Source organism: Rhinoderma darwinii, chromosome 5, assembly GCF_050947455.1.
Source record: "Rhinoderma darwinii isolate aRhiDar2 chromosome 5, aRhiDar2.hap1, whole genome shotgun sequence".
Lineage (NCBI taxonomy): Eukaryota > Metazoa > Chordata > Amphibia > Anura > Rhinodermatidae > Rhinoderma > Rhinoderma darwinii.
The window spans coordinates 84,852,785-85,823,613 of record NC_134691.1 but is presented as its reverse complement, the minus strand read 5'-3'; the positions used below and the strand labels follow the sequence as shown (position 1 = coordinate 85,823,613).

The 970,829-nt window shown below is 42.3% G+C and overlaps 2 protein-coding genes, 1 non-coding gene and 1 pseudogene across 3 annotated transcripts; 3 read left to right on the top strand and 1 right to left on the bottom strand.

The window, feature by feature from the left end:
- Positions 1-105,139: 105,139 nt before the first annotated feature.
- RP1 (RP1 axonemal microtubule associated) lies at positions 105,140-511,507 on the top strand. Its single transcript, XM_075828106.1, has 57 exons — positions 105,140-105,784; positions 107,912-108,083; positions 147,183-147,346; positions 150,187-150,273; positions 153,995-154,127; positions 164,434-164,585; positions 164,782-164,860; positions 167,717-167,792; positions 171,259-171,335; positions 171,417-171,448; positions 171,540-171,669; positions 174,132-174,235; positions 176,984-177,160; positions 192,787-192,964; positions 194,710-194,841; positions 197,017-197,216; positions 198,684-198,770; positions 233,647-233,773; positions 238,547-238,698; positions 240,678-240,832; positions 244,028-244,086; positions 246,199-246,243; positions 248,515-248,678; positions 258,376-258,595; positions 263,295-263,449; positions 264,914-264,992; positions 266,183-266,264; positions 282,111-282,166; positions 286,759-286,788; positions 313,831-314,000; positions 318,389-318,608; positions 323,336-323,490; positions 324,959-325,172; positions 326,586-326,767; positions 340,763-340,970; positions 341,058-341,212; positions 372,773-372,851; positions 374,564-374,692; positions 382,465-382,643; positions 390,178-390,264; positions 391,533-391,665; positions 393,705-393,856; positions 395,793-396,051; positions 422,580-422,818; positions 428,353-428,479; positions 428,757-428,899; positions 442,772-442,970; positions 453,615-453,674; positions 457,555-457,727; positions 459,550-459,772; positions 479,453-479,601; positions 483,638-483,713; positions 483,828-483,903; positions 491,371-491,668; positions 508,393-508,471; positions 510,923-510,998; positions 511,256-511,507. Exons 1-57 carry the CDS (start codon positions 105,140-105,142, stop codon positions 511,311-511,313), a joined length of 8,247 nt encoding a protein of 2,748 aa, XP_075684221.1. The 3' UTR covers positions 511,314-511,507.
- An 87-nt stretch (positions 511,508-511,594) lies between these two features.
- On the top strand, positions 511,595-554,613 carry LOC142652467 (uncharacterized; annotated as a pseudogene).
- Positions 554,614-558,658: 4,045 nt separating this feature from the next.
- On the top strand, positions 558,659-859,718 carry XKR4 (XK related 4). Its single transcript, XM_075826240.1, has 3 exons — positions 558,659-559,779; positions 776,058-776,257; positions 853,204-859,718. Exons 1-3 carry the CDS (start codon positions 559,082-559,084, stop codon positions 854,148-854,150), a joined length of 1,845 nt encoding a protein of 614 aa, XP_075682355.1. The 5' UTR covers positions 558,659-559,081; the 3' UTR covers positions 854,151-859,718.
- Positions 807,844-807,952, bottom strand: LOC142654771 (small nucleolar RNA SNORA5). The gene has a single exon (XR_012849110.1). It is a non-coding gene; the product is annotated as a small nucleolar RNA SNORA5 (small nucleolar RNA).
- Positions 859,719-970,829: the final 111,111 nt, after the last annotated feature.

Here is a 970,829-nt window from a genome sequence, read left to right as displayed (position 1 = left end):
TGTTGTGCTCTCCGCTGCATCTACTGTATCGCACCCTGCCGGGTGTCTGTCTACTGCCGGAACCTCATCTTAGCCTGAAACCACCGCTACTGACTCCATTGCCTGAGGTATCCTTTCAGAACTATAGACATTGCATATACCTGTTTGTCCAGCTGCTATCCCGCTACGCGGTATGGCCCAGTGGGTCCACACCCCGAGCCGTGACATATATATTCACTGAGCTTTGTACTGGTGCTGTATATATGCACTGAGCTTGGTACTGGTGCTGTATATATGTACACAGCTTTGTTCTGGTGCTGTATAAATGCACTAAGCTTGGTACTGGTACTTTATATATGTAGTGAGCTTGGTTCTGGTGCTGTATTTATGTACTGAGCTTGATTCAGTTACTGTATTTATGTAATGAGTTTGGTTCTGGTCCTGTAATTATATAGGATATATTTATAATAACTTAATTTCAGGGTAGATGCAATTCATTGTCTATTTAATGGGAAGCTATCAGGTAGTTTTAACTCCTAGAACAGCCACTATGCGGTAATACATGACCTGACAATATTTCCAAACATTCCCCTGTATGATTGTTTTTAGATGAGGCAGAATCGAAAAAAAAAGCAACTTTTAAAACGGCGCACACTATATGCTAATTACTCTTTAAAGGGTCATGGGGCGGTGCCCTATCCTGAAGAGTCACATAGTCCTGCCTTCAAACCCACCTTTCCATTCTTGATTGACATCTTCCTGGATGCTCTACATCACTACTAGTTTCCTCCAACTTTATCGGATGCGCCATTGCCTTGTACTTTATTTAATTGACAATCAAAGTCTACATAAAAAGTTGAGTAACCTTGTAAATACTTTGCTTTACTTGTCTTGTGCTGCTTTTGAATTACATGGTGTTTTATTAGCTGTTTAAACACTAAAGTGCACTCAGAATTCTTCTGGTTACGTGTTATAAAAGAGAGCAATGCATTGTTTGAGATGAGATGACTGTTAAGGCCCTTTTACACGGGCCTATTACAGGGCAACGATTAGCCGATGAACGAGCAAATACTCGTTCCTCGGCTGATTGTATAGTTTATGAAGCCGAAAAAATTATCGTCGGCAGCACATCACCCTGTGTAAACAGGGAGACGTGCTGCCAACATGATAGAAATGTATGTGGACGAGCGATCGTAGTAACAAGCGCTCGTCCCCATATATAACTGGTTCGGTCGAATGTGCATGTGTTTTCAATAGGAAGTAGGGAGAGAGCCGCTGTCAGACTTCTCTAGCAGCGGCTTGTCTACTAACAAACAAAATATAAAAATTTAACATGCCCGACCTTTTTCTTCCCTGACATCTGCCGTTGGGGGAGAGTTGGGACTCCGCCATGCACATTAGATGGTCAGCGGATCCCGCTGTAATCAGCAGGTTCGGCTGACACTAATGTATATGGCCAGCTTTAATCTTTTGTCTGATTGGCATATCAAACAATTAAATACAGGAAAACCTAATTTAAGTACAATAGGCTTCCAAAATCTCAACTTAATAGGTAAGATAATAGAGTATTATGACTTAACAGCAACAAATAGAGTGGTTACATCAAAATCATTCACCATCAAACCAATCTGATCACATATATTGAGAGTTGTGTGAACTAGACAATACACAATTTCTTAAAATAAATTCCCCCGAATGAGCATAGTCAAAGTCAACTCTGAGGTCAGGGTATCAGACAGCAGATTAAATTTAGGGATACAGGAAACTGTCAGTCCAGACAGGTCACTTTGTTAATAGAGGTCAGAGGGGAAGAGGCAGTCCTTCTTAAAATAGTCACTTGACAGTCATTGTATATATAACATTATCACAATTCATTTGAGCTTCCTGGTAGCCAAGAAAGGAAACTCTTTTAGTGTCTTATTTTTCGGAGATGAGTCATTTTACAGATAGTACAGAGACTTTAAGAAAGGGCAGAAACTATAATAAAAATGGATATAGGTAGCTCATTTTAAGTAATCATTAAAAAGAAAAGGCTATAATCTCAGTCTAATAGGGATATCACATGAAATAAAACGTAAGAATATTCTAAATCTCAATATCAAATGTTTCTTGGATCCACTCTAAATCTTTGTCTATGGCATTGCAGAATGGTGATCGTCGGTCCCACACCGGTATATTCACCAGAATGGCTTAGTATGAAAAAACGGTATTCATATTCATGCTGACTGATGAAAATTTGGCAAATTAGCTATTGAATGAGAAAACACATTTGGAGTAACACATATAAATTATATGCCAATAATCAGAGTAATTTTCCACATGTATATCCCTTTTATTGACCAATAGTGACAAATAGGTGAACGGTCATCAGATTGGGCTGCAAATTGACTAATTTATGATCAGTTTAAAACTTCTATTGGCAATCTGTAGTTTGCCAAAAAGTTATTGTTCTGAAAGTGTTAATTGTTGGCAGTGCTGAATTGTAACTTTTATATGCTACTACATCTCCTGATTTAGTCACTAGGCAGAGTCTTGAATTTTAGGACATATAAAAGATGACTTAAAGAGGCTCTGTCGCCAGATTTTGCAACCCCTATCTGCTATTGCAGCAGATCGGAGCTGCAATGTAGATTACAGTAACGTTTTTATTTTTAAAAAACAAGCATTTTTGGCCAAGTTATGACCATTTTTGTATTTATGCAAATGAGGCTTGCAAAAGTCCAAGTGGGCGTGTTTAAAGTAAAAGTCCAACTGGGCGTGTATTATGTGCGTACATCGGGGCGTTTTTACTACTTTTACTAGCTGGGCGTTCTGACGAGAAGTATCATCCACTTCTCTTCAGAACGCCCAGCTTCTGGCAGTGCAGACACAGCCGTGTTCTCGAGAGATCACGCTGTGACGTCACTCACTTCCTGCCCCAGGTCCTGCATCGTGTCGGACGAGCGAGGACACATCGGCACCAGAGGCTACAGTTGATTCTGCAGCAGCATCGGCGTTTGCAGGTAAGTCGATGTAGCGACTTACTTGCAAACGCTGATGCTGCTGCAAAATCAAATGTAGCCTCTGGTGCCGATGTGGCCGACACGATGCAGGACCTGGGGCAGGAAGTGAGTGACGTCACAGCGTGATCTCTCGAGAACACGCTGTGAGTCTGCACTGCCAGAAGCTGGGCGTTGTGAAGAGAAGTGGATGATACTTCTCGTCAGAACACCCAGCTAGTAAAAGTAGTAAAAACGCCCCGATGTAACACACATAATACACGCCCAGTTGGACTTTTACTTTAAACACGCCCACTTGGACTTTTGCGAGCCTCATTTACATAAATACAAAAATCGTCATAACTTGGCCAAAAATGCTCGTTTTTTAAAAATAAAAACGTTACTGTAATCTACATTGCAGCGCCTATCTGCTGCAATAGCAGATAGGGGTTGCAAAAGTCTGGTGACAGAGCCTCTTTAAAGAGAAGTTAGTAGTTGCATTAAAATTAATCAAATGGTCCCCTATACGCCCATTGGGGGAAAACTGAGGGCACTTGAAAACCAGATATGGCTGTAAGGCTCAAACTGGCTATGTGGACTCATTCATTTGTTATAGGTGTCTAAAATTAAAAGGCTTTGTCTTATTGAAAAAACACATTTTCAAATACCCTTTTAGGGAATTCTGATTTAATAGACGGGAGTTTCTTGTTTGGGACCTCCAACAATTAGCTAGAACAGCTACAATGAGCCCCATTCTTTCTGCAGGACATCCAGGCATTGCATGGACAGCACATTGACTTAAATAGGCACTGTATAATGCTATATTTGCCGGGAAAACTGGTAGCAAGTGTTCAATTCCCCTGTAGCCTTACCACAGGGAAATTGCACCCTTGCAACAGATAACTTTTAGGACATGTCCAATTACAATTGTCGCAAGGCTTGAGCATGACTTACATGTGACTAACACAATTTTTTAATATATATTATTTGTTGCATGACAGTCATATATGCATGCAATTCTGTGCTTTTCTATGAACTTCAACTGATGCTTGACTGCTACATTTGAAGCTGTCACACTATAAAAAGTATCTGTGCAGCCACAGCCTTAGATTGGGTGCTAAATATCAACTAAAAGTTGAATGTGAATTCTGTAGAAATTATATATTTATCTAACTCGGTAATTTTATCTGAAGTCCTAAGAAAAAACATAAATAACACATTGTTATATTATGCTAAATGACAAACTACGATCTGTCACTAATTTAGTAATGCCCAATCTCCTAGCTAATCTAATAGGCGCTGTCATGCTGATAATTCCAGTGAAATTGTGTCCCAAAACTTGTATTATTTTAAAAGTTATGAGCTTATTTCTAAATATGCAAATTAGGCTATACTAGCCAAAGGGGCGGTAACACTGTTATTTCTCTGTGGGCGGTGTTTGTGTTGTGTTGTCTGTATGACGCTGTCCAATCAGCGTCATACAGCCCCTCCCCTTCCCTGCACAGCATGATCTCCGCTTCAATTGCGAAATCACGCTGTGTTTACACTTCTGGCCGCAGGTCCTTTAACACATCGCCTCAGCGCTCATCCAGGAAGACGGTGGAGATATTCAGTTCTTGGAAGCACGTCCTAGGGAATGTGACTACGGTGAGAAAATACATTTGCATTGTATTTTATTGTAGAATCCACAATGACAATCTACAAAATATGAAGCAGTAGGTGCTTCTCCCTTTTTATACAATATTCTGTTTGGCTGCTACTTTTCCTGAATTGTAAATTGCTGTGGAATACGTTGGTGCGATATAAATGAGGCTTTATAATAATAGTCGTTAGTAACATTCTGGTCTGCAGGAGGTTTCAAGGACACTATTCTGATAATAAAATTATTGTATGGAACTGGTAATTATGCAGTTCTCTTGTTTTCAAATAGAACCTATTTCTCAAGCCTGTAAGAGTACTGAAACGTAGCTTGTTTTTTTGACATGGAACAATAAACCACATTTCTATTTGAAACCAAAGTTTGGAGTGCTGCGATCATTTCGTGTGTATCTATAGGAATGCTTGGATCAAGGTCAGGTTTGCATAGCACCCGCTAATCTGAAGTGCTGCTCTTTTCTACCTAATATATATATATATATATATATATATATACTGTATACATCTATATCTACTATACAAATGTGAAGGTCCCCTTTACAGAAAATGTGCCTGCCAGCTCCACTCACTTACACAATAATCAGAGCATATCAGGCTATCGCTTCCCCCATTTTGTCACTGCTGTAAATCAATAGTCTGAAGTCATGGGTACATCAGTCATCATGACTGCTCCAGCTAAAATCTGATACTGTAATCCTATTGGGAAAGGAATATCCGGGCTGAATACATATATTAAGTCCTAACACCATATGTAAAGTTTCTGTTAGGGCAGATACATGGGCAGTTGCTTGCCCGTCAACGAGTACCAATCGATGATAATGACATGTTGATTGGCACTCGTTTGCTCTGTTTACATGGAGCAATAATTGTGGCTGTATAGGAATGACCGATTGTTAATGCTATCATTCGTCCCCATACAGTTTGCATATTGATTCATTTTTCTGGCAGCATAAAATATACGATCAATATAATTTGGCTCATGTGATATAATAGACTTGTTTCGTTTTCCAGTTATCTGATGCACATTATTGCCCAGTTAAGGCCATGGACAAGGTAGCTGGTAGATAAACCTCCCACAGTCCACAAATCCACAAAGCAAAGCACCCAATGGCGGATTATAATATGGGCGGTTCGGGCGGTCGCCCGGGGCCCGAGGCTGCCAGGGGGCCCATCGGGGCCCGAGGCTGCCAGGGGGCCCATCGCAGCCCGAACCGCACACAAACTTCAAAAACTATGCAGCGCTGCCCGCTTCCAACTGAATCTGCGTCCGCAACTGAATGCCTCGCCCCAGCATTCACTCTGCCGTGAGCGGCTCGGTGCAGGCAGGCGCGATGTAGTGACGTCATCGCGCCTGTCTGCACGGAGTCACTCACAGCACAGTGCAGAGGAGGAGAAGCATCCCCCACCGTCGTGGGAACCGGGATAGGTAAGTAATTATGTTTTCTTTTTTATTAGGTACGTACATATGGGGCATTATGCTGTGTCAGCTATGGGGCATTATACTGTGTCGGCTATGGGGCATTATACTGTGTCAGCTATGGGGCATTATACTGTGTCGGCTATGGGGCATTATACTGTGTCAGCTATGGGGCATTATACTGTGTCATCTATGGGGCATTATACTGTGTCGGCTATGGGGCATTATACTGTGTCGGCTATGGGGCATTATACTGTGTCGGCTATGGGGCATTATACTGTGTCGGCTATAGGGCATTATACTGTGTCAGCTATGGGGTATTATACTGTGTCATCTATGGGGCATTATACTGTGTCGGCTATGGGGCATTATACTGTGTCGGCTATGGGGCATTATACTGTGTCGGCTATGGGGCATTATACTGTGTCAGCTATGGGGCATTATACTGTGTCAGCTATGGGGCATTATACTGTGTCGCAGCTATGGGGGCATTATACTGTATTGCAGCTATGGGGCATTATACTGTATTGCAGCTATGGGGCATTATACTGTGTCGGCTATGGGGCATTATACTGTGTCAGCTATGGGGCATTATACTGTGTCAGCTATGGGGCATTATACTGTGTTGCAGCTATGGAGGCATTATACTGTGTCACATCTATGGGGCATTATACTGTGTCGCAGCTATGGGGCATTATACTGTGTCGGCTATGGGGCATTATACTGTGTCAGCTATGGGGCATTATACTGTGTCAGCTATGGGGCATTATACTGTGTCGCAGCTATGGAGGCATTATACTGTGTAGCAGCTATGGAGGCATTATACTGTGTCAGCTATGGAGGCATTATACTGTGTCGCAGCTATGGGGCATTATACTGTGTCAGCTATGGAGGCATTATACTGTGTAGCAGCTATGGAGGCATTATACTGTGTCGCAGCTATGGGGACATTATACTGTGTTGCAGCTATGGGGCATTATACTGTGTTGCAGCTATGGGGACATTATACTGTGTTGCAGCTATGGGGGCATTATACTGTGTCGCAGCTATGGAGGCATTATACTGTGTCGCAGCTATGGAGGCATTATACTGTGTCACAGCTATGAAGGGCATTATACTGTGGGGGCAGCTATGGGTGGCAATATACTATGGGGGCAGCTACGGGGGACATTATACTGAGCAATTACAAGAGCTGCAGGTCCAAGGGGGGAGACGCTGTGTAGCACAATATACAAGGGGGGATTGTTGTATAGCACTATATAGAAGGGAGCGCTGTGTATCACTATATCTAAGGGGGATTGCTGTGTAGCACTATATACAAGAGGGGGAGGGCTATGTGACGCTACTTACAGAGGGGGAGGACTGTGTAGCGCTATTTACAGGGGGCTGTGTGTGGTGCTATCTACAGTGTTTGACACAATTATATTCAGGGGCGCAGTCTATGGTGCTATAATATTTAGGGGCACAGTGTTTGTACTATTTTATTCAGGGGCGCAGTGTTTGGTGCTATTATATTTAGGGGCACAGTGTGTGGCACCATGATAATATTATCTTTGTTTATAGGTGTGGAAATGTTGGAAAAGTGAGGAGCCAAAGACATCAGTGGCAAATTCTGCAGAAATGGGTCATGGCCGGGAAAAGTCGTCATGAAGTCTGGACTGGATGGAGAAGAGGAAAAAAAACTACCTCGTCACCTGTGAGTCACTAGATTTATAGACAATCTGTCATCTCTACTGACATGTTTATTATAGGAAATCCTTGTATTTCACAAAGTCTTTGTGTAGTCCAGGACTAATAGACAAATAAGTGTTACTATTCCCCTTGTCAGGAGAATGTGTCCCTACACGGCGCGATACTGTCAGCGATGGTTGGAGACTGTCAGTATGTGGGGACACAGCCTTTTGACAAGGGGAGTAGTAACACCCATTTGTTAATGTCTGGACAAAAAGGAAGTGTTAACAATAGTTACAGGGCGGCGGTGGAGAAGGGGGGCCCAATTATGGGTAACAGCCCAGGGCCTATGGTCTACTTAATCCGCCACTGAAAGCACCTGTAAACTCTGATTTCCCAGAAATTGAGACGGACTGTTCTGTGTTGCTGCTTTTCATAGGCAATGATGTCATAAGAGTGCAGCCATTGTTTTTTTCACGATTGAACGTTTTTTTAGTCTCTACTTATTTGTGTAATTGTTGTCTAAGAATGGAAAACTCTTTTAGTCTGGACGGCAGTGGAGCTGGTCACAGATTTACGAGTATTGTTGTCAGATCCCACAGAATTTGAGTCTGTACATCGTTTAATTGCATCTCCAAGGATAGAAGAGCAAATATGAGCATTGCTGGGGGTCTCCCACTGCTCAAAACTTCTCATTTAGTTACCGACATTTGTTACCCTTTAAGCCGCCGATACAACTGAGAATGTTGACATCCAGCTCATTTAGCCAACAAACGTCTTTCCCGACTCCCCCATAAATAAACATGCTTGTGATGGCCAAACATGCATGTTTATTTCCATAGCGAGGAGATAAACCACCATGCTTATACCATCTTTCCTCTGATGTCTGCCATCAATGGACTGTGTGTCTGCCCCCGTACACATTACGGTCTGCCAATCCCACCAAACTCTGTTTGACAACATTAATCTAATGTCTATGGTAAGATTTAGTATTCCCCATTGTTGAACATAGTGGCTCAACGTTTCTTTTAGCTCACTAGGGATGCCCAAGCACACTCCAACACCCTAAAAAGTAAATTCATTTTCTTTCTTCTTTTATCTGTAGGTCACCGGTCAGTAGACTGAAGTGGATGTGGTGCTCTGCTGAACCTCGTGCCCCTTCAGCTATCCTCAATTCTACTTGGGTAACTGAGTATGAGCAATATACGGTCTATGTCTTGCACTCGGCTCTCTAAGCAAAGGAAAGTCGACAGGAGCCAAAGGGCAGAGGCGGGATAAGGTCTGTTGGTGCCCAAGGCGGTGGTTTCAAAATGCGCCCCATCAACACAGTCCAACATGACAGTAGTCAGATTGACAATGATTCATTTAATTGTCCTGTGTTGCCCCTTTCCCACTAAACCATAGTGTTCTATGTATACAGGGGCACACTCATTGGCAGAACATTGTTGTTTTTTGTTCTGTATTGCGCCGCCCATTTAAATTGCACCCCCAATGATGTCCTAGGTGACTGCCTACTTTGCAGCCCCCCTACTTTGCGGTTGCTGAATGTATATGTACCCATTTGCCAAAATAAAGGTATACTGACATATACATGTCTGGCGGATGCCAAAAGGACTCTATTTTGGCATCCATCTGGTCTATAGGGGTTGGGGGTATTTCCCTTTAAATACGGACACACCAAACATGGAGTGAAAAGACCCTTACCCTTTAACATCAACATATATATGACCAGAATACAGGCTTTATATTTGATGTCTACCTGGCTCCTCAGATTTTTCTAGCCCTGATTTATGTGTATGTTTTTGATCATTTGTATTTCCAATGTAAATAAGGACTAAAGAACTTCTGCTTGTTCCTTTATGCTAACAAAAACTTCTCCGTTGTTTCAGAATGAACAGAACATGGGTTATGCAAGCAGGAGTCGGTTGTATTTCATAATAGGAAAGTTATGTAGCAGTTCTGCCAGTAGGTGGCACAATGTAACCAAATAAGAAAGGTCTAATAGTTGTATTAGTAGTGGTAATAGTAGTAGTAGTGGTAATAGTAGTAGTATTGTTTCTTTATACAGCACCAGGACACTTTTACTCTTTTATCACTTATGTCCACCAGGTGGAGATACAGAGTTTTTAAGACAAAGGTTTTGTTCATGTGTTAACCCTTTAACGACGCAGACATTTTTTGTTTTTACGTTTTATTTTTTCACTCCCCGCCTTCCAAAAGCCATAACTTTTTTATTTCTCCGTCAATATAGTGTGAGGGCTTATTTATTGCAGGAGGATTTGTAGTTTTTATTGGCACAATTTAAAGTACCATTTAATGTACTGGGAAACGGGAAAAAATTCTTTGTGGGATGGAATTGGAAAAAACCTCAATTCCTCCATTGTTTTTTGGGTTTTGTTTTACGCCTTTCACTGTGTGGTAAAAACGATAACTTAACTTTATTCTGCGGCTCAATATGATTACGGTGATACCAAATTTATATAGGTGTTTTTATATTTTACTACTTTTACAAAGAAAAAACTTTGTTAAAAACAATTTGCTCTGATTCACCACATTCTGAGAGCCATAACTTTTTTATTTTTCAGTTGATTGAGCGCTGTGAGGGCTTATTTTTTGTGGGATGAGCTGTCGTATTTATTGGTACAATTTTTTGGTATATAAGATTTTTTGATCACTTTTTATTAATTTTAAGATAACCAAATAACAGTTTTAGATTTTTGTTTTTACACGTTCAACGTAAATAATGGTATATTGTAATAGTTCGGACTTTTATGGATGCAGCTAAACCAATTTTGTTTATTTGATTTTTTTTTTTACATGAGCGCTTGGAGAAAACTCTTAATATATATTTATATATATATTTTTTTTTACACTCCTGAAAAACTTATTTAACTTTTTTTTCACATTTTATTAGTCCCCCTAGGAGACTTGAACCAGCGATAGTTATATCGTTGGTACAATACACTGCAATACAAATGTATTGCACTATATTGTTATTTTTACAGGCTTCTTAGCAGGCATGACTTAGTAGAGGCGGACAGAAGACCGACCTGGGGGCCTTCATTAGGCCCCCAGGCTGCCATGACAATCATCGACGCCCACTGGTCGCGTTGCAGGGGGGGCATTGGGATGTCGGAAATGGGCCGCCCCTCCTTCTAACGGTTTAAATCGTTGCTATTGTCGCTATTGACTGCGGCATTTGACTAGTTAAACAGCCAGGAACAGCGCGATCACTGTTCCTGGCCGTTAGAGCAGCGTGTCATCTGTGATACACAGCTGACACCTGCAGCGTATGGAGCGTGTGAGCTTGTTCCAAACATCACCCCCCCCCTCAATGACGTGCCGGCACATCATGGGTCGGGAAGGGGTTAAAGTGGTATTTCCATCTTAGACTTTTATGGCATATTCACAGGCAGGATAAGCCATAAATGTCTGATAGATTCAGGTCCCAATCTGGGACGTGCACATCTCTCTCAAACGGAGGTCCCCTGAACTCTTCCCGCCTGGTGAGGCACCGTATACAGGCAGATAATCAGTAGAAAGTTGGCTTGGAGCTCTGAGAAATAGCCAAGTTCACTGTGCTGATATTTTGTGGATATGCCATAAATTTCGAAGATGGAAATTTCCCTTTAATGGATTCTCCAGGAGTTTACCAATAGTGTATTTATGGTATAATGTAGAAATAGCGGGACAACTATTCAACTTGTAAAATATAATTCTGTACTGACATCTGCTCTGATGCGCTATTTTTTTTTTACATCTTTCTCCACTTATAAGCTATTTCTCCTCCCCGTACCTTAAAAGACAAGACAGATTGTCAGCTTATTTAAACCCTTAAGGACGCAGCCTTGTTTGGGCCTTAAGGCCCAGAGCCAATTTTTGAAATCTGACATATTTCACTTTATGTGGTAATAACTTCGGAAAGCTTAAACCTATCCAAGCGATTCTGAGATTGTTTTCTCATGAGACATTGGGTTTTATGTTAGGGGTAAAATTAGGTCGATATATTCAGTGTTTATTTGTAAAAAATTGCAAAAAAGACAACTTAACTTTATGCGGCTCAATATGATTACGGTGATACCAAATTTATATAGGTGTTTTTATATTTTACTACTATTACAAAGAAAAAACTTTGTTAAAAAAAATTTGTCACCACATTCTGAGAGCCATAACTTTTTTTTTTAAATAATTTTTTTATCTAAAAAAAATAGCATTTTTCAGAATTTAAATGCATCTGCTTGTAAAACAAACGGTTATACCACCCAAAATAGTTACTAGTTCACATTTCCCATATGTCTACTTTAGATTGGCATCGTTTTTTGAACATTCTTTTATTTTTCTTGGACGTTGCAAGGCTTAGAACATAAACAGCAATTTCTCATATTTTTAAGAAAATTTCAAAAGCCTTTTTTTTAAGATACCTGTTCAGTTCTGAAGTGGCTTTGAGGGGCCTATGTATTAGAAACCCCCATAAAACACCCCATTTTAAAAACTAGACCCCTCAAAGTATTCAAAACAGCATTTAGAAAGTTTTATTAACCCTTTAGGCATTTCACAGGAATTAAAGCAAAATGTGCTAATTTCATTTTTCTTGCTGAATTTTATTCCATTTTTTTCTGTAACACAGAAGGTTTTACCAGAGAAATACTACTAAATATGTATTGACCAGATTCTGCAGTTTTTAGAAATGTGCCACATGTGGCTCTAATGCCCTCATGAACTAAAACACAAGCCCTAGAAGCAAGGAAGCACCTAGCGTATTTTTGGGCCTCTTTTTTTATTAGAATATATTTTAGGCAGCATGCCAGGTTTGAAGAGGTGTTGAGGTGCCAAAACAGTAGGAATCCCCCAAAAGACCCCATTTTGGAAACAAAGCCCCTCAAGGAATTAATTTATGGTTGTTGTTACCATTTCGACCCCACAGTTTTTACAGAGTATTTGAATTGGGCTGTGAAATTTAAAAAATGAATTTTTTTCTAATAAGATGTCATTTTGCATCATAATTTCTTATTTTCACAGGGAACAAAATACCCCATTTTGTTGCCCAGTGCAGCAATACTCCATTTGTGGTGATAAACTGCCGTTTAGGACCATGGGAGGCCTCAGAAGGGAAGGAGCGCTGTGTGTTCTTTGGAGTGCAGATTTTGCTGGATTGGTTTTCGGGTGCCATGTCGCATTTGCAGAACCCCAGAGGTATCAAAGCAATGGAAACCCACCAGAAGTTACCCCATTTTGTAAACTACACCCCTCAAGGAATTAATTTATGGGTGTTGTGATCATTTAGACCCCACCGTTTTTTCACAGAATTTATTTGAATTGGGCTCGGAATTAAAAGAAAATTTATTTTTTCCAAAAAGATGTAGTTTTGGCTCAAAATGTCTTATTTTCACAAGGAATAAAATACCCTATTTTGTTGCCCAATTTGTTCTGAGTGCGGCAATACCCCATTTGTGGCGATAAACGGCCGTTTTGGCCCATTTGGCCTACTGGAGATTTTCTGGTGCGAAGTAATGTATGCAGAAGCCCCTGAGGTACCAGTACAGTTGAAACTCCCGAGAAGTGACCCCGTTTTAAAAACTACACCCCTTAAGGCATTCATCTAGAGGTGTAGTGAGCATTTTGACCGGAGACATACACCCCTCAGTATGGCTGTTAACAGCTGCCTGGGCACACAGCAGGGCTCAGAAGGGGGGATAAGCTGTGCGGAGTGCATCAAGGTACGTAAAACTGGGGTAAATTAAAAATCAAGGGATGTATGATAAATTTTAAAACACTCTTTCATACAGAGCCCTGATTTTTCGGGACACGTGTTACATTGATATATTGTGTTCTTCCTTATCCTCCTCTTATAGCAGACTTTGCACCTCTTTTGACTTTTTCCCATCTGGCCAGTTTGGGGAACTTCTCCTGTAAAGTGTTGCCCTGGTACGATGCATGTGGCCTCGCTTCCAGAAGTGGTCCCTAAAGATTAGGTTCTTGATAATCACCTCCTGAAATTCCAGGAAAGTTCCCGTCTGGCCTTCACATCGACGTAGCACGTACACATTGTACAAAGCCATCTGTATGATGTGCACGGCCAGCTTCTTATACCACACCGCATGGCGCTTTAGGGCTTCAGGACTTGATCTGACAAGTCCACCCCTCCAATGTACCTATTGTAGTCCAGGATGCAGTCTGGTTTTGGGGTCTCTGTACTGGTACCTCGTACAGGTACATGGGTACTGGTGTGGCATCTCTTTTGTCCTTGTACTTGACACACAATATGTTACTGCTAGAATGTGCCCTGCTCTCACCCCTTCTGAGTGTTTGCCCAAGCAGAGTCTTAGGGAGGCCTCTCAGATTTCTTCTAGCAGTAGCAGTGCCGCATGCCACCGTACTTCTGGAAGCGAGGCACTTGAAAAGTGGGACGCTGGTATAAAAATTATCCAGGTAGAGGTGGTAACCCTGGTCCAGCAGTGGGTGCACCAAATCCCACACAATTTTTGCATTAACTCCCAGTAAGGGAGTGGGGGGCATTCTGGGGGCTGAATACTGGTGTCCTTCCCTTAATATATCCTAAATTTGTACGTATACCCTGAAGTCAGGATTCTCAGAAAACAGCAATTTTTCCATAGTTTGTTATTTCATTTTTTACGGCATTCACCGTGCGGGTTAAATAATGTAATAGCTTTATAGTCGTTATGGACGCGGCAATACCAAATATATGTTACTTTTTTACTTTATTTTGGTTTTTAATAGTAAAGCAGTTTGTAAGGGGAAAAAGTGGGTTTTTCATTTTTTTTTCATATTTTTTGTAATTAACTTTATTAAAAAATTTGTAAACTTTTTTACTAGTCCCACTAGGGGACTTTAATATGCAATCATCCGATCGCTATTATAATATACTGCAATACTTTTGTATTGCAGTGTATTACTGCCTGTCCGTTTAAAACAGACAGGCATCTGCTAGGACATGCCTCCGGCATGACCTAGCAGGCATTCACTACAGGCAGACCTGGGGGCCTTTATTAGGCCCCTGGCTGCCATCGAAGACACAGACACTCAGTGATCTTAAGGCCAGGTGCCGGTGAGGTGAGAGATGGAGCTCCCTTCCTCTCTCCAAAACTACTCAGATGTGGCGCATGCTATTGAGCGGCACATCTGAGGGGTTAAACGGGTGAGATCGATACTGATATCGATCTCCCACGTTCGAGCAGGGATGCCCCCAGCCCTCAGCTACCTCTGGTAGATGAGAGCAGGGAGATTTAACGGCTACCTGCTCTGTTTATTTATCCTGATGCAGCGCCGTAAAAAGGCTTATGCATCAGAATAAAGCCCATTAGTGACCGACGTGAAAAGGCTTATAGGCGGTCTCTAACGGGTTAAAATGTACCAAGGACTCATCAATAGAAATACACTTCTCGGGGGTGTATGCTTGGGAAAACCGGGCACTGAAATGGTCTAATAGGGGTCTCCGTTTATACAAACAGTCAAAACTGGGGTCATCTCGGGATGGGCACGGCTCGTTATCAGTATAATGTAAGAAGCGAAGTATTGCCTCATTTTTTTTTTTTAGGTTCCAGTTCAGTTTTGAAGTTGCTTTGAGGGGCCTATATATTAGAAACCTCTATCAAACACCCCATTTTAGAAACTAGACCCCTCAAAGTATTCACAACAGCATATCGAAAGCTTATTAACCCTTTAGGTGTTTCAAAGGAATTTTTAAGCAAAGTAGAGGTGAAATTTACATTTATTTATTTTTTGTCAGAAAATCCTTTTTATTCCATTTTTTTCTGTAACCCAGAAGGTTTTACCAGAGAAAGGAAACTCAATATTTATTGCCCAGATTCTGCAGCTGAGAAATATCCCACATGTGGCCCTAGTGCGGTAATGGACAGAAGCACCGGCCTCCGAAGCAAAGGAGAACCTAGAGGATTTTGAGGCCTTTTTTTTATTAGGCACCATGTCCGGTTTGAAGAGGTCTTGTGGTGCCAAAACAGTGGAAACCCTATTTTGGAAACTAGACCCCTTGAGGAATTCATTGTAGTTTTCATGGCGTGCATGCGACTTTTTGATCAGTTTTTATTCTATTTTTAGGTGGCGTGGTGACTAAAAAACAGCAATTCTAATATTGTTTTTTATTCAATATATGCACTCCAGATAGCATTAGTACTGCGGGCTAGGTACGGTTCAAAAAACAACCCCCCATAGATAATCAAATAGGCAGCTCCATAATATGTATCAAAACACAGAAAGAGGAGAAGAGCTTATAGCCAGGAATATATATAAAAAGTAGAAATTTTATTAACATATATAGACAAACAATTTTTTAAAAAGTGTATATATATAATACAAGAACAAGACCCTAGTAAAAAGGTTAAGGAGCGATTATCAACATTGCTAATACAAAGAATGGGTTAGCTATACTACCACAAATCAAATCCTGTTATATATTCAAATGTAAGATTCCTATATGGAAAGTAAGGGAAAAGTTGAAAGGATGTACCAAATCTATATTGAATTTAAGGAAATGGACAGGGTTCAACCATCTTAAAAGCCCCAACGCGCGTTTCGCTGTCAAATTGCTTCCTCAGGGGGAGATGTGTGTGTATTGTTTTTTATTCCATTTTTTTTTACAGTGTTCACCGTGCGCTATAAATGACATATTCACTTTATTTTGCGGGTCAATACAATTATGGCAATACCATATGTTTATAGTTTTTTTTATGTCTTATGGCGTTTGCACAATAAAAAATCATGGCGTTTTTGTAAACACATCAAGAACTTTTTTTATTTTTCCATCAAGAAAGCTGTGTGAGGACTTTTTTTTTGCCTAACGAACTGTATTTTTAGGTACATGCAACTTTTTGATCTCTTTTTATTCCATTTTTTGGGAGGTGAAGTGACCAAACAATTGTGATTCTGGTATGGTTTATTATTATTTTCTTTTATGGCGTCCACCACGCGGGATAAATAATGAAATAATTTTGTAGTTCAGGCCGTTACGGACGCAGCCAAAACAAAACGAAACTAGACACCCCCCACCCTGACTAGACTTCAAAATGTATTCAGACCCCACATAAACACAGAGTAGTGCAGGACAACACACATATAAGTGGATACAAGTTTAGTGCAAAATGTATTGTATCTCCAGAGACAATCAGTGCATGCAGTGTATCCGGGAGTTCCGCTGGCAACATAGCTCAAGTATTCACTGCACACACTGCTTGCCAGTCCTGGCCTGAAACGTTGAATCATATGTCACTGGAGCTACAATAAATTTCGGACTTATTTTGCAACCACTTATAAGTGTGCTGTCCTGCTTTCTGCTCCTCTGGTTTACTACTGGGTCCATACCACTGGAACCTACAGGGACATGCACCGAACTACACATCCATAGCAAATGAGTGCTGCGTTATTCAAGCAGGGCTGGCCTTAGGGCTGTGCGAACTGTGCGAACGCGCAGGGCGCTGCACCCTCCCAGCATGTAGGGGGCCCACTGTGCTCTGCCTCTACTCTGTGCTCTGCTTTTAGTTACACACACAGAGTAAATAAGAGCCGAGGAACAAGAGAAGAGGAGGAAGCTCCGCCCACCGCCCGTCCTACAAGAAGCCTGTGATCCTGTCAGCAAGGAGAGATGGTGAGTTTCTATGTGTGTCTGTGTTTTTCTGTGTGTGTATATGTGTGTGTATACAGTATGTGTCTCTGTGTGTATACAGTATGTGTCTCTGTGTATACAGTATGTGTCTCTGTGTGTATACAGTATGTCCCTGTGTATACAGTATGTGTCTATTTGTTGGTATGTGTATATGTTACAGTGTGTGTGTCTCTGCATGTGTTTATGTCTCTTTGTAAAAGTGTGTGTTCAATATTAAAGTAGAACAGATAAAACGAAGATATATCTGTGCTGCCTCCTACATACCCTGCTGCCCCCTATATACCCTGCTGCCCCTATATACCCTGCTGCCCCTATACACCCTGCTGCCCCTATATACCCTGCTGCCCCCTATATATCCTGCTGCCCCGTATATAACCTGCTGCCTCCTATATACCCTGCTGCCCCCTATATATCCTTCTGCCCCTATATATCCTGCTGCCCACTATATATCCTGCTGCCCCCTATGTATCCTTCTTCCCCTTACATAAGATGCTGCCTCTTATATACCCTGCTGCCCCTATATACCCTGCTGCCCCTTATATAACCTGCTGCCGCTATAAACCCTGCTGCCCCTATATACCCTGCTGCCCCTTATATACCCTGCTGCCCTTTATATACTCTGCTGCCCCTTATAAACCCTGCTGCCCCTTATATACTCTGCTGCCATTATATATATGCCTCTGTGTGTGTTTATATATGGCTGTGGGTATAGTTATCATCTACGACATTATCTGTACTCAGAGAATTATCACTGTCTTATCAGCGATGTTACATAGGACTGCAGGTAACATCTACATTATCTGTACTCAGTGAGTTATCACTGTGTTATCAGCGGTGTTACATAGGACTGCAAGTACCACTACTACATTATTTGTACTCAGAGAGATTTTACTTTGTTATCTGTGGTGTTACATAGGACTGCAGGAAACGTCTACTGCATTATCTGTACTCAGTTATTACTGTGTGTTATCTGTGGTGTTACATAGGGCTGCTGTCACGAAGTGTCTGTGGACCCACTGGGCCGTACCGCCTTGGCGGTAAGGCAGCTGGCCAACAGGGCGCAGGTGAATGTCTATAGTTTGTATAGGTACCTGTGGCAGCTCAGACAGCAGAAGGGCAGGCTCGACTAGGACTAGGACTAGGCAGCAGGTAGACGTCAGGCGAGGTGAAGCAGGTCAGACGTGGAATACAGCACGACACGACTTTGGCACAGCACAATGCTCGACCAGGATGGTATGGAATGCAAGGAACAGGAACTGGAACAGGTACAGGAAACAGGAAACACACTAGAAGGCCATCAAATAGACAAACTAGGAAACATCAACAATGCTCAGACATAGAAGCAGGGGCTAGACCCCTCTTATAGTCCAGGGTACTTACAGGTCAAAGTTCATCAAAAGTCTGGTACGCACGCTGCCCCTTTAAGAGCGGGCATGAGCGTGCGCACACACCCTACGGGATCCGGCTGAGGTAAGTGGAAGCGGGCGCTGGTGTCTCCTGAGGAGGAGGCTGGGGCCAGCGCATGCAGACTTGTGGCTGCGGCTGTCAGGAGGGGATTGGGCGGACAGCCCGCAGCCACAGACATTACAGTATCCCCCCTCTCACGCCCCTTCTTCTTGGGACCAGAGCGAGAGAGAAACTTCTTCAGAAGAGTAGGAGTATTGAGGTTCTCTTCTTCTTGTGTCAGCCTTCCGTTTCATCCGGTTGGCTGCCATTAGGATGGAGGATCGAGTCAGCCGCTGGAACCTCGGAAGTATCGGGCACCGAGAGAGGAATTTGTCGGTGCTGGCCGTAAACAATGAAGAACGGTGTATTCCTTGTGAACTTGCTGGTGTGATTATTGTAGGAGAATTCAGCCCATGGGAGCAACCGCACCCAGTCATCATGCTGCTTGGAAATGAAGTGGCGTAGGTAATTCTCCAAGATCTGATTGATCCTCTCGACCTGACCATTGGACTGAGGATGGTAGGCTGATGAAAAGTCCAACTTCACACCGAGGAGTCCGCAGAGGGCTCTCCAGAACTTCGAGGTAAACTGAACCCCCCGATCAGACACAATATGCTGCGGCAAGCCGTGCAGGCGAAAGATGTGTTGGATGAACAGCTTGGCCAGCTGAGGAGCAGAAGGAAGACCGGTCAGAGTAACGAAGTGGGCCATCTTCAAAAATCAATCCACCACCACCCAGACAGCACTACATCCGGCAGAGAGAGGGAGGTCCATAATAAAGTCCATAGCTATATGCTGCCATGGAGCATTGAGCACAGGCAATGGCTGGAGCAGACCAGCAGGTCTGGAGTGAGCGGCCTTGTTTTCTGCACATACAGAACAGGAAGAAACGAAGTCCATAATGTCCTTGGGCAGCGTGGGCAACCAGAAATGATGAGCAATCAGATCCTGGGTCTTACTGACCCCCGTGTGACCTGTCAGTCTAGAGGAGTGTCCCCAGCAGAGGATTCTTCCACGATCAGCCAGGCGCACAAAAGTCCTCCCTGGAGGAATGTCCCCAACTTGCAGGGGATTGACAGAGACAATGCAAGACAGATCAATAATATTCTGTGGACTCTCCATAGTGTCTTCCATCTCGAAAAACCTGGACAAGGCATGGGCCCTCACATTCTTGTCGGCCGGGCGATAATGGAGCTCAAATTGGAACCTTGTAAAGAACAGTGACCACCTGTCTGGAGGTAGGTCAGATTCTTGTGGTCTGTAAAAATTAGGATCGGATGAGCTGCGCCCTCTAGTAGATGTCTCCACTCTTCCAGGGCCAATTTGATGGCCACTAACTCCCGATCCCCAATCGAGTAGTTGCGTTCTGTGGAAGAGAAGAGCTTAGAGAACTATCCACATACACTTGACTTGCCCTTGGGACCTCTCTGGAACAGGAGTGCACCAGCACCGACAGAGGATGCGTCCACCTCCAACGAGAACTGCAGAGAGACATCCGGATGATGAAGGATAAAGGCTGACGTGAAGGCACTCTTCAGGCTATTGAATGCGGACTCTGCCTCGGGAGTCCACACCTTGGCGTTCATACCCTTCTTAGTAAGGTTAGAGATGGAAGAAGTCAGTGAGGAGAAGTTTGGAATAAACTGCCTGTAAAAATTAGCGAATCCCAAAAAGCGCTGTATGGCCCTCAAGCCTTGAGGATGTGGCCATTCCAGAACAGACTTTACCTTCTCAGGATCCATCTCGAGACCTCGATTTGAGAAGATGTAGCCCAGGAAGGGTAGAGCATCTATGTCAAACACGCACTTCTCCAACTTGGTGTACAGACGATTCTCCCTTAATCGTAGCAGAACTTGACGGACATGTCTCTGGTGCGTCATAGGATCTGGAGAAAAAATCAAGATGTCATCAAGGTAGATTACTACACAAACATAGTGGAGGTCACGGAAAATGTAATTCACAAACTCCTGGAAGACCGCGGGAGCATTACACAGGCCGAAGGGAATTACTAGATACTCATAGTGTCCATCACAGGTGTTAAATGCAGTCTTCCATTCATCACACAGGCGAATCCGGACTAGTTTGTAAGCCCCACACAGGTCTAGTTTAGAAAAAATCTTGGCACCACGTATACAATCAAACAGTTCAGAGATCAGTGGCAATGGATATTTATTGATTTATTGGTTGAGACCCTACAAGGACGAAGAGAGCCATCTTTCTTTTTGACAAAGAAGAACCCGGCTCCTGCCGTGGAGGAAGACTTTCGTATGAAGCCCCTCTCCAAGTTCTCTTTCATATAGGCGGACATGGACATAGTCTCTGGCAAGGAGAGAGGATATACCCTACCACGGGGAAGGGAGGCACCAGGAATCAGCTTGATAGGGCAGTCAGACGCCCGATGTGGAGGCAATGTCTCTGCCTCCCTCTTGCTGAAGACGTCCGAAAATGCATCATAATGACTCGGCAATCCTGCCAATGAAAAAAGGCTGCGAAGGCTAAGCCGAATTAATCTGCACCAGGCAACGGCCTTGACACTCAGGGCCCCACTGGAGAACCTCTCCAGAATTCCAGTCCAGGACTGGGGCATGCAGTTGGAGCCAAGGCAGGCCCAGCAACACAGGGTTAACAGCTTTGGATAGCACATAGAAAGGCAGAAGTTCGGAGTGAAGAGCTCCCACTTGGAGCCTCAGCAGCTTGGTCACAGCTATAACTGGGTCTGGTAGAGGTAGTCCATCTACTGAAGCAACTGTCAACGGGTTCTCCAGAGGGGTGGTGGGTATTTGCAGAAGGTCTACCAGGTCTCTACGAATGAAATTAGCAGCGGATACAGGGTCCAGAAACGCAAAGACCTGATGCGTTCTCTCACCGGACATTATGGTCACAGGTATGGACAATCTAGATGGAAGTCCATTCTTACCCAAGGTTGTCACTCCTAGCAACCCTAAGTTTTGGGATCTTTGAGGACACAGGCGCACGAGATGGCCACCGAAGCCGCAATAAAGACAGAGTCCAGACGTGTGTCTGCGTTGTCTCTCCTGGGCCGATAGCTTACACTAGTCCATTATTACCGACTCCTTAGGAGGGTCGACATCTGAGGACAGCAGGGGTTGCTGCAAAGTAGGAGCCAGACTGGGAAGGACTCCCTCCCGTCAAACCCCTTGGAGGCGTTCTCGGATCCGTATACCAATCTGGGCAGACAGAAATATGAGGTCATCCAGGGTAGACGGCAGATCTCGAGCGGCAAGTTCGTCCTTAATTCTAGAAAACAGTCCATGCCAGAATGCAGCCACCAGAGCCTCATTGTTCCCTAACAGCTCTCCGGCCAGGGTGCGGAAGTGGATGGCGTACTCACTAATGGAGGTGTCTCCTTGGCGTAGGTTAATCAAAGAGGCCGCTGCAGATGAGACCCATGCAGGCTCCTCAAACACCATGCGAAAAGTCCGGAGGAAGGCTGGGAAGTCACGGGTCTCTGGTCCTTGTCTCTCCCAGATAGGGTTCGCCAATGCAAGAACCTTGTCAGTGATGAGAGAGATGATAAAAGCGACCCTTGCACTATCAAACGAAAAATGTACTAGCATACAGGCTTAAGTGGATCTGGCACTGGTTCAGAAATCCATGACAGGTACTTGCTTCTCCATCATAGCGATCAGGAAGTGGCAAAGAAACACGCGGGTCAAAACTGCCAAGAGGTGTAGTCTGAGGATCAACATTGCCAGGAGGTGTAGTAGGAGGAACAGAAGCTTGTGCCTCCTGCCGACGTCTAAGAATGTTCAATGCCTGGAGGAGTTGGTCCTGTCGAGACCGGAGGTCTAGTATATCCGCTCGCATCTCTTGAGACTTCGTCATAGTCTTGAATCGACCAGCGGGGTCAGGCAGCTGGCCAACAGAGCGCAGGTGAAAGTCTATAGTTCGTATAGGTACCTGTGGCAGCTCAGACAGCAGCAGGGCAGGCTCGGCTAGGACTAGGCAGCAGGTAGACGTCAGGCGAGGTGAAGCAGGTCAGACGTGGAATACAGCACGACAGGACTTTGGCACAGCACAGTGCTCGACCAGGATGGTATGGAATGCAAGGAACAGGAACTGGAACAGGTACAGGAACAAGAAACAGGAAACACACTAGGAGGCCATCACATAGACAATTTAGGAAATATGAAGAACGCTCAGGCATAGAAGCAGGGGGCTGGACCCCTCTTATAGTCCAGGGTACTCACGGGTCAAAGTTAATCAAAAGTCCGGGACGCGCGCTGCCCCTTTAAGAGTGGGCATGAACATGTGCGCGCACCCTATGGGATCCGGCTGAGGTAAGTGGAAGTGGGCGCTGGCATCTCCTGAGGAGGCTGGGGCCAGTGCTTGCCGACTCGTGGCTGCGGCTGTCAGGAGGGGATTGGAGCTGACAGCCCTCAGCCACGGACATTACAGCTGCACGTGATATCTACGACATTATCTGTACTCAGAGAGTTATCACTGTGTGTTATCTGTGGTGTTACATAGGACTGCAGGTAACATCTACTACATTATGTGTACTGGGTATATATGGGTCTGTTTGTGAATGTCTTTGTGCTTGTATATATGTGCCTTTTATTTATTTGTATATATTCCTGTCTGTGTATTTATCTGCCGTGTGTGTGTATGTGTCTGCACGTCCATATATTTACCAGTATGTATATATCCCAGATGTGTGTATGTATATTTGCCTGTATGTCTAAATATCTGTCTTTATGTATGTACAGTATTTATGTTCCAGTATGTGCGTGTCTATATATGTGGTTCATTTTTGGTTTGTATAGGGGGCGGCAATAGAGAGTCCCGCACAGGGCGCTATCCAACCTAAGGCCGGCCCTGATTCAAAGTACCCAGTCTTCCAGCCGTACCAAGAGTCCAGGAGGTCTCCCCTTTCTTCAAGAGTCTCCGGACATTCTGGGAGACTAGGTAAACCTGACTTATATTTGAAAGTGTTAAATGCTAAATGCTATTTAAGTCCATTCATGTAAACTTATGCCAAGGGATGAACAAAACTTTTACATTTTGTTTGCTGAAATTTCAGTGAATCCAACTGGCCTGTTTGATTCATCCACGAAAAATACAGCACATATGGATTTTGGTCTTTATTCTACAAATCCTTGGGGAAAGTACAGAAATTATTTTAAATATTTTATTGGCAGTGACCAACTTTGCAATGTATATTTGGCTGCGCATATCACACAAAAAGAAAATCTTGCAGCGCTGTGTACATAAATTATACAAATTGTTTTTCTTAGTAGTGTGTTTTTCCTGGCAACGGTATAAGGCTGGGCGCTAGGATTTTAAAATTGTTGGTGCTTTTTCACCTAGGTCTGCCATGAAGCTAGATAAAAATCATCATCATGTACATTTGTGAAAATTTTCGTTCATCTTTGCTCATAACCAGACTATCATTTTCTAAAACAAGCCTGAAATGTGAAAATGTATAATCTACAGATGTAGCAATCTTTAACTTGACTCTTAACGCGTTAAATACACTGTGGCAGGAAACGTTAACTTTTTCAATGGCTTTTTTTGTCTGATATCATGCTTCTGCAAGTTTTCAGAGGCAATTTTAACTTTGCTACATCTGTATGATTGCCATGGTCCCGTAGCAGTAGTGTCCTTAAAGGATGAGAGCTAGTACAAATAGTTAACATTTGATTTAAAGCCTATAAAGCGTACATAGTGCTTTTAATTAAGTATTGGTTTGGTTTACGTGAAGCAATAAAGGTTCCAATCAGGTGAATGTCCTGATAATTAATTATTAGGATGCTGCTCTGAGCTCTGCATTTACAAGTGGAGATATTGTACTAGGATAAAAACAGGAAGAAATGCTACTTTCCTAGAAAAAAAAAAGTGATTCTGTGTAATAGGGTTCCTCATCTGATCACTGACTATACACTACACTACTAGGGGTGTTGGAAGACTCTGAAGATACGTAGGACACCATGTGGCAATTGTAAGCAGATGGAGGAATAGGTGTCTACCAGAAAATCAAAAGCTGCTCCCCGCCTACCGGTCAGGTCTGGTTTGCAACGAAAGTAGTCCACACTAGGAGAACTTTGCTGCCCCCTTTATGATGATACAAATATGTCACATATACTGGTGATTCAATATTAAAATTTTACTGGCGATAGACTTCTCTTGGAGAGGCAGAATTTGTAAATGTTACACATGCTATAACAAAGCCTCTAATAACGGCACATTTTTACAGCGGTTGGCGGTGATAACTTCCTCCATGTTTAATTCTTGTAATCATAGAATGCCTGTTCATGACGGCACCCGTCCCACCTGCCCAATTTACTCTCCGCATGCTTCAGCAGCTTTCGCCCTGCTTGGCAAATCCAGCTTTCAACAGCCCTCCGCAGCTTCTGCCATGCTAGGAAATCCGTCTGTTTACAGCCTTTTCAGTGACTCCTGCCCTGAATGGCAAATTGGCTTTTAGCAGCATTCAGAGGCTTACGCCCCGCTTGGCAATCCATCCCCTTACAGCCTTTTCAGTGGCTTCCTTCCCACTTGGCAAAACCGCTTTCAGCAGATCCCACCCTGTTCAACAATTTGCCATTGCATACACCTTTCCACGTGTTAATGCGGGTAGACGTCTATAATGGTCACACCACACGTATTTCAGGAACAGCAGGCCCTCATTAGATTGCAAGTGGAGTTGAAAAGTCTCTTTCTGTAACCGGTAAAACGCCCAACCCTTGGAGCCAAGACTCGACCTCTTATAAACTATTTGATTGGGCTCCACCCTACTCTTGAGATACGTTACCACGTGATTCTCAGAGGTTTCAACAATAAATTGAAACGGATTGCATTCCTGTTTTTTGACCCATTTTGGGACTTACAGAGATTTTCGGAAGTTTGCATGTGGAGTACGCTACATGCTGGAGCCTTTCCCTTTGAATTTACTGCATACTGGTACAGAACTTCTAAAGTCTGCACCGCATTTGGCACCAAAGGAACCTTTTGACTTCCCAAGCCGATTGTAATTGGAGAAGTAGCCCCTGGATCAGACTTTACTAATCCAAGGCCTTATCATTGTAGTGTCCATGGTCGCAGACCGTCGGGATTACTTACCCCCGGCGGCCGCAACCATCTCCTTCCCAGGCGACGCCAGTGCTCACTTCCGCTCCGGTCCGCTGTGTCCTGTAGGGAATCATCATCATCATCACATGGGAATCATCATCATCACTTAGCCTATGATTCCCCTGGACTATAAGAAGGGCCCTGCCCCTTTGCTCATTGCTTGAGCGTTGTTAGTATTCCCATGTCAGTCTTGCAAATGGTCCCTTAGTGTTATCCTGTTCCTGTTGTTACCTGTGCCCTGTTACCTGTATCCTATATCCCGTGCTGTGTCCTTGTTCCTGAGCCTGTTAGTGCTGGAGTCGTGTCCTACTGCACCTGCTGTTATCTGCCACATCCAGTGTCATCTGCACGTCCACATCTGGCGCAACCTGGTGCACCTGCTGTCATCCGCCACATCTGGCGTAACATGCTGCACCTACCTCCATCCATGCTAAACCCTCGGCCACTGTCTGGACTATTCAGGTACCATAGTTTGGGACTTTGTATTGCTTGGGTGCTCTGTTGTTTGGCTAGCTGCCTCCCCGCTACGGGAGTGTGGCCTCATCATCAGGTAGCAATTCATCTTCATCTCAGTTGCTGCAATATGCCTGATTGGGTTGCTTGGTATGTAGCAGGAATTAATAAATTTTAGCAAATTACTGTTTCATATAGCTTAATTCTATACATTAAGCTATAACATTAAAATCGCCTACATAATATTGTGTAGGTCCTCCTCGTGCCTCCCAAACAGCTCTGACCCGTCGAGGCATAGACTCCACAAGACCTCCTAAGGTGTCCTTCTGTATCTGGCACCAAGACGTTGGCAGCAGATCCTTTAAGTCCTATAAGTTGCGAGATGGGGCCTCTATGGATCTCTCTTATTTTTCCAGGACATCCCACACAGTTACTCGATTGGTCTATGATCTAGGGAATTTAGACGCAAAGTCAACAACTTGAACTTTTTGTCACGTTCCTTAAACCATTCTTGTAGAATGTTTGCAGTGAGTCAAGGTGCATTACCCTGTTAAAAATGACACCTAAAGCCGGAAAATGAAATCTATGCCTGCTATGAGCAGGTGTAGATTTGCACCCCTTTTTTTTGGCACCATTTTCTGGCTGTAAATGTAATACATTTGTTGAATCACTGTTGGCCATGCCCAATCACGCTAAACCCGCCCACGTTTCCCTGCACTTTTTAAAAGTTGCATAAGCAGAAAAAAGTCGCAAATTATAGTTCGAATATGGCATGCAACATAATTGATAACCCAAAATACTAGCACAAAAAATGATAAATTCCCCCCAATGACTTTTCCAGGATTGGCTTTGGCCAGATGTTATACTCACAGAGTTTTAGGAATCGGAGATATGGGAAATTGTGTGGTGGGATTTTCACATTGTAAAACTACTTTATCTGATACTGTACCTGACATGAAGGAAACAAGGTGGTCACTGATGAATTTCTCCTTATGACTTTACAGCGTAAAGAAGTTGCTATTTTGTTAGGGAAGGAGAATCAGTTTTGATCCCCATTTACCAGGCAGGCACAGAGACAACTCACTGAGTTTTAAAATGTGAGGACCTAACCAAGCAGCTCCTCTTATCTCCGCTACCTATACTCCTGTATAAGATTAACGCGGGTCAATGATCGGGCGAACGAGAGTTCGTACAAATGCTCATTCCTGATCGTGTATACATGAAGCGAGCAGCCAGCAAATGAGCAAATACTCATTTGTCGGCTGATCACATCTACTGCGCAGCATAAAAAATAATTGTTGACGACAGCACATCTCCCCGTGTAAACAGGGTATGTGCTGCCAACAATAAGCAAACTGTATAGGGACCGAACAATCATGTTAATGAGATTATGTCCCTTATACAGTTTGTATCGCACCTTTAAACGAGTGGCAATTGACTTGTTATATCGCTGATCAGCGCTCGGTATGGGCAGAAATCTGCTCGTATAAAACAGCCTTTAGTGTGATGTACTGAGTTGAATATAATGATAAAGTAACACCTGAATTGTTAGGTTTTGAGAGCAGTAGGCCAAGTTCAGGCGTGGCCAGAGGTGGTACAAGCTCTGTTGGTGCCCGAGGCAAAGGTTTCAGAATGTGTTTCACCACCCTGAACAGTGTGACATTATAAAAGCACACCTCAGAAAACGTATGGCTCCAGGCTCAACATTTTGAACATTACCTCTGACAGCTGTGGCAAAACACTGCACAAAAATACCCAACTGGGAATTTGACATCAAGGGGGTTTTCCAAACATAGAATCTGAAGGCACTTCACCAGTATATGTCATCACTTCCTGATCGTGGGAGTCTAACTGCTGGGACCTGCAGCAATCCTCAGAATCCCACTGTAGTCCCTTCATGGTTTTCCCTTGTACAGTAGGGTTCCTACCACCCACTGGGGGGTCTTGCTTACAGTGTCCTGGCCAGCATCAGTACTATGTGAGCAGGGCCCCAGTGTCAGGAGCGTGAGGCGGGACCCTGGGGTCTTCGCACGTCACATGAATGCAGCATCTGGGGAGGACGCGGAGAATTCATCCAGACATGTCACGGTGGTGGGAGATGTTAGATGCTGCAGGAGTCAAAAGCAGCAACCAGCACTACATCTTAGTGAGTGACTGCTGGTAGCAATGATTGCGGTGCTGCAGTGCAATGATTTTTTGTTATGTTGTCCCCCCCTACAACTCCACAGAGCCCTAGCACATCTACTGCTCCCCCTGGGCCTCCACAGAGCTAGTGCTCTTTTGTCTCTCTTCTCTGCCCCTCCACAGAGGCCCTATCAGTAGTTACGTCTCCCCCTTTCCCCTCCTACCGCTTTCCACTCCTCCCACCCTGCCACCTAGTCTCTCCCCCTGCCGAACTACTGTCTCTGACCTGCCCCTTCACAGAGTCCTTGACAGTTTGCGTCTTAACCCTCTGTTTTTGTGCTTGCTAAATTAAGTGGCTTGTGGATCAAGTGGAGTTATTAAACCGGAGTTAAAAAGAGGACTTAAAGTAAGTACTCTTCTTTTCTTTTACTTTTTCAATTGTTCACATTTTTTTTTGTAACTGGGATGATGGACAGCATGATTGGAGGTATTCTTCAGTGCACAGTTTGCCATATGTATGCACGACTAGAGCCGGAGTTCCAGGGTGAATACATCTGTGGCAGATGTGAGCATGTCGTTCACCTGGAAGCTCGCATTAGAGATCTGGAGGTACAAAATACAACACTGAGGTCGATAGACAATATTGAGTGGAGCATGCTGCTCACTGAGCAAGCAGTTAGTCGGGTAGAACTGGAGGGTGAAAACATGGGTCAGCAGGATCAGGCAAGTAGCTGGGTTAATTTAGTTAGGGGCAGTAGAAAGGGGTCCAAGAAAAGGAAGGCCAATCCTGTTTCTGATATTCCAAGCAAAATTGCCAACTTGGGTGATGATGCAAGGGTGTCAGTCTCAGAAATGGCAGCCCTAGTGGATACTGCTCTCCCTAACAGCCGGGAGAACAGCCCAGCTAGTAGTCAGCGGGATGGTAATGCAGGTAAGGCAAGACAATTAGTAGTTGTAGGGGATTCTATAATCAGAAAGACGGAAAGAATAATTTGTCACCAAGACCACCTCAACCGAATGGTTTGCTGTCTCCCTGGTGCTAGGGTTCGGCATGTGGTGGAACGGGTGGACAAATTACTGGGAGGGGCTGGTGATGATCCAGCTGTCGTGGTCCATGTCCATGAGCCTTAAGAATCATTTTTAAAGTACTAGGCTACAAGCTGAAAGGAAGGACCTCCAAGGTAGGATTCTCAGGAATACTGTGATAATAGGAGATTTTAATTACCGGGATATTAATTGGTGTCATCGTTCGGCTTCAACTGCAAAGGGGAGATATTTTTTCAACCTGTTGCAGGAAAATTATATGGGCCAGTTTGTGGAAAATCCAACTAGAGGTGACGCTCTGTTGGATCTGGTCACTTCTAATAATGCAGAGCTTGTTGGGAATGTCAATGTACGTGAAAACCTCGGTAACAGTGATCACAATATATTTATATTTTACCTACAGTATACTGTAAAAAACAAACACAGGCTGGGAGGGCAAAATCACTTAATTTTAAGAAAGCCAATTTCCCCAGGATGAGGGCTGCAATTCAAGATATAGACTGGGAAGAACTAATGTCAAGTAATGGTACAAATGATAAATGGGAGATTTTCAAATCTACTTTGGGTAATTATAGTGCAAAATTTATTCCTATAGGTAACAAGTATAAACGACCAAAATGAAACCCACATGACTTACACCATCTGTAAAAAGGGCAATATATGACAAAAAAAAGGGCATTTGAAAAATGCAAATCTGAGGGTACAGCTGTAGCCTTTGTAAAATATAAAGAGCTTAATAAAATCTGTAAAAAGGTAATAAAATCAGCAAAAATACAAAATGAAAGGCAGGTGGCCAATGTTAGTAAAACAAATCCCCAAAAATTCTTCAAGTATGTAAATGAAAAAAAGCCAAGGTCTGAACATGTAGGACTCCTAAGTAGTGGTAATAGGGAGTTGGTCACAGGGGATAGAGGGAAGACTGAGTTACTAAATGGGTACATTAGCTCTGTTTATACAACAGAAGAAAGAGCAGCTGCTGTAGCCGGTGCCAGTGTTGTTAATATATCAGTTGATAGTGAATTGGCTGAATGTAGATATGGCCCAAGCTAAGTTAAATAAAATAAATGTACACAAGGCCCCGGGACCAGATGGGTTACACCCTAGAGTTCTTAAAGAGCTTAGTTCAGTTATTTCTGTACCCCTCGTCATTATATTTAGAGAATCTCTAGTGACTGGTGTAGTGCCAAGGGACTATTTTCAAAAAGGGCTCTAGGTCTTCCCCGGGTAATTATAAATCAGTAAGCTTAACATCCATCGTGGGGAAAATGTTTGAGGGGCTATTGTGGGACTATATACAGAATTATGTGACCATAAATAGTATTATAAGTGACAGCCAGCACAGTTTTACTAAGGACAGAAGTTGTCAAACTAACCTGATTTGTTTTTATGAAGAGGTGAGCAGAAGCCTAGACAGAGGGGCCGCTGGGGATATAGTGTTTTTGGACTTTGCAAAGGCATTTGACACTGTCCCTCATAGACGTCTAATGGGTAAATTAAGGACTATAGGTTTAGAAAGTATAGTTTGTAATTGGATTGAGAATTGGCTCAAGGACCCTATCCAGAGCGTTTTGGTCAATGATTCCTACTCTGAATGGTCCTCGGTTATAAGTGGTGTACCCCAGGGTTCAGTGCTGGGAACACTATTATTCAACTTATTTATTAATGATATAGAGGATGGGATTAATAGCACTATTTCTATTTTTGCAGATGACGCCAAGCTATGTAGTATTGATCAGTCTATGTAAGATGTTCGTAAATTTCAAGCTGATTTGGACACACTAAGTGTTTGGGCATCCACTTGGCAAATGAAGTTTAATATAGATGAATGTAAAGTTATGTATCTGGGTACCAAAAATCTGCCTGCATCATATGTCCTAGGGGGAGCTTTAGTGGGAGGGTCACTTGTTGAGAAGGATCTGGGTGTACTTGTAGATCATAAACTAAATAACAGCATGCAATGTCAATCAGTTGCTTCAAAGGCCAGCAGGATATTGTTGTGTATTAAAAGAGGCATGGACTCACGGGACAGGGATATAATATTACCACTTTACAAAGCATTAGTGAGGCTTCATCTAGAATATCCAGTTCTGTTCTGGACTCCAGTTCATAGAAAGGATGCCCTGGAGTTGGAAAAAATACAAAGAAGAGCAGCAAAGCTAATAAGTGGCATGGCGAATCTATGTTATCAGGAAAGATTAAAAGAATTAAAGCTATTTAGCCTTGAAAAGAGACGACTAAGCATGATTAACATGATTAACTTATATAAATATATGAATGACACATACAAAAAAATATAGTGAAATCCTGTTCCATGTAAAACCCCCTCAAAAAACAAGGGGGCACTCCGTCTGGAGAAAAAAAGGTACAATCTGCAGGGGCGACAAGCCTTCTTTACTGTGAGAACTGTGAATCTATGGAATAGTCTACCACAGGAGCTGGTCACAGCAGGAACAGTAAAAAAGGCTTAGATAATGTAAAGGATCTGCCAGGCACAGCTTCGGGGTTAACGCCCATAGATAATCAGTCTGCACCTGCTTCTATGTCTGTGAGACTGACTCCATCTTCCACCACTCAGGGTGGCAGGCTTAGGAGTGGGAGAACCTATCACAGCCTGGCCAGACGGAGCTAGCTCCCGCCCTCTGTCTATTTATACCTGCCTTTCCTGTTCCTCCTTTGCTTGTGATTCTTCTCGATTGGTTTCCTGGCCCTGCTGCAGCTTCTCGTACTATTGTCCTTGCTTCATATTGACCCCGGCTTGTTCACTACTCTTCTGCTCTACATTTGGCACCTCGTATTCTCCTGGTTTGACTCGGCTTGTTCACTTCTCTTGTTGCTCACGGTGTTGCCGTGGGCAACTGCCCCTTTCTCCCCCTAGCTCTGTGTACCCTTGTCTCTTTGTCTGTCGTGCACTTATTGAGCGTAGGGACTGTCGCCAAGTTGTACCCCGTCGCCTAGGGCGGGTCATTGCAAGTAGGCAGGGACTGAGTGGCGGGTAGATTAGGGCTCACTTGTCTGTCTCCCCACCCCCGTCATTACATAATCACAAGCCCATACCTAGTCTACCCTGGTCCCTGACACCACTATGGACCCCCTTGAGACCCTGGCTCAGCAAATGCAGGGTCTCTCCCTACAGGTCCAGGCCCTGGCTCAGAGGGTCAACCAGCCTGATGCTACCATGGTAGTCCCCCTCACCTCACCTCTTGAACCCCACCTCAAGTTGCCCGACCGGTTCTCAGGGGACCGGAAGACTTTTCTCTCCTTTCGGGAGAGTTGTAGGCTCTATTTTAGTTTAAAGCCCCACTCCTCAGGTTCTGAGAGCCAGCGGGTGGGTATAATTATGTCCCGGCTCCAGGAAGGGCCCCAAGAATAGGCCTTCTCCTTGGCTCCTGACGCCCCTGAACTTTCCTCCGTTGATCTTTTCTTTTCTGCTCTCGGACTCATCTATGACGAGACTGACAAGACTGCTTTTGCCGAGAGTCAGCTGGTGACCTTACGTCAGGGTAAGAGACCTGTTGAGGAGTATTGCTCTGTCTTTAGGAAGTGGTGCGTAGCTTCTCGGTGGAATGACCCTGCCTTAAGGTGCCAGTTTAGGTTGGGTCTGTCGAACGCCCTGAAAGATCTGCTAGTTAGTTATCCCTTTTCTGACTCCCTAGACCAGGTTATGGCTTTAGCGGTACGACTTGACCGACGTCTCAGGGAACGACAACTTGAACGTCTTGATGTTTTCTCCTCTGACTCCCCCATGATGTCTCCCGAGGTTCCGTTGCTTCGTTCCTCCCCGGAAGACTCGGAGGTACCTATGCAACTCGGGGCCTCCATGTCCCCCCAACAACGTAGAGATTTCTGCAGGAAGAATGGTCTCTGCTTCTACTGTGGGGATGACAAGCATCAAGTGAACAACTGTCCTAAGCGTAAGAATGCAGCCGGAGAACTTCCGCGCCTAAGTGATCATCGGGGATGTCACTTGGGCGCACAGGTATTTCCCGTAAATATGAAACGTAATAAAATCTTGCTTCCCTTTCAGGTCTCTTTTGGTGGTAGGTCTGCTACCGGCAGTGCCTTCGTGGATTCAGGGTCTTCTGCTAATATCATGTCTGTGGAATTTGCTATGTTTATAGCTATGCCTTTGATTGATTTGCCTAAACCTGTCCCGATAGTGGGTATCGACTCCACTCCTCTTGCTAATGGTTATTTTACACAGCATACCCCTGTTTTTGAACTCCTTGTTGGCTCCATGCATTTGGAGCAGTGCTCTGTACTGTTAATGCAGGGATTATCGTCCGATTTGGTTTTAGGCCTTCCCTGGTTGCAGTTGCATAATCCCACGTTTGACTGGAATTCTGGGGACCTTACCAAGTGGGGTAATGAATGCTTGACGTCATGTTTTTCTGTTAATTCTATTTCTCCCCCTGAGGAGGTGAACACGCTACCTGAGTTTGTTTAGGACTTCGCTGATGTTTTCTCTAAGGAGGCCTCCGAAGTGTTACCTCCTCATAGAGAATATGATTGCGCAATCAATTTGGTACCAGGAGCTAAGCTCCCTAAGGGTAGGATATTTAACCTCTCTTGTCCCGAACGTGAAGCCATGAGAGAGTATATCCAGGAATGCCTGGCCAAGGGTTACATTGGCCCCTCTACTTCTCCGGTAGGTGCTGGCTTCTTCTTCGTAGGGAAGAAGGATGGTGGTCTTAGGCCATGCATTGACTACCGAAGCTTGAATAAGGTCACTGTAAGGAACCAGTATCCCCTTCCTCTATTCCTGATCTCTTTAATCAGGTTCAGGGGGCCCAATGGTTCTCTAAGTTTGATCTACGGGGGGCGTATAACCTTATCCGCATCAAAGAGGGGGATGAGTGGAAGACTGCGTTTAACACGCCCGAATGTCATTTCGAATACCTCGTCATGCCCTTTGGGTTGTGTAATGCTCCCGCGGTCTTCCAGAATTTCATAAATTAGATTTTAAGAGACTACCTGGGGGTATTTCTTGTAGTGTACCTTGATGACATACTTGTGGTTTGCAAGGACTGGTCCTCCCACATTGAGCATGTCAGGAAGGTGCTCCAGGTCCTTCGAGAAAACAAACTGTTTGCGAAGATCGAAAAATGTGTGTTTGGGGTGCAGGAGATACCATTTTTGGGCCAAATCCTCACTCCTCATGAATTCCGCATGGACCCTGCCAAGGTCCAGGCTGTGGTGGAATGGGTCCAACCTGCCTCCCTGAAGGCGTTACAGTGCTTCCTGGGGTTCGCTAATTATTACAGGAGGTTTATTGCTAACTTCTCGGTCATCGCTAAGCCTCTTACGGATCTCACTCGCAAAGGTGCTGATCTCCTCCACTGGCCTCCTGAGGCTGTCCAGGCATTTGAGGTCCTTAAGAAGTGCTTTATCTCGGCCCCGGTGCTGGTTCAGCCCAAACAAATGGAGCCATTTATCGTGGAGGTTGACGCGTCCAAGGTGGAAGTGGGGGCTGTCTTGTCCCAGGGTACCAGGTCCCTCACCCATCTCCGTCCCTTTGCCTACTTCTCCAGGAAGTTTTCGCCCACTGAGAGTAACTATGATATTGGCAACCGCAAACTCTTAGCCATTAAATGGGCATTTGAAGAGTGGCGCCACTTCCTGGAGGGGGCTAGGCACCAGGTAACGGTCCTTACCGACCACAAGAATCTGGTTTTCCTAGAATCTGCCTGTCAATATGATTGGGTCTCATTCATTCCCCTTGCCGAATTTTCCCTTAATAACCGGGTCAGTAACTCGTCAGTGGTCTCCCCCTTTTTCTGTAATTTTGGGTTTAATCCACGGTTCTTCACCGTTTCACCTGGTAGTTCCAACAATCCCGAGGTAGAGGTCGTTCATCGAGAACTGTGCACAGTCAGGGCTCAGGTTCAGAAGAACCTAGAGGCATCCCAGAGCATACTCAGGCAGATAGAAAACGTTCTGCTAACCCCTTGTTTATGGTCGGGGATCTGGTGTGGCTATCGTCTAAAAATTTGCACCTTAAGGTCCCGTCCAAGAAGTTTGCTCCCCGGTTTATAGGGCCGTACAAGGTCATTGAAGTCCTCAATCGTGTCTCCTTCCGACTGAAGTTGCCCCCATCTTTTCGAGTACACGACGTGTTCCATGCCTCCCTCCTTAAACGCTGCTCCCCGTCCTTGGCTCCCTTGAGGAAACCTCCGGTCCCTGTTCTCACCCCTGAGGGGGCAGAATTCGAGGTGGCCAAGATTGTGGACAGCAGGATGGTCCAAGGCTCCCTCCAGTACCTGGTCCATTGGAGAGGATACGGGCCTGAGGAGAGGACTTGGGTACCCGCTCGGGATGTTCACGCTGGGATATTGGTCAGGAGGTTTCACCTTCGTTTCCCCAGTAAACCAGTAAACCAGGTCCACTTAGAAAGGGTCCGGTGGCCCCTCATAAAAGGGGGGGGTACTGTAAAGGATCTGCTAGGCACAGCTTCGGGGTTAATGCCCATAGATAATCAGTGTGCACCTGCTTCTATGTCTGTGAGACTGACTCCATCTTCCACCACTCAGGGTGGCAGGCTTCGGAGTGGGAGAACCTATCACAGCCTGGCCAGACGGATGCTAGCTCCCGCCCTCTGTCTATTTATACCTGCCTTTCCTGTTCATCCTTTGCTTGTGATTCTTCTCGTTTGGTTTCCTGGCCCTGCTGCAGCTTCTTGTACTATTGTCCTTGCTTCATATTGACCCCGGCTTGTTCACTACTCTTCTTCTCTGCGTTTGGCACCTCGTACTCTCCTGGTTTGACTCGGCTTGTTCACTTCTCTTGTTGCTCACGGTGTTGCCGTGGGCAACTGCCCCTTTCTCCCCCTAGCTCTGTGTACCCTTGTCTGTTTGTCTGTCGTGCACTTATTGAGCGTAGGGACCGTCGCCAAGTTGTACCCGTCGCCTAGGGCGGGTCGTTGCAAGTAGGCAGGGACTGAGTGGCGGGTAGATTAGGGCTCACTTGTCTGTCTCCCCACCCCCGTCATTACAGATAATTTCCTAAAACGAAAAAATATCAGCTCCTATGTCAATGTGTAGAAATGTTTCCTTTCCCTTTTCCCATCCCTTGGTTGAACTTAATGGACATGTGTCTTTTGTCAACCGTACTAACTATGTAACTATGTAACCCTGTCCCCCCTTCTGACAATGAGGGGGGCGGGGGCCCAGACTTATTGACTGAATGATGCCCAGACATTTCTGATGATGACTCTGTGCCTAATCTAGGGCCAGAGGTGGCAGGGCATGACACATAGATTTTCTGATTGGTGTTCTTTGAATCGCTGTGTCATGCCCCCTCCCCATCATGCTCTGCATCAGTGGCGTAACTACTGCGGTAGCAGCCGCAGCGGCTGCTACGGGGCCCGCGGCTTAAGGGGGCCTGTGTAACCAGCCGACACTCCCCCCACCATTTGCCCGGTGGCGCTGCTAGCAGCCGTTATTGCTGCTACAGCGGTAAAGCCCCTACTACAGGGCCTGCGCCACTGAGCCTCTAACATGTATGGGCCGGGCGACACAGGTCCTTTCATGCCCGTAGGCATCACTAGCACCGGAGGGGGTCCCGGTGCTAGCGACAGCCACCCCGTCTTGCAGTAATTGTACCTGCATCTATAGCATGCAGGTACAAATACGTGCATTAGCGCTGAATGGCCAGGCATATTCAATGACGCTGATTGGCGGGGCAAAATGACTTGCCGTGCCAATCAGAACCTTTCAAGCTTCCGTGCTTGAAAGGTGCTGATTGACGGGGGAAAGCCATTCTGCCCTGCCAATCAGTGCCTTTGAATGACGCGTCGTTCAGCTCCAGCAGACCTGCTCAAAAGAGAGCAGATCTGCATTGCCATGAGGAACTGGATCATGTGAGTACGTACATTTTTTGTTTTTTTCTAATAAAACTGTGAGTGGCATTTTCTACAGGGGGGGGTCTATATTTGGAGATGTGGGCCACTGTATACAGGGGGGTCTATATTTGGGGATGTGGGCCACTATCTACAGGGGGTGTCTATATGTGGGGATGTGGGGTACTATATACAGGGGGGGTCTATATGTTGGGATGTGGGCCACTATATACAGGGGGGTCTATATGTGGGGATGTGGGGCGCTATCTACAGGGTGGTCTATATGTGGGCATTTTGGCCACTATATACAGGGGGGTCTATATGTGGGCCACTATACACAGTGGGGTCTATATGTGGGGATGTGGGCCACTATATACAGGGGGGTCTATGTGTGGGCCACTGTATACAGGGGGATCTATACATGGGGATGTTGGCCACTATATACAGGGGGGTCTATATGTGGGGATGTGGGACACTATATACAGGGGGTGTCTATATATGGGGATGTGGGGCACTATCTACAGTGGGGTCTATAACTGAGACACTATCTACAGGGGTGGGCTATATGTAGAGCACTATCTATAGGGGAGCTATTTTTAGGGCACTTTCTATAGGGATGGGCTACAGTGAAGGAAATAAGTATTTGATCCCTTGCTGATTTTGTAAGTTTGCCCACTGTCAAAGACATGAACAGTCTAGAATTTTTAGGCTAGGTTAATTTTACCAGTGAAAGATAGATTATATTTAAAAAAAAACTGAAAATCACATTATCAAAATTATATATATTTATTTGCATTGTGCACAGAGAAATAAGTATTTGATCCCTTCGGCAAACAAGACTTAATACTTGGTGGCAAAACCCTTGTTGGCAAGCACAGCTGTCAGACGGTTTTTGTAGTTGATGATGAGGTTTGCACACATGTTAGATGGAATTTTGGCCCACTCCTAGATTTCGAGGCTGTCGCTTGGCAACTCGGATCTTCAGCTCCCTCCATAAGTTTTCGATGGGATTAAGGTCTGGAGACTGGCTAGGCCACTCCATGACCTTAATGTGCTTCTTTTTGAGCAACTCCTTTGTTGCCTTGGCTGTATGTTTTGGGTCATTGTCGTGCTGGAAGACCCAGCCACGAGCCATTTTTAATGTCCTGGTGGAGGGAAGGAGGTTGTCACTCAGGATTTGATGGTACATGGCTCCATCCATTCTCCCATTGATGTGGTGAAGTAGTCCTGTGCCCTTAGCAGAGAAACACCCCCAAAACATAATGTTTCCACCTCCATGCTTGACAGTGGGGATGGTGTTCTTTAGGTCATATGCAGCATTTCTCTTCCTCCAAACACGACGAGTTGAGTTAATGCCAAAGAGCTCAATTTTAGTCTCATCTGACCACAGTACCTTCTCCCAATCACTCTCAGAATCATCCAGATGTTCATTTGCAAACTTCAGATGGGCCTGTACATGTGCCTTCTTGAGCAGGGGGACCTTGCGGGCACTGCAGGATTTTAATCCATTACGGCGTAATGTGTTACCAATGGTTTTCTTGGTGACTGTGGTCCCAGCTGCCTTGAGATCATGAACAAGTTCCCCCGTGTAGTTTTCGGCTGAGCTCTCACCTTTCTCAGGATCAAGGATACCCCACGAGGTGAGATTTTGCATGGAGCCCCAGATCGATGTCGATTGACAGTCATTTTATATGTCTTCTATTTTCTTACTATTGCACCAACAGTTGTCTCCATCTCACCCAGCGTCTTACTTATGGTTTTGTAGCCAATTCCAGCCTTGTGCAGGTCTATGATCTTGTCCCTGACATGATTCCTTAGAAAGCTCCTTGCCCATGTTGTAGAGGTTAGAGTCAGACTGATTAATTGAGTTTGTGGACAGGAGTCTTTTATACAGGTGACCATTTAAAACAGCTGTCTTTAATGCAGGCACCAAGTTGATTTGGAGCGTGTAACTGGTCTGGAGGAGGCTGAACTCTTAATGGTTGGTAGGGGATCAAATACTTATTTCTCTGTGCACAATGCAAATAAATATATATAATTTTGACTATGTGATTTTTTTTAATTTTTTTTTTATATAATCTATCTCTCACTGGTAAAATTAACCTAGCCTAAAAATTCTAGACTGTTCATGTCTTTGACAGTGGGCAAACTTACAAAATCAGCAAGGGATCAAATACTTATTTCCTTCACTGTATATGTGGGACACTATATACAGAGGTGGGTTACCTGTGGGGCACTAGCTACAGGGGGCTATATATAGGGCACTGTCTACAGGGGTGGGCTATATGTGGGACACTATATACAGGGGGCGCTATATATGAGACACTATCTACAGAGGTGGGCTATACGTGGAGCACTATCTATAGGGGAAGCTATATGTAGTGCAGCAAGGTGGCTCAGTGGTTAGCACTATTGCCTTGCAGCTCTGGAGTCCATATGTGGGCACTATCTACAGAGGGCTGTATGTGGGACACTATCTATAGGGGTTTCTATGTAGGGCACTATCTACAGAGGCTCTATGGAGGTCACTATCTACAGGGGGCACGGTGTGTGTGTGGGACACAGTGTATGGTACTATTAAAATCAGGGACACAGTATATGACGCTATTATAGTTAGAGGTGCAGTGTATGGCGCTTTATTATATTTAGAGGTGTTGAGAATTTTAACTTCGTTTATAGGTGCAGAAATGTTTTAAAAGTGAGAAGCTGAAGACATCTGAGCGAAAAACTGTAGAAATGGGTCATGGCTGGGAGAAATCCATCATAGATGTCTGGACCAGAGGGAGAAGAAAAGAACTAGAATCTGAGACGTCACCATTGAGTCACTTAATGTAAATGTTTATTCTGCCTCTAATCAGTATTGTAGTCACTGTATGATCTGCAGCGAGATGATGGTGGTATGATTATTTTTTTGTGAAACAGCATCTCCCAGCATATACTTACTATTGTTCGGGCCATGCTGGGAGCTGTAGTTTTACGCCGTACAAACCTATACGGCAGGGGTTGCACTAATTAGAGCTGTATTTGTTCTGGTGTTGTATATATGTACTGAGCTTGGTTCTGGTGTTGTATATATGTACTGCTCTTGGTTCTGATGCTGTATTTAAGTACTGAGCTTGCTTCTGGTGCTGTATATACGTATGAGATTAATTTTGGTGCTGTATATGTAATGAGCTTGGTTCTGGGGATGTATTTATGTACTGAGCTTTGTTCTAGTGCTGTATATATGTACTGAGCTTCGTTCTGGTGCTCTATATATGTCAGAGCTCGGTTCTGGTGCTGTATATATATAATGAGCTTTGTTCTGGTGCTGTATATATGTCAGAGCTTGGTTCTTTTTTTATATCAAACCAATTTTATTGATACGAACACAGAAATGAAATAACACAGTCACATTCACATTTCAATTTTCCAACATCGTATACAATAGTGACAACATATCAGGAAATCCCCAACTTCCCCCCTTTCCCCCCTCCCCGCACGGCCCCCCACTATATCTCCGCCCTTTGTTTCTAGTACCATTCCTGGTCAGAGCACATTTCTCTTATCCAATTTCCCCACCACCCCTTTTTGCTCCAGACTCTATCACCTCCAGTTCCTCAGACGACTCTCGCCCTTATTCTGCTTAGTTCAGGTGACAGCACCTCGGGACAGGCCAACCATCTGCTCCATTGTTTCTCAAATTTTTTTTCCGTACCCCTTTTAGAAAATATCTTATGCTCCATCAGGATATTATAGTTCAACATTCCTACAATTTCCCTCATCCCTGGTGGCTCCGCATCCAGCCAGTGTTTAGCAATGCATTTCCTTGTTTGATATAATATCTTGGCAATTGCCAGGCTTGCCATTCTGTCACTCTCCAATTCTCCCACCGCTCCCAACAACATAACTTTAGGGTCTGCCACCAATTCCCGACCATACACCTGCTTTATCAGATCCAATATTTCCCCCCATAGGGTCCTCAGAGCCTCACATGACCAAAACATATGCAGTATGTCCGCCTTCTCTTCCGTGCACCTAGGACATTTAGCATCCGCTCTAATACCCATCTGTTTTAATACCCACGGGGTGCGGTACACTCTATGTATCAGGAAGAGTTGTGATCTCCTCTGCGCCAGACTGAGCGATAAGTGACATGTGGACGCTAATATCTCCTCCCACTCCTCCTCAGTCAATGGACCAACATCCTGTTCCCATTTCGCTTTTACCAGCACCATTGGGTTTCCCAGGTGTTTGGACAGTAAGCTCCTGTACGCCATTGAGATCAAGCCTTTGGTCGTGTCAGCCCTTCCCACATACTCCAGGACCCCAAGAGCACAGACCGTCAGGTCCACCACATGCGCCTGTGCCTGTAAGGCATGACGGATCTGCAAATATTGATAAAACATATTGTGCTCTAGTGGAAATAGGTCTTTCAACTGTTGAAATGATCTCAACCCATTATCATCATACAAGTGTTGTATTCGTCGAATCCCTGCCAATTCCCATTTTTGCATGCCCTCTAATTGGTATAATTCCCACAGGACCGGATTATGCCATAGAGGAGTATATTTGGTGCACATTCCCACTCCCAGGATCTGTTTGCATTGCCACCATATTTTATGTATCAGGAGTAATGTTGGTTTAGCACTCGCCAATCTCTTAAAGGTATGCGCTTCCAGCCCCTCTAGTGGGTTGAGTCCTCCCCCCAAATATGAGAATAAACGTGCACTGGAGCCCCAAGTCTCTGTGTCCTCCCATCCCTTAAATTGTTGGCTCTGGGCAGTCAGGTAGTATATCCAGGCATTTGGCAGTGCTACCCCCCCCCCCCCTTCGTCTTTGGGCAATTGCAATTTCTCCAATTTAATCCTTGGAACCCCTTTTTTCCATACCAGATCCCGAAAGAGATTGTGCAATCGTCTGAACCAGTGTTTAGGTATCCATACTGGGGAGTTATGAAGAATGTATAAAACTTGAGGCATAAGGATCATCTTGATTAGATTAGTCCTCCCCAGAGCAGAGAGCGGGAGCCTGTTCCAGGCATCCACCTTATGTTTCACCTTCAGCAGCAGTGGTGAGACATTCAAAGACATGTAGTCTTGGACCCTAGCCGTCACCTTAACCCCTAGGTACGTAAATTCAGAGACTATCGGAATCCGGAGTCCCCCTCCAGTATCTACAATATTCACCGTGTCAAGTGGCATCAGAGCAGACTTGGTCCAGTTAATATTTAATCCCGAGAACTCCCCAAACCTTGTGATCGTATCCATTACTACCTGCAGTGTATTCTCAGTGTCCGTCATATATATTAAAATATCGTCTGCATATAATGAAATTTTTTCCTCCATTTCCCCATATTGCAAGCCTCTTATGCGCTCTTCCTGTCTTATGAGGCACGCCAGTGGCTCTACCGCCAAGGCGAATAATAATGGTGACAGTGGGCACCCCTGTCGCGTACCCCGGGCCAGTGAAAATTTCTCAGACATTGCACCATTCACCCGTATGTGGGCTGTAGGGGCCACATACAACAGCTGTACCCACTTCACGAAGTTAGGGCCGAATCCCATCTTTTCTATTACACGCCATAAGTACCCCCACTCCACGCAGTCGAACGCTTTTGCGGCATCTAACGTTAGCACCGCCCTTCCTCCTTGCTCATCCGGTGTCGCCTGAAGATTTAAAAACAGCCGCCTGAGGTTGACCGCCGTCGATTTGGAGGGCATGAACCCCGATTGGTCTTCATGTACAACATGCTGTACCACCCTGTTCAGCCGCAGCGCCAATATCTTTGCCAAAATCTTGACATCCGATGTCAACAGGGATATTGGTCTGTAAGACTCCGGTAATTGACTGTCTTTCCCCTCTTTTGGGAGAACCACTATCGTAGCCTCATATAGGGAGTCTGGTAGTTTACCTCTGTCAAAACTATCCTGCAAAGTACTCAAATATTCTGGCGCTAGTTCCGTCCCATATTCCTTATAGATTTCCCCCGGTAACCCATCTGGACCCGGAGCTTTCTCATTTGCCATATCCCTTATCGCCTGTTCCAACTCCTCCAGTGAAATAGGGGCCTCCAAGCTTTCACGGTCCTCCCGGCCCAAGGTAGGCAAATTAATGTTTCCCAGGTACTCGTCCAATTGCTGTGTGTCGTAATGCACTTTGGATGTATATAGGTCAGTGTAAAACCGCTGAAATATGTGCAGGATTTGCCCCGTGTCTGTCTCCACCCGCCCCCCCTCCCCCCTAAGGCCATGAATGTAATTATTACTCCCATGCGGCTTTGCCATCCTAGCGAGTAGTCTCCCCGCCGTTTCCCCTTCTTCATAATATTGCTGTTTAAGGAATAGTCTTTTATTATCCGCCATTGTTAGTTGGTGATTTTTTAACAACGTCTGTGCCTCCACCCAATGTCTAAGTGTCTCCTCGGAGCCCTCTTCTACATGTCTCCCTTCTGTTTCTGTCACCCGATCCTCTAAACTTTCTCCCAACTGCCTAGATTTAGTTTTAATTCGTTTAATATGTTGAATGAATACTCCTCTCAACCAGGCTTTCATGGCGTCCCATAACACCCCTCGCGGCACTGACTCAGTATTAAAATTAAAATATTCTTTTATCAGGTTCCGTATTTCCCCGCCATCCATCAATCTTAACCAAAACGCATTCAGCTTCCAATTCCCGGGGTTCCTGGTATGCCTTACACCCACTTCCAGCGTCACCGCCATCGGAGAGTGGTCTGACAACGCCCTCTGTAGATATTCTATTTGCACTATGTACGGCACCGCTGAAGCTGAGCATGCTACCAAGTCTATTCGCGAGAGTGACTGAAATGTGGATGATGCACACGAGTACTGCCTCACCCCTGGATGTTTATCTCTCCAAATATCCCGCAGACCCAATTCCTCCATTAATCTTCCAAAGGCGGTCAGATCTCCTCTTTGCCCTCCTCCTCTATGAAACCTATCCAACCCTTCAGCCATCGCTGCATTAAAATCCCCCATCACAATTAGGCCACCTCAGGCCACCTGGAGAGTTTCTCCGTAACTCGTTTCAGTACAGTGCTAGAATAAGGCGGAGGGATATACAACACTACCAGAATACACTCCCAGTGATATATAGTACAATGCACACCCACATACCTCCCCTCCTCATCAGAAAAGGACGAATGACAGACAAAGGGAAGACTCCTGTGTATCAGCAAACTCACCCCCCTGGAATAAGTCGTATGAAATGAGTGAAACCCATGTGCGATCCACACTCTCTGCAATAAGGATACAGATTCTCTAGTCAGATGCGTTTCTTGCAGCCCCACTATCAGGGCATTTTGCTGTTTAACCCAGTTAAAGATTGCCTGCCTTTTCCTAGCTTCCCGTATTCCCCGGACGTTCCAGGATAGACACTTAACCGATCCCATCAGGCGTCATATCTTTAAGAAATCTGTTACTCCTCCAGCCTGCTCCAGTCAAGATATTAGGCCGTGCGTTCCCTCCCTCCTCCCCTCCCCCCCCAACAAAACCTTCCCTCCGAAAAGGGTCAGAGCGACATGTACTGTCTCTCCTATCCAGCAGAAACGCACCATAGTGCGAACTTTCGACATACCCTATTGGCATCTCTCTCTGAACCGTTTAACTTTCTCACCACTTCCAGTGAGCGCTGGCTCCCACTGCTATTCGCATGTAATAAACAATCCCATACAATCAGCAGATTTTACAGATACATTAGGTACCCAGTAACAGTCCCACAATAACATTGCCGTCAGGTGCGGCCATTCTTGTTAGGGGGGATTCACACGAGCGTGCTTTGGCAGCGTGTAGACCGCGTGGTTTTCGCGCGGCACGCAATGCCCTATAGAAGTCTATGGGGCAGTACACACAGTCCGTGTATTTTGCGCAGCGTTTGTTCGCTGCGCAAAATACGCGACAGGTTCAATAACTCTGCGTATTTCACGCATCACGCACCCATTGAAGTCAATGGGTGCGTGAAAACCAGGCAGGTCGCACGGAAGCTCTTCCGTGCGAACTGCGTGTTTGCGCAACAGCTGTCAAAAGGATGAATGGAAACAGAAAAGCACCACGTGCTTTTCTGTTTCCAAGCATCCAAACGGAGTGTCTTTGCGAGGAGCGAACCCCGACAACCGAAGCTAACTTCACCGGGTTCGGCCAAACTCGTTTTGGTCGAACCCGGCAAAAAAATTTCCGGTCCGCGACGTCGGAAGACATTCACTGTGCATGGTGCTGAAAGAGTTAAACTGTTTCAGCACCATGGACAGTGACTTGCGATCCCAAAATACATGAACCTGTAAAAAAAAACGAAGTTCTAACTTACCGATTACTCCTGTCTCCTTCCTGCAGTCCGACCTCCCGGGATGACACTTCAGTTCAAGTGACAGCTCCAGCCAATCACAGGCCAAGCACAGGCTGCAGCCAATCACAGGCTGCAGCGGTCACTTGGACTGCCGCGTCATCCAGGGAGGTGGGGCCCGATGTCAAGAGAGGCGCGTCACCAAGGACGCGTCACCAAGGCAACGGCCGGGAAGTTCTCGGTAAGTAGGAACTTTATCTTTTTTTTTTACATGTTTTTCGCTGTTGTGTTCGGCATTCACTGTCGAGGGTGCTGAAAGAGTTAGCTCTTTCAGCACCTTGGACAGTGACGGGCGTCGACAAGCCTCATCTCTATGATGCCGGCTGCGCGAAAATCACGCAGCCGCGCATCAGACACGCATGACACACGCAGCTGTCAAATGGTTTTTGCGCTCGCAAAACGCCGCGTTGTTTGCGCGCGCAAAAACGCAACGCTCGTGTGAATCTGCCCTTAAAAGGATACCACCCTGCTGTGTGTCAGACAAGGGTGTTCACCCACTTCGGAAAACTGCATAATAACATATAATATGCTACAGTCCCGCAAACGCCAACATGGCTCCAGACTTCACCGCCCAGGTGGGCTTTCACGCATCTTCTTCTCCCGCCGGTCTCCGCAACCGTGCCTCATTGCTATCCAGCCATCTTGCAGCCTCTCTGGGGTTCTCAAAGAATGAAGCAGTCCCAAAAGCAACCACCCGCAATTTGGCCGGATACATCATGGAGTATGGTATGGACAAGTTCCTCAGACGTTTCTTTACATCCCAGTATTGCAGCCGCTTCTTCTGTACATCCGCGGAGAAATCCGGATAAAAGGATATTTTGGCGCCATTGATGGAGATATCCTGCCGTTCCCTTGCCTTCCTCAGTATCTTATCTCTGTCCTTGTAGTGCAACAGCTTCACTAAGACCGGTCTCGGGGGCCTCCCCGGTGGTCCCGGTCTGGTAGGTACTCTGTGCGCCCTTTCAACAGCATATAAAGGAGACAGCTCTTCACGGCCAAACTGCTCCAGCAGCCATTTTTCAAAAAACTCATCCGAGTTCTTGCCCTCCGTTTTTTCCGGCACTCCGACCAGACGCACGTTGTTTCTGCGTAACCGATTCTCTAAATCATCCGCCTTAGCCTGAAGGGCCACCACCGCCAAGGACTGAGACTGCACATCCCGCTTGAGCTCCGGCAGAACATCTTCCACTTCAGACACTCTCCCCTCAATAACTGTGGTTCTTTCTGCCACTTTCTGTAAGTCATTACGTAACAGCAGTATATCTTCCTTCAGGCTTCCCACCTGCCCGGTCAACACAGATAAAATTGAGGAGTTCTGCTTTACCGCAGCGAATATATCTGCAAGGGAAGGCTCCTTCACCTGGTCTCTCCTGCTATGCTTTCTGCCTCCATCCTCCTCCACACGCTTGTCCCGCCGCTGACTCCCCAGCTCTTCCTCCTCCTCACTCACGAGTCCTCTCCCAGCACGGAGTATCTGGAACCTGAGGCCATGCTGTCTGCCTTCCCACTGCCAGCCGCCGGCGTCTTGCCTGCTGCAGATCCGCTCGCACGAGGGTTTCTTGCAAACCTCTCCAGGCTGTCTGCCGCTTCAGACCGCATGTGCCTGCTCCTGCATTCAGTCTCCTCGGCGCCATCTTGCCTTCTCGGCCCCGGACTCACCGGCGGCGTTTTTTGCTTCTTAGAACGGGTCATTGCAGCTGTATTAAGCGGTACCGACTCCTCCAGCCTCCCAGCCTCCAGATCGGTGAATATTACCGGGTAATTCAGGGATAAACAGTACTTTCAGGATGAATACAGCAGGAGCTCCAGCCACACACGTCCTCTTACATCTGCTGCTAGGCCACGCCCCCCTCAGAGCTTGGTTCTAGTGCTGTATTTATGTACTGAGCTTGGTTGTGGTACTGTATATATGTATGAGCTTGGTTCTAGTGCTGTATTCATGTACTGAGCTTGGTTCTGGTACTCTATATGACAGAGCTTGGTTCTAGATCTGTAATTATATAGGATATATTTATAATAACAAAATTGCAGGGCAGATAGAATTGTTCTCAACTCATTGTACATTTCATGGGAATCTGTGTGGTAGTTTTAACCCCTTGAAGCGCCACCATGCGGTAATACATGACCTGACAATATTTCCAAACATTCCCTTGTATGTTTTTTTCAGATGCAGCAAAAGCTTTCAAATCCACTTCTAAAACGGTGCACACTATATGCTAATTACTCGTTAAAGGGTCATGGGGCGGTGCCGCTATCCTGAAGAGTCACATAGTCCTGCCTCCAAAACAACTTTCCATGTTTGATTGACATCTCCCTGGCTGATCCAACTTTCTCAGATGCGCCATTGCCTTGTGGCACTATACACAAGGGGGGCTGTGTGGCACTATACACAAGGGGGAGCTGTGTAGCACTATACACATGGGGGAACTGGCCCTATTTACAAGGGCTGTGGCTCTATCTACAGGGGGCTGAGTGTGGCGCAATCTACTGGGGTCTGTGTGTGGCAATATCTACTAAGGGGGGCTGTGCTGCACTATCTACTAAGGGGGGCTGTGCTGCACTATCTACTAAGGGGGGCTGTGTGGCACTATATACAAGGGAGGGGGGCTGTGTTGCACTATATACAGTGAGAGCTGTATAGCGCCATATACAGTGGGTGCTTTATGGCGATATCTACAGGGGGCTGTATGGCACTGTCTACAAGGGGGAGGTTGGGGCGCGATCTACAAAATAGGGTGTGACACTGTCTATAGGTGGGGCTATATAGCACTGTCTACAGGGGGGCTGTATGGCACATTCTACAGGGGGCACTATTTATAAGGGGGGCTGCTTGTGGCACCTGGGGGGGGCAGTCAAGAGTTTGCTATGCGGCCCAGTCTTTCCTAGTTACGCCCCTGCACTAAGCATAACACAATGTATCATATGATGACCAACTGACAGAGTACAATGTATACTTTGTGCAGTCATGTAACTGCCATTTAAGGAGTAGTAAGACAGTACATGACAATAATCATTTCAGGACTCTGTCCATTATCAATATTTATAAGAGCTTATTCTGGACTCGAATGTGGACAGTGATTGAATAGTCGCAGTGTCTGTATGTGAGTAACTAATACACAGAGCGTCACTTCAATAATACATGGCTTTAGTGCTGTAGATTACTTAGGTGTGGCCGGCCTTTATTTACTGTTGCTACAGTAAAGCTCAATGGAGAACAAACAGTCCATTTTCAAATCAAATATGTTTTCATATTTCAGTCGAGTGACGGACAACGCAGCAGTTTACTGGCTTCTTGCTGCTAACACATCTTTCCTTCTGCTGGGTGAATGAAGCCTGATGATCCGTCTCATAGAATAGCAGGTATTTTACAGCTCTATGTATTCCCTTTCATTGTCATCATTGTCCCCTGCACTGTCACCGCTCATGCTACCTGGTATTTGTGATGCGTTTGTGATTCAAGCTTACTGTCTATTGGAATGATGAGAAGCATTGGCCCGGAAAAGGAGTTGCATGTAATAGGTGTCTTTAGAGTGTCAGAGAGTGTACACATCTGACTGCACCATAGTGTAATGTATAATGTCATTCAATGAAGATGATGCCTACATGTGTCAGTTTCTGGTCATGGACTGTTTGTAGAAGTTTAGGATTTGGACCCTTTATATATTGGTTTCCCCTGGATATGCAATTTACTGGTTTGATACATCAGAGGGAAAACAACTATTGTTATTTTGTCTCTGACATAAAATTTCTCTTTAACCCCTTAAGGACGCAGCCACTTTTGGACCATATGACAGAGCCTCTTTTTTTAAATCTGACATGTGTCAATTTATGTGGTAATAACTCCGGAATGCTTTTAGCTATCCAAGCGATTCTGAGATTGTTTTCTCATGACATATTGTACTTTATGTTAGTGAAAAAAATTGGTCGATAAATTCAATATTTATTTGTGAAAAACACCAAAATTTAGAGAACATTTGCAAAAATTAGCATTTTTCTAAATTCAAATGTATCTGCTTGTAAGACAGATAGTAATACCACACAAAATAGTGATTAATTAACATTTCCCATATGTTTACTTTATTTTTGCAGAATTTTTTGAACATCCTTTTATTTTTCTAGGACGTTACAAGGTTTATAAGTTTAGCAGCAATTTCTGATATTTTCAAGAAAATTTGAAAAGGCTATTTTTTTAGGGACCAGTTCAGACCTGAAGTAGCTTTGAGGGTCTTATATATTAGGAACCCCCACAAATCACCCCATTTTAAAAACTGCACCCCTTAAAGTATTCAAAACAGCATTTAGAAAGTTTCTTAACCCTTTATGCGTGTCACAGGAATTAAAGCAAAGTGGAAGGGAAATTTGCAAATTTCATTTTTTTTGCAGAAATTCCATTTTAATCAATTTTTCCTGTAATACTGAAGGTTTTTACAAGAGAAACACAACTGAATATTTATTGCCCTGATTCTGAAGTTTTTAGAAATATCCCACATGTGGCCCTAGTGCGCTACTGCACTGAAACAAAGGCCCCAGAAGCAAAGAAGCACCTAGTTTCCTTTTCTTAAATTATATTTCAGGCACCATGTCAGGTTAGAAGAGGTCTTGTGGTGCAAAAACAAGGGAAACCCCCCAAAAGTGACTCCATTTGGGAAACTACACCCCTAGAGGAATTCATCTAGGGGGGTAGTGAGCATTTTGACCACACATGTATATCATAGATTTCATTAGAATTGGGCAGTGAAAATGAAAAATTACATTATTTTTCAATAAGATGTAGCTTTACCTCAGAATTTTTATTTTTTTCAACAAATAAATGAGGAAAAGCACCCCAACATTTGTAAAGCAACTTCTCCAGAGTACGGAAATACCCCATATGTGGTAATAAACCACTGTATGAATACACATCAGGGCTCAGAAGGGAAGGAGCGCCATTTAGCTTTTGAAGTACAGATTTTGCTGGATTAATTTCTCGGCACCATGTCTCATTTGTAAAGCTCCTAAGGTACCAGTACAGTGGTAACCCCCCCAAAAGTGACTGCATTTGGGAAACTACATCCCTAGAGGAATTCAACTAGGGGTGTAGTGAGCATTTTGACCCCCCAGGTGTTTCATAGATTTCATTAGACTTGTGCAGTAAAAACTAAAAATTACATTTTTTTTCCACTAAGACGTAGCTTTAGGTTAAAATGTTTCATTTTCTCATCAAATAAAGGAGAAAAATCACCATAACATTTGCAAAGCAACTTCTCCAGAGTACGGCAATACCCCATATGTGGTAATAAACCACTGTATGAATACACATCAGGGCTCAGAACGGAAGGAGCGCCATTTGGCGAGCAGATTTTGCTGGATTGGTTTTTCTGCACCATGTCGCTTTTGCAAAGCCCCTTGGGTACCAGTACAGTGGAAACTACCCAAAAGTGACACCATTTGGCAAACTACACCCATTGAGGAATTCATCTAGGGGGGTAGTGACCATTTTCACCCAACAGGTGTCTCATAGATTTTATTACAAATGGACAGTGAAAATGAAAAATTACATTATTTTCCAATAACACGTAGCATTTTTTCAACAAATAAAAGAGAAAAAGCACCGTAATATTTGTAAAGCAACTTCTCCGGAGTACGGAAATACCCCACATGTGGTCATAAACTGCTATTTGGACACACAGCAAGGCTCTAAAGGGAAGTGGCATTTAGTATTTGGAGTGGAGATTTTACAAGATTAGTTTTTTGACACCATGTTGCATTGAGCTATAGTACCGGTACAGTGGTACCCCCCGAAAAATTACCCCATTTTGGAAACTAGATCCCTCAAAGAATTGATCTAGGGGTGTAGTGAGCATTTTGACCGCACAAGTGTTTTGCAAAAATGAGTAAACAATAGATGTTGCAGATTGAAAATGGCTGTTTTCCACAGATATGCCATTTCAGTGCCCAATGTGTTGTGCCCAGCTTGTACTACAGTAGACACACATCCCATATATTGTTAAGCGGGTTCTCCAGAATACAGTAATACCCCATATGTGGTCATAAATTGCGGTTTGGGCACACTGCCAGGCTCAGTTGGAGCACCATTTGACTTTTGAAGCGCAGATTTTGCTTGGTGTTTTACTGGTATTTCAGCTTATAATGTGGGGGCATATGTAATCTGGGCAGAGTACATCAGGGTATATGTAAACTGGGCAGAGTACATCAGGGTATATGTAAGCTGTGCGGAGTACATCAGGGTATATGTAAGCTGTGCAGAGTACATCAGGGTATATGTAAACTGGGCTGAGTACATCAGGGTATATGTAATCTGTGAGGAGTACATCAGGGTATATGTAAGCTGTGCGGAGTACATCAGGGTATATGTAAGCTGTGCGGAGTACATCAGGGTATATGTAAGCTGTGCGGAGTACATCAGGGTATATGTAAGCTGTGCGGAGTACATCAGGGCATATGTAAGCTGTGCGGAGTACATCAGGGTATATGTAAATTGGGCGGAGTACATCAGGGCATATGTAAGCTGGGTGGAGTGCAACAGGTCATACATAATAGGATGATGTAATAATGGGGTGAATGAATAATCCATGGATTGGTGTGGTACGCTTTGAACCAATCCTTTATGCACAGGCCGGGTTTATTGGGTATTATACAAAATATTTGCACTCCAGTATTGACTTATATTTGACTTCTTCATTAGCCCTATAAGCAGCACAAAGCCCTAAAGTTTCCTCATCTCCGCTGCATCTACAGGGTCCACCTGTGGGGTCCAGCAAATGACGATGTGGGGTATTTAGTGAAATTCTACTGGACCTAAAAAATTAGTCTGGGCCATCATTTAGCATCATTTTGCATCATTGCGTTTTGAGAATCATAACGTGTTATTTTTCCGTTGACGGAGCTGTGTGAGGGCGCGTTTTTTGTGGAACGAGCTGTAATTTTTATTGGTTCTATTTTGGGGTACATGGGGTTTTTTTATATCACTATTTATTCAATTTTTTGGGAGATGAGGAAATCAAAAAACAGCCATTCCATCACGTTTCGTTTTTTTTTTTTTTTTTACAGTGTTCACCGTGCAGTATAAACAACATGTTAACTTTATTCTGCGGGGTGATACGATTACAGCGACACCAAATTTATATTGTTTTTTTACGTTTCACTACGTTCCCACAGTAAAAATACTCTTTTCTAAAAAAATCATGTTTTAGTGTCGCCATTTTCTGACAGCCATAACTTTTTTATTTTTTAGTTAATATCGCTGCGGGAGGACTTGTTTTATGCGTGACGAACTGTAGTTTCTATTGGTACCATTTTGCGTTACTTGCAAGTTTTTGATCACTTTTTATTACATTTTTTTGGAGACAAGATGACCAAAAAATAAAATGCTGTCATTGTTTTTTATTAAAATTTTTTACAGTGTTCACTGTGCGGTAAAAATAATGTGATATTTTTATAGATCAGGCCATTCCAAACGCGATACCTATTATGTATAGTTTTTTTTAATGTTGTCTTTCTAATAATAAAGGAGTTGATCAGGGAAACAGGGCAAGTGTTGGTTTTATTATTTATTTATTATTTATTTATTTATTTATTTTTCTTTCACTTTTTTTTTTTACATTTTTTTTTACACTGACCTGGGGACTTGAAGATCTGGTCTTCTGATCCCTGGTACGATGCACTGCACTACTTATGTAGTGCAGTGCATCGTAACTGTCATTCTTCATTTGACAGTTAGCGTATTAGGTCCTGTATTAGGCTACCGTACCTGGGCAACCAGGAAGCCTAGTAACGGCTTCCTGGTTGCCATAGCAACCATCACCACCCGCGATCCATCGCGGGGGGCCCTGGGGACATCATTGACAGCCGCATTGAAGGGGTTAAATGGCATCCATCCAGCCATCGCAGCCATTGCAGCGGCATGTCAGCTGTGTATAACAGCTGACAGCCGCTGAAGATAAAGCGCGCACAGCTCCTGTGCCCGCTTTATCTACAGGGCATGACTGTACGCCCTATTGCGGGAACGCACTTAGAATTTGGATGCACAGTCACGCCCAAAAGCGGGAAGGGGTTAAAGGGAACCTGTCACCAGCATTTCACCTATTGAACTGTACTCACCCCTCGCTGGCCGCTACAGTAAAAAATTAATTGCTGTTATCCCCTCTCCAAAACTCTTCCTCCGACCGTAAATATCGGTCTGCAAACACTTTGCGCCTTTTTATGATTCGGCAGTCTCGTTCCTCTTCTTATACCCGTCCATAAACGAAAACTGGTCCGTCCTAAATGCCAAAATCTTGTGAGATAGCACGCATGCGCCTGTCATGTATGATCTGATACCCTTCCCTGCTGCGTCCGGGCCTCAAATCTACTTCTACTGCTATGGTGTCCCGTTGTGCGCACGCACTAGAACAGGACATCGATGAGGTGTCAATCAAAAGCAAGGAGGCGGGTCCTAAAAGGCTTCCGTAGCCGACGGAAGATAGTGCAGGCTCAGGAGCTGAGCCTGTGTCATCAGCTGTGGGTGTCAGCTGAATGTTACAGCTGACACCCTCTTGTAGCTCTAGCTGTGATCCCTGCCATTAACCCCTTAGATGCAGCGATCGAATGCGATCGCTGCATCTTAGTGGTTGGTTGCAAATCGGCAGCCCTGCTGCTATGGCAACAGGAGGCCTAACAATGGCCTCCAGGTCTGTCATTATGGAAGCCGATTAGCCCTCGCATGGAGGCGGAGCCTAATCAGCTTGCTGTCAGTGAACGACTGACAGATCTAATATAATATAATTAGAAAATAAATCAGACTGTTGGACCTTCAAGTCTCCTGATGGGACAGAAAAAAAAGTATAAAAAAAGTAAAAAAAGACCTGTAAAAAATAAAATAAAAGTTTAAAGTAATAAAATAAAACACAATCGCCCTTTTCCCCTATCAAGTCCTTTATAATATAAAAAAATAAAATAATCCATACATATTTGGTATCGCCGCGACCGTTACGGCCTACACTATAAAAATATTATGTTATTTATTCCACACGGTGAATCCCGTAAAAAAAAAACCCCACTAAAAAATAATTCCAGAATTTCTGTTTTTTGGTCACTTTGCCCTACAAAAATTGGAATAAGACGTGATTAAAAAGTCGCATGTATCCAAAAATGGTACCTATTAAAACTATAGCTCGTCTCGGCTAGTCTCCGTCGACGAAAAAATTAAAAAGTTAAGGTTCTCACAACATGGCGACAGAAAAAAAACATTCTTTTTACAAAAGTAATTTTATTGTAATGATGGGGGTAAGGAAACAGACAAGTAAGCCCTAATCTACCCGCCACTCAGTCCCTGCCTACTTGCAACGACCCGCCCTAGGCGACGGGGTACAACTGGGCGACGGTCCCTACGCTCAATAAGAGCACGACAGACAAACAGACAAGGGTACACAGAAGCAAGGGAAAAGGGGCAGTTGCCCACGGCAACACCGTGAGCAACAAGAGAGGTGAAAGAGCCGAGTCAAACCAGGAGTGTACGAGGTACCAAACGCAGAGCAGGAGAGTAGTGAACAAGCCGAGTCAAACCAGGAGTGTACGAGGTACCAAACGCAGAGCAGGAGAGTAGTCAGTAAGCCAGGGTCAATATGAAGCAGGGTCAAATGGTACAAGAAGCTGCAGCATTGCCAGGAAACAAAACGACAAGAATCACAAGCAAGGAGGAACAGGAAAGGCAGGTATAAATAGACAGAGGGCGGGAGATAGCTCCGTCTGGCCAGGCTGTGATAGGCTCTCCCAGTCCTAAGCCTGCCATCCTGAGTGGTGGAAGATGGAGTCAGTCTCACAGACATAGAAGCAGGTGCAGACTGATTACCTATGGGCGTGGATACAGAAGCTGTGCCTGGCAGATCCTTAACAGTACCCCCCCCTTTTATGAGGGGCCACCGGACCCTTTCTAGATGGACCTGGTTTATTGGGGAAACTAAGGTGGAACCTCCTGACCAATACCCAAGCGTGAACATCCGGGGCGGGTACCCAAGTCCTCTCCTCAGGCCCGTATCCTCTCCAATGGACCAGGTACTGGAGGGAGCCTTGGACCATCTTGCTGTCCACAATCTTGGCCACCTCGAATTCTACCCCCTCAGGGGTGAGAACGGGGACAGGAGGTTTCCTCGAGGGAGCCAAGGACGGGGAGCAGCGTTTAAGGAGGGAGGCATGAAACACGTCGTGTACTCGAAAAGATGGGGGCAACTCCAGTCGGAAGGAGACAGGATTGAGGACTTCAATGACCTTGTATGGCCCTATAAACCGGGGAGCAAACTTCTTGGACGGGACTTTAAGGCGCAAGTTCTTTGAAGATAGCCACAACAGATCCCCGACCATAAACAAGGGGTTAGCAGAACGTCTTCTATCTGCCTGAGTTTTTTGTATGCTCTGGGACGCCTCTAGGTTCTTCTGAACCTGGGCCCAAACTGTGCACAGTTCCCGATGAACGACCTCTACCTCGGGATTGTTGGAACTACCAGGTGAAACGGAGGAGAACCGTGGATTAAACCCAAAATTACAGAAAAAGGGGGAGACCCCTGACGAGTTACTGATCCGGTTATTAAGGGAAAATTCGGCGAGGGGAATGAATGAGACCCAATCATATTGACAGTCAGAGATAAAACACCTTAAATATTGTTCTAGAGACTGATTAGTCCTCTCAGTTTGGCCATTAGTTTCAGGATGGAAGGCAGAGGAGAAGGACAGATCAATCTCCAACTTTTTACAGAAGGCTCTCCAAAACAAAGAAACAAATTGTACCCCTCTGTCAGAAACAATATTTACAGGGACCCCATGGAGACGCAGGATGTGTTTGACAAACAAGGTAGCTAACGTCTTAGCATTGGGTAGTTTCTTGAGGGGCACAAAGTGGCACATCTTACTGAAGCGGTCTACTACAACCCACACCACCGACTTGCCTTGAGATGGAGGCAAATCGGTGATAAAATCCATGGAGATATAGGTCCAAGGTCTCTGGGGAGTGGGCAAAGAACGTAGTAAGCCCGCTGGTTGGGACCTGGGGGTCTTGGACCTAGCACAAACCTCACAAGCGGCGACGTAGGCCTTAACGTCTTTAGGCTACCCAGGCCACCAATAGTTTCTGGCAATGAGGTGCTTGGTACCCAGGATGCCTGGATGACCAGATAGTGCGGAGTCATGATTTTCCCTAAGTACCCTTAGCCGGAATTGCAGGGGAACAAACAGCTTGTTCTCAGGAAGGTTCCCGGGGGCTGAACCTTGATCAGCCGCAATTTCGGAGACTAAATCAGAATCAATAGAGGAAATGATTATACCTGGAGGCAAAATACAAGCAGGATCTTCCTCCAAAGGAGGGCTGGCCATGAAGCTACGCGACAGTGCATCAGTCTTAATATTTTTAGACCCAGCCCTATAGGTAACGAAAAAATTGAATCTGGTAAAAATAACGCCCATCGAGCTTGTCTCGGGTTTAGCCTCCGCGCAGATTCTAGGAAAACCAGATTCTTGTGGTTGGTAAGGACCGTTACTTGGTGCCTAGCCCCCTCCAGGAAGTGGTGCCACTCTTCAAATGCCCATTTAATGGCTAAGAGTTTGCGGTTGCCAATATCATAGTTACTCTCAGTGGGCGAAAACTTCCTGGAGAAGTAGGCACAGGGACGGAGATGGGTGAGGGACCTGGTACCCTGGGACAAGACAGCCCCCACTCCCACCTCGGACGCTTCAACCTCCACGATAAATGGCTCCATTTGTTTGGGCTGAACCAGCACCGGGGCCGAGATAAAGCACTTCTTAAGGACCTCAAATGCCTGGACAGCCTCAGGAGGCCAGTGGAGGAGATCAGCACCTTTGCGAGTGAGATCCGTAAGAGGCTTAGTGATGACCGAGAAGTTAGCAATAAACCTCCTGTAATAATTAGCGAACCCCAGGAAGCACTGTAACGCCTTCAGGGAGGCAGGTTGGACCCATTCCACCACAGCCTGGACCTTGGCAGGGTCCATGCGGAATTCATGAGGAGTGAGGATTTGGCCCAAAAATGGTATCTCCTGCACCCCAAACACACATTTTTCGATCTTTGCAAACAGTTTGTTTTCTCAAAGGACCTGGAGCACCTTCCTGACATGCTCAATGTGGGAGGACCAGTCCTTGGAAAACACAAGTATGTCATCAAGGTACACTACAAGAAATACCCCCAGGTAGTCTCTTAAAATCTAATTTATGAAATTCTGGAAGACCGCGGGAGCATTACACAACCCAAAGGGCGTGACGAGGTATTCGAAATTACCTTCGGGCATGTTAAACGCAGTCTTCCACTCATCCCCCTCTTTGATGCGGATAAGGTTATACGCCCCCCGTAGATCAAACTTAGAGAACCATTGGGCCCCCTGAACCTGATTAAAGAGATCAGGAATCAAAGGAAGGGGATACTGGTTCCTTACAGTGACCTTATTCAAGTTACGGTAGTCAATGCATGGCCTAAGTCCACCATCCTTCTTCCCTACAAAGAAGAAGCCAGCACCTACCGGAGAAGTAGAGGGGCGAATGTAACCCTTGGCCAGGCATTCCTGGATATACTCTCTCATGGCTTCACGTTCGGGACAAGAGAGATTAAATATCCTACCCTTAGGGAGCTTAGCTCCTGGTACCAAATCAATAGCGCAATCGTATTCTCTATGAGGAGGTAACACTTCGAGGCCTCCTTAGAGAAAACATCAGTGAAGTCCTGAACAAACTCAGGTAGCGTGTTCACCTCCTCAGGGGGAGAAATAGAATTAACAGAAAAACATGACGTCAAGCATTCATTACCCCATTTGGTAAGATCCCCAGTATTCCAGTCAAACGTGGGATTATGCAACTGCAACCAGGGAAGGCCTAAAACCAAATCGGACGATTATCCCTGCATCAACAGTACAGAGCACTGCTCCAAATGCATGGAGCCAACAAGACCTACCACCAAAAGAGACCTGAAAGGGAAGCAAGATTTTATTACGTTTCATATTTACGGGAAATACCTGTGCGCCCACGTGACCTCCCCGATGATCACTTAGGCGCGGAAGTTTTCCGGCTGCTTATTCTTACGCTGAGGACAGGAGTTCACTTGATGCTTGTCATCCCCACAATAGAAGCAGAGACCATTCTTCCTGCGGAACTCTCTATGTTGTTGGAGGGACACGGAGGCCCCCGAGTTGCATAGGTACCTCCGAGTCTTCCGTGGAAGAACGAAGCAACGGAACCTCGGGAGGCATCATGGGGGAGTCAGAGGAGAAAACACAAAAACGTTCACGTTGTCGTTCCCTGAGACGTCGGTCAAGTCGTACCACTAAAGCCATAACCTGGTCTAAGGAGTCAGAAGAGGGATAGCTAACTAGCAGGTCTTTCAGGGCGTTCGACAGACCCAACCTAAACTGGCACCTTAAGGCAGGGTCATTCCACCGAGAAGCTACGCACCACTTCCTAAAGTCAGAGCAATACTCCTCAACAGGTCTCTTACCCTGACGTAAGGTCACCAGCTGACTCTCGGCAAAGGCAGTCCTGTCAGTCTCGTCATAAATGAGTCCGAGAGCAGAAAAGAAAAGATCAACGGAGGAAAGTTCAGGGGCGTCAGGAGCCAAGGAGAAGGCCCATTCTTGGGGCCTTTCCTGGAGCCGGGACATAATTATACCCACCCGCTGGCTCTCAGAACCTGAGGAGTGGGGCTTTAAACGAAAATAGAGCCTACAACTCTCCAGAAAGGAGAGAAAAGTCTTCCGGTCCCCTGAGAACCGGTCAGGCAACTTGAGGTGGGGTTCAAGAGGTGAGGTGAGGGGCACTACCATGGTAGCATCAGGCTGGTTGACCCTCTGAGCCAGGGCCTGGACCTGTAGGGAGAGACCCTGCATTTGCTGAACCAGGGTCTCAAGGGGGTCCATAGTAGTGTGAGGGACCAGGGTAGAGTAGGTATATGGGCTTGTGATTATCTACCCGCCACTCAGTCCCTGCCTAATGAATACAATTGATAGTAATACAGATGCCGTTCACTTACTAGATAAATTAACTGCCTGAATAGAACGATTAAAATTGAATTTTAATAGTAGAATATATAAAAAATATGGCTCATATAGCCCAATTACAACATATGTTCAGGCTCAGACAAAGTGGTCAGGGATAGGAGAAAGTGAAACTCTCCTCTTATAGTATACAGCCCTGATGTAACTTGCTGAGAAAAATGAATGATTCCAGCCCACCGGGCTCACAGTATGAGATCAGAGTGAAAGAAGTCAGTCCTGGTTGTAAGACTGCTCTTAGAGAACACTCTGATCACTGCTGCAATGATTATAACAACCCTACGCGTTTCAGTGTCACTGATAGACGTGACACATCATCAGGGATTGTATGAATGAGTTGGATGCCGGTTTAAGCACAATTTTGTGCTGAAATAGTTTCACCCGGCTCGTGCACGACTCTGATACAAATGGCCGCACACGAGCCGGCGATACTGGGAGCATATGAAGGGCTAAAGCCCTCCCCCTGCACCAACGAGGCTGTCAACTCCCCACCAATCACAAGTAGACACGTCACAGCAGTGACGTATCGGGACCGTGGTAAGCCTCCAGACAGCCCAACCCATCGGGCTGAGGTATGACGACAAAGCGTCTAGTAACCATGGAGACCTAAAGCGGACCTCAGATATACTATGGGACAATGCATAAACATGGAAAAGATGCAAAGGGAAATTAATATAGCGATGATCAACAGACCATCGTATATATTGGACGAACCTAATAGAAGTTCAGAGACTGGCCATAAAGTACAATTCAAGCCCCTATTGCTAAAACCTAGGTATGATGTTAATGGAGAATCGTATATGGGATCCTGTGGTGGTATAAAGGTAACCAATTCATAAGGATAGAAAATGTATAAAGAAACCAGGTACTGAATTAAGCCAGACAGCCAGACAGTATCAGTCAAAATGAGTATGATGTTTTTGGAAAAAACGCATGGGGACCCTGCACAAATGTGAACAAGGGTCAACCAAAATTAAATTGTAAATCGAAACGGTTGATGTTGATGGAAAAATAAAACAAGATATAAGGATTGGGACAGATGAATATATGCCATGTGCAAAGTCAAATCTAATACACATATGGTACAGCTTTTAAATTGACGCTCACAAAAAGCATGCGTAGGAGATCTGCTCATTCAGGCCAGCGGGACTCATGGTTTGCATACGAAAGATCCACTGCGCCTCCTTCTGTAAGATCTTTTTGTCATGGTCACCGCCTCTCACCAAGGGTTTGACATGCTCAATCCCTTGAAATTTGAGTACCAGGGAATCACCATGATGACATTCCCATACATGCCGCGACACCGAGGTATCTTCCTTTCTCCTTATATCCCCAATGTGGTTCCTGATCCTTCTTCTGAATTCTCTCTTGGTTTTACCTATATACTGTAATTGGCACCCACACGTAATCAGATAGACAACACCTGTGGTCTTGCAGTTAATGTAGGATCTGTTGTCGAAGACCCTTCCAGTTTTGGTACTTTTGAAGTTCTTACTACAAAGAATCGAGTCACATGCCTTACATGAGCCACATCTATAGCTACCATTGAACCCCCTGTCCAACCAGGTATTGGGTTTATTCTGTGTGCTCATGTGGCTATGTACCAGACGATCTTTTATATTGCGCCCTCTTTTGTACGTTATAAAGGGAGAGTCCCCTACCAGATTCCCGACATCAGGGTCAGCTTGCAAGATGCCCCAGTATCTCTGCAGGATTTCTCTAATCTCCCTATTGGCAGAGTCATAAGTACCAATAATATGTATGGTGTCGTCATCCTTCATACGTGATTTAGGGTTAAGAAGGTCATTTCGGTTACAACCAAGTGCATTCTGATAGGCCTGTTTGAGAACATATTTCGGATATCCTCTCCGTTTGAACCTATCCTCCAATTCTCTCGCTGATATTTTGTAGTCCGATATTGTGGAACAATTTCGTCTCGCCCTTAGGAACTGGCCCTTGGGTATTCCACGTTTAAGGTTAGCTGGATGGCAACTTTCCCATCTGAGGAGACTATTCGTGGCAGTTTTCTTACGGAACATATTGGTTTGAATATTCCCAGATGGTGTTTTGGAGATCATAATATCAAGAAACGTAATCTTGCTGTCATTGATCTCACACGTAAAAAATAGACCCAGATTGTTCACATTTAGAGTCGCCACGAATTCCTCAAATAGTGTCTTAGTACCTTTCCAGAGAATCAAAATATCGTCTATAAATCTCAGCCATAGCAAGATGCACGATGTCCATTTTTCCATTTCCTCATTAAAGACAAATTCATGCTCCCACCAGCCCAGGTAAAGATTGGCATATGTGGGCGCACAGGGACTTCCCATGGCCACACCCCTGAGCTGATGGTACATTTTTTGGTCAAACATAAAAAAATTATGCTCTAGAATAAATCTAAGCAAAATTCCAATGAAATCATTATGAGTCTGAAACTGTGTGCCCTTACCCTTCAGGAAATAATCAATAGCTAGACACCCCTGATCATGAGGAATCGAGCTATATAGGGCTTCCACATCAAGTGATGCCAACAGAACATCCTGATCACACCGTATGCCTTCCAATTTGCGCAAGACATCCATAGAGTCCCTTACATAGGAAGGGAGGGACACTACGAACGGTCTAAGGATCTGATCGATATAGACACTAGCGTTTTGGGACAGACTGTCAATTCCTGACACAATTGGCCTACCTTTCAATGGCTTGGTCCCCTTGTGTATTTTTGGGAGGCAATAAAAGGTGGCTGTCTGCGGAAACCCGGGCAACATAAACGCCATCTCCTTCTCACTAATTAGGCTAAGGCATTTGGCCGAGCTCAGGATGCATTTCAATTGGTTTTTAAAGGTAATGGAGGGATCGGATTCCAATATTTTATAACATCAACGGTCATTTAGTATCTGGTGGCACATCTTGATATATCCGGTGCGGTCCATTACCACAATATTACCGCCCTTGTCAGAGGGCTTAATTATGATAGTGTCATCACCTTCAAGTGATTGTAAACCGCCCATTTCATCATGTGTCGTATTAAAACCAAAAAGCCTGGAACTATCCAGCAATCTAAGTTGGTCCTCAACCACTTTAATGAAAACGTCGATCGGGGTATTGTCACTCAGGGGAGCAAACCTCGTGGAGGGTACCCTAAGATCGGTGAAAGGGCCCTTCCCCTCCTCCCTGTGACTCTCTTCCCATAAGCCCTCCAATAACCTGAGGTTAGGTAGGTCCTCTTCCATTATCCCCAATTCAGTACACTGTCGTTGGTCATGCGTCTTAAAGAACTTCTTCCATTTAAGTTTTCGTGCAAACAGGTTAAGATCGTGTGGGTGCCAATTACAGTATATAGGTAAAACCAAGACAGAATTCAGAAGAAGGATCAGGGACCACATTGGGGATATAAGGAGAAAGGTAGATACCTCGGTGTCGCGGCATGTATGGGAATGTCATCATGGTGATTCCCTGGTACTCAAATTTCAAGGGATTGAGCATGTCAAACCCTTGGTGAGAGGCGGTGACCATGACAAAAAGATCTTACAGAAGGAGGCGCAGTGGATCTTTCGTATGCAAACCATGAGTCCCGCTGGCCTGAATGAGCAGATCTCCTACGCATGCTTTTTGTGAGCGTCAATTTAAAAGCTGTACCATATGTGTATTAGATTTGACTTTGGACATGGCATATATTCATCTGTCCCAATCCTTATATCTTGTTTTATTTTTCCATCAACATCAACCGTTTCGATTTACAATTTAATTTTGGTTGACCCTTGTTCACATTTGTGCAGGGTCCCCATGCGTTTTTTCCAAAAACATCATACTCATTTTGACTGATACTGTCTGGCTGTCTGGCTTAATTCAGTACCTGGTTTCTTTATACATTTTCTATCCTTATGAATTGGTTACCTTTATACCACCACAGGATCCCATATACGATTCTCCATTAACATCATACCTAGGTTTTAGCAATAGGGGCTTGAATTGTACTTTATGGCCAGTCTCTGAACTTCTATTAGGTTCGTCCAATATATACGATGGTCTGTTGATCATCGCTATATTAATTTCCCTTTGCATCTTTTCCATGTTTATGCATTGTCCCATAGTATATCTGAGGTCCGCTTTAGGTCTCCATGGTTACTAGACACTTTGTCGTCATACCTCAGCCCGATGGGTTGGGCTGTCTGGAGGCTTGCCACGGTCCCGATACGTCACTGCTGTGACGTGTCTACTTGTGATTGGTGGGGAGTTGACAGCCTCGTCGGTGCAGGGGGAGGGCTCTAGCCCTTCATATGCTCCCAGTATCGCCGGCTCGTGTGCGGCCATTTGTATCAGAGTCGTGCACGAGCCGGGTGAAACTATTTCAGCACAAAATTGTGCTTAAACCGGCATCCAACTCATTCATACAATCCCTGATGATGTGTCACGTCTATCAGTGACACTGAAACGCGTAGGGTTGTTATAATCATTGCAGCAGTGATCAGAGTGTTCTCTAAGAGCAGTCCTACAACCAGGACTGACTTCTTTCACTCTGATCTCATACTGTGAGCCCGGTGGGCTGGAATCATTCATTTTTCTCAGCAAGTTACATCAGGGCTGTATACTATAAGAGGAGAGTTTCACTTTCTCCTATCCCTGACCACTTTGTCTGAGCCTGAACATATGTTGTAATTGGGCTATATGAGCCATATTTTTTATATATTCTACTATTAAAATTCAATTTTAATCGTTCTATTCAGGCAGTTAATTTAATCAGTCCCTGCCTACTTGCAACGACCCGCCCTAGGCGACGGGGTACAACTGGGCGACGGTCCCTACGCTCAATAAGTGCACGACAGACAAACAGACAAGGGTACACAGAAGCAAGGGAAAAGGGGCAGTTGCCCACGGCAACACCGTGAGCAACAAGAGAGGTGAACGAGCCGAGTCAAACCAGGAGTGTACGAGGTACCAAACGCAGAGCAGGAGAGTAGTGAACAAGCCGAGTCAAACCAGGAGTGTACGAGGTACCAAACGCAGAGCAGGAGAGTAGCCAGTAAGCCAGGGTCAATATGAAGCAGGGTCAAATGGTACAAGAAGCTGCAGCAGGGCCAGGAAACAAAACGAGAAGAATCACAAGCAAGGAGGAACAGGAAAGGCAGGTATAAATAGACAGAGGGCGGGAGCTAGCTCCGTCTGGCCAGGCTGTGATAGGCTCTCCCACTCCTAAGCCTGCCATCCTGAGTGGTGGAAGATGGAGTCAGTCTCACAGACATAGAAGCAGGTGCAGACTGATTACCTATGGGCGTGGATACAGAAGCTGTGCCTGGCAGATCCTTAACATTTATTGTGCAAAAAGTTGTAAAACATAAAAAAGTGCTATAAATTAGGTATCGCCGGAATTGTACTGAGTCGCAGAGTGAAGTTAACATGTAATTTATAACGCATGGTGAAGTCTGTATAAAAAAGACTAAGAAAATATGCCAGATTTACTGTTTTTTTGTCACCTTGCCTCCCTAAAAATAGGATAAAAAGTGATCAAAAAGTCGCATGTACCCTAAAATAACTACATAATAACTACAGCTCGTCCCGCAACAAAACAGCCCCCATATCACTACGTCTATGAAAAAATAAAATTAGTTAAGGCTCCAATAAGTCACAAAATAAAAAATATGCAGTTGATTAGAGGGGAACATTTCTACCATTTCAAAGGGCGATTTGTCAAGGCCCTAAAATTAGGGAACCAGGAAGGGGAGGACCCAAACATAACTTCTGGAAGCAAGGGTGCCCATATTGTACCAGGACAAGACTTTCTCAGCAAAATTCCCTAAATTGCAAAGGTGCAGAGTGTGGACCAAAAAGGAGATAAGAAAGGACACCATGTGACACTGGCCTGTGCCGAAAGAATTGCTTAATTAATTTTATTGTTTTTTTTACCGCATTAATATACCCTCTTATTATGCCCTGATGTACTCTTCCCAGGTTACATATGCCTCCACATTATACATGAAAACACCAGCAATAGTCAAACAAAACTACCACAAAGAAAAATCCACGCTCCAACAGCCAAATGGCGCTTCCTCCCTTCTGAGCCCTACAGCGTGCCCAAACAGCAGTTTACTTCCACATATATAGCATCGCCATACCGGGAAAAACCCTTTTAACAATTTTTGGGGTGTGTGTGTCTCCAGTGGCACAAACTGGGCACGACATATTTGCCACTGAAATGGCATATTTAGGGAAAAATTGCAATTTTTACTTTACACCATCCGCAGCACATTCATTTATGGAAAAGACCTGTGGGGTGAAAATGCTCACTATGCCCCTTAATAAATGCATTGATGGGGTGTAGTTTCCAAAATGGGGTCACTTCTCAGGGGTTTCTTTCATTATTTCACATCAGAGCCTCTGCAATTGTGAACCAATACTTTGTAAGTTGCCAAATTAGACCTCAAATTCGCATGGTACTCTTTCACTCCTGAGCCTGGTCGTATAGCCAAGAAAAATATTAGGGCCACATGTAGGGTGTTTCTAAAACCGGGAAACACAGCATAAAAATTAGAGAGCTGTCTTGTTATGGTGGCACAAGCTGGGCACCAAATATTGGCATATCTATGGAAAAATTGCCATCTTCACTCTGCAACATCGAGTGCACACTAATGTCTTGAAAACACCTGCAGGGTTAAAGGGTAACTAAACATTTGACAAACTTCTGACATGTCATAGAGAAGTTCTGATTGGTGAGGACCCGAGACTGAGACCCCCACCAATCGCTAAAACGAAGCGGCAGAAGCGCTCGTGTGAGCGCTCAGCCGTTTCGTGTCTGTTCGGCTTTTTCCGGAAATGAATGTATCGGAGTACAGGCTCAATAGAAAGTCTATGACTCAAACTGAAACCAACTGCAATGGAAGCAATACCATTGAAATCAATGGTAATGCAAACGGAAGCTATAGTATCCGCTTGGCTTTCCGTTAATCTGTATCGTAGTATGGACACAATAGAAAGTCTTTGAGCCCGTACTCTGATACATCGGCTTTCTGGAAAAAGAGCGCTCACACGAGCACTTCTGCCGATTCGTTTAAGCAATTGATGGGGGTCTCAGTGCTCGGACCCCCTTCAATCAAAACTTCTGACGTCACTATGACATGTCAGAAGTTTGTCAAATGTTTAGTTACCCTTGAGCATGCTCACCACACCCCTAGGTGAATAACTTGAGGGGTGTAGTTTCCAAAATGGGGTCACTAGTTGCTTTACAAATGTTAGGGTTCCTTTTTTCCTTTATTTGTTGAGAAAATAATAAAAATTTATGCTAAAGCTACGTCTTATTGAAGAAAAATGTACTGCCCAATTCTAATAAAATCTATGAAACACCTGTGGAGTCAAAATGTTCACTACACCCCTAGATGAATTCCTCAAGTGGTGTCGTTTCGTCAATGGAGTCACTTTTGGGAAGTTTTCACTGCACTGGTACCTTAGGGGCTATGCAAAAGCGACACTGTGCCAATAAACCAATCCAGCAAAATCTGTACGCCAAAAGCCAAATGGCGCTCCTTCTCTTCTGAGCCCTGCCGTGTGCCAAAACAGCAGTTTATGCCCACATATGGGGTACTTCCGTACTCCAGAGAAGTTGCTTTACAAATGTTAGGGGGCTTTTTTTTCTTTATTCCTTGAGGACATTGTTTTTAGCTAAAACTACATCTTATTGAAAAAAACTTACATTTGTCATTTTCACATCCAAATTCTAATAAAATCTATGAAACACCTGTGGGGTCAAAATGCCCCTAGATGAATTACTTGTGGGTGTAGTTTCCAAAATGGGGTCTTTTTTGGGGGTATTTCCTTTGTTTTGGCATCACAAGACCTCTTCAAATCTGACATGGTGCCTAAAATATATTCTAACAAAAAGAAGGCCCCAAAATTCACTAGGTACTCCTTTGCTTCTGAGGCCAGTGTTTTAGTCCAGTAGCACACTAAGTCCCCGTGTGGGATATTTCTAAAAACTGCAGAATCTGGGCAATAAATATGGCATTGCAATTCTCTGGTAAAATCTCCTGTGTTTCAGAAAAAAAGGGATTAAATATGAATTTCTGCAAAAAAAATAAAATTTGTAAATTTCACCCTTACTTTGCCTTAATTCTTGTGAAACACCTAAAGGATTAATAAACATTCTAAATGGTGTTTTGAATACTTTGAGGAGTGCCGTTTTTAAAATGGGGGTTTGTAATATATAAGCCCCTCAAAGCCACTTCACAACTGAACTGGTCCCTGTAAAAATGGCCTTTTGAAATTTTCTTGAAAATGTGAGAAATTGCTGCTAAAGTTCTAAGCCTTGTAACATCTTAGAAAAATAAAAGGATGTTCAAAAAATGAAGCAAATCTAAAGTAGACATATGGGAAATGTTAACTAGCAACTACTTTGTGTGGTATTACTATCTGTCTTGCAGGTAGATACATCAAAATTTTGAAAAATGCACATTTTTGCAATTTTTCGCCAAATTTTGGTGTTTTCAATAATTAAATACTGAATGTACCAACCAAATTTTACCAGTAACAGAAAGTACAATGTGTCATGAGAAAACAGTCGCGGAATCGCTTGGATAGGTAAAAGCATTCCAAAGATATTACCACATAAAGTGACACATGTCAGATTTGAAAAATAAGGCTCTGTAAGGAAGGTCAAAAGCGGGAAGGGGTTATGGAGTTTCTAAATTGTAATAAGGTTGGAGCTTTCTATCTTTGACATTAGGATGTATAATCCTTTGTTAAATACTTACATGTGTGGTAGTGCGGCTAGCACTAAAGGTAGCAAAACTGAAGAAGGAATTAAACAGCTTCTTTGCGGAAGTTTTAACTGGAGAAGTTGCCTATAAGGGTATGTGTACACACAAAATCAGAAACGTCTGAAAATACGGAGCTGTTTTCAAGGGAAAACAACTTCTCATTTTCAGACATTTTTTAAGCCACTCGCGTTTTTCGCTGCGTTTTTTACGGCCGTTTTCGGAGCTGTTTTTCTATAGAGTCAATGAAAAACGGCTCCAAAAACGGTTCAAGAAGTGACATGCACTTCTTTTTCGCGGGCGTCTTTTTACGCGCCATTTTTTTAAAATGAGGCGTAAAAAACCGCCCCGTCGGAACAGAACGCCGCATTTCCCATTGAATTCAATGGGCAGATGTTTGTAGGCGTTCTGCTTCCGTTTTTTCAGGCGTTTTTCGAGGCGTAAACGCCCCGGAATACGTCAGAAAACACTACGTGCGGACATACCCTAACAAGTTTTCTGGTGGTTGCTTTCATTTTCTAAAGGTTTTTTTTATTTATTTAGAGAATTGAGAGCTGGAATCTAAATTGTTGCTATGGGAAACCTCTACATTTTCATTGCACTAGTTAGGATAAAGGTACATGTATATACATACACTATTTTATGCATGTTCTCTATTATGAATTACATTTCTAAGCATACATTTACAGGGGTATTATGGTTTCATCATTTAAAAGTAATTCATTGTATTATGAAATACAATTCTTCGATATGCTTTTTGTTATTCCCAGGATTTTCAAGACCTCTGCTTTCAGTCATTCAATAAGAGCCTTCATTGTTTACTACCAGTAGATGAAAATCTGACCTTGTCATGTGATGATCACACAGGTGCATGGATCGTTACAAGGCATAGCTCTGATAACTGTACTGTAATTTTAAAGAGCCCATGCACCAATATCCGAATCACATGACCATGACAGATTTATAAACCACTGTAAACTGTTAGGGAATTTGGACATACTGGAGTAAATATAAGGTATAAGTAATACTCCCTGTGTTTTAAAAAAAAGTGTTCAACAAAGTTTGGCTAAATTCATGAAAGAACAAAACAAAAAATTAAAAAGTTAATTACGGCAGTTTTTATTAAACAGAAGTAATAAAATAATAACAACTTGTACAATAAAGCTAACATGAAATTTATGATGTATGGAGAACAGTGTTAAAAAAAATGGCAGAACTGCATTTAAAAAAAAAAAAAAAACTAAAAATTGCAAGTACTCCAAAATTGTCAGCCAAGAAAGTATCACGTGTCCCGCAGAAACAAGCCCCCTTCGAGACGAAGCCATTTTTTGATTTTTGATTTTCGTTTTTCATTCCCCGCATTCCAAGAGCCATAACTTTTTTATTTTTCCGTCAATAGAATGGCGTGAGGGCTTATTTTTTTTTGCGGGAGGAGTTGTAGTTTCTTTTGGTATCATTTATAGTTCCACATAATGTACTGGGAAACGAAAAAAAAAATCATTTGCGGGCTGAAGTTGAAAAAAACTGAGATTGTTTTTTTGGGTTTCGTTTTTACGGATTACACCTATACAATTACGGTGATACTAAATTTATATAGGTTTTTGTATTTTACTACTTTTATTGATAACAAACTCTTTGTAAAAAAAAAAAAAATGTTTTGTGTCGCCATATTCTGAGAGCCATAACGTTTTTATTTTTTCACCGATTGAGCGGTGTGAGGGCTTATTTTTTGCGGGGCGAGCTGTAGTTTTTATCGATACAATGTTTTGGTACGTATAACTTTTTGATCACTTTTTTTGGGTCAACTTAGGTTTCAAACAAAGTGTAATAAAAAGTGATTTTGGCGTTGTACATTTTTGATTTTTTATGGCGTTCACCGTGCGCGTTAAATAATGCTATATTGTAGTAGCTCAGACTTTTACGGACATAGCGATACCAATAATGTTTCCTTATTTTATTTTTTACATTACTTTAGGGGGAAAATGGGAAAAGGGGGGTTTCTTTGAACTTTTAATATTTTTCTTTTTTTTCACTACTAAAAACTTTTTTTCACTTTTTTTCCACACACTTTACTAGGGGACTTGAACCAGCGATCGTTAGATCGCTGGTACAATATACTGCAATACTAACGTATTGCAGTATACCTTAATTTTTACAGGCTTCTGTTAAGCCCACAGGCAAGGCTTAGCAGAGGCAGAGTGAAGGCAGCCCTGGGGGCCTTCATTAGGCCCCTGAGCTGCCATAACAACCGACGTAAACCCCGATCTCACTGCGGAGGGGGGGGGCGATGAGCTGTTGGAGGGGGCCGCACCCCTCTTTTCAACGCCTCAGATGCCGCGGTCGCGATTGACAGCAGCATTTGAGGGGTTAAACAGCTAGGTACAGCGCCATCGCTGCTCCCAGCTGTTAGTCCCGGTTGTCCACTGTAAAATACAGCCGACACCCGCAGCATATGGAGCATGTTCAGCGCGTGAGCACGCTCCAAACATCACCCCTGCACCCGGACGTAATGGCACGTCCGGGTGCGCGAAGGGGTTAAACATTTGCCTAAAAGTAAAATTTTTAGAACTGTCAGAGTGTATGGTACTATTTTGATGGCAATTCCTGGCACTATTTCTAGGGGCCATGTATGACACAATTTCTGATGCCAAAGAATGGCACTATGTGGGGGGTCACTGCTTGACACTATATCTATGGTCACTGTATGTCACTATTTCTTGGGGAACTTTACAACTATTTTGAGGGCTCTGTATGGCACTATTTATGGGGCCAACGTGTGACATTATTTCTGGGGTTAAAGAATGGCATTGTTTCTGGGGCACTGCTTGGCATTATTTTTTGGATCAAAGTATAGAACTATTTTTTGGGGCACTTTTTATACTATTTCTTGGAGCACTATATGGCTTCATTATTGAGGGCAATGTATATGACTGTTTATAGAAGCAATGTATGGGCATATATCTTGGGACGCTATGGAAAATTTTATGGGAGCACTATGTAATGCTATATCTATGGGAGATGTATATTACTATTCCTATGGACACTTACTCAAAGACACTAGTAAAGGCATTATCTCTCTGGCACTATTCTTGTAGGCACTATGTTATGCTATTCATATAAGGACTGTGTGGCACTATTCAATTGGACCCTAAGGCAGCACAGGGCATTGTTAGGACAGGGGCAAAGTATAGGACATTACTAAACGATGTACTAAACTATATGTACAAAAAATGGGTATCTGGGGGACCACTTTAATATATGATATATTTTGAATATGGTATATTGTAATTGTTTTACTTGATGTCCTAGAGCAGGAATAATTTAGAGTGACACACTTTGCATACCAAATGCTTATCACCTTTGGATTTGTAGGGAACATGTTGGTAAATATTTAAAACCTAACCTTGGGTGGCTCAATAGCAAAAACCAACCAAACCTCAATAAAATTGTCTTATCTGAATCACCAACAGGTCACCCAGAAGCATATTATACAAATACAAAGGATGAGTACACATAGCAGAAAATAAAACTGTAGACACAAAAGCATTTTGTATCCCTGCACCATAAATATTGTATACGTGGCATAGCATGAACCTTGGCGCCATTGCAACAGCCATAACGTAGTCTACCCTTACCATCAACGTGTGATGGATAAATATACACAATAAAAAAATGTAAAGTATTCATTTGCAATGTGACATTCTCAGTCTAGCATAATTTGAATGATATCATATACCAACTTTATAAAGTGTATCCATCATATCATTACAAGGGTGATCACAGTGATCTTACATCATAAATATGAGAGAACTGTCTTACTTCAATAAAATACATGTAGTGGTCAGACACAGCACAACAGTAAACATGAAGCCGGAGGTTTGACCACAGGGCGTACACAGCATGCTGTACATCGAGGCTCCAGTATGAATTATTTACCTCATGCACCATGGCAATCCCAACCTCGGTTTCTGTTTGCTTTACTCACCAATGACATTAACAAATGACAGCTAATATAATGCGTCCTTAGAAACATCTTCTTGCAAAGTTCAATAGTAAACACGGTAACGGGCTATAAGACTAAGCTTATCTTCCTGTACGCCGCTGATAACTGTCACACAGTCCTCGACAGTTTAATCTCTGGTCTCAAGAGCTACCAGGAAATGTTTGCAATTGTGATATAAAGGGAATCTGCAGTCCAGAAAAGTAAAAAAGAAGCAGTTTATAAACTCTAATGTCATATATACTTTACAAGGCTAGTTTCAATCGTGCATAATACAGCCGCTTTTTTTGGGTCTCAACACCCTGATCCTGGTGGTTCTACTCAACTTAAAGCACCATAGAGTTCTTTGGTGAGATACTCGAACACTGAGCATTCAATCAGGGGGTCTGGCACTACTGGGTCCTCCTGGACTGTAAGAAGCACACACTTTTTATCAATTTAGTTTGCTTAAAGCGTTGTAAGAACTCGATGGCCTATCCGCAGGATAGGTCATCAATATCTGATCGGTTGGGATTCGACTCCCAGCCCCCCCTCCGCTGATCAGCTGTTTTGAAGAGGCTGCTGCGCTCGTAAGAGCACTGCTTCCCCTTCAGTCCTTATCTGCTCGTCCTGTAAATCGCCGACACACTCGTAGTGGTGGTTCACAGTATTGCAGCCTTCTCCCATTCAGGTGAATATGAGAAGGCTGTAATACTGTGAACCGCCACTATAAGTGTGTCTGCGATTCACAGTATAAGCGGTCACAGCAATGAAGGGAAAGCAGCGTTCATACGAGCGCCTTGGCCCCTTCAAAACAGCTGATCGGTGGGGGTGCCGGGAGTCAGATCCCCACCGATTAGATATTGATGGCCTATCCTGAGGCCTATCCTTTTTCTTCATAAAACCCAAAAAGTCCCTTTAAAAAGCATATTAAAATCTAAATTTGGCTAGGGCTATAGTTTCACAAAAAAATACCTATTAGCACTCCTGACATGCCTGCTTTAGTAAATATGCCTATTTCCCATGAAATAACAATTCTGGAGCACTTCTTCTGTAAACTCTACGTTGTGCCGTTCCTCAGCTATTCCTTCTGGAAATATATGAATAAATTGACAACTGGATTTTACTATTCCCCTTGTCAGAAGGATGTCTCCCTACCCATGTTGACTCTTGTCTAAAATACTAAATACCTTAAAACCTGATTTTCATTTCACACAGTAATGTTTGTGAGTAAATCATGTACTCGGCCAGTCATAAAGATGGTACACAGGCGCTCTGGAGTTTCACAGCATGCAGGCTATTGGTTATACACAGTTCTGCAACACATAAGAATATTCCTGGTCTTGGATTGTTAAAGAGGCTCTGTCACCACATTATAAGTGCCCTATCTCCTACATAAGGAGATGGGCGCTATAATGTAGGTAACAGCAATGCTTTTTATTTAGAAAAACAATCTATTTTTACCACTTTATGAGTGATTTTTTTAGCTTTATGCTAATTTGTTTATTAATGCCCAAGTGGGCGTGTTTTTACTTTAGACCAAGTGGTCGTTGTACAGAGGAGTGTATGACGCTGACCAATCAGTGACCAATCAGCGTCATGCACTTCTCTCCATTCATTTGATTTTATGTCGCTGTACATAGCGATATAGCTATATCGCTATCTGCAGTGTGAATGAATGGAGAGAAGTGTATAACACTGATTGGTCACTGATTGGTCAGCGTCATACACTCCTCTGTACAACGCCCACTTGGGCTAAAGTAAAAACACGCCCACTTGGGCATTAAGAAACAAATTAGCATAAAGCTAAAAATAGCTCCTAACGTGGTAAAAATAGATAATTTTTCTAAATAAAAAGCATTACTGTCACCTACATTACAGCGCCCATCTCTTAATGTAGGAAATAGGGCACTTATAATTTGGTGACAGAGCCTCTTTAAGATATATTCTGTACTTGTAAGGGTATGTTCACACGAGGGCGTCCGTTACGGCTGAAATTACGGGGATGTTTCAGCCTGAAAACATCCCCGTAATTTCAGCCGTACCGGCATGTGCAGGCGCTTGAGCGCCGCGTCAATTACGGCCGGAATTAGCGCTGCTATTCATTGGAGTCAATGAATAACGGCTCTAATTACGGCCAAAGAAGTGACAGGTCACTTCTTTGACGCGGGCGTCTATTTACGCGCCGTTATTTGACAGCGGCGCGTAAATTTACGCCTCGTGTGAACAGACAAACGTCTGCCCATTGCTTTCAATGGGCAGATGTTTGTCAGCGCTATTGAGGCGCTATTTTCGGGCGTAATTCGGGGCAAAAACGCCCGATTTACGTCCGTAAATAGGCCGTGTGAACATACCCTAACTGAACTGTATTCTTTCATTGCCTCTTTATTTCTTCTTTCTCTGCACAGAACTTGCTCTGGTGATTTGCATTCGGGGATGTTTCAGCTTTACACCAAACACCCTTTTTACAACAAGTATATTAACCTCTTAGTGACCAGCCTATTTTAGGCCCTAGTGACCAAGCTATTTTTTAAGTTTTTCTATAGTCGCATTCAAAGAGCTATAACTTTTTTTTATTTTTCATACATGGCTGTATGGGGACTTGTTGTTTGCGGGATTAGTTGTACTTTTTAATGGCACCATTTTGGGGTACATATCATTTTTTTAATTAACTTTTATTAACTTTTTTTGAGGGGGGGGGATAGAAAAAAAAGATTAAATTCTACCATTATTCTTTGCATTTTAAATTCACACCGTTCACCATGCGGCGTAAATAACATGTTACCTTTATTCTATGGGTCGGTACGATTATGGCGATACCACATATGTAGAGGTTATTTATGTTTTACTACTTTTGCACAATAAAAACTCTTTTGAACTAAATGTATTTGTTTTTGCATCATCGCTTTCCAAGAGCCGTAACTTTTTTATTTTTCCGTCAATGTATTTATATGTAGGCTTGTTTTTTGTGGGACGAGACACAGTTTTCATTGGTATGTTTTTGGGGTACATGGGACTAATTGAATAACTTTTATTATGAATTTTTGGGGGGCAATGGAAAAAAAATAGCAATTTCACCTTCGTTTTTTGACTTTTTTTTTTTTATGGCGTACACCTTACGGTTTAAATTACATGTTAACCTTATTATTTGGGTCATTACAGTCGCGGCGATTTTATATTTGTGTGGTTTTATTTATTTTTTTAACTTTTACTAAATAAAACCACTTTTTCTGGAAAAAAATGTTTTTTTGTTTGTTTTACTGTAATCTTTATTAATAATTTTTATTTAACATTAATAACTTATTTTTTTGTTGTCCCACTAGTGGACTTCACTATGCAGTCTTTTGATCGCTGCTATAATGCTTTGGTATACTTAGGCGATAATTCTTTGGTATACTATCAGTTAGGCATATAGCCAGGGCAGGCCTGGGGACCTTTATTAGGCTCCTGGCTGCCATGGCCCCCCATCGGAGGCCCGCGATCGCATTGGATCGTAAAAAGGAGGCGGCCTAGCCTAAGGCCCCTTAGTGACAGCTGTGAAAAGGCTTGTTGGTGGTCCCTAAGGGGTTAAACTAAAAACAATTCCAAGAAGATGCTCCAGGAAGGTGTTTTTCACATCCTGCTATTTTCTGGTAGCAACCGGTGTAATTATATGTGTACAGAGATTTGCCATTTCTGTTGCTGTTTCAAGTGATTTATTTGAAGTCTTGGGAATGTCTTATCAGCTGAGATTGAGAGGTGTGCACATAATACCTACTTATTTCCTATGAGCAGAGGTTCTATTGTCTTGTCATACTCAACTTGAAGGATTATTCGAGATTGACCTTGGCTGTAAATGCATTTTTGACAATCCTATGGACTTCATTGTTCTTCTGTTTGCTACGCGAATTCTTACAGCAGGTTTATTCCGTATGTCCCATTTATCTGTTTATTTCATTACTACAGAACAAAACAGATAAGCCGAGTTACTGCTGTTCTACAGTATACCAAATGATCACTCCAACTGTAAACTAAACACCATAAAATATGTATTGTGATGATCTCACGAGGCTGCACCGAAGGCCATGAAGTGATGGATCAGCTGCGTAGTGAATAAAACTCATTTACATGAATGGTTCCTCCAACCAAGTACTCGGATTTAACATTTTTCATACATATGCAAGAGATGCAAACAGTATTACTACATGATCCACGAGCGAGTCTCCTGAGCAACAATGAATGCACAAAGGCAACGTCTTTTATGTAAATAAATCAGGTAAACATTTTTTCTAAAAACGCTGCAATGAAGAATTGTTTTAGGTCACTTCAGAATAAACAGATTCTAAAACAAAACAGTTTTTGTAAAGTGGAACTATCTGAGTAAAATATAACTTTAACTCACTAGAGAAATACAATTTAAGTGAAATTATCACTTGATAAATGTGCACTTCCATAAATATCATACCCCTTACAAAACGTGTGTTGAGGTCCATTCAACAGCTCCCAGGTTATTTCGTAATTTCCTGAAATCTATTGCACTGTTAGATTTATTACTGGTGGGATAATATGTTTAATATGATTTTTTTTTTGTCAATGTTTGGTAGTGGAATATACATTTATGAATTGATTATTTTTACTGAGGCTTTATTTGAAGGGTTATTTCCATCACACAAAGTGAAAGCATATTGGTAAAATATGATCACTTTGCAAATGGTGGGGGTCTAACTGCTGGGATCCCCACTAATCCTGAAATTGAAGGGTCCGCAGCGCTGGTTGAGCACTACGCACTCTTCTCAGTTTTTCTCTGCCCAGCAGCACTCCGGGCCACTGGCTGTGCAGAAAGCTACAGCACGTCCCTATGCAGTGGATGGCCGGGAGCGCCCCTGTGCTGGAAAACAGTGAAGGGGCCGCTAAAGTAGTGCTGCAGCCCCTTCAATCTCAGCCCCCACTGATTGAAAAGTTCTGGCATTTCATAGCGACATGTCAGCACTTTGTGTGGTAGAAATGTCCCTTTAAACTTATAGCTATTTATAAATCTGTCCTTAGTACACCTTAAATTGGTATTCTCAGAATCGACAATTGTCACCTATCCACCAGATAGATGATAATCGTCTGATAGCTGGGACCCCACCGATCATGAAAACAGGTGTGCCAAACCCCCAGATACTTTTTACAATACCCCCGACAAAGTGTGAAGGAGCTTGATTGTAGCATGCTCTTCCCGCTCCATGTAATGTCTATGAAAGTGACAGAAAACAACTGAGCACTGTACTCAAATGTTTCCGTTATTCCCATGGACTGGCGATGTTTGACCTCAATGCGGTCAAGGAATGAGGAGGAACAGGGAGTTCGGGACCCCTGTCCTCACGATCGGTGGAGTCCCTGCGGATAGGTGATAATTGTGGTTTCTGGGAATACCCCTTTAATCTCCATTTACTCATTTATTTATTCATGATGTATACATAGCACGTGGTAGTAGCTACTAATTTGTCCTGCACTGTGTCGTATGTATTAAATGAGAATTTCCTTTTTAAAAAAGCTTGTAATTTTAATGAATTGATTATAAATATTACAATATTTATTAAATTGGTCTAGTTGGCTCCTATTTTTGTATAGGAGTTATAAATAATAGAGAGCGACACCCTTTGATGGTTTGGTTCCCATATTGTATAATTTTTTGGGTGTATATTTGGGTAAAAGTAAGTCAGAAAGGGAAAACTGTATGTAGACTTAAGTTAATGCAGCTAAAAATGAGCTAGAGGGCCACTTCATCAAGGAGACTTGTGTCTCCTGCCGGCTACATAAACTCCAACACAACTATTGTGGAGATTTTCTCCTATAGATGCATTGAGCACAGAGCACCAGAGCTGTAGTGTAGGCCAAGAGTGTGTAAGGTCGAAGTGCCAGGAAGTCATGGTAAAGATGGAATAAAGTACAGGGATGATGGCAAATAAAATCTTTACTTTTACATGGCCCCCTCCATTCACTATGGGAATGACGGAAACAGCCGAGTACAGTTAAGTGAGAATAGTCGATTCTGTGAAAACATGTGATTACATCTTTAACCTGTTGGCGCATAATCATGTACATGCGTGGCACAGAATGCAGCCATTAGCACCTTCTACCGTGCATGTACGTGAAGGAGATTGTGCGGGCACAGAAACTGTGACTGACAGCCGGGCTCCGTCTGCAACGGCTAGGGTTGGAGAAACCTCCAATCCCGGCCATTAAGAACCATAAATGCCACGGTAAAAAGCGACTGCGGCATTTAAGTTGTTTGATAGAGGAAGGGAGCTCCCTCTATCACCGATGAGCGGCCCGTGAATGCAATCGCCGACTGCCGACAGGTTGCCATGGCAGCTGGGGGCCTAACAAAGGCCCCCAGGCCTGCCCTGGCTGTATGCCTATTAGGTTGTGCCAGTGTAAATACTGAGCATACCAAAGCATTATATAAGCGATCAGACGATTGCATGGTAAAATCCCCTAGTGGGACTAATATTTTTTTTTAAAACAGTTAAATAAAGTTTACTAAAACAAACAAAAAAAAGATTACAGTAAAAATTTAAATAAAACCACTTTTTTTCCCATAAAAAGTGGTTTTATTTACTATAAGTGCAAAAAAACACAAAACACACACATATATGTATTGTCGCGATCATAACGACCCAAGTAATAAAGTTAACTCATTAATTAAACTGCCGGGTGAACGCGGTACAAAAAAACACACAAAATCTACGGCAAAATATGTTTTTTCCCATTCCCCCATCCAAAAATGTTTAATAAAAGTTAATCAATAAGTCCCATGTACCCCAAAATGATACCAATGAAAATAAAAATAAAAGTTACGACTCTTGAAATGCGGCGATGCAAACACAAATAATTTTTGTTCAACCCGTTCGCACTCCATGACATACTATTCCATCATGGTAAGCACATAGTTCGGGCTCCATGACAGAATAGTACGTCACGGGAGGATCGGCCATTTTGGCCGTCCTCCCGACACATACAGGAGCTGTGACAGCTGCTGTCTCGTACCCCTTAGGGTATGTTCACACGGCCTATTTACGGACGTAATTCAGGCGTTTTACGCCTCGAATTACACCTGAAAAGACGGCTCCAAAACGTCTGCAAACATCTTCCCCATTGATTTCAATGGGTCTTATGATGTTCTGTCCAGACGAGGTGTCATTTTACGCGTCGCTGTCAAAAGACGGCGCGTAAAAAGACGCCCGCCTCAAAGAAGTGCATGTCACTTCTTGGGACGTAATCCCTGTACTTTATGCCATCATCCCTGTACTTTAAAGACTACATACAGTTTCAGACGTATTTGGCGTTGCCGTGTGAACATACCCTTAGAAGCCGCGTTCAATAGCGATCCCGGCTTCTTAGGGGTTAAACCACCATTGACGGCCCGCTACATGATAGCGGGCGGCGATGGTTGCTATGGCAACCGGAGGCAGGGCCGCCATCAGGAATTTCAGGGCCCCCTACAGCTACATTTTCTGGGCCCCCCTACCGTGGCACCGCCTGTTAACGGTACTCCGTCCAGCACTATATCATGGTACCCAGGGCCGCCATCAGGGGGCGTATTAGGGGTACTGATGTGACAGGCCCGGCCAAACCTAATTGAAAGGGGGGCCCGGCAACTGCCGCGACTTGCCTATGGTAGAAAAAAAACAGGCCCCTGCAATGGGGCCCGTTTTTTTCACCAAAAGAATGTCATGAGCTGCGGGCCCCCCTTTCTATTAGGTTTGGCCGGGCCTCTCACATCAGTACCCCTAATACCCCCCCTGATGGCGGCCCTGGGTAGCATGGGAGTTGTCATGGGGGCCGTCAAACACCGCCGCCCGTGCGACCGATCGCGCGCTCCCGCAAACTCCCGCGCATGCGCACCGGCGACCGCCTTGAACCGCGCACTGAATTTTGAGGCAGATTTTGACCTGCCCACACTATCTTGCCGCGTTTTTTGCCCGCGGCGATTGAGGACAGCAGACAAAAAACGCAGCGAAAAATGCATTTTCTGCCTCCCATTGATTTCGATGGGAGGTCAGAGGCGGAACCGCGGCAAGAAAGGATGTGCTGCTTTTTCTTTTTTCCGCGACTGGCTCCCATTGATTTTAGATTAAATCAATGGGAGGCGGTTTGGGAAGTTTTTTGGTGCTGATTCTGACGCAGTGTCCGAGTCAATATCAAGGCCCAAAAACTCTGTGAACTGGGCCTTATTGTTAGGGCTTATTCAGACGAACGTGTAATACGTCCGTGCAACGCGCGTGATTTTCACGTGCCTCGCACGGACCTATGTTACTCTATGGGGCTGTGCAAACTGTCAGTGATTTTCACGAAACGTGTGTCCGTGTGTCCGCTGCGTAAAACTCACGACATGTCCAATATTTGTGCATTGTTCGCGCATCACGCACCCATTGAAGTCAATGGGTGCGTGAAAATCACGCCCAGCACTTCCGCAGCAGTATAAACTATGAATGAAAACAGAAAAGCACCACGTGCTACAAACATACAAACAGAGTGTCATAATGATGGCGGCTGCGCGAAAATCACGCAGCCACGCATCATACGCTGCTGACACACGGACCTGTTATGGACCTTTTGCATGCGCAAAACGCCACGTTTTTGCGCGCGCAAAAAGCACACGCTCGTGTAAATCCGGCCTTAGGGTAGGAACACACTAGGCATGAACACTGCGGATTTTATGCAACACATTTTATTGTGGAAAATCCGCAGCGTATTACAGTCGCAGCAGAGTGGATGAGGTTTGAACAAATCTCATCCACACGCTGCAAAAAAAATGGACCTGCAGTGTGGCTTTTGGCTTTTTAAGCCGCAGCATGTCAATTTATTCTGTGGAATCGCTGCTCCTCTGTTGCGGAAATGCTGCGGTTCTGCCGCAAAAATCACAAATGAGAAGAAAAAAAAAGGCACTTTTTTAAATTGATAAAAAAGTTTAGACTTGCCCCGGCCGTAGTCCTGGTGACGCGATCCTCTATTCTTAGCGCAGCCCGGCCTCCTGTCATGACGTTTCATCCCATGTGACTGCTGCAGCGGTCACATGGTCTACAGCGTCATCCCAGGAGGCAGGGCTACGTTCAGAAGAGAGAGATGCGTCACCAGGACTACGGCCGGGGTAAGTCGAAACTTTTTTTTCCCTGCAGGATTCCCACAGCGGACATGCCTTACGAAACCTGCGCCACTATTTGGTGCGGTTTTGCTGGCAGAATTCCCTGCGGCTACCGGGGCGGATAAGCTGTGTAGTTTTACTCAGCATATCCGCCTAATGTGTCCCTTATGATGTCGCTCCTGGAGCTGCTGCCTGTCTCTAAATAGGCAGTTGGTCCAGTAGAATTTGTAATAATTTTTTTTTGTGAACCAGCTTAAAAAAATACAAAACTTTTGTGTTAGGGCCTGTTCACATCACCGTTCGCTTCCGTTCCGGGGTTCCATCGGAGATTTCCGTCGGGTGAACCCCGTAACGGAAAGTGAAAGTGACAGCACAGCTTCCGTTTCCGTCACCATTAGCGCAGTCGACTGCGCTATTGATTCCATCCGAAAACCAGCCGGAATGGTGACGAACGGAAACCATTAGCGATGTTTCCGTCACCATTGAGATCAATGGTGACTGAAACGGAAGCTGTGCTGTAACTTTCACTTTCCGTTGCGGGGTTCACCCGACGGAAACCTCAGACGGAACCCCGGAACGGAAGCGAATGGTGATGTGAACAGGCCCTAACACAAAAGTTTTGTATTTTTTTAAGCTGGTTCACAAAAAAAAATAATTCCAAATTCTACTGGACCAACTGCCTATTTAGAGACAGGCAGCAGCTCCAGGAGCGACATCATAAGGAACACACTAGGCGGATATGCTGAGTAAAACTACACAGCTTATCCGCCCCGGTAGCCGCAGGGAATTCTGCCAGCAAAACCGCACCAAATAGTGGCGCAGGTTTCGTGAGGCATGTCCGCTGCGGGAATCCTGCAGGGAAAAAAAGTTTAGACTTACCCCGGCCGTAGTCCTGGTGACGCATCTCTCTCTTCTGAACATAGCCCTGCCTCCTGGGATGACGCTGTAGACCATGTGACCGCTGCAGCAGTCACATGGGATGAAACGTCATGACAGGAGGCCGGGCTGCGCTAAGAATAGAGGATCGCGTCACCAGGACTACGGCCGGGGTAAGTCTAAACTTTTTTATCAATTTAAAAAAGTACCTTTTTTTTTCTCATTTGTGATTTTTGCAGCAGAACCGCAGCATTTCCGCAACAGAGGAGCAGCGATTCCACAGAATAAATTGACATGCTGCGGCTTAAAAAGCCACACTGCAGGTCCATTATTTTTGCAGTGTGTGGATGAGATTTGTTCAAATCTCATCCACTCTGCTGCGACTGTAATACGCTGCGGATTTTCCACAATAAAATGTGTTGCATAAAATCCGCAATGTTCATGCCTAGTGTGTTCCTACCCTAAGGCCGAAAAACGTGGTCCATAACAGCTCCGTGTGTCAGCAGCGTATGATGCGTGGCTGCGTGATTTTCGCGCAGCCGCCATCATTATGACACTCTGTTTGTATGTTTGTAGCACGTGGTGCTTTTCTGTTTTCATTCATAGTTTATACTGCTGCGGGAGTGCTGGGCGTGATTTTCACGCACCCATTGATTTCAATGGGTGCGTGATGCGGGAACAATGCACAAATATTGGACATGTCGTAAGTTTTACGCAGCGTGAAAATCACTGACAGTCTGCACGGCCCCATAGACTAACATAGGTCCGTGCGAGGCGTGTGAAAATCACGCGCGTTGCACGGACGTATTACACGTTCGTCTGAATAAGCCCTAACAATAAGGCCCAGTTCACAGAGTTTTTGGGCCTTGATATTGACTCGGACACTGCGTCAGAATCAGCACCAAACAACTTCCAAAACCGCCTCCCATTGATTTAATCTGAAATCAATGGGAGCCAGTCGCGGAAAAAAGAAAAAGCAGCACGTCCTTTCTTGCCGCGGTTCCGCCTCTGACCTCCCATCGAAATCAATGGGAGGCAGAAAATGCATTTTTCGCTGCGTTTTTTGTCTGCAGTCCTCAATCGCCGCGGGCAAAAAACGCGGCAAGATAGTGTGGGCAGGTCAAAATCTGCCTCAAAATTCTGTAAGGAATTTTGAGGCAGATTTTTTTCTGCCTGCAAAATACTCTGTGTGAACAGGGCCATACTTAAACAGCACTTTCAGACACTTTACTCACTGTGTCTGAAGAGCTGCTCCCACTCCAGTCCTCTTCAGGCGATGTCTTCGGTCCAGACGTCCAGTCCTTCATCTCCAGCCAGGCTCCAGGTAAGTTGTTTCCATGTGTGTGTTCGCGGGTGCGCGCGCTGGCGATCGCGGGCGCGCGCTTCCGCGGGTGCGCGCATCAGTGCTTTTGCGGGTGCGCGGGCGGTCTCGAGTGCGGGCTTTCGTGGGTGCGTCCTCGCGGACGCTCGCGAGTGCGCACGCGCGGGAGTTTCCTTGTGCGCGCGATCGGTCGCGCGCGCGGTTCGACGGCCCCCATGACGAGAGGGGGGCCCGCAGCTCACGACATTCTGTGGTGAAAAAAACGGGCCCCATTGCAGGGGCCCGTTTTTTTCTACCAGTGGCAAGTCGCGGCAGTTGCCGGGCCCCCCTTTCAATTAGGTTTGGCCGGGCCCCTCACACCAGTACCCCTAATACCCCCCTAATGGCGGCCCTGACCGGAGGCCTAATAATGGCGTCTGGCTATGCCATCTACAGAAGCCTGGTGGCTCCTGACAAGGTCAGGAACCACTATGCTTGCTGTCAGCGAGTAGCTGACTGCTCTAATACACTGCACTACGCACTGCACTATGCCATCTACAGAAGCCTGGAGGATCCTGACAAAGTCAGCATCCACTATGCTTGCTGTCAGTGAGTAGCTGACTGCTCTAATACACTGCACTATGCACTGCACTATGCCATCTACAGAAGCCTGGAGGATCCTGACAAAGTCAGCATCCACTATGCTTGCTGTCAGTGAGTAGCTGACTGCTCTAATACACTGCACTACGCATGTAGTGCAGTGTATTAGAATTGCGATCAGGGCCTCCTGCCTTCAAGTCCCCTAGTGGGACAAAGTAAAAAAGTTGTGTAAAAATAAAAGTTTAAAAAGTAAAAATACTCCTTTTTCCCTTCAGTCCTTTATTATTAATAAAAATAAAGAAATAAAGAAATAAATTATACATAATTGGAGTCGCCGTGTCCGTAACGGCCTGAACTACAAATGTATTTTGTTATTTATCCCGCGCGGTGAAAGCCATAATAAACCATACCAGAATCACAATTGTTTGGTCACTTCACCTCCCAAAAAATGGAATAAAAAGAGATCAAAAAGTCGCATGTACCTAACAATGGTCCTGATCCAAACTACAGTTCGTTACGCAAAAAACAAGTCCCTACACCGCTTTCTTGATGGAAAAATAAAAACATTATGGCTCTTAGAATAAGGCAACACAAAAAGTTAATGATTTTTTATAAAAATTATTTTATTGTGCAAACGCCATGAGACATAAAAAAAACTATAAACATACGATATCGCCGTAATCGTATCGCCCCGCAGAATAAAGTGAATATGTCATTTATAGCGCAAAGTGAACGCTGTAAAAAAAATAGAATAAAAAGAATAGCAGAATTGCTACTTTTTAGTCACCACGCCTCTTGAAAAAATAATAAAAACTGATCAAAAGGGGTTGCCCGTGTACTGGTACCTCAGAAGCTCTGCAAATGCGACATTGTGCCCAGAAAACAATCCAGCCAAATCTACCTGCGGAATAGCGCTCCTGCCTTTCTGAGCCCTGCCGGTTGTCCAACCAGCATGTCATAGGGCAGGGAAAAGATGGTGATAGCAGAGGTCAATTTTTACAAATAACATGACATACTATTTATTAAACCACTATGTGCAAGACAATTATTCAGATTATAGGATCATAGTTACACCATAGCAAAGTCAACATAGATAATTGTCAAAAGAACCTAGGACCGTATAACACATAAGACCTCACCCACCATAAGCCATATTGAGTGCCAATACACTGTCCAACACCCCAAGGCGCGTTTCGCACCTGGCTTCCCCAGGGGAAATGTGAACTAGAAACTATTTTGGGTGGTATAACCATCTGTCTTACAAGCAGATTCATTTAAATTCAGAAAAATAATTATTTTTTTTACATTTTCTCAAAATTTTGCTATTTTTCACAAATAAACACTGAATATATAGACCAATTTTTACCACTAAAGACCAATGTTTCACGAGAAAACAATCTCAGAATCGCTTGGATAGGTTTAAGCATTCCGAAGTTATAACCACATAAAGTGAAATATGTCAGATTTGAAAAATGGGCTCTGATTTTTGACGGAGTTATGACCTATTTTAGATTTTCTTAATAGACAACTGGGCGTGTTTTACTTTTTGACCAAGTGGGCGTTGTGGAGAAAAGTGTATGACGCTGATCAATCAGTGACCAATCAGCGTCATACACTTCTCCCCATTCATTTACACAGCACATAGTGATCTTACTAGATCACTATGTGCAGCCACATACACACACACACTAACGTTACTGAAGTGTCCTGAGAGTTAATAGACATTGCGTCCAACCAGGACGGGATGTCTATTCACAATCCCGACACTTCGGTAATGTTTGTGTGTGACTTACAGAACAGCACATCGAGATCACGCTGGGCTGTCATTTACATCATAATCTCGAGATTACGCTTGCTGTGCTGTAAATCTCACACAAATGTTACCGAAGTGTCAGGATTGTGGATAGACATCACGTCCCGGCTAGAGGTGATGTCTATTCACTGTCAAGACACTTTAGTAACGTTAATGTGTGAGTATGTGACAGCACATTGTGATCTAGTAAGATCACTATGAGCAGAGTAAATGAATGGAGAGAATTGTATGACGCTGATTGGTCAGCAGAAAAAGCATAGTTGAACAGCAGCACACGTCTCCCAAATTTCAATCAATATGTTCTTTTATTGGTCAAACATCCAGTAAAAAATGGCAACGTTTCAACCCGTGACAAGTGGAGGGTCTTTCTCATGCCTTGAGGCTTTCTCAGGCTTGAGAAAGACCCTCCACTTGTCACGGGTCGAAACGTTGCAATTTTTAACTGGATGTTTGACCAATAAAGGAATATATTGATTGAAATTTGGGAGAATGTGTGCTGCTGTTCAACCATGCTTTTTCTGAGGATTACATCACGTCAGACTGGGTTTGTCTGATTTTACAGCGTGACACCGCTCCTGATATTGGGATTTGTGCTGCTTCAAATATTTTATTTTTTGCTGATTGGTCAGCGTCATACACTTCTCTCCACAATGCCCACTTGGTCAAAAAGTAAAACACAAGTGAAAAAAAAGAGTACACAGCGCCACATGGTGCAAGATAACCCTGATGGAAAAGGTAGAACAAATGTAAAGGAAGGTGATTTCGCTTACCTTTACAGGTTGTACAATTCAGGTACAACACTTATGTAAGCATGTAAGAATTTGAACAAACAGCTGTTGCTCCCCAATCCAGATGCCGGTAACATGGAAGCGTGGTACCGCAATGTAATAGTAGAATTGGAAGAAAAATGTATGGATATACAGGGGAGCGCTACTAGTAAGTAAACGGTTAACAATGGTAAATTCCTTGATTTATTAAATATAGGCAACGCGTTTCAACACAGGACATGTGTCTTCCCTGGCCTGACGAAGACACATGTCCTGTGTTGAAACGCGTTGCCTATATTTAATAAATCAAGGAATTTACCATTGTTAACTGTTTACTTACTAGTAGCGCTCCCCTGTATATCCATACATTTTTCTTCCAATTCTACTAAAAAGTAAAACACGCCCAGTTGTCTATTAAGAAAGTCATTAGCATAAAGCTAAAATAGGTCATAACTCCGTCAAAAATGATAGTTTTTCTAAATAAAAAACACTGCTGTAGTCTATATTACAGCGCCGATCACATTATGTAGAAGATAGGGCACTTATAATGTGGTGACAGAGCCTTTTTAAGGCCAAAACTAGGCTGCGTCCTTAAGGGGTTAAAAGTGTTTTAATTGTGCAAAAGTAGTAAAATATAAAAAAACTATATATATTTAGTATCGCCATAATTGTACTGACCCATAGAATGAAGTTCACATGTTATTTACACTGCATAGAAAACGGCGTCAATTTGATATGTGAAAAACAATGCTGGAATAGCTCTTTTTTTCAATTCCTTCCCTAAAAAAAAATGAATAAAAGATAAACAATATAATTTATACACCCAAAAACTGTGCAATTGAAAAATACAACTCGTCCTGCAAAAAACAGGTCCTCATATGGCTATATCGACATAAAAAAAAAAAAGTTATGACTCTTGGAAGGCGGGGAGACCTGGTCCTTAAGGGGTTAAGGAATTGCTAGTTATGCAATTGACTAATATATTCATGATTTTGGCTCCAAAGCACAACATAATGTTAAAGTTTAACTAAACGTTCAACAAACTTCTGACATGCCATAGTGACATGTCAGAAGTTTTGATTGGTGGGGGTCCGAGCACTGAGATCCACACCAATTGCTAAAATGAAGCGGCAGAAGTGCTCGTGTGAGTGCTCAAGGAAAGAGGGACAACCAATGCATAGTGTGGTGCGGCAAATTTTTTACCTGTTAAGCCACAACTCTAACCCCACCCAATCCTCGCCCATACACACCCAGTTCAGCCAACACATTATCATGCTCCCATAGTGTCTCCCACTCCCACATTGCCAAATAGCTGCCACTATACAGTATAATTCTCCCATAGATGCACCCATACAGCATAATGCCCACACAGATTCCCCTCTACAGTATAATGCCCCATAGTTGCCCGCATGCAGTATAATGCCCGATAGCTGCCCCAACACTGTATAATGCCGCATAGCTGCCCCATGCAGTATAATGCCACCATACAGTATAATGCCGCCATACAGTATAGTGCCCCCACAGGTGCCTCCATAAAGTATAATGCCCCCATAGTGCCTAATTAAAATTTAAAAAAATACTCACCTATACCCGTTCCCAGGACAAACGGAGGAGATCCCTCTACTCCTTCGCTCTGGGCTATGTGTAGCACGATGGAAACAGACGCGATGACGTCACTGCCTGTCTGTGCCGAGCCGCTCACAGCTGATGCCAATCAGTTAAATGCTGTGGCCATTTCAATCTAAAATTCATCAGCATGACGACTAAAACAAATGTGCTGCACACAAAAACTATAGATGACCCCAAAAATGATTTTGTTTTTGTAAAGGATGGTAGGATCAGTGCAGCAAACAGCTGTCTGTCCAATTCCTTTCCCTTTGGCTAGGACATAGGAAAGTATATCTAACAACATATACAAGAGCATCCAAACATTATGATTATTGTGAAATCTGTTTCAGTAAGTTCATGCAAATTCTACCATGGAGGGCATCCTGGGACTCAGGACAAAGATGTCCTCTTGACCTAATTCTTGAAAATCATGACAAATCTAGCTCTGGCTCTAAAATCATGACTGATATCTTGTCAATACCATATTTTTTATATAAATCTCTGTGTGAACTGTATATTATATAATATGGCAAGGTATGTATTGTAATTTGGTATATATTTATTTTTATCATATGGGACAAAACAATAAAAGAAACACATACAGTTTACTACTGCAAGGTAATAACCATACCTACACATAGTTGATTATGTCACAGTGCAATTAAATCTTCTGTAATCTGGATTAAATACAAGCTACAAATCTCATTATAGGTCTGGCTACAAGAAAGGGCCATATGTGGATGTCTTATTGTAGAGATTAAGATGCACGAACAGCATCTGACAAGAGATTCATGTAACCAATATGTCAGAGGATTCATTGCAGCAGGCAGATCATTTCAAATTGTACAATAATAACGGTAATTTGGTTGTGTTAAATATATAATTTCTGCTGTGAGCATTAATTGTGTCTTGAAACTGACTACATCTGCCTCATTGTGGGACAGAAGTGATATGTTAATACCTAATGACAATAGCATCTTCTGCCACATTTCCATTCTAAAGTTGCAGTTAGTTTTAACAATGGGCTGCTGCTTAGGTTTTTTTTAAAACTTTGCTCAAAGAAAGGGTTAAAGTCAGCTGCTTTATTGAAGATATTCACATTAGGTAAGAAATGCAGCATATAGAGGATATGTCACCCATACCTCCCAATTCAGCGGGACAGTCTCAGATTCCGGGCATTGTCCTTCTGTCCCGGGCGGCTGGTGGTATGTCCCAGTGTCAACTTTATCTGTGTCCTCAGGATACAGATACAGTTGAATCCAATGCTGAAGGAAGGAACTGTCAGCTCCCTGCTTCAGCATTCACTGTCCAGTCGTCAAGGACTCCCCGGGCATAGCGCTTCTTTAAGCACTGAGCCCAGGAAAGCCCTTGACGTCACTGTCCAAATATTGACAGTAGTGTCAAGCTTTCAAGTATGGAGTCCCCGGCCAGAGCAATGCAAGCTCTCTGGCCGAAGACTCCTGTCTTGGGAAAGCCCTTTATGTCACTGTCCATATATAGACAGTGATGTCAATGGCTCCTCCAGGAGCTGAATCTCTGGCCAGAGCGTTGCTGATGCTCTGGCCATGGATTTCAGCATCTCATATCCCTAACATCACTGTCTATATATGGACAGTGACGTCACAGGCTCCTCCTGGAGCGTAATCCCCAGGGAGAGCTTTGCCGACGCTCTGGCTGGGAATTCCGCTCCTGGAGAAGTCCCTTGCGTCACTATCCATATATGGACAGTGACATCAGGGGCTTCTCCTGAAGCAGAATCGCCAGCAACAGTGCAGCCGATGCTCCGGCTGGGGATTCCACTCCCAAATAGAGCCCCAATGGCGCTATCTAAAGAGGGCGGGTAGCGCTTACAGGGGGGGTGCTATCTTGAAGGAGGTGCGGTACTATCTACATAGTAGCTACAAACCAAGCAGCCAGAGGCGTAGCTAGGTTCTCCTGCACCCGGGGTAAAGATTCAGATTGGTGCCCCCCAACTTATTTCCCGACATCTCTTTCCCCCTCGCCATGTTTGCTTTCTCTACCAATCAATGAGGTGTCATTTTTTTTTCACAATTTTTTTTAATATAACTCGAGCATAAAAGCATTTCTAGATTTTACAAGCGATATAGTTATATAAGGTAGTTAACAAAAAATACATGAAATAAAATAAATTAAAGAGGCTACACACAGCCCCCTGTAGATAGTGCCACACACAGCCCCCCTCTTGTATATAACGCCACACAGCCCCCTGTAGATAGCTCCACACACAGCCTCCCTTTGTAGTTAACGCCGCACAGCCCTCTGTTGTAGATAGAGCCACACAGCCCCCCTTGTAGATAGCGCCACACACATCCCCCTTGTAAATAGCGCCACACAGCCCCTCTTGTAGGTAGCATCACACACAGCCCCTCTCTTGTAGATAGTGCCACACACACACACCCACTTGTAAATAGCACCACACACCCTTGTAAATAGTGCCACACACAGCCCTCTCTTGTAGATTGCGCAAAACACAGCCTCCTGTTGTAGATAGCTCCACACAGCCCCCCTTGTAGATAGTGCCACATAGCCCCCCTTGTAAACAGCGCAGCACACAGCCCTCTTGTAAACAGCACCACACAGCCCCCCTTGTAGACAGCACCACTTGTAGGTAGTGTCACACACACCGCTGCCCCCCTTGTAGATAGCACCACACGCCCCCCCTTGTACTTAGCGCCACACTGTAAACAGAGCAGAGAGTGGTAGTCTAATGCTACCTCTTTCCGCTTGGCCTGACGTGACTCACCGGAGGAGCCGAGGAGGTCATGCGGCACAGGCAGCGGCAGAGTTTCATCAGGCTAGGGTCGGTGACAGCCCGGGAGTGGAACAGTCCAGTCACCTGACCTGAGTCATCTGACCTCATGTCACTGAACTGAGGTCAGGTGACTAGACTGATCGACTCCCGGGCCGTCAGAGTCCCCAGTTAGAACGCCCCTGCATGTACTCCTGGCACTTCCTAACGCTGATCGCTGCTGCAGGTGTCCGACATACAGGGCGCCTATCAGCAGCGATCAGCTGCTCTGCGGCCCACCTTCCCTACCACCTAGTTGTGCCCGGGGCACATGCCTCGTCTTCCCCCACCTAGCTACGCCCCTGCAAGCAGCTATGTAAAGCTGGCTACTCACTTTAGAAAGATGTCAGCAAAACAAGACCCCACTCCCCACAAACATGCACGCTCGGCTCTTTTATGCCACAAAAGTTAAGTAAATTGGTTAATACATTCCCCTTTTATGCCTTTGTTATTTAGGCCTTGTATGGCTCTCTTATTTTCTCTGTGAGGAAGTTTCCTCTAGTTATCATAGGGCTCACATGTGCACTGTATAGCACTATTATTTGCAAACTTAATGGTACTTTTGTTTGGGCACTTTTATAGGAGTGGCTAAGTGCAGGTGCGACTAAGGGCATGATCACAAAATTTTCTTTGTGCCCCATCCCCTTCCCCGCGAACTCTACTTCCTCCATCCACCAGGTCAGAAGACAATAGAGCAGAGTTACTATTGAAAATGCGCCAGAATTCTTGCCCAATAACGCAGATTTACTATCGCTATCTACGCTTCACACTGCGTAGACTTAGACAAGGCATTCATTAAATGCGCAAAATTTAGCATAATGGTGCGCAGTGTATGATAAATTTGGCGCATCTTGCTAGACATTTTGCTCTTCCTTATAGCACCCACAGCGCTTAGTGAGCCAGTTTTTTGCAAAAAAAGTTTGGTGCATTTTTTGGCCCATGATGCTGCATTTTAAGCCACAGCCCCTTTCCAATAGACCACATTTCTTACCCACCGAGCCACGCCCCCTTAATGTGCTGAAAACAGTCATTAAATATGGCACACAGCATGTACGCTAGAATTCTGGCACATTTTTAATAAAAAATCTCCCCGGTGACTCTTAAAATGTTGGCAACTGCAATATTCATTCACAATTCTGTAGTGTCAGGCATGAAATCTCCCAGCATACCTTGCTGGCTCAATGTCTGAACAGATCTTGCTGTGGTTATTTGTAGTATAGAAAATGTAGTCTTTACACTAGACACTGTACAGGGATTTGATGCAGAAACCATTGAACCATGAGGAGCCATTATCATGAAACATCTATAAGAAGGCCATAAATGTGATGGGTCACCATGCACCGTATATTTTAAGTGCTGTTTTTACCTAACATAAAAAAAAGAATCCTACAACATCATTTCATTGTTTGAGCCCCATAAATATTAACCCCAAAATATAAAATATGTGCTCCAGTATCTATCTATCTATCTATCTATCTATCTATCTATCTATCTATCTATCTATCTATCTATCTATCTATCTATCTATCTATCTATCTATCTATCTATCTATCGATTGATCGATCTAATATCTATCTATAAAAATTATCATACCAATGTGTAGTAAATATTACTCAATGCAGAATATTGCTTGTGAAAGTAAAAACAGAACTTTCTTCTCATCAGACATCTTTTGTACAAGAAATATCTTGGGAGAACATACACACAACATAATCTATGAATGGCGGCTATAAACCTAGTTTCCCTAATTTGACTCTAGAGATTAGCTGTGAAATGGTATTAGGTAAATTGATAGTGACGTACTGGATGGCAGGTCTGCTCATAGCTTTCGTGTATTGGAGCCGTGTACAGCAGGACTGCACTTCTTTCAAATTTCCAGCTACCAAAAAGTAAATTGTGTATTTATGACAAGATTAATGGCAGGTAAGTGCAGACCTCTGTGAGTGATTGATTTAAGGTGCAGTGGAGAAATATTTTTGTATTTGGTCTCCAATAATGAAAATAAATAAATAAATGCATAAATAAATAAAAAAATAAATAAAAAAAAATATATATATATAGTTATTTTTATTTTTTAACTGTGACAGTTGATGTACATAAGATGATGTGACATAACAATATTCTATTTATGATAGTATCCAGGATCATATTCATATATGCATATAACAAGTATTTGTTTAGGTAAGGCCAATATATAAAAAATACAGAAATATTTTGGTTGTATCTGTAAATGTAGAATATAGTGTTATACATATTTGGGAACCATTAAATTTACTTTGTATAGAGTGTATTTCTATGGCTATGTTCATGCTTGAACATTAATTTTGGTGTATAAGATGAGAAATTCTCCTGATGTATGAAGGTGGTCATAGACATTAGATAAAAGTCAGCAAACCGGCTGATTTTGGTAGGATTGTTCTATGAATTCATCTGTACAGGAGCAGACGTCGGGGGAAAGAAGGATGGGGTATGTTAGATGTCAACGAGCCCAATCCTTTGTTCCCGTAGGAGATAAGACACCTCTGGCGTGATGAGCATAGTCTAAGAATATGAATAACATTTTATTAAACGTGTCATACTGGATATGTGTTGAGTATTACTATGGAAACATAAAACTTCAACTTTTGTTCATAGACTGTTAACCCCTTTAGGACGCAGCCTGTTTTGGCCTTGTGGCACAGCCGATTTTTTTCAAATCTGACATGTGTTAGTTTATGTGGTAATAATTCCGGAATGCTTTTACCTATCCAAGCGATTCTGAGATTGTTTTCTCGTGGCATATTGTACTTTATAATAGTGGAAAAATTTGGTCGATAAATGTAATATTTATTCGTGAAAAACACCAAAATTTAGAGAAAATTTGCAAAAATGTGCATTTTTCTAAATTTAAATGTATCTGCTTGTAAAACCGATAGTAATACCACACAAAATAGTCACTAGTTACCATTTCCCATATGTCTACTTTATATTTGCATCCTTTTATTTTTCTAGGACGTTACAAGGCTTAGAACTTTAGCAGCAATTTCTCACATTTTCAAGAAAATTTCAAAAGGCTATTTTTACAGGGGCCAGTTCAGTTCTGAAGTGGTTTTGAGGGCCTTATATATTAGAATACCCCAATAAATCACCCCATTTTAAAAACTGCACCCCTCAAAGTATTCAAAACAGCATTCAGAAAGTATTTTAACCCTTTAGGCGTTTCACAGGAAATAAAGCAGAGTAGAGGGGAAATTTCTCTTTTTTTTGCCGAAATTCATTTGTAATGAAAAAAATTGTGTAACACAGAAGGTTTTACCAGAGAAATACAACTCAATATTTATTGCCCAGGTCCTGCAGTTTTTAGGAATATCCCACATGTGGCCCTAGTGCGGTAATGGACCGAAACACCGGCCTCAGAAGCAAAGGAGCACCTAGTGGATTTTGGGGCCTGCTTATTTTTAGATTATATTTTAGGCACCATGTCGACTTTGAAGAGATCTTGTGGTGCCAAAACAGTGGAAACTCCCCAAAAGTGACCCCATTTTGGAAACTAGACCCCTCAAGGAATTTATCTAGGGGTATAGTTAGCACTTTGACACCACAGGTATTTTGCTATATTTATTGGAGTTAGCCTGTGAAAATGAAAATCTACTTTTTTTCTGAAATAACATAGAAATTTTTAATATTTACAAGGAATAAAGAAAAAAATTCACCCCAACATTTGTAAAGCATCTTCTCCCGATTACGGAAATACTCCATATGTGGTAATAAACTGCTGTTTGGACCCACGGCAGCGCTCAGAAGGGAGGGAGCGCCATTTGGATTTTGGAGCACAGATTTTACTGGATTGGTTTTTAGTGCCATGTCGCGATTGCAACCCCCTGGAGGGAACAAAATAGTGGAAACACCCCAAAAGTGACCCCATTTTGGAAACTAGACCCCTCAAGGAATATTTCTAGGGGTATACTGAGCATTTATACCACACAGGTCTTTTGCAGAATTTAGTAGAATTATGCAGTGAAAATGAATATAAACATTTTTGTCCACTAAAATGTTGAATTTTTTCATTTTCACAAGGGATAAAGGAGAAAAAGTCGCACTAAATTTGTAACGCAATCTCTCCCGAGTACGATAATACCCCACATGTGGTAATGATTTATTTTTTTAATAGACATTAATTAACCTATGCAGGACTGATCCTTTTTTGCTTTTCCATTTTAGTTTTTCACTCCCCGCCTTCCAAAAACGCCATAACTTTTTTATTTTTCCATGAATTGAGCGGTGTGAGGGCTTATTTTTGGCAGGACGAGCTGTAGTTTTTATTGGTACCATTTTTTAGTAGATGCAAATTTTTGATCACTTTTTATTACATTTTATTTAGAGCTTTGGTGGCCAAAAACAGTGATTTTAGCGTTTTAAATTCTTTATTTCTTACGGCGTTCATAATGCGCTATAAATGAAAATTTTTCTTTATTCTGCGGGTCGGTACGATTACGGCGATACCATATGTATATAGTTTTTTTTTGTTTTGCAGCGTTTGCACAATAAAATCACTTCTTTATAAAATTATTTATTTTCTGTCACCATATTCTGAGAGCCGTAACTTTTTTATTCTTCAGTCAAAAAAGCGGTGTAAGGGCTTGTTTTTTGCGGGACGGGTTGTAGTTTTTATTGGTACTATTTTCGGGTACATGCGACTTTTTGATCACTTTTTATTCTATATTTTGGGAGGGGGTGGTGACCAAAAAATAGTGATTCTGGCATTGTTTTTAGTTTATTTTTTTGCGGCGTTCACCGTGCGGTAAAAACAACATTATAGTTTTATAGATTGGGTCGTTACGAACGCGGTGATACTAAATATGTGTACTGTTTTTTAACGGTTTCATTTTTTCCTATAATAAGAGATTTATAGGAAAAAAAAACTTTTATTTTTACACTTTTGTAAAACATTTTTATTAACTTTTTAATAAAAATGTTTTACAAAAGTTTAAAAATAAAATATTTTTTTTTCCACTTTTTCCACTTTCTTTTTTTACCTGCAGCTCTGATCGCTGCTAGAATACAGCTAGTGTAACGTATTCCTCATAGGCTTGCATACATGGCAGACCGTTGTCTGGCCCCCGGGTGCCATCACAAGCATCAGCAGCCCCCACAATTGCATGGGGGCTGCTGATGTGCTACAAACCCTGTACATGCAGAGATCGCAATCGAGCCCCGCATGTAACGGGTTAATTGCCGAAATCAGCGGCAATGAGCCGCTGATCGTCAACTAGTGGAGTGTCAGCTGTCAGGGACAGCTGACCTCCCGGTTCTCGATGCACACTGTCGCCGACACTGTCACAGACACTGTCATCGACAGTGTGCATCGCGAACGGCAGTGACGTCCTGTCACTCTGACAGGAAGTCTATCAGGAGGCTGATCCTGATAGGCTTCCGTACATGGCAGACACGGAGGCCATTACTTGGCCTCCGATCGCCATGCTAGCTATCTGCAAACCTCACGATTTCATCGTGAGGTCTGCCGATGTTCTAGAAGCCCCTGAATGCGGTTATTGCAATCGATCACCGCAATCAAAGGGTTAATTGCCGAAATCAGCGGAAATAAGCCGCTGATCGGCATATCGGCATACAGTGGCGTGTCAGCTGTCAGGGACAGCTGGCCTCCCGGTTCCCGGTGCACACTGTCGCCGACTGTGTGCACCGGGAACCACGCAGTAACTGTACGTCCCTCTGCCTTAAGACACTGGCCACATGGACGTACAGTTGCATCCTGGTGCGCCTAGGGGTTAAATGGGTTAAATAGTGTCATGTACAGTGCCTGTATAACAGTGACACCTGCAGTACACCCATAAAAATAACAGCACCTGAGGGCCATTAACATAGCTAGAATATAATTTTATTAGATATTTTAAAGCCTCCTTTGACATGCTGGTGCCTGAAAATGGTCATAGAAGTACCACTTGATCTGAGAGGTACAGTCCAGTCAAATAGGCACTGAACATCCCAAATCGGTAGATCTTATGGAGGGTCTACTAATCCAATTAAATAGGTATAACGCATTATTTAAAAGTGTTGGACAATCCCCAAATGTTAGGAAGGTCCCTTGACAATAAACTGACAATAAAGTGTCCTCATGCTGGGACCCCCAGCAACCAGCTGTAATCTGTGGAAAACCTGCCAGCAGGTGTTCAATTTCTTTGCAGCGCCACCACGGGAGAAAATAAGCATTACACAGTGCTCATTCAGACCAATGGGTTGTCTGTGTAATGCAAGACAGGACAGATCATCCAGAGTGAGAGATGGTCTTTTGTAGCCACTCTCCCATCTGTCCAAGAGATTATTATCCTGAACAGAGGACTCCCCTATATCAATTTGGAATTCCTTCATAGGGTATATGAAATAGGGTTTTCAAACTGGAAAAACCCTTTAAAGATAATTTATCAAAACTGTCTAACAGGAAAACTGGTCTCATTGCTCAAAGCATTCAATCAGAGCTCAGCTTTAACCCCCTAAAAGTATGACATCGCTCACGTACTATTACGACGCTGTAATGGCATTGCACTGGTGCCATCACTTGCGGGTGTTGGCTGTAATATACAGCCGAAACCTTGCTCTAAGGTGATAACTCTGATCACAGATCACGGACATCTAGCCCCTTATATGCCACGGTCAATGTTGACTACAGCATCTAAGTAGTTAGACAAAGGGACTGCTGATCAGTTGCCATAGCAACCTAAGGCCTAACCATGGCTCCCAGGTCTGCCATATATGGAAGCTATTAGGCCCAGCCAGAGGCAGGGCCTATTAGGCTGCCTGTCAGTTTTACACCGACACATATAATACATTGCAATAGTATTGCAATGTATCATATGAGTGATCAGAAAGTCAGATGATCATTTCCCATAGTGGGACTAAAAAAAATAAGAAAAAAATAAATAAAATCGCTTCATTTCCCTGTACAAACCCCTTTATTTTGGAAAAAAGTATAAAAAAATATATATATATACTTATCTGGTATCGCTGTATCACAATATTTATCCTACTCGGTGAACGCCATAAAACAATACTAAAAACAATGCCAAAATTGCTGTTTTATTTTTTCATCCCGCCTCCGAAAAAAAAAAAAAGGGACAAAAAAGTAGTGTGTACCCCAAAATGGTATTAATGAAAACTACAACTCATTCTGTAAAAAAAATAAGCTCACATAGAGCTCCTTTGACCAAAAAAAAAAATGTCTGTGTACAAAAATTAAGTGTTTTTATTAGGCAAAAGTAGAAAAGAAAAACAAACGTATATGCATTTAGTGTTGCTCTTATTGTAGCGACCCACAAAATAAAGTTATCATGTCATTTATACCGCACAGTTAACTCCGTAATAACAAAAAACAATGGCGGAATTGTATTTTTATTTCCTACCTCCCTGATAAAGGAGATTTTTGTCTAACTGTTTTTCGTCCCTTTACTTCGTTCCTAGTTTGTTACCTCAGTTTCATATACAGCCGTTTACTTGTAATATTTACAATGTACACATACGCCAGTACTTCACACACCACAGGAGTAACATACAACCCTCGCAGAAATATATATATATATATATATATATATATATATATATATATATATATATATATATATATATATATATATATATATATAAATACTTTACTTATAATATATAAGTGATAGGCAATAAACATTACATCAAGATACAACACTTAATCTATCTATCTCTATCTATCTATCTATCTATCTATCTATCTATCTATCTATCTATCTATCTATCTATCTATCTATCTATCACATATCTATCACATATCTATCACATATCTATCTATCTATCTATCACATATCTATCTATCTATCTATCACATATCTATCTATCTATCTCATATCTATCTATCTATCTATCTATCTATCTATCTATCTATCTATCTATCTATCTATCTATCTATCTATCTATCTATCTATCTATCTATCTATCTATCTATCTATCTATCTATCTATCTATCTATCTATCTACAGTGGAGGAAACAAGTATTTGATCCCTTGCTGATTTTGAAAGTTTGCCCACTGTCAAAGTCATGAGCAGTCTAGAATTTTTAGGCTAGGTTAATTTTACCAGTGAGAGATAGATTATATAAAAAAAAAAAAAGAGAATCACATAGTCAAAATTATATATATTTATTTGCATTGTGCACAGAGAAATAAGTATTTGATCCCCTACCAACCATTAAGAGTTCAGCCTCCTCCAGACCAGTTACACGCTCCAAATCAACTTGGTGCCTGCATTAAAGACAGCTGTCTTACATGGTCACCTGTATAAAAGACTCCTGTCCACAGACTCAATTAATCAGTCTGACTCTAACCTCTACAACATGGGCAAGACCAAAGAGCTTTCTAAGGATGTCAGGGACAAGATCATAGACCTGCACAAGGCTGGAATGGGCTACAAAACCATAAGTAAGAAGCTGGGTGAGAAGGAGACAACTGTTGGTGCAATAGTAAGAAAATGGAAGACATACAAAATGACTGTCAATCGACATCGATCTGGGGCTCCATGCAAAATCTCACCTCGTGGGATATCCTTGATCCTGAGGAAGGTGAGAGCTCGCCGAAAACTACACGGGGGGAACTTGTTAATGATCTCAAGGCAGCTGGGACCACAGTCACCAAGAAAACCATTGGTAACACATTACGATTAAAATCCTGCAGTGCCCGCAAGGTCCCCCTGCTCAAGAAGACACATGTACAGGCCCGTCTGAAGTTTGCAAATGAACATCTGGATGATTCTGAGAGTGATTGGGAGAAGGTGCTGTGGTCAGATGAGACTAAAATTGAGCTCTTTGGCATTAACTCAACTCGCTATGTTTGGAGGAAGAGAAATGCTGCCTATGACCCAAAGAAAACCGTCCCCACTGTCAAGCATGGAGGTGAAAACATTATGTTTTGGGGGTGTTTCTCTGCTAAGGGCACAGGACTACTTATCCGCATCAATGGGAGAATGGATGGAGCCATGTACCGTCAAATCCTGAGTGACAACCTCCTTCCCTCCACCAGGACATTAAAACTGGCTCGTCGCTGGGTCTTCCAGCACGACAATGACCCGAAACATACAGCCAAGGCAACAAAGGAGTGGCTCAAAAAGAATCACATTAAGGTCATGGAGTGGCCTAGCCAGTCTCCAGACTTTAATCCCATCGAAAACTTATGGAGGGAGCTGAAGATCCGAGTTGCCAAGCGACAGCCTCGAAATCTTAATGATTTACAGATGATCTGCAAAGAGGAGTGGGCCAAAATTCCATCTAACATGTGTGCAAACCTCATCATCAACTACTAAAAACGTCTGACTGCTGTGCTTGTCAACAATGGTTTTGCCACCAAGTATTAAGTCTTGTTTGCCAAAGGGATCAAATACTTATTTCTCTGTGCACAATGCAAATAAATATATATAATTTTGACAATGTTATTTTCAGTTTTTTTTTAAATATAGTCTATCTCTCACTGGTAAAATTAACCTAGCCTAAAAATTCTAGACTGTTCATGTCTTTGACAGTGGGCAAACGTACAAAATTAGCAAGGGATCAAATACTTATTTCCTTCACCGTATATATATATATATATATACTAATCTATAACCCACTCAAGATATTTCTGGACTATCTATATGTACACAGATAAAGTCTGCTGTAATGTTATTGTACTTATATTTAGGAAGTAACTTTGTAATATTAAAGGGTTATCTCATTAAGACAACCCTTTTCCATATGTCCTATTAGGGCATCATTGACAGGAGAGTGGGGGTCTCTTACTTCCAGCTCCCTCTATGACCCAGAGCGGAGAGCCACTAAATAAGAGGGGCTTTGCTCTGGCAGACCCAGCTCATCTATGTGTTACATTCATTTGAACGGCTGGTAAGTAATACTAGATTTCATTTGCAGAAAGTGTCAGCAATAAATATGGGTAGAGGGAGGGGTAACTGCAGTGCATTTTGGGAAGGCTGCCTGCAAGGCATTATGGGGAAGCCCACTTAAGGTCATGTGACATTTTAATAATCTATAAAATGGATGGCCACCATTTTGCCGTGATTCGTGCGCCACAAACCCCAAAAGTTTCAAAATTTGCCAAATCTGAAACTTTCGGGAAATTCTGATTGAATTTGCTTTGTGTAGAATTAATTTGCTCATCTCTACTAGCTGTATAAATTCGTAAGCAATAAGCTCCTCCTAATAGTGGCTGCAAGCAGCCAGGACTATATTATTTCGTTTTATAAGGGAAAGCAGGCGTTCAGAGATCCATATAAGAAAATGGAGTGCTGACCCCTATATGGTGCAGTTTTTAGGTGTAGGGCTGTGTTCCCCCTAATGCTCTGGGTCCTTAAGCAGTGCCCAGTTTTGCCGCCCTCCTTAAAAAAAGAGAATAGAAAAAAATTTCTACTGTGCCAAGAGATTGGAGTTACCAATTTCAACCAAAAATGTTTGCTAACTTTAGAGGTATGCAGGGGAAGTGGCAGCCCAGGAAATAGCATACCTGTAATAAGTGCTTGACCCATTAAAAATAGAGAGTTTCCATTCTCCCAGTAGACCACACTACCTCTGCAGTAGAGGTAATGATTCCCCAGTTTCTAGCACACCTATGATGAGCGATCAGCCCAAACCCAATAGAGACAAGAAGTCTTTTATCTTTCAAGGAAGTTGGGCTCTTTAGAAAAATAAAGAGAGGACTACAGAAGTAGCTGCCCAGAATTGAGTATGTTTGTTTTTTTTTCCATAAAGAGTATAAATTAATATGTAATATCGCAAAAAAAAAAAAAAAAAAAAGTAGTTTATACCAGGTGATAGGTGAGCTGTAACATTTAGGTGAGAAGATGAATAGTAGACTATGGAACTCTAGGAAATCCTCCAGAAGGAACGTCATCTATATTTATATGCGGCGGCAGACTGATATAAATCTTTAACTAGAATCATTCCCCGAAGATTGCCCTTGTCACACTCTTATGTTCTATCTACTTAAACATGTATACATTGTAATTATTAGCTAGACTGGTAATGGCTGGTATGTATTTCAATTAAATAAGCTCCAATGCTCAATGCAAATTAATGCAAGGAATTACGTGTGACTTTAATATGCTTGACATTTGCAGTTTATCATGAAGGCAAAGTGGGAAGGAGGGCTAGATTGTATCTGATTTATCAAGGTCGATCAAAGTGGTTTTCAATAATGGAAGATTTGCTTATACAGCCTGAGACTTTTACTCCTATGCACGGTGTGTGCTGTTGTACACCTTAAAGGCTATGGAAACTTTTGAAGGTTTTTTTTAGATGTTGTGTCTTACGCTGAAACCCAAATCCGTCAAGTCAGCGGGACAACGGGTCCTGCTTGTCTCTGACGTGCAGGATCCAGCTGTTATCAATCACATCTAAGGACTGGCGGCTTCGGTGACAGCGGGTCCTGCTTGTCTCTACATGCAGGATCCACCTGTTATCGATCACATCTAAGTTCATAATTTAGATGTGATCAATAACAGGTGGATCCTGCGTGTACACGCTCTCATCAAAGCCGTCAGACGTATTCGGGTTTTAGCGCAAGACACAGAAGCTATATCTCACAAAGTAAAATAAATTTTTAATAAAATCCAATTACAAAGTTGCACTAAACACTATAATACATTGTTTTAGTAAAATAAAAATAAAAGTTTCAAAGGTTACTTAGCCTTTAAACAAGATGCAAGTAACCTTTGTATTAAACTACAACTTCTTGCAAATTGCAAAGTTCCCAAGGAAATTCTCTAAATTATATAAACAGCTTATATTCTGAAGAAAATTAGTTAAGAATTGAAATATCATTTGGCCGGAATACGTCAGTATACCTTTTTCTCAACTGCAAAGAAAATCATAGTTGACGACACTTTTCAATATAACGTATTCAAAAAAGTACATATTGCATGGTATATGTTTTTTTAATGGCAGACATCGACCACAGTATGGCAGAGATACAGTGGCATATATCTGGGGCATACATTTGGCACTACTTTCAAACATCTCTGCTGAATTGAATGCCCGAGCACAGTGTGAACACAGTATATATAGTCTTCTTGTCTGGTCAGAATGGATGGAAAGATAATCTCCCAGTTAAAGGGGTTTTCCCATGAGAGACATTTATGACATATCCACAGGATATTGAGTCAAAAATAGGAAATTTTTGAAGCAGCACAAGTCCCGAGTTCCCCCAAACCTTCTCTGGCATAATGTAATTTCCAACAAAGCAGTAGGAGTGAAGGGTCTTTTCACAAGTCTTGAGAAAGACCCTTCACTCACTGCGGGTCGAAATGTTGCCTGTTTGTCGCAAGATGTTTTGACAATAAAACCTTTTTGAAGATTTGGAGACGTGTGCTGTTGTCCTACTGCTTTGTTGAATATCCACAGGATATGTCATAAATGTCAGATAGATGCGGGTCGCACCTCTGGGACCTACACCTATCTCCAGAACGGGGCTCCCTAAACCCCGTTCAGCCGATCTGTGTTGCGGCTGAATGTGGGTAATCCCGATCATGAAGAAGGTTATATGGTCGTGAGTTATGTAAACAGCGTAGCTCGCTGAGCTATTCTGTTTCCGTAAGTCCCATCGAACTTAATGGTAGTTACAGAAACAGCGTAGCTCGCATGCTACGTTGCTTATGTAACTGCCATTGACTACTATGGGAGTTACGGAAACAGCGTAGCTCAGCTAGCTACGCTGTTGATGTAACTCACAACCATATAACCTTTTTCATGGTCGAAATTCACCACATTCAGCCGCAACACAGAGCGGCTGAACGGAGTTTAGGCTAGCCCCATTCTAAAGATAGGTGCGGGTCCCGGAGGTGGGACCCGTATCTGACAATTATGACATATCCTGTGGATATGTCATAAATGTCTCTCATGGGAAAACCCCTTTAAGAATATGAGATATCGGAATTCTGCATGTATGAAATGAAAAGGGCTAACTATTAACCATTCTTAGGTGTCCATATTCTTCTATTAGGCCCTGCTCTACCTCCATATGCCTCTGATTTCATAAGGAGGTTTACAGAATTTTTTTCTGTCCTTTTCCATATAAATCTGACAGAAAAAAATTGTGACATGCTCCACTGGACATCGCATTTTGGAGCTATGCTCCTAGGCGAGAACGACCCTTTAATGCAGGACAGTAATGAGCACCATAAAGCGGCACACATAGTGCTTATGGCTCTGTACATGGCTCTCCTGTGAGCATTAGTCCTTAATTAATATATAACTAAGTTAAATTAACTAGAAATATATCTTTCCTATCTATAAGATGTCATCAGCGTGTTATATTAATTTCAGCCTAATGTTATTTTGTCATACTAATATTTTCTGTCTTTAGATATCCTTTAATAAATGTAGATATTATTGTAATAGGTTAAGAGCTATATTTTAATGTATTGCTAGTTGTTAATATATATAATATAATATATAAGGCTCTGTTCACATATGTGCAGTAATTTAAAAGCTGGTGTAGTTTTCCACAATAATTTACATCAATTTCTGCCGTAAATTATAGAAAATTTGTTTTGGGTGGCCCAGCCCCTTCGGCTAAGCCCCACCCGGTGGCAAGACTAAAAAGTTGTGCACTAAAATATGCAACTTTTTACCGCTAGTAAAGTTGCATAAACATTTGAATTAATTCCACCTTGATCAACTAAAAAAATTCTAAAAAGTGTACCAGACTTTAGTGACCATTATAGCTTTTCTAATTTACCATCCTGATGTCTTCAAAATCAGACCTTATTTATCAGTTTTAATTTATTCCATATTAATGCTCTTATTTTATACTCTGCATTTATTTTAGATTGCTACCAAAAATGAGTGAAACTACATCAACCAATATCTCAGTTTCCCAAGCCAATTCCACAGGCAGTGTACAGGCATTTTCCACACGACATTCACGAATGACCGATCCTGGATTCACCAAGAGGCTATGTTTCTACAAAAGCGGAGACCCAAGGTTTAGTGGGATAAAAATGGTTGTCTCCAATCGATCTTTTAAAACATTTGATGCCTTGCTAGACAGCCTCTCTAAAAAAGTTCCTCTGCCTTTTGGAGTTAGAAACATAACAACTCCGCGTGGAATACACCGCATAACTGCTCTAGAAGAACTAGAAGATGGTAAATCCTACATTTGCTCCCATCAAAGAAAGATAAAGCCTATTAACCTTGAACGAGCGAGTAAGAAGCCATTGCTGTGGCAAAGTACCAGGCCGATCAGTGCTCGTCGCCGGGTCGTGCAGCTTGCTCGACAAAATGAAGTTGCCCCATTTCAAAGGGAAAATACTGTTGTGCTTGGAAGCTCAAAGAACTTTGTCATATTAAAAAATGGAGATAAAGAGTGCAAACATAATTTAGTGCTGAATAAGAAATCTATACAAAACTTTGATGTATTTCTGGATCAAATATCTGAAGTTATGCAATTTCCGGTTTACAAACTCTACAGCACTGATGGAAGGAGGGTAAGAGCACAAGCATCCTGACATGTATTGCTTCAAATTGGTGGTCCCATCACAGACAGCCCCTTTAATATTTAATATCAGACTCCAGAGACCACCAACAAGCTACTAATTTTTCCGGGGAACGGGGCTATCTGCTGCTCATTTCCTCTGCAGCGACCACTACAGGGGAAATGTAGAATTACATGCAGAAATGTACAATCATATTTAATTATACGGCCAGACTAGGTCCGCCAGAGCAAGAACCACTAGACACCTACACCTGGTAACCCTCTAAGTCAGGGGTCAGCAACTTTTGTCACTCTAGCTGTTGAGAAACTACAACTCCCAGCATGCCCAGACAGCCAAAGACTGTCAGGGCATGCAGGGAATTGTAGTTTCAGAACAGCTGGAGTGCCGAAGTTTGCTGACCCCTGCTCTAAGTCTTGATGCAACAATAGGCTACTTGCACACCCTGCGAATTAACAGAATTTTTTTTACTGCAGTAATTTCCTATAGCAGCCAGATATTGCATTAGGAAAAATATCAAGGTTAAAATTTAATGTAAAAACTGTGAACTGTAGCTTTTAGATGTAGTTAGGTTCAATTTACACATGCAGTTTTTGATGCACATATTTGTGCAGTTTTTGATGCTGTTTTTTAAGCCAAGGGCAGGAGTTGATACAAAATCTAATATAGAAGTCCTGTCTTTATACATTTTCTTCCTTTATGAACCAGTTTTTCCTATGGCTAAAAAAAAAAACCAAAAAAACCGGCATCCAGCCTTACATGTTTTTACGTATATAGTTTTCCATAAAGGATTTTCCAAAAACTAAAAAAATATATTGACCCTGATTGCAGAAAACCCATAAAAACTAAAGAAAACATATTTGTCCACTTATTTCCTCTCATTTCAATACTTCAATTCCCTACAATCTTTGTAACATAAATAAATAAATAAATAAATAAATAAATTTAAGCCATTCCAATAAAATACTATGTTGCATTTGTCTCTTTTGAATTACCTTTTACAGCAGATCGTTCACATTGCACTATAATATCTGCAGGCAAAAGTATATAAGTAGATAAATACATAGATTCAATATAATGAAATTTACTGATTTAAATCCTTGGTCACTCTGGGTATATGGTTTTGGTGGGCGGAGTGACTCATTGATTGACAGCTTTCCCTGTATAATCATGCATGTTTGAGCTGTCAATCACTGAGTGACCCCGCCCCCTTGACTCAAGCCCAGAGTAAGGGTATGTTCACACGAGGGCGTCCGTTACGGCTGAAATTACGGGGATGTTTCAGCCTGAAAACATCCCCGTAATTTCAGCCGTACCAGCATGTGCAGGCGCTTGAACACCGCGTCAATTACGGCCATAATTAGCGCTTCTATTCGTTGGAGTCAATGAATAACGGCTCCAATTACGGCCAAAGAAGTGACAGGTCACTTCTTTGACGCGGGCGTCTATTTACGCGCCGTCATTTGACAGCGGCGCGTAAATATACGCCTCGTGTGAACAGACAAACGTCTGCCCATTGCTTTCAATGGGCAGATGTTTGTCAGCGCTATTGAGGCGCTATTTTGAGACGTAATTCGGGGCAAAAACGCCCGAATTACGTCCGTAAATAGGCCGTGTGAACATACCCTTAGGAGGGATATAAAAAAATTAACTACAAGTTATAGTGAATAATTTCTCAAAACACTTTATATAATAAACCGCTCAGCTCCTCCTGCTCTATTACATGTCTGCAGATGGGACAGAATTTTCAACGTGACAGTTTATCTTTAATCATTCATCAGAGTTTATAAGATGTCTTAGGCCTCATGCACACGACCGTAGCCGAGGAGAGTCAACCGTGGGCCGTCCACAATCACGGACCGCGCACACACAAGATGTGCATTGACTTTAAGGAGCCCGGGCCGAAAATGAGGCCCGTAAAATGACTTGTCCTATTTTTTTCGGTCCGGACAATTCACGGACTGTGGAGATGACGGTTGTGTGCATTGGCCCATAGGATAGAATGTGTCCTATACTATCCGCAATTGTGGCGGCAAAACTATTTTCGTGTGCATGAGGCTATATTAATCTAGGCATTGCCTACTTTTCTAACTGGTCCTCTTGTTGGGTTTTACACTTTAGATTCTTAGCACTCATGCTCTCCTGCTGGGTTCTGGAACGATAGTGGCAGCTGGCAGAGAACCTTTCAAGCCGGGAAATTATGAGTCTGAGATGGAATTTCTACCTGCAAAATTACCTGGGATCTCCCAGCGCGTATTTCCTAAATCAAGATCAAAACCAGAGATGAAAAGCCGTGAGTAGAATAAATCTGACAAACTTTTCTAACCATTAATTCCCATTGACTGTTTCATATAATACTAATATGGACAGGTCAGATGAACTAGCACCTTGGCAATAACACATAGAGTATCCCCTTGTTAACAAGTCGATGATTGGAAGTGTATCAAGAAACTGTCAGATAAACTGCTGCAATAATGTATGTGACTTATAGATGTAGCAGAGCTGAGTTTGTCATTTCAGGGGGAGAAAAGATGTCATTCTGGGCAGCTCATCCTGATATCACAATACTCTGACAATACCTGTCACAATAGTACAATATCTGTTGTTATTATTATATTGTATAGTATTGTATATTATATTGTAATGCCAGTAAACCTACTGAGCTATCCTAAAGATGGCCTGTTCGCTCTCCTGACATGTCTGATTTAGTAAATATTTGTATTCCCCATGACATAACAATTCTGGAGCATCTTTTCTTAGTACTCTACGTTTTCCCGTTCCTCTGTTATTCATCCTAGAAATGTATGAATAAATTGACTACTGAGTGTTACCCATTTGGGAGTGTGTCCCTACACAGGCAGTTGTAAATTTATTCAGAAACTTTTTGGAGGAATAACAGAGGAATGGCACAACACAGAGTTCTAAGAAAACATGTTCTGGAATTGTTATTTCATGAAGAATACAAGTATTTATTTAAAGAGGATCTGCCCCTAGTTTAGTAATTCCCTATCTCCTAACTAATCTAATAGGCGCTGTGATGCTGATAACTACAGTGTAATCTTTTTTCAACATTTTTTATTATTTGCAAAGTTATGAGAATTTTTCTAAATATGCTAATTTAGCTCTAATAGCCAAATAGGAGGTGACTCTTTCTTTTCACTCTGGGCCATGTAATGTTTTCTGTATGTCGCCGATCAATAAGCATCCAGCTTCTCCCCCTGCCCTGCCCAGCAACAGAGCGTGATCATATACTATACAGCTATGAAACTGAATCTCATCTTTCATATGTCACCAAAACCACAGATATGGCTGTTTAAAGTGATCCCCCTTCCCTCCAGCCTCAGTCTCTCACACTGTGTGAAGCAGCTTCATGCTGATAGGACAGTGTGAGAGGATGTGAGGAGGCTCCACCTCAGGAGAATCGCTGCTGTTACCTCCCACTTGTCTAGTATAGGCTCATTTGCATATTTAGAAAAATGCTCATAACCTTTAAAATAATAGACTTTTGGGACACAATTTTACCGGAGTTATCAGTGTGACAGCGCCTATCAGATTAGCTAGGAGATTGGGCATTACTAAACTAGTGACAGAGCCTCTTTAAATGGACATGTCCGGGGAGGTGACTGGTTGTTTTTAATACACGGTTCACAAAACAAATGATTTGATATCAAATTCAGCTCTGCAACATCTGTACGTTGCACTTATTATTTCTACAAACATATTGTTGACTCTGGGTAGTGTTCAGACAATGGGCAATAAGGATTGGTTTATAAACCATTTTTTATTTGTAATATATTTTTGGGTTCTAATAAAAGCACAGAATTAGCCCATGCTTAAATTAATATATTCTATATATGGACAAAAGTATTGGGACACACCTCTTCATCGTTAAATTCAGGTGTTTCATTCACTCCCATTGCCACAGGTGTATAAAATCCAACACTAGCCATGCAGTCGCCTTTATAAACATTTGGTCATTCTAAAGAGCCCACTTTACTCCAGCGTGGTACTGTAATAGGACACCACCATTTCAAGTCAGTTTGTGAAATTTCTTCCCTCCTAGATATTCCATGAACAACTGTGGGTAGTATTATTGCAAACTGGAAGCACTTAGGAACTACAGCAACTTAGACCACGTAAAGTTGTTTTGTTTTTTTTAGTTAAACTGTTAGTCAATAAATGATTACACATTGTTTTCATTTTTTTTAATAAGTCAGGAAATATTATAAATTAGATTCTAATTTATAACATTTCCATGTGCTGGTCACTAGAGGGAGCAATTCCCAAAATTGCAGCATTGCAATGTGGTAAAGCAACCTCATTGCTTTATGCTGCAAATCTGGTGTAGACACACTCGGTCTAGTATGCTCGCACAATGCCCCCTCCTTTATCCTGGCTAGTGCCAGGAGAAAGGAGGGGGTTGAATGTTCAAACCTCCTACACTGTGTGCCGCCATTTTTTGAGCGAATGCACAGTGTAGGAGGATTAGATACAGTGGTAATAAGACAGTATAACACTCACAAACACAAATATAACTTACCTGCTCCTGCCGCCGCCGCTGCCTCCACTCCGTCCGCTCCGTCAGAGCCCCTCCGCTCCTAGTCCTTGCTTCTTAACATGTGGACGGAAGTCGCCAACGGAAGTAGTCATCTTACTGTCTGGCTGCGGCTTCCGGTACATATGAAAATGGCGCCGGATGTCGCTCGGCCGAAGACCTTCCTTTTGGACTGTGTGGGAGCGGCGCATGCGCCGTTCCCACACAGACGACGTACGCTATAGTGAATGGAACGGCTCCCGTTCGCATTCACTATGGGGATGTATGTGCCGTATTCCATCTCTGTATGTGTCGTTAATCGACACATACAGAGATGAAAAAAAAAAATGGCAGCCCCCATAGAGAAGTAAAAGTTAGAAAAAAGAAAAAAGTAAAACACAAAAACACAAATAAATAAAATTTATTTTATTAACATACTAAAACCCAAAACATATAAAAAAAATTTTTGCGCGACACCTGTCCTTTAACATCTGCACAAAAACTGTGCACCAGGAGCTTTACGGCATGGGTTTCCATTACGGCATGGGTTTCCATGGCCGAGCAGCTGCAAGCAAGCCTTGGATTTAGAATAGGCTGTCATAAAAGCTCCTGTAGGTATATTGTGTTGGCGTTCCAATACTTTTGTTCATATAGTGTATAAATAATGGAGGGGGGATTCATAAATGTGTCCCTCTTAATAGCTTTAAATTCACTGAAGTGATAAATGAGTAAAATGTATAACTTTTATTTCATAGCTATCTAAAAACAGGGGTACAATCACCACTGTGAAAAGCCCAACCGTGTATTTAAAAACGTATTAAACAAGATACTCCAAGTCCTAATTCGTTTGCGAACCCTCTATGACTGGGTATATATACAAAGATATCAAAATATGGAATCAGAGTTTGAACATTGGTGTAACAGTGGTTATGGCCCTAATGCACACAGGAGCCTGCGTTAACCGCACCCAGATCTCACGATGTATGGATACACAACAATGCCACTGCCCCCTACGCAAGATTCCCTCACTACACCCGACCCTACGCGTTTCAATACTTATCATCAGGGGTCTGTCAGTCTGGCCAGGATGCCAGCGATATTTCTTCAGCAGCAGATATTCTACTGCACAACACGGAAGCATGCACGCATAGATGTCAGCTTTGTCACATCTTACTCCAGTTTCTTTCTTATTAAGACTGACAAATGAAATGCCGGTCTTAGTAAAGCTCCCCAATGTATATATATATATTTATACATACTGTAAACACAAAGCTTTATCTTTTGATTAGGTAACTTTTGCTTTTACTAAACATAGTAGGGTATACAGATCCAGGGGTGTAGCTAAAGGCTAGTGGGCCCAGGTGCAAGAATTCAGCTTGGGCTCCCCTATCCCTCTCCAACACAACCATCATCAGACCCCTGCGTGTGCCTATGCCCAGACACTTTGCCCAACAGCCCCCATAGTATAATGCCCCCACACAGTATAATGCTCCCATAGCTGCCCCCACACAGTATAATGCCCCATACAGTATAATGCCCCCATAACATCCCCATACCGTATAATGCTCCCCATATCAGCCCCCACACTATAATGCCCCACATAGTTGCCCCCATACAGTATAATGCCCCCCATACAGTATAATGCCCCCCATATGAGCTTCCCATACAATATAATGCCCCCATATGAGCTCCCCATACAGTATACAGTATAATGCCCCCCATATCAGCCCCCCACATACAGTATAATGCCCCCTATATCAACTCCCCATACAGTTTTGTGCCCCCCATATCAGCCCCCATACAGTATAATGCCCTCCATATCAGCTCCCCATACAGTATAGTGCACCCATATCAGCCCCACATACAGTATAATGCCCCTCCATATCAGCCCCCCATACAGTATAATACCCCTCCATATCAGCTCCCATACAGTATAATGCTACTCCATATCAGCTCCCATACAGTATAATGGCCCCCATATCAGCTCCCCATACAGTATAATGCCCCCATATCAGCTCCCCATACAGTATAATGCCCCTCCATATCAGCTCCCATAAAGTAAAATGTCCCTCCATATCAGCTCCCATACAGTATAATGCCCCATATCAGCTCCCCATACAGTATAATGCCCCCATATCAGCTCCCCATACAGTATAATGCCCCTCCATATCAGCTCCCCATACAGTATAATGCCTCTCCATATGAGCTCCCCATACAGTATAATGCCCCCATATGAGCTCCCCATACAGTATAATGCCCCCCATATCAGCCACCCCATACAGTATAATTCCCCCATATTAGCCCCCATGCCATATCAGCCCCCATACAGTATAATGCCCCCATATGTGCATAATAGAAAAATAGCATAATTACTTACCTATCCCCGTTCCTTCGCCTTCTCCGGTGTGTGCTATGAGTGACTCGGTGCAGACAGGCGCGATGATGTCGCTACATCCCGCCTGCCTGCGTCGAGCCGCTCAGGGCACGGTGAATGCTGCAGAAAGGAGACATCAGCTCCTTGCTCCATCATTGAATGGAACCGGGACCTCGGTGAGTAACTCGCTACTCCCCGGAGGTCTTCACATGACATCCCAGGGGGTCGCGACCCACAGTTTGTAAAGTATTGTGTTGTATTGTGCAGTTTGCGGTGGAGAGAGGAGGGGGGCCGTAATTTAACGGGCCCCCCCTCCAAAGCAAACAGCACAATACAACACATTACAAGACAACACAACACAATACATTACGAGGCAACACAATACATTACATTACAATACAAGGCAACACAATACATTACATTACAAGACAACACAATACAGACTCTGCAGCTCACCTGGAGTCCTCCGTACCGACTCTTCCACTGCACTGGCTGGAAGACGTGTCATGTGACAACACGGTCACATGGTACACGAAGTGTACCATGAGACCGTAACCAGGAAGTGCCGGCTTCACGGCACAGAAAATTTATTTGCATGCTGTACGGCAATGGGGGCCCGTGGGCCCCCAGGCTTAGGGGCCCGGTCGCAACTGCGACCGCTGCGACCCCTATAGCTACGCCACTGTACAGATCCACTAGTCGATGCTAGATATTTACTGTACTTCTCGTCATTTTACAAATTTTTATATAGGGCAGATCAGAGCCTCAAATTCTTTTCTGTTTCCTGTGTAAATTATGTTTGAAGGATCATAGTAGAGAAAAAGAAGCCAATACTTGTCATGTGATGTCTATCTGACCTTAGAACCTCCATACACAAACCTCCCTGCTAGTCATACTTCCAACCAGCATATACCAGCTACCTCCTATTGTATCCTACAAATTTCTCCCCAAGATTATCTAGTGCTACATCCATCATGCCCAAAGTATTTTCTGTTATACCAATGTCAGAATAAATGGTAGGTGGCGGAGCCTTAAGAATAATTTTATAAAGAACTAGGCTATAAGCTGAAGGGAAGGACCTCCAAGGTAGTATTCTCAGGAATACTGCCTGTGCCATGCGTTTCACAGGAAAGACAGCGGGAGCTCAGGGAGTTAAATGCATGGCTTATGTCTTGGTGTAGAGGAGAAGGCTTTGGGTTCCTAGAGCACTGGGCTGACTTTTCATTGGGGTACAAAATGTATTCTGCAGATGATTTGCACCTAAATGGAAGGGTGTCCGCTGTGCTGGGGGAGAGAATTCTAGCTGGGGTGGCGGAGTATTTAAACTAGGGCTGAGGAGGGAGGTCAATGTAGAAAATAAAGGGGTAGTCAGGTTAGAGAGGGGTCAGACTATATTGGTGGGGGGAGAAATAGACTGTGCGGAGAGGACTAGACAACAGGGTAAGGAGATCCTTTTGTTACAAAACAGCAGTGAAAATAAAAATGCCCAAATAATGTCAAATAATCACATTTCTCATACTGAAAGTTAAAAACTGAAAGGCAAGTTAAAGTGTATGTTCACCAATGTCAGAAGTCCAGCAAGTAAAATGGGGGAGCCGGAGGACTTGGTACTGGAGGAACATATAGATATAGTTGGTGTTGCTGAAACATGGCCGGACTCTTCACATGACTGGGCTGTAAATCTACAGGGTTTTACACTGTTTCGGAAAGACAGGGCGAATAGGAAAGGTGGCGGTGTATGTCTGTATGTGAGAAGCGATATGAAGGTGAGTGTGAAAGAGACAATAGTGGGTGAATATTGTGAGGAGGTTGAAACCTTGTGGGTGGAATTACAAAGGGAGGTAAACACTGAAAAAAAATACTTTTGGTGTAATCTATAGACCCCCCAATATAACTGAGGAGATGGAAGGTCAGCTATATAAACAGATGGAGCGGGCTGGACAGGCTGGTACTGTAGTGATAATGGGAGATTTTAATTACCGGGATATTAATTTATGTCATGGTTCGGCTTCATCTACAAAGGGGAGACATTTCCTCAACCTGTTGCAGGAAAATTTTATGGGCCAGTTTGTGGAAGACACGACTAGAGGTGAAGCTCTGTTGGATCTGGTCATTTCTAATAATGCAGAGCTTGTTGGGAATGTCAATGTTCGTGAAAACCTTGGTAACAGTGATCACAATATAGTTATATTTTACATATACTGTAAAAAAAAACACAGGCTGGGAGGGAAAAAACACTTAATTTTAAGAAGGCCAATTTCCCCAGGATGAAGGCTGCAATTCAGGATATAGACTGGGAAGAACTAATGTCAAATAATGGTACAAATGATAAATGGGAGATCTTAAAATGTACTTTGTATAATTATAGTGCAAAATTTATTCCTATAGGTAACAAGTATAAACGACTAAAATTAAACCCCACATGGCTTACACCTTCTGTATGAAGCGCAATATATGACAAAAAAAGGGCATTTGAAAAATACAAATCTGAGCAAATACAAATACAGCTGTTGCCTTTGTAAATTATAAAGAGCTTAATAAAATCTGCAAAAAGGTAATAAAATCAGAAAAAATACAAAATGAAAGGCAGGTGGCCAAGGATAGTAAAACAAATCCAAAAAAATTCTTCAAGTGTGTAAATGCAAAAAAGCCAAGGTTTGAACATGCAGGACCCCTAAATAGTGGTAATGGGGAGTTGGTCACAGCGGATCAAGAGAAGGCAGAGTTACTAAATGGATACTTTAGTTCTGTATATACAACAGAAGAAAGAGCAGCTGATGTAGCCGGTGCCGGTGCTGTTAATATATCAGTTGATATACTGAATTGGCTGAATGTGGTGCAAGCTAAATAAAATAAAATAAATGTGCACAAGGCCCCGGGACCAGATGGGTTACACCCTGGAGTTCTTAAAGAGCTTAGTTCAGTTATTTCTGTCCCCCTCTTCATAATATTTAGAGATTCTCTTGTGACTGGTATAGTGCCAAGGGACTGGCGCAGGGCAAATTCGATGCCTATTTTCAAAAAGGGCACTAGGTCTTCCCCGGGTAATTATAGACCAGTAAGCTTAACATCCATCGTGGGGAAAATGTTTGAGGGGCTATTGAGGGACTATATACAGGATTATGTGACAAAAAATAGTATTATAAGTGACAGCCAGCACGGTTTTACTAAGGACAGAAGCTGTCAAACCAACCTGATTTGTTTTTATGAAGAGGTGAGCAGAAGCCTAGACAGAGGGGCCGCTGTGGATTTAGTGTTTTTGGACTTTGCAAAGGCATTTGACACTGTCCCTCATAGACGTCTAATGGGTAAATTAAGGACTATAGGTTTAGAAAGTATAGTTTGTAATTGGATTGAGAATTGGCTCAAGGACCCTATTCAGAGCGTTTTGGTCAATGATTCCTACTCTGAATAGTCCCCAGTTATAAGTGGTGTACCCCAGGGTTCTCTGCTGGGACCACTATTATTCAACTTATTTATTAATGATATAGAGGATGGGATTAATAGCACTATTTCTATTTTTGCAGATGACGCCATGCTATGTAGTATTGATCAGTCTATGGAAGATGTTCGTAAATTGCAAGCTGATTTGGACACACTAACTGTATGGACATCCACTTGGCAAATTAAGTTTAATATAGATTTATGTAAAGTTATGCATCTGGGTACCAACAATCTGCCTGCATCATATGTCCTAGGGGGAGCTATACTGGGAGGGTCACTTGTTGAGAAGGATCTGGGTGTACTTGTAGATCATAAACTAATTAACAGCATGCAATGTCAATCAGCTGCTTCAAGGGCCAGCAAGATATTGTTGTGTATTAAAAGAGGCATGGACTCGCGGGACAAGATATTGTTGTGTATTAAAAGAGGCATGGACTCGCGGGACAAAGCATTAGTGGGGCCTCATCTAGAATATGCAGTTCAGTTATGGGCTCCAGTTCATAGAAAGGATGCCCTGGAGTTGGAAAAAATACAAAGAAGAGCAATGAAGCTAATAAGGGGAATGGAGAATCTAAGTTATGAGGAAAGATTAAAATAATTAAACTTATTTAGCCTTGAAAAGAGACGACTAAGGGGGGACATGATTAACTTATATTAATATATGAATGGCACATACAAAAAATATGGCGAAATCCTGTTCCATGTAAAACCCCCCAAAAAACAAGGGGGCCCTCCGTCTGAAGAAAAAAAGGTTCAACCTGCAGAGGCGATAAGCCTTCTTTACTGTGAGAACTGTGAATCTATGGAATAGTCTACCGCAGGAGCTGTCACAGCAGGGACAGTAGATGTCTTTAAAAAAGGCTTAGATAATTTCCTAGAACAAAAAAGTATTAGCTCCTATGTGTAGACATTTTTACCTTCCCTTTTCCCATCCCTTGGTTGAACTTGATGGACATGTGTCTTTTGTCAACCGTACTTCCTATTGTATCCTACAAATTTCTCCCCAAGATTATCTAGCGCTACATCCATCATGCCGATTGTATTTTCTGTTATACCCTTCCTACAGCTCTGTAACCCCCCACACCCCTATTCCTTCCAAGAAAGTGGATGTCTACTGTTTCCTTGACTTAGTATCTTGCTGACTTTCGTGCACACACCTCACGCATTTTAACAACATATTTGACCACTTCTTATATTAAACTGTTGGATGCGAATGCACTGACTTTATCACCAGCTCTTACCCTCTTGCTTGTCGTCTACTTTTCTGAATCCTGCCCGCTGATATCTGCCAGTCTCTGGGTATAGACCGAGGCAAGGTGAGCCAACAGCCTCAGGCGGCGCCACCTAGCCGAAAATAGGGGGCGGCATTTTGAACCAGGGACGGACTGGACCGATGGTAAGGGGCATGCCTTATTTTACTTACCTGACGTGCCGCATGATAGGCACGTCTATAAGAACACTCCTCCTCCTCTCTGACGCTGTACGCAGCATGCAGCACGCGCCGCCAGAGAGGAGCAGGTCTGCAGAAGGCGCGGTCAAGAAGAGAAGTGACGAGATGCACAAGGTGAGCGGTGGCCTGTATTAAAAACTGTGCGCCAGTTAGAGCGCTCAAACTCCTGCCTTCACTAATTCAAAAGGTGTCGGTCGGCAGTAGCTGGGGGATCGGGACCCGGGAGTATACTGCAAGGGAGGTCTGGGCATTTTACTAGCAGCCAAGGGCTCTATGGGGGGAATAATCCACCCCATTCAGCCCTCTCATTACTATAATGGAAGGATAGGGTGATGCATTCTCCTCTTCTGTTCTGTAGTGACGACGGAGCTGCACGCTCGCGCGCACACACGCTCTCCTCTCTCCAGCTATTTCCTTGACACTGTCCATAGGTGATTGGACAGTGTCACAGCGATGTTACACGCCCCCTTGCCAATTACCGCCCCATTGACAGTTCAGGGGGTTATTTAAATATAGGGCGCCAAATATTACGGCACCGATCTCTAAATAACGAAGGAGGGTAGAAATTTTTTTTAAAGTGCCCCAGGGTTTGTGCAGCCCTGCCCATTACATGCTGCACTCAGCTGCACATGTATGGGCAGGTGAAAGCTTCTCTTTAAAGGAAAGGTGTTATAATTATTTCTTTTTTTTTATTTGATAGTTTATTCAAGCTTTACTTTATGGGCCTATTTTTTATAATTATTTTAATATGTTCTCTAAAGTAACTATTTATTCATATGTTTGTACTTCTGTGGGGGCAGCCATCTTTATTTTTATTTTTCATACTGCTAATTTTAGTTTTGCAGGTTCCACTGGACCATTTGGACTACGTCGTAGATTCGTTGGACTACTTCGCTGATTTAAAGTGTAGCTACACGTTCGACAAACTTCTGACGTGTCACATGGCAGAAGTTTGGATTGGTGGGGGTCCGAGCACTGAGACCCCCACCAATTCGCTAGAACGAAGCAGCTGAAGCGCTCGTGTGAGCGCTCAGCTGCTTTGTGTCTGTTCAGCTATTTCCGGAAATAAATGTATCAGTGTATGGACTCAATAAAAAGTCCATGAGCCCGTACACTGATACATGGTCTTTCCGGAAAAAGCCGAACAGACACGAAGCAGCTGAGCGCTCAAACGAGTTCTTCAGCTGATTCGTTCTAGCGATTGGGGTTTTCCGTGCTCAGACCCATACCAATCCAAATTTCTGACATGTCACTATGACATGTCAGAAGTTTGTCGAACGTTTAGCTACACTTTAAGCTTTTTTTCAATAAAATGGTAAAAGTGGATTGTGTGGAAGAGTTATTTCAATAAAACTTTTTATGCCTCTGTTTTTAAATACTTCATTACCACCTTACTAATGGCAGTTGTCTGATTGAGAGCATCCATTACTAATAAGGGGCTTAGTGTTAGCCAGTAAAAAGGCTAGCACTAACCCTCTATTATTACCCCGGTACCCACCACCACCAGGAGTACCAGGAAGAGCTGGGTACGATCCAGTACCCGACCATCTGAAGTGAAGGGTACTGGGGTGGCCACAGGCTGGTACTATCAGGCTAGGAAGGGCCAAAAACCATGGCCCTTCCCACCCTGGTGATGCTAGGCTGCTGCTCCATTATCGTATCTGTCTGGTTATGAAAAATGGAGGGAATCTCACGTAATTTTTTCAATTTCTTTTTAAAAAATGACGTGGGGTTCCCCCTATTTTTCATAACTAGTCAGATACAATAAAGCAGCTGTAGCCTAGCATCACCAGGGTGGGAAGGGTAGCGTTGTTTGGCCCTTGCCAGCCTGATAATACCAGCCTGTGGCTGCTCCGCTGCCTAACCGTCGTTTCAGATGGCCAGGTACTGAATTGTACTCGACTCTTGCCGGTATCCCTGGCGGCAGTGGGAACCGTGGTAATAATAGGGGTTGGTGATAGCCTTTTTATTGGCTACTGCTAAGCCCCAGCCTTAGTAATTGATTGCTGTCAATCAGACAGCAGCCCTAAGGCCATAATAAAATATTTAAAAAAACAGACATAAGAATTTTTTTTTATTGAAATCAAAACTCCCCCATGCAACCCTCTTTCACAATTTTTTTTTTAAAAAGTAGATCATCTAAATAGTCCAATGAATCTACAACGTAGTCTAAACGGTCCAGCGGAACCTACCAAAAAAAAATTAGAAGTATAAATATTTAAAAAAATAAAATTTGCCACAATAGAAACTAGAGGTCAAGGAAAAATAATTCCCCTTCATGTAACTCTGCTACCTATCAACTGAAAAGTCATCCGCCAGAGGGAAAAATGTTTCCCTATGGCGGAGTACATGAAAGTCTAATTCCCAGGTGAGGCTTTCTTGTACTCCGCTAACAAGAAACGTTTTTCCTCCTGGCGGATAATTTTTCCGTCGACAGGTAGCAGAGTTCTTCCGTAGCGGTGTTAGGGGGGCAAACTCGCCAATTGCCCACTGCCCCCAGAATGGGCCACTACTTTTGAGCCAGTGCTGTGTGCTTGCCCCCAGACTAAAATTTGCCAGCCAACCCCTCGCCATTGGCTCCCTGCTCCGCCGTTTGCTCTTGTAGGCCACAGCCTGGTTTAGGCCTAAGGTCTACAGGAGATCGGGAGCACGCTGATGACGTCAACTGCCCGGCACGATGACGTCACTGCATCACGCCATCCACGCCGGGCCACTGAACTCAGTTAAAAATCATAAGTCAATTAGGTAATAAAAAGGGGGCATAGAAGATGCGTTAAAACAATTTCAGTGATAATGCTGTGTTGTTGATCTATGATACTAAATTAATACAGTAAGAATAATTCTTCAAATCTTTTCTATACATTAAACAGCACTTTAACATATAAACTAAAAATAAAAATATTTAAAACAATGTATATACTGCGTGTTTGTTGTGTAAAGCTAGTAATGAGAAAACTCGGATAGATTTGTGGGGGGGGGGCGTCTTTTTATAGTTAGCCTCAGGCAGCAGAGGGGCTAGGTTAACCACTGGGTTTAGGTTCAGGGATAATTAAGTACTGGAGGCCGCTGTACTTTGGTGAACTCATACAGTTCTATAGGAAAGGTGAATCACAGGATTTTTCTGGCAATAACCCCTGAACACATGAAATTGTCCGGAGAACATCATTCGTTTTATCTTGTTTGTTTCTGTTTGTTACCAGTTCTTTAAGCCAGTTTTATTTTTTGTTCTATCATTTATGATCGAAGACCGCTCAAGATGTACTGCCCTCAGGCTTTATATGATTTGCCAGGTAACACTTGTGAGGGAGGCTTAATGAATCCATAATTCTAGGTTCCAACAGTCTCTTTATGTTGATCCAACTACTGTTCTTTATACTATTTTCATTCTCTGTTGTTTTCCATAGCATATAAACAGGATTTTGTAGCAGTGGTCACACTGGATACAGATTAAATATTAAATGAATGAATACCTTAGTCCCACTTGTAAGATATAAAGAAACACGTACACTAGCCAAATATGCAGTAAACACACAATCACATATATTCTATTTTGTTAAGTGCATTGGTCTCTAATTTTGGGGTGTAATCTGTGTTAGGTTATGATATATTCCATGTGGGCTTTCAGGTAAATAATATATGGAATTTTTTTTTTAATTTTTTCGAGCCATTTTTCAGTTAGGCTGGATTCACACAAGCATGTTCGGTCCGTAATGGACGGAACGTATTTTGGCTGCAAGTCCCGAACCGAACACACTGCAGGGAGCCGGGCTCCTAGCATCATAGTTATGTACGACGCTAGGAGTCCCTGCCTCGCTGCCGGACAACTGTCCCGTACTGTAATCATCTAACAGGAAAAAGAAGCATCCGACTCCCATTGAAATTAATGGGAGGCAAATTTTTTCAGCGGAATCCGCCGCAAACATTCCGCTGTGTGAACTGGGCCTTATAGTACAGAACATTTATAAAGTATTACATATGTTTTTGCTTGTTATTACTATGTTTTTTGTTACTTAGTAATAACTAGAATCTTTAGCGTAACACATGCTACAATAATATATTTTCTCCTTGCAGATTCTTATTTTATTTGACTTATTTATATTTTATTTATTTCACTTATACTAATGCTGAATTTTATCTCTTTCCTTTTCTTTCCTGTCTGCTTCTGCATACTCTCTCCATCTGGAAATGCATACTCTACGCGTCCTTTTACTACTCATCTATTCTTGCCTTATGAATTGTTTTTCAACATTAGAAGTAAAAACGAATGAATCACTTTTTACAAGTTCTAATGGTCAAGAGCACATTCATGAATCAGCCAATGTATATACTACAGATAATAACTTTGTAGATTATTCACACATACCTGACAATGAAATACATCTGACACAACAATGGCCACAATCCGGAGAAGAACTACCAGTCATTTCTTCTGGGGACAACATTGAAAAAACTGTCCACCTTAATTCTGATGGCACTATGACTGTAGAGATGAAAGTTCGCTTTAAAATAATAGCAGAGGAAACCATTAATTGGTCAACAACCGTAAGCAGAGCGGAACTATCTCATAAGAAAAAAAGGTTATTTTGTTCTTCTGTAAATCCAGAAGTTCAAGCAATAGGTGTTATGGATTCCCCTATAAAAACGAGTAGTATAAATTGCATATCCAGTGATGAAGCCATAAGCACAGCGGAAGTTAAACATCATAGTCATTTTGAAAAATTCAACAATCAAATACAAGATAATGACATTAACACTAGCAAACTTAGGGCATCTTCTGCAAGAAACGAGAAGTCTGCTTTTTACCGGCCTCCAACACCTGGGATCCGAAAAGGCCAAGAGAGAAAGTTATCAGTGAGAAGAGCATCAGAGGTGACTTTACAAGAAACCATGAAACAGACGCTCTCTTTCAATGACATGGAAAATGAAACAACTCAACATGGAAATGATGCAGAAGATCAGTGTAGTAAACAGGCACAGGCAGTGACTGGCAATGCCGATTCCAAATTAAGCGAAGATAGCCTCAAGCAAGATGAAATAGATCAAACCAATGAAGAAAACTTTAGGGTGTTAGAGACCACTCACATGGAGCTGTTACAAAAGAATACAGTATATGAAAAAGGGGTTAGAAAATGTGAAAGAAGTAATTATATGTCTTTCAGAGGAACATCTACGATAGATAGACCACATTCAGCAGGAAAGCAGAGTTTCCATCAAGAACAATTTAAATTTAAAGAAATCAAGAGGTCTATGAGTGCCTCCATTGCCGTCTCTGAGCAATCTACATTACAAGATGAAATAAAACCCACAAATATGGAATTCAGTCATGGACAAAGTTTGGATATGATGACACAAGAAAATGAAATGGTACAAATGATGGATGTTCCCTCTGGAAAGTTCTCAGGTGACACTCATAGCACATTGGACTACAGCTCAGCAATTTCTGGTAATAAAGTAGAAAAGGGTTCTGAAAATGACACTGGTATCAGCAATGATAACTATTCTACTACGTCGTCTTTGGGACCAAAGAAGAAGAGGAAAAAAAAGAATCTGAAAAACCCATTGAAACATGCACAGACCAATATTCCAATAGTTGATAAAACCTGTCCGGATTCTCCACAAGTCAAATGTGGAATATCTGGCGAAGAAGCAAACCCTACAGCAAAAAATATTCTGTTTGAAGAAATATTTCCTCCTCACATTCATCCACTTCAAAATCAAACTGAGTTAGGTACAACACGGAAATTAAAGGGCAATAAGCAAATGGCAAAAGTGAAGCCAAGATCTCTTAAAACAAATGATGAACTTCTACATACCAGTAATCGAAATACTGAGAATGGCGAAATCAAGAAATGCAATAATGTTGGGCTTATTTCCAAAAACGGCAGAGCAGACTATAGCAACACTATTACCTTAAATGAAGAAGTATTTTATGACAATGTCCAAACACAATGTTCTCTTATAGAGAGCAAACCTGTGCCAGAAGAACTAATGCCTAAAAAGAATTCAAGATCTAAAAAATCCCAGAAAACATCAAAAAAGCAAAAAAGCCCAAAGAAGAAAAAAAGTAGGACAGGAACTGAAACTAAAGCTACAAATGATTCAGATGGCTTAGATACAGAAAAAAATAACTCTCCTACTCTCGAAAATACACTTGAGAGCTATGTTCAAAGCTGGTTAAAGAATATATTTCCCAATGTTGCCTTTCCCGTTCTTCAACCCTTTTTCTTTACAAGGTTAGAGGAAGATATTACACATGCTATCACAAATTCTAGTAATGGATCCTGTACTGATGTGGGTGTAAATAGTAACGGCTGCCAGGACGAATATGGTGTTGAAGGAAATCAAATTGGATATACAGGTTCAAGTGGAGAAAAAGAGATACCTATCCAACAAGTCCAACCATTTGATGAAGATGTTGTCTCATCATTTATGGAAAAAAGTAAAGATTTGGTAGAATTATTTGCCCAACAATTTACTGATTTTGGATACAATGCCTTTACTGAATGTAGTAAAAGTGAGGAGGTAGTTCTGGGGAATGCAAGTCATGATCTTAGAAAAGTACCCCCAAGGAAGCCAAGTATTGATACTGTAGTTCCGGTGGAAAATAATAAATCAGACTATATAAAAAGTGGGTTTATGGAAAAATTGTTAGCAGAACAATTTGGAATGTCCCGCAAAAACATTTCAGGGTCTAAATGTAGGCGATTGGAGAAGTCCTTTAGTCTGCCAAATTGTCCATCTGCAGTAGAGTCTTCATCATCTCAGATTCTGCTGGCCTGGTTGATAGTGTTACATTTAAAGCAGAGTATGTCCCATATTGTAGAAAATGTACCCCATGAGTCTAACAACAGTTCTGTAGTATTTACCTTGCTTCAATCCTTGAAACAAATAGCCATAACAGAAAAAGCAGATGACTTGAAGGCTGTTGTTCTAAACTTGCAAGAGTCAGCACTAAGATCTAACTCAAACACAAGAAGCATTCCATGTGTAAGAGAACCAACACCTATCCATGAATCCCCAATAACTCAACCAAAGAGGACAGAAAGGACTACTGAAGGTATTACTGAAAGTAACAACATACCAAGTATAAAGAAAACATGGGACACAACGGATGTATTGAAAAGTGAGGTTTTAATTAATAACATGGATGACATCCGGTTTCTTACAACTCAACCATATAAAGAGTTCCCTAGTGAATGCAGTCAAAATGAGAATGATAACAATTTAGAACAACACTGTTTTTCAGAATATCAACACTCATTGAAAAATACAGCCACAGATTTGTTACAGAGAGTAGAACAAATACCAAAAGACAGACAGAATTTTGAGGAACACCTTGTAGATTTATCCCAGAGACATTCACCTTCATTGATGTCCTACTCTAATTTTCACACTGTGGAAACAAACCCTGTCTCTCCCCAAAAAAGTTCCAAAGTAAAAATGATGGTGCAAGAAATGGAACAAAGGAAATATTCTTCTCAGTATTGTGAACAACAAAAGTGTTTGCAAAGTCCAATTTCTTCCGATTGGTCAGACTACAGACAAGACAGTGAAGAGAGTTTCAGTGATACCTTAAGAGCATCTAGTGAAATTATGACCGAGAGTGGAGAGGAGCAGATACATGAGAAGGCTTTTACAACAGGACATGTAAAACGAGCAATCGAAAGACTATATGGCAGGGCAGAATCGAATATTCAGCCTCCTAAAAGTCTACCCTCTATAACATCTTGCAACCAGTCACAATGCAAAAAATGTCCAAATAATGAAAATAATGAGTATTTGACCTTCAGCACTCAAGACCAACGATGCTTATCTAAAGAAAAAATATCAAGGACAATATCTAGTCCAAATAAAAAAAACATAAAAGTCGGTAGCTCGAGTAGCTTAAAGAGTGCCTCACTACCACTGCTGGATGCGGCTGGGGATCAGGATGGTTTAATTTTCCAAAAGCCAAGGTCTTCGCAGAGTAATAAATCACACAAACATAAAGATGGTCATATGGAAACACGTTCTAACAAAGACAAGAGTACAAACAATGGAGTACTCATAGATAAAGGGCGATGGTTGCTGAAGGAAAATCATTTGCTAAGAAGGTCACCACCTGAGGCAACTGGAATGTATGTTAATCTTGATACAACATCTGGTGACACTTTACTTGACAATACTAGTGATGAAGTTCCTTATATGCATTCTGCTTGCAAAATGAATCAACCATTAGTTGAAATATCTTCTTCGGAACTTGAAGATATGGCTAAACCTCAGCATCATACGTGTAATTACTTCAACATGCCACATGGGAGTGATTCAGAACCCTTTAATGATACGTTAAGTACCAGGTCAAAAGTCAGGCCCAAATCATCAGGTTCTTTAGTTAAAAACAAAACACATGACTGTGGCTCATTAGAGTCTATAGAGAAATGTGGAGGAATAAGTGCAAGTTTACCATCATTTGCAACAGTAGATTTCCATATGTCTGATAACAAAGTCCATCCATTACCACATTCAGATGATGAAATAACTAGAAATAATCAATCTCCTAATACTGATAGTAGAAACAGAGGACAAATTAAAGAACAGGATTCACTGGACAAGCTTCAAGTCATTTGTGGTCAGCACTGTCCAATCCTAACTGCTGTAATTCTTCCTGTCAATGAAGGGGATAGAGGGTTTGCTTACTGCAGACCAAATGATATAGAGAATTTTCTTTTACGCCGGTCTGGGTCTACAAACACATTCGACATTGCCTTGTTAAACAATTGTGCAATTATAGATGAGAATAACAATATACAATACAACAAGATGAAAGGTCCGGTCAATAACTACTGTGACTTTAATGACAATCACAGTAAAGATTTCAAGAGTTTCATTAACTTTAAGAAAAGCAGTGGCTGCTTATCAAAACTTTATCTAAATATAGCAAATACAATTGCCAGTATAATTGACCTATACAAAGATAGTCACACCAGAAAATTGTTTAAAGAACTAACATACATGAGAAATGATGAGAATAACAATATCCTGTATTATCATACATAAAACATCAAGAAGCAAATTGACACTATGCTAATCCTCTTATTTAGTTGCTATTTACTTCTTGGCTTAAAGAGGCTCTGTCACCAGATTCTCAAATCCCTATCTCCTATTGCATGTGATCGGCGCTGCAATGTAGATAACAGTAACGTTTTGTTTTGTTTTTTAAACGTTCATTTTTGGCCAAGTTATGAGCAATTTTATATTTATGCAAATGAGCTTTGAAATGGACAACTGGGCGTGTTTTTTTTCGTATGTCCAACTGGGCGTGTATTGTGTTTTTAACTGGGCGTGTTTACGTGTATGACGCTGACCATTCAGTGACCAGTCAGCATCTTACACTCCTCTCCATTAATTTACACAGCACATAGTGTTCTTACTAGAACGATGTGCAGCCACATACACAAGTGTCCAGCCTGGACGTCATGTGTACTCAGAATCCTGACACTTCTGAATCTTTTCTGTGAGATTACAGCAAACCACGCGTAATCTCGCGAGATTACGAGGTAAACGAGATTTCGTTTCCCTTGCTGGAAATCTCACAGAAAAGAGTCAGAAGTGTCAGGATTCTGAATACACATGACGTCCAGGCTGGAGGTCATATGTATTCATTATCAGGACACTTGTGTATGTGGCTGCACATCGTTCTAGTAAGAAGACTATGTGCTGTGTAAATGAATGGAGAGGAGTGTATGACGCTGACTGGTCACTGATTGGTCAGCGTCATACACGTAAACACGCCCAGTTAAAAACACAATACACGCCCAGTTGGACATACGAAAAAAAACACGCCCAGTTGTCCATTTCAAAGCTCATTTGCATATATATATAAAATAGCTCATAACTTGGCCAAAAATGAACGTTTTAAAAAAACAAAAAACGTTACTGTTATCTACATTGCAGCGCCGATCACATGCAATAGGCGATAGGGATTTGAGAATCTGGTGACAGAGCCTCTTTAAAGCAAAAAAACAAAAAAACACAAATGTGAAAAATGCAGGTGCTATATAGGTAGTCTCTCGGCAGTGCCGGTATTATATAAAATGGGTAACTAGTAGAGCACAGTAGAGCCCACTCAAAATAATTCAGATAATTATGCACTTTCTATCTGAATATTTATACTCAAATACTGCCATAAAATGGCAAATACTACTTCCATACAATGCCCACACGACATAGATATTCAGCACCCAAATAATACCGCCATACAAAGCTTAAATAATACTACCATCAGATGGCCGCATAACACTGACATATATTTCCCACACAATACTGCTATTCATGCCCAAATAAGACTGCCATTTAGTGTTTAAATAATACCGCCATATAATTTCAAAAAGGTAAAAGGGTAAAGTCCCTAGTGGGGCAGGGCAGTGAAGGTTTTCATGCTCCACTCTCTAGCGAGTCCTGTCTTGGGGACCCATGAGAGCAATTGTCCAGCTTGCCGTCTCCATAAAACCGGCCCTGTCTCTAGGTAGAAAATGCTTTATAGAGTACTGGTCAGGCCATAGATGGGCTCTGCATATAATCTATTGGGGGCTGTCAAATGTTCCTCTACTATGTAAAACATTGATTAGACTGGTTAGATTTTACTTCTCGAATTCTGTTGTTTAACTTGAAAATAAGTAGCACTAGATATGTTTGGCAGCTGCTTCACTGTTGAAATAACCTGCATGTTCTGCCAGTCATCCAGATGACATCAATCTCTATGGTCATGCATTTATTTATATTTTCAAAGTATCAAAACAGTTTCAGTCTATAATAAGTAAATATAGTGTAAATATAGTGTACATGTAACTTGATTGTCATAATACTGTTATGTAATAAAACTGAATGAATCCCTCCATGTCTTACAATCCAATTCAAACCACTGAAATTGGTCAGTAATCTGTTACTATGTTTTATTGTATTTTTTTTGAACATATTTTAAATCATCTTTTAAAAATATATTTAAAAAAACAAGTTAGTTTGCGTAAATATAAAAATGTTTTAGTTATTTATTTTACTCTTTAATTGTGCATCTGCTATCAGTAGGTCTATAACCAGCTCTCAGTGTACATCTGATATTTGGGGTTCTGGATGATTATGAAGATTAGTAGTAGCAAGCAAAAGGGAAAACAATAATTTTTTTTCCTTTTGCTTAAAGAGGCTCTGTCACCAGATTTTGCAACCCCTATCTGCTATTGCAGCAGATCGGCGCTGCAATGTAGATTACAGTAACGTTTTTATTTTTAAAAAACGAGCATTTTTGGCCAAGTTATGACCATTTTTGTAGTTATGCAAATGAGGCTTGCAAAAGTCCAAGTGGGTGTGTTTAAAAGTAAAAGTCCAAGTGGGTGTGTATTATGTGCGTACATCGGGGCGTTTTTAATACTTTCACTAGCTGGGCGCTCTGAAGAGAAGTAACATCCTCTTCTCTTCAGAACGCCCAGCTTCTGACAGTGCAGATCTGTGACGTCACTCACAGGTCCTGCATCGTGACGGCCACATCGGCACCAGAGGCTACAGTTGATTCTGCAGCAGCATCAGCGTTTGCAGGTAAGATCGACTTACCTGCAAACGCTGATGCTGCTGCAGTATCAACTGTAGCCTCTGGTGCCGATGTGGCCGTCACGATGCAGGACCTGTGAGTGACGTCACAGATCTGCACTGTCAGAAGCTGGGCGTTCTGAAGAGAAGAGGATGTTACTTCTCATCAGAAAGCCCAGCTAGTAAAAGTATTAAAAACGCCCCGATGTACGCACATAATACACGCCCACTTGGACTTTTACTTTTAAACACACCCACTTGGACTTTTGCAAGCCTCATTTGCATAACTACAAAAATGGTCATAACTTGGCCAAAAATGCTCGTTTTTTAAAAATAAAAACGTTACTGTAATCTACATTGCAGCGCCGATCTGCTGCAATAGCAGATAGGGGTTGCAAAATCTGGTGACAGAGCCTCTTTAAGTCTTCTTTTATTATTATTAGAGAATCTCTATTAGATATTAGTTACTGGTATGACTAAAAAAATAAAAACAGAAAAGAAAAAAAGGCATGTAGCTTCTTTTAATTTATATAACTATATATATGAGATATATAAACACACACACACACACACACACACACACACACACACACACACGCACACGCACATATATACATATAGATAGATAGATAGATAGATAGATAGATAGATAGATAGATAGATAGATAGATAGATAGATAGATAGATAGATAGATAGATAGGGTGATTCAAAAAGGATGGTGCAAAATTATAGCCTCTGTATTCATATATTTATAACCGAGAGCATAGCACAAATTTATTAGCATGGAAGGACACACTATCTATCCAAGTTTTATGTATTCAAAGTGATTTCCATTGGTGACACGGCAGATGTCTGGGCGGTAGTCCAGTTCTGTCCAGACGTGTGCCAGCATATCCTCAGATATGGACTCCACTGTTTGAGTGATGCGTTTTCTCAGGTCGTTCAGATCATGTGGCTGAGGGGCAGATAAACTAAGTCCTTGATGTAGCCCCGCAGAAAGAAGTTGCAGGGTGTTAGATCGGGCAAACGTGGAGGCTAGTGAAACACTGGTGAATCGTTGTTTTCAGCGCGGCCGATTCAATCTTCCAGTAGAGTTTCATTCAGGTATTAGCGAACATCCAAATGGAAATGTGGAGGTGCACCATCCTGCTGATATACTAAGTTTGGCCGATCTTCCTTTATCTGTGGCAAAAGCCATTCCTTTAACATGTCCAGGTATGAGTGGCCAGTGACAGTATCCTCGGCAAAAAAGAAGGGAATGTAGACTATGCACCTGCTGAATGCACAGACCACATTTACTTTGGGTGAATTCCTCATGTGTTTGATAAGGGTGCATGGATTTTCTGAGCCCTAAATTCTAACGTTGTGGCAATTGATCTTCCCACTGAGGTGAAAGGAGGCCGCATCGCTGAACACCAGCCTGTCAGCGAATTTGACCTCTTCCAATTGGCCCTGCAAGTCAATGCAATAGTTACGGTGTTTCGGTTTGTCGTCTGGTTTCATCTCCTGAAGAAGATGTAATATGTATAACTGACAACGCAGATGTTTTCAGAAGATACGCCATACCGTGGTTTGTGGCACCTGTAGTTCCATACTAGTCAGCCTGGTTGACTTTCTAGGGCTACGCTCGTACACGGCTTGAATACTGTTTACTGTCTCTTCCGAAGTCTTTGGGTGGCCCGTACTTTTCCCATAACAAACACCCAGTGGTTTTGAATTGCTTCACCCAACGTGAAATCCAGTTTCTATGCAGAGAACATTTACCAAATTTATTCTGAAAGTTTCACTGTACTGTCACAACAGACCTCGTTCTTGCAAATTACAACACGCAAAAAGCATTTTCTTGCTTGGATGTCGCCATCTATGTCACACTATGTAAACACATTTCAAATTTGTCTCTTGAAAATGAAAACTGTGCTGTGATTGGTTGCTACGGGCACTAAACCAGTTTTACTTTCATTTTCAGTCACTGGCCATTTACCACTGATGTTACTTTAAGTACAGGCCTTTATTGCACCGTCCTTTTCCAATCACCCTGTATATATATTACAATGTATTATATCCTTTTTATTCTATTTCTTGTGTCTTGTTTTGTGTCTCAATTTACTTTGCATTATTCATGCTGGGTATTCTCACTGGTGCTATTTGTGCATATTATTCAAAGGAAAGGTTAGTGTTTGCAACATTTTTTTTATTGCTTCACTGCATCTAAAATAAAAAATGAAGCAGCTTTGCAAATAATATTGACTAAAAATCTGATACAAATCTTGTCATCTCCATGGTTATAGACAACAAACAAATACTGCAGTCATACTACCTTTAGGCCGGATTTACACGAGCGTGTGCGTTTTGCGCGCGCAAAAAACGCTGCGTTTTGCGCGCGCAAAAGGCATTTGACAGCTCCGTGTGTCATCCGTGTATGATGCGCGGCTGCGTGATTTTCACGCAGCCGCCATCATAGAGATGAGGTAGTCGACGCCCGTCACTGTCCAAGGTGCTGAAAGAGCTAACTGATCGGCAGTAACTCTTTCAGCACCCTCGACAGTGAATGCCGATCACAATATACACCAACCTGTGAATAAAAAAAGACGTTCAAACTTACCATGAACTGCCTGTTTCCTCCAGTCCGGTCTCCCGGCCGTTGCCTTGGTGACGCGTCCCTCTCTTGTCATCCGGCCCCACCTCCCAGGATGACGCGGCAGGCCATGAGACCGCTGCAGCCTGTGATTGGCTGCAGCCTGTGCTTGGCCTGTGATTGGCTGCAGCTGTCACTTGGCCTGAATAGTCATCCCGGGAGGTCGGACTGGAGGAAGGAGCCGGGACTTATCGGTAAGTCCGAACTTCTGTTTTTTTTTACACGTATATGTATATTGTGATCGAAAGTCACTGTCCATGGTGCTGAAACAGTTTAAGTCTTTGAGCACCGTGGGCAGTGACTGTCTACTGACGTCGCGTACCCGAACATTTTTTGCCGGGTTCGGTCAAAACGAGTTCGGCCGAACCCGGTGAAGTTCGGTGCGCTCATCTCTAATTTGACACTCCGTTTGGATGTTTGTAAACAGAAAAGCATGTGGTGCTTTTCTGTTTACATTCATCCTTTTGACAGCTCTTGCGTGATTTTCGCGCATGCAACGCAGTAGCGTCCGTGTGGCATGCATTGTTTTCACGCACCCATTGACTTCAATGGGTGCGTGTTGCGTGAAAAACGCACGATTATAGAACATGTCGTGAGTTTTACGCAACGCACTCACGCTGCGCAAAATTCACGCATCGTCTAAACTGCCCCATAGAGTAATATAGGTGCGTACGACGCGCGTGAAAAGCACGCGCGTCGCACGCGCGTATATTACGCTCGTGTAAATGAGGCCTTACCCTACTTCTTCCTAAACTACCGAATGAATTAAAAGCTAGTAGTTAGAAGCAGGGGACAGGGGTGGAAGGGGATATGGATGCAGAATCAGACTACACAGGATTTGTGTGTTGTCTGTAACTATGGAAACACATGCAACTGCATAGGAGCTGTACACACAAAATGTTATATTTTTAACAAGACTATTTGCAAACTTGTTTTTTTTTTCCATTTTAGATGCATTGAAGCAATGAAACAAATTAGTTGCAATGGTGGACATAGCCTTTATTAACTTGAACCTTGTATATTTAGAGTTTAACATTTGTTGTATGGAAGGTGCTTGTACATTTATGTCTTTATTCATAGCTTATACTGTGCTACTGTTAATGTTTCTTCAGTGCAAGTGACTCGCTTGAGCTGTGTTTATTATAGCAGAATTGTGGCCTAAATTGCTCCCCTCCTTTTGGCGCAAATAATTTTAGACAAATTTTTGAATAAAATGCGGCAAAAAGAACAAATGTTTGTGACTCACCTGACAAGGGATGTGGCATAGTGTTAAAGTAGCGTGGCTTAAGTTGTGCCAAATTTTGCTACATTTCTGGCACAAAAAGGTAAATTAAAGTAAACCAAGAGGTGGCATAAAATTAGACTGAAGTGTCTAAAGGTGCGCTAAATTTATATCCAGCATGAGCCCCTATGATAAATTTGGAGGATTTAGTCTAATTCTAAGCTGTCTAAATTTAAGACCGTATTTCAAATCTGCCCCATGGTATTTTTAGCATTTATCAGGGATTGAAAACATTGGGCAGATTTACTAATCTGCAACGTTGGGAACCTGTTATGTCAAACATGCAGTCCGATCTGTAGGCAACATGTTATAGAGCTGAAGGAGCTGAGCAGATTGAAAGAGGAGGATTTCTTAAGACTGATGTTTCATAAATCTGTCTTAATTTAAAGAATCATCTGGATTAAGAGGCCCTAATTTATTAAGAAGATCATGCCTTATAATAAATAAGGCGCATCTCAGGCCGTCCGTTTGTCTGAAAGGAAAATCTACGCCAGCTACGAGCTGCTACTATTTACACTAAAATTAATACCTGGTATAAATTATAGTAAATTTGTCAGGCCTGAGACCACGCCCCACCCACCAAGCCCCACCCACTTTTTGAAAATGTGGTGGAGGCAGCGCAAAAAGACAAAAGTCACTAAATTTTTTCACAAGAATTCAGTTTTTGCGCAAATTGCGACTTTGTAGATGCCACAAATCTAGCGTAGAGTGCTTAATAAATCTGTCCAATAAAGTTGTGTGAAAGGATACAGCATAACATGTGATTTATTGATTTAAATCCCTGCTATGGCCTCATGCAACCGTAAAGGTTTTTACTGTCCACAAATACGGATCCGACGGCTACTAATACACATCTGTAGCCGTCCACAATTTGGGAAGAGCCCATAGACTTGTATGAGTGAGTCCATTCCGCAATTGCGGACAAGAATAGGACATGTTCTATAATTTGTGGATAATTTCTACGGCCCGGACACACATCCGTAAGTATATGGAAAGGTCTCCTTGGCCAATAGAAATGAATGGGTCTGCAATTATATCCGTAATTAAGGATTCTAGAATTCCGGAGGAAAATTACGGTCGTGTGCAGGGGGCCTAACTCTCGGCCTTAAGAGCTCAGTGGGCGGTCCTACCCAGTGATTGGCAACTAATTATGTTTTTACATTCAAAGAAGGCTGTCAATCAATAGCTGAGCCAGCCCACTTGATTCTTTAGCCCACACATCCTAATTTTTTTTTTTTTTTTACAAAGCTACATGTCAATCTGCTAAGCTCTCTAATATAATGCATGCACATATGACAGCAGGTTCAAAATGACAGATTCCCTTTAAAGAGGCTCTGTCACCACATTATAAGTGTCCTATCTTGTACAAATGTGATCGGCGCTGTAATGTAGATAACAACAGTGTTTTTTATTTAGAAAAACGATAATTTTTGACGGAGTTATGACCTATATTAGCTTTATGCTAATGACTTTCTTAATGGACAACTGGACATGTTTAACTTTTTGACCAAGTGGGCGTTGTGGAGAGAAGTGTATGACGCTGACCAATCAGTGACCAATCAGGGTCATACACTTCTCCCCATTCATTTATTCTGCACATAGTAAACCTTCGTTGTTCACTATGTGCAGTTACTTAAGTGTCCTGACAATAAATAGACATTACCTCCAGCCAGGATGGGATGTGTATTCAGAATCCTGACACTTTTCTCTAACGTTTGTTGTTGATTTACAGCAGAGCAGGCGTAGTCTCGCGAGATTACACTGTAAACTGTCATTTACATCGAGACTACGTCTGCTGTGCTGTAAATCAACCACAAACGTTAGAGAAAAGTGTCAGGATTCTGAATACACATCCCGTCCTGGCTGGAGGTAATATATATTCATTGTCAGGACACTTGAGTAACTGCACATAGTGAACAACGCAGGTTTACTATGTGCAGAATAAATTAATGGGGAGAAGTGTATGACGCTGATTGGTCACTGATTGGTCAGCGTCATACACTCCTTTGTACAACGCCCACTTGGCCATTAGTAAAACACGCCCAGTTGTCCATTAAGAAACTAATTAGCATAAAGCTAAAATAGGTCATAACTTTGTCAAAAATGATCATTTTTCTAAATAAAAAACACTGCTGTAATCTACATTACAGCGCCGATCACATCATGTACAAGATAGGCCACTTATAATGTGGTGACAGACCCTCTTTAAAGTCTGCTTCAAGAGTTCAAGCGTTCACTTTCAATCAATTAAAACTCAGCACTGATATGTTCCAAGTCCTATCAATTTAGCTGATTGTAAGCTCTTGCGAGCAGAGTCCTCACTCCTCTTGTTTGAATGGTTAATTATTTTTGTCACTATGTAATGTTGGATATTATCTGTTCATGTTCCCCCTGAATTGTAAAGTGCTGCGGAATATGTTGGCGTTATATAAATAAAGTTTATTATTATTAATTTAGCTGTGATTTTGTCCGTTGACATTCCAGACGGAGCAAAGACTGTTCTTTCTGGGTGGCTCCATCCTCCTGCTCAATACCATCATTTTGCTTAACCACTTTATTACCGGACCATTTATCCCCCTTTATTACTGATCAATTTTGTAGAATTTTTTCTTTCTTCTTTGTAGAATTTTTTCCTGCATTGACGCATTCAGAGAGCAATAACTTTTAATATTTTTCTATACCAGTATGAGGGCTTGTTTTTTGCAGGATGAGTTATATGTTTTAATAGAACCATTTTCTGGTAGATATACATTTTTTATTAACTTCTATTACTGTTTTTTTAAGGGTAGAATTGTTTTTTGTGGGTTTTTCTTTTACATCGTTCACTGTTTAAATAATATGTTAACTTTATTATACGGGTGCTTCAGATGGTGGCCAAACAATGTATGTGACAATTAGTTTTTTCCCACATATGGAAAATAAAATCACTTTTTAAGGGAAAAAATTTTTTCCTTTACTTTTAGTTTAAACTTTTCTGTAATAAACTTTATTAAACTCTATTATTTTTTCCTACTAGAGGATTTCATAATACAATCTACTGATCGCTTTCATAATGCTATAGTATACTCAGTATACCAAAGCATTATTGCCTGTCAAGGATAAACTGACAGGCAATCTATTAGGCGATATCTGGCACGGTCTAATAGGCATATACCTATGGCATGTCTGGGAGTCATTGCTAAGCCCCCGGCTGCCTTCTTAATCCATCAGCACCCTGCGATCACGTCGTGGACTGCCGAAGGAGTGACAGAGGGAGCCCCCTCCCTCTGTCTAACCCCCTACATGCCACCAACCTCTATTGACCGCGGTATCTAGGGGGTTAACAAGGTAGCAGTACTCCAGGGTTTTCCCTGTGACCGTTGCTGTATACCAACAGTGCGCTCACAGGGATCTGCAACGCCACTCGAGGATGGCAGACAGTTAATGTGGACACCATTTAAAAACGGTAGGTCACAGTTAACTGCCTACCGCTGTAACATATCTAGTCATTCAGCGGTAGGCAAGTGGTTAAATACAATCTTTAGCTTCTCCTGGCATTTCCCAATTGCTGTTCTTGTTTGCACTCCATGACCGGAACATCAGCATGTTTTTAGCCACTCAGTCTGCTTCTCTCATATTCACCATCTTGCTCTGCTTCTTGTTCTCATGCTGCAGGGACTGGATGGTCTCTTGGTTCTTTTTAATCTTGCAGTTGGCGATCCCCTGGTATACCATCTTTTGCTAGTGAGCCGCAATCTGACCATAAATACAAAACTTGTCAGCAGAAGTCTCACTTCTGGGATTGGTAATCTTAGTACACATCCAAATTCTTCATCTACCTTTCTACCACTAAGGAGGTTTTTGTTTTGGCAATGTGCTCACAATGATAACAGTTTTGTAGGAGGAATCATGCATTCATCTCTAGTGAGGGTCTACCTATGTTGCTAGTGCTATAGGCAAGAATCGACTATTAATAATGCTCTGGCTGTGACATCACAGACTCTCTCCACCCTATCACTATCACATATATTGCCACACCCTTCACAGTGACATTATGCGATGTCCCACTCACCTTGAGGCCCTATTCAGATCAGCGATCTTCACGTCTGTGTGCTGTCCGAATGTAAAACTGACAGCACACAGAATGATCGCTGACACTTTAAAGTTAATGGGCTCGTCCACCTGTCAGATTTTCCACACAGAATATGAGTCCGTGCAGAGAAAATTGCAGCGTGCACTACTATGGTCCAATTCTCATGTTAGACTCGCCCGGTAAATGGGTCCATTAAAAAAATCTATTTGTTTTTCACGAATGGGTTGCTAGGAAACGCTGAGAATAAACAGGAAGTTGATGCTACATAACGCACTCTGACACACGTAACACACTGTGACACGATACTGAATAGACCATTATGAAATGCATCAGTTTTTCCCTGATGAAATGCGAGTTTTATAACGCTCTTCTGAATACAGTCTGACTTTATATGCTTAGTTATACACCAGCACGTGTAGTGTTAAAGAGGATCTGTCACTAGTTTATTCTTTCCATATTTCTTAACTAAGCTAATAGGCGCTGTGATGCTGATAACTACAGTGTGATTTGTTTTTTCAAAAACTTTTATTATATGCAAAGTTATGAGCATTTTTCTAAATATACTAATTTGGCTCTAATAGCCTAATAGGAGGTGACTCTTTCTTTTCACTCTGGGTGGTGTAATGTTTTCTGTATGACGCTGTCCAATCAGCAAACAGCTTCTCCTCCTTCCCTGCCCAGCAACGCAGTGTGATCATATAGTATACAGCTTCCATTCCTGACTGTGTTTTCCACTGGTGATACCTCCGGTTGTTTACAGCTAGAACTGCACTGACCGGGGATTCCGGCATCTCAAAGTCCCTATAGTCACTGTCCATATATGGACAGTGACGTCAGGGGCTCCTCCAGGAGAGGAATCCCCGGCTAGAGCATTGCTGATTTACTTACGAATTCGGCTGAAAACATCATTCTGCAGCTTCTATGTACAGTGTATACATAGAAGCTGCAGCGCTGAAACAAAGAACATTATTAATAAAAGTACATTAGAAAAGTGCCTACTATCAGAAAATGCCAACATTACATTAAAAGATGACATCAAAAGTTTCTATAGCCTTGTTAACTGTGTTCTAAGTACCTACCAAAAACTCAGGTACTGAAAAAAGATTTGTGAGCCAAAGACAAATGGTTCTGTGAATGCTATGTAAAATTTATTTGCAATTGGCACAATTTTTTCAGGCCAAATATCCATCCCTTAAAACTGCATTGGCTGCCGGGGTAATAAAATGCAGCAGAACATGTTTTATTTCTATCTGTGGATACGAGCAAAAAGTCCTAAATGTTTATTGTGTGTTAATAAAAGGAGAAGTGTCATTTCATCCCGCTCACTAAACTCTGATTAATTTTCCAAAAACTTTCCGTAGTGCCGACATTTCCTGAAGATAATGTGACTTATTTTCTTTTGATTATGGCTTGTAATTAATCTGGTACAGCCTGGTTAACTTTACACATGTATTATGAATGTTTTTATATCAGCAAATAAACACTGTACGCCAGCTCATTTACCCACATAATGGGCACATATATTTTTTCTTGTAAAATGGATATAATTTACTTTTGTAATTTAATGTCAGTCCAAACTTTTATACAGAGAACAATGGGTGAGAATGAAATATTTTAAGTATTTTAATGACAACAATTGGCAGTTAGATAATAATTATGTAATAGTATACAGTGCTACAATAAAGATGAAAGATAAAAGAGATTATAACATCGACGCCAGCTACTTACCAGCTCTGCGTGGCCACCGTCTGTCATCAAGCTTCTACTACTGCACGTGTGTGCCGCTCCCAGCCTCTTAAAAGACCACTGCGCGCCAAATATAAATACAGCCTATGGCTGAGCACATCTGGTTATTTAAGGGTCCTGGTGACATCCCCCACGCCTGGGCATTAGGTCCTATAGGAGCCAATACTCTGCTAAGGTGTTTGTCTGCTATATCTTTCTGTCTTTTTACCCAGCAACACTTCTGACTTTATTTCTGTACAGTGCCTGTTCCTGCTAACCCATTCCGCAAGTAGTCTGCCTGTCCTGACTATAGATAACGCACGACTACAATCCTGTTAAACATTTCAGTACTGGACTACAAATCTGACACTTGTCTTCATGTCAGCTGTTGCTTACATAGCAACCTGGGGAAGTCTATACCTCTGTGGGGTGGGGGGGGGGGTTAAAGGGGTCGCCCATAATTCTAAATCAGCTCATTTTTTGTTATGTGATAGAAGTGCAGCCATTCAGATGTCTGTAAGTAAGTTTAGGCTAGAACGAGTCTATGTTCTTGTTCATTGATTCTTAGGACATGCCATGCTACAAGAAACTATCTGGGGAATACAGTGTAAGTGGAAAAAAATATTATAGTTGAATAATTATAATAATGATGTGAGATTATTCCGTTACATGTATTATGGAAATAACCCTAATTAAAAGGTATAATGCAGGCAAGCGCCTTCTTTTCTGGGGTAGCTGCTAGTAACATAAGCTAATTATAAATAACTCGTTTTATTTGCATCCTTGCTTTCTAAGTAAAGTCTTAAATGTATTTTAGTCACCAAAATTTTTCCTGTTACCCACTATTCACACGACAGGGTCCAAGTTTCGGCCGATAAAAACGGCCGTTTTGGTCCGTTTTACTTGGCCGTTTTGCATCCGTTCAGTTTTCATTTTGGGCCGTGTTTCCGTTTTTAACGGCTCATTTTGACCCGTTTTGCATCCGTTTTTTTCCCTGTCCATTTTAAAAACGGATGAATTTTGTTTGTAATTTTTTTGCCCCACACTTCCCTCTGTAGATAATGCCACACACTGCCCTCTGTAGATACTGCCACAGCCCCCTGTACACAGTGCCACAAAGCCCCCTGTAAGTAGTGCCACACAGTCCTCTGTAGGTAATGCCACACAGCCCCCTGAAGGTAATGCCACACATCCCCCTGTAGGTAGTGCCACACAGCCCCCTGTATGTAATGCCACACAGACCCAGAACCTTTTACATAGCACCCCCCCATAGATGGCACCCCCTTCCTTTCTGTAGATAGCGCCACCGCACCAGGAGAAGTCCTTGACTTCAATGTCCATATATGGACAATGAAGTCAGGGATTTTCCTGGAGCGGAAACACCGGCCACAGGGTCGGGGATTCCGCTTCAGAAGTCCCTGACCTCACTGTGTCCCTATATGGACAGTGAAGTCAGGGACTTCTCCTGGAGCGGAAACAACGGCCACAGCACCGGGGATTCCGCTTCAGAAGTCCCTGACGTCACTGTGTCCATATATGGACAGTGAAGTCAGGGACTTCTCCTGGAGCAGAATCCCCAATCCCTGGCTACAGCGTTGCCGAAGCTGTGGCCAGGGATTCCACTCCTACAGGGAGCAAAAAAATACCCTCCTCCTCACATGCACTTCGCACTGTGAGAAGGAGAGAGCGAGCAACGGAAGACACGGCTGTCACTCGGAACACATTCCAGTAATGGCCGTGTATTACCCGGCCCCATAGACTTCTATGGGAGCCGGTCGGCCGGGAGAACGGCCGAAAATAGGGCATGTTACAATTAGTTTTTCCGTTTCTAAAAGTAGTAAAATATAAAAAAAATATATACATTTGGTATTGCCCTAATCGTATTGACTCGCAGAATAAAATTAACACGTCATTTTAATTGCACGTTGAACGCCATAAAAACTAAGAGCAAAACACAATGGAGGAATTGCTGTATTTTTTTTTTCATTTTCCGCCACAAATCATTTTTTTTCCGTTTCCTATTGCATTATATGGTCCAATAAATGGTGCCATGAAAAATTACAACTCGTCTTGCAAAAATCAAGCCCTTATAGGGCTATATTGACGGAAAAATAAAAAAAAGTTATGGTTTTTGTAATGTGGGGAGGAAAAAATGAAAATGAAAATCTGAAAAATGGCCGCGGCGGAAATGGGTTAAAGTTCCCTTTAGGGCTTGTCCACACCTAGCGGAATTACTGCGTATTTTCCATTCAGAATTGCGGACGGAAAATACGCAGCAGAATACAGTAGCAGCAAAGTGGGTGAGATTTAACAAATCTCATCTACACGCTACACAAAAAATTTCAGAGCTGAAATTCGCCTGCAGTGCCTATTTTTCGTACCACACCATGTCAATTAGTTACGTGTGGACAAGCCCTCAATATAGTATCCAATATCTCCTAAAATCAATTAGGTGGAAGTGTTGGTAGCGGAAAATGGTTGTGTTGGTTGAAGTCTGGAGTCATTGCAGCGTATTGTAAACAACGTATGCAAGATATACAATCTTACTGCTTCATTTTTTTCCTTCTTCGGCTGAAATTGTAACTAAATGATTAATCTTCTAAATTGTCTTCAGAGCCCAGCATAAATTTAGCTTTGACTACATTAAGTAGCGGTCAGAGGAGCCGAATGTTCAAATAAATAGAAATTTTTATTGCCAAATATATTACATTATAAAGAATGTTGAAAGCTGTGCAATAAAATAGAATTACAACTTATAGCCAAGTAGTAAAACTGGACAAGGATCCTTGTTGTTAATCAGAATTTACCTCCCTGGAAATTCAAGTAGATGCAACGTTACCAAGAAATACAAAGCAAATTGAAGGATACTCCAGCAGCTTACGTGGGCACAGATGTCAGTAGTCAGAGGGCCCTTCTATGAACTATGAATAGCTTATATTACTTTCAGCACATATAAAGGAAAACTCTACTATGCCAATTTTCAGAATGAATTTTTGTTCTATTGGGATGCATTTATTCCTGAAAAATATGCATTCATGTAAAATTTCAGAGTGCCAGAAATGTTTCCAGGTATATACAGCAGAGCTCAAATGATTTTTTCATGAGAACATGAATTCCCTTTTAAAGGAATTTTCTCAAAAAAACAAACCATATAAAAAAAATAACCCTAGTAGGTGGTAATGGTAGAATTATTTTAATTACAAACTATTAGGGTATGTGCACAAGAGAACTGTCTTTTACGTCTGAAAAGACAGACTGTTTTCAGGAGAAATCAGCTGCGTCGTTTCAGACGTAAATGCTGCTCCTCGCATTATGCGAGGCGTCTTTGACACCCGTAATCTTGAGCTGCTCTTCATTGACTTCAATGAAGAACGGCTCAAATTATGTTGCAAAGAAGTGTCCTGCACTTCTTTGCCGAGGCAGTCAATTTACGCGTCGTCGTTTGACAGCTGTCAAACGACGACGCGTAAATGACAGGTCGTCGGCACAGTACGTTGGCAAACCCATTCAAATGAATGGGCAGATGTTTGCCGACGTATTGTAGCCGTATTTTCAGACGTAAAACGAGGCATAATACGCCTCATTTACGTCTGAAAATAGGTCGTGTGAACCCAGCCTTAGGGGAACTAATACCTTAATTCCCCTCTACTCAAATTTTTAAAAAGATTTACAGATTCTATGACCGCTAATAATTAAACACCCCCTTCCCCGACATGTTTTACCGTATGCTCGGTGTTCTCAGGGGAACAGAGGCTAAGGGAACATTCAGACGTGGCGGAATTTCTGTTGAATTCCGCTGCGGACAGTCCGCAGTTTGAATTCTGCAGCAGACGTTTTTTTCATTTCTTTCTATACATTTTTAGGAAAGTTAATTCAGACGTTGCAGAAAATAACTGTGCGTTAATCAGGCTGCGATGCAGAATTTTCCCTCCGCAGCATGCGCATTCCATTGCGGAGAAGAAGCGAAATTTCACTGGGGATTTCACCCTTTGCAATGCAAAAACTGAAATCTGTAGAAAGTCCGCTGTGATATCTGCAACATCTGAATTACCTGTCAAATATACAAATGTCGGTGCAGATTCGTTGCGTAATTAACCCAAATCTGCACCAACATTTGCAGCGGAAAAATTCTGCCACGTCTGAACATGACCTTAGGCTGCACTGACACATGATCAGCTGACTGCATGAAGGTTACTGTTTCTGCACCAGTCGCTACTACCAGAAAGCAAAATAATTGAGTTGCTGTCCTTTTAAGCTTTTGTGACTGCTCTTTTGTCCTCCTCTGAGTAATTTTGGACAATACCCAATTTTGGGACTTTCCTCCTGAGGGGGCTTGGTTAATTATAAAAAAAATTTTTTTTACACTTACATTTATCTCCCTTTCACCTTTCTGATCATAGTACTCTCTATTTTCACATGTGTTGAGAGTTGAATATATAACATAAAATAAACATAGATGTAAAAATAATTATTAACATTCTTTTAAAAAAAAATCTGATCGGTTCTGACCTAATCTGCTAGTCATCTAACGGATAGAAAATACATGTCCGTCAATGTACTGTACATGAATAGTTTTTGCAGCAGCAGGAATGATTTATCAGATGGAAAATTATTCCAATAATTTTGTATATCTTACAATATAGACCCCTGACAGTGAAAATCACTGGAACGCTGCTGGTTGGCATCCATGGCCAAATTTACAGAAATATATACATATAGTTATATGGTTATTCCCACTATGATGTTACATAGTTACATAGTTACATAGTTACATAGTTAGTACGGCTGAAAAAAGACACATGTCCATCAAGTTCAACCAAGGGAAGGGAAAAGGGAAGGAAAAATTTCTACACATAGGAGCTAATATTTTTTTGTTCTAGGAAATTATCTAACCCTTTTTTAAAGCCATCTACTGTCCCTGCTGTGACCAGCTCCTGCGGTAGACTATTCCATAGATTCACAGTTCTCACTGTAAAGAAGCCTTGTCGCCTCTGCAGCTTGAACCTTTTTTTCTCCAGACGGAGGGAGTGCCCCCTTGTTTTTTGAGGGGGTTTTACAAGGAACAGGATTTGACCATATTTTTTGTATGTGCCATTAATATATTTATATAAGTTAATCATGTCCCCCCTTAGTCTTCTTTTTTCAAGGCTAAATAGGTTTAATTCTTTCAATCTTTCCTCATAACTTAAATTCTCCATGCCCCTTATTAGATTCGTTGCTCTTCTTTGTATTTTTTCCAACTCCAGGGCATCCTTTCTATGAACTGGAGCCCAGAACTGAACTGCATATTCTAGATGAGGCCTCACTAATGCTTTGTAAAGTGGCATTATTACATCCCTGTCCCGCGAGTCCATGCCTCTTTTAATACACGACAATATCCTGCTGGCCTTTGAAGCAGCTGATTGACACTGCATGCTGTTATTGAGTTTATGATTTACAAGTACACCCAGATCCTTCTCAACAAGTGAATCCGCCAGTGTAGCGCCCCCTAGGACATATGATGCATGCAGGTTGTTGGTACCAAGATGCATAACTTTACATTTATCTACATTAAACTTCATTTGCCAAGTGGACGCCCAAACACTTAGTTTGTTTAAATCTGCCTGTAATTCATGAACATCTTCCATAGTCTGAACTATATTACATAGCTTGGTGTCATCTGCAAAAATAGAAATAGTGCTATTAATCCCTTCCTCTATATCATTAATAAATAAGTTGAATAATAGTGGTCCCAGCACTGAACCCTGGGGTACACCACTTATAACCGGGGACCATTCAGAGAAGGAATCATTGACCACAACCCTCTGGATACGGTCCTTGAGCCAATTCTCAATCCAATTACAAACTATATTTTCTAAACCTATAGTCCTTAATTTACCCATTAGGCGTCTATGGGGGACAGTGTCAAATGCCTTTGCAAAGTCCAAAAACACTAAATCCACAGCGGCCCCTCTGTCTACACTTCTGCTCACCTCTTCATAAAAACAGATTAGGTTAGTTTGACAACTTCTGTCCTTAGTAAAACCGTGCTGGCTGTCACTTATAATGCTATTTAGTGTCACATAATACTGTATATAGTCCCTCAATAGCCCCTCAAACATTTTCCCCACGATGGATGTTAAGCTTACTGGTCTATAATTACCCGGGGAAGACCTAGAGCCCTTTTTGAAAATAGGCACCACATTTGCCCTGCGCCAGTCCCTTGGCACTATACCAGTCACTAGAGATTCTCTGAATATTATGAAAAGGGGGACAGAAATAACTGAACTAAGCTCTTTAAGAATTCTAGGGTGTAACCCATCTGGTCCCGGAGCCTTGTGCACATTTATTTTATTTAATTTAGCTTGGACCATCTCTACATTCATCCAATTCAGTATATCAACTGATATATTAACAGCACTGGCACCGGCTACATCAGCTACATGTGCCATCACTTTCTAATCTGTGGGTGTCTGAGTGCTAGGACCCCCACCGATTCTGGGAATGAGGGGTAGCTGTGTTGAAGTTCCCTAAATAGCAGGTGCCCAGGAACGCTGCTATGCAAACCTTTGACAAGATTGTAGTGCTACAGCAGTGTTGCGGCCCCTTCATTCTCAGGATCATTTGGGATCCTGGCAGTTAGACCCCATCGATTAGAAAGCGATGTATATGCCCCTTCAAAACGCCATGGTTAGGAAGCAGGACCATGTCTGCTGGAAAAAGCTCCACTCAAACTTATATTACAAATATTTTCTATAGATTTTAAAGAGCTCAAAACGACTGATTTTAAATATTCACAGAAAATAAAAAAGACCTCAATAGATTTATACAGCTAAATATAAAGTTATATTCTTAGTTCATATTCATACAGGTAATACAAGTTATCTCTACCTGTAGCAAATAATTATCATTTGTTTTATTAGACTATGAGAAAGATAAAATCTATATATTACAATAAAATAGGTTTTTGAGCAAATCAACTCTAAACTAATCGGATTCGGTCTTAATTTCCCAAAACTTTCAGGGTTTGGCAAAATGTGAAACATTTTAGTTTTGTGGGACACGAACCGCGGCAAAATGTTGCCAGCGCTGGGGACTCCTAATGCTCTGCTTGGGAACACCGGCCCCAAGAAAATCTCTTGAAGTTACTGTCCACGTATAGACAGTTACGTTAGGAGCTTCAGAAGTGCCAGAGAACCCGGGCAGAGCGTCAAGCTTCAGAGGGGAAGCTCTCTAAATCTTGCCCGTAGCACCAAGAAAAATGTATACTGGTTGTGTACATGCTGCTAGGGGCAATGGGAGGGCTGAGTGAAGAGCGTTCGGGCGACCTATCCTAATGTATGCTTATATAATGGGATACGATGCAGTCTTCCATCAAAGATATATGCCGGTAGTCCCGATATATACCTCCGACAGAAGGCAAATTTTCAGGGAAATCGTGGCACTTTTAATTTGCGTAAAATGTATTTGGACCAATAGAATGGGATTGCCGATTCGATCAGTTTTTGGAAATTCACTTATCTTTATGTATGAAATTCATTGTGGTCATGTAGCTTAACAATATTGGAGAAGTCGACTTGTAACTAGAATTTCTGAACTCAGGGCAAAGATCCTATCTGCTGCCATAGTCCTGTACTAAATACCCCAGGTCACCGTAGAGTGGCTCTATGGGGTCCCCTTGCCACCCAACACCTAGGGCACATGCCCTTCCAACTACTTCACTGGAGAAAGTGCACAAAGGAATAGATGTGCGCTGCTGACAGAAAGATTGCAATTTGAAACATGAAGGCCAATAGCTCTCACCATAATCCTCTTCATTTGTGTAATGTGAGCTAAGAACATATATTTTAATAATCTTGTTGTCATTTGTATTTTTCAGGGAAATTATACTCTCACATATATATATATTTTAATATTTAAAACTAAATTAATTAAAACTTTATTATTTTTCTAACCCAGTGTTGTGCTGGTTTTGTCCGGAACTTTTTTCTTTTTCTTTTTTGGTTTGATATCAGAACATATTCATAAATCCTGGAACATTTACGTGCTATAGTGACTGCACAAACCACATGTGAGTGTTTCCCTTTTTTCATCACCTTTGATTTATTGTTTCGGAAATGTTGTCGCCCTACAGGAGCGCCCTGTTTGTGGTTTCTTTGTTTCTGAGCCGACCTAATTTGGCTTGAGGAGGTGGATCCATTTAAAATGCAAAAAGATCACATGAAGTCAAATGAATGGAAATATTATTTATTACCTTACTATAACATTTCCACTAAGCAAAAGCTAAAAAAAATTAACTGTTTATTTATATTTTTATTTTATCTTCTATTCATTCAGCTGGGAAATGGAAAGTATCTATCTTCACTAGCGAAATGCCATCTGCTGGGACCACATCTCAAGTGTACATTATGTTCTATGGACATCTCAGAACATCAGCACCTGTGTTTCTGTACGGTAATGAAGAAGATATATTCCAGAGTGGCCATGAAGATATATTTGATGTATGTATACACAAAGGCATTCTTATAGGCATAGCTAGCTAATAATATGATGTTAAGTGATCTTCACCAGCCTGCGCGCCAATGGGATTTGTTTAGTATTTTTGTGGTGCGTTATTTAAGAGTGAAATTAATGTACTAGTCGGATGTTACATGTGACTCTAAAGTTAATTCTCATGCAGACAGTGAGGTAGTCTATGCCATTTTGCTACCATTTTGATGCCATTTTGCATTCACTTAGTCTCCCCTAACATTTTTTTTAATGTCATTTTTTATGTGAAACAAACACAAATGTAAAACATGACCACATGTGTTTTTTGGGCTCTGTTCACATCTGTGTCAGAGGCTTGTAACAGATTCCATCAGAATTGACAGGAAGAACAGCGTTGCAAGCCTTACATACAGTCAGGGTTGCCAACCCCAATTTTTTCTGTACAACTTATTAAAAAATCAAGGACAAAGAATTTTTTTTACAGACAAATTGGAGAGCTACAAGAATCATAAAGATTCTAAGTAGTTTTATGTCTATAGCTTAGAAAAGTGATACAAACACATTAGCAGTGCGTACTGTGACCTTTAAAATTATGATAACTACAATCGCAATAATTGGCAAAAGTTACTTCCGCTTAAAAATAAAATCATTCTTTATTTTTACGGACTGTCCAGGAATTTTCGGACACTTGGCAACCCTGCTTACAGTGCCATTTACATGTTTCACTAAGGAATAGTCCTCCTGGTCTAAGTTACAGCCTGAAGGCAAGTTTCATATTAAAATACACTATTGCTCGCAGAGTACACATGTAAAAGCCTGAGCCCAAGGGGCATAAGAATAGAATTCATGGGGCCCCATAACAACGTCAGGAATGAGCCTCTCAAATTGTTGATAGAACTGTAGTAATGCAAACGGCAACATGATATTAGGGTATGTTCACACGCTTAACCAAAAATGTCTGAAAATACTGAGCTGTATTTTCAGTTTTTTTCGCGCCCGTTTTTCCCATTGAAATCAATAGGCAGATGTTTGGAGGCATTCTGCTTCCAATTTTTCGGCCGTTTTTCGAGGATTTAGGGCCAGAAAAATGGCCAGAAAAATGGCCGAAAATAAGCCGTGTGAACATATCCTTAGAGTCATACCAGATTTTTAGCACATAGAAGAGCCAACATAGACAGCAGAAAGTCATCCACCACCGTGTTCTTCTCCACAAAAGGAACATTCCTGCAGCTAAGTGTGCCCTGGCTGCTACAGCTGTAGTTACGCCCATGTTGAGCCCACAATTGTCTGGTTCTTATATCCTAAGAATAAAGTTTTGAAAAGTTTGAGAACTCAGGGATGCCATTCCATAAACATGTGGCTAGGTTTCTTTTTTTTTTTTTTAAAGGAAACAAAAGTTCAGTCTGCAGAACTTTTGTTTCTCTTCAAAAAAATGGAAACCTAGCGAACAGAAACAAAGGGAAAGCAACTGAAACAAAATAATTAATGGTAGTTCTAATAGAACCGGAGCTTTCCGTTTAATGTTTTAACCCTCTCTTCCTCTGACGGAAGAGAGGTAAACGCAGGGGCGTAACTAGGAAACACTGGGCCCCATAGCAAACTTTTGACTGGGGCCCCCTCCCCTGGGTGCCACACACAGTCCGCACTTGTAGATAGTGCCCCCCTGTAAATAGTGCCATTGTACTACAGTGTAGTACTGTAGACAGTACTATACAGTCCCCCCTCAGACAGTGCTATACTGCCCCCCTGTAGACAGTGCTATACAGCACCCCCTGTAGACAGGGCTATACAGCATCCCCATATAGTGCTATATAGCCCCCCCCCCTGTAGACAGTGCTATACAGCGCCCCCTGTAGAGGGGGCTATACAGTCTCCCCATACAGTGCTGTACAGCCCCCACCCTGTAGACAGTACTATAAAGTCCCCCCCCCCCCTGCAGACAGTGCTATAAAGCGCCCCATGTAGATAGGGCTGTACAGCATCCCCATATAGTGCTATACAGCCTCCCTGTAGACAGTGTTATACAGCGTCCCCTGTAGACAGGGCTATACAGCCTCCCCACACAGTGCTATACAGCCCCCACCCTGTAGACAGTGCTATACTTTGAAGTATCACAAAGTGGGACAATCAATGCGGCGCACAGCGGCAACGTTTTTTATTTTAAGCCACGCCTCTAATCTCACCCGATCCCCTGCTCGGGTGAGAGATACCTCCCTGTTCTGTCATAGTGTTCAAAAGCATCTGCGTCCAAAGGACACAGACACTATTGAATGTGGCGACACTACCACTGTAGCAGCCATAGCGGATGCTAGCGGCACGGGCCTTCTCATGCCGCGGGCCCCGTAGCAGCCGATACTAACGCTAGTGTGAAAGAAGTCTAATTAGTCTTTATTAAAAATCGTTTTACTTTTGAAGATACAGCTGTATCGTTAGTTTTACACTGAATCCGTCAGTTCGGCGGACCTGACAGGTTCAGTGTCGGCGGGTCCTGCGTGTCTGTGACACGCAGAATCCACCTGTAAACCATCACATCTAAGTTCATAACAGAGACACCCAGGACCCGCTTCCTGATGTAGCCTATTGTTACATGTTTGTCTCAATGAAATAAAGAATATATTTATATATTATTATTATTACCATTATTATTATTATTATCATTATAATTAATGCATGTTTTAAAGAAGTACGTTTTTTCAAACCCATATCACACAAATGATGAAAAAGTAAGTGCCCCCGTACTTAATAACCACATGACAAAACGTAACTTTACATTCAGTTATTACAATCTGTTATGACAGGAGAAGAATCCTTGACGTCATTAAATCATTATTTACTTCTGAATTTTCTTCAGATTAGCATAGGAGACATTGGAGAAGTTTATAAAATACGAATTGGGCACACAAACACTGGAGAATCCCCAGGATGGCACTGTGAAGAGGTAATTAATTGTATCCAATGTTAAAGCATATACAGAACATGTCCAATATTATCAACCCCTACTAACCCTATGACATACATTTATGTAATGGGCACTGTATCGTTCCCACTATATAAAATAGATGTATTTCATGGTGTTGGCGTCGGCACAGGAGCTGTGTCCGCGCCATCACTTGCAGGCTGTTTTATACCGCCGACACCACGCTCTAACATCCGAGATTTGAGAAAATACTGATCCCAGCTGTTTAAATGCCACGATCCTTGCTGACCGGGGCAGCTAGGTAGTTAGGCAGAGTGTGGGAGTTTCCTCTGTAACTTATCGCCTCCCCTGCGATGGTGGGTGCTGATAAGTTGCTGTGGCAGCCGGATCCTAACAATGGCCCCAGGTCTGTCATCTTAGCACAACTATTAGGTTCTCACTAACATGTACCCCAAAATGGTACCAATGAAAACGTTAACTCATCCGACAAACGCAAGCCCTCACACATGTCGATGGAAAAATAAAAAAAAGTTATAGCTCTAAGATTATGGTGATCCAAAAGCAAATGCTTTTTAAATGTTTTTAGTAAGCAGAAGTAGTAAAAAAAAAAATACAGCCCACACATTTTCACAGCAATAGCCTCTAATGTGCATTAAGGCGTACCTAACTTTTCAGGTGTCTTTTCTGAAAAGCTGCCATATGTGTGTACATGAGAAATAACACTTTTTCTGGCCATTATATGACTTCTATTCTGCATTATTTAGCAGTTTTCCCTTCTGCAGTGTAATGACAGGGTAGGGAGACAGACAGTTGAGCCCTAATCTACCCGCCACTCAGTCCCTGCCTACTTGCAACGACCCGTCCTAAGCGACGGGGTACAACTGGGCGACGGTCCCTACGCTCAGTAAGTGCAAGACAGACAAACAGACAAGGGTACACAGAAGCTAGGGAAACGGGGCAGCTGCCCACGGAGACACCGTGAGCAACAAGAGTAGTGAACGAGCTGAGTCAAACCAGGAGAGAACGAGGTACAAAACGCTGAGCAGGAGAGTGGTCAGAAAGCCAAGGTCAATGACAAGCAGATGATTAGTACAAGCAGCAGCAGCAAGCCAGGAAACAAGCATAGAAGAATCACAGGCAAAGGAAGAACAGGAAAGGCAGGTATAAATAGACAGTGGGCGGGAGCTAGCTCTGTCTGGCCAGGCTGTGATAGGCTCTCCCACTCCTAAGCCTGCCATCCTGAGTGGTGGAAGATGGAGTCAGTCTCACAGACATAGGAGCAGGTGCAGACTGATTGCCCACGGGCGTCTACACAGAAGCTGTGTCTGGCAAATCCTTTACAGTACCCCCCCTTTTATGAGGAGCCACCGGACCCTTTCAAGGTGGACCTGGTTTATTGGGGAAACGAAGGTGGAACCTCCTGAGCAATACCCCAGCGTGAACATCCCGGGCGGGTAACCAAGTCCTCTCCTCAGGCCCGTATCCCCTCCAATGGACCAGGTACTGGAGGGAGCCTTGGACCATCCTGCTGTCCACAATCTTGGCCACCTCGAATTCTACCCCCTCAGGGGTGAGAACAGGGACCAGAGGTTTCCTCGAGGGAGCCAAGGACGGGGAGCAGCGTTTAAGGAGGGAGGCATGAAAGACGTTGTGCACTCGAAAAGACGGGGGCAACTCCAGTCGGAAGGAGACAGGGTTAAGGACTTCAATGACCTTGTACAGCCCTATAAACCGGGGAGCAAACTTCTTGGACGGGACTTTAAGGCGCACATTTTTAGAAGATAGCCACACCAGATCCCCGACCACAAACAAGGGGTTAGCAGAACATCTTCTATCTGCCTGAGTCTTTTGTATGCTCTGAGATGCCTCTAGGTTCTTCTGAACCTGGGCCCAGACTGTGCACAGTTCCTGATGAACAACATCTACCTCGGGATTGTTGGAACTACCAGGTGAAACGGAGGAGAACCGTGGATTAAACCCAAAATTACAGAAAAAGGGGGAGACCCCTGACAAGTTACTGACCCGGTTATTAAGGGAAAATTCGGCGAGGGGAATGAATGAGACCCAATCATGTTGACAGTCAGAGAAAAAACACCTTAAATATTGTTCTAGAGACTGATTAGTCCTCTCCGTTTGGCCATTAGTTTCAGGATGGAAAGCCGAGGAGAAGGACAGATCAATCTCCAACTTTTTACAGAAGGCTCTCCAAAACAATGAAACAAATTGTACCCCTCTGTCAGAAACAATATTGACAGGAACAAGAGTAGTGAACGAGCCGAGTCAAACCAGGAGAGAACGAGGTACAAAACGCTGAGCAGGAGAGTGGTCAGAAAGCCAAGGTCAATGACAAGCAGATGATGAGTAGTACAAGCAACAGCAGCAAGCCAGGAAACAAGCATAGAAAAAATCACAGGCAAAGGAGGAACAGGAAAGGCAGGTATAAATAGACAGTGGGCGGGAGCTAGCTCCATCTGGCCAGGCTGTGATAGGCTCTCCCACTCCTAAGCCTGCCATCCTGAGTGGTGGAAGATGGAGTCAGTCTCACAGACATAGGAGCAGGTGCAGACTGATTGCCCACGGGCGTCGACACAGAAGCTGTGTCTGGCAAATCCTCTACATGCAGGCTCACTCTCTATTTCTCAGTTTTCTCTGAGCTAACTCCTATAATGTTGTCTATATACAACACACACAGAAGAGGAGATTCCTGCTCTCCTATCTCTATCTATCACATATATAGAAGCTGCAGCAGCATGGAGGAGATAATACAGCAGTAATGAGTAGTGAAGCCAGAATCCAGCACTGGTCTGACCTATAACTTTTACCAGCAGCCTGCGTGTTTCTCACTCTGCTCCTGCTCCCCCTCCCGTCTCCATAGACTTGTATGGGTAGGGTGCCTGCGTGTCTATCTATCTGCTCCTGCTTCCTCCCCTTGCCCCCCTCCATAGACTTACATGCAGTGTGTGTTGCTGACTCACACTATCTCTCTCTCTCTGCTCCCTCCTTCTGCTCCCCCTCCCATCTCCATAGACTTGTATAGCAGTCAGTATATGGACACCCCCCACACCTTCTGCAGCCGTCAATGCTTGACATCAGGGAGTGGGCAACAGATTTCAGGTAGGGGGACACCTAGTGGCAGTAACTTTACACAAAATTTGCATGGGTAAAATAAGTGCATTTTAACAGTAAGTACATTACAAAGTTGTTTTATATCAGGTAAACTATTAGATTAGCATAAGTTGTTTAAATAGTTAGTGTCCATTTAACTATAATACACAATGGTAAGCAGCATGAACAGTACATATGACATTGAATTCTATTTAATAAGGGCTCAAGAGGGAATCTGCTAAAACCTCTTATGTACTGGCTGATATTCATTGCTCTTTAAGGGCTTCATGAGGCACTGTATTCTCCCCTAGAAGCAATGTTTCCAGAATGAATACCTGCTTAATACTTTATGTAATGGAGCATGCCAGAATTTTAGTCTCTGTGTACCTCCTATGTTATAATCTTATATAATGACGCACATAGATGGAAATTGTGGTATGCTTCACATAACAGTATATGGGTGCCATATTATGGATTCATATGAAGCGGATCCATAATTCATGTGCATAAACCTAACAAATACATTTTTCCCAATTGTCAAAGTGTGTTATTGCTAAAGAGAAAACCAAAGAAATATGATATATAAAGCTGAAAAGGATAGAAGGAAAATAATACATTTTAACTTTGGTCTCTATAGGTGCAGTTGTTGAATATTTTTTCAAATGAACAATTCTGCATCAAAGTAAATCGATGGCTTTCACGTGACAAGGATGATGGGGAAATCTGCACAGAGATTCCTGTGCTAAGTCATGGTCATGTCAAACTGCCAGGTGAGAATATTATCCATACGTACTCTTATTCAGTAAGTGTTTTGCCTATTTTGATCAGCTTCAGTGTAGGGAATGCACCATGAGTATTTTGTATGGTGTCTATGTAAAATGTGAAATCAGCTTCTTAGTTCCTCTTCACATCGTGTTTTGACCTTCCACCGGAGGTATACGTCGGAAGTTCTCCCGACGTATACCTTCGATGGTAGGCTGCAACATATTCCACGATATGGCATACAGTGGAATATGTTGCTAGGGTACTCTGGCCCTTTGGAAGCTCCTGAAGCCACTGTCCATATATGTACTGAGCCTTTAGGAGCTTCTGCAGGACCGGAGTCCCCATGTAGAAGAAGCATCAAGAATCACTGTATCTGGACCACATTTATCTTTGATCCCTTACGCACTACCTGCTCCATAGGTGACCATAGTTTTCATTGCGTACCAATTGTGCCTAGCTTCCCGATATCTAGTACCTTGATTCTGTGAGCTGTTTTAGGGATGCTCCTCTCCCCCTCCTGTTATTTGCAAATAGGTAAGCGATGGCTAAGTGAAGCCGATTAGGCCCTGTCAGTGTGAAATTACAGGTATAATACACTGCAATACATAAGTAATGCAGTGTATTATAACAGCGATCAAACAGTTAGAACTTTAAGTCTCCTAGTGGGACTAAAAACAAAAAAGTACAAAAAAGTATAAAAAATTGTTGTACAAAAAGAAAAAAAAGAAAAGTTTCAGGTAATAAATTTAAAAATCGCCCTTTTTCCCCAATAACGTAATTTATTATTAAAAAAAATAAAACTAAACTATACATAATTAGTATATCCGCGTCCGTAACGGCCTGAACTATAAAAATATTATGTTATTTATCCCATGCAGTGAACGCCATAAAAAAAAAATTATAAAAGATACCAGAATCTATATTTTTGGTCACTTCACCTCTCAAAAAATACAATAAAAAGCAATCAAAAAGTCGCATTTACCCTAAAATGGTACCAATAAAAACTACAATTTGTTCTGCAAAATAAAAGCCTTTTTGATGGAAAAATAAAAACGTTATGGCTCTTAGAATATGGCAACACAAAAAATAAATAAAAACTTGATTATATTGTGAAAACTCTGTAGAACATAAAAAAAGATATACATTTGATATGGCCATAATCAAATCGACCCGCAGTGCACAGTGAACACTGAAAAAAAAAAGAATAAAAAAACTATTGCAGAATTGCTGTTTCATTTGTCATAGAAAATAAATAAAACCTGATCAAAAAGTTGCATGTACCCAAAAATGGTACCAATTTAACTACAGATTGTCCTACAAAAAATAAGTTTAAAAATGAGACATTTTTGGGTGCTTTTTCTCTTTTATCGCTTGTTAAAATGAAAAAATTATATTTTAGTGAAAACAAATTATATTTTAATTTTCACGGCCTAATTACAATATATTTTGCAAAAAAACTGTAGGGTCTAAATGCTCACTATACTCCTAGTTAGATTCCTTGACGGGTGTAGTTTCCCTAATGGAGTCACTTTTGGGCGGTCTCCAATGTTTTGGTCCCTCAGGGGCTTTGTAAATGCGACATGGCGCCCAAAAACCATTCCAGCAAAATTTGAGTTACAAAAAGCCAAATGGCGCTCCTTCCCTTCTGAGCCCTGCTATCTCTCCAAACAGCAGTTTATCACCACATATGGGGTATTACCGGACTCTCAGGGGCTCTGCAAATGAAACATGGTACCCAGAAACCAATACAGCAAAATCTTCATGCCAACTAGCGCTCCTGCCATTCTGGGCCCTGCCGTGTGTCCTAACAGCAGCTTATGACTACGTATGGGGTATTTCTGAACTCAGGAGAAATTTCTTTACAAAGGTTGTGGTGCTTTTTCTCCTTTATTTTTTGTGAAAATGAAAAAAATCTGAGCTAAAACTACTTTTCGTGTGAAAAAATTTAGATTTTCATATTTATGGCCTAATTCCAAGAAATTCAGCAAGAAACCTGTGGGGTTAAAATACCCACTATACCCTTATATGAATTCCTTGGGGAGTGTAATTTCTAAAATGGTATATTTTTGGGGGTTGTTTCCTATGTTTTTGCCCCACAAGACCTCTCCAAACCTGACATGGGGCCTAAAATATATTCTAATAAAAAGGATCCCCCAAAATCCACTAGGTGCTCCTATGCCCGCACCATCGCTGCGGGAGCCCGGCTGTGACTGACAGCCGGGCTCCCGCTGCAACAGCTAGGATTGGAGAAACCTCCAATTCCGGCCGTTTAACGCCTTAAAAGCCGCGGTCAATAACGACCGCAACATTTAAGTTGTTTAACAAAGGGAGGGCGCTTCCTCTGTCACCGAATGCAATAGCCGACCATTGAAGGATTACCATGGCAGCCGGGGGCCTAACAAAGGCCCCAGGCCTGCCCTGGCTGTATGCCTATCAGGCCGTGCCAGAGGCATGGCCTAATAGATTGCCTGTCAGTTTTACACTGACAGGCAGTAATGCTTTGGTATGCTAAGTATACCAAAGAATTATATAAGCGATTCGAAGATCGAATGGTAAAGTACCCTAGTGGGACTAATAAAAAAAATAAAAAATTAAAACAGTTAGATAAAGTTTATTAATAAAAAATAAAATAAAAGATTACAGTAAAAATTACAATAAAAGTTTTTACGGAAAAAATTATTATTTACTAGAAGTGCAAAAAAATGCGTGCTCCTTAAGGCCGAAATAGACCTGGTCCTTAAGGGGTTAAAGCTACGCACACATATGCGACATACTGGTTACTTGCATACTGACGCCACATGGTGCCTAAAATCAATTGTTGGGACTGCATTTGGAAGTCGTACTATTGAAAACTAAAATAGTTTGAGAATAAATTACACTATTCTGGTTTTTACACCTATGATATAAAAGAGATTAATAGGAAAACACATGTATGGCTTATCCTTAGGATGTCATCAAATGTGATTGTTGGGATTACAACTCGCGGGACCCCCATGATTTTCAAAAAGTAAGAACACTGCACTGTAGTGAGCACCACTCAAAATCCAGGTACAGCAGTGAGCCTGTACTTGCGGCTGTACCTGGCTCTGTGGCTCAGCCCATTCTAGTGACATGTCGATGTACCTCAGTAAACATTTTAGGGACTGCTGACTCCAGGGAGCACCACAATCCCTTTGTAGGGTTGTCTCAGAGGTTTGCACCCTAATAAATAACATATCTTCTTGATAGATGTAAACGGCAGAATTTACCTAGATTTATACTCAATTGCTGGACAACTTATAGCATTTTCCATTGTGGTCTATTCAAAGAACATGTAACATTGCTTTGGAAAATGACAAACTATCCTTGCAATTTTCTGTCACTCAGTTTGCAATGTATTTTTATTGTGTGTTTTTATTGGTTTTCAATGGGAAAAGTACAAACTGGGTTATTTTTACAATTTTCAAAAATCTAGAGGATTCAGCAAATATGTATCAATTGTGACATTTTTCATGATTCAGGCTATTTACATAGCATTCTGAAATTTGTTTTTATTCTGTTCAACTATTATTGCATTCTTACAGGCATGGCAGCCTCCAGTGCTATTGAAAATATGAAAGAAATGCTCAATTTTTATGTATAAGAAAAGCTTATTGCTGAGAGCACTTCATTCTTTTCAAGGACACTTTTTAAAAGATGTTACCATTTGTTTAGTTGTTTTTTTAATATCTAATAATATGCTAATCACTTTCTATAAGAGATACAGTCATTTTAATACTTGTTTAAATAGAAAGTTTTGTACAAGTGGTAGTCATAAGTTTTTTTTTTATTGTGGCTGTGGATACATAAGGAAGAGGGATGAAAGGGGTATTAAAGGCTTCCCAACAGAGTTTCTCTACAAAGGGTGGTTGTTACTCGATGACCCGTTTTCAGAGGACTCTAGCATGGCAGTCTTAGAGAGACAGCATGTTCTGGAATATAATTGTTAAGGATCTGCCAGGCACAGCTTCTGTATCCACGCCCACAGGTAATCAGTCTGCACCTGCTTCTATGTCTGTGAGACTGACTCCATCTTCCACCACTCAGGATGGCAGGCTTAGGAGTGGGAGAGCCTATCACAGCCTGGCCAGACGGAGCTAGCTCCCGCCCTCTGTCTATTTATACCTGCCTTTCCTGTTCCTCCTTGCTTGTGATTCTTCTCGTTTTGTTTCCTGGCCCTGCTGCAGCTTCTTGAACCATTTGACCCTGCTTCATATTGACCCTGGCTTACTAACTACTCTCCTGCTCTGCGTTTGGTACCTCGTACACTCCTGGTTTGACTCGGCTCATTCACTACTCTCCTGCTCTGCGTTTGGTACCTCGTACACTCCTGGTTTGACTCTGCTCTTTCACTACTCTCCTGCTCTGCGTTTGGTACGTCGTACACTCCTGGTTTGACTCGGCTCGTTCACCACTCTTGTTGCTCACGGTGTTGCCGTGGGCAACTGCCCCTTTTCCCTTGCTTCTGTGTACCCTTGTCTGTTTGTCTGTCGTGCACTTATTGAGCGTAGGGACCGTCGCCCAGTTGTACCCCGTCGCCTAGGGCGGGTCGTTGCAAGTAGGCAGGGACTGAGTGGCGGGTAGATTAGGGCTCACTTGTCTGTTTCCTTACCCCCTTCATTACAATAATGGATCTAGTAGCAGTCTCTGTTGCTTGATGGTGGGAACGTCTTTGAGTACCCCCAGCCAATGTCAGGTACTACCGCAAATATACTCCAACTTATGTCACATCAAAAGGATTTAGGAAGCTGAGCTATAAGGAGTTGTATGGTGGGGTTCACACATTATAGAGCTCTCTCTGTGGCTCCGTAATACATTAAGAGAACGAGGTGGTCACTATTGAATTTATTATTCTGGCTAAAATAATAGCAGCTCCGTGAAGTAGCTAAATCTATTAAAACCGACAGATCCAATACTTAGTGAGCCACTCGTGTCATTTGTGTAGGCTTGCAGACAGCTCAACCAGCCCTAATACCGTAGTATTTTATTGCAGCATCATGAAAGACATGTCTTCATGAATTTTCACAAAAATCACTGTAGATATTTTTTACGTTTTAGACTTTAACTGAGCAATACAGAATATTTATTTCTTTACCAGCTTTTGAACATCTACCATAATGATGATGCTCAGAAATTCAGTTAAGCTTAATTTTCATTAAAACTCATTACAACTCAAGTTTGAGTTATATCCATATCTTCTATGACCACCATATAATATTTAATGAAACCACTAGGGGGAAGCTGTCCTGGGGTATGTGCACCCACTAGGCCGCTCTGCCGTAGCGAAGAGGCAGCTGACCAAATAACAGTCTATGCAAAAACTCTTTAGCACAAGGGTACCTGTAAGTGTCCAGACAGACACGAGGTGTAGCAGAGACTTCGGCACAGATATTTCTTGGTGTGGCAGATGACACTGACGTGGAAGATGGCACCAGACATGGCAGATGACACCAGACGTGGCAGATGACACCAGACGTGGCAGATGACACCAGACGTGGCAGATGATACACACACGACTCCAACAATAGGCTTAGGCTCAGGAACAAATACAGCAACAGGATACAGGAATACGGGAAGCAGGATACGGGAACACTGGGAGCAGAATACAGCTAAGGGACCATTTGCAATACGAACATGGGTAGACAACAACAATGCTCAGGCAAGGAGTAGAAGGGCAGAGCTCTTTTTATAGTTCAGGGTGATAATTGGGTACGTTAAGGCCTGGAACGAGCGCGCGTGTGCACTCTAGAGGACACTACAGAGCAGGATGGCCATGTGTGTTGGCATCTCCGAGCAGGGAGATGCTGGCAAGAAGCCAGAGGTCTGCGGTCACGGCTGTTGGAAGGTGAGGGACGGTGGCGGTCCGCGGCCTTTACTGAAACTTACTGCATATGAATTTATTGTTTAGTTCAATAACAGTTGTAAAAATCCCTACACAGTGAATTCCCCTAGTGGCAACTGCGACAAGACAAGAATTTTATCATACACTATGGGGGACTCCTTTAAGACTGGTGCTTTATATGCCAGTCTTTAATTGTAGTACATCAGAGTAAAATGCACAAAATTGTGAAAGAATTGTACGCCTCTTAATAAATTTGGGGCATCTATGGCAGTCCTAAAGATGTGTGAATGAGTGAAGGGAACCAGGCCATTTAGAGCATTTATAAGTATTCTGGACCTATTTATAAATTTAAAATTAAATTATAGATACACTTTCCTGCCCGAGACCCAACTAACTCCTGAACCATTCTAATCAATATACTAATAATATTACACCACAGAAAAAAGTGGGACATAGAATAAGATTAACACAAACACAATTACACACATAATAGCGCCATACAGCCCCCCTGTAGAGAATGCCATACAGCCCCCCTGTAGATAGCGCCATACAGCCCCCACTGTAGAGAACGCCATACAGCCCCCACTGTAGAGAACGCCATACAGACCCCCTGTAGATAACGCCATACAGCCCCCACTGTAGAGAACGCCATACAGCCCCCCCTGTAGATAACGCCATACAGCCCCCTTTGTAGATATCTACAGAGGGGGCTGTATGGCGTTATCTACAGGGGGGACTCTGTATGGCGTTCTCTACAGTGGGGGCTGTATGGCATTCTCTACAGGGGGGGCTGTATGGCGTTATCTACAGGGGGGCTGTATGGCGTTCTCTACAGAGGGGGCTGCATGGCGTTATCTACAGGGGGGACTCTGTATGGCGTTCTCTACAGTGGGGGCTGTATGGCGTTCTCTACAGGGGGGGCTGTATGGCTTTATCTACAGGGGGGCTGTATGGCGTTCTCTACAGGGGGGGCTGTATGGCACTATCTACAGGGGGACTCTGTATGGCGTTCTCTACAGTGGGGGCTGTATGGCGTTCTCTACAGGGGGGCTGTATGGCGTTATCTACAGGGGGCTGTATGGCGTTCTCTACAGGGGGCTGTATGGCGTTATCTACAGGGGGGGCTAAATAGTGTTATCTACAGGGGGGCTGTATGGAGTTCTCTACAGGGGGGCTGTATGGCGTTATCTACAGGGGGGCTGTATGACATTCTCTACAGGGGGGCTGTATGGCGTTATCTACAGAGGGGGCTGTATGGCGTTCTCTACAGTGGGGGCTGTATGGCGCTATCTACAGGGGGCTGTATGGAATTATCTACAGAGGGGGCTGTATGGCGTCCTCTACTGAGGGGGCTGTATGGCGTTCTCTACAGGGGGGCTGTATGCCGCTATCTACAGGGGGCTGTATGGAGTTATCTACAGAGGGGGCTGTATGGCGTTATCTACAGGGGGGGCTGTATGGCGTTCTCTACAGGGGGGGCTGTATGGCGTTATCTACAGGGGGCTGTATGGCGTTCTCTACAGGGGGGCTGTATGGCGTTCTCTACAGTGGGGGCTGTATGGCGTTCTCTACAGGGGGGGCTGTATGGCTTTATCTACAGGGGGGGCTGTATGGCTTTATCTACAGGGGGGCTGTATGGCGTTCTCTACAGGGGGGGCTGTATGGCGCTATCTACAGGGGGACTCTGTATGGCGTTCTCTACAGTGGGGGCTGTATGGCGTTCTCTACAGGGGGGCTGTATGGCGTTATCTACAGGGGGGCTGTATGGCGTTCTCTACAGGGGGCTGTATGGCGTTCTCTACAGGGGGGCTGTATGGCGTTATCTACAGGGGGGCTGTATGGCGTTCTCTACAGGGGGCTGTATGGCGTTATCTACAGGGGGGCTGTATGGAGTTCTCTACAGGGGGGCTGTATGGCGTTATCTACAGGGGGGGCTGTATGGCTTTATCTACAGGGGGGCTGTATGGCGTTCTCTACAGGGGGCTGTATGGCGTTATCTACAGGGGGCTGTATGGCATTATCTACAGGCGGGGCTGTATGGTGTTATCTACAGGGGGGCTGTATGGAGTTCTCTACAGGGGGGCTGTATGGCGTTATCTACAGGGGGGCTGTATGACGTTCTCTACAGGGGGGGCTGTATGGCGCTATCTACAGGGGGCTGTATGGAATTATCTACAGAGGGGGCTGTATGGCGTCCTCTACTGAGGGGGCTGTATGGCGTTCTCTACAGGGGGGCTGTATGCCGCTATCTACAGGGGGCTGTATGGAGTTATCTACAAAGGGGGCTGTATGGCGTTATCTACAGGGGGGGCTGTATGGCGTTCTCTACAGGGGGGCTGTATGGCGTTCTCTACAGGGGGGCTGTATGGCATTATCTACAGGGGGCTGTATGGCGTTATCTACAGGGGGGCTGTATGGCATTATCTACAGAGTGGGCTGTATGGAGTTATCTACAGAGGGGGCTGTATGGAGTTATCTACAGAGGGGGCTCTATGGCGTTATCTATAGAGGGGGCTCTATGGTGTTCTCTACAGAGGGGGCTCTATGGTGTTCTCTACAGTGGGGGCTGTATGGTGTTATCTACAGAGGGGGCTGTATGGCGTTCTCTACAGGGGGGGCTGTATGGCGTTATCTACAGGGGGGCTGTATGGCGTTCTCTACAGGGGGCTGTATGGCGTTCTCTAAAGGGGGCTGTATGGTGCTATCTACAGGGGGGCTGTATGGCGCTATCTACAGTGGGGGCTGTATGGCGTTATCTACAGGGGGGCTGTATGGTGTTATCTACAGGGGGGCTGTATGGCGTTCTCTACAAGGGGGCTGTATGGCGTTAGTTACAGAGGGGGCTGTATGGAGTTATCTACAGAGGGGGCTGTATGGCGTTCTCTACAGTGGGGGCTGCATGGCGTTATCTACAGAGGGGGCTGTATGGCGCTAACGCCATACAGCCCCCACTGTAGAGAACGCCATACAGCCCCCCCTGTAGAGAACGCCATACAGCCCCCTGTAGAGAACGCCATACAGCCCCCCTGTAGGTAACGCCATACAGCCCCAACCCCCCAAAAAAATCCGACCTACAGTGTGTTCTACAAAAGACATGTATCCCCTATCCACAGGATAGGGGATACATGTGTGATCGCTGGCAGTGATAGGGAGAACGGGGGACCGAAAGTCCCCCGAAGTTCTCCATGACTAACCTCTGACTTCCGGCGTCTGCGCAGCTCAATAAAAACGAAAGGAGCTCTGGTCACTCATGCCCACAAGCGCGACCGGCGCTCCATTCATTTCTACGAAGCTGCCGACACAGACCCCGGAAGTCCGAGGATTGTGATGGAGAACTTCAAGGGACTTTCGGTCCCCCGTTCTCCTTATCGCTGCCAGTGATCACACATGTATCCCCTATCCTGTGTACAGGGGATACATGTCTTTTGTTTAATGGCAGAGCGGGGAGATACCTCCCTGCTCTGCTGTAGTGTTAAGAGGCGTCGCGCTGTAGCAGCCATAGCGGCAGCTAGCGGAGCCTCCGGCAATGGTGGGGGTCCGTGCCGGCGGGCGACACGGGCCCCCTCATACCGCGGGCCCCGTAGCAGTCGCTACGGCTGCTACGGCGGTAGTTACGCCACTGTAAGGCAGGTATTAGCAAGCGAGGCAATTTCATACCACGGAGGGTAACAAAAAAGCATATGTAAACATAAACATTGGAGGGAAATAAAATCACGTACAAAAAGACAAACAAGTAAACAAATTTATAATAGTATTAAAGAATACAGAATAGGGTCATGACCAAACCTCAGCATATATCAGTTTCGGCACACAGATATTTAAGACAAAATAACGAAAGTATGGAGTTTAGTTGTAAAGCACAAAACATACAGAGGTGTATTATCCAGGTAAAGATAAATATATGGGAATGACGGGGTAATATTTAGGTTCTGGAACCGCCCGTAATAGAGAATAGAGCAGGAGAATAGAATGGTGTGTTCAGCAAGCGCTTGTATGCAATCCAACCTCCCCATGTACGAATAAACCTCTGTCTGTTATTGCGCTACCACCCACAAAGCTTAATTAATGGACTTTTTCACGCTATTGATGATTCGAAGGGGGTTTCATGTTCGTCCATTTCAATGGAATGAGCAGTTTAGCTGCTTGTATCAGCCACATAATCAGACAGTGTTTGGTCGGTTCCCAGACTCCAATATAATGTAAAAGAGTTTAATGATTTTTTTCGGTTTTTTTTAGTTATTTTTGACAATTATTTTGCTGTTTCTATGCTGTACAGATGCAGTAACTTAGTGGATCAGAAATGGTTAGGAACTCACTATTTTCCACGCAAAAATTCTTAACGTCAATCTTACCAAGCATATTACTTATTTTTTATTTCACAGGTGCGGTTTTATATTGCGTAATAGTTTTGATGAAATAATAACAGATTTTAAAATATTTTTTGAATATAGTGACAAAGTACAAAATTGAGGTAGTCACAGGTGATCTTTGGAATGCTGGAACGGAAGCCAATGTATACATATCACTGCAAGGTCAATATGGGGACACAGGCTCCAGAAAACTACACAAGTCGAACAAGCCAACCCCATTTATTAAAGGACAAGTAAGTTCTGTGCAACAAACTTCATGTGTGGTCCCTCAAATAATCTGATCGTATGGAATAATTTGGATTTGCAAAACAAATATTGTTATTGATCTCCCAGATCTCAATAGATGGATAGATTTGAATAACGTTTATAAATGATGTGTTGCCTAAAATTTTGTGTCTTTTTATAATTTTGTTTTTTTTTTGTGTGTAGACTGATATCTTCTTTCTGGAAGCTGTTCATCTTGGTGATTTACACACAGTCATCGTAGGCCATGATGGACTTGAATCAGGCAAGAAATATAAAGAATATTCAGTTTCTCAAATGTTAAGGTGTTCATGTTCACATTAATAGAATATATTTAACACCCAAATAGAAATATTGATGGATTTTATCTCATGGTTACAGTGACAAAGAAAGTTATACATTCTTCTCAAATTTGAGTGCACATAAAATTGCTTTAGTAGGGAAAAAAGGAATCCCAGCTTATCCATGTTGATCCTGACTCTGAGGAAGTTAAAAAGCTCATATTTAGTATCGGTCAACTCACCAGAAAGAATTAGTTCCTGACCAGGTGTGGAAATCGGGCTGGGACAATATACAAAATAGAATTTTATACATTTACATTAACATTTATGTTATTTTGCATCAAATAAGCATCTAAGCCTTTCTTGTAGCAAGCTGTTTCTGCTGAAGCCAGTTCCAATTCCTGGCATATTCCATGGCTTCACAACTCTTACAGTAAAGAAGCCTTTTTGCATGGAGATTGAACCTTTTTTTTTTTTCTTTCAGCTGAAAAGGAAGCCGTCTTGGAGTGACCTAAGTTACTCACAGTATTTTTTATCATGTGTCATTTAAGTCTCTGTCTCTTTTTATACATGAAAGTATCCTGCTGGCCTTATGATTGACCTGTTAATCATTCGATGATCTATAAATATGTATGCTTCTCCACAAATTTTCTCTTCCAGTTTTAGCACCCCTTAGAACTGAAGGTCCCTGGGATTATTAACATTTTGCTTTTATAATTGTCACCTAAAGGAATAAATTTTACAGTATAATTACATTATCAAGCACTGTAATCTGACAGTTTATATACTGAAACCAGCTCTCAACTCGGAAAAAATGCCACTCTTAAAAAGAATGCCAGGAGAATGCTACCAATCAGAATACATGTTGCCTACTATAAAAATTGAAGAAAGAGGAATAATGGTCTGGGGCTGATTTTTAGGGATTTGGATAGTTGTCCAACATTAGTGTCTGACATCACAAATGTTCTGTTGGCTGAATGGACACAAATTCCAACAGACACACTGCAAAATCTAGTGGAAAGCCTTCCCAGAAGAGTAAAGGCAGCTGTAGTTGCAAAAGGGGCTACCAACTCCATATTAATGCCCGTGGTTTTGGAATTAGGATGTCCAGAACCATCTGACCATGGTCAGGTGTCCACATTCTTTTGACCATATAGTTTATTTGATTTTTGTAGCGCGGAGGAAAGAAAATTGATATTACGGTCACTGTTCCCCAATACTAATATTTACAATAATCTCTGCATTCGTTCAAAATCCCCAGATATACCAGAACATCACTTCTAGAATGGTCTCCCATAAAGTCACCCATAAAGTTATTTTGCAGACATTTCATGCCAATTAAGTTGTGAGTAGTTGAAATCTCCCATTATTCCCACTGTACCAGCCGATGCACGGCTTTCCACCTGTATAAATAGCTGAACTTCTATCTCCTCAAAGGAGTGTTTAAGTATCTTGTCGACCGATGAGTTTTTAACACAATCTCACGATTTCCTCTTTGCCACCCACTTTCATATCACATCTAATATAGCGACAAACTCCATCACCTATTTCTATTTATCTTGTCACTTCAAAACATTGAATATCCATTGAGAGTGACAGCCCAATCGTGAAGAGCATAGCCCTAGTTTCTCCAACACCAACTCAATCATTTATGTGATTCTTATGTAAGGTCTAAAGCTTCTTCCAGTAAAGGCTCAAGCTCACCTATCTTTCTGCCAGACTTCTGGGATTTTTAAACATACACTTTAACTTGCCGCCCAATTTTACATGTTTAGCAATGTGTTTTCTTTAAACTTTGTGTTCACATTTGTCTTCAATGTTGGTGTGTAACACAGGGATCTCCTTATCCACTGCCTCGTCCCACACCTTTTACTATTCCATCAACATCATCTGCTCCCTGTCTTACCGGTTTAGCACCTCTATTTACTGAATTTACCTGCCCTCAGTCCATGTTAACATATGCAACAACACCTACTAGAAGCCTCTACCTTATTAGACCACCTTCCACTCTAGTACAAACCATCGATAGCATCAAGTTTGTAACTCTATAAAAAAGATGGTTCGGGGTGCCCATTCTGTCTTTCATACGTGGGCTTATTATTGAATCTGGGTAATTTTGATTGTTGTATTTATATTGAGTGGTACCTAGTGGTCAGTTTGGGTTTAATTTTGGTGATGGAATTAAGAATTATAGTGAATAAGGCTTTTGTATTTGAAGGTTTTTCCTCTATTATATTTGTTCAACAAACATTCTAATAGTTATATTCCATTCTGCCTTCATACCTCTTTCCTTTTTCTCTTTTTTATTTTTTATGTTTGATAGGCTGCAGCAAGTATGTATGCATGATTAACAGGAATGGCAATTTTTCTAGTATTTTATTTGATATGTGGCTGGCTTTGTAATGGCGGTACTTTGGCAGTGTGGCAGATACAACACATATTCCTTTCCCTTTTTGCAATTTGCAAAAGCAGTATGCATCCAACCCACTCCACCTCTTTAGTTCTGTAATGCGCTGGTAAGATGAGTGATGTAAAAAGCTACCTAGTACCACCACCCCATATTTCATACAGGAATCAAGGTGGAGGCATCAGTAACTAAAGAGTAATACATTGTCAGCTGAGCGTTTTCCCTCAGAATTGTGACTGTAGTTTTGGGAGTACTTGGTTGAAATTTCTATGACCATGGGATGCTTGAGAACCACTGTTCTATAGTAACAGATGGGTATGGAAAGCTGTAACAGGTATCAGGTTAATGTATATTATTGTTTTAGATGTCTGAAAGCCATCAATGTCCAAGACTCTATTAAGGTGTCATAACAATGCATGATTATGTTTCCTAGGGAATGGCTGGTACCTGGAGAAGGTTAATGTTCATGATGAAGTAAAAGACAAGGACTATACATTCCTATGTTACAGGTCTGATAATAAAAATATAATTCATAATATTTTTGTTGTAGTCTATATTTAAAGGGTAACTAAACGTTCAACAAACTTATGACATGTTATAGTGAAATGTCAGAAGTTTTGATTGGTGGGGGTCTGAGCGCCAACAATTGCTAAAACGAAGTGGCAGAAGCGCTCGTGTGAGCGCTGAGCCACTTAGTTTCTGTCTGGCTTTGTAGCGGTGTATGAATGTGTGTATGGGCTCATGGACATTCTATTGAGCCCGTACACCTCTACATCGATTACCAAAAAAATCCAAACAGAAACTAAGCGGCTCAGCACTCACACGAGTGCTTCTGCCACTTCGTTTTAGCTATTGGTGGGTGTCTCAGTGTTTGGAATTGACATGTCAGAAGTTTGTTGAATGTTTAGTTGCCCTTTAAAGGCAATGTGTTGCCAGAAAAACATGTTTTTTTTTTTTAAATTAAACATTTAGTGTGTGGGTGATTAAACATTGTTCAAATTTTTTTTATTTTTTTCACGAGTCAGGAAATATTATAAATTGGATTCAATTGGATTCAAATTTATAGTATTTACCATTTCTGGTCACTAGATGGAGCCATTCCCAAAAGCATGTGGTAAAGCAACCACATAGCTTTTCTGCTGCAAAATTGGGTAAAAAGCCCTCGCTCTAGTGAGCTCTCAGCATCCCCCCCTCCTTTATCCTGGCTAGTGCCGGGATAAACGAGGGGTTTGAACGGTGTAACCTCCTACACTGTGTGTCGCCATTTTTTGAGCTAACACACAGTGTAGTAGGTTTACATACAGTAGTAAACACACACAAACACGAACATACATTGAAATCTCTTACCTGCTCCTGCCGCCGCGGCTCCCTCCGGCCCGTCCGCTCCGTCTGCTGCCGCTGGTCCAAGTGCACAAGTCCGGAAGCCGCGACCGGAAGTAGTAATATTACTGTCCGGCCGCGACTTCCGGTCCACAGGAAAATGGCGCCGGATGGCGCCAATTTCAAATTGGACTGTGTGGGAGCGGCGCATGCGCAGTTCCCACACAGACGCCGTACACACAAGTGAATGGGACGGGAGCCGTTCGCAGTCCCTATGGGACTGTGGCTGCCGTATTCCATGTCTGCATGTGTCGTTAATCGACACACACAGAAATGGAACAAAAAATGGCAGCCCCCATAGGGAAGAAAAAGTGTAAAAATAAGAAAAAGTAAAACACAAACACACAAATAAATATAAACGTTTTTAATAAAGCACTAACATCTTGAACATATGAAAAAAAAAATTGTGATGACACTGTTCCTTTAAGTGTGCTAGATCCTTACACATATCTAATAGTCTAGAAAAAGGGAAATTGTGAATTTATTATAAAACTAAATGTCCTAGCAGTGTCTTTTTTGCCAATATACATGTTACACTTACACCTTTGCCTTAGAAGCATCTGGCAATAGAGTTAACATAATGCCAATGTACCCCAATATAATCCACTTGATCATCAGAGAGCTATGTTCCCAGGGTTTTACCCTAGTATACACTGCTGAATTCTAATCTTGGCAGTAATGAAACACATTTGTGTCTCTTACATTCAATAACCAGGTTAATTTTAGGCACAACTATTATTATTTTCTGAAATCCACATTTGCAACAATTGTATGTCTATGTGCACTCTTGCAGTCAGTTGTTTAAATACTCTTGATCTATAAAAGCCTACCGTCTTGTGTATGATACTGCCTTTTGTAATACAACTGTTCTCTTATGTGGCAGAGGGGCCTTTTGGATCCACGAGACAGCAGGGTCTTAGTGTAACTGCAACCTCTGCACCCTATAGAGCTATTGTCTATGTCGAAATATTATTTGTTATATATTTTTTATTTATTATTTTTGTTTCTATTTATTTGGTTTATTTTTATTCTGTCGAACTACCAATACATAAAATAGAAAACTACTCAGCTATCAAATAGTTGCTTCAAATGCATAGATAGGAAAGTGTTGGTGGGGCATGTGCCCCAGGTGGGAGTTGCTGGGGGAAGGGGGCATCAACAAGTCACTTGACCGGGATATTTAAAATTCCGGACTTTGCCCAGGTGAAAAAAAAAGCCTAGCCACGAGCCTAAGTTTCTTTTTAAATTTGTGGTACCCATTTATGGTCTTAATTCCTCTTCCAATTGGTAAGAGACTTATTCTCCTCCTTTATAGGTCACAAGAAATAATGAATGTTTATTAAAGTCTCATTTTGAAGTGTAGTCATTGAAAGGAAATTTTTATTTTGCATAATCTCGGTGATACATACTTCCTGATGTTGGCAGACAATGATGAACAACATAAATACTGCATGCTTGTAAACTTTTCATTAAGAGAACATTTGAAATGCAAAATCATTCAGATGCCGGCACGACTGAAAGAACAGCTAATGAAATCTTGCTAAGGATTGTTGTTCCACAGTTTAATATTATGAAATTATCTGTAAATCAGCTCGGCTTTATATCCTGGCATGCAACATAATTTGTTCAAATTGTTGACATGAAAAATAGTGTAATCATTTCATATTCCTGTATTTTTCTATTCTCTGTTTCTCATCAAATGGTGAGAAATGTGTTTTATTTGAAACTGTAATATTGGAAAAACTTAAAGTGTATCTCCACTTAAATTCTACTCATAAACAGACACTTCCAGCATCCACATATAAATACAAGCAATTGTGGAAAATTGAAAAAATGTCTTAAATGTATTTTTTACATTTGAACTCAGCAATGCAAAATAATGTTTCTAAATTATGTTGTTGTTTCTCTAACCAAATAATAATTGTAAAATTATTACAATTATAAGAATAATGTATAAAAAATAATGACATGCTCACAAATATTTCCATTCTCTTAGTCTGCGCAGAATTTTACTTTGTTAGAGCAGTAGTTTCTTTCCAGAGCTGCAGTTCATAAAATAAATTCAAGCAGAAATTTGCATCCATTGTTAGCTATTTTGTGTCTTCTTGTCAAATACTGAATGCATGGATACTTCCGTGCTTTCTCTACTCTCTTATCTGTAGCTTTCTTCTCCCCAACTCTTCTCATCATGTCTATTAATTTCCATCACTTCTCATGTCTGTCAATCTTGTGTGTGTTCTTCCTATAGTCACTACACTGTACCACATTACCATTATGCCCATATGACAGCCCTAATGCATCCTAATAGCTATTCAAATACATATTCCTCCTCTTACGGATTTGATTCCTTTTAATACAAGTGACAGTCTGGAAGAAAATAGCTATGATATATATGGTAAGATGTTAATACTTAGATTTTTTTTGTAACAGATAACTGGAAATAAGTTTTGTATAAAACTATAGGCAGTCTTATCTGGAAAATACATAGTATAGAAAGACATTTTATATGTCTCTGTAGGGAGCCATAGGTCTGACTCACTTATGTGTATTAGGAAACTATTAAGACATAACATTGACTTCTAATTTTCTAACTAGGTGGCTAGATGAAGGAGAGGAAGATGGGAAACTTGTGCGGAAGCTATCTGTCACAAATGAAGAAGATTTCCCAGCCAGTAAGCTTTTTAATCTTAAGCCAATACCCGAAGTTCTGAAAGAGAGCTGAATTTACTATTACCGTTTTCTTACTTCAACAGGTTACGAACTTGAAGTCAAGAAGAAGGAAATGGTAAATGACTTATGTTAATGTTTAGTTTGTTTGGTTCTATAAAGCGTTCTAAATAAAAGACAATGTTTCCTTTATAAACCTTTCTGGACAGTGGACTGCTGAGAGATGGAAGTATCAGAATGAGAACTGTCTACAGCTGTACTGTAAAGCGACCAGAAAATATATTCGGCTTACTCCAGATAGTAGAGTGGATGCACTTGGAGACAAAAAGGATAAATATGGTAATTTTAGCCTAAATTTACAAATACTTTTTGCATTACACACTGCTGCCTGAATAGTATGGTGGTAGAATGTACCTCCTTTTTTGTCAGGAAAAAATAAAACAAGACTGGACAAAAAAAAGAAGATTCCTTTAATATACACAATTTATGAATTCTGATGTCGCATAGATATTGCAACCAGACTTTTTGAAGCACTTGCCGCATGCTGTGCATAAAATGTTATTTTCTTAGACCTGCGCACTCTGTTTCTTATGTTTCTTCATTTAGTATTGGAGCCTTTCTATAGTACTCCTATTATAGTCAACAATTGAATTACAATCAATGCTAAACGCAGGTTCCTTGGAGACAGAGTGCTTAGCCCTATATTAATTGGGCACAATTTGCAACATGTACCCTTACAGGAACATGTGGGATGTTTCACTAAGTCAGTGAAATAATAAGGGTTACGAATTCATGATTGAATGGATACTTGTATTTTCCTCCTGATCTATTTTTCATGTTCAATTCTTTCTATTTTTGAAAGCAATAATTATAATAGAACACTAGAGGAATAATTCAATAACCTTAAGGTGAATGTCTATCATTTAATACCATTACATTTCTAGCTCCAGCATTCTGCATTTATTAATTTTGTAATATATCTTCACAGGACTTGTGGCTCTGTTTTTCCTGATAGAGGCTATGGAAACCTTTGACATGGAAAAAAATATTTTTACATATATTAGTGGTTACCTGGAGTTAAAAAAAAGTTGCAAGAAGTTTCAGGCTGAAATCTCCATTCCTTCAGGCATTTTCAGACCCTTTGATATTCAGTTTACAACCTGCTCTATTTTCAGACTCTTCTCCTGTGGACGTGTTCTCCCAGTAATACATGCTGGATGTGAGTTCTGTGACGGATGCTGCTGCCTTCACTATCTCTCATGTATCAGCACAGCTTCATTCCTGTACTGCTTCCAATTCTAGAAACACTTATACAGTTTGTGTGTGATCTCCTCCCACTTGTTATGACACAGATGCTGCCTATGTGTGTGATCTCTCCCCCCTCCCCCTGCCGATTCTGCCGTGTGTGCTCTCCTTTCTATTTTCACTGTGATACAGTACAGCCTGTGTGCTTATCCCCCTGTACATTCTGCTGTGGGTACTCACCTCCCTATCCACAGCCTTTGTGATTCCCCCCTGCTCTTGCAGATATTGCGGGGTGCCTGTATACACCACTTTGAAGCTGTTTAATAGACAAACAGTGCTCTGGCAACCAAGATATATTAGGAAATTAATCAGCATTTGAACCTACACAAAACAAAATGGGGTTCAATGATGGACATTCACATTAAGAATTTTCTAAGATTTTACTTCTGTAACATGTTTAAAGATGAAAGTGAGTGAATTTTCTGTTACTGTGTCTGGTCGGAATGGGAATGGATAGACTATAGGCATGTAAACTTTGCTTAAGAATACTAGATACATGCATTTACAAGTTTGTAGGATTGGAGACCTGAAGAGGAGCTATAAAAGAAAAATCTTGAATGAAAAAACGTAAGGAGGCGATTACAGTTGTAAGCAGAAAAGATGGAAAGAGCTTTGTAGATTAGGATTTTAAATGTAATGGTCAGCCAGGTAAGGGAGTTATACAGAGGGAGGGTAGCGTTTGAGGAATGAAAGGAGAGGGGAGTTGAATGCCAGATTTGAGATAGATTATGAAGGTGTTAAGGTCCTCTTACATAGGCAGTCCTGGGCCATGTAAACGAGCGCCGATCAACGAGACAGCTCATTGAATGGTGCTCGTTTGCTCCTTTCACAAGGAGCGAGTATGGGGTCGAGCGCTCGTTACTCCGATTGCTCGTCCTCATATATTGTCATGTTGGTAGGATGTCTCCCTGTTTTTTAAAATGATACCATGAGCAGATGAACGATTGTTTGCTCGTTCATCTGCTGATCGCTGCCCTGTTTACACAGGGCAATTATCGTCAACAAGTATTCTATGAACGATCGTTTGCCCTATAATTGGCCAGTGTAAAAGGACCTTATGTCTGTTCATTGGAAAGCCACCGAGTATAGTGTTGCAGTAATCTAGCAGGGATATGATCAGTGCATGGACTAACTTTTTGGTTGTATAATATGTGAAGTAAGGGTTAATGCAGAAAATTGTTTTTTTGTTGGCGAGACTGTAGGTAAGGTTTGCAGAGCTATAACAATTCTTCCCTCTTGACATAAACTCATTGTTCTATTGTAGTGATCTCCCAGCTGTTTTAAAACAACCACTACCAGCATGCCCTGACACCTACAGGCTGTCCGGTCATCAGTGGTAGTTTTCCAACAGCCTGAGAGACACTGGTTTAAGATGAAAACTCTATAGCCTGTAGTTAAAAAAAATACAAAAAGTTTGCTGCATCATGATACAATTGCAATACAAAATGCCCATATAACTGTATAGTCTAGTATTAACTTATTTTTAAAACATGTAGGTTTTTTTGACGTTCTGGTAAAAAGAGGAAAGGTCCGTGTTTTAAGAAGTCATCAAATCCGACATCTTGCATTGGCAATTGACAAGGGAATAGTTGCTGCAATGGTATGAAAATTTATTTTTCATTTCATCATACTATAAAAGTATTTTTTTTAAAGATATTTTGTGTTATAAATATTCTGCGTGGGGAAAAAAAAAATCGATTTTCCATGGCAGAATTATATTAATTAGAATTCATAGTAAGGATGACAATATATTATGTCATGTGTATAAGTCCTCTGATGTAAAGCTGTACTGTTGGGATGTTGTTTTACCTCTATATTAGTATAATTGTTATAATTTGTTATAAATTTGGTATAAAGCACATTTTATTTAACTGGTTGCCGACACAGGATGGGAATACTCATCCTGAGCGGTGGGTACTTGGTGCATCAGGATGAGTATTTTCGTCCTGTGTGACAGCCGGTGTCCACACGCCACGATGAGCGAGGCAACAGCTGTAACGGCTATAACACACAGCCGAAGCCCCGCTCTAACGGTGCAGAGAAGAGAAATCTCTTCTCTCCGCCGTTAACCCCATGAATGCCGCGATCAAAGCTGATCGAGGCATTCAAAGCTAAAGTGAGAAAGGGGTCTCCCCTTTGATTGCGTCACAGGGAATGCCGCTGACGCGATCAATGGCTATACCTGGTATGGGCAGACAGCCCAGGGTCCACTGAAGGACCCCAGGGCTGTCTGACCATATTCCCTGTTGTTAGGGCATACTGAGGTATGCCCTAACAACTGCCTGTGTAAAATCAGTACACAGGCAAATGTACTGGCATATAGATATATGCCGGTATAATAAAGTATAAAAAATCAAATGAAAAATCCCTCTATGGGCTTGAGAAAAAAAGTGAAGTTAATAAAAATTTTTTTTAGAAAACCAAACCACGCAGAAATACAATTTTTTTACAATAAATAAACATTTCAAATTATAAGTCCCAAAACATGAAATTATATACGCATATTTGGTATCGCCACGTCCGTAACAACCTGTACAATAAATTTATAATGTTATTTATGATGATCGGTGTATGGTGAAAAATAAAAAAAATAAAAACTGCTGCGGAACTGCTTTTTTTTCTTCTACATTGTTGCCAAAATAAAAATTTATATAAATTAAACGATAAGGTAAATGTACCAAAAAATGGTACCTACGTAAAGTACAACTTGTTCCTCGAAGAGCAAAGTCTCATACAGCTACGTCGAACAAAAAATTAAAAAGTTATGAGCGCCGGGATGCAAAGAGGGAGATATAAAAAAATAGTTCTGTCCTCAAGGCCAAAATTGGATGTGTCCTTAAGAGGTTAAAAGAAAAACATACTTCTAATATACACAACAAATCTGTAAAAGCAAATGATAGATATAGTGTTATATGGGACAAATGGCAATACAGAAATCTTCATGAATATGAAAAAGCAGCTCCACCTTATTTCAATATATAATATGGGCTTTAAGTTCAGTGTGTAGAAACTGTCCATAGATTTTTAGCGCTTTCTTTTTTTGTAATTCTTTTATTTTCCGTTTTCAACACACAAAATAATAATGGTGCAGTCCAATGCAGCACTGACATCAGCCCACAGGCCAGCAACTGGAATACAAAGAGTGTAAGGAACACTAAGAAAAACAACATACTGCTTAAATCAAGAAGGATAAAGAAACTCTGGTATGCACCCTGAACCCGCAGCCATGCATAATAACCTGTTAGAGAACAGGAAAGCAGTATAGAGAAACGAAAGAGAAGAGGGGACAGAAAGGAGAGAGGAAGGGGAAAAACTGACCTGACACACTGGGCCTAGTGAGTAAGCTCAAGAGGCCATGATGGTCCTGTATTCCACAGAGGATTTAAATCGAATCCATTCACGCCATGTTTTGAGGAAGGTGGCATGGGATCCTCTCATTGATGCCGTGAGGTCCTCCATTCTCATGATCTCCTGGATCTTACCGAACCACATGCCCACCGATGGAGGACAAGATTGTCTCCACAGCGCGGGGACACACGCTCTAGCTGCATTCACCAGATGGCGAACAGCCGAGCTTCTATACTTAGATATAGGCACATCACACAGATGGAGCAGGAAGAGGCCCGGAGATCGCGGGAGGGAGAAATCCGTAAATTTCGAGGAAATGCGCCACACTTCAGACCAGAAATCAGTCAACAGCGGGCAGTCCCAAAAAATGTGCGAGATTGTACCCACATGGTCGCCACATCTCCAACACAACGGCGAGACCGCCGGTATCATCGCATGCAATCTGGAAGGCACCCTATACCATCGTGCCAGAATCTTAAACCCCGCCTCCTGAAATCTGCTAGCCATAGAGGATTTATGCGTCATAGTAAACAAGCGATCCTTATGTTCCGAAGTGAATGTTAGACCCAAGTCCCATTGGAGTTCACACGTCACAGATTGTTTTTGCGGATGTGATGCAGCTCTCACCCTTTAGCATTGCCAAGGGTAAAATCTGCTATGAAAATCTGCAAACAAATCTGTAAATCTGCGACGTGTGAACTCCATCCATATTGCACATATGCTCTATTTTCATGGTGGGGAGGTGACAGTGTCAGACTGTAATCTTTCTTCTCACTGTCATTTGCACCCCCCCCCCCACCACCCTTCGAAGTGAAAGTTTTCATCCTGCTACCCAGCTTCAAATAAGTGCTGCACCCCAAATATTGTACCTAGAGCTTTGTGCCCGGTGGGGTTTCAACAGAAAATTGACATATAAATATGTAACAAAATGTTTGTGTATGCTGATATCACACCGTTTTAGATGGTTTTCTATGACTTTTTATGTTATTATTTACCCTAGGACAACAGTGGCATTCTGTGTGAGCTTCAGCTTCATATTCAGCCGAACCGTTGTGTCACTCTGGAATCTACCAGAATGCCAGGAATGACTATATCCTTCAACAGTGATGGTGAACCCGCAAATGATGACTCCAGAGGCTATGCAAATATTGCTAAAGAATTCTCTGTACATGTTAAGGTGCACTATATTTTCCTAAGTTGCCCAATACTGTCTTAGTTTAGTTTTTCTTGGGTGGTCTGATTTTGAGGTTATTTTAAAATGTTCGCAATTTTTCATTAAGTCCCTGTTCACATCTGCATCGGAGGCTCCGTTAGGGGCCACAGTCGCAGATCCGGCAGGGTTTATTGGAGACAATAGCACAGCATGATGCACTATTGTGTCAGGTAAAATCACGGACACCCCGACGGAACCTATTAAAGTCAATAAGTTCCATCGGCAACTGGCGGTGTCCGTTGTGCAACAGAACCATTGGTTCCGTTATTCCCTTGTTCTGATCCTCTGATGAAGCAGAACAATGGAACAGCACAACGCAGGTGTAAACATAGCCTTATTTGTAAGCTGCATTCCTAAATTAACATGAATTTTCGGGCTACGCAGAGCATAATCCAGTGTCATGACTCTATGGTCTATATTACGAACGGAGCCTCCAACGCAAATATAAACACAGCTTTATTCTTTAAAAACAAAAATCTTTAAAGGCTATAAACACCTTTGAGGGCAATTTTTTTTAAATAAATACAATAGTCAGTGTGTTTAGTGTAACTTTGTAATTAGTCTTTATTAAAAAATCGTTTTACTTTTGGAGATACACCTGTTCTATATTCTCTTTACAGAACAGCTGTATTGTATGTTTAACACTGAATCCGTCAGTCCCGCAGACCTGACGGGTTAAGTGTCGGCGGGTCCACCTGTAAACGATCACATCTAAGTTCATAACTTAGGCCCCATGCACACAAACGTAAAAACGCCCGTAATTACGAGCCCCAATTACGGGCCCATAGATTTCTATTGGCCACGGGTACCTTCCCGTATGCTTACGGGAAGGTGCCCGTGCCGTTGAAACATATAGAACATCTGTAAAGGATCTGCCAGACACAACTTCTGTTTCAACGCCCATAGGTAATCAGTCTGCACCTGCTTCTATGTCTGTGAGACTGACTCCATATTCCACCACTGAGGATGGCAGGCTTAGGAGTGGGAGAGCCTATCACAGCCTGGCCAGACGGAGCTAGCTCCCGCCCTCTGTCTATTTATACCTGCCTTTCCTGTTCCTCCTTTGCTTGTGATTCTTCTCTGTTGGTTTCCTGGCCCTGCTGCAGCTTCTTGAACTACTGATCCTCTGCTTGTGATTGACCTTGGCTTTTCTGACCACTCTTCTGCTCTGCGTTTTTGTACCTCGCTCATCTCCTGGTTTGACTCGGCTCGTTCACCTCGCTTGTTGCTCACGGTGTTCCCGTTGGCAACTTCCCCATTTCCCTGGCTTCTTTGTACCCTTGTCTGTTTGTCTGTCGTGCACCTATTAAGTGTAGGGACCGTCGCCCAGTTGTACCCCGCTGCCTAGGGCGGGTCGTTGCAAGTAGGCAGGGACTGAGTGGCGGGTAGATTAGGGCTCACTTGTCTGTTTCCCTACCCCGACATTACATAATCACAAGCCCATATACCTAGTCTACCCTGGTCCCTGACACTACTATGGACCCCCTTGAGACCCTGGCTCAGCAAATGCAGGGCCTCTCCCTACAGGTCCAGGCCCTGGCTCAGAGGGACAACCAGCCTGAAGCTACCCTGGTAGTGCCCCTCACCTCACCTCTTGAACCCCACCTCAAGTTGCCTGACCGGTTCTCAGGGGACCGGAGGACTTTTTTCTCCTTTCGGGAGAGTTGTAGGCTTTATTTTCGCTTAAAGCCCCACTCCTCTGGTTCTGAGAGCCAGCGGGTGGGTATAATTATGTCCCGGCTCCAGGATGGGCCCCAAGAATGGGCCTTCTCCTTGTCTCCTGACGCCCCTGAACTTTCCTCCGTTGATCTTTTATTTTCTGCTCTCGGGCTCATTTATGACGAGACTGACAAGACTGCCTTTGCCGAGAGTCAGCTGGTGACCTTACGTCAGGGTAAGAGACCTGTTGAGGAGTATTGTTCTGACTTTAGGAAGTGGTGCGTAGCTTCTCGGTGGAATGACCCTGCCTTAAGGTGCCAGTTTAGATTGGGTCTGTCGAACGCCCTGAAAGACCTGCTAGTTAGCTATCCCTCTTCTGACTCCCTAGAACAGGTTATGGCTTTAGCGGTACGACTCAGGGAACGACGACTTGAATGTGTTGGTGTTTTCTCCTCTGACTCCCCCATGATGCCTCCCGAGGTTCCGTTGCTTCGTTCTTCCACGGAAGACTCGGATGTACCTATGCAACTCGGGGCCTCCGTGTCCCCCCAACAACGTAGAGAGTTCCGCAGGAAGAATGGTCTCTGCTTCTACTGTGGGGATGACAAGCATCAAGTGAACAACTGTCCTAGGCGTAAGAATAAGCAGCCGGAAGAACTTCCGCGCCTAAGGGACCATCGGGGAGGTCACTTGGGCGCACAGGTATTTCCCGTAAATATGAAACGTAATAAAATCTTGCTTCCCTTTCAGGTCTCTTTTGGTGGTAGGTCTGCTACCGGCAGTGCCTTCGTGGATTCAGGGTCTTCTGCTAATATCATGTCTGTGGAATTTGCTATGTCTCTAGCTATGCCTTTGAATGATTTGCCTAAACCTGTCCCGGTAGTGGGTATCGACTCCACTCCCCTTGCTAATGGTTATTTTACACAGCATACCCCTGTTTTTGAACTCCTTGTTGGCTCCATGCATTTGGAGCAGTGCTCTGTACTGTTGATGCAGGGATTATCGTCCGATTTGGTTTTAGGCCTTCCCTGGTTGCAGCTGCATAATCCCACTTTTGACTGGAATACTGGGGATCTTACCAAATGGGGTAATGAATGCTTGACGTCATGTTTTTCTGTTAATTCTATTTCTCCCCCTGAGGAGGTGAACACTCTACCTGAGTTTGTTCAGGACTTCGCTGATGTTTTCTCTAAAGAGGCCTCCGAAGTGTTACCACCTCATAGAGAATACGATTGCGCAATTGATTTGGTACCAGGAGCTAAGCTCCCTAAGGGTAGGATATTTAATCTCTCTTGTCCCGAATGTGAAGCCATGAGAGAGTATATCCAGGAATGCCTGGCCAAGGGTTACATTCGCCCCTCTACTTCTCCGGTAGGCGCTGGCTTCTTCTTCGTAGGGAAGAAGGATGGTGGTCTTAGGCCATGCATTGACTACCGAAACTTGAATAAGGTCACTGTAAGGAACCAGTATCCCCTTCCTTTGATTCCTGTTCAGGGGGCCCAATGGTTCTCTAAGTTTGATCTACGGGGGGCTTATAACCTTATCCGCATAAAAGAGGGGGATGAGTGGAAGACTGCGTTTAACACGCCCGAAGGTCATTTCGAATACCTCGTCATGCCCTTTGGGTTCTGTAATGCTCCCGCGGTCTTCCAGAATTTCATAAATGAGGTTTTAAGAGACTACCTGGGGGTATTTCTTGTAGTGTACCTTGATGACATACTTGTGTTTTCCAAGGACTGGTCCTCCCACATTGAGCATGTCAGGAAGGTGCTCCAGGCCCTTCGGGAAAACAAACTGTTTGCTAAGACCGAAAAATGTGTGTTTGGGGTGCAGGAGATACCATTTTTGGGTCAAATCCTCACTCCTCATGAATTCCGCATGGACCCCGCCAAGGTCCAGGCTGTGGCGGAATGGGTCCAACCTGCCTCCCTGAAGGCGATACAGTGTTTCCTGGGGTTCGCTAATTATTACAGGAGATTTATTGCTAACTTCTCGGTCATCGCTAAGCCTCTTACTGATCTCACTCGTAAAGGTGCTGATCTCCTCCACTGGCCTCCTGAGGCGGTCCAGGCTTTTGAGGTCCTTAAGAAGTGCTTTATCTCGGCCCCAGTGCTGGTTCAGCCCAACCAAATGGAGCCATTTATCGTGGAGGTTGACGCGTCCGAGGTGGGAGTGGGGGCTGTCTTGTCCCAGCGAACAAGGTCCCTCACCCATCTCCGTCCCTGTGCCTACTTCTCCAGGAAGTTTTCGCCCACTGAGAGTAACTATGATATTGGCAACAGCAAACTCTTAGCCATTAAATGGGCATTTGAAGAGTGGCGCCACTTCCTGGAGGGGGCTAGGCACCAGGTAACGGTCCTTACTGACCACAAGAATCTGGTTTTCCTAGAATCTGCCCGGAGGCTAAACCCGAGACAAGCTCGATGGGCGTTATTTTTTACCAGATTCAACTTTTTGGTCACCTATAGGGCTGGGTCTAAAAATATTAAGGCTGATGCACTGTCGCGTAGCTTCATGGCCAGCGCTCCTTCGGAGGAAGATCCTCCTTGTGTTTTGCCTCCAGGTATAATCATTTCCTCTATTGATTCTGATTTAGTCTCTGAAATTGCGGCTGATCAAGGTTCAGCTCCCGGGAACCTTCCTGAGAACAAGCTGTTTGTTCCCCTGCAATTCCGGCTAAGGTTACTTAGGGAAAATCATGACTCTGCACTATCTGGCCATCCAGGCATCCTGGGTACCAAGCACCTCATTGCCAGAAACTATTGGTGGCCTGGGTTGCTCAAAGACGTTAAGGCCTACGTCGCCGCTTGTGAAGTTTGTGCTAGGTCCAAGACTCCCAGGTCCCGACCAGTGGGCTTACTATGTTCTTTGCCCATTCCCCAGAGACCTTGGACCCATATCTCCATGGATTTCATCACCGATTTGCCTCCATCTCAATGCAAGTCGGTGGTGTGGGTTGTAGTAGACCGCTTCAGTAAGATGTGCCACTTTGTGCCCCTCAAGAAACTACCCAATGCTAAGACATTAGCTACCTTGTTTGTCAAACACATCCTGCGTCTCCATGGGGTCCCTGTCAATATTGTTTCTGACAGAGGGGTACAATTTGTTTCATTGTTTTGGAGAGCCTTCTGTAAAAAGTTGGAGATTGATCTGTCCTTCTCCTCTGCCTTCCATCCTGAAACTAATGGCCAAACTGAGAGGACTAATATGGACTAATATGATTGGGTCTCATTCATTCCCCTCGCCGAATTTTCCCTTAATAACCGGGTCAGTAACTCGTCAGGGGTCTCCCCCTTTTTCTGTAATTTTGGGTTTAATCCACGGTTCTCCTCCGTTTCACCTGGTAGTTCCAACAATCCCGAGGTAGATGTCGTTCATCGGGAACTGTGCACAGTCTGGGCCCAGGTTCAGGAGAACCTAGAGGCGTCCCAGAGCATACAAAAGACTCAGGCAGATAGAAGACGTTCTGCTAACCCGTTTGTGGTCGGGGATCTGGTGTGGCTATCGTCAAAAAATTTGCGCCTTAAAGTCCCGTCCAAGAAGTTTTCTCCCCGGTTTATAGGGCCATACAAGGTCATTGAAGTCCTTAACCCTGTTTCCGTCCGACTGGAGTTGCCCCCGTCTTTTCGAGTACACGACGTGTTTCATGCCTCCCTCCTTAAACGCTGCTCCCCGTCCTTGGCTCCCTCGAGGAAATCTCCGGTCCCTGTTCTCACCCCTGAGGGGGTAGAATTCGAGGTGGCCAAGATTGTGGACAGCAGGATGGTCCAAGGCTCCCTCCAGTACCTGGTCCATTGGAGGGGATACGGGCCTGAGGAGAGGACTTGGGTACCCGCCCGGGATGTTCACGCTGGGGTATTGCTCAGGAGGTTCCACCTTCGTTTCCCCAATAAACCAGGTCCACCTAGAAAGGGTCCGGTGGCCCCTCATAAAAGGGGGGGTACTGTAAAGGATCTGCCAGACACAACTTCTGTGTCGACGCCCATAGGTAATCAGTCTGCACCTGCTTCTATGTCCGTGAGACTGACTCCATCTTCCACCACTCAAGATGGCAGGCTTAGGAGTGGGAGAGCCTATCACAGCCTGGCCAGACGGAGCTAGCTCCCGCCCTCTGTCTATTTATACCTGCCTTTCCTGTTCCTCCTTTGCTTGTGATTCTTCTCTGTTGGTTTCCTGGCCCTGCTGCAGCTTCTTGAACTACTGATCCTCTGCTTGTGATTGACCTTGGCTTTTCTGACCACTCTTATGCTCTGCGTTTTTGTACCTCGCTCAGCTCCTGTTTTGACTCGGCTCGTTCACCTCGCTTGTTGCTCACGGTGTTCCCGTGGGCAACTTCCCCATTTCCCTGGCTTCTTTGTACCCTTGTCTGTTTGTCTGTCATGCACCTATTGAGTGTAGGGACCGTCGCCCAATTGTACCCCGCCGCCTAGGGCGGGTCGTTGCAAGTAGGCAGGGACTGAGTGGCGAGTAGATTAGGGCTCACTTGTCTGTTTCCCTACCCGACATTACAACATCCTATTCCTATTTCAGGCCGTAATAACGGCATGGGCAGGCCCATAGAAGTCTATGGGGCTCCTGTAATTACGAGTGGCTACGGGAGCGTTGCTAGGTGACAGGGGATAGTCACTGTCCAGGGTGCTGAAAGAGTTAACTGATCGGCAGTAAGGCCTCATTCACACGACAGGGTCCGAGTGTCGGCCGGGAAAATCGGCCGTTTTTGGCAGATTTTCCCGGCCGGTTTGCATCCGTTCCGATTCCGTTCCAGGCCATGTTTCCGTTTTTACCGGCCGATTTGGACCCGATTTGCATCCGTTTTTTCCCTGTCCGTTTTAAAATCGGATGAATTTTATTTAAATTTGTTGCCACACACAGTTCTCTGTAGATAATGCCACACAGCCCCCTGTAGGTAATGCCACCCAGACCCCTGTAGGTAATGCCACCCAGCCCCCAGCAGGTAATGCCCCCCTGCCCACTATAGGTAATGCCACCCTGCCCCCTATAGGTAATGCCACCCTGCCCCCTATAGGTAATGCCACCCTGCCCCTTGTAGGTAATGCCACCCTGCCCCTTGTAGGTAATGCCACCCAGCTCCTTGTTTGTAATGCCACCCTGCCCCTTGTAGGTAATGCCACCCTTCCCCTTGTAGGTAATGCCACCCAGCTCCCTGTTGGTAATGCCACCCTGCCCCTTGTAGGTAATGCCACCATGCCCCTTGTAGGTAATGCCACCCTGCCTCCTGTAGGTAATGCCACCCAGCCCCCTGTAGGTAATGCCACCCAGCCCCCTGTAGGTAATGCCACCCAGCCCCCTGTAGGTGATGCCACCAAGTCCCCTGTAGGGGTTGCCACCACGTCCCCTGTAGGTGATGCCACACAGCCCCCTGTAGGTTGCACCCATCCCCCCCACATTCCAGGAGAAGTCACTGACTTCAACGTCCATATATGGACAGTGTAGTCACTGACTACTCCTGGAGAGAAATTCCCTGCCACAGGTCCTGAATTCTGCTTCAGAAGTGAGTGACGTCACTGTGTCCATATATGGACAGTGTAGTCACTCACTTCTCCTGTAGCGGAATCCCCGGCCATAGCGTCGGGGATTCCGCTGCAGAAGTGAGTGTCATCGCTGTGTCCATATATGGACAGTGTAGTCACTCATTTCTCCTGTAGCGGAATCCCCGGCCATAGAGTCGGGGATTCCGCTGCAGAAGTGAGTGACATCGCTGTGTCCATATATGGACAGTGTAGTCACTCACTTCTCCTGTAGCGGAATCCCCGGCCATAGCATCGGGTATTCCGCTACAGAAGTGAGTGACATCGCTGTGTCCATATATGGACAGTGTAGTCACTCACTTCTGCTGTAGCGGAATCCCCGGCCATAGAGTCGGGGATTCCGCTGCAGAAGTGAGTGACATCGCTGTGTCCATATAAGGACAGTGTAGTCACGCACTTCTCCTGTAGCGGAATCACCGGCCATAGAGTCGGGTATTCCGCTGCAGAAGTGAGTGACTTCGCTGTGTCCATATATGGACAGTGTAGTCACTCACTTCTCCTGTAGCGGAATCCCCGGCCATAGAGTCGGGGATTCCGCTGCAGAAGTGAGTGACATCGCTGTGTCCATATATGGACAGTGTAGTCACTCACTTCTCCTGTAGCGGAATCCCCGGCCATAGAGTCGGGGATTCCGTTGCAGAAGTGAGTGACAGCGCTGTGTCCATATATGGACAGTGTAGTCACGCACTTCTCCTGTAGCGGAATCCCCGGCCATAGAGTCGGGGATTCCGCTGCAGAAGTGAGTGACTTCGCTGTGTCCATATATGGACAGTCTAGTCACTCACTTCTCCTGTAGCGGAATCCCCGGCCATAGAGTCGGGGATTCCGCTGCAGAAGTGAGTGACTTCGCTGTGTCCATATATGGACAGTGTAGACACGCACTTCTCCTGTAGCGGAATCCCCAATCCCCGGCCGGGGATTGGGGATTCCGACTCCTACATGGAGCAAAAAAAGACCCTCCTCCTCCTCACATGCACTCTGCGCTGTGAGGAGGAGGAGAGAGTGCGCGAGCGACGGTAGACCCGGCCATTACTCGGGACACATTCCGGTGATGGCCGTGTATTACCCGGCCCCATAGACTGCTATGGGAGCTGGGCGGCCGGGTACCCGGTCAAAAATAGGGCATGTCCCATTTTTTGACGGCCGGTTTTCCCGGCCCGTCAAAAAATCGGTCGTGTGAATAGCCCCATTAGGGGTCTATTGTTCCTAATGCAGCCGGGTGACGGCCGATTTATGAACGGCCGGCACCCAGCCGGGAAACCCTGTCGTGTGAATTCCGCCTAACTCTCAGCACCCGGGACAGTGACTACTGCTGGAGTAAATAGTATTAAAAGTTAACTTACCCAGAACTCTTCTCCTTCCTCCAGTCCGGCCTCCCGGGATGACGTTTCATCCCATGTGACCGCTGCAGCCAATCACAGGCCAATCACTGGCTGCAGCGGTCACATGGACTGCCGCGTCATCCAGGGAGGTCGGACTGGATGTCAAGAGAGGGACGCGTCACCAAGACAACGGCCGGGTAAGTATGAATTTATTTTACTTTTACTGCGGAAAGGGCTGTCCCTTCTCTCTATCCTGCACTGATAAATACGGGTGGAATACTGGTGACACCGGACCCGTATTTACGGGCACGGGGTCCGTAAATACTGGTGCAATACGGGTCGAATACGTGTGACCAAGGACCCGTATTTACGCCAGTATTTACGGGAGGGCAAAAATACGTTCGTGTGTATGAGGCCTTAGATGTGATGGTTTACTGGTGGCTCCTGCGTGTCTGTGACACGCAGGAGCCGCCGACACTGAGCCTGTCAGGTCCGCGTGACTGACGGATCCAGTGTAAAACGAGCTAAACAGATTGTATAGAGTACAGAACCGCTGTATCTCAAAAAGTAAAATGATTTTTTAATAAAGACTAATTACAAAGTTACACTAAACACACTGACTATTCTATTTATTAAATTTAAAAAAATTAAAAAATTAATAAAAATATATATATATATATACAGTGGAGGAAATAAGTATTTGATCCCTTGCTGATTTTGTAAGTTTGCCCACTGTCAAAGTCATGAACAGTCTAGAATTTTTAGGCTAGGTTAATTTTACCAGTGAGAGATAGATTATATAAAAAAAAAAAAAGAAAATCACATAGTCAAAATTATATATATTTATTTGCATTGTGCACAGAGAAATAAGTATTTGATCCCCTACCAACCATTAAGAGTTCAGCCTCCTCCAGACCAGTTACACGCTCCAAATCAACTTGGTGCCTGCATTAAAGACAGCTGTCTTAAATGGTCACCTGTATAAAAGACTCCTGTCCACAGACTCAATTAATCAGTCTGACTCTAACCTCTACAACATGGGCAAGACCAAAGAGCTTTCTAAGGATGTCAGGGACAAGATCATAGACCTGCACAAGGCTGGAATGGGCTACAAACCATAAGTAAGACGCTGGGTGAGAAGGAGACAACTGTTGTGCAATAGTAAGAAAATGGAAGACATACAAAATGACTGTCAATCAACATCGATCTGGGGCTCCATGCAAAATCTCACCTCGTGGGGTATCCTTGATCCTGAGGAAGGTGAGAGCTCAGCCGAAAACTACACAGGGGGAACTTGTTAATGATCTCAAGGCAGCTGGGACCACAGTCACCAAGAAAACCAATGGTAACACATTACGTAATGGATTAAAATCCTGCAGTGCCCGCAAGGTCCCCCTGCTCAAGAAGGCACATGTACAGGCCCGTCTGAAGTTTGCAAATGAACATCTGGATGATTCTGAGAGTGATTGGGAGAAGGTGCTGTGGTCAGATGAGATTAAAATTGAGCTCTTTGGCATTAACTCAACTCGCCATGTTTGGAGGAAGAGAAATGCTGCCTATGACCCAAAGAACACCGTCCCTACTGTCAAGCATGGAGGTGGAAACATTATGTTTTGGAGGTGTTTCTCTGCTAAGGGCACAGGACTACTTCACCGCATCAATGGGAGAATGGATGGAGCCATGTACCGTCAAATCCTGAGTGACAACCTCCTTCCCTCCACCAAGACATTAAAAATGGCTCGTGGCTGGGTCTTCCAGCACGACAATGACCCGAAACATACAGCCAAGGCAACAAAGGAGTGGCTCAAAAAGAAGCACATTAAGGTCATGGAGTGGCCTAGCCAGTCTCCAGACCTTAATCCCATCGAAAACTTATGGAGGGAGCTGAAGATCCGAGTTGCCAAGCGACAGCCTCGAAATCTTAATGATTTACAGATGATCTGCAAAGAGGAGTGGGCCAAAATTCCATCTAACATGTGTGCAAAGCTCATCATCAACTACAGAAAACATCTGACTGCTGTGCTTGCCAACAAGGGTTTTTCCACCAAGTATTAAGTCTTGTTTGCCAAAGGGATCAAATACTTATTTCTCTGTGCACAATGCAAATAAATATATATAATTTTGACTATATGGTTTTCTGTTTTTTTTTAAATATAATCCATCTCTCACTGGTAAAATTAACCTAGCCTAAAAATTCTAGACTGTTCATGTCTTTGACAGTGGGCAAACTTACAAAATGAGCAAGGGATCAAATACTTATTTCCTTCACTGTATATATATATATATATATATATATATATATATATATATATACATATATATATATATATATATAGCAGAAAAAGAATGGCAACAGCACACTGCGACACTAGTGCCACCTAAACCACTAAATATAAATAAATAAATAAGCATTACTGCTAAATCTACTTATAATAGGGAGGTTCTTAGTGCACATTTTGATCAAAAAATGTTTGCCCACCTGCCACGACAAGGCGACCTCTGTAAGGTGGGAACCTACGCTGCACATACACCCAGAACTAGGACTAAGCCTACATCCTGGGGATGGTAGGATCCAGCATTGAACTAATTAAAATCACCCAGGGCAGAATGGGAGGAGTGCAAGAACAAAAATGGAGGCTGTCACTAACCCCACGTATGGATCACATAAAACACAAAAATTTGACCAGCACATTCCAACTAAATGATATAATGTGTGTATGCAGGTGCAGGAACACCTGTGACTGCAAATATACAGCAGAAAAAGAATGGCGACAGCACACTGCGACACTAATGCCACCTAAACGACTAAATATAAATAAATATGCATTACTGCTAAATCTACTTATAATAGGGAGGTTATATATATATGTATGCCCTCAAAGGTGTTCATAGCCTTTAAAATGTATGTAATTTTGAAGCTCAAGTCATACTAAGGGCATATTTACATGTGACGGATTTGTTGCAGAAATTTCAGAGAATCCTTTCCATACATCTGTGCATGGACATGGATTTTTGCAAATCTCATTCAGATAAATGGGACAGTTGGAGAAATTTCTGCAACAAATCTGCCGTGTGAACATTCCTTCTTGTGTTCCTACAAGCTAGTAAATGACTCGAAAAATTTTATTATTTACTCTTAACAAGTATAAAAGTAGAAATTAAGAATATATTAATTGATATACATATAAATCATTAGTGGTATGTTTCTCAAAAGCATTTCTGTGATTGCTGGCAAGAAAGCTCTGGGTCATTTGATCCATTCTAAAGTTTTGTGCGGCATATAGTAATTGCTGGTAATTTCCCTCAAAGGTATTTGTAATCAGTGGGTTACGGGGCCAAAGCTGCCCTTTTGCACTTCTGTTGTTGTCGATCTCCAATACAGCCTGAAAATGACCAATAAGGGGAGGGGAAAGGGCTTACTACATATGTGTTAATCTGCTTGCAGCGAGCACCCCCTAGGGGCAGCTGTAAACATCAAGAATTTAGCTCTATGACTGTGAAGGGAAGGGGTTTGAGAGCTCTGTATATTATAGGATATATTATTAAATTAATCAGCACTAAATTTTAGACATTTTAAATAAATAAAATACAATTAGAGTGACACTTTAACCCTTTACTACCCTAGTAACAACGAATGTGCATATTTATAGTATGTGCTCTGTTGTGATGATGTCAAAATAGTATTTGCGCTTTCTAGGATATTCTCTATTGTGATTATACCACAATAGTGTTTGTGTGTATTTATAGACTGTGTTCTATTTTGAGGATGTCACAAAAATGTGTTTACTTTTTCTTGTTTGTGGTCTATTGTGATATTATCACAAAAGTGTGTGTGTATTCATAGACTGTGCACAATTGTGATCATGTAATTATAGCATATTTGTATATTCATAATAGCACTGTATTGTGATGGTGTCCCAATGGTGTGTGCATTTATGGGCTGTGTTCTATTGTTATTGTGTCACAATAGAGTCAATGGGGGGAATGTGTTGAAAGATTTACACCAGTTTTCTGACATAAAAGTCGTAGTAAATTTTGCACTTATTTTTTTTCTCACTAAAATAATACAATTTTACATTTCGCTTTAAAATGTGCAACTTTTTTCTTCTCTCGCCACTTTCCAAAAGTGGGGCGAAAAAGGGCAAAGTTAAGCGGGGGGACGGGGACGGGGCCTCTGAAAAATTGACAGATTTACCATAATTTCTGCCAGAAACTGGTGTAAGTTTTGGTGCAAATCTACACCTGCCTTAAGCAGGCATAGATTTGCATTTTCGCAGCACTGACAGACAAAAATACTCTAAATATATTAAGAGGCATGCTTCTCTTAATAAATTTGGCGCAAATCCAGCCAATGTAAAAAAAAAATTAAAACTGACGTTTAAAACGCCAGTCCTAATATATTCGCCCCTATGTGTCCCCCTGTACGTGTTTCTATGTAGATGTGTGTGTCTTATCTCTATTGTGATGTCACAGTAGTACACTATCTTTTGGAAATTTGATGTTGTGCTCTATTGTGATGATACCCTAGAACTTTCATTTGAATAAGGAGAGATTAATAACAAACCATAAAAAAATGTAAATGAGATGACAAAAATACATATATCCATACATTAAAGGGTAACTAAACGTTCAACAAACTTCTGACCTGTCATAATGACATGTCAGAAGTTTTGATTGGCGGAGGTCTGAGCACTGAGACCCCGACCAATTGCTAAAACGAAGAGGCAGAAGCGCTCGTGTGAGCGCTGAGCCGCTTCGTTTCTGTTTGGCTTTTTACGGAAAGCAGATGTATCGGAGTACGGGCTCATAGACTTTCTATTGAACCCGTACACTGCTACATCGGTTTCCGGAAAAAGCCGAACAGAAACTAAGCTTTGCCGCTTTGTTTTAGCGATTGGTGAGGGTCTGTCTCAGTGCTCAGACCCCCATTATTCAAAACTTCTGACATGCCACTATTACATGTCAGAAGTTTGTTGAACGTTTAGTTACCCTTTAACATTCCAACCATCAGAGCATTAAACAATAACTACATTGAATAGAATAATATAACAATGAATACACAGTGCTGTATATTAAAGAACCGTCCTTATGGTACTAAATTGACTATATATAAACTATTTATTAACAACAACATTCTTTTTATTTCCTTCTGGGTTTTTTTAATTGAAAAACATAACAGTAAAATATTGTATGCTGTAAAACAGCTACCGTAGTACAAAATTGGTGGTTCTAGACTGATCCTGATTTAGAAGAATTAACAAACCTGTAGTAGGCCAATGTTTAGTGATCCTCCCTGTCATAAGAATTTAATTTTGTATCATGCTATCTTTGTATTAGCTTAACTAATGACAAAAGAGGTGACAGTGTATGAATTAGGATATGTTCACACACTTAACAAAAAACGTCTGAAAATACGGAGCTGTTTTCAAGGGAAAACAGCCCCGTATTTTCAGAAGTTTTTTGAGCAACTCGCGTTTTTCGAGGCGTTTTCTCGTGGCGTTTTTTTACGGCCGTTTTTGGAGCTGTTTTCATTGGAGTCTATGAGAAAACGGCTCCAAAAACGTGCCAATAAGTTTCCTGCACTTCTTTTGACGAGGCTGTAATTTTACGAGCCGTCTTTTGACAGCGACGCGTAAAATGACAGGTCGTCGGCACAGTACATCGTAAGACCCATTGAAAGTAATGGGCAGATGTTTGCCGACGTATTGGAGCCGTTTTTTCAGACGTAATTCGAGGCCTAAAACGCCTCCATTACGTCTGAAAATAGGGCGTGTGAACCCAGCCTTAGAGTCAAAGCTGAAACATTTGGGAAAAGTTAGAAAATGTCAGGAGGCTAGGCGAGCAAGCACAGGATCATAATGAAGATACGATTCAAGGTTAGGGGTACAGGTGAATGGAGCAGAGCCATGAAACAAGGCCGTAGGTCAGATCCAAGTGGGAAAACGACCACACTTAGTAGATGGGCCACAATACATTGCAATCATGACATAGTTCACAGTGCAGTGGGCATAGTTTATCTGTTTCTCTGATTTTCAAGTATGGCACATATCTAGGTACCAAGTATTAGTGAAGGGCATTGTATTATTGGGTTCAGTTGCTCTCACATCTGAATGTTCAGGTTCCCAATGGAGTAAGGCCAGGTTCACACCACACAATTTGGTGCCATTATTGATTTTCCGAAGCCAGAAGTGTATCCTAAAGAGAGGAAAGAGGGGATCCAGTCTTAGTACTGACTGAAAAAAAATATGCATCAAAACTGCAATGTGTGAACAAGTATTTAGGCTTCAACACCTATGTACACATTTGTAGGCATTTAAAAAAAAAAAAAAAAAAAAAAATGAAATCTTTGTTTTAGGTGCTTACAAACGTTATTGAAATCACTTTTAATAAACTTTTTTTTTCGTTTTTATGATACAGCTTTTATGTATCCTCTACATGTGATCATAATTATAGTGATCCTGTGTATAAGAAATACAGGACCCGCTCTCAGCCGAGCCGTCAGTTCACTTCACTGACATATTCGGCTCATAGCGAACAATGCAGCTTCTATGTAAAGAGGATACATAGAAGCTGTATCGTAAACGAAATTTTTCTTTTTAATAAAAGCCAAATAAAAAAGTGTTTGTAAGTACCTGAAACAAATATTTAATTTAAAAAAAAATGCCTGCAAAGGTGTAGCCTTTAAGATCCAGAAATGAGACATAAAAGTCTTTTGCTCAGAACTTGATCCTTGCACAGGAGTTGTATTTGTTTTATATATATATGTGTATTTATATTGTAAATTGTTTTTCTTTGAGCTATTATAATACAATCCGAGTGGTAGGTTAAAGCTCCTGGGCCCCAATGCAAAACTTCTAACAAGACCCAGAAGAATCTCCCATCCTTTATAAGTACTGATTTCGAGAGCCCATGTGCACCCCCTATCAGTACACACCTGCATACAATTCTGTCAAAATAAACTCAGAAAAAGACGTCATTTATTTGAAAGAAAATGTCTGTATGCCATACGCTGGAATGGCTATTGCTGTTATAATGTGTCTTCTCTGTCTTTCTATGTCAGGGCGCAGGAGATGAGTACTGCCAATTCAAAGTTGAAAAAAACTATGAAAATGGATCAGTGACACTAGAAAGCATAAGAAGCAGAGGAATATACATTGGGCTTCTTCCTAATGGATATGCAAAGCCGATGATACACACAGGAGAGCAAAACATTGTTTTTTACCCACAAGTTATCAAATGTATGTATTATTTGTGCACATATCTTATTCTTTTAGAGCAAACTAATAGATAACCATGGTTGAGATCTCTTCATGAGATCTTTTCTAGATCACTGATGTCTTGATAATAGACTGATAAATGTTGTGTTTTGGACTTGAGAATAAATAAACGTGAATAAAAAATAAAATAAATTTTACTATCACATAGTAGGCCTTATGTACATGGTAGAGTCGCAAACACAAAGCCTATATGATGGCACACTGAGTCCCTATGTATTACAGAGCCATAGGCACTTTATGTGTCACCGCACGATGCCTCCTTATGGTACCATATTAAGGAAATATTCTCCCCTAAAAGTAATACGAAACAAATGTTTTTCCCCCAGATTCCATATGAATCCATGAAAAAAATAAATGTGAATATGTATACGTAAATGACATATGAATTTGGAGGCATACATAGGTATGCTGTATTATGGCTCAGTACAAATTGGAACTTGTACACAGCCGAGTGCATAAAAATAACATATTAATGTTTAGTATCAATGAACAACAACAAAAATAAAGTTAACTTTTTTCTTAATTCCCCCATTATATAAATGACAACTCCCTATCCTTAAAAAGGACAACCCCCTATCCATATGCTCTATTAATGCATAAAGAGGTCAGAGCAGACCTCATCCCCCCACTTGCACCTCTCTCTTTTTAGAGTGGAGAGCTGCTGCGAAAATTAGCTATCCATCTAGAGACTTGGCGCAAAGATATATTACATGTTCACCTATTCAATTTAATAGGCATCATATAATGCTACATTTCTCCTATAATGGACACTGCTAGCAAAATGTGTGGCAGTGATAAACTGATTCCTTTAATATGCAGGTTGTCCAGTTGGGACAACTTCATTCAGCCACAATCAGCTGTGTCCGGGGGACTTAGGAAAAACCCTTAACACACAACTGCTGACAAATGGAGAGTGATGCATTCGTGTTATTCTTACATTAAAGGGGTTTTCCCATCAGAGACATTTATGATATATCCACAGGATATGTCATTAATGTCAGATAGATACGGATCCCACCTCTAGGACCCGCACCGATCTCTAGAACGGGGCCCCTTAAACCCCGTCATACTGCTATGTGTTGTAGTTGAAAAGTGTGATTTTCGACCATAAATTACGGAATGGTACTTACGGAAACAGCATAGCTCGCACGCTACGTAACTCCTATTCACCACTATGGGTGAAAAATCACACTTTTCAGCTACAACACGTAGCAGTAGAACGGGGTTTAGGGGACCCCGTTCTAGAGATAGGTGCAGGTCCCAGAGGTGGGACCCGCATCTATCTGACATTTATGACATAGCCTGTGGATATGTTACAAATGTCTCTGATGGGAAAACCCCTTTAACATTGAAAATAGGGAAACCGATTGAAACACAAAATGATCAAATGGAACACAATTAAGACTGAAAAAATTATTCAGAAATGGCATAATGTGCTAATAAACTTTTTTAATTATTGCACAAAAATAGACAAAAACATATGTAATGTGCATGATGCCTAAGGCACACCTAACATTTTCTGCTGCTGTGAGATTAATCAATACAGAAAAATATATAAAAAAGGGAGTTAACAGGTGGCCCCGAGCGTCTACCTGCCCGCCTGGCTCTTCTGTAAATGTTTTATCTCAATTAGATACCAAATGCAGTATGAGGAATGGACTTCTCTCCTGTGACCTTACCCAATAAATGTTTATTTTACCTTTTAGTTGGTAGAGAAAAACCTATGGGGACATCTGCAACTCTGAGCCAAAAAAAGGAAGAGATTCTGCAACAAGTAATCGAAGAAACACGGGGTGAAGTGGCTCAGAGCCCACTCGCATCTCCTCCCTCCAGCAAAAGTCAGTTATTGAGTGTGTTCATGTTCAATATCAGCTCATACTGTGTTATCAGATTCAGGGGAGTAAAGAGAATGGGAATATTTAGGATATTACATTATACTTATGCTACATGCGTTTGAATTTTGAGGTCCGTAAACAACGGATCCGCACAGCACAAGCAGCACACGGATGGCATCCGCGTGCCGTCCATGGTATTCACGACGCGATACACTTGAATGGGTGAGACCGAGCTACAAACATGGACAGGAATAGGACCTCCTCTGAGATTTGCGGCCCGGTTCCATGGCCGCCACACAGATATGTGAAAAACACGGTGGTGTGCATGGGGCCATAGAAATGAACGGGTCAGTGTTCTACCTGTTAAAAAAAACGGAAGCACACTGATGAAAAGAACAGTCATGTGCATGTAGCCTTGGTGTTAAGTGACCACAGATTTATCCAGGTTGTCCTCTTCTCAATGTAAAATGTCAGGGTATGATCACAACATATCGAGAAATGTGAACCATATTAACTTCTTGAAACGAGTTATCAGACTAAATTATCCCAATTAAATGTTTTCTACATAAAATTAAATCAGGCAACTAAATAATCTTTTGTGAAAAAATTAAAAAAAGATATACTAATTAGAAAGGTATGGAATTCAGAAGATGCAGAAAAAAACGGGGCTTAAAGGTGTTTTGTACGATTAGGAAATTTAGCGAAATAGATTTGACATTGAAAATAATGACATTTACTAATATGCACCTTATTTTATTTTTTCTCTCCTTTTCCTACCTGCTGTAGTAAAGTACGTTTTTATTACTTGCTATGAGGAAGCCATGATAGTATCAACGGACTACTATGCAGTGAGTTCCGGTCATGTGACTTCTACTCATACAAGTGAAGGTCGCATGAGAAGAAGTCCATGCCCAGAAGCGTTAGGGTATGTTCACACGAGGGCGTCCGTTACGGCTGAAATTACGGGGATGTTTCAGCCTGAAAACATCCCCGTAATTTCTGCCGTACCGGCATGTGCAGGCGCTTGAACGCCGCATCAATTACGGCCGTAATTAGCGCTGCTATTCATTGGAGTCAATGAATAACGGCTCCAATTACGCCCCAAGAAGTGACAGGTCACTTCTTTGACGCGGGCGTCTATTTACGCGCCGTCATTTGACAGCGGCGCGTAAATATACGCCTCGTGTGAACAGACAAACGTCTGCCCATTGCTTTCAATGGGCAGATGTTTGTCAGCGCTATTGAGGCGCTATTTTCAGACGTAATTCGGGGCAAAAACGCCCGAATTACGTCCGTAAATAGGCCGTGTGAACATACCCTTACTCTATTATATTGCTGCAGCAGATCGGAGTTCAAGAGAAGAACAGATAAACAAAAGAAGTCGTATATTACTAATGCCTCTTGCACACGACCATTGCGCTACTCGGGCCCTTTTTGACGGCATCCGACTGACACCCAATAGTCTTCAATGTCATTATTTTCCATATAAAATCTACTGAACTACAGCTGTAGTTCAAAGGAATACAGTGAGGTTTCTGCAACTCAGTGCAGTTCTTTGGAATTGGAAAGTTGCGCTACAAAAGTAGCTTTATAACAAAAAGGGGTTTTCCAAAGCGGATATCCCCTTTAATGGCCTGTTCATAGTCGACTAAATGGAAATCAACTGCAACGGAAGAATTACCATTTAAATCAATGGCAATGCAAACGGAAGCTGTGCTTTCTGTTCGAAACTTAGATGTGGTAGATTACAGGAGGATCCTGCATGTCAAAGACATGCAGGAGCTGCTGTCACTGAACCTGTCAGTGCCGATGACCTGACGGATTCAGGTCTCAGAGCAAGATACAGCTGCTCTGTATACAGGATCAAAAAGCAGCTGTATCTCAAAAAGAAAAATTATTTTTAATAAAAAGTAATTACAAAGTTACACAAAACACTGATACACATTTTTATAACAAAAAGTTTTCAAAGGTGTACATAGCCTTTAAATCAGTATGCTTGAATCAGTCTATACATGCTATACACTGAAAACCCTAATGACATATCTGTATAAAATGCACATTCATTCCGCAGTTCTCTATTGCTAATACGTTTGGTGTTATTGTAGCATGGTGTTATTGTAGCATGTAATAGTATAATATTTATTTATATATAATATTTACAATTTAATTTTGTACTAGGGGCAAGAAGGCAAAGTAGCCATGAGATCCCTCCTTATTCATCAAATGACTGGAAAGTGTCCGTATTGACTGGAAGTGCTGGAACTTCAGCCAATGTAACCCTATGGGTGTATGGGACCGAAGGGTCCACTGGTCCTATCACTCTTATTAAAGACAACAAAGACCATCTTTTTCAGCCTAGACAAGAAGATGAATTTAAGGTAATCATAGTCAACATCTGGAAAACCCTAACTCCCATAATTTCGTTACCCTTTAGATCTGTGGTATGTAAATATTATGGTAAGGTGGTAAAAAAAAGATATCCTTGTCTAGTCTTGTCTAATTTGCCTTCTAAAGAAAAAACATCAGATTAAAATGACAATGAGGGGGGGGGGGCATTTTGATGTGCGTCGTTGTAGGACAGTATTTCACTTTTCTATAGGTGTTAGCTCTATGATGTTTGGCTGTCCATGATTGAATGTGAACATCTTTTCATAAAAGGGAAGGATCACCCTTAATGGGGTTGACCACTATCTAATGAAATTTCTAAAACTGTCCCCTTCCTAACGGCTTAGATGCCTCGCTTGCTATTGACCGGTTAAATGGCCGGGATCTGAGTTTTCCTGAACCTGCTCCATATCCCCCCTTCCGACTTTGACGTACATATTCTGGCAAGTCACTGAGATTTCAGAAGAGTTTTTTGGTAGACGTCCATTCTTTTTGACCTCCACCAATTACTAGAATAAACAAGCTGTGGCACATACTCCTTCATTTTTAAACACAGATATCTCTTTGCCTGGAATCTGTAGTGGGAAATCCCTCATTCTACCATAAAACAGTCACTTTACTCTACATGATTTCCAGTGATGACCCAGTCAAGATAATTCTCCAATTGAAGCAGTACCTCACAATTTAAATGAAGTTCACAGTCATATGATATTTTTTGCTTGAAAGTATAAGGGTGCCCAAATGTTTACAGATGGTCCATGCATAGCTATAAAGCAAGTTCTAGTTAGGCTTCGTTAACATCTGCGTCAGGACTCCGTCGGAACGGAGCCCTGACTGACACAAACTGAAACCATAGGTTTCCGTTTCCATCACCGTTGATTTCAATGGTGATGGATCCGGTACCAATGGTTTCAGTTTGTCTCCGTTGTGCTCCCCGTAGTTTTGATCTGTGGTTTTCATCCCGTCAAAATGACGAAATCCTTGCATAACGGAGACAAACTGAAACCATTGGCACCTCTGGTTTCAGTTTGTGTCAGTCAGGGCTCCGTTCTGACGCAAATGTGAACATAGCCTTACAAGTATACCCTATAGATACAGTACATGCCTATATCATTATGCAATTTTCTTAATTCTTTGAACATTGTGTTATTTATTGTTTAACTAAAGTGTCTAAGAAAAGTACAATGCTGTGAATAAAAAAATATTTCAAAAAGTCTTCTGATTTTTAAAAAAAAATGTAATATTAGAATAAGGGAACCTTTTCTAAAATCCCGACCAGCAAACAACCCCAATATAGGATAAATGTCTGACTGTGACTTTTATCCCCATAGGGAAACATTGAGGTCATCTGCAATTTTACAGAGACCTTTGTGCAAACAAAAGTTGCCATGTAACCTTAGCCAATGTGTAAAGTAACCTGAATATTAAATTATCATACATATTATACTGTAACTTTACAGGTGGAAATACCAAGTATTGGGAAACTATACAAGATTAGGATAGGACATGATGGAAGTGGAGATCATCATGAATGGGAGTTGAAGCAGGTAAGTCTTTACAAAGATTCTCAAATTTATGTATAATACTACATTTAACCCCTTAATGACCGGGCCTGAAAAGACCTTAATGACCATCTAAATTTTTCTGTTTTTGCCTCTCTGCCTTTCAGCAGCCATAACTTTTTTATTTTTTCATTGACGTGGCTGTATGAGGCCTTGTTTTATGCGAGAGAAATAGTATTTTTTATGGCGTGAATATAGGAAAAAACGATTCTTGGCATAGTTTTTCTTGTTTATTTTTTATCCCGTTCACGTTTCACGCTAAATAACCCAATAGATTAATTCTTCAGGTTATTACGGTCGTGTGTTTTTTGTTTTTATTTAGTGTAGGGACAATAAAGTGTATTTTATGCAAAATAAAGACTCTTTTTGGGCCTTTTTTTTTTTTTTTTTTTTGTTCCTTTGTTTTTTTTTTTTGTTTTTTTTAAATCCCAACAAGGGATAACTTTATTTGTAACTTTTTTTTTTTACTTGTAATGTATTAGCATATTCCTGTATGCTAATACATTACACTGTGTCACTATGACACAGGCTGCTGATCAGGCAGCACATAGTGTGCCCGAACAGCAGGCAAACGAAACAGACAGCCCTGGGGTTCTTTGTAGGTCCCCAGGGCTGACTGCAGAGGGATTCCCCGGTGTTTGATTGCATCACCGGAATCCCGGCGATGCAATCAAAGAGGGGAATTCCCTTTGATCATGCCGGGGTCACGGACCGTGGTAATCAAAGGGTTAAACAGCTGGGGTCTGAATGTTTGCCGACCCCAGCTGTGTTCAGGAGGCTGCTCTAAGAGCAGGAGCTGTTCGTTACAGCTCCTGCTTAGTCGATGAGTGCTCACAGGAGCGCTGATCAGCCTCTCCTACAACGACGCCAAAAGACGTCGTTGTAGGCTCGGGACCTGCACCGCCTGACGTCAAAAGACAGTGGGCGGTCAGGAAGGAGTTAAAAGAGGTCAAATTTCATAAACAGTTGTAATTGCGGCATAAGTGGTAGTGAAGTTGAGTTTTATAGACTCACGGGCAGACACAGCAGACACAGGAGGTATGAAATATGCACAAGACACCCACCCCCATGTTTGGGTTTTATTAAAGGGGTTTTCCAGTCCCTAAAAATTCTCTCCGGGCCCCCGCCGATCAGAAGAAGGTTCAAAGCTCGTATTAAAGTAAATGGGAGAAGAATTCTGCAATACCTGTGAATGGCCGCTACATGTGTGCCAACGATTCACAGTGAGCAAGTAGAAATTAAGGGGAAGTAGAGCTCATATGAGCACTGAACCCCATTTAAAACAGCTGGTAGTCAGACCCCGACCGATCAGCTATTGATGGCCTATCGTGAGGATGGGCCATCAATCTTTAGGGACTGGAAAACCCCTTTAAGGCCTCATGCACACGACCGTAGCCATGTGCACAGCCGTGATTTTCGGATCGGCCGGCTGCGGACTGTCAGTCGCGAGCCGCCCGCAAATCACGGGACATGCACATGGCCGCGGCCAATATTTTCTTATTATGGCAGAAAACGGCCATAATAAGACAGGTCCGTTCTTTCTGCGGTGTGGGCTCCCGGGCCATGCATGGACCGTAAAAACTACGGTCGTGTGCATAGCCCCATAGAAATGAATGGGGCCGCAATTCGCCCATGGATTTTCGGGGGAATTGCGGCCGCAAAAGCACGTTCGTGTGCATGGGGCCTAAGGCTCTAATTTGATTTTGGTTTGTATTTTCTGCAAAATATTTTTCAATCAAACAAACAAACAAAAAACAATTAGGAAATTAAAACTCCCAAAAAGGGCAGGTTAAAATGCAAGATCCCAGCAGGATACAGAAAAATCACAATGTTATAAAGGAGAAGTACAGTAGCATGAGAGCAAAATACTGATGAGCAGTTACTCACACACCAGAGGGGTGGCTACTTACTATTACAACTGCACATTATATAAGACTTTTATAAATTGTCACATGGTTACATGTAGTACACCATGCTGGCAAGCAGCCTCTTAGTCAGACAACAACTATTAAATTACACATTTACCCAATATATACCCAAATGCACAAAATCTAGCACCCAAAAATGCTGCCCAACAGTGCCCAGATTAATATTGCATAATGTGTCTGAAAAATACTGCCAAACAGTGACTATATAAACAGTGCATACAGTGCCCAGATAAATAGTGCCACATAGTGTCCAGATAAAAAGTGCAACACAGTGTCCAGATAAACAGTGCAACAGTGTCCAGATAAATAGTGCAACACAGTGTCCAGATAAACAGTGCAACAGTGTCCAGATAAATAGAGCAACACAGTGTCCAGATAAATAGTGCAACACAGTGTCCAGATAAATAGTGCAACACAGTGTCCAGATAAATAGTGCAACACAGTGTCCAGTGCAGTTTGTCTAGATAGTGCCATATAGTGACCAGATAAATTGTGTTATAACATATATTATACAGCACCTTGATAAATAATACATACATTGCTTAGATAAGTTCACACAACATCTGTATAGTGTCATACAGTGTGCAGATATATAGTGCCATACAATGGACAATAGATGGAGATTTTTTACTGTGAGATTATGGAACTCTCTGCCACAGGATGTTGTGTTGGTTGAGTCTTTGAACAAATTCAAGAAGGGCCATGATGCCTTCCTTGAAAACTATAATATTACAGGTTATGAGTACTAGATTCTGGAGATGGGAAGTTAATCCAGGTATTTATTCTGACATATTTGGAGTCAGGGAGGAATTTATTCCCTAATGAGGCAATTGGCATCCACCTCATGGGGGTTCTGCCTTCCTCTGGAATAACACTGTGGGATTATAGGCTGGACTTGATGGACCTGTGTCTTTTTTCAACCCTATCAATGATGTAACTATGTAATCTGGTGCCCAGATAAATTGTGCATATAGTTCTCAGATAGTGCTATTCATTGTCAAGATGAAGAGTGCGATACATGCCCAGATGGAGGGCTCAGATGAGTACTGCAAAACAGTGGCTAGTACCACATAAGAGCTACTCCATCATCCTCCACAAGAGAAAACTATTAAGACAGCAGGAAACCTGTTAAGCATACTGAAGAAACTTTGTCCCTAGGCTGTTTTCTATGCCAGCACACGGAAATGAAAGTTTCATCATGATCTTGCTTGAAGCAAAATGAAAGTGTCTACCATCAGTAGAAACTGCAGTCTATTTTGATTGGCTGAGGCCATGAATAGTGGAGTGACCTCTGCACTTTGTTGTGGTTCTGTCACAATCTGTGGGTATGTGGACCAATTAAGCCGCTCCACCGTAGCGGAGTAGCAGCTGGCCAAACAATAAAGTGTATTTTATGCAAAATAAAGACTCTTTTTGGGCCTTTTTTTTTTTTTTTTTTGTTCCTTTGTTTTTTTTTTTTTGTTTTTTTTAAATCCCAAGGGCGGGTTCACACATAGCGGAATTTCACTTAAATTCCGCTGCGGACACTCCGCAGCGTTAATCCGCAGCGGAGCCGTTTCTCCATTGACTTTCACTTTAAATTAGCAGTGTTCGTTTACACGATGCGTACAATTCCGCTGCGGAGCATAGGCTGCGGAGCGGAATTTGGTGTCCGCAGCATGCTCTGTCTGTTGCGGAGCAGTGGCGGACTCATGGCGGAATTTCTCCATTGACTTCAATGGAGATTCAAAGTTCCGCAATGAAGTCCGCAGCTGTCATGCACATGTCATGTGTGCTGCGGATACGTCTTGCTTTTTTAACTTGACATTTCTTCATTCTGGCTGGACCTATGTATTTCTAGGTCTACAGCCAGACTGAGGAAGTCAATGGGGCTCCCGTAATGACGGGAGCGTTGCTAGGAGACGTCTGTAAATAGTCACTGTCCAGGGTGCTGAAAGAGTTAAGCGATCGGCAGTAACTGTTTCTGCACCCGGGACAGTGACTACCGATCCCAATATACATGTATCTGTAAAAAAACATATAAGTTCATACTTACCGAGAACTCCCTGCGTCTGTCTCCAGTCCGGCCTCCCAGGATGACGTTTCAGTGTAAGTGACGGCTGCAGCCAATCACAGGCAAAGCACAGGCTGCAGCGGTCACATGGACTGGCGCGTCATCCAGGGAGGTCGGGCTGGATGCCGAAAGAGGGACGCGTCACCAAGACAACGGCCGGTAAGTATGAAAATCGTTTCCTTTCACTAGGGAAAGTGCTGTCCCTTCTCTCTATCCTGCACTGATTAGGGAGAAGAGAAGCACTTTTCCTGCAGTCCGCAGCGGCCAGTCCGCATCAATTTTCTGCACATTTTGTGCAGATCCGCTGCAGAATCTGCAACGCAGATTCTGTGCGGCATTGATGCGGACAGTTGCGGAGGAATTCCGCCATGTGTGGTCATGCCCTAACAAGGGATAACTTTATTTGTAACTTTTTTTTTTTACTTGTAATGTATTAGCATATTCCTGTATGCTAATACATTACACTGTGTCACTATGACACAGGCTGCTGATCAGGCAGCACATAGTGTGCCCGAACAGCAGGCAAACGAAACAGACAGCCCTGGGGTTCTTTGTAGGTCCCCAGGGCTGACTGCAGAGGGATTCCCCGGTGTTTGATTGCATCACCGGAATCCCGGCGATGCAATCAAAGAGGGGAATTCCCTTTGATCATGCCGGGGTCACGGACCGTGGTAATCAAAGGGTTAAACAGCTGGGGTCTGAATGTTTGCCGACCCCAGCTGTGTTCAGGAGGCTGCTCTAAGAGCAGGAGCTGTTCGTTACAGCTCCTGCTTAGTCGATGAGTGCTCACAGGAGCGCTGATCAGCCTCTCCTACAACGACGCCAAAAGACGTCGTTGTAGGCTCGGGACCTGCACCGCCTGACGTCAAAAGACAGTGGGCGGTCAGGAAGGAGTTAAAAGAGGTCAAATTTCATAAACAGTTGTAATTGCGGCATAAGTGGTAGTGAAGTTGAGTTTTATAGACTCACGGGCAGACACAGCAGACACAGGAGGTATGAAATATGCACAAGACACCCACCCCCATGTTTGGGTTTTATTAAAGGGGTTTTCCAGTCCCTAAAAATTCTCTCCGGGCCCCCGCCGATCAGAAGAAGGTTCAAAGCTCGTATTAAAGTAAATGGGAGAAGAATTCTGCAATACCTGTGAATGGCCGCTACATGTGTGCCAACGATTCACAGTGAGCAAGTAGAAATTAAGGGGAAGTAGAGCTCATATGAGCACTGAACCCCATTTAAAACAGCTGGTAGTCAGACCCCGACCGATCAGCTATTGATGGCCTATCGTGAGGATGGGCCATCAATCTTTAGGGACTGGAAAACCCCTTTAAGGCCTCATGCACACGACCGTAGCCATGTGCACAGCCGTGATTTTCGGATCGGCCGGCTGCGGACTGTCAGTCGCGAGCCGCCCGCAAATCACGGGACATGCACATGGCCGCGGCCAATATTTTCTTATTATGGCAGAAAACGGCCATAATAAGACAGGTCCGTTCTTTCTGCGGTGTGGGCTCCCGGGCCATGCATGGACCGTAAAAACTACGGTCGTGTGCATAGCCCCATAGAAATGAATGGGGCCGCAATTCGCCCATGGATTTTCGGGGGAATTGCGGCCGCAAAAGCACGTTCGTGTGCATGGGGCCTAAGGCTCTAATTTGATTTTGGTTTGTATTTTCTGCAAAATATTTTTCAATCAAACAAACAAACAAAAAACAATTAGGAAATTAAAACTCCCAAAAAGGGCAGGTTAAAATGCAAGATCCCAGCAGGATACAGAAAAATCACAATGTTATAAAGGAGAAGTACAGTAGCATGAGAGCAAAATACTGATGAGCAGTTACTCACACACCAGAGGGGTGGCTACTTACTATTACAACTGCACATTATATAAGACTTTTATAAATTGTCACATGGTTACATGTAGTACACCATGCTGGCAAGCAGCCTCTTAGTCAGACAACAACTATTAAATTACACATTTACCCAATATATACCCAAATGCACAAAATCTAGCACCCAAAAATGCTGCCCAACAGTGCCCAGATTAATATTGCATAATGTGTCTGAAAAATACTGCCAAACAGTGACTATATAAACAGTGCATACAGTGCCCAGATAAATAGTGCCACATAGTGTCCAGATAAAAAGTGCAACACAGTGTCCAGATAAACAGTGCAACAGTGTCCAGATAAATAGTGCAACACAGTGTCCAGATAAACAGTGCAACAGTGTCCAGATAAATAGAGCAACACAGTGTCCAGATAAATAGTGCAACACAGTGTCCAGATAAATAGTGCAACACAGTGTCCAGATAAATAGTGCAACACAGTGTCCAGTGCAGTTTGTCTAGATAGTGCCATATAGTGACCAGATAAATTGTGTTATAACATATATTATACAGCACCTTGATAAATAATACATACATTGCTTAGATAAGTTCACACAACATCTGTATAGTGTCATACAGTGTGCAGATATATAGTGCCATACAATGGACAATAGATGGAGATTTTTTACTGTGAGATTATGGAACTCTCTGCCACAGGATGTTGTGTTGGTTGAGTCTTTGAACAAATTCAAGAAGGGCCATGATGCCTTCCTTGAAAACTATAATATTACAGGTTATGAGTACTAGATTCTGGAGATGGGAAGTTAATCCAGGTATTTATTCTGACATATTTGGAGTCAGGGAGGAATTTATTCCCTAATGAGGCAATTGGCATCCACCTCATGGGGGTTCTGCCTTCCTCTGGAATAACACTGTGGGATTATAGGCTGGACTTGATGGACCTGTGTCTTTTTTCAACCCTATCAATGATGTAACTATGTAATCTGGTGCCCAGATAAATTGTGCATATAGTTCTCAGATAGTGCTATTCATTGTCAAGATGAAGAGTGCGATACATGCCCAGATGGAGGGCTCAGATGAGTACTGCAAAACAGTGGCTAGTACCACATAAGAGCTACTCCATCATCCTCCACAAGAGAAAACTATTAAGACAGCAGGAAACCTGTTAAGCATACTGAAGAAACTTTGTCCCTAGGCTGTTTTCTATGCCAGCACACGGAAATGAAAGTTTCATCATGATCTTGCTTGAAGCAAAATGAAAGTGTCTACCATCAGTAGAAACTGCAGTCTATTTTGATTGGCTGAGGCCATGAATAGTGGAGTGACCTCTGCACTTTGTTGTGGTTCTGTCACAATCTGTGGGTATGTGGACCAATTAAGCCGCTCCACCGTAGCGGAGTAGCAGCTGGCCAAACAACAGTCTATAAAGTCTAGCACAAGAGTACCTGTAAAAGTCCAGACAGTAGCAGAGGCTTAGGCAAAGATGGAACTTGATGTGGGAAATGCCAGACGTGGCGTATGATACCAGATGTGGTATATGGCAGCAGAAGTGGCAGATGACACCAGACGTAGTGAGTGACAACAGGCGTGACAGATGACACCAGACGTAGTGTATGACAACAGGCCTGTCAGATGACACCAGACGTGGTGTATTATAGCAGGCGTGGCAGATGGCACAACATGACTCCAACACTAGAAGAGGCACAGGAATGAACACAGCACAGGATACAGGATACAGGTAGCAGGGCATGGGAACACAGGGAACAGGGTAACACTAAGGGACCATTTGCTAAGACTAACATGAGAATACACAACGCTCAGGCAAGGAAGGAAAGGGCAGAGCCCTTTTTGTAGTTCAACTTGATCTAGGGATAATTAGTTATTATTTGCAGGTGCGCGCGCTGGCCCTTTAAGGCTGGGAACAAGCGAGCACGCGCACCCTCGAGGACACTTCGGGGGGAGCGGCTGCATGTGCTGGCGTCTCCAAGGAAGGAGTCGTCGGCAGGAGGACAGGGGTCCACGGTCGCAGCCTTTGAGAGGTGAGTGAAGACGACAGTCCGTGATTGCGGCCGTTACAGATTCACTGAATGTAGAATTCAAACATGCTTCAATCTTCTAAGTTCTCAGTTCAATAGGACTGAGTTCTGATCTACAACATTGAATCCAATAGAGTACCAGCCTTCCTTCACGTCGGGTGTCAGATTCCATTGGACAAATATAAATCTAAGTCACTCATTTATACAAAAAAAACTCACAAAACAGTCACTACCATTCTTTAATGAAGAAGACACAGTGCTCGGATACTTTCTGAATTGTGATTTGGTGAAGCAACTGAGCTGTTCTGACAACGAAGAAAAAGTGAGGTCATTACATATTGTACTAGAGAACAAAAAAAAAAAATGTCATATGTTTTTCACTAGCTCATTTTTAAGAATGATATTTTTATATGTAACCCATCTGCTTTAAGAAAGGTCCGGTATTATTCAGCTGAGTTTGTCTGAGTCTTATATTGGCAAAGCTAATGCACGCAAAAAGCCATAATTCTCGGAGGTTTAATCTCTGAGAATATGTCATATTTTGTCTTAGCCGACCCTCTGACAAATACACAGGGCCTAGAAAGTCTGTGCAGCTCTTTTTTATTGCTTATGAAAGCTATGTCTTCTGGCAGCCCGGATTACAGAACAATAGCAGCCTTATTGCCATGAAGGATTGGAGAGCCAGCACAGGGATAATAACATTGCACAGTCGTTCTTTACATTCCCTCTTCCACATTGACTGCCTAAGCAGGTTAAGTCCTTTCTTGTCTGAAGAATAGAGGGGAAAGTCAGCTTTGTGCTGTATTCCTGAAGGGGTATATGGTCCCTGCGTCTCAGCAATTTTTATCCTTATCACATTCCCTTAAAATCACGAAATGAGTTATTCGACCCGACAAGGTATATTTGTCAAGATACGACTACAGTTCCAGTACTGAGCAGAATATGCACTGTAACAAAGCCTCAGTAAAATCCAATAAAACCAAAATCTCCTATAATAAAGTGTTTCACAGGGAGGGAATAAGGAAAGCTCATATATAACATGTAAGACTATGTATTCACACGACTAATAAACAACTCTTTCAGTTGAGCATCTAAGTCTTTCTCTCCTGTGTGACATTCAATTCTCAGTGATTTCGCCAAATTACTTGTAATTCTTTGGCTGGGTTCACACGACCTATTTTCAGGCGTAAACGAGGCGTATTATGCCTCGATTTACGTCTGAAAATACGGCTACATTACGTCGGCAAACATCTGGCCATTCATTTGAATGGGTTTGCCGACGTACTGTGCCGACAACCTGTCATTTACGCGTCGTCGTTTGACAGCTGTCAAACGACAACGCGTAAAATGACTGCCTCGGCAAAGAAGTGCAGGACACTTCTTTGCAACGTAATTTGAGCCGTTCTTCATTCAAGTCAATGTTGAGCAACTCAAGATTACGGGCGTCAAAGACGCCTCGCATAATGCGAGGAGGAGCTTTTACGTCTGAAACGACACAGCTGTTTTCTCCTGAAAATAGTCTGTCTTTTCAGACGTAAAAGACAGTTCTCGTGTGCACATACCCTTATAGTTTTCTCAATCCTTTTAAAGTGCGCACCAGAAATTGTGGTTGCTAAGTTGTAAATGTAAAAGTTCAATGTAAGTCAGCAACTATAGGTCATGGTTACCTTCTTTTTATTTTCCTTACTGTTCACAAGTTCTTTTTGCTTGGCTCCATAAGGGCAGAGCTGTGACCCGTGACTACAACTCATCTACAATGACTACAGGGATCCTGAGGTAGTCTGAAATCCACCTCCTCACTCATCATTGGTTCAGACAACTACTCTCTCCCTCCCCACTGCAGCTCTGCCTCTTCTGATTGTCCGCTCTGTATATATACCAGCCCAGCAGGAAATCCGTGCATAGAGAGATGATTTCTATTACAGAAATAACAGTATTACTAAACTATCAGTGTGAAAAGGAAGATTATCACCCGCCACACACACTGTATGCTGAGGCAAATGATCACCAGTTTGTTTTTGGGTTCTGAAGCATTAAGGCCTCATTTACACAAACGTGATATACGTCCGTGCGACTCGCGTGCTTTTCACGCGGGTCGCACGGACCTATACAAGTCTATGGGGGCATGCAGACAGTCCGTGAGTTTTTCTCAGCGTGAGTGCGGTGAAAAAAACTCACGACATGTTCTAAAATTCTGCGTTTTTCGCGCATCACGCACCCATTGAAGTCAATGGGTGCGTGAAAACCACGCAGGTCGCACGGAAGCACTTCCGTGCGAACTGCGTGATTCGCGCAAGAGCTGTCAAACTCTGAATGTAAACAGAAAAGCACCACGTGCTTTTCTGTTTACTAACATCCAAACAGAGTTTCTTAGAGATGAGCGAACCGTCCGAACCGAACCGAACTTCACCGGGTTCGGCCGAACTCGTTTTGACCGAACCCGGCAAAAAATGTTCCGGTACGCGACGTCAGGAGACAGTCACTGTCCAGGGTGCTGAAAGAGTTAAACTTGTTCAGCACCCTGGACAGTGACTTCCGATCCCAATATACGTGAACGTGTAAAAAAAAAAAAAGTTCTGACTTACCGATAACTCCCGGCTTCTTCCTCCAGTCTGACCTCCCGGGATGACAATTCAGTCCAAGTGACAGCTGCAGCCAATCACAAGCCAAGCACAGGCTGCAGCGGTCACATGGACTGCCGCGTCATCCAGGGAGGTGGGGCCAGATGTCAAGAGAGGCGCGTCACCAAGGACGCGTCACCAAGGCAACGGCCGGGAAGTTCTCGGTAAGTACGAACCTCTTTTTTTTTTTAACAGGTTACTTGATATGGTGATCGGAATTCACTGTCGATTTACTGCCGATCAGTTAACTCTTTCAGCACCCTGGACAGTGACTGACGTCGACTAGCCTCATCTCTATGATGGCGGCTGCGCGAAAATCACGCAGCCGCGCATCATACACTGATGACATACGGAGCTGTCAAGTGCCTTTTGCGCACGCAAAACGCTGCGATTTTTTGCGTGCGCAAAACGCACACGCTCGTGTAAATGAGGCCTAACAGTGGCAGAAGCCAACCAGCATATTTAGACCTAAATTACACTCCATAGGGGCAGAGGCCCTGTGGGTGCCACTGTAACCTTGGCATCTGCTATAAGTGAACTACTTAGCTTACAAAATGACAGCAAATCATTGCAGATTAGACGCGGTTTTGCGAAAAGGGTGACAACAACCGCAATTTGACTGAACCGCGTGAATAAACTCTAAGCCCAAATGCACAAGATGCGTGTTACGTGCAGATTTGCCACACAGATTATCCTGCGGCAAATCCGCAGCATGATACAGTACCAGTAAAATAAATGAGAATTCAAGTAATCTCATCTACAAGTTGCAGAATTTTTCCGCACGTAAATTGACCTGTATTTTAAACTCTTCAGCACGTCAATTTATCTTGCGTTTCTTTCTCAGAATTGTATCTAACAAATTTATATGTAAAAAAAAATGCACCAATATCCGCAGCATAAAAACTACATTTCTGCATCAAAATGTAAAAATCACACATAAAAACAAATAAAAAAGGTGCACTATTAAGTGCGGATTTTACCTGCGTTTCTCTTGCGGTTTTGATGCAGATTTTGCGCAACGTATGCATGTAGCCTAAGACTTTTTGTGTAGAGTAATACAAACATTAACCTCTATGAGGAAATAAGTGTTAGGGTATGTTCACACGCAGTGGTTTTACGCCTCGAATTACGCCTGAAAAAACGCCCCTAGTATGCCTACAAACATCTGCCCATTGCTTTCAATGGGAATTACGGTGTTCTGTTCCCACGAGCCTTTATTTTACGCGTCGTTGTCAAAATACGTCGCATAAAATGACGGCTCGTCAAAAAAAGTGCGGGACACTTCTTGGGACATTTTTGGAGGCGTTTTTCATTGACTGCATTGAGAAACAGCACCAAAAACTGTCGTAAAAAAAGCCGCAAAAAACGTGAGTTGTTAAAAAAACTTCTGAAAATCAGGAGCTGTTTTCGCCTGAAAACAGCTCCATATTTTCAGACGTATTTTGCAACTTTGTGTGAACATACCCTAAATCTGGATGTTGGTAATGCAGCTGATTGGATTAAATCAGGTTATTGCAAAAGTATTTGATATTATGCATCACAACAGGCTTGTACTGAAGCAACAGAAGCAGGACCTCGGGGACCATGTATACACGGGGTAAACAATTAGTTAAGGGACCGAAAACAAGGAGTCGGTATAGTATAAATGGTACTTACTCAAAATGGGCTGAAGTCAGCAGTGGGGTGCCACAAGGATCGCTGTTAGGCCCAATTCTTTTAATCTTTTACCAAATACTTTTGAGGATGGGATTTATAGCACATTGTCAGTTTTTTGCAGATGATACAAAACTTTGTAGGATACTTAAAACTCAGCTTGATTGTAAAATATGACAGAAAGACCTGGATAAGTTGGCAGCCTGGGTTGTTGATAAATGTAAAGTAATGCCCCTAAACCGCAGTACCAACTTCCTATAATCCTGGTCGTGGCTGGGTTGACACCCCCCCCCCCCCCTTTAGGTAGGTCATGCAGTGGTTGAACAATCATACCTTTCAAGCCTGGTTCATAAAGTGCAACTTAGTTGCAGTTTTAATTAATTTTTCAGACAAGACCAGCAATGGATAAAACATGCCTTTCGTTCATGCCTGTATATATTCTGTTTAGGAGCCTCATGAGGAAAAAAAAAAAAGCCTGTCCAAAAACTGCACTGTGTGAATAAGGAGAGGAAAAAAGTGATGTGACCAGTGCTGCCACTTACAGGAAACCATTCTATCAGTAGACAGATACAGTATACAGGGTGATTAGGGCCATCACAAAACATTTCTTGACTGTAGCATATAGTCAACTTTATCATAAAACTCAAATTCTACTATGATCTTTGATCCGTATTCACTTGATACTTTGATGATAGTTGCAGGCGTATTGTAATAAGATGATATTATTGTAAAAAGCTAATTACTTCTGATCGGGTATTCGGCAAATATTTATCTCGACTTGTTTGCTTTCTGACTGGAGTAACATCTCTGCGGCTTGATAGCAAGAATCACTTTGCATAACAAATTATACCATCTGGTGGCTTTAAATCTGTGTACTTTAGGAATATCAAAATGGAATAGAACTTAAGTCATTTTAATTATGCCCACATGATTTTTTTGTACCATATGTTCTATTGTATTTTCTACAGTCCATTTGATTGCCACATGCCATAAATCTTGTATGATAATTTGAAGGGTGTCAATGAATTCCCTTTGCTTGAGGAAGCAATTAAAAGAAAAGAGAGAAGTGCCCTTCGCAGTAACCGGATCTCATTTCTAAATTCTTGACTTGAGAGGTTTGGAAGGAGATGCTCAGCGATATTGTCTTGCATTTTACTTTGAGACCGCTTGCTGTTAGGCCCACACAATGCAATGTTAAATGTAATTTTGATTTGTTCATGAAAGCATGAGAGAACAAAGAATACAAGAGAATAAATAAACATTTAAAAGATATGGAAACCTTTGAATGATTTTTTTATGTCATTTTAAGCACTTTTATAAAAAAAAGATATATATTTTTTTATACAGCTACAGTTGATGTACTTAAATGTGATCGATATTAGGTGGATCCTCAGAGACATGCAGGGTTTGCTCTCAGCTGAGCCGTCCATTTTACTGAACTGACGGAATATGCTGAGAGAGAACAATACAGCTTCTTTGTATACGGGATACATAGAAGTCAACTCAAAAAGTGCTTAAAATAACAAAAAACGTTTCATTCGAAAAAAATCCACAGGTGTACATAGCCTTTAACCCTTTCAGGACGCAGCCATTTTTGGGATTTTCGTTTGTATTTTTTCCTCCCCACCTTCCAAAAGCCATACATTTTTTATTTTTCCATCAATATAGCCATATGATGGCTTGTTTTTTGTGGGACGAGTTGTAGTTTTTCATGGCACCATTTATTGTACCATATAATGTATTGGGAAATTGGAAAAGGAAAAAAACTGTGATTCCTCTGTCTTTTAAGGGGTTTCATTTTTACGGCTTTCACCATACGGTAAAAATGGCATGTTAACTTTATTCTACCAGTCAATATGGCGATACCAAATTTATATAGTTTTTTTATGTTTTACAAGGAAGAAACTAATTGTTAAAAATACAATTTGTGTTTTGTCGCCACAATCTGAGAGGCATAATTTTTTATTTTTGCGTTGTTTGAGACCGAGACTGAGGGCTATTTTTTGTTGTGGGGCGAAGTGTAGTTTTTATTGGTACCATTTTTGATCACTTTTTATAAAAAATTTTGTGGGATATGAAGTGACCAAAAAACAGCGATTCTGGCATTATATAATTTTTTCTTTTTACAGCCTTCAGCGTTTGTTTTGTTTTTTGACACTACTAAAAGCTTTATTTAACTTTTTTCTACACAGTATTGCAGTATATTGTCATTTTTACAGGCTCCTGTTATGTAGAAAGGCAGCCCTGGGGGCCTTCATTAGGCCCCATGACAATCATCATCACCCCCCCTCCCCGATCGCATCGCGCGGGGGGGGGTGATGATCTGTCAGAGGGGGCGCCCCTCCTCTTTCTAACAACTTAGATGCTGAGATCGCTGTTCCTGGCCGTTATTTCCGGGTGTCAGCTATAAAACACAGCTGACACCCACTGCGTACGGAGTGGGCTAAGCAGGTATACCCGCTCCAAACATCACCCCTTGCACCATGACGCAATAGTACGTCGTGGTGCGCAAACAGGTCAACATTTATCATTGTATTTGCGCCAGTTTTGGTCGTAAACTGTGACTAAAATTGTTGCAAATAATCACGTGCACCAAAATTGTGCAAAAATGTCACTGTTTACACTGTACTCGCTAAAAGTGGAAAATATGGGTGCGGCCACTATGGACTGAGCATGGTCTTTATTTTTAAGACACATTTATTAATGTGAAAGCCAGAAAATGGCACAATTTTTGCCTTAAATCTTGCAGGGATAGATTTCATTTTCTGACTTTCAGGCACTCCAAAATGTGTCAAATTTATTACATGCGCCTACTAATAAATATGGCGTACTTTATGCCATCACACTTTTTTTTATACTAGCATATGAAACGCCAGTATTAAAAAGTCTACCCCTTAGTGCAGTTCTTCTTTTGAACTTTTGTACTTAAAAGGGGCCTTAAATGGGTTGCCTTCTGGATCTGGTTGCTGAAACCCCTGGTAATGACAGCTGGTGTATTTAACAGTGGGTCGTGGCAAGTCCTTCAGGGTCAGAGCTACTCTTTGAAGTGGTACTCCACTCTGGCTAAAAGAGGGGGTTCTAAGGGGTAGACCCTGTCTATGATGTCCATATGCCCTAATAAGGCTTGTAGACAAGGGTTGTCATGATCGGAGAACCCTTTAGGATCATTACCCAGGGGTTGTCATGATGGGAGAACCCTTTAGGATCATTACCCAGGGGTTGTCATGATGGGAGAACCCTTTAGGATCATTACCCATGGGTTGTCATGATGGGAGAACCCCTTTAGAACAGAGTTCTGAAAGTGACAGTAGCACAAGACTGTGCATCGGGAGCTTCATGAAATGGGTTTCAATGGTCAAGAAGCTACACACAAGCCTGAAGGGTAGTCTTATTACATGGGCCGACGTGGGTGTGTAAACTAGCGCCGATTAACTAAACAGCTTGCTAATCGGCGCTTGTTTGCTCCTTTTAGAAGGAGCTAGTATTGGGACGAGCGCTCATCCCCATACACTTCTATCTTGTAGTCAGCACGTCTCCCTGTTTACACCGGGAGATGTGCTGCCGACAACGATAATATTATCCGCATTTAAAACAATATAATCAGCTGATCAACGAGCGTCATTGGCTGATGGTTGCGCTGTTTACACAGGGAAATTATCGGGAACGAACGTTCTATGAACGCTTGTTTGCCGATGATTGGCCGGTGTAAAATGGCCATAAGATCACTATATGAAATGCCTAGCATCTAATACAGTGGTTAAAAGCATGCCACAACTGGACTCTGGAGCAGTGGAAACATGTTCTCTGGAGTTATGAATCGCATTTTACTATCTGGACAAATCTGGCTTTAGTGGATGACAGAAGAACTCTATTGGAATGCATAGTGACAACCAGTGGCATGTGGGGGCCCGTGTCGCCCGCCGGCATGGGCCCCCACCATGGCCGGAGGCTCCGCTAGCAGCCGCTATGGCTGCTACAGCGCGACGCCACAGAACACTACGGCAGAGCAGGGAGGTATCTCCCCGCTCTGCTATTAAACAAAAGACATGTATCCCCTATCCACAGGATAGGGGATACATGTGTGATCGCTGGCATTGATAGGGAGAACAGGGGACTGAAAGTCCCCTGAAGTTCTCCATCACAAACCTCGGACTTCCGGGGTCTGTGTCGGCAGCTCCGTAGAAATGAATGGAGCGCCGGTCGCGCTTGTGCGCATGCGTGACCAGCGCTCCTTTCATTTTTATTGAGCTGCGCAGACGCCGGAAGTCAGAGGTTAGTCATGGAGACTTTTGGTCGGTCGGTTATGTTGTGGATAGGGGATACATGTCTTTTGTAGGACACACTGTAGGTCTCATTATTTTGGGGGGTTGGGGCTGTATGGCGTTCCCTACAGGGGGGGGGCTGTATGGCGTGCCCTACAGGGGGGGCTGTATAGCGTTCCCTACAGGGGGGGCCTGTATGGCGTTCCCTACAAGGGGGGCTGTATGGCGTTCCCTACAGGGGGGGCTGTATGGCGTTCCCTACAGGGGGGGCTGTATGGCGTTCCCTAGAGGGGGGCTGTATGGCGTTCTCTACAGTGGGGGCTGTATGGCGTGCCCTACAGGGGGGGCTGTATAGCGTTCCCTACAGGGGGGGCCTGTATGGCGTTCCCTACAAGGGGGGCTGTATGGCGTTCCCTACAGGGGGGCTGTATGGCGTTCCCTAGAGGGGGGCTGTATGGCGTTCTCTACAGTGGGGGCTGTATGGCATTCGCGCCATACATCCCCCTGTAGATAACGCCATACAGTCCCCCCTGTAGATAACGCCATACAGTCCCCCCTGTAGATAACGTCATACAGCCCCCTCTGTAGATATCTACAGAGGGGGCTGTATGGCGCTATCTACAGAGGGGGCTGTATGGCGCTATCTACAGAAGGGGCTGTATGGCGCTATCTACAGAAGGGGCTGTATGGCGCTATCTACAGAGGGGGCTGTATGGCGCTATCTACAGGGGGGCTGTATCGCGCTATCTACAGAGGGGGCTGTACGGCGTTATCTACAGGGGGGGGCTGTATGGTGCTATCTACAGAGGGCGCTATATGGCGCTATCTACAGTGGGGGCTGTATGGCGCTATCTACAGAGAGGGCTGTATGGCGCTATCTACAGAGGGGGCTATATGGCGCTATCTACAGTGGGGGCTGTATGGCGCTATCTACAGGGGGGGCTGTATGGCGTTATCTACAGGGGGGTTGTATGGCGCTATCTACAGGGGGGCTGTATGGCGTTATCTACAGGGGGGCTGTATGGAGTTATCTACAGGGGGGCTGTATGGCGCTATCTACAGAGGGGGTGTCTGGCATTATCTACAGGGGGCTGTATGGCGTTATCTACAGGGGGGGCTGTATGGCGTTATCTACAGGGGGGCTGTATGGCGCTATCTACAGGGGGCTGTATGGCGCTATCTACAGGGGGGCTGTATGGTGCTATCTACAGGGGGGGCTGTATGGCGTTATCTACAGGGGGCTGTATGGCGTCATCTACAGGGGGGGCTGTAAAAAAGGCACTATCTACAAGGGGGGGTTGTGTGACACCCAGGGGAGGGGGGGGCCCCAGTCAAAAGTTTGCTATGGGGCCCATTCTTTCCTAGTTACGCCCCTGGTGACAACTGTAAAATTTGGAACAAGAGGGATAATGGTCTGTTGTTGTTTTCAGGGTTTGGGCTATTACTAAGGGATGGACCCCAATAGTTGGTGGGCGCAAGAGATTCAGAATGTATGGAGTGCCTGCCAGCAAACAGAGCCCTTGTTTCCAAACTACCAAAGTTAAAATAACAAGTTTTATTTGGTATAGACGACCATAAAGAGACTACATAAAGGTTAAAATTCCTGGTCCATTGCTGATTGAAATCAGCATATTGCAATGTGTAGACACTCGAAAAAGCAAGGTGCTAGCGACTGCAGACCGCAACACCACGCTGTAAGTTAAATTACTAGAGAATCAGCAAGACCAGAGGTTAAAATTCAAAAAAGCCCCCCCGACATGTTTCGCTACCGACGTAGCGTCTTCAGGGGTATCAGGGCTAGTGACAGCGAGCGGCGGAATCCACAGACCTATATACACAGAGAACCATCTACAGCTGTGACTACAATTAGTTGAGAGCCAATCAAAAGACGAGCGGCGGGCCGAGCCTCCACTCGGCTGACTGACAGCCAGCAGCACCAATCGCCGGTGAAACACAGGCCACCAATGGATGCGGTGCCGGCGCTCATGCGCAGTAACGGAAAAACCGGAGATAGAAAGAATCTGGTAGTTACAAAGATGTTGAGATACATATAGGCGCATGCACAACTTTGGTAGTTGGGAAACAAGGGCTCTGTTTGCCGGCAGGCACTCCATACATTCAGGGTTTGGGCTAGACCCCTTATTTCTAGTGAAGGGTAATGTTAATACTGCATCATACAAAGACATTTCAGACAATTGTATGCTTTTAACTTTGAGGTAACAGTTTAGGGAAGGCCCTTTCCGGTTCTAACATAGCCGCACCCCTGTCTATAGAGAAAGATCCATAAATACATGGTGAAGAGTTTTGTGTGGAGGAACTCGGAGCCATGACTACAACCCTGAAAAACAGCGAAAGGATAAATTAAAACGCTGTACTTCACTTCCAACATCAGTACCTGACCTCACAAATACTCTTTAAATGGGCATAAATTCCAAGATACACTCCAAAATCTTGTGAAGAGTCTTCCCAGAAGAGGGAGGCAGTTATAGCCACAAAAGGGGGCCAACTCCATATTAACAGCCTTGTCTTTGGAATGGGATCAAACTCACATAGGTGTGATGGTCAGGTTGCCGCATACTTTTAGCCAGACAGTATTATTGTCATTTTTATGACAGAATCATCTTCTCCACACAAAGGATTTGTGGAAATAGCCGTAAAAAACGTTCTACACATGCACCTGTACTCAGGAGCCGTATAACTGCGCTCCTCTCATACAGTCAGACCAACAAATAATTTTGTAGCAGGATATGCACAACAAATACACCTTGATGGGGCTTAGACACAGTGAAAGAACGTACTCACACATGTAAGGTGCTTCATATGGATGTATGTCGGTCCATCCTTTACTTTCTTTTTTCTCTTTTTTTTGTAATTCAAAAGCCAAGAACGCTGAGTTCCCCTTCTCATACCTCCTCAACTCGCCGCAATGTTTTGGGAAACCACGCCCCCTTACTCATGCGTGCAGGTGAGGCAGGTAGAGCGGCTTAAATACTTAGAAAGATAACAAGTTTATAAATGTACATAATACAAAATATATATATACATGAGTGCACTCACGGCTATATTTAGCCACAGAAGATACACATTTTTCGTATATAAGCTGTAAACTGGATGAATATACTTTTTTGCTCACAGGAGCACTCTAAAATTGCAAGTTCCGTTTAACCCCTTGGGTTCCAGTGTCTCCAACTTAGTTATCCAAAACACCTCTCTTTGAGAATCAGCTTCTCTAAAACTTTCTGGGTTATTTTCAAGAGAACAGCTTCGAATAATTATATACTGTAAAAATACTTTTCTATTGAGCCAAATTCTCATATATGCAACCTTTTTGCATCACATACAATTTGCATCATTTTCGGCCATTAAGAAATGGCATTTTTTTTTTTTATAAATGTGACCCATTTTGTAAATATCAATGTCCAGCAATATGATCAAAGTATACATTTGGTCTGTAAATAATTCACATATAAAATATGGAAATTGCACAAGCCAGGGGTTACTTGAACGCTCTGTTGCTTGCATGAAGAGGTAATAGACCGTTTTATGACAGTCTAAAGTTTGAGTCCCATTTCCAGACTGTAAAATTCTTATTAAACTGCCAGTTGATGAACACATTAGAGTAAAATAAATGCTGTTCCTGTTCTCTAGTTTATTTCTGTATTTGTCAACTTAAATATTTGTTCTAAGCTTTTACTAATTTTCTTCTTCCTACAGTCTATAGAAAAAGCATTTTTCTAAATTTTATCCCAAGAATATTAAATCCTCAATTCCTAACAGACATTGCAATGAGTCTGATACTTATAAAACTGCCCACAAGATGTCTCTGATGTTGGTGAATGTCAGTGAATCTTTAGCGATGAGCTCATCCTCCCTCGCTCTGGCTTCTTTTCTTAGTACAGCGATTACACGACTTGTTCACGTATCTGCTGAATTGTAACATATGACCGCGATTTGTTCAAAGTTTAGTTCTGTTTTTTTCTTTTATAAAAACAAAGGTTTCTGTAAGGAATTAGTTGTTGTAGTGTTTTAGCTGTGTTTTACATTGATAGTGTAAGGGTATGTTCACACGGCCTATTTACGGACGTAATTCGGGCGTTTTTGCCCCGAATTACGCCCGAAAATAGCGCCTCAATAGCGCTGACAAACATCTGCCCATTGAAAGCAATGGGCAGACGTTTGTCTGTTCACACGAGGCGTATATTTACGCGCCGCTGTCAAATGACGGCGCGTAAATAGACGCCCGCGTAGAAGAAGTGACCTGTCACTTCTTTGGCCGTAATTGGAGCCGCTATTCATTGACTCCAATGAATAGCAGCGCTAATTACGGCCGTAATTGACGCGGCGTTCAAGCGCCTGCACATGCCGGTACGGCTGAAATTACGGGGATGTTTTCAGGCTGAAACATCCCCGTAATTTCAGCCGTTACGGACCCCCGCCGTGTGAACATACCCTAACTCTGGTTTCAGTACATAACCTCACATGCTATATAATTGCTTTATGTGCAGATATATTTTGTTTGTTGAACCTTAAGGCTAAGTTCACACGCTTAACAAAGGGAAAACAGCTCCTGATTTTCAGCTGTTTTTTAAGCAATTTGCTTTTTTTAAGACCGTTTTTGGAGCTGTTTTTCTGAGTCAATGAAAAACGGCTAGAAAAACGGCTCAAGAAGTGACATACACTTCTTTTTACGAGGTGTTTTTTTACGTGGCCGTTTTTAAAAATGGCCGCGTAAGAAACGCCCCGTGCGAACAGCCCGAAAAACGGCTGAAAATAGCCCGTGTGAACATACCCTAAAAGGGTATGTCAACCTCTGCAACCGAATTCTCTGTATTGCTCAAATGCATCTAAAATAAAATATGTAAATAATCTTGATCCAAACTATCTTACTGTTTTGTGTCTACAGCTCCTTTACAGACCTATGTGTCTCTTATGATAAAAGATTACAAGCAAATTCTGTGCAGTCATACTACCTACAATCTGTAACTTACTTCTTGCTAAATTGCCAAATGTTGTTATCAAGATGTAGGGGACAGATGGAAAGGATTATAACTTTTGGCTCAGACTATATAAGGAATGTTTGTAGTCTGTTACCATGGAAACACGTATGTCTGTATAGGAGCTGTAGACACAAAATGGTGAGAGATCTTTTATCAAGACTACTTGCAAAGTTGCTTCATTTTTCATTTTAGATATTAAAAGAATTAGCTGTAAAGGTGGACATAACATTGTGAAGGTAGCGGCAGGAAAAACAAATTTGCAAATCAGGTTGTACCCTGCAAGCTGGCTGCAAAGATGCCATTAGAAATTTGTTTTCGCCAGAATTTCCCTGCTGTAGAAGTGAGATTCTGCTAACAGTAGTATATGAGGGAATTAAATTTGATGCAATTTCTTTATATATGAGTTTGCAGACAAATCTTCTAACCTTAAAATAAATTTTATGCTGAGGCAGCCAAATATAATGTGTTGCATTTTTGGAAATTGAAGATTGTAGAACTGCAAACGTTCCAAAGGAACAGAGACACACGGTTACAGGTAGTGCACCATGCTGACTAGCAGCCTATTAGTCACGACCATACTACTCCATCAGACGGGCTGCCATTTTTGCAGGATGCAGCCTGGCCTTGTGATGTTTGCGGAGAATGGGGTGTCGGTACTTTTATTTGGTGCATTTAGAGGGTACTGGGCAGCCTGTCTGATCTAATAGTATGGGCGTAACTATTAGGCATTAATCACACAGACGTGTTCGGTCCGTGAGATATGAACTGTGTGTCGGCCGCATTTGCCGGACTGAACACAGTTCAGAAATTCGAGCTCCTAGCATCATAGTTATGTATGATGCTAGGTGTCCTTGCCTCCCCGCAGTCATACTGTCCCATACTGTAATCATGTTTTCAGTACAGAACAGTAGGCCCGCAGGAAGGCAGTGACTCACAGTGTCGTGGTGTTTGCCAGCATGGTGCACTACATGTGACTAGCTCCTTATAGAAGCCTTATCTGTGTGCAATGATAATACTAAGCAGCTCATAAATGGTATGGGTGAGAGTGGCTGTTCATCAATATTTTTCACATGTGCAATTTTGCTTTATATAGCATTGTGGCTTGTCTGCATCCTGCTGGGAACTGGTGTTTTTTTCCCTTCTTTTGTATCAGTAAGTATGCCACCCCCTCACTTTCCATGTGACTTTTTTAATACTGGTGTCATCTCATGTGGCAGAGGGTTCGTTGGTCTCCATCAGGCAACTGGGCTCTGTTGTGACTGCTACTTCTGCACCCCCTAAAGCTACGCCCCTGGTATATGGCAGAGTCACCCTGTTATTTATTTGAAGCCATATAACCCTTTTAAAAGTACTGCTGTTTCCATTTGCATTCTGAGCTGCTTTCTCTATTGGTTTCTGAGTGATTTGGTCACAGAGGGAAAGTACTGTGAATATTAAACAGCTTAGAAATGGGAATTAGAACAATACTTGTAATTTGTGTATGCTCTTATCAACACTTCTCTAATCCTCTGCGTCCTTAGATGTCTTATTTTAGAATGACAGAGATATCCACAGTTTAATGTCAAGTATGTTCTTTACAGGAAGAAATTCCTTTAAACTGGCATCCACGGTGCTGCTGAATTATCAGATATATTCCCACAACAGAGGAATTGTTCCTTCCTTTTTAGATTATCAGACATTATGGATTATTAGATGCTGGATTCAAGGAATTTACAGTCATTGATTATCTCGTATCAATGACACCTCTCAAGGGTGGGATATATTAGGCAGCAAGTGAACAGTCAGTTCTTGATGTTGATGATTTGGAAGCAGGAAAAATGGGCAGGTGAAAGGGTGTATTTACATGAGTCGTAAAGCGAAGGCTAGCCCGTGTGGTCCTATCCCACAGAAGAGCTAATGTAGCATAAATTGCTGGAAAAAGTTAATATTGGTTATGATGGAATTATGTTAGAACACCCAGTGAATTGCAGCTTGATGTATTTGGGGCTGCTTAGCCGCAAACTGGTCAGAGAGCCCATGCAGACCCCAGTCCACCACTGAGAGCTTCTACAATGGACACATGAGCATCAGATCTGGATCATGGAGCAATGGAAGAAGGTGGCCTGGTCTGATAAATCACGTTTTATTTTACATCATGTGGGCGTTATGTCGCTTACATTTGAAAGAGATGGCAAAGACAATGAGATGCTCTAAACACTGTTCTGCTGGGAAACTTTTGGTCTGGCATTTATGTGGTTAATACTTGAGTTCTAGGTGTTGACTTGGCCTCCAAATTCTCACAACTTACAGGACTTAAAGGATCTGCTGGTAACGCCTTGGTGACAGATACCACAGGAACCTTCAGATGTCTTGTGGAGTCCATGCCTTGACGGGTCAGAACAGTATTAGCGGCACGAGGGGGAACTACACATTATGAGGGAGGTGGTTTTAATGTTGTGTTACTATCATCCATATTGTTATGGAAATGTCCATTAAGGTCTATGGAGAATAATTATATTACAAATGCATCCGTATGTTGTCAGTACAGATGTAGCTGTTTTTACCTTGACTTTTACAGCATTAAATAAACAATGGCTAGATCTTTTATCTTGACTTTTTTAATGACTTTTCAATGGCTTTTGTTGTGTGATATCACGCTGCAGCAAGTTATCAGAATCAAATTAAAGATGGCTATATCCGTATTTCATCCGTATAGTATCCTGTTTTCAAAGGCGCTGTCTTTTAAATTAATTATTTCCCTAGAAGACAACCCATCGGTAATACTGATCCGTAATACCGATGAAATACTGGATTAAATATTGACTACATACCGATGTAATATTATCCATAATACGCCCATATTACGGATCTGTATCACAAAGAGGCCTAAAACTTGATACATTTTAACACCTTCCCGTCGCAGCCATTTTTCAGATTTTCATTTTTGTTTTTTCTTCCTTGCTTTCCAAAAGCCATAACTTTTTTATTTCTTCGTCGATATAGTCCTATGAGGGCTTGATTTTTGCGGGACGAGTTGTAGTTTATTGTGGGGTAGAACATAAATAAAACAGCGATTAGTCCATTGTTTTTTGCACTTAGTTTTTACGGAATTCACTGTGCAATTAAAACAACACGTTAACTTTATTCTGTGGGTCAATACGATTACGGCGATACCAAATATATATAGTTTTTCATATACTTTACTACTTTTACAAGTAAAAAGTAAGTGTAAAAAATAGAATTTATTTAGTGTCGCCAAAATTCCGAGAGCCATAACTTTTTTATTTTTTCTTTGATTAATTTGTATGAGGACTTTTTTTTTTGCGGGATAAGCTGTAGTTTATTATACCATTTTGTGGTACATGTGATGTTTTAATCACTTTTTATTTAATTTTTTGTGGAAGATGTGGTGATCAAAAAATAGCGATTCTGGCGTTTACAATTTTTAAATTAGTTTTTTACAGCGTTCACTGTGCGGGTAAAATAATGATAAATTGTAATAGTTCAGACTTTTACAGATGCGGCGATACCAATTATGTTTAATTCTCTTTTTTTACTATTCTCTAGGGGAAAATGGGAAAAGGTTTTTTTTTTTTAACTTTTACATTTTTTAATTTGTTTTTTACATTAAAAAAAACCTTTAATTTACTAATTGTAACTTTTTTTATTAGTCCCCCTAGGGGACTTCAACCACCGATCGTTAGATCGCTTGCACTATATACTACAACACTAATGTTTGGCAGTATATCGTGATTTTGACACGCTTCTATTAAGCCCTGCCCCCCAGGCAGCCATAGCAACCATCGCCACCACGCGATTGCATCGCGGGGGGCTCGATGAGCTGTTAGAGGGGGTCACCCCTCTCTTTCTAACAATTTAAAAGCTGCGGTCGCTATTGAACGCGGCATGTAACGAGTTAAACAAGCGGGATCGCGCTCGAACGCTATCTCGCTGGTTTCACCGGTATCGTATGGAGCGGGTTCACTCGGTGAGCCCGTTCCATACTTCCCCTACCTGACTTTGGCGTATGGATACGTCAAATGTCGGGAAGGGGTTAATAAAAATTTTCTATTCTGGACCCAATGCGAGCAGCTTATACACAAAACACAACTATGTGTCTCAAATAAATGCCTCATTCATACAGCATTTTTTTCTGGCAATTTAAACTGCATAAAAAATGGTAGGGTTATAAAAGCGTAACATGCCGTATTTTTAGTGCCGTTTTTCATTTGTTGTTATTTTGTACATGCTTTTTTGCTGCCATTTTTGAAGTTCTATAGAGAAGCCTATCGGAAAAAAGCCTGAAAATAAGGCCCTGGGCTGTTACCCAAACTTTGGCCCCCCCTGCCGCACCATAACTATTGTTAACACTACCTTTTTGTGCAAGCATTAACAAATGGGTGTTACGATTCCCTTTGTCAAAGGGCTGTGTCCCTTCATATTGACAATCTCCAACCATCGCTGATAGTATCACACTGTGAAGGGACGCATCCTCCCGACAAGGAGAATTATCTATCAGTCCGGAGACTTTTTGTGAAATACAAGGATTTCCTATAATAAACATGTCAGGAGAGGTGACAGATTCTCTGTAAATCCAATGACTCACAGGTGATGTCTTCTCAGATTCTAGTAGTTTTCTTTCCTTTTTTCTTCTCCATCCGGTCCAGACCTCATGACGATTTTTCCCAGCAACGACACATTTCTGCTGAACTTGCCACTCAGATGTCATTAGCTCCTTACTTTTCCAACATTTCCACTCCTATAAACGAAGATAAAATTCTCATGGTGCCACACACTGTGCCCATGAATATAATACCCATACACTGGATAAAATTGTACCAAACACTGTGCCCCTGAATATAATTGTGTCAAACACTGTAAAGTAAAGCACCACATACACAGTGCCCCCTGTAGATAGCACCACACACTCAGCCCTGTAGAAAGTATCACACACAACCTCCCCCTGTAGATAGTGCCACACAGATCCCCTAGAGATAGTGCCATACAGCCCCCCTGTAAATAATGCCACACACCCGCTATATAGGGCCACAGACAGCCACTATAGATAGCATAACACACAGCCACAGTAGATCGCGCCACACACAGCCCCCTGTAGAAAGTGCCACACACAGCCCCCTGTAGAAAGTGTCACACACAGCCCACTGTAGGAAGTGCCACACACAGCCCCTTGTATAAAGTGCCACACACTCAGCCCCTGTAGATACCATCACACAGAACCTTGTAGACAGCATCACACATAGCCCCCCTGTACATAGCGCCACACAGACCCCCTTGTACATAGCACTACCCCCTGATAGAGAGCACCATTTCCCTTGTAGATCTCGCCACACAGCCCCCCTCTAGATAGTGCCCCACACCCCACGTAGATAGCGCCACCTCCTGTTGATAGCACCACCCTTGTAAATAGTGCCACACAGCCCCCTGTAGAAAGTGCCACACAGCTTCCCTGTAGCTACGGCACAAAGCCCCCCTGTAGAGTGCGCCACCCCCCTGTAGTTAGTGCCACACTTACCTGTCCCCGTTCCAGCTCCGTCCTCTTCTCCGACAATGCAGGCCTGGTCTCTTCTAACCAGGCTATATCCAGTGGACCGATGACATCATCGCACCGCCTGCATCACAAAAAAAGGCCGAATGATGGGGGAGGGAACCGATTTCAATGTCAATTGTATACGCGTCTAAATAAGCCTTCCGTTTTGGCCGAAGGGACCTTCAGTTTTGTTGCAGTTTTTGCCGCGATTCGCGACAAAAACGTGACAAAACTGTAATGTGATCTTTGGGCGGCCATGGGCCCCCCGAGAGCCTTAGGCCCTGTGCGGCCACCATAACTGACCTATGGGGATCCGCCATTGCCGTCTACTCTAGGTATTGGGCATCTTTCATAGATTTAAAACGCCAGCACACAGGGAATATTAATATGCATGTTTGCACCTTACCTTTTGTGTTGTGTGCAGGACTCCTCTCTAGTGCCTCATATAAGGTCCACTACATACCTCACTTTCTGACCTGGCAATGTGTTAGTCCAGGTTTAAAGAATGGCTCCTGGTTCTGGCATATGAAGTCATTAGATCAAGGGGCATCCCATTGCTTTTAGGGCCGGTGCCCCCACATCCTGTTTCACACGTCCCATGACGTATGCGGCTGTGCGCTAACTGGGATGCGATGATTTGATTCCCCTGAGCGATGTTTGGGGGCTTGGGTCAGTTCATTGTGTTTTGTTCTTGCTGGAAACTGGTTTTATGCCCTGAAAGAGTGATTGTTGAGTAGTCTCACTGCTGGGATACCCACCGGATTTAAGACAGCGCTCCAATTCCCATTCTAAATGGGGAGGTACATGTTGCTATTCATAGAAGTGAAGGGGAGAAATGGGGGAAAAAACATACGCACCTCTCCACTAAGAATAGGAGCCAGAGCCCCCTCGTTTTCTGAATCAAAGTGGTATATTAAGATGCCAACAAATTTAATCTAAAAAATATAATAAATTATAGTTATTTTACAGACATGGCTTTGTGTCACGGTCTATGGGTATGTGGACCCACTAGGCCGCACCGCCATAGAGGGGAGGCAGCTGGCCAAACAACAGAGTACCCAATCAATACAAAGTCGAGCACAAGGGTACCTGAATAGTCCAGACAGTGGCAGAGGCTTTAGCACGGATGGAGGTGGGTGCAGCCGGTTGCGCCAGACGTGGCGGATGACAGCAGGTGCAGCAGGACATGACTCCAATCACTAACAGGCACAGGAACGATTACACATCACGGGATACAGGATAGAGATAGCAGGATACTGGAACACTGGGAACAGGGTAAACACTACGGGACCATTTGCAAAGACTAACATGGGAATTACTAACAATGCTCAGGCAAGGAATGAAGGGACAGGGCCCTTCTTATAGTCCAGGGTGATCTGGGAGTAATTAGTCAATTCTTAACATGTGTGCACGCTAGCCCTTTAAGGCTGGGAATGAGCTAGTGCGCGCGTCCTAGTGGTCACTGCAGGCCAGGACTGCGAGGAAGACAACGACAGGATGAAAGGGGTCTGCGGTCTGCGACCGCAGCCGTTACACTTTGTTTCTAATCTCATGCCACATTATATTTCTGTACCTCAGACTATGTATAGCTTTCATAAGGCAAGTGATTTTATTGAATACAACTCCTATAGACTCCTATGTGTCACTTGTGGCAGTCATCTCAGACAGGACGCTGCTTGCATGCTCTCTCTGCTGGAGGCTGTTACAGCAATGAAGAGAACTGTCACAGTCACCTTTAATGTGCTGATCACTGAAAATACCTCCTCACTACTCTCTTGTCTTTCCATTCACTGTCTGCTGCTGACATCTTAACACAGAGTTCTGTACTTATTGAGCTTTAATGTATTATTTTGCATGTAACTTATACAAAACATTTCTTTCCTGAAAAAGATCTTAGAGCTTTCATCTAAGATTCAGACAGATAAATGGTTGATACAGTCAATGCCAAAGGTAATGAATGTCAGACTTGAGTGAAATTATTTTCAATTTGCATATTTATAAATTGTGTGTAGCTTTTTATTTAGTGAAACTGATCATCTAAAGAAATCTAGTACCATATTTATGTTTTCATCAAGTGAAGAGTTAACAATATATAACATGTACAAATTCATTATGGGATTTATCTAGTAGCATAGTTACACAGGTCAAAAACAGAGAGAGCTCCATCAAGTTTAACTTCTCTCAATCAATAACATGTATTTCATTTTACATGCTGACATAGTATCAGTCATTAATGCCTCTTGGGGAAGGGCATTCCATAGTTTGACTACTCTAACTGTAAAGAACCCTTTCCAATATTGATGTCTGAAACATCTTTCTTCCACACGCAATTAATGTGCCCTGGTCCTTTGTAAAGTCCTAGGAAAGAACAAATCCTGTGCTTGTTATTTGTATTGAACACACATATACATGTTAATAAGATCACCTCCACAGTGCCTTATTTTCAAGCAAAACAAACCCAATTTTTCTAGCCTTTCATTTGTCACAAAAAGCTGCAGTTGTCCCCAATGTCAGGTATCAAAAAAAATCTTGGATTTCTGCAGTTAAACCTGTTAAATGTTGTACATATGATCAAAGGGGCTTCCCCTGTGACATCATGGAGGAAATCCTGTTGAAATCATAGACTCCTTTTTTCCATAGTCCCTGGTTTTAACATGGGTCCCAGGGCTGTCCATTGTGCCTATTGGTAAGGACTTGCTGACAATACCTAACATTGGCCTAGATTGACTGTGTAATGCTTTAAAACATTTCACTTAAAAAAAATATACACTGCATATACACTATATATTTTGGGGGATGGACCGAAAAAAGTATACTGCTGGCTGGGAATCTGGAATTTCTGGTACTGTTTGTGCTGCCTGGGTCTTCTGCAGACTTATAGGGTATCTTTTGTAAAGTATTTTTAGGAAGGTTAGTGGGGGCAGGAAACAGGGAATGGTATATGGCGGGCTGGTAATCTGGAATAGCTGGTACTGGTAGTGCTGCCTGGGTCTTGTTCAAACTTGCAGGGTAATGGCATAAGGTATATGACTGGATGGGATTCTGGGAAAACATTCAAATTTCAGACCATGTAGCAAGGTAGCAGAGTACAATTAACAAGTTCCAAGAAATGTATATTCCTGACTGGACACTTCGGAAAATGTGCTATTTTATCAAAACCACTTGAACAGTTATGATTTGGGTACAATTCTTCAAACCCGGTAAAAATTTTTACCCATGTCTATTCACTTTTGAGGTCTGTAATAGATTCGGATTTCCGTGGTTGAAACGATCAGTCAGGAGGTTGCTAATAGTGCTAATAGTAAGAGTAGTCAAGTAACAATCCGGTACACAGATAAGTGGCAACAGGTTGTAGCATAAGGCAGAGACATGGTCAGGTAAAAGTGCAAGTTCGGTACACAGATAAGTGGCAACAGTTAACATCATAAGCAGTGGCGTAACTGCCGCTGTAGCAGCCGTAGCGGCCGCTACGGGGCCCCTGACATGAGGGTGCCTGCGCCGCCTGCCAACACGGCCCCACCATGCCCAGTGGCGCCGCTAGCAGCCATTGTGGCTGCTACAGCGGTAGCAACGCCACTACGGGGCCCACGCCGCTCAGCCTCTAACATTTATGGGCCGGGGGGCACGGGCCCTCTCATGCCTGGTGGCGTCGCTAGCACCGGATGGGGCCCCAGTGCTAGCGACAGCCACCCCCACTTGCAGTAATTGTACCTGCGTCTGTATATGATTGAAGGAACAGGGGGAGTAGGAAAAGTAGTGTGTTTCATAGATGTAAAAAATAAAAAATACCTTATTGTTAAATTGTTATTAAAAACAATGTTGGATGTAATTTACGTTGCGCCAAAGTCCCCTAGATTGGCACAATATGACAAATTATGTCTAAATTGAATTGCTCCGATTCTATAGAAGTATATTAGTATATATAGATGACTGACCTCTCAGTGTTGGTGAGGAAACAGTCAAATTTCAAGCGAATAGCACGCAGGTACAAATACATGCATTAGCGCTGAATGGCACCCGACCATTCAGCGCCTTAAAATGACGCTGATTGGTGGGGCAAAATGGCTTGCCCCACCAACCAGCACCTTTCAATGACATCATTGCGCCGCTTGCGTCGTTCAGCCACAGCAGACCTGCTCAGAAGAGAGCAGGTCTGCATTGCCACCGAACGGCGCGGGAACGGGATCATGTGAGTATGTAAAGTTTTCTTTTTTTTTTTATAATAAACCTGTGAGTGGCATTATCTACGGGGGGGCTCTATCTACAGGGGGTCTATATGTGGGGATGTGGAGCACTATATACAGGGGGAGCTATATCAGGGACACTATATACAGGGGTCCGCTATATGTGGAGCACTATCTATAGGGGGAGCTATTTGTAGGGCACTATCTATAGGGGTGGGCTATATGTCGGACACTATGTACAGGGGTGTGTTACCTGTGGGGCACCATCTACAGGGGGGCTATATGTAGGGCACTATCTACAGTGGTGGGCTATATGTGGAGCACTATCTATAGGGGAAGCTATATGTAGGGCAGCACGGTGGCTCAGTGGTTAGCACTATTGCCTTGCAGCTCTGGAGTCCATATGTGGGCAGTATCTACAGGGGCTGTTTGTGTTGCACTATCTACAGGGGCTTCTATGTAGGGCACTATCTACAGAGGCTCTATGGGGGTCACTATCTACAGGGGGCTATGGAGGCGCTATTTACAGGGGGCACGGTGTGTGTGTGTGTGGGACACGGTGTATGGTACTATTATAATCAGGGACACAGTGTATGGCGCTATTACAGTTAGAGGTGCAGTGTATGGCGCTATTATATTTCGAGGTGCTGAGAATTTTATTTTCGTTTATAGGTACAGAAATGTTTTAAAAGTCAGAAGCTGAGGACATCTGAGCGGAAAACTGCAGAAATGCGTCGTGGCCAGGAGAAGTCATCATAGTGGTCTGGACTGGATGGAGAAGAAAAGAAAAATAGAACTAGAATCTGAGACGTCACCGGTAAGTTACTTAATGTAAATGTTTATTCTGCCTCTAGTCAGTAATGTAGTCACTGTATGATCTGCAGCGAGTTGATGGGTGGTTTGATTTTGATATGATTTTTGGCACTATATTCAAGGGGGGAGCAGGGTGGAACTATATACAAGGGGGAGCTGGGTGGCAATATATACAAGGGGGGCTGTGTGGCACTATATACAGTGGGGCTGTGTAGCACTATACACAAGGGGGAGCTGTGTGTCACTATACACAAGGGGGAGCTGTGTGGCACTATACACAAGGGGGAGCTTTGTGGCACTACTAAGGGGGCGCTGTGTGGCACTACTAATGGGGGCTGTGTGGCACTATCTACTAGGGGGCTGTATGGCACTATTTAAAAGGGGGAGGGCTGTGGTACTATTTACAGGAGGCTGTGTGGGGCACAATCTACAGGGGTCTGTGTGTGGCACTATCTACTAAGTGGGGGCTGTGTGGCACTATCTACTAAGGGGGGCTGTATGGCACTATATACAGGGGGCTTTATGGCGATATCTACAGGGGGGGCTGTATGGCACTATGTACAAGTGGGAGGGCGCTATCTACAGGTGGGGTGTGACACAATCTACAGGCAGCACTATCTATAGGGGAGGCTGCGTGTGGCACCTGGGGGGGCCCCAGTCAAAAGTTTGCTATGGGGCCCAGTCTTTCCTAGTTACGCTCCTGAGCACAAGGAAGAGACGGTGTCAGGAAACAATCCAAGTTCAGTACACAAATGAGCAGCAACAGTTTATAGAGTGAGGCAACAAGTAAATAAACTACAAACAGGAAGCTCAATGGTCTTTAAATTAGGAAGGGCCAGGCGAAAAGTGTGAGACAAATTAGGCAATCAAAACAAGGAATTCAGAGAGGCAAAAGGCAAGAGAAACTAGACAACAGATTCAGCAGTGGCACTTTAGCGTTTTAGATGGCTCAATGGAAAGACCTGCTGCATAGGGCACCGGAGTTTCTGGGTTTAAATCCTGACAATTCTTGCTATTCACTGAACTATTGATGGCTGATGTGTTTTCTTTTTGGAACATTTCCAGGTCTGTTGTCTATGGAGATATTACATGTAAGGTGCCTCAGAACCATAATTACTCTTCAAAGTATACCTTTGATTTGGCAACACTTCGAAAAACATTCTGCAGCCTGTTGATGACCTGCATGATTGTAATTCTGTAATATTTTACTTTAAATACCACTAAGCTGATGCCTAGTTCACTACTTCTTATGGATAATGTTCAATTAACCTCTAAAGGCAAAATAACGTACACATACAGCATCGTTGGGATACTGTTCCTGCAGGATGGCACACAGGCCCAACAGCTGTGCCCGCGTAATCAGGAGGTGATTAACAGCCACACTAACAGACAAGATCAGGGAAAACTCTGATCCCGCCCATTTAACCACTGAAGTGCTCAGATCAGTGCTGATGATATTGTGGACAGAGTGAGGGGATTCCCTTTGTCCTGTCCCTGTCAATGCGATCGTTGTGGCTGACTGGGAAATTGTGATAGCCCTGGACCTAATAAAGGAGCACACGGCTGTCTAGTTATAGTGTCTGTGCATTATACATGCACCAGGTAGTAATGTGCTGTCATAAAAATATGACAGTACATTATATTTAACAAAAATTATTACTAGTAAAAGATCTTTTTAAAAAAGTTAACAAAATGTAAATAAATAATTTTAAAAAATCACTCCTCAATGGCAAAAATACGAAAAAATCTAAATAAATCAATTTTGTTTCAATAAAGTCACAAAAACATGTAAAACAAATACTTATAAACCCCTACACTCGTCTGAACCTATATTATTTAAAAAAAAAAACAGTGGTGGAATTGTTTTTTTTTATGCATTCCCCTATACTGAAAAGTTCCTAGAAATGAAACGCTACCATATATTTACCCAAAAATGATGTTTACAAATAAAACAACTCGTTTTGCTAAAAAACAAGGCCTTATGTAGCTACGTAGTCTTAAAAAGAAATAGTTATGGCTGATGAAGTACGAGGCAACAAAAATGAAAAAACCCTTTTGGACTTAAAAGATAATTGTCAATTAATGTTTTTTTTCCCAATGTGCAAATCAAGCGATTATCTAATATTTTGTAATAACCTTAATCTGAATGCTTTGATGTTAAAATCCATTCAGCTCCATAGACGCTGAATACGGATTCTTGCTATTGGGGATGGTATTTCATTAGCATGTGCGCGCCCGTCAAAACCCATCAGGTACTTCCGTAACGGATCGTGACTGTGCCTGTGCATGTTCCAGAGCTACTGAAAGCTCATTGGACAAAAGCGAATGCGTGCTCACAAAAGAAGCAGCACTGCACTGTGAAAACTAAGGGAATCCAGCGCCAGACCAGTGCACTATCGGATGTCAGTGAAGAGCAACCCCTTCAGCCATCTTCTACAGCATTTCTTTATGTTTAGTATGATGGGTCAAAAATGTGCCAAAATAAGTTCAATATTGAGAAGTTTAGCTGGCATGCATGCTGGTTCATATACACAGCACGATACAATTTTTTTTTCCCCCATGAAATTGCAGTTACACTAGGCAAAAAATTGGCTCGGCCCTTAAGCCGACTGATAAAATTGTACCTGTTGTGTGATATACCTTGTGAAAACTTTCATATCCTTGAGCTGAGATCCTGAGGACCTTGGCAGTATGGACATGTTGTATTTGTCTACACATATACAGCAGCTTATAAGGGCCCGCTGCATACGTTGAAGTATTTTTACACAGCAGGTGCATTTTTTTTCTATATACCCTTCACTGAAAAAACCCCGTTAAGGTAACCACTTGGTATACAGCCAATTTTCTATGCAAGTGGGCACTATAATGGCCTAGTTAACCAAATAAAGATAAAATAAAAAAATAACAATTTCTAATTAAAATATCTAATTTATCTCCCTAGATAACTCTACGGCAAATGAAAAATGGAAAAACGTTTACTTTTGAAGCCAACAGGTGGTTGTCAAAAAGTCATGGAAATCTTATATGTGAGCTTCCAGTGGTTGAACACGGTGCCATGATTTATCCAGGTAATTGTTTTTGTAATTAGACGATTTTATTTTTAATTGTGCTAATATAAAATGGCATAGGCAAGCCGTTAACCAGAGGTGTCATGGCTTTCCTCTCAAAGTCTATACGAAGAGCATCAGGAGGCTACAAGCTGATACGACTGTATATTCTACACATGTTTTATCTTATATTGCTCAGTCAACCAGAACAATTCAATTACAATAAATACTGTGCTTTACTTTTATTTTCAATTTGCTTATTAAATACTCAACGGTTGTTTATGGGCCTTATAAACATTTTCACTCACTCCAATTTCTAATCTTTCCTTAATGAGCAGCATTTAAATGTTCTCAGTCTTTACATTAACAGCACAGTAACTTTATATGTACCGCCATTAAACAAAAAACGCTCTAAAACATTCCTACTCTTGTATATCTGTTATCTAGATAACCCTTTGTTTCAGTGCCAAACAATTCTGAACAATGGTAAAAAACAGAGCGCAATAGTCTGCAGTGCAGTTTAAACATATACACAATTTTGACAATAATAGGGACTTTAGGTTGTTTTTAGGTTGTATTTTGTCATGGGTACTATATTTATCTGATGTTTAGTATATGTGTACATGTGAAACTTTGTAATATATTTTTTTAGGGGGACGTGGCATTTTCCTTAACTTCTGGCAGCCTCTGGTTCCCCTTTCATTTGCTTGCATCTTCTCTTTAAATCATTAATCACCATAAAGCTAGTACAAAACACCAAATGCTAAACAAACAGTAGAGGAAGAAGAGGGATGCGGGTGCAATCTCTCTACCTGTATGTGGCACTGCATGCGGGCAGAGGGGAGGTGCTGACGTAGGGGGAAGAGTCTCTAACAAAATTTATGGCAGCCAAGAACTAAAGACATTGTCCATAGCAACCACTCTTATCAGTGCTTTAATTTTCAGATCTGCTGTCAAGGACTGTGACGGATTCGGAGTCCAGTGGCATAAAGGATCAGGAAGGAGGGTTCAAACACTAAGAGTAATCGAGTAACAGTCCAGGTTCTGTACATAGATATGGTAGTTACGTGAGGCGGAGACGTGGTCAAGAAACAGTCCAAGTTTGAACACAGATGAACGGGAATAGGTAGTTACATGAGGGAGAGACGTGGTCAGGAATCAGTCCAGGATTGGTAGACAGATCAACGACAATTGGTAGTAATGTGGCACAGAGAGAAAGTAGACTATAAGCAGGACGCTCAATAGTCTGGCAAGAAGGCACTGCAAAATCCATTCTTATGTAGGAGCCACAATGGTGAAAGCAATTAGGCAATCGAGGTAATGGAATCTAGAGCGGTTGAAATCAAAGTGTAATTCACACAGTGCAGTTATTTGGTGGAGTTTTTAAAGCCACAACCATGAGTGGAACTTAAAAAAGAGGTGAAGTAGAATCCTTCCTATAGACTTCCATTCCCTTTACGATCCACTTCTGGTTGTGGATTCAACAACTGCGTAAAAAAATGACATTAAAACTGCATCGTATGAATAAGGCCAAAGAGAAGCGAAGCAAGAAATCCAGCAGTGGATCTGTCCAACGTCACTGATGGCTTACCGAAAAAAGCTACTTACTGGGACCCAGGAGTTTCTGGGTTCAAATCCTGTCATCTGCTTTTGGAAAATATAAGGAGAATTTTAATAGGTTGCTATGGGAAATTCCTACCAATCTTCTCTGCACTAAATTTCATAGATGAGACAAAAGTGTTTCTAAAATCTTAAGTATAATATACAGTTAGTCCCCTATCTTCACATTATGAAGTGGACTTGTCTTTCAAGGCTCTATATAACAATGCTGACAACCCATGTAGAAGCTATAATAGTGGCTATATTAGATGTGACATGGGTTTCTCAGGAATCAAATATTCTGTCATTCTCTTCTTTACTGGGTGTTTACACATGCACATCTTTGTACAGTATATGTAGCTCATCTATAGAATCACTGTATGTACTGTATGTGGCTTAGTAAATATGCACATATACCTCCATACAGAGTGAAACAATGACACAATGAGGGCATTCCTAATTTTATGCACTCTTCATGCTATAATAAATCAACTCTTTTTGAGACTCAGAAAACCATGTTTAAAGCGACATACTTTATATATATATATATATATATATATATATATATATATATATATAAAAATAAATATATATATATTTCCTAATTTACTGTTTAAGTTCCAGCAGTTAAACCACACTGCTAGTTCTATGATTTTTTTTGTCCAGGCAGTAGCCCCTTAAAATCAGTCAAAAGACCTACAACTCCACTCAAAAATCAATGCTGTTTTATCTGATCCTCACCCTGCATGTTCTACTTTAGAACTGCCTTTCCTTTTTTTTTTTTTTATTTAATTTGAGCCTCTTCTCTTAATATCCGTTTCAGGAAAGAAATGACTGAATGTATTACAAATCACCTAGGCTCAAAACGTATGTTAGATTGTATTTTATCATATTGGATCCGCTGGCTGTGGTGGTGCCTACTAAGTACTGAGTTTGGGAGACAAGTCTCCTCTTTCTTATGTCTATTGCAAATACAATTTGGTACATACAGCTAAAGAAAAAGTGCACAAATAATGCATTAACTTATATACATTGCCCAGTTTATACATCGCTATCTATTAACAAACGTATGTGGACACCCTTCCTAATTATTGAGTTTAGATGTTTCAGACACATCCATTGCAAACAGGTGCAAAACATCAAGCACACAGCCACATAGACAAATATTGGTAGTAGTATGGGTCGTACTGAGGAGCTCAGTGACAATAAACATGGTGGTGTCATATGATGTCATGTTTGCCACAAGTCAGCTTGTGAAATTTCTGATCTACTAGATCTGTCCTGATCAACTGTAAGTGCTATTATTGCAAAGTGGAAGCATCTAAGAGTAAGAACAGCTCAGCCATGAAGCCTTAGACCATGCAAACCACAGAGGTAGACCACAGAGAAAGGCCATAGTGTGTAAAAATCATCTATCCTCTGCTGCATCACTAACTAGAAGACTCTGTAAGTGACATCAGCACCAGAACTGTGTGTCGGGCACTTCATGAAATTGCTACACGCAAGCCAAAGATTACCATGCGCAACGCCAAGCGTCAGCTGGAGTGGTATTAAGCACAACGCCACTGGACTCTGGATCAGCGGTAACGTGTTCTCTGGAGTGATAATAACTTTCCCCTATCTGGCAGTCTGCTGAATGAATCTGGGTTAGGCGGATGCCAGTAAAACACAAATTTACATCTATCCAGCAGATTAGGATCTCAGGAAGTTGTAAAAAAAAAATCTACCTTTGATCCTGGATGATGAACTTAAAGGAGAAATCCTGTCAAAATATTTTCCGGATACACCCTAGACACATGTGAGTGGATCACCTTGGTGCAGTTTGTGATCTTGGACCACCATGGATTTCTAGAATGAAAGGGAATTATAAGAAAACTTAACTCCTTTGGAACTGTTTAGAGATATCTGATACTAAAAATATGGCACAACATTGTAAGCACATTAGAATAGGTTTGTTTCTTCCAAGCACTTTACAAAGGACCAGGTGACATCATTGCATGTGGAAGAAAGACGTTTCAGACATCATTATAAGAAAGGGTTCTTTACAGTTAGAGCAGTCAAACTATGGAATGCCCCACCCCAAGAGGTAGTAATAGCAGATACTATGTCAGCATTTAAAAAAAGGCTTGACGATTATTTACTGACGAATGGCATCGAGGGTTAATAATCTAGTAATGAATGACGTACAATTGATTGAGAAAGGTTGAACTTGATGGTCCTGCATTTTTTTTCAACCTACATTTATGTAACCATCTAACTCTCTGATGGTATTGTAATGACAAGGGGGTAGGGAAACAGACAGTGAGCCCTAATCTACCCACCACTCAGTCCCTGCCTACTTGCAACGACCCGCCCTAGGCGACGGGGTACAACTGGGCGACGGTCCCTACGCTCAGTAGGTGCACGACAGACAAACAGACAAGGGGACACAAGCAAAGGGAAATGGGGCAGTTGCCCACGGCAACACCGTGAGCAACAAGAGAGGTGAACGAGCCGAGTCAAACCAGGAGTGTACGAGGTACCAAACGCAGAGCAGGAGAGTAGTCAGTAAGCCGGGGTCAGTATGAAGCAAGGTCAAATAGCTAGAAGCTGCAGCAAGGCCTGGAAACCACACGAGAAGAATCACAAGCAAGGAGGAACAGGAAAGGCAGGTATAAATAGACAGAGGGCGGGAGCTAGCTCCGTCTGGCCAGGCTGTGATAGGCTCTCCCACTCCTAAGCCTGCCATCCTGAGTGGTGGAAGATGGAGTCAGTCTCAGAGACATAGACTCAGGTGCAGACTGATTACCCATGGGCGTATACACAGAAGTTGTGCCTGGCAGATCCTTTACAGGTATTGTATAGAAACTTGTGCAAAGGACATGGGTGATGTTCCTTATTGGGGACCACTCAGACTTCAAATATCTTTTTGAATGGGAATGTTAGATAGTACGACTAGTGTCTGTTTCCACTGGTGTCACTGATATTTTTCTTTATCTCCATTACCACTATTGTGATTTTTTTTCATTCACCCTTTGTAGCTCAAAAGCAATGTAATAATAAATTATGTACGACTAAACCCTCGCTTTATTTTCAAGTCAATTCTTGAATTGTTTTGTCCCCACTCTGTGATTCTAGAGCAGCTAAATTTGAATGTGACAACATATAACACACTTTGGATTGTATATTGATGATAGATGCATGTCTGTTTTCCAGTTGTGAAATACAAGATCAATGTCTACACTGGACATTTAGAACAAGCAGGAACTGAGGCTCCAGTTTATATCTGCTTGTATGGAGAGCGAGGAGACTCAGGAAAAAGAATTTTGTTTAAAACAGACTTGTTAACTCCTTTTCAACAAGGACAGGTAAAACACCAATTTATTTCTAACAGTGCTTCCTTTGGCAGAATCGATTGCTTAGTTATTTTTTTTTCATAGATAAATACGGGGTATTGGGGAATGCCTATATCTCAGAAATGGAGAGATGGTTTTAGTACATATTGGATGGAATGAATGTTAACGTATACGTTCACTTTTGGTGAAGCTACAAAAATATATTCTGGAAATTATCCATTGGAGCAGTCCAATAACACACAGCCTGTGGGGAATTTCAGATAAAATATTTTTAAATGGAAAATCTGTTCCCAGACTACATGTTGCCATTTACTGAAGCTTATAGAGTGTGAATGAGGCTGTGCTGCAGCCAGGAGCACTGCTGTGCAGGTAAAAACTTTGAGGAAGCTGCAATAATAAACTAGAGCTTCAGCACCTTAATTTTAAGGTTTAGTTGGGGTCCCAGCAGTCGGATCCCCAACGGCCAACAACTGATGACATATCCAAGTGAGAGTGGGTAAACCCCTTTTATGAGTTGTTGTTTACGGGCTATATATTACCAGACAAAGCCTTTACTGTTAAAGCATCTATATAACAAAGTGTTGTGAACCCACCAGCCCATGTGATCGAAAGTTTATACACTCTATACACGCATAGACTCATGCCAATTGACCTGACAAGTGAGCCCTCTCTGGGAGAAGCCCTTAACCCTTAATAACAAAATGAGCACATAAATTCAACCCCTCTCCAAAAAGTGGATTAGGGTTTCTGTTTAGGGAGTGCAAATGTATCAGCTAACATCACTTTACTAAAGCATCTTATATGTCCTAAGATGAAATTGTCTCTCTAGTGACTAATACTCATTAAAGAGGCTCTCTCACCACATTATAAGTGGCCTATATTGTACATGATGTGATCGGCGCTGTAATGTAGATTATATATCTAATAATTTTCATACACTTCTCTCCATTCATTTACACAGCAGATAGCGATATAGCTATATCGTTATGTGCAGCCACATAAACACACTATAACATTACTGCAGTGTCCTGACAATGAATATACATTACCTCCAGCCAGGATGTGATGTCTATTTAGAATCCTGACCATTTCTGTAGCGTCTTTGTGAGACTACAGCACAGCACAGCGAGATCTCGCTGTAAATGACAGCTTACAGCGTAATCTCACGAGACTACGCCTGCTATGCTTTAAATCACAGAGAAGTGCAAAGAAGTGGTCAGGATTCTGAATACACATCACGTCCTGGCTGGAGGTAATGTATATTCACTGTCAGGACACTGCAGTAATGTTATAGTGTGTTTATGTGGCTGCACATAGCGATATAGCTATATCGCTATCTGCAGTGTAAATGAATGACGAGAAGTGTATGACGCTGATTGGTCAGCGTCATACACTCCTCTGTACAAAGCCCACTTGGTCAAAAAGTAAAACACGCCCAGTTATCCATTGAGAAACTCATTAGCATAAAGCTAATATAGGTCATAACTCCGTCAAAAATGATCGTTTTTCTAAATAAAAAAACACTGCTGTAATCTGCATTACAGCGCCAATCACATTATGTAGGAGATAGGCCACTTATGATGTGGTGACAGAGCCTCTTTAAGCAATTCAATAAAATATTTGTCGACCAAACTCTGTCAGTGAGAGAACTGAGCAAAGGGGATCAATCCATGTTTTGTTATGTAACCCCTCATTACTAGTTTAGCCCTTAGATTCAGTACAATAATAGTCAAAAAATCATTCCAATGTGGACTTATCAAGTCCTATTCATAGATTTTTGCCAAGCAAGCCCAATGATTTAGTGTAGTAACATAAAAGAAATACAAATTTGAGGTCGATGTTCCTTATTCATAAACAGACATGTAGAAAAATCTATTTCCTCATAGAACGACATAGCCGTATAATGCAGCCGGCAATAGTAGTACAAGTAAAGGAGAGGTGGATGTATTCTGCAGTGGTTCCTCACATTTGACTTTCCTCTTGTTTTTTAGGTTGATGTGTTTGAAATTGAAGCTGTGTCACTTGGGAAGCTACAGAGAGTGCTCCTAGGCTGCGAGGCCAATCGCAAGTCTCAGTACTGGTATTGTGAGAAAGTAATCATCAGGGAACAGGGCGAACTCTCAGAATATATCTTCAATTGTGAAAGGTAACATTATTCATACCATCACAATTCTACTTGGAGCATTTTTAAATGCTGTATATCTGTATTCCCTCAAGGATACTTATATGTTTGATGTCAGCTTTATAGAACCTGAGCCCACCAATATTCTAGTCTGTGTGTCACAATACGGTTTTTCAGTAATATTTGCACTTTCATTTTCTTAAGATCTTACTGCCTGTCACATGGGCATTCATTCTTTCAACACATTTATTTTTTAAGTTCAGAGTAAAATGAAACATTTTCATTTTAACCCTACTGGGACCAACGGTGTAGTACGTACATATCAAGCAAACTTTCACTGTACTTAATGGAAGATATATATATGAATGAAATTAAAAATTTGAGAAAGTTAAGGCCATTTGTCCTTATTGAAAGTTGATTGAATACCATATTTCTATATAGTTAATTAACACCACCTATCTGTACATATAGGGAACTAGAGGACTGTCTCAAGATGCAAACATGCAGCATATATAAAAAAAAATAGAGGAAAAATTCACGTATATATAGAGACGTCCAAACATGTACACCAAGCGTGATTTGGTTCATTTTCCAAAAACTTATGGATAAACCTACAACCAAAAGGTCAATACTAGCGCAAAAGATCATAAATTGTTATAAAAACATCACTTTATTGGGGGATAGATACAAAACATTTAAAAGATGAGTTACACAATGTAAAAAAAATGGCGTCGGCCTGTGCAGGAAAGGATGTAATAGAGTTAGGGCATATATATTCATAAATTGAAGTATACAAACATGTGGATACAAGAGTAAGTGGAAGGCCAATAAACGCACCTGGCGCGTCATATATAAAGGTTCACTACAGTCAATAACATTATATCATACTAATGATAGTGACATGAAGGTAGGAAAGTATATATGTGTATAAAGAGACAGAGCATTGGCATCATCCAAAAGCGTATCAAGTCAAAATAACCACGAGGCTGAAAAGGACAAAAAGGCCCTACAGAGTAGAGTACATACCTATATTAATGTTCCTGCACAGGGGAGACGCCAAACCCGATGCCTTTGTCCGGGGGTGGCCACCATAATGACTAGGACTCTGGCTCAAGATAGAAATATCCTCAGTTAATGGTCCTGGATGACTGTCAAAATAAATACCACTGAGTACTATTTTCTTAGTTAAAAATTCTGAAAAACTATAACAGGTTATCAGCTACATTTTGAATTAAAAAAAGTTGCTGTAAGTTAAACGGATACTCTGCTTTGGACAATCCCTACTTTTTAGAAGGGTCTCATGGCAATAAGCAGATTACAATGCTGGGTCCACCATCAATCAGCTGTAATCTGTGAGGCATTAAAGAGGCTCTGTCACCAGATTTTGCAACCCCTATCTGCTATTGCAGCAGATAGGCGCTGCAATGTAGATTACAGTAACGTTTTTATTTTTAAAAAACGAGCATTTTTGGCCAAGTTATGACCATTTTCGTATTTATGCAAATGAGGCTTGCAAAAGTACAACTGGGCGTGTTGAAAAGTAAAAGTACAACTGGGCGTGTATTATGTGCGTACATCGGGGCGTTTTTACTACTTTTACTAGCTGGGCGTTCTGACGAGAAGTATCATCCACTTCTCTTCACAACGCCCAGCTTCTGGCAGTGCAGACAGCGTGTTCTCGAGAGATCACGCTGTGACGTCACTCACAGGTCTTGCATCGTGTCGGCACCAGAGGCTACAGTTGATTCTGCAGCAGCATCAGCATTTGCAGGTAAGTAACTACATCGATTTACCTGCAAACGCTGATGCTGCTGCAGAATCATCTGTAGCCTCTGGTGCCGGTGTCCTCGCTCGTCTGACACGATGCAGGACCTGTGAGTGACGACACAGCGTGATCTCTGGAGAACACGCTGTGTGTCTGCACTGCCAGAAGCTGGGCGTTCTGAAGAGAAGTGGATGATACTTCTCATCAGAACGCCTAGCTAGTAAAAGTATTAAAAACGCCCCGATGTACGCACATAATACACGCCCACTTGGACTTTTACTTTTCAACACGCCCAGTTGTACTTTTGCAAGCCTCATTTGCATAAATACGAAAATGGTCATAACTTGGCCAAAAATGCTCGTTTTTTAAAAATAAAAACGTTACTGTAATCTACATTGCAGCGCCGATCTGCTGCAATAGCAGATAGGGGTTGCAAAATCTGGTGACAGAGCCTCTTTAAGTGTTCTATTTCTCTGCAGCGCCACCACAGTGGAAATAATGCATTACACAGTGCACTTTCTATTAATGGGATGTCTGTGTAATGCAGGTCAGGTCCTCTAAGGGTATGTTCACACGTAGTCAACCAAAACGTCTGAAAATCCAGAGCTGTTTTCAAGGGAAAACAGACCCTGCTTTTCAGACGTTTTTTTTACCAACTCGCATTTTTCGCGCCGTTTTCGCGGCGTTTTTTACGTCCGTTTTTGGAGCTGTTTGCATTGGAGTCTATGAGAAAACAGCTCCAAAAACGTCTGAAAGAAGTGTCCTGCACTTCTTTTGACGAGGCTGTATTTTTACGAGTCGTCGTTTGACAGCTGTCAAACGACGACGCGTAAATGACAGGTCGTCTGCACAGTACGTCGGCAAACCCATTCAAATGAATGGGCAGATGTTTGCCGACGTATTGGAGCCGTATTTTCAGACGTAAAACGAGGCATAATACGCCTCGTATACGTCTGAAATTTGGCCGTGTGAACATACCCTAAAGCAAGAGATGCTCTTTGTAACTGCTTTCAACTCTGGCTAAGTGAAGGGGATCCTGAACAGGGGACGCTTCTATTATTTTAGAATGACCTGAAAGGGTGTATTAAAATGGATTTTCTAAACTGGACAACCACTTTAATCTACAAATAGAACATAACACCTTCACGCATAAACCTGCCATGTCTGTAGAAATCTATATAGTACGCATGTCCCAGTTTATGCATCTCTCCATTTATTCTGGTCATAATTGTCAACAAGGACACAGATTTCATGATCAGTCCTTGTAAGAAATATAGACACTTCCAGAATTAATACTTTCCCTTACGCATCCCATGACAGCATCACTGTCATAATAGACAGCTGGAAAGGTAAAAATCCCTAAAACAACTATGCTCTGACATTCACAGGATAGTCAGAACATTCATTATTGCATGTGAAATCTATCTTATCTTTTTATTTTATACACTTTTCAGATGGCTTCCATATATGTCTCAGGGATCTTTTCATTCGGAAATTGAACTGCTGAAGCAAGGTACAAATTATTTTCTTCAAATTAAAATGCAGACTGTAATTTAATTTGTTTTATTTGTAGTGTGATTTTGCTATTTGAAGTTGTTTGTTACTTGGAAACTGTTAACATCTTATTATGACTTTTTGTTTAGTGATATAATACTTTATAACTACACCCTGATGCTCAGGTCATTTACATAGCAATATGCCTTTCTGTGATCAAAGTCGTAAATAAAGTAGTAAAGTCGATACAAATTGTAAATATTATAGATCTGCCAACAGCAGACTATTGATAGTTTCCGTCAACATATAAACTCCAAAAGCAGTTATATAAAAGGCTGGGTGATGTTTTTTTATACCAACATCCCCCCCATGATTTACCCTGCAGGCATCTCCATAACTATATAAACCATACCAAAAGAACTAGAGCATGTAGCCAAAAGTATATAAGAATATAAAAATGTTATTACACAAATACAACAAACACTGTATTAAAAAACATATAAAACATATAAAGACAAGACTCTAGTACAGACAATGTGGTACTAGACCCCAATGCGCGTTTCGCTGTAAGTGCTTCCTCAGGGGGTGTTGAGGAAGCACTTACAGCGAAATGCGCGTTGGGGTCTCTGTGGTAGAGTGAGCATCGTTTTATATCATTTTTTTGCTGTTATAGGTAAGGCTGCCTTATGACTGATATTTTCATGCACTGACACTTTCTCTTGTTTCCCCTTTCACCAGTCGAAAATGTTTACAGGGTATTAGAGGTAATCAATATGGAACCCCTTTGGGTCTGAAATAGATTTTGCGGTTACTCAGTACAGCCTTTCTATTTTTACATGTTATCCAGCAATTTCCATGTTTCGCTCCATAATATCACATTGTCTGTACTAGAGTCTTGTCTTTATATGTTTTTTCAATACAGTGTTTGAGGTATTTGTGTAATAAAATTGTTATATTCTTATATACTTTTGGCTACATGCTCTAGTTCTTTTGGTATGGTTTATATTGATAGTTTCCAGGAGACAACACTGGATTTTTGTGCACCAAGAGAAGAAGTTCTAAGCTATTTATTTTTTATTAAGCATAATAAGCATTGAATTGCTTACTCAACTTTTGTGACCACAATGGACACTGATAATAGTTTATTAATTCCCTTCTCTGTTGAGGGACCTGTCAAAGCGATAGACAAATTATTCAAACCCTTCTGGTAAAAAGATTCCTTTTCATGTAGTGATTTTCATACTTTGTTTTCTCCTCCTCATCCTTGTTACCTTGCTGTCACAAGTGTTATTCTTATGTATAATCCCTTTAAGACATTGTAATTGCATATTCATATGCAAAGAAGTCAACCCTATTCAGGTACACGGGTCAGGGGCTGATTACAGTTATGCGTGGCTGATTTCAGATGGGTCCATACACTTATATTGTGTCTGTACTTTGGGCAATGGTTTACGTTCTGTATCTGTAGAATATCGAGTTTCCAGCCATGTGGTAGCTGTAAAGGTGATCATATTCATTGTTGCCCACCTAAGAATTTTTACCAGCTTTATAGGAAAGGATAACTTCACTTTACAGAAGAGGATAACTCATATATACTGTGGTTTTTGGATTTAGGTGGAAAAGTTTAACATGCAGTTGTATTTGACTTTATTTATTGCCTATGTTAGGAGAGTCAGGGGATATCAAATGTGATAACATATTACAGTTAAAGGACATATTTAGTTGGTAACCCCATAAATAACTGGAGATAAAACTTTCTCTCTATATACTGTGTGTATAATAACCCTGGAATATAATTGTTACTAGATGGAATGCAGACTTTTATTTAAAAAAATAAATATATATATATATATATATATATATATATATATATATATATATATATATATATATATATTTATATATACACAGTATATATCCACTATAAACCGTCTTCTGTGTTTCAGTAAATATATTGATATATTCCAATTAGTGTTCTTTACAATGCAAGGCCAATGTATAAACTGAGTCATTGCAGAAATAACAACCACTCACAATGCATATTCCAGATAAGCACTAATGTAAAGATTCATTATACAAATAAATGTGGAGAGACATTAATATTGCACATCCATATTGTTTTTATTTGTAGAAATGGAACTGCCTTCTAAAATGGGACACCCGACCAAAGCCAATGGTAAGATCTCTGAAAGCGACACATTAGGCCGGGTTCACACTTTCAGTAAAATAATGTTCAAAGTTTCAGTACATAGTCATCTGCATGTTTTGTACAGTAGATGCAAATATTTATTCTAGTATCATATCAAAGTAACACAGACTATAGTATTGTTGGGTATTTAGTATCATATGTGACAATGAGATATAAAGTGTTCAGTAACCTGAGTGCTGGGCGTACAGGGGCACTAACTGGCCATTCTGCCTTGGCCAGGATATTTATATACATGACTAGGGCAACAGACTGAATCCTTGACCTGGGTAAAAATAAGCCTAGCTACTGTCCAACTCTTATCTTACAAGTCCTAGGAAGGTACAGTAAACACTTAAGACTAAAATTGGTAACATGGTTATATATAAAGGAGGAAACATCAAATAAGACTCCTTCCATAGTTGCCAACATTTGAAATTTTCTTCCAGGGACACTTAGGGTGTGGCTTATCTGGTGGATGTGGCTTATGGGGTGTGGTTTATTATGTGGGTGTGGCTAATGGGGTATCGCTTTTTTCACAGAATTTCAGCATATATATAAATGAACAAAAATTTCTGAACTAGTTTGGCTGACAACTACTATGGTGGCCAGTTTATGTCTCTGGTTATCTGGTTGTATACAGGCAGGTGATGTCTCACTTTATCACTAGGGCTGACTAGGCAATATGTGCTGACCACTACTGGTAGCAAAACTAAAAACTTAAAACTAGCGTAGATAGTGCCACACTCAGTGCCCCTTGTAGATGGTTCCCCATCCGATCCAAGTAGATAGTGCCACACACTGCTCCCTGTATCTATTGCCACACACTTCTTCCTGTAGATAATGCCAGAGTGCCCCCGGAAGATAGTGCCACACAACCCCTGTAGATTGTGCCACACAGCCCCCTGTAGCTAGTGCCACACACTTCCCCCTTTATAGATAGTGCCACACACACCCCTTTGTAGACAGTAACACACTCTCCCCCTTTACAGATAGTGCCACACTGCTCTCTTTATAGATAATGCCACACACCCTACTTTATAGTGCATCACTCCCCTACTATAGATAGTGCCACACTTCTCGCTTTATAGATAGTGCCACACAGCCCCCCTGTAGAGTGCCATACAGTCCCCCTGTCGATAGTGTCACACAGCCCCGATGTAGATAGTGCTCGGTTGCCCCCCAAACAAATAAAAAAAACCTTATACTCACCTAGCCCAGTTCCTGTGAAGAACGGAGCTCCACAGTCTCCTCAGTTCTGCAGCTTATGAGGCGCCGAGATAGCATCCTTGCGTAAGCTGGCGCGATCCAGTGACATTATCATTTCGGCATGCACAGGGATCCTGTCCCAGTGTTTTATAGGCTGCAGCCTAGTGAATGGCCGAGCAGAGAGCAGGCTCCCTTCTCTACAATAGTATTCAATTGTATCTGCGTCCTGGGGACATAGATACAATTGAATAGGGAAGTCGCAAGTTCAAGTTGCCGAGATACGAACAGTTAATTTGCCGGGATTGTTCATGTAAATTTGGCACAGTCCCTGCAAATTCGGGACTGTTGGCAACTATGTCCTTCCTGCTACTGGATCATACACAGCCCATGCCCTCAAGACCAGCAGTGCTACAAGGATTATGTAGTGCAAAGGTCAGCAACTTTCGGCACTCTATTTGCTATGAAACTACAATTCCCAACATCTCCTGACATCCTTTAGCTAGCATAATAAAAGCCTTTGGCTCTCAGGGCATGCTGGGAATTTTAGTTTTACAACAGATGTGTGCCAAAGGTTACTGATCCCTCATGAAGTGCTACAAAATTCCAGCCAAGATGCTAGATCCTGGACAAGTATGGATATCTTCTACATTCCCCAAGTGTCAATTCCAGTTCCTCTTGAGTGACAAAGAAATCCTTGTCTGGATATTGCCCCAATGTCCTCAGTGGGACGCTAAAATAATGTTTTGGCCTCTCTATGACAGATATTCCTGTTATTAACATTATATGTAGAAAACTAATGTCAAAAAGTAAGCTAAAGTCCAGTATGACCAAAGGCCTTTACATCATGTGAAATATAAGCACAGAACTTTGTACAGAGCAGCCTACTGTAGATATCAAAATTCCTACCAGTCCAAGAACAGATTCAGTGATTTATTTCCTGGCGGGGGGTTTCTCTACATTTCCAGTATCTGATTTTTTTTTCCCCCACTAATCTGATCTGGGCAAGGTTTGGACAAATTTGTTAAAATTGACACACTATTCTTATCTTTACAGAAGGAGAATGGAAGATCACACTTGTGACTGGCAATCTCCCCAATTCTGGCACTGATTCTTCTGTATTCCTTTATGTCTATGGCACAGAAGAAAGTTCTGGCCCCATAATGTTGGGATCAGGGAGTCATCAGCTGTTTAATGTGCACAGTGCAGATACATTCCAGGTATGTGGATAATATTGTGTCTGTTTACAATGCTGTAATTACCAGATTTGCATAAACAGATGGTTATCATTCAGTCTGGATAAAAGTCAAGAGATAATTATTAAAATCCTCAAACTTCAACAAACAAGCTTTAGGCTATGTGCACGGTGGTGAGATTCATCCTCCCCTCATCAGTCATCCATGCTGTAAAAAAAAAAAATCTGCATCTTGTGTTGAAAAATAATTTTTAGCAATTTTTTTTAATTTTTTTTTAAAATGTTAAATATTATATTTGGTTTGTGTCATGCAACACATGCAACACAATGTATACATCAAGTGGCAGTTTTAAACAAAGTGGTAAATATGGTGTCCAAAGGTGTCCATAGACATACATTGAAAATAATTCAGTTATAAACATAGTTATATATGTTAACCCCTTAAAGACACGGCCAATTTTGTCCTTGCGGACCGAACATTTTTTTAAATATTTCCCTCTTTGTATCCCGGCGCTAATAACTTTTTCATTTTTTGTCCGATGTAGCTGTATGAGACTTTTTTTTTGCAAGACGAGTTGTACTTTATGTAGGTAAAATTTTATTGGTACATTTACATTATCGTTTAATTTCTATACATTTTTAGTTTGGTAAAATGTAGAAAAAAAAGGAGTTCTGCGGCAGTTTTCTTTATTTGTTTTACGCCATACACCGATCATCATAAATAACATTATACATTTATTGTACAGGTTGTTACGGACGTGGTGATACCAAATATGCGTATATTATTTCATGTTTTGGGACTTGTATTTTGAAAAGTTTATTTATTGTAAAAAAAAATGTGTATTTCTGTATATTTTTTTTTACTATTTTTTATTTATTTAACAAAACTTTTTTTTTTTTATTAAGTTAATTTTTTTTTAAATCCCATAGAGGGATTTTTCATTTTGATTTTGATTTGTGAACATTCATGTACTGGCATATAGCTATATGCCAGTACATTAGCCTGTGTACTGATTGTACATAGGCAGTTGTTCGGACATACCTCAGCCATTGATAGCGTCACAGGGATTTTCTGTGACGGGATCAAAGGGCAGTCCCCCCTCCACTTATTTACTTTGAACACCACGATCAGCTTTGATCGCTGCATTCAAGGGGTCAACAGCGGAGAGAAGAGGTTTCTCTTCTCTCCGTCGATAGAGCAGGGCTGCGGCTGTCTATTGCAGCTGTTACAGCCGCTGCCCCGCTCATCGTGGCACGCGGACACTGGCTGTAACATAGGACGAGAATACTCGTTCTGATTCGCCAAGTACCCGCCGCTCAGGACGAGTATTCTCGTCCTGTGTCGGCAACCAATTAAACAGGACAAACATTCATTAAGTTCAACCTTTGTTCGAATCTGACCCAGGTCTGCATCTGCATGAAGTTTAGATGTTCTCCCTGTGTCTGCATGGGTTACCTCTAGATATTCCAATATTCTCTCACAGGCTAAGGCCGGGTTCCCACATAGCGTAAACGTAGCGGAAATTTCGCAACGGAATTATGTGCGGAAATTCTGCAGCATCTACGGTAGCAGCAAAGGGAAGGAGTTTGGAACAAATCTCATGCACACGCTGTAGATAAAATTTGCTGCAAAAACGTTCATAAATTGACCTGCGGTACGGATTCTAAATCCACAGCATCTCAATTTATGCTGCGGATTCATTGGTCTTCGGTTGTGGGTTTTACCCATTTAATTCAATGGGGATGTAAAACCCGCAACAAATAGCCAAGTGTTGAATTTTGTGGTGTAAACACTACGATTCCACCCCATAAAGGTTTAAAATTAATTTAAAAAAAGTCTATACTTACCCCCGGTCGTTGTCATATCGACGCTTTCTTCTATTCTCCATACAGGCCGGTCTCCTGGGATGACGTTTCATCCCATATGACTACTGCAGCCAATCACAGGTTACAACGGTCACATGGGCTGCAGCATCATTCCAGGAGACCAGACTGCACGTTGCGACTTGGCAACGGCCGGGGATAATTATAGACTTTTTTTTCAGGAGCTGGTTTCCGCAGCGTACATTCCACCCGAAAAACGGCATCACAATTTGGTGTGTTTTTGGGCAGAATTCCCTGTGTGTTCTAGGTCGGATACGCTGCATACTTTTACGCAGTGTATCTGACCTGTGGGAACCCAGCCTAAGGGTAAATTCACACGTGGTAGATTTGGCTGAAAAAAATTCTGCGACTGAAAATTAGTTCCATTTATCTGAAGCAGGTGCATGGATTTCTGCAAGTTATTTTTAACCATAGACTGTATTTGTATGTCAGCATTGTTGGCTCTCTTTTTCCTTTTCTAACTCTTTAACGGTGTTCTGTTCCGACGGAGAGTTTTTCGCAGCTTTTTTTTATGCGTAATAAAACAGCCGCAAAAAAGAAGTGCAGGACACTTCTTGGGACGTTTTTGGAGCCGTATTCCATAGACTCTATTGAAAAAAGCTCCAAAAACGGCCGTAAAAAACGCCGCAAAAAATGCAGCGAAAATCGCGAGTGGCACAAAAAACTTCTGAAAATCAAGAGCTGTTTTCTCTTGAAAACAGCTCCGTATTTTGAGACGTTTTTGACTATGCGGGTGAACATACCCTTACATTACCAGAAGATATTTGAGAAGCATAGTCATGTAACAGTCCATGTTCAGTACACAGATAAGCGGCAACAGCTTGTAGCGTAAAGCAGCAAGCAGCTATGAACTAGACTAAAGGCAGGAAGCACAATAATCTGGCAAAGAGGAAGTGCAAGGGCTAGGTTTATAAAGGAGGTCGGAGGCTGTGGCTAGAAAGACCTGGAACAGGACTGATAATAGAAGATCTTAATGAAACTGGACACAAAAAAATGAGCTATGCAACATCACAGATAGCACAGCGAGCAGTGCTGCTACCTGGAGCAAGAGATTTACTGGGATAAAATCCAGACAACGAATTGTCCTGATCCCTTTTAGCATTAGCCCTGTGTCCTACATCTGAATTTCTATATACATTTTGTAGATTTTGGAAGACACGTACAATACTTTGCCTTGGCTGAAAGTTCAGGGGATTAAAAAATATAATTAAGCAAAAAGGAAAATAAACAATAATAAAATAAAAATTATAAAAAATCATAAAAAATTATAAAAAATTCAAAGCTATACTGTATTTTTCGGACGATAAGACGCAGTTTTTAGCAAGAATAAATCTTGCTATAAAGTCCCTGCGTCTTATAGTCCGCAGTCAAGGGACCCCATGACCGCTTCATTACTTAACCCCTTCCCGACCCATGACGTGCCGGCACATCATGAAGCGGGGGGGGGGGGATGTATGGAGCGGGTTTACGCTGAAGGTGAAGCTTCTGACACGCTGCTCTAACGGCCAGGAACAGCAATTTCGCTGTTCTTGGCTGTTTAAAGGGGTTGTGCCATAAAACACATGTATCCCCTATCCACAGGGGATACATGTGTGATCGATAAGTAGAACGGGGACCAAAAGTTACCAAGAGCGCTGCATGATAAGCTGTGACTTCCGCGTTCTGTGTCCGGCAGCTTCATAGAGATCAATGGGATTTTCTGCGCATACGCGAGTGGCTCTCCATTGATCTCTATGGAGCTGCGGAACAGAACCCGGAAGTTCAGGCTTCTCATGTAGCGCTTTGGGTGACTTTCGGTCCCATGTACTCCTTATCGCTGGGGGCCCCAACGGTCGGAGCCCCAGCGATCTCACATGTAGCCCCTATCCTGTGGATAGGGATACATGTGTTTTATGGCAAACCCCTTTAACTAGTTAAATGCCGCGGTCAATAGCGACCGCTGCATTTATAGGGGTTTTTCTATGAAGGACATTTATGACATATCCACAGGATATGTCATAAAAGTCAAATAGATGCGGGTCCCACCTATCTCTAGAACGGGGCCCCCTAAACCCTGGAGTCACTGAAACAACTTAACTCGCTGAGCTATGCTGTTTCCCTAACTCCCATAGAACTGAACAGTAGTTACGGAAACAGCGTAGCTCGCATGCTACACTGCTTCCGTAACTGCCATTCACTACTATGGGAGTTAAGGAAACAGCGTAGCTCAGCGAGTTACGCTGTTTTAGTAACTCCACATGTAACCAGGTGGCCTAGGGGAACTAATAAAATGTGTAAAAAAAAAAAAACTGTTAGATACATTTTCAGGAGTGTAAAAATAAATAAATATTAAAAGTAAAAAAAAAAAACCCTTTTCCCATTTTTCCCCAAGCACAATGTAAAAAAATAAAATAACTTGGTATTGCTGCATCCGTAAAAGTCTGATCTATTACAATATACCATTATTTAACTCGTACAATGAGTTTAAAATGTAAAACATCAAAATAGTTTTTTGGTCACCTTAGCGCTTAAAAAATGAAATAACAAAAAATTTATTTTAAAAAATCGTATATATCAAAAAATTGTGCCAATAAAACTACAGCTCGTTCCGCAAAAAATAAGCCCTCACACCGCTCAATCGATGAAAAAAAAATAAAAAAAGTTATGGCTCTCAGAATGTGGTGAAACAGAATAAAAAAAAATTTAACAAATAATTTTTTTCCTATTTTCTGTTGTCTTAGGCCTCATGCACACGACCGTAGTGTTTTTCTGGTCCGCAAATTTCAGGTCTGTGTTCCGTGAAATGTCCTCCGCAGTTCATCCGTATGTAATCCGCAGTACATCCGTATGTAATCCGCAAAATGCGGATAAAAAAAAAAAGCCTAGGTAAAACAGGATGACGGCAGAACTCATTCCCGGTCGTCGCCTAGCAAAACTTCCGCAAATCCGCAAACTGCGGTTGACACACGGAGGTGTACCCGCATTTTCCACGGGCCCATTGACTTCTATGGGCATGTCCGCATCGAATTTGCGGGCCGTAATAAGACATGTCCTGAGTTTGTGCGGCACGGATTTGCGGACATGCGGGGACCCGTGAAAACACGGATAGTGTGTATGGGCCCATAGAAATGAATGGGTCCGCAATTCTCCCGTGGATTTTCGGGGGAATTGCGGACGCAAAAGCACGTTCGTGTGCATGGGGCCTAAAACCTGGGTGCGTCTTATGGTCAGGTGCGTCTTATAGTCCGAAAAATACGGTAATTGGCTTTTGGGGTCAGAAAGTGGAAAACAACACAGCAGTTGGCCATGGGACAATCAGCCATTAAATGTTGTTTCCCTTCTAAATAAAGTTCTACAACACAAAACATGCACTACAACCCTGCCTCAAAAACCATGTTAATACTTAAAGGGCTTGTCCACACGTAACGGAACTGCTACGTATTTTCTGTCCGGAATTGAGGACGGAAAATACACATCAGAATACAGTAGCAGCAAAGTGGGTGAGATATAACAAATCTTATCCACATGCAGCGTAAAATTTTCCAACCACAAATTCACCTGCGGTGCGTATTTTTCATACCGCAGCATGTCAATTCCTGCTGCGGAAAGTGGACTGAATTGCTGTGTTTTCCAGAAAAGATATCACCATCTCCCATCATTGAAAAATTTGTACTTTTTTAGTTACAGCTGCTCTGTATTCTCTATATAGAGCAGTTGTATCGTTCGCTATGGCCTGAATCCGTCAGTCCCGCGGACCTGACAGGTTCAGTGTCAGCGGGATCCTCCTGTAATCTATGACATCTAAGTTATGAACTTACAAAGCAAAAAGAAAACAGAATTGCAGACTCAGGCTATGTGTGAATAGGTACAAAAAGCAAAAAATAGAGGCAGCATTCAAGATTGTGAATAAAACAAGTGGTGTGTTTTATTCACCCCAGCAACGGAAATCACAGATTTTTTTTTTAAAGCCAAAGTCAGGAGTGAACTCTAAGGCCTAGTGCACACGACCGTAGTGTTTTTACTGTCCGCAAATACAGATCCTTAGTCATCCGCAAGTCATTCGCACATCTGGCATGCAGTCCGCAAATACAGTCTGTAGTGCATCAGTTTTAACGGATCCGCACATAATAAAAAGGAAGCTACAAATGATGTCACCAACATGTCCCAACCCCTTGAAAAGGTCACATGATCACTCAGGAACCATTTTCTTGGGGAATCCCCTGCCGTCGCATAGCAACACTTACGCAATTATGGACGGCTACAGATGCACATCCGCAGCCATCCGAAATTTTGCAAGCGCCCATAGACTTCTCTGGGCGAGTCCGTGCTGCAATTGCGAACAGGAATAGGACATGTTCTATATTTTGCGGATCATTTCTATGACCGTAAATATACAGAGAGGTGTCCGTGGCCTACAGAAATCATTGGGTCTACAGATATATAGTGCCACCCTGCTCCCCCCCACTTGTATATAGTGCCACACAGCCCCCCCTCCAAAATATATATATTGTACTTACCTTGCCCCGGTACCCGCGACGGACTGCACAGGCTCCGGGCGGGACACATGCGCAGACCAGAGTGATGCAGTTACCGCAACACGCCGGCCTGTGCAGGGAGTCTTCCCAGCACCTTATAGGCTGCAGGCCTAACGTGGCCTGCAGCCTATAGTATTTGTATCTACGTCCAGAGGATGTGGCAGCCTTATGAATAAAGATGTAAATGTATAGTGCAAGCACCTTCCATACAGCAAGTGTTGATTTCTAAATATATCAGATTCAAGTTAATAAAAGCTATGCCCACCTTTGCAACTAATGTGTTTTTTTGCTCCAGTGCATCTGAAATGAAAAATGAAGCAAATTTATTTACCAAAATAAATAAATACAGAACTATAAGAATTATATCCACAAAAAAGACCAAAAATTATTAGCAGTGTAGTCACTGCAGTATGTGAGTACACTCGCTAATATACATTCCGGTCCCCTGTCGCGCTGATTTCTGAGATTTTCATAGATTTTTATAGAGCTGCCGGTGGGCTAGTTGCACAGTCTTCTTTGATAATAATACAATTCTACTTCATGTGACCGACCAAGCTGTACTCCATGTACTCGCTGACCAACGGCAGCGCTATAAAAAAATCTCAGAATCAGTGCGACGGGGACCGGAATGTATGTTAGCGAGTGTACTCACATGCTGCAGTGAGTACACTGCTAGTAATTTTTGGTCCCTGCATAACCCCTTTAATAGAGGATGTATCTACTGAGATTACAATTACAGATACAGACAAACAATTCCCATTTTGGCTATGAATCCATCGTTGCAGATCACGTCCACCCAAACATGCTATTTGTCTTCCCTGAGGCAGTTGGAATCTTCCAGCAAGACAATACGACATGTCACACGGCTAGAAATTTACGACAGTTGTTGGAAGAGCACGACCAAGACTTCCAAGGACTTTCCTGACCCCCTAATTCGCTAGACTTGAACGCAATTGAGCATCTGTGGGACCACCTAGATCGTCTTGTTCGCTCTATACATATTCCTCCACACCCCCTCTAGTAAATGTGGGGTGCACTGTAGTCAGCTTGGCTCCAGATACCTGAGACCACCTACCAGCACCTTATTGAGTCACTCCCAGCCCGTCTAGCTGCTGTCCGTGCTGCACACGGCGGTTACTCTGGATATTAGGTGCTGGTCATAATAATGTGACTCGACTGTGTAGTAGTACATTTCTGTTACAAAGTGTTAAGTTTGGTTCTTTATAGGGGATCATTTTATTTACTGTACTATTCGTTTGTTTTGTCAGTAATGAGACAATATCAGGCTGAAAGCCTGGGTTCACTCTACATAAAATTAGAGATTTTCTGTTGTTTTCTAATATACTTTGTGCTTCTTTTCCCCGTCATTTTGTAGTGGTCTCAGCTTCAGTCAGTAAATGGGTACAATCTTGTTTAAGCCCAAAGGCCAAAAACCTTTACAAACCTAATACTTCTCAAAATTGAGGAGGAGGGGGGACGGCAGTCTTAAAAATAAGTACGTTGGAGTGAAATGAGCCGGCATAGATTTGCACTATAACATGCACCAATTTTTGGCATGCTTAATTAATATGCCACTTCGTTGGTGACCCCATCCACTCAAACTTAACCCCACCAACTTTTATTAGCCACTTTTGACGTCAAGGGACAGAAAAAGTCGCAAATTTTACTGCAAATATGACGTGAACCAAAATTTTAAGCGTAAATCAGTTAAAAAAAAATCTGACTCCCGGGACCCCCACTGATCAGCTGTTTTGAAGCGGGTGCAGTGCTCATACGATCGCTGCTTCCCCTTCTTTTCTACTTGCTCATGGATGTAGCGGCGATTCACAGGTATTGCAGCCTTTTCTCCAATTCACTTCAATGTTAGAAGGCTGCAATACCTGTGAATCACCGCTAAATGTGTGTCGACGATTCACAGTGAGCAAGAATAAATGAAGGGTAAGCAGCGGTCGTACGATCCCTGCATCCCCTTCAAAACAGCCGATCGACGGGGGTCCTTGGAGTCAGACCCCGCCCCATCAGCTATTGATGGCCTATTCTGAGGATAGGGCATCAATTTTTACTGGCTGTAAAACCCCTTTAAAGCAATCCTCTTAACTAAACAGCATGCTCTCAGGGCTCATGCACACGGCCCGACCGCGGTCCGCATTTTCGTGCCGTGCTCCCATACGAAGTATGGGAGAATGGCCCGTAAAATATTAAAAGTAGGACATGCTCCATAATTGCCGGCATGGTTCTACAGCACAGACACCTATCGGTAGCGATACTTAAAGGTGTCCACGGCCAATAGAACCGAACGGGTCGGTAATTGCAGACCATATTACGGTCCGCAATTACGGAGATTTTTGACAGTCGTGCGCATGGGACCTCAAGCAGGAATATTTACAAACACTGATACATTGTAGCAAACTATCAGTACAAGAGATAAATTGTGCTGGTGACGTATGTAGCTCACAGAGGATTACCTACACTGTTAGGTAATGGTAATGTGGCCAGCACTAGGTAGGCTCAAGTTTTCAACTCTGGATTTAAACAACAAATTTTGTGATCTTAGAAATTGTGAAAAATAAAAAAAACTGATTATTTTTAATATGCAGTGATTAAACTTTATTTACATAAACTGGCAAATCCTTTTAACCAGTTAACGACGTTGGACAAGTAAGCTTGTCCTGAGCGGCAAGCAGTAGCCACACAAACGACAATGTTTAAAATGAATAAACTTTATTAAATACAAGTCTCAAGACATGAAATCCCGGTAATATACACGTATCGTCACAACTGTAACAACCTGTATATTTGATTTATAGTATCATTTCTGATTGATATATGCCGTAAAAATAAATAAATAAAAACTGCTGTGGAATAGCTTTTTTTTCTGCATTTTTCCTAAAATTAAAAATAGTAAAAATTTATCGCTAATGAATATGTTCTAAATAAATGGCACCAACACAACGTAAAACTCACCCCACAAAAAAACAAAGCATTAGAAAGCTATGTTAAACAAACATGGCCGGTGGAATTCTGTTTTTCAAGGTCAAAATTGGCCTGGTCCTTAACTACGGATAATCTATTTTGGTATAACAGAGAGGTTTTTAAAGCAATACTGCAGGAAAACTGGTACATTGTGTTATACCTAGTGCAGAACATGAGGGCGGTGCATGACGCAGTGATCAAAGTACGATAAAGATATAAAGTCATGTTCCGTACCTTCAGGTACCGCGCTGGTTATCTGTATCACTTTTCCCTCAAGTGTTCCATTTTATTATGTTTTATGTACTGTTGTAAATATCGAGAACACTTACCGTGTTTTACGTTTCTTTGCAGATTAATTTAAATGACTTACACAAACCATATAAAATACGCATTGGGCATGACAATTCAGGAGACAATCCGGACTGGTATCTAGAGGAGATCAAATTGTATCATTTATCATCTGATCAAGAGTTTTACCTACCAGTAAATCGATGGCTTGGAGAGAACTATGATGATGGAGACACATGGAGAGAACTGCCTCTGTCAACAGATGCAAATGATCCAATAGAGTGTATGTATGCCCAATAATACTAGTGAGCTGCTCACCCTATTGGCGTGTACTACATGTGTGATCTTGCTTATAACACAATATGGCCTACAGAATGTAAACTTAAGAAATTCATGGCTGACCAAACTATGCTGCAGTTGAAATCTGAAGAGACAACTAGTAAGACACCACTGAATACATATCCTATATGCGAGAAGCTGTTACATAGTTACATAGTTAGTACAGTTGAAAAAAGACACATGTCCATCAAGTTCAACCAAGGAATGGGAGAGGATGTGGTTAAGGGAAGGGGTATAGGTAAACCTTAAAACTTTGTTTCCCCCCTTTTGATCCAGAGGAAGGTAAAAAAGTAAAGTATGGCATGAGCCAATCTTTCCTAAAAAAGAAAAAATTCCCTCCTAATAACAAGTGGCAATTCGAGTGGAACATTCAAACATTTACATACGTTTTGATATTTTTTTTAATTCTAAGAAATTATCTAAGCCTTTTTTGAAGCCATATACTGTCGCTGCTGTGACCAGCTCCTTCGGTAGGTTACTCCACAGATCCAGAGTTCTCACAGTAAAGAAGGCTTGTCGCGTTTGGAGATTGAATCTTTTTTCTCTAGACGGAGATAGTGCCCCCTGAGGGCGTTTTACATGGAACAGGTTTCCACCAGGCTTTTTGTACAGGCCTTTTATATACTTAGGACTCATGCACACGACCGCGTTCGGTCCGTGATATACGGACTGCATGTCGGCCGCATTTTACGGAAACAACACAGTTCAGGGCGCCGGGCTCCTAGCATCATAGTTATGTATGACGCTGTGAGCCACTGCCTCCCCGCGGGACTACTGTTCCGTACTGAAACATGCCCTAAAGATAAAGGGCCTGGAGACAAAAGGATTTATCCTTGAATCATAGAGAAGTTAATAGCTCTGTCTGTAGAAAAATGCTGGTGAGCCACCATTGCCCACATTGACGCCATTGTTGTGAAACGTTTTAAGAGACTGTGCCTCTCTAAGTAGTTGATTACACCCGCTTGTAGCCTTTTGTGCAGACCACTAGTAAAAATAATTGTTGTTTTTGCATGACTTATTGTCATCAATGCAACTAAAATTTCCTTGGCTTACAAGCACAATCCACTGCGCTTTTAATTACTACTCTATAAAATAAAAGGTATAACGCGGGGTATATGTTTTTTTATAACAATCTATGGCAGACGTAAGCTACTGGTTAACCATATAGTGGCATATGATTGACTATAGCTAAACAGTCCCGCTGTAAACCTAGAAGGTAGTGTTTTTAGCCCAATGCAGCTGGCAGGTCAGAACCGTGTGCAGCAGCACCCCAAATACCAGTTTTGGGGGATTAAAATCGGTTTTGTTTATTGCCTGCAATTTAACCCTTTATGTACATCGATTAATATGCCTGGTTAAAGTGGCCCTGTACTATGACATATACCCATACCTCCCAACTTTTGAATTCGGAAAAGAGGTACATTTTAAGCCACGCCCCTAACCACACCCAATATCCCACATAAACAAATCACGGGAAGATCCTTCTGCAAATGACACGCGGATCTCTAGACTGTCTGGATATCACAGATATTATGGATCCGGTTATATCGTCTTTATGTTACTTTTCCTATCTTGGGTATAACATTTACTCATCACGGCGGCAGCTGCAGGACAAACCAAAAGGCTGAGAACAATGAAAGTCAAGAGGGAGACCCTGTGGTTGATGACTTTTCAATTGACAGGTAGCAGAGTTACATTATGGGGATTTTTTTTTCCAGTTGTGCAACTCTGCTACCGGTCAATGGAAAAATCATCCACCAGAGACCCCCTGTAGATAGCTCCATATACAGCCCCCCTGTACATAGCGCCACACACAGCCCTCCCTGAAGATAGCTCCAGATACAGCCTTCCTGTAGATAGCGCCAGATACAGCCCCCCTGTACATAGCTCCACACACAGCCCCCTGTAGATAGCGCCACACACAGCCCCCTGTACATAGCACCAGATACAGCCCCCTGTACATAGTGCCACACACAGCCACCTGTAGATAGCTCCAGACACAACCCCCCTGTAGATAGTGCCACAAACAGCCCCCCTGTACATAGCGCCAGATACAGCCCCCCTGTACATAGCGCCAGATACAGCCCCCCTGTAGATAGCTCCACACACAGCCCCCTGTAGATAGCTCCACACACAGCCCCCTGTAGATAGCTCCACACAGCCCCCCAGTAGATAGCTCCACACACAGCCCCTGTAGATAGCTCCACATACAGCCCCCCAGTAGATAGCGCCAGACACAGCCCCCTGTAGATAGCTCCACATACAGCCCCCTATTAGATAGCTCCACACACAGGCCCCCTATAGATAGCGCCACACACAGCCTCCCTGTAGATAGAGCCAGATACAGCCCCCCTGTAGATAGCTCCACACACAGCCCCCCTGTAGATAGCTCCACACACAGCCCCCCTGTACATAGCTCCACACACGGCCCCCTGTAGATAGCTCCACACACAGCCCCCTGTAGATAGCTCCACACACAGCCCCCCAGTAGATAGCTCCACACACAGCCCCTGTAGATAGCTCCACACACAGCCCCTGTAGATAGCTCCACATACAGCCCCCCAGTAGATAGCACCAGACACAGCCCCCCTGTAGATAGCTCCACACACAGCCCCCTATTAGATAGCTCCACACACAGCCCCCCAGTAGATAGCTCAACACACAGTCCCCCTGTAGGTGCCACATTGCCGCCAGAGCGGAGAGCGGTAGAGGTAGCCTACTGCTGCCACTATCCGCTCTGCTTTGACATTGAGGCTGGGTTCACACGACCATGTTACGTCCGTAATGGACGGAACGTATTTCGGTCGGAAGTCCCGGACCGAACACACTGCAGGGAGCCGGGCTCCAAGCATCATACTTATGTACGATGCTAGGAATCCCTGCCTCTCCGTGGAACTACTGTCCAGTACTGAAAACATGATTATAGTACGGGACAGTTGTCCTGCAGCGAGGCAGGGACTCCTAGCATCGTACATAAGTATGATGCTAGGAGCCCTGCTCCCTGCACTTTGTTCGGTCCGGGACTTCCGGCCGAAATACGTTCCGTCCATTACGGACGTAACATGGTCGTGTGAACCCAGCCTCACTCACCGTCAGAAGAAGGCAGGAGCCTTGCAGCAGTGTTCTCACTTGTGTCGATGCCGGCCTGGGAGTGGACCAGTCCAGTCACCTGACCGGTGACTGGACCACTCACGGGCCGTCATCGATCCCAGTGAGAAGACCGCCGCAAGACTCCTGCCTTCTTCTGATCGCTGCTGCAGTCAGCAGCGATCAGCTGTTTTGATGCAGCGCCCAGCGGGACATTTTGCAGACCGCCCGGGACGGCGGGACAGCGGTGAGAAACCGGGACTGTCCCGCCGGATCCGGGACGGTTGGGAGGTATGCATATACCCTTTAGGCAGGGGCGGACATACAATTGGTGAAAACTGTGCAGCTCCACAGGGGCCCAGTCAATAAGGGGGCACACTGTCACCTTAAAGCAGCCTTCTTCTGTCTGTTAGATTGCGGGTAAATGCCTGAGATGATGAATTGAATGGCAAACAATTACTGATGGATTGTTATCGAGACCTAAGGGGGTGATTTATGATGAAATATTGAAGAGAAAGGTGCCCATATACTGTTCTTGCAAAGGGGCCCTCAGCTTTCTGTGTCCGCCACTGCCTTTAGGGATACAGTAAACAGCTTGTATAAGTGTCTGCAGTACTTGTGGCATTTTTATTGCAAGGGCCCAGAAGAATAAAGGAGAGAGGATGTATTAATACCTTTCATGTTTCATAAAGCCTGTCTGCGGTGACACTTAGACTAGGAGAATTATGTCTTCCTGTCACACGCGCTCCTTATTAAGATCTGAAGTGATCCATTTGATGTACAACATTTATTTTGAAGAGTAATTACTGTGTGCTGTGTATCATAGATTGTATTTCTGATGGTAAGTCCATTTCATCACATGTTCTTCTCAGTATATATTACATGCAGGCTTGATGTTGACAAAATGTCATCTTCTGAGACTTTTGAAAGTACCGAGGCAAATACCAATCCATTTTCTATTAGCATATTTTCTACAGTCAAATAATATGGAGCTTTTTTTTTTTTTTTATAAAACACCAAAATGAATAAAAGCAGAGATGTCTTAGATGTTATATTTTCGTGTTGTATACATCTGTTTGTATACATGTATACCTCTCTAGCACTATCTCACCCATAGACTTCCGCAAAAATGGATCAAAACAGGCCAGGGCTGTGACACACACACGCAATGGACACACGCTCCACTATAAAAAAATAAAAACGGTTGCGTGAATAGCCCCATTGACTTGTATGGGACATTGTGCTGTTAGTTGTTAAAACGGAGATCACACGGATGAGAAATATATGTTTAAGTGAATAAGGCCTTAGCTTTATAAAAGTACAGTCAATATTGCAAAATTATTTAAGAAACAACAGAGAATATTGTGGTATCGTGATTGAAGCTAATATTTTTCGTTTTAATAAAAAGTATACCAGTATTTGATTACCTATATTGTTATTATTTGATTATCCATTCCCCCAATGTAATCGTCAGACTGATCGGGATCATCAGGTAAATGCTTCTCTAAAATATATTAAAGAACAGGAGACAGCGTCATTCCTCTGTTTGTTTTTAGTGATGGACTACGAAATTCAGGTTTACACAGGCACCATATCTGATGCTGATGCTGAATCCAATGTTTATATCCATGTCTTTGGAACCAGAGGAGACTCCGGGAAACGAAAGTTGCATAAATCCAAGTTTCAAACTGCGAAATTTCAAAAAGGGCAGGTAAAATATTTTCCGCCTTTTCTAAAAGTAATATTACATTGTTAAAGGGTATACTTACATTCAACTATCTTTTGAAATTTCATTGAGACTTGCCAGAGGGTAACTTTAGTGGAGGTCTGTAAGCTGAGACCCCCTCCCCCACAATCTCTAAAATGCAATTTAGAGTACCAGTGACTTTTATGTAAGTACTGTCTGTATAACAAAAAGATTCTGTCTAATTACCTTACCTGGCTACCTCTTTTATACAGGTAACCCCGCCACATTCCCACACTTCTTCTTCTTATCACCCCCCAGCCTTCTCTATTTTCCGCCCAAACTACATTCTTTTGTGTAATAAACAAAAACCCTGCCCCACTCCCTCCCCCTCTCTTGGCTCCCAGCGCCATTTTTACCAATACTACCCTGCTACTGTATTCATTTTCCCTGGACCAGTATTCCTGATCTAACCACCCCTCACTAGTCTAAAAAAAAATATTTTTCTTCATGGTTCGCAGAGACCCCCCTTAGGGCTCTTCATCTTCATCTGGAGTCGCCCAATACTCGTCACTCTTAAAATGCTGTAGTCTCTTCATTCAAGTTATTGGGTTGGTCAAAGCTTCCACACGGCAACCAATTGTCTCAATAACACGTCAAAAGTTAAATTAAGAGGCAGTAACTATTTTAATGAATCTTATCTGAGAATGTGCTTATCTAAAAATTTGTCGACATTACATTCAAGACAAAATATGAAAATAATGTGTTAAAATGAAGTTACCTGACACTAAAGGTGTCTGGAATGGCATCATCTCAATTTAGCAGCTGTAAATTGGCTGTTTATTCAGCCTCTGTATGCTAGATGCTCTTTCCTACATACAGATGATAGGATGATCTAGGTCTAGCTTTATGATGTCTTTATGTCTTAAAGGAATTTATTATCAGAAGATTACCTATTGTTTAAATAAAGCTTTTATGTTAGCAATGGATATAAGCGAAACAGTTCGGTAGAAACCGGATTCGACAAATTTAAAAAAAAAATATTATTTTTTTTCCATGTCAATAGATACATTAAAAAGTTTTCACACTGGTCACTAATCACTCACAATAAGCTCACTTCTGCACAGCAACCTCTGCACACCTCACAGAGCATGCCCACGACACTTATAGAAGTCGATGATTTTCAGACTGAAGTTTTCTATGTTCATGTGACTGCTGTAAAGCAAATTTCTGAACTGCGGTTAACAGTACAGAGCAGCAGCTCATGTCAAGAAAATATAAATATGCAAATAGAAAATAAAAGAACTGATTAGAAAAAATAATCAGTTTTACTTTATAATTTTAATTAGTAAAATAAAAATATATTAAATATCATAATTACTATGGGTGAATAGGGCTAATTTTAACTTTTTAATAGTTTTGTTAAAATGATTCATTTTGTATAGAAGTAAAAAAATCAAAAAAAAATCACATGTATTAATCTCTTTCTAGGTTGATGTATTTTGCATTCAAGCAGTTTCATTGGGGCCTCTGCAGAAAATCCAGATGAGCTGTGATGGAAGTAAAAACGGTACTGCATATAAATGTGAAAAAGTTGAGTGCTAATAGTAGGCAGGGCACTGAATTGCTGTATCTAGAACCTTGCAGCTATTTCGAAGGATAGTATAAGTTATAGGATGGATGAAAGTAGCCCAGGACACATGGTAAATGAAGGTATCACAAACAGACTATAGTGGGGATAATATACACTATATGGACAACAGTATTAGTACACCTACACATTACACCTACAGGAGCTTTTAGGACATCCCATTCTAAATCATGGGCATTAATATGGAGTTGGTCCCCCCCTTTGCAGCTAAAACGGCTTCCACTCTTCCGGGAAAGCTTTCTACAAGATTTTGGAGTGTCTGTGGGAATTTTTGCACATTCATCCAGAAGAGCATTTGTAAGGTCAAACACTGATGTAGGAGGAGAGGGCAGGTCTCGCAATATCCATTCTAGTTCATCCCAAAGGTGTTTAATGGGGTTAAAGAGTAAGGGGGCTAAATAAAAAAAAGATACATTTCGGAGAACCCTTTTAATCTTAGTTATGACATAAGCATGTAACAGTGAAGCCATGAATATGAGCAAGTATCGACACACTTATGATGCATACGTAAACCCTTCTATAGTGTACAAGAGTCAGAGCTGCCATAAAATGATGACTATTGTCCCCTCTGTAAAATATCACAATCACTTAATGCATGGTTTTCACATCTAGGCGCCTTTAGACCACCCCACAGCATCATGTGCCCTACTATATATCCCCAAAATTTTGGTAAACTGTGTTATTTATTGACATGATTCAAAACATATACAATAGTCAGCTCAGCCAGGTGTAGGCCATGGTGTACGGTGACTGTGCTAAAACTCGGCTTTATTGGTCCAAATTAAAATCCATAATGCAAAATGACATGTTCTGTATAAACGCAGGACGCAGGGTTCACTGACACGTTTTTGGATACACTGCACTATGCATGAATAAGGGATAGTGTATGCTAAACCCTGGTACCTGCGTTTATGCGTTTTGCCGTTTGGATTTTAAAGGACCCAATGAAGGATCGTGGTGAAATTCATCTGAGCGCTGGACAACTTCCTTTTGATTGTTGCTAAATTACATGATTGAGCGCTATGCAAAGTGCACCGTCTATCAAGAAAAATCGCGGTACAGAACACTGAAACCCATTTTAACTGCATGTTTTATGCTTGTAAACACAGGGAAAGGTTGGTTCTTAGATAAAGTCATCATCCAATATACAGAAGATGGAAATACTCACAATGCATTATTTCCATGCAGCAGGTATGTTAAACAACAACACAATGTAACAAAATATAAAAAACTTGAGAATCTTTTTTAATATAACTATATTAAAATATAACGTTAGCATGTAGAAAAAAATACCTGTGAAATGCATAAAGTTGTTTGAAATATATTCCCCCTTCCCCCTCCGACGAGGCTCCATAGTTGTAGGGTGACTATACATGTCACCTACACTTGTAGTGAGGGAAATCTGGAGAACCTGAGCAAAATTATTATTCACAATCATAAAGGACTCCATAATGGATCATTACAAGTGGAAACTCCCACTTTTCTCATGAAGTTCCCCTTTAACCCTTCTACGCCCAGACAGTATACTATATATAGTTGAGTGTATAGTCAGTTGGCAGTGAGGACATTATTTGCTTTTTAGGGGAATTGCATCAACAATTAGTTGTTTCCGTGATGTGCTTTATCCGAATTTCTCGTTTGCAGAAGTCATCAATACTGGGAGATTAGGAGATGCTATTTATTAGCAGTGTTCTGTATATAGTGTACTGCAGTATATGAATGTCCTCTTTCTAAAGGATTCACAATTACATCCTCCACTATTTTATGTTTTATAAGTCTAATTTCACTCCATTGATCTAAAGTGCTGTGATGCCGCCTAATAAAATGTGACATTGCCATTCATCTGCTATGCCTTGTCATTGAGCATCATTTTGTGGTCAGGGCTGAGCACATTGCATTTCTCTTACAGAGAATAAGAAGGATTCCATTGTTGCTATTACTATATACTTACAGTATATATTGCTGTGTGTGTCCCCCTTAAGGAATGTTTACACGTGATGCAATAGCTGCAGTTTCCTTCTGGAAATGTCATACACACACTGCGAAAATTTCTGCGCCATCACTGACCGGCGGTGCCGATCTTTAAATCTGCAGCATGTACATTTCTGGTGCAGATTGGGTGCAGATTTATAGTGATTTTACCCATCAAGTTTAATCAACATACAAAATCTGCAATAAAACCCAATTGTTGCAGAATAACCACAGATCCGCAGCAAAATGAAGGTGACAAATGTCAAATAAAAAAGCAATTGAAAAAAAACAACAACATTATATTCACCTTCTCAATATTCTGTCGCTCCCTTGGTAACGCTTGCCTGGTCCTCTGCAGGTCTCTCGGCCTCCAGTCATGACCTGCAGCAGCAGCTCTCGCTCTCTCTCGCTCTCTCTCGCTCTCTCTCGCTCTCTCTCGCTCTCTCCCGCTCTCTCCCCTCTCTGCCCCTCTCTCTCTCTCTCTCTCTCCCCCTCTCTTTCTCTGGATTTGCTGCGGACATTTTCTGCAGCATATCCGGTATGTGTGAACCCTTAGACTTTTTTACCTTATCATGGAGATAATCTGGATATGTGTATGTTTTTCAATGTTTTTAACCCCTTAAAAAAACGACAGTAAAAAAAACTCTGTAATTGCGCCCAGCAATATGGTCTGCAATTACGGACCTGCCCGGTTCTATTGGCCGCGGACACCTTTCCGTATCGCTACGGAAAGGGTGTCCGTGCCGTAGAACAGTGCCAGGAATTATGGAGCATGTCCTACTTTTCAAAATTTACGGGCCGTGCTCCCATACTTTGTATAGAAGCACTGCACGAAAATGTGATTACTGGCACAGCCGTGTGCATGAGGCCCTGAGGATGCAAGAATGTCTTACTTTATTGCAAAATGCACTCTTTTTACATTTATGTAGCTGTATTAAGGTTAAGTTTTGCGCAGCGAGTTGTCGTTTTCAATGGCACCATTGTAGGGTATAATTTTCAGATTTTTTTTTTACATTTTTACCCAGGGAATGAAAAAAAAACAGCAATTCATTTATTTGGAGGATCTTTTTTTTACGACCTTTGCTCTGCTGTGTTTCGCTTTGCTTGTTTTGTGTTTTTTTTTAAAAATTATTATTGACCTTTTTAAGCCTAAAGTGGAATGGATCCGAACATAAGTAATAGTATAGAAAAAAAACTTTTATGTCTTCCTTTTTTGGGGGGTCCAATACTTGTCATCGCAGCAAATATGCACTGTGTTAAAAATGCCTAAAACTCAAGATATTCAACCCCCCCTTCAAAAAAATAAAAGACTTACATGTGCTCATGAATATTTCTCTTCGGTTAGCTAGTATAATATTTCACAGAGCTGCTTTTCCTTTTGTAAGTGTAGACAAGAAGTTTAAAAGCTTTCGAGAATTTCCTGGCTTATTCCTCTCTCCTCCCTAATTATAATCTCGTAGTATAATAATAATGATAATAATAACCTTTATTTATATAGAGCCAACGTATTCCATAATCAATAAACAATGAGACAAAAGAGAAAGGATCCTGCCTGTAATAGCTGACCATGCAGATCAAAATCTGTGGCACTCTACAGGTTGTCTGGGAGCTATGGGTGGGGTGGGGTTCCCGCCCCGTCAATATTTAGATGGTAGACTCAAGCACTCCTTAGGTCAATATGCAGAAAAGTAGTAGTCACGCATACCCATGGTACTAGTTACCCCATTCCATAGCGCTATTCCTCAGGGAAACTTTTTTCTATTGACTAGCGGCAATAGAGTTTGACAAAGGCCAGATTGTTGCCGAAATGTTATCTATATCTTTATATTGCCTTATCCGAATAAAATCAATTTTCTGCATATTCACCTAAGGAGTGCTTGAGTCTACCTTCTATGTAATAGCTTACAATCTACAGCAGTGGTGGTCAACCTGTCACATTATTACAGTCTTTAAATGTGACACTTGATGTTATTAGAGGGCCACACATCATGTTCAATGAGGAGAAGAGACCACACACTCACATAAAGGGCTCCCTTACACAGCTGTAATTGTGTCCCATGTTTCCTCCATATATTTTTTGCCCAAAATAAGTAAAGGGTTCCCTACTATTCTATACCAACATCTGTTCTTGTTTTTGTCAAAATATATACAAAGGGAACATGGACTGCAAATACAATTATGTTTACCCTACAGGTAAAATAGAAACATAGCAAGATTGAAAAAAAAAAGACATACGCCCATCTAGTTCAATTTATCTTCATGCAATTTTGACCCAGAGGAAGGAAAAATTCTCATGAGGCAGAAGACAATTGTCCTCTTTTTAGGTGAAAAAAATATGGAGTCGGGTATCTCGGGATCAACTACCAATCGCCCATAATCTAGCACCCATAATTTCCAAGCCCCTCTTGAACTCTTTCAATGAATTGATCATGTCAACTTCCTCTGGCAGATAATTCTATAGTCACACTGCTCTTATGGACAAGAAAGTACTTTTATGTTTGTGTAGAAACCTTCTTTCCTCTAGATATAGAGGATGCTCCATTGTTATAGTTATAGTCCTAGGTATAAATAGATCATTACACAGATTTCTGTATTTTCTCAATTACACAAATTTTCCCCTTTCCAAGATTTTATGTGGAACAGTATCAAATTTTTGAAAAGATAAATGACATCCACCGACCCACCCCGGTCCATTCTAGAACTCTTCTCCTCATAGACGCCGATCGGATTAGGTTAACAGGACCAATCCCTCATAAGCTTTCAAACATTTTATCCCCAATGCAGGTTAAACCTTCAGGTCTATAATTTACTGAGTCAATTTTCTTGGTTGAACTTGATGGACATGTGTCTTTTTTCAACCGTACTAACTATGTAACTTTTTTAACCCCTTTTTAAATATCATGTACTCTGGCGTCCTCCACAGTCACAGTGCCCCATTATAAACACATTCCTCCATTTTGGTTCACTGCTTTGTGTTCACTACTACCTGGCTCCGATGGAGGAGAACGGGAACAGATGATAGGTGACTGCTCCTATAATGTCTACGATTAGACAGATTGATCAGTGTTCAGTTGCAATCCCCTCATTATTAAATTCAATTTAGCGTTATCAACTTAAAAAAGTAAAAATACCAAAGTACAAACCTTAACGATTTCACAGTATTCTGGCTTTGGCAGGCTTCTGTATGTTGACAATAATGTATATTGCCCAATTGTCAGCCTTGGTTGCTAAGTCTACGCCTGCAGTGTTAAAATGACCTTTCCTGGCGTCCTGCTTACCTCTTAGTTCCTCCTCCCCCTCCACTCCTACCTAGTTGACGTCCCACTCCTCCTCTAGGTTGCTCTGCCTTACATATCGCTCACTGCTGGCGCTCTGCTCCTGAACCCTCTTGTGCACTTACTGAGTATTCACGCACTTTCTCTCAGCTTCTTAAAGGGCGGGCTTGCGCCAGTAGGGTTTCTGCCTAACCTATACCCAGCTTTCCCTGGCTACTAAGGAGTTTCTCTAGGCTAAGGAGTTTCTCTAGGCCTAAGCAAAAGCTTCTCTTTGCAGTGTTTAATCAGGTTCCCCTTCTATTAGTATTTTTCTCATTTACCCGGCTAGTTATTTGACCCTGTAGTTTGTTTTCTCCCTGCCCTGACCTGTTGCCCATCTGCCATCTTGAACGAATTTTGCCTGCCCTGACCTTCGACTGCCTGACTACTATTTTGCCTTCTGATTTTGTCCTTCATTCTCGTGTCATCTTCTTTAATCGTCATCTGTTGCCAGCTGGCAACCCCGGAGTTTTTCCCCGAAGCACAGTCCAAATCCCTGTACTTGGGTTAAAGGGTGAAGATCAGGAAGTTCCTTAGACTCCACATCTTGGTTTAGCCGAAGCCAATCTGTTGCAACCGGGTAGATCGACGTCTGGACCTGCAAATGCTTTACAACATTGATAGCTAGTCATTATTTTGGCTTCTAAAATGTGGTTAGCTGGCCACCACAGATATATACTGAAGCGGCTGCATGCATTTTTGACAATCTCTGCCCTTTAGGTCCTAGTCTTTCCCTGTCCCTACACCTCATTCTTTCAATTCTAATTCAATTATATGATCTAACTTTGCTCTATTTTCTTTTTCCTCCTGACTTTAGAACTTTGTTACTTAAAGATTACGTCTTTTACAGAGAGTAAATTATACTTGTCAGCACAAGGTTAACAGAGTTTCTTAGAGAACTCAGATGCTCTCTCAACCTTTATGTAAATTAAAGGAAATATTTTTTTCAAAGGTGACTAGAGACAACGCAGCAAATCCAATTATTATGACGTTTGTACCAATTTCCTACAAGAGTGTCATAAGTCTACAAGAATTTTAATTTTATTCTAGTGCCTAATATAATAACGTTCTGGATGTCTATCTGTTTTAGATTAATGCTTTCATCAGTGCTTGGGAAAAAAAAGAAGTTATTGTAGCAAAATCACTGTTTCATTGTATCTATTCAAACATCCCCATATGAAGTGTGGAAATCAGTGGGTTATGTTTAGATGGTAAATGGTCAGTTGAAGGCGGTTGCTTATCTGCTGTCAGAGTTTGTGAAACGCATCACAAGAGATGTAAACCTAATGAAGTCAGTGGCGTTCAATGTAAAACTTCTTGTCGGAAGGAATTTATTCACCACTAACTGAATACTTTAATTCTAGGACAGAAAATGTCATCATTTTTTGCCTCAAGCAAGTGGGGGGACCATGATTGATAGGGGATGAAAACTTGAAATTACGTAGTACAACTTGTAGACACTTATTTCTAGGAAAGAAGTGCTGAATGATTTTCACAATTCCTCATTATGTTTTTTGTCCACCTTGGTATGGCAAGGAAAATAACACCGTAACATAGTCATTCAAGTTATATATCTTTGAATAAATAAAGGGGAATGTCATAATTTCAGAATTTTGGCAAAACAAACAAGATGTCTGTCCAATATCAAATTTTCCGATTACAAGCATGCAACCTAATATGTACCACAACCGTCACTTGATGTTTTTGATTAAAAAAAACAAAAACAGTCCTGTGGAAATCTTGTAGACAACACAGATCTTGATTTTTGTCTCCTCTTCTATTTTTATCTGGCAGACTGCGGGGGGGGGGGGGGGGGGGTCTTAACCAAGAGACAGGCTTAATATCTTGTCTCTCCTATTGCAGACGGAGCAGTGGAGAGTGACTCATTCACAATATTTTTTGGAGATTTCACAATTAAATAACATTAGAGAAGAACAATAAAGTGACAGCACTTTATTAGGTCTGGTGATACAACAAACGAAAGAGCGACATCCTTTTGTAAACATACAAAATTTGAAATTCAACAAAAAGGGTTAACTAAAATGTAGGTCAGCAGCCTTTAAAGGGAACCCGTCACCAGTATTTCACCTATTAAACCAGCAATACCTGGTGGAACTGGGTGAAAAATAATTTTTATCTAACCTATAATTATCTGCTAAGTCGGCTCTGTACCTTCAGTATTCTGATTTTTAGTGTTTCGCGTCGTATGCTAATAAACATAAAAGAGTCATATCTTCGTTCGAAAAGTCATATCTTCATTTGAAAAGAGTCATATCTTCATTCCTCAAGCCTTTCCGAGTTTACCTGGCCTCCTTACTGCCTCCCTTAGCACACATGAAATCCCGCATTTGCGCGTCAATGACCTGTTCTGGTGCATGCACACAACGGGACACCACAGCGGCGCAAGCGTAGTAAGTAGATTTGAGGCCCGGACAAAGCAGGGAGGGTATCGGATCATACATGACGGGCGCATGCACGCTATCTCAGACGAGATTCTGGCATTCAGGACGGGTCAGTATTCGGTGGTGGGCGGGCATGACAGCAGCGGCCAGCGAGGGATGAGTAGAATTCAATAGGTAAAATTCTGGTGACCGGTTCCCTTTAAAGACATTTGGTGAGAAACCTGGAAATGTGGGGGGTATGGGCGGGTGGACTGGAAAACTTGTACCATGTAACTAAGAGAACTGGATCCTGGGCACATGTATATTTCTTAGATATTAAGTTGTTGGGAATGCATAAATTGTTCGAGGCTCCAATACTTTCCAAAAGGTGCGTAGGGTACCTTGAGCTATTGCAGTGAGACTCTCATTACCTGTATATTAATTCATCTGGAATCTCATTTCGGAGAAGCGGAGGGTAGACTGTTTTCATGAACTAGCAATGGTTTGTTTTGCAGCTAAAAAAAGAAATCTAATAAACTTGTGCTTAGCTCCTGGGATCCCTTCGACAACCTTAATAAGAAGAGCGTTCATGAGCATTTGTTTAAGTTATTGAGGGTCCAGAATGCAGTTTGTCACCACATAAAAAAGACACTCCCTGAGTATTGGTGGCTAACAATGTGAAGAGGTGTCATAGGAAAGCCGCGTGCTTGGCACTGGGAACGTAATAAGAAACATGACTGGCCTAAGTAGAGTCCTGTGCTGATTGATCCTGTTAACCTTTTATTCCCCTTTCCCTTCCCATAAAGACACGTGACAACCGAGGTTGGATGTGAAATGGCCACAGCAGCCGTTTATTAATCGTCATTATTTTTAATGCAATTTAATCCGAAACATTCGGATAACTCCCTTAGGAATTCGACCAGAGAATTCCTCCTATAATTCCATGACCCAACATGGGTCATAATCATAAATAACAATCAACATTATTAACACTTAACAGAGCAGGGGAAGTCCTTGAAGCCCTTTTAACACCGGATTTCCTTTACGTTAGCCATCTGCAAACCACCACCAACTCTTTACCTCCAGCCGTAAACCAGCTCGGAGGCACCGCTCACCTCTGCAGATGGCTCCAACCACCAGAAGACCACTTCAAAGGGATAACACCCGATGAAGTCTTCAAAAGATATATCTTCCACCAGAAGACCACTTCAAAGGGATAACACCCGATGAAGCCTTCAAGTGATATACCTTCCACCAGAAGACCACTTCAAAGGGATAACACCCTATGAAGTCTTCAAATGATCTACCGTTTTGGGGGACGCATACCCCCGATGCGACCCCCCCACCATTTTGTACTGACCAACCTCAAGGACTCCCCCCGCCAGCTGCCATGACACCCGGACCTGCTCAAAAGAAATAAAATAAAACACAAGTTACATAAGCATACCTCAAAAGCACGATAAAATAGACAAACCCACCAACCAATCCAGATCCCCAAAATTACCACCTAATTCAGGGCGGGAGGGCGGGAGCTGATTATTTTACTTGCTGCTCCTCCCGCTGCTTCCGGCTCAATGCCGAAAACAGCGGGAAGAACAGAAACACCCCCGGCTCCTCCCCACTCCATCTCCTCCCTCTCCCTGCCTCAACTAACCCTCTCTTCCCCTATTGGCTGTCCCTCCTATGGCAGTCATGAAGGCTTCCCGTTAAGCCCTCCGTGCTGCCGTCCAGCCTCTTCTTGACTGGCCTAAGTAGAGTCCTGTGCTGATTGATCCTGTTAACCTTTTATTCCCCTTTCCCTTCCCATAAAGACACGTGACAACCGAGGTTGGATGTGAAATGGCCACAGCAGCCGTTTATTAACTGTCATTATTTTTAATGCAATTTAATCCGAAACATTCGGATAACTCCCTTAGGAATTCGACCAGAGAATTCCTCCTATAATTCCATGACCCAACATGGGTCATAATCATAAATAACAATCAACATTATTAACACTTAACAGAGCAGGGGAAGTCCTTGAAGCCCTTTTAACACCGGATTTCCTTTACGTTAGCCATCTGCAAACCACCACCAACTCTTTACCTCCAGCCGTAAACCAGCTCGGAGGCACCGCTCACCTCTGCAGATGGCTCCAACCACCAGAAGACCACTTCAAAGGGATAACACCCGATGAAGTCTTCAAAAGATATACCTTCCACCAGAAGACCACTTCAAAGGGATAACACCCGATGAAGCCTTCAAGTGATATACCTTCCACCAGAAGACCACTTCAAAGGGATAACACCCTATGAAGTCTTCAAATGATCTACCATTTTGGGGGACGCATACCCCCGATGCGACCACCCCACCATTTTGTACTGACCAACCTCAAGGACTCCCCCCGCCACAGCGAAACAGGCCTTGACCACCTTAAGCTTGTGAGTCCCTCCAACCACCACCGCCCTCTCAATTCCGTCTGCTAAAGCCAGGATCAATTCCAACCTCGGTCAAATGTACCCCCTCACCCCTCCAATAATTCCCGACTCCTGACTCCAGGTCCATGTGACAAACACAAATGCCCCCGTTCTTGGCAACAAAACGTGACACCGCCCGGTTTACCTAACTGCGGGCCTTGTTCACCTTCTCGGCTGATCTTGCTAAACGCCAAATCTTCCCTGGAACTATGTCCGACCACACAATCACTAGGTGAGGATAAGATGCCCATAACACAATAAATTGCACTTAATTTCCCGCACCAACTCCCGAAGCGGGCGCACCCCCAGACATCCCTCAGTGCCCAAAGATTATCCCAAAAGCCCCCCCCCTAAACAAGGGCGATGATCTGAAAAGAAAACACCATTACCCACACCCAACAAATGAGGGCGCACGTAAGCATTTTTAACATCTAGCACCAACTTGATACTCGGACAAAATCGAGCCATTCTCATGACGGAGTAATTGCGCCTCCGGCACCCCACCGCATGGCTGAAACCAACCATAAAAGCAACCGGACACATCGCCGACCCCGGAAGGGCAGAACCCTACCGACCCCCTTGATCAGTCTTGGACCGCCGCAAACAACTCTAGTCTATCCCCCCACAGACCCACATCTGGGTCACATCTTGGACACCTCCTGGAAACATCCTGGAAACCCCGTGATTTAAATCAAAACGCCCCACCAGCAACAAACTACTCCCTTTTGCCAGGGAAAAACTTTTTAGATACGCTTTACCTCGAGTTAGCCATCTGCAACCACCACCAACACCTTACCTCCAGCTGTGAACCAGCTCGGAGGCACCGCTCACCTCCGCAGATGGCTACAACCACCAGAAGACCACTTCAAAGGGATAACCCCTATGAAGTCTTCAAACCATGTACCTTTTTTGGGGGACGCATACCCCCGATGCGACCCCCCCCCACCACCTCCCCAACATCCCCCAGTACAACCATGCTACCAACCGGTCCTTTTCCGTACTGATGTTACCCCAACTCTTGCCCGCTCCTCCCGCTGCTGCCAGCAAGCCGAACAAATGCTACAAGTCACCCTAGCCAGCGACCGCCCCATCAACCGTTCCCCCGTATCAAAAACTCAATCCCAGACATGCTCCGGGCAAACCAAACCGAACAGCTCCACTGCCGGTGCCAATTAGCGAAATCGATCCCCCTGCGAGCGAGAAAGAGCATCAGCAATACAATTGGAAACTCCTGGTACCTGCAGCGCAACAACCCGCGTGTTTAAGACAAGCCCCCAAAACTAGATGACACAAAACTGAAACCACAGGTGGAGACGAAGCTGATAAGTTGTTAATTGCTAACCCACCCCCATATCATTGCAGTGGGACCGAACCTTTTATCCCTGGGCCTGTCCCCCCCCCCCCCCAAATGGTCACCACGACCACCCTGGGGAGAGCTCAAGACGGGCCATATTCCGCGTAAGACCCTGGTCACCCAGCTATCCGGCCAGTTCCCCGCACTCCATTGACCTCCTGCCTATGCGCCAAAGCCACCGGCCCCGCCGCATCAGTCCACGGCTCCAACTCGCCCATATCATTTACCGGTGACATCCACAGCGATCTATCGTTATATTGTCCTAGGAACGCATCCCCGACCTGCAGATCAGCCTTGTGATCCAAACCAATCCTCCCAACAAATAGCGGGATGCCAGGATACCCGCCGTTGCTGCCGCCAATCGCCTACTAAAATTCTACCCCTTGGCATAATCTGACAGGCAATCTCAACTTCCCCAGCAGCTACTGGAGATCGCGCAAAATGATCTTCAATCGTCAAGCCCGCCTCACCTCCTGCCGCAATGGCAGTAATTTCTTTCCTTCAGGAAGCCTGCCCTAAATTGCGACTGAATGCATTTCGATCCCTTAAAACAAATAGTAGAAACCGGGCCCCCGGTTGTACCAGGCGCCAGAGGGATTCCAAAATCCGTCGCAACCTCCTGCGATGAATACAATGCGTTACCGCAAACAGGGGAACCGCTAGAGCCGACGCACAAACTCATCAAGCTAATGTATTAATAAATACACCCCAGCTACGCCCTTCGTCACCCATTCCACGAAACTACTAACTTCTTCAAAGCATGCGCCGGACCGAGAGCATCCCATTGGAAGCCACCTATCGACATAAAACCCCCGTTCCGGAAGCCAACCCAACAACCGTTGGCTTTCTTGATGTACAGGCAGCAACCGGAACACTGAACAACCGAGCATAAGTCGTTATCTATCCCCTCATTCACGTACTATCCCCTGGGAAAGCAAATGCTGAATCAGCCGGAATTTATGAGGCCCCGCTTTTGCCCAAAACCCAAAGGGGAATACCACTAGATTCTCTATCGGCAACCGGCCCGGACCGCGACCCAACGACACTTCCTTCCAAAGTTTACCCGAGCCGATCGCCGAGTGCAAATAAGCCGATTCAAGGTTGTAACGGGTAACCGGAACCCCGTGTGGAGGAGGAGGGATAACAAAAACCACACAAAACCCTTCGTAACTTATCCTAGCTGCACCCTTATCCGGACACTCACTTAGATGCCGGGCAATCCTTTTCACCCTCACCGGCGCCGCCCCTGAACCAACGGCAGAAGACTGAGGGCCCGGCCGCCTACCTTTCGCATGCCTTTTCCGGCCCACTGCAAGGACCCGTTGCGCTCCGCCCAGACACGCTCAAATCTACACGTGGCACCAAACTTACATCGGCCATCGTGAAATTGCATCAGAACCCCAACTTTGACCCAAAGCCCTGTCTGGACTGACTAGACTGACCACCTTGCCCACGCTCCCGGGAAAGGACTACTTAACCGGGCCGCAACTCGTAACCACCGCGCAATATCCTTTTTGATCCCCTGATCGCCGACCGGACCGCAACCAAGCCTAACAAAAGAGGATAGAGGCCAGTCAACCTCTAGGACCAAAAGACAACACCGAGAAGTGGAGACTGCCATGTTTTTTGGTAGCGACGTACACCGTACAATGCCCCTGAACAATCTACTTTCCCCCCGTACGCCCGATAGGCCAACCCGATGGCATACCAATAATAAAACAACGCCGAGCAATTTTTTGGCACCTTTCCTCCGATCACGCTTGCCAAATAGCAAAACTTGGGACCAATTGACGAACGTCTGCGGGATAAGCCTATACCGCCGACGTTCCTCTTCCCCCTTCTTACTCTCATCCCGCTTGCCATTCCAAAATGACTTTAGCAAGCGGCAGAAAAGAAAATTACCACGTACATTGTCCTCCAAATCCGGTCACGGACCTCCCCCCGGGGACCCCGCTGGAACTACAGGCGCCGCTGCCCTATCCAATCGCCCGACCAACTCGCGCAAACAACCCACTAAAACTGTTATGCATCGCGCCACCGCCCGCCGATACTTCCGTGCTCGCTGCCCCCACCCCCAACACCCGACATGAAAATTGCTGAATACGGTAGAGTAAGAGTTATACACTCACCAGGCTGCCCAGGCGCTGTGTTCCCGCCAGCCGGAAAATTCTGACCGCGTTGCGACTCATCCAGCTCCCCCATCTTCCAGATCATCTCTTGCTGCTGATTGGTACTCGCACCGACATCTCCGCACAGGCATCCAGGCACGCTGGCAGATGAGCCGACACCTGCCGCCCCGACCTCAGGGACCCAGAGTCCCGACCGAACCTGTTGCCGCGTCGTCGTCGCCAATCTTGACGTCCTCACCGATGCTCTTGAGGAAGCCTGCCCCCTGGCCGGAACATCACCATGCGGGGCGGCCGTGGACTGCATGCCGAAAAACTGCCTCTGATTGCGGAAGTATGACAGGGAGCCCGGCCTGCGACTCCCTGTTAACCGCCGAGCTCCGTCGCGGCTGGGGATTCCTGCCAGGACGCAGGCCCTGGGAGGAGGCGCCCGTCCCAGCAGCCTGGCCTGCAGCGTCCCTAAGGGCTCCCATTGCGACGCGGGCCCGCGGGGGCCACATCCGGACTCCCCCGATCAGGTGGCGGGACCTCCGGGAGCGGCGGGGTGACCTAGCCTGAGCTACCGCCGCTCCCCTGACACCCCCTGCTTTGTCGGACCAGGGGCAGTGATCCTCACCTCTCCCCCCACCGCCCTGTGACCAGCGTCTGAGACAGGGGCGGGGGAGGGGAGCGCATCCCTGCGGGCCGCTGACACAGAGCGCCGGGCTCGGCGCGAAGACGGGCCCGCCTGAAAGATCCGTGATCAGGTAAGCCGGAGCAGGGGAGCTGATTATTTTACTTGCTGCTCCTCCCGCTGCTTCCGGCTCAATGCCGAAAACAGCGGGAAGAACAGAAACACCCCCGGCTCCTCCCCACTCCATCTCCTCCCTCTCCCTGCCTCAACTAACCCTCTCTTCCCCTATTGGCTGTCCCTCCTATGGCAGTCATGGAGGCTTCCCGTTAAGCCCTCCGTGCTGCCGTCCAGCCTCTTCTATAGTGACAGGGTCATTCTGAATGGTTCCGGAGACGATAATATACCAGTCCTCTGGATTCTTATTTGTCATAGTTGGCACAAAGGAGACCGAATTTTTTAAATAGATCACAACCCCTCTAGTTTTATCCAGATTATTGGCCAGAAAGTTTGACTATAGGAGAGGTCAATGTAACCGAGTGAGAAGGATACTAAGAAATGTGTCTCTTGGAGACATTCAATGTCTGCATGAATACTGCATTAATAGAAAAACACCTTGGATCGCTTGTGGGGTGAATAAGGTCTTTCACATTGTGTGATACTACTGGAAGCATGGGCGATATAGTTAGGTGCTAAAGTAGCCTCCTGACGAAGCCGGTCTATCGGGCGAAACGCGCGTCGAGGCGTTTGTTCACCCAGATCTTCTGATCCTCCACGCTCTCTCAACATGTCTCAGGGTATGTGTATGTGCTTTTGCTAAACTTGTACTGACTTTTGGGCTATACTGTTCAACTATGGCAGCTGCATTTTTCTATGGCTATCTGAGCTACACTATCTCTTGATATACGTCAATAGCTACACTCTTTTCTTGTGCTGACTTCTACCTAGCAGTATACGTATATCTATTTAGTTATACTGTGCTGTCCTTGAACGCATTATTTTATGCATATCCATTTAGCTGCACCTTTTTTGTGTTGGCTTTGACGTATTATCATTATATGTATGCTGCCACATGTTATTCTGCCCTTCCCTATTTGTATAGGCTTTGATATTATACAGGCCACCTTTGCATTGCTATTGCTACATGTGGGATTTATATTACACACCCCTGGGCTTGTGTTATTATTGGATATTATTTGAGCGTGTGAGTGATCATTAGTATATGGTTGATTCTGTTGGTCATGGTCTTTTCTATCTGACCCTGCTGTATATGTCTCCGTATATGCTGTATTATTTCTCTTTTTCTATTATTGTGTTATTTTGTCATTATATTTAATAAAGATATCTTTTGTGCTTTTTATATTGAGTACAATATTTTCTTTAGGGATATGTCCCATTTGGTTCGTTTTTAGGTTCTATTGCTATAGGGGACCCCACTACATGCCATTTCTTTGGTGCAAGGTTTTTGGTTAGGTTGTCTAGGTGCTAAAGTATACAGAAAAGTTGTGAGGTCCCTAAATAGGAGCTGCAGCTTAGGTTGCAAAAGGTGAATTGGATGGGAAGCCCAGGTTTAGCAGAAAGTTAGATTATGACCGGTGAGGGTTAAGTGGCCGAGGAAGCGAAGGAATCAAGTTAAGAAATCTGAGATAAACAAACCATAGAAAACAAAAGCAATAAACAGTAATACATGTTACCATGTGCAGGCCAAGCTCTGATCAATTGTAAAATACACTGGGGGTGGCATGACTAGTACAGGCGGCTCGGGCAGATAAATTATAAATTAAAAGCTGTGAAGGTGAGGTGTGACATACAACATGAGAACAGTTACATATAAAGAGAAGAAAACTTAAAGGGGTTGTTCATTTTCTGAAAACTGATGACCTATCCACCGGATAGGTCATCAGTATATGATCGGTGCGTGTCCGACATCCGGACCCCGTACCGATCCGCAACTCCAGCTGCCTCCGCGCAGCGGATGTTTGGAACGGGATGCAGTAGTTGAAGCCGGAAACAGATGGCTCCGACCATTGTGGCTGTTTGGTGGAACTGCAGCCCTGCTCCTATTCACTTGAATAGGAGCAGAGATGCAATACTGCAGCTCAGCCGCTATTCTTTGACCGGAGTGCCGAATCAGTGTAGGGTCCGTTTGTATACACGTACCGATCATATCCGGTGGATAGGTAATCAGTTTTCAGAAAGTGGAAAAACCCTTTAAGTCCAAAACAAGCAAAGGCTATCCCAATATATTAGTTCATTCACTAATAACCATTTTATTATTGATGCAGTGAATGGGGGGGTCATTTTAAAATAGCAGCCGTATTTTTTCTGTGATGTGCTATGGGATTTTTCATAATCCATAAAAGACATCGGTGCTGAGGAAATAAAAGAAAGTGTAAAGTATAGGGAGCTGTAATTAAAGTTGAAGAACTGCACTTTACTGCTAACACAAGGGCCGAAAAGCATTTACCAGGCTGCTTACCTTCTGAGTGGGTGGAACTGAAAATAAAAATGTGTTTCGGCACAAGACTCTGAAATAGCGGTGTTATTTATGTTGAGAGCTACTGGCTCTGTTAAGATTGCATAAGCGCTAAGTAAGGACATGGTTAATCTGCATATTGGGTGAAATATAACAAGTTATTAATGTTTTCTACAAGACTTTCATTAAAATCAATAGTGCTTATTGCCTTCTGGTAAGAGATAAGATTACTTTTTCACTTTCAGCCTGCAATATTTTAAGATTTTAAGCAATGCCTCATATCATCTTTATACATTTTAATAACATTTGTATAGCGTCTCAGTCATTTATTTTTTTAACTACTCATTAGATGGCTTGATGAGAAACAGGAAGATGGGAGAACAGAAAGAGAACTGTTTGTCACCGGTAAGTGAAATTATTATTATATTAACTGGTTGTACAAAAAATATTTGATATATCTTTATAGCGGTTGGACCTCCAAATCTCTTGCATAGTGATAGTTAACCCTTTAATGACATCCAACGTAATAGTATGTCGTTGTCGTTAAGGACTTAACACAACACAACGTACTGATACGCTGTGTTGCTGATGTGGGCTCAGAAGGGTGTCAGGTGTATATTATACCTGACACCCTAATGCATGGCCAGGATCGGAGCTAGCCTCCGATCCAGCACATTAACCCCTTAGATGCAGCGCTCAAAAGCGAGCGCTGCATCTATGGTGTTTCCTAGCAGATAGGAACCCTGCAATACAAATCGCTGGGTTCCGATGTATGTTCTGGCAGACCGGAGGCCTAACAATGGCCTCCTGTCTGCCAAGTACGGAAGCCTGCTGGTCCAGCCTGGAGGCGGGGCCTAAAAGGTTTCGGGTCGCAAAAGAATGATGGCTCAGAAGCTGAGCCTGCGATATCAGTCACCGGTGTCAGCTGTATGTTACAGCTGACACTGTGCTGTAACAGCAGGGAACAGAGCTAGCTAAGATCCCTGCCATCAACCCCTTAGATGCCGCCATCAAAAGCGATGGCGGCATCTTAGTGGTTTGTAGCAAGCGACATCGACACGATGTGATAGTCAGGCTGCTCATCGTTACTATGGCAACCGGAGGCCTAACAATGGCTTCCTGGTCTGCCACGTACGATAGCCTATTAGGCCCCGCCCAGAGAAGGGACCTAATAGGCTTGCTGTCAGTGAATGACTGACAGCTCTAATGCCTTGCACTACGTGGGTAGTGCAATGCATTAGCGTAAAGATCAGAGGTAAAAAAAAAGTTGAATAAAAGTGTAAAAATAAAAGTTTCAAGTTAATAAAAACAAACACCCCATTATTTCATATAATAAGTCTTTTATTATAGGAAAAAAATTAACACGTTAAAAAAGGTACACAAATTTGGTATCACCACGTCGGTAACGACCCATACTATAAAATTGTAATGTGATTTTTCCCGCACGGTGAACACCGCAAAAAAAAAACAATGCCAGAATCTCTATTTTTTTATCACCACCCCTCCCAAAACATGGAATAAAAAGTGATCAAAAGTTGCATGTACCCCAAAATGGTACCAATAGAAACTACAATCAGTCCCGCAAAAAACAAGCCCTTAAACAGCTTTTTTGACAGAAAAACAATCAAAAAGTTATGGCTCTCAGAATATGGTGACACAAAAAATAAATAAAATGAAAAAAAAGTGATTTTATTGCCCAAACACTGCAAAACGTAAAAAAACTATATACATTTGGTATAGCCGTAATCGTATCGACCCACAGAATAAAGTAAAATGGTAATTTATAGCCCACGGTGAACGCTGTAAAAAAAAAAAGAATAAAAAACTTTGTCAGAATTGCTGGTTTTTGGTCACCTTGCTTGCCAAAATTTTTTATAAAAAGTGATCAAAAAATCGCATGTACCCCAAAATGATATCAATGAAAACTACAGATTGTCCCGCAACAAATAAGCCCTCACATGGCTCCGGTGGAGAAAAAATTAAAAATTTCTGGCTTTCAGAATATGGCGATGCAAAATGTGCAGAGTGTTCCAAAAGCGGATAAGATTGAGCGCCATTTATCAGTGCGACACCAACCACAAATATATGAATTATTATTTTTTTACCCTATTATTATACCCTCTTATTATACCCTGATGTACCCCTCACAGTTTATATATGCCCCTACATTATAAACTGAAATACCAGCAATACCCCCAAACAGCAAAATCTGCACGCCGAAAGCCCAATGGCGCTCCCTCCCTTCTGAACCCTACAGTGTGCCTAAACAGCAGTTTACATTCACATATATGGCATCGCCATACACGGGAGAACCCGCTTAATAGTTTATGAGGTATTTGTCTTCGGTGTCACAAACTGGGCACAACCTATTGTGCACTAAAATGGCATATCAGTGGAAAATTGCAATATTCACTTTGCACCATCTCCTGCGCATTAATTTGTCATGAAAAACACCTGTGGGGTCAAAATGCTCACTATACCCCTTAAAATGTCTTAAGGGGTGTAGTTTCCAAAATAAGGGTCATTACTTGGAGGTTTGTTTTACTATTTGACCTCAGAGCCCTGCAATTGTGGGCCAATGGTGTGAAAATCACCAAAATAGACCTCAAATGTGCATGTTGCTCTTCACTTCTGAGACCTGTCATATTTCCAGGCAAATGATAAATGCCCTGAGGGGGGTATTTTCTAAAATGGGGTCACTTCTTGGGGGCTACCACTGTACTCTGGTACCTTAGGGTTTTGCAAACGCAACCTGGCGCCCAAAAACCAAGCCAGCAAAATCTGCAGTGGTCCTGCATTTCTGAGCCCTGCCGTGTGTTAAAACAGCAGTTTATGACCCCGTATGGGGTATTGCCGTAATCGGGTGAAATTGCTTTTCAAATTTTTGTGTTTTTTTCTCCTTTAGTCCTTGTAAAAATGTAAAATTTCCACGTTTTATCAGAAGAAAATGTATTTTTAATTTCACAGCATAATTCCACTAAATTCAGCAAAAAAACGATGGGGCTGAAATGCTCACTATACCCCTCGATAGATTCCTTCAGGGGTGTACTTTCCCAAATGGGATCACTTTTGGGTGGTTTCCACTGTTTTGGCACCACAAGATCTCTTCATACCTGACATGGTGCCTAAAATATATTCTACTAAAATGGTCCATTAGGTGAAAACATGTAGGTGTATAGAGAATACAGAGCAGCTGTATCTCAAAAAGTAAAAATAATTTTAATAAAAACTATTTATAAAGTTGCACCAATCACACTGACTGACCTTTTTATTAAAAATAAAAAATTCCATTCAAAGGTTTACAAAGACTTTAAAGAGGCTCTGTCACCACATTATAAGTGGCCTATATTGTACATGTGATCAGCGCTGTAATGTAGATTACAGCAGTGTTTTTTATTTAGAAAAACGATCATTTATGACGGAGTTATGACCTATATTAGCTTTATGCTAATGAGTTTTCCCAATGGACAACTGGGCGTGTTTTACTATATGACCAAGTGGGCTTTGTACAGAGGAGTGTATGACGCTGACCAATCAGTGACCAATCAGCGTCATACACTTCTCTCCATTCATTTACACTGCAGATAGTGATATAGCTATATCGCTATGTGCAGTCACATAAACACACTATAACGCTACTCATGTGTCACGACAATGAATATATATTACCTCCAGCCAGGACGTGATGTGTATTCATTCTCCTGACCACTTATTTACGCAACGTGTGGATGAGATTTGTTCACTCTATTTATACTGTATTATTATACTGCGGATTTTCTGCAATAAAATCTGTTGCGGAAAATCCACAGTATTTACACTACATGTGAACCCGGCCTTATTCCGTCAGTCTACCACCAGGACAAGGAGCAGGTTAAGGGGTCTGACTATGATACAATGGTGAATAGAAAGGAAGTGATAATGTAAGAAGGTGCAGCCCCTTTGAAGCTGTGCTCGACCCAAGAGCTACAATCTTAAGTCAAAGAGCAATAATTTCCCTGTTGCTTATTGGAAGAGTGGCCTATATGTAATGGAGCTGCAGTTTTTAATCCCTGTGATTTACAGGCCGCTCTAACAGCCAGGTAAGCGCTGACTTTTGTATCATTGCTGAGGCCAGTGAAATGAGGTCCATCTATGAAAGCATGCAACGTGTCCCCCTTTATCAAAACTCCTCTACATTGTACTCCAGGTCTGATCTGAATCAGATTGTATGTGGGTTCAGATAGCACCAGATACTGGGTGGAAGTGGTTTTGCACGGATAGGGGCCCAACCCAAATGATGAGTATGAAAGAAAGTATCCGGCCATGACAAAGCGGCCAGCCTCTATTACTATAACAAGCGCTTGTCTATGCAGTATTCCCAGCATGGCTCAGCACCTGAAGAAGGTTATATTGCCCGAAACGTTGCACTCTGCCACTTGCATTAAAAACAAAATAAAAGATTACCTTTTTTCAAATTGGTGTGCTGGATACTTTCTTTCATACTGATCTGAATCAGAGGCGTAAATTCCATGTGTCATTTATATTACTGATGTCTTTTAATGTTGCAGAGGGGCATTAGAGGGGCATTACAGCTTCCTCTGCATTCCCTATAGCTTACTGATAAGTAATCTGATTTTAGTCAATAGATATTTTGACAATTCCCACAAACATTCGCCATTTGTGTGTTAACGGAAGCTAGTGCAGTCATTTTCTGGACACTTCCACATGCGTTCTTGGATAGACTGAGTACGAGCCGTTGAACACATTAGTGGAACCAACGTGACACAAATGTGAAATTCAATGTGAGAAAAATAGAAATCCGCTGATTAGTGTGACATAGTCGTCGCTAAACTACAAGGGTACAAATTGAGGTTTCATTGAAAGCTCCAAAGAGAAAGCGGCTTGATGATTCAGCTCTCTAATGATAATGTAAAGTGCTGTGAATTCTCTGCTCATTATCATCTTATTATTCATTTGGAGAAATGACTGATAATTAACTTCATCCATTTTTTTTGCAGAAAGGGAAAATCCGGAAGAAGACATTGAAGGTAGGAAACACAGCACCCCAGATGAGAAAATAATACAGGGTTAATTAGCATATGCAAATTAAACAATAAAACAAGCACATCAACGCTGAGCAGAAGTATAAAGTGACTGGGCACTCAACTAAGATACAGGCATATGATTGAAAATACAGCATTTAGGTGTGAAGCCTTATCCTCTACCTAATGGCTACAGTAGTGGTTATATATTGGCAAGCAATTAACTCAAGCAATTTCTTTTTTATTGTCTCAATGAATCTCCAAAAAAAATAATAATAAAGTAAATGAAAACAGTCTAGACTAGACTAGACTAGACTATTTTGTGTCTACAGCTCCTATGCAAAGCTATGCTATGGGCAGCACAGTGGCTCAGTGGTTAGCACTATTGCCTTGCAGTGCTCGGGTCATGGGGTTCAAATCCAACCAAGAACAACATCTGCATTGAGTTTGTATGTTCTCCCTGGGTTTCCTCCCACACCCTGAAAACATACCAATAGGGAATTTAGATTGTGAGCCCCAATGGGGACAGTAAAAGAAGACCCCTTTCAGTAGGAGTAACGATCACAAGTGCAGAGGGTGTGACTGCGAGAAGGGGGCCTGCTCTGATCCCCTTAAAGAGGTTCTGTCACCAGATTTTGCAACCCCTATCTGCTATTGCAGCAGATAGGCGCTGCAATGTAGATTACAGTAACGCTACATCGACTTACCTGCTAACGCCGATGCTGCTGCAGAATCAACTGTAGCCTCTGGTGCCGGTGTCCTCGCTCGTCTGACACGATGCAGGACCTGTGAGTGACGACACAGTGTGATCTCCCGAGAACACGCTGTGTCTGCACTGCCAGAAGCTGGGCGTTGTGAAGAGAAGTGGATGATACTTCTCATCAGAGCGCCCAGCTAGTAAAAGTATTAAACACGCCCCGATGTACGCACATAATACACGCCCACTTGGACTTTTACTTTTAAACACACCCACTTGGACTTTTGCAAGCCTCATTTGCATAACTACAAAAATGGTCATAACTTGGCCAAAAATGCTAGTTTTTTAAAAATAAAAACGTTACTGTAATCTACATTGCAGCGCCTATCTGCTGCAATAGCAGATAGGGGCTGCAAAATCTGGTGACAGAGCCTCTTTAAGCTGCCACATCAAACAGTCTGTACTTCACTGCATACAAGGTCCTGATGCATCAGGATGTTATATGCAATACAGCACACTTTATTTGCGCAATGGCACAGAACGGGTCTGATTTGGCAGCTTAAAGAGATCCAGGGCGGGCCCCCTGGAGACAGAGGAGCGGTGAGTATAGGTTAATGGCGTTCTGATCTGGTTACGAAATAAGTGGGGGATAGAAGGAGGTGAGTATGATTGCAGGGTTTGTTTGTTGCTTTTTACCATCGAGACACATACATCTTCATAAGAACTGGAAACATGAGTATTTGCAAAGTTGCTTAATTTTTCATTTTAGATGCATTGGGACAATATTATTTAATATTATTTTTTTTTTTGTAAAGGTGAACACAGCCCATACTGACAAACCATGACCCCCGAACTGTACTGTACCACAGCTACTTTTCCACTGGGTACCTTAGTCCTGAGGATGGGTGGGGTTCCCAGCAGTAAGACACCTTATGATCTTACTTTTATATGAAGTAGATAAGCATAAAAGACGGTTGTTGGACCACAACAAGTTTCTTTAATTTTTGTCTCTTTGCATTATGGCAATCCTGTTTTTTTTTTCCATTGAAGTGGAGTTATATATTTTTATTTTTTGTGGGTCAAGTTATATTTTTTTAGGCCTCATATTGAGATATATATGAATTTGTATTTAATTTACATTACTTGTGCATGCATAAGTGCTGTGTCCATATAATCACTCAGGTACATTCAAATGCTGGAACAGATTAATAGCCTGTAGAAAAGCATTTTGCCCATACCTGTATATTATGTTTTCATGAACCTTCCTGTGACTTCTAGTACCTGATCATTTTCATCAGGAGATACATTATTTGATATATAATCTAAGAAATAGTAGTCAATACAGCTTCCAAGTATTTGCCTTACCTTTGATTGGACAAAACAGTAAAAATAAGGCCCAGAGGGCATCTGTACATCGACTTATTTTACCAACTGTAATTGCTGATTATAAAGAGCATCTCTTATATTGATTAAGTTATAATCAATGAACAATCAATCAGCTTATAATTTACTATAATTTCCTTCAAGAAAATGTATTATGAGAGGTATTTCAACCATTAACATGCATGACCATCTCTCCATACAACTCCCTCCCACTGTGTCCCTTCAGGTAAGGAGGGAGAGTAGACAGTAGACACCCTTCATAGCAATCAGTGAAGTTCCCAAAGGTTGGACATCCATTGATCTAACATTTATCACAGACAGACCGCGGTCCGTTTTGCGGTCTTTCCATAACTTTGCAGTAGGGGACAGTGTCCTTCTATCTCCTAGGCTTCTGACTGCAGTACGGGAGACAGCATTGTAGAATCACACTATATTCCATTACGGAGACAGGAGCGCAGGAGACAGAGCAGGATGCTCTGTCTCTTACTGCAAAGTAATGAGCAGCCCTTATTATGGACCTCGGCCTGCCATCCTGCTATAAAGAAGCAGAATCAGCATAACAAGTTATATAGAAAAATGATTATTTTGCATAAAAATGTTCTATATAATTGGAGGTACACTTTAATAATAACTCTTACTTTTGAATTTTAATTATTCTAATGTTTTTAATGTCTCATTACAATTTTGTAGGAAAGGTGGGAATTAGTCTAATATTAAAGAAGCACTCTGGTGAATTTTTTTTTAACCCCATTTGTTTGAAAATGTGATTGAGTGAAAGGTTTGTGTATTGCTTACCGGCACTTTATTTTACTGTTAACCTTTCCATTTTGGGCTGTGCTCTAACCACCCAAATACAGCGTCTGCTATAGGGACTGGAAGTCTATGAGACTTACATCGGGGCTCCCATAGACTTTCTGCATGGAGAGACTGACTACCAGTCCCTACAGCAGATTTTGTAAGACTCAGGGAGTCAGAGTGGGGATCACGTGATCCAACGGTGGCCCGAAGTGGAGCAGTTACCCGTGAAACAAAGTGCCGGTAAGGCAATACACCCCACTACCTTTCATTTAATCATGTTTTTAAAAGGGTAGAATTCATTGTTTAATCCTTGATACATAGAAAGGTACATTATCTTTTTATGCAACCAATTCTGCGGCCAGGACCTGATATATTAGCACTACTGTTTGAATTTGCATAGTATGTGAATTACTTTTTGTTTATGAATTTATTGACGTTTAATAGACATCTAATAGACGAGGCAAAGTTTACCCTTGCAATAAATAAATGTTTTTCTAGGGGAGCGGGAGCATACATTGTTATGTTTGCTTTTGATCCATCAGTGCAGGTCAACGTGTATATGTTGAGATTTTTATGTTATTAGTTCAGATTATACTAATGTGATTATTTGATATGCTGATTTTTGTTTGGAGGGTATATCTGAACTAGAAAATAAAGATGTAATTTATTTTTCCATCCAAGTTTACGCTCCACCTGAAATCTGTCCTCAGTTGCCTTGGGGATCCTGTTCTAAAGTGCGTGATTAAAAAACAGCATTTTGCCGGTAGTTGCTATATAAAGATATTTTAAGAACCTTAAGGTGACCTCTAGCAGGCAGTCTCCTATTTTACAGTATGGCTGGCATCCCTCCCTTTCAATGTAATTCTTTGCTCATGTGATTATATGTAATGGCAGTAATGTTTTCATTACTTAGCTGAAAGGATTGAATAATCTTACATATGCTTTAAATGCTTATTGCTACCACAACTTGTAAATTAACATCATCACTTAATTAGTTAATCCAACGTAATTAATTTAATTAGGCATTTGCTATTTTCCTTTTTACTACAGGCATGTTGTAGCTGTTTGCTTCTTTTAGATTTTATTCTGGGTCACTGTCCTGGTTTGTATGTAGTTGAATATAAATATCTGTTATTGTAAAGTTATGTAGTATTTTTTTAAACAAATTAAGATAATAATGAATTACATTAATGCAATAAATGCATTTTATTTCAAGAAATGGTAAATGTCTAATTTTGATACTTTTTTGACTGGTAACAGTTAGAGGCATTAATTGAAGTTCCTGCGCCCTGATATAAAATCTGTAAGAGGGACCCATCGACCATGTACCATTTTTCAAGGGAGCCTGTCAGCAGCATTTCACCTATTAAACCAGCAATACCTGCTGGAAGTGGGTAAAAAAATCATTTTTATGTAACCTATAATTATCTTCTAAGTCAGCTCTGTACCTTTAGTATTTAGTTTTTTAGTGTTCCTGTGCCGTATGCAAATGAGCATAAAAGAGTCATATCTTCATTCGGAAAGAGTCATATTTTCATTCCTCAAGCCTTTCCGAGTTAACCCCGCCTTCTTACTTGATTGACAGCTCCTCGCCTACCCGCCGGAACAGGAAATCCCGCACTTGAGGATCGATGTCCTGTTCTGGTACGTGCACACAACGGGACACCATAGCAGTACGTGGGTGTAACGATCTGTGGTTATATGGACCTACTAGGCCACACCACCATAGCAGAGTAGCAGCTGGCCAAACAACAGCCTATAAAGTCTATGCAAAGTCCTTAGTACAAGAGTACCTGTAAGAGTCCAGACAGTAGCAGCGGCTTTGGCACAGATGGAACTTGATGGGGCAGATAACGCCAGACGTGGCGGATGATACCAGACGTGGTATATACAGCAGGCGTGGCAGATAACACCAGACGTGGTATATACAGTATATCAGGCGTGGCAGATGACACAACAAGACTCCAACACTGGATAAGACACAGGAACAAACACAGCACGGGATACAGAATACAGGAAGCAGGATACAGGAACACTGGGAACAGGATAACACTAAGGGACCATTTGATAAGACTAACATGGGAATACACAAAAACGCTCAGGCAAGGAGAGAAATTGCAGGGCCCTTTTTATAGTCTTGGGTGAACTGGGGATAATTAGCAATTATTCGCATGTGCGCAAATGTGCTCGATCCCAGCCTTTAGGACCGAGCTGCCCCATGTGCTGGCGTCTCCAAGGAGGGAGACGTTGACATGAAGAGAGGAGTCTGCGGTTGCGGCCGTCAGGATGTAACGAGGGGCGGAGGTCCGCGACCGCTGACGTTACTGTGCACAGTAACTGGATTTGAGGTCTGGATGAAGCAAGGAAGGGTGTCGGAACATACATGATGGTCACATGCATGCTATCTCAGACGAGATTTCGACTTTCAGGGCGGGCCAGTTTTCGACGGAAGGCGGGCATAAGAAGAGGAACGAACATGACTGACAGATTATTACCATAAAAAGCACAAAATGTTTGCAGACCGTTATTCATGGCCGGAGGAGGAGTTTAGGAGAGGGGATAACGCCAATGAATTTTTGACAGCAGTGGTTCAATAGGTGAACACTGTCTACACGGGACTTTATAGCACAGTCTACAGCGTGGCTGTATAGCGCTGTCTACAGGGTAGGCTATATAGCACTGTTTACAGGGGGGCTATAAAGCACTGTTTACAGTGAGGCTGTATAGCATTGTCTACAGGGGGGCTGTATAGCACTGTCTACAGGGGGCTGTATAGCACTGTCTACAGGGGCGGCTGTATAGCACTGTCTACAGGGGGGCCTGTATAGCACTGTCTGCAGGGGGGGCTGTATAGCATTGTCTGCAGGGGGCCTGTATAGCGCTGTCTGCAGGGGGCCTGTATAGCACTGTCTAAAGTGGGGCTGTATAGCACTGTCTACAGGAAGGCTGTATAGCGGTCTACAGGGGGCCATATAGCACTGTCTACAGGGGGGCCTGTATAGCACCTATAGCACTGTTTACAGGGGGGCCTGTTTAGCACTGTCTACAGGGGGGCCTGTATAGCACTGTCTACAGGGAGGCCTGTATAGCACTGTCTGCAGAGGGGCCTGTATAGCACTGTCTACAGGGGGGCTGTATAGCACTGTCTGCAGGGGGGCCTGTGTAGCACTGTCTACAGGAAGGCTGTATAGCGGTCTACAGGGGGCCGTATAGCACTGTCTACAGGGGGGCCTGTATAGCACCTATAGCACTGTCTACAGGGGGGCCTGTTTAGCACTGTCTACAGGGGAGCCTGTATAGCACTGTCTACAGGGAGGCCTGTATAGCACTGTCTGCAGAGGGGCCTGTATAGCACTGTCTACAGGGAGGCCTGTATAGCACTGTCTGCAGAGGGGCCTGTATAGCACTGTCTACAGGGGGGCTGTATAGCACTGTCTGCAGGGGGGCCTGTATAGCACTGTCTACAGGGGGCCTGTATAGCACTGTCTGCAGGGAGGCCTATATAGCACTGTCTACAGGAAGGCTGTATAGCGGTCTACAGGGGGCCGTATAGCACTGTCTACAGGGGGGCCTGTATAGCACCTATAGCACTGTCTACAGGGGGGCCTGTTTAGCACTGTCTACAGGGGAGCCTGTATAGCACTGTCTACAGGGAGGCCTGCATAGCACTGTCTGCAGAGGGGCCTGTATAGCACTGTCTACAGGGGGGCTGTATAGCACTGTCTACAGGCGGGGCTTGTATAGCACTATCTACAGGGGCAGCTGTATAGCACAATCTTAGTACCACAAATGGCAGATGCCTACCACATATATATATATATATATATATATATATACACACAGTATATGTATAAATATATCCATTTAGCAGTATTATTGTTTCATTGTGGATCTTTACCTGTCCAGGTGCTGTAATTTTGTCTCTATATCACATGGTACACATATATAGATAGATGATTATAGTGCAATATGCATTGTACATTTTTTTGTACAGTATTTATATACAACTTTTGATTTATTCACCCAATATATGTCTACTACGCTATACAGTCTCATCAAATGCAGAAACTGAACACAAGTGAATAAGAACAATAATAGTGCACAATTGCACTTTTCTAAAAAAAAAGTGAAAAGTGAAAATGTCTTAGTAAATCATTACACTACATTCCATTTCACTATTCTATAACATATTTGAATGTTGTAATATCATAATCCTTGAATTTAAATGTACGTATGGTTGCTCGACATTTTAAGTCAGTGAAAAGCATTACATATTTATTTATTTTTAAAAAAACACATGCATCATGTGTTGATTTATTCTGAAAAACAAGTATTTTTGTGTGATCTGTCTGTAATATTACCAATGGCTAATTTATTGTATTTGAGTCTTTCATATCAGCTTTTCTTTTTAGACATTCCCATTTGAGCAAGCATAGACTTTTAAAATTAAGGTTCTGTTGATTTATCTGTCTCCAATGCAATGGGACCTTCTTTTACTTCATGAACATATTAAAAAAGCTGTTCTGAGAATTTATTTGTTGAGGTGTAACCTTGCCCCAGTAGAGCAAATATAAGTTAACATTTTAATAAATACCAACAAGATCGTATGTATTCTTAAAAATTATTTGAAAAATGAATTGCAGTGGATTGGAAATCCATAGCAGTGCATCCAACATGGTGGGTTACAGCTCATAAAGCTGAGGAAACATTTTTGTGTACTGTATTTTGTTTTTTCTTTTAAGGAAAAAATTGGAATAGATCCCAGTAATGATTGAGAACGGTCTCAAAGAAAATCTGTCCTTTCTGCTGTAATCAGCTCCTTTTTTTCCCAAATTTTTTTATTAAAAATTAGGGGGACGTGGCTTGGCAGTCCAAGAGTACACATCCTCTGTAATGAGCGTAGCTCTAGCTAATCTACTTTACCCTACTCTCCCACTACCAAGGCCATGAACACAACCGGCAAAGGGTAGAGAAGGGCATAGGGACCACCACTAACAAGCTTACAGGGGTTGGAGGCATATTTACCGAGCTATGGAGACATTTGGCTTAAAGTTGACTTTGCAGACTACCATGGCACCATCACAGACATGACACGGAATCTGCATACTACGCCCAGTCTGGTGTCTGCTTCAAAGACTCCCACACCCAGAGCCTTCAGTCCCTGTGACAGAAGAGCATTGCCCTAGCACAGTTCTTCAGCCTCTTCCTCCGATAATGACCATCCTCCTCTACTTAATTGTTTTCCTACGATCCCCGTGAAGGTTTCACTTGGATCCAAGCTGCACACACACTGTCTTCACAATGTCTCCCTTCTCCGGGACACAGTATTTGGACATTTAACTACACTAGATGTGTCCTGTAGGTGGTGGCCTGAAACAGACTCACTGTCAGTCCATCTGCTCCTCCAACTACCCTTCCCATTTCTGCCTCCATTGCCAATTAATGGGGTGAAACAGAGGGTGAAAAAAACTAACTATAATGAGAGTGGATCGCATTGAAGAGGCACAAATTCAATCGCAACAACAGGCTTCTACAACCAAATCCTTATTCCACATGGAACAACATTTGGATGACTTAGATAATAAGTCATGTCTACTTAACCGGAAGATTTGTGGCTTGTCGAACTCTATCCCACAATCGGTCTTGCAGTTCACCTATCACAGTGTCTCCATTTGCCCTCTCTGAGTATTTCCTTGCTTACCCTGGACTCAAGTTGGGATGTAATTTGCTCCCTTGTCTCCCCCAGTGGCAAGCAGAGCCTGTTGCGGCTCAGTCGCACAAGCTTTTCCCTGATGTACAAAGGTGCTCCCATACAATTTCCTCCAGACCTTCCGAAACAAACCCTGCAAAAAGGACAGCCCTTTTATCCCTTTACAGCTTACTTACAAACCGAAAACTTTCCCTACAAATTGGGAAATCCCATTGTCCCTTGCATTTAGAAGGAGGACAAAACCATTTCTTTCGTGATTTGACAGAATTACAGGACCCTGGGTTTACCTGACATTTCTGTCCCCAATTGTTCTATGAACGCTGACCCAACCCTACCCATTAAAAGCAGCATGTATGACTGGCTTGTCACTACCTGCGGGGACTCCAGAATTTACTGCAAGAGGAACTGACTTACCCTGAACCACCCCAAATAGATCCCACTACGTGAACAGCTTCCTTCCTACTGGATATGTTGCATATTTTTTTTGTTGCTCCTGTAATGTCCGTGGCTGCGGGCTGTCTGCTCCGTTTTCCCCCTGACAGCCGCAGCCACGAGTTGGCAAGCACTGGCCCCAGCCTCCTCAGACAAGCCAGCACAGCTGCATACCGTACGGTGCGCGCGCACGCTCGTGCCCGCTCTTAAAGAGGCAGCGCGCGCACCGCACCGCGTTCATGACCCTTGACCCGTGAGTACTCTGGACTATAAGAGAGGTCCAGCCCCCTAGTTCTTTGCCTGAGCTTTGTTGTGTCTTCCTAGTCTGTCGTGCATATGGCCCCCTAGTGTTTCCTGCTCCCAGTGCTCCTGTTCCTGCATCCTATACTTGTATCCTTATCTAGTGCCGTGCTGAGCTGTAGCCGTGCTGTGCTGTATTCCACGCCTGTCCTGCTTCTCCACACCTGACATCCACCGGCGGCCAAGTTCCTGCCTTGCTACTGTCCGAGCTGCCACATGTACCCTATACAAACTAAAGACTTTGACCTGCGTCCTGTTGGCCAGCTGCCTTACCGCCAAGACGGTACGGCCCAGTGGGTCCACGAACCCAACGTGACAGCTCCTTTTGATCACTGATTTAAAAAAATAAAATAAAAATTCCCATTTATTCCCATAGATAAGTTATGCCTATGCATACTTATGCCCTAGTTGCTTCATTTCGTCACCTTCTGAATTTGGTCCTTCTTCCATTTTCCCTTCCGTAGAGTGACAGGGCTTGTTTTTTGTCATTTTTCCTCATACATTTCGCCTGGCTTACGACCTGGGTGTGTTTGCCCATTAATTTTCTGCCTTCCACATCACATCCTTTACTACCACTATGCCAGCCTTGCCAGTTACCCTGTTTTATGGAATACCTACTCCCACAAAATTTAGTCTCCTGTAGTCAATACCCCTATTATGTTCCCCTAATATAAAGGTCCCTTTACACTGGCCCATCTTGTCCGTGTAAACGAGAGCCGATCAATGAGACAGCTTGTTGATCGGCGCTCGTTTTCTCCTTTCACAAGGAGCTATGTATAGGGACGAGCGCTCATTACTACGATCGCTCGACCCCATACATTTCTTCTGAACTTGGTCATTCTTCCATTTTCCCTTCCATAAAGTTAAAGGGCTTGTTCTTTGTAATTTTTCCTCATGCATTCCGTCTGGCTTACCCCCTGGGTGTGTTTGTCCTTTAATTTTCTCCCTTCCACATCACACCCTCTACTACCACTATGCCAGCCTTGCCAGTTACCCTGTTTTATCGAATACCTACTCCCACAAAATGTATTTTCCTGAAGTCTTTATCACTATTATGATCCCCTACTATAAATGTCCTTTCACACTGGTCCATCTTGCGGTGTAAATGAGTGCCGATCAACGCTGATTGGCGCTTGCTTGCTCCTTTCACAAGGAGCTATGTATAGGGACGAGCACTTGTTACAATGATCGCTCGTTCCCATACATTTCTATCATGTTGGCAGCATCTCTCCCTATTTACACAGGGAGAGGTGCTGCCGACAACTATAATATATTAAGCTGACGAAATGATACGATCAGCCGATGAAAGAGCGTTTGCTTGTTCATCGACTGATCGTTGCCCTGTTGAAACAGGGCAATTATCGTGAACAAGAGTTCTGTGAATGCTCGTTTGCCTGATAATTGGCCGTTGTAAAAGTGCCCTTAACCTCGATTTTAATCTCCTTATTTTAGTACCTAATTGTAACAGTCTGTTACAGTCTTGTTCTGCTAAGATAAAAATTATTATAAAAATAAATATTAGATTTTGAAATAGCAAATGTGAACGAATATGAGCATGTATGACAGTACTGGCCATGCTTGAGCATGAATTACGCATTACACACTGCTGCTCCACACAGCTACTGTATGTGCTATGTGCTATGTGTATGGGCTACAGTGTTTGTGAGGCAACATTGATGTATTAAAATTGAACAGCCACTAACAATTGAATTAATGGCTATGCTGTGTATTACTATGGCGTACAGTACCTTCCCTTAGTGATCGCTGATAAAGCTTTTTTTTTTGGCAGTTATTGATGAGTCTTATTCTACAGCCAATCGGAAGTAAAATCATGGCAACCTCTGCAATAAAGCAGTATACACAGGGCACAGTTCCACCGACCTACACACGTCGCCATATATAGCAATTCAAAGCAAAACTGTTCTCGTACTGTCCCATGAATGTATGTAAGGCTTCATTCACATCTGCTCCAGGGCTCTGTTCTGACGGAACGTTGGAGCATTCCGTCGGAATGGAGCCCTGACTGACACAAACGGAAACCATTTCAATGGTGACGGACCCGGTGCTAATGGTTTACAATTGACTCAGTTGTGCAAGGGTTCCTTCATAGTCGACTACGCTATTGATTCCGTCAAATTACCGGAACCCTTGCACAACTGAGAAAAATGGAAACCATTAGAACCGGATCCATCACCATTGAAATCAATGGTGATGGAAACGGAAACATTTGGTTTCCGTTTGTGTCAGTCAGGGCCTCATTCCGACGGAAAGCTCAGACGGAATGTCGGAACGGGACCATGGCGCAGATGTGAACGAAGCCTACAGGAACTCCGGAGAGATCTTCGCTCCATTTCTTAATTTTTCTATAGAGACTTTTCCACAAGTTTAGATAAGCAAGAGTACACTAAAGTTTCTCAGCACGGTACCTCGTCACACAATGTTTTGGGGAATGCTGCCACCTTTCCCCATGCGTGATGACATGAGAAAGCCTCTCTAAAACATTTTATCCACAATATTAATTAGCTATATGATTTTAATTGAACAGTCATCGAAGGAAAGTGCAGTGTCTTCAGCCATAAATCCATATTAGACATATGATACTTACAATATGTATAAAAACATCTAGAGAATCACCTTTTTATTGCTCTCAGGGATTATAATTTACCATATTAGCCTTCTCAATTGCTAGATGCATAGGCATCAGCAGTGGTCCCAATGATCACCTGATTGCTGGCACTAAGTCACATGGGTAAGTTGCTTGCTCACTCTTGACCCAGCCCAACCTTTATTGTGACAACTATAGCACAAAAAAGTGGGAGGCATGCTTCAAGGGATTTTTAATAACACTGTGTATTTATACCATTTCAACAGCGCTGGTTAAAGTACGTCTATTAATTAGCAGCAATGTTTCTGTTTTAGCAAAACCTTTCATTAGGCTGCTTGTCCATTAACTCCGTTGTTCTCCCCTGTAAACTGGGGCCGCCAGCTCCAGTTATAGAGGAAAAGTGTAATGTAAGATTTAAAAAAAAAAAATCAACTGTACAATAATGTCCCTCTAGTCTTTTCCAGCATTTTGGGGGACATGTTATAAAATAATAAAGTAAACTGCACTTATGGCAGTGTTGGAGAACCAAAAAGGAGCTACATTGTTTTCTACAGTATATTCTTTGATCAATAGGGATTGTATGTCATGATTTGCATGACAGGTTTTCTTTCGATTAAGGCATCTCTGCAGTGTTCTATAAAGGCTGTGCCAGGGATTTAGGAGGTAATTTATTAAAACTGGCGTTTCAAATGCTAGTCTTAATCTAAAGAAAGTTGAAGTAAGATGCACCTAATTTATTATAGGCGCAAGCTTCTTAAAGAAGCACTCCCATGAAAATTTGTATGGCTTTGCCCGTTTGTAATGGGCATCTTGTACATGTATGTGATAATTATTTACTCACCAAGCGTTTAGTCTCGTAGACTTACATAGGGAAACTGGCTTCCGGTCCACACATAAGACGTAGTGTGAATCGGCGAGTCAGATTAGAGATCACGTGACCGCACGGGGGAGCCGAGTGGAGACTGTGTGAGACTGTGTTTTGAAAATAGACGCTCGGTGAGCAAATAATTATCATGTACAAGATGCCCATTACCAGGGCCGCCATCAGGAATTTCAGGGCCCCCTACAGCAAAATTTTCTGGGCCCCCCTACCGTGGCACCGCCTGTTAACGGTACTCCGTCCAGCACTATATCATGGTACCCAGGGCCGCCATCAGGGGGGGTATTATGGGTACTGATGTGAGAGGCCCGGCCAAATCTAATTGAAAGGGGGGCCCGGCAACTGCCGCGACTTGCCTTTGGTAGAAAAAAAAAACAAGCCCCTGCAATGGGGCTTGTTTTTTTCACCAAAAGAATGTCGTGAGCTGCGGGCCCCCCTTTCAATTAGGTTTGGCCGGGCCTCTCACATCAGTACCCATAATACCCCCCTGATGGCGGCCCTGGGTAGCATGGGGGTCGTCATGGGGGCCGTCAAACACTGCCGCCCGTGCGACCGATCGCGCGCACCCGCGAACCGCCTAGAACCGCGCACCGAATTTTGAGGCAGATTTTGACCTGCCCACACTATCTTGCCGCGTTTTTTTGCTGCGTTTTTTGCCCGTGGCGATTGAGGACAGTAGACAAAAAACGCAGGGAAAAATGCATTTTCTGCCTCCCATTGATTTCGATGGGAGGTCAGAGGCGGAACCGCGACAAGAAAGGACGTGCTGCTTTTTTTTTTTTCCGCGACTGGCTCCCATTGATTTCAGATTAAATCAATGGGAGGCAGTTTTGGAAGTTCTTTTGTGCTGATTCTGATGCAGTGTCCGAGTCAATATCAAGGCCCAAAAACTCTGTGAACTCTGTGAACTGGGCCTTATTGTTAGGGCTTATTCAGACGAACGTGTAATACGTCCGTGCAACGTGTGTGATTTTCACGCCCCTCGCACGGACCTATGTTACTCTATGGGGCCGTGCAGACTGTCAGTGATTTTCACGCAGCGTGTGTCCGTGTGTCCGCTGCGTAAAACTCACGACATGTCCAATATTTGTGCATTGTTCACGCCCAGCACTTCCGCAGCCGAATAAACTATGAATGAAAACAGAAAAGCACCACGTGCTACAAACATACAAACAGAGTGTCATAATGATGGCGGCTGCGCGAAAATCACGCAGCCACGCATCATACGCAGCTGATACACGGAGTTGTTATGGACCTTTTGCATGCGCAAAACGCCACGTTTTTGCGCACGCAAAAAGCACACGCTCGTGTAAATCCGGCCTTAGGGTAGGAACACACTAGGCATGAACACTGCGGATTTTATGCAACACATTTTATTGTGGATAATCCGCAGCGTATTACAGTCGCAGCCGAGTGGATGAGATTTAAACAAATCTCATCCACACGCTGCAAAAATAATGGACCTGCAGTGTGGTTTTTGGCTTTTTAAGCCGCAGCGTGTCAATTTATTCTGCAGAATCGCTGCTCCTCTGTTGCGGAAATGCTGCGGTTCTGCCGCAAAAATCACACATGAGAAAAAAAAAAGGCACTTTTTTAAATTTAGAAAAAAGTTTAGACTTGACCCGGCCATAGTCCTGGTGACGCGATCCTCTATTCTTAGCGCAGCTCGGCCTCCTGTCATGACGTTTCATCCCATGTGACTGCTGCAGCGGTCACATGGTCTACAGCGTCATCCCAGGAGGCGGGGCTACGTTCAGAAGAGAGAGAGATGCGTCACCAGGTCTACGGCCGGGGTAAGTCTAAACTTTTTTTTTTCCCTGCAGGATTCCCGCAGCGGACATGCCTCACGAAACCTGCGCCACTATTTCGTGCGGTTTTGCTGGCAGAATTCCCTGCGGCTACCGGGGCGGATAAGCTGTGTAGTTTTACTCAGCATATCCGCCTAGTGTGTTCCTACCCTTATGATGTCGCTCCTGGAGCTGCTGCCAGTCTCTAAATAGCCAATTGGTCCAGTAGAATTTGGAATTATTTTTTTTTGTGAACCAGCTTAAAAAAATACAAAACTTTTGCTTTAGGGCCTGTTCACATCACCGTTCGCTTCCGGTCCGGGGTTCCGTCTGAGGTTTCTGTCGGATGAACCCCGCAACGGAAAGTGAAAGTGACAGCACAGCTTCCGTTTCCGTCACCATTAGCGCAGTCGACTACGCTATTGATTCCGTCCGAAAACCTGCCGGACGAACCTGCCGGTGACGAACGGAAACCATTAGCGATGTTTCCGTCACCATTGAGATCAATGGTGACGGAAACGGAAGCTGTGCTGTCACTTTCCGTTGCGGGGTTCACCCGACAGAAACCTCAGACGGAACCCCAGAGCGGAAGCGAACGGTGATGTGAACAGGCCCTAACACAAAAGTTTTGTATTTTTTTAAGCTGGTTCACAAAAAAAAATAATTCCAAATTCTACTGGACCAATTGCCTATTTAGAGACCGGCAGCAGCTCCAGGAGCGACATCATAAGGGTAGGAACACACTAGGCGGATATGCTGAGTAAAACTACACAGCTTATCCGCCCCGGTAGCCGCAGGGAATTCCGACAGCAAAACCGCACCAAATAGTGATGCAGGTTTCATGAGGCATGTCCGCTGCGGGAATCCTGCAGGGAAAAAAAAGTTTAGACTTGCCCCGGCCGTAGTTTAGGTGACGCATCTCTCTTCTGAACGTAGCCCCGCCTCCTGGGATGATTCTGTAGACCATGTGACCGCTGCAGCAGTCACATGGTATGAAACGTCATGACAGGAGGCCGAGCTGCGCTAAGAATAGAGGATCGCGTCACCAGGACTACGGCCGGGGCAAGTCTAAACTTTTTTATAAATGTAAAAAAGTACCTTTGTTTTTTCTCATGTGTGATTTTTGCGGCAGAACCGCAGCATTTCCGCAACAGAGGAGCAGCGATTCCCCAGAATAAATTGACATGCTGCGGCTTAAAAAGCCACACTGCAGGTCCATTTTTTTTGCAGCGTGTGAATGAGATTTGTTCAAACCTCATCCACTCAGCTGCGACTGTAATACGCTGCGGATTTTCCACAATAAAATGTGTTGCATAAAATCCGCAGTGTTCATGCCTAGTGTGTACCTACCCTAAGGCCGGATTTACACGAGCGTGTGCTTTTTGCGTGCGCAAAAACGTGGCATTTTGCGCATGCAAAAGGTCCATAACAGCTCCGTGTGGCAGCAGCGTATGATGCGTGGCTGCGTGAGTTTCACGCAGCCGCCATCATTATGACACTCTGTTTGTATGTTTTTAGCACGTGGTGCTTTTCTGTTTTCATTCATAGTTTATACGGCTGCGGAAGTGCTGGCCGTGACTTTCACGCACCCATTGACTTCAATGGGTGCGTGATGCGCGAACAATACACAAATATCGGACATGTCGTGAGTTTTACGCAGCGGACACACGGACACACGCTGCGTGAAAATCACTGACAGTCTGAACGGCCCCATAGAGTAACATAGGTCCGTGCGAGGCGCGTGAAAATCACGCACATTGCACGGATGTATTACACGTTCGTCTGAATAAGCCCTAACAATAAGGCCCAGTTCACAGAGTTTTTGGGCCTTGATATTGACTCGGACACTGCGTCAGAATCAGCACCAAAAAACTTCCAAAATCGCCTCCCATTGATTTAATCTGAAATCAATGGGAGCCAGTCGCGGAAAAAAGAAAAAGCAGAACGTCCTTTCTTGCCGCGGTTCTGCCTCTGACCTCCCATCGAAATCAATCGGAGGCAGAAAATGCATTTTTCCCTGCGTTTTTTGTCTGCTGTCCTCAATCGCAGCGGGCAAAAAACGCAGCAAAAAACGCGGCAAGATAGTGTGGGCAGGTCAAAATCTGCCTCAAAATTCTTTAAGGAATTTTGAGGCAGATTTTTTCGGCCTGCAAAATACTCTGTGTGAACAGGGCCATACATAAACAGCACTTTGAGACACTTTACTCACCGTGTCAGAAGAGCTGCTCCCACTCCAGTCCTCTTCAGGCGATGTCTTTGTTCCAGATGTCGTCCTTCACCTCCAGGCTCCAGAAAATGGCGGGGATCGTAGAACTCCTGCCGCCGCTCAACAACTAGACTCCTCCCCCTCTCCTTACGCAGCTACGCTCTGGAGAAGAAGGAGGAGGAGTCGGACGAGGAGGACGACGAGGAGGTGGAGTCGGAGGCGGAGTCGGACGAGGAGGAGGCGGAGGACGAGGAGGCGGAGTCGGAGTCGGAGGCGGGCCAGCAGATAAGTAAACTGTGCGCCGCTGTCCCTGTGTGGCTGTCCTTCCCCGTAGATCGGACCTGTGTTGCGGGCGCACCGCCTCCCTCTCGGCGGCGCGCCTGGTCGTTCGCGCGTGGGCGCGTGCTTGCGGTCATGCGCGCGCGGGTGCGAGCTTGAGGTCGTTCGCGCGCGGGTGCGAGCTTGCGGGCGTTCGCGCGTGCGCGCGCAAGCGGTGTTTCGTGGCGGTGATGAGAGGGGGGCCCGCAGCTCACAGTGGTGTTTGATGAGAGGGACATTGTTTTGGTGAAAAGAACAGGCCCCATTGCAGGGGCCTGTTTTTTTCTACCAAAGGCAAGTCGCGGCAGTTGCCGGGCCCCCCTTTCAATTAAGTTTGGCCGGGCCCCCTACACTAGTACCCCTAATACCCCCCTGATGGCGGCCCTGCCCGTTACAAACGGGCAAAGCAATACAAATTTTCATGGGAGTGTTCTTTAATGAATTAGGCACATCTCTGGCCGTTTGATACAATATGCAGTCACATGTGTAAATCACAGGAACATACTATTTGTAATATTGCTGGGATATGTTGAGTATTTAGATATTGCTCATGAAATTGCTGTTTTCTCCTTAATTCATGGGTTAACATAATCGGAACAATTTGTACTTTATAGGAAATGATGGACTATGTAGATAAGTAAGTGTACTTTCTTACTTCACTATTTGCATGTGTTTACTACTTTCTAGCATGTCTAGATAAAATGATAGGTTTCATGTAACCGTACAAAATAGTCTGTCTTTTTTTAACGTTACATTATAGACAGAAAAAAAAGGAAGACTTAAAATAGGTGAATATGAAAATACTCCCGCTGGGAGACCAGAAAAATATAATACTGCAGTTTTGTTTGGGATAATTGACTTGTTCTGCACATAACAATTTTCAGTTTTAGTAATTGCATTAAGTCAGCATCGTTCAGTTATGGCATGCTTTGTATGCTTTTTTTCGTTCATTATTTTTACACTTAGAAATTAAATTTCTCCTATTTATTAAGATCCATAGTCAATATTTGCTACATTGACGTTAGCATGGTTAGACATTGGTTGTCTCTGTCACTTGATTTTATAATAAAAATAAATAAATAGAGGGGGCATTGATGGGCATGGGGGGTATCAGTGCCCATTGTTTACATTATCCAAGTCACCTGTATCAGTTTTTGTTTATTTTTCTAAAATGATGTAATGAAGACATCTGAGCAGGGGTGGGACAAGCTCTCTTGGTACCCAAAGCAGGGGTTTTAGAAAGCACCGAAACCACCATCTTCAGTTCTTAAAGTGGATATGTAATGACGGGGTAGGGAGACAGACAGGTGAGCCCTAATCTACCCACCACTCAGTCCCTGCCTACTTGCACGGCTGTCCTAGGCGATGGCGTACAACTGGGCGACGGTCCCTACGCTCAATATGTGCATGACAGACAAACAGACATGGGTACACAGAAGCTAAGGGAAATGGGGCAGTTGCCCACGGCAACACCGTGAGCAACAGGCGTAGTGAACGAGCCGAGTCAAACCAGGAGCGTACGAGGTACCAAACGCAGAGCAGGAGCGTGGTCAGTAAAGCCAGGGTCAAAATTAAGCAAGGTCAATAATAATAGCAGGAGCAGCAGAGCCAGGAAACAGGACAGAATCACAGGCAAAGACAAGCAGGAAATGAAGGTATAAATAGACCGAGGGCGGGAGCTAGAACCGTCTGGCCAGGCTGTGATAGGTTCTCCCACTCCTGAGCCTACCAGCCTGAGTGGTAGCAGATCGAGTCACTCTATCAGACCTAGGAGCAGGTGCAGACTGATTAACCACGGGCGTCGACACAGAAGCTGTGTCTGGCAGATCCTTTACAGGTTATCCGCTTTAGACCCCTATTTGTCAGAAGGGTTCCCTGACAACAAGTTGATCACAGGATGTCCCAAAGCTGAGACCCCCAACAATCAGCTGTAATCTGTGGTGTAACCTGGCAGCAAGTGTTAATTTTCCCTGTAGCACAACCAGAGGGGAAATTAAATCAATTGAAATCAATTAACTGTTTGTGTAATGCATGGATGTCCCAAGTCCTCCAGAGGGAGATACATTCTTTGTAGCCACTCTCCACTCTGGCTTATAGATGATGATCATGGACAATGGGCCCTACTTTATTAACTAGAACTTCCTAGGGTATTTGAAAATGGGTTTTCCAAATTCAGCACAATTCAGCAAAATTTAGCATGATGGCTGTTGGCTGATCGATTCGACAGCTATCAGCCCTGATACACCCAGTAACATGTATGATGTGTCTAAAGTCTATTCCTGTGCGACAAACTTTGTTCCCTCACAAAGGAGCTCAGAGTTAATTCAACAACAGCATCTTAAGCATTATTTGCTGCTTGGGCACAGCGTCCGATTTGCTGTACAAAATATGTAAAGGCAGAGCATTTAAAAAAAAATCCCCAATGATGTCCAAGGCAGCCACCTAATCCACCTATCCTTTGTCCCATCTCTACATTTGAGACCTAAGTGCACTAATGTAAACATAGCCCTTCCTTTTTAGGTCAGCAGATGAATGGTTTTTTTTACGAGGCCAACAGCGGGTAATATGAACCCACTGTGTTGCCAACGGATTTGGCATGGGGCTAAACTAGGGAGTGGAGTTAAAGGGATCCCAAGGTATTCACCCTTTAACCTGTGTCTGGAGATGTGTACTTGGCCACTAGGAATCCCAAAATCGTAAACCCCAGAGTTGTGTCCGTTGGCAACAGCTGGCATCAAAAGAATATGTGGCAAAAACAGTGGACAGGTACATTGTTAATACTAGCAAATGTCAGGGCAGGTGGCTTATGGTCACTCACGGTAAGAAGAGCCAGAGATCAAGGGAGACAGAGTTTGGTCATAACAAGAGATGGCAGAAGGTCAGGGCAGGAGGCAGACAAGACGTGATCAAAGTTTGGTAACTGTAATCCAATAGGTAATACAGTAGGGACATCAGCTTCAAACAAAAAACAAACAAACAAACAAAACAAACCTAATTGCTCAGGCCCAGAGCAAAGGGGGCAGTTACCTTTTGCACCCAGGAAAGCTTGGTGGATTGGCGTGCTGTCTCTTTAAGGTAGGAAGGATCAGTACGCGCGCTCCCTTCAAGCAGACAGAGGAACTGGTGTAGAGCAGCAGCCAAGAAGGCTACAAGCATCATGAACCGGGGGAAAGATGCGGTGTCAGCCGAGGACAAGGCCATAAGAGTAACCCCTCCTTACATCCCTTCTTTTTAGGCTTGTTGGGAAACTGCATGTAAAACATTTCAGACGGACCAAAGTTCTTCAATTAAAGAGGAAGAAAAGTCTTCCTCTGGATCGCTAGACGCCAATCATTTTATTTTCTTCAAATTTAGCATCAGGACCTGAAAAGGAGGCTGGTGGACAGGGAGACTTCTCAAAGAAACTATTAACAGCCAGAACTTTGATCAACAACACATGAAAATTATTTGGAAAACACAAAGACTGAGGAAGACAACGTTTGTAAGATACAGGAATTAGTTGTTCTAAGACAACATAGGAACCCAAAAAATTGAGACGCTAAGGGGGTCTTCAGACAAATATGTTTGGATAATCACCAAACCTTGTTTTCTGGATGGAACTGAAGAGAAACCGTGTGCTTATTCTCAGCATTTTGCTTGAAACGGGTAACCGTTTTATTTATTTACTCCTTGGCCTTTTGTCAGTTACGTAAGAAATCAACATGAGAAACGTTGGCTGCTGGGAGTCTTGGCTCTTTGATGTTGACTGTACACTAAAAAAAAAGAAGAAGACTGGTGTGGATTCACCTGTATTGTTATTATATGCAAACTCTACCCAGGAAAAGAAGATTAGTCTATTCATCTTGAAGAGGTGACATAAAGTTTCTAAGGAAGTTCTCCAGAACTTGGTTGATTCATTCCACTTGACCATTGAATAGACTGACGAGAAGTCTAACTTAACTTTGAGTAAGTCACAGAGTGCTATTCAGAACTTTAGCTATTAGTTAAAATTAGCTATGAGCTGGAGTAGATTAGCGCTATAATTTACACCAGTGTTTTGGCATAAATCATAGTAAATTTATCAAGCTGTTTGTTCCACAACCCTCCCACTAAGCCCCACCAAATTTTTTATCGTACCAGAGTCGGCGTGAAAATAAAAATCACAAAATGTTTGTGCAAAAAGCAATAACCATCAGTTTATCTTACCAAAAGTCCAATCAATAACTGCAGAGTGTTTTTGTAACCAGGGAAGGCCCAAAAGAAGAGGACTGAGGAAATTCTGCAAAAAAAGTAAATTAGTTCATAATGGAGTGCTTCCACTTTCATAGAGATGGGTTTAATAACTTGATGGATGGTTTCCGGCAATAATTTGCCAATCATGGAGGCAATGGAAAGAGTTTTTTCCAACTTGAGCACAGGGATCCAACATCTGGAGACTAGAGACTGGCAAAGGAAATTTCCTGCGGAGCCAGAATCTAGAAATGCTTGAACAGGGATGTGCGCTCCAGGGGTGGACAGATAAAACTAGCACTGTCATAATTTTAAGAGGAATAATCTTGGCCTATTTTTGCTTCTCCTACTTGCCCTAGTTCTTCTACAGAGAGTTTAAGCCTTTCCACCTGCGTAGGTAAATCAGAATGAGCAGAAGCAGGGAATAATACAGGTTTCTGAAAAGTGGGTGCTAGCTGAGGTAATCAACGGACACGTTCCGTTTCACATTGCCTTTTTACAAAACCGGAGGTCAATACAGATAGCTAACGAGATTAGTCTGTAAATCCTGACCTTCTAATTCATCCTTGATGCTGCCTGCCAGGCCTTCCCAAAAAGCAACCACCAGGGCCTCAATATTCCACTGTAATTTCGTAGCCAGGGTATGGAACTGGATTGTATATTGTCCAACAGAGGTTCGTTAACGAAATCTGACTAAGGAGGAATCTGCAGATAAAGCCTGACCTGGTTCTTTTTAAAAAGTAAACAAGATGTAGGCCACGTTGGCCCTGTCAGAAGCAAACTGATGTGCCATCGCTACAAAATGAATTGTGCACTGATTTATAAAGCCTTGGCAGGACTTGGAATGGGAATTATAGTGAGAGTTGGTAGGTGTAGACCAGGGCTGCAGGCAGCTGGTTGAGGAGGTGGCGTTTGATTCACTGGCAAGGCAGAAGGTTCAACTGGAGATGAGAAGACACATTTTGTAATAACTGAACCAATTAATCCTGGCGCACACGCTGTCTGAAAAGTTCGTGCACCAGGTCATAAATTTCAGACAGGAAAACAGCAGTGGTGTCCATGGCCTGAGCAAATTGTCACGAGGCCAACAGAAGTGGTATGGACCCACATTGTAGTCATCAGATTTAGCGTGGGTATAAACCAGACATCAGAGTCTGAGGGATCCCCAGGTATTCATCCTTTAACCTCCGTATGGAGTTGTGGAATGGGCTGCTAGGAATCTCCAGGTCGCTACCCCCAAAGTTGTCTGTTGACAATTACTGGCGTGGACAGACTATGTAGCAAATACAGTAGGTAAGTACACGGTCAAAACTAGCAAAGGTCAGAGCAGGCCAGGCGGCAGACAAGACATAATGAAAGTGCGGCAACGGTAACCTAAAAGGTAATCCAGCAGGGACACTAGCGTCAAACAAACAAAACCTTTTTGCTGAGGCCCAGAATGGGGAGGGTACCATTTGTACCTAGGAAAGCTGGGTAGCTTGGCGCTGGCCCTTTAATAAACTAAAGGAGAACTGCAGCGTGGGAGGCCGCAAGCAGCATGGACTGGGGAGAAGCGCTGCATTGTCCGAGAGCCAGAAGAAGCTGGGAACAGGTAAGTAGGCGGAAGCAGGAGGCATAAAAAGAGGATAAAGGCTATGTACATCTTTGAAATCTTATTATTTATTTTTATTTTTTTTAAATAAAAATGTCTATCTGTGTGTTTGGTGCAACTTTCAAAATACTTTTTATTAAAAATTATTTTTACTTTTTGAGATACAGCTGCTTTGTGTCCTGTATACAGAGCAGCTGTGTCTTGTGCTGAGACCTGAATCCCTCAGGTCAGCGGCACTGACGGGTTCAGTGACAGCGGGTTCTGCATGTCTCTGACACACAGGATCTACCTGTTATCGATCACATCTAAGTTATGAACTTAGATGTAATCAGTAACAGCTCGATCCTGCGACACGCTGAACCCACTGTCACTGAAGCTGTCAGTGCCGCTGACCTGATGGATACAGGTTTCAGTTTTAGATACATCTGTTCTGTAAACAGTATACAAAGCAGCTGTATCTCAAACCTTAAATATAATTTTTAATAGAAAAAGTATTTAGAAAGTTGCACAAAGGACACAGATAGACATTATATATATATAATATATACTACCGTTCAAAAGTTTGGGGTCATTTGATATATTTATCAAATGAGTTGCAAAATGACTAGAAAATATAGTCAAGACATTGACAAGGTTACAAATAATGATTTTTATTTGAAATAATAATTTTCTCCTTCAAACTTTGCTTTCGTCAAAGAATGCTCCATTTGCAGCAATTACAGCATTTCAGACCTTTGGCATTCTAGCTGTTAATTTGTTGAGGTAATCGGGAAAAATTTCACCCCATGCTTCCAGAAGCCCCTCCCACAAGTTGGATTGGCTTGATGGGCACTTCTTGCGTACCATACGGTCAAGCTGCTCCCACAACAGCTCTATGGGGTTGAGATCTGGTGACTGCGCTGGCCACTCCATTACAGATAAAATACCAGCTGCCTGCTTCTTCCCTAAATAGTTCTTGCATAATTTGGAGGTGTGCTTTGGGTTATTGTCCTGTTGTAGGATGAAATTGGCTCCAATCAAGCGCTGTCCACAGGGTATGGCATGGCGTTGCAAAGTGGAGTGATATCCTCCCTTATTCAAAATCCCTTTTACCTTGTACAAATCTCCCACTTTACCAGCACCAAAGCAACCCCAGACCATCACATTACCTCCACCATGCTTGACAGTTGGCGTCAGGCACTCTTCCAGCATCTTTTCAGTTGTTCTGCGTCTCACAAATGTTCTTCTGTGTGATCCAAACACCTCAAACTGCGATTCGTCTGTCCATAACACTTTTTTCCAATCTTCCTCTGTCCAATGTCTGTGTGCTTTTGCCCATATTAATCTTTTTCTTTTATTAACCAGTCTCAGATATGGCTTTTTCTTTGCCACTCTGCCCTGAAGGCCAGCATCCCGGAGTCGCCTCTTCACTGTAGACGTTGACACTGGCGTTTTGCGGGTACTATTTAATGAAGCTGCCAGTTGAGGACCTGTGAGGCGTCTATTTCTCAAACTAGAGACTCTAATGTACTTGTCTTGTTGCTCAGTTGTGCAGCGGGGCCTCCCATTTATCTTTCTACTCTGGTTAGAGCCTGTTTGTGCTGTCCTCTGAAGGGAGTAGTACACACCGTTGTAGGAAATCTTCAGTTTCTTGGCAATTTCTCGAATGGAATAGCCTTCATTTCTAAGAACAAGAATAGACTGTCGAGTTTCACATGAAAGCTCTCTTTTTCTAGCCATTTTGAGAGTTTAATCGAACGCACAAATCTAATGCTCCAGATTCTCAACTAGCTCAAAGGAAAGTCAGTTTTATAGCTCCTCTAAACAGCAAAACTGTTTAAAGCGGTGCTAACATAATTGCACAAGGGTTTTCAAGTGTTCTCTAATCATCCATTAGCCTTCTAACACAGTTAGCAAACACAATGTACCATTAGAACACTGGAGTGATGGTTGCTGGAAATGGGCCTCTATACACCTATGTAGATATTGCTTTAAAAACCAGACGTTTGCAGCTAGAATAGTCATTTTCCACATTAACAATGTATAGAGTGTATTTTTGATTAATTTAATGTTATCTTCATTGAAAAAAACTGTGCTTTTCTTTCAAAAATAAGGAAATTTCTAAGTGACCCTAAACTTTTTAACAGTAGTGTACACATACATATATATATATGTATATATATATATATATATATATATATATATACTGTATAAATAAAAAGCGATTTCAAAGGTGTACATAGCCTTTAAAGTATAAATTTTTCTTGCAGACAGTGTACATCAGTCTATAGAAAAAATAAAAGATGCAAATGATCTATCTTACGATATGTCAATTCTCTGCTCTGCATTTACTGTCCTACGTAACCTAACTGTGCTTGGTGGATTCCTCTATATATTTAACTTTTATTTAGCCTCTTCCCTTTCCTGGTCTCTGCTGGGTCACAAACTCAGGACTTGTGGACTGGGACGCAGAAGCACTGTAGCCGTATGATGGCTAGTATTTTATGAAAAGAGTTTAATTTTTTAATGCCACCACTTTAGGGTATATATAATGTATTTAAAAACTTTTATAATTTGTTTGGGGGGAGAAAATAAATAGCAATTTCACTTTCAATTGTTTTTTGTATTCATTTTTACAGCGTTCACTGTGCGGTATAAATTACATGTTTTACTACTTTAATAAAAACACCTTAAAAAAAATAGTATTTGTGTCACCACAACTTTTTACTTTTCTGTCAATAAAGCTGTGTGAGGGTTGTTTTTGGGGACGAGCAGTAGTGTTTATTTTGGTGTACATACAACCTTTTGATCACTTTTTATTCAATATTTTTTGGGAGGCAGGATGGACATAAAATAGCAATTCTGACATGGTCTTTTTTTTTACGGTGTTCACTGTGCAGGATACTAATGCATTTTGTTTTAGAGGACATGTCATTATGGTTGCGGCAATATAAATTATGTGTACTTTTTCATATATTTTTTACAAAATAAATGATTTTGCAAGTTTTTTATGTTTTGTTTTTTGTTTTACTTACATTTCATGTAACTTTTTTTTCATACATTCTTATTAGTCATACTAAGTGACCAATGCTAGTCCCAACATACCATCACTTGATCGCTGATATATTACTCTCCAAAACTTCTGTATTGCAGTTTATTATGCCTGTCAGTGAAAATCTAACAGGCATCCTATTAGGTCCTGCCTCTGACATTGTTACATAGCTACATAGTACGGTTGAAAAAAAAATATATGTCCATCAAGTTCAACCAAGGGACGGGAGAAAGGGAAGAGATGGCAGAAATAATACAACTTTGTTTTATGCCTATTGATCCAAAGGAAGGTTTAAAAAAAATATCAAAATACATAATAAATAAATATAAAAATTACCCATAGGGCATTAACCATTCTTCCCTAAAAGGAAAAATTCCCTTCTGATCTCAAGTGGCAATACGACTGGATCAACATTCAAACAAAATGTCTACACATTGACATAGGAGATGATATTATTTCATTCTAGGAAATGATCTAAGCCTTTTTTAAAGCCATCTACTGTTCCTGCTGTGGCCAGCTCCTGCGGTGACTATTCCATAGATTCACAGTTTTTACAGTAAGGAACTGTAATAGCAATACAAATATGGCAGACCTGGGGCCTTCATTAGGCCTCTGGCTGCCATGGAAAATAATTGGCAGTGCCCATTACTCTCGCCAACGGCTTATATGCCGACGTCACTATTGACCTTTATGGGGTAAAATGGCCGGTATCGGATTTACTGGTGCCATTAATGGTGTATAGTATACTGGGTGAATGAAAGACGTTGAGGCATAAGGGGGCCCATTGTGACTATCGCCAACCGCCCACGTAAACCTGGAGCTGGCCCTGGCAGTAGGCATAAAGTTGCATCCCTTTTTTTTTTCTTTATATAGCTCATAAATGGCACAAATATGGCGTGAACCTAGCCTAACTTCATTTAGATGCCTGCCTTTTTTTATTGTATGCACTAATTTTATACATGGTTTTGCAACATTATCAAATACAAAACAGGGTCAGACCAAGAACGCTATTAATAAATGTGCCCATTAGTCAAAGTGGCTTTACTGGCATTGTTGTTATATTGCATAATAAATGTTCACATACCATTCTTTTGGTTACAGAAAAACCTTGGAATATACATATAACAACAGCACATGATTCCTTACAGATTAATGAGATGAAAGTTAATGTCATTATTTACGGATCAGATGGGAAAACAAATGACATTCTTCTTATTCCACAAAATTCTGATTTACAGTGTTTTTCTTCTGGCTCCAAAGATGAGTTTTTGGTAAGTGCATAAAGATCAAACAAGCATAAGATTATGATACTTAAATAGTGGGCCCTCGGCAAAGGCTGATAACCACAGTGACTTCCAAACAAGGATTTCAGAGCAAATGTCCTTTTGAACTAATGATTCTTTTTGTACTATGAGAAAAAGACACAAGTGGAAATGTATCAAAACTGGTGCAAAGGAAACAGTGGAGTAGTTGCCCATATCAATCAGGTAGCATCTTTCATTTTCCAAAGGCTTCTGAAAAATTAGAAGTTAGATCTGATTAGTTGTCATCGGCAACTACTCCACTTTTCCTTTGCACTAGTTTGGATACATCTTCCCTATGGTCCACAAATACAGACTCACTACTAATCTCCAGCCTTTCAAAAAGAATAAAAAAACACACCTCTTCAGACAAGCATACAACCTATCCATAACCCACTCTCTATTATGTACACGATCCGTAGCAATGTTCTACCTCTCAACCTTTTTTCTAATCCCCCTGTTCTGTTGGTATACAACCCTTGAAGGAATGTCGCGACAAAGATTGTACGTAACAGGAGTTTGTTCAACAATGTAACTTTATTCTCAGAGCAGTGCCAATGGTGCACACGGCCTCACAATAACATCAAAATCTTTCCAATGTGGGAGGCACAGGTTTAAACACGACACAGATAGGCTATTGCAGGCTTGGACTGACCTACCATGAAGCCGGTGAATTCCTCAGTGGGCCTGTGTGCCAGGGGTGGCTCCCTACCCCCAACATAAGCATGGCACAGTGCACTCTCTGCTCAACATATAGCTAGGCAACGCATCTCAGCCACCTATGCATCCACAAAATAAACTGGGTAGTTTATCTATCAAACTATCCAGTTTATTATTATATAGATGCATGGGCTGGACTGATATGACATCAAGAGGCAGCAGCAGGCCAGCCAGTATCCTCCTTTGTGGGGCCCGCTTTCTCAATGTCGCCACATGCCCCCAACCACTCAGCTTGCAGCATCTTTCTGCGGCCTGCCACTGCGTTAGTAGTTGTGGCCGAGCCACAAGTCTAATAAAAAGGGGCTTTTCGTCTGCCACTGCCAATACCTGTTGCCTTAAACCATCTCCTCCTGGTTCCTCCTGCCCCCTCTTTTCCTCCCCTCACAGTGGTGCATTTGCATCTTTCTGAGGAGATAGAGCGATCTTTCTGGCAGGCCACAACAGCAGCAGTACTGAGTGCCTGCCCTGCGAATACCCTCACCAGCCCAGAGCATGCAGAGCCAGCCAAGCCATCGGTGAGCAAAACCTCTGCAGCATTCTCAAGTAGTAAGACTTTGCCTGCCTTTCTTCTTTTCTTATGCTCTCCCCTTCCCATGCCTTCTTCTGTGCCCCTACCTGCTTTCCCCCACAGTATGATGCCTATCACCTTCTTTGCCCCTCTTTCTTTAATGACTACCCTGCTACTTTCATTTTACCCTGCCCCAACAGACCCCCTACCCCTTCAATCTCCCCTGCCCCCAAAGTACCCCTACAACCTGCTAAGTCCCCTTCCCCCTACCGGAGCTCCTGCTACCTTTTGCAATCCATGTCCCTGCCTCCCTTCACAGAGCGCTTGCCACCTTCTCTCCCCTGCTCCATACCGTTCACAGTACCCCTACAACTTTCTGTGGTCCTCTCCTCTGAAGGGACCCTGCCACCTTTCATCTTCACGTTTCCAACCCGCTCACAGAGCTTTTGGACCCCCATCCCCACCGAGCCCCTGCATCTGCTCACCTTCCCCTATCAGGGACCCCTCAGAGAGACCTGGTACCTTCGTTCCTTCTGCCCTCACAGAGCCCCTGTCGTCTTCTGTCCCCCTGTCTCCTGCCCCTACACTACGTTTCCACCTTCTGTGCCCTCCTTCCATATCAGAGCTCCTTCCATCTTTTGTCTTCCATGTCCTTGCCTCCCCCACACCCTGGCACCTTCAGACTGCCTGCTGCCCCACAGAGCCCCTACCTGCTTCTGTCCCCCTGCATCAAACAAAGCACATATTTCCTACTATATTCCCTATCCCAGCCCTGCAACAGAGCTCCTGCCACCATTTTTACCCACCCCTCACAAAGCCGCCCATGCTACATTGTATTTGTCCCCTCAGAGAGCCCCTGCCAACTTATCTCCCCCACAACGTCCTGCCCAATTGTAACCCTAGGGCAATGGGGGCCAGGGCTCAGACTTTTATTTTTATTTCCTGTCATACTTTTCCTCTCCATGTGGAACTATAACTCCCAGCATACCATGGCAGCTACAGACCTTTAGGCCCTGATGGAAGTTGTAGTTTTCCCACAGATTCCATTCTATAAGGAACCATTTTAAGGGTGAGTTCACCACAGCAAGGCCACGATGTGCCTAAAATCTGCACTTACATGTGATTTTACTAAAAATCGGCATGTTGTATTTTTTTTAAATCGATTGTTAACAGCCGGTGGTTTTGCAGCTAAAACAATCAATTTGAAAACTGCCTTTTGTGAATGAGGCGCCAACTGCAATGTGATCATGCGTTACACGACCTTGATATGGGGTGGCAAATGCATTCAAAATGGCGTTTGGGCAATGCATTCTGGCGTCTACAGTTTTAGAAGCCAACAAGTCAACCATTCATTGCCGTATCTGCAAACAACATCAACGTTGCAGTGCAACATAAATACAATAGACCGGATCGCCACACTATTACAAACACGTCACGCAGATGCCATAAAATACGGACAACTTTCATGGAGCGCCACCTAGGGGGAAGAAAGCAGATAACGGCAGACAATAGTACACAGAAAGGTACACTGGACAAATCATCACATCAAATTAGGACAATTCCACTAAGGGCCCAAAATACAATGAAAGAACGTACAATTCCCCTTTAACACCCCCTTCTTATAGATTGTAAGATCTTATAGGCAGGGAACGCTCTCCTTCTGTAAATTTGCCATGTAGCGTATTTGCTCATTCGTCTTCCTTTGTGTACCTTCATATTTTTATATATGTGCCTTCATATACTTCATATAATATATACATATCTATGGTGCCATATAAATACATAAAAACAAGCAAATATTTTTTTTAAAAAGTACTAATTTTATCAAAATGTATTACCTAACTTGCCACTTCATGGCGACCTCATTCAAGTAATTCCCTACGCTAACATTAAGTACAGTACCGTATGGCAAGAATCAAAGAATCACCGCCATAATAGAGCACCGGCAGGATAAGAATCCCCACAGCACTCCTGCTGCCAAGATGAGCCCCATATATCCCTAGGCTACATCAGTATACTGTGTATATCTAAACATTAGATATTTACCCATCTGTATCTATGTTCCTGCCGCAAATAAGAAGCAAAATCTGAGCTGGCAAATGCACCAATAAGAAAAATCTGATGACCTGAAATAAATGAACATTCAATAGTCCCTGTACAACGCACTATACATTCACTTAATATGTTACTGGCCTTTTAATAGCATTATGGTGTATATTGATCGTACACACATTGATTTGCTGTAGTATGTTACTGCATATTGCTTGCATTCCGTTTCCGCATGTTCTCAAATTACGTTATATTAATCCATTGGCTTGACACAGGCATGTTCCATACAACAGATTATTTAACTGAATGTTTCCTCAGTGTGTTTGGCATCTTACAGGAAAAAAGCTGAGCCCATTATATTGGTTACATTTTATGGTAATAAGAGCGGTAATAGTCTAATAAAGTCTAGAATGCGTCTGGCAGAGAGGACCTGTTTTATATGATTAGAAACCATAAATTAGCTGCAGGTATTATATTTTTTATTGAACCATTAAACCGCTTTTTTCACTTCAGACTATTCTGGGCCAAATTCCCAAATGTGATTCACTGCGCATATGAAAAGCAGTTGCGTTTAGCTCAGTGGTGTTAAGCACGGAGAACTGGGCAGATAGCCATAGTCTCTAGACAGACACAACTGAGAATCTTGTTTTCATTTTTCTGATGGGTTTATGTCCAGGACCAGGGATGATGATGTCACGGCACTTCTGGGCAGATGCCAGGGCCCACTGTGCTTGGGTAAGCCCGTGCCAATCTGGATAACCCTGCGCTATGCTTGTCAATCCAAGGTGGCCCACTGGGACAGGGAGCCGACTGGGCCCACATATACTTCGAGTCAGCCCTGTGCTAAAAGAAGAGCCAATAAACCAAAGAGAAACAATTTAAATATATGTGTTCTGCACCTTCCTTCGTCTAAAGACTATTCTTGCCAGGTAGGGTATAAAGCATTAGCAGCAGCGTTCTTAGACTGACGATAGATCTTGATGGACATAATTTCCCGAGTATAGTATGATATGTGATACTGCACAATTTGAAACTGAATTTCCTTAACTTAATTTCAACTAATTTTATGCAAATTACACAGGTTACATTAAAAGATGTCGGAGAGATATATAAGATCCGCATTGCATGTGATCACTTACCCACCGCACCAGGATGGCATTTGGAAAGCATTCATATGGTAGAACAAGAAACCAGACAAAAGGTGCAGTTTGACTGTAACTGCTGGCTGTTTGTGGATGCTGAAGAGGAGGAAGCAATAAAAGAATTTCGGGTGTTTAGTAATCAACAAGAAAGTATACCTGGTAAATATAAGTGAGACCACACGATTAAACATTTGGATATTTCCTGAATAATAGTCAAAATTGAAAAAATATATATTCATACAGTTAGACGACTTCTAGGGGTGTGGTCATATAAATTTGGCTAGTAGACATAGGATGTGGTGAAACTGAAGATCTGTCACAGGAAATGTCTAGAAAAAGGAATTGTTTTCTTAAAGGGGTGGTCTTTCTGAGAGGTTCCACTGTATATACAAGCAGAAACAGTATGCAGTAAGCTCATATGCTCCCTCTAGTGGTGGCTGAAGGTAGCCCAGTATGTTCTCTTCTAATGCCTCATGCACACAACAGTGTGGGCTGGCCGAGTCCCATCAGTGATCCGCGGAAAGATAGGACACGTCCTATCTTTCCACGGATTGGAGAATCACGGACCCGATTCACCCGCTAAAGTGAATGGGTCTGGGATGACTATGGGGTGCCACTTGAATGCAGTTAAAAACGGCCCGAGTGGCACATCGGTCGTGTGCAACTGGCATAAGTCTATACCTATGCAGGGGATTTGGGGCTCCATGTCAGAAGCATGAACCTTCAATTGCTATAAAGATATATTAAAAAAATGAATCAGCATACAATTTGGAATCTATCTAAATTTAAAAAAAAAGCAAAATAGCGTTCAAGGTTGGACATTCACTTTAAAATAAAGAATTCTGTCTGGCAATAGATGTGCTTTAACATTGAAAAGGCTAAAATTGATATTGCAATGATGGTGGTGAACAAATAGTGCTAATACTTTTATAAATATATTATAAATTGAGAACATTGATTGGAAATAATATTGTTTTAGTTCTAAATTATCTTATTCTATGCTACCATGAATCTTACTTTAGCTATTCGTCTCTGAATATGAAACAACCACAGCAGGGAATCTCAAATAAAAATCCGGATCTTACACCCCTTTGATATTTTTTCCCTAACAAAAAGGTGTTCATTAAATCGTATACGTGTTCAGATGTCCCTATGATGTAAACAAGCTTCCCATTAAAACTGTTCTGATCATAGCAAGAGATACCATGATCAACAGTTATAATACCCTGCACAGGACATCACCAATGTATGCAAATAATAGTCTGCGGAAATTTTCAATTACTGGGACAGATTAGTCATAAACAATTATTTTAGTTACCGTAGATTAGTAAAAGAAAATTCACCTAAATGGTCAGAAAGACTTCAGTTTACGCTTAATAAGTGACATGATAGTTGACTATTTTGCTCTTTTACATGGTAATGGTTTGTATCTGAATGATAACTGCTTTGTGTAAACAGTTTTCAACAGCCGTGACCAACCTTAAGGGCATGCCCACACGTGGCGGATTTCCTCCGCAACTGTCCGCATCAATGCCGCACAGAATCTGCGTTGCAGATTCTGCGGCGGATCTGCCCAAAATGTGCAGTAAATTGATGCGGACTAGCTGCTGCGGACTGCGGTAAAAGTGCTTCCCTTCTCTCTATCAGTGCAGGATAGAGAGAAGGGACAGCACTTTCCCTAGTGAAAGTAAAAGAATTTCATACTTACCGGCCGTTGTCTTGGTGACGCGTCCCTCTTTCGGCATCCAGCCCGACCTCCCTGGATGACGCGGCAGTCCATGTGACCACTGCAGCCTGTGATTGGCTGCAGCCGTCACTTAGACTGAAACGTCATCCTGGGAAGCCGGACTGGAGACAGAAGCAGGGAGTTCTCGGTAAGTATGAACTTCTATTTTTTTTACAGGTTGCTGTATATTGGGATCGGTAGTCACTGTCCAGGGTGCAGAAACAGTTACTGCCGATCGCTTAACTCTTTCAGCACCCTGGACAGTGACTATTTACTGACGTCGCCTAGCAACGCTCCCGTAATTACGGGAGCCCCATTGACTTCCTCAGTCTGGCTGTAGACCTAGAAATACATAGGTCCAGCCAGAATGTAGAAATGTCATGTCAAAAAAGCAAGACGCATCCGCAGCACACGTAACGTGCATGACAGCTGCGGACTTCATTGCGGAATTTAGAATCTCCATTGAAGTCAATGGAGAAATTCCGCCATGAGTCCGCAACCAGTCCGCCACAACTCCGCAACAGCCATTGCATGCTGCGGACACCAAATTCCGCACCGCAGCCTATGCTCCGCAGCGGAATTTTCCGCATCGTCTAAACGAACCCTACTAAATAGAAGTGGAAGGCAATGGAGAAACGGCTCCGCTGCGGATTAACGCTGCGGAGTGTCCGCAGCGGAATTCAAGAGCAATTCCGCCACGTGTGGCTTTGCCCTAACACATACATTTTAATAGCAGTCAAATTCTAGAATATACAAAAATATAGTAAAATACTTCATACTAGCTAGACAGAGATATCGATACAGACAGACAGACAGACAGACAGACAGAGAGAGAGAGAGAGAGAGAGATAGATAGATAGATAGATAGATAGATAAATAGATAGATAGATAGATAGATAGATAGATAGATAGATAGATAGATAGATAGATAGATAGATAGATAGATAGATAGATAGATAGATATGAGATAGATAGATAGATAGATAGATAGATATGAGATAGATAGATAGATAGATAGATAGATAGATAGATAGATAGATAGATAGATAGATAGATAGATAGATAGATAGATAGATAGATAGATAGATAGATAGATAGATAGATAGATATGAGATAGATAGATAGATATGAGATAGATAGATAGATAGATAGATAGATAGATAGATAGATAGATAGATAGATAGATAGATAGATAGATAGATAGATAGATAGATAGATAGATAGATAGATAGATAGATAGATAGATAGATATGAGAGAGATAGATAGATAGATAGATAGATAGATAGATAGATAGATAGATAGATAGATAGATAGATAGATAGATAGATAGATAGATAGATAGATAGATAGATAGATATGAGATAGATAGATATGAGAGAGATAGATAGATAGATAGATAGATAGATAGATAGATAGATAGATAGATAGATAGATAGATAGATAGATAGATAGATAGATAGATAGATAGATAGATAGATAGATAGATAGATAGATATGAGAGAGATAGATAGATAGATAGATAGATAGATAGATAGATAGATAGATAGATAGATAGATAGATAGATAGATAGATAGATATGAGATAGATAGATAGATAGATAGATAGATAGATAGATAGATAGATAGATAGATAATATCCAAAAAAGAGGCAGCACTCCGTAGAAAATATGATAAAGGGTGTATTTATTGCCCCCTGTGCGTGCAACGTTTCAGCTCTATCCTCTAGAGCCTTTCTCAAGCAAATAACATGTGATACATTCCAAGTATATAACATAGTGACAATTAAATCAGTGAATCAATAGTAATCAGAAAAAAAATATATATCAGCATAATATAAATAGAGTAATAAATATATAGTGGAAAATAACACAATAATATCTAACATTTAGTGTAAAGATAAGATGAATAATCAACGGTATATATGTCCAAAACCCATAATACAGTTAAAGTATCCAATTAAAGATAGTGTCCGCACATGTGCGTATCATGTGTGTGTATTAAAAACAAATTAAAACAGGAAATCACCTCTTGGGATATAGCATCACGGCGCCGCCATGGCGATATGTAAGAAAGCGCTATTGCGCATGCGTAGGAATTTTGCAATGTACTAGTTACTACGGATATCCGGTATGTGAATCGCGCATGCGCAGAAGAGCGCAGACGCGACGCAGCCATTTTTAAATAGGGAAAAAATATCTCGTAATAGGGAATATATCAAAAAAGGTATGTATGAAATGCCAGAACATACCCAAATAGGAACAATATCGCTCCCAATCTAGATTAAGACTATATCTGTAGAGAGTGCGTATATATCTCAACGGATATCTAAGTAAGATATCCAAAATAAAGATAGTGGGGAGGTAAGAACGCGGTGGTATAACCCCATTCACATTCAGAATTTAAAATACTTTAATGAACATTGGAGTATATAGGTTGGTCAATGGCCATTTTATAAATGCCCATCTCCACCCCAATAGTGGAGGAACATAGACAATGAAGACATGTCATATGCCTCAATGTCATAATGTTCCCCCTAACCCCTATATATGTTTTTTTGAACTTCAAAGTGAATATCGTATACCTCATACACGTCCAAAACCTCTCAATACCAAAATTGATCAAAGTCTGTATATTTTTTACACCCTCTAGAGATAACATGGCAGAATATATGTAATAGTATAATATTTTATATAATTTCATAATATGATATCCGTAAAAGGATACAATGCTAAAAAAATTCCATAAAAAAATTGGTGCTGCTGGATATATTTGTTTTACTAGATAGATAGATAGATAGATAGATAGATAGATATGAGATAGATAGATATGAGATAGATAGATATGAGATAGATAGATAGATAGATAGATAGATAGATAGATAGATAGATAGATAGATAGATAGATAGATAGATAGATAGATAGATAGATAGATAGATAGATAGATAGATAGATAGATAGATAGATAGATAGATAGATATGAGATAGATAGATTTGAGATAGATAGATAGATAGATAGATAGATAGATAGATAGATAGATAGATAGATAGATAGATAGATAGATAGATAGATAGATAGATAGATAGATAGATAGATAGAAATAATAGGAATTGATTTAGTCCTTGAATAACATATGTTGTATACTTTTAATCCCCTTTCAGTTAACCAGTATATAGTGTCGGTGTACACTGGTGATCATTGGGGAGCAGAGACATTGGCTAATGTATATATAACTCTCTATGGAGAGAGAGGAGACTCAGGTGCAAGAGAATTGCACAAATCATCCATCCCCGGAGACAAATTTACACGAAACAAGGTAAACCAAGGTTTTATTATTCAATGATTGTTTTGCTTGTACATATAGAACAAAGTACTGAGTGACTTTATTATTATATTAATTAGGTAGTAATAACATACAATTGTGATACATCTCAGACATGTCATAGAGATCGGTCGGTCTGTTGAAACCCAAATCAATCTCTTGAAAATCAGTGTTCAGTTTTTAGCTCAAAGCTCTCCGGATCATGGGGCTAGTGTTGACAGCCATACCTTAGACCTAGTTCAGACTGTAATGCCCATGCTCATTACATCCCATTCAGTCCAATTCCAATTTAAGGCGAGGCTGGCAACATTATCTCATAGAATTAAGTGAATCCTCAAAAGAAAATTGCTGGGGCCCTGCTTGTAATAGAGATTGGTCGGGGCTCTAGCTCCTGGGCCTCTACGGATGCAAACTTTTAACATGTCCCTTTTTATGCAGAGTTCTCTTTAAGGTATGGCATTGAGTTGCTCTTCCTCTTGCAAGCCCTCGCCTAGTAAGGGCTCATTCAGACGAGCGTATATGTAGTCCGTGTGACGGGCGTTAAAACAACGGCCCTCACACGGACTCATGTATTTCAATGGGGCCGCTCACACAACCATTGTTTTAAAGGAGCGTGTAAAGTGTCCGTGAATAAATAGGACGTCCTATTTTTTTGTGCTTCACGCATCCCTCCATAGACTCTGGTCTGTGGGGGATGCGTGATAACGCGTCCTGCACGGGTGCACCTCGGACGTGAAAAACGTCCGTTATTTACGTCTGAGGTCGGCTACTACGTTCGCCATAATGTAGCCTAAAGGGAACAATGTGAGGGGCGAATGGAGGGGCACAATTATGTCAAAAATTGTAGACTGTCCAATAATAAAAAGAGGTAGCCCTCATCCTCCCTTGAAAGCTGGCGTGTGTAATTGATCTTACTTGCAAATATCCACTTGCAGAGTAGACATTTTCCCAAGTCTGGCATTTTAAGACAGAGTAAACAGCTTATTAGCAGAAGTCATGGATTTGCAGTATTTCAGCCCATATATATATAAATGTGTGTGTGTAAAAGCATATGCTTTACCTGTGCAATGTGCTGCAAGTGTAGGTATCACAGTGAAACACTAACAGCACAAATCAGTGCTGTACCCACCACAAATGCCAGGGTGTACCCATCTTTAGCTATGAAATAGCTCTCCCTGTGCCAAACTCCACCTCTCCCTGGCACTGATTTAAGATTATGACACTGGCTCTTTGGTAATGGGAGTTTCATCTTGTCGCCTCCTTGTTGGGAACAGCAGATCTTGTGGATGACTGTTTTCTGCCCATTGTTTTTTTAGTATTCATAACTCTCAAAAGAAAAAACGTAATTTGTGTACATCTAAAAGTTCATCAGAACTGCCTAATTTTCTGTGAAGTGAATTGACATAGTGACGTGCTATATTTGTATGGTTGTAAGGGAAAGTTTGATTTCTTTACCTCCCAGGTTGACAGTTTTGTACTGGAAGCTGTGTCTCTCGGGCAGCTGAGAAAAGTTGTGCTTGGACATGACCGAGAAGGGTATGGAGCAGGAATGTATCTGAAGATGGTCACAGTTAAAGAATCTCAAGACTCTCTTACTGAATGGGTCTTTCCATTTTGGAACTGGTTGGATAATCACCTGGGATTATGTCAGACAGTCTGCAAATTGTACACAACAGGTAAAGATTTTATCTGCATAGTTACTAAGGGTCCACTTTTACGGCCCGACGAGGGCCATGTAAACGAGAAACGATCAACGAGACAGCTCGTTGACCGGCGCTCATTTGCCCCTTTCACAAGAAGCTATGTATGGGGGTGAGTGCTAGTTACTAAGATACTTTGTGCTCATACATGTCTATTATGTCAGCAGCACATCGGCCTGTTCACACAGAGATGTGCTGCCGACATTGATAATATTTTAGGCTGCGTAAACTATATAATCAGCCGTTGAACGAGCGTTTGCTCATTCATCGGCTGAGCGTTGCCCTATTTACACAGAGCAATTATCAGGAACAAGTGTTTTGTGAACGTTCGTTTGCCCGATAATTTGCCGGTGTAAAAGGGCCCTTAGTCTATGACAAGGAATAGATGAGATTTACTGCATCTTGCATTGTTTACATGAGCTTGTTCTTAACCAAGAAAAGGAGGAAAACGGATTAATATCGCATACATGGCATTTTAATTTTATGACATTTGAGCACCATTTATTAAAAACCAACAAACCGATCCAACTCTTTTGCCTGATAAATACAGCCGCCACAATTTCTACTAGTCTACTCGTTTTCTAATAGTCCTCTGGCCGCTGTCAAAAAGTTTTTTTGTTTACTTGTCTTATTATCCTTCAAATATCCTTCAAATAAATAGGTTAACCAACAACTGGATTCTTTTGCTGATCTGCTCAGACAAATTTATGTGAATTTGTCTGTATTATACTTTTGATACATCTGGGAAAGAATTTTTGTAACACAAGTAGATCATTTCCACAATATACTTATAATATTGGAGTTGCTACTTTTATTAATGGGGATATCCGGTAGTAGAGCAAGGCAATGGTGCGTCATCGCTCATCATGACTGTTAGCAGAATACAGGGGGCTGTTCATGGTGATGACGCTGGGGCTGTTTATGGTGCATTAGAAAATGTATGTTAAATCAATGCTCTATCTCCTGGACTAAAGTATTCTCCATGGTGGAGCTACGCATTAAAGATATTTTCCAATTTACCTGAACTTAGGGTGCAGGTCATCCAGAATAAGGCTGAACATGGAACCCCTAAAAACAGCTGCAATGTAAATGTGTTTTCCTGCAGAATACAAAGCGTTGTACCCCATTTGCTACTACTGCACTACTTTATGTGAACAATATGGCATAAAAGCAAAAATATTCCTTTTTGATATACAAAGTTTCAACTGTATATCTCACAAAGCAAAACTAAAAAGAATTGATTTGTCTAGGACAGTTTTCAAGAACTGTTGCCATGGTTTCTATTAGTGCAAGATGTCTTAACCTGTAATATGTCAAATAAATATTCCATGTTTTTTTTACTCATTTTCTGTTCTCTTTCTTGTATTTTTCTGTTTTCTCATATTTAAGGCAAGAGATTATCAACAAGCCCCATACCTATAGCTGAGCTCGGCGGCTTATGGATAATTGATATTACTGGCTCTAGATTTGAGAGTGCGGAGAATCTGAACAGTTTTTCTCTTTCATTTTATGGTAACGGGGGTAAAGTACACGTGGACGTACCAATTAGTGGGAACACATTGCAGGTCAAGGTATTTATGCTTTACAAGCAATTTACACTCTGTTACGTCACAATATAAAATAGACTTTTGCTGTATTACATTTCTTAAACTTTGTGTATGCGACTAACATGAAAATATAGTGTAGCCTGAAGCAGCCAATAGTTACTTTGAATATCCTAGATGCATTATAGTTATAATTCACACTTCAAGGACTCAGAATTGAGTAAAATGTTGAGTCAGATTTTTATTAACCAAAATCTCTAAGCAGTACAAAAGAGGTGTAGTTAATTCTAGAAACCGTTTGTGATCTGAGATTACAGATGTCACCATTGTGGTCTTCTCACATGTATCTGACACATCAGTAGAATGCTCTCTTTTGCCCTTTTAATATCTGCCAAGTAATAAAAGGGGTTGCCTGGTTTGGGCAACCTCATCTCAGTTTCTGGTGCCTCCTGAGACCAGCTAATCATGTGAGGACAAGGTGGGAACCTGCACTGTCCAGGAGAAGCCTGCACTTTAAAAACATATTTTAGAGAAAGAAGAGGCCTTGTAGCGTGCCCATGGGATTTCAATGATTTCTAGTGAGGCCTGCAGCCCTTAAAGAGGCTCTGTCACCACATTATAAGTTCCCTATCTTGTACATGATATGATCGGTGCTGTAATGTAGATTACAGCAGTGTTTTTTATTTAGAAAAACGATCATTTTTGACTGAGTTATGACCTATATTAGCTTTATGCTAATGATTTTTCAATGAACGACTGGGCGTGTTTTACTTTTTGGCCAAGTGGGCGTTGTACAGAGGAGTGTATGACGCTGACCAATCAGTGACCAATAAGCGTCATACACTTCTCTCCATTCATTTACACAGCACATAGTGATATAGCTATATTGCTATGTGCAGCCACATAAACACACTATAACGTTACTCAAGTGTCCTGACAGTGAATATACATTACCTCCAGCCAGGACGTGATGTCTATTCAGAATCCTGAGACCTTCTGTAGCGTCTGTGTGATATTTACAGCAAGGCAAGCGTAATCTCGCGAGATTATGATGTAACCGGTCGTTTCAAACGACATTACGCTTGCCTTGCTGTAAATATCACAGAGACGCTACAGAAGTAAAAAATGATAGTTTTTCTAAATAAAAAACACTGCTGTAATCTACATTACAGCACCGATCACATCATGTACAATATAAGCCACTTATAATGTGGTGACAGAGCCTCTTTAACCCCTACCCGCAACTAGACATAATTTTACGTCGTGTTGTGGTGGGTGATGTTTGGAGCGGGCTCACCCTTTGAGCCCGTACCGTACACAGCGGGTGTCAGTTGTATATTACAGCTAACACCCAGGACTAACGGGCAGGAACAGCTGTTCCTGGCCGTTTAACCCCTCAGATGCTGCAATCAATCATGATTGCAGCATCTAAGACATTAGAAAAAGGGTGGCACCCTCCTCCGACAGCTTATCGGCTCACCAGTGATACAATCGAGGGGTGCCGATGGTTGTCATGGCAGCCCAGGGGCCTAATAAAGGCCCGAGGTCAGCCTTTCTGCATCTCCTGTTAAGCCCTGCCTCTGGCAGGGCTTAACAGGAGCCTGTAAAAATGACAATATACAGCAATACATTAGTATTGAGGTGTATTGTACCAGCAATCTAACAATCGCTGGTACAAGTCCCCTAGGGGGACTAATAGAAAATGTAAAAATAAGTTAAATCTAGTTTTTAGTAGTGTAAAAAAAAAAAAAAAAGAAGTAAGAAAAACCTTTTGCAATTTTTAGGTAAAAAATAAAAAAAATAACCAAAATTGGTATTACCGTGTCAGTATAAGTCTGAACTATTACAATATACCATTATTTAACTCGCACAGTGAACGACATAAAAAATGTAATATTAAAACGCCACAATTGCTGCTTTTTGGTCATCTCATATCCCACAAAAAATTAAAAATAAAGTGATCAAAAAGTTGTATGTTGCCGAAAATTGTACCAATAGAAAATACAGCTTGCCCCGCAAACAATAAGCCCTCATACCGCTCAATCGACGGAAAAATATAAAAGTTATTTCTCTCAGAATGTGGCAACAAAACACTAATTTTATTTTTAACAATTAGTTTCTTCCTTGTAAAAGTAGTAAAACATCAAACAAATATAAATTTGGTATCGCCATAATCTTATTGAGCCGCAGAATAAAGTTAAGTTGTCGTTTTTACCACACGGTGGAAAGCCGTAAAAACGAAACCCAAAAAACAAAGGAGGAATTTCAGTGTTTTTTCGAATTTCAGTCTGCAAATATTTTTTTGCAGTTTCCCAGTACATTATATGGTTCTTCAAATGGTGCCAATAGAAAGTACAACTTCTCCCGCAAAAAATAAGCCCTCACAGCCCTATTGATGGAAAAATAAAAAACTTAGAGCTCTTGGAAGGCAGGGACTGAAAAAACAAAAATGAAAAAGCAAAAAATGACTCCATCCTGAAAGGTTTAAAAGCTTACATTAGATGTTGGGCAGTGGGGGTCCTCAGCAAAGGATCCCCCCTCCCCTCTATCAGTTTAGAATGACCTTATAGGACAAGTAGACAGCACTTTTTCGTTAACTTTTTTTTTTATTATCAGAAGTAAGCTCAAAGGCATTGTTTAATAGTTTAATAAGCACATTATACAATTTGTCAGACCAGAGCTATAAAACGATAAATATTCAACTTGCAATATATAACTTGTGTATTGTTTTCCATGAATGAACATTAGTCTGGTTTAAAAGCTCGATTAAGTCTTTATTGAGTCCACTTTCACTGTAATGTAGGGAACATAACTTATTTCAGCTCATTTTCTGTATTCTTTTGTGTCTAATTTGTACACCTCTAAATGTCTATTTTAAAGCCTTTTTTTAAGATCACTGTAAATTGTTGGTTTATTGCCTTTACCCAAAATTTCATATGTGCTTTCCTACTTGTATCATCTATCTTTTTTTTCTAAACCGGTAACAGTGCAAAGATTAGACACGTACTTTATGTGTTATATATTTACATTGTTTAGCCATAAAAGTAAAACTACTGACAGGTAAAGTGAATAACATTTATTATCTTGTTACAATGGCGCCGGGGATATGTCAGACAGCAAGTGAACAGTTAGTTCTCAAAGTTGATTTGTTAGAAGCAGGAAAAATGGGCAAATGTAAGCATCTGAGTGACTTTAAAAGGGGCAAAATTATGATGGATAGATGACTGGGTCAGAGAATCTCCAAAACAACAGGTCTTGCGGTGTATTCCCAATCGATAAACTGGCGACAGGGTCATGGGCACCCAGGGATCATTGATGCATTGATAGAAAAAGATGGCCTAGTCTGATAAATCACATTTACTTTTACATGAAGTCGACGGCCAGTTGCGTGTGGATCGCTTACCTGGGGAAGAGATGGCACCAGGATGCACAATGGGAAAAAGGCAAGCCGGTAGAAACAGTGTCACATAGGGTTCGTGGACAGACAGGGCCATACCGCCTTGGCAGTATGGCAGCTGGCCAACAGGGTGCAGGTCAGAGTCTATAGTTCATATAGGGTACCTGTGGCAGCTCGGACAGTAGCAAGGCAGGCTTGGCTGGGACTAGGCAGCAGGTAGACGTCAGGCATGGAGCAGCAGGACAGGCGTGGTATACAGCACAGCATGGCAACAGCTCAACATGGCACTAGATCAGGATACAGGTTACAGGATACAGGAACAGGGAACACTGGGAGCAGGAAACACTAGGGCCATTTGCAAGACAAACTTAGGATACGACAACAACGCTTAGGCGTAGGAGGACGAGGCTGAGACCTTCTTATAGCCCAGGGTGCTCAGGGAAGAATCAGCACAATCTCCCACATGCGTGCACTCTGGCTTCTTGAGTCTGGACTGAGCTCGCGAGCACACCCTGGTGGTCACTGCGGAACAGGATGGCCGTATGTGCAAACATCTCTGGAGAGAAGGGCGTCGACTGGATGGAAGGAGTTCGTGGTCAGCGACCACGGACGTTACAGGCAGTGTCAGGGGCGGATTAAGGGTACCATAGGCCCCGGGCACTTTTTCATGTCTGCCCCCCCCCCCCACTCCGAAGACGCTGTACCGTATATATTTGCAGATTTCTGTTTAGGCGGCCACAGATCTGCCACGGTTTTAATTTAGCTGTAAAAGGAGAATGAGCCATATAGAAGAAGGAAAGCAGAATACTTTGAGACACTGAAGTGGTCAGGAGCTTTAGAACTTTTTTATTTTTACGTCAATGGAGTGGTGTGTAAAGGATTATTTTTTTGCGGGAGGAGTTATAGTTTTTATTGGCACCATGTAAAGTACCATATAATGGGTGAATTGGAAAAAACTGAGATTCCTCCATGGTTTTTTGGATTTTGTTTTTACTGTATATATTTACCTTCTCATAAGGTAAAAGTAGATTTAAAGGGGTTTTCCGGAAGTAAAAAATTACTTTTAATTAAACTAAACAATAAAAAACATTTAACTTTGTAATGTACTTACGTTTGATTAGCTGGCTGTATCGTCGTATCCCCTCTTCCGTCACTTGACCGCTTGTCCATGTAAAATTTGCACTTCCTGTGCATACTCGTCCATTTGCGCCTAACTTCCGGTTTGCGGTTTCCGGTTTTCACAGTGTACGGTTACGTCATAAATGACGTAACTGTACCACGTGTTTTCCCCAACTGCTTAGAGCATGCGTGGTTGACACTACCACGCATGCTCTGTTAAATGATATGGCTGCGTCTTCAGCAGCAGTGTTTCATTGCGCATGCGCAAGTCTTAATATGTGGTGTCGGTGTGCACTGTGACGGCCATGTCTGTCGTAGCTCGCTCTCTCCTTCTCCTCCTCACAGTCCGAAGCGCATGTGAGGAGGAGGAGGAGGGTGTTTATTTGCTCACTGTAGGAGCGGAATCCCCAAACCCGGGATTGGGGATTCCGCTCCAGGAGAAGTCACAGACTTCACTGTGTCCATATATGGACAGTGACGTCAGGGACTTCTGAAGCGGAATCCCCGCCGATGTGGCCGGGGATTCCGTTCCAGGAGAAGTACCTCACTTCACTGTTCATATATGGACAGTGAAGTGAGGGATTTCTCCAGAGCCGTCCCCTACAGGAAAGTACGGAGGGTGGCATTGCCTACAGGGGGGCTATGTGGCATTACCTACAGGGGGGGCTATGTGGCATTACCTACAGGGGGGGCTATGTGGCATTACCTACAGGGGGGGGCTATGTGGCATTACCTACAGGGGGGGCTATGTGGCATTACCTACAGGGGGGGGGGCTATGTGGCATTACCTACAGGGGGGGGCTATGTGGCATTACCTACAGGGGGGGCTATGTGGCATTACCTACAGGGGGGGTTATGTGGCATTACCTACAGGGGGGCCTATGTGGCATTACCTACAGGGGGGGCTATGTGGCATTACTTACAGGGGGCTGTGTGGCATTACTTACAGGGTGCTGTGTGGCATTACTTACAGGGGGCTGTGTGGCACTGCCTACAAGGGGGATGTGTGGCATTGCCTACAGGGGGGCTGTGTGGCATTACCTACAGGGGGGCTGTGTGGCATTACCTACAGGGGGGCTGTGTGGCATTACCTACAGGGGGGCTGTGTGGCATTACCTACAGCGGGGCTGTGTGGCATTACCTACAGGGGGCTGTGTGGCATTACGTACAGGGGGGCTGTGTGGTATTACCTACAGGGCGGCTGTGTGGCATTACCTACAGGGGGCTGTGTGGCATTACCTACAGGGGGGCTGTGGCAGTATCTATAGAAGGTAGTGAATGGGGCCGCAATTCTCTCGTGGATTTTCGGGGGAATTGCGCCCACAAAAGCACGTTAGTGTGTATGGGGCTTTACATACATTTATAGTAAATTATGTAAAAAAAAAGAAACGTTTTACCATTGTTTGGAGTAGTGTTTGGCGTTTGCTTCACTGTAAGGCCCTGTTCACACAGTTATTTGCAGGCAGAAAATTCTGCCTCAAAATTTCGCTTGAATTTTCAGCCAGATTTTGATCTGCCTCCACGCCGTTTGCCACGATTTTCGCCCGCGGGCATTGAGCGCAACGGGCAAAAACGCTGCCTCCCATAGATGTCAGAGGGAGGTCAGAGGGAGGTCAGAGGAGTAAACGCCCGAAGATAGGGCATGTCGCTTCTTTTTCCCTCAATGGCCGTGGGAAAAAACGTGGCAAACGGCGTGCAGGCAGGTCAAAATCTGCCTCCAAATTCAAGCCAGAATCTTGATGCAGAAGTTTCTGCCAGCAAAAAAACTCAGTGTGAACAGGGCCTAATACAGGATCTATTGGAACAGATCCAGCAGCAGGTGAGGTAAATGTGCTGACTGGATTGTGTGTACCAAGATGTCGGACTTAGGTGGAGTGGGCAGACTTAGGGCATGTTCACACGGCCTATTTTCGTCCGTTTTTCGGGCCGTAAACTCCCGAAAAACGACCGAAAAATCCGCCTCCAAACATCTGCCCATTGATTTCAATGGGAAAACTGCGTTCTGTTCCGAAGGAGCGTTTTTTGATGTGTTTTTTTACACATAAAAAAACGACCGCGAAAAAGAAGTGCAGGAAGCCTCTTGAGACGTTTTTGGAGCCGTTTTCCATAGACTGTAGTGAAAAAAGCTCCAAAAACGGGCGTAAAAAACACAGCGAAAATCGCGATTTGCACAAAAAACTTCTGAAAATCAGGAGCTGTTTTCTCTTGAAAACGGCTCCGTATTTTGAGACGTCTTTGCCTGTGAACATACCCTGACATTTATCAGGCTGTGGAAGGGGCGGGGGAGGGAGACGGGTGCCTGTACTTGGATCAGGGATAGATGGAGACACAAAGGATAATGATGATTATTACTGTGTAAGGGCTTATTCAGACGAACGTGTAATACGTCCGTGCAACGCGCGTGATTTTCACGCGCCTCACACGGACCTATATTAGTCTATGGGGCCGTACAGACTGTCAGTGAGTTTCACGCAGCGTGTGTCCGCTGCGTAAAACTCACGACATGTCCGATATTTGTGTGTTGTTCGCGCATCACGCACCCATTGAAGTCAATGGGTGCGTGAAAATCAATCGCAGCACACGGAAGCACTTCCGTGGTACGCGCGTGATTCGCGTTGCAGTAAAAAGTATGAATGAAAACAGAAAAGCACCACGTGCTTTTCTGTTTACAAACATACAAACGGAGTGTCATAATGATGGCGGCTGCGCGAAAATCACACAGCTGCGTATCATACGGGGCTGACACACAGAGCTGTTATGTACCTTTTGCGCGCACAAAACTACGTGTTTTTTGCGCAAGCAAAAGGCACACGCTCGTGTAATCCGGCCTCAGACAGTGTGCAGGGAGGGAGCGTCTGCCTGTAATCTGTAATTAGAGCAGGGAAGGACCATGTGACCATAGAGGGGCGTGGCAGTATGCAAATAGCTGAGGTGCTTTGGAGGAAGGGGGAGGCTTCAACTGTCTCCTCAGATGCAGCCGGGGATCATGGGTATAGTGGGTTACAAGGCAGGAAACAGCCAGTAAGGGATGTAAACAAACAGCAAGGGATGTAAACAAACAGAAAAAGCAGCAGTGATGATGGAAATCAAACAGAAACTGGTTAGAAGTTTAATAGGGGGTATTAGGGAAGGCAAATCAAGGCTGGGGGACATTTTTTAGAAAAAATTTTTTTCCTGGACAACCCCTTTAACATATACTTTTACCTTAAGAGAAGGTAAATATATACAGACCCAGAACCAAGCTCAGCACATATATACAGCCCCAGAACCAAGCTCAGTACATATATACAACACCAGAACCAAGCTCAGTACACATATACAGCACTAGAACCAAGCTCAGTATATAAATACAGCCCCAGAACCAAGCGCAGTACATAAAGAGAGCCCCAGAACCAAGCTCAGTACATATATACAGCACTAGAACCAAGCTCAGTACATATATACATCCCCAGAACCCAGCTCAGTAGATATATACAGACCCAGAACCAAGCTCAGTACATATATACAACGCCAGAACCAAGCTCAGTACATATATACAACGCCAGAACCAAGCTCAGTACATATATACAATGCCAGAACCAAGCTCAGTACATATATACAACGCCAGAACAAAGCTCAGTACATATATATATATATATATATATATATAACTCCAGAACCAAGCTCAGTATATATATATATATATATATATATATATACAGCACCAGAACCAAGCTCTGTACATATATACATCCCCAGAACCAAGCTCAGTGCATATATATAACTCCAGAACCAAGCTAAGTGTGTATATATATATATATATATATATATATATATATATATATATACTGTGTATATATATATACTGTGTGTATATATATAAATATAAATATATATATATATATACACATACAGCACCAGAACCACAAATACAGTTCAGTACAGAGATCATTTGCAAATTCAGTTTAACCCTTGCTGTAAAAATTTGTACGACATAAAACGACAACTCCCAGTATAGCCTAAACAATGGTTAGGATATGCTGGGAGTTGCTGTTTAACAAGAAAGAATGCTACCATACGTCATCTCGCTGCAGATCATACAGTGACTACAGTACTGATCAGTCACAGGGAGAATAAACATTTACATTGAGTGACTCACAGGTGATGTCTCAGATTATTTTTCGTTCTTTTTCTCTTTTCTTCTCCATCCGGTCCAGACCTCTATGATGACTTCTCTCGGGCACGGCCCATTTATGCAGTTCACAGCTCAGATGTCTTCGGCTCCTCACTTTTCCAACATTTCCGCACCTGTAAACGAAGATAAAATTCTCATGATGTCACACTCTATGCTTCTAAATATAATAGTATCATACAATGAATATTATAGTACTATACACTGTACTCCTGAATATAATAGTATTATACACTGCGCCCCTGAATATAATAGTACTATACACAGTACTCCTGAATATAATAATACTATACACTGTACTCCTGAATATAATATTACTATACACTGTGATCCTGAATATAATAGTACTATACACTGTGCCCCTGAATATAATAGTACTATACACTGTACTCCTGGTTATAATAGTATTATACACTGTACTCCTGAATATAATAGCACTATGCACTGTGCTCCTGAATATAATAGTACTATACACTGTACTCCTGAATATAATAGTACTATACACTGTTCTCCTGAATATAATAGTACTATGCACTGTACTCCTGAATATAATGGTACTATACACTGTTCTCCTGAATATAATAGTACTATACACTGTACTCCTGAATATAATGGTACTATACACTGTACTCCTGAATATAATGGTACTATACACTGTGCTCCTGAATATAATAGTACTATACACTGTTCTCCTGAATATAATAGCACTATACACTATACTCCTGAAAATAATAGTACTATACACTGTGCCCCCTACTATAATAGTGTTATACACTGTGCTCTTGAATATAATAGTACTATACACTGTACCCCTGAATATAACAGTACTATACACTGTACTCCTGAATATAATAGTACTATAAACTTCACCCCTGAATATAATAGTACTATACACTGCGCCCCTGAATATATTAGTACTATACACTGTTCTCCTGAATATAATAGTACTATATACTGCGACCCTGAATATAATAGTACTATACACTGTACTCCTGAATATAATAGTACTATACACTTTACTCCTGAATATAATAGTACTACACAGTGTACTCCTGAATATAATAGTACTATACACTGTGCCCCTGAATATAATAATACTATACACTGCGCCCCTGAATATAATAGTACTATGCACTGCGCTCCTGAATATAATAGTACTATACACTGCACTCCTGAATATAATAGTACTATACACTGCAGTCCTGAATATAATAGTACTATACACTGTGCCCCTGAATATAATAGTACTATACACTGTCCTCCTGAATATAATAGTACTATACACTGTGCTCCTGAATATAATAGTACTATAAACTTCACCCCTGAATATAATAGTACTATACACTGCACTCCTGAATATAATAGTACTATACACTGTGCCCCTGAATATAATAGTACTATACACTGTGCTCCTGAATATAATAGTACTATACACTGCACTCCTGAATATAATAGTACTATACACTGCACTCCTGAATATAATAGTACTATACACTGCACTCCTGAATATAATAATACTATACACTGTACTCCTGAATATAATAGTACTATACACTGCGCCCCTGAATATAATAGTACTATGCACTGCGCTCCTGAATATAATAGTACTATACACTGCACTCCTGAATATAATAGTACTATACACTGCAGTCCTGAATATAATAGTACTATACACTGTGCCCCTGAATATAATAGTACTATACACTGTCCTCCTGAATATAATAGTACTATACACTGCACTACTGAATATAATAGTACTATACACTGCACTCCTGAATATAATAGTACTATACACTGCACTCCTGAATATAATAGTACTATACACTGCACTCCTGAATATAATAGTACTATACACTGCACTCCTGAATATAATAGTACTATACACTGTGCCCCTGAATATAATAGTACTATACACTGTGCCCCCGAATATATGTGTGTGTGTGTGTGTGTGTGTGTGTGTGTGTCTGTGTATATGTGTGTATAGGAGACAGCATGTCTATAGCACTACGACCCTATAAACTATGGATAGGACCCTATAAACTACAGTGGCTCAGCACAATACTACACATGATAGGATTAGATACAGTAGCTCAACAGACAGTATCACACATTAGAGGATTAGATACAGTAGCTTAACAGACAGTATCACACATTAGAGGATTAGATACAGTAGCTCAACAGACAGTATCACACATGATAGGATTAACAGTGGCTCAGCAGACAGTATCACACATGATAGGATTAGATATAGGGACCAGCTCACTGACATTGCGGTTCCAGCGCTGGACCCAGAAAAGGTAAGTATAAGAATTGTTTTGCTTTTTTATGTTACTAATTATTTTTGTGTGTTTGTGTTATTTTACAGGTTCGGTTGTTGGACTACGTCGGATTCGAGGACAACTTCAATGACAGCATTTTTTTTTATTCTCAATAAAATGGTTAATGAGGGTTGTGTTTATTTTTTTATTTCAATAAAATATTTTTTCTATGTCCTTGTATTTTTTTAAACTTTATTATTACCGCCTTATTAATAGCTGCTGGCTGATTGACAACATCCATTACTAAGGTGGGGCTTAATGTTAGCAGGCACAGAGGCTAACACTAACCCACATTACCCCGGTGCCCACCACCACCAGTGGTACTGGGAAGAGCCGGGTACGAACCAGTACCCGACCATCTGTAGTGATGGTCGGGTAGTGGGTCAGCCACAGGCTGGTAATATCAGCCTGGGAAAGGCCAAAAACAGTGACCCTTCCCCCTCTGGTAATGGTAGGCTGCTGCTGTTGTATCTGGCGGGGACCCCCCATTTTTCATAACCAGCCAGATACAAGAAAGCAGCAGCAGATTAACATTACCAGGTGGGAAGGGCCACAGTTTTTGGCCTTTCCCAGCCTAATAATACCAGCTTGCGGCCGCCCCATTGCCCGACCATCACTACAGATGGTCAGGTAATGGATCATACCCGGCTTTTCCCGACACCACTGGTGGTGGTGGGTACCGGGGTAATAATGGGAGTTAGTGTTAGCCTCTGTACCGGCTAACACTAAGCCTCGCCTTAGTAATGGACGCTGTCAATCAGCCGGCGGCCATTACTAAGGCGGTAGTAATAAAGTTTAAAAAACAAACACATAGAAAAATATTTTATTGAAATAAAAACCACCCAGACAACCCTCATTAACCATTTTATTGATAATCAAAACGCTGTCATCAAAGTAGTCCAAGAATCCGACATAGTCCAACGACCAAACCTGTAAAAAAACACAAACACAACAAAAACGATTAGTAACACATGTGGTAGGCTTAGATACAGGGCCCATGTGTGATACGGTCTGTCAAGATACAGGGTCCAGCAGACAGTAATCTTATACAGTACATGTGGTAGGCTTATATACAGGGCCCATCAGACAGGATCACACATGGGCCATGTATCTAAGCCTACCATGTGCTTATGTAAGATGCTTAGATACAGGGCCCAGCAGACAGGATCACACATGGGCCATGTATCTAAGCCTACTATGTGCTTTAGTAAGATGCTTAGATACAGGGCCCAGCAGACAGGATCACACATGGGCCATGTATCTAAGCCTACCATGTGCTTATGTAAGATGCTTAGATACAGGGCCCAGCAGACAGGATCACACATGGGCCATGTATCTAAGCCTACTATGTGCTTTTGTAAGATGCTTAGATACAGGGCCCAGCAGACAGGATCACACATGCACCATGTATCTAAGCCTACATGTGCTTATATAAGATGCTTAGATACAGGGCCCATCAGACAGGATCACACATGGGCCTTGCATCTAAGCCTACCATGTGCTTATGTAAGATGCTTAGATACAGGGCCCAGCAGATAGGATCACACATGGGCCTTGTATCTAAGCCTACCATGTGATTGGCTTAGATACAGGGCCCAAGAGACAGCATCACACAATCTGTGATCCTGTCTCATGGGCCCTCTAAGCCTGCAACATCGTAGGCTTAAAGGGATTGTCCAGTCCCTAAACATTGATGGCCTATCCTCAGGATAGGCTATCAATAGCTGATGGCTCGGGGTCCGTCTCCTGGGACCCGCCACTCACCTGTTTTGAAGGGGCCGCAGCGCTGGTACGAGAGCTGGTGCTTCCCCTTCATTTCACTTACTCGCTCACACTGTGAATCGCCGACACGGATTCACAATGTGAGCAAGTGACCGGAATGACGGGGAAGCACCAGCTCTCGTACTGAGTCGGACCCCGCCAATCAACTTCAAGCAGACAGGGATATGAAACTTACCTTGCTCTTCAGCAGCGGCGGATGTCCTGACTCTGAACTAGAGGATGGTAGTGACGTCATGCGCTGCGCACCGGAAACAGGAATGTAAGTACTGTAGTTACTATAGTAACGGGCCCGCGGCTCCCGTTACTATAGTAACTTTTTATTGATGTAGTGCGGCCCCTATAGCTACGCCACTGGTTGGGTGAGCGGTCCCGCTTCACTCCGGTTCTCTGAACCGGCTGTAATTTTAACAGCCGGTAAGGGAGAACCAGGGCGAACTGGGCCCCCTTCCAGCCTCGGGCCCCTGGGCAGTGTGATTCTCCAACCAATTTTCTTCTGGGAAACCTGGAGTCCTGGTATTCATGTGAATGTTACTTTGACACGTATTGCCTAACTAAACAAAGTTGCAGACCAAGTACACCCCTTCATGGTCATGGTATTCTCTAATGGCAGTAGCCTCTTTCAGCAGGATAATGCTCCCTGCCAGACCAGAAAAATTGTTCAGGAAAGGTTTAAGAAACATGACAAAGTGTTGACTTGGCGTCTGAATTACCCAGATCTCAATCTGAAGTATGTGCCAGAAAAACAAGTCCAATCCATGGAGGCCCCACCTCGCAATTTAAATGATTTGCTGTTAACGCCTTGGTGCTAGACACCACAGGACACCTTCAGAGGTCTTGTGAAGTTCATGCCTCGAAGGGGCAGAGCTGTTTTGGAGGCATGAGGTGGGCATATACATGATTAGGCAGGGGGTTTTAATGTTACGGCTGATCTATGTCATATGATATACAATTTGACCAGTATCATAGGATTTCAAACTAGACTGGTCTTTTCTCGTAGCTCCAATAAATATAGATTGTTTATAATAAAAAAAAAGGCTTAAATAAAGTTAAAATAAACATTTTGGAAATGTATGGTATACTAATGAAGTTAGTGTACAGGTAAAAGATAGGAAAGGGAAACCCAAAAACAATGCTATATTGTAATAAAGGAACTAATATTGTATCCAGAATTTTAAGTCACTCTAACTTTGATCCGTGGATTATCGTATCCATTTACTTTTATGTTTTAATTTTAGGAGGACATACAAGTGGGCGCCATCTTTAAGATTCAGGTTTCCTGGTCGCATACACAGGTGTTCAAGTCATGGTATTTATCCTCAATACACATGAAACATACAGTGACGAATCAGGAGATGTGGTTCAGCTTTCAATGCTTGATGAGGCCTAATGAGGATAAATGTGTAGAAATTCCTGCACTGTATCCGCACAAGGATCCCCTTCCAGGTGAATATTCGTTTTCTCATTTTCCTATTAGACATCTATTCAGTGTGAAATTGCATTGATAAAAACATGAATGATTATTATTTACAGTGGTGGAATACACAATTTCTGTACACACTGGAGATGAAATGGTAGGAAGGAGCACTGGTCGAATGTACATCCGTATTGAAGGAGAACATGGAGAAACAGGAAAAAGAGTTCTAAATGTGTCTGACAGTGATGTCATTTCTTTTACAAAAGGACAGGTAAATGCTCTGGGACAGTATTATTATGTTTGGCTGTGTAAAAATATAATTACCATTATTTTCATAGAGGGGGTTCCCGCACTCAGGATTCCCCACTATAAGCCAAAGCAGATTTGCTCACCAACTTGCAACTTGCAACTTGCTCTGGCTGTAATGGACCCAGCCCATCAATGTATAACATGGTTGCCATTCATGGCCATTGTGTGGGAAATCTATGTCTTTATGAGACAACTCATGTAAAGCTAATATATTGCAAAACTGGCACAGTACATGTGGGGTTCACACCTCTTAATATACATTCTATACCACCAGTAGGCAACCTTTTTTGTATGGTGTGCTAATAAAAAAACAAATCAACGATAAAGTACTCAGTGTGGCACGCAAACATGAAAGTCATATATGACCACTTATGTGACATCAATCAATTAAACAGTTAATTAATTAACTAATTAATCTTACATTTCAGTGTGACCCTTGTCCCTGACTTTCTTTGCAAAGATGATTTGTAGGTGGTTTATACAAGGCTACTGAACACCAACTGGGGGGGGGGTACATATAGGAGAGACCGCAGCTACTCAACACCAGCTTGGGAGGTGCACAAAGAAGAGACCACGGCTACTGAGCACCAGATTTGGGGGTGCATATAGGCGAGACCGCAGATACTGAACACCAGCTGGAGGAAGGGATGCACATACAGTTAGGGCCAGAATTATTTGGACAGTGGCACAATCTTCATGATTTGGACTCTGCATGACACCACATTGGATTTGAAATGTGAAAAAACTGAGATGCAATTGAAGTGTAAACTTTCAGGTTTCATTTAATTAATAAGGGGTTGAACAAAGATATCCTGTGAAACGATTAGGAATTGCAACCATTTCTCTACACAGCCTCATCATTTCAGGGGCTCAAAAGTAATTGGACAAATTAACATTACCGTAAAAAAAAAAATTTTTTTTTTTTAATACTATGTAGAGAATCCTTTGCAGGCAATGACTACCTGAAGTCTGGAACCCATGGACATTACCAAATGCTGGCTTTCCTCCTTTGTGATGCTTTGCCCGGCCTTTACTGCAGCTGTCTTCAGTTTTTGCTTGTTTGTGGGTTTTCTGCCTTAAGTTTTGTCTTAAGCAAGTGAAATGCATGCTCGACCAGGTTGAAATTTGGTGATTGACTTGGCCATTGCAGTATATTCCACTTCTTTGCCTTAAAAAACTTCTTGGTTGCTTTCGCAGTACGTTTTGGGTCATTGTCCATCTGTACTGTGAAGCGACGTCCTATCAACCTTGCTGCATTTGGTTGAATCTGAGCAGAAAGTAAATCCCTGAACACTTCAGAATTCATCCGGCTGCTTCTGTCTTCAGTCACATCATCAATAAACACTAGTGACCCACAGTGCCTTTGGCAGCCATGCATGCCCATGCCATCACACTGCCTCCACCATGTTTTACAGAGGATGTGGTGTGCTTTGGATCATGAGCCGTTCCAATCCTTCTCCATACTTTCTTCCTCCCATCTTTCTAGTGCAGATTGATCTTAGTTGCATCTGTCCAAAGAATGCTGTTCCAGAACTGGGCTAGCTTCTTTAGATGTTGTTTGGCAAAAGTCTAATCTGGCCTTTCTATTTTTGGGGCTGATTAATGGATTGCACCTTGTGGTGAACCCTCTGTATTTGCTCTCATGAAGTCTTCTCTTTATGGTAGACTTAGATACTGAAAGACTTACTTCCAGGAGAGTGTTCTTCACTTGGGTAGATGTTGTAAAGGGGTTTTTCTTGACCATGGAAAGGATTCTGCAATCATCCACCACTGTTGTCTTCCGTGGACGATTCACCAACTTCTACTGGCAGTTTATCCCACACTTCTCTTCACTGACGGCCCCCATCTCTACCCTCACCAAGAAAGGTATGAACACCAAGGTGTGGACTCCAGAGGCAGAAGCTGCATTTAATAGCCTTAAGAGTGCCTTCACGTCAGCCTCAACCCTCCATCATCCTGATGTATCGCTACAGTTTTTGTTTGGAGTTGGACGGCTATGTTGGTGCAGGTGCACTTCTGTTCCAGAGAGGTTCTAAAGGGAAGGCAGTGGTATGTGGCTATTATTCCAGACTTTTTTTGTCCGCAGAACGCAATTACTCGATTGGAGATCGGGAATTACTGGTCATCAAGGTGGTTCTGGAGGAGTGGAGACATCTATTAGAGGGTGCAGCTCACCCCATCCCGATATATACGGACCACAAGAACCTCACCTATATCCAGTCGGCCCAATGACTCAACCCACGTCAAGCCAGGTGGTCGCTGTTCTTTGCTTGGTTCCAGTTTGTGCTCTACTACCGCCCAAGCCAGGTCGTTCGAGACAGAGGACACCGTGGACTCTCCACAAAATATCATTGATCCGTCCTGTATCATCTCTGTTAATCCCCTGCAAGTTAGAGACATCCCTCCAGGGAGGACTTTTGTGCGCCTGGCATCCTTCGCTGGGGACACAGCTCCAAACTTGCGGGGCACGCGCAATACCCGAGATTTGATTGCCCGTCATTTCTGGTGGCCCACGCTGCCCAAAGACATTGTGGACCTTGTCTCTTCTTGCACGGTGTGCGCTGCCAATAAAGTTGCTCACTCCAAGCCTGCCGGTCTGCTCCAACCTCTGCCTGTGCCCAACGCTCCCTGGCAGCATATAGCAATGGACTTTGTCACAGACCTTCCGTCCTCTGTTGGATGCAGTACGGTCAGGATGGTGGTGGACCAGTTCTCGAAAATGGCTCACTTTGTTCCACTGACCGGCCTACCTCCTGATTCTCAACTGGCCAACCTCTTTATCCAACACATATTCCACCTGCATGGCTAACCTCTGCAAATCGTGCCTGGTCGGGGGTTCAGTTTACCTCAAAATTCTGGAGAGCCCTCTGTAAGCTCCTTGATGTAAAGTTGGACTTTTCCTCAGCCTTCCATCCTCAGTCCAATGGCCATGTCGAGAGGATCAATCAGATCATGGAGAACTATCTACGACATTTCATCCCCAGGCAGCAAGATGACTGGGTGCAGCTTCTTCCCTGCGCTGAGTTCTCTTACAATCACACAAGCGAGTCCACCGCCTCCACACCATTCTTTATTGTCTACGACCAACATCCATAAATTCCTCTCCATGTTTCTGCTACCTCCCAGGTGCCTGCAGCTGAATCTGCATTCCGGGACTTTCTACGGATCTGGCAGCAAACCCGGTGCTCTATTCTGCTGGCGGTCCATCTCATGAAGCAAAAGGCAGACACGAGGAGAAGAGAGTCGCCTCAGTTTCCTCCAGGTACCAAGGTCTGGCTGTCCTCAAGAAATATCCGGCTGAGGGTGCCGTCATACTAATTTTTCCTCTGACCCTTTGAGATCCTCCAGTAGATCAACCCGGTCTCTTATAAGCTTAGGCTGCCTGCTACCCTCAGAATCCTCAACTCCTTTCACGTGTCTCTTCTGAAGCCTGTGGTCCCGAACCGCTACTCTGAGACTCTTTGCCCTGCAGTTGCCCCTAGTGGTTCTGCCGATGTATTTGAGGTCAAGGAAATCTTGGACTTCAAGAGGATAAGAGGAAAAGCCTTTTACTTTGTGGATTGGAGGGGGTTTGGTCCAGAAGAGAGGTCCTGGGAACCAGAGGAGAACCTCAATGCTCCTACCCTCATGATGAGGTTTCTCTCCCGCTCTGGCCACAAGAAGAGGGGGTATAAGAGGGGGGATACTGTAGCGCCCATGGCCATGGACCGTCGTGATTACTCACATCCAGATGGCCGCAGCCATGAATCTGTGAGCGCTGGCCCGCATCTCCTCTTCAGGCTCACTTCTGCTTCACTCTGCTGTGTTCCGTAGGGTGCGCGCGCACCTGAAAAGCATGTCAAATTAGCTCATGATCACCGTGGACTATAGGAAGGGCCCTGCCCCTTCCTTTATTGCCTGAGCATTGTTGTGTTTACCCGTGTTAGTCTTTGCAAATGGTTCCTTAGTGTTATCCAGTTCCCAGTGTTATCCTGTATCCCGTGCTACCTTGTTCTTGTGCCATAGAGAGTTGGAGTCGTGTTGTGCTGTATACTACGCCTGCTGTGTTACACCGCGCCTGGTATCTGCCTGCTGCCAACGTACACAGTATTCCTCATATAATAACAATTCTGGAGCACTGTATATCAGAAATCCGTTTCTCAGAACTGTTTTGCCATTCCTTTTATTTTTCCTCCTGGAAATAAATCATTTGACAACTTAGCGTTACCATTCCACTTATCAATAGGCCATGTCCCTATACTGTGTGACACTATCAGCACTGTTTGGACTGTGCTAGACTGTATAGGAACACATCCCATCGTCAAGGGGAATGGTAATGCCCAGTTGTCAATTCATTCATACATTTCCAGGAGGAATTTTCCAGCATTGTTAATTCAAGTATTTACTAAAACAGGTATGTCAGGAGAGCTGATGGTTACTCTTTAAATACTTTATCATGTTATCATGTTATACTTAATATACTAGAGGGCCATCAAATATTTGATAATGTAGATAACTTTATGATTTTTATATTTAATGAATACAATCCTGTTTAGTACAATGGAGTACTCACAAGAAACAGAACTAAGCACAGTTATGTATTTACCATCATTTCATTTTTTTTATACTACGATATTCTATTTTATTCTAATAACATCATTTTTTGTAATACAGTGTATTAGTATTTATAAATAAAAATATTATTATATTCTTGAATCTAATATCATATATTTATACCCACGTCTGGGATTATGGGTAGGATATATACGGTGAAGTAGTGAGTGCTCCCTTTCTGTGAAAATGACAAAAAAGACATTGTTTATAAGCTGACACATAGTAATGAAGGGAATTCTAGTTATATAAATCTCACAGGTTTACACAACACAAAGCACAATGAATACATACAGGACTACTACTTGAAATCCACAGGCAAAGCAGTGGTCTTCATGACTCCTTAGGTGCTGATTACTAGAAATAACATGGACACACATGGATATGAAGTGCTAGGTTATACTCCAACCTCCACATAAAGACTATGGAAGGCATACAGCTATTCTGCTGAACCGCAGGAAGGTTTGTGAAGGTACAGGGTATTCTGTGTAAAGTCCAGCAGCCTTGTGTATTATGTAGGGTTCTAAAATGTATACGTAAAACAGGGAAAATAATTATATTCTATAAAGAAAGGAAATATTATTTGCACATTTATGTTTTTTTGACATTGTTACTTTAAAGAAGAAAGTCCCAATATTTTTACTGCTGTATTCTATAAAGTTAGGCTAACCAAACTATAACAGTCTAAAAATAAGCATCATATATTGTAAGAGTAAGGGTATGTTCACACGGCTTAGCAAAATACGTCTGAAAATACGGAGCTGTTTTCAGGCGAAAACAGTTCCTGATTTTCAGACTTTTTGTAGCAACTCGCATTTTTCGCGGCGTATTTTACGGACGTTATTGGAGCTGTTTTTCAATAGAGTCAATGAAAAACGGCTCCAAAAACGTCCCAAAAAGTGACATGCACTTCTTTTTCGGGGGCGTATTTTTACGCGCCGTATTTTGACAGCGACGCATAAAATAACACCTCGTGGGAACAGAACACCGTAAAACCCATTGAAAGCAATGGGCAGATGTTTGTAGGCGTAATGGAGCCGTTTTTTCAGGCGTAATTTGTGGCGTAAAACGCCCGAATTACGTCTGAAAACAGTGCGTGTGAACATACCCTAAAAGGTGATGGTCACAGATTTATTTAAAGGACTACTTCAGCCAAATCTGTAAATCCAAAATAGACTTCAATTAACCCCTCAAATCCAAAAATTCGGAGATCCTGGTATCTTTTAATGTGTTCTTCACAGTGGAGAACTGATCTATCGGTTCCCATTAAAACTTACACCCTTAGAAAAAAAAAAGAGTTTGATATTAAGTTATTATAGGGTTTGTCTCATGACGACAACCCGTCCATTTGCTCTGTTAAGTGCTACGGTTGTCATAGTCTCCTGCTCATGAACCCCCTTATGCCCTATAATGAAGGGACACTTTGCAAGAGGGACTCAAGCTCTTGCAGACCCGGCGAGTCCATACATTACAAGGTCAGCCATGCAGGGGAAATGTATAGCCAGATGCCGTTTCCCCCGGCGATAACAACTAATCAGCTGATTGCCGGATGTTGCTTCTTAAAAATAAAAACGGTATGCTCCTAAGGAAGCTGATAGGAGGAACCTCATCCAGTGACAGTTAAATGGAATCTGTCACCAGAAATTTCAAACCAGCAGCACAGTAAGATAGTGCAGCCTCACATGAATATAACACTTTTTAAATGTTTCAGCTGAGTGGCTCCGTTGCAGCGAAAATCCCTTTATACCTTATACACAAATGAGCTTTTTGGAGCAATGAGGGCATTACCGTTGCTCCAAACTTATCCACCTTCTATCCCCAGTCTGACAGTCCCTCCCTTTCTTTCTTTGATTGACAGGGCTAGCCGGAGTAAAATACGTTATCACGCCTTGCACCGTATTCTCCCTGAGCGGGCCTGCACCTCTGCTTCCGAATCGACGCATGCACAGTACATTACTGAAGTTTCACCGGTCTAATCGGCTGTACTGTGCATGCTCCGATTACCTGACACTATACCCGGGTATTGTGTGACGCAATCGGCGCATGCGCAGTACAGCTGATTTAGAAATGCTCAGAGAACCCAAGGCTTAAATATTAGAAGACAGAGCTAAATCATTTCTAAATAAAAATAAATACATTACTTAATTAACAAATCAATTTGCCTAGTAAAAGCACCAGGTCCCCCTGACCCAGTACCTAGCCTCCTCCCATCACCCCTGTGATAAATGGGCAGATAGACTCATTTTAATTACATCACACAACTTTGCCTGCCCTCTCCATTCACTAGACTTAGCTGACATCTTGACTTAGCTACATGGTAGAGTCTTTAGGTAAGATTTCAGATAACTTTTTCTTTTTTGTGCGGTAGTCTGATGTCACGGTGTCATTTCTCCCCATGACTAAAGATGTCATCTTGCTATCAGCTGTTAGTTGCTAGTACAATTTCTGCACAAAAAAAGGTCTGGGCTGAACCATTAAGATTTTGATTTAAACCCCTCCCTTGCTGTAAAATACTTTGTGGCCAGGTTCCCAGGTAAAAACCACGCAGCAACCTGGAACCCGCAGTACATTCCGTCTGAAAACTGCACCACATTGCTGGTGCATTATTTCAGATGGAATTTCCACTGTGGAAAGCAGCGGTAAAAAACGCTTATACTTACGGTACGTAGGCCGTTGTTATGGCGACGCGTCTCTCCATTGCAGTCTGGTCCGGCCTCCCTGGATGATGCTGCAGCCCATCTGACCACTGCAGCCTGTGATTGGCTGCAGCGGCGGTCACATGGGATGTAACGTCATCCCAGGAGGCTGGCCTCTGACGTCATCCAGGCCGGCTTCCTGGGATGACGTTACATCCCATGTGACCTCTGCTGCAGCCTGTGATTGGCTGCAGCGGTCACATGGGATGCAGCGTCTTCCCAGAAGGCCGGAATGCAGGAAGTTCTGGGTAATAATCGCTGCGAATACGCAGCAAAAGTCGCAACACTTGGCTTTTTGTTTCGGGTTTTGCATCCCCATTGCATACAATAGGGAAAACCCGCAACAGAAAATAAACAAAAACGCAGCATAAATTGACATGCTGCGGAATTAAATACCATACCGCAAGTCAATTTATTAACATTTACGCTGCGGTTTTTTCCCACAGTGTGGGCATGAGATTTTCTGAATCTCATTCACTTTGCTGCTACTGTAAATGCTGTGGAATTTCCGCACGGAATTCAGTTGTGGAAATTCCACAGCGTTTACGCCATGTGAGAACCCGGCCTGAAGCTGGAGTCACACATTGTGTAATTGCTGCAGATTTTGGTACAGATTTTTAAGTCAAAGCCATAAGTGGATTCAGGAGGAGGAGAAGTAGAAGTTCTTCCTTTATATTTCCCATTCCTTTTAAAACAACATTTGACTTAAAATCTGTAACAAAATCTGCAACAAATACGCAATGTGTAAATCCAGCCTAAGGCCCAGTTGACACAGAGTTTTTAGCGTTGCATTTGATGCAGAAACTGCGTTGAAAACTGCGCCAAAAAACTGGCAAAATCAATGGGAAGCAGAGGCATGCTGTTTCTTCCCGTGGTTCCGTCTCTGACCACCCATTGAAATCAATTGAAATCAATATGAGGCAGAGAAAGCGTTTTTCGCAACGCTTTTTGCCCACGGCACTAAATGGCTGCGGCCGTAAAACGTTGCAAGAAACGCCGCAAAAAAAGTGGCAAAAAAGGACAGAAAGGTCAAAATCTGCCTGCAGAAAACTCTGTGTGAACATACCCTTAGGCCATGTTCCCACGTAATTCCCAAAGGAATTCTGTGCGGAAATTCTGCATCATTTACAGTAGCAGCAAAGTGAACGAGATTTAGAAAATCTCATGCACGCGCTGCGAAATAAAAAACGCACAAAAGTAGTGCGCAAAGTGTTCTGCGGTGCGTTTTTCAATTCCACAACATGTCAATTTATGCTGCATGTTCTGTGCGGAGATGCTGCGTGTTTGGCCCATAGAATTCAATGGAGAACAGAAATTCCACAACAGATTTATTGCGCTGGAAATCCGCAGGTGCACATATACTTTGCTATAACCAATCTTTAACACTAAATCCGCAAGTAAAACCACTGCGGATTTCCGCAGCAATATATGCAGGAAAAACGCACTATTTGGCGCGGATTTCTTTGACAGATTTACCAGGGTTTTTCTAGAGATACTGCTGCCAATTTTCTGTGTGTGGGATACAAAGCAAAGCTTGCTGAGATTTAATAAAAACGCCAAAAATTGGAAGACAAAAGAGAAAATTTGCCACCTAACAAAACGCAATATTTATAATGTGTTTTATATTTCGCCATTAACTTCCAGCAAATATCTTGCCGCAGCGTTTTTTGCCGCAAAAAAATGCTTAAAAAAAAACACAAAAAACTTGCAATTTTTCCTAAAAATGCTGTGTGGGAAGTCACCCAGAGACCTTATTCACACGAGCGTATTTCACGTCCGTGTTAGGCGTTACAACGAACGTGACAAGGACCTATGCAATTCAATGGGGCCATACAGACATTCAGTGTTTTTTACGCGCGCAAAACAGATGCGCTCGTGTGAGGCCTAAAGGTTTTTGTTTTTTTAAAAGGAGATCTACTAAAATAAAATATATGACCATTGAACCATTTTTTTTTTGTCTTACATCTATAATGAGAGAGACATGATCATTTCATTACATCACTCTTTCACAGCCGGGAAGGAAGTAGATTTTACTGTATTTGGTCATTTGAATACCTACAGGCTCTCAGGGGCGGACATAGACAGCAGAGGATCCCAGAGCTACAACAGTATACGGGCCCCTTGCTCTCCAATCATAGGGTACCCCCTTATCAGAGCTTATCTCCCCCCTTTTGTCTCTCCAAGAATCCAACCATAATTGTCGGCTATGAAATGCCAGTCCCCTACATGCAATTTAATAGACAATAGGATGCGCCTCTAGCTGCTTTAAAGATGGCAGAGGGCCCCCCTTACCTGCTGGTTGTACATATGGTATGTTCATCCCTGCAAGGTCTTGACCACAAAACTGCATCGGACAGAAATCACAAGGAGACATGATGTCATCATATTATGTCTTCAGGATTTGGACTTCCTAGCATTGAACATAGAAGATATTAAAAAACAGTTTTAACCCCTTGGCACATGTGACATAACTGTACGTGACAGCCGCTAAGGGGAAGTATGTAATGGGCTCCTGTGCTGAGACCACTCCATATTCTGCAGGTGTCAGCTGTATTTTACAGCCGACACCCCACTGCAGTGGGCAGGATCGGAGATAACTCCAACCCGAACGTTTTATCACTTAGCTGTCAAGGTCAATAGCAACCACGGCATCTAAGCCATTAGAAATAGGGGAGCGCCCCCTCCGACAGCCTATAGCCTCCCCCCCGCAATGCAATTTTGTGATGCCAATGGTTGTCATAGTAGCCAGTAGGCCTAATAAAGGCCCCCGAGATTTGCCATTTTTGTGCTCCCATCAAGCCCTGACAGAGGCAGGGATTTATACGAGTAGGAAAAAACACAAAATACTGCAACACAGTAGTAAGTATTGTAGTACATTGTGCAAGTGATCCAACGATCACTTGTTCAAGTCCCTCAGGGGCACTAGTAAAAAATAGTTTTGTTTTTTTAATATACTAAAAAAATTATTAGTAAATAAAAAACCCTTTTCCCATTTAATAGTTATGTAAAAAAAAGAAATTAACATAATTGTCATCGCCGTGTCCATAAAAGTATGACCTATTTAACCTGTACGGTAAACACTGTAAAAAAAATAGAATCCTCATATTTAATGTTTTTTGGTCACCTTAGCTTCCAAACAATTGGAATAAAAAGTGATCAAAAATGTACCCCAAGATGGTACCAATAAAAATTGCAGCTCGCCCCACAAAAGACAATCCCTCACACTGCTCAATTACATAGTTACATAGTTAGTACGGTTGAAAAAAGACACATGTACAATCAAAGTTCAACCAAGGGATGGGAAAAGGGAAGGTAAATATTTCTACACATAGGAGCTAATATTTTTTTGTTCTAGGAAATTATCTAACCCTTTTTTAAAGCCATCTACTGTCCCTGCTGTGACCAGCTCCTGCGGTAGACTATTCCATAGATACACAGTTCTCACAGTAAAGAAGGCTTGTTGCCTCTGCAGGTTGAACCTTTTTTTCCCCAGACGGAGGGAGTGCCCCCTTGTTTTTTGAGGGGGTTTTACATGGAACAGGATTTCACCATATTTTTTTGTATGTGCATTCATATATTTATATAAGTTAATCATGTCCTCCCTTAGGCGTCTCTTTTCAAGGCTAAAAAGGTTTAAATCTTTGAATCTTTCCTCATAACTTAGATTTTCCATGCCCCTTATTAGCTTCGTTGCTCTTCTTTGTATTTTTTCTAATTCTAGGGCATCCTTTTTATGAATTGGAGCCCAGAACTGAACTGCATATTCTAGATGAGGCCTCACTAATGCTTTGTAAAGTGGTAATATTATATCCCTGTCCCATGAGTCCATGCCTCTTTTAATACACGACAATATCTTGCTGGCCTTTGAAGCAACTGATTGACATGGCATGCTGTTATTTAGTTTATGATTTACAAGTACACCCAGTTCCTTCTCAACAAGTGACTCCCCCAGTATAGCCCCCACCCTAGGACTTATGATGCATGCAGGTTGTTGGTACCAAGATGCATAACTTTACTGTAATGATGAAGTAGGGAGACAGACAGGTGAGCCATAATCTACCCGCCACTCAGTCCCTGCCTACTTGCACGGCCCATCCTAGGCGACGGCATACAACTGGGCGACGGTCCCTACGCTCAATATGTGCAAGAGAGACAAACAGACAAGCGTACACAGAAGCTAAGGGTAATGTAATGACAGGGGTGGGGAGACAGACAAGTGAGCCCTAATCTACCCACCACTCAGTCCCTGCCTACTTGCAACGACCCGCCCTAGGCGACGGGGTACAACTGGGCGACGGTCCCTACGCACAATAAGTGCACGACAGACAAACAGACAAGGGTACACAGAGCTAGGGGGAGAAAGGGGCATTTGCCCACGGCAACACCGTGAGCAACAAGAGAAGTAAACAAGCCGAGTCAAACCAGGAGACTACGAGGTGCCAAACGCAGAGCAGAAGAGTGGTAAACAAGCCGAGTCAAACCAGGAGTGTACGAGGTACCAAACGAAGAGCAGGAGAGTAGTCAGCAAGCCGGGGTCAATATGAAGCAAGGACAATGGTACAAGAAGCTGCAGCAGGGCCAGGAAACCAAACGAGAAGAATCACAAGCAAAGGAGGAACAGGAAAGGCAGGTATAAATAGACAGAGGGCGGGAGCTAGCTCCGTCTGGCCAGGCTGTGATAGGTTCTCCCACTCCTAAGCCTGCCACCCTGAGTGGTGGAAGATGGAGTCAGTCTCACAGACATAGAAGCAGGTGCAGACTGATTATCTATGGGCGTTAACCCCGAAGCTGTGCCTGGCAGATCCTTTACAGTACCCCCCCTTTTATGAGGGGCCACCGGACCCTTTCTAAGTGGACCTGGTTTACTGGGGAAACGAAGGTGAAACCTCCTGACCAATATCCCAGCGTGGACATCCCGAGCGGGTACCCAAGTCCTCTCCTCAGGCCCGTATCCTCTCCAATGGACCAGGTACTGGAGGGAGCCTTGGACCATCCTGCTGTCCACAATCTTGGCCACCTCGAATTCTGCCCCCTCAGGGGTGAGAACAGGTACCGGAGGTTTCCTCGAGGGAGCCAAGGATGGGGAGCAGCGTTTAAGGAGGGAGGCATGGAACACGTCGTGTACTCGAAAAGATGGGGGCAACTCCAGTCGGAAGGAGACAGGATTGAGGACTTCAATGACCTTGTACGGCCCTATAAACCGGGGAGCAAACTTCTTGGACGGGACCTTAAGGCGCAAATTTTTAGACGATAGCCACACCAGATCCCCGACCATAAACAAGGGGTTAGCAGAAAGTTTTCTATCTGCCTGAGTTTTTTGTATGCTCTGGGACGCCTCTAGGTTCTTCTGAACCTGAGCCCAGACTGTGCACAGTTCTCGATGAACGACCTCTACCTCGGGATTGTTGGAACTACCAGGTGAAATGGAAGAGAACCGTGGATTAAACCCAAAATTACAGAAAAAGGGGGAGACCCCTGACGAGTTACTGACCCGGTTATTAAGGGAAAATTCGGCGAGGGGAATGAATGAGACCCAATCATATTGACAGTCAGAGATAAAACACCTTAAATATTGTTCTAGAGACTGATTAGTCCTCTCAGTTTGGCCATTAGTTTCAGGATGGAAGGCAGAGGAGAAGGACAGATCAATCTCCAACTTTTTGCAGAAGGCTCTCCAAAACAATGAAACAAATTGTACCCCTCTATCAGAAACAATATTGACAGGGACCCCATGGAGACGCAGGATGTGTTTGACAAACAAGGTAGCTAACGTCTTAGCATTGGGTAGTCTTTTGAGGGGCACAAAGTGGCACATCTTACTGAAGCGGTCTACTACAACCCACACCACCGACTTGCCTTGAGATGGAGGCAAATCGGTGATAAAATACATGGAGATATGGGTCCAAGGTCTCTGGGGAATGGGCAAAGAACATAGTAAGCCCGCTGGTCGGGACCTGGGAGTCTTGGACCTAGCACAAACTTCACAAGCGGCGACGTAGGCCTTAACGTCTTTAGGCAACCCAGGCCACCAATAGTTTCTGGCAATGAGGTGCTTGGTACCCAGGATGCCTGGATGGCCAGATAGTGCAGAGTCATGATTTTTCCTAAGTACCCTTAGCCGGAATTGCAGGGGAACAAACAGCTTGTTTTCAGGAAGGCTCCCGGGAGCTGAACCTTGATCAGCCGCAATTTCAGAGACTAAATCAGAATCAATAGCGGAAATGATTATATCTGGAGGCAAAATACAAGCAGGATCTTCCTCCGAAGGAGGGCTGGCCATGAAACTACGTGACAGTGCATCAGCCTTAACATTTTTAGACCCAGCCCTATAGGTAACCACAAAGTTGAATCTGGTAAAAAATAACGCCCAACGAGTTTGTCTCGGGTTTAGCCTCCGGGCAGATTCTAGGAAAACCAGATTCTTGTGGTCAGTAAGGACCGTTACCTGGTGCCTAGCCCCCTCCAGGAAGTGGCGCCACTCTTCAAATGCCCATTTAATGGCTAAGAGTTTGCGGTTGCCAATATCATAGTTACTCTCAGTGGGTGAAAACTTCCTGGAGAAGTAGGCACAGGGACGGAGATGGGTGAGGGACCTGGTACCCTGGGACAAGACAGCCCCCACTCCCACCTCGGACGCGTCAACCTCCACGATAAATGGCTCAATTTGGTTGGGCTGAACCAGCACCGGGGCCGAGATAAAGCACTTCTTAAGGACCTCTAAAGCCTGGACAGCCTCAGGAGGCCAGTGGAGGAGATCAGCACCTTTGCGAGTGAGATCCGTAAGAGGCTTAGCGATGACCGAGAAGTTAGCAATAAACCTCCTGTAATAATTAGCGAACCCCAGGAAGCACTGTAATGCCTTCAGGGAGGCAGGTTGGACCCATTCCGCCACAGCCTGGACCTTGGCGGGGTCCATGCGGAATTCATGAGAAGTGAGGATTTGGCCCAAAAATTGTATCTCCTGCACCCCAAACACACATTTTTTGGTCTTTGCAAACAGTTTGTTTTCTCGAAGGACCTGGAGCACCTTCCTGACATGCTCAATGTGGGAGGACCAGTCCTTGGAAAACACAAGTATGTCATCACGGTACACTACAAGAAATAACCCCAGGTAGTCTTTTAAAATCTCATTTATGAAATTCTGGAAGACCGCGGGAGCATTACACAACCCAAAGGGCATGACGAGGTATTCTAAATGACCTTCGGGCGTGTTAAACGCAGTCTTCCACTCATCCCCCTCTTTGATGCGGATAAGGTTATACGCCCCCCGTAGATCAAACTTAGAGAACCATTGGGCCCCCTGAACCTGATTAAAGAGATCAGGAATCAGAGGAAGGGGATACTGGTTCTTTACAGTGACCTTATTCAAGCTCCGGTAGTCAATGCATGGCCTAAGACCACCATCCTTCTTCCCTATGAAGAAGAAGCCAGCACCTACCGGAGAAGTAGAGGGGCGAATGTAACCCTTGGACAGGCATTCCTGGATATACTCTCTCATGGCTTCACGTTCGGGACAAGAGAGATTAAATATCCTACCCTTAGGGAGCTTAGCTCCTGGTACCAAATTGATTGCGCAATCATATTCTCTATGAGGAGGTAACACTTCGGAGGCCTCCTTTAGAGAAAACATCGGCAAAGTCCTGAACAAACTCAGGTAGCGTGTTCACCTCCTCAGGGGGAGAAATAGAATTAACAGAAAAACATGACGTCAAGCATTCATTACCCCACTTGGTAAGGTCCCCAGAATTCCAGTCAAACGTGGGATTATGCAACTGCAACCAGTGAAGGCCTAAAACCAAATCGGACGATAATCCCTGCATTAACAGTACAGAGCACTGCTCCAAATGCATGGAGCCAGCAAGGAGTTCAAAAACAGGGGTATGCTGTGTAAAATAACCATTAGCAAGAGTAGTGGAGTCGATACCCACTACCGGGACAGGTTTAGGCAAATCAATCAAAGGCATAGCTAGAGACATAGCAAATTCCACAGACATGATATTAGCAGAAGACCCTGAATCCACGAAGGCACTGCCGGTAGCAGACCTACCACCAAAAGAGACCTGAAAGGGAAGCAAGATTTTATTACGTTTCATATTTACGGGAAATACCTGTGCGCCCAAGTGACCTCCCCGATGATCACTTAGGCGCGGAAGTTCTCCGGCTGCATTCTTACACTTAGGACAGTTGTTCACTTGATGCTTGTCATCCCCACAGTAGAAGCAGAGACCATTCTTCCTGCGGAAATCTCTACGTTGTTGGGGGGACACGGAGGCCCCGAGTTGCATATGTACCTCCGAGTCTTCCGGGCAGGAACGAAGCAACGGAACCGCGGGAGGCATCATGGGGGAGTCAGAGGAGAAAACATCAAGACGTTCAAGTCGTCGTTCCCTGAGACATCGGTCAAGTCGTACCGCTAAAGCCATAACCTGGTCTAGGGAGTCAGAAGAGGGATAACTAACTAGCAGATCTTTCAGGGCGTTCGACAGACCCAACCTAAACTGGCATCTTAAGGCAGGGTGATTCCACCGAGAAGCTACGCACCACTTCCTAAAGTCAGAGCAATACTCCTCAACAGGTCTCTTACCCTGACGTAAGGTCACCAGCTGACTCTCGGCAAAAGCAGTCTTGTCAGTCTCGTCATAGATGAGTCCGAGAGCAGAAAAGAAAAGATCAACGGAGGAAAGTTCAGGGGCGTCAGGAGCCAAGGAGAAGGCCCATTCTTGGGGCCCTTCCTGGAGCCGGGACATAATTATACCCACCCGCTGGCTCTCAGAACCTGAGGAGTGGGGCTTTAAACGAAAATAGAGCCTACAACTCTCCCGAAAGGAGAGAAAAGTCTTCCGGTCCCCTGAGAACCGGTCGGGCAACTTGAGGTGGGGTTCAAGAGGTGAGGTGAGGGGGACTACCATGGTAGCATCAGGCTGGTTGACCCTCTGAGCCAGGGCCTGGACCTGTAGGGAGAGACCCTGCATTTGCTGAGCCAGGGTCTCAAGGGAGTTCATAGTGGTGTCAGGGACCAGGGTAGACTAGGTATGGGCTTGTGATTATGTAATGACGGGGGTGAGGAGACAGACAAGTGAGCCCTAATCTACCCACCACTCAGTCCCTGCCTACTTGCAACGACCCGCCCTAGGCGACAGGGTACAACTGGGCGACGGTCCCTACGCTCAATAAGTGCACGACAGACAAACAGACAAGGGTACACAGAGCTAGGGGGAGAAAGGGCAGTTGCCCACGGCAACACCGTGAGCAACAAGAGAAGTGAACAAGTAGAGTCAAACCAGGAGAGTACGAGGTGCCAAACACAGAGCAGAAGAGTGGTAAACAAGTCGAGTCAAACCAGGAGTGTACGAGGTACCAAACGCAGAGCAGGAGAGTAGTCAGCAAGCCGGGGTCAATATGAAGCAAGGACAATGGTACAAGAAGCTGCAGCAGGGCCAGGAAACCAAACGAGAAGAATCACAAGCAAAGGAGGAACAGGAAAGGCAGGTATAAATAGACAGAGGGCGGGAGCTAGCTCCGTCTGGCCAGGCTGTGATAGGTTCTCCCACTCCTAAGCCTGCCACCCTGAGTGGTGGAAGATGGAGTCAGTCTCACAGACATAGAAGCAGGTGCAGACTGATTATCTATGGGCGTTAACCCCGAAGCTGTGCCTGGCAGATCCTTTACAGTACCCCCCCTTTTATGAGGGGCCACCGGACCCTTTCTAAGTGGACCTGGTTTACTGGGGAAACGAAGGTGAAACCTCCTGACCAATATCCCAGCGTGGACATCCCGAGCGGGTACCCAAGTCCTCTCCTCAGGCCCGTATCCTCTCCAATGGACCAGGTACTGGAGGGAGCCTTGGACCATCCTGCTGTCCACAATCTTGGCCACCTCGAATTCTGCCCCCTCAGGGGTGAGAACAGGGACCGGAGGTTTCCTCGAGGGAGCCAAGGATGGGGAGCAGCGTTTAAGGAGGGAGGCATGGAACACGTCGTGTACTCGAAAAGATGGGGGCAACTCCAGTCGGAAGGAGACAGGATTGAGGACTTCAATGACCTTGTACGGCCCTATAAACCGGGGAGCAAACTTCTTGGACGGGACCTTAAGGCGCAAATTTTTAGACGATAGCCACACCAGATCCCCGACCATAAACAAGGGGTTAGTAGAAAGTTTTCTATCTGCCTGAGTTTTTTGTATGCTCTGGGACGCCTCTAGGTTCTTCTGAACCTGAGCCCAGACTGTGCACAGTTCTCGATGAACGACCTCTACCTCGGGATTGTTGGAACTACCAGGTGAAATGGAAGAGAACCGTGGATTAAACCCAAAATTACAGAAAAAGGGGGAGACCCCTGACGAGTTACTGACCCGGTTATTAAGGGAAAATTCGGCGAGGGGAATGAATGAGACCCAATCATATTGACAGTCAGAGATAAAACACCTTAAATATTGTTCTAGAGACTGATTAGTCCTCTCAGTTTGGCCATTAGTTTCAGGATGGAAGGCAGAGGAGAAGGACAGATCAATCTCCAACTTTTTACAGAAGGCTCTCCAAAACAATGAAACAAATTGTACCCCTCTATCAGAAACAATATTGACAGGGACCCCATGGAGACGCAGGATGTGTTTGACAAACAAGGTAGCTAACGTCTTAGCATTGGGTAGTCTTTTGAGGGGCACAAAGTGGCACATCTTACTGAAGCGGTCTACTACAACCCACACCACCGACTTGCCTTGAGATGGAGGCAAATCGGTGATAAAATACATGGAGATATGGGTCCAAGGTCTCTGGGGAATGGGCAAAGAACATAGTAAGCCCGCTGGTCGGGACCTGGGAGTCTTGGACCTAGCACAAACTTCACAAGCGGCGACGTAGGCCTTAACGTCTTTAGGCAACCCAGGCCACCAATAGTTTCTGGCAATGAGGTGCTTGGTACCCAGGATGCCTGGATGGCCAGATAGTGCAGAGTCATGATTTTTCCTAAGTACCCTTAGCCGGAATTGCAGGGGAACAAACAGCTTGTTTTCAGGAAGGCTCCCGGGAGCTGAACCTTGATCAGCCGCAATTTCAGAGACTAAATCAGAATCAATAGCGGAAATGATTATATCTGGAGGCAAAATACAAGCAGGATCTTCCTCCGAAGGAGGGCTGGCCATGAAACTACGTGACAGTGCATCAGCCTTAACATTTTTAGACCCAGCCCTATAGGTAACCACAAAGTTGAATCTGGTAAAAAATAACGCCCAACGAGTTTGTCTCGGGTTTAGCCTCCGGGCAGATTCTAGGAAAACCAGATTCTTGTGGTCAGTAAGGACCGTTACCTGGTGCCTAGCCCCCTCCAGGAAGTGGCGCCACTCTTCAAATGCCCATTTAATGGCTAAGAGTTTGCGGTTGCCAATATCATAGTTACTCTCAGTGGGTGAAAACTTCCTGGAGAAGTAGGCACAGGGACGGAGATGGGTGAGGGACCTGGTACCCTGGGACAAGACAGCCCCCACTCCCACCTCGGACGCGTCAACCTCCACGATAAATGGCTCAATTTGGTTGGGCTGAACCAGCCCCGGGGCCGAGATAAAGCACTTCTTAAGGACCTCTAAAGCCTGGACAGCCTCAGGAGGCCAGTGGAGGAGATCAGCACCTTTGCGAGTGAGATCCGTAAGAGGCTTAGCGATGACCGAGAAGTTAGCAATAAACCTCCTGTAATAATTAGCGAACCCCAGGAAGCACTGTAATGCCTTCAGGGAGGCAGGTTGGACCCATTCCGCCACAGCCTGGACCTTGGCGGGGTCCATGCGGAATTCATGAGAAGTGAGGATTTGGCCCAAAAATTGTATCTCCTGCACCCCAAACACACATTTTTTGGTCTTTGCAAACAGTTTGTTTTCTCGAAGGACCTGGAGCACCTTCCTGACATGCTCAATGTGGGAGGACCAGTCCTTGGAAAACACAAGTATGTCATCACGGTACACTACAAGAAATAACCCCAGGTAGTCTTTTAAAATCTCATTTATGAAATTCTGGAAGACCGCGGGAGCATTACACAACCCAAAGGGCATGACGAGGTATTCTAAATGACCTTCGGGCGTGTTAAACGCAGTCTTCCACTCATCCCCCTCTTTGATGCGGATAAGGTTATACGCCCCCCGTAGATCAAACTTAGAGAACCATTGGGCCCCCTGAACCTGATTAAAGAGATCAGGAATCAGAGGAAGGGGATACTGGTTCTTTACAGTGACCTTATTCAAGCTCCGGTAGTCAATGCATGGCCTAAGACCACCATCCTTCTTCCCTATGAAGAAGAAGCCAGCACCTACCGGAGAAGTAGAGGGGCGAATGTAACCCTTGGACAGGCATTCCTGGATATACTCTCTCATGGCTTCACGTTCGGGACAAGAGAGATTAAATATCCTACCCTTAGGGAGCTTAGCTCCTGGTACCAAATTGATTGCGCAATCATATTCTCTATGAGGAGGTAACACTTCGGAGGCCTCCTTTAGAGAAAACATCGGCAAAGTCCTGAACAAACTCAGGTAGCGTGTTCACCTCCTCAGGGGGAGAAATAGAATTAACAGAAAAACATGACGTCAAGCATTCATTACCCCACTTGGTAAGGTCCCCAGAATTCCAGTCAAACGTGGGATTATGCAACTGCAACCAGTGAAGGCCTAAAACCAAATCGGACGATAATCCCTGCATTAACAGTACAGAGCACTGCTCCAAATGCATGGAGCCAGCAAGGAGTTCAAAAACAGGGGTATGCTGTGTAAAATAACCATTAGCAAGAGTAGTGGAGTCGATACCCACTACCGGGACAGGTTTAGGCAAATCAATCAAAGGCATAGCTAGAGACATAGCAAATTCCACAGACATGATATTAGCAGAAGACCCTGAATCCACGAAGGCACTGCCGGTAGCAGACCTACCACCAAAAGAGACCTGAAAGGGAAGCAAGATTTTATTACGTTTCATATTTACGGGAAATACCTGTGCGCCCAAGTGACCTCCCCGATGATCACTTAGGCGCGGAAGTTCTCCGGCTGCATTCTTACACTTAGGACAGTTGTTCACTTGATGCTTGTCATCCCCACAGTAGAAGCAGAGACCATTCTTCCTGCGGAAATCTCTACGTTGTTGGGGGGACACGGAGGCCCCGAGTTGCATATGTACCTCCGAGTCTTCCGGGCAGGAACGAAGCAACGGAACCGCGGGAGGCATCATGGGGGAGTCAGAGGAGAAAACATCAAGACGTTCAAGTCGTCGTTCCCTGAGACATCGGTCAAGTCGTACCGCTAAAGCCATAACCTGGTCTAGGGAGTCAGAAGAGGGATAACTAACTAGCAGATCTTTCAGGGCGTTCGACAGACCCAACCTAAACTGGCATCTTAAGGCAGGGTGATTCCACCGAGAAGCTACGCACCACTTCCTAAAGTCAGAGCAATACTCCTCAACAGGTCTCTTACCCTGACGTAAGGTCACCAGCTGACTCTCGGCAAAAGCAGTCTTGTCAGTCTCGTCATAGATGAGTCCGAGAGCAGAAAAGAAAAGATCAACGGAGGAAAGTTCAGGGGCGTCAGGAGCCAAGGAGAAGGCCCATTCTTGGGGCCCTTCCTGGAGCCGGGACATAATTATACCCACCCGCTGGCTCTCAGAACCTGAGGAGTGGGGCTTTAAACGAAAATAGAGCCTACAACTCTCCCGAAAGGAGAGAAAAGTCTTCCGGTCCCCTGAGAACCGGTCGGGCAACTTGAGGTGGGGTTCAAGAGGTGAGGTGAGGGGGACTACCATGGTAGCATCAGGCTGGTTGACCCTCTGAGCCAGGGCCTGGACCTGTAGGGAGAGACCCTGCATTTGCTGAGCCAGGGTCTCAAGGGAGTTCATAGTGGTGTCAGGGACCAGGGTAGACTAGGTATGGGCTTGTGATTATGTAATGACGGGGGTGAGGAGACAGACAAGTGAGCCCTAATCTACCCACCACTCAGTCCCTGCCTACTTGCAACGACCCGCCCTAGGCAACAGGGTACAACTGGGCGACGGTCCCTACGCTCAATAAGTGCACGACAGACAAACAGACAAGGGTACACAGAGCTAGGGGGAGAAAGGGCAGTTGCCCACGGCAACACCGTGAGCAACAAGAGAAGTGAACAAGTAGAGTCAAACCAGGAGAGTACGAGGTGCCAAACACAGAGCAGAAGAGTGGTAAACAAGTCGAGTCAAACCAGGAGTGTACGAGGTACCAAACGCAGAGCAGGAGAGTAGTCAGCAAGCCGGGGTCAATATGAAGCAAGGACAATGGTACAAGAAGCTGCAGCAGGGCCAGGAAACCAAACGAGAAGAATCACAAGCAAAGGAGGAACAGGAAAGGCAGGTATAAATAGACAGAGGGCGGGAGCTAGCTCCGTCTGGCCAGGCTGTGATAGGTTCTCCCACTCCTAAGCCTGCCACCCTGAGTGGTGGAAGATGGAGTCAGTCTCACAGACATAGAAGCAGGTGCAGACTGATTATCTATGGGCGTTAACCCCGAAGCTGTGCCTGGCAGATCCTTTATAGGAAATAGGGCAGTTGCCCACAGCAACACTGTGAGCAACAAGAGAAGTGAACATGTAGAGTCAAACCAGGAGTGTACGAGGTACCAAACGCAGAGCAGGAGCGTAGTCAGTAAAGCCAGAGTCAAAATGAAGCAAGGTAAATAATGATAGCAGGAGCAGCAGAGCCAGGAAACAGGAAAGAATCACAGGCAGAGACAAGCAGGAAATGAAGGTATAAATAGACCGAGGGCGGGAGCTAGAACCATCTGGCCAGGCTGTGATAGGTTCTCCCACTCCTGAGCCTACCAGCCTGAGTGGTAGCAGATCGAGTCACTCTATCAGACTTAAGAGCAGGTGCAGACTGATTAACCACGGGCGTCGACACAGAAGCTGTGTCTTGCAGATCCTTTACATTTATCTACCTTAAACTTCATTTGTCAAGTGGATGCCCAAACACTTAGGGTATGTGCACACGTAGTGTCCAAAAACGTCTGAAAATACGGAGCTGTTTTCAAGGGAAGACAGCCCCTGATTTTCAGACGTTTTTTGAGCAACTCGCGTTTTTCGCGACGTTTTTCGCGACGTTTTTCGCGACGTTTTTGTAGCTGTTTTCATTGGAGTCTATGAGAAAACGGCTCCAAAAACTTCCAAAGAAGTGTCCTGCACTTCTTTTGACGAGGCTGTATTTTTACGCGTCGTCGTTTGACAGCTGCCAAACGACGACGCGTAAATGACAAGTTGTCTGCACAATACGTCGGCAAACCCATTCTAATGAATGGGCAGATGTTTGCCGACGTATTGTAGCCGTATTTTCAGACGTAAAACGAGGCATAATACGCCTCGTTTACGTCTGAAAATAGGTCGTGTGAACCCAGCCTTAGTTTGTTTAAATCCGCTTGCAATTCAAGAACATCTTCCATAGACTGAACATTACTACATAGCTTGGTGTCATCTGCAAAAATAGAAATAGTGCTATTAATCCCATCCTCTATATCTTTAATAAATAAGTTGAATAATAGTGGTCCCAGCACTGAACCCTGGGGTACACCACTTCTAACCGGGGACCATTCACAGTAGGAATAATTGACCACAACTCTCTGGATACGGTCCTTGAGCCACTTCTCAATCCAATTACAAACTATACTATCTAAACCTATATCATTAATTTACCCATTAGATGTCTATGAGGGACCGTGTCAAATGCCTTTGCAAAGTCCAAAAACACTATATCCACAGTGGTCCCTCTGTCTAGGCTTCTGCTCGCCCCTTCATAAAAACAGATCAGATTGGTATGACAACTTCTGTCCTTAGTAAAACCGTGCTGGCTGTTACTTGTTATATTATTTTTTTGTCACATAATCCTGCATATATTCCCTCAATAGCCCCTCAAACATTTTCCCCACGATGGATGTTAAGCTTACTGGTCTATAATTACCCGGGAAAGACCTAGAGCCCTTTTTGAAAATAGGCACCACATTTTCCCTGCGCCAGTCCCTTGGCACTCTACCAGACACTAGAAAATCTCTGAATATTATGAAGAGGGGGACAGAAATAACTGAACTAAGCTCTTTAAAGAGGCTCTGTCACCAGATTATCAAATCCCTATTTCCTATTGAATGTGATCGGCGCTGCAATGTAGATAACAGCAAAGTTTTTTGTTTTTTTTTAAACGATCATTTTTGCCCAAGTTATGAGCGATTTAATATTTATGCAAATTAGCTTTTCAATGGACAACTGGGCGTGTTTTCTTGTTTTACTAACTGGGCATGTATTGTGTTTTTACCAACTGGCCGTGTATTGTGTTTTTACCAACTGGGCGTTGTGAATAGTTGTGTATGACACTGACAAATCAGCATCATACACTTCTCATCATTCCCACCCAGCTTCTTTCACAGCAGACACAGCGTGACGTCACCCACAGGTCCTTCAACCTTGTCGTCGGACAAAGAAGATACATCGGCTCCAGGCGTCCAAAAGGTTAATATGCTCATCTCTAGGGAGTTTGCTATGCTTACCTGACACGGTGATTCTGCTGCAGATTCAACTGTACTCTGACGCCTGGAGCTGATGTGTCTTCTCTCTTCCGACGCCAAGGTTGAAGGACCTGTGGGTGATGTCATCATTCCCAGCCAGCTTCTTTCACTGCAGACAAACAGCGTAACGTCACCCGAAGGTCCTTCAACCTTGGCGTCGGAAGAGAAGACACATCCGCTCCAGGCGTCAGAGAGTACAGTTGAATTTGCAGCAGCATCTCCATGTGCAGGTAAGCATAGCAAACTCCCTAGGGAAGAGCATATTAACCTTTTGGACGCCTGGAGCCGATGTATCTTCTTTGTCCGACGACAATGTTAAAGGACGTGTGGGTGACGTCACGCTGTATGTCTGCAGTGAAAGAAGCTGGGTGGGAACGATGAGAAGTGTATGATGCTGATTCATCAGTGTCATACACTTCTATTCACAACGCCCAGTTGGTAAAAACACAATACACGCTCAGTTGGTAAAAACACAATAAACGCCCAGTTGGTAAAACGAGAAAACACGCCCAGTTGTCCATTGAAAAGCTCATTTGCATAAATATAAAATTGCTCATAACTTGGACAAAAATGATCGTTCTTAAAAAAACAACAACTTTGCTGTTATCTACATTGCAGCGCCCATCACATTCAACAGGAGATAGGGATTTGATAATCTGGTGACAGAGCCTCTTTAAGAACTCTAGGGTATAACCGATCTGGTCCTGGGGCCTTGTGTACATTTATTTTATTTTATTTAGCTTGGACCATATCTACATTCAGCCAATTCAGTATATCAACTGATATATTAACAGCACTGGCACCGGCTACATCAGCTGCTCTTTCTTCTGTTGTATATACAGAGCTACAGAACCCATTTAATAACTCTGCCTTCTCTTGATCCCCTGTGACCAACTCCCCATTACCGCTATTTAGGGGTCCAACATTTTCAGACCTTGGCTTTTTTTCCATTTACATACTTGAAGAATTTTTGGGGATTTGTTTTAGTATCCTTGGCCACCTGCCTTTCATTTTGTATTTTTGCTGATTTGATGACCTTTTTACAGATTTTATTACGCTCTTTATAATTTACAAAGGCTACAGCTGTACCCTCAGATTTGTATTTTTCAAATGCCCTTTTTTGTCATGTATTGCCCTTTTTACAGAAGGTGTAAGCCATGTGGGGTTTAATTTTAGTTGTTTATACTTGTTACCTATAGGAATACATTTTGCACTATAATTACCCAAAGTAGATTTGAAAATCTCCCAGTTATCATTTGTACCATTATTTGACATTAGTTCTTCCCAGTCTATATCCTGAATTGCAGCCCTCATCCTGGGGAAATTGGCCTTCTTAAAATTAATTGTTTTTGCTCGCCCAGCCTGTGTTTGTTTATTACAGTATAGGTAAAATATAACTATATTGTGATCACTGTACCGAGGTTTTCACGAACTTTTACATTCCCAATAACCTCTGCATTATTAGAAATTACCAGATCCAACAGAGCTTCACCTCAAGTTGGGTCTACCACAAACTGGCCCATAAAATTTTCCTGCAACAGGTTGAGGAAATGTCTCCCCTTTGCAGTTGAAGTTGAACCATGACACCAATTAATATCCCGGTAATTAAAATCTCCCATTATCACTACAGTACCAGCCTCTGCAGCCCGCTCCATCTGTTTATATATTTGATCTATCTCTTCAGTTATATTGGGGGGTCTATAGATTACACCAAAAGAATTTTTTTCAGTGTTTACCTCCCTTTCTAGTTCCACCCACAAGGTTTTAACCTCCTCACAATCTTCACCCACTATTGTCTCTTTCACACTCACCTTCATATCACTTCTCACATACAGACATACACCACCACCTTTCCTATTTGTCCTGTCTTTTCTAAACAGTATAAAACCCTGTAGATTTACAGCCCAGTCATGTGAAGAGTCCGGCCATGTTTCAGCAACACCAACTATATCTATATGTTCCTCCAGTACCAAGGCCTCCAGCTCCCCCATTTTGCTTGCTGGACTTCTGCCATTTGTGAACATACACTTTAACTTGCCTTTCAGTTTTTCACTTTCAGTATCAGAAATTTGATTATTTGACATTATTTGGGCATTTTTATTTTCATTGCTGTTTTGTAACAAAATGATCTCCTTATCCTGTTGTCTAGTCCTCTCCGCACAGACTACTTCTCCCCCCACCAATATAGTCTGACCCCTCTCTAACCTGATTACACCTTTGTTTTCTACATTGACCTCCCTCCTCAGCCCTAGTTTAAATACTCTGCCACCCCAGCTAGAATTCTCTCCCCTAGCACAGTGGACCACCTTCCATTTAGGTGCAAATCATCTGCAGAATACAGTTTGTACCCCAATGAAAAGTCAGCCCAGTGTTCTAGGAATCCAAAGCCTTCTCCTCTCTACACCAAAACTTAAGCCATGCATTTAACTCCCTAAGCTCCCGCTGCCTTCCTGTGACGCGCATGGCACAGGCAGTATTCCTGAGAATACTACCGTGGAGGTCCTTCCCTTCAGCTTGTAGCCTAGTTCTTTTAAATTATTCTTAAGGCTACTCCACTTACAATGTATTCTATCATTGGTACCTACATGGACCACGACAGCTGGATCATCACCAGCCCCTCCCAGTAATTTATCCACCCGTTCCACCACATGCCGAGACAGTAAACCATTCAGTTGAGGCGGTCTTAGTGACAAATTATTCTATCTGTCTTCCTGATTATAGAATCCCCTACAACTACTAATTGTCTTGCCTTACCTGCAAAAATAAAAAAATTGTGGCTCTCTACCACACGGGGATCGCCATCCACCCGACAAAGATTTTTTTCAGTTTCCCTGTACATTATATGATATAATAAGTGATGCCATTAAAAACTACAACTTGTTCCGCAAAAAAACAAGCCCTCATGCAGCTTCGTTGATGGAAAAATAAAAAAAGTTATGGCTTTTAGAAGGCAGGGAGGAAAAAATAACATGTTAAAAACAAAAAGTGAACACTGCTTAGTTTTTTGGTTTATTTTTTACGTTTTCTACTAGTAGCCATTTGCACAAGTTTAACTAAATTATGCTTAATCATTTTATTACATTGTTCTCATCAGAGCACGTTCATATCTCTAAGACACTTGATGAAGATTGAAAATAGACAGGCTGCAGATATTATATTTTTTGTAAATTTGTTTTGTATAATAAGTTTTTTTTACATCTTCACACATTTTATGTGCTGTGCGCTTTACTGCAAACTACTTTATGTAAATCCTACAGGATCTGCTCTCTGTAAACAGAGCTAATTTGACAGCATTCACAAAACACAGGCTCTTATGAAAAAATAAAACCAGCGTACTCTCATGGGGACAGTTTATCCCTCCGTCTGAAAGATCTGTTAATTAAGAATGAATAACCGCTGATGCCCATAAACCTGAAGAACTATTATAGGACTTCATTAGTAATTTGCAAATACGCTGGCAGCATACTGTATAAATGTTTAAAAGAAATAGTAAAGCATTTAATGTCATCCAAACTAAGCTTATGCTACCATTAAAAGACAATTAATCATAAAGCACCATATTAACAATGGAACGAGTGCAACTTTTACTCAATCGTCACATTAGCTTTTGCTATTTTATTTTGGGGGGTTTTTCACCCATTTTTAGACATAACGCCACTAAACATCATTTAATAATTTAGATTTATTCTGTTGAGTGATCTTTTACTGTTCTCAGCTACATCATGTCCTCTACTCTATTAACATTTAAAGATGCATATAAAATAATTTTGGGAAGCACTTGGAATTCATCACACACCTCTTAAGCATAGCTGAGCTTATATACACAGCAGTACATTGTGGAAAGTGTTTTTGCTGATTTATCAGACTACTGTATACTATTTTGTATTTAAATGAGTCAAAATGGCAGAGGGTCTCTAGGTTCTACCATGAAAATGGGGCCTGGTCACAAAACGGTACCTGAAGTTCAGTGACAGACTGCTAGTGTCACTGAAATGGATGGGGAAAGAGCAGTTATTTTTTAAATAACTTATGTTATACCTGTGCATGCTGTGACAACTGCAACATTTACTATGCAAGTAAAGGGGTTATCCCATGAATCATTTTCATAGTAGAAGTCCATAAATGCTGTAAATAGCTGATTTAAAGTAGTTAAATGCAGTGTTCCTTGCATATAAAAAAAAAAATTCACATTTTTTTTGTTTCCTTGTCTTCCACTTGGTGCTGCTGCTAATATGTGCTACTGGGGAAGGGTTCTGGGCAGAATCGGTATTCTTCCCCTTCTGACAGTGTCAGGGTAACTTCCTTTTCCCTGTTATTTAACACCGAATAGCCACCTCTGTAAATTGGAAACTGAGGGCATGCATTGAAGAGATATACCAGACAGAAATGGTGGTAGACATCCTCCCTCAGTGAAGCAGGAAGTACAATTAAACTTTATTAAACAAAGCATTTACAAATCTCCTCCCTAGAGATGTGGGACGTGATTAAGCCCTATTGGCTCTATTCAGCAGTGACTTCATCTGTACACTCCTCTTGCATTCCAGGGGCGGCGTCTCCATAGGCATGTTCCTGATGCAGGCTCCATTTTGTTCAATTCATGTTCTTTGTGGAATATACTGATATTTAGTAATAATGTTTTTGCAAGCAATATACAGGCTAATAATGATCCCTGACAACAGCTGACAATATAGTCAGTCCCTTCTTACTTTCCCTGTAGATAGGTATCATGGGATGCAGAAAAGTGAATACAAATACTGCGTAGTATTCACAGTATACGCTCCCTAGAAACCAATGAAAATGTGATGAAATAAAACAATAAAGGCTGAGTGGGCATGTGCAGGGTTCATATCTGCTGTACAGATGCAGAGGTTTACAATCCTAAAAAGCTGAGAAGGAGTCACCTCAGATATACTGCCATGCTACTGCAGAGGGGCTGCTCCTTCCCTGACCAGCAGTGCGGAAAGCTATTTCTATTGGCTGATCTGCAGTGAACAGTGGATCACTATGCAGAGACCTGGATGTGAGGAGAGTGACTGAGCATGTGTGTCAGACAGCACTTAGCTTTTTAGGTGGGACATGCACAAAGCTGTGCACTTTCAACACCAGATGGCGCCATACTGTAAAAGTAAATGTGATAGTCTTCACGAGATTATTTTTAACAGCATGTAAATGGCAAATATTGTTCATTTTTCATGATCTTGATTATGACTATGGAATGTAATGGTGTGGAAACCCATTTATTAGTGGAAATGCAGTTTTTTAGTACAGTCATATGATAGGTGCAAACACTACATCTCACAGAACACTATCCAGCAGTGCATAGTCTTCACAGACACCCGACTAAGGGTATATTCACATGTGGCAGATTTATCCCATTCATTTAAATACGGCTTACAGGAATCAATGCACTTGCTCCAGAAACTTCCCCATTGAGTTGTTTGGAATGGATTTTTCATTTATAAAAATGTCTGCAATAAATCTGCCATGTGTAAACATACCCTACAGGCATGGCCAGACGTGGCGTGTTTCTGCCGACACTGTCCACATCAATGCCGCACATAGATTCTGTTGCGGCTTTGCCTAAAATGGGGAAGGAAATTGATGCGGATTAGCCGTTGCGTATTCAGGTGAAGAGTACTTCTCTTCTCTCTATCAGTGCATCATAGAGAGAAGGGGCAGCCCTTTCCCTAGTAAAAGTAAAAGAAATTCATACTTACCCGGCCGTTGTCTTGGTGACACGTCCCACTTTCGACAGCCAGCACGACGTCCCTGGATGACGCGGCAGTCCATGTGACCGCTGCAGCTGTGATTGGCCCGTGATTGGCTGCAGCCGTCCCTTGGACTGAAACGTCATCCCGGGAGGCCGGACTGGAGGAAGAAGCAGGGAGTTCTCGGTAAGTATGAACTTCTATTTTTTTTACACGTTGATCTATATTGTGATCGGTAGTCACTGTCCAGGGTGCTGAAACAGTTACTGCCGATCGTTTAACTCTTTCAGCACCCTAGACAGTGACTATCTCCTGACGTTGCCTAGCAACGCTCCCGTAATTACGGGTGCACACACGTAGTCACCCGTAATTACGGGAGCCCCATAGACTTCTATGGGCCTGCCCGTGCCGTAATAACGGCCCGTGATTATGGGCGTTTTTACGTTCGTGTGCATGGGGCCTCAGTCTTGCTATAGACCTAGAAATACATAGGTCCAGCCAGAATGAAGTAATATCCTGTTCGAAAAAACCAATACGCAACACAACACACATAACATCTGCGGATTTCATTGCAGAATTTTGAATCTCCATTGAAGTCAATGGAGAAATTTCTCAATGAGTTCGCAACAAGTCCGCTACACGTCCGTAACAGCCAGTGTATGCTGCGGACACCAAATTCCGCACCGCAGCCTATGGTCCGCAGCGGAGTTTTCCGCCACATCAGCACGAACCTAACTGAAAAGGTGTGCAAACCAATGGAGAATATGTCCGCTGCGGATTACCGCAGCGGACTGTCCGCAGCGGAATTCCAGAGCAAATCCGCCACGTTGGCCATGCCCTACGAGTGGATTCACACACAACAAATTTTGTCCCAGAAATTTCTGCCACTAAAAATCTGTTCCATTCATCTAAATGGGGTTGTATCTGCAGTGAATGCATGGTTTTCTGCAAGTTCCATTCAGATATATGGAACTGATTTTTAGTGACAGAAATTACTGCAACAAAATCTGCTGCATGTGAATCCACCCTAACAGGCAGCTACAAAGGTGAGTATGGTAATGCAGATTCAGAGCCAACAGGAATCTTGCAGAATTTATAATAATCATAATAATCATAATAATAATCACCTTTATTTATATAGAAACAACATATTCCGCAGCACTTTACAATTCAGGGGGTACATTGTAACAGACAATATCAGACATTACGTAGTGACAAAACTAATTAACAAATCAAACAAGAGGAGTGAGGATCCTGCTCGCAAGAGCTTACAATCGATGAGGAAATAGGGGTGGTACAAGAGGAAAAAGTGTTTTTTTCATACAATGGTCCAGCATTTTTTATAAACATAGGGTAGTACACATAAAGCTGTATGAGCCAGTCACCAGCTTGTATCTATGTATGACAGATATAAAGTGCATTAGGGAGCAAGGAGTGTGGGGGATACTGCTGAATGAAGGGATCAGGTTCTGAGGACTAATGTAGTAGGGGGGATTAAGAAAAAGAGTCAGATTAGGGAATATGGTAAACCTGACTAATTAAGATCTGTTTTCAGGACACGTTTAAAACTGTGGATTTTGGGAATTAATCTGATTGTCTGGGGTAGCGCACTCCAGAGGACTGGTGCAGCACGAGAAAAATCTTGGAGACGGGAGTGGGAGTTTCAGATTATGGAGGAATTTAATTTAAGGTGGTTGGCAGAACATAGAGCACGGGTAGAGTGATAGAGAGAGAGATGAGGGAGGAGATGTAAGGAGGTGCAGCACTGTGGAGAGCTTTGTGGGTGAGAGTAATACGTTTAAATTATATTCTAAAGTGAATGGGCAACCAGTGCAGTGACTGGCAGAGGCGTTGGTGTAGGGGTGGGATAAGCCTGGCTGCTGCTTTCAAGATAGACTGAGCAAGGGAGAGTCTGACCATAATTTCTATATTTCGTTACTAGTATTTTACAGTGTACTTACTCCATGATTGTGCATTTAAATCTTAGGTGGATATTTTTACAATAAAGGCTGTATATCTTGGTCAACTTCAGAAGATTCTTCTTGGCTTCAACAATTTGGGAACAGGTATGTGCAAAAACATAAACTATTAAAGGGGTTTTCCAGCCAATAAAAATTGATGGCCTATTCACAGGTATTGTAGCCTTCTTCCCCCATTCACTTCAATGAGAGAATACTGTGAATCGCTGCTAAATGCATGTCGAAGATTTAGTGAGCAAGTAGAAATGAAAGGGAAGTAGCACTCGTACGAAAACACCCCCTTCAAAACACTTTCATATTTATGGATTGCAATATACATCATTATTATAGTGTGATTCTGCTAGATAGAAAAAATGCGTAATTTATATATAACGCATATATAGATACATTATAGTTATATAGTAAAATTGCTTGTCCTATATTGTCCTATGCTTCAGTGTAAAGTGAATCTGCATGTAATGACAGGGATAGGGAAACAGACAAGTGAGCCCTAATCTACCCGCCACTCAGTCCCTGCCTACTTGCAACGACCCGCCCTAGGCGACGGGGTACAACTGGGCGACGGTCCCTACACTCAGTAAGTGCACGACAGACAACAAGACAAGGAAACACAGAACAAAGGGAAACGGGGCAGTTGCCCACGGCAACACCGTGAGCAACAAGAGTAGTAAACGAGCCGAGTCAAACCAGGAGAGTACGAGGTGCCAAACGCAGAGCAGGAGAGTAGTGAACAAGCCGAGTCAAACCAGGAGTGTACGAGGTACCAAACGCAGAGCAGAAGAGTAGTCAGTAAGCCAGGGTCAATACGAAGCAGGGACAAGTAGTTCAAGAAGCTGCAGCAGGGCCAGGAAACCAACAGAGAAGAATCACAAGCAAGGAGGAACAGGAAAGGCAGGTATAAATAGACAGAGGGCGGGAGCTAGCTCCATCTGGCCAGGCTGTGATAGGCTCTCCCACTCCTAAGCCTGCCATCCTGAGTGGTGGAAGATGGAGTCAGTCTCACAGACATAGAAGCAGGTGCAGACTGATTACCTATGGGCGTGGATACAGAAGCTGTGCCTGGCAGAGCCTTAACACTGCACCTCATTGATTGACTCTATTAAAGCTGTTGACAGATTCACATTACAGGGTTATTCCCAGCTTATAAAGTGATGGCATATTGCTAAGACATGCCATCACTCTCTGATCAGTGAACGTTTGAACTCTGGAACCCACACAGATCCAAAGCTGCTTTAGTGCTGCACCCCCTTCAAAGTTTTCACTGCACAGAATCCCCCATTCATTTGAACGGGGCCGTGCTGCAGTTCCCTGCACTTCATGATGGCTGGGAGAAACGCTGCGCATGGAAAACTTAGAAGAGGATGCATCGCCACATCAGCTATCTGGCCCTTTTCATTCTCGAGATCAGTGGGGTCGTAGAGGTCTTAGCAATATGTCATCACTTTATGAGATTGGACAAACCCTTTAAAAGAGTTTTAAGGTGTTACCGTATATAAATATAACCTTAAGGGGAGCAGCTCATATTTACATAAATTTCCGTATAATAAAAATGCAATAACAAACAAAAAAGTAAAAGTCACAGAAAACTATTATATTTATATGTATATATATATATATATATATATATATATATATACACGCACACACAATTCTTATAGTACATTGTAATTATTTTGCATGCATTGCATAATTCAGAATAAATTTTTTTTATGAATATTTATCATCTGTAAATATTTTAAATAAACGATATTACTAATTTCCCTTTGCCTAGTATATAACCCTTTGTATTGTGTATATAGATAAATGGTTCCTGGAGAAAATCATTGTCAAAGAAGATTACACTAGTTCCAGTCACACATTTTCTTACAATGAATGGATCACAAGCCTTTCTGGGGACGAATTTACTGAATCTGTAATTATGCTGACAGGTAATTCCAGAAATAGGGCTCAAATTATGGAGATTAAAGCTGGTTGTGTATGGCCAGAACATGACACTTAGACCTAATTCACATGAACGCGTAATATGTACGTGTCACGGCCGTTAAAACAACGTTTGTGTGAATCTGGCCTCAGGGTCTTTTTACTCCGGGAAATTTACTCCGGGAAATTTTTACTCCGGTGTGTTTATCAGCTCGTGTATAAACACACACTTTGATCCTTTCACAACGTGCTATGATCAGTAATTTTTAGGGAGATGTGCTGCCGACAAAGATAATATTTTCTGCTGCATAAACAATACGATCAGCCAATGAACAAGCGTTTGCTCATTCATCGGCGGATTATTGCCCTGTTTACATGGAGAAACGATCGGCAACTCTTGTTTGCCCGATCATTGGCCGGTGTAAAAGGGCTTTTAGGCCTCATGCACATAGTAGAGCCACATGTACGGCATTACACGATTCCATACAATGGTGAAGCAGGGACTCTGTGTGCTGCCATACCATGCTCCCTCAGGTACTATATGTACGCTGCTTTTCTACCCTAGAAGCAATTCTTCCATTGGAGAAGGATTCATAAAACAGACATCTGATGGTAAATTCCCCATTTTTTTTAATGTCAGGTTCACACCTAATCTGACGTGAAATCAGAGGCATACGGAGGTACAGGAAAAGCCCTCTTTAGGTGTCCTATTACAGGTCTACATAAGTTAGCTGTAATACGGTCGTGTGCATGAGATCATAATTGCGCTGCATGATATTAAACGATTTTACAGATGATACAACAAAGAACAAGCCTTCATATTGAAAGCATCTATTGTGTGATACGATACGATTTAATCGGCTGCAATGCTTTGGTTTGTTCTCCCTTACATTTATTTCACAATTTAGACTGATTATTAACAGTAATTATGACATATATTCGGTAATCTGTGATTTTAGAACAATCAGTTGCCACGAGGCACATTGAAGACACAGGTTTAGGTTTTGAACACATGATCAGTTTTGTATGAAATCATTTGTATTTTTACGAAAGTTTTCTTATTTATTTAAGTGATACTGGGAAATTCCAGGCATTCAGCATATTTGGCTGATTTATCGATAATATGTACATGTTTTGGCAGGGTGTTTATACTTTTCGAGCATGAATTAGTTATTATACATGATAATTTACACGATAATTTACTCCCTAAATATTAGGGCTTGTCCACACGTAGCGGAATTGCTATTTTCCGTCTGGAATTGCGGACGGAAAATAAACAGCAGAATACAGTAAACCTCATCCACACGCTGTGTCAATTTCTGAGCAGAAATTGACCTGCGGTGCATATTTTTCGCATCAAAGCTTGTCAATTTCTGCTGTGGAAAGTGGACTGAATTGCTTCGTTTTTCAGGGGAGATATCACCATCTTCCAGCCTTGAGAAAGATGCAGCAAAATCCGCACCATATTCTGCAGCAATTCTGTTATGTTTGTACAAGCCCATAGGCAAAAGCTGAAAATCCTGGATGGTGTCCTCCTCACCCCCCAAATTTATACTTACCTTGTCACCACTGATTCATAAATCCATGGGGAGGCTCTTCATACAAGACTCTTTTAGGACTGCTGCATATTCAGGCCCTGGGCAGCGATTGGCATTACTTGCCCAGGTAACCAGTACAGGAAAAACTCTCACACACATGTGGAAAATCTAAGGTTTCTGGTTCTGAATAATTTAAGCATGATTAATTACTTTTTTTGTGTTATGCTAATTTTATGGGATTTTTGTAATAAAATACCCAAATCCTAAAATCACAAAAGTTTATTTTTGCAGTCATTAGTTATGCTGGATTCAAGACTTGTACAAAGACTGGTAAAATTAGGATTTGTTTGTGCAAAGTCTTCCATAGCAAATCACAAGAGCCAATCAGGAGTGTTGTGTCACTTTTTTTTTCCCGACCCTGTATATATATTTATGTATGTAGCAAGAGAGATATTTTTCATTTATGTTTACACTGTTTATGCAGCATTGTAGTTTTTCTATCTGTGCCTTGGGAAGAGTGCACTGCCAAATTACTGTAATTCCGGTATGCGCTATTACAGGTCTTTCTTTCCATTTGACAAAGCGCAAATTTCAACTTCAGTGTGCTGTGTTTGCGGCTTGCGGCATTCCTGGGAACTTCCATTTGTAAGGGCATGTTCAGACGTGGCAGAATTTTTCCGCTGCAAATGTTGCTGCAGATTTGGGGCAATTACGCAACGAATCTGCACCAACAGTTGCATATTTGACAGGTAATTCAGACGTTGCAGATATCACAGCGGACTTGCCACAGATTTCAGTTTTTGCATTGCAAAAGCTGAAATCCGCAGTGAAATTCAGCTTCTTCTCCGCAATGGAAAGAGCATGCTGTGGAGGGAAAATTCTGCACCGCAGCCTGATTTCCGCACAGTTATTTTCTGCAACGTCTGAACTAACTTTCCTAAAAATGTATAGAAACAAATATAAAAAACGGCCGCTGCAGAATTCCACTGCGGACTGTCCACAGCGGAATTCAATAGCAATTCCGCCACGTGTGAATGTGCCCTTACGGGGAAGAACACACTAATTTAATAATGGCATCCAAAAAGAGGAATGATGAAGAGCGTGTCACCTCTTCATCTACAAAATATTAGCCCACACAGTACGTTGCCAATAAGGTTGTTGGGGCAAAGAATGAGAGCAACAATCAGGGTAGGGGCAGATTTCTCCATGATTCTATTACTTCAGGTAAGGTTGGGTTCCCACATAGCGTGAATGCTGTGGAATTTTGTAAATCTCATGCCCACGCTGCGGGAAAAAAACGCAGCATAAACATCAATAAATTGACCTGTGGTGCGGAATTTAATTCCGCAGCATATCAATTTATACTGCGTTTTTGTTGATTTTCTGTAGCAGGTTTTCCCCATTGAATTCAATGGGGGCGCTTTCTTCCACAGCGGAATTTCTGTTCGAAAAACTGCACCACAACGTGGTGTGATTTTTCAGACAGCATGTACTGTGGGTTCCAGATCGGACACGCTGCGTGATTTTTACACAGCATATCCGACCCGTGGGAACCCGACCTATTTTCAGGTGTAATGGAGGCGTTTTACGCCTCGAATTACGCCTGAAAACACAGCTCCAATACGTCGGCAAACATCTGCCCATTCATTTCAATGGGTTTGCCGATGTACTGTGCCGACGACCTGTCATTTTACGCGTCGCTGTCAAAAGACGGCGCGTAAAATAACAGCCTCGTCAAAGAAGCGCAGGACATTTCTTGGGACGTAATTGGAGCCATTTTTCATTGACTCCAATGAAGAACAGCTCCAAATTACGTCCGTAAAAGACGCCTCGCAAAACGCCAGTACATGCAATTACGTCTGAAATTACAGAGCTGTTTTCTCCTGAAAACAGCTCTGTAATTTCAGACGTAATTGCAGTTATCGTGTGCACATACCCTAAGGCTTCTGGAATAATTCAGTGGCATTCAGCTTCAGGGCATTCCCAGGAGGAAATTGACTTAAATACAGACAAGGTTATTTGAAACCAGTGCAACTCCTCATCCCTTTATAGCTCAGAGTAAGATTTCCCTCTGCAATGTCATGCCTTGTCTATAAATTTTCGGGTATCAGTAATATTTTCCACTCTGGCAGCCAGTCAGACTGAGCTCTTCGCCCAGGAAACTCTTAGCCAACAATTGGAAAATTGAAAACACTTGATAATGAAGAAAGTTTAAAACAATGGCCACTTGGAAGAGAAGGAAGGTGGTAGTACAACTGCTATGGCCCATGTTTAGAGAAGTGCTGGAAGCAAAGGTGCCTTGTTCACACAGTGCAGATTTGCTGAAGATTTTGCATGCATTTTTTAAAGTAAAACCAGAATTGTATCCAGGAGAGCAGACCTCAGGCCTTTCTTTATATATTTCTTCTGTTTATGTTCCATTCCTTGTTTTGGCTTAAAAAATACATGCAAAATCTGCAGTGTGTGAACAAGGCCTCAGATGGTTGAATGGACATAATGCCAGTGTTTATTTTAGTGTGTGTATGTATTGGTGTGTGGACATTTAAATAAGCAGATTGTAAGATAGTATCCCTTATATTGGCCCATCATTGGAAGATAATGTTTTATATCATAATTTCTATTGTATTTTAGGGGGGTATTGTACTTGTGCATATAATTATACACAAGTCCTTCTTAGCCACTTAAATTATATACATATATATTTACATCGTGTAGCTAAAAAAGAGGAATGTGGATAGGTTTTCCCAATATCCGTTATTATGACATGTCAATGGCAGTTGATAGGGAGAAATTCCAGTGTGTTGTTCACAATACACCGGACTATATTGTACTACAACTTGAACTTGACAGCCAGATTTGCCAAGAACATTGGAGAATATTTTTTTTTCCTACATGTGTCATAGAAGCTGTTGGCGAAAAGCGCATCGGGAATGGTGGGTGTTTGGAGGACTATCGCCTCTTCATGCTGCTCTCTCTATGCACTTTATGCATATTGGCTGGAAAAGCGGCTCTGAGGATGTGCATAAATCTCGAATGTCTTGCCTTACTTTTACTTTTAACTTTCCTCAGCAAAATGGAACTAGTGATGTTTGTTCTTATATTTTATTGAGAACATGTTAAATCACTTGCGGGAAAAGTTAATGAATTAAGAGGTCTATCACCAGAGCTGGTCTGTCAGTCTCACAACTTTAATGTTTATAAAATAGGCAAAAAGGCAGCAGGTCTGGGATGTCAACATTTACTTGACTGGTTATGTCAACCACTGTTCTTGGCTATACTGTACTACTGGATACTTCTACATAGATGTTAACATGGATTGCTGTGCTCCCTGAGCTTTGGCTGATTTGCTTTGATGGTGTTTTTGAGGCATTGTAGTGTCACAGTCTGATAAGTAAATATAATTATGTCATATAGTAAGGTTTATGAAAATTCCTTAGAGATAGAGACATAGCATAACTGTTGAGGATTTTTTTTGTCCGGATTTGTGGGCGAAAAATCAGCATATTACAGTAGAAGCAAATTGGATGAGATTTAACAAATCTCATTCACGCGCCGAGTACAATTTCCATGCAATATTTGACTTGCGGTGTGGATTTTCAGATCTGCAGCATGTCAAATTATGCTACGGAATGGTAACACATTTCTTGCAGATTTTCCCTTTTGAGCTCAATGGGAAGTGAAAATGACAACAAATGGCATGAGTTGCATTTCTTCTTCTGTGGAAAAGCTGCATTTCCACAGCAAAATAATGCAACTGGAAAAAAAACAAAAAACCTTTTTGAACTTTTTTCTTAAAAAAAAAAAGCCCATACTCACCTCTCCTGGTGTTCCTGCATAGATACATACCTGCTCCACGCATGGCCTATTTGCAGCCGGTCTCCTGGGATGAGATTTTGTCCCATATGACTGCTGCAACCAATCACAGCCTGCATCATCACATGGGACGAGACATCACCAGGGAGTGCCAAGGGAGGGGAGTATGGTCTTTTTTTATCCCCTCCCCGTCTCCACAATGGCAAATCTGGCTGAAAATCTGCACCAGATCAATTCCTTATAAAATTCCAAGCGGAATCTGGGTCGAGTTTCTGCTGGGCTTTCCACATCCAGTGAGATTCGTATGAAAAAGTAGGATTTGTCAGACCACTTGTTTATTGTCCTCTATAAGTTTCCTGCAAGTTTCCCATTGGATCCTCACACAACAGCAGCTAATGAAATATATTTTGTTTCTTGACCTGTCAGTCAAGGGTGGAATAAGTCGGAGCCTTTATTGGCCTTAGGGTTTCAGCTATCAAGATATCCTTCCAGCAATGTTATCACCATCAAATTATTTTTTTGGTCTTCAGCATACTCAACAATATCATATTTCATTTTTAGGCTGAATAATACAATACTGAATTTTATAGAAGTCTTTAATAAGGTATAGGGTAGACCCCACAGATATGGCTGCAGTTGATACCTTCTTGGACTCGCTTTCTATTCCTAATGTCATTGAGGAACAAAGAGCCTTGTTAGATCCTATTATTACAGAGGAGGAGGTCTGAATGGCTATTTCCTCTTCTCTCAATCATGTCACCAGGTCCCGACAGGTTTCCTGTCGAATATTATAAACTACTGTCCCCCGACATCGTCACACATCTGACCTGCCTATTTAACGACATATACCATAACAATCTCATCGTAGATACATGTTTTTAATTCCAGAACGATTCTAATCCCTAAACCTAACAGAAACCCAGTACTACCTCAATCATACTGATCTATATCCTTGTTCAACCAAGACTAAAAATTACTGTCCAAGATATTGGCTAACAGGATTGGAAATCTCCTCACCTCTATTGCCCACCCTTGTCAATTGGGCTTTGTCACAGGTAGATATTCAACTCAGAGCATCCGCTCCATACTTCAGATAAGAGAGGTGGCAGGCTTTGTCTTTTCTCTTTTCTTTTATGTTATGGCATTGTACTACTTGGTGGAGCATCATTTTCATATCACTTACTGGTGCTTTATATGATCGGTTGATATGGTCAATGTATGTTGTTTTCTTCCATTAGCTGAGTGCTCCAATGGGAGATAATTGGAGACATGGTGGCTATGATTCTTGGACTTATGACCTCTCTACAGCCCTGCACTGGAAGGCAGATTTGTTTTAGATAAGACCGGTCATGTTATTGGCTGCAGTCCAAATCCATGAAAGTACTTGGTTACCCATACTTGAACTATTAAAACTAATAAACCACTATATTATACTATACACTATGGACTCTACGTAGTACGACATGGAAAATGTTGTTTTGTTTTTGACATTGAAAAATTTAATAAAAACAGTAAAAAAAAAAAGTTAAGAAATAACACGGTACAATTAGAAGTCTCAAAAGTATCAATCAGTCATATAATTGGGGGCATGGTTTGGGCAGTGTTAGGGTAAATCTTAACTTCATCACTGTTTTAGGAGTTAGGATATGTTCACACGGAATATGTTTGAGGCAGAACTATAGGAGGATGATCCTAAGAGAAAACCCCCTATGAATCCAGGCGTTTTTGGAGCTGAATTTCAAAGCATTTTTATGTGAATTTTACAGCGTTTTTTTAAGCAAATTTTGAGTGTTTTTTGTAGCGTCAATGGAAATTCAGCTTCTAAAACGTTTTAAGAAGTGACATGTCACTACTTTTTTATGAGGTGTATTATTGCGAGGAATTTTTTGAATTCAGCAGTGTAAAAGATCAATTGAAAACTGTTTGAAGGCGTACTTCAAGTGTATTTTGGAGTGTAATGCTAGGGTTTTACACTCTGAAATATGCCTGAAAATATGCTGTGTGAACATACCCTTTGACTATTGGGGATTATCTCATAATGATATAGAAGGAAAAAGATTGGTCACTGCTTTATTTCCTACTTACCTGTCTTTTGAGCTACATATGGGTTCAACCTGATGTATATACAGCACTATCAAATACAAGTTGGAATTCATTTAAAATATTTAATCAAACAAGAATATTTATCTTCAGTAATTGGTTAAAAACAAATACCCTGACTCATACACAATCCTAGAATTGTTAATTTCACATATAGTGAATTTAGCTTTACAAATAGAAACTGCTGTAATATCCAATAACAAGGTAGAAATGTGCGCTACTTGCTTTATAGCAAATGTCATTCCTGTATTAATATATTATTCATAAACTAAACAATTCTGTGTGTGCCTATGAAAATCATGTCAAAACCCTGCATTCATTACTTTTAGAATCCGTTGTTGAATTGAATAAGATAACTTCTTTTAATACGCCAACAAAAGGGGAATGGCAGCTACGAATCCTGGGCACAACGACCTTAGAGGATGTGGATCTGTCTGTTGTTGTGTTCGGCAAAAATGGGAAATCATTACCGCAGAAAGTGGCAAACTTTAATTGGGATCCTTTTTTGGTGAGTACTAATATAGTGTTATATGATGTGATAAGATGTGGTATTTGCTACTGTGTAGCAAATTAGAAGAAGACAGGATTTTCATACATTACATTTGGAAGAAGCTGACTTCCAACTTGTCCCACCAGTTGAAGCCTCTTCTCAGGTGACCTGGAACATTTATAAATTATTGGACCATGATTGGTGAACCCTATCCCTAAGTGTCAGTATATCAGGACTAGAAAAACATAGACCATTAGAAAATTACTAAAATCCTGGAAAAACCGCTTGGTGGGGGATCCTCATAGTCAGGTTGGGATAGAAAAGCTGTCCCTGTGATAGGACAAAAAAAGCTGTCCACTGGTTATTTTCTAACCCAACAAAATTGTGCAACGGAATGAGTAAAAAAATGTATTCTTTAACACTGCCGAGGCACTATTTTTTTTGTTCCACTGGCAGACATAAGGACAGTTAACCCACCAAGCAATTATTCATATCTCAGCTTTATGGACCTATGTGACAGTGTGTGAGATACTGAAAAAACAACTGAACACTCATATTTTTAGTGGAGTAATTCTTTAGCAATTATATTACTATTTTTTTATATATAGGAAAATTTCCTTTTTGTTTTAAATCATAAGGCTATTCTATAAGGCTTAGGCTTTTTTCTGATATGCCACTTCTAATAAAATGAACACCAGCTATGACTTCTCAGCTACTTTAAGAGTATTTAATGCCTTTGGATAAATGTTTTATCCCCTATACCCTAATCTCTATTATAACATATTATATTAAAATCCAACATGAAAAAGCAAATAAATAAATACGTTAATAAATGATTAAATAAGGAATTAAATACTAAGTATTTAAATAAGGAAATTAGATGGGATATACTTTTATAAGCTTAAAAAAAGTCATACAAAAAAACAACAAGAATACATCTCAATAGCATGTAAAACAAACTCTGTTTATATGCCATAAAATGTACAGGTTATTCCAGTGTACAGGTTTGGACTAGCCTCATTGACTGGAGAAGGTTATGAAGCATTTTAAAAGTTGACATGCACTTGTTCTGCATAACAGACCCTCAGAATAATTTCCTCTTGTGAGCTCATGGTACCCCAGCCAAACAGTACCCATGTAGTCTATACAATTGTATTTCCTATTGGTGACATGCTAGATATTTGCTATATATATATATATATGCACATTAGTAAGCCAATGTATAGCATTTACTGTAAATGTTAAGATCACTTGAACTACTGGAGTCCAGGCCAGTTTGAACTGGGGTTCCTTGTGCCCACCAGCAATGTACCCTCTATGTCTTGGCAGCTCCTGAGCGGGGCAGTTAGGGAGCAGGGCAAGTCTCCATCAATGGTGGGCGATCTGATGACCAAAAGTAATACCCCCAGTAAACGCTAATATAGGGTACTAAAGAAGAGACTAAGAAAACTTATTTTAAATTAGTGTTATGGCCGGAAGAAGGGGAAGGGGATAAGTGAGCCCTAATCTACCCACCGCCCTGTCCCTGCCTACTTGCAACGACCCGCCCTAGGCGACGGGGTACAACTGGGCGGCTGTCCCTACGCTGACTAAGTGCAAGGGAATACAAACAGGGAACAAGCAAGGGAAGAGGCAGTAGCCCACGGAACACCATGAGGAAACCAGAGTGGTCAACGAGCCAGTCAGAATCAGGATGTCACGAAGTATACGAAAGCAGAGCAAGGAGCAGGAAGCAAGCCGGGGTCAGAGCGAAGCAGGATAAGCGGAAGCTGTAGCAAGGCTGAAGCAAGGCAGTAGCAGGCTGGAGCAAGGCTGTAGCAGGGCCAGGAAACCAGGAAGAATCACAAGCAATGAGGAAGAGAAAACGGCAGGTATAAATGGATAGGGGGCGGAGCTAACTCCGACTGACCAGGCCGCGATAGGCTCTCCCACTCCTGAGCCTGCCACCCTGATTGGTGGGAGCCGGAGTCAGTCTAAGAGGTCCGGCCTCAGGTGTCGATTGATTAATCCTGGGAGTATCCACAGAAGTAGTGCCTGGCAGATCCTTTACAATTAGTTTTAATTACTTTTTTAAATACTACAATATTACAAGTACACCTGTAATATAGACGACAGTTATAAACACCAATTATAGGCATCAATGAAAGAATCCCTCATTACACCACCAGATAGCGCCACACAGACCCACTGTAGATAGTGCCACACAGATCCCCTCTAGATAGCATCACACAGATCCCTGTAGATAGCGCCACACAGACCCCCTGTAGATAGCGCCACACAGACCCCCTGTAGATAGCGCCACACAGCCCCTGTAGATAGCGCCACACAGACCCCCTGTAGAAAGTGCCACACAGACCCCTGTAGATAGTGCCACACACCCTATAGATAGCATCACACATATCCCCTTGTACATAGCGTCACACACATCCCCCCGTAGATAGCGTCACACACATCCCCCTGTAGATAGCGTCATACACATCCCCCTGTAGATAGCGTCACACACATCCCCCTGTAGATAGCGTCACACACATCCCCCTGTAAATAGCTCACCCCCTGTAGATAGCATCACACAGCCGCCCCTGTACATGGCATCACACACAGCCCCCCTGTAGGAAGCGCCACACAGACTTTCTTGTAGATAGTGCCACACAGATCCACCTGTAGACAGCGTCACACAGACCCCCCTGTAGATAGCGCCACACAGACCCCACTGTAGATAGCGCCACACAGACCCCCTGTAGATAATGCCACACAGATCCCCAGTAGATAGTGCCACACAGACCCCCTTTTAGATAGCGCCACACAGAACCCCCTGTAGTGCCACACAGACCACCCTGTAGATAGTGCCACACAGCCCCCTTGTATATATAGGGCCACACACAGCCCCTTTGTATATATAGTGCCACACAGCCCCCTTGTATATATAATGCCACACAGCCCCTTGCATATATAGTGCCACTAGTGGCGGATTATCATATGGGCCCAAACCGCACATAATTTTAAAAATCACTTAAAGAGGCTCTGTCACCACATTATAAATGCCCTATCTTGTACATAATGAGATCGGTGCTGTAATGTAGATTACAGCAGTTTTTTTTATTTAGAAAAACGATCAATTTTCACCAAGTTATGACCGATTTTAGCTTTATACCTTTTTACCTTGTATATATAGTGCCACACAGCCCCCTTGTATATATAATGCCACACAGCCCCTTGCATATATAGTGCCACTAGTGGCGGATTATCATATGGGCCCAAACCGCACATAATTTTAAAAATCACTTAAAGAGGCTCTGTCACCACATTATAAATGCCCTATCTTGTACATAATGAGATCGGCGCTGTAATGTAGATTACAGCAGTTTTTTTTATTTAGAAAAACAATCAATTTTCACCAAGTTATGACCGATTTTAGCTTTATACCTTTTTACCTTGTATATATAGTGCCACACAGCCCCCTTGTATATATAATGCCACACAGCCCCTTGCATATATAGTGCCACTAGTGGCGGATTATCATATGGGCGGTTCGGGCAGCCGCCCGGGGCCAAAGGCTCCCAGGGGGCCCATGGCCGCCCAAACCGCACATAATTTTATGCTCTGTCACCACATTATAAATGCCCTATCTTGTACATAATGAGATCGGCGCTGTAATGTAGATTACAGCAGTTTTTTTTATTTAGAAAAACGATCAATTTTCACCAAGTTATGACCGATTTTAGCTTTATGCTAATGACTTTCTTAATAGACAACTAGGCGTGTTTTTACTTTTTGACCAAGTGGGCGTTGTGGAGAGAAGTGTATGACGCTGACCAATCAGCGTCATACAGCTCTCTTTATTTATTTACTCTGCACATAGTGATCCTGCGTTGTTCACTATGTGCAGTCACATACACACACATTAACGTTACTGAAGTGCCTTGACAGTAAATAGACATCGCGTCCAACCAGGACGGGATGTCTATTCACACTCCCGAAACTTCGGTAGCGTTTGTGTGTGACTTATTCACACAGCACATCGTGATCACGGTGTGCTGTAATTTACAACGAGATTACGCTTGCTGTGCTGTAACTTACACACAAACGTTACTGAAGTGTCGGGATTGTGAATAGACATCCCGCCCTGGTTGGACGCGATGTCTATTTACTGTCAAGACACTTCAGTAACGTTAATGTGTGTGTATGTGACTGCACATAGTGAACAACGCAGGATCACTATGTGCAGAGTAAATTAATGGAGAGAAGTGTATGACGCTGATTGGTCAGCATCATACACTTCTCTCCACAACGCCCACTTGGTCAAAAGTAAAAAGACACGCCAAGTTGTCTATTAAGAAACTCATTAGCATAAATCTAAAATAGGTCATAACTTGGTGAAAATAGATAATTTTTCGAAATAAAAAACACTGCTGTAATCTACATTGCAGCGCTAATCTCATTATGTACTAGATAGTGCACTTATAATGTGGAGACAGAGCCTCTTTAAGAGACTCTAGGATCTCTCGGCGTGCTAGCACCGCTAATGGCTACTGCTGAGAGGGAGGGAGGGGCGGACTGGAACGGAATAGAGCCACCAGCGCAGTGCTGATGGGGAGGAGGGGGAGGGATAGTAATTGCAGGGGCTGCATAGGACTAGCCTCCTGCCGCAAGCAACAATCAGCAGACGCTAAGGGGGGATTAATTATACAGCAAGGGGGGGGGAGATTTCCATCTAACTCACTCCAGAGGACTCTATAAAAGGTGGAATAATCCCCCCATCCCCCACAGAGCCCTCACTAGTTACTAATATATTGCAAGGGGAAGTCAAATTGTCTGACTGCTGGGGGCTCTATAGGGGGGTCTGAGCGACTAACTGCTGGGGGCTCTATAGGGGGGTTTGAGCGACTAACTTCTCGGGGCTCTATAGGGGGGTCTGAGCGGCGGGCTCTATGGGGGGCTATTCCCCCACACAGAGATGTCAGAATCAGACACTCAGACCTCCCTATAGAGCCCCTAGCAGTCAGTGAGACAACCTCACCTCCCCTTGCAATATAATCCCCCCATACAGCCCTCAGTTTTCCCATAAGGGAAATGTATGACATATCCACCTGTTTTTGCTCTCGCTGCCTCCTGGCCACATCCTGATTACATGGTCGGGAGTTACGAAAACAGCGTAGCTTGCTGAGCTTCGCTGTTTCCATAAGTCCCATAAAACTGAACGAACGTTACGGAAGCAGCGTCGCTTGCAGACTCCCACCGATCACTAAAACTAAGCGGCAGAAGCACTCGGGGGAGCGCTGAGCTGCTTGGTTTCTGTTTCCGGAAAGCCGAGCTGTTTGTGTACGGGATCATAGAAAGTCAATGAGCCCGTACACCGCTACTTTGGCTTTCCGGAAAAAGCAGAACAGAAACTAAGTGGCTAAGCGCTCACATGAGCGCTTCTGCAGCTTAGTTTTAGCGATCAGTGTGGGTCTCAGCACCCGGACTCCCATCCATCAAAAGCTCTAACATGTCACTATGACATGTCAGAAGTTTGTTGAACATTTACTTACCCTTTAAAAAGAGGTGTTACAATTTGTTTTTATTTGATGTGTTAAAGGCTATGTAAACCTTTAAAAAAGTTTTTTTTTTAAAATAAAACAGTGTATGGTGTCTGGTGCAACCTTTCTAAATACTTATTAAAAATAATTTTTACTTTTTGAGATACAGCTGCTTTATAAATTGAATACAGAGTAGCTGTATCTAGTCCTAAAACCTGTATCCGTCAGGTCAGTGGCACTGACGGGTGCAGTGTCAGCGGGTTGGGGGTGTTGAATTGCGTGTGAGGGGGAAGGAGGGGGCCCAAGTTGTGAAACAGCCCAGGGCCCATGGTACACTTAATTCGCCACACAGACCACCCTGTAGATAGTGCCACACAGCCCCCTTGTGTATATATAGTGCCACACAGCCCCCTTGTATATATAGTGCCACACAGCCCCCTTGTCTATATATAGTGCCACACAGCTCCCTTGTATATAGTGCTACACAGCAATTCCCCCCTGAATGTAGTGCTACACAGCCCCCACTCCTTGTATATAGTGCTACACAGCCCCCTCCTCCCCTTGTATATAGTGCTACACAGCCCCCTCCTCCCCTTGTATATAGCGCTACACAGCCCCCTCCTCCCCTTGTATATAGTTCTACACAGCCCCCCTCTCCCCTTGTATCTAGTGCCACACAGCTCCACTCCTACCCTTGTATATGGCACTACACTGCCCACTCTCCCCCTGTATATAGCGCTACACAGCCCCCCTCCTCCCCTTGTATATAGTGCTACACAGCCCCCCTCTCCTCTTGTATATAGTGCTACGCAGCCCCACTCTTCCCTTTTGTATATAGCACTACACAGCCCCCCTCTTCCCCTGTATATAGCGCTACACAGCCCCACTCCTCCCCTTGTATATAGCACTACACAGCCCCACTCCTCCACCGCCCATTAAAAACAAAAAAAGACTGTACTTACCTTGCCCCGTTCCCGCGACCGACAGAGCTCTACAGTGCCTCTCCGCCGGGACACATGCGCAGACTGGCGTGATGTGACATCATCACGCCGGCCTGCACAACTCCCAGCGCCTTATGGGCTGCAGGCTTAACGTGGCCTGCAGCCTATAGTATTTGTTTGTATCTGCATCCTGAGGACGCACATACAAGTGAATGTGGCTGTCGCTAGCACCGGAGCCCCCTCCGGTGCTAGCGACGATACTGCATCCGCCCGTCGCCCGTGACAGGCTTTAAAGTTTACTGAGCGGGCAGCCCGTGGAAGGTGCGCGGCCGCGCAGCCACGCACCATATAGGGAACACTTCCCACCAGAGGAAATGATTCTGCGGGTCTACCCTCTATACATACAGAACATGTACACGTCCACTTTTAATTGCATTGTAGTCTTTGTTGTTATTATTGCACACATAGGACATATCATCAATAAGGTTTATTAGGCTATTTGTGAATCAACTTATAAGGAAGAGACCCTAGGGGTAGGTGATTGGCTCTAAACTCAGCTCGAGATTGAGTTGTATACTTATGGACCGTTAAAGCCATGTTGTATCTGAGGACTATTATTGTGCCACATCCTGGGACCAGTGATACTCGTGTGGGCCAGTCTGACCATGCTGGAGTCTGATAACACAGAAAGTCACATACCAGCAGATGTAACGTGAATATCCCTAAACTTTCACTTGTGTTAAGTTTTTGGAAATATTTATTGTTGTTTTATTTTTCTGCTTTGTTATGCAAGCCAGTGTACAGTGTCCCCAAAATGATCACATACCACCATATGGATTATATATATGGATTCCCAATGGTAATGACATCAACTGCATTCATATGCTATATCTACCTATAAAATGACACTTGTATCCTCATTAAGAATACCATAATTTACCAAACAGACATGAATATGGTGTCATGTTTAGAAATCATTAGATTGTGCAGGAAAATTTTCTAAATTCCATTATTCGCATTAGTACTTGCGCCTAGTTTTATTCATAAATATGCTGATTTAGAAGTAATTTCATTTATGATCACTTTTGACAGCTGAGTGTTGGAAATATCGGGAATATAATAAAGGCTTCGTTCCTGTCCACAGGCCTGAGCTCTGAGAGAAGACTCCACTTACAGAAGGTACATGTCATGTTAATAGATTGTGATCGCTTGATAGAAATTCTACACTGGCTCTCACCAGTAATTTCCTAAAAAAACTCTTTAAAGTCATATGCATTGCAATGAACAAATGCCCTCTAAATAATTTTCAGCCTGGTTAATACAAAGCAAATGAGCTTTAGCTATGCACGAGATGTTCTTTTATGTCTTCCTATCATGCAGTATTCATATGATATACCACAGTGCATAGAATATAGGCTTTATTAATGCCCACGTAATGGACACTCTTCATCTATAACCATCAACAGTGTCTTATATTTACATGCTAACACTGATAACACCACCCTAACCATAATATTCTAGAATGATAGAGAATTCTACTTTTCTTATGTATGGTCTAATTGTGTCTTACTACACTGTACTAAATTCCCCAAGATGTCATAACATCTGAACATATACTGTATATAGGACAATGCACTTCTTTTATGAAGAGGCATATACTAAGGCAGTAGTGGTCAATCCACTTCATTATGGGAGCCTCAGATGTGGCCATTGACTCCATTCAAGGGCCGCACATTACATCCAATGTCCATTGGGTTTGAAGCAGACAGCTGGTCACTCCCTATTATAGTAGAGGAAATGTAGTTGGTAGTTAGCATTGGCATAAGGCAGTCGGGCATGCTAACCAGCAGATGGAGTTATTATCTACATGACAACTCCACTCTGGGTAGGTATGCTTAATGTGAGCTTCTGCTAAGGTCTGCTGGGGTATATCAGGAGATTTTGGAATCAACAACGACAAGTTAAGTTAAGCAAAGCTTAGGGGTGGGGATGAAAGCTGAATTTTCCATTTTTGACCAGACTCTATTAAGATTAAGTAAGATTTTTTTGTTCCTTAATTTTGTTCCATACTTATGTAGTAATAATGAAAAAAAAAAATCTTTTATGTATTTAGTATTATCGAACATTATATATTTTTTTAAATTCTCTAGGCTCTCACTTACTGACTTTACGTACAAATAAACAGTTTAACATCACCCATAGGGTACTGACTAAAAAATATTTTTTCCTGCCATCAACTAGAAATCCTCTTTAAGGTGGCTAGGTCAGAACTACCCCATATGAACTGTGTTGGAGTTTTTACTGGATAAAATAAAATATTGGGTCGGACAACATTTACAATATGTCAAATTTTCGTTCAAATCTGAAATAGAAATTGTGCATAGCTGTGGAATAAGAATCAGTTTTATTACCAAGTTCAATCTTCGGCATTATATTTTTCTATTAAGATTCGTATGAGAGATGTAGATACCAACCAAGAAATAGGTTTTTATCCAGAAAAGGTTCGTCTACCTGGTGAAGATGGGTATGAGGATGTAGCCGAAGTAGCAGCTGTCCTCCCCAACCAACCACCATTGGATGGTAAGATTTTAAACTTAAATGATTTCTCCACTTTGAACAAGCCATTTGGACAGGCTCTTTTATGTTACACAGATGTCCATTAACTTCAATAAGACTGCTTAATTTTCCCTGCAAAAGGGATTCCAGAGTGCCATACGGACATCTTCTGTTCTCAGCATCTATACTGTAAGTAGTCATAGTCATTCACCTGGTGGCCAAGCTTCATAGCTGTACTATATTATTTCACTAATGGTCCCCAGATGAACACATTTGGACATGTCTTATTGTGACAGAGGGAAAGTATCCTGCATGGAGTTGCCTTTATACAAAGAAAATGTCCCACTTCTTTATGGCATCACCAGGGCTATTTACAGACATTCTTTTGAGTGGTACATTACACCAGAGTGACAAGGTCTCTATATATTGTATATTTGCATTTGGGATGACATTGTTGTATGTATAAGAGATGCATTTTTGTATACTGCTGGGTGACACTGGGCCTTTATTTCTCAGTTTTTAGCTTATATGGAATATATGTTAAAGGCTATGGTCACATTTAGGGCCATTATTACTATTATTATTAGTAGTATTATTAGTATTATTATTTTTATTATTAATCATTGGCTGTATTATGGGCTAAAAAAACCCCACTTTTTTGCAATTGCCTTTTATCAAAAGTTTTGCTTCTGCAGCCTGCATATATTCTAGTACATAGCAGGCGGCAGAATCCCGATCACAGTCAAATTCATCAGAGAGTTTGTCTGACGGCTCGATCTCCAGCGGCTCCTGTGTGTTAAAATCTATGATTTGGTCATAATTAAATTTAGTCATTATTTTACAGATAAGAAAAAGGTTCACATTACCTTGGACGGGCTTCCCCACATTTCCTTGCAGGCAGCCTTCCCAAAATGCCCTCCCTCTATCCATATATGTTGCTTGCCTTTCACTTTCACATTACCTGCTGGTTTGGTGATAAAGTGTAGCTAAACGTTTGACAAACTTCTGACATGTCATAGTGACATGTCAGAAGTTTGACTTGGTGGGCGTCCGAGCACTGAGACCCCCACCAATTGCTAGAATGAAGCAGCTTCAGCTGCTTCGTTCTACCGATTGGTGGGGGTCTCAGTGCTCGGACCCCCACCAATCCAAACTTTCATTGAACCATTCACTCAATTTCATTGAGCCATTCACTTTCATTGAACACTGACACCTTTCCGTAGCACTACGGAATGGGGTCCATGCCCTGGAAATATTCCGGGAATTATGGAACATGTCCGTTCTTTCGAATTTTGCGGGCCGTGCTCCCATACTTTGTATGGGAGCACGGCCCGAAAATGCGGCTGTCAGTCAGCGGCCGGCCGTGCCCGCAATCGCGGGCCGTGATGGCGGGCACGGTCGTGTGCATGGGGCCTGAAGAGTTTGAAAAGGGATTGGATTTAACTGGGATACAGTCCTAGAAGACATCAGAGAGTCAGACACAAGATTTCAGGGCAATCGGTGCACTTTCGATTTGCAGCAAATTTGAACAAATAAAAGAACAAAGCAGGGAACTTCCATATGTAAAAAGTGGCAGTGCTATTGTTATGGTGACAGTGCTGTTCTTGGTGCAAAGTGTATGTCATGTAAGTCTGAAACAGTAGCCAAGTGACAATGATATAGTTTTTAGCTTGGTGTCAATTGTCAGTCGTACTGTTCTGACCTGGAAACAAGTTTCAGCGATGGTATGAAGCCCTCTTCATCATCAATACACAATACTATCTGTAGCTGTCAGCATCTGTAGAATCCCATGCTGGTGACCAGAGCCATGTTTGTTTCCTAAGCCTCTGGTTAAGGAATGTCGCAATATATAGTTGAAAACCAAAAAACATGTGTATCGTAGTCTGAGGCCCTTTCTAGGTTTTATTATAATAATACATTTAGTTTACAAATCTTTGTGTATATTTTTTTTTATACAAATTGCTTCTGTAATATTACAGCTATTGTATACAAATATAAACCTTTTTATAATATTTCTTTATCATATTCCTTTGCTATATGTGTACATTTTTTTCTCTTTCTAGAAGTGACATATTCAGTTTATATTAGGACTGGAGATTTCCCTGCATCTAGTACAGATGCTGATGTTTTCATCACAATATATGGAGAAAATGGAGATTCATGCAAAAGACGACTGAAGCCTACATTATTACCTAGAACATTTGACAGGGGAAAGGTCTGTATGTTTGTTGTATATTTTGAGTATATTGCGGAAACAAATTACAAGCAAGATCATGTTATGTTTTGTATCAATAAACTGAGTTCTCCAACCTTATATTTTAGCTAAAGACCCACATTCAATCACTTTAGGATGTGCCGAGCCTCATTTAATATTAAAGAGAAGTCAATAGAAATAAAAAAAATTCTACATTTATTAATAGGTTCCAGTAAATGACTAACAATAACCACAACCAAATCCTGGAGTGCCACTGATATGGTTCCTAAAGTAGATCTGATACAGGAGAGATCCTCTTTAAGACACAAACGGTGCTCGTAGGTGCTACTCCTGGACCAAACTCCCATTCAGAGTGTTGCTCATGGGCACACGCTGTATGGCTAATAGACCCTTTAACCTGATTTCAGCTGGTTGTTATATGACATCCCTTGTGCATAATAGTAGTCACAGCTGCCAAAAAATACTTTGCCATGAGGAGGCAACATGAGAGACATTTGTGGCTACCAAGAGAGCCTCAGCAGGGGGCTGAGCAGTTATGTTGAGTCACTGTCAAAACAGTAAATTAGCATGTATTTCCACAAAACCAATCTGGATTATGCTACAATACAAAACATTGCATTGTTCTCAAGTATTGGTACTAACAATGTGCATTATTTTAGTTTACGTACCTTCTCGTGATACTTTCATGTCACAAAAAACATCTCAAACTGATTGCGTGAGGCTGACAATGAATTTAGTGCACTCCAATGGTCTGGACAGTCAACAGATCTCAATCCAATAGGACTAGATGTGGCTTTACAAAAGATTTACAGCATGAATGTGCAGCTGAAAAATAAGGAGCTAATGTATGACTATCTGAGGTCAACCTGGACCAGAAAAGTCTAAAGAATGTTGCCAACAAATGATTGAATTCATGCCACAAAGAAGAATACTGTTCGGATAGAGGGGGTCCTACCCAAAGATGAACTTCGTAAAGTAGCCACTCGTTGTGTCTCAGAAATATATGTATATCAATGGACTAAAGTAGAATGAACTAAAGCTCCTGTAGTAAACCTTAATATCTCTGTATCTTTGCATCAAGTCTGGTACACACCATGCTACACTATAACAATGGTTCCCATCAAACATAGCCATGAATGTGCAAAAGATCTGCAAACATGACATTTTATTGCACAGGGTGTTAAAGGGGTTGTTGCATCATGATAATCTCTTCTCTAAAAGCAGTCGCCTTAGCAGTCAACTGATCGTAGCAGGTTTAGTTAGAGAACCACCGGCAATTATCTGTACTTAATGTTAGCAATTTAATGACCAACCATGTAATACATGAACAGGCCAAGTCTGCAAGAGCAGGAGCTATTCTTATTTAGTCTGCAATGGCTAATAGGGAGGGCTCCAAAGTTTGGGACCCTCTGCTATGACACCCATATGACCTAATACAGCTTATAGAGATGGGTTGTCTTGATAAAACAACCCCTTTAATAAATACCTTAGCACTAAAGAGATATTAATAGTGTGACTTCATGGGTTGATGCAGATGGATAGATAGATAGATAGATAGATAGATAGATAGACAGACAGACAGACAGACAGACAGACAGACAGACAGACAGACAGACAGACAGACAGACAGATAGATAGATAGATAGATAGATAGATAGATAGATAGATAGATAGATAGATAGATAGATAGATAGATAGATGATAGATAGATAGATATGGAGATTATCACCTTTAGAATGTACTGCTGCCATCCCAAGTAGGAGAAGAGCATTGACTTCTCTAGTGTATAGGAGATGAGACATAAAATCATGTTTTTTTTGTCAAATTTGTAACTAAGTTTAACCAATTTATTTTCACTGTGTTTATCAAAATTGTAATAGTTTATCATTTAGAAATATACACCTTATTTCAAATTTGAATTCTCCGTTTATTGTAGATAAATTTCTTCAAAATAAAGGCTGTGGACCTTGGAATACTGTCTGGCATACATATTGAACATAATGCTGTTGGTTATGGAGCTGGATGGTATCTAGATCAAATCACCATACAGGAGTCACATAAGCCGGATATTAAATACCTGTTTCCATGCCAACGCTGGTTAGACACCGCAATAAATGACAAACAAACTGACTGTGAGTTGAAGCTCCTTGGGAAATTCAACAGAACTAATGAAAAGCTACTTACTTCCACTGAAGGTAATTTATAACCTTTAGAGTAGCACATCCGACCACTCAATCCATTTACAGTTTACAATTTACTTGTTCTGTTCTTCTGACAATGGGCGCTTTATTTTAAACCATAGATACTACACTCTACATAATGCAGAAAATAAACGGGAGTTACCTATAAAAAATTATATCACAAAATCCCACCATCAGAAAAATGGTACTTGAAGCATATGAAAAATAATGTGGTCTGCTGAAGGTATTGTAGTTCAGCAGACAGTAGTGACATCATTACCCTGAAGAGAGGAGAACTGGGAACCACCAACAAAAGTTCCCTCAAAATTTCAAATATGTCTGGATTCAGAATCTATTTTAAGATCTACAGTATTGCGGGGTTTCTTTATACTTCTTGGATCTTCTAATAACCTGGAAAATTCAGGATTTGCATGATGTTGGACTAATTTAGCTTTAGACCATAGTTGTTGGTGAGGTGCAGATAGTGATGCAGTTCTGACAGAAGTCATCATAAGCTGCACAGGCCTTTGTCTAGATCAGGGGTCTCAAACTCGGCCAGGTAAGTGGGCCGCATATAGAAAAAATGTGAAGTGGTCGGGCCGCATTACTTCAAAATTTGATACAATACAAAATTATTGTTAATCAATTAGTTATTTGAACTACTATAACACTATATTACTATGATAATAATAATAATAATACTACATTACTATAATAATAGCGCTAGGTTTAAAATTTGAACTATTTCTCCTTGTGCTTATTTCAACAATCCAGTTTTCCAGTTTAAGTGTCGCTAAATGCAGTCCGGCGGCTCAGTTAGCAGTGTTTGTCAGACACACATGTCAAGATTGGGCAGCCCCTTTTTAGATAGTGCTGCAGTGCCCTCTGTGAATGCTGCCGCAGTGCCCTCTGTGGATGCTGCTGCTGTGCCCTCTGTGGATGCTGCTGCTGTGCCCTCTGTGGATGCTGCCGCTGTGCCCTTTGTGGATGCTGCCGCTGTGCCCTTTGTGGATGCTGCCGCTGTGCCCTCTGTGGATGCTGCCACAGTGCCCTCTGTGTATGCTGCTGCAGTGCCCTCTGGGGATGCTGCCGCAGTGCCCTCTGTAGATGCTGCCACAGTGCCCTCTGTAAAAGCTGCCACAGTGCCCTCTGTAGATAATGCCACAGTGCCCTCTGTAGATAATGCAACACACCCCTAGATAATGCCATAGTGCCCTCTGTAGATAATGCCACAGTGCCCTCTGTAGATAATGCCACAGTGCCCTCTGTAGATAATGCAACACACCCCTAGATAATGCCACAGTGCCCTCTGTAGATAATGCCACAGTGCCTTTTGTAGATAATGCAACACACCCCTAGATAATGCCACAGTGCACTCTGTAGATAATGCAACACACCCCTAGCTAATGCCACAGTGCCCTATTTAGATGCTGCCACCGTGCCCTCTGTAGATGCTGCCACAGTGCCCTCCGTAGATGCTGCCACGGTGCCCTCCGTAGATGCTGCCACGGTGCCCTCCGCGGATGCTGCCACCGTGCCCTCCACAGATGCTGCCACCGTGCCCTCCGTGGATGCTGCCACCGTGCCCTCCGGATTCTGCCACCGTGCCCTCCGGATGCTGCCAGCGTGCCCTCCGCGGATGCTGCCACCGTGCCGTCTGCGGATGCTGCCACGGTGCCCTCCGTAGATGCTGCCACGGTGCCCTCCGTAGTTGCTGCCACGGTGCCCTCCGTAGATGCTGCCACGGTGCCCTCCGTAGATGCTGTCACGGTGCCCTACGCAGATGCTGCCACAGTGCCCTTCGCAGATACTGCCACAGTGCCCTCATCAGATGCTGCCACAGTGATGTCAGGGGCTTGCCCAGAGCTGGAGTCCCGGAGCAGAGCCGCTTCTAGCACTCTGCCTGGGATTCCAGCTCTGCTCCTGACATCACTGTCCATATATGGACAGAGATGTCAGGGGCAACCCCAGAGCTGGAGTCCCGGGCAGAGCACTAGTAGGCTCTTCCTGGGACTCCAGCTGTGCTCCTGACATCACTGGGACTTCTGCTCTGGGGAAGCCCCTTACATTATTGTCGATGTATGGACAGCGATGTCAGAGGCTTCCCCAGAGTCCCGGAGCAGAGCCTATACTAGTGCTCTGCACGGGACTCCGGCTCTGGCGAAGCCCCAGACATTGTGTGTCCAAACATGGACACCGATGTCAGGGAATTCCACAGAGTCCCGGAGCAGAGCCGATACTAGCGCTCTGCCCGGGACTCCTCTCTGGGGAAGACCCTGACACACTGTCCACATATGGTCTCGGAGCTTAAGACCCCTGGTATAGATGCACCAATCTCTGGTTTACCAACATAACTGACCTCTTTTTGTGCTTAACCCTTTCCCACCGCAGCCATTTTTTGGATTTTCAATTTTGTTTTTTCCTACCCACCTTCCAAATACTTTTTTATTTTTCCATCAATATGGCTGTATGAGGGCTTGTTTTTTTGTGGGACGAGTTATAGATTTTCACAGCACCATTTATTGTACCATATAATGTAGTGGGAAACTGGAAAATATGTGTGGGTTGGAATAGGAAAAAAACTGTGATTCCTCAATCTTTTGGGTGGTTTTGTTTCTGCATGTTAACTTTAGTCTGCGGGTCAATACGATTACAGCAAAACCAAATTGATATCGTTTTTTTATGTTTTACTATTTTTATGGGGAAAAAACTGATTGTTAAAAATAAAATTTGAGTTTTGTCGCCATATTCTGAGAGCCATAACTTTCTTATTTTTCGGTTGATTTAGCGTTATGAGGGCTTATGTTTTGCGGGGTGAGCTGTAGTTGATATCGTTTATGTAGTTTATATTGGTATTATTTTGGGGTACATGAGGCTTTTTTTTATCACTTTTTATTTCTTTTTTTTTGGGAGATTTAGTTTTTATTAAATTTTTTACTATGACACAAACAGAGAATGTATGCATCGGTTTAGCCAACATGGCTACAAAAGCAGTATTACTCTTAATTGACATTATAAAGCATACATTGCAATATATGTAAACGAAGAATATGGAACAAAGAAAATAACATTCATGGCTGCTTACACATGTAGTTAGACAGAGAAAAAGGATTGTATGTCCCATAATCAGGCACTTAAAATTATACAAATGGTCAGGTTAGTAGATTCCCTCATCAAAGAGTGAAAGGCCCTGAAGAGAAGAACATGGGGGAACTGGTCTCTCCAGAGCTTATAATATGTTGGCTCATATAGTTATACATGAGAATCACATAAATAAATAGATCCGCATTTAATTACTCAGAATTACATATATAAACGGAGGGCGATTCATTTAATTTGAGGTAATAGCAGGCACAGAAGCTCCCGATGTCACAAAGTCAAACCATGTGGACCATTGACTTGTAAATTTGCCTACAGAATTAAGCCGAATCGCCACCATTTTTTTCATGGTGTCGTCGAAATTAACCAGATTAATCAGCTCTGCTACCATCAGGGGAACTTTAAATTTTTTTATATTTGTTAAAAGCAACTTTATTTGACTGTTTTTTACTTGTCCCCCTAGGGGACTTTAACCAGTGATCGTTAGATCGCTTGCACGATATACTGCAATACTAATGTATTGCAGTATATCGCGATTCTGACACTCTCCTATGAAGCCCTGCCCATAGGAGTACAAAAATGGCGGAACTGGGGGCCATGCCAACCAACGGCACAATCAATCTCGCCACGGGGGGGGGGGGCGTTGGAACATTACAGGGGGTCGCCCCCCTGTTTTTAGTCATTTAAATGTTTTGGTCGCTATTGACAACAGCATCTAACGGGTTAAACGAGCGGGATCCTGCTCGCTACCCGGAAGAGTCGGCTGTAACACACAGCCAACACACTCCCTCTATGGAGCAGGCTCAGCCTGTGAGTCCACCCCATACTCCCCCACCCGGCATGTGCCATATATATACGGCGGATGTCGGGAAGGAGTTAATAGAATGTTATATTGGGTTCAGGAGACAAATGAAAGATAAATTGAGAAATATTTATAGAATTTTGTCATGGACCTTGACCACTGGTGGTAAGGCCCAGGCATTACCATGTTCTGGCTTGTGAGTAAAAAAAAAGATTGAGAAACCCCCGTTCTAGACTACTGAAGAGACGGGGAGCTAATAGATTTCCAAAAAGCAGTATTGTGATGTACTTTCATGCACTTAAATATTTATCAGTTTATCATGATAACAGATGCATAGCTCCAAAGCCTGGCATTCCCACTCTATAGTCCAGCTAAACAAGTCCTTCTTGTTACACAAGTCACTGAAAAAAAAAAGGGAAAAAGCGCTCTGCAAGCAACTATAATATCACTGAATGTGGCAAACCTAAAATATAACCTTTAACCCCTTCCCGACATCTGACGTATCCATACGATGCGGGTGTCGGCTGTTTGTTACAGCCGACACTTCAGAGTAACGAGCGGCATCGCGCTCGAGCGCGATCCCGCTGGTTTAATTCGTTAAATGCTGCGGTCAATCGCGACCGCAGCATTTAAATAGTTATAAAGAGGGGGTGATCACCTCTAACAGCTCATCGCGCCCCCCGCAACGCAATCGCGGGGGGGGGGGGGGCGATCGTTGCTATGGCTGCCTGGGGGCTTAATGAAGGCCCCAGGTCCGCCATCTTTGTACACCTATTATGCCTTGCCTCCGGCAGGGCTTAATAGATGCCTGTCAGAATCACGATATACTGCAATACATTAGATCGCTGGTTGAAGTCCCCTAGGGGGACTTATAAAAAAAAAAAGTTAAAATTAGTTAAATAAAGGTGTTTTTTTTTGTGTAAAAAAAAAATTTAAATATTAAAAGTTCAAAAACATTTTCCCCCTAGAGCATATAAAAAAATAATACAACAAACATAATTGGTATCGCCGCATCCGTAAAAGTCTGAACTATTACAATATATCATTATTTAACCCGCACGGTGAACGCCGTAAAAAAAAAATTGTAAACGCCAGAATCTCTATTTTTTGGTCACCTAATCTCACACAAAAAATGAAATAAAAAGTTATCAAACCATCGCATGTACACCAAAATGGTATTATTAAAAACTACAGCTTATCCCGCAAAAAATAAGCCCTCATACCACTTAATTGACGGAAAAATAAAAAGTTATGGCTCTCGGAATTTGGCGACACAAAATAAATTTTCTTTTTTACACTTAGGTTTTTGCTTGTAAAAGTAATAAAATATAGAAAAAACTATATATATTTGGCATCGCCGTAGTCGCATTGACCCACAGAATAAAGTTAACATGTTGTTTTAATTGCACAGTGAATTCCGTAAAAACGGCGTGCAAAAAACCATGGAGGAATTGCTGTTTTTTTTTTCATTTTCTACCCCACAAATAATTTTTTTCCCGTTTCCTAGTATATTATATGGCAAAATAAATGGTTCTATGAAAAACTACAACTCGTCCCGCAAAAATCAAGCCCTCATAGTACTAAATTGACGGAAAAATAAAGACGTTATGGCTTTTGGATGGTGGGGAGGGAAAAACAAAATGAAAATCTGAAAAAGGGCTGCGGCGGGAAGGGGTTAATATATAGATCATGTAAATATAATAGATCAAAAGTGAGTCAGAATTCCAAAGTCAATTCATTATATGCACATACTGTATCAATCGATCAAGGCAATAAAGTGTTAGGCCTTATTCACACGAACGTGTTTCTCGTCCATGTGCTGTCTTTTATAACAATAGACAAAACACTGACCAATGCAAATCAATGAGGCTATTCACACACCGTTTTTTTTTTTCCACGGAGCGTGTGTTCATTTCGTGAAACTCACTGAATGTCCTATTCTAGTCCATTTTTGCAGACCAGACTTGCCTATGGGTGCGTGAAAAAAATGGTCAGCACACAGACTGAAACCGTGTGCTGTCCGTTTTTCATGGTTGAGTTGCTAAAGAAATGCAGAAAAAAAGTGAAACCAGGAAGTGCTTGCAGAGAACAAACATGAATAAGAAAAACGCATGACAGACGGAAACCACACTGACGCAACACGGACAATCATATGCATGAAAACGGTTAATGTTTTTGTGGACTCAAAACGAACACACACGTGTGAATAGGGCCTTATTGTAGGATTTTCTAGGGAGTATGCAGGTTTTTGGGGTGATTACTCTGCTTGTTCTTGGCGACTCCGCTTGTTAGAGGTTTCTAGGGGTGAGATAAGGTGTTGCATTTTCCTTCTCCCCATTATAGCTATCATTTTATTATATAATTATAGATATTAGAGATATAATAATCGGAAGAAAAATATAAAAAAATAAGTTGTTATTACTAAGAAAAAATAATAGAAGGAACTATACTTACGCTATACTTCTTTCCTGTAGTCCAAGCAGGAGCACAGAAACCAATGGGTTAATACCCCACTGCCAGTAGGACAGGTGACAAGAAACAATGAAATAATCAATTAAGTAGATTATATGTAGGGACCTAAGCCCCCCCCCCCCCCCCGTGTCTCATTAAAGGAATACCAGAAATGCAGATCAACAAAAAGATTTTAACGGGAGGGAACAACAATGCTGTGCTGCTGCTTACTCTACAGGAAAGAAGAATAGCGTAAGTATAATTCCTTATTTTCCTGGTCGTCCTACACCACAGCAGCACAGAAACCAATGGGATATAGCAAGATTATACGGGTGGGCAAATTGAAGACAAAACTGTATGTCCTAAGGCTGCTTCCTCTGTAGCCCCAATGTCCAGTCTATAGTGCTTCATGAAGGTGTTCGGTTGAGACCAAGAAGCTGCTGAACAGATTCTCTCCAATGGAAACCTTCCACTTTCCGCCCACGAAGCTGCCATAGCACGCGTTGAATGAGCACAAACTTTTTCAGGAGGCGGTTCTCTTCCTAATTTATAACAAAGGATAATAGTTTCTCTTAGCCATCTGGCTAACCTAGCCTTGGATGCTTTAAATCCTTTCTTCCTTGGAAGAAACATGACAAACAGATTCTCCACCTTCCTAAAAGACCTAGTCCTTTCAAGATAATGTTGTAGCGCTCTTCCTACGTCCAGTGCGTGTAGATTCTGCGCTGAAGCCTCTGACTCTTCCATCAAAAATGATGATTAATATTCACCATTGACTGTACCTTCGGGCGAAAGGTTGGTAGAGTTCTCAGAACTACTCTTCATGGAAAAAAATAAATATATGGTTCTCTACATGCCAGGGCCTGGATGTCGCTTATTCTTTTTGTGGATATAATTGCAGTAAAAAATAATACCTTGTATTTAAGCATCTTTAGATCCAAATCTTGTAAGGGCTCAAAAGGAGGGCCTGTAAGTGCTCTTAACACCAAAGGAAGGTTCCATGTAGGATATGGCTCTAAGACCCTTGGTCTGAGCCTCCTCATTGCTGTTATGAATCTCTTCACCAGCGATTCTTTAGCCCAAGACTTTCCTGACCAGGCTGACAAAGCTGATATTTGTACTGCCAGAGAGCCTGGTTTTAACCCCTGGTCAAATCTAGCCTGGGGAAAGGAAAGGATATCCGACACTGAAGGTTCCTGTCCAGTTTTCCCCTGATTAAACGTCAATCTTTTGAAAGTTTCCACTACTCGCTTGTAGATCTTGGTAGTTGCACATCCTCTGGACTGCATTAAGGTCGCTATAATAGAGGCTTGGAGTCCAAGCTCATTAAATATGGGCCTGTCAATTTCCAGGCTGTCAGTCTGAGCATTTTGACATTTGGACAGTATAGATTCTCCTGTAACAACAGGTCTGGGCGGTGAGGTAGTTCCCACAAATTGCCCCATGACATCTGGATTAGCTTGGGAAACTGTAATGGCAGGAAGGAGGTGAAGGGAAAGTGAGCCCTAATCTACCCACCGCCCTGTCCCTGCCTACTTGCAACGACCCGCCCTAGGCGACGAGGTACAACTGGGCGGCGGTCCCTACGCTGGCTAAGTGCACAGGAAGACAAACAGGGAACACGCAAGGGAAGGGGCAGTAGCCACGGAACGCCACGAGGAAACCGGGCGGCGAACGAACAGTCAGGACCAGGACGAAGTGAGTACACCCGAGCGGGCACGGAGACAGAAGCAAGCCAGGGCAAGCAAAGCAGGTCAAGCAGAACTGCAGCAAGGCAGAAGCACGGCAGAAGCAGGCTGGAGCAAGCAGCAGTGGGGCCAGGAATCCAAAAGAATTACAAGCACTGAGGGAGAGCACAGGGCAGGAAATAAAGGGCAGGGGGCGGAGCTAACTCCGAGAGACCAGGCCGCGATAGGCTCTCCCACTCCTGAGCCTGCCACCGTGGTTGGTGGGAGATGGTGTCAGTCGAACAGGTCTGGCCTCAGGTGTGGATTGATTAATCCCAGGAGTATAGCTAGATGAAGTACCTGGCAGATCCCTAACAGTACTCCCCCTTTTATGAGGGGCCACCGGACCCTTACTAAGGGGACCCGGTTTAGTGGGGAAGAGGAGGTGGAACCTCCTGATCAATACCCCAGCGTGAACATCACGGGCAGGTACCCAAGTCCTCTCCTCCGGCCCGTATCCTCTCCAATGGACCAGGTACTGGAGGGAGCCCTGGACCATCCTACTGTCCATAATCTTGGCCACCTCGAATTCCACCCCCTCAGGGGTGAGAACGGGAACAGGAGGTATCCTCGAGGGGGACCAGGACGGGGAGCAGCGTTTAAGGAGGGAGGCATGGAAGACGTCATGTATGCGAAAGGATGGTGGGAGCTCCAGACGGAAGGATACAGGGTTGAGGACTTCAATGATCTTATAAGGTCCAATAAATCGGGGAGCAAACTTCCTGGACGGGACCTTAAGGCGCAAGTTCCTGGACGACAACCAGACCAAATCCCCGACGACAAACCGGGGGTTAGCAGAACGTCTACTATCCGCCTGAATCTTTTGTGCGCTCTGGGACGCCTCTAGGTTCTTCTGAACCTGGGCCCAGACAGTGCACAGTTCCCGATGAACCTCCTCTACCTCAGGATTATTGGAACAACCAGGGGAGACGGAGGAGAACCTTGGGTTAAACCCGAAATTACAGAAAAACGGGGAGACCCCTGACGAGTTACTGACCCGGTTATTCAGGGAAAATTCAGCAAGGGGAAGGAATGAGACCCAATCGAATTGACAGTCAGAGATGAAACACCTTAAATATTGTTCCAGGGATTGGTTGGTCCTTTCCGTTTGGCCATTAGTTTCGGGATGGAAGGCGGAGGAGAAGGACAGATCAATCTCCAACTTTTTACAAAAGCTCTCCAAAATAAGGAAACAAATTGTACCCCTCTGTCAGAAACGATATTGACTGGGGCCCCATGAAGACGCAGGATGTGTTTCACAAACAAAGAAGCTAACGTCTTGGCGTTAGGTAGCTTCTTAAGGGGCACAAAGTGGCACATCTTGCTGAAGCGGTCGACTACCACCCACACCACCGACTTGCCCTGAGATGGAGGCAAATCGGTGATAAAATCCATGGAGATATGGGTCCAAGGTCTCTGGGGAATGGGGAAGGAACGTAGTAGGCCCGCAGGTCGGGACCTAGGGGTTTTGGACCTAGCGCAAACCTCACAAGCGGCGACGTAAGCCCTAACATCTTTAGGCAACCCAGGCCACCAATAGTTTCTGGTAATGAGGTGTTTGGTGCCCAAGATGCCAGGATGACCAGATAGAGCGGAGTCATGGTTTTCCCTGAGTACCCTCAGCCGGTATTGCAGGGGAACGAACAGTTTGTCCCCAGGGACGTTCCCGGGAGCTGCACCCTGATCAGCCGCGATATCAGAAGCTAAATCAGAATCCGTGGCAGAGACGATTATACCAGGGGGTAAAATACAAGCGGGATCCTTCTCGGAAGGAGGATTGGCCATGAAACTACGTGACAGAGCGTCAGCCTTAATATTCTTGGACCCAGCCCTATAGGTAACCAAGAAATTAAATCTGGTAAAGAATAGTGCCCACCGAGCTTGTCTAGGATTAAGCCTCCGGGCCGATTCTAGGAAAACCAGATTCTTGTGATCCGTAAGGACCGTTACCTGGTGTCTGGCCCCCTCCAGGAAGTGCCGCCACTCCTCAAAAGCCCATTTAATGGCTAGAAGTTCGCGGTTGCCAATATCATAGTTACTCTCCGTGGGCGAAAACTTCCTAGAGAAGTAAGCACAGGGGCGGAGATGGGTGAGGGAGCTGGTACCCTGGGACAAGACGGCCCCCACTCCCACCTCGGAAGCGTCAACCTCCACAATAAATGGCTCCTCTTGGTTGGGCTGAATCAGCACGGGGGCCGAGATAAAGCACTTCTTGAGAGTCTCAAAGGCCTGGACGGCCTCAGGGGGCCAATGGAGGACATCGGCACCCTTGCGGGTAAGGTCCGTAAGAGGCTTAGCGACGACCGAGAAGTTGGCAATAAATCTCCTGTAATAGTTGGCGAACCCTAAAAAACACTGTAACGCCTTAAGGGAGGCAGGTTGGACCCATTCCGCCACAGCTTGAACCTTGGCAGGGTCCATGCGGAATTCATGAGGAGTGAGGATTTGCCCTAAAAATGGTATCTCCTGTACCCCAAAGACACATTTCTCTGTCTTAGCAAACAGATTATTCTCCCGAAGGACCTGGATCACCTTCCTGACATGCTCCACGTGGGAGGACCAGTCCTTGGAAAACACCAGTATGTCATCAAGGTACACAACAAGAAAATTACCCAGGTACTCTCTCAGGATTTCATTAATAAAATTCTGGAAGACAGCAGGGGCATTACACAACCCAAAGGGCATGACCAGGTATTCGAAATGACCCTCGGGTGTGTTGAACGCAGTTTTCCACTCATCCCCCTCTTTGATGCGGATAAGGTTATATGCCCCCCGTAGATCGAACTTAGAAAACCATTGGGCTCCCTGAACCTGATTAAAAAGATCCGGAATCAAAGGAAGTGGGTACTGGTTCCTTACGGTGACCTTATTCAGGTTACGATAATCAATGCACGGCCTAAGACCACCATCCTTCTTCCCCACGAAGAAGAAGCCAGCACCTACAGGAGAAGTCGAGGGGCGAATGAAACCCTTGGCCAGGCATTCTTGGATATACACCCTCATCGCTTCACGTTCAGGACATGAAAGATTAAATATCCTACCCTTAGGAAGCTTGGCACCAGGCACCAAATCGATAGCGCAATCGTAATCTCTATGGGGAGGCAACACCTCGGAGGCCTCCTTAGAAAACACATCGGCGAAGTCCTGAACAAACTCAGGAAGCGTGTTTACCTCCTCCCGGGGAGAAATAGAGTTAACAGAAAGACATGACATAAGACATTCATTACCCCATTTGGTGAGATCCCCAGTATTCCAATCAAATGTGGGATTATGCAACTGCAACCAGGGAAGGCCTAAAACCAGATCAGACGATAATCCCTGCATCACCAGTACAGAGCACTGCTCCAAATGCATGGAGCCAACCAGGAGTTCAAAAACAGGAGTATGCTGAGTAAAATAACCATTAGCAAGGGGGGTTGAGTCGATTCCTACTACAGGGAAAGGATAAGGTAAATCAATACAAGGCATCTTTAGAGACATAGCAAATTCCACAGACATGATATTAGCAGATGAGCCAGAATCCACGAAAGCACTGCCCGTGGCAGACCGGCCAGCAAACGAGACCTGAAAGGGAAGCAAAATTTTATTGCGTTTCACATTAACGGGAAATACCTGTGCGCCCAAGTGACCTCCCCGATGATCACTTAGGCGCGGAAGTTTTCCGGCTTCTTATTCTTGCGCCTGGGACAGGTGTTCAGTAGATGCTTGTCGTCCCCACAGTAGAAGCAGAGACCATTCATTCTGCGAAACTCCCTACGTTGTCGAGGGGACATGGAGGCCCCGAGTTGCATAGGTACCTCCGAGTCCTCCGTGGAGGGGCGAGGAGACGGGACCTCGGGGGGAATCGCAGAAAAGTCAGAGGGGAGCACACTGAAGCGTTCTAGCTGACGTTCCCTGAGACGTCGGTCAAGTCGTACTGCTAGGGCCATAACCTGGTCAAGGGAGTCAGGCGAGGGGTAGCTAACCAGCAGATCCTTCAGGGCGTCAGATAATCCTAACCTAAACTGGCACCTTAGGGCCGGATCGTTCCACTGAGAAGCTACGCACCACTTCCTAAAATCAGAACAGTATTCCTCAACCGGTCTCCTACCCTGACGTAAGGTCACCAGCTGACTCTCGGCTAAACCAGTCCTGTCAGTCTCGTCGTAAATGAGTCCGAGGGCAGAGAAAAAACGATCAACAGAGGAAAGTTCAGGGGCGTCAGGAGCCAAGGAGAAGGCCCACTCTTGGGGCCCTTCCTGGAGTCGAGATATGATGATACCCACCCGCTGGTTCTCGGAACCTGAGGAGTGGGGCTTTAGGCGGAAATACTGCAACTCTCCCGGAAGGAGAGAAACGTCTTACGGTCCCCTGAAAACCGGTCAGGTAACTTGAGGTCGGGTTCTAGAGGTGAGGTGAGGGGTACTACTAAAGCAGCGTCACCCTGATTGACCCTTTGGGCCAGGGCCTGGACCTGTAGGGAGAGGCCCTGCATCTGCTGGGTCAGGGTCTCAAGGGGGTCCATGATAGCGTCAGCGTAGGAGAAATGGTAGACTAGGTAAGGGCTTGTAATTATGTAATGGCAGGAAGGAGGTGAAGGGAAAGTGAGCCCTAATCTGCCCACCGCCCTGTCCCTGCCTACTTGCAACGACCCGCCCTAGGCGACGAGGTACAACTGGGCGGCGGTCCCTACGCTGGCTAAGTGCACAGGAAGACAAACAGGGAACACGCAAGGGAAGGGGCAGTAGCCACGGAACGCCACGAGGAAACCGGGCGGCGAACGAACAGTCAGGAGAAGGACGAAGTGAGTACACCCGAGCGGGCACGGAGACAGAAGCAAGCCAGGGCAAGCAAAGCAGGTCAAGCAGAACTGCAGCAAGGCAGAAGCACGGCAGAAGCAGGCTGGAGCAAGCAGCAGTGGGGCCAGGAATCCAAAAGAATTACAAGCACTGAGGGAGAGCACAGGGCAGGAAATAAAGGGCAGGGGCGGAGCTAACTCCGAGAGACCAGGCCGCGATAGGCTCTCCCACTCCTGAGCCTGCCACCCTGGTTGGTGGGAGATGGTGTCAGTCGAACAGGTCTGGCCTCAGGTGTGGATTGATTAATCCGAGGAGTATAGCTAGATGAAGTACCTGGCAGATCCCTAACAGAAACCATACCCGTTTTGACCAGCAGGGTATGATTGCTATAATTGAGGACTGGTCTTCTCGGATTTTCGTTAACACTCTCATAATCATTGGAATCGGGGGGAAGACAAAAGCCAACCTGAAGGTCCATTTGATTGAGAAGGCATCTAGTGCTAGCGGTCTGTCGTGATGAAATAGGGAGCAGAAATTTAGGCATTTCTTGTTGACACGAGTCGCCATCAGATCTATCACTGGATTCCCCATTCTCCAGATTATCTGGTTGAAAACTTCTAGGTTCAATTCCCACTCCCCTGGAATGGCTTGATGACGACTGAGTCTGTCTGCCCATACATTGTTGACTCCTCTGATGTGGATTGCCACTAGATCCTGTACATGGACCTATGCCCATCTCATGATCCGTGCTGTCTTTTTCTGTAAAAGGACGGCTCTGGTGCCACCCTGTCTGTTCAGATAACTGACAGCCACGATATTGTCTGATTGAATCTTCACAGCCTTGATTGAATCTTAATGGCCCTTTAATAAGGGCTGGAAATGCCTTAACAAGTTTGAAACAGCTAACAGCTCCTTTAGATTTGAAGATACGCTTTGTTGTTGGGGGGTCCAATGCCCCTGCATCCTCTGACCCATTATGTGGGCTCCCCATTCAGTCCCTGAAGCATCAGTTGTCAAAATCGTCCACCTCAGTGACTTTATTGACTTGCCTTTCACCGAGCTCAGCCACCATTCTAAAGCATCTCCGGTGGTAGATGGAATCACCATGTACTCCTCTAGAGACTCTGTGGATCTGTTCCATTGAGATAGCAGATTCTGCTGGAGATCCCTCATGTGCCCTCTGGCCCTTGGGATTGCTTCTATTGCTGAAGCAATAAGTCCTAGAGTCTTCATCAACTTGCGAAATGAAACCACCTTGATCAGCGTCAATTCTGCAATATGGGTAGTTAAATTTTGACGCCTCTCCTCAGAGAGGGCAACTGTCATACTTTTGGAATCGAGGATGAATCCTAGAAACCGCCACCTTTGTGCAGGAATTAAATTGGATTTTGTCCTGTTTATGAGCCAACCTAGGTTGATCAAAAATTCTATCATCTCCTGAAGGTGACTCTCCATCAGACATGCTGACTTGGCTATCAAGAGCCAGTCGTCTAAATATGGAACTATCGTTATACCTTTTGTTCTTAGCTTCACCATCATGGCAGCTACCACCTTTTGTAAAGATCCACGGGGCTGAAGATAGGCCGAACGGAAGGCATGTAAACTGGAAGTGTCTCATGACACCCTTTTCCGGGAAGGCCACCCTTAAAAATTTCCTGCAAGATCTTCTTATGGGTATATAAAGATACGCTTCCATTAAATTCAGTGTCGCCATGAAGTCTCCTTCCTCTAATAAGGCTGATGCAGATCTTATGGTTTCCATATGAAACCTTTGTTTCCTTACAAAGGTATTTAGGTATCTCAGGTCTAAAATGACCCGAAACTTCCCGTCTGGTTTTGGAACCAGGAATAGGGGGGAATAAACCCCCTTGCCTCTTGAAGCTAGTGGAATTTCTTCCAGTACTCCTTTGTGGATAAATTCTATGATATATGTTCTGAGAGCTTCTCTTGCCTGGAGGTCTGAGGGGAAAGCTGTGATTTGAAACTTTGGCTGTGGAGGAAATTGAAAATCTATTGTATAACCCTCTGAGATAACTTGCACTATCCAGGGATCTAAGCCAGACTGAAGCGAAAGCTAGAAGTCTTCCCCCCACCGGCGGAATGCTGGCGTCAGAAGTTTTAGGAGGAAGAGAAGGATTGATTAGATCTTCCTCTTCCCCGTGATCTACGAGAAGTTCCTCTCTGAAAGTCAAGTCTCTTTCCTCAAAACAAAAATTTTCTCTGAGGTTCCTAGAACCCATCGCTGACGAGGACCCCCTACGAGCAAATCTTCTTCTAGGTCTCTGAAAAAAACTGGAGAGACTTCCCCTTCCTATCTGAGAGTTTTTCCATGAGTTCGTCTAACTCCTCTCCAAATAGCCTCCCAGGCTTATATTCCATCGCACATAATGCGTTTTTGGACTTCCTGTCTGCAACCCAAGGCTTGAGCCATATGGCCCTTCGGCCTACCACAGATAAAGCCATATTTCTAGCAGCTAACCTTAATGACTGACTGGAGGCATTACTAAGAAAGTCTGTAGCTAAAGACATATACCTAAAAACCGTCAAGAGCTCATCCCTCTGGACTCTTTCCTGAATGTCATCCTGCAACAGAGCTAGCCATATCTTAAGACTCTTCTTTACCGCTGAACTAGCAATTGCTACCTTAGAATGTGCCTCTGCAGAATCATATGACTTCCTGAAAGCTGAGTCGGCTTTACGATCAAGGGGCTCTCTAAGGCTTGCACCGTCCTCCACCGGCACTAGGGTACAGGTGGACAATTTTGCCACAGCTACATCAACTTTAGGAGAGCTTTCCCACTCTCTACTCTGGTATCTCCGGCTCATCTGCCCTGACTGCCCAAAACAGCCTGTTTATCTTTTCTAGAGGGAACATAGCCTCCATCGGATCTTCCTCTCCCTCTGAGGCTGAAGTATATACCTCATCCAGTAGTGGTAGGTCTCCATAGGACAACATAGACACATCCTCCCTGAAGGTCCTTGTCTTAGGGCTAAGCCTACTATTAGATGACGTCTGAGATTGAGCAGATCCTAGTTCTTTTATGGATTCGGTTACACATTCTCTAATGAAAGCTTTCATGTCTCTCGATAGGGCGGTCTTACCGCCTTGCCCCAGTAGACAATCTTTGCATAATTTCTCTTGACAGCCGTCAGATAAGGGAGTATCACAGGTATTACAAACTAAATTCCTTCTCTTAGAAGACACTTTTCCATTTCTTCGCTCATATCTTCTTGAGTCCTCAGAACCTGGACTGGACATCTGATAACAAAAACACCTAAATGTAATAATGATCCCAAGTGTCAGGGGCGTAACTAGGAAAGACTGGGCCCCATAGCAAACTTTTGACTGGGGCCCCCCCTCCCCTGGGTGTCACACAGCCCCCCCCTTGTAGATAGTGCCTTTTTTACAAACCCCCCCTTTTGATAACGCCATACAGCCCCCCTGTAGATAACGCCATACAGCCCCCCTGTAGATAACGCCATACAGCCCCCCTGTAGATAACGCCATACAGCCCCCCTGTAGATAACGCCATACAGCCCCCCTGTAGATAACGCCATACAGCCCCCCTGTAGATAACGCCATACAGCTCCCCTGTAGATAACGCCATACAGCCCTTTGTAGATGTCTACAGAGGGGGCTGTATGGCGTTATCTACGGGGGGACTGTATGGCGTTCCCTACAGGGGGGGTATATGGCATTCCCTACAGGGGGGGCTGTATGATGTTCCCTACAGGGGGGGACTGTATGGCATTCCCTACAGGGGGGGCTGTATGGCACTATCTATAGGGGGGGGCTGTATGGCACTATCTACAGGGGGGGGCTGTATGGCACTATCTACAGGGGGACTGTATGGCGCTATCTACAGGGGGAACTGTATGGCGCTATCTACAGAGGGGGCTATATGGCGTTATCTAGAGGGGGGCTGTATGGCGTTCCCTACAGAGGGGGCTGTCTGGCGTTATCTACAGGGGGGACTGTATGGCGTTACCTACAGGGAGTCTGTATGGCGTTCCCTACAGGGGGGGTCTGTAGGGAACGCCATACAGCCCCCCCTGTAGGGAACGCCATACAGCCCCCCCTGTAGGGAACGCCATACAGTGTCCCCCCCCCTGTAGGGAACGCCATACAGTGTCCCCCCCTGTAGGGAACGCCATACAGCGTCGTCCCCCCTGTAGGGAACGCCATACAGCCCCTCCCTGTAGGGAACGCCATACAGCTTCCCCCCTCCCAAAAAAATGCGACCTACAGTGTGTCCTAATAAAAGACATGTATCCCCTATCCACAGGATAGGGGAGACATGTGTCATCGCTGGCAGCGATAGGGAGAACGGGGGACCGAAAGTCCCCCTGAAGTTCTCCGTGACTAACCTCTGACTTCCGGCGTCTGCGCAGCTCTGTAGAAATGAATGGAGCGCTGGTCACGCATGCGCACAAGCGCGACCGGCGCTCCATTCATTTCTACGGAGCTGCCAACACAGACCCCGGATGTCCGAGGTTTGTGATGGAGAACTTCAGGGGACTTTCAGTCCCCCGTTCTCCCTATCGCTGCCAGCGATCACACATGTATCCCCTGTCCTGTGGATAGGGGATACATGTCTTTTGCTTAATGGCAGAGCGGGGAGATACCTCCCTGCTCTGCCGTACTGTTCAGTGGCGTCCCGCTGTAGCAGCCATAGCGGCTGCTAGCGGAGCCTCCGGCCATGGTGGGGGCCCGTGCCGGCGGGTGACACAGGCCCCCTCATGCCGCGGGCCCCGTAGCAGCCGCTACTGCTGCTACGGCGGTAGTTACGCCACTGCCAAGTGTAACTGAAGAGAGAAAACTTCTCCTTACTTTGAAAGGGCCAGCAGACAACTCAGCAGCCTATGAGGATATTCTTCACAGGCAACTAACTGATCAGACTTGGGCTTTAAATACTTCAGGAAACAAAACACTACTCCCAGTGGGAAGAACACACTGGTTTGGTAACTCCCCCTCTTTAGTAGACTGGACGCCACTACTGGCAAGAAATTCTGCAAAGCTTCCCCCTCCCACAAAAGGGACCTGGGAAAAGGGGAACAACCACCTTTAGAAAACAGAACCACCATATCACTTGTAGTCAGATGTTAGCTGTTAGTCTATAGGAATAAGCATGAATACATCTAGGCTCTCAGTGTTTTGGTTTGTGGCCCTTTTTTGGATGTTTTTGTGGCTATTTTCAAAATTCAGCATGCTCCAGTTATGCCGTGTTTAATGTAATTTTTCTCCATAGACTTCAAAGGGGTTTTAAATTTGCCTTAAAAAAGCTAAAAGCATTTTTAAAAACCCATAATTTAAAATTCAATTCAAAGCTCCATAAAAAACAGCAGTTTTACCTGAAACTATTAACAGTCAATCTAAAAACCACGCCAAATACTATGCCAACACAGTTTTCAGCCGCATTGCGGCCACGCCTCACAGCGGGGCGTTAGCCCTGTTATCTGATATTGTTTAATTCCAAATTAAAATGTCAGGCTATAATTCTCTATAATTCTATATGATTATTTTGTTTTGGACTATTTTCTGGATTTGTGAATTAAGGGGTATACCCACAATCAACAATTATTATCTATTAAGGTCCCATCACATGACCGTAAAATCGCCCGTAACTACGAACCGTAATTACTGTCCCATTCATTTCTATGGCCGACGAATACCTTCCTGTATATTTACGGGAAGGTGTTCATGCCATAGAAACTTTCAGTAAAAAATAGGACATGTCCTATTTTTTTATTGTACGGACCGTGCTCCCATACTTTATAATGGGAGAACGGCCCGTAAATGTGGACGGCTGTCCGCGGCCAGACGTGCCGATAATTACGGGTCGTAATTACGGGCACGGGCACGGTCATGTGCATGGGGCCTCACAGGATAGATGAGAATGGGGGTTCCGCCTCACTGCTCAACCGCAGTGAGTAGGACATTGAACGAAGCGGTGGTCGAGCATGGGACTGATGGAAACAGGTGAGTACAGTGCTCGACTGTTTCCGTCAGTCCCATAGACATTGAATGGTGCAGCGGCGCATTAGACTGCCGCTCCATTCAAGCTTCTCCTCACTGTGGTTGAGCTTGGAACCCCCCTCTCTCGCGAATGATGGGGGTCCAAGCAATCAGACAATTATCATCTATCCTGTGAATAGGTAACAATTGTTGATTCTGGGAATAGACCCTTAATTCACAAATCCAGAAAATAGCCCTGTGAATAGGTGATAATTGTCGATTCTGGAACAACTTCTTTAACATAGTTTTAGGCGTTTTTCATGCCATTTTTATCTATAAACTTCAATAGGCTTTTAAATATACTTTAAAAAAAACAATAATTAAAAAATGCCACTAAAAACTCCATAAGGCCTGATTTACACGAGCGTGTGCGTTTTGCGCACGCAAAAAACGCGGCGTTTTGCGTGCGCAGAAGGCACTTAACAGCTGCGTGTGTCATCAGTGTATGATGCGCGGCTGCGTGATTTTCACGCAGCCGCCATCATTATGACACTCCGTTTGGATGTTTGTAAACAGAAAAGCACATGGTGCTTTTCTGTTTACATTCAGAGTTTGACAGCTGTTGCGTGAATCACGCTGTTCGTACGGAAGTGCTTCCATGCGTCCTGCGTGGTTTTCACGCACCCATTGACTTCAATGGGTGCGTGATGCGCGGACAGCGCACAAAGAAAGGACATGTCGTGAGTTTTACGCAACGCACTCGCGCTGCGCAAAATTCATGCACTGTCTGCACTGCCCCATAGCCTAATATACGTGCGTACGACACGCGTGAAAAGCACGCGCGTCGCACGTGCGTATATTACGCTCGTGTAAATGATGCCTAAGACTGGGTTTCCACAGTGCAGATTTGCTGCAGATTTTGCATGTGTTTTTTAAGCCAAAACCACGAATGGAACCTAAACAGAAGAAATATATAAAGGAAGGCCTTAAAGGTCTCCTCTCCTGGATCCAATTCTGGTTTTGGCTTACAAAATGCAGGCAAAATCTGCAGCAAATCTGCACTGTGGGAACCTAGTCTTCGGGTGGATTCACACGAGGCAGATTTTGTTGCAGAAACTTTCTTCAACTGATAATCAGTTCGATTAATCTAAATGGAACTTGCAGGAGTCCATACACCTGCTGCAGAAACAACCACATTCAGATGCAACAACCACATTCACCTGCAACAAAACCTGCCGTCTGTTAGGGCATGCCCAGACGTGGCGGATTTCTTCCGCCACTGTCCGCATCAATGCCGCACAGAATCTGCGTTGCAGAATCTGTTGCGGCTTTGCCTAAAATGGACATTAAATTGATGCGGACTAGCCGTTGCGTATTGAGGGGAAGAGGGCTTCCCTTCTCTTTATCAGTGCAGGATAGAGAGAAGGGACAGCCCTTTCCCTAGTAAAAGTAAAAAGAAATCCATACTTACCGGCCGTTGCCTTGGTGACGCGTCCCTCTTTCGCCTTCCAGCCCGACCTCCCTGGATGACGCGGCAGTCCATGTGACCGCTGCAGCCTGTGATTGGCAGCAGCCGTCACTTGGACTGAAACTTCATCCTGGGAGGCCGGACTGGAGGAAGAAGCAGGGAGTTCTCGGTAAGTAGGAACTTCTATTTTTTTTACCGGTTGATGTATCTTGTGATCGGAAGTCACTGTCCAGGGTGCTGAAACAGTTACTACCGATCGCTTAAGTCTCTCAGCACCCTGGACAGTGACTATTTACTGACGTCGCAAAGCAAAGCTCCCGTAATTACGGGTGCACACACGTAGTCACCCATAATTATGAGTGCACACACGTAAGTGCACACACGTAGTCACCCGTAATTACGGGAGCCCCATTGACTTCCTCAGTCTGGCTGTAGACCTAGAAATACATAGGTCCAGCCAGAATGAAGAAATGTCATGTTAGTAAAACCAGTACGCTCCGCAGCACACATAATATCTACATAACATCTGCGGACTTCATTGCGGAATTTTGACTCTCCATTGAAGTCAATGGAGAAATTCCACAATGAGTCCGCAACAAGTCCGCAACAACCATTGTATGCTGCGGACACCAAATTCCGCGCCACAGCCTATGCTACGCAGCGGAATTGTCCGCAACGTGTTAACGAACACAACTAAAAAGCTGTGAAAGGCAATGAAGAAACGTGTATGCTGCGGATTTCCGCTGCAGACTGTCCGCAGCGGAATTCCAGAGCAATTCCGCTACGTGTGGTCATGCTCTAACTGCACCCTAAAGTACGCTTACAACTTCTGAAAACTATAGGTGTTTTATATAAGCATAATCCCTAGGAGTATGTTCACAGAAGTGGTGGACCAGAAAACCGCATATAAAACCATATGTGGCAATGCAGTCATGGTTTTAATGTTTTCAATGCCATGGTTATGAATGATCATTGAAGTTAATGGGGAAAAAAAATGTTTTTATTATTAATTTGTGTAATTGTGTAAATTAAATTTTTTAAATCCTGTTTGCTACAATGTAACATAAGGCTGCATCAGTAAATTACCACAGCAGTCAAAATGTGGAAAATCTGGTGAAGAAAATGAGTGGAAAAACTGAATCAAAACTGCAAAGTATAAACTTTTCCTAAATGTTTTAAACAACTAGTCTGTCAACTAAGTATGACAACGTCATAGCAGAAGAGGATGATCATTTAGTAAGCACACATTATGATTTAGTGTTGGTTCAGTGGACAGCGTAAAAAAGGAGAAACTAACACAGAAATGCAATTTGTGTCATAAATATCTTAAAACTAGAGTATTTAGTGACTTGTTACAGTGCCCAGCGGACTCATGTCAGAGTGAAATATACAAACAGTTTGCAATAATGCTCCATAAAACACATTCAATAATGCACCGCAAACACACAAACTTTTTATATATGTGATATAAATTTGCAGCTAATAGTTCCCTATCCACTTTATGATGACAAACCACCACGCTGTGAAATTACAGCTGTAAAATGATTCCAACTACAGCTCTCCACTTTCCACAAATATTGTGCCATCAATGTGATCTAGTTCCGTTTTACAAATTGCGAAAGTACAGTACCCTATATATATATATATATATGTCATCACATGACGTCTAAGAACGGCCATCTCTTATGAGCATGGCCCAGGTGATCCAGCCCCGGCCATGACCAGCACAGTAGAAGACTTTTTTTTCTAGTAAGAATTCCAAACTGCAGCGATACTGTACACTGGATGACATCTTTTCATAATTAATACGAGTTATATATACAGTATATATATATATATATATATATATATATATATATATATATTTATTTTTTTATTATTATTTTTTTTATTTATTTATTTTCTTTTAATACAAAACATAATTAAAAAATATATTTCAATGATTATGCTAATCTTCCTATAGCCAGTTAGCTGAAGAAATATAGTACATTATTTTTCCATAGTAGCAAGTATAATATTATAATATAATATTATTAATAGATTTTTGCTTCATCTCTTAAAGGGGGTTTCACTAAAAATGTATGACCTATCCCCAGACCCTCGCCGGTCAGGTGCTTTGAAGGGGCCGCAGCGCTCGTACGAGCGCTTCTTCCCCTTCATTTCTACTTGCGCTCTGTGAATCTTTGACATGCATTTAGTGGCGATTCACAGGTATTGCAGCTTTTTCTCACAATCACTTCAATATGAGAAAAGGCTGCAATACCTGTGAATCGCCACTAAATGTGTGTCGAAGATTCACGGTGAGCAAGTAGAAATGAAGGGGAAGCAGAGTTCGTACAAGCGCTGCACACCCTTCAAAACAGCTGATCGGCGGGGGTCCTATCAGCTACGGTGTGAGAGTGAGTTTTGAAATTGTAATTCATAAGAAGATCTTATCTTGAACATAGGGCGCAGTTTCGCATTCCACATATATATGAGAACTGGAGAGGTTGCAGAGGCGGGCAACAAGATTGCTAAATGGGATGGGTGGTAACTCTTTTAACAAATGACAGGAAAGATTGAGCTTGAATATCTTGGGAAAAATATATTATTAATGTATACACGGTCAATTTAAAGAACTGGCATATTAAGGGTTAGTTCACACGACGGATTTTGCGTGGTGGGTCCCACTGCAAAATTCACCGCAGATCTATTCCTACCGACGTCAGGAAGATTCCTCCCTGGCAATGAGAGGTTACGGCGGAATCCGCCAGAAGATCGTGCAGGACGCTTCTTTTTCCCAGCGGAAATAATCAGCTACCAGGAAACAGAAGCGTCCGACTCCCATTGAAATGAAGGGGATGCAGAACTTTGCGGCGATTCCGCCTGCAAAATTCCTCATTGTGAACATACCCTAAGGGTGGATTCATACGGGCAGATTTTGTTGATAATTTCTGCCACTGAAAATCAGTTCAGCAAGCACATGGGTTTATGCAAGATTCAGATGAGTCTACCCTTAATATTCATTCCAAGAGCTATGTAATGGAACATAAGACATCATGTATATGTGGTGGAAAGGTGTTCCATCACCAATCTAGTAAAAGGGTTCTTTACAGTAAAAGTAGTCAAACGTTGAAAAGCCGCCTAACACAAGAGGTAGTAATGAGACTAATTAAAATTAAAATAAATAAAAGGTCTAGACATTTTTCTATCGACTGTTGCTATTAAAGGGAACATGTCAGTAGGTTTGGAGTCTCTAAACCACCAGCATGTCATTATGTAACTGGGGTTTAGTGTTCCAAACCTGTGCAAGTTGAAAATGGATGTTTCGGGAATAATTACTAAAGTTACTTACAACTTACAGAGATGAGCCCGGGAGCGGCATCTCGCTGATGCGCATTGGGCACATGAAGCCCAGGACAGTTCACTGCGCAGGCACAGTGAAGCGAACTGCACTGTCCTCGGCTTCATGTGCGCAACGTGCATGCGCCTGATGCCACCATATTCCTTATCCGGACTCCTATCGGTAAGTTTTAATGTAACTACAGTAATTATTCCTGAATCGTCCATTTTTGACGTAGGCAGGTTTGGAACACTAAACGCTATCTGCATTTTAGCATGCGAGTGACAGGTTCTCTGTAAGATGTATGATTACCAATCGTGCAAAATGATGATAAATTGATATAGGGACCCCATCCTACTGCCTTTGGTGCTTTTACTGTAGAAGAAGCAATTTTTTTATGTACAGTACCATGCCTGGTAGACCCAGCAGATGTTAAGTGCCCTGCTGGAGGACCTAAAAAAGCAGGACTGTTTGCTTGGAGTGGGGTACCATGCTCCCCCCCCCCCACTCCAGTAAAAAGAAATGAACCAAAAATTGTGTGTCTATATACTTTGATTGGCAAGCTCGTACCTGATGATGTTACACTCCATTGATGTATCTAGTCCCATAGCAGTAACATTGCTTTGCTTGTAATCCCAGTCAGGTCCCTAAACCTGCATTTTTTAAACCAGCGTCCAACAGTTCTTGCGAATAATCACTACCACCCCATTGATGGAGATTTACAACTTTACAATTATTGTATACATACTGCCATTTTCAGCCACCCTTTCCCCCTTCCTGCAGTGTACTTGTAAAAAAAAATTGGATGACAAACATTTACATTTAACAATTTGAAAAATAATGAGAAATAACAAATTCTAATCTTTGACTGTTTTGTGCATTTACACTACACATTTACCATTATGATCACTCAGAAACTTGTGAATCATAACAATAATTATTATGTGTCAACTGGATCTTCAGTCTCGGTGACCCTCAAACCCCATGGGAATAGCATCACTTAGGCCTCATTTACACGAGCGTGTGTATTTTGCGCACGCAAAAAAACGCAGCATTTTGCGTGCGCAAAAGGCACTTGACAGCTCCGTGTGTCATCAGTGTATGATGCGCGGCTGCGTGATTTTCGCGCAGCCGCCATCATAGCGATGAGGCTAGTCGACGTCAGTCACTGTCCAGGGTGCTGAAAGAGTTAACTGATCGGCAATAACTCTTTCAGCACCCTTGACAGTGAATTCCGATCACAATATACAGCAACCTGTGAATAAAAAAAAGACGTTCATACTTACCAAGAACTTCCTGCTTCCTCCAGTCCGGTCTCCCGGCCGTTGCCTTGGTGACGCGTCCCTCTCTTGACATCCGGCCCCACCTCCCTGGATGACGCGGCAGTCCATGTGACCGCTGCAGCCTTTGATTGGCTGCAGCCTGTGCTTGGCCTGTGATTGGCTGCAGCTGTCACTTGGACTGAATTGTCATCCCGGGAGGTCAGACTGGAGGAAGAAGCCGGGAGTTATCGGTAAGTCAGAACTTCTTTTTTTTTTTACACGTTCATGTATATTGTGATCGGAAGTCACTGTCCAGGGTGCTGAACCAGTTTAACTCTTTCAGCACCCTGGACAGTGACTGTCTCCTGACGTCGCGTACCGCAAAAATTTTTGCCGGGTTCGGTCAAAACGAGTTCGGCCGAACCCGGTGAAGTTCGGTTCGCTCATCTCTAAGACACTCCGTTTGGATGTTTGTAAACAGAAAAGCACGTGGTGCTTTTCTGTTTACATTCAGAGTTTGACAGCTCTTGCGCGAATCATGCAGTTCGCACGGAAGTGCTTCCGTGCGACCTTCGTGGTTTTCACGCACCCATTGACTTCAATGGGTGCGTGATGCGCGAAAAATGCAGAAATTTAGAACATGTCGTGAGTTTTTTTCAGCGCACTCACGCTGAGCAAAACTCACGGACTGTCTGCTTGCCTCCATAGACTTGTATAGGTCCGTGCGACCCGCGTAAAAAGCACGCACGTCGCACGGACGTATATCACGTTCGTGTAAATGAGGCCTAAAAGTGAGAAAAGCAGTGGACAGTCTCCATATCAATCCCACTTCACTATGAATGGATTCATGCTAGACAGTTATTCCAATGCACGTCATGTCATTGGCTATGATATTAGGAGGTAGGTCCAGGTATATATCTAGGACCACACAGCTTTAAGCTCTACTACTGGATATGTTTTTCATATTCTCATAGCGGACTTCTGTCATATTTAGGTTAGATTCACACATTCTGTATTTGATGCAGATTTTGAGCAAAATCCAAAAGTGGTTTAAAAAAGGAATGGGAAATATGAAGGAAGAACTTAGGCCTCATGCACACGACCGTAAAAACACCCGTTATTGCGGGTCGTAATTACGACCCGCAATAACGGGCTCATAGACTTTTGTTACCCACGGGTACCTTCCCGTTTTCTCACGGGAAGGTGCCCGTGCCGTTAAAAAAATAGAACATATTCTATTTTTCTATTTTACGGGCCGTGCTGCTATACTTTATAATGACAGCACGGCTCGCAAAAGCGGTCGGCTGCCCGCGGCCGGCCGTGCCCAGCCGTGCTCGTAATTACGAGTCGTAATTACGAGCATGGTCGTGTGCATGAAGCCTTATACTTCTCCTTCCTCTTAGATCCACTCCTGGCTTTGGCTCAAAAATCTGCATTAAAATCTGAACCAAAATCTGCAGCAAATATGCAATGTGTGAATATACCCTTAATCAACATATGATCCAGAAGCATGCAAGAGTATAGAATATTCATAGTATATTACTTTTAACACCAATCGCTTCTTGCCCATGCAGTTTAGCAGCGGAAAAATTCTCAACCGCTCTGCTATAAGAAGGCTATGTTATGACTTGCTTTGCCAATTCATGAAATGTGACTCTCATGTTTAATGTCTATACAGGGACAATTAATATCATTGTGGTGACGGATGATAATCCAAATTCTGGAACCAATTCGACTGTGTCTTTAACAATATGTTGTGAAAAAGGAAATTATCAACCAGTTGCATTTGCCAAAGGAAAACTATCAGGGGGCGAATCCAAACACACTGTAGAGCTCAGTGGTAGTCTTGGATCTATCCAAAAAATACGTCTTGAAATGGAGGACGATGAAAAAGATAATAGCTGGTTCTGCAAAATGGTAAGAGACGGACTCATTTTGGAGGTATTACTGTAATGTTACTTATGTTCTGACATTTTTCACTAACTAGTGAAGGTGAGAGCCTCTATTTCTAATGATTAACAGAAGGTTAACCTCATTCATCATTGTCAATTGTAAGTAGTTTTAACGTTGCTTCCAGCACCATCGACCTGAAGCAGTGCTGAGCAGGAATGGATGCCTACAATACAGGCATCGAGAAGAACACGTCTGTAGGACAAGGAATATAGCAGATATTAACTGTATGACAGACCAGACTCATGTGCTTGCTGCTTTGATGATGATATTTCAGATAGATGGAGTGGTTTGTGATTTTCATTTATGTTGTGTGATCATTTGAGCTGTTCTTAGTGACATGAGACAGTGACACTTTAAGTGATGCCTATGAGCAGTTAGGACAGAGTGCCCGTAGTCCCTCCAAACCGGTGTTGCAGGATGTTGTTAACCACTTCCACCGATCATGTGAAAAGGACATGCCAGTCAGCAGGTCTTCTCCACTCAGCATTAACAATTGGCGAGCCAGTATTAATGGGAGGAGAGCCACTGACCGACAAGACTCTTTTTACTATGTACACCTTGTCACATGAGATGGTGAAAGAAAAACATTTTTAATAATACAGTAGATCAGTAGTTTCCAGCTGGTGGCTCTCCAGTGGTTGCAAAACTAGAACTCCCAGCATGCTCTAATAAGCCTGAAGCTATTATGGCATGCTAGGAGTTGTAGTTTTGCAACAGCTGGAAACCCACTGGTTGGAGGCCACTGCAGCTTATACTTCATGTCCCAGAAACAGTTTTTTTGACAGAATTCTCACCAAGTGGGAATCATTGTTTATTGTTTCTTTTCTGTTGCTTATATTCTACAGCGCTGTGCAGATTGCCATCAGTCCCTGTCCTCGATGGGACTCGCTATCTAAATCCCTAGGGCCAATTTCCTAAGTATCCAATTAACCTATCAGTATATTTTTGGTGTGTGGAAGGAAACCAGAGTACCTGGAAAACAACACAAGGAGAAGATACCAAATCCATGCACATGTTGTCCTTGGTCAGATTTTAACCCACGACCCTAAGGCAACAGTGCCGACCACTAAGCCACTGTGCTGCCTACAAGTAGCATTGCGAATATATGGTGTATATGTATATATATATATATATATATATATATATATATATATATATATATATATATATATATATATATATATATATATATATAAAATTGTTCTTACATAGCTTGTGTATGTAATTTACAGTATGTGTGTGTATATATATGAATAACATACACAAGCTTTTTAAGAACAAATCCACAGTTTCTAGCACATAAACTTTTGGAATGCATCTGCTTCTGCACTGCATTGATCATATGTTGGCCATAAAGCATTTATTTCTATTACTTGTGAAAGATTTCAAGCTCTAGTAATCCCCCTCTAGACATCATTGATCAAAAGTAAACTTGGCTCCTGAAAGCAAATACAATCAGCTCTAGATTACTACAACCAATTTGAAGCACATTTGCCGTGAGTTTATTGCAGTTATTGGAATGATAATTTCTCAGGAGTCTGGATGAATATCAGAGACTCCTGAGAAGATTATGAACAGAATCTTAACATTCCCATCCCACACAGTATGGCGAACGCCATGTGCCGCATCTATCCGAGCTGCATGACTCCGAACACATACATAGGGAAGCATTCCCTAATCACAATATAATACACCATTATTCTATTAGACTTTCACCATGATGCAATACTTTTTAACAAACATTTTACAAAACTCCGTGGTGTACTTTAAAACAAAAAAAAAAATCTCCCACTGAAGGTAAAACTGTTTTTCTAGACAGTGTGGCTTACATTACGAAAGCTTATCACCGTGGGGAAGGTATTTTCAGAGATCACACATCCAGTAATGGGCAAACAGTTAGTAATGAAGTCAAATTGAAAGAAATAAGAGCAGAATTGATAGTGTTTATACTGCCACCCCTGGCATGTTCCTTTTGTGATGTTATATATAATGAGAACAACAAGTGCTGCTGCTAAGAGCTTACAAATATTTGTGTTCTTAAATAAAATAATATGGAGGTCTACCGGAATAAACCGGCTGGGAAGCAAGGCTCTTTGATCATTATGAAGTGAGATTTGTTTCTAATGAAAATAATAATTTATTTAATTTGTATATGTTGGTAAATATTAGAATACATTTAGCTCTGTATGAGTATGTTCATATGTCCTGGCTGTAGTGATGTGACAGAGACTGTTCTGTGGAAAACAGTGCTGTGGTACTGCATGGGAAAAACATTATTTTAAAGGAATTATCAAGGGTCCGCTTTTTTCCAGAAACAGCGCCACTCCTGCCAATATGATGCGCGTGGCACTGCAGCTCAGCCCCATTTATTTATATAGTGCAATACCAGACCCAGTTCGTGGACAAATAAACAGGTCATTTTTTTCTAATCCTAGACAATCCTTGTAATGCAGCATTTTTCCACATGGACGCACAACCAGATTAACCACAACTTCTGCTTTTGTGAACTAGATATATCCAGGAGCAGCTTTAAATTGGTAGGAAATAAAAAACTTAATTTGTAGGCCAGAACTGCATGTTCTATAAGTGTGTACATGCAAGCGTGGATTGAGAATGATCTGGGCTCTCGGTCTATAAGATTTTCAGGTCCTTTACCCCCCATCAGACCTTCCTACAGATCAGACATAAATATCACATCAAGCCCAAGGAAAGATCGATGCCAAGGCGCATACAACATCCTGACGCTGCACAGATCTATGCCGGGGGCCTGATGTGACAGCCTGAAGGGGATCAGATGTGATTGTTATGCCACTAATTGTGGGCACTATTAAGGGGTCATTTCTATTTTATAAAGTGATGGCATTTCGCTAGGATATGCCATCATTTTATGAAGAGCGGAAGTCCAACCTTTACAACCTCCACTTAACCTGAGAATAAAGAGGGAGCAGCGCTGATTTAGCGCTGCGTACCTTCTAAGTTTTAGTGCCTTGCTGCAGTACCCTGCACAGTAGATGGCTGGGGTGCCGCTGTGCCGGGAGAAACAGAGAAGGCATTGCAGCTCTAAATTAGCGATGCATCCCCTTATTCTCAGTATCGGTGGCAGTCCCATTGACCATAAAGTGATGCCATATGCTAGCTCTGGAAGCAACATCAGTGCACAAACTGTTATTCCAGTGCTTCACAGCAGCTGCACACAAGCTATAGATTATAAATAAAGTGTAGCTAAACGTTTGACAAACTTCTGACATGTCATAGTGACATGTCAGAAGTTTGGATTGGTGGGGCTCCGACCACTGAGACCCCCACCAATCGCTAGAACGAAGCAACTGAAGCGCTCAGCCGCTTCGTGTCTGTTCGGCTATTTTCGTAAAGCCGATGTATAGACTTTCTATTGAGTCCGTACACGATACATTTATTTCCGGAAAAAGCCGAACAGACACGAAGCAGCTGAGCGCTCACACGAGCATCTCAGCTGCTTCATTCTAGCGATTGGTGGGGGTCTCTGTGCTCGAACCCCCACCAATCCAAACTTCTGACATGTCAGTATGACATGTCACAAGTTTGTCAAACATTTAGCTACATTTTAAACAATGGCAAGCATCAGCTGGAGCGGTATAAAGCACGCCACCAGCGGATTATGGTGTATGCTTTCCGGTTTCAGCATAACAATGCCTCTGTGTACAAAGCGAGGTCCATGAAGAATGGTTTGCAAATGTTGTTGTTTATTGTGGAAGAACTTAGACTACCTGCACAAATCCCAGACCGTAACCTCATTGAACATCTACATATGTGTCCAAACCCACTAATGCTCTTGCGGCTATGTGGATGAAAAAAATATTCTTCAGACACAGTCCAAAATCTAGTGGAAACCCTATTGATAGTTATGATGTTCAGGTGCCCTCATACTTTTGGCCAATTAGTGTATCGTCTTTAGACATGACAATAAGGAATCCAATGCATCTAAAGGAAAGAAGGTTTCACCATCAGCATAGTAGGGGCTTCTTTACTGTAAAAGCAGTGAGACTATGGAGCTCTCTATCCATGTAATCCTAATGTAATCTATTATTTTCCCACTAGCGGTACTACTCCTGCTCTAATAGGTTTAGTAAGCTATAGATTGTCTTGCACAGTGAGTTTTTGTTGAAGGCAACCACAAATAATTTGATTTCTCTATTGCATTCTAGATAGTTCCTACTTACAACAAGACTAAATCTTTTAGTGAGGGCAGATGGAGTTACCGCAGTATAGACTTTCTACCTCCAAAACAGGAGAACACCTCAATTACAAACTAATCAGAGAATATATACGGTACTTTTCATTAATTACAACAGGGATATTAATCACATACTCCATATCAATTTATAGGAAGTATTTGGTTGATGTATTACTGCTAAAACAGGTATGGGCGCTCAGTTATTATCATGAGGGTGGCAGTTACTTTAAACATGGATGATATGGGTGTTGAAAAACTTAAAGCGTACCAGTCGTTTCAGGCTATTTTTTTTAGAATAAGCTGTCGTATGTGTGTACATGAGCAATACCACTAATTCTGGCCATTATATGACTTGTATCCTGCATTTTTAGCAGTTTTCTCCTCGATCTTTAATTTGCAGTTTTTTTTTAGCTAGTCGGTAGAGCCTAATGCTAAGTTCACACTACCATTAATATACGTTAACCTCTCTTCCGTCAGAGGAAGAGAGGATCAAAAGATTAAACCGAAAGCAACGGTTCCGTTAGAATTAATGTTGCTTTCAATGGTAATTCTTTTGTTTGAGTTGCTTTCCGTTTGTCTCCGTTCGATAGGTTTCTGTTTTTTTTGTGGAAACAAAAGTTCTGCAGACTGCTCTTTTGCTTCTGTGACAAAAAAGGAGACCTAGCGAACGGAGACAAACAGAAAGCAACGGAAACAAAAGAATTACCTTTGAAATCAATGGTAATTCTAACGTAACCCTTACTTTCCGTTTAATCTTTCGATCCTCTCTGCCTCTGACAGAAGAGAGGTAAACTTATACTAACTGTAGTGTGAAAGAAGCCTTACTGCTATCATGTCTTCTATACAATGCAAACATAGAAGAGCAGGATTCTTCTCTTCTCTATCTCTCACATATATATAGAAGCAGCAGCAACATAGAGGAGATTATACAGCAGTAATGAGCAGTGCATCTGTGAATTCAGCACTGGGATGAGATAGAACTTAAACTAGGAAGCTGCTGCAGCATCTGTCTTAGCCTCTCACTCTGCTCCTCCTCCCCTCTCAAATGACTTCTATGGGCAGCTGTAACCTGGTCCCTCGGTGAGCAATTCAAAAACTGTGTTGTCAATGTATTCATGTTCCTTAGTAATACATTTTCATTAAAGTTTAGAAACCATTCAGTGAAAAAAATTGCAATAATGAGGCCATCTGGAAGAGGGCAAAAACTTTTTCACATGTTTTGAGTATATTTTATTGTACATTATTTTTGACAGCACTTAGTCTTAATATTTGTGTCTCCTATTAGGTGCAGCTACAACATGTACAAAGTGGAGACATTCTGGAATTCCCATTTCTTCAGACCTTTGGCAGTAAAGAAAATAACTTAGTTGCTGAACTACCAGTTTTGAAACCTTCTGGACCTTTACTAACAGGTTTTTATTAGTGTTTTAACCAAAATTCCTCTAGAATACATCCAAAAATGGTTTATAGAATTTTAGATTCAATCTTAATAACGTATCACATATTGCATTTTCATCCGGTGCTGGTCAACCAATGAAATCGCCTTTTCACTAGAATCTTAGTGATGCCAACAGATCTTAGAAAAATGTTAGAAGGTAGCGTATATATCTGACATAAACTCCTGAAGCGGGTTTATGACATCAGAGCATCAATAATTATAAATAGTAATACTTATCTTATTTTCCACAGTAAAGACCTATCACATTTCTATAAATATTGGTCAAGCTCCAAAGCCAATTACAGATACTGATTTGTTTATCACCTTGTCTGGAAGCATGGGCAACACTGGAAGAAGAAAGGTTACATGCAAACGGAAAGCATTGTCTTCTAAGGTATAGTGTTTCATTCAAAATGTTTTCATAAAAAGTAAATAGTGGGTAGATTGCCCACAGTTTACATGTGTCCCATTAAGGAGGGAGTAGACACAGAGGTGGATGTGCCCAATTTTATTTCACAAAAATTATGCCTAAATTGCATCATTTTCTTTGAAGACATTGTGGGGAATTGATTAAGACTGGCGTTTCATATGCCTGTGTTAATAGGAAACAAGCTGGAGTAAGGTGCAACAAATGTATTAAGACGCGCACGCCTGTTAAGAAATCTGACGCATCTTTAGTTGTCTGTGCACCACTGAGTAAAAACAATGGCAGCCAGGAGCTGGCATAAATTTCCGCTATAATTTCCACCAGCTTCGTGCATAAATTATAGTAAATGCGTCAGGGCTTTTCAATGAATTAGAATATCATCAAAAAGTTAATTAATTTCAGTAATTTAATTCAAAAAGTGAAACTCATATATTAACGGCTGCGTTGACTCCGGACTTGATATAACACAGTGGACCAACACTGTTGCTCAGTGGTCCAAAGTCCTGTTTTCAGATGAAAGTAAATTTTGCATTTCATTTGGAAGTCAAGGTCCCAGAGTCTGGAGGAAGAGTGGAGAGGCATCAATCCAAGTTGCTTGCCGTCCAGTGTGAAGTTTCCACAGTCAGTGATGGTTTGGGGAGCCATGTCATCTGCTGGTGTTGGTCCACTGTGTTATATCAAGTCCAGAGTCAGCGCAGCGTCTGCCAGGAAATTTTCGAGCACTTCATGCTTCCCTCTGCTGACAAGCCTTATGGAGATGCGGATTTCATTTTCCAGCAGGACTTGGCACCTGCCCACACTGCCAAAAGTAGCAACACCTGGTTTAACCAGTTCAGGTCCGGGCTATTTTGAGCCTTCAGGATCAGACACCGTTTAGCCCTTTTTAGCACGTTAGTTAAATGGCTATCACTTTTTTATTTGTTGGGCTAACGACGTGATTTTTGCGATGTTTTTTCCGTAGACAATGCAGGTTTCTTTTTTTATCGTTTTTATACACATCCTTTTTGCTATTTTAGAATTTTTATTCTTAAAGTTTGAAAATAATAGTAAAAAAAATAAGCTTTTTTACGTTTCAGCTATTTTTGTTTGGTAATAACATAGTTTTACCCTAAAATAGACCATTTATTTTTGATCGTCATTGTCTACTGTAAATTTTAATATAATACATGTCTATATTAAGGTAATTTGGTCCGGGCTAGCGTTACTACAATGATTGGCGGGAGGGGAACGTTTTTTTTGGGGTGGGTATTTTATGTATTTATTATTCATTTTTTTTGCACTTTACTTTACTTTTATTTTTTTATTACTATGGTCTGTCCCTCAAAAGTCTTTTACACCATCTTTTCCACTGTAACTGGAGCTGAACAGCAGCCCCAGTTACAGGGGAAATCAGCGCTCTCATAGTGACGATTGTCACTAATAGGGCTGTGCTGGGTCTAGTAAGACCCAGCAGCAGTCTGTCACTAACTGCACCCGGCGATCATCTGACCAGTCACATGAACACCGGGAGCAATAGAGACAGCGGCGCGGCCTCTGCCTCTATTCCTATACACAGCGTTCATTCAGCGCTGTGTACAAGTGATCAGAGAAGATAGGAGCAGCGAAAGCTGCTTCTATTTTCTCCTCAGGGTCCCCGGCAGTCACTGACAGCCGGAGACCCGACATTCAGCTGCCCGATCGCTCGGGCAGCAAGTTAAAACCCGAGCCGTAAGAAGTTTATGGCTCGGGTTTTAAGGACCGTAAAAACACAGCCAGCGGTCGGGAACCAGTTAATAACCACAGTATCACTGCGCTTGATTGGCCAGCAAACTCGCCTGACCAAAACCCCATAGAGAATCTATAGGGTATTGCCAAGAGGAAGATGAGACACCAGACCCAAGAATGCAGATGAGCTGAAGGCCGCTATCAAAGCAAGCTGGGCTTCCATAACACCTCAGCAGTGCCACAGGCTGATCACCTCCATTCCAAGCTGCATTGATGCAGTGCATCTGTGAATCCAGCACTCAATTTTGGGTTTTCATTAACTGTTAGCCATAATCATCAACAGTAAAATAAAAAAAATGCTGGAAATAGATCACTCTGTGTGTAATGAATCTATATCATATGTGAGTTTCAGTTTTTTGATTGAATTACTGAAATAAATTAACTTTTTGATGATATTCTAACTCATTGAGAAGGAGTAGTGTATATATATATATATATATATATATATATATATATATATACACGTATGATTTATAGATATACTTAAAAAAAAAAGTAAGTTAAGCTTGAATTACCTGGATTTCTGCATCGATTAATAATAAAATGTGGTCTGATTGTTATTTAAGTCACAATTATAGACAAACACAATGTAACTAACTAATAACCCACACAGTCGTACTGTTCTTATCTTTTATTGGGCACATTGAGTAAACATTCACAATGAAGGTGCGGTAATTTCTCTAAAAGCTAATTGGTCAAAGGTGTTTCAATTAAGGAGATGAAAGTGGAAGTGTGGGTTTCACAGGTGCTTTACCAATTAAATAAAAGCAAACAAAGCCTGGTTACTGACAAATCTGTTCCTCTCAACTGGTTGCAGACACAGGACGAGAATACTCGTCCTGAGCGGCGTGTACTTGGCGCCTCAGGACGAGTATTCTCGTCCTGTGTGACAGCCAGTGTCCGCGCGCTACGATGAGCGGGGCAACGGCTGTAACACACAGCTGCAGCCACTCTCTAACGGCATAATGAGGTATGCCCTAACAACTGCCTGTGTACTATCAGTACATAGGCTAATGTACTGGCATAGAGATATATGGCAAAACATTAACCCCTTTCCGACATTTGACGTATTGCTACATCATAGCCAGGTGGGGGAAGTATGTATGTTACAGCAGACACTTCACAGTAAGGAGCGGGATCGTGCTTGAGCGCGATTCCGCTCGTTTAACCCGTTAAATGCCGCAGTCAATAGCGAACACGACATTTAAATCATTAGAAAGAGGGGGCTGACCCCCTCTAGCTGCTCATCTCGACCACCACAATGCAATCGTGGGGTGGCGATGGTTGCTATGACAGCCTGGGGGCCTAATGAAGGCCCCCAGGTCTGCCATCTTTGTGCTCCTAATAGTCAGAAAGACAATATACTGCAATACCTTAGTATTGCAGTATATAGTGCAAGCGATTCAACGATTGCTGGTTGAAGTCCCCTAGGGGGACTAATAAAAAAAAGTAAAAATGAGTACAGTAGTTGTTTTTTTATGTAAAAAAAAAATATTCAAAGTTAAAAAAAAAACTTTTTTCATTTTCCCCCTAGAGCATCGTAAAAAAAAAAAAAAAATAGACATAATTGGAATCGCCGCACCCGTAAAAGTCTGAACTATTACAATATATCATTATTTAACCCGCACCGTGTACGCCGTAATAAAAAAAATGTAAACGCCAGAATTTATATTTTTTGGTCACCTAATCTCCCACAAAAATTTTTATAATAATTTATCAAAACCTCGCATGTACCCGAAAATGGTAGCATTAAAAACTACAGCTTATCCCGCAAAATAATAGGCCCTCATACCACTTAATCGATGGAAAAATAAAAAAGTTATGGCTCGCAGAATTTGGTGACACAAAATAAATTTTATTTTTTACACTTAGTTTTTTCCTTGTAAAAGTAGTGAAATATAGAAAAAAAACTATATATATTTGGCCGTAATGTTATTGACCAGCAGAATAAAGTTAGCATGTTTTTTTTATTGCACTGGGAATCCCGTAAAAACGAAGCGCAAAAACAATAGAGGAAGTTTTTGTTTTTTTCATTTTCTACCCCACAAATAATTTTATTCCCATTTCCTAGTACATTATATGACACAGTAAATGGTGCTACGAAAAACTACAACTCATCCCGCAAAAATCAAGCCCTCATAGGACTACAGGATGGGCCATTTATATGGATACACCTAAATAAAATGGGAATGGTAGTTGATATTAACTTCCTGTTTGTGGCACATTAGTATATGGGCGGGGGGAAACTTTTCAAGCTGGGTGTTGACCATGGTGGCCATTTTGAAGTCGGCCATTTTGTATCCAACTTTTTTCAATGGGAAGAGGGTCATGTGACACATCCAACTTATCGAGAATTTCACAAGAAAAACAATGGTGTGCTTGGTTTTAACGTTACTTTATTCTTTCATGAGTTATTTACAAGCTTCTGACCACTTATAAAATGTGTTTAAAGTGCTGCCCATTGTGTTGGATTGTCAATGCAACCCTCTTCTCCCACTCTTCACACACTGATAGCAACACCGCAGAAGAAATGCCTCCCGATCTGACCCCCTTAGACTTTTATCTTTGGGGTCATCTGAAGGCAATTGTCTATGCTGTGAAGATATGAGATGTGCAGCAACTGAAACTACAGATACTGGAAGCCTGTGCTAGCATTTCTTCTGCGGTGTTGCTATCAGTGTGTGAAGAGTGGGAGAAGAGGGTTGCATTGACAATCCAACACAATGGGCAGCACTTTGAACACATTTTATAAGTGGTCAGAAACTTGTAAATAACTCATGAAAGAATAAAGTAATGTTAAAACCAAGCACACCATTGTTTTTCTTGTGAAATTCTCGATAAGTTTGATATGTCACATGACCCTCTTCCCATTGAAAAAACTAAAGTTGGATACAAAATGGCCAACTTCAAAATGGCCGCCATGGTCAACACCCAGCTTGAAAAGTTTCCCCCCTCCCATATACTAATGTGCCACAAACAGGAAGTTAATATCACCAACCATTCCCATTTTATTTAGGTGTATCAATATAAATGGCCCACTCTGTATATCTATGGAAAAATTAAAAAGTTATGGCTTTTGGAATGTAGGGAGGAAAAAACGAAAATGAATATCTGAAATTTGTTTACGACGGGAAAGGGTTAAAGTTCAAAAATCAAAATGAAAAATCCTTCTATGGGATAAAAAAACACAGTTAATTTAATAAAAAAAAGTAAGGTTAAATAAAAAATAATTGTAAAAAAAATACACAGAAAAACACATTTTTTACAATAAATAAACTTTTCAAAATATAAGTCCTAAAACATGAAATAATATACGCATATTTGGTATCACCACGTCCGTAACAACCTGCACAATAAATGTATAACATTATTTATGATGATCATTATATGGTGTAAAAAAAAAAATAGAAAAAAGAAAACTGCATCGGAACTGCTTTTTTTTTCTACATTTTTACCAAAATAAAAATTTATAAAAATTAAACAATAATCTAAATGTACCAAAAAATGGTACCTACATAAGGTACAACTCGTCCCGCAAATAACATAGTCTCATACAACTACGTTGGACAAAAAATAAAAAAAGTTATGAGTACCGGGATGCAAAGAGGGAAAAATAACAAAATTGTTCGGTCCTCAATGGCCGCGTCATTAAGAGATTAAGAAAGATTTGTTTTTGTGAACCATACCTTGAGGCAAACAACTTTTAGAGGACCACAGAAGATGTGTTATAGAGACACATGGAGCTGGAAAAGGCTACAAAAGCACCTGTGTGTCTAAACGTGGATTGACGCACAAAGTTTTTGCAATTGTTGGAAATTCAGGACTGTTGCTATTCTCCGTGTTAAGATCACTCCAAGAGTTCAACAGGCAAACCTGACAGGGGTTACAGCAAAAGGCCTACTGAAAATTACAAACTACAAAAACCTCTGTTCATGTGTCCACTTTCAGAAAAACACTGAACAAGTATGGTGTTAATGGAAGGAAACCACGAAGGAAGCATCTGCTGTCATAAGAAAACATTGTGGACCATCTTAAGTTTGCAAGAGAACAGCTGGATTTTCCACAATGATTCTGGGGAAATGTTCTATACACAGATTAAACAAAAGTGGAACTTTTAAGCACAAATGCAAAACACTAAAATTGGAGGAAAGAACACACCAACACCAAAACCTCATCCCAACTGTGAAGCATGGTGGAGGGACTGTCATGCTTTCGGGCTGTTTTGCTGCCTCAGTGCTAGGACACCTTGTGATCATTAAGGGAACAATTTCAAAGGTGTATAAAAACCTTTTACAGAAGAATGTAAGAAGCAATCCATGACCTCAAGCTGAAGAGACGTTGGGTGACACAACAAGACAATGACCCAAAGCACACAAGTTAATCAACTAAAGAATGGTTCAAAAAGAAGATTTGTGTTTTGGATTGGCCAAGTCAGAGTCCTGACTTTATCCCAATTTTTCCTAAACGTTGTACAAATCTCATTGCTACACCAAATGTTGGCAGAGATGATTGCTGCTAAAGGGAGATCTACAGGATATCAAATTAAAGGTTCACTTTTTCTCCCTGCACTTTGGATGTTTATTCAATGTGCTCACTATAACGTCTGCGGCCGCAGACTCCTCTCAACCTGCCAACGCCTTCCTTCCCGGAGATGCCAGCATATGCGGCCGTCCTGGCCTGCAGTTACCACTAGGATGCACGTGCGAGCTCAGTCCCAGCTTTAAAGGGCCAGTGCGCACACATGTTTAGAATTGTCTAATCACCCTAGACCATAACAAGGGCCCTGCCCCTTCACACATTGCCTGAGTGTTGTTGTGTTTTCCCATGTCAGTCTAGCAAATGGTCCTTTAGTGTTTTCCTGTTCCCAGTGTTCCCGTTCCTGCTACCTGTATCCTGTATCCCGTGCTACCTTGTTCCTGTGCCTTTAAAGAGTTGGAGTCGTGTTGTGTTACATCACACCTGGTGTCTGCTGCCAAGGTCCCATCTGAGCCTAGCCATCGCTACTGTCTGTACTACCACAGGTACTCTTGCTCGGACTATAGACTTTACTTGGTACTCTGCTTGGCCAGTTGCTATCCCGCTACGGCGGTACGGCCCAGTGGGTCCACATACCCACAGATCATGACACTCAATAAGACATGAACAGTACGACTGTGTGTGTTATTAGTTTAGTTACATTGTGTTTGTCTATAATTGTGACTTACATAACAATCAGACCACATTTTATTAGTAATCAACGGAAAAATCCAGCCAAAATGTATATATATATATATATATATATATATATATATATATATAATAGATGCTAAATAGGAAGAACACAGCATTCCTAATAACACAGTAAATCAGGCCATGTGCATGTTACCGCAAAGTATGAATCAACTCCTTGACTTGAAATGAATAAAAGTAACTAGGATTTCGGGATAAATGAAGAAGTGTTGCTCACTTTGTGGTGATTAAGCCAACACTTCATTTATTCTGAAGTACGGGTGCTGTTACTTTACCTACGGCTACTTTTATTATAAATATATATATATATATATATATATATATATATATATACACACACACACATAAGAGCTTTATCCCATTAAAGTTGGTGAAATCACTGCAACATTGTGACATTCATACACTTCATATTCTTAATTTTATATTAGCTCTTTCCCTCTTAAAATTCGAAATAAATTATGCACATTTTCTTTTGGTGGCTACAACTAGACAAGAGCAAGTACTCTGAAGACTCTGGACACGGATAGCTAATACTGTATAATTAAAGTACATTTCTACCTGTTATCATAATGTACAGTATAGTGGGCAGAGCTTAGTTTTTCTGTTACAAAGCTCCAAATTTCCTGCATAGACTAAGAATTTAATCAAAAGCACAAAATACAATAAGTTTTGCGCATGCAATATACTCCCCTTTTCTTGTGCAATTTTCTTTAGATATCTGGTATAGTTTGCTAATAAAGCTGCAATCTTGGCAATGACAGAACCTCTAAGAAGAGTCTTGAGAATGCAAAAAGTCCGAAATGATATATTATATATTATTTATCCTAGAAGTTATTATTTTAACTCTACAAACCAAAATAGAAATAAACAGCTGCAATATCTTCAGCCAAGGACTTTGGGAATAGAAAATGCTGATGTTTTCTAATCAACCACGCTTTAGAATGCCAGATGATGTTAATTTTGCTCTCTAAAGTAAATAATGTGGGTTTAACTCACATCATGACATGATGGCAAGTTGGCGATCTCATATTGCTTTAAATAAAAGTCAAACTGCTAGGGTATCCTCTCCTACATTCATTTTGGCTATCGGACTAAAGCCTTATTCAAACTAGCGCGTGTCAAATCGGCCATGAAAAACGTGCAGGACCCATTTTCAGGGATCCCTCATTGAGCCTATTGAGAAATTCGTGAAAATGGACAAAAATAGAACAGGTCTCTAAAGGATCTGCCAGACACATCTTCCGTGTTGATGCCCGTGGGTAATCAGTCTGCACCTGCTCCTAAGTCTGAGAGAGTGACACAATCTTCTACCAGTCAGGCTGGGAGGCTGAGGAGTGGGAGAGCCTATCACAGCCTGGCCAGACGGAGCTAGCTCCCGCCCTCTGTCTATTTATACCTGCATTTCCTGCTCCTCCTTTGCCTGTGATTCTTTTCTGTTTCCTGGCTCTGCTGCTCCTGCTATGATTATTGACCTTGCTTCATTTTTGACCCTGGCTTTACTGACTACGCTCCTGCTCTGCGATTTGTACCTCGTGCACTCCTGGTTTGACTCGGCTCGTTCACTACTCTTGTTGCTCACTGTGTTGCCGTGGGCAACTGCCCCATTTCCCTTAGCTTCTGTGTACACTTGTCTGTTTGTCTGTCGTGCACTTATTGAGCGTAGGGACCGTCGCCCACTTGTACGCCGTCGCCTAGGACGGGCCGTTGCAAGTAGGCAGGGACTGAGTGGCGGGTAGATTAGGGCTCACCTGTCTGTCTCCCTACCCCGTCATTACAATGTCCTAATTTTTCACAGGCCCTTCATATGGTCCTTTAAAACAATGGTCGCGTGGACAGCCCCATAGAAATATATGCAGCCGTGTGACGGTCGTTAAAAAAACGTCTGTCACACGTCAGGGTTATACGCTCATCTGAATAAGGCATAAGTGTTACTTCCTTGTTGTAAGCTTATAGTCATGCACTTACATAAATGTGACCCTACGATAGTTTTAATTTATGATAAATAGATAGATAGATAGATAGATAGATAGATAGATAGATAGATAGATAGATAGATAGATAGATAGATAGATAGATAGATAGATAGATAGATATGAGATAGATATGAGATAGATAGATAGATAGATAGATAGATAGATAGATAGATAGATAGATAGATAGATAGATAGATAGATAGATAGATATACAGTGAAGGAAATAAGTATTTGATCCCTTGCTGATTTTGTAAGTTTGCCCACTGTCAAAGACATGAACAGTCTAGAATTTTTAGGCTAGGTTAATTTTACCAGTGAGAGATAGATTATATTTTTAAAAAAAAACAGAAAATCACATTGTCAAAATGATATATATTTATTTGCATTGTGCACAGAGAAATAAGTATTTGATCCCTTTGGCAAACAAGACTTAATACTTGGTGGCAAAACCCTTGTTGGCAAGCACAGCAGTCAGACGTTTTTTGTAGTTGATGATGAGTTTTGCACACATGTTAGATGGAATTTTGGCCCACTCCTCTTTGCAGATCATCTGTAAATCATTAAGATTTCGAGGCTGTCGCTTGGCAACTCGGATCTTCAGCTCCCTCCATAAGTTTTCGATGGGATTAAGGTCTGGAGACTGGCTAGGCCACTCCATGACCTTAATGTGCTTCTTTTTGAGCCACTCCTTTGTTGCCTTGACTGTATGTTTCGGGTCATTGTCGTGCTGGAAGACCCAGCCATGAGCCATTTTTAATGTCCTGGTGGAGGGAAGGAGGTTGTCACTCAGGATTTGATGGTACATGGCTCCATCCATTCTCCCATTGATGCGGTGAAGTAGTCCTGTGCCCTTAGCAGAGAAACACCCCCAAAACATAATGTTTCCACCACCATGCTTGACAGTGGGGACGGTGTTCTTTGGGTCATAGGCAGCATTTCTCTTCCTCCAAACACGGCGAGTTGAGTTAATGCCAAAGAGCTCAATTTTAGTCTCATCTGACCACAGCACCTTCTCCCAATCACTCTCAGAATCATCCAGATGTTAATTTGAAAACTTCATACGGGCCTGTACATGTGCCTTCTTGAGCAGGGGGACCTTGCGGACACTGCAGGATTTTAATCCATTACGGCGTAATGTGTTACCAATGGTTTTCTTGGTGACTGTGGTCCCAGCTGCCTTGAGATCATTAACAAGTTCCCCCGTGTAGTTTTCGGCTGAGCTCTCACCTTCCTCAGGACCAAGGATACCACACGAGGTGAGATTTTGCATGGAGCCCCAGATCGATATCGATTGACAGTCATTTTGTATGTCTTCCATTTTCTTACTATTGCACCAACAGTTGTCTCCTTCTCACCCAGCGTCTTACTTATGGTTTTGTAGCCCATTCCAGCCTTGTGCAGGTCTATGATCTTGTCCCTGACATCCTTAGAAAGCTCTTTGGTCTTGCCCATGTTGTAGAGGTTAGAGTCAGACTGATTAATTGAGTTTGTGGACAGGAGTCTTTTATACAGGTGACCATGTAAGACAGCTATCTTTAATGCAGGCACCAAGTTGATTTGGCGCGTGTAACTGGTCTGGAGGAGGCTGAACTCTTAATGGTTGGTAGGGGATCAAATACTTATTTCTCTGTGCACAATGCAAATAAATATATATAATTTTGACTATGTGATTTTCTGTTTTTTTTTTAAATATAATCTATCTCTCACTGGTAAAATTAACCTAGCCTAAAAATTCTAGACTGTTCATGTCTTTGACAGTGGGCAAACTTACAAAATCAGCAAGGGATCAAATACTTATTTCCTTCACTGTATATCTATCTATCTATCTATCTATCTATCTATCTATCTATCTATCTATCTATCTATAAAGAATAAAATGGGGCAGCACTCCGATTAAATTAAATAACCCCTATTGTGTTATTGCACAATATAGATAGCATGTTTTAGAACTATATAATATGTTTGGCTGTCTCACTTAGAAAAAAACTAAAGTTAACCCTCCATGTTTCAAAACTCTCAGAGCAATAAAAATCAGAATTTGTTTCATGATTCCAGGACAGTTTTTAAAATAGACAAGGTCAAGCAACAGGGTCAGTTTTGATCCAAAAGGTCAGAATTGTCTAGATTTTGGGAAATGGAGAAGGATCTAAAGGTACAATTAAGGAGATTTGTCAAAACCATTGCACAGAAAAGTTGAAAGAGTTGCCCATAGCAACCAATCATATCCCAGCTCTCATTCTTGAGAATAACTTTTGAATATGAATGAGTCTATCTGGTTGCTATTGGCAACTCCTCCACTTTTCAGTTTCAATAAATTTCTTCCATTGTGCCAAAGCACTTAAACAGTTTTTTCCATAATCATCATTTATTACCTATCCAGAGGATAGTTAATACATTTCTGATCAGTGGGGGTCCGACTGTTGACACCCCCACTGATCCCAAGAATGTGCCCTTTGTGAATGGAGCGGTACTGCACATGGTCTCCATGAGATGTACTGTGGTGGTACTACTCTATGAGATGTCCAATGGTGCATACTATGATGGTACTACTCCATGAGACATCCTGTGATGGTCCCAGAACCTACTCCATGAAACACTCTACGTTACCTCTTTAGAGTTGTATAGATGTAAAAATGTTAAAGGGGTTGTCCGCTCTTTACAATCTCTTTTATCTAGAGGGCTCCTCCAAAAGTAAGTTAATCACAGGAGGTCTCAGTGGCCAGCTGTAATCTACTGAGGAATCCAGCCACAGGTGTTCAATTCCTCTGCAGTGCCACCACAGGGAAAATGAGGCATTGCATGGTGCATATAAAAATCAATGAGCTGTTCATATAATTCAAGGACGTGCTGGGTCCTTCATAGAGAGACGCTGCTTATAGCCACTCTAACTCCATTTAACAGAGGAGGGAACTGAACTGCCCCGCCCCCCCCCCCCACCTACTTAGAATGCCCTATTAGGGTATTTTAAAATGGGTTTTCTAAAGCAGAGAACCCCTATAAGTTTAACGTTCAGTAGTCTCATTACGTTTTTTAATAATCAGATCTGCCCATGTCCAATCACAGGACACTTGTGCTAGATTAATGTATGAGTAGAAAGTATGGTATTAACTTTTTTTAATGATCCGTTGAACAAATTTAACTTATGGAAAATTTAAGATGAATTGATTTGTTTATCTTTGCCTTATTCTTCTTTGAAACTTGAATCTTTTTAGCTCTTGCTCAATGTGGTGATATCTTTGATTCTACCCTATATTTAGATACAATACACCTAGTGATGATGGTACCATAGCAACTGCAGCCTCAAAGGGAAATATTAGCAAAACTTGATCTTTGCTTTTCTAGTTTATTGCTTCTCATTATTTCTGTAAATGCTAAAAGTGTTTGTTTCTTTTCTAATCATTAGGAGGCTTTTAGTCCTTCAATAATCCTAAATCATATTTTTATAGTCAAGATAAATATCGAAAATATAACTGATGCCTTGAAGATAATAGATAGAAAATATCACGTGGTACTCTGATCAATCTAAAGTATCTAAACTTTTCTCCAATTATTATTTTACGGCAGAGCGATGAAAACAAATGTATCAGGTCCAGTAAAGTAGAATATGTTTTATTTCAGAGATTGGAACTAAAACTATTATAGGGCATATGTCCTAGGGCCTAGATTCCCAACTTGAGTTACATATACCTAATGAGGTGCATGTCATGCCTTTAGGGGGTACTCACACTGTCATGTCCATTGCTGTGCTTTTATTGTGTACCACAGTGTATAATGAAAGCCTTGGGGCACTTTGCTGTAATTTATTTGAGTAGGGGGTTCGTAACTTTAAACAGCCATAAACACTTTCTTAGGGTATACAATACAACTACTATATTTGTTTATTATAAATCCCATGTCTTACCTTTATTTCCATGTAGCTTTGCTCCTTGCTGCTTGCTCTATTGATTTCTATTGAAACTCAAGTAGGAGGAGAAGCTAGCTACTTCCTCCGTAGTCCGTAACTTATGTCACCATAGAATTACAATTCCATTTTTTCAACTCAGTTAAAAAATGGTATCAGTACAAAACATTGTAACCTAACTTACACATTAGGACTGATTTGGTAATTTGTCACCAAATTTGGTAACAGTAAAGGTACTTTTACACGACCCGACATGGGCCTTGTAAACGAGTGCCAATCAACGAGACAGCTCGTTGATCGGTGCTCGTTTGCTCCTGTCACAAGGAGCTACTATGGGGACAAGCGCTCGTTACCTTGATCATACATTTCTATCATGTCGGCAACACGTCTCCCTGTTTACACAGGGCGATGTGGTGCCAACAACGAAAATATTTTCTGCATTTAAAACGATTTTATCAGCCAATGAACGAGCATTTGCTCGTTCATCGGCTGATCGTTTTCCTGTTTACAGGGCAATTACCAGGAGTGAGCGTTCTGTGAACGCTCGGTTGCCCGATAATTGGCCAGTGTAAAAGGGCCTTTATTTCATATATATAAGTTGGAATCAGGAAAATTGACATCACGTCTCTCTGTTCTCTACATAGAATCTAGTGAACAGGTATTTTATATTTCACTATGACAATGTTATAACCTTTTATCCCTTACATGCCATTCAATAGAATGTGTCACTGATACTTAAATGACTCTTACAAGTGGTACCCTATCTGAATTAGAATTCTCCACCATATTAGACCACATGTAGGCTTGCACAGAATGTAGATATACTGTGCTACTGTCATTTTATGTATATTGCATTTGTATATGCTAAATGAGAGGAGCAGTAGATTGATTAGTAATCAAAGAGGAGGCTGCTAAGTGTCCTACTAAGAGTGCAATTCATGAACATCATGTTCCTATGCTTTTATTGATCAGACGGTTGGATTTCAATTGGAAACTGTTGACATTGGTGTAATACACGAGCTGCTCATAGAGAAAGAAAAGCAAAGTAATTTACAGCTGGAGAAAGCCGTGGTGGAGGAAGGATCATTCATCAAGAACAAATACATCTTTATAGCCCAGCCGTGGAGGAAAGAAAAAACTAAAATGATGTCCATGACTCTACAAATGACAGGTCTGAGCAATATGAAAAATAAATGCTGAAAAGGAAAGCTTTTTTTTGTTTTATTTTTTTTAAGAATCAATTTTTTTGTTTTAAAGCAATGTTTGTTGTATTTTGTTTGCTTGTTTGTTGTCCTTATATTTTTATATTTAATATGGTACGTTACTTGTATCTACTACTGATGGCCAGGAGTTAACACAGAAATCATAGGGATAATAGAACGCGCCTGCTCCCCACTGAGAACTCAGCCAAATTAGATCCAAAACGTTGTGCTGATTAATTTTATAATATGTCTGTATAGTGGAATTTTTGGATTTGGCTTTTTTTGAGATTTTTGAAATTTGATAAGTGATAGAACCTGGCTGCAGGCAGCCACCACTAGGGCGAGATAGCTGCATACGAATTTAAACAGATATAGGTGAATTTATCGCTTTCTACGCCAGTTTTCTAGAATAGAAAAGTTGCAAAAAGTTTTTGACCAGTTCACTGCCCTGCCACTTTTGTGGAAAGGGGATATGGCTTTACAAAAGGGGTGGGGCTTTAACGGCCTGGAAAATTTGATATAATTTACAGTAAGTTATAGTGGAAATCTATGACAGCTCCTAGCTGGCATATATTTCACTCAGTGGGACGTAGCAAGGTAAAGACCCTTCCCCGATCCCGTACCTTGCCCCCCTAGATCGCACTACCCCTCCATCAGACTACCACCCCATCAAAAATAAAATTTATTAAACCGCTTCTTTTCTCCCTACAGCCTCCGTAAGCGTGCGGCGGCTCATACAGGGTCATGACGCTGGTACTGATGAGAGCTACAGTGAAGGAAATAAGTATTTGATCCCTTGCTGATTTTGTAAGTTTGCCCACTGTCAAAGACATGAACAGTCTAGAATTTTTAGGCTAGGTTAATTTTACCAGTGAGAGATAGATTATATTTTAAAAAAAAACAGAAAATCACATAGTCAAAATTATATATATTTATTTGCATTGTGCACAAAGAAATAAGTATTTGATCCCCTACCAACCATTAAGAGTTCAGCCTCCTCCAGACCAGTTACACGCTCCAAATCAACTTGGTGCCTGCATTAAAGACAGCTGTCTTAAATGGTCACCTGTATAAAAGACTCCTGTCCACAGACTCAATTAATCAGTCTGACTCTAACCTCTACAACATGGGCAAGACCAAAGAGCTTTTTAAGGATGTCAGGGACAATTTCATAGACCTACACAAGGCTGGAATGGGCTACAAAACCATAAGTAAGACGCTGGGTGAGAAGGAGACAACTGTTGGTGCAATAGTAAGAAAATGGAAGACATACAAAATGACTGTCAATCGACATCGATCTGGGGCTCCATGCAAAATATCTCCTCGTGGAGTATCCTTGATCCTGAGGAAGGTGAGAGCTCAGCCGAAAACTACACGGGGGAACTTGTTAATGATCTCAAGGCAGCTGGGACCACAGTCACCAAGAAAACCATTGGTAACACATTATGCCGTAATGGATTAAAATCCTGCAGTGCCCGCAAGGTCCCCCTGCTCAAGAAGGAACATGTACAGACCCGTCTGAAGTTTCCAAATGAACATCTGGATGATTCTGAGAGTGATTGGGAGAAGGTGCTGTGGTCAGATGAGACTAAAATTGAGCTCTTTGGCATTAACTCAACTCGCCGTGTTTGGAGGAAAAGAAATGCTCCCTATGACCCAAAGAACACCGTCCCCACTGTCAAGCATGGAGGTGGAAACATTATGTTTTGGGGGTGTTTCTCTGCTAAGGGCACAGGACTACTTCACTGCATCAATGGGAGAATGGATGGAGCCATGTACCGTCAAATCCTGAGTGACAGCCTCCTTCCCTCCACCAGGACATTAAAAATGGCTCGTGGCTGGGTCTTGCAGCACGACAATGACCCGAAACATACAGCCAAGGCAACAAAGGAGTGGCTCAAAAAGAAGCACATTAAGGTCATGGAGTGGCCTAGCCAGTCTCCAGACCTTAATCCCATCGAAAACTTATGGAGGGAGCTGAAGATCCGAGTTGCCAAGCGACAGCCTCGAAATCTTAATGATTTACAGATGATCTGCAAAGAGGAGTGGGCCAAAATTCCATCTAACATGTGTGCAAACCACATCATCAACTACAAAAAAACGTCTGACTGCTGTGCTTGCCAACAAGGGTTTTGCCACCAAGTATTAAGTCTTGTTTGGCAAAGGGATCAAATACTTATTTCTCTGTGCACAATGCAAATAAATATAGATAATTTTGACTATGTGATTTTCAGTTTTTTTTTAAAATATAATCTATCTCTCACTGGTAAAATTAACCTAGCCTAAAAATTCTAGACTGTTCATGCCTTTGACAGTGGGCAAACTTACAAAATCAGCAAGGGATCAAATACTTATTTCCTTCACTGTACGTGGCATAAAAGGCCGTAACGCAGGTCAGTGTCAGGACCTTGTATGAGCCACCTGCAAGAGATAAAATGAGTGGTGAAGTGAGTGTACATATTTTTCATTTTATGTCTGATAGGGGGAGAATGAATGGCGCAATACTATGGCCATTGCGCCACAATTGTGGCGCACGGTCACGGTTGTTGTGCCACACGTCAAGTGGAAAAATACGGCAGATTTATTAAGAGGCGTGTGCCTCCTAATAAAATTGTTGCATTTTACTCCAGCGGAGCAGATAGCTAAGGCTGGCGTATACAACACCAGTTTCAGTAAATACATAGTATTGAACTTCATGGGAGCTGTATACATTTGTATGCATTAGGATACCCTTTCTACTAGCGGCTGTCGGTAGCAGATAAGTGTTGGGTCTCATCCTACCACAAGTCACATACCAGTCACATCCCCTGCTTCTATAGTAGCATTATAGCATTCACATTGTAATTATACTTGACTGTGTCTAATACTAAACTAGTATTAATTAACAAATATACTGTATGCAAACTAGTCATAAGACAGCATAATAACTCACTCACTAGGGGGGAATTTACTAGAAAAAATAAATGGCTCAACAGTTGCAAAAATTGCAACTTTTTGGGGCACCTTCGCCAATTTCGCCACTTTTTTAAAAAGTGGAGAGCGCTTAGCGGAATGGGTAGGGCCACTGAAGCTTGACGCATTTATTATAATTTATGGCAGAAACTGGCATAAATTATAGCGGAAATTTATGCCAGCTGGCATAGATTTCACACAGTGCCCAGATGGCTAAAGATGCAACAAACTTAATAAGAGATAAGAGGCATTGCACCTCTTAATAAATTTATTGCATCTTACACCAGCGGGCAAAAAGCTATTGTATGAGTAGATAGACAGACAGACAGACAGACAGACAGATAGACAGATAGATAGATAGATAGATAGATAGATAGATAGATAGATAGATAGATAGATAGATAGATAGATAGATAGATAGATAGATAGATAGATAGATAGATAGATAGATAGATAGAGCCAGTGTAAAAAACTGATATTTAATCCCATTTTATTCAATGCAACTGCAACATCTTCATACATAGCCCATAAAAAAAAAATAAACAGCATAACTACAGGCCAACTTTGTTCAAATAAAATCACACGTGCATGTATATATTGTGTGAGTATATATTTATATATTGAGAGAGAGAGAGAGAGAGAGAGAGATATATTTGGCAAGGACGTGTTGTCCGAGGCACAGTTAGCTCCGCCCATAGCCCGATCTGCAAGAAGCCTGTGTGGAAGGAGATGTGAGTGCTCAGTCTGTCTGTTGTTTGTGTCTCTATTTGTCTGTGAGTCTCTGTGTTTGTGTGTGTGTATAAGTTCCAGTGTGTGTGTGTGTGTGTGTGTGTGTGTGTGTGTATTTGTGTGTCTAAGTTCCTATATATGTATCTGTACAGTGGTGTAGCCATAGGTGACGCAACGGCCCCCAAGTATGCAGTTCAGTGCAATGCTGGAGTCTTGCTCCAGCATTCACTGTGCCGCGAGCGGCTCGGCTCAGGCAGGCGCGATTTAGTGACGTCATCGAGCCTGTCTGCACCTAGTCACTCACAGCACAGACCGGAGGAGAAGGATTCTCCACCCGTCGTGGGAAGGGGATAGGTAAGTAATTATGTTATTATTTTTCTATTAGGTACGTACTGTAATGTCCGTGGCTGCGGGCTGTCGGCCTTCCCCTGACAGCCGCAGCCACGAGTCGGCAAGCGCTGGTCCCAGCCTCCTCCTCAGGAGACACCAGCGCTCGTGTCCACTCACCTCTGCCGGATACCGTAGGGTGCGCGCGCATGCTCGTGCCCGCTCTTAAAGGGGCCGCTCGCACCGGACTGGATGAACGAACTTTGACCCGTGAGTACCCTGGACTATAAGAGGGGTCCAGCCCCCTAGTTCTTGTGTTTCCCTTAGTCTGTCTATGCAAATGATCCCCTAGTGTCTCCTGCTCCCAGTGTTCCTGTTCCCGTTCCTGTACCTGTATCCCGATCTAGTGCCGTGCTTGCTATAGTCGGGCTGTGCTGGATACCACGCTTGCCTGATTCTCCACGCCCGACGTCCACCCGCTGCCTAGTTCCTGCCAAGCTACTGTCCGTGCTGCCACAAGTACCCTATATATCATAGACTGTGACCTGCGCCCTGTTGGCCAGCTGCCCTACCGCCAAGGCGGTACGGCCCAGTGGGTCAACAGACCCTTCGTGACAGTACACTCAGGCCATGGACCCCGCTGGCCGGTTCAAGACTATGATGACGACACAGGAGATGCGAGCGGATATGCTGAACCTCCGATCCCAGCAGGACCAACTCCTCCAAGCGTTGAACATTCTTGCACGTCGGCAGGAGGCACAAGCTGCTGTTCCTCCTACTACACCTCCTGGCAATGTGGATCCTCAGTTTACACCTCTTGGCAGTATTGACCCACGCGTTTCTTTGCCACTTCCTGATCGCTATGATGGAGAAGCAAGTACCTGTCGTGGATTTCTTAATCAATGCCAGATCCACTTCAGCTTGTATGCTAGGACATTTTCGTCTGATGGTGCCAGTGTCGCTTTCATCATTTCCCCCCCTCACCGGAAAGGCTCTTGCATGGGCGAACCCTATCTGGGAGAGACAAGGACCAGAGACCCGTGACTTCCATGCCTTCCTCCGGACTTTTCGCATGGTGTTTGAGGAGCCTGGACGGGTCTCATCTGCAGCAGCTTCTTTGATTGACCTGCGCCAAGGAGACACCTCCGTGAGTGAGTACGCCATCCACTTCCGCACCCTGGCGGGAGAGCTCGCATGGAACAATGAGGCTCTGGTGGCTGCATTTTGGCATGGACTATCTTCCAGAATTAAAGACGAGCTTGCTGCTCGGGATCTGCCGTCTACCCTGGATGACCTCATCCTTCTGTCTGCCCGGATCAATTTACGGATCCGTGAACGCCTCCAAGAGGTTCAACGGGAGGGAGCCCTTCCTAGTCTGGTCCCTACATTGCAGCAAACCCTGCTGTCCTCAGATGTCGATCCTCCTAAGAAATCGGTTATTACGGATCAGTGTAAGTTATCTACCCAAGAGAGACAACGCAGACTCACATCTGGACTCTGTCTTTATTGCGGCCTTGGGGGCCATCTGGTGCGCCTGTGTCCCCAAAAGTCCCAAAACCTAGGGTTGCTTGGAGTGACGACCTTGGGCAAAGAAGGACTTCCGTCTAAATTGTCCATACCCGTGACTATAGTGTCCGGCGAGAGAACGCATCAGGTCTCTGCGTATCTGGACTCTGGTTTCGCTGCTAATTTTATCCGCAGAGATCTGGTGGACTTTCTACAATTGCCCACCATCAGCCTGGAGAGCCCGTTGACAGTTGCTTCAGTAAATGGACTACCTCTGCCAGACCCGGTTTTAGTGGTGACCAAGCCGCTGAGGCTCCAAGTTGAAGCTCTTCACTCCGAACTTCTACCTTTCTATGTCCTGCCTAAAGCTGTTAACCCTGTGTTGCTGTGCCTGCCTTGGCTCCGTCTGCATGCTCCAGTCCTGGACTGGAATTCTGGAGAGGTTCTTCAGTGGTTCCCTGAGTGTCAAGGTCGTTGCCTGGTGAGGATTCGTTTGGCTCATCCTTCGCTGCCTCGGTCATTGGCAGGATTGCCGGGTCATTATGCTGCCTTATCGGACGTCTTCAGCAAGGGGGAGGCGGAGACATTGCCTCCACATCGGGCGTATGACTGCCCTATTGAACTGATACCTGGTGCATCCCTTCCCCGTGGTAGGGTATATCCTCTCTCCTTGCCAGAGACTCTGTCCATGTGAAAGAGAACTTAGAAAGTGGCTTCATACGAAAATTTTCCTCCCCGACAGGAGCCGGGTTCTTCTTCGTCAAAAAGAAAGATGGCTCTCTTCGTCCTTGCATCGACTACCGTGGTCTTAACCAGATCACGGTGAAGAATAAATATCCGTTGCCACTGATCTCCGAACTGTTTGACCGTATATGTGGTGCAAATTTTTTTTCTAAACTAGACCTGCGTGGGGCTTACAAATTAATCCGGATTTGCCAGGGCGATGAATGGAAGACGGCGTTTAACACCCGTGATGGACACGATGAGTATCTAGTAATGCCCTTCGACCTGTGTAATGCTCCCGCAGTCTTCCAGGAGTTTGTGAATGACATTTTCCGTGACCTCCTCTATGTTTGTGTTGTAGTCTACCTTGATGACATCTTGATTTTCTCCCCAGATCCTATGATGCACCAGAGACATGTACGTCAGGTTCTGCTGCGGTTAAGGGAGAATCATCTGTACGCCAAGTTCGAGAAGTGCGTATTTGACAAGGATGCTCTACCCTTCCTGGGCTACATCGTCTCGAATCGAGGTCTCGAGATGGACCCTGAGAAGGTAAAGTCTGTCCTGGAGTGGCCACGTCCTCAACGCTTGAGGGCCATACAGCGCTTTCTGGGATTTGCTAACTTTTACAGGCAGTTTATTCCGAACTTCTCCTCACTGACTTCTCCCATCTCTAACCTTACTAAGAAGGGTGTGAACGCCAAGGTGTGGACTCCCGAGGCAGAGTCCGCATTCAACAGCCTGAAGAGTGCCTTCACGTCGGCTTCTATCCTCCATCATCGGGATGTCTCTTTGCAGTTCTCGTTGGAGGTGGACGCATCCTCTGTCGGTGCTGGTGCACTCCTGTTCCAGAGAGGTCCCAAGGGCAAGTCAAGGGTATGCGGATACTTCTCTAAGCTCCTCTCTTCCGCAGAACGCAACTACTCGGCTCTGGAAGAGTGGAGACATCTACTAGATGGCGCAGCTCACCCGATCTTGATTTTTACGGACCACAAGAATCTGACCTACCTCCAGACGGCCCAATGGCTGAACCCTCGTCAGGCCACATGGTCACTGTTCTTTGCAAGGTTTCATTTTGAGCTTCATTATCGCTGGCCGACAAGAATGTGAGGGCCGATGCCTTGTCCAGGTCTTTTGAGACAGAAGACACCATTGAGAATCCACAGAACATTATTGATCCGTCTTGCATTGTCTCGGTCAATCCCCTACAAATCGGGGACATTCCTCCAGGGAGGACTTTTGTGCGCCTGGCTGATGGTGGAAGAATCCTCCGCTGGGGGGCACTCCTCTAGACTGGCAGGTCACGCGGGGTTACGTAAGACCCGGGATTTGATTGCTCGTCATTTCTGGTGTCCCACTCTGCCCATGGATACTGTGGACTTTGTTTCTTCCTGTGCTGTATGTGCAGCCAACAAGGCCACCCACTCCAGACCTGCTGGTCTGCTCCAGCCATTGCCTGTGCACAATGATCCCTGGCAGCATATAGCGATGGACTTTATCACGGACCTGCCTCTTTCTGCAGGATGCAGTGATGTCTGGGTGGTGGTGGAACGATTTTCCAAGATGGCCCGCTTCATTCCTCTGACCGGTCTTCCTTCTGCTCCTCAGTTGGCCAAGTTATTTATTCAACACATCTTCCGCCTGCACGGCTTGCCACAGCATATTGTGTCTGATCGTGGGGTATAGTTTACCTCGAGGTTCTGGAGAGCCCTCTGCGGACTTCTTGGCGTGAAGTTGGACTTTTCTTCTGCCTACCATCCTCAGTCTAATGGTCAGGTTGAGAGGATCAACCAGATTTTGGAGAACTACCTACGACACTTCATCTCCAAACAGCATGATGACTGGGTGCAGCTGCTCCCATGGGCAGACTTCTCCTACAATAAACACACCAGCAAGTCTACTAGGAATACACCATTCTGCATTGTCTACGGCCAGCACCCATGAATTCCTCTTCCGGTGCCTGATACTTCCGAAGTACCTGCAGCTGACTCCACGTTTAGAAACTTTTTGTAAATCTGGTAGCAGACACGAGCCTCCTTCCTAATGGCAGTGGTCCGCATGAAACGGAAGGCTGACACAAGGAGAAGAGAGCCTCCTCGGTTTCTTCCTGGCACTAAGGTCTGGCTGTCATCTAGGAATATCCGAATGAGGGTACCGTCATGTAAATTTGCCCCCAGGTTCCTCGGACCGTTCGAGGTCCTGCAACAAATCAACCCTGTTGCCTACAAGCTTCGGCTGCCTCCTACTCTCAGAATTCCCAACCCCTTCCATGTCTCCCTCCTGAAAGCAGTGATCCTGAACCGCTATTCCAAGACTCCCAGCCCTGCGGTTGCCTCCAGGGGCACTTCGGACATCTTTGAGGTCAAGGAGATCTTGGACACCAAGAGAGTGAGAGGAAAGACTTTTTATTTGTTGGATTGGAGGGGGTTCAGCCCTGAAGAGAGGTCCAGGGAGCCAGAGGAGAACCTCAATGCCCCTACTCTTCTGAAGAAGTTTCTCTCTCGCTCTGGTCCCAAGAAGAGGGGGCGTAAGAGGGGGGATACTGTAATGTCCGTGGCTGCGGGCTGTCAACCTTCCCCTGACAGCCGCAGCCACGAGTCGGCAAGCGCTGGTCCCAGCCTCCTCCTCAGGAGACACCAGTGCTCGTGTCCACTCACCTCTGCCGGATACCGTAGGGTGCGCGCGCATGCTCGTGCCCGCTCTTAAAGGGGCAGCGTGCCCACCGGACCGGATGGACGAACTTTGACCCGTGAGTACCCTGGACTATAAGAGGGGTCCAGCCCCCTAGTTCTATGCCTGGGCGTTGTTATGTTTCCCTTAGTTTGTCTATGCAAATGGTCCCCTAGTGTTTCCTGCTCCCAGTGTTCCTGTTCCCGTTCCTGTACCTGTATCCTGATCTAGTTCCATGCTTGCTATAGTCATGCTGTGCTGGATACTACGCTTGCCTGCTTCTCCACGCCCGACGTCCACCCGCTGCCTAGTTCCTGCCAAGCTACTGTCCGTGCTGCCACAGGTACCCTATATACCATAGACTGTGACCTGCGCCCTGTTTTCCAGCTGCCCTACCTCCAAGGCGGTACGGCCCAGTGGGTACACAGACCCTTCGTGACACGTACATATGGGGGCATTATACTGGGTATGGGAGGGGGGCTCATATGGTAGCTGCTGAGGGGGCATTATACTATATGGGGGCATTATACTGTATAGGACAGCTGAGGGGGGCATTATACTGTATGTGGGGCATTATACTGTAAGGGACAGCTATGGGGGCATAATACTGTATGGGCATCTATAGAGGGCATTATACTGTATGTGACAGCTATGGAGGACATTAGTATACCTATAGGGACATGTATAGACACAATAGATCCAGAATATAAATCACCAATAGTACAAATATAGCACTATCCAATATATAAAAAAATATCTTTATTAGAATATATTATAAAAACATATATCGGCCATCACACAAAGTATAAAACAACATACAATAAAAATGTGGTAGTGGTATGAGGGATCATAATGCATCACATTACATATACATGCGATAGGGCGGTATAGTATATAGATATTCAAAGACACTGTACTTAATTACACCTCAAAAATTACCAGTACATGAATACATAATCACTGGATGAAACAGTAAAAACGATCAAAGATCGAAATTCAATAAAAAACCAACCCATATTTTGCATATTTATCCCTCAACAAGAGAAACCACAGACCACAACCAAGCACCCCGACGCGCGTTTTGCCTTCAGCTTAAAAAAGCACAATTATAAATACTTATCATTCCTTTTTGCTAGCAAACCCGTGTAACGGGTTTTCTATACTAGTATATATATATATATATATATATATATATATATATATATATATATATATATATATATAGCGAGAGAGCGATGAGGATGAACATGACTGATCTTGACAGGTGACCGTAAAAATTTACAGATAACCAGAAATAGACAACCATGTGATTTCAAATAGGAAGTTGCCCCAGACAAATGATAACTGACAGGTTGGGTAGACAACATGGGTAACAGAGGTGCTATTTCAGCCTGAGTTGACCCTGAGATATTATATGACAAAATCAGTTATCACAGTCAAATGTCAGCCTCAATCACTAGTTGGATCTTATCTTACTGTGCTGTTTGACTGTGACATCTGATGACATTTCCCATTATATTATCTGAAGAATTTTCATGTCGATATTCACAATGATACTTTTTGTGATTGTGAATATTTTGTCCATTTATTAATCTTCTTGATAATTTACCATATATAACTCTGAAATAATGAGTAACTACAAAATATTCTATCAAATGTTTGTATATTCAATTCAATCTAAAGTGTATTTTGTATTATAAATGCAGAAGTTAAGAATGACAGCGGCCCTGGCGTTCTTCTCAATGAGATTCAATCAATGGCCTCAGGTAATAGAAGCAGAATAATGTAGAATTGTGTAATGTTTATTGTAAAGTCACTTAATGTACAGTACTTCTACTCCTCAGTAATCCAACTGTTACTACCCTTTCCACAAAGCACAATCACAAGATTTATGAGAATCTCTCTTTAATAAAAGCTGAAAAGTGGTGACTAAAAATTAGAGACGCATTTTATGAATTTGATGGAATGGGGGTACTACTAGTCTATGTTTCAGCTATGTGGAATATATATAAAGGGGACCTGTTTTATTCGACAAAATAATTGTCATAGAAAAAAATTGTTTATTCTTTTATTTTACATTTTTGTCTGACTTTTTACTTTTTCATCACAGCTTTTGTGCCCATGTCAATACTTTGCACTGGTCGCTAACCGCAGTCTTCCAGTGTCGTAAATGTACCGCACATCCCTTTAAGGCATTAAACCGTATTTCTGTTTTTGTGGGGGGTATTTTACTGTGTGGCAAGGAAAATCACATAATTATAGTTTCCTATATTTACAATTATAGTTTCCTATAGAATTTACAGTAGTAATTGCGGAAAATTTCGGATAAACTACATACAGTATGTTAACATGTGGTTTCTGTTGCACTTTATTTTTTTATGTTTGGATGCAGTAGCGGTGTAAGTATAATTGTTCTTCGAGGTCTAAGGCCCCCTCACACGAACATAATTTTGATTATGGACCGTAATTGTGGATCAAAATACTAATCCATACATTTCTTTGGCTCATGGACACCTTCCCGTATATTTAGGGTAAGGTGTGTGGGACGTAGAAATGATCCGCAAAAAATAGGACATTTTCCTATTTTTTGATTTTACGGACCGTGCTCCCATACTTATTAACCCTTATCCGCACCAGGACGTAACTGTCCGTCGTTGCGGGAGGTTACTTCCCGCACGAGGACGTACAGTTACTGAGTTAATCCCGGTGCACACTGTCGGCGACAGTGTGCACCGGGAATCGGGAGGTCAGCTGTCGCAGACAGCTGACACTCCCCTCTTGCCGGCTAGCGGTCCTTTGCCGCTGATTTCGGCGCATTAACCCCTTAAATTCGGCGATCGGGTGCAATCGCCGAATTTTAGGGGTTTCTAACATATCGGCAGACCCCCGTCCGAAATCGCGGGGTCTGCCGATAGTTAGTATGGCAAACGGAAGCTGCCGGGTCTGCCATGGACGGAAGCCCATCAGGACCAACCTTCGGCTGGTCCTTATAGGCTTCCTGTCAGAGTGACAGAAAGTCACTGTGCCGTTCCCGATGCACACTGTCGGCGACAGTGTGCATCGGGAACTTGGAGATCAGTTGTCCCCGACAGCTGACACTCTCCAGTGTTGCCGATCAGCGGCTCATCGCCGCTGATTTCGGCAATTAACTCGTTACATGCGGGGCTCGATTGCGATCTCCGCATGTAGCGGGTTTGTAGCGCATCAGCAGCCCCCATGCAATCATGGGGGCTTCTGATGCTTGTGATGGCACCCGGGGGCCAGACAACGGCCCCTAAGTCTGCCATGTATGTCAGCCTATGAGGATCAGCCTCTGCTGATCCTCGTAGACCAACTGTCAGAGTGACTGTGACGTCACACTGACAGTTGGAATACATTACACTACCTAGGTAGTGTAATGTATTCTAGCAGCGATCAGAGCTGCAGGTCAAAAAAATAAAGTGTAAAAAGTAAAAAAAAAGTTAATAAACAAAAATATAAAGTGTAAAAAGTAAAAAAAAGTTAATAAAAATGTTTTATAAAAGTGTAAAAATAAAAGGTTTTGTTTTCCTATAATAAGTCATTTATTATAGGGAAAAAATGAAAACGTTAAAAAAAAGTACACATATTTGGTATCGCCGCGTTCGTAACGACCCAATCTATGAAACTATAATGTTAATTTTTCCGCACGGTGAACGCCGCAAACAAAATAAACGGAAAACTGTCAGCATCGCTATTTTTTGGTCACCACCCCTCCCAAGATAGAGAATAAAAAGTGATCAAAAATTTGCATTTACCCCAAAATGGTACCATTAAAAACTACAACCTGTCCCGCAAAAAACAAGACCTCCCACAGCTTTTTTGACGAAAAAATAAAAACGTTACGGCTCAAAATAGCGTGTCCCAGAAAATAAATTATTTTATAGAAACTTAATGTTATAGTGCAAACGCTGCAAAACTTAAAAAAATCTATACACATATGGTATCGCCATAAACGTACCGACCGGCAGAATAAATTAAAACGTAATTTATTGCGCACGGTGAACGCTGTAATAAATAAAGAATTTAAAGCGCCAAAATCGCTGTTTTTTGGTCACCTTAGCTCTAAAAAAGATCCTGAGGGGCAAAATGCTCACTATACCCCTAGAAAAATACCTTGAGGGGTGTAGATTACAAAATGGGGTCACTTTTGGGGGGTTTCCACTGTTTTGGTCCCTCCGGGGCGTTGCAAACCCGACATGGCACTGAAAACCAATCCAGCAAAATCTGCGGTCCAAAATCCAAAAGGCGCTCCCTCCCTTCTGAGCCTTGCTGTGGGTCAAAACATCAGTTTACGACCACATATGGGGTATTGCCGTAATCGGGAGAAATTGCTTTACACATTTTGGGGTGCTTTTTCTCCTTTATTCCTTGTAAAAATGAAAAAATTCTATGTTTCCACAGAAAAATAGGTGATTTTCATCTTCACAGACTAATTCCACTGAATTCTGCAAAAAAACTGTGGGGTCAATATGCTAACTATACCCCTAGAAAAATGCCTTGAGGGGTTTAGTTTCCAAAATGGGGTCACTTTGGGGGGGTTTCGACTGTTTAGGTACCACAAGACCTCCTCAAACCTGACATGGTGCCTAAAATATATTCCTAAAAAAAGGAGGCCCCAAAATCCACTAGTTGCTCCTTTGCTTCTGAGGCCGGTATTTCAGTCCATTACCGCACTAGGGCCACATGTTGGATATTTCTAAAATCTGCAGAATCTGGGCAATAAATATTGAGTTGCGTTTCTCTGGTAAAACTTTCTGTGTTACAGATTTTTTTTTATTACAAATGAATTTCGGCAAAAAAAATGAAATTCGTAAATTTCACCTCTACTTTGCCTTAATTCCTGTGAAACGCCTAAAGGGTTAAAATATTTTCTGAATGTGGTTTTGAATACCTTGAGGGGTACAGTTTTCAAAATGGGGTGATTTATGGGGACTTTCTAATATATAAGGCCCTCAAAGCCACTTCAGAACTAAACTGGTCCCTGAAAAAATAGCCTTTTGAAATTTTATTGAAAATATGAGAAATTGCTGCTAAAGTTCTAAGCCTCGTAACGTCCTAGAAAAATAAAAGTACGTGAAAAAAAATGATGCAAACATAAAGTAGACATATGGGGGATGTTAACTAGTAACTATTTTGTGTGGTATTATTATCTGTTTCACAAGTAAATACATTTAAATTTAGAAAAATGCAAATTTTTGCAAATTTTTGCTAAAATTTGAAGTTTTTCACAAATAAATATTTAATTTATCGACCAAATTTTTTCACTAACATAAAGTACAATATGTCACGAGAAAACAATCTCAGAATCGCTTGGATAGGTAAAAGCATTCCGGAGTTATTACTACATAAAGTGACACATGTCAGATTTTAAAAAATCATCTGTGTCCACAAGGCCAAAACAGGCTGTGTCCTAAAGGGGTTAATGGGAGCATGGCCCACAAATGACTGTATGCGGCCGGCCTTGCCCGTAATCACAGACCCTGATTAAGGCTACAGCCATGTGCTGGGGGCCTGAGAATTAGTACTCACAGAAATTGGTGTGGTTTGGAGTATGCTGAATGTACTTAGCTTTATAAAGTGAAGATTTCTACAATAAACACATCTCTTTTGTTGTATTTAACACAGATGGGGTATGGAAACTTTATCTATCTGTTTCCAGTGAAGAAAACCAAATTTCAGAAACTCTACAACATAATCTACAGTGGAGTATTGTGTTCTATGGAGACAAAGGCAGGTCAAACCCACTCAAACTAGAAGAGCAAAATTTAGATCAGTGCGAGGACAGACTGATCTACAAGGTATTAAATTAGAAAATAATTTTAATTTAATGGACACTTACTTTTCCAACAAGTTATGTTAATTGAACAGTATACCTGATATAGATCAACTACACATTTATTTACTGTTAAAATTTAATTGTTTTGTCCATGCACATTTTGTGGGAAGTTACTGTCACTAGGTGTCTCCCTACCTGTAAATCTGCTGTCCACCCCTGTTGTCAAGCAAAATCCATGTCTAGTTACAGAGCAGAGGAGATGGACTGCAGGAAGTGTGGGGGGGGGGGTGTCTCTTCGCTGTCTGCTCATGGAAGTTTAAGGAGAGGGGAGGAGGGAGCAGGAGGAGGGAGCAGAGTGAGGAGATGCACAGACACACTGCCCATTTACCTTTATGGATAGGGGAGGGGGAAGCAAGAGGAGAGAGCAGAGAGAGAAAGACAAACGCTGCTGTCTATGGATAGGGGACATTGTTCTATCTTTTACCTTAACTTAGCATAAGGCAACAGTAAAAACAACATACTTTATAGAAATTATATTCCAAAATCAGCACACACTAACTGGAATCTTAAAGGACAGAAACAAAACTGGTTATCTTATTCAATCACAAAATGCATCCAGTATGGATTTGTTAAAGAGCTTATGTAGAAAGTACAAAAATTCAACAAAATTGCTGAGGTAATTGCTGAGACAATAATTGTCAAAAGCTTACAAACTTTAGAGCCAAGGAGATATCAACTGAATGCAACAGACAACAGTGCATTAGCTACGGTATGATTAAGGACCATGTCTGATATGTCAGCCACTGATAAACCAATATAGTTTTTGCTTTTATATAAAGGAGGAATGCCAAAATGTATTCTTGCGAACAATCCACAGATAAACAATGCCTTAAAGTGCCTCAATGGAGAAAAGTGTGGATCCCACTCACTCCTCCCTTGCTATGGGCTCCATACTCACAGCAATGTTAACAAGTAGAGGAATATGCATCTAAAGGGCTCATATTACCCATCTTTTCTAAGGAATAAGAAAAGAGTTGGAGTGGCAACAAGCTCAGTGCCCAACTGTTCTTGTATGCAGAGGAGGGAAGGCATGAACTAGCAGTGATCGTTTTTAGTTTTTGCCACGTGGCCTCACTTGCTCAATGTACACCCCCCTACCACCAGTCAAACTGCATAACCAGCATTCTTCTGGGGCTGTTCAGCACCTGAAAGTATATAAAAACTATATGTGACCACATTTGTTAGATTACCTCGCCTCTGTTCTCTTTGACCTGCATTGTACTCATAGTACAGGAGCACTCTTACCCAATCATTAATCAGGCAAAAGCACTGCACCCTATCCAGCTGCTGAGTCCGTTGCCACCAGTTGGGCATTACTACTCAAGCCTGGTTTTCATGCCAACTTCTTTACTGCTTGATGTGTTATTTAAATATCTGCATGCGTAAATAGCTCCTGATCAAAGGCAATCTCAAGTATTTGCAAATTAATATGCAAAGATTCCCATAAAGGTTTATTAATACCTAGCTTTGGGAGCTCTGCCAAGGAGTTAGAATGATAATTATCATTGTCATTTTCATTTTTAGCATTAGCAAGGTGGCAAACTTAAATCACCACTTTACTTCTCTTCCCATCCCCCACCTATTAACGCAAAAAGTCAAGTTTCATTTGGAACTGAAAATAACAAAATGCATATTAATGATGTGATGTTATATAGTTACATAGTTACATTGAAAAAAAGACACCGGTCCATCTAGTCCAATTTATAATCCTACCATGTATGAGATGTTATATATCAATGTTATGAGCTACCTATCAGCACTAACAGAAACCTCTTTTTTCCCAGGTAAATCTTGCACATGATTTAGGAGAGTTATTTAAAGTGAGGCTGGGCATTGAGAACTGGCATGAAGACCTGGGCCGGTTATCCTTGTACCACTTAAACATGCACAATATGAGAACCTTGGATACGTTTAACCAGTCAATAAATAAAACTCTTCCTCTTTCATTAAGTGGAGACAGATGGATTGAAGTCCCGGTAGAATGGCCTCTAAGAGCTTCCCTTTCTGGTATGTATTAGAGTAAACTATTATGTGCTTCATTCTAGGCTGGCTCTTAGTGGAAGTGGCACATGCAAATAATGAGCAGAAGCAGGAAACGGCTCCTAGAAGAAACACTATATTGAGTTGTAGTAGTCTTTAAAGGGAACTAAGGCAAATTGGTTTATTTAATGGAAAATATTCCCCTTTTCTCCCTTCTTCCAAAGTATTTTCATGGTGATTATTTAATAACTTCGTAGTTATTTACAGAACATGTAAAACACAGGAATAAAGGACAGATAGATAGATAGATAGATAGATAGATAGATAGATAGATAGATAGATAGATAGATAGATAGATAGATAGATAGATAGATAGATAGATAGATAGATAGATAGATAGATAGATAGATAGATAGATATGAGATAGATAGATAGATAGATAGATAGATAGATAGATAGATAGATAGATAGATAGATAGATAGATATTTTCATTCCTACGTATGGCTCACACTCAAAGAAGATAGCACCGTGCTGAAATTCATGGGAGGAAAGGGAGATAACATACACTACCGTTAAAAAGTTTGGGATCACCCAGACAATTTTGTGTTTTCCATGAAAACTCACACTTATATTTATCAAATGAGTTGCAAAATGACTAGAAAATATAGTCAAGACATTGACAAGGTTAGAAATAATGATTTTTATTTGAAATAATAATTTTCTCCTTCAAACTTTGCTTTCGTCAAAGAATGCTCCATTTGCAGCAATTACAGCATTGCAGACCTTTGGCATTCTAGCTGTTAATTTGCTGAGGTAATCGGGAGAAATTTCACCCCATGCTTCCAGAAGCCCCTCCCACAAGTTGGATTGGCTTGATGGGCACTTCTTGCGTACCATACGGTCAAGTTGCTCCCACAACAGCTCTATGGGGTTGAGATCTGGTGACTGCGCTGGCCACTCCATTACAGCTGCCTGCTTCTTCCCTAAATAGTTCTTGCATAATTTGGAGGTGTGCTTTGGGTCATTGTCCTGTTGTAGGATGAAATTGGCTCCAATCAAGCGCTGTCCACAGGGTATGGCATGGCGTTGAAAAATGGAGTGATAGCCTTCCTTATTCAAAATCCCTTTTACCTTGTACAAATCTCCCACTTTACCAGCACCAAAGCAACCCCAGACCCCAGACCATCACATCAGGCACTCTTCCAGCAGCTTTTCAGTTGTTCTGCGTCTCACAAATGTTCTTCTGTGTGATCCAAACACCTCAAACTTCGATTCGTCTGTCCATAACACTTTTTTCCAATCTTCCTCTGTCCAATGTCTCTGTGCTTTTGCCCATATTAATCTTTTCCTTTTATTAGCCAGTCTCAGATATGGCTTTTTCTTGGCCACTCTGCCCTTAAGGCCAGCGTCCCGGAGTCGCCTCTTCACTGTAGACGTTGACACTGGCGTTTTGCGGGTACTATTTAATGAAGCTGCCAGTTGAGGACCTGTGAGGCGTCTATTTCTCAAACTAGACACTCTAATGTACTTGTCTTGTTGCTCAGTTGTGCAGCGGGGCCTCCCACTTCTCTTTCTACTCTGGTTAGAGCCTGTTTGTGCTGTCCTCTGAAGGGAGTAGTACACACCGTTGTAGGAAATCTTCAGTTTCTTGGCAATTTCTCGCATGGAATAGCCTTCATTTCTAAGAACAAGAATAGACTGTCGAGTTTCACATGAAAGCTCTCTTTTTCTAACCCTTTTGAGAGTTTAATCGAACCCACAAATGTAATGCTCCAGATTCTCAACTAGCTCAAAGGAAGGTCAGTTTTATAGCTCCTCTAAACAGCAAAACTGTTTACAGCGGTGCTAACATAATTGCACAAGGGTTTTCTAATCATCCATTAGCCTTCTAACACAGTTAGCAAACACAATGCACCATTAGAACACTGGAGTGATGGTTGCAGGAAATGGGCCTCTATACACCTATGTAGATATTGCATTAAAAACCAGACGTTTGCAGCTAGAATAGTCATTTAGCACATTAACAATGTATAGAGTGTATTTCTGATTAATTTGATGTTATCTTCATTGAAAAGAACTGCTTTTCTTTCAAAAATAAGGAAATTTCTAAGTGACCCTAAACTTTTGAACGGTAGTGTATAATAAGGAGATCAGAAGGTAGAGGGGTGCTTCTGCAGATTTACTGTCTACAAGCCATGACTGAGAAGGGGCAGGTTTACCTAATGAACTGACCCAGGCAGCCAGCCCCTTCATCATGTCACCAACAAACAGAGAGGGGAGAAGCTCCACTTTAGACCACATGACAGGGCATGGAAATCCGGACATCCGTGCCATTTTTGAAGTATATTAATAAATGTCTTAATGTCACATTTACTAACCAATAAGGAACATTTTCTGTTGTCGGAAAAGTATATAAAATTGCCCATACAAAAAATATAGTGAAAACCTGTTCCGTGTAAAATCCCCTCACAAGACAAAGGGGCACTCCCTCCATCTGAAGAAAAAAAAGTTCAATCACCAGAGGCAACAAGAACTGTGAATCTGTGGGATAGTCCACTGAAGGAGGTGGTCACAGCAGGAACAGTAGAGGGCTTCAAAAAAGACTTAGATAATTTCTTAGAACAAAAAAATATCAGCGCCTATGTCAATGTATAGAACTCCATCCTGATCGCCACTTGGGATCAGGAGGAACATATTTCCTTTTTGGGGCAGATTGGTTAATGCCTTATGGGTTTTTATTTTTTACTTTCCTCTAAATCATTAGGAGTAAAACAAAGTTTAGAAGTTTACCTGTATCCCTTCACTTTCTACCATCCCTATGTAACTGCCCCCTTTACTTAGACTGGCATATTAAAGCGCCATTCTTAGTAAATAGGGGCCATTGCTTTGGTTTGGGCAGTGTTTATGGCTGAGGATAACTTTTATATACTGCATGACTATAGTGCAAAATACTCAAACCAAACACCTTAGTAAGTCAGCCTCTTGAAATATGACCTGAATTTTTTCTTGGTTTCCATTATCGCTGGTGAATCACAAATAGCTAAAGTCTTTGCCATCAATAGGAAAAATAACACAAACTGAATTGATTAATAAACAACATCAAGAGCGCTCGACTGGTATCTACAGATATTACATCAAAACAATAAGCAAACAAAAGCTCACAATACAAATCAATGCATGTGGTAGAAACTTTAATGGAAAACTGTCATTGCTCAGACTATGAAACTTTCATAAACCCTGAGATCAAGTGATTGACGTGAGTGGCAGCTCTGTGCTTTGATGAACAGTATTGATTCAATGTCCACAAAAGACAAGAAAGTCGCTGGGTCTCCAGAGTGTTTGTCTTAGGCAGATGGACTCACACCTGTCAGAGAGTCTCCTCTATATACCAGAACTGTACAAACACTGGCAGCGGACAGTTTCATACCTGTCAGCGAGCCCTGATTTCCAATTAAGATTGGTCCTTGGACATATTACTGACCAACTTCACACTGTCCCATTTTTTATATTTCAGCTCCTATTCATTTTTATGTTGTGTTCATAGCTATACCTTCTATCATTCAATATAATGACTTCTGCGCTGAGATCCTATACACTGTTGATCTATGCACCCCTCTTCTTTCTGTACAGCCTGTGCTTCTTATTCGTGCATAGATATTTATTGTACAATATTTGCATGGCAGTGCTTTAATGCTTAATAAAAAGGGGTTAAAGGAGAACCACTATAACATCTTTATAGCTATTGAAATTCCAGGTTACCAATTTTATATACAGCTAGCCTGACAAGTCTAAATAGTCAGGGCACATGGCACAGAAATGTCTCTGAATAGCTGATATCTTAACAGTGGAGCAGGTATTTATCTTCATCTCCGGGTATAAAACATTTTAGAGAGACTTTTGCAATGAATAGATCTTGTAGGAGTTCTCCTTTAAGAGCCTGTCTAGGGATGAGTTGTGTGAGACATTATGCCCAGCATTTCTCTGTGCTTTCTCTTGGGTATAATGTAGCCTGAGAAGCACATAAAGATGTAGGTGTAAGCCATAGTTTGTCATTTCTGAAGCCATTGATGAATGGACAGGGTTCATGGACTCATATAACTTTTATTTGGCTGCAATGGGATGTAGTCAGACAGATTATCTAGATATTCAGATTTAGTATTTCAGATAAACATAGAGGCAATAGTTGAATTAATATAATTCCTTGTGACGAAGATGTATGGGAACTACTATCTAGTACTTGTTTCCTCCATAACCTTTCTAGTAGCTTATACCTACAACCACCTCTTTCAAGAGAACCGTTCACTGCCCCATACCTGTCCAGCTCCTCCTCGCGAGAGAGATCACACAGCACAAGCCGCTCTGACACTGTCCGCAGCTGATTGGACAGTGTCAGAGCTATGACTATCACACTCCCCTGCCCTTTCCATGTCCAGGGACGACCCACTGACAGTACAGGGGCTAATTTACATATCGGACACCAATAATAACGGCACCGATATCTCCAGAATGGCGGAGGCTAGACATGTGATTAAAAGTGCCCTGGGGTCTGTGCAGCAGCGCCTATAATATGGTGCACTCAGCTGGACATGTATGAAGAAGTGAAAGGTTCTCTTTAATAGCACATATATCCCCATCACATCTTTAGTAGCCCATTCAGGGCCACCATCAGGGCAGTACTACTAGTACTGCCGTCAGGGGCCCGGCCACAATGATGAAAAGTAGGGGCCCGTGACTGCCCGCTTCTCAGCAACTTTAAAGATTTGAATGAGGGCCCCAGCGTTGTCACTTGGAGAAAGGAACGGACCCTGCAATGTAATGGGGACCGTTCCTTAATCTGAAGTAACTAACGCTGGGGCCCTGAGAGGACTAACAGATGCAGCTTGAAAGAAGAAGCGACGTGTGGAGAGAGCCTCCCACCAGACACGTCCTTCTCTACACGGCCGACTGGACTCTGCAGGCTGGTGAGTGTCCCCCCCTCTCCATCCTGGTTCCCATTCATCCTGACCCCGCTTGTAGAATATATAAAGTATAGTATGTTAAAATGTTTTTTTTTTCCGTTTCCCTAGCGTTATTGTGCCGTTTTGCCGCAATTATATAAAAATCGCTGCAAAACCAAGTGATTTGAGCTGCGATTGCAAAAATTGCATAAAAAAATTATACAAAACATGAAAAAATAGTGCTGTTAGACTATATCATACATCTATGAGTAATGGCTCTTGTCAGCTAGAAACGCGTCAGAGAGGACGGACGTTTTATGCATTGTGTCCACTTTAAGCTGTTCAGCCTTCCGCTGGCTATCTAAATAAATAAAGAAGATTTATTTTCCAAATTCCACAAGGAGTGCTGATCTTTTCCTCTTGAATGCTGTTCCTATAGCGTGGAGATCGCTGTCTTCTTCGTGCACCTGGGAGGGTGAGCTGACATTTCTATTCATTTATTGCTGTTAGACTATATCTCACAATGTTTTTGCCGCGATTTTGCAAAAATTGTGGCAAAAAAATGGGATTTGACCGCACTGTGTAACTAGACTAAGGCCTTATTCAGACAGCCGTGTTCGGCCCATGATACAGACTGGGTATCGGCCGTATTTCACAGACCGACCACAGTTCATGAAGCTGGACTCCTAGCATCACAGTTATCTATGATGCTAGGAGTCCCAAACTCCCCGCGGGAATACTGTCCCATACCGTAATCATGTTTTCAGTACGGGATCGGGGACCATATTCCCATGGGAAGGGAGGGACTCCTATGATTATAGATAACTATGATGCTAGAAACCCAGCTCCCTGAACTGTGGTCAGTCCAGGAAATATGGCCAATACACGGTCCGTATATCACAGACCGAACATGGACGTCTGAATAAGGCCAATTGTCTCCTGTTTTTGGTGTGGATTGCGCACTGAAAATTCACTACAAATTACAATATAAAGCGACATTCAGACGAACATTTGCAAAATCAGCTGTGAATAATGGCCGTTTTTCATGGCCAATTTGCACCTGTGCGGGACCCGGTTTGACGGATCCCCCATAGACTTGAGTCTATTGAGGGATCCGTGAAAATGGACAAAAATAGGACATGTCCTATTTTTTTTACAGGCCCTTCACACGGTCCATTTAAACAACAGCCATGTGAATAGCCCCTTAGAATTACATGCAGCCGTGTGACGGCCGTTAAAAAAACAACATCCTTCACACAGACGATTAATACGGTCATCTAAATAAACCCTAACTCATGTGAATGGGGTTGCCATAGGCTACTGGCGTAGCTTTAGGGGTTGCAATGGTCGCAATTGCGACCGGGCCCCTAAGCCTGCGAGGCCCATAGGGCCCCCGTAGCCACACAGCTGACCGCACTGGTCCCGCTTCCTGAATGCTGGAGCAAGGAGCTGACAGCTCCTTGCTCCAGCATTCACTCTGCAGTGAGCAGCTCGGCACAGACAGGAGCGATGTAGTGACGTCATCGCGCCTGTCTGCGCGAAGACACTCACAGCACAGACCGGAGGAGAAGGATCCTCCACCTGTCGTGGGAATTGGTATAGGTAAGTAATTGTGTCGTTATTTTTCTATTAGGCACTATGGGGCATTATACTAGATAGGGAAGGGGGGCTGATATGGTGGCAGCTATAGGAGCATTTTACTATATGGGGGGCATTATACTGTATGGGGGGGCATTATACTGTGGGGACAGCTATGTATGGCATTTTACTTTGGGGGCAGCTATGGGGGGCATTATACTGTATAGGGGGCATTATACTGTGGGGACAGCTATGGATGGCATTATACTGTGGGGGCATCCTTGTGGAGGCATTATACTGTGAGGACAGCTATGGGGGGCATTATACTGTATCCCCCCATGACGTTACTGTTGCGTTGCCAATACTCTGGCCGAGGTTTTGCAAAGCTTCTGACATCACTTATGTATATGGACATCAGGAACAGCGCCATAGTCCCTGTTCAAAACGCTAGTAGAAGGCTTCAGCCCTGGGTAAGCTCCTGACGTCATTGTCCATTTATGGACAGTGACTTTAGGAGTTTCCCCATGCATTATACTGTGGGGACAGCTATGGAAGACATTATACTGTGGGGGCAGATATGGGGGGCATTAAATTGTGGGGGCAGCTATGGGGGCATTATATTGTGGGGGCAGCTATGGGGCATTATACTGTGTGGGCATTACACTGTGGGGGCAGCTATAGGAGAGCATTATACTGTGGGGGGCATTATACTGTGGGGGCAGCTATGTGGAGCATTATACTGTGGGGACAGCTATGGGGCATTATGCTGTATGGGGGAATATGTTTGGGAATTGTACTGCATGAGGGCATCTGTGGGCATTATACTGTATGGGGGCATCTGTTTGGGTATTATACTGTATGGGGCATCTGTGTGGGCATTATACTGTATGGGGCATCTGTGTCGGCATTATACTGCATGGGGCATCTGTGTGGGCATTATACTGTATGGGGCATCTGTGTTGGCTTTATACTGTATGGGGCATCTGTGTGGGCATTATACTGTATGGGGCATCTGTGTGGGCTTTATACTGTATGGGGCATCTGTGTGGGCATTATAATGTATGGGGCATCGGTGTGGGCATTATACTGTATGGGGCATTATACTGTATGGTGGCAGCTATGGGGACACTATACTGTGGGGGGGGGGCACTGTGGGAGTATGATACTTTGTCCTCTGAACTGGGTGTGTATGGGCAGGGAATGGGTGGGAATAGAGGCATGGCTTAAAAGAAAAAAAATTGCTGATGGGCGCCGCATCGATTGTCCCTCTTTGTGATACTTGAAAGTTTAGCACTGTCTACAGGGAGGGCTGTATAGCACTGTCTACAGGGTGGGGGCTGTATAGCACTGTATGGGGAGGCTGTATAGCCCTGTCTACAGGGGGCACTGTATAGCACTTTCTACAGGAGGGCGCTGTATGCCACTATTTACGGGGTGGCACTAGCTACAAGAGCGGGCGGTGTATGACACCCAGGGGAGGGGGCCCCAGTCAAAAGTTTGCTATGGGGCCCAGTGTTTCCTAGTTACACCCCTGCCTGGAGTCCCCAAACAGAGCATCACAAGTGCTCTGTCTGTGGACTTTGTCCCTGGCAAAGCTCCTGACGTTACTGTTGCGTTGCCAATACTCTGGCCGAGGTTTTGCAAAGCTTCTGACATCACTTATGTATATGGACATCAGGAACAGCGCCATAGTCCCTGTTTAAAACGCTAGTAGAAGGCTTCAGCCCTGGGTAAGCTCCTGACGTCATTGTCCATTTATGGACAGTGACTTTAGGAGTTTCCCCAGGGCCATTCCCAGGGCGATGTATGCCATACAGTGGGATACAACGTTTTTGCTAAATAGATCACAATCCAGGGCATTAACCGGTCACTGCCCGCTCCATGGTTTTGTTTATTGTAATTGACATTAGCACCAAAATCAGTTAAAGCGTATAACGTACAAACGTGAGCGCCACACTTTCCGTTGCCCAACCCCCGGTAATGGAGGGGGCCAGACATCTTGGCTTTATGGGGCCCAGAAATTCCTCATAGCGGCCCTGAGCCCATCAGCACATGCTGACAGTTACCACCACGGATTTCGCTGCAAATTTGCTGCAAATCCGCAAAAGACTAGGTATGCAAGCGGATTTTAAAATGCGCAGTATGCTCTGATTGTAGTGCAGATTTTTTCCGCTACATCTGGATGGGTTTTTGAAAACCCCATCCACTTGTATTGTGCTGCAGATTTCGACTTTCTGAACGTGCCCAAAGGGTATGTTCACATGGGGTATATTCCATGTGGAAAATCTGCAGCGTTTACAGTAGCAGCAAAGCAGATGAAATTTGAACAAATCTCATTCACATGCTGCAGAAAAACTTATCTCAGAATACCGGCAGAAATTGACCTGCTGTGCGGATATAAAATCTGCAGCATGTTAATTTATGTTGTGGATCCACTGTGGAGTTGTTGTAAATTTTTCCATTGAGCTTAATGGGCAAGTCAAAATCTGCAACAAAGTGCTTGCGGATTTTGCTGTTGAAAAAAACCCAAAACTATTTTCAAAGATTTTAAAAAAAACAAAAAAACGCATCCAACCAATCTCAAGCCGCAATGGTCACATCTGACAAATCATCATCACGTAAGGCCAGCTGTACGGAGACCAGCTGGGGGAGGAGGGACTCTGCGACAGGAGCATTAGGGGAGGTGAGTATATATATTTTTGTTGGCTGCTTTCTTTAGTTGCAAATCCACCTGAAAATCCGCGCCAGAATAAGCCCAATTTTGTGCGGAATTTTCTGCTGAAATCCAAACACGTGTGGACATACCCTTAAAGTAGAATCATCTTTATCTCTTAAGTAATATGTTGCTAACCTCTTGCCATTAGTTATACATTTCTTTTGTATTTCTATGTAACCAATTTCCCCTCACCTCTGTATTAATCCTGCTAGCCCCTATTTAGCATCAGTCTAGCAGCAAATCTCATTCACTACCAGCCTGACCTCCCTGAGGAGTCCCAAAATCCATCAGAGAACTCGGACAGCAAGTGAATCCAAGTGAATCAAACTTACTTTTATACATTGCCAGCCTGTCTTCCTCACCTACAGAGTATAACGTGGAACAGATATAGGGAGACTCAAGCACTGGGACATACATTCTACATTCTACATATTTCTGCTCCAGTATTCCACGTTTCCCTGTACCGCTATCATACATCCTATAAATCACCACAAAAAAATATCCCTCTGAGCTGTAGATTGTGCAGGTTGACTACTAATATGTGGCTGCTAATGTACAGATTCAGGAAGAGAATGGTGTCAACCACATGTAAACATATACGAAGTTTGTGATTAATCTTAAAATATTTCCAGGTTTGTATTTTACATGTTGTTTGTATAATATATGCAGACCAGACGCTTCTCATCTAGACCTCGTAGATTTATAGACAGGACAGATAGATGCCAAATGCACCACTTTTTCTCCCCATCTGCAGAGATGCAATATCTTGATGTGAGTTTGTTTAGCCAATCATACAATGAAGATACATTTTACCAATCACAGATGCCTTCCATCATCTTTAGTACAAGTAGTTTGCCGCGGGTCATTATTGTCACGGTCTGTGGGTATGTGGTCCCACTAGGCCGCAGCCCATAGCGGGGAGGCAGCTGGCCAAACAACAGATCACCCAAGCAATACAAAGTCCAGCACAAGGGTACCTGAATAGTCCAGGCAGTGGCAGAGGCTTTAGCACGGATGATAACCGGTGCAGCAGGTTGCGCCAGACGTGGCAGATGACAGCAGGTGCAGTAGGATGCGCCAGACGACAGCAGGTGCAGTAGGTTGCGCAAGACGTGGCGGATAACAGCAAGAGCAGCAGGGCACGACTCCAATCACTAACAGGCTCAGGAACAATAACACAACACGTGATACAGGAAGCAGATAGCAGGGCACGGGAACAACGGGAACAGGGCAAGCAATAAGGGACCATTTTCAAAGACTAACATGGGAATACTAACAATGCTCAGGCAATGAGCAAAGGGGCAGGGCCCTTCTTATAGTCCAGGGTACTCATGGGCTAATTGATGATGATTCCTATGTGTGCACACTGGCCATTTAAGGCCGGGCACGAGCGTGCGCGGGCATCCTAAGGGGCACAGCGGACTGGAGCGGAAGTGAGCGCTGGCGTCTCCTAGGGAGGAGATGCCAGATAGGGCTTACAGATCCATGGCTACGGCCGCCGGGGGGTGAGTAATTACGACGGTCCACGGCCATGGATGCTACAATTAGTTTTATTAATTGTTAAACTGGATGCATAAATAGAGGCTGCCCCATAGCAAAGATAGAAATGGATCCGCCTTCTGGTGCTGGTTCCCCCATCTCATTTCCATGGTCCTTGGGTACATTTCCCACACTCATGTTTGCTAATGTTGTAGGACAGTGCAGTCATCCCTGCACAGGTTCTTACCACCGATTTAAAATGAAGCCCTCCTTTGCTGGGCTTCCTCTGTGTAGGTGCCTCATGTCAGCCGCATTCGCCAACACTGTGGTACATACGCACATGTGTGAAACACTATTATATTACTATTGAGGTTGCTCATAGTGAAAAAAAAAATTGTTATATGCCAATTACAGTGCATGATATATATTTCAAGCAGCATTTTGGATTAGTTTTACACTTTCTGTTTATGTTCAAAACAATATAAAGAAATTTCTGTAGCCCGATGAAATCCAAAAGTGTGTCCTTTTGGCCTCCGTCGGGCTGGTATACCCGGTATACTTTTTCTTTGAGGCTAACAAATACTGTAGTAGACTAAGCTATACCACGTCTACCATGTCTATTTTTTTTAACATGGGATCCTATGGGTGACGTATTCCACTGTGAGGCATATGACACAGGCATCGGTTAAACGTATATTTTGGGATCTTTCTCGGTGTATATAATAAACGTAGGCCAAAAACGTGCTGTGAATGGGGTTTTACATGCATGGAGCAAATTTCAATGTTTATTCCAGGGGTTTAAAGAAGACTCCTTAACACTATTAAACTCCATGCCTCGCTATTCGCAATAGATCTAACCTGGTAATGCAGCTGGAGGACTTCACAATGCAGGTTTTACCTGGCAGATCAATACATGGGTTGTTCTACAGTTCCTATCTATAGGAAATATTAATAAATAGTGCAGGGTTCTCCAAACATTTTCAATACAATGTTAAAGATATATGTTATAGAAAGCAATAGAAAAATGTTAAACCTGTTGTCAAGCCGTGAACATGGTCAAATCCGACTACACAATACAAATGTGTGCACTTCTATAGTCATTCATTATGGCTTAGTAATTGGGACGTAATCTGTCATTCTTTATGGCCAATAGTGGTGTGACATAACGTGCACTGCTCTTTTGATATGCAAACTGCATCTATGCCCCCCTGATACATATATAAATATATACGCATATCAAGGGTCACCAGAACAGCAGCGAGGTTAACTGCGTTGATATAGGTCCTGAGGGACAGCGTAGCTTCAGTAGAATTCTGTAAATAAAAAGATTAACAATAAAGTAATGAAATCAGTTGCTCTCCTATAATATTATTACGCTGGCTCATGAGACTTGCTGCTGGATCATGACCAGCATTTTCTGAAAATTATAGTTGCAATTTATGTGATCCACATACACGATCAGCACAAACACAGAAAATATTGTTCAAAGCTTGTTACAAATATTTTACTCGTGCATCTGACACTGATAGCATCGATAATTCTATTCTTATGTGCATTGGATATGTTGGATATAGTTGGTTATATTGTTAACAATTATGCAACTATATATGATCCGAGCATCAAATTATTTATGGGAAAATGATTTTTTTTGTTGACTGATCAGGATGGAATTATTAGTTATATTTTTGAATTCATATTGATAGGCAATGTTTAGAACACGGAGTAAAAGGAAATGGCTTAGGCTTTGTTAATATCTGCGTTTGCGTTTTAGTTTTTCTGTTCCATCATAGGAGCAAAAAAACGAGAAACATGGAAACTCAGGATCCATTGCGTGACGAATTCCGTTAACTTTAATTGGTTCGTTTGTGCTTCCGTCACGGTTTCCATTATGTTGCCTGAGAAAATATTGCTTCATGGCTGCGCTATTTTGTCCGAGAAATATGACGGAAGCTGCAATGGAGGCACCAAACACAGCATTACAGATCTTTGGGGTTTATGAAATAATGGAATATCTACTGACAAAAAATCACCTTTTTGTATAAAAAAAAGTATTTGAAAAACAATTGCGGGAGCAGAGGCGTAGCTAAGGGGTTGCAGAGGAAGCAGTCTGACCTAGACCATGGTGCCTGAAGAGGCCCAAAACTCCCTATGCAACATACAGTAAGAAGACACTAGTATTATAAATGGCTCTTGAGTGAGGTGCGGGGCCCTTTTACAAATTTTGCATAAGGAGCCCAGGAGCTTCAAGTTACTCCTCTGTGAGTGAGGATTTCCATTCACCATTTGAGGCTGTGCAATTATAGACCCAAAACGATATGACACTTTTGTAGTTGTCACTTCTGGGATAGATAGTGACAAATGAAGACAAAGCAGGGCTTTAAAGACCTTGATGTCTGAAATGTTTCCAATGGGATTCATATAGATGAGGTGGGCTGGAGACCCTTATTCCAGCTGGAATGCCCTTTATTGAGTCAAGCAATTGTTAATACATAGGTAAACTGTTTGTAACTTCTGTGCACTGGGGGCTGCATTATTGCATTATATTGTCACAGTTCTTTCTTTCTTTTTTTTTTGCCAACAGAAAATCTAGGTATTGCACTGTAAATACAACAATGCTCTCGAGTATGCGTTCTTAATTTATTTTAAATCTCAGTATACTGGTTGAACTGATCTTACTATCTATCAGCCAGAGTAAGGCTGCATAGTGAAACTTTATTATCACACCTGGTATGTAAAAGAAAGATTTAGCAGGCATCTTAGTGAGGACGCAAATCAAATTCAGGTTGACACTTAGATAGTACTGAAAGGCTATTTCATTAATGCCATAAAACTACAAGGATACATGAAGTATAGGATTCTAAGTAATTTCCTATTGATAATTATTGTCACGTTGGGTTCGTGGACCCACTGGGCCGTACCGCCCTGGCGGTATGGCAGCTGGCCAACAGGGCGCAGGTAACAGTCTATAGTTCGTATAGGGTACCTGTGGAAGCTCGGACAGTAACAAGGCAGGCTCGGCTGGGACTAGGCAGCAGGCAGACGTCAGGCGTGGTGTAGCAGGACAGGCATGGTATGCAGCACAGCATGACTACAGCTGAGCACGGCACTCGACCAGGATAGCACGGGATACAGGATGCAGCTACGGGAAACCCTGGGAACTTAAAGACACTAGGAGACCATTTGCAAAGACAAACTTTGGGTACGACAATGACGCTCAGGCATGGGAGAAAGGGGCTGGGCCCTTCTTATAGCCCAGGGTGCTCTGGGACCAATCAGCTCAATCTCCCACCTGCGTGCACTTTGGCTTCTTAAGTCTGGACTGAGCTCACGAGAGCACCCTGGTGGTCACTGTGGAACAGGGCAGCCGTATGTGCAGACATCTTTGGAGAGAAGGGCGTCAACTGGATGGAAGTAGTTCATGGTCAGCGACCACGGTCGTTACAATTATTAATTAGAAACTACAGTAAATTTTCCCCTTTTTCATAGCTGAATTCTCCATCGCTAAAGGTAAAACAGCAAAAAGGAAGAGTGTTGAATAGGAGAGATCACTTTCCTCCATCTGCTTTCTCACCCATGAACTAGGGGCATTTAGTTCTTAGGCAGGCGCTAGATTTTCTCATTGTCTGTTCTTCTGTCAGGGACGGAGGACTGCTGTACTTCATAACTTTAGCAGCAGAGTCGAGCTGCTTTGAAAATGAAACCCATAGGGAGCTGTAATTGCTACCAATGGGTGGTAGATCCCTAGAAGCATTCTCATGGTAAATTAAATTTTGGGGGAAATATATTCTCTATTGTTCTTTCTATTATTTTGTCTAACCACAAGCAACTGTTGGCTGAAAATGCAGGAAGATGCAACATCTGATGGACTTGTCACTTTCTAAATGCCCAATTTCATGGGTTGATAATAGACTTCCACCATTCCACACTTTAGACTGTAAAGTTTAGTGAGTATATTAGGTTTCTAGAAGTGTATATAATCCACATTTATATGTTAAGAATTGTGCAGTTTATGTTCACCTTGAGATTCCAGGAAAGATGCAAGGACATTAGAGTTCTCCACAGTATAGCGACAGAGAAAAAGGAAACACCGTCCTCCGATAATGTAATATTGAAACAGCTCTGCTTTTTAATCTGGAGTGTTTCTTCTAAGAAAGCCAAGTTTTTACAATACTACACCATCGGAGGACAGTGTTTCATTTTTCTCTGTTATAGGGATTTCGTAGATACAGACTGAGGCACTGGTGCCATTTGTAGTAGCAACAGTGATTCCAGAAGCACCACATGTTCCTAAAAATTGGCCTCTGGAGTCTCTATGCTGTGGAGAACCTTGATATCCTTGAATCATTTCTGAACTTTTGATCTTGAGCTTTGCAAATCTTTATGTATACACAGGGAAACCTCAAAATTGCACAGAAATATGGTGTGTAGTGTAGTCAGCAAACATTTACAGCACACAAATAAACAGCCCTCTCATTTTTAGTCGCCAACATGGCTTCCCGTTTCATTCTTAGTCCCCAGTATGGCTCCTTCTCTCATTCATAGTCCCCAGGATGCCCCCCCCCTTGATTCTTAGTCTCCAGCATGGCTCCCCTCTGATTCCTGGTCCCCAGTATGGCTCCCATCTAAATCTTGTTCCTCATTATGGTTCTTCTCTTTGTCACAGCTTGGCTCCCCCTCTCATTCCTAGTCCCCCAGCATGGTTCCCCTCCCATTCTTAGCCCCGAGCATGGCTCCCCTTCCATTCCCTGTACCTAGCATGGCTCTCCTCTAATTCTTAGTCCCCAGCATGGCTCCCCTATCATTCCTAGTCCCCAGCATGTCTCCCCTCTCATTCCTAGCCCCCATCATGCCTCCCCTCTCATTTCTGTTCCCTAGCATTACTCCCATCTAAATCTTCTTCCCCGACATGGTTCCCTCTTTTTTTTCCCAGTATGGTTTCCCTTTCATTCCTGTGTTTTATTATAGTTCCTAGTCCCCAGCGTGGCCCCGATTTATTTTCTTGTACAGTACATTACTATTGTTTTTACAGCTGTAATATCCTTGTAATATGTATTTAGATTTTATAAAATTACTTTAACACTAAGCTCATATTATAGCTGTTGGCGGGTAAGTTAGAGGTTAATAGTGGAATGCTCAAATTTACCCTCCCCCACACACTTTGCCCCAACTCTTTTTACATGTGATCTTGTTTTTTTCACACTGTGATTGGTGCTTATCCACTTGAAATGGTATGTTGTTTCTTTGACCAGGTGCTATGACTAAGAACGCAGTTGGCGTTTGAAACGCGTAAGCGTACTGGTCCTTTGTCTTTATGTGCTGGGTGGATTTTTAATGTTTATGAAATAAAGTCCTGAGATTTTTTCACAAAGTGCTGGATCATACTTTTTTTTTTCTATAGTACATTACACCAGCATGGCTCCCCTGATCCTTAGACCTCAGTCAGGCTCCGCTCTCCATATTTCCCCTTGCCGATAACATTGACTCCCCAGTAGCAGTCTGCAGGCACCCTTCAGTGGAGCATGATGCGTTCTGCAATTGCTTCTTCTCTGATAGTCTCCCTCCTCTTTCCAACTCCTTTCCAACACTTGCTGGCAACTTCTCTCCATTTATGTGCCAAGCAAGACTTCTCCTTTTGCTCTCTCAGATCCGGTGATGGGGGGCGCATCCTCATCCAGATGATTTACAGCACATGTAAGTCCAATTTGTGGTCTTTTCAAAAGGGTTCCCGCTTAAAAATTTGTTTAAAAAAGTGGTCTTTGTCCGGATTAGGGAGTGGTCTCCTTTTAGAGTGCCGCTTCCATAGACTATAATGGTGAGGAAAATTGTTCACAGAAAAATTTGGTCTGGATGGGTGATCTTCTCAAAGAGGTGTTCTTCTGGTGAGGTTTCACGGCATGTGGGTTTTCTTAAGGAGTTGGACCTACTTCTAAGATTTACAGTAGTCGCGCTTAGGTCGTCTTATCAAAAGCTTGCCTTTTGGATTTTATTTTTGACATTTAGAATTGTATATGAGTATACAACATGAAGGGAGCAGAGAGGTAAGTTCACTACTAAGAACTGCATTGTGTCTCACCCACAGATGTAATATCTGTATTTGAAGGATGTTTTATCAAACATGTATTTAGAATAGAAATTATGCTGCACTTTTTGTGCTATTTTCCTTCAGTAAGATTGACGTTTGTGATTAGGTGCATCTCACACATTCTATAGCACCTGCTCTGAACAGGAGGATAAAGTGCTTTGCTAAGGTTTGCATTGTATAAAGAGTCATTTATAAGACAGTTTGGTTAAACAGGAGCCACAATAATATAAAGCAGATGGAGATCAACAGCGTGACATATTTTTATCTATATCTATATTGCTATAAACTAAAAAGATTAGGAGGTTTTACAAGAATAAAAATATATTTCCCTACACTGCGAGATTTGGGAGAAATACTGTGATTTAATGCACCAGTATACATATATATACACGTGTATAAACTGTAAAATGCTGTTTAAAGGTGAACGTAAACTTTAAAGGGGTTGTGCGGTTTGGAAATCCCATTTTTAAAAACACTATTAGGGATTTCTGAGTTACCCCTTACCAACATTTGATGTAAAGGTACGGGGGGGGGGGTATGGAGCGGGCTAAAGAATTGAGCCTGTTCCCTAAGCCACGGGTGTCAGTTGTATATTAAAACTGACTCCTCGAGATAATTCCGATACCGGACATTTAACTACTTAGATGCCATGGTCAATTACGACCAGAGAATTTATGTAATCAGACAGAGGGGTGGGGGGTTGTACAAAAAAAAACCTTTTCCTATTTTCCCCTAAAATATCGTAAGAAATCAAATACATACACATGATTGGTATTGCCACGTCTATTAAAGTCAGAACTATTAAAATATAACATTATTTAAACCCCAGGGCAAGCGCCGTAAAAAAAGAAAAATGAGAAATACCAGAATTGCTGTTCTTTGGTCACTTTACTTCCCCAAAAAATGGAATAAAAGTGATCAAAAAGTCATATGTGCCCAAAAATGATACTAATAATAACTATAGCTCACCTCGCAAAAAATCTATCTCTCACTGCTCCATCGACGGAAAAATAAAAAAGTTATGGGTCTCAGAATATGGTGACACACAACTAAAGTTTTTTTTGTAAAAATCATTAAAAAAATATATATATATTTGGTACTATTCTAATGGTATTGACCCGCTGTATACAGTTAACATTAAGTTGTTACCACACGCCGAATGCTATAAAAACAAAACCCAAAAAAATCAAAAGAGAAATTGCAGTTTTTGTTTCTATTTTACCTATTCCATTTTCTAGTAAAAACGACAATATCCTGCAAAAAAAACAAGCACTCTTACGGCTATGTCAATGGAAAAACATAAAAAGTTATGGTTATTGGAAGGCGGAGAGGAAAAGACAAAAATGTCAAAATTAAAAATGGCTGCGGCGACAAGGGATTAATTGAGGGGGTCCTCTGTTCAGGTTCCTTATTTCTTGGTCAGAGTGGACTGGTTAAAGACTGATTAAGGACAGTTTGTCTGTTCGAAACGCCTTGACGTTTTTTATTTTAACACTCACTGTACCACGGATCTTGGAATAAATATTTGTATATTTGATCCTTTGCCTGGGTGCCAGATGTATCCTTTGTTTGTATGCTGTGCCTGCCGCTCTGGCTGAGCGTTATCATGTGCACCGTGCATCATGGGTCCTGTGGACTAACTGGTGGTCTTCCCTCTCAAGAGTGGTTACTAAGAGTGTCTCTCGCCCTGGAGGACCTGTCCTCTCCTTCATTACACAGACAAATCATTGATTTAAATGGGCATTGTGTTATGCTTAACTTCTCCTGTGGTGGCGCTGCAGGGAAATTAAACACTTCCTGTCAGGTTTCTCCACAGATTACAACTGATTGTTGGGATCACAGTAGGGGAACACTTTGTGATCACCTTATAGTCAATAGACCCTTCTAAAAAGTAGGGATTGTCCAAACTGGAGAACCCCCAAATGTTGGTTTTGCAGTTAATTATCTCTAAAGCAAGCAGTGCAAATTACATAAATTTCTACTCATTCTATTTTAAAATCAACGTAAGTAAATATATAAACCTAGCTGCATGCAAATCCTGAAGGTTAATACACACAGATTTATCGTGGGGTTCTTACACTAGAGAGCTTTTACTAGCTGTTCCTGTACCTACTTTTGAGTTGGGCGAAACTACTGCAGAATGTCACAAGTTATTTTCAACATGTGAATTTAATCTCACAAATACTGGCTCTGCAGTGTCAAAAATCCATTTCTGAGTCCCATTGTTCTCTAAGGCCGGATTCACACGAGCATGTTCGGTCCGTGATATGCGGACCGTGTGTCGGCAGTATTTTCCAGACCAAACACACAGCAGGGAGCCGGGCTCCTATAATCATAGTTATCTATGATGCTAGTAGTCCCTGCCTTCCCTCGGAAAACTGTCCCGTGCTGAAAACATGATTACAGCACGGGACAGTTTTCGTGCAGCGAGCCAGGGACCACTAGCGTCATAGATAACTATGATTATAGGGGCCTGGCTCCCTGCATTGTGTTTGGTCTGGAAAATACTGCCGGAATACGGTCCTTATATCACGGACCGAACATGTGTGAATCTGGCTTAATAATAAGAGGAAAAAAATCAGCATTGTCCAATTCATGTCCTATACCAAGCAACTCCCCATATCTAAGCTTCCTGGACCCATCTGAATATGAGTGAGTTGGCTATAGGTTTTAACTGTGAATGTTGATGGAGCTATAACCTCTGATTTTATTCTGGTCCCATTTTTTTTTTATCTTTATAGAAATTTGAGGCTTCCCCTATATTTAGATAACCTGACAATGTTTTTTAGAACTGACTTTTGTATTCATATATTATTTTTATATTGCGTAGTAATGAATGTTGCTGATTTTAACTCATAAAATGTAAACTCGTTGCCTGTCATTTTCAATGTTTTTGTAATGTTTTGCTTTACAGCTGTTACATATTCTGTAACTCTTTTCGTCACCGACATGCTGGAGCAGAAAGATAAATTACATATTGGTATTTGCTTACATGGGAAACATGGAGACACTGGACATAGACATATAAATTGGCAGCATGGGAAGAATGGAAATGAAGACGAGGTAAGACCAGGCAAGGTGTATTTAGTTTTCAGTTTAACGGTGCCAGATGTTGGCGTTTTTAAAATCTGGTTCATTAGAATATAGCTATGATCGGTGACTTAAAGAGTTGCATTGTTTCTTGGGAGTCTTAGATAATATAAAATCCAAATCTTTTCCCACTAAAAGATTCAGACTTCTTTGTCCCCATGTTTTACACTGCAGCTCTGCTTGTTCAGATTGATTTTTGTATATAAGCTCAAGCCCATCGAAAACTGACAACTGCAGAGCACTACCGTATTTCATAATACGGTCCGTTATTACGAACGAAATCTTCGGTCGTGTGCATGGGGCCTTACATACTGCCTATAGTTAGAGCAGCATGTTATACCTGACAGGCTTGAGGCTCTGTCACCACATTATAAGTGGCCTATATTGTACATGATGTGATCGGAGCTGTAATGTAGATTACAGCAGTGTTTTTTATTTAGAAAAATTATCATTTTTGACGGAGTTATGACCTATATTAGCTTTATGCTAATGACTTTCTCAATGGACAACTGGGCGAGTTTTACTTTTTGGCCAAGTGGGCGTTGTACAGAGGAGTGTATGACGCTGACCAATCAGCGTCATACAATTCTCCCTATTCATTTACACAGCACATAGCGATATAGCTATATCGCTATGCGCAGCCACATAAACACACTATAACGTCACTGGAGTGTCCTGACAATGAATATACATTACCTCCAGCCAGGACGTGATGTGTATTCAGAACCCTGACACTACAGCACAGCAAGCGTAATCCTGCTTGAAATTACAGTTTACAGCGTAATCTCGCGTAATCTGTGCTGAATTGTGTTAGCGAAGTGTCAGAATTCTGACTACACATCACGTCCCGGCTGGAGGTAATGTATATTCATTGTCAGGACACTGCAGTAATGTTATAGTGTGTGTATGTGGCTGCACATAGCGATATAGCTATATCGCTATGTGCTGTGTAAATTAATGGGGAGAAGTGTATGACGCTGATTGGTCAGCGTCATACACTTCTCTCCACAACGCCCACTTGGCCAAAAAGTAAAACACGCCCAGTTGTTCATTGAGAAACTCATTAGCATAAAGCTGATATAGGTCATAACTCTGTCAAAAATGATTGTTTTTCTAAATAAAAAACACTGCTGTAATCTACATTACAGCTCCGACCACATCATGTACAAGATAGGGCACTTATAATGTGGTGACAGAGCCTCTTTAAGAAGGAATCCTGGGGCACAAATAACTTTGTTTTTATAGCATTTTATGATAAACACAATCTGTTGCCCACACAGTTGTGCCAACAAAACAAACTCCCTATAATGTGGTCCCTACACTGTGTTGTGACATTGCATATTGTCCGCACAGTTGCAAACACATATGTAGTAATGTATAGAACCACGGACCATAGTATATGCCTCCTGGTAATTCTGTACAGCATCCAATCCCTTATAACCATGCATGCTGGGGACCCAGTTAAACTTTTCAAAAGTATTACTTTAATGCTAGTATAAAAAAAGCTTTATAGGTTACCCCTAGATACCCTTTTCCATTTCCCTAGTTGAAAAACACAACTCCCTGTTGGATCCTGTAAGCAAACTAGTTTCTTAGCAAATGGAAAAATATAATGCCTAGTAAAGCAGATTTAATAGAGCACTTTCTGAAATATTGACTCCAGCCCAGACATTAAACCGCTCCAGGTAATTTAGATTGAATTAGTTTCATTAGTATATCGGAGTTCCTTAAAAAAAAAAAAAGAATGCTTGTTCACATGGCAGCGGATGCCGGTGCAGAAAACAAGTTGCTTATGTACCTTCATTGACCTTCCAAGAAAGAAGAAACTAAATAGCCTTTTAGTGTGCTTTAGTTTGGGAAGTATAGTTACATTTGATGTGGCATAAATCCTTCAATGTGGATATGTTTTATAAATCTGTCATCAGAATATGGTGTTCTATTTGAAAGCCGCATATTATAATGACCGATCCCTTGGGCTGTTTTTCCAAATGCACTAAAAAAATAGGGTACCATTTGGTTAATAGTCACCAAGAGTACAATGGATTCAAAGTTGCTGTATTCATGAGTATAGGATTTTTGGGGGTTTAATTTTTACGATGTTCATCGTGCGGTAATAACTACATATTCACTTTATCTACAGTTGATACGAGTACGGCAATAACAAATTTATATTTTTTCTATGTTTTAAAAAAACATCGCCATAACTTTTTTATTTTTCCGTCGATTGAGCGATGTGATGACTTATTTTTGCAAGGCAAACTGTAGTTTTTATTGGTACCATTTTGGGGTACATGTGACTTTTTAATCACTTTTTATTCCATTTCTTTGGGGCGATAAGGTTACCAAAAAACATCAATTAGGGCGTTTTTAATTTTTCTTTTTTTATGGCGTTCACCGACCGGGTTAAATAAAATTATATTTTAATAGTTCAGACTTTTAAGGATGCAGAGAAACCAGTTATATTAACTTTTATCTTTTTAACATTACTTTAGAGAAAAAATGGGAAAAGGTTTTTTTTTTTAACTTTACATTTTTTTGTAGGACATTTAATTTTTTTTATTTAACAGTTTTTTGTAGTTATTTTTTAAGTCCCCCTAAGTGACTTGAACCAGCGATTGTTGGATTGCTTGCACTATATAATGCAATACTAATGTATTGTAGCATTTAGCAATTTTGACGGACTCCTATGAAGCCCTGCCAGAGGCATGTGTGCTTAGATAGCAGACCTGAGGGTCTTCATTAGGCTCTCAGGCTGCCATGACTTCCATCGGCACCCCACGATCGCATGTCAGAGGGGGCCGCCTTCCTCATTCTAACGCTTTAGATGCCGCGGTCGCAATTGACTGCGGCATCTAAGGTGTTAAAGGGGCGCAATCAAAATGATATATGATTCCGCCCATTGCAGTGAGTTGTCGGCTGTATTACACAGTCGATACCCGCGAAGTATGGAGGGCGCTCAGGCCGTGAGCCCGCTCCATACTTCCGCTAAATGGCTGCCACATATATTTACATGGCATGTTGTTAAGGGGTTAACTAAATAGCAAAATATTAGTGCTACTGTTTTGTTTTGGTTAATAGTCCAGCAGATCTACCACTATAATATAGTATTTTTAAATAATCTAGACCTATCATTCTTTCTTAATGGCTGTGTAAACCAGGGCTACCCCTTCTCACTATAACTGCAATGTTTGCAAAACGTGAGGGGTGGAGGGACAACTGAGGAGTAATGCAGCCATTCTCTTCTACAAAAAAATAGGAATTTAAATTCGGTTAAAGACTCCAATTTCTTCTGAAACTAATTAAATACAGTATCGTGACATGCTAGCGAAACCCTTGACAGACTACAATGCACAACACAACCACTGGGTGGCCACACATAGACACATATAACATAATCTTCTCATGACAGATATAACATAATCTTCTCGTGACAGAGTATTTCGAAACCATGATCATGATCATGATCATGATATCGTGCCACACGTCTCAGGATATGATGAGATAAGATGAAAGGTAAGGAAGTACAGATCGATACCATGATGTTGATGTGTGATGGCATGAACTCAAAGATTTGGTTTTGGTATGGAGCCACCACCACTCTATGTATGCAGAATATATTTTACTCCATTAAAGATATACATTTATTTTACCCCATGTAGAATAGTTCTTAAAAACAACCTGTTCTAGATTCATACTTGCCATTGGCAATACTATTCCTGGAATTTTTGCCACATAATTTTAGCTGTATTTCTTCTTGTAAACAGCCATTGTTTTTAGCTTTTATGATACAAGATTTGTTAAAAAAAAAAAAAGCAGCAAGATCTTCTGCACATGAAGAGAGCGTCTGGTGGTGCGTGACAATGAGAGCAAATGTGTGACAAACGCATTACATTCAATTACTTGCATCTATAGGTGGACTTAATTAAAATGTTGTGATGTGAGCCAGACATGCCCATGTTCCTCTTGGTATTTAAGCCTTCACAATAAACAGGCTGCTGTTTCTTCACAGTCATTTACAGCGATATTAGATGCGGTTGAACTTGGGGAAGTACATCAGGCTGACATTTCAATGAGCAGCAGCGATGGTACGTTTCAATTGTCATTGTTAAATATTTCTTTAGGAAATAGATTTCATGCATCAGAGTTATCTACGCTGCCAAGTCATTTAAAGAAAAATATCTGTTTTAAAATCTATTCAGATTGCAAGTTGCTTATCAAAAGGATTCATGTAAAGGATTCTTCAAAGAACGAGCTCTACGTATTTAATGTGAATGAGTAAGTGAAATCTTTAAACATCTATGTTATACTGTTTGTAACGGAGCACTGAGTAATATCAGAGAAGTTAACGGGGAGTTTCTGATACAACATGTCAAAACAATACTGAAAGTTGCATTGTTTTGGTAAAATGAATATATTTGTATTTGCAAAGCAGTGGGGATTGAGGGTACTGATATTTACTAGACATTTCAAAATGCTGCAAAGGTCACATATACGCAGGGGCAGCTGTGCCAGTTATAGGTCATATACCTGTCCACTGTGCACTTCCAAAAATTCCCATCACCAATTCGTCATTCATGAGGTGAGCACTTTGCCTCAGGCATCTACTGTATGAATCTGTCACAGAAATTGTGCACTGTCATGAGTATTTTCAATATCGTTCTGATGGTGTGACCAGGTGTTGTCTAGAAGATGTGACCTGAGTACCCAATACGTAGATTAATGAGGTTGTACCATAATCGACACTTATCACCTATCCAGATAAATTGAGTATTACTAGCATACTAGCATACTAGTATTACCAGGGAGGGCCTTTCCCAGCCTAATAATACCAGCCTGCGGTCACCCCAGTGCCCGACCATCACTACAGATGGTCGGGTACTGGATCGTACCCGGCTCTTCCTGGCACCCCTGGTGGCGGTGGGTACCGGGGTAATAATGGGGGTTAGTGTTAGCCTTTTCACCGGCTAACACTAAGCCTTAGTAATGGATGCTGTCAATCTGTCAGCGGCCATTAGTAAGTTGGTAGCGATAAAGTTAAAAGAAATACAAAGACATAGAAAAAATAGATTTATTGAAATAAAACACCCCCACACAACCCTCATTAACCATTTTATTGAGAATAAAAAAGCCGTCACCGAAGTAGTCCTCGAATCCGACGTAGTCCAACAACCGAACCTGTAAAAAAACACAAAAAAAACATTAGTAAGGGCCTGTTCACATCACCGCTGCCCTTCCGTTGATGGGTTCCGTCGGGTTAACCCCTCAACAGAAAGTCAAACTGAAACCTCCGCTCCCGTTTCCCTCACCATTGATCTCAATGGTGACGGAAACATTGCTAAAGATTTCCGTTTCTCACCGTTGTGACAGGGTTCCGTTGTTTTGCATTGTCAACTGCGCTATTGATTCCGCCAAAACAACGGAACCCGTTCACAACGGTGACAAACGGAAACCATTAGCAAAGTTTCCATCACCATTGAGATCAATGGTGATGCATGGAAGCTAAGGTTTCCGTTTGCCTTTACGTTGAGGGTTTAACCAGACGGAACCCCTCAACGGAAGGGCAGCGGTGATGTGAACAGGGTCTTAGATACAGGGCCCTAGATACAGGGCCCATGTGCATGTGTGATACTGTTTGTTGGACCCTGTATCTAAGCCTAATGACAGTAATCTTATGCAGTATAAGCTGGGGCCCTGTATCTAAGCCTAACACACGGTAAGCTTTAAAGGTTGTCCAGTCCCTAAATATTGATGGCCTATCTTCAGTATAAGCCATCAATAGCTGATGAATCGGGGTCCCACTCCCGGGAGCCCCGCTAATCAGCGGTCTTGTAGAGGGTGCAGAGCTCGTACGACTGCTGCTTCCCCTTCATTTCCCTCACTTGCTCACACTGTGAATCGCTGACACGTCCGTGTCGGCGATTCAGTGTGAGAAAGTGACCGGAATGAGGGGAAGTAGCACTCGTACGAGCGGCTGCAACCCCTCCAAAACAGTTGATTGGAGGGGGTGCCGGGTGTCTGACCCCAACCCATCAGCAAGACACTAAAATTAAACTTACCTCCTTTTCGGCCGCAGGTCCTCACTCCATCAAGTGTCAGGATGCTGTGCGCAGCGCATAGCATTGTGACGTTATGCGCTGCGCACAGCGCTGTGACGTCAGAAACTCTGATGCGCTTCAGGAAGAGGAGGGTAAGTACTGTCAGTTACTATAGTAACATGGGCCCATGTAGTTTATTACATAGGCCCCAGTTACTATAGTAACTTTTCATTGATGTGGTGCGGGGGGCTATGGGCCCCCCTGGATTCTGGACCCGGTCGCAATTGCGACCGCTGTGACCCCTATAGCTACGCCACTGCTCACACCCCCGCTCGACCGTTGCTACATACAGCATCCTCATCTTTGCGGTCAAGTGATTGGTGAGGTTCCCAGAGATCAGACAATTACAGGATAGTTGATAATTGTCAATTCTAGGACTGCCCCTTTAAGGGCTCATGCATATAACATTGCCATATGCACGGACACTGTACAGTACCACACTCAAAATCAGGACCCTGTTCACTAGTTGTGCTGTTGTATGGTGCTTCTGTGAGGTACCGTATTTTCTCCTCAAAGCAATGTTTCTTGGGCAGAGTACCCGCGAAAGATGGCAAAGATGCAGCATGCCACCATTTTTTTCACCTCTATGTGCTTTAGTATTAATTTGAAAGTACATGGAAGTACATAATTGTCCCAAAGCAGCCGTATTTGTCATCCGATCACATCTTTTTTGCAATCCAAAAAATACTAGTTGTCGGCAGCATATCACCCCGTGCTGTCGACAATATACAGTTTGTATTGGGACCAAAAGATTGTATTAACAATCGTTCTTCATCATACAATTTGCATTAACCCATGTAAAGTGGCCTTTAAACAAGCGCTAATCAACTTGTTATAGCAGGGAAGAAACAAAGGGAGACCCAGCAGGCTGGCAGGCATTGAAATGTCAAGAAAAAATGCAGATTTGCGGTTAAGCAAAAGAGAAAAGTGCCTTTATTTCCAGCCGGCTATAGTAGTAGGTATGTGTTAAAACATAACTTTTATTAGTTAGGATTAAATACAATAGTAATTTAGACAAAACTAATAATGTTTAAAAATTAGCCCATTTGAACCCCTGAGGACGCTGCGGATGCAGCGAAACATGTCGGGGGGGCTTCCCACTATCTTTTAATTTCATATGTCTCATTGACTTAGATACAGACACTACTTATCCGTGTATCTCGGCGTTCTGCAGACGCCGTAGGAGACACAAGCCTAGACAGACTCCTTTGTATGTCGATTGCATCTGACTGATGCAAAATCTATCCCTGTCAGTGAACTTTGGCTAATTTTTAAACATTATTCGTTTTGTCTAAATTACTATTGTATTTAATCCTAACTAATAAAAGTTATGTTTTAACACATACCTACTACTATAGCCGGCTGGAAATAAAGGCACTTTTCTCTTTTGCTTAACCACAAATCTGCAATCAACTTGTTATATCTTTGGTCGACGCTAATTATTGGCAGAAATCTTTTCGTGTAAATGGACCCTTAGGGGGGAATTTTTTAAGTCCCAAAAAGGCTCAAAAGGCTCAATTTGTGTTGAAAAATTCAACTTTTGGGTATTTTACGCCACCCTTAGCACGTTTTGAAAAAGAAGGCATGGCTTACAAAAGGGGCGGGTCACCGCAGCCCGACAAATGTGTTATTATTTAGGCCAGAGAACTGGCGTAAATTATAATGAATATCTACACATGCTACTGATGTACACTACTGTGCAAACGTTTTAGGCAGTTGTGAAAAAATGATGCAAAGTAAGAATGCTTTCAAAAATAGAAGTGTTAATAAAATAAAAAGTGAATGAACAGAAGAAAGAACAAATCAAGTCAATATTTGGTGTGACTACCCTTTGCCTTAGAAACTGCATCTATTCTTCTAGGTACACTTGAACTAAGTCATGAATATTGTAGGTTTAGGGCATGGCCACACGTGGCGGATTTCATCCGCAACTGTCCGCATCAATGCCGCGGATTACGGCTGCGGATCTGCCCAAAATGTGCAGAAAATTGATGCGGACTAGCTGCTGCGGACTGTGGGAAAAGTGCTTCCCTTCTCCCTATCAGTGCAGGATAGAAGGAAGGGACAGCACTTTCCCTAGTGAAAGTAAACGAATTTCATACTTACCGGCCGTTGTCTTGGTGACGCGTCCCTCTTTCGGCATCCAGCCCGACCTCCCTGGATGACGCGCCAGTCCATGTGACCGCTGCAGCCTGTGCTTGGCCTGTGATTGGCTGCAGCTGTCACTTAGACTGAAACGTCATCCTGGGAGGCCGGACTGGAGACAGAAGCAGGGAGTTCTCGGTAAGTATGAACTTATATTTTTTTACAGGTTGCTGTATATTGGGATCGGTAGTCACTGTCCCGGGTGCAGAAACAGTTACTGCCGATCGCTTAACTCTTTCAGCACCCTGGACAGTGACTATTTACAGACGTCTCCTAGCAACGCTCCCGTCATTACGGGAGCCCCATTGACTTCCTCAGTCTGGCTGTAGACCTAGAAATACATAGGTCCAGCCAGAATGAAGAAATGTCAAGTTAAAAAAGCAAGACGCATCCGCAGCACACATAACATGTGCATGACAGCTGCGGACTTCATTGCGGAAATTAGAATCTCCATTGAAGTCAATGGAGAAATTCCGCCATGAGTCCGCCACTGCTCCGCAACAGACAGAGCATGCTGCGGACACCAAATTCCGCTCCGCAGCCTATGCTCCGCAGCGGAATTTTACGCATCGTCTAAACGAACACTTATAGTCAGGTGTATGATTAACCAATTATAACAAACAGGTGATAATGATCATCATTTTCATATGTAGGTTGAAACAGTCATTAACTGTAAGAGAAACATATGTGCAGGAGACTTAAAATTGGATGAGGAACAACCAAACTCTGCTACAATAGTTAGGTTGTGGAAGACGGTTTCATATCACATTTTCACCATGGCAAAACTGAGCACAGCAATAATACCCAAGGTAGTTATACTGCATCAGCAAGGTCTCTCCCAAGCAAAGATTTCAAAGCTTCTTGGGGTTTCAAGATGTGCTGTTCAAGCTCTTTTGAAGAAGCACAAAGAAACGGGCTATGTTGAGGACCGTAGACGCAGTGGTCGGCCAAGGAAACTTAGTGCAGCAGATCAAAGACACATCATGCTTACTTCCCTTTGAAAGACGTCCAGCAGTGCCATTAGCTCAGAATTGGTATAAACCAGTGGGACCCAGGTACACCCATCTACTGTCCAGCAAAGTTTGGCCACAAGTGGTCTTAATGGAGGAATTGTGGCCAAAAAAAACATACCTTCTATGTGGAAACAAGGCCAAGTGACTCAATTAAGCGTGAAAACATAGAAAATGGTGTGCAGAAAAATGGCAGCAGGTTCTCTGGACTAATGAGCCAAAATTTGAATATTTGGCTCTAACAGAAGGCAGTTTGTTCACCGAAGGTCTGCAGAGCGGTACAATAATGAGTGTCTGCAGGCAACTGTGAAACATGGTGGAGGTTCCCTGCAAGTTTGGGGCTGCATTTCAGCAAATAGAGTTGGGGATTTGGTCAGGACTAATGGTGTCCTCAATGCTGAGGCAGATACTTATCTATCATTCTATATTATCAGGGACTGGGAGGCATATGATTGGCTCCCAATTTATTCTGCAGCAGGACAATGACCCCAAACATACAGCCAATGTCATTACGAACAATTTTCAGCGTAAAGAAGAATGAGTCCTGGAAGTGATCTGGAAGTCAGTCTGGGATTACATGAGGAGACAGAAGAATTGAGGAAGCCTACATCCACAGAAGATGTGTGGATAGTTCTCCAAGATAATCGAAACAACCTACCTGCCAAGTTCCTTCAAAAACTGTGTGCAAGTGTACCTAGAAGAATTAATGCTGTTTTGAAGGCAAAAGCTGATCACACCAAATATTGATTTGATTTAGATTTCTCTTCCGTTCATTCACTTTGTATTTTGTTAATTGATTAAAAAAAAGCTATTGACACTTCTATTTTTAAAAACTTTCTTACTATGCAGCATTTTTCCACAACTGCCTAAAACTTTGGCACAGTACTGTAGATGTCACTCTGTGGGGTATAGCAAGGTAGAGACCCGTGCTGGGCCCCAGTACCTTGCCCCTCAGATCGGACTTACCCCCCCATCGGACAACTAGAAATTAAAACAAATATAAAAAATAAGTATAATCACCTCACCGCTCCCCTTCTCCCCTCCGGGTCCCCTCAGGCTCTTTCTACCGGCTGCAGCTGATACAACAAAGTGATGCATCAGGACATTGTATGTGATGCAACACTGATGAGATTGAGTGCTGCATTGCATACAAGGCTGGGGTGACATGGAGGGGAGAAGCGAAGAGGAGCTGTGACAGGAGCATCCATTTTTTTTATTTTATGTCCAATGGAGTGGGATGAATGGCACGTGTGGGGGATGCCTCAGGAAATTATGGCATGACACAGAGCTGTTTCTTTGGATGCACGTTATGATGCGGGTGAACCAACAATTAGAAGGTGAATATGGATCAGCTATTAGAAGTTTTTTAAAGCACGGTCGCACTTCAGTGCACCACTCTACTTGAAAAAACGACACGCGAAACGCGCGTTGTTTTGTTCTTTGCTCTCACAACCTATCTGTACATGTAGGGAACTATAGGACTGTTTCAAGATGCAAAAATGCAGCATATATCAAAAGATAGAGGAATAATTCACGTATATCTAAGTAGAGACGTCCAATCATATAGACCAAGCATGACTTGGTGCATTGACCAAAAACATATGAATAAACCTACAACCAAAAGGTCAACCCATTTCTAATGCATTTTATGCCAGGTTTTGGTGTAAACTGCTGCGCTAAAATATTGCAAGTGATGACGTGTAACATTTTAGTAATAAGAAACGTAGCTTAGAGCACATATATTATATTATGTGGACTAGGAGTAAATGGCTTATTTAAATTAGTTTCATCAATGCTAGACATCACTCCAAATCACTCCAGCTGCTTTATAACTGTATAAAAAATGCCAGTCTTCGTAAATGTTAGCCTGTGTGTGTAAACTAATATGTGTAAACCAAACCATAAACTAAATATAGACGTAAAGATTTTCCTCCGATGTGATGAACATTAAAAAAAAAAATTCCAATCAGAATGCTTGCCGGGAGCAATAAGAATGACTTCCTGAGAAGATCTTAGAAAACATAATAGGAAGGCTAGAACTTAAACTGAAGGACATACAATGCCTTTAGAAATATTATAAAACATCCATAAACTCAAAAGAGCACATGTAACATACTCAGCTTCAGCAAGGTCACCTGTACATGGATGCAAGGGAGCAGCAAATTATTGTTGACATACACATCCATACATTCATACACTCTATGGATGGAATATGTACATAGGTCCCTATGGATGTATCTGACATTAGATTGTTTTTATCTACACTTCCAGTAAAACCAGCTTTGTAGTACTTCTTACCAGTATTGGATGTTATATGAGTTTTACTGCTACATTCCAAATTCGAAAATTTGCAAAAATCTTCCCGACATTGTAGTATCATTATTGTACTTATGCTAAAAAAAGATCCTAAAAAAAGTACAGTTTGAGAATTGATAAATAAAAGATTTACGTTTTTAAACTAACTAACATGATACATTTGTTTATGTGCTTAGGAGTTTTTCAATAGAGAAGGAAAAACCAGAGACAAGAAAAGAAGTTGTAATTTCTCAAGTTGTCCATGACCAGCAAAAGGAAGCTGATGATGACTTATTATTACTAACCTCCAATCATACAGGAACTGGTAAAGAAAATATAGCGGAACATTTGATTAAAGTATACACGGGTGAAGTAAGAGGAATGGGCACCGATGCCAATGTCTTCATCATTTTGTTTTATGATAATGGAAAATCATTTGGACCTGTGCAGCTAAAAAAGCCACTGGAAGACATCAAACCCTTTCAAAATGGGAAGGTAAGAACATAACATCTTAAAAAATCATCATACAACACGGCCTGACTGTTCTTTAGTCAGTTCTCCTCACAATCAAGTCCCCAATTCTCCTACATTTGCGAAATATACAAGAACTTTATCCTGAGTTCAACCTATAAGTAGCATATAATCCCATGGTCAGATTTAAACTCAAAGTAATAGGAGAAGAAATACAATAGCACTATCATGCTACCAAACCACCCACTAAGATCTAGAACCCAGATACTCCTCTACCTGTGATGGGTACATGCCATGTCTCAATGGGGTACTTACTCTGCCCTCAAGATGTGCATTTAATAGGTGGAGCTTAGTGTATGATCATAGCCTTGGGTGTGCATTGATTTAAATAATTTTTATAGGGGTGCATGGCTTAGAAAAATTGAGAAACAGTACTCTAAAAACAATTTCAAGTAACCACAAAAGCCCTTCTGGTTACTATGCTGACGAATATCTATGGCAGCCGAGGGCCTAACAAAAGCTCCCAGGTTTGCCATAGATTTGAGCCTACTAGTCATGGCCATGTTGATTGCCTGTCAATTATTCAATACTAAGAAGAGAAATATTTAAAAAAAATAATACATTGAATTTTAAGAAAAAAAGTTTCCCCCAAAAAACAAATAAAACTCTTTTTTTATATATAAAAAATTATTTTATTGCTGAAAAGTAGTTCAGCATAAAAAAAATAATATTTGGTATCACCGCTATTGTAATGACCCATACAATAAAGTTAACATAATATTTATACACATGGCTTAAAATCAATATTCGAAAACACAACGGCAGAATTTCATTTTTTTTTCCTTTCTGCCCAAAAGCAAAATTAATAAAAGTTAGCAATAAATTATATGTACCCCCATCATGGTGCGACTGACAAATAAAATGCGTCCCACAAAAAACAAGCCGTTTTACGGCTACATCGACAGGAAAATGAAAAAAGTTATTGCAAAAAAAATTAATTGCTTGGTCCTGATGGTCCAAAAAGGCCAGTCTTTAAGGGGTTCAAGGAATGTTTTATGTATTTCATTTATTTACATTCATGACATTTAAGTATTAAGAAATTATATGATGTATTTGTTCAATTCTTTAAATTTTGTAGCTATTTTTTGTTTTTAAAGTCTTCCCTTGATGTGTGACACATACTACCTTCCTGTATTGTCTCTATAGATAGTACAGTATGGTGTGTGTACTTTATGGCAGCTGAAATTAATAAAAGTTAATTACCCAAGAAATGACAATAGATTATTACAGTGTCCAGGAAGTGATGGAGTATAGACCCCTCCCCGAGAGACCATGAAGTGACAGGGGAGATGCATTCAGATTCTTATCTGTGTGTATAGTGTTGCTATCCTGCCTTATCCAGGCCTCCAGCAGTACAATAGAGCTGTCCGTAAATCCTCCGTCTACATAGTCAGCATCGGACTAGGGTGCCTAAAGCCCACAAGTGGAATTTCTTCTGGAGCTGGTTTTAGACAAAGAGAAAAATATAAGTGGAACTTAGAAACACTTAATCACATAATCAAGAACAGGCAGAGCTTTATCAGTCAGGGACAACAGTACGCTACCACTATGCAAGAACCAATATAACCCATAATACCGTCATACAGTGACCATATAGTGGTCGGATACCAGTTCTAGGCTGGCGGTCTGCAGGGCATTATCATGCTGCAGACCATACCAGAGAATACAGCACTGCTCAGACACTTACAGGCATTATACATAATAATTAAAGAGGACCTATCAGAGGTCTGCTCTAGTTAATACATATATTACCCATTAAATACCAATTCCGAAGCACCTTTTCTTAGAATACTTCACTGTGCATTTCGTCTGTTATTCCTCCTGGAAATTTATACATAAATTGAAACTGGGTGTTACGATACCCCTTGACAAAGAGCAGTGTCCTTACACACTGACAGTGTCCAGTCATCGCTGACACTATCAGACTGTGTTGGTGTACATCCTATTGACAAGGGGAATGGTAACACTCAGTTAAGTCAGTTAGGTCTGGGTTACAAAAAGTCTCCATGTAGGCTGCACAGACATCTTTGGCTTCGTGCTTTTGCAGTCATCCCTAGCCTCTAAAGCAACACTAATAAATTTAGTCCTCAGACCAGACCCCCAAATTAATTCTGACCTCAGACCAGAGCCCCAAATTATTTTAAACCCTAGACAAAACCCTAACATTAATTCGGACTCTAGACCAGACACCTTAAATAATCAGATCCCAGATCTGATTTCTAAATTAATATAGGCCCCAGACCATACTTCTTAAATAATCAGACCACCCCAGACCAGACCATTTTCATTAATTCTGATCCCATACCAGATCGCTTACATCATCAGACCCCAGAAAAGACTACTATATTTATAAGACCCCAGAACAAAACCCCTAAATATATCAGACCTCAGACCGAAACCCCTAACTTAATCAGACTTCAGACACCCTAAACAAATGAGACCCCAGACCTCCCAAATTAATCATACCACCTAAATTGAACTGACCCCAGATCAGACCTTCTAAATTAGTCAAACCCAAGGCCAGTCCCCTAAGTTAATCAGACACCAGACAATAGGAAGAATAATATTCAAACCCCAGACCAGACACCATTTTATACTCAACGTTCCGTCTTCCCGGGCCTCCTCAGCTCCAGGCCCCACCCACTGGGTCTTGATGCTGTCCAGCATAAGAAAGTCATATTCGCTGCCGCGGGCCACTTACACTGGGTCCTGATGCCATCCATCATCAGGGCGTTGTGTGCACTATCATAGGATACAGTGATGCGGGTGCACCTGGAGCAGAAGAGGCCTGGGGATCGAGGATTTACTGCAGCCGTGCTTAGTGCTCCCCGGGCCCAATCTTGGCTCGGGAGCCTACCAGGGGATTTACCGACTCCCTGGTGGGTTGATCTAAGCCTTAGCAAAGCTGACAAGTGAGCTGCAGAAAACAGGATGTGTCAACTGAGGGTATGGTCACACGCAGTGTTTTCAGACGTAATTCGGGCATTTTACACCTCGAATTACGCCTGAAAAAACGGCTCCATTACGCCTACAAACATCTGCCCATTGCTTTCAATGGGTTTTACTGTGTTCTGTTCTCACGAGGTATTTTTTTACGCGTCACTGTCAAAATACGGCGCGTAAAAAGACGCCCGCAAAAAAGAAGTGCATGTCACTTCTTGGGACATTTTTGGAGGCATTTTTCATTGACTCCATTGAAAAACAGCTCCAATAACGTGTGTAAAATACGCAGCGAAAAACTGCTACAAAAACGTCTGAAATTCAGGAGCTGTTTTCGCTTGAAAACAGCTCCGTATTTTCAGACATATTTTAGGGTACCCTTAGGGTATGTGCACACGACAACGCCAAATACGTCTTAAATTACGGAGCTGTTTTCAGGAGAAAACAGTTCCAGAATTTCAGACGTTTTTACAAGTGCACGTGTTTTTCGCAGCGTCTTTTACGGACGTAATTGGAGCTAGTTTTCATTGGAGTCAATGAAAAACGGCTCCAATTACGTCCCAAGAAGTGTGCTGCACTTCTTTGACGCGGCCGTAATTTTACGCACCGTCTTTTGACAGCGACGCGTAAAATGACAGCTCGTCTGCACAAAACATCGTAAGACCCATTGCAAGCAATGGGCAGATGTTTGCCGACGTATTGGAGCCGTTTTTTCAGGCGTAATTCGAGGCGTAAAACGCCTCCATTATGTCAGAAAAGAGGCTGTGTGCACATACCCTTATTGTGTGTAGAAATTAACAAATCATTTCTAACTGAATCGAATTTGGTACAAATTTCCCAAAAGTTTTAAATTCGTCAGAATCTGAAAATTTTGGGGTTTTTTAACGCATAAATCGGCAAAAGGGTGTAGATTAAAAAAAATACCATACCCCCCTGGTCTCCAGTCTCGAGTAGCGACGTGTCCTTGCTGGTCTCCTGAGGTGTGACCGCTGCTGCAATGCGTCCCTTACAGGCCTATCACAGGCTACAGTTGTCGCATGGGACAAGACTATGTCATCTCATAAGGCTGTTAGTATGCCATTTTTTTTATTTTAGGGTTGGAATCCCAAGTGCCCCCCGATTGCCCTGTTTGACTCTCTGATGTCTTCTAGGATTGTATTTAACTTGGATACAGTCCTTGAAGACATCAGAGTCAGACAGGGCAATCAAGGCACTTGAGATTTGCGGCAAATATATTCTAACTGAATGGAATTGCAGAGCCGATTTGATGTAATTGGCCCCGAAGCTAATTTCGGGATATTCGCTCATTTTTAATTGTGTGTGCTTTAGTGACCAGTGCAAAACATAAATATTTAAGGATATTTTTATATGGATAGTCACATAAAAATGAATAAAAAAACATTTTCTGATAAATTTATTTATTTGTACAGCAACTGGGGTGTACAGATGAAAAGGGCAACTTAGAATAAATTAAGTTCAGCCCTATCTTATAGATAGATAGATAGCAGTGGCGTAACTACCACAGTAGCAGCCGTAGCAGCTGCTACGGGGCCCGCGGCATGGGGGGGCCCGTGTCGCCCTGACAGGCACATTACATTATGTAACCAAAAAACACAGCATGGATCTGAAATGGCTCAGAAAAAGTAAAATGCGGCCGTCAGCAAGCATGTATTCAAGTAAGAGCCAGATCCTAGGGCGTATACCCATAAAGCATCCAAAGCATAAATATATAACCTAGAGAAAAAGATGCCAAAAGACTGAAGATGTAGAAAAATGAAGAAACACTTTATTAGAGAATGACACATAATATACAATGATTAAAAAGAATCCATAAACCAACAGGTAAAAAAGACATACAAGCCATGCAATATTATATAATGAATAAAGTCTAAATAGACAGAAAGTACTGAAAGCCAAATGGCTTAACCTGGCACTGAATAAATCGACAAGCTGTATATTAATTATAATGAGTACAGGAAAATAAAGGTATATACCATGTATAATGGTCTAGGAAAGAGTACTCAAATACGTAACAACAGCGCCGCAAAAACATGGGTGATGCTAGAGTATAAAAAGTAGTCACAAGGAATAATGACAATAGACATACCCATTTAAGAGCCCAGGTTTAACATGCACAGCGAGATGTCTGCCCCAACGCGCGTTTCGGCGCAACTGCCTTCGTCTGGGGGTAGCATTGAATAATGTATATTCCACTTCTTATAGGGAACGCTGACCAATCAGGGAGTATCCTAATCAGGGATCCCAGATGTAGCAGTATAATAATAGTGTAACGCCGCATAATTACCGATCGCTTCCTCGAGGTGAAAACAAGATGGCCGCGCCTACCGGAAGCGCCGATCACGAGGGGCCGGAGCCGGACACACGTCACCGCGTCAGCAGACGCGGTCACGTGGGTCCGGAGTCAGGCGCGTCATGAGCGGCGGAACGGAGGCCGACCACCTGAACACCAATCAGAGGGAGCGATGCAGCGATAAGGTGGGTAACCCTGGATACACAATGTTTGTAAACAGCGACCGTGATCCCTAATAAGGTTTAAAGCGCCAGTGAAGAAAATTAGATGTAACTCTACTGCAAAGAGACATATGAACATAAGACATTATTGTAAAAAATGTGTCACAAAAGTAACATGAGTACAACAATCATAAATATAAACCTGAATAAACGTGAAAAAGAAAAAAATGAATAATAAAGAAATGAATGAGTGCAATGTGCGTGAAAGTGAGGATATGTGTGCAAATAGTGAAAAAAGTGACAGTGACGAAGTGAAAAGATAAATGAATGAAAAAAATATATAATAAAGGTGAAAAAACAACAAAAAAAAGAATAATGTGAGGAAGACATGAATCTTGATTGGACCATAAATCCATAATATAAGAAAGAAACATAGTGTTGTTTGAAAAGATACATAGTGACATGCAATGAATGCTTAGTGAATAATATGTTTATTCATATACAGGTATCGATGTGGAAAATCTTTTTGCATGGGAAAATAGTAATAAAACACTAATTATTTGGCAGAAAAATAACCATAAAGCCATAAAAGTACACACAGAGATAAATTTGCATATACAGGTGTCGTTATAAAAAATCTCTTTTTACATAGGTAAGCAGTAATGAAACACTGGTTGTATGTTAGCAAAAAAGTGACCATAACGCCATAAAAATACGCACAGAAATGAATCTGCACGCTGATTGGTCAATACATATCATAAGGAGACAAAATCAATAATGATGTACAGCGACATCCCAAGAAGTGGAAAACGAGAGATCCAGATATAATGAGAGAAAGAACTCATAGCAAGAGTCTAATCTGTAAGAAACAAATACAAAATATTAAAATCACAAAGACACACAAGATCCTTTATGTACAACAATAATAAAATCCAACACCACTAAAAGCTGCTGACAGTCAGAGAAATGCTGAAAACCCTGCGGTCTCATTAAGACCTGCGGGGTGCATGGTTTGGAGCCTCCAAATCCACTTGCATTCAAGCTGCAGTAGGCGTTTTAGTGCTCCCCGGGCCCAATCTTGGCTCGGGAGCCTACCAGGGGATTTACCGACTCCCTGGTGGGTTGATCTAAGCCTTAGCAAAGCTGACAAGTGAGCTGCAGAAAACAGGATGTGTCAACTGAGGGTATGGTCACACGCAGTGTTTTCAGACGTAATTCGGGCATTTTACACCTCGAATTACGCCTGAAAAAACGGCTCCATTACGCCTACAAACATCTGCCCATTGCTTTCAATGGGTTTTACTGTGTTCTGTTCTCACGAGGTATTTTTTTACGCGTCACTGTCAAAATACGGCGCGTAAAAAGACGCCCGCAAAAAAGAAGTGCATGTCACTTCTTGGGACATTTTTGGAGGCATTTTTCATTGACTCCATTGAAAAACAGCTCCAATAACGTGTGTAAAATACGCAGCGAAAAACTGCTACAAAAACGTCTGAAATTCAGGAGCTGTTTTCGCTTGAAAACAGCTCCGTATTTTCAGACATATTTTAGGGTACCCTTAGGGTATGTGCACACGACAACGCCAAATACGTCTTAAATTACGGAGCTGTTTTCAGGAGAAAACAGTTCCAGAATTTCAGACGTTTTTACAAGTGCACGTGTTTTTCGCAGCGTCTTTTACGGACGTAATTGGAGCTAGTTTTCATTGGAGTCAATGAAAAACGGCTCCAATTACGTCCCAAGAAGTGTGCTGCACTTCTTTGACGCGGCCGTAATTTTACGCACCGTCTTTTGACAGCGACGCGTAAAATGACAGCTCGTCTGCACAAAACATCGTAAGACCCATTGCAAGCAATGGGCAGATGTTTGCCGACGTATTGGAGCCGTCTTTTCAGGCGTAATTCGAGGCGTAAAACGCCTCCATTATGTCAGAAAAGAGGCTGTGTGCACATACCCTTATTGTGTGTAGAAATTAACAAATCATTTCTAACTGAATCGAATTTGGTACAAATTTCCCAAAAGTTTTAAATTCGTCAGAATCTGAAAATTTTGGGGTTTTTTAACGCATAAATCGGCAAAAGGGTGTAGATTAAAAAAAATACCATACCCCCCTGGTCTCCAGTCTCGAGTAGCGACGTGTCCTTGCTGGTCTCCTGAGGTGTGACCGCTGCTGCAATGCGTCCCTTACAGGCCTATCACAGGCTACAGTTGTCGCATGGGACAAGACTATGTCATCTCATAAGGCTGTTAGTATGCCATTTTTTTTATTTTAGGGTTGGAATCCCAAGTGCCCCCCGATTGCCCTGTTTGACTCTCTGATGTCTTCTAGGATTGTATTTAACTTGGATACAGTCCTTGAAGACATCAGAGTCAGACAGGGCAATCAAGGCACTTGAGATTTGCGGCAAATATATTCTAACTGAATGGAATTGCAGAGCCGATTTGATGTAATTGGCCCCGAAGCTAATTTCGGGATATTCGCTCATTTTTAATTGTGTGTGCTTTAGTGACCAGTGCAAAACATAAATATTTAAGGATATTTTTATATGGATAGTCACATAAAAATGAATAAAAAAACATTTTCTGATAAATTTATTTATTTGTACAGCAACTGGGGTGTACAGATGAAAAGGGCAACTTAGAATAAATTAAGTTCAGCCCTATCTTATAGATAGATAGATAGCAGTGGCGTAACTACCACAGTAGCAGCCGTAGCAGCTGCTACGGGGCCCGCGGCATGGGGGGGCCCGTGTCGCCCTGACAGGCACATTACATTATGTGCCAGGCCTGGAGGCACGGGCCCCCTCATGCCTAGTAGCAGCATCACTAACGTAACACTAGGCATCCGGGGGGGGGCGGGCCGGGGGCCCGGTGATAGCCGCAGGGGGGGTCCGGGAGCCCGGTGATAGCCGCTGCACTGCACACTGTGCAGTTGAATAGGACGGCGATAGGTGGTAGGAGGAGTGCTCAGGCAGGGGAGAGGACAGGGGGCAGAGCTAAAGGGAACGAACGACGCGAGACTTCGGGCGGAGGACAGTACAGTCAGGACTGCCGCTAGTCTATGTCTTCTATGAGGGACGGACCAGAGCTCCCTCAGCCATTACACACAGCGCTGACACTAAGCTCCTCCCATCAGCCTCTGTGTAACACGGATCCAGGAAGTGTCCGGACTGACTGTGTCTTCAGCTACAGTGGTGGAGGGGGAGCCCGCTGCTCCGTGAGGGCGGTAAAGTACCAACACAACCAGCTCTGTGCCAGTGCATCCTGCTGCCATGTTATAGGTGCGCTTACTGCTGTGTGTAATAAATGCACTAGTTGCCTGTGTAACGCTTAGGGTATGTTCACACGGCCTATTTACGGACGTAAATCGGGCATTTTTGCCCCGAATTACGGCCGAAAATAGCGCCTCAAAAGCGCTGACAAACATCTGCCCATTGAAAGCAATGGGCAGACGTTTGTCTGTTCACACGAGGCGTATATTTACGCGCCGCTGTCAAATTACGGCGCGTAAATAGACGCCCGCGTCAAAGAAGTGACCTGTCACTTCTTTGGCCGTAATTAGAGCCGTTATTCATTGACTCCAATGAATAGCAGCGCTAATTACGCCCGTAATTGACGCGGCGTACAAGCGCCTGCACATGCCGGTACGGCTGAAATTACGGGGATGTTTTCAGGCTGAAACATCCCCGTAATTTCAGCCGTTACGGACCCCCGCCGTGTGAACATACCCTTACAGGGGGTGTTTGTGTTTAGCTTGGCATAGAGGACGATATTATACAGGGCAGACCAGAAGTTGGTGCAGGCTTTGCAGTGCCTGATGTTTCTATCCAGGCCAGGACCTGCGTTATGTGGATATTCTATCTTATCCACAGTGTGTATGGTGATGCCGCTGTGTCTGGGTTATAGAGGGTTAATAATCACCTGCTGCATGAAGTCCAGGGCGAATGTTCCTTTGCTGGACCTGTTGCTGAAATGATTCCAGGGGTCATGCATGACTATGTAACTAAGGGCTGATTCAGACGACCGTGGCGTTTTTGCGCACGCAAAACACGCGGCATTTTGCCTGCGCAAAAGCCACTTACCTGCTCCTTGTGGCAGCATCATATGATGGGCGGCTGCGTGGTTTTCGCGCAGCCGCCATCATTATGACATGCCATTCGGATGTTTGTAAACAGAAAAGCACGTGGTGCTTTTCTGTTTACATTCATCCTTTTGACAGCTGGTGCGCGAAAGAGGCAGTTCGCACGGAAGTGCTTCCGTGCGACCTGCGTGGTTTTCACACACCCATTGACTTCATGTACGTGAATCCCAGTCATGAGGTGGTGTAAGAATGACAAATGTGTCTAGCAAGTTGGGGAATATATCTAATTCTATGTTTGCTATTTTGGTTAGGCCCCATGCACACGACTGTAAAAAACACTCCGTAATTGCGGACCGCAATACAGTCCGCAATTACAAACCCTCCAGGTTCTAGCGCTCCGAAAATGTGTCAGTGCCGTATAACCGCGCTGGGAATTGTGGAGTATGTCCTACTTTTCTAATTTTGCGGGCCATGCTCCCGAAAAAGTGGCCCGCGGGTGTCGGCGGCCGGCTGTGTGCATGAGGCCTAAATTTGTGCACCCTACAGAACTATTTTCAAATCTCCCTTATTTGTCTCCTAATGTACATGATAAACTATATTAATATTTCCAGGGGGGTAGCTAAAGGCTCATGGTGGTCAGAGCTGTAGCACTTAAGTTAAATGATGAGCATGTTAAGCCTGCTCCGCCGGCCCACAAGCTGCTGTTTGACACATTTTTCCCTATTAGGTCGTTCTCCCATGGGTCGAATAAGTTGCGTAAAAATCATGCAGCGTATCCGACCTGGAACCCGCAGTACATTCCGTGCGAAAAATCTCACCTTTTTTCTCTTTTTTCCGAACGTAATTTGCGCTGTGAAAAATAACGCTAATACTTACCCCCTCCGTCTTCTCTGCGCGTAGTCCGGCCTCCTGCGATGATGTTACAGGCTATGTGACAGGCTGCAGCGGTCATATGGGACGAAACGTCATCCCAGGAGGCCGGACTCCAGGAAGGAGAGCATTCTGGGTAAGTATGATTTTTTTTATTTTTTTACATTTTTTTCCTGAGTTGTGATTTATTTTTTTTGCCGCGTAGTTGCTGCGATTACGTCGCAAAGGTCGCAACACTTGGCCTTCTGTTGCGAGGTATCTCCCCGCTCTGCCATTAAACGGGTTGTTCCTACATAAGACATGTATCCCGTATGGATAGGGGATACATGTGTGATCGCTGGCATTGATAGGGAGAACGGGGGACCGAAAGTCCCCTGAACTTCTCCATCACAAACCTCGGACTTCCGGGGTCTGTGTCGGCAGCTCCGTAGAAATGAATGGAGCGATTGTGCGCATGCGTGACCAGCGCTCCTTTCATTTTTATTGAGCTGCGCAGACGCCGGAAGTCAGAGGTTAGTCATGGAGAACTTGGGGGGACTTTCAGTCCCCCGTTCTCCCTATCGCTGCCAGCAATCACACATGTGGATAGGGGATACATGTCTTTTGTAGGACACTATAGGTCGAATTTTTTGGGGGGGTTGGGGCTGCATGGCGTTACCTACAGGGGGGGCTGTATGGCGTTACCTACAGGGGGGGCTGTATGGCGTTACCTACAGGGGGGCTGTATGGCGTTACCTACAGGGGGGCTGTATGGCGTTACCTACAGGGGGGGCTGTATGGCGTTATCTACAGGGGGGCTGTATGGCGTTATCCACAGAGGGGGGCTGTAAAAAAAGCACTATCTACAAGGGGGGGGGTTGTGTGACACCCAGGGGAGGGGGGGCCCCAGTCAAAAGTTTGCTATGGGGCCCAGCCTTTCCTAGTTACGCCCCTGATAGATAGATAGATAGATAGATAGATAGATAGATAGATAGATAGATAGATAGATAGATAGATAGATAGATAGATAGATAGATAGATAGATAGATAGATAGATAGATAGAAGGATAGATATTTCTCATTTGTCTTTTTGAGCGAAATAAAGAACAGGCTAAATATTTGAAAGCAGGAACTGACCATTAACATCAAGGAAGTGTAGAACATTTTCCAGCAAATAAAATCAGGCTGCTAGAAATTTTACTCCAACAAGATCTTTTTTTGTCATATTACCCTGACATTACAAGCACTGATTGCTTAGATGCAGACACCATATTTTGGCTGGGATTTCCAGAGACTGTACTCTCTAATTCGATACTATTAGGCTGGGTTCACACGTGGCGGAATTTCACTTAAATTCCGCTGCGGACACTCCGCAGCGTTAATCCGCAGCGGAGCCGTTTGTCCATTGACTTTCACTTTAATTTAGCAGTGTTCGTTTAGACGATGCGTACAATTCCGCTGCGGAGCATAGGCTGCGGAGCGGAATTTGGTGTCCGCAGCATGCTCTGTCTGTTGCGGAGCAGTGGCGGACTCATGGCGGAATTTCTCCATTGACTTCAATGGAGATTCTAATTTCTGCAATGAAGTCCGCAGCTGTCATGCACATGTTATGTGTGCTGCGGATGCGTCTTGCTTTTTTAACTTGACATTTCTTCATTCTGGCTGGACCTATGTATTTCTAGGTCTACAGCCAGACTGAGGAAGTCAATGGGGCTCCCGTAATGACGGGAGCGTTGCTAGGAGACGTCTGTAAATAGTCACTGTCCAGGGTGCTGAAAGAGTTAAGCGATCGGCAGTAACTGTTTCTGCACCCGGGACAGTGACTACCGATCACAATATAGAGCAACCTGTCAAAAAAATATAAGTTCATACTTACCGAGAACTCCCTGCTTCTGTCTCCAGTCCGGCCTCCCAGGATGACGTTTCAGTCTAAGTGACGGCTGCAGCCAATCACAGGCCAAGCACAGGCTGCAGCGGTCACATGGACTGGCGCGTCATCCAGGGAGGTCGGGCTGGATGCCGAAAGAGGGACGCGTCACCAAGACAACGGCCGGTAAGTATGAAAATCGTTTACTTTCACTAGGGAAAGTGCTGTCCCTTCTCTCTATCCTGCACTGATAGGGAGAAGGGAAGCACTTTTCCCGCAGTCCGCAGCAGCTAGTCCGCATCAATTTTCTGCACATTTTGTGCAGATCCGCAGCAGAATCTGCAACGCAGATTCTGTGCGGCATTAATGCGGACAGTTGCGGAGTAAATCCGCCACGTGTGGTCATGCCCTTAAACATAAGGGGATATAACAAATGTGTGAAGTTTAATAGACAAACCACACATGCAGTGACATCATTTGTATGGCATTTTGTTACTTTATTTCCATTCAGCATATTTTGCGTTTATAGTTCACAGTTGGTAAAATGTATGATCAATTTTATTTGCTCGCTAAAAGTACTTAATTCCTCTCAACAATTACTTCTGTTTGGCATAGATTAGGCAATTCCAGATTGAATCAATGTAATTTTATGAGGACAGTCACTGATATTTGCCACTTGCTGTTTCGTGTTTTGTTCTCATTGACACATTTTCATAAAATAAAGTAGCTGATGGAAATAATGTTTCAAGAATATTTAATATTTTTAATGTGCATTGCATTCTTCCACAATCCTCAGACTTTAATGACTACAGGATATTTTTTTATTGCTGCACTTATTAGCCTTTTTTTCCCCAGAATTTGTATTAGACCACATTCAGACGTGGTGGATTGCACACCGAAAGTTCGGAACAGAGTACCATATAATACATGTGACTGTGGTTTTCAAACCCCATTGACATGTACTGTAGCTGATTGACGAGCTGCAAATTTGAGGGCATGCTGGAGCTTTTCATATGCAAAGAAGAATAGAAGCGGCTTCAGCTTAGGCCACGTCTAAATTCACCATAATGGATGTTTTCCTCCGCAGATTTTGTTGCAAATCCATGGCGAATCTGCGGAAAAATCGACATGTGCAGATTTTCTGCTGTTTTGCTGCATATTTCACCCAATGCATTGTAAAAGGTGAAATCCTCTATGAACACCCCACAGCATTTCGGCCAAAGAATTGGAATGCTGCATATTGGAAATCTGCAGCAATCTATGATTTCCATGCTGGTCATTTCTGCTATGTGTTCTAGGATTGAACACATCTGATGTATTCTAGGATTGTATCTAACTTGGATCAGACAGGGCAATCGAGGCACTTGCGATTTATGGCAAATATATTAGAACTAAATCGAATTGCACAACCGATTTGATGTAATTGGCCCCGAAATGAATTTCACGAAATTCTCTCATTTTTAATTGTGTGTGCTTCAGTTTCACAATCCCTTCCATGCATTTCTGCTATGTGTGGAGTGTGGAAGGGGTTGTGAAACTGAAATTTGTACTAAAATTGCCATGGATTTCCGCAACCTTTCCACCACATCTGAATGTGGCCTCAGAGGATTCCAAATAGAGTCTAATACATATACCTGTATAGTAAGTTATAAGAGCAATCCGCATACTGTAAAACATGAGCAAGCCCATGGAAAGCTAACATGTTGAAACTGAGGAAGCTATCAACAGAACATGTTGTCACTCTCCTTATTCAATAGAAGCTGGCTTATCTATTCCCAGGAGTGACAAGTTTTTTACTCTAGTGAGTAAAATAATAAGGATATAGTAATACACAGCCTGTTTGATGTATTCGGTGTAACATATAGCACAATGAGGTGATCTCTCAAGCTATAATATTTATACATTCTGGGACGTTCATTGTACTGTAGTTTGAAAATATTGCAACTTGAGACCGTAACTCTATTAAAAACTAGTAATTTTGTCCAAAGCACCCAAAATATCAACTCAAAATAAGAAACAATAAAGACAAAAGACAATTAAGTAGATTACTAATACAAATAAGCAAGTCCTTACATATCGCTCATAGCTGCTGAAAGATGGAGTATCACTATGTAGAGAAAAGGAGCTGATTTAGGGTCCTGTACACAGTGATAATAAAATCCCAATTTGGTCTCCAAAGAAGCAGCTCATCCTGGCACAAGAAGAGTACACTACGTGGGTCCCGAACCACAGTTTGTCCTCATTGCACCAGGGTAGTGATGAGGATATTGAATGGAGCGGCAGATGAGCATGTGTCCTACCGTTCCATTCAATGTTTATGAGGCTGACGGAAACAGTTGAGTGCTGAACGTTGGCCCTGTAGACATTAAATGGCAGGACTGCCACTCCTTTCAGAATCCTCCTCACTGTAATTGTGCAATGAGGAGGAGCAGAGACTTGAAACACATGTTGTAGTGATCTGTGGGGTTCCCAGTTGTGGGGGCCCCCCAGCGATCATACATTTATCACCTATTCTGTGCATTTTCCTGTTACGCATTCTGTGCATAGGTGATAAATGATTTTAGTGGGAAAACTCCTTTAATTCTTCTAGGTTAAGATAAAATAATAATTGTCCCAAATGTAATAATTTAATATAAAAACATGGGCAATAGTTCCGCTATGTCAGTTTTCAATAATGTCAAGTACATTGTGTTTAAGAAATTATTTTTGGCCAGAAGGGCAAATACAAGAATATGGAAAAGTAATGCACTTCCTTTGATTTATATGTGGAAAGGATTTATGGCAAATGAAGGATATAATAAATAAACTAAATGTGGCAACTTTAGGGTGGGAACTGAGTGCTTGCTTGGTGAAATGGTAAGAAAAACTACAGTCTTTTCCCTACTAATACTTTAAGCATACCAAGCTTTTTTGGTGACTTTTCAGAATAAGCTGTCATATGTGTGTAAATAAGAAATAACACTATTTCTGGACATTATATGACTTGAATAGGACATTTTTTCAGTTTTGGGTGCAGCCTAAGTGCTATCATGTCTTCTATATACTGAACACGCAGAGCAGAGTACATCATAGTCCACTATCTTTCTGTAGTACACCCTTAGAACCAGAATCAGATTGGAGGACAATTTATAGCAGTAAGGAGCACTGTACCTGAGAATCCAGCACTGGGGTGACATCGCTTACTAGCAGTCTGGGTTTCCTCTCGCTCTCTTTTTCTGCTTCTGCTCCATTCTCCTGATCCCCACCCCTCACCATTAAATTCTATAGGCAGCAGTATCTTTGTGTGTCTGTGTCTCTCTCTCTCTCTCTGATGATTCTGCTCCATCCATCTTCTCCCCTCACCCCTCCATAGACTTCTATGGGTAGGATCTGTGTCTTTTTCTCTGCTCCTGCTTCCCCTCCCCTCTTCATAGACTTCTATGGGCAGCATGTCTATGTCTCTCTTCCTCCTCCTGCTCTCCCTTCCCCTTTCCATAGACTTCTATTGGCAGCTTGTCTTTGTCTCCTCTTTCTGCTTCTGCCCCCTCCTCCTGCTCTTCCTTCCTCTCTTTATAGACTTGTATGGGCAAAATGTCTGTGTCTGCTCTCTCTGCTCCTGCTCTCTCCTTCTGCTTCTTCCTCCACTCTCCATAGACTTCTATGGGCAGGCTGTGAAGAGACACCACCCCCCCCCCCACCAAATCCGGCAGTCCATCTCATCTGCTCTGTAACCAAGGAAGGATTTTGCTTGAACACAGGGGTTGAACTGCAGATTACAGGAAGGGAGACTCCTAGTAGCAGTAACTTCACACAGAATAACTGTAAATAAATTACAGAGTTGGTCTATACCTTGGTCTCAGGTATACTTTTAGATCAGCATAAATAGTTTGAAAAGTTAGTGTCCATTTAAAGGTTACCAAAGCTGAATGATTATTCCCTTTAATTTTTAGGTGTAGCAAATATGGGCAGAAGAGCTGAATATATGAACTTTGCTTATATCTCCTCAGTCTATGTTTTATAGTTTCTTTGATTTATATGTGACAAAGCACATCCAGGTCAAAATCTGACTAAAGTGTAAATGTCTGAGACTGTTTAGACAAGCTATGGAGTCCATCCAGTCAGCTTATTTTGAACTCTTCAGTAGCTGGGTCACAGCCAAAAAACCGAGACAAATACTGAACATGATAGATTAAGACATCAAAAAGTTCTTTCTGTCAGTTCTTTACTGTCCATCTATATTGTCATTATTATTGTTACAGTATTTTCTCCAGAAAAGTTTTCATTATTAGCAATAGTTTAGACAGTTTAATATAAATGTTGTAAGCATGACTTCTGTATGACTGTTTTAAGATATTAAATGATACGAGTATTGTGCATTGCAGACTTAAAAAAAAAATTGTTGAAATGTTTAAGCATTACGTTGTAAATCATGTTATGTACACATTTATAAATATAGATTCATGCATCACATATTTTACACTGTTCATTTTTTGTAATCAGATTGACACATTTAGAATCACAACAAAGAATATAGGAAGAATCTCGCATATTGAAATAGGCCATGATGGGAAAGGAGTGGGTGAGTTTCCATTGTGTTGTAATGCATTTACTGAATATTGCAAGGCCACTAAATGGTAAAATATGTACCATTAATGCCCCCACCTCTGTATGTATTTCAATATAATACAAGTGAAGGCATTATATGAAACAAAGTAAAATGTAATGTTACAATGAATTGAGTAATCAACTGATGTAAATATAATACATATTTAGTCTATTATGCAACATATTAACATCTTCTCTTGACATACTTGTCTAAAGACGGGTTTACTCAATAAGCATTTTTAGGCAACTTTTTTTATCCAAAGCAGGGATTGTGTACAAAAAAGTGTAAGGCCCCATGCACAAGACCGCAGAATTAATCCATATTTATGGGAAGGTGTCCGTGTCATAGAAAGGCTCCGCAAAAGATAGGACACGTCCTATTTTTTGCTTTTTACGGACCGTGCTCCCATACTTTATATGGGAGAATGGACTGCAAATGCGGGTGGCTATCCGTGGCCGTCAGCTGCCGGCCATGCCCGTAATCATGGACCGTGATTACGGGCACGGTCCTGTGCAGGGGGCCTTAGTCATTTTTTTTATACTTGTTGCACATGACATCAGAACCATAGACAGCGACAATATCTCAATGCATTTCAATTCCCACCACAAAGTAATTTTGTACATTCATACAACATGGTTGTCAATGCTATTACTAAACTGGCTGTATTAACAACATAAAAGATGTCTCTGCCATATGGTGCTAAAGATTAAAATGATTGACAAAACAGAGATGTTCAGCTATAAGTAACTCATTCACAGGTATAGACCAGGGAATTTTTTTATGACTCTGAATGAACAACTGCTTAGTGCTAAATCACTGGTAAATCATTACATTCTTAACTTAAGAGTTACTAAAATGTGATTTGTACCAGATGAGTCAAATGTCCTTTTTATGTTAGAAAACTATTTTTATAGTAATAAAAGATTGGTTGGTAAAAGCTCTTTGTATATGGCCTGCTGTAGTATGCATGTCTTCCTTCATTTCCATGACAGACCATACAATAAATTTAGACCCGTTTCAGGAGTAAAGCTATAAGGGGGGCAGATGAAGTGGTTGTACCTGAAAGTCCTGGTGCCTAAAGGCCCATCTGCCACATGTGAAACCTGTATAAATGGCACATGGTAGGTAGGGGGCCCGGTCCCAGATTTTGGCATCAGGGAACATGAGCTTCAAGCCACACTGACCAGTTTAGTATGTAAATGATGTAAAGGAGCACAGATTAGAGATTTGTAAAAAAGTAACATTTTAAATCCAGAGAAAAGTATTCCTTGATCTGTAGGATTACCTAACGTGAACTCAGCTTCTGCCAAAAAAAGCTAGAATTCATTGTAACTTCCTACATTATTCATGTTCAGTGTCACAAAAGGTGAACTGCACATACAAAGACTCCAGCAAGCCCTGGACAAATAGGTGAGCTTAGAAGGGAAATCATTTTCCTAATATGCTTTAAGGTAGAGATCCCTCAGGCACAGCCAGTTGAGAGCAGTCAAGCGAGCGATGCTATTTACTGGGACAGAAAATTAACTGAAATCAAACAAAGCTTTGCAGGAAATAATTGAGTACCTGTTAATAAGTGAATAACATTGCACGAGGATATCCAAGGCGAAAACAACTTCTGAGTAAATAGCAATGGAAAAATATACTTATAGAGATTATTGTTTTTCTTTGTAATAAGCCCTGGAAGTTCACTGGCTCTTGATTTATTACCCGACTTTGGAAATATTCACTAACTCACATTCAGTAAAGATATACATTTTAATACAAATGGATTGCAGGCGTCACTGCACACACAAAGCTGAAAATGGTGGGCAGAGAATGGCAATGGGGAGGATGTATCAGAACTGGTGCAAAAAAGTGGAGAAGTTGTCTGGTCAATCAGGTTGCAGCTTCATTTATAGAGGATCTATCAGCTCTCTTGTCAAGTTTGTTTTAGTAAATACCTGTATTCCTCCAGGTAAAGTATGAATAAATTGACAACTGGGTGTAACCATTTCCCTTGTCAATGTGGTGCGACCCTACACACTCTGACACTTTTGGCACTAATTGAACAATTACATAGTGTATCGGGACACACTCTATTTACAATTGAACCAATAACACCCAAATGTCAATTTATTCAAACATTTCCAGGAGGAATAACAGATTAACGGCATCACGGATAGTTCTAAGAACAGGTGCTCCAGTATTGTTATTTCATTTGGTTTTACTAAAACAGCCTTGTCAGGAGAGGTGGAAGGTCCTCATTAATAAAAGGGTCTTAAAAAAATTACATCTGGAATCAACTGCTCAACTTTTCCTTTGCACTTGTTCTGATAAATTCCTCAACCATCGTGTTTATCTTCTCTTACTGGGAACCATACGGCAATGACGTTTTAAATGTTTCTCCTGTAAAGTAATTTAACTATATATTATTCTGATGAGCAGGTAATGGTTGGTTCCTGGAAAAGGTGGAGATTGTTACAGAATCTACAAAAGAAACAGCACTGTTCTCCTGCAACAGGTACACCATAAAAGAAATCCATTCCTTGTCGTCCACTTTATTTTTTGTTTTCTTATGTTATATATGGTAAAGTGTATAATGACAGTTATAGCAACACAAGTATTTATCATATAGTAGCACAAATTATTCAGTCCCTGAAAGAAGAACTTGATTTGATTTACAGAGTACATTTGATGTGGATGTTTATCTAACCAACTATTATTTCCAGTGTTAATGCCCAGCTACATCTGACCATCCCTGTCTTTTTTTTACGTAAGGTGGCTGGCTGAAGATGAAGACGATGGACGCACAGCCGTACAGCTGTACCTTTACTAGGATTTATAAAATGAATACTCCATTTATTTCTACCAGTATTCATCCAATAGTTCTTTGATGGTTCCTTGTAATCACCTTCTCATAATACATTATTTGGACTGAAGGTTGTGGTCCAGAAGTATATGAAGTACTTGCACCTATGTCAATGTTTTACTCACTATAATAAACTTTGTACTCATATATTTTACGTTAAATCAAATGTCCTGAAATATAATGAATCATGTTAGTTTATCTGGCTGCCTACTTATTTCCTATTAATGCATATACTGCACATACAGAACATGTATGAGAAATCTTTGACTAAGGATTCAACAGAAACCAGCAGGACGACCAAGAAAAATGCAACATTCTATGATGTTGTGGTCAGGATAACCTACACAATAACCATGCCATTCTGGACCCCAGCTAAGGAAGTTGACACATAGCTATCATTTAATTTATGTTCCTTGTGTATTTTAGAAATGTGTTAGTTACAGTTTCTGGATAAATATCTGATATATAGATATGTCCACGCTTAACATATATTAAATTGCATTAAGATATAAAAGTTTTTAGGATGTGAACTCAATACAATCTCGCACCATCTAGAAAAAAATATACATTAACGTATGTGTTTTTTAACATGGGAGTCTATAGGCGACAGCTATCCGACGGATGGCATCTGTCAGAGGCATTCATCACAGCCATCCAGTAACAAACGTATGTTTTCCGTTATTCTACTCACAGGAATAGAATGAGAAAACAGAAGCGCCGGATTCATGGCAAGATGGAAACTATCGGCGCCCTACAGAAGCCATTGATTTTAATGGGTTCCATCGGGTTTCCGCCGTGGTTTCTGTCATTTTACCAGACAACATAGTTGTGTATGCTGTGCTTTTTAGTCCAGCAAAAATGACGGAATCTGTGACGGAGGTTCCAAAACGTAGCCTTCGATGCAGGTGTGAATGGAGCCTTAGAGATACGTTAAGAATTAACGCATATGTATATGAGATAGATATGCAATGCATGAAGTGATATTTGCTAAAAATGACATCTACACAAACACTAATGAATATATTTACCATTTAATTGGTGTATAACGGTCTAAGTACTCAAGTAAGAAATTGTCTTTTCATTTGTCCTATCACAGGTAAATATGAATATTACTTATGCCAAAAAATAATCTAGTAATGTTACTATAATATATTGTAATAACCTTCTATATAACTAGTCAATATACACTAACATCCAATATGGGTGCTCCATGTTCATTTGGCCTTCCATTTAGCACAGTTGATAAGAACTAACGCTCTATTATTCTAGTTCATCTGAGCCATAGTCTATCTTGGAGTCACTGGATTTCACTTTTAATAAACCACAATCACGGACTATAAATCTGCCACTGCCTGTACACCCTTTTCCTGTTCAATACTGGTATAAAAAGACACCACATCAAATGATAACAAAAGACAGTCGCTTGTGACCTAAATTTCTCCTAACTTACTAATGAAATCTGTTGTATCTCAAACATAAGATCTAGGTCCTATAGCACCATTCCAAGAATGTTTCAATCGGTATAAAAATAGATCCCACCCCTGAGACAACTGGGGTGGGATTATTGGCCCACGTCGTACCTTTACAAGAGTAGGTGCCGGATGAGGAAATTGCATATGCAAGGTTGAGAACCAAGTGTGAAAAATTTACAAAACAAAGTTATCCAAAACCAATTTTAGAGAGAGCACTTAATAAGGTTAAAAGCCTGGAATGGTGTGATTTACTTAAAGATAAAAAGAAAAAGATCACACAAAAAAGAATCCCATTTTCACCATCTTATGCACCTATCTGTGGCAAAATCTCAAATATTCTCAGAGAGCACTGGTCCATATTGAGAGATACACAGATTTTCAAGATCCACCAATGATGGCTTATAGGTGGCCTACCAATCTAAATGATCACTTGGTGCGGACAGATTTAGGCTCTCAGAGTAGCAAGAGAAATATGAGTATAAAGGGATTATTTCCCCTGCCTGGAATGTTGCAATTGCAACAGTATGATTAGAGGCCATATTTTTCTGCACCCTAGGACGGGTAAAATATACAACATAAAACAATTATTTATATGTCAATCTAGCTAGATTGTATATGTTATGCAATGTCCATGTGGATATTTGTACGTTGAGGAGATAACTCAAGAGCGTCAGGCACGATTGAATCAACATAAGTGAGTCAAAAAAACTGAATGACCAATTCCTGGCCATTTCATGAAACAAAGACACAATGGTTCTCAGTTGCGCTTTAAAATTCTAGATGGAGTGTTTCCTATGAGGAGAGGGGGAGTTACAGAAAAGTATTTGAAAAAACTGCAGATAAAGTGGATCTATGCATTAGATACTTTAGAACCAAAAGGACTCAACAGGAATGGTATCTGTTAACTATGTGTTTCCTATGTTTGATCCTAACGAAGTGATCACAGATGGAATGATACGAAGATAAGGGGCCCAAACATTGGTTGCGATTTTAAGGAGAACCATAAATAGAATCGAAAATGACAACACATGAATTTGCTTATTTTTAGTTGGACTGAAGCCGCACCTTAGTTGCACCGGTTTTGGATTCTCTGCTATATCAGCATTACAGTATTTATCTAAATATGACCGGTTTGGTCTAGTATAAAAGTAGGGTTTGTCTTACTAATGGAGATGTCCGTGTTTGGATAATTTGGCTGTTATCGTAAGTTTTGTTTTACTTTATCAACAATTTTATTAGAATATAAAACATCTCACGAGATTTCAAAATTTTGAACGCAGTGCAATAAATTCAAGCTGTATAAAATGTTACAGAGCCATAGGAACAATGGCAGGAGGTAGCCTCCCAGACATCAAAAATAAAAAAGGAAGGAAATAATAACATGTAATGGCAAGTAACAGCACAATAACCAAATCGAAAGTAGTGCAATAATTAGGGAAACCAGTCCCCAAAAAAAACGAGTAGTAATGAAATTTTTTAAGTGTTCATTTCAACACAAAGTTACACAAACACAAGACAATAGAGGGAAGCACAAACGGACAAAAGCACACAGGATTGGCGATATGAGTGTTCAAAAGAGGCCATCCAACCAGAGAGGCAGATCAGGACCACCTCGAAACCCTGACCACACTGACCAAGTTTGAACAAAGATTTCGGATTTACCCCAATCAGCAGACATCAACTCCTCCATTCTCATAATCCCGTTCATTTCAGTTACCCATTCCTGCAAAGAAGGCACATTAATGGACTTCCAGTGACATGGTATTACAGTTCTAGCTGCAGACAGAAAATGCCTAAAGACGCCCTTTTTGAGGTGTGGGAGTGATCCAGGAACCATGGAAAGCAATCCAATAGAAGGAGATGTAGGAATGTCAGTGTCAAAAAGCTTGTTTCCGAGATCAAAATTTTTTCCCCAAAAGGGACGGAGCTTGAGGCAATCCCACCAAATGTGCAACATAGTTCCAGGAGCCTCCCCACACCTCCAACAATCAGCAGGTACATCAGGAAATATCCTATGTAAAAAGAAAGGGCAACGGTACCATCTGGTAAGTTTTTTATAATTTTTCTCCTGAGCAAAACAGGAAGTCGGCAACTTATGAGCCAAGAGGAAAGAAGTCTCCCAATCCTCCTCAGAGTGTCGAACCCCCATTTCCTCATCCCAAGCTGTGGTGAACGCCAACTGCGAATAAGAGTAACCAGGTCGGAGGATCCCATGTAGATAGGACAGATAATGTTCCAAAGGAGTCTTATCCTGTAGCAACACAAGACAATCACCCATGGAAGAGAGATATGACCGCAACTGAAAATAGGACCACCATATTGATCGTCTCCCCGGGCAGGCCTCAGAGACTGCAGTAAATGACAAAATTGCACCATCAGGTGTAAGGGTCTGAGCCAAGTATCCGCCGTCCTGTCTCCCCCAACAGAGGAATGTGTCCACACCCACCGCCTGAGGGAAGGAAGGGTTATCAAAAAGAGGAGTCAAAGGACCCGGACGGTGAGTAAGGTCCAGAGCACCAATGATCCGCTCCCAAACTACAAGAAACTGACGTGTGAGGAAAGGCAGAGAAGATGTTGGTCGCTGGGAGCCAGTCAACCAAGGCACAGAGGACAATGCAAGAGAGGACATACATTTCTCAATGCGCACCCATTGCTTACCCGCATTTGAGCACTAGTCCACCAATCTCATGATGATCGCAGCTTGATGGTAACGTTTAAAGTCCGGCAAACCCGCGCCCCCTCCACTTTAGGCCGGCTAAGGAGAGAAAATCTAATGCGAGGCTTAGAGGAGCCCCACACAAATTTGGTTATAGCCCTATGTAAGGTCTTGAAGAAAATCACGGGTACCACAATAGGGACAGTCTGAAATATGTACAGACATTTGGGCAATATATACATTTTAACAGCGTTAATACGCCCAAACCACGACATTTGCCCACCCCCATACGCCACCAACTCTCGCAAAGTACGCTGTAGGACTGGTGTGTAATTCATGGTAAACAGGTCAGACAAATGTGTGGGGATATGTATCCCTAAGTATTTTAAGGACGTGTATTGCCACTTAAACGGGAAAACCTGAGCAAGATGAGAAGCTAGAGGGGCGTCTAGAGGTATATTCAACGCCTCCGATTTAGAGTAATTAACTTTAAAATTACTCAAATTACCAAATCGCTCAAACTCCCCAGTCAAAGAAGGCAAGGAAATCATAGGATTTGTGATGTACACGAGAAGATCATCAGCATAGAGTGCTATTTTGTGATGCTGTGCACCAACACAAATGCCATTGATGCTAGGGTTATTCCGCAGTGCCACAGCCAGGTGCGCCATGACCAAAACATATAACAGAGGTGAGAGTGAGCACCACTGTCTTGTACCATTTGTAACAGGCAGGGAGTCAGACAAAAGACCATTAACTCGAACTCGAGCTGTAGACCTGTGGTATAATGCCATAATCCTATCCACCATGGGGGGCCAAGTCCAACCTGAGTCAAGACACTACGGAGAAACACCCAGTGTACCCTATCAAAAGCCTTTTTGGCATCAACCAAAAGTAAACACATCGGTATCTTGCGTGTCTGGCAATATGATGTTAAAAGAAGGGTCTTGTTAGTATTATCTCTGGCTTCTCTACCACATACAAAACCCATCTGATCATCCATGACCAAGTCAGGCAATAACGGAGAGAGGCGAGAGGCAATCAATTTGCAAAGAGTTTCACATCCACATTAATCAACGAGATGGGCCTAAAGTTTGCGCATGTTGTTGGATCCTTACCCGGTTTTGGTAGAAGGGTAATATGAGCCTCGAGTGACTGAGGCGCAAAGGGACAAGAGGAAGACACGGAGTTAAAGACTTTTGTCAAAAATGGAGCAAGTTGATCCTTAAATGTCTTATAAAATCTATTGTTGAACCCATCAGGTCCTGGACTTTTGCCCAAGGGAGAATCCCCAATTGCACGCTCCACTTCCGATTCCAAAAAATCTTCCTCAAGTCCCAAGGCATCCCCACCCCCCCAAAGACGGCAAAGCAGTGTCCTGTACATAATGATACATTTTTTCCCGTAACGCATCAGCCTGCATATTATGAAAATGTCCTTTGAGATTATACAAGGTAGAGTAATAGTGTCTGAAACATTCAGTGATGCCGACCGGGTCATGAACCTTAACGCCAGTGGGAGATGTAATTCTAGGAATGTAGGATGCTTGTGTACGGGGATGTAAAATCCTTGCCAAGGACCTGCCACATTTGTCTGCAAATTTGTAAGAATGTTTGTGCATCCGATCCCGAAACCTAGCATGCGATTGGTCTAGCAGAGAACGCAAGGATTCTCTCGCTGTAGTAAGTTAAGAAAATACCTGTGAGGAAGGAAGGCATTTATGACTGGATTCTAAATCCCGTATCTGAGCAAGGAGCCGTGCAATAGCTACTCCTTTTTCCCTCTTTAATCGTGCCCCCTGCTGTATTAGGACACCTCTAACCACACACTTCAATGCCTCCCACTGGAGTGGTAGAGTCACGAGCGTGTACATAAAAAAAAATGCTAAGCGTATCCTTAAGAGCTGACACACATACCGCATCGCGCATTAGATTGTCATTAATTTTCCAGGACTAGAAATTGGGCACCGTATTAGGAAAGGTAAGTGCCAAAAAGACTGGAGCATGATCCGATCATAACATTGGACCCACCTCAGAAGTAGGGTTTATCGTAAGTTTTTTATGGCTAACGGGTCTATGCAGGGTATATTGGACCACGTGTACATGGCAAAATTATACCAGCATTAAAAGACTATGCCTGATAATGTTAGTACAATTCCACTACGATTGAGTGCAGTTTGTGTTTATTTTTCTCCCCTATGAGTGATAAATCTCTTTAGGTATAACCCCACTATAGCATGTATACAATTACACTGTATATTTTCAAGTTTTGTGTACTGCAGATGTAGCAGAGCTCCATTATAGAGAGATTTATAGAGAGATCAACAGGAGATATATAAAAATTTGTCTGTATTATATCACGGCCAATTATCTATATAAAAAGAGTGGATGTTATACTTTAAAATTAAAATACTATTTTGGCCCCTTGTGTGGTAATAAATGAAGCTTTGATGGATGGCACAAATATAGTAATTCCCGACAATGATACCGATGCACACACCAATGCTTTAGTTTAAACCCAAATAACCTCTCTGTGGTGTCTGGGGTTGCTAGTGCAATTGAGCATGCGCAATAGAGTGCTTAATATGATGCCTGTGCTCCGTAAACTTCACTCTAGCGTCGGAGGTTGCTAAAGTAACCGATCATGCGGAATAGAATACCTAGCGTGGTGTATATAACACCAGCGCTACGGCAACTATAAGCATCCGGCTACACATAGTAGAGGGATCTCTACACTGTGGAGTGGGGTGACTGGGGACACTTCCCCTTGGCAACCACTTGCTTCCAGACTTGCTCTTTTGTGAATATTAGGCGCAGAGTGATAAGTATGTGTTGTCTTGATTTTCCAAAAATGTATTCTTGGCGACAGGGCCAGTACCCGACACTCTGGAGAAGCCCCCGACGTCACTATTCATATATGGAGAGTGACGTCAGGGGCTCCCTTGGGAGAGGAATCCCCGGAAAAGCTCTGGATGTGGATTCCACTCCTAGAGGGTGCCCCAATTGTGCTATCTACAGGGATGGGGTTTAGCATTATCTACAGGGGGGTGCTATCTACAAGGGGGTGTGTGTTGCAATATCTACAAGGGGGTATGTGTGGCACTATCTACAAGAGGGTGTTTGTGGCACTATCTACAGGGGGCTGTGTCGCATTATCTACAGAGGGCACTGTGACATTATCTACAGAGGGCATTGTATATATGGGGCACAAACTGGGGGCCTAACTTCTATATGAGGGCATAGACAGGGCCTAACTTCTATATGGTGGCGCAAACTTCCTTTTTCTGATGTTTTGCTGACCCTTTAAGAAACAGCAGGAGCACGCACACCATACGGGCACAGAGCAGGAGAGGAGGCAGGGAGCAGAGTGCGCCAGCATTCCTGAGAAGGGAGAAGGAGACGACCGCAAGAATAAACAGGCCGATGCCCACGGCTGCCGGGTGGAATTAGATGACGGTGGTCAGCGGCCGTCGGCGCTACAACAGCCATAGACTGTACAAGTCTCCTAATAGCTCACAGAATACTTTGTGACGCCTACTGCTTGCTTTACTTGGCAAAACAGCCGTCTCTGTTTCCAGCTCCGCATAGGCTTACAACCGTTTCTTGCCTTATTGCAGGAAGACGAGCCTGTCCTGGTCACCAGGTTCTACTGCACAACCTCAGCAGCCCATCCAGCACCTCACACAGTTGACCCACTCACTCCCTCTTTGGCCCACAAAACACTCCCTTATAAGGAATCCCAGTTATCCCTCTTCTAATCAGCGTGGTGGTGCAGGGTGTCAGCATCACCACGCTTCACCTCTTGCCAATACCAGGCTTTTCAAGGGCCTGCCAGTTCTTCTTACTTTACCTGTCACTGCTCTCCTAAAGCTTTCACCCAGGGTCGGCCTTAGATTGGATGGCGCCCTGCGTGGGACCCTCTATTGCTGCGCTCCACAAAACAAAAATCAACCACATATATAGATAGGCACATACTGGTACATGTATACTGTACATACATAAAGGCAGATATTTCAACATACAGGCAAATATATATACACATAGGTAAATATATGGACATACAGACACATATACACACATACTGGAGCATATACAAATACATAAAGGGACATATATAGACACACACAAGCACATATATACACCCACACAGATCCACATATATCCACACAGGTACCCATATACACAGTACAGATTGTCACGTAGGGTTCGTGGACCCACTAGGCCATACTGCCTTGGCAGTATGGCAGCTGGCCGACAGGGCGCAGGTAAAACGGTCTATAGGGTACATGTGGCAGCTCGGACAGTAGCAAGGCAGGCTTGGCTGGGACTAGGCAGCGGGTAGACATCAGGCATGGAGTAGCAGGGCAGGCATAGAATACAGCACAGCACGACTACAGCTCAGCACGGCACTTGACCAGGATAGCACAGGATACAGGAAACACTGGGAACTGGAAAACACTGGGAGACCATTTGCATAGACAAACTAGGATATGATAAACAACGCTCAGGCATTGAAGAAAGGGGCTGGGCCCCTTTTATAGTCCAGGGCACTAATGGGCTGATTAAACATTAAAGTCCGGTGCAGGTCGAGGTGAATGGAAGTGAGTGTTGGCGTCTCCTGAGGAGGAAACTGGGGCCAGCACTCGCAGACCCATGGCTGCAGGCCGTCAGGAGGAGAGTGAACCTGACAGACCGCAGCCACGGACATGACAGTATCCCTCCTCTTACGCCCTCTCTTCTTGGGGCCAGAGCGAGAGAGAAACTTCTTCCGAAGAGTAGGAGAATTGAGGTTCTCCTCTGGCTCCCAGGACCAGACTAGGAAGGCCACCTGGAGCCGTTCTCGGAGTCTTCTATCAATCCGGGCAGCCAGAAGAATGAGGTCATCCAGGGTAGAAGGTAAGGTCTCGAGCGGCAAATTCATCCTTAATTTTAGGAGACAGTCCATGCCAGAATGTAGCCACCAGGGCCTCATTTTTCCACAACAGTTCTCCCGCCAGAGATGTCTTCTTGGCGTAGGTTCAGCAAGGAAGCCGCTTCAGAGGAGACTCGTCGAGGCTCCTCAAACACTGTGCGAAATGTCCGGAGGAACCCCTGGAACTCACGGGTCTCTGGTCCTTGTCTCTCCCAGAAAAGGCCTTGCCAGTGAGAAGAGAGATGATGAAAGCGACCCCCTTGCCATCAGACGAAAATACCCTTGAATACAGGCTGAAGTGGATCTGGTACTGGATCAAAAATTCACAAAAGGTACCTGCGTCTCCATCATAGCGGTCAGGAAGTGGCAAAGAAAATCGAGGATCAACACTGCGAGGAGGTGTAGTCAGAGGATCAGTACTGCCAGGAGGTGTAGTAGGAGGAAGGGCAGCTCGTGCTTCCTGCCGACGTGTGAGAATGTTCAAGGCCTGGAGGAGTTGATCCTGTCGAGACCGAAGGTCCAGCATATCCGTCCGCATCTCTTGTGACGTCATCTTGGTCTTGGATCGACCAGCGGGGTCCATGGCCTGAGCGTACTGTCACGTAGAGTTCGTGGATCCACTAGGTCGTACCGCCTTGGTGGTATGGCAGCTGGCCAACAGGTTGGAGGTAACAGTCTATAGTTCGTATAGGGTACCTGTGGCAGCTCGGACAGTAGCAAGGCAGGCTTGGCTGGGACTAGGCAGCAGGTAGACGTCAGGCGTGGAGTAGCAGGGCAGGCATGGAATACAGCACAGCATGACTACAGCTCAGCATGACACTTGACCAGGATAGCACAGGATACAGGATACAGGAAACACTGGGAACTGGAAAACACTGGGAGACCATTTGCATAGACAAACTAGGATATGATAAACAATGCTCAGGCATCGAAGCAAGGGGCTGGGCCCCTTTTATAGTTCAGGGCACTCATGGGCTGATTAAACATTAAAGTCCGATGCGCGCGCTGCCCCTTTAAGAGCGGACCCGGCTGAGGTATAAGGAAGTGAGCGCTGGCATCTTCTGAGGAGGAGACTGGAGCCAGTGCTCGCAGACCCATGGCAGTGGCCGTCAGGAGGAGAGTAAACTTGTCAGCCCGCAGCCACGGACAAGACACAGATAATGTGTAGTGTTACATGCAGTCCTATATAAAACCACACATAACACACAGTGATAACTTTCTGAGTACAATTAATGTAGTAGTATTACCTGCAGTCCTATGTAACTGATAACACAGAGATAACTCTCTGAGTACAGATAATGTAGTAGATGTTATCTGCAGTCCTATGTAACACCACAGATAACACACAGTGATAACTCTCTGAGTACAGATAATGTAGTAGATGTTACCTGCAGTCCTATGTAATACCACAGAAATCACACTTTGTTAATTATACCCAGACAGGTAGACGCAAACACACATCGAGAAAAATATACACATACAGACACATATATAGACACATAGGCGCACATAACACACACATACTGGAACATATATACACAACACAGAGACGTATGTAGAGATATATACACACATAGGCACTTACCATCTCTCCGTGCTGACAAGCTCACAGGCTTCTTGGTATGCCCCGGTGTCAACTGTATCTGTGTCCTCAATGTGCAGATACAGTTGAACCCAATGCTGAATCAGGGAACCGTCAGCTCCCTGCTTCAGCATTAGTTCAAAGTAGAGGGAGCAGTACTGTATGGGGCAGTTGTGTGGGCATTATACTGTATGGTGGCAGCTGTGGGGGCATTATACTGTATTGTGGCAGTTAAAGGGAATGTGTCGCGAATTAACCTTTTTGTTTTTTTTTTAAGTAAGTTACTTATTTCTATTATATTTTTTACGTTTTTTGCTGTATTTTTTTTTTCTTCCACATGGTGGAAAGTATTAAAAATTAAATAATAATTTGACATGTTTTCCTATCTTGGCCACCAGAGGAAGCACTTCCCAGAATAACAGCAAGGTGAATAAGGCAAAGCAACCTGACTCACAGCTGCCGTAAATGTGGGAGGGAATCTCATCCCCCCTCCTACAAGCCAGGAAAAGGTGTTTTCAAATTGTTAAGCAGTGTCCGGCAGCTATTTTGGGGGTGATTCTGCAGCTGGCAGAAGCTATAGGACACACCAAAAGGCTAAGGGTATGTTCACAGGCTTACTAAACTAAGGGAAAACAGCTCCTGATTTTCAGCCATTTTTTTAATCAAACTCTTTTTACGGCCGTTTTTGGAGCTGTTTTTCTATAGAGTCAATGAAACACGGCTTCAAAAACGTCCTAAGAAGTGATAAGCACTTAATTTTGCCGGGAGTCTTTTTACGTGCCGTTTTTGGAAAATGGCCACGTAAAAAAATGCCCCGTCGGAACAGAACGCCGTATTTCCTACTGAAACCAATGGGCAGATGTTTGGAGACGTTCTGCTTCCGATTTTTCAGCCGTTTTTCAGGACATTTACGGCCCGAAAAACGGCTGAAAACACTGCAGGTGAACATACCCTTAGAATGATGAAAGTGAAGTGAATGACTTTTCAGTAGACAGGTTCACACGGCGCATATTTTACACTTTTTTTTTTTTTTTTGCGAATTTTACATGCCTCTCCTGCTAAATGTCTTTATCCCTCCACCCTGCTGACAGTCTCCTCCAGGATCACCACCCAATACTGCTGCCAGTCTCCTCCAGCGTCACCATACAATCCTGCTGACAGTCTCCTCCAGCATCACTGTCAGCAAGATTGTATGGTGACGCTGGAGGAGACTGTCAGCAGTATTGGGTGGTGATGCTGGAGGAGACTGTCAGTAGGATTGTATGGTGTTGCTGGAGGAGACTTCAGCAGGATTGTATGGTGATGATGGAGGTGACTGTCAGCAAGATTGTGTGGTGATGATGGAGGAGACTGTCAGCAAGATTGTATAGTGATACCTAAGAAGACTGTCAGTAGGATTGTATGCTGATGCTGGGGGAGACTGTCAGCAAGATTGGGTGGTGATGATGGAGGAGATTGTCAGCATGATTGTATGGTGATGCTGGAGGAGACTGTCAGCAGGATTGTATGGTGACAATGGAGGAGACTGTCAGCATGATTGTATGGTGATGCTGGAGGAGACTGTCCGCAAGATTTGGTGGTGATGATGGAGGAGACTGTTAGCAAGATTGGGTGGTGATGATGGAGGAGACTGTTAGCAAGATTGTATGGTGACGCTGGAGGAGACTGATTGTATGGTGATGCTGGAGGAGACTGTCAGCAGGATTGTATGGTGATGCTGGAGGAGACTGTCAGCAGTATTGGGTGGTGATGCTGGAGGAGACTGTCAGTAGGATTGTATGGTGAGGCTGGAGGAGACTGTCAGCAGGATTGTATAGTGACGCTGGAGGAGACTTTCACCAAGTTTGGGTGGTGATGCTGGAGGAGACTGTCAGCAGGATTGTATGGTGATGCTGGAAGAGACTGTCAGCAGGATTGTATGGTGACGCTGGAGGAGACTGTCAGTAGGATTGTATGGTGATGCTGGAGGAGACTGTCAGCAGGATTGTATGGTGACGCTGGAGGAGAATGTCAGCAAGATTGGGTGGTGATGCTGGAGGAGACTGTCAGCAGGATTGTATGGTGATGCTGGAGGAGACTGTCAGCAGTATTGGGTGGTGATGCTGGAGGAGACTGTCAGTAGGATTGTATGGTGATGCTGGAAGAGACTGTCAGCAGGAATGTATGGTGACGCTGGAGGAGACTTTCAGTAAGATTGGATGGTGATGCTGGAGGGGACTATTTGACCCCTTGAAAAAGCTATACGCGAAACGCGCGTCGGGGCGCTACCTTATCTTCTGGGTCACACCACTACACTACGGAAATATGGTTAAGCATACCATGGAGGTTCTGTCAGGCTTTTTATATACCCACTTCATTGATCATGCTTATTGGGTGTAAGCTCTTACTCTATCTTCTACTTCACCTGACATATACTCTTCATTTTTGAATATCTCCCTGGCTTGGGATATAACATAGATGTGATTTTTTTTGTATACTATTTACTGTTTATATATATTTCTGATAAAGTGTATTATACTCTGATCCAGTTATAAAGACTTGTTTTAGATTCTCATGTTTTGATATAAAATAAAGATTTTCTACTTTTTCAAACCTTTTTGATACCTATAGACTTCTTTTTCTCTTGTTTATATATATGATTTGGAGTCTTTATCTTCAATAAATGTAGTGGGTGGTTGTGATTTCTGCTTCCCACCCTGACATTCATGTGTCCTGTGAGACTTTTTTGTCTAATGGAGGGGACTATCAGCAGGATTGTAGGGTGAGGCTGGAGGAGACTGTCGGCAAGATTGGGTGGTGATGATGGAGGAGACTGTTAGCAAGATTGTATGGTGATGCTGGAGGAGACTATCAGCAAGACTGGGTGGGGACGCATCACCATACAATCTTGCTGACAGTCTCCTCCAGCATCACCACCCAATACTGCTGACAGTCTCCTCCAGCATCCCCATACAATCCTGTTGACAGGCTCCTTCAGCATCACCATACAATCCTGCTGACAGTCTCCTCCGCCATATTCCATCTGTGTATTGTCCTTAATAGACACATACACAAATGAAATAAAACATGACAGCCCCCAGTACAGTAAGAATGTGTCAATAAAAAAAAACATTGTGTGTGAAAAATTAAATAAAGTCAATATAATATTTTATTAAATAAAAACACATAAATTAATAAAAAAATAAAATCATGACACTGTTCCATTAACCCCTTAACGACCAAGGACGAAAATGAACGTCATGGTCGGCTGCTAGTTCCCGCACCATGACGTTCATTTTCGTCCGCATTTCAAACTGTCACTCTGTGTAAACACAGAGTGACAGACCCGCGCTGACAGTTGTCCCCGACAGCTGAGACATTACTCTTGCCGGACAGCGGACCATCGCCGCTGATTTCGGCAGTTAACCCCTTAAGTGCGGCGACGGATTGCCGTCGCCGCATTTAAGTGGTTTGAAGCACATCAGCAGCCACCACGAAGTGATCGTGGGGGCTACCGATGCTTGTCACGGCAATCGGAGGTCAGATAATGACCTCCGGGTTGCCATGCACGGAAGCCTCGGAGGAACAGCCTCCGGCCGTTCCTCCTCTGCTTCCTGTCAGTGTGACAGTCACGTCACAATGACAGTTGGAGTACATTACACTACGTGTGTAGTGTAATGTACTCTAGCAGCGATCAAAGCTGCAAGACTAAGTGTCCCCTAGTGGGACAAGTTAAAAAAGTAAAAAAAAGTAATAAAAATGTTTTAAAAAAAGTGTAAAAATAAAAGTTATAAGTGATATAAACACAAAATGCTTTTTTCCCCTATAATAAGACTTTTATTATAGAAAAAAAATGAACACGTTAAAAAAGTACACATATTTGGTATCACCGCGTTCGTAACGACCCCAACTATAAAATTATAATGTTATTTTTCCCGCACGATGAACACCCCAAAAAAAATCAATAAAAAACTACGACAGAATCGCAATTTTTTTGGTCACCACCGCTCCCTAAATAAAGAATAAAAAGTGATCAAAAAGTCGCATGTACCCGAAAATAGTACCAATAAAAACTTCTATCCGTCCCGCAAAAAACAAGCCCTTACACAGCTTTTTTGACTAAAAAATTAAAAAATTATGGCCCTCAGAATATGGTGACACAGAAATTCTTTTTTTTATAAATAAGTCATTTTATTGCGCAAACGCTAAAAAAAGACCAAACCTATATACATATGGTATCGCCGTAATCGTACCAACCCGCAGAATAAAGTAAAAATGTCACCTATAGCGTACGGTGAGCGCCGCAAAAAGAAAACCTAAAAAACGGTGTCAGAATTCCTGTTTTTTGCTCAGGATTGCAAAAAAATTGAATAAAAAGTGATCAAAAAAAATCGCATGTACCCCAAAATGGTACCAATGAAAACTACAGATTGTCCCGCAACAAATAAGCCTTCACACGGCTCCGGTGGTGAAAAAATAAAAAAGTTCTGGCTCTCAGAATATGGCGATGCAAAATGTGCAGAGTGTCCAAAAGCGGATAAGATCGGGCGCCATTTATCAGTGCGACACCGGCCACATATTTGCGGATTATTATTTATTTACCCCATTATTATACCCTCTTATTATACCCCTTATGTACTCCGCACAGATTACACATGCCCCCACATTATAAACTGAAATACCAGCGAAACCCAAAACCGAAACCTACCAAGCAAAATCTGCGCTCCAAAAGCAAAATGGCGTCCCTCCCTTCTGAGCCCTGCAGCGTGCCCAAGCAGCAGTTTGCGCCCACACATATGGCATCGCCATACCCGAGAGAACCCGCTTAACGTTTTATGAGGTATTTGTCTTCTGTGGCACAAACTGGGCACAACATATTATGCACTAAAATGGCGTATCAGTGGAAAATTGCAATTTTCACTTTGAACCATCCGCTGCGCATTAACCCCTTTGCGCACAATGACTTAATTGCCCGTCATGATGCGGCGGTTGATGTATGGAGCCGGCTCACGTGCTGAGACCGCTCCATACGCTGCGGGTGTCGGCTGTCTATTACAGCAGGCCCCCTCGGTACTAACGGACAGGTACAGCGATCGCTCTGTTACAGAAGCCTGTAAGAATAACAATATACTGCAATACATTAGTATTGCAGTATATTGTACCAGTGATCCAATGATCGCTGGATCAAGTCCCCTAAGGGGATTGATTAATAAAATGTGTAGAAGAATTATAGTTATTAGTAGTGAGAATTTTTTTTTTTAAAGTTAAAAAAACAAAACACCTTTTCGCATTTTTCTTCTAAAGTAATGTCAAAAAATGAACAAAATTGGTATCGCTACGTCCGTAAAAGTCCGAACTATTACAATATACCAATATTTAATTTGTACAGTGAACACCATAAAAAAATGTAATAATTGAAACCGCCAAAATCGCAAATTTTTTTTTTTGTCACCTTCGCTCTATAAAAAAAATGTAATACAACTTTTGAATCACTTTTTATGTACCAAAAAATGTTACCAATAAAAACTGCAGCTCCTCCCACAAGAAATAAGCCCTCACACCACTCTATTGATGGAAAAATAAAAAAGTTATGGCTCTTGGAAAGCGGGGAGTGAAAATTTAAAATAAGAAAGCAAAAAATGGATCAGTTCTGAAAGGGTTAATTCATTTCTAATGAAAAAACGTATGACCACATGTGGGGTATTTCCGTACTCGGGAGAAATTGCTTTATAAAAAATGGTTGTTTTTTTCCTCCTTTATCCCTTGTGAAAATGAGAAAATTCAACATTTTAGTGGAAAAAATGTTGATATTAATTTTCGCGCCCTAATTCCAATAAACTCTGCAAAAGACCCGTGGGGTCTAAATGCTCACTATACCCCTAGAAAAATTCCTTGAAGGTTTTTCCAAAATGGGGTCACTTTTGGTGGGTTTCCACTGTTTTGGTCCCTCCAGTGCATTGCAAATGCAACATGGCACCGAAAACCATTCCAGCAAAATCATAAATCCAAATGGCGCTCCTTCCCTTCTGAGCCCTGCTGTGGGTCCAAACAGCAGTTTATTACCACATATGGGGTATTGTCGTAATCGGGAGACATTGCTTTACAAATGTTGGGGTGCATTTTCTTCGTTATTCCTTGTAAATAATAAAAATTTCTATGTTGTTTCACAAAAAAAGTACATTTTAATTTTTACAGACTAATTTCAATATATTTAGCGAAAAACCTGTGTGGTCAAAATGCTAACTATACCCCTAGATAAATACCTTAAGGGGTCTAGTTTTCGAAATGGGGTCGTTTATGGGGAGTTTCTATCATTCTGGCAGCTCAAAGCTTCTCCAAATGTACATTGGGGCCTAAAACATTTTCAAGCAAAATATGAGTCCTGAAAGCCTCCGGGTGTTCCCTTCCTTTGGGGCCCTGCCGTGTGTCCAAACAACGCATTAGGGCCACAATGTGGGTATTTTTGAAAACAGGAGAAAGAGGGTGATAGATTTTGGGGTGTGTTTCTTCATTTTCATGGTCGCTTTACAAAGAAATCGGTCTTCAAACAAATACTTTTATGAAAAAAGTGAAATTATTATTTTTTTCACCTGATATGCATTCAATTTAGCAAAGAACTGTGGGGTCAAAATAATTACTATACCCCTAAATAAATACCTTATGGGGTCTAGTTTTCTAAATGGGGTCGTTTATGGGGAGTTTCTATCGTTCTGGCAGCTCAAAGCCTCTCCAAATGTACAGTGGGGTCTAAAACATTTTCAAGCAAAATATGAGTCCTGAAAGCCTCCGGGTGTTCCCTTCCTTTTGGGTCCTGCCGTGTGTCCAGGCAGCGCATTAGGGCCACAATGTGGGTATTTTTGAAAACAGGAGAAAGAGGGTGATAGATTTTGGGGTGTGTTTCTTCATGTTCATGTTCGCTTTACAAAGAAATCGGTCTTCAAACTAATACTTTTATGAAAAAAGTGAAATATTTTTTTTTTTAACCTGATATGCATTCAATTTAGCAAAGAACTGTGGGGTCAAAACACTTACTATACACCTAAATAATTATGTTATGGGGTCTAGTTTTCTAAATGGGGTCGTTTATGGGGAGTTTCTATCGTTCTGGCAGCTCAAAGACTCTCCAAATGTACAGTGGGGCCTAAAACATTTTCAAGCAAAATATGAGTCCTGAAAGCCTCCGGGTACTCCCTTCCTTTTGGGTCCTGCCGTGTGTCCAGGCAGCGCATTAGGGCCACAATGTTGGTATTTCTGAAAACAGGAGAAACAGGGTGATAGATTTTGTGGTGTGTTTCTTCATTCTCATGGTCGCTTTACAAAGAAATTGGTCTTCAAACTGATACTTTTATGAAAAAAAGTGAATTTTTTTTTTTTTCACCTGCTATGTATTAAATTTAGCAAAAAACTGTGGGGGCAAAATACTTACTATACCCTTAGGTAAATACCTTAAGGGGTCTAGTTTTCTAAATGGGGTCATTTGTGGGGGTTTCCACCATTCTGACACCTATGAGCCTCTGAAAACCTGGCTTGGTGCAGGAAAACAAAATGTACTTCAAAATTTATAAAATTATTATTCAATTTGTAAGTCCTCTAAATTGCTGAAAATTTATTTTATTTTTTCAAAAGTGCTGCCAAAATGGAGTAAAGAGATAGAAATATATATTTAATTAAAAAAATTGTACAGTATGTGTGTACATATGTGACATATTGCAGTTAAAAATAGGGGAAAATGGTAATTTTTACAAAATTTCTTCCATTTTTCTATTTTTTTATTAATTTCCGCAAATCGTATCAGTCTACTTTTACCACTAAAATAAAGTACAACATGTGATGAAAAAACAATGTCAGAATTACTTGGATATTCAAAACTTTCACAGAGTTATTCTCTGATAAAGTCAGACATACCAGATTTGACAAATCTGGCTTGGTCATTAAGGTACAAACATGCCCGGTCATTAAGGGGTTAAGGGGGCATTATACTGTATGGGGAAGCCATAGGGGCATTATTCTGTTTGGGGCAGCTGTGAGGGCATGATACTGTATGGGGGCATTATACTGTATGGGGGCAGCTATGGTGTCATTAAGCTGTATGGGGCAGCTATCAGGCATTATACCTATTGGGCATTATGCTGTATGGTGGAATCTGTGTGGGCTTTATACTGTATGGGTGCACCTATGTGGGCATTATACTGTATGCAGCTACTTGGCATTATACTGTGTGGGAGGCACTATGGGAGCATGCTACTGTGTGGGCTGAACCGGGTGTGTATGGGCGGGCATTGGGTGGGATTAGCGGCGTGGCTTAAAATAAAAAATTGCAGCTGTCCCTCTTTGTGATACTTGAAAGGTGGGAGGTATGCCAGTGGTGCCCCCTGCATGTGGGGAGGCTGCAGCGCCCTGTGCACTCACACAAGTCGCACACCCCTAAGGCCGGCCCTTCTTTCACCCAACCGATGACAGCACTGTGCAAGCAGAAACCGGCAGGACAAAACAGTACAGCCACATGAGATCATCACATAGGTGTCCTGACAGTCTCTCAGCAGCTTCACAGTTCCTCTTAAGTGGCGGGTAGATATATACAATTAAAGGATATATAGACAGTCTATAGGCTATAATGGGGAGCACACAGTTCTCCTTCCTTGCAATATACAAAAAAGATTGTCTTCTTGTGGTATGAATTAGTATGAAATGAAGGCGGCTCAGTTCTCTAGGATCCAGTAATATCACTAAGAGATGTGAGCGAAGTGCCTCATGTCACTTATAAGACTTTATTGGATCACAAAGTGGCAGTCTCATCTGTGTTTAGATTTTGGATCCATTTAAAAATTTCTTAAGTAAGTGATCACATAGTAATTCACTATTAATCTTAGTCAGTGGTATAGCTATAAGGATTTCAGAGGTAGCAATCTCCATAGTAGGACTGTAAGAAGGTGATGAAATGGTGCAATGCTAGTTTGGTCATTCCTTATACACATGAATATACTTTATAATGTATAGATCTATATATGATTGCTATTAGATGGGCATGTAAAGTCATTGGCAGATATCTGGAGTGCCCACGACATCCAAGCTACACCTCTGCTCTCAATCATTTCTTTTATATGGAGTCAAGACAGAAATCTTCAATTTTAAATAGTTTCATTTCCATTTCCTTTCAGTATCCTTCATCAAATTCAATTACATCTGATTTCTTCATATTATGTAAGATCTTGGAGTGGGGATTATATAATACAAGCCCTGCATTTCTCCAGTGCATGTCGGCTTAGAATCCAAACTCTAGAAGCTTTCATTAATGGTGAGAATTGATGATTAATGCACCAAGAATTACCTACTATGTTAGACCGCGGAGCATTAATGTGTTGACATATATACGACCCCCTATTCCTGTCATTTAGACAAAACTATGTACCAGAATAAAAAAAATTGTGATGTTGATTGTTCTGTATGGCTTATTATCATACTTATGGCTTTGCTGCTCAAACACCAAATAAATCCTGGACTTAAAGTCATAAATATGACAAATGTTCCATGAAAAATAATTCCCTAACATAAAATATATGACTTTTGTGCAGAGCATATAGAACCCTAAAATGAATAAGAATAAGGTCTCGTGCACACTTCCTTCACCGTTTTAGCGGCCGTTTTTGACGGATCCGTGTGCCTGTTTTGTTGGCCATGTGGTTTTCGTGTGCACTCCGTGTTTCCGTTTCCGATCGCTGAGCATGGTACTGTCCAGGGTGCTGAAAGAATAGGGTTGTTCAGCGCTAGTCACTGTACAGGGTGCTGAAAGAATTAATGGGCTGCACTGATCGACGGTAACTCTTTCAGCACCCTGAACAGTGACTAGCGCTGAAGAATGCATGCTCGGCGCTCGCAAAATACAATTTTAATGAAATTTAAAAAAAATAATCAGTTCATACTTACCCAGAACTCCCTGCGTTTTTCTCCTGTCTGGCCTCCTGGGATGACATTTCATCCCATGTCACCGCTGCAGCCAATCACAGGCTGTAGTGGCAATCACGCAAGTCTGGATGACGTCAGAAGGCGCTTCATCCCACGTGACCGCCTCTGCAGCCAATCACAGGCTGTAGCGGCCACATGGACTGCCGCGTCATACAGGAAGGTCAGACTGGAGGAAGAAGAGGGACTCGCCACCAAGACAACGGCCGGGGTACTTATGAACTGCTTTTTATTTTATTTTTATCAGCAGCCTCTTCTCTCTATCAGTGCTGGATAGAGATAAGTGGCTGCCGATTAGTGTAATATCTCTAATGTACTTCTGCCCGCGCGGCCGTTGCTAGGCAACGGCCCCGTCACACACGGACGGCACACGGATGCCTTCTGTGTGCCGTCAGTTTTTTTGACGGCCACATAGACTTGCATGGGCCTCACGGTCACGGAATCTCGGACCAAAGTAGGACATGCTCTACTTTGGCCGGAACGGAGCAACAGGACCGTCAAAAAAACTAAAGTGTGCATGGCCCCATTGAAATGAATGGGTCAGGTTGCTAGCTAACAGAAAAATGGCTAGCACCCTGAAGAAAAAGGCTGAAGTGGGCATGAAGCCTGACAATGCTAAACCCTTCCGTTGTGCTCTTCTTCTTTTTTTTATTTTCTTATTGGTAAAAGTAAAGTTTTTGCTTATTCTGTTGCTATACATTTTTCTGGGAACATGGGGAGACAAACAATCTGGCCACAATTACAGCTTCCACAGGGGTTGTCCTGCAGATTTCCAGAATTCTATATGGCAAATCTATGTAATTATACTGCAACAAGTTGGGTTGAAACAGGTATAACAAAGAAATGACTAAATAGAGTTTTTAAGAACTTGACAGATGAGGACAACACAAGGGTGTAAATTTTTTAGTTCATTTTTTAGTTTTATTTTAAAGAACAAATGCTCATTAACCATTCGCAGACCACCCTCACCCTCACTTTATACATGGCGCAGCCTGCAAGGAGGTATGTAATAGAGGCAGCTGAAGGAGCGCAGCACAGCTGTAATTAAGACCAGGCTTTTTTCTTTTTTTTTTTGCTTGTCATTACTCAATCACTAAAAATGTCACAATAGGGATTGGTTTTAGCAGAAACAGTGAATAGAGAACTGCAAAGGCAGTGAATTGCTTAAAGAAAAGTTTACATATTTCTGGGAACAACATAATATAGTGATTACATTAACTTACAAAAATGCTTAGTTGAGAGTTGATCCAATAGGGATAAGGATGATTTATTTTTTTATTTTTGGGCAAATTGGACAATTTTTTTTTTTCCTTCTTATAGGTAAACCGGGGTAAAAGAAACACTAAACTGATAAGTTAAGAAATATTTGCCAACAGTGTTTGTCGGATTAGAAAGATTTTGTTGCAGATTCTGAAGCAAACCCTGTTGAAATCTATCAGAGAACATTAATTTCCTCTTGATCTTTTCCATTTTGTCTTGTAGACAGCTGGGGTATGGGGCTTCACTCAGGGGCAAAGGGGAACTCCTGTTGAAGAAAACCAGTGGGGGAGGGTGCATACTGCAGCCAGTTTCTTTACAGACAGAAAAAGATCAGATCTGAGATTTGTTAGATCGAAAATGGATGATTTCGTGGACATATATTTCTCACAGTTTTGCAATTTCTTGATGAACAGCAGCCATACTAACCATATAACCATTCTAGTCCTGTATGTAATGGAAAAAAAATGACATACACATAATTATGTACATATAAAGATATAGCAGCCAGCACGTACAAAAAAAATTGGCAAAATTGTGTTTGGTTACTGTAATGGTAGGGAGACAGACAGGTGAGCCCTAATCTACCCGCCACTCAGTCCCTGCCTACTTGCAACGACCCGCCCTAGGCGACGGGGTACAACTGGGCGACGGTCCCTACACTCAATAGGTGCACGACAGACAAACAGACAAGGGTACAAAGAAGCCAGGGAAATGGGGAAGTTGCCCACGGGAACACCGTGAGCAACAAGCGAGGTGAACGAGCCGAGTCAAACCAGGAGATGAGCGAGGTACAAAAATGCAGAGCAGAAGAGTGGTCAGAAAAGCCAAGGTCAATCACAAGCAGAGGATCAGTAGTTCAAGAAGCTGCAGCAGGGCCAGGAAACCAACAGAGAAGAATCACAAGCAAAGGAGAAACAGGAATGGCAGGTATAAATAGACAGAGGGCGGGAGCTAGCTCCGTCTGGCCAGGCTGTGATAGGCTCTCCCACTCCTAAGCCTGCCATCCTGGGTGGTGGAAGATGGAGTCAGTCTCACAGACATAGAAGCAGGTGCAGACTGATTACCTATGGGCGTCGACACAGAAGTTGTGTCTGGCAGATCCTTTACAGTTACTGGTCATGAACTGGTTCACACATTGGTCATAAAATGGGTCATAAGGTCATATGCTATCGAGACACACCCAGCGTCATATTATTTCTCAAGAACCTGACAACATCATAAAAACAAATCTCATAGCAAAATGCACCTCTGAATTGTTGTCTCCTAAGATAAGAAAAGTGAGTGGATATTTCAACATCAGCATGGACTACATTAGGTCGACTTTGGCATAGGAACCTACTTCAACCTGTAAATATCCACCATTTTCTTGTTCCAAACAAAATTCTAGATTACTGTTGTTGTTTTTTTTACACAATGATATTGTTTGTTGCCCTCCATTACCAGACTCCCTAGTTCTGCTAATCACAAAACCATTTAGTGGAACATTTTCATTCATTTAAGGAAATACAAGCATGATCACTGAAATATCTATGTATGCCAATAATACCATATAATTATTGACGTAAAGTAATAGCTTTTGTGTGCTTAAATGTCAGTCAATATGTTATACAAGAGTAAATCGTTTTAATAGAATATAATGTGATGGGATTTCCGCTGCTCTCGGTACTATGTTTTAGTTATTTAGGGCCATAATTACAGGAAGCTTGAGTTAAAGCTTAAGTGGTGACTTAGACAAAAACACTGGCATAAGGTTAATATCCAAGGAGTATTGTATGTAGTAACACTTACTTTGTTTCTGGGCCCCAGAAGACTGAAGCATTTATATGTAAACCCTCAATATACCAATAATACAGATGTACAGGAGCGGAATTTGGCATTAAACTGTTTCATTAAGGGTAAGGCCACACAGACACGGTCGCAACGTGACTAAAAACCGCGCCGGCACCACAGCCTGTTAGTGGCCGCATATTAACGCGGGTAAACCGTCCCTTTATCTCCAAACTCGTGTGGACATGAATTACAACAACTTACCTCCTATTCATTCTCTATGGCAGCACCGGAAAAAGCCGAGCACTGAACTCGGCTATCTCCGGCGCTCCCATAAAAAATGAATGGAGCGGTAGTGCGCATGCGCAAGTCACCGGAATACCTCTTAACGAGGTATTTGTCAGCCGCTCCTACATGGTGCCGACACGGTTGTTGTCCGTGTTGCTACCTTGTTGTGAGAAGTCAGTGAGTTGTAAAGGATTTCCCCCCAAATAGCTTCTCACAAACTGACAAAAAAATGACCTAAAAACTGTTGTGTAATTGTTGTGTCTGTATTATTCAGTAACATTATGGTGTCTTTTTTTCAGATACTATGTGGGGTAATATGTGGAGTAATATGTGGTCATGGTGTAGCTGTTTTTTTTTTTCAGAAATAGTGTGGTGGTATTATTCAGTCACAGGGGTAATATGTGGTAGAGATGTGGGAATATTTTTCAGTACCTGTATGGTGGTATTATTCAGGCACTATGCAGTGGTAATAGGTGGTCATGGTGTGGTGGTATTATTCAGTAACAGTATAATGGTGTCATTCAGTCACTATGTGGTGGTAATATGTGGTCCTGGTGTGGAGGTATTATTCAGTAGCAATGTGATGGTATTATTCAGTCACTATGTAGTGATAATAAGTGCTCATGAAGTAGTAGTATTTTCCAGTCACAGTATGGTGGTATTATTCAGGCACCATGCAGTTGTAATATGTGGTCATGGTGTGGAGGTATTATTTAGTAACAATATGGTGGTAATATTATGCAGTCACTGTGGTGGTAATATGTGGTCATGGTGTGGCTGTATAACTCAGTAACAGTATGGTGGTATTATTAAGTCACTATGTAGTGGTAATATGTGGTCATGGTGTGGTGGTATTATTGAGTAATAGTATGGAAATATAATTCAGTCAATATTTGATGGTAATATGTAGTCGTGGAGGTATTCTTCAGTAATAGTATAGTGGTATTATTCCCTCACTATGGGGTGGTAATATGTGAACATGGTGTGTCTGTATCATCACTAATAGTATGGAGATATTATTCAGTCACTATGTGGTGGTAATGTGTGATTATGATGTGAAGGTATTATTCAGTAACAATATGGTGGTGTCATTCAGTCAATATGTAGTAGTAATTTGTGGCCATGGTGTGGAGGTATTATTCAGCAACAGTAGGGTGATATTATTCAGACACTATGTGGCAGTAATATATGGTCATGGTGTGGCGGTATTATTCAGTAACAGTATGGTGATATTATTCAGACACTATGTGGCAGTAATATAGGGTCATATTGTGGAGGTATTACTCAGTAACAGTATGTTGGTGTCATTCAGGCACTTTGTGATGGTAATATGTTGTCATGGTGTAGCTATATAACTCAGTAACAGTATGGTGATATTTTGTAGACACTATGTGGTGGTAAGTATGTTGGTGTCATTCAGGAACTATGTGGTCCTGGTGTGGTGGTATTATTGAATAACATTATGGTAATATTATTCACTCACTATGGTGTGGTAATATGTGGTCCTGGTGTGCAGGTATTACTCAGTAACCTTATGGTGGTGTCATACAGTCACTATGGGGTGGTAATATGTGGTCATAGTGTGGAGGCATTATTCAGTAACAGTATGGTAGTGTTATTCAGTCACTATGTAGTAATAGTAATATATGGTCATCATGTGGAGGTATTATTCAGTAACAGTATAGTGGTATTATTTAGTCACTATGTGGGGTAATATGTGGATACGGTGTGAAATTATTATTTAAAAACAGTATGGTGGTATTATTTAGTCATGTGGTGGTAATATGTGGTCATTGTGGTGGTATTGTTTGTCTCTTGTATGTGGGTATCGTTTTTAAAATTCATCTTGATATTCTGGGTTTTGTTCAGTAACAGTATGTGCTTCTTGTATAGTGGATAGTGGTATTATGTGGTAACTATGACTGTCTAATTTAGAGGTATATAATCACACACACGCTTTCCTTTTCGACTTATCCTCTGTTATACATTTTAACTATGTGTTTTTCCAGTATCTTTTATGTTTATCACCTAAACCTCAGTGCATATTGTTTTCTTTGTTATTTGCTCATTTTTATTTTTATTTGTGAACTTTGACCCCCAATGTTGTTTTGGCGGTTTTTTTATGTCAACCTCTGCCTCATCTGAATTGGGCCAATCACCACTTAGTGGTGTGTATATATACTGTCCTGTTTTTAACAATTTTATGCCTGATGAAGACGCCAGTTCGGCGTCGAAACGCGTTGCTACTGCAATAAAACCTTCAGCAAACATTACAAGAGACTACTTGTTTCTCCATCGTCTTGCACCACCCAGCAGCGCCGTGATAGATCCGTTTTCCTCTCCACCAACCTACTATATAATCACACACAGAAATTGTCATATAGCTATGTTGTCTTCGAGACTTTCAATGCCACTGGGGTCCATGCATCCAAGCAACAACTGGGGGCGGTGATCGGAGGAGGAAGCGATGGGAAGCCCAGGTGCAAAATTTGGCCTTGGGCCCAAAGGACTCTAGTTGCACCACTGGGCTGCAATATAAGGGGGAAGGTTCAGCTTGGTTTGGTGAAGTGTTCAATAGCATCATTACTTCTTCTGTCCTGTGTGTACTTTGCCTGACTTCCCCATTCATAAACATTGCAGAAAACTCTGATCTTTATTGCTATAGACACATCACTACATTTGAAGATCTCTTCTAGGTTTCTAATATTTATTTTGCTAAGTTCCAACTTGCACAGTGGCGTAACTACCGCCGTAGCAGCAGTAGCGGCTGCTACGGGGCCCGCGGCATGAGGGGGCCCGTGTCGCCCGCCGGCACGGGCCCCCACCATGGCCGGATGCTCTGCTAGCAGCCGCTATGGCTGCTACAGCGGGACGCCACTGAACACTACGGCAGAGCAGGGAGGTATCTCCCCGCTCTGCCATTAACTGGTTCCCGACCGCTGGCTGTATTTTTACGGCCAGCGGTCAGGGTCCTTAAAACCCGAGCCATAGACTTTCTACGGCTCGGGTTTTAACTTGCTGCCCGCGCGATCGGGCAGCTGAATGTCGGGTCTCCGGCTGTCAGTGACTGGCGGGGACCCTGAGGAGAGGATAGAAGCAGCTTTCGCTGCTTCTGTCTTCTCTGATCACTTGTACACAGCGCTGAATGCGCGCTGTGTACAGGAATAAAGACAGCAGCGGCGCTGTCTCTATTCCTCCCGGTGATCATGTGACTGGTCACATGATCGCCGGGTGCCGTTACTGACAGACTGCTGCTGGGTCTTACTAGACCCAGCACAGCCCTATTAGTGACAATCGTCACTATGAGAGGGCTGATTTCCCCTGTAACTGGGGCTGCTGTGCAGCTCCAGTTACAGTGGAAAAACATGGTGTAAAAGAAAGAAAAAATATATATAAAGTTCCCCAAAGGTCTTCTTTGACCTTTGGGGAACAGACCATAGTAATAAAAAAATAATAAAGTAAAGTGCTAAAAAAATTAAAATAATAAATACACATAAAATACCCACCCAAAAAAAAACGTCCCCCCCCGCCAATCATAGTTGTAACGCCAGCGCTGACCCAATTACCCTAATATAGACATGTAATATATTAACATTTACGGTAGACAATGACGATCACAAATAAAAGGTCTATTTTAGGGTAAAACTATGTTATTACCCAAAAAAAAAATAGCTGAAATGTAAAAAAGCTTATTTTTTTACTATTATTTTCAAACTTTATGAATAAAAATTCTAAAATAGCAAAAAAGGTGTGTATAAAAACGCTAAAAAATGAAACCTGCATTGTCTACGGAAAAAACTTTGCAAAAATCACTTCGTTAGCCCAACAAATAAAAAAGTTATAGCCATTTAACGAACACGTGCTAAAAATGGCTAAACGGTGTCTGGTTCTGAAGGCTCAAAATAGAGCAAAAGACATGTATCCCCTCTCCACAGGATCTCCACAGGACATGTATCCCCTCTCCACAGGACATGTATCCCCTCTCCACAGGACATGTATCCCCTCTCCACAGGATCTCCACAGGACATGTATCCCCTCTCCACAGGATATACACAGGATAAGGGATACATGTGTGATCGCTGGCAGCGATAGGGAGAACGGGGGACTGAAAGTCCCCTGAAGTTCTCCATCACAAACCTCGGACTTCCGGGGTCTGTGTCGGCAGCTCCGTAGAAATGAATGGAGCGCCGGTCGTGCTTGTGCGCATGCGTGACCAGCGCTCCTTTCATTTTTATTGAGCTGCGCAGACGCCGGAAGTCCGAGGTTTGTCATGAAGAAGTTCAGGGGACTTTCAGTCCCCCGTTCTCCCTATCGCTGCCAGCGATCACTCATGTATCCCCTATCCTGTGGAGATCCTGTTGATAGGGGATACATGTATTTTGTAGGACCCACTGTAGGTCGCATTTTTTTGGGAGGGGGGACGCTGTATGGCGTTCTCTACAGGGGGATGTATGGCGCTATCTACAGAGGGGGGGCTGTATGGCGTTATCTACAGGGGGGGGCTGTAAAAAAGGCACTATCTACAAGGGGGGGGGGGTTGTGTGACACCCAGGGGAGGGGGGGCCCCAGTCAAACGTTTGCTATGGGGCCCAGTCTTTCCTAGTTACGCCCCTGAACTTGCATCTTGTTACTTGACTGTGAAACCCTATTACAAACATTAGTGCACATTAATATGAGACTTTGTAGTCCGCTCTAATAGTACTACTAGTACCTTGCAGTTTTTAATAGTACTTCTGCCTTACAATACTGATAAATATTGGTAGCTTTTTACTTGTGTAGTTTTTCAGTCTTATCTTGCTCTTATGTAATGTTCATATAATTGTATTTTTTGGTTGCAACATTTACTATTGTTATTTTGATTTTAAACATGTGTATGGCCCAACTGAAGGTAACCACATCTCTAAGGGCTCATTCAGACAAGCGTATTCCTCATTCGTGTGCTGTGCATTGAAATAACTCACAGCACACAGACTCATTAATTGCAATGGGGCTATTCAGACATGCATGAGTTTTCACGCAGCGACTGTCATATATTGTTGCGTTTTTGCGTACCTAGTCGCCCATTGAAGTCTATGGGTGCGTGAAAACCACGGACAACATCCGTGGGCTGTTCTTGTTTCACGCATCAGTTACGTAGGAAAGCAGATAAATCAATTTTTTTTAAAAAAAGAAGTGCTTGCACGGACATGATAAACGCATGCTACACGCAAAGCACACTGATGCCAATACACAACGCACACTGATGGCACACGGACTTGAAATGTAGGAAAAACGCTGCATTTTTTTACACGCAAAAATCAGACACGGTCATCTGAATGTAGCCTTATAGGTAAGTAGACATTGCACTTTGACAGATTGTGGAACTTTTTTTTTCAGTCATTATGCAGAGAACAATATGGCTGTTTAGATTGTGACTGGATAACGTACATTTGTTTGTTATAATAACGTCTGTGACATCTAGCTGGTAGCATTAAATAAAGGTCCTCTTACACGGCCCGACGTGGACGTGTAAATGAGCACCAATCAACGAGACAGCTCATTGATCGGTGCTCGTTTGCTTCTTTTATAAGGAGCTAGTATCAGTAATGTATGGGGACGAACGCTCGTTACTCTCTTGTCCCCATACATTTTTATTATGTCAGCAGCACATCCCCCTGTTTACACAGGGAGATGTGCTGCCAACAATGACAATATTTCAGGCTGCGTAAACTATAGAATCAGCCGATGAACGAGCGTTTGTGGCTATTATTATAGTAATCTAGTATTGTTATAGTAATGTAGTATTATCATAGTAATGTAATGTAGTATTATAGTAATGTAGTATTATTATAGTATTGTACTATTATTGTTATAGTATTTTAGTATTATTATAGTAATGTAGTATTATAGTAATGTAGTATTATTATAGTAATGTAGTATTGTTGTTATAGTAATGTAGTATTATTATAGTAATGTAGTATTATTATAGTAGTTCAAATAACTAACTGATTAACAATAATTTTGTATTGTATCAAATTTGAAAGTAATGCGGCCCGTCAACTTCACATTTTTTCTATATGTGGCCCACTTACCCGGCCGAGACCCCTGATCTATACAGTGGCATACAGAGTGTCTATGGCTCTATTGTATAGACCCATAGGGACATTTAATTTGACACGTCACTTTGTATTTCAAGAACCATACATAATCTTCTTAAATACTCTGTGCTGTGGTAATAAGTATTACACTATTTACAACATGTGACCTAATAAGCCATAATATTATCATTACACATGAAAATATTAAATCATTTTTTATTGAATATTATTGAAGACTAATTTAATTCCAATTGCAGAAAATGCGTCTGATTCTCCAAATTGTTCGTTAACAAAACGAGTGCCGTTTCAGCGTGCAAAGTGTAATGGACAAGGAAATGGCAGGGGCACGCGTGGGATGATGAACATATCTTGTTTTCTGCCCGCACAGTTTTTCCTTGTGAACAGAAAGCCCTTTACTTCATAACTATCATGCTGTGTTGTTGATCTATGAGTAATTATTTATATTAAACTGATTAGTGAACTGGTGAACACATACAGAAATGTTCTTTTCCTCACTTTCTAATGACTCGGTGTAGCAATAACAAGACATTGATCAAAGAAATGTACTTATAAGACTGAAGGGAGGCAAACATCAACAGTCATTACATGAGAACACTAATCTTGTTAACTAGACTGTCCATATGTCTGTGACAACTGGCCCTGTCACTGCTGAGCACATGCAATTGACCTTTAGTCTTTGATGAACTTTAAGGGTCCATGTTTACACAGGGCAAATACGCTGCGTAAAAGCACACAGCGTATCTGACTTTTATGGACATGTCAATACAGTTATGCTTTTATTTTCATAGAGATACAAAGATGGCAGACCTGAGAACCTTCATTAGGCCCCCAGGTTGCCATGACGACCAACAGCACCCGGCGATCATGGGGGGGGGATTGCATGTCAGAGGGGGCCACAACCCTTTTTCTAACGCCTTAAATGCCTTGGTGGCGAATGACATCTAAGCGGCATCTAAGGGGTTAAGTGGCCAGAATCAAAATTATTTTTGATTCTGCTCGTTGCAGTGAAGTGTCGGCTGTATTACACAGCTGACACCCGCTGAGTATGGAACAAACTTGCACTCAACGGCTGACATGTACGTGGCATGTCGTGGAGAGGTTAAGGTGGCAGTTGGCTCATATGCAGCAGCACAGGTCGCACATATAGTATGTCCACCCCTGTATAATGCATTCAACAACATATATATTAGAATAGTCATGTTACTGGTTACCTAGCTTTCGGAATGCGACGTCCCGATGTAGAATCTATTTCTTTACTGTTACAATATAATGTGCTAAAAAAAAAACTCTATCAGGTAAACTTGGCCTTATAGTTAAACACAGTTTTGATTACTTTCCTCGTATGAAATATTGGCCATAATGGACACAATGGGCTGAAAATCTTGTTGACACCAATTCAGACTTAATGGGTTAGATACACTATACATGTTCTGTGAGTACTCATTGACTAAAATAAATAAAGGAATTTAATATACAAATGTTCTGCCTTTACACCAATATCCGTAGGCTAATAAATAAACATTTGTGAAGTACCACATGAAGAAGATCTCATTTTGTCCATTTGTGGAATCGTCTGGGCTCGCAGAATGTGATAGGGTCTATTACACATGACAGCTGACAAATACTCATGGATAAAAAAATTTTTTATTGGGCGCAGGTTTCAACTAAACGACAGAATTAATAGTTTCAGTCAGTCCTCACCTGGCTGGTGCTTTTTTGTTCAGCTGTGTAATTATGTTGCTTGGAGTGCGCAATTCATGAATCAGCTCTGTTAATGGCTTTACGTGTGAGCATTTCTACCCCAGACCTGGACTTGTTTGTTAAACATATTTCTTAACGCTGTGTGTACACAACACGGTCAAAGCGCGTTTTTGTGCTGCAATTTTTGCAAACTCGCGGTATAGCCGTACAGTTTTGTTCCAATTTTGTAACAATTGAAGCAAAAAATGCAAATAGCATTTTCCAACACAAAGCTCCAAATTCACTTCATAGACATAGTGTTAGGAAACGGACGTTTCTTTAAGGTTGTCATGACTACTAGCCTAGCTTCTGGGTGGCTCTGGGATGAGTTGCAGAGCCAATCTCATTTCTCTGTCTTCACCCTATCAGATTCTATGGTGGAGTATTTAAGTCTGGTTAGTTCTTTCATTGTTGCTTGTGAATTTCTTTGTGTGTGCAGTATCTGATCAAGCTCCTGGCTACACCTTGTTATCACCTGACTATTTGGATTATTGGAACCGGACCTCAGCTCTGTCTTTAGAGCAACCCTTTTTCTCACTGATTTGGATATTCTGCTGTCGGCTGGTTTTGACCTCTGCAACTTCCTAGTATTCTTCTGTTTTCTGATTTAGACTTACATTCTCTCCTGGTTGTGAACTCTGTTGCTGTTAACCCTCTGGCTGTCTGGTTTTCTGTTCTGGTATTGCCTGCATTGCACCTCCTGTCCAACATCTGTTAATGCAACCTGGGTTCTATGCAGCCAAATCTAACCTGCCTTGCGGTGGCTCTGGTGAAGACCATAGAGTAGCCTTAGACTCTGCTGATTAGAGTAGTGACGAACTTGAGGTAGCGGATTATTTGCATGCCTATTCCTCAGTTTCCAGCTGCCTTTGGGGAATCATTTACAGAGCAATTCCATAACTTGCACGCTGGAGAATTGCTCAACTCGTGATTCCATTACACATAGCATTGAATGATAAAATTCTGGCTACCTGCAGCTACCACTAGAGGGAGCTTATTGCATATGATATATACTTTTAACTCAATAGGAAAACAGTGTGTAGTAAACTCATCAGTTCCTCTTATGGTGTATTCAGACATTTTAGTTTAGTTGCAGTTAAAACCGCATCCAAAGAACTGCATGCGTTTTTACCACGATTTAGTGCATTTTTCTATGCAGTTTTGTTTTTGAATGCAACCACATTGAAAAACGCATCAAATCGCCATAAAAACACATGCGTTTTTTATGCAGTTTTAACTGCAACTCAACTGCAACGTTAGAATACATCATTAGGGTATATCCACACGTAACATTTGAGGTGCAGATAAAAACGCATCAAAACTGCATCTGAAGAACTGAATACGGTGCAGGGGTACCATATGCGGTGCAGTGGTAAAACAATTTCATAAATGTGTCTCCCAGAGTGTGATTTGAAAGCCTTGCCCCCAGACATTTAGTCCCAAAAAGTGGGGCAATAGCTTCATAAATATTGCATTAGGGCTCATGCACACAATCATTGTGTTCTTCAGTGTCCTATCCATTTTTTTGGCAGATAGCATAGTAAACCATTAATTTATATATTTTTATTTTTTTTGCGGATCCGTGTGTTCGTTCCACAAATTACAGAACAGGTCCTATTCTTGTCCATATTTGCTGTCCGTCTCACCCATTCTAGTACATGGGTCCGCAAATAAACGGACAGCGTACAGAAGTCACTAATATCTGTGCCTTGTGGTCCACAAAACGGCAACGGCTGTGTGCATGAGCCCTTAGGCCGAATGTCATACTTTTCAATGTTTTTACACTAGAAAACTGGCCTCAATATACTGATTAATTTGCCCCCTATGTCTATGTACCATAAGATTTTGTATCTTTTTGTAACCAAGGACAGTACATTCAGCACTGTCCTCCTTACCAGGGGTCCCTTCTTACCAATGTTTAGGAAAGTTGGTCTGGTTCCTGCAGGTAAGTATGCAGTCCAAGTATTAGTGAGCAGTATCAGGGCTACCTAGACTGGGTGCTATAACCATGCCCCCGCAGCCCTGCTCAGGATATAATAAAATACCCCACAAAAAGTCCCAATTAACTTTTTAGTAATCCCCCCATAAATCTAGCCAATAGTTTAAACCTATACCCAAATATCACAACAGTATAACTACAATGGCAGACCTATCCATAACTCAATGAATGCCAGTGATGCCATCTTTGAGTGAAATGAGCGAATCTGATGCCATATTACAGAATGACTGGAATTAGGGATTCAAGAAGTCAGCTCTATCTCTAGGTAAAATGTAGGAGTATATAAGGTATGACCACCTATATTCCATCTCTGAATACTTTATTCCTGTGGTGGTATGTTGAAAGAATCCAGCTAGTACTTGGACATAAGCAATGTGTTGCGGAAAATGCTGCAGTTCCAGTGCATTCACACTTCTTTAGACTTACGGTATACACATTTTAGTCCGATTTTAGCTACAATGAAATATAAAGTAGATTTTATTTTGGTGAATAGAGCAGTGACCTGTTTACACAGATTGTGGCTGATTTCTTAACTGGGCCCCATAGCAAATTTTTTACTGGGCCCGCCTCCCCTGGGTGCCATACACAGCCCGCCCTTGTAGATAGTGCCCCTATGTAAATAGTGCTGTACAGCTCCTCCTGTAAATAGTGCCATACAGCCCCACTGTAGACAGTGCTTTATGGCCCCCCCTGTAGACAGTGCTATACAGCCCCCCCTGTAGACAGTGCTATACAGCACCCCCTGTGGACAGTGCTCTACAGCCACCCCTGTAGACAGTGCTATACTTTCAAGTATCACAAAGAAGGACAATCGATGCGGCGCGCATCGGCAAAGTGCCCGCCTGCGCCAAGCCACTCACGGCAGAGTGAATGCTGGAGCAAGGAGCTGACAGCATTCAGGGCTCTGTGGCTACGGGGCTTAGGGGCCCAGTTGCAGCTGCGACCGTTGCGACCCCCAGGGCTACGCCGCTGTATTCAGTAGCCTATGGCAGAGCAGGGAGATACCTCCCTGCTCTGTCATAGTGTTCAATAGCATCTGCGTTTGAAGGACGCAGACACTATTGAATGTGGTGTCACTACCGCTGTAGCAGCCATAGCGGCTGCTAGCGGAGCCTCCGGGCATGGAGGGGCCTGTGCCTGCTGGAAGCACTGGCCCCCACATGCCACAGGCCCCATAGCAGCCGCTATGGCTGCTACAGCGGTAGTTATGCCACTGACTGTATGAAAGAGTAATATATATCTACTAATATATTCAGTATACCCAGTATACACCAGCAGATGACGTGGCTCCCCAAACCATCACTGACTGTGGAAACTTCACACTGGACCCCAAGCAACTTGGATTGATGCCTCTCCACTCTTCCTCCAGACTCTGGGACCTTGATATCCAAATGAAATGCAAAATTTACTTTCATCTGAAACCAGGACTTTGGACCACTGAGCAACTGTCATACTGTTTACCCAAGATATAAGTGGTACCAGTGGTGTCTGGCTGTCACTAATCTCGCCAGCTGTACTCGTATGTATATGATTTAAATTGGGGTTAGCTATCAGCAGAAAGATCAGTGGCTAGTTCATTTTTTTTTGTTATCAAAGTAGGCCTGAAATTCAGAAAATACTGACTGTTATATAGGAAATGTTGAGTGCCACACATGGGATATTAAGTGTCATATAGAAAATACAGTGTACCATATAGTGGCTAATAACTGTAATATACGAAATGTTGAGTTCCACATAGTGGATAATGACATGTTATATAATCAAAGCTGTGGGTCCTATAATAGATGATGAACATCCTATAAGGAATCCTGAATGTCACATAATGGATTATGAGCATCCCATAGGGGATGCTGCATGTCATATAATGGTTGATGGGCCTCCTATAGGGGGTGCTGAATGTTATACAATGGATGATGAGTGTCCTATAGGGGATGCCGAATGTCATATAATGGATGATGAGCCTCCTATAGGGGGTGCTGAATGTTATACAATGTATGATGAGCATCCTACAGGGGATGCTGAATATCATATAATGGATGATGAGCCACCTATAGGAGGTGCAGAATGTCATTCAATGGGCGATGAGCATACCATAGGGGATGCTGAATGTCATATCATAGATGAGCACCCTATATAGGATGTTTAATGTCATTTAATAGATTATGAGTGTCCTATAGGGGGTGCTGAACATCATATAATTGGTTATCAGCATCCTATAGGGGCTGTAGTATGACATATAATGGATGATGAGCGTCCTATAGGGGTGCTGAATGTCATATAATGGATTATCAGCGTCCTATAGGGGATGCTGAATGTCATATAATGCATGATGAGCATCCTATAGGGTGTGTGGAATGACATATAATGGATGATGAACGTCCTTTAGGGAATGCTTAATTTTATAGAATAGATGATGAGCCTCCTATAGGGGGTGCTGAATGTCATTCAATGGGCGATGAGCACACCATAGGGGATGCTGAATGTTGTATCATAGATGAGCGCCCTATATGGGATGTTGAATGTCATATAATAGATTATGAGTGTCCTATAGGGGGTGCTGAATTTCATACAATTAGTTATCAGTGTCCTACAGGGGATGCTGAATGTCATATAATGGATGATGAGCCTCCTATAGGGGGTGCTGAATGTTATACAATGTATGATGAGCACACCATAGGGGATGCTGAATGTCATATCATAGATGAGCTCCCTATATAGGATGTTTAATGTCATTTAATAGATTATGAGTGTCCTATAGGGGGTGCTGAACATCATATAATTGGTTATCAGCATCCGGTAGGGGGTGTAGTATGACATATAATGGGTGATGAGCGTCCTATAGGGGTGTTGAATGTCATATAATGGATTATCAGTCTCCTATAGGGGATGCTGAATGTCATATAATGGATGATGAGCATCCTATAGGGTGTGTGGAATGTTATACAATGGATGATGAGTGTCCTATAGGGGGTGCCGAATGTCATATAATGGATGATGAGCCTCCTATAGGGGGTGCTGAATGTTATACAATGTATGATGGGCATCCTAGAGGGGATGCCGAATGTCATATAATGGATGATGAGCCTCCTATAGGGGGTGCTGAATGTTATACAATGTATGATGAGCATCCTATAGGGGATGCTGAATGTCATATAATGGACGATGAGCCTCCTATAGGGGATGCAGAATGTCATTCAATGGGCGATGAGCACACCATAGGGGATGCTGAATGTCATATCATAGATGAGCTCCCTATACAGGATGTTTAATGTCATTTAATAGATTATGAGTGTCCTATAGGGGGTGCTGAACATCATATAATTGGTTATCAGCATCCGATAGGGGGTGTAGTATGACATATAATGGGTGATGAGCGTCCTATAGGGGTGCTGAATGTCATATAATGGATTATCAGTCTCCTATAGGGGATGCTGAATGTCATATAATGGATGATGAGCATCCTATAGGGTGTGTGGAATGTTATACAATGGATGATGAGTGTCCTATAGGGGGTGCCGAATGTCATGTAATGGATGATGAGCCTCCTATAGGGGGTGCTGAATGTTATACAATGTATGATGAGCATCCTATAGGGGATGCTGAATGTCATATAATGGACGATGAGCCTCCTATAGGGGGTGCAGAATGTCATTCAATGGGCGATGAGCACACCATAGGGGATGCTGAATGTCATATCATAGATGAGCGCCCTATATAGGATGTTTAATGTCATTTAATAGATTATGAGTGTCCTATAGGGGGTGCTGAACATCATATAATTGGTTATCAGCATCCTATAGGGGTTGTAGTATGACATATAATGGATGATGAGCGTCCTATAGGGGTGCTGAATGTCATATAATGGATTATAAGCGTCCTATAGGGGATGCTGAATGTCATATAATGCATGATGAGCATCCTATAGGGTGTGTGGAATGTCATATAATGGATGATGAACGTCCTTTAGGGAATGCTTAATTTTATAGAATAGATGATGAGCCTCCTATAGGGGGTGCTGAATGTCATTCAATGGGCGATGAGCACACCATAGGGGATGCTGAATGTTGTATCATAGATGAGCGCCCTATATGGGATGTTGAATGTCATATAATAGATTATGAGTGTCCTATAGGGGGTGCTGAATTTCATACAATTGTTTATCAGCGTCCTACAGGGGATGCTGAATGTCATATAATGGATGATGAGCCTCCTATAGGGGGTGCTGAATGTTATACAATGTATGATGAGCACACCATAGGGGATGCTGAATGTCATATCATAGATGAGCGCCCTATATAGGATGTTTAATGTCATTTAATAGATTATGAGTGTCCTATAGGGGGTGCTGAACATCATATAATTGGTTATCAGCATCCGATAGGGGGTGTAGTATGACATATAATGAGTGATGAGCGTCCTATAGGGGTGCTGAATGTCATATAATGAATTATCAGCGTCCTATAGGGGATGCTGAATGTCATATAATGGATGATGAGCATCCTATAGGGTGTGTGGAATGTCATATAATGGATGATGAACGTCCTTTAGGGAATGTTTAATTTTATAGAATAGATGATGAGCCTCCTATAGGGGGTGCTGAATGTCATTCAATGGGCGATGAGCACATCATAGGGGATGCTGAATGTTGTATCATAGATGAGCGCCCTATATGGGATGTTGAATGTCATATAATAGATTATGAGTGTCCTATAGGGGGTGCTGGCTTTCATATAATTGGTTATCAGCATCCTACAGGGGATACTGAATGTCATATAATGGATGATGAGCATCCAATAGGTGATGCTGAATGTCATGTAATGGATGAAGAGCGTTCCATAGAGGCTGCTGAATGTCATATAATGGATGATCAGCATCCTATAGGGGGTGTGGAATGTCATATAATGAATGATGAGCGTCCTTTAGGGAATGCTGAATTTCATAGAGTGGATTATGAGTATCATATAGAAGGTGCTGAATTTCATATAAAGAAGAGGCTGGACGCAACACGCAGGGCTTCAGAGGGAAGCCTCCATGACAGGACCTAGTAGGGAAAGGGTTAATCAAGAGAGAGATGGAGGGGGTAGCAGGGGAGGTAGAAGAGGGGTAGGGAGGAGTCAGGGGATGTTACCAGTTTTCCCGCTGTTTTCGGCATTGAGCCGGAAGCAGCGGGAGGTAGAACACGTAAAGTTAGAAGCTCCCTCTGCTGCCCCGCTCCGTGCTTACCTGCCATGTCGGAGGTCGGCATGCTTGAACAGCTGCGTGCGGCAGCTGCATTCCACGGTCCCGGGTGGTTTGAGGAGACCGTGGCTGCACTGTCCAGGTTCCCGGAGGCTGACTCGTCTCCACGCCAGGCCCGGCGCTCAGGGTCAGTTGCTCAGGGGGACAGGCTCCCCTCCCCCGGCCCCCTCCCTAGTGCTAGTACTGTGGCGGCGGGGGGGGAGTTGGCAACCCGTGCTCCTGCTCGCATGAAGCAGAGAGCGTCGTCAGGGGCGACGGTGGCTCAGGCTGGGTCTCCCCGTCGCTCCCGCCCTCCAGAACGCCTCAGTCCGGAGGTGGTCCCGCGGACACGGCGTCGCAGGGGGAGCCCTTCAAAGGACGCTGCAGGCCAGGCAGCTGGGAGGGCCGCCTCTTCCCAGGCCCTGCGTCCTGGCAGGACTCCCCAGCCGCGACGAAGTCCGGCGGTACACAGGGGGTCGCAGGCCGGGCTCCCTGTCACTCCTGCTCCATCGGACGCAAGATCCAGAGAACAGCCTACGGCCGCCCCGCATGGTGATGTTCCGGCCAGGGGGCAGGCTTCCTCGAGACCTTCAAGGAGGACGCCTAGATCATCAGCGGCGACGAGGCAACAGGTCCGGTCGGAAGTCTGGGTCCCTGCGGTCGGGCAGCAGGTGGCCGGCCCATCTGTCAGCACGTTGTTGTCCCCGTGTAGGAGATGTCGGTGGGATGGCCAGTCGTCAGCGAGAGAGGATCTGGAGGATGGCGAATTGGACGATTTTCGGCAAGGTCAGGATTATCCGGCTGACGGGAACACAGCGCCTGGGCAGCCTGGTGAGTGCGTAACTCCTTCTTTGCCGTATCCAGCGATTTTTATGTCGGGTGTCGGGGGGGGGCAGCAAGCGTAGCGGCTGCCGGTAGCGGCTGCCGGTAGCGGCGCGGTCGGGCGCGACGGCGTTGGCTTAGCGGATTTAGTGGGTTGCTTGCGGAAGTTGGTCGGGCGCCTAGATAGGGCTGCGGCGCCGGTAGTTACGGCGGGGTCCCCGGCGGTAGTTTGGCAAGGTCCCCATGAGGTTGGATCGTTACAGTCGCGTCCCGGGATTGTGGAAGGATTGGCGGCGTCTAAGGAGGCGGTCGCGGTATCCGTGCAGACCGAGGCGCAAAAAGAGGGCGATCGGGTGCGACTTGATGATCGTGCTCGTGGCGAGGTGTATGTATGCTTCGATGGTCCGTTAGGGGCACACCTAAAACAGGAGGTCCGCGAGCGGATCTGGAAGGACGAGTATGTGGAGATTTTTCTCTTCTGCCGCTTGCAAAATTCAATTTGGATAAAGGCAAGCGGGACGAGAGTAAGAAGGAGGAAGAGGAACGTCGGCGGTATAGGCTTATCCCGCAGACATTCGTCAATTGGTCGCAAGCGTTTGCCATTTTAGCCAGCGTGAGAGCGTGATCGGAGAGAAGGCGCCTGAAAATTGCTCGGCGTTATTTTGCTATTTTGATGCCATCGGGGAGGCTCATAGGGCATACGGGGGTCAGGCGTGGTTAAGGTACGATGAGCAATTCCGACAGCGAAAGGCGGTTCGGCTGGCGATTCGGTGGGACCAGAAGGATATTGCGCTTTGGTTGAGGGTGACGGCTCCGGTGAAGCAGTCCTTTCCCGGGAGCGTTGGCCAAGGAGGTCAGTCTAGCCAGGCCGGGCAAGGTTCAGGGGCAAAACTGGGATTCTGCTGGCAATTTAATGATGGCCAGTGTAAGTTCGGGGCCACGTGTAAGTTCAAGCACGTGTGTTCAGAATGTAATGGTTCATCCCACGGGGCTGCCAAATGTATGCGGAAGAAGCGGTCAGGGAACCAGTCCTCCTCGGCTGGTCAAGGGGTTGTCGCCGGTGAGGGTGGAAAGGATGGTCCCGTATCTAAATGAGTATCTAGATAGGGTTGCGGCCAAGTTAATTTATGAAGGTTGGTTTCATTATTCCTCCGCCTCCTTATGAGGTTCCGGCGACGCGGCGCAATCTTAAGTCGGCTTACTTGCATGCCGAGATCGTGTCGGAAAAACTGTTTAAAGAAGTTTCGTTGGGTCGCATGGCGGGGCCTTTTGTTGATCCGCCAATAAAGGATTTAGTGGTGTCCCCATTGGGTATCGTGCCAAATCGAGAGCCCCAAAAATTTCGTTTAATTCAGCATTTATCTTTTCCCAAGGGCTCGTCGGTGAATGATGGGATTGATCATGAGTTGCGCTCCGTAGTGTACACGTCATTCGACAAGGCGGTGGGGCTAGTTCGCGCTGCGGGGCCCGGCGCGCTGTTAGCAAAAACCGACATTGAGGCGGCTTTCCGGTTGTTGCCGGTTCATCCAGAGAGCCAACGGTTGTTGGGTTGTTTTTGGAATGGGGCTTTTTATGTGGATAGGTGTCTTCCGATGGGGTGTTCCCTTTCTTGCGCGTATTTCGAGGCATTTAGTAGCTTTTTTTGGAATGGGTGACGAAGGGCGTAGCTGGGGTCGACTCTTTGATACATTACCTGGATGATTTTTTGTGCGTCGGCCCGGGGGGTTCGCCTGTTTGCGGTAATTTGCTTTATTCATTGCAGAAGGTTGCGAAGGATTTTGGGATCCCCTTGTCGCCAAAAAAGACTGAGGGCCCGGTATCTACCATTTGTTTTTTAGGAATTGAAATTGATTCGGTGGCAATGGAGTGTCGACTTCCTGCGGATAAGCTAGGGTAATTGAGTCAGGAGGTACGGCGGGCTTGTAGGTTGAAGAAGATGACGTTGCGCGATCTCCAGTCTCTGCTGGGGAAGTTGAATTTCGCTTGCCGGATTATGCCGATGGGGAGGGTTTTTAGTAGACGTTTGGCGGCAGCGACGGTGGGGGTTCGTGCGCCACATCACTTTGTGCGGCTCAGGGAAGAGCATCGGGCTGATCTGCAGGTTTGGGATGATTTTCTTGGTCAGTATAATGGTCGCTCTCTATGGATGGCTCCAGCGCAGGATACGAGTGACTTAAAATTTTTTACGGATGCGGCTGGGGCAGGTGGGTTTGGTGCGTACGGGGGTGGTCCTTGGTGTGCAGGTAACTGGCCGGCTAGCTGGGTGTCCAGTGGACTCACGCGGAATCTGGCCCTGCTCGAGCTGTTCCCTATCGTGGTTGCGGCAACCATTTGGGGGGACAGGCTCAGGGATAAGAAGGTCCGTTTTTACTGCGACAACATGGGGGTGGTGCTGGCCATTAATAACATCACTGCATCCTCTCCTCCGGTAGTTCAGTTGTTGCGACATTTAGTTTTGGTGTGTTTGTCTTTGAACGCGTGGGTGGTGGCGGTGCATGTGCCGTGGGTACGGAATTGTATCGCTGATGCTCTTTCTCGCTCGCAGTGGGATCGATTTCGTCAATTGGCACCGGGAGCGGAGCGTCTCGGTTTGGCTAGTCCGGAACATCTCTGGGATCTGGTTTCGGTCCCGTAGAGCGATTGGTGGAAAGGTCATTGGCACGTACGACATGGAGTGCTTATTCTGCTTGTTGGAAGCAGTGGGAGGAGTGGGTAAGAGAGTTGGGTAACGTCAGCACGGATCAAGACAGGTTGGTGGCACTTTTGTATTGGTTGGGGGACGCTTGGGAAGCGGGGTTTTCGTTGGCGAAGGTCAATCGTTTCGTTTCTGCGTTGGCTTTTGGTTTTAAGTTGCGGGGCTTTCGGGATGTGTCTAAGGAATTTTTAGTAGGACAAGCTTTAAAGGGTCTGCGTCGAGGTAGGGTCGAAGCAGATTGTAGACGGCCCGTGTCTTTTGCTCTCCTCGTTTCTTTGGGCGTATCGCTAGTGTCTGTCTGTCGTTCTTCGTCCGAGGTTGAGTTATTTCAGTTAGCATTTTCCTTAGCGTTTTTTGGTGCACTTAGAATTGGCGAGCTGGTTTCACCTAGTACCAAGCGGGCAGGGGGGTTGAGACTGGAGGAGGTGGGTCAATATGGGGATAGACTCGTGGTATGGTTGCGGCGGTCAAAAACTGACCAAATGGGCAAAGGATAGCGCATAGTTTTGTTTGCCCTCCCGCAATCGGCGATGTGTCCGGTCGCTTGTATGCGTGCTTTTAAACCACAGGTGGGGTCGCCTGAGTTGCCGTTGCTACGTCACGAGGATGGGTCATTTTTGTCCAGATATCAATTTGGCGCAGTATTTAAAAAATGCTTGGCGGCGGTCGGTGTCGCTGCGGGCTCTTACTCATCTCACTCCTTTAGGATTGGCGCAGCAACCGAGGCGGGGCGCTGGGGGTTGGACGACGAGGGGGTGCAGCGCATTGGCCGTTGTGAGTCCAACAGGTTTAGGTCCTACGTGCGCCCTCATTTGTTATGAGTCATGTTGTTATTGGGTGTTAAAAGCGTGTGTGCTTGTATTTAATTTTCTTTTCCGTTTCAGATCAGCTCCCGTGTCTTGTGTGGTTGTTGGGCCACTCTTACGTGCATTGGGGGGCTTTGAGGTCGGACGTCCGCCCTGACGGCCGCCAGCTGTGCATTCCGCGGCATGACGCGGTTTTGCATTGGCTGGGATTCAGAGGTATGTTGTGGAGCCGGGTGTTAGCAGAGTTTCAGACATACTCTCGGCTGGATAGGGTTCCGGAAGTCCTGATCTTGCACGTGGGGGGAAATGATTTGGGGGTTCGCCCCTTTCGGGAGTTAGTGCGGGATATCAAACATGATATGTTGTGTTTGTGGGTTTCTTATCCCGGACTAGTGATTGTTTGGTCTGAGGTCTAGAGGTGAAGCTCTGTTGGATCTGGTCATTTCTAATAATGCAGATCTTGTTGGGAATGTCAATGTTCGTGAAAACCTCGGTAACAGTGATCATAATATAGTTACATTTTACCTATACTGTAAAAAACAAACACAGGCTGGGAGGGCAAAAACATTTAATTTTAAGAAAGCCAATTTCCCCAGGATGAGGGCTGCAATTCAGGATATAGACTGGGAAGAACTAATGTCAAATAATGGAACAAATGATAAATGGGAGATTTTCAAATCTACTTTGAGTTATTATAGTGCAAAATTTATTCCTACAGGTAACAAGTATAAACGACTCAAATTAAACCCCACATGGCTTACACCTTCTGTGAAAGGGGCAATACACGACAAAAAAAGGGCATTTAAAAAATACAAATCTGAGGGTACAGCTGTAGCCTTTGTAAAATATAAGGAGCTTAATAAAATCTGTAAAAATGTAATAAAATTAGCAAAAATACAAAATGAAAGGCAGGTGGCCAAGGATAGTAAAACAAATCCTAAAAAATTCTTCAAGCATATAAATGCAAAAAAGCCCAGGTCTGAACATGTGGGACCCCTAGATAATGGTAATGGGGAGTTGATCACAGGGGATCAAGAGAAGGCAGAGTTACTAAATGGGTTCTTTAGCTCTGTATATACAACTGAAGAAGGAGCAGCTGATGTAGCCGGTGCCAGTGCTGTTAATATATCAGTTGATATACTGAATTGGATGAATGTAGAGATGGTCCAAGCTAAATTGGATAAGGTGGATGTGCACAAGGCCCCGGGACCAGATGGGTTGCACCCTAGAGTTCTTAAAGAGCTTAGTCCAGTTATTTCTGTCCCCCTTTTCATAATATTCAGAGAATCTCTAGTGACTGGTATAGTGCCAAGGGACTGGCGCAGGGCAAATGTGGTGCCTATTTTCAAAAAGGGCTCTATGTCTTCCCCGGGTAATTATAGACCAGTAAGCTTAACATCCATCGTGGGGAAAATGTTTGAGGGGCTATTGAGGGACTATATACAGGATTATGTGACAATAAATAGCATTATAAGTGACAGCCAGCACGGTTTTACTAAGGACAGAAGTTGTCAAACTAACCTAATCTGTTTTTATGAAGAGGTGAGCAGAAGTCTAGACAGAGGGGCCGCTGTGGATTTAGTGTTTTTGGACTTTGCAAAGGCATTTGACACTGTCCCCCATAGACGCCTAATGGGTAAATTACGGACTATAGGTTTAGAAAATATAGTTTGTAATTGGATTGAGAATTGGCTCAAGGACCGTATCCAGAGGGTTGTGGTCAATGATTCCTTCTCTGAATGGTCCCCAGTTATAAGTGGTGTACCCCAGGGTTCAGTGCTGGGACCCCTACTATTCAACTTATTTATTAATGATATAGAGGATGGGATTAATAGCACTATTTCTATTTTTGCAGATGACACCAAGCTATGCAATATAGTTCAGACTATGGAAGATGTTCATGAATTACAGGCAGATTTAAACAAACTAAGTGTTTGGGCGTCCACTTGGCAGATGAAGTTTAATGTAGATAAATGTAAAGTTATGCATCTGGGTACCAACAACCTGCATGCATCATATGTCCTAGGGGGAGCTACACTGGCGGATTCACTTGTTGAGAAGGATCTGGGTGTACTTGTAAATCATAAACTCAATAACAGCATGCAGTGTCAATCAGCTGCTTCAAAGGCCAGCAGGATATTGTCGTGTATTAAAAGAGGCATGGACTCGCGGGACAGGGATGTAATATTACCACTTTACAAAGCATTAGTGAGGCCTCATCTAGAATATGCAGTCCAGTTCTGGGCTCCAGTTCATAGAAAGGATGCCCTGGAGTTGGAAAAAATACAAAGAAGAGCAACGAAGCTAATAAGGGGCATGGAGAATTTAAGTTATGAGGAAAGATTGAAAGAATTAAACCTATTTAGCCTTGAAAAAAGACGACTAAGGGGGGACATGATTAACTTATATAAATATATTAATGGCACATACAAAAAATATGGTCAAATCCTGTTCCTTGTAAAACCCCCTCAAAAAACAAGGGGGCACTCCCTCCGTCTGGAGAAAAAAAGGTTCAAGCTGCAGAGGCGACAAGGCTTCTTTACAGTGAGAACTGTGAATCTATGGAATAGTCTACCGCAGGAGCTGGTCACAGCAGGGACAGTAGATGGCTTTAAAAAAGGGTTAGATAATTTCCTAGAACAAAAAAATATTAGCTCCTATGTGTAGAAATTTTTCCTTCCCTTTTCCCTTCCCTTGGTTGAACTTGATGGACATGTGTCTTTTTTCAGCCGTACTAACTATGTAACTATGTAACTATGTAACATTGTTCCAAGGAAGCATTGGCGGCTGGCTAGGTCGGTGGAGAGGGTCAATAAGGCTCGCATTAAAGTAAATCGGGCGGTGTCCCGTTTTGTGGCCAAGAATGGGGGCATTTGTGTGCGGCACAGGGATTTGGAGTCAGGAGTAGGGAATTACTGGAGGAGTGATGGGGTGCATCTGACCGAGGTTGGGATTGATTTGTGGAGCCTGGCGCTAGCAGAAGGAATTGAAAGGGCGGTGTTGGTGTGGCGGAACTCACAGGCTTAAGGTGGTCAAGGCCTGTTTCGCTGTGGCGGGGGGAGTCCTTGAGGTCGGTCAGTACGAAATGGTGGGGGGGTCGCATCGGGGGTATGCGTCCCCCAAAAAAGGTACATGGTTTGAAGACTTCATAGGGTGTTATCCCTTTGAAGTGGTCTTCTGGTGGTTGGAGCCATCTGCAGAGGTGAGCGGTGCCTCCGAGCTGGTTTACGGCTGGAGGTAATTTGTTGGTGGTGGTTGCAGATGGCTAACTCGAGGTAAAGCATATCTAAAAATGGCTTCAAGGACTTCCCCTGCTCGGATTAATGTTAATGTTAATTGTTATTTATGATTCTGACCCATGTTGGGTCATGTGAATTATAGGAGGAATTCTCTGGTTGGATTCCTAATTAGTTATCCGAATGTTTCGGATCAAAATTGCATTTTATAAAAAATATGTAAATGAATAAACGGCTGCTGTGGCCATTTCACATCCAACCTCGGTTGTCACGTGTCTTTTTCTCAGAGGTAGGGGTGGGAAAAGAAGGGATAAGTAGAATGTTCAATAACACACGACTCTACTTAGGCAAGTCATGGAAGATGAGCGTCCCATAGGGAGGGCTGATTGTTATACAATGGATAATGAGCGTCCTATATGGGATGCTGAATGTTATATAATGGATGATGTGCGACTATAGGGAGTGCTGAATGTTATACAATGGATAATGACGGTCCTATAGTGGGTGCTGAATGTCATACAATGGATGATGAGCTTCCCATAGGTGATGCTGAATGTATGATGAACTCCCTATAGGGGATGCTGAATGTCATACAATGAATGGTGAGTGTTCTATACGGGATGCTGAATGTTATACAATGGATGTTGAGCGGTCTATAGAGGATGCTGAATGTCATACAATGGATGATGAGCGTTCTATATGGGATGCTGAATGTTATACAATGGATGTTGAGCGTTCTATAGAGGATGCTGAATGTCATACAATGGATGATGAGCGTTCTATATGGGATGCTGGGCACTGCTCTTATCTTTTGTGAATGGTAGGACGCATCATTGCTTTGTGGGTCCCCTCTATCCTCGATTCACCTCTCTCCGCCTTGCTGCATCCCCTCCTCCTCCTGCACTGCTAGTGAGAGACACAGGGGGAGGTAAAGGAGAGGAGAGAGGGAAAGGGATGACCTCATCCCATCATCCGCCTGTGTGAGGCTGGGGAGGGAGGGCTGTGGTCCAGGCAGGGTGGCTGCAGGGTGAGGTTGGCTGTCTCACGCAGACAGGCGGCGCTCTGCACGGCCCGGCCCACCTCGTAGTGTATGAGGGAGAGGAGGAGGAGGAAGCCGGGGAGGAGGAGGCCGGGGCCAGGCAGCGCCGCTGTCACATAATAAAGGAGGGATCTGCGCTCCCGTTCTCCCCTCGATTCATCGCTACATTTTTTTTTCATTCTTTTTTATTTTTTTCCTGCTCCCCATCATGGCGGCTAAGTCAGACGGGATGCTGAAGATGAAGAAGAGCGACGTCGCCTTTACCCCCCTGCAAAACTCGGATCACTCGGGCTCCGTGCAGGGCTTGGCTTCGGGATCTCACCCTGGATCAGGTGCTGGTGATGGGGGCTGCTCGGACATCGGCGGTTCCCGGTGCTGCTGCAGTAGTAGAGTGGCCGGTAGCGCCGGGGGAAGCAGTGGCTCTCCAGCTCTGTGCCTGCGCCTGGCCCGGGAGCAGCAGCGCTACTCGGTGTGGGATTGCCTGTGGATCCTGGCTGCCGTGGCCGTGTACTTCGCGGATGTGGGCAGTGACGTCTGGCTGTCCGTGGACTACTATGTGCGGGGCCAGCGCTGGTGGTTCGGGCTCACGCTGTTCTTCGTGGTGCTGGGCTCGCTGTCCGTGCAGGTGTTCAGCTTCAGGTGGTTCGTCCACGATTTCAGCACCGAGAACAGCGCCCAGTGCTCTCCAGTGGACGGCAAGACTGCGGCCGCGGCGCCGGGGGAGGTGGACGTGCGACCTTCCACCCCGCAGAGACAGGCGTCTACCGCCAGCAACAAACCCAACACCCCGGCCGGGATCAACAGCAGCACCGCCCGGGCCGCCAGCACCAGGTCCGCTTCGTGCTCCTTCTGTATCTGGCTCCTGCAGTCATTCATCCATATCCTGCAGCTAGGACAGCTCTGGAGGTAAATACACTGCTGCCTATTGTCACTGGTGCGGCGTGTATATCTATCTATATACATATATATATATACCGCCTGTGTAACCTATAGACATGTGCTAACCTCTGTGGGATTAAAGGGGTGCTCCTCAGTCAGCACGTGGGGTAAATAGGACCAGCACAGGATGGGCTCAAACTTTACAATGTAAACTCACAGGGAGGGGGAGGGGTTATTTATTTACATCCCCGTCCATATGGTCGGCTAGACGGACGTGATCTATACATTGATCTCTGGGTGCATAATGTGTGTAATCATACCATGCCCCTCACCCCAGCATGTGCCCCTGGGGATGGAACAGTCTAGCACGACTGGGGTTCTCTGTGCTGAATGTGGAGTTCCCCTTTAAACGGCTTGCTGGTAGAATGACTTATGATGGTTGTCTTTGGTCTCAGACACTGGTCATAGTCACCAGATGGGATTGTAAGTCTTCATGGTGGTGATTTGAAAGTGAAGACATGACATGATAATGCTCCATATTGTTATATGCTGTTATTTCATGGACCTGGATATATAGTAGTCACTCGGCAGACTTGTGCTTGCAGCCACAATACATGAAGAAGCTACTTAGACTGATATTACTGTGATAGTAAGGACACCCCCTTTGCAGCAGACCCTATAACATGCATAGGAGACCTGAGATAGGGAAGGGACTACAGGTGACATCATGAGGATGAGAGTATGCGTCGCTTGTAGGCACGTGACATTGATCCTGGGCCATGGTGCCATCCAAGTCTCAATAGTTTCATCTAGAGGTAAATCCAGCTCATCTGCTTCTGGGACTATCGAGGTTCTTACAGCATTTGTATGACATCTGATTGACTGTTTTTTAGTATCTTTTTGATGTTAGATAGTAGTCATATGCAGCGACTCCATAGAAATCATCTGCCTTAGCTTTACTCTTTCTAAGGATGTAGCTTTCGAGAGCCACTAGGCTTCAGCTGGCATCAGATTTAACACTATAATGAGAATAGGAGCCCTGCTGTGTCTGCTCAGCCTCAAATTATCTGTGAATACTCTGAAGGACTAAAGCAACCAGCCTCATGGTTTACAGTCCACCAGAAATGTATGTGTGCTCGGAAATACCAGTCCAATGGACTGTTCCCTTCTGATCAAACAGGTGACTGCTATTGTTCTGCCGCAATGTACTGATGCTAACCAGCGGCTGGGATATTACAAGTATCGTATGACAATCCACTTCACAATGAAAGACCTTATCATACAATGACTTTTAATGTTTCTTAATTCAAGAACAGTCACTTTACAGCGGATCTGTCAAGCTGGGACACTTCATTTAAGGAAGAAGTATGCACCACCATGACTAAAGAACTTGTCACCCATGCTTTATACAAGTAACCCTCACAACGTAAGACGTCCGTCATGTACTTTATTTAACACAGACTTATGTACAGAAGCAGTAAAGCAGATGAACAGCATCTTAAAGGGTCTGTCTGGTTTTGAAAATCAATAGTCAAACACCCAGTGAGGGCATCTAAGTTTGTAGAGTGGAGTCTTTCATTTAGGACCCTTATCTATTAACAAGAGTGCATGAACGGTCCAATGGTTGCCATGCAATTCATAATTTCTCCTGTGGGGGCGCTGCAGAGAAATTTAACTGGTTCCCTAGCATCACTGATGGCTAGCGAGCGAGATCAAGTGATCTGCTTATTTTTCGGGGACTGTTCTAACAAAAATTGATTTTCAAATAGGACAACCTCTTTAAAACACTCACCGACCACTATGCTAAGACTACCATTTATACTTACGTAGATACAAGGCGGTTTTTATTTATATTTATCTAAGATATTATTATCTGGCTACTTAAAAAGACAAATTGGCTTCCAGTTTGGCTAACCAACTCCTTAAAGCTACAGAATTTTGTCCACTACTGTATAGATGTCGTGGATCCTCCCAGTGGAAATGTAATCTTGTGTTTGAGCCTTAAGAAGCAATTAGTTTCATTAAGCTCTGACATTGTCCAACGACTTTATTACATTGGCCAAAGTGTGATATAAACACACAATTCTAGTGCTACATTAATGTACTGATGTTTATAGAAGAGCCGAAGCTCCATAGCAAAAATCAAAATGAGGACACCACATTCCCCCATACCAGCACATGAAGACCCACTGCTTATTTGCCCCCTTCCAACCATACATTGAAGAGATGTGGTATTGTATGACCCTCAGGCAAATTCCTGTTTTCCTTGTGTGGCCATTATTGCAGGTTCACACCATACATTTGGAAGGGAGACAGAACCAATCTGAGCTAGGGCCTTCTTTTCCATGTGGGCGCTATGGTACATATGTCCTTGACTTGCAATATTTATTGCATCGTCAAACTTCCTAAAGAAGTCTCCAAGGCAGATGTGAACAACGCCTTATAGTGTACTGTATAATATCATCAGGACTATAATAAGGGGGAGTTTACACTGAGTTTTTTGTCACTGATTTTGATGCGGGAACCGCATCGGAAACCGTGGCAAAAAAAACTTCCAAAATCGCCTCCCATTGATTTCAATGTGAGGCAGAGACGTTTTTCCCGCGAGCGGAAGAAAATGCTCACGGGGCAAAAAAAGCATCATGTCCTTTCTTCAGGTGTTTCCGTCTCTGACCTCCCATTGACATCAATGGGAGGCAGAGAAAGCAATTTTCGCGGCGGTTCTTGCCCGCGGCGCTCAATGGCCGCGACCGAAAAACGCGACAAGTGTTCTGCCGGCAGGTCATATTCTGCCTTCAAAATTCCTGAAGGAAATTTGATGCAGATTTTTCTGCCTGCAAAAAACTCGGCCTAAGGCTTCGTTCACATATCCGTTCGGGCTCTATTCTGATGTTCTGTCGGAGGTTTCCGTCAAAATAGAGCCCTGACTGACACAAACGGGAACCATAGGTTTCCGATTCCATCCGCCTTTATTTCAATGGTTTTCATTGTTTTGACGGAATCAATAGCGTAGTCGACTATGGCTTCCGTTTATGTCAGTCAGGGCTCTATTCTGACGGAAACCTCAGACGGAACGCCAGAATAGAGCCCGAACGGATATGTGAACGAAGCCTAATGCTGCTCCTGGTTTGTAATTAAAATGTATGTTTGGGGCTTCAAGCATTTAGTGAAATAATATTTATTACAGACATGACTTCGGGTAAATATTGATGACATAAAACAGAAATATGCGACAGGTGATATACATACATATGGCACACACATACACACATTCAAGTAACAAACGCAATGGAAATATATAAAAGCAGAGTTGCCCTTAAGTTCAGTGTTGTGTGGGGGTCATCTGTACCAGAGCTGAATTTTTCACTTAACAAAGTTTATAATGATACTTCTGGTTTTGCAGATATTGGTTGTCACATGCAGAGCCGTCCTTAGGAGTGTGCGACCTATGCGGCTGCACAGGGCACATCAGCTGCCCCTTCTCAATAGGGTACCTTATATGGCCTGCCACCCAAAGCTTGTAACTACCATGGATCCTAACATTTATTGTATAACATTGTTATTAGATTATAGAGTTGTTACTGACATTTACGGACTATGGAGCTGGTATTTTCTTCTGTCTGCTACTGAATATTATGTTTGCAGTGTATGGTGGTGGTGGCACAGGAGAAATTATGAATTGCACGGTCCGTTCATGCACTCTTGTTAAAGAGACTCTGTCACCACATTATAAGTGCCCTGTCTCCTACATAAGGAGATCGGAGCTATAATGTAGGTGACAGTGATGCTTTTTATTTAGAAAAACGATCTATTTTTACCACGTTTGGAGCGATTTTAGCTTTATGCTAATGAGTTTCTTAATGCCCAAGTGGGCGTGTTTTTACTTTAGACCAAGTGGGCGTTATGGAAAGAAGTAAAAAAACTGTAGTCTGCAAGAGCCACATCCACTAAGGGTCAGTTCACACAGAGTTGTCTGACACGTTTTTTGACGCAGAAAACGCGGCAAAAAACGGCCAAAAATGCCTCCCATTGATTTCAATGGGAGACGGAGATGTTTTTTTCCCGCGAGCGGAAAAAATGGCTCGCGGGAGAAAGAAGCGACATGCCCTATCTTCGGGCGTTTACGTCTCTGACCTCCCATTGACATCAATGGGAGGCAGAGAAAGCGTATTTCGCAGCGTTTTTGCCCACGGCGCTCAATGGTCGCGGGCGAAAAACGCTGCGAAGATCGTCGTGCAGGCAGAGGAAAATCTGCCTCAAAATTCCAAAAAACTCTGTGTGAACCCAGCCTAACAGTTTTGCTACACTCCTATAATATGGTGGGACTATACTACCCACAAAATCACCAGAGCTGTGCAAACATTGGTCCAGCAAGGAATGCTGGGTGATTTCAGCTCTGAAGCCTTCTGAATTGCTAATGCAGTTGTGGACTGTAACTCAGGATAAGTATAGATTACGTAGATGAATTCTATATATAATCTGTAAAATGGTCAATATACACATTAATGTGTGCAGTTGGGGACTGGGTTAGAGTCATAAGAGCATTGTCCCGCCTGCGTGATTCATTTATATAGGTAGGTGCAGTGTTCGTGACCATGGACAGAGTATTTCATGCCCTGGCAATGCCTTTGGTGAAAATATATGGTATATTCGGACATGATTTGTGCAGGGCTTTGTGTTTGCTTTGTCGCTTCCAGTGTAGTTATTACTATGCTGTTTTCTTTTTAATGCACAATATGAAAGATGGTGAATTGAAGACTTGTGTGTTTTCTATGGCAAACAGAATGATCTATTGATCCACATGTTGGATACTTAATGCTTGTCATTGTACTGAATTGTACACATTTACCCTTAAAATAGTTTTACATGATAGGCTTTTATCTCAGAAAGTGAGGTCAAGCTGTAGCAAAGAAAAAGTATTAAACTCAATGTACGTCGCTTATGGTTGATCTTGACTTATCTAAAAGGGCTCGAGATGCCATTCCTGAATAGCTGAAGAGGCTGGAGACAGTTACAGTCAAGGAAAAAAAGAAGGCCTACTATATCACTGTATATAAATATATCACATTATACTTTATTATTAGCATTAAGAATGTCATCTATTAATTATTGCAAGCTCCTCCAGCAGTGGCACATTAAAGTATTATAATGCTCTGCTAGAACCTTTAGGCCCTCTGCACACGACCGTGCCATAATCACTGTCCGCGGACAGCCACCCGCATTTGCGGGACTTGTACCCATATAAAGTATGGGAGCACGGTCCGTAAAAAGCAAGAGACTTGAGGCAAGAGGATGCGGAAGCTTTCTACGGTCCGGACACCTTATACGGGAAGGTGTCCATGGTCAATAGAAATCAATGGGTCCATAATTGCGGACTGTAATTACGGTCGGCATTTACGGACGAAATCTACGGTAGTATACAGGGGGACTTAGGCCTAGTTCACATGGCGCTAAAAAACAACGATGTGTCAAAAATGTTTGCGTTTTTGTAAATCACATTTTAAACTACAGGCGTTTTCATTGCGTTTCTTGACGCATTTTGCGCGCGCTTTCATCACGTATTTTTTGTTTACAATTAGGTCTTCCATTGACTATGGGAATTAGGCGCATTTTCAAGAATTGGCCCGACTCTTCTTTGTTCAGACGGCGCGTTTTTTGAACAAACGCGCAAAAAAAAAGCACGTATGCACTAACGGCTTAAATCATGTGTTTTTTTAATGTATTTTATGGTGCGTTTTACATTTCAAAGAAACGCATCAAATACATGCCGTGTCAACAGAACACATTTGTCAGGGTTTTTTTTACTTTGAATATTGAGTAAAGGTATTAGGGTATGTTCACACCGCTTATTTACGGACATAATTCGGGCGTTTTCCGCCTCGATTTACGTCCGAAAATGCGACTCGATAGCGTCAGCAAACATCTGCCCAATCATTTGAATGGGTCTTACGGTGTTCTGTGACGACGGTCATTTTTTTTACGCCCCGCTGTCAAAGTAAATAGACGCCCGCGTCAAAGAAGTGCCTGTCACTTCTTCAGACGGTAAATGGAGCCGTTTTCCATTGACTCCATGGAAAAACAGCTCCATTTACGTCCGTAATTGACGCAGCGAAAAAGCGCCTCAACATGCCATGACGGCTGAAATTACGGTGCTGTTTTCTCCTGAAAACAGCCCCGTAATTTCAGCCGTAACGGACGCTGCCGTGTGAACATACCCTCAAGGTTTGTTTGTTATACATTATACTTGAATTACCTAGCCCAGCTTCATAAAGTTTAAAACTCACCCCTTCCCCCGGACCCTGTACTATTTTGTCTTCAATACAAAATCCACTTGAGTTTCCCATCACCGAGCTGGCTGATGATATTATGTGTCTCACTCTTTTGTGGATATGCGTCATTTGGCAACATATATAGATGTATGTAAACATGACTTTCCCATTATTTGTGCAACTTCATTTCCCAAAAGCAGCTCTCCGGGTCCAAATAATAACATGGGGTGCATTCATTATAAGGTTGCAGGGTCGGACCCAGAGTACCCAAAGATCCTCTGGTGGAGTGAGGCATTTACACAGACATGGACCCCAAACACCTGGCAGAAGACAACCCCATTTTGAGATGACTGTGGAGCCAATCTATTTGCCTCTAGAGTCTGTTTCGTATGGATTGCTTCCAAAATAACCTATTAGACCCTATGGATGATATGTCCGGTGTGCAATGATAACAACCAGGTTTCCATGAACTTAAAAGTGGATGTTCACATGTTCTGTATGGATGAAGGGTGGCACCTCTGGTGGGCCCAACCCCAGTTCAACACTGTAAAGTTGGATTATGTTTTGTGCTGATTGTTAGTCTACGGGTACTTATAAACAAGTATTGTGCCCCTTATATCTCATCTCAAGTGTTCTACTTTTTAATGCACAACATATCAATATTATCTGTAATATATCTGTATATAGTAATGTATATAGCCCTGTTTGTCATCCTGCAGTATAGAAAAATCATCTCAGCGCAACTAGTTGAGAGCTATCCTTTTTTTTTTTAGCTTCCTACGAAGACGGCACAGATAAATGTGAGTTATGGAGGCTTTATATGAAATTTAAATAGCAGTCTAAGAATATGGCTGGCGAGCCAACCACATCATGATAATAGCCGAGTTTTCCCCTGACTTTGTGCATATACTTGCCCGTACTCCAAAACTCATTAACATAGCTTCTGAAAAGAGCAGTATACGTAATAGCATCAAAAATCATCCTTAATTCGCTCATGCAAAATAAAGCTTCAGCTATTCTTTTCCAATCTCGGCAATTACCGCAGATACGTGAAACAATTATAGGGAAACAAACACATCCAGAATGAAAGCTGCTTATATGAAAAAGCATATTTTAAATTCCCAAGCAGGTAGGTAACTTTTTCTGCTCGTAGAGCTGAAAGTATTTGGAATATAAGTTGATCGTATGGCGACAAATGAAACTTTTTTGATCTGACGTTCGATGAGAGAGATTTATCGATAGTGTACGAGCCGTCAAAAAAGGCACAAACTGCACCAAATTTATTAAGATGTAGCACGTGGCATGATGAATTTGGTGGAAGTTGTTAGTCATGATAGACACAATTCTCCTCCTTATGCCACCTCCTGGCTCAGATACACTTATTACACCAATATCTTTTGTGCCGAATTACTAATAATTAATTTTTGTATTTTACGATTCTTGACAGCACCCCCTTTTCCAGACTGTGGGGGGAATCTATTGTGACTGGCGTTTCATGCGCCAGTCTTAGTATAGAAAAAGTTGGAGTAAGATATGTCTAATTTATTAAGAAGCGCATGCTCACTTGAGACTGAAAGTGTGGCATAGATTAGTGCCATAATTTATGCCAATTTCTGCTAATCTCCATTGAGCTCTGCTTAACTTTTTAGAAAAGGGGCGGAAATGGCACAAATGTTAACATTTTTAATTCATATTGTGACTTTTGTGCCATTTGCAACTTTTCTATACCGTAAAACTGGAGTAGAAAAGTTAATACATTTCTCCTATTAATCTAGACATAAAAAGAGCCTAAAACACATCATGAATTTTTGCCTATTTGAGCAGCATATGTATCCCACATACTGTATCTCATTCATAGACGCGATCTATATGGACTGGTTGTATTTAAATAACATTTATTCCCCCGTATCTTACAAAATTTGCACCTGGTGAAGATTAGCAGGATTTTAATTTATATGGAATTGGAATATTGTAAGGTCATTTTTTTAAATATTAGACTTTAGGCTGGGAGCTTTTCCTAGTTCTCTTTGACAATAGTGAGCATAAATAAGAAAGTTGTAATACAAAGCGCCTGTGATATAAATTGATGTCTCCTCTGAACCATAAACAGTAAGATGAACACCTTACATCACTGTGTGCCACCTATGGGGGAGTAAATAGTAACCTTGACGTGGTCTATAAACATAGAATACTACGTACGTGGCAAACATTTTCATATGCTTGTAATTTAGAATATTTTAGAATATTTTATGGGTATGTTGGGAATATTATTTTTTTTAAGGCAATACATATCTTTGTATCTTGAATATATTCCTGTTCTAGGAATTTCCAAAGAGATCACCAACATGGGGTTGAAAATTATCCTAATATGGGGAGGTTCACAGACCGATCAGGACTTCTTTTTAGTTCTGACTAGACAAACTGGCTCAATCTTGGTATAAATCTATCCGTGATCATAAAAGTTAGACAAACTCAAAAGTCAAAGTGAACGGAGGTCAATCTACAACCACATTGTTACTCTAATGAATGCTCCAAAAAATAGACTTATTATTAAAGAGGTTTTATGGCATATCCACAGGATATCCATCAATGTCTGCTAGGTATATGGACTCCCTCCATTTCTCTAGGTGAGACTGGCTGCTGCATCCAGGCAAAGATTGAGCAAGCTTGCCCGGCTAAAATTCTCTAAACATTGATGGAGAGGGTAGTACACGCGCACAACCAGCTCTCCATTTTTTTCTCTCGGATGCATCAATTGTCGCCGATTCGCCTGATGTAGTCGGATTGAATCATCTCAACTTGGATTTTACTCAAAAGCAACATAAAATATTTTTGAAAACTCCATGATGGTTAAAAGGGCCATTTTCTAAATGACTTGAGGTTCACGGTTTGTCTCGGAAGGATGTCATTCTGGGTGACAACTGCCTAGAGCTGTGACCTGGGCTGGGATTCTGCTTTTTAACCCTTAATAGACACAATACATTTTCTGTAGGTAATTTATTTGGTTAACATTCTATTCAAATGTCAGAAAGGATAACTGCACATATTTTTATTTACTCCATTATATAAAATGAAAGGATTGTATTTCATTCCTACAACTGTCAACTAGTATTACCATAATGGAAGTCAACTTAAAGGGCATTTCTAATGAACAAAATGCTATAAATGGCGATCTACACATCGTTCCATGTGTGCGTTCAATCGTTCCATGCATTATTATTTATGTGCATGTGCCCCGGGTGCTGAGCTTGTGTGGGGTGCCGCTGGCACCAGCAACAAGAGTTAATAATAAAAGTAAATAATACAAGTTTTGATAATAATGGGCATACATCCATCCTACTTGGCAGCAGGCTCACCCTCTATGATGGTGGAGAGCAGAGCCGCTACCCAGAAGTAGCAGGGATCAGGCAGGACAGGCTGATAAATGGACCACTGAACCACAAATTGGTGAATGCAGGTCAATAACGTGTTAATTGTGGAAAAGGGGCAACAAAGGAAATATTTGCCCCTGGTGACGGGAAGCCTAGCTTCTTCCCTGGCTCTGATATTTGTGCTGATTTAGACAGGTAAAATATGTTACTATGTCTTTTAGATCAGTCTGTTATGTCAGAGTGACGTATCAAGAAACTTCTACAAATAATAAATTGTTGTGTCTTTGACATTTTAATAATAAACCCTCTAATAGCTACAGTATTACTGGTCTCCGACTCATTCCCAGTTATTTCAATGTTGTACAGATCCATTTCTTCATGCATTTGTCTTACCTCCCATTGTCCTTGTGATTTATATGTGTAGCATTGAGTTTTTGTCAGTCGTGCCGTGTGCACAGAATCTTACCATAAATACATGCGGATCTACCGAATAACGGGAATCATACGCAAACTGTATATTCTCAACAATTTACCTGTATAGGAGGAGACATAAGGGATGGAGGTTTTTTTTATATTTATTTTTATTACATTAAAATATCCAAATGATTAAGTATTGCTCTCAAGTCAAGTAAAAATATTCCTTGTAAGGACTTTACTATGTATATTTGACCTTTCCAGCTCAAATCTGCAGTTTCAAAAACAGTTGAATTAATTTGTAAAAGAAGAGTCATTTTTCAAAAGTGGCATTTCAGCCCCGGCTATCCATTACATAGTCTCATCTAAGCGGCTCAAGGAGCCCGCAGTTAAATGTACAAAATACACAAAGCTATTTGTACAGCATAGAAAATACTTTTCTTCCTGACCACAAAGAAAATAATAAGTTAAGTGGCTTTATTTTACCAACCTATATGCAAAAATAGACAGAGTTCGACTACAGCAGTGAGATCACTATGTTTCCGAACCTAAACCCACAATACTAAGAATATAGTCAAGATAATAAGGCTGGGTTCACAAACCCTATTTACAGACGTAATTCAGGCGTTTTAGCCCCGAATTACGTTTGAAAATACGGCTCCAAAGCGTCGGCAAACATCTTCCCATTCATTTGAATGGGTCTTACGATGTTCTGTGCCGACGGTCATTTTTTTTACGCGCTGCTGTCAAAAGACGGTGCGTAAAAAAGACGCCCGCGTCAAAGAAGTGCCTGTCACTTCTTGAGACGTAATTGGAGCCGTTTTCCCTTGACTCCATAGAAAAACAGCTCCAATTACGTCCGTAATGGACGCAGCGAAAAGCGCCTGCACTTGCCATTACGTCTGAAATTGCGGAGCTGTTTTCTTCTGAAAGCAGCTCCGTGATTTCAGCCGTAACGGACGGGTACGTGTAAACATACCCTAAGTAAGTAAAATCCTGTTTATTACAAATACAGAGAACAGCGCATACCATGAAAATCGCAATGAGTTATGTTAGGGTATGTTCACACGGCCTATTTTCAGCCGTTTTCCGGGCCGTAAACGCCCGAAAAATGGCCAAAAAATTGGAAGCAGAACGTCTCCAAACATCTGCCCATTGAGTTCAATGGGAAAACGGCGTTCTGTTCTGACGGAGCGTTTTTTTACACGTAAAAAAATGTCCGCGAAAAACAAGTGCAGGACACATCTTGGGACATTTTTGGAGTCGTTTTCCATAGACTCTATAGAAAAGAAGCGAAAAAAACGCAGCGAAAATCGCAAGTGGCACAAAAAACGTCTGAAAATCAGGAGCTGTTTTCTCTTGAAAACAGCTCCGTATTTTGAGACGTTTTTGCTCACTGCGTGTGAACATACTCTTGAATGACAAACCCAGCCCTACTACATCTAATTCCATACCCCCTTATATTGACATCTATGAAAAGTGGATCATTCACTCAATCAATCTTAAAGGTGTTGTCCATTTTCAACAACCCCTATTTATATAAAGGTCTTCCCTGATGATGACAAAGGGATCGGCTGGTATCATCGGGGCAAGCGGCTGGTATCATCGGGGCAAGCGGCTGACTAGTGTTTCTATTACAGTATTGAAATTAAAGGGAACCTGTCACCAGCATTTTAGCTATAAAGCCAGCAATACCTGGTGAAAGTGGGTGAAAAATCATTGTCATCTAAGCTATAAATATGTACTAAGTAAGCTCTGTAGCTTTAGTATTCCGTTTTTCAGTGGTCCCACGCCGTATGCAAATGAGCAGAAAAGAGTCAAATCTTCATCTGAAAAGAGTCAGATTTTCATTCCTCCAGCATCTCAGAGTGGACTCCACCTCCTTCTTTTTGATTGACAGCTCCTTAGCCAGTCAGGGCCGGACAGGTGGTGGCAGTGGGCGTGCTTAAAAAGCTTCATCCCAGAGGGAAAAATAATTACCATAAAAGGCGGGAAAAGTTTAAACGACTATATTTACTGACAGAGGAGGACTTCAGGAAAGAAGAGAACAGGAATGAACTCTGGACAGCTGCGGCCATTGAGCGGTCAGGTGAGTTTAACAGGTAAGATGTTGATGACAGGATCCCTTTAAGCTTTACATCTGTCCGTAAAATGCATGGATGAGTCTGGTCCTGCAGGGGGAGCTGCACTTTTCATTGTCTCTTTGCTTCGGCTAATAGAGGGGAGGCATGAGCAGGAGACCTTCCTCTATTACATCCATTGACATGAAAGGGGTTGTCTGCGTTAAAGTTTTTTTAATATAGAATATATAAATATGCGTACGTGTTTTCCGGTGGGCCCCCCAAAGCATTTTCTGCTCATAGAGTCAGTACTCTCAATGCTGCGCAATGATTTCTGGGAACTTAGGGCATCAACGTCAGTACACGACGTACTGGCAGACGTGTAGAGAGATCCTGACCCTAAGCCATGCAGCTGCAACATTTTTTCCAGGAGCTAACGGTGCGTGGACAGTATAAAAAACAAACAAAAAGAAACAGGGAAACAATGTAAAAAAAAAAACCTACACAGGATTTATTGTAGCCGGTTTTACCACGGTAAGAGGTTATTTGTTTTTTAAGTGAGGAAAATGATAGCTTCACTTTAAGTGTTTGAAATGTAATGAATTATTGTGTAACGTTATTCTTTATCTGTTCACTTCTCAGCAGCGAAATAGCAATAGGTTACGCAGAGGTCGTAGTTGATAATAGGCAACGTAAAGGCATGATGACAAATTAAAGGATTCTTTCATCGGACTTAAGGGGGTTTTACACTTGGCGATTATCGGGCAGACGAGCATTCATAGAACGCTCGTTGCCAATAATTGCCCTGTGTAAACAGGGGATCGATCAGCAGATGAACGAGCAAACGCTCGATCATCTGCTGGTCGTATAGTTTTAAAAAAGTTAAATATTATAGTTGTCGGCAGCACAGGGAGACGCGCTGCCGACATGATAATAACGTATGGGGACGAGCGATCTGAGGAACGACCGCTCGTCCCCATCCATAGCTCATTGTGACAGGAGCAAATGATGTCTTGTTGATGGGCGCTCGCTGCATCGGCAGATTATCGGCCGGTGTAAAAGGGCCTTGGAGCGACCCTATCTGAGGGCAGCATAACGTAGTGCCAGAGGCCCTAATTCTAATGATCTATTACTTACTTGTAAGTGATAAGTAGTTTTTGTAAAAACCTGTTTTTCTCATGCAGCACATTTGGGGAGAGATCTGTCAAACAGCGGCCGGTGGGAGGGGCTTGACACTGCTCATGGTTCTCATTATAGGGCAACATAAACCTGGTGACAGATTTCCTTTAAATGCTGCATTTACAGTGTGACCCCTTTACCAATTGGAGGTCAACTTTATGACTGTGTAAAAGGAAAAAAAAAAGAGAAACTCTTTTAGATCTTTACATTACAAGAATTTCCACTAGAATCCCTATTAAGCTGTCTAAAATAATTTGGGTTCAGAATTCCAACTCTTGTCGATTAAAATTACTTTTCCTTGTCAAAATGATAATATTTTGCGTATACATTTTTCCAAACCCATTTTTATGTAGCGATTATGTAAATGGAACTTTTTATATTTTACATTTTCTTTTGTAAGTATAACATACTAAATTTTGCTTTAAATCCAGAATATGCAATGGGCAGTAATAGTTTTCTATGGGGAGAGATGCCTTGTCTTATTCCTTGCCTACTGGAGCAGACACAGCCCTTGGGGTTTATTCGAGCATAGCGCCTGTCAGTAATCATCCTGAAACATACATATATTTTGACAGATCCGTAGTAATGCTTCTTTGCCTTTTTAGCAAATCTAATTTATTTTTTTTGTTACTGAGAAACAAAAAAAAAAATGTGTATGTGGGATAGAATTTGTCATAACGTTATGGTAGGGGAATCTCATTTCATTGCTCCATATTGTTAGACACCGTTTTACACCATGTAACATATTCATTTCAGAATGCTGTAAGACAGAATTTCCTTTTGGTCTGATCAGTCATCACATGGCGCGCGCAGGAGGAGGCATTGAAGTGTAGCACATTGAACTTATCTAATTTTATTTAGGTATATAATGTATTTTCCAAGATTTCATTATACTGGGCCACAGATAAAGGTCACAGATTCTTTTAGGAAAGACTTATCTCTAACATGCAACGGAGGAAACCAAATGAGCACTGACTGAACCAATATTCATGACCAAATTCTGGGATCTTAATTTAGTAAGAATCAGCAATATCCAGCTTAGATATAGTATTCATGACCAATGCCAAAGTGAAGAAAGGATTCCCTGGAAATTCTGTTAAATATAAAGCCATAGAAGCAGCTGCCTCCATAGCATGCAATGGAAAAGCAACTCTTTTATTTTCCATCTTTTTTGAACACCCTTTTTGCTGCTGTTTGAGCTCTCCATGGTGCTGAGGGTCTTGTCTGAAATCTACAGATTTAACTCTAAGCAAATATGTAGTGTAAAGGATTAGACAGAGATAAAAAATTTCAAAAATCTATTGAAAATGGTCGACGGCCAACTATACAGTATTATCTGACATCCAAGGTGAAGGACAACTGAAGACCCCAAGCACAAGGCGGTATTCTCACTCTGTGCCGTCTTCTCAATCTGTCCAAAGTAGTAGTTGAGAAAACAGCATCCGTTTTTAATTTAAAAAACGTGCCAATCATCATCATACAAAACATGGGAGTAACGTTTCGACCTGTTAAGGCGTCTTCAAAAAGACTCAACCCCTGTAATGGGTCGAAACGTTGCTTCTATTTTTTTGTACGATGATGATGGGCACAATAGAATAAATTTGTTAAAAAAAGGATGCTGTTTTCTCAGGTACTACTTTGGACATTTTTTGGGGGTAGAGACCAATCCCATGTGAGTACATGCACCCTAACAATATATCAAGTCTGTTGCTCTCTCAATTGGAAATTTATTCGCTGTATTCTCCATCTGTGTCACATGGATCCCAATTCTATGAGATTATTACACAGAAGCAAAGAAAGATTTTTTACGGATTTTACATGCCGTACTACATAGCTATTCTCCCATAGATTCTTAGCTTGTAGGAGAGAATTAAGACCCCATGGAGGCCTCCTAATATAGTCCATGCACTGCCATACGAATCCATGCACATGAGCCCTAACTATGAAAGATTCTCTGTGTAATATGTTTATCTACCACATTTTTTAATTATATTACACATTATCTACAATTGTAATATAGATACCTGTTCCGGTTTTATCAAATAGGAAAAACCTATCTGTCTCACAAGAAAAGGATAAATAATTGGGTAGACTAAAATATTAAAAGTAAAATTCACAATTTGACCTGGTTTTGAAGGGACAAAAACCAAAAGACATTGGAAAAAACCATGATAGATGGATTCCTGTAAGCAGAATGGCAGATGTCTGATTAGTAAAGAACTAATTCAATAATTCCATATAACATAAAAACACATAGAAAATATTTTAGTGCAGTTTGCTCCTCAAATACATCCCAGTATTGCATTGTCACATTTGAAAGGCAGCCATTGAAAAAACATAAAAACATAATAAAAGTGGATGTTTCTAAGCCATATAGATTTTTATAGGTGGAAAAACTTTTGCTACTCTCAATTAAATACCTCCCCTATTTCTTCATTAGATTATCCTTGGTTTACTTTTGCAGCTGTTCCGTGAAGCTTTCACAAAATCCACCCTGAAAACGCTGTTTATACCGCGGTAAAAAAATTTGATTTGTTACATACAACATCTACAAATGTTTCCTATATAAGATGAAGAGGCTCATGCATACAGTGTCTTATGGCTCAGTACAGTACTTCATATGGCACATATAGAGGGTCTGGGGCGCTATTGTATCTTTGTTTGCCTCCGATTGCACACAGTTTATTTCTTTTGGATTAATACTGAATTTGATAGAAAAAAATAAATAGTGGCATGCTTCAATGGAATGGAGTATTACAGAGATATTATGTGCTCTATAGAGAAAGCATACATCTACATGCGGAGTGCCTAGGGCTTTGTACTATGGAGCCGTAAAGACTTGGCATACAGCCCCACACACGTTACTGGTATCACTTTGTATTAATCTGATCTTGTTTAAAGCAAAAGGTTCATGGTTTATAGGGAATAGCAGGTACAAAGGAGTCATGATGGACCATACCTCTTTATTAGAAATGGAGGAATGGACAGCAGCCAAAGCTCAAAGTATATATTGCGCAGTGCAGGAATCAACGGGGGCACCGTCAAACTGGCCCCCAACACAGTATCAATTCAAAGCGATAATATAGGCAGCATCTGTGTCTTCATGCAATAGTGCGTGGGGTTTTATTTCGGTCGTGCAACATTTTGGCTTAGAAATGCTCCTTGAGAAAATCCACACATTATTGCATGAAGACATAAGTGCGGTCTATAGTTTTGCTTTGAATTGAACCTCTTTCCATTGACGGAATGCATACACAATAAATAGCGCCTGTGTAGATTGAGAATGGCACTAGAGCAATTGTGAAGAATTATATTTGACTCTACTTGTACTTTTCTATTAGATGGATAACATATATATTGAAGATTTGCCATAAAAATATACTCTTATTTGTCAGTGTAAAGGAAAAGGTTCGCAAGGGTCAAGCTTTACATAAAGAGCCCAGTATAACTCTACCGAGATTGTGAATCTTGCTGCTGATTAAGACAATGTGCACAGTTTTGGTTGCGGTGCAATACAAAGCCACACCACTAGAGCATGGACATGGCGGAGACGTAATTAATTATTCCACTTTACAAATTATAATTTAATTTTTTTTTTTATAATACAATAGTAGAACAATAATACATGGGAAATAGGAGCAAGAACCAAATAAACAATTTTCAGCATTTCTTACAAGCTTTCAATATGACATACAAAGCAAACACATCGCTACACAAAAAAATAAAATGATACAATTATATCAAGATGGTATAGCGTCCCTATTACCTTTCATATAATCTCCACTAAAGCACTCAATATACTGTATGTTGCTGTGGAATTTAGCAACAGGGACAATAACCCACATTTGATGGGAATGCAAGTGTAATGATGGGGGTAAGAAAAACAGACAAGTGAGCCCTAATCTACCCGCAACTCAGTCCCTGCCTACTTGCAACGACCCGCCCTAGGCGACAGGGTACAACTGGGCGACGGTCCCTACGCTCAATAAGTGCACGACAGACAAACAGACAAGGGTACACAGAAGCAAGGGAAAAGGGGCAGTTGCCCACGGCAACACCGTGAGCAACAAGAGTGGTGAACGAGCAGAGTCAAACCAGGAGTGTACGAGGTACCAAACGCAGAGCAGGAGAGTAGTGAACAAGCCGAGTCAAACCAGGAGTGTACGAGGTACCAAACGCAGAGCAGGAGAGTAGTCAGTAAGCCAGGGTCAGTATGAAGCAGGGTCAAATAGATCAAGAAGCTGCAGCAGGGCCAGGAAACAAAACGAGAAGAATCACAAGCAAGGAGGAACAGGAAAGGCAGGTATAAATAGACCGAGGGCGGGAGCTAGCTCCGTCTGGCCAGGCTGTGATAGGCTCTCCCACTCCTAAGCCTGCCATCCTGAGTGGTGGAAGATGGAGTCAGTCTCACAGACATAGAAGCAGGTGCAGACTGATTACCTATGGGCGTGGATACAGAAGCTGTGCCTGGCAGATCCTTAACAGCAAGATAGTCCTTTATTTCAGGGGGAAATTATAACTTTCTTTCTTTTTATCCTAAAGGGATTCCTAAAAAGCAGAATGCTTTGATAAGTCACGTGATAATAGCGGCTCGTTTAATCATTCTTAGATACTAGAAATTCTAAACTTTCCCTCCTCTGGAGCAAAAGGTTCAAAGAATCACGAAAATAAAAAGGCTGGAATAACTACTGACCTCTAACTGGGGCTGGGCAATTATGACCTCAATCAAAATCACGATTAATTGAACACGTAACCTCGATTACGATTATTGAACAGGTATTTAGGCCACACCCTTTTTGCATGTCACGCCTCCTATTTGCATGCTATAACATTGAATTAATATTTATCACCTGAGCCTGCTGTATACTACTGTATATAATAGAGGCACTGCCCCCACACAGTAAATTGCTCCCATAGTTCTCCCCACACATTATAATGCCCCATAGCTGCCCCCACATATTATATTGCCCCTATAACTGATTCTACACAGTATAATGCAACTATATCTGCCCTCCACAGAGTATAATGCACCCATAGCTGCCCCTACAGAGTATAATGCCTGTCATAGCTGCCACCACACAGTATAATGCCCACATAACTGCCTTCCACACAGATGCCCCATAACTGCCCTCCACACAGTATAATGCCCCCATAGATGCCTCTACATAGTCTAATGCCCGTATAACTGACTTCCACACAGTATAATGCCCCTCACACAGAATAATTCCCCATAACTGCCCCATATATGCACCCCACACAGTATAAAGTCCCCTATAGCTGCCCCCATGCTGTATAATGCCCCCACAGCTGCCCCCAATAGTGCCTGATAAAAATAATAATATACATACTCACCTAACCCCGTTTCAATGATGAGTGGAGATCCCTCTGGTCTGTGTGGAACGGTGCAGACAGGTCCAGTGCTCAACAATGGGATTCAACTGTATCTGCGTCCTGAAGATGCAGATACAGTTTAAGCCGGGAAAAAATAATTGATTAAACCAAAATTAGCAAGTTGAAATCGATTAATTGCACTATTCCGATTATTTTTCAATTAATTGCCCAGCCCTACCTCTAACCCAGAGAATATAGAAGGTATAAGAAATTTAGGAGAAACATTCTTACAAGAATATCCAATTTGACTAGTCACTTTGTTTTTTCATATGCAACAGCATGTTCTGGTACCAGATACGCAGGCGCATAGCAAGGGGGGACGACGACTGGCCGAGGCATATGCTGCAAAGCTGGGTGCCCGGAGTAGGGCGGCATCAAGAAGCCACTCTGCTTTGAGTATTTAAAGCGTATCTAATTTTTTAGTAGATATTCAAAATATGCTATCATATGTGTGTACATGAGGAATAAGACTATTTCTGGCCATTGTATGACTTGTATTCTGCATGATTTAGCAGTTTTTCCCTCTGCAGGCTCGCTCTCTAATTTATATATATATATATATATATATATATATATATATATATATATATATAAAAGCTGCAGCAGCATGGAGGACATACAGCAGTAAAGAGCAGTGTACCTATGAATCCAGCACTGGGATGACATAGAAATCTTACCAGCAGCCTATGTCTTTCTCACTCTCCTCCTGCTTCCTCTCATTTCTTCCCACTCAGTAGACGTACATGCAGCGTGTGTGTGTCTCTCTCTCTCTCTCTCTCATGAATAAACCCCCCCCCCCCCCCACCCAGCAGATTACAGGAAGGGAGACACTTAGTGGCAGTAACTTCACACAGAATTTGCATGGCGTAAACAACAAAATTTTAACAGTAAGTAAATTACAAAGTTGTTTTATATCAGGTATACTATTAGATTACCATAAGTTGTTTTAAAAGTTAGTGTCCATTTAAATACAGGGCTAGAGCAGCAAACTGAATCTTTACCCCAGGTGAAGGAAAGCCTACCTACGACTCTTCAGATGAGGACAACGTATCCGTTGACGAAATGGGAATAACATTTTGATGTATTAGTTTGCTCACCTCAGTTCACCTTAGACCATTTCTCTGTTTATTCTTAGAAGAAAGCATATACAATTTCTATTACAAAATCCTGAGAACAAATGCCTGTTGGCTTGAAAATGTGTGATAAATAAATGTAAATGAGTATGCTTGTATAACATCACGCACTGTGAATACTAATAATATAGGAAAGATATAAGCCATACCACATGAGCAAGTTAACTAGTCACCCTCCTACAAGGCTAATGGGACCAGCATGCAAGTCAACAATGATTTACAGAAGAAACTTTGAATGCATAAACATAATATAATTCATGTAGACATAAGTGCCACTGCCAGTAGGTTCATTACAAGTTGTAAGGTCTCACGCTTTCACACAAGCAATGCCTCAGGGCTCCTAGATGGCGCTGGAAGAACTGCTAGCCTCATGGGCCATCAATCCTAGTCTGAACCTAATGAGTTGATGAACAAGTATAAGGGAGCCATCTCCACTAAAGGGACAACGCTCAGAAGTAGTCGCCATCTGTTCACCAAATACATCGTATACCCATGAAAGGAAACTTAACTTCACTACAACTTTTCTTGTATGACAAGGATGATGGGGATTTAACCTGTTCCCATCGCATCCATTATTTTTTTTTATTGAATTTTTTTCCTCTCCGCATTCCAAAAGCCGTAACTTTTTTATTTTTCCGTCAGCATAGCCACATGAGGACTTGCAGGAGGAGTTGTCGTTTTTAATGGCACTATTTAATGTACCATACAATGTATTGGGAATCTGAAAAAAAATTCTTTGTGGGGTGGAATAGGAAAAAAAAGGGAATCTGACATAGTTTTTTAGGTTTCGTTTTTTACAGCGTTTACCATGCGGTAAAAATGACATGTTAATAAATCTTCTTGTCAATAAGATTAGAGCAATACCAAACGGATTTAGTTTTTTTTTATGTTTTACTACTTTTACAAAGGGAAAATAATGTATTAAAAAATAAAATGTTTCCGTCGATGGAGCGGTGTGAGGTTTTATTTTTTGCGGAGCGAGCTTCCGTTTTTATTGGTCACTTTTTATTTGATTTTTTTTGAGGGCTAAGTTGACAATAGAATAGTAATTTTGGCGTTAAATAGCGTCATATTAAAATAATTCGGACCCTTTTTTTCTACTGGCTTAGACGCTGTGTTCGCTATTGACCATGGCATCTAAGTAGTTTAATGGCCCAGATCAGAGTTATCTTCAATCCCGGCCGTTACAATGAAGTTTTGGTTGTAACAAACAGCCGAGACCCGCTGAGTATGAAGCCCACTCAACTTGTGGGCCAGCTCCATACTCCCCCTTTACGACCATGATGTATAGTTATGTCAAATGTTGGGAAGGGGTTAAGAATCTGGGGTAGCCGGCATCTGTCCCCTAGATAACTGTCTACAATGTCATCTACCTATTAAGTTCCAAATTTGAGCTAGTCATTTTCATGAAAGGACTAATAAGCTCTACCCAAAAGTTCCATATGTCCTCCAGGTATTTAATTTTTTAGCTTTTTCCCTCACTCATATGAACTAGTTAAAAGGCCCGCCATGTCATGTATTCACTTGATAGTTAACTAAGCTAGTCGTCCTCACAAAATAAAGGTAACCATTACAGTGAAACCTTGAAAATTTGCCTTATCGTTTCACTGAAGGGCAAATTTTAGAAAACAGAACTGTAGCTGCTCCATTGGTAGCTGACACGCTGGAATATGCATCTATATTTCTGCCTTGTTGTTTTATATGTGGAAAATTTGGCTCTGTTCAGCTATCGAGAGAAGGTTGACAGGGCAAGTTTTTGAGGATTCCCTCATTTCTAGTTGCCATGTTGATTTCCCCTATGTGCATCTACTGTTAGTGGAAAAGAGAACAGATATCGAGTAGAAAATGTGATATTTTTTGGTAGCACCCTATTAAAATGCCAAAAATGACTTGACTAGTAACTGTGAATCCAGTTGCCAGAAGTGCCAGTTCAGTAGTCAATAATGTCTACAAAGAGAACTACTTTTTAAAGAATAAAATTGCAAGTTGCTATGTTGGTAAATGATGTACTTGTCAATTTATGGGCAGATGAATTTTCTTTCAAAAATTGAGACCGGAGTGGTTAGAAAAAGGGTGAAATAATATGGATATAAACATTGTGCCCCGAAGTAAAGTTTTTAAAAAATCTTGTTATGCAAATTATGCTCGTTTTCCAAGTTTTACTACATAACTGTTATATTTGAAAGCCTGTTCATATATATATATAAATCACTCTGAAGAGTAATATTTATAGGAAATCCGATTGTTTAGCTCTAAAGTATAGGGTTGGGCTGATGTCTTGCAAAACAATATGACTATATTGAAAATGTTCAGTATTGTAATGTTTTCACCCGGCCAGTCATCTTTTGAAACCCTCCAACTAACTTGATCAAAATGATGGGATTCTGTGTTCCCCACCCCCACCCTGGCATCTGTGGGTAGCACCACCCTCTCCAGCATCAACGCTTGGCCCTCATGTTATATATTCTGTTTTATCAGGGTAGAAATCAAATTCTGCATGTCTGCTTTCTCCAGAAGTTGCAAGTATCAATCATGCGCCACACCGAGCCCAGTTTCCCGCCACAAACTTCTAATAGATTATCAGTCTCTCATCCATGTGGAAATCATATCCCCTCCCCCCGTAAACACCCTACAATACAAGTGGTGCAGAGGTAGCAATTTTACCTGGACCCTGGGACACCAGTATCATAAATGGCACATATTAGGTGGGTCAACCGTGTTGAAGATTTTGTTTTGGGGCCCAGGAGCTTCAAGTAACATCTCTGACACAATTCTCTTCTGGCATGAGGACCTGCAATTTACTGTGGAGTCCCAGAAAATAGATTTGAACACTTATGTAATAAACACATAACAACTAATATGAAATACGGAATACCAAAACTTGTGTGGAAATCTGAAGGAATATGAAAGGTCCAGCGAATTGCTAAATAAAGGTTCAGCCTATGATGTTGCATCTACAGAACCTGATGCAAACAATTGTCAGGAGAGTTAGGGCATGCCCCCACGTGGCGGATTTCCTCCGCAACTGTCCGCATCAATGCCGCACAGAATCTGCGTTGCAGATTCTGCGGCGGATCTGCCCAAAATGTGCAGTAAATTGATGCGGACTAGCTGCTGCGGACTGCGGTCAAAGTGCTTCCCTTCTCTCTATCAGTGCAGGATAGAGAGAAGGGACAGCACTTTCCCTAGTGAAAGTAAACGAATTTCATACTTACCGGCCGTTGTCTTGGTGACGCGTCCCTCTTTCGGCATCCAGCCCGACCTCCCTGGATGGCGCGGCAGTCCATGTGACCGCTGCAGCCTGTGATTGGCTGCAGCCGTCACTTAGACTGAAACGTCATCCTGGGAAGCCGGACTGGAGACAGAAGCAGGGAGTTCTCGGTAAGTATGAACTTCTATTTTTTTTACAGGTTGCTGTATATTGGGATCGGTAGTCACTGTCCAGGGTGCAGAAACAGTTACTGCCGATCGCTTAACTCTTTCAGCACCCTGGACAGTGACTATTTACTGACGTCTCCTAGCAACGCTCCCGGAATTCCGGGAGCCCCATTGACTTCCTCAGTCTGGCTGTAGACCTAGAAATACATAGGTCCAGCCAGAATGAAGAAATGTCATGTTAAAAAAGCAAGACGCATCCGCAGCACACATAACATGTGCATGACAGCTGCGGACTTCATTGCGGAATTTAGAATCTCCATTAAAGTCAATGGAGAAATTCCGCCATGAGTCCGCAACCAGTCCGCCACAGGTCCGCAACAGACAGAGCATGCTGCGGACACCAAATTCTGCTCCGCAGCCTATGCTCCGCAGCGGAATTTTACTCAACGTCTAAACGAACACTTCTAAATTAAAGTGGAAGTAAATGGAGAAACGGCTCCGCTGCGGATTAACGCTGCGGAGTGTCCACAGCGGAATTCAAGTGAAATTCCGCCACGTGTGAACCCAGCCTAAGTTCTCGTCCACACGCTGCGGAATTGGGGCGTTTTTTCAGGCCGGAATTTCGACACGCTGCATAAAAATTCAGAGCAGAAATTCACCTGGAGTGCGTATTTTTCGGACCGCATCATGTCAATTCCTGCTGTGGAAAGTGGACAGAATTTCTGCGTTTTTCAGGGGAGATGTCACCATACCCCAACATTGTGGAAAACGCAGCAAAATACGCACAATTTTCTGCCGTAAAAAACGCAGAAAATTGTGTGTTTTTGCCGCACTGGAAAGTCTGCTTTTTTTCAATGGAATTGCTGCAGAAATTTTCTGCAACAATTCCGTTGTGTGTGGACAATGTCCTAAATATATAATGATGTCATACTGTAAGATAATGTATGTAAATCCTGCACATCCTTTCCCGTCCAGACAGAACATATTTGACTCTGGAGGTAATAATGTGAATATATACATGAAGTAAGTACTTCCCATACAACATAAAGCATATAATCTTCTTATTGAGGATAACTGTTTTGTTGAATAAACCTCCAGATTATTTTTCAAGCATGTCTTCTACAATAATACAGGGACATCATTTCCCGTCAAAGGGACTAGTGGCATGTAATAAATAATCTGTACGCAGTCACATAATACCTACAGATGTAGTAGAGCTGAGATTGTCATTTGGCACACTCTTAAAGTATATATTTTCTGCATAATATCAGTGTATTATTTATGGTTTTACACAGGACTGCATGGAAACCTACCATATGATTTACAGCAGTGATGTTACAGCAATGCATTATTTAAACAGCAAATCCAGCTCTGCTACATCTGTAAAGAACAAATGGATGACTATTCACATGCTAACCTGGTTTTCACAAATTAAAATATGCCAGATGTACAGCTTTGTGTCCAAATGACATCAATGTAAGCAACCATATGGAAATATATATACAACAGAGAGAGCAGATATTACAAATGCTCTTAAAGCGGCAACCCTCCAATTCAATTGGAACAGACTACCATAAGGGCATGTTCAGCCGTAAACCACCCCGAACAACGGCTGAAAATTCGGAAGCTTAACACCTCCAAACATCTGCCCATTGATTTCAATGGGAAAAACGACACTTGCTTCCTACAGGGCGTTTTTGTAGGGGCGGCTGTTTGAAAAAACGGCACATAAAAAAACGCTCTGTAAAAAAAAGTCCATGTCACTTCTTGAGCCGTTTCTTATTGTCTCGATAGAAAAACAGCTCCAAAAACAGCCGTAAAAAACGCATCGAAAAATGCTTGATGGATAAAAAATGTCTGAAAATCAGAGGCTGTTTTCCCTTGAAAACAGCTCCGTATTTTACAGCCGTTTTTTGTTTAGTGTATGAACATAGCCTTGGATTAAAGAGAGAAACCGCATAACTTGATGTTTTAGATGAATCGGATTAATATCACAATGTGTACAACGGTGTGCGCATATTTTGGGACATTTGTTTATATTAACCCACAACCAAAAGGGTTCAAGTTTTAAACCATTCAGAAATGCAGACTGCAGAGTATCCGAGCCCAAGGTATTATTCACTTCATAGAAACATTGTCAATTCTGAACAGCCATCTTTCATCTCGCAGAATTAGCTTTGAATTTGGCTAAGTAGCAAATCTATATTTAGCAAGAGACGTGCGTCTTTCTTGTCTGAGGAAGCCCCAAGGGAAATAGAACCGTGAACTTGTATAAACTCACCTGCTTTATTCTAAATGCAACAAAACCGACACCAACAATTTTCTGCACGAGATACAAACATGGATGAGCTGCAGTAATACTGTATGTAGGGCTCTTTTTAACCCCTTAATGACCAGGCCTGAAAATACCTTAAAGGGGTTTTCCGAGTTATTTAAAACAATTGGCCAAAGTAAAAGGGATGCATAAAAAAAAAAAAAACCCAGCTGCTCAACTCACGAAGGAATTGAGAGGCAGCGCTGGAACGACGGGGGCCCGTGAATAGAGCAATGTCTCTTTTTTTTTTTTGCATCCCTCCTACCGTGGCCAATTTTTAAAATAGCTTGCCAAACCTCTTCAATAACCAGCTAAATTTTTCTGTTTTGCCTTTCTGCCTTTCAGAAGCCATAATTGTTATTTTTTATTTTTTCATTGATGTGGTCATGAGGCCTAGTTTTATGCGGGAGAAATATATATATATATATACACATATATACATATATATATATATATATATATATTTATTTTTTTTTAATTATTTTTTTTTCTTCACAGTTTGGGGGTAGAATTTTTTTTTATGGCGTGAATATAGGAAAAAGCGATTCTTGGCATAGTTTTTCTTTATTTTTGATCCCGTTCAAGTTTCACGCTAAATAACCTGTCAAACAAATTTGTCAGGTTATTGCGGTCATGTAGATACCTAATATGTGTAGGGTTTTTGTTTTTATTTAATGTAGGGGTAAATAATGACTTTTTTTTGGAACATTTTTTAAATTTATTTTTTGTTACTTTTTTTTTTTTAAATCCCATTAAGGGATAACTTACAACTTTATGTTTTACTTATAATGTTTTAGCATACTACTGTATGCTAATACAACATACTGGGTCACTATGACACAGGCTGATAATAGGCCAGCACATAGTGTGCCCTAACAGCAGGCAAACTGAACAGACAGCCCTGGGGTCCTTTCTAGGTCCCCAGGGCTGACTGCAGAGGGATTCCCCGGTCTTTGATCACGTCACTGGGTTTCCAGTGACGAGATCAAAGAGGGGAGTTCCCTTTGATCATGTCATGGACTGCGGTGATCAAAGGATTAAACAGCTGTATTTAGCAGGCTGCTCTAAGTTCAGGAGCTGTTAGTTACAGCTCCTGCTTAGAGGATGAGCGGTCACAGGAGCGCTCATCAGCCTCTTCTACAGCAACACCAAAAGACGTCGCTGTAGACTAAGCACCTGCACCGCCTGCTGTCAAAAGACGGTGGGCGGTCATTAAGGTGTTAAAACAGCGATAAAGCAGGTCCAATGTGGACTCTTATTTTATTTCCCAATGGCTACCTCAATGCAAACAACGAAAAACATGTTTTCTATTGTATCCTTCTGCTTTGTTCTCATTGATGTTCTGTCAAGGGGCCTTGAAAACCAAATAACAGTAATAGAAATGTTTTTGTAAACAAGGTTGTTCTTCTATGTATTAGGATAGCGACAAGGCTGTGAACTTGAAGTGGGTTTCACAGCTTCCCAAAGAATCTCAAAATACCTTGTCGGGCTGCCGCTGAAGGAAAGGTCCCTGAAACCTCATTGTGGCACTGTTCACATGGGGGACTCCATTGTATCCGTGGTCGCCCATATAACGGCCCCACATTTGGTATTGCTATACCCATCACAACATGTACTATAAATATATACACTTATGTTTGGTCAACGATGAACAGCGTAAATAAAAAAATATGTTTGTTTTTTGCATGTCTCCCCATTATAATTTAAAAAAAATAATTATACTCTAAAATATACGTACCCCAAAATGGTACTCCTAGAAACTACAACTTGTCCAGCAAAAAACATATTGCTGCGTTAATGCTAAAATAAAAAAAGTTATTAGTTCTGGAATGCAGAGATGAAAAAAAATAAAAATATAATGTGTTGTCCTAATGGACAAAATGACTTGGCCTTTAAGGGGTTAAGGTGTATAGGAAGAATATGAAAACAATGGTTCCCTTATGTACATACGGTATTTGTTTCAATCATGAAGTGTAATGTGCGTGGACTCTAGACTAACACTAATCTATCCTAGTAGTGAAGAAAAGTCTAGACTTTAGTTCAATAAACATTGATTCGTACAACTGGTATGAATATGTTAAAGGGAACAAGTCAGGTTGAATATTCAGTACAATCTTTAGACATCATGATATAGAGCAGGAGGAGCTGAACAGATTGATATATAGTTTTACAGCAAAAGATTCAGCATAACTTCTTATTTATTCATTTAAAGATCTCATTCCGGGCTAAGGAGTCTAGTGGGCGGTCCTACTCAGTGATTGACAGTTATCTCTATATTCACACTCATACAGGAAAGACTGTTAACCAATGAGTAGCGCCGCCCACTGGACTCCTAAGTCCAGAATGAGCAGATGCTTAAATGAATAAAATACAATTTATAATGAATCTTTTGCCACAAATATATGTATCAATCTTCTCAGCTCCGCCTGTTCTATAACATGCTGCCTGCAGATTTTACTGCAATTTTCAACGTGACAGGTTCCCTTTAAGCCTTATGGTATTTCATTGCTTTTAAAGCTTTATATGCATTTATTGTTCCTAGACCAGTGCTAATAAGAGAATGACATAATGGGGTTAATGATGTGACCATGCATTATGGTTAGCAAGATTATATTCACTAAATGATTATATTTACTGCTGTTTTGTATTAGAATTTTGCAATTTTGTAGTCTTAAAATGATTTGGTTCAGAAATTACTGACTTTTACATTTTGCTGTAGCTTTTAGTATACATTTCCATATATTTAGGATAATATATAAAGATGACTTATCAGTTATGAGACAAGCACAAAAAGCAACAGTAGATGAAATGATAAGAATTATCTCTATATATAAAAATGAATTTCTGTTGTCTGTTCTTTATGCACGGCCAAACGACTGGACCAATTTGCACCAAATTTGGCACATAAGTAAATCACGCATTTCTGAAGGTTTAGACCGGGTTTCAGCTTTCTAGGACCTACCGTTTTAGACATATTTACAAAAGCAAATATAACACCATTGGCTTCCACATCAAGGACCTTCATATCACGTCAGATGACCTGTATTAGCCAATAGAAGCTCGTAGGTCCTTTATTCTTAGCCTCACTCACATACACACAGTTTTAGAAGAGGTTTCCCTAACAACCCAGCCATTTTTCTTTACTCGGTGTGTTACTCGCCATAAACGAACTGTACCTATACTGGATGTGATCATTCTCACAAACTGAAATCCTTTCAATTTAACCCCTTTAACTCTACTATTCTGTATTATAAAAGTCAATGTCTATTTTTCATCCCCTATAGGCATCCAAACGCCTGAACCATTTGACACCAAATTTGGCACATAGGTACATCGGGTGTTCAGGAAGGTTTTCGTAAATGTCCCAACCTTTCTGTTGTTCTCTGTTATCAGCCATTATCACATGATCATGATCCAATACTATAAAACCGAATACAGACATTCGCTTTTATAGTAAAGATGTTTTTATCTGGCAGTAGCAGGTAGTGCAATTTACAGGATAATCCTAGATGGGAAGGTACAGGGGAGCAGTTACCCATAGCAACCAATCAAATTGCTGATGACCAGGAGGACAGCTACATTTCTAGCTGCAGAGACTCCTCTTGCCCAACTGCAAGCTGATGAAATGCGTCATACTGAAACTCCTCAGCAAACTCTGGGTTTCTCACCAACAGATTAGACAGGTGGCTAGGTATTTAGGAAGTTAAAATTGAAATAAACAGCGTGTAAGTAACTACCGGGGTATATAGGGCTACTGGCAATTTCCCCAGAAACCAAGAAAATACGAGGGCATGGATTAGACTCCTGGGAACGCTTGGAACAAATCAAATGAACACACAAACCGACAGACCGACACGTTATACCCGGGCAGCACTGGGTACTTTTTCTAGTGTCTTATAAATATCATTAGCAGAACAGCAGATTTTCCTCAGTATTAGGCCCCATGCACACGACCGTACCCGCAATCACAGCCCGCGATTGCGGGCATGGCCGACTGCCACCCGCATTTTCAGGCTGTGCTCCCATACGAAGTATGGGAGCACGGCCCGCAAAATGCAAAAGAACAGACATGTTCCATAATTTTCTGAACATTTATACGGCACGGACACCCATTCGTAGCGCTACGGAAAGGTGTCCGCGTTCAATGAAAGTGAATGGGTCCATTTTTGCGGACCGCAATTGCGGTCCGCAAAAACGGATGTTTTTTACGGTCGTGTGCGTGGGGCCTTTCAGGACAGGTTATATTCTCATTTCAGCAGTAAAGTCCAAATCTGAGAAGAGTCTTTTATTTTCTGGGATGAACCAATTGAGAGGGGAGCTGAATCTATATGGTTGTTGTCAAATTATGTGTTCTGATGCGATTTTACAAAAATCATGGCAAAAGAATGCAAATTGGCTGCAACATGCTAACACAACCTTACATTGCTGCTAATATATATCAACATCCAGCATGAATTAAGATAGCAGCAGAGATCTCCCCTGTCCATATTCTGCACACTTGGACTCTCCCGTGCTTAGAAGCAGGAAATAACACAGAGCTGGAAACTTTGACCTCTCACTGCCCTGGACTTCATCTGAAGTTATCTCAGACAGTTTTTATCACTTGAAGTAGTGAGGACATTTTTCTAAAGTTTCCTAATTATATATATTTGAGAGGTTTTATATGTTGGTCTCCTATCACTCCATTAGTTTCCCCAGGAAATTATAGGTCCTCTTGAACCCCTTCCCGTCGCAGCCATTTTTCAGATTTTCATTATCGTTTTTTCCTCCCCACCTTCCAAAAGCCATAACTTTTTCATTTTTCCGTCGATATGGTCCTATGAGGGCTTGATTTTTGCGGGACAAGTTGTCGTTTTTCGTAGCACCATTTATTGTGCCATATAATGTACTAGGAAACGGGAAAAAATAATTTGTGGGGTAGAAAATGAAAAAACAGCGATTCCTCCATTGTTTTTACGGAATTCACTGTGCAATTAAAACAACATGTTAACTTTATTCTGTGGGTCAATACGATTACGGCGATACCAAATATATTTAGTTTTTTTCTATATTTTACTACTTTTACAAGTAAAAAAACCTAAGTGTAAAAAATAAAATTTATTTAGTGTCGCCAAATTCCGAGAGCCATAACTTTTTTATTTTTCAGTCAATTAAGTGGCATGAGGGCTTATTTTTTTTTTGCAAGATAAGCTGTAGTTTTTAATGATACCATTTTGGGGTACAGGCGACGTTTTGATCACTTTTTATTTCATTTTTTGTGGGAGATGAGGTGATTCTGGCGTCTACATTTTTTTTTTTTTTTACGCCGTTCACCGTACGGTTAAAATAATGATATATTGTAATTATTCAGACTTTTACGGATGCGGAGATACCAATTATGTTTATTTATTTATTTTTTTACTATGCTCTAGGGGGGAAATGGGAAAAGGTTTTTTTTTTAACTTTTACTTTTTTTTTACATAAAAAAACCCCTTTATTTTACAAATTTTTACATTTTTATTAGTCCCCCTAGGTGACTTCAACCAGCTATCGTTAGATCGCTTGCACGATATACTGCAATACTAATGTATTGCAGTATATCGTTATTCTGACAGGCTTCTATTAAGCCATTAAAAGAAGCACAAAGATGGCGGACCTGGGGGCCTTCATTAGGCCCCCAGACAGCCATAGCATCCATTGCCAACCTGCGATTGCATTGCGGGGGGCGCGATGAGCTGTTAGAGTGTTCGGCGAGTGGTACCCGAGTCGGCCTGTTCGGGGAACACGGAGTTCACATTCCCCGCGCTACTCGGCAGTGTTGCCCCCCTCTTTCTAACGATTTAACTGCTGCGGTTGCTATTGACTGTGGCATTTAACGAGTTAAACGGGCAGGATCGCGCTCGAGCGCGATCCCGCTCATTACTCTGAAGTGTTGGCTGTAACATACAGCGGACACCGGCATTGTATGGAGCGGGTTCACTCCATGAGCCCATTCCATACTTCCCCTACCCAACTTTGGCGTATGGATATGTCAAATGTCGGGAAGGGGTTAAAGAGGATCTATCAGCAGCAATAGGGTACTTGTTTTATTTAAAAAAACAGTAGCCCTTTAAAAAAAATATTTTAGTAAATACATGTCATTAGAAAATGTTTGAAAAAAAAATGTTGGGTCTGATCTTCCGGGTTTGGTGCTCCCGGTATCCCCTGCTTCCTCCCGCAATCCTCCATGGCAGCCTACAGGCTCAGAATGTGGGATGTTATCTCGAGATCTATTCTACCCTAAAAAGCTCAATCTACTGTATTAATTTAGCAGTTTCCGGTCTGTAACTGCTGTATTCATATAAAGTTGGGCTCTTCAGACAGAACACAAGATGTCGCACTCTTAGCCTGAAGCTGCCCTGTGGGATTGTGGGAGGACGCAGGTGATGCCGGAAGCACTAAACCCGGAAGTTCAGACCCGACTCTTGCAGAGGAATGGGTCATATAATGAGGGTTTTTTTTAAACATTTTCGAATGACGTGTATTTACAAAAATTTATTTTTTCTTAAGGGGCCAATTTTTTTTTTAATATGACACATACCCTATTGCTTCTAATAGGTCCTCTTTGGCCATTATTTAGTAAAAATTCAGAGCTTCTATCAGGATTAAGTGGATAAAATTAAAAAAAGAGGCAGGCGATTAATAATTTTCTGACTAATATAATTGGCTTTTCAGCTCTGTACTGTTTGGTTTCTATGACAGTGTAAGCCAAGCGGAAATCCTTTGCAGGTTTAAGTCTTGCAATGATGACGAGTCCCAATTGGATGCAAAAACAACAGTCTCTTTGCTAGGCAGGAACTCTTTGCTCCATCAGTCACAAGGGAATGTAACCACTTCCTAAATACACTAAACTGCACTGTCTCTTTAAAGCGATCCTCCAGTCTCAAGACAAAATTATAAATGTGATGGGGCATATGGGGTCATATTACCTGGTGCCCTTCAGTTGCCCCCCTCTGCTGTGGATTCACTGTTTTAGAATCCCCTCTATGTTGTCTCAAAATGACCACAGTGCTTCTCAGATTGAGTCTAAGACTCACCCTCTGTTCACGGATTGGACAGAACTGCTCATGTGAGCAGTTCTGGCCAATCCGAGAACAGTGGGAGTTTCTCAGACTCTTAGTCTAAAAAGCGTTGTGGACATTTTTGGACAGCACAGAGGGGACCCTAAAACAGCGTATCCACGACAGAGGGCACAAGTTAATTTTACTCCATATACGCCGTCTAATAAAAAATGTTGTCCTGGGACCAGAGGGTCGCTTTAACTTTTCAGCAAAAAAAAAACAAAAAAACTGTAGCAAACTCTGCAATGGCAGGCAACAGTGGCTCACTAGCTTTACTTGGCTTACTTAGACAGAGCTTCAACTTCTCCCTGATACAGGAGTAAGTTCACATTAAATCTAGGCCCTTTCTCTTTCTTTGGCCTCTAGCAAATCACTATAGGGGGAAGGCCCTAGGCAACTTCCACCCTCTGAACAGAATTGCTGCTTGCAGGGAGGCCTCTGGCAACTCCACCCACCATACAGCAGTCTTACTCTTGCGTGGAGGCCCCTGGAAACTTCACCCGCCGACTCCAACACATAGCTCGCGGGAAGGTTCCCTGGCAATTCCACCCACCCGTTCCATGCTCACATCAGCTTCAAGTTCTCTTTCATCTCCATGCAGTGCTCATTAGCACCAGCAGTTTCCTGCAGCTCTAAGGGCCCAAACCCACGCACTGACTAAACCCTGATAGGCGTTCCTACATTAGATGTATTCTCACCAGTTAAGTCGAATTCCAATCCACTAAAAGATGACGTCTAGGCCGTTTCATTCGGCGCCTGCAATAGAACGTCAAGCAGGATGTCTATGAGCCTGACTTCAGCCTAGCGAGGAGAGACGATCACAGACGAAGGCTCAGCGCTTCTGCTTCTCTTTTTCCACCGATGATGGGGTCTCAGCACCTGAACCTTCACTGATCAAAACTTCTAATATGTCTATATGACATATAAAAAGTTTTGTGAAACTGCAATCACTTTTTAAGAATAATATAGTATAGTGGCACGCACCATTAACTTTTATAATTCTTTATAAACCCACAGTATAGACGGGGTAAGAGCAAACACTCTATTTCACTATTTATTAAATTTTGACAAGTCTCTTTAAGCACCACTCCGTTTTTAGTGGCATACATTCTCATGGAAATATTATTAAGTGCATTTCTTTGTGTGACAACATCTTTATTATATGGTTGATGTAACATTTATGATAAAAGCCACAGAGATTTTTAAAATATGTGTTTTTGCGTTTTATTATTTTACACAATTTAGAAAATTTCAGGCTTGTGACATTTTCCTGACTATTACTACAATTACTAATAAAAAAAAATTACTGTAATACATTGCTACCATTGTAATACTGTCCGACTGGTATATTTCTAATGCCAGCAATGAAACAAGCTTTCACTGGAGAAACATGTTTGTGATTTGACTCTATTTTAGCACTGTAATTAATTTAAAGAATTTAGTTGTTAATTTAGAAGGCAAAACGCGTGTTCAATACACTTTATAGCTTGATAAATTACTTTTTTGGTTATTAAAGGGATTTTTAAGTATTTTGTTACAGGTATAGTATTTACTTTTTTAGGGCTTAAAATTATTGGGCTTAAAATGTGTAAAAATTTGTTAATATTATATATATATATATTCGTATATATGTTTTAATCACATATAAATCAAATTCATATTTGTCTTCTATTTTTGATAAACAACACAGCCTAGTTTTTACAGTTAGTATTTTTTTTTTTAACTTTTATTATTATTTGATTTTGTATTTCTTTAATAGGAGATGTTAGGTGACATGTTTTTTCGTTTTTTTTACATTCCATTTTTCTCCTGGAACTGGTGCTGCCCTGACATGTGACAACTGTCACAATCTGAACTGTGCAAGGTCTTGTTACATCGTGGGGGTAGTAGTAGTAGTAGTAGTAGTAGTAGTAGTAGTAGTAGTAGTAGTAGTAGTAGTAGTAGTAGTAGTAGTAGTAGTAGTAGTTGTTGTTGTAGTTGTTGTAGTAGTAGTAGTTGCGGCATTGTTGCTTCCTCTGTTATACACACATCAATCTCATTAATTCTATAATATAAACTTTAAAACCTTACTTCCCTCAAAAACTGAAAATTAATGTGTTACTGCAGATAACCCCATAATCGAACTACCCCCACGTCAAACTTTAATTCTAAGATTAAATTATACTTGGTAGCCCATTAAAAGCCCCAACTCCAATGAAAACCTGAAAACTCATGGGTGACTTTAGATGACCCCTATATCCCACTTCTCTCATATCATTACTGATAGGAGTCCTTGAAGCTGGAGTATGAGTTTATTGGAGCTTTTTAAGTTGTTTCTGTGCCTGTCTGTGACACTGTGTTTACTGAAGATTTTATTTCCCTAGATACTAAAAATATTGGCTTGGCAGGGTAAAAAAGAAAAAAAAAAGTACATTTACCTGCACAATGTTCCCTAAATGTCACAAACAGCTCAAAAGGTAAAGCATTTATCTAGTGTGTGCACCTTGACTATCTTAACAATCATAATAAGAAGCTTGTGTATGTATCACATAACCTTTGAAACAAAATAACCACTATAATATACTTTACATGAGAGCTATAGACGAAGAAGGCTAATAAATGCCATATTTTCATTTTAAACTTATATTTACCTTTAATAAATCTCTAAAAATCAAAGCAATGGAAAATGCAAACACAAACGGCAAATTGCTTGTGACATGTGCGGTGGTTAGAAACTGCCAACAGGTGTTCAGACATATGTAGTGAGCTGTAGAGCTGACCTCTGACATTGTGCAGATGATATAATCAGATCATTATTACAGCGAGGCATGCAGAGCGTGGCATATGTAAGGTGAATACAAATATTTATGCAGTGTGCTATATAGAAGACTGGTTGGAGGTGTAGCTATTTAGAGTGTGTTCTATTCTAACTATTTACACAAAGTCTTTTATATATGTATATATATATATATATATATATGTATATATATATATATATATATATAACACCCCACGCGTAAGTTTTACCATTTCCAAAAAGTAATGTATGCTGCTTTACGGAGGCATCCTCACTTAGGAGCATTATTTCTAGGGGAAAGAGCGGTTGCCATACGGAGACACCAAGCAGTGGCACAGGGAGTGCCTATGGCGCTGTACAGGCTCCTCTCATATGCTGCACATCCATGTGTGGATATCATATCTCAACTGACTGGAATAATGAATTAATGTGGAAATGTGGCATAGCATTATGGAATATATGGATTCTGCTTCAATTATTTTAATTTATAGTGACATTTCTATAGTGAAATTAATCTAATTAAGGTAATTGTGTGATTAGCTATTCTGGGGGTAAACAATTCATTAGTCAACAACATGCAGCTTGAGCATCAAGCATGTGATCATTCCTAGTTCTTACATTGTACGCTGAATTATAACTAGTCCATACATGTCCTTTTAGCAACAATGCATATACACATAAATAAATGTCCTGTGTATATCTGGCCTAAAAGGGGTATATTGCTTTTGCTTTCCCTAAGGTCAGAGCCCCCACCCCACCTCTCCCATCCCATGCTGTTCTAGGCATCTATTAGACCTGATAGAACTGTAATAATCGCCTCCAGTGATTATAACAAGAAAACACCAGGCTCTATGCTACAGGGTATATAATAAAATGCTATGTTCGGTTAGAGCTGTTTAAGGAACCGTGATCTATCCATTTCTGCAAACACATAATATGAGACGCTTCTCTACAGCCCTTCTAGGACCTTTCGCACAGTGATGTCATAGTTTATCAGGCCATTTTACTCTGTAGTGTCACAATCTTAGGAAACTGAGACTATGACTGACAGAAAAAGGGACTAACGCTTCATTCTTCCCGAATAAGGATGCTACAGTGTTCTGTATAGCAAACCACTGAGATATGAACAGAAACACTCCACATATTTAATGCACATGAGGTTTAAAGAGGCTCTGTCACCACATTATAAATGCCCTATCTTCTACATAATGTGATCGGCGCTGTAATGTAGATTACAGTAGTGTTTTTGATTTAGAAAAACAATCATTTTTGACGGAGTTATGACCTATTTTAGCTTTATGCTAATGAGTTTCTCAATGGATAACTGGGCGTGTTTTACTTTTTGACCAAGTGGGCGTTGTACAGAGGAGTGTATGACGCTGACCAATCAGTGACCAATCATTTCTCTACATTCATTTACTCTGCACATAGCGATATAGCTATATCGCTATCTGCAGCCTCATACACAAACACTAACATTACTGCAGTATCCTGACAATGAATATACATTACCTCCAGCAAGGAATGGATGTGTATTCAGAATCCTGACCACTTCTCTGCACGTCTCTGTGATTTACAGCACAGCAGGCGTATTCTCGCGAGATTACGCTGTAAACTGTCATTTACAGCGAGATCTCGCTGTGCAGAGACGTGCAGAGAAGTGGTCAGGATTCTGAATACACATCCCGTCTTGGCTGGAGGTAATGTATATTCATTGTCAGGACACTGCAGTAATGTTAGTGTGTGTGTATGAGGCTGCACATAGCGATATAGCTATATCGCTATATGCAGTGTAAATGAATAGAGAGAAGTGTATGACGCTGATTGGTCAGCGTCATACACTCCTCTGTACAACGCCCACTTGGTCAAAAAGTAAAACACGCCCAGTTGTCCATTGAGAAACTCATTAGCATAAAGCTAATATAGGTCATAACTCCGTCAAAAATGATTATTTTTCTAAATAAAAAACACTGCTGTAATCTACATTACAGCGCCGATCACATCATGTACAATATAGGGCACTTATAATGTGGTGACAGAGCCTCTTTAAGTCACTCTGAATTTACTGCTTTTTCCATCTCCTCAGGACACAATGGACTATCAGCTCACTGAAGGATCAGGTTACAGTTGCCATTAGAAGTCTATAGAGGGGGTAGGGGGAAGGAGGGCGCAAGAGCAGAGTGAGAGAGAGGTAGTGAGACACACACGGAGACATTTTTGCAGTAAGTTTTTTGTGCTGCAACTGATCTAACCTAACTAAAAACTGATGATACATTGACATCAGTTTCCATTAGTTTTTCAATCCATCACCCATTGACCTCAAAAGATAATGATGAATCCTGGAAGAAAACTGATCATGACGGTGACTGATGAGGACTGATGCAAAGTGATGCACTTTTGGTATAACTGAAGCCCATAGAAATGAATTGGATCCATGAACTGATCCGTCATGATCCTTATTATATTTTTTAAGAAACAACATACTGCAATAAAAACACAGACATGAACACACTATTACTGTATACTGTAAAGAGCATGATTTCAATGGCATCAATTCTAAAACTGTATAGAATATGGTGTACTGCTTCAGATTAATGCCAGGTTTACACCTGCGTCGGGTCATTCCGTTTTTCTGCTCTGTCAGAGGAGCAGAACAAAGGAATACCGGAAGCAACGGTACTGTTGTACTACGGACGCCACTGGTAGCCGACGGAACCCATTGACTTTAATCGGTTTCATCGGCTTTCCATCAGGATGGCCGTGGTTTTGCTGGAAACAATAGCGCAGCATTGTTTCAGGTAATCTTGGACGGATCTTGGACAGAGGCCCCTAACGGAGCCTCCAACACAGATGTGAACAGAGCCTAACACAAGTGAAGCTTCTTTTGTTAGACACTTGAGCTTTTGTTATAATTACTGTTATTTTTGCTCAGCTTTAATGATTTCATTGGCAGCTGTTAGAAAACTTTTTGGGCTTTTGTATATTATAAGGCGGATTGCCGACTTCCCAACATTTCATCTCAATCACCCCCCCCCCCCCACGATCCGCCCGGGAACACCCACAATGCATCCCCAGAAATCCTACTTCTTTGCATGTTTGCACAAGCTCTGCACGCTTTGCGACCCATTGCCAGGACAATCCCGCAAAAAACAGTACAGTTGGGAGGTATGGGATTGATTGGAAGACCTACAATCTACAATACCAGGAGTAAACGCTAAGTACAGAGGAGAAGAGTATAATAAAAAAAAAACATATGAAGCAGATATATCCATACTGTCGCTAGGGTCCAGTCTCACAATCTGAACAAATTACCATTAATTTAAGGAAGGTCTGCGACATATTGGGACAGATTTATTAATGCTGTCTAAGATTTAGACAGCATAATCTTAGACCAGGCTGTCTGAAGATGTGCCAATTTTATCACAGTGGTGCACGCTATATAGTCAATTTGGCACATCTTGCTAGACATGTTAATAGACTACGGTATTGCTTCCGTCCAAACGATGGAACCCTTGCACAACGATAACAAACGGAAACCATTTGCATCGGATCCGTCATCATTGAAATCAATGGTGATGCAAACTGAAACCTATGGTTTCCATTTGTTTCAGTCAGGGTTCTGTTCATGGGTTCCCCAGATGTAAATCTCTGACAGAACCCATGAACGGAGCCCTGACGCAGATGTGAATGAAGCTTAAGAGACGTCAAAACATATATAATCACAATCCCATAATAATGTAACATCAAGGAGATAAACAAAAATATATATAAATTAGTACGGTATTTTTGTAAAAATAAAAAAAGGGTGAAGAATCGTAAATCAGCCCAAGGTCTGCGAGTCCTGAATATGGAGAGGGCCGCACGCATTTCGCCTCTTCATGGCACATTCCTGTCTTCTATATATACCATTACCTTTTCTTTTTGGTTGTTTATCTTTTGTATGGTACTCGGTCTGGTTAGTGATGCCAGTCCTATTTTTCTCCTTGTTTGTTATTTTTTGTGATATGTACGTTATATGGGGGTGTTGAAAATGTCAGAAAGCCCCTTAAATTTAGTGGATACTTATAAAAATTGATTGTATTTTTTTTATTACAGGTTTTTAATTTCTCTATATCCTTTGTATATTATTATTATTTGTGTGTATAACTTTAAGAGCTGTCTTACATAAACTTACATATTTTGTAGCCTTTTCAATATAAATTGTGATTCTGCAGTGTCTTCAGTGATAGTCAAAGGTGAAAATGTCACTTACACATGATAACTGTAGCGGGAGCTGTATAAAGGATGACACTGGAAGATGAAAAAAAATATCACACTTTATGGTTGCTGAGGTTTGACATGTCACCTTGCCTGGTAGAAATCAATGGCCATATTTCAGCTCTTTTTCTAGAGAGAATAATAGTAGTGGATTGCAAATTCTTAAAATGTCAATTCTGTGTGACAGGATTCCCAACCCATAGGTCAAACTGGGAATTCCGAGGGCATTTTAATGAAAATGGCAAAGAATTCTTATTGGATTCCTATACCAGCCTTCTGTATTTTAAGGACTGCCTAGAAAAACATAGATGTGTTATAGAGGTCATACGGTTTTCTATAACTAGAAGTATTCTAGACGTCTCCCATGTGCTAGTTTAGTGCTTTTATACCCCTTATGGACTAGCACCATTACTGACGTTTTTGACAGTGCTAAAACCAGTCCCATTGAAGCTCCACTTTCTGCAAGAGTGTTTTTAGAACTGTCCATAATAATCCTAATAGTCCTAATATTGTACTCTATAAATACATACTGTCCTATATATAATACAATGTTAAACTGCATTTTAGATCTTCTTTAGAAATTATAATCAGACATCAAGTTACCAAATTTTATGGCAGCTGCCATCAAAGGCTAATGCTAGCCATACACATAAGAATTAGCTGCCCCCCTACATCCCCATAACCATCCATAGGCCAGGTGTCCATGTTTATTTCTGTATTGAGAAGGGGATTGACACTTTTGGCAGCAGCTTATCCCCTGGGAGAACAAAGGGTCAAGTATGTTGGAAAATATCTTCTATCGCAGATAATATTACACGTTGTGAGTTTAATCGTACAACATCTACCATCTGATTTCAAAGGACGCACAGTGTACCATAGACTTTCCTAGTTTGTGGAGTAGGTTCCTGGATATCAGTTTCAGTAATAACGGGGCTTACTGAGAACCAGACATGGTCTGTAAGAAATATGGATTTGGGAAACTACTTGGCATCAACTATCATGACCTAAGAGTGAATGCAAAGTGAATGTTTGGGTAGCACGGAGGCTCAGTGTTAGCTTGCGGCGCTGGAGTCCTGGGTTTGAGTCTGACCAAGGACAACATCTGCATGGATTTGTATCTTCTCCTGTGTTTGTGAGCCCCAATAGGAACAGTGAGTGATGACAACTTCTGTACAGAGCTGCGGAATATGTTGGTGCTATATATGTGATTTGACATATTCTATTGAAAGACAAGACCTCAGTGGTGACAGAGAACTTTAAAAGGATACTTCCATCAATTTATATATATATATATATATATATACACACACACACACACACATATATGGTACGGTATTGGTAAGAGTCAGTGCACGTCCCTACGCTCAACACAGTCTCGGCTCAGGATACAAGTAGTGGACACTTCTCTAACTCATTCAGAGGCGGTACCGCCGAGAGGCTACTCACTCCGCTCAACAGAAGTGCCCTTATCACTGGAGCAGTAGTGAGCTCACTACTCACAAAGGTAAGTGGCCGTCGTAAGCATGGCAGCACTGGTGGGAACCTGCGGGAAGCCAAGCACTAAAATGGCACGATCTGCACCATTACAAAGAATAAGAGCATCTTCTTACATCAAGCTCCTATGCTTTGTAATTGCGCTGATCGTGCCGCAATGGGAGCTAAAGGTCTGTCTGCTGGGGGTGAGTGTGAGGGTCACGTTGCCCAAGGCCGGATTATCACTGGCGCAGGCCCCACTCTCCCGTTGGTTCAGGGGGACTATTTTCATAAAGAACAGCGGCTGCAGACTGCTTGATGGAACCACACAGACCTATGTATAGATATATTTGGCTTATATTATGTATCTTTCCATAAGTCTGTGTGGACTAGCTCTACCGCTGGCACATGGGCCCAGCCGCTGATGCAGTGTGTGCGTCGGTAGCTTCCATGAGGAGGAACTAGTGAGTGAATATACAGCAGACCCAAGTAGCGTCCTTCCTTGTGGTGTTCCGGACCCAGTTACTGCAGGTGAGGACGCCGCAGATCAGGAGGGAGCAGGCAGTACTGCATGCCTCCCAACCATCCCGCATCCAGCAGGATAGTCCCGGATTCCAGGCGGTGTCCCGCCGTCCTGAGCGGCCGGTTGCATGTCCTGGCTTCAACTGTATCTGTGTACTCAGGGAGCAGATGCTGTTGAATCGAATGGTGAAGCAAGAAGCTGTGACCTTCCTGCTCCACCATTCACACAGTGACGCCTGCTGTGGGCAGCTTGGCGCAGACAGGCAGAATGCAGTGATGTCATCACGCCTGTCTGCGCCAAACCCCACACAGCACAAACTAAAGGGGATCTGCGGAGGCATCTCCATTTGTCGTGGGAATGGAACTAGGTGAATTTTTATTTTATTATTTTTAAGGAGCACTATGGGGGCATTATACAGTTTGTGTGGGGCACTTTTGGACATAAAACTAAAGTCACCTCTACCAAAAGCTTTCTTTTCGCTGCTACCACTTTGTTCTAGGGTCACCTTGGATGGACCTCCACTGACCATACATTGATGGTATATCCTAGCAACATGCCATAAATGTCTCTACTGAGACAACCTAGTTTTATAAGTATTTTTGAGAATTGGAAATGGTTATGTACCTCTTAAAAAACGTAAGCAACTGGGAAAGAAAAACTTTTGGCAGGGGTCACAGCACTTATGTGCCTCAAATGTAAGAAAATGCCTATGGAAATTCCTAATCTAAGGTTTAACTTTAGTGGTGTGGCACCTAAGGGGTTGCAATCTGGGATTAGATTACTTTATGTATGGAGCTGTTTTTTGGGCACTATGTGCTGGTATTATTTGAGCACTGTATGGTAGTATTTATTTAGGTATTAAGTGTCACTGTTACTTATGACAGTATATTTTGCAGCATATGTTGGTAGAGGCACTCTATCAGAATGATTTATTTAGAGAACTTTATGGAATTTTTTTAACGTATGATACTGTTATTTGGGCATCATCCTGCATGGCGCTGATAATCAGGCACTGTATGTAATATTTGTTTGTTCATTGTTTGCAAATTCTTACTCTTTTCATCTTCATCAATATTTTTTTTATTGAAGATCTATTAACATTTTTCACTATACGACATACTATTTTTTACATGCAGATCTAATTTATTAACCCTTAATGAGTTTCTACATTAGCTATAAAAACCATGACAGGCTTTGTTTTAGTGGGAGGATCTCCAGCTGCAGATATTCCCTGTTATGGGAGATGTTTTCCTTTATTTATTCTAAAAAGTGAAAGCTTCGCCCCTCCCAAATTGTCATGCTGTCCGTTTGCATTAAAATATACAAACTATTGCTCATTTAGTTTATACTAACAGCTTTAATTAATGAGTTTTCTAATTACAGGATAGAGAGACCATGTAATGATCAACTTGTCACATTCAAGTACAAGTTGGAAAAAGCCCTAGTCTTATGTTTTGTTTTTCTAAATTCCATTACTTGTGTGCTTCATTTATCGTCTGTGCTTTATGTCGTTCAGCAGAATTTTTAATGATGTTTAATTGATAGATTATTTATACTACTTGTAAGAAAAGGCTAAAAATCTAAATATGCTAATAGTTTGTCATTAGTTAGAAAATTGGCAATTTGTGAGTTCTGATAATGCCAAAAGTTCATGAAAATTGGCTTTAGCTGCTCCCTCATAGAAGTGATTTAATATCAGCTGCTATTAGTAGTATGAAACACTTAAAAACTCCCTAGATATTTTTGCTTCAATTTAAAGGCACTTGTCTATATACCAGGAGAGTGTTCCAAGAAATTAGAGTAATAGAGCAGATAGCAATAGAAAGTAACTGAAACATGGGGTCTGGAGCAGTGAAGAGAAATAGTACATGCTAGTCCCAACCTGCCTCCACAACTATAAAATCCCTTACTTTCTAACATTTCATCCTCACAAGCCAATCCTCAGCTTTGATGTAACAGGCTTTGATCCTTACCTGACAAGCAGGGAATAAAACAATTCCTATTGGCCGCTGTCCAGTAAGCAGAGAATCAGTACACTGAGAGTAGCAATGAGGATCCGGCAGTGGGGAGAGTGATGGAGCATTGCTATACACTTTCAACACCAGGTGGCACCATGCTATGTAAGTAAATGTAATAACTCTTCAATAGATTGTTTTTTTAAATCATGGTAATGGCAAATATTGTTAATTGTTTATGATCTGTAAAATAAATATAATATTTACTTGTGGGACAACCCCTTTCAGCTGGCCACACACATTAGTCACTCCCCTCCCCCATGAGCTCTGCCCACGAACTTGATTTTTTTCTCATTAGCAGTACAGGCAGAATGGCAGCGGCGTTCTGAACAAAGAGAAATGAGTTCCAGCTTCTATGTCTTGCTGCTGGTTGTGTCTGAAAAGTACATTAGGGAGCTAAAGATGAAGGCCCAAGGGCAACTGCCCCTTTTGCTCTCCCTATATTGCGGCCCTGACTGCCATTAGGTTTATGATCCATATTTGTCCCCAGTTGACTTAGTGAGCCCAACAGGTTACTGTCCAGTTTCCATCTTACTGGATAGGATAGTGCAGCATGTTATGTTATTCTGGCCGTCAAAGAGCCGCGCAAGAATGTACAAAGCTGGAAGGGTCGTGTTCACTATTTGCAAACCTAATTGTCGGTAAAATATTTATCAATAGGCGCAGAATTTAGCCATGGAATTCTGGGTGTTGTATTTCAAGAAGCAGTTAAATAAGAAACATTAGTGAATGGAAACATTTTATAATTTGTTTGTGGAATAGTTAACGTGACTGTTATTAATTTAGGTCCAGAAGATGAATTTATTTCATTTTTTATTGCTTTATGGTGGCAATATAAATATCTGCACTGTATGTCATCTTTCATTTATAGCCTATACTCAGGTTTGGCTGGCTTTTCAAAGAATGGCTTTACATCGGTGGTGTAGCTATAGGGGTCATAGTGGTCACCATTGCGACCAGGCCCTGAAACCCCCTGCTCCACGCCTGTCCATAGTTACTGTAGGTACTGGGGCCTATGTAGTAAACTACACGGCCACTGTTATTACAGTAACAGCATACTTACCATCCACGCTCCTAAATCGGGTCCTCTTCGGGCACAGCGCTGGTTCCTGATGTTATTCAGTGCCAGGTTGTTGTATGCTCGACGCATATAACGTCGTGACGCTGAACGGCATGAGGATCCAGCGTTGTGCCCAGAGATAAAGAGGACCCTACACAGGAGAGGGGAGGGTAAATAGAAAGATACTTAGTGCTGGAGCCCTGTATCTAAGCCTATAAAGTGTGATACTATCTGCTGGGTGCCTGTAACTAAGCATATCATATGTGATGCTGTTTGCTGAGCCGCTATATCTAATCCTATCGTGTGATATTGTCTGCTGAGCTTCTGTATCTAATACTATTTTTGTGCGATACTGTGCTGAGTTGCTGTATCTAATCCTATCAAGTGGTGTAATCATAGGGGTCATAATCTTATAGATATGCTGTGATAAAGATAGATAGATAGATAGATAGATAGATAGATAGATAGATAGATAGATAGATAGATAGATAGATAGATAGATAGATAGATAGATAGATAGATAGATAGATAGATAGATAGATAGATAGATAGATAGATAGATATGAGATAGATAGATAGATAGATAGATAGATAGATAGATAGATAGATAGATAGATAGATAGATAGATAGATAGATATGAGATAGATAGTCTAAAATTAGGTAGAAAAAGGACGCAATTGGCGGCGTTTTTTGTGATGTCTTCGCTGCTGTTTTTCACTGCGTTTTTTATTAGGTTAGAAACGGTTCGGCCAGATGAAACTTTAAAGTCTGAAGTGAAATATTGAAAAACTCTACATACACAGCATTTTGGTTTGTGGCCTAAAGAAAGAAGGGAAAAGCACTGGGTTCGAGTTCACAGTGGTCACTTCCAGGACAACGTATAGGTACTTACAGATAGAAGTGAACACTGAGCCCAGACTGCAAAATGAATGAGAGGATTGTCTCCATGTTTTAGTAATTGACACTTTATCCGGAAGAGTTTGTAGTTTAGAATTATAGGACAATACTTGTAATTGGTCACTCAAATTAATATCCATGGGGGAATGCCTTTTTTAGGTAGAAAACCTCTTGATCCCTGTGACTATTTCATTGTCCATTATTTATTGGACAATATCCAAATGTTTGTCCTTTAGGACTAGCTCTAGGCTACCACTAGGAGGAATGCCCCCATCAAATAACTAGTAATCCATGGGTTATGGTACTTGTATTTTTGGTTTATGGTACTATCGCTAGGAATGCCTCCATTTGCTATTCAGTAATTCATGAAATTCATAAAAATTTTCAGAAGGGATTATGAACAATAGGGAATTTCCCCGAAAGATCTATCATTAATTACCCTATTAGTAAGACCATATAAATATCGTCAATTGCTGGCAGTCCAAGGACACTTTTTAAACTCACAATTTGTCTCTTCAGTATGTAATAGATATATTAAATAAATATTTCTTCAGATTAGGGATATTAACCCCTCAAGGTCTGAACTATTTTTTTATTTTTAGTTTTTCACTCATGCCATGGCTCTTTTATTTTCCCGTCAATAGAGCGGTGTGAGGGCTTATCTTTTGCGGGAGGAGCTGTAGTTTCTATTGGTAGCATTAAAAGTACCATATAATGCACTGGGAAACTGAAAAAAAATTATTTGTGGGCTGAAATTGGAAAAAACTGCGATACCTCCATTGTTTTTTGGGTTTCGTTTTTACGGATTTCACCGTGTGGTTAACTTTAATCTCTGGCTCAATATGATTACAGTGATACCAAATTTATATATATTTTTTTTATATTAGACTACTTTTAAAAAAAATAACTTTTTGTTAAAAAAAAAAATAATTGTTATGTGTCACCACATTCTGAGAGCCAGAACTTTTAATTTTCGAATGAGCGGTGTAAGGGCTTCGTTTTTGCGGGACGAGCTGTAGTTTTTATCGGTACCATTTTTTGGTACATACAACTTTCTTGATCATTTTTTATTACATTGTTTTTTTAGAGCTAAGTTGACCAAAAAAACAGCGATTTTGGCGTTTTAAATGTTTGTTTTTTTTACGGCGTTCACCGTGCATGTTAAATAACGCTATATTGTAACAGTTCAGACTTTTACAGATGTAGCTATACCAATTTTCTTTTTTATTTTTAACATTACTTTAGAGAAAAAAATGGAAGAGAGGTTTTTGGAACTTCTAATATTTTTTTTTCACTACTAAAAACTTTATTTCACTTTTTTTTACACATTCTATTAGCCCCCCTAGGGATCTTTAGATCGCTGGTACAATACACTGCAATACTAATGTATTGCAGTGTATAGTCATTTTTACAGGCGTCTGTCAAGCCATGCCGCAATTGCGTTGCGGTGACGACGACAAGCAGTCGGAGGGTGCTGCCCCATCTTTTTAACGCCTCAGATGCTGCAGTCATGATTGATCACAGCATTTGAGGGGTTAAACGGCCAGGGCCAGGAACAGCGGGATCGGGGCCGTTAGTACAAGGTGTCAGCTGTGATACACAGCTGACACCCGCACCGTATGGAGCGCGTGAGCGCGCTCCATACTTCTCCCCTTGCATCAGGACGTCCTTGTGCGTGAAGGGGTTAATAAAGTTTTTTTTGTTTTATAAAAATTGTTACCACACAGTTAGTCGGAGTGAAAACTTGTTGGCGTGTCTGTCTACACAATCCTTTTGACTATAGAACTTAAAATGTTCCTGTGCTTGATGCCATAAATAATGTTTATCCAAGTTCGTTAATTAATATTCCAGAAAATACATTTTATTAAGGTTGGGTAAAAGTTGAGTGGCTCCCAAAGAAGAAATTATCAGTGATAGCACCATCTGATATCTGATATTAAATAGATAGTAACCTGCTGAGTGTCATCTGTTACATGTGACAGATTGCTGCTCCAGTCATCTGTAAACTCTCTGCTGCTACAGTACAGCCCTACATACAAGCCTACAGTCTAGTGTTATATAAGACTCTGAGGAATGACATCATATATAGATTGGACAGAAAGGGATTAGTAAATAGTAACTGCACATTCATCAGACTTATGATATGTCATAGAGACATATCAAAAGTTTGGATGGGTGGGGTCCAGGTGCTGACACCCCGACCGTTGCTGAAACGGAGGTGCGGGAGCGCTCAGCGCTTATTTCAGACTGAGGACGGCTTACATAGAACGTCCATGTGAACCGTCTTCAACCTGACGATGAGCGCTGGTCACAGCCGAAGGAGGAAAACGCACAGCTCAGCGCTCCTGCACCTTCGTTTTAGCAACGGTGGGGGTGTCAGCACCTGGACCCCACCCATCCAAACTTTTGATATGACTCTATGACATATCATAAGTTTGATGAAAGTATAGTTACTATTTAACCATTTTGCTGCCAAGGGTTTGTGGACAATTCACACCATTGGTGGAATGGACAATTTTCACACTTTTGACATGTACAAATAATACCTAAATTATAGAGAAAAAACAACAACGATATTTAACCCCCATGCCCATATATATTCTAAAAGTATAATCCTGACAAACAGTTCTTTAGGGAACATTTCAGCCAAACCACTTTTAAGATACAGTAATGGTACTATTCCCCGCCACACCACTACCTAAACTCTAATACTGCTAAGTCATATATAAAAAAAATAAAATAAACATGGTAATCTTAAAGGGTGGCTTCACCACAGACAACCTGTGTAAGTTAGTTTGGTTATTTTGTATTTATCTTAAAGTGTAACTAAACTTTTAAAAAACTTTTGACGTCATAGTGACATGTCAGAAATTGAGCACTGAGACCCCCACCGATCGCTAAAGTTAAGTGGCAGTAGCGCTCGTGTGAGTGCTGTGCTGCTTAGTTTCTGTTTGGCTGTCCGAGGAAAGCGAGTGAGCGGTGTACAGACTCATTTTTTAATTTTTATAGTCCCCCCTCACCGATAAAAACTTTTGACATGTCACCATGACATGTCAAAAGTTTCTTAAAAGTTTAGTTACCCTTTAAAGGAACGCAGCAACAATACCTGATAGAACGCGTTATGCCTTGTGCAAGGTCGGGGGGGGGGGGGGGGTTCGTGATTCAGGGATTGATAGATCAGAAAAAGGATCCATATGTCAAGCACCACTCAGGTCTTGCAACAGACACAACAGTATCAGTTTTGCCTGGATTTTTCTATATAAAACAAAATATGATGTATTTTTTCAATAATGTGACTATTGAAATAAACACTGGGGGCAAAACTGATACATTGTGTTATGTCTAGTGCAGAGCCTAAGGCTATGTTCACACAGAGTTTTTTGCAGGAGGAAAATTCCTCCTGCAAAAACTGCTCCAGTAGGTTTTTGCACAGTGGTTTGACAAAAACTCGTCAAAACACTCGTCGAGGCGTTTTTTTCCTCTTTCTGACTGATTGAAATGGGGTTTTGGAGGCGGAAACCGCCTCAAGATGGGTTATGACGCTTCTTTTTACCACGACGCGGTTTTTTTACTCGCCGTAAAAAAACTTGTCCAACTCCCATTGAAATCAATGGGAGGCATTTTCGGGCGGTGTTTGAGGAGTTTTGCGGCGCGGTTTCCGCGTCAAAAAACTCGTCACAAAAAACTCTGTGTGAACAGGGCCTAAGATGTGGTGCATGACACAGGAATTCAAAGAACATCAAGAGAGAATTCCTGTGTCATGCACCGCCCCCTCAGATCCTACACTAGATATAACAATGTCTGGAGTACAGATATATACACTATGTGAAAGGGCGTTTATCACTAGGATTGTCACCTTTCCATTACTGCATCTACAAGGTAAGATGGATAGGATGACTGCACCCTTTAAACAACCCCTTACAGGGTCTATATGGGGACAATATATAGTGCACGCTATATGAAAGTAGAGTATCCCTGCTTTAAACAAGCCTACATGTTGGCAGAATGTAGAAGATTTATGTTTTATAATACATCATGTATAGTTTCTATCGTATTTCAATGTTACATTTACAATTCCTTTAAATATGAGTTCACCCTCAAAGTGACTGTCAGGTTAAAGTATTGTTCTCAAAACAGATGTACAGTAACAGTTGGCCATGAGCCACTGGGCAGAAGTCTGTCAGAAACCATTTCCATGTCACATATCTTCTGTTGTGCCCATTTCCAATGTGTGTTAAAATCTTTTGGCACAGTTTTTAATTTATATTATTAAGAGAGAGAATCGTTGCAGTGAGTCATCATTAGCAATTATTTGTACTTTAATTTCCTATGTTTAAAGTGATTGTGACTCTTAGGGCAAAGCCACACGTGGCGGAATTGCTCTTGAATTCCGCTGCGGACACTCCGCAGCGTTAATCCGCAGCGGAGCCGTTTCTCCATTGCCTTCCACTTCTTTTTAGTAGGCTTCGTTTAGACGAGGCTGAAAATTCCGCTGCGGAGCATAGCCTGCGGTGCGGGATTTGGTGTCCGCAGCATACAATGGATGTTGCGGACCAGTGGCGGACTGGTTGCGGACTCATTGCGGAAGTTCTCCATTGACTTCAATGGAGATTCTAAATTCCGCAATGAAGTCCGCAGCTGTCATGCACATGTTATGTGTGCTGCGGATGCGTCTTGCTTTTTTGACATGACATTTCTTCATTCTGGCTGGACCTATGTATTTCTAGGTCTACAGCCAGACTGAGGAAGTCAATGGGGCTCCCGTAATTACGGGAGCGTTGCTAGGAGACGTCAGTAAATAGTCACTGTCCAGGGTGCTGAAAGAGTTAAGGGATCGGCAGTAACTGTTTCAGCACCCTGGATAGTGACTACCGATCCCAATATACAGCAACCTGTAAAAAAAATAGAAGTTCCTAATTACCGAGAACTCCCTGCTTCTGTCTCTAGTCCGGCTTCCCAGGATGACGTTTCAGTCTAAGTGACGGCTGCAGCCAATCACAGGCTGCAGCGGTCACATGGACTGCCGCGTCATCCAGGGAGGTCGGGCTGGATGGCGAAAGAGGGACGTGTCACCAAGACAACGGCCGGTAAGTATGAAATTCGTTTACTTTCACTAGGGAAAGGGCTGCCCCTTCTCTCTATCCTGCACTGATAGAGAGAAGGGAAGTACTTTTACCGCAGTACGCAGCAGCTAATCCGCATCAATTTACTGCACATTTTGGGCAGATCCGCCATTGATGCGGACAGTTGCGGAGGAAAACCGCCACGTGTGGGCATGCCCTTAGGCTTTATTCAGACGAGTGAGTGTAAACTCGGACATGAAAAACTATTTGAGTCTAATGAGGGATTCGTGAAAACGAACAAAAATAGGAGATGTCCTATTTTTTCACGGGCCCTTCACACGGTCCGTGTGTACAGCCCCATTGAAATACATTCAGCCGTGTCACGGCCTCTAAAACAACGGCCTTCACACGGACGATATCTACATTTGTCTTTAAAAGCCCTTAGTCTCATCCCCTATTCTCATCACTTGTGACTTTGAAAATAAATGCAAAAAAGCTGAAAATATGACGCTATAAACTCTACCAAAGGATCCATATTCTAAATAACTTTTTTCATTTACTTTTATTTAAAAAAAATGGATTTACTTTGACTAGATCATAACTCGGCTTAGAAGATTGCTGAGAATCCACTGCAGACCGAGCCGTTAGAGCATCTAACTGACAGATTCAGCTGGGAACTGGATTCCGCAGCTTCTATGTACTATGATAAGAAGAAGCTGCAAAAGTGATACGATGCATTTTTTTAAAAATAAGTGAATTACAAAAGTTATTTTTGACACAAAATATATGCATTTAATTTAACAAAGAAACAAAGATGTCCATAGCTTTTAATTTTTTTTTATAGATCATGAACCAATTAACACTTGCTGTAACCATATTGGGTGTAGGTTTGAAGATCTCCACTTGTATACAATATGGATAGGGGCTTAGTGTCTTTAATATGGCACTGAAATAGGATGCCATCTTTTGAAGTCTGTCTGTCAAACTTCTGCAAGAGCTGCCACAGTCAACTATAAGAGCTGATATTGTAAAACACCCGGGAGTAATAGCAGCGCAGTTGAGAAGCAGGAGGACACACAATCTCAAAGTATGGAAGCTTGGAGTGCTGAGGCCTGTGGAATCAACGTCGGCAACTGGTTGTTGGAAAACTCATAGTTTGATATCCCCATGCACCACACCATGAATAAACTGAATTGATGTATATCACACCACCAAACGTGTTCCCTGGAGTAGTGGATCACGCTTTACCATCTGGCTCTCTGATGGATGGATATGTGTTTCTTGGTTGTCAGGAAGACACTTCCTACCGTAATGCGAACCAACAACTGTAAAATGTGGAGAAGAAAAAGTGATTTATGACCGTTTTTTATGGTTAAGAAGTGAAGAAACGTCTTAATGCTACAGCACATGCGTTCAACATGGTGGCGGCGAAATGTAGAAGACATTCTTGTGTAGCACCTCCATATATAAAACAAGGTCCATAAAATCTGGTGTAAAGTATGGCGTGATAGAACTAAAGTACTCTGCACATCCCTAACCTCAGTCCCATCTAACACCTTGGGGATTTAATGGAGTGCCCATTCTAATCCAGGTTTTATCATCCAACACCAGTTCTCAACAACCCATTGGGCTCTTGTAGCTGAATTGATGCATAAGTCTATACCCATGATCCAAAATCGAGTGGAAATCCTTCCCAGAAGAGTGGAGGCCGTTATATCAGCAAACGGGGACAAACTCAATGTTAATGCTGATGGTCTACAACCATGTGATTTTCTCGTGCGGGCATATTTAGGACCATCTAGTGTAGTCGACAAGTTGATTTCTTGTTTTGTGAATAATAATAAGTTCATATGAGGACAGTATAAACGATTGGTTTGTTTCTTGAAGGGCACGACACGAATGCTGCTTGGTACCTCTGATCTCATCTTCTCAGGAGAAATATTCACGTTTTTCTTAACAAAGAAAAAATAGCTCACTTTAAGTGAACTCAGATCCTGAATCGTAAGGGAGAGAGCGCATAGTAAAAAGCTAAAATAAGGTGGAGTAGACTCATTTCCATGTTCTGGGTAGAGCCATTTCATGAATGTTGCATGCTGGTTAATTAAAAAAGTGAAATGTGATTTATGTCACATTACTACAGAAATCCTTTTGCAGTCAAAAAAAATCCCATATCACTTCTGTCACAGTGACAGAACATATGAACTGTAACATAAGTTACTCCTGATGAGAGGCGGTTAGCGCGGATACTTGAGATTTTATACGGTAAGATAAATCCACAGCTGGCCGGCTCTGTTCTCTGGAAATGACTTTATCTCTCAGATACTGATTTTCTAGAAGAGATTGATTTATTCATGGGCTTTGCTTTCCTAGTGGGATTTTTCCATTGTGCTCAGGTGCCTGGGGTGCATTTAAATATATTTTTTTCAACATGCAGAGTTCACTTGTTCTATTTGTTTTGTGTTCGCACATGGCTCCTTCCTATATATATTCTGTTAAACTTACCAAAAAATGTCAGCTATGCTCATTCAATGTGTTTTCTGTTTCTATCTCTTACTGAGGCCTCATGCACATGACCGTAGATTTCGTCCGTAATTGCGGACTGTAATTGTGGTCCGCAATTTACAGACCCATTCATTTCTATTGACCACAAACAACTTCCAGAATATTTGCGGGAAGGTGTCCGAACGGTGGAAAGCGTCCGCAAAAGAAAGGACATGTCCTATCTTATGCTTTTTTATGGACCGTGCTCCTGTGCTTTATATGGGAGCTCGGGCAGAAAATGTGGGTGGCTGTCCGTGTGGCTGTGTGCATGAGGGCCTAAGAGAAAACCGTTTAATGATGCACTTCCAAGATATCCCCCTCCCCCATTTGGGTAATGTAGAAAGTAGTGAACACTTTTGAACAGTAAGGGCATGGCCAGACGTGGCGGAATTGCTCTGGAATTCCTCTGCGGACACTCCGCAGCGGAAATCCGCAGCGGACCCGTTTCTCCATTGCCTTCCACAGCTTTTTAGTAGGGTTCGTTTGCACGTTGCGGACAATTCCGCTGAGGAGCATAGGCTGCGGTGCGGAATTTGGTGTCCGCAGCATACAATGGTTGTTGCGGACGTGTAGCGGACTTGTTGCGGACTCATTGCGGAATTTCTCCATTGACTTCAATGGAGATTCAAAATTCCGCAATGAAGTCCGCAGATGTTATGTAGATGTTATGTGTGCTGCGGAGCGTATTGGTTTTACTAACATGACATTTCTTCATTCTGGCTGGACCTATGTATTTCTAGGTCTACAGCCAGACTGAGGAAGTCAATGGGGCTCCCGTAATTACGGGTGACTACGTGTGTGCACCCATAATTACGGGTGACTACATGTGTTCACCCGTAATTACGGGAGCATTGCTAGGCGACGTCAGTAAATAGTCACTGTCCAGGGTGCTGAAGGAGTTAAGCGATCGGCAGTAACTGTTTCTGCACCCTGGACAGTGACTTCCGATCACAATATACAATATACATCAACCTGTAAAAAAAATATAAGTTCATACTTACCGATAACTCCCTGCTTCTTCCTCCAGTCCGGCCTCCCGGGATGACGTTTGAGTCCAAGTGACGGCTGCAGCCAATCACAGGCCAATCACAGGCTGCAGCAGTCACATGGACTGCCGCGTCATCCAGGGAGGTTGGGCTGGATGCCGAAAGAGAGACGCGTCACCAAGACAACGGCCGGTAAGTATGAAATTCTTTTACTTTCACTAGGGAAAGGGCTGTCCCTTCTCTCTATCCTGCAAACATCTGCCCATTGATTTTAATGGGAAAAACTGCGTTTTGTTCCCACGGGGCGTTTTTTTACATGGCCGTTTCTAAAAATGGCGCATAAAAAAAACACCCCGCAAAAAAGAAGTGCATGTCATTTCTTGAGTTGTAAAAAACGCATAAAAAACGCTTTATGCATAAAAAACGGCTGAAAATCAGGGTCTGTTTTCCCTTGAAAACAGCTCCGTATTTTATGGCCGTTTTTCATTTGCCGTGTGAACATACCCTTAGAGGGGTCACACATGGCACTAGACTCATTTGCAGAAAACTATAGGATAGGGTTGCATTTGAACCATACTCATTCCGCTTGGCAGACCAAGAGGTCCCACTGACAGGCAGAGTTTGGCATTTGTATACTGTACCCTGTATTTTGCTCTTCACCCATCTCTCCATTCACCACTTCAGGGGGCTGTTAAATGGTCTCAAATGAACCCAATAGTATACCTCTATAAGGGCATGTATAAGAAAGGAATATGTCCTAGTGCTAGACTCCACTCAAAAAGAGTTTACAATGTGTTAACACCTAGTATATCTTAGTTGTTAAATAAGCCTGCAATGGGGTGGACATAAGGGGGTTATCCGGCAGCGGTAAAATATTGAGCATTGATTATATTACATAAAAATACAACAATTACTAATTTAGTTGTATTGTGAAAGATGCGCGGATCCGCCATTCCACCGATCAGTCACATGATACAGGACATTGTGCCGTTTCTTGCTGTACTGTGACGTATCAACACAAAAATACACTTTTTGGGATTAAAATGATGAGTACGCTTGTGGGAAAGTGTAAAATAGTACTTTGGTTACTTTGTTTGTATTTTTAGCTGCTGTGGAACCCCTTTAAGTGCATTTTTGATTGGGCTGAACATGAGTTTGGAATATTAAGGTTGTTTACATCCAGAAGACTTAGACATAGTGGCATCTATTGTGGTATCATTGACTATTAAATGCACATTATGCCACGTATTTTTTGACTGTTTACTTAAATTCCTATGTTTGTCCCTTGTAGATGTTTTATATTAGTGGCTAAATATTCTGTCTTTCTGTCTACATTCAAATAACAGCAGCTAAAGGGTTACACTGTGGTCTCCTAGTCACATCTCATCTCATCCTGAACAAATATCTCATTATGGCCAACCACGTGCAAAGAGTTCTCCGAAGGGCGAATCTCCCGAAATAGGGAATATTTACTGTGTGTAAGACAGGGGTGTAAGCAGGATTTATTACTTTTCTATATAATGATCGCACCATAAACATGCTTTGCTGCTTCCTGGTTGCATAAAACTTAGGGGCCGCTTATCATTTTGTACATGCTTTTTTTTTTGGGCGTTTTTTAAATAATTTATAGAAGCCTATGGTGAAAAAAACGCCGCACCCAGAGCGTGCGCACCACTGACTGCAAAAATGCAACAAAAACGCCACCAACGTTGCATGATTCAAAGTTTTTAAGATCACAAGCTATTTGTTGATGTAGACGTATGTGGTTTATCGAAATTTTTCACACCTTTACCTATTATTTTTTGACCCTGTTCACACTGAGTTTTTTTGCAGGCAGAAAAGATCTGTCGAAGAATTCCATCGGGAATTTTGAGGCAGATTTTAAACTGCCTGCACGTATTTTTTGGCGTTTTTTTTTTTTTGGGCTGCGTTTTTCGCCTGTGGTCATTGATTCTAATGCAAAGACCGCAGGCAAAAAACTTTGCAAAAATGCTCAGAAACAAGCGCCGTGGATTTTTCTACCTCCCATTGATTCAATGAGAGGTCAGAGGTGGAAACTGCGGCAATAAAGGACATGCCACTTTTTTCCCGCGAGAGGCCAAAAGCCGCCCATGAAAGAAAACGCCTCTATCTCCCATTGACATCAATAGGAGGTGATTTCAGATGTTTTCTGGCGCTGTGTGCCACTGTGTGAACTGAACCTTACATTGTTTTTGTGTGTAAACCTCTCCTTGTATGTTAGTTTTAAGTGCAAATCTTTGTTATAATTAATTTTTATTTGAATAATTCCTGTTTATCAAAAATGTAAAGGGAGCATGTCCCTCGTCTTATGTTGAGCAGTCAAATCTCAATATAAGGGTATGTTCACAAGGGGCGGATATGCTACGGAAAATATCCAACTAGCGTCTCCTGACCCAGAAACTGTAGGGAAATCCGCCAGCATAGCTACACCAAATTGTGCTTTTTTTTGGTGCCGACTTTTGGGCAGATTTACCACTGCGAAAAACAGCCGACAGAAAAAAAAGACTATAATCAGCTCCCCCGGTTCTCCCATAGCAACGCGTCCCTGCACTCCCGGCTGGCCTCTGTACATTCGGCCTCCTGTGATGAAGTTTCATCCCATGTGACTGCTGCAGCCTGTGATTGGTCCTGAGACCAGCCGGGGGAGCAGATACTCGTTGATACTGAAGCGCCACGGGAGGAAAGAATAGTGTTGTGTTTTATTTTAAACTTTTGCAAAATCTGCAACATAAGGGATTTGTGGCGGAGACCGCAGCATAATTTGACATGCTGCGGATTTAAATTGCGCTCCGCAGGTCGATTTTCGCACGTAGCTGAGTGGATTTTATTCTGCATCGTGTGGTCGACTATACTTAAAATCTTATCCACGTTGCTGCTTTGGTTATTTGCTGTGGATTTTCCGTCTGCAAACCCAGATGGAAACTCCACAGCGTATCTGCCACGTGTGAACATACCCTAATGCCAAGTTTCACAGTAGGCTATGATTTTAACCCTTTATCGTTGAGATCATTCACCTTAGAGAGTGGGCAGTGATTGTCCTTATTCTTCATTATGTGAGAATTTCAGAAAATGAATGTGTTTAACGCTGCCTATTGTACAAGCTTTGACCAGCAGAAAAAAAAAAAAGAGTCGAATGGCTTACTGTGCAGGATTTATAATATTGAACTGTTAACATGGTAGTTCAACAATAAGTCTGATATCATCGTGGCCACTGCCTGAGCGGCTGACATTTTTTTTTGTCCAAAGAGCAAGAGAAGGTTTCCTTTCTTTGTCCTGTTTTGTTAAGTTAAAAGTGTCTTCAAGTCTGCACAGAGCAAATAGAACAAGGCTGGAAATGCTGCAAGGCGGATGATGTTGAGAGAATGTACAATGTACGATAAGTATACTTTTGATGTGAAACCTAATATTATAAAAAATGTTAGATAATGGGCATTTCGGGATTGACTCATCTCCCCACCCACTGAACGCTAGCTTTAACCTGGGAAAGAGGATTTTTGATGTTTTCTTTCAAAGTGGCTTTACTGTTATCTGCGCATTTTATTCTCTGTTCATAACATCTGTCCATAGGTACAGAATGTTCTAATATTTTTAACACGAGAAGGGATCTAATATGCCTTTATTTTCATGTTGGATTTTGATGGCACTAACACCTCTTTGTAAGACTTGAAGAACCATTACAGCATGGCACCCAACTTTTTTAGTTCAGAGTCCACAATCATATCTAAAAGTTGGTCTATGGAAGGGGTTATTAAACACATGACTAAAATGACAGAACTCAAATAAAGTGGCGCTACACTGTATCAAAAAGCAGCAATAGACAGCAATTTGGACATCAATATGCACATACATGCCCCCCATCTGCAGTCTGCCACCCTGCATTAATCTCGTGAGAGCGGGTTTGTGCAGCAGTCTAGTATAAGAATCCGAAAAATAGTCACCCGTGTCCATGGGCTGTGTCTAATATTCAAAATCATCCTCATTCACTTGAATGAGGTTGAGTTGCATTACCAGTCACAGCCAAGAATAAGAGTGGCGCTATTTTGACTGTTTCAAATCTCAAACTACCCCTTTAATAACTTTAATGTTAGTAATCAGCTGCTAATAAAACAAACTATCAACCAAACAGATTCAGTGTAAAAAATGCCAAAGGATAAGTACTGTTGTACTGACGCACAGTCTAGTTCTCCAATGCTGACTGCAGTGTCAAGTGCTTTTTATATGATCCTGGAGGAGTGGTATGGTGTCGGCTGCCAGGGAAATAGTTTAGGCACTGGTGCCAAGTTTTATTAAAGCTATATCTCAAAACAGTACATACGGGTGCCAACAACTAGAGAACCACATGCTATGGAGCCTAGAGCCACATCTGTTTTCTAAGCCATTGGTTTGGAAAAACTGATTTGTTAAGCGTGAAAATGGTCTACGTAACTGATATTCTATATGGTATGTCAATAAACTTGGTTAATAAAATGAAGTGTGTCGGCAGTTCTTTTTTTTCGAGACTTTATACATGAAAAATTCTTACGAGAGGTTCTCTGAGGTGCTATCAATGGCTTAGATAGATAGATAGATAGATAGATAGATAGATAGATAGATAGATAGATAGATAAAGCACAAAAGGGTGAAAAAATGGCCAGATCGGTAGGGGGTAAAATCTTTTTAAGGTATATTAACGACAGAAAGAAAAAAAAATTGTAAAAATTTGAAATGGGGAAAAGAACTATATTAATGGGGTTGAGGCTGTCGCTGACAATTCGAATAGCTAGTTTTGTTCAGTATTTTCATATGGTGGCTTTCAAAATCATAATATATTTGGGCACGGCGTTACCTTTACTGTGTTTTTTAGAGACTGAATTTTTAGGTGAACTTGTGTATTTAAAGTTAAATAAATCAATGTGTCCAGATGGCATCCTCCTCCGAGTTCTTAAAAAAACTCACATTTTTTATCGCTGCACATCGAACTGATTTGTTTAACCAGTCCCTTCTAACAGGTGATGTTCCCGATGATAAGAGAATAGCCAATGTTGTACTCATCCTTGAGAAGGACCGTAAAGAAGAAGCTCTCCCGAAAAATAGGATAATTGACCACCTAAACACCGACAACTTGTTGGACCCAAAACAGCATGGCTTTACTGCGGGGAGATCATGTCAAACTAATATCATTCATTTCCTTGACTATGTCGCAAAAGTGTTGGATGAAGGTGGTGCCGTGCAGCAAAGTCTTTGATATAGACCTCATAGACAAGTGGGTTTGCAGTTGGCTAATAGATAGATACCGTATGTGAGTGTTATTGGTAATGGTACACATTCTGCAGAGAGGCTGGTTACAAGTGGTGGCACAAGGTTCTGTTCTGGGCACAATCTTTTTTTAATATGTGTGTAAGTGACAAAGGAAAGGGTATGGTAGGTAAAGTTTGCCTGTTTGCCGATGCCACAAAAGTGTGTAATAGGATTGATATTCCTGGAGGTGTCTGTAACATGGAAAATGATTTCGCTTTACTGGAAAACTTGTCAAAACAATGAAAACGGCAGATCAATGATTCCAGATGTAAAATAATGCACTTGGAAGAGAGTATCCTCGGAGTGTTGTATCGGCAGTTCTGTGTTAACCAGGACTTCAGAATGAAGGATTTAGGGGAATGATTTCTGACAGTTTCAAATTGAACAGTCTGGCCAGGCAGTAGGAAAAGCTAGTAGCATGCTTGACTGCATAGCTAGAGGTATAACACGTAGAAAGAGGGAGATTGTGATCCCACAGTATAAGGCTATGTTCACACGGGGTATTTTGCCGAGTTTTTTGACGCGGAAACCGCGTCGCAAAGCTCGGCAAAAACAGCCCGAAAATGCCTCCCATTGATTTCAATGGGAGGCGTTGGCGTCTTTTTCCCGCGAGCAGTAAAACTGCCTCGCGGGAAAAAGAAGCGACATGCCCTATCTACGGGCGCTTCCGCCTCTGACCTCCCATTGACTTCAATGGGAGGCAGAGAAAGCGTATTTCGCGCTGTTTTATGCCCGCGGCGCTCAATGGCCGAGGCGAAAAACGGCGCGAAAAACTCCGCGAAAAACGGCGTGCAGGGAGAGGAATATCTGCCTCAAACTTCCAAACGGAATTTTGAGGCAGATATTCCTCCTGCAAAATACCCCGTGTGAACAAGCCCTAGTAACACCACATCTGGAATACTGTGTTCACTTCTGGAGACCTCACCTACAAAGAACACTAATAAAATAGAGCGGGTCCAAAGACGGGCTACAAAAATGGTGGAAGGTGGAAGAACTTAATTTGTATAGCCTTAACGGAAAGACGGAAATGGTGGACATGAGTGAAAAATACGGTTCAGGAGCGAAGTGTTTACTGAAAAAACTAAACACAAGAACAAGGGGGAAAAATCTAAAACTAGTATGAGGGAAGATCAGAAGCAATGTGTCGTGTATTAAAAGAGGCTTGGACTCGCGGGACAGGGATATAATATTACCACTTTACAAAGTATTAGTGAGGCCTCATCTAGAATATGTAGTTCAGTTCTGGGCTCCAGTTCATAGGTAGGATGCCCTGGATTTGGAAAAAATACAAAGAGCAACTAAACTTATAAGGGGCATGGAGAATCTAAGTTATGGGAAAAGATTAACAAAATTACATCTATTTAGTCTTGAAAATAGATGTCTTAGGGGGACATGAATAACTTATAAGTATACCCATGGCCCGTTCAAAACTATGGTGAAAAGTTCCAGTTAAAATCCCTTTTCTCTTTCTGGAGAAAAAAAGGTTCAACCTGCAGAGGCAACAAGCCTTCTTTACTGTGAGAACTGTGAATCTATGGAATAGTCACCGCAGGAGCCGTCACAGCAGGGACAGTAGATGGCTTTAAAAAAGGGTTAGATAATTTCCTAGAACAAAAAAAATATTAGCACCTTTGTCAATGTATAGAATTCTTGTTTGAATGTTGTTCCAGTCTGATCGCCACTTGGATCAGGAGGGAAATTTTTCATTTTGATGGCAGATGCATTCCAGTACATAGTTATATAGTTACATAGTTTGTACGGTTTAAAAAATCAACATGTCCATCAAGTTCAACCAAGGGATCGGAAAAGGGAAGGTAAAAATTTCTACACATAGGAGCTGATATTTTTTCGTTCTAGGAAATTATGTAAGCCTTTTTTAAAGCCATCTACTGTCCCTGCTGTGACGGCTCCTGCGGTGACTATTCCATAGATTCACAGTTCTCACAGTAAAGAAGACTTGTCGACTCTGCAGGTTGAACCTTTTTTAAAGCCATCTATTGTCCCTGCTGTGACAGCTTCTGCGGTGACTATTCCATAGATTCACAGTTCTCACAGTAAAGAACGCTTGTCGCTAGATTGAACCTTTTTTCTCCAGACGGAGGGAGTGCCCCCTTGTTTTTTGAGGGGGTTTTACATGGAGCAGGATTTCACCATATTTTTTGTATGCGCCATTCATATATTTATATAAGTTAATCATGTCGCCCTTAGTCGTCTTTTTTTCAAGGCTAAATAGGTTTAGTTCTTTTAATCTTTCCTCATAACTTAGATTCTCCATTCCCCTTATTAGCTTTGTTGCTCTTCTTGTTTGTTGATTATTATTATTATTATTATTATTATTATTATTACTACTACTACTACTTTATTACTATTATTATTTCTGTTATAACTGTTGTTATTATTATTATTATTATTATTATTATTATTATTATTATTATATAACACCACTTGATTCCATATAAAACAGCCAAATCGATTATTTTTTCTGTACATTTTCGTCTAATATATGTGAAATATTGAGTCTATGGACTCGTATGTGACATTTTGCATATGTAAGAGCTGACAATCCTACTTGGAGTGCGTTCTTAACAAGTATACCCTTTGTGGCTTGAGTAAAGATAAGAGATAAGTGGAGAGACACGTCCACACCCGTGGTAAATCACTGTCTGCGGCGGTTGTAATGGCTCCACTTTCTCTTTTCTTTTCCCATGGTATATGACCACATGAACAACAAAAGGAAAATTCCAACCTTGTTGCTATGACAATTTCATGTTCTAAAAGAGCTGCGAGGAGCAAACAGTTTTTCTCTGTTACAAGGAAACCGTACAGGTAGTGTCAGCGGAAGCGAGAGATTCTCTAACTGCTGGACACATGGTCAGTAAGGGAACCCCTAGGACATTTTAGGGAATGAAGAAGCCAAGGACAAAAATCCTATTATCTGTACGTTTTATAAAATTCTGGGGGTAACTTAAAACTGTGTTTAGAGGGAGCTTTCTCATAGGAGCCATATTGGTCTACATTGGCACAAATTCAATGGTTGTTGGATATGTACAAGGATTGGAAGGAAAGAAAATGATATACTATGATAAAGCTCCAACTTCGAAACGACTTAAATAATGTATTAAAGGGGTTGTCTGCCTTTTACAATCCCTTTTCTTAGAAGGATCCGACGAAATTAGGTTGATCATAAGTTGTCCCACTGTTGGGACCCCCAGTGATCAGCTGTGAACTGCCTGGCAGCCTGGCATAAAGTGTATAATTCCCCTGCAGTACGACCAAGATAGGAATAAATTATTAAACAGTGACTAAAAAAAAATAAAAATGGCCTGTCATATATCCATGTAATGTCGGGTACTTAGAATGCCCTATTCGGGTATTTGAAAATGGATTTTCTAAACCACACAACCCATTGAAGGAAATTGAATAGGAGTCATTCTTTCTGCTATCTCTGCTACCCAAATTGTTACCTTTATTAAGCGCTGGAGGTTATTGAGGTAAGTAGCTCTTCGAAGATGCCGATACCAACAGAATACTGACACTGTTTACGGGGTCAGTATTCTGTGATATGAGAGGTGTCACTATGTTGTCACAATCCTTCTTCTTTCTTAGTGTCAATGGTACCTCTGTTTTCCTGATAGAACCAGGAGAATAGTCATAGAGAATTTCCCTACAGATGTTCTTCTCTGTTGCCCAAACTCTTAACTTGAAGAAGAAGCACACTAAAGGGCTTTTGGTCTTTAAGGATTTATCGATTCATAATACATGGTATAGAATTGTACGAGTACATATAGGGATCACGCTTTGCAATATCCAAACTAGGACTGGGTGCAGTCATTTCCATGCTTGTGGTTCTAAGGACAGAACGGCTTATATATTCCAAAAAGTATTAGTGGGTGCGCACGGTGGCTCAGTGGTTAGCTCTGTTGCCTTACAGCAGTGGGGTCCTGGGTTTGAATCCAACCAAGAGTAACAGCTGCATGGAGTTTGTATGTTCTTCTGTTTACATGAGTGTCCTCATGCCGTTTCCTCTTACACTCCAAAAATATACTCAACTGGCTTCCTATGAAATTGATTCTCAGCAATTACAATCTCTGTACAGCGCTTCAGAATATATTGGTACTTTATAAACATCAGGAAACAAATAAAATTAAATAGTAGTGTGAGTGTATGTGGGTTTGTGAATGAAGAAGATAGGGAAATAAGATTGCGCGCCATACTGGATGAGGGACTGCCGTGAGTGGATACAGTACATTGGGGAACATTTACTACTTAATTGAGCCAGAATTCTGGCGTACATGACGTGCGCCACATTTATTAAATGCTTTAGACGCTTTTTTTGTCACACTCAACAAGGGGGCGTGACTTAGGAAAACAAGAGGTGTGGTCTAGCAGAAAGGAGCATGGCTTAAAAGTTGACACCATACGCCAAAAATAGGCCCGAAAAAATTGGCGGAAGCTAAGGCAACCAAGAGGTTGTATAAGGAAGAGAAAATTGTCCAACATATATTGCAAGATGTGCCAAATTTGTCATACAGTGTGTACCACTTGGATCAATTTGGCGCACTTTCTGACTGCCTGGTGTAAGTTTAGGCTGTCTAAAACATACACAGTACTAGTAAATCTGTCTCATTCTGTGTACAATACTGCAAAATATGGCGGTAATATAAAGTACAAAAACGAAAAAATTGCTCCCTCTTTATTTTTCTACTCACTCCCGGTCCCCCATAGACACTGACAGAGCAACATTTTCACCTTCTGTATATTGCAATGTGCGAGCACTAGGTATATATACAATTTTTATTTCAATATTTTTTCCGTTATAGGAATGTTGATCCAACATATTTGCAAAGAAATCTTACTACAATTTGATCAATCTTCCAATGAAAAGGGGCTGAATGAGTGGAAGGCAGAATAGGCAGCCACCTAGGGCGCCATATGTGGGGGCTACAATTAATGGATTTAGAAAGTAGGTGAAAGATAGAGATGAGTGAGCACCCAGGAGACCCTATTACAGATACGTGCTTGTGTGACCATGAACTGAGAACTGTATATATGTGGAAGGAATGGGATGATGGGAAATGTAAAGTATATACAGTAGCATAAATAAAAATGATAAGGACTGGTTGGGAAGGTGGAGCTGGTGACAGAAGGTAATTACATTTACGATTGTTAATCCGAAACATTTATCATGCCGAAGTTTAGGAATTGAGAATGGGGTGGGGGGAGTATTCTGATAACTCTGCTATGGGCACCAGGAGAACTTATCCTGGGTTCACATCATGTTTGGGCGTTACATTCAGTAGTACTGTTTGAAACGTTTGCACGCATACTCCACGCCATTGCCTCCCATTTATTGTCTTCCAGTTTTATTGAAAACCATAGTTGACTACGCTTTCAATAAAGACTAAGATATATTGTATGCCAGAAGGAAACCTTTTTTATCATATGTCCGGCTAATAATAGCCCATGGTCACGTTATACGTGTACATCAGGAGAATTTCCCAAAGGATACTGTATATTGAACATACAGGCATAACGTGATATAAACCTTACATAGTCCATTTTTTGAGGAATTTTTTAATTTGCTATAAATTAATCTCATTTAATATATAATGAACAGATTTGATGTTCCTCATTAGTTTTAAGGTCTTTTAAAGTGCAGATGTGCATATGTAGGTCAGTACTTTTGGGTATTGCTTACCTGTGGTTGTCTTGGCTGCATTTTAGCTGGGCTCCATTAGGGTACAGTTATGATTAGGGACTACGGCTCAGCTTATAGGGCACTGTCGGGTTTATTGGAAGCTCAAGACCACCTCATGTCTCATAACTGTGGCTCATCCTGTTCCTCTCTTCCCTTGCCCCATACTGTACACTGTAGCTGTGTGGGTTCATATTGGATGCTGTGTATATAAGCACAAATCCACTGTTACACACTTTTCACAAGCCCAGCAGGAAGTCTATGGTGGAAAAATTATTTATATCACAGCACAAATACAATTATTATAAACTACTAGTATCTAAAGCACCAATGAACAAAAGAAGACTATTAACCGGTTTAGGACCAGGCACCGTTTATCCAATTTTAGCACGCGTTAGTTAGAAATGTTTTTATTTGTTGGGCTAGTGGCATCATTTTTGCAATGTTATTTCGTGATCAATGCAAGTTTCTTTTCTTATCATTTTTATACAAATAATTTCCGATTTTTTTGCATTTTTAAGCTTATTGAAAAAATTGTAAAAAAAAAATTTTTGGGGGACTTCTGCTAATTTTTTCTGTTAATAATGTAATGTTACCCTAAAGTAGACTTTTTTATGTGTGAGTGTCGTCTACTGTAAATGTTGATGTATCACATGTCTATTTTAGTGTAATTGGGTCTAACATTATGGCAGTGATTGGCGGGGGTAGCCTTTTTTTGGGAGGTATATTATGTGTCATTTTTATTTAATTGATTTTCGTTTGTTTTTTTACTTTTATTTTTTGTTATCATTATGGGCTGATCCTTAAGTCAGAAAATACAATTGGATGGCTTTATTATTTCATTTACATTTTTTTTTACATTATACTTTTCCATCATCCAGCCCCAGTTAGAGAGGAATTCAGCCCAGTTATAGGAAATATTGTCACTGTTAGGACTGTTCTGGGTCTGGTTAGATCCAGCAGCAACTAACGACATCCACAACGACCAGTCACATGACCACCGGGACCAATAGAGGCTGCCGCTGCCTCTATTCTATACACAGTACTCATTAAAACTACCTGTGTTTTCTCTACAGGGTCCCTGGTAGTCTCTGACTGCCGAGCACCCGACATTCAGCTGCCCAATCGCTTGGGCCGCAAGCTTAAAACCGCGTCGTAAATATACAGTGGGCGGTCCTCATGAGCCTCAGACACATGGATCCTGACACCTATGCAAATCTAGGAGCCGCTTCTAAAAGTTTGGAAGCCAATTACAAATCAGTTTGATGCAGAACGTTGTCGTCAGCGTGTATCTGTCTGTAGGGCTCCATTATTATAAAAGAGTGTTCTCTTGGCCTCCGCCGGGCTGGTATACATCATGAAACTTTTTTTTTTTGCTAAATTAGCATAGTGGACTGGATCCTGCAAAAAAAAATTTTTTTTACATGGGAGCCTATGGGTGACATATGCCACTGTATGGCATACTTCACAGACATACAGCTAACATATTCGTCATGGGCTTTCCAAAAGCTTTTTATGAGGCATCTGTTAAATGAATACCGTTATTGTCTATGGGTGACGGATTCGTTAAACGGATGCCTAGTTGTGGCATCCATCACCCATAGACTGTAATGGAACCCGTTTAATGGATATGGCATGAACTCTCAAGACCCCAGTTCACAACGTATCCGTTTAACAGATACTATTAAAGTCTATGGTGACTAATACCACTGTTAGGTATCCGCCACAGCCAACCTTTAATGTATTTGTCAGAAGCTTGTTCCTGATGTATACGTTAAACGTAGGCCAAAAACCGTGATGTGAACATAGCCTTACAAGAAGCAGTTGAAGGTTCTATGGCAAACTGTGATACAGCTATATATATATGCCGTATCCACCTACGAATGCAGGGAAGAAATAACACAGGATTGCAATTAAATAATGAGGCCTACATGGGCACTAGAGATTTTTATGATGCCTGCCATGTTTTTCCTTTACAGAGCTCAAAATCCTCTGATTCCATTCATAAAGCCATAATTAAGTTATAAAATTCTGGGTGCCAGCACCTACCACTTTGGGGCACTTATTGAATACAGATGTATACAGCTCCCAGTGAAGTTAAAGGGGTTGTTAAGGAATAGAAAAACATGGCGACTTTTTTACAAAAACAGTGCCACTTCAATGGAACTGAACTGCAATACCACACACAACCCATGGACAGGTGTGGCGCTGTTTCTGGTTGAAAGCTGTGCATGTTTTTCTAATCCTGGACAACTCCTTTAATGGAAGAAGTATAAAGACATATGCAGTAAGCTCACCCTAATGGTGGCTGCCAGCAGCCTTTGCGAGAATCCAGGAAATATCTTGCTCATTAATTTTTAGTTATGTCATTTATGAAAAATGATTTATAGAACAAATGTGCTGCCATGAACAGTGATGGGGTTCCGCCTATTTAATGTCTTTAGAAAATAAAAGCAAAAGCCTCACAGTTACATTGGATTAGACTGGATTAGTGATCAACTCTTCTTACTCTGACAGTAACTCGTAGCTTGTCAGTTAAGCTGAACCTGGTATTTTCCATTAATTTGCAAACACTTTTCAAACGCAATATTTAAAGCAATATTGTCACGAAACAATATTGTGGCGCTGTGGCAGCATCTACAGAGGGCACTGTGGCAGCATCTACAGAGGGCACTGTGGCAGCATCTACAGAGGGCACTGTGGCAGCATCTACAGAGGACACTGAGGCATTATCTACATTAACCAAAGTGACTGCCAAGAGCAAAATAAAAAATAGAAAAATTGAGAAAGTTTAGATGTAAGCTCACCATGTATAAATGCTGACTTCAGGTGTTGCGTTTCCCCGTGTGCAATGGACAGACAATTTACCGCATCAGCAACAGCAGGACAAAAAAAGAAAAATGGTAGTAATCCAGCATTCCAGAGGTTTCGGTTAAAATGTGAAATTTATTGATGCATTAAAAATACATGTCCTATAAGGGGGAAGCAATTGTTAAAATGGCTTACATGTTTCAGACCTGTGTAACACTATGGTCTTTACTCATAGCCTGACTGACCTGCTAAGGGCTCCCACTATACAGCTCTCAGAGGTGCCTAGTATCCAACTGAAAAGGACATTTGGGCGGCGCATTGTGAACGGTCCTTGCAGTCAGCTGCTCTCCGCCGGTCAGCATTGCAGGGGGCGTTCTCATCCATGCGGATTGATGGAGAGCAGCTGACAGGCAGGGTACTTCTTCATTGTTCCTCCCAAATGTCCTTTTCAGCTGGATGACAGACACATTATATAATTCCTCTATAGTCCCTGGTTCTTAGGTCTGCACAGTAGGCACTCTTAAGGCCCTTTTGCACTGGGCAATTATCGGGCAGACAAGTGTTCATAGAACGCTCGTTGCCGATAATTGCCCTGTGTAAAGAGGACAGTGATCAGCAGATGAACGAGCAAATGCTCGATCATCTGCTGATCGTATAGTTTTAAAAAACTTACATATTATCTTTGTCAGCAGCTCATCTCCCTGTGTAAACGGGGAGATGCGCTGCCGACATGATAATAATGTATGGGGACGAGCGATCGAAGTAACGAGCACTCATCCCAATGCATAGCTCCGTGTGACAGGAGCAAACGAGCGCCACTGAACAAGCCGTCTCGTTGATCGGCGCTCGTTGCACCGGCCAAAATTGGCCAGTGTAATAGGGCCTTTAGCAACTAACTACTAGTTGAACAGTTTATGGGCATCTTTAAAATCCTCTTGTTGAAATTGCCTCTTTCTCACACTAGTGGTGCTGTAACGGGGTTCTGTGCTTTTCACTACCTCCATATGCTCTGACAAAGAAGGAATATTAGATAGAAAGGGATCCCCCCACTTAGGAGCCCTCCATTAACTAAAGTCACTTAGCTCCTAGTACTGAATGATCATATGGACTTTTGTTAAAAACAATGGTAATATGCATGTGAATTTTTTTGATTTGGGCGCCCCAGTGACATGGAGGCTACCAGCATGTGCCAAGTTTGTGTGGATGGTAAAGATAGCTCTACATTTTGCACATGTTCTGAGATCTGCAAGTCATTGGTGGGTATAAATAATAGATAATGGCCTCATATAATTGGTACTAAGTCTTTGTCTGTTACAATAGACCACTAATGCTCTTTCACAGAGCAGATTGTGAAGAAGATATATACAAAAGCTGGGTAATACCAATAAACCCGTATTCTTTCCCTCCACTAGACAAGTCACACAATTAAATAGTTCACTGATCAATACCTTTTTTAGCTTGCAGGTGAGAATGATCAATGGCTACTGCAGTAACCTGTCCAAAATCCGTCCGACCCGACCAATTTTTCATGACTTCACAATCACTGTCATTTCATTATATTGCCACCACGACTGTTTCTAACAAAAGGAAAATAAAGGATTTCTGGCACTCAGACATTATAAACAAGTGTGCCCGTTAGTTCTAGGGATCGGTGGAGTATTGGCGCGGGAGCTCCACCTTTGGATCCACTTTATTATATTGGAGTATTACAATATTAGCTTAGGTTATCATATTACAAACTTCATTTTTAGAGACACGTCATTCCATTTGAAGATATTTTCATAGTCTATAATCCTTGCTTTGCCAGGTGCAAGTATTTTCACTTTTCTTAAAGGGGTTTTCCGGAACCAATTTACTTAATCCTATTTAACTGAGCATATAAAATCAATGTCGTTTGTAAAAAAAACCTTGCGTTGGCATTGTTGTTTCTAACACCCTACTCCAAAGCCGGTCACGTGATGCGTCCCCAACAGTAAAATCAGAACCTCCGGCGCTGCCCCGTACATGAGCTGTTAGGCTGGGTTCACACGACCTATTTTCAGGCGTAAACGAGGCGTATTATGCCTCGATTTACGCCTGAAAATACGGCTCCAATACGTCGGCAAACATCTGCCCATTCATTTGAATGGGTTTGCCGACGTACTGTGCCGACGACCTGTAATTTATGCGTCGTCGTTTGACAGCTGTCAAAAGACGACGAGTAAAATTACAGCCTCGTCAAAAGAAGTGCAGGACACTTCTTGGGACGTTTTTGGAGCCGTTTTCTCATAGACTCTATTGAAAACAGCTCCAAAAACGGCCGAAAAAACGGCGCAAAAACGGCGCGAAAAACGCGAGTTGCTCAAAAAACGTCTGAAAATCAGGTGCTGTTTTCCCTTGAAAACAGCTCCGTATTTTCAGACGTTTTTGGCTCAGCGTGTGAACATACCCTCACTACACTTTTCTGGCCGGCTCAATGTACAGGTACGTCATTCTTGACGTTATTATACACGGAGGGAAGGGGTGGACCGAATACTCTTCCTCAGCCGTCTCTGAGTATGCGTGGTTGCTACACAAACAGTGTTATCCTCTGCTATCAAAGAACCTGCGCGGAATTCAGGCAATGAGCCTTACAGGAAACAGCCGACAAGAGGAAGCTAGAAGTAAACATAGCTCAAATCGAGCACAGCGGGCGTACAGTGAGTAGAATGAATCAGAGAAAAAGCTGGGCAGCATTCTTACACCATCCCTAACAGGGATCTCAAATTTAAAAAAAAAATATTTTTTGTATTGAAAACCCCTTTAAAAGCTCCTTAGATTTTCTTAATTTACATTTGTAGATTCGTTGGTATATCAAGGTATTGTGTTAGTAGGAAGCCTTGTACATTTTTTTCTACAGTATAGAGTATGAGAAGCCTGAGAACATATGAAATGGCTTGTTGGCTCATGACTTACTATAGTTATCTTGCACGATTTCAGCCTTCATTCCAAAGCGTTCCTTGAGCACAAAACAAGTGATGTGCTTAGGGTTGACAATTGACCTCACTGTCTTTTTCGCATTTTTTTCTGTATAAATGTTTGCACCTTCTGCATTGTTCTTCTATCTTTGTGATACTGCCTGAGAAGGGAGCCGGTCCGGCTCTGAAACACGTGTCTTGTATCTATCCATTTCATTCAAGAACTCTCATCTCTATATATAGTATTTGCCTCCTTGCGACACTAAGGAACCAACAATACACCTCTTCAAAAAAGAACAGCGCCATTTCTTGGGGGATGATTTTTGGGAACTTCCCACTATACTGCCATCATTTCTGAAAAACGGAAAAATTATTTTGTACCTGGCACAACCCGTGGCCTGCAGTTCCCTGGAAAATCCACATATCAAAGACCATATCTACAGGGGTGTCGTGCTCCCAGCAGGACATCACCAGGTGAACATATCACTGCAACATCATTCACTCCATATCCTATATGGGTAATGTGCTATGTTTGCACCATTTTTTTCCTTCCAGCTTCACTTTCTTACAATTGACAGCACAGCTGTCCTTTAGCTACACTCAGACCAAATAGAGGATATGGATCACCGCTCGCTATAGATGTTGTAGTGATATTTCCACATGCACTGTCTTGTTCCTAACATGAGAGATAAAACAGTGCCTCCTCTCTGCCCATGCTGACTGGGATTGTGGGTAGTTTGACGCAGTACCGCTGAGCATGCTGGGAAATTCCTATTAGGCTGCCTGGCTTCGACTCTCCTGAGGAGTCGGGTAACTTGCATATTTTGCGAGCGCCAATCAAAATATAATTACACTGCTTATTCTATCTTTTTTTAATTGCTTAGAATTCGAAATTTTATTATTATTTTTAAGACCAATCATTTTATTAAATTAAAATTTTTGTAATAGATACTTTGCCATGACAACCCATCGGCACCCCATGATTGTGTTTCAAGGGGGGGAAGATGAGATACCAGAGGAAGACCCCTCCTTCTAAAGGCTTAGATGCCACAGTCGCTATGTATGTGGTTAAACAGCTGGGATCAGAGTTATCTCCGATCCCAGCTGTGTGTCAGCTGTAATATACAGCTGACAAGTGCAGCGTACAGAGTGGGCTCAGCCCCTGAGCCTGCTCGATACTTCTTTTCACCTATCATGAAGTACAGCTACGTCATGATGTTTTTGGGGGTTAAGCAGATGACCACCTTGTGTCACATGGGCGTCTCTCATGGAAATAGGTTGATGTATGATAAAGATGTGTTTCACTTTTTAATGGGATTTTTGTTTTCAAACTGCACTATAAAAGAAGCCCTGACCAGCAGGGGGTGCTCCAGCAGTACTTACCATGATTCATTTATACATCTGAAGTCACGCACAGCAGGAATACTGTCACAGAGTTTTTATGAATGAGTTTTTATGATATCTGTGGAAGAAGTGCAGATCCTTTTTTCCTTTCTTTGAATGAATGCAGAAGTAAAAGGTTTTACAGTTGTTGCCTGTGATGTGATTTCTCACATGCTATAAATTATTTACATCCTTCCCCTAAAAGACATTTATTAACGGTAAAAATCTTATTTAGTAACTTGACAATTGTCTTTGCAGGTTAGCACTTAGCAGGTCAACATCTTGACATTTAAAAAACGTACCGAGAGCTTTTCATGCTCTCCACTCTGTAAATGCCTTGAGAATCAATCCGGGCCATGTGTGACTAAGGGCTAATCATGCCTTTCACTTGGCAGCACTCCAGATGTGCATGGAAATGATTTGTAAAGTACAGCAAAGAGGGTGAAAAAGACGAAATAAATAAAAGGCATAAAAATTTGATTTGCCAGCACAAAATATTTCAAGTTATGCTAACGGATCCTCTTATGCCCTGAGATATATTTTAGTATGTCACAGGGGTTTCATCACATTCATAAAGATTCTAGCTGGAGTGTAGAGATGAGCAAAATGAGTCATTCATTTTCATAATATGTCTCGTTTCGCCTTTTTTAAAGGGTCTTGAATTAACTCAGAACAAAACGTAGGAAAATGGCTTATCATAGGGGATTTTTAAATAAGTGCTGATAATAAATTCCATAGAGTACAGCAAATAATACATAGTACAGTAGGATATTCATGAAAATATTATTTACTCTAAATCATCTAGATAGTTCTTCAATCCATTACCTTGTATTTCCATTGTGGAGGCACATAGAAAAATCTGAAGAAAATGTTCCAGAAGTTGAGGTCTCCTCAGAAGAGCACATGTTGCTTCTGAAGCTCTCCGACTATCTCCTTAGTAGCTTACTCTTACCAATCTTCATGGACAACATTTTCGAACCTACACTTGAATATAAGAAATAGTATTATGACCAAGTGCGTGGTTAATAGGTATTGCCAAAATCAATTGCGAATAGGCCCCAAAGTCAGGGGGGCCCATGGCCCCACCGCACCTTGTCGGTCCACCGTTACCGTAGTAACTGGGGCCTATGTAATCAACTACACGCTCCCCTGTTATTACTGTAACAGTATACTTACCCTCCTCGCTCCTGACTCATGTGTGGGAGCAGCGCGGGTCCAGACGCCTTTCAGCATCACAACGTTATGTGCGCCGCGCACAACATTTTGACATTGAATGACATCAGGTCCCGCGCTGCACCTGGAGCAGAGGAGTACCCGTCTCAGGAGCGAGGAGGGGAAGTTTAAGACTACTGCCTGCAGGGGCCCTAAATCTAAGCCTACCATGTGTGATACTGTCTGCTGGGCCCTGTATCTAAGCCCACCATGTGTGATACTGTATTCTGGGCCCTGTATCTAAGACTACCATATGTGGTACTATCTGCTTGGTCTAGTATGCAAGCCCATGATGTGTGATACAGTCTGCTGGGCCCTGTATCTAACCCTATGATGTGTGATACTGTCTGTTGGGTTCTGTATCTAAGCCTATGATCTGCAATACTGTCTGCTGGACTGCTGCATCTAATCCTATCATGTGTGTCACTGTCTGCTGAGCTGCTGTATGTAATCCTACCCAGTGGCGAAGCTATATGGGTCGTAGTCTAATAGATATGCTGGCACCAATATATATATATATATATATATTTAAAAAAAATTGGGGGTACAAAACATATGTATTTTGGCTTGTGCCCCTGATGTTTTGAAACATTAGCAACGCCCCTGGCTGCTAGTGCTGCATTGATGGGTCACTTAAGAAACCCAGCGATTCAGCTGAATGCTGCTGGCCATTGGTCATGAAGAGAAGAACTTTTGCACCGGGCCCATGAGTCTTTAGCGACGCCCCAGACCTAAATCACTTCCTTACAAGCAGATGCGTTTCAGATAATAAAAGAGATCAATTCCTGGGAATTCAAAGAGCAAAGTGACCGTCGCAATTCGCTGATGGATATCATGAGTGCCCTGCAATATGTTCACAGAACATGGGCTGCTTTAAATGGTGCCAATGTTCTGCTGTAGGTGGCAGGTGAAATTTGATTTACTTGTGGCCAGGGCCGGCCTTAGGACAGATGGGGCCCCGTGCAAAATTATATTTTGCCTCACCCCATCATAAAAAAAATGCCCCATAAAAAAGTATTATGCCCCCCACAGTATAATGCCCTATATAGTGCCTCCACACAGCATAATGCCCCTTTAGTGCCCCCATACAGTATAACGCCCCCATAGCTGCCCCTACAGTATAATAATATTTAATAATATAATCTATTATTTTTCTCAAATCTCTTTATTTATTCAGAAAAGAGAATAACATACATGCAATCGTCATACATTTGAAATCTGAACATCTTGGTAAATAACGTTTGATATCAAGAGACAAAATAAAGAGAAGGCGCGCAGGCCTTACAAGTAACATCAGCAAGTAGTTGCAATCGAAGTAAACATAAGTGAACATAATAAACTATGTACAAGCAATTGAACAAGAGATTCCCGTATCATCAGGTCACCTTGAAGTATCATAGCAGTTGAGGTAATTTAGATATCAGAAAGAAGGTTTTAGAAAGAGATTAGAAAAAGAAGAGGGCGGGGGGGGGGGGGACGGACACATCTATCGCTGCTGCCTGACCCAAATATTAAGAAAGTTTAGATAAGAAGGTGCCTGCTCTTAACTGGACACACTAGCAGAAGGAAAGGGTTTGGACGTCTCGCAGGGTGATCTGCGGAAAGCTAGCCAAGGTTCCCAAACCTCTAAAAATGTATCATGTCTTCTCAATTCCCAGCTTAATAATTCCTCCATCCTACAAATGGAGTCTACCTTGGAGAGCCATTCACTAACAGTGGGGGGAGCATCAGAACACCAATGTAAGGGGATGAGCAGCATCGCTGCTGTAAGAAGGTGTGTAGAGAGGTTATGGCGTCTAGGACAAAAGTCACCTGAAGAGGCCCATAGCAAGATCAGGGGGGCGGACAGCGAAATTGTGGATTTGGTGATCACCTTAATAACTTTGGAGACCTCTATCCAGAAGGGCTGAACCTTAGTAAATTCCCACCAGATGTGCGACATTGTCCCTTTCTCGGAATTGTAACGCCAACACTTGTTTGAGTGGGTAAGGGTAGCTCTGTGTAAAAAATCTGGGGTTCTGTACCATCTGGTTAGGGTTTTGAAAGAATTCTCTTGAATTCTAACACACCCTGGAAAACCCATGTGAGTGTCTCAGGATTTGAGAGGTTTCCTCCCTTGTGAAGGTAAGTTCTAACTCTTGTTCCCATGCTAGTAAATAACTTGGTTTGTCTGGAGTTCTCTCAAGGAGAAGTCCTCCATAGATCTTGGCGAGGATTCCTCTGGGGAGGGAGGGGAGAAGTAAGAACGTTTCCAACTAGGATGGCTCAGAGATCTCAGGAAATCTCTTTAGAAATTGTCTGGCTATGTCATTGAAATGAGAAATTTGTAGGAAAATTCAGTGGTCCATCAGGTGGAACTGGGATTAGGGAGGGCAGGTCAGGAAGCTGTCCATCTTTAAAGGCTTCAGCAATTGTTGTATCACAAAATAGTTTCAATAGACTATAAATATGGCTAGGGCAACCCATAACATTGGGCTACAAGGCCACGGGCATAAGAGGAGAAATTGCTTTGGAAGGGTCTTTAAAGGGTAAGAACCGATGGAAGACCTCAATAGTGCCTCTAATAGTGGGACTAACTGCAACAGTAGTTCTACACCAGAGGTTGGACCTCATATCCGGGTTTAGTAATGCTCTTTCCGCAATCAAGGCAGGGGAAGAGTCACACGTTCTAAGCAGGGATATCCATCTACTCAGATGAATGGCTTGGTAGTAAATTTGCGGGTCTGATAGTCCCATGCCCGCTTTATAGGATTTTAAAATAAGGAGTCTTTGGGGTAGCCTTGTGAGAAGAGTTACCTAATGGTGACAAAAAATGAGTTGGGAAGGCAGATCGGTACAGTTTGCATGACATATAGAGGGAGAATGTACGCTTTCAGGTAATTTTTTCGTCCTGACCTTGAGAGGAATGCGATATTGAGGGAACGAAGATGAGAGCAAAATTTGTGGGCTAAAGGAGCGTAATTCAGTGTATATAACAAAGAAATATTACTAGGCAAATGTATGCCCAAATATTTAATGCTTGAGTCAGGCCATCTAAAAGGCGCCAAATTTTTAATTACCCCTACATCTCATTCGTTGATTGCGATGTTCAAAACTTCAGACTTGTAGTAATTGATTTTAAAATTAGATACCCATCCAAAATGTTCAAATAGGCACAGAACATGAGGGAAGGCCTTTATCGGGTTAGCGATTATCACTAAGAGGTCATCGGCAAATGCTGCTGTGGAGTGAACTACACCACCAAGATTTAAGCCTTGGATATCATCAGTTTGGACTATTTTTTGTATGAGGGTTTCCATAAACATTATAAATAAAGTCAGGGATAGAGGGCATTCCTGCCTCGTTCCGTTGGTAATGTCAAACAGGGTAGATAGTGTACCATTCAATCGAGTCTTGCCCTAGGGGTCAAGTAGAGGGAGAAGATAGCGGATATAAAAAGGGGCAGTAAACCAAATTTAATCAAAGTTGCTTGGATATAAGACCGCCGGACCCTATCACATGCCTTCTCGGCATCTGTACTAAGTAAGGCCAATGGAATCTTCTTCAAAGAGGTGTAATGAATTATGTTGATAAGTCTGGTGGTATTAGGTTTCCCCTCCCTGGCTGGTACAAAACCCACCTGTTCTGGTGAAATAAGTTTAGTAAGCAGAGGTTTGAGTCTGTTGGCTAATAACTTTACCCACCACTTCAGGTCTGAGTTGAGGAGGGATATGCGGCGGTAACTACCACAATGTGACTTGTCCTTACCCTCCTTAGGAATCAGAGTTATATGTGCCTCAAGGGCCCGTGGGGGTAATAGGATGCCCTTGGCAAGATCATTGCAAACATTTAAACATTTTGGAATAGGGATTTGGTGATATCCATCTTGTCCAGGGCTCTTACCGTTCGGAATTGAACAGAGAACTCCTAGCGATTCCTGTTGCGTGAATGGTTCAACAAAGGAGAGCTTCTCTTCGGGGGACAAAGAAGGGAGTGAGATAGAATCTAAAAACTCAGCTGCTTCGTGTCTGTTCGACTTTTTCCGCAAATAAATGTATCGGAGTACGGGCTCAATACAAAGTCTATGAGCCCGTACTCCGATACATCGGCTTTCCGTAAAAAGCCGAACAGAAACTAAGCAGCTGAGTGCTCACACGAGCACTTCAGTTGCTTCGTTCTAGCGATTGGTGGGGGTCTCCGTGCTCGGATCCCCACCAATCCAAACTTTTGACATGTCACTATGACATGTCAGAAGTTTGTCGAATGTTTAGCTACACTTTAAATTCACCAATTTTAGAAGAAGACAGGTATTGTTGATGTGAAACATGGTCAGACAGGACAATGGGTTGTCTTATGATAGTGTGACACTTCAGGTGGTGTGACATAGATAATCTAACTATTATAGGCTTTGTGGGAATAACTTCACTCTCCAAAGAGTGAGGGAAACATTGCAAAACTATACAACGAGGTAATTCAAAGGTAAACGATGGTATCATGTATACCAGATAATAGATGTAAACGGGACATCAGTTGGACATGAGATAAATTAATACATTTCAATCTAAAGAAATAACAGAAATATCTCCTAACTTGTCAGGGTCAGTATATGAGTGATAATTCCTCACCAATATTTATAAACAAAACAAGAAAGTGAAGGTTAGTGAATAGTATATGAGCACTCCCTGACTAAAGAAAAACAGTGCTACTATGAGTGAACAGATAAGACATTTAGTACCGTGAGTGAGAACATATTATGCACATGTATTAGTCGAGTTGCCTATTAAAAGAGAATTCAAGTGGAGCCCATAAGAACTCCCTTAGGTGCGAGCTTCCCCGCTCGTTTCTTGGATTTGGCTGCTCTGCCAGAGATTCCTGTTTCCCATGGAGTGGGAGGAGCAATAGATGGAAGAGAAGCGTCGAGTACAGCTGACCAATCGGAAACTTGGAGATCAGGAGTCTCAAGGACCTGTAGGGCCTCAGGCAAGTCCCCATAGGTGCGGATTGTGAGTCACCGTCCATCCACCATAAAGGAAAGTCCAAATGGAAACAACCACCTGTAGATAATATGCTTGTTTCTAAGTAGGTCAGTGAGGGGTTTGAGCATCCGTCTCTTGGAGAGAGTAATGTTAGCAAGATCTTGGAAAAGTAAAATCCTGGAGCCTTCCTCAGAATATCATCACGTGTTTGAGAGCTAAACAGGAGGCAAATAACATCTCTGGGTGTATCTGTTGCTTTTGGTTTGGCCCACAAGGCTCTGTGAACTCTTTAAATGGAGATCTCTTGTGTGTATGCGTCTCCAAGAATAGTAATGAACAGTTGCTTAATGGAAGTGGGTAGAGCTTCAGACGTGATCGACTCAATGACCCCTTTTAATCTTAGGTTGTTGCGTCTGCCATGGTTGTCTTGATCCTCTAACCAGTCTATCATTTTGTTGAGATGGTTTTGGCAGGTAAGAAAGGAGGAAGTGGCTGCTGCAGTGTATGTAACAATCTGAGATTGGGTGGAATACAGCTGTTCAACCCTATGGCCTATCTGTCAGACATCTTGTTTGATGTCATGTAGTTCTTTCACCACAGGTTCTACAGCTTTAGCCAGTGTTCTGCTTATAAAGGAACGAGAAATAGGAAGAATGCTATTGAGTTGTGCGTCTTCCACGTCACTTTCATTATCTACCGTATTATGGTAATTTTGGTGGAGACATCTTGTCACTTGTGAGACTGTCGATAGAGCTTTGGACGTATCCAGTGATGTTTTTTTTTATCAAGGCTAGTGGATCTGGAAGCTAAAGGAGTCTCTAGACTTATGAGGACCAATTTTAACCATATTTACAGCCGCCTCCAACAGGTAGATATGTTGGTTAGAGGTGAGTAGCACTTATCTCAAGAATGATTGAGGAGGTTCTGTCATGAGTTAGACATCCCAATACTTCTAGAAGAGTTAAACAGACGTCATGTTAAAGCAATAATATGTATCCTACTTCATATATCATAGAAGAGGGGTAAGTTATATTCCTCCTAAGAAATTAGAGCAGAGCCCTGGAGTAATGAAAATGCGTTGACCGTATATTAGCACAGTCCAGAAAAATTAAGGCTTTGCCTTGTATCCAGTACTTTCCAAGATGGACTTCAGCAGATTATGACAAGAAATTACAGTCTCTCTGCTATAGATGGTGAGCTGTGAGGAAAAAAAAACACCTCCCAGGCTGTGGCGGACCACCTCTCGTTTTCAGGGAAAGGGAGCTACTAGAGCATAGTTGTGGCTATGAATATCTAGGTGCTGTCCCCTCCTGTGCTAATACAGTATATGGCTGCAGTGTGGAGCCTCAGGTGCTGCCAAGATGGCGGCCGTGGCACCGTGTTATTTTGTCCAGGAGGTCTCTACAGTCCTCAATAATCTCGCCTGCTTTGCCGGACACTAAGGAGTATCAGACTTCTGCTTGTAAGTAATCAGCCCCAAGTCTGCTGGGCATAGATGTTGGAGCATGGGGAGGGTGGATTCTAGTGTGGCCCTTCACAAAGGTGTAACTCTAAAGGAGGGAGTGAGTCCCCTATCAATGGTTCTGTCCTCACCTGACGTTTGTGGTTGCCTCCTTTGCTAGTTGGTCATCAGGGAGGGACGTCGCTGCCTGCAGATGATCCTTATTGTGGATGCTTTGGCGATCTTAGCAGGCGGAAGTGAGGCACGAGTGAACGGCCTAAAAATCGAGGCCCCCGGCTTCAGATGCGGCGCTAGGCCGCAATCTTAAAATGAAGCTGGCGGCTGAAATAACCACTCCAGAACTCTCTCCTCTACACCCGGTCCTGGAATATGATAATTCCGGCTTTGTGTGGGGATGGAGGAGCGGGATTCCAGCAGATTCTAACGGTGGGAAGGAGAGCTAGGGAAAAACACGTCTTCTCAGTGCAGAGTTAGGCCACGCCCCCAATATAATATATTATAACCCCTTCAAGGGGTACAGTATTTTGTCCTCTAATTGTGCCCACACAGTATTATGTCCCCTAAGTGCCACACACAGTATATTGCCCCCTGTAGTGCCCCTAAACAGTATAATGTCCGCTTAGTGGCCCCCACACAGTATAATGCCCCCTTCCCTGGCTGCCACAAACAGCCCCCCCCCCTTGTAGATAGTGGCTCCAGTAGATTGTGCCATACAGCCTCTCTGTAGATAGTGCCATAATCCCCCCACGTCCCACTTGTGGACAGTGCCATAACCCCCCACCTCCCCCTTATAGACAGTGCTATAAGCCCCCCACCTCCCCCTTGTAGACAGTGCCATACAGCCCCCCACCTCCCCCTTGTAGACAGTGCCTCCCAAATGAAAAAAATTGTACTCACCTGTGCCCCGTTCCAACGGCAAACATATCTGCTCCACAAGGCTGACAACGGGATACTTGCGTAGGCCAGCATGATCCAGTGACGTCATCATGCTGGCCTGTGCAGGAATCCTGTCCATGTGCTTGAAAGGCTGCAGGCTAAACGGCCTGTAGCCTAGTAGATAGCAGAGCAGGTAGATACTTCCCTGCTCTGCTATATTGTTCAATAGTATCTGCGTCCTAAAGAGACAGATACTATTGAATGTGGCGTCGCTTCTGCTGTAGCAGCCAGAGAGGCTGCTAGCGGCGCCACCGGGCATGGGGTGGCCCATCCCAGCGGGCGGCACGAGCGCCGTCATGCAAAATCCACCGTGTGAACATAGCCTAAATGTCTTTTTATTGTCTGGTATTGGTGTATTCATTTTAATATATTGATTTATATACTCTGACCCTTATTTTTTTGGACACTATATCATGGATGCTTGCTGCATTTGGTTCTTCCATATATTGGATCTGGGTTTCATGTTTGTTTTTTTATGCTTTTAACAATTTTGTGCCTATTAAAATAAAATTTACATTAGCATCATGATGGAGGAGTGTGCACTTTTCTATAATGAGTTTCTAGTGTCCTTTCACATTTGCAGCACCCCAGTATATATCGCTTCTACTTAGTGGTGCCTGTTCTTTACAACCTTCCATTTGTCAGGAGCCAAAAGGGCTCAGCATTCAGCGAAAGGCTTGTACCCCTTCATATTATTGATGAACGGACGGCTCTGCTGATCAATATTAGCTCGATCCTGTACTAGCTGCAGCCTTTGTGTCAGAGACCCTCAAGACCCGCTCCCAGCCGAGCCGTCAGTTCAGTCGAACTGACGGAATCTGCTAGGAGAGGACATCATAGTTTCTATGTATACAGGATACATAGAAGCTGTGTCGTAATAATATATTTAAAAAAAATAAAAGTAAATTACAATATTGCTTAAAAAGACAAAAAAATATTGATTTAATAAAAAAAATTACATTCAAAGGTGTACATAGTCTTTAAAGATTTTATTTCTGTCAATGGCCTACCACAGGAGCTGGTCACTGCAGGAACAGTAAATGGATGTAAAAAAGGCTTAGATAATATTATAATAATAATAATAATAATAATAATAATAATAATATAATAAAAAATATCAGCTCCTATGTCAATGTGTAGAATTTTTGTTTCATCCCTTCCCTTTTTCCGATCCCTCGGTTGAACTTGATGGACATGTGTCTTTTTTCAATCCTACTATGTAACTATAATTGATGTCCTAGTAGATGTTTTTGGTTACTGTAAAGATACTGCATGAAAAGACACACGTTTCTATAGGCTCGTTTTTTTTCTAGTTAATATGCATTAATTCGGACCATTGAAAATGTAAACTTTATTTTACTGCGAAGTTCTTTGACCCTGTTATGATAGGGAATGTAGTTATGTCTGATTTTCTTAGACATGTATCTCATATGATATTCAAATGTTTACCAGCAATGCTGGAAAGTGTCCCTGGAAATTCTTTTCAAATGCTGGCAGCAATGTGTTCTCCTGTCATAGATGCAGCTCATTAAACTCTAATGAGGACTGAAATAAACAGATCTAATTTAAATCTAGTAAATATTCAACTAATATACACATAACATTAACATCAACTCATGACTAAGGCCTCTGCACACAGCCGTAATTTTGATCCGCGATTACGGACCGTATCTGCGGATCAAAGTACAGACCCATTTATTTCTATTGCCCACAGACACCTACCTGTATATTTACGGGTAGGTGTCCGGGCCGTAGAAAGGCTCTGCAAAAAGTAGGACATGTCTTATTTTTTATTTTACGGACCGCGCTCCTATACTTTATAATGGGAGCACGGCCCGCAAAAGCGGGTGACTGTCTGTGGCCGGCCATAGCCATAATTATAGACCGGGATTACGGCTACGAACGTGTGCAGGGGTCCTCAGACTGCAATGAAAATCTACAACAAAGTACAATACATGTGAATGTGGTATCCAATTTTTCCACTGCAGTTTTGAAATCCACACCATGCCTATTATTTTGTGGTTCTTCAACCTACACTATTATTCACAACTACTTTACGAGTCGAATCGAAGGGGCAAGGTACAGGGCCCGGCATGGGCCTCTATCCTGCTATGCCCCACAAAGTGAAATCTATGCCAGCTAGGAGCTGGCATAGCTCTATAGTTTACACAATTTATCTGCCATAAATTCTAATAAATTTGTATCCTTATGTGGAGCCACAAAATTATGAAATTTGCAGAATACTGGTGTAGAATGAGTAATAATTCCCCCTAATGTGACTGTGATTTTCTTTCAATAATTTACACTGCAGCTGTCCTGAATTTAATGCTGCATATGAATATGGAAGAGAGGTCCCACCCATGTCTCGCCCATTTTGTAATACTGTATTTAGCAGATAATTGATCATTTATGTCACATGTCATACTCTGCTGAATCTGATTGGCCAGAGCCCTTAGGGCATGCCCAGACATTGCTTTGCAGATTCTGTTGCGGCTTTGCCTAAAATGGGCATTAAATTGATGCAGACTTACCCGGCCGTTGTCTTGGTGATGCGTCCCTCTTTCGCCATCCAGCCCGACCTCCCTGGATGACGCGGCAGTCCATTAGACCGCTGCAGCCTGTGATTGGCCTGTGATTGGCTGCAGCCGTCACTTGGACTGAAACGTCATCCCGGGAGGCCGGACTGGAGGAAGAAGAAGGGAGTTCTTGGTAAGTAGGAACTTTTTTTTACATGTTGATCTATATTGTGATCGGAAGTCACTGTCCAGGGTGCTGAAACAGTTACTGCCGATCGCTTAACTCTTTCAGCACCCTGGACAGTGACTATTTACTGACGTCGCCTAGCAACGCTCCCATAATTATGGGTGCACACACGTAGTCACCCGTAATTACGGGAGTCCCATTGACTTCCTCAGTCTGGCTGTAGACCTAGAAATTTTGACTCTCCATTGAAGTCAATGGAGAAATTCCGCAATGAGTCCGCAACAAGTCCGCTACATGTCCGCAACAACCAGTGTATGCTGCGGACACCAAATTCTGCACCGCAGCCTATGCTCCGCAGCGGAATTGTCCGCAACGTGTAAACGAACCCTACTAAAAAGCTGTGGAGGGCAATGGAGAAACGTGTACGCTGCGGATTTCCAGAATTCCAGAGCAATTCTGCCATGTCTGGTCATGCCCTTACTGTTGCTTCATCCAGACTCATTCAGACACAAATCGACCCTTCAGACTCATTGACTTTAAAGTGAACGCTAATGAAAAATGGTTCAAACAGGCACTAAGGCAGGATTCACATATATTGAAATTTTGTGTACTTTGTGCATCGGTTCGGGGTCTATAGCCGGACTATGGCTGGATAGGAAAACTAATGCAACTAATACCATGAACGATCCTATAGGAAAGCATGCAATCAGTTCTGGCATCAGTTTCCCTCTAGCGTTTCTGTACCATTCGGGAGAGAATCTACGCCGGTTCCCTGGATATATGTGAACCCAGCCTAAATAAGTAAAATATATAAACTACCTGTATTTCCACAAGGGATTTACAGTGAAGGAAATAAGTATTTGATCCCTTGCTGATTTTGTAAGTTTGCCCACTGTCAAAGTCATGAACAGTCTAGAATTTTTAGGCTAGGTTAATTTTACCAGTGAGAGATAGATTATATAAAAAAAAAAAACAGAAAATAACATTGTCAAAATTATATATATTTATTTGCATTGTGCACAGAGAAATAAGTATTTGATCCCCTACCAACCATTAAGAATTCAGCCTCCTCCAGACCAGTTACACGCTCCAAATCAACTTGGTGCCTGCATTAAAGACAGCTGTCTTACATGGTCACCTGTATAAAAGACTCCTGTCCACAGACTCAATTAATCAGTCTGACTCTAACCTCTACAACATGGGCAAGACCAAAGAGCTTTCTAAGGATGTCAGGGACAAGATCAGAGACATGCACAAGGCTGGAATGGGCTACAAAACCATAAGTAAGACGCTGGGTGAGAAGGAGACAACTGTTGGTGCAATAGTAAGAAAATGGAGGACATACAAAATGACTGTCAATCGACATCGATCTGGGGCCCCATGCAAAATCTCACCTCGTGGGGTATCCTTGATCCTGAGGAAGGTGAGAGCTCAGCCGAAAACTACACAGGGGGAACTTATTAATGATCTCAAGGCAGCTGGGACCACAGTCACCAAGAAAACCATTGGTAACACATTACGCCGTAATGGATTAAAATCCTGCAGTGCCCGCAAGGTCCCCCTGCTCAAGAAGGCACATGTACAGGCCCGTCTGAAGTTTGCAAATGAACATCTGGATGATTCTGAGAGTGATTGGGACAAGGTGCTGTGGTCAGATGAGACTAAAATTTAGCTCTTTGGCATTAACTCAACTCGCCGTGTTTGGAGGAAGAGAAATGCTGCCTATGACCCAAAGAACACCGTCCCCACTGTCAAGCATGGAGGTGGAAACATAATGTTTTGGGGGTGTTTCTCTGCTAAGGGCTTAGGACTACTTCACCGCATCAATGGGAGAATGGATGGAGCCATGTACTGTCAAATCCTGAGTGACAACCTCCTTCCCTCCACCAGGACATTAAAAATGGCTCGTGGCTGGGTCTTCCAGCACGACAATGACCCGAAACATACAGCCAAGGCAACAAAGGAGTGGCTCAAAAAGAAGCACATTAAGGTCATGGAGTGGCCTAGCCAGTCTCCAGACCTTAATCCCATCGAAAACTTATGGAGGGAGCTGAAGATCCAAGTTGCCAAGCAACAGCCTCGAAATCTTAATGATTTACAGATGATCTGCAAAGCGGAGTGGGCCAAAATGCCATCTAACATGTGTGCAAACCTCATTATCAACTACAAAAAACATCTGACTGCTGTGCTTGCCAACAAGGGTTTTGCCACCAAGTATTAAGTCTTGTTTGCCAAAGGGATCAAATACTTATTTCTCTGTGCACAATGCAAATAAATATATATAATTTTGACTATGTGATTTTCTTTTTTTTTTTTAAATATAATCTATCTCTCACTGGTAAAATTAACCTAGCCTAAAAATTCTAGACTGTTCATGTCTTTGACAGTGGGCAAACTTACAAAATCAGCAAGGGATCAAATACTTATTTCCTTCACTGTATATTATAAATCAATTCATAATACATACCCCTAAAAGTGGTGACAGATACACTTTAAGACCACCAGTTACTTGTCCTTAAATGCGGGACTGTCAGAACATGAACATTCCAGTGTGATCACCCATCTTATACCCGCGGGGGGATTCCAGGTGTATGCACAATGCAGAATAACATGTAGGCCTCAAGCACACATCCGTGGCCCTTTATATGTACTCAAATCACGGACCGCACACGGATGACTTTCGTGTGTGGTCCATAGTTTTAACAAACCAATGAATAGAATGGCCAAGACTGATCCGCAAAAACTGACAGGAATAGGACCTGTTCTATAATTTGCGGAACGGACACACGGATCCACAAAAAAAACGGATGTGTGCCTGGCCCCATATAAATAAATGGGTCAGTGTGCCATCCATTAAAAAAAACGGATAGCACATTGAAGAATATAACTGAAGTGTGCTTGAGGCCGTATATATTGACTGCTATAGGCTGGCAATGATTTAACCCTGTCCTAGCCCTGAAAGTGGTAGCAGATTACTTGCAGATGTAATTAACACGCACGTAAATCCGAGTGACAACGTTGTGTGATGTAGACCATAAGAGGAAATCCTAGAGATTATGAAGCCAAAGTATCAGCTTTTTAATCCCCTTGATCCCAGAGCAGCCTACAATGCACATAATCTGCAGCAGTTTACAAGCGTCGGCGGTCGTCAAAAGGTGAAAGACAAAGAGTCTCTACGAGCGATGTCAGAGAAGTGATCGTCTTTATCCGGTACATTGTAAAATTAAATATTCCTCACACTTCTCCAATATGGTGGAGGTTAACATGGTTGCTTGGCGAAAACAGTTTTGACCTTGAAGCCATTGAAGTTAGAGGCACATCTATTCATCACTGTCTTATTGTCCCAAGACATTCAATGTTTAAACACCTTGTTGACCTACTTCACAGCACGGGCTCCTCCCATTGGATGATCTGTAGAATTACAAGACTCTGGATTCTTGTCATGAAGTTAATAAATCCTTCAGTAACAAAAGCGCCGCTCCGTATTGACACATATCATTATAATCACTTAATGACGCTGTTATTCTCTTCACCGGTTTTATATCACATATTTGTCACATTGTTACGATGGGTTAACATTAGACAATATGTAATACGAACACTTATTTATTATCATGGCGCCATGAGCAGGATGGACTGAACCTACCACAACATATCTGCTTTTAGCCTAATGACATTACAACGCATTTATATTCAATAAGGAGAAATGATAATGAATTTTAGTGATGATCTGTATGGTATGAAAATATAAATGTAGCCTGTAAATGTATCACATGTAGCAGAGCTGAATTTGTCTTTCCACTATTTCACCATGATCACTTAGGTAGGTTCACCTGCGGTCAGTCCTATGGAAAACCACAGATAAAACATTGTCCTATCAATATGAGTTCTGCCAAATGAGAAACTCAGCTCTGCTACATCTGTATTTTTATATTGTACCATATACATAAAAAAGTGAAGCTGGGCACAGTATGTCATTATTAAAACTTCAACAATTGTATTATAGCTGGGAATACATTATCATCAGCTAGTGTTTTCCATGTACATAATGGGGCAGACGTACTAATGCAGTTGAAGGCTATGTTCACACAAAGTGTTTTCAGGCGTTTTTCAGGGGCGTAAACGACTCAAAAAACGCCTGAAAAAAACAGAAGCTGAATGCCTCCAAACATCTCCCCATTGATTTCAATGGGAAAAACAACGTTTCATTCAGTTGGGGTATTTTAAAACGCCCTGTAAAAAGAAGTGCATGTCACTTCTTGAGACGTTTTTGGAGCCATTTTTCATTGTGTCAATCCTAAGGGTATGTGCACACACACTAATTACGTCCGTAATTGACGGACGTATTTCGGCCGTAAGTACCGGACCGAACACAGTGCAGGGAGCCGGGCTCCTAGCATCATACTTATGTACGATGCTAGGAGTCCCTGCCTCGCTGCAGGACAACTGTCCCGTACTGAAAACATGATTACAGTACGGGACAGTTGTCCGGCAGCGAGGCAGGGACTCCTAGCATCGTACATAAGTATGATGATAGGAGCCCGGCTCCCTGCACTGAGTTCGGTCTGGTACTTGCGGCCGAAATACGTCCGTCAATTACGGACGTAATTAATGTGTGTGCACATACCCTAAAACAGCTCAAAAAACGGCTCAAAAAACTTTTGATGCCTTAAAAACGGCTGAAAATCAGAGGCTGTTTTCCCTTGAAAACAGCTCCGTATTTTACAGCTGTTTTTGCTTTAGCGTGTGAACATAGCCTAAGATATACACAGCATAAACCTAGACCTGGCAGTCAGAAGATGCGCTAGATTTGTGCCACAGTGGGGCACGCTGTATGATACATTTGTCGCATCTATCTAGACATGTTAGACTCTTTACTTTTCCTTATACCCCCACTTGGTTGGCTTTGTTTACGCCAGTTATTAAAATGATGGCACACATTGGTACATTTACGCTACGCCCATTTTTCTATATACCATTTTTTTTACAAAACCGCGTTTAACCCTACAAATACAATGTTTTTTTTAATATAATTTAGAAAACAGCCAATAACTTTTGGTACCGGTCTTTAAAGGGAACCTGTCACCAGCATTTCACCTATTGAACTCTACTCACCCCTCACTGGCTGCTGCTGTCAAAAGTTCATTGCCGTTATCCCCTCTCCTAAACTCCTCTTCTGGCCGTAAATAACGGTCTGCAAACACTTTGCACCTTTTATGGTAATAATCCGTCAATCTTGTTTGTTCCTCTTATTATACCCATCCACCGCCAAAAACTGGCCCGCCCCGAATGCCTAAATGTAATGAGATAGCGCGCATGTGCCCCACATGTATGGTCCAACACCCTTCCCTGCTTCGTCTGGGCATCAAATCTAGTTACTGCGCATGCACCGCTATGGTGTCTTGTTCTGCACATGCACTAGAACAGGACATTGATGCGCAAGTGCAGGATTTTGTGTTTGCTGGGGTAGGCGAGGAGCTTTCAATTAAAAGTAAGGAGGCGGAAAGGCTTGAGGAATGAAGATATGACTCTTTTCAAACAAAGATATGACTATTTGTATTGATTATCATACGGCACAGGAAAATGAAAAAACTGAATACTAAAGGTATAGAGCCGACTTAGAAGATAATTATAGGTTATATAGAAATTATTTATCATCCACTACCACCAGGTATTGCTAGTTTAATAGGTGAAATGCTGGTGACAGGTTCCCTTTAAGTACTTACTGTGTGATAAATACTGACTTACTGACAGATGGAACAATATACAGAAAAAATGACCATCTACGGCCCTGCTACACATGAAATAAAGGAAGTCTGAGGTATAAATTGAATGAAAAATGTAATAATAATACGTCTACGCGTTTCAACGCTGGAGGCGTCTTCCTCAGGCCATACATAAAACGAATACAGTGATGCTTCTTAAATACACCGAGATATTTGAAAAAGAACCACCAAGGTATAGGGTCAAATAGCGGCCATGACGTCATTGCAAGATAAAAACACTATAAATAACTGTTCATCTGTCACATTGATAAATAAAAACATCAGCATAAAATAAATACAAACAAAATAAATAAAACATTAAAGGTATAATTGCCAGAAATTGGGAAGATAATAGTGCGTGCAAACTTCGTAGCGCTAATTAGAGCGCGATCGAAAATACACTATATAATTTACAAAACCGTGATACTAGTTATAATAAAAGGATATCAAAACAATGCCACATTACTCACAACACGGAATTAAAAGGTCCGAAAACAGAAGAGCAACAATCCCCCGCCAGCTGCACAAGGACACAGGCGACGGCTGAGTAGCGTCCCTGGAGTCAAGGCAACCAAAGCAGCTATGGAAGTCGAGAGAGGACAAAAATAGCTCCAAGACTGGTAAGTAACAGACAAATTAACAGAATATATAGTCATAAAAATAAAAAAAATATGTGAAGATAGTTAAGGCGTAACTGACATATGGATCATAGAGATTAGATGATCAACAACAAAAAAAGTACATTGCAGCGGCTAGTGATGTTAAAATAGATAAATAAATTAGGATATAGCAACGTGGCATAGACATAAAATGACAAGCAACAGATCTACAATCAAAAAGCCAGAATAATATAATAAAAAATAATAAAATAGAATAACTTCAAGGATAAAATTAAAATGGAAAGGTTTGAAAATACGGAGTATCTCTCTCTGATAAATGGGGCAGAATGAATACATAACAAACGGATTGATTGATTGATTGATTGATTGATTGATTGATTGATTGATTGATTGATTGATTGATTGATAGGGGGATTGACGCATTGATCAAGCGAGGATTCCGAAATATCATTCAGACCTCCTGGGTGTAAGGTAGAGAGTTTAAAAATCCAATAGTTCTCCCGTTGTTTAAGTTCGTTAAATCTATTCGGAGTGTCAGGAGAGATTTGTTCAATAGGGGTAATAGAAATGATATGAAATTGACAGTTATTTATAGAAGCTCAGTGACGTGAGACACTGCGCCTAGGAAACCCCTTATTAACATTAAACCTATGTTTCTTAATTCTGGGTAGTAAGGACTGCGTGGTCCTACCTATATATTGCAGGTTGCAAGAACATTCAAGAAGATAAACTACAAAATCACTTCCACAATTAAGAAAGGATTTAATTGGGAAGGATTCAGTGGTAACAGAAGAGGTATAGGTATCCTCCCTGTGGGTAATATTAGCACAACACAAACAGCGTGAATGACCACATTTAAAAGAACCATATAATGTAGGGAACATTTTAGGAATAGATGGTTTGGGATTACGTACTCTACTCGGGGCGAGGATGGTTCTCAGGGACTGTGACCGTCTAAAAGTGATATTTGGCTTATCAGGTACAGTCAGGGGGGTCTGTATGGCGTTATTTACAGGGGGCTGTATCGCGTTATCTACAGGGGGGTTCTGTATGGTGTTATGTACAGAGGGGGTGTATGGCATTATCTACGTTGGTCTTTTAACTGGGTCCCGACCGCTGGCTGTGTTTTTACGGCCAGCGGTCAGGGTCCTTAAAACCCGCGCCATAGACTTTTTACGGCTTGAGTTTTAACTTGCTGCTCGAGCGATCGGGCAGCTGAATGTCGGGTTTCCGGCTGTCAGTGACTGCCGGCAGGGGCGTAACTAGGAAAGACTGGGCCACATAGCAAACTTTTGACTGGGGCCCCCCTCCCCTGGGTGTCACACAACCCCCCCCCCTTGTAGATAGTGCCTTTTTTACAGCCCCCCTGTAGATAACACCATACAGCCCCCGCTGTAGATAACGCCATACAGACCCCCACTGTAGAGAACGCCATACAGCCCCCTGTAGATAACGCTATACAGCCCCCTCTGTAGATAACGCCATACAGCCCCCCTGTAGATAACGCTATACAGCCCCCTGTAGATAACGCCATACAGCCCCCTGTAGATAACGCTATACAGCCCCTCTGTAGATAACGCCATACACCCCCTCTGTAGATAACGCCATACAGCCCCCTATGTAGATAACGCCATACAGCCCCCTCTGTAGATAACGCCATACAGCCCCCTCTGTAGATGACGCCATACAGACCCCCTGTAGATAACGCCATACAGCCCCCCTGTAGATAACGCCATACACCCCCTCTGTAGATAACGCCATACAGATCCCCCCTGTAGATAACGCCATACAGCCCCCCTGTAAATAACACCATACAGACCCCCCCCCTGTAGATAACGCCATACAGAACCCCCTGTAGATAACGCCATACAGCCCCCCTGTAGATAACGCCATACAGAACCCCCTGTAGATAACGCCATACAGACCCCCCCTGTAGATAACGCCATACAGAACCCCCTGTAGATAACGCCATATAGCCCCCCTGTAAATAATGCCATACAGACCCCCCTGTAGATAACACCATACAGACCCCCCTGTAGAGAACGCCATACAGCCCCCTCTGTAGAGAACGCCATACAGACCCCCCTGTAGGTAACGCTATACAGCTCCCCTGTAGATAACGCCATACAGCCCCCTGTAGGTAACGCTATACATTCCCCCTGTAAATAACACCATACAGCCCCCCTTGCAGGTAACGCCATACAGCCCCCTGTAGGTAACGCCATGCAGCCCCCCCTGTAGGTAACGCTATACAGCCCCCTGTAGATAGCGCCATACAGCCCCCCTGTAGGCAACGCCATACAGCCCCCCTGTAGTTGACGCCATACAGCCCCCCCTGTATATAACTCCATACAGCCCCCCCTGTAGGTAACGCTATACAGCCCCCCTGTAAATAGCACCACACAGCCCCCTTGTAGGTAACGCCATACAGCCCCCCTGTAGGTAACGCTATACAGCCCCCCTGTAGGTAACGCCATACAGAACCCCCCTGTAGGTAACGCTATACAGCCCCCCCTGTAGGTAAAGCCATACAGAACCTCCCTGTAGGTAACGCTATACAGCCCCCCTGTAGGTAACGCCGTACAGCCCCAACCCCCCAAAAAAATCTGACCTATAGTTTGTACTACAAAAGACATGTATTCCCTAACTACAGGATAGGGGATACATGTGTGATCGCTGGCACTGATAAGGAGAACGGGGGACCGAAAGTCCCCCGAAGTTCTCCATGACTAACCTCTGACTTCCGGCGTTTGCGCAGTTCAATAAAAATGAAAGGAGCGCTGGTCACGCATGCGCACCAGCCCCACCGACGCTCCATTTCTACGAAGCTGCCGACACAGACCCCGGAAGTCCGAGGTTTCGGTCCCCTGTTCCCCTTATCGCTGCCAGCGATCATACATGTATCCCCTATCCTGTGGATAGGGGATACATGTCTTTTGTAGGAACAACCCCTTTAATGGCAGAGCGGGGAGATACCTCCCTGCTCTGCCGTAGTGTTCAGTGGTGTCGCGCTGTAGTAGCCATAGTGGCAGCTAGCGGAGCCTCCGGCCATGGTGGGGGCACGTGCCGGCGGGCGACACGGGCCCCCTCATGCCGCGGGCCCCGTAGCAGCCGCTACGGCTGCTACAGCGGTAGTTACGCCACTGACTGCAGGGGACCCTGAGGAGAGGATAGAAGCAGCTTTCGTTGCTTCGGTCTTCTCTGATCACTTGTACACAGCATTCAATGAACGCTGTGTATAGGAATAGAGGCAGCGGCCGCGCCGCTGTCTCTATTCCTCCCAGTGTTCATGTGACTGGTCACATGATCGCAGGGTACCGTTACTGACAGACTGCTGCTGGGTCTTACTAGACACAGCACAGCCCTATTAGTGACAATCGTCACTATGAGAGGGCTGATTTCCCCTGTAACTGGGGCTGCTGTGCAGCTCCAGTTACAGTGGAAAAGATGGTGTAAAAGAAAGAAAAAAATATATATAAAGTTCCCCAAAGGTCTTTTTTGACCTTTGAGGGACAGATCATAGTATTAAAAAAATAAAAGTAAAGTAAAGTGCAAAAGAAATTAATAATAAATACACATAAAATACCCACCCCAAAAAATGTTCCACCCCGCCAATCATTGTCGTAACGCTAGCCCGGACCCAATTACCCTAATATAGACATGTAATATATTAAAATTTACGCTAGACAATGACGATCACAAATAAAAGGTCTATTTTAGGGTAAAACTGTGTTATTACCAAAAAAAAATAGCTGAAATGTAAAAAAGTTTATTTTTTTACTATTATTTTCAAACGTTAAGAATAAAAATTCTAAAATAGCAAAAAGGATGTGTATAAAAACGATAAAAAAAGAAACCTGCATTGTCTACGGAAAAAACATCGCAAAAATCACGTCGTTAGCCCAACAAATAAAAAAGTTAGAGCCATTTAACTAACACGTGCTAAAAAGGGCTAAACGGTGTCTGGTCCTGAAGGCTCAAAATAGCCCGGTCCTGAACTGGTTAAAAACGTGTCATTCTTGAGAATGTGCCAATGTTTAGATAAAATGGATCTAACAGATTTATTCCCAGTGTTAAAGGATGTGATGAAATTATTTTTGCATCTAGATTCATAATTTTTACATAGTTTGGTTGATGCAAAAATCTTGTGTCAGGTTTGTAGCTTTAAAACGCGCCCCCTTAATCAAATTAGTCGGAAAAAAAAATTCTTTGAACCTTTTTTCTAGGATATTACATTCAGTTATAAAAAAAAATTCCAAAGGAAAGATTGTTCCTCACCCTTCTAAATTGGCCGAACGGAGGGTAGTGAGCACTTCTAAAATCAATGTAATTATTTACATCCACAGTTTTAAAATGTGTCTTGGTTGAAAAATTGTTACTATTATCTATGCTGATCGTAAGGTCCAAAAAATCAATACATTTTGTGGAAAAAATATGCGTAAAGGACAATCCAAAGGTGTCCTCAATGAATGAAGAAGTTTCCTCACCATTCCATACAAAGAACAGGTCATCCATAAATCGGCGGTACATTAAAATGTTGTCTTTAAAATGATGATCCCCCTGTATGTATTTATCCTCAAAGCTCCCCATGTAGAAATCAGCGTAAGCTGGTGTAAAACGGAAACCCATTTTACAGCCCTAAATCTGATTGTAAAAACTGTTGCCAAAACGAAAAACATTGTTTTAAAAGAAATTCAATACAATTGGTTAAAAACAATATTTGTGCGGTTGGTATATGTGAATCGGGTGATAAAAAGGATTCCACCGCTTCCAGGCCTTTATCATGTGGAATGTTGGTGTATAGAGATGTGACATCAGCTGTTTAGGAAATAAACTGGGGATGTTGTAGGATCAATCTTTAAACCACGCAAATCCTTAATGAGTTGGGTAGAATCCCTCAAATAGGACGGTAAACTCAATACAAATGGTTGAAGATGTAAGTCAACAAAATGGGATAGATTACTTGTAAGTGAACCTATGCCAGAGTTGATGGGACGGCCCAGTGGATTGGTGGGGGATTTGTGGATCCCACTGATTCTAACATAACCCATACAGACATTTCGGTGGATGTCCGTCCTAAGTCTAATTTCTACCCATTACAACATCAGGGGTCCTTTTTGGACACTTTTTCAACATTGGTAGGGCATGAGTTTAGAACACTTAATAAACCATGTGCTGTGCCCGATAATCTGACTTCTCACGAGAGAAGGGCAATTAAATCACTACATAATAATGATAATATTGTTATCCGCTCTGCGGATACAGGAGGGGGCATTGTCATCCAGGACAAATCAAATTATTTAGGTGAAACATCTAAAATTTTAGCAGATGACACCTTTTATCAAAAACTGACCACTAATCCACGCATATTCTATATGACTGAATATAAATCCCTGATAGATAAAGCTTTGAGGATGGGCTACTGACAAAAAGAGAAAGGAATTTCCTTCATAGGAATAATAGGTAGGACCACGCGGTCCTTACGTACCAGAATTAAGAAACATAGGTTTAATGTTAATAAGGGGTTTCCTAGGCGCAGTGTCTCACGTCACTGAGCTTCTATACATAACTGTCAATTTCATATCATTTCTATTACCCCTATTGAACAAATCTCTCCTGACACTCCGAATAGATTTAACGAACTTAAACAACGGGAGAACTATTGGATTTTTAAACTCTCTACCTTAGGGGGGATTCACACGAGCGTGTATTCGGTCCGTGCGGGCCGCGTGGTTTTCACGCGGCACGCATGGACCAATACAAGTCTATGGGGCAGTACAGACAGTCCGTGCTTTTTGCGCAGCGTTTGTCTGCTGCGCAAAAAGCGCGACAGGTTCAATAACTCTGCGTATTTCGCGCATCACGCACTCATTGAAGTCAATGGGTGCGTGAAAATCACGCGCACCACACGGAAGCACTTCCGTGGGACGAGCGTGATTCGCGCAACAGCAGTGAAAAGGATGAATGAAAACAGAAAAGCACCACGTGCTTTTCTGTTTCCGAACATCCAAACGGAGTGTCTTTGCGATGAGCGAAGCCGGACAAGCGTACCGAACTTCACCGGGTTCGGCCAAACTCGTTTTGGCCGAACCCGGCAAAAAAATTATCGGTACGCGACGTCAGGAGATAGTCACTGTCCATGGTGGTGAAAGAGTTAAACTGTTTCAGCACCATGGACCGTGACTTCCGATCCCAAAATACATGAACCTGTAGAAAAAAAAACGAAGTTCTGACTTACCGCTAACTCCCGGCTTCTTCCTCCAGTCTGACCTCCCGGATGACAATTAAGTCCAAGTGACAGCTCCAGCCAATCACAGGCCAAGCACAGGCTGCAGCGGTCACATGGACTGGCGCGTCATCCAGGGAGGTGGGGCCCGATATCAAGAGAGGCGCGTCACCAAGGACGCGTCACCAAGGCAACGGCCGGGAAGTTCTCGGTAAGTACGAACTTTTTCTTTTTTTTCTACAGGTTTTGCGATATTGTGTTCGGCATTCACTGTCGAGGGTGCTGAAAGAGTTAGCTCTTTCAGCACCTTGGACAGTGACGGCCGTCGACTAGCCTCATCTCTATGATGGCGGCTGCGCGAAAATCACGCAGCCGCGCATCAGACACGGATGACACACGCAGCTGTCAAATGGTTTTTGCGCGCGCAAAACGCTGCGTTGTTTGCGCGCGCAAAAACGCAACGCTCGTGTGAATCTGCCCTTACACCCAGGAGGTCTGAATGATATTTCGGAATCCTCGCTTGATCAATGCGTCAATCCCCCTATCAATCAATCAATCAATCAATCAATCAATCAATCAATCAATCAATCCGTTTGTTATGGATGCATTTTGCACCATTTATCAGAGAGATACTCCGTATTTTCAAACCTTTCAATTTTAATTTTATCCTTGAAGTTATTCTATTTTATTATTTTTTATTATATTATTCTGGCTTTTTTATTGTAGATCTGTTGCTTGTAATTTTATGTCTATGCCACGTTGCTATATCCTAATTTATTGATCTATTTTAACATCATTAGCCGCTGCAATGTACTTATTTTGTTATTGATCATCTAATCTCTATGATCCATATGTCAGTTACGCCTTAACTATCTTCACATTTTTTTATTTTTATGACTATATATTCTGTTAATTTGTCTGTTACTTACCAGTCTTGTAGCTTTTTTGTCCTCTCTCGACTTCCGTAGCTGCTTTGGTTGCCTTGACTCCAGGGACGCTACTCAGCCGTCGCCTGTGTACTGTGTTTTGATATCCTTTTTTTATTATAACTACAGTAGTATCACTGTTTTGTAAATTATATTGTGTATATTCGATTGCGCTCAAATATCTCGGTGTATTTAAGGAGCATCACTGTTCGTTTTATGTATGGCCTGAGGAAGACGCTAGTCCAGCGTTGAAACGCGTAGCCGTATTATTATTGGATTTATACCTTTTATTACCTCAAACTCCCTTGATTTCATTTGTAGCAGTGCCGTATATGCTTCATTATTTCTGTATATTGTTCTATATGTTGCGGTAACATTCCTTGTCTACCGGTCTGGACCCTGGCAGCAGCACATCATTTATACTTACCTGATTAAACCTACTTCAGAGTTGTGTCTGTTTGAGCACAACCAGTATAGGTGAGCATATATATTTTTCTCTACCTATATGTCCAGCTATCCCGGATTTATCTGCACTATGCGGTGACGTGCATCTCTCTTTTCTCAGATGGATTCTGATTCTTTTTTTCATTAATACCATCAATTTGCTGTGCCTTAGCGGAGCATTCAGTGCTGGGGGTCACATAGAACCGCCTTGACTTGATATCCGTTCAGAGTTCAAATTGATTAAAGTCCTTCTATCCAGGATTAGAATTTGCTTCATTAAAACGTCCGTTTATAGAATGTGTTCTGCTGTCCTTATCTAATGAATACTCCTCATGAAGTGGATGTACAGTAACTGTTCGCCATCTTTGAATGTTCCAATTCATAATCCAACCGGCACTGGCCACATTTTTTATTTTATTCTAAGCAAGTTACTGGATCTACAGGTCTGTTAGGCTGGGTTCCCACGGGACGGATACGCTGCGTAAAAATCACGCAGCGTCTGACCTGGAACCTGCAGGATATTCCGTCCGAAAAATCACACCACATTGTGGTGCAATTTTTTCGGACGGATATTCCGCTGTGAAGGAAAGCCGTTCATACTTACCCCCTTCCTCCTCTGAAGTCTGCTCCGGCTTCCCTGGATGACGTTTCAGGCCATTTGACGTTGCAGCCGGTGATTGGCTTCAGCAGGCACATGGGACACAACATCATCCCAGGAGGCCAGACTGCATGAGGAAGGAGGGCGTTCTGGGTAAGTGTGTTAATTTTTTTCTTCCGTCGTTGCGATTTTTGCGGCATAAACGCTGTGATTATGCCGGAAATACCGCAACGCTAGGCTTTCTGTTGCAGATTTTGCATCCCCATTGAATTCAATGCGGAAAACCCGCAACGGAAAATGAACAAAACCGCTGCATAAATCGACATGCTGCGGAATCAAATTCCGCACCCCAGGTCAAGTCATTAATGTTTATGGTGCGTTTTTTTCTGCAGCGTGGACATGAAATTTTCTAAATCTCATCCACTTTGCTGCTTCTGTAAGGGCATGTTCTGACGTGGCGGAATTCTGCAAACACTGTCCGCATCAATGCCGCACATAATCGTTGCAGATTCCGTTGCGGATTTGGCTAAAATGTGAAGTAAATTGCTGTGGATTTGTCGTTGCGGATTCAGGTGCAGATCACACCCTGCTCTCTTTCAAACATTCCATCCCAGTCTGGGTATAGACCTTGACACACATAGGTCCAGGCAGAATGATGAAATATCCTCTTCCTGAAAGCAATCCGCAACGCAACACACATAACATCTGCAGATTTCATTGCGTAATTTTGAAACTCCATTGAAGTCAAGGAAGAAATTCAGCGACAAGTACGCATCAAGTCCGCAAAAGACAGTGTATGCTGCGGACAGAAAATTCCGCACCGCAGCCTATGGTCCGCAGCGGAGTTTTCCGCAACGTCTGCACGAAGATAACTAAAAAGGTGTGGAAACCAATGGACAAACTGTCTGCTGCGGATTTCCACAGCGGACTGTCCACAGCGGAATTCCACAGCAATTCCGCCACGTCTGAACGTGCCCTAAACGCTGCGGAATTTCCGCACAGAATTCAGTTGCGAAAATTCCGCAGTGTTTACGCTACATGGGAACCCGGCCTAAGTGTGTTGCCAGCAGCCAAGGTCTCTTGAGGAATACTTTACTACTGTTATCACTGTTCCTTATAGTAAAGACTTAAGGGGGAGATTTATTAAGACTGGCATTTCATACACCATCTCTGGCAGTCTGTGCGCCAGAATGTGAAATCTATGCCAGCTTTGAGTTGGTGTAGATTTTACACTATAATTTACACCCGTTTCTGGTGTAAATTATAGTACAATTGTTGGGATGTTGGTGGTTGGGCATTGGACGGCTTCAGCTAAGCTCCACCAGCCTTTTAGAAAGTGGCGTGAGTGGCTGAAATTGCACAAAATTTGCAATTGACGTAGAAAAGTCAATACATTTGCGCCATAATGTAATATGTCCCTATTAGGAATTTTTCTAGACTCTTCAGAATATAGTAGTGTTGAAATTCCTATTTCTGGTTATAATCGCGCTTGAATTTTGTACTTTATATTGATTTTTTCCATTACCAGCATGTGTGATTTGGATACATGATGAAATCAATCACACTTTCCTACAAGGTTTGCTACAATGTATCAGTGTAGGAAAAATGTATCTGGCCATTCTGTTATCTAAATTGGATAGAATTCACACTCAGCTATGATATGTGTAAGGGCATGCCCAGACGTGGCGGAGTTCTTCCGCCACTGTCCGCATCAATGCCGCACAGAATCTGTGTTGCAGATTCTGTTGCGGCTTTGCCTAAAATGGGCAGGAAATTGATGCGGACTGGCCGTTGCGTATTGAGGTGAAGTACTTCCCTTCTCACTATCAGTGCAGAATAGAGAGAAGGGACAGTCCTTTCCCTAGTAAAAGTATAAGAAATTCATACTTACCCGGCCATTGTCTTGGTGACGCGTCCCTCTTTCGCCATCCAGCCCGACCTCCCTGGATGACGCGGCAGTCCATGTGACCGCTGTAGCCTGTGATTGGCCTGTGATTGGCTGCAGCCGTCACTTGCACTGAAACGTCATCCCGGGAGGCCAGACTGGAGGAAGAAGCAGGGAGTTCTCAGTAAGTAGGAACTTCTATTTTTTTTACAGGTTGATGTAAATTGTGATCGGAAGTCACTGTCCAGGGTGCTGAAACAGTTACTGCCGATCGCTTAACTCTTTCAGCACCCTGGACAGTGACTATTTACTTACGTCGCCTAGCAACGCTCCCGTAATTACGGGTGCACACACATAGTCACCCGTAATTACGGGAGCCCCATTGACTTCCTCAGTCTGGCTGTAGACCTAGAAATACATAGGTCCAGCCAGAATGAAGAAATGTAATGTTAGTAAAACCAATACGCTCCGCAGCACACATAACATGTACATGACATCTGCGGACTTCATTGCGGAATTTTGACTCTCCATTGAAGTCAATGGAGAAATTCCGCAATGAGTCCGCAACAAGTCCATGTATGCTGCGGACATCAAATTCTGCACCGCAGCCTATGCTCCGCAGCGGAATTGTCCGCAACGTGTAAACGAACCCTACTAAAAAGCTGTGGAAGGCAATGGAGAAACGTGTATGCTGCGGATTTCCGCTGCGGACTGTCCGCAGCCGAATTCCAGAGCAATTCCGCCACGTCTGGTCATGCCCTAAGGGTATGTTCACACGACCTATTTTCAGACGTAATTCAGGCGTTTTACGCCTGCAAACATCTGCCCATTGCTTACAATGGGTTTTACGATGTTCTGTTCAGACGAGGAGTAATTTTACACGTCACTGTCAAAAGACGGCCCGTAAAAAGACGCCCGCGTCAAAGAAATGCATGTCACTTCTTGGGACATTTTTGGAGCCGTTTTTCATTGACTCCATTGAAAAACAGCTCCAATAACGTCCATAAATGACGCCGCAAAAAACGCGAGTACTTGCAAAAATGTCTGAAATTCAGGAGCTGTTTTCGCCTTAAAACAGCTCTGTAATTTCAGACGTAATTTGCTACTGCGTGTGAACATACCCGTATGTCTGTGAATATTTTCAACCATTTACATAAAACTGTAAAACCGCTGTAAGGCCTTATGCAGATGAGCATATTATACGTCCGTGTGCTGTCTGTTCAAAAACTTACAACACACAGACCTATGGGGCTATTCACACATCCACATCCGTGAATTTTTTTTTACGCAGTGTGTGTCCGTTGCGTGAAACTCACTACATGTCCTATTTTGATCTGTTTTTTTGCGGAACATGTCGCCCATTGAATTCAATGGCTGCGTGAAAAAACACGGACAGCACACGGACGACATATGTGTGCTGTACGTGTTTTTCACGCACCAGTTGTTAAGGAAATAGTGAGGGGAAAAAAAATAACAGGAACACTGATGCCACACGGAAAGCACACCGATACCACACGGAAAGCACACCGATACCACACGGAAAGCACACCGATACCACACGGTAAGCACACCGATACCACATGGAAAGCACACCGATACCATACGGAAAGCACACCGATACCACACGGAAAGCACACCAATACCACACGGAAAGCATACTGATACCACACAGAAAGCACACCGATACCACACAGAAAGCACACCGATACCACACGGAAAGCACACTGAAACCACACGGAAAGCACACTGATACCACACGGAAAGCACACCGATACCACACGGAAAGCACACCGATACCACACGGAAAGCACACCGATACCACACGGAAAGCACACAGATACCACACAGAAAGCACACCGATACCACACGGAAAGCACACCGATACCACAAGGAAAGCACACCGATACCACAAGGAAAGCACACCGATACCACACGGTAAGCACACCGATACCACATGGAAAGCACACCGATACCACACGGAAAGCACACCGATACCACACGGAAAGCACACCGATACCACACAGAAAGCACACCGATACCACACAGAAAGCACACCGATACCACACGGAAAGCACACCGATACCACACGGAAAGCACACCGATGCCACACGGAAAGCACACCAATACTACACGGAAAGCACACCGATACCACACGGAAAGCACACCGATACCACACGGTAAGCACACCGATACCACACGGAAAGCACACCGATACCACACGGTAAGCACACCGATACCACATGGAAAGCACACCGATACCATACGGAAAGCACACCGATACCACATGGAAAGCACACCGATACCACACGGAAAGCACACCGATACCACACGGAAAGCACACCGATACCACACAGAAAGCACACCGATACCACACAGAAAGCACACCGATACCACACGGAAAGCACACCGATACCACACGGAAAGCACACAAATACCACACGGAAAGCACACTGATGCCACACGGAAAGCACACCGATACCACACGGAAAGCACACTGATACCACACGGAAAGCACACCGATACCACACGGAACGGAAATGCATGAAATTTTTTGCAGACGCAAAACAGACACACTGGTCTGAATAAGGCCCTAGTGGTAAACCAATCTTCTCCTTGACTGGATTCAGTCATTTTCATGACAAATGAATAAAAAAAATAACATATACAAAAAATGTCGACCTTATAACCTTTAATTCAGAGATACAGTCTAATTTTGGACAGATAACTTTGCTTCTCATGTGACTGATGGAAATATGATCTTAATTAAACAGGATCTGTCAAAACAGAAGAATTGCATTTATTTATTAACCAGCCCTTGCTTCCTCTGGCCGGGTTCACAAGTAGCATAAACACTGCAGATTTTCTGCAACAGATTTAATTGCGGAAAATCTGCAGCGTATTACAGTATCAGCAAAGTGGGTGAGATTGGAACAAATCTCAGCCAGACGCTGCGTAAAAAGCCCACTAAAAAAAAAGTTCATAAATTGACCTGCGGTGCGTTGTTATTAATCCCCACCGTGTAAATTTATGTTGCTGTATCACTGCTTTTCTGTTGCGGATTTTCCCCATTGAATTCAATGGGGATGTAAAACCCGCAACAAATAGCAGATGTTGAAATTTTGCAGTGAAAAGCTGCGATTCCGCTGCAAAAATAGCAGCTCAGAAAAAAATAAAATCTCATACTTACCCGGAATTCTATACTGCTGCATCCAGCCCTGCCTCCAGGGATGACGTCTCATTCCATGTGACTGCTGCAGCCAATCACATGCTGCTGCGGTCACATGGGATGAAACATTATCCCAAGAGGCCGGGCTGCAGGACGTCAGAGGGACGCATCGCCATGGCTATGGGTAAGTATGACTTTTTGATTTTTTTGTAAACTGCTATTTTCCACAGAGGACATTCCGGCCGAAAAGGTGCACCAAAATTTGATTAGGTTTTTCGGACGGAATTCCCTGCGGCGTCTAGGGCAGATATATACGCTGTGTGCTTTTATCTGAACATACCCTTAGGCCGAGTTCCCACGGGTCGGATACGCAGCGTAAGAATCACGCAGCGTGTCCGACCTGGAACCAGCAGCAAATTTTTTTGGACAGGTTTTCTGATGCGCAAAGCAGCTGTAAAAAACGCTCATACTTAGGCCGTTACGGCGATGCGTCCCTCCTGTGCAGTCCGGTCTGGCCTCCCTGGATGACCCTGCAGCCCATATGACCGCTGCAGCCTGTGATTGGCTGCAGTGGCGGTCACATGGGATGTAACGTCATCCCAGGAGGCCGGCCCTCTGATATTATCCAGGCCGGCCTCCTGGGATGACGTTTCATCCCATGTGACCGCCGCTACAGCCTGTGATTGGTTGCAGCGGTCACATGGGATGCAACTTCATCTCAGGAGGCTGGACTGGATGAAGAAACATAGACTTCTGGGTAAGTATATTTTTGTTTTGTCTTTTCATAGTTGCAATTTTTGCAGCGTAATCACTGCGAATACGCCGCAAAACTGGCAACACTTGGCTTTCTATTGCAAGATTTGCATCCCCATTGAATTCAATGGGGAAAACTCACAACGGAAAATCAACTAAAAGGCAGCATAAATTCCGCACCGCATATCAATTTATTAACGTTTACACTGTGGTTTTTTTTGCAGCGTGGGCATGAGATTTTCTAGTGCTGCTACTGTAAATGCTGCGGAATTTCCACACAGAATTCCATTGTGGAAATTCTGCAGCGTTTACACTACATGGGAACCCGGCCTAAGTAGTCAGTCATTTGTATTGGAAAAAAGGGTTGACCTTGAATCTTGCTCATAAATAGATATATTTTATTATTCCATTGGCGCACTTTGACCCATATGTATCTCGTTGGCAGCAAATAGTTCTTGGTTTAATTTTTAAGGCCATGTTAACACGTTCAGGATTTTTTGAGGATTTAGGTGTGGATTCGTCAATCACAATCTTCATCAAATCCGCTGACATTTCACTTTCACATTCACTGTAAGGGCACATTCACACGTGGCGGAATTGCTGTTGAATTCCGCTGTGGACAATCCGCAGTGGATTTCTGCAGCAGCCGTTTATTACATTTGTTTCTATACATTTTTAGGAAAATTAGGAAAATTAGTTCAGACGTTGCAGAAAATAACTGCGGAAATTAGGCTGCGGTGCGGAATTTTCCCTCCGCAGCATGCTCATTATGTTTCGGAGAAGAAGCAGAGTTTCACTGCGTATTTCAGCCTTTGCAATACAAAAACTGAAATCTGTGGCAAGTCCGCTGTGATATCTGCAACGTCTGAATTACCTGTCACACATGTTGCTGCAGATTCGTTGCGTAATTTCCCAAATCTGCACCAACATTTGCAGCGGAAAAATTCTGCCACGTCTGAACGTGCCCTAAGTGAGTGGGCTATTTTATAACCCATTCACCTGCAGGGGATTAGCCCTATTGAAATACACTTTATAATAGCCATAGGTGAAATGTATGTCGAGGGCTTGTCCTGTTTCCAGGCCACAGGATAATATGTAGTCGATCACGCTTGATCATGATTTTTTTTTTTTGCTACAGACCACTTGGTTTCATTTATTGTCTCTGTTTGATCTTGTCAGTTGATTTATCTGCAATTGTACTGATATTTATTATAGTGAAGCCATAATTCATAACTTTATAAAAATTTATTTTTAGGGCTTTGATTGGCTGTTCACACTTCAGACTCTGTATCTATGCTGGTACAGCAGCACATGAAGGTCATGTAGAGCCATTATAGTATACTCCTCCAACCTCACCCTAATAGGTTTTTCTATAAGGGTATGTTCACACGCACTAATTACGGACGTAATTCGGGCGTTTTTGCCCCGAATTACGTCCGAAAATAGCGCCTCAATAGCGTTGACAAACATCTGCCCATTGAAAGCAATGGGCAGACGTTTGTCTGTTCACACGAGACGTAATTTACGCGCCGCTGTCAAATGACAGCGCGTAAATAGACGCCCGCGTCAAAGAAGTGACCTGTCACTTCTTTGGCCGTAATTGGAGCCGTTATTCATTGACTCCAATGAATAGCAGTGCCAATTACGTCCGTAATGGACGCGGCGTTCAAGCGCCTGCACATGCCGTTACGGCTGAAATTACGGGGATGTTTTCAGGCTGAAACATCCCCGTCATTTCAGCCGTTACGGACGCCCTCGTGTGAACATACCCTAACTCTTACTAATATGGCACATATAACTAAGCACCTCTACGTCTATAATAAACTTCATAAATTTGTTGCTTGCACAGATTTCGGTGACCACATCTGCAGTGGGGTCTATTTCCTTTCACACACCGATATATATATATATATATATATATATATACTGTATATATCATTGTACATTGATACAACACATTCTTAGAGAGCCATATATTTGCTGTATCCACACACAATGCTGTAGGGGCGCGTGTACTTAAGCACAAATCTTGGAGCGATTGGCGTTTTTTAATATAATGTATACTACAAACTTCAAGTGTATTTGAGATTTGCTCTGATAAAATCAAATGTCAAACCTAAAAGGCTTATATAAAAGGAGAGCTACAGGAATATCAATGGTAAAGCGCCTTTAGTACCGATGCCCATGTAGCTCTCCTTTAAGCAAAATTAAAATGGATAAATTATAATACAATGTTCAAGGTAAAGACAATAATAAATCCTAAATTAAATGCAGACTAATTTACTTGCTTCACATAATGATAAAAAAAACATTATTCTTCCCGCTATACAATCATTGTATAATTCTGCATGTGACTCAGGTTACTCATCATTGATATACAGTACCGCATGAGTCACACGTATAGTAAATGGGCCCACACTCGACCTTAACCTGCCATAGCCCCATATATTACGGGGACACTGAGGTGACATTACAACAATTATCACAATACGGTTTTATGCATGAGTAATGAAAACTGGATGTGCTACTTTATGAAAGCAGTACATTAAGAAGGGATTAAATGGTGTTTTAGATTTATAGAGCAGTTTATAATGAGAAGACCCGGTATTATTTGGGGACATTAAAATTCCTTAAATGAACGTTTCAGATTGTTTGGTGGTATGGTAGACGCCTTTCTGTATCAGTCTTTAAAAGCAGTGTATCCCGAAGTGGATTCTGGGGGAGCCCCTTATTCCAGAAGACTGACTCTACGTACTCATCATTAGGAGTAGAGCTTGCCACCAAGCCAACCACATGCAGTCTATCTGGGCTCATGTGCCACATACTGCCCCCAAGAAAGGGGCTTATACATTCTGCTTTTCTATGCAGAATATATGACAAACGATGTTCACCAGGGGTTGGTTTCCACCTAAAATTGAGCTTTTGTCAGAACATTACCTCACTGGTTCTTAATATGTTGGTGAAGCTTTGGAGAGTGCCACCTCTACACTTGACTAGCCACCATTTATTATAACTGGAGAAGAAGGGCAGGCAGATCCCTACAAGTCTTGCCACTTTACTTTCAACTGTGTAGCTGCGTAGAGTTCATCTGCTTTTTTATGGGACCTGAATGTTGACTTGTATTACACATAGCGTGACAGGAAAATTATCCACATTATTAGGATTTAAAAGATAAAGTATCACCTAATTGTTTTTCATAATTAAAACCACATCGTAAAACATCATCTTTTTTTCTAATTCGTTTTTATATTTTGACTAGATTTCTTTATTCTATTTTCTGTACATGATTATGGGGCAGCCATCTTGCTTGAGCTATTGTTAACAGCATTTAGAGATATGCTTTACAGCAGACACATGGACCATGGGAACCTGTGAACAGGAGGGGACCCATTGACTCCTATGGGAGAGTGAGTGTTCTAGGCATGCTATGTAACCTGTGCAGAGGTCACTGTGGAGGAGAGGAGCTGTGTCCATCACCTATTGTCAATGGTGAATCCTGTGTTATCTATATAGATGTGTTAGGCTCTAGTCACACGACAGGGTTAGAGAATCAGCTAATAATAACAGCCGTTTTGGTCCACTTTTCTCAGCCGTTTTGCATCCGTTCCGTGCCGTGTTTCAGTTTTTAACAGCCGATTTTGACCCGTTTTGCATCCATTTTTTTCCTGTCCATTTTAAAAACGGATGAATATAAATGCCACACACTGCCCTCTGTAGATAATGCCACACACTGCCCTCTGTAGATAATGCCACACACTGCCCTCTGTAGATATTGCCACACAATTCCCTCATTTGATAATGCCACCCACTGTCCTCTGTAGATAATGCCACATACATCCCTCTGTAGATAATGCCACACACTCCCCTTTGTAGATAATGTCACACGCTGCCCTCTGTAGATAATGCCACACACTGCCCCCATAGATAATGCCACACACTGCCCACTGTAGATACAGCAACACACTGCCCTCTATAGATAATGCCACACACTGCCCTCTGTAGATACAGCAACGCAGCCCCCTTGTAGGTAGTGCCACTGCTCTCTTGTAGATAGCACCCCCTGTAAATGGCACCCCCTCCCCCTGTAGATAGCGCCACTCTAGCTCCCTGTAGAAGTGAAATCCCTCTCCCCAGGGATTCCGCTTCAGGAGTTGCCCCTGATGTCACTGACCATATATGGATAGTGACGTCAGGGTTTCCATTTAGGAGCAGAATCCCCGGCCAGAGGGATTCTGCTCCTGTAGCGAGCTACAGTGGTGCTATCTACAGGGGGGAGGGGGGTTGACATCTACAGGGGGTGCTATCTACAAGGGGACTTTGGCACTACCAACAACAAAATAACTCCTCCTCCTCATATGCACTTTGCACTGCGAGGAGAAGGAGAGACCGAGTGGCAGGAAGCACGGTCGTCACTCGGATCACATCCATGAAAAGAAAAAGATTACAGTAAAAATAAAATATTTAGTAAAAGTTTTAAAAAAAAACAAACACATATATGGTATCACCATGATCGTAACAACTCAAACAATAAAGTTAACACATTAATTAAACTGCCGGGTGAACGGCGTCAAAAAAACTTTAAAAAAAAAATGGCAAAATTGCTTTTTTTCTCCCATTCCCATCATAAAAAATAGAATAAAAGTTTATCAATAAGTCCCATGTACCCCCAAAATACTACCAATGAAAACTACACCTTGTCCCGCAAAAAACAAGACCGCATATGGCTACATCGTCTTAAAAATAAAAAAGGTACGGCTCTTGCAATGCAGCGATGCAAAAACAAGTAATTTTTTTTTTTTAAAAGGGTTTTTATTTTGCAAATGTAGGAAAACATGAAACCTTTACATATTTGGTATCCCCGTAATCGTACCGACCTATAGAATAAAGGTAACATGTTATTTATGCCGCATAGTGACATTTTTAACGTGAAAATCAATTCTGGAATAGCTATTTATTTTCAATTCTTTCCTAAAATAAAGTTAATAAAAGTTAATCAATATATTATATGCACCCAAAAATGGTGAAAAACACAACTCGTCACGCAAAAAAACAAGCCCTTATACGGCTATGTTCACGGAATAAACAAAAAAGTTACGACTTAGAATGTAACAGTGAAAAAACGAAAAAATAATCCTTGGTCATTAACGTGCAAAATGGCCTGTTTTATGTAAACAATAGGTCATTGTTTGATGATGCATTCCCTTTAACTAGTATAAACAATGTTGCAATTGTCGATAATACATTTAAAGAGACTCTGTCACCACATTATAAGTGCCCTGTCTCCTACATAAGGAGATCGGCGCTGTAATGTAGGTGACAGTAATGCTTTTTATTTAAAAAAACGATCTTTTTTCACAACGTTAGGAGCGATTTTGGTTTATGCTAATGAGCAAGTAAAACCAAATCTCGCGAGATCACGGAGCTAAACGAGATTTGCTTTCACTTGCCGGAATCTCACAAAAAAAGAGTCAGAAGTGTCAGGATTCTGAGTACACATGACGTCCAGGCTGGATGGTCATGTGTATTCATTATCAGGACACTGTAGTATTGTTAGGGTTTGTGTATGAGGCTGCACATAGTGATATAACTATATCGCTAGTGCAGTGTAAATGAATGGAGAGGAGTGCATGATGCCGATTGGTCAGCGTCATGCACTCCTCTGTACAACGCCCACTTGGTCGAAAGTAAAAGTACGCCCACTTGGGCATTAAGAAGCTAATTAGCATAAACCAAAATCGCTCCTAACGTTGTGAAAAAAGATCGTTTTTTTAAATAAAAAGCATTACTGTCACCTACATTACAGCGCCCATCTCCTTATGTAGGAGATAGTGCACTTATAATGTGGTGACAGACCCTCTTTAATTTGACAATTTTCTACTTCATTCATTTTTAGGACAACATACATTAAAAACCAATGTGTCACTGAGAACCACGTTATCTAAGGTATAACATCCTAGTGTATAATCTGAATTTTTATCTCCGAACTGAATGTTATTTAGCTGTGGGACAAATGATGATGTATTGTATATGTAAATTGGCGTTAAACTTTGTGAAATAACTGATTAAAGATACTCACTTAGTTAAATAGCAGGTCCTTAACCCTCTCCGCAGGGAGCACACAGTCTTTTTGATCCAAAGCAGCAATGCACAGGGCCAAGTGCACGCTTTCCACTTGTGATCTCAGTATGGGAGCTACTTTAAGCTATAATTATCAGATATCTCACCTGACTTCAAAAGATAGATTTTTATATGTTACATAATTTACTCCCAATTTCTCCCCATTCACATTAGAATTAAGTAGTAACCCTTTTAGAGCCGTAATTACTTTTGAGCTTGACAAGAAAAGGTTAAATTTGGGCATTCTTAAAAACAATCAAAAGGCAGCATACTGTATTGCCAAATGTCCTCACATAAGAAAACAATGGGGCAGATTTACTAAACTGTGCAAGATTTAGACGGGGTGAACATAGAATAGGCAGTCTGCAGATGCGCCACCTAGTGGTACACGTGATATGATTAATTTGGCGCATCTTGCTAGACACTTTTCTCTTCCTTATACCAACTCTTAATTGGCTTAGTTTTCAATTGGTGCCTTTTAAGCCACGCCCCCTTCCCCACAAAGCCATGCCCCCTTCCTCACAATGCCATGCCCCTTTCTAGATATTTTTTTAAAGTGTCTAGTGACCCGCAGACATATGTTCTTTATTTGCATGATAAATTAGGCTAAAATGAAATGGGACAAATGTGTCAAAATGACGCAAAGTAGCAAATCTGCCCCAATGTGTACGTTGTATAGAGTAGTTGCTGTGAGCAAATGTCCATAGATTATTAATATTGCCTAATATGACAGCACAACGGCATGCTCTCTCCAATGGTCAGAGCTCGAAATTGGAGTAAGCATCAAGTATCGTGTGAAATCAAGATTCTCAAATTTGTTGATATGTCAAATAGAAAATTTGTCGTGCTGCACGGATATTTTTCACGTACAACTAGAAGATCTTCCATATGACATGTTATTAGTGCATGTAATATTGTACACAACATTGCTCTAGTAACATAGTTCATATACATATGAAGCAGAGCTAAATTTGCTATTTAACTTCTTACTTCAATGTGATAACCCCCTGATAGATATATATGTATATATATATATATATATATATATATATATATACATTTAACATTTTCTATTTCAAATTGTATCAACTTAAGTGTTTCATTTATAACACCTTCCATCTCCATTCACTACTGTGCGGGAATTCTTGGAGAATAGAAAAATCAATGTATGTGGCTTTAATGGCTATAACTGTAAGGGCTTGTCCACACGTAGCGAAATTGCGGATGAAGAAACGCAGCAGAATACAGTAGCAGCAAAGTGGATGAGATTAAACAAATCTCATCCACACGGAAAAAAAACGCTCAGAAATTGACCTGCGGTGCGGAAATTTATTCCGCAGCATGCCAATTGTATTTGCGTAAACGCTGCTTATTTGTTGCGGGATTTCCCCATCAATGGGGAGGTAAATCTTGCATCAAATAGCAGTTGTTCCATTTTTTGCGGCGGATTCACAGCGATCCCGCCGCAAAAAACGGAACTAAAAAAAAAAAAAAAGGAAAAAAAAAATAATTATCTAAGATTATGTGCTTTATCCTCCTGGGATGAGGCTTCATCTCATGTGACCGCCGCTGCAGCAAATCATAGGCTGCAGCGGTCTCCTGGGATGAGACGTCATCCCAGGAGGCCGGCCTGCTTTAGTGCTGCAGTTTTTCGCAGCGGGCATTCCGGACAGAAAACGGCACCACAGTTTGGTGCGTATTTTTGCCCGGAACTCCCTGCGGCAGACAGGGCGGATGCGCTCTGTGCTATTACGCAGTGTATCCGCCACGTGTGAACTCAGCCTAAATGTAACACACAGAAAGCAGGATAGTACAACTATTACCTCTGATCGACCGGAGAGTGGGCTCTCTGATTTACCACCCGGCCAAACCTCCTGAACGGCCGTAACTTTACAAACAATCGGGTGGCTGTGCGTAGTGTGCACGTGCCGCCCGACAGCCCCAGAAACCCAACCGTGATTCTCACAGTGAAATCTTATATTACTAGTATTAATACAAATGTAAAAATAATATGTACAGTAAGTAAGAGGTGAAGAGGCTACTGGTAATATGTGCACAATTCTGAAGATATTTCAAATAAAAGGCAATAAAGTATAATTTAGTTCTAGAGCATTCATTGTTTCAGAATATATAAAAGCAATGTAAAACATCTTGTGTTGCATATTCAAAAGATTGTTGTAGAACATATTATAAGTTTTTGTGATACATTTTTTTGAAAAAAACTTTTTTTAAGCATCTGCAAAGCATGACAATTGGTGATTAAACATTCAGCCATTTTTTTTCTACTTTTCTTATTTAGAAATTTAAAAAAACAAAAAACATGAACAGTTGGTCAGGTCAAAATAACGTGTCATTATGTAGAACTCCCACTTGAAAAATGAAAAATCATACATTGCTTCAGAAAATTCAAATGAAAAAATGTATGCTGCTTCAAGAGCAGTGCGAATTGCAAACAGATGCAGCCCACATTAAGCTATCTGTCAAAAAGCGCTTGTTATATTCTGTAGCGAAAATGCGCTGAATAGGAATCTATAGAAAAGAAAACGTTCCTAAGAGCTGAGATCTAGGAACGAGAATAGCGGATGTGTACAGTAATCAAGCAGAAATTATTTTAAAGAATGGAGGCAGGAATTCAAATACAAAAAACTTTAATGACTAGTTACAGACTGTCTCAATGCCGTCAACATCTGCATCGAGTCAGCAGTATACTGCCGATGTTCATAAAGTTTACTTTTTTTTTACTTCCACACCCTTCTTATGTTGTGCAATGTAGTTAAAGAGGCTCTGTCACTAGTTTAGTAATGCCCTATCTCCGAGCTAATCTGATAGGCGCTGTCACACTGATAATACTAGTTAAAATTGTGCCCCAAAATGTTTATTATTTTAAAAGTTATGAGCTTTTTTCTAATATTGCAAATGAGCCTATTCTAGCCAAAGGGGCGGTAACACCAGCGGATTCTCCTGAGGTGGAGCCTCCTCACAGCCTCTGACGCTGTCCTATCAGCATGAAGCTGCTTCACACAGTGTGATGGACTGGAGGGAAGGGGGATCACTTAAAACAGCCATATCTCCGGCTGCGAGATTCAGTTTCATATGGCACCAGGGACGCAGTTCTACACAGTTGGGAATAGAAGCTGTATACTATATAATCCCACTGTGTTGCTGGGCAGGGAAGGGGGAGAAGCTGTATGCTGATTGGACAGCGTCATACAGAAAACATTACACCGCCCCGAGGGAAAAGAAAGAGTCGCCTCCTATTTGGCAAGTATAGCTAAATTATTATATTTAGAAAAATGCTTATAACTTTGTAAACGTTTTACACTGTAGTTATCAGCATCACAGCGCCGATTAGATTAGTTAGGAGATAGGGCATTACTTTTTCATTATTTTCCCACTTTACATTGTACCCTTAAGGCCGGCCCAGGGTGCTGAACAATGTGCCAGGACAGTAAATAAGCAGAGCTGCCTTGTTAACGGCTCTACGAAACAGAACCACCATGCTCGGTAATGCTCTAGGAATGGGGGAGAGTCCTAAATCTGGACTAAACTCAGATTATACAGTACATTGGAATTGGAATATTTCTTTAAGTCTGACAACCACTCCGAGGGTTATTTTTCAGCAACCAGGCAGGTTGTCACTTCTTTCATCCAAATTCTTATGTGTTGAATTAGGCCTCATTCACACTTCCGTGTGCCGTTTTACGGCCGCTAATGACGGTTCCGTGACAGCCCATGGTTTCACGGACCAAATCAATGCAAAGGACGAGACTGTTCCGTAAAAAACGGGCAGGAGTAGGACCTGCACTACTTTTGACGGAACGACTGCACGGTTCCCGTTAAAACAACGGATCTGTGCATGGCCCCATTGAAATGAATGTATCAGGCAGATAGCACCCTGACGAAAAAACCTGAAGTGGACATGAGGCCTTAACCCCTTCCCGCAAAGCGCCGTACATGTACGTCGCAGTGATTGTGCGGGCTCAGAAGCAGAGCCGGCACCATCACCGCGGGGTGACAGCTGTATTATACAGCTGGCACCCTCCTGTAACTGCCAGGACCGGAGCTACTCTCCGATCCGGCAGATTAACCCCTCAGATGCTGCGCTCAATAGAGCGCAGCATCTGATAGGTTTTCACCCGATCGGCAACCCAGTGATGCAATCGCTGGGTTGCTGTGGCAATCGGATGCCAGAAAATGGCGTCCGAGTCTGCCTTGTACAGGAGCCGATGAGGACCCGCCTGCGGCGTGTCCTCATAGGCTTGCTGTCAGTGAATAACTGACAGCGCTAATACACTGCACTACGTATGCAGTGCAGTGCATTAGAGTAGCGATCGGGGCATCAGGCCCTCATGTCCCCTAGTGGGACAAGTCAGAAAAGTAAAAAAATGTTAATAAAAATGTGGTAAAACAATAAAAACACACACATTTCAAATAAAAATAAAGCTAAACTGACTTTTTTCCCATAGTAAGTCTTTTATTATTGGAAAAACCGTAAAAATAAAAAAAACTATACATAATTGGTATCGCCGCGTCCGTAACGACCCAAACTACAAAACTATTATGTAATTTATCCCGCACGGTGAACGCCGTAAAAAAAAAACATGAAAAACAACGCCAGAATCTTTGTTTTTAGGTCACATCTCCTTCCAAAAAATGCTATAAAAAGTGATCAAAAAGTCGCATTTACTCCAAAATAGTACTAATAAAAACGGCAATCCGTCCCGCAAAAAATAATCCCTGACACCGCTTTGTGCACGCAAAAATAAAAAAGTTATGGGTCTTAGAATATGGCGACACAGAAAACAAATGATTTTATAAAAAAAGTGATTTTATGGTGCAAAAGCCGCAATACATAAAAAAAAGTATATAAATTTGGTATCGTCGTAATCGTATCGACCCGCAGAATAAAGCTAACATGTAATTTAGGGCGCACTGTGGATGCCGATAAAAAAAACAATAAAAAACGATTCCAGAATTGCTTGTTTTTGGTAATTTCCTTTACCAAAAAATGAAATAAAAAGTGATCAAAAAGTCGTATGTGTTCTAAAATGGTACCAATAAAATCTACAGCCCGTCTCGCAAAAAACAAGCCCGCACACCGCTCAATCAACTGAAAAATAAAAAAGTTACGGCACTAGTAATGGGGTGATGAAAAAACATCTCAATGCGCAGGCCGGAGGGGAACATTCCTGCAGTTTCAGGGCCCTAGTATTTAGGAACTAGGAAAGGGAAGGGACACAGCACATCCGCTGAAAGCGAGGGCGCCCGTATTATACCAGCGCAAAACTTTCGCAGTAATATTTCCCAAACTACGAAGGAGAAAAAGTCCCCAAAAGGTGCAGAGCGTTACAAAGGAGGGATAAGAAAGAAAACCGTTTATCAGTGTGACGCCGGCCTGCGCATAACGGATCGCTTCAAAACGTAACACACATCTATGGATAATTGTATTATTTACCCCATTATCATACCCTCCTATTATGCCCTGATGTACTCCGCACAGATTACATATACCCCTGATATACTCCGCACAGATTACATATGCCACCACATTATAAACGGAAATACCAGCAAAACCCCAAACAGAACTATTACCAAGCAAAATCCATGCTCAAAATGGCGGTCTTTCCCTTCTTATCCCTACAGCGTGCCGAAACAACAATTTATGGCCACAAGTATAGCATTACAATACCCGGGAGAACCAACTTAACAATTTATGGGGTAAGATTCTCTAGGGGCACAACATCTTGTGCGATGAATGGGCAGATCAGTGGAAAAATTGCAATTTTCACTTTGCACCATCCACTGCGTATTCATTTCTGAAAAACACCTGTGGAGTCTAAATTCTCACTACATCCCTTGATAAATGCATTTAGGAGTGTAGTTTCTAAAACGGGGTCACTTTTGTTTGGTACATCAGGGGTTTTGCAAATGCAACATGGCGTCCGCAAACCATTCCAGCAAAATCTACGCTCCAAAAGATAAATACCGCTCCTTTTCTTCTGAATGCTCCCATATATGTAAACAGCCTATTATAACCACATATGGGGTGTTACCGTACTCGGGGGAAATTACTTTACAAATGTTGGGGTGCTTTTTCTTCTCTATTCCTTGTAAAAATGAAAAATGTTGATCTAAAACTACATCTTGTTGGAAAAAAATAAATATTTTTCATTTTCATAGCTTAATTCTAAATAATTCAGCAAAAACCCTTTGGGATCAAAATTTTCACTATACCCCTAGATGATTCCTCAGGGGGTGCAGTTTCCCAAATGGAGTCAGTTTTGGGGTGTTTCCACTGTACTAGTACTACAGGGGCTCAGCAAATGTGACATGGCGCCCAGACACTATCCAAAATCCAAATGGTGCTAGTTCCATTCTGAGCCCTACGGTGTGTCCAAACAGCCGTTTATGACCACATGTGGGGTATTGTTTTACTCGGGAGAAATTGCTCTACAAATGTTGTGGTGCTTTTTCTCCTTCAGTCCTTGTGGAAATGAAAAAAAAAATAGCTAAACCTACATTTTATTTGAAAAAATTTAGATTTTCATTTTTACGGCCTACTTCCAATAAGTTCTGTAAAACACATGTGGGGTCAAACTGCTCACTGTACCCCTAGATAATTTCCTCATGGGGTGTAGTTTCCAAAATGGGGTAACTTGTTGGGGGTTTCCACTGTTTTGTCCCCTCAGGGGCTTTGTAAATGTGACATGGCCTCCGCAAACCATTCCTGCTAAATTTGAGTTCCAAAAGCCAAATGGCGCTCTTTCCCTTCTCAGCCTCGCCGTGTCTCCAAACAGCCATTTATTACTACATGTGGGGTATTGTTTTACTCGGGAGAAATTTCTTAACAAATTTTATGGTGCTTTTTCTCCTTTAGTCCTTGTGGAAATGAAAAAAAACTAGCTAAACCTACATTTTATTTGAAAAAATGTAGATTTTCATTTTCACAGCCTATTTCCAAAAATTTCTGCAAAAAACCTGTGGGGTCAAAATGCTCATTATACCCCTAGATAAATTCCTCAAGGGGTATAGTTTCCAAAATGGGGTCACTTGTTGGGGGTTTCCACTGTTTTGTCACCTCATGGGCTTTGCAAATGTGACAAGGCCTCCGCAAACCATTCCTGCTAAATTTGAGCTCCAAGAGCCAAATGGCGCTCTTTCCATTCTAAGCCCTGCTGTGTGTCCAAATAACCGTTTATTACCACATGTGGGGTATTGTTTTACTCGGGAGAAATTGCTCTACAAATGTTGTGGTGCTTTTTCTACTTTAGTTCTTTTGGAAATGAAAAAAAATTAGCTAAACCTACATTTTATTTGAAAAAATGTAGATTTTCATTTTCATGGCCTAGTTCCAAAAATTTTTGCAAAAAAACTGGCCGGTCAAAATGCTTGCTACACCCCTAGATAAATTCCTCGAGGGGTGTAGTTTCCCAAATGGGGTCAGTTTTGGGGGGTTTCCACTGTTTTAGTTCCACAAGACCTGTTCAAACCTGACATGGTGCCTAAAATATATTCTAATAAAAAGGAGACCCAAAATCCACCAGGTGCTCCTTTGCTTCTGAGGCCGGTGCTTCAGTCCAGTAGCACACTGGGGCCACATGTGGGATATTTCCTAAAACTGCAGAACCTGGGCAATAAATATTGAGTTGCATTTCTTGGGTAAAACATTCTGTGGTACAAAAAAAATGGATTCAAAATGAATTTCAGGAAAAAAATAATGAACTTTGTAAATTTCACCTCTACTTTGCCTTAATTCCTGCGCAATGTCTAAAGGGTTAAGAAACTTTCTAAATGCTGTTTTGAATACTTTGAGGGGTGCAGTTTTTAAAATGGGGTGACTTATTGGGAGTTTCTAATATCTAAGGACCTCAAAGCCACTTCACAACTGAACTGGCCCCTGTAAAAATAGCATTTTGAAATTTTCTTGAAAATGTGAGAAATTGCTGCTAAAGTTCTAAGCCTTGTAACGTCCTAGAAAAATAAAATGATGTTCAAAAAACGATGCCAATCTAAAGTAGACATATGGGGGATGTTAGTTAGCAACATTTTTGTGTGGTATAACTGCCTGTCTTACAAGCAGATACATTTAAATTGAGAAAAATGCTAATTTTTGCAATTTTTCGCTAAACTTTGGTGTTTTTCACAATTAAATACTGAATGTATCGGGCAAATTTTGCCAGTAACATAAAGTCCAATGTGTCACGAGAAAACAATCTCAGAATCACTTGTATAGGTAAAAGCATTCCGGAGTTATTACCACATAAAGTGAAACATGTCAGATTTGAAAAATGAGGCTCTGTCAGGAAGGTCAAAAGCGGCCAAAGAGGGAAGGGGTTAAGTACTACTACTACTCAGATGGTGTAAAGGATCTGCCAGGTACTACATCTGGGTATACTCCCAGGATTAATCAGTCGACACCTGAGGCCAGACCTCTGAGACTGACACCTGCTCCCACCAATCAGGGTGGCAGGCTCAGGAGTGGGAGAGCCTATCGCGGCCTGGTCAGTCAGAGTTAGCTCCGCCCCCTGTCCATTTATACCTGCCGTTTTCTCTTCCTCCTTGCTTGTTATTCTTTTTGGATTCCTGGCCCCACTGCTGCCTTGCTCCAGCCTGCTTCTGCCGTGCTTCTGCCTTGCTTCAGTTCCGTTTATCCTGCGTTGCTCTACCCCTGGCTTGCTTCTGCTCCGTGCTCCCGTTTGTATACTCCACTACTTCCTGATCCTGACTGGCTCATTCACCGCTCCGTTTCCTCACGGCGTTCCGTGGGCTACTGTATTCCCTTGCGTGTTCCCTGTTTGTCTCCCTTGCACTTAGACAGCGTAGGGACCGCCGCCAAGTTGTACCCCGTCGCCTAGGGCGGGTCGTTGCAAGTAGGCAGGGACAGGGCGGTGGGTAGATTAGGGCTCACTTGTTCCCTTCACCTCCTTCCTGCCATTACAGATGGACTCTAAGAATTGAGAATGGGAGCGCACAAACCCGATAGATCACTGAGAAAGTCACCTGAAAAAGTCTTCCTGCCATGTTGTGCAGTCCTAGTAAAACTAGAAGGACTTGTCAATTGTTGATTTCCTTGCAGTCAGTGAATTAGGACCATAGTTAGTTCCAGTAGTAATGCTTTACAGCATCATTGCCTTATCATTACACAATTCATGTTATTGTGCTGCTCCAAAACACTATATATACACGAAATATACGATTGCAGGACTGAATGTTATAGGTCACAATTAGCACCACCCGATTATGTCACCATGCCTAGTGGAGGAGTGGCACTGAAGCTGGTATTGGGCAGTCGTTTCACATTGATTACTAATATTCCTGTGAAAATGTATTCATATCATAACAAGGCCGATTAATTCTTTTTTTGTGAAACAAAGGTTGGATTATTCATTATTTCTGAATATATTTCAACATAAAAGATACATTCTGGGACTTAGTTGCTACTGAAGTTAAACACAAGAGATTACAACACAAGAAAAAAGAAATTAGCATGAAAGACATGAAAGAAAATGACAGGGGAAAAGTACAAATTTACCGGCTGCAATGAAAAGACTATTTATAGTTGTCCACACGTCGCGGGATATCACAGCCGATTCAACACGGATAGTCTGTTATTGCAGCAGCTACGGTTTGTACATCACAACATTACCTAGTAATGATCCCACCTAAATTAATAAGATCTTTATCAGGTAGGGAAGAAAGTTACATTACAAGATGATCAAAGTTGCATGTGTTTAGTCATACTTCAACTTTAAAAAATATGTACTAGATGCTCAAGAACAATCTTGGCTGCCCCAACCAATATGCAGACAACTTCAAAGGGGTATCCCACAAAGACATCCCCTTTTAAAACAGAAGTTTGTGAAGCGATCAAAAACCAATGATCAGCTGTTATCGCTAAGCCACATCAGGCTATACATTTTCCCCTGCAGCGACACCTGTAGGGAAGATGAAGTATTACATGCCAGCCAATTAACAGCTTACCATGAAATGCATTGAAGGGCTGGGTTGTACAGAACAGAGCAATTTCGCCACGTCTGGCCGTGCCCTAATATAGGCTGTAACTTATGATCTGTACAAGACAAGTAGTACAATGAGTTTACAAAGTTATTCAACTTTTTATGTAGTTTATATTTTTATATATTTTTATGTATTTACTTTTTTAAGTATATTTTTATGACTCATACCCATCATCTTTTTATATATAAATTACAAATAGTGTTTTAAAGTTGAACATACCCTTTAAGTCATAAGCCATAAAAGGTATTTGCACTTATTCTACATTGGATTTATATCTAAGGAGGAATGAATTTATATGGTTATAGACAGTATAATTATATCTTGCCAGTATTATACACATTATACTATATAATATTATAATAGTATAATAATATTATAATAAGATAATAGTATAATATTACACTGTATTACAGCTGTAGCAAGACGTTAGATTCCGTCCTGAAAATGTCCTTCTGTTCTGGCAAGGTTGTACTTTGTAATTTCTTGGCATGTTCTTGACAAGACCATTAATTACCCAATCAGATTTTAGTATTATAGTTGGTTTATCAAATCAGTGATCATTTCTTGCTGACATAATAAGATGATTTTTGCTATGACGGGAGCCCTTTGGCCAGATGTAGTTTGTGCACCATCCTATGTGATTGCATTGATCATCTTCATCGGCCCACCTGCTACTTCCATTAGCTTCCACATATTTCGATTTACTGTGTGTTTGATGTAATATTTTCTCTTTAAGGCTGGGTTCACACGAGCATGTTCGGTCCGTAATGGACGGAACGTATTTCGGCCGCAAGTCCCGGACCGAACACGCTGCAGGGAGCCGGGCTCCTAGCATCATAGTTATGTACGATGCTAGGAGTCCCTGCCTCTCCGTGGAACTACTGTCCCGTCGTGAAAACATGATTACAGTACGAGACAGTTGTCCGGCAGCGAGGCAGGGACTCCTAGCGTCATACATAACTATGATGCTAGGAGCCCGGCTCCCTGCAGTGTGTTCGGTCCGGGACTTGCGGCCAAAATACGCTCCGTCCATTACGGACGTAACATGCTCGTTTGAACCCAGCCTTAGACTGCAAGTTCCTCTGGGCAGGGCTCTCTCCTATGGCATTGGGATAACTCATCTTGTACTTGTAACAGCTTTTGTAAGTTTTACCCGTTTTCGTAACATGTTGCACTGTGCCACATAAGATGACGGTGCTTTATAGGTTAATAATAATATTAAAGGGACCTTTCTGTATGCTGTTTTTGCACCGTTGATGACTCATGAGATAATTGATTTACTGCAGGTATTGTAAAAATTAGATATAAGACAAAACAGTTTTGAGCTAACACTAAAAAAAAAAATTGTCCACAGTTCTTTTTAGGACCAATAAACATTTTAATCCCATACGAGGGTACATATTAGGTCCTGGATGTTCGAAATGACCCCCTAAAATTGCTTAAAAACAACTATTTATGTACAAATTTGCATAAGTCATGACTATTTGCGGTGCCGTGTATGGGATATTCCTGAGGAAAAAAACAGACTATTGGTAGGTATGATGATTACTGCCCTACCATATTTAAGAAAGTTGACAAGTATAGGTTGGACACTCATGGTTATCATTGGAAATTCCTCATTGTAATTATTGATTGGGCCACATTTACTCACTTTCAGCAAACAATAGTGTGAGAGCATAGATATTTATAGGTGCCGTTATATACAACGAGTATCTGTAAAACTGCCATGTTGATGAGGTCTAGAAATATGATTTTCACTGAAGTAAATCTACTACTAACATTTTTCAGAATTTTTTACATTTGGGAAATGTTATGTGTTAAATAAGAGAAAACATTTTTTTAAAACTAAATATTTCTTTCTTCATTATCAGCACATATTTCACAGCTTGGTTCATTTAATTTGTAAAGAATAATTACCCGTTCATTGCATATTGTGTGTGTATTAAGTTAAATAAGAAAGACTGATATGAAACATGTCTGGCAAAACCTTCGTAAGCTCATCTCACAGGAATGTCGTTTTGTTTTTTTAGGATTTTAATTAAGGGGGTTCTTTGCTTTAGACAATCACTATGTGTTAGAAGGGTCTCTTGACAATAAGCAAATCACAAAGTGTCCCCCTGCGGAGACTGTCAGCAATCGGCTGTAATCTGTGGGGGAACCTGGCAGTAAACGTTTAATTTCCATGCAGCACAACCGCAAGTCAAGGTAAGCATTGCACGATGCCCATTAAAATCAATGGGTTGTCTATGTAATGCAGGACAGGTCCTCTAGAGTGAGAGACACTCTTTGTGACCACTCTTCACTCCGGCCAAGAGAGGAGGATCCTGAAAAGAGGACCACACTCTATTAACTCAGAATTCACTAATAGAGTATATGAAAATGGGTTTTCACATACTAGACAACTCCTTTAACCCGTTAATGACCACCCATAGGTGTTTTTCGGTGCCCACTAACGGGCTTTATTCCGATACAATTGCCTTTTTACGGCGCTGCATCGGAATAAATAAAGCACAGCGGGGAGCAGGTAAATCTGGGAGCAGACCTGCTCGAACGGACGAGATCGAAATCAGTATCGATCCTGCTTGTTTAACCCTTCAGATGCGGCGCTCATTAGCGAGCACCGCATCTGAGTGGTTTTGGAGTGATGGGGCTCCCTCTCTCACCCAACCGGCACCCTGCAATGCCATTGCAGGGTGCCAGTGTCTTCTATGGCAGCTGGGGGCCTAATAATGGCCTAACAGATGCCTGTCCGTTTTACACGGACAGGCAGTATTACACTGCAATACAGAAGTATTGCAGTGTATTATAAAAAGGCAAACAGATGATCGCATAGTGAAGTCCCCTAGTGGGACTAATCAAAAAGTAAAAAAAAAAAGTTGAATCAATTTTATAATAAAGAAATAAAAATCCAAAGTAAAAAAAAATGAAAAACCCACTTTTTCCCCTTTACACATATTTGGTATCGCCACGTCCGTAACGACCCCAACTATAAATTTATTACATTATTGAACATGCTCGGCGAACGAAGTAAAAAGTAAAATAAAAAACAATTCAAGAATTGCATCCTGCCTTAAAAATGATGTTGATAAAAAGTGATCAAAAAGTTGCATATACTCCAAAATGGTACCAATAAAAACTACAAGTTGTCCCGCAAAGAAAAAACCCTCATAGAGTAGAATCGGCGGAAAAATAAAAACGTTATGGATCTTCACATTTGGAGACACAAAAACGAATAATTTTGAAAAAACATAAGAAAACATAAGATAACTATATTAATTTGGTATCGTTGCAATCGTAACAACCCGCTGAATAAAGCTATTGTGTTATTTATACCACACGGTAAATGGCGTAAATTTAGGACGCAATTGCTGTTTTTTTTCTATACCCACACCCATAAAAAAATTTAATAAACGTTAGTCAGTAAATTCTATGTACCCCAAAATAGTGCTATTAAAAAAATGCAATTTGTCCCACAAAAAACAAGACCTTATACAGCTATGTTGTCGCAAAAATAAAAAAGTTATAGCTCTTTGAATGAGACGATGGAAAAACGTAAACATTGCTTGGTCATTAAGGCCTAAAATAGGCTGGTCACTAAGGGGGTAATGCCTGGTGACTCATACCCATCACCTTTTCTTGGCCCACTGCACATCATAGCCATGGCAATCCATTCATTAACATTGTGTGAAGGCCAATGGGGCAAGGAAAAAGGGCAGCCACAGGACCATGACAGGATTCCAAGAGCCAATACTTTTTTTTTAGGGCATAAAGGGCCCAGAAAAATGTTTTTTTTGTTTATATTTTTAAATGTTCATTTGTCACAGATCCGGCACGGTTTACCGGTATTCCCTTGTTGTGCTTCTCTGATGGAGCAGAACAACGAAATTACACAACGCAGATGTGAACCTAGCCTTAAAAGTGCTACATTTAATCAAAGTGGTTTCCATTAGAACAAAAAGGGGGGAAAATGCTTTTACCTTTATGAAAGAGCATCTAAAAATTATTCTTCATGAATCACATCAGCAACAGCAAAAGGTACCACGTGGTTGCGGCATGCTTTGATCCTATCTGGGGTGCTGTTGAGTGGGTGCAATCATACCCGCAGACCGTTTTCTTCCTTCTGGAGAAGAGATATTTTGTATATTTTTCTCAGGTAGCATTGCCTTAAAGACTCATTACCATTTTCTGGATCTCCACAATCAGGAATCATTACTTGCTGAGACTGCACCTTATTGAAATCAGTTCACTGCCCAGTCCTGTCTCGAACTACCTTGTATCTAAAAAATCACTAGTAGGGTTTCTGTGGGAGCATACAGTGGTTAAAACGATGAAAAATGACAGAAAAGTTAGTATTACCGTCCAGATTGACACCGTTCAGGTGATGTCATCATTATACTTCTACTAAATGACTTTAAAGAGTAAAATGTCTAATGACATCATTCCTGTATGGTGCTGTGCAGAAGATTGTTCAAAACATTATTTTCCTATCATACAATGGAGATGCTGTAGGAAAATTCCCCGCTGTCTACGGTTACCATGCCGTGGTATTAATGTTACTTAAGATCAGAGCTTACCCCCTGCAGTAATAATGTCCCTATTAGACAAGCAGAATATAGAAATACTTCTGTACTTTCCGGAGATCCCACCAAAAGTTCTTACCCTATTATCTTATCGATTGGAAACATGCAAAGAAATGCAGAGAAAACAAAATATAGCTATTCAAAGACAGCTTATTATGTGATATACAGTAAATGTACAAATGTCACATCTTCCCGCAGCATGGGGGTTGTGAGCTTTAAAGTTGCCTGGAATAGGAGAACTGCGTCATGTTATTCTGCATGCTGTTACTGATGGGACGTCTAGGAATGCCGGCTTGTATGTGCACAAAGCCTGATATCTAACATGCAGCTCTATCTGTTCTCTTTTTATTTAGAAGAAAAAGTGTTTTATTCATTGTGGGGAAATGGTACCTAAATGCAGTAGCTAAAACAAGAAATATCTATGTGTGTGTATATATATATATATATGTACTTAGTGCAAACTTCTTAACACTCCCCATTAATGTGTATGCAAGAGCTTAGCTTCACAGACGTCATGTGTCAAATCCAACAATAATGCTTGATAGCGATGCGTCCAGGGCCGTTTTTCGACAGTGTGTGTCCCTGGGCAAAGTTAAAAGTGGGGCCCCAAATTCTGAATTACTGTATCAATAATACAGTCAATTCAGAAGGCGGTGTTCAGATAACTGCATCAATCACATAGTGACTGAATAATACCCCCATACTGTTACTGAATAATACCCCCATACTGTTACTGAATAATACCTCCACACCATAACTACATAGTGACTGAATAATACCCTCATACTGTTACTGAATAATACCTCCACACCATAACTACATAGTGACTGAATAATACCCTCATACTGTTACTGAATAATACCTCCACACCATAACTACATAGTGACTGAATAATACCACCACATCATATCCACATAGTGACTGATTAATACCCCCATACTGATACTGAATAATACCGCTACACCATAACCACATAGTGACTGAATAATACCCCCATACTGATACTGAATAATACCTCCACACCATAACTACATAGTGACTGAATAATACCCCCATACTGTTACTGAATAATACCACCACATCATATCCACATAGTGACTGAATAATACCCCCATATTGTTACTGAATAATACCACCACACCATAACCACATAGTGACTGAATAATACCCCCATACTGTTACTGAATAATACCGCCACACCATAACTACATAGTGACTGAATAATACCCCCATACTGTTACTGAATAATACCACCACATCATATCCACATAGTGACTGAATAATACCCCCATATTGTTACTGAATAATACCACCACACCATAACCACATAGTGACTGAATAATACCCCCATACTGTTACTGAATAATACCACCACATCATATCCACATAGTGACTGAATAATACCCCCATACTGTTACTGAATAATACCGCCACACCATATCCACATAGTGACTGAATAATACCCCCATACAGTTACTGAATAATAGCTCCATACTGGATTACACTTCTGGCTTTGGCTGCAAAAATCTGATAAAAACCAAAAACTGCATCAAAACTGTGTGTGTGATCCTGGCCTAAGAAAGAAAAAAGTATTAAAATAAATTTGGCACAGTTTCTGCCGAGTTTGACTTGTTCTATTCTGTCTCAATTTAGGACAGTATTAATAAATCTGCTCCATTATTTTAAATATTATGAAGGGAAAATTCTGTTTACATTCTATGAAACAAATGTTTCCTTCAAAATTGTATCTGGCTATATAATTGTGTGTTTTGAAATTCTGAAATGTTTGTGCCTATAGACATGTGTAATATGTTTTGTTAGAATACTAGTACGTACTATAGTAAATATATATATTTGTATTATTACAATGAATTCTGTTAGATTGGTTTTACACTTTATTTTAATACTATGATGAGATGTGCGCATTGACCTCAGAATTTTCCAGTCTTAACGTAAGAGCAGAAGAGAGAGAAGCAATAAATAAAGCAGACGCCTATTGTTATTATGGCCGGGCTGGAGAAGGTTGCACTCTGTCCAGATTGTCTGTTTTTAATATCACTAAAACCACAAATCATGAAATGCATTTTATTTAATATCAGGAACAAAAGGTGACGGTACACAAGGTTCTGATTTGAGAGAATTCCTGTGGATTTTCATTGTTTTCTTCCTTGCCAGTTTATATGTTCTGATAATTTGATCATAATGCTGCCCTGGGGTGACTTTGGCCTTTGGTTAAGGCCTTATTTACACGAACGTGTTTCACGTCCGTGATACGCGTGTGAAAATCACGCGCGTCACACGGACCTATGTACCTCAATGGGGCCGTTCAGACAGTCCGTGATTTTCACGCAGCGTATGTCCGCTGCGTAAAGCTCACGACATGTCCTATACTTGAGCGTTATTCGCGCATTACGCACCCATTGAAGTCAATGGGTGTGGGAAAATCACGCTCGGCACACGGACGCACTGGGCTGCACGTGATTCGCGCAACAGTTGTTCAAGAAATGAAGGCAAAAATAAAACCACCTCCTTCATTTCTGTTTCTAAACATAAGAACAGAGTGTCATATGCGTGAAAATCACGCAGCCACGTACCAAACACTTATGACACACGGAACTGCAACGCGCAAAAACGCAGCGTTTTTTGTGTGCGCAAAATGCACATGTTCGTGTGAATTTCGCCTAAATGTGGGATATTTCTGCAGTAATCTGACGTTTTTTCAAATCATTATTTTAAAAAGGCTATTTGATTTAAACTCCATTACATATGACGTATTAGGGAATTTGTAGCCAATAAAGACAATGAGACCCAAGAGCTAATACAGCCAAAGAGACTCTATAGGCAACGTAGCTCACTGTATAGTTATCTGATGCCTATACAGTGGGATACCACGCAGTTGTCCGCTGGAGGTTTATGTCGGGAGCTTTTCTCGGCGTACATGTTAAACGGTGGCTCAAATTGTAATGTGAACAGGACCTATTAAACATGTACACCGCGTTCCAAATTATTATGCAAATGTTATTTTTCTCTGATTTTCCTAAATAGTCGATGCAAATGACAGTCAGTATAATCTTCAAGCCATCAACCGCTGGAGTATAATGCAAATGTTATTGAACAAATCTCCTAATGATAACAGATTTTTTTTAGAAGTAAAAAACTCAAAATGCACTGTTTCACATTATTATGCACAACAGAGATCAAAACATTTTAAAGGTTGTAAAGAGAACTAAAATGGTAATTTGTTGAATTTGCAGCATCAGGAGGTCATATTTACAGAAATCAAAAGCTCTTTCAATCAAAAAAAACTTAGCAGGCCAAGTTACATGTTAACAGACCCCTTCTTTGATATCACCTTCACAATTCTTGCATCCATTGAACTTGTGAGTATTTGGACAGTTTCTGCTTGAATATCTTTGCATGATGTCAGAATAGCCTCCCAGAGCTTCTGTTTTGATGTGAACTGCCTCCCACCCTCAGATATTTTGCTTGAGGATGCTCCAAAGGTTCTCAATAGGGTTGAGGACAGGGGAACATGGGGTCCACACCATGAGTTTCTCTCCTTTTATGCCCATAGCAGCCAATGACACAGAGGTATTCTTTGCAGCATGAGATGGTGCATTGTCATGCATGAAGATAATTTTGCTACGGAAGGCACGGTTCTTCTTTTTGTACCACGGAAGAAAGTGGTCAGTCCTAAACTCTACGTACTTTGCAGAGGTCATTTTCACACCATCAGGTACCCTAAAGGGGCATACCAGCTCTCTCACCATGATTCCAGCCCAAAACATGACTCCGCCACAGCCTTGTTGGGACATGGTGGCCATTCACCAACCATCCACTACTCCATCCATCTGGACCATCCAGGGTTGCACGGCACTCATCAGTAAACAACACGGTTTGAAAATTAGTCTTCATGTATTTCTGAGCCCACTGCAACCGTTTCTGCTTGTGAGCATTGTTTAGGGGTGGCCGAATAATAGCTTTATGCACACTTGCAAACCTCTGGAGGATCCCACACCTTGAGGTTCGCGGGACTCCAGAGGCACCAGCGGCTTCAAATACCTGTTTGCTTCTATGCAATGGCATTTTAGCAGCTGCTCTCCTAATCCTATTAATTTGTCTGGCAGAAACCTTCCTCAATATGCCTTTATCTGAACGAACCCGTCTCTGCTTTGAATCACCAACAAATCTTTTCACAGTACGATGATCACGCCTAAGTTTTCTTGAAATATCCAATGTTTTTATACCTTGTCCAAGGTATTGCACTATTTCACGCTTTTCGGCAGCAGAGAGATCCTTTTTCTTTCCCATATTGCTTGAAACCTGTGGAACGGCCTTCTTAAGTAGTTTTCCTTTAATTGGGCACACCTGGCAAACTAATTATCACAGGTGTCTGAGATTGATTACAATGATCCAAAGAGCCCTAAGACACAATACCATCCAGGAGTTTAATAATTAAATGTTTATGACACTTAAATCCAATGTGCATAATAATTTGGAACAAGATGTATAGAAGCACTCTTCATAACCTCCTACATGAGTTTGCGTGAGTGTGGCAAAGAAGTACGGGAAGGGGAAAGAAGGACCGAAGTATGTGGTCATGTACCATAACAATTAATAAAAAATTATTTTTATCTCATCGTTTAAGAATATAACAAACAATTAAGAGTTCTCCTATAACATCAGGGTCTGATATGTTAAAGAGGCTCTGTCACCAGATTATAAGTGCCCTATCTCCTACATAATGTGATCGGCGCTGTAATGTAGATAACAGAAGTGGTTTTTATTTTGAAAAACGATCATTTTTTAGCAAGTTATGAGCAATTTTAGATTTATGGTAATGAGTTTCTCAATGGACAACTGGGCGTGTTTTTACTTTTTAACCAACTGGGCGTTGTACAGAGAAGTGTATGAGGCTGACCAATCAGTGACCAATCAGCGTCATACACTTCTCATTGTTCCATCCCAGCTTCTTTCACTGCACAATCACACTGTGCTGTGGATCATGCTGGGCTGGATCAATGAGAAGTGCAGGACACTGATTGGTCACTGATTGGTCAGCGTCATACACTCCTCTGTACAACGCCCAGTTGGTAAAAAGTAAAAACACGCCCAGTTGTCCATTGAGAAACTCATTAGCATAAATCTAAAATTGCTCATAACTTGCTAAAAAATGATCGTTTTTCAAAATAAAAACCACTTCTGTTATCTACATTACAGCGCCGATCACATTATGTAGGAGATAGTCAAGTTACATGACCTGCCTAAGTAGAGTCGTGTGTTAGTGCACCTTCCCTTATCCCTACCAATCCCTTCACCCCCCACCTTTAGGAAAAAGACACGTGACACCGAGGTTGGATGTGAAATGGCCACAGCAGCCGTTTTATTAATTTCACAGTTTTAAAACAAATTAAATCCGAAACATTCGGATAACTAATTAGGAATCCACCAGAGAATTCCTCCTAATAATTCACATGACCCAACATGGGTCAGAATCATAAATAACAATTTAACGTTAACATTAGACCGAGCAGGGGCAGTCCTTGAAGCCATTTTAGATATTCCTTTTTTACACACCTCGAGTTAGCCATCTGCAAACCACTAATTACCTCCAGCCGTAAACCAGCTCGGAGGCACCGCTCACCTCTGCAGATGGCTCCAACCACCAGAAGTCCACTTCAAGGGGATAACACCCGATGAAGCCTTCAAGTGCTATACCGACCACTAGAAGTCCACTTCAAAGGGATAACACCCGATGAAGCCTTCGAGTGATATACCTTCCACCAGAAGACCACTTCAAAGGGATAACACCCGATGAAGTCTTCAACCATGTACCTTTTTTGGGGGACGCATACCCCCGATGCGACCCCCCCACCAATTTTGTACTGACTGGCCTCAAGGACTCCCCCCGCCAGCTGCCATGACACCAGGACCTATTCCGAATGAAAAGAAAAAACATGTTAAATAAGCACACAATAAAATTGCCACACTCATAAACAGACTTAATAAAGACCACAAGAGATAACACCAAATGGGCGGGAGGGTGGGAGCTTACTTGGGTGAGTGGTTACTTCTCCCGCTGCTTCCGGCTCACTGCCGAAAAACAGCGGGAAGCTCCGTAACGGCCCCCTAACTCCTCCCTGTCCCTCCTCCACCTCTAACTTTCCCTACAAAGTTAACCCTTTCCCTCCTAGGGCTGTCATGGAGGCTTCCCTCCTAAGCCCTGCAGGCTGCGTCCAGCCTCGTCTTGACCTGCCTAAGTAGAGTCGTGTGTTAGTGCACCTTCCCTTATCCCTACCAATCCCTTCACCCCCCACCTTTAGGAAAAAGACACGTGACACCGAGGTTGGATGTGAAATGGCCACAGCAGCCGTTTTATTAATTTCACAGTTTTAAAACAAATTAAATCCGAAACATTCGGATAACTAATTAGGAATCCACCAGAGAATTCCTCCTAATAATTCACATGACCCAACATGGGTCAGAATCATAAATAACAATTTAACGTTAACATTAGACCGAGCAGGGGCAGTCCTTGAAGCCATTTTAGATATTCCTTTTTTACACACCTCGAGTTAGCCATCTGCAAACCACTAATTACCTCCAGCCGTAAACCAGCTCGGAGGCACCGCTCACCTCTGCAGATGGCTCCAATCACCAGAAGTCCACTTCAAGGGGATAACACCCGATGAAGCCTTCAAGTGCTATACCGACCACTAGAAGTCCACTTCAAAGGGATAACACCCGATGAAGCCTTCGAGTGATATACCTACAACCAGAAGACCACTTCAAAGGGATAACACCCGATGAAGTCTTCAACCATGTACCTTTTTTGGGGGACGCATACCCCCGATGCGACCCCCCCACCAATTTTGTACTGACTGGCCTCAAGGACTCCCCCCGCCACAGCGAAACAGGCCTTGACCACCTTAAGCCTGTGAGTTCCGCCACACCACCACCGCCCTTTCAATTCCTTCTGCTATTGCCAAGCTCCACAGATCAATCCCAACCTCGGTCAAATGAACCCCATCGCTCCTCCAGTAGTTCCCCACTCCTGACTCCAAGTCCCTGTGCCGAACGCAAATGCCCCCGTTTTTGGCTACAAATCGGGACACCGCGCGATTAACCTTAATGCGAGCCTTATTGACTCTTTCCACTGACCTAGCCAGCCGCCAATGTTTTCTTGGGACAATGTCCGACCACACAATTACCAACCTGGGATAAGAAACCCACAAACACAACATATCGTGTTTAATATCCCGCACCAACTCACGAAAAGGGCGGACTCCCAAATCGTTCCCACCCACGTGCAAGACCAAGATCTCCGGGACCCTATCAAGCCGGGCATATGTCTGGAATTCTGCTAACACCCTACTCCACGACATACCTCTAAATCCCAGCCAATGCAAAACCGCATCCTGTCACGGAATGCGCAACTGGCGACCGTCCGGGCGGACGTCCGCCCTCAAAGCCCCCCAATGCACGTAAGAGTGGCCCAGCAACCACACCAAACACGGAGGCGGATCTGAAACGGAAAAGCAAGTTAAATACCACCACACAAAACATTCTTATAAGTGCAAACAGCAAAACTCATAACAGATGGGGGCGGACATAAGACCTAAATCTGTTGGACTCCCAACGACCGATGCGCCGCACCCCCTCATCATCCAACCCCCAGCGCCCTGCTTCCGTTGCTGCGCCAATCCTGAAGGAATGAGATGAGTACGCGTCCGCCGCGACACCGACCGCCGCCAAACATTTTTTAAATACAGCTCTAAATTGAAATCTAGACAAAAATAACCCGTCCTCGTGACATAGCAATGGCAACTCCGGAGACCCCACTTGTGGCTTAAAACCCTGCCTGCACGCCACCGGGCACATAGCCGAACCCGGGAGAGCGAACAACACTATCAGCTTCCCCTTTCCTAATTGGTCAGTTTTTGACCGACGCAACCATACCTCCAGCCGATCTGTATATAGGCTCACGTCTCTCAGTCTCAACCCCCCAGCTTGCTTGGTACTCGGCGAAACCAACTCGCCGATTCTAAATGCCCCAAAGAACGCCAAAGAAAAAGCTAACCGAAACAACCTCATCTCGGCCGAAGAACGACAGACCGATGCTAATGATCCGCCCAAAGAGCTCAGCAGAGAAAACGACACAGGCCTTCTACGATCCGCCTCGACCCTACCTCGGCGCAAACCCTTCAAAGCCTGCCCCACTAAGAATTCCTTAGACACATCCCTAAAGCCCCGTAACTTGAAACCAAACGCCACCGCCGACATGAAACGGTTAACCTTTGCCAATGAAAACCCCGCCTCCCAGGCGTCCCCTAACCAGTACAAAAGTGCCACCAACCTGTCTCTATCCGTGTTGACGTCACCCAACTCTCTTACCCACTCCTCCCACTGCCTCCAACAAGCAGAATAAGCACTCCACGTTGAGCGCGCCAAAGACCTTTCCACCAATCGTTCTACGGGACCGAGACCAGATCCCAAAGATGTTCCGGGCAGACCAAGCCGAGACGTTCCGCTCCCGGTGCCAATTGCCGAAACCGGTCCCACTGCGAGCGAGAAAGAGCATCAGCGATACAATTCCGTACCCCCGGCACGTGCACCGCCACCACCCACGCGTTCAATGACAAGCACACCAACACTAAATGTCGCAACAACTGAATTACCGGAGGAGAGGACGCCGTGATGTTGTTAATGGCCAGCACCACCCCCATGTTGTCGCAGTAAAAACGAACCTTCTTATCCCTGAGCCTGTCCCCCCAGATGGTCGCCGCAACCACGATGGGGAACAGCTCGAGCAGGGCCAGATTCCGCGTGAGTCCACTGGACACCCAGCTAGCCGGCCATTGACCCGCGCACCACGGACCCCCCCCATAAGCTCCAAAACCGCCCGCTCCAGCTGCATCCGTAAAAATATTCAAATCACTCGTATCCTGCGCTGGAGCCATCCATAGCGACCGACCGTTATACTGGCCCAAGAAGTCATCCCATACCTGCAAATCAGCCCGATGCTCCTCCTTGAGCCGTACGAAGTGATGTGCCGCACGCACTCCCGCCGTAGCCGCCGCCAACCGTCTACCAAACACCCTCCCCATTGGCATAATCCGGCAGGCGAAATTCAACTTCCCCAGCAACGACTGAATCTCCCGCAGCGTAATTTTCTTTAACTTGCAAGCCCGACGTACCTCCTGACTCAAAGCCCCCAACTTATCCATCGGAAGACGACACTCCATAGCCACCGAATCTATCTCAATTCCCAAAAAACAAATCGTCGTTACCGGGCCCTCAGTCTTTTCTGGCGCCAAAGGGATCCCAAAATCCCTCGCAACCTTCTGCAGTGCATGAAGCAGATTACCGCAAACCGGCAAACCCCCCGGGCCGACGCACAAGAAATCGTCTAAGTAATGTATCAACGAATCGACCCCGGCTACACCCTTCGTCACCCACTCCACGAAGCTACTAAAAGCCTCGAAGTACGCGCAAGAAAGGGAACACCCCATCGGAAGGCACCGATCCACGTAAAAAGCCCCATTCCAAAAACAACCCAACAGCCGTTGGCTTTCTGGATGAACAGGCAACAACCTGAACGCCGCCTCGATGTCGGTTTTTGCGAGCAGCGCGCCTGGACCCGCAGCACGAACTAACCCCACCGCTTTATCGAATGAGGTATACACTACGGAGCACAACTCATGATCAATCCCGTCATTTACCGACGAACCCTTGGGAAACGATAAGTGCTGAATCAACCGGAATTTTTGGGGCTCGCGCTTTGGAACAATACCCAATGGGGACACAACTAAATCTTTTATTGGCGGATCAATAAAAGGCCCCGCCATGCGGCCTAACGAAACTTCTTTAAACAACTTTTTCGACACGACCTCAGCATGCAAGTAGGCCGATTTAAGGTTCCTCCGCGTAACCGGGACCTCATAAGGAGGCGGAGGAATAATAAAACCAACACTAAACCCTTCGTAAAGCAACTTCGCCGCAGCCCTATCCGGATACTCATTTAGATAGGGGGCCATCCTTTCCACCCTCACCGGTGACAACCCCTTGACCAGCCGAGGAGGACTGGTTCCCTGACCTCTTTTTCCGCATACATTTTGCCGCCCCATGGGATGCACCATTACACTCCGAACACACGTGCTTGAACTTGCACGTGGCCCCGAACTTACACTGGCCATCGTTGAATTGCCAGCAGAATCCCAACTTTGCCCCACCGCCCTGTCCGACCTGACTGGACTGGCCCCCTTGGCCAACGCTCCCGGGAAAGGGCTGCCTAACCGGAGCCGTGACCCTTAACCAGAGAGCAATATCCTTCTGGTCCCACTGAATCGCCGGCCGAACCGCTTTACGCTGACGGAATTGCTCATCGTATCTGAGCCAAGCCTGCCCCCCGTACACCCGATGAGCCTCCCCAATGGCGTCAAAATAACAAAACAACGCCGAACAATTTTCCGGCGCCTTTTCCCCTATTACACTGGCTAAGATGGCGAACGCCTGCGACCAATTAACGAACGTCTGCGGGATAAGCCTATACCGCCGACGCTCCTCCTCGTCCTTCTTGCTCTCATCCCGCTTGCTCCTATCCAAATTGAATTTAGCAAGCGGCAGAAGAGAAAAAATCTCAACGTATTCGTCCTTCCAAATACGCTCACGCACCTCCTGCTTTAAGTGCGCCCCCAACGGACCTTCAAAGCAAACATATACCTCCCCGCGAGCACGATCATCAATACGCACCCGATCGCCGTCTTTTTGGGCCTCGGTCTGTACCGACACCGCGACCGCCTCCGTAGCCGCCATTACGGGGCGCGCCTGTAACAATCCCACTTCCCTGGGGCCTTCCCAAACTACCGCCGGGGACACCTCCGTAACTACTGGCGCCGCCGCCCTATCTAGACGCCCGACCAGCTCCCGCAAGCAACCCACCAAGTCCGCTAGACCCGCGCCGTCGCGCCCGCCCGCGCCACTACCGGCCACCGATCCGACGCTAGCAGCCCCCCTGCCGACACCCGACATAAAAATCGCTGGATAAGACAAAGATGGAGTTATGCACTCACCGGGCTGCACAGGCGCTGTGTTCCCGTCAGCCGGACCATCCTGCCCTCGCCGATACACGTCCAGTTCACCGTCTTCCAGCTCCTCTCTCGCCGACGACTGGCCATCCCACCGACATCTCCGAACCGGGGATGATGACGCGCTGGCAGATGGGCCGGCAACCTGCCGCCCGACCGCTGGGATCCAAACTTCCGACCGGACCTGTTGCCTCGACGTCGCTGCAGGTCTAGGCGTCCGTCTCGACGATCCTGATGAAGCCTGCCCCCTGGCCGGAGCATCACCAGGCGGGGCGGGCGTAACTAGTCTTCCCGATCTTGCATCTGATTGGGGGGGGTGACCGGGAGCCCGGCCTGCGACTCCCTGAGAACCGCCGGACCCCGTCGCGGCCTGGGATTCCTGCCAGGACGCAGGGCCTGGGAAGGGACGGTCCTCCCAGCTGCCTGGCCTGCAGCGTCCATATTAGGGCTCCCCCTGCGACGCCGTGTCCGCGGGACCACCTCAGGGCTGAGGCGTTCTGGAGGTCGGGACCGCCGGGAGCGACGGGCAGACCCGGCCTGAGTCACCGTCACCCCCGGCGACGCTCTCTGCCTCCTCTGAGCAGGAGCGGGTGTTGTAAACTCCCCCCCCGCCGCCATATTACTGCCAGGAAGGGGGCCGGGGGAGGGGAGCCTGTCCCCCACTTCAACAGACCTCATATGCCGTGCCTGACGTGGCGAATCGGCGTCGGGGATCATTGTAAGTGCAGCCACGGTCTCCTCCAACCAACCGGGACCGTGGTGCACAGCAGCGGCACGCAGCCGCGCAAGCATATCAGCCTCAGACATGACGTACAGAGCGGGGCAACGGGAGCTTACTTGGGTGAGTGGTTACTTCTCCCGCTGCTTCCGGCTCACTGCCGAAAAACAGCGGGAAGCTCCGTAACGGCCCCCTAACTCCTCCCTGTCCCTCCTCCACCTCTAACTTTCCCTACAAAGTTAACCCTTTCCCTCCTAGGGCTGTCATGGAGGCTTCCCTCCTAAGCCCTGCAGGCTGCGTCCAGCCTCGTCTATCTGGTGACAGAGCCTCTTTAAGTGCGAACGACCCCTAATTTGACGCTCTTTAACTAGGCAGAATTGGCCAGTATTTGTTGATAAATTTACTTGGATAAGTAATATTGACACCATTATATGACCATCAAGCTGTATACTTCTACGACTTTTTCATGAGCTACAGTCTATATTCAATGCAGACTATAGCACCTAGATTCTATTGTTTATGTGGAGTTCAAAAGGTATAATAGATCTTTGATGATACTTGTATAGGAAACCATTGATCCCTACAGGAGATATTCATGGTCCATATTGGACATGGCGTTTGAGCTTGTTGATATTGTAAATATTAGTAAGTCCTAGGAGAAGAGTGTTATGCTGTCCCTGTAGGATAAAGCTCCGTGTTCAGCCCCACCACCGTTCTGCACGGTGTGAATAGATCCCACAACAATACTGTGGAACCAGCCTGCTGTTTGTCAGGTCCGGTGCAGTGTTGAGGCATATGGTAGTTAGTATATATGCTCACAGGTCCGCTGCAGGTGCGTGGATCTGTGCGTCCCTGCTTTAAACCTCAGTACCGGCAGCGCACTGGTCAGGGCAGTATCAGGCTGTACTAGTATATACATGAAAGCAATATAACTCTTTGTGACAAAGTATGTTTATACATTTAGAAACAAAATTCTGACTGCTATGGAATAACACAAAATCATTGCTTCCCCTAAAAATGTTCTGTTTGAGAAATTGAGCAGCATAAAATAAAGCACATCGAAACGGCTGCATTTCCAATTTCCTACAGTTTCCACCCAACACAACAGGTATAGCGCATTGCAGCCGATGTGCACACTTCCGTTCCCCGTCGTGCGGCCGCTAATGACGGATCCGTGAAACATGGACCGAACACTAAATGCTTCCGTGTGCTGTACGTTATTTCAACGGACCAAATGAATGAAAAGGCCGAGACTGTTCCGTCAAAAACGGACAGGAGTAGGACCTGTAGTATTTTTGTCGGAACGGCCACATGGTTCGGTTAAAACAACGGAATTGTGGATGGCCCCATTGAAATTAATGTGTCAGGGTGCTATCAGTTAAAAAAACAGATAGCACCCTGAAGAAAATAACTGAGGTGGGCATGAGGCCTTAGGCCCCAGGCACACGACCGTATTTTCATATATCCGTAAATACTGTCCATGCCGTCTGTAAAAAAAGAGGGAGGCTGCAAATGATGCCACCAACATGTTGCATAGCAACGCTTCCATAAATACGAACAGTTTACGGATGCACATCCGTAGTTGTCCATATTTACGGAAGCGGCCATAGGCTTATATGGGAGAGTCCGTGCCATAATTACGGACCAGAATAGGAATAGGACAGGTTCTGTAACTTTTCTAAAATACGGAAAGGTGTCCGTGGCCAATAGAAATGAATGGGTCCGTAATTATTAGGGTATGTTCACACGGCGGGGGTCCGTAACGGCTGAAATTATGGGGATGTTTCAGCCTGAAAACATCCCCGTAATTTCAGCCGTACCGGCATGTGCAGGCGCTTGAACGCCCCGTCAATTACGGCCGTAATTAGCGCTGCTATTCATTGGAGTCAATGAATAGCGGCTCCAATTACGGCCAAAGAAGTGACAGGTCACTTCTTCTACGCGGGCGTCTATTTACGCGCCGTCATTTGACAGCGGCGCGTAAATATACGCCTCGTGTGAACAGACAAACGTCTGCCCATTGCTTTCAATGGGCAGATGTTTGTCAGCGCTATTGAAGCGCTATTTTCGGGTGTAATTCGGGGCAAAAACGCCCGATTTACGTCCGTAAATAGGCCGTGTGAACATACCCTTACAGTCTGTAATTACGGATGAAAAATACGGTCATGTGCATGGGGCCTAAGGGTATGTTCACACGAGGGCGTCCGTTACGGCTGAAATTACGGGGATGTTTTAGCCTGAAAACATCCCCGTAATTTCAGCCGTACCGGCATGTGCAGGCGCTTGAACGCCGCGTCCATTACGGCCGTAATTAGCACTGCTATTCATTGGAGTCAATGAATAACGGCTCCAATTACGGCCAAAGAAGTGACAGGTCACTTCTTTGACGCGGGCGTCTATTTACGCGCCGTCATTTGACAGCGGCGCGTAAATATACGCCTCTTGTGAACAGACAAACGTCTGCCCATTGCTTTCAATGGGCAGATGTTTGTCAGCGCTATTGAGGCGCTATTTTCGGACGTAATTCGGGGCAAAAACGCCAGAATTACGTCCGTAATTAGTGTGTGTGCACATACCCTTAGTCTCATTGGCCAGGTACATTTTTGTTGGACACCAGTTCATTAAACAATCTTGTCAGCTGTTTCCCATATACATATATTATTTCAATTGTTACAGGCTCCAAAATATATGTATATCTTTTTTTGTACGGTATGTTGGATTATTTTGCAATAGAATGTAATTTTGTAATAGTTTTCATTGTTGTACAACACCCCTTATTGTAATCATTTATTATTTTTATATGCAAACACTACAGTAAGTATTGCTGTAATGAAGAAAAAATCGAAATATTTTAAATATGCAAGATTATGAAGTCAAATTTTGTCTGAAATTTGCAAACAAGTTTTTTTAAAAAGAAATGTTTCCAGTTGGACACTGTTCATCCACATATACTGTAATACGCATGTATGGGAAAATATTCCAAGTGTTTGCCTGCAGCTATGGACCGTCAGATCTAAGCTCGAGGATCAAATTCAACATAATTTATACTGTAGAAACAGAGCACATTTTAAAGGCTATGTAGACCTTTGAGCACATTTTTTAACCCCTTAATAACAAAGGTATTTTAAACAAGCCGGAAGCAGTTAGCTCCAGCCACGGAATAGTGGCCGAGTTGCAGTACTGCAACTCTGCTCCGATTCAAGTGAATAGGTGCAGAACGGCCCCTATGCTATGTACGGAGCCAACTGCTTCCGGCTCTGTACATAGCATTATGTGCCACACCATCCGGTGCCCGCTGGCCACCAGAGCGGCTTATCGGTGCGGGGTTCGGGTGTCGGACCCGCGCCGATGACATACTGATGACCTATCCGGTGGATAGGTCATCAGTTGTCAGAAGGTGGACAACCCCTTTAATGACCAAGCAATTTTTGAAGTTTTTCCATCGGCGCATTCAAAGAGCTATAACTTTTTTATATTTCCGTCGACATAGCTATATAAGGAATTGCTTTTTGCGAGACAAGTTGCAGTATTTTTTAATATCACCATTTTGGGGTACATATAATATATTGATTAACTTTTATTAACTTTCTTGGTGGGGTAATGGAAAAACAACCTGAAATTTTGCCATTCTTTATTGCATCTTAAATTTACACCATTTACCGTGTGGTATAAATAACATAGTAACTTTATTCAGCGGCTCGTTACGATTGCGGCGATACCAAATTTATGTATTTTTTTATGTTTTACTACTTTACACAGTAAAAATACTTTGTTTTCCAAATTATTTGTTTCTGTGTCGCCATAATTAAAGAGCCATAACTTTTTTATTTTTCTGCTGACATAGCTATAGGAGGGCTTTTTTTCTGCGGGGCGACTTGTAGTTTTTATTGGTACCATTGTGGAGTACATGCTTTTTATAAAAAAAAATTGAAGGCAGGATAAACAGAAAACAGCAATTCTGGCATTGCCTTTAATTGTATTTTTTACGGCGTTCACCATGTGGGTTAAATAATGTAATTATTTTATAGTTGGGGTTGTTACGGATGCGGCGATACCAAATATGCGTAACTGTTTAACTTTTTTTTTTCAGAAAGCATTTTGTAAGGGGAAAAAATGGGTTTTTCATATATTTTTTTTTTAATTGGAATTTTTATTTATTATAAACTTTATTAAACTTTTTTTAACTTTTTTTTTAGTCCCACTAGGGGACTTTACGATGCGATCATTTGATTGCTTTTATAATACACTGAAATTAGACGATTAGAGGATTTAAAACAACTTTTTAATTGTTATTTTATTTAAAAAAAACGTTGACTTTTTGAGCTACACCTTCTATGTATCCTGAATACATAGAAGCTGTATCTTGTGCCCAAACCTGAATTCATCAGGTCAGCGGGACTGACGGCTTCGGTGACAGTGGGTTCTGCGTGTCTCTGACCCCCAGGATCCAGCTGTTATCGATCACATCTAAACTCATAGATTAGATGTGATTAATAACAAGTGGATCCTGCGTGTCTCTGACCCGCTGTTACCAAAGCCGTCAATCCGGCTGACCTGAAGGATTTGGGTTTGAGCGCAAAATACAGCTTTTATGTATTCAGGATACATAGAAGCTGTATCTCAAAAAGTAAAAACATTTTTAATAAAAAAACAATCAAAAAGTTGTTTTATATCCTCTAATACATTTTATTTATTTAAAAAAAAAATATGCTCAAAGGTTTACATAGCCTTTAATGCCTAGATAAATTTATATGTAAAAATGATGTAATGCAAATTGCAGCATGTGAGGGTTTTGGGTATAGATTGTTCGGTAAATGTCAGTTCCTAGGCGAATGTATGGAGACATCCAGATTGAGCTTCTGATATTGATATGTCACGAGCTCACTACCATGTCCTAGATTGAGAACACTATTAAGGATCTACAATGTGCTCACATCTGGCTATTTTTTCTGACGAGTGTGATTTAATAGTGGGCGTTGTAAGCTTTCATTTTCACAGAAATATCATCTTGTAAACATCAATTCACGGGAAATGAAACCTGTGAGGAACTTTACATCAACTCCCCCGCTCTGGCGTACAAGGTCTTCAAGAAAAAAATCCTACGAGACACAGATGTTATCAAAAAATTACTACTTTATTCTTCCCATTTTCATTTCTCATCCCATAATTGGATAGACTCGAGATGAATTGCTGCCAGAATTTTCTCTATCCGCTGCCAATTCTTCGCTTTCTCTGTACACCATCTAATGAAAGAACAAAGGAGGTGATTGCCGATCTTCAAGGCTTAGACTCATTTATTTTCAGATTCAAAAATGGACGTCTTTGTCACACTTTGAGCCGTGCTTTACCGTCTCGGTTTTAATTCCCCATTCTGAAAAGTGCAAATGTCTGATGTTTTGCACATAGTTAACGGAAACAACAACAGGTCAAGGGAATATTGTGGCCACATAATGAAACGAGGAATTTCACAAGATGACATTGTGACGACAGAGTAAAATTAATCTCAATGGATACGGAAAGCAGTTGATGACAATTATTGCTGCTGTCATTATTAAGAGTATAATATTGAAGTGACATATATTTTGTATGTATACTCTTCAGAATTTTCAAATTTACGTTTAACCCCTTAAGGACACGGCCAATTTTGGCCTTGAGGACAGAGCAATTTTTTTACATTTCCCCTCTTTGCATCCCGACGCTCATAACTCTTTTATTTTTTGTACGACGTAGTTATATGAGACTTTGTTTTTTGCGGGACGAGTTGTACTTTATGTAGGTACCATTTTTTGGTACAACTACATTATCGTTTAATTTCTATACATTTTTATTTTGGCGAAATTGCAGAAAAAAAGCAGTTCCGCAGCAGTTTTAATATTTATTTTTTTTACACCATACACTGATCATCATAAATAATGTTATACATTTGTTGTACAGGTTGTTACGGTCGTGGCGATACCAAATATGTCTATATTATTTCATGTTTTGGGACTTATATTTTAAAAAGTTTATTTATTATAAAAAATGTTTCTGTGTATTTTTTTACTTTTTATTTATTTATTTATCATAATTTTTTTTTTACATTTATTTAACTTTTCTTTTTAATCCCATAAAGGGATTTATCATTTTTATTTTTATTTTGTAACTGTAATGTACTGGCATAGATCTATATGCCAGTACATTAGCCTGTTACTGATCGTACGCAGGCAGTTGTTAGGGCATACCTCAGTATGCCCTAACAACAGGAAATATGTTCAGACAGCCCTGGGGTCCTTCCATGGACCCTGGGCTGTCTGGCCATATGAGTTGTGGGCTTTGATGGCGTCAGTTTTCTTCTGTGACGCGATCAATGTGCAGTCCCCTCTCCTTGAACGCGATCAGCTTTCATCGCGGCGTTCAAAGGGTTAATGGCGGAGAGAAGATGTTTCTCTCCTCTCCGCTGTCGGAGCGGTGCCTTGGCTGTGTATTACAGCCGTTGCCCCGCTCTCGATCGCGCGCAGAGACGGCTGTCACACAGGACAAGAATGCTCGTCCTAATGCGCAAAGTACCTGCCGCTCAGGACGAGCATACTCGTCCTGTGTCGGCAACCAGTTAAAGACACTTAGGAGACTGAATAAACGTTTATTTCCTCATCAATCTCAATTCATCTGTGAAATTGCCAAAATCCACTTTATAGTGTTGATTCTGATGTCTACTAAATTCTATATCATTGTAAAATTTATCATGGAGAAAAGTAATAAATAGTATGAAATCTAGATGCAAGTAATATGAAAACTACAAGGGTGGGATCTAAAAAGGACAAGAAGCAGGCATACTTTAAAGTATTAAGACATGGTTATACAGATAGCCGGTCCCAAATATATAATATGTCTATTATCTGAATCCTTCCTTTATAAATATGGCCCCAAAATTACAAATATTTCTGGGAATAATCTGAGGAGTTCCCTTTTGTCTGCTATGTGAGCTAGCTGTTGAATGCCGCTGTCAGTTAACATGATATCATCTATCCGGGTCCCATGTCGCATTAATGCCAACCCTTCAGCTATGTGGGTCCCATATTGGGGATGTGACATCATCGGCACTTTTTTTTTTTTACCTATCTGTCAGATTATGATAGAATAATAAGGGTATGTGCACATGATAACTGCAATTACGCGTTTTTCGCGGCGTCTTTTACGGACGTATTTTGGAGCTGTTCTTCATTGGAGTCAATGAAAAACGTCTCCAATTACGTCCCAAGAAGTGTCCTGCACTTCTTTTGACGAAGCTGTAATTTTACACGCCGTCTTTTGACAGCGACACGTAAAATGACAGGTCGTCGGCACAGTACATCATAAAGCCCATTGAAAGTAATGGGCAGATGTTTGCCGACGTATTGGAGGCATTTTTTCAGACGTAATTCGAGGCGTAAAACGCCTCCATTACGTCTGAAAATAGGTCGTGTGAACCCAGCCTTAATGTGACAGCTTTAATTGCAATAGTCGCACAACTTGTGTGTGACCTACATGTGATATGCATGCAAAATTATTCTTAATGATGTATACCATATGGATTAAAGTATTGGGATTTATACACATTACACCTACAGGATCATTTATGACATCCCATTCTAAAACCATAGGTATTAATATGGAGTCGTCCCTCCGTCCCTCCCCGCCCCCCCCCCCCTTGCAGCTATAACAACTTCTACTCTTCTGGGAAGGCTTTCTACAAGATTTTGGAGTGTGTCTGTGGAAATTTTTGCCCATTCACCCAGAAGAGCAATTGTGAGGTCAGATACTGATGTTGGATGAGAGGGCCTGGCTTGCACTCTCCATTCTAGTTCACACCAAAGATGTTAAGTGGGGTTGGTCTCAGGTCTCTATTCAGACCAGTCAAGCTCTTTCACACCAAACTCACCCAACAATGTCTTTATGGACCTTGCTTTGTGCACTGTGGCATAGCATTTCTGGAACATAAAAGGGCCTTCACCAAACGGGCAGCAAACAACTGTCCAAAATGTCTTGTTATGTTGAAGCATTAAGATTTCCCTTCACTGGAACTAAGGGGCCTAGGCCAACCCCTGAAAAACAACCCCATAGAATTATCACTTCTCCCCCAAACTTGGCACAATGTAGTCGGGCAGGTAATGTTCTCCTGGCATTCACCAAACCCAGACTAGTCCATCAGACTGCCAGATAGAGAAGCGTGACTCGTCAGTCCACAGAACACTTTTCCACTGCTCCAGAGTCCAGTGGTGGTGTGCTTTACACCACTCCATCTGACCTTGGCATTTTTCTTGTTGATGTATGTAAGGCTTGCATGCAGCTTTTTGGCCATGGAAACCCATGCCATGAAGCTGCTGATGTTAATGGCAGAGAGGGTTTGGAGCTCTGCAGTTGGAGCTCTGCAGTTGGAGCTCTGCAGTTATTGAGTCAGCAGAGCGTGGGTGACTTTTATGCACTATACTCCTCAGCACTCAATGACCCCACTCTGTAACTTTACTTGGTCCACCACCTTGTGCTGAGTTGCTGTGGTTCCCAATCGCTTCCATTTTGGATAATACCACTCACAGTTAATTGTGGAATATCTAAGAGGGAACAAATTTCACGAACTGACTTGTTGCAACGGTGACGTCCTGTTACAGTACGACGGTGGAGTTCAGTGAGCCCTTTAGAATGACCCATTCGTTCATAAATGTTTGTAAAGGCGACTGCATGGCTAGGTGCTGGATTTTATACACCTGTGGCAATGGAACTGAATGAAACACCTGAATTTATGATTAATGAGATGTGTACCAATACTTTTGTCCATATAGTGTATTTGTGGCCTAAAAGTTGAATGAAAATCTCATGTACATGCAAGTCAATGTACTACTATCGGCTGCAAGTGTGGAGTGACAGTTGGTATGTTACACTACAACAAGCCTGTATGTATCACTATCCTTAAAGGGGGGCTCTATTTGGGAACGTTTAGCTAATAGCTCTGTTTAGTCTTGTCTAACGAGTCTCTTAATACATGGACAGAACGGGTCCACCAGAGCAGGAGCCGCTCTTACTAAGCATCTTTCCGATCTGGCTGACGAGTAGGTGCCCAAATAGGGCAGTCATATGGACAGGGGTTGTCTTCATGAGAAGATCCCTTTTAAAGAGTTATTCTGAGAGTTTTTTTTTATGGGGGTGACAATGTCTTTTTTAGTGTAATGTAAGTGTATTGTAAAATCACTTAAATTTTGTCTTTGGCCTCTGTTCCCGGATCCGGTGATGCTCATGGTGATGCTGCCGCCGCTTCCTCTTAGTGACTGTGATGTCACATAGTTTTCTTCCAGTGATGGCACTGCTCCAATGTACGACACAACCTATATGGGGACAGGGCTATCTTCCACAGCTACTGCGCTTGCGCCACAGTAGCTCTAACGCTTGCTTCATAGTACTCCACAGAAGCGCAGTTGTAGTGGCCGGATTTGTATGCTACACAAAGGTCTAATGGGCGAGTGTAGATGAATGGGAAGCAACGGCGCAAGGCTAACTGCAAAACGGCCCACAACACGGATGTACAGCAAGCTAAGAAGCTGCATGCTCCTGGGCATAGAGGAAAAGGCTAAAAGAGCATAACGTGAAACAAATTTTAAAAATGGCCTTTCTTTAACATGAGTTTAGGAACTTTCAACTCCCAGATTACCCCATTTAGTAATTGGAGAGCTATTCTGTCCAGTCACATTGTGCTAAATTGGGGTAAATCCTGTTTTTGGATTCTTTTGCTCAGCAGAAAGTGAAGGATATTTTCAGAAGTTTGTGTTCCTTATTCCTTGGGAGAATGCTTCATCTCTGCTCTCCAATAAGTAATATGGGACACAGTCCAAGGCCCCATGCACACGAACATGCTTTTTGCGGCCGCAATTCCCCCGAAAATCCACGGGAGAATTGCGGCCCCATTCATTCCTATGTGGCCATGCACATGACCGTGGTTTTCACAGTCCGTGCATGGCACAGGAGCCTGAACCGCAGAAAGAACGGGCAAGTCTTATTATGGTCCTGTTCTGAGGTCCGGGCTCATTGAAAATAATGGCCGTGGCCATGTGCATGTCCCGCGATTTGCGGATGGCTCGCGGCTGACAGACCTCTGCCGGCCGACCCGAAAATCACGGCCGTGCACATGGCTGCGGTCGTGTGCATGAGGCCGAAGGGTATGTTCACACGACCTATATTCAGACGTAATTCGGCAATTTTACGCCTCGAATTACACCGAAAAAGACAGCTCCAATACGTCTGCAAACATCTGCCCATTGCTTGCAATGGGTCTTACGATGTTCAGTTCAGACATGGTATAATTTTACGCGTCGCTGTCAAAAGACGGCGCGTAAAAATTTGCCCGCGTCAAAGAAGTGCAGGACACTTCATGGGCCGTTTTTGGAGCCGTTTTTCATTGACTCCAATGAAAAACAGCTCCAAAAACGGCCGTAATGGACGCCGCGAAAAACGTGACTACTTGCAATTGCGTCTGAAATTCAGGAGCTGTTTTCGACTGAAATCAGCCCCGTAATTTCAGACGTATTTTGCGTTTGCGTGTGAACATACCCTTCCTCAACTATATGTTCACACGCTTAACAAAAAACGTCTGAAAATACGGAGATGTTTTCAGGGAAAACATCTCCTGATTTTGAGGCGTTTTTGAAGCTGAAAATGAAGCTTCTTTTAATTTGGAGCTTCTTTTGAGGCGTTTTTCATAGTGTTCAGGGTATGTTCACACGCTGAGCCAAAAACGTCTGAAAATACAGAGCTGTTTTCAAGGGAAAACAGCACCTGATTTTCAGACGTTTTTTGAGCAACTCACGTTTTTCGCAGCGTTTTTCGCAGCGTTTTCGCACCGTTTTTTCGGCCGTTTTTGGAGCTGTTCTCAATAGAGTCTATGAGAAAACGGCTCCAAAAACGTCCCAAGAAGTGTCCTGCACTTCTTTTGACGAGGCTGTAATTTTACGCGTCGTCTTTTGACAGCTGTGAAACGACGACGCTTAAATGACAGGTTGTCTGCACAGTACGTCGGCAAACCCATTCAAATGAATGGGCAGATGTTTGCCGACATATTGTAGCCCTATTTTCAGACGTAAAACGAGGCATAATACGCCTCGTTTACGTCTGAAAATAGGTCGTGTGAACCCAGCCTCAATGGAAAATCAGCTCCAAAAAACGCCTCAAGAAGTGACATGCACTTCTTTTAAGGGTATGTTCACACACACTGTTTTCAGGCAGAAGGCTATGTTCACACAGAGTTTTTTTACGCGGAAACCGGGCCGTAAAAACTCATCAGAAACGCCCCGAAAATGCCTCACATTGATTTTAATGGGAGGCGGAGGCGTCTTTTTCCCGCGAGCGGTAATACTGCCTCACTGGGGGAAAGAAGGGACATGCCCTATCTTCGGGCGTTTACGCTTCTGACCTCCCATTGACTTCATTGGGAGACAGAGAAAGCGTATTCCGCTGCGTTTTATGGCCGTGGTGGTCAATGGCCGCAAGCGAAAAACACCGCGAAAATTGGCATGGAGGGAGAGGAAAATCTGCCTCAAACTTCAAAACTGAATTTTGAGGCAGAAATTCCGCCTGCAAAAAACTCAGTGTGAACGTTTTACGCCTCGAATTACGTCTGAAAAAACAGCTCCATTACGCCTACAAACATCTGCCCATTGCTTGCAATGGGTTTTACGATGTTCTGTTCAGACGAGGTGTAATTTTACGCGTCGCTGTCAAAAGACGGCGCGTAAAAAGACGCCCGCATCAAAGAAGTGCATGTCACTTCTTGGGACATTTTTGGAGCCGTTTTTCATTGACTCCATTGAAAAACAGCTCCAAAAATGTCCGTAAAAGACGCCGCGAAAAACGCGAGTACTTGCAAAAACGTCTGAAATTCACGAGCTGTTTTCGCCTGAAAACAGCTCCGTAATTTCAGACGTATTTTGCTACTGCGTGTGAACATACCCTTATGGAGCGTCTTTTTACGCTCCGTTTTTTAAAACAGGCGTAAAAAGACGCCCCACATTAACTAAATGTTGTTTTTCCCTTTGATTTCAATGGGCAGATGTTTGCAGGCGTTCTGCTTCTGTTTTTTAAGACGTTTTTTGAGGCGTAAACGCCCCGAAATACGCCTGAAAACACTGCATGTGAACATACCCTGATGTTCCCAATGGACTTGGTATTATTTGCTTGGTAAAAACCATACTTTTTCGATGTCCGCATCATATTGCAAAGCTAACCATTCCCTTAATTACATGATATTATCATTTCAGTCTGAAACATATTGTCAAACGTGATTTGTAGGCTGACAGGAAAGCCTTTGAGTGACATTCTTCAGGATTATACATGCTACTGGTAAAGAATATCATTTAACGGACTGAGAAAGACGGCGGGTGTTTGGGAATTATTAGGAATGTGTAAGGTGGGAGTCACGGATTTGGCTGCTGAAAGAAAAGAAGGAAAAGGTGTTTTTGAGAATTTTAATGAGAAAGGGCAAATGAGTGCATAGACCTGGCACGCATTATAGAAGATGAAATATGGAAGCAGCGAACAAGCCAGACAAAGCACAGGTAAAAAGATGGCAGACATGAAAAAATCTATACGTTAATACATAGGCACACGGATAGAGGTTCTTTAAAGCGGAAAAGAATAGCTCAGCGCTTCATACATTACATAATATCAGCATCAGAAAGGTATTTGAAACATTTCATGAAGTTGATAGTGCAGGTTTGTCTGAACTGCTTTTTAACCCCTTGGATGCCTTTTATCAGGATCAATTGAAATGAAGACAGGTGTCATGGACTCTTGTTCCAAAATACTTTATTATATTTTTTAACAAACTTGTACAGAGATGTATATTTGATGCGGCATTGCTACTTAACAGTGACAAGACGCAGTATACAGTTATCTATCAGTTTATTTATAGGATATCATATTTTGTTCAAGGAATGAACAATTATCTTCAGTAAAGAGCAAATTATTATTCAGTACCATCAAATTCACTCCTGTAGACCTCATGGATCTCCAAAATGTCCTGCCGTCTGCTTGGCTCATCAGATTTCTCAATGGCATTTTCACGATTTCTGGGCTTACATTGATCTATCTTTTTGCTTGTCATTCCCTTTATCTTTCCCCTTCTACCTACTCTCTATTCTAATGAAAGAGATCCACAAGCACAAAATTCAAAGGCGCCAATACTTGTGTCAGGCCCTCGTCTTTATTGTGTACCTTCTTTACTATCCAGCTTTGACATCCATTACAAGCCACAGAAAAGTCTACAGCCTAAAAAACTCTACCTATAAAACACAGATCACTTAAAGGGGTCTCCCAGAATCAACAATTATCAACTATCCACAAGATAGGTGATAACTGGCTAACTGAAGGGGCCCCACTACTGGGTCCCCCATGGATTGTGAGAACGGGGTCCCAATCCCCTCGTTTCTCCTCACTGCACCCCCTGCAGTGAGGAAGAGCTTGAATAAAGCGGCGGATGAGCATGTGCCCGCCGCTCTCTTCAATGTCTTTGGGGCTGATGGAAACAGCTGTTCGCTGTACTCATTCCCAATGACCTTGAATGGAGAGGCAGGGAACATTCTCAACCGCCGCTCCATTCATCGTCCTTCTCGCTTTGGTTGAGCAGTGAGAAGGAAGAGAGGGTTCGGGAGCCCCATTCTTGTGATTGGCGGGGGTCCCAGAGTTGGTGACCCAAGCGATCAGACAACTATCATTTATCCTATGGATAGGTGATAATTGTCGATTTTGGGAATACCCTTTTAATTTGACAATCTTTCCTAGCTTAGAAGGTCATTGAACGGGTTGGAAACTTGTATATATAGAAGGGTAAAGTTAAAAAAAAAAAGTTTCCCCACTAGAATAGGTATATCAGGCTACTATTTTACTGATGGGAAAAGGTTGTGTATTTCACATGGAGAATTTTGGCGGTGTCAGAAACAGCGACCAAAAAAGGCCTGAAATCGCCTCCCATTAATTCCAATGGAAGGCGGAGGAGGCGTTTTTTCACGCGTGTGGTAAAAAACGCTTGCGGGGAAAGGAAGCGACATGCCCTTTCTTAAGGCGTTTTCGTCTCTGACCTCTCATTGACATCAATGAAAGGCAGAGATCGCGTTTTTCGTGGCGGTTTTTGCCCACGGTGCTCAATGGCCGTGGGTGAAATACGCAGCGAAAAACGTGGCAAATGTTCTGCTGGCAGGTCCAAATTTGCCTCAAAATTCCTGAAGGATTTTGAGGCAGATTTTTCCGCCTGCAAAAAACTCTGTTGAACAGGGCCTAAATGTGGAGGAATGTAGCAGAGCTGAGTTCTCCACTGCCTGAGAGCTGAGTTTGTCATTTGGCATGACCTCAGTGGTTTGCCACAGGATTATAGGTTGCTCCAGATTTATCATACAGCGTGCGCCACTGTGATAAATTTAGCGGGTCTTCAGACTGCATAGTCTAAGTTTATGCTATCTAAATATTACACAGCTTAGTAAATTTTCCCCAGTGGGTTATTATTGTGCAAAAGAAAAATAAACAGTTAAAATGTCAGTTCTGTAACCTATGTATGATACACCATAATATGGAATCCAATTCATACCTTAAATCACTAGAACTTAAATCCTGTAAGGAAAACGCCTGACAGGCCGCCACTTGTTCTTTATGGCAATACTATTTACTCATATACAACGCCCAATATTTCATAGATCAGTAAGACATTAGAAAACATTATAACTTGTAGCTCAATTATACCTAGGCCTTAGAAGACGTATTTGCTTATCATAGATCAGTAAGACATTAGAAAACATTATAACTTGTAGCTCAATTATACCTAGGCCTTAGTAGACGTATTTTCTTATAAATAAAAAAATCTATTTAAGGATTAGTTAATAGAATCAGTTCATGAGATTCAATTAAAAAATGTTTTCCTAAAAAGTTAATTACAAATAAAAATAAAACATCCCACTGTCTGTGTTTGACATTTGATGAGAATTGACATTTGGGGCCTAGCAGCTCGCGGGTATCGTACCATGTCCACCAGTTTTGAATGTCAGATTTGACCATTCATTGTTTTTTTTGTAATGTTCAGAAATCTTTATTTTCAGTCTGTGTTTCCATAATTGATAGGAATACATTGCAATGACAAGGATGTAGGTATTTAATGCCTTGTGATTTGATCTCTTGTGATCTGAGAGATCCATTCTTTTCTTTGCATCTAATTAAAAGAGAGTCGTGGTGACATCTCCATATCTGTCATCTAAATACACATTATTGATTTGTCTTCTAGAGCAATGTTAATGAGTTGTTACCTGGTAAGCCGGGGAAGTCGGGATGTCTAACGAAATAAAGAACACAAATAACAATACAGAAACCAGCAGATATGGAACTAATGAAAGTTGTAGGCACTGTAGGAGTTAATCAATTCTGTGTCTTTTTAGCATTTGCGAGAAATGAGCGACAGATAATTAATCTTTATGGCAAGACAGGAGAGTAACAGCCATGGTCATCTTACCTTAGAAGGTCATAGAGCAAGGACAAGTTAAAACGAAATAGGGCTAACTTACCGATAATCGCAACAGGGACCAAAAGTCACAATTTGCTGTGCAAATTTCGGCTTATGGCCTTTTGGTACCACCACCACTTTTGTGGAATGGGAGCGTGGCTTCAGAAAAGGCTGATCAGGGAAGGGCAAGGTAGGGGCGCTTGCTACGCCCCATAGAGTAAAATTTACGCCAGCTAGGAGCTAGCGTAGATTTCTAAGTAGTTAACTAAAAATAAAATAAAAATTCATTCTCACTTTACCGCTCCTTTTCTCCGGGTCTTTTCAATGCTCCAGCACGGCTCATACAACGTAGTGACGCCGAGCAGCTTCAGGTAATTGTATGTGATGCATCACTGATAATGTGTTTTTTATTTTATTGCCAATTGGGGGAATGGAGGGTGCACGGCCCGGCCGAAAATTACAAACCATTTATTAAGAGGCTTTCACCTCTTAATAAATGTGTTGCAGTTTACTCCACCTTTTCTTAATATTAAGACTGGCGTTGAAACACCTGTCTTAAAGAGACTCTGTCACCACATTATAAGTGCCCTATCTCTTACATAAGGAGATGGGCGCTATAATGTAGGTGACAGTAATTATTTTTATTTAAAAAAACGATCTATTTTTACCACTTTATTAGCGTTTTTAGATTTATGCTAATGAGTTGCTTAATGCCCAAGTGGGCGTATTTTCACTTTAGACCAAGTGGGCGTTGTACAGGGGAGTGTATGATGCTGACCAATCAGCCTCATGCACTCCTCTCCATTCATTTACTCAGCGCATAGGGATCCTGCTAGATCCTTATGTCCTGTCTTATACTAACACATTAACAATACTGAAGTGTTTAGACAGTGAATAGACATTCCACGGGATGTCTATTCACAATCCCTGCACTTCGTTACTCTGTCTCTGGTTGTTACAGCAGAGGAAGCGTGATCTCGCGAGATTACGCGGTAAATGACAGGTTACAACGAGATCCCGCTTCCTCTGCTGTAACTACCATAGAAACAGTAACGAAGTGCAGAGATTGTGAATAGAACCCCCTGGGTTTCATCAGCTGAAAAATCGTCGATCAGCTACTTGTTGGAGCACTCTTCTGACAAAAATGGGTTGTTCGAAGTGGATAACCCTTCAACCCCTTCCCGCCCTGCATTGTAACAGTACGTCGCAGTTCATGGGTCGTTCCTGCAAATCGTCATACTATTACTATGCAGTGATGGTGTCGGCACTGGAACTGCAATCCTGGACGTTTAATCTCTTAGATGCTGTGGTCCATAGTGAGGACTGTGACAGAAGGAGAGTGTATTAAGTTGTGAAGGCACCGATCAGTTACCATGGAAGCCAGGGGCTAACAAATATTCTTAAAGAGGCTCTGTCACCAGATTTTGCAACCCCTATCTGCTATTGCAGCAGATCGGCGCTGCAATGTAGATTACAGTAACGTTTTTATTTTTAAATAACGAGCATTTTTGGCCAAGTTATGACCATTTTTGTATTTATGCAAATGAGGCTTGCAAAAGTACAACTGGGCGTGTTGAAAAGTAAAAGTACAACTGGGCGTGTATTATGTGCGTACATCGGGGCGTGTTTACTACTTTTACTAGCTGGGCGTTCTGACGAGAAGTATCATCCACTTCTCTTCAGAACGCCCAGCTTCTGGCAGTGCAGACACACAGCGTGTTCTCGAGAGATCACGCTGTGACGTCACTCACAGGTCCTGCATCGTGTCAGACGAGCGAGGACACATCGGCACCAGAGGCTACAGATGATTCTGCAGCAGCATCGGCGTTTGCAGGTAAGTCGATGTAGCTACTTACCTGCAAACGCCGATGCTGCTGCAGAATCAACTGTAGCCTCTGGTGCCGATGTGTCCTCGCTCGTCCGACACGATGCAAGACCTGTGAGTGACGTCACAGCGTGATCTCTCGAGAACACACTGTGTCTGTGCACTGCCAGAAGCTGGGCGTTCTGAAGAGAAGTGGATGATACTTCTATACACAACGCCCAGCTAGTAAAAGTAGTAAAAACGCCCCGATGTACGCACATAATACACGCCCAGTTGGACTTTTACTGTAAACACGCCCAGTTGTACTTTTGCAAGCCTCATTTGCATAAATACAAAAATGGTCATAACTTGGCCAAAAATGCTCGTTTTTTAAAAATAAAAACGTTACTGTAATCTACATTGCAGCGCCGATCTGCTGCAATAGCAGATAGGGGTTGCAAAATCTGGTGACAGAGCCTCTTTAAGTCTGCCATTGGTAGCTATCTATTAGGACATGTCAGAGGCCATTGAAAGACAATGGTGGATTTACAATTATTTTCTCATTCTCCCCCCCCCCCCCCAAAAAATGTAACAAAAGTCAATAAAAGTTGTACACCCCAAAATGGTGGCAATAAATACTACAACTCATCCCACAAAAACATCCCTCATAAAGTTACGTAGACAGGAATACTAAACAGTAAAAAAAAACATGGCTCTCAGGATGCAGCAACACAAAAATATATACATTTTTTCATAACATTTTTTTGTTGTGCAAAAGTACTAAAACATAAAAAACTATCCAAATGTAATTGCGACAACCTAAAGTTAACAGGTAATTTATACTGCACAGTAAGGCCTTATTCTCACGAACGTGTCCGTTTTGCGCGCGTAAAATATGCAGCGTTTTACGCGCGTTGCAGTTCCGTGTGACATCCGTGCGTGTCTGCGTTTTATAAACGCGTATGTCATCAGTATGCCCCGCGTTTCACGTCAGCAAAATAAACTAAAGGAGGTGTTTTTCTTTTTAAAAATCATTGAATCACGCACAGCACACGGATGTGCGTCCGTGTGCTGTCCGTGATTTTTTACTTCAATGGGTGCGTGATGCGCAAAAAACGCACAAGTATAGGACATGCAGTGAGTTTCACGCATCGGACACATTCTGCGTGAAAAATACAATGTCTGAATGGCCCCATTAACTTGCATAGGTCTGTGTGACGTGCGTTATTTTCACGCGCGTAACACGGACGTGAAATACGCTCGTGTGAATTAGGCCAGAGTAAACAAAAAAAAACGAACAATGGCAAAATTTCCGTTTTTTTCCACACTTCCCCCAAAAATATATTTTTTAAAATAAATGTAATCAATAAATTATATGTTCCCCAAAATGGTGCCATTAAAAAATACAGCAAAAAACAAGCCCTCATCTGGCTACGTCAACGGGAAAATAAAGAAGTTATGGCTCTTGGAATACAGCAATGAAAAAATACAACAAATTGCTGTGTCCTGAAGCTGGCATAGTAGTGTGATTATTGTAGAACCGGAAAGTCAGCTACTCCGAGAGGTGGCAGAATAATATAAAAGACAAAAGAAAATAAATTCAAAACAAATTAATACACATTCTAACCTATGAAATCAAGAACATGAAAAATGTACATTTCCTCAGATAGCAGAGGTTATTATTATAGGCACACATCCGGTAACCCTTCCATCACTCATATTCTCCAGCTATCTTCTTTCGAGAATGTAAGCAATGTTTTTATAGCTTTTGCTTTATGATATACTGTAAGTACTTGAGTCTTTCTTCTGAGCATACACATTTATTTAAAGGTAAGGCCTCATGCACACGACCGTAGCCATGTGTACGGCCGTGATTTCCGGGTCGGCCGGCCACGGAGTGACAGCCACGAGCTGCCTGCAAATCGCGGGCTGTGCACATGCCGCAGCCATCATTTTCAATGAGCCCGGGGCCATGCACGGACTGTGAAAACCACGGTCGTGTGCATGGCCCCATAGGAATGAATGGGGCCGCAATTCTCCCGTGGATTTTCGGGGGAATTGCGGCCGCAAATGCACGTTCGTGTGCATGGAGCCTAAGCGTATTAGTTGTAAACTGCAGTCATCTGACAACTTCACTGCTGGAATTCCTAGTCTGGCAAGTGGCAAAGGAAATTTGCACCTTTGTATTTTTAGATAGAAATAGCAACTTGTCTACTACACTCAATATATTATTAATTGTAGTTTTGTTTTTTCCCTACAGTTTACTTATTGGCACATACTGATCTATTCCATTCTGTGCCACTGCCCTGTCTTACGGTATAATAATCAGTCAGTATTTTTTGTAAGGGTATGTGCACACGTAGTGACCAAAAACGTCTGAAAATACGGAGCTGTTTTCAAGGGAAAACAGCCCCGATTTTCAGACATTTTCGCTGCGTTTTTTACGTCCGTTTTTGGAGCTGTTCTCATTGGAGTCTATGAGAAAACGGCTCCAAAAACGTCCAAAGAAGTGTCCTGCACTTCTTTGACGAGGCAGTCATTTTACGCGTCGTCGTTTGACAGCTGTCAAACGACGACGCGTAAATGACAGGTCGTCGGCACAGTACGTCGGCAAACCAATTCAAATGAATGGGCAGATGTTTGCCGACGTATTGGAGCCCTATTTTCAGGCGTAAATCGAGGCATAATACGCCTCGTTTACGCCTGAAAATAGGTCGTGTGAACCCAGCCTAAGACACAAATTAAATAATTTTTATATAGCAAACCCCCAAAATGACAGATATCTGCCCAGAGGTATATCGGCTGATCTTGTATATGTTGTAAGAATCATCAGAAATCATCAGAGCCAACAGTTATCTGGAAAGTAACAGATTTTTTCGATATTAATGTCTATCAGTGCTGCAGACTGTTCTGGACGTTTGTTCTTGGAGGGAATAAGGGATTGTATCTGTTGAATTATTTCCTCTGTTGTTTTACCCCAAGTAAATAAGTACTAACACTCCTCTCCATAGGATTAACGGGTATATTTGGCCAAGCCGAATGATGATAATGGTGGGGATTGTGGGATTGGGCAGGGGGTGATAACTGCTGGCTGAACGACTTTTACTTGACAATTATTTCATGTCCATGACCAGCTTCACTTGTTTCCTCCTCTGCATGCTGGGGGTTGTAGTTTAACAGTATTTCGAAATCAGCAAATTCCGCATTCTTTAAAACGCCAACACTGAATATTTTCATTTATATTTCTGCTTGAGAGCTTTCTTTTCCTCCTTCTCCAAACTAACATTGTCTTTTCTTTCTATCATTCATGCACTTAGCCATTTCCAAAGGAAGCCAAACTGGGTTCAACAGAAATGACTATTCTTACCGACTTACGACAGCAATCGTGAAATAGTAACACTGCTGAATAACATCAAGCCCAAAACTGGGGAAATAAGAAATGTCATTTTCAGTTTGTGCTCGCTGAAGACTTATGAGTGACACTGGGCTCTATAATCCAGACTGGCGGTAATTTAGCGTAGGGAAATCACAAAACAAAGAGAGACATCTGTTAGTCCCAGTAAGCGCCCCCTTATATGAAAATGATGTATCGACAATGCTTATATGTATGGAACGAAATTCAGAGACTCGCACATCAATCACCGGTTCTGAAACAGATTGTGACATTAGAGATGAATTCAAGCAAAATAATCAACATTAATTTACACATTATAATAGAAATTTCATGTGTTGGGAGAAATAAACTAAAAAATATCCATTGCTCTCAAAGCTTTTACAGTACTAGATCCGTCAATGTCACTAGTTGTATATGAGCACTATCTTGTATTGCAGTAAGGACAGGGTTAAAATCAAGAGTCTACCACAGTACTGGCTTGCCATTTGCTACTGGTTTGTTTTGTTGAAGCTTAGAGCTTGTATGCCACAGAACCCAGCTAAGAAGACTAAGGGTATGTTCACACACACTAATTACGGACGTAATTCGGGCGTTTTTGCCCCGAATTACATCCGAAAAATGCGGCTTGAAAGCGTTGACAAACATCTGCCCATTGAAAGCAATGGGCAGACATTTGTCTGTTCACACGAGGCGTATATTTACGCGCCGCTGTCAAAGACGGCGCGTAAATAGACGCCCGCGTCAAAGAAGTGACCTGTCACTTCTTGGGACGTAATTGGAGCCGTTAATCATTGACTCCAATGAAAAGCAGCGCCAATTACATCCGTAATGGACGCGGCGTTCAAGCGCCTGCACATGCCGTTACGGCTGAAATTTCAGCCATTACGGACGCTGTTGTGTGAACATACCCTTAGAGTAAACTCCACCAAAGCCGGGGTGTACGCAAAAAGTAGAGAGGACTGTATAGCAAAAATCAGCATGGGGTCTGCTTTATGTTGCTGGTTTATGCTAATCCCCATACTGGGACAAGTGGGCCTGGAGCTTGTTTATTTCCAATCACTTATATGAAAGAGGAATATATAGGGGTTCAACCACATTAAGAAGAAATATAGGGATAACCTAAGCTGGTGCTGCCCAAGTCATACTTACCCAATAACAGCTGTTCGGGCTGCCCATATTCATATGTGCACGCTTCCTTCTTTTACACTTTGAGTGAATTAAATAGGTAGAATTTAATTAGTAAGGACCCCTTTACACCGGCCCATTATCGGGCAAACAAGCATTCACAGAACACTCGTACCTGATAATTTCCCTGTATAAAACGCTAGTTCATTGGCTGATTTTATTGTTTTTAATTCCGAAATTATTATCGTTGTCGGCAGCACATCTCCCTTTGTAAACAGTGAGATGTGCTGCCGACCTAATAGAAATGTATGGGAACGAGCGATCGTAGTAACTAGCGCTCGTCCCCATACTAGCTCCTTGTGGAAGGAGCAAATGACCTCCGATCAGTGAGCTGTCTCGTTGATCGGCACTCGTTTACACAGCCCACGTCGGGCCGTATAAGAGTACCTTAAGGGCCCTTTTACACCAGCCAATTATCGGGCAACCAATCGTCACTTTCACTTCACAAATAAGGAAGCGCTGATTAGTAATCAGGAGAAGAGATACTGACTCTGAAGGAAGGGCAGCGGGCTCCCCTGGAACACAGGCCCCATAGCAGTGGCATGGTCTGCCTCCATTGGAGGTATGCCACTGTTGTTAGCTCTCTTGCAGAACCCTCATCAATTTTATTGGTGGACTGCTAACCTTAAGTAAGGGCCCTTTTATGAGTGTTCACAGAACGCTTGTTCCCGATAATTGCCATGTGTAAACAGGGCAACGATCAGCCAATGAACAAGCAAATGCTCGTTCATTGGCTGATTGTATAGTTTTAAATGCCGAAAATATTATCGATGTCAGCAGCACATCTTCCTGTGTAAACAGGGAGATGTGCTGTCGACATGATAGAAATGTATAGGGACGAGCGATCGTAGTAACGAACGCTCGTCCCCATACTAGCATCTTTGTGAAAGGAGCAAACAAGCGCCGATCAATGAGCTGTCTTATTGATCGGCGCTCGTTTACACGGCCCACTTCGGGCCGTGTAAGAGAACCTTTAAGCTACGAACATACTATCGTCTTGGCTTCCATTCATAATGAAGCCATAACATCTATGGCAAATGCTATTAACTTATAATGAGGTCCATCGGGTTTCTGTTGGGTTCCAGTATTTTTTCCGGAAAAATAGTGCGCAGAATATGCTATTTTTGTAGTCAAAAATACCAGAACTCCTAACACAATGGAAAGGCACAAATGTGAACAGAGCCTTGAATGGAATTGGTGGGAAAAAAATATATTATGCCAATTATTTCATGAACTGAACTTGTTATAACAAAGGGTAAGAAGGGGAACAAAAGTGGAGATAACTGTAGGCAGATCATATACTATACTATTCATGTATCGATATTTGGCAAGACTATGACTTATGACTAAAGATGCCTTTTACATTAGATGAATTTGAACAGGGTCAGACGACCATATAATGTGTGTGGGTGTGTCCAGACTCTCCCCCGATGGCAAATGTGGGGCAAAGAAGCATTGGGCAAGTTGGATTTCAATATTCCCTATTCTTTGTTCCCGCAGGAGATGTGTCTGGCAGTGATTTATTCCCCTCTTCCATTTGAGAACATGTGCCTGCTTGGTCAACCACAATCTAATGTTCAGCCACTTTTACATAATGCCTCCATTCTTGTTTCCCTGTTCTAATTACTGTCTGCTGAGAAGAACTTTCAGGAATGAAGCTTGGTTACTTTGGAAACTTTTACCTCAACGACAAATAGTGGATCGAGCTGTCTGAGCACTGGTGCTGACAAAAAGTACTCTTTGGGCGGGTTCACACATAGCGGAATTTCACTTAAATTCCGCTGCGGACACTCCGCAGCGTTAATCCGCAGCGGAGCCGTTTCTCCATTGACTTTCACTTTAATTTAGCAGTGTTCGTTTACACGATGCGTACAATTCCGCTGCGGAGCATAGGCTGCGGAGCGGAATTTGGTGTCCGCAGCATGCTCTGTCTGTTGCGGAGCAGTGGCGGACTGGTTGCGGACTCATGGCGGAATTTCTCCATTGACTTCAATGGAGAGTCAAAATTCCGCAATGAAGTCCGCAGATCTTATGTGTGCTGCGGAGCGTATTGTTTTTACTACCATGACATTTCTTCATTCTGGCTGGACCTATGTATTTCTAGGTCTACAGCCAGACTGAGGAAGTCAATGGGGCTCCCGTAATGACGGGAGCGTTGCTAGGAGACGTCTGTAAATAGTCACTGTCCAGGGTGCTGAAAGAGTTACGCGATCGGCAGTAACTGTTTCTGCACCCGGGACAGTGACTACCGATCTCAATATACATGTATCTGTAAAAAAATATATAAGTTCATACTTACCGAGAACTCCCTGCGTCTGTCTCCAGTCCGGCCTCCCAGGATGACGTTTCAGTGTAAGTGACGGCTGCAGCCAATCACAGGCCAAGCACAGGCTGCAGCGGTCACATGGACTGGAGCGTCATCCAGGGAGGTCGGGCCGGATGCCGAAAGAGGGACGCGTCACCAAGACAACGGGCGGTAAGTATGAATTTCTTTGACTTTCACTAGGGAAAGTGCTGTCCCTTCTCTCTATCCTGCACTGAATAGGGAGAAGAGAAGCACTTTTCCTGCAGTCCGCAGCGGCCAGTCCGCATCAATTTTCTGCACATTTTGTGCAGATCCGCTGCAGAATCTGCAACGCAGATTCTGTGCGGCATTGATGCGGACAGTTGCGGAGGAATTCCGCCATGTGTGGTCATGCCCTTTCAGTTTAGCATAGGCCTCAACAGCTCCAGTCCTCCACTCAAAAACATTAGCTCCTTTCCTGATCAACCCAGTAAGTTTTGCCAACTCATATAATCCCCTTATAAACTTCCTGTAATAGTTGGCAAAGTCCAGAAAACTCTGTAACACTTTTAAAGTCATAAATTGAATCCAATCTCAGATGGCCTGCACTTTAGCTGAGTCCATCCAAAAACCTATAGCAGAAACAATGTATCTGTAGAAGGTGACCTGCAGTACCTCAAAGACACAGTTTTGAAAACAGATGGGTTTCACATAATAATAATATGCCATCCAAGTAGACCACCATATGATATCCCTAAAAATACCATTCACAAAGTCTTGAAAGACTGCCGGAGTATTACATAGTCAGAAAAGATTACCAGATACTCAGACTGCTCCTCCAGAGTATTAAAAGCAGTCCATCATTCATCCCCTCATAGATATGAATAAGGTTGTACGCACTTCTGAGATCGAATTCAGTAAAATCTAAACAGATCTGGAATCAACAGTAGCGGGTATTGATTCCTTACTGATCTTTTTAAGTTCCTCACAATCAATTCAGGGATGTAGACCACGGTCCTTTTTGGCCACAAAGAAGATACCAGCCAGATGGAGCGGCTAATAAATCCCTCTCTAAGGCCCTGTTCACACTGAGTTTTTTTACGAGTTTTTTGACGCGGAAACCGCGCCAAAAAACTCCTCAAAAACCGCCCGAAAATGCCTCCCATTGATTTCAATGGGAGTTGGACGAGTTTTTTTACCGCGAGTAAAAAAAACGCGTCGCGGTAGAAAGAAGCGTCATCACCCATCTTGAGGTGGTTTCCGCCTCCAAAACCCATTTCAATCAGTCAGAAAGAGGAAAAAAAAACCTTGACGAGTGTTTTGACGAGTTTTTGTCAAACCACTGTGCAAAAACCGTCTGGAGTAGTTTTTGCAGGAGGAATTTTCCTCCTGCAAAAAACTCTGTGTGACTCTCAGCAATACAGACTGATTATCTGATTTTTCTGGTGCATCCATCTTCGTACCCTCTTCATTTCTCCTCTTCTTAGCTTAGAGACTATTGGGGAATTTATTAAGCGCTGTACGCCAGAAAGAAGTCGTAATTTGCACAAAAACGTTGTGCCTTATGCATTTAAAAAAATGATTGGGGCTTAGCATAGGAGGTGTGGCCACCCACAGCCTAAAAAAAAATCACTATATTTTACGCCGGTAGCTGGCCTAAATTATAGTGAAAATCCTTTCTGGCGCATGGGCAGCCAGACATGCCCCTAATTTATTAAGACGAGTGCACCTCTTACTAAATTAGGCACATTTTACTCCAGCGATCTTTATATTAAGACTCGCATATCAAACACCAGTTGTAGTAAATCTCCTCTAATGTGAACAATAGGATGTGTTTGGGGAAAGGGGCCTGGCATAGGGTGCTTTTCTCATTTTTTTCTCATTTTAGGTTTAGGTTTCTCAATAAAGGCAGCAAAAAATTATTCCTGCTAAGGATCCCTGGGATCTAGTAAATGTATATGATTTTTAAGAGGCTATGGCTACAGTATTGCTGCTGTTATCCTCCTTGTCATTGAGGAAAGAGTTATAGTGAGTGTGTTTCTTTGGACCCCCAAAATTATTCTTGAATCTGGACCAATATCACAATTGCGTACATCAGCCGACCAATGTGTGACTCTCATGACTCTTTTGGAACGATGTAGAAAATGACATATGGAGTTCTGCTTCATTTATGACATTGAGTCCCAGAATCTACTAATCAATCTTGACAGAATTTCAATTCTATTGTTTTTTTTCTTCTTTACAGCAAAGTATAATACCTTTGACAATCAGTTTCTATTAAATGCGGTATTGCAGTTACAGACACAGCCCTATCAGTTCCTAAATTGTTAATATGGCAAGGTTATTTACGCACCATAGAGGCAGACCATGCGCCTGCTGCAATGGTGCGCTTAGCTGGTTGGTGTCATTCCCTTTGCTATTGGGTGGTGGAAACCTGTGTAGGACTCCCCTCTCCAGAGGAACTGCATTGTTGGCAAACAGGTGGGTGGGTAATTGGCCAAAGGGTTGTAGAAAGAGCGTGGAGGGGGGTCGGGCACCATGTCTTTATGTCCTGGGTGGCAAAAAACAGCTCCATAAGGGGGAACTCAGTTTGATCCCTGATATGGTGCCCCCTCCCTTCTATGTAAAATGGTAATACCTTAGGCCCAGTCCACACAGATTTTTTGGCGCTGATTTTGATGCTGAGAACTTCAGCATTAGAGCCAAAAAACGTCCAAAATCTGAGGCGTTTTCTTTTCCCGGGCTTTTAGCCGCTCTTGTGAAAAAAAAAAAAAGCGGCATGTCGGTTCTGCCTCTGACCTCCCATTGAAATCAATGGAAGGCAGAAAAGGCGTTTCTCACAGCATTTTTTGTCCTCAATGGCCGCGGGCGAAAAGCGCTGCAAAAGCCGTGGGAAAAAATTTGTGAAGGAGTTTTGAGGCAGATTTTTGCTGCCCCGCAATATACCCTGTGTGAACTAGGCCTTAGTCTAATCAGATTAAATTTCTTTATCAAAATTTCTAATACAAAATAAATCTCGAACAAACGTGTTTATACTACAGGGTGGGCCATTTATATGGATACACCTAAATAAAATGGGAACGGTTGGTGATATTAACTTCCTGTTTGTGGCACATTAGTATATGGGAGGGGGGAAACTTTTCAAGCTGGGTGTTGACCATGGCGGCCATTTTAAAGTCGGCCATTTTGTATCCAACTTTAGTTTTTTCCAATGGGAAGAGGGTCATGTGACACATCAAACTTATCGAGAATTTCACAAGAAAAACAATGGTGTGCTTGGTTTTAACGTTACTTTATTGTTTCATTAGTTATTTACAAGTTTCTGACCACTTCTAAAATGTGTTCAAAGTGCTGCCCATTGTGTTGGATTGTCAATGCAACCCTCTTCTCCCACTCTTCACACACTGATAGCAACACCGCAGAAGAAATGCTAGCACAGGCTTCCAGTATCCGTAGTTTCAGTTGCTGCACATCTCGTATCTTCACAGCATAGACAATTGCCTTCAGATGACCCCAAAGATAAAAGTCTAAGGGGGTCAGATTGGGAGGCATTTCTTCTGCAGTGTTGCTATCAGTGTGTGAAGAGTGGCTGGAAAAACTCAGGGAACGTGCCAGCTTCAGTGCATAAAGAGGGAAACACATCATCATGTAGCAATTTCAGATATCCCGTGGCCTTGAGGTTTCCATTGATGAAGAATTGCCCCATTATCTTTGTACCCCATATACCACACCATACCATCAATTTTTGTGTACCAACAGTCTTGGAGGGATCTATCCAATGTGGGTTAGTGTCAGACCAATAGCGGTGGTTTTGTTTGTTAACTTCACCATTCACATAAAAGTTTGCCTCATCACTGAACAAAATGTTCTGTGTAAACTGAGGGTCCTGTTCCAATTTTTGTTTTGCCCATTCTGCAAATTCAGTGCGCCGATCTGGGTCATCCTCGTTGAGATGCTGCAGCAGCTGGAGTTTGTAAGGGTGCCATTTGTGAGTAGCTAATATCCGCCGAAGGGATGTTCGACTGATGCTACTCTCCAGTGACATGCGGCGAGTGCTACGCTGTGGGCTCTTGCTGAATGAAGCTAGGACAGCCACTGATGTTTCTTCATTAGTGACAGTTTTCATGCGTCCACATTTGGGCAAATCCAACACTGAACCAGTTTCACGAAACTTGGCAAGCAGTTTGCAAACTGTAGCATGGGAGATGGGTGGTCTCGTAGGGTGTCTTGCATTGAAATCTGCTGCAATGACCCTGGTACTGCGTTCACCAGACATCAACACAATTTCTATCCGCTCCTCACGTGTTAACCTCTGCGACATGTCAATGGCTGTAAACAAAGAGAAGCTTGTAAATAACTCATGAAAGAATAAAGTAACGTTAAAACCAAGCACACCATTGTTTTTCTTGTGAAATTCTCGATAGGTTTGATGTTTCACATGACCCTCTTCCCATTGAAAAAACTAAAGTTGGATCCAAAATGGCCGACTTCAAAATGGCCGCCATGGTCAACACCCAGCTTGAAAAGTTTCCCCCCTCCCATATACTAATGTGCCACAAACAGGAAGTTAATATCACCAACCATTCCCATTTTATTTAGGTGCATCCATATAAATGGCCCACCCTGTAGTTTGTTGACATTAGCAAAAAAAATCCCTAAACTGCAGACCCTGTGCATAAATCTATCTGTCAAAAAAAAATATGTAGCCAAGCAATAAAATAATAACTTTTTTGTTACGTGTTGAATCCCCATTGACAAAAGGAAAACAGTCTTTGTAGCAATGAGCATCCTGAGCAATGAATCACACAGTACAATTACTGGAGGCCATTGTTACTCAGAAATTGGAAAACAAACAGGGAAATAAATTCTTTTGCTCGTCTGCTTTGTTAGGTAAGGCCTAAGCTGTACAAGTTCCGCTACTCAGGATGGGTTTGATTTTCATTCTTTTCCAATGCTGGTCTATTAAACTCAAGAGAGGGAAGCTTAGCTGCCATCCTGCTGCCAAATCCCACCGAAAAGTGGAAACGTACTTATTAAACATTAAGGCTGAGACAAGTTTCATTTATTATCTGGCTGAAAACTGGCAGCAGACATTTTAATTAGTAAAGTCTATTATTAATAAAACGCAGGAAATCCTTATTATAGGGGAAATAGGACTTCTCATAAAATATGTCTGCCATAAGACCGTACCTGCTGATGAAAAGTGGGAAATTCATGTTTAAAATATTACAAATGAATGAAAGACTTCAAGGGGTAATGCAAAAATAAAACTTTTTTAGGTGTGTCATCGTTCACACATGTCCGGTTAATTTCAAAATTTCCATTGACTGTTCCATATACCTAAATAAAGTTCATAAAAATCCATGCACATACTGCAGAAACCACCAATTTGACATGACATAAAATTATGATTGGAGGGGATCCTATTGATAGGACCGCCAGATTACTGAGTATAATATAGCTCCAGTATCCACTTGCGGTGGGGAGCTGGTGAAACATGTGGTCACCTTACAATAAAATGACAAAAAAAAGAACGCTTACTCTCATTCTTTTGGTATCTCCCATTGATTTCATGCAATAATCTCTAGATAAGACTTGATGAGTCACCAGTTTATTAATTTCCTAACTAATCTAATCGGCGCTGTGATGCTGATAACTACACTGTAATTTTTTTTCAAAAACTTTTATTATTTACAAAGTTGTGTGCATTTTTCTAAATATGCTAATGTGGCAATACTTGCCAAATGCCAAATGGGAGGTAACTCTTTTTTTTCACTCTGAGCGGTGTAATGTTTTCTGTATGACGCCGTTCAATCAGCATCATACAGTTCTCCTCTCCCCGGCCCCACAACACAGTGTGATCATATAGTATACAGCTTCCATTCCCAACTGTGTTTTCAAATGGTGATATCTCCGGTTCTTTGACAGCTAGAACTGTCCTGGTGCCATATGAAAGATTAGAATCACATCTTTCATATGCCACCAGAACCGCTGTTCTAGGTGGTCCACAGCTGGAGATATGGCTGTTTTAAGTGATCCCCTTTCCCTCCAGCCTCACTCTCTCACACTGTGTGAAGCAGCTTCATGCTGATAGGACAGCGTCAGAGGCTGTGAGGAGGCTCCACCTCAGGAGAATCCCTGCTGTTGACACCCACTTGTATAGCCTCATTTGCATAATTAGAAAAAAACTCTATAACTTTTAAAATAATAAACGTTTTGGGACACAATTTTCACTAGTAATATCAGTGTGACAGCGCCTATTAGATTAGCTAGGAGATAGGGCATTACTAAACTAGTGACAGATCCTCAGGGATTGTCAAGGCAGGATAGGTCATCGGTATATAATCAGTGGCGTCCAACAAACTGATCCCGCACCGACGAGCTATTCTGGCAGCCTCAGAGAACTGGAAGTTATACAGCGGTCGGTTCCGGAAGCAGATGGCTGCAGTCACTGTATAGCAGCTTTGCTCCTATTCAAGTGGACAACCCTTTTAAAAGGCTAAATGCACACGTTGCGTAATTTGATGCAGAAAATCTGCATCTAAATCGCAGGTATATGCACGTAATTCCGCAGCTAAAAACCACACCTAACGCCCCATGCACACGACCGTAAAATCGGCCGTAATTACAGGCCCATTCATTTCTATGGCCGACGGACACCTTCCCGTATGTCTACGGGAGGTTATCTGTGCCGTTGAAACCTGCCGAAAAAAATAGGACATGTCCTATTTTTTTATTTTACGGACCGTAAATACGGCTGGCTGTCCGCGGCCTAAGGCCTCATGCACACGACCGTAGCCATGTGCACGGCCGTGATTTTCGGATCGGCTGTCACCCTCGAGCCACCCGCAAATTGCGGGCCGTGCACATGGCTGTGTGCATTATTTCCAATGAGCCTGGACCGCAGAACACGGCCGTAATAAGACATGTCCGTTCTTTCTGCGATCTAGGCTCCTGGGCTCATAGGAAATAATGGACGTAGCCATGTGAACGGCCCGCTATTTGCGGGCGGCTTGCGGGTGACACTTTGTGGCCTGTCGACCCGAAAATCAAGGCCGTGCACACGTTGCGTATTTTGCTGCGGAATATATGCTCCAAAACCGCAGCAATACGCAGGAAATTCGCAGGTAAAAACCGCACCTAATCGTGCGTTTTTCTGTGTAATTTCATTCTACGAATTTTGGTGCGATTTTCCTCAGCACTGGGCTTATACAATTCGCAAGCGGTAACACAAGATAAATTTACATGTTGCGTATTTTAAAACCCTTACCGCAGGTAAATTTACGTGAGACTTCCTAGAATCTCATAGACTTTGCTGGTACTGTATTACGCTATGGTTTTGCTGCACGCAAATACGCACGGCAAAAAACGCACGTAATACGCATTGTGGGCATTAACACTAATGGTGCGTTTTTTTGTGTTTTAGGTGTGGTTTTTACATTTTGATGCGGGAATTGGTGCAGTTTATGCTGCGTATTTTGGTGCATTTTTCTTTAAAACTAGTCAGATAGTATTCGCAAGTGGAAACGCAAGATAAATTGACATGCTCCGGATTTTAAAATACGCACTGCAGGCCAATTTACGTGCCGAAAAAACCTGCACTGTGTAGATGAGATTTCTTGAAATCTCATTTACTTTGCTGGTACTGTATTACGCTACAGATTTGCTGCATGAAAATATCCGCGGAAAATCCGCACCTAATACGCAACGTGTGCCTTCAGCCTAAGGGTCCGTTTGCACAGCGTCAGAAACACCTCAAATTGCCCCCCATTAATTTCAATGGGAGGCAGAGGCCTTTTTCTTTTTCTGAGCGGCATGCTCTTTCTTCGAGCAGGTGCCGCCTCTGACCTCCCATTGAAATCAATAGGAGGCAGAAAAGAAATCTGCGGTGTTGGTTTTTACCTTTCTTTGCAGCGTTTTTTTTTTTTGCTTGCGGCTTTTGCATTAGATTCAACGGCTAAAAAAAAATAGCAGCCAAAAACCGTCTGGGAAAAACAACGAAAACAAAAAGCGTAAAAAAAAACGCTGGCAATTCAAAATCTGCCTTAAAATAATGACGAAATTTTGTGGCCAATTTTTTTCTGCCTGACAAAAAACATCATGTGAACTCCCCCTGAGGCTGGGTTCACACGACCTATTTTCAGACGTAAATGAGGCGTATTATGCCTCGTTTTACGTCTGAAAATAGGGCTACAATACGTCGGCAAACATCTGCCCATTCATCTGAATGGGTTTGCCGACGTACTGTGCAGACGACCTGTCATTTACGCGTCGTCGTTTGACAGCTGTCAAACGACGACGCGTAAAAATACAGCCTCGTCAAAAGAAGTGCAGGGCACTTCTTTCAGACGTAATTTGAGCCGTTCTTCATTGAACTCAATGAAGAGCAGCTCAAAATTTACGGCTGTCAGAGAAGCCTCGCAAAATGCGAGGAGGAGGAATTACGGCTGAAACTAGGCAGCCGTTTTCTCCTGAAAACAGTCTGTCTTTTCAGACGTAAAAGCCTGCTACCGTGTGCAAATACCCTGACAGACAATCACATATGGGTTTCCTTGAAAAGATCTTAACTTGCACTGATGTTAGCACATTTGGGCTATAAAAAAAATGTCCTTTGTTCTTAAACAGGTTGATGTTCTAAATATAATACAATAATGCTCCAGATGCAACTTTTAGGATGTGGTTTAATATTAAAAAATACACCCAGTCCGGATTGGCCCCATTCATGGTGCGGTGAGGTTTGAGATACAGAAAATCACTTTCCAATAAGAAGAAGTGCTGATTCTGTAATAAAAGGCCAATGTGTTTGTTAGGATGCTACATGCTGGGTTCTCATATAGAAGGAGCTCAGGGACTAGAAGATCAATCTTACAAAGTTATGGTGAGGTTGCACCCAACAGCTGCTACGTTGTTGCATTGACCTTTGGCAGCTGTTGCTCACATTCACTAATGCACGGGATATAATTACAACAATCCTCAGACAAAACTGCTTATAGATCTGTTTCACCTTACTCAACACAAGGTCTTTAAAAGCTTTGCTGGGCGGATGTGAATGGGAGATACAGTCCAGTAGTCACGCTGATATAGTTTCATTAGGTGAAAGCACGACGCGACCATATGTCCCAGCTCTCCAAATATTAATCATTGATGACGATCCAATATGAGATAATTGCATGACATCAAAGTCATTAGATAAAATTGACTTCTACCCTTATGTTGCCATTTTTACAGACATTTGATATGTTGCCATTATTGAAATGCAATGATCCCAAAGATAGTGAAAACTAACCCTGGGGCAAAGAAAGATTAAGCTGGTCTTATAGAAGCCTGACAGTCATTAACATTATTTATCATTAAAATTCCATTAGGACCTTTGTCTGCCGACTTGTTGGTTTAAATACGTCCACCCTGAATACAGACTAGTAGTAGCTTCCTGTGGAGATAATGTAATGTATGGTGCTAATGTCTAATCTTTTATAAGCCTGCAGAAATCAATGCCCTGGAAACGCATATATAAGAGATGTCGTTAGAATATCTCAGTATTATACGTGGATTTCTGGTAGAACAATAAAATGATTAACCATAACATTGAAATATGGACTTCTCCTTTAATTATTCTTTTAATACCCCCACGGGTAGGTTGTTTAGTGTCAATAACCCTAACATGACTCATAGTGGATGGTGCATAATATTAAGCACATATTTTTTATGCTTCAGGGATTATAAAACACAGTGATGTAGTAAGTTCTTGAAGGAAAATCAATTGTAGTCCTCAAGAGTCTGAAGACTTATAAGCTGCCGTGGCTCCACTGCCGTGTCTGGCATTCCAAAAAAAGAGGGGTGAAGTAAAAAGCTTTAGGTTGGTCCAGCACAAGCATTGATGGTATATCGGTAGGATAAGCCATCAATATCTGACCGGTGGGGTTCTGAATGCTGTGGCCCCCATCGATCTCTAGAATTGAGTGACAGAAATACCATGCCACTTCTTCTCCTGTTGGCTCCGCTTTTTCTGGGATGCATGGCTATCCTTAGGAGAGCGTGACTTGTCTAGTCGAACCTTGGAGCTTGCACTCCCATTTTCCACAATTTATGATGGAACCTGTGGTGTTCCAGAAGCTCTGGATGCAGCATCGTTCCCTAGTTTATTGACGGATCAATGTTATTAGTACACTGTATTTTTGTATTGCTTCGGCACTATATGGCACATCATAAAAGGTTGGTCAATAGAAGGAACTATACAGGGCGCCATCTAACAAAAGACCGACTCTGACTGTATGGTTGGCCTGTTATAGTTGGTCAATGACGGTATATCCCCTCGAAACGCCGTCAATGCTACTAATAAGACAACCACATCAACAGTTAGGCCCCATGCACACGACAGCAAAAAACCTCTGTTTTTGCGGACCGCAACTGCGGTCCGCAAAAACGGAGCCATCCACTTTCATTGAACACTGACACCTTTCCGTAGCACTACGGAAGGGTGTCAGTGCCGTGGAAATGTTCCGGGAATTATGGAACATGTCCGTTTCGCATTTTGCGGGCCGTGCTCCCATACTTTGTATGGGAGCACGGCCCGAAAATGCGGCTGTCAGTCAGCGGCCGGCCGTGCCCGCAATCGCGGGCCGTGATTGCGGGCACGGTCGTGTGCATGGGGCCTCAAGGAGTTACATTTTTACAGGTTAACACACACCCATAATTTTTTTGCAACCCAGTCCTGAGTATTACAGTTGAGGCTATTTCCATATTGATGTATATTGAACATAGTCTAGCCTTGCTGAACCCATTGGGCAAAAACTATAGACATTTTTTGCAAGTTATTACAATTTCTATTGTATAAAAAGTCATAGTTCAGTTCTATGACCTTTATAAATAGCATGCCAGCAACATTCAGAGCAAACAGCATCGTGCAAGTGGGAAAACAAGTACATAAAAAGGAATTCCCACAGACATTGCTATTATTTTACATATAAGTGTAAGATATATGACACTAAATGACTGCAAAATGATATGGATTAAAAAAAACCACTGCTAGTAATAATATAATCTACTTGTGGGTGCTCCGCCGTCTGTGTGTGTGATGAGATTAGTTGCTGACACATTAATGCATTCTAAGTAAGCAGATTTTAAAATGTTAAGAGGATATTATCATCAAATGTTTTTTTGAATAGTATGGCAAGGGTATGGAATTTTTTTCTTTAATTCAATAACCTTATATTTGCATTTTAAACTATGCCAGAATTTGATCCCGAGCACAGTTTATAACCCCTGCCCGCATTATCATGTACATGTACATCATGGGAAGAACGTGCATGTACATGATCGTGATCACGGCAGGCTCCGATACCGGACATTTAACCCCGCAAATTCTGCTTTTAGTAGCAACCGCGGCATTTAAGAGGTTTGACAGAGGGGGCTCCTTTTGTAACTCATCGGCAGCCAGCGACCGTTGAGTTGTCTCGTGGCCAGGGGCCTAGCAAAAGCCCTAAGGCCTGCCATGACTATATGCCTATTAGGCCGTGCCAGAGGCACGTGCGATTAGGCTGCTTGTCAGTTTTACACTGGCAGGCAGTAATGCTGTGGTATATTGGGTATACCACAGCATTATATCAGCAATCAGAAGATCACTTTGTGAAGTCCCCAAGTGAAACTAAAAAAACAAATTCAATACAAATGCATTAAAATTAAAAAGCGCACAGTAAAATAACGAAATAAAGCCATTTTTTCCATAAAAAGTTGTTTTATTTTGGAAAAGTAATACGATGAGCATGAGACCTTAGGCCCCATGCACACGACCGTAAAATCGCCCATAATTACAGACCGTAATTACGGTCCGTAATTACAGGCCCATTCATTTCTAAGGCCGATGTACACCTTCCCGTATATCTACAGGAGGGAGTCCGTGCCGTAGAAACCTGCCCAAAAAAATAGGACATGTCCTATTTTTTTTATTTTACGGACCGTGCTCCTATACTTTATAATGGGAGCACGGCTCGTAAAAACGGCGGGCTGTCCGCGGCCGGCCGTGCCCGTAAATACTGGTCGTAATTCCAGGCACGGTCGTGTGTATGAGACCTTAGTGTGTGAGTCTCGGAGAGAAATTAGATTGTAAGTCCTACTAATGGCAAGTCACTGTGCAGTGTAATATGTAGGTGCTATATAAATGGCGCTTTCTGCCATAAAGCCCTAAATTGTAAGATATCCCTGAACCCTCATATTCAGACATGTCCCTACTATTAGTCATGACACCGTTATGATCCAAACAATGCTTTACCACCTGTCAATATACAGGCTATAATTCTTTTTTGTTTTGTACAATTACAGAATTTTCTTATCGCACCAATTTGTAAAACTGCAGAGAGTTCCGAAATCCGTGATCATTCCTGGAAGTGACAAATAAAAAGCTATTTTGCTAGACTTGTTTTTCAGCCCACGCAATTTGTGACCCATTTAACAAATCTTTTTTTACACTTCTCCGTAGAGCTCCTAAAATCTAAGCTATACACTCCATTTGTTATAGGCCCTTTTATACAGAGAGAAAGGCACAAATGATTTCTGCTAGGGGAATGAAGTGAGAAAAGCAGCCGGGAAGAGTGAGATGTCAGTCATGGGAATTGCACACTGGGTTTTATAAGAATATAAATGTGTAGATATTATTGGCATTTTGGACACTTAGATGCCTTATTTGAAGTTTTCTTTTGTTAGGGTCTCCATAAAGTATTGTAGACTCCGCGGGTTATTCCCTAGATGAAAAGCGTCCCCATTATTACACCAATTCAGATAGAATGCAGCACTGTGCGACATAACAGGTATACAGTATTTCTCATCATTTGGTCTAGGGCTACACCGCAACTCAACATCTCCCACCAATAGTGGAAAAATCACGATTTTGCCATGACTTTATTTTTTTCCTATGAAAAATAAGTCACAAGTGACAAGTTTTCTACTATCACCAAATAGTCAAGAGGCGGCTTGTGGCTTTTTTTCACTGACACTGTAATGATGGGGGTAGGGAAACGGACAAGTGAGCCCTAATCTACCCGCCACTCTGTCCCTGCCTACTTGCAACGACCCGCCCTAGGCGACGGGGTACAACTGGGCGGCGGTCCCTACACTCAGTAAGTGCACGAGACAAACAGACAAGGGTACACAAGGCTAAGGGAAATGGGGCAGTTGCCCACGGCAACACCGTGAGCAACAAGAGTGGTCAACGAGCCGAGTCAAACAAGGAGTGAACGAGGTACCAAACGCAGAGCAGGAGAGTAGTCAGAAAGCCAGGGTCAGTATGGAGCAGGATCAAATAGTAGAAGCTGTAGCTGGGCCAGGAAACCAATCACAATTAAAGGAGGAACAGGAAAGGCAGGTATAAATAGACAGAATGCGGGAGCTAGCTCCGTCTGGCCAGGCTGTGATAGGTTCTCCCACTCCTAAGCCTGCCATCCTGAGTGGTGGAAGATGGAGTCAGTCTCAGAGACATAGACTCAGGTGCAGACTGATTACCTATGGGCGTATACACAGAAGTTGTGCCTGGCAGATCCTTTACAGACACATTAAAGTTACGGAATGATTGTGATTTTACAACAATTTGCGGCCGATGTCTTCTCACTGTGCAGTCACTTTTTGACACCTTTAACTGTCTTTTCGAATGAGTTGGGTCATATTGGCTTCTACATAGTTCAAAGCTTCTAAAATTGTGAGACAGGTGTCACTTGTGAGGTGCCCCTATTTATTGGTAAAGTGAGGGAACTTGCTTGAAGCGTAGGCCTTTCCCTGACTGCAACAGTATCAGATTGAGCAAAATAATTGACTTTTCTGCTTATTTTACAGTTAGGCTGGGTTCACACAACCTATTTTCAGGCGTAAACGAGGCGTATTATGCCTCGATTTACGCCTGAAAATACGGCTCCAATATGTCGGCAAACATCTGCCCATTCATTTGAATGGATTTGCCGACGTACTGTGCCGACGACCTGTCATTTTACACGTACCTGTCAAAAGACGACATTGAATCCAATGAAGAACAGCTCCAAATTACGGCCGTCAAAGACGCCTCGCAAAATGCGAGTACGAGCAATTACGTCTGAAATGACGGAGCTGTTTTCTCCTGAAAACAGCTCCGTCATTTCAGCCGTAATGGTCGTTATCGTGTGCACATACCCTTATACTATAGAAGAAAAACATTTATTTACATCGAGCAATATTTGTGAGTTTAATGTGGACATTAACACCTGGTGGGGCCCAATACCGGAGATTCTGAACTCTTTATCAGCGCATACACTGAATGCGCTTCAGCTACTGTTCAGTTCCTGTGGATGCAGCCAGGGACAGCGGAAGAAGCGGTGATGGAATTTATCCACATAACTGCCGCCAATTTATATCATATGGACGTGGAAACCGCTGCTGTCCATTGTTTACATAACACAGACATGGGCAGCCGGGGGCCTGTATTTTCACAGTGGGGGTATGAAAGCAAGATAATTATACTTGTAACATCACTTTTCTGTGGTTTTTTTCTATACGGTAGCCATTTCCTTTAACTTGTTCTTCAGCCTGGAAAAAAAAATACAGGTTTTACTGAGTTTAATAACGCATTTTGGCAAATATATATCCACACATAAATCCTTTGTGACAAGCTAATAGGACTAAACTTTTAAGCAATTGGAAATGTGAGCGTTCATTGCTGAGATGGCAAGATCGTAGCCGGCGTGTAAAGAGAACAAATGTAACAGATAAGAGTTTAGGCTGCAGTGTGATACATACAGCAAAATGGACATGTTCAGCCAAGGAGATCAAGGGTAGATATGAAGGCAACCTTGTCATAAAATAGTCGCTGACATTGCAGTCCCAGGCAGTTTGATCTGGGTTAGCCTGCATAGTGATTTGTATTCAATAAAGCTGATAAGACTGAAATGGGTTAAGAAAGATTTTCTTCACACTCCGTTAATCCTGCATATTTCACTCTCATTCAACATCTAAAAATTATGACTTTAGCAGGGAGACAATATTTTAGTGACATTGCAGAAGTAATATTTGGCTGATCTCATACATTCAAAATCTCATTATTGGTGGCCCTTTCAAAAGAATGAGATTTCATTTGTCTAAAATCAATATATGCATTAAATATATATATTCGTGTTGGCAAAGAAGTGGAGATACTGAAACTCATTTTGTTCCAAATGAAAAAAAAAGAAGAGTATTGTGGAGATTTTAAATGTTACCGGTATGTCTAAGATCATTTAAAATGTAGCTTTACATTAAAACTAACAGTTTATAAATCGCTAGAAATAGTCTAAATCTAAACTGTACCCACTGCAGGCGGCTTCTGTCGGATTCTGTATAATTCTGTGTAATTCGTGGCATGCTGTACTTGATGCTCTATTACAAAGTTACTCACAACTAGAAGCATTGCTAGCACTAGGGGAAAATAGCTCTGAATACAGCATTTTATGGGGCACTATATGGCGAAATAAATATGGCAGTAGTTTGGAGTAGCAGGGACTCCGTGAGCTTCCACACAGGCTTCTGAACATGGCATAAGGCCTAGGATTTAAAAATAAATAAATAAAACGGTTGCTGCATAGTAATCTGTCTTATAGATATATACAGTTGTTACAAGGCAATTAGAGGGCGGTCCAGACTACGGAGTCAGACTGGAGCACAGCATCCAAATTATTTTTTCAGTTGTCTACCGCAGCATCTTCCTGACATTAAACAAAGCTCTAAAGTTAAGGAAAGTATTTAACATATTTGATTAATATGAAGTTTACCAGCTATTTAAGACCTTAGTTATTGCAATATATACATGTGCTTGGTTATATATTAACCATATTCAGTGTCGGCTATTGAATCCCTTTAAAGAAACAGCTATAAAAGTACACTAGCTCTTAAATGTGTTGAATTTTATTGTCCTGACTGAAAAGGAAAATCAATTTTTTTTTGGTTTCCTATCATATAATTATGAGGCATCCAATTTTATACACTAGATTATGAAGTCATTTTGCTGTATGTTTTGCTAAACAGTTCTAAGAACATTATGGTTTTTTTTTTCTTCTTCTTCTACAATACAGTTACAAATGTATCAACATACAGAAATCACACAACAGGATTTTTATGATTGTGTTAGCCCGGAGTCATCTTAGCGAGAAATATTCATTTAACAATCACTGCTGTTATATAAGTACTTTGTGCACATTCAATAGCTCTGGCTCCATAACTACTTAATGAAAGTGCCATTGTACAGCTGCCAAGGGAGGCTAATATTGTAAAATGTATTGAATGAGCTGGTAAAATATTAATACATGCTTGAAAGTCAGATAATAAGGGTAGTGTACCATGAAAAATCTGTCTATAGGATTTTTCTGCATCACATTTCAAATGTAATGCAAATGACATAAATCAGCTGCCTTATAAATAAAGCAGTATGTGCGTTATTATTTGTATATATTAATGTCAAATTCCCTGAATGAAAAATGCACAAAACATAAAATACAATAGTTAATAGCTAGAGTACCAATAACATACCCAAATACTGTATCATCCACGGCCGCAAACCGTCAGGATTACTCACCCCCCGACGGCCGCAGCCATGGATCTGTGAGCGCTGGCCCACATCTCCGCCCCAGGAGATGCCAGCGCTCATTTCCGCTCTGTTCTGCTGTGTCCCGCACATGAAAATAATCATCTATTTATCCATGATCATAGACTATAGAAAGGGCACTGCCCTTTCACTCATTGCCTGAGCGTTGTTGTGTTTAGCTGTGTTAGTCTTGCAAATGGTCCCTTAGTATTATCTAGTTACCAGTGTTCCCGTACCTGCTACCTGTATCCTGTGTTCAGTGCTACCCTTGTTCCTGTGCCTTAGAAAGTTGTAGTCGTGTTGTGCCTGGTGTCTGCTGCCACGGTCCTATCTGAGCCTAGCCGTTACTACTGTCCGAACTGCTACAGGTACCCTTGTGCTTGGACTATATACAGTGAAGGAAATAAGTATTTGATCCCTTGCTGATTTTGTACGTTTGCCCACTGTCAAAGACATGAACAGTCTAGAATTTTTAGGCTAGGTTAATTTTACCAGTGAGAGATAGATTATATAAAAAAAAAAAAACAGAAATCACATTGTCAAAATGATATATATTTATTTGCATTGTGCACAGAGAAATAAGTATTTGATCCCTTTGGAAAACAAGACTTAATACTTGGTGGCAAAACCCTTGTTGGCAAGCACAGCAGTCAGACTTTATTTTGTAGTTGATGATGAGGTTTGCACACATGTTAGATGGAATTTTGGCCCACTCCTCTTTGCAGATCATCTGAAAATCATTAAGATTTAGAGGCTGTCGCTTGGCAACTCGGATCTTCAGCTCCCTCCATAAATTTTCGATGGGATTAAGGTCTGGAGACTGGCTAGGCCACTCCATGACCTTAATGTGCTTCTTTTTGAGCCACTCCTTTGTTGCCTTGGCTGTATGTTTCGGGTCATTGTCGTGCTGGAAGACCCAGCCACGAGCCATTTTTAATGTCCTGGTGGAGGGAAGGAGGTTGTCACTCAGGATTAGACGGTACATGGCTCCATCCATTCTCCCATTGATGCGGTGAAGTAGTCCTGTGCCCTTAGCAGAGAAACACCCCCAAAACATAATGTTTCCACCGCCATGCTTGACAGTGGGGACGGTGTTCTTTGGGTCATAGGCAGCATTTCTCTTCCTCCAAACACGGCGAGTTGAGTTAATGCCAAAGAGCTCAATTTTAGTCTCATCTGACCACAGCACCTTCTCCCAATCACTCTCAGAATCATCCAGATGTTCATTTGCAAACTTCAGACGGGCCTGTACATGTGCCTTCTTGAGCAGGGGGACCTTGCGGGCACTGCAGGATTTTAATCCATTATGGCGTAATGTGTTACCAATGCTTTTCTTGGTGACTGTGGTTCCAGCTGCCTTGAGATCATTAACAAGTTCCCCCCGTGTAGTTTTCGGCTGAGCTCTCACCTTCCTCAGGATCAAGGATACCCCACAAGGTGAGATTTTGCATGGAGCCCCAGATCGATGTCGATTGACAGTCATTTTGTATGCCTTCCATTTTCTTACTATTGCACCAACAGTTGTCTCCTTCTCACCCAGCGTCTTACTTATGGTTTTGTAGCCCATTCCAGCCTTGTGCAGGTCTATGATCTTGTCCCTGACATCCTTAGAAAGCTCTTTGGTCTTGCCCATGTTGTAGAGGTTAGAGTCAGACTGATTAATTGAGTCTGTGGACAGGAGTCTTTTATACAGGTGACCATTTAAGACAGCTGTCTTTAATGCAGGCACCAAGTTGATTTGGAGCGTGTAACTGGTCTGGAGGAGCCTGAACTCTTAATGGTTGGTAGGGGATCAAATACTTATTTCTCTGTGCACAATGCAAATAAATATATATAATTTTGACTATGTGATCTTCTGTTTTTTTTTTTTATATATAATCTATCTCTCACTGGTAAAATTAACCTAGCCTAAAAATTCTAGACTGTTCATGTCTTTGACAGTGGGCAAACTTACAAAATCAGCAAGGGATCAAATACTTATTTCCTTCACTGTAGACATTGACTTGGTACACTGTTATCGTGTTATTGTCTAACAAAAGGGATTGTCCAAAGCAGGCAACCCCTTTAAACATCATAGGATTACCAGAAACCCAACAGCACTGGTCACTAGCAACTTCTCCATGCCCAATTTCCACTCTCACCTATCTGCCTCCCTAAATAATAGTGCCATACAGTGCAAACTTAATTTTTAGACTTTAGGCTCCATCTTGCGAACACTTATTTAATATTGTGTCAATATAGTCATACTAAGATCTGTTTTTATAAACCTACAGTAGTCCTGCCAAACAGTACCAAAATATGCTTTGCTTACAATAATTAATTTGACCAAATACTGTAAATATATTATGTAGTAACCAGTAATATTATAACAGCTCTGTCCAGAGAACAAATTAATGTACCACAACTAAAAGTGTCATGCAGCACACAAACAAGCACTAAAATAAGTCTACTATATTGTAGCGCCCAAATAATTGTGCCACAAGCCACCCAAATAAAAAATAATAGTGCAATACCCCCCTTATAATAGTGCTATATGTGCTATATAGCGTGCAACTAAAAGTGCAATACAGTAGGAACATTTTACTGACATACGGGGCCCATAACCCTAACACACCAACTCACTCATTATTCAGTTACTCAACCACAAAATGTCAAAATGTGATACAAATCAAATAAATTACCAGCACCACCGAGTGTTTTCCCAACGGAGCAGGTGAAAGCAGAGAAGACGGAGCCCACAATGGATTTCTCAGAAATACAATACAAACTATGACACCTCACCGCTCACATTGGTCTTAATCGTCAAATGATCCCAAATGTGAAATCCTCCTCTACCCCAACAGAAGAAAACGCACTGGTATCGCACATCCTAGAGCAGTATCGCGGAGATTCTATGCTGAGTATCACTAAGTACTTTTTTGTCTGAGGCCACGATAGTTTTGAGCTCCAACTCAAACGCTTCATGTAATAGTTTCTTTCCGACAGGAGGAAGTCGTTTGTGTGGAGCTTTTATAACTACTGACAAAAAAAGCCAGACATAGTATAATACTACAAGACACTTCTCAATTAAAAAGAAGATTTATTCATCATACTCAAAAACTGTATATTAGAAAAATACGATTTGGGTAAAAAAGGCAGTACGCTATGCAACTGCCCGACCCTGGGTTTTGCCCTGTTGGCTTCTTCTAGGACATGATGTTATAGTTTGTACTCAACCACGCAGTTAACCTCTCACTTAGGGTATGTTCACACGCTTAGCAAAAAACGTCTGAAAATACGGAGCTGTTTTCAAGGGAAAACAGCTCCTGATTTTCAGACGTTTTTTGAGCAACTCGCGTTTTTCGCTGCGTTTTCGTGGCGTTTTTACGGCCGTTTTTGAAGCTGTTTTCAATAGAGTCTATGAAAAACGGCTCCAAAAACGTCCCAAGAAGTGTCCTGCACTTCTTTTGACGAGCCGTCATTTTACGCGGCGTATTTTGACAGCGACGCGTAAAATAAAGGCTCGTGGGAACAGAACATCTTAATTCCCATTGAAAGCACTGGGCAGATATTTGTAGGCGTATTAGGGGCGTTTTTTCAGGCGTAATTCGCGGCGTAAAACGCCCGAATTACGTCTGAAAATAGGCCGTGTGAACATACCTTCATTCACACAAACATGGGGAAGCTCAGATGTAAAAAACTCACGTTTTTCACGTCCGAGTTTCACCCGTGTATGACCCGTTGTTATGGATCCCCATAGACTTGAGTCTATCGATGGATCCGTGAAAACGGAAGAAAATAGGACATGTTCTATTTGTGAACGTCCCCATTGAAATAAATGCATCCGTGTGACCGCCGTTGTTTTAACGGCCGTCACACGGACGTATTCAACATTCGTGTGTATAAGCCCTTACACCTGGATACCCTTCAAGCACTTATTCACTCAAGTACTCCCAGGTGCTCACTTATCTACGCATCAACTCAGTTGCTGGCCCATTGTGTCAGTCTGAAACCTCAAAATTTGTTCAGATTTATTTTTAAATTTCACATTGCAGCTTTGTCAAATGTTTTTACAATCCACAAAACAACACGTCACAGTAGCAAAGGGGGTGCAGTTAAGAGCAATACTAAGCCCCCAATCCTACAAGAATCAGGATAAATGCTCAGTGATAGCAGGAGAACATGTTGCATTGACAAGCCACCAGTTGGTACTACTTGTATTGGACTGAAACATTGTGGTCCAGAAAAGACAGGTCTACAATGGCCCCAAATGATAGCACGGTTGCTCCTGCCATGCACAGATACGTTCTTCTCAGGCCTTACGGATGGACACTGCTATTGTTTTAACCTATTCAACTTCTTATAAACCTGTAATAAATGTATTAAATGTGAACTTCATGTATAAAAGATTAATATAATATACAGCAATATACTAATGAAGAGAGGTACTTCTGCCTGCCAGAGAGTGGGTTTATAAAATGGTTTATAAAATGGGTCAAGCTATAAGGGGCAGCAGATGGTGAATACACTATTTGCTTAAGAAATCTTTCACAAGCTTCAGTTAAGAATACTAGAAATCATAGCAAAAGCATTTTACAACAAGTAGAGGTCAGGGCAACCAGAACGAGGGAACATTTATGAGCTGATCATTCCAGACAGCAAACTGCTAAAGACTGACATGAGAGCGAAGCGCGGAATGTGCGCAGGATAATAACAGGTCAGGCCAAAGGTATTAAAAGCCTAAAAGGTAAATTGCTAATTAGAATAGTCAATTAAAGCCTATGTATTGTTCATAATCACGTCCAGCAGATCCTTACGCCCAAGTAACCCTGTAATGATGAACGTTGACAGCTTGATCATTACTGAGCCAATATTGAATAGTTTTCCTGCTAATAATAATGTTTATTTATATACATTTACATATTCCGCAGCACTTTACAAAAGGAAACATGTACAAACAAAGTCAAACATTACATAGTAACAAACTAATTAACAAATCAAACAAGAGGAGTGAGAGCCCCGCTCGTGAGATCTTACAAAATGATGACAATCTAGCTGCGATATTTGCAGTGAAGTATTACAGCGAGATGTGTAGCGCAAGATGACCAGTTTTGAGAAAAAAAAACATGATATCGCGATACTCTGTCACAAGATGTCTATTCTATGTGTCAAAGTGTGGCCATCCAGTGGTTGTGATGTGAATTGCAGCCTGTCAAGGGTTTGGCTAGCATGTGGCAATATTGTATTGAATTCGTCGTTTCATAAAACATTGTAATCCGTAACCAAGTTCAAGAAAAGGTAACGGTGGACACATCTGTATGTGCAACCTGTTCAAAGTGTAATGATTCCTCGTCACCTTTAGTTAGGTGGACATGGGAAAGGGTAATCCGGATAGTCATTTAACATGCCAAATACAGAATTCTCCTACCTCTCACCCTGGAAAAGCTCATGGATGGAGCGGAAATATTTATTATTTGAGATGTTTGCTTTCCTGATAACATTCAAGGAGCTCCCCATTAAATACCAGTTTAGTTTTGACAAACACAGAGCAATGCAAACATACTGAACTACAGGTGCAGGGGTTGTGTCCATGTGCCCAGACTCCAAGGGCTATTGCACATGACAGTGTGCGCCGCCCGAGTCCCATCCGTGATCTGTGGAAACATAGGACATGTTCTATCTTTCTACGGATCGAAGAGTGGGTCCATTTCCACAGACCCGATTCACCCACTGAAGTGAATGGGTCCGTGAAAGCTATCGGGTGCCACTCGGATGCTGTGAAAAACGACCCAAGTGGCACTCAGTCGTGTGCAAGAGGGCTTAGACCTCTGTGTTCTTAAAGAAAAATAGCAGTGCATGCTAATCTCCTGTGTTACTCCACCTTTGTCCCCTTCCGAAATACACTAGTAAACAAAAACATTTTCTACCGGACAAAGCATGTCCATATCTCTAATTAGGGATGCTACTCTATTAGCCAAAAGGGCGACCTGCAGGGGAAATAAGTGACTTCTCGTAGCTTTCCGCATGGTAAAAGCTGATCACATCCACAGCGATCAGCTGATCGTTAAGGCGGCTGCTTTTAGAAAAAGATATTCTCAATTAATGGGTTCTAGACACATATTGATGTCCTCGGCAGCCAGGAAAATGAGTGCTAGTAGTACCTCTGAATACACAAAATCAGCTGTTCTTCTTAATGTTAGTGCCAATGCCAAATATCCTCAAGAGATGAGATTAGGCATTGTGATGCACCTCATCTGTTATTAAGCAGGATACCCAATATATTTGAATTGCTGCTTAGCAAACAAGAAATCTAAGAGATTATTCATTCAGAAGACAATGAAAGTTCTGTGTAGCTGGAGTTACCCTTTAAATTCTAAGGCTGGGTTCACACAACCTATTTTCAGACGTAAACGAGGCGTATTATGCCTCGTTTTACGTTTGAAAATAGGGCTACAATACGTCGGCAAACATCTGCCCATTCATTAGAATGGGTTTGCCGACGTACTGTGCAGACGACCTGTCATTTACGCGTCGTCGTTTGACAGCTGTCAAACGACGACGCGTAAAAATACAGCCTCGTCAAAAGAAGTGCAGGACACTTCTTTGGACGTTTTTGGAGCCGTTTTCTCATAGACTCCAATGAAAACAGCTCCAAAAACGGACGTAAAAAACGCTGCGAAAACGGCACGAAAAACGCCGCGAAAAACGCGAGTTGCTCAAAAAACGTCTGAAAATCAGGGGCTGTTTTCCCTTGAAAACAGCTCCGTATTTTCAGACGTTTTTGGTCACTACGTGTGCACATACCCGAAGTCTCAAACAGAAAAAATGGGACATAAAGATCATCAAAACCACAAAAAAAGGCCATACTCACTAGGTAGGTGGGTGGGTGAAAACCCGTTCCCATCAGGACGCAGACGGGTCAAAGAATGCTGCAGAAGGAGTGTGCATTAAGTAGTGATAGCCCCTCCCACTAGTCTTGAGGGGAGTGGCGGACTAAGTGCTCAAAGGTGTGCGATAAATGAGTGTCAGTGTAGTGCTAGGGTGTGAATGGATGGTAAAAAATAAATATGTATGTATGAAAGTGTGTAATAATGTAATAAAAATAAATAAATAAATAAATGTGATGAATAGGGGTCAGTGCTGTGAATAGTACATGGGGTGTCAGTACTATGTGTAATGCGTGGAGGGATAATGTGCTGGTCGTCAGGCATGGCGTATCTTGCCGAATAACAGCCTATTTGTAACGCCGCTAGTGTTAGCTAAAGCGGGCTGCTCTGCATTCCAAACCAAACGCCAGCACATCATGCCCTCCCAGCATATAAGACCCGGCTGCGTCCTGAAAAAAAGTGTAGTATACGTAGTAAGAAATATCCATGAAACATGGGGTATTAGTTGTTATTTTGGCCAAAATACGCAAAGCTCGCAACCCAACGTCAAGGGTCCCCAGTGCCTTGCGAGTCCCTAACCAGAACTTTTCGTTCCTAATTTAAAAACACAAACAGAAAAAATGGGACATAAAGATCATCAAAACCACAAAAAAAGGCCATACTCACTAGGTAGGTGGGTGGGTGAAAACCCGTTCCCATCAGGACGCAGACGGGTCAAAGAATGCTGCAGAAGGAGTGTGCATTAAGTAGTGATAGCCCCTCCCACTAGTCTTGAGGGGAGTGGCGGACTAAGTGCTCAAAGGTGTGCGATAAATGAGTGTCAGTGTAGTGCTAGGGTGTGAATGGATGGTAAAAAATAAATATGTATGTATGAAAGTGTGTAATAATGTAATAAAAATAAATAAATAAATAAATGTGATGAATAGGGGTCAGTGCTGTGAATAGTACATGGGGTGTCAGTACTATGTGTAATGCGTGGAGGGATAATGTGCTGGTCGTCAGGCATGGCGTATCTTGCCGAATAACAGCCTATTTGTAACGCCGCTAGTGTTAGCTAAAGCGGGCTGCTCTGCATTCCAAACCAAACGCCAGCACATCATGCCCTCCCAGCATATAAGACCCGGCTGCGTCCTGAAAAAAAGTGTAGTATACGTAGTAAGAAATATCCATGAAACATGGGGTATTAGTTGTTATTTTGGCCAAAATACGCAAAGCTCGCAACCCAACGTCAAGGGTCCCCAGTGCCTTGCGAGTCCCTAACCAGAACTTTTCGTTCCTAATTTAAAAACACAAACAGAAAAAATGGGACATAAAGATCATCAAAACCACAAAAAAAGGCCATACTCACTAGGTAGGTGGGTGGGTGAAAACCCGTTCCCATCAGGACGCAGACGGGTCAAAGAATGCTGCAGAAGGAGTGTGCATTAAGTAGTGATAGCCCCTCCCACTAGTCTTGAGGGGAGTGGCGGACTAAGTGCTCAAAGGTGTGCGATAAATGAGTGTCAGTGTAGTGCTAGGGTGTGAATGGATGGTAAAAAATAAATATGTATGAATGAAAGTGTGTAATAATGTAATAAAAATAAATAAATAAATAAATGTGATGAATAGGGGTCAGTGCTGTGAATAGTACATGGGGTGTCAGTACTATGTGTAATGCGTGGAGGGATAATGTGCTGGTCGTCAGGCATGGCGTATCTTGCCGAATAACAGCCTATTTGTAACGCCGCTAGTGTTAGCTAAAGCGGGCTGCTCTGCATTCCAAACCAAACGCCAGCACATCATGCCCTCCCAGCATATAAGACCCGGCTGCGTCCTGAAAAAAAGTGTAGTATACGTAGTAAGAAATATCCATGAAACATGGGGTATTAGTTGTTATTTTGGCCAAAATACGCAAAGCTCGCAACCCAACGTCAAGGGTCCCCAGTGCCTTGCGAGTCCCTAACCAGAACTTTTCGTTCCTAATTTAAAAACACAAACAGAAAAAATGGGACATAAAGATCATCAAAACCACAAAAAAAGGCCATACTCACTAGGTAGGTGGGTGGGTGAAAACCCGTTCCCATCAGGACGCAGACGGGTCAAAGAATGCTGCAGAAGGAGTGTGCATTAAGTAGTGATAGCCCCTCCCACTAGTCTTGAGGGGAGTGGCGGACTAAGTGCTCAAAGGTGTGCGATAAATGAGTGTCAGTGTAGTGCTAGGGTGTGAATGGATGGTAAAAAATACCTACCTAGTGAGTATGGCCTTTTTTTGTGGTTTTCATACCCGAAGTCTGTCTCAGCTATCACCTAAAGTAATTGGATGCAGTATTCTGTCGAAGAAATTGATCTATGATCTAAAATTGTTTTGGTAAAATTGCAAGGATAAATTCTACATAAATGTGCTGTATGTAGAAAGCGGACTGCTCATTAAACTTTGCTTTTTTCTTTCTGGATTGCAGAAAACTCTTGATCAGCTACATCGGCATTCATTACAATGCAGATCTTCATTTTTCTTATCTGAAGCACTTGATATTGTGGACATTTTTGTAGAGAACTAAACCTAAGTCCTTTCATATTGTAATATACTTCTGCATTGCGTATCCATATTCAATGTTGGACAGTTGGCATAATATGAAATAATGCAATATTTAGAGGAAAAAGACATGAACCGCACAATCCACAATGCTTGTGCTCTCAGTCGGCCACTGGGGGCGCATGGTAAGGTGAGCTTATTCCATCTGTTCACATGTTGTGGTGCTGTATGGTGGTGTCTGTTGCTGTAGTGCTGCATTTGTGGGGGGACGTAGCCCAGAGCCAAAGAGGCTTGGCACGATCTGATGGCATGGGTGCTTTTATGCCCCTGGGTTGCTCCCTCTGCAGGAGCGGTGCTGCGGTCGCTGTGGCCGCCATGCCATTCTGCAACCGCTAGAGTAGGGACCCACTTTAAAAGAGGTTGCCGTGTAGTGGCAAGTGGGCTTATACAGTTTGATCAAAATTTTAATTAAGAACCCCATGTTCATGTTTAGTAATTATGCCTAGCGGCACAGATCAACGTATACATTGTGGATTGTGTGGTCCATGTCTTTTTCCTCTAAATATTGCCATAATATGAAATAATATGATAATACATTATATGACACAGTTCATTTCATTCCCCAATAAGCTTCTTATCAAACCCAAACCAAAAAATTCCCATTGATGTCTATACAGTGACGTCTCCTTTTTGCCATATGTGTGTGACGCAGTCAGATCTAATTCCTTACACTGTGTGAGTTTGCCGAGATGCTTTCCCATAGCATAGGCTCTCAATACTACAATATGTGTATGTGTTACATAACCAAGAATTTTCTTAAGTAAATGTCATGTCACCACTTTTATAGAGAATGAAAATAAAATATAAACTAAAAGGGTTGTGCCAGAATCCACGGGATAGGTGATCATTTTCTGATTGCTGGGGAGACCCCACCGCTGAAACCCACACTGATCAAGAATGGGGGTCCTAACCCTTCCTCCTCACTGCTCGACTGCAGTAAGGAGGATGTTGAATGAAGAGGCGGTCAAGCAAGCGCCCGTTGCTCCATTCAAAGTCTATGGGAATGAAGGAAACAGCCGAGTACAGCGCTCTGTTTCCGTCATCCCCATAGTCATTGAATGGAGCAGCGGGCGAATGTTCGACTGTCACTACATTTAAGCTCCTTCTCATTGCGGTGGGTACAGGGAAAAGGATCTAGGGTTCGAGGCTTACGCTCTGATGATCGATGCAGGTCCCCTTGGATAGGAGATTATTGTCGATTCTGGGAATACCCCTTCAATGTAAGGCATGTTTTGTCTAAGTCTGATAAATAAGGAAATAATTTGATTATTTTTTCATTATGTCATTTCTTTCGTTGATATGAATTACAGGCATGCGGTGAAGCAGACATCGCAGTCATGCCATTTAATTAAAAAGTCAACAATGTGATGCAGTAATTGGAAAATGCTGCAGTCCAGAGGAAGCCTGCTTTCAAAGACATTACATTTCTCATATTAGATGATGAAATTGAATGTCACTGACATGAGTGGTATTACGCGTTGCTAAAACACAAGTACTTTTAGTACAAGTGATAATTAATTATGATACTTGGACAACATAATGAATGCACAGTATGATAAAGTGACACCGAGAGGTGAACACACAATTATATCGGACTCTTCACATAAGAATGATTCAATAGTGAAGAAACCTATGACATAATATTTTTGGATTGACAAAAAATTTATTACCACCTTAGTAATGGCAGTTGTCTGTTTGACGACGTCCATTACTAAGACGGTGCTTAGTGTTAGCCAGTAAAAGGCTGCAACTAACCCCCCATTATTACCCCGGTATCGACCGCCACCAGGTGTATTGGGAAGACACCGGTACGATCCAGTACCCAACCATCTGTAGTGATGGTCGGGCACTGGGGCAGCCGCAGGCTGGTATTAGGCTGGGAAGGGCCAAAAACAGGGGCCCTTCCCACCCTGCTAAGGCTAGGCTGCGGGCTGCTTTATTGTATCTGGCTGGTTATGAAAATGGGGGGGGGGGATTCTTTGTCAATTCTTTATTTTTATTTTTTTTAAACTACGTGGGGTCCCCCCCTCATTTTCATAACCAGCCAGATACAATAAAACAGCCCGCAACCTAGAATTACCCGGGTGGGAAGGGCCACTATTTTTGGCTCTTCCCAGCCTCGTAATACCAGCCTGCAGCCGCCCCAGTGCCCGGCCATCGCTACAGATGGTCAGGGTAGAAAAGAAATGGAGACAGCACTACCAAATTTTCAAAAGTGAAGATCCTTTATTCCACAGTGCAACGTTTCAGCTCAACACGAGCCTTTCTCAAGCATAATAATGTGACACAAGAGGCGCATATATATGCAATACAAAATCACAAAAAACAATTACATATACATAGTAAGATTGTGTGGTAGTGATACAACAAATATACAAAATTTTATATCGATAAGATCCCCTATGGAGATGCTGATACATATATAGAGAGATAAATTTAAAACATTATACATATATAGTGTAAATAGTGCATATACTATAATAAGGCTAATCAATCAGATGGGCTACATGTGTATAATAACATGTGACAATGTTAGAAAACAGGTGTATAAAATAAAGTTTAAAAGCATCTTACCCTCGCTGGATCGGCTGATAACATTGTGCACTCTCTTACTACGTAGATCTGAGGATTATGTAATCCTATCACCTGTGGGTATGAGTCATCGCATGGTACGTCATTGGACGCATGCGCATGGTCCACCGGAGGCACTAATCGCCATATTGAAAGAGGGTCATACACCCTCACATGTTTCCCATGGATGACGGCAGATCCTATCCGTATCAGCTGTGAGTCACGGGACATATCGTCAATTCGCGTCTGCGCTATGCTAACAGAGGATCCTCGTCGCCATTTTAGAGAAGGGCAATAACACTCCATGTATTACAAGTCCATCCCATCCACTCTCTAATCTAGTTGGCCAAATACATAGTGATATAGACTGCATGTAATACCTCTGTAATATGAATAAAAACTAGGGGTAGATGTAGTATCTCAGATCCATAATCCTCATACCTCATATCAAAAGATAGAGATGGGGATTTTGAACACATACGAATGCACATAATACTCATAGTGTATAGATGCAGAGATTCACATATCGCTAAAGAGATATTGTAGAGGGAAAACATGGACAAAGATATATGACATTTAAAAAAACAATAGGATACATATAGTCAAACATAGGAGTAGTGCATATATATAGCTTCAACCGATCCTTGAGGCAAATCTTGAGAGTAATATCTAAGATAAGGAGAAAAATATACATGATAGTTTATAGGGCATTGATAATATATATCAGACCTAAACATTATAAATAGCATATAGAATATTGTTATAATAAAGAGATGGTCAAATTATATCTTATTCTCCTAACACACAGAGGAGGGGGAGGAACATGGGGAAGATGGTAGATCCACGGGCAGATGTTCATATCAAAGTATAACACTGGGCTATCTAGAGAAACTTGGAAAGATCTTGAAATCTATATTAAGACCATTAGGGGATAAGGTGTCTAACTTAAAGGTCCATTCTAACTCTAGCCTTTTCAATTTGGAGATCCTGTCCCCACCGCGTCTATGACGCGGTACATGGTCCACGATGTATAACTTAAAGTCATTCTTCCCATGGTTTTTTTCTACGAAATGTTTAGGTAAAGGTAGGTCAATTTTCTTGGTGCGAATGGTAGACTTATGGTTATTTATACGTTTCCTGCAATCTAAGGTGGTTTCGCCTACATACAATAATTTGCAAGGACATTGAATAATATATATTACATGGTCCGATTTACATGTAAGATGATGTTTAATTTTGTAGGTAGAACCTTTAGTGGGATGGATAAAAACCTCGCCCTTGACCGTATTCTTGCAATTGTTACATCCTAAACACGGGAAGCAACCAAATTTTTTGGGGGCTAGCAAAGACTGATGATTCTTAGTCATAGAGCCCACATCTGCATGTACTAGACGATCTCTCAAATTTTTGGTCCTGCGATAGGCCATACGCGGTGGGGCTTCAAATTCCGGAATTTTACCAAAAGAGCTCCTAAGTATCCCCCATTCTTTTCTAATGATGTTAGCGATTTCATTGCTCTTATGAGAGTATGTGGACACCAATGTCAGTCTAGCGGAGGGCGATTGTTTCCGATTTTTCAGAAGGTCATGTCTCGGAATCCCCTCCACTTTAGATCTCTTATTGTCCAATAACTTTTTAGGATATTCCTGAATTTCTGAGACATATCCCTCAACCTCACGTCAAGGGTTGGAGGATCCTGTACAATCCTCTTCACCCTCAACATCTGGCTATAGGGGAGAGAAGCGATCATGGGATGGGGATGACAGCTTTCAAACCTCAGTGAATTATTACGGTCTGTGGGTTTACTATACAGGTCCGTGATAAGTTTATGCTCCTGGATAAAAACTCTGGTGTCAAGAAAATTTAAAGATGTTGTTGAAGAGTCCATAGTGAATTTGATATCATCATCTATGTTGTTCAAAAAACTGAAGAAACACTCCAACTCCACTTGGGAGCCTGTCCAAATGACGAAGACGTCGTCTATGTATCTCCACCACCTCAAAACCTTAGTGAAGTGGGGAGAGACATAGACGGCGCCTTCCTCAAAGGCTGCCATGAATACATTCGCGTATGTGGGAGCCACGTTGGATCCCATGGCCATACCCCTCCTCTGTGCATAAAAGGAGTCACCAAATAAAAAGTAATTTTCTGTAAGGACAATTTCCAAAAGACACATGAGGAAGTTAATACATTCATGGGTGTAATTTGACTGCTGTAACGCTTCAGATATAGTATGAAGGCCTCTCGTATGGTTAATTGACGTATAGAGACTGCACACATCAAATGATACGAGTGTGCAGTCCCCCATCAATTGAACCTCATTCAATTTGGTCAAAAAGTCAGTAGTGTCCTGTATATAGGATTTAGCATTAATGGCAAAGTCACGTAACATTTTATCTAGAAAGATGGCTATCGGTGAAAAAATGGAACCACAGCCAGATATAATTGGTCTACCCGGGGGGTCTATCAACGACTTATGGATTTTTGGAAGACAGTACAGCACAGGGACCACCGGATGCCGCACTGTCATATATTCCAACAGGTCCCCATCAATGATGCCCGCATTGTGGGCCTCAACCAATATTGTATCAATGATATTTTTGATTCTAAATTTAGGATCACCGGGAAGTGGCTCATAAACATTCATATCAGCTAATTGTCTAGCTAATTCAGCCAAGTAGCGCGATGTGTCCATGACCACCAAGGCACCACCTTTGTCCGCGGGCTTGATGGTCAGGGACACATCACGAGAAAGGCCATCAATAGCCACTATCTCATCCCTCGTCAAATTGGGAGGACCTACGAATCCACCATTGTCACTCTCTCTCAGGGTCCGAATACGCTGTTTGACAATATCAATAAACGTATCAATAGCAGGTTCATTAATAAAAGGTTGATATAAACTTTTTTTATGTAGCCCAATCTCTCTAAGTGTAATTTCAGTGTGATGTACAGATCTAGTTTCAAAATTTTTATCAGCAAACAATACTTTGAATTTTATTTTACGAAAAAAATCAAAGAGGTCCAGTTCTAATTGGAACCAATCCATACTAGAAGTAGGACTAAATGATAATCCCTTATTCAGGGCTGAAATTTCCACATTAGATAAGTCACGTGACGATATATTTACCACAAGATTCTCTATTCGCTACAGATGGTCAGGTACTGGATCATACCTGACTCTTCCCGATACCCCTGGTGGCGGTGGGAACTGGGGTAATAATGGGGGGTTAGTTGCAGCCTTTTTACTGGCCAACATTAAGCCCCGCCTTAGTAAAGGACGTCGTCAAACAGACAACTGCCATTACTAAGGCGCTAATAAAGTATTAAAAAAAAGAGACATAAAAAAATAATTTTTTATTGAAATAAAAACTCTCCTACACAACCCTCGGTAACCATTTTATTTAAATTAATAAAAAAAAAAGTAGATCATCGAAGTAGTCCAACGAATCTACGACATAGTCTAAACAGATTAGTAGAACCTGCAAAGCAAAAAAAATAAAGTTAGTAACAAGCCGCTGCTTCTTCATTCCTTGCTCCTGTGAATCGCCATGTAGTTACACGGCGGTTCACAGTAGGCGCAAGGAACGACGGAGCAGCGGGGCTTGCTGCTGATCCTTCAAAACAGCCGCCAATCATCTGTTTTGAAGGAACAGCGGCGAGCACCGCTGCACCGTCGAGCGCCCCCCACACTAACCCCCCAAACATGCATCCGCGCCACACACAGACCCCCCACACACAAAACCATGCACTCACACATGTTATCTGCATGTTTGGTGGGGTTTGTGGGGGGGGCACTTGATGGAGCAGTGGTGCTCGCCGCTAATCCTTTAAAACAGCTGATAAGCGGCTGTGAAGGATCAGCGTCGCTCATGTGCCGCTGATCCTTCATAGCCGCCAATCAGCAGTTTTGAAGGAACAGCGGCGAGCACCACTGCTCCGGCAAGCACCGCTGCTCTGGTGAGCAGCGCCGTGCACTGCTTCTTCGGCGAGCAGCAGCGAGCACCGCTGCCCTGACGAGCGACCCCACCCACACACAAACCCCCCCAAACATACAACCGCGACACACACACACACACACACAAACCCCCCCCCCCACCCGCACACACCTTACCTGCAGCCGGTCTTCTGCAAAATAGCGCCGGATTTCCCCCTACAAACCAGCTTCTATGCTGGGTCGCTCTGAACTGCGTATGCGCAGTACAGAGCGAGACTGCAGGGGCAGAGGATGTAACGAATGTCTCCAGTTCGTTCTCTCATATGCCCTGTACCTGCCATATTCCATATGTGTATGTGTCGTTAAGTGACACATACACAGATGAAAGAAAACATGGCAGCCCCCAGTAAAGTAAGAAAGTGTTAATAAAAAATAAAGTACATAGAAAATTTTATTAAATAAAAACACGAATAAAAAAATTAATTCATGACACCTTTCCTTTAAATTTCAGAAACCAGTGTAAAATAATTATCGTCCCTGATATGTTAAAGAGGACCTGTCACCTGCCCAAAAAACTGCAACTGACGTCTCAGTTAGATTGCAGGTGCATCACAAATACTGGCGGCTTTTATTTTTCTCCTTCCTGAGATATTAGTGCCATTGGCTTTGGCTCTTGATATGCAAATGAGACCTCTGAGTGTCAGGTGGGAGGTTAATATCGCTCACTTGCCAACGAGTATCCAGAATATCCAGTTGTCTCTTTGTGTCTTTAATCTTTTCAATGGTTATTTTATTGTATCTACCCATCTTATCTTCCACTTATTTTCAATTCAACTCTTGCAAGCATAAATGCCTTTTCCAATAAATTGGGGTTTCTTATAATGCGTCCAAAGTAGCATAGCTTCAGTCTCCTTATCTGTTCTTCAAGTCGGAGGTTAGACTTAGTTTAGTCAGTCAGTTGTCTGATTTGCTTGTCATCCACAGTATTCCCATCCACATCAAAGCTCAAATGGTTCAGTAATTTTCAATTCTCATTTCTTTACTGCCCGGTCCTCCATCCGTAATGAGTCACACGAAATACAATTATGATTAGGTGAGATCCAACATTATCACACACTGACTAAGCTAAGACAACCACTCTCTTTTTGTCTAAAAAATGATAGAAGAATAGAATTGTGTTTGTAAGAAAACCACCATTGTTCAACTCTGTTGGGGGAAGATGCATGTTTCTGTGTCCCCATCCAACAGTCATGAGTACTTGCCACAGTGCCCCCAATGAATAACAACCACAGTGCCCACATCAGCATCATGCCACAGTGTGCCAATTTGTGCCAGCTGCAATGTTCCCAACAGTACTGACTAGATGTAACAAGGTCGGTTCGCCAATAATCACAGAGGTTTGGAGTTTTCACAGATTTTATTCAAAAAGTGGCATGCCAACCGGGGTTGGAGATCTCGACTACGCAGGATTTTCCACCAAGTCCGGCTGTTCCAAAGTGACTGCACTGTCTGAACTGTGCCGCTATGGGTCGCTGATGGGCTACCCTCTACCACACAGCTTGCCCTTCTACACCTAGGGTGTACAAATTACTTTAAAAAGCCTCTGTGGGTCACAGTAGCTGCTATGCTGCTACCTTACAGATGCCAACTTCCACGGCCATGCATGTATAACGTGTATGTCATGTATTGTTCGCCCATCATTCGGAGAATGGTCCCAAGACACGGAGTAGCGCACACACAGTTCTTAATTCAAGTCTTTGAATTGGGAGTACTGTCTCTCTAAGGACCAGTTAACTTCATTTGTAACACAACAGACACGTCAGTAGTTTGTAGATAAGTCAGAACTTGACAGGATACAATACGCGACTTGTAAACACGTTCCTCCTTTTTGCTAAGGAGGAGGAAGGGCCCAGTGTTGGTCTTCTCTATGGCCCTACTAGCACGTTGTTACTTGGTTCGCAGGAGCATAGTCCTTACAGATTAGATTAATCCCTTCATTTTCAAGGAAACTCTCTCTTTGCCCTATGCTTCAGTGACACAGGCATGGAGACCTAACTTGGCCACTGATTTACTAGTTTAGGTCCTGCTGCTCATCTCCTCCATCAGCGGGGGTCTCCGCCCAAACACGCGATCACTGCTGCACACTTCTAGGGCTCCTCCCTAACCACCAACTTCACACACATTATTCCACAGTCCCAGTGGAGAGAAAAAGAGATCTTCCTCAGGGCCACAGTCTCAGGCCCCAGAATGCCGCCAGCACTGCAGCACAGCTCCTTTTATGTGACCCTGATCACACACACACTTTCTGGCCTCTCAGCGCCCACACCCGACTTCTCCTTTTCCCCCTCCTGCGACTGTCTGCTGAGCTCACATTCAAAAATACATCAATATCACCAATGCAAAAAGATTAGCCCTTGATTCCCAACCACCTATTGAATGCTTACTAGTGTTGTGGCGTATAGCTTTATTATGGATAACTATGAGGCCTGATTCACACAAACGTGTTAAACGTCCATGGGACGGCCGTTGAAACAGCAGCCGTCCCACGGACTTATGTAATTCAATGTGGCCGTTCACACAGCCGCGGTTTCAACGGACCGCGTGAAGGGTCCGTGGGAAAATAGGACAGGTCCCATCTTTTCACGCATCACGCATCCCTCCATAGACTCTCAACTATGGGGGGTGCATGACATCACTTCCCACAGCACTGAGCACGGATGCACCTCGGACATGAAAAACTACCGTTTTTCACGTCTGAGATGCGCAGCGCTCGTGTGAATCAGGCCTAAGCATACAAATGAAAATTAAAACCGCAGTGTGAACTGAAAAGTCTCCATACAGTGATACTATTGATATTCAATAGTCAGTACCGTCTGAGTGCAGTATAAAACCACCCTCTTTGATGATCACACTGCCTATGTGGAACACCTAAGGTTTGAATCTGCAGTCCGCTTGAGTAGGGACTTAAATTTGTCAGAACACATTGATATTAAAACTGAAAAAGCCCCCCTGACATGTTTCACCACCGAAGTGGCGTCCTCAGGGGAAAATTGGGGCTAATGAGCTCACTTTCGGCACTACCGCATCGTGCTTACTTGTCCTCCATACACCACCGACTACGTTTTGGCCTGCTCAAGGCGTATTGACAGCCTCCCCGATTTGCTTGGGACACGGCTCAGCAAGAGACATTGCTAAGCAACGTTCCCTCTCTGCTCATACCTAGCTGTGTTGCCAGCAGCCACCACTGACACCAATGAACACACGGCATGTGCAGCCACAAAAGGAGGGGAACACGACAGCAGAACACAGAGGATGCAAGAACAGGGAAGAACACACAGACATGGATAGGAACAAGGGGGAAACACAGGCAGTAATGGGCACATACAGAGGTGTAGCTAGGTTCTCCAGCACTCGGGGCAAAGATTCAGTTTGGCGCCCCCACCCCCTAACCTCTTTCCCGACAGCTCCTTCCCCCTCACCATGTTTGTTTTCTCTACCAATCAATGACGTGTCATTTCTTTTCCACATTTTTTTTTAATGTAACTCAAGCATAAAAACATTTGTACATTTTACAAGCAATATAGTTCTATACACAACACCAGAACCAAGCTCATTACATATATACAGCACCAGAACAAAGCTCATTACATATATACAGCACCAGAACAAAGCTCATTATATATATATACACAGCACCAGAACCAAGCTCAGCACATGAATACAACACCAAAACAATACTCAGTACAAATACATTTCAGTACAGAGATCATTTGTAAAGTCAGGTTAGCAGCTTCCAGTATGACCTGAATAATGGTAATCATATACTGGGAGTTGCTTATACCCCAAAAAATAGTACCCTCGACCATCTGTAAAGATCATACAGTAATAATTTGGCTTCATTCTCACCTGCGTCGTGTTTCTTTTTATGGGTTCCGTCAGACCTTTCCGTCGGGAACCCACGAACGGAAACCAAACGGAAACCATAGCTTTCCGTTAGTATTTCAATGGTAACGCTTCCGTTGCTAATGGTTTCTTTTTGTCTCTGTTTCACAAGGTTTCCGTTTTATTGGCGGTATCAATAGAGTAGTCGACTGTATCCACCTGTAATCTATCACATCTAACTTAGATGTGATGTATTACAGGTGGATCCAGCGTGTCAGAGACATACAGGACCCGCTGACACTGAACCCATCAGTCCCACAGACCTGACGTGTTCAGGATTCAGCGTAAGATACAGCTGCTCTGTATACAGAATACAGAGCAGCTGTATCTCAAAAAGTAAAACGATTTTTTAATAAAAACTAATTATAAATTTGCACAAAACACACTGACTGACATTTAAAAAAAAAATCCCTTTCAAAGGTGTACATAACCTTTAATGCAAACAATCAGATCGTAACAACCATTGTCCTGCACAACACGCAGCACAAGCAGTTTTACCCAAAGTCGGTGCCGTTTTTAAATGATTGTTAATGTCTGCAAAAAACTCCATGACCATTAACAATCATTTGCAAACTGCGCAGACTCGTGGCAATGCAGCATGTTGACGTGGTTTGCAGCTGTATCGTGGTAAGACAGCAGCTACTATATGTACAGTATATACTGTACGGGTATGTTCACACAGGGCAGATACGCTGTGTAAAAGCACTGCCCTGTGGTGCAGTATTTCGGCCAGGAATGGCCGCTGCGGAAAAATGAGCAGAAAAAAAAATGGATACTTACCATGGCGACGCTTCCCCCCTACATCCTGCAGCCCTGGGATGATGTTTCATCCCATGTGACCGCTATAGCCTGCTATTGACTCCAGCAGTCACATGGGATGAAATGTCGTCCCAGGAGGCTGGCCCGGAAAAAGAAACAGAATTCTAGGTAAGTATAAGATTCAAATTTTTCCTGAGTTGCGTTTTTTGCAGCGGAATCGCTGCATTTCCATCGCAAAAAAACACAACATCTGCTATTTGTTGCGAGTTTTACTTCCCCATTGAATTAAATGAGGAAAACCCGAAACAAATAAGCAGCATTTGCGCAAATAAAATTAACATGCTGCGGATTAAAAAACCGGACCGCAGGTTAATTACTGAGCCTTTTTCCCGCTCATCGTGTGGGTGAGATTTGTTCAAATCTCACTCATTTTGTTGCTACTGCATTTGGGCTTGTCCACACGTAACGGAATTGCTGCGTATTTAAATACGCCGCAAAATACAGTAGCAGCAAAGTGGGTGATACTTATCAAATCCCATCCACAGGCTGCGTAAAATTTCTGACCATAAATTTACCTGTGGTACGTATTTTTCGTACCGCAGCATGTGAATTCCTGCTGCTGAAAGTGGACTGAATTGGTGCTGAGATGGTGCTGTTTTTCCACAGCGGAATTTCTGCTAGTTGCTGTAGAAATTTTCTGTAGCAATTCCAATACTTGTGGAGAAGCCCTTATACTGCGGATTTAGGGTTTGTCCACACACACAACATAAATTCCGTTGACAGTCATAGGCACACATGAACACGTACACATCACACACTATATATACACACACACACATGAACACATCACACACTATATATACACACACGAACACATCACACACTATATATACACACACACGAACACATCACACACTATATATACACACACATGAACACATCACACACTATATATACACACATGAACACATCACACACTATATATACACACATGTACACATCACCCACTATACATACACATCACACACTATATACACACATGAACACATCACACACTATATATACACACATGTACACATCACCCACTATACATACACATCACATACACTATATATACACACATGAACACATCACACACTATATGTACACACATGAACACATCACACACTATATATACACATGTACACATCACATACACTATATATACACATGAACACGTCACATACACTATATATACACATGAACACATGACACTATATATACACACACATGAACACATCGCACACTATATATACACTCATGAACACATCACACACTATATATACACACATGAACACATCACACACTATATATACAGACATGAACACATCACACACTATATATACACACATGAACACATCACACACTATATATACACACATGAACACATCACACACTATATATACACATGAACACATCGCACACTATATATACACTCATGAACACATCACACACTATATATACACGTGTACACATCACATACACTATATATACACATCACATACACTATATATACACACATGTACACATTACATACACTATATATACAGACATGAACACATCACACACTATATATACACACATGAACACATCACACACTATATATACACACATGAACACATCACACACTATATATACACATGTACCCATCACATACACTATATATACACATGAACACGTCACATACACTATATATACACATGAACCATCACACTATATATACACACATGAACACATCACACACTATATATACACACATGAACACATCACACACTATATATACACACATGAACACATCACACACTATATACACACGTGTACACATCACATACACTATATATACACTCATGAACACATCACACACTATATATACACGTGTACACATCACATACACTATATATACACATGTACACATCACATACACTATATATACACATGAACACATCACATACACTATATATACACACATGAACACATCACACACATGAACACATCACACACTATATATACACATGAACACATCGCACACTATATATACACTCATGAACACATCACACACTATATATACACGTGTACACATCACATACACTATATATACACATCACATACACTATATATACACACATGTACACATTACATACACTATATATACAGACATGAACACATCACACACTATATATACACACATGAACACATCACACACTATATATACACACATGAACACATCACACACTATATATACACATGTACCCATCACATACACTATATATACACATGAACACGTCACATACACTATATATACACATGAACCATCACACTATATATACACACATGAACACATCACACACTATATATACACACATGAACACATCACACACTATATACACACGTGTACACATCACATACACTATACATACACTCATGAACACATCACACACTATATATACACGTGTACACATCACATACACTAAATATACACATGTACCCATCACATACACTATATATACACATGAACACGTCACATACACTATATATACACATGAACCATCACACTATATATACACACATGAACACATCACACACTATATATACACACATGAACACATCACACACTATATACACACGTGTACACATCACATACACTATACATACACTCATGAACACATCACACACTATATATACACGTGTACACATCACATACACTATATATACACATGTACACATCACATACACTATATATACACATGAACACATCACATACACTATATATACACACATGAACACATCACACACATGAACACATCACACACTATATATACACATCACATACACTATATATACAGACATGAACACATCACACACTATATATACACACATGAACACATCACATACACTATATATACACACATGAACACATCACACACTATATATACACACATGAACACATCACACACTATATATACACATGTACACATCACATACACTATATATATATATACACAGACATGAACACATCACACACTATATATACACACATGAACACATCACATACACTATATATACACACATGAACACATCACACACTATATATACACATATACACATCACAAATATGCACACATTAGACACATATAAAGTACACATTGTAACCTCACATGCACTTACCTTTTATGTAGGCTAATTGTGAAGGGAGTTCTGCAGCTTGATGGCCCGACATAGTGCCGCAGACAGTCTCCCCTCCCCCTCCCTCAAGTCCCGAATGATAACAGAAGCAGGCCGAGGAGAGGTGTAAAGAGTAGGGAGGGTGGCTGGAGGGGGAGATTTGTTAGCAGCACAGACTACAGCTGCTGTTAGTCGGGTGGCAGTTCTTAGCTGCTCTGCCCTGCAACTGAGGCCAGAAGCTCACCTAGAAGGCAGGCCGCCGACACTGATCGTTGGCGCCCCACTTTAAGTTGCTCCTGGGGCACATGCCCCGTCTGCCCCCCCTTGCTACGCCCCATGGCACATACTTAAAGGTGCAGCATTACGCCCTTACTGCCTCACCACAGTTGCGTCATAAAAGCCATGCCACAGGTGAGGTGCTGCTGGCTCCCACTATGTTTAGTCACTTTAAAATGCAAAAAGTTACATGTAAGCAGCCACCAGAGGGCCCTTACTTGTTGTAATCTACTGATCAGTTTAGGAAAGAGTGCTGCTGTCAGGTGACATCACTATCTCGTCGTCTTCATCATCATCATCATCATAATTCTTTTGACAGTTCTATCTTTACGTATGATGGGTAGTAGAACTGTTTTAACACTACTGTTGATCACTTTACGGAGCATTGCGATGGGCCCCTTTGGGCAGAGGAGGAACCTGTACCATTAGCGGATGCCTCTTCTGCCTAACCCTTGTCCCGCCCAACCTCAGAACTTAGATAAAGATGTAGTGAGGAACAACTTGTAATCTAACAGTCGGATCCATACAGTCTGTAATAATTGTCATTCTGCACGGTTATATGTTAACACCATACCTCCCAACTTTCAAGAATCACAAAGAGGGACAACCGCCCAGATTCCGGGACCGTCCTGCTGAATCCGGGACGGTTGGGAGGTATGGTAACACTCTTTAAGAATTGTCAGTGTAACCTTAGCCTCAAGCACCAAAATCCGCAGCTCTCTATAATCTGCATGAATGAATCTCCATCCATCTCATTGGCTTTCTGAAAGAGCCATATAATATAATGTAATATAATATACATGTGACAGGTCATTCCGAGCGCCATATCTACTCCGATCACTGACAGACGTCTGACTTAAACTGGCTGATTTATCAATCCTGTCACAGAACTATTCAGCACAAAATAAAGAAAAGTAACAAAAGCCAATTTTGTAAACTGTCTGAAGCTTTTCCACTGTAAAATCCATCTTCTCCCCGGCTGTCAGAACTGACAGATTTCTCCTGGAGGTTATGTTGTTCTGAAAACCATGCCCCATATTACTCCTCAAAGTATTTTCTGCTATTTTTTCAGAGCTTCTTGGCTACAGCTAAAATAAAAAAGAAAAGCATTAAAGCGGAGAATCGTACGTTCATTCCATCTATTGTTATTGTTTAAGTGACGTAAATCCCTGTTTTATCTGGGTTGGATTCCCGTGGACCCCGCTGCGGGACACAAATGAAAGATATACAGTACAACGCATCATCCATGGAGATGTATACGAGATTTTATGTATGTATGAAATGCTTGTGCTACGTGATCGTCTCATCCATTGTTAAGACGGGTCAGGTTGTCACTACATGCTCCCAGGTTGCTTAGAAGTCATTGAGAAAGAACTATATGTTGTCCCTGTGGGAGTCAGGTTACTTGAAACATTTGGAAATATTTCTGTCTTCTCAATAAGCTTGAGAGTTCCAAGGCGTAAGATAGCGAAAAAGTATAAAACAGTGAAGCATCACTGAGAATATTTAAAGGAGTTTTACCGTTTCAACAAATAATGGTTATTCTTTGTATAATTAAGAGTTATACCGTATTTCAATATATTTTCTGAATCAATTCCCCACAGCTTTCAATACCTCTGCTTTCTGTCATTCAGTAGGAACCTTCATTTTTAGTTTAAGATGATAAAAATCTGTCCTGAGCATGTGATGGACACAGAGCTGCTCTGCTCGTTACAGTACAGTTATCAAAGCTTGTGTCTTATGACGATCCGTGCACTTGCATGCTCGTCACATGATCAGGACAGATTTTTGTCCTCATTCGGCTGTTTCCGTAACTCCCATTTACTTCTATAGGAGTTATGGCAACATCTGAGCACAACAAGCTCGGCTGTTTCCGAAATTCCCGGCTACCTCTATACTGATTCTTTGGCTGGTTGCGTTGACTATTGGCCGCCTTACCAGGGATTCTATCAAGAGATAGGTATGCGGGTCAGAGAGGTGGGACCCACATCTATTGGACATTTATGGCTTATCCTGTAAATATGGCATAAATCTCTAGGATGGGAATACATCTTTAATACTCTTTTAGAATAGGTGCGCACGCAGCGAAAATATTTGTGGATTACGCTGCAAATCACATGCAGATTTTGCTGCGTAATTTGCTGCTCTCGTTGAAAGGCGTGATATCCGCAGTAAAAATCCACAAGAGAAATTGACTTGCTGCAGATTTTAAAATCTGCACAGCAGGAAAATTTTTGAGCAGAAAAACTCTGCAGCATGTGGAGCAGATTTATTCAACTCTCATCTACATAACTGTTAATGTATTCTGCAGCATTTCCGCTACGTGTGCACCTACGCTTACGGCAAAGCCCCACGTGGCGGAATTGCTCTGGAATTCCGCTGCGGACACTCCGCAGCGTTAATCCGCAGCGGACCCGTTTCTCCATTGCCTTCCACTGCTTTTTAGTAGGGTTCGTTTAGACGATGCGGAAAATTCCGCTGCGGAGCATAGGCTGCGGTGCGGAATTTGGTGTCCGCAGCATACAATGGATGTTGCGGACCAGTGGCGGACTGGTTGCGGACTCATTGCGGAAGTTCTCCATTGACTTCAATGGAGATTCTAAATTCCGCAATGAAGTCTGCAGCTGTCATGTACATGTTATGTGTGCTGCGGAGCGTATTAGTTTTTTAACATGACATTTCTTCATTCTGGCTGGACCTATGTATTTCTAGGTCTACAGCCAGACTGAGGAAGTCAATGGGGCTCCCGTAATTACGGGTGACTACGTGTGTGCACCCATAATTACGGGTGACTACGTGTGTGCACCCATAATTACAGGTGACTACGTGTGTGCACCCGTAATTATGGGAGTGTTGCTAGGCGACGTCAGTAAATAGTCACTGTCCAGGGTGCTGAAAGAGTTAAGCGATCGGCAGTAACTGTTTATGCACCCTGGACAGTGACTTCCGATCACAAGATACATCAACCGGTAAAAAAAATAGAAGTTCATACTTACCGAGAACTCCCTGCTTCTTTCTCCAGTCCGGCTTCCCAGGATGACGTCACATGAACTGCCGCGTCATCCAGGGAGGTCGGGCTGGATGTCGAAAGAGGGACGCGTCACCAAGACAACGGCCGGTAAGTATGAAATTCTTTTACTTTCACTAGGGAAAGTGCTGTCCCTTCTCTCTATCCTGCACTGATGGAGAGAAGGGAAGTACTTTCACCTCAATACGCAACGGCCAGTCCGCATCAATTTACTGCACATTTTGGGCAGATCCGCAACAGAATCTGCAATGCAGATTCTGTGCGGACAGTTGCGGAAGAAATACGCCACGTGGGGCCATGCCCTTACGCTCATCTCAGGTGTAGGATATTTGGGGGAATCAAAGTAATGTATTTTAATGTAAAATTTGTAATTTCCTGAGTTTGCTCACATTTTGCCTAAATTTTATGTAACTCGATAAATCTTTTGCTTTTTAATTTAGCAGTTAAAGTTCAATCTTTAAATCACTGTATCTTGTAAAGTCTGGTTTCTACCAAAATATCCTTGAAACTCATTAATCAAATCTAAGTGGAAGCAATTATACAAACTAATATCCTAAGGCCAAAAATCTGTTCATTAATGATGCTGAGACTGGTTCATTGCTAAAATTGTTGGAATGAACGTTCTAATAAAGTTCTGGAGTGATTTTATATTTTAAAAACTGTTTCCCTACCCGCACACATGTTTTGACGCAAACTCCCTTGACCCTTTTTGCTTCTGAAATGTCCATATTTTTTAATAAATCAATACTGTTGCATTAATATTTTTACTATATTGCTCCAGAAGGAGTCTGCTGCCCCAAAGTGTATACAGTATTGTTTTATTTTGTTCTTCTATTTCATGTTTATACCTTTCCATATTCATTCATCATAAGTAAATGAAAGACCGCTGTAGAACATGGAGTAGGAGCCCCTCCTTAAAGGGAACCCGTCACCAGCTTTTCACCTATTAAACCATCAAGGCCTGGCGGAAGTGGGTGTAAATCATTTCTATATAACCTATAATTGTCTTCTTAGTCGGCTCCGTACCTTCAGTATTCAGTTTTTTAGTGTTCCCGCGCCGTTTGCTAATGAGCATAAAAGAGTCATATCTTCGTTTGAAAAGAGTCATATCTTCATTTCTGAAGCCTTTCCGAGTTAACCCCGCCTCCTTACTTTTGATTGGCAGCTTACTTTTGATTCACAGCATTCAGGATGGGCCAGTTTTTGGCAGTGGGTGGGCATAAGCAGAGGAACGAACGAGACTACCGGATTATTATCATAAAAGGCACAAAATGTTTGCAGACGCCAATGGACTTTTGACAGCAGCGGCCAGCGAAGGGTGTGTAGAGTTCAATAGGTAAAATAGTGGTGACAGGTTCCCTTTAAACGTCCTTTACGTTGGCACTAGAGACTAAAATAAAGTTGAACTATCCAAAGTTATTACTCCGATAATGCTATTTGTGGATAGGAGCAATGCATTGTGTGAGATCGGGAGACCTACAAAAGGCAAAAATATGCTTCTTCACATATTCTCATCCATTTCTCTTTCTTTATACTGATATACGAGCTTGAATTACAGCTATTTCAGAGCCACAGCAATGTGATGTTAGTGCTTAATGATACGTCTTGATTTACAGAGCCATTAGCTGACGGTAATCTTCCAGTAAGAAATGCACTTCTCATCTCTCCAGATTCTTATATATTGTTCATGATATAAATGCCTGTATTATACCACCATGTAAAACGCAGAGTGGCTCAAGAAAGGAAGACATCTCAGTTCTTTTCAGCAGGGCTTTTAGTCGCTCATATACCAGTGTTCTTAACCCCTTATTTTGGCCTTGAGACAGTTGTTTGTTTGTTTGTTTGTTTGTTTGTTTGTATATAGGTTTTATTTTTGCAATTTTTATTTTACAACCAAAGCATAACAATTGGTAACAGTAGAATTCACTTATAGCCAGGTTTGTAAAGCTAGTTATTATACAGAAAAAAAATAGCTAAGAACAAGGAAGATTTACTACTGTGTCTGGGTCTAGAAAAATGCACCTAATTTTGGCTCAAATTGGAGCGGTTTGGCGCAATTTTGATGTTTGCACCTCACTAGAAACTTTCTAAAAGTGTCCCAAAAAAGCGTGGCTTAGCGGGAAAGGGGATGTGTCTTGTCAGAATGCGGCATGGTTTAAAATGTGCCAATGTGCGTTAAAAAACGATCATAAAATTCTGCTACAAAATAGGGCAAATCAAAAGTGGTAAAGTAACAGAAAAGTGTCAAACAAGTCATGAGGAATGCATCAAAATTATCATGTGGCATACAACACTGTGATAAATATGTGGCATTTTGTGAATCCCTGGTCTAAGTTTATACTGCCTTACTATTAGACAGCCTTAGTAAGGCCTCATGCACATGAACGTAAAAAAGCCCGTCATTACGAGCCATAATTACAGGCCCATAGACTTCTATTGGCCACGGGTACCTTGCCGTATGCTTACGGGAAGGTGCCCGTGACGTTGAAAAATATGGAACATGTACTATTTCAGGCCGTAATAACGGCACGGGCAGGCCCATAGAAGTCTAAGGGACTCCCGTAATTACGGGTGGCTACGTGTGTGCACCCGTAATTACGGAAGCGTTGCTAGGCGACGTCAGGGGATAGTCACTGTCCAGGGTGCTGAAAGAGTTAACTGATCGGCAGTAACTCTTTCAGCACCCGGGACAGTGACTACCGCTGGAGTTAATAGTGTTAAAAGTTAACTTACCTGCTTCTTCCTCCAGTCCGGCCTCCCGGGATGACATTTCATCAAATGTGACCGCTGCAGCCAATCAGAGGCTGCAGCAGTCACATGGACTGCCGCGTCATCCAGGGAGGTCGGACTGGATGTCAAGAGGGATGCATCACCAAGACAACGGTACGTATGAACTTCTTTTACTTTCAATCGCTGCGGAAACTCTGCCCGAAAGGGCTGTCCCCTCTCTTTCCAGCACTGATAGAGAGAAGGGGCTGCCGATTAGTGCAGAGAAAACGGGTCCGTAAGTACGGGTGGAATACTGGTGACATCGGACCCGTATTTACGGACACGGCTCCGTAAATACTGGTGGAATATGGGTCGAATACGTGTGACAAAGGACCCGTATTTACGCCAGTATTTACGGGAGAAAACAAATACGTTCGTGTGCATGAGGCCTTAATGTGGGCAAATATATTTGTCTCTCTGGACGATTTCATTTTTTAATCACTGCGTTCTGAGAGCCGTCATTTTTTAATTATTTCATCGATGTAGCCGTATGAGGGCTTGTTTTTTGTTGGTCCATTTTGGGGTACATATGTACCAAAAATCTTTTCTTAATTTTACTTTGGGGGACTGGAAGAAACAGTAAATCCGTAATTGTTTTTTGGGTTTTGTTTTTACGGCGTTCACCGTGCGGTAAAAATTACATGTTAACTTTATCAATGTAATCATACTGACCAGCAAAATAAAGGTCTTTTTACTTTGTTTTACTACTTTTGCGCAATCAAAACTATTTTTACAAAAAAAATAATATTTGTTTTTATGTTGCCACATTCTAAGTGCCATAACTTTTTTATTTTGCTTGTTTTTTGCAGGGCAAGCTATAGTTTTCATTGATACTATTTTGGGGTACATAGGACTTATTGATTCATTTTTATTCCTTTCTACGGAGGGGATGATAAAAAAAAAACACTATTCCACAATTTTTTTGTTTTTTTACAGTGCTCACCAAGTGAAATAAATAATGCATTAGGTTTATAGTATGGGTCGCTACAGTTGCGGATATATACGAATTACGTGTACTTTGAATACAGCATATTTTAAGTTGTTTTTATCTTATTTTTCACTTTGGATTTGTATATTTTAATTAAACTTTTTTTTAGAGCCACTTAGACATGCGATCAACATTTGCAGTGCATTATGCATAATTATGTGTAGAAAACTGGCATCCTATCAGACCCTGCCTCTGGCACACACAGATGGCCAACCTGGGGGCCTTCTTCAGGCCCCTGGTTGCAATGGCAGCACATTGGCACCCTGCAATCGTGTTGCGGGGACTTTGATGGGGTGATAGAAGGAGCTCCCTCCATTTGTCCAAACGCTTAGATGCCACGGCCGATATTGACAGTGGCATCTGGGGAGGTTTAACGACCAGCATTGGAGTAATCGGAGAAAGCAGAGTGTCCGCTGTAATATACAGTTGACACCCACTGTGGATGGACAGCTCCTTTGCCCACAGCACCTGTCACTAAATAGGCCATCGTTGTAAAGAGTCAAACATGTACGGTGCATATTGCCAAGGGGTTAAAACATAATTGAAAGACAATGAGAGATGTTTAATACCTAAACTAACTGACTTTTTACGATAAGTAAAGAATTGCTTTTTGTGACCTACATATGATTACAGCTGCATTATTATGAGTAGTCTGGGGCCGGTATAAATAATGTCATGCAATTTTATGCAATTTAAAGGGTTTTTTCTGCTTTGGACAATCACTTCTGGTTTGAAGGGTTCTTTTGACAATATGATAATCAGAAAGTGTGTCTCGGGTGGGACCACCAGCAGTCCTAATATCCTAAACGTGACTAATCAAAATAATGGGTTTTCTGTGTAGGACAGGTCCTTCAGAGTGAAAGATGCTGTTTCTAACTGCTCTTCACTATGACTAAGAGATGAGGATCCTGAACAGAGAATTCCCCTCTATTAACTCTGAATTGCCTAATAGGGTATATGGAAATAAGTTTTGAATACTAGACAACCCCTTTAAGTGGACACTAACTTTTCAAACAACTTATTCTTATCTAATAGAGTACCTGAGATAGATCAACATTGTAATTTAAGTATAACTAATAAAATATTGGAAGAAAGTTAAGGGATATAAAGAAACATTTTGGACATAAATTTTACAGATCAGAAAATCTGACAGCTAAATGACCGCTAATTAATGTCACGTAGTCATGTTTTGCCCACGTTTGCTGGCCTTTGCTAAAATGGGATTGGAACAAGTACACAGCCAGCTTAATGTATCACGAATTTTGGAGCAAGTTAAGTCATTTTTGTACTTGATTTATTAATAAAGGACATAATGTACATAAAACTAAATGCTGATACTTTACCATCGATTGCAATTAACAGACAGCATCAAACTGACCATGTAGGCATAGCTGTGCCACATCTATTTCTAAATACTTATTGCCACTTTTAGCACAAAAAAATCTATATGAACTTTTTTCAAAAATGTACATTTTCTATCAGCTGACTTCTATATTTAGTTACTAGTGTTTGAAGTTACAGTCCCAGAGCCAGCATTTCTCCTAGGTTCTATACATGCGTATATACTTGAACATTGATATTAATGGTGATTTGGATCCATACAATGTGCCTATGATAACACTGAACTTTTTGTTACTTTTCAAGTAATTCTCCCTTCTTTCTGCTCCAAATTCAGGAGGATACAGCTAAATTGTATTTACAATTTTATGTACAGAATGCATTCAGGGGCGGGCAGAGCAGGAAGTCTGCAAGGTACAGCTTCAGCCAATAGTTGCAGAGCAGGAAGTGATGTCAGAGTAGGGGGTTGTCATTTTAGCAGTTTCTCCTGTACAGCCAAGTAACATGGGCAGCGGTTTTGTTATTGTCTGTGGTGTTAAGGACCTACTTAGAGCACCTTGTAAACGTGCATTTAAGGGACTAGAGTGAAAGACTTAAAGGACCAGGTGTATAAATGTACCCTATAGGCTTATTTTATTCTAATTATGATTATGATCATTTCCTTACCTATTCCTGGTATAGTGGCTATATAGTGGCTTATTTGGAAAATGCTCACAGCGTTCTAAATGTGCTCTACATTAAGAGCTACTGTCAGATGCATCACTAGGAGCTCATAGATCGCTTGGAATTTTTTTTAGCAGAGATGGATTATTTCAATGGAAGGCGTTAAAATAAACCCTTATTATTTAAACCACATTATTAACCTATTAAATACATTTTCATGGCTGAAAATAAGAAAAATTCCAAAAAGTTGACAAGTAGCTTTTACAATAGGTCTTTAGCAGATATCATTAGTTGTGAATGGGAAGTAAATGATTGCCCAACTCACAGATGGCACAAAATGTATGCTCTCCATTTTAAAATGCAGCTGGAGTTGTCTACAGGGGGATCATGAAAACCAATTATATTGCCTTTTGATGAGCTAAGAGCTGAGATCACTGTGGAAATGTACAGTATGCAGATCCCATTAAGGCCATTGATACTGTCCACACAAAAGAATGATTGACACTTTGCAATGTTTGGAATTATGTTGTCCATTGATTGAACCTTAGGAGCAAGAGGCTGGTGGTAAATCAAGAACTTCATGAAAAAGAGGATATCTCAGTGGAATACTTCAATGGTCTATGATAGGATAACTGATATTTAATTATATAATTGCTTCATGGTTCATAATGGAAAACCCAAAAATTCAATATTTACAACATTTAGTTTCATCATAAGCTATGACTAATTAATGAAAAATATTTTAATGTAATACTTTGTGTTAAAATGATTTGTGCTTTTTATGATTTCCCAATATAATATGTCCCTGTTGGCCATTCCGGAATGTTTTTTTCATTTTTTTAATAACAAAAGCAAAACGAATAGATGTGAAGCATTGGTTGTGTAAGGTGACTGGTCGTACAATCATGTACAGCATCCAAAGTTTATTGACTTGGACAGTGTATGCCTCACAATGAGGACAGACGGCAACCAAAATTGTCAATGTTGGCCAGTAATAGCGTAATTCTACTTTCTTAGAAAATCAAATTCTTCCTAATTGAGACGTGTGACCTTTTGGCGCCAACCTCTATGTATAACTAAAGCATTACATTTAATAATTTATTTTAAACACTCAGTTGGGGATTTTCAAGTGCGGTGAATTTGTTGAGATGCACAAATTTGTACATTTTGATATTGTCTATGGTTGCCTATTGACAGTCTGCTGAACAGGGCTCCTTCTCTCAGTGTGACCCTGGGCAAAATTACAAGTGGGGTACCAAATTTTTAAATATTGCACCAACAACATACTCACATTCAGTCAATTCGGTAAATGAAAACATGAAAATGAATGAAAATATCTAACTATATAGTAGTTAGTCCATCTTGTGCCCTCCATATAGGTATTAGATCCCCCTTGTGCCCTCCATATAGTACTTAGGCTCCTCCTTATGCCCATATATAAAGGTTAGGCTTCCTTTGTGCCCTCCATATAGTAGTTAGGCCCATTTTCGCCCTCCATATAATAGTTAGGCCTCCTTGTGCCCTTCTTATATTAGTAAGGCCCCCTTCTGTCCTTCATACAGTAGTTAGGCCCCCTTGTGCCCTACATACAGTAGTTAGGCTCCCTTGTGCCCTCCTTACAGTAGTTAGGCCCCCTTGTGCCCTCCATACAGTAGTTAGGCCCCCTTGTGACCTACATGTAGTAATTAGGCCCGCTTGTTCCCTCCATACAGTAGTTAGGTCCCCTTGTGCTCTCCATTTAGTAGTTAGGCCCCCTTGTGCCCTCCATATAATAGTTAGGCACCCTTGTGCCCTCCATGTAGTAGATAGGCCCTCTTGTGCCCACCATGTAGTACTTAGGCCCCCTTTGCGCCCTCCATGTAGTAGTTAGGCCCCATTTGCAGCAATAAAAAAAACAAAAAAACTCACCTAACCCCACTCCCATGACATTTAGGTCCTCTTCCGTAGCCCAGTGTCGTGATGTCATCGTTTCACCGGCGCCATGACGTCATTGCGTCACCAGCGTCTGGACGTCGACATCCTCCTGACCTCTAGTAGACCACAGGCCTTAAACAGCCTGTGGCCTACACAAGTAAGCGACTGGGAAGAGAGCCAATGACTCTGCCCCGCAGCTTGAGAGAGATGCATCTCTGCACCTGGACCCACTGGAGGATCCCCAGGTCCTTCTGTGGATCAGTCCGACGCTGCTTCTCTCTCTTGCAATCGGATTATTATAGTTCATGCAGTGGGAGCTGGTTCAGTAATCTCCATACTTGTAGTGTAGTGCTATTAGAAGAATGTTTAGTTGTATACTGCTCATCCATGAAGAAACTTGGGAAAAAATGCTTCATTCTACACGACCACGAGAAAAAAGCTCCAGCGTTGGAGACAACAAGCGTGGGTCTGCTCCAGAGGCTAGCACAGTGTGAACGAGACCAAAGGTGAAAAACACCTGACGAGCAGCAAAGTTAAGTTGTGCTGACGATCTTGCACAACTTAATCAGGTGAGTCTTTCCACATTCACCCCTTGATCAATAATCCAAATTGCCCATATGATATCACCCTAGAGGAGCGCCATCTCTCTCTTTGTTTTTTTATCAAGCACTGCTCATCCATGTCAGGTGTACATGGTATGTTGGCACCCTAGTTGCTACATTTGCACTGTCTGATCAGTAGCTTAAAAAGCATTTTGTGCCTACAGGAACCTGAGATGTAAACTCAGTACGTCTGATATTGCATTGCAAATCCAAGGCAGTGGAAGTCAGCTACATACTTCCCCTACCCGGCTATTACGTAGCCATACGTCAAAATGTCGGGAAGGGGTTAATGGTTCCGTCGTTTTGACGGAATCAATACCGTAGTCGACTGCGCTATTCTTTACGTGAAAATGCGTCAGTAAAAGTCAGAAAATATTACAATATACCATTATTTAATGCGCACGGTAAATGCCGTAAAAATGAAAAAATATAAACCGCCAGAATCGCTGTTTTTTCGTCAACTTAGCGGTGAAAAGTTTTTTTATAAAAAGTGATCAAAAAGTCGTACGTACCAAAAAATGCTACCAATAAAATCCACAGCTTGTTCAGCAAAAAATCAGCCCTCACACCGCTCAATCCACGGAAAAATAAAGTTATGGCTTTCAGAATATGGAAGAAAAAAAACATTTTTATTTTCTAACAAATAGTTTTTTCTTTGTAAAAAGAGTAAAACATTAAAAATCCTATATAAATATGATATCGCCGTAATCGTATTGCCCAGCAGAGTAAAGTAAATTTGTCGTTTTTACCGCACGATGAAAGACGTAAAAACGAAACCCAAAAGAAAATGGAAGAATCACAGTTTTTTCCAATTCCACACCACTTAGATTTTTTTTTCAGTCTCCCAGTACATTATATGGTACTTTAAACGGTGCCAGTAGAAACTACAACTCCTCCCGCAAAAAAACAAGCCCTCACACCACTCCATTGACTGAAATATAAAAAAGTTATGGCTCATGGGAGGCGGGGAGTGAAAAACGAAAATGAAAAAAATAAATAAAAATGGCTTGGACACTAAGGGGTTAATACATTTTTACTACTTGAAAGAGGGACATAGAGGATATAGATGGTAATTATACTTTTACATGCAATCTAATTATATATAGTTCTTCATTTTTTACATTACATGTTATACATTTGCTATATATTGTAACATTCGCCGTTACGCTTTCCTTATTATATTTTTGTTCATTTTTAAGCAATATATAAAGTTATATCATCTCAAGCATAACCGAGTGCGTTCTGAAACTAGCCCAGTAAAGTTTGACCTTTTACCAGGGACCTGCTCCAGGGAATAACATTCGTTTTATATCTTTACGTTTCCACTTTAAGAAATTGTTCTCTTGAAAAATATCAAATGGATATTTAGTCCTTTCTTCCACGTTACTCTTGTTTCCTGGATATTGCACATTTGGGATTGCATTTACAATGTAGGATCTATCAGTTTTGCAACATCCTAATATTTGTCAGCAATAATAATAATATTTCTTAATTAACACGAAAGAAAACCAAATACAATTCAGTTATAGGATTGTGTAATAGCAAGACAAGTCTCTTTATTGAGCGCTGTATTAGTCATTCACAGAGGTCAGAAGATGTTATGATTTAGAATTCCAATTTCAAAGTTTTAAAAGTCTGCCAAGTCTTAGTCATTGATCATAACTAATAAGAGTTTCCACATTTCATTAATATCCTATTCATTGGTACAGTTCAACTAAAAGTAACCTTGTGTCAAGAGCAAAGTGTTTGTGGTCTAATTAACTTTGGGCAGGAAACCTGGTATATTTTCCAAAAAATATGAATTTAAATTTGTATATGGGTGATGATGGGTGTGCTAACTTGATCTCTAATAGACTCATATACTTTGGCTGGTGAGTACCATTCACAAGTCTAAGTGGTTCCGATTGAAGTGGAGGGGCTTTATTATGGTTTTTGATAGTATGCAATGAAGACAACCCTTTTCCTTATGCACTCTTAGGGCATATGGACGACATAAAGGGGGCCCCCTTCTCAGGACACTACTTTATAAGCCAGAGCGGGGGGTGTTGTCACAGAGAGCAGCTCTCACTGACTGACCCAGCCTGTCCATGTATTACATGGTTGGCCATTTATTTGAATGGTCGGCATGGTATACTATGTTTCCAATAACCAATGCACGGCTAGCTCCCCACAGCATTAACAGCTAGTTGCTTGGCATTTCTAAAGCTGGACTCATGGTAATCACCGCTTTAAAGAAGACTTGGCACCAGGTCATATAAGTTGAATTGGTTTACGAACCTGAATTGCGCTGTCTCCCCGAATCCAGCACTGTTTATCTTTTTTTCCTGGACCACCCCATTCTAGAGATATGGCCCACTGTTTTGTTGGCTCTGCGGTAATTAGCCAACAGGGCGTGAACTACACTCAAGCTGCCTTGTGCTGATTGGTCTCAGCTCCCCCCCCCCCCCCCCGTTGGCCTTCTACAGAAAATTAGCATATAGGGAGCCAACAAAACAGTGGGCCATATCTCTGGAACGGGAAGTCCAAGAAAAAAAGAAAAATAGTGCTGGAATCAGGGGGATAGTGCTATTCAGGTCAGTTAACTAGTTCAACTTATATGACCTAGGGACAGGTACTCTATAAGCAGATGTCTGTGTGAGGAGAAAAGCATGTATATTTTTAAGAGCTAAATGTGGATTTTCATAGTAGCTTATTGCGATAAACAGGCATAACCAATAGAACTTACAGTGGGTTGCAATAAATGTATGAAGTTACATTTACTAGAAATTAAATTTTTATGGGACAAAGATCAAATCTAATATATATGTATGGATATATATATATATATATATATTTTTATTTTTATTTTTTTTAATTAGGACATGTAAACCAATGGAAAACCTCCTTTTCTTCCTCTAAAACTAGTTCATTGGCCCTTATACAAGACCTAGATTTAGTCAACAAAACCAAATAATGCTGCTTTCTAACATGAATTATGCTGTGATCATCAAACGTATTTTGAAACCAGTTGAAAAGCAATTCCAGTCTCGGTTGGAAATGAGCTTGAAGCAGCAGTGTATATGAGATAAGAAATTCAGTGAGACCCACAGGACTACGTCCTCCAGATGTCTGTTTTATATAGAGGATAACCTCACAGAGGAGATTCCAGGTTGCGGCTCCTATAAGAGAGAAACATGGCATGTTTTATCGCTAACCCCAGATATATAGATTATACCAACCGTGTTGTGAATTTTCAAAGAGCCAAATTGGAAATATATTTTTATTTAATTTTTTCTTCGTTTTTTCAGAAGTATTTAAATTGGAAATATGTGAAAGTATATATGTGTGGCATTAAGGGAACACTGATGTGCTTTGTATCTTTTTGGTAAGCTTAGGCCATTCTGCTAACAAAGGTAACATTGATGTCTGTTGCCAAAGTACTGTATGCACCACCTTAATGACAAGCCATGAACGCAGGTGAATAGGAGTTCCCCCGTATTTAAGAGGATCATATACATTGGCTGATTCCAATCAGATTACTGGGAGGAAGGCGTCATCGCTTCCATTAATAAAGTCCTGAAAGCTGATTTCTATTTTGACAATAGGTTAGAAAGTGTCTTTGATCATTGTGGTGAGCAGGTTATGATAGCTTTTAATGAACCGTTACTGTCTACGTTTTCCTATAAATTGTGAGTTTTCTTCTTTTCAGATATTTCCATACAATATATTTGGGTATTCGTAGCAGGCGGAGTGCAGAGAACGATCGATGGAAATTTTACTGGAAGATGGTGTACGAGTATGCGGATGTGAGTATGTTGCATTTGCTTGCGACATTTCTGGAAAGCGCTCCCCAACTTGTCCTGCAGCTCTGCATTGTCGTGCAGACTCGAAGCTTACAGGCCATTCAAGGTAAGTAGTATATTTTACTTGGAAATTAAATGAACGAAAAATGTAAAATTGTGAAGGTGAATTGTTATAAAACTGTAAGAAAGGCTTGAAGGTTTCTACTGTATGTGCTCAAGGAGATCATCCTGTGTTTGCTGGAAGACGGCTGGCTGCGGACTGATCCTTTGCCCACAGCTCTGTCTGCAATAGGAGACAAAAAAAATGTAACACCCACCCCTGGGCTATGCCCCCCCCCCCACCACCACCGCCGCGAAATCTGCCAGATGAAAATGGAAGAGATCATGGGGAAATAAACCCTGTGTTCTCTGCAGGATTTTTTCACCAACATACAGAAATCTATCAGACTGACAAACACTGTGGGCAAGTTTAACGTCTGTTTACTTGTATTATTCATTTCTAGGTTAAGCGTACCTTAAAAAATTGTAATGACATATGGTCTGGCTTCTCAACATTTTTCTGGTCATGCTTTAAAGCAAGGTTTTTCTACTTTTACCAGCCAAAACATGGTGTTCGAAGTCCATGCCAAAATTAAAAACTTCAAGGGTTAACTATTATTTCATTTATGTTTTAATAATGTATAGCGTAGTTGATTTCAAATATTAGCAATATATTTTATTAACCAATTATCTCCCTGCCAGCTGCTCTGCAGAGTGAGGGACGAGCGAGGAAATTCAGCCACAAGTGTGTATCCCCCACTCAGCACAGTGTCTGGCAGGGAGAGCAGGGAGATAAGATCAGTGTGGCTGGTTGTTAGCAACTTACTAAAACGGTCTATTGTAGAAATACCCGATGCACTGAGACATCGGGTGTTTCGGAATTCAGGAGCAGGCAGGGTGAAGTGCCCCCCTTACAGAGTCGCTGTATTCAGTGTGTGCGGCGCTTAATACGGATTTTTCCTAGCGGCTAGTAGCTGAGAGGTTAGGGGTAGCAGTTCTGGAGTAGTTTTACAATAGAATAAGGCTAAATTGGTTAAAAAAATATATAGCAATATTTCCTAAAATCGCGTGCTTCTGTGAAGCATCTTTTGACTAATCCAGACAGTCAATGTAGATAAATTACTAAAATTACACCAAGAATTGAGAATATTAGCAACCCCTATGAATGTAAACTCATAGAATTAGAACTCTTATTCAGTAGTATTAAAAAGTCTGCACTGTTTTAATAATGAGGTAAGTTCCTCTGCGACGTTGGATCACTTTCTGTCGTCCAAAAATAAACAAAAAAAACTACAACCCGTCCCGCAATAAATAATCTCATATATGCCTGTGTTGACTGAAAAATAAAACAAAATTATGGGTCTCAGAATGTGGCCCTGTAAAAATAATTTATTTCTATAAAAACATGTTTTTATCTAGAAAAAGTACTAAAACATTAAAAAAGTATAGAAATTTGGTATTGCTGTAATAGCACTGACCCATAGAATAAAGTCAACATATGATTTATACCACAAGGCTTAGGGCGTAAAAAAAAAACCTGCAAAAAGCTATGTCAACTTGTCCTGCAAAAACAACAAGCCATCATACAGCTTATTCGCCAGAAAAATAAAAAAGTTTTGGCTCTTAGAATGTGTGATTGAAAAGATGAAAAAAATTTACCGGACCGAACACAGTGCAGGGAGCCGGGCTTCTAGCATCATAGTTATGTACGATGCTAGGAGTCCCTGCCTCTCCGGGGAACTACTGTCCCATACTGAAAACATGATTACAGTACGGGACAGTTGTCCGGTAGCGAGGCAGGGACTCCTAGCGTCATACATAACTATGATGCTAGGAGCCCGGCTCCCTGTAGTGTGTTCGATCCGGGACTTGCGGCCGAAATACGTTCCGTCCATTACAGACGTAATGTGCTCGTGTGAACATACCCTTAATGGGCAAAGGGACACCTAGTCCTGTTGCTTTTGTAGGCAAATTTAGCTAAGCCCAACATGCATATTAAGAGCACGATCACTTGTTCAGGATTTTGTCAGGATTTATTGGCAATTCCATACCTAAATCCTAAAAGAGTCCGCTAACATTTTGCAGATTCGCTGGCCAATCTAAAACATTTACCGTGAGAAAATAGCCTGGATGGAAATCAGCAGTGATAATTGGTGGCCAAAATTTTTAACCCATGTATTGAAAACAAAGGTTTTTCATGATTACTACGGGCACGCATTTTGTATAGATCTCGGTGAATAACCGCGTGTCTTTACCAACAAATATTCAAGGAAGTTAGAGGCAGGAAAATGACGTATTGCACAAGCTCATCTGAATGTCATTACCCGGTATTCCTGGCTGCGGTATTGTGTTGACAAATTACTTTCAGAGAATAAAATGGATGAGCATTCAATTTCTTCTGTTCGAAATCTAATAAACATGAACTGATTCCAGTTGTCTCCTGCCAAAAGAATATTATCATTGCAAATACTGATCAGCATTTGTTCGTTATACATTTCTTAATTGAAGATTCTCAATGAAGACCATCTTGGGATTTTCATTTTAATCAGAGTGTTTTGTGAAAGCTCTATTCACTTTCTTATCTACATCTATAATTTTCTTTGACAAAATTGCATTTCCTTTATCTTTTTTTTGCGAGAACCAGCAAAGAGTTAAGCGTGTGACTTGCTAGTTTAGCAAACAAAGCCGTAGCTCTTTTACAAACATATACAGCCAAGGATGATGTAATTGGTTATGCCAGCTGGAACTATTTTACATTTTCACCCACATAAGTAGTTATAGCAATATTAAACAAAATACAAATTACAAAAACTATCCGGCGACATGTTTACAGGAAACCAAACATATAAATTGGTATTTCTTTTCACTTTCCTGTCACGACGGCAGAATTTATTGATAAAATAATTGGCACACTAGTTTCTCACTGAATGCAGCTAGACATTTTAAAGTGTACATGTGATGAGTCAGAGGCACTTTGAAATTTAAAGGTGCCCAGAAAGGGTTAAGCTACTGGGCTCTTAGTGCACCCACTACAGATGCGAGGAGGGTGCACTTTGCTTCATGCCAATCAACAGTACTAGGAGGACTTACTGTGACCTTAAGGCTTCATGCCCACTTCAGTCTTTTTCTTCAGGGTGCTAGCCGTTTCTCTGACGGCTAGCACCCTGACCCATTCATTTCAATGGGGCGATGCACACTTCAGTTTTTTTGACGGTCCCGTTGCTCCGTTCCCACAAAAGTAGAGCATGTCCTACTTTGGTCCAAGATTCCGTGACCGTGAGGCCCATGCAAGTTAATGGGACCGTCAAAAAAACTGAATTCACACGGAAGGCATCCGTGTGCCGTCCGTGTGTGACGGAGTCGTTGCCTAGCAACGGCCGGGCGGGCAGAAGTACATTAGAGATATTACACTAATCGGCAGCCACTTCTCTCTATCCAGCACTGATAGAGAGAAGAGGCTGCTGATAAAAATAAAATAAAAAGCAGTTCATATGTACCCCGGTCGTTGTCTTGGTGATGAGTCCCTCTTCTTCCTCCAGTCCGACCTTCCTGTATGACGCGGCAGTCCATGTGGCCGCTGCAGCCTGTGATTGTCTGCAGAGGCGGTCACATGGGATGAAGCGTCATCCCAGGAGGCGGGCCTTCTGACGTCATCCAGTCCGGCCTTCTGTTATGACTTTTATCCCATTTGACCGCCACTACAGCCTGTGATTGGCTGAAGCGGTTACATGGGATGAAACGTCATCCCGGGAGGCCGGACAGGAGGAAAAAGCAGGGAGTTCTGGGTAAGTATGAACTGATTTTTTTAGTTTTTATTTCATTAGAATTGTATTTTGGGAGCGCCGAGCATGGTCATTCTTCAGCGCTAGTCACTGTCCAGGGTGCTGAAAGAGTTACCGCCGATCAGTGCAGCCCATTAACTCTTTCAGCACCCTGTACAGTGACTAGTGCTGAACAATCATGCTCTTTCAGCACCCTGGACAGAACCATGCTCGGTGCACACAGAAACAACACGGATAACAAAACGGGCACACGGATACGTCAAAAAACGGCCGATAAAACGGTGATGGAAGTGTGCATGAGGCCTATGGCCAGCAGTAATGCAATAAACTGGGAATCCCACCCACTGCAGTGTATGGCTGGTTGGTTGTCTAGGTAGGTTGTGTCATGGCACAATTAGCGCAGACTAAGGCATCATGCCCACTGCAAAGCTCCTTTACGTAGTTCATGTGCCACCATACTGGCTCTTCTAACAACGCGTGCAATGCAATATGCCGTGATTGTTTCTCAAACTGCTGTGTGCCCCTGTAGGACATTGGAGGCACATGAAGGTACAGTATGGGTGCATACATTTCTGGGTGCCGCATTATGGATCCATATAACCCAGATCCGTAATTCTGCCGTGTGCATGAGGCCTTATTTAATCCCTTATGAACATTGAAATTAAATTGCATCTGACTCAGAACTGATGCACTTTAAAGTCACTTGTTTTGGGTTAACAAATATTTTTGTACAGGCTTCTGGCTATGTGACTCTGAATATCAGTTCCATTCTTACTATGTAGCAAGAGACTACAGATAAAGATATAAATTGGAGCCACTTATTTATATGAAATATATAATCATCCTGTAAGACATTTGCCGTTCACTCAAAGACAATTTATGCTAACTGTCCAAAAAAAACACAGCAAAAATATCCATGTTACGAGAGAAAGAAGCCAGTATTTTTGCTTCAAAGTTCCAAATGTAAGGCGCGAAAGGTACCACCTTAGTCAGCCATTTTAGAGTTGTAAAGCCAAATGTATCTGTCACCCGGTCAACGAGCCTGTATAAAATAGATGCAGGCACTTTTCAGTTCCCTTTTCTTTTCTTCCAGTTTTTTCTGTCAATGTCTATCAGTCTTGTAGAGAGGAAAGGTAAGTCCTACACTGAGCTAGCAGTCTCTCATGACTGCCCACATGTAGTCTGGCAGCTAAAAGCACATACTTTTTATCTCCACTTTCTTTTCCACTCATTTCAATGGAGGTAACAGTCAGGCAACAGGTATATTATATGATAATACATGTAACTTTTAAATAAACTCAGCATTAAATACATGACTATATAAGTAGTACAGTTGTACAGTATTTACAGTTTTATTGCCCTGTTTTTAGTCAGCATTGGCTGTTTTTGGACTTGCCGTCAAGTGACAAAGATCAAGTCCAGAAAATGAGACCTGTTTACTCTAACATCTATGGCTATCCTAACCGTAGGGTAACAAAATACACGCAGAATGCCAACAGAATATTGACCGGATTGATCAAGGTCTACTGTTATTTTTTTCTTCATAAACCAAAGCAGAAAGCATCAGTTGCTTAGCTTACGGTAATTCAGAAAGGATCAGTTGTTGCAGGGAAGCTAAGCTGTCAAAGTCATCGAGTCATGCAGAATAATATGAAGAATTATTGACAGCTCAGTATACCCTGAGGTGATACTACAGCTAAAACTGTCCACATTCAGAAGCCGTGCCTTCAGGGCACCAACTGGGCCAAATATACAGTTAACGTCTTAAGTTCAGGGACATGTAAATCCACCTGTTGCTTCAACAGAAACTGCAATGTTACGTTATATTGTTTTATGTTCTCCAAATCAGTTTATAAATAATCTTTAATTTCTAAACAAATTGTCATTAAAAAAAATAATAATTATAATATTAATAAATATAACTTTATTCACAAATAAGCCAATGCAAAACTGAACTGCAGAACTAAACTTAAAGGGAACCTGTCATGTCAAACATGCCGTCTGATCTGCGGGCAGTGTGTTATAGAGAAGTAGGTGCTAAGCAGATTACAGTGGGTGCTCCTGGTCCTTAAAGCCTACGCCATAGTATATTTACAGCACGGGCTAAAAATGGCTTAAGCCGGGGACCCCGATAGATCGTTTTCACCGCTTCTGTCTTTTCTGGTTTCACAGTGTGCAATATGAGTCTGCTGCTCTGCCCAATACAGTGAACAAAACAAGTATGCCAGGCCATACCATCCGAAAGGGCACTCATTTGGCCTTTATCAAGTGAATTGGGACCTGTGTCTAAATTCGGCACATGCACTGGGAGCTTTCCCAGTGCATACGCCAAACGTGTTCACATAACGTGATGTTAACATAACCTTAACCAAGTAGGTGGGTCCTCTCAGCTACTGGGCCCCATAATTGCTGCTATACTTGCTACCTTAGCAGTTGCACCCCAAATTCTTGCCATATGGAAGATGTCCTGTAGTTTATCACTAACTTGTAGAGCACCAAAAGCCAGATAAAATGAGTCCACTGGGGGAGGTGGCCAGAGAAATGAAGCATTACACAGTGCCCATTAAAGCAATGAGCTATCTGTGTAATGCACAGACAATATTGGATCTCCAAGGGGGAAGCTAGGGGTATCTAAAGCAAAGAACCTCACCTCAACCTCAAAGTTGCCTCACAAAGACAGTCCTTTTTAGTAATGAAGCCTGATATTTAGTGACTCACCGCTCTGTCTTACGGAGCGAGGGCGATCGATATGTCCTAATAGGACACACGGAAAGGGGTTGTCTTGGTAAGATAACCCCTTAAAAGTCTTCTCAAAGATATCTTTATGCCATTTTTGGAGCTTGCATTTTTTAGAAAATACAGCATATATACGCATGTATACATAAAAAAAAAAAAGATAACTATAGAAAGTAAGTTCCTTCCAAGTCGTCAAAAATTAGCAAACTGTAAATTTTGTGCAAACTGTTGCTGTGTAAATGAATATTAACAGGATAGTAAATTTTCCCTATATTTGTTTTTGGAGTGTGATAATAAATCCTAAATCAACAAAGTAACTGTATTTATAGGTTATTTGTGACATATTGAATCAGAACACGTAAAGAAATTATATAACGTGGCATTTCAATTCAGAATTTTTATTGTCTCATAAAATGGAATAAGTGGTTTTCAAAAAATTAAAAAAGGGGAACCATGAGGTCATAGGTAAGTCATTTTGTTTCTCGTTTTCCTGGCTTTACAAGATGATGTTATAAACTCCAGCAGGGTATTCCTGACACAAATAATTGGCTTGTTTTGTAGTCATGATTTAGAGATTCGCCAGATACCATCCAACCTTCCATGACTAAAAAGACGTTCACTGCATGGTATTGTGTAACCTATGTGCGCTCCAGTTTCTGTGTTACCATGGATTCCATCACTTATGATATCCCCAGGGAAAACAAATTCAAATCTTGAACTTTGACTGCTTAAGATGGTCCAAAGAAGTGACTGTTTAATAAGATCACTTTCATTTATTCTGAATATTATACTTGATATATGGTCTTATAAACAGTGAGATAGATTTTGGAATTTTCGAAGCCTTTTATTTAAGGTAAAATTAAGCTGCGACCAGATGTTACAGTACCTAAAGTCCTTCAGTGAAATGTAAAAAACACTACATACAGAGCCTTTTAGTTTGTGATGTTTTTGGGGTCAGAGGCGCAGATGCTTAGTGTATGGTGTTTTTTCTGGCTTTTTTCCCATAGGACTTCAAAACCACCAGTAAAAACACATGTAACAAATGACACACACACAAAAAAGTCACAAAAAAACTCATGCAAAAACATTACATTTAAAAACGCTGGCATTTTTTCATTCAGTCCAAAATGCCAGTCAGAAACCCTGTGTGAAGGTGGCCTAAGGGAGAGTTCACACTGAGTTTTTTGATGAGTTGCCTCCCATTGATTTCAATGGGAGGCGGAGGCATTTTTTTCCCTGCGAGCAGAAAAACCGGCTTGTGGGAAAAATAAGGGACATGCCCTATCTTCGGGCGTTTATGCCTCTGACCTCCCATTGACATCAATGGGAGGCAGATAAAGCATATTTTGCGGCGTTTTATGCCCATGGCCGCGGGCAAAAAACACCGCGTGTAGGCAGAGCAAAATCTGCCTCAAAATTCCAAACGGAATTTTGAGGCGGACTTTACTCCTGCAAAAAACTCAGTGTGAACCCAGCCTTCATGTTACAAAGTAACATTAAATGAGGTGTCATTTTTTTTCCAAATTTTGTCTTGTGTAACTCAGGCATATAACCATTTGTACATTTTACAAGTGATATAGTTCTATAAACAGCACCAGAACCGAGCTCATTATGTGCATACAGCACCAGAGCAAGGCTCAATACATATATACAGCACCAGAACAAAGCTCAATAGATATATACAGCACCAGGACCAAGCTCAATATATATATATATATATATATATACATACATATATATATATATATATACACATACAGCACCAGAACAAAGCTCAGTACATATATACAGCACCAGAACAAAGCTCAGTACATATATACAGCACCAGAACCAAGTTCAGTACATAAATACAGCAGCAGAACCAAGCTCAGTACATAAATACAAACTCAATATATGTGTGTGTATATATATATATATATATATATATACAGTACCAGAACCAAGCTCTGTCCATGTATACAACACTAGAACCAAGCTCAGTACATAAATACAACACCAGCACAAATACAGCTCAATTTAGTGCAACCCCTGCCATATAGGTTTGCACTAAATTGTATACAGCTACCAGCATGGCCCAAATTTTTTTTAAAACATGCTGGGAAATGCTGTTTCACAAAAAAAATCATACCACCCATCATCTCGCTGCAGATCATACAGTGACTACAGCACAGATTAGTGGGAGACTAAACATTTACATTAAGTGACTCACAGGTGACGTCAGATTCTAGTTCTTTTTCTCTTTTCTTCTCCATCCGGTCCAGACCTCTATGACAACTTCTCCTGGCCACAGCCCATTTCTGTAGTTTGCCACTCAGATGTCTTCAGCTTCTCACTTCAAACATTTCTGCACCTATAAACAAAGATAAAGTTCTCATTATGCCACACACTGTACCCCTAAATATAATAGTGCCATACACTGCACCTCTAATTATAATAGTACCATGCGATGTGTACCACACACACACCATGTCCCCTGTAGATAGTGCCCCCCATAGAGCCCCCTGTACATAGTGCGCTACATAGATCCCCCTGTAAATAGTGCCCCACATACAGCCCCCTGTAGATAGTGCCCCACATATAGCCCACCCCTGTAGATAGTGCCCCACATATAGCCCCCACTGTATATAGTGCCCCCACATATAGCTCCCCCTGTATATAGTGCCCCACATATAGCTCCCCTGTAGATAGTGCTCCACATATAGCTCACCCCTGTAGAAAGTGCTCCACATATAGCCCACCCCTGTATATAGTATCCAACATATAGCCGACCCCTGTAGATAGTGCCTCACATATAGCTCCCCCTATAGTGCTCCACTTATAGCCAACCCCTGTGTATAGTGTCCAACATATAACCCACCCCTTTAGATAGTGCCCTACATATATCTCCCCCTATAAATAGTGCTCCACATATAGCCCACCACTGTAGATAAAGCTCACCCTTGTATATAGTGTCCAACATATATCCCACTCCTGTAGATAGTGCCCTACATATATCTCCCCCTGTAAATAGTGCTCCACATATAGCCCACACCTGTATATAGTGCCTCACATATAGCTCCCCCTATAGTGCTCCACATATAACCCACCCCTGTATAAAGCCCCCCTGTAGATAGAGCTGACCCTGTAGATAATGCCACTCACATTTTTATTAGGATAAAAAAAAAACTTTACATACTCACCTTCATCCCGTTCCCGCACTGTCCGGTGGCAATGCAGACCTGCTCTCTTCTGAGCAGGTCTGCTGGGGTTGAACGACACAAGCGGCGCGATGACATCATCGCGTCGCTTGCGTCGTTGAAAGGCGCTGATTGACAGTGCAAGTCATTCTGCCCTGCCACTCAGCACCTTTCACCTATTTAGAGAGGCAGCAGGCCGCCGTCATAGATGGTGCGGCTCTGGCTCCCCCTCACCTTCCCTCTTGGTTGCGCCCGGGGCACATGCCCCGCCTTTCTCTTCCTAGCTACGCTCCTGTGTAATCTATCACATCTAAGTTATGAACTTAGATGTGATAGATAACAGGTGGATCCTGCGTGTCAGGGACACGCAGGACCCGCATTCACTGAACCCCTCAGATCTGCAAACCTGACGGGAACAGGATTTAGCGCTATATACAACTGCTCTGTATAGAGAATACAGAGCAGCTGTATCTATAAAAGTAAAACTAATTTTTATTAAAAACGAATTAAAAAGTTACATTAAACACACTGACTCACCTGTTTATTAAAAAAAAAAATGTTAAATACCCATCTAAGGTTTACATAGCCTTTAAACCATATTGAGTTGCATTTGAATTTTTAGGATGTATAGTATGTAAATTGTTACCATTTAATATACAAAATATTAAAAAACTCAAAAAAAGTCCAACTTATATATCCTAATTTTTTGTTAGTTTTATACAGTAGTTGAAAATAAAAGTATTCCACTAGAATGACCAAAACAAGAATTAATTGACGTTTTGTCCTTGATTTGCATGTCACTCGACGTGTTAGACCTTTAATACGTTTTTATCTTTAGCAAGAACAGAGTAGATGTTGTGATTCAGTCTCCTCTTTAATTCATTTTGGATATTCCTGTAGGGACCTCACTGACTTTATTAATCAGCACCTTAGCAGTCTCATATTGACTGACAAGAGTTTAGCATGCAAAAGGAATTTAAAACAAAACACGAGGAACATATCTAATTAGCGAAATTCTTTCTTATCCGTGTATTGAATATAAGTTGAGCACATTCTGTAGCAGCTAGACACATACAATGATAGTTTAAGGGGGGCATAAAAGTGTGTGTTTTGACAGTGCTCCTGACCATCGGGGCATTTTCTCGATTTACTTGACAGTTTTGGGTTAAGTAATTTCAAGGTTAGTGAACTGACTGTTTAACGATTGTTCACAGAAAGCTGTAAAATACAGTAAAAGCTACAATTACAGCGATGAGTCAAACAAATATTCAAATAGTCTCAAACCTATTACAACTTGAAAGACTAGAAGCGCTATTACTGTATATGAATAAAAAATATGTAAGAATGTGACATAGGGGAAGTCCAAGAACCCGTATCAAATCAAAACTGTCTAATTCTTCAAGGTAGCCATTCTTTGCCTTGATAAGAGCGGTACACACGCTTGACTTCTCTCAACCAACTCCATAAGGTAGCCACGCTTTCCCAACCGCCTTCAATGAGCACTTGCTAGTTGCTTTTTCGATAAAAATTTGCAACTTTACTCGTCAAACTTGAAAAGTGATAAGAAAAGTGGGCATGGTCTCCACGTAAACATAGTTTAAGACAGATTTATTTCTGCCGCAAATCTACGCCTTCTCATAGCAGGTATGATTTTCAGCCTGTTTGACGGCTCTATTAAGAGGTGTGCGCCTTGTTTTTTTATAAATTTGATGCAAATCACTACACTTTAATTAGTCTTAGTTAATGTAGTCCATTGTGTCTCTGGCATCTGGTAGAGTCCAGCAATTACGTTTGTTACTGGTATGTTGGGTCTGAGATCCTGAGATCAGGGGGTTGGAGCTCTACCTGTGTGGTCATTCCAGTGTAGTACGCCTCTTCATATACAGTAGTGAGTAACTGTTGTGCATTAAACTCTCTGTCCTCCGTAGAGGATAATGTGAATACGCCAGAGGCACAAAGCAGCAGCTTGGCTTCAGCAATGTGTCAGAGGGAAATTGCTGGCTCCAAGGTTTTCTAATCTGGCTCTAAAGGCCCTTTTACACTGGCCAATTACCGGGCAAACGAGCGTTCATAGAATGCTCGTTCCCGATCACTGTCATGTGTAATCAGCCGATCATCGCTCGTTCATCGACTGATTGTATAGTTTTAAATGCATAAACTTTTATCGTTGTCGGCAGCACATCTCCATATGTAAACAGGGGGACATGCTGCCGACATGATAGAAATGTATGGGGACGAGCGATCAGAGTAACGAGCGCTCGTCCCTATACATTACTGATAATAGCTCCTTGTGAAAGGAGCAAACGAGCGCCGATCAACGAGCTGTCTGGTTGATCGGCGCTCGTTTACACGGCCCACGTTGGGCCGTGTATTACTACCTTAACTCTTGAATAAGATATGTTAGTCCTGAACTACTACAACCAGATAAGATGACCTCCTACAAATAGGGCAATTTAAGTCCACCAGATGATCCTCTAGTCATTCCTGGATTTGACACAATAATAGACTACTAAAACATAGCCACAAAGGACAAGGGAAAGAGAGACCCATTTGAAGCTAACTTTGGAGTCAATCACTTGGCTTGTTCATCATGGGTTAAATCATAAATAACCTGATTTCTTATTAATATTAATATTTCCTACAATGCAATTAAAAGTGAATGTGTAAAAATTCTGTACATCTGTATCCTCTAAAGCGTCCCCTGGACCCAACCCTTCTTTTTATAATACAGCCATTTGGCATTAATGAGTAAACCAATTCCTCAAATTGGCTTTGAAAGGCACATATTTACTAAATGATTATTTAATCATTTTGAATCAACATTCTTTGTCTATACATTTCTAACAATTATTTTTAATCAATTATTAATTAATGAAAAAAAATGCTTTGATAAACAGACAGATAGATAGATAGATAGATAGATAGATAGATAGATAGATAGATAGATAGATAGATAGATAGATAGATAGATAGATAGATAGATAGATGAAAGATAGATAGATAGATAGATAGATAGATAGATAGATAGATAGATAGATAGATAGATAGATAGATAGATAGATAGATAGATAGATAGATAGATAGATAGATAGATAGATAGATAGATAGATCTTAGATAGATAGATCTTAGATAGATAGATAGATAGATAGATAGATAGATAGATAGATAGATAGATAGATAGATAGATAGATAGATAGATGAAAGATAGATAGATAGATAGATAGATAGATAGATAGATGAAAGATAGATAGATAGATAGATAGATAGATAGATAGATCTTAGATAGATAGATAGATAGATAGATAGATAGATAGATAGATAGATAGATAGATAGATAGATAGATAGATAGATAGATAGATAGATAGATAGATAGATAGATAGATAGATAGATAGATAGATAGATCTTAGATAGATAGATAGATAGATAGATAGATAGATAGATAGATAGATAGATAGATAGATAGATAGATAGATAGATAGATAGATAGATAGATAGATAGATGTATTTACTGTATGCTAAATCTCTGGGGGTCTCTTAGTAGAAAGAATCTAGTGTACTTCCCCATATTCATTATAGAGTTCCATAAACACCAAATGCAACCGTGCTGACATTCCCTGAAGCCGCTTAGAATGCGCTGTATCGTGGTTGGAAACAATTCACCCCGGCAAGATGGAGTTTTGGTTCATCGACTTTATTATTATGCACAGTCATTAGCTCACCTCACAAAGCACTGATCATAAGCATTTCAAACCCAGGAAGGTCTTTGATCAAATTATAATGGTGATGAATTAATTAAATGAATTATTTAGAGCAGCATTGAAGTCACATGGCTGAACCGACTGGAAATAACTCCTGGGTGGTTGCATTTTATTATCGTGAAATTGACACCTGTTGAGCAATTCGTGCATGGAATCTCTTTAGCAGGAGGATGGTAGACAAAAGACTTAATAAGCCATTGTTAGACAGGCAAATTTACACCCGTCACCATTAAAACGAAGTAATGTAATATGTACAGCCTGAGCAATTGAATGCCTCACAGAAGAGTATGTAACACTACAAGATGACATCACAACCGATCTGACAGCTTGTCACCAGTTACCCTCATATAGTACTTGTCTCCTTCATTGGGGTTATGAGCAATTTGGATAATGTCTTATGGAGAGATGAGTCAAAATTGGAATTCTTTATCATATGATATCTGGTGTAGAGCAACTATAGCACCATAAGAGCATCATATCAACAGTTAACCCCTTAGTGACCAGCCTATCTTAGGCCTTAATGACCCAGCTATATTTTACGTTTTTCCATCGTCGTCATTATTTTTGCGTCTACATAGCTGTATAAGGACTTTTTTTTTGCAGGGACAGTTTGTATTTTTCAATGGCACCATTTTGGGGTACTTATAACTTATTGATAAACTTTTTTGGGGGGGGGAATAGAAAAAAAACAGCTATTTCTCCACACTTTTTGCGTCGTAAATTTACACAGTTTACCGTGTGGTATAAATAACATAATAACTTTAGCGGGTCGTTACAATTATCAAATCAAATTATCAGATTATAAATGATCAAATTTATATAGTTTTCTTATGTTTTACTACTTTTAAACAGTAAAAACACCTTTTTTTAAAAAATTTTTTTTTTTGTGTCCCCATATTTTAGGAGCCATAACTCTTTTTATTTTTCTGCCGATGCAGCTGTATAAGGGCTTTTTTTTGCGGGACGACTTGTAGTTTTCATTGGTACTATTTTGGAGTACATGCAACTTTTTGATCACTTTTTATGAAATTTTTTTAAAGGCAGGATAAACAGAAAACAGCAATTCTGGCATTGTTTTTCATTTTATTTTTTCTACGTTCGCCATGCAGGTTAAATAATGTAATAACTTTATAGTTCGGGTAGTTACGCACGCGGCAATACCAAATATGTGTAATTATTTTAATATTTTTTTTATAATAAAGCATTTTTTAAGGGAAAAAAGTTGGTTTTTAATTTGTTTTTACTTGGAATTGTTATTTACTTATTATAAGCTTTAGTAAACTTTTTTTTTAGTCCCACTAGAGGCAGACCTGGGGGCCTTTGTTAGGCCCCCAGCTGCCTTAGAAAACATCAACACTCCGCGATTGCATCGCAGGTGTTCCGGTGGGGTGAGAGAGAGACCCCTCCCTCTAAAACCTCTCAGATGCGGCAGTCGCTATTGACCACGGCAGTCGCTATTGACCAATGCATCCGGAGGTAGCTGAGAGCAGGGAACTATAACTACTCGTGGTCGCTCAGATTTATTTTGATGTAGTGCCGTAACAAGGCACATGCATCAGAATAAAGCCTGTTAGTGGCTGCCGTAAAAACACCTATGGGCGGTTATTAACGGGTTAAACATAATGCAGGCATGGTTTTATTGTGGACATGCTTTGCTGGCTCTAGACCTGGACAGTTTGCCATTATTGAGGAACAGTGGATTCTGTTCTTCTTTAGAAAATTGTACCTCCGACAATAAATAAATTACAATAAATTGTGTATGTGTCTGAGAGAGATAGGGGAGCAGGATCTCCTCTGTATGCTGTGTATGGGATACATCATAGCAGCTTATCTCCTGCTTTTCCTTCGTCTTCCTCCTCCACTCTCCATAGACTTTTATGGGCAACTGCGGTGAAGCTGAAAATACTTCTCCCCTCTGCTGTATGGATTTTATTAGTGAATTTTGAGTAAGTGAACAGTTAAGGGTAAGGGTGGGGGGCAGGAGAGTCTGATAAGTGGCGAAAGAGGCATTTTTCTGTAATAAGATATGTTACAAAGTTTCTTATCTTCGTTGTCAATGTGGACGGTGTGCGGACTGTGAGGTATCCGTCAGCAAGAGGTCGGGGAGGAGACTGTCAGCAGCAGATGGTTATTCGTATCACGGAGTGGTGTGACAGTCTCCTCTACTGCGGAGGACACTGTCAGCAAGATTGTATGGGGACGATGCAGGATACTGTCAGCAAGATTGTATGGGGACGATGGAGGAGACTGTCAGCAGGATTGTATGGTGATGCTGGAGGAGACTGTCAGCAGTATTGGGTGGTGATGCTGAAGGAGACTGTCAGCAAGATTGTATGCTGATAGTCTCCTCCATCATCACCACCCAATACTGCTGACAGTCTCCTCCAGCATCACCATACAATCCTGCTGACAGTCTCCTCCAGCATCACCATACAATCCTGCTGACAGTCTCCTCCAGCATCACCCCCCAATCTTGCTGACTTTCTCCTCCAGCATCACCATACAATCCTGCTGACAGTCTCCAGCATCACCACCCAATACTGCTGACAGTCTCCTCCAGCGTCACCATACAATCCTGCTGACTGTCTCCTCCATCATCACCACCTAATCTTGCTAACAGTCTCCTCCACATCACCACCCAATCTTGCTGACAGTCTCCTCCAGCGTCACCATACAATCCTGCTGACAGTCTCCTCCAGCATCACCATACAATCCTACTGACAGTCTCCTCCAGCATCACCATACAATCCTGCTGACAGTCTCCTCCAGCATCACCCCCCAATCTTGCTGACAGTCTCCTCCAGCATCACAATACAATCCTGCTGACAGTCTCCTCCAGCATCACCCCCCAATCTTGCTGACTTTCTCCTCCAGCATCACCATACAATCCTGCTGACAGTCTCCAGCATCACCACCCAATACTGCTGACAGTCTCCTTCAGCGTCACCATACAATCCTGCTGACTGTCTCCTCCATCATCACCACCTAATCTTGCTAACAGTCTCCTCCACATCACCACCCAATCTTGCTGACAGTCTCCTCCAGCGTCACCATACAATCCTGCTGACAGTCTCCTCCAGCATCACCATACAATCCTACTGACAGTCTCCTCCAGCATCACCATACAATCCTGCTGACAGTCTCCTCCATCATCATCACCACCCAATCTTGCTAACAGTCTCCTACACCATCACCACCCAATTTTGCTGACAGTCTTCTCCATCATCACCACCCAATCTTGCTGACAGTCTCCTCCAGCGTCACCATACAATCCTGCAGACAGTCTTCTCCATCATCACCACCCAATCTTGCTGACAGACTCCTCCAGCGTCATCATACAATCCTGCAGACAGACTCCTCCAGCGTCATCATACAATCCTACTCACAGTCGCCTCCAGCATCACCCCCCAATACTGCTGACTGTCTCCTCCAGCGTCACCATACAATCTTGCTGACAGTGATGATGGAGGAGACTGTCAGCAGGATTGTATGGTGACGCTGGAGGAGACAGTCAGCAGTATTGGGTGGTGATCCTGGAGGAGACTGTCAGCAGGATAGAGAGATAAAGACATTTAGCAGGAGAGGCGTGTAAAATGCGCAAAAAAAAACGTGTCAGATACACGCCATGTGAACCTGTCAACTGAAAAGTCATTCACTTCACTTTCATCATTCTAAGGGTATGTTCACACGCAGTGTTTTCAGCCATTTTTCGGGCCGTAAACGTCCTGAAAAATCAGAAGCAGAACACCTCCAAACATCTGCCCATTGGTTTCAATGGGAAATACTGCGTTCTGTTCCGACGGGGCGTTTTTTTACCCGCCCATTTTCCAAAAACGGCACGTAAAAAGACACTCGCCAAAAAGAAATGCATATCACTTCTTGGGACTTTTTGGAGCCGTTTTTCATTGACTCTATAGAAAAACGAAGGGAAGAAGGAAAAGAAATGGATCATCTAAAGGCGCTGCTGCATGGTAAAATCAACGTAATAGCAGAGAGGTGTAGTTCAGGTATAAAATATCTTTTATTAGAACAAGACGTGGCTACGCGTTTCGACGCTGAACAAGCGTCTTCCTCGGGCCATGTACACATTAGACTTCTGACTCTTACAGTAAAGGAAATAAGTATTTGATCCCTTGCTGATTTTGTAAGTTTGCCCACTGTCAAAGTCATGAACAGTCTAGAATTTTTAGGCTAGGTTAATTTTACCAGTGAGAGATAGATTATATAAAAAGAAAAACAGAAAATCACATAGTCAAAATTATATATATTTATTTGCATTGTGCACAGAGAAATAAGTATTTGATCCCCTACCAACCATTAAGAGTTCAGCCTCCTCCAGACCAGTTACACGCTCCAAATCAACTTGGTGCCTGCATTATAGACAGCTCTTACATGGTCACCTGTATAAAAGACTCCTGTCCACAGACTCAATTAATCAGTCTGACTCTAACCTCTACAACATGGGCAAGACCAAAGAGCTTTCTAAGGATGTCAGGGACAAGATCATAGACCTGCACAAGGCTGGAATGGGCTACAAAACCATAAGTAAGACGCTGGGTGAGAAGGAGACAACTGTTGGTGCAATAGTAAGAAAATGGAAGACAAACAAAATGACTGTCAATCGACATCGATCTGGGGCTCCATGCAAAATCTCACCTTGTGGGGTATCCTTGATCCTGAGGAAGGTGAGAGCTCAGCCGAAAACTACACGGGGGGAACTTGTTAATGATCTCAAGGCAGCTGGGACCACAGTCACCAAGAAAACCATTGGTAACACATTACGCCGTAATGGATTAAAATCCTGCAGTGCCCGCAAGGTCCCCCTGCTCAAGAAGGCACATGTACTGGCCCGTCTGAAGTTTGCAAATGAACATCTGGATGATTCTGAGAGTGATTGGGAGAAGGTGCTGTGGTCAGATGAGACTAAAATTGAGCTCTTTGGCATTAACTCAACTCGCCGTGTTTGGAGGAAGAGAAATGCTGCCTATGACCCAAAGAACACCGTCCCCACTGTCAAGCATGGTGGTGGAAACATTATGTTTTGGGGGTGTTTCTCTGCTAAGGGCACAGGACTACTTCACCGCATCAATGGGAGAATGGATGGAGCCATGTACCGTCAAATCCTGAGTGACAACCTCCTTCCCTCCACCAGGACATTAAAAATGGCTCGTGGCTGGGTCTTCCAGCACGACAATGACCCGAAACATACAGCCAAGGCAACAAAGGAGTAAAATTAACCTAGCCTAAAAATTCTAGACTGTTCATGTCTTTGACAGTGGGCAAACTTACAAAATCAGCAAGGGATCAAATACTTATTTCCTTCACTGTATATATGAGAATGAATTCAAATTGACAGGAACGAAAAAACCGCCAAGTCTGCCGGGGTCAGAGTGTGACTGTGACGTCACAGCCGGTTCTTTTTAGGAAACATTGCTATTACTCTGCTATTCCGTTGATTTTACCACGCAACAGCGCCTTTAGATGATCCATTTCTTTTCCTTCTTCCCTTCATTTTGCTAAGCGGTTCTCTTCGGGAACCGGTTCGGATCTGGCAGCAGCACTTGTGGATTCATTTGGCTTAGGGGAGCATGGCAATGTTTTCCTCCTCACCTGCCTAACCTATTGACCCGCACAAGGTGGCGCCGTGTTTTTTGCTCTTATCTTCTATAGAAAAACAGCTCCAAAACCGTCCGTAAAAAACGCAGCCAAAAACGCGAGTTTGATTAACCCCTTCCCGACATTTGACGTATCCATACGCCAAAGTCGGGTAGGGGAACTATGGAGCAGGCTCACGGAGTGAACCCGCTCCATGCGATGCCGTGTCGGCTGTTTGTTACAGCCGACACTTCAGAGTAACAAGCGGCATCGCGATCTCGCTCGTTTAACTCGTTAAATGCTGCATTCAATACCGACCGCAGAATTTAAATCTTTGGAAAGAGGGGTCGACCCCCTCTAACAGTTCATCGCGCCCCCCGCAACACAATCGAGGGGGGGCGATGGTTGCTATGGCTGCCTGGGGGCTTAATGAAGGCCCCCAGGCCCGCCATCTTTGTACACCTATTAAGGCCTGCCTCCATCAGAATCATGATATACTGCAATACATTAGTATTGCAGTATATCGTGCAAGCGATCTAACGATCGCTGGTTGAAGTCACCTAGGGGGACTAATAAAAAAAAAGTAAAAATGAGTTAAATAAAGATTGTTTTTTGTGTAAAAAGAAAAATTAAAAGTTCAAAAAACCCCCCTTTTCCCATTTCCCCCTAGAGCATAGTAAAAAAAAAATATATATATATATATATATATATATATATATATATATATATATATATATATAATTGGTATGGCCGTGTCTGTAAAAGTCTGAACTATGACAATATATTATTATTTAACCCGCACGGTGAACGCCGTAAAAAAAAAAAAAATTGTAAACGCCAGAATCTCTATTTTTTTAGTCACCTAATCTCCCACAAAAAAATGAAATTAAAAGTGATCAAACCGTCGCATGTACACCAAAATGGTATTATTAAAAACGACAGCTTATCCCGCAAAAAATAAGCCCTCATAGCACTTAATCGGCGGAAAAATAAAAACGTTATGGCTGTCGGAATTTGGCGACACAAAATACATTTTCTTTTTTACACTTAGTTTTTTACTTGTAAAAGTAGTCAAATATAGAAAAAACAATATATATTTGGTATCGCCGTAATCGTATTGACCCACAGAATAAAATGAACATGTTGTTTTAATTGGACAGTGAATTCCGTAAAAACGGCGCGCAAAAAACCATGGAGGAATCGCTGTTTTTTTCATTTTCTACCCCACAAATAATTTTGTTCCCGTTTCCTAGTACAATATATGGCTAAATAAATGGTGCTACGAAAAACTACAACTCGTCCCGCAAAAATCAAGCCCTCATAGTACTATAACGATGGAAAAATAAAGACGTTATGGCTTTTGGAAGGTGGGGAGAAAAAAACGAAAATGAAAATCTGAAAAAGTGCTGCAGCGGGAAGGGGTTAAAAAATGGCTGCAAATCAGGAGCTGTTTTCCCTTTGATTAGTAAGCCTGTGAACACCCGTAGCCTTTTGGTGTGTCCTATAGCTTCTGCGAGCTGCATTTCAACAATCACACCCAAAATGGCAGCGGACACTGCTTAGCAATTTGAAGACACCTTTTACTGGCTTGTAGGAGGGGGTGGAGTGAGATTCCTTCCCACATTTACAGCAGCTGTGAGTCAGGTTGCTTTGCCTTATTCACCTTGCTGTAATTCTGGGAAGTGCTCCCTCTGGTGGCCAACATAGGAAAACATGTCAAATTATTATTTCATTTTTAATACTTTCCACTATGTGGAGGAAAAAAAAAATACAGCAAAAAACGTAGAAAATATAATACAAATAAGTAACTTACTTTAAAAAAAAAGTTTCATTCGCGACACATTCCTTTTAAGCCAGAAAACTTGGTGTGTAAGCACAAAGGTTTCCCACTGAATTTTGATATGATATGGAGTGGGAGGTTATATACCACAGACTTTTATTATCTTTTTTGTAAAATGAGGATTTGTACCAACATGTCTACAAAAAATGGTGTAACAATGTGGCAAAGAAGCGTCGAACTATATAATATATCATATCCACGGCATGCTAGCTTGAGTATTTTAATAAGTACTTTCTTTTCCGCCTATTCATTGCCCTTTTACTCTGCATTCTGCCTTTTTGCCACTGCCAAATTCCATAGTTCTTATCTTCTGTGATGCGGGAGAGGGGCTGCAGTCAGTATGGGAATACTATACTCCACTTTTTATCTGGGTAATGTATAACTTTTTATGCCACTGTTTTGCATTACTGTATGTAGGCACTATTTGGCTCTGTGTGGGTTAAGCATGGCACTCTGGGAACTGTATTGCACGTAATGGCCTCCAATTGTTACAATGTGGTACTATATGACCTTATGCGGGCACTATAAGGCTCTAAATAGTTAAGGTATGGCACGATCTGGACAATGTTTATCTCTATGCGGGCAGAAATGTGGCGCTGTTTAGCTTTATTTGGTTACTGTGTGACACTAGCTGGACAAAGTATGGCTCTAGGAGCAATGTAGAATGCACTATGTATTTGGACACGGCATGCAGTAAATGGGTGCTGTATTGCACTGTCTGGGTAATGTGTTCAATATTTATCCTGCAACAAAATCCAAGTGTGTGTGTGTGTGTGTGTGTGTGTGTGTGTGTGTGTGTGTATGTGAACATACAATATTGATGGATTCCGGGACGACCATTGTATGTTGAAACCAAAACCCTATGGATAACTGATAATTGGTTCTGAAGCCCCCAAAATGTCCACCCGAAATCGTAAAAATGTTGTGTTGAAGACAAATAAGGACAATAATACAAATAAAGCAGGTATTGTAAGTACAGTAGTCCCTCAAGTTGCAGTCTTAATTTATTCCCGGTCAACCATTGTATGTTGAAACCATAACCCTATGGAAAATTGGTAATTGATTCCAAAGCCCCAAAATATTCACCCAAAACAATAAAAAAGGTGGATTGAACAGAAATAAGCACACAAATACAAGTACAGCAGGTATTGTAAGTCAGTGGTCCCTCAAATTACAACATTAATTGGTTCCGGGGCGACGATTGTAAGTTGAAAATATTGTAACTTGAGGCCATAACTCTATGGAAAACTAGGAATTGGTTCCAAAGCCCCCAAAATGTCAACCACAGATAACAAAAAAAAGATGATTTAGCAGATAACTAATACACATAAAGCAAGTTCTGACATATAAAAGTCAGAAATACTGCAGCTGCTGGAGGCTGTAAATCACTTTCTACTGAGGACAGGAGCTTCTTCAGGAGCCTGTACAGTACACAGTGTACCAGAAATATAACATGGAGCTGTCCTCACCTGCTGTCCAAAGGAGCAACTCCTCCTGGCGCAGGTATATCACATGTAGTACTGTACTGTAGAGGCGCTACTAGACAGCCAATCAGGACATGCACTGCATTACAGCAGGTGTTTTACCAGTAAAATGTTCGTACTGATTGGCTGGATCTTCCAGCCAATCACACGCGCCCGGGATCCAGACCTTTTGTGGCATTGTATGCTGAATGCGGCTTCAAGTTACAATGGCCCAGGAAAGACCGTTGTATGGTGAAAATATTGTAACCTGAGGCCATTGTAACTTGATGGACCACTGTGTGTGTGTGTGTGTGTGTGTGTGTGTGTGTGTGTGTGTGTGTGTGTGTATATACATATATATATATACATATATATATGTGTGTGTGTGTGTGTGTGTGTGTGTGTGTATATATATATATAATTTTTACATTCATACTAATGTCAAAGTTTAAAAAACAAACAAAAAACATCTGTCCCATATGTATAGAAAGCAATGTGCCTCGCATGATATGGAGCATTGTTGGTGTCACTTTTATTGGATGTTATTGTGTGTGGGGGTGTCTGTCTGTCTACATGCATGCACCATTGTCTATGGGACACATCCCCCATACGCATAAGCCCCTGATATGGTAAGATTGACAAGTTCATGAGAAGTTAATGTCTTGAAACCTACTTTACCAGTTTGTCGAAATTAAGCCAGCTCCATAAAAAATGGGCAAAATATTGTTGTAATTATTTATTTATTTTTTCACTTGGATAGAATAGGTGCCGCATAACTTTTTTTTCTTCAATTAAATCCAGTTGTCGGCAGATTATTTGTCTAATATTATCTTTCGCTTTATGATCTGAAATCATTCTGATCTGACTGACAAATGGGTAGTAATAGGGAAGATCTAGCAGGGGGTTAATAGGCACTATATAAGGGTACCCACACACGTGGCGGATTTGTTGCAGATTTTTCGGCAGCAAATCCACAATAAATACGCCGCAAAACCGCAACAGACACAACATGTGTTACATGTGGTTTATGGTGCAGATATTGTTTGTCTTGGTGATCCCTTGTAACTGTCAATTAATACCTCCAAAATGTGAGGCCTTGCTGAACGTCAGCGGGTGCCAAAGTCAAACTTCTCCCAGTCTGGGTGGATACTCTACCTGAGCTGGTAGAGCCCTGTTGTCTTTCGTTGCTGGGTAGGGGTAAGAAGGTGAAAATCACGAAATTACCCTCTGGACCAACTTGTCATTTAGGTCGCTCAGGATTTTTTTTTACCCAGGGTGGATTGTTCATCGAAATACAAAATGAATGGTTAGAAGTCCAACAAAGAGCCTGGATAACAAGCTAAACTGCTATACAACAAGTCTTTTTATAAGTCAAGCATTTTCAAGTCACCTCCTAAAGTGATAAAAGACATTCTCTATTCTTCTCATTTAGAGAGCAGAATTCCAATTTGCTGCTCACTTGAAATCAATATAACCACAAGATTTGTTTGCAGTTTTTTCCGACTCTTTTTATCATGGGGACGTGAAGGGCAGCGACATCGGGCAGTAAGCAGAGACTTCCATTTCACAGGTAGAATAAAAGGTATTTGCATTCTTTGTGATAGAAAAATAAGAAAACAACTTAAAAAAGGATTAAAAACAACCCAGAATGAAGAGCTTGTTGTCTTGGAACCATTTGCTATAATCTGATGATTATCTCACTGTGCCTGCGCCATACTTTTTCCCGGGAAATCACATAGACAACATTTTATCATATGCTAAGCAAAGGGATTCTGTATTTCCAGCATTTTGACAATGGAAACAAGCCAGCCGTATCTGGCATCTAAAGACCTATGATACATTTCTGCTTATACCTAGACAAATATAAGTATTGGAGACAAATCACTATTTGGAAATATAACAAATTTGTACTAAGTAAAAGTTTTATATTTTAAAAGACTTTGCTTATCATATTTCATCATAGAGTTAGATTTTCATACAATACTAAAAAAAAAAAATTTGGAAGGAAACTTGGCCATGCGATAGATAGATAGATAGATAGATAGATAGATAGATAGATAGATAGATAGATAGATAGATAGATAGATAGATAGATAGATAGATAGATAGACAGACAGACAGACAGAGAGAGAGAGAGAGAGAGAGAGAGAGAGATAGATAGATAGATAGATAGATAGATAGATAGATAGATAGATAGATAGATAGATAGATAGATAGATAGATAGATAGATAGATTATCCCATGCATGTTTAAATTCACTTGTGTAAGCCTCACTGTAATGTTCTTCGTTATTCTGTAAGAGCAGACAAACATTTTAAAGTGATAGATGACTTAGGATTTGGCCTACTTGAAACAGTCTGTGCTCCGGGCACCTGAGATCTAGATATACGGTACTGTATAGAGTAATATATAGAGTCTGTAGATCATCAAATTCCGATTGTAGCGGTAATCTAGCTGTAAATATAAGCAAGCATGGATTCAAAATATCTCCAGAACTGTAATAATGACTAACCAAAGTTCCTGGGATTCCATGAATTACAGAATTGTTACCTGGTAGCAGCGTCACGGAATCGGCAGGGGATAGATAAGGTGAATATGACTTGTTTTGTTATTTAACACCATTGTAAGAAGTTTTTAAAACAATAAAAGACATTATGGACTCAGCCCTAAGTGGTCAGAAGAGGCAGCCAGACTTGTAGAAGTGTAAGTGTGGGAGAATAAGTGAATGGGGCTCTGTAATAAGGGAAAGAAAGAGCCTCAGAGCCCCATCAAGTATATACAAAAATATCTCTGCCTCATTTATGCTGCTGGTCTCCTAGAGAAGAAATTATAATGAACAGTACAACTGTCTGAAAGTAACACTTGATAACATGGCCTCTGACACGGAGGAGAATCTTACACTAGAGACAGATATCTCTTCATATAATATATAGTATAATATATATCTGATATCATGTTATATGGAAGCCCTAGATACCCCCGGCAATAAACAAAAAGTGTTGTTTAGTGCCTTACAATCAAAAAAGTACCTAAAACACCCCAAAAAAAAGAATGTAACTACTCATATGACAGAGGGATGTTTTTGGGCATGCATGGTATAAGGAAATCTAGGGATGATACGGCATTACAGGTGGCATGAGCTAGTACAGGGTGGGCCATTTATATGGATACACCTAAATAAAATGGGAATGGTTGGTGATATTAACTTCCTGTTTGTAGCACATTAGTATATGGGAGGGGGGAAACTTTTCAAGCTGGGTGTTGACCATGGCGGCCATTTTGAAGTCGGTCATTTTGTATCCAACTTTAGTTTTTTCAATGGGAAGAGGGTCATGTGACACATCAAACTTATTGAGAATTTCACAAGAAAAACAATGGTGTGCTTGGTTTTAACGTTACTTTATTCTTTCATGAGTTATTTACAAGTTTCTGACCACTTATAAAATGTGTTCAAAGTGCTGCCCATTGTGTTGGATTGTCAATGCAACCCTCTTCTCCCATTCTTCACACACTGATAGCAACACTGCAGAAGAAATGCCTCCCAATCTGACCCCCTTAGACTTTTATCTTTGGGGTCATCTGAAGGCAATTGTCTATGCTGTGAAGATACGAGATGTGCAGCAACTGAAACTACGGATACTGGAAGCCTGTGCTAGCATTTCTTCTGCGGTGTTGCTATCAGTGTGTGAAGAGTGGGAGAAGAGGGTTGCATTGACAATCCAACACAATGGGCAGCACTTTGAACACATTTTATAAGTGGTCAGAAACTTGTAAATAACTCATGAAAGAATAAAGTAACGTTAAAACCAAGCACACCATTGTTTTTCTTGTGAAATTCTCGATAAGTTTGATGTGTCACATGACCCTCTTCCCATTGAAAAAACTAAAGTTGGATACAAAATGGCCGACTTCAAAATGGCCGCCATGGTCAACACCCAGCTTGAAAAGTTTCCCCACTCCCATATACTAATGTGCCACAAACAGGAAGTTAATATCAGCAACCATTCCCATTTTATTTAGGTGTATCCATATAAATGGCCCACCCTGTACTTTCATATCATAGCACAACAGATTTCAATCTTCTCCCTTGAACAATCCTCTCAAAAAAGTTTGAACAAACGGCAGTATGATTTTCCCAATTCTGTGAAATTCCAGTAATCCAATATCAGATGATCCAGAAATTTCAGTAATCCACCATGCAAGAAAAAAATCATGTCAGATTAACAGAAAAATATTACCTGATAGTCTTCCTTGTGGCAGGCCCTAAGCAACGGGATTGGCGATCATCACTGCACATACGTGGGTCTCGGCATCCTTCATACTACAAATTGGTATATATCTACTGTATATAGGCCGCATGCCAAGGCCTACATAGCTCCTATGGGCATACATTGCCCCACTGCCTGCTAGTACCAGATTTATTAAGTATATATGTATGTATTGATGTGTTTGCATGTATACGAGTGTATATATGATGTGTGTGGGGAACCAATAAACTGGCACCTCAATGGGGCTGAGGATGCCAGATTTTCAGATTTTTTTTTGTATGCCTCGAGTTCATGCTCTAACCATAGACATACAACGTTCCACATAAAGAAAAATATGGCGGTATATGTCTGTAGGTGTCATTAATACTTTCAGGTGCTGATGTGAATTCTGTCAGAAGGCTGAAAAGGCAAAAAGTGTTCTTATTTAATTCTAGAAATTTGCATATGCCAATTTGATTATGATTTTGTTGGAATTCAAGTCATAACATCCTCTACCTGAAAGAATTTCAAAATTTGAGAGTGCTAAGCGTACATTCCCTGTGGGATATTTTCCTGTTACAAATCATCAACCAAATACATTTACGGCTTGAAAAATTCTTGCCCGAAGTGTTTTGTTTGGGTCTTCTCAACTTATTTGCATATTTCTTCATGAAATTATCCCTTACTCAAATGCTACTTTTATATAGCAGCACATGGCTGGCTATACAGAGACTTAAAATATGTTTGACATTCAAATCATGACAGCAATATATATATATATATACACACATTTATATATATATATATATATATATATATATATATATATATATACCCTAAGGTTCTGGATTGGGTTTAAGGATTCCGTGTAGAACAGCAACTAGACAAGTCCTAAAGTATAGAAGGGGGCCCTCACCATCATTGAGAATGGCTGACCAGAGAGTTAGCCACGCATGTACACCCTATCCGCATAGAAATAAATAGGACCAAAAATAGATGAGTATTTACATTCGGCTTTTTCCAGTGAATGAAAAAGTTTGAAACAATATATATCTAGAATCCGCACTCTAACACATTCACTGCACAAACGATTGTCTAAAAATAGCTAAATGAGAATAAATCACACCCTTGAAACTGTTCAGACGTATATGGAGCACAATGCCATACTTCATTCTTGGTAGGAATAGGTCTGCTCCTTTTTAGGGCCTTGTTGAGAACGCTTTTAATGATGTGTGTCTTGGAAAATCTAATTTAGTTCAGATTCCAATAGAGGTAGCTCGGTCGGTAGCGATCCCCAAGTAACTGGTGACATCACATGCAAAGTGGTACAGCAGCTAAAAATGGTCCAAATAAGTCTGTCCAACGTGTTTCGGAAACTGAACTGTTTCTTTCCCAGACGGACGCGTTTAGAGAGATCTATATCAGCTTTTACATAATGTCAACATTATGTTCTGTGTTGTATCCTGGCTACAGAATTGAGTCATTGGAGGAATTTATTAACCTTTTTCCGCCAGTTTTCCATAGTAGAAAGGTCGCAAAAGGCCTAAAAGTCGTAGAGAAAATTTTGACTTTTGTATTCCGCTCAGGGATTAAAGGAGCAGGGCCACCAGTTGCCCAACAAATTTACTATAATTTACGCCGGAAACTGGAGTAAATTATAGCAGAAATCGAAGCTGGCTCTGTACATTTCCCCCATCAGACTACTCGCACCCGATCAAACAATAAAATAAAAATGAATAATATGTAATTATCTCGCTAGGCTGTGAGATTGTATGTGACACAACATTAAGGACTTGTATGTGCCGCGGCCTTTTGTGAGAGTCTGATGGGATATGGGGGGAGAAGTGGAGCGATGTGGTAAGTAAATTTTTATATTTTATGTCCAGTCTGTGAGGTCAAGAGCAATGGCGCCCAGCCATGGTCACACTACCTGGCGCATGGCCAGTTGAAAGATGCGACACATGTATTAGGAGGTGTTAGCCTCTTAATTAATGTGTTGGATCTCACCCCAGCAAACTGTTTATTAAGAGTGGCATATGAAACACCAGTCTTAATAAACCTCTTCCCTTATTTCAGTTGTCAACTTCAGTGTTGTCCGTGTATTACACAAGTTAGTAGAATGTTTTCTGTACTGTACAAACGTCATTGTTCTTTATAGTTCCTAACATTGAATGGGTTCTAAGTTAAAGATTTACAATTCTGTAAAATTGGACCTTATATTGTAAAGCATTATAGGATATGATCCCTTTTCAGATAAAGTTTCATCGCATTCATCACATTTACATACATGAAAATATATAAATACATTCTCAGAGTCATCGCTTGAATCTCTGGGTTTCCGATGTTAGTGTTATATTCTTCCCATAAATAATTCAGTTTGGTGCCCCTCACCCTACAATGTAATACACACATATCACTGTCTGCCGACACGTATACATTGATTTGTAATTCAGAGCCTCGGCCCTCAGCCCGTTCTTGAGGGCACCACTGCTGCTCTACTCCACCATGCAAATGGAGTCTGCTGCCAAAACTGTATGTATTCCCATGATTAATAAATCTTTACTATCAACTATGAAGCTGCATTGTTAAGTTATCATTATCATTATACTATGGTATAGCCAGGGGCGTAGCTAGAGGCTCAAGGGCCCCGATGCAAAAATTCTTACTGGGCCCCCCCCCCCCCCCCCGCAAACTTCTCATGGCGGACGGTCCGCAGCTTTCAGCTGCATCGCTGGGTCTCCTAAGTGACCCAACAATGCAGCACTAGCAGCCGGGGCGTCACTAAGGCTGGGTTCACACACACTATTTACGGACGTAATTCGGGCGTTTTAGCATTGAATTACGTCCGAAAATGCGGCTCAAAAGCGTCGGCAAACATCTGCCCATTCATTTGAATGGGTCTTACGATGTTCTGTGCCGACGGTCATTTTTTTTTACGCGCCGCTGTCAAAAGGCGGCGCGTAAAAAAGTGCCTGTCACTTCTTCAGACGTAAATGGAGCCGTTTTCCATGGACTCCATGGAAAACCAGCTTCAATTACTTCCGTAATGGACGCAGCAAAAGACGCCTGCACATGCCATTACGGCTGAAATTACGTTGCTGTTTTCTCCTGAAAACAGCACAGTAATTTCAGCCGTAACGGATGCTGCCGTGTGAACATACCCTCAGGGCTTAAAATGTCCGGGAAATAGCCCCAATACATATGTGTCCGCCCCAAAAAAAAGTGTGTATATGAGACAGCATAGCATATCTATAGCACTACGACCCTATAAACTATGGATAGGATTAGATACAGTGGCTGAGCAGACAGTATCACGCATGATAGGATTAGATACAGTGGCTCAGAAGGCAGTATCACACATGATAGGATTAGATACACAGCTCAGCAGACAGTATCACACATGATAGGATTAGATACAGTGGCCCAGCAGACAGTATCACACATGATAGGATTAGATACAGTGGCTCAGCAGACAGTACCACACATGATAGGATTAGATACAGTGGCTCAGCAGACAGTATCACACATGATCGGATTAGATATAGGGCCCAGCAGACAGTATCATACATGATTGGATTAGATACACAGCTCAGCAGACTGTATCACACATGATAGGATTAGATACAGGGCCCAGCTCGCTGACATTGCGGCTCCAGCGCTGGACCCAGGATAGGTAAGAATAATAATTTTGCTTCTTTATGTGTTACTGATTATTTTTGTGTGTTTGTGTTTTTTTTACAGGTTCGGTTGTTGGACTTCGGATACGAGGACTTCAATGACGGCGTTTTTTTTATTCTCAATAAAATGGTTAATGAGGGTTGTGTTTTTTTATTTCAATAAAATATTTTTCTATGTGCTTGTATCTTTTTAAACTTTATTATCACCGCCTTAGTAATGTCCGCTGGCTGATTGACAATCTCCATTACTAAGGCGAGGCTTAATGTTAGCCGGTGCAGAGGCTACACTAACCCCCATTATTACCCCGGTACCCACCGCCACCAGGGGTACTGGGAAGAGCCGGGTACAAACCAGTACCCGACCATCTGTAGTGACGGGCAGGCACCGGGGTGGCCGCAGGCTGGTAGTATTAGGCTGGGGAAGGCCAAAAACAGTGGCCCTTCCCACCCTTGTAATGCTGTCTGCTTCTGCTGTGTTGTATCTGGCTGGTTATGAAAATTGGGGGGGACCCGACATCGTTCTTTCCAATTATTTTTTATTTAATTTTTTTTTAAATGACGTGGGGTCCCCCCCATTTTCATAACCAGCCAGATACAATAAAGCAGCAGCAGGCAGCATTACCAGGATGGGAAGGGCCACTGTTTTTGGCCTTTCCCCTCCTGATAATACCAGCCTGCGGCCACCCCAGTGGCCGACCATCACTACAGATGGTCAGGTACTGGATCGTACCCGGCTCTTCCCAGCACCCCTGGTGGCGGTGGGTACCGGGGTAATAAAGGGGGTTAGTGTTAGCCTCTGCAGCAGCTAACACTAAGTCCCGCCTTAGCAATGGACGCTGTCACTCAGCCGGCGGCCATTACTAAGGCGGTAGTAATATAGTTTAAAAAAAAAACACAAAGACATAGAAAAAATATTTTATTGAAATAAAAAAAAAAAACACACAACCCTCATTAACCATTTTATTAATTAAAAAAAAGCCGTCCTCTAAGTAGTCCTGGAATCCGACGTAGTCCAACTACCCAACCTGTAAGAAAACACACAAAAAATGATTAGTAACACATGTGTTAGGGTATGTGCACACACACTAATTACGTCCGTAATTGACGGACGTATTTCGGCCGCAAGTACCGGACCGAACACAGTGCAGGGAGCCGGGCTCCTAGCGTCGTACTTATGTACGATGCTAGGAGTCCCTGCCTCGATGCCGGACAACTGTTCCGTACTGAATACATGTTTACAGTATGGGACAGTTGTCCTGCAGCGAGCCAGGGACTCCTAGCATCGTACATAACTATAATACTAGGAGCCCGGCTCCCTGCACTGTGTTCGGTCCGGTACTTGCGGCCGAAATACGTCCGTCAATTACGGATGTAATTAGTGTCTGTGCACATACCCTGAGGCTTAGATACAGGGCCCATGTGTGATACTGTCTGTGGGACCCTGTATCTAAGCCTACCACAAGGTAGGCTTAGATACAGGGTCCAGCAGACAGTAATCTTATACAGTATAAGATTACTGTGTGCTGGGGCCCTGTATCTAAACCTACAGTGTGGTAGGCTTAGATACAGGGCACCAGCAGACAGGATCACGCATGGGCCATGTATCTAAGCCTACCATGTGATTGGCTTAGATACAGGGCCCAGCAGACAGGATCACACAATCTGTGATCCTGTCTCATGGGCCCCCTAAGCCTGCTACATCGTAGGCTTAGGGGTTGTGCAGTCCCTAAACATTGATGGCCTATCCACAGGATAGGCCATCAATAGCTGATGTGTCGCCCGGGACCCGCAAATCAGCTGTTTTGAAGGGGCCGCAGCACTCGTACGAGAGCTGCTTCCCCTTCATTTCACTACTCGCCCACACTGTGAATCGCCGATACCGATTCACAGTGTGACCGGAATGAAGTGACAGGAATGAAGGGGAGCAGCTCTCGTACGAGTGCTGCGGCCCCTTCAAAACAGCTGATTGGCGGGTCCCGGGAGTCAGACCCCGCCAGTCAGGGCTAACCTTACCTTCCTCTTCGGCCGCGGCGGGAGTTCTATAGTCTCGATGCTGTGCGCGGCGCATAGCGCTGTGACGTCATGCGCTGCGCACAGCGCTTGACGTCAGGACCTCCACTGCGATCCGGAACCAGGAAGGTAAGTAAAGTATGTTACTATAGTAACAGGGGCCCGCGGCCCGAGTTACTATAGTAACTTTTTATTGATGTGGTGCGGGGGGCCGTGGGCCCCCCTGGCTTCAGGGCCCGGTCGCAATTGCGACCGCTGCGACCCCTATAGCTACGCCAGTGGGTATAGCACAGTTCTACTGTATATTAAAAACACATCATTCCCTGTCCCAATAAGTAAGCGTCAATGTGGGGCTGATGCCCGTTGACATTTTTCTGTCATATTTCAAACATTTGCTACCATTGCACCCATTTGTTAAAAATAGAAGAGGGTGACATTGGAAGTATGAAGGGCATAGCAGTGTGCGGCCTTGTATGTTTTTATGTGCTCTTGTTTTATGATTCTCACATACGGAAGCCATTGACTTATAACAATGGAGGGTAAATGGGCCAAGGCCTCGGACACTGGAAGGAAAAAGGAACATGTTCGGTAATACAATTCAAATCTAAGAAGCACACACAAGCTGAATTCATGTACAATAGCACCATGTTCAGTATGGCGCACCCATGAACCCGATGCTACGGGGCAGCACTGCTAACCGCTGTGTCACTATTCATCGCATTTCTTTATGGATTGTTCATTTTTTGTCTGCTGCTGAACAATATATATAGTTGTATAACTTCCTATTATGTAGACGATCACACCATGGCGCACAGAGATATGAAAACGCTTTTTTTCCCCTTTTCCTTTTAACATCTCCACTAAAGACTTACATTCATGTGTGCAAGAGCAAAATGAAAAGACAAATTTAATATAGTGCGCTTCTTCCAGAGATTAAAGCTCCTTCAAAGGCAGCTGTACAGAATCATCTTCTTAAATGATTTTGTATTTACTGGAGCTTCAATGACGGATGTAGATAGAGTTGTAAGCCAATATATTAGGGATTTTATTCGGCTCGGACTGAGGTACATAACTAGATTTCCTGTGTGAAGGGTTCTCTGTAAATGCTGCTGACAAGATACCGTATTCTTCTGTGATTTTAAGTGCTGTGTAGTATTTGCTTTGAATGGAAACAACTTGGTTAACATATTACATATTCATAATTGACTTGCCGGAGGGCGTAAGGGACACATCTTGAAGCTTGCTTCGAAAACTGTTGAAAAAGAAAAAGGTGTTGCCAACAGCTAGAAAACCATTCCAGCTGACATTTTGCCAGTGTATGTTTAAGAATTAGACTCATTGCTTAGCATGGGCAGTAGGTTTCTTCTTTATACTAGTTGTCATATATGGTACCCACTCAGGGCCGGCCCGAGGTTATATGGCGCCCTGTGCGGGACTCTGTTTCTGCCCTACACAAACCAAAACCTAACCGCATATATACACACACACACAACATTTTGGAACATATATACTGTACAAAAGGGCTGGACGATTTTGACAAAAAATAAAATCTTGATTTTTTTCAACCCCATGGACGATTCTCGGATGGAATCTCGGTTTTCTTTTTTTTTTAGGAGTAATTAAGGAATTACTGTGCATGCATTTCCCTTATCTAAAAAAAATACCAAGATACAATTCTTGTACATTAGGGTCCTCTTACGTAACACGGCCATGGGCCATGTAAACGAGCATCGATCAACGAGACAGCTCGTTAATCGGCGCTCGTTTGATACTTTCACAAGGAGCTATGTATGAGGATGAGCGCTCGTTACTACGTTCGCTCGTCCCCACACATTTCCATCATGTCGGCAGCATTTACGCAGAGAGATGTGCTGCCGACAATAATATTTTCTGCTGCATAAACGATACGACCTGTTCATCGGCTGACAGTGAACAATAATTGGCCCATGTGGGGAATTTTTAGGCACAGCTATTCCATAATATATAATGATTATCAGTATATACTATGGAATAGTTGTGCCTGCAATTCCCTAATATAAAATAATTATGTCATGGTATTTTTTTAGATAAGGGAATTGCATGCACAGTAATTCCTTAATCATTTAAAAAAAAAAAAGTAACTACTCTTTGTATATAAGACAGTCTCTCTCCTTTCTGTATATTAGGCCTGATTTACACGAGCGTGTGCGTTTTGCGCGCGCAAAAAACGCTGCGTTTTGCGCGCGCAAAAGGCACTTGACAGCTCCGTGTGTCATCCGTGTATGATGCTCGGCTGCGTGATTTTCGCGCAGCCGCCATCATAGAGATGAGGCTAGTCGACGCCCGTCACTGTCCAAGGTGCTGAAAGAGCTAACTGATCGGCAGTAACTCTTTCAGCACCCTCGACAGTGAATGCCGATCACAATATACACCAACCTGTGAATAAAAAAAGACGTTCAAACTTACCATGAACTGCCTGCTTCCTCCAGTCCGGTCTCCCGGCCGTTGCCTTGGTGACGCGTCCCTCTCTTGTCATCCGGCCCCACCTTCCAGGATTACGCGGCAGTCCATGAGACCGCTGCAGCCTGTGATTGGCTGCAGCCTGTGCTTGGCCTGTGATTGGCTGCAGCTGTCATTTGGACTGAAATGTCATCCCGGGAGGTCGGACTGGAGGAAGGAGCCGGGACTTATCGGTAAGTCCGAACTTCTGTTTTTTTTTACACGTATATGTATATTGTGATCGAAAGTCACTGTCCATGGTGCTGAAACAGTTTAAGTCTTTCAGCACCGTGGGCAGTGACTGTCTCCTGACGTCGCGTACCCGAACATTTTTTGCCGGGTTCGGTCAAAACGAGTTCGGCCGAACCCGGTGAAGTTCTGTGCGCTCATCTCTAATTTGACACTCAGTTTGGATGTTTGTAAACAGAAAAGCACGTGGTGCTTTTCTGTTTACATTCATCCTTTTGACAGCTCTTGCGCGAATCACGCAGTTCGCACGGAAGTGCTTCCGTGCGGCATGCGTGGTTTTCACGCACCCATTGACTTCAATGGGTGCGTGGATGCGCGAAAAACGCACGATTATAGAACATGTCGTGAGTTTTACGCAACGCACTCACGCTGCGCAAAATTCACGCATCGTCTAAACTGCCCCATAGAGTAATATAGGTGCCTACGACACGCGTGAAAAGCACGCGCGTCGCACGCGCGTATATTACGCTCGTGTAAATGAGGCCTTAGACAGTAGAAAGACTGTCTAATGTAAATAGAGGCGAAAGAAACACTGCATATGAGACAGTCTCTTACCTGTATATAAGACAGGAGAGATTGTCCAATGTAAATAAAGAAGAGAAAAAAAACGGAGACGGTCTCTCTATCCTCTGTTTACATTAGACAGCTTCTAGCTCAGTCTCCAGGGTGTGGGGTCTTCCTCCTTGCCCTTCATACTTACGTGGCTGCAGTGTCTCATCCTCCTCCTCCGACCTGGGTCTCTCTTTTTTCCTTTGAGAGCCCGCAGGATCCAGTGTGTGTCCTCAGGTTCCTTATGCTTTTGTCTTCCACTCAGTCAATGGGTGCAGTGCCTGGAAGCAATGGTCATGTTGCATGGTGAGGCGGCCTGGCAGGTTTGCAGAGAGTGAAGACATCTGGGGAAGCTTATGCTAAACAGGTCGGGGGTCAGGAGGGTGTAAGTTTGGAGAGCCTGCTGGCGCTGGACTCATTGATGCTCTAGCGGATCCTTCGTCCAGCGCTTTTCCCATCATATTGAGGAGCCGCTGCTGTGGGGTTCGAGCTAATATTGTGCTTCAATACACTACCGTTCAAAAGTTTGGGGTCACCCAGACAATTTTGTGTTTTCCATGAAAACTTATATTTATCAAATGAGTTGCAAAATGACTAGAAAATATAGTCAAGACATTGACAAGGTTAGAAATAATGATTTTTATTTGAAATAATAATTTTCTCCTTCAAACTTTGCTTTTGTCAAAGAATGCTCCATTTTGCAGCAATTACAGCATTGCAGACCTTTGGCATTCTAGCTGTTAATTTGCTGAGTTAATCGGGAGAAATTTCACCCCATGCTTCCAGAATGCCCTCCCACAAGTTGGATTGGCTTGATGGGCACTTCTTGCTTACCATACGGTCAAGCTGCTCCCAGAACCGCTCTATGGGGTTGAGATCTGGTGACTGCGCTGGCCACTCCATTACAGATAGAATACCAGCTGCCTGCTTCTTCCCTAAATAGTTCTTGTCCTGTTGTAGGATGAAATTGGCTCCAATCAAGCGCTGTGCACAGGGTATGGCATGGCGTTGCAAAATGGAGTGATAGCCTTCCTTATTCAAAATCCCTTTTACCTTGTACAAATCTCCCACTTTACCAGCACCAAAGCAACCCCAGACCATCACATTACCTCCACCATGCTTGACAGATGGCGGCAGGCACTCTTCCAGCATCTTTTCAGTTGTTCTACGTCTCACAAATGTTCTTCTGTGTGATCCAAACACCTCAAACTTCGATTTGTCTGTCCATAACACTTTTTTCCAATCTTCCTCTGTCAAATGTCTGTGTGCTTTTGCCAATATTAATCTTTTCCTTTTATTAGCCAGTCTCAGATATGGCTTTTTCCTTGCCACTCTGCCCTAAAGGCCAGCATCCCAGAGTCGCCTCTTCACTGTAGACGTTGACACTGGCGTTTTGCGGGTACTATTTAATGAAGCTGCCAGTTGAGGACCTGTGAGGGTTCTATTTCTCAAACTAGAGACTCTAATGTACTTGTCTTGTTGCTCAGTTGTGCAGCGGGGCCTCCCACTTCTCTTTCTACTCTGGTTAGACCCTGTATGTGCTGTCTTCTGAAGGGAGTAGTACACAACGTTGTAGGAAATCTTCAGTTTCTTGGCAATTTCTCGCATGGAATAGCCTTCATTTCTAAGAACAAGAATAGACTGTCGAGTTTCACATGAAAGCTCTCTTTTTCTAGCCATTTTGAGAGTTTAATCGAACCCACAAATGTAATGCTCCAGATTCTCAACTAGCTCAAAGGAAGGTCAGTTTTATAGCTCCTCTAAACAGCAAAACTGTTTACAGCGGTACTAACATAATTGCACAAGGGTTTTCAAGTATTTTCTAATCATCCATTAGCCTTCTAACACAGTTAGCAAACACAATGTACCATTAGAACACTGAAGTGATGGTTGCTGGAAATGGGCCTCTATAAATCTATGTAGATATTGCATTAAAAACCAGACGTTTGCAGCTAGAACAGTCATTTAGCACATTAACAATATATAGAGTGTATTTCTGATTAATTTAATGTTATCTTCATTGAAAAAAACTGTGCTTTTCTTTCAAAAATAAGGACATTACTAAGTGATCCTAAACTTTTGAACGGCAGTGTGTGTATATGTATATATATATATATATATATATATATATATATGGCTTGACAAAGTTCCCATTAAGCTGGATCGAAACGTTGCCTGCCTGTGGGGTGATTAAAACACATCACAGTTTTCATCCACTACTTTGGAGTGCTGTCTCTTTTTTTTTGCCTGTTGTATTTCCAAGGGCTCATAGCCTGAGCCTACGGGGAGTTGCACCCACCACTAGAGCTGTGCTGCTTTACTATTTTTATATATATATATATATATATATATATATATATACACATACACATACTGGAACACATATACAGACATAAAGGTAAATATATGCAGACATATATATATATATATATATATATATATACACAGGCGCATGTATATACAGACATACTGGCAAAATATACAAATACATAGGGGCTTATATATACCCACACAGGCACATATATACACAGTACAGATAATGCAGTAGATCAGGGGTAGGCAACTTTTGACACTCCTGCTGTTGTGGAACTACAACTCCCAGCATGCCCTGACAGCTAAATGGTTTATTATTCCATCTAAAGCAGAGGTCTCAAATACGCATGGCGCATGCAGCCCCTGAGAGTGTCATCTGCAGCGGTGCAGCGTAGCTACCTCGGGAGAGAAGAGTGCAATCTGAAGGAGGAGCACGCCGGCGCTCCTTCATGCCGTCACACAGCCCCCTGTAGAAAGTGCACCCCTTCCCCAGTGGGTTTGACAGGGCTACACCCTCGCTCCCTGTAGATAGCTCTATTGGGGCTAGCTCTAAGAGTGGAATCCCCAGCAAGAGCATTGCCAACGCTTTGGCCGGGGATTCCTCTGCTGTAGTAGCCCCTGAAGTCACTGTCCATATATGGACAGTGATGTCAGGAGCCGAGCTGGAGTCCCAGGCACAGTGCTAGAAGCGGCATTGTTCCTGGACTCCGGCTTTGGGAAAGCCGCTGACAGCACTGTCCATATATGCACAGTGATGTCAGGAGCAGAGCTGAAGTCCCAGGGAGAGTGCTAGTAGCGCTCTGCTCTGGGACTCCGGCTCTGGGGAAAGCCCTGACATCATTGATCATATATGGACAGTGATGTCAGGAGCAGAGCTGGAATCCCAGGCAGAGCGCCAGTAGTGCTCTCCCCGGGACTTCGGCTCTGGGGTTACCCCTGACATCACTGTCCATTTATGGACAGTGATGTCAGGAGTAGAGCACGAGTCCCAGGCAGAGTGCTAGTTGCACTCTTCCTGGGACTCCTGCTCTGGGGTTGCCCCTGACATCACACTCTAGTCCAGGAGGATCCCCTGATGTCACTGTCTATGAACAGTGGCGTCAGGGGCTCCTCCAGCAGAGGAATCCCCGGCCCAAGAGTCGGCAATGTTCTGGCTGGAACTTTCACTCCTAGAAGGAGCCCCAATGGCGCTATCTACAGGGGTGTGTGTGGCACTATCTATAGGGGGTGTGTGTGTGGCATTATATCATGTAGTATTATTATAGTAATGTAGTATTATTATTTTTATAGTAATGTAGTATTGTTATAGTAATGTAGTATTGTTATAGTATTGTAGTATTATTATAGTAATGTAGTATTGTTATAGTAATGTAATATTATTATAGTAATGTAGTATTATAGTAATGTAGTATTATTATAGTAATGTAGTATTATAGTAATGTAGGATTTTTATAGCAATGTAGTATTGTTATAGTAGTGTAGTATTATTATAGTAATGTAGTATTATTATAGTAATGTAGTATTATAGTAATGTAGTATTATTATAGTAATGTAGGATTATAGTGATGTAGGATTATTATAGTAATGTAGTGTTGCTATAGTATTGTATTATTATAGTAATGTAGTATTATAGTAATGTAGTATTATAGTAATGTAGAATTGTTATAGTTATGTAGTATTATTATAGTAATGTATTATTAGTATAGTAATGTAGTATTATTATAGTAATGTAGTATTATAGTAATGTAGGATTATTATAGTAATGTAGTGTTGCTATAGTATTGTAGTAGTATTATAGTAATGTAGTATTGTTATAGTCATGCAGTATTATTATAGTAATGTAGGATTATTATAGTAATGTAGTATTTTTATAGTATTGTAGTATTATAGTAGTGTAGTATTTTTATAGTCACATAGTATTATTATAGTAATGTAGTATTATTATAGTAATGTAGTATTGTTATAGTATTGTAGTATTATAGTAATGTAGGATTGTTATAGTAATGTAGTATTATAGTAATGTAGGATTATTATAGTAATGTAGTATTGTTATAGTATTGTAGTATTAAAGTAGTGTAGTATTGTTATAGTCACGTAGTATTATTATAGTAATGTAGTATTAGTATAGTAATGTAGTATTATAGTAATGTAGTATTATTATAGTAATGTAGTATTGTTATAGTAATGTAGTATTATAGTAATGTAGATTATTATAGTAATGTAGTATTGTTATAGTATTGTAGTATTATAGTAATGTAGTATTGTTATAGTATTGTAGTATTATAGTAATGTAGTATGATAGTAATGTAGTATTATAGTAATGTAGTATTATGATAGTAATTTAGTATTATTATAGTAATGTAGTATTGTTATTATAGTAATGTAGTATTGTTATAGTATTGTAGTATTATAGTAATGTAGTATTATGATAGTAATGTTGTATTATAGTAATGTAGTATTATGATAGTAATGTAGTATTATTATAGTAATGTAGTATTGTTATTATAGTAATGTAGTATTGTTATAGTATTGTAGTATTATAGTAATGTAGTATTATGATAGTAATGTTGTATTGTTATAGTAATGTAGTATTATTATAGTAATGTAGTAGTATTATTATTATTATTATTATTATTATTATTATAATAGTAATGTTGTATTGTTATTATGGTAATGTAGTATTATTATAGTAATGTAGTATTGTTATAGTAGTTAAAATAACTAATTGATTAACAATAATTTTGTATTTGTTACAGGAGAATATTGTTCCCATCCAGACACTCTGTTTTATGACCACATAAAATATACCTGGTAAATAGATATAGTATATACTGATATTATTCAGTGGTGTTCACCCTTTGAGGTGGCAGTATGCTCAGAAGCCATTTGGTCATAGATTCTTATCTACTGCCTTATTAGCATTACAATGGACCTCAGTACAGGAAGGAGCCATTGTAAACTGGATGTAGAGACAGCTGAGTATACTGGGAATAGATTTACCTATACTGTACAGATGCACATTGGAAGGTGTATGGGTGGTCATAAGGCGGAGTCAATGGAATGGGTGGGTTCAACCCAGGGATAGGAACATATAGGTCATGGGAAGCTCTTGGTGCGGGCTCTTTCCTGCCAGCCCTGGACGCTCAGCACTTAACATCAGGAGCCAGCTAAGTTCTATTATATGTGTGCTTTCTGTGTATGTATATAAGTATAATTATATTACAGCAGACTTTATATGTGTACATAGAGATATTCTAGGAATCTTATGTGGATTATAGATGAGTAGATATATATATGCTGTTTATGCAAGAGTCTCTATATGTACATGTACTAATGGTCAGGCGCTGTATGTGGCTTTGGTTATAGTTGTAGTACCAGGAGACCGTATAAGGTTGGGACCTGGATTTATATTATATATACATACACATTACTAGTCACATGTGCAAAGTGTTCAGGGAAGGTAGGAAGAGAGGCCGCTGTGTGTGGTTGTGTTGTCTATGTAATGTATTGTATCTTGATGTAGTGTATATTGGTTTGTCACGTCTATGTTATGAGTAAAGTATTTTTATATATTTAAGTATCTGCGAGGGTTGTATGTTACTCCTGTGGTGTGTGAAGGACTGGAGTGTGTGCACATTGTGAACAATACAAAGTAAGCGGACTATATGAGAAACAAAGGTAACGGACTAGGAACGGAGAAAAGGGAGATAATACAGATAGTCATTTTGCCCCCTTTAACAATGGCGCCCGAACGTGGACTGTTTTAATTACTCTTTATTAGGATATAAGGTAGAAATCTTTGTTATACTGTGAACGTAGGTTATTATCCCTGAGAGGTTCGGACAGGTAGCACAGTTTCTTCTGAGGCCTAGTGTGAGCGATTAATTACAGCGAATCTAATTAAGTTGAGTTCCTAGAATATTGGTGACTGTGTTTTTTGTGTTGTTTTTTTTTTTGTTTTTTGTGTTTCTTTGTTTTGTATTTTCAGTCCTTTGATAGAATCTTGCTGGTCGGGGAAAGAAGTTCAAAAGAGGATCTTTCCCATGCAGCAACCACTAGACACCACTCATAGGAGTAGCACGGATCGCAGGATAACAATGAGTGACAAAGCAGGACATGTAACTTTTGAAAAGTTAAGTAAATGCAGTACGTTTAACCCTGTAATACTGAACACGTATGAATCTACTAAGATTTTATGGGAATCACTGTTAGAACAGGCTGGTTCCTATGATAAGTTGCATATTGCCAAGCGTAGTGTGTTGAACCAAACCTCTAAACGCCTTCACATGCTTGCTAAGCTGGTGTGCGTTTTTGAGGACAGCATTTGTAAGCTGGAGGAGGTTGACCAGCACAATAGGTCAGAGACAGTTCTCTCTGGAAATTTACATTGCTATTGTTGTACAGAACGGGTTAAACAGGTTTGCAGTTTAGAGACACAACTAAAAGAAAACAGTGAGGTAACCGTAGAGAAAGACAGCCAAATAATCAGGCTACAGTATCAACTAGCTGAAAGAGAGAAATATTATGCAGATGTTGACAAGGTTTTTATACAGTTATATATGGACATAACTGAATATAAGAAAAAAGCAGCATCTACTGATGTGACTATTGCTGACCTGAAAAGCGAGCTAGGTAAAAGGGATGAGACTATCAGTGATCTGACAAAGACTATAGGTGAGTCATCACGTCAACAATATTTGCCCACAAAACAAATTTGTGTTTTGAGTGCAAACAGGGGGACTGAGGAGACTGCACCTATGACTACTGCAGACTATACAAGGTCTGACCCAAAGGGGACTGCTTGTAATGCTGCCACAAGTATTGCTGGTGACACAGTTGGTGGATTGGGGGGGGACGTGGAGAATTTTCAGGCCACCTTCAACTCACAAATGTGCCACAGTAGTACTGGAGAATTGCAATCTTTCCATAGCATGGAGAGGATGCAATTTCTGATGAAGATATACAAACTGATTCCTAGATATGATCCAAACATAGATCCCTTCACTTCCTGTGACATTTTTGAGGTACATTGTAAGAAATTTTCTGTCCCTCAGGAATATCGCATGGAACTGTTTAAACTATGGTTACCTACACATCTTCATCAAAGATATGAGGTCATAGGGAAAACTGCCCCCAGGAATGGCTTATTTCATGATGAGGAAGACAGACTTTCCATCCTCATGAAATTAGTAACAGGGCATTTAGACGTCAACCCGGAAGTCCTAAGTAATTTCAGGCCTACCATCCATGATGAGCCCTTGTCTCTATGTGGGAGGTTTGAAGCTATGTATAGGAAAGTGACTAAGGATCATAGTATGGGAGTCCCACAAGGAATGGTACGCATGTTTGTGGAAAAGTTTCCATATCTTGACATCGCAATTCGTTTGTACGCGGCTAAAGCGCCATCACTCATTGAAGCAGCATTAGTGATAGAGCAGTCCAGGCAGGATTTGCTGAAGAAAAGAAAGTCCATAAATATCAGGAGACAGGTAGCAGCTAATAGCAAACTGCAACATGACCATGTGCTACAGGATAAGGCTTCTAGCCAAATACCTGTGTATCCTAATGCATCCAAATTTGGGAAGTGGGGGAATGTCCGGTGCTTCCATTGCCTACAATTTGGGCACATAAAGAGATTCTGTCCACGAAGAGTTCACAAGAATCATGTCAGCTTAGATAATAATGGTTTCACAATGAAATCTAATTATGTTAGGTGGACAGGTACTCCATCACAGACACAGAGAGAACATCTGAGCACACAGGCTACAGATAAAGTTGGGCTGGTACAAGACACTGGTACAACAGATGCCCATATTGGGATACTGGTACAGTAAGACTTGTGGTTGGGGATCCCTAAACATCTGGCCCTAATATGTAATATTCATTGATACCCCATAGAAAATTGCCCACAATTTATTATTCATGTAAACCTAAATAACTCTCAGTTTGTGGTGATAAGACATGATCACCAACAAGGGGGGGGGGGGGGAGGGATTTGGTTTACTGTTACAGAACCTCTTTGTTGTATTGTTTTTCTTAGCAGAATGTAAATGTATTACAGTCCTGTTTGCCCAGTGGATGGGGGTTGTCTACACAAGAGATATCTAGAGTTGCCTTGGCTTTTATGGCGTTTTTACTGTAGAAGCCATTCTATTCACAGGTGTGCCCCCCAGGGGGTAAGGCCATGCAGCTTTCACATACATTGTGACTCTTGATTTTGCCAGATGCAACAGCAGTGGCAATGCGCATATAAACTTTGTGAGTTCCTAACTAGTTTATGCACATTCATTGTAGTACAATTTTGTTATACTGGCAAACATAGCATGAAAACCCTTACTTTACACACACATTTGGTGTTTTCTGTGAAAGGTATGCTCATGAATATCAATCTTTGACTTGTTAAAATGCAAGGTATTTTTATTATTTTGTTTGTCTCTTGGCATCTAATGGCAACAGTGGTGTTGATGGTTCTCAAACTATTGTAGTGCACAGAACTCCAAGCACTATAAGTTCTTGTAGAATTGGGCTGTTCAGTTCATGCTGGGAGTGCTAAAATGTTAATAACACCCCCAGATCATTGAAGAATGGTAAGGCAGATGCATAATGTACCTAAAAGACAAGAGTATGATGCAGAACACACCTAGCAGCAGAACTGCATGTGATACAGGCTGCGGTCTTGAAGATGGTGGTGTTGGGTCTTGATACGCGTTTTCCAAGGCCTATTGCTTATTCTCCTGTGTCTCTTACTAAATTAAACCCTGTATGTAGGCGGTTGGTCAGGCCGACAATTGCCGATCAATTGTCTAACCGGTCCAAAGAAATGTAGCGGATAGCTTCCACTAGGACCCATGGGGGCGTATGGTGCGATTTTGGCGTAAGCCTACAAAGTCTGCGGCGCAGCCAATAGGCCGTGGAGCATAGCTCTCGCTATTGGGGATTCTGTGAGGGAGTGGATAGCCCCACTGTGAATCACAGAGGCGCATTGAAGGAACAACGACCGCCCGGTCGGACGCAGGTCTTTGTCGCAGCCGGTCCAAGGGGGAACTCCAGAGGAGTCATGATCCCAAGCCTCTGTTCATACTGTAACTACTGAGGGTGCCAAGTGTTGTAGTCTGTTATAGATACCGTCCACAGGGGGAGCATCAAATCTCCTGATGGATTCTAATCATGTAAATGACAGATAACTGAGACAACAATGACAGGTGAAGGAAAGCATGGACAACATGCAGAGATGAAATGTCTTGAACCTTGTGTTTGGTACTAACTGCAGCTATTGAGGAGACCTCCTCCGAGGAGCATACTGTTCTCTTAATATAATTTCAGGTACAGAAACACACAAAGAAACAATGAATGCCTTGGACGGTAAAAGTGACCTAACATCTGCCCAAACAACCCATTTCTGATGGACTCCAAGATGGGGTGACAACCAGAACTGATGATGCCCAAGAAGATGAACCAACAGATTGGCCAGAGATGCAAAATGAATAAACTTATACTATGTCTTATGTGCTTGCAAGAACATATGGACTGCCTCTAAGATACATGTTCTTGTGGACAATCTTCTTTCTCACATCCAAGGGAGAAGAAGTGATTTTTATTTTTCCACTGTGGACTTCCTAGGTGTTTTTCCTGCTGTTTGCCAATTACACAGATGTTTTTTTCTACCTCCTCCACAGTGGTTGACAGAAGATCTCACCTTTAATTGTTTTTGCAATGAAATGTAAGCACCCCACACACAAAAGACCAGACTTCCAACATATTGTGTCGGTATACCGACAACAGGGGGAATGTTACAGGAGAATATTGTTCCCATCCAGACACTCTGTTTTATGACCACATAAAATATACCTGGTAAATAGATATAGTATATACTGATATTATTCAGTGGTGTTCACCCTTTGAGGTGGCAGTATGCTCAGAAGCCATTTGGTCATAGATTCTTATCTACTGCCTTATTAGCATTACAATGGACCTCAGTACAGGAAGGAGCCATTGTAAACTGGATGTAGAGACAGCTGAGTATACTGGGAATAGATTTACCTATACTGTACAGATGCACATTGGAAGGTGTATGGGTGGTCATAAGGCGGAGTCAATGGAATGGGTGGGTTCAACCCAGGGATAGGAACATATAGGTCATGGGAAGCTCTTGGTGCGGGCTCTTTCCTGCCAGCCCTGGACGCTCAGCACTTAACATCAGGAGCCAGCTAAGTTCTATTATATGTGTGCTTTCTGTGTATGTATATAAGTATAATTATATTACAGCAGACTTTATATGTGTACATAGAGATATTCTAGGAATCTTATGTGGATTATAGATGAGTAGATATATATATGCTGTTTATGCAAGAGTCTCTATATGTACATGTACTAATGGTCAGGCGCTGTATGTGGCTTTGGTTATAGTTGTAGTACCAGGAGACCGTATAAGGTTGGGACCTGGATTTATATTATATATACATACACATTACTAGTCACATGTGCAAAGTGTTCAGGGAAGGTAGGAAGAGAGGCCGCTGTGTGTGGTTGTGTTGTCTATGTAATGTATTGTATCTTGATGTAGTGTATATTGGTTTGTCACGTCTATGTTATGAGTAAAGTATTTTTATATATTTAAGTATCTGCGAGGGTTGTATGTTACTCCTGTGGTGTGTGAAGGACTGGAGTGTGTGCACATTGTGAACAATACAAAGTAAGCGGACTATATGAGAAACAAAGGTAACGGACTAGGAACGGAGAAAAGGGAGATAATACAGATAGTCATTATGCCCCCTTTAACAGTATTGTATCAAATTTGAAAGTAATGCGGCCCGTCAATTGCAAATTTTTTCTATGTACGCCCCATTTACCCCACCGAGTTTGAGACTCCTGATCTAAAGGCTTTTAGGGCATGTGGGAATTGTAGTTTTACAACAACTGGAGTGCCAAAGGTTGCTGACCCTGCAGTAGATGATAACTGCAGTCCCATGTAACATCACAGATAACAGACTGTGATAACTCTCTGAGTACAGATAATGTAGTGGATGTTACCTGCAGTCCTATGTAACACCATAGATAACACAGTGATAACTTTCTGAGTTCAGATAATGTAGTAGGTGTTACCTACAGTCCTATGTAACACCACAGATAACCCACAGCAATAACTCGCTGATTAAACAGCCTGCCCAGTGGTGCCCCCTACATGCAGGGAGGGTGCAGCGTCCTGTGCACTCGCACAGGTCGCACACCTCTAAGGCTGACCCTGTACCCACTACTACCCACACAGGGTGCAAGGTTAAAAGTGAGGGAAAATTTTGGAACAAGAACATCTTATATATATTTTTCCATTGGTTTAAAATGGATCACGTCATCGAGGCCACCATACTAACAGGATTTGCCAAGGGGGAAGCTGTCTTTATTCCTCGCATTCCCCTCGCTCCAAATGATGTTCCTTTCGAGTTCAAGCGGCAACAGTTGCCAGTATGCCCAGCCTTCGCAATGACAATTAAAAAGGCTCAAGGTCAATTCCTGAAAGTGGCAGGAATACACCTTCAAAGTCCCTGTTTTTCCCATGGGCAACTATATGTTGCTAGCTCCAGAGTCGGCACTGGAAAGAATCTCTACATCTTGGCACCGGATCAAAAGACAAAAAACATTGTTTACAAGAAAGCATTGGAATAGAAACATGCAGTCCTAAATCAACACTATATAAATCTGTAATGAATATATTGCTTCATTTCATTTCTTTTATGCTTCCAATAACATTATTTACACTCTAGCAATTAAATTCATATCGAGAGGTATTTAAATGGTGAGCTTTTGCTCTATCTATACCGTAAGTCAACCTCCCGAGCAACGCCGGGTATAAAAGCTAGTAGGTAGTATAGTAGAATATCATGCGAATACCTGTTCTAGATGGGTTTAGGAATTTTGGAGGAAGATGTAGATGTACATGCCCGCATTGTACTCTCGTTCTCCAAACTATGCCAATTAAGCTTTAAAGTACCATTTTTATTTTCTCCACCAATGAGTATGGTTTGGCACATCACTTTATTGCTATAGTGGCCCACTCTTCTATAAATGCATTGCTGTATAAGTATTTGTATACGGATAATGGGTAGTTGAAAGTGATGTCCAACAGGCTTCATACAAACCAGACTTAGAATATGTTGTACCCACCAAGTGGCAACCAATGGCAGAGTATAGAATGAACTAACATCTGTATTAGAACATTGCTTTATTGCCATATATGCTACTGATTCAGTTTGATGTGGAAATTTTGCTTTGTGGACCCAGCCGGGCATTGTACTGTACGGCAGTAGCAATCTGATTCTTAACTAATTATATACACTGTGGCAGAAACTGGGGTAAAGTATAGCGAAAATCTACGCCAGCTCGGAGCTGGCGTAGATTTCACTGCACGGATAGGGTGCCTCTTAACAAATTTGACACCTCTTACTCCAGCTTGTTTCCTATTAAGACTGGTGTATGAAACGCCAGTCTTAATAAATTCCCCCCAATGTGTTTAGTTTACATGCTAATTTGACTGATTTCCAGCAGTATCTGTCTCTTGCGAACAATTGTTGAGATTCATTAATAATGTATGCATGCATTTTTGAGTTGACAACGATGGCGTAAAGTGCATGCGTTAAATTTGGTGCAAATTGCTAGGCATGTTAGACACTTTTTCTTTATCCCGCCACATGGGTCGTATACATTTACACCAATTTTTTGCACCCAAATATGGCACAAGTCTTTAATAAATGTGGTGCATATTACGTCTTCTTTTTCTGGATGCTTTATTAAACATTTAGTCCATTTAAAACATGCTCTGTATTCCACTCCTTGGGTGAAATTTCCACCAATTTTTTGGCACATTTGGAAGATTATTATTTTTTAACTAGTGAAGGGTTAGAGCAACCAACAAAATTCAGCTCTCAGTTTCCAATGTTTTCCCTTGCACTAGTTTTGATAAATCTCCCTCTAGTGACTATTTTTTTTTCTTCAAATCCATGTTTACTCATTCTAGGCATAAAGCTTTTTTGAAATGTTCTCCTAGTGCAGAATTTCCCCTTACCAATTAGTTAATGAAGTTTTAACATAGCGGTTGGATTGCATGCTCTGAATGAATATTTTTCATACAGAAGCCAAGTAGAATTGAGTAATGAGAAGAGGAGTTTGGAAGTGATATATGACAGGCTTCATACAAGCCAGGTTCGGAATTTGTTATACCCACCAAGTGCGATGGCGTGTGAATACGTGAAAGGTTCGCAGTGCTAAACACCTTGTAATCTAACAACTTTATAATGCACATAATTAAAGCCTTTTCAGAAGGTGTAAATTGAAGAGATCTTCTCTGTATTCCACTGAGCAGGCAGGAACCAAACTGATGTACTTATTATGAATGACAAAGGAAAGGTCCCTTGGCTGGGCTGGCTGTCAGTAACATTGCACCATGCGAGCACGCCAGTGAACTGCTGCAACGCTAATCTACTTTTGGAGACACGTCTACTAATGATGGAAAATAAATAATAATGCATCACGTAAATGACTTATCTCACAGATTGCTATATTTGTCATCTATATAGTTTCTAGGGATTTGGAGGGAAATCCTTCTGTGTATTGCAACACTTTATTTGAAATGGATGTAATCAGAATTTTCTATGTTATGTTTTGCGAATAAGAAATTAATATATTTTACAATTTGAAGTATGTGCAATAAAAATGCAGGGTCAGGAACCGATTTTAGAGAGGACACATGTGGCACGTGCCCTGGGGACTAACCGCATTGAGGAACCAGAGGGCCTCCACCATCCACCCTGTCCAGGCCCGCCCCCCGCCCACGCAGCAGTTTTGAGTTACGGCCCTGACAGTCACTATTTATATGGATAGGGTATGCACTACTGCCCTCCGGGACCCCCAGTTGTGTGAGTCTTTCTCATTGTAAGTCTAAAGGAGTCTCTGTCTCCATAACTCTCAAAAAGTTCAGTGAAGACCATCAGGTGTGCCTATCTCTTCTATATGTGGCTGTGATTGGGGGTCGGCTAAGGTTCCAGAGATGAGATGGGGACTCTCTTTTTTGCCTAGTGGCCTCCACCAATCTTAATCCAGTCCTGTGCAGGGTGATTTAAAAAAAATAAAAAATTGAAAATGTTAGATTTCTAAGTTTAAAAATATGAAACAAAAGATTAGTCTACAGTTGAGTACTTTGTAATGTTCCTTTTGGACAATTGGGACCTGTTTTATTAGGGCAGGGAGAACCCAAGAAGAACGCTATTGGTACATTTTGAGGAACTCAAAGAGGAGGACTTGTGTTTTAGAAACGAATATTATTGTTGCCTTAATTATCGTAGGATTTAAAAGAAAGTGCTATTTGGTTGACTGTATCTAATGTGGGATAAGTACTAAAATAAGTGCACAGTCTGAAGGGAATGATACTAGACCCAATAGTAGTGGTCAAGGGCTCAAATATTATCTCCCATGTAGTGTGCAGGTATCTAAAGATGGCCATCTGAATTCAATGGAGAGCAGGACCAACCATTTGTGTGGGTGCAAGCCACATAGTCCTAGATCACAGGTCCATATACAGATGAGCAAAGCTTTTCATGCTGCTTGTAAAATACCTTAATGGAGGGTGGAAACATTGCATATGGGCTATAAAAATCCATATTATTTGACTATAGGTATAAGGATACATGGCCATTCACAGGCGCACTTAAAAAACACATTCCTAAGGGCAGGTAATTTACCATATATACCATTATACTATATATATTTAATGGTATTTAACATTACATTATAACATTACCACAGCATGACCTATCTGTGGTCCTTTTTGAGCAGTTGTTCTCATAGAGAACATTTCCTAGAACTTTCTTTTATTCCAAACCATAACCACAATTGCGGCACAACCAGAAATATTTTATTATATTTACATGATGTTTTGCAGCATTTTTGGAAAAGATTTCTGCCACACTATCAACACCCACGTACCCTACATTTTTCCTGAAAATCATTAGTGATAGATGCAGTAAACCATTGTAGAACTACTAGGATAAAAGCCACTTACTATCCCTGATAAAGTAAAAGGAGGGTACAACCAAGATTTCAAAATTTCCTGACTACAATTAAAAGGGAACCTGTCAGCAGTTTTGACTGCCCTAAACTGCTATCACTGCTATATAGGGGCTAGAGAGCCATTTCTGAACAGACCTATGTATGTCAGCAATGATAAAGAGTGCCTTAAAAAACGTTTTAATAACTCCTATGCCGTATGCAAATTACTTTAGAAGTATCTGTTGGGCGATTCTTCAGCAGAGAACGGTCCTGCGACCTCAGCGGCAACACCTCCCATCTAGGCTTAATTGTTGTCTATGCAGGGATCAGGGGATGACGCAGGAGATGTCAAAAACGTCAATCAAACCTAAATGGGAGGGGTTACCGCTAAGATCAACACATCCCTGCAGAAGACACACCCAGCGGACACTTCTACATTAATTTGCATATGACACAGGATTACTGCCAGACACAGCTTCTGTGTCGACGCCCGTGGTTAGTCAGTCTGCACCTGCTCCTAAGTCTGATAGAGTGACACCTTCTTCTACCACTCAGGCTGGGAGGCTGAGGAGTTACATAGTTACATAGTTACATAGTTAGTACGGCTGAAAAAAGACACATGTCCATCAAGTTCAACCAAGGGAAAGGAAAAGGGAAGGAAAAATTTCTACACATAGGAGCTAATATTTTTTTGTTCTAGGAAATTATCTAAGCCTTTTTTAAAGCCATCTACTGTCCCTGCTGTGACCAGCTCCTGCGGTGTCTATTCCATAGATTCACAGTTCTCACTGTAAAGAAGCCTTGTCGCCTCTGCAGCTTGAACCTTTTTTTCTCCAGACGGAGGGAGTGCCCCCTTGTTTTTTGAGCGGGTTTTACAAGGAACAGGATATCACCATATTTTTTGTATGTGCCATTAATATATTTATATAAGTTAATCATGTCCCCCCTTAGTCGTCTTTTTTCAAGGCTAAATAGGTTTCATTCTTTCAATCTTTCCTCATAACTTAAATTCTCCATGCCCCTTATTAGCTTCGTTGCTCTTCTTTGTATTTTTTCCAACTCCAGGGCATCCTTTCTATGAACTGGAGCCCAGAACTGAACTGCATATTCTAGATGAGGCCTCACTAATGCTTTGTAAAGTGGCATTATTACATCCCTGTCCCGCGAGTCCATGCCTCTTTTAATACACGACAATATCCTGCTGGCCTTTGAAGCAGCTGATTGACACTGCATGCTGTTATTGAGTTTATGATTTACAAGTACACCCAGATCCTTCTCAACAAGTGAATCCGCCAGTGTAGCGCCCCCTAGGACATATGATGCATGCAGGTTGTTGGTACCCAGATGCATAACTTTACATTTATCTACATTAAACTTCATTTGCCAAGTGGACGCCCAAACACTTAGTTTGTTTAAATCTGCCTGTAATTCATGAACATCTTCCATAGTCTGAACTATATTACATAGCTTGGTGTCATCTGCAAAAATAGAAATAGTGCTATTAATCCCTTCCTCTATAGGGCCCAAATGCTGCATCTGCACCCCCCATAGCTACGCTATTGTGTATAATGTTTTTCTATGTCAAGTTTATGTCATTCATAAATTATTTCCTGCTGTGTTTGATTAACATGAAGCTGAAATCATTTGTCCTTTAAGGTGTCAATCACATATCTATGTGGGCACTATCTACAGTGGGCACTGTGGCACTATATGGGCACTATCTACAGGGGAGACAGGCGCTATCTACATAGGCACTGTAGTGCCTATATAGTGCCACAGTTTCTATATAGTGCCACAGTGCCCATGTAGATAACACCACACCCCCTGTAGATAGCATCACTCCCTTTAAATAGCATCACCCCGTGTAGATAGCGCCACCCCCTGTAGATAGCACCCCTCCTTGTAGATAGCACTACTGAAGCTCCGTCTAGGAGTGGAGTCCTCGGCCAGAGCGTTGCCGACACTCTGGCTGGGGATTTCCCAGGGGAGCCCCTGACATCACTGTCCATACATTTCCCTTGTAGATGGCGCCATCCTCCCTGTAGATAGCACCCTCCCTGTAGATTGCAGCCCCCAGTAGATAGCGCCACTGAAGCTCCCTCTAGGAGCAGAATCTCCAGTGTTGCCGACACTCTGGCCGGGGATTCCACTCCCGGAGGAGCTCCTGATGTCACTGTCCATATATGGACAGTGACGTTAGGGGCTCCCTCTAGGAGCACAATCCCCGGTCAAAGTGTCGGCAACGCTGGGGATTCCGCTCCTAGAGGAAGCTTCAGTGGCGCTATCTACAGTGTGGGTGCTATCTACAGGGTGGGTGCTATCTACAGGGAGGGTGCTATCTACAAGGGGGTGCTATCTACAGGGGTTGCTATCTACAAGGAGGGTGCTATCTACAGGGAGGGTGCTATCTACAGGAGTTGCTATCTACAGGGAGGGTGTTATCTACAGGGGGGGTGCTATCTACAGGGAGGGTGCTATCTACAGGAAGGCTGGCGCCATCTACAAGGGGGTGGTGACATCTACAAGGGGGTAGCACTATCTACATGGGGTGACGCTATCTACAGGGGGTGGCACTATCTACAGGGAGTGTGGTGTGCAATCTAAAGGGGGGGACTATCTAGAGGGGGAGTGTATTCCGGCATCTCATATATGGACAGTGACGTCAACGGCTTTCCCAAGACAGTAGTCCCCTGCCAGAGCGCTTGCCATGCTCTGGCGGGAGACTCCATTTGGGAGAGACCCGCGGGACAGGAAAGTGCAGCACTGCTTCAGTGTGTGCAGCGCTGTACTTCTAAGCCCACTAATTGTGATCAAACACATGGTTGTTTGATCAAACTATGGGGGAGAGATGTCGGCACTTGTGTAGAGAGGCGGAAGACAGGAAAGTGCAGCGCTGCTCACACTGAAGCAATACTGCACACATTAAACCTCGTTGCAGGCTGCCAACGTTTATATACGTAACAACTGCACAGGGCATCTGCAGTAGGAACTTATGTAGCCATATGGCTGTCGTGAAGGGGTTTAAGGCATCTTCTTTTCTAATCTTTAAAAAACAACTGTAACTTTTGACAGGATACAAAAAAATGTGGTGTGAACCTAGTCTAGTAGTGCTAATGGTTCTAATCACTGCTGTCTTGTGGGAGGTACTGCGCACAGCTGCTTCACAGGTTACTATGTAAAGCCATATCACACTGAATTTTCTGTATTTAGCAAACCACCTGAGCATCATCAGCGGGCACCAGCATGCCCCCATGGTACACATAAACACTTACCAGCAGCTGTCTGTGCCATCTATTGCTCATTGTTTATAGACATAATACCATGAATATTTTTTCAGTTTGGATCCCTTAGTACTCAACAATGAAGGAACATATTTATAATTAGCGTGCAAGCAGATTGGCATATTGGTGATGATTTGTTTTATAATATACTTCCAAAAAGAAACAGCTGGATTTTCCATAGTGCCAAGTTACCTTAAACTGCCATATGTCTGCAATGTCTACTGCAGAGTTAGTTAAGGCCCATTTACACGACTGTATTTTTCATCAGTAATTACTGACAGTAATTACGGACCCATTCATTTCTATTGGCCACGGACACCTTTCAGTATTTTTACTGATGGGTGTCCATGCTGAAAAAAAAATGATAGAACCTGTCCTATTCTTGTCAGTAATTACGGCAAGGACTCTCCCACAGAAGTCTATGGGAGTTTCCAACGCATCACAATGTCAATGTCACAATACTTGCGTAGTCCTTCCCTCTGGGATGACGTTGCATATTTGGACAGTGATGTCAGGGGCTTCACCAGAGACGGAGTCCTGGAGCAGAGCTGCTAGCACTCTGCCTTGGACTCTTTCTCTCCTCCCGACATCACTGTCCATATATGGGCCTCACATCGCTCCCCCCTTTGTATATAGCGCCACACAGAGCTTCCCCCCTTGTATATAGGGATACACAGCACTCCCCAACTTGCATATAGGGCCACACAGGGCTCCCCCTTGTATATAGTGTCATACCGCATTCCCGCTTGGATATAGGGCCACACAGTGCTTTCCCCCTTGTATATAGGGCCACACAGCGCTCCCCCTTGTATATAGTGTCACACAGCGCTCCCCCTATGTATATAGGGCAACACAGCGCTCCCCCTTGCATATAGGGCTACACAGCACTCTCCCCCCTTGTATATAGTGTTACACAGCACTCCCCTCCTTTGTATATAGGGCCACACAGCGCTCCCCACTTGTATAAAGTGCTACACAGCACTCCCCCCCCTTTGTATATAGGGCCACACAGCTCTCCCCCCTTGTATATAGTGCTACACAGCACTCCCCCTATGTATATAGGGCCAAACAGAGCTCCCCTCCCCCCTTGTATATAGTGCACACAGTGCTCCCCCGTTTGTATATAGGGCCACACAGTGCTCCCGCCATTATATAGGGCTACACAGCACTACCCCCCCTAAAAAAAAAAGACATTGCACTTACCTTGCCCCGTTCCCGCGACGGCCGATCTGGCTGGACGCATGTGCATCCTCCGGGTCGGACGCATGCGCAGACCGGCGTGATGCAGTACGTCATCACGCCGGCCGCACAGGGAGTCTTCCCAGCGCCTTATAGGCTGCAGTCCTAACGCTGCCTGCAGCCTATAATATAATATTAATTTGTATCTGAGTCCTGAGGACTCAGATACAAGTGAATGTGGCTTCCGCTAGCACCAGGGCCTCCTTTGGTGCTAGTGACGCCACCGGCATGAGGGGACCCATGTGGTTCGGGCGACCATGGGCCCCCTGGCAGCCTTGGGCCCTAGGCGGCTGCCTGAACCATCCTAATGATGATCCGCCACTGCCTATATTAATAATAATATTACTCTGCTCAGTCTGTCCCAGTCTATACAGCCAAGCTGACAAGTGAGCTAGAGAAAACAGGAAGCATCAGACCATTGCTCTAGTGGCCAGTTTGAAAACTGAAAAAATTCCAGATTAAAAAAAAAAAAAAAGCACAAAAAAATGTAAACAATGTTTTACAATAAAAAAACATGATTTTCTTTCATTTTGTCCATTTGTTCCTAATAGTTTATGTTCCTTTTTTTCTTTCTAATTTATTTCTGTAAGGCTGTGTTCACATCACCGTTGCCCTTCCGTTGAGGGGTTCCATCGGAGGTTTCCGTCGGGTTAACCCCTGATCAAAACAACGGAACCCTGTCACAACAGTGACAAACGGAAACCTTTAGCAATGTTTCTGTCACCATTGAGATTAATGGTGATGCAAACGGAACCTAAGGTTTCCATTTGCCTTTCCGTTGAGGGGTTAACCCGACGGAAACCTCCGATGGAAACCCTCAACGGAAGGGCAAAGCTGATGTGAACAGGCCCTAACTGGTGTAGCTGCAATAAATCTTTGAACAAAAATAAATAAATATGTAATTTTCTCATTATACATTGATCAAATGCTTCTTATTTCTATTGCTTCAGTTGCTGGGTGAATGGTGCATTCTATGCAAGTGGAGTTTTACCTGTAGAAATTTTAATCGTAACACTCTCTATTTTGTGGCCTCCTGTATGTAGTATTCCTTCTTCCTTAATACTGCAGAAACTTGGTCTACTAAATATGAAGTGCTTTGTTCTTAAGAGACCCTTGGATTACATAGATACTATCCAGACATTACATTGATAGATCCATTTATGGTGGTGTTCCTTGGATCCTGGTTAACGGCTCCCCAAATGACATCAGCAGCAAGAGCTGTCACTTTTACAGCACAGCTGGCAATCTCAGCCTTTAAACTCCACCTGCTGACTGGGCAATTAACCTACAGGGTTAAAGATGGTTCAGAAAGGATTGTAAAAACCAGAAAGTGCAGAATTTTGCCTTAATAAAATGTCCTTTCTAAAGTTCACAATTCAGGACAATTGTTTTTTAATAGGATGTTTTGTCGAGGAGCCACAAAAACACTTCAGGAAGGCAAAATTAAATTAGCAGAGATGCTCTTAACGTCATTGACTGGGACAGTGTCTTCTAAAATAAGAGTTCAGACACTAAATGCATTTTACATTTTCATTGGGAGAGGTACATACCTTCTAGGAGTAAAAGGGTTAGGGCCTGTTCACATCAGCGTTGGCTTTCCGTTCCGGGGTTCCGTCTGAGGTTTCCGTCGGGAGAACCCCGCAACGGAAAGTCAAACTGAAACCACAGCTTCCGTTTCCGTCACCATTGATATCAATGGTGACGGAAACATTGCTAATGGTTTCTGTTCATCACCATTCCGGCAGGTTTCCGTTTTTCTGACGGAATCAATAGCGCAGTCGACTCCGCTATTGATTCATTAAAACGGAAACCTGCCGGAATGGTGACAAACCATTGATATCAAGGGTGACTGAAACGGAAGCTGTGTTTCAGTTTGGACTTTCCGTTGCGGGGTTCACCCGATGGAAACCTCCGACTAAACCCCGGAACGGACAGCCAACGCTGATTTGAACAGGCCCTTAGAAACTGGAGAAAACCAATGTAGATAAATAAAAATGTAAGGGGGCAATAAATAAAAAAGTAAGGATTTAAAATACTAAAACAGTAAGGCAGAGAAGAAGTATTAGAAAGCTGTAAGGAAAAAAATAATTACGTAAAAAAAAAAAAGACAAGGACAGCATAGCTGGAGACAGAGAGACTGTCAAAAAAGAGATGCCAAAAAAGAGTAAAGCTATCCACAAAATGTTCTTCAATTCTATAAATAGTAAAAAGGCTAAAACTGGAGGTGTTCACGTATGAAAATGAAATGTCAGGTGAAATGCAGAGGGATAAAGTAAATTCTCCATTAAATGTCACCTGTCTGACCCAGGAAGATTAAAAAGATTAAAATAGACAAATCACCGGCTCCAGATGGCATATCCTGTATACCCATACGGAATTAAGTGCAGTGATAGACAGACCATTATTCCTAATATTAGGGGATTCTATAATGGCAGGGTCTGTTCCACAGGACTATCGCATAACAAATGTGGTGCTAATATTCAAAAGGAGGTCAAAAAGTGAGCCCGGAAACTATAGGCCTGTCAATTTAACCTCAATTATGGGTAAAATGTTTGAAGGTTTTCTAAGAGATGATATCCTGGAATATCTCAATGAGAATAAATGTAGAACTCCATAACAGCATGGGTTTATGATGGATCGGTCCTATCAAACTAATCTGATCAGCTTCTATGAGGAGGTAAGTTATTTACTGGATTGGGTGGAGTAATTAGAATTCATACTGTATATCTTGTTTTTTCCAAAGCGTTTGATACACTTTTGCATAAAAAGTTGGTAATGAGATAGAGAATGTAGGGGGAAAATGTGTGTAAGTGGGTACATAACTGGCTCAGTGATAGAAAACTGAGAGTGGTTATTAATAGTACACAACATATTAACCCCTTAAGGACGCAGCCTAGTTTGGGCCTTAAGGCTCAGAGCCCATTTTTGAAATCTGACATATTTCACTTTATGTGGTAATAACGTCGGAATGCTTAAACCTATGCAAGCGATTCCGAGATTGTTTTCTCGTGACACTTTGGGCTTCATGTTCGTGGTAAAATTTGGTCGATATATTCAGTCTTTATTTGAGAAAAATTGCAAAATTTAGAGAAAATTTAGAAAAAATAGCATTTTTCAGAATTTAAATGCATCTGCTTGAAAAACAGACGGTTATACCACCCAAAATAGTTACTAGTTCACATTTCCCATATGTCTACTTTAGATTGGCATCGTTTTTTGAACATTATTTTATTTTTCTTGGACGTTACAAGGCTTAGAACATAAACAGCAATTTCTCATATTTTTAAGAAAATTTCAAAAGCCTTTTTTTTAAGGTACCTGTTCAGTTCTGAAGTGGCTTTGATGGGCCTATGTATTAGAAACCCCCATCAAGCACCCCATTTTAAAAACTAGACCCCTCAAAGTATTCAAAACAGCATTTAGAAAGTTTTTTAACCCTTCAGGAATTTCACAGGAATTAAAGCAAAGTGGAGGTGAAATTTGCAAATTTCGTTTTTATTTCTGAATTTCAATTTTATTCTATTTTTTTTCTGTAACAAAGAAGGTTTTACCAGAGAAACACAACTAAATATGTATTGTCCAGATTCTTCAGTTTTTAGAAATGTCCCACATGTGGCTCTAGTGCGCTCGTGGAATAAAACACAAGCCCCAGAAGCAAAGAAGCACCTAGTGCATTTTGGTGCCTCTTTTTTATTAGAATATATTTTAGGCAGCATGCCAGGTTTGGAGAGGTGTTGAGGTGCCAAAACAGTAGGAATCCCCCAAAACTGACCCCATTTTGGAAACTGCACCCCTCAAGGAATTAATTTATGGTTATTGTTACCATTTTGACCCCGTAGTTTTTTCACAGCGCGTATTTGAATTGGGCTGTGAAATTAAAAGAATGACAATTTTTCCAATAAGATGTCATTTTTGATCAGAATTTCTTATTTTCACAGGGAACAAAATGCCCCATTTTGTTGCCCAATTTGTCCTGAGTGCGGCAATACCCCATTTGTGGTGATAAACTGCCGTTTGGGCCCATGGGAGGGCTCAGAAGGAAAGGAGCGCTATGTGTTTGTTGGAGTCCAGATTTTGCTGTATTGGTTTTCGGGTGCCATGTCGCATTTGCAGAGCCTCAGAGGTATCAAAGCAATGGAAACCCACCAAAAGTGACCCCATTTTGGAAACAAAACCCCTCAAGGAATTTATTTATGGGTGTTGTGACCATTTAGACCCCACAGTTTTTTCACAGAATTTATTTGAATTGGGCTGTGAATTCAAAATAATGAAATTTTTTCCAATAAGAGGTAGTTTTGGCTCAAAATTTCTTATTTTCACAAGGAATAAAATACCCCAATTTGTTGCCCAATTTGTCCTGAGTGCGGCAATACCCCATTTGTGGTGATAAACTGCCGTTTGGGCCCATGGGAGGCCTCAGAAGGAAAGGAGCGCTATGTGTTCTTTGGAGCCCAGATTTTGCTGGATTGATTTTCGGGTGCCATGTCGCATTTGCAGAGCCCCAAAGGTATCAAAGCAATGGAAACCCACCAGAAGTCACCCCATTTTGGAAACTACACCCCTCAAAGAATTTATTTATGGGTGTTGTGACCATTTAGACCCCACAGTTTTTTCACAGAATTTATTTGAATTGGACTGTGAATTAAAAAAAAAAATATTTTTTCCAATAAGAGGTAGTTTTGGCTCAAAATTTCTTATTTTCACAAGGAATAAAATACCGCATTTTGTTGCCCAATTTGTCCTGAGTGTGGCAATACCCTATTTGTGGTGATAAACTGCCGTTTGGGCCCATGGGAGGGCTCAGAAGGAAAGGACCACCATGTGGCCTACTGGGAATTTTCTGGTGCTAAGTCGTGTGTGCAGAAGCCCCTGAGGTATCAGTACAGTTGAAACCCCCGAGAAGTGACCCCGTTTTAAAAACGACACCCCTTAAGGAATTCATCTAGAGGTGTAGTGAGCATTTTGACCCCACAGGTATTGTGTAAAAGATAATGCGCAGCAGATGGTGCAGAGTGAGATTTGCAATTTTCTATATATATGCCATGCAGTGTCCGATATATTGTGCCCAGCATGTGCCACCGGAGATATACACCCCATAAACTGTAATGTTGGCTCTCCCGGGTACGGCAATACCCTACATGTGGCTGTTATCAGCTGCCTGGGCACACAGCAGGGCTCAGAGGGGAAAGATGAGGAGGGGTAAGCTGTGCAAAGTGGATCAGAGCGAGTAAAACTGGGGTAAATTAAAAATAAAGGGATGGATGATAAATTTGAAAACACACTTTCATACAGAGCTCTGGTTTTTCGGGACACGCGTCACATTGATATATTGTGTCCTTCCTGATCCCCCTCTTATAGCAGACTCTGCACCTCTTTTGACTTTTTCCCTTCTTGCCAGTTTGGGGAACTTCTCCTAAAAAGTGTTGCCCTGGTACGATGCCTGTGGCCCCGCTTCCAGAAGTACTGTAAGGCTTCAGGACTTGATCTGACAAGTCCACCCTTCCCATGTACCTATTGTAGTCCAGGATGCAGTCTAGTTTGGGGGTCCCTGTACTGGTACCTCGTACAGGTACATGGGTACTGGTGTGGCATCTCCCTGGTCTTGTACTTGACACACAATATGTTGCTGCTAGATTGTGCCCTGCTCTCACCCCTTCTGAGCGTTTGCCCTGCAGAGTCTTAGGGAGGCCTCTCAGATTTCTTCTAGCAGTGCCGCATGCCGCAGGACTTCTGGAAGCGAGGCAGTTGAAGAGTGGGACGCTGGTATAAAAATTATCCAGGTAGAGGTGGTAACCCTGGTCCAGCAGTGGGTGCACCAAATCCCACACAATTTTTGTATTAACTCCCAGTAAGGGGGGGCATTCTGGGGGCTGAGAACTGGTGGCCTTCCCTTCATATATCCTAAATTTGTAGGTATACCCTGATGCACTCTCGCACAGCTTATACATCTTCACGCCATACCTTGCCCTCTTACGCGGCAGGTACTCGCGGAATTGAAGCCTCCCTTTCAAATGTACCAGGGATTCATCTATAGAAATACACTTCTCGGGGGTGAATGCTGGGAAAACCGGGCACTGAAACGGTCTAATAGGGGTCTCCGTTTATACAAACGGTCAAAACTGGGGTCATCTCGGGGTGGGCACGGCTCATTATCAGTATAATGTAAGAAGCGAAGTATTGCCTCATTTTTATTTTATTTTTTAGTTTCCAGCTCAGTTCTGAAGTTGCTTTGAGGGGCCCATATATTAGACACGCCTATCAAACACCCCATTTCAGAAACTAGACCCCTCAAAGTATTCACAACAGCATTTAAAAAGTTTATTAACCCTTTAGGCGTTTCACAGGAATTTAGAGCAAAGTAGAGGTGACATTTAATTAATTTAATTTAATTTATTAGGCACCATGTCCGGTTTGAAGAGGTCTTGTGGTGCTAAAACAGTGGAAACCGCCCAAAAGTGACCCCTTTTTGGAAACTAGACCCCTTGAGGAATCCATTGTAGTTTTCTTGGGGTGCATGCGGCTTTTTGATCAGTTTTTATTCTATTTTTAAGTGGCGTGGTGACTAAAAAAACAGCAATTTTACTATTGTTTTTTATTCAATTTTTTTTACAGCGTTCACCGTGCGCTATAAATGACATATTCACTTTATTCTGCGGGGCGATACGATTACGGCGATACCAGATGTTTATAGGTTTTTTTTATGTCTTATGGCGTTTGCACAATAAAATACATTTTGTAAAATATAATTTATTTTTTGTGTTACCTTATTCTAAGAGCCATAACTGTTTTATTTTTCCATCAGGAAAGCCGTGCGAGGACTTATTTTTTGCGTAACGAACTGTAGTTTCGATCAGTACCATTTTTAGGTACATGCGACTTTTTGATCTCTTTTTATTCCATTTTTTGGGAGGTGAAGTGACCAAACAATTGTGATTGTGGTACGGTTTATTATTATTTTCTCTTACGGCGTTCACCGCGCGGGATAAATAACGACATCGTTTTGTAGTTCAGGACGTTACGGACGCGGCGATACCAATTATGTATAGTTTATTTGTTTATTTATATATTTTTATTAATAATAAAGAACTGATAAGGGAAAAAGGGGGACTTTTACTTTTATTACTTTTAAATCTTTTATTTTCTTATTTTTACACAACTTTTTTTTACTTTTTCACACTTTTTTTACTTTGTCCCACTAGGGGACATGAGAGCAGGAGGCTCTGATCGCTATTCTAATACACTGCACTACATGCGTAGTGCAGTGTATTAGAGCTGTCAGCTGTTCGCTGACAGCAAGCATAGTGGGTCCTGATTTTGTCGGGACCCACTAGGCTTCCGTCGATGGTGTAGCCAGAGTCCATTGTTAGGATTCTGGTTGCCATAGTAGCCATCACGGCCCGCTATCGTGTAGCAGGCCGGCGATGGCAGCTTAACCCCTAAGAAGCCGCGATCGCTATTGAACGCGGCTTCTAAGGGGTTAATCGGCGGGGACCACCGCGATCGGTCCCTGCACACTAAGCTGTGATAGCCTGCTGTCGGAAACAGCAGGTATCACAGCTCAGACACGCGCCGGGGAAAGATGGCGCCGTGTTTACTCAGGTCAGTAATAGTACTGACCTGAGCGCGAACGTTCTACTTAGCAGGACGTACTATTACTGACCTGAGCGCGAAGGGGTTAAGATTGGGTCACCGTTATTAGTGGGGTATCACAGGAGTCAATATTGGCCACTATTCTTATCATAATTATTAGGAACCTTGTAGAGGGATTACTGTCAAGTTCTGTGGGTATGTGGACCCACTGGGCCGTACCACCTTAGCGGGATAGCAGCTGACCAAACAGTGTATCATTTAAAGTCTATAGTCCGAGCAAGGGTACCTGTGGTAGTACAGACAGTAGCGAAGGCTAGGCTCAGATGGGACCTTGGCAGCAGACACCAGGCGTGGTGTGACACAACACAACTCCAAATTTTTTAAGGCACAGGAACAAGGTAGCACGGGATACAGGTAGCAGAAAGGGGAACACTGGGAACAGGAAAACACAAGGAACCATTTGCTAGACTGACACAACAACGCTCAGGCAATGAGTGAAGGGGCAGAGCCCTTCTTATAGTCCAGGGTGATTAGACAATTCTAAACATGTGTGTGCGCTGGCACTTAAAGGCCGGGACTGAGCTCGCACGCGCACCCTAGTGGTCTCTGCAGGCCAGGGCGGCCGCATGTGCTGGCATCTCCGGGGAGGAAGGTGTCAGCAGGATAAGAGGAGTCTGCGGTCTGCGGCCACGGATGTTACAATTACACAGTAAAGTATATTTTTTTGCAGATGATACTAAACTGTGTGAAGTAATTAACACAAAGGAAGACAGTATTCTGTTACAGATGGAACTGGATAAGTTGGAGGTTTGGGCAGAGAAGTGGCAAACAAGTTTTAACACTTATAAATGCAAGGTTATGCACATGGGAAAGGAAAATGTATGCCAAAATTACTTACTAAATGGAAAGGGCTTATTCACACAAACGTGGGGAAACTCAGACATAAAAAACTGCAGTTTTTCACGTCCGAGTTTCAACCGTGTGGGACCCATTTTCACGGATTCCCATAGACTTGAGTCTATGGAGGCATCCGCGAAAACTGAAGAAAATAGGACATATTCTATTTTTCAACTGATCCTTCACACAGTCGATTGAAACAACGGCCATGTGATCGGCCCCATTGAAATACATGCATGTGTGTGACGGCCGCTGTTTTAACGGCCGTCACACGAACGTATTCAACTTTCGTGTGAATAAACCTTAAAACTAACATGGGACAAGACTTATGAATTTTAGTTGACAGTAAACTTAACTGTAGCAACCAGTGTCAGGCAGCTGCTTCCCATCACATAAGTCCATGTGGTGCATCAGAAGGGGCATAGATGCACAAAATAGTTCTCCCACTTTATAAGTCACTAGTCAGACTGCACATGGAATATTTTGTACAGTTTTGGGCACCAGTGCACAAGAAAGACATAGAAGAGCTGCAGCGTGTTCGAAGGTGGGCAAACTAAGTAATCAATGGAATGGGTGGACTACAGTACCAGAAAGATTATCAAAATTTGGGTTATTTCGTTTACAAAAAAGGCGGCTCATTGGTGACCTAATATCTATGTATAAATATATCTCTAATGATATTTAAGATGAGGAAAATTGGCTTCATTCCTCATTGGATTTTTGTCTTTCTCTGGATCAACATTGCAGCATAATACACTGAACTGGATGGATTTTTGTCTTTTTTCAGCCCTTCATACTATGTTATAGATGTTTGCCATGGGTACAGGCAAAGCAGTCAACAAATCTTGGCCAAAATATAAAATCATAGACTAATATAAAAAAAAATGTTAGGGGTTCCCCATTGTACTAAGGTTGGGAATCACTGATAAAGATAATTACACCCATTAATTAATTTAAAACAAAAATTAAGTAATTGTATCATGCATGTCAAAAAATGACATATTATTTAAATCAAATTTTCATGACACATTTTTTTTTTTTTTTAATGTCTTTATCCATGAAAAACTTCTTGAAATATGAACCAGTTATCAAACTGACTACGAGAGCAGTCACAATAGGCTGACGTTTTCCTGTTTTCTGCAGCTCAGATTTACTGTGTAGACTGAGACAAGGTCAGCACATGGTGGGGATTTAATGACAGCGCTATTGTACTGTTGGAGGCCTAGATCAGGGAGTATAACAACACTGCACGCTATGCACACAGATAAGAATCTGTATGCAACTCCCCTATCACTACCTGGTCTCTGGGGGAGATCACTGTAATCCATCACATTCTTGAGTCTAATAATCTATGTATAACATTTATTTGTCAATTAACTTCCCTTCATTGCAGCTGCCATAAAGCACACACATCCTGCTGACAATACAGGAAGTGTACGTATCCAATATGGTCGCCCCCAGCAAAAACAGATAGCTACAACATTCCAGCACCCGACGGAGCCCGTACATCATCACACAAGGCCATCCATCTGTATAATACTGAACCGTACAGCCGCTGTACAGGCACACGGCTCTGCTATATGCTTCGTAATATATTTGTTTCTAAAAAAAAAAAAGGACCTTATGCCTAAAACATTATGGGTATTGGGTACAGTTTACCTGCCTATTGTATTATATTGAATTGAAACCATATTTAACATGGATCAATGATGTAGTTTCTAAGCCGGTCTCTATGCTAGAAGAATTACTTGAATAAGCGGCAGTGGGATTTTGAGCATGGATGGGTACCTAAACAAAAGACCATAGGTTGCTGAAACCAACACAGCAGCATTTTTATCTCTGACCTCATAAAGAGTAGTAGCGCTATATAGGAAACATATTTTACATTTTGCTAAAAAGTCTGAGAACAGATTTAATAAACGATGTAATGATTATATTAATATAGCCAAAGATCGCCAACATGGATTTCTAATGAGATGTTTATAAATCGAAACCCTTTGGTTTGAAGTTTGCAGCAACCTGGAGACATTCTGATTTTACACGTTCTATGGACAGTACCGTGAACTTTGCAGTGTTTATCTATCATAGCAATGAACTGGAACGTGCTGACATTTGGGGAGTTGAAGCCCGACTTATTCATTTTGCACACATCTTTGTAGGCAGGAACACAGCAGGAGTTTGTAAACTGTGTGATTTGGGATCTTCTCATCTGCTGTAGTGAATATTGATTTGGTTGTACAGATTACAGACATGCCAGCAGAGGAGAACTTGCCGTTATCTGCTTCACTATAATAAAAGACAGATACAAAGTAAATGGATCACGTGTACACATACACGTGTAGCTATAGATGCAGTCCGGAAAACTTCCTTACAATGTTATGTATTGTGGTATGGCATATACAGCACATTATAGCATTATTTAAATATAGAGACTCAACCGGTTACGTAACGGGTTAGGTGCCACTATCAAGTGTCTGAGCACCTCCACTATATATTAAAGGCAAACTTCATAAATACTGAGAAAAACTTTTTAAAGTCCAAGAAGCCAGAAAGCCACAAATGTAATGAGAAAAAAAATTTTTTTATTGGGACATACAACACAAAATTGCATAAGTTAAAATTTAAGGGGATCTAAAAGAACAGTGTGGGTTGTATCACCACATGAGTCTAGGGTGTCCTGCGACAAATATATTCCATAGCTCTGATGTGCATGACAATGACCAGAGACAAATCAAATGTCTCAATGGTAGATTAAAGACATATAATCAACCTATCAGTGTTTCTACAGATGCATTTTAAAAGGCACATTTTAGTACATCACATCAGTAAGTGTTTATGAGTGCCCAGAGTCAGAAAATTGCAAACCCTGTATTGCCAAGATAGGAGTAAATGAGGGAAGAACGGTCAAAGTCCGGCCAGTAGGCCAAAAGAAGGAAATAGTAGATGTCCCAAGCATATGTAGATCCAGAAGGATCTACTGAAAATACAGATAACTCTTGTAGCAGGCTTACCCATAGAGGTGAGTATGTGTGTGATCCCGCACTGCGGCCCGAAGTGGTAGCGCCCCGACGCGCGTTTCGCCAAACTGGCTTCCTCAGGGGATAGTGTACGCCAGTTTGGCGAAACGCGCGTAGGGGCGCTACCACTTCGGGCCGCAGTCACAAAATGTAGCATCAAATGTATCATCACTGATCTGTAACCCATCTTTCCCACTATTGAGGTCAGTGCAATGACTGCACTGACCTGACCTGACAAGTGGGAGAGCTGGGTTACAGCTCATTATGATGGTGTGTACTCCGTCATCCAGCAAAGAGCTGGGAGTATGGCAGATTCAGGCTGCTGACATGTGTGGGGAGTTGTGAAGGGCACGAGCGCTGCGGCTCCTGTCTCCAGAGCTTCCTCGTGGCAGTTCAAGGAGCTGGAGGCTAACCTGCAAGGGACTGGGGTACATGTTTACCTCGGGTAGGTGCAGGGTGGGCCAAACGCGATGTCCACACACCAGAAATGGCTGCACACAGTGCAAAAAATGGCGGCACACATTGTAGGAGGTTTGAACATTCAACCCCCTCCTTTCTCCTGGCACTAGCCAGGATAAAGGAGGGGGGATTGTTTGAGTACAGTAGAGCGAGTGTGCCTTCTCCAATTTTGCAGCATAAAGCAATGAGGTTGCTTTACCACATGCCAATGCTGCAATTTTGGGAATTGCTCCCTCTAGTGACCAGCACATGGAAATGTTATAAATTAGAATCTAATTTACAATATTTCCTGACTTGTGAAAAATTTTTAAAAATTACAACAATGTGTAATCATTTATATACTAACAGCTTAACAAAAAAAAATAAATACATTTCTAGCGACGCATTCCCTTTAAGTCAATTACCCTTATCAATGAAATCTAATATTTATACAAACATTGTGAGCGGGGATTTGAATGATATAATAGTTATGTGAATATTATATATGCACAAATATACCTATGGGCCCAATTACATTTAATTGCCTTTTTGTATTAGTCTTGGCCTTAAGTACTTTTGTATGACTGCAGGTTTTTAAGTAGAAGTAATATTAATTAGAATGTTTTGCAGTAGATTTATTTTATTGATAGCAATGTTCAAATATTTGTTATGTCCACAAAATGATAGTTCCATTAGGGCCCACCAGCTACTCATCCATGCGGTAACCTGCTACATCGGGTACTGTAGGTAGGGAGTTATTCTCCCTTAAAAGCTTCATACCTACAGCACTCAATAGAGCATGCACGATTTTCCATAATAAAACCTCTGTATGCCTCCATATGAAATTGGTGGCACACGGTGGTCCAGTAGAGACCCATTCACTAAAATAGGAGCCCTATTACAGTTTCATACATAATGAAGCCATTATACGGCCGTGTGCATGATGCCCCTCTGCTCCACGGGAGGTTTCTGGCCCCCTCCTGTAATGCTATTTCAGATTCAAATTTGTACAGATTATTTAGGATCTGCTCATGTTGAAATTGCTCGTATTTTTCTGTTTGAATGTTGAGTGAGTAAAGGTAGATATTTATGTATATACTATATTCAATATATTTCTGCACATTTGCAAAATGTGTACTCATGATGATAAAAATAATTCATTAAATGAAAATAATTTGAGGGGGTTGTGATTTGAGAGAGGGTTATTGACCAATATCCAAAGTAAGACTAGAGACAAATAGGAGTGAGAGATAAATGAGTTGTCAGTGTAAATAATTCTCATCTATTGTGTCAGGCTGACGGATGTTGTTCTTAGAGTCTGTGTTGAGGAGATCTATCTATCTGACGTGTCCAATGTTTCGAGTGACAGGTTAGGTTGTTGCCCTTACTGCATATTTAATCTTTTGGTAACAAGGAACTGGAGGAAATTTTAGAGCCAAGATGTGACATCAGCTGAGATGTGACAGGTGGAAATTCCTGCAAATGAAGATGTGAAAGTGCCTTACCTGACGTGTTAGCACCGCCGACCGAGGATTCACAGTTTATTATAAAGGACTCTATAAATAACCCTGGTAACTACATAAATGCATCTTGTTAAAAAGGTGGTTCTGTTATTGTATTAATAAATTCGTGTAAAAGACTCCCTACGTTTTGTGATCTAATAACAGTGAAAGACACGGTGGAGAGTAAACCAAACTTAAATCCTACTTTTGATTTTGTTCTTATTACTGCAATAAATATTATTACTAATTTTACTAGTAGTATTTGTGATACTAGCGTTCAGAGGTCTTGGTCATAATTTGAAATACGCCATTAGATTCTGAATACATTAAAGGGGTTGTTTGACCTAGAAAACAACCCCATCTATTAGCCAGACTCTAAAATGCTACAAAGAGCATCTGTGTCTCTGGAGGACATAGTACACCCGTGCACTGATAGAAAATGGGCAACATGTACTGCCTCATTTACCCTGTGGTGGCACTGTGGGGGAATGCAACGCTTGAACAGTTCTCCACAGATTACAGCTGATCACTGGGGATTCCAGTGGCAGGGCACTCTGTGATGAAACTTATTTTGATGGCAGATACCCCTATGGTTCTGTTTTATTTCAAATATTAATTGTTTCAAGGCCCAAACCATAGGCGAACGCAAGGAAGATTAGATGAACATCAGGAAGGACGTGCTATTAAATAATATTAGTCATATTTTTAATTCTGTGGATATTAAGAAAAATAGTTAAAGGACTGCTTTGAACTATTTTATGGTTTAGACTTGAAAAGCTGAATGAAGACCATATTATTCCCGTTAATTTCACTATCAGTGGGTCACTGCTCCGGAGAAGTATAATAGCTTTCCTCAGGTGCCCATCAAATGTGTGCAATAGGGTAAAAAATTGAGGTTTATGGAGGATAATGGGCAGTTCAGGGCCCTAAATATTTGCTGTATGGGGTCCAGATATTTCTAATGGCAGCCATGCACATCCTACTTGCTATAATGGGAATAAATTGCCTGATAACCCCATTGAAAAATGATGGTTGTTAAACAGTGCCTCCTTAGCAACGAAACTCTCAACTACACTTAATTAACCATTTAGTTTAAAGCTGCATTGGGAAGGAGAAGTGTGACAGCAGTCAAGAAATGACATTTATTATCATAGGTTGTGAAATAAAGTTGTTATTTCTAGAAAGATGTGATTAAACATTTAAGACCTCAAAGATGTCGACTGGATTCTAAATATTCATCTTAAATTACATATTCATTTAAGATGAAACAACTTAGCAGTCCAGTTGAGTCAACGTAATCCTTTGGTGGTCACAGTATATATAGTCATATGATCACATTGTCTATAGGCCCAGATTACAGTTTCACTATTCTTGGTGGGTTTAAAAATGAACTGTGTAAACTCTTGGGTTACTAGGTCGCCTTCAGTCACTATGTCTGTGTATTAGTGAACTGTTAGCTACATCTGTACTTACACTTTTTGAATAAAACTTTTCAAGGGCAAGAAGAGGTCAGAGTATTGCTGATCATTAAGCCTAGTTGTCTCAAATCTACATGGCAACGAAGTTGGGAAACACAAATATACAGGAATTACAATTGAAATTTAAATGCAATCTCCAACAGAATTAATTTAAAGCTGATATATCACCTGAGAAACTTTGAACATCTTTTAGATGTTCAAATGACTTGATTGATACTAGTAGAATAGCTAAACCCATTAAACATCCCAAAAGGTCCCAATTGGAGTGGGGAGAGTGGTTTGACACATAGTGCAGGCAGGATGTAGAAGATCCCTCTTAGTCCTCTGCAATACCAAGAAATATCATGACCCTGACTTTTTAAAAGGTAATGTTTGGAGTTAAACAACAAATAGTCTACAAAATGACTGGAAAAGGCAGAGGCTTGAGAAAGCGTCACGTGTGATTCAAAACAGCCGTTCACATGTTCATTGTGTACCTCGGATTATATATGGAGCCATACAGTTTTTATTTCAGTTGGATTCATATGGAATTGTGCATGTCCTTTTGTTTTCTAACGGAGGTATTTTCCTCTAGAGACACCATAGGACGTCACATAGAGTGCATACGTCTCCATAACACAGAACCATAGGGACTCCGCGTAGTGCTGTATAGGCTTTATACCAGTAGCGTAGCTAGCGGAGTGCCCCTGGCCCACTGAGATGATGGGGCCCACCGCGACCGCCCCCGCCATTACCTGCAGCTGAAACCAGCCGCCGCCGCCACCCCCTCCTACACTAAGGGTATGTGCACACGATAACTGCATTTACGTATGAAATTACAGAGCTGTTTTCAGGAGAAAACAGCTCCTGAATTTCAGACGTAAATGCATGTACTGGCGTTTTTCGCTGCGTCTTTTACGGACGTAATTTGGAGCTTTTCTTCATTGAAGTCAATGAAAAATGGCTCCAATTACTTCCCAAGAAGTGTCCTGCACTTCTTTGACGAGGCTGTTATTTTGCGCGCCGTCTTTTGACAGCGATGCGTAAAATGACAGGTCGTCGGCACAGTACATCGTAAGACCCATTGAAAGTAATGGGCATATGTTTGCCGACGTATTGGAGGCATTTTTTCAGACGTAATTCGAGGCGTAAATCGCCTCCAATTAGTTTTTAAAATAGGTCGTGTGAACCCAGCCTTATTGTACCTGCGTCTATAGGACGCAGATACAATTGCATGCATAAGCGCTGAATGGCCGGGTACATTCCGTGCCCGACCATTCAAAGACGCTGATTGGCAGGGCAGAATGACTTGCTCTGCCAATCAGCACCTTTCAACGACGCTAGCGCTTCCGTTGAAAGTCGCAGATTGGCGGGGCAAGTCATTCTGCACTGCCAATCAGCGCCTTTAAACGACGCTAGCGCCGCGATGACGTCATTGCGCTGCTTCCGTTGTTGAAAGGCGCTGATTGACGGAGTAAGTCATTCTGCCCTGCCAATCAGCGCCCTTCAACAATGCAAGCATCTTTCAGCCCCAGCAGACCAGCAGGCCTGCGTTGACACAGGACGGTGCAGGGACTGGATCAAGGTGAGTTTGTAAAGTTGTTTTTTTTTCACTGAAAAGTGTGAGTAGCATTATCTACGAGTTATTATCTATGAGCTATATGTGGGGCACAATCTACAGGGGAGGCTATATGTGGGACACTGTCTACAGGGGCGGCTATATGTAGGGCACGATCTACAGGGGTGCTTTATGTGGAGCACTATATACAGGGGTGCTATATATGTAGGACGCTCTACAGGGGGATATATGTTGAGCGCTATGTACAGGGGGGCCATATGTAGAGCGCTATCTACAGGGGCGGCTATATGTAGAGCGCTATCTACAGGGGCTATATGTGGGGCACTATCTACAGGGGGGCTATATGTGGAGCACTATCTACAGGGGGCTGTATGGGGGCACTATCTACAGGGGGGTTATATGTAGGGCACTATCTACAGAGGGATCTATGGGGCACTATCTACAGGGAGCACAGTGTGTGTGTGGGACACAGTGTATGGTGCTATTATAATCAGGAACACAGTGTATGGTGCTGGCGCTATTATATTTAGGTGCGTAGTGTGGCACCATGAGACTTTTATCTTCGTTTATAGGTGCAAAAATGTTTGAAAAGTGAGAAGCTGAAGACATCTGAGCGGCAAACTGCAGAAATGGACTATGGCCGGGAGAAGTCATCATAGAGGTCTGAACCGGATGGAGAAGAAAAGAAAAGAAAAAACTATAATCTGAAAAGACGTCACCGGTCAGTCACTTAATGTAAATGTTTATTCTGCCTCTAATCAGTACTGTAGTCACTGTATGATCTGCAGCGAGATGATGGGTGGTATGATTTTTTTTTTGTGAAACAGCAACTCCCAGCATATCCTTACCATTGTTCGGGTCATGCTGGGAGCAGTAGTTTTACGCCATACAAACCTAAACAGCAGGAGTAGCCTGGCTGGTATATACAGGGATGATGGGGTTTATATACAGGAATGATGGTTGTTATATACAGGGATTATGGTTGTTATATACAGGGATGATGGTTGTTATATACAGGGATGATGGGTAGTCCAACCATCATCCCTGCATTAACCCCCATCATCCATGTGTATACCAGCCATCATCCCATTATATAACCCCCATCATCCCTGTATATAACCCCCATCATCACTGTATATACCAGCCTTTATCCCTGTTTATAACCCCCATCTTAGCTGTATATACTAGCCAGGCTGGTGTATATACAGAGATGATAGGGGTTATATACAGGGATGATGGGGGTTATATACAGGGATGATGGCTGATATATTCAGGGATGATGGGGATATATACAGATGATGGGTGTTATACACAGGGATGATGGCTGGTATATAATTAGAATGAGCCTTTTCAGTTGTAAACATGCGTTAGGGGGGACCCACTGGGTTGGGGCCCGCTCAGATATGTTTTGCCCCCCCTGTGCTAAACCCCTAGCTATGCCTCTGCTTCATACACATGGCTTTGCTTTATATATGAGACTTTAATATGTTTTTAAACATATATTGAAGTATAAGGATGTCAATTTACATCATGTTTTTGAGGAAACAGTAAACCATAGAGAAGAATGAAAATCCACCCATGAACCGCCTTCATTTACTGTTCACTAATTGCCTTTAATCCAGAACACAATGTGGATCAATAACCTTTGTGTCTGTTAATAGATTATCAGTCCTTCTAATTACAGTTACATATGTACTGGTCTTTGAAACATCCTCTTGAAATGTCCAGATAACCAGGGCTTAAATGAATAAAATCTTTATGCAACATCGGAAAATGACTCCTTTATAATACCTGTACCGAAACCATGGAAATAAAACAAAACAGTCTTATATGTTTGCATTATTTACAGTATATTGTCTCGTTATACTTTCCCTACTTTATGTGTATCATCATGCATTTTTTAATTTTAGATGCATTGCAGCAATAAAAAAGTTTCAAAAAATGTACATAGTCTATAGAGGGTTATTAACATCACAGAAAGTCATAGCATGTTGCATGAGTATTTAATAATTTTTTGTTTTCTCCCAATGAAATTACCAAATGATACAGAGTTAAAAAATTTTAAGCGAGGCCCTATTCACTTGGTTTAGTGACGTGGCCCCTTCATTCCCAGAGGTTAGACCCCCACTGATAATTAAATATATGCCATTACTTTCTGTGATGGGGGTTTTCCCATGAGAGACATTTATGACATATCCACAGGATATGTCAAAAATATCAGATAGAGGCGGGTCCTACCTCTGGGACCCCCGATAATTGCCCTGTATAAACAGGGAGATGTGCTGCCGACATGATAAAAATGTATGGGGACGAGCGATCGCATTAACGAGCGCTCGTCCCCATACTAGCTCCTCGTGAAAGGAGCAAACAAGTGCCGATCAACGAGCTGTCTCGTTGATCGGCGCTCATTTACACGGCACACGTTAGGCTGCGAATTATCACCTTAGAGAGGCTCTGTCACCAGATTTTACAACCCCTATCTCCTATTGCAGCAGATCGGCGCTGCAATGTAGATAACAGTAACGTTTTTTTTGTTTTTTTAAAACGAGCATTTTTGGCCAAGTTATGACCATTTTTATATTTATGCAAATGAGGCTTTCTAAAGTACAACTGGGCGTGTTTAAAGTAAAAGTACAACTGGGCGTGTATTATGTGCGTACATGTGGGCGTTTTTACTTCTTTTACTAGCTGGGCGTTGTAAATGGGAGTGTATGATGCTGACGAATCAGCATCATCCACTTCTCTTCGTTAACACCCAGCTTCTGGCAGTGCACAGACACACAGCGTGTTCTCGAGAGATCACGCTGTGACGTCACTCACTTCCTGCCCCAGGTCCTGCATCGTGTCAGACGAGCGAGGACACATCGGCACCAGGGGCTACAGTTGATTCTGCAGCAGCATCAGGATTTGCAGGTAAGTAGCTACATCGACTTACCTGCAAACGCCGATGCTGCTGCAGAATCAAATGTAGCCTCTGGTGCCGATGTGTCCTCGCTCGTCCGACACGATGCAGGACCTGGGGCAGGAAGTAAGTGACGTCACAGCGTGATCTCTCGAGAACACGCTGTGTGTCTGTGCACTGCCAGAAGCTGGGTGTTAACGAAGAGAAGTGGATGATGCTGATTCGTCAGCATCATACACTCCCATTCACAACGCCCAGCTAGTAAAAGAAGTAAAAACGCCCCGATGTACGCACATAATACACGCCCAGTTGTACTTTTACTTTAAACACGCCCAGTTGTACTTTAGAAAGCCTCATTTGCATAAATATAAAAATGGTCATAACTTGGCCAAAAATGCTCGTTTTAAAAAAATAAAATAAACGTTACTCTTATCTACATTGCAGCGCCGATCTGCTGCAATAGGAGATAGGGGTTGCAAAATCTGGTGACAGAGCCTCTTTAAGTTATTAGATAGTTAACTTTCTTACTAGACGATAAATTATATATTAGTAGTAATTTTACATATAGACATATAGTTCTCATCAGTTCTAGATATATATATAAGAATATTGTGTTGAGAAGAATGAAAACTGAACATTTTCACATGCAAAAAAAATTACAAATGTAAACACAACAAATTGCAATTTGCTTGGGACATATTAAGTCTTTAACATTTGGAAATGTCATTGTCTGACAGAAAACAAATATTACACTCTTTCGATATTCACCGTGACCTTCCACACTCTGACAATTTTCAGAAATCAATAGGCTAACAATCTGAGCTAGAATGAAAAGTGTAAAGATTATTTCAAAGACAGTGTGGGGAATGTATCAAAAGGTAGATGCCAGTTTCCTGTCTTAAAAAAAGTCTCAAATCTAGGCGCACATGCCATAATTGCGTTAAAATCGGTGACTTTTTACTTCTTTTGCCGCTTTCCGAATATGACAAGAAAATGAGTGGGGTTTACCTAAAAGGACGGGGCCTCCACTGGAACAGTAGATTTACACTCATTTACACCAGAATCTGGTGTAAGTTATGGTGCTCACAGCAGGCGTAGATTTGCATTTCTGTTGCATTGATAGCCACAGATTCGCCGAATTTATAAGGGGTGTGCACATCTTAATAAATTTGACACATTTTCCACCGGTGTAAATTAATTTAAGACTGGCTATTGCCCACCAGTCCTATTCCTCCCAATATATTCTGTCGTGGATAGTTTTTAAGAATTCTGTGAAACACTTGTATATGGGTTGTTCATTTCATTCCAGATGTCCCGTTTTGCATGATAGTCACATTGAATGGTTTTGAATTTTTCACCAAAATAGGATTTTATACAAAGGGAATCTGAGTAAAATACATACAACTGTTTTAGTACTGTAATTAATATTACATTAATTTAAAGAATATATCAGTGTCAACACCTATATCAACTACGTAAAAAGTTTGCTACCCGTAACCTTAGTAATTGGTTTTCACCCGATAAAAACTTGCAAAAACGGCACTAAAGAGGCACTGGGTGAGCAATACGTTAAAGACTCAAGGATTGTTGAGGATTTTGACCACTCTTCTATACAGAACTGCTTTAGTTCAGTTAGTTGGTTTCTGTAAAGAGAATTTCTACCTAAAATGTAAAAATGGTTATATATTAGTAAACCAGAAGTTATTGCAATTGCCATAGTTTTGTAACATTCTATCCAGATGACCTGTGATTTTCCTTTAAGAATTTTTCACACTTTTTTTAAAAATTCCTGGTTATTTCAGTAATGGGAATTCATTAATTTCCTGAGGCAGCATTCCTGGGGGGTTTGAATCTTGTACAGCTGTATATGGCTACTATTCAGGTTAATATAGATTGGATCGGCATACTATGCATGCATGTGGTAGGATAATTAAACAGATAACTTAATTTGACCCATAGACCAATTTGCATAAAAGTATGACTATGAACATCACATACATCGAATAATAAAATACCATAAGAATTAAAAATAAGAAGACATTAAATCTTCAATTCCGCTTAAGTTGACAATCATAAATAAAGATGTTTTATGTAGACTGTGATATTTCTTGCAAATATTTAAAATAATAATAATAATACTAATATACAAGTGACATTTTTCTGCTGTATTTCTGATCCATATTTTTTGTTCATGTCTTAGGTCTAACTGCAGCCGCTTCCCTTGTATCCTTGGCTTGGGCCCTGGCATCTTACCAAAAGGCATTACGGGACTCAAGAGATGACAAGAAACCCATCAGTTACATGGCTGTGATCATCCAGTTTTGCTGGCATTTCTTTACCATTGCAGCAAGAGTCATAACATTTGCTCTTTTTGCCTCAGTTTTCCAACTCTATTTTGGAATATTTATTGTCCTTCACTGGTGCATCATGACCTTCTGGATTGTACATTGTGAAACGGAATTCTGTATAACTAAATGGGAGGAGATTGTATTTGACATGGTGGTTGGAATAATCTATATATTTAGCTGGTTTAATGTCAAGGAAGGAAGGACACGGTGCAGGCTGTTTATTTATTACTTTGTCATCCTTCTGGAAAACACTGCCTTGAGTACCCTGTGGTACATATATAAGGCCCCCCAAATTCTGGATGCATTTGCTATCCCAGCACTATGTGTAGTGTTTAGCAGCTTTTTAACTGGTATTGTTTTTATGCTTATGTACTATGCCTTCTTTCATCCTAATGGACCTAGATTTGGGCAGTCACCAAGCTGTGCTTGTGAGGACCCTGTAACTGCCTTTCCTTTGCCCCCTGAAGTGGCTTCAAGCACTCTAAGATCTATGTCCAATAACCGGAGTGTTGCCAGTGATCGAGATCAAAAATTTGCCGAAAGAGACGGCTGCATGCCAGTTTTTCAGGTGAGGCCAATAGCCCCTTCAACTCCATCCTCAAGGCCTCCAAGGATTGAAGAATCTGTTATTAAAATTGACCTGTTTAGAAACAGGTATCCAGCCTGGGAAAGACATGTTTTGGATAGAAGTCTACGTAAGGCAATTTTAGCTTTTGAATGTTCACCTTCTCCCCCTCGGCTGCAGTATAAAGATGATGCACTTATTCAGGAACGTCTGGAATATGAAACAACGTTGTAACAACGGAGACAGAAAATTTCAACAGCCAACCAACATCAAGGTCTTTAAAAAGCTGCAACCTTGATCCGAGAAATAAAACTTGACAGCCCTTTGGTGGCTAAGAGTAAACTGCATAGTCCCTACCAGAACTGATCTAGAAGCCATGGCTAGTGACGTCACGGAAACCATTTTGAATGGCTATTCATCATGATTATCATTCTTTCAGAATTATGATAAGTGAAGAAAAAGTGCTTATGGTGCATACCGTGATAGTTTAATAGATAAACTTCTATGTTAAGAGAACAGAAAAACCAAGGGCAGTAAATCTAGGTAGTGTAGGCAATGTGTTGTCTAGTACTGTGTTATCTAACCTTCAAATAGGTACCATAAATGTCTTAAGAATTGTAACGTCTACAAAATGCTATATGTAATGACCTCAGAAAGGTTTATAGTATGACAACAGGCAACCTCTGTGCTTCGGGTCTTTGCACACCAAAGTTAAATCTGGAAATGGTCAACACTAAAGTACATGAGTCCCTCCTAGGGTCTGTTTTCTAAATCCCATAATCTACAGTAAGTGCAATAACAAAAATACTAACTCAACTAGTTAGTAGCTAACTAATGCCCACATTTAACTATTACTAATGTTAAACTTTAAGGGCTCAGGTGCTTTCTTAAATGTCACAGCATGGCCCTGGGTCATAAGTCATCTCCATTTTGTCTATTAGATACGTATAACTCTAGTTGGACAATTGTACCAGCAGAAGCGATGAACAGCAATGTGTTTGGTTAACTTGTCACTGTGTGAAGGTACTCCGCGAAGAAGAAATGATAAATACCTTTGATGCCATATGAAAAGAGATATAAATGATAATCATGATGATATACCCAGGTGGCATAAAAAAAGATGTGTAGACTAAATGTTTAAAATGTTTGTGGGACTTTTTATGGTGGAAAAAAAAAGCAATTAGTTCATTGTACTATACAGGGGATCAGATTGAGGACTCTGAATGCATGGCTCCGTGTGATTTATGCAGGTATGATAAAATGAACTGAAGCCGTACCCTCCTAGTGCCAAACATTACATAGTGTATATGATTGCTCTTGTTGCCTGATGAACACAGAACATGTGGCATGATGAGCCGTGCAAGAGTATGAAGCCAGAAGGTGTATATCAGTTCTCCATATGTACAGACAGCTCACCTTTTATATCTATAACCAAGTAAAATGATGACTTTTTGGGGCTTCTGGGTCGTCTACTAGTAAGTATACACAGTGCCGTAGAATAAATTACATTTGTGGAATTTCATTCTGGTCCTAGTCAAGACTTGGTTTCATATTCATTTAGAACCACACAGAAACAATTGGAAGGCAGTGGTTTGTTGCTACAAATCTTTAGGTTCGACCTACAGAAAAATATCATCTTAAAGAAAAAGTAGATCCCAATGGTGCTTAAAGTTGTAAGAGAAGAAGGTGCAATTTCATTGCAAAACTCAAGAGTTAATTCAATATTTATACTGGTTTACTAAAGGTATTGTATAGACTGTGGGGTTTTCATGTCACCCTTCTATCTACATTCATAGAAAAATATGAAGTGTGTTAATGCAAGTTGGAAAAGCCTAAATCTGGTCTAACTCCTCATAAATAGAGTAAGCGGTGACTCAAGCAAAACAGATTCTTCATCACATTTTATACTCGGTGTATTGAGGATGATTATATTGATCCATAGTTACACATGGCTACAGCCAACTTGTATTAATGAAATGCCTTTCTCTGGCGCTCAACACTTTATAATGCTGATCTTTTTTTGTTAACTGGCCATTCTTTGAGGGCACAGCCGCTGACTGAACGTTTTCATGTAACAGTATACAAAATATCACATTAAAATACAATCAGGTCCATTCAGTATTCACCAACAGGTGCTGTACCTTAAAAGATTAGGGGTCTATGTAATGTTTATGTCAATTCATACCTTGCAACTGTGAAATGATCAAGTAGTCCAATGTAATGTTAAATAGCATTGTTCAATGTATAAGGTCTGTCCCCATGGTCAAATCCAGATAAAAACATCCCCAAAAATCTGCTGCTGAACTACATTTTCCATAATATTTAAATCATTCTAGTCTTATCGGATACCTGACATTTCTTATAGTCTAAACTTATTAACACTTGAGTGGAAAGATATCTTAGGTCAGCCGATTTTTATTTTTTTTGGCACAAACTGTCATTTAACTCTTTTTGTTCAAATTTAAGTCATCTTAAAATTTAGAGCGCGGGGGCTACACTTGATAGTTTACCTAGGCCTCAAGGAGCCACTAGGCCTCAAGAAGCTCCAAAAGAGTCTACTAAATAGATATGGGAGCGCAAATGTAGGCCACATCTTGTGCTGCACCTGCGGAGCAAACTACGAGTTGTAGGTGTTCTTGACCTGGGAATCCATAAGATGTCTAAACCTGCAGCAAATGCAAATGATTCTCAATGCAATGACTCGCCACCAAGTCGGTTTTTTCATGTTATTTGTTGTTCTCATCAAATCATTTTATATAAATGGTAAATTATTGTTAAAATCTACTGTAAATCACTTTCTAAATACTGTAATTCGTTAGAAGTCACAGAAAAGTTAAGTTGAATAAATACTTATTGTGACCTGTATATTGGGGGTTCATGAAGAAACAGTGTGTGACATTATTGTATCTCATTTTTACAGAAACTCCACTGTATAAACCTGATAACTTCCCAACACATTAGCAAAATACACAATTCTCTTTATCTGTAAATAGTAACATACATTTTATGGGAATTAACTACTATTTTTTATTTAGGAAAGGTTTATTCTTCTTTTAAGTACTGTTAATATTTACCAAGTATCCATAAGGACTCCACTCCAAATGAAGGTATCCTTTACTAGGCTAGAAAAACTCTGCCATAGCGGATGAGATACTGAACAGCTGTAGGAGATAGAGGTGATCCCAGCGCTGGTATTAGGGTCTCATCATTGGCTCACATACAACAGCGGGCAAACCCATTGGTTTATCCCTGTGTCTATTCAGGTGAGTTTTATTTTTAAGGGGTTGTCCACTTTATAGTAAAAGGACCTAAAAGGGCATAAAATAGGCATATATTTTACTCAGTAAAGTATTGATACTTTCATTATGTCCCTGATTTCGCTGATTTCAATTGTGGCTGACGTAAACTTTGTAGACCCGTGGTTTCTTTATCCATAGGATGTCAGAGAAAAGTGCCTGTGCAGAATAAAGCTGAGCCAGAGCCGGGCAAATTGGTTATTCGGCTGCCTCGTCCTCTGCTCAGGTCCGGCTTTATACTGCGCAGTTGCTGTAGAGTTCACAGTATCCAGCACATGCACAGACATTGGAGCTTATGAAACCTGTGTCTGCTGATGAGTAGAAAGACAAGACAGTTACCTCCAGCTCGGCTTCATTCTATGCAGGTGCTTCTCTGTGACATCCGTGAACAAGGAGACCACATATCTCCAGCATTTACATCGGCACCAGTGGAGATTACTAATTAGAATCCACAACATAATGAATGCAAAATTGCATTAGTGAGTAAAATATCTGCTTATTTTATGCTTTTTTTTTCACTTTAAAGTGGAGAACCCATTTAAGGTGTAAACTTCCCAATGGTTTGAGGTCCAATTGATGTCTATTACTTTGAAACATATCACAATGACTTCTGGAAGTAAAGCAGTTGCCACCATGATGATGCGCCAAATTTATCCCAGTGGCGCATTTGTATGATAAATTTGGCGCATCTTGCTAGACATGCTAGATACTTTTCTCTACCTTATACCAACTCTTGGTTGGCTTCGTTTTTGTTTAGGAAACTATGGCACATTTCGGCACATTTTAAACCACGCTCCTTACTTGCTAAGGAACACCCCTTTCTAGACACATCTGTTCTTAAATTAATCTAAAAGTAAATTTGTAAATTGCGCCAACATTTGGCAAATTTTGTGACACATTCAAAATGCAGACACATTAGTTAATCTTCCCCACTGTGTTAATGGATTTACTAGGTGTTATTATGTGAGGAAAAAAATTTCACAAAAAAATCAGAATTGCATTTCCCTTCCAGTACCAGGATTGGATTTAATCTTCCATCCATCAGAAAACAATGGAGCCCAATTTAATTACAGTGATGTATGGAGACCCAAAGAAGAATCCCCAACCAACCAGGCAATGATCTATCCTATGAAGGAGTCTATCCTCATTTTCAGTACATCATTTTTTAAATTTATCAGTCCCCATAATATAAGAAACATAACCAAAGATTATTCTCCAAGATGAATTTGATTTAAATGTTTTTAAAGTTATGTTCTGTCTCTGGTTATCTTTATAGGATAATCAGTCATATGTTGCCACCTGTCACAAAAAATAAGTACGCTGATATTGGAAACAAATTACACGTAAGAATAAGCATGCCAAGGAAATAAATTGTGAATTCTTGACTCATAGGAAAATGGTAAATTATATTTGTGCGTATGTGTGTGTGCAAATCAATGCAAATTTTGGTGCTGTAAAAATTTAATTTACTTCAAAAGAATCTTTTGTTATGAAATTATTTATCATCGGTAAAGTTAATAAGGTAAAAAATGTAAGTTATCAAGTTGATTGACAAAATACAGTTGGCTTTTCACCAGTGTCATTATTTTCATGTTTCATTTTTTTCATTGCAGTAATGAAACACATTACCAAGTGGGATTACAGTATTCATTAGCTCTTCATCATTACCTAAGATCTGAACATTAGTTGTGCTTTACCATGTTATTGATCAAATTAATTTACCGTAGAGAGACATTGGCAAAGTAAATATTTCAGCTGGCTTCAATGTCTGATGCTTATGAGAAACATTGCAGTATTTTCCCAAGTCTCCTTTTAACATATAAAATTAGCTGTAATGTGAATGATATCAAACTTTTTTGAGATATTAAAGAGGCTTTCCAGGACTTTGATATTGATGGCCTATTCTTAGGATAGTCTACCAATATCAGATCGGTGAATGATCAACTCCCGGTACCACTACCGATTAGCTGAGGAAAGGGGCCACGTTGCTCTGGTCAGTGCTGTGTCCCCATAGTACCGAACATTTTGTAGCGGCTGTGCCTGAAACTGCAGCTTTCTGCAACTCAGCCTCATTCAAGTGAATAGGACTGAGCTGCAATACCAGGCATAGCCACTAACAAATGAACGGTGCTGTGTCTGGTAAACAATGGAGATGAGGCGATGATCGGGCAACAAGGTTCTTTTACTCAGTTGATTGCGTCAGTATAATAGTTCTGGAAATCCCCTTTGAAGGGACGTACAATTTAGTACATCCCCTTTACAATAGTATTAAAAATACTATTCATCACAATATGGTCTATACATACTGTTGCAAATCTGCAACAGAACTGTAGCAAAATCCACATGTGTTACATTACTAAACGTTCTACAAACTTCTGACATGTCATAGTGACATGTCAGGAGTTTTGATTGGTGGGGGTCCAAGCACTGAGACCCCCACCAATTGCTAAAACGAAGCAACAGAAGCGCTCGTGTGAGCGCTCAGCTGCTTCGTTTCTGATTGTCCGTTCTCGGAAATCAAAGTATCGGTGTACGGGCTCAATAGAAAGTCTATGCGGTCGTACTCCGATACATCGGCTTTCCAGAAAAAGCCCAACAGAAACTAAGCGGCTGAGCGCTCGCACGAGCACTTCAGCTGCTTCATTTTAGCCATTGGTGGGGGTCTCAGTGCTCGGAGCACCACCAATCAAAACTTCTGACATGTCACTATGACATGTCAGAAGTTTGTCATACGTTTAACTACCCTTTAGGGGTGAAATTCGCTGTGAAAATCCACACCAAATCCTCAACATAACAGGCATTCTGCAAATGAGAAAATTTGTAGCATGTCTTTTAATATGCAGCGTAAAAACCTGAGATTTTAAAAACTCCCTACTACACCACTGATATAGGTGAGGTATGTGAGCTGAATTTTATAGTATCTTAGAAAATTGTCTGCTTACAGATTTTATAAATTCATTAATTAGTTAATTAATTAAATAGAACAGTATACCGCCTTAATACTACTTTAATTGGACTAGTTTGTTTCCATATTGTCCTTGAAATGTCATTAACAGCTCTCTGTATTTCTAATATAATATTGGCTGCACCTACAAAACTTATTAGCAGTTAATTATCTCTGACAGGTTGCTGTAGAATTCGTAGAACGTTGCTAATTTTAAACATGAAAACTTTACCAAAAATTCTAGAAACTCTGTATGTATCAAAAAGTGAACGCCCTTACATGATTTTGACAGATCAATGTTGCAAATAAAAACAGAGGAAAACATCTCATTTATATATGTCTATAGTTTTGGGGCAGCAAACCCGGAAGGATACCCCTATAGTGTCAGCCAGATGAAAATATCCTCAACACTCTTGTTACTAGACACAAGATAAAGCAGTTGCCTTCATGCAGCCATTGTGCTACACCTACTACTTTGTATCATGCCATTTAATCCCTGGTAAGCAATTGTTTCAAAGATGAGAGTTTCTTTTGCAGGTAAGATCCTTTAAATGTGTCCTGGGACACAACAGAATATTATGTAAAATGAAATGTAGTGATTTATCGGAAATGCCAAACCAATGGTTTTTCAGATTTATATTCAACAGTAAAATTAATTAAATCCATAAGCAAGATTTAATGGGTTCTAGATGTTTTATTCACCTGTAAAGCTGGAGAACTTCCAAGAAGAAGAAAAAATTGTGTATTAGAACGTTATTTATTTTTTATTGTTTATCTCTGCTCAGTCTTCTGTTCCTGGCCTTGTGAAATTCTACATTATGTATCAGGTCTGTGCTGGAAACAAGTGCCAGATTTATTAGATTATTAAATGCTGGATTAAAGGGACCAACCTTTTCATTTATTTAGGCCGGGTTCCCCCGGGTCGGATGCTCTGTGTAAAAACTGGGCAACATAACGAATCTGGGACCCCCAGCACCTTCCGTCCGAAAAATCGCACTACATTGTGGTGCGATTTTTCAAACGGAATTCCACTGTGGAAAAAAGCATTGGGAAGAAACCTGATCATACTTACCCCATCACCTCCCCCCCCCCCCCCACCCTGTCTTCTCTGTGCATAGTCCAGCCTTCCTGGATGACGTTGCAGGCTATGTGACCCTGCAGCCTGTGATTGGCTGCAGCAGTCACGTGTGATGCAATGTCATCCCAGGAGGCCGGATTGCAGGAAGAAGGAGAGAGTTCTGGGTAAGTATAAATTACTATTTTTTAGCAGAGTTGCCGTTTTTGCAACAGAATCACTGCAAATCCGCTGCAAAAGTCGCATCACTTGGCTTTCTGTTGCATAAATTGACATGCTGCAGATTTAAATTCCCCACCGCAGGTCAATTTATTAACGTTTATGCTGCTTTTTTTTTCCACAGCGTGGGCATTAGATTTTCTTAATCTCATCCACTTTGCTGCTACCGTAAATGCTCTCGAATTTCCACACAGGATTCCGTTGTGGAAATTCCACAGCGTTTACGCTACGTGGGAACCCAGACATAATTTCCAGTCAAGAGGGTCATTAACTGCTAGCAATGTATCCATCAGCCCAAGGCCTTATTCACCCGAACGTATTTCACGTCCATTTGCACTCCATTTGCACTGACCAATTCAATTAAATGGGGCTATTCACACATCCGTGTTTTTTCGTGTGTGTCCGTTGTGTGAAACTCACACTATGTCCTACTCTGGTCTGTTTTTGCTGACGACATCTTTGTGCTGGCCGTTTTTCACGGATCAGTTGGTAAAGAAATGCAGAGAAAAAAAAGCAAAACCAGGAAGTTTTTGCAGAGGGGAAACACGGATGACAAAAATGGGTGAAAAGCACGGACAGTCACATGCATGAAAAGCAGCCGCAGGGCGCAAATAGGACGCGTTCGCGTGAATAAAGCCTAAGGAAAAAGATGCATTTGTTACAGCTTTTGTCTGCTACAACTTCTATTCTTTTGAAGAGATTTGCTTTATATTTTTCAATGAAGATACTGCACCAGTTGTTTAGATTGAACAATCCATGAAAATTGAATGGAAACTACAGTTTTCCAACTCTCCAGTACATGTGGAAGACGACAGCTGACAATGCATTCTTTCAAATATTAAAAGTAGGAAGCTGAAACATTCATTTGATGGTGAGGACAGACTTTTGATCTTACAGTATTATTATAAAGTGAAAAATGATATATACATAGGATCCATGATAGCTACCAAACAGTAATTCCCAGGAGATAAGGACTAATGATGAGAAGTATGTTGGGGGATATTTTGCTAATTGCAATTTTGTGTTTCCTTCTATGGAACATACCAATGTATAAAATTCACATACAGAATAATTTTCATCCATGAAATAGAGAGAAGCTCTATATTTCTCTCTATCTTGTCCTTGCAGAACTGACATGGATGAAACAAGGTAGTCACTAGGTAAATACTTCCCCAAAATAGTGACTACGGATCATAGGCACTCCATGTTAAATATCTGCTCCGAACTTGACATCTCTCTGGAGACTTATCCTAACCTGGAAATGGTTCATGACGCAGCTTGTCTCCAACACATTCCTCAATTACCTCAATGGGAAACAGTTCAGGCACCTAAAGGTCAAAGAGCACGACGTCGATCTCACAAGGCTTCAATGTCCCCTTCATTGTCAGACCCTTCTTGAATACAAAGCAACTAAAGTCTACTGCTTCAATCAACAGATTACATTCAGAAGTTGGCGGTTATATCCATTCAAAGTACTGTACCGAGCGTGAACGGAGACTGGCTATTATTCTTTTTTATGTTTATTTACCATAGCTAGTCTAGATTGAATCTGAGTCTAAGGCCTGGTTTACACGAGCGTGTGCATTTTGCGCACGCAAAAAAATGCGGCGTTTTGCGTGCGCAAAAGGCACTTAACAGCTCCGTGTGTCATCACCATATGATGCGCGGCTGCGTGCTTTTCGCGCAGCCGCCATCATTATGACACTCCGTTTGGATGTTTGTAAACAGAAAAGCACGTGGTGCTTTTCTGTTTTCATTCATCCTTTTCAGTGCTGTTGCACGAATCACACATGGCCCATGGAACTGCTTCCATTTGACATGCGTGGTTTTCACGCACCCATTGACTTCAATGGGTGCGTGATACACGAACAATGCACAAATATAGGACATGTCATGAGTTTTTCGCAGCGGACTCACGCTGCGCAAAACTCACGGACTGTCCGCACTGCCTCATAGACTAACATAGGTCCGTACAACACGCGTGAAAATCACGCGCGTTGCACGGACGTAATACACGTTCGTGTAAACAAGCCCTTAGACAGATCTGTTTTTTCATTTATTACCATGCCTCTGAAATACCTCTATGTGATATTGCGTTGAGATGTTTATTTGATGCAGATGATCCATGTAGTTTCTATGTAATATTGATGTTGACTATGTTTCATTCTTCCTCTTCTATATGGGTTTATTTTTGAGAGGAGTAATATCGTCCATAGTCAAAAGATTATTCACATCACACATAGACATCTTTATCTCACCCAGCATGGTAGCCTCAAAAAGTCTAAGGTACACTCTGTTAAACCAGGTGTCTAAACCTGGTTTACTACCTCCACTCTTGTAACATTCACCTAACATTTTCTCTATTGCTCTGCTACGTCAAATGACAATTGTTCACTTACAACATTGGTTCATGGTGATCCCACTCACCGATGTTACATTTACAGTATCGTTACAAACTGTCCTACTGATGGTTATACTCCTTGCTCCCCTTGTTCCCCTTCCCCATTTTACAAGACACTTCCCCGAGAGAGACACCGTTTCTAACAGTTCCGATTCTACAACGTCACTATGACTAATTCTCGTACAACATGGTCAATAGTTTCTTACAATGTTAGAGGTCTAAACTCTCCGGTCAAACGTTCACAAATTCTTCCAAGACAAAAGCAGACATTGTATTGTTTCAAGAAACCTACTTACGGGCCCATAAATACCCATCTTTCCTTAGATCACATTACAACACATGGTTTCATTCGCATTTCCTGACCAAAAATTGCCCTTGCCAAGCATGTACCCTTTGTTTTACAGGATACATTCTCTGACAGCGAAGGCAGATATATATATATTCATAAAGGGTCTCTTAGCTGGGTCACTAGTTACGTTGGGTAATCTATATGTAACTAACACCAATCAGGCTTCATGGATCCCATCTGTACTTGACAAAGTTAGGCCTTTTATTGAAGGTATATTTTTAGTGGGAGGGGACCTAAACGTGGCTCTGGAACCGGACCTTGACTCTTCTACAAAGAAGTCCTCGCTTTCACACAGAGATCTTTCACGTATTAAAAAATCACTTCAATCCTTCCCCTTAATTGATACCTGGCGATATATGCACCCAACTGCGATAGATTATACGCATTTCTCATCTCCACACAATTCATACCAGAGACTAGATTATCTCCTTCTTCCTCTTTCGTTATTGCCTAATATTGCGGAAGTACGAATTCTAACCACTATACATTCAGATCACTCCTCTACTGCTCCGCACCTCGCTAACACATAGACCGGCTGGACATAAGACATGGTCCCTGAATGAAAGTTTACTCAACTCTGAATTGAATAGGAAACGTATTGCCTCGTCTATAACATCTTATTTCCAAGTTAATACTTCGGAGCAATGTGCTATGACAGTGATTTGGGAGGCCCACAAGGCAGTGATTAGAGGTGAATTTATCTCTATTGGTTCGTACCAAAATAGCATTACAAGGAGAAAACTTTCTGAGTTGTATGAGGGAATCTCCAAACTGGAACGACAACATAAAAATTTACAAACACTAGAAGTCCTTACCTTACTCACGGCTAAAAGGCAATCCCTAAAAGATTTACTTAATAAACAGTCTGCCAAATTTTACTCTAACTGGAAAAATCAAATATTCATACATGGAGATAAAGTCTCCAAACTCATGATCTCGTTGATAAAAAAGAGAAAATCCAGATCTTATATTCACTCCCTGAAATTGCCTAATGGCTTAAAAACTAGCGACACAGACCTGATTTCAGAGGCGATTGTAAATTATTACTCTTCCTTCTATCAAATTCGGTCTCAAGAGACTGATGGCGAGCGGAGTGATAGGAAACAAGCCATTAACTCATTTCTTGCATCCCTAACTCTGCCTCAACTCTCCCCCACACAACAAACCATTCTGCAGAAACTGGTCACGGAGTCTGAGCTTCAGTCTATCCTGTCGAAGTGCCCTTCGGGAAAAAGCCCAGGACCAGACGGCCTTCCCATACACTACTATAAAGTATTAAAGAAAGAACTGCTACCTCATCTCCTTAACTTGACTAACTCTATACTACAAGGTTCTAGCTTTCCTAGACAGACACTAGAAGCGCATATTACTTTGAATGACAAAGATGGCAAGGACCCTGACTTATGTAGTAACTATAGACCTATCTCCCTCTTAAACACTGACCTGAAAATATTTGCAAAACTTTTAGCTAATCGCTTAAGTCCAATGTTACCGGACTTAATTGCTCCTGAACAAGTGGGATTCGTTTCGAGCAGGGAAGGAAAAGATAACTCTACGACTTTTGCATTTATTACAGTTAGGAAAGGAGACAAACAGATCTATGACATTCCTTAGTACTGATGCAGAGAAGGCCTTCGACAGGGTAGACTGGACCTTTATTGAAGAAACCTTAGACTGATTTGGAATTCCTAAAATTTTTACCCAAGCTATACTTCAAATGTATACCATTCCAACAGCTAAACTTCGTATTAACGGAACCCTCTCATCTAGCTTTCAAATCCTAAATGGAACTAGGCAAGGCTGCCCGCTCTCGCCACTCCTGTTTGTCCTTGTGATGGAATCATTAATCCAAAATATCAGACAGCACCCAGATATAAAAGGTATCACAACACAATCTACACATCACAAGACAGCAGTATTTGCAGACGATTTACTCATAATCATGTCTGACCCGATTACAGAAATACCGGCAGTTCTTGAAATTTTTTCTAATTTTAGTGCTTGTCAAATTTCAGAATTAACGCAGATAAATCCGAAGCTTTAGGGATTAATGTCTCTAACTCTACCATTCGCTTAATGGAATCCCGGTATCCAATCAAGTGGCCCCCAAAATGTATCACGTACTTGGGGGTCAAACTGTGTAAACATTGGCCTGACCACTTTGCCCTAAACTATTCCCCTCTGCTGTCAATTACTAAATCCATAATAGAATCCTGGTTAGCTCCCTTCATTTCCTGGATGGGCGGGAAAAACTTGATTAAGGGGTTAATCCTCCCAAAATTCAACTACCTATTCCAAATGTTACCTATTCACATTCCACAATCTTACTTCACGAAACTTCGCTCAATGTTATTTCACTATATTTGAAACGGCAGACACCCCAAAATTAGCGCAGCGACACTTTCACTGCCTAAATCCCTGGGAGGAATTGGAGCTCCTGATTTTAGGAACTATTATCATACGGCTACTATATCCGGGACTGTAGACTGGTTTCGGAAACCAGAGAATAAATTATGGGTCTCAATTTAGGAACTACTAGCTCCTGCTCCTCTAAGAGCACTGTAACTTGCACATTCAGATAGCATAACGAACCTTTCATTTAAAAATGTTCTTACCAAGACAACAGTAAAGTCACTCTCTCTCTTCAGGGACCTGCTGGTTCCCACCCCGTCCCCACTGACACGTATCTCAGACTTGATAGATTTATACCGAGAGGGATTGGGAAGTCAAACTAGCAACCCTTCAGTGAAGTTGTCTGATACTCTAGACTCCATATTAGTAGATGGGACGATTATATCCTTTCAGGCTTGGTCTGAGAACCCTAACTTACCGAATCTTCATTTAATGCACTATATGTCACTAAAACAAGCAATCCTACCATACCTCACAGCAGTGTCCTTAGAAAGACCTTTGACTATCTTTGAGTCCCTCCTGGGGCAAGTAAAATATCCACGTAAATTTTATTTCTCAGATATATAAATTGTTAATTGCTAGGAATGTCCCTTCTAAAAGATCGTATATCGCGCTATCGGAAAAGGATCTTTCCATTACTTTAACCAATAAGGATACAAACAGTCTTTACAGGAATTCACATGGTCCATTCCAGTGTATCAAAATACAAGAAAACTCTTATAAGTTAGTGTCTCGGCGGTATACGACACCGGATAAAACACATCTTTGGTACCCATCCATTCCAGACACATGCTGGAGATGTTTGGGGGAAACCGGTTCCTACATACACATTTGGTGGTCATGCGCTAAGCTTCAATGTTATTGGGTACCTGTACTAGATTATATAGCGAAAATTTGCGACATCTCAATCCAAATACCCCCGGCTACCATTTTTCTTAATTTACCATTGGCAAAATTAAACAAATCCACAAATCTTCTTGTTAAACACCTCTTATCGGGTGCCAAACTCCTCATCCCCCCAAATTGGAGATCGACGCAAGTCCCCACGCTCTCTCAATGGATAAACAAAGTGGAGCAAATTTACTATAGAGAAGAAATAGCGGCACTCTCTAACCGCTCATACACTAAATTTGGAGACCCTGGACAACGTTCCGTTCCTCAGCTCAGTTTTTGGAGGTAGCATTGAACACACATTAGCTAGATCCTGGGGGCCGTATTGTAGGAATTGTTAGTTCGCGAATAAGTTGTTTAACTGTAACTGACACAAATTGTTTCAGATCAAATTATCCTGTAAATCTCTCACAACCCCCACCCCCCTCCTCCTCCCCCTCACTTCTTTTCCCCCCTTTCGTATCCCCTCCTTTTATTCTTTGTATTTACATTACATCTTTCTAACGTTTTGTTCCAATTTATGCATCTTAACCTGAATGTTAAAGAGGCTCTGTCACCACATTATAAGTGCCCTATCTCCTACAGTGAAGGAAATAAGTATTTGATCCCTTGCTGATTTTGTAAGTTTGCCCACTGTCAAAGTCATGAACAGTCTACAATTTTTAGGCTAGGTTAATTTTATCAGTGAGAGATAGATTATATAAAAAAAACAAAACAGAAAATCACATAGTCAGAATTATATATATTTATTTGCATTGTGCACAGAGAAATAAGTATTTGATCCCCTACCAACCGTTAAGAGTTCAGCCTCCTCCAGACCAGTTACACGCTCCAAATCAACTTGGTGCCTGCATTAAAGACAGCTGTATAAAAGACTCCTGTCCACAGACTCAATTAATCAGTCTGACTCTAACCTCTACAACATGGGCAAGACCAAAGAGCTTTCTAAGGATGTCAGGGGCAAGATCATAGACCTGCACAAGACTGGAATGGGCTACAAAACCATAAGTAAGACGCTGGGTGAGAAGGAGACAACTGTTGGTGCAATAGTAAGAAAATGGAAGACATACAAAATGAATGTCAATCTACATCGGTCTGGGGCTCCATGCAAAATCTCATCTCGTGGGGTATCCTTGATCCTGAGGAAGGTGAGAGCTCAGGCGAAAACTACACGGGGAGAACTTGTTAATGATCTCAAGGCAGCTGGGACCACAGTCACCAAGAAAACCATTGGTAACACATTATGCCGTAATGGATTAAAATCCTGCAGTGCCCGCAAGGTCCCCCTGCTCAAGAAGGCACATGTACAGGCCCGTCTGAAGTTTGCAAATTAACATCTGGATGATTCTGAGAGTGATTGGGAGAAGGTGCTTTGGTCAGATGAGACTAAAATTGAGCTCTTTGGCATTAACTCAACTCGCCGTGCTTGGAAGAAGAGAAATGCTGCCTATGACCCAAAGAACACCGTCCCCACTGTCAAGCATGGAGGTGGAAACATTATGTTTTGGGGGTGTTTCTCTGCTAAGGGCACAGGACTACTTCACCGCATCAATGGGAGAAAGGATGGAGCCATGTACCGTCAAATCCTGAGTGACAACCTCCTTCCCTCCACCAGGACATAAAAAATGGCTCGTGGCTGGGTCTTCCAGCACGACAATGACCCGAAACATACAGCCAAGGCAACAAAGGAGTGGCTCAAAAAGAAGCACATTAAGGTCATGGAGTGGCCTAGCCAGTCTCTAGACCTTAATCCCATCAAAAACTTATTGAGGGAGCTGAAGATCCGAGTTGCCAAGCGACAGCCTCGAAATCTTAATGATTTACAGATGATCTGCAAAGAGGAGTGGGTAAAAATTCCATCTAACGTGTGGAAACCTCATCATCAACTACAAAAAACGTCTGACTGCTGTGCTTGCCAACAAGGGTTTTGCCACCAAGTATTAAGTCTTGTTTGCCAAAGGGATCAAATACTTATTTCTCTGTGCACAATGCAAATAAATATATATAATTTTGACTATGTGTGTAACGACGGGGGTAGGAAAACGGACAAGTGAGCCCTAATCTACCCGCCACTCTGTCCCTGCCTACTTGCAACGACCCGCCCTAGGCGACGGGGTACAACTGGGCGGCGGTCCCTACGCTCAGTAAGTGCACGAGACAAACATACAAGGGAATACAAAGGAAAGGGGCAGTTGCCCACGGCAACACCGTGAGCAACCAGAGTGATGAACGAGCCAAGTCAAACCAGGAGTGCACGAGGTACCAAAAGCAGAGCAGGAGAGTAGTCAGTAAGCCAGAGTCAGTATGGAGCAGGATCAAATAGTTAGGAGCTGTAGCTGGGCCAGGAAACCACACGAGAAGAATCACAAGCAAAGGAGGAACAGGAAAGGCAGGTATAAATAGACAGAGGGCGGGAGCTAGCTCCGTCTGGCCAGGCTGCGATAGGCTCTCCCACTCCTAAGAGTGCCATCCTGAGTGGTGGAAGATGGAGTCAGTCTCAGAGACGTAGATTCAGATGCAGACTGATTAACTATGGGAGTTAACCCCGAAGCTGTGCCTGGCAGATCCTTTACAGTACCCCCCCCCCCTTTTATGAGGGGCCACCGGACCCTTTCTAAGTGGACCTGGTTTACTGGGGAAACGAAGGTGGAACTTCCTGACCAATACCCCAGCGTGAACATCCCGGGCGGGTACCCAAGTCCTCTCCTCAGGCCCGTATCCTCTCCAATGGACAAGGTACTGGAGGGAGCCTTGGACCATCTTGCTGTCCACAATCTTGGCCACCTCGAATTCCACCCCCTCAGGGGTGAGAACGGGAACAGGAGGTTTCCTCGAGGGAGCCAAGGACGGGGAGCAGCGTTTAAGGAGGGAGGCATGAAACACGTCGTGTATACGAAAAGATGGGGGTAACTCCAGCCGAAAGGAGACAGGATTGAGGACTTCAATGACCTTATACGGCCCAATAAAACAGGGAGCAAACTTCTTGGACGGGACCTTGAGACGCAAGTTCCTAGACGATAACCACACCAGATCCCCGACCATAAACAAGGGGTTAGCAGAACGTTTTCTATCAGCCTGAGTTTTTTGTACGCTCTGGGACGCCTCTAGGTTCTTCTGAACCTGGGCCCAGACTGTGCACAGTTCCCGATGAACGACCTCTACCTCGGGATTGTTGGAACTACCAGGTGAAACGGAGGAGAACCGTGGATTAAACCCAAAATTACAGAAAAAGGGGGAGACCCCTGACGAGTTACTGACCCGGTTATTAAGGGAAAATTCGGCGATAGGAATGAATGAGACCCAATCATATTGACAGTCAGAGATAAAACACCTTAAATATTGTTCTAGAGATTGATTAGTCCTCTCAGTTTGGCCATTGGTTTCAGGATGGAAGGCAGAGGAGAAGGACAGATCAATCTCCAACTTTTTACAGAAGGCTCTCCAAAACAATGAAACAAATTGTACCCCTCTGTCCGAAACAATATTGACAGGGACCCCATGGAGACGCAGGATGTGTTTGACAAACAAGGTAGCTAACGTCTTGGCGTTGGGTAGTTTCTTGAGGGGCACAAAGTGGCACATCTTACTGAAGCGGTCTACTACCACCCACACCACCGACTTGCCTTGGGATGTGTAACGTCTATGGCCACGGCCCGTCGATCGGTCGTTAACCCCGACGGTCGTGGCCATGGACAGCTTACCTGCCTGCAGCGTCGTCCCCCAGTCAGGCGCCGGCACTCTCTTCCGGATTCCGAGTGTCTCCGGCGGGTGCGCGCGCCCGCGCGTGCACGGCCTTAAAGGGCCAGTGCGCGCGTTTTTGTAAAAACTCTGCCCTCTTGCCCTTTGCCAGAGCGTTGTTAGTTTTCCCGTTGTTCGTCTTGCTTATGGTCTCCCAGTGTCTTCCAGCCTCCCAGAGTACCTTGCTCCTGTATTCCGTATCCCGTATCCTGCTTCCGTGCTACTCGTGCTATTGCCGTGCTGTGCTACCTACCGTGCTGTGCTACAGTCTACGCTACCCTGCTACGCTTCACCGAACGACTTCCCACCGCCTGGTTCTGGACGTGTCCGGCTGGCCACTGCCTACGATTGCCTCAGGTACTCTCGCTGAACCATTGAACTGTGTACTTTCCGGTTTGGCCAGCTGCCATCTCCACTACGCGGTACGGCCCAGTGGGTCCACACCCCGCATCGTGACAGGATGGAGGCAAATCGGTGATAAAATCCATGGAGATATGTGTCCAAGGTCTCTGGGGAATGGGCAACGAACGTAGTAAGCCCGCTGGTCGGGACCTGGGAGTCTTGGACCTAGCACAAACCTCACAAGCGGCGACGTAGGCGTTAACGTCTTTAGGCAACCCAGGCCTCCAATAGTTTCTGGCAATGAGGTGTTTGGTACCCAGGATCCCTGGATGACCAGATAGTGCGGAGTCATGATTTTCCTTAAGTACCCTTAGCCAGTATTGCAGGGGAACAAACAGCTTGTCCTCAGGAAGGTTCCCGGGAGCTGAACCTTGATCAGCCGCAATTTCAGAGACTAAATCAGAATCAATAGAAGAAATGATTATACCAGGAGGCAAAATACAAGCAGGATCTTCCTCCGAAGGAGGGCTAGCCATGAAGCTACGCCACAGTGCATCGGCCTTAATATTTTTAGACCCAGCCCTATAGGTAACCAAAAAGTTGAATCTGGTAAAAAATAGCGCCCATCGAGCTTGTCTCGGGTTTAGCCTCCGGGCAGATTCTAGGAAAACCAGATTCTTGTGGTCGGTAAGGACCGTTACCTGGTGCCTAGCCCCCTCCAGGAAGTGGCGCCACTCTTCAAATGCCCATTTAATGGCTAAGAGTTCGCGGTTGCCAATATCATAGTTACTCTCAGTGGGTGAAAACTTCCTGGAGAAGTAGGCACAGGGGCGGAGATGGGTGAGGGACCTGGCACCCTGGGACAAGACAGCCCCCACTCCCACCTCGGATGCGTCAACTTCCACGATAAATGGCTCCATTTGGTTGGGCTGAACCAGCACCGAGGCCGAGATAAAGCACTTCCTAAGGACTTCAAAAGCCTGGACAGCCTCAGGAGGCCAGTGGAGGAGATCAGCACCTTTGCGAGTGAGGTCCGTAAGAGGCTTAGCGATGACCGAGAAGTTAGCAATAAATCTCCTGTAATAATTAGCGAACCCCAAAAAACACTGTAACGCCTTCAGGGAGGCAGGTTGGACCCATTCCGCCACAGCCTGAACCATGGCGGGGTCCATGCGGAATTCATGAGTGAGGATTTGACCCAAAAATGGTATCTCCTGTACCCCAAACACAAATTTTTCGGTTTTCGCAAACAGTTTGTTTTCCCGAAGGACCTGGAGCACCTTCCTGACATGCTCAATGTGGGAGGACCAGTCCTTGGAAAACACCAGTATGTCATCAAGGTACACTACAAGGAATATCCCCAGGTAATCTCTCAAAATCTCATTTATGAAATTCTGGAAGACCGCAGGAGCATTACACAACCCAAAGGGCATGACGAGGTATTCGAAATGACCTTCGGGCGTGTTAAACACAGTTTTCCACTCATCCCCCTCTTTGATGCGGATAAGGTTATACGCCCCCCGTAGATCAAACTTAGAGAACCATTGGGCCCCCTGAACCTGATTAAAGAGATCAGGAATCAAAGGAAGGGGATACTGGTTCCTTACAGTGACCTTATTCAGGTTACGGTAGTCAATGCATGGCCTAAGACCACCATCCCTCTTCCCTACGAAGAAGAAGCCAGCACCTACCGGAGAAGTAGAGGGGCGAATGTAACCCTTGGCCAGGCATTCCTGGATATACTCTCTCATGGCTTCACGTTCGGGACAAGAAAGATTAAATATCCTACCCTTAGGAAGCTTAGCTCCTGGTACCAATTCGATAACGCAATCGTATTCTCTATGAGGAGGTAACACTTTGGAGGCCTCCTTAGAGAAAACATCAGCGAAGTCCTGAACAAACTCGGGTAGCGTGTTCACCTCCTCAGGGGGAGAAATAGAATTAACAGAAAAACATGACGTAAAACATTCATTACCCCATTTGGTAGGCTCCCCAGTATTCCAGTCAAACGTGGGATTATGCAACTGCAACCAGGGAAGGCCTAAAACCAAATCGGACGATAATCCCTGCATCAACAGTACAGAGCACTGCTCCAAATGCATGGAGCCAACAAGGAGTTCAAAAACAGGGGTATGCTGTGTAAAATAACCATTAGCAAGAGGAGTGGAGTCGATACCCACTACCGGGACAGGTTTAGGCAAATCAATCAAAGGCATAGCAAGAGACATAGCAAATTCCACAGACATGATATTAGCAGAGGACCCTGAATCCACGAAGGCACTGCCGGTAGCAGACCTACCACCAAAAGAGACCTGAAAGGGAAGCAAGATCTTATTACGTTTCATATTTACGGGAAATACCTGTGCGCCCAAGTGACCTCCCCGATGATCACTTAGGCGCGGAAGTTCTCCGGCTGCATTCTTACGCTTAGGACAGTTGTTCACTTGATGCTTGTCATCCCCACAGTAGAAGCAGAGACCATTCTTCCTGCGGAATTCTCTACGTTGTTGTGGGGACACGGAGGCCCCGAGTTGCATAGGTACCTCTGAGTCTTCCGGGGAGGAACGAAGCAACGGAACCTCGGGAGGCATCATGGGGGAGTCGGAGGAGAAAACACATAAACGTTCACGTTGTCGTTCCCTGAGACGTCGGTCAAGTCGTACCGCTAAAGCCATAACCTGGTCTAGGGAGTCAGAAGAGGGATAGCTAACTAGCAGGTCTTTCAGGGCATTCGACAGACCCAACCTAAACTGGCACCTTAAGGCAGGGTCATTCCACCGAGAAGCTACTCACCACTTCCTAAAGTCAGAACAATACTCCTCAACAGGTCTCTTACCCTGACGTAAGGTCACCAGCTGACTCTCGGCAAAGGCAGTCCTGTCAGTCTCGTCATAAATGAGTCCGAGAGCAGAAAAGAAACGATCAACGGAGGAAAGTTCAGGGGCGTCAGGACCAAAGGAGAAGGCCCACTCTTGGGGCCCTTCCTGGAGCCGGGACATAATTATACCCACCCGCTGGCTCTCAGAACCTGAGGAATGAGGCTTTAAGCAAAAGTAAAGCCTACAACTCTCCCGAAAGGAGAGAAAAGCCCTCCGGTCCCCTGAGAACCGGTCGGGCAACTTGAGGTGGGGTTCAAGAGGTGAGGTGAGGGGAACTACCAAGGTAGCATCAGGCTGGTTGACCCTCTGAGCCAGGGCCTGGACCTGTAGGGAGAGACCCTGCATTTGCTGAGCCAGGGTCTCAAGGGGGTCCATAGTGCTGTCAGGGACCAGGGTAGACTAGGTATGGGCTTGTGATTATGTAACGACGGGGGTAGGAAAACGGACAAGTGAGCCCTAATCTACCCGCCACTCTGTCCCTGCCTACTTGCAACGACCCGCCCTAGGCGACGGGGTACAACTGGGCGGCGGTCCCTACGCTCAGTAAGTGCACGAGACAAACATACAAGGGAATACAAAGCAAAGGGAAAGGGGCAGTTGCCCACGGCAACACCGTGAGCAACCAGAGTGGTGAACGAGCCAAGTCAAACCAGGAGTGCACGAGGTACCAAACGCAGAGCAGGAGAGTAGTCAGTAAGCCAGAGTCAGTATGGAGCAGGATCAAATAGTTAGGAGCTGTAGCTGGGCCAGGAAACCACACGAGAAGAATCACAAGCAAAGGAGGAACAGGAAAGGCAGGTATAAATAGACAGAGGGCGGGAGCTAGCTCCGTCTGGCCAGGCTGCGATAGGCTCTCCCACTCCTAAGCCTGCCATCCTGAGTGGTGGAAGATGGAGTCAGTCTCAGAGACGTAGATTCAGGTGCAGACTGATTACCTATGGGAGTTAACCCCGAAGCTGTGCCTGGCAGATCCTTTACAATGTGATTTTCTGTTTTTTTTTTAATATAATCTATCTCTCACTGGTAAAATTAACCTAGCCTAAAAATTCTAGACTGTTCATGTCTTTGACAGTGGGCAAACTTACAAAATCAGCAAGGGATCAAATACTTATTTCCTTCACTGTACATAAGGAGATGGGCGCTATAATGTAGGCGACAGTAATGCTTTTTATTTAATAAAACTGAATATTTTCACCAATTTATTAGTGATTTTAGATTTATTCTAATGAGTTGCTTAATGCCCAAGTGGGCGTATTTTTACTTTAGACCAAGTGGGCGTTGTACAGAGGAGTGTATGACGCTGACCAATCAGCATCATGCACTCCTGTCCATTCATTTAGGCAGTGCATAGGGATCCTTTTAGATCGCTATGCGCTGTCTTATACTAACACATTAACGATACTGAAGTGTTTAGACAGTGAATAGACATTCCACGGGATGTCTATTCACAATCTCTGCACTTCGTTACTCTGTCTGTGGTAGTTACAGCAGAGGACTCGTAATCTCGTTGTAACCTGTCATTTACCGCGTAATCTCACGAGATTACGCGTCCTCTGCTGTAACTATCACAGACAGAGTAACGAAGTGCAGAGATTGTGAATAGTCATCCCGTGGAATGTCTATTCACTGTCTAAACACTTCAGTATCGTTAATGTGTTAGTATAAGACAGCACATAGAGATCTAAAAGGATCCCTATGCACTGCCTAAATGAATGGAGAGGAGTGCATGATGCTGATTGGTCAGCGTCATACACTCCTCTGTACAACGCCCACTTGGTCTAAAGTAAAAATACGCCCACTTTGGCATTAAGCAACTCATTAGCATAAATCTAAAATCGCTAATAAAGTGGTGAAAATAGATCGTTTTATTAAATAAAAAGCACTGCTGTCACCCACATTATAGCGCCGATCTCCTTATGTAGGAGATAGGGCACTTATAATGTGATGACAGAGCCTCTTTAAGTCATAGCTGCATATGCAACGTTACATTGTATCTACTGCCACTCTCCATCTGTTTGATTGTACCTTCGTATGCTGTCAAAACAACTATTTGCAATTCAGTTTGTACGATTTAATTTTGTTTAAAACAATAAAAAGAAAATTGAAAAGAAAAAGATGTAACCTGAGCATAATGCCTCAATAAGGCTTCGTTCACATCTGCGCTACGGCTCCGTTCTGTCTGAGCTTACCGTCGGAAGGGAGCCCTGACGGAACCCTTGCACAACGGAGACAACCGGAAACCATTGGCACCGAATCCGTCACCATTGAAATCAGTGGTGATGCAAACGGAAACCTATGGTTTCCGTTTGTGTCTGTCAGGGCTCCGTTCCGACGGAACGTTAGAACGGAGCCCTAGCGCAGATGTGAACGAAGCCTAAGCTATTCCTTATCCATTCAGCACTAAAAAATACAGTGCCAGGAAGTGATCACAAAGCAAATCCGCAGATTAGCAGTCTCAACACTGTAATTACTAATTCAATAGTACAACGAAAGAGAATGTGGGTGGAATTGTATAAAAACACAATGAGACATTTAATTTTGCTCATTGTTGCAATTAGGCTATCTTACATGAATCCTCCTCTCTCAGCAGAAGGCTAAATGGAATAAATGGCATGCAGCCACATGCACAATCGTAATAAGATTTTACTAGAGCCATCTTGCACCCTATGAAAGCTGTTATGTCACTGGCTGCTTCCTATCACTGTGTCTGGCTTACATAGGATGCAAAGCAGATAATATCAGTAATGGTTCAATGGTTTCAATGGTAGGCAACAAAGAAATATAGGTCTTAACTTTATGTAGACTAAGGGTATGTTCACACGGCAGCGTCCGTTATGGCTGAAATTACGGACGTAAATGGAGCTGGTTTTCCATGGAGTCAATGGAAAATGGCTCCATTTACGTCTGAAGAAGTGACAGGCACTTCTTTGACGCGGGCGTCTATTTACTCCCCGCCTTTTGACAGCGAGGCGTAAAAAAAATGACCGTGTGCACAGAACATCGTAAGACCCATTCAAATGAATGGGCAGATGTTTGCCGACGCTATCGAGCCGCATTTTCGGCCGTAAATCGAGGCGGATAACGCCCGAATTAAGTCCGTAAATAAGCCGTGTGAACATACCCTTACAGTTTATGATATTGCCAAATAGCACATAGTACAGACCTTTGGCAATGACTTTGTACTTTGTATCACATTAGAGCATTAGGATAAAGCATTACTACAGTAATAATTTATAGATGCCTGACTTCTGCATTACAGGTATACTTAGTAATCCAACAATTTAGTTATCCAAGGTGCAGTGCACCAAAGTGTTTTATGCTTAAATGAACGCTAACTTTTCAAAGAACTTATGCTAGTCTAGTAGTATACCTGATATATATCAACTTTATAATTTATTTACTGTTAAAATGTTATATATATATATATATATATATATATATATATATATATATATATATATATATATATGTGTGTGTATGATAGAGATAGGAGAGCAGGATTCTCCTCTTCTTTGTGTACTGTCTATAAAATACATGATTGCCGCTAGGCTCTGCCCACTAGCTCACAGAGAAGAAACTTAGAGATAAAGCCTGCACAGGTAATTAATTAAACAATGCAGAATACAAGTCATATAATGGCCAGAAATAGTGTTATTCCTCATGCCCACACATATGACAGCTTATTCTGAAAAGTCACCTGACAAGTTAGGTAGGCCTTAAAATTCTGTAAAACAATAGTTCTCAAGCCAATACAATGTGAAGAGCCAGTTCCAGCCTCCAGCATTAATCACCTATCCACCGGGTAGGTGAAAAATGCTAGATCGGGGTGTAACCGCTGGGACCCCACACCGATCGCCATGATGTGGGCCTCTGGTCCCTCGTTCCCCATCCGCTAGACGGCAGGCTAGATAGAGTTTTAATGGAGCAGAGATGCGTGGTCCCACTTCATTCAAAGTCTATCTGGCTAACGGAAAGAGCCTAGCACAGGGCTCGGCTGTTTCTGTCAACCCCATAGTTTTTTAATGGAGCGGGACCACACATGCCCGTCCTCCGCTGCATTCAAACTTCTAGCTCCCATCTTGCAGCTGGGAGAAACGATGTTCCCCATTATTGCGAAAAGTGTGGGTCGCAACGGTCAGACCCCCACTGATCTGGTATTTTTCACCTATCCTGTGGATAGGTAAAAATGCTGGAGGCTGGGATATAGACCTTCAAAAATGTATCAGTAATTAATTACTAATTTAGAAATCAGTGAAAAAAACGTCAAAATATAATCTATAAGAACCACAAATCCAACTTTGTCAAAACACTTCAGTCAACATATTTTATTTATTATGGAGGTCTTTCTTCCATTGGTGTATAAGCGTCTACAGCTTGTACTGATGGAATGCATAATATCTTGGTATCATATACTGTACGTGCCTCATTTCATAATGGAGTTGGGATTTATGTATCCTGGACAAGAGTGAGTCTACAGAAAGGAAGACCCCTCACCTAAATGATTAAAGGAACACATCATTTATATTTTGTTTGCTGCCCTCATGCAATTACTTACAGTTCATGTAGGTGCATAGGTAGGTGCACCAGAAAGAGCTCTGATCTGGTTGTTTCATATTGTCAGATAACACCACCAAATTCAGTCATTAACAGAGTGAGGAGCAAGATCAACATGTGCCCCCTAATATGGTGCTGAGTTTTGCCAACCAAGACTGAAGGGCCTGGTGGTGTTTTTTTCTTTCTTCATGCCCTTTCCTTGAAGTTTAGGCCAATTCCCCAGCATCTTGTTTGCTATAACCGCAGTTCCTCTGGCGAGGGGAGTCCTGCTCAGGTTCTTTCCACCTAGTAGCAAAGCTGATGGGACCAACCAGATCTGGCCACCCTCTATCCAGGGCCCCATAGTAGCCACTTGATCTTTCTATGGTGTTGAATGCACTTGGTTAGGGACAATCATTCAACCTATTATATCTTACCTGGAAAATATTTTAGGTTTTCGTGTTTGCTTTTTCAAGGGGGTGATAAAATTGTGCATTGCAATGATCCATACAGTTAATTATATAAAGAAATATTCCCTCTGCTGGATTCAACAGGATCATAATATGAAATATGTAAAAAAAAAATACACTAATTCCATGTCAACCACATACTGCAAAAAACATTAGTTGCAATGGATATCGCAGAGACGTTACAACTACTAGTTGCAGCTCAGAAAGGAACAATTCCTGTCTCTGCGGCTTTCATTCATATATTTTTGTTCCTCGATTTCAACAACAGGAAAGCAATACAGCTCTAAATATTAATACATATATGCAACATTAATAGATATGTAGATACCAATGTATATGTAACCTACTTCTATTGGAAGTTTTTACTTATTCTATGAATATTACAAATACTGTCTGACCCATTTTCGTAATGGTTTGGATAAATGATGTTCCTGGAATATTAAGTGTGTAACAAAACAAACAGGATGGTTGTCGCTAAGCTAATGTAAGACTTGGAATTTCTCAAGTAAAATATTCTGCATAAAGCCGACTAGTAAGAAAACTACTGGAAGCCGAAAAAAGAAATGCAGATTTAAAGTCAACAGACGGCTTTTTTTATCTTTATTACTGTGTAATAATATTCTTGTGAACCAAACACATTTCCTCAATTCTAAATTTTTCCACATTTTATCTGCTAAGTCCTTTGAGAAGAGACCTCAAAGGATCCGTTTATCAGTAGAAGGCATTATATGTTTATGATGCTTAATAAGAATATTTTATGTATATGCGCTGAAGCCCAACATGCTATTGCTTTAGGTTGATACCTTCATTAATGGAGCAGTCAGCTGCCTCTAAGGCAGAGGAGTCATTTGAAGCTTTTTATGCCGGAACTCACAATGTTAATATATCAAACTGTCAGGATATATAAAGGCAAACATTGCATTACATCCTCAGGCTCTTGGCCAGGAGGATGAACCAACTGGTTTTTGCAACCTGGATATTGGAATCTTGAAGCTTTGAGCACATACCATCACATGCAATTATCTATTTTAAAGCCATTAGATAAATAGACCCTCCGAGCTCTCAGTAAGGTTGTTAGACAGCTTTCCTTATTTCAGAAATAAACTGCAGGTTATATGGAGTATCCATTAACGGCAAATATAATTGTTTTGCTCAGGGGAGTCTTTCAAAATATTGCAATTGGATTAATCATCTGTATGTAATAGCCAAGTACACAAGATAGATTGTCAGGACAAGTCATCAAATTCCAATATTTTACTGTGCTGATTATATCAAATTGGTTCAGGATGGGTTATATATACAGCTGCTTGATGGACAATATAGTTGTATAGCCGGCAAGGTTAAGTAATAGCCGTGTACACACACACACAGAGTGTGCAAAGCAGCACACATAGAGGGAGATAAAGGCTGGGCTCACACGAGCATGTTACGTCCGTAATGGACGGAACGTATTTCGGCCGCAAGTCCCGGACCGAACACACTGCAGGGAGCCGGGCTCCTAGCATCATAGTTATGTACGACGCTAGGAGTCCCTGCTTCGCTGCAGGACAACTGTCCCGTACTGTAATCATGTTTTCAGTACGGGACAGTAGTTCCACGGAGAGGCAGGGACTCCTAGTGTCGTACATAACTGATGCTAGGAGCCCGGCTCCCTGCAGTGTGTTCGGTCCGGGACTTGCGGCCGAAATACGTTCCGTCCATTACGGACGTAACATGCTCGTGTGAACCCAGCCTTACTAAGTTAAACGCACCAGAATTCTGTCTCCATTGACGCCAAAAAATAAGTACATGCCTGGAACCACATTTTTTATGTATATTAGTCACTTTTTGCACCTCACTAGACAGTTTTGAAAAAAGGGGCAGATTTACTAATGTTGTCTAAGGCCTTATTCACACTAACATAACTCACGTCAGTGTGCTGTCCGTTACAATAACTGACTGCACACTGACCAGTTTAATTCAATGGGGCTATCCACACAGTCATGTTTTTTCACAGATCGTGTGTCCTTTGCGTGAAACTCACTGCATGCCCTATTCTGGTCAGTTTTTGCGGATCAGACTGAAATCTATGGGTGCGTGAAAAACACAGATCAGTAAACAGACGACATCCACGTGTTGTCCATTTTTCACACATCAGTTGCTAAAGAAATGCACAGAAAAAAAGTAAAGTCAAACCAGCAAGTGCTTGCAGAAGAGAAACCCGGATGAGAAAAACGGATGACACACGGAAACCACAATGACAGAACAGGGACAGTCATATGCATGAAAAATGGCCCGTTTTTTTGTGGATGCAAATCGGACACACTCGTAAAAATAAGGCCTTAGATTTAGACAGCGTAAACTCAGACCAGGTATAGAAGATGCGCCAAGTTTATCATAGCGACGCTCGCTGTATGATAAATTTAACGCATCTTGCTAGACAGGTTATACACTTCTCTGTTCACTTAAGCAACTCTTGGGCTTAGTTTATGCCAGTGTATTGCAGCAAACACTGCGGCACAATTTTGTCAAACATCGTTGCATTTGAAGCTGACCCCTGTTTTTGATAAGTCAATCCCATTTTTCTAGACACATTCAAAAATGTCTAATGAGCTTCAAACATCTGTTCTATTTGGTGCAAATCAATAATAAATTTGTCTCAATTGATCTGCGTCAAAAAAAGTTTCTAAAAGAATTCTAAAACAGCAACAATAGTAAAACTGCCCGACAGTGTCTAGAAATACGGCGTATCTTAGTGAAAAGAGGCGTGGATTAAAATGCACCAAAATTGGGCTAAAATGTTTGTCTAAGTTAAGCCAACTAAGAAGTGGCCTAAGGAAGTGAAAAATGTCTAACATGTCTAGCAAGATGCACCAAATTTATTATACAGCGTGCACTACTGTGATAAATTTGGCGCATCTTCCACCTGCCTTGTCCAATTTGAAGCTAAGTTTAGGACAGTAGCCATAAATCTGTCCCATAGTCTCTGTGTCTCAGTACTACAAAGCTACAATGCTTCTAAGAGAGTAACTCCATAATACAGCATCTGATGGAAAATGGCAGCGGTTTTTTTCTGTAACATTTCATATGAATTCAATACAAAAAGCCTGCATATAAAATTTGAGGTACAGTAGGGTCCCATAGACTTCTATGGGTGCCATATTATAGCTCAGTACAACTCAGAGCTTGTACTGAATCATAATGATTGCATGAGACCTAACACTACAATGTAATAGCAGTAATGGATTTATAAGTGATAGTTATTATTCCATCAAAGATCTTAAAGGGAACCTGTGACGTAGAAAATGTAGCCGTCCAATCTGTGGACAGCATTTCGGGGAAAAGATTCAGTATAACTTGTTATTTATTTATATTTCTGCTCATTCTGGGCTTAGTAGTCAAATGGGCGGTCCTACTTAGTGATTGACAGCTATCTTTGTATGCACACTTATACAGAAAAGGCTGTCAATCATTGATTGAGACCAGCCACTCGACTCCTGAACCCACAATAAGCAGATGTAGCCGCTATGTGCACCGCAGGGAATTACGGGCAAAAAAACGCATAAAACTGTGGTGCAGTTTTTCGGCCGAAAAATGTCCGCTGCAGAAAACTGCAGCATTCAGCCGGCCTGCTAGCAGGCCCGCCTCCTGGAATGATATTTCATTCCATGTGACTGCTGCTACAGCCTGTGATTAGCTGCAGCGGTCACATGGGATGAAACATCATACCTGGAGGCCACCCTGGAGGAAGAAACACGTACTTCTGGGTAAGTATAAAAAAATAATTCTCAGTTGAATTTTTTTACAGTGGAATTGCTGCGAACCCGCCCCCAAAAAATACAAAAACGGCTATTTGTTGTGGGTTTTACCTCCCCATTGAATTATTTGAGGAATACGAGCAACAAATAAGCATTTACGCAAATACAATTGACATGCTGTGCCACATCTCAATTTCTGAGCGTTTTGTTCCGCTCAGTATTTACGCAGAGTGTGGATGAGATTTGTTCTATCTCATCCACTTTGCTGCTACTGTATTGCTGCGGATTTTCTGCAACGAATTCCGTTACGGAAAATCCGCAGTATTTACGCAACGTGTGAATTGGCCCTGATCGTTTTACTGTATGGAGTCCAAGCTGAATATGTTTGAGACTATTCAGGTATAACGCCTTTTGATTTACATTTTTGGATTGGAATAAGGGTCTTTGTCCATATCCAATCAAACATGTCTGCTCTGGTTTTATTCATATGATTTGTGTTTTCTGGAATCTGGTTATAGTCTTTAATATTTACTAATGCAAGCTAAGGAAGAGGTAACCTTTCATTTTTCAGTGATAGTTTAATGTATTTTAAACCCCACACACTGTGTGTATATGTAGAGAGCAAATGATAATGGCTCATATACTAAATGTCAAACAGTTCAGAAGAAAAAAATGTCCTGCAGTAACAGCCATGCTCATTATGATGCCATGAAGCTGACTTGAATTCAGCCATTCAGGTAAAGTAAATTGAATAGCCAAGGAGGAAATATTCTCTTACTGTGATGTCATAAAGCTGACTTTAATTTCCACCAATCAGAGAGCAGCACTGGGTATAAATGGCAGCAGCTACGTGTTCTGCTCAATCAGTGTTAGGCCCCATGCACACGACCGTAAAAAAAACTCCATAATTGCAGACCGCAATACGGTCCGCAATTACAGACCAGCCCGGTTCTATTGGCCGCGGCCACCTTTCCGTATCGCTACGGAAGAATGTCCTTGCCGTAGAACCTTGCCAGTAATTTTGGAGCATGTCCTATTTTTCGATTTTTACGGGCCGGAAAATAGAGATTGCAAAAGAGCAGAGCCACAGCCTGGAGCAGCAGAACATCCAAAGTTGCCCAGCAGTTCCAAGTTGGCCATATTCAGTGCTTTCGAAGGCAAGGGAATTATGGCAAACACTTCAGTGGTGATGCTCCACTGTTCCTTGCACCTTGTTGTGAACCCTCTGTATTTGCTCTCATGAAGTCTTCTCTATATGGTAGACTTAGATACTGATACACCTACTTCCAGGAGAGTGTTCTTCACTTGGGTAGATGTTGTGAAGGGGTTTTTCTTCACCATGGAAAGGATTCTGTGATCATCCACCACTGTTGTCTTCTGTGGACGTCCAGGCCTTTTGGAGTTCACGAGATCACCAGTGCACTCTTTTTTTTCAAGAATGTACCAAACTGTTGATTGGCCACTCCTAACATTTGCACTCTCTCTCTGATGAATTTATTCATTTTTTCAGCCTAACGATGGTCTGTTTCACTTGCATTGAGAGCTCCTTTGACCTCATGTTGTGGGTTCACAGCAACAGCTTCCAAATGCAAATGCCACACCTGGAATCAACTCCAGACCTTTTACTTGCTTAATTAATGATGTAATAATGAGGATATAACCCATGCAGCCCATTAAATAGCTTTTGAGATCATTGTCCAATTACCTTTAGTCCTTTGAAAAAGAGACAGCTACATATTAAAGAGAGGTAATTCCTAAACCCTTCCTCAAATTCGGATGTGAATACCCTCAAATTAAAGCGGAGAATGCAAAAACTTGTGTCACTGTCCAAATAATTCTGGACCTAATTGTACATCCTTATATGTACACACAAACATACAGGTACATTAACACAGATACAAGAGAATGCACACACATACAAATGTATGCATATAGATATATAAAAGTTCTGCAGACTGTACTTTTGCTTTCTTAAAAAAACGGAAACCTAGCGAACGGAGACAAACGGAAAACAACTGAAACAAAATAATTACCATTTAAATCAAAGGTAATTCTAACAGAACCGTTGCTTTCCATTTAATCTTTTGATCCTCTCTTCCTCTGACAGAAGAGAGGTAAACGTCTATTAACGGTAGTGTAAACTTAGCCTAATCCAAGTCTCTCACTGTTAGACGGGGCTGCAGTCTGCATGGGATCAGACAGTGCTGTGCTCGGCTCCTCCTCTACCCTCTGCACAGTCCGGGTCTTCAGTTGAGTGGACTCTGCCGCTACGGTCCAGTCAGTTCTCTATTGTTTAGGATTATGTTGATTGGTTGAGCAGCTGGCAGTCACTGAGTTGCACGGTACAGCTGACTAGTAACCGACAGGCTGCTCCACCAATCGGCACTTCACAAACAAGAAAGCGCTGATTAGTAATCAGGAGAAGAGATATTGACTCTGAAGGAAGGGCAGCGGGCTCCCCTGGAATACGGGCCCGATAGCAGTGGCATGGTCTGCCTCCATTGGAGGTATGCCACTGTTGTTAGCTCTCTTGCAGAACCCTCATCAATTTTATTGGTGGACTGCAAACCTTAAATAAGGGCCCTTTTACACTGGCCAAATATTGGGCAAACGAACATTCATAGCACGCTTGTTCCCGATAATTACCCTGTGTAAACAGGGCAACGATCAGCAGATGAACGAGCAAGCCCTCGTTCATCGGCTGATTGTATAGTTTTAAATGCCCAAAATTTTATTGTTGTCGGTAGCAAATCATGCTATGTAAACAGGGAGACGCGCTACCTACGTGATAGAAATGTGTAGGGACGAGTGATCGGAGTAACGAGCGCTCATTCCCATACTAGCTTCTTGTGAAAGGAGCAAAGGAGCGCCGATCAACGAGATGTCTCGTTGATCGGCGCTCATTTACACGGCCCATGTCGGGCCGTGTAAAAGTTCCCCTAATATCACCTCGCCTCCTCTTCACCACTTGAAGACGCGGGCCAGGAAAATTGTCATGTGTGCCACTTCTGGCATGAGTTTTAAATTGTATATCTTACTGCCATGCGCCTTTGCACTAAAAATACTTATGTACTAGTTTCATGAATACAGGACAGATCCAAGTTATTACAATATTGCACGTTATGTCTTCAGAGTAACATGGAATTGATGAGCCGTGCAAGTCACACACAAATGTACATCTCTATATAACTATTACAAGCAAGCATTGGATTTCACGGATCTCCCTGCCAGTTCTAATGATTACTTTTTGCTTTATGCATTTTGCTTGGGAAACATCTTGTTTTTGTCAAGCTCTGCTCAGAATGATATGAATGTAATTAATTTACTTGGCATTTTAATCTAGCAAACCGGTGGTAACTTTCATAGTTTAAATCAACTCATTTGAAGCTGACATGAATCAGATACAGCTACTGGGAAAAGAACGGACTGCTCGGAGGTTCTGTAGAAAGTCTTTTTGGCTACCGGTAGGAAGAGGAAAAGGCCTTGACCATGATTGGAACCTCATGATGGCCACGTTCTACTTTTTCTGCACTTTAAATTGAATAGATTTTTTCCACATCAGCAGAAGTAGCTAGTGTAATGTTTTTGTTTACTGGGCAATAGTTTTCTACAATCTACTAATAGCAAAGGCTAATTGTCACGTCTAAGACATCTCATTTGCTCGGGTCTTTTATAAATGACTGAATAGCTTTTAGCATCAAGTAAAATTATTGATCTTTCATGTCGTTCCATTCATGGGATGTAAAGATTTACCAAGCTATTTATGAGGCCTTTTCCTGGTTCTAGAAGTCACTTTCTGACAGAGTCATCGGAATGAACCTAATCTATCTTGTAGACACTGTCAATGTTGTCTTAGCTGAGCTGTCCACATTCTGAAGGCTGGACCTTATAAAAGGCTATGATGAATCACGAGGCTTTCAATCGCTCAAGTAGTAAATTTCATTAATTAGAAACCAGATCTTGCGATCGTAAATAATAAAGATTTTGAGTTTTTTTTATTTTAATCAACACACTAGACCTCATGTACAAGGCAGAATAATGGCTCTATTGATCCAGCCCATGTTAAAGAGGCTCTGTCACCAGATTTTGCAACCCCTATCTGCTATTGCAGCAGATCGGCGCTGCAATGTAGATAAGAGTAACGTTTTTATTTGTAAAAAACTAGCATTTTTGGCCAAGTTATGACCATTTTTGTATTTATGCAAATGAGGCTTGCTAAAGTCCAACTGGGCGTGTTTACAGTAAAAGTACAACTGGGCGTGTATTATGTGCGTACATCGGGGCGTTTTTACTACTTTTACTAGCTGGGCGCTCTGATGAGAAGTATCATCCACTTCTCATCAGAACGCCCAGCTTCTGGCAGTGCAGACACAGCCGTGTTCTCGAGAGATCACGCTGTGACGTCACTCACTTCCTGCCCCAGGTCCTGCATCGTGTCGGACGAGCGAGGACACATCGGCACCAGAGGCTACAGTTGATTCTGCAGCAGCATCGGCGTTTGCAGGTAAGTCGATGTAGCTACTTACCTGCAAACGCTGATGCTGATGCAGAATCAACTTTAGCCTCTGGTGCCGACACGATGCAGGACCTGGGGCAAGAAGTGACGTCACAGCGTGATCTCTCGAGGACACGCTGTGTGTCTGCACTGCCAGAAGCTGGGTGTTAACGAACAGAAGTGGATGATGCTGATTCGTCAGCATCATACACTCCCATTCCTAACGCCCAGCTAGTAAAAGAAGTAAAAACGCCCCGATGTACGCACATAATACACGGCCAGTTGTACTTTTACTGTAAACACGCCCAGTTGTACTTTTGCAAGCCTCATTTGCATAAATACAAAAATTGTCATAACTTGGCCAAAAATGCTCGTTTTTAAAAAATAAAAACGTTACTGTAATCTACATTGCAGCGCCGCTCTGCTGCAATAGCAGATAGGGGTTGCAAAATCTGGTGACAGAGCCTCTTTTTAAGTTCAACCTTAAAGGGGTTTTCCCATGCATGACATTTATGACCTATCCACAGGATAGGCCATAAATGTCAGATAGATGCGGGTCCCGCGCCTATCTCTACAAGGGGGTCCCCTAAACCCCATTCCAGCTTTTTATGCTCACGCTGCCTCCTGACCACTTCCTGACTTTATGGTCGGGAGTTCCGAAAACAGCCTAACTCGCTGAGCTACGCTGTTTCCGTAAGTCCCATAGTAGTCAATGGCAGTTACGGAAGCAGCATAGCATGTGAGCTATGCTGTTTCCGTAACTACTATTCAGTTTTATGGGACTTACGGAAACAGCGTAGCTCAGCGAGTTAGGCTGTTTTCGTAACTCCTAACCATCTAATCGGTAAATGGTCGGGAGGCAGCGTGAGCACAAAAAGCTAGAACGGGGTTTAGCCGGGCTTACATGGACTTTAACCGAGACAGCATTGGGAAAGCAAGTGTATGGTAAAGGTGTATTCTATTCCTGTCTGTTATAGTATAGTACCCATTTAAAGGGGTTGTCTAATGCAGGCAACCCCTGTCCATAAACCCTTTTAGGGCATATGGACATCACAGACTGAGTTCTCCTGCTCGGAACCCCCCTCTATGATCCAGAGTGGAGAGCCGCTCTTGCTCTGGTGGACCTGACCGATTCATACATTTGAATGGCTGTCATGTAATGCTACAGGGTAAATGTCTAACCAGATGTGAAGGAGCCGGAGAACGTCTTCCATTTGAGAAAGCATTTTCTTTATGAGACAGCCCCTTTAAAGGCGTATTTCATTTTTAGCAAATAAAGGCTATTCATAGCATAACATTTTCTAATATACTTTTTGTATCAATTGCTCACCGTTTCAAGATCCCTGCTTGCTGTCATTCAATAGGAACCTTAATTGTTTACTAGCAGGGGTTAAACATCTGTCCTGATCATGTGACCATTACACAGGCGCACAGCCCATGTAGTAGAGTTATCAGAGCTCTGTTGTGTAACAAGCACCTGTGTGTCCATCACATGACCAAGACAGATTTTTATTACCTGGAAGTAAACCATGAAGGTTTCTATTGAATGACAGCAAGCAGAGATCTTGTCACTGTGAGGAATTAATACAGACAGTATAATAGAACATTCTATAACTTTATATTAAGCAAAGGATATCCTGTATTTACTGAAATCGGAATGCCCCTTTAAGCTTTTTGTCCTCTGTACAATGTGGGTTTTCATTGCCCCTTTGCATAAGAACAAAGCCAATGAAACCGTATCTGTTATGGCATTTAAATGAATGGCCATATTGTATGTGTGCACGGTGTGTATACAAACTTGTCTCTGGTTGGCTGTGACCTGTACAGAAGCAAGTTAGAAATGCATTAACCTTTCAGGAAATGTAATTATCTTCAGCCACTTTGGTTTTGTTTTATTTAGCAGGCACAAGAGTGAAGTTGTTCTGCTTGATAAATTGCACATAAAGCTTAAAGGGTACTCTAAAGAGATCAATGATATTCCATCTGTTACATACCATCTCCATCCATTCTGTGCAGCAGTCAAAGAGATAAATATTCTCAACACAACTATACATATAATATTTAGTACACAGCAGGTTTCCTTATTGAGACGTATACAGTTCTGCGATACATGCAATATTAATCTTAGTGTACGCATACGGAAAATGTAAGATCAGTAAAAACATAGATATAGATAGATAGATAGATAGATAGATAGATAGATAGATAGATAGATAGATAGATAGATAGATAGATAGATAGATAGATAGATATGAGATAGATAGATAGATAGATAGATAGATAGATAGATAGATAGATAGATAGATAGATAGATAGATAGATAGATAGATAGGAGATAGATAGATAGATAGATAGATAGATAGATAGATAGATAGATAGATAGATAGATAGATAGATAGATAGATAGATAGATAGATATGAGATATATAGATAGATAGATAGATAGATAGATAGATAGATAGATAGATAGATAGATAGATAGATAGATAGATACATGATAGATAAACAGATAGATAGATAGATAGATAGATAGATAGATAGATAGATAGATAGATAGATAGATAGATAGATAGATAGATAGTGTCACGGCGCGGGGTATGGTCCCACTGGGCCGTACCGCGTAGCGGGGTAGCAGCTGGCCAACAAGGTACAAACCAATGTCTATAGTTCAGAACGGGTACCTGAGGCAATGTGGACAGTAGCGGGAGCACGACTTGACTTTCACAGCAGGTGACACCGTGGATGCAGCAGAAGACACGACTTGACTTTCACAGCAGGTGACACCGTGGATGCAGCAGAAGACACGACTTGACTTTATCAGCAGGTGACACCGTGGATGCAGTGGAAGACTCGACTTGACTTTCACTGTAGATACGATAGCACGGGACACAGGGTACAGGCAGCAGGAACGGGTCACACTGGGAACTGGAAAACACTGGGAGAACATTTGCAAGACAAACTTAGGTATACAACAACGCTCAGGCAAGTAACCAGTGGGCAGAGCCCCTTATTATAGTCCAGCAGCCATTTGGGCTAATAATTGATGGGTGACAGCTGGACGCGTACTGGACCTTTAAGGGCGGGCGCGCGCGCCCTGAGGGAATCAGTCCGAGGACCCGGAAGTGAGTGCTAGCATTCATACCCTTTTTAGTGAGGGTGGAGATGGGGGCTGTCAAAGAAGAGAAGTTGGGAATGAACAGTCTGTAGAAGTTGGCGAATCCCAGGAAGTGTTGTATGGCCCTTAAAGGGTTATTCCCAAGTTGAGTAAAAAAAAATTTTTTATACATTCTAAGCTGGAATTTAATATTAAAACATTTGCTGTTAACATTTTTCAAAAATTCATTCCCTAAGTACCTTTTTTTTACACTTGATAACTCAGCAAGTGCTGGTTATCTTTTAAAAAAAGGGGCGTGAGCGGCTTGATGTCAATCAAGCCGCTCTGCTCTGCAGTGTGCGCGCTCCCGACGTTGCTAGATACTGTAGTTCTAGCAGCATCGGGAGAATGTTCGTCTCAACCAGGCATGGTAAGCCCGATTGAGACGAACACACACCGTGAATGTCAACTACACTACACTACACTATACTACACTACACAACACTACACAACATTACATTCTCCCCGTTTCGGCAAGCCACATTTCCCTCACCACATGTAATTTCTGTAGCCGCCGCACCGGTGCTGCATCAGCACCCGGCGAACAACATAAAAAATATTTAAAAAAATAAACTCACCTAAGACGTTCCTACGGAGCTCGGAACGGTCCCGTCACTTGCCATCTTCCATCTACTTGGCGCCACTCGCATTCATAGTAACAATGCGTTGTGGCGCAGATGACGTAATCATATCAGGCTCACGTGATTACGTCATCTGCTCCCACCGCTCTGTTATTGTGAATGGGAGCAGTAAGAAGAAAAGTGACGGTACCGTTGAGATCTTCGTGTGAACGTCTTAGGTGAGTTTATTTATGTATGTATGTTTGCATGTATGTATGTATGTATGTATGTTGTCATGTATGTATGTTGACATGTATGTTGTCATGTATGTATGTTGGCATGTATGTTGTCATGTATGTATGTTGGCATGTATGTATATATGTGCATGTATGTATGTTTGCATGTATGTGTGTTGGCATGCATGCATGTATGCATGTATGTATGTTTCCATGTATGTATGTATGTTTGCATGTATGTATATTGGCATGTATGTATGTTGGCATGTATGTATGTATATATGCACGTTTGCATGTATGTATGTTGGCATGTATGTTGTCATGTATGTATGTTGGCATGTAGGTTTTCATGTATGTATGTATGTTGGCATGTATGTTGTCATGTATGTATGTTGGCATGTATGTTGTCATCTATGTATGTTGGCATGTATGTATGTTGGCATGTATGTATATATGTGCATGTATGTATGTTTGCATGTATGTGTGTTGGCATGCATGTATGTATGTTTCCATGTATGTATGTATATATGTATACATGTATGTATGTTTGCATGTATGTATGTTGGCATGTATGTATGTTGGCATGTATGTATATATGCATGTATGTACATACGTTTGCATGTATGTATGTTGGCATGTATGTTGTCATGTATGTATGTTGTCATGTATGTTGGCATGTATGTATGTTTGCATGTATGTGTGTTGGCATGCATGTATGTATGTTTCCATGTATGTATGCATGTATGTTGGCATGTATGTATGTTGGCATGTATGTGTATATGCATGTATGCACGTTTGCATGTATGTATGTTGGCATGTATGTATGTTGGCATGTATGTATGTTTGCATGTATATTTGTTTGTATGTATATTTACATGTATGTATGTATGTATGTATGTATGTTGGCATGTATGTATATATGTGCATGTATGTTTGAATGTATGTATGTTTGCATGTATGTATGTTGGCGTGTATGTATGTTTGCATGCATGTATGTTTGTATGTATGTTTGCATGTATGTATGTATGTTTGCATGTATGTATGTATGTTTGCATGTATGTATGCATGTTTGTATGTATGCTTGCATGTATGTATGTATATTTGCATGCATGCATGTATGTTTGCATGTATGTATGTATGTATGTTTGTATGTATGTTGGCATGTATGTATGTTTGCATGTATATATGTGTATGTTTGTATATATTTATGTATGTAAGTATGTCTGCATGTATGTTTGCATGTATGTATGTTTGCATGTATGTATGTTTGTATGCATGTTTGCATGTATGCCTGTTTGCATGCATGTTTGTATATATGCATGCATGTATGTTTGCATGTATGTATGTTTGCATGTATGTATGTTGGCATGTATGTATGTTGGCGTGTATGTATGTTTGCATGCATGTATGTTTGTATGTATGTTTGCATGTATGTATGTATGTTTGCATGTATGTATGCATGTTTGTATGTATGCTTGCATGTATGTATGTATGTATATTTGCATGCATGCATGTATGTTTGCATGTATGTATGTTTGTATGTATGTTGGCATGTATGTATGTTTGCATGTATATATGTGCATGTTTGTATATATTTATGTATGTAAGTATGTATGCATGTATGTTTGCATGTATGTATGTTTAATGTATGTATGTTTGCATGTATGTATGTTTGTATGCATGTATGCATGTTTGCATGTATGCATGCATGTTTGCATGCATGTTTGTATATATGCATGCATGCATGTTTGCATGTATGTATGTTTGCATGTATGTTTCTTTGTATATATGTCTGTGTGGCCATGTATGATAGTGTCTGCTGGCGTCCTGTATCTAAGCCAACTTTACGGCAGGCTTCTATACATGGTACAACAGTTAGTATCACACATGAAACTGAAACTAAGCCTAAGACATGTTTTATTCACTTTTTTTTTTATAGTGTTTTTTTTACAGGTTTGGTGTTTGGACTACGTCGGTTTCGAGGACTACTTTTATGACGCCTTTTTTTTCTACAATAAAATGGTTAATGAGGGTTGTGTTGGGGGTGCTTTATTTCAATAAAATATTTTGTCTATATCTTTGTCTTTTCTTTTCAACTTTTATTACTACCACTTTAGTAATGGCCGCTGTCTGAGTGACAACATCCATTACTAAGGCGAGGCTTAGTGTTAGCCGGTGCAGAGGCTAACATTAACCACCATTATTACCCCGGTACCCACCACCACCAGGGGTGCCAGGAAGAGCCAGGTACGATCCAGTACCCGACAGTGGACCTTCCCACCCTTGTAATGCTAGGCTGCTGCTGCTGTGTTGTATCTGGCTGATTATAAAAATGGGGGGGAACCCACGTCATTTTTTTAAATTATTTTTTTTTTAAAAAAGACATGGGGTTCCACCCAATTTATCATAACCAGCCACATACAACACAGTGTTATTAGCCTGGGAATGTACAAAACCAGTGGCCCTTCCCACCCATGTAAAGCAAGGCTGCTGCGGCCTTGTATATGGCTGGTTATTAAAAATGTGGGGGACCCGTCTATTGTTAAATTTAAAAAAAAAACGACGTGGGGTTACCCCCCATTTTTATAACCAGCCCAATACAAAACAGCAGCAGCAGCCTAGCATTACAAGGGTGGGAAGGTCCACTGTTTTTGGCCCTTCCCAGCCTCATAATACCAGCCTGCGGCCGCCCCAGTGCCCGACCATCACAACAGATGGTCGGGTACTGGATCGCACCAAGCTCTTCCCGGCACCCCTGGTGGCGGTGGATACCGGGGTAATAATGGGTGGTTAGTGCTAGCCTCTGCACCGGCTAACACTAAGTACCGCCTTAATAATGGACGCTGTCAATCAGCCAACTGCCATTATCTAGGCACTAATAAAGTTTAAAAAAAAACACAAACAAGAAATCCCCAACAAAACCCTCGTTAACCATTTTATTAAAATTTGAAAAAACGTAGATCTACGCAGAAGTCCAAAGAATCGAAGATGTAGTCCAATCGGTACATCAAAACCTGCAACAACATTAATAAAAAGTTATCAATGTGAACAATACCAATACTTATACTCACCTACACACACACAAACAACCACACACAAACATATACACAAACACATATAAACACACACCCATATATACACACACATAAACACACAAACACATACACAAATACACACATATACACACAAACATATACACAAACACACACAAACACATGTACACAAACACACCCATATATACACAAACACACCCATATATACACAAACACACACACATAAACACACAAACACACACATATAAAAAAACATATACACACAAACATATACACAAACACATATGCACCAACACACCCATATATACACAAACACACACATATACACAAACACACACATATACACAAACACACACATATACACAAACACACACACAAAAATATACACACAAACACATACACACAAATACACCCATATATACACACACATAAACACACACACACACACACATATACACAAACACACACACAAACATATATACACAAACACATATACATATGCACACACACCCATATATACACAAACACACACACACACACACACACACACAAACACACACATATACACAAACACACACACACAAAAATATACACATACACACAAATACACCCATATATACACACACACACACACATATACACAAACACACACACAAACAAACATATACACATACACACAAATACACACACAAACACACACACACATAAACACAAACAAACACACACACACACACACACACAAACAAACACACACACACACACACACAAACATATATACACAAACACACACACAAACACATATACACAAACACACCCATATATACACAAACAAACACACACATTCACAAACACACAGATATACACAAACACACACACACACACAACTATACACACAAATATATACACATACACACAAATACACCCATATATACACACACACACACATATACACAAACACACACAAACATATACACATACACACAAATAAACCCATATATACACATATACACAAACACACACAAACATATACACATACACACAAATACACACATATATATACACACACACACATAAACAAACAAACACATATATACACAAACACACACACAAACATATACACACAAACATACACAAACACATGTACACAAACACACCCATATATACACACACACACACACACACACACACATATACACAAACACACAGATATACACAAACACACACACAAAAATATACACACAAACATATACACATACACACAAATACACCCATATATACACACACACACACACACACATAAACATATACACACAAACATATACACACATATACACACACACCCATATATACACAAAGACACACACAAATAAACGCACACACATACACACAAACACACATATAAAAACAAAGACACATACCAAAACACACATATATACACAAACACACACATACACAAACAAACACACACACACACACACACATATATATATATACTTACCTTTAGTGGAGCGCAGACTTCTCGCGACGTGTGCCTTCCGCTCCATCTCCTGCGCATGTGCCGAGATGCGCGTTCACGAGAAAAATGACATCCTCTGCTCAGGACGCAGAGGATGTCATTACGCATGCGCGGCCACCGCTAAGGGTAAATAGCGGTGGCCGGGAACCTAGACAACGAGCAAGATACAAAGAGGGACCGACCTGGACTTCTATCAAGAATGGCAAGAAAACGACATCGCTGGGCGACGGACAGGTAATTAAAAAACTTCTTATTTTTACATGGGGGAGCTTCCTAGATACATTTTTGAAGATGGGAATAACCCTTTAAGCCTTGGGGACGTGGCCACTCCAGGACAGCCTTGACCTTTTCAGGGTCCATCTTGAGACCCTGATCAGAGATGATATAGTCCAGGAAGGGTAGAGACTTCTCTTGGAACACGCACTTCTCCAACTTGGCGTAAAGATGATTCTCCCTTAATCGAAGCAACACCTGGCGGACATGGCCCTGATGAGTCACAAGATCTGGGGAAAAAAATCAAAATATCGAGATACACCACTTGGAGTCTTAATGGCTTGGTCACAGACAATACTGGGTCAGGCAAAGGCAGTCCATCTACCGAGGCAACGAACAATGGTCTCCCCAGCAAAACAGTAGGCAATTGAAGAAGATCCACAAGATCTTGGCAGATGAAATTGGCTGCGGAGCCAGAGTCCAGGTAGGCAGAGACTGGATGAGGTCTCTCGCCAGCTACGATGGTCACAGGAATGGTCTACTGGCCCTTTAAGGCCGTGCACACGCGGGCACGCGCACCCTGCGGGAATTAGTCCAAGGACCCGGAAGTGAGTGCCGGCGTCTCCCTGAAGGGAGCGGACGCCGTGAAGAGAGATGTCCATGGCCGGGGCCATCAAGGGGTAAGTCTGAACGACGACCCTCGGCCATAGAAGTTACAGATAGATAGATAGATAGAGATCCAAAAAAGTAGGCAGCACACCATAGAATTTAGTGAAAAAGAGGGTACTTTATTAACCCCAAGTGCGACGTTTCAGCTCTATCCACTAGAGCCTTTCTCAAGCCTTGAGAAAGGCTCTAGTGGATAGAGCTGAAACGTCGCACTTGGGGTTAATAAAGTACCCTCTTTTTCACTAAATTCTATGGTGTGCTGCCTACTTTTTTGGATCTCTGTTGATATTGAGAGCTTGGTCTGCTCCCTGGGGCCTGCACCCACATCCTTTTACAACCGGTGCTGCTGGATCTTTTTCGTTTTGATAGATAGATAGATAGATAGATAGATAGATAGATAGATAGATAGATAGATAGATAGATAGATAGATAGATAGATAGATAGATAGATAGATAGATAGATAGAGTTGACCATATTTTACTTTCAGCAGTACACTAACTCCCCAGAACTACAGTATGTCTTTACACCATGATTTACCTAACTGTTCCTCAACTTTGCTAAGCCAAGTTCCCCTTAAAGTGACCATCCGGACAAAATTATAAATGTGATGGGGTATATGGAATAATATTACCTGGTGCCCTCCAGTTTCCCCCCTATGCCGTGGACCCGCCGTTTTAGGCCCTGTTCACACAGAGTTTTTTTTGCAGGCGGAAAATTCCGCCTGTAAAATCTGCTCCAGGCATTTTTTGCACAGTGGTTTGACAAAAACGTGTCAAAACACGCGTCTAGGCATTTTATTTCCGTCTCCCATTGATTGAAATGGGGTTTTGGATGCTGAAACCGCCTCAAGATAGGCCATGTCGCTTCTTTTTGCCGCGAGGCGGTTTTTCCGCTCGTGGGTAAAAAATACCTCCGCCTCCCATTGAAATCAATGGGAGGCATATTTCGACTTTTATTTGGTGCTTTTCAGTCGCGGTTTCCGGGTAAAAAAAAACGTGTCAAAAAACTCTGTGTGAAAAGGGCCTTAGGGTCCCCTCTGTGCTGTCCCAATGGCTGCAGCGCTTCTTAGACTACTAGTCTAAGATATTGCCTCTGTTTATGGATTGAACGGAACTGCTCATGTGACTAGCTCTGGTCAATTTGAGAACAGTGGGAGTGTCTCAGACTCGTAGTCTAAGAAGCGCTGCAGACATTGGGACAGCACAGAGGGGACCTTAAAACGGCAGAGGGGCACAGAGGGCACCAGGTAATATTACTCCACATACCCCATCATATTTAAAATGTTGTCCTGGAACCGGAGGTTCACTTCAACCAAAGAATTTTCAACCAAGAATCACCAACATTAGCCACTAGCATATTAGAGCGTGAGGTGCCTATTAATGTTGTGCTTCTTCTATTGGTAACTGATGGCTTCTCTTTAATTCATACTTGATGTTGAAGGCTTGGAAGAGGGAAGATATGCTTTTCTAAAGTCGAAGTTCAGTGACAAAACATGTGACTTCTAGAACAGATACAACATGCCATGTACGTCATTTTAGTTACCTTCCTTCATGAAGCCTTCTGATGCAAATTATGTTCTGCTCTCTGCATCTTTCAGTCCAATGACTCGCATTCCGGTCTCAGTGACCACGGAGTCTAGTCTGCTAAAGTTTTATTCGTTTTGTAGCCAAATTTATGGAGGAGATGTCACGTCTCCTGACATGTCTGTTTTAGTAAATACTTTTATTCCCTATGTAATAACAATTCTGGAGCATCTTTTCTTAGAACTCTGCACAGGGTCATTCCTCTGTTATTCCTCCTGGAATTGTATGAATACAATGACAACTGGGTGTTACCATTCCCCTTGTCAATAGGATGTGTCCCTACTCCCTACACACTCTGACACTGTCCTATTGGTGCTGACATAGTTGTGCCCTTTGTTTGGTTGTGTTCTTCATTTCTAAATGGTGTCCCTAAGGGTATGTTCACACGGCAGCCTCCGTTACGGCTGAAATTACGGAGCTATTTTCAGGAGAAAACAGCTCTGGAATTTCAGGCGTAATGGCATGTGCAGGCGTTTTTCGCAGTGTCCATTACGGACGTAATTCGAGCTGTTTTTCCATGGAGTCAATGGAAAACGGCTCCAATTACGTCTCAAGAAGTGACATGCACTTCTTTGACGCGGGCGTCTTTTATACGCGCCGTCTTTTGACCGTCTGAACAGAACATAGTAAGACCCATTCAAATGAATGGGCAGATGTTTGCCGACGCTTTGGAGACGTGTTTTCGGACGTAATTCGAGGTTAAAATGCCCGAATTACGTCCGTAAATAGGGTGTGTGAACCCAGCCTTACACATTAAAACTGCTGTTTAATAAAATGTCGGCAAAAAATATTATTGGAAACTTATGAAATTTTATAAAATCATTGCATAATGATGCAACTTTCTAATATACTTTCAATTCCTCTAAATTTTTAAGATCTCTGCTTGCTGTCAGAAAAATGTAAATATTTTAGTTTGTATTCAAATTGTAGCTGCTCATTACGAAAATAATTACGTTTTATCTATACAAGACCAGGCAACCCCTTTAAAACCGATCTGGTCTCTTTGACGGTACTCTACTTAACCCCTTAATCGCTGCCAATACGACTTTTTAACGGCGGTCATTATTGGGCACTCTTTTAGAGCGTCATATTTTCATGGCACTGTAGAAAATTTGTGTGGATCGTGCAGTCATGGACCGCTTGCCTGGCTGCATTTGCAAGAGATGGCAGGAACGGTATGTTACAGGCCCTGCACATGCAGTTGTCACTTGTTAGGGCTGTTTTTATAGGGGAAATAAGAAAAAGAAGTAAAGATTTATGAAACAATAATAAGTAAAAATCTATACAAGAATCAAGTCCGCAAAAAGTATTTTCTGGCTTTTTGGGAGACACATCATTAGAAATAAAGTAAAAAATATAATATTTGTAAAATAAAAAAAACCTCTTAATAGATAATAAAAAAAACCCATAATAAACGCCATTCATATACAAAGTCCTGCCTTCAACCCTAACTAGGGCATGTTATATATCAAAATAACCATCACACAATGGCGGAAAAAAAATAAAATCTTTATTGTACTTTTTTTTTTACCTCATTAAAAAAGATTAGTTTGAATGTAAAAATAATTGTATTTTTACTTTTTTCACACAATAAAAGGTCAATATTGCTAAAAAAAAGAAAAAACAAAACAGTTGTTATTTGGTAAAAAAAAAAATGTGAGCCCTATTTGTCATGAAAAAAATGAAATAAATCACTTTAATAACCTCAGCCGTTCGACCAGTTCATGCAAAAAAAGAAATCAAATTTTTTTTTCTGATCATTAAGGTTAGCAAAAGACAAGGCATTCACAGCAAGCACTTATCCATAGATATCTATAGGTTACCAATCCACATGATTTTCCATTTACGTTCAGTTACAGATGGAGATACTACTAAAAATGTGGTTACACAAATTGTTAAAAGATTTATTTGTTTAGGGTTATTTATTGAGACACAATTTGGTCCCGTTTGTGACTTGTGAATCATAGATACAATAAATAAGGTCCACTAGTTTGGAGTATGTGCTTTAGTGAAAATGCTTGAAAAGGCTAAACAGACAATGTCCCTGACTAATGCCAGCCCTGATTTCAGGATAGCTATTTTAGGAAATACTTACACGAATTTATGACTTCAGTCAATGATGGTCAATAACTGGTAAAAAAAAATAATTGATGAATTGCCCATTAACTTTGATTATTTAAGTACATACCGTACATTGGATAGCGGGGGGGGGGGGGAGGAATTTAAAGGGAAAATGTTACTCATTCACAACTGCTCTCGTACAAAATAAGCAGGAAAGACCATATGCAGTCAAACATATATTACATTTACTGTTTATTACACCTACATTCCTTCTTTGGCTTTTTATAATTATAATATAATGAATGAAGTTAGTATTTGTCTGCAGGACCTGAGTATAGTCAGCTCTGCTACTTTGGCCACCCGGCCGCTCCATGAAATACTATTAGAAAATATAATTAAATAAGATACACTATACAACTGTTAGAACTAAATACAATGTAACTGAAACATATAGCTGCAAATATCCTGCTGCACTCCACTCAGCCATAGAATAACAATGAAATTCTGTATTCCTGCAGCCGTCACCAGGGGGAGCTCACTGAATTATTTATACAGATCCAATTTAACTGAATAATAAATATGTATGCATTAAGCTCCTCAGCTCCTCCTAGTGGTGTCTGCCAGCAGCCAGAATTGGATCCTTCATCTTTATGGATGTGTAAGGGAAAGCAGGGGGTTTGGATCTATAGAATAGCAGAATAGAACTTTGACCCCCTATAAGGTACTACATATTATGAAATTAAATCAACACAAAATTCTTGAAGTATTTAGGTTTAAAAAAACTGAAATAATATGCACATCATTCAGTTGAAAGTGCAGGTAGAGTTAACCCACCAACTGAAAATGATGGAAACACAATATCTTCTAAATCTTAGGTTACCTCTTGTGACCGCTCAGCTTACAGTACAGTCCACCACACCAGTACACCAGGAATCCTCATATTTAATTATCCTTACTTCTGGAAATTCTGCTGGCTTGGTCTGTACCTGTTGCACAGAAATGATACCTTTGGTTTGGTTTTGATTCCTAATTTATCAGGATTATTGGACAGCATGTAGGCTTTCAGTGGTCTGTAAAATCTGACAGTTCAGCACAATCTGAATTTAATGTTATATTATATGCATATATAACAAGCCACAGATTGGTGGGGTTATGGTGTAGATATGAAAAGTCATATTTAAACCACTCACTGTATAAATGTTACAATTAGACATAATGGTTGATGAGACGAGTTGGAGAAGTAGTTATTATGGACAGTATTGTCTATATACTGAGCAATCAATAAATAAATAGTATGAGGGAATCTATAGGTTTAGTTGCACATATAGTGCTCTAACTTTTTTTATATAGCCTGCTAAAAAAATCCATCCCCCATTGCTTATTTTGAAGACTCGAAGCTCTCACACCCCGCTTGCAAATACTTAACCTGGCAACCATATATGATTCCATCTTACTGTACAGGATCTATATAAAATATGGAAAACAAGAATTCATTTGTATTATGTGCTGAGTTCGTATGATCACATCACTGTGTAATTTGAATGATAAGTCATTGTGCCTCCATGTATAGTGGTCTCTTATGTAGTATTAGAGGCCTATGGGACCCCCAGGAGTAGAGGTTTGGCTGTAAATGCTACCCTTCTGCACCCCCTATAAGCTACACCAATGGCATGCCTTAGAAATGATATGCAGATAGAGATCTATGTCAACAAACACTATCTACCCTCCATTCACAGCAATGCACTACCTGAGATTAGCATTTGGGGCAAGAATATTAATACAGATCATATTCCAAAGTTAAATAACACATTAACTATTTTATTGCCTCAATTTCTACATACATTTCTGTTCAAGAGACTTTCCTTTTTACCACTTGACAATATAGTTCAAGTAGAACCAATCCCTGCTGCTACTTAGTGTGAAGAATTTGGCTAAACATCCAAATCCTGTGTAAAGGATCTGCCAGGCACAGCTTCTGTGTATACGCCCATAGGTAATCAGTCTGCACCTGCTTCTATGTCTGTGAGACTGACTCCATCTTCCACCACTCAGGATGGCAGGCTTAGGAGTGGGAGAGCCTATCACAGCCTGGCCAGACGGAGCTAGCACCCGCCCTCTGTCTATTTATACCTGCCTTTCCTGTTCCTCCTTGCTTGTGATTCTTCTCATGTGGTTTCCTGGCCCTGCTGCAGCTTCTGAACTATTTGACCCTGCTTCATACTGACCCTGGCTTACTGACTACTCTCCTGCTCTGCGTTTGGTACCTCGTACACTCCTGGTTTGACTCGGCTCATTCACTACTCTCCTGCTCTGCGTTTGGTACCTCGTACACCCCTGGTTTGACTCGGCTTGTTCACTACTCTCCTGCTCTGCGTTTGGTACCTCGTACACTCCTGGTTTGACTCGGCTCATTCACCACTCTTGTTGCTCACGGTGTTGCCATGGGCAACTGCCCCATTTCCCTTAGCTTTGTGTACCCTTGTCTGTTTGTCTGTCGTGCACTTACTGAGCGTAGGGACCGTCGCCCAGTTGTACCCCGTCGCCTAGGGCGGGTCGTTGCAAGTAGGCAGGGACTGAGTGGCGGGTAGATTAGGGCTCACTTGTCTGTTTCCCTAACCCCATCATTACATCCTGTACATATTGTGCTCTCAGTATCAGTTCAACATGCATACACGTAATCTCGTTTGGGAAGAAGCACAGAATGGTTAAAATGAAGTATATTTTCATACATGCAAAATGAGACATAAATATTTCCTATGATGGGTTTTATCTTCATCTTGTTGCAAAGAACATGAAGTTGGTGTTATATTTTATTTTAATATAGCTTTTTTATTTTAGGAAGAATCTCACATACCATTACTTCCAGGAGAAAGACAATGATACATTGATGCCTTAATAATGTTTCGAATCTTAAAGGGGTTGGCTTCTCCTGAAACATCACCAAATGTAACCAAATATAATGGTTCCACATTTCAACCCTCAAACATTGATGTTTGAGGTTGTTTTTAGTTCCTGTCTATACAACAGTATAAAATTATTGCTTATATTATGACACACAGTTACATACATTATCCCTGACATACGTTCTGCATGATAACAGAGCATTTTGATTAAAATTATATTAATAAATTAACGTAATCAGAGTTTTGAAATGAAGTACCCTCAAAATTAATTATTTTTTTTGCGGTCAAGGTTTAGGGAGCCACAGATTCCTTTGAAATGTTGGGAATGGATAGGTAGCTCTGAGTGCATAATATTAGAAAATATTCTGTACACCATCTTGATTGTAGAAATCACTGTCTACATGTGCCCAGGCATCACCTAGGGAGTGGTTGCCACATCACATGCACCAGAAGCTAAAAGTAAAGAGATAAATCCAAATTGTGAACAGTATTCTGAACATACACAGATGCAGGTCTAAGACAGTTAAATACACAGGAGGGGATACAGACTGTGCCTATGCAGCAGCACTGATGTCATTGGCAGTGTCCAAACTCCAGCCCATAGCAGGGAGAGGCACAGATGGTTCGTTGGCAATAACTTTCCATCATCTACAAGAAACAGGAAGCACCAAGGAGGAAATTCAGTGACAACAGCAGAATACACAAGATTAAAGATTTGCAGTTTTCAGCAAGTGCATTCCTGGAATGTCACTATGCAACAATCCAGGTACATTCTGCCTGATACCTACGCTTCTCCTCCTCTTCCTTCTTACTCTTCACCCGTTTTGGCTTGTCTAAATTACATTTTTCTAGTGGTAGCAGTGAAAAAATCTCGACATACTCGTCTTTCCATATTTCTCCTTAACCTCTGGTTTTAAATGCGCTCCCATGGGGCCCTCAAAGCAAACGTAAACCTCCCCTTTGCCTTATTGTCTAACCGCACCCGATCAACCTCTCCATCCTTATCCATCTGAACCGCCACCCCAGACTCCCAAACTGTAACCCCCTGCCCCCCGGTGGCGCCCCCCCACTGACCTCAGCAACGCTCCTGTGGCACATGCCCACGCATCAACTGGTGATGGACTCCCCAACAACCCGACAATCTCACACCGCAACAATAATTCCCGCACACTCCCCAACAAATCATGCAAACTATTGTCCGCCCTGCCCCACCCTACCCGCACATGATTCCTTAACTAACCCCCCTTGTGACACCCCGCCCTGGGGACCTAAGGTTAGTATGACTAAAATAAGGTATTGTGTAAGACTCACCGGGCCACGTAGGCCGCACCAGACGCACCAGACGGGGAAACAGGATCATCCAGTCGTCCTCCGCGAAGCACCTCATTACATAGTTACATAGTTTGTACGGTTGAAAAAAAACACATGTCCATCAAGTTCAACCAACGGATGGAAAAGGGGAAGTGGGATGGGAAAGGGGAAGTAAAAAATTTCTACACATAGGAGCTAATATTTTTTTGTTCTAGGAAATAATCTAAGCCTTTTTTAAAGCCATCTACTGTAGCTACTGTGACCAGCTCCTGCGGTAGACTATTCCATAAATTCACAATTCTCACAGTAAAGAAGGCTTGTCGCCTTTGCAGGTTGAACCTTTCTTTTTCCAGACGGAGCGAGTGCCCCCTTGTTTGTTGAGGGGGTTTTACATGGAACAGGATTTCACCATATTTTTTGTATGTGCCATTCATATATTTATATAAGTTAATCATGTCCCCCCTTAGTAGTCTTTTCTCAAGGCTAAATAGGTTTAGTTCTTTTAATCTTTCCTCATAACTTAGATTCCCCATGCCCCTTATTAGCTTCGTTGCTCTTCTTTGTATTTTTCCAACTCCAGGGCATCCTTTCTATGAACTGGAGCCCAGAACTGGACTGCATATTCTAGATGAGGCCTCGCTAATGCTTTGTAAAGTGGTAATATTACATCCCTGTCCCGCGAGTCCATGCCTCTTTTGATACATGACAATATTTTGCTGGCCTTTGAAGCAGCTAATTGACACTGCATGCTGTTATTTAGTTTATGATTTACAAGTACACCCAGATCCTTCTCAACAAGTGACTCCCCCAGTGTAGCTCCCCCTAGGACATATGATGCATGCAGGTTGTTCGTACCCAGGTGCATAACTTTACATTTATCTACATTAAACTTCATTTGCCAAGTGGAAGCCCAAACACTTAGTTTGTTTAAATCTGCCTGCAATTCACAAACATCTTCCATAGTCTGAACTAGATTGCATAGCTTGGTGTCATCTGCAAAAATAGAAATAGTGCTATTAATCCCATCCTCTATATCATTAATAAATAAGTTGAATAATAGTGGTCCCAGCACTGAACCCTGGGGTACACCACTTATAACCGGGGACCATTCAGAGTAGGAATCATTGACCACAACTCTCTGGATACGGTCCTTGAGCCAATTCTCAATCCAATTACAAACTATACTTTCTAAACCTATAGTCCTTAATTTACCCATTAGACATCTATGGGGGACAGTGTCAAATGCCTTTGCAAAGTCCAAAAACACTATATCCACAGCAGCCCCTCTGTCTAGGCTTCTGCTTACCTCTTCATAAAAACAACTCAGATTGGTTTGACAGCTTCTGTCCTTTGTAAAACCGTGCTGGCTGTCACTTATAATACTATTTATTGTCACATAATTCTGTAGATAGTCCCTCAATAGCTCCTCAAAAATTTTCCCCACAATTTATGTTAAGCTTACTGGTCTATAATTACCGGGGAAGACCTAGAGCCCTTTTTGAAAATAGGCACCACATTTGCCCTGCGCCAGTCCCTTGTCACTATACCAGTCATGAGAGACTCTCTAAATATTATGAAGAGGGGGACAGAAATAACTGAACTAAGCTCCTTAAGAACTCTAGGGTGTAACCCATCTGGTCCCGGGGCCTTGTGTACGTTTATTTAATTAAATTTAGCTTGCACCATATCTACATTCATCCAATTCAGTATATCAACTGATATATTAACAGCACTGGCAGCTGCTCTTTCTTCTGTTGTATATACAGAGCGGAAGAACACATTTAGTAACTCTGCCTTCTCTTGATCCCCTGTGACCTACTCCCCATTACCACTATCTAAGGGTCCTACATGTTCAGACCTTGGCTTTTTTGCATTTATATGCTTGAAGAATTTTTTAGGATTTGTTTTTCATGTTCTCCTGGATAGTCCTCCTCGTGGGTCTCGTATCCTGTTGCAGCTGTACCTGGACGGCCACTCCTGCCGCCCTCTGCCCATGCCAGCAACATCACTGACTGAGCTGTCCTTGGCCATTGATCCCCTATCGTAGAGCCAGCAGGGCGCCGCCCACCGCTGTTGCCCCGCACGACCACCGACTGTGGTCCTCGGGAGATCCTGCCGATTTCCTCATGGAGAAAGGCAGGCCGCCTAACTGGAGCGTCGCCAGGTCAGCCTGCCGCAGATCCGAGCAAAATTGTCCTACTGGACAATAAGGGCGTCCCCCCGCCTTCTGAGGCCCAGACCCCCTGACCCCGCTGGATCTGCGGTCTGGAGACGTGATTCCTGTCAGACCGGGCCTATGCCCAGGATGAGAGGGCAGAAGGCCCCGGCCTCCAGGGTCCCTGGAGGGGCTCCCAACCCTGCGCCGGACCCTGGGAGTAGCATCAGGGCTCAACCTCGCCGGTGGCCTGGCCCTCCTCGACCGCTGCGGATTCATCTTCTGGGGATCGCAGTCGTGCGATCCCCCAGCCGCCTCCCCCTCTCCTGCTAGAATCCTTTCTGATCCATCTGCTACGTGCGCGGCTGCGCTGATCACCGCCAGTTCTCCCTCCTGACTGGCCAGCAGGGACCTCAGCCAGTCCATGCCCCGCTCGCCCGCCATGGCACGGAGCTGCTCCAGCAGCCTGGGGACGTCGGACATTGCGGGGAAGGAAGGAGGGGCGCTTGTGAGTGGAGCGAGCAGCAGGACTCAACTTCTCCGTCGCTGCTTCCGGGTTAGACTGCCGCTCAGCACAGAGCGCCGCCTAACCTACTGTCATGTCCATCAGCTCCTCCCCTTACTCTTCCCCTCGTCATGGGGCCTCCCCCTAGGCCTGCGCCTCGGTCTTTCTGTCTAATATTTTATTATTCAGAAAGAGGGCTGCTACAAGAGATAGCAGTGACCCTTTAATTTAAAAGTAGAGTATTGGAATATCTGAGTACTTGGCAATATTTAAGGCAGACAGCTTTAATGTGTTTTTATTTTAGTTTGTTGGTTGTAACTCAGTTCTGCAATGTAAGTAAGCAATAATGCTTTCCAATGTATGGTTTGTCATAGCCAGGTCACCTATATTTCTAGTCATTCAGGTTTCACAAGAGATAATAAAAATGATAAAAATGTAGTATTAATTACATAGCGACATAGTTACAGAGTTGACAGAGTTGAAAAAAGACACAGGACTATCAAATCCGACTTAAAATCCTGTCATGTTGATCCAGAGGAAGGTAAAAAAAAAAAACCATGAGGACGACAGAAATCCCCATGAGGTGGATGCCAATTGCCTCATTAGGGGGAAAAAAATTCTGCCTCACTTCAAATATGGCAGAATAAATTAAATCAGTAATTTAATTAAAAAGTACTAAGACCTAAAGACTCTTTTAGCAAAATGAGTAAAAAATTGGTGTGAATTCTGAACAGTATGTTTTACACTTAAAAGACGCTAGTAGCAAAACTCTGTCCATCTGATTAAACTGCTACTTAAGTGAGTCAAATCCTCGCCTGTAGTTATACTTTCCATGTGTCACTATGTGGAATATTCATGTCGAAGAGGAGAAAAATACAATACACTGATGTGTGATTTCTGAGATACCCCCCTGCCTACATATTAATGATTGAGAAGGAATATAATTCAGATCTAATGTCATGACCCGAACAAGGTATAAAGCTGAACAGGCTTATTTTAATGTTCATGGGCATATTAGGGGTTTTCCGGTTTGTAAATAAAGCTTAAAGTGTAGCTAAACGTTTAACAAACGTCTGACATGTCATAGTGAGTTTTGATTGGTGGGGGTCCAAACACTGAGACCCCCCACCAATAGCTAAAACGAAACAGCTGAAGCGCTCGTGTGAGCGCTCAGCCGCTTCGTTTTTGTTCGGCTTTTTCCGGAAATCAATGTATCGGAGGACGGACTCAATAGAAAGTCTATGAGCCCGTACACCGATGCATCGGATTTCCGGAAAAAGCCGAACAAAAACTAAGCGGATGAGCGCTCACACGAGCGCTTCTGCTGCTTCGTTCTAGAGATTGGTGGGGGTCTCAGTGCTCGGACCCCCACCAATCAAAACTTCTGACATGTCACTATAACACTATACAGTGAAGGAAATAAGTATTTGATCCCTTGCTGATTTTGTAAGTTTGCCCACTGTCAAAGACATGAACAGTCCAGAATTTTTAGGCTAGGTTAATTTTACCAGTGAGAGATAGATTATATATAAAAAAAAAAAGAAAATCACATTGTCAAAATTGTATATATTTATTTGCATTGTGCACAGAGAAATAAGTATTTGATCCCCTACCAACCATTAAGAGTTCAGCCTCCTCCAGACAAGTTACACGCTCCATATCAACTTGGTGCCTGCATTAAAGACAGCTGTCTTACATGGTCACCTGTATAAAAGACTCCTGTCCACAGACTCAATTAATCAGTCTGACTCTAACCTCTACAACATGGGCAAGACCAAAGAGCTTTCTAAGGATGTCAGGGACAAGATCATAGACCTGCACAAGGCTGGAATGGGCTACAAAACCATAAGTAAGACGATGGGTGAGAAGGAGACAACTGTTGGTGAAATAGTAAGAAAATGGAAGACATACAAAATGACTGTCAATCGACATCGATCTGGGGCTCCATGCAAAATCACACCTCGTGGGGTATCCTTGATCCTGAGGAAGGTGAGAGCTCAGCCGAAAACTACACGGGGGGAACTTGTTAATGATCTCAAGGCAGCTGGGACCGCAGTCACCAATAAAACCATTGGTAACACATTACGCCGTAATGGATTAAAATCCTGCAGTGCCCGCAAGGTCCCCCTGCTCAAAAAGGCACATGTACAGGCCCGTCTGAAGTTTGCAAATGAACATCTGGATGATTCTAAGAGTGATTGGGAGAAGGTGCTGTGGTCAGATGAGACTAAAATTGAGCTCTTTGGCATTAACTCAACTCGCCGTGTTTGGAGGAAGAGAAATGCTGCCTATGACCCAAAGAACACCGTCCCCACTGTCAAGCATGGAGGTGGAAACATTATGTTTTGGGGGTGTTTCTCTGCTAAGGGCACAGGACTACTTCACCGCATCAATGGGAGAATGGATGGAGCCATGTACCGTCAAATCCTGAGTGACAACCTCCTTCCCTCCACCAGGACATTAAAAATGGCTCGTGGCTGGGTCTTCCAGCACGACAATGACCCGAAACATACAGCCAAGGCAACAAAGGAGTGGCTCAAAAAGAAGCACATTAAGGTTATGGAGTGGCCTAGCCAGTCTCCAGACCTTAATCCCATCAAAAACTTATGGAGGGAGCTGAAGATCCGAGTTGCCAAGTGACAGCCTCGAAATCTTAAAGATTTACAGATGATCTGCAAAGAGGAGTGGGCCAAAATTCCATCTAACCTGTGTGCAAACCTCATCATCAACTACAAAAAACGTCTGACTGCTGTGCTTGCCAACAAGGGTTTTTCCACCAAGTATTAAGTCTTGTTTGCCAAAGGGATCAAATACTTATTTCTCTGTGCACAATGCAAATAAATATATATAATTTTGACAATGTGATTTTCTTTTTTTTTTAATATATAATCTATCTCTCACTGGTAAAATTAACCTAGCCTAAAAATTCTAGACTGTTCATGTCTTTGACAGTGGGCAAACTTACAAAATCAGAAAGGGATCAAATACTTATTTCCTTCACTGTAACTCTTTAATCATCGTATAAGGAAACAGTTCTACAACTTTCTAATATATTTTGAGTTTAATTTCCTCCCCATTTTCATTATATTTCTTTACTGTCAGTAAATGAGAACACCTGTTTACATTCAAAGGCAGCAAACCCATACATAGGTAGTCCTGCTCTTAGCTGAGAAGTGGATGCAAATGTGACAAGTCTATACAAGGCTGTTCTCAATCACTTACAGCAAAATCATATTTTGATAATGGTGAGGAGTTAAATCAAAAAGTATGTTAGAGTGTGGTAACACTTTTCATTTATTCATTCATAAAGCTTTTCAATTTATTTTATTTTTTTCATAAAACCAGAAAATGCCTTTAAAGAGATCTCGCTGTGAATGACAGTTTACAGCGTATTCTCGCAAGACTACGCCTGCTGTGTTGTAAATCACAGAGACGCTACAGAAGTGGTCAGGAGAATGAATACACGTCACGTCCTGGCTGGAGGTAATCTATATTCATTGTCATAACACATGAGTAGCGTTATAGTGTGTTTATGTGACTGCAAATAGCGATATAGATATATCGCTATCTGCAGTGTAAATGAATGGAGAGAAGTGTATGACGCTGATTGGTCACTGATTGGTCAGCGTCATACACTCCTCTGTACAACGACTACTTGTTCATATAGTAAGACATGCCCAGATGTCCATTGAGAAACTCATTAGCAAAAAGCTAATATAGGTCATAACTCAGTCAAAAATTATCGTTTTTCTAAATAAAAAACACTGCTGTAATCTACATTACAGCACCGATCACATCATGTACAATATAGGCCACTTATAATGTGGTGACAGAGCCTCTTTAAAGGGGTTTTCCAGCTAGTAAAAATTGTTGGTCTATCCTGAGGATAGGCCATCGATAGCTGATGGGTCGGGGTCTGACTCATGGGACCCCCGCCGATCAACTGTTTTGAAGAGGGTGCAGCGCTAGTACAACGCTGCTTTCCCTTCATTTCTACTTCGTCACTGTGAATCTTCGACACGGATGTAGCGGCGATTCACAGGTATTGCAGCCTTTTCTCCCATTCACTTCAATGTGAGAAAAAGCTGCAATATCTGTCAATCGCCGCTAAATGCGTATCGAAGATTCACAGTGAGCAAGTAGAAATGAAGGGGAAGCAGCACTCATACGAGAGCTGTGGCCCGTTGAAAACAGCTGATCGGCGGGGGGTCCCGGGAGTAGGACCCCGAACCATCAGCTATTGATGGCCTATCCTGAGGATAGGCCATCAATTCTTACTGGCTGGAAAACCCCTTTAATGTTAAGAACCTCTCGTGCATTGCTGTGAAGAAAGTGACTGCATATATCCATCTTTTGGCAAATCGTTTAGGCACAATGCCCCATAACATAATCCTTGCCCCATCACAGAACCAGTTACTGTGCTCTATAACAGAGCCTGACTGTAAGGCTGGGTTCACACGACCACATTAACGTCCGTAATGGACGGACGTATTTCGGCCGGAAGTCCCGGACCGAACTCAGTGCAGGGAGCCGGGCTCCTAGCATCATAGTTATGTACGATGCTAGGAGTCCCTGCCTCTCCGTGGAACTACTGTCCCGTACTGAAAACATGATTACAGTACGGGACAGTTGTCCTGCAGAGAGGCAGGTACTCCTAGCATCGTACATAACTATGATGCTAGGAGCCCGGCTCCCTGCACTGAGTTCGGTCCGGGACTTCCGGCCGAAATACGTCCATCCATTACGGACGTTAATGTGCTCGTGTGAACCCAGCCTAAGGGTATGTTCACACGGCGGGGGTCCGTAACGGCTGAAATTACGGGGATGTTTCAGCCTGAAAACATCCCCGTAATTTCAGCCGTACTGGCATGTGCAGGCGCTTGAACGCCGCGTCAATTACGGCCGTAATTAGCGCTGCTATTCATTGGAGTCAATGAATAGCGGCTCCAATTACGGCCAAAGAAGTGATAGGTCACTTCTTCTACGCGGGCGTCTATTTACGCGCCGTCATTTGACAGCGGCGCGTAAATATACGCCTCGTGTGAACAGACAAACGTCTGCCCATTGCTTTCAATGGGCAGATGTTTGTCAGCGCTATTGAGGCGCTATTTTCAGACGTAATTCGGGGCAAAAACGCCCGAATTACGTCCGTAAATAGGCCGTGTGAACATACCCTAACAGTACCCATATAATATCAAAGCTAGTCTGCAACAGTGCCTTATAACACAGGTAACTTGAGATAGTTTAAGAGGTATCAAAAAGTCTAAAGATAGGAGATGGCATTTGTTCACAGTGCTGCTCCAATCCTTTGCTTTTTACTATATATATATATATATATATATATATATATATATATAATGTCCACCATCCAGCAGCACCAGTCAGGAATATAGGTGGGTGCACGTCCCAGGATCCCGATCACTGCTCCCAGATCCTCAATATTCGTCCAATAAGAGATAGCACTCCAATTTGTGATAGAAAAAACGGCTTTTTATTAGCCCCTGTGCAGGGGCTAATAAAAAGACGTTTTTTTCTATCACAAATTGGAGTGCTGTCTCTTATTGGACGAATATATATATATATATATATAAAAATTTAATATATACATATATATATATACATATATATATATATATATATATATATATATATATATATATATATATATATATAAAACAGTAAATAGGCAGCACTCACAAAGGCTTATAGTGAAAAAAGAGGGTGCTTTAATAAAGCACCCTCTTTTTTCACTATAAGCCTTTGTGAGTGCTGCCTATTTACTGCCTTTTGTGTAGAGGGACTGTGGTCAGTCCCCTACGGCTTGCACCCCCTTTTATTTAAGCCTGTGCTGCTGGATTCTATATATATATATATATATATATATATATATATATATATATATATATACATATATATACATAATATATATATTAAATGTAGTGTTATGTTTGGAAACCTTCCTCTGGATCAAGAGGCGTAAAGCGAAGTTCTATAATTTCTCCTATCCCTTCCCTTCCTCCCATCCCTTGGTTGAACTTGATGGACATATGTCTTTTTTCAACCATACTATGTGTATAAATATATATATATTTATATTTTGCTAGGGTGTTCTACCCAATCATAAAGAACATAAGGGCTTTCTTGTTTTATCCTCTGATACACTATAGGGGGTACTGTGGTGTCGTTCCAATCCCCAAAAGCTGTGTTGTGTATATGTACGGTATATGTATCTACGTATGTATTAGATTTTTATATGCCTGTGGTCTGTGTTCCATCCATATGTATCTTGACTGACCAAGAACATATCTTGGAAGTTGTTTTATAAAGTTGTTTTTTTTCCCTCAGGCCAAACTTGTTTTTAGCTAAATAAAATATATAGAGAAAATGCCAGACTCAAATACAGGTGTGTAAAAAAAAAGTTGTACGTGTGTGTGTGTGAATGTGACTTCCCCTTGATCCTGCTCTGGCTGAAAGTGATGTACAGCACTTGATGAGGCCCCCATAATGTCAAGTTGAGCACATGATGTAGATGTATGGTTGTATGGTGGTGATAGTGGTGGTGATGGCAAGTGATTGAAAGAGGACCTGTCACTAGGTCATAAAAGTTTAATTGGTTTACAGACATGAATAGCGCTGTCTCACCGATTACAGCACTGTTTGTTTTTTTGTAGACTCCCTCCGTTCCAGGGATTTGGCTCAATGTTGTGTTGGCCCCCTCCATTTCTAATTTGCTGTAGTAAGCCAGCAGGACGTGAAAGCTGCCTTGCACTGATTGGTCAGCATCAGAGGCAGGGAAGCAAGCTCCACCCTGTTGGCTAACTACAGCAAAGAGAGTGGCAACACAACCGTGAGCCATATCTCTGGAATGGGGGATCCAGGAAAAAAACCACAGCTGGAATTGGGGAGAGAACATTATTCAGGTTAGTTCACCAGTTGAAATGACCTAGTGACAGGTCCCCTTTCAGCTGGCTGTAGCAATATAAGTCAACGAAATGCTCAGCCCCAGCACCCTCATAAACTTTATCAAATGTGCATTATATTACAATAGGGAGAGTGAGATAAGCATCTGCCAGTCACCTCAAGCATGGCTTATCTCCAAGGAAACAAAGTTTCAACAGGGTTAGAGTCCTCTTATATGGTCCAACATGGGCCATGTAAATGAGCGCCGATCAACAAGACATCTCGTTGATCGGAGCTCGTTTGCATCCTTCACAAGGAGCTATTATCAGTAATGTATTAGGATGAGCGCTCGTTATTATTCCATGTTTACACATGGCGATGTACTGCCAGAAACAATATTTTGTGCAGCATAAACGATAAGATCAGCTTGTTCATCGGCTTATTGTTGCCATGTTTACAGGGCAATAATCGGGAGCAAGTGTTCATATGACCGCTCGCTTGACTGATAATTGGCTGGTGTAAAAGGGCCCTAAGATCCAAATACTACAGACTTCTCAAAGATAGGATATTAATTTAATTAAATTAGGTTGACTCATGATAATTAAGTTCCTATAACAAATATGTGCCAGTCCATACATATACAAGAAATTCATGTTTATTAATTTATCAAATACATAATACAAAATCAAAAAGTCAGTACAAAGTAACACACAGTCAGTTAGTTAAGAAAATATAACCACAAAAATAGGGATTATACACAGTATATTAGTCCCATTGCCTTAGGCCCGCTGCACACGACCGTGTCCATAATCATGGTCAGTGATTATGGGCACGAAATCTACGGTCGTGTGCATGGGACAAGTACAGTCATTCATCAAATATGTATATTATCATGGCCTTAGTAAAATATGCACATAAAGGTCAGATATATAACTGGCAATGTATTAAAAATGACCTCCTATAAAACAACAAAATGCAAGTGCAATGTTACAAAAATCCGACATTCACCCACCATACACGCTGGGCGTTTCGCCAACGGCTTTGTCTTGGGGCTTTGTACTATACTTTCAGGCAACTAGATTTACCATGTATGACACCTATTTTTGTGGTAATATCCTCTTCAACCACCTACTGTGGTATCTTTTACTGACTTTTTAATTTTTTATTATGTATTCGATGAATTAATAAACATGAACTTCTTATATATGTCTGGTTTGGCACAATGTTTGTTATAGAAGCTATATTCTTAGTGCATTGGGGACTTTGATTGACCCTTAGTGCGATCACTTATTGGTTGTGTCTTGATAATTAAATACAATATCATTGAGTATGTCTTTGAATTAGAACACTTACCAGGGGCACCTCTGCCACATAAAAAGACACCAGTATTATTAATGGCACATGGTCCTGTTACAAATTTTGCACTGTGGCCCAGGACCTCCAAGTTACACCTGACCAGTGGCGTAGCTGTAGGGGTTGCAACGGTCGCAGCCTCGGGGGCCCACTGTACCGCTTCCAATTGTATCTGTGTCCTCAGGACGCAGATACAGTTCAATTCAATGCTGGAGCCTTGCTCCAGCATTCACTGTGCCGTAAGCCGCTCAGTGCAGGCAAGTGCTATCTAGTGACGTCATCACGCCTGTCTGCGCTGAATTACTCACAGCACAATGCAGAGGAGGAGAATTATATTATACTATATGGGGGCATTATACTGTATGGGGGGCATTATACTGTGGAGGCAGCTATGAAGAGAATTATACTGTATAGGGCAGCTATGGTGTAATGACGGGGTAGGGAGACAGACAGGTGAGCACTAATCTACCCGCCACTCAGTCCCTGCCTACTTGCACGACCCGTCCTAGGCGACGGCGTACAACTGGGCAACGGTCCCTACGCTCAATATGTGCACGACATACAAACAGACAAGGGTACACAGAAGCTAAGGGAAATGGGGCAGTTGCCCACGGCAACACCGTGAGCAACAAGAGTAGTGAATGAGCTAGTAAAACCAGGAGTGTACGAGGTACCAAACGCAGAGCAGGAGCGTAGTCAGTAAAGCCAGGGTAAATATGGAGAAGAGGTCAATAGTAATTGCTGGAAGAGCAGAGCCAGGAAACAAGAGAGAATCACAGGCAAAGACAAGAAGCAAATGAAGGTATACATAGGCCGAGGGCGGGAGCTAGAACCGTCTGGCCAGGCTGTGATAGGTTCTCCCACTCCTCAGCCTACCAGCCTGAGTGGTAGAAGATCGAGTCACTCTATCAGACCTAGGAGCAGATGCAGACTGATTAACCACGGGCGTCGACACAGAAGCTGTGTCTGGCAGATCCTTTACATATGGGGGGCATTATACTGTGTGGTGGCATTATACTGTGGGGGAGCTATGGGGGGCATTATACTGTGGGGGCAGCTATGGGTCGCAATATACTATGGGGGCAGCTATGGGGGGAATTATACTGTGAGTGTAGCTATGGGGGGGCATTATACTGTGGGGGAAGCTATGGGGCGCATTATACAGTGGTGGTCAGCTATGGGTGCATTATACTGTGTGGGGGCAGCTATGGGGGGCATTATACTGCGGGGCAGCTATGGGGGGCATTATACTATGTGGGGGGCAGCTATGGTAAAGCATTTTACTGTGTTGGGGCAGCTATGGGGAAAATTATACTGTGTAGGGGCAGCTATGGGAAGCATTATACTGAGTGGGGCAGCTATGGGGAACATTATACGGTGGAGGCATCTTTGGGGGGCATCCATGAGGGCCGTTGGGCAAGGTGGCTGGGTATAGGCATGTGCAGGGGTCTGGTCATGTTGGGGAGGGGTAGGGGCCCAAGCTGAATTCTTGCACCAGGGCCCATGAGCCTTTAGCTACACCGCTGCCTCTGACACTTACCATATCTGAATCTTCTTATCGGGGATTCTGGATAATTTTTTTTCTGGTTGAGCCAATAGAATTTCATTCTTTGAAATATTCTGCTGATTTTACTCACTGTGGGTCAGGAGGGAAAAACTAAGAGGGGAGTTTATAAAAGCATAAAGGAAAGACTTATACCCCTCTTAGGGAAGAAATGCTTTGGTTTAAAGAAACAGATCAAGAACTGTGCCAACATTGCACTGTGTGAACATGGCATAAGACTATATTTTGAAGCTGAAAAACTACATTTTCTCTATTTTGCTAAGCTAATTTTTGTAATAACTCTAGAACCCCTTTAAAATCCTAAACGTAAAATTTAGACTTTTGAGCAGAATGCTCGGCAGTGGCCTGAATATATTGTATTTCCACAAACTCAACAACCACCAGGTAGCTGTCCTAACACATATCAATACAGCCACCCAGACTTACATTCTCAGCAGAGGCAGGAATATGGTCAGTCAGTTTTGATCTGTGACAACTTTTTTTTCTCCCCGCAAGAGTTCATTTGTAGATCTATACGTTATAGTGTATATTACGTGACCTTATGTCAACCAAAACATAATCACATATTACTACATCATATCAATTTTATACCATGTATTAATATCATATGACAATATGCATTTCTTTGACCTTTTTGCATTAATATTGATTACCAGTGATCCCTTCTTACATAGGACGGACATGTTTTCCGCATGTAAAATAAGAACAGAAAAATGTAATCTCCCCCAAGAGACTGATGAAGCAGAAAATCGTATACTCTTGATACTATTTGGTGAACGGCAGTCTGGATAGGAGGCTAGATATAAATGACAGAATTGTAAAATAACACAGAATGGTAGATCCGGGCAGTATGACAAGAAGGCCTAAGGGAATATATTAATGATAATAATTAAATGTTAATTAAATATGTTACATGCCCAGAAACAAGAGCAGAGCAATAATCTATTAATACACACTGAAAAAAGAGGGGAAAAATGTAATGTACCAGCGATAATGATTTTAATCTATTAGATTGCAAGCGTTAATAGGGTTTTTGACAAAGGGCAGGCCACAATGGATGTAAAACAATAGGGTTCACAGTCAAAATCATTGTGTCTTTTGGTGCACACGCATCACCAGTTGGATGTATGTAAAGGCTCATTCATATAAAGTCATGTGAAATGTTGTCTCAATGATAATTGGCCTGTTTAAACGAGTGTTTATTGTATAAGGCAGACTGCACACTTTTATAGGGCCTGGGGGCCCCGACATTGTACTGCTCCCACTGCTACCCTTTACAAGGTCATTAATCTGGTTTCTTTCAGCCAGTAAATGTGGATACCAATTCAGGCTGTGGCTATATGAACAACCTACAAAACCTCTAACCAAAACAATGGCATAGCCTCCTGACGAAGTCGGTCTGTAGGGCGAAACGCGTGTCGAGGCGTTCATTCATCCTTCCGTTCTGGGTTGCTGGTTCTGCTCTCCATTATGTCTCAGGGTACGTGCTGGCATTGTTTTTCTGCATGATCTATTCATTGTTTTTTGATCTATTACTGCAGTCTTACCTTGCCTGGCTACTTTTGCCCATGTGCTCTGTTAGGATTTTCCTAGCTTATTCCTATATATTATACACGTGGACAGGCAGCACTTCTTTATACATTTGGGTATGGTCATTTTATATGCACGTTTTACCTTCCCTTTCCCTGTGGGTTACATGAGCGTTTCCTGGTTACCCTTGGTTGGCTGACTCTGCATGTTAATGGTCTTCTACATCTGACCGTACTGTCTTTATCTCCATATATGGTTCATTCGTTTTTATATTCCGTGTTATGTCATCTGTTGTATCATATCTAATAAAGATTTTGTATTTTTGTATACTATATTTTACATTATTTCTTAAAGGGCTATGTCCCTTTTTTGTTCGCTTGTGGCTATATGAAGACTTCAAATGTAATCGTCAGTTGCAATTACAAGTAACCAGAACTTTATCATTTAAAGTAAAAAACAGGGGTATGTGGCTAACTTCCGGCAGGTAAGGAAGCCCTGAGTTAGAGCTCCTGTTCTGGGTCTCTAATATATCATTATACTGCAGATAGTAACCGACTCAATTTTGTCTAAACCATCAGCCTTGGTCTCAAGAGCAGGAAAAGAAGGATGGTAGACAATGGTAAAGCCACTGCGGTTGTAGAAAGTGGGTGCAAAACCAAGATGGTGCCAGGGCGTCTGATGCATCATCTTGCTCCACTTCTCCATCCCCTGAAGTTAGGGATGCAAAGGCGGTGGGGACAAAGTGGTAGCTACTTTATAACAGGTCTCTGATCAACTGCTGGTGGCCATAACAGGTTGTCACACATTTCTTATGGGTCAACTGGAGGTGAATATTGATGTAGCGTCAAGATCTGAAATTGCTACAAGAATGAGTGCAACAGGCCAAGACTCACATTTCGCAGGTAAAGGATACTAAATGCACAATAGTAGATGATATTGCATCCCTGCACCGAAAGCCCTACCTGTGGCTCCAAACACCAGACGACTTGGACAATCCGCTATGCCGAAACAACATTCAAATATTGCACCCACCTGAAAAGGCCAAAGGCCTACTGACAGATTACTTTATTGAGACCTAGAAAAAAAGGCATCTTTCCAGATGCTGCATTCTATGGCATTTGCAGTTGAGAGGGCACACAGTGTAGCAGGTTAAATCAAATTTGAAAACACCTCTGTCTCCATCTTTCTGAATTTTTCAACAGCCCTGCAGAAGCAGAAAGCGACCTTCATGGATGTAAAACGACAGATGCGGAAACACAATATCCCATGCACCGTGCCATTGCTACCTATATTTCTATTGTTTGTTTGTAGAACTAATTACATGGGGCACATCTAAATTTTTTGCTATGCTATATGTACAAACTGGGTATAAGATGATCTCAAGGAGCAATACAGTATCAAGTAATATGTACAGTCAAGTCCAGGAGTATTTGGAAAGTGAAACTATTTGGGAACGTGGCGGAATTGTTGTGGAAATCCGCAGCAGACAGTCTGTCCATTGGTTTCCACACCTTTTTAGTAATCTTCATGCAGATGTTGTGGACAACTCTGCTGCGGACCATAGGCAGCGGTGCGGAATTTGGTGTGCGCAGCATGCACTGTCTGTTGCAGACTTGATGCGTACATGTGGCATAATTTCTCCATTGACTTCAATGGAGTTGCAAAATTACGCAATGAAATCCGCAGATGTTATGTGTGTTGCGTTGCGGATTGCTTTCGCGAACAGGATATTTCATCATTCTGGCAGGACCTATGTGTTTCGAGGTCTATAGCCAGACTGAGATGGAATGTTTCAAAAGAGAGCAGGATGTACTCTTCACCTGAATCCGCAATGACTAATCCGCAGCATTTTACTTCACATTTTAGGCAAAGGCGCAACGGAATCTGCAACGCAGATTATGTGCGGAATTGATGCGGACAGTGTCTGCAGAATTCCGCCACGTCTGAACATGCCCTTTCCATAATTTCACCTCTTTACACCAAGCAGATATATAGTGTTAGTGATTGTATCTACTAGTCACACGTTGCAGTGTTTTTTAATTGTGATTCCGCAGTAGATTTAGCGCATTCTGGGTTTTAGAAATTGCAGCAAATTTAAGGTGTTGCTGCATTATTATTTTTTTAATACATAGATTTAGAAGTTAGTTTGAATTTGTGCTATACATTAGCAGCTGCTGATGCATGGTTGACCACACAGATGAAAAGCAAGGACATGCACATCATAGAGGCAGCTCATATTGCTTGAGGGAACTTGACCAGAATCGTTCATCTTTACAGGCTATGCAGATTTACAAGGAAGGGAGAATATAAAACTGTTCCCAATGGGCTTACAGCAACCTTCTTAATTACAAAGGATGCCAGGCAAGTGGTGGTATAAGCCAACCGAAGGATTAAGCCCTATTGTAATTTTTTATATAGGGCCCTCTCTCCTCTATGTAGACCTCTGAATTTCTCAGAAGCACAATAAACTCCTGGCTTTGGGCATTGTTATCAGAAGTGATGACATTAAAAGAGCATATCTCTTAACCAACCAAAGCAGTACCATACCTTTTTCCAGTAGAGGGCTTTTTGGGTAATTTCTTACAATCACACCATAACAATATTGGTTATGCTTTTTGATTGCTTCCCAAGCCCTACTCCATACAGCCATTGTTTATATACTTTTGCAAAAAGTGTGCAAGTGTCCATAAAATGAGTCTAGAATTATATGTATATCTCGGCTTACTGTCCTAATATGCACAATAAACCCTTGTTTGGGGATTTGTGAAGGAAGAACAACTAAACGAATAAGGGGCATGGAGAGAAAAAATAAGGGGCATGGGGAATCTTAGTTATTATCAAAATAATTAAATCTGTTTAATTAGCCTTGAAACGAGACTACTAAGGAGGAATATGATTAACTTGTATAGGTATGTCAATGGCCCATACAAAAAATATGGTGAAAAGCTGTCCCATGTAAAATGCCTTCAAAAAATAGAGGGGCACTCCCTCCGTCTGGAGGGAAAAAAAGTTCAATCTCCAGAGGCGACAAGCCTTCTTTACTGTAAGAACTGTGAATCTATGAAACCCCAGGAGCTGTCACAGCAGGGACAGTAGATGGCTTTAAAAAAAGGCTTAGATAATTTCCTTGAATGACAAAATATCAGCACCTTTGTCAATGTGTAGAATTTATTGATTGATAGAATGTTGTTCCAATCTGATCGCCACTTGGGATCAGGGGGGACATTTTTCCTTTTTAATGCCTTATAGTTTGTTTTTGTAACCTTCCTCTGAATAAATAGGGGTAAAACTAAGTTCTATAGAACTTGATGGACATATGTCTTTTTTTAACTGTATTATGTAAATACCTTCTTAATTAGTTTGTATCACAGTTTTCCAAGCACAAAACATCTAACATTTTCTATTATTATAACATTTAACCCGTTAGTGACCGGCCCATCGTGTTTCTACGTCGGTCACTAACGGGCCTTATTCCGATGCCATAGACTTTTTACGTTGCGGCATCGGAATAAGTAAACAGAGCAGGGAGCTGTCAAATCTCCCTGCTCTCAGCTGCCAAAGGCAGCTGAGGGCTGGGAGCGTCCCTGCTCTGCCGGGTGAGATCGATATTAGTTTAACCCCTCAGATGCGGTGCTCAATAGCGAGCACCGCATCTGAGTGGTTTTGGAGAGTGGGAGGGAGCTCCCTCTCTCCCCCACCGACACCCGGCGATACGATCGCCGAGTGTCTGTGTCTCCAATGGCAGCCGGGGGTCTGATAAAGGCCCCCAGGTCTGCCTGTAGTGTATGCCTGCTAGGTCATGCCTCTGGCATGACCTAGCAGATGCCTGTCCGTTTTAAACGGACAGGCATAATTCACTGCAATACAAAAGTATTGCAGTGTATTATAATAGCGATCGCAGAAAAAAAAAAGTTTAATGAAGTTAATAAAAAAAAATTTGAAAAAAAAATGAAAAACCCACCTTTTCCCCTTACAAACTGCTTTACTATTAAAAAAACAAAATAAAGTAAAAAAGTTACACATATTTGGTATCGCAGCGTCCGTAACGACCCCGACTATAAATCTATAACATTATTTAATCCGCACGGTGAACGCCGTCAAAAATTAAATAAAAAAAGATGGAAAAATTGCTGTTTTCTGTGAATCCTGACTTTAAAAAAATGTGATTAAAAAGTGATCAAAAAGTCGCATCTACTCAAAAATGGTACCAATAAAAACTACAAGTCGTCCCGAAAAAAAAATGCCCTCATATAGCTGCATCGGCGAAAAAATAAAAACGTTACGGCTCTTCAAATACGGAGACACAAAAACAAATACTTTTTAAAAAAAAGCGTTTTTACTGTGTAAAAGTAGTAAAACATACGAAAACTATACAAATTTGGTATCGTTGCAATCGTAACAACCCGCTGAATAAAGTTATTGTGTTATTTATACCACATGGTAAACGGCGTGGATTTAAAACGGAAAAAAGAGTGGCGAAATGTCAGATTTTTTTCTATTTCCCCCCCAAAAAAGTTAATAAAAGTTAATCAATAAATAATATGTACCTCAAAATGGTGCTATTATAAAATACAACTTGTTCCGCAAAAAACAAGACCTTATACAGCGGTGTCGACGCAAAAATAAAAGAGTTATAGCTCTTGGAATGCGACGATTGAAAAATAGCTTGGTCATTAAGGTCTAAAATAGGCTGGTCATTAAGGGGTTAAAGAGGTTTTCCAGTTGTATATATATACTGTAAAGCTGGAATGCTGATAAGTTCTGCAACTTCCTATTATTCTGGGGACAGCTGATATGAACCCTGCACATGCCCGCCCAGCCTTTATTGTTTTATTTTATTATATTTGTATTGGTTTCTAAGGTAATGCATACTGTGGATGTCACACTATATAACATCACTACTACTATGGAAACCCTTTCGGACTTTTGAGAAATGCTTGTATAAAGAAAAATATATGATGTGGGGTTGAATATCAATTCTTCCCTTCTTTTTTTTTCTCTCTCTCTCCAACTCAGGTTAGGGTACAATGTTTTCTATGTGCGTTCCGTATGATTTTGTCATATACAGTACCATGCAAAAAGTTTTAGGCAGTTGTGGAAAGATTCTACAAATTAAGAATGCTTTAAAAAATAGTAGTGTTAATAGTCTTTTTTTATATCAATTAAAAAATGCAAAGTAAATCAACAGAAGATAAATCTAAAGTAAATCAATATTTGGTGTGACCATTCTTCTAGGTACACTTGCACAGTTTTTGAAGGAACTCAGCAGGGAGGTTGTTCCAAACATCTTGGAGAACTAACCACAAATCTTCTGTGGATGTAGGCTTCCTCAAATCCTTTGGTCTCTTTATGTAATCCCAGACAGACTCGATGATGTTGAGATCAGGGCTCTGTGGGGGCCAAATCATCACTTCCAGGGCTCCTTGTTCTTCTTTACAATGAAGATAGTTCTTAATGACATTGGCTGTATGTTTGGGGTCGTTGTCCTGCTGAAGAATAAATTTGGAGCCAATCAGACGCCTCCCTGATGGTATTGCATGATGGATTATTATCTGCCTGTATTTCTCAGCAATGAGGACACCATTAATCCTGACCAAATTCCCAACTCCATTTGCTAAAACGCAGCCCTAAAATTGCAAGGAACCTCCATCATGCTTCATTGTTGCCTGCAGACCCTCATTATTGTACCGCTCTCCAGCCCTTCGGTGATTAAACTCCCTTCTGTTACAGAAAATGTTTCAAATTTTGACTCATTAGTCCAGAGCACCTGCTGCCATTTTTCTGCACCCCAGTTCCTATGTTTTCGTGCATAGTTGAGTTGTTTTGCCTTGTTTCCACGTCAAATGTATGGCTTTTTGGCCACAATTCTTCCATGAAGACCAATTCTGATCTGACTTCTCCAAACAGTAGATAAGTGTACCTGGGTCCCAATGGTTTCTGCCAGTTCTGAGCTGATGGCACTGCTAGACATCTTCCAATTTTGAAAGATAAGTATGCATGATGTGTTTTTGATCTGCTGCACAAGTTTCCATGGCCAACCACTGCGTCTACAGTCCTCAACATTGCCCCTTTCTATCTGCTTCTTCAAAAGGGCACATCTTGAAACTCCATTCTGCTTTGAAATCTTTGCCTGGGAGAGACCTTGCTGATGCAGTATAACTACCTTGTGTCTTATTGCTGTGCTCAGTCTTGACATGGTGGACCTGTGACATGAAACTGTCTTCCACAACCTCACCTTTGTAGCAGAGTTTGGCTGTTTCTCATCCAGTTTTAAGCCTCCTACACTGCTGTTTCTGTTATAGTTAATGACTGTGTTTTAACCTACAGGTGAAAATGATGGGTAATCATATAATTGGGTAATCATACCTACAAAATCCTTAGTGTCTGTGTTTGGGGAAATGTTACGTATCTCATCTGAGATGTGGATCCTTTTCGACGCAATTGGTTTGGCACTGCCTAGACATGTGTCGCTTTATGTGCTAATGACTTTGGAATGCTTTAACCTATCCATGCGATTCTGAGATTTTTTTTCTCGTGACATATTTTACTTTATGTTAGAGAAAAAAATGTGGTCGATAAATTCAATATTTATTTGTGAAAAACTTCACATTTTAGAGAAAATTTGCAAAAATTTGCATTTTTCTAAATTTAAATGTATCTACTTGTAAAACAGATAGTAATACCACACAAAATAGTCCCTAGTTAACATTTCCCATATGTGTACTTTATGTTTGCATCAGTTTTTTTCACGTCCTTTTATTTTTCTAGGACGTTACAAGGCTTAGAATTTTAGCAGCAATTTCTCACATTTTCAAGAAAATTTCAAAAGGCTATTTTTTAAGGGATCAGTTCAGTAGTGAAGTGGCTCTGAGGGTCTTATATATTAGAAAGTCCCCATAAATCACCCCATTTTGAAAACTGCACCCCTCAAAGTATTCTAAACAGCATTCAGAAATTATTTTAACCCTTCAGGCGTTTCACAGGAATTAAAGCAATGTAGAGCTGAAATTTACAGAAGGTTTTACCATAGAAACGCAACTCAATATTTATTTCCCAGATTCTGCAGTTTTTAGAAATATCCCACATATGGCCCTAGTGTGGTAATGGACTGAAGCACTGGCCTCTGGAGCAAAGGAGCATTTAGTGGATTTTGGGGCCTCCTTTTTTTAGGAATATGTTTTAGGCACCATGTCAGGTTGTGAGGTCTTGTGGTGCCTAAACAATCAGAACCCCCCAAAAGTGACCCTATTTTGGAAACTAGACCCCTCAAGGCGTTTTTCTAGGTGTATAGTTAGTATTTTGACCTCACAATTTTATTGCAGAATTTAGTGAAATTAGTCTGTGAAGATGAAAATCTACTTTGTTTTGGAAAAAACATCAAATTTTTTAATTTTTACAAGGAATAAAGGAGAAAAAGCACCCCAACATTTATAAAACAATTTCTCCCGATTACGGAAATACCCCATATGTGGTCATAAACTAATGTTTGGACCCACAGCAGGGCTCAGAAGGGAAGGAGCGCCTTCTGGATTTTGGAGCGCAGATTTTGCTAGAATGATTTTCAGTGCCATGTTGCGTTTGCAACGCCCTGGAGGGACCAAAACAGTGGAAACCCCCCAAAAGCTACTCCGTTTTGGAAAATACACCCCTCAAGGAATTTTTCTAGGGGTATAGTTAGCATTTTGACCTCACAAGTTTTTTGTAGAATTTAGTGGAATTAGGCAGTGAAAATTAATCTCAACATTTCTGTACACTAAAATGTTGAATTTTTTTATTTTCACAAGGAATAAAAGAGAAACACCACACCAACATACGGCAATACCCCATATGTGGTCATACATGTTTTTTTATTAGAAATTAAATAAGTTGTTCACTCCCCGCCTTCCAAGAGCCATAACTGTTTAATTTTTTCGTCAATGGAGCGGTGTAAGAGGGCTTATTTTTTGTGTCATGAGTTGTCGTTTCTATTGACACCATTTAAAGTACATATAATGTACTGGGAAACTGAAAAAAAAAATTTTGCGGGCTGAAATTGGAAAAAACTGTGATTCTTCCATTGTTTTTGGGGTTTTGTTTTTACTTCTTTCACCATGTGGTAAAATCGACAGCTTAATTTTATTCTGCGACTCAATGCGATTACGGTGATACCAAATTTATATTGTTTTTTTTTATATTTTACTACTTTTACAAAGAAAAGACTATTTGTTAAAAAAATAATAATTGTTTTCTATCATCACATTCTGAGAGACATAACTTTTTTATTTTTTGGTCGATTGAGCGGTATGAGGGCTTATTTTTGGCAGAAAGAGCTGTAGCTTTTATTGGTACATACAACTTCTTGATCACTTTTTATTACATTTGTTTTAGAGCTAAGGTGACCAAAAAACAGAGATTTTGGCGTTTTAAATTCTTTATTTCTTACTGCGTTCACCGTGCGCAATAAATTACATTTTACTGTATTCTGCAAGTCGATCCGATTACGGCGATACCATATGTATATGTTTTTTGTTATGTTTTGCAGCGTTTGCACAATAAAATCAATTTTTTTTTAAATTATTTCTTTTTTGTGTTGCAATTTTCTGAGAGCCATAACTTTTTTATTTTTCAGTTAAAAAAGCTGTGTAAGGGCTTGTTTATTGCGGGACAGGTGTTAGTTGTTATTGGTACTTTTTTGATCACTTTTTATTCTATATCTTGGGAGGGGTGGTGACCAAAAAGTAGCAATGATGGCATAGTTTTTTATTTATTTATTTTTGCAGTGTTCACGTGCGGGAATAATAACATTATAGTTTTATAGTTTGAGTCGTTACGAATGCGGTGATACCAAATATGTGTACTTTTTTTTACGTTTTCAAAATACTTATTATAGGTCTTTTTTGACCTACAGCACTGAGCGCTGCTAGAATACATTAGACTACCTAGTAGTACTGTATTCCGACTGTCAGTGTGACAGTGCATGGGGGCTGCAGATGTGCTACAAACCCCTTAAATGTGGCGATCGAAATCGATCGCTTGATTTAAAGGGTTATTTGCCTTAAATAGCGGCAATGAGCCGCTGATCGGCAGCACTGGAGTGTCAGCTGTTGGGGACAGCTGACCTCCCGGTTCCCGATGCACAATGTTGCTGACAGTGTGCATCGGGAAAGACACAGTGACTTCCTGTCACTCTGACAGGAACCCTATCAGGACCATCTGGAGGCTGGTGCTAATAGGCTTCCGTCCATGGCAGTCATGGAGGCCATTGTTTGGCCTCTGTTTGGCATGCTAACCATCAGCAAAGCCCGCGATTTCAGACCGGCGTCTGCCGATGTGCTAGAAACCCCTAAAATGAGTCGATCGCAAGCGATCGCCGCATTTAGGGAGTTGATTGCCGGAATCAGCGGCAATGGACCGCTGGCCAGCAAGATTGGAGTGTCAGCTTTCGGAGACAGCTGAACTCACGGGTCCCCGTGCACACTGTCGCCACCGATCAGATATTGATGGTCTATCCTGTGGTCCATTCAGTAATCCCATGAATGAATTACTATAAACTAATTTGTGGGCTATAACTTTTGTTTTTTAGACCGTTTACTGCACTGTTTTTTTTTTAGATCATTTGTTTCTATATAAAGTTTTAATCAACAATACACAATGTAAATATAGTAATAAAGTATTACGCAAGACGAAAATAACAATCCATCCATTTGAATATAGTAGATCAGCTGTGCAGTCACATACACCCACAGTAACTTTACTGAAGTGTCTTGAGATTGAATAGACATTGCCTCTAGCCAGGACGCGATGTCTGTTCACACTCCCGACACTTCGGTAAAGTTTCTGTAAGACTTACTCACACAGCACAGAGTGATCTCGCTATACAGATGGACATGAATGGAGAGAAGTGTATGACGCTGATTGGTCAGCATCATACACTTCTCTGTACAACGCCCACTTGGTCAAAAGTTAAAAAAACGCCCTGTTGGGCATTAAGAGACCAATTAGAATAAATCTAAAATTGCTCATAACTTGCTCAAAAATTATTATTTTTCAAAACAAAAAACACTGCTGTTATCTACATTACAGCGCCGATCAGATTATGTAGAAGATAGGGCACTTATAATGTTGTGACAGAGCATCTTTAACTTGCTTTGGAATTAGTATGCTGCTATGATTTCCTTATTACCTTGTTATTGCAACATATTGTTTGCTTCTCTTTCTTTTTAGTTTTCTTATTGTAACTGAAGAATTATTTTCACTAAATATACAGTTGAAAAAAAACAACATACTGCTAAAGCTGCACTGGAGTGGACTAAGAGGAAACATTTAAATGTATTGGAATGTCCTAGTCAAAGCCCAGACCTCCAGTCCAGTGGAGAATCTATGTCACGCAACCCATCTAAGTTGAGGGAGTTGGAGCAGTTTTGAATGAAAGAATGGGCAAAAATCCCATGTGCTAAGCTAATAGAGACATACCACTTGTTAGACTTGCATCTGTAATTGCAGCAAAAGCTGTCTCCACAAAGTATTAACTTTCAGGAGGTAAATACTCATGCACATTAAAGTTCTCTGTTTTTTGGCTAATTTATTGTTTGTGTCACAGTAAAAAATATGTTGCAATTTGAAAGTGGAAGGCATCTTAATCAATAGGTACAAACCCTTAAAAAAATCAACTTTAATTCAAAGTTTTAACGCATCAAAACAGGAAAAACACTAAGGGGCTGAATACTTTCGCAAGGCACTGCATAAGGCTCATATATTGAATATATCTTGAGAGAAATGTGCCCCCAGTAGTCACAGTGGGAACATTACTCACAAAATAATCTTTATCAGATAATAGCACAAAACTGGATGTAGTACATTACCCTTATAGTGATGTCATGGTTTTTTAGTGGTCTACATAGGGGGTTCTGAGGGAGGTCAAAGATACTTTGGGGGATTTTCCAGATTGCAGTGAAAAACTCCTATGGATCTAATGTGAAAAGCTTAATAAGACAATTGTTGTGATTGACATCCACTGGGATTATCTGGATTTTGATGACTCTTCATGTGACACTTCAGAAGCTCAGAGTACCAGACCAGTAATTTTTTCTTGTTAAGGTCTGATTTATAACTAAAGATGAGTTAATCCATGAAAATGATCTTCACTAGTTTTTATGCCACTGTACCTCCTATCTTAAACATCGAAGGTTGAAATATGTCTTATAGAAGCTAAAAGTCTTATATGCTGAAAATACATACTGTAATAGGAAACAAAAATCTATGATATGCGAAAAAAATATGCTCTGTAATAGGAAACTCCCCATCAATCAATTGCCACCAAGATTTTCTCAACTCTACTTATATAACATTGATACGCCTAAAATTGTTAAATCAGTCATTACTATGTTTAAAATAACCCAAATAATATCTATGTTATCCAGCCTTATTGTAATGATGGGGGTAGGGAAACAGACAAGTGAGCCCTAATCTACCCGCCACTCAGTCCCTTCCTACTTGCAATGACCCGCCCTAGGCGACGGGGTACAACTGGGTGACGGTCCCTACGCTCAATAAGTGCACGACAGACAAACAGACAAGGGTACACAGAAGCAAGGGAAAAGGGGCAGTTGCCCACGGCAACACCGTGAGCAACAAGAGTGGTGAACGAGCCGAGTCAAACCAGGAGTGTACGAGGTACCAAACGCAGAGCAGGAGAGTAGTGAACAAGCCGAGTCAAACCAGGAGTGTGCGAGGTACCAAACGCAGAGCAGGAGAGTAGTCAGTAAGCCAGGGTCAATATGAAGCAGGGTCAAATAGTTCAAGAAGCTGCAGCCGGGCCAGGAAACCAAACAAGAAGAATCACAAGCAAGGAGGAACAGGAAAGGCAGGTATAAATAGACAGAGGGCGGGAGCTAGCTCCGTCTGGCCAGGCTGTGATAGGCTCTCCCACTCCTAAGCCTGCCATCCTGAGTGGTGGAAGATGGAGTCAGTCTCACAGACATAGAAGCAGGTGCAGACTGATTACCTATGGGCGTTGACACAGAAGCTGTGCCTGGCAGATCCTTTACACTTATATAAATAAGTGTTAGTAACAGAGATTATGTGACTGGTGATTGGACTGATGCAAATGGCAAAGACCCTTGGCATTCCCGTTGTAACGTCTATGGCCAAGGAACGTCATCCTGACTTAACCCCTGACGGCCGCGGCCATGTACGAGTGAGTGCTGGGCGGCATCTCCCTCCTGGGAGACGCCGGCACTCACTACCGCATCTTGGTACTGGCTTCCACAGGTTGCGCACGCATGCGTGTGCTCGGCCTTAAAGGGCCAGTACGTGCACATGCAGAATATCTGCAAATTAGCCCAGAATGGCTCTGGACTATAAAAAGGGCTATGCCCTTCCATTCCTTGCCAGAGCGTTGTTGTGTTACCTTAGTTTGTCTCTGCAAATGGTCTCCTAGTGTCTTCCAGTTCCCAGTGTTCCTGTTCCTGCATCCAGTATCCTGTGCTACCATGCCCCTGTGCCTTAAAGTATTGGAGTCATGTCGTGCTCTCTGCTGCATCTGCTCTGCTGCATCTGCTCATCTCAGCCTGAAACCACCGCTACTGTCTACGCTGCCTCAGGTACACTTTCCAGAACTATAGACATTGCCTATACCTGTTTGGCCAGCTGCTATCCCGTTACGCGATACGGCCAAGTGGGTCCACACCCCGCGCCGTGACACCCGTTCACTTCTGTGCAGGTAGGAAAATGACAACCCCTTTGTATCATTCCTCCTCAACTATTAGGCTACACACACACATTGCATATTTTGCTGTAAAAATATACGCAACAAAATGCACCCAAAGTTGAATTTTTTGATGCATTTTTTGCGTTTTCATGCGTAAATCGCGGCGTTTTCATGCTGCGGGTTTTGCTGCGTATTTCTGTAGAACTACAGGGATATAACTCGCAAGCGGAATCGCGGGATAAATTGACATGCCGCGGTTTCGAAAATACGAACCACTCGTCAATTTACGTCCCGAAAAAATACTGCAGCGTGGACATGAGATTCCCTTGACCTGCCTAAGTAGAGTCATGTGTTATTGAACCTTCACTTATCCCTTTATTTCCCCCCACCCCACCTTTTAGAAAAGACACGTGACACCGAGGTTGGATGTGAAATGGCCACAGCAGCCATTTATTAATTTCACAGTTTTTGAAAATGCAATTTAAATCCGAAACATTCGGATACTAATTAGGAATCCAACCAGAGAATTCCTCCTAATAATTCACATGACCCAACATGGGTCAGAATCATAAATAACAAATTTAACGTTAACATTAATCCGAGCAGGGGAAGTCCTTGAAGCCATTTTAGATATTCCTTTTAAACACTCGAGTTAGCCATCTGCAACACCACCAAGACCTTACCTCCAGCCGTAAACCAGCTCGGAGGCACCGCTCACCTCTGCAGATGGCTCCAACCACCAGAAGACCACTTCAAAGGGATAACACCCGATGAAGTCTTCAACCATGTACCTTTTTTGGGGGACGCATACCCCCGATGCGACCCCCCCACCATTTTGTACTGACCGACCTCCAGGACTCCCCCCGCCAGCTGCTATGACACCTGCACCTGCTCCGAATGAAAACAAAAAACAACATGTTAGATAAGCACACAGTAAAACAAAACAATCATAGACGGACTCACATAAAGACCACCAAGGATCAACGAACAAAAGGGCGGGAGGGTGGGAGCTTAAGAATTTTTTGTGTTACTCCTCCCGCTGCTTCCGGCTCAATGCCGAAAGCAGCGGGAAGACCAGTAACGGCCCCTAACTCCTCCCTGCCTCCCATCCACCTCCCCCTACCTCTCCCTCACAGTTAACTCTTTCCCTACTAGGTCCCGTCATGGAGGCTTCCCTCTGAAGCCCTGCAGGCTGCGTCCAGCCTCTTCTTGACCTGCCTAAGTAGAGTCATGTGTTATTGAACCTTCACTTATCCCTTTCTTTCCCCCCACCCCCACCTTTTAGAAAAGACACGTGACACCGAGGTTGGATGTGAAATGGCCACAGCAGCAATTTATTAATCTCACCGTTTTTGAAAATGCTATTTAAATCCGAAACATTCGGATACTAATTAGGAATCCAACCAGAGAATTCCTCCTAATAATTCACATGACCCAACATGGGTCAGAATCATAAATAACAAATTTAACGTTAACATTAATCCGAGCAGGGGAAGTCCTTGAAGCCATTTTAGATATTCCTTTTAAACACTCGAGTTAGCCATCTGCATCACCACCAAGACCTTACCTCCAGCCGTAAACCAGCTCGGAGGCACCGCTCACCTCTGCAGATGGCTCCAACCACCAGAAGACCACTTCAAAGGGATAACACCCGATGAAGTCTTCAACCATGTACCTTTTTTGGGGGACGCATACCCCCGATGCGACCCCCCCACCATTTTGTAATGACCGACCTCAAGGACTCCCCTCGCCACAGCAAAACAGGCCTTGACCACCTTAAGCCTGTGAGTTCCGCCACACCACCACCGCCCTTTCAATTCCCTCTGCTATTGCCAGACTCCACAGATCAATCCCAACCTCGGTCAAATGAACCCCATCACTCCTCCAGTAGTTCCCCACTCCTGACTCCAAATCCCTGTGCCGCACACAAATGCCCCCATTCTTGGCTACAAAACGGGACACAGTACGGTTAACTTTTATGCGAGCCTTATTGACTCTTTCCACCGACCTAGCCAGCCGCCAATGCTTCCTCGGAACAATGTCCGACCACACTATAACCAACCCGGGATAAGAAACCCACAAGCACAGCATATCGTGCTTGATATCCCGCACTAACTCACGAAAGGGGCGGACCCCCAAATCATTCCCGCCCACGTGCAACACCAAGACTTCAGGAACCCTATCCAGCCGGGCGTATGTCTGGAATTCCGCTAACACCCTGCTCCACAACATACCTCTAAATCCCAGCCAATGCAAAACCGCGTCCTGCCGCGGAATGCGCAACTGGCGACCGTCCGGGCGGACGTCCGCCCTCAAAGCCCCCCAATGAACGTAAGAGTGGCCCAACAACCACACAAGACACGGAGGCCGATCTGAAACGGAAAAGAAAGTTAGATACCAGCACACAAACGTTTTTTAACCGCTAACAACATGACTCATAACAAATGGGGGCGCACATAGGACCTAAATCTGTTGGACTCTCAACGACCGATGCGCCGCACCCCCTCATCATCCAACCCCCAGCGCCCCGCTTCCGTTGCTGCGCCAATCCTGAAGGAATGAGATGAATACGGACCCTCTGCGACACCGACCGCCACCAAGCATTTTTTAAATACAGCTCCAAATTGAAATCTGGACAAAAATGACCCATCCTCGTGACATAGTAATGGCAACTCGGGAGACCCCCCCAGGTGGCTTAAAAACCCGCATGCAAGCGACCGGGCACATCGCCGACCCCGGGAGGGCGAACAAAACAATCAGCTTTCCTTTTACCAATTGGTCAGTTTTTGACCGGCGCAACCATACCTCGAGCCGATCCGCATACAGGCTCACCTCCCCCAGTCTCAACCCCCCTACCCGCTTGGTACTAGGTGACACCAGCTCACCAATTCTAAATGCCCCAAAGAACGCTAAAGAAAATGCTAACCGAAACAACTCCACCTCGGACGAAGAACGACAGACCGACACTAATGATACGCCCAATGAGCTAAGCAGAGAAAACGACACAGGCCTTCTGCAAACCCTTTAAAGCCTGTCCCACTAAAAATTATTTTGATACATCCAGAAAGCCCCGTAACTTAAAACCAAAAGCCACCGCAGACATGAAACGATTAACCTTTGCCAACGAAAACCCCGCCTCCCAGGCGTCCCCCAACCAGTACAAAAGTGCCACCAACCTGTCTCTATCCGTGGTGATGTCACCCAACTCTCTTACCCACTCCTCCCACTGCCTCCAACAAGCAGAATAAGCACTCCACGTTGTGCGCGCCAAAGACCTTTCCACCAACCGTTCTACGGGACCGAGACCAGATCCCAGAGATGTTCCGGACAAGCCAAACCGAGGCGGTCCGCTCCCGGTGCCAATTGCCGAAACCGGTCCCACTGTAAGCGAGAAAGAGCATCAGCGATACAATTCCGTACCCCCGGCACATGCACCGCCACCACCCACGCGTTCAACGACAAGCACACCAACACTAAATGTCGCAACAACTGAACCACCGGAGGAGAGGATGCAGAGATGTTATTAATGGCCAGTACCACCCCCATGTTATCGCAGTAAAAACGAACCTTCTTATCCCTGAGCCTGTCCCCCCAAATGGTCGCCGCAACCACGATAGGGAACAGCTCGAGCAGGGCCAGATTCCGCGTGAGTCCACTGGACACCCAGCTAGCTGGCCATTGACCTGCGCACCATGGCCCTCCCCCGTACGCTCCAAAACCGCCCGCCCCAGCCGCATCCGTAAAAAAAATTAAATCACTTGTATCCTGCGCTGGAGCCATCTATAGCGAGCGCCCGTTATACTGCCCCAAGAAGTCATCCCAGACCTGCAGATCAGCTCAATGCTCCTCCTTGAGCCGCACTAAATGATGTGGCGCACGCACCCCCGCCGTTGCAGCCGCCAAACGCCTACTAAACACCCTCCCCATTGGCATAATCCAGCAAGCGAAATTCAACTTCCCCAGCAAAGACTGAAGCTCGCGCAGCGTAATTTTCTTTATCCTACAAGCCCGACGAACCTCCTGACTCAATGCCCCCAACTTATCCGCGGGAAGACGACACTCCATCGCCACCGAATCAATTTCAATTCCCAAAAAGCAAATCGTCGGTACCGGGCCCTCAGTCTTATCTGGCGCCAAGGGGATCCCAAAATCCCTTGCGACTCTCTGCAGTGCATGAAGCAAATTACCGCAAACCGGCGAACGCCCCGGGCCGACGCACAAGAAATCGTCCAAGTAATGTATCAAAGAGTCAACCCCAGCTACTCCCTTCGTCACCCACTCGACGAAGCTACTAAACGCCTCGAAGTATGCGCAAGAAAGGGAACACCCCATCGGAAGACACCTATCCACGTAAAAAGCCCCATTCCAAAAACAACCCAACAGCCGTTGGCTCTCTGGATGAACTGGCAACAACCGGAAAGCCGCCTCGATGTCGGTTTTTGCTAACAGTGCGCCGGGACCCGCAGCACAAACTAACACCACCGCCTTATCGAATGAGGTATAAACTACAGAGCACAACTCGTGATCAATCCCGTCGTTTACCGACGAACCCTTGGGAAACTATAAATGCTGAATCAAGCGAAATTTTTGGGGCTCGCGCTTTGGCACAATACCCAACGGGGACACCACTAAATCTTTTATTGGCGGATCAACCAAAGGCCCCGCCATACGACCCAACGAAACCTCTTTAAACAATTTTTCCGATACGACCTCGACATGCAAGTAGGCCGACTTAAGATTCCTCCGCGTAAACGGGACCTCATAAGGAGGCGGAGGAATAATGAAACCAACACAAAACCCTTCGAAAATTAACTTGGCCGCCGCCCTATCCGGATACTCATTTAGATAAGGGGCCATCCTTTCCACCCTCACCGGTGACAACCCCTTAACTAGCCGAGGAGGGCTGGTTCCATGACCTCTTCTTCCGCATACATTTCGCAGCCCCGTGGGATGCACCGTTACACTCTGAACACACGTGCTTGAACTTGCACGTGGCCCCGAACTTACACTGGCCATCGTTGAATTGCCAGCAGAATCCCAACTTTGCCCCTGCACCTTGCCCGGCCTGACTGGACTGGCCTCCCTGGCCGACGCTCCCGGGAAAGGACTGCCTAACCAGAGCCGTAACCCTTAACCAAAGAGCAATATCCTTCTGGTCCCACCGAATCGCCGGCCGAACCGCTTTTCACTGACGGAATTGCTCGTCGTATCTTAGCCACGCCTGCCCCCCGTACGCCCTATGGGCCTCCCCAATGGCATCAAAATAGCAAAACAACGCCGAACAATTTTCCGGCGCCTTTTCCCCTATCCCTGGCTAATATGGCAAACGCCTGCGACCAATTGACGAACGTCTGCGGGATAAGCCTATACCGCCGACGTTCCTCCTCATCCTTCTTACTCTCGTCCCGCTTGCTCTTATCCAAATTGAATTTAGCAAGCGGCAGGAGAGAAAAAATCTCAACATATTCGTCCTTCCAGATACGCTCACGCACCTCCTGCTTTAAATGCGCCCCCAACGGGCCTTCGAAGCAAACGTACACCTCCCCACGAGCGCGATCATCAATACGCACCCTATCGCCATCTTTTTGGGCCTCAGTCTGTACTGACACCGCGACCGCCTCCTTAGCCGCCATCCCAGAACGCGCCTGTAACGATCCAACTTCCCGGGGACCCTCCCAAACTACCGCCGGGGACACCTCCATAACTACTGGAGCCGCCGCCCTATCTAGACGCCCGACCAGCTCCCGCAAGCAACCCACTAAATCCGCTAGACCCGCACCGTCGCGCCCGACCGCGCCGCTACCGGCAGCCGATGCTACGCTTACCGCCCCCCACCGACACCCGACATAAAAATCGCTGGATATGGCAAAGACGGAGTTATACACTCACCGGGCTGCACAGGCGCTGTGTTCCCGTCAGCCGGACCATCCTGACCTCGCCGATAAACGTCCAGTTCGCCTTCTTCCAGATCCTCTCTCGCAGATGACTGGCCATCCCACCGACATCTCCTACACGGGGACGACGACGCGCTGGCAGATGGGCCGGCAACCTGCCGCCCGACCGCTGGGACCCAGACTTCCGACCGGACCTGTTGTCTCGTCGTCGCTGCAGCTCTAGGCGTCCGTCTTGACGATCTCAATGAAGCCTGCCCCCTGGCCGGAACATCACCAGGTGGGGCGGCCGTAGATAGTCCTCCAACTCTTGCATCCGATGGGGGAGGGGTGACAGGTAGCCCGGCCTGCGACTCCCCGTTTATCGCCGGACCTCGTCGCGGCTGGGGATTCCTGCCATGACCCTGGGCCTGGGAAGAGGCGGCCCTCCCAGCTGCCTGGCCTGCAGCGTCCTTTGTAGGGCTCCCCCTGCGACGCCGTGTCCGCGGGACCACCTCAGGGCTGAGGCGTTCTGGAGGGCGGGACCGCCGGGAGCGACGGGGAGACTCGGCCTGAGCCACCGTCGCCCCTGGAGACGCTCTCTGCCTCCTCTGAGCAGGAGCGGGTGTTGCCGACTCCCCCCCCCCCGCCGCCATATTACTAATAGTGAGGGGGCCGGGGGAGGGGAGCCTGTCCCCATGTGCGACAGACCTCGGGTGCCGGGCCTGACGTGGCGATGCTTCGGCCGCCGGGATCCTGGTAAGTGCCGCCACGGTCTCCTCCAACCAGCCGGGACCGTGGTGAACAGCTGCAGCACGCAGCCACTCGAGTATGTCGGCATCCGACATTACAGGGCACAGAGCGGAACAACGCAGGGAGCTTAAGAATTTTTTGTGTTACTCCTCCCGCTGCTTCCGGCTCAATGCCGAAAGCAGCGGGAAGACCAGTAACGGCCCCTAACTCCTCCCTGCCTCCCATCCACCTCCCCCTACCTCTCCCTCACAGTTAACTCTTTCCCTAATAGGTCCCGTCATGGAGGCTTCCCTCTGAAGCCCTGCAGGCTGCGTCCAGCCTCTTCTGGAATCTCATTGTCTATGCTGGTGCTGTATTATGAAACGGTTTGGCCGCACGCAAATACGCTCGGCAAAACCGCACGTAATACGCATCGTGTGTATTGACCCTAACTTGGGATATGCATTCACATTACTATACAGAAAATATTCACAAACAGCACAGTTTGAATATCAATATGACTAGAACAACTCTTTAATAATAGGTCATTTTTGATTGGAAGCACATCAAATAATGGTACCTAACGCTCCATAAAGTACCAATACAGTAGCTTTCACATCACAGTTGCCTGGATGGTTTTGTTGTAAGGAATCATAAATATATTTCTGAAAGTCTCATAGAAAAAATAAAAATGTTATGAGCACCGGGATGCAAGGAGGGAAATGTAAAAAAATTGTTCCGTCCTCAAGGCCAAAATTGTCTGTGTCCTTAAGGGGTTAAAGGAGAAATTTCAACAAATAACTATTCTAACATAGACTGTTCACACAAAAAACTTTTTCTTTAAGCACGTGATATGAGTCAGACCTACAGACCAGTATGAGTCTATCACATTTTCTTCTTATGTGTAGAAGGAAAGACTTTGTAATGTAGGGGTCCATGATTACGGATTCCCCTCATCTATCATCACTATCTTCATCCAGATTGCTGAATCGTCAGCTAGGCTATTTTCCCTATTCATTATCAATCATATAATTGATTATAGTGTCATTGTTTTGGTTACCATGCCAACGCTCATCATTTCTCTGATGATCTTCTTAAGTATTTATCGTGTCAAGAGAGCAAATGTCTTTCTGGGAAAAGATGGGTTTGTGTTACATGAAATAGGACGTCCAACCATTTTTTTCAGCATCAGAATCCAGAGAGACTTTTATGATCCTCCTAATAATTGGACAATCAAATAATGACAAAAAATGACTTATGGGGCATATGTGAATAGTATTATTACTTATGACACAAGAGACCTAATATAAACAGCTTCCATACTTTTCATGATTGAATATAATTTTATACTTAAAGTGGTATTTCCGTTTCAGCAAATAGATATTTTCATTGTACAATAAGCAATTTTCAATATCTAGTCATGTGATGGACAAAGGTACAGGACTGATTACAGTGACAGTACAGTTTTTAGTTACAAGTGTCTTGTAACAAAGCCATGCATCTGTGTGTCAATTACATGACCAGGGCAAAATCTCATCCATAATGAAAGTTCCAATTGAATGACAGCAATATGAGATCTTGAAATCTGCAAGGTTTTGATACAGAAAGTACATTGTAAAAGTTGATAACTATTAATTACACAAAAATAACAATTGTTTCCTGAAACCGGAATACCCCTATAACTGTAGGCACGGAGCAATAATATTTCTAGATCTCAAAGAATAAACTATGAATACTCTTATGTGTAACGTCTATGGCCGCGGCCCGTCGTTCTGACGTACCCCTCGACGACCGCGGCCATGGACATGTGAGTTCCCTGCAGCGTCGTCCTCCTGTGAGGCGCCGGCACTCACTTCCTGTTATCGAGACTGTCTCCAGAGGGCGCGCGCATGGTCTTGCCAGTGCGCGCATAATTGCAGGAAGTCTGTAATCAAGCCCAGAATGCCACTGGACTATAAAAAGGGCTCTGCACTCTTGTTCTTTGCCTGAGCGTTGTTCGTTACCCAAAGTTTGTCTTGCTAATGGTCCCCTAGTGTCTTCCAATTTCCAAGTGTATCCTGTGCTGTCCTGGTCTAGTGCTGTGCTGAAGCTGTTGTCGTGTTCTGCTACTCCACGCCTGACGTCTACCTGCTGCCTGGTCCCAGCCAAGCCTGCCTTGCTACTGTCCGAGTTGCCACAGGTACCCTTTCTGGACTATAGACTCTGTACTATACCTGTTTGGCCAGCTGCCATCCCGCTACGCGGTACGGCCCAGTGGGTTCACATCCCGTATCGTGACATTATGAAAGAAATATGATAATTTCATCAAATAATTTTACTTAGATTTTGCAAAAGCATTTGATACCGTACTACACAACAGACTTGTTCTGAAGCTACAGAACCAGGACCTGGGGCACCATGTATGCAATGTAACCCACTGGTGGCCAGCGATCGCGCCCCCCCCCCCCCCTCTGTCAAACCACTTAAATGGCGCGTTCATTAAAAATTTAAAAACTAATTTTTTCCCCGTACTCCGATAATTGATTTCAGGAAAAGGCTGAACAGAAACTAAGCAGCTGAGCGCTTCTGCCGCTTGATTTTAGCGATTGGTGGGGGTCTCAGTGCTCGGACCCTCTCCAATCAAAACTTCTGACATGTCACCATGACATGTCAGAAGTTTGTCGAACGTTTAGTTACACTTTAATAGCATTTTTCAGGCTGCAGCGGAGGGACTCAATCTATTCTTCCAAATGCTAGTTAATAGTTTCCTTGAGACAAATAAAATTCTAGAAATCAAAATTTTGAGAAAAATATTGGACATATTAAGTTTCCCAAGATGCACAACTGTAGTCTAGGTTCCAATTTATTTTTAAAAATTTCCAAAATAGAGTTTATAACTATTATCTTATAGTTTTTAAATAATGACAATGTAAGCTATTTTTCATCTGTGACCTAAACATTGTTTTTCCCCGATTTTTCTCTTTAAAGATGGAAGTGTCTTGCTTGTTCTTAAAGGTAATCTGTCACCAGGTTTATGCTGCCCTATCAGCATAAAGTCGTGCCAGAGACTCTGTTTCAAACACTGTGTCACTTACTTTTTAGCGTTTAGTAGTTTTGCTAAAATTCTCTTTCTCCTCGGCAGCTCATATTCTTGATCTGTGGCCAGCCCTGTCCACAGGTCGCTGATTGACAGCTTCTTCCCCATACTGTGCATGGGAGAAGGCTGCCAATCAGTGGTGGGTGGGCGGAGCTATACTCAGCTCATGAATATCGAGGACTCCTGAGCACGAGCGCATCATTGAAAAGATTTCTGGCTTGTCTTGCACTCAGGAGATAAACAGAGATTTTATATAAACGATGGAACATTACAAGGTGACACATCACTGGAATCAGGGTCTCCGGCACCGCTTTATGCTGCCTTCAGATGGGGCAGCATTACAACGGTGGCAGATTTTTTTTAACGTGTAATGCCTAAAGACGGTACGGTTCCGAAACGCATAGCGCTATTTTACATAATTAAATAACACTATAGTACTTCAACTAAGCTATGTTTATTCAAGAGCAGCACCAAGGAAAGGTCCCCCTTTCTTCTTAATTTTAACCTTGATCATACTCACTTATCCGCCACAAAAAGCGGATCGGAGGCAGCAGCCCAGCAATCATTTCATGCCCTACAGCACGTTGTTCCCCTAGCACAACGTTAAAAGGTGAGCATAAACAAATATATAAATCGCCGATTTCCAATCGTGAGATAACGCCTTATGTTGCGCTGTGTTTTTGTCTTATAATTTATGGCAAACCCCATTAACCTAGGATTTTCTTTGTCTCAATGTGCTTTGTCCCAGTACCAGAAAGTGAAGACTTACCTCCTCACCATCAGAAAATTCCACAAAACAGATGTGAGAGCCTGGTCCTGATCTAGATTTATAGGTTTTGCATATCTCCAATAATGGAGTATTACAGTCCAGCAAGATCCACCTCATAGTTGGTTGCCAGGTAGCATTTATTTGAATTTATTTTTCGTTGTTTATGTAGCGTTAACATATTCCACAGCCCTGTACAGAAGTTATCACCATTCACATCAGTCCCTGTCCCCAGTGGGGGTCACAGTCTTATCACACACTTGGGACAATTTCATAGGAAACCAGTTAATCTATTAGTATGTTTTTTGAGTGCGGGAGGAAACCAGAAAACACGGAGGAAACCCACCAAACATGGGGAGAACATACAAACTACATTGTTGAGTGCTCAAGAATCGTAAAATATCTATTGACATTGCATTGAAGAAAAGACTATTAATAAATCCATACAATTGTATTTTATGCAAAATAAAGTTGTTCTTCATTTGTCAAGGATGTATCTAGATAACAGGAGGGTCCCAAAAACAAAAAATGTCCCCCTTGAGTGGGTAGTTCATGCTACCAAACCAGCACCCTCATTTAGAAGGAGGGTTGACATTTATTTGACACCATTCCTTTATATTCTTTGTAGGAGAGTAGAACAGCATAATCCTACTTTATATGCTAACGTTACTGTGTACGTACAGGGGGAGCTTTGCGCTGAATCACGCCGTTTATAAGGAAGGGGCATAGGACTAGCCCAAGGAGGGGTCCTCTCGGTAAAAGCTGTAGAGGCTGACCCTATGTTATTGTTCCTAGCCGCATTGAAATAATGGTTAATTCTTTATTTATTAAACTATTATTAAATGTCTACCATCCAAATGACTTGAGGCGTTGCACTCTAGGATGTGTACACTGGAGTATGAAATGGTTTATTCAACTAGACTTTAGCAAGAAATCAGGTGAGCATGAAATAAAAAAGCATGAACAGGATTATTTAAAACACATACAAGAATGAACCAATTTACCTGCAGCATACGTGAAAAATGTATCTACTAAGACATAACATTAAATAAGGTGTAAAGCAAAAATAGTCGTGAAATCATTAAACATTCTAAAGTTTATTGCATCTAAATTGATGCCACTGGGTCAAATGAGAAGAAGATCAGTGTCAATGATGTAAGTAAAGTATTGTGAAAATAGTCAAACTCTCTATTATATTACAGGATAGTAATGGAACAATCTTACTTTTTTAGTTGCTCACATAGACAATGAAACAGGGGTGTTCATACAGGTTCAATAGTGCATGGGAGACCTATCCTTAGTCTCTATTTCGTCCTGCAGTGGGTCTACAAATATCCCTAAGACCGAACATGGAGCTTTCGCCCCAAAAATGGCAACCCTGGCAATAAAAAGCCCATCTATGATCCCTCTTCGCACACCCCATACATTTCGTCTGTTTGTTAGGTGTAGACTTATCAGGGGACCTCTTATTATGTGTAACAAATACATACTAGCCAGTATGGTTTCACTGGGTTAGTTAGGTAAAGAAGGGACACTGTTAGTTCCATTCGCAGCGTGATGCAGGTGGCTTACGGAGTTCGGTCTCTTGTCCTTGGGCCCTCTTTGCATTGCGTGTTGCTCTACCATCTGAGGTATACGTCGGAGGTCCTCCCAAAATGTATAGGTGCCAACATCTGAATTTTTTTTCCAGGTACACTTGGGGTTTGGCATATTTGGTGAGTGTGTCTTATGGGGGCGTGGTTAGTGGGGCGTGGCTTTCCAGAATTTCTGCATACAAAAAATGTAATAACGTTTCTGCACTAGTTTGGCTGACAACTACTATGTTGGCCGGTATCTCTCTGATTATCTGTTTTTTTACAGGCAGGTGATGTCTCACTTCATCACTAGGGCTAGGAGATATGTGCTAACCACTACTGGTAGTGTAAAAACCAGCATAGATAGTGCCACACTCAGTGCCCCTTGTAGATGGTGCTCCACACTGCCCCCAGTAGATATTGCCACACACTTCTCCCTGTAGATATTGCCACACACTGCTCCCTGTAGATGATGCCACATGGCCCCCCCTGTAGATAGTGCCACGCAGCCCCCCTGTAGATGCCATGCCACACCTTTGTAGATGCCTCACAGACCCCCTGTAGATGATGCCTCACCCCCCTGTAGATGATGCCCCGCACACCATCTGTAGATGATGCCCTGCACACCACCTGTAGATGATGCCACACACACATCCTGTCGATAGCGCCACATACTCATCCTGTCGATAGCGGCACATACTCATCCTGTCGATAGCGGCACATACTCATCCTGTCGATAGCGGCACATACTCATCCTGTCGATAGCGGCACATACTCATCCTGTCGATAGCGCCACATACTCATCCTCTCGATAGTGCTACATACTCATCCTCTCGATAGTGCCACATACTCATCCTCTCGATAGTGCCACATACTCCCCCTGTTGGATAGCCCCCACCTCTCTAGATCTATTGTGGCTCCCTCTATGAGCAGAATCCCTGGCCAGGCATCAGCAATGCCGGGGATTCCACTGCAGGAGATGCCCCTGACATCAATGTCCATATATGGACAATGAAGTCAGGGCTCTCTCTATGAGGGGAATCCCCGGCCATGCGTCGGCAATGCTCTGGCCGGTGATTCCGCTGCAGGAGGTGCCCCTGACGTCACTGCCCTTATATGGACAGTGAAGTCATGGGCTACTTCTGGCGAACAGAAATCCTGGCCAAAACGTTGTTGATGCCCTGGCCGGGGATTTCGCTTATAGAGAGAGCCCTGACTTCACTATCCATATAAGAGAAGTGATGTCAGTGACACCTCCTGCAGTGGAATCCCCAGCCAGGGTGTCGGCAAACCTTTGGCCGGGGATTTAGCTCCAGGAGGAGTGAATGGCAGAGCAGGAAGCGAATCGTTTCCTGCTCTGCCATAGTATTCAATTGTATCTGCGTCCTGAGGACACAGATACAATTGAATGTAGCAGTTGCCGGGACAGTCTCTGTAAACTCGGGACAGTCCCGGCAAATTCGGGACAGTTGGCAAGTATGAACATGTACCTCCAATAGAAGGTGAAAACATATCTCAATGTATGGCATACAGTGAGATATGTCTCCGGGAGACTGGCCCTGGGGAAACTCCTGAAGTCACTGTTCATATATGTTCAGGAGCTTTCCCAGGGCTGGAGTCCCCAGGCAGAACATCTGCTAGCGCTCTGCCTGGAGACTTTGGTGCTGTGGAGGGTTCTGACATCACTGTACATATACGGACAGTGTTGTCGGGAGCTTTCACAGTGGTGTCCCCGGGCAGAGAAAGCATTAAGAATCGCTAGACTCGGGGACTCTCGTCCTGGGGAAGTTTTTAAATTCACTGTCTATATAAGAAAAGTGACATCATGAGCTCCCCCAGAGCCAGAGTCCCCACACAAAGCGATTCCTGAACCTCTGCCCGTGGACTCCGGCCCTGGGGAAGCTTCTGATGTTACTGTCCATATATGGACCGTGACTACAAATTTCTACAGGGCCAAAACTTTGGCCGTGGACTCTGGCCCTAGGCAAGCATATGATGTCACTATCCTTGTGTGGACAGTAACGTTAGGCCAGAGTCCCCAGGCAGACCGGCTGTGGATGAAGCTCCAGCGGCATAACTGTTTATATACGGATAGTTTTGGCACTAGAGCTTTCGAACTTGTAAGTTTATCGTATATCTGTAACAAATGCCTAACAGTTGCATCTGTCACCATAGACTCCATATTATAAAAACGTATACCGTCCGTTATACTTTTTTGAGGGATCCCTCAGGATCTAATTGCATAGTCTCCTGCACTATTCCTTTCCTTAAAGAAAAATATATAGAGACGTATAACAGCCCGTCGGAAGTCAAAAGAACACTGTTTTGACCTCCGCCAGGCTACTGGAGCCCTATGGACATGTTAATCGCGTATGTCGGGTGCTTTCCCAATGTACAAGATAATTGTAGTTCAAAAAGCGAGGTGAAGAGGGCCTTAGAAAGCAGCGACTGAAAAAGTACGATTATTCCAGTACTACTTTATAATGTAATGTGAAGTTTGTCTATTTTTACAATACTTTACTTATTTACCTTATTCACATTGATGTTCTCGCACATTTGACCCAGTGGCATTAATTTAGATGCAAGACATTTTAGAATTTCTAATGTTTTTGTAAATATTTTAGATTTACACCTCATTAAAAGTTAAGTTTTAGGCCCCATGCAGACGACCGTAGTTTCTATCCGTAATTACATATCAGGTCACTACGGATGAAATTGCAGACCCATTCATTTCTATAGGCCACTGACACTATTCCGTATATTTACGGATGTGTGTCCGGGCCGTAGAAATGATCAGCAGAATATAGAACATGTCCTTTTCTTGTCCGGAATTGCGGTACAAACTCGCCAATAGAAGTCTATGGGCCCTTACGCAATTGCGGACGGCTACGGATGTGCATCCGTATTTGCGGACAGTAAAAATCCTTATGGTTGTGTGCATGAGGCCTTAGTAATTTGAATTTATTCAGGTGATGCTGGCCATATATCTCTAATATTAAAAATATGGCCGTTTTTTTGCCATTTGCTGTCTTGGCCAATTTACCTATACTTTCAGAAGTCAAAAATCCCCAAAAAAAAAAAGTCTTACATAGTGAACTTATTGATTGTTCCAAGTGATTGACTGAAATTATTTCTGTGAAGGTTTCCAATTTTCAGCATGTAGTTATTTGAATGTATTCATTTTTTATATGTGAAATTCAATATTCAGAGCCTTGGGACGCTAACAGCCAAATCATATCTAAATAATCTTTATATTTCATTTTTAAGTATTTGCGAAATATAAATAAGCTCTCTATCTCCACCTTGTGGCTAGATCAGACATTGCAAAAAAAAAATGGGTGTGGTTGATGTAATTAATCTAACATGATTACGGTTGGATTGACACTGACATGTTCTTGGTCTGTGTAGGATCAGTGTATTTTCTACATAAAATAGGAGCCAATTCTCCCCCCAGAAGTTTAAAACTGATAATAGGAGACTGAGCCAGGAGCAGCATCTGGTTGATTCTCCCAGTAATTTGTAGGAACGGATTGCGGTGTCAAACTGCCAACTCTACTGAATGCGTATCCCACCATTACAAAGTCACATTAAAAAAAAAAACATCCTGTCACGTTTTTTTTTACTGTAGACATTTAATTTATGTCTCATGTAAATATAGTTTGTGCATAATTCACATGCCTTTAATGGATGTTAACCCCTTGATGATGTTGCTGATTTTGATCGTAAAGACAAGTAAAACTGATCGACCCCCTGCATTTCATTGGACATTACTTTTGTATTTTTTCATCCATGAGGTCTTGTTTTTTGTAGGACGAGTTGTAGATTTTTCTTTTAGGAATAAATATATTTAGGATAAAAGTATGTAACATTCATGTATTTTATGAGGAAAATGCAATAAAAAACAAAACAAAACAACAATCCAAAACCAGAGGCGCAGCTAGGTTCTCCAGCACCCGGGGCAAAGATTCAGTTTGCCCCCCCCCCGACATCTCCTTCCCCCTCGATGTGTTTGTTTTCTCTACCAAGCGACGTGTCATTTCTTTTTATGTAACGCGAGCATAAAATTATTTGTACATTTCACAAGCAATATGGTTCTATACACAACACCAGAACCAGGCTCAGTACATATATACAACACCAGCACAAATACAGCTCAATTTAGTGCAACCCCTGCCGTATAGGTATGTACGGCGTAAAACTACAGCTCCCAGCATTGCCCGAACAATGGTAAGGATATGCTGGGAGATGCTGTTTCACAAACAATAAATCATATTATAATCACACCACCCATCATCTCGCTGCAGATCATACAGTGACTATAGTGCTGATTAGAGGCAGAATAAACATTTACATTAAGTGACTCACCGGTGACGTCTCAGATTCTAGTTCTTTCTCTCCATCCGGTCCAGACCTCTATGATGACTTCTCCCCTATCCATTTCTGCAGTTTGGCGCTCACATGTCTTCAGCTTCTCACTTTTCCAACATTTCTGCACCTATAAATAAATATAAAGTTATCATTATACCACACACTACGCCCCTAAATATAATAGCGCTATACACTGCACCTCTAATTATAATAGCACCATACACCATGTCCCACACACACACTGTGCCCCCTGTAGATAGTGCCTGCCATAGAGCCCCCTGTAGATAGTGCCTGCCATAGAGCCCCTGTAGATAGTGCCCCCATATAGACCACCCCTGTATATAGTGTCCCACAAATAACTCCCCCTATAGTGCTCTACAGATAGCCCACCCCTGTATATAGCCCCCTGTAGATATAGCCCACCCCTGTATATAGAGCTCTACAGATAGCCCAACCATGTATGTAGCCCCCTGTAGATATAGCCCACCCCTGTATATAGTGCTCCACATATAGTCCACCCCTGTATATAGTGTTTCACAGATAGCCCACCCCTCTATATAGCCCCCCCTTGTACATATAGTCCACCCCTGTATATAGTGCTCCACTAGATAGTCCACCCCTGTATATAGTGCTCCACAGATAGCCCTGACAGACACAATTGGAAACCATAGTTTTACGTTTCCATCACCATTAATTTCAATGGTGACGGATCCGGTGCCAATGGTTTCTGTTTGTCTCCGCTGTGCAAGGGTTCTGTAGTTTTGACGGAATCAATAGCGTAGTCAACCCTTCCGTTCCTTCCTCCGAAGTAACTTTAACGCTGGGACCCTCAGAACAGATGGGGAAGCTGCTGCATGAGAAGCATCTCTGTGTGGAGAGAGCCGCGCACCAGACAGGTCCTTCTCTGCATAGCCAACTGACCCTGCAAGACTGATGAGTGCCCCATCCTCTGTCACATCTCCCCTGACCCCACTTGTAGAGAATAAAGTGTTTTGTTTTTTTCATTAACCTTGCATTTTTGTGCCGCGATTATCGTAATCACGGCAAAAATGGCGCAGTTTTGCCGCAATTTTAAAATTCCCCAAATCTGTGCCACAATTACAAAAATTACATAAAAAAATAATGGCGCAAAACATGAAAACAGTGTTTTTAAGCTGTTTAGGCAAATCACGTTTTTGCTGCGATTTTGCAAAAATCGTGGCAAAAAAATGGAATTTGACTGCACTGTGTGAATAGACCCTAAAGGCACATTTACAGTGAGCGTCGTTCAACGAGGCATTGTTGATCGGCGCTCGTTTGCTCCAGTCACATGGAGCTATGGATGAGTACGAGCGGTCGTTACTCTGATCGCTTGTCCCAAAATGTTATCATCATGTCTGCAGCGCGTCTCCCTGTTTACACAGGGAGCTATGCTGCCGACAACGATAAAATGTACTTTTTTTTAAACGATACGATCAGAAGATAAACTAGCGTTTGCTCGTTCATCTGCTGATCACTGCCCGTTTTAAACAGGGAAATTATCGGCAATGAGCGTTCTATAAACGCTTGTCTGCCCGACATTCGCCCAGTGTAAAACCCCCTTAAGGCCACTTCAGACATGATGGATTTGTCTCTGAAAGTCCACTACAAATTAAAATTTATGTGAATGGGTTTTTCAAAACCCCATTCACATGCAGCAGAAAAAAATCTGCATGTGCTTTAGGGCATTCTGCTGATTGTTAAATTAGCAGCATGCCTATTAGGGTATGTTCACACGGCCTATTTACGGACGTAAATCGGGCGTTTTTGCCCCGAATTACGCCCGAAAATAGCGCCTCAATAGCGCTGACAAACATCTGCCCATTGAAAGCAATGGGCAGACGTTTGTCTGTTCACACGAGGCGTGTATTTACGCGCCGCTGTCAAATGACGGCGCGTAAATAGACGCCCGCGTAGAAGAAGTGACCTGTCACTTCTTTGGCCGTAATTGGAGCCGCTATTCATTGACTCCAATGAATAGCAGCGCTAATTACGGCCGTAATTGACGCGGCGTTCAAGCGCCTGCACATGCCGGTACGGCTGAAATTACGGGGATGTTTTCAGGCTGAAACATCCCCGTAATTTCAGCCGTTACGGACCCCCGCCGTGTGAACATACCCTTAGGTTGCAAAATTGCCACGCATTTCAGCCTTTACAATGCAATTTGCTGCAAATCCTTAGCAAAATCTGTAAAGGTAAATTCACACGTAGCATAAACACTACGGATTTTCCGTAATAGATTTCATTGCGGAAAATCCACACCGTAATACAGTAGCAGCAGAGTGACGCTGCGTAAAAAATGCACTAGAAATCTGTTGATAAATTGACCTGCGGTTTTTTATATCCGCAGCATGTCCATTTATGTTGCAGAATCGCTGCTTTCTGTTGTGGGTTTTTTCCATTGACTTCGGCCTTATGCACACGAACGTATTTTTGTCCTCCCGTAAATACTGGCGTAAATACGGGTCCGGTGTCACCCGTATTCCACCCGTATTTACGGACACGTTTCCGCTGAAAAATTGCACTGCAGTAATCGGCAGCCCTTCTATCCGTGCAGGATAGAGAGAAGGGGCAGCCCTTTCCGCAGAAAAAGTAAAAGAAATTCATACTTACCCGGCCGTTGTCTTGGTGACGCGTTCCTCTCTTGACATCCAGTCCGACCTCCCTGGATGACGCGGCAGTCCATGTGACCGCTGCAGCCTGTGATTGGCCTGTGATTGGTCTGTGATTGGCTGCAGCGGTCACATGGGCTGAAACGTCATCCCAGGAGGCCGGACTGGAGGAAGAAGCAGGGAGTTCTGTGTAAGTATGAACGTCTTTTTTTTTTTTTTTACACGTTCATCTATATTGTGATCGGAAGTCACTGTCCAGGGTGCTGAAACAGTTACTGCCGATCTTTTAACTCTTTCAGCACCCTGGACAGTGACTCTTTACTGACGTCGCCTAGCAACGCTGCCGTAATTACGGGTGCACACACATAGTCACCCGTAATACGGGGAGGTACCCGTGGCCAATAGAAGTCCATGGGCCCGTAAAAACTTGCCGTAATTACAGGCGTTTTTACGTTCGTGTGCATGGGGCCTTAATTGGGGAGGTAGAACTCGCAAAAAATAACAGAGGTGACTATTTTTGCGGCAGAAAAGCTGCGATTCCGGCACAAAAAAATTGCAACTCAGAAAAAAAGAAGCTTATACTTACCCAGAACTCTGTGCTTCTGCGTCCAGCCCGGTCTCCAGGGACGACGTTTCATCCCATGTGACTATTGCAGGACTTCAAAGAGACGCATGGCATGGAAAGTATAGGCTTGATTTTTATTTTTTACCAGCCTTAGTGCTCCTTACATCCTCACAAGTGCTTCACCTTCTCTTAACAAAGAGAGCAAGACCCAAATAGTTGGCGGGCAAATTAACGTTCAATAGGAATGGATGCCTGCCGGCAAAATAGGCCCTTTTTAACAACTATAAGTGAAGTAAAATAACAAAATTTTATTATGCTCTAGAAGCAAAAGACACACTACATAGAAATTAAAAGATTCATGTCCACTGCTAACATTGACCAACGTAGTGTAATGTGTAACGGTGAAGGGATACAGAGTGTCAGCGGCTGCAGCACGCTGCACTCAGACCAAGGTTCAATACCAGAAGTCAGCAGTTAACAAGTATTAAAATTTCAGGAAAGGCCCCCCCCCCCCGACATGGGGTATCGGGGCTAATGATGGCGCGCCGCGGATTTCTCGGCATTAAATACACAAGAGATTGGCTGCAGCTGTAACCTCGTTAGGTTGGCTGGCTAATAGAAGTGAGAGCTGACGGTCGAGCCTCCACATCCAGGATGGACATAAGAAGGAACGAATAGCAAGTACAGTATGGGGCAGCCAATAAAGTGTAGTCTGGTGGCGCATGCGTAATGGCCCACTACGAGGAAACAGAGTATCACAGTAAGGAGAAGAGTCCCGCTGAGCGCATGCGCAGAAATCGGCATTTTTGTGCCGGAAGAAATCAAGCTTTGAAAGCTGTAAAGAAAGTAAACATGACCCTCCATAAGAGCAGTGGTGTCCAAGATACGAATGCGGACTAGATATTCCAGCAGAGATCGCAATTAGATAGGAGGATGCATGTTTAGTACTAACGTCGTTTAGATAGAATTATTACGATTATGTCAATAGTGACACATATCAGTGAAGACAGCAGCTGTCAGCAAAAGAAAAAAGCTGTAGCGATAGCCATCAAAAAGAAGTAGTTATACGTGTCATTAGTCATAGACAAAAGGAATTATACTATAAAGAGGTAGGGAATGATGGGAGGAGGTAGGTAAGTTCCATTCACTGCTAACCAAGCAATGTTAAGGAATATCAACCTAATACGTATTAGCGTGTTTCCATAGGGAAAAAACACTTATCATGGCTGGCCACCAATGGGTGATCAGACTTTGTCAATGCCATGTTCATAATGGTAAAATAGTAGGACTATATTGGGTGATAAACACCAAATGTCCAAAAGGCCAGAGAAACGCCGCAAAGGTGAACCCCTCATTGAGACCACCCGGGCTGAGGGTGCTCAACCGGTGGATCCAGCGGGCTTCCTCCTGTAGCAATCTACGATCCAGATTGCCAGCTCTGGGGCCTAATTTAATCTGAGTGATGCCCAGGAATTTTAAAGGGCGAGGATCACCCCCATGTGTAAATCGAATATGTCTAGACAATGGTGTGTCGTCTTTCTGGTTTATGGTGCTCAGATGTTTAGAGATTCTTCTCCTCAATTCCTGGACAGTTTTTTCTACATATAAGTTAGGGCATGGGCATTTAGCGATATAAATTACCCCTTTACTTTGGCATTTGATGAATTGTCTAATTTGATAAGATCTACCATCAAGTGGGTTGATAAATTGCTTAACAGTAGGCATCAAGTGACAAAAGGAACAGCGGCCACAGATTTCTGCGCATGCGCTCAGCGGGACTCCTTTCCTTACTGTGATACTCTGTTTCCCCGTAGTGGGCCATTACGCATGCGCCACCAGACTACACTTTATTGGCTGCCCCATACTGTACTTGCTATTCGTTCCTTCTTATGTCCATCCTGGATGTGGAGGCTCGACCGTCAGCTCTCACTTCTATTGGCCAGCCACCCTAACGAGGTTACAGCTGCAGCCAATCTCTTGTGTATTTAATGCCGAGAAATCTGCGGCGCGCCGTCATTAGCCCCGATACCCCTGAAGACGCTGCATCTGCAGTGAAACATGTCGGGGGGTCTTTCCTGAAATTTTAATACTTGTTAACTGCTGACTTCTGATATTGAACCTTGGTCTGAGTGCAGCGTGCTGCAGCCGCTGACACTCTGTATCCCTTCACCGTTACACATTACACTACGTTGGTCAATGTTAGCAGTGGACATGAATCTTTTAATTTCTATGTAGTGTGTCTTTTGCTTCAATAGCATAATACAATTTTATTATTTTACTTCACTTATAGTTGTTAAAAAGGGCCTATTTTGCCGGCAGGCATCCATTCCTATCACCTTCTCTTAAGGCGCCCTCCACATCGTGTTATCGCCCTACATTTATCTTGTACGTCGGAAAAGCTCCCGACGTACACAATAAATGTGTTCATAGGGCTCCATTATGTCCTTTTGTTCTCCGTCGGGGTGGTATACTTCGGTATACCTTTTTTAAATTTATTTTTTAAGGATGGAATAGCGTAGTAGGCTATGCTATTCCATCCTGAGAGATCCCGCAAAAAAAACAGGTTCCAAAAGAGATCTCGTTAACCAATCTTTTCCAGGTTGCCGTGTTTGGAGAATATTTAGACATCCATTTTCTGACAATGCAATCTTTAGCAATATATAGTAAGGAATTAATAAACAGTTATCTGCCATGAACCCAAGGTAAACTCCCAAAGACCGAGTACACAGTTGCTAACTGACGGTTGAACAGGAAGACCATAAGTCAAAACAATGTATTCAAGGACTTTTTGCCAAAACCGCAAGTTTTGGACAACGCCACAGAAGATGGACTAAGCCCACATCTTGTTCTCCACATTTAGGGCAGATTGAGGAATCGCATTTACCAATTTTATACGAAAAACTAGGCGTATAATATATTCTATGCAGTATTTTAAATTCAACCAGCTTATATGATGAACTTAGCCTGGAGCTAGCTGAGGTATTACACATTTTTCCCTACTGTGTTTTAGAGATCGTGCCTAAATCCCTTGACCATTTTAATTTTAATCTTTTATCCTCAAGCATCTCACTATTAAGAGTGATATTCCTGAGGTTTTTTTTATATATTTTACCTAAACACCCCTTTCTAATTTTTGTGTTCTCAAAGAAGTGAGAGTGTCCAATTATCCACTGTGTAAGACTCTAGCGCTTCTGCACATAATGCGCGGTGTAAGTGAATGTATTTATAATTATCCATATTATTTAGGGCATATAAAACCTTTAAACAATCAAAACAAATAATTTTACCTCTATCAATTACTTGTGACCGTTTAGTGATACCTTTTTTAATCCAAAAAGACGCCTTTAACTTCCTGATCTTTTTTAGATAAATTATTGTCCCAAAATGCGGAAAAATCTGTAAATTTTACCTTCTTTAACCCCATCCCGCAAATCAGCGTTACTGTATGTCCTTTTTAGTGGGTCATTCCCGCAAATGGGCGTACAATAACGCCCTGAGGATGAAGCGGGCACCTGGAGTTGTGCGCGCTTCATATTCAGCGGGTGTTGGCTGTAATATACAGCTGACATTCCGCTGCAGCGGTGGTGATCACAGTTATCTCCGTTCGCCGCCGTTTAACCCCTTAAATGTCGCTGTCAATAGCGACAGCGGCATTTAAGTGATTGACACAGAGGGAGGGGGCTCTCTCTGTACCCCATTGCCCCCCCCCCGCAAAAAATCCCATCGCGGGGTGCTGATGGTTGCAATGGCAACCAGGAAGCATAGCAATGGCTTCCTGGTTGCCAGATACGGGAGCCTATTAGGGTCCTGCCCGATGCAGGATGTAATAGGCTTTACTGTCAGTTGCAAAATGACAGTTACAATACACTGCACTACACAAGTGCATACGTAAGTAGTAGAGTGTATTGTACTGGGAATCAGGAGATCAGATCTTCATGTCCCCAAGTATGTGTAAAAAAAAAAAAAATGTAAACAAAAAGTTTTAGATAAACGTTTTATGTAATAAAAACAATAAAATTGCCCTGTTTCCCTGATCAAGCCATTTATCATTAGAAAAAAAACATTAAAAAAACTATACGTAATAGGTATCGCCGCGTTAGTATCGGCCTGACCTATAAAAATATATTATTTATCCTGCACGGTGAACACCGTAACAAAATACAATAAAAAAACAATGGCAGAATTTCCTTTTTTGGTCACGTTGCTTCCAAAAAAAATGGAAGAAAAAGTGATCAAAAAGTCGCACGTACCCCAACATGGTACCAATAGTTCTAGCTCTCAGGATATGGTGACACGAAAACATTATTTTATTTAGAAAAAAGTGTTTTTATTGTGTAAAAGTAGTAAAACATATAAAAACTATATAAATTTGGTATTGCTGTAATCGGACCGAACCGCAGAATAAAGTAAACATGTTGTTTATACTGCACAGAGAATGACAGAATTTCTGTTTTTTGGTCTCCTCACCTCCCAAAAAATTTAATAAAAACTGATCAAATTATCACAATGTACCCCAATTTATTGACAGACCAGAAAAACGACCAAACTTATTTATTATCTCCATAGTAATTGGATAGGACATTAATACACTACCGTTCAAAAGTTTGAGGTCACCCAGATAATTTGGTGTTTTCCGTGAAAACTCACACTTCTATTTATCAAATGAGTTGCAAAATGACTAGAAAATATAGTCAAGACATTGACAAGGTTAAAAATAATGATTTTTATTTGAAATAATAATTTTCTCCTTCAAACTTTGCTTTTGTCAAAGAATGCTCCATTTGCAGCAATTACAGCATTGCAGACCTTTGGCATTCTAGCTGTTAATTTGCTGAGGTAATCGGGAGAAATTTCACCCCATGCTTCCAGAAGACCCTCCCACACGTTGGATTGGCTTGATGGGCACTTCTTGCCTACCATACAGTCAAGCTGCTCCCACAACAGATCTATGGGGTTGAGATCTGGTGACTGCGCTGGCCACTCCATTACAGATAGAATACCAGCTGCCTGCTTCTTCCCTAAATAGTTCTTGCATAATTTGGAGGTGTGCTTTGGGTCATTGTCCTGTTGTAGGATGAAATTGGCTCCAATCAAGCGCTGTCCACAGGGTATGGCATGGCGTTGCTAAATGGAGTGATAGCCTTCCTTATTCAAAATCCCTTTTACCTTGTACAAATCTGGCACTTTACCAGCACCAAGGCAACCCCAGACCATCACATTACCTCCACCATGCTTGACAGATGGCATCAGGCACTCTTCCAGCATTTTTCAGTTGTTCTGCGTCTCACAAATGTTCTTCTGTGTGATCCAAACACCTCAAACTTCGATTCGTCTGTCCATAACACTTTTTTCCAATCTTCCTCTGTCCAATGTCTGTGTGCTTTTGCCCATATCAATCTTTTCCTTTTATTAGCCAGTCTCAGATATGGTTTTTTCTTTGCCACTCTGCCCTGAAGGCCAGCATCCCGGAGTCGCCTCTTCACTGTAGACGTTGACAATGGCGTTTTGCGGGTACTATTTAATGAAGCTGCCAGTTGAGGACCTGTGAGGAGTCTATTTCTCAAACTAGAGACTCTAATGTACTTGTCTTGTTGCTCAGTTGTGCAGCGGGGCCTCCCACTTCTCTTTCTACTCTGGTTAGAGCCTGTGTGTGCCGTCGTCTGAAGGGAGTAGTACACACCGTTGTAGGAAATCTTCAGTTTCTTGGCAATTTCTCGCATGGAATAGCCTTCATTTCTAAGAATAAGAATAGACTGTCGAGTTTCACATGAAAGCTCTCTTTTTCTAGCCATTTGGAGAGTTTAATTGAACCCACAAATGTAATGCTCCAGATTCTCAACTAGCTCAAAGGAAGGTTAGTTTTATAGCTCCTCTAAACAGCAAAACTGTTTACAGCGGTGCTAACATAATTGCACAAGGGGTTTCAAGTGTTCTCTAATCATCCATTAGCCTTCTAACACAGTTAGCAAACACAATGTACCATTAGAACACTGGAGTGATCGTTGCTGGAAATGGGCCTCTATACCTATGTAGATATTGCATTAAAAACCAGACGTTTGCAGCTAGAATAGTCATTTACCACATTAACAATGTATAGAGTGTGTTTGATTAATTTAATGTTATCTTCATTGAAAAAAACTGTGCTTTTCTATCAAAAATAAGGAAATTTCTAAGTGACCCTAAACTTTTGACCGGTAGTGTACATTATCCAATAAGAGCATTATATCATCCGCATACAGAGAGATTGTATTCCCACTACCAGCCGGGCCAAAGCCCATTATTCTGTTGTCAAATCTGACTGCTACGGCCAGAGGTTCAACAAAGATAGCAAAAAGCAGTGGCAATAGAGGGCACCCCTGCTCCACTCTAAATCTATCAGTTGTGTGATTATTCACCAAAACTTGAGCATACGGATTTGAATATAACAATTTGACCCAGGCTATAAAAGGGTCTCCAAAACCAAAAGCCTTCATCACCATCCAAAGAAATGACCAGTTCGTGCGTGCAGTCACAGGCATTTGTAGCATCTAGTGCCACAAGAGCCTTTCCCTTTCTATCCAAGAGGCCAACTTGGATGGCAGCGAAGCACTTCCTTAGGTTAAACATAGTCGAGCCCTGAGGCATAAACCCAATTTGATACAAATGCACAATTTGTCCTATAATTCTCTCGAGTCTTCTAGCAAGTGTTTTCCCCAAGATTTGAAATCAGAATTTAATAAAGAAATAGGCCTATAAGACTCAACTAGATAGATCTCTGTGGGGATGCCATCTGTTCCAGGCGCTTTATGTCCTTGCAACGAGTGGGTAGCAAGTTTAATTTCATCCAGCGTTAAGGGAGAATCTTTATTTCTGTACAGTTGTGTAAAATATTTTTCAAATACTTTGATAAAGTCTATAGAAGTCATTTATATACAAGTTGAGTAGCTTTTGTAAATACATCATATTACTTATCGTGTACAGAGTCTAAGTTACAAACTGAAGTATACCCCAGAGCTGCATTCACAATTCTGCTATTTGCTTTTGGGGGTAAAACAAAAGCACTAAAAAAACACCATAATAATTTTAATGAAATCCTTTAAGTGCTACATAGTATTCTGAGTTCCTGCTTTGTACATCATATTACTCCAGAATGCAAATCACCAGAAGTTCTGTGCTTTCACTGACCCAATAGGTAATGATGGGAGATTTCAGATGAAAGGCCTACATGACCACACTGCTTCTTTGCAGACAGTAAAACATAATCCTTCTTAGCCTTATCTAGAGCACTGACAGAGTTCTCCTAATATCTGCTATAATTCCCTAGAATCAGGTAGTACTTTTCTTTCAGCTTCCATGTCAGGAACTTTTTGGGGGCTGTTTAGGGGATGTAATTAATTGTACACAACTTTATAACACTATTAGTATATAAAACGGAGACTTTTTAGTATATACGTTTTGAGATTTTGAAGCAAAAAAAAAAAAAAAAAAAGGTGCTCAAATGTTTGCATATCCCAAATTTTAGGTTTCATTTCTTTGAGTCTGAAAATGTTTTGCCTTCCTGTGGATGAACATTTCAGAAGAATATGTTGCAATGTTAAATACTTTTGTGTCAAAAAAGACAAAAGTATTGAAGGTTTGATAACTTTATTGGCTAACCATAAAAGTTCTATATGCAGCTTTCAGAGCACACAGGCTCCTTCGTCAGGCAGGTTAACAAATGAATGACTTAGAAAAAAACATTTAAGATGTTACACAAAGACAATTAGTACATGAGGTGATACATCATTAAGATAAGCCGGGGCAATAAAACAGGTTATAGGGGTGATGACTTAGGAGTTAAGGCATCTGGAGTCAGACTGATGGGGGATGTGACGTGTGTCCATGTAGTGGCTCATAAATCCAGGTGTTAGGCCTCATGCACACGACCGTAAAAACTCCCATTATTACGGGTCGTAATTAAAGCCCGAAATGACGGGCCCATAGACTTCTATTGGCCACGGGTACCTCCCCGTATGCTTACGAGAAGGTGCCCGTGCCGTTGAAAAAGATAGAACATGTCCTATTTCAGGCAGTAATAACGGCACGGGCAGCCCATAGAAGTCTATGGAGCTCCCGTAATGACGGGTGACTACGTGTGTGCACCCGTCATTACGGCAGCGTTGCTAGGCGACGTCAGTAAATAGTCACTGTCCAGGGTGCTGAAAGAGTTAACTGATCGGCAGTAACTGTTTCTGCACCCTGGACAGTGACTTCAGATCACAATATATATCAACCTGTAAAAAAAAACAAAAAAAAAAAAAAAACTTACCGAGAACTTCCTGCTTCTACCTCCAGTCCGGCCTCCCGGCCGTTGCCTTGGTGACGCGTCCCTCTCTTGACATCCGGCCCGACATCCCTGGATGACGTTTCAGCCCATGTGACCGCTGCAGCCAATCACAGGCTGCAGCGGTCACATGGACTGCGCGTTATCCAGGGATGTCAGGCTGGATGTCAAGAGAGGGACGCGTCACCAAGGCAACGGACGGGTAAGTAGGAATTTCTTTTACTTTTACCTCGGAAAGGGCTGCCCCTTCTCTCTATCCTGCACTGATAGAGAGAAGGGGCTGCCGATTAGTGCAGTGCAATTTTGCAGAGAATACGTGCCGCTAAATACGGGTGGAATACTGGTGACACCGGACCCGTATTTACGGGCACGGGTCCGTAAATACTGGTGCAAAACGGGTCGAATACGTGTGACACCGGACCCGTATTTACGCCAGTATTTACGGGAGGGAAAAAATACGTTTGCGTGCATGAGACCTAAGATTGGGGCCTTGTGTCAGTGACTGGAATTTTAACATCAGTTTGAATTCCCACATTTTTCTCTCTTTAAAATGACCCTTCAGTATTAGGACCTTTAAATCTGCCAAACCGTGACCAGGTCCAGAGAAGAATAGGTTGAAATAGATTGACTTTACTAACCTTACAAATTTTGGGTCAAGGTTTGGAAGCAGGTTAGGAGTCCAAAGGCTGAAGGAATCTTGAAGGATGGCATTATGAAGCGAGAATAGTCAAGTAACAGTCCAAGATCCATGCACAAATAAGGCTATGTTCTCACGTTTAGTGTGTACGTCTAACATATACGCCAGGAAATACTCCTGGCACATATGCTCAACAGGTCATATATCCCTACATGCACAACGAATACCAAAAGATTGCCCTTTTGCCATCTGTCAGGCAGGTAACTTTTCTTTATTGTATTGGAGGCGTAGCACATTGTGCTTCCCTGCAAAGTTGTCCACTGCAAAAAATATATATATACTGGGCACAAACAGAATATAGGAGCTGCACCGTAGCATGCAATATGAGTGCTATCCTCAAGGGAAACTTGACGTGAGACCCCAAATACGTACAGCCTCAATCCAGAAAAAGAGGCAGCACTCCAGTGTTATAAAAATCCAAAATTGTTATTCACCCAACATATAGGCAACGTTTCACTTTCCCATTGAAGGCTTGCTTGAAAATGGGAAGGTTTATATATATATATATATATATATATATATATATATATATATATATATATATATATATATATATATTGTGAGGGTTTAGCATCAGGAGAGGTTGGTACAGCGGTTTCTTTGTAGCCAGAGTAAGGGACACCGTGCATTAAAAGTCATAACAGGGCTTTGCCTGTGTTTTTATTCTTGTCAAATAAACAGCCTCTTGTACAACAAGGCAAAATACAAAATAAATCCTGCTCGTCTGAGCACTAACTAAACAATATATTATCTAACTATACCGAGTGCCTTCCTACCAGGCACTGGACACAAAGTAACACAGGTCTTTACTCACATAGAATACAGGCTACTCCAGCCTTAGTAGTCTCCAGTCTGAGTCAGGGGTGAGACTCACACACACTGTGTCTGCACCTTTTTATACACAGGCTACAGGAGCAGCTAATTGAGCAGCAGCCTTGTCCTACAAACAGAGATGGACTAGGGATTGGGGAACCCGCCCTGCTCTTCTCCAATCCAACTCCAGGCCCTTTTCCCGGCTTTTCCTTAAGCCGAGATTGGAAAGCTAGAGCCAAAATTGTTACATGATACATTTAACTCTGGTATCTCAGAAATTTCCTCCTGCTCATCTGTTTCACCAGCAAAAACAGCCAGAGGAAATTTATCAGGCTGTGGTCACCCCTACTGCTGGCACCTCAGCATCTTCGTTAAAGGGTTCTGAGCTAATCACAGCTCACACATTAATACCATCATTAACATTTACAGTGGAGGTTACATCTTTCTTCCTCCACAAGTCCCAGAACACTGGGAAGTCTCTCCCCAGGATCACACTGTGCATCAGGGACTTGACCACACCCACTTCATGGCAAGCGGTTCCACAGGAAGTCTCTAGAGTGACCAAAGCGGTGGGGTATTCTTTAGTGTCCCCATGTATGCACAGGACCCCTATCCTATGTCCGCTGAATGTTCCAGGGTCTATCAGGCTGGCATGCACCAGGGTAACCAGACTCCCAGAATCCAGCAAGGCACTCACAGTACACCCTTCCACTTTTACGACACACATTTGTTGCTCAGTCTCGTAAACAGTCTCAGCAGAACAAACAGGACGTGCAAACAAGGATATTCGCCTTGCTGCATCACACTCCATTGGCTCAGTAGTCAGGGGACAATTGGCAGCAATATGCCCAGGTCCATAACACCGCCAGCACTGTATGCGGCCCCGGTCCCCAACTTGAGACCCTGGTCTAGCCTTCAGTGTCTCTCTGGGATTTCTTCCCTCCGTCTGCTCCCCTTCTGAGCCACCTCCCTTAAAGACATTTCTCACCCCTCTAGTAAATGGAACAGTCTTACCGGGTGCTCCGCACGATTTGCCGTTCCTGGGGTTAGAACATCCAGGCGGTACTTCTTGGAGTAGATCCTGAGTAGCTCTGTACCTTTCAATCAGGTTCACCAGCTGTTCCGCATCTGTAGGATCTCCTTGACCGACCCAACGCTGAACCTTCGGTGGTAAGGAGCGGATGTATTTGTCAAGCACCACTCTCTCCACGATCTGCGCAGGGGTTGATTCCTCTGGCTGTAGCCATTTCCTTGCAAGATGGACAAGATCATACATTTGTGATCGGGCAGGTAGGTGTTCCATGAAAGTCCAGTTGTGCACCCGTCGAGCACGCACATTCATATTAACACCCAGACGGGCAAGGATCTCACCCTTCAGCTTGGAGTAATCCTTGGCATCCTGCTCATTGAGATCAAAGTACACCTTTTGCGGCTCTCCGGTTAGGAAAGGTGCCACCACTGCTGCCCACTGATCTGAAGGTAACTTCTCTCGTTCTGCCACTCGCTCAAACACCATGAGATAGGCCTCAACGTCGTCGGTGGATGTCATCTTCTGCAGAGATGTCTGTACCGCTGCACGAGTGGTTTGGCGCAAACCATGAGGCCCCGCTGACCTCTCCACTGAGGCCTGAATTTGGTCTTGCAAATAGCGATTAATTTTGCTGCTGTTCTTTTAAGGCCAGTCTTTGGGCTTCACCCAGCAGAATATTGGTTTCAGCCTGTGCACGCATGGCTTCCTCATGCACCATTCGCTGAGTCGCGCTGGCTTCTTGCAGAGCTGTGCTTATCTTCCCCTGGTTGATATTCGCCTGAATCAGCTGTTTAAGTATTTCATCCATTTTAACAGTCTCTTTTAGCCCTGTTGCCGCCTTCACCCAAGACATACACTTCCAAGCACTCTCGGGGAGAAAAAATTGTGTAGCCCCTAGCAACGATTTTCCACTTGGAGAAGCAAAAAGTCCTTTTAAATAGGTGTATGTCTGTTTAAGACCGTGCCCGCATCGGCCACCATATGTGAGGGTTTAGCATCAGGAGAGGTTGGTATAGCGGTTTCTTTGTAGCCAGAGACAGGGACACCGTGCATTAAAAGTCATAACAGGGCTTTGCCTGCGTTTTTATTCTGGTCAAAGAAACAGCCTCTTGTACAACAAGGCAAAATACAAAATAAATCCTGCTCGTCTGAGCACTAACTAAACAATATATTATCTAACTATACCGAGTGCCTTCCTACCAGGCACTGGACACAAAGTAACACAGGTCTTTACTCACATAGAATACAGGCTACTCCAGCCTTAGTAGTCTCCAGTCTGAGTCAGGGGTGAGACTCACACACACTGTGTCTGCACCTTTTTATACACAGGCTACAAGTGCAGCTAATTGAGCAGCAGCCTTGTCCTACAAACAGAGATGGACTAGGGATTGGGGAACCCGCCCTGCTCTTCTCCAATCCAACTCCAGGCCCTTTTTCCGGCTTTTCCTTAAGCCGAGATTGGAAAGCTAGAGCTTTCTATTGCAAGATCTACTCATTCCCAGGAGCCTAGGATACATATGACAGGATTCTATGGGAAATGTACCTTCCCTCAATGACTTTACCTGTCACTGTCTCACAATATATATATATACATATATATATAATTGAAATCAATGGTGATGGAAACGGAAACTTTGGTTTCAGTTTGTGTCAGTCAGGGTCCCGTTCCGACAGAAAGCTTCGACAGGGCATAGCCTAAAACCGGACACTGGAAGAGGAGTTATCCTGGAATCTCAGGTAGCTCGGTGAGTAGCGCTGCTTCCTTGAACAAGAGAGTTTCTGGGATTAAATCTGGACACTATTTTTCTATGATTAATTCAACAAATAAATAGAAATATGGAATTACATTTTATAGAAATATTCAATTTTGTTCCCTGGTAAGGTTATGGTAGCTTCTTTTCACAAATATACTCCTGAATATAGCTTGTGGGTGGAATAGTAAAAGATACATCAAACTCTTACTGTAAATGTACAAAAGTAGTAATATTTATTGATTTATTTTGAGAAATCTCAGATAAAAAAAGTAGTAAAACATATAAAAACTATATAAATTTGGTATTGCTGTAATCGGACCGAACCGCAGAATAAAGTAAACATGTTGTTTATACTGCACAGAGAATGACAGAATTTCTGTTTTTTGGTCTCCTCACCTCCCAAAAAATTTAATAAAAACTGATCAAATTATCACAATGTACCCCAATTTATTGACAGACCAGAAAAACGACCAAACTTATTTATTATCTCCATAGTAATTGGATAGGACATTAATACACTACCGTTCAAAAGTTTGAGGTCACCCAGATAATTTGGTGTTTTCCGTGAAAACTCACACTTCTATTTATCAAATGAGTTGCAAAATGACTAGAAAATATAGTCAAGACATTGACAAGGTTAAAAATAATGATTTTTATTTGAAATAATAATTTTCTCCTTCAAACTTTGCTTTTGTCAAAGAATGCTCCATTTGCAGCAATTACAGCATTGCAGACCTTTGGCATTCTAGCTGTTAATTTGCTGAGGTAATCGGGAGAAATTTCACCCCATGCTTCCAGAAGACCCTCCCACACGTTGGATTGGCTTGATGGGCACTTCTTGCCTACCATACAGTCAAGCTGCTCCCACAACAGATCTATGGGGTTGAGATCTGGTGACTGCGCTGGCCACTCCATTACAGATAGAATACCAGCTGCCTGCTTCTTCCCTAAATAGTTCTTGCATAATTTGGAGGTGTGCTTTGGGTCATTGTCCTGTTGTAGGATGAAATTGGCTCCAATCAAGCGCTGTCCACAGGGTATGGCATGGCGTTGCTAAATGGAGTGATAGCCTTCCTTATTCAAAATCCCTTTTACCTTGTACAAATCTGGCACTTTACCAGCACCAAGGCAACCCCAGACCATCACATTACCTCCACCATGCTTGACAGATGGCATCAGGCACTCTTCCAGCATTTTTCAGTTGTTCTGCGTCTCACAAATGTTCTTCTGTGTGATCCAAACACCTCAAACTTCGATTCGTCTGTCCATAACACTTTTTTCCAATCTTCCTCTGTCCAATGTCTGTGTGCTTTTGCCCATATCAATCTTTTCCTTTTATTAGCCAGTCTCAGATATGGCTTTTTCTTTGCCACTCTGCCCTGAAGGCCAGCATCCCGGAGTCGCCTCTTCACTGTAGACGTTGACACTGGCGTTTTGCGGGTACTATTTAATGAAGCTGCCAGTTGAGGACCTGTGAGGAGTCTATTTCTCAAACTAGAGACTCTAATGTACTTGTCTTGTTGCTCAGTTGTGCAGCGGGGCCTCCCACTTCTCTTTCTACTCTGGTTAGAGCCTGTGTGTGCCGTCGTCTGAAGGGAGTAGTACACACCGTTGTAGGAAATCTTCAGTTTCTTGGCAATTTCTCGCATGGAATAGCCTTCATTTCTAAGAATAAGAATAGACTGTCGAGTTTCACATGAAAGCTCTCTTTTTCTAGCCATTTGGAGAGTTTAATTGAACCCACAAATGTAATGCTCCAGATTCTCAACTAGCTCAAAGGAAGGTTAGTTTTATAGCTCCTCTAAACAGCAAAACTGTTTACAGCGGTGCTAACATAATTGCACAAGGGGTTTCAAGTGTTCTCTAATCATCCATTAGCCTTCTAACACAGTTAGCAAACACAATGTACCATTAGAACACTGGAGTGATCGTTGCTGGAAATGGGCCTCTATACCTATGTAGATATTGCATTAAAAACCAGACGTTTGCAGCTAGAATAGTCATTTACCACATTAACAATGTATAGAGTGTGTTTGATTAATTTAATGTTATCTTCATTGAAAAAAACTGTGCTTTTCTATCAAAAATAAGGAAATTTCTAAGTGACCCTAAACTTTTGACCGGTAGTGTACATTATCCAATAAGAGCATTATATCATCCGCATACAGAGAGATTGTATTCCCACTACCAGCCGGGCCAAAGCCCATTATTCTGTTGTCAAATCTGACTGCTACGGCCAGAGGTTCAACAAAGATAGCAAAAAGCAGTGGCAATAGAGGGCACCCCTGCTCCACTCTAAATCTATCAGTTGTGTGATTATTCACCAAAACTTGAGCATACGGATTTGAATATAACAATTTGACCCAGGCTATAAAAGGGTCTCCAAAACCAAAAGCCTTCATCACCATCCAAAGAAATGACCAGTTCGTGCGTGCAGTCACAGGCATTTGTAGCATCTAGTGCCACAAGAGCCTTTCCCTTTCTATCCAAGAGGCCAACTTGGATGGCAGCGAAGCACTTCCTTAGGTTAAACATAGTCGAGCCCTGAGGCATAAACCCAATTTGATACAAATGCACAATTTGTCCTATAATTCTCTCGAGTCTTCTAGCAAGTGTTTTCCCCAAGATTTGAAATCAGAATTTAATAAAGAAATAGGCCTATAAGACTCAACTAGATAGATCTCTGTGGGGATGCCATCTGTTCCAGGCGCTTTATGTCCTTGCAACGAGTGGGTAGCAAGTTTAATTTCATCCAGCATTAAGGGAGAATCTTTATTTCTGTACAGTTGTGTAAAATATTTTTCAAATACTTTGATAAAGTCTATAGAAGTCATTTATATACAAGTTGAGTAGCTTTTGTAAATACATCATATTACTTATCGTGTACAGAGTCTAAGTTACAAACTGAAGTATACCCCAGAGCTGCATTCACAATTCTGCTATTTGCTTTTGGGGGTAAAACAAAAGCACTAAAAAAACACCATAATAATTTTAATGAAATCCTTTAAGTGCTACATAGTATTCTGAGTTCCTGCTTTGTACATCATATTACTCCAGAATGCAAATCACCAGAAGTTCTGTGCTTTCACTGACCCAATAGGTAATGACGGGAGATTTCAGATGAAAGGCCTACATGACCACACTGCTTCTTTGCAGACAGTAAAACATAATCCTTCTTAGCCTTATCTAGAGCACTGACAGAGTTCTCCTAATATCTGCTATAATTCCCTAGAATCAGGTAGTACTTTTCTTTCAGCTTCCATGTCAGGAACTTTTTGGGGGCTGTTTAGGGGATGTAATTAATTGTACACAACTTTATAACACTATTAGTATATAAAACGGAGACTTTTTAGTATATACGTTTTGAGATTTTGAAGCAAAAAAAAAAAAAAAAAAAAAAAAAAAAAGGTGCTCAAATGTTTGCATATCCCAAATTTTAGGTTTCATTTCTTTGAGTCTGAAAATGTTTTGCCTTCCTGTGGATGAACATTTCAGAAGAATATGTTGCAATGTTAAATACTTTTGTGTCAAAAAAGACAAAAGTATTGAAGGTTTGATAACTTTATTGGCTAACCATAAAAGTTCTATATGCAGCTTTCAGAGCACACAGGCTCCTTCGTCAGGCAGGTTAACAAATGAATGACTTAGAAAAAAACATTTAAGATGTTACACAAAGACAATTAGTACATGAGGTGATACATCATTAAGATAAGCCGGGGCAATAAAACAGGTTATAGGGGTGATGACTTAGGAGTTAAGGCATCTGGAGTCAGACTGATGGGGGATGTGACGTGTGTCCATGTAGTGGCTCATAAATCCAGGTGTTAGGCCTCATGCACACGACCGTAAAAACTCCCATTATTACGGGTCGTAATTAAAGCCCGAAATGACGGGCCCATAGACTTCTATTGGCCACGGGTACCTCCCCGTATGCTTACGAGAAGGTGCCCGTGCCGTTGAAAAAGATAGAACATGTCCTATTTCAGGCAGTAATAACGGCACGGGCAGCCCATAGAAGTCTATGGAGCTCCCGTAATGACGGGTGACTACGTGTGTGCACCCGTCATTACGGCAGCGTTGCTAGGCGACGTCAGTAAATAGTCACTGTCCAGGGTGCTGAAAGAGTTAACTGATCGGCAGTAACTGTTTCTGCACCCTGGACAGTGACTTCAGATCACAATATATATCAACCTGTAAAAAAAAACAAAAAAAAAAAAAAAAAAAAAAACTTACCGAGAACTTCCTGCTTCTACCTCCAGTCCGGCCTCCCGGCCGTTGCCTTGGTGACGCGTCCCTCTCTTGACATCCGGCCCGACATCCCTGGATGACGTTTCAGCCCATGTGACCGCTGCAGCCAATCACAGGCTGCAGCGGTCACATGGACTGCGCGTTATCCAGGGATGTCAGGCTGGATGTCAAGAGAGGGACGCGTCACCAAGGCAACGGACGGGTAAGTAGGAATTTCTTTTACTTTTACCTCGGAAAGGGCTGCCCCTTCTCTCTATCCTGCACTGATAGAGAGAAGGGGCTGCCGATTAGTGCAGTGCAATTTTGCAGAGAATACGTGCCGCTAAATACGGGTGGAATACTGGTGACACCGGACCCGTATTTACGGGCACGGGTCCGTAAATACTGGTGCAAAACGGGTCGAATACGTGTGACACCGGACCCGTATTTACGCCAGTATTTACGGGAGGGAAAAAATACGTTTGCGTGCATGAGACCTAAGATTGGGGCCTTGTGTCAGTGACTGGAATTTTAACATCAGTTTGAATTCCCACATTTTTCTCTCTTTAAAATGACCCTTCAGTATTAGGACCTTTAAATCTGCCAAACCGTGACCAGGTCCAGAGAAGAATAGGTTGAAATAGATTGACTTTACTAACCTTACAAATTTTGGGTCAAGGTTTGGAAGCAGGTTAGGAGTCCAAAGGCTGAAGGAATCTTGAAGGATGGCATTATGAAGCGAGAATAGTCAAGTAACAGTCCAAGATCCATGCACAAATAAGGCTATGTTCTCACGTTTAGTGTGTACGTCTAACATATACGCCAGGAAATACTCCTGGCACATATGCTCAACAGGTCATATATCCCTACATGCACAACGAATACCAAAAGATTGCCCTTTTGCCATCTGTCAGGCAGGTAACTTTTCTTTATTGTATTGGAGGCGTAGCACATTGTGCTTCCCTGCAAAGTTGTCCACTGCAAAAAATATATATATACTGGGCACAAACAGAATATAGGAGCTGCACCGTAGCATGCAATATGAGTGCTATCCTCAAGGGAAACTTGACGTGAGACCCCAAATACGTACAGCCTCAATCCAGAAAAAGAGGCAGCACTCCAGTGTTATAAAAATCCAAAATTGTTATTCACCCAACATATAGGCAACGTTTCACTTTCCCATTGAAGGCTTGCTTGAAAATGGGAAGGTTTATATATATATATATATATATATATATATATATATATATATATATTGTGAGGGTTTAGCATCAGGAGAGGTTGGTACAGCGGTTTCTTTGTAGCCAGAGTAAGGGACACCGTGCATTAAAAGTCATAACAGGGCTTTGCCTGTGTTTTTATTCTTGTCAAATAAACAGCCTCTTGTACAACAAGGCAAAATACAAAATAAATCCTGCTCGTCTGAGCACTAACTAAACAATATATTATCTAACTATACCGAGTGCCTTCCTACCAGGCACTGGACACAAAGTAACACAGGTCTTTACTCACATAGAATACAGGCTACTCCAGCCTTAGTAGTCTCCAGTCTGAGTCAGGGGTGAGACTCACACACACTGTGTCTGCACCTTTTTATACACAGGCTACAGGAGCAGCTAATTGAGCAGCAGCCTTGTCCTACAAACAGAGATGGACTAGGGATTGGGGAACCCGCCCTGCTCTTCTCCAATCCAACTCCAGGCCCTTTTCCCGGCTTTTCCTTAAGCCGAGATTGGAAAGCTAGAGCCAAAATTGTTACATGATACATTTAACTCTGGTATCTCAGAAATTTCCTCCTGCTCATCTGTTTCACCAGCAAAAACAGCCAGAGGAAATTTATCAGGCTGTGGTCACCCCTACTGCTGGCACCTCAGCATCTTCGTTAAAGGGTTCTGAGCTAATCACAGCTCACACATTAATACCATCATTAACATTTACAGTGGAGGTTACATCTTTCTTCCTCCACAAGTCCCAGAACACTGGGAAGTCTCTCCCCAGGATCACACTGTGCATCAGGGACTTGACCACACCCACTTCATGGCAAGCGGTTCCACAGGAAGTCTCTAGAGTGACCAAAGCGGTGGGGTATTCTTTAGTGTCCCCATGTATGCACAGGACCCCTATCCTATGTCCGCTGAATGTTCCAGGGTCTATCAGGCTGGCATGCACCAGGGTAACCAGACTCCCAGAATCCAGCAAGGCACTCACAGTACACCCTTCCACTTTTACGACACACATTTGTTGCTCAGTCTCGTAAACAGTCTCAGCAGAACAAACAGGACGTGCAAACAAGGATATTCGCCTTGCTGCATCACACTCCATTGGCTCAGTAGTCAGGGGACAATTGGCAGCAATATGCCCAGGTCCATAACACCGCCAGCACTGTATGCGGCCCCGGTCCCCAACTTGAGACCCTGGTCTAGCCTTCAGTGTCTCTCTGGGATTTCTTCCCTCCGTCTGCTCCCCTTCTGAGCCACCTCCCTTAAAGACATTTCTCACCCCTCTAGTAAATGGAACAGTCTTACCGGGTGCTCCGCACGATTTGCCGTTCCTGGGGTTAGAACATCCAGGCGGTACTTCTTGGAGTAGATCCTGAGTAGCTCTGTACCTTTCAATCAGGTTCACCAGCTGTTCCGCATCTGTAGGATCTCCTTGACCGACCCAACGCTGAACCTTCGGTGGTAAGGAGCGGATGTATTTGTCAAGCACCACTCTCTCCACGATCTGCGCAGGGGTTGATTCCTCTGGCTGTAGCCATTTCCTTGCAAGATGG

Excerpts from the sequence above, each read along its gene's own strand:
- RP1 (XM_075828106.1), top strand. The coding sequence starts at position 105,140 with ATGAGTGAAACTACATCAACCAATATCTCAGTTTCCCAAGCCAATTCC. Across the intron at positions 164,586-164,781 it reads CCCCATTTATTAAAGGACAA|ACTGATATCTTCTTTCTGGA; the intron begins GTAAGTTCTGTG and ends TTTTGTGTGTAG. Across the intron at positions 453,675-457,554 it reads GATTCAATCAATGGCCTCAG|ATGGGGTATGGAAACTTTAT; the intron begins GTAATAGAAGCA and ends TATTTAACACAG.
- XKR4 (XM_075826240.1), top strand. The coding sequence starts at position 559,082 with ATGGCGGCTAAGTCAGACGGGATGCTGAAGATGAAGAAGAGCGACGTC. Across the intron at positions 559,780-776,057 it reads CAGCTAGGACAGCTCTGGAG|ATATTTCCATACAATATATT; the intron begins GTAAATACACTG and ends TCTTCTTTTCAG. Across the intron at positions 776,258-853,203 it reads AAGCTTACAGGCCATTCAAG|GTCTAACTGCAGCCGCTTCC; the intron begins GTAAGTAGTATA and ends TTCATGTCTTAG.